Source organism: Ambystoma mexicanum, chromosome 10 (assembly GCF_040938575.1).
Source record: "Ambystoma mexicanum isolate Mex_15411 chromosome 10, UKY_AmexF1_1, whole genome shotgun sequence".
Lineage (NCBI taxonomy): Eukaryota > Metazoa > Chordata > Amphibia > Caudata > Ambystomatidae > Ambystoma > Ambystoma mexicanum.
In genome coordinates this window covers 1,313,481,691-1,314,635,123 of record NC_090932.1, presented here as the reverse complement: position 1 = coordinate 1,314,635,123, position 1,153,433 = coordinate 1,313,481,691, and the positions used below count along the sequence as shown (strand labels likewise).

At 47.4% G+C, this 1,153,433-nt stretch overlaps 1 protein-coding gene, 1 long non-coding RNA gene and 1 other non-coding gene across 3 annotated transcripts; 1 reads left to right on the top strand and 2 right to left on the bottom strand.

Annotated features, from left to right (window-relative positions):
• Positions 1-360,943: 360,943 nt before the first annotated feature.
• Positions 360,944-1,025,793, top strand: LOC138492304 (rab5 GDP/GTP exchange factor-like). The gene is made up of 9 exons (XM_069619350.1): positions 360,944-361,182; positions 463,898-464,079; positions 464,373-464,503; positions 465,851-465,999; positions 590,443-590,512; positions 725,700-725,835; positions 803,201-803,292; positions 932,358-932,614; positions 1,023,975-1,025,793. Exons 2-9 carry the CDS (start codon positions 463,904-463,906, stop codon positions 1,024,323-1,024,325), a joined length of 1,362 nt encoding a protein of 453 aa, XP_069475451.1. The 5' UTR covers positions 360,944-361,182; positions 463,898-463,903; the 3' UTR covers positions 1,024,326-1,025,793.
• LOC138492305 (uncharacterized) lies at positions 476,827-480,636 on the bottom strand. The gene is made up of 3 exons (XR_011276183.1): positions 480,525-480,636; positions 480,347-480,448; positions 476,827-480,258 (listed from the first exon to the last, which is right to left on the bottom strand). It is a non-coding gene; the product is annotated as an uncharacterized lncRNA (long non-coding RNA).
• TRNAE-UUC (transfer RNA glutamic acid (anticodon UUC)) lies at positions 648,870-648,945 on the bottom strand. The gene has a single exon. It is a non-coding gene; the product is annotated as a tRNA-Glu (tRNA).
• Positions 1,025,794-1,153,433: the final 127,640 nt, after the last annotated feature.

Here is a 1,153,433-nt window from a genome sequence, read left to right as displayed (position 1 = left end):
GTCATACACCGATAGCAAGGCCGTCTCGGTCCCATGCTTAGGCCGAAATCCTGATTGGAACCCATCTAGCAGTGCCTCATTCTCAACAAATGTTTGAAGTTGTGAAGTAACCACTTTCTCTAATATTTTTCCAAGCCACAATAGGCCTGCAACCGGCTGATAGTTCTTTAAGCAGGCCGGGTCCAGGTTCTATTTCTTTAGTAATGGAGTAATGATGGAATTTTTTAGCTCCCTAGGAACAGTGCCCTGGGCTAGTGATTTATTAACAAATGCAGTCATAAAGGCAGTGATATTTTGTGCTAGGCTTCTAGCCGTAGAAGCGTGTAACGTAAACAAGGAGTTGTAAGTGGGATTGAGATTCAAAACAAGGGATTGTAAAAACTCCTCTGTAACTGGTTGAAAATAAAACCTCACACAGTTTTCATTCCTTCTGGCTGCTAATACTTCTGGCTGGATGCACAGGCCTAGGTCATCTATCGAGTCGAGACCCACCTGGCCATCCTGGGCCTTTGCCACAGTGCTTTCCTGTATAGCTTAAATGTTGTCTTTAAAAAATACATTGAACGTGTTGGCCTGTGCCAACGATGGTTCAAGGGATGACGCAATACAACTTGGCTTGCAGAACCTAGTGACCACTGTGAAGACTTCTCTTGGCTGGTTGCTAGCATTGCCAATTTCTTTCTGGAGAAAATCCCTTTTGGCCCTAAAAATGGCTTGTTTATAATTCTTCAGCGCTGTCTTGGCCCGCTCAGTACTCTCCGTTGATCTAGACTCGCTCCATTTCTTGTCTGCTTGGCGAACCTTCTTCCAAAGGGGGACAAGACTGTGAGTAAATCAGGGTTCAGGGATCCTATTACTCTTAGGTTTCAACAGGGCATATTTGGAGTATATAGTATCCAAAATGGTAGTGCTTTGGTGAAGAATACCTCGTTTCGCAATGTACTATCAACACTAGCCAGTCTTTGGAATACTTAATCACCTGGGATACTAGCCAAATATCTGGCTTTTCAAGTAAGCACCAGGGGCCCATCATTCCCCATCTCTTTCTGTCTCCCTGGAATGACCAAGTCAAAAAATTGAACAGAATGATCGGACCAAAGAATGGGAACTGTCCCACTCATCACTGTACAATCACCCCTGGCTAACAATATGTCCAGACAGTGACCTCTAACATGTCAGGGGGCCGTTGTCAGAAGTGGCAGCCCATGCTTCCCCCTCAATTCACCTAATTCTTTAGAGACTGGGTGTTGGAAATTGTCAGTCCAAATAGTCCAATCTCCCACACATAAGAGTTTCTTATATATGCTCCCTGACAGGGTCACAAAGATATGGATTTTTCTAGAAATCTGGCAGCGGGACCTGGGGGTCTATAACCCAGGATAACCTTCACTGATACCGTGGGTGATGACTGGACTGAGACCTGGCCCACCTGGGATCCATTGGACCACTCAAGCTCCTTGAGGTGGGAGACAAGCAGAGAGGATCTATAAATCATTGCTATGCCCCCCACCCCCTTGCTGATCCGGTTAATGAACTGAATACAATAGTCCTCAGGAACTAAATAGTGAAATGCCATCTGTGACCCATCCGTGAACCATGTTTCAGTTATTAGGAGCATATCTAGATTGTGTGGGTTGATGAGATCTGCCACTTCCTTTGCACGTGCAATGGTAGAGCAGGCATTAATAAGTGCTGCTGCAATCCCTGACTTGTCCTCTGTTTCACCACCCCTCTGAGTCTCTAGAATGGACTGGGTAGTCCCAAATTCAAAATCTTGATCAGAGTTCGAAGTGTAAGGTGGCCCTTCCCATTGTCGAGCCGTCTCAGGGCAGGGTCAACATACTTTACATCCCCCATTCTTTCCACCAACATCTAACAGTGCTCCACCCTCGCAATGTCACCAACCTGTTACTGGTGTTCGTGTTTGCACCCCTGTTCTAACCAGCAACATATCCTGCTGACTTGCGCACCAGGCCAGAAACAGGCCTAAACAGGATTTGTGTCAGGGCGAAGCACTGACGCAAGTCTGATAAGGCCTGCAGCGCCTGTCAGTGATACGTCGGGTGATGCGCCGGATGCAGGTAAGTCTGGGAAACATCGCAGTAACCAGCAAAGTCGCCACACAAGTTGTCTGTGTCTCCCCCTCTTAAGCCCCCTAATATGAGATCCCCCGCAATGTAACCAAGGGGATAGGTCACCACCCAAATGCACACAGTAATAATGAAATTAGCCTAATAATTATTAATTTTTAAAATCACGCTAAAACAAATACACATTTCTTTTTGTAGCAGCACAGAGATACAAGAATGGCTCCTCAACCACAAATATACTAATAGAGCACGTACTGAAGCCAAAGGTTCCAAAACAGCATTGCAGGTCAGAGGGCAGCCAAAAACAGATCAGGGGATAAGTAGGAATAAAAAAGCCTTTGGGAATAGTAGAGATCAAGTAACCGAGAGTTCAGTATCAAGAGTTCTGGGTAGACAGCAATGAAGGGGCAGGCAGAAGCAGTCCAGGAAAACATTGGGAAGAGGTCAAGTAACCGGGCGTTCAGTATCAAGAGGTTCTGGGCAAACAGTAGTGAAGGGGCAGGTAGAGGCAATCCGGGAAATGTTGCAAAGAGGTCAAGAACAAAGAACGGCAGCAGGGTAAACACAGAAAGCACTTGCTCACTGTATGTGTTTAGGAACACAGGGTCCACGGCTTATTATGCTGAAACATAGTGGTGACCAACGCAGCATGTCGCACCTCTGCGCAGCGTGTCCCAGTCACGTGTGGCAGCCTTTCTCGCCAGGGGAATCCTAGGGATTGTAGTATGCCGCTGAATGCCGTGGTTTTTATGGCATCCGAAGCCTCCAGGGATGTCACCAGTTCAGCTACACACCGCAACAGTGGGCAGGCAAACTTGAGGTCATGACAGCACCCTCCCGCAAAGATCCCCGCCCACCGGAGGGTCCAGACAAATTGGGTGCGTGGATATTAGAGAGCGGTTCCAATGTGCATTCTTCGGGACCGCAACCCTTCCAGTCCATGAGATAATAAGGAATTCCCTTCCAGACATGCATGTCAAGGATGGATTGTACTTCATAGTCATCAACCCCCTTTACAGAGACAGGAGGGAGTCCATGAGAAAGTCTTGCACCTTGTACATATGGTTTCAACAGACTGACATGAAAAACTGGATGCACATGCCATGTCCTTGGGATGCGCAACTGAACGGTGACTGGATTGATACAGGAAAGGACCTTATACGGACCAATGTACTTGGGCAGGAGTTTTCTATTGCCCAGTATATCTAAATGTGCCATCGATAGCCATGGTTGGCCCCAGGCCCATAAACAGGCACTGGCAATCTTTTGCAGTCAGCAAACGCCTTGGTGCTTGCTTGCGCCCGAGAGAGATGAGCAAATATGTCCTGCTGGAGTTGTGACATAGAGTGCAACCAATCGTTTGTGGCAGGCACCGAGTCAGGGAATGATGGAAGAAATGGCAGGACACATGGATGATGGCCATACAAGGCATAAAACAGAGAGCAACCAAGAAATGTGTGATCGGAATTGTTATGGGCAAACTCAGCTGCACCCAATACAGACAACCACATGGTTTGGTACTGCAAGCATGGACAACAGAGATACTGTTCCAGTGTGATGTTGGCTCTCTCCGTCTGTCCATCCGTTTGTGGATGGTAGGATGATGAAAAACGTGTATCTACACTGACTTAGGACATGAGAGCCTGTCAGAACTCGGAGGTGAACTGATTACCACGATCAGAGAGCAGAGTTGATGGCAACCCAAAGAAGCGAGCAATGCCATCGAAGAACAGGGTAGCCCATTCACATCCGCTGGGAATGCCCTGACATGGTATAAACCGGGCTATCTTGGTGAATGTATCAACAACTAGAATAAAAGTGAGATTATTGACAGGGTGCATTTCTACAATGAAATCCATAGAAACGGACACCCATGGTTTGTGTGGAATGGGCATCAATTGGAGCAACCCCCTCTTAGGACCGGACTGTGCTTTACCTTGGGTACATATGGTACAGGCTGCAATATAATCAATCATATCTCTTTTCATATAGGGCCACCAACACCAGCGTTGTAATAACTCCAGTGTTTTTTGTTAACCTGGATGGGCTTACAGTTTGGAATCATGGGAATACGACAAGAGACAAGGAGCAGTGGGCGTTAGGACATGCCCATTAAGTTGTGACAAAGCATAAGCCTTAACATGTTGAAATCCTGGCCAGTAGTTGATGGTGAAATCGAGCATTGCAAAAAACAAGTGCCAATGTGTCTATTGAGCATTGGTACACTTAGAATGTGCCAGGCCCTGTAAATTACAGCGGTCCGTATATACGGTCACCGGATGTTAGGCATTTAAAAGATGATGACGCCATTCCTTGAAAGCACCATGGAGGGCTAGTAGTTCTCTTTCTTTAATGGTGTAATTCATCGCTGATAGCCCTGAGATATGGAGGAGGCCCATGCATTTTATTTCCCTTTCGCCGATGCGGATCACTTCATATGTTTCACTGCTGGGCTCAGTGTGGGCGGGCAGCCCCTACAGTGTGAGCTCTGACCCCGGAGCTCTTCACCTTACACCAGAGGGTGGCCCAGGAATGCTTCAGGGACTCTGGCAGCACCGCTTTTCACATGGCCTGACACTGCCACTTGCTGGAGTGTCAGGGCAGGCACTCCCCTCAATCATAGTACCTTGTTGTGGAGTTCTGATCGCAGAGCTGACTACATTCGCCCTCTGGCGGGAGGACGAATGAGAAGACGTGGCGGCGGGGGTGCCACAGGGACTACAGGCATACCTCCATCCCGGCCGCACGAGCACCCTCTTCACTGAGGGCCGTGGCCAGGGTGTAGGTGCCGACAACGTGATTGGCGTCCACTCCACTTTCTGCAGCGATGAATGCCGCTTCACCTCTCATCTTCCTGGCGGCGATCGCCCTCGCATGAGGGGGTCCGTTCAGGTGTTGCGGCAGTGGCCGCCTCGCCATTGCTCAGGCTGGAATATTTCACTTTGTGTATTGCATCAGTGTCGCCCGCTTCGGTCATACTCCACATTGCGGCTGAAGCAGCTCACAGCCTTCTTCTTTCTTGGGGCACATTATGTAGGCGCAGCAGCTTGGGGCACGGAGGCCTGACAACTCCTCCGGTGGGCAAGCGACAGCCTGCAGGGTTCTTTTCCTTCATCGCCATTGTTTTGGGGGCCAGCGAGACCACTCAAAGCAGCTCCATTAGTGCTGGGGACAGCAGCACTTGGGGTGTTGGAGGCACAACACATCGGGTGGTTGTAGGGGATCACCAGTCTACTTGGATGCGGGACAGTCCCTGCTGGGCCATGCAGACACAGGCCTGGGGCCCTCATGGATGCCTGGTTAATCAGGTTGCTGGATTGGACTGTCCAGACCCTGACCACGCTGCAGGCAAGAGGGCCCCATAGCAACATGGCCTGCAAACTCCATGGTCACACGGTATGGGCCTGCAGTTCTGGAATGAGACAGGATTCAGATGTTCCATTCTTGGAGTCTGCAGCCGTTCTAGAGCACGTGCGTGCAGGGGGCTCCTTTTATTACGCAAGTCACATGGTCACAGACATGTGACATTGGCACGAGCCCTGGGAGGGACTCACATTAATAAAAAAAAAAAGGGGTGGCAGACCACAATCAGCAAACTATTTGAGTGAATTAACTTCCTTTCGCCCATTAGCCGTGCGCTATCACCCGCAGCGCAGATCAGCGTTCAACGCACGTGTGTGGAGACATCGCGAGAGTAAGAACCATACTTACTCGGCGTGGGCAATAAACGCCTCACGTACATCATGCCTTTAAGTAGCCTAGGTTTTCATAGAGACACGCTTGCCAATACAATGAATGGGAGTGGGGGGTAGGCCAGAATCAGCCAACACAAAACAACCAAGACCACCCCGAGAAAGACTCCCGCGTCAGATCCTGATATTAAAAGCGCGGGTGTAGAGGATGCAGCGCAAGCCCAAACGCAAGACTCCATCTGTTAGAGAGCAGATGATTTTGTCGGCAAGGACAAGTTCACGTCTTCGTTCGAGTTCCAAACACCGATTAGATTAAACGTCCTTCACGCTGGAGAGCCAAACTGTCTTGCCACCTCCCCCTTTGCACCCCAAATGCCAACCCCAGGTCTTCGGGAAGCCTCCAAGGCCTCGGCCGCTCTTTGCGATCCCTGTGTGTATGTGTGTGTGCGTGCTCCCCTGCAGTATATCCCATAAGCCCGGCCCCCCTGCAGCGCCACAGCCGCGCTGATCATCAAAGCGCCTCCCGGAGGGAGGGACGGCATATTCATTCTCACCTCCAGGCAGGGAGATGAGGCTGCCCAGGATAAATATTTGTGCCTCCCCCGTGGTGCGCAGCCTCTGTGGATTCCAGCCCCGTGCACCACTTTGAAGGCTCATTGCAAAGTTGGAGATCCCGTTGAAGCGCCTTCCACCCAGTCACCGCTCCTTTCAAATCCTCTAAGAGCACTTTGCCTAAACAAACTGGGCCGAGTGTTCTCATTTCCAATGTTGATTCGCCCACTGGATGCGCCGTGTGATGCTGCCCAAATCGCTTTATCTCCCAGCCTCTCTCATCTTTTAATTGGACATTTGGAGTATTTAGGCAGTTGTCAAACATAAAAGCCCTGTCTGTATTTGGAAATGCAATAACCTGAAAGTGCAGCCAGCCCCCCTGCCCACTTTCCCCCACTACTCATTTCCATTCTCCCAGTATCCCGCCTTATATATGACCATGTCCTCGAGGACCAGCGCGGTCATCTGCACGCCTAGACATTCGCTTACCCAACACACAGCATTCTGCCAATAGCACTCCAGGCAGCTCAGGCGTCCCAGCATAGGCCCACTTAACAAAAGGGGTGCCAAATAAATACCGAAATTGACCAATAACGTGTGTGTGGTGAGCACAGGCAGTTATAGATTTCAACAAGACTTGGCACGGCCCTTCAGAAAAACTGAGCTGGCAGAGCCAAAACAGAGCTGGGCCCTGCAGTATGTCGAGCCCGTGGTGTTTGGTAATTGCCAGACTGTATGTGCCTGGTGGTAATTTAAGGCAGTCAACTCGTGTATGTAGCTCCATGCATGCTTTCAGCGAGTGCCTCTTTCTCCGCACAGGGCCAAGGTCGCGACTCCCCAAAAGTCATGCAAATAAAAACATCTGCAATAAACATGCAATAAGGACTATCTGCTTTATTTACTCGCGTGACTCTGAGGCCGGTCCCCCGAGCATTGGGTGCCAGTTGATGCACTACCATTAGTTTAGGGGGCTCTCTCCTGATACTGATGTATTATTGGCACCCAGCAACCAAAGGCGTGTTGGGTGGGCATTTCACAGTGACAGGCCCATAACTGGCCTGTCTTAGTTTGTGAAATGGCAAAAAAGATCAAATCCTTTCTGTCTCTGAGAGTTAGTAATTCAAGAGGGCCCTCTCTACACTGCACCTTCCCCTGCACCTGTTTCAAACAGGCTGAAGAGAATACGCCTGTTTACTCCATATCTTAAAGTACTTTCCATTTCAGAATTCAAAATGTGCAAGTTAGAAAATGGGCATCGGAATGTGGTCACGTTCTGTGCGCACATTCTATGCCCTTTTTGAATGGCAAATATGTCTGGCTCACTTAAAGAGGATGCGCCAGGTAGCGCTAGCGTGGACGTCATTTAGTGGTAGCCAGGGGTCGCAATTGCGACTCGTGAGATCTCCTTTGCTACCCCAGTCGTCTCCCTTGCTACCCCTAAAAAATAATGAAAAAATAACGTTTTTTTTTACATTGAAGCTCATGGGCTGTGACCAGGAGCATGTGGCTCTTTGTTTCTGGATTGGCTGGTTTTCTGATAGCTATAGCCGGTTAGATAGCTCAGTGGGTTGAGCGCTGGCTGCTGCAATATGTGTATGATCTGCAGGTTGCAGGTTCGACTCCGAGCAAGGTCAATTCAGCCTTTCACCCTGCTGAGGTTGATAAATGAGTACCAACACAGGTTGGGTGATATTGTATGTGTAGTTGTTCTATATGAAGCGCCGAAGCGCTTAAGCGTATGTGCTATATAACAACACATCATTATCGCTTGTCCTTGGACGTCTGCTTGCATTCACAGTGATTTGGTAATATGGGCCTATACGCACTGATATTAACGATACATACGGTGACCCATTCTTCTATGAAATGTGTATCACTTTACAGTGATATGGTAACATATGTTTCATAGTGTACTCCGAAACAATATTGTGTGATGCCACTTCCTGTTTTGTCGAGAGGCGAAACGTTGTTTTCCATCGCTTCCCATGATGTCATTTTGGAGTGGGGTCAAATGACATCACTTCCTGTGATGTCATCAGAGGTCAAGGGTCGTGTGATATCACTTCCACTACCCCAGTCATTTTGATGAAATGACGTCCCTATGATCCTGTAAGGCCAAACTAAATACTTTTGAGAATTGGGCCCTAAATCGCCCAACCCCACATCGGATCACACAGATTGGGTCTGATCACAAACAATATCAACGATCCTTTGAAATACAATTAACACAATGGGCGCTTTGAAACACAAATAACCTGCTGTATAAGCGCCTACAAATGCGCAATAAATAAATAAATAAATCCTCCATTGTAGTCAGTACAGAGCACCTCAAAGGGCAACACGTGGACGTACAGGATCATATAAACAGCACCCACCGCCATACAGCAGGTAAATGCGAAACCTACCCTCGGTCTCCCCTTCCACAGCCATGAGACCTTACTCTGTCCTAACAAAAAACATTCCAGCATTATGATTGAGGAGTGTTATGTTTGTCTGTCAGGTGAAGATTTGGTTTGTGTGTTTTATAGCATGGCGCAGGGCAGAACATTATGCATGTGCCCATCGTTGCTGCTACATTTCAGCAGCTACGCAACAGAGAAAACATCCCATTGGGGGGCATCACAAAGGCTAAGTTCCAGCACAGAAGGCCAGAGGCCGGAGCATATGATTGATTCCTTCGCCTTTTCTGCTCATGCTTCAGTCGCATACTCTGGGCCTCATTACACGGTAGGCGGAGGACCAAGGTGCTATTAGCACCTTGGTCCATGCCGGTAAAATACCGGCACCGCCTCGGTGGAAAGGGGAATTACCGCCCTATTCCAAGGTTGGCGGGGCGGTAATTCCCCCTTCGCCCATTGCCCTTCCGCATTACCATTTGCGCCCCATAGGGCTCTATGGGAATGGGGAAGGCGCTAATTACGGTGCCGCAAATTGCGGTACCGTAATTAGCTCCCTGGGTCCCTTTGCGGGTTGGTTTTTAGCGCCTGCTAAACAGCAGGCATTAAAGTACCTACCCGCAAAGGGACCTCGTAGTAAGGCGGTAAGGGTTAACGGTCACCGGTACCATTACAGGTAACCGTTAACCCTTACCGCCTTCCGTGTAATGAGGCCCTCTGTCTTTTACTAGCTTCACCCACCCTCTCTCTAACCCTATTCACTTAGCGTTGTATTTCTTTCACTAGTGATCATCCCTCCTGCTATTGATGTCGGGTTATGGTCTTGTTGTGATGTGAACTCCAACGTCGCTCTCGAGGCTGCTGGGTTCGAGAACAAGGCCAGAGTCAGTTGATTTGAGTTGTGTGCGGAGCGCATCCACCAAGGGGGCTCTCGCAAATAAAAATACTTAAATAATCAATCTCGCCTCTCCTCTGACATGAATTTGGCCCCATTTTTCAGATACTATTTCTTGGACATCTCTTTCCTTGCTGAACACCTCTTCTAAAAATCTTACGATCTTCCCTGTCGTAATGGTGCTCTCCATCACTCCCCATTCAACCCACTTTAAGGTATAATCCAACAACACAACTATATATACTTTCTGTTCATCCAATGTCTCAAAAGGACAAGTAATATCTATGGCCAGTTTCTTCCACACCATGTTTGGAATCTCCACAGGTTGTAATGGAGTAACATGTCTTGTCTTTAGTTTATCACTTTAGTACACACCTGGCAATTCCTTACAAACTCTTCAATTCCGTTCCACATCCCTGGCCACCAATAACATTCTCTGATTCTTCTTTTCATAAGATTCCTTCCGAGATGGTCTTCATGTGCCAAATCCATGATTCTTTTCCTTAATGTGACAGGTGGAATTATTCGATCGCCTCTAAAAATACACACCGCCTCTTCTGCAATCTCGCTCCCGATTCGTGCATATTCTTTCACAGCATGGTCAAACTTTTCCCATCCTTGCCATACAGCCTGGCTCAGTAATCTTTGCTCCGGATCCCCAGAGGATGCTCAGGCCCACTCTTCTTTTGATATTCATGGTTTCTATATGTGCAATAATGCATTGCATATCCTTCGCTTCAGCATGATCCTCGTTCGGTTCTCTGTTATCCCAAGGCAGTCTAGAGAAGCAACCTGCGATGACATTCATTTTACCAAGCATGTACACTATCTTTACATTTAGTTGTATTATGTCAAGGATCCCCCTACGAATTCTAGGCGACACCAAATGTGTATTCTTAGAAGTTAACATGTGTATAAAAGGCTTGTGATCAGTCTTAAGGGTTATTGGACCCCCCCATATCAATCCTCTAAAATGCTCCAGAATCCATTTCAACCAAGGGATTCCTTTTCTATGGTTGAGTAGTTTAGTTCAGCAGCCTTCAGTACACGCAAGGCAAAAGCAATTGGTACAACACCATTCTTGGACTTGCTCCAACACTCCAGCCAGGCCAACATTACTAGCATCAACTGTGATTACATCAGCGGCTGTGCTACTGAACATACTTAGTGTTGGTGCACTGTTTGTGCTCTTCTTAATGTTTTCTAGTTCTTCTTGGCACTCCTTAAACCACACAAACCGTGTTGACTTTTTCATAAGGTCCCTCATGTGCTCTGTTCTGTCTGTAAAATGTGGTACAATATTCTGCTAGCCCCATGAAACTGCGCATTTGGTCTTTATTCGAGGGAGCAGGCATGTTTGATATTGTTTCCTCCAGATTCTTCTTTGGACTGAGCCCTTCAGAATTTATGATGTGACCCAAATACGTCACTTCTCTCACTTTAATCTTGTACTTATCAATCTTTAGTGTGAGTCCTTTTTCTTGTATGACCTGTAGAACTCCTAACAGCTTGGCATTGTGTTCTTCTTCCGTCATGGTTAAATCAGAATGTCGTCCTGGAAGTAATATACACCATCAAGGCCCCCAAACAGTTGTTGCATCAGCCTAATGAGTTTAGATGCTTTGAGCCTTCGTCCAGAACAACTTGATGGTATGCTGACGACAAGTCAAACGTAGTAAAGTACTTGGCAGGCTTCATGGTTAGCAACTCACTTATATTCGGTAGAGGGTGCCTATCAATCCTAATGTTGGCATTAAGATCTTGAAGGTCGACACACATCCTTATGGAATTATCTGGTTTGTGTACAATTACGATCAGGTATAACCACTCAGAGAACTCAATAGGCTCTATAATCTTCTGTTCACACAGTCTCGTTAATTCTTTCTGAAGTGCATATCTTGTTCCCAATGAAATATTACTCCCTCTGTGTACGATGGGCTTGGCACCTCTCTTCAGAACAATTCTATGTTTAAAACCTTTAAGCATCCCAATGTTTTCATTGAATACTAGAGGAAACATATTCACTAGCCCTTCATTGGTATTATAATCTTCATTAGACACACATAATATCAGACTCTCCTCTCCTGGGTGAATCTTTCTTCAGCGAGCTGCCTGCTCCTCCCATCCTACCAATGACTATCAATTTTCCGCTATATACAACTTACAGTATGTCTCCCTACCTTCAAAATGGAGATGGACCCACTTGTAGCCTATGATGTTGATGGGACACTTGCCATAGCCTGTTGCGTCTGATTAATTCTTTAGTGAATGTTAGAATGTCTACCATTGTATATGGCGAACCTGTGTCCACCATCACTTACATGGGTACTTTATTGATAGTCATGCACACTCATGGAACCTCTCTTTACTACTGCGGTGATTGTCAAAGTGTGTACTTCCTGTTCTTCTCTGAAATTTGAAACAGATAATAGGCTGCTCAAGCCACCCATTTCTTCCAAAGCTCTAAAATTGGCATTTGTGGGGCGGTTGCCTTCCTCGTATGTTCTACCACTTGAACCCAATCTTCCCCTTCCTCTGCCATTTCTGCAAACCTTTCCAAAATGTCCAATATGTCCACAATTGAAACACTGTGCTGCGTATGCTGGGAATTCTCTGTCACCATTCGGCTGTCTGCCCTGACCACATTTGAAGCATCTCCATTGTGATCTCTTAAAAGTATCTCTTTCCTTTCTAGGTTTCTCAGTAGGTCTCATTTTGGAAGCCAGTGTGGACATCCTCTTTGTCAATGCTGCTATGGCATCGTTTCTGTCCTCATCTTTCTGTTTGCACACTCTTAATTTCTATTATATCTTGTTTGCCTTGTACAGTCTTCATGCATCTGTCTCATAATTCCATTGTCCTGGCGATCTCCACTGCCTAGTCCGGAGTAGGGTCCTTAGCCTGCCACAACCTTTGTTGAATGTGGGAATCAGCAGTGCAGAGCACTAATTGATCTCTTAAGTATTCTTCTGCAAGGCCTGAGAACTTGCACATTGCCAGTAACCCTCTTAGAGCTGCAATATAGGTATCAACTGATTCTCCTTTATTCTGTTTCCAGGATAAGAAATGATATCTCTCTAGAACCACGTTTTTTCTTATTCCCAAAATGTTTGTAGAGCTTGTATAGGGCAGCTTCATAGCATCTCTGTTGCTGCTAGCACTAGTGGAATCTCCTGTCCCCTCATCGCTATTGCTTTGGTTGGGTACTGTGCGGAAAATCCTGAGTGCTTCAACTCCTATGCAATTTAACATGGTGGCCTCTTTAAGATCATCATTGAATTGCTCCACCAATGTCTCATAAGTACACTTTGAATGTGTCTAGCCACTGTTCACACAGTGGTGTGGTGGGGCTTCCCGGATTTGCAAGCAAGGGGCAAGGAGCAGGAGTGTTCTGCATTGTTCCGGCTCTGTTCGCTGATTTGTCCCCTTCTAAAAAAATGTATTTAGTATACCCACCGTGCAAGCATTCGTGGGACATTATTGAGTTCTTTGTGAGGCTTTGTTAAGTATCGGGTAATATTATCCCCATATATAATGCCACCATACATATATACACCATACATATAGTCACATACATATATAGAAAGGGAATAGGCAGCATTATTTATGGGGATAATTTATCCGGTAAATGATATGATATGATATGATATGATATGATATGGCATTTATAACGCGCCTGTTGACGAGGAGAGGAAATTACTGACAGGCCCATTGGTCAGTACTCACCCTCGAAAATGAGTAATGCAAGATAGCTGCACCGTGTGAGGACAGAGTGCAGGATTCACATACTCCAGCAAGATTCAATAATCAGGACTCAGTAAATTGGCAGAGGGATGTCCCTTTAATGATACATACATCAGCAGATGGAAATCAGTAGCATCTTGAACACCTGCCTCACCCCGACTTCGCCGAACTTTAGTCAAACAGCCTCTTTTATGGGCAAAATCCGTCATCATTGACGTCTAATTCTACAAAAAATCATCATGCAAAATAATTGGTTGGGAAAGGTAACTTAAGTATAGGTGCTATATCTTTATATGGAAATAACGCAAGTGGATTGGATAACTCTTATCGGGTGGGCGTCTACGCCCATCCCGCTACAACACACGTGATTGACGTCACTACAAGTACGACGTCTCATTGGTTACAGTGTCTATAGGACCCTAGATTACATGGCCCCTTGTGATTGGGCAAGTTACACCCCTAAACATAAATCTCCATTTTAATTAGCAGCATGCAGAATAGACACCCAAGTGCCTAGTGTCCCAAGATTCACCCTTCCTCCCTTCCATCAATGAGTGTTTTAGGGCTATGTGTCAATTAGTTGACTGGGTATCGCCTCCGATCTGTAGTCTCTTATGAGGAAAAGTTATGGCACCCTCGGGTTCTGGATGACATCAGGCGGTGCTACATCTTCGCGCCTGTCTGGTCACGTGCTGTTCCACCGTGAATCTGCTTCAGTTTCCAACCTTTTGTGCCTTTAATTCTGTGTGCGCTTGGCCACCTGCATGGGCCTCTCTTATCTTGGCCTTCACGGGTGGGCTGGTATGCTCTGAAGTTGTAGCCTCGTGAGCTAATGCTCACCTCCCCTTCTCTGGTTGACCTCGATTTCCCCGGCATGAGCCTCTCTTTGTTAAGTTTCGATCCCGCTCCTTTCTTCAGCTTGGGCCTGGAAACTTGGCCAGTCAGGCCTTGGTCGCCTGAGTGTACTTCTGCTTTTACAAAATGGAGTCGCACTTGTACATTGTGCTGTGTTGATGTAGACATATGGTTGGCGCTTGCCGCTCTATTCTTTGACTGAGCATTGCAGGCATTATCGATTTCTTAGCATCTTGCATTTCAAGCTTATTTACACACGTTCAACAGGGTGGTTGCTTCCATCTCGTCTCGTGGCACCATTCCCTTGTATTTTAACAGTGTCTCTCCCCTGTGTCTATTACAATTATCCTCGCAGTTACCAGTACTGGCATGCTTGCTTTCAGTAACTCCTTCAGTTCGTTCTTGAAGCTGCTCTGGTCCTTGTCTCATCTCCGCTGGCCTTCCATTATGGCTTTTGGGGTCTCTTCATGGACCGTATGTAGGCATTCCTCATTTCGTATCAGTGGCTGGTACGGCTGTCTGAGAGGGTACCGTGCTGCCCAGGGTTGTCGTGTTATGGCTGCTTCAACCGGTACTGATCTCCTTACGTACAAGGGGCAGAGTCCCAGTGCGGCTCTCTGTTGGTTCATTTGCTCCCCATACGTCATGTACCTCGGCGAGTACATTACTGGCGGCTCGCAATGGGGGGCAGGGGTGCAGGTCATAGCTGGGACCTCCTCTGCACTCCCCCCTCTGGTCGGTTCATCGACCACTTCTGCTTCCTCCTTTATATTCAGTTTCTTTGATTCCTCAGATTCTTGCTCATCGTCTCCTGGGTTTACACAAGAAGGCGTGAAAGTATGCAATTTTGGTGTCCATATCTTTATCACCCCTTTCAAGCTTCCTGCTGTTCTCACATGCTCATCTTTGTTCCAGGTCATTAACCGGCATTGTCCATTTGGACTGCAGTAAATCCATTCATACCTTCTCCATTTCTTAGGATAAGTGAATTTTGTTCCCTCTGGTGCAAATTCACTGGCCTTCACAAAGTCCTTTATCTCCTCATCTGTCAGGTCTCTGGGCTTCCAGCCTGGCTCGACATCAACCATAATTTTCATCCCAATCGCCTTCTTTGCAGTTTTCTGGCACTGTGTGATGATTATCTTGATAACACAGACTCCTAGCAGCACCATTGCTAGCAACGCTCCCAGAAACTTGAATATATCTGCCATCCATTGCGGGACCCATGAGAATAGGTTCCCAAACCAGCTGTCGTCGTCCACTTCATCTGTCTCATCGGTCATCGGGTTTTTCAGGGTTGTTAACATGCTTATTGCCTCTGTGAGGGTTCCATTTTCTTTGTCGTGTGATGGTATAAATGTGCAACATGATTCTCCAATTTTTGCGCAAACACCTCCATCCATTGCGGTGATCATGTCAAGCACATATCTGTTCTGGAGGGTCATCAGTCAGACTGCTCTCAGTTCTTCCTTGATTGCGTTGAACCCTTTTATGGTGGTATTGATGGTCTGCAGTAACTCCCATCTCGTTATATGCAACCACTTGGTATTCGCACCAACCTGGATATGCGGCAAGCGTATTGTTGTAAATATGGATGAAGTTAGGCTAAACAGCCTGTGTTCGTAGGGAATGGCATAAAATGCATCCTCTGATTTGGCGGAGAAGTAGTTCTCTCTCTTCATCCTTGACATTAGTTCCACAGACCTCCTTTTCCTCAGGTGAGCATCTGCTTTCGGGAAACTGTCCAAATTCAGTTCATTTTTTGGGATCACTAGTGCAGGAACGTGGACGTTCACCGGTGTGCATATGCCTCCCCAGTTCCCCGGTAGTCTTATGTAGGCCTTGGATCCACATGCCCAATAGTGGTCCATCAGGACTGCAGTCCCTTGCGACATCCCTGGGGCTTTGTTTATTCATCCGCAGTTTTGATTCTCCCCCATTTTCCTCGTGCCATTACTTCTAAAGCACAGTTTCAGGTTTTCCAGCGGTACTTTTTGCAGGGGGCCTCCTCTGTCCTCGACCCACGTTAACAGCTTTACCAATTTGTGCCATAGTGGTTTACAAAGTCTTTGTGAATTTTCTATGGCTTCTTGGCAGGCTCCAAGGACCATCCAAGCTCAGCAGATTACAACTCCTTCTTCCCAACCATCAGGGGAAATTACTGATCCCCAGATCTGCATTTGGCCTCGGTCCTTCCATATTTGAGCTTCTTCTGCCGTTTTCCCTTGGACGTTCAGTCTTGAGTTTATTTCCGACCTTATTCCTGATTCTTTGACGTCAGGGTTTTCATATCTAATTACATGGTTCTTGGTGTGCGCCCTGTTTCTTGTTTTGATGTCCTGGACAAATCCGTCTTCATCAAGGTAGTCCTTTTCGTTGGCACATATCAACGAGGCGTCTCTCCCCATGAATTGTCCTCTGGTGTTGCACATGGCCACATGTGACATGCAGTGTGCTGTGGGGACATCTATTTCTATAGCCACAAAGATTTTGGACTTGCCCATGCTGTACGGCAGGAGTGCACAGACGAAACATTCTCCTTCTGATTGCCTTTGTCCAACTTCCTTCATGTGCTGGTAACATATGTTTTTTCAAGATGGGCTGTGCTGTCCAAGTAATCGTTTAACTCATTATCGGTTTCATACGGACTTCTCTTGATCCTTAGCGTTTTTCTGTAGTTGGCTATCACTATGTCTCTGAATGCGTCTGTACTGCTCTTCCGTTCAACAGACTCTCGGGTGCTACCCTTGGAGGAGCAGGTTTCATTTCCTGCCCTGCAGTAATAGGGGAGGTTTTGCGCTTCTTTTCCTTCCCTCCTGCATTCTTTTGTAGACCTCCTCCCACCACATTTGACTTACCATCCTTCCAACACGTGGCTGTGTCGTAGGCTCGGTAGTTACTTCTGGCATTGGAGCTGGCGTGCTCGTTATCACAGTTGTGGTGGTTGTCCTGCTCAGCTCCTCATGCAGCTTCTTTGCTCTAAGTATGAGTGGAAACACATACTCAACTACCGCATGTGTTTTCTCAGTGCGTTCTTTCGTGGATTCCTCCGTTCTATTGAGGGATTTTGCTATGCTCCCTCAGTTCGGTTTCTCGCTTGGTTCCCTGTTTTTTGGAGCTGTTTGTCCCACAGGTGATTTCTCTCTTTCAGTTGGTTTGGCCTACGGTTTCTTAGCCATTGACACTTGCCCTTGTTCGTGTGCACTCAGTGTATGGGTGCGTGCCGTGGACAGTGCTGCATTGTCATTCATTCCGTGCTGACCCTGTCTCCAGCGTTTCTCACCATTCATTACTTCACGAGTATATGTATTCCACTAATTACATTCAACTGTAAATCATTTACTTTACCATCTGTTTTTCTTGGAACAGGGATGACGATATAAGGTCTGGGTGCTTTTGTGGGGCCCAGACGTTCATTATCTGGTGGGTGCACAGACATTGGGACGCTCCGCGCACCAATAAAAAATGCAGTTCTGATAGTTAGAGACAAAAACACTACAATAATCACTATGCATATACATACAATGGCTTTGAAAGACAGCTTACAGCATCTCCTTCCAGGGAACCGTGGGCGCCCTTCCACTGGTGGCACGACTAAGTTACTGTTTTGGGCCCCCATTTCAAATACGTCCATAGTCAATAGTTTATTTTTCTTCTTACTCTGTTTTCATTGCTCAAGGTTCAGTAAACACTAAAGTGACAAGTGCAGCTCAGTGTCCCCCCTCTTGCAGTGATTATGATGATAAGTCTCTGAGTATGGAGTACAGTTCCTTTGCTAGACTATGGAAAAAGGTTAGACTATCGTTTTCAGCACATCATATTTATTCTGTGTCATTGTGGGAAGCGTGTTCCCAGGGCACTCTTCCGACTCGCCTTGGCCCTGAGGATATGCAGGAAAATGTTCACAGTGACACCATGAAAGGATGGATTCGTTACACATCACGCAAAAATAAAATATTGAAAAAATAAAAATAAGAATAAAAGTGAACATATGAGAAGGTAGGAAAAAATAAGAAACAGGTTGAAAAAGGTAAACATGGCAGTGAAGTTCATGTCTCTGTTCCTTTCACTTGGTCTTTCGAGGTCGAGTTGATGAACAGTCTCTCTCTCCCCCATTTACTCCACTGCGGAACAATGATGGAAAAATAGAAAAAATAAGAAAAATAGGAAAAGGAAGTACAATATGTCGTTATCCTCGTTTCTGCTCTTTTCGATCCGTTCTACGTCAGAAGCATGAAGAACTGTGTCTTTGTTTCCTTTCTCTATCCCGGCGGGAGGATGATAAAAATTATCTTGGATCTCCCCCTTCTAAGGCTCTTTTTAACAGTGGATGTCCGCAGTTGCTTCTTAGTTGTGATGCAATAGCCCCCATCAGCCTATTCAATTGAGCATTCTTTGCTGGATCATAAAGGAAAGCAGGCACATCAATGTTGCGGCGTCTGCCCAGTAGTTCTGGAAAGTTTTCAATGAGATGAAAGAAAACATGAAACGCATACCGACTGTCTTCGGGGGTTACTGACATTTGCTCTAATTCTCTTGCTCTTAAGTCACAGGCCTTTATTACAGTGTGATCCGTTTTTTCTCCTCGATCTGTCCCTCGCCGAATAGTCTCACAGGAATCTCCTTAGGAATTCTTGCTGGAAGTTGGACAGTTCCACTTGGACCATAATGCCATGGAGAAGGGTCCTCATGTGTGGGAAATTGACTGGATCTCTAAGGAAGGTTGCAACATCGACATCAGCAGGCCTTCCCACCATTTGTGGTTAGTCTGTGACTAAACTAATCAGGACGTTGTGGGCTAGCTGCGTGTCTGCAGGGGACAGGGACATTTGCTTTGTTTTGCTGGGTCCTGATCACAAGTCTTTTTGTTGTCGTGAGCAGTTCTTGCACTTTCCTGCTGCGTGGATTGCTACCACATGGTTCAATTTACTCCATATTTGATTCAGGAAGTTATTATTTTGGGGATCTCTGATGAAAGTCAGTGTATCTGTGGTTCTCCCGACAAGTTCTGTGCACTCCTCAATGATTCGAAAGAATAAAGTGTAGGTAATTTCATCAATTACTGTTTGAGGCGGGAGCATTAGTCTTCTGTTCACTGTGCTCGGGAAACTCGGCGAAGACCTCTGACAGTCAGTAGTTGCCTAATTACCTCCTTATTTTCTGGATCTTGAATGTATTCTGTGACACTTGTTTCTCTCCCTATGAGTGACGGATAGGACAGTACTACTAGCTGAAAATAGGTGAGCATATCCCACTTGAGACTTCTGCTGGGGTGAATCATAGCTCCGTGAACAAAGTCTTGATACTGGATACTTCAGGATACTAAGTTTAGTTTACAAGAGTGTCCTGTTTTTACAGTTTATCAGAGTCTGAGAGTTCGTGTTCAATGCTTCATGGCTCAACGTGATCAAGCTTTCAGTGTCACTGCAGGTTCAGAGTATGCAACTTTTTCCTTTACCCTGCGAGTTCAGCTGCACTTTGCGTTCGTTTGAAGGTCTTGTACCTCATTCAGTGCCTAGAGGAGAAGTTCAGTATACAGCTACAATTTTCAAAGCGAGTTCCTTAGTTTGTGTTTTCTGCTTGTGCGTCCTTCTTCCTCCCCACAGACCTTGTCTGCACGTGCTGCGGTCCTTCCCCGTTGTCTGTGGATTCCTCCGCAGTAGATGCAGTATGAGTGCTCTCTCCTATAAAGGGTTTTATGTCGTTCAGGAAGATCCAGGCTCTTCTGCCTTTGAGCTTGACAGCTGACAGGGTGCAGTCCTCTACGATGAAAGGGCCGTTAAACCTCGGCTCGTCCCATCTTTTCCTTGTGAAGTTCCTCACGAGGACGCTATCTCCAGGGAAGACAAGAGGCAAACAAAGACTGTGAGCTGCGCCTGCATCAGCACTGTCGGTTGTGGTTTGTGCTGTGCTGTCGCCTTTCTGCCATCGCTGCAGCTGGTCTGACATGACAGTGGCACTGGATGTGAGACAGTCCAGGTAAGCTTTCATCTCTTCTCCCAGAACCTCCCTAGTTGACTGGGCATCATATCTAGCTATGTCTCGGGGGTAAAGGGAGTCCTCATCCTTCTCCCAGTAACTATTTCGTGCAGCGTGAGATGATGGTCGGAGCCTGGTTGGTTCCGAAGCGCATACAATTCCAGTGGTAGGCAGTGCATCCATCCCTTTCTTAATGTGAGCTTCAACTTGACTATCCTCTCTTTAAGCAAGCTGTTGATTCGCTCACATATCCCATTTCCCTCTGGATGATACGCCGACGAGAACTTGTGCTTTATACCAAGCAACAAGCTAATCTGTTCAAACACTGCGTTCACGAAATGAGCCCCATTATCTGATCTCATTACCTCGCACACCCCCCATCTAGGGGAAACCTCCCTCACCAGGAACTTAGCAGCACAGGCGGCATCGGGGTGTGTACAGGGACCTGCTTCTACCCATCTGGAAAAGGGACACACCACCACAATTAAATACCTGTACCCATTACACACCTGAATCATATCGACATAATCGATATGCAGGTGCTGGAAAGGTCCACTTGGTCTGGGGATGACTCCTCTCACTACTTTTAATGTGTGCCCAGAGGTGAATTGTTGGCAGACAATGCAATTTACCATAAAGAATGCAACATGCTCTGCTAAATTCGGTGTAAACCAGTTTTCGGCAAGCGTTGCGGCAAGACTTTCTCTTGTCATGTGAATGGGGTAATGAAGCTGTTCTAGCGCTACTTTTAGAAGGGCGACAGGCATTACTGGTTTTCCAGTGCTGTCTTGACTCCACAATCCGTCTGATGGGTTTAAAGAACACCCTCGACGCTTCCACAGATTTTTCTCCTCCTGAGGTGCCTCCCCCTGGAGCTCCATTAACTGAGACTGCCCCATATTACTATAGGCTTCTGGTGTGGCTCGTGCTACCATCATACGTTCATGGGTATGTGCCGCATCCACGTCCATGATTGTTTCAGTCTTGGATGCCATACGTTTGGCTTCCGTGTCTGCTTCATGATTCCCACGTGACACAAAATCTGTCCCTTTGGTATGAGCGGCACATTTTACGACCGCTATACCCACTGGGAGTTGTAGTGCTTTTATCAGCCTGTACAATAAGGCTGCGTGCTGCACTGGTGCGCTGTCTGCTCGGAGGTAGCCCCTCCTTTTCCAGCGTGCTAGGCCTGCATGCACTGTAGACGTCACATAGGTGGAGTCACTGTAAACCGTGACTTCCTGGTCTGCGTGATTCTCATTGGCGAGTATCAGTGCCACTAGTTCTGCAGCCTGTGCCGAATAATGAGATGGTATTCCTGCACTGACAAGTACTTGGAACTCTCCATTCGCCAGATGTTTGATCACGGCCACGCCTGTATACCTTTGCCCATCCTCTTGGTCAATCCGCGAAGACCCGTCAATAAAGACGATCTCTCCACTTGGCAGGGCATTTTCCTTGACCCTGGGGATCTCATCATAGTAGTCTTCATAGTTCGCACAGTCATGCACAGGTTCTCCCTGTGTGACTGGATCAGCAATAAACATAGCAGGGTTCACCGTTTTGCATCGCACTATTTTGATCGATGGATTGGAGATAATCACCTCGTAGGCTGATGCGCTCTGAGAAGTCAGCGTGCCCTTTGGCTTCTCTAGTATGGCGAATAGAGAGTGTTCAACATATAGTGTCATGGAGCACCCCATCACAATGGATGCCGCCTTTGCAATGGCGAACGCGGCAGCAGCTAGATTTTGTTCGCATGGGAAGTGGCCCTTCATAACTGGTTCCAAACTCCCGCTGTAATATGCTAAGGGTTTATATCCCAGCGAGGTTCGCTGCGGGAGCACTGACGTCCTAAAATTGCCATCAGTATGAGAAAACAGATAGAATTCCTCAGCATAATTAGGAATCCCTAGGACCGGGGCCTTACAAATTGCCCCCTTGAGTTCTGTGAACCCTTTCTCCATTTCTTCATTCCATTCAATTTCTTCTCTCTTCGCCTGCAACAAGGGTTTGGTTTACGAGCTGTAGTCCCATGCTCTGACATAATTGCACAGGCCTAGGAAGCCTTGCATTTGCTTTACCATGCGCGGCTTGGCCGTGTTCATAATAGCCTCAGCCCTTTCAGGAGTTACCTTTTTTCCTTCATGAGAGATCAGTTGCCCTATGTACAGCACCTCCTGTTGGCAGTACTGCAATTTGTCCTTGTCCACTTTGTATCCCTTTTCAGCTAATATAGTCAATAGCTGGACAGAGTCATGTCGGCATTGCTCTTCAGTGATGCTGCATATTAGAATGTCATCTACATACTGCAAAACAACAATGTCCACCGCAATATTGCATAGGTCCATTTGCAGGACTCGGTTGAAAATAGATGGAGACTCGCAATACCCCTGTGGCAACCTCGTACTTTTCAGGCGCATCTGTCTGAAAGTAAATGAGGTCAGGTCTTGTGAGTCACGGTGTAATGGAATCGAGAAAAATGCATTTTTCAGATCGATCACTGTGAAGTATCTCGCTTCAGTGGGTATATTGCATAAAATTGTGGATGGATTAGGGACTAGAGGGAATTCGGCTTCGACTATGTTGTTCAATGCTCGTATATCCTGGATTAAACGCCAGGACCCTCCCTTAGATTTCTTGACAGGGTAAATCACTGTGTTGCATGGTGATTCTGACGTCACCAGGATGCCCTGTTTCATCATGGCAGAGATTGTCTTTGCAATCCCTTCAACCGCTTCCCTGGACATGGGATACTGTCGTGCCCGTGGCAGAATTGCTCCTGGTTTCAATTTAATTTTTACTTCGCCGGCCCCCATCAGGAGACCTGCATCATAGGGCCCTGTAGTCCATACCTTGGCAGGCACTAGGGCCATATCGTCATTGAAATATTCCGGGCGTACCAGCGCTAACATCATCCTCTGCGGCACCTCCCGCTTGATCATTTTGACCCAAAATATGAGACTCACTTCCACCCGTGTCTCTTCTAGGTCAGGGTGTTCTTCGAACAGATCATCATCGGTGACGTCAGTCACTCGATACCCTTCTTCGATGGCGACAATTGCACACCATGGTCTACCCTCGTCATCATATCCTTCAACTAACACTATCCTTCCTCGCACTGCGGCAGATTGTATTATTAAGGGAAATACTTGTCCCTCCTCTTTGTGCATGGGTATTCTTGGCCTAAATAGAAACTCATCAGTGGTTCTCATCGGTTTATCTCCAAGGCCTGGCAATCCCGACATAAACACTCGTACACCATATGCGAAAACTTCTGGCTCCAGTGGTATAGCTCTCATAGCTGCAGGTCCAGAGTATGCTCTGATCATTTCGCATATGTTTGCATAATGCATTCCTGGGGTGGAGCACACTATGCCATCCTCAGTGAACGAGATGGTCATATTCAAATTTTTCATCAAGTCCCGACCCATGATATTCACTGGGGACTGACGAGAATACAATAAAGGTACATTCATGTCACACTCTCCCACTGAGACTGGGAGTGCATCAGTAAAGGGAACTCTGCTATGAGCTCCAGTAAAACTCTGGGTATCTATGGCCTCGCCGGACAAGGAGAACTTGCCTTCTCGTATGCACGAGTGCGTTGCACCCGTGTCAACTAAGAAGGAATACTCTCTCCCCCCTATGGTGACATTTATCCTAGGTTCCCTGTTAGGGTCTGGTGTCACTGACAGGATAGAGCACATCAGAGTTCCATGTGAGCCGTCCTATTTCATGTATAAGTTTGGTCCACTGTATACATGTGGGTTTCCCCCACCGGAATTGGTGCCCTGAGCCACTTGCAGCAGTGTCTTTTGGGATTGTCCCTGTGGTACATTCCCCATGTTCTGTGGCTGGACCATTTGCTGTGCACTTTGCTGAAAGCCAACCACCTGCTGCAGCATGGTATAGTTTTGTGCACTGCCCTGTTGTGGGGTAGCAGGTTGATTCACCATGCCTGCCCCCAACCGTTGGTTGTTCTGCCACATGCTTTGGCTTCTGCACATGCGCACCACGTGTCCTGTCACTCCACACAGCCAACACACTGGCGGTGGTCAGGCCATGTGTCCATCTGGCATAGTCGGACTGGCCATCGGTGCGTTCTGGATACCATTTCTGAACATTCTGTAAACCTCCTTGGTTACCTCTAAATCCTCCCTGATTGCTCTGCCATCCTCTTCTTCCAAATCCCCTTCCTCTCGGGTAATATCCAGTGTTACTCTGATTGTTTTGTGGCGGGCTAGAAGCATGTTGTGCACTCGATTCAGCTGGACTTATTAGCATGGCTCCCTCGAGAGCATACTTTGAGAGCTTCCTTTGCACTAGCTTTGCCTCTTTTCCCTTACGTGTTGCCTCTTTCTTCCGATTCTTTTCTTACAACAGCCTACAGTAATGTACAATTGTCAACTGGATCTCGGCCCACGGTTTAGCTTCTATTCCTACCAATTTTTTTAGCTGTTTTTGCACCGGTTCCGGTAACCCTTGGCACATTATATGATAGAATACAGGGATCGATTTCGTCCAAGACTCATGCGTTTCGAGCACCCACGCGTCTTGAAAATTCTGGATATAAAGCAACGGATCCTCTGACTCTTTCATTTTTCGAGTCATTATAGCTCCCATATCAGATGTGTCTGGATATAGCGTATGCAGCGCTTTCCACACTGCTGCTCTACAGTTGTTAAATGGTGCTCCGTCATGAGAGGTGTTAGTTATGGTTACCCTAGGGTAGCCTGCCCTTTTCCATACATCATCTGCTCTTTCTCCGAGTAGAGCAATTAGGAGACCCTTGATGTCCGCTATGGCTAGGGTGACACCCCCCGTCATTTTCTCTAACTCATGTATCCACTTTCCGGATCCCGATGTCAGCATTGGAAGCTTATTTTTGAGATTCTCTCGGTCCATGTGTGGCCATGGAATATATTGCGGTCTTGCTCCCCCCTTTTCTAACAGTGGGAATTGGAAAGCACACTCCTCCTTTTCCTTCTCCATACCGCCTTGGTTTCTCGCCAGGGTGGCGTTCCCGCCTTGCCGTCTACCTGGCAATGCTTCTTCATGTCAGCTGGACTGTCCAACGGACCTCGGTGTCCTACTTGTGGACCCGCTAGCATCTGACCATCGTACCTCTCGGTTCCCTGGGAGCCGCGTTTTGCACCGTCTCCCTTCAACATGTGCCACTTCCTCCGCTTCCCCATCGGAGTCTGACTCTGAGTACTCCCAGCTTACACAACTTCTTGCATCATCTTTTTTCTGCCCAACTTCTAATCTATCTAGGGAATGTCCCCTACTCCCACTACTTTGGGTGACATCATCAGTGTCATATAGCTGAGTGCTCTCTACGCGCTCATCTTCCCTTCCCTCTTGGGAGATTCGTTCCAGTCCCATCTCATCATATATTTTATCAATCGCTTCCCCGATGCTTCTGGTGTCGAAGTCATCATCAATAACTATCCCGCTTGTACCTGGTACCGCATCGCGTGCAGGGAAGAACTCTTCTATGTCTTCCCAGTCTACAACAGGATTGGGTTTTTTCACTTCCCGTTGCAAATATTCTAAATCTCGTGCCCTTTGCCTGCGTTTACGCTCCGCTTCCTCATCCATTTCTCTTTGCTTCTTCGCTTCCTCTCTAGCCTTATCTACTTCCCTCATCTGTTCATTCCTACATTCCCTTGCCCTTCTACTTTCCTCCTCTTCTTTCTTCTTCACTATCCTTTTGTGCACCCTCCTTTCTTCCTCCAACTTTACCATGTTCTGCCTGTACTTTTCGTAGGCTGCATATTGCATGCGACTGAATGGTATACCTTGCTCTTCGCGATATAGTTGTTCTTGCCTCAACCTATCCTTCTTTCTTGCCCTCTTGTTTGTTATGTCCACTTCTTTCTCCCTTTCCTTTCTTTGCGCCTCATCAGACCGTTCACTTGGCCTTGCACCATCACTTCCTTTTCCATCTAACTTCAACAGTATCTACCCTCCCATCCATTCGTCCTTTGTAAATGTTAACTCATCGGTTCCTTTCCGCTTCTTTCCCTCTCTCTCTCTCTATCGAGAGGTGCACTCGTTTGTGCCTGGTTCTTTCTTTCCTCACCTCGCCTCTCTTTGTTCCACGGGACTGTAGAGGCAGAGTCAATTTCCTGTTCCTTCTCCTTCGTCTCGTCACTGCTACACTCTGGTGAGTCATATGCAGGGTTGCTATAACCTGTGCCTGCTTTAAGTTCTCTTAGCGGGAAAAGACCCTCTGACTTACTTCCCTCAACAACTGGTTCTGGCGGGGCAGGTGGCGCAGTAGGCGTCTCACCCCCCTGCGTACATACGTTTAATATCCAGTCTGCGGGGGGTTCTTCTTCCTTCACTTGTTCAAACATTTTCCAAAGCTCAAGAACAGCAAGGCGTTTCTCGAGCTTCTTTCCGCTATATGTGGCATGTAAGAAAGTGGTCATGTGCTGTAAGACAGCCTTAGACAATGACCCATTCTGGGGCCACGGCATAAACATTTTATTTGTGGTGCCCTTAACCCACTCCTGGCTGTATTTCTTCAGCTTTGCTGCATGTTTTGGTCACTGTTTGCACAAATGTGCAAGTGGGGTAACCTCCTCCATTCTTACTTTTGTCACCAACAATATTCACACAGATTTTCAACTTTTCGCTATTATGAGCGAGCACCACATAAGCAAGCTCCAATCCAACTTTTCTGCAAAATTTTATACCAACAGTTTTACTCAAAACACATCAATTCAGTGGCGATTCCCTCTCATTTACAGAATCGCGTAAAGCAAAAATACATTGCCATCAATTGATAACAGAATAATTCCACATTCAGCATACACAGGACAAATAGGACAGACGCTTGACAGACTAGACGGACACCAGCTGGTCATACATATACCTGCCTTCTAATCACTACCCCATCATGGGATTTGAACGAACCCCATTCTCACGTCTTTAAACCTAAGTGTAGCCTAATGTCCCCCCTCTGTGGGCTCTGGGTTCACGTTCCTTCTGACCACCCTTTAAAGCGCAGGAACAAGGTGAATTTTACAGTTTTCTCTCGGGTGCCCCTCGGTATTCCTTACAAGTTTTTTTCTCAGGTGCCCCCTGGTATCCCTTACAGTTTTTTCTATGGTGCCCCCCCTGTATTCCTTACAGTTTTCTCTTGGGTGCCCCCACCCCCAGTATTTTTCCCAATTACTTCAGGTGCCCGGGTTTTTACCCTCTATATATCTATAGTCTTTCCTACTTTTAACTGTATTATTCTTCTCCACCACCCTCCGTTACCTTTCCTCTTCTTACTCTATGGCCTATAAGACCTTTGCCAGGATAACGAGTTCACTCACCGATCGCCTCTTTTCTTCTCTGGAACTTCAGGATCACCGCCCCTTCCTCTTCCTGCTTTTATGGTTTTCGTCCGATCCGCTGCCCGTGGGAATGAGAGGGGTTATGCTTGGAAAGGCGGGTTCCTTCAGACCCACTGCAGATTTTTTGGGAATAATTACACTATCATTGTCCACGGGGAGCTTCTCAGCCTACTCAGCTGGAAAACCGTGATGTAACCGAAGGCCCAGAGTTACTTCGTGCCGTCGGTCTAAAGGTGTCTTATACTATATAAATCGATAATCTATTTTCGATGGCCGAAACCATCCTCACGCTACCAAGTGTTGACGAGGAGAGGAAATGACTGATGGGCCCATTGGTCAGTACTCACCCTGGAAAAAGAGTAATGCAAGATAGCTGCACCGTGTGAGGACAGAGTGCAGGATTCACATACTCCAGCAAGATTCAATAATCAGGACTCAGTAAATTGGCAAAGGGAAGTCTGTTTAATGATACATACATCAGCAGATGGAAATCAGTAGCATCTCAAACACCTGCCTCACCCCGATTTCGCCAAACTTTAGTTAAACAGCCTCTTTTATGGGCAAAATCCGTCATCATTGACGTCTAATTCTACAAAAAATCATCATGCAAAATAATTGGTTGGGAAAGGTAACTTAAGTATAGGTGCTATATCTGTATATGGAAATAATGCAAGTGGATTGGATAACTCTTATCGGGTGGGCGTCTACGCCCATCCCGCTACAACACACGTGATTGACGTCACTACAAGTACGACGTCTCATTGGTTACAGTGTCTATAGGACCCTAGATTACATGGTCCCTTGTGATTGGGCAAGTTACACCCCTAAACATAAATCTCCATTTTAATTAGCAGCATGCAGAATAGACACCCAGGTGCCTAGTGTCCCAAGATTCACCCTTCCTCCCTTCCATTAAACAGTGTTTTAGGGCTATGTGTCAATTAGTTGACTGGGTATCGCCTCTGATCTGTAGTCTCTTATGAGGAAAAGTTATGGCACCCTCGGGTTCTGGATGACATCAGGCGGTGGTACATCTTCGCGCCTGTCTAGTCACGTGCTGTTCCACCGTGAATCTGCTTCAGTTTCCAACCTTTTGTGCCTTTAATTCTGTGTGCGCTTGGCCACCTGCATGGGCCTCTCTTATCTTGACCTTCACGGGCGGGCTGGTATGCTCTGAAGTTGGAGCCTCGTGAGCTCATGCTCACCTCCCCTTCTCTGGTTGACCTCGATTTCCCCGGCATGAGCCTCTCTTTGTTAATTTCAAACCCGCTCCTTTCTTCAGCTTGGGCCTGGAAACTTGGCCAGTCAGGCCTTGGCCGCCTGAGTGTACTTCTGCTTTTACAAAATGGAGTCGCACTTGTACATTGTGCTGTGTTGAGGTAAACATATGGTTGGCGCTTGCCGCTCTATTCTTCGACTGAGCATTGCAGGCATTATCGATTTCTTAGCATCTTGCATTTCAAGCTTATTTACACACGTTCAACAGGGTGGTTGCTTCCATCTCGTCTCGTGGCACCATTCCCTTGTATTTTAACAGTGTCTCTCCCCTGTGTCTATTACAATTATCCACGCAGTTACCAGTACTGGCATGCTTGCTTTCAGTAACTCCTTCAGTTCGTTCTTGAAGCTGCTCTGGTCCTTGTCTCATCTCCACTGGCCTTCCATTATGGCTTTTGGGGTCTCTTCATGGACCGTATGTAGGCATTCCTCATTTCGTATCAGTGGCTGGTACGGCTGTCTGATAGGGTACTGTGCTGCCGAGGGTTGTCGTGTTATGGCTGCTTCAACCGGTACTGATCTCCTTACGTACAAGGGGCAGAGTCCCAGTGTGGCTCTCTGTTGGTTCATTTGCTCCTCATACATCACGTACCTCAGCGAGTACATTACTGGAGACTCGCAATGGGGGGCAGGGGTGCAGTTCATAGCTGGGACCTCATCTACACGCCTATACACAAGTGTTTAAAGGATGTCCCTCGCTCCCTTTAAAAAAATATGGGAGTTGCAGGGGTGTCCTCCATAGGTTCCATGGGGTAATATCGTCGCAAAAAAGGCGCCATTCGTGTATGGGGCAGGGGGCAGTTTAGATACTAGCACAAAGCACTGACAGGCCCAGTGTTCATACAGTCTACTGAGCTAATGTTTTTTGTGGACATGCATCAGAAGGGCGTCCAGTTCATTCCCCCATTTGAATTCTGGGATGTGCAATTCCCCATCTTTCAAATTGGTGGGAAAACTGCAAATCGGCTGATCTTTAACCCGACTCTACTGAACACAGAGAAAGAGCGGTCACAGCATCCAAGCTGCATTTAGTAATGTGGCCTCACTTTCCCTATGCTTTGGCTTGCCAAACGCTACATCCCACAGTGCAAGATCCAGAATGCACAGCACTTGCTTACTGCCTTTACAAATCAGATTGAAAAGCTCATTTACTAGCTGTAGGCCATAAAATGGTATACCGATATAAACAACGTGACAGTTATTATAGTTCAATTAAGCTGTTCACGGTATCTATAACAGTATACTGTTATACCGTTACACCCCTAGTCTGGATGCCCACAGGCTCTGTATTAGCCCACATAGGAAGGAAAGACCTGGCCTTATTCAATTTCTGAGTCCAGCCACTAAGGCGTCTCTCACACAGCTAGCAGCTCCATTACGGGCACCAATCTCATGAGTATTAATGTTCAGAACAGTCATAAGCTAGCTGAACCCACTCCTTCATGAGTATCTGGGCTAATAGTTTTGAGTAGGGTGGAGAGCATGGATAACAATGTTAGTGGTGGGGAACGTGTCAGCACACAGGTTTCACAGGGCATTCAAATGTTTCAGAAGGAAGAGCATTTGGAACTAGAGGAGGAAAACGTAACTGTAGGAGTGGCTCAGAGGGCTGAGTCCAATCCGGCTGCCCCCATTAGCCACACTGCAGGTTTAGTAAAACATCCTATACTAGCACTAAATATTGTGCTTCTGAATACCAGATCACTAATTAAGCATGCCTTGGAAGTTGCTACTTACATTACAGAGTGCAATATTGAGGTCTGTACGCTCACCGAAATCTGGTGCTATGCCGCAGCAGGTCCCTCGTTGGGGCTAGCTATCCCGGAAGGCTATAGCATGCTGCAGCAAGACAGACTGGAAAGAAGAGTGGGTGGGGGGATTGCCTTAATCTTTAAATGAAATCTGGAAATTTGGAAGGTAGACAGTCAAGTCATTGTTGGTACGGAATTGAAGCACGTTAAAATTGGTATTAATGCAGAAACCACCATTAATATGCTATTGATATATAGATCACCTGTTCTCGGTCAGATTTCCCCATTCAACGGAGTGATCTTGTATTGCCCTTCCTTAAACCCAACACTACATTTGTAGTTCTGGGTGATTTTAATTACTGGTTGGGGTGTTATACAGATACATTAGCTACTGTGTTGGAAGACTCACTGAGCAACCTTGGTTTCAAGCAAATTGTCAGAATGCCTACGCATTGCAAGAGGCATACCTTGGACTGGGTTGCTACTCACAATATTCAAACGAGTGATCTTCAAGTTTTATCTTGTCCTTGGTCTGATCATTCATTTGTACACTTCACAGTAGTTGGTGAATGGCCTATAAGAAGTAACAGGAAAGGAAAATATCCTGTCTTATCTAGAAATCTAAAGAAACTCACTTGGCAGGCTCTTAAACCATGGCTTTCCAACTTGGTTCCAGAACTTATACATTCTGAAACAGTAGAAGATATGAATATTCTATTCGTACATTCGTTTCAGGATATTACTGAAACTCTTGTACCTTTAAAAAAGAAACAGGTGGAGCATACAAGGAAAAACTATTTGTGTTTCAGTCCTGAACTGCAAAAACTCAAAACAGCAAAAATGAGATACTTCTATCAGTGCAGTAACTTTGCTGAAAAAGTTGGGGGGGATATGACATCTGAAGAAAAGGTGCCCCAGCCAAATGAATGGGGACAAAATGGTGTGCCATGGAAGTTGGGGGTGACAAACACCCCTGCCCCCCCTAAAATTACGCCCAGAATTCTATGCTTGGAGGTCAGCTCAGGATACCATTAGCATGGAAATTAGTGGAATATAAAATAATAATTTTAGACACCAAGAAAGATATGTTAAACAAAAGGATAGCAAACTCTCAATCTAAAGTAAAGGAATTCTTCAAAATGTTTAGAGACCAGGAAACGCCACATGAACAGAATAGTGACATCCCATTGAAAGATGCTGCCTGGTGTGCATCAATCCAGGATGCAATGATGGGCAAACTGGATAGGATCAAGAAAGATACTGAAAATAAAAAGACAAATCTAAATATGCCAATCAGTGTATGTGAATTGGAGACACCTGTAAAGAGAGTCTCCCTGCAACATGATTAACTTCTCTCCCGTATCAAAAAATGAATTGGCTAACATCATCTTAAAACCACAAGATGTAAGGGTGATCCTTGCTCAGCAATTATAAAGAAAATCATGGTCTCCCATCTTAATGTGCAAATTTGTAAATGCCTACTTTATAGAAAACCATGTCCCGTTAGGGATCAAAAAGACTTAGATAACGCTTCTACTGAAGAAACCAGGATTATGTCCCAAAATGGCTACGAACTACCGGCCTATTACAAATACATCTTTCCTTCTAAAAATCTTGGATTGCATGGCCTATGTTCAAATTTCGGCCCACTTGAATAGAAATCTGATCCTAAATAGATATGACTGGTTTCAGACCGGAACACGGGACAGAAACAGTGCTTCTAGAAATGAAATCTATAAGTTACTTGACTCTATGGACAGAGGCCAGGCCTCGCTTCTCAAGTTATTAGATTTATCCGCAGATTTTGACCTGGTTGATCATTTCATTTTAATCACCAGGTTGAAGGAAGTGGTGAGTTTTTCAGATAGCGCTGCAAAGTGGGTCACCTCCTTTCTGAATGATACACAATGCAGAGTGTATACTGGAGAGGCAGAGGCAATGCCAACTATCCTGGTTTATGGTGTCCCCCAGGGTGCTTGTGTGTACCCCTCCCTCGATAATATTTTTACGGTGCCCTTCTTTGATCTCTTGGAACAGAAAGGTGTTGCTTTCGTAAACCGCGGATGATACTCAATGTGTCATTCCTCTCACAGGATTACATGGAGAGGTTGAACATACCATAAATAAGGTATATGACCTTATACAAACTTGGATGCTGCAGAATGGTCGAGCATTAAATAAAGAAAAGACGGAATTTATGGTAGTTGGTACTCAGAATAAGATTAAAAAGTTAGGACCAATGTATAAATGTTTTTCTATCGCAGGTTGCAACATTGCTACTAATAAGAAAGTGAAAACTCTAGGCATAGTACTTGACCAGAATCTAAATATGAAGGCGCAGGTTAGTAGTCTGGTCTCCTCCTCAGCCTACTATATACCCTTTATTTGTCAGAAGAATGCTGAGATAATTGTAAGGGTCATTGTAGGGTCGAAGATTGATTATTGTAGCAGTCTTCTGATTGGCATTTCGAAATTTGAATGTAACCGTCTTCAGGTGATTCAGAACAGCGCTGTCAGAGTGGTTAAGTGCCTTAAATGGAGAGATCACATTTCAGAGGCAAGACAGAGTTTGCATTGGTTGCCGGTGGAATCCAGGGTACAGTATCGGTTGCTTTTGGGCACTCACGAATGTTGTGTTGGACCTATGCCGGCTTACTTGAAGGAGTTACTGTCTGAGAAATCCAATGCCAGGTCTCTTAGATCTAATAACACGCATCAAGTGAAGATGCCTACCTGTAACTCCAGTTAGGCAATGAAAGGGGTATTTGTTAAAGCTACACCAAGGCCCTAGAATGCCCTTCGACTTGACCTAAGAGAAACAAAATCAACAGCAGTCTTCAGGAAATTAAAAACGCTGCTATTCTTTTAAGTTCTCTTTTTCAATTTTTCTAAACATTCAGGTCCTTTGTTGGTATAGGTTCTTGTTATAACTTTTGTCTTATATGTACTTGTTTGTCTCCTGATTGTGCGCCCTTAATCTCCGGGTCCCTTGGTTGTGCGTTACAAATGCCATAAAGTAAAGTGAAGTACAGCTCTTCTTGTCTTTGTTTCCAGTTTGGCCATGATGCACAGTGGTGTTCATCAGCGCTATTCAGGGCAGCTGCCCCCAGTTATCCATCAGTACTACTAATATATGTTGTAGTTCAATGTGTCTGGATGCTGACATGTTTGGGATGTCAGAGCAGTTTGAGTCACAGTGGAATGTAATGTTTTCCTGAATGAAATTCCAGAGTGACAGTTACATCTCAGGCTGTCATATGGGCTTTGCAACGGGGTGTGTTTGTGGGGGCACTGTGGGGGGTGAGGGGGGGATAACGGGGAAGAAAACAACCACTTTACTATGGATTTAAAAAACTGTCCAGATTTATTTACACTGCAACCAACACTCCATTTCCCATGAATGTGACCCATGAAAAGCATAAAACTGCATACATAAGAAACATCATCAGGCATTCATGATTAACAGCAAATTAAGAGACCTTTAAATTCTTGACAGGTGGTCCAGGTGAACCACACTCTCCTCCCCCTGGGCGTTGTATGGCAGTGAGGCCCTTTGCCCTGCCTGGACTCCCCGCCATGCCCTTTTTGGGGATGATACTAGGAGATTACACCCTTCACACTGCCACTGACTGCCTCTTGATCCTGCCGCCCCTCAGCCCCTCCCCCTGGGATCCCCACTGGCCTGAGACCCTCTTAGTGAGAGGCAGACCAGCCCTCGCCACTGTACCATACCGGCCCTGGGGTCCCTGTAAGGAGTAGCTTAGTATCCATATGGTCCTCCCCCAGCTGCCACCTAATTTACACCCCGGCCCTTCCATGAAACATGAAGGAAGGATGGGTGGGATAGAAAAGTTCCTTCCACTAAGGGTGGATGCAGGCAAGCATGACAGGGACTGGCTGCAACGACATCCAACAGAGTAGGGAGGAAGCCAATGCCTACCACTCTCCGTAAGCCCCTTTCATGGCCCACTTTTCACACTGCCGCACTCCAGCCCCGTGACCCACGAAACAAAGGACAGCTCTGAGTGACATAAACCACACGAGTCCAGCGGCCGCCGCCCGCTCATTCCACCATTGCCACCCCTCATCCCGACCAACCCGGCAGCCTCTCCATTTCGGGAGGGGACTTGCCTTTGTTATGTGTGATCTGAATGAGTGTTCCAGAGAGTGACAGTCACATCTGGGGCTGGCTAGGGTGTGGATGGACAGCGGTCTGTCTGTCAGTGTCATCTTGTTAACTTACCTAGAAACGTGGTTTTACCCTAATGTGTGTACTTTGTGTGTGGTTTACCAGAGACATTAAAGCTACTTACCCTAAAGCACATGTCCAACGTCTACTGTGATCCCGGATACCCACTTTACAGCATTGGCGACAAGGATGTGATTCAGTGAAGCGGTGCTCTGCTGGGAGGAGCAGCCAAAAAGTACCCTCTGGAACAGCCTCTTTGCCTTTCTCAAACTTGAGCAGAACCACCTCTGGTTCCGGGAGCAGCTCAGGAACTTGCTTTTTGCTTCCGCTTTCTCTCTTCCTCTCCCCTACTGATGCACCTGACTACTCCATGCACTGGTCACCTGGTCACCCTCTGAAGTCGGGGCCAGGCTCCTGCATGTCCAGTTGCCCTTGCACTGCCTCCGGGCTCCCCAGCACTTAAGGGTCTGTATCTGCAACCCTACAGTCCCTTCTCTCTGCACTTATGAGCCACCTGCTGGCTGCGCTTGTGAGTTACCTGCACTTCCCCCTTCCGTTCCCCCTGGCTCTTCTCCCCTTCTTCTTTCCCAGTACTTGCGCAATCTGATTGACACAAGGCCTAGCTAGATCGTTATTTTGTTTTGTCCTCCCTTTGTCCCCCCCCCTTGTCTTGTTGCACCTAGAAACACTTGAGTACAGGAGCGTCATAAATGCCACATCATATCATATCATATCTGGTTGCATGCCTATTCGTTGGATCCATGCTAGCAGCTTTTCCTTGGTTCTAATTGCGACTGTTCGGTGGGCCCTGAGCTTCGTTGCCTGGACATTTTGGTGGATTTCCTGCTCTTTGCATTTTGTTAGAGACCCTTCCATCGGCAGTCTCCTTAGAAGTTACCACATTTCCCAGCCCCTGCTCCCACATTACACCTTACTCTGCAATGAAGGGTTGGCCTTGTGTTTGTTTTGAGCTGGTTGGTCAACACTTCTCTGTGTGACCATTCTACAAAGCTGTGAGTTTAGTTTGTTTTCCTGCAGGTATACAGGTGCAAGATATTGGCTTTCAACTATGGGTTGCGTGTGATTCTATCTGGCACATAGGGCCGAGACCTTGTCCTCTTTGATTTCGTACCCGGCTTTTACTTCTTTCTCCAATGGTGCATTGTGCACTGCTTGCAGGAGTATGAGGGTAGAAGAGACTCTTTTTTTGCAATGGTTCCCAGCTCTTAATGTCATTTTGGTCTCCTCACAAAAGGATCCATGTCCACTCCCACTGTGGCTCAATAGTGCTGCAAGCGGTGGGCATGTATTTCTCAGGTTTTGGGTGCCCACACCTCACTAGTGCTATGGGCTCTGAGGGTCCTCTGCCTTATTCCTTTTCCCCCTCATGATAGGATTCACAACTTTGCTACCTACAGCCTCCAGAACCTACCCTGCCCCTCTTCCATCTGTCCCCACCGCATGAAAGCCGGCTGACTTTCAATGCACAGCCTGGCAATCTACAAGTTCAAACTACTTAGCTTCAAATCCATTCATTGACTCTCACCCCCATCTCTGGCTATCTCTATCTCCTGCTGACCACCGTCTCACTATATTCACTGTAGCACCTGCTAAGTCTGTCTGTCCCATACCGGCCTTCTGCACTTTCTCACTTCTGCTCCTTCTTCCTCCTTGCCCCCAACGACCTGGAAGCCAGCACCTCCTGGAATGAAAAGCAACAGAAACATTAACTAATTACAATCCATTCTAAAGCTTCATCTCCTCTGCCTGAAGGTGGCCCACCCTCTCTCATACCATTACCCCACCTTAGAACTGCTGTTCCTTTCACCACTGTACATATGCTGTCATATCCCTGTATAAAGCCCCTGTATCTGTCAAGCCTTGTCAGGCTATTTTAACCTCCCATCATATACTAGTTGTATGCTAATTTCTCATTACTCTTAAGTAAGGTGCCTCGTTGATAGACAGCCTTGTCTACTGGATTGTACCCTGTAAGTGCTTTCAAAACACTGCATCTTCAATAAATAAATACAAATACATATTTTTTATTTTTTTATTTTAATTGGTTTTTATAATGCACCTAATACCATACCAGAGTTAAATTTCTAAGCGCGGATCAGGGATTTGAACCTCTGTTGCTCTACGTGATCTTGCTTCCAAGACTAGTCCGTTGCCCCTGTGCTATCCTCTGTTCACAAAGCAAGTGTTTTTCAAGCGGTTAGCCTGATGGATAATGGAGTGGATTGATGTGTCCTCTGATTCAGCGTTCAAGCGATTCTAATTTGGGGCTGTAGAAAGAGTAGCGTCTCTGGTGGCGGCAAGGCTTTGAGCCTTGTGAGAAACCTGATGTTGTTCTCCCACCTATTCCCCCGGGATCCTCTATTCAGGTGCCCAGGGATGGGCCATCGCATTTGGACTCTGACCCTGGGTGGTAGGATCGCCTGAGTGGAGGGTCACAAGGGATTGGGAGGAGAGCATCCGAAGGCAAGACATGGTATTCCCCCGTTCCTTGCCCCAATCCATCCTACCCACCCTCTTTGTTCACGGGATTTTGTCACCCAAGACCCATCCTGCCCCTTAAGCATCCCTCACCAAAAGGGAAGATAACATCTTGTGGATATCTAGAGAGACCAAGCCCTATTTCAACACATACCACTAACCTTGTCTCCCCTTCCTCAAACCCCAGAAGATATGCTGGGACCCCACCTTTTTCCTCCCAGATATCCCCCTCCAGTAAACAAGGAGATTTAACATAAATCCTTTGCCTTGATGGGCCCCAACAACTCCCCACACCTGGTACTGAAAAAAGGGTGAGACAGGTTCTGGCTCCTTCAGTCTGTATGGGGTATTTCCACTCTCACCCCATCTCCCCCTCACCATTTCCAATAAGTACGGGGACGAAGAAGAGGCGACCGGGAGCAATGCGGATTACCCATAGAAACAGCATAGGGATACAAAGTGAGGCTTACCATCCAACACCTTGGAATTGTCCCACTAATAGAGTCAAGAAAAGTCAGGCACTTTTTCCCAACTGTGTACACCTGACTCCAATTGACTCTTACTTGCAGTATAAAAACGGTGGTTCTGCCAGAATCATTGAGCGAGCTGTGGTTGCTGGGTGGAAACAGAAGACCCAAGAAGATAAGGCTGCAAGGAGAGGAGCCCAGAAGGACCGGCAGATTGCGGGACGCCGAGACGCAGGCCCAGCGTGTTTGAGGGGCTGCAGCGTGGCGAGGGAGCCATGTCTATAGGAAGCCGCAGCGGGATGGAAGGCAGTCTATTGGTCCTGGTTAGGCCACTGCTCATTCTTCTGGCACATGTGCAGATCCTAGTGGTGTCTGAGAAACAGGTGGTGAGACCCTGACCTCGACCTGAACCCACTTGAGCTGCTCGCCAGCAGTGCGCTACTATTAGTGAGTTTCGTGAGCCAGAAAGAAACTCAGTAGCGTGCGGGTGGCTGGAGCGGGAGGAGGAGCGCTTAGAAAAGTAAACAGCCCAGTGATCGAGAGCAGAAAATGCAAAGCAAAACAACAAAAAGGTAAAGGCAAGCGTAGCAAGTGAAAGCTGGAGAAAGGGTGAAAGAAAGAAAAGCTGAATGACAGAAAAGGTGTGCTAGAGGCACAGAAGTAAAGAAATACAGAGCAAGTGCACTGGTGGCACGGAAACAGCCAAGAGGGGCTGCGAGAGACCAGAAAGTAAGAAAGAGGATGCAAGCGACCCAGAAGAAAATTCAGAGTGTGCAAGAGGTATGTTAAAGAGAAAACTAAGGTGCAAGAGAGCACAGTGAGAAACTGAAGGTGCAAGAGAGCACAGTGAAAAGCCAGGAGAAGTGTACAAGAGGCACAGCACGGTGGAAAGAAGGTGCAAGTGTGCATGACAGGAAAAGAAGGTGCAAGTGTGCACGACAGGAAAAGAAGGTGTGCAGGAAGCACAGTAAAGTGAAAAAGAACAGAGTGAAAGAGTCACAGAAGAGGAAAAGGTGCCAGATAATAAGGAGAGGGGTTAGAGGTCAGAGTGGTCGTGCCTGGGGGAGCAAAGAGCCCAGCGTTCTCGAAAGTCTCTGATACTATCCCTGTGAAAGAACTGTACAGTGAAAGGTACATCCTGACTTTTTTTGTTCTTTTGTTGAACTTCGTAAAGAGGGGTCTAGGCATGGGGAAGGGAATCCTAAGAGGCCCACCAAAGACATTGATGAACTTTGTGAAAAAGAGGCCTAGACTTGGGGAAGGGAACCCTGAGAGGCTTAACCGGAACAGATTCTTTTTGTTTGCAACTGGAAAGATCTAAGCTTGGGGAAGGGAGCCCCAAGAGACCCAGAGGCATTGTGAACTCTATTAACTTACTGCAAGAACACTACATGTAAGGTTCCATGGGCAACCCTTTTGAGTTGGACTATTTTGAACTGGCAGAACTACACCTATTGGTAAGACTACCTGAAACCAGCTGTGGTTTACATTTCCTTTTTGAATCATCATTTTTCCTTTAAGAAGACCACCTATTACATTTGGCTTAAGAGTGAGGGTAAGCATAGGTTTGGACACAGTCAAACTTTGTGTTTGGACTTACGGACATCGACGGCCCTTAGAGATATCAGTTGAGGCAACAATCCCCTTAGAGTTAGGGCCAGGTAGGCATTACACCAACCCCATAAAGTTTGATAATAAAGGTTTTCAAACTGTTACTTTTGCGTCTGTGTCTCTCTTGATACAATGCCTGTCTCAAAGCCTACAAAATGCTAGTCTCTGTGTCACGCAGTCAAAAGTCAATGCTCTACCTATGGAATCAGGGGTTTCTAAATAAGATGGCATTTTACAGAAAACCCTCTATTTTTTGGTACATTAGTCACATAGTTTGCTTTTTAATTTGTAATATATTTTAGCTCCTGGGAGGGGTGCAATGGTGCCTGCCAGCCGATCAGGGAGCTTGGAATGCGTTCCTAGCCTCATGGGAAGTGGGAAGCCACTGTCTTTCCTCTGGCAGTGAAAGCCCTCACTCACGCCACACACCTTCCCCATGCACCTTCACAACTTACAGCTCCCCCATCTATTCCCTGCACCATTCTAACCCAGGCCCAACGTATTTGCATCTCTGCTGGCTCTTGAAACACCTGTTGTCCGTCCCTTCTCCTTTGCAGCAATGGCCACCATGGAAAGGGAAAAGGGATGTGTTGTTCCTTTCTCTGTACATCTATGAGTTGAGAAACAGCAACTGTGCCATTTCTCAACTTTAAAAAAACCTTTTTATCACCCCAGAAAGCATGCCACGGTGCTAATAGCTATGAACTCCTCAGTGGGTGGGCATTACTCGTCACATAATGATGCCGAAGCCCATGTTAAGGCCCTTGCTTTGTTCGTGCCTGTAACCCGGGACTCGGGCCATTACCTGACTGGTTTGCCCACCCACTTGAGGGTTTATTTCTTAAATAATATAAAGGTTATAAGCCATATAATATACTGAGAAAAAAATACCTAAAATAGAAACATAAAAAAAGCAAAACATCTTGGAACAAACAAATAGCTATAGAATAACCTGCAAAATGGTAAAAGTGGTAACTAGTTAAGTGCATATGTTCATAATTGTATATTTTAAATCCAATTTAAACACAGCATAGGGAAGACAAACAATACAAGAGAGTACAAGAGGAAAGGGAAGTCAGAAGAATATGCTGCAGCAATTTAACAAGGTTTTGAAAACTGCAATCACATTAATTAAAGGTATATCTGATAAACCGAGACACAGAAAAGGATTCAATCACGGCTGATTCAGCCAGGAATCACAAAGGAGGGAATGCAGCATCAGTCAATATTACTGAATTTTTAATATTGTCTCTTACTATGATATTTTCAAAAATCGGGGACGTTGACACTGTAAGGCAAGCCTTGAATCAAGCAATAAAATCAATCCAAAAGAACCACAAAAAATGCATGAGATATCAGAAAAACAAAAATGTATCATAACAGCCTGGGTAGGGAATCATCCAAAAAGACATTTAACAACAAATTTTAAGATGGCCACTTATATAGCAAATTACAGAAAAGAAAAGGTAAAGCATGTTACAGTGTGATCACATTTTCTATGTCTAGCATTGGGCATCTTCATTTGTACTATAGGAGCTTCCATACATTTCCTAACTCTACTGGCCTATTCTAACCCCATGATGAAATATGAATCAGTTTGCTCATATGCATTGAGAGCATCTCCTTTCACGCGTTTTCTGATTGGATAGCACTCTTTTAAACATTTATTAGTCAAACTTGATTTGCAATTGGTTGCTTCAGGAGGAGTATGTGTGGAGTGAAAGGTTAAGTCATTTTTGATCAATCCCTGTGTAATGTGTGATAGTGTGACATTGACATTATAACTTGTCATCCTTTCCCATTGACTCAAGTGATTGGCACTGTTTTACCATTCTCACCATTGTAAAGTGTTAATCGTCTGTCCACTTTGCAACTCGTCATTGGAAATGTTACTTTCATGTCTTTCCTTTCTCATGATTTCATTTGTCCGGTCTCTGACCCTATGTGTTTGGGCTTAGCTGCTTGCAAACTTCATTCTCTTACAATGGCATGGATATATATATATGTATATATATATATATATATATATATATATATATATATATATATATATATATATATATATATATATATATTCACTGCCAAAAAACGTTGTTAAAGGGACGTTGTGGTTAAGTTGCACTAGTACAAATGTATGCAATTCAATGGACAAACGTTGTTACAGGGACATTATGGTTACAGGTAAAAGCGAAAAACCCCAGAAATCTGCAAGTTATGGTCAGCTAAGCAACCATAACTCGCACCACCCGTGTGCACTGCAAGGACTAACATCCATGACATCAAAGATGCCATCACAAATCTCATTGATGACATCACTTTTCTTCACTAACAGTCAGGAAGTAACAATTCAAAAGGTTCTGGGCCCGATTCATGGAACGTTTTCCTAGGGATTGAGCCTTTATAAAACACTTCATGAATCAGGCCCTCTATCTTTGTGTACGGCACGCTTCTCATATGTTCTTGCACTACTTTCCTCAGAGTTCACTCACATCATATCACACATATACATATACATATAGGGGAAGAAGAAAGCGTAAAACACAGCAATCATTTCTGTGCATGAAGATAATCAGTTATGTTATGAACAGTTTCTGGAAATACTGCTCCTTTTTTGCTTACTGTAATTTCCTTGTATATGCTCATATTTGTATAAATTGTGGTGTCTTTATGTTTTCTGTGCAATAGTGCAATTATGTAGTTATTAAGGTAACGGTAGCTACCTCTTACATGTTTCACAGTAACCGAAACTCTAAAACAAAAACATTCATGATTTCACTATGTAACATGGGAAGATTTTCAAAATTACACTTCTATGGGGCATGGTGCAGACAATGCATACGTGGCCACATGAGTTGGTTCATGTACTGCGAGGAAGTCTGTAATACAATGGTGTGTATAACAATGCACTGCGTAATGAACTACTTATCTCATGATAGTTCTTCCAATGATCTTTGATAGTTTTCTGCCACCATTACAATAACAATCCCTTGTGGAGGCTTTCCATGAAAACTAAATGCACTTGTGATGTCATCAGTGATGTCATAAATGAGATTTGTGATGGCATCTTTGATGTCATGGGTGTTAGTCCTTGCAGTGCACACGGGTGGTGCGAGTTATGGTTGCTTAGCTGACCATAATGTGCGAATTTCTGTTTTTTTTTGGTTTTACCTGTAACCATAACGTCCTTGGAACAGCGTTTGTCCATTGAATTGCATAGGTTTTTACTAGTGCAACTTAACCATAACGTCCCTTTAACAACATTTTTTGTCAGTGAATTTCATTGGTTTTTAGCAGGATACCCTTAGTTTGTAAACAAGAACTGTGCAACATAGTGCAACTGCTGACACCATGTTAATGCGGACAGCAGTTGCGGACTATGCGTCTGTTTGCAGAGATCGTGTGGCATCCAACCTGCTTGGGAAGGCAGGTTCTCTCTTACATAGTGGTACCAATTACCAAATGCATGGAACATAGACAAACAGCACCATGTGCAAAAATGGCGAGGGAAAATAGAGTAGGTTTGCAAATTGTGTACTTATGAAGCAAACAGGACAAAGGCATAGTACATGTACACCACATTCTTTTTTTGGTAAGAGAACATATTGGAAAGGAAATCAAGGCAGTACAAGCAGCAAGCCTTCCACAGCAGCATACGGGTATAGGAAAGGAAAGAAACTCTGTGCAAAGGTAAATGGGCTGCGTGGAAGTCAAAGTGGAGAAATTGGTGAACAATTGTGCCGCTTTAAAGTTTGCGTACAAGGATATATTTTGGACAAAATGAAACAGCACTGGCACACCTGCACGTGTACTCCTTCCCCATATCGGAGCCCACCATTCCCTCAAAAACCGTTCCATGGGAGATGTTATGGTAATACATCAATCTCTTCCTCCCCTCACAACCAAGTTGTGCAAATCCCCATTTCCCCACAATAAGTATCCACTTCTGCTACCCCTTCCCTTTCCAAAAGGGTGTAAGCATGTGTACCAGTAAACAGTAATAATGAGAATGTTGCTGAGTGCTTGTGTGGTATTCTTTTTTACCTGAAATGGGGTTCTGACTCAGCGGCACACAGTCCTTGGTGAAATGACTGCAAGTAAGAAAAAGATAAGTGTTCTGCGGACCCTGCAGCTGTCCAGCCTAACCACAATGACAATGGAGTCATCCGTATGCCACCAGCAGGCTCCACATGTCCGCATGTTGTCCACCACCTATCAATGCACGTGGGAGCATTGTTTGTGCGTAGTGCAAGTACACGTATATGTATCTGTTCCTCTGTGTCCTGGTAACATCGCCACTGTGCAGCATATACGAAGGAAAGTTCATTAGGCCAGGGCATCCAGCCACACCCTACAGGTAGCTATACACATAAACATCCCACCTGTTATACCCTATAAATAGCCAGCATCACATTTAGTCAGTGAAGAAGATGCAACGGTGTGCATAGGACACCCATGCACGTGCACACAATGCATTTCGCCCAAAACGCATCCAGCGGACAGCTGCCCAAAAGGAGAACATTGGCGACGTCACCATGCGACCGCACCCACGGTGCGCGTGGGCATTTATTTCAGGGACAGGAGCCGGACCCGCGAACACCAGAGAAGTGCAGGGTTGAGCAATGTACAGAGTGTTTTTCAGAAAGTACACGCTTATAAACACGCAAAACAGAAAAAATAAGGTGATTCCACCTTATAAAGGCTGGTGCTCTCAGATAGCCCGTGTCAGGGCTGCACAAGTAAAACGTATGCTTTCGATGTGATTTCAAAATAATGTACTTGAAAATCAATCAAAAAGTTGCTCATGAGAAATGTTTATTCACATTTCTAGTTTCTGTATTTCGTATTTAACTTCTTTGTAATGAGGCAAATCATAAGAACGTAGTTCAGCTTATTTTAAAAGTACATGTGCCACTGCATTTCAGTCTATGACCATCTTCAGGGCTGTACTTAAATCATATATTCACTTATATTACCAAACAATTGCAGAATTAAAAGGACAATGCAATGTGTTTCAATAGGAATGTTAATCACATACCCCAAGTAAGAGTGTTCAAATGTGTCCAAATTTAATTATATAAGAAAAAGAAAAAGAAATCCAGAAGGAAATATGTTAGCACAGTTAAGCATTGGACAAACCAAATGTATGTAACGTGTAAATATAAGCGGTCTGTACCTTTTGCAATGCTGAAATCCTCTCGGCAACGTGAGTAAACACGGTTAGGCTGAAGCTCCTGTTAGGCAAAAGCAGAGCCTTTCAGTATCTATCCGTGTCTAGTGTTAATCTGCCAAGCGTAATGAATGCAGATCACTTACCCGTAGCTTGTATTCTGGAGTACTGGCGAAAGCCGCGTTCGCGGTAGGGCGAGTGCGCGCGAGCACAGAAGCATTTTTAGATTCCCATGGAGATGGGGGCGGGGCGACGGGCGGCAGCGGGAACGCTGCTGCACGTACGCCTCGGGCCCCACCCTCCCGCGGTGATGCAGATGGGTGGGGTTGTCACCATGGGAACCTGTAATGTTTGGGTAAAGGTTTCTACGTATCTAGGCAGTGAATCCGAGCCTATCAGTAACCATCTCTGTCTATCTGCTAAGCGTAATGTGGGCAGATCACCTATCCGTAGCTAGTGTTCTGGAGTTCTGAAGGAGGTCGCAGTCATGGTGGGGCGAGTGCGCGCAAGCACATAAACATTATTGCATTCCCATGGAGACGGGGTAACAAGCAGCAGCAGAAGCGCCGTTGTACGTTGCCATAGGACCTTCTCAGACTGGTAGCTCCAGGACAAAGCCACACATATATTATGTAACTGAATTATTGCAAATAGATAAGTGCAAAACATCGTGGTGCCCACCTACATTCTGTATCACGCTTATAAACACACCACAATGTGCCATTGCACATGTATGTATGTTTTGGAACAATGTCGGCCTGCTTGCCGGGTGGAAGTTGTCCACTGCAACCCTACAAAAGGGCACACCGCAGCTTTTCAGAACAGAGTAACAGGCCACATAGGTTTGCCCTGTAAGTAATGGTGCACCAAATCTGTTGTGCTACAGTGTGTCTGCAACTAATAGCAACCATGTCAATCCGGCTGAGTACGCACAGTAATGGAGAAAATTATAAACGGGCCTTGCTATGACCCACACCCGCAGCTGTGATAGTCCCCATTGTCCCAATCTCATGGGTAGCTAGCTGCAAAGGGGAGTATGTGCACCTGTGTTTCCCCAAGGATGATGAGGGCTGTGTCCCAATGAAGCAGAAAAATTCCTTCTTCCCTTTCCAGTGTCTTTTTTGCAGCACACCGTCATTGTGTACTGTTAAAAAGTTCCACACGCTTCCACCAATGACATCGAAGAGCTCTCCATGTAACAGTATCAGTTCTGTACAACAGTCCTCTATGTACACACCACACCCAGAAACGTTGTTGCGCAATCCCTCTGGATCCACAGTCCCATTTCCATGGGCGCCACCCTGAAAATCCCCAGATGTGGCTTTCGTGCTGTGTGCAAGCGTGGGGGAATACATTGCAACCAGGGTAGAGGGAGTTTGTTGTAAGGGGTGGCTCTCAAAAGAGCTTTTATTTTTTAGATGCTTCTACAGAAGCACCTTTTTTACTTTTTATTTGCTTTTTTGTGTTTTCTTGTGCAAACATTGTTACTGTAAACTCTTCACCGCATCTTGTAAACAGGCAAACAAAACAGCATTACCAATGGGCGACAAAGAAATGCCATTTGCTTGGAAAAATTCTGCATTTCCACAACTAATGAGGTAATTGTTGCAGAAGAACATCCCAGCAGCGGACAAAAAAGTATACATGCTTCTTTTGATCAGACACCTTCCTGCCTCTGGCTCGGAACAACTTCCAGGAGCAATGTCCCATACTCTTTGTGGTGTTATGGATGAGAAAAGCACTGTGGCCGTGAGAAAAAGCCTCTTCACTAGTTTTAGCAACCTCTTCAGTCCATGGAACATGCCTAAACAAGACATGTAACTCATATGTATGCCGCCGTAGTGGATAACGATAACATCAGCTCTAGCAAAAGTGGCCAGGTCTTTGCAAAGTGCATCCATGTCGGCGAAACTGCTCTCGTAGACACTGTACCACAATGCGACCACTCCTTCCAATCCAAAATTATCAGCAAAGTTTCTTTCCAGGGCATACTTGTGCAGATCTAGTAGAAAGGCATCACCTATAGGCAACACAATGCGTTTCGCCATGTCAGCCAGCCTCACTACGTAGGGTGTAATATACAGCAGTTTGACTGCCCCTTCCTGTGAACCACACCCACAGTACTTGATTGGATAATCCCGAAAGTCCCATGTCCATTGGCCAGCAAGGTAAGAGGCGCAGATTGTGGCATGTGCAGTGACCAAAGTACCACGAGGGCTGCACCTGTCAAGATCTGAGGTACACGTGGATTAGTATACCTCCGTCCCTAAGCACCAGTCAGGGAGGAGCACAAAAAAACTTACTGACCGGTTATTGGGGCCACAGGTGGGAGAAACAGGAAACACTGGGTCCCAGGTGGCTGCAAAGCAAACACCAGGTTAGCTTAATGGCTAGAAGGTATCCAGAACAAGCATCAACAGATAGATAGTTAAGGCACCTACCCTTGGGATGACCGATGAATGCTTTGCACCTAACTGTTCCCCCCTGAAGGTCTGGTGGGCTGGTGCAGATGAAAGGAAGGGAACCTCAACGTAGATGAGTCCAAGTGGTCTGGATGTAACGGCTTTAATCCAGATGGAAGGTAATACTTGTTTCAAAGGGATAAGAAGAAGCAATCATTGAGAACAGTTCCAAAGGTCTGAGCAATTCAGGTAGGAAGTTCACCATAAACCAAGTCCAAGGGGCAAATCCAAAAGCAATCCAAAGAAGCAGTCCAGAAATCCAGGCAGTATGAAAAAGCAGTCCTAATTTGATCCAAGCGCCAAAACCAAGAACAATCCAAAAGAGTAAAGAGGTCCAAAAATCTGAAAGGGTCAAAAAACAATGAAGCACAGAGCACAGGAATCGCTACTCGCCATCTACACAGCTGAGAAGCACACAATGAAAGGGCTAACCCCTTTGTATTGTGTTCTTCCGGGTCTGGTGACCAATTGCAGGTGACTTCCTGGTCACGTGACTGCTTCTTCCTGGTCACGGAACCGCTCTGGGTGATCCATTGCCTGCAACTTCCTGGTCACGTGACCATTTATGGGTCACGTGACCTTCCTCCATGGGACGCCGCGGCCAGCAGGAGACCACAACGCGGAACGGAACCTCCTCCGTGCCTGCAAGTGCCAGGGCAAGCCCCAACATAAGCGTGGGAACCGGTGCCAAGGAAGCCTTGGAATGCGGCGTCCTCCCGGAGGCTGAGCGAACGCAGCAGCGGAAGGAACCCGCAACCCGCTCCGCCGCCTGCACGCCGTGGAACCAGGTAGGTCTATGAGGGTTGTTCTTATGGAACCGTGAATCCAGCAACGGGGCATGAACCTGATCTGCGGGCTCCCAGGACCTTTCCTCCGGGCCATAACTCAACCAGTCCACCAGGTAGTAGAGGTGACCCTTAGTGATTCGAGACCCAAGAATGTCATTAACCTCGTATTCTTCGGAGGCCCCTTTCATCACAGGTGAAGGAGGTAGAATGATGCACATGGAATCTGGACATGGTTTGAGGAGGGATGTATCCGCCAGGTGGCAGGCAAGGATACTCGATAGGCTACGGGGTTGATGACTTTAGTGATCCGGTATGGCCCGACAAAATGTGGTAAGAGTTTACGGCAGCCTGGTATTGGGAGATGTCTAGTGGAAAGCCATACCCTATCCCCAACTACATAAGCTGGAGCCTTTGTACGTTTCTTATTGGCAGCCCGACACATTGAGACCTGTGATTCTCAGAGATGTAGTGTGGTTTGACTGTGGATGTCCCTTAGGTTCTATACACATGAGGAGACAGATGGAGACAGTGTGGGTGTTAATACCGGGATGGGGAGTATGCAAGGGTGTTGACCATACAATGAATAGAATGGTGAGTGGCCTGTGGATGCGTGGGGTGCGTTATTGTAAGCATATTCAGCTAAGTGCAGGACCTTATACCAGGATTGCTGATGTTGTAAAGAAAGACAGCTGAGGTACTGTTCCATAGTTTGGTTGACACGTTCGTTCGGTCTGCCCGTCTGTCTCTGGGTGGTAGGAGGAGGAGAAGTGCGTGTCTATACCTAATAGCTTTGTAAGGGACTGCCAAAACCATGAGGTAAACTGGGAACCTCAATTAGAAACCACGATGGTATGTAATCCAAAGAGACAAAATATGTGACGAAAAAACAGATCAGCTAGGGCAGGAGCTGTGGGTATGCCGGTGCAAGGAACAAAACGGGCCATTTTTGTGAAGGAATCGACTACCACCCAAATAGTATCAAACCCTTTTACTTTGGGTAAGTCAGTGACGAAATCCATAGTGACAGTATGCCACGGCTTTAACGGGAGAGGTAATGGTTCTAATAGCCCCAGAGGACGGCCCTTTCTGTTCTTACACTGGGCAGACACAGAACAAGAGACCACGTACGACACTGTATCCCTGTACATGGAGGGCCACTAGCACCAACGTTGGAGCAAGGTCAGTGTGTGTTTCTGGCTGGGATGACCATTTATGACTGCATCATGGGACCACTCTAATGCTATTGAACGTGTGTCTGGTGTGGGCAAGTATAGTCTCCCCTGTATATATGGTAGGCCTTCATACATTTCTATCTCCCACTCACTCTCGCATTTGTTCTGGGTGTAAGACAGCCCATTGTCGTATTAGGGTCAATAAATCCGCTGAAGGCATGCACAGACATATGACGTGTTTCCTCTCTGACAAGGTCTCCGGAAAAACCGGAAGGGAAGTTCCCCCAGGGAAACAGGAATGGGCGTTGGCTTTGCCATGTGCTACGCCCGGTCGGTGTTTGATAACAAAGTCATAAGCTGAGAAAAACAAATGCCAGCGGATTTGCTGGCTGTTGGTACACTTAAATGTGGCCAAGTCCTGGAGGTTGCGGTGATCAGTGCAGACCGTGACCTGATGTTTGGCCCCAAGTAGATGATGACGCCACACCTGGAGGGCATCTTTGACTGAGAGGAGTTCTGTCTCCGTTACCGTGTAATGGGTTTTAGCTGGTGTAACATTTCGGGAATGGAAGGCGACTGGATGTAAGAGGCCTGTGGATGGACATGATGGAGACAAAACAGCTCCTAAAGCATACGAGGAGGCATCTGCTTCAAGGATATAAGGAAGGTCTGGGTTGGGGTGCTGTAAGATAGGGGCAGTGGTAAATTTTGTCTTAAGGGCTGAGAACGCGTACTGCTGCAAGGGGGTCCAAACAAACGGGGTACGAGGACTTGTGAGTTGGGTTAACGGGGCAGCAAGGGCCAAAAACTCCGCAATGAAACGCCTGTAAAAATTGGCGAAACCAAGGAAGGACTGTACTTCTTTAACGGTTTGTGGAACAGGCCAGTTAGTGACTGCATGGACCTTGGTCGAGTTCATAGCTAGACCTCCGGGGGTAATGTGGAAACCCAGGCAGTCTACTTCCTTGGCATGAAACAAGCATTTTTCAGGTTTGACGTAAAGAGAGTGGGTGCGCAGACGGCTCAACACCTCCCGTACCTGTGTGACGTGTTCTTGTCGTTATTGGGAAAACACCAAGATGTCGTCCAAGTATACCACCACATAAATATCGATAATATCATGAAAGATTTCGTTCATAAACCTTTGAAAGGTTGCGGGCACATTACAGAGCTCAAAGGGCATAACGGAATACTCGAAGAGACCGTATTTTGTACAAAAAGTCGTCTTCCATTCGTCCCCTTTTCGGACATGTATAAGGTTGTACGCGCCTCGTAGGTCGAGCTTGGTGAAGACTGAAGCATGTGTGAGACGGTCCAGTAATGGAGTGATAAGTGGAATAGGGTACCGATTCTTGATCGTGATGTTGTTGAGGTGACAGTAATCAATACAAGAGCGAAGATCACCTTCCCTTTTGGGTACGAAGAAGATAGGACTGGCTGCGGGGGACTGGGAAGGTCTGATGTGACCTAATTGTAATGAATGGTGTAGGTACTCCTTTAGGATCAGATCTTCAGACGGGGCGAGGGAGTAGAGGCGTCCGCAAGGTACGGGAGCCCCTCGTTCCAGATCTATGGGGCAGTCATATGGACCGTGCAGAGGCAAGTGTTCAGAGGATTTTTTGTCAAACACTTCCAAAAAGTCATGGTATTCTAAGGGTATTTGGGCTGAAACAAGGCCGACCACATGCCCGGGTGTGTCAACCTCCATTTACTGAGGTTCATGTATGGACAACCGAGCTAGTGCTCCAAGGGCGTGTGCCGGTGTAGTTACCTGTTCTGGGGATGCCAGACAATGTTCTTGACAGAACAGGGATTCAAAGGCCATTGAACCCAAAGACCAGTTGATGACAGGATTATGTGTGCGTAGCCAGGGGATGTCAAGGATAATACCGTATTGTGGGGTAGTAATCAGATCAAAGGTAAGGATTTCCTGGTGTGTGTCCTGTAATACAAGAGTCACTGGGGCTGTCTGTTGTCTAATAGGACCCGAAATCAGTGGGGAACCATCTACAGCTTGTACAGGTTCTGGGTGTTTCTTATTCTGCAATGGTAGGTTTAAGTAGGCAGCCAATGAACTATCAACATAGTTGCCCGTCGCTCCGGAATCTATGACCGAGTGTACCTGGTGTTTGATGTTGTCAGCAGAAAACAAAAGAGCCGGAAGGAACAAGGGCCGGGTTGGATCGGACAATGAAGGGGGCACGTATGGGTGTACTGGCAGGCTCGTCCGTGCCCCCTGATCTAGGGACGAGCCTTCGCAAAACCTGTTGTTCTTTGTTTGGGTCTGCTGGAGCATTCCTTGACGAAATGACTACTGATTCTGCAGTAAAAACAAGCGTTGGCCTGTCTGCGTCATTCCCTCTCAGTAGGCGAAATGGGACTGTGAATACCCCCAATTTGCATGGGTTCGCTAGCTTGTTCTGTGGTTGATGACCCCAGAGAGAACACAGGGCTTGCTCTTTTGGATTCAGTTTTTCACTAGTTATGCCTGGCATCGACTTGGAGTGCCAGGTCCAATAATTCAGGATATTGGGTAGGTAAAGTGGGTACCACGGAAAGGGCATCCTTCATACGTTCGCTGAGCCCCTTATAAAACACAACTGCTTTTTTATCTTCGGGCACGTCAGTTTCGACAGACAATTGGTTAAACCGTGTTATGTATTCTATCAACGTGGTCTTCCCTTGGGACAGGTCATGGAATTCTAGGTCCCGAGTTTGTGCTTTATGGCGTGTGTCAAATACCCTGGTCATCTCTGCCACTAACCTGTCAAAGTCATACAAAACGGGGCTATCATTTTCCAACAACGGATTAGCCCATGTAGCGGCAATGCAGCTTAAATGGGATAAGGTGAAGGCAGCCTTAGTGGTAGAATCAGGGAATGCCTGTGGCCGACATAAGAAGTGTATTTTACACTGGTTCAGGAAAGTGCAGAATTTACGTGGATCGCCCTGGAACTTTTCGGGGGCAGCCAATGGGAAAGCAGTGGGACATAGACTGGGGCTGGTGCCACCGCCCCAGCAGGGGGTTCTGGTTGTGAGGGTGCATCCCCAAACTCCTCATCTAGAGGCAAAGCGTGTCTTTTGCTTTGTATGGCATCTAATCGCTGATGAATGGCCGTAGTGGCAGCCGTCATATCAGCCCTTAAGACCGTGATTGCTTATACAAGGGCAGCCACCGGGTCCCCGGCGGAGGTATCCATAACCCAGTGGTGGGTGGCTTCTCAGTCTGTCCAGATCTGAAGTCCACATGAATTAGTATACCTCCATCCCCAAGCACCAGTCAGGGAGGAGCACAAAATACTTGCTGACCGGTTATTGGGGCCACAGGTGGGAGAAACAGGAAAAACCGGGTCCCAGGTGGCTGCAAAGAAAACACCAGGTTAGCTTAATGGCTACAAGGTATCCACAACAAGCATCAACAGATAGATAGTTAAGGCACCTACCCTTGGGATGACCGATGAATGATTTGCACCTAACTGTTCCCCCCTGAAGGTCTGGTGGGCTGGTGCAGATGAAAGGAAGGGAACCTCAACGTAGATGGGTCCAAGGGGTCTGGATGTAAAGGCTTGAATCCAGATGGAAGGTAATACTGGTTTCAAAGGGATAAGAAGAAGCAATCCTTAAGAACAGTTCCAAAGGTCTGAGCAATTCAGGTAGGAAGTTCACCATGAACCAAGTCCAAGGGGCAAATCCAAAAGCAATCCAAAGAAGCAGTCCAGAAATCCAGGCAGTATGAACAAGCAGTCCTAATTTGATCCAAGCGCCAAAACCAAGAACAATCCAAAAGAGTAACGTGGTCCAAAAATCTGAAAGGGTCAAAAAACAATGAAGCACAGAGAACAGGAATCGCTACTCGCCGTCTACACAGCTGAGAAGCAATGAATGAAAGGGCTAACCCCTTTTTATTGTGTTCTTCCGGGTCTGGTGACCAATTGCAGGCGACTTCCTGGTCACGTGACCGCTTCTTCCTGGTCACGTGACCGCTCTGGGTGATCCATTGCCTGCAACTTCCTGGTCACGTGACCGTTTACGGGTCACGTGACCTTCCTCCGCGGGACGCCGTGGACAGCAGGGGACCACAACGCGGAACAGAACCCCCTCTGCGCCTGCAAGCGCCAGGGCAAGCCCCAACACAAGCTCGGGAACCGGCGCCAGGGAAGCCTTGGAATGCGGCGTCCTCCCAGAGGCCGAGCGAACGCAGCAGCGGAAGGAACCCGCAACCCGCTCTGCCACCTGCACGCCGTGGAACCAGGTAAGTCTGGAGAGGGAATGACAGCACCCCAGTAAAATAAAAGCAGTCATTCTTCCCTTTCCACTACCTTTTGTCCAGCACAACCTCATTGGGTACAGGTAAATGGGCACACACGATTCCACCAATGCCATCCAAGACGTTACCCTCAAACACTGTCAGTTCTGCACAACACTTCATAGGTACTGTTAAATATTCAGCCTGCTAGTGTGCTGTCACTGGACAGCACGTCCAGTAGAAAGTTCAGTAAACATTGCAAGGTTTGTGCATCCACATTCATCCACTTGAACTCCCATCACCACAAAAAGGAGGTACAGAAACGTTTTCTGCACTATGTGTGTGACTGGGTTATAAGTGCCACTGCGCACAGTATCTGCCACTGAGCGGCCATAACGTTCTTTAAAAGCATACTTTTTTCCCCCATCCCCTACCATGAAGTGGCACTTCAGTGATATGTGCTTGCAAAGTTCTTATTTAGCCATATCATACAGGGTAATATCAAAGCAGGAACTCTCTGCTTTCCTTCCGACAATGCTATGAAATGTTTTCCCCACTAAACCACCTCCTACGTAAATCATAAAAAATGCCACGAATAGCAGCATTGAATGTATGGTAACAAGCGAAAGCAACTTTCCAAAAGATCATTGTCTACACAGCTGTACTTCTGGCTATGGTGCACTATTGCAACATGCGCTTTTAAAATCTGCCCCCTTCTACTCTCCACCCTCTGGAACGCATCCAGAAGAAGAATGCGTGACTTGGGATGGTATCTCTCCGGCACTGAAATGTCACCAATAGCTCCCAGTGGCTGCGAAGAATAAAGTGAGAAGACTCTGCATTATGGCCCCTGGGACCTCGATACCTTCAACTGTAACTCCCTAATTATATTTGCGTGCATGAGCTCTTCCCTCATCCGCCTCCAACTCCCTCAGGGTCAGGCACTTCTGCGAAAAAAAAGTTGGTGATAGTTGTGCTTTTTCGCCTGCGACCTCCCTCTGCACCAGGCTCCCTGGCTCCCCGACACTTGAGGGGAACCATCGCCAGTTCTGGGAAGCACCTCAAAGCCTTTCTCTTAGCGTCTGCTGTTTCTGCTCCTCTCCCCCGCTAACTGCCTGACATAAACTGATTCTGAACTACTTACCTGGTGACTTTTTGATGTCGGGCCCATGTCACTCCCCCCCGCCAGGCAAACCCCTGCACTGGCTTTCGAGTAAACCCCGCACTTGAGGACTGTTTTCGGTATGCCTAACAGTGCATCCACCACCTGTTGTGTGCACTTATCCGTACACTAGGCACAATAGGCCCTTATTTTTACTTATTGTCATATGTTCTTCTTCCCATGTACTGTACCTTCCCCTCCTTCCACCCATGCACTTAGGCGATGTAAGTCACACCTGGTCTAATAGGGTTGTTGTTTCTGTCTCCCCTCCGTTTCCTTTCCCTTGCCTCATTGCGCTTTGGTCGACGTGTGTGTTGGCGCAGTACGAATGCCATAGCATACAATTGCACATCATATGATATCATACGCACAATGCTGGCACCACAGGAGGATGCCTGCAACTTAGCGTGTACACTACAAAGTTGTTTTTTGTTTTCCGCAGCACCCCACTAACTGCACACCTTTCCAAAAATATTGCGCACACGCAGCACAGCTTGCATATTACTAACTGCAAATAAATACATACAGTTCATGCATACACCCAGGATGCCTGACCCTTACCTTGCACACTTCCACCATACCCTTCTGCACTTATTTGTGCAAAGAGACCTTCTGGCACAGTAGTGGCGTACACACCAAACCCACCAACCTTATAGAGCAGTGTCTTTCGCTCCACAATTTCCTTTCCATGGCTCCCATTTAGAAAATGGCTGGATGTGGCACGTGGAAGCCTGAAAGTACAGCGTAATCTGTTGAATTTTCGTGCTTGGGAGGGAGGGGGTACTGGGGTTTTTTGGGGAGGTAAATATAAAACAGGGTAGGGGTTTGGGTCTGTAGTACTGTCTCAGAAAACAAAAGGTTTTTTATTTTATTTTTTGTCCTGTTTTGTTATGTACATGCTTGCATACATTTTTTTTTAATCTCTTTCGATTACTTTCTGTTTGCTTCTCCTCCTCACATTTGTATGGGCTGAACACCAACGCTTCTTTCACAGTTCTACAGGATTGTCTGCAACACTGCGTGCAGAGTGGCAAACAAAACAGCATTGCCAATGGAGGTAAAAGAAATGCCATTTCCTTGGAACCACTTCAAATCTTGCTAGTTAATGTTGTCATAGTCGGGGCAGAACATCCCAGCACTGCACATGAAGTCACACATGCTTCTGTGTATGAAACACCTCCCGACCTCTGGCTGTTGGCAAATTACACTGTCATGGTTCCATGCACCTCTTGGTGGTATGGAGGGTAAAATCACCTTGGCAGTGGGAAAAATATGCATCACTGCTGTCATCAACTTCTTGAGGTGACGGAGACAACGTGAGCATGACATGTACCCCAAATGTAGTGCTCCATAATGCACGACCACAACATCCACACTGCCTACAGAGGCCACACATGTACAAAGGAGAACCATGGCACCGAAACCCCACTCATACACTGTGCCCCAAAAAGCATCCATTCCTTCCAATTGAAAGTTAGTATCAAAGCCTCTTTCCAGAGCATACTTGTGCACACTCTGCGTCTGTCCATCTCTGTCAACCTCACTGCATCGAGGTTTGGGGAAATATATCACTGCCCCTTCCTGTGACCAACACCCTCGACAACTGATTGGGTAATCCCCACAGTTCCAATTGCAAAGGCACCATGCTCAAAAGGGCAGATTGTAGCACGTGCACCTTCCCAGCTACAGCAAGGGCCATACCCCAGTAAAGCACAGGCACTCCTTATTCCGTTTCCACTATTGTATATGCAACACTCCCAAATTAGGTAGTATGCAATAGTCACACACGCATGTAGCATTCACATCCAAGACCTCCACATCGAACACTATCATTTCTGCGCTGCACTGCAGATATACCTTACCACACTCACAGTGCAGGTCTTGTGTCATGTGAAAGCACCTCCAGGTAACAGCTCTCCAAACCGATGCACGCTTTCAGCATCCACATTCACCCAGAGTGGCACCCAGCACCACGAACTGCAGTTAGCCATAGTTCCTTTCCTCCCAGCCCTCCACCAACTCCAATGATAAAATACTTCAAAGTGCAGTACAGTAGTTAGAAATCTACTCAATGCACACTACTCAAGCACATACACTATGCAGTTGAACCCTATGCGCTAGTAAACACACACTTTCTCACCACATCACTCAGTGGACACACTGCAGAACTGGTCACTCCATAAACTCCTGCTATGCACTGGCAAATTTACCATGTGTGAACAATGAGCACACCCATGCAATCAACAATGCATGCACAACTCACAAACCACACACAAAACACAACAATCTGAGGAGTAGTTGCAAGCAACCCACATAGCCGTTTATGTCAGGCTTCCAGCCATGCATCCAAGACGCTAGGCCCTCACCACACACAGCACTCCCTAGTGCACCCCATGTTGTACTCCTCATGTCATGTGCAATGCATTCCCCATCTGCAACTGTGTCTGCCACCTTTCACCCTGGCCACATCTTTGCATGCATGGCTCCATGACATTCGGTTGCCTGTGCTGAACGGTATGTGCATGCCTCTGTACACTGTCCATATTGCAACTTTCTGATGCTGATGACTTCCTTTCATGGGGCAATGTGGAGTCGCTCAGACGACCAGTGACCAAAAGTGAGATGGAGCCACTGAGCCAATCCCAACCCCACGATCTAAACTCCCATTTCTGGATCCTGGGGTTCCCCTGGAGACACTGAACCATGGGGCAGAGGAGGTGTAACCCTACTGCTGGACCAACGGGCACCCATACTGGTGCCGGATGATTGGGCAGAGGAGTTACAGCCATTCTGCTAGACCACGGGGCAGGGACACCCATAGAGCTGCTAGACTACAAGGCAGAGGAGTTGCACAGTGCTGCAGAGCTACATACTGATGCAACTAACCTCAGCTGATCATCAGAAATCCACCTTTACAAATGCAATGCCTGGAACACAGGCCATCCATATAGGTGCTGGGCCATGGGTCAGAGGAGCTGTAGAACTGCCAATCTACATATTGGAGCAACCACCCTCACCTGATCGTCAGGAAGCAGCCTTTAAAGATGCAATGCCTAGTTGTCAAGATACCAGCATTACCCACTTTCCAGAAAGTGGCTACGTTACTATACTATGGTGTTAAGCTGCAGTAGTGTGACGTTGAGGCAGAAAGCTGTTTTCTTTTACTGAGCTCTGGTGTGCTTTTCTAGCTCCAACTTAGCGCCACAAAGATCTGTGTTCTCCAGCAGCTCTTTGAGCCCCATTTTACAAAACTTTGGGTCAAAGACTACTGATAGCTCTCACAGCACAACTTCATGCACAGTAGCCCAAACGCACTGTGGCAACAAAGCACCAATGCGACTGTAAAGAGCTGCGGCACTACTGTCCCATTCACTTATTCTGGCCCTGACACTGTTACATCATTTGGTGTCCCAAACCCAGCTGCTGCTATTGCATCTACTATAATTGCATTTACTACTGACCCCATTTTAAGGCCTTTCTCTCTCTGTCCAGGTGCCCAAACCTAGGTGCTGCCATTTCATTTACTGCTATTGCATTTACTATCCAGGTGTCCCAAACCTAGGTGCTGCTATCGCATTACTGTTTCTACACTTACTGCTGTCCCCCATATCAGACCCTCTCTCCCCCTATCCAGGTGTCCCAAATCTAGTGGTTACTATTTGCATTTACTGTTATCCCCTGTGCTAGGTCTTTCTCTACCCAGGTGTCTCTCTACCCATTTGTCCCAAACCTAGGTGCTGCATTTGTATTATAGCTCAGTACACTTCCTGCCATCTTAGTTTTAGGTGCCTCAACCCAGAAACCTTCCATCCTAGCCCTCTGGGCATGCAGCTACTCTCTGACCCCCACATCGCAGCTACTCTCTGACCCCCACATCGCTCAGCTGCTGGACTGCTCCATCCCACAACCATGACTGACTTCCTCTCCCTGATTGAGATACCTCGACAACATAGACCGCCTCTCCGCCTCCTCAACCCTGCCCCTTCTGCACCACATCCCCCATAATGCACTCCTCCTGGTGCATGCCCACCTTACTAGCACCTACTTTCAGGAACCCCCTACATCCCACATTGACTCGCCACCTTCGAGCCCTGCACTCGAACACCCATACACTATGACCCCCACTTGCACTCCCCACAATCACCATCCCAATCACCATTCAGCCTCTAACTCTGAGATCAGAGGAGCGCTCTGGCACGCCAAACACCACGTGCCTCATACCCTCATCCCACACATTTCAGGCCACCCGGCTCTCGCCCCCATCTCCCCAAGGCATCTTTTGAGAATGACTCCCTACCCCCTGCCCATACACCCCATGCAATTTTCCAACTCATACGCCAGTGGCATTGGTGCACTCACCCAGGAACTCCCCCCACACCGCCCCCATCCAGCCCTCCTGGCCCCTGCCAAACCCCCTTTCACACCTGCACTAGCATCCATCCACTCATCTAGAGCTCCATGTTATACCGACATCGTCAACCCTCCACCAACATGCTCTCCATCCACGCCCCCCACATCAATCCCACACTTCCCCACCACCAACACCTCTCCATTGAAAATGCAGCGTCCCCTTGACATCGCTGTCTCACGAAGACAACCGCACCCCACAAACTCTGCACAACTCGGAGCCCCCGTCTTCACCTACGAAACCCTTTTTCCCTACCCCACACCAACATCTCCCCCACCATCAGCTCCTACTCAACCCCCTCCCACAGACCTCCCCTTTCAAACCCTTTCCCTTCTCTCAAATAATCATGTCTTGCCCTTTCAATAACCGTCGCTGCACTCTCTTTCCCTCTGACCCTCCTACCCTCTCTCATACCCCTCTGGCAGCCAGACCCAGAAAACGCAGAAAAGGTGACAGGCCCTCTCCCTCGACTCTCCATACCTCTTCACTTCTTCTTCTGATTGCAGGGGTGTTGCATCCCTTCCTTCCCACCCCTGCAATCAGGCCCTCCCCTCCCTTCTCCCCTCGTTGTCACCCCTTGAACTCGACCTCTCACACAGTACACCTAAACCCCTAGTGCCCTCCAGACCCGACCCAAAAACAATTTGCCGACCCTACACACCACACGTGCATCACTCACCCACTCCCCTTCCGTTGATCCTCCCCTCCACATCTCTCACATACATACCACTGCCCGGCTACTCTTCCCGTGCCCCATCGACACAACCCACTCACCCCCTCAAGAGTACCTTCATCCCAACTCCCCACTACCACCCCTCAGTCAGTCTCAACTAGCCAGACCAATCCAACCACACCATACATAGCAAAGGGCACCTATGTGCACCGAACACTCCCAGCCACGAGCCCCAAGAAAATCACATCACCTCATGAAGTCACATGCCTCCTCTTCAATGCCCGCTCCGTGGCGAGAAACAGACACAGCATCTTTGACCTCCTATCCTCTGACAACCCTGACCTCCCCTTTATCACTGAAACTTGGTTCTCTGATGATTTTGCACCAGTCGCCCACAAGGCCTTTACCCCTGGCTACTCACTTATCTCCCACAACAGACCTTCCGTAGGTCACGTAGTGGCAATCCTCTACAAACCTAATTTCTCCATCTCACTCCCTGAAAACCAGACATGCAATGCTAACTGTGAATCTCTTCTAGTAAAACTCTTGCTATCATCAACACTCACTCACAGCTTCCTACTTGTATACAAACCCCCTGGATATGACAGACATTTTGCCAACAATCTCTGTGACTCAATAGCTACCGTTAAGGTAAATCACCCATTTCTTACGCTGCTGGGAGATTTCAATATATGGTTCGATGTGCCCAACAACCCATGACCCAACCCCTGGTTGTAAGTCTAGAGGCACTCAACCTCTCCTGACATATCACAGGCCAACTCACTCTGGTGGTCACACCCTTGATGCGATCTTCAGCTCCTATGAGCATGTGTCTATATCTAGTCCCAAACCGCTTATCTGGACAGACCACTCTGGCATCCCTTTCTCTGTCCAGACACCAGCCCCTCCATCCGTAGCTCTCCTTACCCTCACACATGATCACAAATGCTGGAGCAAAGTCAAGATACTCTGTGACCTTGCCGAAGCCCTGCTACTCAGTCTCCCAGCACTGCGGACCTCTGATAGACCCGTAACTTTCGAATCCTTTCACTCCTGGCTTAATAAATCACTACTTCCTCTTAGCCCCTCACAACCCGCAGCCTCTCAGAAAGGACCATTCCCAAATGGTTCACAACTTACCTGAATGCTTTCAAAAGTCACAATAACTATCTTGAGCGCAAATGGTGAGTATCTAAAACCACGCTCAGCAGATCTATGTTTGCCCACCACCACTGTAATTACAAATCCGAAATCCGAAAGGCCAAAAAGGACTATTACAATAAACGTATCCTGAATTGTCAAAGCAGCAGTAAAGAACTCCACAAGATCATCTCTGAATGTGTGAAACCCACCTGCACCTCTGCTCAAATCACACCCATACCAATCGTTCTGCAACTCCCTTTCGCTACATTTCTACAACACGCCCTTGACAGGATGGCAACCCTTAATACCAAACTCCCCACCCTCACCCCCTGCCCCACACCTGCCCCTCCTGATTCCCTTGCCCCAACTTCCGCAATGCCAACCTTTGACTCTTTCCACCCCATCTCGAGAGACGAGTTCCTAGTTCTACTATCCGGCAGCAGACCATTCAGGATCCTCCTTGATCCCCGTCCCCCATCTTCTGAAAGAAATATTCTCATCTACTTGTGCAGGAAAAAAAGCAAGGTCCATACTAAACGACTCCCTCACCTCTTGCATCTTTCCGGAGGCTTTTAAAATAGCGCATGTTAAACCGCTTCTAAAAAAGGCATATCTCAACCCCCTTGACGCTAAGAATTATAGACCAATCTCCAACACCTGTTTCCTCGTGAAACTCATTGACGGTGCTGTGTACTCTCAGCTCAACCACTTCGTAGAAACCAACAAACCACCCGAGCCCACTCAATCAGGCTTCAGGCTGCGCCATGGAACAGAAACCACTCTGATCTCGATCTGGGATGATCGCAAGGTCGCGGCATACCCATAGGGTTGTGCAGCACTGATTCTCCTTGATCTGTCAGCAGCTTTTGACACTGTTAACCATTCTGTAGTCCTTGACCGTCTCCACTCCCTAAGAATCCGAGGCTCAGCACTCAATTGGATTACCTCCCAATGAGTCACCAAGACAGAATTATGAAATGGACACCACTAAATGCAACCTTGGCATCCTGAAGGCGCTAAGATATGTAATTGCTGACTCTCTCCTTCCTGAGTCAACTACACAGGCCTAGCAGCTTCTCGCACCTTCTACCCAGGAATAGCCGTTTGCTCCATACCTTGTCCCAACTACATACCTGAGAGATGATTCCCCCCCCCGACCCATAGGCGCTAGAACACCCTGACTCTACACTGCCTCTTTCCAGCCTATCCCTTAATGTCACTGCCTCGATGTTACTACGCTAGTGCGAAATAACTCCTGTGCTACTACCAAATACCCTCCCTAGACCTACCCTGCAAACCACCATTAATGACAACCAGAGACCAGGAATATGAGCCCAATGTGACTACATTAGTGCGAGAGAGCTCCTGCCCTATAGCCAAATATCCTGCCTAATCCTATCCTGCAACCCAGCATAAACCACAACCAGTGACCCGGAACTCAGGCCCCTGAGATGCACAGGGCTGAGCCTAAGAATAATAACCCCTGTCCGAGCAAACATATCTTACTCTTCTCCTAGCTTGAATTCTACCTCAGAATGCAGTGACCCGGAAACACGAAGACGACGGCTACCGCTCATCCAGACCCAGAACGAAATCCTGAAACAGTGTGCCTTTAAGAATAGAACACCCACTCCAGATACTCACCTCTCCTACCACCATGCTCACGCTCTACTTTACACCAACACACAATAGAGCGCAGCTACATCCCTCGATCAATTTTGGCCTAACTGCTCACATACAAACAATACTCCATGAACACCTCAACATCCTGCTAGAACGCAGCTATACCCCATGAAAGAATCGGCCTAGCTGCACACATAATCGTCCTACACAGGCCTAACGCCACCAGAATACAGTCTCGGACACCAACCACCAGACCGCACACATTCGACTGATCCCTCACTATCACTGCACCTAATGTTAGGATGCAGCTACCACCAGGCAATCACATCAACTGCTGACATATTGAGTGCACCCAAGCACCCTATGCTACCCTACTCACTCGACTGACCTGGACTACGGTCCCCAAGGGCGTTCAACCCACAAGCGCTTTGAGATCATACCAATGATATAAAGAGCGCTATATAAATGCCAAATAACATAACATAACATTAGTATGGGCCCACAGAATTCTCCTAGCATGTGAAGAACATTTTCTCACTGTCAAGCCACTGTCAGTATTATGTTTTGGACATCCGGCACTTCTTTGCTTATGCATTGGGCGTTGCAGGTAATAGAACAGCGCTCACGCTGCACCTCCGTTAACCCGCTTTGCCTTGTCGGCATCTCTGGAACTGGAGCCAAGCATTTGCATGTGCATGGGCACACAGACGATTGGTGTGCTATTCGCAAAGGTGCGGACTGGGGCCTTAATGCTCATTCAGGTGCAGGTCTGGCAAACAGAGGCATCGCTGGGGGCAGGGGGCCTGGTGGTTGTAGCCCCGGATAGAAGCTCAGGGGCTACAACCAAAAGGCTAGCTAGCCCTGAGTCATGACAGTCCCGACATTAGCGTGGCCCCGGATCTTTGCCAGACCTAGCAACACTCCTGCTGGCAAAGTCTCAAATCACCATGGAAGAGTGACTGCAAGCCAGCCATTCCATGAACAACTCTAGCCTGGAGGTCAAAGAAAAGTCCCTGATGTTGTTCCTTGGAGTACTGACGTCAACGCGTCAATGTCACTTGTCTGGATGCGAGCTAGTCTTGAGAATTATGGGAAATGGACCATAATCCCCGGTGTCACTCATCCGGTGTAGCAGCAGTTAACTGTGACAGGGCAAGACATGCTGAACCACGGGGCACAGATGATTGTGCAACATTGTGTGTCAAATGTAAAGAGGAGACCACAATGTCCTCCTGTGAGCCATCCTTTATGTTCTCTTTACCTCTATGAACCCTAAGCTGGGCTCAAGTCGAGGGTACACGTGGGGGGATGGAGTCCACCCACTTTATTCAGAGGGTGGACTCAGTCCCCCAGCTAAAATGAGAAACCTTAAATGACCTCTTTGAATTTATGAATTAGCAGTCAGCAGATTTGTGGGCAGGACACTTCACCACTGCACTATGTAACCTGATGGAAAATAACAAACAACTAAAGGTGAAATGTCCCATTTCGGTACTGCAAATACCATTTGTATTGTTTGTTGGGGTTTAAAACATGCACACCTTTTTAAAGGTTTCAAAAACACTATTAGAGGAAAATATTATCTCTTGGTTTTGTGTTCGTGTTGATTTTATGAAAGGCCAATTCCATTCGTCCTGTGCAATTTGGGTGGTTATGCAAAGCCAATTTAATGAAATGTGCATATTTCACCTTGATATGCTAATTTCTGTCGACGTTGCAGCATCCCATTGCGTTTGGTGATGAGTCCCCCCACTTTAATTTTTAGGACTTGACCCCTGACCCTAAGGCACCACTAGGGTGTATTTGGCACAAATGGTGCACTCAAAATTATTACAATGACAAGCACATGTTGTGAAGAAATAACTAATGCTCTGCAGGAGTAAAGGGATTAGGAGTGGCTAAATCCCATATTCGATTCCACACTACTACGAAACCAGCACTGATCCCAATCATAAAGGTAAAACACACTCAGCCCGAATGTTATAACTCCTTCACTTTATGTGGTAGTGCAGGCAGAGGCCAGAGGGGTGTGAGCTGATGACAGTAGCAACCCAAAAAACCTAGGTAGAATGTCCAACCAAGGTTGTATTAAAATATAGATTTTTAATCAAACATGACATGCAATCAACTCACTAATACACTAGCAAAAGTGCACCCCTGTCAAGAAAACACAGAAAATGCAGGCTGTTGTAGAATATCTCTTTGGATAGATGAGCAGGGATGTCCAGGCACTTAATTAGCACAATGTCATTGTTCAAGAATGTCTTAGAATTAAAGGGGGGGCATAGAAAGGGAGGAGGGGTTTAAAATGTACTACAGTCCCAAATGTGGGCCAGGGGACAGGGCCTCTTGACAGTACCTTATTCTTGTCTTTGGGCCTTGTCAGAATTGAGCCAGGCTTCTAGGAGCTTCTGAGGTGGTGATTTGGCATCTGGTTGGTGAGTTGATCAACTGGGTCAATCACACTGTGCGGTCCAAGCAGCAATGGAACATGGCCCAAAGAAGCTTAGGACACCGGGTGTCCTGATCAGTGTTACTCACAAGCTGTTCAATTTGGGAATCAGGGCACATAGCTGTTCCTTGACTTCTGGGTTTCTGAGAGATTGGCTGGTACCTAAAGGGGTCCATCGCCGCCAGTGACCAGGGCAGGAGCCTGGTTCCAGTGCAGCCATCAGAGAGGCCTTGATGCAGCAGCAGTTACATCACTGCTCTTTGGGGAAGCTTACGGGACAGAGCTCTCCTCTGACTTGGATGCCTTCTTCCTTCAACTCCATGGCAAAGTACTTGGGAATGGACTGCACGCCCAACAAAGGTCCAAACGTGTATTCTTCTTCTCCTCTATGTCCAAATATGAACCAAAGAATGAGGGGGGTGCCCCTCTCCTTTTAAAGAGAAAACGACACACAGGATTGGTCCAAAGCAAGCCTGCTATACGAGATAATGCACATCGCCATATGACTTCACACCCAGACTACCTTGCCCTGCAGGAAATGGTGGGGACAGGAAAAGGAAGAGAACTGTAATCGAAAGCAAATTGGTGGGATCCTTCTACAGGCTTACCTTCAATATCTGGATACTCCAACCCCTCCCCGACCCTTCCCATGACTGCTAGCTTCAAAGTGACTCTGGTAGTCAGTACCCTGGTATGAGATTGGCTTTGTTATATAAATGCTGCCTCTGAAGCACCATTCCCAAGAGTCCTCATGAAGGGAAGGTGCTACCCTTCCTGCTGGAGAATCAAAGGGGCAGCAACATTTTTACATGCAGCTGTGGAGAATGTTATCCTAGATACCACTGTAAATCAGACCTGTCATAAATAGGGCCTGCTCACAAAGCTGACACTGGTGTGATACCAAATTGCTGTGGCTGTATAATTGTGTGTCCTTAGCAGTCACCATGTCACAACCAGACATGGCTTATATTTAAAGATGTATGTACCACTAGAATGACTAAGGCTTGTAATTATTATAATTTAGATCAGAGATGCAGAAAATTAAAAAGCCACCTCTGCCTGCAGGGATATAGTGTGCCAGCAGCTTCCATGGATGCGCATGTGATCTTCAAACCCACTCTGTGCCATTACAGAGCTGGGGCTATATATGCCAGAAGACTGATTGCAGGTATGACACGTGTGTATTATACTTTTGGCACGGAGCATTTTTGGAATGGGGACCTAATTAGCAGGCTTTCTTTTTAGAAATAGAATTACCCACATCCTTTTATAAAATGAAAACCAAAAAAGGCAGGGGTTTCACCCTCCCGCAGATGGAAATCCGTTACACCTGTGCTTATAATTCTGCATTGCATTTACGGTGTCACGTCATAAATTAGCCTACAGATGATTCACTCATAATGCTGGCGATGACTTATAGTGTGCTTGTCATTCTATATTGCATGCTCTATGTCATTTTGAAATGAGCGCATGGTCGTACACGGAAGGCAAGCCCTTATTCCATTTGCTGGCACAATGTGAAGGTTAGCAAATTGTTCACTCTTGCATGTGCCATCATTTCCCACTTATCCACATACTCATACTAGTTTGAACTCTTCTGTATCTGTTATTCCTTAATATCTCATGCATCACAAATGTTCTACATCAGGAAACTCTTTGATTACAAACAGGGCGTGAGTGTTGTCCTTTAGTGCATGTTGGGTCATGTGTGGTGATCTCTTCGTGATCCTCTACCTTGTCAATTCCCATGCACTGTGCCTCTTCACCAAAACCCTCTCCCCGGGTGACGTCCCAGTACATCGCCACTCTGCTTGTCTTGTTTCCTCATCCAAAATTGCATTGTTCACTCTTGGGTTTGCAGTTCACTTCTTGCCTTAGTGTAGAAAGGAGGGAGATACACTGCATACTGCTTAGATATGACAGCCTGTAGGTGTGATATCACCAAATGGATGCGTGGAATTCTGGGTCTATGGCCTGCCAGAGATTTCCATAGTCTGTCAGTTGGGGATGAGAGAGAAACTAGAGAGAATGGCCTGTGGACAGCTCTTCCTAATACTTGTAACCAGAGCCTGATGCAACTAAAAAAGAATGAACCACCAACGTACCCTTTGTACCCTGGCACCAGCATGCTTATGCCACTTGACTTGAGAACAGAATAGTTTTCCACCCATTGATCAACAGGTTCTGTGGGTAATAGTGCCAATCCTGGTGGAGTTTCTTGTCCTTCTGAGTATTGTCTTCAAGTTGCCTTACAAAACGGCACCATGCTATTGGATCACAGACCGTATATGTCCTATAAGTGTACTATACAGAGAGAGTATAGTGTAACAAATTGTGGATTTAGAGACTGGTCAGCTTTTGTGCAAACACAATGAGCTTCTGAGTGCTTACCCTGAATCCCTTTTAATATAGCTGTAATCACCCTCTTATTTCTTGCAAAGCATGTATACTAGTGTATATTGCATTTGCGCTCTTGGGTGCCTGGCATTGATGGTGTGATCTTGGGGACTGTGGCTAACCAACAAAAGAAATTCACATACACTGCTATTATTTAACTTTAGAATGCTCGTATTTATGGAAGGTGCTACGGGCCATGCAAGTTTCTTATTATCTTTTTAGGACAATTAATTTCATTGCCCTGGCGCAAGTTCTAACCATTGGAATCTGTTTTTTTTCTCTCATAGTTACTTATAAACACTTACGTACTTCATGTCCAAAAGTTCAGTGCCTGAGCTTTCCTTCTCTCATCGCCTTTTTATTGGATGCTTTTGCCGTTGACTAAAATTCCCAGAATTCAGTATGAGTTTTCCTTTTCACACAATCTTTATTACACGCCATGGTACTTTAACTTCAGTTCCTAAAATGCCCTTTCACAGCTCTCTTTCAAACAAAGTACTTTAGGCACTTTGGTACTTTGACAATAGATCCAAGATGTCGGTGTCTTCCTTTCACTCAACGGACCTCATTACGAGGTGGCCAGTAAGGGATTACCGGTACCGGTAAGGGCACCGGTACCGGTAATCCCTTACCGCCCTATTACGAGTTCCCTTTGCAAGTCCTCCCTTAACACCTGGTTTTACCAGGCGTTAAGGACGGGACCCGCAAAGGGGCTTTGGTGCTAATAACGGTACCGCAATTTGCGGTAACGTTATTAGCGCCTTCCCCATTCCCATTGAGCCCTATAGGGGCTCAATGGGAATGGGGAAGGGCCCTGGTGAATGGGGAATTACCGCCCCGCCAACCTTGGAATGGGGTGGTAATAGCTCCATTCACCGAGGCTGAGTCGGTAAGGATTTGGAGGCAGCCATGGCGCTAATAGCGCCATGATTAACTCCAAACTCCTAATGAGGCCCAACATCTTTTTTGGACACATTTGTTCCTTTGACTACGTTTTCCACAAAGCAGCATAAGAGCTCTCCTTCCCTCACAATCTTTCTCATGCTCTTTGCCACGTGACTAAAATTCCTGGAATTTAGTGCCTGCGCTTTCTTTTTCTCATATTTTTTCTATAAGGCACTTTGGTAGTATGACTGTAATTCCTAAAATTCTGTATCTGGGCTTTTTTCTTTTACAGTCTCCAACACATGGGTGCTTTTAATACAGTTCACAACATGCAATCTCAGGCCAACAGGTCAGCTGGTACCTCATGGATCTCTATTACTCTGCCTGGTCCTCACACCTGTCAGTGGCTGTTCTGGCTCCTCACAGTGCACTGTCCCACTGGCTGTATACAATTCGCGTCTCTCAACCTGTTGCATGATCTCTCACGGATCTTGTGTCTTCCTCGGTTGATGATGTCTGCATTCTTTTCTGACTTCCTGTGACTGCCTCCAGGTCTAAGAACCCTGCCAACAACCTGGTATTTCTGGTCTTCAACGTTGGCCAAGCACAAGCAAAACCAAAGTGCTTCCTGCTTGCAGTATCTTTCATAAAAGGGAGGTCATAAAAGCGCAGACTGCCATCTTGGATTTCATTACCATTTCTCTCTGGAGCTCTTGTATCAGAAGTCAGTGTTCTGGCTGTCAATGTTTCTACTTTCAAACAAACTTCTATGGAGCAGATAAGCTCCTTTGTTAGTGTATTTTTGATGACGAATGGGTTCACAACACCAGAGCACAATGACCATACCAATATTGTCTGCCTTGTGTATTCTCTTGAGACTCCCACTGGTAATAAAGGCATCTTGCCCCAAATACCTTAAAATTGGTTACAGTCACATCGTTCCACTAGCAATCGTTTCCCACACAACCCTCAAAATACTTGTACCCAACATCTCAAACACTTCCCAAAGTCCCACATCACCCCCAAAATCCACATGTGGCAGTTTAAGTACACGCAAGAGCTAACAGGCACCATATGGCAATCGGACACATACACAACAGGCCATATGGAGGTGGGAGGGGCGAAACCCCATGTGTCATGACATCTTCGTGCGAGATCATTAGTTCGATTAGAACACTCCCACACACCAGCCACGTGCACAAACCAAGCAGAAACACCATCCTGCAATCCTCATCTTGGCTTGGGGAAGGACACTAAGGCCCTGATTCATGGAATTATCTGTGCAGTAAAGCAGGACATTCCGCCCCAAACCGCGCACGCAACTCAATTTGTCGATTCATGGTATCGTATGCATGCAACTATTTCGTACTGTGCAGGGATTTAGCACAGGCCCTGCACATCTCTGCGAGCGTTGGAGTGCCTTGCGCGAGTCACCTCTCAGAGCATGGGTGTGGCCTGTGCCTAGGCCAAAGTTGGGGGCGGAACATGCAAAATGGGAAAGAGCAAGGGAAAATCTGGGCATTACGAGGGACAGCCCTCAGGCAGTCAATCGCATGGCCAAAAATGCGTATAACCGAGCATATTCATGCATCGGTCCGCACAACCTCTCGTCAAGGAAATGGTTACGCAATGCACTCAAACTATCCACCACCCGAAGGCAGGCATACAGACACTTGCGCATAGGAAGCTCTGCATAGAGGTAAGATCGGGCATCAGATTTAGGGGTGCATGCATGCAGTCGAGGTTTCGATCGCACTTGGGGGTGCTCCTAAGCAGTGTAGCCGGGCTCAGGAACCGTTGCTGGGGGTTCGCACGCATGTGTACCGTAAAATGACAATTTTTACGATACGTGGTACGCATGTTGAGGGGGTGCTGGGAATAGTTACAGGTGACTCCACGCACCCCACCAGGATGCTGGCCTGGTTGGTGGGGTATGCATGCTGTTTTTCCAAGGTACATTGCTATGTGCGCGAGGAGTATTTTGTATTTGTATTTTATTTATTTATATAGCGCGCCGGGCCCGAGGGCATCTGGGAGCATATCATAGGAGGCAAAGCTATGATTAGATACATGGGAATAGGAGCCTTTACCAGCTTACAATAGACATGCCGGTAAGGCTCCGGACGGACACAGTATATACAGTATAGAATAGTACGCGGTAAGTACAGGCAGGAAAGTTATGCAAACAGTTCCTCTCGACAATAGTGCATTGGAGTACAGAAGGTTCCACAAGAAGATATGCATAAGAAGATCAATTATCTACATACACGGAAAGGGATGCAAACGCATTATCTGTATACAGCAGCGTTCTAAGGTGAAAGACAGAGTGGCCAAGGCCGTAATGCGGCATCCAATGTCTCAGATGTTTTGTGCAGAGAGCCATCCTTTAGTTTTGTTCTTGAGAACTTGGAAGGAAGGCTCAGCTCGAATGGCACTGGGCAGGGTATTCCATAGCTTCGAGGCAAGGACCGGGAAGCTAGCGCCACCGGCTTTTTGTAGTTTAAACCTGGGGAGGTGTAAACTGTGGGCTTGGGCAGCTCTCAAGGGCCGGATAGAAGTGTGTGGTGTGAGACGGTTGGCTAAGTAGATGGGTGCCTGGTTGGCAAGGCATTTGTGAGTAAGGGCAAGTGTTTTCAGGGATATTTTATCCTTAACAGGGAGCCAGTGTAGATCGCGCCTGTGGTTAGAGATGTGGTGGTTTCTGGGTATGTTTAATGCTGCTCTAATGGCATTGTTCTGAGTGACTTGCAGTTTGTTGAGATTGGATTGACAGGTCCCTAGGTAGAGGGCGCTGCAATGGTCAATCTTGGACATGACAAGTGTTGTAGCCAACGTAATGCAATTTGGAGGAGTCAAAAATGGTCTACATGCCGCAATAAATTTACATGTATATGCAGATGCTGAACTGCCAGCGTTGGTTTGTCTGCAAAGTGAAAGTGGGGAATCGAGGTAGATTCCTAAAGTTTTGGTGTCCTTGGAGACCTTGATAACGTTGCCATCAATGATGAAGGACTTGAAGGAAGGATCAAGTTTATTAAGACCTTGGTGTGAATCCAGAATAAGTAATTCCGTCTTGTCATCATTGAGGCAAAGCTCATGTTGCACCATCCAAGCCTGAATAACCAGGTAGATGTCATTCAAGGCTTAAGTGTCCACTGCGTGATCACCCGAGATGGGGATGAGTATCTGGGTGTCGTCGGCATAATTAGTGTACGAGACACCCAGATAGTCAAGAGCACAAATAAAGGTTTAGTAAACACATTCTAAAGTGTTGGTGACACACAGGACCCTTGTGGAACACCACAGTTAATGGGGGCAGGTTCAGCGGACGCTGATGTAGAGAAACCCAGCATAGATCTGTTGCTTAAGAAGGATCTGATCCAGGTGGTGGCAGTGTCTGAAAAGTGAGCCACTGATGTGAGGTGCTGGCAAAGGATGTGGTGATTAACCAAATCAAAGGCTGCTGAGAGATCAAGTAATAATAGCAAGGCTAGTTTCCCGTTATCTTTCAGTACCTCAATCTGTGTTTTTAAGTCGTTAAGGGCGGTTTCCGTCCCATGCCTGGGCCGGAAGCCAGATTGCCTTAGACCGAGAAGATTGTTAACTTCCAGATAGTCCTGGATCTGAAGGTAAGCGGCCCGGTCCAATATTTTGAGCATAAATGGGACGGTGGTAATAAGCCTATAGTTGGAGGGTAAGCTGGGATCAAGGGAGGGTTTTTTGAGCAAAGGGATAACCCAAGCATCCTTAAGGTTGGCAGGTACTATACCTGTTTTAAATGATGAATTTATAAAGGCAGTTATGAATGGGGCTAGCTCATGTGAGGCCTTCTTGATAATGGGGGCTGGGCACGAGTCGCCTTGACAATTGGACGGTTTGATTTTATTAATGATACATTCAACTTCAGTGATAGAGAGTGCGGAGAAGCTGAAAGGTTTAATGTTGGAAGTGGCCTGTGGGGTTGAAGACGTCAGGGTGTTGAGTTGTTTTTCAGTCTGTAGGCAATTTTGCTTTGCTTTGATTTTAGTTTGGAGGTTGGCAATTTTGTCCAGAAGTGCTTTCTGTATGTTAGAGCACCATTTGCTGTCTTTAGTGCAGGAATCAGGGGGGGTAACAGGAAATCCAAGTTCCTTCAGAATCTTAAATAATTCTTTGGTGTTCGAATCTGCTTGTGTTATACATTTGTTGAAGATGTCTTTTTGTGCCTATTTTGCAAGATGGCCTCTTTGTAGTTAATAGAAGCTATGATAAGACCGTCCTTATGGGCATCCGACGGATGACTTTTCCAGCGGGATTCGGCATTATGTTTTTCTTTTCTTAGCACTCTCAGTAGAGGTGTGAACCAGGCGTTCAGATGTGCACAGGGTTTAGATTTCCTAAGTTTGATTGGGGCTATTGAATTCAATGCTGTGAGCATGACATGATTATATGTTTCTGCTAAAATCGAAGGGTTAGATCATGTGGCGGGCGCTTTGCACAGGGAGGGAAGAATGAGTGGGAGAAGTTTGTCACTTGTTATATCCCTTTTGTTTCTCGTGGGCATAGCCGGCGCAATAGGTTGATTAGGGTATTGAATAGCTTCTATATTGAAGATAACAGTATGGTGGTCTGACCAGGCACATGGTGCATTGGTCTGAAGGCTGATGTTGCAGTTGGAGTCTACTAGCCAGTCGAGCATCCGCCCTTTGATGTGAGTAGGTTCAAAAATATGGTGAGAGAACCCCAGGACAGTTAAGGTGTTCTCCAAATCGGCCGCAATAAGGTCGTTCGGATCTTGGAAACCCAAGTTAACGTCCCCCAGTAAAATAATTTGAGATTTGGTTTTTGAATTCTCTAATAGAAGGGATGTGATGTCTTCCCCAAAGGAGGTTGTGGGGCCAGGCGGTCTGTAAATAAGATGTAAGGTGGCAGTTTGATTAGGGTAGATGGGGAGCTTGACTGAAAGTATCTCCGCTGAAGGCAGCTTTTGGCTAGGCATTGCTCTAAGTCCAAGAGAGTTTTTATGGATGAAGGCAACTCTACCCCCCTTTAGAATGAGAGGTATTACGATCACATCTAGTAATGGAGTAATCCGTTGGTATGGCATGCAAAAGGAGTGGACCAGAGGCTGCTTGAAGCCAAGTCGCAAAGGTATGTTTCCATGGCTGAATGGCTCTAAGTGCGGGCATGTCGTAGGTGTTCCGACCGCGACTTTCCCATGGGGTACTTTGCAAGGACAATTCCATGAATATGCATAGCGCGCGGATCTTCTTAGGTGCGACGGGCTGCGCAGGTTCGTTCTTTTCCATGAATCGGGCCCTAAGCCTCTACCATTCAGGAATCCATCTTAAGGCCTGCCACATTATCTGAATGCACGGCCGCACGGCCTCCAGTCCATCTCATCCCTTCACACGATTCCTTCGCCCTGGTAAGGCCCTTGCCCTTATCCACCTTGGCCTACGCAAAGCACCTTTGCTGCACTCTCCACAGAGCGGGGGAGCGCATAAATTGCCCGCCTGACCATCTTTGCCTGACCCTGCGATGCCGGGCGCGACGCGGCACCATAACGAGGCTGGCGCCTCGTTGCTAAGCTACTGCTGTATTTAGCAGTGGCCATATCCGCCGGCAGGCGGAAACGCCGGCGGCCGCCTACGAAGGCCCGTACTAAGGCCCCTGTTTGCCCCCTGTTCGCATAATGGAGCATCAAGGAGCAGAAGAAGCCCCCTGCGCCTACTATTGCCACCTCTACCCTCCTACCCATGAGCTCGGCAATGCAACATATCCCTAGTAAGACTCTGCATAAGGTTGTGCCTTATGGTCGCCTACAGACCACATTGACTAGTGTGTTGTGCCTTATGGTCGCCTACAGACCACATTGACTAGTGTGTTGTGCCTTATGGTCGCCTACAGACCACATTGACTAGTGTGTTGTGCCTTATGGTCGCCTACAGACCACATTGACTAGTGTGTTGTGCCTTATGGTCGCCTACAGACCACATTGACTAGTGTGTTGTGCCTTATGGTCGCCTACAGACCACATTGACTAGTGTGTTGTGCCTTATGGTCGCCTACAGACCACATTGACTAGTGTGTTGTGCCTTATGGTCGCCTACAGACCACATTGACTAGTGTGTTGTGCCTTATGGTCGCCTACAGACCACATTGACTAGTGTGTTGTGCCTTATGGTCGCCTACAGACCACATTGACTAGTGTGTTGTGCCTTATGGTCGCCTACAGACCACATTGACTAGTGTGTTGTGCCTTATGGTCGCCTACAGACCACATTGACTAGTGTGTTGTGCCTTATGGTCGCCTACCCCTCCAGCACTCTATAGCACATTGATTAGTGTGTTGTGCCTCTGATCACTAACTAACCACACCTGCTACCCTGTGTACTAGCAATACCCACATCATGTATTGGTGCTTATCAACCCTCCTCCACTTACTGTATACATACAGCAGATATTGGACTAGCCAACCCAACCCTCATCCAAACCAAGACTCCTACACTAGCTCATTTATGGGAACTACCACCCCTTCCTTGTGGCTCAGCACCATGACACCTGCGAATCCGTACCTGGATGATCCAGCACTTTGGATACGCCACTTCACTACTAGACCAACACCTAACCAACCTTGTACAACTGCTATGAGAAACACCAGATTGAACTCAAGAACCAGCCCACCCTCCTCTCCTGTCTCTCGCCAGCCCTTCAGGCATACCTGCCATGATATCATCAACACCTACCCCTGCACAATTCTCAGTAGAAACTTGAGGCTTGGTTCTCGCTTGCGCCTCGTATCACAGTACCCACTCGCTGCAACAATTAATACAGCCACTGGCACTAGCTACCACGATTCGCGCCCCACCACACCTCTAGCCTACAATCCCTCTAACGACAGCATACAGGCTCACCACGCTACCTCAGTTGCTACTACCCAACCTAGCCTACCTTGTGCCTTATCAATCAGGAACCACAAATTAGCATCTAGATGCACACATTGGTCTTACCACACTACCAGCCCTGCATCAGGCAACACTTGCAGTTCCAGCCCTCACAAACCACAACACCTTTTTACTCCTACCTCGAATACTCAACAAGACAACGTTACCATGGTCCCTAAGCTCAAAGGTGCTCTTATAAACGCACGTTCTATCCAAGCTCACGCCCTTGATATTGCTGATCTCATTGTCTCAGACAACCTGGACCTACTTGCAGTCACGGAAACTTGGCTGCACGCAGCCTCTGGACCCTCTCTGACACTCGCTATCCCTGACAACTACACCATAATCAGGTGCGACAGAGATACCAACCAAACTAAGGGCGGCGGCTTAGCCGTCATATTCAAGAATACGCTTAACATCAGAATTGCGGACAGCCTTCAGTTACACTCAGCTGAATCGCTTTCTCTCAAACTATCTATCTCGCCCAATCACACAGCCACTGTTCACCTAATTTACAGGCCTCCTGGACCCACATCTACCTTCGTTGAAGACATCTCCTCTATTCTAGCATCCAGTGCGAAGCCTAGTTCCCAAATCATCATCCTGGGTGACTTCAACCTGGGTTACTTGGACAAGAATGACACCAAAGCCTCAGATCTTGCAAATGTCCTGACTGATTTCGGCTTCACACAACATGTCACAGAGCCCACCCACATCAAAGGTCGTACTCTTGACTGGATTGCCGACATGAACTGTGCCCTTAATGATATTACTGTTTCCCCCTGCGCTTGGTCTGACCACCATCTTATTTCGTTCTCTATTAACACTAGCCCTCCTGAGGACACACAAAACCTCGCACCGCCCTCGCGCACACGGAATAAAAAAGACATCACTGTTGAGAAACTCTTACCACTCATCCTCCCATTATTGCACGCAGCTTCAGAATCCTGCACTGACCCCTCAGCATTAGTAGACACTTATAATCGTGTTATGCTAAAAGCCCTTAATACTATCGCCCCTATCAAACTGCGTAAACAAAAACCACGGACCCACTTGAACTCTTGGTTCACTTCGCAACTACGTGACCTACGCAAAGAAAAAAGAAAAGCAGAGGCCTCATGGAAAAGTATCCCCTCCCTGGCCAACAAAAATAATCTTACGCTAGCCACCCTGGCCTATAAAGAAGCCATCCTTGCTGCCAAAAAGGAAGCTTATAATAAAAGAATCACCCAAGCCCGCTCTAACACTAAGGAACTGTTTAAGATACTTAAGGAACTGGAGTCCCCTATTGCTCCTCTCAATAAGTGTACCCCTGACACTGATTGGTGTACAAACATCCAAAATGCTTTACTAGACAAAATCACCACTCTCCAAACTAAAATCAAAGCAAAAAAAAACTACCTCTCAAGTTCAACGAGCACCACCCTGAATTATAAAATACAAGCACTCAATCACAACTTCAAACCATTCAGCTTCTCTCCCCTCTCCATCAAGGAAGTAGAAATCATCATATCTAAACTAAAACCTTCCAATTGCCAAGGTGATGCATGCCCCGCTGTCATCATTAAGGAAGCCGCACCCAAGCTCGCCCCATTTATTACCTCCTTCATAAATGCCTCCTTTGAATCAAGCACCGTACCTGACAACCTTAAGGATGCCTGGGTCATACCATTAATTAAAAAAGCCAATCTTGACCCCAGCAACCCTTCAAACTACAGGCCCATCACCACTGTGCCTTTCCTGCTTAAAATCCTTGACCGCGCAGCCTATCTCCAAATCCAGGAGTATCTCGAACGCAACAATCTACTAGGGCTGAGACAATCTGGTTTCCGTCCCAGGCATGGCACTGAGACAGCTTTACTGGACCTGAAAACCCAAATCGAGGACCTGAAAGACAAGGGCAAATTGGCACTCCTGCTCCTCCTTGATCTCTCAGCTGCCTTCGACCTGGTTGACCACCAAATTCTCTGTCATCATCTCAAAATCGCCGCCCACTTCTCGGAAGCAGCCACTTCTTGGATCAGTTCATTCCTTGCCAACAGAACCATGAGGGTCTTCTCTCCACTAGCAGCGGCTGACCCCTCCCACGTCCCCTGTGGAGTCCCACAAGGATCCTGTGTATCTCCCACCCTTTACAATGTGTTCACTAAACCACTCTTTGATATCCTTGATTATCTGGGTGTCTCCTACACTAATTATGCGGATGACACCCAGATACTCATCCCTATCACTGGTGATTTTGTAACCGATTCAAAATCTCTTAATACGGTCTACTCCGTCATCCAGGCCTGGATGGCCAATCATGGGCTCTGCCTTAACGACGAAAAAACAGAGTTAATCATCCTGGGCTCCCAAACTAAACTCGCGAAACTTGACGCCAACTACAATTCCTTCACTATTGACGGGATTGACATCAAAGTGGCCAATGTCACCAAAACTCTAGGAATCTACCTTGATTCTACCCTGTCCCTCACACGACAAACCAATGCAGTTGTCTCTGCATCATCCTACACCTGCAAATTGATTACAGCCTGCAGGCCATTCCTGACTCCAGACAATTGTCTGACCCTCGCGAGAACCCTCATCTTATCCAAAATAGACTATTGCAATGCCCTATACCTTGGGACGAGCCAAAGAAATCTGGACAAACTACAGGTCACACAAAACAACGCCATTAGGGCAGCATTCAACATACCTAGACGGAATCATATAGCCACTATCAGACGCAACATCCAGTGGTCACCTATCTTGCACCGCATATCACTCAAATCACTTGTGCTCACACACAAGGCACAGAACAATGCAGCTCCAGCCTACTTAATATCACGTTTCTCGCATCACACAGCCACCAGACCCTTGAGAGCTGCCCAGGCGCACACTTTGGACATCCCCAGCTTCAAATTACGCTCGGCAGGAGGGTCAAGTTTTCCGGTCCTTGCTGCCAAGCTCCGGAACTCACTCCCCAATGCACTAAGGAACATTCCGCTTTGCCACGTATTCAAAACCAAAGCTAAACTTTGGTTACGGGAACAAGACATCCTGTAAATTTGTAACTGATCACAGCGCGTACCCTTCTACTGTAACCTTGGGTACTGCTACTTTGTTGTTATTATCTATGTCATTTTCACCCGTTATGTTATACTGTATCATTGTCATTTTCACCGTTCATGTTATACTGTATCACTACCTATGTAACTGTTAACCTCTTCTCCTGGAACCTGTAACTTCTCCTCTGCAACTTGTAACTGCCTACTAAACATGCGCCCGCAAGCCTCCGGGCAAGGTGCGCAATACAAATAAATAAATACAAATACAAATACAAATACAAATATGGTTTCAACGCTCCGAGCCAGGTCATCCCAACAAGAGATTGCCACATCCATTGCCCCTCAATTTTTAACCACACTACCCATCCCAAAGCCTCTCCCTTCTGACCATCCACAAGGCAACAACAAGCTTTGGGGTTCTTTATAACAAACACCACCCATTTTTCCGACTACACCCACCTCTCACACCAACACAAGCACACACACGCACGCACACACACACACTCTCGCCCACCATAATCCATAACTTCCAATTATGAACGCAGCGTCCAGTTGATAAACTACCCAATGCATTATCGTGTCTCCTGGCACAAACATTAGTAAGATAGAACAAAGGGTTTCTCTCCCTACGCTCCATCTTGCTGAGAAAGGTCACAAGACCGGATCATTGTAGGGAAACCATAAAACATGACTCACACACTTTGAGGTAGGTCTCAAGACCCGAGGTCCATATGGGATTCAACCCATAAGGAACCCTACAACAATCAGAGGACTCAGGGTGCATTTGTATTTGTATTTCTTGAACAATAATGTCCTTTCGAACCAAAATAATGTTACATAGGATATCTTTACACAGTAGATGGAGACAATCCCTGGGTGTGGTCCCTACGCTATATCCGGTGGTTATGAACTAAGAGTAAAGCAGGGGCTGCGGAGGGTAATAAAAGAGGCATAGACTGGGGACAGTGGCGGGGGACAGACAGCAATCTAATTAACAGCCTGGGATTAGTGCCATACGGTACATATTTACAATCATGGATGATCTTATGCAGGAACTGTATACATATTTACATATTTGAAGTCACGCATGATCTCACTACGTTCACATGCACGAGTGCTAGAAAAGGTTGAATGACTCAAATGGCCTATAGAACTTTTGCCCAAAGGGAAACCCACAGTCAGGAGACAAAAACCTATACCGTTCGAGGGGCAACGACGAGGCCCATAAACGGCAGACGCTGTGCGTTATCTGTGCTGCCCAGGTAACACAGCATTACAGAAGGGGTTCACTCTTTCACAAGCCAATCCAAACCTATCCCAAAAGGCACGATCTGACCCTAAAACCTAGGCCTTCGTCTCCTCTGAAAGCCACAGCAAGCAACTCATCACGTCTCTGAAAGAAAGGGACCTACATACAGAAAAGGAGTGGGATTTCGCCATTACTCTCAACTCACACGCTTAAGGCAGTGTCCCCTGCCTTGAAATTCATTCATTCACCCGCCAAACCTCCAACCCGTCCATTCATTTCAATGGGCTCGCACCCACTCCCAAAGAATTCTTCTTTTTCGGGTTTACAGTAAAGCATGTAGAGAGGATACAGATGGGACATGAGGAAGCTGGATAAGTGCACAGATGGGGACTTGCCACTGTTGCCAGATATAGAGGCGTGAAGGACAATGGCCCAGAAGAGACAAAGGGGACCTGAGCTGGAGAGTGTAGGATTATCAAGAGTTTCCTACCTAGATCTGACTCCATATTCACTTTGCATGCTGTCTCTGCTTTCCTGTAATGACCCCAGCAGCGACATCCAGATGGATTCACAGATGAGACTGTCTTTGGGTGTATACAAAGGAAACGCAGGCTTATGAAGGCTTCCTGTCTGCCTGTATGAGAAGACAATGGCTCCCTGAACTGAGAACTGTCACCCCCACCCACCCCCACTCCGGCCCCAGTGTCTGCTTTGCCTTCTTCTGCCAGTTTGTTCATGTGCTGTGCACAGTGAGAAATCAGAGCTCAGCTGCAGGCCGCGGCAGACCCATTCGGGTGAATAACCCCATTAAGAGGCAGCCCGTGCAGAATAAACTGTTTCTATGTAATGAAGCGCTCGCTGTTCCCGGAAGTATACCGAGCGCCGGCGGGAAGAAGGACGCGTGTGTGTGGGGGAGCCCACTGTCTGTACACGTGCAACAGAGAATACAAACCAGGGTCTCATGGCGCCCCCAGTGAAGGCAGCGACTCCCCATTGCACGATATGCAAATGTGCACCCGAACCTTCTTTCTAATGAGATTTTGTTTTTTTGTTTGTTTGTTTTTCAAGATAAGCAGTAGCTGTTTTTCCAACAAAGCTCTCCCATTTCCTGGCACGGACTCCCTGCTCATCGCAGCTGTCTTAAAGAAAACATGAATTCCCCTAAAATGAGAGGGGGTTAGTGGGGGTGCTGGCTGAGAGGCGCCTTCCCGCATATCATTATCAAGAAATGGAGGCCGCGCTAATGAAAGCGACGATCGCTCACACGCTCGGCACCTCTATAACCGAGCGAAGATTTATAAAAATGCCATCCACGTGTCAAACCCAGCACCTCTGCTGCAGAGAAAGGACCCACCCAGTGACATCCCCCATGTCACAAACCAGCCCTGCTGGACTGGAAACAGCATCTCTACAGTAATGTTACCAGTGTAAAAAACACACGAATACTTTTTTTTATTTGTGACATTGTTCGTTAAAACCTTTCACAAAGCAACAATAAAAATGAACACACATACAGACATTCACAATATAATAGTACAATTAAAAAAACAAGTATTGCGAGCGTTAAAAACACATCAATTCATCACCCAGGTAAACTCATGTCTTAGTAGTTCGTACCAATACTATACTAAATTTACTAGAGCCAATTCCTTTTCAAAAGCTAGCCACACACGAAAGAGCAATAGCCATTGACATACTACAACCAGAGATACCATTCTGCCAAAATAGGTATGATATGATATGTTATTTATAACATGCTTAATACTAAGAGGTTTCTAAGCCGGACCCAGGGATCGAACACTCTGTGTCGTTTTGCTTCCAAGGCAAGCACGTTGCCCCTGAGCTATCCTCCTGAGACAGGCCACTCTGAATGACAAGAAAACCTTCTGAACAATGTTTATAATATCTCATATAGTACTTATACTTGACTGCAGGTAGTTAACACATGTCTAAGTGTCTCCGCAACACCATGGTTTTTACAAAGACGGCAGATCCGCTCATCTTTAGGCATACCCACCCAAGCACCTGTGATGTCCAATCCCAAATGTTTGTTTAACCGGATCTTCATGAATATCCTTGGGAGCTTAGAGCAAGGAAACTGCGAAACGTATTTCTGTCGACATCAATACTTATAATAAAGGCCAACATAGTCACTCAAATATGGTAAACGAACCACATGGTCATCAACACTTCGCCCAACACTTCGCCCGCCCTTAATTACCGCCACATACCACATTGGTGTGGAACTATCAAGATATTGGCAATCGCCCACTACTTGAGAGGTTGTCATTGGCAGGGGCACTGGCCACAGAAGTATGAATGGAGGATAAGGGGAGCTATTTTATTTTATTTATTTATTTATATTTATATAGCGCGCAAGAAGCCCAGGGGCATTGAGGCGCTGTTACTTGCAATAACTTAGTTACATGGTACATGCATGAAAGCGATTGTTAACACATTATGAATACTACAAGATATCGTACTGTTGTTACAGATATTGCATTGGGACGTATATTACAACATATATGATAAGTATTCGTGCTGGTGTGTCGGGTCTTATGTGAAGAGGGTAGTTTTCAGAGTTTTGCGGAAGGTGGTGAGGGAGGCCTCCCCTCGGATAGTGGGAGGTAGGGCATTCCAGTGAGTGGGCGCGAGATAGGGGAAGCTGGATCCGCCCGCTTTTACTCTTTTTACTAGTGGCACCGAGAGCATGTTGGTGTACGGTGATCTGGTTGGCCTGGTAGTGGAGACGGGGTGGATCCTTTGAGAGAGGTGTGCTGGAGCAGAGAGGTGAATGCACTTGTGGGTCAGTGTCAGGGCTTTGAATACGATCCTTTCCTTTATTGGGAGCCAGTGGGCTAGTTTTCTGGCTTCAGAGATGTGTTCTCTTTTAGCAATGCCTTGGGCTGCCCGGAGAGCATTGTTCTGTATTACTTGTAGTCTAAGTTTTTGTTGGAGGTTCCTAGAAAGAGTACGTTGCAGTAGTCTAGCCTAGAGCCGGTGATGGCTCTGGCTATGTTGGTGCAGTTCTCTTTGGAGAGAAAGGGTCTGACTGCGTTGATAAGTTTGGCATGATATGCAGCTGCTGAGGCTATTGCGCTGACTTGTCTATCCATGGATAGGCTGGAGTCCAGGTAGACTCCCAGAGTTTTGACAGAGTCGGAGACCGGAATTTTAATGGAGTCAATGATGAAGTGGCTGAATTGGGCATCTAGATTTTTTAGTGTGTCGGGGGAACCTACCAGGAGGAGTTCCGTCTTGTCAGAGTTGAGGCATAGACCGTTGTCTGCCATCCAAGCTTGGATGGTGTTGTAGAGGTTGTTGACGGTCAGGGAGTCAGTGTCATAGTTCCCTGTGAGAGTGAGGAGGATCTGCGTGTCGTCGGCGTAGTTGGTGTAGGATATGCCCATAGCGTTGAGGATGAGGAAGAGGGGTCGTGTGAAGATGTTGTATAGGGTGGGGGAGAGACAGGAGCCTTGGGGTACACCACAAAGTATAATGGTTGGTGATGCGGCGGCTAGGTCAGAGAATACTTGCATGGTTCTGTCTTGTAAGAAAGAGGTGATCCAGGCTGTGGCCTCTGGGGAGAATTTGGCAGTGGAGGAAAGGTGGTGGCATAAGACACTATGATCCACGAGGTCGAAGGCTGCGGATAGGTCAAGGAGTAGGAGAAGTGCTGGTTTACCCAAGTCTCTAGCATCGTCCATCTGGTTTTTCAGGTCAAGTAGGGCGGTTTCGGTCCCGTGTCTGGGGCGGAAGCCAGATTGGCGGAGTCCAAGGAGTTTTTTCTCTTCAATGAAGTGCTGGACCTGCAGGTAGGCTGCTTTGTCCAATATTTTGAGGAGGAATGGGACAGTGGTGATGGGTCTGTAGTTGTTGGGGGAGGTCGGATCGAGAGTTGGTTTTTTCAAAAGAGGGCGTACCAAGCTTCCTTGAGGGAGGCGGGGACTTTCCCTGTGGTAAAGGAGGCATTCACAAAGGCTGTTAGGAAGGGAGCAAGCGCTTCCGTGCCGTCTTTGAAAATGGAGGCTGGGCATGCATCACCTTTGCAGTTAGAGGGTTTGATGTTCCTCATTATGTTGATGATGTCTTTTTCCTGAATGGGTTTGAAGGAGAAGGGTAGAGGGGGATCCGGGGCAGGCGGTGGGATGGGGATATGCTTATTGGGTAAGGCTTGTTTAGTGGCTAGTATTTTGTTTTTGAGGAGGCTTAATTTGGTTATCATGGCCGTTTGTATTTCATCACACCAGTCTTTGTCTTTGGTGAAATTCTGGGGGGCGGGAGTGGGTGTCTCGAGCTCCCTGAAAATGGCGAAGATTTCTTTTGTGCTAGATTGGGCTTCCGAGATACTGTATTCAAAGGATTTGGCCTTTACTTGGGTGATTGCCTTTTTGTATTTGGTGGATAGGGCTTTAAAGATCATCTTGTCTTTTTCAGAGTGGGACGTTTGCCACTGTGTGAGTGCAGCTTTTTTCTCATTTCGGAGTGTGAGGAGGTCAGGGGTGAACCAAGAGTTGGAGTGGGTAGTGGGTTTGGATTTGCAAGGTTTGAGAGGGGCAATGGCGTTGATAGCTGCTTTAATGGCAACATCATAGGTTGTTGCGAGTGTTTCTGGGTCTGATGAAAAAGGTGGTCTGAAGGCTGGGCCTTGGAGGAAGGGCAGTAGCCTTTCCTTCGTGAGCTGGCGGGAGCTTCTGGCGAGGCAGGGTGGGAGCGGTTGAGGTGAGGGGGCAGCAGGGGAGCTAGTGGTGAGGATGCTAAAGGTGATGATGTGGTGGTCAGACCATGGGGTGGGATTGTTTCCTGTGATGATGAGTGGGGTGTTGTGCTGTGCTATCCAGTCGAGTGTTCTGCCCTGGGTGTGAGTTGGGCTCAGGATGGTGTTCTTGTAGCCTAGAGCATTGAGGGCAGAGTCAAGGGATTTGGCTGCTACGTCCTTGCTATCCCGGAGCCCTAGGTTGACATCCCCAAGGAGAATGGCTTTAGACTGTTTTTTGAGGTTGTCAGAGAGGAGGTGGATGAGAGAGGCTTGAAAGTCTCCTGTTGGGCCTGGAGGGCGGTAGACAGTGTGTACAGTAATGGTGCAGTGGGGAGAGAGGGTTATTTTGACTTGGAGGTAGTCGCTGTTGTTGTTGGTCAGGGATTTCTCTACCTTTCTGATAGAGAGGCAGTCTTTGGCAATAATTGCTACACCTCCACCTTTGGAGAGGCGATCTTGTCTAGTAATGGAATAGCCAGGGGGTAGGGCGAGGGAGAGCGCGGGGCCGGAGGCCTCATGTAGCCATGTTTCTGAGATCATGAGTAGATCTAAGTCCTGGGAGGTTAGGAGGTCGTGGATGTCTAGAGCGTGGGCATTGATGGACCTAGCGTTAATCATGGCGCATTTCAGGTGGGGTTCAGTAGTGGCTGGGGGGGGGTTCATGATGAAAGAGGGTGAGGTGGAGAGGGGGTTGCGCTCTGGGTGTTAGGGGAGATACACAACACAGATTTGACACTGGGGGGCTCATTTTCAGAGGTAGTGGACACATGTGGCATAGCATTTGGCACAATAGCATTCAAAATGGTGGTAGAAGAATTGCATACCGCAGATTTTACACTGAGGGGCTCATTTTCAGAGGTAGTGGACACATGTGGCATAGCATTTGGCACAATAGCATTCAAAATGGTGGTAGAAGAATTGCATACCGCAGATTTTACACTGGGGGGCTCATTTTCAGAGGTAGTGGACACATGTGGCATAGCATTTGGCACAATAGCATTCAAAATGGTGGTAGAAGAATTGCATACCGCAGATTTTACACTGGGGGGCTCATTTTCAGAGGTAGTGGACACATGTGCTATAGCATTTGGCACAATAGCATTCAAAATGGTGGTAGAAGAATTGCATACCGCAGATTTTACACTGGGGGGCTCATTTTCAGAGGTAGTGAACACATGTGGCATAGCATTTGGCACAATAGCATTCAAAATGGTGGTAGAAGAATTGCATACTGCAGATTTTACACTGGGGGCTCATTTTCAGAGGTAGTGGACACATGTGGCATAGCATTTGGCACAATAGCATTCAAAATGGTGGTAGAAGAATTGCATACCGCAGATTTTACACTGGGGGGCTCATTTTCAGAGATGGTGAACACACTTGTAGTCACATTCGACATGGGGGCAGTACAGTAATACGAAGAGTTAAGTACTTTGTTGGTCGCTGTGTTGGTAGTACATGTAGTGGATGCAGGCTTTGAGGTTTTGCGGCGGAGCCTGGCCTTATCAGCGAGTATAAAGGGTTGTACAGTGCGTGAGCATAGCCGTGTATTACGGGTGCTCATGGGGATGGGCTGTGAGTTGATGTCGGTTTGCAATGTACGTGCGCGCAACCTGATGCGCCTTCAGGTACAGCATTGGTTAGAGAGAAGCTTGCAGGGGTGGTGCTTCTTACCTCCTAGGCACGGCATCGGAGATGGGCACACGGCAGACGAGCAGCGAAGAGCTACAAAGAGCACAGGAGGCCTTTTCTCCTGGCCTTCTCTCGTCGGCTTCGCCTCTCGGCCCTCTCCCCCTCCATTTAAAGCAGGAGGGGAGGGGCGGGCGGGCCGAAGTAACAAATCAGGACGTTGGGCTGCGGCGGTGAACTTCGTGGCTTCAGCTGATCCTGTTGTTGTAGCTGGAGTCATGGAGATGCAGGCATCCATCTTAGATGGGACTGAGACGGCTGAACACGCGGCTGTGGGCGGGCTGGAGCTATGAGAGAGCATGTTAGAGGCGGGGGCCAGAGGAGTAAGGAACCTGTATGCCAGTCAGACCCAGTACAGGACAGAGCCGCAACAGGGAGACCATGCAAGCCGAGCGCTCCAAATTCAGAACAGAGACGCAAACTAACCAACCCTACTAACAATTTCCCTTTCTGCATACACCTCTCAAACTGCAAACCAGACACAACCAAAACCTACAGCACAACAAACCACACAAACTTCAGCACATTGCAACAACAAAACAAAAAACACACATAGCCTTACACAAAAGTACACGACGACTACCGGCCGCAAACACCCCAGGCCCAGCCAACGGACCCACCGGGCTGAGGCCCGCCAACAGTACATCACTGCTCTCATGCACTTTTCCTGCTTCCTCCCACTAACGCAACCTCCCCTCCTCTTTCAGAGCCGCCAGAGCGCCAAGGGACCACTCCGGTGGTAATAGTGCACAGTACAAATGTCCTTTAACATTAACATTAACATTAACATCATTATTGGCCCATTCCCATAACTGCGATTGTTTCTTAAATTGGTTCAAGAGATCGCCGTAATTCTCTCCCCAATCTGGAGTCTATGCCATCAACTCAAAGAATCTCGCATTCATCTTTACAAACTCCGATAATATGGAGCACCCACCATCCGACATTTCATCCCGAAGGGTTGTAAGAATAAAATTCCCCTCTGCACATCTAATTTTTAAATAGAGACTACCTCTGTCGATACTAATTATGGCACCCAAGAAGATATGCTGAGTTTGATATGAATCATTTGTATGGGAGTAGCTTTGGATAACCCCAAGATATTTTGCCAGATATACCCCTCTAAACGGCGGCGCAACCAGCAGAGACGGTATAAGAACATTCCAGGGCATATCCAATGCTCGATACCAGCTTTTGCCGATATATCGTTACTACGCCAACTAAATTATAGCCCGCTTTAGTAGTTACACATTTTTTTTAATGAAAGCATTATGGAGACTGCTTTGGAATGTCGATTTTTAAACAAGCCCTGTTCCTTTTTTTAATTGGATACTTCATAGCCCAGCTATCGATAACAGGGGCCAGAATACATATTACCCACGGCTGTAGGAAAATCTTTGATTCTTCCCGAGTGCTCCAAATCTCACAACTTAGATTTTTCAAAGTTAATATGGAGATCATTTGCTTTTGCATAAGCAACTAGTGCAGGGGTACTCCTGTTAATACCGATGAAAGTACAGTCAAAAATTGTCCAGTCATCGGCATAAGCCAAATAGGGATTCTTTCCCTGCCTAATTGTAGAGCAAAGTTAAAAGCATCTCCAAGACAGTTGCCGAAGTCAGCCAGCAAAACGTTGACAGAACAGGGGTGAGGACACAGCCCTGCTTTACACCCCTTCCGATGCTGATAGTGGCAGACAAGGCCAAAGAACTGTCCAACCTCACCTGTGCCATTGTATTTTCGTATATTAGTTGACATGGATACAACAGATGGGTGGGCATATCCATACTCCTCAACTTTGTCCATAGTTTTATGCGATCAATGGTATCGAATGCTACTGCAAAATCGATAAAGAGTATGTAGAGAGGAGAAGATTTATACTCAGCTTGCCGAATGAGAGAATTCACTATGAAGATAGTGTGAGTTCAAGAGAGACCCCTCCGAAACCATTCTGATATTGGCTCAAGATTTTCCCAGCTGAGATCCAGTTCTCAATATTTCTGAGAATACAGATGGCATAGATTTTACTACAATGGTCGATAATTTCTTGCATATTCTCTGTTGCCATTTTTAAAGACTGGAATAATATCTGATTTAGTCCATGAAGAGGGGATACAGCCTGTATGTGCAATATTTTCAAAGAGCGACATTAAAATATCTGCCCACAACTCAGGGTTGGCACGCATAAACAAGTTGCAAACCCGTCGGGGCTAGGCGCTCTAGATTGTTTTAAATTCTTAATTATCAGTATTATATCCTCTCTACATACCTCAATCTTCACTGTTGCCTTGGAAATAGTCCCATAGGGGGAACATGCTTTCAATCTTTCAGCAAAAAACGCTTCCTATTTTGCTGCTGGGATTGTACTAATTAAGGCTCTTTCACAGAATGTTCCCCTATTATAGAATTCTTGCCATAAATATTTGCTGTTATTCTTATTTAATACCTCATATAGGGACTGCCATTGTGAATTAATATTAGACATGAGATGATGCTTCCTCCATTTACGATATTTATTCTTTAAGGCTCTGGTCAGTGAGTGTATTGTGAGTTGGTCGGGTGCCAATTGTGAGATCTTTCTGATCTCCTGTCTAAGTCGTCTTTTTTCACCCACAATAATATGGTCATATTGGTGAACATGTTTCATGTTACTTTTAATACGAGGGGGAGAGTTCCTAAAAAGGAAGGAACTAGTAATTTTACTTATCTAATAAACTATTTCATTCAGACATTTAAATTGGACATAAATATTTTCTAGGGTGGACATATATTTAGATATAGCCTGGATGTTACGATCCGACCAACCTACGCGGTACAGACCTCTATGCACCGTAATCTCACCCATCATGTCAATTTCGATGTTCACTATTTTCCTCGTATTCAAGGTTAAAGACAATACAGCGTCTTCACTAAATTCTGTAAAACAGATCGACATGCAAGAGGCAATCCTCCCAACATTCTCGCTCCCATAAAGCTAATCTGTTGTTGAAGATTTGTTAAGTATCCTCCATGTGTGCACGGGAGGAATGTCCCCCAAGATATTTCCATTCAGCATGGTAACCTGGATATCGTTAAAAATCTCCACCCATTTTACTGCTGTTTGACCTGTTTTGGTCCGCTTGAATACATTGGGGCCACTGGGGAACACACCTTTCTCCGTTAACATGTAGTCAATACATCTGAAATTTAAGTCATCTCCAACAACAACATGTATGGCCTAGCTCCCAGCACAATAGGCTGAAACCATCTCATAAATTCCAATGTCAGTACTGATCGTATTATGGCCCCCAGGCAGGTCATATATGTTAATCAGAAGAATATAAAGAGCTTGACACACTTCTACTATGACCAACAGGGCATGTGGGTTGGGGACTAATAGCTGAAGTGCACTTGCTTTATATTTATTAGAACAGTGTAACAAGCCCCCCCCACTCGGACGTCCTTTAAGTCCCCTGCTCGCAGGCTTACTAAAACACACATAACCATCAAACATGGTTTACCCCACCAGCCATTGTAAGAGGATTCAATTCAACACTACAGCTAAGTCAATGTCTAGTCTGGGATACTGAATGGAAACCCTTATTGATATATCTTTACGTCCAGTTCATGCGTTCTGGATGACTACCCCTATATAACACCCCTCTCTTGGAATCCCCCTGACCCCACTGAGCCACGAAGTAGTTCTGTTTTGCAAGTTTAAACGGTTTATTTGATAATTTAAACAATATATATATATATATCACACTTTCTAATAAATTAATAATTGAATATCACACTTAATCTGAGCAGTAATCAATAATGGATAGTCCGGCACTAGCACACTTCTTTATAATCTATGATGAGTGGTTATAGGATGGATACGATAGCAACAATACTTTTATGGTTTCAAATGGATGCAATGTGGAATGAAATGCAGTACAGAAATTAACTTGATAGGATTTCAGCAAAAGACAATGTAATCACTTTCTTGGACAATTCACCCCCCCCCCCCCTTTTATGCACTGTAAGGAGATGAAGATGACACAGTTCTTAGGAATGCAATCAAATAGAATTCAGTTCAATTCCCCCCAGCAGGTTATACAACAGATAGGAGTTTTGAAACACAGGCAAAATGCTTTGAATATGGTGACAACGCAGTGAGAAATATGCTGAAAATGGTTTTAATTCCCTTTAGGAGGTTCAGGGTGAGTGAACTATACTTGGGATGAGTTCAGGCTCACTTTAGCAAGGATCTAGGAGTAACTAGCAGGTTAAACGAATTTTTGGCAAAGGAAAGCAATGAAGCTGCTGTTTTCACACGTGGCTGGATTTTTAACCAAATCGCAAATCGCGGTAAAATTCGCGAGTGCGGGAATCGTGATTACGGAGAAAGTATAAGGAGTAGGAAGTCGGTTCCAGGCACGTTGAAAAGCTGAGATTCTAAGCTTTCAGAGGAAAGTTAAACCAAGGTCCTAGCCCAAACGGTTCCAGAGATACGGACGATTAAATAAAGGTAGTTTTTCGGATTTGAAATTCTAAAAGTTCAAAGCGACAGGTTACAGCTTGCAGCTAGAAAATGACAAGTGTCAGCTTTGCAAATGACAGGTGACAGTTAGGAGGCAGTTCTGGTTAGATTAAAATAGATTGAATTATATTATTTTAACTAAGAGATTTGTTCTGCACAGTTCTGCTAGGTACTCACAATATATTTAGAAATAGGCCTCGCCCCGGATCTGGTCAACAGGTTTTCTTCACTCGCCACGGACGGTTTCTGCGCACAGCGTCTGGGTCAGCTCTACTCTGCTGGTCTGGTCTGGGTCTCTGGTTCTGATCAGGTCTGTGGGTCCGGATACAGCGGTCTCCGGTTCAGCTAGTCTCTCTCTGGATTCAACACTGCTCTCTGGCAAATGGCAAGAGTTCTTGCAAAGAATTCAAACAGCTCGCCTGGCTGTGAATAGTGGCAATGATTTGAGGCCTGCTAAAGAGGGATTTAGCTTGTAGTTGACCTCTCTGCTACAAATTCTGAAGTAAAGTCTTGGTCTCTGAAGGTGGATAGATTGAAGTCTCTATGTTGGCTCTCTGGAGGTTGATGGAGGTAAAGTATGGATTTTCCCGGCAGAGCGTCCCACAGCAGATGGAATAGAATGTCCTCTCTAGCTTCCAGTGGCTCTTTTTATGTCTTTTGAAAGTGGGTGTGTGTGCAGCATCACTAGCCAGCCCCTCTCTCAACTGCCCATTGGTCAAGCTTTCCTTTCTCTCTTGATTGGGGAAAAGAAGTGGAGTGTCAGAGCGATGTCATTTAATGGCTTGCAGAAAGGACACTCCCCTGTCAAATTACACACAATCTATATTTGACCTAAAGACATACTTCCCCGATAGACAGTTGTTTGGCATTGCATACACACATCATGCATTTACTGATGGTAGCCCCTGTTCCAATTCTTTTGTTTCTAGGAGCTTGGGTTCAAAAATGGCAACATATTTCACTTTTTGGTCGGGTTACCAATATTGGATTTGTCCCCGCATTTACACAAATGTTCGCAAAGCATGTGGGCATTAGGTGGTGGAGTGTCAGATTTTTAACATACATACATTTAGAGTAATATCCTCTTTTCTGCTAAAAAACCCCCTGAACATACCACCGGGTCCTAACACGTCTTCAAATGTGCACAGAAAAATCACAAGAATAATGATATCACTTATAAAATTTTCACAAGTCCGCTCTATGAATGATCCATCTTTTTAGATTTATGTTCTGGCCCCAAAGGGGTGTGGTTTCCCCCCAGCACAAGGTTGAATTTCTGGTTTTTCCAGTTCTGCCAAGCCAGCTTGCTCTCACAGGCAGTGCTCCTCCCCTTTCCTTCCAGGAGGAAGCCACTTTTACGACCCCCCCCAATAAAACATTTGCCTGAGTCAGGACAGGGCTTTGTTCAATTTCCTGCAGAGCCCAGGTAATTCAATCAGAGAAGTGTCATATCCCTTTTGGTGGGAACAGCAAAAGGCAGCTAGGCCTGGGAACACAGCTGTTGTGCAAGTCTCAACTCCTGTCGGGGGTAGCTGGTGGGCAAAATTCCCTCTCTTTTTAAGCCAGGCCTCAGCTAAATGTCTCTTTGGCTGCCAGTTTTCCTGTCCAAATCAAACTTCCAATTTGTACGCATGCAGCTAGAATGCTGATTCTAAGTTTAAAACTATGACATTTAAACAATTGCAACCTATGTGACACTTCAAAGTAGGTCACTCATTTCTTTTAAACATTTAGATTTTTAGTGTCTTTCAGTCCAAATTTAATTAAACTGCTGAAATCCACAGCTCAGCCAGTTTTGCTATGAACATTATTTTAGGCTCATCCTCTTTCCAGATTTTGTATGCCCACAAGACTTTATTCTGTCAAAGGTCTGCTGGTGTTCAGTGAGATTGTTGGATATTCTGCAATGTTTGAAATGGGCATTCTGAGCTTGCCTTCAGAGAAACAAAGGGTGATTTTTAAAGTGCTTTCTAGCGAACTGGCACTGCTGTTTTTCTCTTTGGCACCCCATTTCACTCATGGCTCTTCTGACCCAGCACACCCGCACCGGGGGGTGGCAAGTCAGGCGACCATTTTGGTGTGCGCACAAACTGCGCGGTTTTCATAGATTCTGGCGCACATGTGGGCTTTTTCGGCCATCTTGGATTTCCTAAGCCCACAGCACCAAATGTTGTAGCATAATAGTCCAAACGTGGGTCAGAACACCCAACACCATGCTCCCTGTGATAAAACAATATCAGAGTTTTTGAGAAGATCAAAGGAGCCCTCGTCTGCAAATAGATGAAGATGGCCACGGGTATTCCACAAATATATAATAGTACTGTTTTCAGTAGCTTTGCTTGGGAATGGGTAAGAATGAAATTAACCATGCCCAGTGTGACTTTGCTAAGTCCATATCCACCACTTGCTTTATGGGGAGAGAGTCAGAAGTCACTTCCTGTTTACTTGTATTATCAGGGCCGTTTTTAGATTCCACCTTTGCTTCAACAAGAGCTATATCAAAGCCCCACTTCAATAGTAATTACACACAGCTCCTCACCAATGCAATAACCTCAGCGTCCGACAATGAACCTTCTGTTTCTCCACATTTCAGTTGTTCCACATATTCTAGATCTCTACTTTGTAGAACTCGCAAAGAAGGCAAATGATTGAATGATGTCATTAGGGCACTTCTATGATTTGGGTGCTTGCCGTCTTCAAATAATCGTGAGATGGTGAAAGAAGTAGCAGGTAGCCAACTTTCCTGTCTCTGTGACCGCTACCCCTCTGGCTAAATCCAATGATTGCTGTGTTGGAGCGGACAGATTTTCAACCCGAGCCACGGACGGCAGGATGCTCAGTGCCAAAGGCAATTGCAATCCTACTTCTACCTCATTGGGATCGATCGTATGTGTGGCTGTAGCTGTAGTCATTTGATCCATTTTCTTATTGCCATGCCGATTAAGCAGCCAAGAAGTCAAATTACCCGTTAGAGTATCAGATCTTCTATTCCTTCTTGCCACCACCCAGTGCCATTTTTTTGATAATGGCAGTGTTTTCGGGTTGTTAGATGACACCGACTTTCTAGTTTCTTCCTCCAAACCTGAGCCCTGGATAGTGGTTGGGGCTTTCCTTCCCCTATTCTGCTTCACCCACTGTCGCCTTGTCCATCTAGAAGGGAGCTAGTCATCTGATCTTTCATTCGCTGACATTTCAGTTACCCCCACGAGAGTAGATTCCAATGGGACAACCTCTGCCTCAGCTTCCGCAATAGATGGAATTAGTGTATTCTTTATTTGGTCGATTGATTCAGCCCCAATATCTTGCGCTAGAACCTTGTCTGGCTGTAGAGGGTGAATGTTTTTAACATTAACCATTGATAACAATTGCACTAATTATGCTGTGTGTTTCGCTGACTCATTCGAAAGAAAAATACAAAATTTCAGAAGTATTTTGAGGACAAAATGTGTAGCTTTGTTGTCCAAGGCACGGGATACATGCGTTTTCGACTCGCTATCCTCATGGAGCGTCTCCCCAGTAAACTGATCTTCTTGATTAGATGCATCTAATCAACCAAGGGGAGGCTCATAGACGTTGGTTCGTTGAACATATGACAACGCTCCCTTCAGTTATACCTGGTGCCGCAGGGACTCGGACTCGGACACATGCAGTGGGTTGTTGATGAATGTCAGTTTGCAGCAATCAGCATAGATCCAAAAGTGAGTTGTTGTTATCAAGCTCGGTATATTTCCGTATCATAGGGCCTCATTACGACCCAGGCGGTAAGTTACCGCCTGGGTCGTACCTTTACCACCATGGCGTAAACTATGTTTACGCCATGGTGGTTGGCGGACTTACCGCCCCATTCCGAGGTTGGCGGGGCGGTAAGTCCCCAATCCCCATTTACCCTTCCCCATTCCCATTTTTGCCCCATAGGGCATAATGGGAGTGGGGAAGGCGTTAATTACGCCACCGTAAATTACGGTGGCGTAATTAACAACAAGGTCCCTTAGCGCCATGGATTTTAACACCTGCTAAAAGCAGGTGTTAAATCCTCCATGGCGCTAAGGGACCTCGGAATCAGGCGGTAAGGGTCGGCGCTGTTTACGCCGCCGTAAACCCCTTACCGCCTGGGTCGTAATGAGGCCCTATGAACCTTGACCAGATCAAGCTCTGTGTTCCTTTGGTTCCCCACACAATAAAATAGTTGGGGATTCTGAGGCCGGCTGTATTGTTGTTAGCCCCAGCTCCACGCTGTTGGGAGAACCATCTTGTCCTTCTACCCAAAGTCTTACCTCGTTGTGTCAGCGCTGGGGGTAGAGCAGTATGTTCGTTTTTACGGAGATTATAATTCTGTTTCGGCGGCATCGTAAGAGCGTGCTCCAACTCCTTCGAGACTTTCCGAGGCTACCATGACTGCATCTTCACTTCCCTCTCCACTCACACACTAATACTTGAGACAGACTTAACAGAGTAATGATATCCACGCGACAAACTCTACATGTCTGTACTGGAAACAGGATTCTTCGAGTAGTGTTACCCAAATAACGCATCCAGCACAACAGTACTGTACATGGAATGCCTACAATACCGTTACCCCTCTCTAATGGAAACATGGACCAAATAGTAATGATAGGTGTGTGAAGAATAAGGCACAATTAGTACTGGAGCCATACTCCACTGGGTAGAGTTAGCTATGTGACACACCAAGTAAAGCGGTACTGACGTAGGACTCATGCTGCACTGCTAACCCTCTGTACTGGAAACAGGGTCCAAAGAGTAATGTTGGCTTTGTGGAACATAAGTACTGGAGTAAGAATCCACAGAGAAGTGTTATCCATGTGGCAAACTAACCACATTAGTACTGAAGAGAACATGCATAGAGTAAAGTTATGCATGTGACTAATCCGGCAGCTCCCTTCTCGAGGCAGCATCCGCGGACCAATGTTATAAACGTAACAGGCCCAGAACCCTTCTCTGGAGACAGGTTCTGTGGAGTAATGTTAGGCATGTGACAAACATTGCACCTCTGCATTGGAAACAGGATCCATAGAGTTATGTAATCAGCGACAGACACATCTTCTAGGCTCTGGGGACAGATTCCGTAGAGTGATGCTACCCAAGTGACAGTACTAAACACAGGATCCAATGGGTACTGCTACCCATGTGACTATCTGAGCAGGTTGCAGTAGTAGGGTGTGCGGCACCTCGGTACTGCCCACAGAATGTAAGAATACCGTTAACCACGCACACACTCCAACATTTCAGATCACACAAAAGGAGGTTTTTGAATGGAATGTGGGTAAATTCAGTATGCCCATTGACTTGCATTGGGGTGAGGGAACGTTTAGAAGGGAGAAAGTAAACACCTATTGTTATGGAGTTCTCCATGGTTCCATGGAGTGTTTACAGGTAATGGGCATGAGCTGACCCCATGGCAACGTGGAGTGTTTATTTATGGAGGGGTTCCATTGAAGCCAGTACAAGCTGCGCTGAAGGAGCTGGAGTGTGCAGGGAGCCGGGGGTCGCTTAGAAGGATCTTCTTAAAGATAACGATATTCATTACCTACCCTGGCATCAGAATCATCCTTATTTCACCTATGAAAAACAGTTCAAATGTTGCCTAAAACATCAGGAGTCCCAGTCCTGAATAGGGAGCTTTGGCGTGTGTGCCCAAGTGGCTTGGCACATTCGTACTAGATGCAGTATGCATAGATTAATCGTATCTGTGTGCAAGAATATCAATTTGCAGATTTTGCTAATTACATTTTTCTTGATTAGCAAACCAACCTATTCGAATAGCAATGTTATTCTCATTATGTTCAATGTCCCAGGAAGTTATGTGAGAGACTTGAAGGATCATAGGACAACTGAGATTAAAAGGTTATCGTTGACACGAAAACACACCTTGGGAAACCCACACAAAGAAATGGAAAACATAAAATGCTGCGTACACAGTTTCAAGGCTCAATCCGGTGCAAGGATGTCCTTTTAGGTGCCCTGGAATGGTTGATGCCTGTTTGGCCAAGTTAATGATGTTAAAGTTAAGTCGAGCTGTATCGTGCTGCAGGGGGAGGGACATTGTCTGTTAAGATTTGGGGAAGAAGGCTCCTTGCCTGTCATCAGTAACTTTTTCAGGGGCTCCCTTGTGTTCCCATTTCATATGCGAAAAGTGTCTTTTGCCATGTGTATTGCTTTGTATTCTGGTACTTTTAGATTTGTATTTCTATTGGAAATGGCAGAGCTGCAAGTACAAGAATGAAAATAACTTATTTATTTATTGTTTTTTTATACTGATGTTTCTAAGCTGGATCCGAGATTCGAACTTGTGTTGCTATGCATGGTCTGTTCACTAAAAGAAGGACTGACTTAGCTAATCACAGAAGGGACAGCTGGTGAATTCATAGTGTCCTGACATTTAAATAATGTAGTCGTAATGTAAAAGCCAAAACTGAATAGGAAAATAAGTGAGGAGGGTACTGCAGCATGCAGGGATCAAGGGAAAGAAAGAGAGAAAGGATATTTGTAGAGGTTTAACACTGTTCAAAGTAGATGGCTTAAATAACTGCACTTTCCCCCTTCCCCCTTCCCATGCACCTGCCCAATTTGAATGACACCCGGCCTAGTAGGATCGTTGTCTGTCTTCCCTCTGCCCTCCCCCACCTCGTCGCGCCTTGAAACACTTGTGTAATGGCGCGTTATGCCATATCATATCATAACAAAGGCAAAAACAAGGGGGGTTCTGGGAGGTTCTCTACTACAGCCTATATCCGGGGTTAGAGTCTGAACCAGAGTCTTCAGCTCATCATCCTTTCACAGAAGAGACATTTTCACTACAAATCAGTCTTTGTCCTGCCCAAGGGCAGTCCAGCCTCGAAATGACTGGCAATTCTCTTCTGAACAAGAGTACCAACAGCAAACCCAGACACGTGCTTCGCCATGGTTGGGCCTCAGAAGAGAATTGTATACTGTAAGACTGGACGAAGAACAAACTTTTTAAATGTAATACCATAAAGATGGAGGTTGCTCTGTGGACCTGAAACTCCTCTCTGGAACCCTACTGTCCACCCTTCTAATGTATTTGCACTTTTCTCTCCCATCATAATAGTCACAAATGGGATATTTAACGTGCTAGTTATATCTCAATGATGCTTCAAATTTTAAAAGAGTGACCCAATAGGCCTTCTGCCATTGTACATTTTTCAAAAGGATCTTGGCCTTTAGATTTTCCAAAATGTTTATAGTGATGAATGCCTCATAGCTTATTGGCAGGACTGTGGGAACTACATCTATCATTGACTTTGGCAGCCAGATGATTCCGAAAATGGCCACATAACATTGGGGCGTGGTCTGGCGCCAAGGAAGATGGCCTCCTAGCCCCTCAGCTCCGTCTCACGGACTATAAATAAGGCAATATTACCTTTTTATTTTTACATCCTTACTTTTACTTTTTCTGCCGGAGCATTGCGAAAGTGTTCTGTCACCTGCTGTGAAGCTCTGATGTGATTTTCATCCTCCGGTAGTTACGGAGAGGGACCGTGCCACTCGAACGCCAGCTGCCGTGTCGGCGATCCGCCTCGACCATAGTGGAAAAAAAAATGTCAACAAGAATCGTCATAATACAAAGCTTTCTTTTGTTCTGTCAATATTGGTGATGGTTACTGCACTAAAATTACTGATACTTGAGCTTACATTATACTGTCTATCTATGGTAGCAAAGAAGAATTGTGCAGCAGGAAATTATTTTACAATTGCAACATGTAGAGTGGCTCTTCAACGCTGGGCATCTTGAATGCCTCCTTTCATTAATATTGGATCTTCAGGTGTTGATTCATTATCACATGGTCCATTGACTATTTACTGTGCTTGTCTTTCAACCTCCAGCTTGCTGTATATTTGTGCCTCATTGCTTCTAAACTGATTAATTCACCGGATTCGAACCGCACTGATGGCTGCCAATAAAAATAACCAATAAATTGCACCTGCAAGTAAAGATTCTGCTCTCTCCTCAACTACTCTAAAAAGACCTAAAAGCGACTCGCCACCACCGCTCAGCATATCTGACACTGCCATTGAAGCTATTGTATCCGAAATTAGAGCATTACAACCCTTCATTGAAACCACAAACCAGAAGCTTCAGCAGCTTGACGACAGATGGAAGGGTTTTGAGGGCCGAATGGAGGAAGTTGAGATGCGGGTCTGTCATGGAAGACATTTCTCCAAGAGTGGCGATGTTAGAAAAATCTGTCCAGAAGCACAATGAGGATTTAGAAAATACAAGTAGATGCAACAATCTTCATGTATCAGGTTTTCCTGAGGGCTGTGAAGGATCGGATCCAATTGCCTTCTTGCAAAAACCTCTACTAGCAATTCTTCACTTACCCCTGGATAATCCGCTTAATGTACAGCAAGCTCATCGTGTTGGCCAACTAAAAGTTTCTGCCTCCTCTCATCCTTCTTCAAGGACCCTAATATTGTATTTATTGCAATATTCTCAGCTCCAACTCATTATGGCTTCAGTCAAGGAAAAGAAATCTCTAGCATGACATGGCAGCAAACTATATATTACACAAGACGTGGCTAAAAGTACTGATCTACGCCGGAAGGAATTCCTATCACTACGCCCTGCTCTGAAGCAGCTCAACATTCCATATGGCCTTTATCATTCATGCTCTTTCAAGGTTACGCATAATGGTCGCTCTGCCATGTTCGATGATCCAAGTGACCTAAAAGCCTTCATACTTTCAATTAAGACTGAAAGTATGTACACATCCTTTGCAGTGAATTCGTCTTCCTCCACTGGGACGTGAATATTCTTTTTATTGTTTTTCATTTCCTTATTACACTTGTTCATTAACTCTCTTCAAATGCTTTTGTTATCTTTTTTTCCCTAAACGTGGGTGAGATGATGGTTGGTGTAGTGCCCCTCTTCCGCTGTGTGCTGTCTTTTTCCTTTCGACAGCATGGCAGGTGTCACCTGTTCCCGCTATAGTTTTTCTTCCTTTTTTTTGTTTCCTTTCTGGCCTGATTCACTTTTCTTTTTTTCCTCTTTCTCCTAGACTGGTGTTCATGTTGTATCTGATTCTTATGTTTTTTTTGTTTTTTTGCATACCTCAACATGAAATGTTTAATTTCAGGCCCTCTTCCCCTCTCCTAAACTCCTTATGTGTTCTCCTCTTGTGTTTTACCCCTGATTCCTGGGAATTTAATTGCATCTTGACTTGTGTAAAATCAGTTGCTTTCATGAAATATTTCTTCTTTTGGTACATTAATATTTGTCCCCTATTAAGGTTTAATAATATGGTCTTATCATCTCATATTTCCTTCAATGTCTTTTAAATGTGACATTGGAACATAAACGGCTGCAATAACCCCATTAAGAGATATAAGTTCTGTCTCATCTAAATAAGCTCAAACCTTCTGTAGCGTGTTTACAAGAAACACATGTATCCACTGAGTATGTCTTTCTGAAACTGGCCTAACTGATTCTTCGAGGCTGTCGCATCCCACACAACTTGATTATGCTTTCCAATCTCTTCCTCATAACACACTATCCCGTCTTGACTATATCTTTATCTTTAAAACCCTCGCTGGTACCATTGTCGACTTTACTATTTCCAATATCATTATTTCGGATCTTCCCCCTGTTAGCACCTCCTTTGTTTTTGATGATATTAGTAGGCCCTCTTCACAGTGGAAATTTAATAATTGCTTATTGCAAGATCAACAATTGACTTTATCTGTCCAGTCTTTCCTACAACAGTTCTATGATAATAACCATGATGAAGACACCGCTGTGGTAAATAATTGGGATGCGTTTAAAGCGGCTCTTCGATGTCATATCATGGCATATTCGGGTAGAATGAAAAAAATACGTAAAAAGCACCTTGATGAGCTGTATTCCCAACTAACAACTACTGAGAAACTTTATTATCAAAATCCTAACACTATTAATCTTCACCAGGTTATGGCATTACGCTGCCAAATCAATAATGAACTAACAACCTAGCTGCTGGTACTATACTTAAATATAAAACTAAGATTTACCAAATGTGTAACAAGGCTGGGAAGTCACTTGCATCATACTTGAAGACCAGAAGAGAAAGATTCTTTGTATCTCATATCAAAGATGCCTCTGGTGCTATACTTAATCAATCAAAAGATATTATAAACTGTTTAAAAAGGTTTTATGAGCATCTATATACTCCTGACACCCCTATCTCCACTGATAACATTCAGTCCTTTCTTAACACAATTAACAGATCCTCCTATCCTCAGGTAGATCTCTTTCATCTAGACAGTGATATTACTTTTTTAGACATCATACACGCTATTAAGGGTTTAGGAAGTAGTAAAGCCCCGGGCCCTGATGGGTTATCAGCTGAGTTATATAATTCTCTTGCTCACTCTCTCGCTCCTAAACTTAAATCACTATTCCCTTATTTTATTTCCAATAAATCTTCTTCTGGTTATTTTTCTGTAGCCCTGCTCATAGTATGCCCCAAACCTGATAAAGACCATACATGCCCCAGTAACTACCGCCCTATATCCCTTATCAATGTGGAAAGTAACATTTTTGCCAAAATCCTCGCCAACAAAATTGAATCTTCCCTCCCTGTCTTGATTAAACCTGATCAAGTTGGATATGTTAAAGGACGCAACATCTCCTCCAATGCCAGACTATTCTTAGATGCCCTATATATTGTTTCCAAAGATAAAAAAAGACAAACAGCGGTACCTGGCTATTGCTCTAGATGTACAAAAAGCTTTTGACCGGGACAGTTGGGACTTTATGTTTCAATCACTTAATTGGCACGGGTTTGGAGAAAAAATCATATCCTTGGTCAAACTCCTATATTAATGTCCTAAATCCTCTATCTGCATTAATGGCCAGTCCTCCTCCTACTTCCCTCTATTAAGAGGTATGCGACAAGGCTGTCCTCTTTATCCCATTCTGTATATTCTTTATTCTTTCGTTGGAACCTTTACTAGAATTTATTAGATCCAATAGAAATATACCCGGAATTCCTGGAGGCACACCACGAAGCTTATGCTGATGATGTCCTCTTCTTCATAAAAAATCCCAAACTCCACCTACCCCACTTGCTAGACATGCTCCATCAATTTAGTTTTGTTTCTGCTTATAAACTTAATAAAGAAAAATCCAAAATTCTACCCCTTAGCTCCTTTTATATTAAACATGAGATAGAGTCCTTTGGTTTAAAATGGTGTAATGAGTCCATTAAATATCTTGGTATTAGTTTTGCCCCCACAATACACAATACTGTTAAACTGAATATGCAAATTTTGTTAGATAAACTAAAAGACCTTACTACCAAATGGTCCCCCCTTTATCTTACATGGTGGGGCCGAATTGGTACAATTAAAATTATGCTCTCCCTAATATTTTATATCACCTTCAGCTCCTTTCTGTTCCACTGCCTCTTTCTTTTTTCAAACCTATTTACTCCATCCTACTTGATTTCCTCTGGTGCTCAGGCAAATGCAAAAGAATCGTGGTGCTAATAACTCAAAGCTGCATATGATATGGGGAGTGTCAGATTCCCGGACTTCAAACTTTATCATTCGGCCTTCCTTCTAAAACAATCCCGAAGTTGGTTTAACTCTTCTCATATGTCAGACATTCCCTCTTGGTTTAGGTTAGAGAAAAATTTGGTTTATCCCTATGACCCAGCCAAACTCATTTATATATTTAACCACACTTCCATGGCCTTATCTGATCCCATTAAGCCCCTGTTGCCATCCTAAAGAGCTTTCCATTTCCAAATAATAAACCCCCCAATACAAATGTATCCCACCTGTTATGGTTCAACAAAAACATTGCCATTAATGATAGAACTTTGAACCAGAAAGCTTTGGTTAAAAATGGCATTAGATGTATTCAACAAATCATTAATGGCCCCATAATCCTTCCATTCCAGCAATTGAAAAACTTATTTTCTATACCAAACACCGAATTTAACTTTTACAACAAATTGGTCAACTCCTGTCTTGAGGCTCTTCATCACTTTTCTAATGACATTCTCTCACCTGATGTTCTTAGACTAATGCAGCTCACCACATCCTCTGACCTCAATGCATCTATAATCTATATAAGCCCTTACCTCAAATCCGGTTGCTCAACCATATTCTGGATGATCATACCTGGTCCTTAATTTTCTCCAAAGTCAAAAGCATTTCAGTATCAGCTAACATCATGCAACATTTTCTTTTTTCCATTCATAGGGCTTTTATCACTCCGGTCAAACCATCTAAATCTAAGAATGATTTGAGTGATAAACGTTGGACCTGTGGTAACACTGAGGTGAATCCCATAGGAGTCCATTCATCGTTCGCCTGTATACTGATCTGAAGCAGGTATACAAAGAAGTGTACGCATGAGAAGGAGGTGAGCAGGCTGATCTTATCTCTGCTCCATGCCTCTCCTCTGTCTTGTCTGTGCTACAGAATTAAGTGGCTTGTTAAATGGGGGAATACAAGCATAACCCATGTCGTTTAAGCCCTCATTTAATGGGCCTTCTCATTCACAATGAGGCTCTAAAGACTAAATAAATATATTCAATAGATAAATCTTGCTACAGTTCTCTTGTCATTTCTTGTAATCTTTCGCTCTGCATTTAATTCCTGGGTACACCAACCATTTATTTTGGATTTAGGTTTATTGTATCAGATATTGGCTGGTGTTGTTTCGTTTATCCAATACTCTAGGGTACATATGATGCTCTGCAGATTATTATCTTCTTAATCTTTTGATAAGATGAGAGACAATTCTTGATAATCACTTTCCAATCTCTATTGACATTCATAAATTAATTCTGACGATTAAAAGGTAAGACTGGATCTTCAATTGCGGTGAAATAAATACCAAAATGATCAGTCCAAATGAAAGGAATGGAGTCATGGGGTACTGTAATAAGCGATGCCAGTGGTGACGAGGGACTCTGATAACTATAAGGGATGCCAGGATAAGGGTAATGAGAGACAGTGGGTAAGGGATGCTAAGGTTTGGTTAATGAGGGAAATACAAGGAGTGGGGATGTCGAGTAGGAGCGAGGCTGGTGGTAATAAGGGAATGTGATGAGGAGGAGGGATGCCTGGGTAGGGGAATTGAGTCACTGCAATAAGGATTTATGATACCAGGATAAGGGAAATGGTGTAAGAATGGTGAGGGACTATGATAAGGAGCGGAATGCAGGTGTAAGGACGGATGCCGGTTCTAATGAGGGATGCCAGAGTAAGTGTAATGACAGACTGTGACAAAGGTGGGGGATGCCGGGGTAAGAGTAATGAGGAAATGTGATGAGGATGAGGGATGGTGGTGCAAGACTAACGAGGGACTTTAATGTGGATATGCAAGGCTGCGGTAAGGCTAATACGGGACTGTGATGAGGATGTGAGAAGCTGGAGTAAGGGTAATGAAGGCCTGTGAGGAGAAGTAGACGGGATGCTGAGGTACGGGTAATGAGGCACTATAACGAGGAGAGGAGATACAGGGGTAATGAGGGAATGTAATGAGGAGAGAGGATGAAGAGGTAATATAATGAGTATGGGGATGCAGTGGGAATGAGGAACAGTGATGAGACTAAGGGAGGCAGTTTTAATTAGGAGGGACTAACAAGGATGAGGGATAAAGTGGTAAAAAGGGTCTGTGGCATGGACGTGGGATGCTGTGGTAATGAGAGACTGTGGTGAAGATGGTAAGGAGGTACCGTCCCAAGGATGAAGGACTGATGTGGATGAGTGATCTGGTGGTAATGGCAGAATGTGGCAAGGGTGGGATGAAGCCTGTGAGTGTGATGGGGCTGTGACATGGATGTGGGAGGAAGGAGTAATTAAGGATTGTGATGAGGAAGAGGGCTGTGGGGGTAGTGAGGCCCTGTGACAAGGAGGTGGGTTGCCGGGGTAAGGGTAATGAAGGACTGTGACAATGAGGAGGGGTTCCAGGGCGTGCATAATGATGGACCGTGAAGAGGAGGAGGGATACTGGGGGTCAGGTTAATAAAGAAATGTGACAAGCAGGAGGGATGCAAGTGTATGTATAACGTGGGACTGTGATGACTAGGATCGATGGCAGAGTAAGGGTAATGCATGACTGAGATGAGGAGGAGGGATGCAAGAATAAGAGTAACAAAGGACTGTGTGAAGGAGGCGTGGTGCCAGGGTAATGTAATGAGGGCCTCCAATGAGGAAGTGGGATGCTGGGTTAAGGGTAACAATGGACTGTAACAAAGATGAGGGATGGGTGTAAGGGTAAAAAGGGACATTCACAAGAGGGAGAGATGAAGGCATAAGGGTAATGAAGGACTGTGAAGCAGGTGGAATGCCAGGGTGTGGGTAATGAAGTACTGCATGAGGAGGAGGGTCATGTTAACAAGGAAATGTGACAAGGATGATGGATAAAAGGGTATGTCTAACACATGACTGTGATGAGGAGGAGGGATGCTAGGATAAGGGTAATGAGGGACTGTGATGAGGAGGAGGGATACTAGGTAATGGTAATGTGCCTGTGACAAGGAGGAATGTCAGGGTAAAGGTTTTCTGGGGCTGTGACTAGGAGAGGGTGTTGGGATAAGGGTAATGAGGATTTGTGAAGGAGGGTGGATGCCAGGGTGTGGTTAAAGAAGGACTGTGACGAGGAGGAATGCTGGAGTCGTGGTAAATCTGACTGGTAAATCTGACTAAGATGTATAATGCATGTGTAACACATGACTGTGATGAGGAAGAGGTGCCTGGGTAAGGGCAATGAGGGCCTGGGTAAGGGCAATGAGGAGGAAGGATGCTAGGGTAAGGGTAATGAGGTTCTGTGATGAGGAGGAGGGATGCCAGGGTGGATATAGATGCAGTTGTTTCAAGAAGGCGAAGTGAGAGAGGCAGAGTGTCCCATAAACCCTGCTCCCTAAACAGAAAATTAGCACATGCCCCATTTCTGGTACTTAAACTTAGGGGATGTCAATAGACAAGCAGAAGCTGATCTCAGGTGGCGATTTGCGATGTAGTTTGTCAAGCGCCTCCACGCAAATGAAGGCCATTTATGGTAATAAACTTTATGAGCCAAACAAAGGGCTTTGCATTCCACTTGTTTTGCCACTGGTAGCCAATGAAGATCGCTGAGAGCCAAGGAGATGTGATCACATCGATTCAAATGCAATAACATTCTTGTTGTCAAGTTCTGGATATATTGGAGTATGGCCAGTTTGGGTACGGGTAATGCTGGCCTTTGACGAGTATGGATGCTGGGGTAAGGGTAATTAGGGACTATGATAGGGGGTAAGGGAAATGAGGGACTGCAACGAGGAGGAGGATGCCAGTATAGGGGCAAGGAGAGGCTCTGCTGAGGAGGAGAGATGCTGAGTTAAGGGTAATGAGGAACTGTGATGAGGAGGGATATCGGAGTAAGGCTAAGGAGGGATTGAGGCACTGTGACTAAGAGGAGGGATGCTGGGGTAAGAGTAATGATGGACTTTGATGATGAGGGGTGATGCCAGGGAAAGTGCACTGAGGGACTGTGACAAGGATGGTATATGCTGAGGTAAGCGTAACAAAGAACTGGGTACGTGTCATGAGTAATTGTCCAAAGTAGGAATGCCAGAGTAAGGGTCACAAGCAATGAAAAGGGATGCTTGATGAAGGGTGAGGAAGGACTGTGTGGAGGGTCAAAAGGGGTTGTGATGTGGAGGAGGGATGCCAGGATAATTGTTACAAGGGACTGTGGCGAGGCAGAGGGATTCCAGGTTAAGGGCAATGAGTATCTATGATGAGGAGGAGTATGCTGGGGTAAGGAGGACCTGTCATGGGGAATAGATGCCAGGGTAAATGTATCCAGGGGCTGTTTTGTGGAGGGATGGCAGGGTAAGGTTAATAAGGAACTGTGACAATGGGGGCACATACTAGGGGTAAGTGTAACCAGGGACTGTGATGAGAAGGAGGGATGCCAGAATATGAATAAGGCAGGACTGTTACGAGGAGGAGGGATGCCAGAGTAAAGGTAACGGGAAACTGTGATGAGGAGCTGGGAGGCTAGCATAAGGGAAATGTGGGACTGTGTTGAGGAGGGATGATGAGGAAAGTTAATGAGGTACTGTGACTAGGAGACTTGGTAAGAATAATATGGGACTGTGACAAGGAGAAGGGATGCCCCAGTAAGGGTAATGAGGGATGGTGATGAACAGGAGGGATAACAGTGTGAAAGTAAAGGGGGAAAGTGATGAGGTGGAGGGATGCAGGGGTAAGGGTAATGAGATACTGCAATGAGGAGAAAAGGTGCTGGAATAAGGGTAGCAAAGGTATGTGATGAGGTGGAGGGATGCCGGGTTAAAGGTAACGAGGGGCCCCTGTGACAAGTGTGATGTCCGGGTAAGTGTGTTGAGGGAACTGTGATGGGGAGGGGAGATGCTGGGGTTAGTTTAATGATGAACTATAACTAGGAGGGAATGTCAGGATATGGGTAATACGTGACTGTGATGAGGGGGGGTGGAGTGTTAAGGGTAATGAGGGACTTGACTGTGCTGAGAAGAGGTGATGCCAATTTAATGGTATTGAGGCACTAAGATACATGGGGTGATACCAGGGTAAGTCATAAGTGTGACTGTTACGAGGAGGTGGGATGACATTTTAGGGATACTGAGGCACTGCGATGAGGAGGAGAGATACTGGCATAAGGGTAATGAGGGAATATGATGAGGAGGAGGGATGCAGGGGTAAGGGTAATCAGGGACTGAGTCAAGGAGAGGGGATACCTGGGTAAAGATAATGAGGGGCTTTGAGGAGGATGGATGCTGGGGTAAGGGCAATGAAGCACTGTTGTGAGGAGGGGGGATGCCACAGTAAGGGGGATTCTGGATTAAAGTTAATGAGGAACTGAGTCAAGGAGGGATGCTGAGGTAAGGGTAATGAGGGATGGTGACAAGGAGGGGAATGCCGGCTTAAGGGTAATGAGGTACTGAGATGAGTAGGGATGCCAGGAGGGATTGTGACAGGGAGTGTGAATGCCAGACTAAGGGTAATAAAGGGTCTCTGACAATGATGGGGTTGACCTCCTTAAAGAGGTTGTGTCAGACAGAGGCAGCAGCTTTCTGTCTAAGTACATGCAAGCCATGTGGAAAGAGTGTGGGGTCTCCTATAAGTTTTAATCTGCTTACCATCCACATGCACATTGTTTGGGTGAGAGATTCAATAGCAGACTCAAAAGCATGATTGGAGCCCTTGAAGAGCCCCAGTGGAGAAAGCGGGATCTCCTTTTACCATGCTTACTCTTTGTTTACAGAGAGGTCCCTCGAGAAGGGGTTGTCACAGTCCCTTTGAGCGTCTCTTTGGTCACCCTGTCAGGGGACCCTTGGCTATAGTCAAGAAAGGATGGGAGCTTCCAACACCTCCTGTCACTACTAACATGGGGGACTATGTGCTAGATTTGAGAAGGAGAATGGCCTCACTGTTGCCTCACACTAGTGACAAGTTGAAGGCTGATCAGGCTTTGGGCATACATTGGTATGACCAGCAGGCTTCACTTGCTTATTTTACCCCAGGCCAGGAAGCCCTGATTATGAATACCATAGGGCCTTGAGCTTTACATGATAAGTGGTCAGGCCCTTACAAAGTTATAGAGCAACTTGTTGGGGTGAACTATTTAGTGGATGTTGGGTGGCCTGGTGAAGCCCCCAAAGTATTCCACATACATAGACTAAAGGCATTCATCCCTATGATTGATATGGCTGCTCTGCACTTAGCTTCAGAAAGGGAGGAAGAGGAATCTGAGCCCCTTCTTGATCTGTTGCCAGGCATTCCTACAGATGGCTCCATTGAGGGTGTCAAAATGGCTCCTCAGCTGACTCCTAAGCAACAATGTGAGGTGAGAACTTTGATGAAGCAATTCTCCCCCTTGTTTTCCCTTACTCCGGGTTTGACACTTTGGTGCACACATGAAATTGACACTGGAGATAGTGTGCCTACCATAAGTAGGAGTTACAAGATGTAACATCAAGTTTCAGGTCAACAAGATGTTGGATCTAAGGGTATTTGAGCACTCCAGTAGTCCATGGTCCAGCCCAGTGGTTCTTGTCATGGTGCAAGCACCCAAAACCCTGAAACTGGTGGGGCCCTCCCGGACTTTGGCCCCTTTGGGGGCTTATCAGGCCCCAGCCAGGCTCACCTGGACTCAGTCCTGGCGCCGCTGGCGCCAGGCTCATGGAGGGGTTAGCTACATGGTCCATTAACTTGGCTCTGAGAGGCTGAGCCATTCAGTTCAGGGTGTGGCCTGGAACTACTTTACCTGAGAGAAGGGATACGGAGAAGAGGGCTATTTTCTTCGAACTACTTGCAAGGCTATTTAAACCGCACCCAACAATCTGAACACGCTTTGCATTATTCTGCACTCCTGCAGCGTAACGCTCACCGTGTCAGATCAGTTCTTGCTTCCTTCTGCCACGCCCGTCCAGAGTCTTCCATCCATCGGCACCTGCGAACAGAGAATAACAGGAGTTATTTAAGCATCGAAGGCTTTACCTGCAGTACATCCAGATCTCATCTCCTGCTTTCCCACGGACCGCCGCATCTGCAGAACAGAACGAAAAGTACCCTCTTGGGTAGCTACTCACCTGACCGGCCCGCTCCAGGAACTTCCTCGGACAGTTCTTCACTCAGCAGCGCGCCACAGCTCGACACCGCCACACGGATCTTCTATTCTTCTTCCTGGAATCGCGCCGTACCTGCTGAACAGAAAAAGGCAAGCAGGTTAGTCGCACGTAGCAAAGGAAAGCTACAGAGGTGAACATTCGCGCGTCGAGCACATCTCTATACTTACCGGCAGGAATCCTGAGCATCATTGTCAGGAGGATCATCCATCATCCGAAGGTCGCTTAACGCCACACCTGTAAGTAAATAACGGACATTATTTATCTTGAACAGAAAGACTTAAAGGCAGTCATTGCAAGGAGTTATTGGAATAGAGACTTACATGCTTACTCTCAGGCCTTCTACTTCAGCAACCTCCTTCGGATCAGTGACGTAACTCAATTCAGGAAAGACTGTGACCGCGCCCCTGCCAGAGTGTGCAGGACGGAGAGCTTACCCATTAAAAAACCGAGGTGAGCCAAAAGAAGTGAAGGAAAGATCGGAAGGAGGTGAAACCACTGACCAGCTCCCTTCGTAGCGAATATCTTGTTTCGACTTGCAGGCTAACATCTCCTGAAGCAAGGACTAAAGGGAGACGCAAGCTAGCATCTCCAGCCAAGCAGAGCAGCATCAGGACAGACAACACTCTACGCACAAGAGCACGCCCCCGTGGAGACCAGGTGAGCGTGACAGTTCTGGTACCAAAAGCAGGTACCTCTGAGTTGAGGTTCTGTGTGGATTACAGATCTCAGAATGCTGTCACCAAGACAGATGCTCGCCACCTGCCAAGAACGGACAATTTGGTATACCTGCTGGGTGTTTCCAAGTACCTCAGCACCTTTGATCTCACTGCATGGTATTGGCAAATTGCCCTGTCAGTAAATGAAAAGGAGGAGACTGCATTCTCGATCCCAGAAGGGCTTTACCAGTTCAGGCTAATGCCATTTGGACTAAAGAATGCACCTGGCACTTTTCATAGGCTAGTCAACCATGTTCTGAATGGGGTGGATGAATTCTGCATTGCATACCTGGATGATATAGCAGTCTTCAGCCCCACTTGGGAGGAACATGTACGACACCTGGAGATAGTCTTGCAGGCCCTTCAGAAGGCCCACCTGACCATAAAGGCCAGCAAGTGTCAAATTGGACAGGGCTCAGTGGTCTACCTTGGGCATGAGGTTGGTGGGGGTAAGATTCAATCTCTTACCAGTAAGATACAATCAGTACAAGACTGGCCTAACCCCACAACACAAACACAAGTGAGAGCTTTCCTGGGCCTCACTGGGTATTACGGGAACTTTATGGCAGACTATGGCAGACTATGAGAAGAAAACTATAAAGTGTCTTCAGTTGATGGACACTCCCATCCCCTGCACACCCTTCATACTGGTAAAGTACCCAGTCAAGATTTATAGATTTTATATATTGAGTTCAATCATCCAACTGAGGAATGTTTACAGTGAAAAGGTTCATACAATAGATTCTACTAATTTTAATTAAACCTTAGTTACATACAATGTGTTGCACACAGGCAGAACATTTTCACGATATCCATATAAGGAGCTCAACGCGTTTCGGGAGTACTTTTCCCTTCATAGGGAGCAAAACAATAAGAGTTTGATCAAAATGTTCAGTCTTCAGTCTCAAATTAAATCTACAAAGCAAATTAAACACTCATGTCAAACTATATTACTTCATTGTATATGTTGCATTGTTAATAGTGCATATCAAGTATGTTACCAAGGTATGTATCTAAACCTCCTATATGAATAGATAAAGTAAATACACAAATCACAAAATGTATATCACATTGCACGGCAAAACATTTGTAACTAATATTCTAAGAATTAAGTCCCTAGGACCAAAATACGATGTCAACCCATTTCCAGGAATTAAAGGATCTAACACAAAGTAAATATTTGTGCGTAGCACAGTACTCCAATATGCCCATGGTTCCAAGAGGGGAAGGAGTGAATCCCACAAACAGGTTCCTACTTTTGCAATACTAAGCCTACATAGATTGGTGCATTGTTAGAAGTAAAGTGATGTCAATGTAGTGAGCAGTGCTTGACAGTGCCTCATTACCAATTATATGTCGAAAGAGAATATATGTAAAGAAACCACCCAATGCAGTTTGTGTACATGCCATTAAAATGAAAGAAACCGAAATGCAATTGCCAACTATAAAAGCCGTTGTACCCCTGTTACAATGGAAGTCCAGAAGTGTCTTGCTCAGGCAACGTCTGGGGAGCAAAGAAAAAAAAGCATGAAGGGCAATGTGCCACGTCGGCATTCACTATAAATAATGATGAAGAGAACCAGAAAAGATCTGTTCTTACCCATTAATCGAGCGTACGTCAAGCGTACGTGAAAACGGTAATAATGTGCCTATGGTCTCGAGATATATATGCTGCAAGTTAAAGGAGTGAACATGAGTAGGTTCACGACTTTTGGTTCTAGAGACGCCTTTTCTCCCCTGCACCTTGGAACGCATTAATAATGATATTGAAGTGCTTATTATTTCTCTAGAATTAAGGTGTGTGTTACCCAAATCAGTTATTGTTCATTGTACCAGTGTGAGAAGGACTTCCAAGTCTTAAAATACTCCCTTTGCCAGGCCTCTGTCCTCAGGGCACCTATCAGAAACCTTTTATTGTGCAAACAGATGCTTCTGACACTGGGAAAGGTGCAGTTCTATCGCAGCTAGATGAGAAAGGCAGGGGACACCTATCAGTTTTATCAGCTGCCAGCTTAAGGACAGAGAGCTCAGGTGGTCTACTGTAGAAAATGAATGTTTTTCCATAAGGTGGACACTTATGAAGCTGAGGCCCTACATCTATGGGACCCACTTCACTGTGCAGACTGACCATAGGCCCTTAAAGTAGCTGATGAATATGAAGGGTGAGAATCCTAAATTGCTCAGGTGGTCCATTAGCCTGCAAGGCTTTGACTTCACTATTGAGCACAGGATAGGTACCCAACATTGCAGTGCTGATGGGTTGCCCAGAATGTTTAACCGACCTGAACATGAGACCCATTCAGGGGTGAGTTAGTTACCCCTGTCCTTGGTCTCGGGGGTAGGTGGGGATGGAGGCGAGTGTTAGAAAGGATTTCTCTAGAAGCAACTTTTCCTCCATAGTCCATGGACCCCCAAACATTTTGCATTTTTTTCTGTATCCTAACCTGACTTTTACAGTGGAGCGCAGCCTTCAGCTGCGCTCCACTGGGCTTTTGCTCATTGTTATGCAGAAACTCAAACGTCCTTCAGGCTGTCAGCGCTGAGAAACTTTGTTTCTCTTAGTCTTTTAACACACAATGGGGTCTTTGTGTAATTTACCCCAAGACATCCTCTAAGGAATGTCTGGTGATTGTACAATGTACCTTGGAACAGACTTGTGGCAGCAATAGCTTTTTCCTGTATTTGTGTATCATTTTACCAAGCCATACCATGTTTACCACATTTGGCCCACAACTTTGGCTAGTGTCTAGTATGGCCATGCCGCAAAGCCCTTTGTCTGTTCCTTTGGCCATGTTATCCCTTGGCCTTCCTCCTGCTCTTCCAGGCCCCCAATTATCTTATTTGTGCATGCAGTTACCCATGAAAGCTGCTTCTTTGGCCGGGCCCTACAGGTCATGTATCCAGGTACCCAGGGAGTGGGCTGGGACTGTCTGGTTACCAACCACACTAGTGGTGCCAGATTGTCTGGTTAGCATCAGAGCATAGGAGCACCAGTCGTTCCTGATTGGATCACTGCTGGTGTGCATGCATGGAGCAGATCTGCCCAATGGTGGACTGGGTGCGAGCACTCGCCTGACTGTGGATATGAGGAGGGGCCCTGCATTCATTCCAGCAGATCTTCAACAGGCCAGAAAGAACCTGCAGATGGAACCAACTATCCTGAAGAGCCCGGCAGAACAAAAAATTACCCTGAGACCCATTGGAGTGCGCCAACACACAAATCTAATTGTCCCGGTGGAGCCCTGCTTTTCACTTGATCTCCGAAGACCTGTGAAGGTGCTTCGAACCTTTGGAGTGGTGGGAACAATCACTCTCAATGTCTCCTGTTAACCCTGCAAGTGAGCCTGTCGGGAAGATTGTCCAGCTTAATCCTGGGTTGCCGTGCAGGAGCATCGCCATTTTGAGTTTCAACCCGACACTTTGGGAAATTCCAGCTTATCCAACACATTTCATTGTCCCAGCACAATTGGGTCATAAGATAGAAGGCTGCGTCATACAATGAGAGTTGGTTGCCCCTGCGTCATTGTGCGACAGTGACGGTCACTGAAGGTGGTTTCCCGCATTCCTTCCTGTGCACTGAGTTCTGCTGCATCAGTGTTTTTTATGTTCTTCATCCGAATCAAGAGTAATAGCTCCTGTCCCAAACCGGTCCTGTATCCACATTGCAGCACCTGTGCATCTGGAAGTTGGATCGAGGATGGGAAATCGAACCTCTGATGACCCCCTCTAGACCTGCCAAGTCTGGACCAGAACCGAGCTAAGGGGGCGGTGAGTAGTGAAGTCACTTACCAGTGGCCCTTCGTTTATCCAAATGCATTTATGCATTGGAGGTTATTTTGTCCTTCTCTCTCACTTGGGTATTCGCTTCCTAAAGCTCTCCAAAAGTTGGAACTGCTTTGTTCATCATAACAGATACTCCCTTGATTCTTGGAACCTGTTTCAGCCCTTCAGAATTCTTCCCCTAACTTTTTCCTGCTCCCTAAGAAGTACTTTGTGAACTTATTGCACACCTGCACGCTTTTGTGCACGCATCGAACATTGAGCAGAAGGCTCCATTCATTTTAGGGCTGGACTTATAAAATTAGGGTTGCCATCTCTGAAAACTGTTGGTCCTATCAAGGTTATTGACCCTTTTCTTTTCCTTTGCAGGTATTGGTGAAGTTACTAACTTTCTCACACTGACTCAAGTGAGTATATATATATTACATAGTGTGTTGCAGGTGTAGTGTTTTACTATTGCATTTCAGTATTCATTTGTTTTGTAATTGGGCATATAATAAATAGTATATTTTCGTAAACTACTGTCTAATTTGAATTCTCTGTGTTTCACTCTGTGTGCTCATTGGAGACCCATGATCCACTTCACTCCTCCTGAGATTTTGCCTTGACTGCTCTCCCGGCTACGATGAATTGGTCGGGCTATCTTCCCAGAAGTGTCCCCTGTTCATCTAACAACGGTTCCCCCATAAACATCTGTCCACCAGGCCAGAGTTTAGTAATCCATTCTAACAATAGGAGCAATAATATAAGATGTTTTGGCATCCCAGAAAATTCCAGAGGGTATCATCATATAGGTGTCATGGAAAAATGTGTTCCTAAACTTCTCAATCTCTCCTTCACTTCACAATTTACAATTCAACATGCTCATAGAATTACTGTGTGCAAACAAAAAATAATTACTCTTCCAGGCTCATGATTACATGTGTTCTGGGACACTAGCATGTACGTGCCATTTTGCAATCAGCGAACATTTTTACTATTAGATATTTGTTGGAAATTGAACATATGTTTCCCCACATTTCTGATGAGATACATAGACTACAAAGAAAAAGTTCCTGGATTTGAGACCTGCTCTTTTAAAAGATGAACTTTCAGTATGGTCTGGTCTATCCAGCTAATAAGCTTGTTACAAGTGATCTGGGTTTTACCAAGGAATTCTGTGCTCCACAATCACTTTATTCAATGCTTATCGTCTGGACAAATGGAAACCGCAGCCTCTACGTCTTCTCATTCTACCTATTCTCACTTTTTCCATCAGAATACATCTTCAAAGCAATCTTTTGAATTTGGATGTAAAGATTTTTGCTCACCTAAGATCTCTTCTGGAAGAAGCAGAAGTGAGGGCAATGCCCTGCATAATGCTAGATCTCCTCTTGATACATTTCAGGCTATATCCAGATTTCCTAACAAGACTCCCAATGCCTCATTATCGTATTTAGCCACTTAAGCACAACATTATTCTCATGATTCTGTGACTAGACAGATGGCTTATTTGTGGGAATTTTTCAGTTGCTTGAAAAAGGGGTTCATGATCTATTTGCACTTGATTTTAGTCTTGTGATTTTTGTTGGAGTGTGACACCAACCTTTTTAAAATAGGTTTATGTTTTTTAAAATATTTTTCTATGAAGTGCCTTTTTTACAATTTGGTGGGTTGTAAACGGAATAGAAGTTACTATGTTTTTTATTCTTTGTATATCACTTTTCATTATACAGCTCTAGCAGATATATTGTCTTGCTTTGTAGTTTTCCTGATTTTATTAGATTAGTATGCTTCTCTTTAAATCCATATTTGTCTTGTCTTTTTGTCTCCATTTTCCCTCCTGTTCCTATTTGTAATTGCTTGATATTGTTTGTTCGTTTGTTGTTTTATAACTTGTCCGTGATGTTTTTGTTCCAAATAATTACACTCACCTTTGCTTCAGTGATAATTATCACAAAACTGGCTTATGTATGGTACTTTTTGTCCATTCGTTTACTTCAACAGTCTTATTATACTAGTTGTTTCTATTTAAGTTGTTAAACGTTATTATTTTGATTAGTGAAGGTATTTCTGGACCAGTTAAATATATAAAAACTCTATTGCGCCTTACCAAACTCCAACCTTATGTTGTATGTTTACAAAAGACTAATTTAAATGATACAGAAAATACAAAATTAACTAAACCCTAGGAAAAGAAGTTGTTTTCTCCCAAGCCTCCAGTAACAAAAATGGTGTTGCTAACTTTTTAGATAAAAAAATCAAAGCTTAGATTATGCATTAAGAAAGAGACATTGCTGATCAATGGATTACAGTTTCCCTACAAGTGTGTGTCAACATCATCAATATAACAATAATTCACCAAACCCAAATTTTGGAAAGAGCTATACATACTTTTACTTCGCTTCAATCTAGAAAATGTGATTATCTGTGGGGACTCTAATCAACTTGTTGGTGTTATTCTGTGCCATACATTTCATGCTGAATTTATCATTTTGAAATAGCAAAATACATTTCCAAAAAGCATCAATTAACTGGGCCTCACTGATACAGGAAGATGTGTTACTCTTGACACTGATGAGTTTCCCTTACACTCACTCCATAATTCATTTTCAGAATCAATTATATTTTTTTAAGCAAATCACTTTCGGGCAGTATGTTTTCTCGTAAATTGAAGCTACTATTTTGGAGTGGAATGTTATGGTTTTTGAAAACCTCATTGGAGATTTCATAGTTCCTTTGTCAAGGAAAATTATTTGTATTTAGTCCGTTGTTGATATTCATTCTTTTTTCTGGTGAGTGGTAATTAGCTTTAGTTAATATTATAGCTCCTATATTGTTTGATGTATTCACAAATTTCATTAATAACCAACTGCCTATGGGTACCTTATCCAATGCTTCATTAATATTATTCCCAAATCCATATAAGGTCCCCAACATATTACTATTTTTTTGTCCAATTTCCTTAATCAACTATGAACGTAAATTTTCTGCCAAAATACTTTCTAATTTATTGGATAAAGTTACCTTGCAGCTTGTCTGTTATGATCAACCAATATTTATTAAAGGTCAGTTAGCTGCTTCCAGTAATCGTCTTATTTGGAATGTTTTGACTTTGCAAAATGTTCTAAAGATCCACTAGCATTGATTTTGTTAAATACCAAGAAGACTTTTGATGAACAGTCGCAGGAGTTTGTTTCAGTCCCTTAATGGACACAGGTTTGATGCCAAATTCCTGTTTTATGTTAAAATTCTTTAACACTCTCGTTAATTTTAAGTTTTTCTTAACCATACCTGATACTATTTATCTCTGGAGGGGTACTAGATAGGGATGTCTATTGTCCCCTCTTACCTTTGTTCTAGCTTCAGAAACCTATTTGCAGCATATTCAATGAAATCCGAGAACTAATGGTAAAGATATATTCGGTGTGCCGGTTAAAGGTTCTGTTTAGGCAGATGATATTCTTTTGCATCTGTCTAAACCTAAATACTCCACTGAAACATTATTGGACACTATGAAAGATTACTCTTTGGTTTATGTTTATTAACGTAATATTTCCAAATCTGAAATTCTATCACTCACCAATGCTTATCCTCAGTTTAATATTGATCATTGGGGGTGCCAAGTACCTGAAGATTTAAGCTGTGAGAGTTTTCAAGCAGAGTCATCGTAGCAATATGTCTTGGTTTCTAGATGACAATGGTAACCTCTCCATACTGTGTACCAATCTGCTGAATTCAACCGGTCGGTTGTGTTAGACAGGCATGGTTTCAAGAGATGACACAGACAAGAGATTATGAATTCAACAACATACTTTATTAAGTATCAGGATGGGTGTAATGCCTAACCTGCCCTATCTTTCCCTTCCTAAATAAACTAAGGAAAGTCTATTTCCCTAAGCCCAAATCAAGAGTCTGTCTGTGTTAAATCATATGCTAGCCCCCATGTCTAATACAGAAATGTAGTGTAGGGTTATTCTAACTCAAATAGTGTTTAAAATAAAGTCTGAAGCCAGCTCTAGCTCCCTTTCCCAAGTTCAGGATACAGTTCCAACAATTATAGGCTTCGAATGTTCCTTCAGGACTTGGGTTTCTCTTTCCCAAGTTTCAAGCACACTTGGTCTCAGTCAAAGTTCAGAAGGAGCTTAGGGTTCCCTTTCCCAAGCTTCAAGTACTGATTCACAAAACAATGTTCCAAAGGAGCTCTGGTTTCCCTTCCCCAGGCGTCAAGCACTGGTTCACAAAACAATGTTCCAAAGGAGCTAAGGGTTTCCTCCCCCAAGCGGCAAGCACTGGTTCACAAAACAACCTCAACATGTTCTGCTTTATCTTGTGTCAAGGTTGCTTTCACAATTCTCCTGGATTTGTTGGGACTACATGGTCTAGGCGCAGTTAACAGGTTGCAATGTTGCATGGTCCACCCATTACTGCTCACGCAACCAGTTGTCCTTGCCCCAGCTTTCTGCAATCTTGACTGAGATGGGTTTGACAGTTCATGAAAATTCACAAGTTCATAGATTCATGATTATCTTTCTTGGCACTTCTCTGGCTCTCTTTTCCGGTATCCAGCGATTTAATGATTTTATAACAAACATTTAAAAAACATATATATAAAGGGTGGGGTAAGGGGTTAAACAGGTGGGGGAGGGGTTGGGACAAAAATCATAGGGAAATTAGGGGTTTGGGTGTACCCCAAATAAATAGAACATTTAAAAAATCGATATTGTTTCATCATAAATGTTTAATTCAAAAATTATTCTCTGAAAAAGATTTCAAAACAATCACATAGAACTCCCTTTTCCATATTCCATTTGGATGGCTTTTATTTACAGCCTTCACTCTTACTTATTCAGCTCAGTTTTATTAGTTCTGCATTTTAATCACACTACACTGGCTCCCCTTGGCTGCTAATCCACAGCTTTCATGCTCTTTTCCATAGCATTACTGTTTCGTATTACTTTCTCAGTGTCCTTGATGAATCAGGTACTTTTGAACATGTACCGCTTCTTCAAACGTGACCACTCTGATATAGTCTGCTAGAAAATCAATTTCTAACATTGTATTTGTTTCAGTTCGTTCTTTGGCTTTGATCGAAGGCTTCCGATAACGTGTCGGTTGCACGCGACCACACCGATACAATGTAACAGAGTAACTTTCATACGCGCACTGGGTTTCTCACACTCTTTGTAACTCACTGGTTGCTGCGTTCTTTTCTTTCGTATCCTCATTGAGACCGTCTCTTGGTTTTGAGGTCAGGGTCTCACTGCCTGCCCCTCAGATACCCCTGTACTGGTACTTCTATTCAGGGGAAGGAGGACTGCTTGGCCACAGCAAAGGGACCGACATGTTCAATGGCTCCTTTCTCCTGCCTTCCCCGGCTCCCTGGTGACACAACTCCTTCGCCACGCAATTACACTCTGCCTCACCATGCGGTCCTTCAGCGTCTCAGCGCCCCATTCTTCTTGGGCTTCTCGTGGGTTGGGCTGGCTTTCCTGCTGCTCTCTTCTCAAGTTTACTGGTGCTCCACCTTTTATACACCCGGATCCCATCAAAGGGTTTAAGGTGTGATTCACTTGCCTGGTTTGCTTGATTCCAATTAGACCAATTATTAGGACATGCCTGACCTTCAGCTCTGTAGTCTTCAGGATCCCTATTCTTTGTCCCAGTACTATAGTGGTGTTTCCTGTAGGTATTCTGCAGTACTCTTTGAGGCATCTTCCTCTTCTCATCACTTTGTGTAATTTTCGGGGGGAAATTAGGATAGGGACAGCAATATCCTACAAAGTCAATGTCAGGAAAGGGAGGATACTGTGTATCATCCTCTGGCACCCTCTCCCCAATCCCTGAGGACCTTCAGCACAGGTGATCCTCCCTTGCTAGACCACCCAGGCTCGGGACCCAAAAGTGATGGCCCTTCCCTGGCCATCTGAACAGGAGATCCCTGGGGAGTAGTTGTGAGAGTGCCTTCAGGTTTCTCACAGTTGGCTCTGGGGTGTCAGCCCAGGGAAGAAAATCCCTTTTGGGGAAACTCCTCATGGTCTTCTGGCTTTGTGAAAAGGGCAGTAACAAAATGTAGCTGAATCTCAGAGGACTAGCACAGAATTCAAGGGGAACTATAGGAAGGAAGGTGGAAACAGCTGGAGGACTCAGAAGATGAAACCAGGAGGTAAGGCAAGAGGAACAGGCGAATTGGACAAGGGAACAGAAAGATGAGATCCCGTGACTCATGTGGGTAGCGTCTTCTTTTTTTTTTTTAACTTTATTTTATTAACATTTTCATAATATAACAAACAGGCTGGAAGCATTACCGTAGATTCAACATGTCATCAGCCCCCAAAATAAGAGAAAAGAAGAGGAGCCCCCCTCCCCGCCCACCCAGATGAGAAAAAGGAAGAAAAGAAGAGAAAAAAGGAAAAAACAAACCCTCCCCCCCATTAACTTGGATCCAGTAGAACCCCCTTTGCAGGGAGATGCGTTGCAACCTTTGTGTGACCGGAGTTCGGGAAAAAAGCAAGAAAATTCCAACTGCGTGATAGGCTGTATGTCGTCCATTCTCCCCCGGGACGTGGGTCCTCATTTCCATCCACCTTCCCTCCTCGAGCCTCAGTGGACCTCCCATCCCCAGATCTGCTGTACTCCGTACCAGTTAGTCTGAAAGGAGGTCATATCATTGTTCATCATCGCTGTTAATTTGTCCATCAAGAACATGTTTTTAACCTTGTGTGTCCAATCCTCCTTCGTGGGCATCTCCCTGCTCTTCCATTTCTGGGCCAATGCCACCCTCCCGGCCCTCAGCATTGTTTCCCACATCCTCGGGTATCTGTGTATCTCCGTATCCTCTGGGGGGAGGCCCAGCAGTACTGTTAGGGGATTGTGGGGAAGCGATTCCTCCGTGACTTCGGCGATCCAGCCCCTTACCCTCTCCCAGTATGTTTGCGCTTTCGGACAGTGCCACCACATGTGGCCTCTCGTGCCTGCTTGGCCACATCCCCTCGGGCAGGCGGGGGAAGTTCCCGTGAACATTTTTGACAGTTTGACGGGATCTCTGTGCCACCCCTGTAGAATTTTAAAGTTGTGCTCCATGTCTGCAGTGAACAGGTTCCCGTGGAATGCTATTTTGAATATCCTCGACCAGGAGTCCTCAGATATTTCTTCCCCGGCCAGCTCGTTCCAGAAAGTGCGGAACCCCCTCCTTTTCTCCAGGTCAACCGTGTTGAGGATTCTGTACATTGCAGATACCGCCCCCTTCCTGGAGGTTGCAGTATCGAGTAGTTTCTCGAAGGGGGTCATCTGCCTCTTGAGCCGCAGGCCCCATGCTTGATCGCACAGGATACCCTTCAATCGGAGGTACTCGAATATGGAGATTGTCTCCGGGCCGAGGGCGCCCTGCAAGTCCTCGTATGGTAGGAAATCTCCCTCTTTGAACAATTGTCCAGCCCATTCCAACCCTGAGTCCGACCAGGACTGTGCATTACGGAACCCCTTGTTTCCCAGTCTGAGTGGGTGACCCCAAAGGGAGGACATCGGGGACGGCCATGATGTCAGATGTGCCGTTTGGGGGCCCTCCCTCCATATTGCCCAGAGAACACCCAGTGTTGGGTGGGATTTGAGTCTGTTCGGGATGAATTTTGGTGGGGCCCATAAGAGGTCGCGTACCTTGAGTGGGTGCGCATCCATATCCTCCAGATACGACCAGTATGTGCCCATCCCTTCCCTCATGTGTTCCAAGAGGACGCGCAATTGAGCGGCGCGGAAATAGAGGTGAAAATCAGGGAGCCCGAACCCCCCCTCCTCTCTAGGTAAGGTAAGAACGGCCTTCGCGGTTCTCGGGGTCCTGCCCTGCCATACAAACTCGCGCACCGCGTTCTGGAGGACCCTGAATGTTTGGTCGGGGACGATGGTGGGGAGGGCGGTGAAAAGGTATAGTAGGCGCGGGAGTATATTCATCTTCACTGCCGTCATGCGGCCATACCAGGACAGGATCGTGGAGCCCCATCTCCGTAAATCAGCGGTGATCTGTGACATAACAGGGTCGTAGTTGGCAGGGGCGAGTTTGTGCAGGTCCCTGGTCAGGAGGATCCCCAGATATCGGATTGAGGTCTTCCCCACCGCTATTCCCCCCAGACTGTCCCGGGAGTCTAGCCCTGGGTCCTGAGTTCTCATGGGGAGGAGGACTGATTTAGATGTGTTGATCTTTAGGCCTGAGAATCTCCCAAATGCGGACAACAGGGACAGGAGAGGTGGGAGTGAGGATCTTGGGTCCACCAGATAGGCCAGAATGTCATCTGCAAACAGGGAGAGCTTGAATTCTACGTCGCCTCTCCTGATCCCCTTGATGTCTGGGTGTGATCTGATTGCTATTGCCAGGGGTTCCATAGTTAGGACATAAATCAACGGGGATAGAGGGCATCCCTGTCTTGTTCCTCGCGATAGAGGGAGTGGGGCCGACAGTCTACCATTCACTTGGACTCTGGCCTTAGGGGCCCTGTACAGTGCGGCCACCCAGTCCCTAATGTGGGTCCCGAAGCCCATCTTCCGGAGAGTGAGCTCCATGAACCTCCATTCGACCCTGTCGAATGCCTTTTCTGAGTCTAGGGAGAGGACGCTCGCGTCTAGGTCCGACACCTGGGCATAATGAAACAAGTCTATGGACTTGCGAATATTGTCCGAGCCCTGTCTCCCCCTAACGAATCCCACCTGGTCCCCATGGACCAGCTTCGGTAGGACCCCCTCCACCCGGCTCCCGATGACCTTGGCCAGGATCTTAACATCAATATTCAGCAAGGAGATCGGGCGGTAGGAGGAGCACTCCGAGGGGTCTCTACCGTCCTTGGGGAGAACTACGATAATTGCCTCCATCATGGAGTCCGGGAGAGGACCACCCTCCAGGACCGCATTGAACACCCTGACCAGGTGGGGGGCGAGGGCCGACCGAAACCTTTTATAAAAGTACACTGAGTATCCATCTTCGCCCGGGGAAGTGCCCACCTTCATGCCGCTGATCGCGTGTTCCACCTCCTCCTCAGTCACCGGACCCTCCAACCCCTCTGCCATCTCCCTGGTCAGAGACGGGACCTGTATGGAGTTTAGGAATTCCTCAATCTCCCCCCGTCCCCTCTGTACTCAGACGAGTATAGCCTTTCGTAGTATCGGCGGAAGGCCTCTCCAATGTGAGAAGTATCGTGTCCCAGCTCCCCCACCTCATTCTTTACCGCCTTCACCATTCTACTCTTCTGTACTTCCCTCAGCCTCCAAGCTAGAATCCTGTCCGCCCTGTCCCCCTTTTCATAGTACTTTTGTTTGACCAGGTGGAGGCTTCTCTCTGTTTTGTGGAGGAGAAGGTCTTTTAGTTGGAGCCTATAGTCGTCCAGGGCAGCCACCCGGTCCCGGTCTAAGGGCTCCGTGGGGGAGCCTCCCGGCTGAAGTTGGGCAATTTTTCCCCTCAGATGCCTCTCCTGGGCTTCCCTTTCTCTTTTCCTCCGGGTTCCCAGTCGGATCAGGACTCCCCGCAGGGTTGCTTTGAACGCGTCCCACAAGGTGTGTGTACACACCTCACCGTTGTCATTGAATTCAAAAAATTCTGTAATGGCGTCAAGGACTTCCTGGGCTAGGACCTCGTCCTTCAGGAGGGCATCGTTACACTTCCATCTTCCCCTGTGTTCATTAAAGCCCCCTCTCGCTATGGTGACTCGCACCAGGTCGTGGTCGGACCAGGGGACTGGATCCACCCTATGGCCAGAGATAAATGGGTGCAAGGTTTCATCCACCAAGACATAGTCTATCCGGGAAAATGATGTGTGCACGGACGAGTAGTAAGTGAATATGGGGGTGTCCGTTCTAGGGGACGGGACCGTGTCCACCAGTCCCAGCTCCGAGTTGACCCTCTGGAAGCCCCGTGCCATGGTCTCATCGAGTGCCCTGGGGGCCTGGGGACCGACCCGTTTCCTGTCCCGTATTGGGTCCAGGACCATGTTGAAATCCCCCCCCACCACCACCGTCCCGTGGACAAAGCCTTTAAGTTTATCCCTCACCTCTTCCCAAAACTGGATTTGGCCCTCATTTGGGCCGTAGACGACGGCTAGGGTGAGTGGGGCACCCTGTAGGGTTCCCCGCACCATCAGGTAGCGCCCCTCAGGGTCCTTCAGCACTGCCTCTTTCTCTAGCCCCACGTTCCTCGCTACCAGGATGGCCACCCCTCTCTTTTTGTTCTTATGGGATGCACTGAAGACCTCCCCGATACCTCCTCCCCGGATTTTGGGTTCCTTCCCCCGTGGCCAGTGGGTTTCCTGCAGGAAGAGGATGTCGAGGTTGGCCCTTCTGAACTCTCTACAGACCAGGGATCTCTTTGTGGGTGTGTTCAAGCCTCGTACATTGAGGGATCCCACTCCCAGGGCAGGTAGACTGTCAGCCATAGTCCCAGATTCCCTCCCTCTCGGTCATTACCCACGCATCTCTCTCCTTCGCATGCTCCCTTGGTTCTACTTTACGGATCTCTTCCCCTCCCCCCCCGGTGGGCCTGAAACTCCCCAACTGCCCACCGTGTCCCAACAGTGTCTGAACAACCCCTGCTCCCGAATATTCCCCCACCCCCCTCCCCGGCGTCCAGCCAATTAGTTCTGCCATTGCTGGCTTTTGGCCGAACCACCAGCCTGCCCACCTCGGCCAGGCATTTCACCCATAAAGCTCATCCCCTCGAGCCCCTAACGTTCCCCCCCGGTCGTAACCCGACCGTGTGACCCCTGTACTTGCTGTTCGTGAAGACGGTGGTAGTGGTAGACTCCAAATCTGCGCATCTCCGTCTCGGATTCAGTGGGGCACCCCCGTTCTCAGTCCTCGGAGTCGTGCCGTTCTCCCTCTTTTGCTGGAGATGGAGTGTTCATTTTCCGAAATTTCCTTGCGCCGGTGCGCCTTCTCCTCTCCCCGGATGGACCGGGGCTGTTCGTTCTGAGGTTTTCTGGTCCCACTGGACCCCTCCGGGGGTGCGGTTCCGCTGTATATTCTTGAATTGCGTTCCGGATGTCTTCTTCCGTGATCAGGGTTGAGCGTCGGCCCATATATTCAAAGCTCAGGGAGAAGGGGTAGCCCCATCTATAGCGCACGCCCTGCTCCTTGAATAGTAGTGTGAGGGGTCGGCATGATCTGCGCTTGGCCAGCGTGTAGGAGGAAAGATCCTGATATATGGAGACCTGGGCGTTGTTGTAGGTAATTTCTCTGGTCTTTCGGGCCTCCTCCAGCACCTTTGTCTTCTCGGAGTAATAGTGGAAACGGACCAAGATCGACCGGGGGGCCCCCGCTCTGCCCCCTGCCCTATGCACTCTGTCAAATGTTGGCTCTGTTGTCATTGCCTCTGCGAATAGGAGGGTGATAATGTCTTTCACTATTCGAGTGACGTCCCTCTCCGTCTCCCCCTCCGCTTCAGGCACGCCGAAAATTCTGAGGTTGTTCCGCCTCTCTCTGTTTTCAAAGTCATCCATCTGTCGAGCCCTTTCCTCGTCCCTCTTCTCCAGGGCTTCCAACCTCATGCATAGTTGTATGTCCTGGGCTGCTGTCGATGATTGGTTGGCCTCCACTTGTAATAGTCTATCTTCGACCTTGTCCACCCTCTGGTCCATTTTTTCGAATTTCTGGGCTATGTCTGAACGCATGTCCCTGATTTCCTGCAATATCGAGGCAAAGCCTCTTTCCATTGCTGCCGACGAGGGGGCCGCGTCTTCCTGTCGGGCCATGGTTTCCCTGGGGTCCGCGCTCATGTTGCCTCTGGGGGTCTCCTGGAAACGGTATCCCTGTAGGGCTTCCCGCCAATTCATCCGATAATCCCCTGCGACTTGTGGTGTCGAAGCCCCCCCGCTCCGGGTCAGTGTCCGACCTCCCTCAGCGGTTCAGCTGGGGGTTTGGCTCTTTCCTGGGGGTTAGCCTTTGCCTGGGGGGGCGGGCACACGCCCCACCCGTTCCTGGGTGGGGGCCTCACACCCCTCTCGATGTCGTTCCCCGTGCTCCGGGGCTTCTTCCGGCCCGTGCGGCCTGGTCCAGTGGGCGCGGAGGGCACCTCTGCCTCGGCGCCGCGCCCGAGGGCTTCTGTGGCTAGTGTAGGGAGGTGGGGGAGGGCACACGCCCCGGTTTCTCCTTTCCACGAGGGGGCAGGGCGGAATCGGTGCGTCCCGGGGGTCTTCCCCGTGGTGTTCTTGGGGGGGCGGTCCGCTTCTTCTGGCCCGTGCGGCCTGGGCCCGTGGTCTTGTGGTGTGTGGGGGGGGTGGGGGCGGGCACACGCCCCGCCAACGGCGGGCGGGGGCCTCTCACCCCGTCCGCCCCGAGGTCTTCCTTCCGCAGGGGGGGAGGGGGAGGGCGGAATCAATGCTCCCCGGGGGTCCTCCCCGCGGTGTTCTTGGTGCGCGGGTGTTTCCACTCGCGCCGGCGGGGGGGGGGCAGGCCCGGACCCCTCCGCGTCGCTGCCGATCACTCCTCTTGTCCCCCTCCTCCGGGACCCCTCGGACCGCGGCAGCCCGATGGGGGCGGGGGGAGGCCGAGCGCCGGTCCTCTCCGTTCGAGCGGGACCGGCCACGGGGGCCCCCGGCCGGTCGCTGTGCCTCCGTACCTCTGTTCCGTGTGGTGGGGCGGGGGGGGAGCCCGTCTCCCAGGCCGCCGCCGGGCTTCCGGACCTCCGGTTCCTCGTCGCGGCGAAGGGGCCTCAGCTGCGGCGCCCGCTCGGACGCGATCACGTGTCCGGGCCGCGTCCTCCTCCGCAGTGGCCTTTCTCGGGAACCCCGGGGTCTGCGGACTCCGTTCTTTTTCCTGCGGGGTGCCCCGGGGGTTCACCCGCTTCGTCCGCCGTGTCGGGCCCGCCGGGGGGGTTTCGGGGGGGCTCGAATCCCGCTGGACGCCTGGCTTCGGGAAGAGCAGCACGTTCAGGCAGCCATTGCCTGCGCGCCCCCTGGTGGCCTCTCCGGGTAGCGTCTTCTCATGCAAACTCCTGAGCATTGCTACGCACTGCACTAGGGTGCATTTAAACTCCTACAATGGGCGTCATTGACATGCATGTGTACGCTAAGTGCAGACTCCATCTTGGAGGTGGCATGAAGCATTGATAGCCACCATCTTGAATGAGGTGAGACAGTGAACACTGTGCCACGGACCAGACAAATGGTACGGATGTCTGCAAACAATCGTGGGCATACAATCCCTGATGCCAGAGCATGACATTGGAATGACCAGGAATAATTAACATTAGATATCTTGATATTCCTCTGTCTAAAGATATTCATTCCACCATTAAAGTTAATATTAAAATTATCCTTGATAAGATTGATGAACTGACTAATAATTGGTTTCCTTTATTTTTCTACTGGTGGAGCTAATTGGACACTATTGAAATGATGCTGCTTCCTATTGCTCATTAATGACTCTTAATGACTCTTAATGCTTATGGATTTTCTGGACACCTCATTTACTACTTTGTAAGTTCCTTTGGAATGATCAAACACCTTGGATTAACCTAAACAAACTCAAAATGTCCAAAATTAGGGGTGGTGTTGGTGTTATGGGAATGTTGGAGAATACAGCAATATTGGAGAGTACGTCCAATGCCCTAAATGTGCACATAAATACAAGCTGCAAAAGTCACTATGAAAAGGCACACTGCATAGAAACAAGCAGCCCCATATAAGAAGGCTTTCCTACATAGGCTCAACAATGCACTAGTAGCCATGCTTCATTAAGTCATAATGCATAAACACTATAGATGAACATAACAGTGTGTCCTTAAACAGATAAAGCATCATTTAACATTAGTTAGAGAAACATAGAAGAAGTAGTCATAATGATAATGAATGACCACAACCTTTTACATTAGCCGAATACACAGTAAATGTAGGCCTCGAGATCTAGTTAGCTATCCCTGAAACATGAAAGCCCCTGACCCCCTTCACAGAAAACATTAGCCAGACTCTTGCAGAGAAGTACAAACATTCCAAGTTGCAACTTTCCAAAGCCAATGACTGAATGCCACGCAGTGATTGGTCAAGACAAGGGGGGAGTGGCAAGCTTTTTCCTAGGCTTGAATTGCGGTAGTGTGGGCATGAAAGAGCAACAAAGAGAGATATCAGACCCCAAATCTAATGGACAAGACACTGCACACCGATGATTGGTCAAAACACATCAGCTTAGCTGGGTTCCCAAGCCTATATTCAAAACAGATATAACAATTTGTGTTCCTAAGCAGTACATCAAAATGTATTATAATGAAGGTCAAAAGCCAGAACAGAACAATAAACTGTGTAAAACGTGTGTGTTGAGACAGAGTGCATAAGGCACAACACTGCACTCTGTACGATAAATCACACTATCGGTGAAAAAACGTTGTTAAAGGGACATTATGAATAAGTTGCACTAATAAAAACCTATGAAATTCTATGAAAAAACATTGTTAAAGGGACATTATAGTTACAAGTAAAACCAAAACCCCTCAGAAATTCGCCAGTTATGGTAAGCTAAGCAACCATAACTCGTGCCACCACTGTGCACTGCTAAGACTAACACACAGGACATCAAAGATTACGTAGCAAATGTCATTGATGACATCACTGATGACATCACATATCTAGGCCAGGGTTTTGTTCATTGACATATCTAGGCAAGGTGTTTTTGTTCACTGACAGTCAGAATATTAAAATTCAAAAGGTGCTATATACCTAGACGTTAACCTTGTTGCATGTCCTTAAAGTATTTTCCTTAGGGTTTAGTCTCAGCTCATGATGCTCTAATGCGTGTGTGAAAATTAGGTAAAACATGGTGCTGGTTCGTGGCGATTTTGGACATTCACTTCCAAACTGCAATGAAAGTCTACATTTCTGTGAGCTCAGTTAAAAGGCAGACATGAGTTCTGCAACGGTTGCAATATATTTATGTGAAGCAGATGAGCTCACTATGGAGGGTAGTTTTTGCATTGTTTGATCAAGGACGAGCCAAGAAGGGAGTTAGAGATGTTCAGGTGCATTGATAAGGGGTGCTGGGAGCGCGAGAGACGAGCTAGGTTTTTCTACTACTGTCTGGATTTTTCCGCTCTTGCCTCCCATGCTTGCTGTCTGTCCCTCGGCCGGGGGCAGTCTGCAACCTATGAGGGGTGAGAAATTGTCCCCCTTAAGAAGAGAGGTATCCCAATGAGGAGACAGAGAATTGGAACCCCAGGTGATGTAGTCTCACTGAGAGGGAGCACGCTCCGCTCCAGACCGCGTTAGTTGATGCGTGATCTCTCTGCCTACCTGCCTCGTAACTGGGTACTGTTGTCATGGCCGAAATTAAGGTCTCTCCTACAACTACAATAGCAATGATGTATATCTATCATGCTTGTCCTTATCCATGTATCCATGTATAACCAGTTGCATTTATCCTACAGTTATTTGTATGCTTATTTTAGTATGAATAAAGGGTGTATAAAGAGCCAAATACTGTCTAACAAATGGTTTAAGTGTGCATTATTGCCTTCCTGTGTCCAAGAAATTTTAGTCTGTGTAATAGGGTGAGTCTGAGTTCAGTACCCGTGTCTGCAAAGCAGAAGATATGCACATACACGGGGCAATAAGCAGGCCTCAAGCACACAATTCATTTGTATACTTGAAGATGAACTGTAATGTTATTGACATTTTCTGGTGATGTTGTTTCTTTCTTCCTTACTTTAGTTTTCCCTGTGTGTGCCTCTGATTTGTATTCATTTTGGGTCTTCATATGTATTGTTTGTACTAACACAAGTGTGTAGTAAGTCTTTAATTGTTAGCTATTTATTCCATGTTTGACATTACTGAAAACTCTGATAAGGTAGCATTAATTCTTTTTCTATCCAAATAGTGTACTTCTATGGTGCATGCTGCAGCCATTGCCAATGTTTATGTATGATTAGGTTCCTGTATTAACAACAGCACTCCAGTATAATGTTTTGCATAGATGAATACATTATTTAATACATTATGTAGTTCATGAGAGACCTTCCGATCACCCCTGACATCTTGTTACCAACATTATAAACACAACCCCTTGTAGGGACTTTTCATGAAAATGTATTTTGTATGTGATTTCATCAGTGATGTCATCAATGACATTTGTGATGCCAACTTCAATGACTTGGGTGTTAGTCTTAGCAGTGCACGGTAGTGGTGCGAGTTAAGGTTGCTTAGCTTACCATACTGTCAAATTTCTGGGGGGTTTTGGTTTTACTTGTAACTATAAAGTCTGTTTAACAATGTTTTTTCCCTGAATTTCATAGGTTTTTATTAGTGCAACTTAACCATTACGTCCCTTTAACACAGTTTGTTCACTGAATTTCATAGGTTTTTATTAGTGCAATTTAACCATAAAGTCCCTTTAACAACATTTTTTCACTGAATTGCATAGGTTTTTATGAGTGAAAATGTTTCATTCAACGCATAGTGATTTGTGTCGTTATCAGCAGCGCATGCTGGGGATGCAAGTCAAGGTCAAATTGCCTAGGGCATGAGGCTCGACCATCACCCCAGCCCCAACAAACCACCCTGGTTATCCATTGCTCTTACCCTGCATCCTAGTTCAGTGTCCACTATAACCTCATTATGCAACCTATAGACAGTGCACATGGCTTGCAGCCATGGCCAGTCTCCACAATCCATGAGGCATGGGCTTTGGCCATGTCACATTACCCAATAGGAAAATAAGAGTAGACATTTAGACATTTGTCCTTGCCGAAGGCCAGGCCCACTTCCCAGGCAGCAAAGTGATACCACAATTGTTTGTAATTACTTTTTGACACTTTGAAAAAAATAAAACAGGACAGATTTGCAAGAGCATGCTTTCAGGTCCTTGCTGATGCTCCTCGTGCAGGTTTGCTGCAATCCTGTTCAGCACTTCGGGCTGCAGCCTCAAGCAGAATTTTCTTTCCCATTTAAACCTATCCAGTGGCGGCTGCCATCATAGGGCGTCCGGGCGCTGCCCCCCCAGAAAAAAAGAGAGAAGCTAAAAGAGATTCAATCAGAGAACTTCTCTGATTGAATCTCTTTTAGCTTAGAAGATGCTGCATTTCCTTTGCCAACAGCGCGGGGCGGTGTGGCAAGGAAACAATAGCGTATAGGCCGGCCCGGCTTTCACAGCGGGGCGCGTCCCAATTTAGTATATTTATTTCTATAGTAGAGTGTGTGGAGCTCGTAGCTTCACGCACTCTACGTAGCCCCTTTAATTAGAAGCCTGGCGGGGCGCTTCAGGGGTGGCCCCGCCAGTATAAAATGCAAACAGCCAATGACATTACTGTATCTATGACTGGCGGCGCAGGGTGTGTGCGTGCGCCTGCGCCGCCTTCACACGTCTGTTGAGTGTTTCTCTTTCTTTTCTTTCAGCCCGACGACGAGTCAACAACAACACACGAGTGTGCTGTTGCACAGTGACCAGCCCAGCGGCGCCGCGGTAAGTACCCCATTGTTTCTTCTCTGTTTGGGCCCGGGGACTCGGGAGTGTTCCACTTACACTCCCCTCCCCGAGCCCAAACTATGTGGTCCACCACGGCCCAGTCAACACTGAACGACGTGTAGGCCATGGCCTACACGTCGTTCAGTGTTGCTGCCGAGCTGACTGCCGTCAACTTGGGGCGAGCCTTGGTAGTAGCGGGCCACCCGCTACCACCGGGGCCTGGGCCTAGCCTACTTTGTTTACCCCCGGTCCGTGCGTGGCCCAAGGGCCTTGCCTTGGGCCACGCCGGACCGGTATGCAAGCAAGGCCCAGGGCAGGCAGGCATGCGCTGCTGCTGCCCATACTACAGCCGCGGCCTGCGACCACTCCCGCATCTGCTAATTGTGCCGTTTTATATTTTCGGCATTTTTCAACAAAAAATATAAAACGGCACAATTAGCAGATGCGGGAGTGGTCGCGGCCCGCAGCTGCTCAGGGCCAAAAGGATCGGTTGAGGCAGCCCTTGGAAATGGGGTCAGTGTTGGAGCAATGACTGCATCAGTTTACCTTGCTGAAAGGGCTGCATATTGGATTGGCCAACGTCTTGGCTTCGGATCCCTGTCTGAGGATATGATTGGTTATTTATAACACACGTAATACCCAGAGGTTTCTAAGCGCGGACCTGGGGATCGAACCTCTGTTGCTCCACTCGTCTTGCTTTTAAGGCGAGCATGGTGCCCCTGAGCTATCCTCCCGAGACAACTTCTCTTGGACTTAAAGAACTTGCTCCACACTGATTGGGTCCGGTTGATCAGACTACAATAGAGATGTTGGTCGACAGGCGATTGATTCTCTGGGAAGTCTGTACCAGAGCGCAGGAGAGCAGCATAAGTGGAGCGCATGCAAGCTGCTAGGCGCACATGCACAGAGTATCTCACAAGAGCTCAGTGAGGTGGGTGAAAAATATAGGAAGTGTGAGAAATTCACCGCAGAGGTTACGGGCTTTGATGCGGTGCCCAGAGATCTTTGATTAATTGCTCAAATGCGGGGGGCACGGTTTGTCACGGATGTCCTTTTCTTGTTGGTTTAATCTGTTACAGGTGGGGTGGCATGTTTCCCTACTCGGCACTTCTGAAGTCAGAACCACGTGGCTGGCATCCCCTCAGTAATTAAGCACCAGAACAATTTGCAAGTTCATGGTCCTTACAATGAACATTTGCAGTGAGTAATGTGTGATTAACATGTGGCCCAGGAATGCTTAAAACCGGTCAGTAGGTATTATTTACTGGGCTGTTTCTGTCACGATGCACTGCTGACAGATACACCTCAGACACCCCAACAATGAATGCAACCAAACATTGCCATCCTCGTGGTAGATGCATCTGCTCCTGTGCGTGTGTGCATAAGCAGAGCTCAGATGTCTCCCATGGCCATGCAGTGAGAAGGACATTGAGTCCTGTTTTTGCTTGGAATTCTGGGACTTGTAGTTTTCGTACATTTCAAATGGGTAAGAAAGACAATTTCCAGACTCCAAAGGGACAACGCAAGACTGCTTGCGTGCACGTCCACGGGGAAGCTTGAGAGCGAAGTAGAAGAGATGCTCATCCAGTCGTTTTTTTCTGTGCGTTTTTGTCTTGTGGTATGTTTTTTCCACCAACCATAAATCTGTAACTACAAGTCCCAGAATGCAGAGCAAAAGCAAGGACTAGATGAGCAACTCCAAAACAACATGGCAGATGTTAACGTGTATGTTGTAAGTGCTTGTTTGGTTGCTTGCAAGCATCCCTCTGTTACTCGAGGGCAATGTAATGCGAGGTGGGAATTTCCACACCACCACAGTGGGAGAGCATCACCCCTCAACAGTCACAGGCGACAGACTGGATCAGTTGCTTGGGGCAAACATTTTACAGCATGCATGCAGGTTTGGTTTCTTCCATAGATATTTGCGTACAATTCGTATCGGAGGTGTAGTGAGGGGAACACAAGATCCAGAAGGGGCAATTTCTCTGCCAGTGCAGGTGGCACACATTTCACTTGGGGACTCTCGCAGACTCTTTAGAGAGGATGCGTTTTCTCTGCCGCGTGAAATGCTAGCAGGGAGCGGGGTAGTCCCTACGAAGCACGCGTCCTCCAATGAAAGAATGCCCTGCACTTCAGGAGCAGTGGCTGCCTGCCTGGGGCACGGAGGAATGTCATGTTTTCGTGGTACCATTAAGGGTTCAGGCAGGTACTTCCTCCAGAATTCTGCTGTAAGGGATGCCCCAGGCGGGTTGGGGTGGGGTTGTCCCTTTGGAGGCGCAGCTCATCCACCATTGATGTCACATATTTTGCTGCCGAATTGTCAATTACTAGCATAACCTGAGATCAGTGGGCTAAGTCTGTGAAAAGACATACAATCTTATTGAATAAAAGTACCTCTAGGGACATTAAAAGTGACTGTGTCAGCCGCTTCTGTTTACTTAAGCCCTTGTCCTCTAGGCAATAAGAAGCAGGCCCTATAAGGATGAGACAACAGTATCATGGCAGACATGAGTGAGTGCAGGAAGCTTAGACAATCAGCCTGCCCTCCCTAACTGACAGCTGATATCATTTTTAAGGACGCTTGCTGAGAGCGGTGACTCTGAAACGCTTGAGTGGTAGCCTGCTGCACGTGCTCTATGGTAGCTTGTGAATGCATGGATTTTTAATGTTCTGGGAGTGTTTGAGGCACATACAGAGGAGAGCCTTAACGTGGCTGATTAGGTGGGCACAGCGTAGACTCTGCTACTGCTATTGTAATCAACAGCCACAAACTTTCCGTCGATGGACCCCAAATGCCAGGATGACGCAATGGCTGTGTAGAGTATGGATGCTACTGTCCAGGCTGGCCATTCAGTCCTACAAGAAAATCATGTTACTGTCGCCATACTCAGCGCATCAACCACCCATCCTGCATGTGCAAAGACCTTTAGGGCCTAATTCACAGAAGCGTTTCATAATGGCAAAACCCCATTGGAAAACATTCTGTGAATCAGGGCCTTAGAGTAAGTGGCTGTGTGTGTGAATGCTTCAGATGAGTCTAGTCAGCATGTAAATCCGTTATCTCTCTCTTTGGAACGCAATGTTTAAATGGCTGCACCCCAGAAGCAGCCTGTGATCAGGAATTTCTCTGCAATAAATAGCCTGTTTGAAAGTTGATGAACTGACCACAAAAGTGATGGGTGGAAGGTTTCGAATGAATCTAAACCACTGGCAATTGCTCTGGGCAACCTTCCACACCACCGTTTTTTAGCCCGTCTGCGCCATTGCAAAAGGGGACCAGCCATGTGCAAATCAGTCAGCAGCTGCCGCCACCGAAGGTAACAGCCCAGCCCGAACTGCTAGGCCAGGTCCCCTCTGCACAGAAAACCAAGCAACCCCAGACATGTTTCGGCCTTGTTGGACCTCCTCAGTGAGGTGCAGCCTGGTTCCCTGTGGCGCAGCGAGCAAGGGACCCACGTCTGGGCATACCCTCTCTCACAAGGAGAAACAAACTGACCACAAAAGTGATGGGTGGAAGGTTTCGAATGAATCTAAACCACTGGCAATTGCTCTGGGCAACCTTCCACACCACCGTTTTTTAGCCCGTCTGCGCCATTGCAAAAGGGGACCAGCCATGTGCAAATCAGTCAGCAGCTGCCGCCACCGAAGGTAACAGCCCAGCCCGAACCGCTAGGCCAGGTCCCCTCTGCACAGAAAACCAAGCAACCCCAGACATGTTTCGGCCTTGTTGGACCTCCTCAGTGAGGTGCAGCCTGGTTCCCTGTGGCGCAGCGAGCAAGGGACCCATGTCTGGGCATACCCTCTCTCACAAGGAGAAACAAACTGACCACAAAAGTGATGGGTGGAAGGTTTCGAATGAATCTAAACCACTGGCAATTGCTCTGGGCAACCTTCCACACCACCGTTTTTTAGCCCGTCTGCGCCATTGCAAAAGGGGACCAGCCATGTGCAAATCAGTCAGCAGCTGCCGCCACCAAAGGTAACAGCCCAGCCCGAACTGCTAGGCCAGGTCCCCTCTGCACAGAAAACCAAGCAACCCCAGACATGTTTCGGCCTTGTTGGACCTCCTCAGTGAGGTGCAGCCTGGTTCCCTGTGGCGCAGCGAGCAAGGGACCCACGTCTGGGCATACCCTCTCTCACAAGGAGAAACAAACTGACCACAAAAGTGATGGGTGGAAGGTTTCGAATGAATCTAAACCACTGGCAATTGCTCTGGGCAACCTTCCACACCACCGTTTTTTAGCCCGTCTGCGCCATTGCAAAAGGGGACCAGCCATGTGCAAATCAGTCAGCAGCTGCCGCCACCGAAGGTAACAGCCCAGCCCGAACTGCTAGGCCAGGTCCCCTCTGCACAGAAAACCAAGCAACCCCAGATATGTTTCGGCCTTGTTGGACCTCCTCAGTGAGGTGCAGCCTGGTTCCCTGTGGCGCAGCGAGCAAGGGACCCACGTCTGGGCATACCCTCTCTCACAAGGAGAAACAAACTGACCACAAAAGTGATGGGTGGAAGGTTTCAAATGAATCTAAACCACTGGCAATTGCTCTGGGCAACCTTCCACACCACCGTTTTTTAGCCCGTCTGCGCCATTGCAAAAGGGGACCAGCCATGTGCAAATCAGTCAGCAGCTGCCGCCACCGAAGGTAACAGCCCAGCCCGAACTGCTAGGCCAGGTCCCCTCTGCACAGAAAACCAAGCAACCCCAGACATGTTTCGGCCTTGTTGGACCTCCTCAGTGAGGTGCAGCCTGGTTCCCTGTGGCGCAGCGAGCAAGGGACCCACGTCTGGGCATACCCTCTCTCACAAGGAGAAACAAACTGACCACAAAAGTAATGGGTGGAAGGTTTCGAATGAATCTAAACCACTGGCAATTGCTCTGGGCAACCTTCCACACCACCGTTTTTTAGCCCGTCTGCGCCATTGCAAAAGGGGACCAGCCATGTTCAAATCAGTCAGCAGCTGCCGCCACCGAAGGTAACAGCCCAGCCCGAACTGCTAGGCCAGGTCCCCTCTGCACAGAAAACCAAGCAACCCCAGACATGTTTCGGCCTTGTTGGACCTCCTCAGTGAGGTGCAGCCTGGTTCCCTGTGGCGCAGCGAGCAAGGGACCCACGTCTGGGCATACCCTCTCTCACAAGGAGAAACAAACTGACCACAAAAGTGATGGGTGGAAGGTTTCGAATGAATCTAAACCACTGGCAATTGCTCTGGGCAACCTTCCACACCACCGTTTTTTAGCCCGTCTGCGCCATTGCAAAAGGGGACCAGCCATGTGCAAATCAGTCAGCAGCTGCCGCCACCGAAGGTAACAGCCCAGCCCGAACTGCTAGGCCAGGTCCCCTCTGCACAGAAAACCAAGCAACCCCAGACATGTTTCGGCCTTGTTGGACCTCCTCAGTGAGGTGCAGCCTGGTTCCCTGTGGCGCATCGAGCAAGGGACCCACGTCTGGGCATACCCTCTCTCACAAGGAGAAACAAACTGACCACAAAAGTGATGGGTGGAAGGTTTCGAATGAATCTAAACCACTGGCAATTGCTCTGGGCAACCTTCCACACCACCGTTTTTTAGCCTGTCTGCGCCATTGCAAAAGGGGACCAGCCATGTGCAAATCAGTCAGCAGCTGCCGCCACCGAAGGTAACAGCCCAGCCCGAACTGCTAGGCCAGGTCCCCTCTGCACAGAAAACCAAGCAACCCCGGACATGTTTCGGCCTTGTTGGACCTCCTCAGTGAGGTGCAGCCTGGTTCTCTGTGGCGCAGCGAGCAAGGGACCCACGTCTGGGCATACCCTCTCTCACAAGGAGAAACAAACTGACCACAAAAGTGATGGGTGGAAGGTTTCGAATGAATCTAAACCACTGGCAATTGCTCTGGGCAACCTTCCACACCACCGTTTTTTAGCCCGTCTGTGCCATTGCAAAAGGGGACCAGCCATGTGCAAATCAGTCAGCAGCTGCCGCCACCGAAGGTAACAGCCCAGCCCGAACTGCTAGGCCAGGTCCCCTCTGCACAGAAAACCAAGCAACCCCAGACATGTTTCGGCCTTGTTGGACCTCCTCAGTGAGGTGCAGCCTGGTTCCCTGTGGCGCAGCGAGCAAGGGACCCACGTCTGGGCATACCCTCTCTCAGTGGTTAAGATTCATTCTAAACCTTCCAGCCATCACCTCTTTGTTTTTGCTTTGTCACCCCGAGGGGGACGGGTATGCCCAGACGTGGGTCCCGTGCCTGCTGGGCCTAGAGAGCCAAGCTACTCCTCACTGATGAGCCCCAACAAGGGCGAAACATGTTTGGGGATGCTTGTGGTCTCGTGCAGAAGGGATGTGGCCTAGCAGTTCGGGCTGGACTGCCCTTTTGGGGTGGGGCCAAGCCTATTTTCCATATGGTCTTTCCCCTTCTGTAATGGCTTGGCAGGCGAAGAACAGTGGTCTGGAGGGTTGCCCAGAGCATTGCCAGTGGTTAAGATTCATTCTAAACCTTCCAGCCATCACCTCTTTGTTTTTGCTTTGTCACCCCGAGTGGGACGGGTAGCCCAGACGTGGGTCCCGTGCCTGCTGGGCCTAGAGACCCAAGCTACTCCTCACTGATGAGCCCCAACAAGGGCGAAACATGTTTGGGGATGCTTGTGGTCTCGTGCAGAAGGGATGTGGCCTAGCAGTTCGGGCTGGACTGCCCTTTTGGGGTGGGGCCAAGCCTATTTTCCATATGGTCTTTCCCCTTCTGTAATGGCTTGGCAGGCGAAGAACGGTGGTCTGGAGGGTTGCCCAGAGCATTGCCAGTGGTTAAGATTCGTTCTAAACCTTCCAGCCATCACCTCTTTGTTTTTGCTTTGTCACCCCGAGTGGGACGGGTATGCCCAGACGTGGGTCCCGTGCCTGCTGGGCCTAGAGACCCAAGCTACTCCTCACTGATGAGCCCCAACAAGGGCGAAACATGTTTGGGGATGCTTGTGGTCTCGTGCAGAAGGGATGTGGCCTAGCAGTTCGGGCTGGACTGCCCTTTTGGGGTGGGGCCAAGCCTATTTTCCATATGGTCTTTCCCCTTCTGTAATGGCTTGGCAGGCGAAGAACGGTGGTCTGGAGGGTTGCCCAAAGCATTGCCAGTGGTTAAGATTCATTCTAAACCTTCCAGCCATCACCTCTTTGTTTTTGCTTTGTCACCCCGAGTGGGACGGGTATGCCCAGACGTGGGTCCCGTGCCTGCTGGGCCTAGAGACCCAAGCTACTCCTCACTGATGAGCCCCAACAAGGGCGAAACATGTTTGGGGATGCTTGTGGCCTAGCAGTTCGGGCTGGACTGCCCTTTTGGGGTGGGGCCAAGCCTATTTTCCATATGGTCTTTCCCCTTCTGTAATGGCTTGGCAGGCGAAGAACAGTGGTCTGGAGGGTTGCCCAGAGCATTGCCAGTGGTTAAGATTCATTCTAAACCTTCCAGCCATCACCTCTTTGTTTTTGCTTTGTCTCCCCGAGTGGGACGGGTATGCCCAGACGTGGGTCCCGTGCCTGCTGGGCCTAGAGACCCAAGCTACTCCTCACTGATGAGCCCCAACAAGGGCGAAACATGTTTGGGGATGCTTGTGGTCTCGTGCAGAAGGGATGTGGCCTAGCAGTTCGGGCTGGACTGCCCTTTTGGGGTGGGGCCAAGCCTATTTTCCATATGGTCTTTCCCCTTCTGTAATGGCTTGGCAGGCGATGAACGGTGGTCTGGAGGGTTGCCCAGAGCATTGCCAGTGGTTAAGATTCATCCTAAACCTTCCAGCCATCACCTCTTTGTTTTTGCTTTGTCACCCCGAGTGGGACGGGTATGCCCAGACGTGGGTCCTGTGCCTGCTGGGCCTAGAGACCCAAGCTACTCCTCACTGATGAGCCCCAACAAGGGCGAAACATGTTTGGGGATGCTTGTGGTCTCGTGCAGAAGGGATGTGGCCTAGCAGTTCGGGCTGGACTGCCCTTTTGGGGTGGGGCCAAGCCTATTTTCCATATGGTCTTTCCCCTTCTGTAATGGCTTGGCAGGCGAAGAACGGTGGTCTGGAGGGTTGCCCAGAGCATTGCCAGTGGTTAAGATTCATTCTAAACCTTCCAGCCATCACCTCTTTGTTTTTGAAAGTTGATGAAACACACTTTCCATTTGCAGGCTGCCAGCCACTCCCAGTAAAAGGGCAGGGAATGTGCATACCACGTGTTGCAACTTTGAGCAACTGAAGCAATGGCAACTCAGCGAGTCGGCAGCCATTAGAGGTAGGACAAATGTCGCATTAATTAAGTGGTTAAAAACTAAAGTAATATTTTAGCTTAGTTTCCCCCTTTCAGAAAATGCCTAACATCCCACCTTAGTAAGAGGATGAACGCATGTGAATGCCAGTAACAGCATGACAAACATATGTTTCCATCATTACTAACTATATAATGAATTTCTTTATGCATACACCATAGTACCAGCTATTCTCAATACAAGCTGCTGTAAAATACACCATCACACTTGCACACGTAAGAATAGTGTACCACCATTAATATGTAAAACCGAATGCTTTTTTCATATTTCGGTGGGTTTTTTGGACTGTAAATTGCACATTTTGTAGGCCATTTTTCAAAAGATTTCTTGTGGGAGAACCCCCCCCCCGCACCCTCTTTGGGGGGGGGGCTCGCGTGCGGCGCGCGCTGGCTACTAAATTCACCCTGGGAAATTTAAGCCCCACCAGCTTTCAAACTCACCAGCCGCCACTGGGCTTCACCCATGCTGCATGCCCCAATAAGTGAATCTGAGTAGGTATTTGTCTTTGCCGAGGGCCAGGCCCACTGTGGTGGCGGTCCTTCTTTTAAGAAAACAGTCTTTGGACCCTTCTACTCCAACTCGTTTTTTACCTATCTCTCTTCTTTGTTTTCCAACAAAGCTTCTTGAGTCTCTCATCGCTCCTTTGCTCAGCCAGTTTGTAGAGGAGTCAGGTTTCCTCAGCTCTTTCCAGTCTGGGTTTTCGCCCTAGTCGTGGGGGAGAGAGTGTTCTTGTTTCAGCTATGGACGATCTGGTGAGGCTCTCCGATCAGGGCGGAGTGGGTGCGCCGGTGTTATTAGATCTCTCAGCAGCATTTGATACAGTTGACCACTCCATCCTGTTGGATCGGCTCGCCCTAGTTGGCCTCTCTGGCCCGGTACTGACATGGTCCTCCCCTTTCCTGTCAGAAAGTACCCAAATGCTATCTCTCACTCCTTTTCGTTCGGCATCTGTTTCCCTTTCTTATGATGTTCCGCAGGGCTGCACCCTGTCCCCTGTCCCCTGTTCTTTTTACCACTATACCATACATGTACTGAGAGCTGAATATCTACAGGATAGGTTTCAGCTTTATGTCCCTACCCGGACCCTCCTTTCTTCGGACAGTTATCTTTTGGTGGTTCCACGCTACAAACTGGCCAGAACTGGTGGAGGTGCATTCTCGGTGGCCGCAGCCATGCTGTGGTACACGTTGCCACGTGATGTTCAAACTATCGGTAATCATCTTATGTTTAGGCGTGCTCTGAAAACCTACTTATTTTGACCTGCAGTGACATGACCTAATTGGATTCTACTTTTAGCATCAAGATGCCTTTGGCGAATGTGCGCTTTACATATTATATAACATAACATAACATAACACTGTCCATGTACCAAAGTTATATCACTATTTTTTTAACTTACTTTTTGACACTTTGGAAAAAAAACACAAGACAGATTTGCAAAAGCATGCTTTCAGGTCCTTGCTGATGCTCCTCGCACAGGTTTGTTGTAATCCAGTCCAGCACTTCAGGCTGTAGCCACAAGCAGAATATTTGTTTGAATTCAAGCCTAGGGCTTCAGCCATGCCGCACGCCCCAATAAGAAAATCAGAGTACATATTTGTCCTTGCTCAGGGCCAGGCCCATTGCCAAGGCACCAAAGTTATATCACAATTTTTTGCACTTACATTTTTACACTTTAGAAAAAATAAAACACAGGACAGATTTTCAAAACCATGCTTTGAGGTCCTTGCTGATGCTCCTCACGAATGTTTGCTGCAATCCTGCCAGCACTTTGGGCTGAAGCCACGTGCAGATTCTTTTTCCCATTAAAACCTAAATAGATTTTAAAAAACTGTGGCCATGCCCACTTTAACCCCATTGCCGATTCCTTGTGGCCATGGCCAGTAGCCAGATTGTTTCCAATATATAGGGGGTGTGAGACCTCTTTTTTGATAAGGGGGGCCTATGTCATGAGGGAATATTACAGTTTAGATGTTCCATTTTTGGGGTACACCAGTGACACCACTCAGTCCACTTCAACAGTCCTGAAGACGGCACTAGAACAACAACTACCTACTACCAACTACCTACTACGTGCCAGAAACACCATTAGTGTCAAAATGACTAGACAAATGTTTGGTTATTACAACCACATTCTAAGTCACCATATGTACTAACCCACACTGTGCAAAAACTAAATGCAAATTGTCATTGTATGAGTTTTTTTAATATGCCTTAAGTAGTGTATATTCCCGGCAACTATGGGCAAAAAAAAAAAAAAAGGTTATGACAATGGCCCTGTTAGGCCATTTATAAATAAATCACATGAAAAATAACATTTGTTAATGTGTTACATGCAAATTGGGTGCTCTCTTGTGTACAGATCATAAGCTGTGATCTGTCAATGTGTGTTGTATCTACTACCGGCAAGTGGTAGACAGGTGGGGTAGCCTGTGTCCCTGTGTTTCTAAACAGTAGCCAGATTGTCCAGATGATATGACCACTGCCCATGGTCGCAGGCTATACCTCAGTCACCAAAGGTATATCACTATTTTTTGTACCTACATTATGACACTTTTCAAAGGGTAGGGTGTGACACAGCAGACTTGAACACTAAACCCACAATTGTTTCCACAGGCATACCTTTGTGGCACTGAAGAACACTAGAACAGGGAACCAGAACCCAGTCCAGAGGTCCTCCCCATCGCTCCTGCAGAATTCAGGTGAGTGTGACATAAAAAACTCTGGTTCTGGTCAGTTGTCTTTCATGGTGTGCGAAAGTGTTTGTGTCGGAAAAGGGGAGCAGTTTTGGAATAGCCTATGTGGTAGGATGGGGAAAAGGTGTCAAACGAAGGGGGATACCACATCTCACCCATCAGTGTCCCACTTCCACTCCCCGAGTATCCCCCATCCAGGTGATCCTTCCTCACTAGTCCACCCGCAGGAACTGGATACAATAGCGATGGCCGTGACCTGGCCACCTGGATGACAGACCTGCAGGGACCAGTCGGGGAGACACCTTCAGGTTTCTCACAGGACAAAGACAAGTTATAGTACTACCCGAAGGAAGTGGTGGACTTGGGTCAGATCATATCCACAGCACGAAGAAAGATAAGCCCACACAGAGCCACAGCCGTGAGAAATCAGAGAAAAGCAGAAATTCCTAGGTTTGTGCAATTTATTTCTGCAACTGGGTATTCAATTACTCACCATATGTCTGACCCCTAGGCACTTGTGGAAGCACAGAAAATCAAAGGCAGACTTGTATAGACTGAACAGATGGCTAAATGTTTTGAGGACCTAAAAATTGCTATCAGCAGTGCACCTGTACTAGCAACCCCTGATTACAACAAACAATTTTTCCTATATTCACACTGAAATGGCCAGGCCATGACAGTAGTACACAGAGATCATCGCAGTAACACAAGCCATTGGCGTACTACAGTAGTCTTTTAGATCTAGTAATGCAAGGAAACTTTCAATGTGAGCAAGCACAAGCTGCAGCGCATTTGCCGTACAGAAATCCACCACCATAGTTATGGGATGTCCACTGACTTTGTAGGTTGAGCATGCAGTATTTTCCAGTTAGAGGGAAGCAAATCAACACTCACCACACAGAGAGCAAGTGTGTATGAGGTTATCTTGACAAATCCAGCCATCAGCATAATGAGGTGTGTCACAGTTAACCCAGCAACATACATCGTTACACCAGTTGAGCCTCAAGACAACGTCCATGACCGCACAGTATATGAAGGAGAGCCAGATGAATTCAGCAGGGTGAGTGAAGACCCCCTTGACACAGGAGAAGTGCTTTATGTAGCTGAGTCCTCAAACATAGATAAAGAGAGCGGTCAAAGACACACAGGTGCAGCAGTAATATAATATGTGAATGGCCATGAGGAAAAATGTCAAATAGTGATGCAACAGAGAATACCCTCACATTATTCAGCATAAGCAGCAGAGCTTGTAGCATTCATTGAGGCCCTAGAAATATCTGCATATGAGGATGTCATCATCTATACTGATTCTGTCTATATGACATCTACAGTACACTCAGGTTTATCAAGGTGGAAGAGGAGAGGATAGAGACTGGCAGCTGGATCACCTGTCCAACATGCAATTTTGATAGCTAGGCTAATCAAAGCATTGAAAGGCTGCATACATGTAGCCATAGTGAAGTGCCCAGCGCACTCCAAAGGAACTGACTTAGTTTCATGTGGAAATGCAGCTGCAGAGGCAGCAGCAAAGCAGGCAGCTTATATGCCTTTTCCAGAGGAAAGCCAAACGCCTGTTACAACAGTACAGCAAGGAAGGCTGCCAGAAGCGTACAGTGCATTATCAAAGAAAAACATCATTGAGTTTCAGGAGAGAGCTCCAGCAGAGGAAAAAGAATTATTGGCAAAAAGAAGATGTAGTCTATCACCCACTGATATTGTATGAAGACAAAACTGTACAGGCAAGGTTGTACTGCCCATAGAGCTATTAAACATTGACCAAGAACAGCTAAATTTTTCTATGCATGCACCTAAGCAGCCCATTGCTGCTGACATTTGTGAGGACTGGTTTGTGCCTAATTTGGCTGAACAAGCCGATAGGTTTGTGGAAAAATGCACCACATCCCACAAATGTCATCCTGGACATACACACAAGCCTTTGAAGGCAACATTGCAGCACATACAGGTATGTAATAGTGGTAGCATGCCCATAATCCTGTTGGGTAGAGGCGGGACCATGTGTCAATGCAGATGCCTAATCTGTGGCCAGGTTTTTCGTTAGGGAGGTGCTTCCCACAGGGGTTATTTGTGACATTCTGAGCTCCGATAATGGACCCCACTTTGTGAACAAGTTTCTTTGCGAGGTCACCCGTTTATTAGGAATAAGACACAAACTTTGTACTGCCTATCACCCAGAGGCAATTGGGGTGGTGGAGAGGCTGAACTGCCTACTAAAAATGAAGTTGGCCAAGCTGTGTAATACTCTTAGAAAGAGCTGGTTATTCTGCCTGCCCTTAGCCTTGTTCAGTCTGTGCAATCAGCCAAGCAAGGACCATGAACTGACACCCCATGAAGTGGTGACAGGGAGGAGGATGCATACCCTGGCTGTGCCCACATGAACAGCATCTGATTCACACAAACGTGCAGACTTGTTGGGGAAGAGTTTAGTGTATATCTTTAGAATATGACAACCTGTGCAAAGTTAATTTCTTCACAGATAAACATCAAAGTGCACAACAGGGCCCCGATGGATCAGCACAACATGACAGAACCTCTTCAACTGTAACCTGGTAATACATTCTATGCAAGGCAGCACAAGCGATGGTGGAATGATTCTAAATTCACTGGACCCAATGAGGTGGAGAGATCAACCCCAACAGCAGCCAAGTTCAAAAATCACTGCGCATGGGTACACCTCACAGATCTGTGTAAAGACACAAACACAGCACCACAACACTGATGAGCAGCAGCCATTGGCAATGAAACCATGAATCAGCAACACATGTTGAGCATTATTAAGAAGCTTTAGAAAAATGCAATAGGAGAAGGAAGCCTTTTGGACAGAGCAGAGCAAGTGCAGCAGTCAATATCAAAGAGGCCAAGGCAAATAATTGTAGAAATGTTCAAAAGAAATTCATAGGGATATGTTGTCTATTTTGCTCTTTCCTTCATTCCTTTTCATTAATGGAACTATTAAAGTTAAGTATGAGAGGTACTAAGCATAATGACACAAAGATAGAGAAACTACTCACTCTTAGAAAAACCTAATAACGAGACAGAAAAGACAAGTGAGTGAAGAAGTGAACAGCATGTTAGATGAACATCATTCAGATGGTACCAACGTGTGGTCTGATATCATGAAGACCATTAGCAGGGCCCAGGTAAATGAGTCATGTTATATATGAAGGCTTATCCCGCTTGTGGTTGGCACCCCTAGACTGTTCTTATCTCAGGAAGTGCCAACTTTAGAGGCACAGTGCTTAGCACATTTAATTATTTGCTGAATGCAGGGGCAATTCCAGGTACACACAGTTCGAAAAAAGATGGAAAAGAGATCCAAAGATGAGTGTGAAGGCATGGGAAGATATGAAGAAGCACAAGCTCAGGTGGTTATAGAAGGTGCAACATTTTGGAACAATAAATGGATGAAGGGGCAGGCAGTGTTTAATGGTGAGGCGCTAATGGGATTTACAGAAGAAGAAATGATACAAACGGATGAAAGATGTAGACATGTATGGGCATTTCATGTGAATAAGTTGACAAGTCTGCATCAACATGGATAACCTGTAAAAGTAAAGACACTCACTCGATCTTCATTTAATTTCACAGGTAGAGGAAGTGTGCCCATTGGCAGTAACAGCAACTGCAATCAGATGTACCTAATGCAAGCATTAAATGAAGGAGCAGCCACGATCATGGACATTCTGTGGCAATGTGGAAGTGAGGCCTATCATTATTTGCAAAGGATTACATGAGTTTACATTTTCATGACAATACAATGGTGGTATAGGTTCTCGGATCTGCGGTAAGCCTTGTTTCAAGAATCTTTCACAATGTAGTTCAGCTAAAACATACGATCATCGTTTACTCTTTATTGTTTCAGTGTTTATACAAGGATGAGGCTTGTGTGCGCAGACAACACTCGAATAGCAGTCACATGAAGCACAAGGTTTCTTTGCTTTGCTTAAACAGTCGGCTCGCAGACAACCTAAACATTAACAGAACTCAAAGGTCGTTCGGCTCGACTTGCAAGACGAAAACACAGACCATCATTTTAGATTATGGAACACAAATGAAAATCAAAATGGCGGACGAATCTTAAAATGGCGGCGAAGTAAAACTAAAAAAGTTATTGGGCTTAGGCCAATATTAAATATAAGGAGGCACTATATAATTACGGTTTAACAAACCCTCCTTTTGGCCTAAGCCAATAGCTTACTAAATATATTTGCTTTACTCGTAACTCCATGTTTCAATGTCCATACATCCCGAATCACATTCATCAGATATATCGATCGCCATTAGATCCTTGACAGTAATATCCTCCATTACAAAAACTTTAGTCATCTTTTTGGGTGCAAGTATTTTTGGCCCTAATGTACCTAGAGTTTGCACACAACATCCCCCTAACATTGAACATATGGCAGGAAGACATTGTATGCAACAACAACAAAGCAATAGAATAACAAGGACTCACTAAAACCGAGAAGAGTTTCCATCCCCAAGACTGCAAAAAGTCCCAAAACCAAGCACTAAGATCCCAATTTCCCTCAGGAACATGTACTTCTGTACTTAGGACATGCAGATTTTGTATTGCCTTAAATATGTTAGGGGAGGAATCAAGTACGAAAACACAACAAGCAGATCCCACTAATTTACATAATCCACCACGCTCAGCCAGGATGACGTCTAACACCATCCGGTTCTGTAGAGCTACTAATCTAATCGCTTTCTGTTCTAATGTCATATTGTAGAGTATGTCAGTGGTCCGGTTGATGGTTTTCTCCAATACTCTTGCCAGTCTTCTAATATCCTCGGAATTCATGATCTGTCCCCAAAATGGTACAAAGGATTTTGCTACATCACCCATGACCTGTGAAGGAGTATCACCATTCTCGTTCTGCCTTGGACGAGCTCCAGAGACCTCAGAGGTGCTAGCTACAAATACCACTGGTAGCAAGATACCTAAATAACAAGTACCCTGCCAATCTCTAGGTAACCAAGGTTAAGCTTCATTACCGCATATGAAATAAACGGGATCACCTACATACAAAGGTCTGTCCTCACTCGTCAAATTCGCGATATTGGTACAACCCTCAAAAGAACCTATTGACTGAGAACCTATGCATGCAGAAGGAAACTGAGTGGGGGCTGTGTTGCCTACAGGAGCCATCTTGAAAGAGATTAACGATTGGAACGGTCTAGAAAGTCTATCAGAAGGCCTAATAGAAGCACTGTTAAGTTTGCTCCTATTTGCAAAAAGAGAACATCCAAGAGGCGTCAGGACTCGCCTTTCAAACGTATTCAAATTAGTCCCATCAAAATTCCCTGAGATGCTATCATTCCAGCGACCAAAGACTAGTGCCCTTAGAGAGGCGTAGCATGCAGTAGTTAAAGGCAAAGGATGAATATATCAGCTCAACCCTTTTTCCCCATGTTGTGACAAATGCGAATATATCCAGCAATTAGTCTTATTCAAAATTACATGGGTCGCATTCATAATTAACAAAAGTGTATTGTTGTGATAACTCTGTCTGTTTTGCGAATCCCTCAGAGATAGAGTGTGCAGATGCACGAAAGGAGAAGACGTAGTAGGAACGCTCTCAGTGGGTATCAAAGTTTCAAGTGGACGCAACCCCTCAGTATACCAAAACCCTAAAGCGATGATTACTGTTAGACCAATTAACAAAATCAAGAGAAAACAATAAGTCCTCAAGGACCATGAATTTTTATGTCCAATGTCTTTGTTAGCCACACAATCAATCGGTTGCTCCGTACGAGTAGGAGTAGTGACAGGCATTGTTCCTCAAAAGTTCATTTCGGAAGTTGTCTGTGATGGACTCCTTAAGTTTGTTTGTTGGTGATCTCCTGACCACGTGATGTATCTTGATTGAAGATAGCTTTGCCGGTCCCAGCCACTTACTTATGATTAAACGAGAGAGTGGCAATGGACTAGCTCAACAGTCATTTTCCCGTGGGCACAGCCATGCTGTGCTGTAAATCTAGTGTTGTGGACGCAGATCGTACCCTAAGACTCCAGGCACTGCGTGATCTGCGAACAGAGTGTCGTTACTTCCTGATGGAAGTGGTGAAACAGAGGAAAGATTGCTCAAGGGTGCAGAAAGATCCGAAGAAGAATTCAAAGACAAAGCAGTCGTCTCCCCAGGCCCCACAGGCTAAGTAGTATCTCCAAAACACCCTTGATGTTGTTCAAGACAGCTTGATCACCAGAAACAGAACAAGTGATTTCCTTCTTTTCTCCTTTGTCGAGTGGCAAGGGAAAAGGTATTTTCTTGGTGTGTGTCGCGTGGATCCAGTGTCTCCTCGTACAGCAGTCTGTGTGGCCAACAGGACCTGGAACGGTCCTCTCCAGCGTGGTGCGAGAATGGATGCTCTCTCAAACGACTTTGTTAGCACCCAATCCCCAGGTCGAATTCTACGACCTGGGCCCTCATATTTAACTGGGAGGGCTTGTCGCACCTGTTGGTAAATCAAATACAAATTTTGAGTTAACTGGTCACAGTATTCAGCAAGAAGCAAATGCTCCACATCTTTCAATGCTCTGGGTTTCAGCAGATTCCAAATGTTAGCTGGTCTCCCCATTACTATTTCATATGGGTAGAGTCCAGTTCTAGTCTGTGGGGTCATCTGCATGGACAGTAGAGCTATAGGTAAGGCGTCTGGCCATTTCAAATTACTGCTGGCACAGACTTTCGCAAGCTTGTTCTTCAAGATACCATTATGGTGTTCTACAAGTCCAACACTCTGAGCGTATCTAGCCGAATGGAACCGTTTATCGATCTGTAATCCCGCGCATACTTGCAAGATTACAGCAGCAATAAAATGTGGACTATTATCCGACCAGATGACCCTCGGCAACCCAAACATAGGAAAACATTCCTTAAGCATGGTTTGCGCCGTTGCCATTGCTGTCGCATCTTTCACAGGGAAGGCTTCAACGCACTTGCTAAAGGCACAAATCACTACTAAGACATATGTGTAGTTATAGCAGCACTCCATCTCAATGAAGTCAAAATGAATCACCTCAAAAGGCACAGAAGGGGGACCAAAACTACCTCTCTGTGTCGTTGTACCCTTCCCCACATTATGCTGTAAGTATACCATAAAACTTTGAACAAAACGCTCGGCAGTCTTTGAAATGTTTACATTTACCCAGACAGGTTCTAACAATTTACACATTTTCCTAACACATATGTGAGTAGGACCATGAGCCATTGTGATCATAGCAGTGACATATGCATTGGGTAGCATCCAGCTTTTCCTTTTGTTGTCCACCCAACAACCTTCCTCATCCAAACTTGCTAAACCCTCAGGCCAGTGTTTAAGTTCTTTTGGAGTGGCATCAGCTTGAATATTCTTTATCGAGTCAATTCCTTCATCTACTGTACAGATATTTGTAGTTTCTTTCTTGACATACATTTCTGAGTATAAATCACTAGCGGTCCTTTTAGCTTTCCTGTCAGCTAAAGCGTTTCCTCTCCCTACATCATCTACTACCTTTTGATGTGCAGCGCACTTCATGATTGCTAGTTGAGTAGGAAGCTAAAGTGCTGAGAGTAGCTGAACTATTAAGGTGCCATGTTGGATTTTTGTTCCGTGTGAGGTCAAGAAACCTCGTTCTGCCTATAGTCTACCAAAGTTGTGAACCTCCACAAAGGCATACTGGCTATCTGTAAATATGTTTACTCTAAGCCCTTCAGAAAGTTCACAAGATTGAGTCAGTGCGATAATCTCTGCGGCCTGCACAGAGTTATGCAAAATTCTCTTGGTTTCCACAATCGTGCTTAGTGTAGTGATGGCATAAGCAGAAGTGGATGTACCATCCGGAAGTTTGAAGCAGGAGCCATCACAAAACAGCTCCCCTTGTGGATCATTCAGAGGTGTATCATTTAAATCAATCCTGCCTTTGGTTTCTTGCTCTGTGGTATAGAGGCAGTCATGTGACATTTCATCACTGTAAGCAATATCTTGCGGAAGAGGTAACAATTCAGCTGGATTCAATACACAATACCTCTTCATTTGGATATGCGGTGCAAATAGGATTAGTTTGTATCTTGTTAGTCGTGCGGAAGTAAGGTGTTGCGTTTGCATTCTGTTTAGTAGAACATCTACGGAGTGGGGTACCATTACGGTTAAAGTGTGACCTAAAACCATACCCTCACTTTGTTTCACAGACGCAGCAGCAGCAGTGACAGCTCTCAGACATCTCGGCAAAGTGCATGCAACAGGATGAAGTGTGGAGGAAAAATAACCTTACGGTCTATTCTTCCCCCCATGTTCCTGCGTTAACGCAGCCAAGGCACATCCAACACATTCCTGCACATACAATACAAAGGCCTTATCATAATTTGGTGTGCCCAAAACTGGTGCCGAACACAGTGCAGTCTTGAGCAGATCAAAAGCTTTCTGGTGTTCCAAGTTCCACGGTAGTGGCAAAGAAATGCCCTTCTTTGTCAATGCCAACATTGGTTTTATCACTAGTGAAAAGTTTTGGATCCACTGTCTACTTTAAGAAGCCATTCCTATCAAGGCTCTAACTTCTTTCTGTATATTTGGGACAGACATGCTAGAAATGCTTTTTATCCGATCAGGTGTCAATCTTCTTCCCTCCTTTGACAGGAGATAGCCTAAATAGGCGACCTCCTGTCGACAATACCGAAACTTCTTTAATTAAGCCTTATGCCCATGCTCTGCTAGATGAATAAGCAATAACACAGTACCCTTTTTGCAAGCACTTTCTGAGTCTGCAGCTAAGAGAAGGTTGTCAACATAATGCAACAATGTACAAGTGGAAGGCAACTCAAGTGTGTCGAGCTGCTCTTTCAAAGCCCTACTATAAATGCTCGGACTCTCTGTGTACCCTTGTGGTGCACGGGTAAATATAAACGAGTGTCCCCCTAGGGTGAACGCGAACAAATATCTACTATCCACATGTATGGGAATCCTAAAGAAGGCATTCTTAAGATCCACCACACTGAAATGAGTAGCAGAATCTGGGATAATTGTTAATATCATAGTTACATCAGGCACAATTGGAAATTGCGGAGCAACGACCTTATTGATAGTGCATAAATCGATAATGAACAAAAAGGAATCGCATTATCCCCTTTCTTGTACACTGGTAAAATCGGGCTATTGAACAAACTTCCTGCAATTTCTTCAATCACTCCACGGTGTACAAAATCGGAAACTATACCCTTCAAAGCTTGCTCACCATCAACTGAAATCTTATATTGTGGGATATGTGGCAACTTAATAATAATAATTTGGCATTTATATAGCGCTACGAACGCTGAGGTATCTGAGCGCTGCTTATTATTACCCACGGTGTGTGGTGCTCATTTATCGACCTCGGAAGGATGAAAGGCTGAGTTTGGCCCTGCCGGGAATCGTACCTGCGTTAGCAGACTCTGCACCGATGTCAAAGCGAGCGCTCTACTCGCTGTGCCACTTGACCAGCTTTTTTAAAAATCCTTTTTAAAATTCCTGGTTTCAAAACAATTTTAACAGGCTCAATTTGCAAAACACCAATATCATTGTCATCAACTGCCCATAAACACGTTGGTACTTTACTAAATTCAGGCAGCAAAGGTCTAGTCAAAAACTGTGAGGCAGAAGATTGCTGGCGTGAAATCGTCAAATGTACTCCATCCAAAAAACAATTACCGCATTTTATTCTTTCAATAGATTCAACCCCAACAAATGCTCTCCACAGTTCGTTGTCAGAAGAAACAGACAGTAATCTGTAAATGGCCCCAGTGAACTCGGTACCGGCAGAGAAACCGGGCTAACCACTGGCGTACCAGAAAACCCTACAGAAACGTCATTCTGCCCTGACCGTGGAATGTCTGGAACCCGTGAATGATCAATGGAACACTTCTGTGTTCCTGTATCTATCAAAAATAGATGCTTCCTATTCCCCACCATCATTTCAACATAAGGACCTCTCTGATTAACCGGAATAGGCGTCGGTTCCAGACCCTGCTTCGGGCTGTCCTAACGACACAATATATCATCGAGGACACGATCTTCAGAAAGATAGGCAGTTGAAGGATTATCGAAAATATTTCTGCTATATATACTAGGTTGTTGATTATCTTGTGGGAATGATTGTGGATTTTTAGTCAACAGGCTTCTACCGGGACTCCCTACCCCATGGCGTCCTCTGGATCATCTACCCATGACACCATATGTGTTATTCGACCTCTGCTGAAGGATCGGGCATTGGGCTCTCCAATGACCTTCTTGTCTGCAATAAGCACATTGGTTCGCGTGTACAGGACCCATGTTCTGGGACAACGTGTTTGTTTGTCTGGGACAACGTGTCTACTGGACACATGTACTTGTCCCATTCTATGGAAATGTTTAGACCATCCTTCACTGCATTAACCTTTTAAGTGCCAAGGACGAGTATACTCGTCCTTTTTACATAGACTTCAATAATAGCCTGGCACTTTTAAGGTCAAAAATCATTTTTTGTTCTATTTTTCTCCGTTTCAGGTCCCTATCTCCCCCTTTTGCGTGGGGTCCAATTATTTGGATAATGAACCAATGTATATCTTCATGAGTGTGTTTAGCTGATTTGAAGTGGGCCACTAATGGTTTGTCGGGCACATTGTTCTTGACACAGGACCTGTGCTCACAGATCCTTTGTTGTATGGGTCTTTTTGTCTTGCCGATGTATAATAAACCGCACAGGCACTTGATAACATATATAGCCCATATAGTATTGCAGTTTGAAAAATTCTTCAATGTCAATTTTCGGCCTTTTAGATCTACTTCTTTTATGTTTGATGTAAGGCTACATACTGAACATCTGCCAGAAGAACTGGCAATCCTTGATAAAAAGATTTGAGATGAATCTATGATACCAGACATCCAGATCCTATTAAACAAGATAAAGGAAGACATGGAGAAATTTAAACCTTTACGATTGACAAAAAGTTGTGGAAATTGAAAAAGGACATTCAAAATTATAAAGAGGAAGTTACCTATCCTTATCTAGTTCCAGGTTTCTTTACGCAAAGTAATATAAATCAAGGTAACAATGTGGGCACGAACAATAGACAACCCTTTAGAAAGTTTGTCACCTTTTCCAATTCATCGAATAGCAGTGACGCAGGTTTGAATACTGGTCCACAGAATAATTAAAGCAGGATTTTACAAAGGGGCCATTCTTTTCAAACCTGAGGCAGATGGGGGTTTAAACATTTCCGTAGAATGGGGTTTGTTTATTCAATAAGAGAGTAATTTCTCTAGATGAAGATCTATATGTGATAATACCATATGCTGTGACATCAGAGAGAGACCAACATTGGTAGACTTAATGTGGTCTCTAGTTGATTTTTGAAAACATAACGTGTAGACCACACCATATTGAGGGGGTGTTTTTTAAGGACAGCGTCTGCCATTTTGGAACAGTAAGATTCAAGGGAAATAATGCGAAAAGCAGGGACACATGGCCCACTCATATATAGCATAATTAGAAACTACATTGCAACGTTTTCACATTTGTGGCATTTTTGGTTACATTTTGATGACTTTTAGACATTTATATCATGCTTGCAGAAAATAAGGAATTCTGCTATGAATCAATCTGCCCAAGATGGCGCTCTGCTGTCATGTGCCTCCTGAGTACAGTATCATTGAAACTACGAGTTTTGTGTGGCCAGTAGATCCGCGTGCAGATAACCAATAAGAAGACGATTGTACAATCACGTCATCGCGTACACATGATTTAAACCGATCACATGACCATTCTTACACATAGCAGTACCGCTCAGGTATACTGACGCTTTTGCGGAAGGAGAACGAAACGGTGTTGGATCACAGAACCACTAAGGTCAAATCTTGTATACAAGGGCGGTCGACTTTTTTAGGTAGACAGGAGTGTTATTTACTCGTGACACCCTGTCTCCACAGGTCCGTCTGTATGCTTTCACACGGTTTATCGAGACAAACTAGCAAACTCGATTCAAGCGGATGAAATACCGGAAGAGGAAGATGGAAATACCTCTGTCCTCCGGTACGCAGAATTAGACCATTATTAAGATACATGGCTGCTTACGGTGAATAAGTGATTAAGAATATCATGCCGTTTTCTTGTTTGTGACACTAGGAATGGTGTTGCCTCGACAAGCCTAATGAACATTGGCCACAATCGATATTGAGTATCCACAGTCTCTTATATGACACAGACGATTGTGTTAAAAGAAAGCAAACTACAAGTAACTTACAACAGCATTACCGGTAGAATTGAGATGGTCTATGATAAAACTATCTGATGTCAGATAGCAATAAAATATGGAGTTAACTGTAAGAAACAGTATGGCACTCAAAGATAAGGTTAAATCGAATACCTTTGTAGAGAAAGGAAAGGCCATCTTCTTAAAAGATAGGGAAGTGGCCTCAAGGTACATTGATGTGTGTTCTAGTGACTTGACCTTAAGTAGATTGTTGATTGTTAATTGTAAGTAGCCCTTAAGCTTTGAAGAAATGGTAGGATATGTTCTCTGTATATCCACATTGTCTGACAAAACACACAGAATCAAACATGGTATTAATAAGGTTTTATGTTTGTTTTAATTTGTAGATTGTTTGGAACGTACCATGTTCCTAGTATGCAACACGTTAAATGTCACTACGTGATGAAAATAAAGAGTGTCCTGCAGACAGAACCAATGGGAAATGCAAAGAGACATTAATTTGACTGTATTTCAAAAATGTATATGGGTTCTAGAAACACATGTTAAGTATTGACACATTTATTCTCCCAAAAAAAGGGAGTTTCATGAAAGATACATGACTAAATGTTGGCATTTTTCATTCATTTGTTGACAAAATGGCAACTTGTGCCCTGATGCACAAATATCAGAATATAATGATTTTTGAGACAAGTGATTGAGTTTTGTGAATTATCAAGGACTTTTTTAAGTTTTGTTTTGTCTATTGTATTCTATAGATGTATAAACATTACAATATGTATATTTTTCTAAAAAGAAACCATGTGTTCTCACCTAAATTTATGTTAAATAGGCTGTTTGTGTCTGTGTCAGGTGGATACTAAGAACAACCTTAAAGCTTAAATGGAGGAAGCTGATTTGTGGGATTTACCTTTGGTACATTTAATTTTGTAGTCCTCACCCAAACGGCCCCTAAAAAGTGGACAATACAGTTCTGTATAGCTGAGGCCAAGTACAAAGACAATTTCATGGTAGAAGGCATGGGTGATGAGAGATGCTGGGCTAATTGGGTGGTAAGGTAGGTTCATGTCCTATCTCCTTGCACTTGGATCTGGGCTTACATGCTGCTAATGTTCCAGACATGGCACAAGCGTGCCAACCAATTATATTAGTATGTATAACGAAGGACCTTATAGTTTGAAAACCAATGAGAAACTGTGTATGTAATGTTTCTGAAATGACATGTTTTTAGAGGTAGGGAAAAGTTGTCCACCTGATAACGGCCAGCCAATAACAAACCTTTCTCCCATAGAAATGTATATTTAGAGGTTTCCCTTAACCAATCCCGACCCTTGATAGTTTTTTCACTATTGCCACGTAGTATGACATCATTCTGATGCATTTTGTGTATAAGAACCCTATTTGTGTGGAGATCATTGAGAGACTGTGCGTACGTCCGTTGATGTTTCTTCTAACCTCCATTTTAGATCATTGTTAATAAAACAGTACTTTGCCATCTTCCTGAGCTGGTTCGGTTATTTGGACTCAGAATTACTCTGGTGTAATCCCATCAATTAACATATGCACGTTCCAAAGGGCCATGTGCTCACGTGGTAGCAGTGTGGATGGTTTCAGATGCAAACGAGTTTTGCTCCAGAGTTTCAGACAATCAGGCATCCTCTGACATTAGCTGGAAGATTGCAGAGTTTCCTGTGGAAAGCGGTCAATAGAAATAAACTTGTAAGAAGAACCGAGACTGTGGGCAGGTCCCTGTTTGAAGAAATCCCTGCTTGGTTTCCACGGGCGCTCTGCAGACCGAAGGCGAAGTAGTTGGATTGAAGGAGGAGTCCATACCGAAGGCGTCAAGTTGATTAACGAATGTAAGTAGACTAAGGGACATGGCACTATATGGGGCGGGATTGTGATATTTTGAGTAATGGGACATTTTGTGTAAATAAAGGAACACCTAAGTAATCCTATTTCAAGGGACATAGAAGAAGTCGTCTCAAACTCCAACAGGAGTGGTAATAAAGGGCATATGCACAGTCAGGACTGTGAAAAGTGACATCTTAAACTCTGTATAGGGAAAAATACATAGAGGCGTGGTAAGTATACCCCTTATTATAAATGGTTATAAATGAAGGGATGGTGATCACGGGGTTATTAATGTGTAGTGTGTTTGTATTTAAGTATTATTTGTTGTGTGAAGTTTTAAGAGAAAACAAGCTGTGAAGATTAGAAGTGACGTTGTTTGAAGTAAGGTGTATTAAAAGATTGGCGCCAATAAAGAGAGAGATAGGTTACTGAAACAAAAGAGGATGGAGCTGGGATTGATGGCGCCGACTTATTTTTGTCGTTTTTAAAGATTAAAAGTGGTGGCTGGTAGCCTTGAGATTAGAGATTTTAGTAACGATCTGGTAAATATCGACAGTCAATTGCGACTTGTCATTATGGAGGACACTCCTCTTATGCATCTTTGTAAAGCACTACCAAAACATGCACCCAAGCTCAAACAGTATAGCGCAGAATGGGTAAAGGGCACAGATGATAAAATGTTCATGCCATGGCCATAAGGGGGATCATTGTCAAAAGCGTAATTGCAATGCAGGACCACATACGTGCTGGCTGCGTACACGGAAAATAAATTAGAGAAAAGGGTGGCAATTTTAGAACTCTGGAAAATGTACCAAGGGGAGAAAGAGGACCCGCCACTGGAGGAGTGGATGCTTCATCAGCATAAGGGGGAGGGCGTTGAGCCATCAGCTCCTCTTACTGTGTCAGGGAAAAAAGAGTGTAACTACAGAAGAGATAGGAGTTCATCCTTTAAAGGAACTGAAAGCAGCAGTGAGGTATAGTAACCCAATATACGAACCTCCCATTTACAGGTAGTGATGACAGTACAGAAGAGAGCAAAAGAAAGGAAGATGCCTGTAAATCTATACGAGATGAGGAAGAAAGAGGCGAGAGATCAAATGTATCGACAGATATAGACAGAGAAATTAAGCGATGGAAAGGAGAAAAGGATAGAGCTGATGAGGTAATGCTCGTACAGAACAAATGGATGGGAGGGCAGATGCTACTCAAGTTAGATAGGAAAAGCATAAGGACGAGCAAGAAAAGAAGGAATGGCAAGGAAGAAAAAGCAGGTATCGAAAGAAACAGATAGGGAGGAACAAGAGGAAGGCGAAAGGCGGGCAGAGGAACAAAGGAAGTATGACAATAGACAAAGAGAGATAGAAGAAAGGGATAGGAAGAAGCACAAAGAATGAAGGACAGAAAGAGTATGCAGACTTTCCATCGAATTCTTTTTCCATCAAGGGTTCTTCCATCGAATTATTTCCAACAAGAAAATGTGCATCGAATGTGTATTTTTGTGGGGTAAAGTATTAATTAAGTTTGGGGTGTGTTTTTAAGGGTTAAAAACAGGGTTTAGGGGGTGGACCCCCCAGCATTTGATGCACATTTTTCCGGTGGAAAGAATGTGATGGTACTTACCTTCAATGGAAAGAATTTGATGAAAAGACATGTAACCAACAGAAGGTTACACAGAAGGAGAGAAGACGAATGAAGACAGGAAGTGAGAAGGGAGGAATGAAGTCAAGAGGAAGAGAGGGTAAGACGGGATGCGAGAATGCAAAGGGAAGTGGACGAAGAAATAAAACAGAATAGGAGGCATCCTTAAGGAATGAATGAGGCTGAGCAAAGAAATATGATGGGATAGAGTAAGAGAGATTCTCCCAATAATGGAAATAACTCCAGAAATACCTAGAGTAGCACTAGAAGAAGAAAGATATGATGCAGAAAATATTGGAGAAAGGATCGACAAGGTATAACAACTATTTAGGCAGAGCAGCGGGTATGGAACTCAGGGGAGCGGTAACCGATCCCCGGTACCTCCACTACGAAATGAGGAGGAAAACATGTTCAATGATGAACGCCGAGCACTGTCTTTGAGCAGATTAAATTTAGATAGAAACAAAGGGGATGATAGTCACACTAGTTGGGGTCTTGCAATGTCACACGAGGAAAGAGAGTTAGTACGTGAGACAGGAGGACAGGGTGCGTGCGCCCCCCGGGAAGCCAACAGATGGATAAAAAAGTAAGATGGTCAGATCTGGAACACCCTAAAGAAAGAACACCAGATCCCATATCATATCCGGAACTTCCCCGAAGATAATCGTGTAGTGAGAAAGGAGAATCTCTGCCGTATGTGAGTAGGTTAAGGTCCTTACCAGCAAGAAGATGAATATGGGTGATTACCCCTGACATAGATAGACGACTAGTGGGATCCGACTATGAGATGGGCTTCTCAGAGTTCTCCTTGTTAGAAAAGGGAGGAGCAAGACCGCAATACATTCCATGGCCACAGAAGGATAAGGATAACTTGAAATGTAAGCTCCTTAGTTTAACTTTGGGGGCTGGGGAATGGATATATACGAATGAGAGAAAATGACAGGAGCAGACACGCTGGCCACGGGAGACATAAAAGGTCTACTGGCAACTATTCTTGAGGAAAGAGCTCACGACATATGGAGACGAGCAAAGTATGCATGTGTGACAGCACAAAACACAGCACATGATGGATCACCATTTAATAATTGAAGGGTAGATGTTTGGAGGGCTCTTAGGGTACAGTATCCTGGCACATCAGATATGAGTGCAATTATGACACGTAAAATGAAGGAAGATGAAGGCCCTATTGCTTATATTCAGGATATTCAAGAGAAATGGCAGTTTGAAACTCATGAGCCTTGGGAAAAAAAACAGTGGCATTATTCTATCATATTTTGTGTCAGAGATTGCCAGAACCGGTACAGAGATAGATGAAAAAACAAGTGGGGATGGAAGCGAAGCCATGGGCTGAGATACAGTTGACTATTGTACATCATTATCGGTTACCACAAGGGAAGAACAAAAAGAAAGATGAGAACAGAAAACGATGGAGAAAGCTAAGTTAGTTCAGAAAAAGTTGTCAAAGTTTGCCATAGAAGGGGCAGTATTGACAAGTGGAGAAGGAATGCAAGAAGCAATAGGTACGTTGCAGGTGAAAAATTCACGTCTGATGGATCAAAGTGGGTATGGGTTTGTGATAGAGGTAGATAGAGGTGTAGGTTTCAGAGGAAGAGGAGGCGGATTCCAGAACACCCAGGGTGGATTTCAGAGCACTCAGAATGAGAGTCAGAATACTCAGGGAGGATATAACAAAGGATGGTTTGCCAGAGAGCCACCCCCAGTATGTTGGAATTGTGGAATAACAGGGCATATTGTACACATATGTAGGAGCTGAGGGAATGTGCAACAAAACGGACAGTTTTCAAGAAGGGGACAGCTTATCCACCGTCACACAGCACACAAACAAGAGAGGGTTTTGCCCAGGATCACACATCCTATCAGGCACAGGCGCCGCAAGCACAGCAGCTACAACAGCAGGGGCAAGTACAAATGCACACACCGCAAGGGAAGTTGCAACAAGCACCTATGCAAACACAACAAAACGTGAATACAGGGCAGATACTGACACCTAGGATAGGGAGTGTCACTGTGGTAGGAGGACATCCTTTCACTGGGACGGGGATGAGTTTATACCCTCAATAGGACTGCTCACAGGGTGGCTTGATGTGTTCAGTACTATCTGTGACACCAGACCCCCCCAGAGGAACCAAGAGTCGATGTGAAGGTAGGGGGCAAATCCTTTTGTTTTCTTGTAGACACTCAGGTGACCTGCTCTTGTATATGGGAGGGAAATATCCAATGTCAGGCATTGCCATGAATGCTCAATGGTTCCCTGGAGCTACAAATGTAGTTTATTTTACTGATAAGTTACCTGTTTCTATAGGGGAATGTTACATGTATGTTCCTTTGCTATATTCACGACAGATGCCAGTTAATATCTTAAGAAGAGATTTGATGACGAAACTCAAAATTAACATTTCATTTATTGATCAGGGAATAGTGTGCTCCAATCCAGGAATACACTATTTAAATGTAGGAGAGTTTATACTGGCATTTACAGGGCAAGTGGCTCTACAAGTAGTCCCGGTAGATCCGGAAGCCTTCCTGTATGGCGCGAGCATTTTATTGACATGGCTACCTGGGCTAGTAGGGAAGAGTGTGAGGATACCTGATGAGTTCTTATTTAGACCACAAATCCCTATAGATGAGGAAGGCAGACATGCTGTTCCTATAGAACTGGAAGCAGCTATAATATGAGGAGAGATAGCAATGCTTGAAGGGGTGGATGACGAAGGTAGATCATTGAGAACGGTGATAGCTCTTGAAGAGGGGTACAGATTGACTGACATAACAGATGAAGATATTTTTAGAGAAGAACGTATTGATGACAAAATGGTGTTCTTTATGAGCATTACATACTAGATAAAGAACCAGGAGCAATTTTACCATGAGCAAAACAGTACCCCATGTCTCGAGAAGCTGACAAAGGCATATTCCAAACTATTTCAGCACTAATGAATCAGGGAATACATGCACCATCGGAATCATTGTGCAATATTCTGGTGTATCCAATAAAGAAATCTAAAGGGGAGTGTGGAGATTTATCCGCCCTCTTAATCAGATTGTAGAAGCAGAGTTTCCTTTAATTCCTAATCCTGCGACAATATTATATAGTATCCCAGTTGAAGCTAAGTATTTCACGGTGATCAGTTTGAAAAAGCTATTTCTCAATCCCGTTGCATAAGGACTCACAAGACCTGACTTCCTTTATGTTTAGACAAAAGAGACTAAAACATACTTGTTTACCTCAAGGGTATTGTGAGTCCCAGTCCAATTTGAACAGGGTCCTACAGATGGATCTTGGTAACATTCAACTCAAAAGTGCGGCAACTCAATACGTAGATAACATATTGATTTGCAGTAAAACATAGGATGAATGCAAACAAGACTCTGTTCAGTTAATGACTATATAATCAAACAAGGGATACAAGGTGGACAAGGAGAAATTACAGTATTGTTAGGAAGAAGTATTGTGCATAGGTCAGTTAATTTCACTTGAAGGAAAGAAGATGACACCTGAAAGCGCTGAGGCTATTATGAAAACACCAAAACCAAACACAGTGAGGCAAATGCAGCAGTTTCTGGGCTTGTGCAATTATTGCAGAGCCTGGGTTTTTGATTACAGCACGTTTACCAAGACACTTTTGCAAGCGTTAAAGAAAGCACACGTTGGTAAGGAAAAGATAGAATGGACCGAAGAAATGGAGAAAGGATTTGAGGAGTTGAAAATAGCAATTTGTACAGCTCCAGTTTTAGGGATTCCCAACTATAGCGAGGAATTGTATTTGTTTTCGCACACAAATGGGTCAGTAACAGCAGTGCTCACACAAAGGACAACGTTGGAGTATAAGCCTTTGGCATACTCCAGTGGGATTTTGGACCCAGTTATGAAGGACATTTGCCATGCAAACAATCTTTGGCTGATGCCACATTTGCAATTGAGAAGTCCACAAGTATTGTCATGGGCTGTTCCATGACTCTGTACATTGTGCATGCCATAGTCACCATTTTAGAGAAATCCAAAAGGCACATTAAAGTCACAAAGAGCTTCAGATTACGAGGTAAGGATTTCCAATCCAGCCATTAAAATCATGAGGTGAAAATAGTGAACCCAGCCACGTTTGTAGCTGAAACTGTAGAAGAAGGTGATCATGTGCATGACTGTGCAATCTATGCTGAATTCTATGATGATATACCCCGTGTGAAGGAGAATGCTTTGGCAGGAGGGGACATTGTTTTTAGTGATGGTTCTTTGAAAATTGACCAGACTAGTGGGGAGTGGCATTCAGGCTCTGAAGTTGTAAGACACAGATTAAATGGTGAATTTGAGTTAGTGGCGAGTGCAAGGCTACCGACCCATTTTTCAGTGCAAGCAGCAAAATTGGTAGTGCTTATTATTGCGCGTGAGAAGGGCAGGAAGTGACAGTGTACAGTGACTCCGCCTATGTGTCGTCAACCATACATGCAGGGCTGTCATATTGGAAAAGGAGGGGCTATCTCCATGCAGACGGCACTCAAGTGCAACATGCGTCCTTATTGGACATTCTCATTAAGGCACTAGAACTCCCAGTGGCCATAGCGGTCATAAAATGCGCAGCACATACTAAACAAACAGACTTTATTTCTCACCAAAACGAAGCCGCAGACGTAGAAGTGAAAAGGGTTGCATATTCTCCAGACATTTTCAATTTTGACACTGCAAATACTAAAGAAGTATTAACTAGAAGCATGTTAGTACGAGAAGGGTTTAATATGCTCTCAATTATGCAAATAATAGAGATTCAGGGTAGAGCCCCACAAGAGGAGCAAGAGCTATGGAAACGTAGGGGATGTTCCTCATCCCCCACGGAAGCATTATGGAGACAGGAAAGCACCGGAAAGCCAGTGCTATCGAAAGTCGCACTTGAGAAACTGCATTACCCCACGCATATAACCAGAGAAAGTCTTGTTCCCACAATTGCAGAAGACTGGTTTGTTCCCAATCTGCTGGAACACTTACTTTGCACAGTTCATGGTGAATTGCATTGTCTGTCAAAGGTTTACTGCTGGGCATACACTGAGAACAATCAGAGGAATAATACCTCAACCGAATGGTCTGTTTCAGCATTTACATATCGATTATGTCGATATGTTGCAGACATGTCATGTATACAGGTATCTATTAGTGGTGGTGTGTCCCTTCTCTAGGTGGATTGAAGCTGGACCGTGTACACACCCTGATTCCACTTGTGTGGTGAATGTTTTAGTGCACAAAGTCTTCCCATGGTGGGGTGTAATGGGCCACATTTTGTCAATGAGTTATTCAAACAAATAGGGCTTCTATTGAGAATAAAACATGCGTTTTCTTCTGCTTATCACCCACAAACAAACGGTGTATGTGAGAGACTCAACGGCCTCCTCAAGGAGAGGATTTCCAAGATCAAATTGACTTTAAAGAAGGGATGGTTATATTACCTACCCCTAGCCTTATATGCCCTTCATCCTTCATAAACAGACAGGTACTGACCACCACGTCACCCCTCACGAGTTAGTGACAGAGTGTTGCATGATAACACCTCTTATGCCTCCATCTAGTGTAAGGAGTGATGCCCAGGGTGTAGCGAAGACTCTAGGTGATGGGATGCACGATTATTTGACATGTATGACTACCAGTGTTTCTTTCATTTCAGATCAAGTCAAGCATCAGGTGAGGGCTCAAGGAACATGGAAGAGGACAATCCGGCAGCCAATCCAATTGAACTATTGCCACTGCCAAAGTTATATGGTGGTGATTTAATTCTCATTAAAAATGTTACTAGAAGGTGGCATGAACCTAAGTTCAAGGGTCCCTTTAGTTTTGAGGAAGTCTGCCCTTCTGCAGTTAAGGTATCAGGAAGACGAGCTTCACTGCATTTAGGTGATGTAAAAATCTATAAAGACTAGACCCTCCCTCCAGCAGTTGCTGACCAAGAAGCAAGACAAGAAAAAGAATGTCTGCGTGTGCAGACTTGATCGATGACTAAGAAGAAGGATAATGAAATAAAGAGTAATTAGCACATATTTCTTGTGGACTGGAAATCAGTGGAAACTCCTTATATATTTTAACAAAAAGTACATAAACTTGCAGAGAAATTCCAGAGGCTGAAACAAACCTTTAGAAATTAATTGAGGGAATAAATATTGCATCAGTATTATGCTTAAATGTCAGTTCCTGATTAAAAAATTGGAAGAAACATCAGCATCCAGATTCATTTCATGGAGAATATCTGTTTTAATTGATAAAAACATGATACGTGTAGGAAGTGATACACATCGGCTTGTGGTTGCTATCTTTGTGTTTATACTCCAGTCTTACCCTAATCTTGTCAAAAGAGACGTCAATATTCATAAATTATTAGAGGATCCCAAACATGGTTCAGTGATAACAAGATTCTTGATAGCTATCATTGAACAGATTGTGCTGTTACAAATGTAAAAGAATCCAATATTTGTATTAAAAATGATTCATGAGGAGGCTGATGTGATTAAAGAGAGAGCACAAGTTCAACAAGTGTTGGGATGGCACACCAAATGTTTCTCCAGACTTCTATACTTGATGTACATATGCATGTGTATTCTTTTTATCTTTTTGGATCTTACATTTCCAGGTCTCTATTATCCTAATGGTCCCATTGAAGAACAAGCTCCTATGATTTTTCCTACTATGAGCACAAACTATGACAATTTCTTTGATATCTATGGACATGTCAGATGACATAGAAGGGATGCAGAGGAAGATAACAAGGGGATAAATAACTATCTAGATAATTCAGCTGACCTGGGCAATAGTATGTGTATAAACAAATGGAAAAGGTGGGGGAGAGAGCATCTGATGAGAATTGCCATGTCTGCTCTCTCATCCCCTATGCCATGAATACAGTAAAGACTTTCATTTCAAAGGAGGTGTCAGCATCCGATGCAAAGTGCCTCAGTCATCTTGCAGCATGTACTACTCAGGGACTATTCCAAGGGAGTTGGGCAACCTTGCGATGGAGAACAAGACAGTCATTCACATACCAGGATGACTATATTAAGACTACTCAGATGGAGAAGGAGCCTGGATGAACAGACAAGATGCTTGTATATCCTGCTGCAGGACAAGATAAGGTGATCATTGAGAAAATTAAGAGGATAAACTTTCCTGATATGACGGAAAAGGCTTGGATGCCTGGATACTGGGAATGATCACAGCTGCTAATCTATGGTGAGTGAGCATGAGTAAAGGATGGGAAGATGGAATCATGTCCTGTGCAGCTCATCTGCTGATGAAGGAAGCAAGCAATATGAGGAATACAGAAAGTGAATGATGAGTGTCTGACGTCTTGGGCCAGTACTCCAAAAACTGACATGGGTGGAAGACGAATCAGGCCCAGTGGCCGTAGTCCCATTAGTTAATGTGACTATGTGTTTCTGGGGTCATGGAAAGAATTACGTTGGACAGAATACAAGGTGCAAAACCACAATTGACGTTCCAGGAATGAGAAAAGGGACAGCTGTCCTAATGGATCGTTATTAGGCCTGCACATGAAATTGCCCAGGAATTGGGGTAGAGTGTGTTCCTTGGTGTTCGTCCATGTTCCAGCATTGGTGATTCCTCAAAGTGATCTAAACATTGATGAATTCCCAAAGGTGAAGGACCATTTGAGAAAAAGAAGATCACTTGAACTGTGAATAGTGAAAAGAGAGGATTATTTCTCATGCAAATCAATAAAGGCTTATGAAGCCATTCCTGATGAACACAACTTGTTCAGCAAGACTGCTATGATAATGACAGCTATATGTATGCCTGGACTTCAAACAGCGGTGAATGCCAAGTGGTTACAAATCACCAGGCAAATCACCAGGTGGGAGCTTCTGCAGACAATTAATGCTACTATAAAAGGATTCAATGCCATAAAAGAAGAGTTGAAGGCCATGCGACTGATGACCCTCCAGAACAGATATGTCCTTGACATGATCACAGCAATGGAAGGCGGTGTTTGTGCCAAGATCGAGCCATCATGTTGCCCATTCATACCTTATCACAACGGTGTGAAAGGGACCTTGACCGAGGCCATATCAATGTTGACAGACTTGCACACAAAGATGGAGGAAGAGACAGATGGCATTGAAGATAACAGTTGGTTCACATTCTTGTTCTCATGGATTCCTCATTGGATGGCAAACTTATTCAAGTTTGTTGGAGCAATATTGGTGCAGATCATGCTTGAATTCTGTATAATCAGGATAATAATTGCACAATGTAAGAAAACGGCAAAGAAAGCAGTAGGAATAAAGATCATGATTGATGCCAAGGATGAGCCAGAAGCCAAAGAGCTAAATGACGATGCTGTCAGAGATTACATAAAGGCAAGAATTTTAGCACCTGACGCAACGAAATTCTGGTTACCAAAGTATAATAAAAGGTATGTGGGATGTTGGGTCTACTGTACCCCAAATGGACAATGTAGTTACTTGACCTGGAGTGTGGATGAACACATTAAAACAGCGAGCACCCTGAGGTGGGTGATGAAGATATGGACACCCAAGAAAAACCTCTTCAAGGACATAGAAAATATTGAGGATGTGGTTGAGGACTCGCAGGAGATCCGCAGGAGATCCTGCCCCTACAAACCCTGTATTGGAGACATGAGACCGTGCCGTGTATGACACCAGCCGTGGTGCCAATACCGCAGTGAGTGTTTGGAAGAAGATACCCATTAAGCGAACCTTATCGAATGGAGCCCCGAAGTAACGACAACCAGCAGGAGGAACTCCCTGAAGGAATATGAGATAGAGCGAAGAAGAGAAGCTAGTGACATCAAAAGGCAGTGTGCACAACGTCCCGAGATACTGGCTGAAGATGATGTATGGATCCTGAACACCAATGATGATGCAAGGATCGAGTGAACTCAAATGTAAAAGAAGAAAATTACACGTGCACTTAGAGCTTCAGAAACAACCATTCAATAAATGTACAGAGGCTAGCTATGATTAGTGAATAGAATTCTGGCGAATTCGCCATTGTACAGAAACTGGACATTGGTATTATGAAGCCAGAGCCCATGAAGTGGGAATAGAAAACAGTGTCGCAGCAAGAATAATAGGCTCATGGAGCTGCATGGCGAGGCTGCCTGGCCTAAAATCAAGATTCTAGAAATCAAGGTCAGCTATCTACTCTGAAGAAGAACGAGTGTGTGGAGGATGAACCTTCTCATGTTAAGGTGGAAGAAAGAACACAAAGGATGCCAAGCTTTAATATATTTAGAGCATTTAAATGCTGTAAAATGAACCAAAACGTAGTCTCCTGTCACGTGATCCAAGGATGGAAATAGAGTTTGAATTTGGAGTTCTAGACACAATAGTGAGTACCCTCAGTCATTGTGCATTCTTAAAGACAAGGATACTCTGCAAGGCCAAGTACAAAGACAATTTCATGACAGAAGGCATGGTTGATGAGAGATGCTGGGCTAATTGGTTACACCGGGGTCTGGGCTTAAAATGAACCGAATGTTCCAGACATGGCACAAGCGTGCCAACCAATTATATTAATCTGTATAACGAAGGACCTTATAGTTTGAAAACCAATAAGAAACTGTGTATCTAATTTTTATGAAATTACATGTTTTTAGACGTAGGCATAAATTGTCCACCTGATAACAGGCAGCCAATAACAAACCTAGCTCCTATAAAAATGTAGACTTAGATGTTTCCCTTAACCAATCCCGATCCTTGAAGGGTTGTTCACTATTGCCACATAGTATTACGTCATTCTGAAACATTTTGTGTACAAGAACCATATTTTGTGTGGAGATCATTAAGAGACTGAGTGTACGTCCGTTGATGTTCGTTGTAATGTTAATAAAACAGTACTTTGCCATCTTCCTGAGTTGGTTTGGTTATTTGCACTCAGAATTGCTCTGGTATAATCCCATTCATTACCATATGCACGTTCCAAAGGGCCATATACTCATATGGGTTTATAATCTACAGTGTTATTCCATAAATAATCATGTTATTAACCATGCATATAATGTTTAGTGGTGGTGAGGCAGAATGGCAGGTTTTGGTCCTGTGTTGTGGGGAGATAGGATGGCAAGCCAGGGCCTTATGCTGTAGCAGGTGGGTAGGCCATGCCAGCTATGGGTTTTGTGTTGTGGGAAGACAAGAGACCAGGTATACATCTTTTGCTGTGGCGGCTCGTGTTTGGCTCTTATATTGAAGTTAGACATCTAGGTTCCGCTCTACCGATGAATTTTCCAGTTTCCCTGCCTCTTTGCACTGGCTTAAAACTAAAGATGGGTTGGGATTTGCTGTCAAATTGGAAACTGTTGCACTAGGAAACCTTGGTTCAAATCCCAGATTTCCGATTTCACAAAATGTTAGTATCCTAGCAAAATCATTTGACCACAGTTGGTATACGGGTGAAGTTCCCTGGGACCCAGACTCCAATAAACCATAAAAGTAACTGAAAGATATATTGCATCCTTTCCTTAAGTTATAAAAGGAAAGTAACGTCAATAATGTTTACCTTAAATCCAGTCTTCACCTGATTTCGTCCCAGCTGTTCAAAAATCGTACTCTCTTCCTACCCCTTAGCTGAAACATGAGAAACACGGGAAGGGCAGCTTCGAAAGCCATTCTCTCTGGGCAGGAGTTTTCTGGATGGTTACACCTCTATCCCTGCCACTGAAGTGTTGTCTCACTGAATTGCTACCGTGTCAGGATTTGAATCTGTAAATCAGGGTGTGGTCCAGAGGATCCCCGTGCTTAAAATGTTAAAGTATTTTCTCTGCTCTGGTCTTACTGAACTCATTGTTTCCGGTCTGACCATCGTTCTTCGCATTTCTTCATCTCTGTAGGATCCATAACCAGTTAGTCCTAGGTAGGGTAAATCTAGAGCTCTTTGCTGGCCTCAGGGTTTAGGCCCAGAAGCTGCAGATGATGCCTAGTGCTTGTGATAAGCACCATGCAAAGACGCTCTTGCTGCCGAATTGGCTTCATCTGCAGCAACCCAACATGATATGGTTTCAAATTTCCCCATTGTCGCTCAGCAAAGTCCCTGCTTTCTTGCACTACTCATCAGGTTCACATTCAATCAATTTGGACATTTTGTCCAAGTGAAATCTATCAAAATGGCCTCAATGAAAGCTACTGAGAAATAGCCTGGAAGCGTGCACCTTCTTTCAAACGTGATCACTCTTTTTGCTCTATCCATCTATTATTAGGGGTATTATTTTTATTATGGTATTTATAGAGTGCTGACCTAGCTTTGAGAAGCAACAGAGTGCTTTGCAGAGGTATGCAACATTACAGATGCATAAGGGAACGCTTTTTAGAGGTAACAACAGAACAGATATACAGTGGGGATAGGATAGGGAGGGGCACAGAGAAGGGGTACTGCTGTACCGTGTGGAGGGGAGGAGAGGGGCCGGCAGTGTCTAGTGAGTCAGGTGGCGTGAAAGGCGATGTGATGGGCTAGGTGTTGAGGAGGAGGGAGAGACTCCTTCAAGAGGTGGGTTTTGAGTTATTTTCTCAATTGTAGGATCATGTGGCTGTGTCTGATGCTGATGGGTAGGAGGTTCTATAGTCTTGGGAAGTAGGCAGAGGCGGCTTGTTTTCTAGTCCTTTCCTTTTTGCAGCAGCTAATTACAAGTCTGCACGTAACCTGGCTTCTGGTGGTGCGTTATCCGCCGGAGATGCTGAGGTACTTCGGTGACTTGACAACAACTCTTTTGTAAATGATGCTGCATGACTTGAAGGTGATTTCTGCGTGCAGTGGGAGCCAGTGAAGGTCGGTGAGGGCTGGGGTGATGTGGTGATATCTGCATAGACCCTTGATGGGGCGTGTGGCCACATGTCTATAATTGGCTATGAGCTTGATAGTCCTGATGACAAATGGTGCATAACTTCCCCCACCATCAATGACTAGAAGAGAAGATGAAATGACAAATTGGGGGTTTAATCAGGCCACCATTGGGAGGTTTTTTGTCGAGCAGAGAAGGATTGGTACAAGCATGCTTTGCAACAGGGAGATAGCAGGATTAAATAATACAGAAACTAGGTGTTCCACTCTTTTGGAGGTCAAAGAAGGCAAACATTAGGGTATACACTTTTGGGCGAAGTCCTCCCCAATGTGTTTAGCAGGGGGGGGGACACAGTCTCCATGAGGTTAGCTGAAGGAAGAGTGGACAGTGTCCCAATTAAATGTGAGCCTATGGAACAGAGCAACACAAAAGAGGCTCATGCTGGCCTGTAATTACTTCCTCTCTCTGCTCGCTTTGAGTTGCATTTGTGTACACTTGCATCTCAAAACCCCCACACTGCCCAGAATTGAATGCTCATTAGTTACATGCACTCAGAAAACGTACAACTAAATAAAATGAATACGCTGTTCAAAGCTGCTTCTTCCATTTACATGATGACTGCTATTTCTACCCATAAGAAAGTAGTAGTTCTATTGAGCTGCAGCTGTAATCGCATCATGCATAACGGCAAGCTCTGTACCGTTGTCAAAGAATGACTAAAATCAGGGGCTATGAAACAGGCATCTGTGGGGTGTCTTTTCAAGACTTTAAAGAAGTAGCAGTAGGACAGTTTACAGAGATCTCAAGTTGTCCTTTGTCAGTTGGTAATTTATTCAGATAGTCTTGGCTATAAAGCTCACACAGCTTTGCTTTGTGGTACTTGCAGTCCTACATTTATAAAGGGAAGATAACACTATGCATATATTACAGACATTCAGAATGACATGAGTTAAAAGCCAGGCCTTGCAGAACAACATCTGTGGGTCCTACATAAGTGTGAATGATCAAGGAGGGATGTTAGTTGATAGGCGGTTTGTCAACATTACTAGATGCCCTGGAATTCAGGATGTTCTACTTAGCAGCTACTTTCTAAGCATGGTATTTTTGGGAAGCAGAAGAGGAAAGTTTGCACTGCCAATCAAGTTAATTTAAACAAAAAGCCAGGTATAACCCAATTATCTAAAAGGGTCTTTCTCTGCCTCGCTGTCACTTGAATTCCTATGACATCACTTCCTGGGGTGTTGTGCAACCCGAATGCTAATTTGCCCCCACCACTTCTTTTATTAGGACTTGTGCCCGGATGTTAAACAAGCTTGTAGTGTGTCCAGAGGAAAGATGCTAACACCTGCTGTGTATTGCAGAGCACTTTTATCTTCCACTGACACTCTCTGCATAGTATTAAAAAAAGAGGCCAAGTCATTGGGTGGTAATGCCCTCAAAATTCACTGTACTATTCAACATCCCCATCCAGATCCAAGGAGCGGGCTCTGAGAAAATGTCATCTCCACCCTCCTCATCATCATTATCATCATCCGTGCCTTCCACTGGCCCGGCAGGAGGGGGCAAATCTGTGCTGAGCTGTAGCTTCAGATTGAAATGTTGAGGGGTGCCTGAGTGAAACTTTTCAGCCTGGCAGTATCGCCGTTGAGTCTCCCTGCACCATGGCTAGCAGTGACAAGCCCCCTCACAAGGTCAAGACTTGATCGGAGGTTCTGCTCCACCATGGCCTCATGACCCCTTTTGAGCCGTAGTGCATAATGATGTCTCTTCGGCAATAGAGTTTATCTAAGGAATAGGGATCCATGATACCCATGACTGGATCAAAGAGAGTTGCCCGCTGTATCTCAGTGTATAAGGCATGCATTTCACTATACGGTCTATAGATTCATGAACATTGAATGGTGTCTCTAGGGACACTCCAACCCCTTTTAGCGCTCTCAACCGATATTCTTTCCTGTTAACAGGATAGGAACCACATCCACAAGGTGTTGGTCAAGACGCCTTCTGGCCACTGTCTAATGATTACTGCAGTGTAAGGGCTTGCAGTGTCACCAAGGATCTGGGAGTAGTTTGGGTACAATGAAGCAAAAAGGCCGATTCCACCAAGGATCTGGGAGTAGTTTGGGTACAATGAAGCAAAAAGGCCGATTCCACAAGGTACAAAAAAAAGAGATAATGCGAACAGTGGAAAAAAAATCAAGGTAGAAATACATAAAATGGCAGTCTTTTTAAAGCACTTTTGTATTCGTTGACCGGAGTTGTGATTCGCCTGCCCTCTTGTTCTCCTGTCCCTGGACCAGTCAACACTGCCCTATCGACACCCTGATCGCACCAGACAGCTTAAACAACAAATAAAAAGGGATGTTTTATTTCTTCATCAAGTCACTTGCACCACGTGCGCAGGATATCCTCCTTTGTCTAGACAGTTGTTTGGGAATTGTACAATTTATTTTTTCTTCTGTAATTGCAGGAAATGACCATCTCGCTTGCACTAATTGCTCCATGAAATTGACTATTTGGAGGCGCTGGCCCGTACATTTGTTTTGAGGTCTGTACAGAGCGAACAATCAACTTTCCTTGGACTAGCTACCATATGTTATTACGCCACAGCAGATGTACAAAACCAGTGCAATGTAAATCAAAGTCCCTTGAAGTGGCTCACGTGTGAGTGGCCAAGAGTATGCATGCACTGGAACATCACACTTTGTACAAAGCCATTCTCATTCAACAGATGCCACTAGTGGAAGTTAGAGGACCTGAGTGATTTCCTCAAGGAATTATTTATATGCATGCATCCTCTGGAGCCCGAAAATGTTAACTATCACAATTTTTCAGTCTGCACCAGTGGCCGATGAACACTGCAAAGGCTTTGCACCAATATGGCAATTGCTTTTTCAAACAATACAGTCATCAGAAAGCTTCAACGCATAGGGTTAGGGCCCACCTCCCTTTTCAATCGAATTCCCAAAACACGAATTACAAAATTACAAAGCGCACTTGTTCGCATTTTGTAATTTGAGTTTTGGGGATTTTGTTTTTCTTTCCTCTGCTGGCCATGTAATGTATGCAGGGGACACCCCGGCAAACCCCAGTCCACTTGTTAGGTATTGGGGGCTTTGATTTTTTATACCATGTCGAATGCACAGTAAACGTGAATTCAACCTTTTTTTCGAAATTTTGGGGTAAATCCTTTCAAAGGTAATGTGAATTAGAATTTGGAGAACATTGGCAGCATTAAAGACCCAATCCACGCCACCTAATACCATATCACGGTTTACAGGTACATGAAAGCAAGCAATACATATTGGCGACAAGCAAACCATAACCAGAAAACCACTGATATCAAGCAGCCATATGATAAATATCAGTAGGTGTATACCAGAGGTCTTCAAACCTTGGCTCTCCAGTGCTGGCCAGCAAAGTCAATGCTGCAGGATCATTGGTGTTGTAGTCCAAAAAGACAGGACGCAGAACCCTGAAAAAACAGTCCAACTTTCATATTTCACCATGATGTATTTTCTCTTTAGCATACGATATGATATATGATATGAAATTCTATTTGTATCGCGCTCGTACACAAGGGTGTCAGAGCGCGACTAGGCAAGGGAGGGGAACACAGCACAACATAAAAACGATCTTCCTAGGCCCAGTGACATTGAGAACGCGCAAGTGCATGGGAAAGGGAAAAGGGAAAAAGTGCATGGAAGGGGGAGAGTGGAAAGTGCAGAAGCCGAGGAGCGCGGATAAATAATATAAATAGAAAATTGAGGCAAACTGTGGTAGTGCAGCCAGCAAGTGGCAAGTGCTGTGTTTAAGGCAGCAGACTGGGTAAGTCTGAATAAGTGCAGAAAAAGAAGAAACATGGGGGTAGGGCTGTATGGGTACAGATACAGTCTCCAGTGCAAGGGGTGGCCAGGAGGCAGTGCAGGAAGGTGGCCGGGTGAGCAGGTGCCGGGGCCCAGGGGACAGAGGTAGATACATCCTTCTCCCTCACAGACAGTATCACAAGGTTCTGAATTCAGTTTTCACGTGAGGGTTTAGCAGCTGACTTCCTGAATGTTGGTGCTTCCTAAGAAGAAGAATATAATCACTCAAATGTAGGGTCTACCTCATATCATGGGGCACACCTCTCCAGCCCCCCACCCACCCCCACCCCCTTGTAGGAACTGTTATGTGTGCAAGCACGCAAGAAGAAAGTACAAGAGGTGGACATTGGCTTAATCTACTTGGGCAGACTAAATCATTTCACAACCTGCAATACCTCTATGGTAGTCTATACAATCTGGTGTCATTGTGGCCTTCTATACATTGGAAAGACAAAGAAAAGTAAAAACACGCATTTGTGAGCATAGCAACTGCATCCATAACCAGATCATTACAGCACCCGGCATGTATAACATTTAATGCTCAGACAACATACACCAGAAGATTTACAATGGTCTGTTCTGAAAAAGATCACACACGAAAATAAGGATGCAGCAGCAAAGATCCAGAACACAACAAAAGCTGTATTTTGTTTACCAAGAGTCATATTACAGGCCTAAATGAATGCGTTGAATGGAAATTGGCCTGAACATGACTGCCCAGGTAGCCTTTCTATATAGAATGTATTCCTTTTGCCATGCTCGGCGCTGCTGGAAAAACATTCCTCCGGCCCAAATAGCCAAAACCTTAGAGGCCAATATGATCTCCTTGAGCAATGAAGGGGCGGCAGCAGGTGAGTGCATTGGCCCCTCCTTGGCCACCTAATTCGATTCCAGACGTTTTTCGGCTGCCAGAGCCCCTTTGCGAGGCCTTATTTTCTCCCCGCCTCCCTCCCGCTTGCACTTCGTGGTTCCCTCCTCCTCCCGCCAGCTGATTGGCCTTCCCCACGTGTTGCTGCAGGGCCTAGCGACCCGCAGAGGCTCCCGCTCGCCCATTCCTCAAGGGGCTGCAGCAGGTGAGTGCCTTGGCTCCTCCTGGGCCACCTAATTCGAATCCAGCCGTTTTCGGCTGCCAGAGCCCCTTTGCGAGGCCTTCTTTTCTCCCTGTCTCCCTCCCGCTTGCACTTCCTGGTTCCCTCCTCTTCCCGCCAGCTGATTGGCCTTCCCCACGTGTTGCTGCAGGGCCTAGCGACCCGCACTGGCTCCCGCTCGCCATTCCTGAAGGGGCGGCAGCAGGTGAGTGCCTTGGCCCCTCCTTGGTCACCTAATTCGATTCCAGACGTTTTTCGGCTGCCAGAGCCCCTTTGCGAGGCCTTATTTTCTCCCCGCCTCCCTCCCGCTTGCACTTCGTGGTTCCCTCCTCCTCCCGCCAGCTGATTGGCCTTCCCCACGTGTTGCTGCAGGGCCTAGCGACCCGCAGAGGCTCCCGCTCGCCCATTCCTCAAGGGGCTGCAGCAGGTGAGTGCCTTGGCTCCTCCTGGGCCACCTAATTCGAATCCAGCCGTTTTCGGCTGCCAGAGCCCCTTTGCGAGGCCTTCTTTTCTCCCTGTCTCCCTCCCGCTTGCACTTCCTGGTTCCCTCCTCTTCCTGCCAGCTGATTGGCCTTCCCCACGTGTTGCTGCAGGGCCTAGCGACCCGCACTGGCTCCCGCTCGCCATTCCTGAAGGGGCGGCAGCAGGTGAGTGCCTTGGCCCCTCCTTGGCCACCTAATTCGATTCCAGACGTTTTTCGGCTGCCAGAGCCCCTTTGCGAGGCCTTATTTTCTCCCCGCCTCCCTCCCGCTTGCACTTCGTGGTTCCCTCCTCCTCCCGCCAGCTGATTGGCCTTCCCCACGTGTTGCTGCAGGGCCTAGCGACCCGCAGAGGCTCCCGCTCGCCCATTCCTCAAGGGGCTGCAGCAGGTGAGTGCCTTGGCTCCTCCTGGGCCACCTAATTCGAATCCAGCCGTTTTCGGCTGCCAGAGCCCCTTTGCGAGGCCTTCTTTTCTCCCTGTCTCCCTCCCGCTTGCACTTCCTGGTTCCCTCCTCTTCCCGCCAGCTGATTGGCCTTCCCCACATGTTGCTGCAGGGCCTAGCGACCCGCACTGGCTCCCGCTCGCCATTCCTGAAGGGGCGGCAGCAGGTGAGTGCCTTGGCCCCTCCTTGGCCACCTAATTCGATTCCAGACGTTTTTCGGCTGCCAGAGCCCCTTTGCGAGGCCTTATTTTCTCCCCGCCTCCCTCCCGCTTGCACTTCGTGGTTCCCTCCTCCTCCCGCCAGCTGATTGGCCTTCCCCACGTGTTGCTGCAGGGCCTAGCGACCCGCAGAGGCTCCCGCTCGCCCATTCCTCAAGGGGCTGCAGCAGGTGAGTGCCTTGGCTCCTCCTGGGCCACCTAATTCGAATCCAGCCGTTTTCGGCTGCCAGAGCCCCTTTGCGAGGCCTTCTTTTCTCCCTGTCTCCCTCCCGCTTGCACTTCCTGGTTCCCTCCTCTTCCCGCCAGCTGATTGGCCTTCCCCACGTGTTGCTGCAGGGCCTAGCGACCCGCACTGGCTCCCGCTCGCCATTCCTAAAGGTGCGGCAGAAGGTGAGTGCCTTGGCCCCTCCTTGGCCACCTTTTTCTCCAAAAATGCCCCCAGGCCCCTGCTTGCCCCGAGCTCCCCAGCCCGCTTCCTGTTTCTTCCCCTCTCGCTCCCGCCTCCCATCCCGCCCCTGATTGGTTGTTTTGGCCGAGGCAGCGTCGGTGTACCGACCCGCTTCCTGCACCTGCTCCTATTTCCCATCCTAGGAGCAGGTGAGTCGGTCCCCACTTCCCCTCCTCTAAAACCTCCTCATGGTCCCACCCCCCCTCTGATAGGCCCCTCGACCTTTATCACTGGCCCGCCCAAGGCAGCCCTCTGCCCGGCAGCCCCCAGCGGCTAAGGGCCCCGAGGCCAAGGGCGGCTCCAACAGAGGCGGCTCCAAAATGTGTCTGCAGGTGTCCGCAGGGGAAGCCAATGAAGCCAGCAACTAACAGACACCACCAAAACCGTGTGTGTGGTATGGGTGGAGAGTAGAGCAATCACTCCACTGCAGAAAGCCCATGCCACTCTATCTTACCTCCAAATAACACAGACTGCCATAATGTTAGCATGTCCACTCTTAGATGGAATTGTGTAAGTTAGCATGTCCACTCTTAGATGGAATTGTGAAAGTTAGCATGTCCACTCTTAGATGGAATTGTGTAAGTTAGCATGTCCACTCTTAGATGGAATTGTGAAAGTTAGCATGTCCACTCTTAGATGGAATTGTGTAAGTTAGCATGTCCACTCCTAGATGGAATTGTGTAAGTTAGCATGTCCACTCTTAGATGGAATTGTGTAAGTTAGCATGTCCACTCTTAGATAGAATTGTGTAAGTTAGCATGTCCACTCTTAGATGGAATTGTGTAAGTTAGCATGTCCACTCTTAGATAGAATTGTGTAAGTTAGCATGTCCACTCTTAGATGGAATTGTGTAAGTTAGCATGTCCACTCTTAGATGGAATTGTGTAAGTTAGCATGTCCACTCCTAGATGGAATTGTGTAAGTTAGCATGTCCACTCTTAGATGGAATTGTGTAAGTTAGCATGTCCACTCTTAGATAGAATTGTGTAAGTTAGCATGTCCACTCTTAGATGGAATTGTGAAAGTTAGCATGTCCACTCTTAGATGGAATTATGAATATTGACCTGCGTCGCATCTAGATGGAACTGTGAATGTTAGCATGTGAAAGTTGCATTCACAAAGTGCCCCCTACAGCCTCTCCGTCAAGTCTAGAAATGTGCCCAATAGCCTCTCGGGTAAATGGAATTTAGAAGTGTGCCCAAGATCCCCGGTGAAAGTTGCATTTAGAAGTGCTACCACCTGTGAAAGTTGATTTTAGAAGTGTGCCCAATAGACACTCTGGAAAGTTGCATATAGAAGTGTGCCCAATAGCCTCTCTGGAAAATTGAATTTAGAAATATGCCCAGTAGACGCTCTGTGAAAATTGCATTTAGAAATGTACCCAATAGACACTCTGGAAAGTTGCACTTCGAAATGTACCCAATAACCTCGCTGTGAATTTAGTAGTGCTCCCAATAAACCACTCTGTGAAAGTTGCATTTAGAAGTGTGCCCAATAGCATCTCTGGTAAATTGAATTTAGAAGTGTTCCCAATAGCCTCGCTAGAAAAATGAATTTAGAAGTATTCCCAATAGCCTCGCTGGAAAATTGATTTTATAGTGCGCTCAGTAGCCTCTCTGTAGAAAATTGAATTTAGATACGAGTCCAATATCCTCTGTGAAAGCTGCATTTAGAAGTGCTACCAATAGCATCTGTGAAAGTTGATTTTAGAAGTGTATCCAATAGACACTCTGGAAAGTTGCATACAGAAGTTTGCCCAATAGCCTCTCTGGAAAACTGAAGTTAGAGTGCCCAGTAGACGCTCTATGAAAATTGCGTTTAGAAGTGTACCCAATAGCCTCTGCGAGAGTTACACTTGAAGTGTGCCAATACCCTCTCTGATGAAATGAATTTAAAAGTGTTCCCAATAGACTCTGTATGGAAAATTGTACTTAGAAGTTCGCCCAGTTCCCTCTCTGGGAAAGTTGCATTTAGAAGTTTGCACACTGAAAGAGCATATAACCCATCACACCACACCCCACGCTTACTCTCTCCTTTACATCACCACTCAACTAGAACACAGAGATACTATGACACCATTCGGTATAACTGTTCTCATACGAACATCCACCGCTTACTCCACATCATTCTATGTAAACACTGCTGGTCCCACACCCCCAGCCAGGCGTTTTCCTCAGGCCTAACGCAGCCACATCCGTTCCGGATAAATCCTGCCAGAACGAACACATTCTCCTGATCTCTCAACCACCACACCTACCGATAAGAAGCAGCTATTACACGTGTACCGCACAAGCTGCACACATATCCGGTGCTCACACGCACCTTTTGACTCTCCCTACTCTCTCTACTGATCTGAACTTCGGTTCCCAAGGGCGTTCAACCTACCAGCGCCTTCAGACCATACCAATGGTATATAAGGCGCTATATAAGTGCAAAATAACAATAACAACAATAACAATACTGACAATTTAGATCCCTGTACAGCTCTATTAAAAGCTATGACTTTGACTGCTGACTATTGGGCACCCGTTAGATTTGGATGTTGTTGATCAAAGCCCTCTGCACCCTGGTTCTCTCCAAATCTTAGGTTTCTTAAATGTGTCTGTTGTAAGGCCGAGCACAAAAGGCGCATTGACTACTCTCCGGTGGCTAAACAGAAATATAAAGCTCACCTAATGGTCTATCATCAAGCTATTAAAGAGGCAAAATCCAATTTTTACACTAGCCATATTGTTGAAGCAACTTGCTCCTCTCGTAAGCTTTTTATGGTCACTAGGGAGCTCCCAACACTTCCCTCTCCCCAAGTGGACCCTTTGCTCTCGCAAGCTACCTGCGATGCCATCAGTGCTTTTTTCGTAGACAAAATCTGTAAAATACGACTTCAAATTTCCTCTGCCGGAATAACTGCTACAATTCAATCCTTGGCCTCAAGTCATGTAATTACATTTCATAACAATGAACGTTTTCAATTCGATCCTATCTCAGATGATATTGCGGCCTCAGCTCTAAAGAAACTCAAATCTTCCCCTCCCTTGGATCCAATCCTCCTATATCTTATTTGTTCCTTTCTGTAGAACATTATCTCTTTGCTTACTGAGGCTATGCGCCACACTTTCTCAAGTGGTCTTATCCCAGAACCTCTAAAGCATTCATTGGTCACACCTTTGCTAAACAAAAAACATCTTGAACCTCTCCGATCCTTCCAGTTATCAGCCTATCTCCCTTCTACCTATGGTGACTAAGCTTATGGAATTGATGGTCACTTGACAGCTCTAACATTACTTTATTCTAATTCCCATCTCCACGCATTCCAGGCAGGTTTTAGACTTCTCAGAGGAACAGAATCCATCATGATTTCCATCCTTGATGACATGGCCATGCTTCGGGACTGCAGTGAGGTTGCAGTTCTTATTCTACTTGACCTCTCCACAGCTTTCGATACGACTGACCATGCTATCCATCTTGGATGTTTGGAAGCAACTAGCATCACTGGATCTCCTTTTTCTTGGTGCTCTTCTTTTCTATTGGATCGCTCCCAGCCAATGGTTTTGTTTTCACTTAAGTCAGCACCCAAGCCTGTTACCTGTGCTGTCCCCCAGGGGTCCTCTCTCTCTCTCTCCTCTTCTTTTCAATGTTTATCTTCGCCCTCTCGAAGACTCAATCTTGTCCAATGGTGTATGCTTTTATACCTACGCCGATGACAGCTGATTTTCTGACTTAACGCCCTTGAATCCGATCCCCCAAGTAAATTAAGATCATGCCTGGCCTCTATTGGGGACTGGATGTCAGGAAATTGGCTGAAGCTAAACAGAGAAAAGACAGAGATTCTGATGATTGGCCACCATGCGATAAATGACCTAAGGAACTCTGACTTCTGGCACGATTCTTTGGGCCCATGCCTGTGACCTGTTATTCAGTAAAAAGCTTGGGCATTAAATTACAATCGTCTGGTTCCAGCGAGGCACAGATTGCTTTGGTGTGTAACGCTGGGTTCCTCAAACTTAAACTCTTAAAAATGTTCTCCCCTTCATTCCCTCTCATTTTAGCTCCAGGGTGGTCACATACCTCAATCATGGGGTCGCTTGACTATTGCAACGATATTTACCCCGGGCAACCAGAGTTCTTATGACATCATCTCCAGATATTTCAGAATTCTGCAACATGCCTGGCACTGAAGGCTCCGAGGCTCACTCACACGCTACCTTTGCTTCGCCAGCTTCTCTGGCTAGCGATTAAGCAGCACACTGAGTTCAAGATTCTCTGCATCGTGCACCGAGCGACCCAGCACTCTGGCCTTCCCTTTCTGGAACACAAACTCCTTCGCTACTCACTCCTTCCAGAGTTCTGCACTTAGGTTCCCAGTCTGTGTTTGCCGTCCTCAGATTTTGTAGCGGTTGTACTGGTGGGCGCCCTTTCTCAGTTCTGGCTCCGGAGTTGTGGAACGCTCTTCGGTTTCAGCTTCGGGAGCTGTCAGACCACCTTTCTTCTCTCAGGGCTCTAAAAATATTTCTTTTTGTTTAATCAGGGGTAGAGGTCCTTTTGGCAGTCCTGTGTTCAGCAGTGCCCAGATGCCTGAGGGCTATGGTTCCCGTGCCTTATAAATCAAAATACAATCCGGTTCATGAAAATGACTATTTAAAGTCAGAATTCATTGCATACATTCTGTAGCCTCCCTCCAATTTGAGAACAAAAATGGAAACCTCGCCTATGTATGGAAAAGGTTGCACGTGTCCTTCTCAATCTCTCATCTATATTCCAGTTCAAGACTGTTTTTACCATGCATAGTAATTAGGAAGGAGATGTATTCCCCTTAATAAAGCACACAAAGCACCTGACAGTTACAATAATCCCCAGGGTTAAAAAGGAAAATGGGCGATATGTTGGACACCGTGCAAAATAAGGGTGACCTCACAAGCCACGTTTATTATTTGAGCGATGACATCAGCATAAAAACGACGCCGTTCAAAAGGGCAGACATATGCACATTTCAGCAAACAAGTGACTGTTAATATCCAGAAGGAAAGCTTGTCTGCGAGGACATTGAATCACAAAGGAGTATGTTAAAGAGGATACAGAGTATTTATTAATTTATTTATTTTGGCATTTATTTCAGCGCACAAAACCCTAAGGCATCTAGGCGCTAGTTACAGAAGTACTTGTTCGATCTCAGACGGTTCAGGAACATCTAATGGGTTACAGTGTAATGGTATTGGTATACTGACAAATCTCTCTTCTTGTTCTGGGAGACTGCATCAGGCATACAGACCCCATAGTCAAGGTAGGTACAGTATACAGACTGGCACAGTCACACCTCATGTTACAGGGGCTGCAGTAGTGCAGACATAATAGGGCAAAGTAGGTAAACGTATGCAGACAGGCAGAAACACACCTCATGTTACAGGGGCTCCAGGGGACACGCAGACATTATAGGTAGTGAGTAATAGTATGCAGACAGGCAGAAACACACCTCATGTTACAGGGGCTCCAGGGGTCATGCAGACATTATAGGTAGTGGGTAAAAGTATGCAGCTAGGCAGAAATACTCCACATGTTACAGGGGCTGCGGCGGTCATGCAGACATTATAGGTAGTGGGTAAAAGTATGCAGACAGGCAGAAACACACCTCATGTTACAGGGGCTCCAGGGGTCATGCAGACATTATAGGTAGTGGGTAAAAGTATGCAGACAGGCAGAAACACACCTCATGTTACAGGGGCTCCAGGGGTCATGCAGACATTATAGGTAAGGTAGGTAAAAGTATGCAGACAGGCAGAACACACACCTCATGTTACAGGGGCTCCAGGGGTCATGCAGACATTATAGGTAGTGGGTAAAAGTATGCAGATAGGCAGAAATACTCCACATGTTACAGGGGCTGTGGCGGTCATGCAGACATTATAGGTAGTGGGTAAAAGTATGCAGACAGGCAGAAACACACCTAATGTTACAGGGGCTGTGGCGGTCATGCAGACATTATAGGTAGTGGGTAAAAGTATGCAGACAGGCAGAAACACACCTCATGTTACAGGGGCTGCGGCGGTCATGCAGACATTATAGGTAGTGGGTAAAAGTATGCAGACAGGCAGAACCACACCTCATGTTACAGGGGCTCCAGGGGTCATGCAGACATTATAGGTAGTGGGTAAAAGTATGCAGACAGGCAGAAACACACCTCATGTTACAGGGGCTCCAGGGGTCATGCAGACATTATAGGTAAGGTAGGTAAAAGTATGCAGACAGGCAGAACACACACCTCATGTTACAGGGGCTCCAGGGGTCATGCAGACATTATAGGTAGTGGGTAAAAGTATGCAGATAGGCAGAAATACTCCACATGTTACAGGGGCTGTGGCGGTCATGCAGACATTATAGGTAGTGGGTAAAAGTATGCAGACAGGCAGAAACACACCTAATGTTACAGGGGCTGTGGCGGTCATGCAGACATTATAGGTAGTGGGTAAAAGTATGCAGACAGGCAGAAACACACCTCATGTTACAGGGGCTCCAGGGGTCATGCAGACATTATAGGTAGTGGGTAAAAGTATGCAGATAGGCAGAAACACATCTCATGGTACAGGGTCTCCAGGGGTCATGCAGACATTATAGGTAGTGGGTAAAAGTATGCAGATAGGCAGAAACACACCTCATGTTACAGGGGCTCCAGGGGTCATGCAGACATTATAGGTAAGGTAGGTACAAGTATGCAGACAGGCAGAAACACACCTCATGTTACAGGGGCTCCAAGGGTCATGCAGACATTATAGGTAGTGGGTAAAAGTATGCAGATAGGCAGAAAAACACCTCATGTTACAGGGGCTGCGGCGGTCATGCAGACATTATAGGTAGTGGGTAAAAGTATGCAGACAGGCAGAAACACACCTCATGTTACAGGGCCTGCAGCGGTCATGCAGACATTATAGGTAGTGGGTAAAAATATGCAGACAGGCAGAAACACACCTCATGTTACAGAGGCTGCGGCGGTCATGCAGACATTATAGGTAGTGGGTAAAAGTATGCAGACAGGCAGAAACACACCTCATGTTACAGGGCCTGCAGCGGTCATGCAGACATTATAGGTAGTGGGTAAAAATATGCAGACAGGCAGAAACACACCTCATGTTACAGGGGCTGCGGCGGTCATGCAGACATTATAGGTAGTGGGTAAAAGTATGCAGACAGGCAGAAACACACCTCATGTTACAGGGCCTGCAGCGGTCATGCAGACATTATAGGTAGTGGGTAAAAATATGCAGACAGGCAGAAACACACCTCATGTTACAGAGGCTGCGGCGGTCATGCAGACATTATAGGTAGTGGGTAAAAGTATGCAGACAGGCAGAAACACACCTCATGTTACAGGGCCTGCAGCGGTCATGCAGACATTATAGGTAGTGGGTAAAAATATGCAGACAGGCAGAAACACACCTCATGTTACAGGGGCTGCGGCGGTCATGCAGACATTATAGGTAGTGGGTAAAAGTATGCAGACAGGCAGAAACACACCTCATGTTACAGGGGCTCCAGGGGTCACGCAGACATTATAGGTAGTGAGTAATAGTATGCAGACAGGCAGAAACACACCTCATGTTACAGGTGCTCCAGGGGTCATGCAGACATTATAGGTAGTGGGTAAAAGTATGCAGCTAGGCAGTAATACTCCACATGTTACAGGGGCTGCAGCGGTCATGCAGACATTATAGGTAGTGGGTAAAAGTATGCAGACAGGCAGAAACACACCTCATGTTACAGGGGCTCCAGGGGTCAAGCAGACATTATAGGTAAGGTAGGTACAAGTATGCAGACAGGCAGAACACACACCTCATGTTACAGGGGCTCCAGGGGTTATGCAGACATTATAGGTAGTGGGTAAAAGTATGCAGATAGGCAGAAATACTCCACATGTTACAGGGGCTGTGGCGGTCATGCAGACATTATAGGTAGTGGGTAAAAGTATGCAGACAGGCAGAAACACACCTAATGTTACAGGGGCTGCGGCGGTCATGCAGACATTATAGGTAGTGGGTAAAAGTATGCAGACAGGCAGAAACGCACCTCATGTTACAGGGGCTTCAGGGGTCATGCAGACATTATAGGTAGTGGGTAAAAGTATGCAGACAGGCAGAAACACACCTCATGTTACAGGGGCTCCAAGGGTCATGCAGACATTATAGGTAGTGGGTAAAAGTATGCAAATAGGCAGAAACACATCTCATGTTACAGGGTCTCCAGGGGTCATGCAGACATTATAGGTAGTGGGTAAAAGTATGCAGATAGGCAGAAACACACCTCATGTTACAGGGGCTCCAGGGGTCATGCAGACATTATAGGTAAGGTAGGTACAAGTATGCAGACAGGCAGAAACACACCTCATGTTACAGGGGCTCCAAGGGTCATGCAGACATTATAGGTAGTGGGTAAAAGTATGCAGATAGGCAGAAATACTCCACATGTTACAGGGGCTGTGGTGGTCATGCAGACATTATAGGTAGTGGGTAAAAGATTGCAGACAGGCAGAAAAACACCTCATGTTACAGGGGCTGCGGCGGTCATGCAGACATTATAGGTAGTGGGTAAAAGTATGCAGACAGGCAGAAACACACCTCATGTTACAGGGCCTGCAGCGGTCATGCAGACATTATAGGTAGTGGGTAAAAATATGCAGACAGGCAGAAACACACCTCATGTTACAGAGGCTGCGGCGGTCATGCAGACATTATAGGTAGTGGGTAAAAGTATGCAGACAGGCAGAAACACACCTCATGTTACAGGGCCTGCAGCGGTCATGCAGACATTATAGGTAGTGGGTAAAAATATGCAGACAGGCAGAAACACACCTCATGTTACAGGGGCTGCGGCGGTCATGCAGACATTATAGGTAGTGGGTAAAAGTATGCAGACAGGCAGAAACACACCTCATGTTACAGGGGCTCCAGGGGTCACGCAGACATTATAGGTAGTGAGTAATAGTATGCAGACAGGCAGAAACACACCTCATGTTACAGGTGCTCCAGGGGTCATGCAGACATTATAGGTAGTGGGTAAAAGTATGCAGCTAGGCAGTAATACTCCACATGTTACAGGGGCTGCAGCGGTCATGCAGACATTATAGGTAGTGGGTAAAAGTATGCAGACAGGCAGAAACACACCTCATGTTACAGGGGCTCCAGGGGTCATGCAGACATTATAGGTAAGGTAGGTACAAGTATGCAGACAGGCAGAACACACACCTCATGTTACAGGGGCTCCAGGGGTTATGCAGACATTATAGGTAGTGGGTAAAAGTATGCAGATAGGCAGAAATACTCCACATGTTACAGGGGCTGTGGCGGTCATGCAGACATTATAGGTAGTGGGTAAAAGTATGCAGACAGGCAGAAACACACCTAATGTTACAGGGGCTGCGGCGGTCATGCAGACATTATAGGTAGTGGGTAAAAGTATGCAGACAGGCAGAAACGCACCTCATGTTACAGGGGCTCCAGGGGTCATGCAGACATTATAGGTAGTGGGTAAAAGTATGCAGACAGGCAGAAACACACCTCATGTTACAGGGGCTCCAAGGGTCATGCAGACATTATAGGTAGTGGGTAAAAGTATGCAAATAGGCAGAAACACATCTCATGTTACAGGGTCTCCAGGGGTCATGCAGACATTATAGGTAGTGGGTAAAAGTGTGCAGATAGGCAGAAACACACCTCATGTTACAGGGGCTCCAGGGGTCATGCAGATATTATAGGTAAGGTAGGTACAAGTATGCAGACAGGCAGAAACACACCTCATGTTACAGGGGCTCCAGGGGTCATGCAGACATTATAGGTAGTGGGTAAAAGTATGCAGATAGGCAGAAATACTCCACATGTTACAGGGGCTGTGGCGGTCATGCAGACATTATAGGTAGTGGGTAAAAGTATGCAGACAGGCAGAAACACACCTCATGTTACAGGGGCTGCGGCGATCATGCAGACATTATAGGTAGTGGGTAAAAGTATGCAGACAGGCAGAAACACACCTCATGTTACAGGGCCTGCAGTGGTCATGCAGACATTATAGGTAGTGGGTAAAAATATGCAGACAGGCAGAAACACATCTCATGTTACAGGGGCTGCGGCGGTCATGCCGACATTATAGGTAGTGGGTAAAAGTATGCAGACAGGCAGAAACACACCTCATGTTACAGGGCCTGCAGCGGTCATGCAGACATTATAGGTAGTGGGTAAAAATATGCAGACAGGCAGAAACACACCTCATGTTACAGAGGCTGCGGCGGTCATGCAGACATTATAGGTAGTGGGTAAAAGTATGCAGACAGGCAGAAACACACCTCATGTTACAGGGCCTGCAGCGGTCATGCAGACATTATAGGTAGTGGGTAAAAGTATGCAGACAGGCAGAAACACACCTCATGTTACAGGGCCTGCAGCGGTCATGCAGACATTATAGGTAGTGGGTAAAAGTATGCAGATAGGCAGAAACACATCTCATGTTACAGGGTCTCCAGGGGTCATGCAGACATTATAGGTAGTGGGTAAAAGTGTCAGACAGGCAGAAACACACCTCATGTTACAGGGGCTCCAGGGGTCATGCAGACATTATAGGTAGTGGGTAAAAGTATGCAGATAGGCAGAAACACATCTCATGTTACAGGGTCTCCAGGGGTCATGCAGACATTATAGGTAGTGGGTAAAAGTGTGCAGATAGGCAGAAACACACCTCATGTTACAGGGGCTCCAGCGGTCATGCAGACATTATAGGTAAGGTAGGTACAAGTATGCAGACAGGCAGAAACACACCTCATGTTACAGGGGCTCCAGGGGTCATGCGGACATTATAGGTAGTGGGTAAAAGTATGCAGATAGGCAGAAATACTCCACATGTTACAGGGGCTGTGGCGGTCATGCAGACATTATAGGTAGTGGGTAAAAGAATGCAGACAGGCAAAAACACACCTCATGTTACAGGGGCTGCGGCGATCATGCAGACATTATAGGTAGTGGGTAAAAGTATGCGGACAGGCAGAAACACACCTCATGTTACAGGGCCTGTAGCGGTCATGCAGACATTATAGGTAGTGGGTAAAAATATGCAGACAGGCAGAAACACACCTCATGTTACAGGGGCTGCGGCGGTCATGCAGACATTATAGGTAGTGGGTAAAAGTATGCAGACAGGCAGAAACACACCTCATGTTACAGGGCCTGCAGCGGTCATGCAGACATTATAAGTAGTGGGTAAAAATATGCAGACAGGCAGAAACACACCTCATGTTACAGGGCCTGCGGCGGTCATGCAGACATTATAGGTAGTGGGTAAAAGTATGCAGACAGGCAGAAACACACCTCATGTTACAGGGCCTGCAGCGGTCATGCAGACATTATAGGTAGTGGGTAAAAATATGCAGATAGGCAGAAACACACCTCATGTTACAGGGGCTGCGGCGGTCATGCAGACATTATAGGTAGTGGGTAAAAGTATGCAGACAGGCAGAAACACACCTCATGTTACAGGGCCTGCAGCGGTCATGCAGACATTATAGGTAGTGGGTAAAAGTATGCAGACAGGCAGAAACACACCTCATGTTACAGGGCCTGCAGCGGTCATGCAGACATTATAGGTAGTGGGTAAAAATATGCAGACAGGCAGAAACACACCTCATGTTACAGGGGCTGCGGCGGTCATGCAGACATTATAGGTAGTGGGTAAAAGTATGCATACAGGCAGAAACACACCTCATGTTACAGGGCCTGCAGCGGTCATGCAGACATTATAGGTAGTGGGTAAAAGTATGCAGACAGGCAGAAACACACCTCATGTTACAGGGCCTGCGGCGGTCATGCAGACATTATAGGTAGTGGGTAAAAATATGCAGACAGGCAGAAACACACCTCATGTTACAGGGGCTGCGGCGGTCATGCAGACATTATAGGTAGTGGGTAAAAGTATGCAGACAGGCAGAAACACACCTCATGTTACATGGGCTGCAGCGGTCATGCAGACATTATAGGTAGTGGGTAAAAGTATGCAGACAGGCAGAAACACACCTCATGTTACATGGGCTGCAGCGGTCATGCAGACATTATAGGTAGTGGGTAAAAATATGCAGATAGGCAGAAACACACCTCATGTTACAGGGGCTGCGGCGGTCATGCAGACATTATAGGTAGTGGGTAAAAGTATGCAGACAGGCAGAAACACACCTCATGTTACAGGGCCTGCAGCGGTCATGCAGACATTATAGGTAGTGGGTAAAAGTATGCAGACAGGCAGAAACACACCTCATGTTACATGGGCTGCAGCGGTCATGCAGACATTATAGGTAGTGGGTAAAAATATGCAGATAGGCAGAAACACACCTCATGTTACAGGGGCTGCGGCGGTCATGCAGACATTATAGGTAGTGGGTAAAAGTATGCAGACAGGCAGAAACACACCTCATGTTACAGGGCCTGCAGCGGTCATGCAGACATTATAGGTAGTGGGTAAAAGTATGCAGACAGGCAGAAACACACCTCATGTTACAGGGGCTGCGGCGGTCATGCAGACATTATAGGTAGTGGGTAAAAGTATGCAGACAGGCAGAAACACACCTCATGTTACAGGGGCTGCAGCGGTCATGCAGACATAAGGCGGAAAATAAGGCAATGCAACGATATTCGGTAAGCAAGATAAACATCACTTATAACTTCCACCTTTAAACAAAGAGAAATGTGCGCTAAAGGAAATTTGATTAAACAGACTGAAACATTCTCTGAGAGCAGGATACCGGTGGTGAGAGAAGTAACACACAGTAAAGGAGTGCGCAAGTTATGAGGTACATGTAAGTCAAGGTCATTAACACTTAGAATACTTGCGGGCGAGGGTAATTAGGTATATGAGGGTATGCGGTGGGAACAGAGAACAAGGCATGTGGGGGTCGGCACTAAAGCCGGACGCTACCGTGTTATATAGAACCGACCTTTAGAGTGGGCAAGCAATGTCTGAAGTGACGGAGGCGTCGAGGTGACCGTGGCGATCGCAGACATCTTCACGCACGGAGGCAAATAAAGCAGTAAGGAGCAAATGTGGGAGACGCTGAACAGGAGCGCACGGAAAGTTTAGATTGCGAGGCGAAGCGTGGCGCGTGGCGCGCTGGCAAGGCAATGTCGGCAAGTTTATTTTGGATAGCGGTCCATGGATATGTACACCTCTTACCTGAAGGGCGAATGGGTGCGTTCTGATGTAGGGGTGGAAGTCTCGAGGCCATGGCGGCAAGGTTGCATACGTTCATAGTAAGTGGGAAAGCAGTGGGGGGACGCCGCGCGCAGACAGTAATACCTTGCTCCTCTGGGTAGAAAGGCAATGATGATAAACCTATCTACTTTCCCTCTATGGGATGCATCACAGAACATATCATTCCCTCGACTGTGCTGGGGGAATCCTGCACACACAGGCAGCAGCAACACTGCTGCACAGAGGCAAAAAGACCAGTGACTACTTAGGTGATCCTAAGAATATTCCAACGCGGTAGTAATTCAGTAACCTTTATATAAATAGGTCTCCCAGTACTTGATGCCGATCACAGGCTATCTTATGTCTCTCCACTCCCCACTGCTAGATGGGTTAAAAGCGAGCACACACACATGGAAATCCAACAAGATAAAGCATCTGGAAAGTCCAAGAAAGAGGGCTTCCACTCAGAACAACAATATTAACTCAGGTAGCACTATGATGAGTTCTACCTTTACTCCAATAGCTCAGTTGTCTTTGAATAACCAATTATTCACCATGCTAGGAATCCGAGAGCGCGACTCGAGATGGACACCGCGCTCTCGGTTCCGTCTTTTAGGTTCGCAGCATGGTGAATTGACCCAGAACGAACTACAGTGACGTACAACCACTATTGGCCAATCTCCCATTGGTTATATCCGCATGAGTGGCAATTGAATACCACTTACTGGAAGTATTGACAAGTGAACATGCTTCATTGATGAAGTAGAGGTACTGGTTCGGTTGCTCACTTTAGGAGAACTGACTCGATCCGTGCACAGTATGCGATAAAATCGACATGGACACACCTGTCCTGATGAAAACCTTTGCCTCATACAGAAGGGATATTGAAACTAGGAGGAGGGTTAATAAGTAGACCCTCCGGAAGACTACTATTAAAATTTGGAAGACAGTTGTTAAATCTGTCTCAACTAGTAGACGATGGTTGTTTCCATTTGATGATGTTTATTTCAAATCACTCAGGATACCTGTGTATAGAGTTTGGTCTCCAGGGTGTGCAAACATGGTTGACCCAGGCCTTTTAGTGGTGGATAGAAATTCCTCCATCATCAGTCTGCAGTGGGCGGATTGTGGTGGTGGATATCAGCCCTTTTTGCACATTACACATTACACTGTAGGATATTTTACATGTATGTATATTGTGATGTTTTTTAAATGATGAGATTGTATTTGTATTTGTTTATTTGTAATATATGCTACCAACAAACTATTAGCCAGCTAAGGCGGCTTTATAAATAAAGTCATGTAATGATTAAATAACCAATTGTGTAATAAATTGTATCCTCATTCTATTTTTGGTTTTTTTTTCAATAGATTTTTTGTCACGAACTCCTATTGCCTTAGAAGATGCATGAATGAAGGAACTTGCATCCCATCATCAATTATGCCCATTGCCTCTGAAGAAGTGCCGTAACTGCAGACAAGGAACGAAACATGTCAGTCAGAATTTTAGACTACTTTGGGAAAATAGACAGTTGAACTAAAGCGGCGTACCCAATAAGGCCTCCTAACTAGCACATTATGCATTTATTATCCAAGGGAGGGTTTTGGTAAGAACGGACAATTGATTACGTTTTGGCCATGTATTGCCTTGGGCTTCTGGTTTTGTAATGCACGCAAACATGCATGTTTGAGGACGCTGCAAGTGAGTGATTATTGTAATGTTAATAAACATGTCTGCTTCATGATTTTGCAATTGATGAATATGTAGATACGCATTTCAAACCCTAATTCGGCATTGAAATGATCTACCAAATGTGCATGGAGCTAAATGCACTAAAGAGATATGTTCATGCTATGATATTTGTTTCAGTGTAACAGATTTGTCTAGAACATGCACAGAGGGGCAGTAGATTGCCTGACATTTGTTGGGCAGGAGCCCCATGTATAGTGCACAGGCTTCCTTCACTGCCATGACGATTCACCAATACCTTTGGGTCTGTGGCAGGGCTATTTTGCCTCTGAAAGCATCACATCTGCATGTCTCGTTTACTGAGAGCAGAGCTTGTAAAAGAGGTTACTTATGTCTGGGCAGATGCTGAAAAAATGACATACAGAAGGTCTACAGAAAATAATGACACAACGTTTTTTTAATAAGTGTTTTTTACTAAAAACTATTCAGTTAAAAAAACGTGCAGGCACATTGCACGGATACAGGTCAGGTATTTACACGGCCACATAGCACAGTGGGAATTCGGGGAACAAATAGATGAATTAAGGCGCCTGGAGATGGTCAGGAAAAGGTCCTGCAGCTTTTAGGGCAGTACAGGCCGTGGATTTCTTTTTAGCAATTACTGAAAAAAGGGCAGGTGAAGCCTTGTGTTAATCTTTGTGCCTCTGCTACACTTAAAAAGTCCTTGCAATTTGCTTTTCTTTATTTTTTCTTCTTTAAAACTGAAATAGAAGGTGGTTGTGCTTCATTGGGTGTCAGCCAGATAGCACCAGTTAATGCCAGGTGAGTGGACAGGGCAGGAGAAGGTCCACACATAGTCCACTCTCCACCTAACCTGAGACGGGCTGATCTGTATCCCCCTGTTTCTTTCCCTGGTTGCTTCTGTATCCCTGGAGGCCAAATTGCCCACCCTCCCCAAACCCCATTGTTAGCTCCCTGCTCCCTTGTATCTCTGTTTCTTTCACTGTGTCCTTCCCTCTATTACTCGTAAAGTGTTCCCTTGCTTCCTTAAACTAAGTCCGTGCTCAGTGAATACCCTAATAATTTCGAGCCCAGGAGGATAGCTCAGCAGCACCGTGCTTACCTTGGAAGCAAGATGACACAGAGCAACACAGGTTCGATCCCCGGGTCCGCGCTTAGAAACCTCTGGGTATTAAGCGCATTATAAATAACCTATCATATCCTATCAGAGGGGTGAAGGGAGTTTCATAGAGAGGGACAGGATTTTGGCTTGGACTTGTTTTTTGTGTATGTTACATGCCAATGATGTGTTCACAGTGATCATAGAAATTAAGTTTAACCCAGTGATCAAAGTTAAAAACAAAACATGAAAAACATACAAATGAGTGAATAGACTATAAGGAAAATAAAAATAGAGTCTTGGAATGTCACCATGATAACGAATACCAAGAAAAAGATGCCCTTATTGGAGGGGATGGGTGTTATGAAATGTGACACAGTGCTGTTCCAGGAGACCTGTGCAACAGCGAAAGAGGCCAGAGAGTGGCTAAGAAGCAACACAATTCAATAGTCAACATGGCAACTAAGTTCCATTCAAGGTTTTGTTGCAAGGGGGCTAGCACTGGCATCTATGAAATCTGCGATTGAAGCCCTTTAAAGGCAGAGCCACAGAGCAGGTGAATCGTGGCAGAATATCGATTGGACTTCCAGAAACTACTTCTAGAAGTGTCCTATTCTGGCCCAAATAGGGGCGAGCGAAGGAGTCTGGGGGAAGGGGTGCATGGAGTCAGTATATATGGGCGTGACAGAGGTAGAGGGCCTGATTACATACAGCCTTGGAGGTACTGCTAAAACACCAGCGTTCCCATCAAACTGACCCCTCCCTGCATTACCAGAATGCACAGTCGTGGCATAACCCACTGCAGTACACCATTGTGGCATTGATGTCGAGATATTCTTTAAATGAGTGCCCGAATAAAGCAGAGATCATGAAAATATGTTTTAAAAAAGATTGCCATTCTTTCCTCTAACCTGCTATACAGCACGGCTACTACTTAAATGCAACTTTCAAGGCACTTCGGTGGAAGCTCACACTTTAGTAACTTGTCCAAGTCCCAGATGCACCATCTCAGCTGTTCATCTTTCTTTAGCTGATACATTGTGGATCGATAAAATGGCTGACATTAACACCAGTGCTGTGAAGCAGGCCAGCAAGTATTATGTATACAAAAATGATCTTAGACCAATTCACACTGGAGTGTTTGATGGGGAACATTGCCAAGAGTTTTGAATCTGTCCGGGTTGGTGGTGGGACCCCTTTCGGCCCCTATTTGTAGGACTCCTTCATGGCATGTGGTATAGGCAAAGGCGCACCCCAAGTCCAGCAGCCTGCAGGGGAGGATCCCTGTCTCCCACGCAGGCGGTCCAGCACTGCCTTGGAGGCGCCAGCTGCACACTTAAAGGCCCACTACACTCTAAAGTGTGTCTTTTAGCTGGTAAGATAGCTGAACAAGTTAAGCACTCTCGTATAAAATCTGTCTGCAGTCACAGGTTTGAATCCAAGCAGGGCACGCACATTTTGTCTAACTTTTGACATTGCTAAATTGAGTACATTTAAGTTAGATAGCTTAACAAATATTACGCTGCTTAGAAGTAGATGGACTCGATCATACAGCGCTATATCAATATGTAATATTAGTATGATGTATTGTCAATAATTTGCTGGCATATTTAACCCAGGATTTGTGGCATCTGTAAAAGATCCCCGACAACCATTGAACAATCTCACCTGCACTTTCACAGAGAACTGTCTCGTAGAAAGTGTTCTTCTGGGCCAGAGGTATTCAAGCCTTTTTTGGGTCTGCGCTGCCTCCAGGGGTGGACTGGTCTATATGGAACTCTGGAGATATCCCGCTGGGCCTCTGCACCCTGGGCCTCTTTTGTGTGGTGACCTATTTTATTTCTAAATGTTCTCATAGCAAAATGGTTGGGCTTGCTGAAAATGTGTAATATGGAGCCACTTTGAAAAATGTTTCCAGGGCCTCTTCTGGTTCCCAGTCCACCCCTGACTGCCCCTGGGCGGGCCACCGCTTGCACTGGGGTCTGTATCTGTCCCCATACAGTCCCCACACCCTTTCTTTTCTTTCTGCACTTATCAGACATACCCTGTCTGCCGCCATAAACCCAGCACTTGCCACTTGCTGGCTACACTACCACTGTTGATTGCCTTTATTATTTATTTATATTTATCTGTTTTCTCCTCTGCTCTGCACTTTCCACTTCTCCCCCCTTCCATACACTTTTCCCCCTTTCCCTTTCTCATGCACGTGCGCGTTCTCAATTACACCGGGCCTAGTAAAATCGCTGTTTTTGTTCTCCCCTGTTCCCCCCCTTGCCTTGTGGCGCTCTGAAATACTTGCGTATGAGCGCAATATGAATAAAATATATATCATATATCATATCAGGCAATTAAAATATGCAAATGTATTCCCCAGTGGTTTGCTTAAGTCCTGTTCTTCCGCTACGGACACTGCCACGGCTTAATGTTGACAGCCTTATGTTTGCACAATGACACTTGATCTTTCAACATTTCCCACCATCATGTGTAGAGGGTCACGGGAATGCAGACTTTATATTAAATATTAATTACATAGATAGTCTACAGATTATTATTAGGTTTAGCCTATAATTGAACATGAAGCTTGGAAGAGCAAGCAATTATTTGGTGTGAGGCGCCATCTTGTGGTGTAACAACGGATACCATTACAGAGATGTATAATTAAGGTCTGGTGTACTCGTAACACTCACGCATTCGATCTCTGTCCCTCCCACGTTAACCTCCTTATGATGTTCAGTTACTGACCCCGGAATAATGAAGAATTTACTAAAATCGATTAAAATTCGAACCTTTGACTGCGTATTGCTCACACATCTCTGAACGAAGCGTTCCCCCAATGACTGGTAAACCCCTCCGTTGCTTCCCTCAATAAATATCCTAAATGGATAAGCTCTTAACGCATCTATTTGATCTGTATGTACATGTTCTTACTATAAAATCTTAAATATGGTTTCCCCTTATGCACGCTAACCTCGTAAAGCCCTCTATCTGGAAGTACTTGCCAATTTTATTTTTCATTATCTAATATATGTATGTGTGTATGTTTGTCCGGCTATACAAATCCACACCATTAAACCCACTGCTATCACATTTTGCATGGATTCTTCTTTTTTGTCTGGGGCAAGATCGTAGTCTATGCTTGGATGGAAAAATCTAATATGCCAAAAAAATGTGGATGTGTGTGTATGTTTGTCTGGCTGTACAAATCCACACCATTGAACACACTGCTGCCAAATTTGTCATGGATTCCTCATTTGTCTGGGACCAGATTGTAGTCTATGTGTGGATGCGAAAAATGCACTCCGTAGACACCCTCATTTACTTATGCTCACCCCAATTCACTAAGGTAGGCACTAGAAGGAGGCAACATTTGGAAAAGTGCCTGAAGCAAAATGTTCGATGTGTTGGTTATTCCTTTGAAATTTATTGCTACAGTATACAGTTCGAAAGTGTTTATTAAAGCATTTTTAAAGGGGATTTTTTTTATCACACCACTTCAAATATGGGAAATGGCAAGTTTACAGTTTACTTAAGTTCATTCATGAGAAGAGAGCACAATCAATCAATCTTTCTTGGACATTTTCCAAAAGGTGCTGAAGCCATTGAGTGACTGAAACATGCCGCACAAAAAACAAACATCACTTGGAAAAGCTCCATCTGATGCAAAGCAAAAATCAATAAGGCTACAGCAGACCCCAACGTGCATGTCAGCTAAAGACACCGGCAATGCTGTGTGGTACCACTAGTCTTTTTATATACTTAGGTGCTTTGTAGACCACTGTATGTCGCCTTGATTCCACTTCAAAGTGCTTGTCCACCTTGCTGATGGGTCAAGGTGGAGGTTCAGCCCCATGTTGATGGACAGTTGTGATGGTCTAATCAGCCAATGGGTTATTTCTTCTGCAATTTGAATGGCAGCAACCAGCGGGGTGTTATCTTATTGATAATTACCCCTCCCTAAGAAAGCGTGGGAGGGTTCAGGTCTGGAATGCTATGTAGCGAAATCTCGGATTTAGTCCACATGCCTGCAACATCTAGTGACAGTGAGCGACAGACCATCTGCGATTCCAAGCAAAAAGAGGCAATGTAGGGCCTATACTGACCTTCACATGCTGTGTCAGGCCCCCTTTGCCAATGTACGTAGGAGAAAAAGAGACAACCAATGTTTTTTGTTACCTCCCTTAATGATCAGCGTAGCTTCAGATCATACAGACGGCAGTCTATATATAGGCCCTGGCTTGAAACTCTCTCATAAAACGAGGAAGAGAAAAGAGGTGACAGTAAGTTGGAGCTCATAACATGACAGAAATAATGTTACAATTCTGGTATTTAATATGGCACCTCTATCACCAGGAATGAGGGCTTCATAAATTGAGGAACTCCCCAAACATGGACCAACAGTAACAGACACATCTTTCAGTAAAGATGTGTCCCTGTTGCGAGAATGGCATGTATTTTGGTGCAGACAAATCCCAGACAAACTCGTGTGGATCACATGACGAATAACATTTTTATTCATCAGGTTCCTACAGCCACTTAGAGCCCTTTTGGGCGATGTGTATAGCTTGTTTGAGTTTTTTCAGCAAATCCCCTAAAGGAAGTCTGTACTACTTTAGCTAATTTCCTGTTCCTTTGTGGGGTTTGCCTTTCCTGCTTTGTGTCCTATTATAAAATGTAAAACATTAAAAACAAGCTTCCCCAAACAAAAAAACATGCACAAATTGTTTACACTTTGCCAGTTCCCACACGTATGTTTGTGATGTACTGTTAGTTATTGTAGCAGTAGTATTGTATTAGTATGGCAATGTATTAGAGAGGTTTTTTCGTTTTTGGAGTCGTTTTTTTTAGTGGTAGAATTGTTTGTTCATTTGTGGTTGTGGTCTGGTTCTCTCTGAGCTACTTTTAATGCACAGTTGTGGGTTCTCTGCATTGCCATATGTGTCGCTTGTCATGGTGTGCCTCGTAGACTGGGATGGGGGAAGGAGGAACTGGAGGCAGAGTCTCATGTGGACACCACCACTGGGAAAATGGAGGCCTTGAAGGATCAGGAGGGCATGTTCCTCATCTGGGAGGAGGGGGTAACTGCAGCAAATGCCTTAGAGGTGGAGTTTGGGGTGACCCCGGTCTGAGTGGGGGTTAACGAGGATGAAGCAGTCTCCACTCAGCAGAGCAAAGGGGTATGCAGTGATGTTATCAAATAGAAAACAAAGAATGCATTTTTAAACAAACCCAACATATCTAAAAATAAAATAACGAATTTTAGAAAACTATATATATGTGGTTGGGAACGGGAATAGTAGTTTTAGGGGTGGGGGTAAAGTACTGAAAAAAGGAGGACTTGGGGAGAACCCCCCAATAAACATCGGATAGAAATTCGTTATTTTCTTTGTATTTTGTTTTCATTCAAAATTCATTCATTGTTTTATCATTCGATAAATCACATGTAACCAGCAAAGGTGCTGCTGAGGACAAGGCTGCACCAGCAGGAGGCTCAGGGGGAAGAGCAGCCTACATAGATGCCACAGCAGGTGTTGGGGGGCGGTCCTGAGCCCCCACAGCGTGCCCGCAAGCCCCCACCTGACACAGTCTTTCGGTTCGGGCTTCCCCGTCGCTCTGCTCGCGGCCGGGAACGCCCCTTTATTTATATTCAGGGCGGCGGCGTGCAACGTCACGCCACCGCGTAGGCCCGTCATTACGGGCAGCGCCACACTCCTCCTTTTTCGGGAGGAACCACAACAGCTGCAACTTTAACTTTAACAACTTCTAACACACACCCACACTACAAATACCACTGCACACCCAACACCCCTTTATTGTCAACCACCCGGATCCCCTCATCACAGTTTACTAGCTAATTGTCCAAGAACATACTCGCTGAGGTAAGCAGGTTTCCCTCGCCCAGCCCTCTGGGGGTACCTCCTGCCTACCTCCGGCCTGTGACGTCCTTCAGCCGCGGCTCCCCGGATTGGGGAGTCCAGGACATCCTCACAGAGATCTCCGTCATCGGGGTCCTCTGGTGGGTCAGGTTCAGGTGGAGTTTCAGTCCGTGGATCACCCAGCTTCTTGAAGAAGCTCACATTCCGGGTGACGGCAGATCGCCCATCCGAGGCCGTCACCATGGATCCCTTGACCGCCACAACATCCAATGGCTCGGGTTCATAGGGGAGTGAGAGTTTCCCATGGGGGTGTCGGTTGCGGTTGAGAACTTCGTCTCCCGGCTCAAGCCGTTGAGGCCGGAGACCCCTTCGCAGGTTCTCTTGGTCAATTCTCACTCGCCTTTCCGCTTCAACCCGCTGGTTATCAATCACTCCAGGCTCCTTCTCCCCGACCTCGGGTAGTAGACCCCGGGGGCATCTCTTGAATAGCGCTTCTGCGGGAGCCACTCCAGTGGAGGCATGTGGGGTGGTGCGATACACCCGCAGGAATTGATACAGGGCCCGTTGGAGGGGCTGACCCTGTCCCTGAGCGATTCGGAATGTCTTGTTAAGAGTCCGCATTAGTCTCTCCGCATCGCCATTGGCTCGGGGCCACGGCGGTGACACCTTCCGGTGCTGCACCCCGCAGCTCTCCATGAGCTCGGAGAACCACTCACTTTGGAAAGGAGCCCCATTGTCTGAGCAAAGAGTGTGGGGAAACCCGTGGGCTGCAAAGATCTTCTCCACTGCCACCACCACATGCTCAAACGCCACGGATTCGACGAACTCCACCTCTGGATATCTTGATTGCTCATCGACAATTACCAGGAAGTGGGTGCCCACCAACGTCGAGCCAAAGTCTGCGTGGACAACCTCCCAAGGCCGTGTGCCTCGGGGCATTGCTTCTATCGCCGGCTCCCGTTGCAGAGGAGAGGCTGCCTGACACCACACGCATGCCGCTACAAAGTCATCAACCCTCTTCTCTAGTTCAGGAAACCAGACCTTCAACCGGAGCCGCGCCTTGGTCTTGGCTGCGCCTTGATGTCCGTGGTGGGCCAGAGTGATGACCTCCCTCACTTTTGAAAGTGGGACGACAATCCGGTCACCCCGGAGCAGCAGGCCCGACTCCGAAAACGACAACTCGTCCTTCACTTTCCACAGCTGTTCAAGTGTTGTTCTGGCCTCTTGTGTTCGCCCGGCCACAGCCTCGAGGATGGACTTCCAGGAGCTGTGTTGCATCGAGTGCCTCAATATTTGAAAACACTCGTCTTGGGCCGCGCGGCCTCCAGCTCCGCCAGTGGCATCGCATTTGGTGTGGCCGCCTCCACCACCATCCGCACATGGCTGACAGCCTCTTCTTCACAGGTATCATGCCCCTCTCCCCCGCACACCTCCGGGTGACGGGAGAGGTAGTCCGCTGCATTGTTGGCCCCGGGCCTGTACACTAACGTAACGGAGTACTCAAGGAGGGCGAGCATCCACCTCTCGATCCTGGCCGGGGGTTTTGACGATGACCCGACCAGGATTGGAAGCAACGGTTTGTGATCGGTTACCACCGTCACCGGACGACCCAAGACATAGAGTCGAAAATGTCTGCAGCCCCACAGCACTGCGAGTGCCTCCCGCTCAATCTGGGAGTACCTCTGTTCAGTCTCTGAGAGTGCCTTGCTGGCGTATGCCACGGGGCGAACACTCCCGTTGCGATCCACTTGAGTTAGCACGGCCCCCAGGCCAAACAGGCTTGCATCAACAACGATCTCTGATTCCAGGACGGGATCGAAGAATGCCATGGTGTCTTCCGTTGTGAGGGCAGCCTTAATGTCCTCGAAAGTGGCCTGCTCAAGTGGGCCCCAGTGCCACGTCGACTCCTTTTTCGTCAACGCCTGGAGTGGTTCCGATCTTGAGGCAAGGTTTTGGATGAACCGCCCACAGTAGGTCACCATCCCCAGGAAGCTCCTCACATCAGACACCGATTCGAGAGGTTGCTCCAATTTAATGTCCTGGACCTTTCTTGGGTCGGGCGACACCCCTCCTTCCTTGAACACAAAACCGAAGAATTCAATGGAGGTGCGCATGAATTTGCATTTTTCCTTATGAAGGGTAAGGCCCAGTGACTGGAGCCGTTCTAGAGTCTTTCCTAGCCTCCTCATATGGGCCACCTCCGTTTTTGCGAACACCAGAATGTCATCGCTGATTTTGAGGACGCCCTCCAGATCTGCTAGGGCACCCCTAATGATGTACTGGAACACCTCGGCGGCAGATGACACTCCAAAGCTCAACCTCTTATATCGGTACAATCCCCAGTGGGTGGTAAATGTTGTTATGTACCTGGATTCCGGGTGGAGAACGACCTGTTGATAACCTGCTCGGAGGTCCAGTTTCGAAAAGAACCGAGCCCCTTGTACTTCAGCAATTATGTCGTCGATCGTGGGTGTGAGATGCCGCTCCCTCTTTATTGCCTTGTTAGGGAGCCTCATGTCCATACAGATGCGGACCGAATCCGGTTGCTTAGGTTTTCTGGCCACCACGATCGGAGACACCCAGGGGGTCGGGCCTTCCACCTTTTTGATGATATCCAGGTTTACTAAACTGTCCAGCTCTTTGTCCACCTGCTTCCTTAGATGAAACGGTACCCTGCGGTGTTTCAGGGCAACAGGTTGTACTGACTCATCAATGTGAAGCCGAACCGGTTCACCGGTCATCTTTCCGATCCCACTGAAGAGTGTTGCATGCTTGTCTAAGAGATCATTAATGTCTTCCATGTAGACTGAAAAGGCAAAACTGACAATTCCCAGGCCCTCGGCAGCTGCACAGCTGAGCAGGGTGTTGTTGCTCACAGGAGTTACATAGAAGCGAGCCTTGATCTGTGAGCCGTCATGTTCAACACTGGCTATAAAGGCACCATCTCGTGGTATCGGTTCCAGACCTCCGAACGCAAATATGCGAGCCTTCGGTGTGACCAGACTTGGGAGGGGTTCAAGCGCGTCATAATGTCCTCTGGCCATTACATTGACTGAGGCCCCCGTATCCACGAGCACCGGGACTGGGGAGTGGTTGACCTCTACCACGCATCTCGGCTGCCTCCGACTCTTTCTTTTCAGGATTTCCACGCTCGAGACAAAAAAGATGTTCTCCTCCTCCTCCTCCTTGGCACCCTCTGCCTGGGGATCCACTTCGCCCTGATCTACCTGGGCCACATTCGGCGGCGGGTTCTGGCGCGGATTCCATGTCCGTGCCTGGCCTCTCGGCACCATCACTGACAGGGCTGCCCGGCATACTCTTGAAAAGTGATCGGCCAGTCCACACCTGCCACAGGTCTTTCCCACCGCCGGACACTCTGTCATGTGAGGAAGGTCGTACCCGCATTTCTGGCACGATTCCCCGGCTCTGCCAGCCCTGTCACAGGGTCCTCCACCAGGACGTCTCATGCCTCTGCCACCTCGCCACACGACGCACACCTCTTCCGACCTCACTGACCGGGATCCTACCTCCATCTTATTGGCCTGAGCCTCCGCCACCTCATGGCAACGGCCGAGCTCCAGTATGCGGGGCAGAGTGATGCCTGGCTCTCTCAGGACCTGCCTCCTGAGTTTGCCGGAGGAGCATGCCTGGATGAACATTGTGCGCATCATGTCTTCCGCGTCCGTCCACGCACATCCTAGGGAGAGGCGGCGCAAGCGACCATAGAAGGTGTCCAGCGTCTCATCATCCTTCTGTTTGGCCTACAGCATAACAAACCTCTCATAGTCCACATTGGCAAGGGGGAGGAAATGTGCAAGGAGTGCCGCCTTGGCCGCGTCATAAGAGGCATTGGCAGATGTGAGGGATTCAAATATTTCCTGGACTGCAGGCCCTGCGGAGTACAGCATGGTGGCCACTCTGCTGTCATCGTCCGTCACTTGTGAGGCCCTGAAATACATATCAAGGCGACTCATCCATCTCCTCCACCGGGGGCCCATGCTCGAAGGTGGCCCTGATGCGTCAAATTCCGGAATGGGCTGCAAAGCGGCGTGGGCCGCAGGTGCTCTTGCCTGAGCCATGATGGGGGGTCCAGGTTGGGCAGCTGGCAGCGCTGCTGGAGGTCCTTGCAGGGGCAACTGTGGAGCCGGTATTGGCTGTTGCATTGGAATTACTGGAGGCTGCCCAGCCTGCTGTGGAAGTGGTGCAGCCACGGCCCCGTCATCCGAATCTTCAGAGTCAACCATAGGTCTGAGTGCACAGGCACCCCCACCAGTTGTCCTGGGGGCGGCAACTCAGCCACCCCTCACCATCCACAGTGTGAGTGTCTATAACAGTCAAATCCGATACCAGACGCAAGCTACGAGCCTTACAGCTCACCTGAGACGGCCACCAGCTCCAAGGACCAGGAATAAGGCATGCTGGTATGAATGTCTCTCAATCACAGCCTTCTCCGATGATGAAGAGGACGAAGAAGAGACCACAGCCACTTGATGATGAAGGGGACGAAGAAAAATGCTGTCTCCATCCAATGTCACCCACCGGTGTATAGGTGTTCCAAAAATTAAGCCATAAGCATGGAGTAGGCTAAGCAGGCCCAGCCATGTTAGCCCTTCTCCTGGCTTTCACTCGACGTAGTAGCACCAAAACTACATGAAAATCCACAATCCAACCATTGGTGTGCAGATCATACTGCCTGCAAGCAGAATTTCCAAAAATTTGGCCCGGATTCAATTCCCCCTCCAAACCGGAGCTCGGAGAACATCCGCGGCCTACAAGACAAAATGGCCGCCGGCCGCGTGTACGAGCCGCAGCCACGGCGTAAGACGGAACATCAAAGTGTTCCGTTCATGTAGAAAAATTTCCGAAGCCTTCACCGCAGGGCCCGGGCATCCGCACTCGCTCGTCGCCACTGTTGGGGGGCGGTCCTGAGCCCCCACAGCGTGCCCGCAAGCCCCCACTCGAAAGGACACACACTGACACAGCCTTTCGGTTCAGGCTTCCCGGTCGCTCTGTTTGCGGCGGGAACGCCCCTTTATTTATATTCAGGTTGGCGGCGTTCAACGTCACGCCGCCGCGTAGGCCCGTCATTACGGGCAGCGCCACAGCAGGTAGTGGACCAACCTCATGGTTAGGAGAAGGAGCCTACTTCTGCTCCTGCAAAGGTGGGGTGGGGGGGAGCCATGCACAGGAGGAGACCTAGGAAGCAGCAACCTCAACCCATACACAGTCCACATGGTCTGGATTGTGAGAGTATTTTTTCCTGCTTTCAGTGGCACAATAAGGTGTACCAGGCACACAAGTCTTTCATCTCTACTCAGGCTGCTAGCGACCGTGCAGCCAACACGCCAACCTGCTTTAGTGCTAGGAGGGAGAGGGTCATAGCACATCCCAGGACTGTTGTGCAGCATGGTGGCATTGGGCACGCGTTTCCCAAAGTTCTACACTTGTCCAGACTTTCCCAATTGGTGGCAATGGCATGGGCAACTGCCAGTCGGAGACGGGCCAGTTGGTGCCAGTGGGGCATTGGCTGCTAGGACCGTTGGTGGCGAGGTGAGGAGACCTGCGGGCGAGTGTGTGGCATCCGCCGCAGGAAAACTCAGAGGCGGTGTCGGCCGCATGTTCAGAGGAGGCGTGGCCTCCATTCGAGAAGGCAGCGGGAAGGAAGAAGAACCGCTGGTGGCCTGTTTCGCAGATGCAGTCCCCCCTCGAGGAGCTGAGCAGTGTGGGGGAAAGCGAGCGACATCGGCCTCTAATCCAAGGGGCCCGGGGGCAGTGCCAGCAGCATCCGCCGCAGATGTGAGGGGGTGTGGCTACAGGAATGCGGACACCTGCCACCCGCCTCACTGCTGCTGCAGTGTCCCCCAGGAGAGGCGAGGCAGCGACTGACAGGCGAGCGGTGTCGGCCGCATACTGGGAAAAAAGAAACAAAAGGGAACGCAGCTCTTTCCCCGGCCGTGGCGGTGGACATAAAACTAAACAAAAAAAGAAACACAGCTCTTTCCCGCCCACACAGCCCCTCCAGGTGGAAAAGTAAGCTCAGTGACAAGGCAGCATTCCATCAGGGACTCCTCCTTTCCAGCCCACCAGAACGTGGGCAACCAGTTTCCCCGCCCACCAGAACGTGGGCAACCAGCTTTCCAGCCCACCAGAACGCGGGCAACCAGTTTTCCAGCCCATCAGAACCGGAAAGGAGGTGACTGGGGCATCCCCTTTCCCCATTAACTAAAATAATAAAAAAAGGGAACACAAAGACTGTTGACAAGGACACCACAGGCAACACAGAGGGACAGACATAAAAGGTAGCGGCTCCGCCTAGGAGTGCCCGTGCGCCTGTTTGGATGGTGTGGTGACCCATAACATAATCACAGTTGTGAGCACAACATACAGTCCGGCATCAGGGACCCATCATGAGCGAGGAGGAAAACGATAGCCCTGGGTCATGCAGACCCAATGGACAGCTTGCTCCATTACACATCTTTGACGTGGCAAGTGCACCTGCCAGCTTAGGCCCTCGTTGGGCAGCGTGGGTAGAGAACCTTGAACTATACTTTGATGCTGTTGAAACAAAGGTGTGGAAACAAAGGAAAGGGCAAAACGGCAACCCTCTTGTACTCGGCTGGTCCAGCCGTTCAGAGGCTATTTGAGACCTTGAGGCCAAGGAACCAAACATATGCCGCAGCGGTTGAGGCACTCAATGCATATTTCATGCTCATGGTCAATCAAGACTATGAACGTTTTAGAATGAGGTGCACAAACCAAGAGGAAGGAGAAAGTTTGGACTCATTCCATGCCAAACTCTGCAACATCGCACTGTCCTGTGTTCTTGGGAATTTTGAGGAGGATGAAATAAGAGCCCAAATAATATATGGCTGCAACTCCACCAAGCTACCTAAGCAGGTCCTCAGAGAGCCAGGGCTAACTCTGGACAGAACCTTGGAGCTGGGTAGTGTGCAGGAACTCGCACATATGCGTGTGTCTGTCATGGACAGCTCGAGACAATGCATCAAGTTAGAAGAGCCCATGCAAAGGGTAAAGTTGGAGGATGTGTGCGCCATGGGAAAATGGCAGGGAAGCAAGCCAGCCAAAAGAGGTGAATGGCCAAGAAAAGAGAAGAGCATCATGTGCCCTCAGTGTGGATGGGATCTACCACACACAAATGAGTGCCCAGCAAAAGGGCACACATGCAGGAGATGTGGGAAAGAGGATCACTTTGCGAGGGTGTGTTTGGTCCCAGCACCTGCCAGCACAGGGAGGCCGGTACCCAAAGAAGAAGGGAAACAAACGGTGGGAAGAAAACCACCGTGTCATGATGCCTACCCCTCGAGGACCCAGGCCAAGTCCAGCAACCCCAGAAGCAGGCATCAAGTTATCCCAAGCAAGCCCAACAACCCCCACTAGGGGCTATTTGGGTGCAGTCCTGGCGTCTATGGCACCAGGCTCATATGGAGAGTCAGTCCTGGCGCCATAGGCACCAGGCTCATAGATTAAAACTTACCTGATGCAGACCATGCTGCAAACTTACCTGATGCAGACCATGCTGCAAGAGCTCCAAGCCAAAAGAGGCTTGGAAGGGACTACTTTACCTAGGGACTATTTTTTTTACTCGGGTGGGGCTGGGGAGGAATACTTACCTGGGACTACTTTGTAGGCTATTTAAACCACACCCGAAGAGCAGCACACGCTTCGTGTTATTCTGCATCCAGAAGCGTAACGCTCACCGTGCCTGCAAGTCTGCATCCAGTCTTCTGCCACGCCCGCCTCGAGTCTGGAGCTCCTAGAAAAAGGGAGAAAGAAGGAGAAAAGGTTAGAACAAGAGCAATACCTTTGATCCTCACCTGAATTCCCGATCCATCGCACCTTCGAGCTGGAAGAAAGAAGTTATTTTATGCGCGTCACCTCGCCTGCTGCAGCGCCGTGCTGAACTCACCGGCCTTCGCAGCATCTTCACATTCCATCGCATCCTTCTGCATGTTCCCGCCGCACTCCGGCACCTAAGAGGAAGACAAGAACAGCAAGGTGAGCCAAGGGAATACACAGAGGCAATATTAGTTACCCCCATAGACTTACCTGATTTTACCACCGGGGGTACTATTCCTCTTCACGGGTCGGCGCAGCTTCCACTGCATCTTCGCCGAACCCCAGCCCCTAAGGGGAAACAAAAGGACAGCAAGGTGAAACAAAGGGACAAACAAGGGGAAACCTCCTCACCACAATAGACTTACCTGATTTTACCGCCGGAGGCATTATTCCCCGAGACTTCATACTTTCTCTCAGCGCCTGAAGAAGGGAGAAAGCAACAGGTTACATATTGACATTATTTTATCGAACTGTGTTGGATAATACAAATCCTTACCTGAATATTATCGGTTGCCACGAGGAACTCTTCGCTAGGGTCAAGCTGCAACCTGCAAGGAATCGGACAAGAGTGAAAGTCAGACATTTGAACTCTTACGAACTACATACTTACAGCGTCTTGCCGGGAATCTCAGAGTCAATATTGTTCTGGAACTCACCAATTCCTTTGAGCCAGTGAAGCAACTGGTTATCTACGCGCCCCTGCGCTCAATGCAGGATGGAGAGCTCATCTTTCCAAACCATCAGGTGAGACTATAAGAGGGGACATCAAAGGTGATCAGTGGGGAGAACAGCAGGATTGGGGGGGTTAACGGTCAACTCCACGGGTGGTTAATTCCCTTTCTCCATTTGCAGAAGAATATTCCTACGGGCCAGGCAAACGAAGCTAGGTGGGCCAGTCCAGTCCGTCATCTCGGCACTACACGTCACATTGGTGGAGACTGCAGCTGTCCAGTTCAGATCGACGCCCCTGTGGGAGCCAGGTGAGCGTAACAGAACCCAAAGCCTACCCACAAATTGCCACCCGGGCATTATGGATACCTCAGAAACTGACCAATCGGCCCAATTACTAGGGGAACTGAGGTCTGAAGTGCATTCGGCCCGTCAAGAAACCAATGCTCTTCGGAGAGAACTGATTTTGTCAAAGGAGCGAACTGATGACCTTGCTATGCAACTACTGCAAAGCCAGGCTGGACAAGCACCCCTACCAGGTCCTGGGGGAAATCCAGCTCCTGTGTCATCGAGTAACCCTGTGCAAATAAGCCTATCAGGAAATATTCCATTAGCTCCGCCCGAACGCTTTGCTGGAGATCCCAAAAGGTTTGCCGTGTTTATGAACCAATGCCGCTTGCACTTTTTATGCAGACCTGGAGCCTTCCCAAACGATCAAGCCAAGGTAGCTTTTGTATTGTCATATCTCAGCGGCAGTGCAGATTGGTCAATTCCATTAGTTACTCAGGATGACCCAATTCTTCGGGATTTTCAGGGCTTTCAAATGAGCATGGAAAGACTATTTGCCCGGCACTCCCAAGGACAGGCCCTGGATAACGAACTTTTGTCCCTACGACAGGGTAACCAGGACCTTCTATCCTACATCACGACCTTCAATAGGTTGATAGTGGAAACTGGATGGCCTGAGGTAAAACGAATCACGTTGTTTCATCGAGGGCTTTGAGGAGAACTCAAGGATGTCTTGGCTCAAGTCGTGAACCCACCTCAAGACTGCGCTAAATATATACACTTGGTGGTCCAGTTAGATCACAGACTTCAGAACAGAAAGGCTGATCGAGCCAAGTTTGAGAATCGGGTGTTGGTCAAAACCCACGCTAACCCCAAACGAGCAGGTGCTTCAGAACCCATGCAAATCGGAGGGGTTAAAGGACCCTTAACCCAGAAGGAAAGAGAAAGGAGACGGCAAATGCAATTGTGTCTATATTGTGGAACTTCTGGGCATTTTCTACGAGATTGCCCTGTAAAACCACCCAAGAAGGTGGTAGGAGCTGCTGATAAAAGCCATATGGAGTCAGACTCGGGAAACGACCACGCCAGACAAGCGCAGAGGTCCGCTTGCCGAGCTTGAAGAAGGATACTCAGACCTCGCATTTCATCATACCAATGGTCCTCATATATCCAAGGAAGCCATCGCGTATGCACTCAGTAAGGGCATACATTGATAGCGGGGCCATAGGAAACTATGTGGACTACGAATTGGCTTCCAGGATGAATCTACCTCTCTGCCGAAAAACCACCTGAGATGTCATCACCACAGTCGATGGAACTGAAATTGCCTCTGGGCCTGTAACTCATTCCACCGCAGAGATGACACTATTGGGTCAGGATGGGCATCAAGAGACTATTGTGTTTGATCTAATCAAAGCCCCACAGTTCCAAATAATACTAGGGATACCTTGGTTAGAAACACATAATCCTTGTATTGATTGGCGAGAGAAGAGAATAACCTTCCCGGATTGTGCACAAACCTGTTACCCAAAGAAAAATCTGAACGCAGGCCTGGCCACAGTAACCACAGCAGTCATGCAACTACCTCCAGAATACCAAGAATTCCAGGATGTCTTCCAAAAATAACAGGCAAACTCCTTACCACCTCACAGATCGTACGATTGTCAAATGGATCTCATACCCGTTGCACAACCCCCTGGTAGCAGGATCTACACCCTTACGGAACCTGAGAACCTTCACCTACGACAATACTTAGAGCAGTACCTTGCTAATGGCTTCATTTGCCCATCCAAGTCCCCTGCATCTTCAGCTTTGTTCTTCATGCCCAAAAAGGAAGGTGACCTCAGAACGTGCATAGACTACCGCGCATTGAACCAGATAACTGTTAAGAACCGATACCCATTGCCTCTGATCCCTGAACTACTAGACCAAGTGAAGGACTTGCATATACACTAAGTTAGATCTCCGGGGGACATACCATCTGGTACGTGTAAAAGAGGGCGACGAATGGAAGACTGCTTTTCGCACTAAGTATGGGTTATTCGAATACCAGGTGATGCCTTTCGGGTTGTGCAATGCACCAGCAGCCTTCCAATACTTCATGAACGATGTCCTTCGTGAACTCATTGACATTTGTGTTGTCGTATGAATCGATGATATTCTAGTATACTCCTCTTCAGAATCTGACCATGTGAAGCACGTCCGAGCAGTCCTTGAGAAATTGCGCCAGCACAAACTATATGCAAAACTGGAAAAATGCGTTTTTCATGCCACAGAAGTTGAATTCCTTGGATTTATCCTGACCCCAAGAGGAGTCTGAATGGACTCACGAAAGGTGGACGCAATCCTTAAGTGGCCATCACCAAGTTCAGTTAAAGGAGTACAAAGCATGCTCGGCTTTGCCAATTTCTACCGCAGATTCATCCTGGATTTTTCACATATTGTGCATCCCATCACAGCACTCTTGCGAAAAAATAAACGCTTTATGTGGACTGAAGAAGCTGAAAATGCCTTCCAAGAGATGAAAGCAAAATTCACATCTGCACCTGTATTAAAGCACCCGCGCCCTGAACTTCCATACATAGTGGAAACTGATGCATCCAGTCTAGCCATGGGAGCTGTCCTGTCCCAAAAGGACCCTGAAACTGGCCAGCTTCCCCCAGTGCATTTTGGTCCAGAAAGTTCTCGGCACCCGAGTTAAACTATGCGGTTACCGACAAGGAGTTATTAGCCATTAAATCCGCCTTCAAGGCTTGGCGGCACTATCTTCTCGGTGCCAGGCATACCATTACTGTGATCACCGATCACCAGAACTTACAGTATTTAAAGACAGCCAAGGCCCAATCGTCACACCAACTCCGATGGGCACTGTTCTTTGCTGAGTTCGATTCCGTGATAACCTATCGACCAGGTTGTAAGAATGGTAAAGCAGACGCCTTATCCCGAATAGGGATGGGAGAGGCAGAAGTGAACCCAGAATCAGTACCTATAATTTCCGAAGAAAGGATTCTTGGCATGGCTACTCTACAGACACTAGAGGACACTCAGGTAAAGATCCAGCAACTCTTTGATCCTACAGTCCTGCAGGACTGCGTAAAGAAGGGCCCGGATAACTCTGTCACCAATGACCTGCCTTATTACCAAGGGCGGCTATTTCTGCCACACAAGGAACTACAAGAGCTAGTCATTTCCCGTTATCATGATACCCTAATGGGCGGGCACCCAGGTATTGCAAAAACTGAAGTTAAAATTAAGAGACAATTCTGGTGGCCCACCTGGCGAAAGGATATTAAATCATTTGTGATGTCTTGTGGCATTTGCGCCCAAAACAAAAGTCAAAAGAAAAAACCAGCTGGACTCTTACAACCTTTAGACATTCCGCCTACACATTGGCACACCTTATCGTTAGACTTTATTACCGATCTACTCCCATGCAATGGATTTAACACCATTCTAGTTATTGTGGATCTTTTTTCCAAGATGGCCCACTTTATTCCTTTAAAGGGATTAACTTCAGCTTCAATCCTGGCCAAGGAGTTCCTCGAAAACATTGTTTGCATACACAGATTTCCGTCCGTATTGGTCTCTGACCAGGGCAGTCAATTCATTTCACATTTTTGGAAAAAATGTTGTCAATTGGCACAAATCGATGTGAGGTTATCGACCAGTCACCACCCCCAAACCGATGGTCAAACGGAGAGGACCAACCAGACTCTTGAACAATACCTGCGTTGTATGTTACATCAGACTGAGAGTAATTGGAAAGACATTCTTTGGATCGTCGAATATGCATACAATAGTTCAGTACATTCTGGAACTGGACAAAGCCCCTTTTATACTTTATATGGGCACCATCCTCGAACCTCAGACCTTGACCTTGACCATCTGCATGCTACGATTGCACAAGCCTTTAAGGAAGCAACTGCACATTTAAAACAGGTGAAAGAAAAATACAAGAAAGATGCTTATCGGCATAAAAGCGATACTCCGCAATACCAGATAGGGGACCAAGTATGGTTAGCCACAAAACTCTAAAGGGAACACGGACCTTTAACCCCAGATATTTGGGACCTTACTCTATTAAGGCCATTATCAACCCGGTGGCTGTGGGCTTACCTGCTAATATGCAAATTCACCCCGTCTTTCATGTGTCACTTTTGAAGCCAGTGCAACCAGGGACAAGACTAACCAAGCCACCAGACCCCATTCTTGTAGACGGGGAACCCGAATTTGAAGTTAAGAACATCCTGGACTCCAAGCTGATGAAGTCAAAACTTTTTTATTTAATCGCCTGGAAAGGTTACGGACCACAGGAAAGGTCATGGGAACCTAGTGACCACGTTCATGCACCCCGATTGGTGAAAAAATTCCACTGAAATTTCCCAGACAAACCGAAACCACAGAGAAGAACGACTTTAGGAGGGGCCTTGGGGGGAGAGGGGTGCTGTCATGATGCCTACCCCCGGGGACCCATACCAAGTCCAGCAACCCCGGAAGCAGGCATCAAATTATACCAAGCAAGCCCAACAACCCCTGCTAGGGGCTATTTGGGTGCAGTCCTGGCGTCTATGGCGCCAGGCTCATATGGAGAGTCAGTCCTGGCACCATAGGTGCCAGGCTCATAGATTAAAACTTACCTGATGCAGACCATGCTGCAAACTTACCTGATGCAGACCATGCTGCAAGAGCTCCAAGCCAAAAGAGGCTTGGAAGGGACTACTTTACCTAGGGACTATTTTTTTTATTTGGGTGGGGCTGGGGAGGATTACTTACCTGGGACTATGCCCGAAGAGCAGCACACGCTTCGCGTTATTCTGCATCCTGCATCCAGCAGCGTAAGGCTCACGTGCCTGCAAGTCTGCATCCAGTCTTCTGCCACGCCCGCCTCGAGTCTGGAGCTCCTAGAAAAAGGGAGAAAGAAGGAGAAAAGTTTAGAACAAGAGCAATACCTTTGATCCTTACCTGAATTCCCGATCCATCGCGCCTTCGAGCTGGAAGAAAGAAGTTAGTTTATGCGCGTCGCCTCGCCTGCTGCAGCGCCGCGCTGAGCTCACCGGCCTTCGCAGCATCTTCACATTCCCCCGCATCCTTCTGCATGTTCCCGCCGCACTCCGGCACCTAAGGGGAAGACAAGAACAGCAAGGTGAGCCAAGGGAATACACAGAGGCAATATTAGTTACCCCCCATAGACTTACCTGATTTTACCACCGGGGTACTATTCCTCTTCATGGGTCGGCACAGCTTCCACTGCATCTTCGCCGAACCCCGGCCCCTAAGGGTAAACAAAAGGACAGCAAGGTGAAACAAAGGGACAAACAAGGGTAAACCTCCTCACCACAATAGACTTACCTGATTTTACCGCCGGAGGCATTATTCCCCGAGACTTCATACTTTCTCTCAGCGCCTGAAGAAGGGAGAAAGCAACAGGTTACATATTGACATTATTTTATCGAACTGTGTTGGATAATACAAATCCTTACCTGAATATTACCGGTTGCCACGAGGAACTCTTCGCTAAGGTCAAGCTGCAACCTGCAAGGAATCGAACAAGAGTGAAAGTCCGACATTTGAACTCTTACGAACTACATACTTACGGCGTCTTGCTGGGAATCTCAGAGTCAATATTGTTCTGGAACTCACCAATTCCTTCGAGCCAGTGAAGCAACTGGTTATCTACGCACCGCTGCGCTCAATGCAGGATGGAGAGCTCATCTTTCCAAACCATCAGGTGAGACTATAAGAGGGGACATCAAAGGTGATCAGTGGGGAGAACAGCGGGAGTGGGGGGGTTAACTCTCAACTCCACGGGTGGTTAATTCCCTTTCTCCATTTGCAGAAGAATATTCCTACGGGACAAGCAAACGAAGCTAGGTGGGCCAGTCCAGTCCTTCATCTCGGCACTACGCGTCACATTGGTGGAGACCGCAGCTGTCCAGTTCAGATCGACGCCCCTGTGGGAGCCAGGTGAGCGTAACACACCGAGGGCTGCAGCAGCTGAGAACCAGGGGCATAAATACGTGCTTGAGGAAGAGGAGAATGAAGAGGATGTGTTCCTCCTATCATGTGGCAGCACAAGCGGCCAAGGACAGCCTCAACAAAGGAGGTCCACCTGGAACGGACCCCTCTTGCTTGGACAATTCGATCCAGGGATAAAGTGAGCAGCCACCAGAAAGGAAACACTCACATGAGTGGGTGCCAAAATGTTTGTTGTGAGTTCTTGGTGGTTAGAAACGGTGTGGACTTGAATGCACCAAAGTTGGCGTTGTCCTTAAGGCCTTTGTTAAAAGTTGTTCTGCTTGTTTCGTTATAATAAAGGAGGGATGAAATGTAGTGCCCCTTTAAATGGGGGCGTGTTGGTTCCTGACGAGATGCGGGTCATCACTGCGTCATGTAAGTTAATAAAAGGGGCCCCTGCAGGCACATGCGGCACTGAAGTGGAGACCCAGTCAGTGACAACTCCTGCCTCCTGTGGTCCTTGTGTCTGTGTCTTACTGCCGTGTGATCACTGCTCTGTTGGCTGCCTGGGCCTGTATGACCACAGTGCCCAGGCATTGTGTGGTGGGTTCCCCCAGTGCACCATTCTCAGCAGGTGATCCCACTGCCAGAGGGTGATCCCTCTTGCATCCTGTACAGCGTGGCCGCTGTACACCCCGGTGATTATGGGATCCTGTGTCCTGCTCTGGTGCCCCAGAGCACACCATAACATCTTCCTGATCTTGCTATCTCACCTCCCGATGTTCTCTTACAACATCCTTAACCCCCCCGCCACCCTTGTAATGTCTGCAGCCATCCTCTTGAACCAACCTCTTTCAGATGTCTTAAAACAACGTCATCCTGTTCTCTTAAACCAAACTCCCCCAGATCGCTCAATCCAACCTCCTCATTATGTATCTCTTCCTTCTGCCTCCAACCTACTCTACTCTCCCTCCAAACGAGCATTGCAAGGAAGCCTTTGCACTCTGTGCCACAGATGCACATATATGCACTTGCACTTGTTGGGCGAGCGCCCTGGAACACTCTGGGGTGCCTCTGATGTCCATGCAGGCTCCCAATGGGAACACTTGAAGAATATCTGGTGTGCTTCTAATCACTAAACAGACTCACAACGCGAGTGTCCATTGAAAATATGATGTGGTTATGATGTCTGGGTGGGATCGCTGCGCTTGCCCCCCACGAAAAATGTGGTGTGCCTCTGATGTCTGAGCGGGTGTTCGCTATCCGCGTCAAAGGGATTGACTTCTTTCACTACATGATTTCTTTCACTGTACATGAAATATCTTTCTCTGAGAGTGGGGAGAATGATGCATCACTAATGGGACACGGTTGCAGTTTCCCAGATGTAGCATATGCCTCCTTAAAGAGACAGTGGGCCTCATTGCAAGTTGGGTGATGCGGCTAAAATCGGCAGTAGTGCAGAGGTAATGGAGTTACTGCTGCATTACTGCCGCATAACTACACTGCCCGAGTGTGGTTTTGATGTTGGGGTAGAGGACAAACCTCCATCAATATGCTGGAGGTAATTCTGACACCTTACCGCCAAAAATCAGCTGAATTATCATCAGTAGAAGTATCGCTGGCGGTAATTCTGCCAAAATCCCCATGGAGTCCTTTGGACTGCATAAATGGAGGCTAACACTGCCATACCACCACTTGTAATCCAGCAGTAGTTCCGCCAAACCCAGTAAATCCGTTTGGTGGTATTTTGGCAGATTCACTGTTGAAATACCACCAAACCTGTAACAAGGCCCAGTGTCCTTAGTTGGCTTCACGTGGCCTACCCTAAAATGGGAACTAAGGGGGTAATTTAGAGTTAGGCCATGACAGTGAAATCAGTAGTATTCGGCCAATACCACCGATTGTACCATCCACCCAATTCAGAGTTTGGGTAAAGAGAATACTTTCCACTGAAAATCCACCTATTTTTACCTCTACCTCAGATGTGAAGGTAAAACTTCAAATAGACCCACATTTTTTAAAAACATTGCTTTCACTGGCCCATTTTAAAGGGGTGAAAAGGTGAGCATCTCTGATGCCACCCTCTCACAATCTTTCCCATGTACTTTTGTATATGATCAATTATCCCCTTTTTATGTTACACTGCTGGAGAAGATATTTCTGAAACACCTCCTCCACCAGTGGGTGGATTTTCTGAAATACCCCCAACAGAGGTGGTAACTTCCTCGGGAGGTATTTCATCAAATAAATCCACCCAACTCGGAATGACCCCCTATGGGGGTCACCAGTGGATCCTCGTCAGATCACACCGGGCCGATCATCCTCTTGCTCAGGGAGGCACCTAGAGTCCTTGATCACCCGACTAGATGTCAGGGGACTAGGGAGGGAAATCTGTCATATATCCCGCCCCTTCTTTATGCGATGGCGTATATAGCTCCCCACCCCCACCTCTCCTGTACCCACTTTGACAAGTGACACCCCATTCAAAACAGAAAGGCTGGAAGGATATAAGTCACCCCAAGTGGAACGGGTATGCCCAGACATGGGTCCCAAGCTTGCCATGTCCAGAGACCCACGTTACACTTCACTGATAACCCTGAAACATGACAGGGTTTGCTAGTGGTCTTGGGCAGAAGGGATGTAATCAACCAATCCGGCTGGACTGCACCTTTTGGGTTTTATAATGGTCTTCCCCTTCTGTAGTGGCATGTTAGGCTGAAAAGCGATGGTCTGGAGGATTGCCCAGAGCACTGCCATAGGTTAAAATTCATTCAAAACCTTCTGGCCATTGCCTTTCTGTTTTGCGCAAACCACCCCGTGTGGCGCAGGTATACCCAGATGTGGGTCCCGAGTTTGCTGTGCCTAAAGACCCAAGCTTCACCTCACTGACGATGGCAATACGACTGAAATATGTCTGGGCTTACTTGTGGTCTTGTGCAAGTGGGGTGTGGCCTAGCAATTCGGTCTGGACTTCCCCTTTTGGGGTGGGAGTAAGCCTGATTTGCGTATGGTATTTGCTCTTTTGTACTGGCATAGCAGACTGAAAAAAACTATGTTCAGGAGGGTTGTTCACAGCAATGCCAGAGGTCACGATTCATTCATAACCTTCCGATCATCACCTTTTGCTTTTGGCTTTGTACCCTCCTGGAAAGGTGACCCCCCCTCCCCTGCCTGCCTCTTGCACCCCCCCCCCCTTGACTGGTAACACAACTGCCTGCTCCTTGTGCCGTCACTGGAAAGGTGACACCCCCTACCTGTACCTTGCACTCCCGAACCCCCAAGCAAGTGGCTACCCCCCTGTGCGCTCCTCTGTTCCCCCATTCGGCCAATTCCATGCTCCTGGAGTCACTGCCACTTCCTGCCTAACCACCGTGCCTCCTTCCCTGCTAGAAAACACTGAGCACCCATCAGCGCCATACCACGGCCATGCTGTACCAAGATTTCTAACAACGAGTTGAAGGTCCTGGTAGAAGGCCTCAGAAAGGAGGCGTAATGCTATGCAGGTGCTGACTGACTGAAGATCCTGCAGCACCAGCACAACCAACTCTGAAAAACCATGCTGCAGAATGTCAATGGAGTCACAACACCACCTCACAGAGTGGCCCAGACCCAGGAGTGTTGGCTGGTCATGAAGGGGTGTGACTGTAAACTAATCGCGTGTCACTGCAGGAAGTGTTGGGTGCAGGAGATGGCGCAACTTCTGACCTGCGGCAAGGGGAGAAGCAGGCTCTGTCCCTGAAGGGAGCGTCTCAGACACTCATGGCAACCTTGTGAAAAGGCAACACCCACCATCTGAGAATAGCAAAAGACATGTGATATCTACAACATATACTTCCTCAAGACATGTTCCTGCTGTTACCTTGCACTTGCTTGTGGCCAGATACTGCTACTTGGCCTGTGCACATGGGCAGATGATGACCACATGAAGACAAACAGGTGAACGGGTACTTCATGGATCACAATATGGTGTTATTTCACATGATCATTGGCACACACCCTGGGACAGTCTCCCTTGGGACAGGGAGTCACCACTGAACTGTACCTCATGTGGATGTATGATTGTGTGGAACACCTTCACCTTTAAAATGTAATGCCAGTGTTTCCCATGTGTCTGGAGAATAGACAGCCATATGCAAGAACTCATGGGGTGACAATGTGCACATTAGATGGAGTACCCTGCCATGCATGGCACTTACATGCTTGGTGTTCCCATCAGTGCTATTTTAAAACTTACCATTTCAAAATGCAAACAATGCATGTAAATCCAGGCATGCATTGGTTTAGGTGCATCAGGTTCATAGTGGCAACAAATTGCATCCCTTGTTGTACAAAAGGTGGCAGTCAGTTACCATGGACTCCCACAAAATCCATCACCTTTTTACTGCTGGTAAAAACAGGAGGCATACATAGGCAGCCAGTGAATTAACGCTATCATGGTAGTCACCTGTATTTATGCAATCAATGAATGTGGTCAGGTGAAGCAAAGGGTGGTGTCAACAATGTCAATGTTGTCAATGTCCCAAATCCATTGACCAAAACCTAAATGTGCCCTAGAGATGAAAAGAACGTGCAAAAACCTGCATGTCGATGAAGCCCGGGTGTTTTAAACTCTGCCAAGGCAGGTGGCCTTGGGCACCGCACCCAAGGAACACTACAACTAACCCTCCCCAGTCCAGCAGAAGAGGAGATCATCTATTAGGCAACCTGCATCAAAAAGAGCAGGAGTGGGCTTCACAATGGAGTTCCTATTAGGGGAGGACAACTGTGACCAGGTTAACGCGCCATAAGTAACAAAGACACAGAGTTAAGGAATGCGTTCCTTAACTTTAACTCCTATACTCCAGTATTGATATCTTTCATAGATTTCCATGATGTTGAATATACCCCTTTGACAGGCTGGGAATCCCCTGTCACATTAAGCAGCAATACAAGAAACTGCATTCTCTTGGTGTGGTTTTCGGTCATTTACCCTTTAGCCAATAGGCAGTGCTTTCTTTAGCGCCACCTTTGGGGGCCATCTTCAGATTCTTTAACACACATTTCTTTTAAAACATTTTAACAATGATTATACCTCAAAGAGCTTTAACATAATACATTTACAAAGAAGAAAAAAAAGTAAACATTATTCACATAATACAAAATGCTTCTTCATTATTAAATTATTAAAAGGTTGAATTCTTTGCATTCTTCAAATATAGAACAGAGACAAAAATGTACATGCTCAAAATATTTAAAATTGGACTTCATTTGATTTCATGAATTCATTATATAAAATACCATTAATAAGATAGCAATCATACAATTCATAGATTAATAAAATACTTTCGTAATGATCCCATAAAATTAATGAAGTTAGTACTAACATTCAGGCTCTTACTAAGCGGATATATCATAGAGCTGTGACTACATCGTAATTTAATATCATTTGGCATGGGTCCCTACCTTACCTTGTTTTAAGAGTGCCTTCCAGATGATAAAAAGTGCATAGTGCATTGATTTATGGCCTGAATTCAGGCAGTAGCGCCAAAATTACTCTGATTTAATACTGTTGGGATCAGAGACGAAGGCCCCAGGCCTGCTAACATAGAGTGGGTCATGCTCCCTGCACTCCATTAATACGTGCGGGTCAGTCTCCAAATAGTTCCCATGCCCACAGGAACAGCAGGGCTTTGCCTGCTTTGGAATACCCTGCTCCGGGCTAGGGGAACGAAAGTACCGGCAACTTGCCAATTCTCAGAAGGAGCAGAAATCTGCGTAGTTCTGGGGGTGTGCACAACAACAGATATTGATTTTGATTTTGATTCATTTCTTACGCGCACCAAGCAAGCAATTGCATTTGGGCGCAGATGTTAACTGTATGTTATATGTTTAGCTGTGGAGGCTTAGGGTCACCATGGTTACTTAAGTTCATTTGAATAGGAATGTTTTTAATTCCTTTCTGAACGTTGCCAGTGTAGGGCATGAATGAATGCCAAAAGGCAGCTAATTCCACAGCTTGGGGCCGAACACAGAGAACCTCCTGTCTTCTTTAGAGGTGTATTTTGTCCGAGGAACACATAGCAGGAGTTTGTCTCCTGAACGGAGGTCTCTGGTAGGGTAATACTGGTGGATTCTCGTGTTCAGGTATCTGGGTGCGAGTTTATGGTAACATTTATAAACCAGACACGCCACCTTGAATTTAATACGGTCCCCCACCACTATCCCTCGGGTGCTTTGTAGCTATGTACCAGTTGTTCCATTTGGCCATCGTTTTTGCACCAAATCCATTGCTCTACCTTGCGGGCTGCTTTCCTGGTCAAAACATGCAGATTTACTTCCATCGCAGGCTTCAAGCCCGCATCAGTAAGATCACCAAGTGCCAGAGAGGCTAGTGTTACAGATTTTGTCGAGGGAGGTAATCTGCCTAATAGATTCAACAGAGGACAGTCAGGGAAATTACAGGACTTCAGAAACAATAGACAGCACTTATTGATTACCATAGATGAGAGTGAGGTGAGACCCAACTCAAGGCGTATGATTTCCATTGGGACATGAGGCCCAATCCCAAGCATTTTCCACCAAAATCTTCCCTCCCAGTCTTTCAGCCGTGTGAGATCCTTCATACTAAGAGCCTCCAGGCCATAGAGCAGTGAGGCACTAAAGCACAGTTTATAAAGTGTCAAGGCGCCTTTAAGGCTAAAGCCGGATGCAGATTGTACACATCTGGATATCATATTTAGTTTGGAAATAGCCTTACGCTTTCTTACCTCCCTCAGTTATACCTAGTCTGACTTCGTAGTGAATCCCACTTCCAGGTATTTGTAGCTATGCACTCGTTCTGTGACTCTTCCACCGATAGCCAAAGTGGGAATCGTCACTGGTTTATATGAGAAGTGCATTAACTTGGTCTTATCAAAGTTCAACCGGAGGTCATGCTCTAGTGCATATTTTAGCAATACACTCATCGCTCTTTTGGGCCCAGAGATGGTATAGTCAAAGATGCTAAGCTCATCAGCGTATGATAGACAGCAGACGCTGACCCCCGTAATCTCTGCGGGCAGGTGTTTGCAGCATGTAATGCCTTAGGATGTTCTGAGAGGTATATATTGAAAAGAACCGGGGCAAAAGAACAGCCCTGTTTTACTCCACGATTGATACTTATTAGGCCGAGGGCAGACTATCTAATCTGGTTTGGACCAAGGTGGTCTCATGGAGGCCCATACATTTGGAGTTGGGAGTCCTCTTAAAAGTTCTCACTTGTATTCAATGTTATCTCTATGAATATTCATCACTCAGCTTAATATCCAGCTCACCTCGTCTTAGAGCTCCCTAGAGGCTCGACCTCTCGACAACTTTTGTAACTTCCCCTTAGACTCCTCCCTCCCATATAAACAACTCTTTCACATTCCGTCTTAGTCCGTCATCAGTTCATTGAACCCTTTTATGATCATGTGTCTATTAATACCTGGTTCAACTCACTGTGGCTTATGACGTCTGGTTCTGTCCTCCTCAAACGAGGGGTGTTGGTCCACCGCCTACCAATGTATTTCCACCTATACTGAAAGCTTTATTGTCTCCTCTGGTTATAACCAGTACAATCCAAAGATGGCAATGGAGTGTCCTTCACCCCTTGCCCCTAAACGCCTTCAATGTGCTGATCCCTGAGCATGTCCTTTCTCAATCTGGGAACAGACATCATACTGGTGACATAAAACAGAAAGTAGTGTCCTGAAGCGCATAGAAACCTTTCCCATTTCATTCATTCTGCCTTTCCTCGCGTTTATTTGGACGTGAGGCAATGATGTCATATTCATCACTTATCGTGACCAGGGTCTGCCATCTTCTTCAGGGTCCCCGTCCATTAGAAGGATCATCTTTTTTAATTGATAACAAACCACATAAAATTTACAACGCAGCAGTTTAGACAGAAACCTGGTGGTGCCCTTCAAAAAAGAACCCTCTTAATCGAGCAGTTCGCTTTGTGGTAGGTCTCAATCAGGAGATGGATAAGCAGGCATGATTTTCAAAAGGTTCATTTTCTCTTCTGATTCAAAAAGACCTAATCCTTCCCTAACTCTATGATACTAAACAATGAAGGCTCAAAAGGGGGTGCTTGTCATAGTGTCAAGATGGTTAAACATAAATGAAGTCCTCTGTCCAGAAATCCTATTCTAACCTACTTATTCTATCTACTGCTACTTCTCTGTCCCTTAAGGGGGAGTCACATCTTCAGGGATCCCACTTACCCTGTCCCGTAGGGGGTGTTAAGCTAAGCAGGATCACCTCCCTAGTCCCAAAGGGGGTGGCTCCCCTTAGGGGGAGAGGTGACAAATTGCCTGGATTTGTCACACCTTGTTGGCCCTCTAAACTCTTGCCTCAACACATGCATGGGCTCTGAGAGGGCGCCCAAGGTTGGGTGGAATTAAACAGGGCACGTACGAAATCACCCTTGCCTACTTTCAAAATATCAACTAGAAACCTCAAACATTGTTCATTACAAGCTTTCAATTTTACCTGACAAGCCTCCTCTGCCTGGTGCAGACCATTAGCTCCCCTTCCCACCCTCTTAAGTGCGCCCATTGGCTGGACACAAGGGATAGCAGAATCTATACTGTACATGTAGCATATACATTAGCAGAACAGGGCTTCCCAGCAGTTGTAGAAACAGCTACTTGGTAGCAAACATAACCAAGCAGCGGTTACTCCCAGCAGCTGCTGTCTGCCAGGGATTATTTTACCAAATTCCTTTTAAATGGGGCAAAGACCCTTGCTCACAATCCTTACTTGATTATCATACTTGATTACCATTGGCCCCGCTGTCGCTCACAATTTTGTTCTATCACGGGTGGCCATAGTGAAACAGCTGCTCTACTCTTCCTGGGCCTGGATGCTGGTTGATGGCTCGAGTGGGGATGCACCCGCAATGGGCTCTTTTTAAACACTAGTTGCTACCTGTCCGCTCTCCCTGCCTTAGGCATAATCACTGTGGCAAACATCTTCATGCCCCCGCCCAGGTCACTGCCTATCTTGAGCAGGTTCACCTCACAGAGGTCCACATTAGTTCATTCACACTATACCCTGTTCCCAGCGCCACTGCAGGGTGCCCTTAGGGACAGACATGCCTCCTCTGCATATGCTTGCCAGTGCCAGCAGACTTGCCGCTCATCTTCACTCCTCCGTACCGGGCACATAGCAGGCCACAGGTCTTCCCAGCCACTCTCTTTCGTCTCTGCCTAAGTTGCACAGGCTGACGTGGGCCCAACGCCTCTGTTTCAACTTGCTCTCCAGGCCTGGGTCAGCAGTGATACATGCTCACTCCTCTTCCTCACCTCTCCCATGCCACCACCACCAAAAAGGCCCTGGTCTCCAGTGTCTTGTGGCTACCAGTCCACGTTTGCCCAGTGGCCCTGCTCACACGGGCTGGGCACGACCAGTCCAGCCTCCACCCTCACAGAGGGGAGCATGATTAAGGATACTGTTGGCATGGGACCTGGCACAGCAGGATCCAGGGCCAAGTTACACAGGTGCTGGGGACCACAGAATGCGACAGCTGCCCTGGTAACTGTACCTCTTTCCTTTGTTTTTTTCTCCCAACTGCCATTTCTTCTTTTTCAGTTGCTGGGCACAGTCCATTCAGGGAAGACACCACGAGAGCTGACTACTTCAATTGTCCTTCAGTGGTCCGAATTTCATGAACCCCTCTACTGGGGAGCTATAGTTCTGGCCAGCCTCCAGCAGTCTTGTCAACACAACAGCACACAAAGCAAACTAAATAATACAAAAACATATGTTGTAATATCCTACTTGAATAAAGGGGATACTCAATAATAACGTGTGTGTGTGAGGAGGGGGGGGGGGGTATTTTCATTGCAGATGGCACCTTGTGAGCCCCAGAGTATAGGGTTCTATTGAGCCAGGCGTTAGAGACACATAACCCATGTGTGTATGTATACTTCAGTGCTCCAGACAAATCTCCAAAAGAGGCCCATTGTGACTTCCCAGGGATTGACATGCAATGTGTCCTTGTGTCACACCACTCTAGATCCCAGATGTGTTTGCATGCACCATAGGATGTGAAATAGCAGGATGTTCATACACAGACATCAGATCACTTGCCTGCCCAATACAGACCCTCCTTCCATGCTGTAGGCCTGTGGTGTCTGGTACAGGCCTCAGCTCTCCTGTGTTGCTGCATCAACATGAGTGTGTGTACCGGGGACCCCCTCTCAACATTATGACCTCAAGCAACTGGACAGTCTGGTTGATGGCACAGAACCAGGAGATGGGTAAGGAAAAGGTGTCCCATTGATCATGCATAGAAGCATGGATGGGAAGAAAACAAAAAGGTTGATGCCATTTACAATCACTGCAGCCTTTCCGCAAAATGTCACTGAGATATATGGGGATGGCTTAGGAACATGTCATGCAGAGGCCAGCAACTGGCATGTCCCATGCACAATGTCTCCCCATTCACCATCAAGGCCAACAGTGACCAGGACACTACCACGATGGTTGCCACTATGGGATTGTCATCGTGGCCTAAAGTGGTGGCATCCTGCAGCTGCAGGCTATGGACAATCTGATGGTGTTGGTGGAGGACCCCACCACTAACCCAGGGGAGTTGTCTCTCCCTGGGCCAGATAGGGAGCCTTCTCCACCTCCTCCAGTGACCCTTCGGGTTCTCTCTCCATAGAGGAGTGGGTATCCACTGTCCGCAACACACCTTCTGTACCAATTGCAACTGCCTCTGTGGCTGGTGGTGCCGTGGCTGGCCTCATTTAGAGACAGTCATCCGTGGAGGAAGCCTCAGCAAGGGTAGAGGAGGGTTAGAGGGAACGGATGGAGACCTGCTTCTCTCTTGGCCCAATGTTGGGAGAAGTCCAAAGGTCTGTGGATGATGTGCTTTTCTCAGGAACATGCAGATCATCTTGCATCTATCAGATTCCTATGTTCATGAAAGTGGAAGACATTCATGCATACAGATATGTGGCTATGCTGAAGTCTGTGTGTGTGCGTGTGTGTGTTTTTCCATTGCAGATAGAGCCTTGTAAGCACCAGAGTATAAGACTCTATTGTGCCATGGGTTACACACACATAACACGTGTGTGTACGAATGCCTCCGTCCTCCAGGGAAGTAGAATACAAGCCCATTGTGATTTTCCCAGTTACATGTCGGGTAATGAAAAGATGTACCAGTGATCCTGGTCAAATCATCTAATATATCTTACATTACTGTGCTGTCTTCTGTGAGGTTTGCCTTCTTGCACGCTGCTGGTATCGTTTAGCCCATTACTTGATCTTTCTTCTTATGTTGGTATTTGGGTGGAAGGGTTGGTAGACAGAAGAGAGCGGACCATATATTTCAGGCCTCAGGCAAGCATATTCTAACGGGTGCTTGTTTGGCACAAAAAACGCTTTGCTTTTTGGTAAAAGTCAAAGGTTATTATGCACGTTTATAAATGAAAATGTCACAAGACGTTTTTTTGGAAGTATTTAAAGCTTTAAAATACAAACCCAGATTAAATTTGTTAAATCACATCGATTGGAATGCTGGTTCTTATATACTTCCCTAGATGGTGGAGAGAATGAAGATAGAATCATTCCCATTTTGCATAACACCCTTCTATAATATTTTGTTTAAAAATGATCATGTTTGGTAATGTGATGTGTCTACTTTCCAAGTCTGTTTTTTAATAAAATGATATTGTTTTAGTTCATGGTAAGAACTGGAAAATAAAGTGTTCAAATGCAGAAAGTGCAGAGTTGGCACAAATCCCAGCTTCACCCCTTCACCCCTCAACCAATGTGTGACCCTGGGCATCTCATTTAATCCTGTATTGCCGAACCTCTTAATATTGCAGTCCCTAAACCTTTCAAAATTGTCAGCCCTTCTGAGTGATTTCCTTCTCATGGTATGATCTTCATAAAAGCCTTATTCATGGTTTCACTGTGTTAATAGAGAGCATAGTTATATCACACACCACAGGCATTTGTTCCTTTGATATCTAATGGCAATTTGAAAACCATATCCCACTTCTAATCTCAGTCTGTCTGGATAAAGACACCTTCCTGGTAGCTTCTAATCTGCCTCCACTATCCATGCTACGCTATATGTAGCGTTCTCCTTCCTTACAATTGGTGGTCTCTATCCATGCATGAGCACTTTTGCATTCTGTGAGGCAGCTAATGTGAGTTATCTGTCTATTATGGGTTACATGTACCTTTTACATACAGTCCTGCATTAATACTAAATCTACCTTCATGGATTATATTGTTAAAAAGTATCCTATATGTATTAGAACATTAACCCCTTTGTAGCCTGCTAATGTAGGTCTTCAAATGCTACTTGTTTGTCATTCTTATTAGAGCAAGAATGAAGAGGCCAAGGGGATTTAAAGGGAGTAAACGTGCTTATTATGCTGCAACAGCATATCAACCTATAGGCTGTGAGCGTGACAGGTGAGGGGCGTGACCAGTATTCTTGATCCCTTAATTCCTTTGGTTTGGTGGAGGGGGGCCCCAAAGATGTCCGTGCCCCTGGCCCCAAAAGTGCTTAAGATGGCCCATTCAACCAGACTTCTAGGTGCTTTCCAGTGCGTCAAATCGGTTTTCTAGTTGATGAGCAGGCTTGACATGATTCAACAAAGCAATGCTTACGGCAAGATCTTGTGGCTTGAAGAAGCGTAGAACAGGCATACGATGTTTAGGTTGGCATAGCCTGAAGACCCTCAAAGTGGTTCAAAGTTAAGGGAGTACTAAAGGCATCTTGGGTCTTTGGCTTGAAGGAGTTTGGAGCGCTTGAAGCGGATGCAAGTGGCTGAAAGTTGCAGACAGAGCGAAATGCGATTTCCTGTACTGCTGTGGGGCCCATCACTGCTTCCCTGTGGAAAGGTGAATCTGTCTTCTTCCCTTCCCAGCCAGGTAGTTTCCATGGACACTTGCAGAGCTTAGTGGGCAGAGTAACGGGTTCCAGCTTCCAGCAGAAGTTAGGCTTTTACTCCAGCAGGTCATTGTTCCCCTGAAGTGTTTAGGGGAAGAGTCGGTACTCACCTTGGAAGTCATTGTCTTCACCCAATAGATGGGAACTTTGGGAAGACTTTTCCCCAGCAAGGTACCAGTGAAATCCTCTTCAAGTTGGTCCCAAGATGATTCTTCAGATGATGCAAGAAAATTTTTCCCCAAAGGGATTCAAAGTATTATTAATTTAAGGACGTCTTGACCTCTGGCATTGCCCTGGGAAACCCTCCAGAGCATCGTTCTTCGCCTGCCAAGCCATTACAAAAGGGATGATGTCATACGCCTTGGCCACAGAATGCTAAAAAGTGCTGTGCCACATAAATGCAGCAAAGTGAGAAGATTCAACAAGGCGGAGGGCTGCGGTAACTGTGTCACTGCGAGGCTCAATATAGCACTCAATTTCCTCCAGAAAGCTGAAGATTCTTTGCATATCCAGGTGGCAACCAGTAAGGACCTGCTGGTCAGTGAGGATGATGTGGAACAACCTGGCCCTGTAAATCCTCAGTATGTAGGGCCTTCACGCCCTCCTTCTTTCCGAGAGCTGCTGCTGCAGCAGTGGTTGGGGTGCAGGCTGGTGGGCTGCCTGTGGTGAGGGCTGGGTTTCAGGCTGATGGGTTGCCTGGGATGAAGGCTGGGGTGCAGGCTGATGGGCTGCCTGTCTGGTGTGAGGGCTGGGGTGCAGGTGGGGCGGCTGCCTGGGGTGAGGGCCGGGGTGCAGGCTGATTAGCTGTCTGGTGTGGGGGCTGTGTTGCAGGCTTATGGGCTGCCTGGGGTGAGGGCTGGGGTGCAGGCAGATGGGCTCTCTGGTGTGGGGGCTGGGTTGCAAGCTGATGGGCTGCCTGGGTTGAAGGCTTGGGTGCAGGCTGATGGGCTGCCTGGGTTGAGGGCTGGGGTGCAGGCTGATGGGCTGTCTGGTGTGGGGGCTGAGTTGCAGGCTGATGGGCTGCCTTGGGTGAGGGCTGGGTTTCAGGCTGATGGGCGGCCTTAGGCGAGGCTTGGGGGCAGACTGGTGGACTTTCTGTTTCAGGGACTGGGGGGCAGGCTGCAGGGCTGATTGGGGTAGGGTATGCGGTACAGGCTGATGGGCTCCCTGGTGTGGGGGCTGGGGTACATGCTGATGGGCTGACTGGGTGCTGCTGCTGCTGGCCCAACTGCGCCTGAACTAGGATTCTCCTAGGCTGACTCAAATGGAATGACAATGGTGCAATGGAAATAGTGAGGCTGCTTGATTCTGTGGTTTATGAGCTGACACCACCCCCTAATTACTATATTGTTGTATGTGTGGGTTGTTATACATGCTTGCATGGGTAGCCAGTGATATAATCGTTCCACAAAACGTTGTTCACAGAAACAGAGTAAAAAAAATAATGCAAGAAGTGGCACATAATGTCGTTCTATATTCTGTTTAAAAAAGAATATCATGGCAAAGATGTGGTGGGGGAGGACTAGGAGAGGAGGGTGGAGTTTGGGGGGTGCACCCCTGAAAGGGTTAGTAGACAAACTCCTTCCTTCCTTTCTGTGAGTGTATGTATTCCATTCTGTTTCTTCTGTCATGAAATCTGTACACAATGTTAAAGAATTACTTCACAGTTTAAAGCGCGTTGCTGCACGCTTTATTTCACTAGCCTGAAACTCTACAGCCCACACTGACCCCTCTTGAGATAAACCTGGCTGCTCAGTCACTCTACCAACTTGTGTAGTACAGGCCTATACCAAACTTTGGGTTCCCTATTGCCAAGAGGACAAGGATGGTGTAATCTCCCACAGGGTTACTACATACAATCTTGCCTAACACCCTCTATGGTGTTTCCCCCCTTTATTCCATGGATTTCCCTGGGGTCTGCTATGCTTTTGGAGCACCATGGTGGCCCTCAGTCTCGGTCAGTTATCCTACTACTAACACTATACTTCACGACGTATAGCCAAGACAAACACACTTGACAAGGTTTGTTCTCTTTTTTCAACTAGCTTTTTTAATGAGACAGGTTGGTTGGGGAAGAGTTTTGGGATATTATACCAAATTAATAAAAAATGATAGAAACCAGGATCCCTTCTTGAAACGAGGTCGACCCAGTTGTGTTTCCAGCCCCTTCCCAAGGTAAGGTGTTCTCTACACATCTGGCATTCAATGCTTCTATTGTCAGTGCTTTGGTAATTGGTAATGGTTAGCAAAACCGGAATCCGTCTCATGGTAGTTAGCTCTTTTCATTCCCCAGTGTTAGATTCCTTTGTATCAAAACGTATACCAAGAAAATTGAGCAGGAATGCTGCCAAACAAGTAAAATAGGGGATATCTTGAGTAAAGAAGCAGGAAAAATGGACTTTAAGCCTTCATTACAGGTTTTCCGGTATCCTGGTGGTAAATCTGCCAGGATACGGCAAAATGTATTACAGATACCAGCACTCGGTCCACCCAAATTACCACCGGATTAGGAGTGCTGGTAAGGGTGGTGAATCCCCATTCCATGGGGGATTTGCCAGTAGGGTGGCAGAATTACCTCCAGCTTTAATTCTGCCACCCCATTGGCAAATTGTACTTTGCCGGTGCAGAAAAGTGCCGGTATACGGTAATAAAGGCACGTTAATTCCACACCGGTTAAAGTTGGAATGAGGCCTAGCCTTTGGGTTCAGACTCTTGAAAAGCTCTGAGAGCTTTCCAGGCCACTCACAGGCTTAATAGCAGTAGCCTCTGGCAGAATTCTAGTGTTCCTGGCTAATCTTCTTGTTGGTTGAGTATAAAGTGCGATACTGTATCCCTTCCTTCCATGGTGTACAAAAGGATAGGCCTCAGCAGTGCCTTGTAAGTATCTACAAGTAAGGTCCAGAGTGTCCAGCGGACATTGGCCAGTTAAGATATTTTATAGGAGGTTGGCTTAAGAGACTGTCCACCTCCCTGGCTTAGAGTCCTGGCATTGTTCCCCACAACACACTCACTCTCTCCTCCCAAGGCTCGTGGCATGCACATTCCTAATGAGCTCTGCTCTTGTCCCTCAACTCTCAACTCTTATTTCCAACTTGATGTCTGCATCTCATTATTTACTTGGACCCTCTCTTAACCCAGTCTCCAACCTTCTCCCTTTTCTGGCTAACCTCTCAGAGTGTTGCCCTCCTCCTCCTTCCCCCATCGATTGGTTCAGCTCTCCTTTGTTACAGTCTTTCTCAGCGCCTCCTCCCCCTTAGCTCAGTTGCCCATCCTTTCTCTCCTCCCACCTCTTCCTTCCTTTCTCTCATGTTGTTTCTCTAAACCACTTGTACACCTTTCTACCCCACTTCCTCCTTCTGGCTTTTCCCCCTCTCCTTCTTTAAACTTCTTTCAACCACATCCTCCTCCACTCCTCAGATGTTCATCTACTCCTCCTTCAAACCGCTTTCTAGTACCTCCTCCTTTAGTCATCTGATGTCACTTCAGTCTGCATCCGCACCTTTTTCAACCACCTCATTCTTCACCCCTTTGATGTTCCACCAATCCACCTGAACTCCTTTCTCCATGACTATCTCCTTCAGACTTATGTTCCATTATTCCACCTCCACTCCTTTCTCTCTACAATTGTCTCTCCACCTCACCTCTGCTGCTCTCGGCCATGATCTACAGAAACCCACTGCAGTGGTATTTCTGGGTGAGCTTTGATAATCCTGTCCTCCATCCCCCATGTCCAGCAATTCTCAAGGCCATGCACATGTGGTTTGTTCACTTTGTTCATATGTCATTGGTTAATTTAGAATATGTGTTTTATTTCAGGTGGTTCTTGCATTTAGGATGAGTGGCACTCCACTGTTCCGGTGACCAAGGCTACATAGAACCTGTACACCATCTTGGATTCTATTTGAGTCCCACGTAAAGGGTAAGGTCACTGGGGTGCATAAGGTGATCCCCTGCCTGTTGTATGTGTTGTGGTGAGGGTCATCAGGCGGTCCATCCCATCATCAGGCCCTGCATCACACAACGAGTGGAAGCATGTAGCCCACTCCTCTACTTCACCACCCCTCTTAAGGGTCATGATGGGGACTTTGTCTGCTTCCAATAGTTCATGTCACTCAGGCCTTCCATGATCTATAGGGCCCATGCAATTTCGCCAGGTGTTTGTTTTCAAATGTAGGGAGAAGCAACAAGACAAGATCTCCTACTTGAAATCTTCAGTAGTGGACCTGAAGATCATAAATGCACTTCTGTTTTTCTTGGCTTTCCTTACATACTGGTGGATCAGATCTCTTACACAACTATCTATGCTCTCCGAGGTCCTGGATGAATTGTACAGTGTTTTGTCTGGTTTCCACTTTGTTCTCCCACCCTTCTTTAAGCACTTCAAAGGCACCTCGGAGCTCCCATCCATAAAGTAGATCAAAGGTGTTATCCTATTAAAGCTTGCAGTGTCGCCTTCAAAGCAAAAGGGACCCATGGAAGTAAGCTGCCTTAGTTATTTCCATCCTCATCAAATAACATTTGCCAGAGGGTCTTCACGCTCATATTAAATCTCTTGACTAAGCTGTTTGCAGTCTTGTCAGAAAGATGGGTAGGATCAACACAAAGGTTACATAATTAAATAAGTGTTTATTAGGGACAGTTACCATTTTGCACAAAAACAAGTAAGCAGCAACATAACACTTCCAAAACAACAGAATGGATTCTCTTCCAGTTTAATGGTTGTAAAACAACAGGATAGGTTCTCCTCTAGTTCAATGACTGCTAAACAAAATGGTGCCTTCTCCGCTAACTGAACAGTTAAATCGTAAGGGTGACAAAACCCCACCAAGGGTCCCTGATCAGAGACGTTTATCACTTTGCAACCACTTACACTCATTGGGTTTTTAGGTTCTGGTTATCTGCTTCTTGTCCTCAGTGCAGAAAGAGGCCCATTTTGTGGGTTTACAAGGCTTTTGTGTGCCTTTCTGCTAGGCCCACTTGCCAGTGGAAGCTGGAGTTAGGCAATGGCTGCCAACAGTCCGAGAGTTCAAGGCAGGTGACTGGTAAACTTACATTGTCTATAACCTTATTGTCAGGATTCTCGCCACCTCTCTGTTTTAAGGTCCTAGTTCTGTTGTCACAAACCCTGTCCTTACTCTTCTCCACGACCAGTCCAACGCTCTTGTACCTCAGAAGAACTGCCCTGCTTCCCTGGTCCTTTGGTCTCTCCTCCGTTACCTCCTTGATGATTCACCATGTGTTCGTACCTTCCTAGCCTGCCCCAGGAGATGCTTTGTGCAAACCTGCGCCATCCCCTCTGAGTCAGTTTCCGCCTGAGTGCCCTCATATTCTCTGGGCATGTTTCACTTTCATCTCTCTACAGGGCATAATTACAATCTCCTTCTGGGTGTTCTCTCAACCTTCATCTGGATATGCCTTCTCGCCTTCACTGTTTTTCCCTACTTTTTCTCTGAGCCCCCTCCTCTTAGATGTTTCTCCCAACCATCTGTTTCACTTCCTATCTTCCTTCCTGTCTAAATCTCCTTCCTCTTGGTTGTTTCTGTAAACTTCCTGTGTGATGTTCCCCCTCTTCTTGTTCTCCCTCTAGCCACATCTTTACACCTCCTTTCTCAGACTCTTCCCAATTTCATCCAAGATCCTCCTCCAAACTCTCATTGTAAGAAGCTTCCTCCTTACGTTCTCCCTCTTCCTCCAGCCACCTTGCATCTTAGACCTTCCATTTGTGGTTCCTTACTCCTTCTACCTTCTTTGCCTTATTCCTTTCACCTTCTCTCACCACACTCCTTCCAGCATTTCTCGCCCTACTCACTCCTCTACCTTCATTGTCCACCTCCAACGTGCCTGTGAATCATTAACCACCTCTTTATGCTCACCCCATGTCTAACTGCCTGCCCTACTTGCAGGGGTCTGGCCGCCTCCCCTCAGGTCGTCCTAACGTTAAGCAGGCATAGATGTGTGTGATTATTTTGCCCATAACAGGTTTGTGATATGCTCTACCCTTTTAACAGCTTCTAGTACCACCTCTTTGTATTTGAATTGGCTATATGTGTTTGACAGCATAGCATCTGTTAGACAGGCATGGCATCAAGAGATGGCACTGACAACAGATCTAACAGTTTTGAAAACCTTTATTAAAATTTCAGGATCGGTGTAACGCCTAACTTGCCCTATAGCTATGGTGGGGATTATCCTACCTAATGAAACTAAGGAACGTCTATGTCCAGAAGTCCAAAACAAAGGTCTGTATGTGTCATGACCTATGCTGGCCCTCACGCCTAATACCTAAATGCAGTGCAGGGATGTTCTAACTCAAAATAGTGTCCAAATTAAAGTCTGAAGCAATCTCTAGCTCCCTTCCCCAAGTTCAGGATACAGTTAAAAAAGACAATGTTCTCCAAATGGAGCTCAGGGCTCTTTCCCCAAGCTGGCTTATCAAGACAAAGTTCCAAAAGAACTCTGGGTTCCCTTCCCCAAGCTTTAAGCATGGATCCACAACACAATGTTCAAAAGGTAGTTCTCAAGAAGCTCAGGATTCCCTTCCCCAAGCTTCAAGCACTGTTCACAACACAATGTTCCAAAAAGGGCTCAGGGTTCCTCCCCCAAGCTTATAGGTCTGCTTGAAAACCAACATTCCGCTCTTTCTAGTTTCTCAGTTAATTGCACAGTCCCTCTTTATTGGTTGGGGCTCCCTGATCTAGGCGCAGTTAACAGAGTGTACGGTCAACCCTCTACAGGTTGCGCAACTAGTTGCTCATACCCAAGCACTGTGTCCCATAATTTAGGATTGGTGGGTTATTCACCCTTGGAAGATTCAACTGCAGCTTAAACCTTCAATTTGGTATTTTGCTCACACTTCACTGCTCCCCTTGGCTGCTCACTTGCAGAAAACTCTTTCTTATCATTTCATTAGTTTGCATTACTTTAGAATTGTCCTTCAACTTTTCAGAGTCTTTTGAACATGTATTCTTCCTTAAACGTGACCACTCTGAAAACATTGCTATTCATTAGCCCACTGTTGGCTTTACATAAGTCTATTTCACCGTTCAGTTCTCATCCAAGGCTTTCGAGAACGTGCTGCCTACACGTGACCACTACGATACAATGTAGCTTGACTACTGTTCAAACGGGCACCAGGTTTCTTTCATTCATTGACAGTCAGCAGTCGCGTAACGCTTCTTTCCCAGCTTCTTGTTTCGCATGATCAGGATCTCTTTGCCTGCACTGCAGACACCCTTAGTCTGTTGCCACCAGTCAGGGAATGAGCACCTTTCGGCCAAAGCATAGGGACCGCTTACTTCCACTTCTCCCCTTCTCTTGCTCTCTCGGCTCCTTGGAGACACTGCTCCATCGCCACGCAATGACACTATACTTTAATTTGCCTTTCTCCAGCGTTTCAGCATTCCGTTCTGTGGTTTCTCGTGGGCTGTCCTGGCCTTCCCGCTGCTCCCCCACTACACAGGCTTCCCGCTCTCTGCTTGCACCAACTTCTCCTGTCTCTTGCTATGTTTGGACTTCACCTTTTATACGCCTGTGTGTCTTTAACAGGTTGCAGGTGTGAAGTCCTAGGTTCAATTTCCTGACCACAATCAGCCCAATTACCAGGGTATAGCATTCAGGCTCCCTCTTCTTCGACTCAGTACTGTAATGGTGTTTCCTATAGGTAATTTTCATTACTCTTGCGGTCAGTTTCTTCTTCTCAGTACTTGGCTGAGGGAGGGTAAGATGAATCACTGTCAGGAAATGAAGGATACTGTATCTTGCCCTCTGGCTTCCTCTCCCCAATCTCCAAGGACACTCGGCCCATGTGATCCGCTCTCGCAAGTCCACCCCCAGGGTCGGGATCCAAAAGCGATGGCCCTTCCCTGGCCACCTGAGGAGAAGACCCCTGGGGAGTAGGTGTGAGAGTGCCTTCAGGTTTCTCACACATCTCGATATCGTCAAGACCCAGGATCATGTTTGTTGTTGTTTGTTTGTGCCTGGGATTCACCAGCATGTCACAAAACTTTGTTACAAATGTTCCATTGGTCAAAGGCATTCCAGGTACATTTAAAACATGCTCCATGGAGCCACCAGGGGGCGCTGAGATGAGCTGAAGTCTCTCAGCCGATCTCCTCCCCAAGGCGTTTTATTCTTGATCCTGAGACCCCCAGCCCGGTTGGAGCTGAACCCTGACCCCCCCTGGGACCGTCTGACACCGTTGAGAGCCTGAGGAGCGAAGACCCGGTGCTCGGGAGTGCCGGGAACCCAAAGTTTGCAGCCCTCCAGGTTGGAGGCGGACCGAGTCTGGTGTGCGACCCTGCTGAAAGAACCGCGCATCTCTGGGCTGCCTGGCGGTGGGGGAGGGGCAGAGGCTTTTCGGACGGCCGCACGGCCTGTGCTGATGCCCCCCGCTCAGCGGCGTTGTGCACTTGAAGATTCCCGCCTGTGATTTGTATGCCGCTAGACCAGTAGCAATGAAGATCGATTTGTGAGGACCTCCTGGCGGCTTGGAGTGTGAGGACTCGCGGCGAGCGGTGGCCCGCCGAGTCGTCGGTGTGCGATCCAGCGTTCTGGAGGAGGAGGAGGAGCAGCTCTCTACCGAACGGCCTCGCAGTCCGGGAAGTGTGGCGCTTGCGGAAGGAGGTGAGGATCCGATACATCTCCTGTCCGTGTTCCGGGGCCTGTTGCTTGTGGAGGAGGAGCCCGGAGACGATGGGGCGAGTGGTAGATGGAGGACGCTCCCCCACTGTTCCGGAGGGTCATTGCTCCGGGGAGATGCTGTTGGTTATTTTTGAGGTCCCCTGGGATTTTAGTGGGCTGGGCCCCCCGACGGGGAGCGGGAGCGCGGGTGGGGACTGTTCTGGTTTTGTGTCTGCGGTTGGCCCCCCCTCCTCCCGCGCCCTTGGTTGTAGGTGTTGGAGGGGCCTCCTACGGTGTTCCCAACCCGAGGAACTGTGTGCTGCCTGTGGTCCCTGTTGTGTGGAGTCGGCCCTGGACGGTCTCCCTCGGGATTATAACCCCTGATGTCTCTGTTGGGCTTTGGGACCCCCTCTTCCTGTGGACCTATTTTTGCATCCTTGCCCGGTCTTCCGCTCCTTTCCCTTGCTGGAGTGCCTCTATCTGGGGGGCTGTGAAGAGATCTTGTTGGTTGGACATTTCCTTTGCCTGACTCCTGGTTTTTCATCTTGGTGCTCATTGGAACTTTGGCGCCCTACTTGGGCAGCGCCCCGGACTCTGTTAACGGGAAGAGGGGGCCCGTATTGTCCTATTGTCCCCCAACCACCCTCCTTCACATGGTTTAACTGTGTTTGCGTACCTCCTGTGGCAAGCTGGTAGGGGGCCGCTTTCCAGGCAGTGGACCGCTGTGTGGCTTACCTGGGGTGTGAATTTTTACCTTGGAGCTGAAGGAGAGAGAGGAGAGGCAGGCTCCTCCTCACCCCCTCTTGGGGTTTTTGGCCCTCTGTTTTGTGGTTGAGCCTGGTCTTGGATGAACGGAGTGCAGGCATTGCAGAGGTTTTGGCGGTCACCTCGGCAGTTTGAGGGAGATCTCACCATGCAGGACACCAATCAAACTGAGGCAGCAGAAACCCAGGCTATGAGTCGCAGCATGGCAGCCTTGCTTGAGGAGATTCAAGGTTTTAGGGCGGATATAGGTAAAAGGCTGGACTCCCTTGATAAGGAGGTATATGATATGGAGGACCCCGTCCAGGCCCTTGAGGCTAATCAATCCTCAGCCGACCTCTTTGAAACTCAATTTGATATGCGGCTGGCAGAGTTGAAGAGAAGAGAGGAAAGGATCACGCTCAAGCTGGACGATTTGGAAAATCGGGAGCGACGCTCCAATCTGAGATTTCTTGGTATTCCGGAGCAAGAAGGGGTGACGCAGGCGGATATTGTGAGAAAGGTTAAGGAAATCATAAGTACCTTGTTTGGTGGAGAAAATACCAACGTCCCTACCAGCGACAGGGCTCATAGAGCGGGAGGCCGCGTGAGTGGTCCTCGCTCTGTCCTGGTGAAGTTTCACTATTTTGTGGAGAAAACCAAGATCCTGAAGTTGGCTCGTAAGAGGGGTCCGATTGACTGGAACGGCGCTAAGACTTCCATTTACCAGGACCTTTCAGCGCTTACACTCGCGCGCCGGAGGCTCTTTGGGTCCTTGACAAAATGGCTGCAGGCCAAGGGAGTGCGCTACAGGTTGGTCATCCGTTCTCGCTCTCTTTTGAACTCAATGGAGATAAGTACTCACTCACGTCAGAAGCTGACATTCACAAAGTGATGAGTGAGCTGCTGGGCGTCCCTCCCGTGGGGCATGTTAAAGTGGGTGAAGGGTCTGACAAAGGTCGCCAAAAAGAATCCTCAGAGTTTTTGGGGCAGCGACGCATCCGATGACATAGGAAGTACAGAAAGATAACGCCGCCCTCTCCGGGGCAGCCAATGGTTTAAATGGGAAGCAGAGTTCTTATTGTCATATCTGCTGAAATGTCCTTGGAACAAGTTAACGGCTGTTGGGCCAGGCTGGAATTTTGGATTCTATTTTTTGATTGAATGTTTGATTGAATTCTTGCTTTTTGTTTTCAACGGGGGGCTCAGAATGTTGTGTTGTTCAGAGGGGTTTCTCGCCCAGGTGGAGGCGATCCATGGTGGTCTGGGGGCTCGACAGTCAGATGTCGCAGTCCTTTCAGGCGCTCAAATGTTGGGAGAGGCGGGTAGGGAGTTGGGTCTGAGGGGGAGGGCGGGGGGCTTGGAGCTACCATGATTGAATGATTCAACATGTTTATTTACAGTTTTCTTGTGTGCACTGAGGACTTGGGGCAGAGTTCGCACGAAGGCCTCCAACAGGAGGCGAATGAGTTATTTGGCTTTACCAATGGGTGACTCTGTCCAGCCATTGTCGGTGGGGTCCCTGAATGGGCGAGGCTTGAATTCTCTGACTAAGAGGTCTTTGGTGTTGAGGGAGTTCGTGAGGCTAAAGCTTCATTTTCTCTTTGTGCAGGAGTCCCATTGGGTTAAGGGGAAGGAACCTACTTTCAAATCTAAAGCTATCCAGCAAATGTTCTGGTCCTCATATGGGGCAAAGAGGCGAGGGGTTGTGCTCTTGGTTTCTTCGAATGCGCACTTCTCTCCCAGAGCCCATAGAGCTGATCCGGAAAGGCGCTATATTATGGTTAAGGGAGAGTTGAAGGGTTGTCTTTTCACTTTTGTGGGAGTGGATGCCCCGAATGAAGGGCAGGATGTTTTTTGGCAGGGGATGGGGGGAAAATCAGAGAATTCGCAGAAGGGGCGATAATAGTCGGGGGAGATTTTAACATGGTTCTGTGCCCAGATAAAGACATGAAATCATCCAAGCCATGCCCCGATCTTAGGTCCCAGATGAAGTTGGCGGACTCCTTCCGTCGTGTAAATGAGGAACTGGGCTTAGTTGATGCGCATCCTGCTGGTGGCAGCCGAGATCCTCTCTATACTTATTATTCAACAGTGCACCAATCTTTTTCTAGGATCGACTATGTGTTTGTAGACTCCTCGATCCGTGAATGCATTTTTGATTTCGGTGTAGAGACTATCCCATGGTCTGAACACAACCTAGTTCGAGTTAACTTGGGTGCCCCCCCCCTGTGGCCCAGAGCAAATCACGGTGGATATGTAACGACATCCTGCTAATGGATAGGGAACTGAGGCAGTCCCTTTTAGCCTCTATCACTGAATTTTTTCTTTTAAATGACACTGGGGAAGTGGAAATTAGAAGTGTGTGGGACGCGTTTAAGGCCACAGTCAGAGGGGTCGTAATGGTGATGGGAGCTATGGAGATGGGAGAAAGAAGGACAGGTCTAGAGAGGAGCTCAAGTTGAGGGAGCAGATTTTTGCAATCCACCTTGGGGTATGTTGAAATAGCAGATGGACCCAGAAAAGCGCGAGAAACTCCAAAATCTTAGGGCGAAGTTGTCCGCCCTCCTTGTTGGTCAGACGGAGAAAAAGCTTGCGTTTCTGAAGCAGCGTTATATGGAGAAAGGGGAGAAAGCGGACAGGATTCTGGCCTGGAGGCTGAGGGAACGTCGTAAAAGTAGGCGAGTTAATTTTATTTCTGGTCAGGCGGGTGAAAAACTGGTAGTTGACAACCAAAGAGCGGAACAGTTTAAACAATATTACGAAAAATGTTATACCTCTGAATACACTGGGGATGGATCTGAAGTGGACCGGTTCTTTGATTCTCTCCCAATCCCTTGTCTCGCTCGAGATAGTTCTGCCTCCTTGGAGCTTCCCATCTCACCCCAGGAAGTGACTGATGCTATTTCTTCTTTGAAGAGTGGTACAGCTCCAGGGGATGATGGGTTCACTGTCCGGTTCTTCAAAACATTCCGATCCACGTTGACTCCTTTTTTAGCTAAGGTGTATAATAGCGCATTGGACACTGGTTGCCTCCCCCCTTCCATGATGTCAGCTCTCATTGTGGTTATCCCGAAGGAAGGGAAGGACCCTTCGCTTTGTCAGTCCTACAGGCCCATTTCCCTTCTTAATATTGATGTTAAAATATTAGCTAAACTCCAAGCGAATAGGCTGTCTAAATTCCTCCCTTCTTTGGAACACGGGGACCAATTAGACTTTGTCCCCGGACGTCAGGGCTCGGACAATATTAGGAAAACGTTGGGCCTTATGTATGAGGTGTCCAAGCGGGAGTCAGAGGCTTACCTCCTCTCGCTGGACTCTGGTCCGTAAGATGGGTTTTGGTGACAGATTTTGTGGGTGGGTTTCAGCCCTGTATAATGGTCCCTCCGCACGGGTACTAGTAACGGTTGTACTTCTGCGGGCTTTTCGCTTTCTAGAGGAACTCGCCAGGGATGCCCTCTTTCCCCCCTTTTGTATGCTCTAGCAATGGAGCCTTTTCCCATCGCGATTAGAAACGACGTACGGGTTACGGGGGAACGGTGTGGGTATTGCGAATTTAAATTGTCTCTCTTCGCGGACGATATTTTGGTGTATCTGTCTGGGATTTGCGACTCCCTCCCACGGTTGTTAGATTTAATTAGTTGTTTTGGGGCGTTCTCCGGGCTTAAAATTAATGTATCCAAATCCTGCATTATGCCTATGGGTAGGCTGGACCAAGAGATTAGTGGCAGAACAGAGGTGCTAGGGATGAGGGTAGAGAGTGTTAGTACTAGGTATCTGGGTACCAATATACCTAGGGATCTGGGTAAGATTTTCGAGTTAAATTTTCTTCCCCTGCAAGCCAAGATATTTGACGATTTGGTTAAATGGGCTCCTCTCACACTTTCCTGGTTCGGGCGTATGAAAAAATGAATATACTCCCCCGGCTTCTTTATCTCTTTTCGTCTCTTCCCTGTATCATTCCGGACTCTTTCTTCGAATCTCTTCGATTTGGCCTTCTCGTTTCGTGTGGGGTATTAAGAGGGCCAGAGTGAAATTCGATACCTTGTCCCTTCCAAAGGCGCTCAAAGGGTTTGGCCTACCGGACTTTAAACTGTATTACAAAGCAGCTCAGCTGCGGGTGATGCTGGAGCATCTAAGGGATGACCTTAGGACGTACTGGACATACGTTGAGGATGTACAGGTCCATCCATATAAGGTCAGGGACTTACTATGGGCCCCACCACGCTCCTTACCAGCGGTTGCTAAATCCCATCCAATTCTTTCGGTTCTTTGGGCATTATGGAAGCCAAATAGGGACAACAAGCTACTCTCTTCATGGCCCTCCCCCCTGTCATCCTTGTGGGGCCCCCCCGCTCAATTTGGGGACCAAAGGATTTTGTGAGACGCAGTCGTGGTCGGACCAGGGGATGGAGAGGGCTGCACAGCTGTTCAACCAGGGTGGTTTTATTGACTTCGCCCAGTTATCGGAAGTGTTGCCGGAGAAGCCGATTTCTATCTTTGACTATCTGCGGCTCAGGGGCATTCTTACCCAGGTGGATTGGGTGGCTCCCCTCTCCCGTCCTCTGACTCCCATTGAAAAAGTTTTTGTGGAGACCAAGTCCAGGAAGGGGTCTCTCTCCAAAATGTACAGCTTGCTGGTTTCAGCTAATCTAGAGGGCAGGCAAGCATTTAAACATGCATGGGAGGAGAGGATGGGTGTGGCTCTTGATGGTCACGCATAGGAGTCTGTTTTTAAGGCAACTTTCGTGGGGAAGCTGTATACCGGTGCCATGGAGCATAATTTTAAGATTCTCCATTCTTGGCACCAACCCCCCGTCACTTTGTCCAAAATGTTTCCTAATGTGTCCCCCATATGTCCCAGGGCTTGTGCTAGCAGAGGAACATGGTTTCACATGTGGTGGGAATGTCTGGTTATTCAGGTCTATTGGGCGGAGTTGTTTAGCTGGATTAAGGGTATCCTGGGAACGTGCCCTTCCCTTCACCCCATTGAGATCCTTCTGGGTACTCCCAAGCCTGAGGGTGAGGAGTTGCCTTTCTCTAGGGTGACGGGAGCTATGTTGAGAGCTGGGAGAATGGCCCTTGCCCAGAAATGGAAAAGTCCTCAGGCCCCAACGAAAGCAGAATGGCTTAATAAACTCCTGGCCATTTTTACTTATGAGAAACTTGCGGCTATAGCCAATGATAGCATGTCTTCTTTCTTACAGGAATGGATGATTGTGCTGTTAAATGCGGACTGTGAAGCCTTGAAGCTCTAAGATTCTTGGGCTCCGAATGGGGCTCGAGGATGGGAGGGGGTGGCTAGTATCTAAATGTGTCTCCTGAATTTCTGTGTTTTCCTGGGACCTTGCCGCTAGAGATGGGTCGTAGAAAAGTCTTACCCGGTTCAATGCCTTTGCTCTAACTTTCGTGCACGTTTTCTTTTTATTTACTTGTTGAATCCTGTGTGGCTCTTTGTTTGGGGGGGAGGGGTTACTGGGGTGGCTGGGCAGGGGTATGGGGAAAAGGGGCATACAATGTTTTATCTGTTGGGAATGTTCTTCGATTTCCGTCAGATGTTTACTGATGTGAATGTTGATATTTGAAAAGATTAATAAATACAAAGTGGAAAAAACATAGGCAACCCCTACTATCTAGGATAGCCTCTGTACCGTGAATGGGCCTTACCAATGTCCCTTTTTATTTATTTGTTTACCCTTCTCTAGTCCTTACCAATCAATGTACTTTCCAGATGGATAAATCCTGTTTTTCCTCAGACACTGTCCTTTTCACTCTCTCCCAGTCACTCCCATTCCCACCTCTCCCCGATCTTCCTCCCCACCTTCTCCTCTCACTACCTCCAGCCTTCCCCTCCTGTTGTCCCTCCTTCCTCCACTCAGCTCCTACTTCTCTTAATCTTCTGCTCTCTCTTTCTCTCATCCCACCTATTGGCTCCTCTATCCCTCCAGTCTTCTCACACCCCTTTGCCAACTACGTCTAGTAACTGCTCCCACCTAAAACCCCCTCTTACGCTAAACCCTTACCTTCTCCACTCAATACCTTTCACTTCTCCACTCGCTCCCCTACTATCTCTCTCTTCCCTACTACTCTTACACTCTGTTCCTTCCATCACTCCTCTACTACACTCAGGCACCCCCCTCCTTCCACTACCATTCACTCCCACTTGCACTCTCACAATCACAGTAATACTCTTTCCACTACTTACCACTCTCTCTCACACACGCTACCTCACCTGCACTCCTATCCAGCTGCTACCCAGAGTTCTCAAAGCTCCTCTCTACCTTATGCCCTTCTTCTGATCTCTCAGCCACCTGCATACCACATGACCTCACCCAAATGCTCCACACATTCTGCAGCTTTCACAGGGTTTTTATACCTGGGTATTCCTGTTTCTCCCCCCCCCCACCACCACCCTTATTGGATATGCGCTCCACCTGACTCTGCGGCCCAATCTGTGACTGTCTTTTCCCCTGGGGATGGGTCGTTCCATTGCAAAGTTTTAAAAAAAACATTTTCCCCCACGGCAAATTCAACAGTCTCTGTGATGGTGCCCGCTTGATTTTTGGTTAGCACTTCCAAGCTACAGTGAGTGCTGCTTCTTTCCTTTGCCGGGAGCCAAATTGTTGGAGTCCACTGGGAAGGTGTTGGTTTTCTTTTGTGGCCACCTGTACTTGTTTGGTTTGGCAGTGCATTCTAGTCCTATTAGTTCTGAAAAGAAACAAACAGAACTCATGACAGAATAGAGCAGCATAGCATTGGGTGATCGAAAGAGCTACTGGTTAACACATGCAGGACACGTTCACGTGGAATTTTAGGGACTGGATCCACCCCCAACTCCCTCACCCCACCACTGGGGTAGGACAGGCTCTGGCATCGACCTTGGTAGGCTTCTAACCACAGTCTGGGCGGTGTCCCTGCTCCCTCATGACAGGAGGCTATCATTGGCTATCAGATACATGGAATTCTTAAAGGAACGGTCACTGCTGCATATTTTCTCCATGATGTACAACGCTCCGAAAATCATAGCATTGTATTAGAAGTGTTTTTTCAATGGAGCTTCACTTCGATTCGAGTAACTTAGAAATGTGATGCACACATGTTCGCTATAGCTAGCTTGTGATAACATGAAGTACGATGTGGTCACGTTAAGTTGGAATGCCCTGGTGGCACAAACAGGAGTAAATGCCCCTGTTCATGGTTTCTGTGGCCACGTGGCCACGGGAACAAAGCTTAGTCTAAACGCATTTACGCAACCATGTGCCAGCATAGAAATGTGAACAATGCTTTCGCCTATAATAAATATGAACAAAGCCTTTCTCTGTTTTCACTTTATTAACCACGTGTGTATCTTGTTGTTGGTTCATTGCTTTAATCTAATGTTTAGCTTTACCAAATCAATTTCTACATCTTGCTGAAACTACAACATACTCTAATATCTGCTTCATCAGTCAGAGTAAGTGTTATACATTATTTATGCTATAGAGGCAGGATGTGATTTTTTTGATGGCATGTATGTATGCATCCATAGATATCTGTTTGAAGAATTTCCAACAATGAAAGTATGTTCTGTTGTACATTTCTCTTAATATCCCTCCGCTAATAGTTTTATTCATTTTAGTGAAATCTTTGTGTCATCTGCTTTTTCGCCTAACATCCCTCTCGACTTGTTAGTTTAACAACCCTTGAGATTGCCATTGTTACATCATTTATAATACGTTTTGCAAATACATGTTTTAACTACAAATATTTTATGCTAGTATATATTTTATCTATACTTTTTCCACCAGGTCCCGCCTTTGGACTATCATTACCATTACATATTCGGTTCACCAAGCCTCTTAAATTTGCAAAGGTCAGTCTTCATAGATACATGTTCGAACCAGAGTAAACAGATGAAGAAAGGAAAGTAAGATAAAGTCAACAATTAAAGGAGGAGGCATTGAAAAAGAGGAAGCTTTTCCTGATCTGGTACTAAATCAAATGAAAGATTTCTCCACTTGGTGTCAATGACATTGATGTGAACTGATGCTGTGGTAAGTCAGGAGAAGGAGTCGGACAAAGGGGTGGCATTTCAACTAAAGACTTGTATTCAATAATACGAAAAAATAATGTTCTTTCCCTACAACTAAAGGGCTTGCCCGACCTAACTGAATGCTAACTTGGGTGATTGTCGTCAGGGTGATTGTCAAACTGAAGAGTCTGTCCTCTCTCAAAAACGATCCTACTCTGACCTCACCACTAAACAAATGTATTCAGCAAACAGAAATGAAGCCAGGAGAATGACTCCCTTCTCCTGGTTCAACTGGGTCAGCCTTAAGGGCTGGTTACTGATACTCTTTGGTGACAGTTTTTATAAGCCCATGTAATTCCTCCCAAGGGCTTCTCTGGGCTTCGTGAAATATCCAACAGTTATTCTTCCTCAGCAATATATATATTCCAGGACTTTCCGTCTCGTCCTCTTGGTTCTTGCAACAAAGGAGATTACTCCAGCAGTGTCCTTGGCTTTTTCACACATGTTTTGATGAGGGAGACTACTGCCATAGTAATCTCCATCCCTAATATCTTTATTGCAGTTATTGTAATGAGGGAGGTTACTCCTAAGACTCTCTTCACTCTTGGTATCTTTTCTGTAATGACTGTGATTATGGAGATTACTCCTGAGGCACTCTTCCCTCTTGGTAGCTTTCTTGTAACTACTGTGACGAGGAAGATAACCCAGAGATGCTCTTTACTCTTGTTATCTTTCTTGCCACTACTGTGATGAGGGAGATTACTTCCGAGATACTCTTCACTCTTGATATCTTTCTTGAAACTACTGTGACGATCCCAAGATATTCTTCACTCTTGAAACCTTTCTTTCAACTACTATGATGAGGGAGATTACTCCAGAGATACTCTTCACTCTTGGTATCTTTTCTGTAACTACTGTGACAAGTTAGATTACTCCCGAGATACTCTTCACTCTTGATATCTTTCTTGCAACTACTGTGACGAGGGAGATTATTCTCGAAGCACTGTTCACTCTTGGCAGTTTTCTTGTACCTACTGAGACAAGGGAGAATGTTTCCGAGATACTCTTTACTCTTCCCCAAACCCTTACTGGATCTCCCATGGCTCTCGTTATCTTCTTTCTGGTGGAGGTACATCACTGGTTCTTCCCGGGATATTGGTCTTGCTCTTTCTTGTTGAACCTTCTTTGCGTCTCTCTCGCTCTCTCTCTCTCTCTCTCTCTCTGCTTCCCGCTACAGCGCGCTGGCTCTGTGGGCTCCTTAGCTTTTAGGTATCAGCATAGGTAAAGGATCACCCGGTCCACCTTTGTGAAGTCACGCCACCGTCGGCTTCTCTCCAGCTTCTGCATAGGTCGGGTCTCCGTCTGACTACAGAGTGCTCTGCCAACCACTCCAGGGTGTCCTCTCAACCGAGGACAAGTTCTTCTGCTCACTTCCGCATTTCCAGGTTTGAATTTCCCGGGGCGGAGAGTCTTGACATTGGGTCGCTCTTTCCTCGAGTTCCCTTCTTGGTGTTTATGGCCTGTAGCTGGGTTCTCCCCAGCGGAGTGCCATAGCCCTTTGTTTTTGTCAATGGAGCATTCTTCATGCTTCCTTTGGGCCCCCATTTCCCAGTACTGTTTTGACTTATACAAGGAGTATTTTGCATCACTGTTCAATCTTCATCTTCTCAGTATTTTTGGAAGATGACTTATTAGTAATCTGTTTGTTCCTCCTCGTCTTGGTAGTAGTAAGACTTAAATGAGAAAAGGAGGAACTATTGCAATAACAAACAATAGTCCTTTGAGGTTGGTATTTGGAGGATCTCAATGATTTCTTGGTCTCAAGGGTGAGGGGGTTAGGGAGTACCATCACTGAACTGGAGTCCCTGTCCCTATGAGGGAAGTCTCTCCCTGGGAGGTTCGCATTCTGCCACCCTTGGGGGGATTGTTGCATAGAGGGCTCACCTCCCTAGCCTCACAAGGAAGGTATCCCCTCTGGGGGATGTGATGAGATCCCATAAATCATCACAATGTCTATACCAGATATAAGGGAAATTCCACATGTAAAGTCTACCTTTCTGAAGACTATCCCCCACCACTGAGTATTATGCAGTAAAGTGACTTTAAGGCAGCATGTCTTGACCGTTCAGTTCTTCAAATGCTAATGGCCCTGATGCCTGCACTTCTGGTCTGCTTGTCCATGTGTTCTGTCTAGTAAGTGAGTATAGGGTTACATTATTGCAAATACTTGCCAAACACCACTGTTCCAAACATGACTGTACTTACAACAGCCTGACAGGATGTATTCTTTTCTATTATATGGCACTAGCAGTTGGCATTTCTTCATCTAGCCATGCATCCATCCTCACCTATAATATGAATATATCACTATTTAGAATATCTGTTTCGAAATGTGTATTTGTTATTATTTTGTGGGAATCCATGAGGCTTTCATTATGGCAATGTTAAAGGAGGCCATGGCCCAGTCATAATTCAATAAAAGCCACTTCAGAGACGGAATTGTGCAAACAGCAAAGATTTTATTCACAGCCGACTGGGAGCTGTTAACACAAGCCATTGTTGTTCAGTTGGAAAGGACTCAAAGCCTGCCCATTTTAAACACACTTTTATAGAAAATGCAGTATTGAACAATATGTTTATCCTAATCTGAACCTTAGATTTTAAAATGTTCTAATTGTCCATTTTACTTAAAGGTCAAAACATCACTTGCGTCCCATTGGACATAAACAATTCCTGAAACACATTACTTTTATGCTAGCTCATGATGACTAGGGGCTTTCCATTTTTATGAAATCAAAAGGCCTGTGTTGCAACCTTTAAAATGGAACAAAACAAGTTTCCAGAAATTACGCATTTTCTCCAGACTTCTTAGCACACTCTATGAAAGACATAGGGGGTCATTACAAGTCAGGCGGTAGGAGATACCGGGCACCGGTAAGGAGACCGGTGCCGGTAATCCCCTACCGCCCGATTCCGAGGTCCCCTAAAGGGAACCGCAGGGGACGTGTGGTCAGACCACACGTCCCTTATGGGTCAGGCCGCTAATTACGGGCCTGCCATTAGCAGGCCCATAAATAGCACCTTCCCCATTCCCATTGAGCCCTATAGGGCTCAAATGGGAATGGTTGGTGCCATGGGAACTTACCTACCCGCCAGGGTCGGACTAGACCAGCAAGTCCCCATTCCACCACACCAGACTCGGTCCCGTTATTGAAGGCAGTCATGGCGCAAATAGCGCCATGACTACCTCCAATCTCGGAATGACCCCCATAGATAAGCCATTTGGTTTTCCATTGGTTACCTCGACTTAGCTTATCTTATCTGACTGTAAGCCAGTTTCATTTTATGAGTTACACCACTGAAAATCCCATATTCTACTATTAAATGCTACCAACTGATCTGCACCTGTTTTCAGCTGGTCTCAGTCAACCTTGGCTGGGCCTGAACACCCTCCATTTCTGCACACTGCACTACATTTCTGTATCTGCTCTTTTAGACAATTATGGGATTCTGAGGTCTAGAGCCATCTATAATACAATGGCTTTTACTAACCTATATTTTACATCAGAAATCTATATTATGTGGTAATGTTGTGCATAATGTAAGCATAGTTGTATGTCCTATCTTGTCCCTAAATAAGTGTTTCCAGTGTTACCTATTTCCAATGTACTTGCCTTAGATAAGGGCAGCCTAGCTGCCTCAAGAGACAATATTCCTGATTTTATTACAATGTTGGACAGGAGAGTGGGGTATTGGCTCTAATTACCATATTTACCAGTATGCAATCAAAGAGCGCGGGAACGGTTGCTCCTCTACAACAATGCACTGTGCTCACGAGTCATCGAAATAGTGTCACACGCTATCCAATGTCAAATCTTTTTGTAGCTACCATTTCGGAATGTCGAATCTTTGGGTACAATTGTTCATGTAATTTGAATTTAAATTAAAAATGCTATATCAAAAATGTCCAAAACTGGTCGCTAACCATTCCAACTCATTATAATGGTACCATCTGAACAAAAATAAAAAAATAAAAAATCAGCAATGTAACCATGATGACCCTGCACTTTCATCATTGTCATGCTGTCTCAGATGACTGTCATGAGCTGAAGACAACTTATGGTTTCATTTCAGGCTATGTGGGGACCTAGGCATGCATGTCTGGCATGCATAATCAAAACTTCTCAGCAAATGGTTTTTAAAAACTAGCTTCAAGCAGCTTCCACTGTACTTCCGCTTATTGAACATTTTATATTGCAATATAGAGTATAACCAGCATAAGATTGATGAAGGTACAGGTGGGCCCCGGTGCCCATTGGGAACATACTCCCTTTTTCTTTGTTAAAATAGACCTGGCAAGATCAGCATATAGTGCTCCCCGGTGCTCTAGGATCTGACTTAATCGTCATTCAAACCTGTTCCTCTCCGTGTCTGGTGTTTATATGTTTGGAGGAGGGAGCGGACACTCCCTCTGGTCATGGTCTTTAGACATCATCAGGGATGACTACTGGTTGGGATTTTTAGAGTGGTAACCTTGAATGTTCAAGGACTTCATTCCCTGATTAAGAGGAAACAGATACTACAAAGACTCATTTACTAGTGGCGGATTACAAGAGATTTCTCATCAAGACATGTACCACACAATACTTTGATTCTAGTGGCTTGAAGAAAAGGGCTGTGCCCATTTTAATTCGAAAAGGACTTCCTTTTCATAAACCCAATATTTCTTGACATGGTGTTCCCATTGCCCTTGTACCTGGTTCACTCAGATCCTCATTGTCACCCTGAGCTCCTCCCTCGTCACTAGAGCAATATTAAGTATTTAGAAAACGGACCTGTAGGTTGATTTTCTGTATTTGCGGAGCTCCAAGAGTATATTCTTTAGTTGAGTAAAGAAATGCGTTCTCATGAGTAAAGGAGAGTAGGTATTTTTTCATCCTTTTCATTCGCTCAGTAATGGTTTCCAATTTAAATTCTTGCCTTTCTTTCAAGTGGGACTCAAGTTTAGTTTTGAACTCTTCAATATCAAAGTTTTTTAAAATTTCTTCTTCCAACAAGTTCAAATCTATTTTGTTTTTTGCTTGTTTCTTGAGATGTTTTTATTATTAGAATCAGCCAATCACGGCCACATTTGTTGGCTATATAATTCAATTTAAATTTAAATTCAGCATTATCAAGAAATTGACGAGGTTCATTCCGAACTATTAGTCCTTGTGGTAATGATTGCTTCTTTAGATATTGTAGCATAATTACAGCATGTAATTCTGAGCGGGATAATCTTTTCCGTATTTGGGACAATTCGTCCCACTGATCATTTCTACCTACATCACCCAGATTGCCATCTAAACCTAAATCTGGTATAGAGTTTAATAGTTGTTGGACATAATCTTCATTATAGGCAAGACACTTCCAGCAATGCCATATTGACATTGTCAAGGAAAATAATTGGGAATGTTTTTCTATCGCAGGGGACCCAGGTAAAACACGTGGTCACTCAATACCAAACCCTCGAGACAAAAGTTGCCTCTCAGAAAACTCCAATCTCATCAGGGCATAGCCCACTTCGGGATGTGACACCTTCCTGCACAATGGGAAGACAATATTGTAACAACAAAAGGATGGTCTCTAGACCATATAAGGCTTGTGTATCAACTCTCTAAAGGTAATACATACCGCAGTAAACAGGATATTATTTCCCCAACCACCTAATTATAAATATCAAACAATGTTATTATGCAATATAACATTTACAATCACTTTTTTAATTCATACACACATTAATTAAAAACGTTTGCATCAGTATTCCATATCTGATGATACTAAACATAAATAATCAAATCCATTTAAGAACAAGTCTCTGTCCCTTGATTACCCATAGTGTAGGCCCTCAGACCCCAAATTTGAAAACTATGATAATCTGTCTTGCCCTACTTATAAGTTTCTGCCCCCAATGGCTATAAAATGCCAGACATTGTTCAGGTGCTGTGTATGTTCTATAAAAGTGACTGATACCAAACGTCCACTGATGTTTGCAGGCACGCAATGGATTCTTCTATTCTTTAACATGTAGTTTGCCTTCAGGTACCTATAGTAATGGATACTCAATTGATAAACATATATTTGTATATGTATCTAACACCTCAATATATAGAGAAAGACCCTACATCCCAAGGGTCACAGGTAGCCTAATAAGCATCCAACTGTGTGGTTTCACTGTTTTCCAGTTTCCAACAAACGGCAACTTTAAATTACTGTTCGGATAGAGCACTGGCCATTCCTAAAATCAGGCACTTTACCAGTATATGGTATCTTTAGAACCTCAGATACAAACGCATAGAGAATATTGCACACAAGCACTATGCACGTTATAATAAGAATTGGAATGGTGTCCGGATAAATCACGGGTCACTTTATAAAACCAGGCACCTTACTGCAAGGATAATGCACTATGCACTTTAAAAGCACATAGGACGTTCTAAAATAAGTGTGACAATATACCAATTAGGAACATATATATTGATGTGTGTGGCTGCGCAAAAAGGATCGATATTCCATTTATGAAAAGGACCCCAGATCTCATATGTAAAATGTCATTACTTACCAATATGAACGCTACAGCCATTTAATTGAGCATTAAGCACTTTAAAACCGGATAACATATCGTTAGTAATATGTATTATGCACCTCAATGCACCTCATAAGCACATAGCACCTTTTGCCAGTACATCATGTAATCATAATTTTGGGTTGCTATCCGCACAGAAGCGGATGCAGTAAACAGAAACATACCTTACATGCGGAAAAGCAGTTACCACTAAATTGTATTATCGCACATGTTGGGATGTGTTATCACATCTGGGTCGCGCATGAAAACTCGTTTTATAAAGCAGGATTGGTACTGAATGCTGCACACACAAATGACCATGTTAACTTGGCCGAACCCTATTCAAGCAGCAGTGATGCGTTCTAGAATGTATTAAACACAAAGGAGGGACCCATTAAAAAGACGTGTGTAATCATGTTTTTATGTTAAAAGCCTTTTCCGCATCTACGAATACATGGCCTCATTACGAGTCAGCCGGTCCGGAAAGAACGGTGGTGGTAAATCCGCAACTACTGTTCTTTCCGGACCGGCTGATTAAGAGTCCTGCAGGCGGGAGGTGTCACTCCCGCCAGGTCTGACCTTGCGGGTTTAACACCACCCGCCTGCAGGCGGACATGGAAACACCAGAACCATTACAGCATGGTGCCAGTGTTTCCACTTCCCCATTCTCATGGAGATTAACAGAATTCCGCCTCCGGAATTACCGGGTCACCGGGGTTGTAATGCCCCGGTGATTCCGGCAATCACGGAGGCGGAATGATAATACGAGTCCGGCGGTAACCTGCCAGAATTTCCGGCACGGTTAACGCCGGACTCGTAATGTGTTGACAAGCGTTCGCAAAATCATGTGACCAAGCTACGAGAAGTAGCGAAACGCGTCATCCGTTCTCTGTGCCTCCCGTGATATTCTGCTGGGTGCGAAATGAAAGCAATCATTTTAAATGAATTTTGAAGAATAAAAGGTGATTTTAAATCAGTCAAGATATTTTGGACATTGGTGTTCTTTGCAGAGTTTGCAACTGCTTTACCCATCTATAACTGCTGCCTGTGAGTGCGGCTTTTTCACATCAATGGTCCGCATTCGTGAACTAAAGAAATATATTTATATATGATCTAACACCTCTATATATAGAGTAAGACCCTACATCCCAGGGGTCACAAGTAGCCTAATTTGCATCTAACTCTGTGGTTTCACTGTTTTGCAGTTTCCACCAAATGGCAACTTTAAATTCTGGCTTCTCCCCTACAAAGAAATACAACTCATTGGGCCTCATTACACGGTAGGTGGTAGGGGTTTACCGGTACCGGTAAGGGCACCGGTACAGGTAAACCCCTACCGCCTTACTACGAGTTCCCTTTGCGAGACCCGACTTTAACGGCTGGTTGTACCAGCCGTTAAAGTAGGGTGCCGCAAAGGGACCTCGGAGCTAATTACGGTACCGCAATTTGCGGTACCGTAATTAGCACCTTCCCCATTCCCATTATGCCCTATGGGGGCAAAAATGGGAATGGGGAAGAGCCTTGGTGAATGGGGAATTACCGCCCCCGCTCACCTTGGAGTAGGGCGGTAATTCCGCCATCCACCAAGGCGGACACGGTAAAATACCGGCGGCAACAATGGCGCTATTAGCGCCATGGTTACCGCCACCGTGTAATGAGGCCCATTGTAATAACTTGTTGCTAACATCATAACACTGGTTCGATATGACTAGCCAACATCTCATTAATTCTTACCTACTTAGTGACTGGAGACTAGGAAGGACGAATCCTCGTAATCCTCCATTTCATGGGTCGCACCCTAGTTCTGATGCACTGACACTAAAACAAACATACAAATCAGAAAGTAGGATTAGCGCCTCATTCAGTGCGATTGCAGAAGTGAATACAGACAACAATACAAATAACTTACTAGCGTTCTGCGTTAGTTTTTAGCTCACCCTGTATTTTTATTTTTCTTCTGATGAACGCAAAGGTCAATCTTTGATATACTGTAACCAAAGTACTGGGTATTTAGTTCCAATATTTAAATTGAGGAATAGTCAGTACTTGCACCAAAACACAGGGGATTACCTATCAAAGGCTTCTATGCTCCAACGTGGATTTCAAAGCTGGACCACATATCAGTATTGGTTTGCCTACGTCCCCACATCACATCTCCTAGTACGCTATGGTTTGAGGAATCCTTCCACGTTTTGTGCTCCATTTCAGTCCCATTCGGTTAAGGCAAGAGTTTTTGAGCCTAAGGTCATACGAGACATTGAGAAGTTGGAAAGTGAGGGTATTCTGAGCCATTCCAATCTGAGTTAAAAGGAAATCGAAATATTAAGGAACCTTGGCCAAAATAAAACATTAGTCATATGCCAACATGATAGATGTGGTGCTATTGTTATCCTTAACAGACAAAACTATATTGATGAGTGTCTAAGGTTACTTTCTGATGACGCTATTTATCGCAAGATCCCCAAGGATCCTAGCATTGGATTAGGCACTATAATAAAGAACAAAGTTGAAAAAGCTGTTGAAATGATATTAATCAGTAAACAGGAAGGGGAGTATTTGGTGAGAGAGAAAGCTAGAACACTGGTCTTTTATATAATACCTAAAATTAATAAAAAATCTTTAGAGGCCACCAGGAAGACCCATTGTATCGGGTGTCATTTCTCAGCTAGAGTCTCTATCCAAATTTGTTGACTTTTATTTAAGACCTTTTGTCTCAAAAATTAGATGTTTTGAGCAAGACACTCGTGATGACATTTCTAAAATCGAAGGTTGTAATTTTGATCCATCGAACAATGTATTAGTGTGCCTAGACATAGAAGAAACTCTTCTCAAAAGAGATGATGATCATCCAGTTAGTAATTCTTTCATTTTGTGGTTTGCTGAAACAGATTTAACAAATAACTTATTTCAATTTTTGGGCCAATACTATGTACAAGTCGAAGGAACTTCCATGGGAGCTGCTGTGCACCCAATTTGGCCAATTTGTATGTCGACATGTTCGAACAAACAGTGGTGTATTCTGAAGTGAATCCCTACAAGACTAAATTGATAAAATGGCTAAGATACATTGACGATGTATTCATGATATGGCAAGGGAATATGGATGAAGCCAATGTCTTTTTGACATGGCTCAATACCCAAAATAGGTATTTGAAATTTACAGCAACAATGAGCAGCGTTGAAGTTAACTATTTGGATTTGAGGATATTTCATGAACAGGGCTCCATATTGGTAAAAATGCCTTACTCCACTATAACAGCCACCATACACTACATGTTAAGGATAACCTCCCCTTTGGACAATTTTTACGTTTAAAGAGGAATAGATTTACAAGGGAGACATATGAAGAAGGAGCCAATACGCTTATTGAGAAATTCAAATCTCGAGGCTACCCATCAAGAATAGTCAAACAGACAGTGAAAAGAGCATTCAATAATAATAGAGAGTCTCTATTAGAAAAAAAGATCCATGTGGACAATAAGAAAGCGAACCCCTTGTCTTTGTCAATAACTGAAGTAACTTCTCTTACAAAGTCAAGAATATTATCAAGAAAAATTGGAGGAAAGTGATGAGTAGACCACACCCCATAATGGCTTTTAAGAAGAGTACAAATATACGGAATATTGTCATTAAGAACGATTTACAAACTGAGAAGGGCAATATCACACAATGTAGCCTATGGGGTTTGCCGTGTGTGACGGGGCATCATCCATGTGGACAATGTGTAATGTGTCGCCAAACTAAAAGAGTCTGTGAATTTGGGCATAATTAGAGATTGGCAACTCAAAGGACATACTAATTGCAACACTGCAAATGTGGTATACATGATTATGTGCCCTTGCAAATATATATACATTGGCAAGACAAATCGCAAAAGCAAGAAAAGGATGATCAAGCATAGGAGCTGCTTAAAAAAGAAAATTGAACAAGCTTCCTTAGTTTAACATGTTAGAGAAAAAAAAACATGAATCACTGAATTTGAATGGGTGATTTTGAAACAAGTACGAGGCAAATCACAGGAAGATATTAACAAAAAACATATCACCCTGGAACAAAAATAGATTTTTTGACCAAAAGTCACATTGTAGGTCTTAATGAAGGGATTGAGTGGCATAACATTAAGTAAACATCCTGCTGGGTCATCCTTGTGATGCATTTGGGTTGAAAGAATTGGCATTTACTGTGTAGGATGGAATGACTACTCGTAGGATTACACTTTTGCAATTATTTGAAAATCATGTATTGTTAATCATGTATGGTAATTGATGTTTACACCGTAATACAGTGTATCCGTGGATCTCAATGAAGGGATTGTGTGTTATAACATCAAGTGAAACATCCTGCTGGGTGATCTGTATTTTGTTGGAAGAGTTGGTATTTATCGTGTAGTATGGAATAGCTACTAGGAGGATAACCCTTTTGCAATTGATTGTAAATTATGTATTGCAATGTATGTTCACACATGAATATACTACATTCCTTGACATGATTGAACAGTGTGAGAATGGACTAGACTAGTCCACTCAGGAGTAAATAAGGAACTTCTGTAACCACAATTCCGAGCGGAGTAGCAAGTCATAACTGTTCTCCTTTAATGATAAATTAGACACGCCTTCATTGAAAAAACATAAACCCATTGGATATGGCGTACTAGGAGATGTGAGGGGGCGACGTAGGCGAACAAATAGTTATATGTGGTCCGGCTCTGAGATGTGGAAATTCACGTTGGAGCATAGAAACCTCTGTTGATAAAACATAAGCCCATGGGATATAGCGTACTAGTAGACTGTCAAGACTTGATAGTCGCGAGGAACAAGAATACCTCCGTCCCTAAGCAACCAACAGCAAGAAAATAGTCACTTGCTGTTAGAGGATTAGGGCCACAGATGTAGAAACAGGATATCCACGTGGTCCAGATGACTGCTGTAGAGGAAAAAGGGTAGGTACGGTCAAGATCACACAGGGCAATACAATGCAGAATCTCAAGAAGTAGAAATGTCACCTACCAGGAACCACTAGATGGAAAAGCTGGAATGGTGGGGTAATACCTGTTCCCTCAATGGGCTGAGATCAGGGAAGCCAGGGGAGGAGAGAGGGATTGCCACACTGGAAACACCTGAGTAGGATGCTCCTGGAGATTAGAAATAGAAGCACAAGGATGTCAAGAGCAGGTCCGGGTATGACTTTGCCAAAGGAGGTAACTGAAGCTTATCCAAGAGGCAGTCCGTGGTCAGCATTCCAAGAAACCAGAAAGTCCAAGAAAAGTACCAAAAGGAATAGCAAAAGGAGCCCTTAATACGTAATCCGAGGTCAAAACAGTAGATCAAGGCAACAAGAACGAAGAGTGAGCTCCCAAACGGCGTAAGAGAACAGCTGAGAAGCGCCGTGTAGCAACCTGGAGCTCATTATATACTGGGAGACATATCACGTGGTTTCTGGGGACGCGTTGTGCGTCACGTGATCATTACGTTGGTTGATAGAGACTTGACTGTTGCTGGATCCAATGTCCAATGGAGATGATGTTGTCAAAAGGGGCATGACCGTTGCCACGGCGACCCGCGATGCTGTGCTGTGATGAACAGGTGAGCCCGTCTGTTGCTTTGGAGTACGGGCGGCGGGAGCCATATCTCGTGGCCCTTTGACGTTCCGGGTATCGTGTAGGTTTGGCGCCCATAGAAGTTGTCTGCCACAGGCGGCCCGACTATGCAGTGTGTACATACGCCAGGGGAGCCGCCATTTGTGATATAAGCAATGGCCCCTCACCTGACATATTCTCCGATGGCTTCCCCAACTCCTCCCACCAGCGGGAGATCTAATCTTGTAAGTGGGATTGGGGGGTGGGTGTACGCAAGGACTAGTACCCGGTCTGGGACATGGTCAGGAAGGGACACATGGAGGGGCCAACAAATTTGTGGGCATGACAGAGACGTGATATCGCGACATAGGCAAACTAATACTGGTATGTAGTCTGGCTTTGAAATCCACGTTGGAGCAGAGAAACCTGTGATAGGGAATACCCTGTGTTTTGGCTCAAGTACTGCATATTCCTCCATTTAAATATTGGAACTCAATACCCGGTCCTTTGGTTACAGTATATCAAAGATTGACCTTTGCATTCATGAGAATAAAAAGAAAAATACAGCATGAGCTAAAAACTAATGCAGAACGCAAGTAAGTTATTTGCGTTTTTGTCTATATTTACTTCTGCAATCGTACTGAATGAGGGGCTAATCATACTCTCCGGTTTTTGTGTTTGTTGTAGTGTCAGCGCATCAGAACTAGGGTGCGACCCATGAAATGGAGGATTATGAGGATTCGTCCATCCTCGTCTACATTCACTAAGTAGGTAAGAATTAATGAGATATTGGTTAGTTATAGTGAACAAGTGTTATGATGTTGGCAACAGGTTCTTACAATTATTTGTATTTCTTTGTAGGGGAGAAACAAGAAGATTGTCTGTAATTAAGAACGGCCAAAGCAAAATTTAAAGTTGCCGTTTCGTGGAAACTGGAAAACAGTGAAACCACACAGGCAGATGTGAATTAGGCTACTTGTGACCCTTGGGATGTAGGGTCTTTCGCTATACATAGAGGTGTTAGAAACATATGTAAATATGTTTATCAATTGCCTATATCTTTGTAGGGGAGAAACAAGAAGATTGTCTGTAATTAAGAACGGCCAAAGCAAAATTTAAAGTTGCCGTTTGGTGGAAACTGGAAAACAGTGAAACCACACAGGTAGATGTGAATTAGGCTACTTGTGACCCTTGGGATGTAGGGTCTTTCGCTATACATAGAGGTGTTAGAAACATACGTAAATATGTTTATCAATTGTGTATCTATTACTGTAGGTACCTGCAGGCAAACTACATGTTAAAGAATAGAGGAATTCATTGCATGCCTGCAAACATCAGTGGACGTTTGATATCAGTCACTTTTATAGAACATACATAGCCCCTGAAGAATGTCCTGCATATTATAGCCATCGAGGACAGAAATGTATAAGTAGGGCAAGAGATTATCATAGTTTGCAAATTTGAGGTCAGAGGACCTACACTATGGGTAATCAAGGGACAGAGGCTTATCCTCAAATGGATTTGATGATTTAATGATTTATGTTTTGTATCATCAGATATGGAATACTGATGTAAAAGTATTTAATGAATGTGTTTATGAATGAAAAAAGAAAGTGATTGTAAATGTTATATTGCATAATGAAATGGTTTGATATTTGTAATTAGGTAGTTGGGGAAATAATACCCTGTTAACTGCTTTATGTATTACCTTTGGAGTGTTGATACACAGGCATTATATGGTCTAGAGACCTTCCTTTTGTTGTTACAATATTGTCTTTCCACTGTGTAGGAAGGTGTCATATCCCGAAATGGGCTGTGCCCTGATGAGATTGGAGTTTGCTTAGACTACTCCCACATCTAGGTAAATTGTATTCTTAGCCATTTCTCACATCTAGGTGATCTGTGCTGCTTTGCATACTCTCACATCTAGGTGAACGATGTTGCTTAGACTACTCCCACATCTTGGCGATTTGTATTGCTTAGCCTTTTCTCACATATAGGTAAATTCTATTGCTTAGCCATTTCTCACATCTAGGTGAACTGTGTTGCTTAGACTGTTCTTACATTAAGGTGAACTGTGCTGCCTAGTCTACTCTCGCATCGAGGTGAACAGTGATGCTTAGACCACTATCACACCTAGGTGAATTGTATTGCTTAGCCATTCCTCACATATAGGTGAACTGTGTTGCCTAGACCACTCTCACATCTAAGTGAATTGTATTGCTTATCCACTTCTCACATCTAGGTGAATGGCCTTGTTTTGACTATTCTCACATCTAGGTGAACTGTGTTGCTTGGACTGCTCTCACATCTAGTTAAATTGCTTGGTTAGCCATTTCTCAAATCATGGTGAACTGTGTTGCTTAAACCGCTCTCACGTCTAGGTGAACGGTGGTGCTTAGCCATTCCCCACACCTAGAGAACTGTCCCGTTCAACCTATGCTCACAGCTAGGCATACTCGGCCATTTCTCACCCCAACCCCCATCCGAATCTACCTGAAAAAACAAGAAGAAAGATCACACATATAGTATAGGGGACAACAACTTCAATGAAATAATCAGGCCTCCCTTCCCCATCCAGTCTAGCCCACCCCATCACCCTTCAAGCGAACCATCGGGCCCAGCTCACCTAGACCCCAACAAACACTGAGACTACCGCCAACCAACGACCGGACAAAGACATGCCTGATACCTCACAACCCGACCACTAAAGAAAACATGCAAGGAAACAACCACTTAAAGGTAACTAAATCCATGCCATAGAGGATATCAATCACAGAGCAGAAAGAAACACAAAACAACAACCCAGGAGGGCAATTGTTCCTGCAACCCCCGCAAACACCAACCACGGGAAGCGATTTGCAACTATGAGGCAAACAACCACTAACCACAGGAAGCCATCTGCAACTGTGAGGCAAACAACCACTAAATCATGGGAAGCCACTCGCAACCGTGCGACAATCTTATAGATACCTGAAGAACAGACAATGCCACGCCAAAGAACCAGCAGGCTCAACAGAAAGCAAGATGAAGAGACAACCGCAAGGGAACCACGACAAACCTCCACACCGCCGAAATACAGAACACCAACAGAATGCACACCCATAAACAGCACCAGAATAAAAGCAGCCCACCAAAAAAGACTAAAATCACTCTACATCACACCCTACCTCACAACAGATAGTCCACCAGAACAAACGTCCATACACGCAAGCAGGATATCGGAACCTGAAAGAAAAAATGATGAAACGACTAGAAGATCGGGTAACCACACACTCACCCCGTACATCACCAAACACCAAGGGAACCTCCGCCAACACTAGGCTGAATCTGATAAGGAACCAGAGCTGGCCATAAACCCAATAAGAGACCTAACCAATATGTTCAACGACAAAACTAGAACCATTGAGCTTGCTCAACAACCCACACACGACAGGGAGGACCACCAAAAAACCACCCAAAGACACAAGTCATAACAAAACAAACGACCTTAAAGAGGAAATACACTGCGACCTAATCAACGCCAGATCGATATCCAAACATGGAACCAAGATCTACGACCTACAATGCGACGGGGGAATTGATATACTATTCGTCGCAGAAACCTGCCTACTAGAAAATTACAAAGTGATCCTTCACAGCTGCTGGCTCCCCAACAACTTCAAATGCAAACAAGCGAACAGGAAAGGGAAAAGAGGAGGAGGACTTGTTGTAGCCTACAAAGAACACCTAATATTTAAAACAGCCGACCCTTTAAAAATCTCTAACTGCAAGACCCTCATCCTTCAATTTACCACAGACCTGCAATCAAACCTCACATTCATTCTAATCTATAGGCCACCAACCTACGATGTGACCTTTGCAGACACCTTCATAGAAGCAGTCACAAAGCTAGCCATACAGCATGAACATCTGATCATTCTCAGGGACTTCAACATATGGTTCAAAGATGAGAACACCAACTTGCAGAAAATGTTAATCAAGCAACTCGAGACCATGAACCTCTGACAGATGGTTAAAGGAGAGACACACACAGCAGGGCACAACCTGAACGCAATCTTTGCCAAGAAGAACCTGGTCGCAACGTCACCACCCATGCAAATAGTATGGAGCAACCACCTCATTATCCCTTTCGTGATCCAAATAACATCAAAGCCACCTTAAAAAACTGAAAAATACCCACCTATTTGGAAAAGAATCTGGAGAACCATCAAGAACAGCAATTTAGAGGATCGACTACAAATCTCGAAGCCAGCAACCACATCATTGGATGCAACAGACATAGACGAAAAAGCAAACCTAATACAGAAATGGATTGCAGAAACAGTAAATGGCATCTGCCCAGAAAAACGCATTGTCCCATCAAGAAAGAAAGCGTGGGAAAATGGTACAGACCCCAACTAAAAGTGATTAAAAGAATTAACAGGAAACTAGAACAAGAATGGAGGAACAAACGCGACCAAGAAAAAAGAATAAAATACCTACTACAAATCCGAAATTCTAAAAGCAAAAAAGAAATACTATAATGAGCGGATCGAAAAAACCACCAACCCCCAAAAAGAATGATTCAACATCATAAATGAGATGAGAAACCCAACGGGATGCAGCAACGCACCATCACCCTCCCAAAAACGACATGATGATCTTGCAAAGCATTTTAAGAACAAAATCACCAGAATACACCAAATCATACAAAGCAGACCAATCAACCAGACAACCCACCAGCTACCACCAACCCCAGGATCAGCTAACAAAATGTACTCCTTCCCACAGATGTCGAGAGAAAAAACACTATGTTTGATGAAAAAGAGCAACAAGGCAGATTCTCTGATGGACTCCTACCCTTTAGACATCTATACATCTATTCTTGCACAGGACACACCAGCAGCATACTACCTAAACTTCTTCAATCAATCCCTTTCAACAGGGAAAGTACCAAGAGCTTTCTTTCAAAACAACCTATATCAAACCTCTACTCAAGGACACAATGGACAATGTGGAAGACCTCTCAAACTACAGACCAATCTCTAACATCCCTTACCCAGCAAAAATACTAGAGACCTATGTCTATGAACAACTACTGGAGCACGTTGAAAGTAACCAACTACTAGATCAGGCGCAAGTAAGATTCAGACCCCTGAGAGGAACTGAAACAGCACTAGTCTCAACGTGGGATGACTTAAATATGAAAGTAGATTCCAATACCAAATCAGCACTGATATCACTCGATCTCTCAGCTGCCTTCGACACAGTCAACCACAACATCCCAATGAAAAGAATGGAAGAAATAGGGCTCACTGACACAGCACCGCTCTGGATCAAATCATTCCTCATGGAAAGGACAGAAACGATCTGGTTAAAGCCTTTCAAATCCAGGCCATGGGATTCCTCCTGTAGAGTACCACATGGCTCCTCACTATTCCTGCTTCTTTTCAACATCTACATGACACTGCTAATCAACCTCATCAAAAGGCACGGGCTAACATGCTACAACTACGCAGACGATATACAAATCATCTTCAAATTTGGGGACATACAAGAAGAGAACGCACCCCTAGGAGAGTGTCTCAAGGAGCTCTACCAATGGATGGACATTAACTAACTCAAAATAAACCTGGACAAAACTGAAATCGTGATTACACCGGATGACAGAGGGAATGAGCAGCACATAACATGGCCTATAGAGCTGGGAAACCAACTGACGCCATACAAAGCTGTAAAAAACCTTGGAATCGTTATGGACAACGAGTTAACACTTGAACCCTAAGTGAATACAATAATCCGGAAATGCTTCTTCCTCCTACAAACGAAAAAAAAGATCCTACCATTCCTCTCCATCACGCACAAAACATTGGCCATCATAGCCCTCATTATGTCCAGGATTAATTATGCTAAGAGCATATACCTCGGAATGTCAGAATACCTAATGAGGAATCTACAACGAATACAAATTGCGGCAGATAGACTACTCCTCAAACTCAGCAGAAGAGATCGCATCACACCAGCACTCAGGATGCTACTTTGGCTCCCGGTCAAAATAGAGAATCTCCTTCAAAGCCCTGTGCATAACTGTCAAGGATGGCACTCTATTAAGAGCGGCACAGGACACCCAGAAAGGGTTTGGGTGGTTGTGCCAAATAAAGTGGACAGATAGGAACACACACAGCGGAAAGGAAAGGGAGCGAAGAGTAGGCAAGAGTAGCAAGGGAAAGGATACAGAATGAATACCCTCTTGGGGTGTATGCAGATATAGGTAAAGAGTATTCCACGAACCTTGGAAATACTCTAGCCTTCTGCACAGTTTGCTATAACAGAGGCCCACGCTATTTGCTCATGACTTGGAACAGCAGCTATGGGTGTCTGTGATGTAGAAACGAGACAAGGGAAGGGGCAGAGGTTGACTGATGGGAACCAACAGACAAGCTCTGTACAAAAGGGTCTACAAACAATACAAGAGAAGATACTACAGACAAATCCAGTAAATGAGGTGATAGCAAACTAGCAGAAGGAAATGAAAGGAAAGTCGTGTAACAGGATAGGATAGCAGAGGACAGTAAGGAACAAGGTTGAGAGTTCAGAGGAGCAGGAAAGCAATGAGTAAGCCCACAGGGGTAGGACTGTAAGGTAGAACGCCCAGAGGAAAAGGGCTGTAGGTAGCCAGAGAGAGGTAGGCTGCAGAGCAGGGAGCCCCAGAGGACAAGGGCTGAAGGCAGCCGGAGTGAGGCAGGCTGCAGGGCAGGGAGCCCAGAGGACAAGGGTTGAGGCAGGAAAGCAGCAGAGCGTGATCAGCTGCAATGTAGAGGGTACGCAGGGCAAGGGCGGAGGCTGGAAGGCAGCAGAGCGTGATCGGCTGCAATGTGGAGGGCCCGGCAGGGCAAGGGCGGAGGCTGGAAGGCAGCAGAGCGTGATCCGCTGCAATGTGAAGAGCCCGGCAGGGCAAGGGCGAAGGCTGGAAGGCAGCAGAGCGTGATCCGCTGCAATGTGGAGAGCCCGGCAGGGCAAGGGCGAAGGCTGGAAGGCAGCAGAGCGTGATCGGCTGCAATGTGGAGAGCCCGGCAGGGCAAGGGCGAAGGCTGGAAGGCAGCAGAGCGTGATCCGCTGCAATGTGGAGAGCCCGGCAGGGCAAGGGCGAAGGCTGGAAGGCAGCAGAGCGTGATCCGCTGTAAAGTGGAGAGCCCGGCAGGGCAAGGGCGGAGACTGGAAGACAGCAGAGCGTGATCCGCTGTAATGTGGAGAGCCCGGCAGGGCAAGGGCGAAGGCTGGAAGGCAGCAGAGCGTGATCCGCTGCAATGTGGAGAGCCCGGCAGGGCAAGGGCGGAGACTGGAAGGCAGCAGAGCGTGATCAGCTGCAGTGTGGAGAGCCCAGAGGAGCAGGGCTGTGAGGCAGGGAGCCTGGAAGGCTATGGCTGGAGGCAGCAGGGTGGAGCAAGCAACAAGGCAGGGTCCAAGTAGGAGTGAAGGTAAGCAGCATACAAGATCCGTAGGAAGATGCAAAAGGTGGAGGAAGGACTCTCAGATGCAAGAGGCTGAGCCACTGCAGGCAGCAGCCTTTATACTGCCTAGCCCAGCACAGAGGCAGGCTAATTGGTTGCACCTGGCTAGGCACTCCTGCAGGCAATCGGCCACCTCCCTTTCTGTTCCTAGGCTGGTGGAAGCAGGGCAAGTCCCTAGGGCTTCTGGGGGGTGTAGTTCCTTTGATGAAAAATAGGAACAGCCAGGAATCGATGTTTGTAGCCAGGTGCATTGTGGTATACGTAGTTTGTTGGAGTCTGTTGTAACTAAATGATAAGCAAATAGTCCATATTGAGCGTAAATGGATGCGCCCATGGCGCGAGCATGACAGTATGCCCCTCTCCAGGCCCCTCTCCAGGCTCCCTGAAGACAGACCTAGAGGAAGAACGTCTGTCACATCGTACCAGAGTCTTAATCCGAAAAGGCACATCATGAAGCACCAGAAACGGGTTACACGGTGAGAGTCTTGAATGACGGAGACAGTACCAATGTTCTGAACTTTAGATGTAGAAATCAGAAAAGACGAAGTCTTTGGATCACAAACGCCAACTGTGTGTGCATGAAGAGAGGAACTGCGAAAAACTGCTGCAGGCTCCATGATAGATTTTGCTTTGACGGGCAACAGTATGATGCTGGAAAGTGGAGCCATAGGTACAGCAGAGTTGGTAGCTTTAGGAAGGGTTTCCAAGACATCCGGAGCAGCAATGACAACGTTAGGGTTAGCCGCAGAGAGTTCAGGAGTCACAGCGGCGGTTTCCCCAGGATTAGTAGACAGTTCAGAGGTTACAGCAGCGGTGAAATCTTGAATGGCTGTAGAGAGTATCGATGCTGTAGCGACTGGGTGTGTGGGTGCCATGAGAGAGCCAGCGGGCAGGAACGCACCTGAGCCTGGTAGAGTAGAGTCTGGCAGTCTCAGTGCTATTGATACCCCAGCAGGAACAACTGAAGCAGTAGTCTTAACAGAAAAAACCTTCGCTGACTTTGCAGCAGTTAGCATGGCGGATGTAGGATCAGGAAGAGAAAGTGCTGAGGGATCAGGTTGTGTAGCACAGGATTCTGCAGCAGCGAGCCCAGCTGCAAAGGAAGTAGAAAACTGGGCATCGGGAGCATCAGAATTAGCAGTAGCTTCAGGAATCACAGTAGCTATCGCAACCTCAAGATTTGCAGCAGGGACTTGAGAAGTCTCAAATGTGGCAGGGAGTTTAGGAACCACAGCAGCAGGAAGATCATGAATTGCAGTTGGAAGTTCGGGTGCTGTAGCAGCTACAGATAGTTCAGGTGTTGCAACTACTGGTAGATCGGGTACCACAACCACTGGCGATTCAAGGGGTATCGAAGAAACGAGAGATGTTAATTGCTCGAGAGTGTTGTCTGATAGCACAGCCACACTTGGGCAAGCCCCGCTTGCCACTTCAGCATTCTCGGTGTGAACTGCGCCAGTCTCTTCAGCTGCCATTTTCATTTCAGAAGAAGTTGTAAGTGTGAGTACTGGACAATAGGCAAGGGTGAGGGCGGAACCATCCTTTGACTCAGAGGGATTTCCAATCAGAAGACCACCCTTGTTTTGTGGTGTAATGGCTGTGTGCGTGATTTGACCCACCGGTGGAGTTAATTCTTTTCTGTCAGTACAACAACCTGAGTTTCTGCGGCTGGAAGGTGAAAGAGCTGTGTCAATCTCTAGAAGGGATACATATGCTATATTTAGGTCTTCCATCTGCTTGGTAAAAGTCTGTATACTTTTCTGTATGGCAATTCCAGGCCTTATCATGTCGATCTCAAAAGATAAGATGTCAGGTGTTGGACATAGTGTCAGATGGTCTGGTGACTTGTGTCCCTTCATAAGATTCTTATAATACAAATAAACAAAGTCATCATAGAGGTCTTCGGTCCTTCTTTTAAGGCGTAGGAGTTGTTCGTGTAGCAGGTAAGTATCATTAGTTTGGTCTAAAGCTTCAGAAGCTGGTGTGGCAGAAAATTTGGTTGTAGCAATGGGAAGACTGACCTTAGGGTTATTGTGATTAGTAGATACTGTGGAAGCATTAAGACAACCAATGGTTAGTATAGGTCTTTTGTACCCAGAACCAGATGCACAGACCTCAGGATAATGACTGCCTTGTCCTGTCAAATAAGGGTTTCCAGCATTCTGGGGAGCTTGCCAAGCTGATCTTGCGCATATCACACTGGCAACAGCGTATTCTGGTTTAGATTCCCTCACAATGAGTGATATGTCCTTAGCTGTTGCGGTGTTAGAAGGCTTGTCAGAAGACGCAGGAGAGTTTTCCACTGTTTGGTCTAACAAGATCTGTAAGAATTCATTATCTTGCTGTAGCTCTGCAACAGATAAGGACTGCGGATCATAGTCGCAAATGTCATAATAATTGTACATGGAAGAAGGGTCAGCTAGCCAGTGAGTATAGTACCGTGCTTGTAAATCTTTGTTTACTAAGGCGAGACTGTCCTTTAGACTAAGTTTCTTGTTTGCTGTCTTTAGGGAAACCATAGGTTTATGCAAAGGTTTCTTAACTCGAAAGGAAAGCATCTTTGGTCTGTGTGTGCCTTTCCGGCCAATGGAATAAGAAATTTTTTGCTCTTGCATTCTGTCAAGGATGGCACTCTATTAAGAGCGGCACAGGACACCCAGAAAGGGTTTGGGTGGTTGTGCCAAATAAAGTGGACAGATAGGAACACACACAGCGGAAAGGAAAGGGAGCGAAGAGTAGGCAAGAGTAGCAAGGGAAAGGATACAGAATGAATACCCTCTTGGGGTGTATGCAGATATAGGTAAAGAGTATTCCACGAACCTTGGAAATACTCTAGCCTTCTGCACAGTTTGCTATAACAGAGGCCCATGCTATTTGCTCATGACTTGGAACAGCAGCTATGGGTGTCTGTGATGTAGAAACGAGACAAGGGAAGGGGCAGAGGTTGACTGATGGGAACCAACAGAAAAGCTCTGTACAAAAGGGTCTACAAACAGTACAAGAGAAGATACTACAGACAAATCCAGTAAATGAGGTGATAGCAAACTAGCAGAAGGAAATGAAAGGAAAGTCGTGTAACAGGATAGGATAGCAGAGGACAGTAAGGAACAAGGTTGAGAGTTCAGAGGAGCAGGAAAGCAATGAGTAAGCCCACAGGGGTAGGACTGTAAGGTAGAACGCCCAGAGGAAAAGGGCTGTAGGTAGCCAGAGAGAGGTAGGCTGCAGAGCAGGGAGCCCCAGAGGACAAGGGCTGAAGGCAGCCGGAGTGAGGCAGGCTGCAGGGCAGGGAGCCCAGAGGACAAGGGTTGAGGCAGGAAAGCAGCAGAGCGTGATCAGCTGCAATGTAGAGGGTACGCAGGGCAAGGGCGGAGGCTGGAAGGCAGCAGAGCGTGATCGGCTGCAATGTGGAGGGCCCGGCAGGGCAAGGGCGGAGGCTGGAAGGCAGCAGAGCGTGATCGGCTGCAATGTGGAGAGCCCGGCAGGGCAAGGGCGAAGGCTGGAAGGCAGCAGAGCATGATCCGCTGCAATGTGGAGAGCCCGGCAGGGCAAGGGCGAAGGCTGGAAGGCAGCAGAGCGTGATCGGCTGCAATGTGGAGAGCCCGGCAGGGCAAGGGCGAAGGCTGGAAGGCAGCAGAGCGTGATCGGCTGCAATGTGGAGAGCCCGGCAGGGCAAGGGCGAAGGCTGGAAGGCAGCAGAGCGTGATCCGCTGTAAAGTGGAGAGCCCGGCAGGGCAAGGGCGGAGACTGGAAGACAGCAGAGCGTGATCCGCTGTAATGTGGAGAGCCCGGCAGGGCAAGGGCGAAGGCTGGAAGGCAGCAGAGCGTGATCCGCTGCAATGTGGAGAGCCTGGCAGGGCAAGGGCGGAGACTGGAAGGCAGCAGAGCGTGATCAGCTGCAGTGTGGAGAGCCCAGAGGAGCAGGGCTGTGAGGCAGGGAGCCTGGAAGGCTATGGCTGGAGGCAGCAGGGTGGAGCAAGCAACAAGGCAGGGTCCAAGTAGGAGTGAAGGTAAGCAGCATACAAGATCCGTAGGAAGATGCAAAAGGTGGAGGAAGGACTCTCAGATGCAAGAGGCTGAGCCACTGCAGGCAGCAGCCTTTATACTGCCTAGCCCAGCACAGAGGCAGGCTAATTGGTTGCACCTGGCTAGGCACTCCTGCAGGCAATCGGCCACCTCCCTTTCTGTTCCTAGGCTGGTGGAAGCAGGGCAAGTCCCTAGGGCTTCTGGGGGGTGTAGTTCCTTTGATGAAAAATAGGAACAGCCAGGAATCGATGTTTGTAGTCAGGTGCATTGTGGTATACGTCGTTTGTTGGAGTCTGTTGTAACTAAATGATAAGCAAATAGTCCATATTGAGCGTAAATGGATGCGCCCATGGCGCGAGCATGACAATAACAGATCAATACACGGCCAGGGAGCAGACTTTATCAAAAAGAAATTCTCCATCTACAAACCAGCCAGAACCTTGAGATCCTGCAGTGACATCCATCTTGAACCCAAATGGTACCGGAAGAAAAGACTGGGTGGGTCAGCATTATCCTGCTTAGCCGTGAATCTATGGAACTCCATTCCGGGGGGAAATTCGAACTGTGGACGACCATACAAAATTCAGGAAACTGCTGTAAACCTGACTCTTCAACTCCGATCACAACGAAGCTGACTGAACGTCTGCACACCTGCCGATCAACCGAGCATGGGAAAAATAAAAGAGAAGTAACCAGGAAAAACAAGATTGAGGGATAGGACCGGATAGAGAAGCACCCCACACCACCAACCTCCTCCCCAGCCAACATAAGCCCCGGAAAAGTGAGGGTGATAAGCCAGAAACGCTAGAGACAGGGAAGTAGGCTAAGGAAAACCCAGGGATGAAAATGGAAAAGGGAGGATCACCCACAGGCATGCCACGCGTAAGGGCAACAAGAGGGAACTGGACCAAACACTAACTATGCCCCTACTACAACTTAACCCCCCAAGCGAATCAAGTTAAAGAACTCCCCGCCCCGCTGATCACTCTCTGGGCCATGTGAGTAACCTGAGGGTGTCAAACTGTCTGAATCCTGGGGATCTCTTTCTCAGGTGGCCAGGGCATGGCCATTGCCCTTGGATCCAGACTCTGGGGGGTGGACAAGTGTGGGAGGATCATCTGGGTGAGGGGTCCTCTGGGAATGGGGGTGAGAGATCCGATAGTTAGACACGGTATCCCCCCCTTTCTGACACTTCCTCCACCTTCATAGGTTATTCTGAATCATGTCCCATTGGCCCCTCCCCAATTCCAACAAGTACCAACTAAAAAAGGAGGCGTGAGAGAACAGGAAGAAATAAATTACACATATCACCCTGTGTACTACAGCAGCAGGATTATCCCCTTGTTTCAGTTATGCCCCTACCCGACATTCCTTCATTTGAAATAGAATATTGTCAAACCAGTTCCATTATGCCCCAGTACCTTTCTGTGAAACCACACAAATGCAATTATTTACCATCACAAACTCACCCTGTTTATTTGGACAAACCCTCACACAGTTATTCCCTAATTAATCAGAAAAATGGCAATTCCCACAATTCCTCCACACTGTTTTTTTTCTGCAAACACTGAGACGAGGAAGAGGGGAGCTGAGACAATGAACATCTCTCAAAACACCACTGAGAGACAGAAGAAAGACTGTCCCATGGTGGTCAGTCATTTTTTCGAAAAAAAAAAGTCAAAAGACAATTTTTTTGAAAAAATAATGTAAAAAAAAAAAGTTGAATTCCTTTTTTTTTAAATTATATATTTATTTTGGGGTCCGGGAATTAAAAAAAAAAGGGGTAAAACAAAAAAAAATTTAAAAAGGGGGGTTTCGAATAAAAAACGTATTATAAAAAAAGAAATTTGACTTTTTTTTTTCGACATTATTTTTTCAAAAAAATGACTTTCAACATTTTTTAATTCTAAAAAATGACTATGAACCCTGTGCCATATTAAGACCGGACTGTCAGGCCTCCCTTTCTAACTACTCACACCTGACTCCACTTAACACTCCCAGGAAGTATAAAAGGCGGAGCAGAAGGGCACACTTTGAGTGAGTTGGGGATGCAGGAGGGTGCCAGAAAGCCAGAGAGAGACCCGCAGAGCTGAGAGGAACCTGAAAGGCCTGTAGGGTGCAGTTTCGAGTGGAAGATGTGCCTCCAGGAAGCCTAAACGAGGGGAAGCTTGGGTTGCCTGGTGACACCCACAATAAGACTCCTTCCCTGGGCAAACATGGAGAGCCCAGGCATCTGGGGGGGGGGCAGCTGGCAAGACATTGACCCCAGGTAAAAACACTGAGTACTTATGATGCCCCTGAAGCCAGAGAATGTTGTTTAGTGGGAGCTAACAAGTAGGAGCAAAATATCCAGAAGTGAATTATGGCACTGGAAGTCCAAAGACATTTTCTTCGTTTTTATGGCATAAATCGGAGAGGGGTTCAAGCCCGGCAGAGGGAGACCCTTTGTGAACTTTGAAGAATGGTCTGAGCCCGACAGAGGGAGATCCATTGGTGAAGAAGACGAAAAACGAATCTTCAACACAGCCGGTGAGTTGGAAGCAACATGCATGAAGCCAGTCTGTGAATGAAACCAGAGTGAAAGTAAAGTAACAGAGGAGTGACTGACCTTTTGGAAGCCAAGAACGATACCGTAGACAGTGTGGTCCGGCACCACGTGGGTGCTCATTTGAAGGTCTCTGTTAGGTATCCAACTGATTGGCAATTGTGAGAAGGGACTTTTGAGATCAAAGTCATCCTGCAATGGGTCAAGCTAAACCCTGTGCACATTCGAAAGTCTTCTATCATTATTACAAACTGAAATTGCTCCAAGCCCGGCTGAGCGAGACTAATTGTGTAAGAGGAAGGATCTGAGCCCGACTGAGGGGGATCTGTGATCTAAGCACGGCTGAGGGGGATCTGTGATCTGAGCCCGACTGTGGGGAATTACCTGTGTGTTAAAAGGAGGATCTGAGCCCGGATGAGGGGGATCCGTGGTTTTCTTCGTTTTTATGGCATAAATCGGAGAGGGGTTCGAGCCCGGCAGAGGGAGACCCTTTGTGAACTTTGAAGAATGGTCTGAGCCCGACAAAGGGAGATCCATTGGTGAAGAAGACGAAAAACGAATCTTCAACACAGCCGGTGAGTTGGAAGCAACATGCATGAAGCCAGTCTGTGAATGAAACCAGAGTGAAAGTAAAGTAACAGAGGAGTGACTGACTTTTGGAAGCCAAGAACGATACCGTAGACAGTGTGGTCCGGCACCACGTAGGTGCTCATTTGAAGATCTCTGTTAGGTATCCAACTGATTGGCAATTGTGAGAAGGGAATTTTGAGATCAAAGTCATCCTGCAATGGGTCAAGCTAAACCCTGTGCACATTCGAAAGTCTTCTATCATTATTACAAACTGAAATTGCTCCAAGCCCGGCTGAGGGAGACTAATTGTGTAAGAGGAAGGATCTGAGCCCGACTGAGGAGGATCTGTGATCTAAGCACGGCTGAGGGGGATCTGTGATCTGAGCCCGACTGTGGGGAATTACCTGTGTGTTAAAAGGAGGATCTGAGCCCGGATGAGGGGGATCCGTGGTGAACCGTGAGTCACCCGAGAAAGAACATTCCCTGAACATTGTAAAGGGGAATCTGAGCCTGGAAGAGGAGGATCCAAAGTAATGAGCATTGTAAAAAGGGATCTGAGCCCGGCTGAGTGGGATCCAGTGTGAAGAGTGTGAAGAGTGAATCACCCAAATTGAATACTCGTGAGAGGAAAATAACTTTTTGTGTTTTTTGTTACATCAGGCCCTCTGAATCAAGAGACTTTGATAAGTAAAGAGACTTGGGCACAGAAAGCCCTGATGCTGGTAATGGAACTGTATCCTCGTGCCAAAGAAACCAGAGTGTGTGCTTTGCTCGAGTGAACCGCCTTGTCCCATGCTGAAAACGTGGGGAAGGGAGACCAACAGCCCTTTTATTTTTACGAGACTGCACTAGGACTGCATTAGTATTATTTGCTGGTCGTAGCTTGCTCCCATCTGTAGATTTAGGATTAGATAGGCGTTTATCAAACCCTTGTTGAAGTTCAATAAACACCCTTGAACTGTGGTCACTTGTGTCTGTCTTACTGTTGATACCATGCTTTCCTTATAGCTAGGAACTGGCATCTAGTCATAAATAGGGACTGCACTCAGAATTCGGACAACAGACAGAGTAGGAAAGTAGCGCAAGAACCCTTCACCCAGAGGCAACTTTACCGATACAACTAGAAAGGGCACACAGAATAAGGGAAGATACAACTAATAAACCAGAAAAGCTGAAGATTAGCCACTAACAACCCAAACTGTTACTAACAATCAACCCTCTGCATACACCTCTCACATATTGCACTAAAACAACCAGAAGTCTTCAGCAAAGAAAATCGCACACACTTCACCACACTGCAACAAGATTTAGCACACACAACCTTGCACAACACCACATGACGTCTGCCTCCTGAATCTCACGCCCAAGCTCAGTGAACAGTACATCCGAACTGAAGCTGCCAACCGCCCATCACAGCTCCCTTGCTCTTTCTACCACTGCTCCCACTAACCTACCACCCCTTCTTTTATTTCACAGAACCACCAGAGCGCTGAGAGACCAGGCAAGTGGCACCTGTGCACGGTACAAAAATCTTTACCATTAACATCACTTCATGGCTGTTTTTTTAACTTAAAAGAAAATTGCCTATCTTCCCTATTAACTAAACTAAGAGTACTAAGTGTGGTGCAAGTGTTCTCAGTGTGCAGTTGTTTTCTCACGGAGGAAAGGCCTGCTTTTTCATTCTGTGCTCCACGATTGTAATAGTGCTCCTGTGTCTTTAAGGAAGGGTACTATTTCAACTGAAGACCGAGCGAAGAGATGCGAAGTGTGGTGCAAGTGTTCTCGTGTGCATTTCAACTTGTTTTTTCACAGAGGAAACACCTGCTTTTTCGTTCTGTGCTGCGCGATTGTAAAAGTGCTGCTGTGTCTTTAAGAAAAGGTATTATTTTAACTGAAGACCGAGCGAAGCGAGGCAAAGTGTGGTGGAAGTGTTCTCGGTGTTCACTGGTGAACAAAGGAGGATGTTTATCTACTGCAGGGGAGCAGTGTAACATCTTTTACACACCAACTGTCTGACATTAGACAACCTTAAGTGCGATGAGTGCTCTGCCCACCTGTCCCTCTATGAGCGGTGAACGTGCACGCTAAGCAGGCTATTTGTTTGTTAAGTCTTCGATGCAAACCCAAACTAACAGTTTGAGTGCCCGCGGGCAGACCTAACCCTTGAGCCTCAACGTAATTTGCCAATTCATATTTTACATGCACAGTGTTAGCCGCGATGAGCACCTCGGGCCGCCTCGCATGCCACACACACACGCGCATAATGAAGGAGACTCAGATACGCACCTGCAGGATGCGAGGTCCCAGCGGCAACTGCCGTTCGGGACGCGTTTATTCATAAAGCGCATGCGTGAGCCCAAACGAGGTTTGCGAATGCGTACACGCTAGTTACTGCCAATGGTCGGCAGCAGTGCTTCCTCATTGAGTCCAGGGTCCTCTGTTCTCTCCACCTCTGGTGCGCATTCTCTTGCTCCTGGCTCAGATGCCTCTTCTGGGGACCCCTCCGCCAAACTCGAGTCCACTTTCTTGAAGAACGACTTGTTCCTGGTTACAGTACCTCTCCCGTTGGCAGCGGTTACCATCGAACCTCTCACCTGTGTCACTCTCCAGGGTTGCGGCTCGTATGTGGGGGACAGTTTCCCCTCCAGATGGCGGTTCTTGACCAGCACGGTATCGCCCACTGTCACCTCCTTCTCCTGTAGATGTCTTCTCTCGCTCTCCTTCTCGTTCCTGACCATTCTTTCCTGTCTGACCCGGGCATCATCTATCACTGCTGGCGCTCTCCCTTCAAGCTCGGGGAGGAGCCATCTTGGGCATCATCTGAACAGGGCCTCCGCTGGGGAAAGCCCAGTGGATTGATGGGGGGTTGTTCAGTACTCCCGCAAGAACTCAAGCAAATTTCTCCTTAGTTCCCCCCTCCATTTGCAGAGATCCGAAATGTCTTGTTTAAAGTCCTCATGAATCTCTCCGCTTCTCTGTTCGCCCTGGGCCAGAGGGGTGTCACCTTCCTGTGTTGTATTCCTGTGTTGGTTGGGGAGTGTACTGTTAATTGTAAACAGCTTTAAATGAAACCAGCTTGAGTCAGAACACAGTGTATTATTAAAGACTGACTCAGCAGTGAAAAATCTATGGTTCATATTAATAATGGACCTAAATTGTAATGTTGTATTTTAGTATGATCATTTTTATAGTGATGAAATATCTGTTATAATCGAATGATTTGTTGAATGATATGATATGATATGATATGATATGGCATTTGTAACGCGCCTATACACAATGGCTTGTGTATGGATGCGGTATGGTTGATGTGTGGTTTATTGTGGTTTTAGATGGGAATGTTATATCGTACCAGTCCATAGCTGAATTTGGTGGAGTGGTTGACGAATTTATTGACAATGACATTGATGATTATGTATATTCTTTATCATGATTTTTTTCAAACGTGTTAATAAATAATATTGAATCGTGTTTGAGTGTCGACTGGGTTGAATTTAATTTGCTCCATCCCAGCACATGGTTTTTGTGCTGCCTAGACAGTGGTATTATGTAGACAGATAGATTGCACCGGCACTCACCACATAAACACAACAGTACTCTGACCTTCTATGTGAAGTATTACCCTCTCCTCCATATACTTTGCAAACAGACTCCCCATGAACGGTGGCCCATTATCCGAGCATAGGACAGTCGGAAAACCATGGGTCGCAAACATTTTCTCTAGTGCAAGGATTGTGTGGTCACACGCGTTGGATTCTGCCAGTTCTACTTCGGAGTACCTTGACCACTGATCTATGACGGCTAAGAAGTACATTCCTCTGCCTGTCGAGCCAAAATCTGCATGTACTGTTCCCCACAGTTGTTCGCTCCTCTCCATGGATTTTATGGGGGGTGCCCTCTCGGCTGGACTTGCGGCCTGACACGGCAGGCATCTCCGCACATGTTTTCATCCACTCTCTCTTCCAGGTCGGGAAACCACACTTTCGGCCTCAGCCTCGCTTTCGTTTTGGCGGCAGTTCGAGCACCTTTGGCACGAGTGCACATGGGATCACTATCTTTTGCCCCCGCAGGAGCAGGCCTTCCTCTGAAATCGATAGTTCGTGCCTCACCTTCCACAGCGCTTGCAAATCCCGTTGCGCTCTCACTTCTCGCCTTGCGTTGTTGCCCAGTATCTCCTTCCACTCTCCACTTCTGATGGCGGACCAAATGACCTTGAATATTTCGTCTTCATCGGACGCTCTGACAACATCTTCTCTCGACAGTGCCACTGGCTACTTCCACGACGTTGTGTCCTATTTCTTGACAAGCCATGATCTCCCCTTGGCCTTGCTCCCTTCTGCTGTTAGGATGGCGGGACAGGTAGTCAGCGGGGTTGTTTGTCCCGGGCCTGTACTGAAGTTTCACCCCGTATTCTATGAGTGACAGCATTCAGCATTCAATGCGTGGAGGAGGTTTTGAGGAGGCTCCAGCCATAATGGGGATCAGGGGCTTGTGATCGGTCACCACTACCACTGGCTTCCCAAGGATGTAAAGGCGGAAGTGCCGGCAACCCCATAAAATTGCAAGCGCTTCTCTCTCTATTTGAGAGTATCTTTTCTCTGTCTCTGACAGCGCCTTGCTTGCGTATGCGATAGGTCACATACTTCCTTGTGTGCCTTCCTGCAGCAGTACAGCCCCTAGGCCCACGGGGCTGGCATCCACCACAATCTCCGACTCAATTGCCGGATCGAAGTAGGGCATTGTGTCTTGATCTGACAGTGCCAATTTGATGTCCTGGAATGCTTTTTGTTCCTTCTTGTCCCATGTCCAGGGCACGTCATTCTTCGTCAAGGCTCGGAGAGGTTCCGAGGGCGATACAAGTCCTTTGATGAATCGGCCGCAGTAATTCACCATGCCAAGGAAACTGCGGACTTCTGCTGGCGACTCTGGCACAGCGGCCTCACGAATGTCACAAACCTTTTCCGGGTCAGCCGAGATCCCTCGTGCGTGAAAGACAAACCCAAAAAACTCTATGCGGTCTTTGAAGAATTCGCATTTACTTCGGTGCAGCGTCAAACCTAATTTGCTCAATCTCTGCAGGGTCAGTTCCAGCCTCTTCATGCGTTCCATTTCCGACGACGCAAATACTAGAATATCGTCGCTCATGTTGAGGACCCCATGTAAACCAGCCAGTGCTCTCCTGATCGTGTTTTGAAACACTTCTGCGGCGGATGATACGCCAAAGCTCAGTCTCTTAAATTGAAATAACCCCTCGTGGGTCGTGAAAGTAGTAATGTACCGTGATTCCGGGTGAAGTTCAAGCTGGTGATACCCGGAACGTAGGTCCAATTTTGAAAACACTTTGGCACCTTGTAGCTCACTGACAACATCGTCCAGCGTTGGGGTAATGTGGCGTTCCCTTTTTATAGCTGCATTGGGCAACCGCATGTCCACGCAGATGCGGACAGCACCTGGTTGTTTGGGTTTAGGTGCTACTACGATTGGCGATACCCACAGTGTGGGCCCTTCTACTTTCTCAATAATGTCCATCTCAATCAGTGTTTGTAGCTCTTTCTCCACTTGCGTTCTTAAATGGAAAGGTATCCTCCTATGCTTGAGCGCGTGGGCCTTACAGTCTTGTCAATGTGCAGGCAAATTGGTTCTGCTTTTAGCCTGCCCACCCCTTGAAAAATGCTTTCAAACCTGCTCAGGAGCTGTTCAATGTCTGACTGGTACACTGCTAACATGAAATGAACAAGGTTCAGGGCCTCAGATGCAGCGCAGCTCAGGAGAGAATGTGGGCTGACATCTGTCACATAAAATCGGGCTTTGATCGCATTGGGTCCATGGGTAACTGGTGCCACAAAGACCCCTTTGATCGGCAACAGTGTGTCGCCTGCGAACGTGTAAATTCTGGCTTTCAAAATTCTCCAGCTCCAGTGGGGCAGGGAGGAACTTGTAATGTTCTGTGGCCACAATGCACACTGATGCACCCGTGTCTATGAGGACCGGTGTGGGGGTGCCCTTAATGTCTACTACGCAGGTGGGTTGCCTTTTTTTCCTGGCTCCCGTAGCTATATTGGATATGAAGAATATTTCTTCGTCCTCTTCTTCCTCTTCAGCCAGGTTGAGTCTCTGTGTGTCTTGTTCTAGCGTGGCCACGCTCCGTGGCCTCCTGAAATTTCCACTGCTCATCCTCACAGGGCCCATGTGGGTCGTCACTGGTGCTGCAGCTCTGCACATTCTGGTGTAGTGGACTGGTGTGTTGCACCTGCCACATACTCTTGACTTCGCTGGGCAGTCCTCTGCGTGCGGTAGATCGTACCCACAGTATTGACACACTGCGGGGGTGCCCTGGGCCAGTGTCCAGGATGTGAGCCAACGTCATTCCAGGCACCCGCAGGATATGCCTCTGCAACTTACTTGAATTGCACCCTTGTATTAGCTGGTTTCTTACCATCCCTTCTTCGTTGTCCCGTCTGCACGTGCTTGAAAGTTGGCGCAGTCGCGCACAGAATTGGTCTAGGGACTCGTCGTCATGTTGCTTTTCACTACACATCACGAACCGATCAAAGTCCACATTCAAAAGCGGTATGAAATGATCCTGAAGAGCAGTCTTGACGGCGGCATATGTTACCACCTGAATTTTCAATGACTCATAGATGCGGAGTACCTCGGTCCCTGCTGAGTACAGCAGCATCGCAACTTTTGCATCATCCTCGTCTTCCCCAGTCGCTCTGAAGAACATGTCCAGCTTCTTGATCCATATGAGCCACTTGGGCCCTAACTTGGAGCGAGGACCTGATGTGTCGAATTCCGGCATCGGTGCCAGAGTGCCATGCTGTCAACGTGACACTTGTGCTTGTGCCGCTGCTTCACCTTCTTGGTCACTCATTCTCACAGGTTGCACAGGCACCTCATCCACTTGTGTGAGGCCGCAAACCTTTCTCCCCCAGACAGCACTTCACTGCTGGAATAACTTGTGGGCAGAAGTGAGCTTCCTGTCCAGCAACTGGTGACCACTGACCTTCTCTGCAGCATGCAGTCGCTTTGTCCCACTTTGTCCCAGCAATACCTCCTAGACTGGACCTTCAGGCTGGGTGAATAGTTTTTTTTTTCTGGGCCCCTCAGGGCCACAATAGTGGCTCCCCTTGCAGGAGAACCATAAGGGTTCCAAAAATGGTAGAATATTGAATCACGTGGGCAGCGCACGAGCACCCTTGCGGGCCCCTACTACCACACGAGCAAATTCAAAATGGCCGACCGTAGCAGCATTGGATTCAAGCTGCGTAGTAAGATGGACTGCTACGACTTGCAGGTCATAAATTCGTCGCATACACACTCTCACTATGTGCCGATATCCTCGTCGCCAATGTTAGCCGTGAAGAGCGCCTCGGGCCGGCTCGCATGCCATACACACACGCACACAATGAGGGAGACTCAGATACGCGTCTGCAGATTGCGAGGTACCGGCAGTAACTGCCGTTCGGGATACGTTTATTCATAAAGCGCATGCGTGAGCCCAAACGAGACTCACACATGCGTACATTCTAGTTACTCCGTAACACACAGCACCTTTTGACCTTTGAATTTTACTTTTTATTTTTAGTGATTGTAATCTCTTGGAGTCGGCGCAAACGACTGGTTGGAGTGCCTGTGAGCTGAAACTGCCGTTAAGCTCCAACCAGTAACACTTAACAAATACTGTTTATGTATATCTGGTTTACACTGAGCTCTTGGAGTCAGCACAAAGGAATGGTTGGAGTTCCTGCGGGCTGATACTGCCTTTGATCTCTAACTGGCTGCGCCTAACGAACTTTGCTTATTTACATTTGGTTCACACTCAGCATTCAGAGCCAGCACAAAACGAATGATTGGAGTGACTGCGGCAGATAATGCCTTTGACCTCCACCGTATCTTGTACATTTTAATCTGGTTCACAAGTATAGCACTTTATATTTATATTAATTGAAAACTTTATGGGAGCCAACACAAAATGAAGATTGGAGTGACTGCGGGCAGATATTACCTTTGAGCTTCAGTGTATCTTGTACATTTTAATCTGGTTCACAAGTATAGCACTTTATTTTTATATTAATTGCAGACCTTGTTGTCATTTTGTTGAATTGGACTACTGAAGCTGTGTCTGGCCTCTCAGGTGTCTTCATGACACACATTTATACTTAAAAAATGGCAATGCCAGGGAGAGAGGACCTGCATTGTGGGAAAGATCTGAAGGGCAAATTGCAATTTCCAAAAGATGCAAGTAAGGGACCGCTGCCTGTCTTGGTGGGAAAGAAAATACAGAGGCAGCAAGCTAAATCTTTGGGCTAAACCTAGGGGCCCTATTGTGGTGGGTAACACTCCAGTAAAGCCTCCTGACAAAAGTGGGAACTTACTAATGGATTGTATGGACATAAAAGATATGTGTATCGTGGTGGTATTAACCCAAATGGATGAGAAAGTTCTCTCTGAGCTAACAGGGTATTTGACCACCCAGGAGACCCTGATTGTTGTGGAGACCCCTGTTGGGGACACTGCCGCAGGAATTGGGGTTCCCCAATTAACCAAAGTCCAGATTCACTGTGGAGGAGATGAGGGGCAGGGTTTGATTACTCCCCCTCAGGTGCGGGAATTGATACACAAAGTAACCGTAGAATTACAAAATGAATGACCTACAGATGGGGAACAAAGTGTGGAGTTGAACAGACCTTTGGGAATGAACTTGGTGAAATTGGATAGGCCTCCCGCCCCAGTGGAAATCAATTCTGATAGGGAGATGGGTGCAGTTGATGGTGAGGAGGAACCGGAGATTCTGGCCCTTTGTTCACCTTCCCGATTAAATCTTTTGCAATCCCCAATCCTGTACCCAGACTCATCGGGTTCCTCCCCATCTGAATTGTCTGAATCATCTGCTAACCCTACACCTAGAAGATCATTGGGTCAACTGCAAAGTAACACACTGGCAACTGATTTAACGCTAGCAACTATGAATACAGCTCTGCTGGCTCTGACTACATTGTATGAAGGTCTGGATAAAAATATGCAACAACAATTGGGGATTACAAATGAGACGTTGGCAAAAGTATTAGTTTTGGAAAATTACACCCAAAACCTGGAGTATCTACTAAAGAAAGCAATTGAGGTAAAAAAGGATGAGGCCTTGTGTAGTCATGACGGCAGAAGGGAGAAAAGGGACTACCACCAGCGCCACCTTTTACAGATGAAAGATACAAATGTTTATATCATCTCCTCAGGAGATGACATGAGAGAAAATGGGAGTAGAGGGCATGGCCCTTGGGAAGAGGCTCCATCTGTGTTGTTGACATCTGTTCAGGTGCGACCCTTGCCTAATCCTCCCTCTCTGAAGAGTGGTAGGGTACAAGTGGCCAACCAGCTCTCCCAGCCCCGGACTATCATATTACCTCCGGTTAGTAATCCATCTCATCTTCCCTGACCTCCACCCTTATCCCCTCCCTTTCCTCTTCCCTTCCCCCCACCTTCACTTTGTCATCCCCCCCTTCCTTTCCCTACTCCTCCCCATCCTCTTCCAACTTCTTCATTTAATTCTCAAGTATCCATAACCCATGCCACGTAGGAAACCACTTTCCAAATATTTAATATAAAGAAAGGTGGGGTGAAACCTTTACAACCTGTTAAAAAAAAACAAAGACCACTTAAGAAATACGTGGCATTTGGTTCGAGGGCTTTTCTATGAAACTTGCCCTCCAAACCTAGAATTTGAAGAGAGTGGAAATAAATACTCAGAGAGAAGACTGTGACTCAAACTAAAGATGGCTCAAAAGACAGGCTAGTTAGAAAGAGGAAGGCAGACGTTGATAGCTCTAGGGACAGAAGGGAGAATGACCGGGAATCATTTTATCATGGTGATAGGGGTAGAAATCGAACCTTATTTATTTTAGGCTGTAGAAGAGGGCCCTTTCCCAATATGTGATGAATAGGTCATGTGTGTTGAACCTATTTGCTGAAATACAGGTTCTAGAGGAAATCCGGTCAGTGGATACTACACTGGTAGAATTTTTGAGTGAGAAGAATTCGGCCAGGGCGAGGTTGATCATACCGTCCAAACTTGTAGCAAACACTGTGTTGAGGGCTAAGAAAAACCTCTTTAAATAAGGTTTTGATTTAGAACAAGACTACGATCAAGATAGATCAGAGAGTACGAAGTATAACATTTTAAGGATTTATGAAAAACACCCCCGACCGCACAAAAGAAATGTGCATCAGACCTTGAGGGGTGGACAGGAAGAATGTGGAAGAGGGGCTCGGTGGTTGACGCCTGGCAAAAAAGACTGGAACAAGTTTGGGAGAAGTAGGACGGGTAATCTTGTGCAAGTCTGGATTATTGAGACCAACAGAGGGGACCCCAGGAAAGTCTTTTCTTGAAAATAGGATCCTGGAACACTAGAGGGTTTAAGCACCTCCTCACTGCTGATAACAACCCGTTGGTAGGTCTTGATATAGTGGTCTTACAGGAGACGTGGCTGCTAGACCAAGCGGTGTGGGATGGCTATGTATTAACGGTAGTACCAGCAATTAAGGCAAGTAAAGGCCACCCATCGGCAGGCCTTTTTACAGCCTGTAAGAAGAACCGAGGTTGGACCTTAACATCTTGGGCGTCACCAAATCCCTTTACAAAGCTGTCTAAATTAACAGTTGATGATGGACACATGGCTATCCTCAACTTCTATTGGAATCATAAGGCCATACAAGATAGTCAATTTATTGAGGGGGTGGAGTGTGCCCAATGACAGAGCGATGACATCAACACTCATTATGGGGAATTTAAACATCCAGTTAGACAAGTCTCTAGATTGCAGAAGGTGTACTGCCAGGAGCCACTTGGCCCATTTAATTGAAGAGCGTAGTTTTATTATGCTCAATGGCTCCATAAAGCAAGACATGCCGATGAATCCTACATGGGCCCGTAAAGAGCAGTCATCGACAATAGATTATATTTATGTCGACAGTAGGAGTTTTCTGAAGGCCGAGAAACTACAGGTGCTATCGCAGGCTCAAAGTGAACATAGCCTACTTCTACTGTTCTGGGGGGGGGCCCTATTAAAGTGGGCAAAGGAAACTGTTCCTATAAATATGATCTGCCGCTTACCAGGGGCACTGCTTCAGCTGTGAATGAACTTAACGCAAGTATTAATAGGTTGGACTGATTGGTAGATCCGGGGACGAAGGAAGAGGAAACCTCATATGAGGAAGCTTTAGCGCTATTTAAGGAAATAGGCAGAGGAGGAAACAAACAAAGCTTTACACATAGACATAGCTTTCTACCTTGTCCTACAAAAGGCAGAGACAGCTGAGAAACAGTATAAGAGCCTTAAGGTATGGTATCTAAGTCCGCCGGAAAGAATAGCTTCAACAGGAAAATATAAATTGCAATATAAAAACTGGTTGATGGGCTGAAAAGCTAGAATGTACCAGATAGACGCAGAAAGAATGTTGCAGACAATTGAAACTAAGAACAGTGCGCAGATATGGTCCACCCTGAATCAGGGAGTTAATGTTAATCAATTGGCACTGCAGACTAACCCAATCCAAGATAGCGGCCCTCATTCAGAGCTTGGAGGTAAGTATCGTCCCTTACCGGCATGGCGCAAATAGCGTGTCCGTGCTGGCACCAGTCCACTAATAGAGGACTATTACGACTTTGCGGGCATGAGCTTTGCGCCATGCCGGTAAGGTACCTAGCGCCATGCCGCAAAAGGCCCCAAAAAGCCCTTACCGGCATCAAGCGCATCGTAGATAACACTACTGACATAGTCCAAAGCGGCATTAGCGGTGACCGTAATTAGCGGACACCGCTATTTACAGTCACCGTTAATAAGCGAAAGCGGCAATAGCGTCATCGCACAGGAACGGGAAGGAGCAGGGCGGCCATCTTTAAAAACACAATCTATTGCCATCCTCAGCACACAGGACCCCTGGGACACTGGTGATAGTCTAAAAACTACATCCTACTACCCAAGAATGCCTAAAGCTCTGAAGAAGGGATCTGCCCGCCTCCGAAAGGAAAGATTTAGCCAGGACGAGCTCCAGATGCTTGTGGACACTCTACATGAGCATGCAGGCACAATATTCAGCAGCAACATGAGGCGAGAGCCAGTGCTGCGCAAAAAAGGTTAGTGCAGTGGGCAACACACCCCACACGGTGAAAGACTGCCGAAAGCGGTAGGATGATCTGCGTCTAAGGGTGCGCAACATACTATCGGTAAATCGCACCCAGGTCATGGAAACTGGAGGAGGACCTAGTTCACTCATAAAGCTCACCCGAGGACACATGTGCAAGCATGATTGGGCCTGAATCGATTGAAGGCGTGGGTGAGATGGAGTGTGGCGCCACAACATCTGAGAATGGAGATGAGTGTCCAAAGTAAACACTGCTATGCCAAATTTGATGAAAGTCAATGCCAATGTCAGTCCAAAGAGTCACGCCATGGTCGGCCACACACACACACTCCCTGTAAAATAGGCCGAAGCATCATAGAAACATGCTGATGCCCGGTGCAAGGCAATATCGTACATGACGCATACCACACACAAAGCAGGATATTCCACGACGCACACAGCGTGCATGACCGAAATAGTATGCATGTCAGACAGCACTGTTCCTGGCCAACATGAGTGACACCGACATATGCCTGCATTTACCACCCATGTATAAAATGAGGTGCCCTTCCAAACACAAATGCCTATTACCCGCAAATGTGTGGATGAGCAATTGTCTCAATGTATGTATGATGCATATCAAAACATCACTCATGCCGTCCCTCTCTCCCATCCCCACAGGCAGTGAGAATGACAGTGAAGAGCAGGACACAACCTCTGCACAGGCCACACCCAGTAAGAGGTCCCATGAGGACAGCAGCCGTCCGTCAACCTCCAGGGGACAAGCCAGGGGGTGCTGTATCCCAGCACCAAAGCCACCACAGGTACAAATAGCACCAGTACCACCAAGGCCCATGGAGGCCACAGCACCACCATCCCCCCACCCACTGTTCTGCCTAGGGAGACCTGTGAGACACCACATTCTGAGGAGTCCATTGTGGCTGGGAAGGTGGCAGCCACGGCACCCCTCACAGTGGAAGACAGCCAGGAGGACATCTGGGGCACAATGGAGGATGATACAATGGATGTGGTCCATACCCCAACCCAAATTGCATCCCCCCGGGTATCTACGAGCAAAACCGTGAACACCAATACCCCTGTGCAGGGGGGGGCGTGGCTACAAGGCCATGTGAGCGGACGTGCTTGTTGTGGGGCTCCTGGTGATCCTACAATCATCCTTTGATAAAGTGCAGTTGCACTGGACTGGCGAGCATGGAAACATAAGCATCAGTTTATGAACACAAAGTGAACACTCAGTGTTAGCCTGGAGCCCGCACGACATTTAAAACAGCTGATGGAGGCGCGCGAAGTCCGGAGGAGATGAGGGTCGGAAAAGAAAAATGGCGACCCTCCGAAGCACAGAAGAAGAAATTGGCAGTTTGATGGAGGCGATTACTGGGAGATGGTCTTTGGGGCAGGTAGAGCCGTGAGGAAGTACACCTTGGGGCGTGCCACCGGCTGCCAGGAATTCGGGAGAAAAACCCCAAGGACAGCGCGAGACGGAAGGACTGCCGGCGCTAGGACCCGCCGGAGTCGTGTAAAACAAAGCAGACCCCGCGGCCCGAACAGGAAGATTGCCCCGAAGCATTTGGTGGGCGGGGGGGAGAGGCGGGCCCCAGTCCTGAGCAGACCGCCGGGAGCCGAGACTGCGGCGCCGGGACTAGGATGCCCGCTCGAGACTGGATTGGGAAACGGAAGTAGGAACCCCGATGGAAGATGGGTTGTGGGAACGGGTGCAAGGGTATCATAAGAAGGTTTCCAGAAACGCTAGATTGAAACAGATACAATTGTATATCACGCACAGGGCATATATGACACTCCAAAGGATATCGAGGTTTGAGAATGTAAGACGGCAGGCATGCCCCAAGTGTGATGAGGAGAATGCGGGCATGGTACATGTGTTCTGGTCATGCCTGGTCATTGAGCGCTTCTGGAGCGATGTGGAACGGAAACTGGCAGAGAAGGAGATTAAGATCGTAGTGGACACGGTGTGGGCTTGTTTGTTAGGGGGGTTTCCCAAGATCAAAGAAGCTAAAGCATGTGAGCAAACTGAAAGATTTGGCATATGTGCTGGCAAAGAGAAGAATCGCCATGGGATGGAAGACATGTCATAGACCGAGGGTGGAGGTGTGGTGGGAAGACTTGCAGAAATGGGCGGAGGCAGAAACTATAGTATGGCAAGAAGCGAGCAACGCCGGGGGGTTGGAGGAGACAGAGCCCTTGATGGCCTGGAAATCGTTAATAGCAGGGTTGTTTGTGTCAATTCGAGACCCAGATGAACCCACGGAAGGGGAGAATCTGTCACATGATGCAGACATGGAATGTGAAGATGGACAGGCTCGAAATGGGGGGAGGGAAAGGGGAAGCAGTGACTCAAAGTAAAAAATGGATAATGGATCTGTTGATATATGCACTGCCTGTTTGGTTTGTATTGTTTGGTTGGAATTTGAAAAAAATGTGTTAAAAAAATAAATAAAAAAAACAACACCCTTGTGCAGTTTGGCCATGACCACACCCAGGGACCAATCAGTCCAGTATTCAGTGGTGGGGAGGATGAGCAGGATGAGCAGGATGGGCATGCCAGCCAGATTCCCAGCACAGCCGCAGGACCATAGCGAGCTGATCTGCTCACAGCACTCATCAGAGAATTCGTACAGGACAACTGTCAGGCCAGGGAGGAGTGGCGCACAGAGTTGTCAGCACTGGGCCGGTCCTTTACGGACAACACCAACCGCCTCCCGCCCCACAACCCCAGCAGGAGGCCACACCATCCTCCAGCAATTCTACCCAAACCAGCCCACTCCGCCGGTCGGTCCGTGCACTGCACCGACGGGACATGCCACCCCCTGGCTCTGGGAGTGCCGAGTGACAATGTTATGGCAGCCTCATGTAGGCTTTGTGGACTCAATGGAACTTGTGTGGGGGAGTTGTGAGGGGAGGGGGAGTGGGGTGAGGGTGTGTGGGGGAATTGTGGGGGGAGGTGGAGGGAGGGTGAGGGTGTGTGGGGGAGTTGTGGGGGAGGGAGAGGAGGGTGAGGGTGTGTGGGTGAGTTGTGAGGGGTGGGGGAGGAGGGGAGGGTAGTGAAGGGTTTTGACATTTATTGTTACATTCAATACACCGGTTGTGTGAAAAAGAAGACCTGAGTGGACATTCATCATTGCGCATGTGCCATTTAATCATTCACAGTGCAAAGTGTACATGTACCCCCACACCCAGTGTCCTATGTCCAACCATTATGTCACCCTCTGCTGACATGTGTGTCAGAAATATTGTGCAATCACTGACTAGCACACAGCCGGTCCCTCCTGTGCATCGGCACCATGATGATGTCCTGCCACATCTTCCTCATCATCATCAGGTGGTGAAGTTCCGTGTCAGGGGGCAGAGGCACGTTCCGGCGGATGCACATATTGTGCAGCATTACACATGCCATGGTGATCTTGGCCACCTTCTCATGCCTGTAGAGGAGTGCCCCACCCGACCGGCTGAAGCAGCGAAATCGTGCCTTCAACAGGCCAAAGGTCTGCTCGATGACCACACTTATACGGGTATGGGAACAATTGTAATCCTCCTCGTGCCTGTTCTGTGGGTTTCGGACAGGGGCGAGGAGCCACGGCTTCAAGGGATAGCCACCATCACCTGCATGGGAGCAAAATGAGGTATATGTGAGTCAATTCCTACCATGACACCTGTACTTCTCACTCTCTTGCCTGCAGATATTTAGGGGAATGAAGGTAGAAGTTCGCCAAATCATGATGGACAGCTGTACTAGTCACACATGCCAGCATGTAATTGTTGTCCACATGCACATGTCCCTGGATGCATTTACCCCATTTTGAGTCCCTCATGTGTCCTGTGCCATGGACTAATGGTGTGGGTTGCATCTTCAAGATGATACATGGTGTGCACTGACATCTTGTTGCACGTGCATCGTGTATGCATACAGCAGTGTTGGAGTCAAATTGTACACCCCGAAGGTTTGGTAAATTCTCCTGTAAACCCCCTAGTAGGTTTTTATAAGCAAAAGGTAATGCCATCGATAATTTACGGGGCAGAGACAAAAATTGACAGACTGTGTGCCGAACTGGAAGAAATTAGAGGGACTATTTTGGAGGAAAGTGTTGATTCTCCCCAACTGTCTCGCAGTCCAGTTAATAAGGTTCGAGCTGGAACTGCTGTCACTTGACATTATGTACAAATGGCGGCTCATTAGCTTATAAAGAAAATGCATTTTGTGTGATACAAATCATAGATTATGCTCCCAAAGATAGCTCCCTTGCTGGAAACCATGGAGGATTGCTTACTCAAGTGTTGGAAGAAAATATGCATTGAGGTAATGAGCGCAGCTGATATTGACCTCAATGTATTTCTTGAAAACCCGGATACAGTGAAACTCAAACTATGGCAGTATGATTGGAGGTTAACTTGGAATGAGTGCAATAAGTATGACATCTTTAAAAGGGGACAGTTTACATAAAATCAACAAATAGGCCCCAAAGATATCTGATGAAATTTCTGTCCCCAAGGTTAAGGATGTTGTTTTTAAGGTTACGGTTTTATTTGTGGCCAACCCGAGAAGTGCAAGGTATTAAACTGAAATTGACCCAGCAAGAGAAATGTTGTAGGTTTTGCAAGAATGTTAATGAAATAGAAACTCTGGAGCATTTGATGGTAGAGTGCCAGCAGTTTACTCCCACAACGATAACTGTTCTTGCAAAATGTTTTTAAGGAATAGAGACTTTACTCTACTAGTTTTTATGAGAAATTATTTTTATTAGTCAAAGACAAACAGTGATATTAGCAGCAGTTAGGTATTTGCTGTTTTTAGATATTTTAGAAGACAGAAAAGCATAATTAAATTTGAAATCCTTTCCAGTAGAGGCCTAGGATAAACTGTTATTCAGGATGTCTTTATTTCCAATCAAAATGTAAAACGGATATTCTCTTAATATATTGTAATGTACTTTTCTCTTACTGTATAATGATGTATTTTCTTTTATAACGTTTGTTTTTTAATGTGCTTGTAACATCATTTATTGAAATGTTGAATTATTGAATATTCAACCACACAATAAAACAAATAACGAATGGTTCTCATCTTTAGTAAAAAAAATAAAAAGAGTCCCCAGTCCAATACCTATCCTACCACTTTAAAGAAAAAACCTAAACATAAATCAAAGTACTATGCTCTGCTCAGGCTTCTTTACACCAGCCTTAATCTGATGTCTCAGGATGTTTTCCTGTCTGTGTCACAATCCCAATATTCGTGTTCACAATTCATCAAAGAATGTTAATTTGGCTAATGTCCAATATTGGGTCACTCGCTTTCTTGTTCTGCTTGTATACAAAAAGTCTCCCAGCTCCCCTAGGTTCTCCTCTTGGGTGGGCTGACTGAACCCTCCAGGTTTCCTTTCACTTATATCTGGCAACGTTCCACTTATATCGATGGGCTCGTTAGGCCCCTCTGGTCCTCTCACTTTCTTAGTTCTTAGGACTGTCTCTTGAGCCTATGCCAATGTCCAATACTCAGGTTTCTAGGGTTCCCGCAACCCTCTAGGATATTCAGTTGCTGTGGGTCAGACTGACCTGTATGTGGTTTTATTCCACTTATCTCGATAGGGCTCTCTCAGCCTCTGTGGCCCTCTGACTTTCTTAGCTTTTGGGGCTGTCTCTTGAGCTTATGCCAATATCCGATTCTGAGGTTTGTAGGCCTCCCGTAACCCTCTAGAATAATCAGTCTCTGTGGGTTGTACTGACCCATACATTATTTTACTCCATGGCTCTTATTTCCTTTTTCGGGTCTTGTTCGGCTTGCCTCCCTCCACCTGGGCAACCCTGGTACCTTCACTGTCTTCAGGTGTGCTCCAGCAGGGTGGCATCTCTGAGGAAGAGTTGCTGTTCCTTGCTCTCCTCAGCATCTCTGTCAGGTAAGCGTTCGGCTTCCTTAATCTGCCCGCTTTAGTGCTTTCTTTGATTCTTGCACCGGGAATGGAGCATTAGTTCCTCCATCGTTCTCTGGTCTTGGTGCTTGTTCGCTGACCCCAGTCCAACCATGGCTGCAGGGTGGCCATGCCACCAAGTAATATGGGGTTTCTTCCATCTTCCCCTCTGTGATATTGCAATTCGCAATGCCGGCCTCCCGGCATCTCTCTTCCATGTCTTGGTCTCTCCAGGCCACCACTAGCTGCGGGGTGCAGCATGGGTCCGCCCCTCAGGACATTTTTCCCTCAGAGGATTGCCTCTGCATAGGATTTCTCTCTCTCCATTCACGAGTGGTCGTTCTTTTATTCTCACTGCTGTATTTCCAGGGGGCATGTTGTTTCTCATCAGCTGTTGTGTTTCGGGTACATTCAGCATTACCTTGAGCCAAAGATACGGAAGCAATGTCGGTATGTTTTGAGTTTCTATTGACGGATATAACATCAGTCTCTTCTACTCCCATATAGGCGAACAAGGTATTTCTTATAGGAAGTTCCTGAAATAAATGGGAGTCCTTGTCCCATCAAGGGGAGTCTCTCGCAGTGAGGTCCCGCTTTCCCAAACCCCTAGCGAGGGTTTTGCGTAGCAGGCTCCCCTCCCTAGCCTCAAAGGTGGTGGCTCCCCTCTGGGAAGAAGGGACAAATACCCTAGATTTGTCAGCCACCCCTCCTGTTAAATGAGAGTCCCCCTCTTCCGAGGTTGCTGTTTCTCTAAGGTAACTATTTCCCAGACCCATACAGGTGGGTCTTCCTTTTCTACAAAGGTTTCCCAGGATTTAACAGAGGAGAATGGGTTAAGAGATCCAGAAAGGTAGGGAAGTCCATACCTTTTACTTCCTCCGGTAGGCCTGGTAAAACTGCAAATCTCACCCTGGTGGGCAACATCTAACTTCTAGTGTAAGGGGAATTTTGCAATAGATCTCTACACCCCAATGCGTGCATGTGATTTCTATGGCTCCTTCCCTTTTTAGATCCTCAGGGCAGACTAGATCTGAGCGTATGGCAGTTTGTTTGCTCCCTGAGTCAAGTAGCTGTCATTAACTCAGATGGTTTCTTGAGTTTGGAAGAGCTCAGGGGTGCAGTAGATCTTGCAGATCTTATTTTTCTTCTCCCTCTTCTGGCCATTCCTCTGTCCCTACCCATCTTATCTCCAAGGGTTCCCCGATTTAGTTTTTGGGACAGTCTCAGGCGAACTTACTCCTTTCTCCATGGTCCAACTTCTTCCCCTGGTGTTATCTTTGGTTTTAACCCTGGGAGCGACAATGGTCTCCAGATAACCTCTTCCTTCACGTTAGGTCTAATAGGAACGTTTTTTTAGGATCTTTTACAGGCTTCAATAGAAGAGACTCTACTGGGTGATTTATGGTATTGTGATGGATCCAATGGAGTCATCACTGTTCTCCCGGTGGTGACCTCCTCCCATGTGGCCATCCGAGGAGATAGCATGGCTTCATTGGATGAGACATGGTATCCCCCTTTTCCTCTGAGGAAGCATCTCCCATCCCTAATGCCCTGATGCTGCTTATCTCCCCTCACTTACCTATGACACGTATTAAGAACTTTGGGCCAAGACCCACTGGCCAACCTTTAAAATCCAATCGGCCTTGTGACCCTGATAAAAAATATTTTATTTATTTATTGCATTTATAAAGCGCACTGGCAGCCCGGGTCCATCGAGGCGCTGTTACATTAAGGTGTCATAGTTACAGTTACAGGTACATACTTTGTTCACAGGTTGCAATCAGTGTGGCACAGTTGAGATGAATGGGTAGATCGTACAGTGGTTACAGGTAATTTAGTTACAGAATACAGTTTCAGTCATTGCATTGGAGCACAGTGGATGGTGCTCTGAGGGGTAGGAGTGTCAGATTTAGACGAATAGCGTTGTTTTTTTATTGCCTTGCGGAAGGCTAGGTGGGATGCTATACCTCTGAGGTGGGGTGGCAGGGAGTTCCATTGGGTAGCAGAAATGAAGGGGAAGCTGGAGCCTCCTGCCCGTGCTCTCAGAATCGTAGTCACAGTGATTCAGTTGGTGTATGGGGTTCTGGTAGGTCTGGTTGTATGTGGTCTAGTGATTATTTGTGTTAGTTATTGGGGGGCTGTGTTGTGGATGCATTTATGTTTGAGGACCAGGGTTTTGAAGATGACCAGTTCTTTAATCGTCAGCCAGTGGGCTTGTTTCCTGGCAGCAGATATGTGGTCTCTTCTGGGCATGCCAATGGCAACCCGGAGCACATTATTTTGAACAATTTGGAGCTTATCTATATTTTTTGTGGAGGTGCCAGCCAGGTGGGCGTTGCAATAATCAAGACAGGAGTAAATTATGGCTCTAGCTATGGTTAGGCAGTTCTGCTCAGTGAGGTATGGTCTGGCTGCGTTGAGAAGTTTGGAGGGGTAGGCAGCAGCGGATGCTATGGCATTCACCTGCCTGGTCATAGAGAGGTTGGAGTCGAGGTAGACACCCAAGGTTTTGACTGAATGGGATACTGGGATTTGTGAGTTGTCAATAATGAAGGCACTTCTTTGGTTGTTGAGTTCCCTAAGGGTTTCTGAAGATCCAATTTGGAGTAGCTTAGTTTTATCTCCATTTAAGCACAGCCAGTTCTCTGCCATCCAAGTTTGGATGGTAGAGATGTTGTTAAGGGTTTTAGTGTCAGGCTCGTAGTCAACAGATAGTGGGAGGAGGACCTGAGTGTCATCAGCGTAGTTTGTGTATGTGATGCCTAGTGAGTCAAGGATGTTGAAGAGTGGCCTAGTGAATATGTTGTAAAGGGTAGGGGATATGCATGAGCCCTGAGGTACTGCGCACTGTATGATGTTTGGGCATGTGCATGCTTATGCTTGGTCTGAGAAGATTCTCATAGCTCTCTCTTGGAGGAATGAGGCGATCAAGGCTGTGGCGTTGGGTGAAAAGTTTGTGGAGGATGAGAGGTAGTGGCAGACGGTTTTGAGGTCAACGAGATCAAAAGCCGCCGACAGGTCTAGAAGGAGGAGTAGGGCTGGTTTGCAGAGTCTCTGATGTCGTCCATTTGGTTCTTAAGGTCTAACAAAGCAGTCTCGGTTCCGTGGCCTGGGCGGAAGCCTGACTAGTGGAGGCCGAGGAGGTTATTGGCTTCAAGGAACTGTTGGACTTGCTGGTAAGCTGCTTTGTGTAGGATCTTTAAGAGAAAGGGAACGGTAGTGATGTGTCTATAGTTGCCTGGATTGGTTGGGTCAAGCGTGGGTTTCTTTAAGAGTGGTCGTGCCCAGGCCTCTTTCAGGAATGTTGGGACATGCCCAGTGGCAAAGGAGGCATTGATGAATGCGGTGAGGAAGGGGGCAAGGGTAGAGCCGCACTCTTTGATGAGGGGTGCGGGGCAGATGTCCCATTTACAGTTGTATGGTTTGATGGTGTTCAGGAGGGCGAAGACTTCCTGTTCATTGACTTCCTTGAAGCAGAAGAGGGGTATTCAGCTAGGGTTGAGGTTAGGGAGGCTTTGCTTCAGGGGGTTCTCGTCTGTTGCTGATAGTGACTGCTGGTGGGCTTGGATTTTGCTATGTAAGCTATCGAGTTTGCGGCGCATAGCCGATTGGATGCTGTGGCACCAGGTTTCATCTTTAGTAATTGCTTATTGGGGGGGTGGGTGATTCCAATTTCCTAAAGATGGAAATAAATCTCCTTTGTGTCAGATTTAACATTGGCAATTCTGGTGTTGAACGAGGTGGCTTTGGTTTTGATGATGGCTCGTTTGTATTCTTTGGCAATTTTGTTGAACGGAGTCACAGTGTTTTTCTTTCCAGGTAGAGAGTGCGGCTCTTTTCCTGGAGTGAAGCTCAAGAAGCTTGCTGGTAAACCAGGCAATGGTATGCTTGGCTTTCCCTGAGATTAGTGGGGCCATAGAATCTACTGCTTGGGTAATGATGGAGTTGAATGCTTCTGGTAGTGTGGCCCGGTCTTTCGCGAATGGAGGCCTGAGGACGGCACAGAGAGGTAGGGAAAGAGGCTTTCTTTGGTGAGCTGGCGCGTGTTCCTGGTGAGAGCAGGAGGAAGGGGAGTCTTTTGCTGTGGTGTGGTGTTAGAAGTGTTGATATCGAAGAGGATGACGCGGTGGTCATGGCAGGGGTGAGTTGGATCTGATTGTGGGAGGGCAGTTGTGGTGTGCAATCCAGTCAAGGGTGCGACCCTTGATGTGTGTAGGGTCTGTGTTGGCTTGTTGAAACCCCAGGGTAACTAGCGCTTTGTTAAGTGAGTTTGCTGAGGAGTCATTTGGATCGTTTAGGCCAAGGTTGAGGTCTCCCAAGAGGATGGATTTTGTGGATTTTTTTAAGTTGTCAGAGAGGAGGTGCGCGAGGGCTACCTGGAAGTCAGTTACGAGTCCCAGGGGCGGTAAACAATATGGTGTGTGATAGTACAATTAGGGGAGGTGTTCAGTTTGATGAGTAGGTAGTCACTGTTGTTTCCAAATTCACAGTCCACCCTTCTGATTGGGATGCTCTCTCTTGCTATGAGTGCGACCCCAACACCTTTGAGTTGGGACGATCCTGCCCGAGTATGGTGTAGGCAGGAGGGATTGCTAGGGCTTCGTGGAGCCAGGTTTCGCTAATCATGAGGAGGTCGAGATTGAGGCTGGTGATTAGGTCATGTATGTCCAGCGCATAGGCCGGGAGGGGCGGGAATGGATGAGGGCGCAGATGAGTGGTAGGGGTAGCGATTTGCTTGGATTAGTGAGTGGTGGCATAGGCCTAGTGTTGACAAAGGCGTTGATGGGGGCATTTGTGGTATTAATGACTATGGGCTTGTGGTGGTCAGATGGTTCTGCAGCTTGTTTCCTAGTGGGTGTAAGAGAGTCTGGGAGCATTATGGTAACGTGGGCATATGGGGAGGCAGGTGATGCCGCTGACAATTCAACCTGCTTAGAGGTGGGTGCAAATGAGACTGGGGGCATTTTGATGTCCTGGGCACTGGCGGGCATGTCCTAGGCACTAGCGGGCAGGGGAGATACAGAAGACAGTTCACGATATTTTACAGTGGGGGCAAGTGAGCTAGCAGGCATATTGGTAGCATGGATAGTTTCAGGCATATATGGTACAGTAGACAATTTGACATGCTTTACAGTGGGAGCAAGTGGGCTAGCAGGCATATTGGTATCCAAAACAATTGGAGGGATAAATGGTACAGTAGACAATTCAACAAGCTTTACAGTGGGAGCAAGTGGGCTAGCGGGCATATTGGTAGGCAAGACAATTTGAGGCATAAATGGTACAGTAGACAGTTCAATATGCTTTACAGTCGGAGCAAGTGGGCTAGCGGGCATATTGGTAGCCAAGACAATTGGAGGCATAAATGAAACAGTAGACAATTCAACACGCTTTATAGTGGGGGCAAGTGGGCTGGCGAGTATATTTGTAGCAAGTACAGTTGCAGGCATAAATGATGCCGGCGTTATCTCGGCAAGACTCAAGGTGGGTGTGAATGGTTCAACTGGCATTTTCGTAGCATGGTTGGTTAAGGGCATAAGTGATTGAGCAGGCGAGTTAACAGCATGATTTATCATAGGAGAATAATCACATATTGGTGCATGCAAAGTAGTGAGCGGCTTGGCAGCCTGGTTCACGGTGGGTGTGTGATGATTGACAGACATATAAGTAGGATAGTCCGTTGTAGGTTTGTTAATGTGTGTATCAGACGGTAGGGTCTTTGTAAGTCGTGATCTAAGTCTAGAGTTCCTAGTACTGAGAGGACAGGGTATATTAGGTGTGGGGCGAGTGGCAAATTTTAGGATCCATTGGATGGGAGTCAGTTGAGTGTTGCTGTCATAAACTGAGTCTGGTGTAGCCTTCATGGCATTATTGAAGTGCTGGAGTGCAGGAAGGAATTTGGTAGGCTGTATAAAATATGCTAGGTGGGGCAAACTGGACATGGTTGGGTTGTCAATTTGGTAAAGGTCTTGGGCTGGGCTAGTCGGCTCTAGGGAGTCACGGCTCATAGTTTCCTAAATTTAAGAGGCATAGTCTAACACAGGGAAGGTACAGGTGCATAGCTAGGTTATTTCATAAAGGTTACGTGGAGGTGGTATAAATTATCATGAAGATGCAATGGATACAGATTAGAGGCTAATCAATTGAGGCCACTGTCGAAATGCTTCAGCAGCAGGCAATATTGGTTATATGCAGATGCGACTAGTACCCATAGGGTAGTGATTAGGCATGCAGTTGGGTTTACTCTGGGAAGCCGGTGAGGTTAGCGATGTAGGCAAATAAGGTGCTGTACACAGGAGGTAATTATGGCACAGTGGGCCTCATTACGAGTATGCAGGTAGTCATGGTGCTATTAGTGCCATGGCTACCCCCATACTGCATACCGGGTCCGGGTTCCCTGAATGGGGACTTACCGGGTCATTCCAACCTTGGAGGACCCGGTATTTCCCCATTCAGGGAACCCATCCCCACAGCTGTCCAGATGAAGCGAGGTCAACAGGGGGAGTCCGCTGCACCCCTGGTTGGCGTTGATGGTACTGTAGCTGCTTCAACAGCAGAGCCAAGGTATTGGGCACCAACCCATGCACTGGAGGGATGTATCTTCCCAAACTCCTCACATCAATCCTCAAGGGCTGCCTTGCCATTAAAAGCCAATAAGAACATTCATCCAGAGTCGTTATACACTTCGACAAAAGTAGACCAGAATTCCAATAACCACCAAAATACTGGCACAAGGAAGAGTAATCAAATAATGCAGATCAAAGGAAGCCACAAGCACAGGCAGCGCTCAAGTTGCTTGGAGCGCACACCTGTGCCAGGAACATTTAAACCACGGAGGCAAGGAACTGGAGAGCACTGCCGGTGGGAGAGAGCTGGTCCACTCAATGCAAACCCGGAGTAGAGCAATCTCGAGGAATTACGGGGAGCCAGTCAGGTCGAGAGTGGTAGAACTGAAGCCTGCTACAAGGGGACAACATGCTGTGGGAATGCCAGAAGTCAATGCAGGACTCCTGGGTGTTCACAGATGTCGGAGAGCAGTGTTTCACTTACTGGAGACCCAGAAGAAGCAGACAAGTCCAGCTGAGACCGCAGGAAGCAGGAACACTGGAAAAAAGCGGTTGCAGGTGAGAAAGCACTGAGAGACCGTCACTGGCTGGTCCACGAGAGAAACCAAGAATGCCTTCAAGAGCCGGTGAGTCCACCTTAGGAGAGAGGGAACACCGGGGAGTATAGGCAGCCACGCCCAACAGACATAATTGGGAATAACGGAACCAAGAGAGAAAGAGAGAAAAAACAATTGCAAAGACCAAGAGAGAAAGAGAAATGTGCAAAGAACGAAAGAGAAATAGAGAAAGAGCAATTTGCAAAACAGGAAAGTAATTCACGACTTTCAAGTTTGCCAATGTATGTAATATATGTATGTGGGAAATCCTAACAAGGCAATACATGCCAAGCAGAATATATTAGCCACTAAGACAAATACGCAGGATTATCAAGTGTGGAAGTGTGAGCAGACCACAGGTAAAAAGCCCTGGCAGGAGAGCATACCAGGCAGATACATGTATGTGTAGATAAGAAAAGCCCTGGCAGGAGAGTACACCAGGCAGTTGCAAGTGTGTGATTACAGAAAGCCCTGGCAGGAGAGTATACTAGGCAGTTGCAAGTTTGTAAAGGAGTCCTGGGAGGAAACGTACACCAGGCAAGGATATCTAGGAATTGTCAAAAGGCTGTGTTATTCCAGAATCTAAGGAATGCAAACCCCTGGCATGAGAGTACACCAGGTATCCAGATGAGAGAAAGATAAAGGACTAATTAATTCTGTGCATACCTTTTGTTGTTGATCAAGAGAAGCACCAGGAACCATTGCTGGTGAAGGTATAAGAAGATAGAGAGAAATCCAGGGAAAAGAAACCACCCTCTGAGACAAAAACCTTCACCCTTAGGAAACCTTTGTGCGTTATGATATGATATGATTTGGTATTCATAATGTGCCTTTACACAAGTGTTTCTAGGCACCACAAGACAAGGAGGGGAAACAGAGGGATGACAAGACAAATGATTGTACTAGGCCTTGTGACATTCAGATCGTGCAAGTGCAACGAGAAGTGCAGGGGAGAGGGTGAGGGGAGAAGTGCAGGGAAGGGGCACGAGAGAAAGCACAGTCAGGGCAGCAGGGCTCTGAGTAAGTGCGAGGACGGCAGAGGACTATACGGGTGCAGTCCCAGAAGACAGTACAGGGTTACTGGTCAAGGAGGGGTGGCCTGTGTGACTCTGAGGGCAACCACACCACCAGTCAGGACAGACAGACAGATAGATTAGCAGGGGAGAGGGAGAGACAAGGAAGAAGAGAAGAGGAAGGTCTTGAGCAGTTTCCGGAACTTCAGGTGATGCGACTCAAGTTTGAGAGGGGCAGGGAGGCTGTTCCAGAGGGAGGCACCTGCAGAGGAGAGAGATCTGCCCCCCACTCTCTGTTTTTTTTGTTCAATTTTTTTATTAATTTCAAACCAGCATAGCGATTTACGGACCGTGGGCCAGTGAGATGTTGTACAGTTAGTCCCCACTCCAATTACAGCTTTGAATCTCAGAGTAAAAACCCCTCCCACCTTGCAGAGGGGGCAGCATTGCCCACATCTATAGCTGTAAGAACTAATCCCACCCCCAGCCCCAAATCCCACTTCCCTCCCACTCTCCCTATGAATCTCTGGATTCCCCGTCTCATAGATCGGATCACATTGTTCATTCACAATCATATAGCTGTTGATCCAAAGGTCTTGAGCCATTTCCCAGAGGCAGTCAGTTAATTTCAGGTATAGTCAATTTCCCCTGCTGCCTCCAAATCCACTGCACCTCCCCACTGAGCCTGTGTTGGCCGGTACAGGATTCAGCGGGAGATGGCATGCAAGTGAATGGCACAGTGTGGTATGGGTCTTCCAGGGTCTTATTTCGCCATCAGAGTTAGCAATGATAATGGGATTGGGGGACGAAGTGATCTGTAACATGGGTAGTTTCCCCTAAGAATGCTCTCTTATTCTGTTGGTACATTGTCCCCACCCACCCCCCTCTGTGCATCTCATGAGTGATGTGTGTCTCCTCCTGGAGTGAGGCCCCAGCGGGGGATTTGGCATTCAGATGTACGGGTTGGCTATCTCCCCAAAGCATGCCGGCTGTGCAGGCTTACATGGCCGCCTGAGGGTGCTGCGCTGTAGGGAGCAGAGTTTAGTAAGCAATCCTTGCCACATGGGTTTAGTTGGTGGGTTCGCGTCTTTCCAATTGAGCATCAGGGTTTTGCGAGAAGCGAAAAGCATCGTATGTATGAGTTTGCTTTGTAACCAGTCTGTGTGCCAATCTTCCCTTTGTGCCCCAAATAACATTGGACCAGGTGCTAGCTCGATTTCCACCCCTTATATGCATGATATCTGATCTGTGTATCATTTGCCAGTATGTCGCAAACTGCGGGCAGGCCCAGAGGATGTGCCCCCTACTGCCCAATCCCCCACATTGTCGCCAACACGTTAGAGATTGTGTGAGACTCATCCAGAATAGCTTGCTCGGTGTGTAATACATCAGTTGGATAATTTTGAAAAGTATCTTGCGATTGTAAATGTTAAACGAGACCGCTGGAATGGCTTAAAAAAGGTTGTACAGATCGCCTGGGTCAAATGCTGTTCTGAGATCACCAGACCATTGGACCGCTAAAGTGTGGATTGCGCTCAATATTATTGGGGACGCAGATTGTATAGAAATTATGTAAGTGTGGATATGCCGTTGTGTTTTTTGCCATTTCGATTTTGCTTGTTATCAGCACTGCCATCTGAGTCTGCTCTGTGGTATGTTTGCGGATTACGGATAGTATGGTCAAATATCTGAGCCAATCTCTCCCAGAACCAGCAGTCGCCTAGCCTCCGTGAAGCTGAGTGGGTGTCATGGCCACTGGTCAGGAACTCCAGTTCACATCCCCTAACGTGTCAAGTTGGACCCAGTCCTGGCGCCTTTGGCGCCAGGCTCATAAGAAAGTGTGCTCTACACACTTTTCCCCTTGGGCTTGCGTCATTCCATCTGACATCAGTCAACCACGTGCATTTGGGCCGGGCGTGGCCATAAGAATCAATGAAGCTGCACATGCATCATCATTTGGGAGTGGCAGGGTGGAACCATCTAGCAGAGCAAGGGGGCGTGGCCGGGGCCAGGCTATTTAAGCATGCCCTGCCCGCAGGCCTAGGCTTCGCGTTATTCTGCCTAAGCAGCGTAACACTCGCCGCCGCCTGAGAAGCATCTTACCTGTTTTCCAGTGCAACCATCTCGGAGAAGCCTCTTACCTGTTTTCCAGCAAACCATCTCGGAGGAACATCTTACCTGTCGCCCAGCGAAACCATCGTGGAGAAGCATTTTACCTGCATAGCCAGCCAAACCATTGTGGAGGCGTACTTACCCGTTTTCTCCATCAGAACCAGCTGAATCTTTGCTGAAGCGTCTCTTACATGCTCGCAGTGACTCCATCCGTGATCGTCCAGGGTGTACTTACCTGGCTCATGGAATACAACCACCGACTGCACGCCTTACCTGACCTTCAGCTTGGACACCAACTCAGAAGTTCTACACGGCCAGCTTCATCGCGGTTACAGGCATCCTTCACCTGCCGCCAGGTCCGCGCACCGCAACTCTTCTACTAGCGCCGCCAGACTACACCTGCAGAACGAAAGAACAAATAAGGTTAGAAACCTAATAGAGACATTTGCTAAGGTTACGCGCCATTGCATCTAGCGCTTACCTTTGGATCCCAACTGGTTATCTTCTTGGGGACACTTTGAAGTCCTCCACCGGCACAACGGCTCCGCTGGCCTGCCATCATCTATAAGGGAGAAAGAGACATTATTAAGAGTATGAACTTAAATCATGTGACAAGACATTAATACTCATATGAACAATATTCATCATACAGACTCCTACCTTCAAAGTGGTTCGGTCACAGCCGGCCTGGGCCACCACATCTACGGACCAGTGACGCAACTGGGTCTTCTTGAAGTGCCCCTGCTGATGAGAAGCAGGACGGAGAGCTCGCTCTAACTACATGTCAGGTGAGCCTATGTGGGTAAACGCTTACTTACCTCATTTTGGCACGAAAGGTCTGAAGGGAGTCCTCCACACCTTTCTCATTGCCTCTCGTGTTCCCGCAGGGGCAGTACCAGCATCCAGAACAGTATACTTGGCAGCAACTGGGTGTGAGAACCAATTCCAGGGAGCCGAATCCAGGGAGGGCTCCAACCGTGCCCCAACGTCCCTGTAGAGACCAGGTGAGCGTAACAGAACGCGAAGCCTCTCTGAATCTTTGCCTGGGCATTATGGAAACCTCTGAAACTGACCAGCTGGCCCAACTTCTAGGGGAATTGCGGGCTGAAGTCCATGCTTCCAGACAAGAGACCAGTGCCTTGTGAACGGACTTAATTGTAACTCGGGAACAAACTGATGATTTGGCAAGGCAAATGCTTCAGACACACTCGGGAAAGGTTCCGCTACCTGGGATGTCACAACCTCCTACATCGCAGCCATCACCACCAGTCCAGGTGGTGCTTCCGGGGGCAGTGCCACTAGCCCCACCTGAACGTTTCACCGGTGATCCAAACAAATATGCAATATTTATTAATCAATGTCGTCTTCATTTTCTGTGCCGACCTGGGGCCTTTCCAAATGATAGTGCACGAGTGGCTTTCGTCCTTTCCTATTTAGGAGGAAGAGCAGCAGACTGGTCGATACCATTAGTGAACCAGGATGATCCCCTGCTCCGAAACTTTGGGGATTTCCAACTAGAAATGGAAAAGTTGTTTGCTAGACATACCCAAGGCCAAGCCCTGGACATTGAACTGTTGTCCCTCAGACAGGGGAGCCAAGACCTGCTTACCTATATCGCCACCTTCAATCACCTTGTGGCGCAGACAAATTGGCCAGAAGAAAAGAGAACCACGCTCTTTTATCAGGGTGTGCATGGGGAATTAAAAGATGTGCTAGCACAAGTGGTTAATCCTCCTGAAAGGTGTGCAGAGTATGTAAATTTGACGGTACAAATAGATCACCGGCTGCAGAATCAAAGAATGGACCGCTCAAGGAATGAAGGGAGGTCCGTCTCCGCCAAAACCCATAAACCAATCGAACCAATGCAGATTGGAGGAATACGTGCTCCTATCTCCAAGGCAGAGCGAGAGAAGAGGAGGCAGCAACAACTATGTTTATACTGCGGAAAAGCAGGACATTTCCTTCGAGAGTGTCCCATCAAACCCCCCAAAAGGAGTGTAGGAGCAACTGACAATGGGAAGGAAGAAAAGGAACAAGATCAGGAAAACTCCAGCGCCCGGCAAGTGTAGGGGTCCACTTGTCGAGCGAAAAGAAGGAATCTGTACAGACCTCACACCTGCTCATCCGGGTACTTTTGGTCAACCATCAGCAACCCACAAAGGTGCATGCCTTGGAGGCATATATTGACAGTGGCACTGTAGGAAATTATATTGATCAAAATCTGGCCAAACAAATAGGCCTTCCTCTTCAGCAAAAGCTCAAGTCAGAAAACGTCTCAGCAGTGGGCAGGTCTCAACTGTCATCTGGCCCTGTGACGCAACATACCGACAAAGTCATGCTGATATGTCAGGGCGGCCATCGAGAAGACATTACCTTCGACCTTAATGGAGATCCACAGTTCCAGATGATCTTAGGAATGCCGTGGCTGGAAACACATAACCCAAGGATCGACTGGTGAACAAGAGTGCTGACTTTTCCTCCAGAATTCAATAACGTTTGCTTCCACCAAGAAGAGAAGATCACAGAACTCAAAACCAAATATATCTTGGGACTTTCTGGCTCTTTACCCCTGGAATATCGGGATTATCAGGACGTGTTCCAAAAAGAACAAGCAAATACTCTTCCTCCTCACAGGCCTTACGACTGCCAAATTGATCTGGTGCTGGGGGCACAAATTCCATGCAGTCAAATGTATGCTCTAACCGAGCAAGAAAACCAGCATCTGAAATCTTACTTGGACCAGTACCTAGCTAACGGTTTTATCCGCCCGCCTAAGTCCCCTGCCTCTCCAGCTCTATTCTTCGTACCTAAGAAGGAAGGTGATTTGAGAACTTGTATAGACTATAGAGCACTGAACCAAATCACGGTAAAGAACAGGTATCCCTTACCACTTATCCCAGAATTGCTCGATCAAGTCAAGCATGCCCAAATCTACACTAAATTGGACTTACGAGGGGCCTACCATCTTGTGCGGTTAATAAAGGGGGACGAATGGAAAACGGCATTCCGAACCAAGTACAGGTTTTTCGAGTATCAGGTCATGACCTTCGGATTATGCAATGCACCTGCTGCATTTCAGTTCTTCATGAATGATGTTCTGCACAAATTGTTAGACGTTTGTGCACTTGTGTACATTGATGACATTCTCATTTACCCATCATCCAAGGAAGAACACGTCACCCATGTAAGAGCAGTTTTAGAAAAGCTACGTCAACATCGCCTATTTGCCAAATTGGAAAAGTGCTCTTTCCACGTCACAGAAGTCGACTTTTTGGGCTTCATGCTTACCCCACAAGGTGTTCATATGGATACCCGCAAGGTGGGCGCAATTCTACAATGGCCATCACCAACATCCATCAAAGGGGTGCAAAGCGTACTCGGATTTGCTAACTTTTACTGACGATTCATTCCCGGATTTTCGCAAATAGTCCATCCAATCACTTCCTTACTGAAGAAGAAGAAAAGATTCCTTTGGTCTCCGGGGGCAGAAAAGGCCTTCCAGGAACTGAAAAAGGCCTTCACTTCAGCACCAGTTCTGCAGCATCCCCGTCCTGACCTGCCATGCATAGTCGAAACAGACGCTTCTAGCATTGCCATGGTAGCCATCTTATCACAGAGGGATCCGGATACTGGACAACTGCATCCCATAGCCTTCTGTTCTCTGCACCTGAGTTGAACTATGTAATTACCGACAAGGAACTATTGGCAATCAAAGGGGCCTTCAAAACATGGAAACACTATCTTTTGAGAGCCAGGCACACGGTCATGGTTATTACAGATCACCGAAACTTACAATATCTAAAAACAGCCAAAGCCCAATCTTCGCGCCAGCTCAGCCGGGCCCTTTTCTTTGCAGAATATGACTTTGTAATTACATGCAGACCAGGGGTGCGCAATGGGAAAGCCGACGCCCTATCCCGCATGGGAGAAGACAAGTAAGCCTTTGCGACCTCCGAGCTTGTGCCCATTATACCCGAAGTACGGATTCAGAATCAAACCGCTGCAACCTCCTGTTTGGAAGAAGTGAAAACTGATGTTCGATCTCGAATGACTCCAACTGCACAACAGGAATGGCTAGCTCGAGGAAACCAATACTCCATTAAGGACGATTTGCCTTATTTCCGACAAAGGTTCTATATTCAAGACAAAACCTTGCAAAGGCAGATAATAGCAAATTACCATGAATCACTAGTAGAAGGGCATCCTGGAAACACCAAGACTCGCGCCAAGATCCAAAAGGGCTACTGGTGGCCAGCCTGGAGAAAAGACATTGCTCAATACATCGCCACCTGTGGGGTGTGCACACAAAATAAATCTCAGAAACAAAGCCCCGTGGGCCATTACGTCCTTTAGCGGTACCACCAGCACCATGGCATACACTGTCGATGGACTTTATTACCGACCTACCTTCTTGCAACGGGTTGAATACAATTCTGGTTATTGTAAACTTGTTCTCCAACATGGCCCATTTTATTCCTTTAAAGGGGCTTCCAACTGCTTCCGCAACTCGCCACAGTGTTTTTAGAACAAGTTGTAAAACTACATGGTTTCCCGTCGGTGCTAATTTCAGATCGCGCAAAGCAATTTGTTTCTGCTCTCTGGAGGAGATGCTGCAAAATAGCCAAGATTGACCTCTGGCTATCCACGAGTCACCATCCCCAAACCGATGGCCAGACCAAAAGAACCAACCAGACCTTAGAGCAATACCTCCGGTGCATGTTGCAACAAACCGAGGAACCTTGGAAAAACTTTCTCTGGTTAACGGAATTTGCCTACAACAATTCAGTCCACACTAACACCGGACAGACACCGTTTTATACAGTCCAAGGTCGCCACCCTTGAACATCCGTTTCTTACTCTCCTGTCGATTTGGAAATGCCAGCTGTCAAAACCTTACACGAAACTATCTCACAAAGGCTAAAAAGGGCTACAGAGACACTAACCAGGGCTAAAGAACAACAGAAAACGTTTGCAGATAGACACTGAAAGGAAGCTACACATTACCAAGTTGGGGATAAAGTTTGGTTGGCATCCAAGAACATCCCATTGAAAGGACCCCATGCCTTCCGACCCAGGTACTTAGGACCCTATCCCATCAAGGCTATTATTAATCCTGCAGCCATGAAGTTAGATTTACCAACTAACATGCAGATCCATCCGGTATTCCATGTCTGCCTCTTGAAACCAATGAAGCCAGATACTCGGATTGAAACACCACCCGAACCAGCTGTCATAGAAGGGGAAACGGAATACGAAGTCAAAGACATTTTGGATTCTAAGGTAGTGCGATCCAAACTGTACTACTTAATTGATTGAAAAGGCTACCGACCGCAAGATCGAACTTGGGAGCCCAGTGAATTCGTCCATGCCCCACGGCTAGTTAGACGATTTCATTGTAATAATCCCACCAAACCAAGACCAGGAGGGGAAACAATCGTGAGAGGGGCCTTGAGGGGGAGTGCTGTCATGGCCTCTGGTCTGGAACCCCAGTTCACATCCCCTAAAGGGTCCAGTTGGACCCAGTCCTAGTGCCTTTGGCACCAGGCTCATAAGAAAGTGTGCTCTACACACTTTTTCCCTTGGGCTTGTGTAATTCCATCTCACATCAGTCAACCACGTGCATTTGGGCCAGGCGTGGCCATAGGAATCAATGAAGCTGCAAGTGCATCATCATTTGGGAGTGGCAGGGTGGAACCATCTAGCAGAGCAAGGGGGCGTGGCCGGGGCCACGCTACTTAAGCCTGCCCCGCCCGCAGGCCTAGGCTTTGCGTTATTCTACCTAAGCAGCGTAACGCTCACCGCCACCTGAGAAGCATCTTGCCCGTTTTCCAGTGCAACCATCTCGGAGAAGCCTCTTACCTGTTTTCCAGCAAACCATCTCGGAGGAACATCTTACCTGTCGTACAGCGAAACCATTACGGGGAAGCATCTTACCTGTCGTCCAGCGAAACCATCGTGGAGAAGCATCTTACCTGCATATCCAGCCAAACCATCGCGGAGGCGCTACTTACCCGTTTTCTCCATCAGAACCAGCTGAATCTTTGCTGAAGCGTCTCTTACCTGCTCGCAGTGACTCCATCCATCCGCGATCATCCAGAGCGTACTTACCTGGCTTGTGGAATACAACCACCGACTGCACGCCTTACTTGACCTTCAGCTCGGACACCAACTCCGAAGTTCTACACGGCCAGCTTCATCACGGTCGCAGGCATCCTTCACCCGCCGCCAGGTCCGCACACCGCAACTCTTCTCCAAGTGCCGCCAAACTACACCTGCAGGAGGAAAGAACAAATAAGGTTACAAACCTAATAGAGACATTCGCTAAGGTCGCGCACCATTGCATCTAGCGCTTACCTTTGGATCCCAACTGGTTATCTTCTTGGGGACACTTTGAAGTCCTCCACCGGTGCAACGGCTCCGCTGGCCTGCCATCTCCCATAAGGGAGAAAAAGACATTGTTAAAAGAACGAACTTAAATCATGTGACAAGATATTAATACTCATATGAACAATAATCATCAAAAAGACTCCTACCTTCAAAGTGGTTTGGTCACAGCTGGCCTGGGCCACCACATCAACGGACCAGTGACGCAACTGGGTCTTTTTGAAGCGCCCCTGCTGATGAGAAGCAGGACGGATAGCTCGCCCTAACTATATATCAGGTGAGCCTATATGGGTAAACGCTTACTTACCTCATTTTGGCACGAAAGGTCAGAGGGGAGTCACAATACCTCCACACCCTTCTCATTGTGTCTCGTGTTCCTGCAGGAGCAGTACCAGCATCCAGAACAGTATACTTGGCAGCAGCTGGGAGTGAGAACTGATCCCAGGGAGCCGGATCCAGGGAGGGCTCCAACTGTGCCCCAACGTCCCCACAAAGACCAGGTAAGCGTAACAGTGGGGTGGTCTCTTCATATAAATCCATCACTTAGTTCAGGTGTAGTTTATAGTCTAGCCCATATGACAAGAGCAATCTCATGCTAATCCAGGCTGAAGTCTCCTGCATGGGTGATCCGAGCACCGCATGCAATCTATGCCACTGCAAGAGCATCAGCCCTACTATTGGATATTTCTTGATCTCAGCTGGAAGCCTGCTTGGAGGAATTGTCAAAGTTTCAGACGGGATAAGCGGTGCCAGTAGAGACAGTTCCATGCTTTTCCAGCTGGTCATGTTCTCTGTGTTAAGCCACCGTTTGGCCCAGCACACTTGCGCGGCAAGATAATATGTTTTCCATGCCGGTACCGCTAGTCCCCCGTCTGCTTTGGAAGCCTGGAGGATTTCGAGCCGGAGCCGCGCTTTCATACCCCACCAGAGAAATTTAGAGTGGCTGTAGGTTGCCCACGCTGTGCATTGCCATCGGGCTGGGGTGGGAGTAGATGGTCTTGTCGTCCCTATAGTGGAGTGGTTCTCCTTCGTTTTGTCTGTGGGCCCAACCCGCCTCCAAGCCTACGACAATGTTACCGCAGCATGGATCGGGGGCCTTTGCTCCTCTCTGGCCCGGAGTCATGGGCCGTACTGCTCACCAAGTTGTGGGATGTAATGGTTGGTTAGGAGACCCCTGCCTGTTGCCGTCACATCCCAGGATCTTCCCGGGCATTGGCATTGTTGCTGAGTCGGGCCGTTAGTTTTCTAGCAGGCAGTCAACTCTCTGCATATTCCGCCCCCAAATTCCACCTTTACATCTCGATTCACCTATCTTGGATGGGACATTTTGCGAAAGTGAAGCTGCAACAGATCTCCGTCACCCTGCCGCCATCTTGCTCAGACTCTCGAGTGCCCCCTGCTCCCACTGTCTGGTTGAAAAAACATCTGACCCACAGAGAGTTTGAGGTAGCTCAGCGGAGGGCTCTAGAAGGAAGTAATTTAGGAAGAGGGTGTTGGATATAGAGAGAACAATGGCCTCAGAAAGCCTTGTGGATGATGCAGAGGGTCTTGAACTTGATCCATGCGGTCACAGGGAGCCAGTGGAGATATTTCACAGCTGGAGAGATGTGGTCCCTGTGCTTGAGGCCAAGGATATGTCTTGCAGTCCTGTTCTGGATTAGTTGAAGAGAGCGAAGAGTAGAGTTAGGAAGATTGAGAAAGAGGCTGTTGCAGTAGTCCAGCCTGGAGAGAACCAGAGCTCTGGAGACAGTGAGCTTCTGGGGGGGGAAGGTGAAAAAAGGTAGAATACCTATGAGGAGGTGCATCTGGAAGTGGGCCTTCTTGGCAAGTTCCACGATGTATGGAGAGAAGGAGAGAGTGGAGTCGAAGATTACGCCAAGGTTTTTTGCCACACAGGCGGCTGCGGGGAGAGGGCCCAAGAGGGCGGCCAGAGGGAGAGAGGAAAAGTGGGCACATGGGTCCCAATGAGAAGAATCTCTGATTACTGGCATTAAGGCAGAGGTCGTTAGATGTGCACCATCCCTGAATAGCGGATAGACAGACAGGAATGAGCAAGGAGGGAGAGGAGGCGGTGGGTAGCCTGAAAGAGAGCTGAGTGTCATCCTTATAACAATGAAAGTTAGAGGAGAAAGTAGAGATCAGATAGGCCACGGGGGCCAGATAGACATTAAAGAGCCAGGGTGATAGGATAGAGACCTGGGGAACACCACATATGGAAAGAGAGGAGGAGGAGAGGAAGGACCCAAGTAGAACTGGGAGGGTCGGTCCAAGAGGAAAGAGGTCAGCCACTCCAGAGCTTGACCAATGAGGCCATGGTTCAGACTGAGACGGTTGATCAGGGTGGTGTGATTGACTGTGCCAAAGGCAGAGGAGGGGTCAAGGAGGATGAGGACAGAGTGAGAGCTTCAGTCAAGGTTGGAGAGCAGATCTTCACAGGAGTTCAGGAGAGCAGTTTCTGTGCCTCTGGCCAAACTGAAGCCAGACTGATGGTCATGGGGATAACCAGCAGATTCAGTGTAGAGCTTCAGCTAAGAGATGGCCAGTTTCTCAAGGAGTTTTCCCAGGAAAGGAGTGATAGAGATTGGGCGATAGTTGGCTGGGAAGGAAGGATCAGCAGAGGGCTTTTTCAGGAGGGAATGCTTGAGAACAGAGGGAAAAGATCCAGTGGCAAAGAAATGATTGCAGTAATCGGCCAAGGCTGGAGACAGGAAAACAATGTTGTCCTTGATGGTTCTGGAGGAGCAAGAGAGCACCTATTTGGATGAAACCTTTGTAGAGGAGCAGGTGGATGCATTTTCCCTAACTCCTGACCCCCTCACCGCCATCATATTGGTATAGAAGAAGAAGGGCCCTGTGTGAAACTCCACGTGTTATCCTCATCCAGTGTATGAGAGACGATATGCACTCAGACAACCGTATCGAACGTACCCACACACTGAAAGTGTGGAAGAAGGCTGTATTGAAGGATGTCAGCACGCACCATTGGACATCATGGCACGCTGCATGAAATCTGATGAGGGCAGAGTGATGTCATGAAGAAGATATACAAAGCCATGCTAAAACAAAATTAAAATACTTCAGAATGATGATGTAACTGAAGTGATAAGTGACACGGGTACGAAATAACCATGAATGCAAAAGAAGACAAAGTAACTTGCTGACCAATAAGTGTAAATACGCAGTAACGCAAGGTATACAAGATACATAGAAGCTTGCTATAGAAGAATATATAACGTGGCAAGGACAGCCATAGTTGGGAAATGGACGCCGGCTTGTGTAAATATTCAGTTCAAGTACTTTAGAAGCCAATCAGGGTTGCAGAGTCAGGAGACACTGGAAGAACGCCTGTGCTTGCAAAACAAAGAAGATTCAATGTTGGCTTGGGATCAAGTATGCTATTTTTAAGGAATAGCTGTGAAGCACGAAGGGAGGCATACGGATAAGCCATTAGTGAGACATATTTCTTTTTGATTAAAAGAGAAGAAAACATTTGCAAGAGACAATTATTGGACAATTAAAAGGGTATAAAGTTTGTTTATACAAGGTAGAGTGAGAAAGTCTCTAGAGGCCAAGAGGAGCAATGACACCCAGTCAATTAAATCAAATAGCAGTAAATAAGAGGCTGAAATGGACAAATGTGTGATCTCTTCACATGTGACTCAGAAGTCCAAAACAAGGGCTATTCATTAGCCTCAGAAGAAGATAGTGATGTGCGTTCACGCCCTTGAATCATGAGAGATGATGGACTAATTGGGAATGCAGTGAGTAATCTGATGTGATCCAAGCACCTAGATTTTGGTTTCTTTATGTGCTGGTAGCCAAGTCGAAAGTTCAAGGTGGGTGAGACGCCAACCAATCATTGGGTCTATGGGGCAACCTGCTACATATTGTTGCATAGGCCAATCTGCTGTCATTTTGTTCGCTATAACCAGTATTATATGTATTTAGAGGTAGTTTGAGGGTTGTCTTACAGATAAAGACACAGTCAATGAAGTACTTACCTGCATACATTCTATAAGTAGACATGTTCCCCTAACCAATCCCTCCTGCCAATAGGTTTTATGGTTTGCCATGTAGGATGATGTCATAGATGAGACATGTTGGGGTATAAGACCCCTGTGTAACCAAGTTTGCGTGTGAGTCTGCAAGCATCCGTCTGATGTTTGCCAGTTGACCCTGCTTTATTAAATTGAGAATAAAGTAGTACTTATGCAAGATCCTGTTGCTAATATTCAAGATATTCAAGAGGAATGGCGCCTTGAGATGCCTGAACCATGGGAGAAAATGGTAGCATTACTTTACCACATTGTATGTCAGGGACTGCCCGAGCTAGTACAATGGCAACTGAAGAAACAGGTGGGAATGGAAGCGAAGGCATGGCCAGAAATACAATTGACGATTGTGCATCACTGCCGATTAATGCAGGATCAGAGTAAGACGAAAGCCGAGAATAGAAAGCAGGAGGAAGCAAAGTCAGTCCAGAAGAAGTTGTCAAAAATAGACAAAGAGGAAGCGGTATTGATGAGAAATAAAGGTGGGGTGTGTGAGAAACCAGAAGGTGTCTCACCCACTAGTCCCGGGGGATCTGTTATCCAAGTGGCCAGGACACAGTCATCATTTTTGGATCCAGTTCCTGTGGGTGGACCACTGCTGGAGGATCACCTGGGTTAGAGGTCTTTGGGGAGTGGGATGCCAGATGGTGAGATGCGGTATCCCCTTTCCTGTAACACCTTTACCCCATCCTGCTAGGTAGGATATTTAGGAACTCTACCCCAACTTTACAACACAAACACTTTCACACGGACAGCCCGCTATGGTAGAAAACAGACTAACACCCAAGCTGTATACCTTACATGTCCCAATGCATTGGTCAGGCAAGGTCAGGCAATTACTGATAATTACTGATAATTACTCACATCTGACTTCCATTAAACTTCCCCACACAGATAAAAGGCGGGGCATGAGAGCACACGCTAAGAGAGGCTAAGCACACGAGGAACCAGCAGTTTCATGGCGGCAGCTGAATGAGAGAAGAAAGACGGCAAAACAGAAGGGGATCGCAAGGAGGGAAATTCCCATGACTTTTTCAAAAAGGAACCATTACTTTCCAGAACCCTCAGGAATTGCAAGCGTAAGACTAGGAAACCAGGCTGAAGAATCCTGCATTGTGTTTCAGAGGTATACAGTGGCCCTGCGACGGGTCAAGCAAAATCCTGCGCACAGTCGAAAGTCTTCGATTTTGATGAAAAAGGAGAGTTTGGAAAAGAAGATAAATTTGGTCCGAGCCCTGGCAGAGGGAGACCAATTGAAGGTTGTGTTAAAGTGGGTCTGAGACCGGCGGAAGGGTACCCGGGGTGAACAGTAAATCACCCGAGAAGTTGTATATGTGAGATCCTAAAGAAGAAAGGAACTTTATGTTTGTCATATTGCATCAGGCACTCTGAAATAAGAGACTTTGAATGGCAAAGAGACTTTGGCACATAAGGCCCTGGTGTAGAGGTTTTGAACTGCATCATCGTGCTAGGGAACCCAGAGACTGTGCTAGATTCGAGTGTGCTGCATTGTCCCGTGCTGAAAACGTGGTTAAGGGAAGCCAACGGCTTGAATATCCTGACATATCATTTCTTGAACACTTTTCCTTTGCTTAACATATTTTCACACACTATTTGTATTTAGAAGTAAGGATTGGCAATAGGTTTATTAGTACAGGGCCTTTTTATTTTGATAGACTCGACTAGGACTGCATTATTATTATTTGATGGTCGTAGCTTGCTCCCATCTTTAGATTTAGGATTAGATAGGTGTTTTTCAAATCCAATTGATGCTCAATAAACACCCTTGAACTGTGATCACTTGTGTCTGTCTTACTGTTTGATACCATGCCTTCCTTACAGGTGACACAGGAGATGCAATTAGCGCAGCAACATATCATAGGGTATCCCACAGATCAGAGTGGGTTCAATCTTTGGTCAAGAGGAAGAGGAAATGGATTTCAAAACCCTCAGGGAAGAGGAGGATTTACTGGCGGACAACCGAAACAGTGTTGGAATTGCGTTCGAATAGGACACATAGTTAGCACATGTAGAAGCAGAGGAGGCATACAGCAAAATTGACAAATTCCGAGAGGGGAGGTGGGCAATGCTCTGTACTATAATACAGAACTACAGGAATATTATGCCCAAGATCACACGCAGGTTCGGATATATGTGTTGCAAGTTGCAACCACAGCAAATGCAGCAAGTGACATTACAAATGCAATCACCACAAGGGCAATCACAGCAAGTACCCATGCAAGCACAACAGGTACAAACGCAGCAAGCACAGACACAGCAGGATATGGTACCACAATGGAATATGACTACAGGAGTTCAGCAAGCACCTGCACCCGCACCCAAATTAGGGAGTGTGGCTGTGGTAGGAGGAAAACCTTTCACAGGTACAGGGATGAATGTATATCCACAATAGGACAGCCCACAGAGCGACCTGATGTGTTCATTTCTATCAGTGACACCGGACACCCAAGAGGAACCAAGGGTCAAGGTGAGGATAGGAGGAAAGTCATTTTCATTTCTTGTGGACACTGGAGCAACTCGTTCCTGTGTCCGTGAAGGAAAATACCCAATGTCAGGTATTGCAATGAATGCACAGGGATTCTCTGGGTTAATGAGTTTAGCTCCTTTTACAGACGAATTATCAATCTCTATAGGAGAACACATGTCTATGCCATTATTATATTCTAGACAAACGCCAACATATTAGGGCATGACTTAAAGATGAAACTTAACATGACGATCGGGCCTCATTACAAGTACTCCGGTCCGGAATTAACACTGCCGGTAAAACCATACCGGCACCGTTTCCATGTCCGCTCAATCATGACCCGCGGCCCCGGTAATAGCACCACCCTCAACCGCCACCGCGGAAATAGGGGTCCCGTTAAGTCCGTCTGCATGGAAACCCCTCCATTACCGTCAACACGAAACACTGTGAGCATCACAACTAGCGCGGACACGGAAATACCGGCAAAAAAATGGCGTAAATACCGTGATCACGGTGGCGGAACCGCCGCCACTGCGAACATGGCGTTATACACTGCCTGCTGAACTGAATCAGGGCACAGGTGCACCAAATCAGCCCAGCTGGACCTAGCAGGCCACTGGGAGCCTACAAAAGGGCCACACCCAGCCCAACACAACACAGAACCATGCAGGCATCAGGTCTAGTAGCGCTGGGACTGGGCCTACTCAACCAACAGGCAGCACTGCACATGGTGGCAGTAATGGCGCAGAGGAGGAGGTGTAGGCTGAGGAGGCGCAGGCGGCAACCAGCCAACCCTGCAGCTATGGCAAACCCCATTGCCCAGCCAGCCCGACCCCGCCGCCAGCCAGCAATACCACGCATCAGGGCCTCACCCTGGAACCTCACCCCAGGACAGATCCACACACTATACCGGCTGGACCGTGCAACAATCCTGCACATCATCGCCATGATTGAGGACAACATCAGCAGCCAAATTGACACCCCCACCACCAACCCCCCCCTCTTGAAGGTTGTCTCAGTACTGCATTTCCTTGGCACTGGCCCCTACCAACACACGGTTGGTGAGCTGCACGGCATATCACAACCCTGTTTCTCAAAAATCCTGGTACAGGTACTGGATGCCCTGTTGCGCCATGTGTCGGAACACATAGCCCTACCCCGCACCCTCCCCGAGGTCATTGCCACCAAGTTGGCCTTCCATGCCATAGCAGGCATGCCAAATTGCATAGGCGCAGTTGACTGCACCCACGTTGAGCTGACAGTACCACGTGCAATTGAGGCGGTGTTCCGCAATAGGAAACAGTATCACTCTTTGAATGTCCAGATGGTTTGTGATGCCATGCAACTGATTACACACTGCTGCGCACGTTTCCCAGGCTCTTCACATGACTCAATGGTACTGCGGAATTCCACGTTGCCACGGTACATGGAACGCTATGCCGGACAAAGTACATGGCTATTGGGTGAGTACAGCTGACGATGCTACAACCCTGTCGAAGTGGTGTGTGTGTGTCCAGGCCAATGAGCATCGTGAGTGTGCCGCTGTGACCGCACATGCATCACCCCCCTTCCATCTACCAAATACACAGCGGATGCCAAACATCATGAAGGAAGACATGACAGGGCACCACAATATGCCCGTGCACACGCTGGCACAGCCAATCCCGTCACTGTCCCATGAACCTTGTGCCACTGCAGACACCCACCCTCAATTGAAACACTGCCTCAAAAGGCACGAGAGGCGTGTAAATGAGACGACGTGTATTTACTACTTCCGTACAGTGGAGTCACTCTGCCATGTGTGGACAGCACTGTACCGTGACATGCACACAATCAAATGTCACCCGCAGGGCACAGTAAACATGCAAGTTAATGTGTAGGCCCATATCCAGTTTGCGACATACATCATGATGTCCAAAACATACCTCCATACACTGCATGGTACATATGCATGAATGAATGATGATACAAGAATGCACAGCAGCAGATGAGGACATGATGCCACAAACACTGACATGTTCCCCCATCTACATCCCATGTAGGTGATGCGGGATATGCACTCACGCCATGGATGATGACACTTGTACGGAGACCAAGGAACAGGCATGAAGAGGCATACAATAGGGCACATATCCGCACACGTGGAATGATTGAGAGGACATTTGGACTGCTGAAGGCCCGTTTCCGCTGTCTGAGCAGATCTGGCGGATCACTGCTGTACAGCCCAGTGAAGACGGGTAAAATCACACTCGTATGTGCCATGCTGCACAATATATGCCTGCGCAGGAACATCCCAATGCCACCAGACGCAGATGAGGAAAATGGGGATGGGGATGGGATGGGGATGGGAATGGAGATGGGGATGGGGATGGGGATGGGGATGGGGATGGGGATGGCACCGCCTCCCCCTGGGAGTCCACATGATGGCCAGAGAGCACGGGATGCCCTGATTCACATTTACTTTTGAGTCACAGCACATTCACAGAAATGCACGAACATGGTGACGTCAATGAATTAATAGTTGCACTGCAAAATAAATGATCAATGTCCACACATGTATGTCTTGATTCGAAATGGTGATGTATTGATGTAATAACAACAGGGAAGGAGGTGCATTGGTTAGGGAAGCTGTACACCCGGGGCCACCCACCACCCAAACGTGCCCACCCCCACCCAGGCCCCATTGTTCAAACCCCCAAAACTACCTACCCCACCACCCAAACATGCCCACCCCCACCAAGGCCCCATTGTTCAAACCCCCAAAACTACCTACCCCACCACCCAAACGTGCCCACCCCCACCCACACCCTTGTAGTCCACATGTGTCCTGCACTGCCCCACACACATGCCATCACTTCCGTGTGCGCTTCTGTGCCTGTGCAACCTTGCCCGAGGGACCCGTTAGCCTCCTCGAGCGCCTCCTTGGACTGGCAGTAGTGGAGCTGGATGGGGTGGTTGTGTTTGATTGCGCAGAATCTGGGATTGAGGGCATCCGTGCCAGATTTGCCTGTTGGCCAACCAACATGGCCTCTACAAGCCTGGAGGTGTGGTCGTTGCCCTCCCGCACATGGCGTGCAAGGGTCACTATAGTGCTCGCAAAGCGTCCGATGGACCTCGACAGGCGACGCACTGAGGCGCTGTAGCTCTCCCTCTGCAGCCTGGATTCCTCTAGCTGCCTCTCCACCAGCTGGGTGAGGGTAGCCTACTGGTCCTCCATCCGCTGCATGCGGGCATTCAGTTCGGCCATGGATGGGGTGGGCGACCTCATGGGACTCCCCAGTGATGTGGGGCTGAACTCCAGCTCATGGATGGAGCCCAGGTCTTCCAATGTGGGCATCTCCCCCTGTGGCCCCGTTTCCGAGTGCTCTTGCGGGGCACTGTTATCACTGCAGGCCGCCCCCTCTGCAGTGCTGCTGCCTTCGGTGTTGTGTTGGGTGGCCATGATAGGTTCCCGTGGCACCTGTCTAGACTCAGGTAGTGTGGAGACGGTGGGGATGCTGGTGGTGGCGGTGGGCCGCACATCTTTAGTGGCTGGTAATGTGGCCAGAGGTGCAGAACTGCCGGCAGCATCCTCTTGTGTGGTGGCGGTGGCTTGTGTACTTGCCGGTGCAGATTGGCTGGCCTGTTGTGCAGTATCACTGTCACGTGTTGTTGTGGTGGCAGATGGGTGCATCACATGCGTCATTAAGATTGTACATTGAATAGTGTTAGTCACATGCATCTGATTGCTGGTGTATGCATTCTGTGATATTGGTTGCCATACGGATCATGATGGGTCCTTCGGCCCACACATGCACTGCCTTGGGGGGGGGGGGTTGTTAATGGGTCCTTTGGCCCACACATGCACTGCCTGGGGGGGGGGTTGTTAATGAGTCCCTTGGCCCACACATGCACTGCCTGGGGGTGGGGTTGTTAATGGGTCCTTTAGCCCACACATGCACTCCCTGGGGGGGGGGGGGTTGTTAATGGGTCCTTTGGCCCAGTACTCACAACTGCATATTTTCATGTGGCATTCATGTTTGGGCACTTACCGGCATCTGCAGGTGGGCTCACTCCTGCCTCAGCCTCCCCGATCCCATGGATTCCCTCTAGGTGGAGGACGCTGCTGCAACGCTCATCCCATGCTTGCAGCCTCAGTGGGGAAGGGGGTCCTCCGCCTGTCCCACTGCTGCGTTGGCGGTGCGTGGAAATTAGGTTGCGTACCCTCAGCCTCAGGTCATCCCACCGCTTGTGGCAGTCCTTCACGCTCCTCGCTGTCACGCCCACAGCGGTGCACTTGCGTGCAGCTTCGGCCCACACCTCCTTCCTCCGCTGCTGTGTGGCACGCCGTTGGTCGGCGCTGAACAGCATCTCCGCATTGTCCACAATGTGCTCCACCAAGACGGTTAGCTCCGCCTCGCTGAAGCGCTGTTTGCGCTGCCTCTGAGCAGGAATCCTGGCAGACATGCTGGTGGTCCCTTTTGGCTTCTCAGAGTTAGGATTGTGCTTGTGCTGGCTCTGGATGGCAATGGATTGTGCCTTTATATGATGGCCGCCTCTCTGTTTCCTGTTTTGGCGATCATGGTATTTCCGGTTCCGTGTCCGTGGCGGCGGAGGCGGACACGGGTTTTGCGCCACTTGTGGCTGCGTTGTTTCCATTTCCGTGGGGTTTTCTGTGACGGCGGTAACAACGTTTCCGAGTCCGTGAGGTGCGCGCGACCGACAGCGTGTAATCGGACGGTTTTTCCGCAACCTTGCGGACACGGAAACGTTTTTACCGCCGTCACAGATTTTGCACGGTCCCGGACTGGCAGGTTGTAATGAGGCCCGATATCTTCTACTGAGAAAGGAATAGTGTGTTCCACTCCAGGGATACATTATATGAATTTGAGAGAGTTTAAATTAGCTTTTAAAGGACAGAAAGCATTACAAGCGGTCCCTTTGGGCCAGAAGTATTTTTGTATGGAGTGACTGTTTTATTATCGTGGTTGCCCAGATTGATAGGTAAACTATTAAGAATACCTGATGGATGATGAAGAAGGGCAAAGTATCCCCTTAGAGTTAGAAGCAGAAGTGGTAAAGGAGGAAAGGGTGGTTCTTTATGGGAAAGATGATGAGGGAATAAGATAGAGAACAGTGATAGCCCTCAGTGAAGGATACAAGCCAACAGATTTGACAGACAAGGAGTTGTTTAAGGATGAGTACTCAGATGATGAATTAGTATTCGATGAAAGTAGAGAATAGAGAAATACTGCAGAGAATGGCATTGGTATAAAAGACATTTTCCATGAAGATTTAGAGAAAGTGGCAAAGATTTTATGGACCTCAAGTCCCTATGATGTGGGTCTATTAAAAGGAGAAGGAGCAACGATTCCAAGATGGCCGCCGGCACTGTGTGACCTGCCGACGACAGCTAAGGAACCTACGGCCTGGTTCGGGCGGCCCCAGTCCCCCCGCACCGAGGCACAGAGCCCAGGAAGCACCGGAGAACACAGCGGTGCAGCCCCAGCGGCACTCCAGAACCCCTGAGGCGCCGTTAGCGAGACACGGTTCGGAGGAGCAGGGATCCCTCCCCCCTGCTCCCAGGAGGCGGGTCGTTTGCCGCGGGCGGGATGAAGAGCCCGTGAAGAGGAGTCGGGGCCCCAGCATCACACCAGAGCTGCGAGGGAGGGAGGAGCGGGTAATCCCTGCCCTCCCCCCGGGCGGAGAGCGAGCCGGAGGGACGAGACATTTGGGGAAGCCCAGCGGCCACGGGCAGAGTTGGTGGCGGCGTGCCGGAGCACCGGTGCACCTCAGGAGGAACGTGGACAGGAGGGGTGGGGGGTCCCTCCCCCGCGGAAAAGCACTCACAAAAGTGGCCGCAGCAGCTCGTGGGGGCCCCGTTGAGGGGCAGGAAAACAAGTGGAGGCCCCAGAGGAGGGGCGGACACGGACTAACAGCAGACGGGAGCTCAGTGATCAAAGGACAGACATTGGGGCGCCTCCACCCGCGTCAAGCCCACGCCAGAGGCGAGGTGAGGAGTGTGGCAGTGGGGAAGAAGGGGAGAGAAGAGGACTGAGCACCCACCAAGTGAAGAGAGCAGGCCCCTACAAAGGGAAGGAGTGTGGGGTGCGGGGGGTGTCCAGAGGAGCAGCTGGGAACGAGCGAGCACCAGCCGCCACTGAGGAGGAGAGAGGTGGTGGCGGCAAGAGTGTGGTCCTTGCGGGGCAGAAGACCCCCAAGCAGCGGGAGTGACTAGGGGTCTGGAGGACCGCGAGGCCCCCCAAATGAGAGAGGCGGCGCCAGCAAAACATACAATATCGAAAGGCTGGTGTAAGCCCCGAGTTGGGGGTGCAACAGTGGTATTGACCCACCCTGGTCCCCACGGTGGCAGGCGGAAGTACATGTTCCCAGGCCTGATCTGACGGGGGTACCGGTAGCTGTCAGGGAGCTGTGGGCCGCAAACAGGTTCTAGGGGGCACCCCGACTCGGGTACAGCGAGGGCCAGGTGGAAAGGGAGGAGCGGGCCACGGGCAAGAACGACAATAAGGCAGTGGTGAGTGGAAGCCCACACGGAAGAGACTGGGCAACGTCACATAGTGGTCGGAATGACCATCAACAGTGAGGAGGACCCGGTTCACGCAGGGAGAAAGGCCCTCCAAGCTATCGAGGAGACAGCAGGGATCTCGACCGCCGGTGAACGACGCAGCGGAGCAGCGCAGTGGACCTACCAGCTGTTCATCTCGTGAGGGAGCCCCAGGGAACTTTGACTGCGCTCTGGCCTGCAATGGAGGGCAGAGACCCGGGCAAAGGAGGGGGTGAACAGCCGAGGGAGGCACGGGATAAGGAAGGACCTGAGGCACTGATGCAAATGACGAGGCAAGACCTCAGAGGGGAAATACAGAACCTGAGGGACTCCGTGGCCAAAACTTTCCAAGAGCAATTTCAACTGATGAGGAACGATCTAAACGCAGTATTGGGAGAACTGCGGCAGGAGACGGCTCAGCTGGGGGAGAGGACAGATCTATTGGAAAGGGGCCTCCAAGAGTGCGAAAGAGACACAATGGCAAGATCGATTGGACATTGCAACAAGGAATTTGGAGGCAATGATGGAGGACTTGGAGAACAGATCCCGAAGGGTTAACATCAGGATTAAATTGTTGCCGGAGACTGTCACCGATAAACAATTGAAGGAGGAGGTCCAGGGGGTCTTTGCGGGGCTCCTGGGGGGGGGGGGGATCTCCGGGCGCGATTGAACTAGATAGGGTCCATAGGGTGGCCCGGACCCCGGGAGGACCAAATACCAGACCACGAGATGTTCTGGCGGCTTTTACTCGGTATAGTCAAAAGGAGGCGGTATTGAGAGCGGCGAGGCAGAGTGAACCAGTGCTTTATAAAGGACAAGAAATCTCTTTGTTTCAGGACCTTGCCGCCAGCATGCTGGTGAAGAGAAGACATATGGGCCCGGTTGTGAGGGAGCTGGCCAAGAAGGGGATAAAGTATAAATGGTCCTTCCCATTCGGGTTGGTGTTTGAGTGGGAGGGGAGCCAGAGGCGAGCAACTACCCTTCAGGAGGCAGCCGGTATAATCCGACTGGATCTGGAAAATGGGGGGGGGGGGCCAGGAAGGGGGCCCCCAGCCCGGGGCAAACAAAGGGAGAGAGGCAGACCATGGGAATGGTCTACAGTGGGGGAGGGGAATCGAGGTAGGAGGAAGGTGGCACTGCGAGGGCCAGCTGCGGGGGAGTCATGCGGTATCAAAGAGGGGAAGGGTAGGGTAGCGCGGGGGAGCCTGGGTCCATAGACTCTCAGTAGAAGGCCTTTTTTATTTTCTTTGGGGGTGGTGGGAACAGGGGCTTTCTATGGGGCCTGGGAGGATGGAGTTGAAAACATCCTGGAACGAGAAAGGGCATGAGTGTCAGAGGGGGCGGAGTGGACGTGTAAGGGGGCTGGGGGAGGGGGCGGTCTCACCTTAAATTGGGGATTCAGGGTGGGAAAGGGAAGGGGCGAGGGTGGGTGGTTTGGGGGAGCCATAGCAGCCAATGGAGCAGGGTGGACTTGGGGTAATGGGAGGATGGAGATGGGGGGTGGAGAAGGAGGGAGAGGAGATCAGTGCCCCCACAGAAGGGGGGGTATGCCCAGGGTAAACCTGGGGAAGTGATGGCGGGATGGCCAAGGAGGGCGCGCCGGGCTTCAATCCAGCCTTTAGGTGGTTAACACATAATGTGAGGGGGCTAAACTCCCCCCTCAAATGAACAAAACTGGAGCAATTTACCAGGTCCCACAGGCCGGATGTGCTGGCGCTGCAAGAGACCCATTTACTAAGGCAGGACCAGGGCTGCTTGCGACTGAAGGGCTTCCCACTGATATTGTTTGCATCGGGTCCCACGAAGAAAGGGGGGGCAGCCCTGGCTTTCGGCAGAGGGATAAACTTTAGAACCCAGGATATTCTTAGAGACACTAACGGGAGATACATTATGGTGAGGGGGGAGATTATGGGCTCGTCCTATACTATCGCATCGATGTATGGCCCTAATGCGGGTCAGGACCAGTTCATGCGCGAAACCCTGGGCAACTTAGAGAACTTTGCAAGGGGACAAGTGATACTGATGGGCGATTTTAATCTTGCTTGGGACAGGAGGCGGGCTCGGTCCCAGCATGAGGGAGGTGGAGGCGGTACGGTGGCTTCTCCCTAGCCGAAGGAGAGATGGGAGGAGGCCAGACTACGCGATGTATGGAAGGCACTACGGGGAGAAGAGGAGAGGTTTACGTTTCTCTCTGATGTCCACAGAACCCAGTCCAGAATTGATTACATCTGGGTATCAGCTAGCCTGGTCAGGGATGTGGAGTCTATCGAGGTGGGCCCTGTGGGGATAGCCGACCACAAGGTGGTGCAGATGAAAATGCGGCTGGGGAGGCGAAGGCCGGGGGTGTGGAGCTGGAAATTCCATGGGGACATTTTGAGGGACCAGGTGTTGCGGGAGGAGATTGGAAGCAAGATCCGGGACTTCTTCGAGAGGAACAATAGTTCGGACACGAGCCAGAGCACAAGGTGGGACGCCTTCAAGGCGACTTTGAGGGGGGAACTCATTGCTATGAAGGCGTAGAGAAACAGGCTAATGAGAGGTCTAGAAACTCAGTTGGAAAAGGAGGTGGAGGCCGCTAGGCCGTGGGTACGGGAGACCCCTACAAGGAAGGTTTATAGGGAATATAGGTTAGAGGAGGGCCAACTGGGGATTTTAAGGACCAAAAAGGCGGAAGAAGCAATGCTTAGGGTGAGGCAAACATTCTATGCAAAGGCCAATAAGGCAGAATCTCTCCTGGCTCGCCTCCTGAGGGGACAAAGGGAGCAGAATGTTATAACAGCCATCAGGGACGAGAGGGTAGAGAGACTCGCCCGGACCAAAGAGATAAAGGGGAGACTAGCTGAATTCTATGAAGCGCTATATACGTCACAGGGCCCACAGCTTCGGCCACAGAGAGAGTTCCTTGGGGCCCTGCCCCTCCTGCGACTATCTCGGGAGGAAGGCGAAGATCTGGGCCGACTTATCACAGAGGACGAGGTGAGGGCTACCATTATTTCACTCCCCTGTAAGAAAGCTCCGGGACCAGATGGTTACCCAGCCTCCTTTTATAAAACCTACTCCCACTTATTGGTTCCGCACTTAACACAATTGTTTAATACGTTTGGGGCTAGGGGCGGAATTACCCCTTCGATGGAGGAGGCCACAATTACACTTATCTATAAAATGGGAAAAGACCCGGAAGAATGCACTTCCTATTGTCCTATCGCCCTTATAAACACAGAGGCAAAACATTTTACTAAAATATTGGCGAAGCGCCTGGAAAAGCATCTACCCTCACTGATCCACCAAGACCAGGCAGGGTTCATGCTAGGAAGGCAAACCGCTGACAATATCAGGCGGGTGGCTCACTTAGTGGAGCAGTCACGAAAGAGGACCACTCCAGCGATCCTTCTAGTGCTTGACGCCGAAAAGGCATTAGATCGGGTGAAGTGGTCGTTTTTATTTCAGGTGGTAGAAAAAATGGGCCTGGGGACGGGTTTCATAAATATGGTCACTGCTAACTGTAAGAATCCCACGTCGCGTATTTTAGTAAATGGAGAAATGTCTCACCCATTCAGTCTGAAACGGGGACGAACAGGGGTGCCCCCTTTCCCCGTTGCTCTATGCAATATACTTGGAACCCCTTCTTCTGGCAATACAAGAGGCAGACAATATTCAGGGTATACCTTTTGGGGGAGGCCAGCATAAAGTGGCGGCTTTTGCCGATGACATGTTGCTCACATTGACGAACCCAAAGAAGTCCATCAAGGCAAGCATAGAATTACTGACCAAATTTGGGGAGCTTTCGGGTTTGCGGATTAACTTTCAGAAATCAGAGTTAATGAACCTGTCCTTAGGGGAGCATGAAGCGGAGGGGACAAGGGCAATTTCCCCATTCAAATGGAGTCCAGCTGGGCTGCGATATTTAGGGGTCAGGATAACCCCCTCGCTGGCCGGCTGGTACGGAGCGAACTATGAGCCCATGCTATCGACAATCAAAAAAGATCTAAGGAAATGGGGCGCCCTGAGGATATCCTGGTTGGGAAGAGGGGCAGTTCTTAAAATGGTGGTTTCCCCCCCCCCCCGAGTACTTTATTTATTTCAGGCTATTCCCCTGCCGGTCCCGGCAAGCTTGTCCGGGCGACTACTTACAGCGTCCATGGGGAAGGGGGGCCTGGCTTTCCCCGACTTTCGCCGTTACCATGAAGCTGCACAGCTTAGGGTAATTAGGGAATGGTTCTCGGAGGACTACCTTAAGCATTGGGTGAAAATTGTCACAGCAGTAGCTCGGCACCATCTGGGGAAGTACTGTGGCTTCCGTGAAGGCTGAGACCACCTCACCTCTACCTGAGTGCCATTACGAAGGGAGTTGTGGACAGCTGGGACAGGGCGGTGGAGAAGCGGGGGATTACGACTTTCCCATCGCCATTCACTCCCATCTTCAATAATGGGGACTTCACACCAGGGATGGAAAAAGGGGCATTCCTGAAGTGGGAGAGGGGAGGATATAGAACTTTGAGGGACATGTTTCGCGGCAAAAAAGTGAAAACGTTTGAGGAATGCAAGCAGGAGTTCTGGGTGAGCGAGCGAGAGAGGCACCGATATTTCCAGATTAGGCACTGGGTTATGTCAGGGGAGGTAAGGAAGGCTGCTACACACGACCTAACGCAATTTGAACGGTTTCTTCTAACGCACGAAGGGTCACGAGGGTTCATTTTGGACCTCTACAGGCAGTTAGAGAGTGCCGGCCCGACAATCACCTGGGCGTACATGAGGGGATGGGAACAGCAACCGGGGGTTAGAATGGAAAGAGAGGATTGGGAGAGGTTATGGAAGTTGGTACCGAAGGTGGCAAAAGCAACCCAGTTGCAGGAGGCCTAGTATAAGTATATGTACTGCTGGCACTACACCCCGGCCCGCCTACATGCAATGTACCCGGCAACCTTGTGTTGGAGGGACTGTGGGGGAGAAGGTACAGCAACTCATATATGGTGACACTGCCACACTATCTGGCCGTTTTGGTGCGATATCGCACGGGCCCTGTCTCAGGCACTGGGGGAGCCAGCCAGCCAGGACCCCCGGGAGATTCTGTTGGGGAAGAAAGCGCTAGGGGGCAAAGTGGAGAGGCGAGGGAGTACTAAGGCGAAAGTGATTTTCACTCTGGCTGCGATGGCCCTTATTGCATAGAGGTGGAAGAGTCCAACGATCCCGACAAAGCAAGACTGGTTAAGGAAAATGTGGGATATAGTCTCGATGGAATGGGCAACTTATGCGGCCAACAATAAGTTGGAGAACTTCTCAGCGGACTGAGGGGAGACACTGGCCTATTTGAAAGGGGAATTTAGGAAACAGTGGTGCCCTCAAAGACTCAAGCTTTTGGACATCCACAGTTAAGTGGCTGGAAGGGGAAAGACTGGAAGGGAAGGACCATTGGTGCTATGGCAGTAGTTGGGGGGTGTTCTCAGTTTGATGTTGTTTTGATCTGTGTTTCTATGATGAAAATAATAAAAAGAAATTCTTTTAAAAAAAGGAGAAGGAGCAGTTAAAATCAAGCTTAAACCAGGAGCATTTCTGCCACGTGCAAAGCAATACCCCATGTCCAGAGAGGCTGAAGAAGGTATATTCGAGACCATTTTTGCTTTGTTGAAGCAATGAATATTGGTACCATCCGATTCTCCATGTAACACGGCTGTGTACCCAGTGAGAAAATCAACAGGGGGTTGGTGGAGATTTATTCAGGACATTCACCCTCTAAACAATATAGCCGAAGATGAGTTTCCTTTAGTTCCAAATCTTGCAACAATATTGTGTAGCATCCCATCTAAGGCCAAATATTTTACAGTTATAGATTTAAAAAATGTGTTCTTATCAATTTCCCTTCACAAAGACTCACCGGATTTGACTTCCTTTCCGTATCGAACAATCCGCCTGAAACATACTCGATTGCCCCAGGGGTATTGTGAGTCCACTTCAATTTTTAATAGAGTCCTCCAGGTGGACCTAGGCAATGTTCAGCTCGAAGGCGCAACAGTTCAATATGTGACATTTTGGTGTGCAGTGAGGCAGAACAAAGATGTAGAGAAGGTTCCATTAAGCGTATGACTATCCTCTCAGAGAAAGGATATAAAGTGGACAAAGAGAAGTTACAATACTGTCAGGAGGCGGTCTTGTATATAGGACCGTTGATTTCTCATGAAGGGAGGAAAATGATGCCTGAAAGAGCAGAAGCAATTATGAAGACCTCAGAGACTAAAACAGTTAGGGAAATGCAACAATTTATAGCCTTAAGGAACTATTGCAGGGCCTGGGTTTTCGATTACAGTACTTATATTCGACTACTTTTAAAAGGGCTTAAAAAAGTAAAGGTGGGTAAGAGTAAAATGATATGGACAGATGAAATGACTGTAGGATTTGAAGAATTAAAAAAGAGGATCAGTAAAGCCCCCGTGTTGGGAATTCCAGATTATCATGAAGATTTTTATTTATTCTCTCATTCAAATGGGGAAGCCATGGCAGCAGTCCTTACACAAAAGACGACATTAGGACATCGACACAAACCATTAGCCTATTATAGTGGGATTTTAGATCCAGTTATGAAAAGGCATTATCTTTGTGAGCAGTCTATGGCTGCTCCTGCATATGCGATTGAAAACCTTAAAGTATAACAATGGGGTGTTCATTAACATTATTTGTAGAGCATGCATTTTTAGCAATTTTAGAGAAACCCAAAAGTACTTTGACCACACAGTATGCATCAGGCTATGAGGTACTAATATCAAATCCTGCAGTTACAATTGTCAGATGTAAGACAGTGAACTCAGCAACGTTCATAGCTGAACCCGTAGGAAATGATGATTTTGTACATGATTGCACAACGTATACTGAGAACTATAATGAAATTCACCAAGCTAGAGAAAATGCCCTCTGGAGGGGTGAAGTAGTTTTTATTGATGGTTCATCCACAATTGACCAAACAACTGGCGAAAGACATATTGGATCAGCGGTAGTAAAACTGAACTGAAAGGGCGAATTTGAAGTAGTGACAAGCGTGAGATTGCCTTTGCATTGCTCAGCACAGGCTGTAGAATTAGTGGTGCTTATTGTCACATTTCAGAAATTCGAAGATGAGTAACTGATGGTGTACTCTGACTCCGCTTATGTGATGTCAACCATGCATGAAAGTCTGTCATGCTGGAAAAGGAGGGGCTTCCTCTGTGCAGATGACACTCCAGTGCAACATACAGCCCTATTGGATAAACGTATTGAAGTACTAGCCCTCCCATCAACTCTAGCAGTGTTAAAATGCGCAGCGCATTCTAAAAGGACAGATTACATTTCTCACGGAAACCAAGCCTGAGATTTAGAAGCCAAAAAGCAGCCTATTTCCCAACCATTTCTAATCTTGAAATAGAAAGTGTTAAAGAAATGACAGGACGATGCATGTTGGGAAAGGAGGGATTTAACATGCTGTCTATTGTCCAGTTAACTGAGCTACAAGGGCGGGCACCACAAGAAGAGAAGGAATTAGGCAAGAAACAGGGGTTTAATTTATACTTCACTAAGTCAATTTGGAGACAGGATAGTACTGGAAAGCCAGTTATGCCTCTAGCATTATTGAGGGTAGCATTGGAGCAACTCCACTACCCCGCGCATTTGACTCGAGAGAGCCTCCTAGCTGCTACAATAGCAGAAGTGTTGTTTTCACCAAACCTATTGGAGCATGTGGCACAGTTTATTGTAAATTGCATTGTGTGCCAGAAATGTACTGCAGGGCACACTTTGCAAACAGTGAAAGGAGCAATTCCTAGGCCCAATGGCCCATTTCAGCACCTACATACATAGTATGTAGATATGCTACAGACATGCAATTGCTACAGATAGATGCTGGTAGTGGTAGATCCTTTTTCTAGATGGATCGAGGCAGGTCCATGCACACGCCCTGATGGCACGTGCGCTGCCAAGCTCCTTGTGCGTGAAGTGTTCCCAAGATGGGGGTGTGTGTGAGGTTTTGCGGTCTGACAATGGACTGCATTTTGTAAATGAGTTGTTTGAGCAAATAGTTCTTCTATTAGGCATTAAGCTTACGTTTTCTTCTGCTTATCACCCACAAGCAAATGGTGTCTGTGAACGATTAAAAGGATTGCGAAGATAAATATAACTCTAAAGAAGGGATGGCTACATTGCCTACCCCTTGCCTTATATGCTCTAAGGAAGCAGCTTGGCTCAGATCACCATCTAACTTCTCATGAGATCGTGACTGGATGCCTCATGAGAACCCCTGTGATCCTCTTAACCAGGTTAAAAACGGATGCCCATAGTGTATCGAAGAGGTTCGGTGAAAAGATGCAGGATTACCTAACAACAATGTCTGCAAGTGTTTTCATGTCTCAACAAGTCAAGAATCGAAGGGAGGGGACAAAGAGAAGCAAGAAAGATGATCAACTCATTGAAACAGAGGATTTGTTAAAACAACCCAGTCTATACCCAGGAGACCTGGTGCTGGTACGAAAGTTTGTACGCACTTGGGGCACTCCCCGCTTTGAAAGTCCATACCAGCAGCCAAGTTAAAAGGACGAAGAGGAGAAACCTCGACCCCTCCTGCAACTACGCACAGTGATGCAAGAGAAGTTCTGTGTATTCAGACTCATTCTATGGCTGGATTAAAGATCAGGAAAGTGAAGAACACAGCAGCACCCTAGACTAAAGGCCAATATTGTTTAACATTTGAAAAGGAGTAAACAGACTTGCAGTTATCCTGGAACTTCAGGCTCAAGAGACTATGCATTGAAGGACCATAGCTGAAAGAAGAAAAGCACACTTCATCTTTATGTTATCTATTGCAATAACATTACACACATTTTTGTATGCTGTTTTTACCTACATATTACAGTCATATACAGCTGCATGACATTAATCTTCTTATTAAAGTTTTCAGGAAATCCGAAGAATAATTATATTATTTTTAGGATAAATGTTGCAATCATCTTGCAGTTTTTCATATACGTACAGAGTTACATATTAAAAGTGTGAGCAAAAATGAGGAGGTTACAGGATATAAGAAGCTTGTTGCCAGCAGAAAATCGATTGAGTTTCCATGGAATAATAATTATGGTGTCATTCTGCAATATGATTTGTGTTTTCCTCCTGATTATAATGACATTTAGACAAGTTATAAGAAACAATACAGAGATGGTGGATGACACATGAAACAGTTAGTGTTGGCCCTGATGAAATCCCGAACAGCATCTTTTATAATCTTAGTAGGCATTTATTTCAATTTAAAAGGGATGTTGGGGAAAATTATGAAGGTATAAATAAGTATAATTTAAATAATAATCTATGGTAACAGCACCTGAAAAAGGTGGGAAGGAGACCGTCAGATGAAAGCTGCTAAATGTGTTCCCTTATACCTTATGCATTGAGAACATCTAAATTATTCATAACAGCAGAAGTATCAGTGAAAAGGGCTCATTGCCTGACACATCTTGCACTTTGCCTAACCAGAGGACAGTTCCAAGGCAGAACAGCATCCATAGTGTCGGTGAATAAAGCAACATCTCAGAGATAAGACAACTATGTACAAGATATAAAGTCAAGAGAGAATCCAGAAACATTGCATCAAATAAGAAAATACGAACAGCCTGGAATAAATGGAGCAGGAATCAAAATTGAAAAAATCAAGATGCTACAATGCAAGGATAAAAAAGGGAAGGAAATACAAGAATTCTGGGAAAGAGGTCAATTGTAAATCAAAGGAACAGTGCTTACTCCTGAAGGATGGGCTGAAGGATTGGTTGTGTGCAGAGCAACGGTATTAACCGTATAATGGGAAGTAGTTGTGACAAATGCAGAAAAGGAATGCAAAAACCAATGGCCTAAGATTACAAGATTGTTGACATGGGTCGATGATGCGGGAGGATCATTACAGATACTACCCTGAAGAATGCGTCTTTATGCTTCAGAAAAAATGATACAGTGAAAATTGGAGAGAACAGCAAGTGTGGCCGAGTTTTCAATGTACCAGGCATGAAGGAAGGAACAGCAGTCTTGATGGACCATTATTGGGCCTGTGGATCAAGAGAATATATGAAGTTGCCACCTAAATGGGGAGGATATTGTTCATTGGTGCTGATAAGCATACCAGCCTTAGTGGTATCACAAAGTGACCTGCAGATTGTAGACTTCCCAAAGATGGATACGCACCCAAGAAAGAAAAACAGAGGAGAAGAAATTACTTTTTAGCAAAATCAATAGAAGCCTATTATGATATTCCAGGTGAGCTTGAGTTGTTCAGCCAAACAGCAGTGATATTTACAGCTATATTCCTGCCAGGAATCCAGACTGCAGTGAATCGCAAGTAACTGCAAATCACCAGATGAGAGCTGCTGCAAACGATCAATGCGACAATAAAAGGATTTAATGAGATCAACGAAGAGTTGAGCGCAATCAAGCTGATGGAACTCCAGAACAGGTATGTCTTGGACTTAATTACAGCAATGGAAGGAGGTGTGTGCAACAAGATTGGGCCTTCTTGCTGTACATGTACACCTGCCCATGTTGAAGACAATGGGACTTTGACAGAAGCGATAATGATGTTGTCAACCCTGAACACGAAGATGGAGGATGAAGAAGACAAGATTGAGGACGACGGCTGTTTTTTGTGTCTGTTCTCATGGATTCCAACTTGGTTGGCAAATGCCTTCAAATTACTTGGAGCAGTACTAGTGTTGGTATTGCTAGGATTTTGTTTCATAAGGATCATCTTGTGATAATGCAAGAAGACAGCCAAGAAAGAGATTGGGATGAAGATCATGGTTGATATAATAGACACTGGAACTATGAGCAGATGCTAAATGAAGAAAGTGCACATGAGTATATAAGGAAAAGCACCCTTGTATCTCCAGGAACAAAGTTCTGCTATCTCAAGGAGCATAAAAGATATGTAGTAAAGTGGCTATTCTGTCCAAGTTCAGGAGATTGCTGCCATATGACCTGAAGTGTGGATGAACAAATAAAGAATGCAGGTCACCTGAGGTGGGTGACAAAGATATAGGTCCCAAAGAAATTAATGTATGAAGAGATGATAAAGGAGAATGAAGAAAGGAATGTGGTCAAGGACTCGACCAGAGGGGGGAATGTAGAAGAGCAGGTCAAAGCATTTTCCCTAACTCCTGCCCTCTCACCACTGTCATACTGGAATAGCAGGAGAAGGGCCCTGTGTGAGATTCCATGTTTTATGCCTATACCTCATTGAGTGTATGAGAGACGATATGCACTCAGACAACTGTATCGAATGTACCCTTGCACTGAAAGTGTTTAAGGATGCCATATGGAAGGATGTCAGCACGCACCATTGGACATAATGGAGTGCTAAATGAAATCTGACAAGGGCGGAGTGATGTCATGGAGAAGATATATGAGGCCATGCTGAAACGATAGGAAAATACTTAAGAGTGACGATGTAAATGAAGCGATAAGAGAAACATGTATGAAACGATGAAGTAACCATTATGCAAAAGAAGATAAAGTAACTTGCTGACCAATAAGTTTAAATACACAGTAACGCAAGGTAGCTTGCTATAGAGGAATATATAACGTGGAAAGGACAGCCATAGTTGGAAAATGGATGCCGGCTCGTGTAAATATTCAACTACCTCAGAAGCCAATCAGGGTTGCAGGGACAGGGGACGCTGGAAGAACAGCTTTGTGTGCAAAACAAAGAGGAGTCAATGTTGGCTTGGGATTAAGGATTCTATTTTTAAGGAATAGCTGTAAAGCACAAATGGAGGCAGACGGATAAGCCATGGACGAGAGATATTTCTCTTAGATTAAAAGAGAAGAAAACATTTGCAAGAGCCAATTATTTGACAATTAAAAGGGTATAAAGATTATACACGGTAGAGTGAGTAAGTCTCTAGAGGCCAAGAGGAGCAATGACACCCAGTATAATTAAATCAAATAGCAGTAAATAAGAGGCTGAAATGGACACATTTGTGGTCTCTTCACATGTGACTCAGAAGTCCAAAACAAGGGCTATTCATTAGCCTCAGATGAAGATAGTGAAGTGCGTTCACGCCCTTGAATGTCCTAGAACAGAGAACAGGCTACAAGGTCAACTACAGATGGGAGACTTTGGCTCATGGCACGACTGATGAGAGATGATGGACTAATTGGGAAAGTAGGGAGTAATCTGATGTGATCCAAGCACCTGGGTTTCGGTTTCCTTACGTACTGCTAGCCGAGTCGAAAGTTCAAAAGGGGGTGAGACGCCAACCAATCAGTGGGTCTATAGGGCAACCTGCTATACAATGTTGAACAGACCAATCCACGGTCATTTTGTTTGCTATAATCAGCATTATATGTATTTAGAGGTAGTATGAGGGTTGTCTTACAGATAAGAGACAGCTAATGAAGTACTAACCCATATACCTTCGATAGGTAGATATGTTTCCTTAACCAATCCCTCCCGCTAATACATTTTATGGTTTGTCACGTAGGACAACATCATAGAAGACGCATGTTGGCGTATACGACCCCTGTTTAATCAAGTTTGAATGTGAGTGAGCAAGCATTGTCTGATGTTTGTCAGTTGACCCTGCTTTATTAAACTGAGAAGTACTTTGCCATATACCTCGAGTCTGTCTGGTTATTTGGTCTGAGATCTGTATTGGTAATTCCGTCTGGCAAAAGAGAAGCTTCAGGGTGCTAGAGCACACTTTCATAGGCTGGACTTGTCTAGAAATATCCTCAGGTGTTATAGGAGAGAGAGGAGAGATGGAGAGGATGGGGGATTGTGGCCAGAGGGCCCCTGAGAGAGGGAGAGAGATGAGGAGAGGAGGATAGTGTGGACAGGATGTCCTGAGTTTTAGTGGTGAAATGAGAGGCCAGGGCCATACAGAGGGCGTGGGAAGGAACAGGAGAGGTAGAGACTGCAGTCGGATTGGCCAGCTACATGCAGATTTTAAAAACTTTGGCCATGCTGTTAGGAGCCACAGTGGGCTTGAATGTGGACCATCTGTGGACCAAGACAGAGAGTCTGAATTGCCTTTGGAGCACGCGGCAGGCCAGTTTGTCAGAGGATGTGCCCGAAGTCCTCGACTTCCGCTTGACCCCTCTGCACTTGCGTTTCAGAGTGGCCAAGTTGGAGTCAGATGAAGAATTGCACTTGGAGGCAGGCTTCAGATGAATTCTCAGGACAGGGGCAAGGATATCGAGAGCATTTGAGAAAGAGAGATGAAGGTTGGCGAGGGCTGTGTCAGTGTTGGAGTCAGCTGCAGGGGTAGGAGGAGGAGAGAAAGTATAGGCAGAAACGGCAACTGACACCCGCTTCATAGGTCGAATGACCATGAAGGAAGGTGGCGGTGCTGGGGTAGGTTATGACAGGGGTACAGACAGTTTCAGGTGAGAGGAAAGCCGAAAGTGAGTGGAGTTGCGAGAGGGTTAGAGAGGGGGATGTCTGAGGAGATGAGAACATTGAAGGTGTGTTCGGACAGATGGAAGAATAGAGTGGGAGAGAGAGTCACAAAGGATGTGGAAAGGCACAGAGTCGTCAGAGGAGTCCAAGTGGATGTTGAAATCCCCAAGGAAGAGAAGCTTGGAGATAGAGGTGAGGAGCGAGAAGAAGAGATCAGCCCATTCAGAGAGGAAGAGGGCGACCTGACCAGGTGGCCTGTAGATGGTGGCCAGAGTCAGACAGAGGCCAGGAGAGATAGAGAGCATGCAGACCAGGCATTCAAAGGAGGAGTAAGCCTGGGTGGTAAAGATAGAGCGTGGACCCACTCAGGAAAGATCAGGGCCATACCACCTCCTGGCCGATTAGTCCTAGGTTCAGAGAGGATCTTGTAGCCCTCGGGGAGGAGAGTGTCAAAACTCGTGACAGAGCTGGGTATGAACCAAGTCTCAGTGAGAGCGAGAACATCCAGATCAAGGTCTTCGAGGAGGTGGAGGAAGTCAGAGGAGTGTTTGACAGCAGAGTGAGTGTTGGGAGTAGCTTCGTGGACTAGCTTGCCACTTTTGAAAGTCTATCGAGGTGGGGTACAGGACAGAGGTGCACCCAGTGGAAGAGGCAGAGGGGCCCAAGAGAAGGCAGAGGTAGAAGGAGGGGGCAGATGGCCCAAAGAGGAGGACGCCAGAGAGGAGGCAGTGGAGGAGGTGATGAATGGCAGAGGAGCTGGAGCGGTAGAAGAGGAAGGTGGCAGAAGAGCCAGAGAGGTGGTAGAGTTATAGCTAGGTGGCAAAGGGCCAAGAGAGGAGGCACAGGGGAGAGCCAGAGAGGAGGCAGCGGGGTGGAAGGAAGTGGCAGAGGAGCCAGAGAGGTAGAGGAGGAATGGACCACAAGGAAGGATGGGCGTAGGGGAGGCATGGTATCACAAGTATGAGACAGACACAATAGGTACAATTTGTAAAACCTTTATTGAAGTTTCTGGGGTTGGGAATACTCCTACTGTTCCCTAAAACTAGGATGGGAGTAGTCTCGACCATCAAAAGATAAACAAAACAGCCCTAGTAGAGTCTGTTCAATTCAAAATGGTCTATGCTAACAAAACCTAATGCCTGCCCTATCTCTTGTACAAAAAGTGTACAAAGGGTAAATGTATGCAAAGGAAAAATCAAGTTTAAAATTAATAGAGGTAGTTAAATCAGCTCTCCTCCCCACGTGAGACCACACAGAGTAATGCGGTCATTGTAGGCAGGATGACACACTCTGGCTCGGATTTTCAGTATAGTAAACAGTTCCAAAACGTGGATCGATACCCGCTTGGCCTTCCACGTTAAAATCTCTCGTTCAAAGCTCCAAAAAATGTTTCAGCACAACATTTACATAGGTCTCCCTCTGTCAGGCTCAGACCTGTTCAGCACAAAGTTCACCAAAATTTGCAAAGGGGCTCCCTTCCCCAGGTCTATTACACTTCGGGTCTCCCTCAGACTACTTTCAGGTGCAGAACATTTTTGAATGTGCGTGGCTCTCTTTACAGACCTCAGCAGGACCACTTTGACTAAAAGTTCAAGATTTCAACTTCCACTCTCCCCTTCTCAAGGAGGTAATTCTGCTTACTTGGCTTTTTCACTTCATGCACTTTATCCGAACAAATAATGCACCTTTCACTGAGACTTTAGAGTAGGCTACTTCCTATCTGCAGACAACTCTGTTACTCAGTATCGCTGATTCCACAGCTGTCTTTTACTTCAAAGTTCATTCACAGGTTTGCCTTGCCTTGCGTCTCATCCACACATGTGCAGCCTTCACTTGCGATATAATGTTGCCACTTCAAACTTTCTTTAACACACACCAGTCTCTCAGGCTGCTTGCCAACTCACGGACTGTGTGTGTTTCTTTCTTAGTTTTACGATTTCCAATTCACAAGTTGAGGTTAGTACCACAGGCTTGGCATCACCTCCCCAACTCTGCCGTTCACCCAGGAGGGTCGCTGGCATCCTTAAAACATAATGCAGGATCCGGCCTTCTCCGCTGGCCTTTTGCGGCCTTTCGGAGGCAACGACCTCCAGTAGGGAACTCTCAGGGTTTTCGATCCACTGCTCTCATCCCTTGGTCTGTCACTCTACTCCAGAAGGTTTACCTTCGCCCTGGAAGTCCTGCTCGTACTGGTGTGCCACCTTGCTCAGAATGTGTCTTTAGGTGTTGTCTTTTATCCGTGTGAGGAGAGCTAATTGGTATCAGGTGTATGCACTTGAAGTGAAGTGCCTGACCTTGCCTGACCCGATTAACGGGACATGTCCAGTACGATGTATGAGAGTTTGTTTTGCTACTCTCAGTCACCCTCTTCCTCGGCCCAGTGTTTGTGTAAAAAGGACGGGGAGAGTGGGACCTCAGAGAATCCCATAAAATAGGATGGGGTAGATGAATGAAAAAGGGGGGAATACCGCGTCTCACCATCAGTTGTCTCAGCCCTACTCCCCAAAGACCCCTCACCCAGGTTATCCTCCCGCACCGGTCCACCCCCAGGGTATGGATCCAAAGGCGATGGCCGTGCCCTGGCCATCTGAGAAATGCCCGGGGACTAGCGGGAGAGACAACATATAGCCTTCCCTATGCCATGCAGCCGCATATGTTTCACAGGGAAACCGGGAAAAGAAAATAACGTTCCCCTGCTCTTTACCTTTTCGGTGTTCTACAGTGAAACAGTAGGGTTGCAGGTCTAAGATCCATCGCATGACTCAAGGGTTAGAGTACTTTCGTTGACTTATCCATACTAAAGGTGAGTGGTTGGTGACAAGTGTGAACTTTCACCCTAGAAAGGTAGTACCTTTGATGGACAATTGCCCATTTGATGACAAGGGCCTCTAATTCCAATTCAGAGAAGTTCTTCTGACATGGGAAGAATTTACGACTAGTGAATAAGATGGTGTGTTCTAATCCATTGCATACTTGCGATAAAACTGCTCCTAACCCTGTGAGAGAGGCATTAGTTTGTAACACAAATTCTTTGGAAAAGTCTACTTCTTTTAGGATTGGGTTCTGGCACAAGGTTTGTTTTAGGTTGTTCTAACATGCATCGTCCTCATTATTAAAATGAATCTTCTGGGGTTGAGTATTTCTAAGCTTGTCTGTTAATCAGGCTGTTCTATCTGAAAAATGCAGGATAAACCTACGGCAGTAACCAATCAATCTTAGGAATGGCAAGGTCTCTCTTGGTCTTGGGTGTGGAGGCATCTAGGACAGCTTTCACTTTTTCTTGCTGGGGATGGACACTACAATTCCCTACAAAGAAGTCTAGGTATTTCATGGCCGATTGAGCCAGCTTACATTTGGATGGATTATCAGTTTAGCCGGCCTCTCGAAGGGTTCTCATAATAGTAGACAGATGAAAAAGAAGATATTCCCAAGTTTTACTACAAATTACTATGTCGTCAATATAGGCCACACAGAAATTGGAATAGGGCTGTAGTATCCTGTCCATTAAGTTGTTGGACAGGGGCTGGGACCCCATGCAGTCCAAAAGGGAGGACTTTGTATTGGAATAGTCCCATTGGTGTTGGGCAAGCGGTCATTTCCTTATGAGGTCCATGTTCAGGGACCTGCCAATATACCTTGGTTAACTTTAGGGTCAACAGGAAGGTGGCATTTCCAAGTTTATCTATTAACTCATCGATGCGTGGCAAACGATAGGCATTGAAGGCGGAGATGGCGTTAACCTGCCTGACGTCTATGCAAAACCTCCAAGAATTATCAGGTTTTTTTACCAGCACAATAGGGGAGGACCATGGACTCGAGGGGGGCTCGATAATGTTGGCCTTCAGCATTTTGTTAACTTCCCCTTCAGCATTTTTTTAACTTCCTCAACCACTATTTGCTTTCGTGCTTCTGGGAGTCTTTATGGTTTCAAATGGACCACTTTTCCCTTTGGAGTTCTGATATAATTATAAGTAACATGCACTCTCCCTGGCTTCTCACAGAATACATTGGGGAATGTTATAATAAGGTCGTTCAAATCTTTTTGTTTCTATTTAGATAGTTCTTGGGGAATACGTTCAGAGTTGTCTATCTCCTCGGGTACCAAACAAGACAATATAGAGGCGGTGGCGGCGGAAGGATTTTCTTTCCACTCCTTTGGGAGATTTACATGGTAGAGGTGGGTCTTTTGCTTTCTATCAGGTTGGACTATTTTATAGGTACAGGTTCCTGTTTGCTCTAGCACCTCCTAGTGCCAATGCCACTTTGAGGCAAGTTTATTTTCAGAGGTAGGTAAAAGGACTAATACCTTCTGTCCTACTGAAAAAGATCTTAAATTCACTTTCTATTCATAGGCAGACTACTGTTGGGTTTGAGCTTTCTTCATGTCAGTGTGGACTAGACTCCGGGTGAGTTTCATGTGCTCTCGCAATCAGGTAGCTGTCTGTGAGAGGGGAATGGTTGGCTCTTCTCTCTCTTCCCAGGTCTCCCAGAGCATGTCTGAGACATCTCTTGGTTCTCTATCGTAGAATAACTCAAAAGGGGAGAATCCGGTGGATGCCTGAGGTGTCTTTTTTACTGCAAATAGAGCCCATGGGATCATGCGATCCAAGTCCTTCCCATCCTCATCTACTAATTTTCTCAAAATCATTTTAAGTGTTTTGTTAAATCTCTATACCAATCCATCAGTTTGGGAGTGGTAAACTGAGGTTCTTAAGGTGGCAATGTGTAGTTATTCCTTGACTTCTCCCATAAGCTTACTTATAAAATTGGATCCCTGATCCTTCCGAATTTTCTTGGGGAAACCAACCCTAGAAAAGAATGGTAGCAGGTGTTTTAAAATGTGCTGGGTTGTGTTGTTGGGAATGGGAAAGTCTTCTGGGTACCAGGTAGCGTAATCAACAATTACGATAAAAAAATGTATTACCCAGTCTAGAAGTTTCCAACGTTCCAATGATATCCATCTTAATTCGGGAGAAATTGACTTCTATTATCAGTAATGGGTTTAGAGGGGCGGTAAGGAAATATGTGAGCTGGTTTTCTGGCATATTTCACCTTTCTGAATGAAGTTTTTTATGTCAGCATGGATACCTGGCCAGTTGAATTTCCAAATGTTGTGAGCTTGGGGTTTAGACTGTCCTAAACGTCCCCCTGTCAAATGAGAGTGTGCAATCTCTAGCACGATATTGCAATGGGTTTTGGGTATTACTAACTGAGTTTTACTTAAGCCTTTTCAGGAGGTTTCCCTTCTATAAAGCAATCCCTGTTTCAGAAAGAAGAAGGGACTCCCTTTTTCTTGTCCTTCTCCCTCAGGACTTACTTGTAAGAAAGCCGCTGTCATGACCCACAGAACACGCCCCTTTTGGACCTCATGGTCCTTGTCACAACGGGGCTTGTACTCCTTGATACTCCCAACATGGCCGTCTAACGTGCAACATCTTTCTTGTCCTTATGTCAAACGCGTGTTTACAAATAGGCCGCGCCCCCGCGGGACCGCGCGTCTCAATGCTACTGCAAGCAGCGACTAGACGTGTGCTCCATAGTTCGCTACACTGTTGTCCTTGTTCCTGGACCTCCTAATTCCATTCCCATTACCCTCTTCCTTCCTCCTTGTTTCCCGGACTCGTTTGCTGTGTGCTTACCTTCTTCGTTCCTGGATCCCGGAGTGTCTGATTCCTGGAGCTTTGAACGCACGCTGGAGCCAGAAGAGGCTTGCGCAGGCTTATACAAGACCAGGTCCGTGCGTAAGAAGACACCGCCCAAGAAATCCTGCAAGGATCGCTCCCAGGTGAGAAAGGGGGAATTCTGTGAGAGTTTGAGACGCCAAATGACCGAAGTCGAAGCCGACATGGAAGCGGCTGTTCAGGATCTCATGTGTGGCATGCAAGAACTAACGACCGAGGTACAAAATTTAAAGGCGGAAAACGCTGCTCTCAAACAATTAGTTCTATCCCGTGATTCTGCCACAAAGGAAAGCGTATTGCTGGGCGGCATTGTTGACAAATACGATGGGTCGGCAAAAACCCTTTGTGGATTCCTTGATTCTTGTTTGGTCCACTTTACCTTTAAGCCCTACTACATTTCAACCCCTAGGGCTAAGGTTCGCTTCATAATTTCACACCTTTCCGGAAATGCTCTAACCTGGGCTTCGCCCTTAGTCAATTCCGGTGATGCCCTCCTGGATGACTATGATGGTTTCATACAAGCCCTTAAAAACATGTTTGACCGCCCTGAGCAGGTCTATAGTGCCCAGGAGCGCCTGCTAGACTTTCAACAAGGATCCCAGGATATGCTTACGTATGTAACCCGATTGAAGCAATTGACCAAGGAAGCTGACTGGTCTCCTGAAGCAAGTTTTACACTTTTCAGAAGGGGACTGAATGAGGAGATCAAAGATGAGTTGGCCAGAGTGACTCGCCCAAGCTCATTCCAGGCTCTTTTGGACCTTGCCATGCAAATAGATTTTCGTATCCAGGAAAGAATGGCAGAAAAAAGGAAATCCAAAGTAATCCCCCCGAAGGCATCCTTTGAGACCACCTTCAAGACTGACACAAATCCAGGGTCAACTGCTGATCCAGAACCTATGCAGATAGGAGCCTTCCGTGGACCCATATCCCCGCAAGAAAGGATGAGAAGGATTCATACGGGTTATGCATGTACTGTGCCTCGGATAAACACCTGGTTAGAGAATACCCTCTAGCCCCTCCTCGGCGTTAAGGGAAATGCCAGCTCCCGATCCTAGATGGAGCAAGGCTTCGGGAGAGAGATGTTTGCTCCACGTCTATTCCATCCTTGAACTATCCTGGACAAAGCAGCCTAGTGATTGTACAGGCCCTTCTATCGCCATCCAAGAATAAGACCTACTCCATTTTGGCCTTGGTTGACTGCAGAGCTATGGGAGCATTCATTGTTCAAGATTGGGTTACGTGTCACCACATTCCATACGAGACACGAAGTACCATGCAACCGGTGGAAGCGATCGATGGAAGACCCCTCACTTCAGGGCCTATAAGCCTGCAGACTAAAGAGATCCAACTTTCAATTAAACCATCACCAAGAGCTGATCAGATTTGACAATATTAAGTCTGCTCATTATCCCATGGTCCTGGGTATGCCCTGGTTACAGAAGCATAATCCTTATATCAACTGGGCAGCAGGATCCTTATTTCTTGGATCTGAGTTTTGGATGTCTCACTGTCTATTCCTGGAATCATCCGTGACACCTTCCAAAGAACCATCAATAGATCAGCAAGTTCCACTCATGGTTTCCAATATAGTATCGGTTCCAAAGGCCTATCAGAATTATGCTGATGTGTTCTCAACTGCCATAGTCCAGGCTCTACCCCCTCACAGACCTGAAGACGCGCCATAGACACAGAACCTTCAGCAGTGATTCCCTTTGGGAGGATGTTCATCCTATCCGAACCTGAAAAGAGAGCCCTTCGAGAATACTTGGATACCAACCTTGAAAATGGCACCATTAGACCATCGAAATCCCAAACTGGAGCCTCACTGTTTTTTGTTCCCAAGAAGGACACCAAGGAACTTAGACCTTGCCTCGATTATCGTGGATTAAATCAATGCACCCTCAAGGACCGCTACACTTTACCCTTGATCTCGGATATCCTGGAAGCGGTGAGAGGAGCTGTAATCTTCACGAAACTGGATCTCAGGGGTGCCTATCATCTGATCCGTATCAGGGAAGGAGACGAATGGAAAACAGCCTTTCGAACACCCTTTGGACACTTCGAATATCTGGTAAGGCCCTTTGGACTTGCTAATGCCCCTGCCGTCTTTCAACGTTTCATGGATAGGGTGTTCTCCGATATGCTGTTCATCTTCGTCATCGTCTACCTGGACGATATCCTGATCTATTCCAAGGACCTTCTAAGGCATGAAGAACATGTTAAGGCTGTCTTACAACGACTACGTGAACAGAGACTTTTAACCAAACCCAAGAAATGCCTGTTTAATGTGACCTCAGTTCATGACCTAGGATTTGTCCTTAGTCCAGAAGGAATTGGTATGGATCGGTCAAAGGTAAAAGCCATATTATCCTGGCCGGCTCCCACTTCTGTGAAACAAGTTCAATCCTTCCTGGGGCTAGCCAATTTCTACCGGAAGTTCTTTCTTCAGCTGAGCGTGGAGAGCGGTCGCCGGTGGCCCTAGGGGAACAGCAGGCCTGGGAAGCCCTGCCTGGGCCTCCGTGAGTGTTTTCTAAAGCATATTTAATTTTTGCTTTTCGCGCTCTGTGCGCGGTGTTTGGCCTGCTCCTGCTCCCCCTCCCACTTCCTGGTCCTCCTCTCCCTCCCCGCCTCCCTACCCGCCCACACCCCCCCCTTCCTCTCCCACTGCCTATAACCTCACCCCTCCTGGGCAGCCCTCTGCCCGGCAGCCCCCGCGGCTAAGGGCCCCAGGCCAAGGGCGACTCCTACAGTGCGGCTCCTTGTGTGTCTGCAGGTGTCCGCAGGGGACGCCAGGCGCCAGTTCCACCTGTTCTCCGTTCCCCGGCCCACCCCTCCTACTCCTGGTTACATCCGCATGGGGCCTTGCCTCACTGTATTCACAGTTGAGGTAAACTAGGGTGTTATCCTCCCCTCGCAGGATTCTCAAACTTAGGTGGCCCGGTACCTAATACGCTTTACTGTTTGCACTGAACTGTGGTAAACTAGGGTGTTTTTCTCCCCTCGCAGGATTCTCAAACTTAGGTGGCCCGGTACCTAATACGCTTTACTGTTTGCACTGAACTGTGGTAAACTAGGGTGTTTTTCTCCCCTCGCAGGATTCTCAAACTTAGGTGGCCCGGTACCTAATACGCTTTACTGTTTGTTTGCTCTAATTGTGGTAACTTGTGCTTGCCGCTCACTTCCTGTCTGCGTGCTCTCGTCTCGTCTGTCTCCCCCCCCTCCTACTCCATGGTGCTCTCTGTCTCGCCTATCTTCTCTAACTGCTTCTCCATTGACTATCCTGCTCTCCTCACTAAATCTGGTAGGAAAAAGTTTAAAAAGGACATCCTGGTCTCCAACCCAGGCCTCCCTATCGCTGACACCTACACTAGTGCCTGCTCTAAGGAAACTCTCACTGACATCCTCTTTTTCGTGCCTTCACCTGACCTATGGACCCTTCATATGTTCTCTGTGCTCTCTCCTTTCTCCTCCTCTCCCATTAATGGTGGCACCCGTTGGGATGTCCTCTTGGCCCCCTTCCGCTCCTCTAAGGCCATCATTAATGTCTACGCTAATGGGACCATCTTGGTCCAAGGCCCTCAGGCCAACCTTCTCCTCTTTGATAGATGCTTCCCACACCTCATCAACTTCCTCTCCTCTCCTGCTGTCCCCCCTCCTCTATCCTTGGCTACCTTGCCTCTACCCTCCCTCCCTGCCCCCTCTCGTGCTCCTTCTTCACCTCCTTCTTCAACACCTCCGCAGGGCGTACCTCTGATCTGTACCCCTCCCCGGAAGTTCTTCAAGGAGGGCAACCTTCTCCACATTGCCACTCTAAATTCTCGCTCTGCCATCAAGCACTCCTCTGATATCTGTCACCTTCTTGAGGAACTGGACCTCGACGTCCTCTGTCTCACTGAGACATGGTTCACAGCCAGCTCTGCCACCAGCTTTGACACACTCCTACCTGACGGTTATAAGATCCTCTCCATGCCCAGGCCTAACCGTGCAGGGGGTGGTGTTGCCCTTATCTTCCCTGAGTGGATTCCTGCCACTGTCACTCCTACGCAGACCTACTCCTCTTTTGAATGTCTTGTCTGCCGACTCTCTCTCTCTCCTAGCCATTCCCTTACCGTGGCTACTATCTATCGGCCACCTGGTCAAATTTCCTCCTTCCTCTCTGAGTGGGCTGACCTCTCCTCCTCACTCCTGTCCTCAACTACTCAACTCCTCTTTCTGGGCGACTTCAACATCCACCTTGATGCCTCCAGTCCCCCCACTGCTCTCTTTCGTGACCTCTGCGACTCTCTCTCACTCTCTATTCTCCCGTCTGGGCCTACTCACTCTGCTGGGCACACTCTTGATGCTCTGATCTCTTCTGACCTTCCCCTCTCCGTCCCTCTCTCCACTCCTCTCTCCTGGAGTGATCACTTTCTCCTATCCTCCCACCTCACCCTCCCTACCCCACAGGCAAAGCCACCCTCTTCACTGCCACCCACCTTCTCGGTCATCCGACCCATGAAGCGTGTGTCAGTTGAGGCTTTCGCTGCTACCTTCTCGCCCCCCCTGCCCCTTCGGCTGACTCCCACCCTGACACAGCCCTCTCCATGCTCCACTCTGCTATATCTGTTACTCTTGATATCCTTGCCCCCGTCATGAGAATCCGCCTGAAGCCCAAAGCCAAATGTAACTTCTGGTATGACTCGGATCTCGCCACCCTAAAACGCAAGTGCAGGGTTGCAGAGAGGAAATGGCGTGCTTCATGTTCATCCTCTGACAAACTGGCCTGCCGCCTGCTCCAAAGGCAGTACCGGCTCTCCGTTCTCACCAAGAAGAGAGCCCTTATCCAAGCCCGCATCTCTGCGGCATCTAACAACTCCGCCGAACTCTTTAAAATCTGCAAGGAGCTGGCCAACCCTGTTGCAGTCTCTACCTCTCCTGTCCCCTCCCAGGCCCTCTGCACTGCATTGGCCTCTCACTTCATCTCTAAAACTCAGGACATCCTGTCCTCGCTCTCCTCCTCTCACCTCCCTCCCTCCCTTCCCGGCTCTTCCTCTGGCATTTCTGCAGTCACCCCTCCTCCCTCTTTCTCTGCCTTTCCACTTTTCTCTGCTGACGAGGTTTCCAGACAAGTCCGATCTATGAAAGTCTCATCTAAACAAGTTCAACCCTGTTCCTCCAAAACTATCAAGGACCACATCGACTCCCTGGCTCCTGCCCTGGCTGACTTTTGCAACCACTCCTTCGCCTCTGGAGTCTTCCCTTCCCCCCTCAAGCACTCCCTTGTGCACCCTCTTCTCAAGAAACCCTCTTCCGACCCCTCCTGCCCGGCTAACTATCGCCCTATCTCCATCACTCCCTTCCTGGGCAAGCTCCTGGAGAAACTGGCCATCTCCCAGCTTAACCTCCATGCTGAATCTGTTGGTAGTCTTCATGACCATCAATCTGGTTTCAGAGCTGCCAGAAGCACAGAAACTGCTCTCCTGAACATCCGTGAAGACCTACTCTTGAACCTCGATTCCAACACTCCGTGTGTTCTCATTCTGCTCGATCTCTCCTCTGCCTTTGACACTGTCAACCATGCCATCCTGCTCAACCGTCTCCGTGAAAACCTTGGTATCACTGGTCAAGCTCTGGCGTGGCTGACCTCTTTCCTTTCAAATCGACCCTCCCAGGTCCAACTGGGGTCCTTCCTCTCCGACATCTTTTTCTCCACCTGTGGTGTCCCCCAGGGATCTAATCTCTCTCCCTGGCTGTTCAACCAGTATCTGGCACTCCTTGCCCACCGCATCGCCGCTCTCTGCCCTAATTTCCAGTGCTATGCGGACGATACCCAGCTCATTTTCAGGCTACCCTCAGCCTCCCCCTCTCCTTCCCTCATCTCTGACTGTCTGTCTGCTATCCAGGAATGGTGTGCCGCCAATGACCTCTGCCTTAATGCCAGTAAGACTGAGATTCTACTCATCGGTACACCCACTCCCTCCTTCCCTGCAGCTCTCTGGCCTGCCTCCCTTGGCCCCCTCCCTGCTCCTACCTGCAATGCAAAAAACCTTGGGGTCATCTTCGACTCCACACTCTCCTTCTCTCCTCATATTTCTGACGTTGCTAAGAAGTCACACTACCAGCTGCACCTCCTCAGAGGTATTCTTCCCTTCCTCTCCTTCCCCCAGAAGCTCACTGTCTCCCGAGCCCTGGTTCTCTCGAAGCTGGATTACTGTAACAGCCTCTATCTTAATCTGCCTGCCTCCACTCTCCGCCCTCTGCAACTCATCCAGAACAGAACTGCGAGACTTGTCCTTGGCCTCAAGCCCAGGGACCGTATCTCTCCAGGACTGAAATCTCTACACTGGCTCCCAGTGGCTGCGAGGATAAAGTTCAAAACCCTCTGCATTGTCCACAAGGCCTTCTGGGGCCTGGGTCCTAAATACCTTCAACTCTCTCTTCCCAAATATCTTCCTTCCCGAGCCCTTCGCTCATCCGCCTCCAACTCCCTCAGGGTCAGCCGCTTCTCGAAGCAACGAGCAGGGGGTAGATCTCTCTCCGCGGCAGGGGCCTCCCTCTGGAACAGCCTTCCTGCCTCCCTGAAACTTGAGGAGAACCATCTCCGGTTCCGGAAACACCTCAAAACCTTCCTCTTTGCTTCTGCTTTCTCTCTCCCTCTCCCCTGCTGAACAGCAAATATTCTTCACTGAAACTGCACTGATTCTGCAACTGGACCACTCTTAACAGCCTCGGTCCTGGGCCCAGTCACTCTCCACTTGCACTGATGCCCTGGAACCCCTCTGCACTGCGGGACTGTCTCTGTATCCCTACAGCCCCCCCCCTTTTCCAGCACTTGTTCTGCACTTACCTTGCACTTGCCACCAGCTGGCCCTATTTATTTATTACTTTACGCCACCTACCTTGTACTGCACTTCCCCCCCTCCCCTTGCACTTTTCCCCCTCCCCCACCCCTGCACTTGCGCGATCTGAATGACACCTGGCCTAGTAGGATCGTTGTCTGTCTCCCCTTGTTCCTCCCCTCCCTGCCTCGTCGCGCCTTGAAACACCTGTGTATAGGCGCGTTACAAATGCCATATCATATCATATCATATCACACCCACCTTTTCGGAGATTGTTCAGCCGATCATTGCACTCTTGAAGAAAGACACTCCCTTTCTCTGGTCTACACCTCAAGACAAGGCATTCCAACGTTTAAAGACAGAGTTTACTCAAGCCCCCATCCTAGCCCAACCCTACATAAATCGACCATTCATAGTGGAGACGGATGCCTCTAACTACTCCATAGGAGCAGTGCTGAAGCAAGAGTTTGAGGACAAGATGGAACACCCCATTGCTTATCTTTCAAGAACTCTGACTCCCAGTGAGACACATTACTCTGTCCTGGAAAAAGAACTGTTAGCCATCCGTCAAGCCTTCACCGAATGGCAACACCTACTCCTGGGAGCGAGACATCCAGTCCAGGTCCGCACGGACCATCGGAATCTTCAAGTTCTACAATCCTTGGAGTGTAGGAGCAGTCGTCAGGCCCGTTGGGCCTTCTTCTTTGCCCAGTACCAGTTCCACATCCATCATGTCCCCGGATCACAGAACATAATTGCTGATGCCTTATCCCGACGTACTGACTACGAAACAATTGAAGACCGGACCTATCCCAAGATGTTTCCCCACACGATTTTTGTAGCTCAAGCAGTCAGTCTCCTCGAAGAAATTCGGATACAAACCCAATGCTCGGAGCTCTGGAAGGATGAATCAATGGAATCTAAGAATCAAGGATGGATACTTGTTCAAGGATAATGCTCTAGTCATCCCCACACAGAAATTACAACAAAGGATAATCAACCTCTTCCACGATACCCTTCATTCTGGACATCGTGGCGTCACCAACACCCTTCGTCTTATACAAAGACAATTTTGGTGGCCTAGAATGAAGACAGACGTACAACTGTACATCCAAGCCTGTTCTATTTGTAGTCAGAAGAAACACGATAACAAGAGACCAGCAGGTCTCCTACTACAACCTACTCTACCAACAAGACCATGGGAATTCATCGCTACAGTCTTCATTGTGGAATTGCCGCCTTCCAGGGGATACACGACTATCATGGTTACCATTGACTTGTTCACTCACATGGCTCACTTTACACCCCTGCATAAACTACCGTCCTCATGAGAGCTAGCTGGAATCTTCCTGGAACACATTTTCCACCTACATGGACTATCTTCCAAGATCATATCAGACCGAGGACCTCAATACGTCTCACAATTCTGGAAACATCTCTGTCGCATTCTGGGAATCCAACGCGCTCTCTCATCAGGTTATCATCTACAAACCAATGGAGCTACGGAACATGTAAACCAGACCCTGGAACAATACCTTTGCTGTTTCGCCACTAAGGTTCAGGACGACTGGTCGCTCCTAATACCTCTGGCTGAATTTGCGTACAACAATTCCGATCATTCGGCAATCAACACCAGCCCCTTTTATTGCAGTCAAGGATTCCATCCATCAGTGTTACCCTCTGTTCTTTGACATCCCACACCTGTTCCTACCGTTGACTCCTGGATGGAAACACTCATCAATGTACACAAGGAACACTTAGAGAAGGCCAGAATACGAACTAAACAAAATGCTGATTCTAAAAGAAGACCAGGGCCTTCATATGCAGTTGTTGATCAAGTCTGGTTGTTCTCGAAGCTACTACCCCGACACTTACGGCCAAACAAACTGGCCCCCCGGTACTATGGTCCATTTCGCGTCAAAGAAATCATAAATCCTGTCTCATACCGACTCAAGCTACCCGACTCCTGGAAGAAGATTCACCCAGTTTTTCACACTTCTTTATTAAAACCCTACATCCGATCTTCCCGGAAATCTTGCAGACCCCCTCCGGTGGTGGTGGACGACCAAGTGGAATATGAAGTGTCCCGAATATGCGATTCCAGGTATAAACAGGGTCAGCTTCAATACCTGGTTGAATGGAAAGGATATCCTCCAAGTGAAAGAACCTGGGAACCAGCTTCTAACCTGAATACCCCTCGATTGCTCAGAAGACATCATCTCATACACCCGGGCAAACCCGGTGGAACGAGTCTTCGGAGGGGGCATTCTGTCATGACCCACAGAACACGCCCCTTTTGGACCTCATCCTCATGGTCCTAGTCACAATGGGGCTTGTACTCCTTGATACTCCCAACATGGCCGTCTAACGTGCAACATCTTCCTTGTCCTTACGTCAGACGCAGCGTATTTACAAATAGGCCGTGCCCCCGCGGGACCGCGCGTCTCAATGCTACTGCAAGCAGCGACTAGACGTGTGCTCTGTAGTTCGCTAAACTGTTGCCCTTGTTCCTGGACCTCTTAATTCCATTCCCATTACCCTCTTCCTTCCTCCTTGTTTCCCGGACTCGTTTGCTGTGTGCTTACCTTCTTCGTTCCTGGATCCCGGAGTGTCTGATTCCTGGAGCTTTGAACGCACGCTGGAGCCAGAAGAGGCTTGCGCGGGCTTATACAAGACCAGGTCCATGCGTAAGAAGACACCGCCCAAGAAATCCTGCAATGATCGCTCCCAGGTGAGAAAGGGGGAATTCCATGACAGCCTCTGCGAGTGCTGGATCATTTTGCTGGGCGAAGGCTAAATCAGGAAGGATGGTAGGCTCTTGTTCCCTTTTTGCCTCAGGGACACGTGCCTCATCAGCCTTTCCAAAGCCTAAGCTACCTCTCTCAGTTTCCTCTAGTCACTTTCTTCCTTAAAACGGGGAAAAGGAGCTGTCTTAAGAATTCCCTGTGCAATTTTGTCCCCACTATGTATTTCAAATGGGGTTTCGCCATGGTTCTGTAAGAGAACCTTTATGTCTCCCCGAAAGACTGGATCTATATAACACCTGCTAGGACATCCAGGCCAAACTTCCAGTCCAAATCTTGGGACCAATCTTATATAACAACCCACAGGGGGTATTAAGACTAAGTCCATGGGAATCATTCCTCTTTCCCCGGGAGGGATAGTGGCTTCTCGGCTGCTACTAATATCAAAGCCTATGGATTTTTTTGTAGTGGTAGAGGGGTCTGAGATTCTGTGACCAGGTTTCTGGAATTTTAGGTTCCCACAATTTGACTCTATTGAGTTGCATCCCACACCTGACACCATATGTACAGGAGGCATGGTATCACAAGTATGACTCGGACACAATAGTTACAATTTGTAAAGCATTTATTGAAGTTTCTGGGGATGAAAAAACTCCTACTTTGTCCTATAACTAGGCTGGGAGTAGTCTCGACCATCAAACGATAAACAAAACGGTCCATCAAATCAAAATGGCCTATGCTAACAAAACCTAATTCCTGCCCTATCTCGTGTACCAAAATGTGTATAAAGGGGAAATGTATGCAAATGAAAAATCAGTGTTCAAATTAACAAAGGTAGCTAAATCAGCTATCCTCCCCACGCGAGACCACATGGAATAAGACGGTCCTTGTAGGCAGGATGACACACTCTGGCTCGGATTTTCAGTATACTAAACAGTTCCAAAACGTGGATTGAGACCTGCTTGGCCTTCCATGTTAAATTATCTTGTTTAAACCTCCAAATAATGTTTCAACACAATATTTACATAGATCTCCCTCTGTCAGGCTCAGACCTCTTCAAAACACAGTTCACATGGGCCCCCCTCTGTCGGGCTCAGACCTCTTCAAACACAAAGTTCACGTAGGCCCCCCTCTGTCGGGCTCAGACCTCTTCAGCACAAAGTTCACCAAGACTTGCAAAGGGGATCCCTTCTCCAAGTTTATTACACTTATTGTCTCCCACAGCTGGGCTCAGAATACTTTCAAGTGTCGGAGACTTTCATATGTGCCTGGCTCTCTTTACAGACCTCCGGAGGACTACTTTGACTAAACGTTCAAGATTTCAACTTCCACTCTCCTCTTCTCCAGTAGGTAATTCTGCTTACTTGGCTTTTTTACCTCTTTCTCTTTATCCTTACAAACAATGCACCATTCACAGAGACTTTCAAGTGGGCTACTTCCTTTCGCTGGACCACTCTGTTACTCGGTATTGCTGATTCAACAGCTGTCTTTTACTTCAAAGTTCATTCACAGGTCTGTCTTTTCTTGGATCTCATCCACACACGTGCATCCTTCACTTGCGATATAATGTTGCCACATCAAACTTTCTTTAACACACACCTGTCTCTCAGGTTGCTTGCCAACTCACCGGCTGTGTGTGTTTCTTTCTAAGTTTTACAATTTCCAATTCACGAGTCAAAGTCAGTACCACAGGCTTGGCCTTGCTTCCCCAACTCTGCCGTTCACCCTGGAGGGTCGCTGGCATCCTTGAAACACAATGCAGTCTTTACTTGCCGGATCTGACCTTCTCCACGTGTCTTTCGTGGCCTGTCAGAGGCAACGACCTCCAGTTGGGAACTCTTAGGGTTTTAAACCCGCTGCTCTCGTCATTTGGTCTGTCGCTCTGCACCAGTAGGTTTACCTTCTCCCTGGAAGTCCTGCTCGTACTCGTTTTCCCCCTTGCTCAGGGTGTGTCTTTAGGTGTTGCCTTTTATCTGTGTGAGGAGAGCTAATTGGTATCAGATTAACGGGACATGTCCAGTACAATGTATGAGAATTTGTTTTGTTACTTTCAGTCACCCTCTTCCTCGGCCCAGTGTTTGTGTAAAAAGGGGGTAGAGGGGTTGGGACCTCAAAATAATCCCACAAAAAAGAATGGGGTAGATGAACAAAAAAGGGAGGAATACCACGTCTCACAATCGGCTGACTCACCCCCACTCCCCAAAGACCCCTCACTCAGGTTATCCTTAAGCACTGGTCCACCCCCAGGGTATGGATCCAAAGGCGATGGCGGTGTTCTGGCCACCCGATAGAGGTCCTCAGGTACTAGCGGGCGAGACACCCTCTGGTTTCTCACAGGGGCCAGAGAGGTGGTAGATAGGGTGGCAGGAGAAGGGAGAAAGTTGATAAGACATGGGAGAGGCCTATCCAGGAGGAATAGGTTGGGCTGAGTGCCCTGGACCAACATTCATGATGTTTTGGAGGACAGGAAGGAGGCCAAGAGGACCTCCCATCATGTACCACCATTAATGGCCGATGAAGAGAATGGAGAGAGAACAGCGACCATGTGTAAGGTCCATAAGTCAGGAGAGGTAACAACAAAGAGGTTGTCAGTGAGAGTCTGTCTGGAGGAGGCACTGATGTGGGTGTCAGCAATGGGAAGGCCTGGATTGGAGACCAGGATGTTGTTTTTGAACTTCTTTCATCCAGACTTCATGAGAGGGATAGGATAGGTAATAGAAAGCAGTTAGAGAAGATGGGTGATACCGAGAGTACCATAGAGGGGTGTATGTAGAAAGGAAAGGGAAAAGTGAGAGGGAGAGGAGCAAAGCACACACAGGGTGCACCAGGTGAGGACATAGTGGGGAGGCAAAGTAAGGAATACAGCAGAGAAGAACAAGCACGTAGACTCAAAAGTGGGAAGGCCTAAAAGGGGGGGCCTAATGGGCACCAACAATAACCAACAGTAAACACAGAGGTGGACCCTAGGGAGAGAAGGGCCAGGGGGCACAAACAAAAGCAGAGTGTAAGGTACAACCAGCAGTAAGCCAGAGGCACAACCAACAATAACCAACAGTAAACATGCAGGGGGGGAACCTAGAGAGGGAAAAGGCATAGAGGGTACAACAGAAGCAGAGTGAAAGTAACAGCAGGGTACACACCTAGAGGGAGAAAAATGCAAAAGAAACAGCAGGCAACACAACTAAGGCAACCGTGAGAGAGGAAGCCTAATGTGTATGCGGCGAAAGTGTGCGTTGAGACAAACATTTAAGTGGAAGTACACGCGAGGGCAGAGCAGTTTAGTAGAGAGCAGTTAGGTCTGCTCCCCCGGCCCGCACCTTTCTTACCGTATGGTCGCTGATGGTTGGCGGCTACTCAGCGTACTCGCACTCTGTGCTGCAACCCCTTTGTCGCCAAACACCTGCGTTGCACAACATTGCACCCTTAGCCTGTGCGGTCTGTGCCGCAGAGGGTTCGATCCTCGGTTCTTAAAGGACCTGATGCATGTAACGTAGTGCAACGTGCTACGTACCAAATGGCCAATGTCTCCTGCGGGGCTGCGTCGCACAACACTGTGCATTTAGCCTGCATAGGCTTTGTAGCAGAGGATCCGATCCTCTGTTCTTAAAGGATCCGATGCGTGGAACGTAGCGCAACTTGCAACGCATCAAACAGCCAGCGTCTCCTGTGGTGCTGTCTTGCACAGCACTGTGTCCTTATCCTGCACTGAAGTTAATATCCAGGAAAGAAGAACGTGTGTGTGTTGAAGTTAATATCCAGGAAAGGAAAGGAGAAATGTTGTATTGAAGTTAATACCCCAGAAGGTGTAAACCTTTGTGTTGAAGTTGAAAGTGGTTTATGTTGCTGGACAAAAAATACACAAGAAGGTGTTACTTGCTTGTACATATTCAAGAAGGTGAATAGGCATCCAGCATCCAGTGGATGGGAAGCACTCTTAGGAGCAAGGATCCCTATCCATGAAAGACTTCCTGTTGAAGTTATACCTTTTTCCTTTTTTGAACATTTCTAAAGCATTTAAGGCCAAAGACATTATCCTTTTCACCTTTGAATTTATTTCATTAGAGTGTGAGGGTCAGGACAGAACTTTGGACACAGGACGGTTTTGCTTTGGGACATTTTGACACTGACAGATCCTTAGTTTTGGTTTTAGGGAGGGAAACACCTTTAGAGCAGGGACCGGGAGGCATTTTCCTAACCCTTTTTCTTTCAAATCATAGTCTTTAGCCAAAAACCGTGAATATGTCTGTTTCATTCCTGACTCCTCGTAGTCTCTTCTGCGTTCCCCAGGCTTTCCTGTATTTTTAAAATACTTAAATCCCTCACAGTGAGCAAGGGTTATTTGAATAGTCGTAACTAGGGAAGGTTGGGGTTGCTGAAGTACTGCTTTCTCTTGAGTGCTGGAGGTAGAGCATTAATAAACTGCTCCGCTGCCACTGCTTCAAATACCTCCGGTATGGTTTTCTTTCCAAACCATTGGCTATGTGTATTTGTATTCGTCCCGCTAATTCTATCAGTTTTGGCCTAGGGGATTGATGTTCAGATACAATAGTTGTAGTTTTACCCTCAGTAGAGGGGCCAAAGAGAAAACTTTAAGGGTCTCATTGAATAGGATTTGGGCAGCTAACATTTCAAAATTGGTTTTAAAAAAAGGTGCTTCCTTCTTCTCCCTCATGGTAGGTTTGTAAGACTCTGTGTGGGAGGACATGATGTCTTTAGCCTACCCTTATTCGATCGAGGATCTCCTGGGTACTTTGGCCGGCCCTGGCTTGATTTTCAATAACCCACTGCAGGAGAGTTTCGAGCAACGTCATGGTGATTCTGGGGTCCGGATATTCTTCACAAAAGAATTCAGAAGGAGGGACCTTATATTCTTCCTTATGCTCCAAATCAGTTGGCAGTTTGGAGGTGAGGGGCATAGGCCCTTGCATCTGCAATGTAGGCCATTTGGGTTTTGCCAACATGGATGGTTTTATGCCCCAGTGTCCTATCGGTGGAAGATGGTTAAGGGGGTTGCCCACACGACATAGGCGAGGGTCCGATTCTGTAGCAGTTCACTCAGATACCAAATGTGGTGAACCAGAAGGAGTCAGAGTCAAAGAAATCATTTCAATGGTGTTGATTTAACTTAAAAGAAAAACGCCTATCTGTCCTTCGTGCTAAGAGAGATTTCCCTTCCTATCGACTAAACTAAGGGTGCTCGTCTTTAGTCAAAAATAAAAAGAATCCTCAGTCCAAAACCTATCAACTACCTGGCCCTAACACTTTAAGGAAAAAACATAAATATAATCAGAGTACTATGGCCTCTGCTCAAGCTTCTTCATACGAGTCTTAATCTGATGTCTCAGGATTTCTTCCTGAATTTGTGTCACAATTCAGATGTTTACGTTCACAATTCATCAAAGAAACGTTCCTCAATCATTCCTTGGGCTCCTCAGAGATAATGTTAAGCCTTCAAATAACCCAAATGTCTCAAGTTCTTTAAATGGGGGGTAGATTCCCTTAATCCGTCTCCACCATTGTGCCGCTCACTGTCTTGTTCTAAAAGCATACAAAGGGAGTCTCCAAGTTTCCCTTATTTTATTTATTTATTGAACATTTGTATGGCGCATACACAGCAAAAAGTGCTTCCTCTTGGTGTGGCTGACTGAGCCCTCCACATTCCCTTTCACTTATAGCTGGTGAAGGCGAGCGTCCCCAGATTCCACGATCCTCCCCACAATGAGACAATAATGGACTCTCCCAAGATGGGAATAAGGCTAAGACAAAGTGCGGGTGAGCTTAATGGGAGTTTTTATAAGTCAAAATAGGGCATGCAAAGGACTCTGCAAACTCCGAGAGCGCTCTGTCTGACATTAGCAAAGACAGGCGTATATATTTACAAAATATGTCATAAGAACCTACACACTATATGGGGCACATGTTCGTGGGGATTGGGTGGCGATGACTAACTATAGGTGCAGCTGTGATGTGGTGCGCCGTGGTTGGTGGACGTCACTGGTTGCCAACGTGGGCCGGGCAGGTCAGCTGGGCTCATCCGGGCGGTGCTGTTGTGCCAGGCGTGGCCAGTGTCATTGATGAACGTCTTCCTTGGCTTTCTGCCCTAGGGCCACGCACACCGCATTCATTCAATACCGCAATATTATCTTCCCCGGTAAATCTTCCAATAGGTTATTCTACAGGTTAATGCAACACAGGAGGAATGCACCTAGAGTGGGGTCATTTGGTAATACATCAATACATGGTTACCATCATCCTGTTGACCTGGTATCATAGGTCACGAGGTTGTGTCTCAGGGCAAGGGGCGAGCTGTCCAAGTTATCATGTCTCGTTAGAAGTCATTATGAATGTGTTCCTACAGTGTTGCTATAATATTGGGTGTCCTAATTTTACAGGGGCCATTAACCTGGGGTGAGCTGGTGGGTCGTGGAGCCTAAGAAAGGGCACCTTTTGGCCTGCGTTTATGGCCGGGTTTACTGCTGGGTTGTAAATAATTCAGGTGGCTGGCCGCGGCCCTGGGAGCTGCGGGGGAACGTGAATGTTTGAAGCGGCTCCAGCCGTATTGGGGGAGGTGAGGCAGAGCAGCACAGGCCTCTGCTTTCCGTCTGGCAGGCTTCAATGGGGAGGAAGGGAGGAAGGGGGAATGGCCTTGGATATGCCCACAATGGTATTTTCCTCGTGTGTTGCAGATTATGTGAAAGAGGCATAAACATTCATATAATGTACAATACTCATTGAGTCTTTTCAAAGCTTATGTTTCTACATTGTTAGTGCCTTTACATGGCCATTTCAAATGCGTTACCTATACCCATTTTGCAATTGACAACTATATGTTAAGTATTTAACAACTACGACATTTTGTTACATTTTATGCATGCACGGTAAGCGAGGTAGTATTAAGGTTGGTGGAGCACGCAGGAACAACTGGCCAATGAGACTGATGGCAGCAATACATGGTGAGCTTGGACATTCGAATACATTCTATGCATTTTCGTACACAATTTACATGAGCTCCCAATGTGGTTGCACTTGTCTTCCTTTGCACTCTAGCAGCATTAGTTTAGTTATGGCATAGGGCCTTGGAGTACATTCTTCTCGGAGAAACATATAACATAAAAACCCCAGGACACTTTTACCATTTGCGCATAGCAACGGGGATGTGGGTACTTCAACCAGAATGCCACATGAACACACATTCTGCCATCTTCATGGAGGTTACATGTTTTATCAAAAGGTCATGGAGAGAAGAGTTTCATCACAGGCAGTTTGCTCATTAGTATTTGGGGGCTCTACTTTTGTCGGGGGACCATTTTACAGTTCTTTTCCACCACGGCCCTGCTGGCCGGGTCATACTGAGGACAGTGATACACTGCGGAAGGTGAATGTTACAGTGTTAACGTCTAGCACTAGCTCATGTCCGTCTGTTCGTGGGAACGGGCTCTCAGCGGATCTGCCAGGGAGCTGCAGCCGCAGGGACAAGTGAGGACTCTCCAAGGGTGGGGGCCGCACTGCGGTGCACAGGGGCTCATGTCATTCTGGTTTCACAAAATGGATTCCAGGGCCTAGCGTAATACTGCACGTTTGGTCAATGTTTCAGCCAGTGGCCCACCCGCCACCTGGGCCCTGGTGGCAGGAGGAACCCCTGACAAGCCATGGACTTCACAAGGGGGGGGAGCTGCAAGGGAGGGGGGTCCCTTGGACCTATCCTCCCATACATTTCCCCCCTTTTGTTACTTAAGTAACGAATACTGTAACTGTCTCAACCTCTGGCGTTCCTCTTCTTCAGCTACTGCCTCATCCCATGCAAGGGTGCCTTTTATCTGCATCCATGCCCTACATACCCCTCGCAGGCTTTCTCCCCTTCTAGCATACTCGTCTGGTGTGCAGGTCATATATATACAACCTCCGTCCCCTTCCAAATCCACCCACACCTCCTCATACCACTCGAGTTCATGAGGCTCTTTAATTGTAGTGTGCCATAGCCTGTCTACTACATCCCTGCTGTTGTATATGGGCACCATCTGGAATATTGGTGTGTTTTCTGCTCCTGTTTGTACCTCTACCGCCTGCATATTTTGTATTGTACCACAAGCGTTGCCCATTGTCCCCATCATCATTGCACCATTTGGTACTGCGTTTGCACAACATCGAAGACCCACCTGGCACATGCAAAAAATAAAAAGGAGGAACACCACTGCTGGCATCAGTAATTTAACAGTCATTCCCAGCCATGACGGGAACAGGAGAAGATGTTGTCGAACCAAGTGCTTGCTTCTGCTCCACCTTCCATTTTCATTCTTTCTCCTAGGTTATGTACGGCTTCGATCACGTGGGATAAGGAACCATTATCTGCATCTTCGGAAGGTATTAAAGTGCAGCAGGCATTTCCAATTTTTCGGCAAACACCTCCGTCCATCGCTGTTAACAGGTCTAAGACATACCTATTTTGCATGGTCATTAGCCGCAGGGCTTGCAGTTCCACTTCTATTATGTTAAATCCTTCTTCAGTGTCATTTGCCAGCTGGATCAGCTCCCAGCGTGTTATTTGGAGCCATTTTGCATTTGCCCTGGTCTGGATGCTGAGGATGAGTGAAGCAAAGAAAGTCTCTGCAGAACTGAACAATCGATATCTGTCTGGGATCTGTGCCAGTAGTTCTGAGGATGCTTTTGATATGTAGTTCGACGATTGTCTGTTCCGAGACAGCATCTCCCCCTTATTACCGGAAGGCAGGACATATAATTGTGATTCTGCAGTTGGTTGGGCCTCATTCTGCTGAGGGGTCTCTCGCATTTTCTTGCTCCCATCAATGTGGCTCTCCGGTATCACCATTAGTGCAGAATGTAGGGTGGCCAATGAGCAGCTGCCACTCCAGGATTGTGGGAGGTGCAGGTATGCCTGGTTGCCACATACCCAATAAGTGTCCAGGAGGGCCGCTGTCCCTTTTCTCATATCCGGGATGGTGAGGGTCTTGTTGCAATTTTTGTTTCCCCCCATGATAGTTTTCCTGTCTCCCTTGAAACACAGTTCATAGTTTATTTCTTTCTGTAGCTTGAAGGGCTTTTCAATGGCAGTCACCCAGGTCAATTTTGAGATGTGATCTTTCCATACTGGTGTGCATGTCTTCTCTATCCACTGCAGTTTCTCTGGTGCCACACCTTGCAGCGCTTCAGCTTTGCACATTATCTCTTCATCTTTCCACTTATTTTCTAAAAATAATGTCCCCTGTATTATAAAAAATGGTTCTTCCAAACATATCACTCCTTCCGCTTTCGGGTAGCAGCAGGTCTTCTCATTCTGCAGCATTTTAAAAGTTACCTCGTGTGCCTGGAAGGTGTTCTTAAATCTGCACAACGTGAGATGAAGGAGGCATTGGACATCCACAATAGGCAACTCTTTTGGCAGCAATACTTTGGGTGTGCCTGAAGCATGGGGAATAAGGGAGCAGACATAGCAATTCTCATTTGTTGTTTGTTTTGCAGTTGCACTCATGTCTGCATACCATTTATTTGTCTGGTGGGGGTGTCGTGGGTCTTCCATCTTGTCCAGCCCCAACCCATAATATTTGTCGTATTTTCTCCTCCCCACCTCCCTTTTCCTCCTATTATTTCTAAGATATCTCCCAGCTTCATGGGCGAGGAACAGTCTAGGCCCCCCCCTTACTCCCCTCCGCCCCCCTTTTCCCATTCATCATATAATGCTGTGTATCTCACTGCCATCTCTTCATTCTCTTTCTTTATTCTATCGGGTAGTGTGTTGTGGGGGTGGTTACATGTGTGGGCACGCTGGTGGGGGTGTTGTACAGCCATGATATAACAGAGGGGTTGCAATCATTTAAACTGCGGGCATCGTAATCAGAGACATTTGGCAGGGAAGTTGTGCTATTTTGCATTTTATCCTGCATTCTTTCATCTCGATAGGGCTCTCTAGACCCCTCTGACTTTATTAGCTCTTGGGGTGGTTTGTTGAGGCTCTGCCAATGTCCAATATTGGGTCGCTCTCTTTCTAGTTCTGCTCGTATACAAAGTGAGTCTCCCAGTTCCCCTGCATTTCTCCTCTGGGGTTGGCTGTCTGAAACATTCAGGTTTCTTTTCACTTATAGCTTGCAATGCTCCACTTATCTCCATGTGGCTCTGTAGACTCCTCTGGTCCTCAGACTTTCTTAGCTCTTTGGGGCTGTCTCTTGAGCCTCTGCCAATGTCCAATAATCAGGTTTCTAGGGCTCCCGCGACCCTCTAAGATATTCTGTTTCTGTGAGTTGGACTGACCCGTATGTGGTTGTTAAGATATGCCCAAATATATCAATAAGAAGAAAAAACTCAATAACGGAGTAACTCCAAGTGCACGAGAAAACCCAGTTTTATTCCAATACAGACTGCTGCTGGGAGAGAGTACTAAAGACAAATTCAAAATGGCATTAGGAACAAGATTTTAAACAAAGAAATTGTTATAATTGACATCATAGTATAATCATAAACAATATTCTCGTGCTTGATTTGTTGGTAGAAAATATAGAACATATAGTTATCTATAAGTGAACCTTTTTATTATTGATTCTTCTACAACTAATAACTCCTCCTAGGTTCAACCTTCTACAAGTGATACATTTCAATCTAAGATGTTATTGGTTTGCATTCTAATACACTACTCGATAAGAGGAAAACGGGGTCAATTGACCAGTTATGTGCTCATTGGCCTCAGGTGTGCCAAAATATGTGGTGAGGAAGGAGAGATGGCGAACCGTTGTGATCCATTTTAAAGAAGCTGCTCAACTCACATTCCTAAGCCTGAGGTCTTATATGCCAGTCCGTTCGTGGCATTGGCGTGTCGTCTATATCTCTGGACATATCAAGAAGTTAGCAGGTGCACTATCTAATTGGCCCTGGAATAAATTACCATTGTCCGGGTCACGCGGTAGAAGACCACTGTTCAGAGGTCAATTTAATCTATTTGTTGGACTTTCTGCCATACTGTCTGTATTTACTCCAGCAGCCATTTGGGGCACTTTGTGTTAATTTGTTATAGAACCAATTGGCACAGTAGCTACCTGCACCTGGCATTCAAGGAAATGTGTGCTTCTCATTGTTACCGACTGAGACTAATTAACCTTAAGAATTGCATGCAGTATGCTCTGGGAAATGTTATCTAGAGTAGTTTCAGCTTCTAAGCAGAACTCCCTTCGGCACATTGACCTTCGTGCTTGGTGCTCCTGTCTGAGCTTCGTGAGGCCTGGAAACTGTGTACTAAACAATTTTATGTCAGGATGCAAAGGTTTCAAAGATGCCAGTTTAGCCACTGGACTGAATGTAGATTTGTTTTGGTTCAAGGCACTAAGTAGTACCAAAATACCAACACACAATTGAAATTTGTTATCTCGAGAGTGCAAATTTCATGAAAGGATAGGTGGGGAGGCAGTGGGGAGGGCGGAGCCGCTTTCAGGAGGCTGCAGTTCTCCAGCAAAATCATGTCTCTGCCTTGACATCTTTTTTACAGGAGCAGAGCTGTCAGTGACCCATGCCAAAGGTGAAACCTTCAGACAGTCATGGCACACTACATGCTGTAACTTGTAGTTTCAGTTTTTCCATAAAAAATATGAGCATACAAGTTAGAGTATGCTATGTTGAAAACCAAGACTGGTTGAAAGAATCACATATGATTTGGGGTCACTTGACAGCTATGTGGGAGCAACACTGATACAGTCGCCCTCAGAGGGTTTTACGCACCTTGCAATAATGTCCATTCTCCCAACAATCTGCATACCTTACGTCAGAACTCTCAACTCACCCTCATTTGGAGACTCATACATATATGCAACCCTCCTGATTTAGGCAGGAGACTCACATTTCTTCTATGAAAAACGTTGCTATTTTTTACTTTCTCCCTCCTAAAATAATTCTAACCCCAGTGCAATCCAATGGGAAAATTCAGTTCTCCCACTTTCGGTGACAAAATCTCCTTCCCAGGAGCTCCATAATGTTGGCATGTATGCTCATAACCTTCAATAGACTCACCCACCCATCAAAACCTTACCTGATAAGAAATGCATACCTCTCAAGTCTCACGCTTTAGATGGGTATCATCCACCTCCTGCCAAGCAGCCTGCCCATCCATAAGGTTGGCCAATCGTCTCGTATTATGTGGGACTTACCCGTATAGATAGATTTTGTCCCCCCCTGCGCACCCACCCTCTGAGGGACGCTGAAAGTCTCGAATGTACTTCCCTGGCCTGATCAAAGCCTTTTCAGCTCTGAGCTCACACTTCCGTGTGATAGCTGGAGCTCTGGGCAGCAGAACGGCTCTCCCTGGGTCTGTGCAGCACATCAACACATTCCTCTGTGTAAACAGCATTACAATGGGAGCAATTAGGCACTAGTGGGGGGAGGGGACTATTAGCATTGACTTTGGCCCTTAAGAAATGTAAATAGGGGTGATGAGAAATGGGAAGAGTGCATAATGCTGCATCCTGTGTAAAAGAAGTCTGGTTTTAAAACCCAAATGAGATGGTTTTGTCTACCATCACTTTGCATGGTCACATGCAGGATGGGGAAAATAAAGCTAAAGTCAAACTCCTTTTGCTCAAGCAGTTTCTATGGCAATTTATAAAGTGCACGTTTTGTTTATTATGACATGCTAGTTTATTATGTTGTGTGCATTATTTTCAGGGAAGTTCTTTAAACAAAGCCTTAATAAATATGTATATGTACTAAACCTGGAAAGATATGTGTTCGACTGCTTAAATTGCCCACATCCTGTTTTTATCACCTAATCAAAGTGTGTGATTCTGGGCAAATCAATTAATCTCAATGTGTCCTATCTGGAGTCCCTGCAAGTGATTCAGTTCATAGTTCATGTTATTATATTATTACAAGCTACTATTAAAAACAATCCCTTAGGGTTTAATGACTACAGAGTTGCTTCATATATGTGTCATTCATTTATTACACACCACAAAGTTATTTGCCACTCAACGGACTCATGACAACTTATTCTAAAGCCACATTATGTGGTGTCTCCAAGTATCAAAGACCGATGATGCTTGTTGAAGTGCCCTCTCTGTGAAGTCACTTATGAAGGTGTCAAAGCGAATGAAAATTGAGATTTTGCATATATTTTGGCCCAGAGGGCATGGACAGAGCTCTAACAGATGAGTGTTCTGCATCTATACTGCTCCTGTTTTTTCTGGTGCTGTGTATATGCTAAAAAATGCCACCTGCCACTAATTTACCAAATGACACTGTATGGAACCGCACGCACTGCAGTCTGCTTCTGATGCGCTACCACATCTAAAGTGTCCTGCAAAATCATTTTGTAAAGTTGGCCACCCTACCGTCTATTTATTGAATGGGCTCTCACCCACCCAAAACAAAATTCTTCTTTTTCACCTGCCCTGGGGAATTAAAAAGTTGAGAAGTATGGAAATGTATGTAGGATAAAACATCTTGTGTACCAAAGTGAGTGGAATGATACGATGGAATCTCTGCGTAAGCTGAAGGTTCATTCGTCTTTTTCTCCATTGGATAAACCGTTGAGGGCAGCCAAGATACTTGATTACATTTCCTAGTTCACATTATAGGAACCGATAAACTTCGCTTTCAAATGAAAGCACCTCTTTTTAACAAATCAGCTAAGAAACATATGTGATCACTCAAAAACTATCAGAGCTTTGCTTGTTATGTGATGATGGATCGAGTGTTCAGACTCTTAAACATTTATTAATTGATTGCAGGGCCCTTACAAATCAGCAGATACGCTTTTTGGTAAAAAGATTCTGAATACATCTTATTCTTAGTTCTCAAATCAACATTTTTGGAACTTGATGAGTATAGTAAAATGAATCCGTGTAGTGACTTTTAAAACGTAAATTCTATTATTAGAAGCTAAAGCTCTTAAATCTTAATAACCCATACTGTTGGATGACATTTTATTGGAGGATGTTACCTGCCTTGGAGTACTTGTGTGTAGGCGCGTTATAAATGCCATATCATATCATATTAAGACATAAACTGTGTTGGGTGGCCTGCCCATGGGCTTCCTGGACAGGCAACACTGAGCGCCTGGGTCACCAGGCCAACACCAGTTCTGCAATAATGCAGATGGCGGACCGCAGGGGGCACCCTGCATAACCCGAATCGGCAGATTATAAAACAGTTGCTGGGGAGTGGGGACACGCAGCAGATGGGCCGCAGGGGGCACCCTGCAGCACCGGAGCCATACTTCATAACTGGGGGCACCCAGCCAACAGCAGCCTCGGCCTTGGGGGCACCCAGGCTGAGGCTGGTGGACAGGCCATGATCACATGGCAGCACAATTCCAGGGGGACGGTGTTGCCCAGCAGGGGCACCATCCGGATACCGGGCCACATGGACAGGCCATCGGCATGCTGCATGGCACCAGCACAGTGTCTCCCCAAACCACGACATAGAAGTCAGCGCCTCATCTTTCGTTAAACTGACTTATTAAGTGGGTCACATGGTTATCCCCATGTGACCCAGGCACAAGTCCTGGGAGCCACCATGCTGCCAGGGGTGGGTAACATCATGCAACAAACTACCGTAATAGTAGCGGCGTTAGTAGCACTTTAAAATGACCTGGTGCTGTTTTGTAGTGTACTGTGCAGAGCTCATTACAGTACATCTTTGGCAGTTACATACAAAAAGCATTTTTCTTCTAAAATGTTAACAGCGAGCGACGACCTGCCACACTTGTCCAGCTCAATATTCTTTCCAATGTTTTCAATTTTTGCCCAGCAGGGGGACATATCCTAAAATAAAACGAACAATTTCAATTTCTAATAAGAAAATATGCAGAACTGATATTACCGCAGATAGTTATATAAAAATCACACTAAAACACGCAGACCAGAAAGCACTTAAAATGTGCAATTATTCCTGTTACCAGAGCGGATGACAATTTTTGGCACAGGAAATTGAAGATTCCATGACGGTATCATACACCAGCATGGCACTAGCACGAACACAGTTTATGATGGAATGCTGGCCTCTAGTCCTTTAACCCTCTAGTTCTTTAACAGAATTAAGTGGTTGAACGAAGTTTCCCATTTCAAAATGGCCACACGCGGTTGTGTCCTTCTTTTATGTCTGAAAGCCGCTCGCGTTCGTTTTGTTCTCTATGACTGGGCTTTTCAACCAGCGTATCCGGGGACTATTTGTTTTTTACGGTTGAAGTCAAAGCGTCGCAGTTAACGGCGATTTCACAGTCTGTTGGACGTCGCGAATATCCCAGAAGTATTTTTCGCCTCAAAAAGTGGCTTGACTGAAGGAAAACAGAGCGGCACTTCCGGGAAGTGGGCATCACTTCCGGGGACGAGGTACAGACAAGGGGAGGGGGTGTATTTGAATATAACACATCATCAGGCTGTGTCATCAAAACCTTTTTTCAGTGTAACAGGGGTCCATTCCGCTTTAGGGAGCTGTAACAATGCAATGTATTTGAAGATTGGGTAAGATAATGCAAAACACGAATTTTAAAACATGAACAACATATGTTCCTTGTGTATTTAACATTAAACTCTGTTAAGGGCTCTGGGAAGGCAAGGCCCTGCTCAGTCATACGCAAAAGAAGAATACACAAAGAGCCAGCAGTGGTGATAAAGCAACTGGTGAGCGGGAAGCCGCTCGCCCTTTTTATTAGCCCAACACGTGATCACACCGCCGTCCTAACAAGCAACGGGCTGTGATCACTGGAACAACATCAGGTGACTGCACAGTAGTGTGCCTTAGTCACAACTCCCATGCCAAGCGTAAGAACATTATTAACAACAGTATAAATCAGGTCCAGAGTTCATCTGTGCATCTGGCCATTCGCACTCATGCGCTGGTAGGCACAGCCATTCTGGGCCCTCTTCTGTCTTTTCAGCTCTGCCGCCCATGAGTTCCTTGCTGATGGTCTCGGCTCCTGCTCTGACAGGAAGAACACATCTTCGGTGTCATAGTCCCACTCAAGCGATGCTACTGTCCTTGTTTCCACGCTCTCTCTCGTCCTCCAGCCTGTTGGCGTCCTCCACGATGAGTGCCATGTTGGCGGCTATATCAGCCCGCCTGTTTCTCCATGGATCATGCTTGGTGGCCCTGGTAATTTGATGCCCAGCAGGCCCTGCAGAAGATGGAGTTGTGACCTGCCTTGTGGCACTGTCCACACCACCACCCCACCGCTGGACACGGCCCTGCATGTTGCAAACCCCCTCAACAGGACTCACACAGTCTCTGGGGCGCCTCATCCTTGCTTTTCCTTGGTGTGGGTCTGCCTCAGGCCCCTGTCACAGGAGCAGTCTTCTTGCCCTGTGCCCTGACGGCGTGCACCTCCTCCACTTGCACCCCTTTCATTGCTGCCTCCATATGGGTCGACCGTGCCTCAGGCAGCTCTTGGGCTCTAGCTAGTTTGAGGATCTACGTCAGAGGGATTTCTGGCTCTGTCAGTATCTGGATGCGCAGCTTGTTGACCAGCATTTTTGGACAAACTGGCTGCACAACTCTCCTTTTTTGTTGATGAATGTGCACTTTGCTACCAACTGACACAGTCGGGTGTGGAGGGCATCAATGGACTCTGTGGGCCCCTGAGCAGCCCGCCAGAGCTAGAACCGTTCATAGTCGTCATTGACCAACAGGGAAAAATACTTGGACAGTGCCCTCCCCGCCGCTCAGTACGACCCATCACCTGGCGGCAGCACCCTATTTAGCTTGTGGACATCGCTCCCTGCGTAGAACAGCAGGAGTGTCTTCCATTTGGCATAATCATTTATTTCGTCCACCTAATAAAACATATCTAGATGCTCCAGCCAGTGTGTCAAGCTTGTTCCTAGGGTCGCAGGATTCACCTTCATGTCGAACTCTGGCACTGGGTGGCTGTGGAATAACGTGGCTGCGGGCAGTGCAGTGCCTTTTGGGCTTTGGCTTGGTGTTAGGAAGTTGGGGCGTCCTTGTGTTGTGAGCCCTGCCCCCTTGTGCCTCTGCACCACTGCTGCCAAACATGGAGCCCTGCATCATGATGGGGGACCTGCCAGTGTCACTATTGTGCAGGTGTGCTCCTTCGGACCCCCTTTCACATGCCACACAAGCACCCTCATGTGGGCCGCAGCAAACCAAGGTCCCTGTGCTCGGGTGTCGCCCCACCCATATGTACAACGTGCTGGGCCCCCTTTTTGCTGACTCAGATAGCTGTTGGGCACTGGTGCTGGGCCCTCCTGGTGCCAGGCACTTCTCACCTTTCTGCTGCAGGCTCGTCAGCTGGTGGGCACTGGTGTTGTGCCCCTCTGCTGGTGTAAAGCCCCCCCCCCTTTTCATGCCCTGGGCTCCACTGCCGAGGTGATTGCAGAGTCGGGAGCGCAGGGGGCCTGCTGCAGGCTGTTGTATTCCTCACTTGCCCCGCCCCTGCGGCACAAGCACTCAGGAACAGGAGCCGCTACGAGGACTGGTAGTTGGCGTGAGCCAGGCGGCAGGCTTCGCTGTGCTGCAGTTGCAGCTGTGGCCCCGAAGGGTTCCTTTTTTTTCCCTTTGTTACCATGCGCTCCACCGCCGGGGTTATTTCAGAGGTGGGAGCGCAGGGAACTGCCTTTCGCCAGCTGCCCCCGGCAATCGTCCTTCACCTGGCCCTATGCCTGCGCTTCACCACTGAGGGGATCCTCCAGGTGGGGGCGCGGACAAACACGACACAGGCGTAGGTTGGCAGCAGTCAGGCTGCCTGGCCAGATTGTCGTCTCCTCGCCCGCTGCGTGCCTTCGTCCTCTTCCTTCTTTTTCTTTTCTTTTTGGCTGCTGACCAGCCCCTCACATGGGGATGGAGGAAACCTCCACGCGGAGGCACCGCTGACGCGCCGGGAAGACCGGCCTCGCCGCAGGATGCACCTGTCGCCAAAAGCTCCACAGCAGGGAGCCAGGCAAAAGTGTGCAGACCAGGGAGAGCAGCACATGCAAAGGTCACACTGAAACCTTATTGCCAGCTAAGGGTTCTGGGGAGGCCAGGCCCTGCTCAGTCATACGCAAAAGAATACACACGTGATCACAGCCGTCCTAACAAGCGAAGTATTGTGATCACTGAAACCACATTAGGACATTGGGCCTTATTACACGTTAGGCGGCCGCGGAATGAACAGTGCCGGTAAGGGACCGGCACCCTTCATTCCGGGCCGCCCTATTACGAGGTCTGCAGCGGGTCCCGATCTGGAACGCCTGGTCAGACCAGGCGTCTTTAGCGGGACCCGCTAGCAGACCAGGATGCTAACAACGGGCCTGTCATTTACAGGCCCGTTGTTAGCATTCTCCCCATTCCCATTGAGCCCTCTGGGGGCTCAAATTGGAATGGGGATGTACCGGGTCCCGAGAATGGGAATTACCGGGCCCGCCAAAGTCAGCATGGCCCGGTAATTCCCTATTCCTGGAACCCGGACCCGGTATGGGGGTAGCCATGCCGCTAAAAGCGGTGTGGCTACCTTCATACTCGTAATGAGGCCCATTGTCTTCTTTTTTTAAGGCAAAAAACATGCAATTTAGTTTTTTTCTTCCTACCTAAACATTGCTTGATCCAATGCATGCCAGTTGGCAGAAAAAAGATCTGGTTCTTTTTCCAATATTTCTTACAAAATCACAAGCACTCATTGTTTCCTGTCCTAATCCTTAGTTCCTCACATTTGCATTTGTCCCTATGTGCACATCAAATGTTTTTTTATTTTTTATTGTGTCATCGGGTTTCAAATTAAACCTTCCACAATTTCATAAAAAACAATATCCTCTTAAATATATAAATATAATAAATGTCTTGAATACATTAATATTATTAATTTACTATACACATATTGAATCCTTATTCAAGGTTTCGTATATATTTATAAGAATGTTTTAGAAAAATGTTGTCTGCGCAATAATCAAGGATATGTGAGTACTAGCTAGAAGGCGAATCCAAAATGTATGTTTTTAAAATTTTCTTCACAGCTACAAACTTTCCAAGTATGCATCTCTTATCTTGTTAAATGCATTACATGTTTCAAAGTTTCTATAAAAGTTCCTGTGCTACAAAAACATCAATTTGTGTCTCTTCTTTTTATCTGTAAACGAGTCCCAATTATTAAATTGGTCAATCAATGAAATCTAAAATATATATATTCTCCTGCAGCGAAATAGGTGCAAAGGTTCTTTATATAAGGCTGCAATATCGTAATACCATAAGGATGCTGTCCCAAAATTACTAGCCCAGTCCTCATATTAATCTTCTTTTCTTTACAGAAAATGACAATTGAAGCCTTCTAAAGTGCATCTAATTTTGTCTAAACTTGATAAACAAGGATTATCCACACATTTCCAATATTTGGGACGTCAATAAACTCAGCTTTACAATAAAATGTAGTGTGCGTAACATACATTTTGTATATAAAGCTACACTTTTTAGAGGTTTATGAGTGCCCTTCATGAACAGATTGGAATATTTTAATTAAAAATGTAGTTGGTAAAATCACCAAAAATATATCTGAGAAATACATTTTTCTTTAAAATTGTTGATCAGATATCCCAAATATGTAATATTTGTTTTTAGACGTCGTTTCTCACTGATAGTCCGTTTGAAATGTCTCGGTTTTGTTCCCAGGAATTCTCATAATAAATTACTTGTATTAATTTCGTGGTTATTGCTTGCTGCAAATTTACCATTGGCATCTAGTAGATTTTAAAGAACTTTGCAAGTGCATACGCAAACCATTTATACAAAAATTGCTCTATTTTGCCTGGATATATCCTTATCTTTTCCATATATAAATCTGGATCTGCCATGTGCAGATTAAAAAGGGCTGGCGGTAATACACACCCCTGCCAAAGTATCTAATGAATCTAATCTTATTGGGATTCTTTGGGCCTCTCACATGTTGGGCGGAGCGAAAAAAGCATTGTTTTTTTTATTTTATTTTTTTAAAATTTTTATTTTGAAAAGTAAACAATACAAACCAAACTTGCAGCATTATTTACAATAAACTCGTGAATATCAATTAACACTCATTACTGCTCCCCAAATTCCCCCCCTCTCAAGAGCTTATTTGCATTTCCGGTTCTGTATCTGCTGCGTGTGGCTGGGTATCGCTTCCTTCCGAAGCTGCAGGATCCACTACTGTGCCAAACAGGCCTGTTATTAACATTCTCCAAGCCATCAGGTTACCTACATCTTCCTCCCCGCAATTGCTACATGCCTCCTGCCACATCACCATTTCAGCCTCTGCCCATTTTTGCAAGTCCCGCCACCATACCACTACTCGTGGCTTGTCGCATTGCTTCCAGCCCATGGCTATCCTTCTTTTAGCAAGCACATATGCGAGGTCCCTCAGTTTCCCAAGGTGTTTAGTGTTCCGTGGTCTGGGAAACCCTCCCAACAGGCAGGCCCAGGCCGTATCTATGTTGAGCGGGACCCCTTTATCCACTAGTTTCCGTGCCACTTCCCCCCAAAAAGCTTCAATCACTGGGCAAGACCAGAACAAGTGTGTCATATCAGCGTCTTCCTCATCACATTTTGGGCATGCTTGTCTTCCTGCATTTGCAAACTTAGATATTCTCTTCGGGCTCATATAGGCTCTATGCATTATGTATAACTGTATCTGCTGCAATCTAGCATTTCTGGACACTTTCTTGTGGTATCCTATGGCACGTTCCCACATTCCATCGGTCATCTGTGCCCCCACCTCTGCTTCCCAGTCCAGCCTCAGATCAGTCAAATCCTTCCCCACCCGGGTCATCACCATCTTATATAGTCTAGAGATCTCGTGCCCTCCCTCCGATATGTCATATATTGTTCCCATTAGAGCGTCTGGTTCTTCCGCCAGTACAGTCTCCGGCCAGGTTTTGCGAATAGTCTGCACTAGCCTAAGATACGTGACATATTGGCCTCCATGCAAGCCTGTCTCTTCTCCCAGGTCTTCGAAATCTTTAATAGCCGCTTCTTGCCATATGTCTCCCAATGTGGCCAGCCCAACCGATTCCCAATAGGTCCTGATTATCATCCCGAGCTGGTTGTCTCCCCTAGCCAAGGCAACTAGCGGCACCTGTGGGGAACACGGGCACGGGTTCTCCATCAGTTGGCATACTCTGTGCCACATCTTCCACCCAAGCATCAACATACCCGGACGTTCATTCATTTCAAGTCTAGGAACCCAGATGATCTCTTTTAGGTAAAACGGGGTGCAGTCCTGCCCAAGCAGCCTAGATTCAGGAGTTTCTTCATCAGAGAGCCATTTGGCTACATATTGCAACTGACTGGCTACATAATAGGCTTCAAAGTTCAGCAGCTTAATGCCCCCTCTATCATGGAAGTTCTGTAGCTTCCATAGCGCCACTCTATTGCGGGTACCGTGCCACAGGAAGTCCCTACACATGCTGTTCAGTTTGACAAAAAACTTCCTGGGTATCAGGTATGGTATATTACTGAAGAAATGTAACAGCCTAGGCAGGACCACCTTTTTGAGCATCGCCCCCCGCCCCATCATCGCCAGCGGCAGCTTCTCCCAAAATTTCATATTTGTGCAGATTTTCCTCACCGCCACCTCAGTGTTATGCAAGTGTTCCTCCTCTACAGTATGATACACATCTATTCCGAGGTAGCGGAAAGAATCAGCCGCCCAAGGTACGGACAACACTGGCAATCGTTCCAGAGGGGCTCCTATGTAGCTCCCCAATGGGAACATGCTCGATTTTTGGGGGTTCACCGCTATGCCGTACAGTTCTGCATACCTTTCCATGACCTCTAGAATATACTGAATATTTTCCTCCGGGTATTTCAAATACAGTAACAAATCGTCAGCATATAGGGATATCAGGTGTTTCTCTCCCCCTGCTTCAATACCGACCATGTCATATTGTTGTCTGAGGTACACTGCCAGGGGCTCTAGAGCCAGAATATATAACATCGGGGACTAAGGGCACCCTTGTCTGGTGCCTCTACTGAGCTGCCACCTCTCAGATATCACCGATCCTGTGCACACTCTGGCCAGTGGTTCACTGTACAACAATTTCGCCCACCTGACATGACATAACCCGGCCCCATCCCGTATTCCTCCAGGGCCGCCAGCAACCATGGCCACCTCACTGAATCAAAAGCCTTGACTGCATCTAGGGACACCACCGCCATTTCCCCATCGCTTCTGTTCCCCTCTTCAATCACCCGGTGGAGTCGCCTGTGGTTATGGGTTATGTTTCTATTGGGGACATAGCCTGTCTGATCTGGGTGTATCAGTTTACTTATGACACTCCGTAGCCTATAAGCCAGGACCGCCGTCAAGATCTTACTGTCCTGGTTCAGCATTGACAACGGCCTATAGGAGCCGCAGCAATGCCCTGGCCTGTTGGGCTTGGGGAGCGGCACGATTAGTGCTTCTCTTAGCATATCCGGTAGCCGAACCTTCTCAAAAGACTCATTAAACATCTCTAGCATAGGGGGGAGTACTTCTGCTTTATATGTTTTGTAAAACTCGCCCGGGAATCCGTCGGTACCCGGGGTCTTGCAGGTGGGCAGCTGTTTTACCACCTCCTCTAATTCCTCCAGGGTAATCGGTGCGTCTAGTTCCTCCCTTTCTTCATCACTAATTCTAGGTAATTCCATGTCTTTTAGTGTTTCTCTAATCTCCTCCTGATTGTCCCCTCCTCTGTCCTCGTATAATGTTCTATAATAGTCCAAGAATGCCTCGTTGACTCCTTCCTGGGTGTCAACCACCTCCCCGTCCCCCCTAGTTATTGTTCTAATCGGGGCCCTGGGGGTTTCGCTCTTATATAGCCACGCCAACAAGCGGCCAGTTTTATCCCCACCTGCATGTTGCCTTTCGACATACTTTTTGTAGTTAAGGTTGCAGACCCTTTCCCAAAGCTCCGCGCACCTCTGCTGCAACTCGAGTACAAGTTCTGCGTCCCCTCCTGCCCTGTCGCTTTCACGCTCCAGTTTCTTTTCCGCTTCCTCTAGTTCTGTTAGGACCCCACCCTGCAGGCCTTTTGACTTAGCAATAGCAGCACCCCGCAACACAACCTTAAAGGCCTCCCAGAGTGTACACGCTGAATCTACGCTGCCTGTGTTCACCTCAAAGTACTGTGAGATCGCATCCCTGATGTCCTCCCTGAGGACAGGGTCTCTGAGCGCCTCTGCCCGGAGGCGCCACGTCGGTATCCGCGCCCTAGGGCGACAGTGCTGCCAGGTCAGCACCATGGGCGAGTGGTCCGACAGGACCCTCGCTCTATATTCTATTTGGGTGGTCTCTATCATCACATCTGGCGTGGCAAAAAAATAATCCAGCCTCGTGTGCAGGTGCTGCAGAGCTGAGTAGTGAGAGTATTGTGTTTCATTAGGGTGTTTCAGTCTCCAAACATCCGCCAGCCCAAAGTCCTCTAGTAATGTCTGTAATACCCTGGTCGCCGGGGTGGGCCGATCAATCTTCCCATCAGATCTGTCTGCTTTTGGGTCGAGCACACAGTTAAAGTCCCCCCCCCAAATAACCGCTCCCCCCACACACGTGCCCAGATGAGTGCATAGGGTTCTAAAATACGTAGCAGTGTTTTGGTTGGGGGCATATGTGTTTATAATGCACACCTCTCTATTCTCTATCAAGGCCTTCAATATGACCAACCTGCCCTCCGTGTCCACCACCTCTTGTGTGAGTTGGAGCGGAACATGCGGTGCCACCCAGACCAGCACTCCCCTAGCGTAGGCAGAGTACGGAGAGCCCACTACAGTTCCTCTCAACTTCTTCCCCACCAGTTCCAGTTTTTGCTGGGTCAGATGTGTTTCCTGCAACAGCGCAATATCAATCCTCTGCCTTTTTAGGTACATCATGACTTTGTTCCTTTTTAAGTAGCTGTTAAGTCCCCTGACATTCCATGTTACAATCTTAAGGTCTCCAATGGCTCACGAGTGTCTTCCTGCCTCCCATGTAGCGACTGCCCTTTGCCCACGTGATACAGATACAGCCCTCATTGTTTACTTGTAGCTTCTCGTACCAGCTCAAACTCCCCATAACTATGTACACAACAAAACCCAAACTTCCCTCCCCTCCCCCCATCTGTCCCCTCCCCAACATCACACACCCCAACTGCTGCCCAGCTCCATCCTCGGAGCTCAGGCACCCCCACATCTAGCCCTGCAGGCACCGAACGATGCACAGAGCTCAGTAGGGTGAAGTCGCCCTAATGGCCACTTAACTAAAACTGTTGTGGGGTAGATAGAATCGCTCCATAAGGCTCCCGTTAAGTCAACATTAACCACAGTGCTTATAACAAATGGTGCAATAGTCTGACCTTCTCTACCGAAGGCTGCGCAAGCGACTATATTCAAGTGCCACGCCATCTTGCGGCACCTTCTTCATGCATCACTTATCTCTTCCGAGCTCTTTCTCCGTACGAACTTCTGACTCCTGGGGACATCCTTGCGCATCGAGCCATCCCATGGCATCCTGCAGGGTTTCAAAAAACAAAGTTTTATGTTTATGAATAACTTTCAATTTTGCTGGATAAAGTAACATATATTTGTGGCCCGCCTCTCTCAATCTCCGTTTTACTGTCCCAAAGTTCATGCGGCTACGCTGCACAGACAGGGTGTAATCCGGGTAAGCTGTGATGTTTGCCGCTCCTCGTGTGATCGTTCCTCCCTTACGAAAGTGTTCCAGTATTCTCTCCCGGTCACGGTAATTAAGAGTTTTGGCGATCACAGGCCTAGGCAGGTTCCCCGGTGGCGGCTTCCTTGTTAGGGCTCTGTGTGCCCTTTCCACTGCAAATCCTTGGGATAGGGCTCCTCCGGGTATCTCTTGCAATAACATGGATTCAATGAATTCTGTGGGATCGTGGCCCTCCAATCCCTCCGGCAGGCCCACGATGCGGATGTTGTTTCGTCGGGCTCGTCCTTCTGCCTCCTCTGCTCTCCAGGTTGCCCACTCTTTGTATCAGGGCGTGCAGTTCGGCTTTATGGGAGGCGCAATCCGCAGTATTCGGGCCGACTTCCTTCTCAAGGGACTCCATGCGCTCCGCCAAGGCCCTGACATCCTGTCGGAGTAGGTTAACGTCCTCCTGCACCTCTCCGACCTTGAGGTCCAATGCCGTTTTTAGTTCAGTGACGGCTAGTTCGAGCTTGGATTCCCAGGCCGCCCTTAGGTCCGCAATCGCAGCCAGAATTTCTTGGTTAGCGCCCGAAGTCGCCATGCCGCTCGCAGCCAGCTTGTCCCTGCTCTTAGTAATGTCTTGACCCGGGGACGTCTTAGCGAAGTCGTCTAGGGTGGGCTGTTTCGCCTTCGGCCTCACCGTTCTGCTCGACATGACCCAGGGGACCTATAGTTTGCTCAAGTGACAAATGTGCACTCAGTGCGCCGCTCTCGCTGGGTCACTGTGCGGCCTGCTTCCTCCTTTGTTCCGGACCCTGGTTGGCCATTTTGTGTCATCTTTCGTCTCCGGTGTTCCTTATCTCTTCCGCACCGATCTCTGTCGCCGTTGCTCCTGCGCCATCCAGAAGTTCACCACACGTAGCCCAATCATTCACACACCGGCATGTGTATTTTCAGCGGTCGACGGCCTGTCTTCACGCACTTTTTCGCCCGGATCATTGCAGGATCTCGGGAGCTCCTCCAGAACACGTCCTCCTACATGGCCCTCGTAGCCACGCCCCCCGAAAAAATGCATCGTTAATGCATTTACTGACACATTTTCCGCTCCGCCCACTCATGAGTTCGGCGGAAAGTGGGTCTTTTACCTCCAGGTTTTTGCCGGAGGTAAAAATGTCCCATTGCCGCCTGTTTCTGGCGCTATTAGCGCTAATTGCTGCGCGCTAATAGCGCCACCCCAAACCCATTGGGTTCTATGGACCCTATGGGAATGGCAACTCACCGCCCCCCTTGTAACTCAGGCTGGATCTGGCGTAAATTGCTATAGGTCACGTGACTCTCTCCACCAATCTTGATCCTCTATGCTGCATACCGTGCAGTGAACATCTCTACTCCTCTTACTTTGCTGCTCAGGCAGCAGATGAGTACCTTTTAAGGATTTCTTAATGAGGCAGCAGTCAGACGGAATAACCTACCCTGACTAGTACATAGGGAGAACGCTATGCTTAGCATGAGAATAGGGTGAGTATTGCACGCAGAGTTCGAACTGTGAGAATATATAACGACAGGATGCGGTCGGCCACTGCATGCCGGTCCGCTCCTCTAGGCAGCACTGGCGCTACCCTGGGAGGTGGCAGCGCCTCATGGAAGTGAGAATTGGAGCTCAAGGGGGTTCCGGAGCCCGACCCTTCACTTCCCTTGTGTACATCCCACAGAATCCAGGGAAAACTGCTAGAGCTCCAAGCCGCACGCAGTGTGAAAAATTCTATTCCTTTCCTCCTGCGTCGACAGAGGCAGTCAAGACCCCTTGATGGATCATGGGCGTGGACGCAAGAAAACCTGGCATAATAAATCAAAGTGAGTAAATGCAGCTGAAGTGGCACATCTCTCGCTCAAAGAGAACCTACAGACTACAGGTCCCACGGTAACCTTTGGGCTTAGCTCTGCAAATTCTTAGCCAGCAGTTGATACCCTAGCATCATCTCTCAGCAGAAGAGCGCAAGGGGTTACTGCAGCAAGCCACGACCTTGGTTACTCCTCACAGCCTAAGCAGAAAATTAGGAGAGAGTAGCAGGGAAATCAATCCAGTGAGGAATCAGGCAGACCTCTGGAAGCCAGCAATAGCCTGAATCCAGAAATGGGCCATATAGTGCAGCAAGCAGGTCATAGACTGCTCAGAAGGTAGCTTAAGCTATGAAGATTACCAATAAGTAACCAAGGGATTAAACACAAGTAGTGATGCAACACCATTGTTCTGACTGGGCTTCAGTCCACCCCACTCCACCCCTCCTCGTTAACATTTTGGGTTATGTTGACTCGACCTGGCTGGCCTACATAGCTGTTACCGGACAGAACAGGACACATATGTTAAACAGCACCTGGGTTTCGCTGTTAACAAAGGCTCAGCAATTACTAACGTAAATCATTTCACTGTTAGTACCTGTATTCAAATGCATAATTCTTTAGGCAATTAAAATCTTGATGTGGGTTTAGTACTTGCATGCCAGGGAAGTGATTGGAAGGGTAGAGTGGGGACAGGAGACCGCTTATTCTCACAGCAGTCCATAAGTGGGTGCTTTCAAACTTAAAGGAGAGAGGTAACTGCTGTAACACTGAAGCTGCACTAGAATAGTCTCATTAGAATGCATTAAGAAGTTAGATGCCCCACACAAATAAGTTTGCCCCCCCACCACCCGTGAAGTTAGCACCTCAGCACCTCTCCCAACATTTAAAGGCATAGCACCCCCCGAAATGTAGGTTTCGTTGCACCCCTGAACACAAGCGTACACACACCATTCAACATGCACACACACTCAGCCACCCATACATATAAGTGTGCACCCTTTCACCATCCAGGTACACCCAGGCAGCCACCCATACATTTAAGTGTGGCCCCTTTCACAATACACTCACACAGGCAGCCACCTATACATTTAAGTGGGCACCCTTTCACAGTGCACTCACACACGCACACGTTTTGGGGTTGAGGGGAGCCCTATTTCTTCAAAAAGAAATGGTTTCCTTTTTAAGTCACTCCGAATTCATAAAGAAATTATTTCCGTAAAGGACCGAACCATGATGGAAATAATTTCTTTATGAAGGCAGAGTGACTTAAAAAATAAACTATTTTTTTACAAGCCATAGAGCTTCTCCACCCGATGACATGGAGGCCTCCAGCCTAGAGGCTTCCATGTCATGGCATGAGGGAGCCCTCGGATTTAAAAAAGAAATAGTTTATTTTTGAAGTCACGCTGCCATCATAAAGAAATTATTTACATTACGCTGTAATAGAAATAATTTTTTTATGAAGGCATAGTGACTGAAAAATAACAATTCTGTTTTTTAGTCCAACAGGACCCCCTCCCAGGACATGTGCTGGCGGGGGCCCCCGTTACGCCAGTGCTCCCAGGATCAGGATCAGGTAGTGACTGCCTTCTTCTGGCCACATGGGAGGAGATCTTAGGCTGGGGTTCAGGGATAACTGCAGGATTCATCATAGCTTCCTACCTGCTTGGTAAGATATATTCAGGAATTTTCAGATTCGCAAGTTGTCTTGCAATCAAATATGATAGCAGAACAAGACTGGAAAAATCACTTTCATTCTTTACATAATAATGCTAAATTGTATGAAGATAAGAATCAGGCAAAAAAAGAAAGCTGGAATACATTTTGATGGTATTCATAACATAAGTGAAAACCTTGACAAGAATGGCTGTAATGAAACAACAATTCCCTAAGGATCATATATCCACAGCAAAAACAAGGTTAAAAGCCTCAGGAATAGCAGGGCCGACTGGTCTAAGGGACAATATTTTGAAGGTTGATTTAAGATTATGGTATTCTATATTACAAAAAATATATATAGACATTTTATATTATCTACGCTTTCCGTCCAATTGGACTATATCCTACATCGTCCCAATTTATAAGAACGACTCTTCCAAATCTCATGAAAATTAGATACCCATAGCGTTATCCGATATAACAAGCAAAATATCTTGTTCTATTTTACTGCAGGAGCACTCATGGGTAGAAAGGAAAACTATAGTGCCCCAAACAAAACATTCTTTGAACACATGAGTCATTTATTTTTACTTAATATTGATAGCAATACAAAAAAGGAGGGTGCCATATATATGGCTTTCAAAGATTTCCATTAAGCATTCGACAAAGTAGATTGTGAAAGATTATGGCGAAAACTATAAAATATTCCTGCATGACTTTTAAAATTAATCATCCATTCACATAACAATATTACAATACAGATATTTCATATTATCGTAAAGGAACGGCATGATTCTAGTAAAAGACACATAGACAAAGGATTATGCTTTACTCTACTCTTTACTTCTTGAGCAGCAAATATTAGCCAAAAACATTAACATGAAAAAAACAAAGAACTACAATTTACGAGAAAGTAGTCTCCTCTGTAGTTTCAAACTCAAATTCTGCCTGCTATCGGTCGCATAACTCTCACAATTAATCTCGATCTTCGTTGCTCTGCTCTCAGAACCAGATGAATGTAATAATTTGTAACTGAACAACTCAAAACGTCATCTATGATGTTCTCCCTATAAAACAGCTGCCTTTGCTTCAGGGCCTAAAGCAGGAGACATAAGAGCAGTCCAAAGTCATATCAGATCCTGGTCAGGCAATCTCACTACAACCCTCACATGCCTAACCTGCTGCTGATTGCTTTGCCCAGTTTATGCACTCACGTCCTCTTCCTAGGCGAACTGCAATTGCACGGGTGTAATAATCCTTCACGTCTATGTCTTTAATAGAATCATGACTCTCCTATATGATAGTATAGAAAATCTGTATTCTATGTCAAGACCGGCGATCTGGATTAGGCGTGTTTAAGGTTTACTCATCACTAACGAGGATGCTTGCTTTGATCAGCTTGAAATAGAAGATCTTGAACACAGATTTATTTGACCAGTTTGTGGCTTTCAAAATGTCCTCTAGGTGTGCACAGAGGCTAAAAGCTTTAGAAGCCATTGCCCCTCGAGCGGAATGAGCCCCACTGATGTCTGTGTTTATGCCTGCCTGTTGCATACTCCATCTTACCCAACTTGCTATGGTAGCTGATGAAACCACTTTAAAAGGTCTCCACAGGGTGATAAATACTTTGTCTCTCCAATTGGCCCAGCTGCTCTGTAATCACCTCATAAGCCACGAGGCATCTGACCAGACAAAGCTTTGGTTGCCCTAGAAATGCTGGGTATGTCACTATTTTAATAGCTGTTTTGGTTCCCCCGGTGATGAAAAAAGTTACCCCTTCTGGAGAGTAGGTCATGTTACTCATGTCCACTGCTCTAACATCGAATAATCCCTTGCATGACAGTAAAACATAAAGGTGTTGTTAGTCTGGCCGAAAGGGCCTTCCTGCACAACTCTGGGATATCGTGCTATCTTTGGAATAGTTGTAGGACTCAATGTACTTCGGCACGGGGGCCTTCATGAACTTGACTCCTATGAGCAATCTGCATACTAAAGGGTGTTTTCCCACGGGAGACCCCCTATGTACTCTTGGCCAGATGACACAGCTGATCTGAACATATTCACCTTTCGATGTGCTTTAGCCTGCACTACTAGCACTGCAAAAAAGTCTACGATGGGAATGGCATCCCCTCTAGAGGAATGAATGTCCCTTGACCTGCACCAGCTAAGCCATTTAGCCCAAGCTGATCTGTAAGATTTGGTTGCCCAGGGGCCCTGGATGGCTGAATGATGCACTCAGCCTCTCCCAAAAGCCCTGGCTCACATCAGGCTCCCCTGAAATCGACCAAGCTATTTGTTTCAGGGATCCCTGCAAGACTAATGGGTGAGGCAGATCTGCCGGGTCCCAGAGGGGGTCCCTGTACCTGCACAAGGAGAATTGGGGTTTCGCATAACATTTCCAGAAGATCCAGAAACCATGCCTGCCCTCTCCGGGCTGGCTGATTACCCCAGTCTCACTCGCTGCCTGAGCAAGCGCTCTCATGATCATCGCAAATAGGGGACATGCATAATCTGTCTGGGGGTCTACAGACTTGCAGTAAGCCATCTTTAGCTACTGCTTCCGGATTGGCATCCAGCTGTAAAAATGTGTGAGCCATTTGTTCAGCGTTGCAGCACAGAAACCTGTCTGACACGGATCTCTCTTTTGTATGAGCTTGCAAAACGCAGTCTCGTCCAGCTGCCAATAGCTGGAGTCCCTGAGATACCATGAATTCCAGTCTGCTACCTGGTTGGTGAGACCCGGAAGGTATTCTGCAGTTACATTGATCCCTCTCTGAAGGCAGAAGTTCCAAAATTCCTTGGCCAGTTCTGCCATCACTCTGGACTATGTCTCCCCTGCCGGTGTATGTATCTCACTGCAGTGGCATTGTCCATCGTTGGGAGGATACAGCATTTCACTTTCCTCTGGTTGAAGCACCTCCCTGCGAAGGAGCACACCAGAAAACATAAGCAGTTGATAAGAAGTCGGAGTTCCTCCTTCAACCATCTCCCTCCAGTTCAAACCTTCCTACATCGGGTACCCCAGCTTATTCGTCTGGCGTCCTATTCTATCACCAAATACGGAGAGGATCCGAAAATGGCTCTCCCATTCCATGCTTCCACATGGTGGTACTACCAGGGTAACTCTTCCTTACCTCCTGTGATACTGGAATCTTTTGCTCAGACGAGAGCCCCTGAGGTGTTGGATCGTCAACCGCTGAACTGCTCGGTAGCATAGGGAACTGGGGAACATTACTTGGATCGAAGACGCTAAAAGTCCCACTAGCCTCGCTAGCTCCCTCAGAGACCATAAGTCTTTGGCTAGCATCGACTTGATTTCCTTCTTGATGGAGTTTACCTTCTGCAGCAGGAGCCTGAGCATCCTGAGTGTATCACAAAGCCCTGTAACTCCAGAGTCTGGGAGGGGAAGATCTACAATTTTTGCCAGTTCACTTGGAAGCCCAGCTCTTCCAGCAATTATGTTGTTTGCTTCACTTGCGCACGGAGCAGTAAACTGTCCAGGAACACAATACAGATATCGTCCAAGTAGGCTACCAGCCTGATCCCCTGTTCGCACAGCATGCTCACCACTGGCTTTAACAGTTTGCCAAAGCAAAGGGAGGCAAGAAAACGCCCATCACTGTCCCTGCCAGATAAACCCGAAGAAACAACAATGGGATTCGTAAATGGGGACTGCCAGCTAGGCGTCTCTCAAATAGATTTGGGCTAGCCAGCCCCCCTTCTGCAAGATAACCCATAGAAAGTGAATACCCTTCATCTTGAAGTGTTGGTAGACCAGCAATGCATTGAGAGCTCCCAGGTTGATGACTGGTCTTACGTTGAGCTTCCTCTTCACCAAGAAGATGTTGCTCACATAACCACCTGATTCGTGGTTGACTATAGCAATCGCAAGATTTTTTTGCAGCTCATTGATTTCTTTTGCCATCATGTACCAGTCCTCGTGTGAAAATATCCACCTGATTAGTGGTCGGCTATAGCGATCGCAAGATTCTTTTGCAGCTCATTGATTTCTTTTGCCATCAGGGATCAGTCCTCTTGTAAAAAAACAATAAGGGGCAGAGGACGCACTTGCGCAGGGCACTGACAGAACTCCAACTGACAACACTGGACTATCTGTATAATCTAGGTGTGCCCAGTAAATTCTTGCTACTTTGCTTTGTGCGACACTAGACTTCTCTGAAGGTGGGAATCACTGTGCTCACTAGTGCTGAGGCCACTGATGTCATCGCTCCCACCTGAGGTGGTGGTTTGCTGTCTCCCGCTTTTCCTCCACCATCTGCCCCTACCTTGTAAAGAGAAGAATAGGTTGGTCTTCCTATCTTCCTGACCTCGCCAGGAAACTCTGTTGTTAGCAGACCTCTGACAGAATGTTTGGCTGGCTGAGCAGCCCCTTCCTCTGTCAGCCTTTCCAAAACATTTTGTCAAGAAGACTTTTTTCATTGACGCCTACACTTCATCCAAAGCGGCGTAGATACTGGCGAATTTAGTCATGTCTTTTATGAGTCGCCAAATAGCATGTCTTTCCTGCCCGCTGCCTCGAAGGAGGCCAACTCCCCTAGATTGGGGTCTATATTGACGAGAATTGATCTGCTGCATTCTGTAGCTATAGCAACGTTAGAATTTGGAGCCTCATACGTAAGCACTAGGAAAAGGGACGTGGTGGTCATCCTGGGCCGAGAAGCTGATTTTGGGTGTTGGGTCAGTGGGTGCGAGGGAGAGGGGATGTGTGTGGGATTGTGCGATAAAGCGTAAGGGTCATTCATGTCCAGGCTAAGCAGGCTTACTATGTGGTATTAGTGACTGGAGCAGCATTTTGGTGCAGCCAGTCTAGTAATTTCTTAATGTGGCTTGACTTTTTTTTAACTGAGCATCTCTGATAAAGCAGTCCTGCTAAGTGTAGTTACCTGGTTAGACTGGCATTTGTGTGCTGCCAGTCTAGCCATTTCTTACTGCAGCATTGTATATTTTTCTGGGCATATGTGATAAAATAACCATATGATGTGTTATTGCTTCGACTGGCATTTTGGTGCAACCACTCTAGGTATGTCTAAATATGGCCCGGCATGCTTTACGGCCAGGCCTTAATATGCTATTACATGTCTAGACTGATGTAAATTGTGCAGCCAGATGGACATGTATTCATTGTGACATGGCATTTTTAATAGTAAAGCATTATATATATTAAAGCATTAATGTTCCTGTGCACTGTTGGTGACTTGCATGTGTTTGATTTTTAGATTGGTGTTACCCTACAAAACTATTGCAAACGCTCTGGCCTTTTAGTTAATTTTTCTCAATAAGTGTGCTGAATAATGCATTAAAACACATATTTATATCTTTCTCCTAGTGCAGTGTGCAGCATTCCCCTGCAGTAGCACGTTTGTGCGTATTGCACAAGCGTGGTAATCTTGGCTGGCCCAGAATGTAGCGCGACCTGTGATTTGTCGCCGAGGTTGTGTTACGCCACTGCCTGGGAGTGGTACTATGAGGGAGGATCACATGGGAGGAGACTCCTTTAGGAGCGATGCAGTATTTATCTTATAAGGATGAGAATCCCGTAATTCCCTGGCATCTAATGGCATGCTGTCATTGTAAAAGTCCCTCTCATGAAGAAACCCAAGGCACTTTCTGTGAAGAGTCATCTAGACAGAATCAGTTATATACTTTGGGAATTGCTGAATTAGATGCAACATCCTTTACTAGCCATGATTCCTTTTTAGGTAGAAATCTTAGCCCTAATGATAAGTCACACATCCCTCATGTAACCTCTCCTAACTTTAATAACATTCAGTTCAACAAACACACAGAAATTAATAGACTTAAAAGACTCAATTTCTTTATGAACTCCACGATCCGCAATGTCTGTGGTACTAAAACGAGGAAGAGGGACCAGGAGTGCCACTGAAGAAAGTGTGCAGTCTAATTGTTGGGAGGCAAAGCATCAGAGGGGACATTTAAATCCGTAAGTGTATCACAGCTGTGTAGTGTAGGTGAAAAAAGAAGGAGCAGGAGAGATTTCACTCTCCCAAGCTGCGGCTTGGGTCGTGTGCAGACAGCAAGTGGGCAGAGAGGTGAGGAAGCCGATACAGCGGTGTGTGCGAGGAGACCGAGAGGTCGGGAGAGCCGTGGTCGCTGAAGGTGGAGCAGCAAAGGGCCCTGGAGAGAGAGACCCAGACGGCGAGAGAACCGAAGAGGCTGCTGAGATGCCGAAATCGCAGAATGAAGAACCGCTGGGCTGTGCAGCACCTGTAGAGGATGCTGAAGCTGCCAACAGTAACCAGTGAGCGTCAGGAGAGAAGCAGGGTGCTTCATAGTATTTACAGCTCCCGCAATTGAGTTACGGGGAGTCTGAGAGCATAGTGACATAAGGAGGGGGTAGCAAAGAGCGTTGGATGAATGTGTTATCAAATCCCGTAGTTGTAAGATGTGAAAGTCCAAGAAGGGAACAATTCTCCATTCCTGAGAAGTCAACTTGGCAAAACCTGTAATTCACATTGCCAACAGACAAGAGGGTATGTAAGAGAAGTAAAGTGCAAGAAGAGCGCCATTTCATTCTCCATTTGTTGAGAAGTCAACTTGGGAAAACCTGTAACCCATGTTGCCAACAGCCAAGAAATCCTAAACAAGTAAGAAGGCCAAAAGGGCGCAAATCTCCGTTTATGAGATGTCAACTTGGAGAAAACTGTAACCCACCCTGCCAACAGTACAAACACTGTAGCCAAGAGGCAAAAGGGCAACACGGGCGCAATGCTCCTTTCTTGAGACACCATTTTGGGGAAATATGTAACCCATATTGCCACTAAAGAAAAAGAGATCAACTGTAGTAGTAGGAGTTTTCTTCCTTGCAGGAGAGTGAACCAGGAAAGGGGCCGTTTCTAGTTAGTCATAGCATGCGAATAGACCTGGAAAGAAACTGTTGGATGAAAGAATTGCGATTGTGGTAAAAAAAGTGTGTTGGATAAACATTGATAACTATAAACTATATTTATACAAAGTGCTGCATCCTCAAAAGTAATGGTTGTGCTATCCTGACAAACACATTCCATTGAAAGAACACTTGTGATGAGTTAAGAGTTACTTTGAAACTTGAGAAAGACGTTTTACGTGTGAAGGAAAACAACTGCTTTCGTTTTGAACAAGTGTTTATGGAACAGACATTTGTTTTGCCAAGTGGAAAGACGCAGAGGATGGAAAAGACATATGTGTATTGAATTGAACAGATCCTTGTTAAATCAAAACTTGTCGAAAGGTATTCCTGAATTGATGTAGGGGAAGGGAGCCTAACCCTGGTCACAAGGAGTACTTTCTAAAAATGGCAAATTTGAACGTTTGCATTGGTTTGTTGAACTAAAGATAGCCAGGTATTCCTTATACATTTGTGTTGCATGTGTAAGTGTGAGGGTCATATGCTTTTTGGACACTAGGTCAACTTTCTTTAGTTTTGGTTTGCTAGATAGGGACATTCTCATTAGGATAGGGAAGGATAGGCGTTTATCTCAACCTTTTTATTTTAATAAAATGACAAACATTGAGAAAACTATACCTTGGTGACAGTCTCACAATTCTGACCCCTCAGCACATTGAGCGCTTGCTGCAATCAATGTGTGTGACCTGCAGGTCGCAGGTTCGAAATCACGGCAAGGACAACTCAGCCTTTCATCTTTCCGAGGTCGATAAATGACTGGTTGGGATGATCAATATATGTAAATATGTTCCATGTACAGCGCTTAGTCATAAGCGCTGTATAAATAACAAATCATTATCACTAAAATTCAATTAATAGGTTCCAGAAACTTCTATTATACTTTTGTCCCAATATTCTTAACATGTTTCTCTATTGCATTGTTTTCTCCGGTTTCTTATAATATTTTAACCAATTCTTATATTTCTGTAAAATGTTCTTTTTATGAGCACAATACTTAGAGCTTTAAAATACATACTTTTTGTTGATGTGCAATTTCTGGACCTTAATTCATTAATCTGTTGATGACTGGAACGTATTTTCAAAAATAATGGTTGAATATAATCATGAAATATCAAGAGACAACCTGTTCCAGCTAGGATTATTCCAGGTATCAAAATACCTACAGATTTTGTTTTCCTCGTCCATCACCTTTTTCATGTATAGTACAGATTTCCAATACTAACATTCTAGAAAGCCATGATTCTATGGCAAGACCCGGTGGCTCGGATTATGCTAAACTCTACTCTTTACTTCTCGAGAAGCATATGAAAACGCCACAATTCAAGTACAAACATTAAAAAACGACATTTCCCTCAAACATTTAGTTTTTTTAGCAGTTTGTTCTTGATACGATCTTCATTTCCATGTGACTCTTCTGACCAATCACCGTCCATGAACACCTACATCCTCCCCTGTATTCCTGTCTTTCTCTTCTTTCTTTTTACTGCTTCTAACCATCTATAACTTGCACCCCAACCGGTAAACACACAACTTCAACTGTTATCTGCTTCTGTCTTTCACAGTTCTGGTGTTTTCGTACTCCGTACCTGCCAAAACATATATAAACCATGTTGAACTCGACCATTGACTGGGTGGGCAATCTCATATATAATCATCAACTTTATTATTGCTTCAACTTATATGAATCACTCTCTCTCCATGCCTTCATTCATCTCTGCGATTGCAAGGGTGGGATAATCCTTTGCTTCTGTGTTTTTAATATAATCATGACTTTCCATAACGTTAGTACTGAAAATCTGTATTCTATTTCATGACCCTTGGATTATGCTTGTTTAAAGCTTACTCGACGCTAACTTGGACACCTGGTAGATCGGCCGGAAATAAAAACAATTAAAAACAGACTCGTTCAACCAGTTAGCCACTTTCAAAATGTCCCTCATATGTGCTTAACATTGAATACCTTAGACGCATAGCGCCTCAAATGTGACCTGTACAGATCAATGTCCATGCCGCTTTTTGCGTGCACCATTTCACCCTTTTGTCCAGTGTAGCTGAGGACACTGCCGCAAAGGGTCTCTGCAAGGCAATTAGTAACTGAGACTCGCCCTCAGGTTTGAGCTGTCCTGACATGGTTTCATAGGCCTTCTAACATCTAGCTGGACATAGTTTAGGCTGTTTGGGGAAAGCTGAATATTCAACTGTTTTAATCCCAGTGTTTGTCCTTTTCTCGAGACATAGAAAGTGACACCTGTAGGCGAAAACGGTTTTTCTTTCGATTTCTAGAGCTTCGACATCAGATACTCTTTTGTCAAGAAATGAGACAGAGCAGAGTAGTCAGTTTTGCCTGTAATGCTTTCATGCACAATTCCCCGTTATCCGGCCAGACCTTGAATAACTTCAGCACCCCATTAACGTCTCACAAATGAGAGTATTTTGGTGCTGGGGCCTTATGAGTTTTATTCCTTTGATCAGTCTGCATACCATTGGATGTTCTCCTATTGGGTTACCTTCTACCCTTGCATGTCCAGCCGATATTGCTGAACAGTATGACAATATGTATTGATTGCCCGATATGCTTTACCCTGTAAATCAGCTGTTTCTACAACCATCAGTCTGGCTTTAGAGCATCCAGAGGCATGGAAACTGCTCTTCTGAACACCTGTGAAGACCTGCTCTCATATCTTGACACTAACACTCCCTCTGTCCTCATTCTCCTTGACCTCTCCTCCACCTTTGACATGGTTGACCACAACCTCCTGATCTGACGGCTTCATAACACCATGGGAATCACAGGTCAGGCTCTCTCTCGGACCGGCCATCCCAGGTCAAACTTGGTGCTTTTCTCTCGACTATCACCCTCTCAACCTGCTGCGTTCCCCAAGTTTCTAACCTATCCCCCTGGTTCTTCAACGTCTACACTGGCACATGTGATTACCACTTTCACCTCTAATTTCCAGTGTTATGCGGATAACACGCAACTATCCTTCAGGCTACCCTCAGCCGCCTTCTCCCCCTCACTCATACTTTACTGTCTGTCTGCTATTCAGTCATGGTGTACTGCAAACGACCTTTGTCTCAATGGCAGTAAAACAGAGATTGTCCGCATTGGGACACCTGCACCTGCTCCCACTTTCCCTCTCACACTCTGGCCGGCCTCTCTTGGCCCTGCGCCTATCCCCACCTGTGAGGCCGAAAACCTCAGGGTCATCTTCGACTCCACTCTCTCCTTCTGCTCTCACATTTCTGACATTTCAAAAAAGTCAAACTATCAACTACACCTCCTTAGAGACACTCTATCTTTTCGCACTTTCCCTCAGCGGCTCATTGGCTCCAGAACCCTAGTTCTCTCCAGGCTGGACTACTGCAACAGCCTCTTCCCCAACCTCACTGTTTCCACCCTGCGCCCTCTGCAACTCATCGAGAACAGAGCCACAAGACATATCCTTGGCCTCCCTCAAGCCCAGGGACCTCATCTCTCTGGCACTGAAATCCCTTCGCTGGCTTCCCGTGGCTGCAAGGATCAAATTCAAGACCCCCTGCATTGTCCACAGGGCTTTCTGGGGCCTTGGACCTACTTGCCTTCAACGATGCCTTCCCAAATAGCCTTCCTAAATACTGTCCCTTTTGAGCCCTCTGCTCATCTACCTTCTGTGAGTTAGCCGATTCTCCAAGTAAAGATTTGGAGGGAGATCCCTTTCCACAGCAGATGTCTCCGTCTGGAACAGCCTCCCTGCCACCCTACGTCTTGAGCCTGAAATTCTTTCCGGAAACTCCTCACAACCTTCCTCTTCTCCTCTTCTTTCTCTCTCACCCAACACTGCTAACCTAGCTCTCTGCTCTTCCTCTCGCCCTCCTTCCACACAGCTTATTAACTGGCCGCCTGGTGTACCTCAGAGTCTCACAGGTCCCAGGCCCCCCTGCCAGTCCTTCTGCACTTGCCGCAAGGCCCTACACCCTACTGCACTTGCAATAAAAAAAACTTATAGAGCTTTTCTCTCCACACTTCACCAGTCTCTACTGAATGGGCGCACTTGATCCCCTGACCCTCCATTACCCTCCCGCACTTGCACGATCTGTATACAGACCTGCTTGGAGATCGTTCTGTCTGTTCTCCCTTGTCTTCACCCCTTAATGTGCACTTGAAAAAACCACAGAATCGCCATCAGGGCAATTTGCTATCTCTAAACTGTTAAATGTATCATATTCGCTTAATCTGCCTGTGCTGACGGTTTATTGTCTCCGAATTTCAAGGGCTCTGAGCGACTGCTGTTTTTCCCCGTGTTCCTTCCCTCCTTGAGCGCTTTGAAACACTTGTGTCATGGTCATGAAGTCAGGGGCACAGGCATGCAGGGGTCACATGCACAGGAGACCTGGGTGGACACTGTCCTGGCACCTTTGGCGCCAGGCTCATGAACAAAAGTAAACAAGAACATCCATTTAACACCAAAAGGCTTTTATTATGGACATAGCACTTCAGATGCATTAACCTTGAACATTCCATCCATTAAGCAGCCCCAAGTGTATTCTTGGGTGTGGCTGCTAATGGATTGCCTTTGCACGTGCTCACTCTCTAGGAGTGGCAGGGTGTGGCTGGTAAGCCGGCCCTAATGGGCGTGCCCACGATCTCAGCGACATAAGCTCCCCGATCCTCAAGACAGACACTTCGCGTTATTCTGCACTTGCAAGCAGCGTAACGCTCACCGTCGCCTGAGGTCAGACCTACCTTTGAAGATTCTGCTTCCTGGACATCCTGCTTCCTGCCAGCATACTTACCAACTGGGGGAAGCTGTTCTTACCTGTACATCTCTTCCGCGAACCAAGTATTCATCGTTACACTTTCCGGAATGCCGAAATCTTCATCTTGGCACCGCAGCACGACACACTCCATCGTCGACAGCAGCACCTGCAAGGAAAAACAGAAGACAAGGTTAGACATCGAAAAAAGTCAGTTTAAGGTTGCGCTTCGCCATACTTCGCGCTTTTCCTTAAACCATCCCCTGCTGTCGAACATCCCGGTAGCATCCATTTTCCATCCGGCCGCGTCTCGCGTCTCACAGCTGCATTGAGGCCGCATTTCCATCTAAGGGAAGAAAACAGAAGAGAGACATTATTGTGGGCATAAATAGGAGCAACATATAAAGACATTAAAGAGAACGAACAGCATCACAAGAGCTCAAGAAAGACTTACCAATCATAAGGAGCAGCATAGTTGCAGCTGGACTGGACTAATCCTTATCAGGGATCAGTGAAGTAGCAGGACAGAGAGCTTATCTTCCATAATTCACAGGTGAGCTTTATGGGCCGGCGTATGCTCACAGAAACCTTACTTTGGGGTGAAGGGTGCGAGAGGCACAACAATCACAGATTGGTGTACTCACACACTCTTATCGCCATGCAGGAACAGTATCGCCATGTACCACCGCTCACAGTTTTTCTACTGAGGGAGAGGCCTGAAGGGGGTGATTCAAGTTCAGGGAGGGCTGCAACCGTTGCCAACGCCTTCGCAGAGACCAGGTGAGCGTAACAGAACGAGAAGCCTCTAATACTCTCTGCCTGGCCGTTATGGAAACTTCAGAAAACGGATCAGTTAGCCCTCTTACTAGGGGCATTACGGGCTGAAGTACATGCTTCAAGACAGGAAACCAGTGCATTATGGAGGGATCCTATTGTAACTCGAGAAAGAACTGACGAATTGGCAAAACAAATGCTACAAGCACAAGCAGGACAGGTTCCACTGCCTGGAGTGACCCATTCTTCTCATTCTTCCTCACCACAACAATCAACACCGGTTCAGGTGGTTATTCCAGGAGCAGTGCCTCTAGACCCTGCCGAACGCTTCATCGGCGACCCAAACAAGTTTGCTGTATTTATGAACCAATGTCGCCTTCACAAACCTGTAGCCTTTCCTAATGACCAAGCCAAAGTGGCATTTGTACTCTTGTATTTAGGAGGTAGTGCGGCGGACTAGTCTATACCTTTGGTAAATCAAGATGACCCTTTACTCCGGAACTTTGAGAATTTCCAACATGAGATGGAGAAATTGTTTGCCCGTCAAAGTCAAGGACAAGCTCTAGACAACGAGTTGTTGTCACTCAGACAAGGGAGTCAAGATCTACTAACCTATATTGCAACCTTCAATCATCTCATAGCCCAGACCAACTGGCCAGAAGAGAAGAGGACTACACTCTTTTACCGAGGGTTACGTGGAGAACGTAAGGATGTGTTGGCGCAAGTGGTGAATCCCCCTGAGAGGTGTGCAGACTACATAGACCTGACGGTACAACTCGATCATAGGGTGCAGAATCGGAAAATGGATCGAGCTAGATCAGAGAGACGGTCAGTTTACGTACGACCTCGTGAGAATCAGACTAAACCACATGAACAATCTGAGCCAATGCAAATTGATGGATTATGAAGTCCTCTTACCAAAGCAGAAAGGGAAAAAAGTAGACAACAGCTTCCTCCGTGACTGCCCGGTAAAACCACCCAAGAAAACGGTTGGGGCAACAGACAAAACTGATGATGAAGAAGAACAGAACTCGGGAAACGCCAATGCCCGGCAAGTGTAGGGGTCTGCTTGTCGAGCATGAAAAAGGAATCCATACAGACCTTGCATCTAGTCCTTTCAGTGCTTTTGGTGAATCACAAGCAACCATCAAAAATACATGCCTTGGAGGCATACATTGATTGTGGAGCTGTGGGTAACTACATTGACCAAGATTTGGCTCTCCGAATAGGCCTTCCTCTCCAACAGAAGCAGAAATCGGAAAACGTCACTGCTGTGGATGGTTCTCAGCTATCATCCGGCCCGGTGACACAATACACTGAGAAAGTCAAGCTTATGTGTCAAGACGGGCATCAAGAGGACATTACTTTCGATCTCATTGGTGCTCCTCAGTTCCAGATGATATTGGGAATGCCCTGGCTGGAGATCCACAATCCTAGGATTGACCGGCGAAAACGAGTTCTAACATTTCCTCATGATTGTGCCGACACATGTTACAAAAAAGATGACACCAATCTGAAACCGAAGAAAGGAATCGTGTTGGGCCTCATCAGCTCCTTACCGCTTGAATACCAAGATTACCAGGATGTCTTCAAAAAAGAGCAAGCCAACGTTCTGCCCCCGCACAGACCTTACGATTGTCAGATAGATCTTGTACCCGGAGCCCAGATCCCTTGCAGCCGAATTTACGCTCTGACAGAACAGGAAAATCAGCATCTTAGAACTTACCTGGATCAGTACCTGGCGAACGGTTTCATTCGCCCGTCCAAGTCACCTGCCTCCTCGCCCTTATTCTTCGTGCCTAAAAAGGAGGGGGACTTAAGAACTTGCATCGACTATAGAGCCATCAATCAGATCACAGTAAAAAATTGATATCCTTTACCACTTATACCCAAGCTCCTGGACCAAGTGAAACATGCTCAAATCTACACAGAACTGGATTTAAGAGGTGCATACCATCTTGTAAGAGTAAAAGAGGGAGACGAGTGGAAAACGGCCTTTCGCACGAAGTACGGCCTCTTTTTGAATAACAGGTAATGCCCTTCGGCCTATGCAATGCCCCCGCAGCGTTCCAATTCTTTATGAATGATGTACTCCGTGAACTACTGGACGTTTGCGCTCTTGTTTACATTGACGACATTCTTATCTAATCAAATTCCATGGAAGAACATGTAGGCCATGTCCGGCCAGTCTTAGGGAAGCTTCGAAAACACCAATTGTATGGCAAGTTTGAATTTTTTTTTCTCCATGTAACAGAGGTCGAGTTTCTCGGTTGCATGCTCACACCACAAGGCGTACATATGGATACACGAAAGGTGGATGCAATCCTCCAATGGCCCTCACCAACATCCACGAAAGGAGTGCAAAGCGTGCTCGTATTCGCCAACTTTTACTGTCGGTTTATGCCTGGGTTTTCACAAATTGTAAATCCAATTACCTCCTTGTTAAAGAAAAATCAAAAGTTCCATTCGTCGACAGAAGCTGAAGAAGTCATTTCACCACTCTAGTACTGAGACGAGAAAGATGCCTGCAGAGTACAGTAAAGGTCATGCATGTCCCAAGTTCTACTCTAATTGCAGTGAGGCAACGGCAATTGGGAACTCACACCTGCAACCTGTCAAGTGGTTGCAGGTATATAAGAAGAGAGGAAACCAGCAACACTCAGACTAGCACGGAGTCCTGTTTGAGAGGAGGCGGCCGTGGTTGGTCCTGCAAGGAAGCCAATATGCCGGCAAGGAACTCTGTAGCCCAGGAGCAGGCAGGCTGGAAGAAAACCACACTTTGGGGCCTCCGTGGTCAGAGATATGCAGCCAGAGCTGCGGACGAAGAAAAGGAGAGAAAGCAGCCGTCTGCATAGGCGAAGCAGAGCTGCCGGCGAGGACAGAAGCACATCAGAAGCACGAGCGGGGCTTGCTGTTAATGGAAAGCCAGCAGCCGCAATCGCCAAGGACCGATGAGTGAAGGAAGAAGAAAGTCACTCGAACCAAGATGCTCTTGGGGCTGTGAGGAAAACCAGGCGAATGCCCAGTGAACAAACTAGCATGTTATTATGGATATGAACCCGAAGAGGAGATTTAAGCAGCAAAGCAAATAAGTACAGATATTAAATACCGAACTGAATGAAAGTTTAATGGGCAAAGTTACTACCAAGGTAACAAATGAATATGAAGTGCAAGTAATGCCTGTTGGAAAGCAAAGTAAGAGGCAAAAAGATTTTGCCTGTATGAAAGCAAAGTAACAAACAAACAGAGCAAGAGTGGAAGATTGCGAGAGAGTATGGCCGCAAGGTGGTGAAGGAGTAAAAATCACTGCAAAGTGACCTTTAGGTATGCACACAGTGTGGCATGGCTAAGGACTGGGCCATGATGTGTGACACATTGTGGCAAAGCCAAGAGCTGACAAGTAGAAGCCAAGTGAGTGTGAAGATTCACCCAGGAGTAGATACAGAAGGGCCTGTGTGGGCCAAAGAGCTTAGGGTTCCTGGTTGCGCAAACCTATAATGGGCGGATCGTGTGGTCTGGCAACTGAGCCTAGACCAGGGAACACTCAAGTGTGAAAGCCAAAGACTTGGTTGAAGCAGACCATGAAGAAGTAAGCTAATTGAATTGTCAAGACCCTCCAGAAGGAGTGTTAATTTGGTTTGGAGTTGTTTTGAACACTCAAAAACTGAAACCAAGTATACGTTGACAAGTTGAAGTCTTGTGGAAGGGAACCCTGAGACTTGATGAACTTTAATGCTGTCTTTAGGCCGAGCACTCAAGACCCTTTTCTTTGGAACTGTGTTGCTTTGAGCTTGGGGAAGGGAACGCTGGGGATTTGTGGAACAGTGTTTCTTTGAACTTGGGGAAAGGAACCCCAAGGATTTGTGGAACTGTGTTGAACTTGAGAATGGTAATCCTGAGAATTTTGTGAACATTTCTTAAACTTGGGGAAAGGAAGCTGGAAAGGAAGCGAAGAGCTGCAAGAAGCTCAGAACTTTGTTTGATCACCATTTCCTTTATGTTTGACATCCCTATGCATTGTTTGGCTTTAGTTGTGAGGGCAAGGATAGGCTTTGGACACAGACTTTTAAGTTGATTTGTCTGACTCAGACATTCCTTAGTTTCGTTCAGGTAGGGAAATCCCACCTTAGCATAGGGCAAGTTCGGCCTTCAACCATACTCACATTTGAGTTAGCAAACCATTTTATTTTTAACTTTGAATCTGTTGTCTGTGTCTTACTTCATGATGCCTTTGCAATTCCCAACAGTGCAATTCTTGTACATGACTTAAAAGTCAACTGTATTTCATCTCCAGCCACACTGACCCTGCACATTCATTCATTGACGGTGCACCAGTGGCAGTTTCTCTGTAATGGGCATGGAGGCACGGACCCACGGGTACCCTCACCCTTAATGGAGGAGCCATTCTAGTCTATCAGGGGTCCTCTGATAACACCATATGAAAATTGTGATAAAAAAGGAGCACACACCGGGCAAGAAAGAATGCGGAATAGCGCAAATCTAACAGAACAGTATACTGGAACCGATTGATGAGAGCTGACATCGGGACATGCAGCGAACATTAGTTTTATACTTCGAATCCCATGGTCAAGGCATTAGAAACAGTTGCACCTCGAATGTTCATATTCCTTAGTGCTAAGCGTATATTAGTGGAACGTGTTTGGAGCAAACAGGTCAACAGTATCGCAAAACATCACGCCCTATGTGGTGCCACATCGATTCTCACACCTCCCAGGGGCAATTTGCAATTGGTAAAATAACATTTGTGCTGACGGCTGGGACTTTATTATTCTGCCATTGGTCAGCACCATTGCAGAAGAGACACGAGACACCCTGCTTCTGGTGGGAAGGGAGAAATTCGCACAGCACCTGCCGGATAACATCCTTTGCAGACCTTGTACCAGATACTCTGAAGGGCTGGCCACCTCCCAATCCCAGGGACATGGAAACGTACTGTCTGATTGGTTCTTCCAGGCACGCCACTCTGTGCAGTTTCCCCATTCCGATATCCACCTGCCGAACGACATTTGCAGCTATGTGAACGATTCTCTGGCTCAGGTTCACATCACCCAATGCTGTCTCAGCTGCTCCGGTCTGCTCGTGACGCGCAGGCTGAGCTTAGTCTCCCTAACCCGTGGTGTGTTGATCATGTGCTCAGAGTAGGCTTCCCGGGTGAGGCCCAATCTGGGGCCATCCCCTCTAAGTGTGCTTAACTGGCATTTTTCGCTATCTCATAATAACATGCAAAGGTTCCCCCGGGCCGATGGCATACACAGTGTATTCCTATCCCCCGCATTTCCCCACAAGGCCTTTTCCCATGGCGCTACTACAGCCCCTTGTGTGCCTATCCCCCCCTCCAGGAGGTTGCCCATCCCCTTGTTTATTCCTGTAGGTGGTAGTTACGACCCCCCACTATCTGATACTGAATTAGCACCTTTAGCACACTAGTGTAAACACTGAGCACTCCCTCAGCAGCTGTGTGCTCCTCGGGTGGCTTGAACTGTGAAAGGGAAACGTGGTTTCCGTTTGACAGTTCTGTTCCTCAGCCTCGCATATCAATGAACAATGCAAAGCCGGGGGGCATTTTGTTTCCTCAACCTTTCATGGCAAATTGAGAATACTGGCTGAGGAATGTTTGCATGTGCGAGGAGGCGCTTCTTGCACATACAAACATCTGTGATAGATGTCTATGATAGATGTCTATGATAGATGCCTAGTACAAAATACCACGACTGCCCTTTTGGCACGTTAGGGAGAATTCTAATTTCTGTGCAAATCCCTTCAACCATAGAGACCCCCAGCACTTTTTCTGGACTTTAGGACATTAAAGCTTTATCCTGGAGTGAGAGAGACCTTTTTTCTCACTCTCTCGTGTATTTTTGACCTGATTTGGATTCTGTATTCTCTTTATTTTTGGAGTCTGACAAACTCTATAGGCATCTACTTTTGTAGGGTGACACACAGCGCCCTCAGTGCAGTGTCACAGAGAAGTCCTCTGGATTTCTCTTAAGGTTTAAATACCTTCTCTTGGGTGAACTATGGTTCCCAAGAGTAGTAAAGTAAAATTGACTTTACTTTCCTTTTTCCTATGTAGGTCAGCACACCCCATTTTATGTGGAGTGCTTGGGGGTTACTTAGTAGACCCTTTTCCTACTTACTCATGTATGTTACCCTCACGACTTTTAATAGCTGGTGGCAATGGTTTAGTTTTCCTACCATTGTGCTTTTCTACCGCAGGCTGAACCCTCAGCTGCAGTATAGCACCCATGGGTGACCATTGTGTCAAAATGGCCCCAGTCTTTTTTTTTTTTTACCATTTCTTGCTTGTGAGGTCTTTCTTGGGTTTTACTCTATGCGCCTAGCCAGGGTTAACTCTTTTGTTCATTTTGCCCTTGGTGGGCTTCAGTACAGAAACCCGCCTCTGGCTCCAGTGTATCTGGCATGGCAGGAAGCGAGGGAGGTGCCCGAAACTCCCTGTCCTTAGTCTCCTTGATAACCTGAATGCACCCAATGCTGATTGGCTGGCTGTCCTTGCCGCACAGCCACCCTGCGGTGTGACTGACAGCTAGGCTGTGCATGAGTGGGAGAAAGTTGCATAAAAGGCGAGGCTTCTTGAACAGAAGACAAAGCCGACCACTGGACAAAACATCTGACGAAGGAATCATAAAGAAAAACTTGCTGCATCCTCCTAGAACCTTAAAGTGCCCGGAGAAGCCCTGCTGCAGTGCTGAAACTGCTTTTCCGAATGAACTAGAGAAGCTCCGGAGAGGACGACTTCTTCCCTTGGGTTAGTGGGACCAACGAACCCCAAGACTTACTTTGCTGGAAGACCTTGCCCAACTGGCTGTACTTCTTGGCTGATGGTGGAACCGAGTACCAGGGGTCGAGAAATCCATAGTCTAGTCCATCGTCTTTAACCCAGACCAGAGCTCCAGGAAGATCCTGAGGACCCTCTCGAAGCAGGACGCCTCACCAGAGTGCTGGACTCAAGGAACCAAGAAAGTCCATTAAGTGTCCAAGATCCGCAGTGGTGCTATTGACCGATAGCTGGAACCGCGAAGTGCAGCGGAACTGAAAAGAGCCCGTAGCTGCAACCGACCTCCGAACTGATGTGCAGGAGTCCTGAAGACATCCTCCCTCTTGTCCCCACGACTGAGGCCCAGGAACAACACAGGATCTGCAAGTCTGCAACCAGGAAAGAAGCCAGCTGGATCCTCCTCTTCTAACCTAAGGTACTGGTCTGACTAAGGGGTTCTGTAACGCTCAACTTGTATCCACAGGGAAGCCACTCGACTGGTCTGGGATGCTTCTGGGACCACTGCACCTTCTCCGGGGCTCGCGCTGCCGAGGGCCAGTTCTGGAAAACAGGAGTTCGGTTTAGCTACTACCCTCTATCTCTCTCGGATCCCACCTTCCCCGTGCTCCCCTGGTGATGCCTCCCTGGGAGCCCTTTTCACCCTGGTTTTCGTTAAGGTGCGCTCTCCGTCCTGCCATGTTGAGCAGGGGCACGTCGTCGCTGGGCACCGTTCCGCCGAGTTACTTCACTGGCGTGGCCCTGTAGTCCAGACAGGCTGCGACTCCACTCTTTAGGTAGTCTCTCGTATGATGATTAAGAATGAATGTCCGTAATTGTGGTTGCCCCAAATAACCTTCGTCTTCTTTCTTGCAGATGCAGAAGGGATGATGGAAACGTCGAGCTGATGTGGAGGGCGAAGCTTGAGGCGGTAAAGTAAGCACAAGGCGCATCGCTATGAGCGTCCTTTGAAGTGGGCTAACCTGTGCTGTTGTTCCTTGCAGGTCGCCGAAGACTCCTGGAAGATTGTGGCCAAATGGAACAAGACGCCGGATGGACAGTATCCGTACTGCGGTAGACTTCCAGGAGAGTTTGGTAAGTAAGTGAAGCCTGGAGGTGATGGAGCAGATGAATAGTCACTTACTAATTGTCTTCTTCTCGTCTCTTTCCTTAGGATGTTGCTGGATGAAGATAACGAATTCCAGGGAAGATTCTGGATTATTAGAGGAGCTGGATGCTGATCAGGTAAGGATAAATAACGTGGTCCTTCTTCTTCTTCTCTCGCCCATGCAGGCCAAAGATGCTGAGCAGGTCCTGGTGAACGTCACGCTGCAAGAGCAGAATAACGCGAAGCGCGTGCCTCCAGTCGGGCGTGGTTTAAATAGCCAGCAGGTATCCGAGGTGCCTTCGGGGCGGGCCACGCCCTGGATGCTAGACTGCACACTGCAGTTCCACGTTGATCCTTGTGGGGGCAGCCATGTTGGTCCACTGCCCAAAGGAAACTACACCTGCCATATGAGCCTGGCGCCAGCGGCGCCAGCACTGGCTCCAGGTCACCCGAGAGGGGCATGATTGGGCCCTTGGGGCTTTGTTGAAATACCGGGGCGAGGGCCAGGGGCCCCGAGTGTCCTGGCCAGGGGTTAAGGTCGTGACAGGTACTTGCCTCTTTGTCTGTAACTCCCTTATCTCGGTTGAAATTTGCAGTAGCTGCCTTTCTAGAGTTATTCTAGCTCTAACGTTTCACAAGTGTAACCGCTTGTGGCCCAAGAGTGATTTTCTACAAACTCTCTAACTTTGTGCAAGACCTTTGTGCTATCCAAGAAGTGCCTCAGCTCCATAGACATTGTTCACATTGACTTTGGCTGTCCTGGCTCCCTGCAGACTCTTCTGTCCCATTAACTCTAATTCTAACTCTCCCTCATGGGTGATAACTTGTTTGAAACTGTTATTACTGGGCAACGTTTTTATCTGGACTAAATTGGGGGTTTTTAAAAGTGCTCACATGCTCTGACAACTTATTAACCTTTTTTCTTTACATTAACCTTCCCTTTTCACAGCCTCAGCCTTTTACCAAGTGCAAAAGTGATATATAAATGCTGATACTGTGCTGATAATTGAAGTTGCCTCAGGGTGTTGGAAGTGTGTATGAAGCATCTCTAACGAATATCTACTTGCTTATTTTGATTTGGAGAACGTGTTATGAAGTATATTATTGTTGCACATTGCCCTTTTTAAAGAATGCTTATTTAAACCTGACCGTTCAATAATTATTTTACTAGAAAACCTTGAGTGTAAGTGTTATTTGGATACTTGTATGTGTGGATTTCAAGGCTACAGCTATACAGCTCACATTTACCCCTCTTGAGATAAGTCTGGCTGCTCGGTCACTCTACCAATTTGTGAAGTACAGACCTATACCACAAGAGGACAAGACTGGTGTAGTCTCCCACAGGGTTATTGCATACAATCTTCCCTAACACTGGTGGCAGGCGGTGAGGATTTTTGTAGAGTGGTTACATTGACTATTTGCTGTACTTGTGCCCAACTAAACCAACCACAAGGCTAAGCTCCATCAAAAGAGAGGCAATTGTAACATGCCAAATATGGATAACTTCAATGAGGCAGCCCTGATTGTTCTGACAGTAGATCAACTGAAAGATATGTGCAAAGTCAGGGATCTGCCTGTAAAAGGAAAGAAATGTGAATTAATTGCAAGGTTGTTGAATCACCAAAGTTTGGGTAGTAGGCCTGCAACACCTACTATGCCAAGTAATGTGGAAAGTATTGATGAGGAAGACAGTTTAGAGTCTAACTCCAATCTGCAAGGGGAGTCGGAGGAGGTAGAGGAGTCTCAGGAAGAGAGCCCCTATTTGTCACAACCTGCCCTTTCGCCTCAGTCTATTTCCATTGGGACTCCACAAGGCCCAGTTTTAAGCCCAGAATATGTTTCTTTTGAAACCATGAAAACCCTCCTTCATGTTACAAAATTCCCCAGCGGTTTAGGGTGCTCCTCAGCACCCCTAAAGTGCAGCCTGCCATTTTCAATGTTTTTCTTTGTTTACCCAACTCCCCTTGGCGCAGATGGGCACAATAGTGTGCCATTCTGCCCCCAGGGCACCCAAACCTTACTGCCCCACCCACTGGGGGTTCTGTCCCATGCTTTTTGGTGGCCCTCTCCCCCCAGCCCCAAAAGGAATGGGGGGCAGCAACTCATGCAGCCGTTTGTAGGAGCCCCAGGGAGGCCTGGATGAGGTGCCCCCTCCCATCCATTTGGGATGCGGGGGGAGGGCCACCAGAAAACATAGGACAAGTCATGTTTTAGGCTTTCCCCTTGGCGCCCTGGTAGGTGCACCCACACATGTGAGGTACCGTTTTCATCGGGACACGTGTGGGAACGTGGGGAGGTAGGCCATGTGTTGTTGGCAGCGTGTTTCGGTGGGTGAGCCGAGTGAAATGTGTGGAAATTGGGGTTTTTTGCCACATTTCGGACTTTGCCAGGGTTTCTGGGTAATACATTCTGGCCCGATTTGCGCAAGTCAGACCTCTGCCGATTCCCACGGGTGTCCTCGTTTCAGAAATGCATGGGGTTCCCTGTTTTCCTTGGTGACTTGGACACCCTATGCCCATATCTGTATGGTGTGCCCTTCTGACAAAATCGTGAAATTCAGCTGTCGGAAAAGGCTTGGTGTTAGCCGTGTTTTAGGCTTTCCCCTTGGTGGCCAGATATTTTGTATTTATTTATTTGTAGTGCGCACCTTGCCCGAGGGCATCTGGGCGCATGTTTCAGAAGCAGTTACAAGTTTAAGAAGCAGTTACAAGTTACAACACAAAGATTAAATATTCAAATTTACAATTTACACATATTTACATAAAGTTTAGAACATTGAGAAGCGAGGGAAGGAACAAATCTGAGAATACAGTAGAAAGCAGTCTATGTACAAAGAGCAATCGGTGTGGGATAAACAGATGTATCTATTTATAGAGAGGAGGCAAGGGCATCCTGTTCATGTAACCACAATTTAGCTTTGGCTTTGAAGGAATGGATGTCGAGAATGTTTCTGAGAGCATTAGGGAGGGTGTTCCAGAGCTTAGCCGCGAGGACTGGGAAGCTCGAACCTCCGGCTGTCTGTAGCTTGAAGCGAGGAATAGTCAAGGTGTGAGCCTGTGAAGATCTTGGTGGTCTAGATGCTGTATGTTGTGTGAATCACGTGGAAAGGTAAGCCGGGGCTGCGTTGTTCTGGGCCTTGTGTGTTAGAGCGAGTGGTTTGAGGGATATGCAGTGAGTGATGGGTAGCCAGTGCAGGTTGTGTCTTGTGGTGGATATGTGGGAACGCCTGGGGATGTTGAGAGCTGCCCTTATGGCGTTGTTCTGCGTGACCTGGAGTTTATCAATGTTTCTTTGACTGGTCCCTAGGTAGAGGGCGTTGCAGTAATCGATTTTGGACATGATTAGCATTCTGGCGAGAATCAGATAGTTCTTAGTCTATATATATAGTCAGAAAGAGGCGACATGCTGTGATCAATTTGCAAGTATGGGATGATACTGAGACAACTGAGTTAGTTTGTCGATTGAGGGATAGAGTAGAGTCTAGATATATTCCTAGGGTTTTTGTGACGTGAGAGACTTTGATATCATTCCCATCAATAATGAAAGAATTGAATTTAGGGTCAAGTTTGGTGAGTTTGTATTGAGAGCCAAGAATGATTGAGGCAAAGCCCATGATGAGCCATCCAAACCTGGATGACAGTGTAAACTGCATTGAGTGCTTTAGCATCTGTTACATAATCGCCAGTGATAGGGATGAGTATCTAGGTGTCATCCGCATAATTCGTGTAGGAGACACCCAGATAGTCAAGTATATCAAAGAGAGGTTTAGTAAATACATTGTAAAGTGTGGGAGATGCACAAGATCCTTGTGGAACTCCGCAAGGGACGTGGGCTGGATCAGCTGCGGCCAGGGGAGAGAAGACCCTCATGGTTCTGTTAGCCAAAAAAGAGCTGATCCAGGATGTGGCAGCGTCAGAAAATGGGCCGCAATTTTGAGGTGGTGTTGATCAACCAAATCGAAGGCTGCTGAAAGATCAAGGAGGAGCAGGAGCGCCAGTTTACCCTTGTCTTTCAGCTCCTCGATTTGGGTTTTCAAATCAGTTAAGGCTGACTCAGTACCGTGTCTGGGACGGAAGCCAGATTGTCTGAGCCCTAATAGATTGTTGGTTTCAAGATAGTCCTGGATTTGAAGATATGCCGCTCGATCCAAGATTTTGAGAAGGTATGGCACCGTGGTGATGGCCTGTAGTTAGAGGGATTAGTAGGATCGAGGTTAGGTTTCTTGATTAATGGGATGACCCAATCATCCTTAAGGTTGTCAGGTACAGTGTCCGATTTGAAGGAGGCGTTAATGAATGAGGTAATGAACGGGGCAAGATCATGTGCAGCTTCCTTTATTACCGGTGCAGGGCAGGCGTCACCTTGGCAATTGGAAGGCTTAAGCTTAGTTATGATATTTTCGACTTCCTTGATGGTGAGTGGTGAGAAACTGAAATGTTTGAAGGAATGTTTATGAGAAGGGTTTTATAAGACGGGGGGGTTACCCGATGAGTCAGAGAGGTAGCTTTTTTTAGTATTAATTTTGGCTTGGAGCATGGCAATTTTTGTCAAGCAATGCTTTTTGAATGTTAGCACCATTCAGTGTCAGGGGTACACGTATCAAGCGGGGCGACAGGAGACTCAAGTTCCCTGAGGATCTTAAAGAGTTCCTTGGTATTTGATTGGGCTTGAATGATCCTATTGTTATATACTTCCTTTTTTGCAGCTAGGATGGCTTCTTTGTAGGTAAGGGAGGCTGCTGTAAGGTTATTTTTGTTGACTGGAGAAGGTGAGCTTTTCCAATGAGCCTCGACTTTTCTTTTTTCTTTGCACAGATCACGTAAGTGCGGGGTGAACCAAGAATTAAGGTGGAGCTGCAGTTTTTGTTTGCGCAGTTTGAGGGGGGCAATGGTGTTGAGGGCTTTTAGCATGGCACGGTTGTAGGTATCTACTAGCACTGTGGGGTCCAAGCCGTTCACTGTGGATGCCGAATTCAAGAGAGGAAGGATAAGTGGGAGTCATTTCTCAACCGTAATATCCTTTTTGTTGCGTGTGGAAGTGGGAGGGGCAAGGTTGGGTTCATCTGTGGGTGGACTGGATTTGATGGAGAATTATTTTTTGTGGTGATCAGACCATGCGCATGGAGACACAGAGGTGACGTTATGCGCACAGTTCATGTTAGAAACTCCTTCAAGGGTGCACCCCTTGATGTGGGTGGGCTCATTGATATGTTGGATGAGACCGAAGTCGGCTAAGACTCTTTCTACGTCAGAGGCCTTGGCATCATTCGTATCATGGTAGCCTAGATTGAAGTCTCCCAATATAATGATTTGAGAGTTGGGCTTAGTGCGGGTGGCTAGGATAGATTAAATGTCCTCGACGAATGAGGAGGTGGGGCCAGTGGGCCTGTAGATGAGATGTACGGTGGCCGTATGATTAGGTGAGATTGGCAATTTAATAGACAATAATTCCGCTGATGGCAGCTGCAGACTATTGGCAGCTCTGAGGTTAAGCCAGCTCTTAAATATGAAAGCTAATCCACCCCCCTTAGTTCGATTGGTGTCCCTGTCACACCTGAGAATGGAATAGTTGTCAGGGATGGCCAGGGTCAGAGAAGGGCCGGCTGCTACATGGAGGTAGCTGCACCCACACATATAAGGTACCGTTTTCGTCGGGACACCTGTGGGAATGTGGGAAGGTATGACATTTATTTTTTGCGTGGTTTTCATAACGTTTTGGCCCATTTGCTGGTGCCCTTTGTCACACAACCCTTTCATTTCCCAAATGTGCCCTACATTTAGTCGCTGCTTTAGGCACCATACACTTTTGTAACCTGCACAAGTCACCTACCCTTGAAAAGGTCTGCCTGTGCTTTGCTCTTTCAAAAAATGTATGCTTGCCGTTCCTCACCACATTGGTTTTACTGATTTACATATACTAAGTATGTCTGTTCAGGCCGTAAGCATAAAACTCCTGTGTACCATGGCTCAGTTTTTGGCTTGTGGTATTGCTTGTTTTGTGAAACACTACATAAAATGTGTGATTTCCTAACTGCAAGAGTCGGGGGAATGTAGCGGAGCATTGTTTTTCTCAAAATTCATAGACGCCATTGCTGTACCAATCCAACCATGTCCACCACATACCTTTTTTTCGGTCATTTTCCTGCTTTTTCCCCAAACTTTGGAATTTTCCCCAACCTAGTTGTTGTCTGACTTGCACAAATCACCCCTTCCTAAACTTTGAATATTGTTTACTTTTCAGAAATGTATGCCTTTCTGCCCTCCAATTCGGGTTTCCTACCCTTTTCTTCCATTCCGTCCACGCATGTCCAATTGGCAAAAATGGCCAAAATCGCCTACCTCTCACAAAACGGTTGATAACCACATCAGAATAATTTTCTTTCGTTTCCGCTCAACCTGTTCTTGAAAGCCAGGAAATTGGGGAATTCAGCACAGCAAACCATTTGTTCCTAGCTCTTACGAGGACAAAAACACAGGCTTCTTTGTACATCATTTAATTGGATTTTTTTGAAAAAACACAAAATTGTCCCCCTTTTTGGTTATTTTCTCACCCCCGACAGCAACCTAGGATTCCTGGGTGGCGTTACGACCGCCTATATGTGGGAAAAGAGGGGCCAAATTTGGCAGAGATATCTCATGTAACAAAAAAGTTACATGGCATTGAATGGCGCCATACCGAAATCGCCAAAAAAGGCCTTAGCACTGGGGAGAGGGGGGGGGGGGAACCCATGGCACTTAGGGTTAACTTAGAATTCAATGATAAGCAGGATCGTAAAGCAGAAGATTTCCATGCTGCACTCCAAGACATGAATTTCACACAATTAGTGAAGGTACCCACCCACAGCAAAGGAAGAATACTCAATTAGGTACTCGCGCTTAACTCCCATGTTACTATTGAGTCAATCTTACCCCTTTATTGGACCGATCACCGTTGCATCAATTTTAACATCCTCCATAATGATCGCCTTGCCCCCAAAACCATAACAACGGACATGTTTAAAATGGGAAACATCTGCAAATGAACAGCTGAAAACCTCTCTCCTAAACTCAGCCATGCCCCCTCTACTTATCCTGCCTTAAGTGACAATCCCTGTCACCTTGCAGACGTGTACCACAAATGTCTTACTACTACCATTGATTCAGTGGCACCCATTACAATTAAAAGCTGACGCGCTGACAAACGCACAAGCTTTTGGTTTAATGAAGAACTAGTTGTGCTCAGGCGGACTAAAAGATCCTTGACACACCCACAAAAACTCCCCCACAACAGATTCAGCGAAGGCATTTACAGCTGCCAATAAAAATCTATAAAGCAACAATTATAACTCATTAAGCAAATGCTTATAACACTCGCATCAATAACGACGCTTCTAGCTCTAAAGAGCTGTTTACCACCCCAACCAACTCTAGCAAAGAATGGTGCACCACCATCCAAAATGCATTAACCTCAAAAATTGAATTACTACAAAAGAAAATCGTCACCAAAAGGAAAATTCTAGCTGACAAAAATATGCCTGAATCCACGCTTAACTCAACAGCAAGAAAACGAGCACACTGTTCCGTTTCTCTCTGGTTACCCAAAAATTAGTATTAGACACCATCTCTAAACTAAAAGTCTCAACTGCAAAGGGCGAAACTTCCCAGCACATTTAGTGAAATTATGTGCCCCTACTCTCACTCCCATTATCACTAATTTCTAAAATGCCTTGTTCAATACGAACATAGTGCCAGCGAGTATAAAAGAAGCATGGGTAACCCCCTTCTGAAAAAACCTTCACTGGGTGCATCTATACCAACAAATTACTGACCAATAACTACGGTCCTGTTTCTGCTCAAGATTATTGACAAAATAGCGTACACCCAAATTCAAGCCCATCTAGAACAAAACCAGCTTTTGGGAGCAAGACAATTGGGCATTAGGCCTAACTACAGCACCGGAACAGCACTCCCTGACCTAAAATCCAGATGGATACCATCAGGGACACCGGTAAACTCTGCATACTGCTGCTTCTAGATCTGCCAGCAGCATTCGACCTAGTGGACCATGATAAACTATGTGCTACACTGGCGAATGATTTTAGCTTCTCTGAAGCGGCCACCCTCCGGGTGAAATCCTTTCTAGCCAAACTCGCATCTAGAGTATCCATTGGCAAAGAGTCTGCAGATCCTATACCAGTCCCCATCGGGGTTCCCCACGGATCATGTATCTCGCCTACCTTATACAATGAATATTCCAAGCTTCTGTTCTCTGCCTTGGATGCCATGGGTGTCATCTACACCAACTTTGCAGATGACACCCAGATTCTCATTCCAATCACAGGTAACTATGACCACAACACCATGATTATCAATAAAATGTACGCAATCATTCAAAACTGGATGGCCTTGAATAGCCTATGCCTCAACGATGAGAAAACTGAGATTCTCATTGTGGGCTCCCAATTCAAAATCCACACCCTCCACTCGGACTATACCTCTATCAACATAGACGGAACTTTGATTCCAGTCTCAAAACAAGTAAAAACTTTAGGAGTCCATCTAGATGCAAATTTACCGATGGTAAAACATGTAAAGGCTCTATCCTCATCCACGTCCTATACATCGAAGTTAATTGCCCTAAGTCGCCAGTTTCTCTCACCCACAAGCTGCATCACCTTAGCCATGGCATTAATATAATCCAAACTGGACTATTGCAACGTACTCTTACTAGGAACATCCAACACCAACCTATGCAAACTACAACTCATGCAAAATAATGCGTTAACGAGCAGCCCTAGGATAAAAAAAACACAGACCATATCTCCGCCATCAGGAGGGAGAACCACTGGTTACCCATTAAGGCCAGAATCATGTTTAAATCTTTGTGTGTGAATCACCAATTTCTTGCTAAGAAAGCACCCATCTACATCAATAATTCTAAAAGCAAAAAAGAATCCAAAAGAACGCTCAGATCGAATAATAACGCACTCCTTGCATTCCCGCGTTTCAAAAGTTCCAGAGCCAATGAAAGCAGCTTCCAAGTCATGGCCCCTAAATACTGGAATGCCCTACCTGTAAGCATAAAAAAAGAATCATCATTTCAGCGCTTCAAAAAACGTCTAAAAACGTGGTTGTTCAAAATATTTTAGGCAAGGAACTCCTTACTGAAGTCAATAACAACTTGAATACTTTGATATACATATCAATTTATGCCTGTAAATAAATCACACAATGTAATTTGTTTCCTGAAAATGTTGTTATAGAATTGTGTTTTAAACTGTTGATTCATAATTAAGATGTCTCTAACTATGCCGTGATACCCCTGGGTTTGGGTGTATAACAAAAAAATAAATAAATCTATGGTCTTCAAGGAATCAGTGGGAATGAATTAATCCCATGGCTCATGTCTAGGCTCCCCCTGAATGGCTGTGATGATGTAACGGAGTTGGGGGCCATTGAGGGAAAGGATTATGAATCTTTGAAGCTGGCATTAATAGCCAGATGTGGGAAAACTCCTTCCCAGTACTTTAAGAGGTTTAGAACCCTCAAAAAGACTGATGGTACCTCTTGTGCTATCTGTGTATGTGAGTGTTTAAAGAACTTAGACGATTGGGTTTAGGGTTACAGAGTGAACACCTTTGAAGGAATGAGAATATGTTTTTGTTAGAATCTATTTTTTATGTCTGCTCTCCTGAGCTGAGACATCACTTGGCTGACTCAGAAGAGCTTGATCCTAAAAAGTTAGCACCGGCTGCTGACTTGTGGGTAGCTAAAGGGCCACTCACAAGGACCCTGAGTCAACTCACAAAAAGGAAGAGGGGAAGCTGTCATGGCCACTGGGCAAAAACCACAGACTCCACAACATAAAGGGTCCAGTTGCACCCAGTCATGGCGCCTTTGGTGCCAGGCTCATGAGAAAGTGTGCCCGCACACTTTTAATTTGATGCAAGTGCTGGTTTCCCCCTGCAGGGCCTCCACGTGCATCTAGGTCGGGCGTGTCCTTAGGAGAGTATCCAGGTCGGGTGTGGCCTTAGGAGGGAGTTGGGCTGCACGTGCAGCATCCTCTAGGAGTGGCAGGGTGGGGTCACAAGTCAGAACTAATGGGCGTGGCTGGAGCCAGGCTATTTAAGCCTGCCCCGCCCGCATGCAAGCGCTTCGCGTTTATCTGCTTATGGCCACAGCCGGTCTGGGCTGCCACGCTCATGGACCAGTGAAGGAACTCGGTCCATCTAAAGTGCCCCTGCAGTGAGAAGCAGGACGGAGAGCTCACCATCATCATTAAACAGGTGAGACTATATGGGTCGGTGCATGCTCACTACATTCTGGGAAGAAGGGTTTGAGGGACACAGCAGTCATATCACAGCATTCTCACAACCTCTCATATCCTCGCAGGGGCAGTGCCGACAACCATCGCAGTCCACAACGCACGAGCAGGGGAAGAAGCCTGACAAAGGGAAGCCATTTCCAGGGACGGCTGCAGCCGTGCCCCAAAATCCCCGCAGAGACCAGGTGAGCGTAATAGGATCAGCACAAGAAAGACGGGAAAAGAGAATTCTAATTCCAACCATCAAAGGGCCACAAACATAGTAAGGGTAAGTTCCATGGGATACCTGGTAGGTCTAGTGAAACCTCTGGTGCCAAACCAGAGGGAGGCCAGCAGAAACCCCCATTCCAAAGAGCATTTGGGAAATGTTTTGTATGTGGGTCTACTGATCATGTGAAAGGGGATCCCAGGTGCAAGGGTAAACCTTCACAGGTCCACACTGCCTTCTTAGCTTTCATCCCTGAGGGAGAAGTTCATATGGCAAGTGATAACTTTCAATTACTGGCTGAAGAGCCCATTGGACAGCAAGCCAGTGTTTCTTTAGTGTCCCTGCGTCTGTGGGAACAACAGAATGTGGATGTGTACAACTTCATACCAAATAACACAAAGGAATACTATAAGGACAGTCTACTTGTAAATGATCAGAAGACCCCTGCCATTAGAGACACTGGGGCAAGCATTACAGTGGTAGATTAAAGTTTATTCCAACCTGATGGTGTGGCTAAGGCACCCAAAGATCCCACTAAACTTGCAGGAGGCCCAATCCAAATGGTTCCTATTCTGCCAGCTCTCTTCCAGTGCAATAATATGACTGTTAGAATACCTGTTAGTGTACAGAATGAGGGGCCTGGGAGAGTCCTGTTGTGGAATGATTTGAAAACTCTTGGAGTTGTATCTAGTACCCCCAGGCCTCCCAGTAAAAGGAAGCGGGAGCAAACAAGATTGGCCAGAGAGGCAACATAAGGAGGTGACTCTCAGTGGGAGGTTGAGGAGATTCCTCTTACCCCCAATCCACATGAAGGCCACCCTTCTATTTCCAAGCCAAAGAAAGAGACAAAGGGGAAACCCAAGATCTCTGGGAGAAAGAAAGTTATTACACCTAAACCTGTTCACAGGACAAGGACATCCCCGAGAGAACAGTCCCAGGTCACCCCAGTGACCCCTTCCCAAGCTGAGGCTGAGTGGGAGGATCAACCAAACTTAGTCAGCTACTGGTAAAACAGTGCTGGAAGAAAACCTTCATTATGTTGGAGATCTGGATCCTAAAGACCATTCTGAGCTGCAAACGTTAATTGCAGAAGCTGGACCCACTAGGGCAGACTACAGCAGAGGTCAAAGAGAGTGTCCCTCTCTAGATGGCCTTTGCCAACAGACAGCTTCCCAGCTGGAAGGGCAAGTACTAGGGAAGCATAGGCTTTACTGGGAGGATGGCCTACTCTACAGTGAACCTATTGAGCCTACCCCAGGAGACTACAGGAGACTTGTAGGGCCCCAGGAGGTGAGACAACAGTTCTTGAGTTAGCCCACGAGGTTCCTCTGGCTGGCCACTTGAGTTTTAAGAGGACCAGAGAGAGGCTATCTCTGTATTCTACTGGCCCAAGATGGGGGCGGATGTAGAAAAGTTCTGTAAGAGCTGTCACACTTGTCAGACTTCTGGCAAGAGTGGAGCCAAGTATGTTGCACCTTTTAGTGCCCCTTCCACTGGTGGGAGTCCCTTTTGATCGGTGGGGATTGACACCCAAAGTTATTGCCCTCATCAAATCCATCCAGCCGTGTAACTGTAAAGGTGACGCTTGCCCGGCCCAGATCATCAAAGTCTGTGCCCCAGCCCTTGCCCTATTTATCACTGCCTTCAATTACTCATCCTTCCAGTCTGGCCATGTCCCAACTGCACTCAAGAAGGCTTGGGTCCAACAGTATCCACGGGGACGTCACTCAGCCTGTTCTGACCTCTTACGACCTCAAACCCTTCCCTCGACTAGAGACTAGGCCTGAAACACAGGACTAGTAGAGTTTAACTCCCTATTGACTCTGTGTGCTTGAACCCCTTCTTCCCCGGGGTCCAACCCTTCCCTTTGATCCACAGCTCACCTTGTTTTCTTGGAAAGTGTGCTCTCCGTCCTGCTTTCAGCGCAGGGGCGCGTTGATTGATGCAGGCTCGTTGCTGCCTAGTTACTGGCAAGAGTCCGACAGGTAAGTATAATGAGTCTTTTGAACAGGTCTCTAACTTCGTTCCTTTCCTTCCTTAGATGATGGCCGGCGTCCGGGGATGGCGACGTGCTGCTGAGATGAGTAGTGCTGAAGGTGAGTGAGAGCGCGATGCGACCCTTTTGTATTGGTATTGAACTGAGTTCTTTTTCTGTGTCTTTTAGGTGCCGCAACGTTTTCAGCGTGGATGCCGGTTATGAAGAAGAAATGCGGTGAGTAAGCGTGGTATGCAGCGCCTCTAGATGTTTCCACGCTTACCTGGAGTGTCTTTTCCCTCTTGCAGATGGATGAGAAGTTCCGGAGACAGAGTTCCCCCACAGCGGCTGGGATTCAGGTAAGCGTTTGAAGCTCGTGCATTCTTTAAAAATAAGCCAAGATTTGCTGAATGCTTACTAATGCCTTTTTTCTGTTCTTTTCCCTTTTCCTTAGGAAGCGGCGTGCCGGGATGGGAATGACACCGCCGAAGATGCCCGCAGAACAGAAGAAGCGATGAATGATGGGCAGAAGCACCGCAAGGTAAGGCTGTTGCTAACAGTGTTCTTGTTCTTGCAGGAGCTGAGCGCAGAAGAAAGATGCAGGCCTACTGGAGACCGATCCGGCACGGTGAGTGTCACGCTGCAGAAAACACAAAGCATGTTTCTCAGCCTGGGTGTGGCTTAAATAGTCTATGGATAGCCCAGGTGTCTCTGGGCTGAACCACACCCAAAAGACTAGACTGCACATGCAGTTCTGTGAACCGAAATATGTGGGGGCATCCATCTTGTGCCCATCAAAGCACTACAAGTCCAATCCTTAATGTTATCCTATGGGAGTGAGTGAGTCTGGTGCCACAAGCCCCAAGTCTGACTCCAAGTGGGTCTTTGGAGGGATGGAGAGGCCCTTGAGTGCCATGTAGGTGATCGTGGCCTGGCTCCAGCCTGACATCTTGGAGGGCTGGGGACATGAGGGGCAGGAATCATGACACACTGTTCCGTTTCTGCTAAAGATTTTGGACATGGCAGCATACCTGCAAGTCCAAAAATTCCTCAAAGACAATCAGCTCCTTGGACTTCGCCAGTCTGGCTTCCGGCCAAGACATGGCACCGAAAGGGCACTACTTGACCTAAAAAATTAAATGGATGACCTCAGAGACGCAGGCAAACCGGCACTCCTCCTTCTCTTAGACCTCTCTGCGGCCTTTGATTTGGTGGATCACAATACTCTCTGCCATCATCTCTCTTCCACAGCCAACTTCTCACCCAAGGCTTGTGCATGGATCCCCTCATTCCTACAAGAAAGGGTGATGGTCTACGCTGAATCTTGGGGTCCCGCAGGGCTCCTGCATAGCTCCCACGCTCTACAACCTCTTCCCGAGGCCTCTGTTCAGAATCTTGGACACCCTGGGCATCTCCTACAACAAATATGAAGATGACACCCAGGTGCTCATCCCACTATCGGGTGACTATCTAACAGACTTGAACACTCTTAATTCCATTTACTCAACAATCCAATCCTGGATGGCAGAAAACTGGTTGTGTCTCAACAGTGAGAAAACTGAACTACTGCTAATTAGTTCCCCCTCTACCCTGGGTAAATTGTACAAGCAATACTGCTCATTCGCCATTGACAATATCCCCATCCCTGTCTCACAAGCCATCAAGACACTGTGTGTACCTCAATCCTAACCTTACCATGGACAGACAGGATAGTGCTATTGCATCCTCCGCAGCTTATCACTCAAAACTGCTTAACACAGCCAGACCCTTCCTCTCCCAACAGAACTGTATCACCATTGCGAGGGCCCTCATTGGCTCAAGGTTGGACTATTGCATCGCTCTCTTTGTTGGGACCTCCCATAGGAATTTGGCCAAACTTCCATTAGCCCAGAACAATGCCTTAAGGGCCGCAACAGGCATCTCACGCAGGGATCATATCTCAGGGATCAGGAGGCAGGTGCACTGGCTCCCAGTCAAGGAAAGGATTGTATTCAAAACCCTCGCCTTAACTCATAAATGTCTCCACGGCCTGGCCCCCATATACCTAACACAAAGGATCACCAAACACACGTCAGCCAGACCCTCCAGATTGGCCTATTCCAATCGTATCACTGTTCCTGCTTCACACAGAGTGCGTTCAGGTGGCTCTAGCTTCCCAATGAAGGCCGCAACCTTTTGGAACTCACTCCCAGCCCAGATCAGGAAGATCGAATCTCATGCGGCCTTCTGAAAGTCCATCAAGACTAGGCTCTTTGTCTGATTGGCCTCACCATGTGCCTGTTGTAACTCTGTGTCTGCTCCCTTGTAACTTTCACCTCTGTACCATGCTATGAAATGATTGAGTATGTAACGTAACACTTTGTACTAAGTATTAATGCTGGGCAGCATCCCTGTAACCCTGAATCAAGCCTTCTTACGTCTCCTTATAGCGCCTCAATGCTCTACAAATCCAAAGAAAATAAATAAAATTGTTGGTCCCCTAAACCCTCCAACTTCTTGAAGCAACCAATTTATATTGGTTGTGGTAGTCCATGCTACCAGGTATGCTGAAGCAATACCTATGAAAACTGTTACTGCCCAGGCAGTGGCTAAGGCCCTCCTTGGTATCTGGTAGGTTTTCCTAAGGAGGTCATCTCTGACAGGGGGGTCACATTCTACGTTCCCACTACATGTAGACCATGTGGAAATACTATGGAGTGACCTACACGTTCTCAACAGCCTACCATTCCCAAACCAATGGGTTGGTGGAGAGGTTTAATAGAACTGTGAATTGAATGATCAGTGCTTTAGAGGAACCCCTTAGAAGAAAGTGGGACCTTCTACTGCCATGCCTTCTCTTTGCTTATAGTGAAGTCCCTCAAGAAGGGGTTGGGGTCAATGTTACGCTCACCTGGTTCCCACGGGGGCGTCGACCGGAACTGGGCCGCTGTTATTTCCACCAGCGTGACGTGTAGCGCCGAGATGACTGACTGGACTGGCCCGCTCAGCCTAGTTTGTCTGGCTCGCAAGAATATTCTTCTGCAAAGGAGAAGAGGAATTAACCACCCGCGGAATTGAGTGTCAACCCACCTTCCCCACTCCCGTTGTCTTCCCACAGATCACTCTTGATGTCCCCTCCTTAGTCTCACCTGATGGTTTGGAAGGTGAGCTCTCCATCCTGCGTCGACCACAGGGGTGCGTTGATGACCAGTTACTTCACTGGCGTAGAGGAATTGGTGAGTTCCAGTATAGACTCTAAAGTCCAATTGTTCATAAGAGTTCAAATGTCTGCTCTTCACTCTGTCCGATTCCTTGCAGGTTGCTGATTAATCCACTCGAAGATTTCCAAATGGCACTCGGTAAGATTCAGGTAAGTCTATTGTGGTTTTCCCCTTAGGGGCCGGGGTACGGCGATGAAGCAGAGTTGACTGTGGCGACCCGAGATGAGGTGAGACCCCCGTGGTAAATCAAGTAAGTTTTGTGGGGGGGTAACTGGTATTGTCTTTGCTTTCTCCCCTTAGGGGCCGGGGTACGGCGATGAAGCAGAGTTGACTGCGCCGACCCGAGATGAGGTGAGTACCTCCCGTGGTAAATCAGGTAAGTCCTTGGGGGGTAGTGTGTATAGCCTTAGAGAGTCCCCTTGCTCACCTTGCTGTCTTACTTAGGTGTCGGAGGGCGGCCGCGAGATGGAGAGAGCGTGATGGAATGCTGAAGTACTGCCAAGCAGGTGTGTTCAGCGCGGCGCCGTAGGAATGCGAAGCGATGCTTCAAAGACTTCTGTCTTTCAGTTCCGTGGCGAAATGGATCAGGATTCAGGTAAGGATTAAAGTTAAAACTCCTGTTCTAACCTTTATCCTTCTTGTCTTCTTGTTTCAGGAGTCCCAGGACTGAAGCGGGCGTGGCTGAAGACTGGAGCTGCTGAAAACACGGTGAGCGTTACGCTGCAGCAAGCAGAATAACGCGAAGCACATGTGGCTGTCCGGGCATGGTTTAAACAGCCTTGGAAGAAGATCCAGGTAAGTATTCTTCCACAGCCCCACCCAAGTAACAAAATAGTCCCTTCAGTAAAATAGTCCCTCCTAAGCCTCATTTGGCTTGAGTCTTCATGCAGCATGGTCTGCTTCAGGTGAGTATGCAGCATGGTCTGCTTCAGGTAAGTTATCAATAATGAGCCTGGCGCCCATGGCGCCAGGACTGACTTTATCTTTATGAGCCTGGCGCCATAGGCGCCAGGACTGTACCCACACAGCCCCTAACTGGGGCTTTTGGGCATGCTCCAAGTGGCATGATGCCTGCTTCCGGGGCTGCTGGGCCTGGTCTGGTCTTCCGGGGCAGGCATCATGACAGTCAACCCCTTTGAACTGCTTTATGATCATCCGGTTAGAGGCCCTTTGGCCCTGATCATGGAAGGGTTGGGGAGTGCTCCCTCCCTTAAGCCATTGAGAGTGACTGACTATGTGCTATGTCTCCGGAGAATGGCCCTCACGTTGACAGAAGCTTCTGATAACTTAAAAGTAGGCCAGCCGCTGGTCAAACATTGGCATGACCAGAAGGCCAACATGGTGGCGTTTACTCCAGACCAGCTTGTACTAGTTATGGTACCTACAAGGCAGAGGGCCTTACAGGACATATCTATTGGACCCTTCAAGGTGGTGGGTAAACTTGGAGAGGTCATTTATTTAGTGGACTATCACATTAACCGTCTGAAGACTTATGTTTCCAGACCAGAACTAGGAGCTTTGCTTCTAGCCTCTGATCAAGAGGAGGAGGAGAGTGAGCCTCTCCCTGATCTCCTCAGGAGACAACTGTCAGATGAGAATATTGAAGGAGTAAACTGCACTTCATATCTGACTCAGCAACAACAGGAGGAGTGCAAGGCTCTGTTAGATCAGTTTACCTCCCTGTTCTCACTAACACCAGACTTGACCCCAGCATGATATTCACACTGGTGATAGTCTCCCTGTCAAAAGCAGGGGTTACAGAATGTCAGACCATGTAAGATCACACATAAAGGAAGAGGTCCAGAAGATGCTTGATCTTGGTGTTATAGAGCCCTCTTCAAGTACATGGGCTAGTCCAGTTGTACTACTGCCAAAACCAGGAACCAAGGCATTGAGATTCTATGGGGACTATAAAGCTCTTAATGCAGTCACCACAACTGATGCCCATCTTTTACCCAGGACAGATGAGCTGGTGGACAAACTTGGTTCAGCCAGTTTCCTCAGTACATTTGACCTGACCCCAGGCTATTGGCAAATAGCTCTGACAAACCATGCCAAGAAGAAAACTGCATTTTCTATCCCAGGAGGCCGCTACCAGTTTAAGGTTATGCCTTTTGGACTGCTACATTCCAGAGGATGGTGAATCATGTTCTGAATGGGATGGAGGACTTCTTCATGGCATACTTGGATGACATTGCAGTGTACAGCCCCCCCTTGGGTAGAGCATCTTCACCACCTAGGATATGTTTTGCAGGCTCTTGAACAGGCCCATCTGACCATAAAGGCTAGTAAATGTCAAATTGGTCAGGGTAAAGTGGTCTACCTTGGACATGAGGTAGGAGGAGGTAAAATAAGGCCATTGTCTAGCAAAGTGCAAGCTGTACAAGACTGGGCCACCCCTACGCAGACCCAAGTGAGAGCCTTTCTAGGTCTCACTGGGTACTACAGGAACTTCATAGAGAACTATGGGACCATAGCTTCTCCCTTGAATGTGATCTCCTCACCCAAATTCCCCAAGAAGATCAGGAAGAATGAGGAGTGCACTAAGGCTTTTGAAGGACTGAAGAAATCCATTTGTCAAGCTCCAGTCTTGAGAGCTCCTGACTAAACCAATCCTTCATTGTATTGACAGATGCTTCTAATACAGGGATAGGTGCAGTTTTGAGTCAGCTGGATGAGAAAAGCAGGGAACACCCTATCTGCTTCATCAGTAGGAAACTGAATGACCGTGAGACAAGGTGGGCAACTATTAAACGTGAGTGTTTTGCCATTCTGTGGTTTCTGAAGTTTAGACCATACTTGTATGGTTCTACTTTTGTTATTCAGACAGACCGCAAACCCTTGAGATGGTTAATGCAGATGAAGGGGGAGAATCCTAAATTGTTAAGGTGGTCAATCAGCCTCCAAGGGTTTGATTTCACCATAGAACACAGGTCGGGGTGTAATCACCAAAATGCTGATGGTCTCTCTAGAAAGTATGACCAACTAGATTAGGATATTCATCCAGGAGTGAATTAAATCCTCCTGTCCCTTAGTCTGGGGGGACGAGTCTTAGGGAGAATTCTCATTTCTGTGCAAATTCCCTTCAAGCTCTTATGCTGGACTTTAGGACTTTTAATTTTTATCCTGGAGTGAGTGAGACCTTTTTTCTCACTCTTTCATGTGTTTTTGATCATATTTGGATTCTGTATTCTCTTTATTTTTGGAGTCTGACAAACTTCATAGGCATGTACTTTTGTAGGGTGACGCACAGCACCCTCAGTGCAGTGTCACAGAGAAGTCCTTTGGATTTCTCTTAAGGTTTAAATATCTTCTCTTGGGTGAACTACTGTTCCCAAGAGTAGTAAAGTCAAATTGACTTTACTTACCTTTTTCCTATGTAGGCGCAGCACACCCCCTTCTTATGTGGAGTTCTGGCACACTTCACACTGCTGCCAAACCAGAACAGCAATCTTACTTCGCCAATGTTTCCATATTGGAGGTTGAAAAAATAATACTATCACTTAAACCATCCAACTGTCGTGGAGATATTTGTCCTGCCCAAATTATAAAAGACGCTGCAAGAGACTTATCACCCTTCATATCTAAGCTCATTAATGCGTCATTCACCTCAGGGACCGTTCCAAGCAACCTTAAGGAATCATGGGTCCTTCCTCTCCTTAAGAAACAAACGTTAGACCTGGCCATATCTACAAATTATAGGCCAATCACGACGGTGCCATTCCTTTTAAAGATACTGGACAGAGTGGCTTACCTACAGATCCAGAAATTCCTAGAAACTAATCAACTCCTTGGTACCCGACAATCAGGTCTTAGACCACAGCACGGTACTGAAATAGCACTCATAGAGCTTAAAGCGCAGGTCGATGAGCTGAGAGACCAGGGAAAGTGTGCCTTACTACTTCTCCTGGATCTTTCAGCAGCATTTGACCTGGTGGACCATAAGATACTCTGTAAGCACCTAGAATCAGCAGCGCACTTCACGCAGCCAGCTATAGAATGTATCATTCTTAAGTAAGCGAACCTGTTAAGCCATATTCGCATAAATACTGCCTGATCATGAACATTGGTCTAAGACATTTGCAATTGTATTAAAACCTATGATTAACTCAATTTAGACAGATTTGACTTCGCCGCCATCTTGAAAACATCCGCCATTTTGATCCCAACTCCTGCTGCCTGTTCAGAAATGATTAACCATGTGTTCAGCTGCCACTGAGCAGAATGACCTTTGAGCCTATGTCAACACTAGGATTGCCAAAAGCAGAAATGTGTGTCCTGTGCAAAAAGACCTTGTAGTCAAAATTAACTCACATTCAAAGTGTTATCTGTGCCTACAGACTCATCATCTTTCAAACAGCGACACACAAAGCAAAGCAACTGCAGCTATGTGTTTTGGAAGAAATCCTTAATGCATCTCTTGGAACAGAACTTATCCTAAAGCTCAAGCAACAAGGAAAGATCTACACAGCTGAATACAACAAAGTTTGCCAGTATTGTATTTTAAGGAACCTTGGAGCCACAGTGAACCTCAATTCAAGTGTTGTCTGCATCAATAGCTTCAGCCATATACAAACATCAGAACTGAATGTCAGATAAACTAAAACCATGTGCCTTTGCAATAAACTATTGAATTTGTTTCTTGAGCTTTACTTGAGCTGGAGAACCAACATCGCCATTGAATCTCCAAGGATAGGACAACATGTCAAAAGTGTAAATGAACATTGTTATATTTGTCATGTGTACTGGGCACAAACCCAAATTTGTAACTTATTAGTTTGGAGAAGGGCTGGCCAGTGACCAGGACTGTGTATAAATACTGCATGCTTTGTGATGACCAGTACTCTCACCCCTCACTGTGTCTGCTGGTACAAACTGCGAGGCGTTTAGGAGCCAGATAGCCATCTTTTTTGATATTTTATTTCTGTATAGAATAAAGTTATGAATATAACTGACTTTGTGACTGGCGGATTCAATTTTTGGTGGTACTAAGTCTCGATATTCCTTGGCTATCTATCAAACCATGAGGGTCTTCTCTACGGCAGCAGCTGCAGACCCGATTCCTATCACTTGTGGTGTTGCCAGGGCTCCTGTGTCTCCCCGACCATGTATAACATTTTTACCAAGCCCCTGGTTGATGATCTGGACTCTCTAGGTGTCACCTACACTAACTATGCAGATGACACCCAGATTCCCATCCCACTTTCAGTGGATTACAATGAGGATTTGGCCTTGGTGTATAAGATATACCTCATCATCCAGGCATGGATGGCATTACATGGTCTATGTCTGAATAATGACAAGGCAGAAAACATCATCCTGGGAACAACATCAAACATTAACAAACTTAGCCCTGACTACTCATCGCTCAACATAGATGGCAACACGATTAAGGTTGCTAAAGAAGTAAAAACTTTAGGTTTTTACCTCGACTCCAGCCTTAGGCTGGCAAAACAAGTGAAAGCAATGGCATCATCCACTGCGTACACATGTAAGTTGATTAGATCAGCAAAACCCTTCCTCTCCACTAGTAGTTGCAGCACCTTGGCAAGAGCACTTGTGCTGTCAAAGTTGAACTACTGCAACACCCTCTACCTGGGATCATATAAACATATCACTAATAAAATTCAAATGCTCCAAAATAATGCCTTGAGAGCAGCCCTACGAATGACCTAAAGAGAACATATCTCTACAATTAGAAGACAATCCAACTGGCTTTCAACTATTGACAACATCAAATTAAAAACTGCATCTCTAACCTATAAGTGCCTTAATAATGCAGCACCTTGCTACCTAACACAGGAGATTCAAAACAAGACTTATGTCCAGACCCACCAGAGCGGCCTACACTAACTGCTTATCAGTCCCATCCTTCAAAATGTCAACAATAGGTGGGAATAGCTTCCCTGTTAAAGCTGCCCAACTTTGGAACTCACTCCCACCCACCCTAAGGACTGACCAATCCTACTCACTCTTCAGATCAAACATTACCAATTGGTTTAAAGAAAATGACATTTAGCCTCAGTACTACCTTTACGCCTGTTGTTTTTTACTAGAACCCACACTGATTTTTTTTCTCTACGCTTATGTACCGACGCCATCCTTTAATTTGGCTCCACATTCTGTAATGTGTTTTGTACTTCTAACCCTGTTTATGATCTTGTAACTGTGTAACCTTGAAACCATGTGATCTTGTAACTGTAAAATTCTGTAACCATGCAAGCTTAAAGTATCCTTATCCTTCGCGCCCTGATACCTTCGGGACTGGCGCACGTTAAAAACAAACAAACTTAGTAGCCCATTTTCCTACTTACTCCTGTAACATTTTTCTGATACCCTCACGACTTTAAATGGCTGGTGGCAGTGATTTAATTTTCTTATCATTGTGCTTTTCTACCGCAGGCTCAACCCTCAGCTGCAGTATAGCACACATGGGTGACCATTGTGTCAAAATGGCCGTGTCTTCTTTTTTCGCCATTTGTTGCATGTGAGGTCTTTCTTGGGTTTTACGCTGCTCGCCAAACCAGGTTGAACCCTTTTGTTCGTTTTGCCTTTGGCAGGCTTCAGTACTGAAACCCGCCTCTGGCTCCAGTGTGTTTGCCAGGGCAGGAAGCAAGGGAGGTGCCCGAAACTCCCTGTCCTTAGTCTCCTTGGTAACCTGAATGCACCCAATAGGACAGCCACCCTGCTGTGTGAGTGACAGCTCGGCTATGCATGAGTGGGAGAAACCGGCATAAAAGGCAAGGCTTCTTGAACAGAAGACCGAGTCGACCACTGGACGAAACATTCGACAAAGGAATCGTGAAGAGAAGCTTGCTGCATCCTCGTGCACCCTTGAAGTGCCCGGTGAAGTCCAGCTGCAGTGCTGTAACTGCTTTTCCGAATCCACTAGATAAGCTCAGAAGAGGTCGACTTCTTCCCTTGGGTTAGTGGGACCAACTAACCCCAAGACGTACTTTGCTGGAATACCTTCCCCAACTGGCTTTACTTCTTTGCTGCTGCTGGAACCGAGTGCCAGGTGTTGAGAAATCCATAGGCGAGTCCATCGTCTTTAAGCCGGATCAGAGCTCCAGGAAGATCCTGAGGACCCTCCCGAAGCAGGACGACCAAGCTCGAGTCATCTCACCAGAGTGCTGGATTCAAGGAGCGAAGAAAGTCCATCAAGTGTCCAAGATCCATGGTGGTGCTATTGACTGGTAGCTGAAACTGCGAAGTGCTGCGTAACGGAAAAGAGCCCGTAGCTGCAACCGACCTCCGATCTGCTGTGCAGAAGTCCTCCAGACATCCTCACTTTTGTCCCCACGACTGAGGCCCAGGAACACAGGACCTGCAAATAGGAAAGAAGCCAACTGGATCCTCTTCTTCTAACTTAAGGTACTGTTCTGACTGAGGGGTACTTGCCTCTTTGTCTGTAGTTCTCTTGTCTCAGTTGAGATTTGCAGTAGCTGCCTTTCTAGAGTTATTCTAGTTCTAACGTTTCACAAGTGTAACCGCTTGTGGCCCAACAGTGATTTTCTACAAACTCTCTAACTTTGTGCAATACTTTTGTGCTATCTAAGAAGTGCCTCAGCTCCATAGACATTGTTAAAATTGACTTTGGCTGTCCTGGCTCCCTGCAGACTCTTCTGTCCCATTGACTTTAATTCTAACTGTCCCTCATAGGTGGTAACTTATTGCTGGGCAAAGTTTTTATCTAGACTTCATTGGGGGATTTTAAAAGTGCTCACATGCTCTGAGAACCTGTTAGCCTTTTTTCCTTCCATTAACCTTCCCTTTTCCCAACCTCAGAATTTTACCAAGTCCAAAAGTGATATATAAATGCCAATACTGTCCTGATAATTGAAGTCATTTCAGGGTGTAGGAAGTGTGTATGAAGCATCTCTAAAGAGTATCTAATTGCTAATCTTGATTCTGAGAACGTGTTATGAAGTCTATTTTTATTGTTGCACGTTGCCCTTTTTAAAGAATGCTCATTTAAAACTGACTAGTAAATAAATAAATAAATCGTTATTTTACTAGAAAACCTCAAGTGTGTTGTTTGGATACTACTATATGTGGATTCCGATGCTACAGCTCTACAACTCACATTAAACCCTCTTGAGATAAGTCTGGCTGCTCAGTCACTCTACCAACTTGTGTAGTACAGACCCATACCAATAGGTGGGTTACATAATACCAAGAGGACAAGACTGGTGTAGTCTCACACATGGTTACTGCATACAATCTTACCTAACAGGCCCCACCAATGCTGTGCATGCACACAGTCACATTGTGTGTACGAGGTGATGGGCCCGGAGGGCAGGCACGGCATTTTTACTGGGCATCTCTGATAAAGCAAGCATGATAAGTGTTATTATGTAGCTAGACTGGCATTTTACTGCAGCCAGTTCATTTATTTATTGGATATTTGTAAGGCGCCTCTAAAACAAATGGTGCTTCAAGGCGCCACAAGACAAGAAGGGCGGGAGGGACAAGGGAGAAAGATAACAATAACAGTCCTACTAGGCTTTGTGACATTCGGATTGTGCAAGTGCAGTAACGACGTGTGAGGGGAGAGTGCCGGTCTGTACAAAATGCTAGGGTGGGAAGGCAAGTGCAGGGTAAAGAGGATAGTGCAAGTGAAAAGTGGGTGTCAGAGGGGGGGCCCAAAGCGGGCCACAGGGGCTAGGCGAGTGCTATGGGGAGGTCAGGAGGGCAAGTTGCAGGGATTGCATTGGGTGCAGGGGGTGAGGTTACACATGCTAAGTGCGACGACGGGTGGTGGACTGGACGGGGGAGCACGGTGCCCTGTAGAACTCAGAGGGAACCAGGCAGCCAGTCACTGCGACAGACAGGGGTGTTAGCAGGGGAGAGGGAAGGAAGAAGAGAAAAGGAGGGTCTTGAGGAGCTACCAGAACCTAAGGAGATCCGGCTCAAGCCTGAGATTGGCAGGGAGACCATTCCAGAGGGAGACACTCTGCTTAGCGAAGCAGCTGATCTGCAGAGAGTTGGAGCTAGAAGACCGAAGGGCTCTAGCAAGGACGTATTTAGGGAGAGAGTTGGATATAGCGGAGTCCCAGGCCCCAGAAAGCCTTGTGGGTGATGCAGAAGGTCTTGAACGTGATCCTAGCAGCAACCGGGAACCAGTGTAGATATTTTAGGGCTGGAGAGATGCGGTCCCTGGGCTTGAGGACAAAGATACATCTTGCTGTCCCATTATGGATTAGGTAAAGGGGGCAAAGGGAGGATAAAGGAAGATTGAGGAAGAGGCTGTTGCAGGAGTCCAGCCTAGAAAGGACCAGAACTCTGGAGACATTTTGTTTCTGGGGGAGGGTGAGGAAAGGGAGAATGCCTCTGAGGAGGTGCAGCTGATAGTGGGCCTTCTTGGAACGGTCAGTGATGTGAGGAGAGAAGGCGAAAGAGGATTCAAAGATGACGCCAAGGTTTTTTGCCTCACAAGAGGGTGAGGCGAGGGGACCCATAGAGGGCAGCCACAGGGTAGAAGGGAGCTAGGGTACCAATGCGAAGGATATCAGTCTTACTGGCATTAAGGCGTAGATCAATGGCAGCACACCATCCCTGAATAGCAGTCAGACAGTCGGGGATGAGAGAGGAAGAAGAGGAGGAAGTAGAGGGAAGCTTGAAGGATAGCTGTGTGTTGTTTGCATAATCCTGGAAGTGGGGAGAGAAGGAGGTGGTCAGGTGGGCCAGAGGGGCAAGGTAGATGTTGAAGAACCACGGCGAGAGGATAGAGCCTCGAGGGACGCTGCAGGTGGAGAGAGTGATAGGGCAGAGAAAAGGGCCTAGTTGAACCTCGGAATGTCGGTCGGAGGGGAATTAGGTCAACCAGTCAAGAGCCAGGCCTGTGATGCCATTGTTGTCACAGAGCCGATTTGTCAGGGTTGCATGATTGACCGTGTTGATCCAGAAGTATAAGAACACATGGAGAGTTGGAATTGAGATTTGAGAGCAAGTCTTCATGGGTGTTCAGTAGCCTCTGGCTGCTCTGAAGCCAGACTGGTGGTCGTGGAGACAACCAAAAGATTCAATGTGTGAGATGACTGGCTTCTCCAGGAGTTTGCCCAGGAAAGGGGGTCAGCAGAGGGCTCTTTGCGGAAAGGAAGCACAAGGGAGTGCTTGAGGGGTAGCAGGAAGGAGTCCGTGGCAAAGGAGTGATTACAGAAATCGTCCAAGGCTGGCTCAAGGGAGGCAATGTTATCCTTGATAGTTCTGGAGGAGCAGAGGAGCACCTGTTTGGAGGAGCATTTCATAGAGAGGACTTGTCTAGAGACCTCCTCCGGTGCTAAGAGCGAGAAAGAGAAGAGTTGCGGGGCAGGGCAGAGGGGGGCCAAGGGAGGACTGAGAGCTGTGGAGGGGGCAGGGGAGTAGAGGAGAGTGAGGACAGGATGTCCTGAATTTTGGTTAAGAAGTAGGAGGCCAGTGAAGTACAGAGGGTTAGGGATGGCAGGGGAGAAGTGGAGGCTGCAGTAGGATTGGAAAATTCCTTGCAGATTTTAAACAGCTTGCCTGTGTTGTTAGTGGCCCCAGAGATGCAGGCTTGGATATGGGCCCTCTTCTTCGAGCGGATGGAGAGTTTGTATTGCCTTTGGAGCCGGCGGGCAGGCAAGTCTGTCAGAAGATGTGCCTGATGCTCGCCACTTCCACTCAGCAACTCTGCATTTGCGTTTCAGAGAGGCTAGGTCAGAGTCATACCAGGTGTTGCGCTTGGAGGCATGCTTCAAGCGGATCCTCATGACAGAGGCAAGGATGTCCATCATGTTGGTGATAGAGAGGTGAAGATTAGCAAGGACAGAGTCAGTGTGGGAGTCTGTGGCAGGAGGGGAGGGGGAATGAAAGTGGCGGCAAAAGCAGCAACTGACACTCGCTTCATCGCTTGAATGACGGAGGAGGAGACTGGCAGTGCAGGCAGAGGCGTAGCCGGGGGACCTAAGAGATCCAGGTCAGAGGACAGCAGAGAATGGTCAGACCAGGAGAGAGGAGTAGTGAGAGGACTGGAGATGGGGATGTCTGCTGAGATGAGAGCATCCAAGGCATGTCCGGCTGAGTGCGTTGGACTGGAGGGATGAATGGAGAGGGAAAGAAAATCACATAGGCTGCAGAAGAGTCAAGTGGCCGAATCAGGAGAATCAAGGAGAATGTTGAAGTCTCTGAGTAGGAGAAGCTTGGAGGTGGAGGCAAGAAGAGAATAGATGAGGTCAGACCACTCACAGAGGAAGAGGGAGACCAGACCATGGGTCCTGTAGATGGTGGCAAGAGTCAACGATAGGGTTGAAGAGACACCAAGCCTGCAGATGAGGCATTCGAAGGAAGAGTAGGTCTGAGTGGAAATTATAGTAGCAGGGACCCATTCAGGGAAGATCAGGCCACTCCGCCTCCAGACCGTTTAGGTCTGGGCTTGGCGAGGATCTTGTAGCCCTCGGGGAGGAGTGTGTCAAAAGCAGTGACGGAGCTAGCAGTGAACCACATCGCAATGAGAGAGCGAACATCAAGGTCAAAGTCTATAAGGAGGAGACTGATATCAGACGAGTGTTTAACAGCAGAGCGAGAGTTTGAGGGTAGCTAGGTTGCCACCTTTGAAGGTCTTCCGAGGACGGGTACATGGATGTGGTATGCACAAGCGTGGTGGAGAAGGGGCAAGAGGGGTGGCAGACAGAGGAGTGGCAGGAGAAGGGAGGAAGTTGATGAGAGAAGGAAGATGTCTATCAAGAAGGAGGAGGTTGGGCTGAGAGCCTTGGGCCATGACAGTGCCATTCTGATAGACCTTAATGATGCACCTAGAGGATGAGAAGCGTGCCAAGAATACTTCCCATCTGGTGCCACCATAAATCGCGACGAAGAGAATGGGGAGAGCACAGAGACCATGTGGGGAGTCCATAGGTCTGGAGAGGGAACGACAAAGGGGATGTGTGTGACAGCCTGCCTGGAAGAAGCGTTGACGTAGGTGTCAGTGATGGGCAGGCTTGGGTTGGAGACCAGGAGATCTTTCTTGAACTTTTCCTTCCAGAATTCAATGAAGAGGTAGGATAGGTGATAGAGTAGCAGTTATATTAGTAAATAGGGGAAATGGAGAGCACCATGGAGGGAGAGGGCAGAGAGATGGATGGGAGAGAGCGAGATAGACACAGAAACTGCACGATAAACTCACCAGGTGACCTAGCAGCAAAAAAGGCGCAGACGAATCGGGTGCACAATGCCTCACAGGTCGCTGAAAGGGGTGTTGCCATGCTCTGCTTCTGGTGCGCCTTCAATTCAAGTGTCCATAGTGCAACCTATTTCTAGGCCCCCCGTACCATCTGCAGATACAGTCGCCCGGCAGTTCTGGGGCCGTCTTTAGGCCATGAAGGGCGGGTGTTCATTCTTTCGCCAACTTCCATTTACTTGAACGTTTCAGTCATTAAGTGGATGAGCAACACGCGGTACAGGTAGCTGCTCTCACCATTCCGTAAACGGGGACTTTATTAATCTGTGATTGTCACACAGACAGTCTTACTGATCCAGCACCTAACATTTTGTATTGGGCATCTTTGATAAAGCAATCATAAGTGTTTTTGTGGCCAGACTGGCATTTTGATGCAGCCAGTTTGGACATGTTTTCATACTGTGGCATGGAATTTTTAATGGTAAAGCCAACTGGAGTATGTACCTACGTGGGGATACTGCCGTATATACGTAAAAGGTGTCATTTATTCAACCCTCGCCCCACCCCCCTCCCACTCCTCACCCCCTCCTCCCTCACATTAACAAGAAAACTGGTTGCACATGTCCACCTGAACTCCGTTCTACTTCTTGATGGGGTCAATAATCTCTTGGACCGGTATGGTAACTTCAATGTTGCAAGGGTCGAGGGGTTGTGACCCCGCTCCCCCACTGAAAAATGGGACAGTTGCTCTTTCTACTTATCGGACATATTTTTCACAAAAATCAGACCATTCTGTTTCAACCGACCCAGGGTCACCATGTATTGCCGCCGTTATGCATTCCATCAGGTATAAATTCTGAGCCGTGTTGATCCATTCTTTTTTTCCAGGAGGGAGCACCCTTTTCCAGTGGGCGGCCAGGCAAGCCCGCCCGCCAAAAGCAAGCTATGTACCATTTTCGGCAACCTTATGTATTCACCCTCTTGCTCTTGTAAACCAACCAATATCAACATAGGTGCCTTCACCCACTGGATCCCATTCAGGTCCCTTATCGAGCTAAGGACATCGTCCCAAGGACATCGTGCCATTAAGACTGAACCACCACACATCCCCACCACATATGACAGTAGTCGGCCCTCGAACCACACTCACGCCTGTACATGGGGCTCATACTTTGGAACATTCTGGAGAGCCTAACGGGATCATACTGCCACTGGTGCAACAATTTGATGGCATGTAATTTGTACTGGCAGGAAATGGATGTTTGGAAGTTCCGTATATATATTTTTTATGTGTAGCCCTTCAGAAATACCCTGGTTGATATGCTTCAGCTTCCTTTCCAGTTGAGGTCCTCAAGCTCTCGCTGGTTATTGCATATGTCCCCATTCGTTGGTGGGCACTGATGCTATCCCTAATGTCTTGAATATCTTGAATAAATCTTCCTTTCAGTTTATGGTCCTCCACCTATCCTTGATTTTTGGGATATGTTTTCATTCAGCATTAGAGGCGGTCATCACCCCTGGCCTTAGATATATGCCTTTTCATAGCATATCATATAAGGTATTTATAGAGCGCAACATACGCCATGAGGCATCTTGGTGCTAAAAAACTAAACTCAGGCAGATAAGGCAGAGAAATGGACAAAAGAGAGGGACACAAACTAAAACAGTTTAAAGAGAGCACCTAAATAGAAAGTTGTTCTCTATGGCACACAGCGCACGAGGAAGAGGATTCCACAGTTGAGCAGTGGCCACAGAGAACGTGCAACCGCCAATACAAGTAGGAATGTAAGGGTGGAATTTAGCATTAAAATATTATGCACCAGATCCATAAAAAGTCCAATGCACAAGACAGAGTCTTTTAAATTGAATGCACTTCATCACATATAGCCAATGCAAACAATGACATACAGGAGAGCTATGCAGACACCTGGGCGTAAGCATAACCGCACCTGCCACAGACCTCTGTAGGACATGAAGCAGCTGGATCAAATAGATGGGCGGTACAAAAGAAAGGGAATTTCAATACTCCAAAGAGGAAACAACCAGCGGGGAAACCACAGGTCCCCATAGCTGAGAGGGTAGAAATAGAAGAACTTTATGGACAATATCTAACTAAAAGTAGCCCCTCTGACACACTGCACTGACCTGGGCTTCAGCTATTAGAGAAGCTGATATTTATACCCTTAGGTCCTTCACGGCCATTTCATGAGAAGAAAAAGGGCCAACAGAAGACAGCTAGGAAAGAGGACTCCAAAGAGCAAAAGCAGAGGGAGGGCCGACTACTAAAACCTCTATTTTATCACCATTCAGCTTGATCCAGTTACTGCACATACATTCCCCCATGGCCTCGAGAGAGAGATTTTCAGCCTAGCAGCAGTCTCAGGATGAGAGAGTTCTAGGCGCACAATTCTTTGTGTGTCGTTTGCATAATAATAACGAAGGAAGCCGTGGGAGAGGATGAGCTTGGTCAGAGGCTAAATATAGATGTTAAATATAGATGGCCTCTCCTGGTGTTTTCCTTGGTGGTTGAGCACATCTTCCTCCCAGTGTTGGGTCTTCCTGGCCTCCTCATCTTTGGCTTACGTTTTCCAATGGGCTCATAGTTTTCCCATGGTCTTTTGGCTACATCCCCCTATCGGGTTTAGGTAATTGCAATTTCCCTGGTCTTGGAACAATTTTGTTATATTGCTTTCAGTCTGCAATAGAATTGTTGGTCTTTTTAATATTTCTTCATTTTGTGCTCAGTTTCTGTTGGCTTTGGGGTGTATCTTGTCTTCTGTTTTAGGTCCTACCATTCGCTGCAGACTTTGGGATGGGGTTTCTTAACATCATTCGAAAAACAGCCTTTTCTTCTAATTCTTTTGGATCTATCTGCAGCTTCTGAAAGTAAATCACTCTATTCTCTGCTCGTCTTTAACTTCCCTTTGTATATCAAGTTCTGCCCTGTCCTGGTTTTCTTCTTACCTTTCTGAGTGGATCAGTTCTGTTTTTATTTATTTATTATAATTATGTCATAGCTCAAAGAGCTTTATCATAATATACATAAACAATACGAATAACAATACAAATATAATTTGGCAAACAATTAACAAAGACAAATAGCAAAAGTTACAATACATTCATAAAAAAATAATCAAGTTTAAAATAAATTGCAATGTAGTTCCAAAAGCGGATAAAATGATGGAGATAGAATAGTCTGTCATTTTATATAAAATAATCGGATATGTTCATAATAATGCTAAAAAGGTTAAGGGCTGACAATATCTATACGTACAGGAGGATAGCTCCATAGTAGAACGTATGAAAGATCACTATATCATATAAAAATGTCGAGTGAGTTTTGAGATGGAAGACATGGTAAGACCCAGACACACATTTCGCAAGTATAATGGAGCTTGAATCAAATAATTAAAATATACTGATTACCTCACTAACATTTCAAGTTAAATGATGGAAATTTAAAAATTGAATAATAGCTTTTTATTGTTGAACAAAGTAAAAAAAAATATTTCAAGAAAATGAAATTAGTAACGATAGTTTTATGATGTTGTAACAGTTTCTTTTGATGTTGTAAAAGTTTGTTGTACAAACTAATAAACAACTTTTAAATATGAAAAAAAACCTCACTAACATTTCAAGTTAAAGATTGTCTTCCAAATATTGTAAAGTGCAATGTGCATTGACTTGTTTCCAGAGTTTAGGCCGGCGATTCCATTTTCTATTCCTTTGCACTTTGGTGTACCACAAGGTTATGTTCTTCTCCCTGTGCACTAATTTATTTATTTTCAGTCATGTTTGTTCTGACGTTTCAGCGGTCATGCTATCACCCTTGTTTTTCTTTGATCAAATACATAAGTCTCTCCCTAATTGTGTGTGTCAAGGATGGCTCAAAGAATGCTCCAACGCTCTGACAGTTCAAGGGTTGTTATTAAGATTTTAATAGGACCTAACTCGTCCCTTTCTCTCGTCTAGAAAAGCACCTCCTCCCTGACCCCACGTGAATATACGCTGATTATTTACCTCTACTGCCTTGGGACAATTCTATAGGGTGTTGGTGGGGTGTGATCATGGGGGATTAGGCAATCATATGATAGTCACCACGACCATGTTATAATGTGTCTTTCCTTGGATGAACCATGCTCTTTATTTTTTTATTTTTTTGGGAGGGGTGGAGGATTATGGCAGGTTGTTTGTTTTTGTTGTAGTTGTTTATTACAAACCAAAAAAGAATGTTTTTTAAAACAATATACCTCTACTGTCTAGGCTTTGACTTGTACTGTAAGTGAAGACCTAAAAGCATAATGTCTGTAAACTCCCTCAGGAACTTCCTAACCTGTCCCTACTCTATCCAGTGGTTTGTAATCTAAATGGGCATTTGATTGCGCCTTATAGACACACTACTTAACTTGATGTCCTTTCTATCACGCCCACATATTCCTTTTCCTCTCACTGCCTGGTGTTCTACTCTCCTACTCCACCTGCCTCGATTTACTCTATTCCCCCAGTCCTCCTCCTCTTTCCCTCACTCCTTCCAAGCCTCACCTCCACCCTTTGATGTTCTTACTCTCTCTATGACACTACAACTACCTCTTCCACACTACCTTCCCCCTCTTCCACACTACTACCCCCTCCTCCACACTACTACTTCCTCCTCTACTGTTGTAACTCCACCCCACTTCTTAATCCCATCCTCCTTTCACTCAAACAACCACTTGACATACGCTCTCTACACTATTTCTTCTTCCCACATTTGTTATCTTCACACACACTCACAACGCAGTACCACGTGCACTCGCTAACCAATACCTTACCTGCTCCAGAAATCGCCTGCACGCTCTGGTTCTCCTTCCTTCTTCATGCTAATCTCTTGGTCTGCTACCTCCTCATCTGACCTTATCTGACTGGTCAACCCACACTCTCCTGCTTCCTATTGCCTTCTTTATGCTACCCCCTTCTGCTGCCATTGGACCACTTGTCTTGACCAATCAGGCCCTGTCTTCCTGACCTATGAGGTTAACAAACAGCAAAGATGTTAAATATCAGGCCTTTCCCCATCCGTTTTCTCCACACAGGCCTGCAGGGGAATAGTGATGGCAATGTCCAAGTTTGTGTTAGGGAACCTTGATCTCAGTCCCTCTAACGTAATTGCAGTTTGTGCGGGGGTCTTTGCCCCTTTTAGTTCCTGGTTGTCTAGGGAGCTTGCTGCTGCCCAGAGTTGTTTGCTGCCGAGGTTGGGGAGCATAGCACGGTTTGTCTTGCAGCCATGTAGACATAGTAGTTCCTTCCCTGTGACTTATGTCTCCTTTTGCTGGCTTTCCGCCTCGGGCATCGTATTACAGTCAGCCTGGGACAGTGGATGATTGCTCTCACTCGGCCAGTTCCAGGTCTTCAGTGTTTTAACGTAGACAGCGTGTGGCGCTGGAGCACTGTTCTCCTTTCTCAGTTCTTGCTGTTGCACAGGACTGGTATGTTGGCTGTAGAGGAAACATAGAATCTGGCAGGCGTATTTCTGAGGAAGCATGGTGTGAGACAGAGGAGTACTGTACATAAACAAGCTGGTACATGGGGTGAGGGAGTGCAGCAAATGGATCCCTCCCAACTGCCACCATAATCCTCTGGGGAAAGACTGGCTTTGGATTTCTCCCTGGTAGGCCTCTCGTCCCAGATTGAGAGGTTTCCATCCTCTCTTAGCAAGCCCATGCTAATAGGCTTGTCAAACACCTCCACCCTTTCCTCTGAGTCCTCCTAAGCCGTTCTCTCCCTGTCCACTAGATGACTGTCAGTATCGAGAGGGGACATCTAAATGTGCTTGTTTGGCCCAGGCCCGATGTTCTAGTTTGAATGACACAGCTGTAAGGCCAAGAACCATATTGGCATGTGAGAAATTGTATCTCTATTCTAATGGAGAGTGGTCTGTCACTAGTTTGAACTGTCGGCCTGTTAAATAACATCGTAAGTTGTAAACTGGCCACTTCAGTACCAGGCACCCCAGTTCAATTATCGGGTAGTTCTTCTCTAGGAAACCGCTTGCGATTGATATACATGATTGATTTCTCCTCCCCATCATGTACGTGCAATAGCAGTGGAAAGACAAATGGTGGGAGTGTTGGTCCGAAAAGACAAACTCCTTTTTAGAAGTATGGCATAGTTATTATTGTGTTCTTGCGTAACACTCCCTTAAGCTGATCGAATGAGGTTTGGGCAATGTTGTCCCTCTGAACTGTACTATGGGAAGACCTTTACGGAGTCTATCAGTTAGTGGACCTACCTTCTTCCAGATGCTTGGTATGCAGTGATGGTATGTGACTAGGCCCAGGAAAGGGTTCTAGGTGATTATTTTTTTTCTTCAATTTATGTAGGTTGCTTAACAAAAAGACTGATTTCTTTGGGCCGATTTTAGGCGGCCTACAAAAAGCAAAAAACACAAATTTCTTAGCCCCCTCCGACCCTGGCACCTACCCCCCCTCTCTCTGGCAGGATTAGCTCCCTCCCTCAGCCCCTACCACCCCCACCCAAGACTCCCTCAACACAAACACACACACACACACACGTACCTGTTGTCCCTCGACACCGCTTCCGGGTCCTGGCGTGTCTGTCAGCCCCTGCATGCACTCGTGTGCAGCAGGGGCGTCACAGTTCGTTTTAGAAAGACTGCTCCGTGCGGTCACGTGCCGGTCTTTCTACATCGATTTTATTTTCTTGTTTTATTTTAAAACAACATATTCACTCGGGACCCCAGGAAAGCTCCAAAGTATTTCTTTGTGATTGGTCTATGGACATTTGGGACGGCTTCTATTTTTGCTTTTTGGGGTAGCAATTGTCTGCTATCCTCTTGCAAGTCCCAGTATTTGATGCTGAATTGAACACGTTGATATTTGGCCGGATTGGTGGTCAAGGGCGCTCTTGTTACCTGATTACAGATGTCTGTGAGATGTTGCCGTTGTTCTTTCCAAGTAGGGCTATAGATGACTATCTGCAAAGGTATTTCAGGGAGCCAGGCCTTGATCCATTGGCCTCTGGAAGGTTGCAAGAGCTCCTTGACGACCAAGGGGTAAGACAGTGAACTGAAACAGTCCTTCTGGCTGTTTTAGCCTTGACCTCCTAGTACAAAGGTACCTGCCAGTAATCGTTTTGTCAAATCAAGGTTGGAAATGTAACCTCGCCGGACCTCGTCTTTCAACCAGCTCATCGACTTTGGCATTGAGTAGGAGTCGAATATGCATATCTGATTTGAGGCATCCGAAGTCAAAACTGAATTTGCAGATATGATCAGGCTTTGGTACGAGGACCATTCACTATATGACCTTGGATGACCCGTAGGCCCAGCGTCTTTTTCAGTTCTTCACAGATTATTTCCCGGCTTCTGGTAATCTGTAAGGTTTAAGGCGTATTACCCTTCCTGGCGGGTTGTATACTTTGTTGACCATTCCCTGCACATGTTCAGGCTTTGGGGAGAATACGTCAGCCTAACCTTGAATCCTTAGTGCTAATTCTTGATGTTCTGTTGTAGATAGCCCCACCAGCAGGGTGACTCCCCGCTGAATGGGCCAAGGTATATCCCCTAGTCTTTTTGGCATATAACTGGAACAGCTGTGGGTTGATGTTTTCTTTCAAGGTCTTGAGCTTGTTTATATTATATAGCTGAGATGGTTTCCATCGGTCGGCTTGCTGTACTTTTTAGGTTTTGCGTAAAACCACATCTGTGATGACACAGGGTTCATGCTATCTTGCTAGTAGTTTTCCCTGTATGGGGGCAGCAAGACCATTACCTGGTCTCCCACATGAAAGGTACGTAACCTGGCTTCTTTGGTGTATACTTTTTCTCATCGGCTTGTAGAATGTCGTGTTAGGGTAAGGTAAGTACAGTTTGTGTGGGGTCTGTGCCCCTTTGTTTGGCCCTTAGTGGTCTAGGGAGTTTGTCTCTGCCCAGGATTATTTGCTGCCGTGGTTTGGGGGCATTGTGTAGTCGGTGTTGCAGCCACGTAGGCATAATAATGCTTTCCCCCACCACCTCCCTCTCCTCTCCTTTCGCTGGTTCTCGGTATTGGAACATGGTCATCCTGGGACACGGGAGGGTTGCTCTCACTTGGCCAGTTCTGGGTCTATGGTGTCGTAACACAGTGTGTGGTGATGAAGTGCTATTCTCTCTCTGCTGGTTCTTGCTGTTGCACATGTCTGGTACGTTGACTCAAGGGAAAACAGAATCTGTTAAGCATCTCGTGTAGGAGGCATTGTGTGCAGCATCTTGTTTAGGAGGCATTGTGTGCAGCAAAGGGTACTGCAAATAAACAAGTTGGCACAACGGAGTGGAAGGGGACAGTAAATGGGACCCTCTCAACTTTGATCGTCCTCTAGGGCAGCACTGGCTATGGGTTTCATCCTGGTAGGCCTCTCACCACAAACTGAGACAGGTCCCATCCCCTATTTTTCTTTTTTCTTTGTTTCTATTAGTATCCATAGATTGAACTTACAGTACAACATAATTCTCCCTTATCATGGGTGGCGGCAGCGTAACGAATACTTGGATCAAAACAGTTTTTACATTTTGTATTTAAACATAAAAGGAAAGAGTAAGAAACAGATGGTGAAGGAAGGAAGTAAGATAAAGATGATACCCACCCCCTTTTCCCTCTTCCCTCCCCTTTCCCCCTCTTCTCGAGGTACCTGTTGTCCAATTGGGAGCTGGGACTTATTGTAAATCTGGCGACAGGCTTTCAGTGGATATGCCACTTTGCTACCAGACCAACTCCCAATCAACCTTGCGCTGTTACTAATAGAAACCTCAGACTCAATTCTAGAACCACCCCACTAAAACAACGTCCATACTTGAAGCTTTATAATAGCTCATCCCTATCCTGTAACAACATCACTAACAACTACGCCCCAACCTTACCATGCTCTTACCACCCAAGCATCTCAATTAGAAACTTCAGACTAGGAGCACGATTGCAATTCAAAAACCCCCAACCACACGCCCACAAGAGCAACAAACCTCGGCGCAATAACAATACTCTAGTTAATCTGGCCACTGATTTAGACAGCAAGCTAGCCCCCATCACCATACATGGCCCATCTCTACCATTGCAAAAAACTCCTGCAAAAGACACATTCATCAAAGCAGCCTTGGTGAATGCTAGGTCCCTATCTGCCCACGCACTGGACATCGCTGACTTCATAACTCATGAAAAGCTTGATCTCCTCGCAGTTAGGGAAACCTGGCTTAATGCAGCCTCTGGACCATCTCTGGACCATCTCTGGCCCTTGCTATACCAAATGACTATGCTATCATAAGATGCGATAGAAACACCAACTAAGTGAAGGGAGGCGGACTTGCCCTCATCTTCAGAAACACCTACGACATTAGAGTCATTCAGGATGCTCAAATTCCCTCTGTCCATCAAACTGCCACCATCACCTAACCACACAGCAACAGTGCACCTTATCTACTGACCACCAGGACCCATTTCCACATTCATAGAGGATATTGTATCCCTTGTATCCACCGACACTAAACCTAATTCACAAACTATCCTAGTAGGGGACTTCAACCTTGGTTTTAATGACCCCACGAATAATAATGCCCGTGATCTAGCGAACGCCCTATCAGACTTGGGTCATACCCATATTATTCATGAGCCCACACATATCAAAGGAAGAACATTGGACTGGCTCACCAACCTTAACTGCTCGATCGATCTTCTATCCAATGATACATGTATTTGGTCGGATCATCATAAAATAACCTTTTCCATCAAAGCCAACACACAACACCCTGCTCCTATCATTGGTCCAGCCACCCGCACTAGAAATAAGAAAGACATTACACCAGATAAACTCCTGCCGCTATTACTTCCCCTTCTTGACAACGTGGCCACCTCCCACCCCACAGTCTTAGTAGACATTTACAATCAGGCAATACTGAAAGCCTTGAATACCATCGCCCCCCCTAAAATTGCGGAAACCTAAACCACAACGTCACCTGAATACATGGTTCACGCCGCATCTTAGAGAACTACGTCAAACTGCAGAAGCACATTGGAAAAAGTGCCCTTCACTAAATAATAAAAATGAACTAATTCTGGCAACTTCTAGCTATAAACAAGCTATTATACTTGCCAAAAAAGACACCTATAACAAAAGGATCGAACAAGCGGAATCTAACACAAAAGAACTTTTTAAGATTCTAAAAGAATTAGAATCCCCGATTGCCCCTATTGATAAATGTGTCACAGATGCACTATGGTGCGGCAACATTCAGAAGGCACTTCTAGAATAAAATAGCCCGTTTACAATCTAAAATCAATGCGAAAAAAGACCTGTTACTCGCTGACCCTAATCACAAACAACTTCCTAACAAGTCACCTACCTTTGAGCCAACATGTAAACCATTTAGTTTCTCACCCCTCTCAATTTGGGAAGTAGAAAACATCATTAGGAAACTTAAACCATTGAATTGCCAAGGCGACGCTTGTCCTGCTCCGATTATCAAAGCAGCAGCTCATGAACTAGCACCATTCATTACTAACCTTATCAACGCCTCCTTCAAAACAGGAGTAGTGCCTGATAACCTAAAAGACGCCTGGGTCATCCCACTAATCGAAAAACCCACTCTTCACCCAGCCAGTCTAACTATAGGCCGATAACAACTGTACCCTTCTTACTAAAGATACTAGATAGAGCAGCCTACCTGCAAATACAGGCTTATCTAGAAACAAACAATCTTCTGGGACTAAGGCAATCCGGCTTCCGACCTAGACATGGCACGGAAACTGCCCTAATAGATCTCACTACTCAGATTCAAATTTTAAAAGACAATGGCAAACTAGCACTGCTCTTATTGCTTGATCTGTCAGCAGCTTTTGACTTGGTCAACCACCAAACGCTTTGCTACCACCTGAAATCTGCAGCTCACTTTTCCGACGCAGCCACTGCCTGGAACAGCTCCTTCTTGGCTAACCGAACCATGAGGGTCTTTTCTCCTACTGACTCGGCTGAACCCTCACCAGTCCCGTGTGGTGTCCCGCAAGGCTCTTGCGTGTCCCCAACGCTCTATAATGTATTTACGAAGCCCCTTTTCGATATCCTTGACTATCTGGGTGTCACGTATACTAATTATGCGAATGACACCCAGATACTCATTCCTATCTCTGGCAACTATGAAACTGATAGCAAAACCCTCAATGAAATATACGCAGTAATACAAGCGTGGATGGCACACCATGGACTTTGTCTCAATGACAAAAAAACTGAGTTGATTATCCTTGGTACTCACGCTAAACTAAAAAAACTAAATACTGCTTTCAAATCGTTCACTATTGATGGTAACCCCATCCCTGTCTCTAATAATACTAAAACCCTTGGTATCTACCTCGATGCCACATTATCCTTCATCAAACAAACCAATGCAGCCGCCTACACATGTAAACTTATTACCGCATGTCGGCCGTTTATCTCCACTCCCAACTGCATTACTCTTGCTAGAACGTTAGTCTTGTCCAAAGTAGATTATTGTAATGCCCTATACTTAGGCACTAGCCGCAAAAATATTCACAAACTACAAGTAACTCAAAATAACACCATTAGGGCAGCCCTCAACATCCCTAAGAAGTTGCATATCTCTGAGACTAGACGTAATCTGCATTGGCTCCCTATAGAGCACAGAATATCCCTCAAAGCTCTTGCCCTTACCCAAAAAGCCAGGGCTAATCTCGCACCATCCTACTTCTCTAACCAACTTACCCCACACACATCTACAAGACCACTTAGAACAGTTCAAGTTAATACTATGTCTATACCAAGATTCAAACTCCATAACTCGGGAGGAGTTAGTTTCCCTGTACAAGCCTCAAAGCTATGGAATACTCTACCTGGTCCAATCAGGTCTGTAACCTCCTTCAACCTATTGAAACGAAACACCAAACGTTGGCTTCATGGCCTGGACACATTGACAGTTTAAGATCTTAGAGCTTAGATTTACTGCCTACCCATTGTACATATTGTAAATAATATTACTATCTGTCTCACCTTCGGGCCACCGCCTTAATTGCAACATGTATCCTTGTACCTGTAATACCAATGTATGTATTTATTTGTATTTATTTGTAATCGCAACTATTGTAACTGTTGCCTACTGCTTGCTAATGTAACTGTACTCTTATGTAACATGATCAAAAAACGTACGTGCCTGTTTCCCCTTGGGCCTGGTTGCGCTTTATAAATAAACCAAATACAAATACTGACTTGCATTTTCTCCCACACTTTAAAGTGTGTTATTTGCCACAAGATTGTGCACATTGGTCGTGTACGTTAGCTTGGTTAGGGTCTCTTAATGGCGTAGCTCGGTGTGGGGTCATTCGTCGCCGCAGGCGGGTGTGAACGTTCACTGCTACGTAGGTGTGCTTTTGGGGGTGTTTGTTGCGAATGCGCAGTTTGCTTCCCAGTACTCTAAGGGGAGCCATTGCATGTCGATATGTGTGTGTGTTTCCTTAAGTGTGGCTGTAAGGCTTTCCATTTCATACATGTCCTTAGCTTTGCGCAGCCAGTCTTTCTTAGTGGGCAGAACACTTAATGTTGATACAGACACGAGCTGCTAAAAGCAGGTTTCTGGGCTTGTGGGGGAGGGCCCGGCTGTGCTCTTCTACTTTTTCTACGCCGAACAGCACTAGGAGCGGGGTGAGATCTCTATTGATTCCCTCTATTTCGAGGATCCAGCCTAGGCTCTCCTTCCAATAGGTCTGTGCTTTGGGGCAGTCCCACCACTGGTGCCAGTATGTGCTAATTTATGTGCACCCTCTCCAGCAATAGGGGTTGGTGCCAGCGTACATTTTGGCTAGGAGGTGAGGTGTGAGGTGCCATTGAGTAAGGATCCTGCAGTTGTGCATTTTGTATTGGACAGGTGTTGACGATTTCCAGACTGCTCGTTATAATGCCTCCCACCCTTCCTGATTGTTCTCCCATCCCAGTGTTTCCTCCCACTGATTTTGGGTGCCGGGAGTGGGCAGGTGGCCCCTTTCTAGTAGTGTTCTGTACATTTTTTGCAATCAGGACTTTGGACTCTGTGTGTTCAGTATGGTTTCGAAGGAAGTGAGGGGGCGTTGCAGCTGTGTTTTCCATCTTGAGTCTGTGAGGACCTCTTTCAATTGCAGGTAAGGAAGCAGTTTCATTTTGAGGCCTTGCTGTGCTTCCTCTAACTCCTCTCTAGTCAGGAAGATTCCTTCCCTCCACATCTGGCCTGCCCTGACCAGCCCCTGCTCATTCTGTGGCTGGAAGCGAATTGGGTCTATGAGAATGTCTCTAATAGGAGGGGCCCAGATGCAACTAAGGGGTGATGGCCAGGAAGTTACTCCTGACAAACTCTGGATTCCCTTCTTCCAGATCGACCATAATACTCCCAGAACTGGGTGTTCACGTGCTTTGCGCAGGATGGCTATTTGGGGTGCCCAGAGCCATTCTCCCACGGTGACCGGGGCAAAAAGCCAGTTTTCGAAGTGGACACACTGCTTATGCTTTGCTTCTCGATTGTGATAATTCGGAGCTGTGCTGCTCTAAAATATTCCTGAAAGTCAGGGTATGCTAAGCCGCCCTTCTCTCTGGGGAGAATTTGTGTGCTGTATGCTATGCACGGTTTCTTTCTTTCCCATAAAAATGCAAGTAACATTCTTTTAACTTCTGTTATGAAAGCGTTTGGCAGGATTTTTGGGAGGGATTGGAACAAGAAAAGAAGACGCAGCAAGACGTTCATTTTTATTGCCGTAAACCTATCTGCCCAGGATAGGCCTAGTTTCGCCCAATTCTCTATGTTGCATCAAATGTGTGTCCACAGCGTTTTGTCATTCGCTAGGTACAGATCTTCTAACTTTTTTGTAATGGTTATTCCCAGGTATTTAAAGTCATTTTGCAGTACCTTTTAGGCCCCAGTTCTCTGGGTTAGAATCCGGATGTGCATCACCATTTTTTAACGGTAGGGCTACTGTCTTGCTTCGGTTGATAGAGAAACCCGAGAGTGCGCCATATTCATCCAGTCTGGCCAAGAATGCCAGGATGGAGTGGGAGGGGTGGGTTAAATAAAGCAGGACATCATCTGCATAAAGGGCCAGCTTATATTCTGTGCCAAATTTGTGTAGGCCAGTTATAGAGTTGTCATTCTGTATTGTCTGGGCCAGGGGTTCCATAACCAGGAGGAAGACTAGCGGCGAAAGGGGGCCGCCCTGCCTGATTCCTCTGGTTAGTTTAAATGGGGGGTATGCTATGCCATGTACTACTATTGCGTTTGTATTTTTGTAAAGCGCTTGTGCCCCTTGGATCCAGCCCGGTCCAAGGTCTGCTTTTTCAAGAATTTGATTAATAAAACTCCACTCCACTCAGTCGAATCCTTTTTCCGCATCGACCGAGAGGAAGGTGGGGTCAGCATTGCATGGGTCTACAGTCGCCATCAAGTTAAGCGTCTTGCGGACATTGTCTGAGCCTTGTCTGCCTTGCACATACCCCACTTGGTCACTATGAATTAGGAGTGGGAGGACTCTGCTTAATCTCTTGGCCAGGATACTGGCGTATATCTTGGCATCAACGTTTAATAGCAAAATGGGCCTGTATGAGCCGCACTCCAGTTTATTCTTACCCTCCTTTGGAATTACTATTATTCTCGCCTCAGTAAACAAGGGTGGGACTTGGCCTGTCGACATAATGTCATTGAATAAGAGGGTCAGAAATGGGGTGAGGGCGTCTTTTAGTGTCTTGTAGAAGCTGGGGTAAAGCCATCCTGGCCTGGGGCTGAGCCTGCTTTCAAGCTTGAAATGGCATGGTCCATTTCCTCCCTCGTTATAGGGGCATTGAGCTTTTCGCAGTCTGTGGGTTGTATTTGGGGAAAAGAGATTTTGGCCATGAAATTTCCCCAGCTCTTAGGGGTGGGATTGCAATCAGAAGTGTATAGCTGTTCATAGAATTGGGCAAAGCGGGCTGTTATGTCTTTCGGGTTAGTTAGGGTGGCTCCAGATGGGGAGTTGATTTTGTTCACTGCTCTGTCCACTCTTTGCTTTCTGAGCCTAGAGGCTAGCAGCGTGTCGGCTTTATCGCCTTTCTCGTAATACATTTGTTTGATGAATCTAAGGTGGGCTAGTGCTTTCCCCTGCCAGAGTTCCTTCAGTTCCTGTCGCAGTTCCCTTGTTTCCGTTAACGTTTCCTTTGTCCCCACTGTGTCTGTTCCTAGTGTGGCCTCTTTTTCACTAATTTATTTCTTTAATTGGCTTTCTCTGAGCTGTCGTATCCTCTTAACTGAGGCACCCTGGCCAATTATGAGGCCTCTTATCGTAGCCTTAGCTTCCCATACGGTATTGCGAGGAGGGTCCCCAGTGTCATTTCTTTTGAAGAACTCTCTTATCTCCAATTCCAGGGATTCTCTAAAAAGCCCATCTCTAAAGAGTGTGTCATTACATAGCCAGCGTCTGTCTATTTGCTTGTTGGGACCCAGGTCTAGGCCTACTATTATATCATGGTCTGACCACCCGACTGGTTCTATGTTGGCGCTCCTCAGGTAGTGCTCTAGGTCACCCTCCAGGAGAAAATGGTCTATGCGGGTAAAGGTGTTGTGCAGGCGCGAATAGAATGTCACTAAGGTCCGGAATGCTCCCGTATCTCTCGGGGGACTGCTCCTTTCCTATAGGACTTCCAATCTAGTGCCGGGTCCATGATCAGGTTAGAATCACCTCTACAGATCAGGGAGCCTGCCCTTTCCTTATCTAACAGTGCAAGGAGGTCTTTGCATAAAATCAGTTGTTAGGTGTTAGGGGCGTATACTGAGCACAATGTGACTTGTTTCGTCCTAATGGTTCCATGTAAAACTATAAATCTTCTGCACAGATCCCTGTATGTTTGTGACACACATAGCTTTAAAGAACTGCAAGATATGGGGGGTGCTGTTGCGCATGATAGTAATGGCTGCCTGATCCGAGCGCTCCGGCCTGTGAAAAATCTGTATGGAAATTAATCCTGCTTTTGGAGCTTGCTGCGGGATGCCGAACTGAAAAGACAGGCGGTGGAGGTCGGTGCACTTGCACAGAAAATCCTGAGACCGAGGGTGCATCGGCTGCAGAGATACGCCGAGTGGAAGTTTCAGCGGGACGGGGCCAAGGCGCTAACCGATCTATACATCCAGAAGGCTGAGGCCCTGGGCCACCGACGCTCTAGACAGGGAGAGCATCGAGAGGACAGGCCTGCAACATAGTGACGCTCCGCGCTGGAAGGACAGAAGCGAAACCCAGCGTAGGCAACTTCTCCCTCTGCTATTTCAACATTGGGGCTGGGTGCAGAAAGCCCCAAGGACCACCGGAGCTGTGCAGAGGAGCCGGCTGACCAGTGCTGCTTCGACCAGGACCTGCGTGCCTAGACGTTGGTGATCGCAGAGTCGCCGCGTATACAGAGCTCGAGGCCCCGGGTAAGGCGAACGCTTGCCGTGCACTGTGGGACTCCCAGACAGTGTCCCCCTCCCGGTGTGGGGGCTGAAGTGTAGGCTGTGAGGCGCCTGCCCTGCGAGGGCCCCCGAGGGCTCGCTTTAACGGGGACACGGAAAGCCTGTTCCAACTTCAGCGCTGGACAAAGCACATCATACGGCCATCCCCTTACATGAGGGACGACTGAGGCTAAATTAATCCGGATCACAGAAATATATTCAGTGTGTGGGACGCTGCTGGGTCGCATGGTCCTTTGGTAGTGAACATCCTAGATAAATAACGTGACACAGAGCATTTCTTCCCGCCACGCGCGGGTACCCTGCTGAATGGGCCCATGAACGTGGCGGATTGCGTGTGTATACGAGCGATACTGCGCCTGGGTAAATTCAAATGCAGCAATATGGTCCACGAGATGAATGACTCCTGCAAGACCTGCCGCTGCACTGGTCTTACGTCCCAAAATAAATGAATAATAAACCTGACAGTGATAATACGGATCGCCAATCTGAATATCCGCCAACACCGAAACCGTATCCTACATATGAATAATTGATGGAGTGACAGTAGGCGGGTGCCCTCGGGAGCGGCTAAATAAGCTGTACACCATTGAGAAGGCTTAACATCCAACACATAGAAACATGGGAGAGCACAATCCATTGGCAACACTGGGTGAAAGGCCCTGTCCTTGTGTTGAATGGCAAGGAGAGCTGGGGACAAAGGCGAGTGAGACTAGGGCCGGATAGCCGGGGTTAGTATGAACCTCCGTATGTAGGGCCTGATAGAGTGCCTCTAAGTGCAGCCCAGCAACCAGGAGATGACTGAGTGTGCGGTGTAGACCTTCCCCCAACTTGATTACACTACTGACCCGCAGATGTCTCTTTCTTGTGGAACAGGTTGAAGTGGAACACTGACTGGCAAGATCACTATGAGAAACATGAGGAAACAAGACAAAATGGCGGAGGGAGCAGGTGCCAAAAAGAAATGGCCGATGGATTCATATACCAGCAGTCAGTCGGGGAGTGGTGAACACGAGCTACCCACACCATCCGGTCCTGAACCTGGTGCGGAGAGTGGCGACAGGGTTGAACACCTGACCAACATAGTCCAAAATGGCTTCCTATCTCTAAATGTGAAATTAGATGATATTGTAACAACCATTGGAATACTGAAAACAAGAGTGGAAAAGCACAGCCTGAGATTAACTGAGCCAGAAAACAGGATTGGAACAACTGAGGACACTGTTGCACGACACGACCAAGACATAGCCCAGCTCAAAGAGAACATGAACAAACTGCAGAATAAGTGCGAAGATCTTGAATCGCATTCGCGAAGGAACAACGTCCGAATTGTGGGAGTGCCTGAGACATTTGGTAAAGACAAAATGGAACTACAGGTCAAATCACTTCTTAAGACCCTCTTTGGAACAAAATCCTTTTCAGGGCACTTCCTGGTCGAGCGTGCACACCGCACTCTGGCCCGTACCAAAACCTGGGGCCCCACCGCGCACGATTATTGCAAGGCTGCTTAACTACAGAGATAGTGACGCAATCCTCAGGATGGCGAGAAAGCTTGGGACACTGCAATACGAAGAAAGCCGCTGTAACGCTCACCTGATTCCCGTAGAGGCGCCGGTCTTGACTGGGTGTATACCGTATCTTCAAAGGTGATGTGTAACACACGGCTGGCTCTTTGGGCTGGACCTCTGTGCACTGTATGTCTGACTCGAAGGGTAAGATGTCTGCAGATAGAAAATATGGGATTAAGGAACTGGGTTATTGAATGTCTCTCTCTTCTTCCCTTTCTCTTCTCCTGTAGAACCCCAAAGGTTAACGCTCTCACCTTAGGTAAGTGAACGCCGTGCTCTCCATCTGCCTCGGGGCAGGGTGCTGTAACCAGTTTCTTCACTGGATAAGGGGAGCAGGCCTCTTGACTTCAGAGGACTGCTGTCTGTCGTTTACTGCACGAACGGTAAGTTTCGAGTAATTCTAATGTCTTTAAAGTCTTTAGTAATGATGTTTCTTGTTTTGCAGGGTTCCGGCGATGGCGGATGACGGGCTGAAGTGAGTTGAAGATGGAGCCCGTGTGATGAATAGAAGCGCCTGGAAGCACGTAAGTAAGCGCTTGTTGCCTGCTTCACGATGCGCTCTAACTGTCTTTTTATTTTGCAGGTACAAGTTCGGAGCGGCTGCAGGGTGCCAGAATACCCACTGGGTTAGATGTGGAAAGGAGTAATGGCACGTGAGTATTAAAGGTCCCCAATGTCTTTAAACGCACCTTGTTTTGTCTTTCAGATGCGGGATGCAGCGCCGAAGGCCTCCGGAGCGTGCGAAGAGTTGGTAAGCTTTTGTCTTTCAGATGCCGGAATGCAGTGTGAAGACCTCCGGAGCGCACGAAGAGTAGGTAAGCCTTTGTCTTTCAGATGCTGGAATGCAGCGCGAGGCGTTGGTGACAGCCGATGGACCAGGTAAGTGAAGAGCTGTCACTGAAGACCGTAATGCTAACCTGTTCTTTCTTGTCTTTATAGGTGTTGCTGAAGACTGGATTCAGGATGGTAAGCCTTTTTCCTTAGGCCCAGGATCAGATGCAGAAGACACGATGAGCGTTCTGCTGCAGAGGATGCAGAATAACGCAAAGCAAGATTCATCCATCGGGTGTGGTTTAAATAGCCTCCTGTAGTGCTTAGGTGTCTCCTTCCACAGCCACGCCTAGGTAAGAAAAGAGTTCCTGCTTTCCAGAAGAGTTCCAGTGTTCTGAATCTAGGGAGTGGCTCCTGCCCCACCCAACAGGAAAAGTAGTTCCAAACAGAAGAGGATCAGAGGCTCAACTGGCAGGCAAGTAAGCAGCATGGTCTGCTGCAGGTAAGTCCACCCAAGCATTATGAGCCCGGCGCTTCCAGCGCTGGGACTGGGCATATTTATGAGCCTGGTGCCACTGGCGCCAGGACTGGGTCCAAAAGGTCCCAATTGGGACTGGTTGGCACTCGGAACCTGGGTTATGGATCTGCTTCCAAGGGAGTTGGGAAAACCCTGACCTTTTGGAAGCAGAGATCATGACAGCCGCATACACATCTACCCAGACTTTGCTGCTCGAGTGCAGGCAAGCCGAAGATCATATGAACCGGTTACAAAACTTCTAAGATCACGACGGGTCCCATATGCACTGATATTCCTGGCCAAGATGCGAATCCAATATGGAGGAAGGGCACAGCTTTGGCATTTGTAGAGCAGCTTTGGCATATGTAGAGGCCACTATTCCGCCAACCCCTAGGGGCCGCGGGCCAGACCAGAATGGAAGACACTTGCCTGTAGCAAAAGACTGAAACCCTGCTAAGTGACTCAAGTCATGTGTGTATCCTTCTGTGTTGAAAAAATGTTTGGCTCCTGTGGGGGGCTTCAAGTAACGTTAAAGCGGGCTGTGAGCCCGATCCGGTAGCCTCGTGTAGGCAACGAGGTACCCTCAGGAATGTTCCTAATGGTTATTAGGGTTCATCGTCAAGTTGGGGTAGATGATGTGGGTGGAGGGGGGGGTCGGGAAGTTGGGAGTGTTTCGGTCTGTTGGCCCCACCAAGACGAGTTTGAGTTTTGGGAAGTGGAATGTATGAACGGAAGTTTTAGTTTAATTGAAATGTGGTCTCACGGACACTGGTGCTACTCAAACGATGTTAAACTACTATTGAATTACCATTGTGGTATGTCACAATAGGTATACATGAAAGAAGGGTGACAGGTTAAAGATAAGATTACTATCCTGGAATGTCCGAGGCCTAAATAACCTGATGAAAGCCAGAAAAGTGGGGAACTATGTCAACAGACACGGGCCACAGATTGTAATGCTGCAGGAAACGCATGCACAGAGCTCAGTTAATGAGAACATACTGGTTAAATGGGTCAAATTATGCTATTATACAGATTATTCCTCGCAGTCCAGAGGGGTTTTCACACTCATACATCATTTGCTGGGTTTCCTGACCAAGGGGCATAAGGTGGACCCGATGGGGAGATATGCACTGGTCTAGGGGGAAATAGCTCAGAAGCAAATAACCCTGGTGAATACCTATGGCTCCAACTTGGACGACCCGGAGTTCTACTTGAATATGTTCGATATCCTTAGCAAACATGATACAACTAGCATAATATGGGGTGAAGACTTCAATGTGGCACTTGACAGATCTGTCAATGTGGCTAGGGCTCCCACTAAGACGGCATTAACCCTGGGTCAAATTCTCCCGCAACTGTCCCTATTGGACGCTTGGCGAGTGCTCCATCCTGTTAGTAGACGATACACATTCTACTCCTCGGTGCATGATAGTGAATCAAGCATATACTACTGGTTTATATCCTCAAATATCTCACACACACTACAACACTGTGAAATCCTGCCCCGCACGCTATCTGACCATTCCCCGGTGTTGATGGAGATTAAACTGAAAGATACCCCTAGGCCAACGTTGAGATGGAGAATGCCCAGGGATATACTAAAGGACTCAAATATTGTTGAAGCCTTACATGTTGAAATTGCCAATTTTTTTACAGACAATGTGGGGACAGTAAATCGGGTGTCAACAGTCTGGGAAGCCTTGAAAGTCTGGGTTAGAGGAGTTCTGATATCCAAAACCACGGGCCTCCTGAAAGGTGTACGCCGAGAGCTGGAAGGGGTGGAGGAGGAATTGAACAAGCTAGAAGAAGTCTATAGCCGTGCGAACAATTCGGACACCCTAGCCAAGATGCACAAACTCCTCAGAGACTTTGACTGCCTGGCCATGAGGGAAATACAGTATATTGTGGCCCCTACTCGGGCACGCAGGTACGGAGAGGGAAATAAAGCAGTGAAAATGTTGGCTAACTTAGTGCAACACGAGAAACAACCAACCCTGATCATCACTATCCAAACGGCACAAAACGAGATAATTACAAGCGAACAAAGCATAAATGATGAATTCGTTAAAATCTACAAAACCCTATATGCGAATAAAGATAAGAAATCCCCCACTGAGATTAAAAGCTACCTCGCCACATTGGATCTCCCGACGCTCCCAGATGAAAACAAACTGGCATTAGAGCAACCCATTACAATAGAGGAACTCACTGAAGCAATTAGGGGCCTCTCATCCGGTAAAGCACCGGGTTCAGACGGATTAAGTGTGGAATTCTATAACCGGTGCGGTTGTTTTATCAGCAAAATGTTGTGCCGGTATTGATCTACGGAGCGGAAAATGCTCTGGGATGCTCTCATGAGGTGTGGTCTTCCCTGGAGATCCAATTTTGGACAAAGGTGCTGGGTCTCCCTAGAGGGACGACGACCTCGTGCATTAGATACGAGTTATCTCTCATTTCATTACAAGCAAGGATTACGTGGAACTTGTTATCTTTATACCGAAAGACTTGAGTGCAAGAAAACATCCTGCAATTTGAACTCCTTCAAAGTGCAACGGTGCAAGGTCAGAATTTGGTGGCCTTGTGGATGCACAGATGTGAAAGCTTACGGGAAGAATTTGACATTAAGAGCAATTTACTCCATGAAAATCCAATTGCTGCTAAAATGAAAATCTGCCGTTGGGACTGGGAGAGAACCTGTTCTGAAAGATCTATGGCAAAACTGATGTTGGGTGCCCCACTGGAAGTACGTTCTTTTAACACGCCCCAATGTTACATCAATTTGTTTCCAGAACCCAATGCATAAAGACGTTTTATGATATTCCGTCTAAATTTGTTCAAAACTGAAGAGCGCTTACAAACATGGAAATGTAACAAAAACATAAACCTCAGGTGCAGATTCTGTAGAAAGGAACCAGAGTCGCTGAAACATTTAGTGTTATTTTGTAACAATTTTCGGAACGAAAGAACTTTGCTTTTGGGACCGTGGGGGGCTATCCACCCTTTGTTGTGTGCGGAAGAATGGTGGGGTCATATGTTTAATGGTATTGACCTAAAATTGTTAATTCCGCTGACACAATTTCTAGCAACAATTGAATATCAGTTAAACATGGTTTCTGATGCTTTGGAAATGAACAAAGGGCCATTGGGTATCTAGAAGGCCGATGAAACGAAGGAAAGGGAGGTGGTGATCCTGAATGTAGTGTGGTGGGGATTGTTGATGTATGTAAAAAATGTTTTAAAGGTTTATAAAAAAACGTATAAAATAAAAAAAAAAGAATTAAAAAAAAAAAGAATTCCGGGAAGAACTGGTCCCTATACTGCTGAAAACATGGGAAGAGGCCCTGGGAAAGCAAATACTACCCTCAACAATGCGGTCTCCCATAATCACGGTACTGCCTAAACCTCGTCGTCCGCTTCAAGACATGTCGTCTTAAAGGCCCCTATCCCTTATAAATGTGGACGCGAAGATCTTCGCGAAAGTATTGGCACCCTGCATGCTACCCATAACACCCACGCTGTTGCATGCAGACCATAGTGGATTTATCCCGCAAAGGTCCACTGCCCTGAACCTACGCAGGCTATTCGGCATAATGTCACAAATAAACCCAAATAAACAGGCGGTTGCGGTGTCCCTCGACGCCGAGAAGGCGTTTGACACTGTCTCGTGGGAATACCTCTTTTCAGTACTGGAGGTGTTTGGAGTGGGCCCCAACTTTATCAAATATGTCAGGTTATTGTACACTGCCCCTGGTGCAAAAGTGTGCACAAACAGAACCACTTCTGGGCTGTTTGAGCTGTTAGAGGCACTCGACAGGGGTGCCCTTTCTCCCCCATTCTATTCACCCAAACGATAGAGCCCATGGCAGCGGCTGTTCGATTGCGGCATAAAAGCAAGGGTATCACGCTGAAGGGAGCCACCCAATTAATATCACTATATGAAGACGATACACTGCTATATGTTCGTGAGCCCGATAAGAACATTGCCCCCATAATGGCAGACATTCACGAGTTCACTGAATACTCTGGATACACAGTAAACAATGCAAAGTCAGAAATGTTCCCACTCACCTCCTCTACAAAGTGCCCTGCGCTAACGTGCGGCCTTAAGTGGTCGGAGCGGCATATCAGATATCTAGGGGTATTGGTCTCTGGGAGTAGACAAACCCTATCTGCTGATAACCATGACCAGACACTGCAAGCACTCAACACTAAACTACAGGTCTGGAGACACCACCCCATTTCACTGCATGGCAGGATTGCAATTCTCAAAATGATTGTGCTTCCAAAACTGCTATATTTATTTGGAAATATCCCCATATGGCCAGACAAGGACTTTTTTTCCAAACTTCGATCTTTGGCAGTGGCATTTCTTTGGAATGGAAAGGTGGCCAGGATGGGTTGGGAGAAGATGACAGAACCATATGACCGCGGCGGAATTACAGCCCCAGACTTCGAGTTATATTACTTGGTGGCACAGGTCACAAAATTTTGGTATGATGCATCAGATAACTCACCCCACACATGGTTAGAGACATGCACCACCTCTCCTACGGATGTTAGATCAGTTATTCTTGATACACGACAAAGAGATTCATGCGAATATGACCCTTTGAGTTGCGCTGTGAGAGCCTGGGGGGCAATATACAAGAGACTGAAACTAGAGATACCCTATAACCCAGAGATTCCCCTATTGAATTACCCATATATTCCCCCCACATTCGACACAAGCATACAGGAAACCTGGGACCCCACTAAAGAAATGAAGGTAGGAGATATGTATGTAGACGGGAAGTTCGCGACCCTGGTAGAATTCACGAGAGCTATGTGAGGAGGCCCGCTCCGAACACTACAGTGCTACCGAATGAGATCTGCGTATCAGGCACGATGGCCATCCTTCCCTGACGACGCCCCCTCCCACCCATGCATACAACTGGTTACAGCACAAGGAGGGTTGGGGATTTCCAAATTGTATATGTCGGTACAGACACACACCCCCACGACAAAGCGGGTTAAAGAAAAATGGAAATCAGATATGCAAATGCCGATACCCGATGACAAATGGGGAAGATAATGTGCACTCACGAGAAGGGTATCACTTAATGCGGGACAGCGACAAATACATTTCAAAATACTGAATAGGTTGCACTATACACCTGCCAAAATTGCCAAATTCACGCCGGATGACTCAGGCACCTGCCCCAATTGTGGAACTCGACAAGCGGGATCTTATCATATGTATTGGGATTGCCCCGCTTTGGTACGGTTCTGGGGAATGGTGGCCGAAATGCTTATAGAGATTACGCAGATTCCCCTAAGTCTGGCTCCTCAAAAATATTTGTTCGGAGATATTGGAAAATCTTCTGAAAAAATTAGAAGGCTATTTAATGTGTCATGTGCTGTCGCCAAGAAGTGTATTTTGCAGGCATGGAAAAGCCCGGCTCCCCCGAGCATGAACACTTTCCTATGTGAATTGGCATACATTAATGAATGCGAGGAACAATACGTTCTAACCCAACCAAGCACGAGCCGACCAAAGGACATTTGGGGCCCCTTCAGGACATATCTATGTGAACTGTTCTCGGACGGTGAAACATTCACGTAACCTGTATATTGTTTGAATGTTCATAGTGATATTAATGTAAGATATACAGAATGTAATGCTGAGTAAATGCCAATGTATCTGTTGAGACCACCAATAAAAAGATGTTTAAAAAACAAAAAAAAGAACTACGATATATGATGCCCACTCCCCCGTTTTTGTCCGGTCCTGAGACCCAAAGCACTCCTCCCACTTGTCTTCGCCGTAGGGAAAATTCCTCTCTATGTTTATACTTAGTTCTTGAACGAACAATAAGTCTAACTTATATTGTTGAAACAACCTTGTCAGCATAGATCTTTTCTACGGCGAGTTTAGACCCTTACCATTTAGAGCCCCTATATGTATATGTATTGTGTTAGCCGCCATTGCTGTAACACGTGCCGGGTGCGGCTTATTGGTGTTGGTGCGTAGTCTTGCGCTGAGCGTTCGTGTGTCTGTGTACCTCCAGTGCACAGCTGTCGCTGTATGGTGTGTGTTCAGGCATTTAGACATTGAAATCAAAGCTTGCTTGCAAATCACAGTACTTAGATGAGGAGTATCGTCCTCAGGCCTCATTTCCACTGTGATAATCGTGCCCCCCCGAGTGAAAAAGAAAAATAATAAGAAAGTGTTTTTGACTGTGGAGACACCCTCCTGCTTAGCATAGGGCCACACTACAGGTATGAACCCAAACTTTTTAACTTTCAAACTTCTCAACCATAAAGAGCGTCGGTATGTCTCTTGGCAACTCTAGTAGCTGCCCAGCCGGGCAGGTTGTGTTTGTCGGAGTCCAAGGTGGGGAGGGACACTGAGTTGAGATCTTTCTTAATCCTTTGTTCGCATGGCATAACCAGCTCCACGAATTTCCATTTCCCCTTGTCCCTTCTTCCGCTTCTTTGGGACTCTGTCCGTTCAGTATGTTCCTTGAATTAGCTAGTTCATCCTTAAGAGGGATTCAGCCTTTTGTATTTTGTTGACCCCTTTGATCGCCCTCTTCTCGGATCTGGTCCTAGCAGCTTTTGTGTCAGCTCTGATGAGGACAGCATTTCCTCCCCTTCTACTGTACTGTTTCTTTCTCTTAGTCCTTTCGGCACTTGCATTGCTTCCTCTCCAGAAACTACTCTGTATTCTTCATCTGCCTGCCCTACTCCTTTAACATAATGATGCCTATTGATGTAATTTTATATCTGCATCTTTGTGTATATATATCCTATATCCTATGTATATTACACTCGTGTAAAGAGTAACTATATAACTGTATATACCCACATGTAAATTGCTTTGCCTCCGCACATATTGCTTTGCCTCTTTATGTATGCTCCGCTTAGAACTCTTATTCTTGCTATGTATGTAACCACTTTCATTATGCGCCCAGATGCCCATGTGCCCGGATGCGCGTTACAAATAAACCAAATACAAATCTGCATAGTCAAAAGAGAGTGAGAAGATGTGGCCCCACCTGTATCTTGTGTCGTGTTCACGCAGTCAGGGGGCGGCATGCCCGTCTTTGTGCGAGAGTAGCGGCGGACAGATCTTGATATATTTTTACTCTGGAGTCCTCGAACTCTATGGTCTCTCGTTCTCTCGCTAGCCGCGCAATTTCAGCTTTTTGCCTGTAGTGGTGGTATTTTGCTAGTACTGATCTCGGTCCCCCTGTCAGGCCGCCTGCCCGGTGGACTCTGTCAAATTCCAGTTCAGGATTTTGGGGCGAGTTGAAGAGAGAGTTTACCAAAGCTTTCCCTTCTAAACTCACCAGGGTCTAGTCTGGGGTCTCTTTCAGTCCCTGAATACGAATGTTTGACCTTCTTTCTCTATTTTAAAGGTCATCGTCCTTTGCTGCTAGGTCAAAGTTCCTTTGCTCTAGGTCCTGTAGCCGACCTTCGATTTTCACCTCCATGATGTCTGTAGATTGCTGGTAGTTCTCCAGCGCTTCTACTTTGTCTTCCACCTTATGTACTCTTTCTTGAAGAGCGTTGACTGTGGCGGTCATGTTGTTGCTTAGGGTCCGGATTTCTCCAAGCAGTAGGCGCACATCCGCTTTAGTGGAAGCTTTTTGGTCTCCTCCTGGGATGAGTGAGACCTTTTGAGGTTGGGAGGCTGTCATGTCACTGCCTTCTCTTCGGAACTTTTGTATCTTCTGGGCTGTGTTTGGGTTGAGTGTCCCCTGCATGCGTACCTGGCGGGCTACTGATTTGGTTGAGGTCTTGGATCCATAAACTGCCAGCTCCTTGTGCTGTGTATTATTACAAGTGGAGATGGGAGGCTGGGGCTCTTGTGATTTGCGGCAGCAATTTTGTCCTTGCAAGGGGATAGGGATGAGAAGCAAATTTTAATGGAGCAGTTCAGAGCATACTTTCCAAGTCCGGCCTAGGCTGAGGTTTGGGAGGGTAGCATTTCTCACTCAGGCTTTGCTCTCTTTCTGATATGGTCGGACTACACTGTTTGGCCTAGCAGCCGTCTTTAGTCGGAGTTTGCTTGTCTTGTAGCAGCCCCTCTGTATGTTGGAAGCTTTCTTCTTCTGGGGCTTCCTTGGTTTCTGATCCCTCTGAAAGGTTAGGTGATCCCTTTTTGTTCTGGTATGTCTATTCTGTTGGTATTACTCTCCAAATTTGTGTAGACTCGAGGGTCAGCTTGAGGGCGCGTGTGTGCGCACTTGGGACTATGCATGAGGGTTTTCAACGTGTGCTTTCTTACTTGTTTATATCCTAGCAGTGTAGCCCAGGCTGCTTGTTCCTGGTGACTGCTTTCCCCTTTATACAAGGGGGGTGAAAGTATCTCAGGGCTCAGCGGATGCTTTGTGGCCCCTTTTGCAGGGTCATTCCCTGCTGGGCTGCTCTGTATGCGGGGGACTGAGCTCTGTGGCTGCTAGGTTGCTGGTGGCCTTTGTTTGTGCCTCACCATGCAGCCTTGCCGCCGTCTGTAGCTTTCTGGGCCTCACCATGCGGCTCTGCTACCTTTGGTCACGCTAAGTAGCGTTTTCGAGATCTCCTCTCTCTGGCCCCACGGAAGTGCTGTGTCGGCCGCTCCCACGATATGTGTAGAGGAGGTGCTGGATGCCGTCTTCTGCCAGGTCGAGGGGTGTTCTTGTGGGTCAGCAGGCAATGGGAGCCTCTCTCCCCCTCCGTGCAGGGTGCTGGGCCGCGTTATAAAATTCAGTCCCTTGGGGCATCCTTGTCAGTGAGTTCTATGCTGATTGCCTCCGTAGCGAAAGTACCTCCATGTCAGGGGTGCGGGTTGGGGGGAATTGGGAGTGGTCCAAACGCTGTCTCTGTGTATTACGCCCCCCTCCCAGTTCCACTCCTTACCGGGTTGATCTGTGCAAGGGTCCCGTGGTGTGGCGTGGCTGGTGCTGCTCCTCTGTATCCCGTTGCGCGGAGCTCTGTCGTCTCAGATGCCACCGGCGGGTTCTCCCGTTCTCGTCGCACTGTGGCTTCGCTTGGAATCGCTGGTCGGTGGCTTTCCCGGGTTGTGGAAAGGAGTGTTGAATGGCACTCCCAGACCGGGCCGTGGATGTTGTTGAGGGCCTGTGAGCGCTCTTCTCCCTTCTTTCTTCCTCGCTGGGCCTCTTTGTGCAGCTTTACCGCACCATGGCAGCCAGGCCTGCGGAGTGCTGCTCCTCAGGGCTGAATCTTGGGCAATTCTGCACCGATTCTCGTCGGGCTTGGGCTGGATGATAGTTGGTCCTTTATTTTAGCTAAATTACGTCTTGAAACTGCTTGCGGGCTGGCCAGAGCGCTGTCAAACCGCCATTGCTCATGGGTTCTCGAGGAGGCTGGCGTTCAGGCCTCCATCTTGCCTGCGCCCCCTGGTGGTCTCCCCCCTATCCCCTCTTGACAAGGCTAGAGTACTGGTCTTGTCATATGGGCTTTTAAGCAATGAATGCTTGTTCGTTCTTTGAAACTTTTTTAAAAACCTTTTTTATTGAAAAGCATTAGTTTAATTACATATAAACTTTAAGCATATTTACAGACAAAAATGTAAAAGAAAATATAATCAGACAATCAATTTGAAATGACAATTCATAAAGTCACCTACAATACAAATAAACAAATAATCTACCTATATATAATAAATATCTTCAATTCAATTAAAACAATATAAAATGTATCCGCATCCCTTATATATAACAAAGGCGCCCTCTTTTTACCTAAGTGCAAGTGGCCCTATTCCAAATTTCATGTGCAGCAGAAGTTATTACTGCAGATTGGGCAGCTGTCAATGTGGACCAAAATTGGTCTTCTCTAATGCTTTCTATTGCACTTACCAAGTGACCATATCCTCTACTATAAATTTTGTTCATAGCTGTACATGATGTTAATATATGTCTGGCAGTCTCACACTCAAGATTGCAGCATCTACATAGGTCATTCCGTGGAGGAGAATTTTTCTAGTCGCTTATGTATTAATTTGTGGAGAGAATATTAAATCGCAAATACTAAATAAAGCGCTTTAAATTGATGCTACAGCATTTTGTTAAATAACTGCAAGGCATATTTCCGAGGAAACTGTGGTGTGAGTATTCTTTGTATCGAGCATGTTGGTGCAATTGCTCGATATTGGAAATCAAATCCCATTGACGAGATTTCTGCTTGATAATTATTTCAGAATCAGACGAGTTAATCAATCTGTTACTATCAAGGCCCAATGTTCGCAAATGAGCCATACTGAAACTTTGTAATTCACCAATGAGTGGGTTTAGAGCAGCTGGCGAGGAACTGTCTCCAATCAGCTGTAGAAGAGAATTTGAACTAAGGTCTTGTTTGCCTAATTTTGCATATAATAATATTCTGTGAGTACTACACAGTGCGTACAAGGCACGCTGTATTCTAGTTGCAAATCTTCTACAGGCACAGCAAATGGTAAATTTATAATGGAGCGTAATATTTCTGCTTCAAGTTTCCTCAACCACTGTACCTTTTGTAGCAGAAATAATCTCAAGGGCATATAGTATAGCAGATATTCTACTCATCCTTTCCCCTGAACAATTTCTTTGTAGAAGGATGCAGGTGCATCAACTTTTACCGGAAAGCCCAAATACTGGAATTCCTGCACATCATTCAATGCAGTATTGTCAATGTGCCATTTGGCTTTGGCCTTTGATGTATATTTTCCCACAAGGCACATTGTTCGAGTCTTATGTTTATTAATGACCATATATTGGTCACTGCGTACGTAGAAAGAGCTGCTAGTGACCGCGCCAGGCCAATTGGAGTCTGGTCAAGAATTATTATGTAGTCAGTGTAAGAAATGCTGACCACTTTAATGCTATTAATCTTTGGAGGAAAATGACATGCGTTGTTCAGAACCGGGGCTAAATCGGCTGTGTACAGATTTAATATGGGTCCCAATACACATCCCTGTTTTACCCCACTATTAGTTGTAATATAGTCAGAATCGTGGCCTTCCAAACTGAGACGGACGGATATAGAAGTATTAGTGTATAGGGATTGAATAAAGTACAATAGCTTTGGATCAATGCCCCATTTCTCCCAAAGTTTGACACGAGAGACCAGATCAAAGGCCTTAGTGAAGTCAACAAAGCAGCAATACAATGCTTTACCTTTGATCTTTGAACATGAGGAAATGAAGTACTGCAGCGTTAATATGTTAGTCATAGTATTATAACACTTCCAAAAACCGGTTTGGAATTTCCCAGTTTTTCTTTCTTCTATCCATCGAGATAATTGTTCTAGCAATATCTTTGAAAAGAGCTTTTGGCAGGAATCCATCATGGCCAATAAACGAGAATTGGATGGTACCAGTCGGCTGCCCCTCTTAAAGATAGGGACCAGGATCGATCTTTTCAAACCAATCGGAATCTTACCGGTATGAATGATGTGTGTGAACATTACGTTGAGGACCTTCGCCCAAACCAGTGGGCTGGCTTTAAGTTCGACATTCGGAATACCGTCAGGGACAGGGGCCCTAGACGATTTTGATTGCACAATCAATTTTACCAAATTTCCTTCACAAATGTCAAACTGTAAGGAACCCCAATGATAGAATACACACTGTCATCCAACAATATTGGATTCTAGTGAGTACTCAGAGGGAGTGTAAAACAGGTCCCGAATGTATTTTACCCATAGATCTTGTGATAAGGGGTTGAGCTCTTGAAGGGAAAAAGATTTTCTAAAATCATTATAGAACTGCCAACATTTTCGGGTGTCGTGTGTTCTAAGCCAAAATAACAATTTCTGCCAGTTTGCACTTCTAAGGGATAATTTGTGCTGTTTTAGCCAGTTTTTGTACTTTGTACCCACATTTATCAGAGTACTATGTCTCTCTTCAGGGGTGAGTACGTAGTTATTTCTGCCAGCAGCACCCTCCTTGCGAAGTGATTTCTTTCACTCAGCTAGGACATGATCAAAATGGGCTAATTTTCTGAGCATGTTATTCTGTCTTGGTCTACGTCTAATTGATAGAGATGACATTATGATTGATTGATTGATTGATATTTTATTTCTATCGCGCTCGTACACAAGTGTTTCAGAGCGCAATGGTGGTAACAACAAACAACAAAACCAAGGTCCCAGTCAGACCTTTCAAGTGTCACGATCAAGTCGGATAATTCCAGGGAAAGCACTCTGTTAGTAAACATAATGTTTTCCTCGGACCAACGAAGACGATTGCCCTGGAAATTCGAAGTGGAGGTGGCAGTACATATACTCTTTAACAATTGGCTTTTGATGTTCATATACCAACACAGTACTCTGTGGTCACTTAATCTATTATGAATAATAGAAAAATTATTAAAATGCAAGTGCAAAGTTGGGCTACATTGCACATAATCAATGTATGATTTAAAAATACCATTTGACCAGGTATGTAGGGGCGGATTACTACTCGTATAAGGAGTTAAAAATTTAAAATCAAAAGAATCGATTATTTCAAACAAAGAAAGGCAACCATTGTGAACATTGTCAAATCCCAAGTCCAAGTCTCTTGGCCCCCTTGGCCCCTATAGCCAACCCACCACTAGGACGCTCTTTCTTAGAGGGAGTGGCATTTATAGATAGAGTATGAAAATCATCTATGCACAGATACTTCGTACACCAGGTTTCTTAAATTAAGAATGCATCTACAGATTCAAGCAGCTTAAGACCCTCTGGGTGGTCTAAAAAGGAGAGATAACCCCACGTGTTCCAAGATATACATTTCAAGCTAGTTTGGGCAGGCTCTGGTCAATTAGCCCCACTGTATGAAGATACTTGCATCCACAAGTCCCTTTGCTGCATTCTGACAGTTAGCTTAAGTCTTTCTATTTGTAGAGCGCGAAGAGCATCACACTCTGAGTTCTTAAATGCTGATTGACTAGTGCTGTGGATCCTGGGCTGTTGTAAACGGGGCTTTTGTCCTTTCTGCAGACCGTAAGTGAAAGCCCAATTTTAAAAAAGTGAATCTGTGTGGGTCTTCAGCATAGCCACGGTTAGTGGGGAAGCAAACTCCACCAATGCCCAGTTGGTAGTACTATTCCAGTACGGCAGCTCTATTTTCAAGATGTCTCTGGACTGAATAATCTCCAAGTAGTGAATTTGCTTAAAAATGGAGAGAAGAGTAGATCTATTTAGGAAAGGGCTGGAGGCCGTGGGAGAAATGTCCTCAAGAATGATCCAGATATTTCTTTCCTTTAATGCTTCAGGAAGTATAACTGAAGTTAAAGGATTTGATACGGTTTCTGTTGGATCATATATGATTGTTGATTTTGCTTTAATGGTCTCAGCTCCAATATCAACTCCTATTTCTGGTATCAGGTAATATTATCCCCATATATATGGTCGGCGTAAATAATATCGCCGGGAAAAGGTTGTGGCGATATTATATGGGTGACCATATATATGGGGACAGAGGCAAAAAATAAATAAATAAAAAATAAATAAAAATAAAAATAAAATGGGGGTTGCGGGGGTGTCCCCCGCATGTTCCATGCAATAATGTCCCCACAACAAACGCCCATTTTTCGGCGATATTTTTGCATGGTGAGATTTTTGTGGCGACATTATTACATGGAACCCTATTTCTTTCAGATTTGAGTCTTCCCCTACTATTTGCCACTCTTTATTCAATGCTGAAGGTTCAGATATCTTCTTTTGCTGCAGTTGACCCGTTCCAGTCATTATGGGGCCGCGCAGGTGGGCCTGTCTCATAATGCCATCAGAATCATGTTTTTTTGCCCGAAGGTTCTTAGAAGTATCAGCTCCTTGGATGTTGGAAATAGTAGGTCGTGTCAGCTCATTTATATTTGCTTTACCTGTAGTAAGGTCAATAGGGGCTGGGGTTCCACTACAGAGCGTTTTATTTTTGAACGCGTTTCTCAGTTCCATAGGGGGAGAAACTTGAACTTCTTCGAAGTCCCAGCCTAATGTTTTTACTTTCCTATTACACCTAAGTGGCAGTGACTTGGTAATATCATCACTTGCAGTGTTTTTGATTACTTTGCTTGAACATTCACCTAAAACTCTTGATTCTTCAGAGGCCGTACCAAGACTGTTCTTAACTGCTTTTTGACCCTAAATAGTTTCTGAGACTTTCTTTGCAAATACAGAAAAAGGTCAATCATTTGCAGCATTACTGCTTTGCTAGTCCATTGTTCCTCAAGGAGAGTCGGAAGCGTGTTTGCTTGGGCAACCATCATCGCATTCAAATTGTTAAGATTGAGCTGATTATCGATTGGTTGTGCCCCCTTAAGATCTTCCAAAAGTGTACGGTCTACAGTGCTAATTGAGTCTTCTGCTGAATGTGAGTCAGAATGTGAGACAAAAGCAGCCATATTAGGAGAGGCAGATAGATTAGCCGTAGTTTAGTCATCAAAGGAACGTCCACCTTTTAATCGTTGTTCGCCACCCAATGAGCCTCTTTTCAGATTAACTACTAATTTTAGTAGTGAGTTGTTATCGTCGTTGTCCTCAGATAGTGAGTGAACTGATTCATCATTAATAGAAACAAAAAAGTGACGTGGAGGTGGAGGAAAAAAAAGTAGTAATAGACGCCTGAATTGGTGGTATATGTGCAGTAGCATGAGCCAGGCCATGTTTAGCAGCTCCTTTCTTCGCATTGCGTTTGTTGTTTGCATTTGCACTGCGCAATGTGGATTTGCGTGGCATTTGGAACAGCGTTGCTGGTGAAGGGGAAGACCTATATTAGCCTTCTTATGCGGGAGTGAAAAACAACGCACTGTAGTGCACATCTCGCTACTCTTCAATCCACTAAGCCGAAAAGAATGCTTATGCCGCTTAGCCCAGCAGCGTTCTGCTTTGTAAAAAGCTCACAAAATGTAGATGATCGTTGGTTTACAGATTTAGTTGTTTTATTAAGTAGCAACAAGGACTCAGAAAAATAGTGAACAGTAACCATATGTGCTGTCTGGCTCCGGACTCTAGGGAATCAAGGATCATTAATCCCACCGCGTATAGTTTATCTGAGCATCCGCAAAACCTCCAATACAATAGCTCAGCGGTCGCCACGTATACTATCAGACGCATCGTCAGCGGGGCACAATCAGCAAAGATTTTGCAAATAAGGAAGGGAAGGCGGTTCAAAGGAAATATACCAGCAGTCACCGTCACTCCCTAAAAACTAGACCAAAAAATCTGCAACAAAAGCTGCTATCACTTTAGCTGATAAGGCAGCTCCTCAATAGAATGCCCTTATCAATACGGCTACCAGATATAGTCCGTGAGTAAATAACTGCAGTTCAAGTATGTTATAAGACTTTTTATAATCCAAAACGTTACCAGGAAGCGTAAGCCATGATCTCAAAAGGCAAATCGCCACCAGTTAGACAGTTATAAAAACAGCAGAGTCTGCAGCTGAGTCTACGCATTGTCATTGTGGCTTGCCCGGTCCAGACATTTCAAATGTTAATTTAGTGGCTTACACCAAATTGGAATGATTTGTAACCTTGAATGCTGGCACGTTTCTGTGTTGCTGTAATTAATCCTGAAAGCCACAGGAGCCACAGGAACACGGAAACACTCAGCAGTACACTCCGCTATGGAGTCAGTTTTGAGTTTTTGAAGAGGGGTACGTCCTAGCTTCAATGAAAATGGAGGAAAGACTTCCTCTGGACCGTCAAGAAACAGCAACAGGTAACGTGTTCCAAACACATGGGAAACGGCAGTACGCTCCGCTATGGAGTGAGTTTTTGAAGAGGGGCATGTCCTAGCTTCAATGAAGATGGAGGAAAAACTTCCTCTGGACCAGCAAGGAACAGAAACGGGTAACGTATTCCAAACATACATAAACACTCAGCAGCACATTCCACAGTAAGCTCCTCTATGGAGTGAGTTTTTTGAAGAGGGGCACGTCCTAGCTTCAATGAGGATGGAGGAAAGACTTCCTCCGGACCAGCAAGGAACACTAACAGGTAACGTGTTCAAAACACAAAGAAATACTCGGCAGTACACTTTGTGAAGCAGAAACTTTCTTTCCTGCTTCACTCGTGTCTGATTCCCGTTCCCCCATCTAATATCTTTCCGGCTCGCTTTCTGTCTTCATCTGCTCGAAATCTAGTTGTCCTCTTTGACCCATCTCTTTTTCAAAACATATTTCTGATGCTTGTTAATCTGCTTAGAATCACATGCTGTGGTCTGCATATGGTCTGACATCAAGTGGTAACCGCAGAGTATTGCATCTTGTCTTTCAGGGACCGAAAGGGGACGTCGGCATAGGCGTGTCTGTAACACTATCCTTATAGTGACGTGTAGTGTACCCAAAATCCCTCATCGCCCAGGTCCCTCAGATTGTTTTTTTCCGCCCAGATAACTGGTCGCCCTATAGCGGAGCTCTTACTTAAGAGACATTGTTTAATATCTTAACCGACTTGTCGGTTATTTCCCCCTTAAGTCATTTCGACGCTATGGAATGGACTCCTTTTAGGTTCTGTCCTAAGTGTAGGACTAGATACCCTTGGAAGGACGAACACAGGACCTGCAACGCCTGTCTCCCCTTAGATCATGACGAAAAGCGGTGTCGGCTTGCAAAATCCTTCAGCCTAAGAACCTTTTGGATTGCCGTGTAAAGCAGTGGGCCGTGTACGGAATGTCACGGGTGGAATCCCCTTCCCCCACCGCCACACCCGCCGAAAGTGACGGGGGCACCTCCGATGAGCAAACATCCATTGCGGATGTGATAGCTCTTGAGGCGGACACTTCTAGGTCTGCCACGACCGTCCCCGACCCTTTAAGACCTGACTCTGGTCTCGCTTCAGGGACAACACCTGGCGACAGGGGCGTACAAGCGCATTACATTAAGCACACAACCCCTACACCTAATTCGACGGATACATCGAAACAGGTAAAAGCACGAGCAGGGCCATCGAAAATTTTGGTAGATTCCTCGGATCGTTCAGATCCAAAGCCTTCCCCGCATCCGCAACAGCATCTTGCGACTGGGCATTCCAAGACAAACAAGGGCGCTATCCCCAAATCGGGTTTACACGTCAAAGCGTGGAAATCCGACGCTACGACGATTCCGAAGACCCAAAAATCACAACTAGGCCTTAAGGCGAAAAACCAACTGCTAGGCCCTCTAATACCGGGGAAGGCGATAAGTCTGCCGATAAACCTTCGGGCCCACTAACTCACGCCGATTCGACGGTAATCGAACAGATCATCAGGAGAATTACTTCGGCGGTTGGACTTATTCCCGTTCTGCCGAAAAACATGGGCAGGCCGCGGACAATACTTTAGATACGTCAGGGTGCCCCGATTCTCACGATACCTATGAGAACAGTCAAGAGCCTCTTTCCAACACCCTGTGAGACAATTTAAGACGCCAAAGGGCGGAAGACAACACTTTTCCACCCGTAGGCCCCTCTGGGTCCCCTAAATGGACTAAAGAGAAATTTGAGGGGTGTATGGACCGTCTTGAAAGAATTATACATTTTTCTGACCATCCTTTCCCGAAAAGATCTCTGGGTGAGCCTACCCTTCAATCTGCTTCACATTTCCATGAAGATCAGCCTTCTGTCCCCGTCCATCATGAAGACATCGTCCAGATGGATACCTATAGGGACATCTACAGTGAGGATGAAGAGCCTTCCTTCCTATAAAATTATGATGAGGACCAGGCGGAGGCCACGGACAATTGGGAAGAAACCCAACAAGTGGTGAGGGACCCATGGACGCTTCCACATCAAGATCAGGACACTGATGTATTGTGCCTGGATTCCTCCCCGTCCACCCCGGCTCGCCAGGCCTCGCCTGTAGACGACAAAATGGCCTTCAATAACATGTTAAAGAAGGCAGCTGAACATTTTCAAATCTCTACGCAAGAGGCAGTGCCGGAGCAGGACTTTGTAGAGGATATCCTTAAGGGGAAACCTCCCTCTAGCCAGGCCATTCCCCTCCTTAATTCTATAAGAGAAGATTGACTCCTTCCCTAGTGTCACCAGCTCAAACCCGGGCAGTGAATCCAAGAGTTGAAAAGAGTTTTCGGCCAGCTCCTTCGGACCCTCAATACATTAAAGGGCACGCCACACCCGAGATCTGCTGGTAGTGACTACCACCCGGAAACGGGCACGAGTACCCCTTGCTACAGGGTAGGCACCTCCAGATAGAGAATCAAAAAGGCTTCATGCCCTAGGTAAGCGGGTTACCTCGGCTGCCGCATATACTACGCACATAGCGAATAATACTACGCTATTGGCGGGTTATGCTGACGCTCAATGGAACCTAGTACAAGAAGGTCTCCAAGAGGTCCCAGAGCCCACCAGGTCCAAGCTTCTCAATATTGTGGCCGAAGGCAGGCAAGTGAACCAGAATGTGATAAAGAATACTCTGGACACGGCTGAAACAGCAGGCAGGTCCCTGGCCCAAGGAACCTTACTCAAAAAGCACGCTTGGCTGCGTACCTCAGGGTTTAAACCTGAAACGCAAGCCTCGCTCATCAGTAAACCGATTGAAGAAGCTAACCTCTTCGGAAAGGCGGTCGATGAGGCCCTAGAAACAGCCAAGAAGGAGCTTGAGACTCTGAAGTCTCTACAGCAAATCACTCAAAGACCTTCCCCCGCCCAGAGGAAATAATTCTCGGCGGTCCTTTTCGTGGGCAGTCTCGTGCAAGTCAGAACAACTATGGCACAGGAAACTTCAATGCCGGACAAACATCAGCAAGCCCTGCATACTACCCTACAAGAGATCAGCGACGTGGCAAAGCCAGAGGTAGAGGCCCCAATCCTAGAGGAGCCGCAGCCTTTGGTCAGAAATGACCATCAGATCCAGGTCCCCTCCCATGTCACCCCGGTCGGGGGGCGCTTAACATCTTTCCTAACGGCATGGGAGGGGATAACTTCAGACCAGTGGGTCATAAAGATGGTCGCCCACGGGTACTGCATGGAATTTGCCCGACTCCCACAATTCAGACCACCACACTCACGGCGCCTTTCACCTGACCATCTGGAGATCCTGAATCAAGAGGTGGAAGCCCTGCTGGGAAAGGACGCCATAGAAGCCGTCCCTATTCTTCAGGTAAACAAGAGTATTTATTCAGTGTACTTCCTTGTACCCAAAAAGGACCTCACCATGCGCCCTGTTCTAGACCTGCGCCCAGCGAACAAGTTCATAAAACCTCAAAGGTGTCACATGGTAACGCTACAGGAGGTGATCCCTCTGTTGAAACAGGGGGACTACATGGCACCATTGGACGTGATGGTGCGCAAAGCCATGCGTTTGCTAGGAATTATGGCGTTGTGCATATACTTGGTTCCCCACGTGCGGTGGCGCATGCGTCCCATGCAAGAGTGGCTCAACAGCAAGTGCTGTTAGGCCAGTGGACAATGGGAAGATCTGGTAGTTGTCTCGCCAGCCCTCGTTCTCTCTCTGCAATGGTGGTCAAGAGAAAACCTCTTGAAGGGGAAAACCTTCACCACCCCTGCAGTGGAAGCCACTCTTACAACAGACTCATCTCTCACAGGGTGGGGGCTCTCCTGCTTCAGCAGACAGCACATAGAGTGTGATCCCCTCAGGTAGCGTCCAACCATATAAATTTACTGGAGCTATTAGCGGTGTTCAAGGCATTCAAGGCTTTAAAGGCCTTTCAGATGCAAGGGAAGACAGTGCTGATTCTAACAGACAGCACTACAGCCATGTATTATTACCTGAACAAACAGGGGGGCACTCACTCTCCAGAGCTATCCAAGCTGTCCCAGGATATTTGGATATGGGCTCTCAAACACAAGATGTATCTGTTGTCCCAACATGTTCCAGGGGAACTCAATCTTCTGGCAGACATGCTCAGCAGAGATTTTCCTCTGCCCGAAGAATACGAATGGCGTTTGCATGAAGACATTGTGTCCAACGTCTTCGCAGAATGGAGTTTCCCAGAGATCGGCCTGTTCGCAACTCAGGAGAACTCCCCAATGCCAAGACTACGCCTACAGGGACCCCCAGAACCCCTCCAAGGGGAACGGTCTCTGGATAACATGGTCAGGGAAATTTGTCTACGCTTTTCCCCCAACTCCCCTTCTCAACAAGATAGTGCACAAGATGCCCCAGGAACTAGTTACCATGATACTGGTGGCCCCCATGTGGGCCCGCCAACCCTGGTTCGCTCATCTGATGGAAATGTCCCTCTCCCCACCAGTAAAACTACCCTGCCCATACAACATGTTGCCTCAGGACAGGGGGGGGAGACCCTACACCCATGCTGCAAACTCTGAACTTAGCAGCCTGGCTCCTGAGGTCATAGAATTTGGACACCTACAGCTCCCTCAGACCATACTCGGGGAAGCTAGAAAACCTAATACACGTTATTGCTTTGCCAGCAAATGGAAACGTTTTGTCATCTGGTGTAATTCCAAGGGCATCAATCCCATTGATTTCTCACCCACACACATTGTGCTGTACCTAACCTATCTGTTAGACACAGGGTTGGTCTTCAATTCCCTAAAGGTTCATCTGGCTGCTCTCTGAGCCTACACCACATCACAACAAAAGGTGTTGTGGTGGAAGATACCAGTTATTAAGGCCTTTATGGAAGGGGTTAAGAGGATTTATCCTCCCATTTCTCACCCAGCTCATGGGTGGGACTAAAATGTGGTTTTGACCAAGCTCATGGGAGCTCCCTTTGAGCCAATGCATAAAGCAAGTCTAAAAGACCTGACTTATAAAACGGCCTTCCTAGTGGCTATCACTTCTATTAGAACTACAGGTACTTTCTGTTCTAGACCCCTTTGTTACAGTCCACAGGGATAAGGTAGTTCTGCACACTCACCCCAGATTTGCGCCTACATTCATCTCGAAGTTCCATGTGAACCAATCGATTGAACTACCTACCTTTTTCCAGAATCCTACTATGCATGGCCGAAAGAAGCCTACACATACTAGATGTGCGCAGGGCAGTCATGTTCCACCTGGTAAGAACTAAACCACTGAGGAAAACAAACCAATTTTTTGTTTCAGTGGCAGCTGGGAGAGAAGGGGATCCTGTCTCTAAATCGGCTATCTCAAGGTGGATTGTCAAATGCATCACACTATGTTACACTCTTGCTAAGAGAGGACTGCCCTTTAAGCCTAGAGCACATTCTACTCGGGGCACTGGGGCATCCATAGCATTCATTGCAAATGTTCCCCTTGAGTCCATTTGCAAAGCGGCAACCTGGAGTTCTGTACACACCTTTACAGAACACTATGGCCTAGACACTCATTCTAGGTCTGATTCTCAGGTGGGACAAGCAGTATTAAGACATCTTTTCGCTACTGTTCCTTCTCACAATCCACCTCCAACTCCGGGTACTGCTCGCTAGTCTATGCACAGCATGTGAATCTAAGCAGATTAACAAGCATCAGAAGACATGCATTTCTGATGATTGTATCTGCTTAGATTCACATGCGCCCTCCCTACCTCCCTGCTCGGAGTAGAAGGGACATAGACATCTTACTACTTCTCTCTTCTTCACATACTCACTCACTATAGCCTTGGGCTCCCCCATGGCAGAAAAAATACAATCAGAGGGACCTCGGCGTGTGAGGGATTTTGGGTACACTACACGTCACGATAGGGATAGTGTTACAGTTAAATTGTTGCTCTACTCTCCTTCTAGGTCTTTAGGCTTATGCACTAACCCCCCTCCAGTCGATCTACAACTTCACAATTGGTCTTCCCTGACTTTCTCCTTGTTCACATACTACTCTTTCTGTAGCTCTTCACTGACTTCCTTTTCTTGCCTGCCTCCGGTATAGCATTTTATGTATTGTTTTTTCCTGTTCCTTCACTGACTTGCCTCTTCTCTCCCATCTCCATCTATTCTGCCTGACATATATTTTGCTCCACAACCTATTTCCTTTCAGCTGTTGTTCCCCGACCCCTCCATATGGGACTGTATCCCTCCTCCTCCTCTATTCATTTTCCCACATTTTGGAATGTCCTCTCCTTGTCAGTACGTTATGCACCTACACTTGCCGATTTTTTATTTTTCCTTAATATCAATTCCTGGCTTCATGTTAATTGCTCTTTATTTATCATATTTCACAGTTTAGTTTTCTGGTATAACGCTTTGGCCTAAGTGCTTTATTAATCCGAATGAAGAGAAAGGTTGGTGTTCGTGTTTGTCTTTGTGGTCAGTTTTTCGAGGAGCTTGGCGTCCCTCTGCTTCCCCGACTTTGAGTGCTTTATCTTTCCCGTACAGCCTCTGGGCTTGTTTGCTGCCGTCTCTTTTATGCATAAACGCATTCAGACAAACCCAGTTAATGGTTTTTTAACTTTACGTTTTGAGCTCACTTTCTGTAAAGGAAATTCAGGTAAAGTGTTAAATAAGCGCTCTTAAAGTACACTTCAAAACAAAAATAGAATGTTGCATGTTAAATACTTTCTCATCAGATGGTTTGTTTTGCACATAAACACGTATCCTCTGTACCTGGAGTTCTTTTCATGAGAAGGCTATGATGTTCCTAGAAAAGAAAAACATTTCTATCTTCCGTTGCTCTTTCAGCCCACGATGAGTGTGGTATCGGATACCTGGCGAATTCACTTTGACCAATCTGAGCTGCTGTGCAAGGACGGCTGTGGATATTACGGCAACCCTGCATGGCATGGCTACTGTTCCAAGTGCTGGCGAGAGCGAAGTCGGAAGCAACAACCGAATTCTCTGCAAGATCGCCATCAAAACGCAGGGTAATGGACAAATGTTGTAGCACTGTTAAGTGTCCTCGTCTCCATGGGATATGTGACTGCCCTTGATAGCTGTATACAGTGAAAATGAGCGGACTCCTAGCCTATATAGCAAATACTCGCACACAAATCGAGATACACAGCAGTGTTTAATATGCATACAGAAACACAAACATAGACATAGACCAACATACAAAAAGCATAGTTCTGAACATGTTTAAACATTGAGGAAGATACTGACAACAATCTGAGAAGGTCTCTGTCCTATATATATATATATGTTTGTGTTCTTTAAGGGCCAGTCCTGTGGCAGCCACCACCGGGTACGTCTTTGCCAAGTTTGAAGAGAAGAAAAGCAGTGAAAAATGGCGGAGAGCAAATACTGTGAAAAAGTTTTTCAGCACCACCAAAAGCTTCGTAAAAACAGGTATATTATCTGGATTACAACTTTTAAATCCATTTCTCGTCGTTGACAGGCATGGTGAGAGAGAAGCAGTATATTACCGTAAATTACTAGTTCTGCTTTTAACAAACGAAGCAATTGTAGAACGTTCACAAAGATGATGGTAAACGACGGCAGTGTCATCGCAGTTTCTTCATTGAAATCGGTTCTATATAGTAAAACTATTGTGAAATAAGTACAACCCCCAACGAAACAGGTGCAACAGAACCAGTGTATACAGGTTATTACAAAAACTACCACCGGCTTGATTCTAGTGTAAACATGAAAGACATTCTCCCGCGGCTACCACACCCTCTGCCATTTCGTTATTCTTTTTTGTAATGTGGTAAATAAAAGTTGTGATTCTCTAAGGTTAATTGAAGTGATACAGTTTTAGGCATAGTGGATGTGCTTCTTCTCACATGTACATGTGTGAAATATGGTGTGTACATCTTTTCATCTGTTCTGAAGCTATGGACTTCTAGAGATATATTTAATAGTGGTTGGTGGCATCTTGGGTTCGAATTGGAAAAGGGTTAGAATGGCATTTCTCTGCGTGCCTCTGGTCACATTGTACGCAACACACAAGTCAGTTGTGTTTTGACTTCTTCCCTGTCCTTGTGCTGTGAGTATGTGAGTTGCTGGAATGCCTGTGGAATGCTGATGTGTGATTGCGCCTGAGTGTTCCCTGAATGTCAGTTGAGAGGTGTGTGCCTGTGAGAGATGGTGTCGGTGGAAGTCTTCCTATGCCTTTACCTTAAGAACTTACATGTAACCTTGTCTAATGAACATGAGTAAAGAGGTTACTGGCCCCAGCATGGTCTCTCTTCATCTTTACTGAAGAGCACATCTTTTCATCAGTCTACTTTGCCATGCTTTATTCAGATCACAGAAATGAGAGCAAAAACGAACTTTGTGTTCTATTTAAATATGGAGCAATTTAAAATCTCATGTTCATTGCAACTTTGGTAAAGCATAGCTCACCTTGAACCAGCTTCTTTGGCTCAGTCTGGGCTGCAATCCTCTATCTAATGCAATCCTAGTGTACAGTACCCTCAGTTTGGTTACAGAGTCTTGCCTTCTTAGAGTTGCCGGCATGCCTTTCCAACAGTCGCACAGGAGGCTAAGGTTCATGGGGTAAGCTGGCAGCCTCCCCGTGTGCCCCAGAAAGCTTTAGTCGCTTTAGTTCTTTCTGTAAGAGAGTCTGATGTGCGATTGTTGAAAGCTCAGACTGGGTACAAAATATATATATGGTACATTTGATAGGTTATTGAAAAGGTTGTGTGTCTCTTCTTTGGTATTAATGGTTGGTTGTGTCTGGATATTTTGCAGATGTGCTCCCAAGTTCATTGGACCCCAAGGCATCCCTTCCATGTGGAACTGGAGACTTCACAGATTTTCTGAAATCTTTGCGGAAACCTGCAACTCAGTTCATCCAGAAGCATTGTGTTGGTTTTATCGAGAGCATGCACACCAGAGAGGTTGGTTTAGAAATACCTGACTATTAAGGAAGGGTGGCCATACTTATTTTTTAAATGTCAGAGTGGGTTGGGATCTGGCAGGTAACATTAGTGTTAGATGCAATGAGAGATGATCTGTGGCAGTGGGGTTCCTCTTATTTCATAGAGTGTGGAGGTTTCTGAGAGCTGACGCCTTTATTCCATGTATTTGTGTGCTACAGGGTCTCTAGAAGTAGGATCTGTCTGTTGTATTCCATGATGTTCTGAGAGTCACCGTGTGAGTGTAACAGCCGTCTTCTGAAATCTGTACAATGTCTGGCTACAGGACCAGTCTGATTATATCCATTGCTGCAGTTTAAATAATTGTCAGTGCATTTCTTACACTCACATTAGAATTAAAAGCTCTTGTGTGCTAGTCAACCCCAAGGGTCAAATTCTGATATTATGTATAAGATCAATATTATCGGAATATTAGATGGTCTTCAAAGGAGGGACTAGTCCAGTATATTTTTTAGGGCATTCCCACCTGACTATAAATTATGTTTATTTCAATGTTTGCCACAGTCTTACTGTTATGTCGGGCATTTGTTTTTCTCCTATCAAAGACTGTCTGTTTTATTCTGCTGAAATAGCAGCTGGCCAAAGGGAAAGAGCTGCTGACGCAGAACCGGGCTGATAGGCATAAAACATAAGATACACGTTCAGTGTTCGTTTTCATAGACATCTGTTGTTCTGTAACTGAGGATATTTTAAATTTTACATCGGACATTGTCAAAGGAGACATAAGAAGTTATTCCTCTGAGAGAATTGCATACATAACTTCTAAAATAACTGGCAGAGATCATTCAATTCAGCGGTGCAGCATCCTCGTGTGAGGGAAAAGCACTCTGTCTCCAATACCTGAGGTCATGGCCGCAAATGTGGCTTTAAAATGTTATTATTTCCTCCCTGTTTTTGAAGATGGGAGTAAAATGCCTTTTCAGGAGTAAAAATGTAATTCCCGTTTGCAAAAGTGGTATTGTGTAGGGGTGTAAAATATAATGTAACTTTAAAACAGTTAGCTCTTTGGCTCTATATTTCTTTGCTTTTAGTAATGTACGGCAATTCAAATATGCATTTTTACCTTAAAGTTCCTCCTCAGATTAGGAAGTAATGCTATTTGAACTCCTTCCCCTTGTAGTACCATTGATCCAAAAATATAAGTGAAGTGTGTGGATGAAAGCAAGGTGGACACGCCTGTGTGTCTGTTTCGTATTTCTTGTTGCAAGTATTTTTACTCCCTATTTTCTGGGACCATTTGCCTGTTTTTAGGGATAAAAGTGTTTGTTATACCATGTATATACAGGGATGAATTAATAATCCTACAAGATGCTGGGGAGATGAGTTGCAAGAAGGAAAGGATTCAAAAGATGCTATCAGTCTGTACTTGGCAAAGAAAGAAAACTACATTGAGATGTCTGGCTAAATGTGGTTTGCAAGGCACCTCTTCTTTACTAGAATGGCATACTTGGCTTTGTTTCAACAGAGCCAGCTAGCTAGCTAACTGGCGAAGACCAAGAAAGAGGCGCGAGTGGGAATAGTGGCTGTAGAAGGACAACCAAGTTGGAATATGAGTGAGCAGCACGCTATGCATTCAGACAAGGTTAGCACAAATGAAGTGCAAGAGTTTGTATAGCTAGAGCAGAAGCCATGCTGAGCACTACCTCATACACAGTTTGACACCATGCCTATGTTGGAGGAGACTATAAGATGCAACCTGATTGCCCAGCAAAGTCCATAGAGAGTCTCATCCGTCAGTAATCGATTTAGGTTTAATGATTTAGCACAGATCCCCTCAGTGCTTGGGAATACAAACACATTTTTGGTTGCACTGAGAATTTAAGTTGCATTTCCGTAACATCTCCGTTTTCATTGACCACGATTTCAAAAATCATGAATTATTGGTATGAAAGGTAAGCAGAACAAAGTGGAAGGAAAATGCTATGTCTGTTTCATTGCTAATTTCTTAACATCTATAGAAAAATACTGGTTTCTCAAGCAGCTCGTTTACTTGATTTTCTTTGTTAGCAACATTGTTGTACAATAGGGTACACACTTTCCATACATCATGTAGCAAATCGTCAAAAAGAAAGTCTAAACCGGGGAAATAACTTTTTTTTTCCTTTTTTAAAAATGTGTTATCTGGGCAACAGTTGCATCACCAGAAACACTGCTTCAGAGGTTTCTCCACCTCTGCTTGCTAGAATCGAACAGCAACCTCTTGACTGTGCCACACAACTATTTCCTTCTTGTCTTTTAACTTTTTCTGCTGAATTGTCTTTGAGAGACGCACTTGAACCTCTTAGATCTTTCAGCTAACCAATCCTTGGCTGCATGCAACAACATCTTTGTCCAATCAGTCAAATGCTCTTCCAGCAACCACTTGGTCATGTGTTAACAAGAACAAAATGCGTGCAAGTCACAATCACGCTTGCTGTTCTTTAGGTATTGTTTCAGTCTATACAGTGCAAGCTTAATGAGTAGAAAACTTCACTGTAAATAAGGCATGGTATCAAGTATTCGACCCGGACAAAATGGATCCAAGTTTCGAAAACATTTAATTAATATTTTAGTTGGGTTGGTAGAATTCCTAACTGGCCCTAACTCTAGAAGGGAGTAGTCTCGAACATTAAACAAATAACAAACACGTCCAAGTCCGTCTAGTCATAATAAAAAGGCCTATACTAAGAGAACATAACCTTGCCCTCCTCAAAATGACAAATGTGTTAAGGGAATACAAAAGGAAAATAGTGTCTTAAAAGAAATGTCAGAATGGCATCAGTAACAACGCCCTTCCCCACGTTCAGCCCCATGGGGTCTAGAGAGTTTCTTTAAAAGGATAAGGATAGGCAGATGGCACAGTTATATCATTCTTGCACGCTTTGGCTTACTGGTACGATTTGAACAGTTTACTCTTGGGCTTTAAACGTCTGATAGTTCAATCAATTCCTTAGGCTTCGTCCACCCTGTCATCAATACTCTGTTCACACTCACTTTCTCAATGTCTCACCGTTCTGCACAGACTCCCCTCTGCCGGGCTCGAGTCTGTCTATCTTTCATGGGGTTTCCCTTCCCCCATGTTTTATCTTGGGTATCTTTTCACTGTTGAAGACTTTCGAAAGTGCAAGGACTTTACATAGACCTCTGCATGACTGCTTCAACCTCTCTTTCAACAATTCTTCAATTCACAATCTGTCATGACCCTTGCCCCTGGCCCTCACTGGCAAGTCAGCCTTCCAGTTAGAGCAAGGTCAAAGGCCTTAAAACCTCATCCAAGACTCTCTTGGAGTCAGTCCTTTGGCGCCAGACTCGTAGCCATCATGAAGACCAACATTAGAATGGGACTATTTACTTGGGACTATTTAATTTAGGGGGAGGGAGCTCAGCCAACATGGCGGCACACACATAGCTCAGTTACAAGGAACTGAGCTATGCGGTCTAGTCTTTTGGGTGTGGCAGGCCTGGGACTATTTTACCTGAACTACTTTACCTGAGACTATTTAAACCACACCCAAACAGCAGAACATGCTTTGCGTTATTCTGCTGTGGGCAGCGTAACGCTCACCGTGTCCAGTTCTTTGATGCCAGCTTACCTGAAACCAAGGACCTGCAGAGAGAGAAAGAACACTACGAAACTTACCTGGAACAGTATCCTGTCTTCAGTCCATCACTGACTTCAGTTCCACTCACCTGAAGGTACAAACTCCATCATCCGGCACTGCATGCATCCTGGAGTAGCATAACCTGGAAAGAGGAGAAAGAAAGACAGCATTAGTAAGCGTTTACTCACGTTTCCTTCCGAATGAAGAAAGCCACACAATTCTTACCTGGGTAGTCATCTCCTGGTCAGTATCATTGCTGGAACATTACGGCGCTCGGCGAGGAACATCGCAACCTGCAAGGAGAGAAAAGACACAGGTTAGCAATATAAAAGGCAAAACAGCGCCACGCATTGCGCATTACTCACCGGACAGCATCGCGCACACCGCGCTTTCACCTACCGGCCCATGCTCATCTTCAAACTGCATGACACCACCAAAATACCTTTCCATACCTAAAAGGAAAGAAGCAAGGCATTATTATTCAAACTAAAAGGAACATAAGAACAGCATATAAAGACTGTAAAGCAGCAAACCTACGGAGTCGCAGCAGGCCTGGATTCCCACAGTGGGGGCTTGCACCAGTGAAGTAACTTGGTTGCTGCTTGCCCCCAACATCTACGCGCCCCTGCCACGAGGAGCAGGACGGAGAATCCACCTTTTACAATATTAAGGTGAGGAGAAGGCCCAAGGGGGAGGAAGGAGTTGAGGCCAAGGGAGGTGGGAAAACAAAGACAATCTGGTATTGAATCCAGCTCTCCTATATTGCAGACCCATCTTTAACCAGAGGCCTTACCAAGGGACCGGCAGAGGGTTCGAGAGTGCAAACCATCCAACCAGGGCTGGGTGGTGTCCCCGTGGATACCAGGTGAGCATAACACAATCTTCCTCATTTTGTAACACCAATGCCTCTTGGTACTTTCCTCTTGCGACACCAGTGATTCTTGGTACCTTCCTCTTGCAACACCAATGCTTCTTGGTATTTGTACTTCTTATTCTTTTTAGTTTGCCCTCTTGGCCTTTTTCAAATTTCATATGCAACATCAATACCTCTTGTTATTTATTTTCCACCAATACCTCTTGGTACTTCTAGTTCTTATTCTGCCCTCTTGGCCTTTCCCAAAGTTGATATACTTTGTCCTCTTGGCATATTCAGAGTTCACATACTTCACTTTCCTTTGCGACTTCCTGCTGTAATATCTTTCAACTCTCATAACATTTCACAGAGACTTTGATTGTGTGACTTCGCTTTTCAGGACCACTCTGTTACTTTGTATCCTTTTCCTTCTCCAACTCAACAATTGTCTTTTCCATTCGCGTTTTATCGGCAGACGCGCAACCTTCAAATTTCCGATTACAGTTACTTTTGCTTTTAACGCACACCAGACTTTTGTTGGCTTCGATAACTCACCGGTTGTGTTAGTTGGTTTTCTTTCATCTATTTGTGCAGCAGTTCAGGTCATTACCAACGCCTGCTCTGCTCCGCAAGGTTCGCGGGCTGCTTTCTGGCAATTGGAAGGTTTCTTTCCTCTGCTCACTCGGTTTCCGTCTCAGAATGCTTACAGCTTCCTGAAAGTGTGGATTTCTCGCCTTGCTTTCACTTGATCCTTGCAATTGCTGATCAGCCCGTTAGACTTCCAACTTCCACAGCCTGGTTGGCATCAGCCCCGAAAGAACTGTTCCTTCTCGTGTCCAGCCTCGCTCACTGTGTGTCTGTGCGTGCCACCTTTTTATTTTCACAGGGAGTGTTAACAAGTGGCAGGTGTGCATTGTTAGGACTAGGTGCCTGAGCCTGTCTGGCCTCATTACTTGGATAGGGCCAATGCAAGTCAGTGGAGATAATCTTTCTGACCTCACTCCTAATCTTACTCGGCTCAGTACTGTTGTCAACATAAGTGGGGAGGACTTATGGGAGCTGCAGTTTCCCATAAAATAAGCACAGATAGGGGTTAGATGGGTTGTAGAAAAAATGTAATACCATGTCTTACCATTGGGTGATTCTCCCCCACTCCTTGAGGACCCCCTACCCAGGTGATCCTCCCTCGCTTGTCCACCCCCAGGATCGGGTTCCAAAAGCGATGGCCTTTCCCTGGCTACCTGAGTACGGGATCCCCGAGGACTAGGTTGTGAAACACCCTCTGATTTTTCACATACCTTTCCCCTATGCAATGTGGATGAATCTGTTTTGCAGGAGATCCGTGAAGGAAAACTTATGCTGCTATGATTTCTACGGTTTCAGTGTTCTACTCTGAAATGGCATGGATGTAAGTCTAGAAACCATTGCATATCGCTTGGATTGGATTTCCTTCGCTGACTTACCCAGATAAGGGGAGAATTATCAGTTTCAATGGGATACTCCACCAAATATCACATACAAGCCTCAGATAGGTCTTCTTTACCCTTCTTATGTGCTATCTCGCCTGAGTTTTTTTGGTTTTAGTCCCTAAAGACGCACCCTTATTCCCCGAGGTCCAGAGTTGGAAGACCCCCCAGGGTTTCTATATATTTTTCCCCTTAGACTTTGGCTACCCGTTGAAGGAATATTTGGCTTATTACTGTCATTGGGTGGATGTCTTGACCAATCCCATTTTGGTGTAGGAGGTAAATAAAAGTCTGATTGCCATTTTTTACCAGGGGGAAATTGAGGGACCTGTGGTGAAACCTTTTGTATAAACGTAGAGAATTTGGGAAAGTCCCTAACAAGGATTACCTCTTCTGGAATGCCTGGTATAATGGCTGAGGGTCTGATGATTTGCTTTCCTCTAGTGTTGATATGTACGGGTATCTTGGGATATATTTCATTATCCCTATGTACGCAGGTGACTCAGACCACTTTTGATTTTCACGATCTCTCTGCAAAATCAGGCCTGCTCTGACTGCTGTTTTCTTACTTCTCGTATCTGAATGATGGAAACATACGTTAACAGACTTGATATCCTCTTCTGGTTCCTCCCATTCGTCTCCCATCAAACATATTATTTCCGTGTGTTCTTATTTCTGATTCTTGGGGCAGCTTCTATCTAGGTGACCAACCTCTTTATATGAATAACAGGTGGGCAATGGAACTTTAGATAATTAGGACTCTTTCCCTCTTTTTTTGATTTTGAATTCTGGTTTTCTAAACTCCTACTTCTCTCTATCCTTTCCTATGCATTCTCTAGTCTTGGGAGGATTTCCCCCTTGTTCTGATACGAACGGTGTTGGACGTGAGGAACCTTTATGATCTTTTCTCTCTTCAAATTTATCAAGAGAATTAAAATATTTATTGGCATCTGAGTAATTTTGTGCTGTCTCAATGGCCAAAGTAAGGGTAGGTTTGTTCAATTGTAAGGCTGCTTTCTGTATGGAGGAAGGTAGAGTGTTAATGAATTGTTCTATGGTCAACATCGCTATTAATTCAGGTAGTTTTTTTAGCAGTCCATAGTGAAACAGTGTTTTTGACTCGCTCCCCAACGCTTTGGGAGTTTCTCCAGGGTTAAGTCTGACGTTTCTTAGTTTGTGTCTGTAGAAATTGCTAGTTTGCCCTGCTCTTTGCAGGAGACGTTCTTTAATATATGCAAAAGTAGTATCCCCTTGGAGATTAAGTAATTCATACAATGTTTGTAAGTCACCTTTGAGCAATGGTCCTAGGTAGCCGATTTTTAAATTATCATCCCACCTAAACTGTGCTGCCAACCGTTCCAAGTTGAGAAAACAATTCCCCAAGTCATCACCATCTAGGCATGGTTGTACAATGCCTTGAGGCAACGGGGGGTTGGCATGGATGGCAATCAACTGTTCCAAACCTGACTGAAGACGGGTTTCCACTTGTATCTGGCCATATTTATATGGGGTATTAAGTTTCTATCTGATTTTTCTCCTGACTCTGAGGGGGAAAAGTTGGACCCAATTCCCTCTGGAATGATCATGAAAAATTTGAATTCTTCAGTGAGCTACCTACGATGGAGGATTTTCCTTTAAGGACAGATTCCAGGGCACTAGGTCTAATAAAAGTGTGGGGTGATCTTATTTTCAGGATTATACAGTCCCATTGTTGTAGATGATAATGGGAAATAGGCAAATTGTCAAGTAACAGTTGGGACTGAAAAAACAGATCTTGGTCTCGAACAGGGTTGTGAGCTTGTAAGAAAAGGGCCTTCTTTATGGTATGTATTCGGTCTGAAGCTTCAACATTGACAATTAGTTTCTCCCCGACTGGTGGTAGAACAATAATCAACATGTGGTCTTCAACTTTTATCAATTGAATCGCATCACACTCTGACACCATATGTAAGGAAGGCATGGCATCGAGTAGTAGAAACAGACATAATGGATACAAGGGTCTAAAACCTTTATTTAATATTTTAGTTGGGTTGGTAGAATTCCTTACTGGTCCTAAATCTAGAATGGGAGTAGTCTCGACCATTAAACAATTAACAAACGCATCCAAGTCAATCTAGTCAAAATAAAAAGGCCTATACTAAGAAAACCTAACCTTGCCCACCTTCTCAAAATGACAAATGTGTTAAGGGAATGCAAAAGGAAAATAGTCTCTCAAAAGAATGTCAGAATGGCTTCAGTAACAACTCCCTTCCCCACGTCCAGCCCCACGGGGTCTAGAGAGTTTCTTAAGAAGGATAGGCGGATGGCACAGTTCTATCAGTCTTGCACAATTTGGCTTACTGGTATGATTTCAAAAGTTCACTCTTGGGCTTTAAACTTCTGATAGCTCAATCACCTCCTTAGGCTTCGTCTGCCTTGTTATCAATACTATGTTCACATTCACTTTCTCAATTTCTCACCGTTCTGCACAGGCTTCCCTCTGCCGGGCTCGTGCCTGTATCTTTTCACTTTATCGCACAGTTCTACACAGGCTTCCCTCTGCCGGGCTCAAGCCTGTCTCTCTTTCGTGAGGGTTCCCTTCCCCACGTTTTTTCTTGGGTATCTTTTCACTGTCAAAGATTTCGAAACTGCAAGGATATTACATAGACCTCTGCATGACCACTTCGACCTCTCTTTCAACAATTCTTCAATTCACAATCTTCCTCATTTTGCAACACCAATACTTCTTGGTATTTCATTTCCACCAATACCTCTTGGTACTTGTAGTTCTTCTTCCCCCTTGGCCTTTTAACCAAAGTTCATATACGTTTCCCTCTTGGCATATTTATACTTTCCTTTCCTCTTATTCAACTTTCTTTCCTTATCGCGGTTAGTTCTTTCCTTTGATTCCCGCTGTAAAAGCTTTCAACTCTCATAACATTTCACAGACACTTTTGATTGTGTGACTTCGCTTCGCAGGACCACTCTTTTACTTTGTATCCTTTTCCTTCTACAACTCAACAATTGTCATTTCCATTCATGTTTTATCGGCACACGTGCAACCTTCAACCTTCAGATACGTTACTTTTGCTTTTAACACAAACCAGACTTTTGTTTTCCTCGATAACTCACTGGTCGTATTAATTGGTTTTCTATCATCTTGTTCGTGCAGCAGTCAAGCTTGTTACCAAGGCCTCCTCTTCTCCTCCCCTACTCTGTCGTTCACCCGGGAGTGTCGCAGGCCACCTTCTGGCAATTTGAAGGTTTCTTTCCACCGCTCACTCGGCTGCGGTCTCGGAGCACTTACAGCTTCCTGAAAGTGTGGAATTCTCGCCTGACTTTCACTCGATACTTGCAACTGCTGATAAGCCTGTTGGCCTTCCAACTTCCACAGCCTGATTCGCATCAGCCCGGAAGAGCTGTTCCTTCTCGAACCCAGCCTCTCTCACGGTGTGTTGTGTGCGCCACCTTTTATTTTCACAGGGAGTGTTAACAAGTGGCTGGTGTGCATTGTTAGGACTAGGTGCCTGATTCTGCCTGACCTCATTACAGGTACAGGGCCAATGCAAGTCAGTGGAGGTAATCTTTATGGCCTCATTCCTCATCCTCGGCTCAGTGTTGTTGTCAACATAAAGTGGGTAGGAATTATGGGAGCTATAGTTTTCCATAAAATAAGCAGGGATAGGGGTGAAATGGGTTGTTGAAAAAGGGGGATACCATGTCTCACCATTGGGTGCTTCTCCCCCCACTCCTCGAGGACCCCCTACCCAGGTGATCCTCCCTCGCTTGTCCCCCTTGCTCCCCCCAATGTCGGGATCCAAAAGCGATGGCCTTTCCCTTGCCACCTGAGTATGGGATCCCCAGGGACTAGGTCGGAGGTCTTAAAACTGTGGGGCATGCCCCCCCAGGGGAGCGCGGCCGCATTCCAGGGGGGGCGCGAGAGCCAAGCATGAAAAGTATAAAAAGTGTATGTATATATATATATATATATATATATTTAATTTATTTAGATTGAGGCTATGGGCAGGGTCGACATTGTCGGACTGGGCCATAAAACGGTCTCAGGCACCAATGAAAAAGTGGCCCACAGTTGCAAATTGATATTCATTCCTTTAGGCAAAGACTGTTTGAATAGTATCCAAGGGGGTGCTTTTTGTTAAAATATAAGCAAATTGTGATATTTAAAGACTGTTTATTCAGCAACAATGGTCAAAACTACTAGCTGCATAGTGAAGTAACTCATCAAACTGGCCGACATTGGCTAAAAAAAGTGGCCCATTTTAACTGGCTTACACTAGCATTTTGCATTTTTGGTACCGGCATTTCCCTATAGGCCAGTCTGAGCTTGGCATCTCATCCATAATGGGCGAGGGGGGCGTCCACCCAGTAGCCCCCTCAACCATTATGGAGGAGCTGAGGAGCCAGCCCAGTGAAACACTGAGTACTCCCTCAGCTGCTTTTTTCCAGTTGAGGGAGCGCTCCTGGGCTGGCTGAACTAGGTACATTTATGTTCATTTATTTTTTATTTAAATATGTGTATGGATGCGTGTATGCTTGTGTTATGAGTTTGTGTATGTGGATGGGTGCTTGTTTGAATGATAGAGGGGGTGTGTGTGTGTGTGTGTTTTGAGCGTTTGTTGAGCTGATTTTGGCGAGTGGGGAGTAGAGGGGGGAAGGAGGGTTGTACAACAAAGGCATTTTAAAAATGCATTTGTTGCCCAATCCCCCTACCCACCTGCCAAAATCAGCTCTCCTTCTGAGGCGCTGTGGAGTCCAGGGGACAGGGATGGTATTTTTATTATCTATCATAGATGTCCAGTCAAAAAAACCATGCTATCCCCCTTGGCCCCCCGGCGCCAATTGCAAACTGTTTGGCTTTTTACCCATTTTTTTTAAGTATGCTCTAAAATGCAATGTTTTAACCCATTATTTTAAAAAAAATTCAAGGGGGGATTCCCCAAACCCCCCTTGATTGGTTTGGGCTCCCTCGCTGCGAGCGGTCGCTAGGGCATTTTTGTGGGAAATATTTATGCCCCTCCACTTAAAAAAATCACCATCTCTCACTGGCCCTTGGACTGTGTTGGGAACTGGGTGGGGGGAGCCCAGGGCCTGTGATGGGAGCAGGATGGGCGGGAGCGCTGGATAGTGGTGGGAGAAGGACGGGTAGAGCCCAGGGTCTGTGATGGGGTTGGGAGAGCCCAGGGACTGGGTAGGAGTGGGATGAGGGAGCCCAGCGACTGTACTGGTGGGGGAGCCCAGGAACTATATTGGGAGTAGGGTGTGGTGATGGCGCACAATCGTTCATAGCCATTTGTACATACTGTCCATTTGGTATTTTTGGGGGGGCCCGGCCTGCCCATATTTTGCTCAGGGGGGGCTCAGGCCAAAAAAGTTTGAAGACCACTGGACTAGGTTGTCAAACACTTGCTGGTATTTCACATCACTAAGTTTTTTCTGGTTAGAAATGCAAATCATCCAGGACAATCTGCTGTTTTAAAAAGAAATTATTAAATGTATTTATTTATTCTTTAAACATTTATAGTAATGTGAACCATTTTAGTTATAACATGGCCAACCCATGTTTTACACTGTGGTGAGGACTCGGCGCGTGGACTGTGGGCTCGTCACCTGCACAATCAGAAATAGATACGGACAAAAGGAAGAACTTTAGCTGTTTACTTTTAATCGTACTCAAGAAAGCATGATGTCAGGATGTTTGCCAGACCACATACTAATGGTCAGGATATTGGTGGCCAAAAGTAAAGTAATGGGCAATCTTCACAAAGTGTCAGTCTCTAAAGTGAATAGTGGGACAATAGGGGTTTCTAATAAGTAACTTAAGACTAGAGACCTCATTTCTTGTTCCAAAGGGTACCTTGTACAAAAGGCCAGTGTGGTAAAATGCAATAGCAACATAAAACCCCAAAATTTTGTCAAACAATCTTCCAGTGGAATACGTTTCACTTGTGTGAATGGTTTTGTGCTGTTCCCTGATTTGGCCATGTGCTCCTAGTCCGGTGGTCCCCAGAGGGGCAAGGCTAAAGCCATACAAGGACTAACCCCCATTTTAGAATTCATACTGGCTTCTATGAACAGTGTGTTTTCACCCCCTCCCATGAGCTCCTTTGTCTTATCCTGTTCATATTTATAGAGCGCATCACACGCCCGAAGGCATCATGGCGCTGGAACACAGCCTGGGTAGTAGGTGCCAAGAAACCAGATTAAAACAATATAGTCTTCAAAAGACAGCAAAAGGATTTCCTTAGTGGCATGCAGCAGCTGTGGAAGTGCATTCCACAGCTTTGCTGCTACCACAGAGAAAGCACAAACCCCCTACACGAGTAAGATGGATCCGAGGTACTTGGATATTGTGAGATTCTTCAGAACGCAGAGGGCGACTAGGCACATAGGGGTGGAATTTAAGCTGTAGATATTGTGGCCCGTGCCATAGAAGGCCGGATGAACTATGCATATGGCCTTAAACTGGACTCTCTGAACAACTGGAAGCCAGTGCAATAGTTGCAGGGCAGGCGAAGTATGTATAGAAAAGAGAGTATGGGTCACCAGCCTAGCTGCAGCATTTTGCAGAACCTAGAGGCAGCGCATTAAATAAAGCAGCTGAGCTAGGTAAAGAGAATTGCAGTAGTCGATAATGCCAAGCACGAGCAAAACTACTGCAGCAGCATGCAGCCTTGATTGAAGAAAAGGCAGCACCTTGTGTAAAATCCCTGAACTTGTATTGCCCCGATTTGCATACAGCTGCAATTTGTGCCTCAAGGAAGATGAAAGCCTGACACCTAAATCTCTCACAGATGCCACTGGAGAGGGGAGCGCGCCCAACGAGTGAGGTAAAAAAAAGTCCAGAGAGGGAAGACAGAAGGGGGACCCACCACCAACACCTCAGTCTTGTCCCCATTCAACTTCAGGCAGTTGTTACTCATCCAACAACCCACGCCCTCCAGGCATCCCTGCAGGTGAGATGCTGGGCCAAAATCAGACAGGACCAGCCTAAAAATAATTTGAGTGTCATCAGCATACGAGTAGCACCGGAAGACGTGTGAATGGATGTGCTCAACCAGCGGCTGAATATATATGTTGAATAAAGTGGGGGACCAGGCAGACCCTTGAGCAACACCACATGATAAAGAAAGAGAAGACAAGTGAAAAGGGGGAAGTGAAAGAGATTGAGCCCAGTCCAACAGAAAGGACTTACACCAACCCAATGTCTGTCCAGAAATCCCAGCCCTGGCCAGGCGATCAAGCAAAATGGAGTGATCAATGGTATCAAAGGCTGCTCCCAGATCTAATCATATAAGCGCCACCACTCCACGCTGATCGGAGAGACGTGCAAGGTAATCTACAACAGATACGAGCACGCTCTCTGTGCCATGGCCGGGACGGAATACAGACTGAAAAGGATCAAAAAAGTGAGAAGATTCCAGAAATAGGCTGAGACGTGGAGCAATTTGGGACTCTAGCAGTATCGGGAAGAAAGGCAGTAAGGAAATAGGCCAGAAATTAGACAAAATGGAGGGGTCAAGTGAAGATTAAAAAAAAAAAAGAAGAATCACCAAAGCTTGCTTAAGATCAGAGGCATAGTACCAGTTTGGCAAGAATGATTCACTGCCTGAGCAACACATAATGCAATAGTTGGCATAGCATCTTTGCAGATGGTCAGTGGGATGGAATCAAGTGGGGCTGCAGATTTAAGTCTCTCAGTAGCCGATATGACTTCCTCTGGGGAAAGAAAAGGGAACGATGACCAGCGACTAGCTGGATCAAGTATCGGGTGGACAGGGACATGTTGGCCAGTCTTCAAGTCATGAAATATATAAGGGGGAAAGGGACCCTCTTTTTTTTTTTTTAATAGGGGGGCCTGACTCTGGAGGGTAAAGGGGGACTATCAATATACAGTATAGAGTCAACGGCTACCCCTTTCATAGACGCACGGGAGGTGCACCAAAACTACAGCAACGCTAGATTGTCATATGCTAGCACAGAGATCACAGGAAGGGGATATAGCATAAAACGAAGTTTGTTAACTAGAAAAACACATTTTAAAAAATAGGCAAAGGCATATGTAATAAACAGGGTATAGGATACAAAATGAACCAAATAAGTTTTTTGGGGATATATGACAAAGTAGTGCAATTTCATGTACTGCTGTACAAATAGCAGTACGTAATCATTGTTGACACATATAATAGGTGTTTCTGGTTCGGCTGGAGGTGGAACATAACATATATTGCGATCGAAATGCAGGTTTTCTGAAGGTGCCCAACTGTCGTCAGGACACTGTTAATGGTATGGGGTAGACAACTGTTGCGAGGGCTTGGTTCACCTGAGAGGGGTTTAAAAATAGTGTTTTTAAAATGTGATCATACCTTTTTGTTAAGGAGAGAGAAAAAACACTGTAGTGCGTGACCTACCTAGGCGTTTAGGTTGCATCTTGAAGAGAAGGAGTGAAGGCTACTAGTAGCTGTCCGTTATGTCAGGCAAAAATGTCTGGTAGATGCTGCAGAGGCTGGTATCTGGTAGAAAAATGAGGCTGAGTATTAGCCGTTAGGAGGACCAAAAGAGTGAAATGGGAAGACTTTAAAAGCCTACCTGGCAGGGATAAATGGCATCTTGGACGGAAGACCGTCTAGGTAGGAGGCAGCATGCTGACCGGGTATCCAATAAATCTGAACAGGTGCGGCCAATAGTGATGCGCAAAGGTAGACCTGCAAATGAATTAAGGCAGGATTTAGGTGGAGGGGTGCCTAGGCATTAGTAAGAGTGCTGAAGGAATGCTGTGGTGATAGCAAGCAGATTAGCCTACTCAATGCAGGTAAGGGCAAGTGCCTAGAAGCGGACCAAGAGGTGTGCTGCGTCACCTTACAAGAACGGGCATTGTAAAAAGTGCCGAACTGCTAGAGAACTGAGCGGGGCTGAGCCAGAAGGGTGTCCATAGTATGAGGCAGAGCGCAATTAGTGACGAAGTTGATCTGCACAGTGAGTCGTAGTGCAGGGGGTAGCTGCTAAGTGGTAGTGTGGGGTCAGACATTTCTTTAAAAAACCGGGAAGGGTGAAGGCGGAGTAGTTGTGTGAGCGGGCAAATACAGAATTGAAGTTTAGAGGACTAACAAAGTAGACCGGCCGCACCGCGGCGGGCGCGGATAGAGCTGAAATGTGAAGGAAAGTGAGGGAACGAACAGAGTCTTACCTCTTTGGAGTGCTGTCTTCTGAAGGGAGCAGTGTCTCGTCTCTGCGTGTGCGCAGAAGAGCTGGTGTTAAAGTTGGAACAAAACTCTGTGAGCAAGCTTTATTGAGACGTCTGTACCAAGCACGTAAATAGAGCTGTATCAGAGGTTATAGTGAATGGACATGGGGGTGCCGGGTACTATCATTAGCATGGTAATGGAATATAGGTAGGGAAAGGCATGTAATTATCGAATGGCACTACAGTTCGCATTAGAGATGTGGTGGAGCACATAGTGAGATGGAACGTCATGTGGTAGCTATTACAGCAGTATGTTGGACAGTCATGTCAGTATACAATCTATTGTAATTATGACAGAAAATGCACTTGGCGCCAACTTGGTCAGAGGCATTGTGCAGTCGGGGACTGGGAGAGTAGCAATAATGGTGCCCGAGAGCAAGTATATGTTACAAAGTTGAAAAATGGTGGCACGTGGTATCTAATTGGAGAGAGGTAAGATACATAAGGTATCTATGCAACATGGATGAAAGTATCAATTAGGAGATCAATACAGTAATTACTACTAGTCATAAATTGAAAAGGGTTGCTTAGTGTTTTGAACAGAGTTGCCCGGGTTCATGAGAAAAACACTATGTGCCAATTTTAGAAGCATCATGAAATGGAGGTACTTTGTAATGCAGCTTAGACGAAAGCCTCAATTCGAAAGCCGATACAGTAATTACTTCGAGGCATATATTCACATGAGTTGCTTAGTGTTTGTAACATTTCTGACATTTTTTTTTAACAAATTTAAACAACGATATTAGGCACAAAAGGAAAGCACTAAGTGCCAGTTGTACAGGCATTGTGTAGTGGCGAAACCAAACAGCATACAATATACAATAGAAGATGGCGGTTCAAAAGAGCAGTTGTATTTAGGCATAAGGCTTGATAAATATGAAACAATTCATGTTTAACAAAGAAGTTAAAAGTACTTAAAGGCTGGCTGCGGGTGGCAAGTATATTGTCTGTTAAGCTATGGAGCATGATGTAAGTAACTGATACATGGCGGGTAAAGTGGCCTAAATACTATGATCAGAGCTGGAGACTGCTAATAGAAGAAAAGGTTCAATTCAATGGATGCATTAAGGCCTTTTTTCACAGAGTTGAGCCGATAAATCTATTGTTGTTCCAGTTTGCGCAGCATCAGGTCGCGGTTGCCACAGCGAAAATGGTTTTTAGCTGTTTGTAAAATAAACCAAAACATGTTGTTGTGGCTATGTTTTTTTGCCTTAAAGTGTGCCACCATGGGTTTGTCTTCTACTTGGTTCTTAATGCAAGCTCTATGTCGCATATTCGTTGTTTGATTTCACGTTTACACTTGCCTACATACAGTAGGACACGGGCACTTGATGGCGTATACAGACCATTTGGTTTTACAATTGGTAAAACTGTTGAAGGTCCAAACCTTGCTGTTGAGGTCAATTTCTTGTATGTTTTTGGTGAGGCAACATACTGTGCAGGTACCGCATCTGTAATGGCCTTTTACTGGAGGCAGGTGCCATAGTGTTTGTTGGGTGTTAGGAGGTTGGTTAGGTTCCTCATATGTGTGGACTAAGCAGTCTTTTAAGTTTTTGCTTCTTTGAAGGCAAAACGAGGCTTGGTAGGTTTGAATGAATCTGTATATAAGGTATCCCAATGTCGAAGGACAATCTTTCTCAGCAAGTAACTCTGAGGCGTAAAGGTGGTTACGCATGTGATTTTGTCTTGGGGTTTTTCTCTTGTTGTTGGAGTTAGACAAGACTCTCTAGTAGTGTGTTTAACGCTTTTTCTAGCTCTGCGGACAATGTGATCTGGGTATCTACGATCTTTAAGGCGGATGGACAGTTTGGTGCTCTTGGTCTCGTAATCGTCAATGGTCATACAATTTCGTCTCAGCCTTAAAAATTGTCCATAGGGTAGATTTTCTTTCAGTCCTGCGGGGTGAAAGCTGTTATACTCCAGGAGGGGGTTCTTTGATGTAGGTTTCCTGTATAGAATGGTGCCCAGGTTATTGTTACCGGTTTTGTAGGTTTCTAAATCTAAGAAAGGTATGCGCATGTTGTCGTGCTGTATCGTAAATTTGATGCACCTATTACGTGTGTTTAGCCATTGTAAGAAATCTAGTAGCAGTGTCTCAGTGCCCTTCCATTTCATGAAGACATTGTCTATATAACGATATCAACACCATAGGTCCTCAAGGTATTTGTGTCATGGTAGATGGAATTTTTTTTCGAAAGAGTCCATGAACAGGTTGGCTACATTGGGAGTAAAGGTAACGCCCATGCTTGTGCCGTGACATTGTTGGTAAAAGATTTTCTCGTATATGAAGTAGTTCTCCATCAAGGCAAGTGTGGTGCATTCTAATAGGAATGATGTTGGTGGTTCAAGGTTGGATCTTTGATCTAAGTAGGTGGCTAATACCTGGATGCACTGAAGTTGGGGGATGCTTGTATACAGTGACTCCACAACGAGTGTTACTAAGAGGTCGTATTGATTGATTGTCAGGGAACTCAGTTTATTTATCATAGAGGTGGTATCCTGTATGTATGAGGGCATCTTACTGATGAATGGGCGCAGGAAGTGGTCAATGTAGACTGATAGTCGTTCTAATATAGAACCTATACCTGCGACTGTGGGTCTTCCTGGGGGGCACAGAATATTTGTGTGTACCTTCGGTAGCAAATAGAAAGCTGGCAGGATGGGATGGATGGTGGTTGACTAAGAAGGCTTTTTCGTCCTTGTCGATCCAGCCTTCTTGCCAGGCATGACACATGTGGCTTTCTATTTCTGTCTGGAGTCTTGTGGTTGGATTGACGTTGATTTGTCTGTAGAATTTAGTGTCCGACAGTTGTTTGTTGACTTCGTTATTATAGAGAAGTATGCTCCATAGTACAATGGCGCCTCCTTTGTCTGCGGGCTTGATAAAAAAATCATGGTCGCCTTCGAGAGATTGTAGAGCAAGTCTTTACTGTTTTGTCAAGTTATCTGGATAACGAATCTGTTTAGAGAACATGTGGTCCATTTCCAACAGGATTGGATTTTCGTAAGCCAAAATTTCCAGACAGACCATAGATGGCAGGGGGATGAACGTTGATGGTGGTTTAAGGCCAGTAGATTTGGATGGATCTCTTTCTGGGCTGTCTCTGAAGAAGTATCTGAGCCACATTATCCTGAAGAATTTCTGTAGCTCAATTTCAGTGTTAAATCTATCAGCATGAGTGCTGGGAATGAAGCTCAAGCCTTTACTTAAGATGCTGATTTCATCACCGGAGAGAGTGTGGTTACTCAAGTTGAATATGGCTATTACCATGTCTGTTGTGGTGGCGGGATCCATTGTCTTGTCTGCATTGGATGTGGTCCTTGGTATCTGGGTCTGCCGTGTTGTCCGTCCTTGAAAAAACGGTTGATTTTGGGCTTGTTTCGAAGTTGATGGTCCGGAGGTAGTGGAGTCAGAGTTACTACTGTTGGAGCTATTAGAGAAGGTCACAAATTTCTTTTGAACTCGTCGTGGATTCTGCCTGTTGGTTGGTGTGTTCTGGTTCTGCTGATTATAAAAGCCTGGAACCAGGTAAGGGTAGGTCTTTTCTTCCTTGTAGTTTTTTATGTCGTTTTGCAATTTCCTATCGTGAATTTGTGGATTTTAGTCATCTCTTCTTTGATTTTTTCCAGATGGGTCTTAATATCTGGTATTATCAAATCTTTCTTGATTCTTTTCTTCCAAGGTGTTTAGTTCTTCCTTCTGGGTTTTGGTTTCTTCTTCGGTGGTTTCTATAATGAGGATTATCCAGTCACATGAGCACTTGTTCCTGACTCCGCTGAACTTAGTCATAAATCTTGGGTTATCTAAAAAGACCCGTGGAATATTTTTAACTTGTAATCCTTCTGGAATTATGCCGGCTTTTAAATACTCAAACATGAGTTGTCCATGAGATTCTGTATGGATGAGTTTCTTTTTCTTTTGGAGTAGTACATCCAGGTCATTAGAGGCTGGATCTTTATCTAAGGCCACTAGTACTGTGCTGGAGCCTTGTGTGACGGTGTTTCTAGAAGTTTTTAATAGAGATTGTCGTAAAAGCTGACAATATTTACACTTTCCATTGAGTTTGAGAAATAATCTTGCCCATCAAACAAGGGGTTGTCCATGGAAATGAAATATATAAGAGGGCAAGGGACCTTCTTTTTTGTATAGGGCGTGCCTGACTCCGGAGGGCAAAGGGGGACTTTCAATATACAGTATAGAGTCAACGGCTACCCCTTTCATAGACGCACAGGAGGTGCACCAAAACTACAGTAACGCTAGATTGTCATATGCTAGCACAGAGATCACAGGAAGGGGATATAGCATAAAACAAAGTTTAATTTTTAACTAAAAAAATACATTTTTAAAAAATAGGCAAAGGCATATGTAACAAACCGGGTATAGGATACAAATTGAACGAAAGAAAACATTTCTGGATAAATGAAAAAGGAGTGCAATTTCATGTAATGCTGTCCCAATAGCAGTACGTAATCATTGTCGACACATATAAAAGGGGTTTCTGGTTCGGATGGAGGTGGAACACAACAGATATTGCGATGTAAATGCAGGTTTTCTGAAGGTGCCGAACTGTCGTCGGGACACTGTTAATGGTATGGGGTAGACAACTGTTGTGAGGGCTTGGTTCACCTGAGAGGGGTTTAAAAATGGAGTGTTTTAAAATGTGATCGTACCTTTTTGTTAAGGAGAGTAAAACACTGTAGTGTGTGACCTACCTAGGCGTTTAGGTTGCGTCTTGAAGAGAATGAGTGAAGGCTACTAGTAGCTGTCCATTATGTCAGGTAAAAACATCTGATAGATTCAACATTGGCTGGTATCTGGTAGAAAAAATGACAGACATAGTAATTTGATCACAAACAGCTGAGATCTGCGTGCTAAAAAAAAGTCACACAGCTCTTGGGAAGGAATAATCCCAAGACGCTCAGATGTAGGGGCAGATAGACCACAAATTACCTCAAATAATGCTTTGGGCTGCTTAATAGCTAGTTCAATTTTATTGGAGTAAAAATACTTTTTTGCTGTGTTAATAGCATTATGATATATCAAAGCGGCAGTACAAAATAGCGAGCGATCATCGGGAGGATAAAACGTCTCGAGTTCCGCTCAGACTGACGCTGCTCGGGCCTCAGTGTTTTTAGATTTTGGTTAAAACAAGCTTCACGCAGGTACGCAGCTTGCACAATCTAAGAGGCGCAAAGACAATGCGCTACCGAAGAAACCAGCCTAGCAAGCGAGGATAAATCCACATATTCCAATGCTGAGAAGCCAGCAGCAATCTCACTAGCCACCTGAGCAGTGGAAGATGACCGCCGGTTCTGTTTAACAATCTTAGGTGTAAACTCAGATATGGTCTCAAGATGAACCTCAATTGTGAATGGAATCAGGAGGTGATCTGACCAATCCAATTCCTTCACTGGATAGACAGTCACCAACTGAGATGATGACAGAATCAAATCCATAATATTCCCTTTACAATAAGTTGACCCAGCAGCAAGTTGCTGAAGGTCCAAATCCAGTAAGCCAGATATAAAAAGTAGTGGCAAGTTCATCATTTTTATGAATCCTTAGATTGAAGTCCCCAACTACCAGCAACTTTGAATACTTAAATTGGAGTTGAGTGACGAGTTTCAAAAAGGCATCACCAAAAATAGAATTATAAGGATTTTCCTCAGCAGAGCTTCTGGGGAATGAAAAGTAGCAAGCTCATTGTCTGGGCTGCTGCATTGTTTCCCCTTCATCCGTTTAAATAGGACCTGCTGCCCTTCAATGAGCACAGATTGTAGCTGAACAGTGGAGAGTTGTATTCTTCTTCCTTCTATGGGCCTCGACCTAAGGGGTGTTTTATGGCCCCATAGGCTCTGCATTGGGGCTTTGCAGTAGCACACTTTGATAAGGCATGCAAAGCTTCCAGAAGCATAGTCTAGTGCTGCTGCTTCTTTGTACAGGCAGTTTGTGGTCTGTGTCCAACCTCGGTGCTGTTTTCTGGAGTTGCTTCCTGATGGCAGACAATCTCGACCTGCTCCTAACTTTCCTATTTAATTTGGCAGTCTGCATCCTTATCCTGTTGAAGTTGTAACAAGGAAGTTAGTGAAGACTCTCTGCCAAATTGTCCTATAACATAGAAAAAGCTGAAACAAAGATGATTGTGAGGAACCTGGCTACTGCGTCTTATCAAGCCCGTCAGATGGTGAAGCTCTGCCTGTGCCTGATGACAGCAAACCCTTCGAGCGACCCGAGGAACAAAGCACCAGTGCTCCATTTGCCTGATCTGGCGTGCAAAGTTGGGTTGTGGTTGTGGTTCTCGAGCATCCCCAGCGTCTAGGCATCTCCTTGCTGCTCATCCCTATGCAGGCACATCACAAAGACATGGAAACACTGGATGCCCTGAGCAGCAGTAAGTGTCGGCACCCGAGGCCTGTGGTAGCAGAAGATCAGTAGTGTGTGTTCTATGTGAGCCTTTGCACCTGGCTGTTGGCAACAGTGCCGGTGCTTCTGTGACCCCACTCCCCTAGAGTCCTATTGGTCTCTACGGGAATGTGGACTATTTTACCAGCGCCTAACTTCCCAGGCCGCCAGACCTGGATTCTGCAGAGTCGCGTAAGTGACTACATGGGAAGTACGAGGAACTGTGGTGTTTGTGTGTTCTGTAACGGGTGCACCATCTGGTCCAAAACCTGCGCCCAGACTGCCAACAGTAATAGGCCACAAAGTAAATCAGGACAAAGAAGAGCAGAGGAAGAAAGAGAACCACGACCCCTGGCGAACCCTGTGAAGAGTTCCCAGAGATAAAGTAACAGGAAGAGTAATAAGTCTGGAAGGGGCCCAGGAAAACTTGAGAAGGTGAAACAAGAAGACAAGAAAGAAGTAGATCATTTTGTGAGACAAATCTCTGTTCAGTTTCATAAGACTGTGTTATTGAAGATTCAAAAAGGACTCGGGAAGCCTCTCCTTCATCCCGGTGGGGGCAAATTGAAGGATAGTGTTCAAGTGGAGATAATACAAAATCCATGCAGAGCAATTGAAGTAACTCAAGAAAAGCCTGTTAAAAGCTGTATGTAACTTGGAGGAGGGAGCCATTCTACTAGTCCCGGGATTTGCAGAAATCTGTAAAACCCGAACTTTGAGACACTACCCAGGAGAACAGAGTCATTCTCCTGGGTTGGGATCCGTTAGCTTAGTGATTTGTGTTTAAGTGACAGGGATAGAATACGAGTTGTGACTAGAACAGTACTTTGCTTTTGACACAACAGACCTCTTGACCGGCCCAAGTTTTAGTTTTGGTGAGGTAGGGAAACAACCTCTAGTTTTAGGGACAAATAGGATTGCATTTATTTTGTTAAATTAAAGTTTGTAGCAAAAAACATGCCTTCTCTCGGTCAGACTCCTCATTCCAGGTCACCACAGACTATGAGATGTCCACGTTTTGACAAAATTGCGAACTCTGAACACTGACTGATCCTCCTCAGTATGAAACCCTACCAGCAGCAAACTGCACAGTTGACTGATTTCAGCAGTTCATAATTTCTCCAGATGAGCATCTACTCCAGTGGGTCTTCAGCAATCATTTTTGCCTGCAGAACCTACTCATTGCCACCAGAACTGTCACTGCTCAATTGGGTTACTAGACCTGCCATGCTTGACCTTTTCACTTTTCAAAGCTATAAGGTTTTTGCAGCCAGTTGCCAGGGCCAGCTGTGTTTCTCTGACTATGGATACCCACCTATGGGATTTAGCCCCATTTATAGCATTGTGCCTATACTAAATATTGGAGGGGTACTCTAGCCTCTAGGTTAGTATCCCGTTCAGCCAATCGGAAGTTGTTCTGTATCTCTCATTCATTCGTATGAGCTGCTGCACAACCGGAGGTCTCACTGGGACTCTGATGACAGCAACAGATTGAACACAAAGTATTTGGTTAATATTTGTGGCAAAATGTCATGCCCAAAATCCTAATAAACTTATACACGTCTTTTGTGGTAAGTATTTTTACTAAACAATACTTTTTTTCGGAGGAGAACATGCTGTAGGGACTGGTATTAGTTCCCGAATGATGATGCCGAGACACTTTTCATGTGCAGTTATCAGAATTTTCTATTTTAGTGGAATGTGAGTATCTAACCTAAGAGCAACTAATTGCATTTGAGGGATGTGCAATAATCTACATTTACAAATGGTAAACCATTACATGAACATGAAAAGAAGTTATTTTCTCTAACTTTTTTAGAATAAACATTCAAAATGTTAGGTTTATGATGCTTACTAGCATATAAACTATACTGGGAGCATAGGTGGTCTGTCGTTTTGCCCCTGGTCTATGGAAAAAGGCTTGAGATTGAAAGAGGAGGGCAAGCTTAAAAGAAATCCCTTGCTGGGCTCATTTTTTATTATTATTTTGTTTCTTTTAGCCATCCTTGCTGACTTGCCGGGCCATCCTTGCTTGACTCTCCTCCCCCAGCCCCCTCTTTGCCTGCAACATCTGATGTTCCTGGGAATCCTTCTGGCCAGGGTGCCTAAAGCTGGGAGTTGTGCTGCCCTGGAGCTCAAATGGCTGCCTGCTGCCCCTCCTTTCCTTTCATGGGCTCTCGTGGGTCACCTCCAGCTACCTAGTATCCTGGCACTATCCCTGGTACTCAGCGGAGTCTTGTGTGATACTTGATGGGTCCTACAAAGTATTCCTTCTGCTGCTTTCACTGCTGCAGCATTCTCGGCCTTGTGGGTCTTCTTCCTGTATCTCTTCTTTGCTAGGATTGCCTCGTCTGGGTACTAAATGTAGCTGGGGTTCAGGTCACACCAACCTCAGACTGCAACCCCATCTAGCCAGACCCAATCCTTGCATCCAAACTCATCAGTGCAGCTTACATTTATGGATCAAATCCTCTGTAGCTAGCACTGCAAGTACTCTCCCCTCGATCCTTGCAACCCAAATTCATAGTTGTGCCCCCCCTCCCCCAGTGTCTCCAAGTGCAAAGGTGTTTGTTTGGCCTTACCCCCAACCTCCCTAAGTACCTGCAAGCCTGGTCTCCCTCTGTAGCATGGTCACTTTGGCCTGCTTGGACTGGATCTCTCTAGTGGGGGTCCCTCAGACTTCCAGGATTACCCCCTCTGCTGTACCCGTGGGTAGATAAACATACCTATTTTTTACCGTTTGGGTTTGTCCCTTTTATCCCTATCAGAGAACTTTTGGGAACTTATGGAATCTCTTGAAAGGGACATTTGGGGATTGTATCCTCCAATGTATTCCACATCTATGACAGGTAATCACCACAGCTGTGCTGCGTCGGAAAGTTTTTTTGGCGTCTGCGTCCTGCGTCGATGACGTTGATACGCTGTCCTCGAGGGCCTCTGTCGAGCCGACGTCACCGGAGCCCGTAGCCTCAGTTCCGTTTTTTCCGCAAACGTGTTTGCTTCGGGATCTCGGCGTGCCTCTCTTCTTCTCCTGATTGAATCGGTTCTTCGTTCTTGGTTTTTGTGAAAATCATGTCTTCATCTTCTTCTACTCCGCGGTCGCGCTTCAAGATGTGTCGGGACTCTGGTTCCAAGATGTCTCTTACGGACCGGCACGACATCTGCCTCTGGTGCCTCGGCGAGGACCACGCCACCGATGACTGTGACGATTGCCAGTCTTTGACGTCAAAGGCCTTGCGGGAACGAAAGAAGAAGCTATCTGTAGGTAGGGTTTCCAAAACCCAAAAGTCGAAATCCGCTGGGCTTTCGACCAACGATTCGAGGTGTGACTCTCTGCGTCGGCGTAAGTCCAGGGAGTCTCGGTTCCGGAGTAGTTCCCGCCATTCCTCTGCTTCTTCTAGGCACTCGCGGAAGCGCCGTCACCGGTTGCCTTCCCTGTCCTCGTCCGAGGACTCCCCCAGACGACGGGTAGCTTGTCCCAACAAGCATTCCTCTTCTGCGGAATGGGACTCATTTCGTAAGGAGATGAATGGCGATTTTCAAATCGCAGGGCTCCGTTCTGTCCGCGACTTCGAGGGAAGCCGGCAGGGAACGCGCTAGGGCCACCACTCGCACGCCCTTGGGCTTGGGCGGTCGGCGCGATCATCGGGAGCCGTCAAGGTCCCGGTCGGACAAGGTAGATCGCTCTAGCCATGCCCGCTCCAGGTCCCGGTCCTCGACGCCCTCGAGACCGTCGGAGCCTGTGAGGTCTTCTAAGAAGACGTTGATGCCATCGGCGCCATGTCCGTCGAGGGACTCTCTCGAGGTTCTGCCTCCAAGGAAGTCATCGACGCCGTCGGTGCCGAGGCCATCAAAGGACACGCTCGGGGCTCCGGCCTCGAGGCCGTTGTTGAAGCCGTCAACGTCTCGTTCGGCGTCAACGCCGATTCCATCAATGCCCTCGACGCCTTTTGAGGAGGCTTTATCGGAGGTACGCTGGAGACTGGTGGATACACCGAGGAAGGCCCTGAGTAAGTTGGTGAGGCCTGTGTTGGAGCCTTTTTCTGTGCCCTCATCCAGGGATTTGTTCCAGCCTCTGGATTACATCTGAGGTGGATGAAGGGTCGGATGTGGAAGTTTTGGTTCCTCAGGAGGTTCCTGATGAACTGTTGTCTGGTCATAGCCAGTTGGAAGACCTGCGTCAATCCTTGCATGACGCCAGTGGCCTAGACACCTCCTTGGAGGTTGAATTTGGCAGGCCTGAGCCTGGTACTCACGCCAAATCTTCATACAGGCATCTCATGTCGAGGGTGACGGAGTATTTGGGGTGGTCTGCTCCACCCGTGGATTTTCTGCAGGATGAACTGACAGATATCTTGGACCAAGGTCCACCCACTGACCCGGTGCTGCCATTTTATATGGCTTTACAAAGAAGGCTGGCGGCGGCTTGGACTGCTCCGGAGAGTCTTCCGGCAGTGAATAAGTCGTTGCCAAAATAAATACCATCCAGCCAGTGGCGACCCCGGCTACTTGTCTTTGCACCCCACTCCGGAGTGTTTGGTGGTGCAGGCGGCTACGGCCCCAGCGAAGCAGGCGTCGTACCCTACCATCCCTCCTGATAGGGACGACAAGCGCTTCAACGGTTGGGCAAAGAAAGTGTTTTCATCTGGGGGTATGGTTTTAAAGGCAGCCAACTCCGTTTGTGCCTTGGCAAGATTCACTCACACTCTGTGGAATTGTGTATTTTTGGCGGCTGAACATATTCCCGAAGGGGAGGAACAGGATGGTTTTCTTGCCCTCGTTCAGGATGGCAAGAATACCTTTGATGGTGACCATCTTTTTGGCAGCAAGGCTGACGAGAGCCTTGAGAGGTTGCAGACCTCCAAAGCTGCAGCAAAGTCGTGAGTGCTGCAGTTTGTCAACCTCCGCCTTTTCGTCCTAGGGGACAGCAATGGAGGGGAGGTTCCTTTCGATATTACTCAACCTTTGGTAGATCGAGGGGAGCTGCCAGTCAAAGGGGCCAACGTAGAAGTACCAGAGGTGGAAAACAAGGTACTCAAGGTGCCAAAGCCGCTCGGGCAGTTGCCTCTTTGCCCTCAGGCACTGCCGCTGCCGCTTCAGCTCAGTCATGAGGCCATGTCCCATGGTTCGCCGGTTGGGGGAAGGCTGGCGTAGCATCTTGTAGAATGGCGTGCCATTACTTACAGATGTGTGGGTTCTGGAGATCATAGCCCACGGCTACTGTCTTCCTTTCCGGCAGAGGCCTCACGACAATACACCAGGGAAGCTCTCTTTGAAGAGTCCGGATCCGCTCCTTGCGCAGGAGATCAAATCCCTGCAGGAGAAATGCGCCATAGAACTGGTGCCTATAGCGGAGAGAAACAAGGGATGGTATTCCCCGTATTTTTTTATCCGAAAAAAGACGGGGGATTGAGACCCATCATGGACTTGCATGGTTTGAACAAGCTCCTCAGGAAGGACAAGTTCAAGATGGTTACTCTCTGTCAAGTCCTCTAGGCCCTTCAACTTCAGGACTGGTTGGTGTCTTTTGACCTCAAGGGTGCTTACTTTCATGTGCCGATTCATCCCAACCACAAGAAGTACCTGAGGTTCGTGGTTGGCGACTCGCATTTGCAGTTTTGGGTCCTGCCGTTCAGATTGACCTCCGCCCGAGGGTCTTCACCAAGCTCATGGTGGTGGTGGCAGCGTCTCTCAGTAAAGGGGGGATTCACGTCTACCCTTACCTGGACGATTGGTTGATCAGGGCGCACTCTCCTGAGCAAGTCCTGGATCATCTGTCAGTCACCTGCCACTCCCTTCACAAGCTGGGCTTCTCCCTCAACTTAAAGAAGTCCCACTTGACACCTACCCAGCGGCTCCAGTACGTTGGAGCAGTGCTCGACACATCTCTGGGGCAGTGTTCGCCTCCCCAGGTGAGGGCTCATCACATTCTGCAGATGGTGGACAAGTTTCAATGTGCCCAGAGTCTCTAGGCGTTCAAGTTCTTGAGGTTGCTCGGCCTCATGGCATCCTGCATTCTTCTGGTGCCAGAGGCCAGGCTACAAATGAGATCTCTGCAGTGGGCTCTCAAGATGCAGTGGTCGCAAGCCTCCAGCAGGATGTCGGATCCCATTCAGGTTCCGCTCTCAGTCGCCCAGGATCTTCTGTGGTGGGCTGTCGAAGGCAATCTGATGAAGGGGGCTCCATTTTGGCTACCCTGGCCAGAGGTGACGATCGTAACGGACACATCCCTCAGGGGATGGGGAGCTCATGCCAATGAGTTGACAGTCAGCGGTCGTTGGTCTCTGTCGAAGTCCAGACTCCATATCAATCTGTTGGAGCTGAGGGCCGTCAGGCTAGCCCTGAAGGCTTTTCTGCCGTCTGTGCGGGGGAAGAATGTCCTGATTCTGACGGACAATACAGTGGCCATGCACTACCTCAACAACATTGCTGTAAAAGCAATGTTAGAATCACATTAACAGAAATGCTGGATATCTAATGAATTCAAATGCAAAATGTATTGCTTACGACTTATAGAGTAATTAAATTGATGGTCATCATTTTGACATAATCAGTGTCTTAAGCCGTTTTTGATAAACATTTCTCAAAAGTCCATTATTACTATTGACAAAATTGATTGTTTTTACAATTTATCGGGTGTGCAGGGGACGGGAGGGCTCCACAAAAGTGTGGACATCTGTTGGTTCTACATAGGTTAACACAACCCAGTGTCAAGGTTATTATTCTCCCCGGCACCCCATTAATCTCTTACCTACTCCCGAAATAACTGAACACATAGGTGTGCGCTAGACCATACGTATACTGGACTCTAGTTCTACCGACTGCTAACCCCTACTATCTATGATTCCCTCTTCTCCCTTTGATAGTTTCCCAGTAGGTAGGCTACCTAAACTTCCTCAGGGACTTCATTAACTTTCCCTACTCACACAAAAGTTAGTGTTCCGATGAGTTTGGATAGTGCCTTGCACATGCTGTGTGGTATTCTGGCTAGATCATTCATGCCCACTCGCCTGTTGTCCTCTACTCTCACACCAGTTATGTAACATACTCCTTCCACCAGTTCTTCGTGCCTCTGATGTTTCACTCCTCCCTCTTCTCGCCTTCACCACTCCTCCCACTCCACCACTACTCCTCCTCCCAGTACTAAACTCCTGCTCCCAGTAGTACACTCCTCTTCACACTAATACACTCAGAAACAGCTTTCTTTCACCCAGTATTAGTAATTTCACATTAATTGCTTATACTCCCTACTTCTACTTACAAGCCACACATATGTGCACACTCAAACTGCAGAACCACTTTCACTCCTAAACCAATATCTCACCTGTTCTAACTATCTGTTACACAAGTTGCTGCCCCTTCCTTCCTCCTGCTGGTCTCTTCACCGTCCTCCACTTCTTACCTCACCCCGTAAACCCACACACTCTATTTTTTTGTTCCTCCTTTAAATAACCCCTCCCTCATTTGGGATTGGTCTTTCCCTAGCCAGTCTGGCTGCTCTTCCTGTGCCAAGGTGAGTATGTGCATGGAAAAGCTTTAAAAAGGGGTGTTTTCTGCCCCTGTGTCTCCTCGGAAGCTCGCTGCAAAATATCCATGGAAGCATACCAGGGTTACCTCAGTTGTTTGGATCCCACAAATGTAGTATGTCCATGGGGAATATTAGTTTAATTCTCTAAGATTCTCTGGTGGTCTAGGGGGGCATGTTGTATGTGCAGGCACCCGCCGTTGCTTGCTGCGGGGACCACACGCCTCTGTAACGCGGGCTCCCAACTGTGCTTCCGGCCAGGATCTCTCTGTAACGGCTGCAATGTTGCTTTCTGCAGATGCTCTCTCTCTTTTTTCCACTCACCAGGCACATTTTCATTAGCTATTTCTGGGATGCAGATCAGTGTCAGTCCTTTTGTTACTCTGTTCTCTTGGGTTGAATGTGCTGAAAAGGGAAGGTCATAATATTCCGTCCCGAAAGGCACCCCAACCGCAATATGGCCGCCGATTATATGAGCTCACATCAATTCCCACTGCTCCTACGATGGACATCTATCACGAAAGGTACCCCTTCAGCAGGCCCTACAACCTTGCAGCAGGCCCTACAACCTTGCAGCAGTACGAAGAGTGGACGAAGATACACAAGACGGAACTGGAGACAGCTGCATGGACAGACTCGACTAAAGCACCCAGAAGCCATGCCTCGAAACTTTAGAGGCATCATGATAACATAGGTACGTTAGACATGAAGCACACGTGCCATCTGCACACGCGGGACAATCATACACCCAACTACACAAAGAACATACGGTTACAGCTCTATGAGTTAGAAGATAGTGACAAATACATACTGGCTGCACGTTTATTATTTTGCCATTAGGCTTGCTACAGCAAAGCAGGAACGCAAGAAGCAAGAAGGGCTTGTGCAAATGCTTGCAGATGCTTACATGCAAATAACCCCATGGTATGGCAGGAGCACTCAAGGGACCTGACAGCCATGTCACACTAACCTAGGGACACTATGGAAGATGCATATAGCAGAAACCAGACCATGGCTTAGGAAATCTAGTAGGCCACGATCTGCTTAGAGAGACCCCCAAGCCTCACAGAACGCTGTGCAAGCAGAACCACCGGGGTGGGAACGAAGCCGCTGCCAAGGTCGCAACGTTGCAAATTACATTCCTCACCCAGAGTAACACCGGCTGCAGGAGAAGCGTGCTCTCTGGCAAATACAAAATAATTCAGAATCCCTGTGCTCACAAACGTGGTCTCAAAGCACGTGATCCGGCCGAGCTGAGATGCCAAGATCCGATGGCTGGGAAAGAGCAACCTGTCTCACGGACCAGACAGTGGTTGCAACAAAGTCATTACTCTCAAGCTACAGTTCTGAGTTGGAAAACGGAGCGCTCTCATGGTAGTAATGGTCTACACACAGTTATGACGCTGACACATAGTTGCACCTTGCAGACACATAATTGCACATGCACTGTTCACAGGTGATTTGCGGGCTGGGAACAGAGTTTGTCCCAGGCTTGGGGGCCTGCGGCTCAGCCAACCAAAATCCAGGACCTTAGGGGTGGATAGTGGGGGTCACTGACCAATCACAGGGCCTGCTCACTGTAACATTTTCAGAGGAACCTTTTTCGGGGATGGTCCAAGCCTAACGCCTGACGCAACCTTGTCCAATAACAGCATTCCTCTATAGACCCCTATATGGAAACTACCACTCAGCAACCTATCCAGAGCGGAGATAGGTTTTGGAGAAGGGCCTAGAGAGTGATGCCAATTGTGACGTCACACATCATCAAAACTGGCCTGCGAGCCAGAGTTCGCTGAGACATGCATGGACCTCCCTACAAGCATACACTCCTTGTGGTTTGTTTGCTGTAATAAACCTCAGTAACACCTTCTACTTGTGTCGACCTGGCATTCTTTGGGCAAAGGAAGGATCTATGCCTTCCGCGGGTTTGGCGTCCGCTGACTCCTAGCACGGCTCTGCCTGCCTGGGGGTTCATGCTAACAAGTGCGGATGCTCTTGAACCACTTTGGATCTTCAAAAACAAGGCAACGCTGTCACGCATTTTGGTGTAGAGGCATGGTTGGAGATAAAGGTCTGCATGCAAGCATACTGCCACAAAAGGGGAACAGGAATTGGGCTGTTCTCTGCTGCCACCGTCCTCTTCAGGTGTAGGACTTTGAAAAATGCTCCGGATCCCTCACTGAACCCCTGCCTGAAGTCTCCTTCCCTGGTGGCCATGGAAAGGCAGACGCTTCCCGATCCTGACCTTGGGGGTGACGACGCCCAGGGTGGCGAGGAGATTCTGTGGGATGGACGCAGTATTTGTCCTTTGAAAGGGAAAACCTCTCAAGATTGTCAAAACAGGCAATTATGAAACATCTAAATCACACACCAAATCTGTTGCTCTGGGCACAAATATCATGAAACCTGAACCATCCTTAATAACAGAAAGATTTTTCAAGGTATCTCAGGAGAAAAACCCTCCTTACTCCCAAAGGTATAATATAAAGGAATCCAGAAATATTGCCTTAAGTCAATTGTCTTCATCTGTAACACATTCTAATGATTCATCTTTAAATAGGTCTAAGGGAAATACATCTATTCTTAAAATCAAGAAGTTATTTAAGAGAACTAACTTTGTTATTGGGGACTCCAAGTCTCATCGTCCCGTAAGTACTGGGACGAGGACTGAAGAGTTATCCTGTAGCAACAGTCCACACCTGAAGGAACCTGGGGGGCAAAAAATGCCCCCTCAGGGGCAAGCAATAAGGAGGAGCTGGAACTTTGACTGGAGTGCGTGCAGTAGTAGCCGAGGCAGAAAGAAGAAGGCATGGTGTTGGCAAACCCAGAAGAAAGTGGAAGAACCAAAGGGACGCCGGAACGTGGATGCAGCTAATTTCCTCTGCTTGTTCTGAGAGTGTCCCATTTCCCAAACTCTCAAGTGCAGGGGCTGCGCAGCGGAGTTACCGTAGATTTAATCGAATACCATTTAACGTAATGAGATTTCACCGCATTTATTTTAACAAGAATTGTAGGTGAAATGGTATATGTGTAATGCAAAGTAGGTTGGGTGTGGGGTAAGGGTATAAGTTGGGGTAGGGAGTGATGATTGGGGGGGCGCAGGGGGTCTTCCCCCCGCATTATAAAAAATAAAAGTAGAAAAAAAGTTAAAAGTTCATTTTGTTATTCTGTGAAATGGATTCGGTGAAATCTCCATTGTGAAATATTTTCAAAGAAATCACATACATCCGCTCAGCGGGAGGCGTACAGTGCAAGAAACATGTTGGCGACAGAGGCAAGGAACTGTTGTGAAGCTGTGGGTCTCAGGAGTGAGAGGGGCTCCTTAATTGAGTTGCTTGACCGTAGACACAGTCATCGAATAAGGCTGTGGGTCCCAAAGGAAGCCAGAAGCAGTAGTAATTGTGCCAGATGTGGAAAGAGGATCGGAGAAGCCAGTGAGTCGAAACCGGCGTTCTGATCCCTTGCTCGAGCACTGCCAGTAGTACGATCCAGATTCAATGTTCACAAGTGTATAAGCAGAAGCAAGCTAAAGTTGTTAAGTTATTGACAATGGGACAATGTAAAAGTAGCACTTGCGTGTGATCGGGTGATTTCTCTTACACTCCTGTGAAAAGCAAACACTGCAAAAGACTATTGTTAACCTTTGAAACCTTTGTGAAACTTATGAAGAAGTAGTTACGTATCTCTCATTAAGCAAAACAATCGTTGCGAAAGGCATTGATGAACAATTAACCTTTGTAAAACCTATGCAAAAGTAGTTGCGTGTGCCTAAATTCGATTTGCAAAAAAAGTGTGAACTTTACCTATTTATTCACGCAAACAATCATTACTTGTAAAATAAAGGATCTGTAGTTGAAGAGAGAGCAAGCATTGTCCAAGCCAAGGGTATTCCCCTATTAAGACCGAAAGCAGCCTTTCTCATAGCCAGAAAGCAATCTAACCAAAGCTGTGAACCCAATAGAAGTTTAACCTTGGCTAAGATGCAAGTGTGCAAGCATTACCTGGAGCAAAGAGAGTGGCACCATGGCGTCTGGGTAATTATTTTGGCTAACAATTGGAAGAGAGAAGAAGGCAAAGTTGGGGAAGGGAACCTTTCTGCTTATGATTATGGTTTACCATGATTTGTCCGATTCTGAAATGACAGATGGAGAAAAAAAGGAAAGTTATTTTTCCCCAAAGACGTTCGGTTTTGTCTCACCTGGACATTTCGGACAACCTGCTCTCACCCACCCCCTTACTTAGCTTCTGGCTGCACACAGCGAAGTGTGCCACCGCCTCCGCCATCCCTCTGGGGCGCCGGTCCCTTTACGTACTTGGATGTAAACCAACGCTGCAGGGTCCTTTCCTTTTTTTAAAATAAACTTTGCTTGTCCCTTGCTTTCCTTTTTATGGAAGCAGAGGACACCACTGCAACCCACAAATTCCCGGAATGTCTTATCACCAGGAGCGGGGGATACCCCCGCAACCCCTCCTCCTCTAGATCGACGTTTTTGTGATTTGTTTTTTTTTCTATTCCATATTCAGCATTTTCTTCCTTTCGTTTTATACGGATATCTATAAATATTATTTGAAGTTGACACAACCTATATTGCCAGAGACTATGAGAGGAAGATGGAAGTGGGTCCAAGAGGCAAACACTGTGGCAGACCGACAAGAGAGGCAAAGAGGTTGGGCCTTTTTGAAGAGTGATATTCAGAGGCAGAGTGCCTTGCCTATTTGAAGGTGTTGAAGTACCCTAATGGGATTCTTGTCAGAATCTGCCTTGAGTCGCAGAGTACTGAAGTTGTGGTGGAGTTACAAAGTACTAAAGCTGTGGTGGTATATTTGGTTGTCAGTAGATGCAAGACTTCAATGGAACAAGTAAAGTGGAATGCTATGAGGCAAAGGAGAATGTCCTCATGGTAAACACTAGTAGAAGTTGTTGAAGTAGAAGCAGCAGCACTGTGAAGTCATCCTGACAAATATACCTATTGTGAATCCTAATCTTGTGAATAGCGACATAATAATTGTAAACCAAGACTTGTGTCACGAACAAAAGGATAGGTGTGCCCGTAAACCCTAATTCCATGGGAATAATTATGTGTAAAACAGCAAAGAAAAAATAGAAATGAAGGTAAAGTAACCCTTGCACCCTACACTTTATGCAACTATTGTGTGTTGGGAAATTATGTATGTTGTCCACTTGTTTGTTATTCTCGTGCCAAAACCGGCTGATATATAAAAATAACCCAGATTGAAATAAAAAGAAATTTGGGCCTAACTTTACCTTCATTCCTATTTTCTCTTTGCTGTTTAACCAAGACTTGTGTTACACTAATATTTATGGAAGTTGTATTTCTTTTGAACTACACAAAGGGCCTCATTTCAAGTGTGGCGGTCCGGAAACAAGGGTGCCGGTAAGATTACCTGCACCTTTGTTTCCAGACTGCCAGACTACGAGTCTGCCTGTAGGGCCTGTTGCGCCCGGCAGACTTTTCACAGAAGCACCAGCACCGTTAGAAACGGTGCTTGTGCTTGTGTCTCCCCACTCCCATGGAGTCCTATTGGACTCCACGGGAATGGGGAGTTACATAATCTGCCGTCTGACTTCCCACGCAGCCAGGACTTGTAATGTCACTGTGGCACCGGCGGGTTACCGCCGACCTCGGAATGAGGCCCAAAGTCTTCTTAGATAACTGCAAGTGGTGGTAAAGAATTGTGGGCCTCATTACGACCCAGGCGGTAAGTTACCGCCTGGGTCATACCTTTACCACCATGGCGTAAACTACGTTTACGCCATGGTGGTTGGCGGATTTACCGCCCCATTCCAAGGTGAGTGGGGCGGTAAATCCCCATTTCCCATTTACCCTTCCCCATTCCCATTTTTGCCCCATAGGGCATAATGGGAGTGGGAAGGAGATAATTACGCCACCGTGAATTACGGTGCCGTAATTATCTCCAAGGACCCTTAGCGCCATGGATTTTAACGCCTGCAAAAAGCAGGCGTTAAACTCACCATGGCGCTAAGGGACCTTGTAATCAGGCGTTAAGGGTCGGCGCCGTTTACGGCGCCGTAACCCCTTAACGCCTGGGTTGAAATGAGGCCCTGTGTCTGGGATTAACACTGATGCTATTCTGTGAAAGTGGGAAGACTTTATTTCACCAGTAAGAAGAGCTTTGTTATTGTTGGACCTTTGGTTAACAATACTTTACCTTGACATTGAACTTTCAAGCACCGACTTTTTTAAAAAAATCATATTTCATTGGCATTTTGGGTTATAACATCATGTATTGACTTAGATCTCCTTAGTACAATTATAACAATGGCCCTCACCCCCCCACCCACTACCATTGATCGAGCACATGTATCTAGTTCACTTGGCGAGCTCGTGGAGAACGTTTCAAGGTGCATTCAGACAATTCCTTGCACACTGGGGTTTTGGGACCAACTTTGAACATTTTTCATGTCCAGTGCCATTCCCAGTGTCCTTTCACCTTTGGCGAAGTCCCCAGGCATGTTGCTGTCACTTTTAGGCCAAGCGTCCATACTTTTTGAAGAAGGGGAGCCACAATTCCTCAATGTTCGATTTGGACTCGTCTATAAGGTGTGTAAGGAACTCCATGTCGTAAATGGCCCGTATTTTAGTGACCCGTTCTTTTTCTCCTGGCATATGTGGACTTTTCCATTTCTGGGCCAGGCAACACCTAGCCGCTACCAACATGACCTGCAGCATGTGCCCTTGGGTTTTCTCCAAGGTCGTTCTTGGAGAAAAGGACAACCTCGTGGTCGTCCGCCACGTCAATCCCGAAGAGGAGGAGCTAAGGGGACAAGGTTCTCTCCACTCCATCAACCCCTTTAATCCAGGACAGGACCTCTCCCCAATATGTCTGGACCACCGGGCACCTCCACCACATATGTATATAGTCACCTTTTACGGTCTTACATTTCCAACAGTGCGGGTCATATCCCACTCTCATCCTAGCAATCCTCTGTGGGGGATAGTGCCACCTGTGCAGTACCTTCAGAGCCTGATGTCGGAATTGGAGCGAGGCCGTTGAGTGGTTGGCTCGCCTGCACATTTTGGACCACCTTTCATCGTCAATCACCCCCCCTAGGTCCTTTTCTCATTGTATCCGCGCTGGCGGGGGGTCCCTTGGAGCAGAGAGGAGGAGGAGCCTGTAGAGTCGGGATATCACCCCCTTAGAGCCCTGGGTGGAGATGAGCAGTCTCTCAAAATCTGTCAGGTCCCTCCTAAGAGTGTCACCCCACTCGGTAATAACTACCTTGAGCTGGAGATAACGGAACAGTGACAGGGTGCCCAACCCCAGAGCCTCCTCCAGATCCTTCAGAGGTATAAAAGAGCCTCCCACCCAAAGCTGACCCGCTCTGCTAAGACCGGCTTCGTACCATTGTTGAAATGCAGCTGGATTGGCTACTTTATCTATGAACGGAGGGGCCCAAATGAAACTCAACGGGGAAGGCCAATTTGTAAGCCATCTAGAGTAGCCCCCTTCCCTCCATACTGACCATAAGACCCTCAACACTGGGTGGTGCAGGATCCTTCTAGGTATGCGTGCTCTGGGAACCCACAGCCACTCATCTAAGGTGACTGGGGCGAGGACCTTATTGTCCATCTCTACCCACTGCTTTTCCGTCCCCGGGGTGAAATGATCTATCAACACCCTAAACTGGGAGGCCCTGTAGTATGTCTCCAAGTCCGGATATCCCACCCCACCGTCTTACTTGGGTCTACCTTGTCCCGCCCAGAGAAATTTCATGAGGAATCGTTTTATTTCCGTTAGGAATGTCTTGGGTACCTCCACTGGGAGCATTTGAAACAAGAATAGAAACTTGGGGAGGATCACCATTTTCAACAGGTTGAGACGTGCCATCCAGGAGAGCCATGATCTCGTCCATCTTTCTATGTCCCTCTTGATTTCAGACCAAAGTGGGGATAAGTTTCCGGGGAAAAGGTCATCAGGATTGCGTGTCACTCGAACACCAAGATATCGGAACCCGTCCCTCTGGAGTCGGAAGAGGAGCCCTCCCACATAGTCTTCTTCTGCGTCTGATAGCTTCCCCCCTATGAACGCCACCGACTTCCCAAAATTTACCTTACACCCGGAGAGTCCTCCGTAGCGCGTTAGGCCCTGCAGGACCCCGGAACCGTCTGGGATGGTCTTGTGATATAAAGCAGTGCATCATCGGCAAAAAGGCTGATCTTGCTATGTGAGTGTCCTATCCACACCCCATTGATTGCCTCGTCTTTACGGGTGGAGATCGGCCAAGGTTCCATAACCAGCGCATATATTAGGGGGGACAGAGGGCATCCCTGCCTTGTGCCCCTCTCTAAAGGAAAAGTCTTTGATTCGGTCCCATTTGCAACCACCCTAGCCGAGGGATTGGAATATAAAGCCGACATCCAGCCCAGCCACCTCGGTCCCATCCCCAGAGAAGGGAGGACCTCCCCCATGAAAGCCCAACTGACCCTGTCGAAGGCCTTTTCGACGTCGAATGCCAGCAGGAGGGCCCCCTCATCGCGGACCACCCTCGAGTTGAGCACATGGAGGGTCTTTCGCATGTTGTCAGAGCCTCGTCTGTTCAGGACAAATCCCACTTGATCTGGGTGGATTAGGCGGGTGAGGCATCTCTCTAGTCGGGTCGCCAGGATTCTGGCAAAGATCTTAGCATCTATGTTCAGAAGAGAGTTGGGCCTATATAAGGCGCAGTCTGCCTGGTCTTTACCCGGTTTGCGTATTGCAGTGATTAGGGCCCGTAAGCACATCGGTGGGATTGAGTCCTGGTTTCTAATTTGGTTGAACAGTTTAGCCAGTGGCTTCACCAAAGTGGATTGGCACTGTTTGTAGAAGTCCGCCGTATATCCATCTCCCACTGGGGCTTTCCCCACTTTTAGTCTCTTAATGGCACCCTCCCCCTCCTCTTCTGATATTTCCCCATCCAGGGCCTCAAGCTCCGGCTCAGTCAGTCGGGGCAGAGGGTGATCAGCCAATTAAGCCTGAATCTCTTCCAACGACTCACCCCCTTGCTTAGTGTAGAGTTAACTATAGCAGTCGGCAAAGCATTCCACTATCTCCTCCCTTGTTTTATAAACCTTGCCTTCTTTGCCTCTGAGGAGGCCCACCCTCCTTTCCATTCTACATCCCCTTGCCCTATGTGCCAGGAGGGTCCCCACTCTGCCCCCCCGTACGTAGTATCTTTGTCTCGTGTATCTCATTTTCTTTATCACTTCCCCTATGAGGACTGTATGGAGTGCCTGCCTTTTTTCTTTCATTTCCCCCAGGAGGGCTTCCCAGTCTTCCCCGTCAAGGCTAAGTCTGGCTCTCAGGGCCCCCAACTCTGCACGGATCTTGTTTTCTAGGAGACCCCTTTCCCGCTTGCACCTGGAACCCTCGGCTATCAGGAGATCCCGGAATGTGGCTTTAGCGGCTTCCCATATCATCACCATGTCCGTTTCCCCGTTGTCGTTTGTTTCAAAATAGTTTGTTTCATCTCCTTCCTTAGAGAGTCCCTAAAGACTGGGTCTCTTAAGAGCGGATCGTTACACCGCCATCGAGAGGATCTCGGGGAGACAGGCAGTGACCAGTTTGCCACCAATAACTCGTGGTCTGACCATGTTATGGCTTCCACCCTTGGGAGCTCGGCTGCCCCTCCCCTTCCTCAGAGATCAGTAACAAGTCAATTCTTGTGTATGTGTGGTGTGGGGGCGAGAAGAAGGTGTATCCCCCTGGACCTGGGCAAGCTCTTCGCCATACATCCACCCAATAATGTTCCCTTAGGAGAGTCTGCAGGCCTAGATTTTCCTTGGTACTTCTCTTTGTCCCCATGCCCTTCGCTGACCACCAGTTCAGTTGGGGCTCCATTATGAGGTTAAAATCATCACTGAGTATCATAGCCCCCTCTGCCCATTCATCCATTACCGTGAGTATCTGGGTCAGGAATGGTATTTGGCCCGAGTTGGGTCCGTATAGGGTGGCCAGTGTGATCCGTTCCTCCTCGCAAGTGCCTTTAACTCCCAATAATCGCCTCCCAAAACCCCTCTTGGTTTCCATATCAGTGAGGTGGAGCGCTTTGCTCAGGAGAATGCCTACCCCTTCTTTCTTAATACTCCTATGAGAGGCCCAGAAATTACCTCTGATTTCCTTCCCCTTGATCATCGATTCCTTCTCCTGTTTGTAATGGGTTTCCTGCAGGAACAGGGCCATTAACCATTGTTTACGGAACATGTTGCTAGTCAAAGATCTCTTGTTCTTGGAGTTTAAGCCTTTAACGTTCAGTGTGCCTATCTTTCCTTCAACCATTTTCATCCTTGATCTCATTCTCTTTGTGCGCCTCTGCGTTTCCGATGCAGAGCCCGTTGTGAAGCAGAAGGCCATGGCTCGATCTGGGTGCTCCCATTCCCCTCAACCTCAACAAATGTATCCCCTTCCCCCCACCCTCTTGCCCTTACCCGCTCCCTCCCCATCCCTTGGTCCCTCCCTCCCTTTCACCTTTTTAAAGGCGTTTGTTTACGTCCCCCAACACTTGTTGGGGTTAGTCAACGAACCACCAAGGATTCTACCCCAGCCGCGGGTAGTTCAGTAAACAGGGTTCCTATCTCTATTTTTCTGTCGGGAATGTTCCCGTTCTACCATTGACTTGGGAGCCCAGATCAAGATCTCTCACTTGTGCCCCCCTCCCTCCACCCATATTATTAAACTTGCACCCTGGTTGTGGGCCCATCAACAACTTGGTAACCGCTGAGACTCAGCAACTGGCCCCTCAACCTTAGGTGCAAAACATGGCACCAACATGGTGTTCGGCCAAAGTGCCTAGGGGCCTCGGCCCTCGATAGCTTCAGTGCCTCCATTTGGGGCCACCAATGAAGGGGAAAACATCGCCCAGTTCTTTGGAAATAGTTTCAGAGTCACTTCAGATGTCCCTCGGAGGCCGATGAGGGGTGTCTAGATTTTTTTAACTTGCGGGCCCCTTTCACCTTTGCTTTGCTTGTGAACTTGTCCGGGCCACTGGGGCCACAGGGAGGGTCTCAGATATCTCCTACACAGCCGCCTGAAGAGCCGGCCCGATCAATCACCAGGTCCTCCGTGACCCTCTGGATGTCCTCCTCAGACACCAAGTGGTGCTTCTCCCCCTTCCATTCAAATGCCAGCGATACCTGACCCCTTTCTCCTGGAGCCATCTAGTAAGGTTGCCACACTTTTTTCCTCATCAGCAGGGTGATGACCGAAAGGTCCTGAAAGACAGCCACCTTGGAATCCCCATATTGTATTCTCCCAAGACTCTTGGCTTTTTCCAGGATCCTGGCCTTGTCCTTACAGTAATGTAGTCGTGCCAACACCGAGCGAGGGCCCCTGCCTCCCCCTCCAGCACGGTGAACTCTCCAATTTAATCTCTTCACCAGCGTCTGCCCCCAAAATGATCCGTTTGATGTAGTGCACCTTGCCCTGTAGGCCAAGCAGGCTTTCACCGTCAGATTCCACCAGGCCAAAGATGCGTAAGTTATTTCTCCTATCCCTGTTTCATGTCATCCACCTTGAACCGTTGTTCCTCCTCGCGACGTTGCACCTCAAGGAACCTTGTCTCCATTTGGGTTTCCAGGAGCGCCGTGGAGAGTTGGTTGTTTTCGACTCCCTCCATGCGGTCCTCTAGGGTAGTTACTTTCGTTGTGAGGTCTGCAAGCTTAGCTCCCATATCCGGTCTTATCCTGTGGATTTCCTCTAGGATCATCTTGATATTGTTTTGGATGGCCCCCAAATCGGGGGCTGGGGCGGGAAGCCCCCCGGAGGCCATCTCTCCTTCGCTGGTGCGGAATTGGTACTTGGAGATGGCTTCCTTCCAACTCATAGGGGTCGTGCCAAGGTTGAATGTGGTAGCTACCCTGCGTCCAGCATGCAATGGCGAGAACGCATCCTGAAAGCTTGTGGTTGTCAATGGAGCTCTGGCTGTGCCAGCGGGAGGGACGCTGTGTCTGTGGGTGTTAGCTCCGGGGTAAGTTGGTTCCGTTAGGGACAGGTGAAGACCCCCGGGGTGGCAGTCTCGGGGTCCCTGCACAAGGTTCCCGGTTCCTTTCCAGGACTGATGTGGCAGCAGGTAGGAGAGTTGGACAGCTCAGGGATGAGGAGGTTCTTGGGCAGTGGTATATGAGCTTGGTTCAGGGAGGGAGAGGACGCCCGCCACAGTGCGCCCCAGGGCAGGGCTGTCCCCTCTCTAAATGGCGTTCCCCTTAGGGCCCAACCGAAAGGAGTTAGTTTGTTAGACATTTGCCCGCTGGGTGGTCCTTCCGTCGACCCTCTCACCTGCAATGTGGCTCCATATGTGCCCCCCAGCCAGCTGTGGTGAGGGCGCGCTCCCGCGACGGCCCGGGCTGGGGGAACCTCGCTGGAGATGTGAGCCCAGTTGCCGGAGAACAAGACTCGGGCCACCTTCTAGTTGTGCTGGGTGTACGGGCCTCTCTCCCCCAGGTATCTGCACGTTGCTGGTGGTCCAATCGGCCCCCACTTGTGAACAGTGGGGGCTGCAGGTATGTGGGGTCTTCCTGGGGAGGGGGGCGGTGCCTCCTCACCTCACGCTTGTCCCTCCAGGTGTGCGTTCACTTTGTGTGCGATGGTGGGGGGCGTGCTCCCACGTCGGCCTGGCGCCGAGTATTTGCGCCAGTGAGGGGGTGTGCGCCCTACGGCTGGCACCTAGGTGCTCCCCTCAGTGTAGGGGGAGCGGCGGGGGATGTCTCCGCCGGCACAGCTCTTCCTCAGCGGCCCCGGCCCCCAATGCCTCCTCACACGTGGCCGTGACCCGGGAGGTTTCACTTCTTCCGTGGCCCACGCCCAAGGTGGAGGAAGGGCACCCACAGGGTCCTGGCTGCCCGATAGGGCCCATGGAGTTTCCTCCACCTCTGCTTTCAGACTCTTCTTTGAGCGGCCCCGGCCCCCAATGCATCCTCATACGAGGCCACAAGCCGGGAGGTATCACTTCTCCCACAGCTCCCGCGGACCGCACCCGAGGTGGAGGAAGGGCGCCCACAGGGTCCGGGCTGCCCCACAGGATTCAGGGAGTTTCCTCCACCTCTTCTTTCAGGCTCTTCTTTGAGCGCCCAGGCTGGGGGTGCTCCGTTGCCCGGCACAGCTTCACAGAGCTCCCTCTCTCCAGGCCGGGTGGTGAGCAGCTTTGCTGTTTCCTTCCGGCGCCTAACCCGCAGTCTTCAGTGGGCCATATGTTCCGAATGTCTTATCTTGTGTCCATTTACGGGATGGTAGCCTTTCTCCGTTTGTGCTCCGCAGGTTTCCCGGGGCTGGGTATGGAGCTCTCGGCTCAGGCAGCCATCTTGCCTGCACCCCCTGGTGGCCTCTCCTCCTTGCTTCTTTTGATGAACATTGAAGTTGAATTTGCCTTGAATCTTGGGGAAGGGAGTTCACCCAGGTTGCTAAAATGTTATCGAGAAACTGTGAATATCATTGTTGATGATAATTGAATTTCCATATATTTTCTTTTGTATTTGATGTTTAATGTGAGGGCCAGACATCCTGTACTAGAGTGTTTCCTTTTAGGTTTGTCAGGCAGGGGAATCCTCATCAGAGTAGGGATAGTGAGGCCTTTATATAATTTTTACTTTAATTAAATGGCATGTTTTGAACAATCATCAACAAGTTGTCTGCATCACATTGCAGACTCCTCGCAGACTGGCTCTGGATGGCTCCCTGTTAGGCCTCCCACCTGCGGCTGAGAGCGGTTCCCATCCCCTTGTGACAAGGCCTAGTTACTGGCCTTGTCACAAGCCCCACAATTGGAGAACCAGCGGCAAGATGCACATTGCCAAATGCTGAGGTCTCCCAGAGTGGAAGGTCATGAACCAGTCTGATGCCATGCCATTCAATTTGCCCACAGACTGCTTCTTTTTTTGTGATGCATGGAAACTGCCTGTCAGCTATTGCTTCCTCTGTACTCTTCCTGTGGGATTTGTGAAGTCAGGAATGAAACTTGGACACAAGTTAGACATGGTTTTGGCAGAAGACTTTTATTGATGAATCTTAAAGGGGTTTGCGAAAATGCCTTGCTGCCCCTGCACTCAAGGTGTGTCCCTCCCTGACTCAAAACTAAGTATCTTTCAGTGTCAGAATGTCCAAAACAAAACCATCCTGTGTCCAAAGTACTATTCTGACCCTCACATTCTAATAAACAAACACCAAGGTGAAAAGGATACATTTCTTTGGCCTTCATTGTTCTAGAAATGTTCAAGCGGGTAAAGACATGGGTAACTCCAACAAAAAAGTCTCTCAAGGATAGGGCTCCTCACTCCAGAGGGTTACCTCCCTTACCCTGGATTATTATTCACGTTTTCGTACAAATAACAGTTCTTGTTTTTCCTCTTGATAGACAACAAAATCATACACAAAAATTGTTTGGCCCTTTAGTCTTGTCAGGATTCCTGGTGTACTTTCCTGTCAGTTTTCTGCTCCTTAGTCTGGAACCAGCACTACCTCTTTGGTTGTTCGTGCTCCTCAATGTGGCCTTGCCTGGTACCTTTCCCGAAAAGGACTTTCGTTGTACACTTGTAATTGGCCGGTATACTCTCCTGCCAGAGGTTGTCTTGAAGGCACAAACGTATAACTGTCTGGCATACTTTCCTGCCAGTGCTTTCCACTGGAGTGCTTGTGCTCACAGTTCCACTCTTGATAGTTCACCACATTAGCCTTATTGGCAGAGGCATAGACAGGGTAGTAATCTGTAAATGCCCACTTAGAAGCGCTGACTGGGCATTTACAGATGTTAATGTCACTGCGGTGGGCCCAACTACATTAGTTTAAGGCCCCACTTGTTACACAATCCTAGCTACGCCTCTGGCTGATACTCTGTCCGTTGTATATTGCCTTGTTAGCGTTTCCTATATGCATATGTAACATGTACCCGCAAACCTGAAAGTCTCTCCATTTTGGATTACTTTACCTTTTTGCAGCTTTGTCGCAATAATGCTCTTTCACTCTTGGCTTTTTGCAAAAATCTTTTTCTCTCTTGCATCAATGGGGTTTTTACACCCTCTTACATTCATTTGCTTTCTCTCTGGTTTCTCTTTCTATTATCTTCAGGTATGGGTTTAATAACCCGTTCGTTAGTGTGCTTTGCTTGTTCATGATATGGCTAGTATAGCTGTTATCGTCTTCACTTAATTTGCTTAACTCTTTTAGTTTTTCATTATGCAGCAGCACACATTGTCATGCCACACGGTAACTCTATGTGCTTCCCTGGTTTTACCGGGTGCCCGGTGTGCTTCTCGCTCCTCTTGGCTTCCGTTCGTGTTTGCTTGGAGGCTCGGCAGGTGCTTCTCTCCACAGCACCTCCGTTGTGCCGGCTTTGCCTCTCCTCTGCCTTCCTGCCCGTACCGCACCTCCTCTGCACGGTGGTTCCTCCTTCTGCTGGTCAAAGTGCCTTCAGCAGCATTTCCAGTGGCGTTCTATATGTCAGCGTTCCAGCCAATGTAGACAAGCACGTAGCTCTGTGGTTTCAACTTCTTTTCATCAACATCAGCTGTCCAGGTTTTAATCTTCCTGGTCTTCCTAAGGGATTTCAAAAGACTAGATGGTGCTATAGACTTTTCGACTCTGGTGATCTTAACTATTCTTTGACTCTTCCTCGTTGCATCCTAATGCATCACCTTGGTTGTCATGTGGGGAAATGTTATCATTATATTCAGTACATGGATGAGGATGATTAACACACAAAGTCATTAAGGCTTGAGGAACATAGGACCCATTTCTAAAAGGAAATGGGGAATATGTATCTTCCCTGACAGATGACACACCTTTTTTCCGACTAGGGTCACCACTCCCCAGATGGTTATGGGAATGGAAGTCCATTGTCAAAGTGTATAGAAACCCTGGAAGAATGTTCTAAATGGGTTTTAATGGCAAGTCAACCCTAGAGGATTAGTGTGTGTAGTTTACCAAGCTGAGTTTTGCAGTCACTGCAGAGAGTGCCCGAGTCTACTTTTGCTTACTGCTGTTTGGAGGAGGAGCTACTTATAAAAACCTTACCGCCACGTGCCACAGAGTTGGGCAGCTGAGTTTTGCAGTCACTGCAGTTTATCCAGGCTTGATGGGCTGAGAGAACGTGAGAGGGACTACGGAGATCGGGAGCAAAGCTATACATGAGGTAAGCCTTGCACCTCTGGGAGCAAAGCTATAAACAAGGTAAGCCTTGCTTTGAACCTCAGGGGTTCCGTCCCTCTATAGCACCCGAGTAGCCACATTTGTCTGACATACATTACGTTGTTTGAGGCGGCAAATTGGGGATCTGGTGATGTTGCATGGCTGTGCCACTCGTCGCCAAGTAAAAAGACGGGAAGAGGCTGCATCAAACAGCACTTTGACTAATGTGAATCCTTTACCTATCGCATCCCAGCCCCTGCGTGATTCCGAATTAACATGGCTAGGAAATAGCTGAGAAACTGACATTAACAAGCTAATCATGCCTATTGAAGGGGAGCACTCCTGTAAAGAGCGGATGGAAGGTGGGAGGGCGGAGGAGAGGTCTCCTTCATCTTCCAGATATCCTAAAATGGGGTGCAGAAAGAATTGGATAGTCTGGGTGGGCTCATGCATAATGTGGAGCGGACTGTGGACCTACGCATGAGTCTGGAAAAAAGACCTGACATTCGTCCCCCTGACAACAGCAAACAAGGTGCATTGATAATGCCTACCTTGATGAAGTGGACCACAGAGACTCCCGAAAAATCACCTAAAAATCAAAATGGAGTGTTAGAATTAACCACCTAGATCCTGATGGGGGGACAATATTATTCAGAATATTTGGATGCAGGGTATTGAAAGGGGTGTTGCCCGTGAAAATGATTATGTGGCCCTAGAGGAGGATCTTGCTTTCTAAAGCTGCCGGAATCCAAGCAAGATAGGCTGTTCTTTCCAGTGCAGCCCTCCACTTTTAGCAACTTGGAGCATTAACATCCCGCTCTGGTGGCACGGCTCTCACGCGACATTGCAGATATTAAAACCACCATAAACTGGCAAAGAAGGCTGAGTGGCTCGACCCAGAAAATATCTTCAACCCCCTCAGTGGCCAATTTAACTGCTTTCAATGTAAATGTACTTATGAAGTCGATTGCCCGGCAGTTAATAGTAGAAGAACGACCAAGGCTACCATCTGATGAAATATTGCCTAATAGAACTCTGCATGGGATGGAATTTGAACGTGACGATCAGCAAGTAAGGGGAAGGATCTTACAGGTTTCTCAATCATCCTCATCTGAGTCGTCTTCATCTTTACGAAGGAGGATTTCTTCTTCAGCGAGTAGGAAACAAAATTAATTCCAAACCCCACCCCCAACATTTGGCCAAATACAGAATGATATTATGGCAGCATTGGCAGTAATATTGAACCCGTATATCAAACTATATAAATCTATGAATGAGTCAATAAAGGTTCAAGTAACTCTCCTGGCAATGGGTTTCACAAAACAAGTATATCTGGAGTCCTTTTCTGAGGCCACGCAGAAGAGACTTCACATAGAGTCGGAATTGACACTGCAGTGGCAAGAACGTCTGTATGATCAGGCTAGAGGTGAAGATGCCGATAAAACCACGTTGATGACTTCGATACTTAAAGCCCTGAAATGGTCAAGGGGTTTTCAACAAAGGGAATCCCTGACGAAAGGCAGAGTTAATGAAAGGAAGATCCTTTAACTCAAATAATACAGAAAGGGGGAAGGAAATAGTGGATACTGTGGTTCTTAATTCTGGATCATTAACAGGTGCTTCTATACCACCCATAGTACTGGTTCGAGAGGGTGACGCCTACCAAATTCCTCAGACGCATATGTAGACCATTGGAGAATCTGCAACTGGAAGGCAAGAGGTGGTACCAGATCTACAGGGGGCCCATCGGCCCAACAAAGAGGATGCTTTTCTCCAATGCATGGGTTCGAAGGAAATAGAAACTGGCCACGCTAATACGACGCCCGACCCTGACATTTTATCCCTAAAGATCAAAGGGAAGGCCTTCTCGATAGGTAGCGGGGGGAAACAGAAGAAAAAAACTATGCAATTGATGGTCAAAGCAAATTATAATGGATCAAAATGTGACGACCCCTCTGCCGCGTAAAGTCTCACACGACCTTACAGAAATTGAATGGGGATAATCTGATTATAAATCAGAAACGGAACATTCGATCATTAATGGAACAAGAGGCCTTGCAGCAAATAGAAAAGGAAAACAGTGAGACACTCCTTTTACTGGATCTGTCTACCTATTCGGTGGATATGGCCCTGAATTCCCAAAATCAAACATATACTTGGGTGGATGATAATGATGATTTCTATCCCTGTCAACCCAACCTCTTGAGAAATCCGATGGTTGAGGGTCGAGATATTGTGATACATGACAAAAAAGAAAATACTATGCCTTCTTTTCAAACGATGGAAGAGAAGAGACGCGCCCTTGTCACAAAATCATCTGCTGTAATTAAAAAGGTTGGCGTCAAGAAGAAGCAAGACGATGTACCAGCATTCGTTCAAAAGGGGGACGAGAAGACCTGACTATCCATAGAAAAATCAACAAGTGTTACAATTAGCTCTGGAACTAGAAGGGGGAATGCAGAGGATGGCCCATATAATCAAGCAAACTCTAGCACCTCACTAAGGTCATCTCATGAAGCCTCAGTAACAATCGAAAGAATAATTCCATCCAGGGACGGGTTAATTCTAAATCGGAAGAACATTCTGAAACTGTTAAACTAAGCACCTAAATTGCGCAATATCAACTAGGAGGATATGAAGATAGTTTAATATGTGAACGAAATTCCCTTAGATTGGCTGACTTTGCACTTAGCTTCTATATTGGTAAAAAAACACACTCCTGGATGCATCCATAGATCTTTTCCCTCTGGGGTTTGAAATTACAGAAAAGCCTGACATGCCTTAAAATAACGTAAACAGAGATCAAGAATCTCGCCAAGAAAAATGGCCTCATAACCACCATATGGGCCCTGAAGATCAAGCCTTTATGGTGGGTGGCAAAGTTCCTTCTCCGAAACTCGATGACACTATCAATTGCTGCTATTAAAATAATATTAATAGCTCTGTTTAATTTATTTTGGTTGTTTGTTTGATTATTTATTTATAAAATGCACCAAAACCTGGGGTATCTAGGCGCATTGCAAAGTTACATAAGAGAAGCATAGGCAGAGAGAAAGATACAATAAATACAGTAGATTATTCACATTACAATATAGATATTTGCAAGGATTACATTACATATATCTACAAGGAAGGCAGGCTAAAACATTGATTATAATGAGAGAAGAACCACATTTTGGTATTTTTTCTGAAACTGTAATAGTACGGTTGTGATGTTAGGTCGACAGGCAGGGAATTCCAAAGTGTGGCTGCAAGCACAGGAAAATGCTTCCGCCTGCTTTCTGTAGCTTTTATCTCAGAACTTTGAGGCGTGTACGTGTAAAGTTCTAGTAGGTCGGAGAGATGTGTTTTTAGAGAATCTGCATGCTAAGTATTTAGGAGCTGAGTTAGACAGGCATTTGTGTGTAAGGGTTAATGTTTTGAAGTTAATTCCGTCCATACCTGAAAGCCATTTAGTGTTACGTCTAACAGCTGAAATGTGCTGTGTTCTAGGGATGTTTAGCACAGTTCTTATTGCGTTATTTTGCAATATTTGTAATTTTTACAGTATGTTTAATCGTCCCTAAGCATAAAGTGCTACAATAGTCTAATTTAGATAAGATTAGTGCTCTAGCCAATGTGGTACAACTTGCTGTCAAAAGAAATGGGTTGCAAGCACTGATAGTTTGCAAGTGTATGTCGTGGTAGATGCTGTGGCATTGACTTGTCTATTCAGGCGTAAGGCTGTGTCAAGATAAAAGCAGAGTTTTTTTACCTCCTTGGGTAAAAACCGCCTCCAACTCCCTCAGGGTCAGCCGCTTCTCCAAGCAACGAGTTGGGGGTAGATCTCTCTCTGCAGCAGGGGCCTCCCTCTGGAACAGCCTTCCTGCCTCCCCGAAACGCGAGGAGAACCATCTCCGGTTCCAGAAGCACCTCAAAACCTTCCTCTTTGCCTCCGCTTTCTCTCCCCCTCTCCCCTGCTAAAATCACTGAACCTGCACTGAATCTGCAACTGGGCCACTCACCGATCTCGGTCCTTAGCCCAGCCACTCTTACCTGCACTGCCTCCCTGGCAACCCCTGCACTGCAGGACTGTCTCTGTATCCCGACAGCCCCTCCTCCCTGCACTCACCCTGCACTTGCCACCAGCTGGCCCTTATTATTTATCTTGTATTCTACTAACCCTCCACTTTCCCCTCTCCCTTTCCCCTTGCACGTTTCCCTTCCCCTCTACCCTTGCACTTGCGTGATCTGAATGACACCTGGCCTAGTAGGATCATTGTCTGTCTCCCCTTGTTCCCCCCCACCCCCTGCCTCGTTGCACCTTGAAACACTTGTGTATAGGCGCGTTACAAATGCCATATCATATATCAATGTTAATGCCGTCTATATTGAAAGATTTAAACTGGTTACTTAAGTTGTTCAGTCTTGCAATAGAGCCAATGAGAAGCAACGCTGCCTTTTTTCCCCACTTTGTGTTTATTAAGTTTATTCAGCATCAATAACAAAACTCATATTATCAGAATAAGAACCCAACCCAGACAGCATATAATGCATTTTTTCCTTTACATTCCCCATCTACCCCAGCCAACACACCTTCCCCCCCTGAATAGTGAGTTACACAGGGTTCAACAGAACAGAAGCAAAAGGTACACCAGGACCGGGACAAAGACCCAGTACCAATAAAGGCTGTTTAGCAACATATCTCTATCTGCAAGGTCCCAGACAAACACAAAACATCAGGTGTCACATTCCATTCGAAGACCAAATCCCACTTCACCCTCCCATCATCGAGCTCCGAACAGGGCCCAAGATCTTAAGCCTCAAAGCTTCACAGTCCGCACTCAAAATGACAATAGTCCAATCCTGCAAAAAAGAGGACATGTTATCATTGACGATGGCTGCGAGTTTCTCATAAGTAAACATTGCCAAAAGTTTATTAAACCATTCTGATTTCGTTGGGGCTTGAGAACTTTTCCACTTCTGGGCCAGAGCCATTCTCCCCACCCTCAACATCGCACTCACCACCCTAGAAAAAGGGAATTCCTCGCACTCGGGCCTAGGGGTACCCAATAAGATCTCCATGGGATGAAGGGAAGGACAGGTTCCCAGGATATCCTTGATCCAACTCAGCAACTCCGCCCAGTAGACCTGACTAACTGGACACTCCCACCACATGTGGAACCAGGTTCCTCTACCAGCACAAGCCCTAGGACACCTAGGAGATACACCGGGAAACATTTTGGACAAGGAAGCGGGCGGCCGGTGCCAAAAGTGGAGAATCTTGAAGTTGTGCCCTATGTCTGTAGTATAGAGCTTCCCCCCCAAAAATTGACCTGTAAACAGAGTCCCAAGCACAATCATCAAGGGGTGTGCCCAGTCTCTCCTCCCATGCACCCCTAAACGTCTGCCTACCCTCCAAATCAGCCGTAATTAAAACATTGTAGATTTTTAGAGAGAGACCCCTTCCTAGACTTGGCCTCCACAAAGACTTTTTCAAAAGAGGTCAAGGGACGAGAGAGGAAAGCCACCCAGTCTGCTTGAGTAAGAATACCCTTAAACCGCAAGTAATCAAAGATAGAAGGAGGCTTCTCCGGAAGCATTACTGACAATCGGGCAAATTCAATAAAACCTCGCTGGTCAAACAGTTGTGCGGCCCTCTCAACCCCCTGGTCTGACAAACGACTGCGTCCCTCGAAAACCCCTGGTCCCCAAATCGAGCAGAGGACCCCACAAGGAAGACAGGGGGGAGGGCCATGATGAGAGTAACTTGTTATCCCTGCTTGGTCTCCACAGCACCCAAGGAACCGATAGGATCGGATGGGACCTAGCTGCAGTAGGTAGAGAACGAGGAGGGGCCCAGAGCAAATCCCTAACCTTATGAGGGTGAACCTGCACATCTTCAACGTACGTCCCGAGGTCATCCCGCATATGCTCTAGCATCACCCGCAGCTGAGCCGCCTTGTAATACTGCTTGAAGTCCGGCAGGCCAAATCCTCCGAACGCCTTTGGGAGGGACAAGGTATCAAATTTTATTCTAGCCCTCTTGCCACCCCACACAAAGCGAAGAAGACGCATTCGAAGAGACGTTAAGAAAGAGTCCGGAATGACACAGGGAAGAGAAGAGAAGAGATAAAGAAATCTGGGAACCAATGTTCATCTTCACAGAAAACATACACCCAAACCAAGAAAGCGTGAGGGGAGACCACCTATCCAGATCACCACCAACCTTAGCCAATGGGGGGGGGGGGAAATTCAACTAGAAAATCCTGCTCAGATCCCTAGGAATATTGGCGCCCAGATACTTAGTGCTGACACTCTCTATTTGCATCCCAAATACCTCCGTCTTACCCTTAATATCATTGTCTAACTTACCCATGGGCATAATACAGGATTTGGAAACATTGATCTTGAGCCCGGAGAACCTTCCAAAACCGCGTATCAGCTCTAACAACCGAGGCAGGGAGTCATTAATCCCAGACAGATACACTAGGATGTCATCTGCAAAGAGAGATCATTTAAAGTCCCCACACCACACTCCGGAAATCGTATCATCGCGTCTGACCGCGATGGCAAAGGGCTCCTTAGCCAGAGCATACAAAAGGGGAGATAGAGGGCACCCCTGACGAGTTCCTCTAGAAAGCGAGAAGCTCGAAGAGGTAGAATCATTAACTAGAACCCACGCGAAGGGAGCATTATACAAGGCCGAAACCCATCCACAGAATTGATCACCGATACCCATTTTACGGAGCACCTTTCCCATATAGGACCATTCTACGCGGTCAAAAGCTTTTTCAGAGTCCAGCGAGAGGAGATAGGCCTCGGACTCCCGTTTGGACACCTCATACATCAGGTCCACCATTTTTCTAATATTGTCAGACCCCAGGCATCCGTGGACAAAGCTCACCTGGTCTCTGTGAACCAAAGAGAGAATGAATCTAGACAACCTGGTCGCCAGGAGTCTGGCCAGTATTTTCACGTCAACTTTTAGCAATGAGATGGGCCTATAGAATTGACATAACGAAGGGTCCTTCCCCTCCTTCGGGTTGACCACAATGAGAGCCGCCATCATGGAAGGGGGAAGACAGCCAGTATCCAAGGCAGAGTTATACACCCTAGCCAAGAACAGTGCCAGGGCGGAGCGAAATGTTTTGAAGAAACGGACGGTGAATCTGTCATCCCCTGGAGCAGTACCATTCTTCAGAGATGCAATAGCATCAATAACCTCCTGGGGAGAGATGGGGAGCTCCAAGGAGGCCGAACTCTCTCGCGCTAGACAGGGGATTGGAAGCGACTCAAAAAACCGATCCACTTCGGATCCATCTCCGGTGTACTCAGAAGCGTAAAGGTTTTTGTAGTACAATTTAAATTGTTCCGTAATTTGATCATCCCCAAGCAGTTTTTCACCCCCCGGGCCAGAAATAGAGTTAACTCGCCTACTGTTACAAAGTTCCCTGAGCCTCCAAGCCAGAATCTTGTCTGCCTTTTCCCCTCTATCCATATAACGCTGTTTCAGGAATGCAAGTTTCTTCTCCGTCTGTGCAATAAGGATGGTGGACAATTTCGCTCTAAGCTGTTGGAGTTTTTCGCGCTTACCTTGATCCATCTGCGATCTCAACTTACCCCCGGTTGGATAGCTAGAATCTGCTCCCTCAATTTTCGCTCCTCCCTAGATCTGTCTTTCTTCCTCCTAGCTCCCATTTCCATTAGAACAACTCTGATCGTGGCTTTGAACGCATCCCACACCCCTCTAACCTCCACCTCCCCATTGTCATTTAAACAAAAGAATTCAGTGATAGAATCTAGAAGAGATTGCCGCAGTTCCCTATCCATTAGGAGAGAGTTGTTACATATCCACCGTGACTTACTCTGGGCCACCGGGGGAATCCCCAGGCTGATACAAACCAGATCGTGGGCAGACCATGGGATGGACTCTAAATTGAAATAAGAAATGTATTCATGGATCGAGGAGTCAACCAGCACATAATCGATCCTAGAGAACAACTGATGTACTGAGGAAAAATAGGTGTAGAGAGGGTCCCGATTGCCAATAGCGGGGTGAGCATCAACAAGGCCCAAGCCCTCATTAACCTTTGGGAAGGAATCCGCCAATTTCATTTCAGATCTAAGGTCGGGGCACGGGTTAGGAGATTTCCTATCTCTATCTGGGCTCAAAACCATATTAAAATCTCCCTGTACTATTATCGCTCCCTCTGCAAAATCTCTGATTTTCCCTCCCATCCCCTGCCAAAACACATCTTGATCTTCATTCGGGGCATACACTCCCACAAAGGTGAACAACCTACCCTTCACCTCCCCATTAACCATGACATAACGCCCCTCTGGATCTGCTCTATGAGCCCTAGGAGAAAAATCTGCGTCCGGGGAGACCATGAGCACAACCCCCCGCCTCTTTGCCACATATGATGACCAAAATATTTGCTGAATAGCCCTGGATTTGAAAGCGGGCTCCCTCCCCTTAATCCGGTGGAACTCCTGCACAAAGAGAAATTGTAGTTTTAACCTGAGAAACTCTCTGAGCACCAGAGACCTCTTTATCGGAGAGTTCAAGCCTTGCCCATTTAGGGACCCCACAGACAGATGATGAACAAACTCATTCATTAGGACAGCCGGGTGACTCATTCGCCTCTGGCCAAAGGCCTTCATATAAGCCCTGTCCCAAGTCTGTGGTATTAATAGAAAAACCAGGAAAAAACAAGTTGAACCCAACAACCATGGTAGCTCCAAACCCCAGAACTCCGACCCCCCCCAACCCAACTCTTGAGCGCCTGAGAGGACTGCGGCATCCAACTGCCGAGCCTTCAGACCACCATGGATCGCCTCCACCAGGGTGAAAAACTTCTCCAAATCACACCAAATCGTTCTCCTAATGTCGGCCTCTGAAATAAGAACATACTTATCTCTGTTGAGTTCAAAGGAGAGCGAGAACGGATGCCCCCACCTATAGCGCACTCCTTTAGCCTGTAGCCATTTCGTTAATGGCCCAAAGAGTCTTCGGTGTGCAAGCGTGAACGCGGAAAGGTCCTGGTAGATGGAGATCTTGGCGCCATTCCAGTCATTCGAACTCCTTTTACGAGCCAGCTCCAATATCTTGGTCTTCTCTACAAAATAATGACCAGGACGGAGCGAGGGCCACCAACGTGGCACCCCGCTCTGTGGGCTCTGTCAATAGTAGGGACATTGGTGTTCTCTCCCCCAAACAAAAGAGTTATAATTTCTTTGACCTTCCTCACAATGTCCGCCTGCGTCTCCCCCTCCTGCTCCGGTATGCCAAGGAATCTCAGGTTAAAGCGTCTCTCCCGGTTCTCCAAATCGTCCAATTTGAGCGCAATCTTTTCCTCTCTCCTCTCCAGCTCTACCAGCCGCAAGTCGAACTGAGTCTCAAAGAGATCAGCAGAGGATTGGTTAGCCTCAAGGGCTTGGACGCGGTCCTCCACATCATCCACCTTCTTATCCAGGGAATCTAGTCTCTTCCCTATGTCCACTCGAAAGTCTCGGATCTCCTCGAGCAAAGCTGCCATACTGCGGCTCATATCTTGGGTGTCTGCTGCCTTGGGCTGGCTAGAGTCATGCATGGTGATGTCCTCCCCCGAATGCTGAGGCGACCTCCGGAATCTTTGCAGCGCCCACACTCCGTGCATCCACAATCAGGCTCTATGACAAAGACTGGGGGCCAATGATCCAGGTAGGTCTCACCTAAGAATGCAACTTAAAAGTTGGCCCTCCACCAGTTTGTCACAGGACATACGAAAGCCTAGCTGATCTTCCAAAGGGAAGTTTTGATATGATATGATATGATATGGCATTTGTAACGCGCCTATACACAAGTGTTTCAAGGCGCAACGAGGCAGGGAGGGGGGAACAAGGGGAAGACAAACAACGATCCTACTAGGCCAGGTATCATTCAGACCGCTGAAGTGCAGAGGTAGGGGGAAGTGAAAAGTGCAAGGGGAAGGGGAGGAGGGAAGTGCAGTACAAGTAAGTAGAATAAAGTAAATAAATAGGGCCAGCTGGTGGCAAGTGCAAGGTAAGTGCAGACAAGTGCTGGGAAAGGGGGGGCTGTAGGGATACAGAGACAGTCCCTCAGTGCAGGGGTTGCCAGGGAGGCAGTGCAAGAGGAGAGTGGCTGGGCCCAGGACCGAGGTCGGTGAGAGTGGCCCAGTTGCAGATTCGGTGCAGATTCAGTCGAGAATTTAGCAGGGGAGAGGGAGAGAGAAAGCAGAAGCAAAGAGGAAGGTTTTGAGGTGCTTCCGGAACCGGAGATGGTTCTCCTCAAGTTTCAGGGAGGCAGGAAGGCTGTTCCAGAGGGAGGCCCCTGCCACGGCGAGAGATCTACCCCAAGCTCGTTGCTTCGAGAAGCGGCTGACCCTGAGGGAGTTGGAGATGGATGAGCGAAGGGCTCGGGAAGGAAGATATTTAGGAAGAGAGAGTTGAAGGTATTTAGGCCCCAGGCCCCAGAAGGCCTTGTGGACAATGCAGAGGGTTTTGAACTTAATCCTCGCAGCCACTGGGAGCTAGTGTAGAGATTTCAGTCCTGGAGAGATACGGTCCCTGGGCTTGAGGCCAAGGACAAGTCTCACAGTTCTGTTCTGGATGAGTTGCAGGGGGCGGAGAGTGGAGGCAGGCAGATTAAGATAGAGGCTGTTACAGTAGTCCAGCTTCGAGAGAATCAGGCCTCGGGAGACAGTGAGATTCTGGGGGAAGGAGAGGAAGGGAAGAATACCTCTGAGGAGGTGCAGCTGGTAGTGTGACTTCTTAGAGACGTCAGATATATGAGGAGAGAAGGAGAGTGTGGAGTCGAAGATGACCCCGAGGTTTTTTGCCTTGCAGGTAGGAGCAGGAGGAGGGCCAAGCGAGGCTGGCCAGAGAGCTACAGGGAAGGAGGGAGTGGGTGTGCCGATGAGTAGAATCTCAGTCTTACTAGCATTAAGGCAGAGGTCATTGGCGGCACACCATTCCTGGATGGCAGACAGGCAGTCAGAGATGAGGGAAGGAGAGGAGGAGGCCGAGGGTAGCCTGAAAATGAGCTGGGTGTCGTCCGCATAGCACTGAAAGTAGGGGCAGAGAGCGGCGATGCGGTGGGCAAGGAGTGCCAGATACTGGTTGAACAGCCAGAGAGAGAGATTAGCTCCCTGGGGAACACCACAGGTGGAGAAAAAGATGTCAGAGAGGAAGGACCCAAGTTGGACCTGGGAGGTTCGATTGGAAAGGAAAGAGGTCAGCCACGCCATAGCCTGACCAGTGATACCCAGGTTATCACGGAGACGGTTGAGCAGGATGGCATGGTTGACAGTGTCAAAGGCAGAAGAGCGATCGAGCAGAATGAGAACACACGGAGTGTTGGAGTCGAAGTTCAAGAGCAGGTCCTCACGGATGTTCAGGAGAGCAGTTTCCGTGCTTCTGGCCGCTCTGAAGCCAGATTGATGGTCATGGAGACTACCAACAGTTTCAGCATGGAGGTTAAGCTGGGAGATGGCAAGTTTCTCCAGGAGCTTGCCCAGGAAGGGAGTGATGGAGATTGGGCGATAGATAGCCGGGCAGGAGGGGTCGGAAGAGGGTTTCTTAAGAAGAGGGTGCACAAGGGAGTGCTTGAGGGGGGATGGGAAGACTCCAGAGGCGAAGGAGTGGTTGCAAAAGTCAGCCAGGGCAGGAGCCAGGGAGTCGATGCGGTCCTTGATAGTTTTGGAGGAACAGGGGTGAACCTGTTTAGACAAGACTTTCATAGATCGGACTTGTCTGGAAACCTCGTCAGCAGAAAAAAGTGGAAAGGCAGAGAAGGAGGGAGGATGGGTGGCTGCAGAAGGGCCAGAGGAAGAGCCGGGAAGAGAGGGAGGGAGGTGATAGGAGGAGAGTGAGGACAGGATGTCCTGAGTTTTTGAGATGAAGTGAGAGGCCAGTGCAGTGCAGAGGGCCTGGGAGGGGACAGGAGAGGTAGAGACTGCAGCAGGGTTGGCAAGCTCCTTGTAGATTTTAAAGAGTTCAGCCGAGTTGTTGGATGCCGCAGAGATGCGGGCTTGGATAAGGGCTCTCTTTTTGTGAGAACGGAGAGACGGTATTGCCTTTGGAGCAGGCGGCAGGCCAGTTTATCAGAGGATGAACATGAAGCACGCCATTTCCTCTCAGCCACCCTGCACTTGCGTTTTAGGGTGACGAGATCCGAGTCTTACCAGGAGTTACATTTGGCTTTGGGCTTCAGGCGGATTCTCATGACAGGGGCAAGGATATCAAGAGTATCAGATATAGCAGAGTGGAGCATGGAGAGGGCTAAGGAACAAGAGAGCAAGGACAGACCCTCTGCTCTCAATGCCAATGTGTCCTTGAAAGTTAAGATGGCACAAAAAGGAGCCCGGAAGAGCAAGTATATCCGCTCAGCCAAATTCGTTAAGGACCCGCAGGATAGGGGCACTCCGGCAAAGGGAAGCCGCAGGATAGCAGGCCAAGACGAAGGGACACAAGAAGCACCCCAAACATTAAAAGTAACTGTCACCAGGGGTCCACTCCAACATCCAGGCGCTACATCAACTCCCCCCCACCCACAACCAGAGCACCGCAGGAGATCTCTTCAGTGGCTATCACCAGAGTTATATGAGGGGGCGACAAACACCAATGAAAGTGCACACGGGAGCTCCAGAAAGATCCTCAGCGCAGACTTCACAGCGTCCTCGAACCGTACCATCTCAGGCGCCGGGATGGGGAGCATAGCCTCAGAGAGCGCCCCTCTCGCACTCTCCACCTCCCGGACGCACGGCCACACATCAACACTGCATCGGGCCGACGTCCGCCGTGGGTCCTCCTTCTTCGGGACCTCCGATCCGCAGCAGTCAGGCTGCTCCGTCCACTTTAAGTCCGCTGCATATAGGAGCCTAATGCGGCCGCCCGCGGGAGCACTGTTCCGCAGAATTGGGGGGGGGGCACAGACCCGGCCGATGGCCCGCCAACTACTCCTCAGCCCCTCCCCCACCGGCAATCGGCTCCAAGCTGCGCAACTCCCTCGCCGGGGATCGGACCTGGCACAGACCGCCTCCTCCTGGGTCTGCCCTGAGCCACACGCTCCCGACACCTCGGGACACCGGGTCCTCACTCGTTAACCTCTCCACAATGTCGGACAGCACCCGGGGGGGCCGAGGCACAGTTCGAACAGGGCAGGGGCGGGCACAGAGCCGGCCGATGGTCCGCCAAATACTCCTCAGCCCCTCCCCCACCGCCAAGCAGCTCCAACCAGCGCGGTTCCCTCGCCGGGGATCAGACCTGGCACAGGACGCCTCCTCCTGGGGCTGCCTCGAACCACGCACTCCTGGCACTTCAGGACACTGGGTCTTCGCTCATTCCACTCTCCACAATGTCGGACAGCACCAGGGGAGGCCGGGGCACCGTTTGAGCAGGGCAGGGGGGGCCCAGAAACGAAAATAAGACGCCCTGGGGAGGAGATCGGCTGAGAGACTTCAGCACATTTCAGCGCCCCCTCAGCCCTGTCTTTTCATCGTTTAGACAGACCGTGATTGGCCGTGATTGGCCATCCATGCTTGGATTGCTGAGGTAGATTTTGTTAAGCAAGGTTGAGTCTGTGTCATGATCGCCGGTGATGGGAATGAGAATCTGAGTGTCATCTGCATAGTTAGTGTAGTTGACACCCAGATTGTCAAGGTCATCTAAGAGTGGCTTGGTCAAAATATTGTACATCGTAGGAAAGCCACACGACCCCTGTGGTACTCCGCAGGTGATCGGTGCAGGCCCAGCTGATGCAGTTGGTGCAAAACCCTGATGGTTCGATTATCCAAGAAGGATTGTATCCAGGCAGTGGCTTTGGCGGAAAAGTGGGCAGCTGTCGTCAAGTGATTGCGTAGAACCTTGATTGACTAAATCCGATGTGGAAGAGAGGTCCAGGAGAAGGAGGGCAAGCTTCCCTTTGTCCTTTAGATCGTCCATTTGGTTTTTTAAGTCTGTTAAAGCAGATTCTGTCCCGTGTTGTAAATCCTGACTGTCGCAGACCAAGGAGATTGTTGGATTCGAGGTGAGCCTGTATCTGTAAGTATGCCGCCCTCTCTAGAATTTTCAGAAGGAATGGAACAGTAGTTATTGGTCTATAGTTGGTCGGGATGTTAGGCTCCAGGTTTGCTTTTTTTAATAAAGGGAGCACCCAAGCATCTTTTAGGTTGGTTGGGACAGTACATGTATCAAAAGATGGGTTTATTAGGGTAGCGATGAATGGTGCTAGTTCCCATGCTGCCTCTTGATAATAGATGCAGGGCAGGTGTCCCCTTGGCATCTAGTTTAAGACTGGATATTATGTCCACTACTTTGCGGATGGATACCGGGTTGAATTTAAAACGGTTGCATGGATTAGTAGGAATTGTCTGAGACTTCGGCAAGGGCAGGTCCCCTGAAAGACTTAGTTTTTTTATTTCTATTTTCTCTTGTTAAAGCAAGATTTTGTTGAGGAGCGCAGTTTGAATATTCATGCACCAGGTCATGCCCTTAGTACAGGTTTCTACTGGTAGTGTAGTGGACTCTAGCTCTCTCAAGATGATGAAGGGTTCTCTGGTACCTGAATTAGCTTTATTGATTCCATCGTTGTACGTGTCCCTTTAGTTTGAAGGATCTCGGATTTGTACCTTGTAGAAATGTTAGAGTTTTTCCTTGTTCAATGCTGTAGGGTTATTCTTCAATACGGATTCAGCACTTTTTTTGGTTGCGTAAGACTTTCAGATTAAGGGTGAACCAAGAGTTTTATTTTTTTTAATATCACATTTTATTGATTTTGTAACAATCATACAACATACAAACAAGTTCCCCACTGCCCCTCCACAACCTCCAGTAAGTCCATCGAGCCATCCCTGCCGTGCCACTTCATAGTCATCCTGTAGCTGTATTGTCCAATACTTATTCCCTAATACACTCCCAATCTCCCACCCCACTTGTGTTACGGGTTCTCATTCCGAACCCTCTTCCCATTTTCCTCAGATTTTGACCGCCTTCGTCCGGCACCCTCGTGCAGTATATATTCTGTGTTCCTTTGCGGCACAGATGTCCATTTCGGCGGGCCATTGAGCCCAGGTCGGACATTACTGGGCTCCCAATTTCTGTGCGATATCCCTCTTTATCAGACCCAGCACTGTAGATAGGAAAATACCCCCCCACTTATTCGAAGTGTTTTCATCTGGGACCCCTAGTAATAGTTTTGCAGGTTCTAATGCCACTGTGTGACCCAGGATCCTTGTTAATGTCCGACAGCATTGCGTCCAGAAGCTTTTAATCTGGGGGCATTCCCAGAGGAGGTGGATAAAGGTGCCCTCCTCCCCCCGGCATCTCAAGCAATTGGGATCAGAGGCCCGCCCCCAGCCAAACAGGGCCACACGGGGAAAGTAAACCCGGTGTAGTATTTTGAATTGTATCCGTCGGGTTTTGGAATCTATAGCGATTTCGCGTGGATGCATAAGGGCTTGGATCCAGCCCTCCAGTGCTATGGCACCAACATCTCTCTCCCACCTAGTTCTGACGCAGGCCAGTTCCGGGGTGGCGAATGCATTTATAGCTTTTTATAAAATGGAAGTGACTTTGGTGGGAATAAGTTGTGTGAGTAGGTTGCGTTCCAGGGGCGTATAGTCTGGTGCGTCCATGAGTGCATGTCTGTGACCACTAAGTGCGTGTACCATTTGTATGTAGCGATAGCGCTCGGTCGTGGGAATTCCATATTTCTGTTGTAGCGTCTCGAATGGGAGAGTGGAGCCATCGGATATGACATCGCCTACTGTGGTTATCCCGGCTTCCACCCACCGGGCTCATACAGCAAGCTTCTGTACTTCAGTAAGCAAATAATTCTGCCACAGTGGCTGTGCCAGAGTTACCCTATTCCCCCAACCTATGTGGTTATGTGCCTATGTGGTATGTGACTGCAATATGTGCTAACGTCGTTTGTGGAGGGTGTCTAGGGAGGGTCTGATACAGTGTATCAAGTGGCGGGGTATCCTGGGTAATGGGTGTCTCCGCACTAATGTGTGGAAGATCCCGGTCCCCATGAAGCAGATCATTGACCACTGTTAATTGGCTGGCCAAGTAATAGGATTGGAGATGCGTGACTCCAATACCCCCTCCGAGATAGACCTTTGTAGCGTGATCAACGCAATATGAGGTTGCCCGCCGAGCCATAACAGTTTCCTGAGGAAGCGCTCCACCTGGACGAATTCAGAGTTAGGTATAGCAAGTGAGGCATTCTGCAGCATGTACACGAAACGTGGTAGTGTCAACATTTGAAAGAGCGCTGCCCTGCCCATAAGTGTAAGGGGGAGGAGCATCCAGTGTTTCATGTCCTACGCAAAGCGATCGGTTAGTGTATGCAAGTTACAGGAAACAAAGTCAGAGAGGTTCCCAGAGACCCATATACCCAAGTAGCGAAAGCCCTCCCTCTCCACCCGATATGGGACGTCACGGGGGATTGCCAAAGCACCACCCTTTACTGGGAAAAGAGTCGATTTTCCCCAGTTTACTTTCAGACCACTAAAGTCACTGAAGGTCGTCAGCATCCGGGATATAATCAGGCATGCACGGTTTGGGTCACTCAAATAAAGTAGAAGGTCATGCACGTATAGGGACACCTTATCCTCTCGTCCTTCTGGCCATTGGAACCCGCGCCATGTGATGGCCTGTCAGAGCGACTGGGCCAGGGGTTCAATTGCAAAGAGAAGGTGGGGCAGCGGGCAGCCCTGCCGCGTGCCCCTGCCCAGTGGGAAGGACCTGGAGGACCAGCCATTTGCCCTGACGTCTGCTTGTGGAGCTTCGTATACAAGTTGGACCCAGCTGAGAAACGTTTCCCCAATGCCCATGTGCCTCATTATTGCCCAGAGGCTTTGTCATATCACCGAGTCAAATGCCTTCTCGAAATCGATCGCAAGAGGGGCCAGCAGCGGATCGAGAATTGGGGCTCGTTCCAGTAATTGTTATGCTCACCTGGTCTCTGCAGGGGCATTGGGGCACGTTTGCAGCCCTCCCAGGGATGTGGGTGGTCTTGGATTCTCCCTCTCTACCTCTAGCGATGCTGAGAAGGTGCTTATTAAAGGGACGCACCTGCGTGAATATGGAACGTGAGTATGCTAATTTAGGGTCCTTGCTCCCACCTCCCGTTCTTCCCGTGGTGTGGATTCCGCTGCCCTGCTGCAAGGAGCTCACCTGGTGTATTGAATGCGTGGGCTCTCTGTCCTGCTACTTCGAGCAGGGGCGCTTAGTGGAGGGCGAACCGAGTGCCTGCACTGGTCCTGTGTGATAGGAGCCATTGTCTGCGAAGGGCTGAGTTTCTTCACTGGTCCTTGGGTAAGTAGCAAAGTTTTGGTCTTCTGTATTGTCCTGCTACTGATTAGCTTTCTTGTAGCAATGTTCGTTCTGTTTTATGTTGCCCGCTCTTATCTTACCCCGTTTTTGCTCTTTTTCTTGCAGGGGGGGTGATGCGGATCCGTGGAGCGGCGTGGAGCGGCTAAGGTTGAGGAGACTGCCGGAGCAGTGAAGAAGAACGGGACTAGTAGCTGCTGGCGGATGGTAAGTTGTCTCGCTGGGCAGCGCCCTTGCTGAAAATGCAGCGCAGTCTTCTCAGAAATGTACTAACCTTGCCTTGTTCTTCTCTTGCAGCGGTCGTAGATGCCAGGAAAAGGATCACTACGGAGCGATGACAGAAATGAGTGATGCGGCTTCCGAAGGTGAGTAGGGGCTAGAGGACCACAGCAGAAATCAGTCAGGCACAAACAGGATCGCCGGACCAAAGCGGAGTATCAGAAGGTTCACGTGGCGGTGAGCGTCTTGTTGCACAGAGTGCAAAGTAACGAGAAGCACGAGCCTCGTGAACAGAATAACTTATATAGCTGGGCTCCTGGGCCCCGCACATCAGCCTGGCCTACTTGCCACACCCAGCCACGCCTAGTAGCCTGCAGTGGGGCTGGCCCATGGATAACCGGCCCTAAATGGGGAAATAAAATTGTTCCTCTTCTGCATATGAGCCTGGCGGCAGAGGCGCCAGGACTGAATCCAGCTGGGCTGCCTGTGTATATTTGCCCCTAAAGGGCTTACTTGACCCAATTTAGGGTAGTAACTCACGGCACCCACTACCTTTGGGTGCAGTACCTGTGTTCTTGGTCCAGTGGTTGTGACAGCCCTCCCTCTCAAGGCCCCTCTCAAGGATGGTTCCCTTGCTGGGCCTGGCTTGGTTGGGTTATTGTGATGGAAGAGCTTAACTAACCGCGGGGCGTGGACATTTTCACTAGGTTTCCAGGTTCGGTCTTGGGGTCCATAGCCCTTCCAGTCTACGAGGTAGTATAGTTTGGATCAGACTTTCTTTGAGTCTAAGATGGCACTGACTGAAATTCTGGCTCCCCGTCTACGATAAGTGGACCTGGTGGAGTACCTATCTGTGTATCTGGTTGCATGGGTTTGAGAAGAGAAACATGGAACACCGGATGGATCCGCATATGGGAGGGTAATTTCAGCTTCATAGCAGCTGGGTTCACCACTGGCGTGATGGTGAAAGGTCCTTGGTATCTGGGACGAAATGCCTGTAGTCCCTTCAGGAGATGTTTAGATGCCAACCAAACGTTGTCCCCAACTTGGTAGTCCGGGGCCTTCTTTCGGTGTAGATCCACGAAATGTTTTGGTCTTTCCCTAGTCCTTGTTAACTGTTTTGTTGCTTCTTTAAGGACCTGATTGATAGTCTTATGCAGAGTCGTTATTGCCAGCATTTCCAATAATGCAGGTGGGTCAAAATCAGAGCTCTGTGGTTGTCGAACGTACAAAATATAGCATGGGCTCTGACCTGTACTGGTGTGAGTAGAGTTATTATATGCGTATTCCGCAATCCAGAGTATGTCTTTCCAGGTGTTTTCGGTTTATTATTTTACTAATTTATTTATTCACATTTGTTGAGCGCACAACAGCCCGAAGGCGTCGTGGTGCTTGTTACAGTGGGTGATCATAGCTTAGTTACATACAAATACAGACAAGCATCCTAAATACAGTTATTATACACAGTTAGTGAAGCATGAGGATAGTGAGGTGGGAAGGTGTAGGCAGTTAGTTGAAGAGGGCAGTTTTAAGGTTTTTTCCGGAAGGCATGGAGAGATGTTCAGCTCTGAGTGCAGTAGGGAGCACGTTCCATAGTTTAGGGGCAAGGTATGGGAAACCTATCCCTCCTGCCTTTGCCCCGTTGATGCGCGGTACAGTGAGTTGGTTGAAGTAGCATCATCTAGTGGGCCTGGTTGAGTGTGATCTGGATAGTGTGTCTGAGAGGTAGGAAGGTGCTGTGTAGTTGATGTATTTGTGTGTGGTTGTGAGTATTTTGAACATAACGCGGTCTTTGACTGGAAGCTGGTGTACAGTCTTTCTTGCTTATGTGATGTGGTCTCTTTTAGGTATACTTAGGGCTGCTCTGAGTGAGTTATTTTGGGTAATTTGGAGTCTGGTTAGTTTCTTTTTGGAGGTGCCGGCTAGGAGTGCATTGCAGTAATCCAGCTTGACCCCTATAGTAGCTCAGGCAATGGAGAGACAATTGTCCTTGGTTAGGAACGGCTTTATAGCATTAATGACTTTAGTGCTCAGGGCGGAGGCAGAGACAATAGCGCTGACTTGTTTATCCATGGACAGTGTGGCATCAATGTGGACCCCTAAGGTTTTAACAGAGGGTAAGACCGGGATGACATAGTTGTCGATGTGGAAGTTGGAGTAGAGCGAGTCAAGATTAGCTAGGGTGGACCTTTGGCCAAGAATAAGAATTTGTGTCTTGTCCCCATTGAGGCAGAGGCCATTTGTGGCCATCCAGGCTTGGATGGTGGAGTAAATATGCTGCAGGGTTGTAGCGCCTTGGTGATAAAATCCTATAAGAGGAAGCAGCACCTGGGTATCATCAGCATAGTTTGTGTATGTGATCCCATCCAGTTTATCAAAAAGGGGCTTTGTGAAAAGATGCTATAGTGTAGGGGCAGTACAAGGTCCCTGGGGAACACCACAGTGAATGATGGTGGGCTGTGCATTTGCTATATTAGACAAAACTGTCATAGCTCTGCCTTCTAGGAAAGAAGTGATCCAGGTCGCTGCGTGGTTGGAGAAATGTACAGCATGCGTGAGATGTTTGGCGAGGGTTATGTGATCAACCAGATCAAACGCTGCTGAGAGGTCTAGGAGGAGGAGGAGGAGGGTGGGCTTACCCTTGTCAACGATATGGGTGATTTGGTTTTTTAAGTCTAGTAAGGCTGTTTCAGGTCTGTGCCCTTTGTGAAAACCAGACCTTCTTTTTCCTAGGATAGAGTTGTTTTCAAGGTAGAGTTGGATTTGTCTGTGGGTGGCCTTATCTAATATTTTAAGAAGAAACGGGACGGTCGTTTATGGGCCGGTAGTTATTAGGTTGAGAGGGGTCTAGCGTTGTTTTTTTTTAAGAGGGGACGCACCCAGGCCTCTTTAGGGCTTTCAAGGACTATGCCTGTTTTGAATGAGGAGTTGATGAAGGCAGTAATGAGAGGAGCAAGTGGTTTAGCATATTCCTTGATGATCTTAGGTGGGCACACATCACCCTTGCATTGCAATGGTTTAAAATGTTTGAGGATGTCTAAGACTTCTGTTTCTGAGATTTCCATAAATGAGAATTTGGGAAAGTTGCTAGTTCTGGTATTGGGCAGGGTTTGAGTCGTTTGGTTCTGCTTGAGCAATGCATTATAGTGGTCTAGTATTTTGTTTTGAAGGAGGTCTATTTTTTTTTTTAGCATAGCAGATTGTATGCTGGTGCACTAGGCTTCATATTTAACAATCTGGTCGGTGCAGAGGATCTGTGAGTTCCTTAAAGATGGTAAAGAGTTCTTTGGTTTGAGAGTTCGGATCGGAAATTCGGCGATTGTATGCTTCAGATTTGGTATTGAAAATGGAGTCTTTGTACATTTTGGCAGTTGTTTGGAAATTTTCTTTAGTGATGTCACAGGGGTTTGCCTGCCATATTTTAAGCACCTGGTGTTTGCTTTTACGCAGGGTTTGGAGCTCCTCTGTGAACCAGGAATTAGAATGGAATGATTTTTTCTCCTTTTTATTTTCTAGTCGGGCGATGGTGTTAACTGCGCGGGTAAGGGTGTCCTTGAATATTTCTGCTAAGATGTTTGGGTCTTGTGAGAAAGGCGGTGCTAGGCATGGAAGGTCAAGAAAGGCTTGGATGTTGTCCGCACTGAGTTTTTTTGCGCTTCTAGCTAAGGTAGCAGGTGCGGGAGTAGTAGATTTAGTACATTGCGTTATGGGGACTGTGAATTGTAGGCAGTTATGGTCTGTCCATGGGAGGACAGTGTTGGAAGTGATGGATGAGTCACAGTTATGGTCGATCACCCAATCTAGGATGTAGACTTTAGAGTGGGTGGGAGAAGTAATTTTCTGTGACAAGCCCGGATCGAGGAGGTCCTTGGTGAGAGAAGTAGCAATTTTATCATTCGGGTCATTGAATCCTAAATTGAGGTCGCCTAGGAGTAGGGTTTTGGTAGACCTTTTAATATTGTCACAGAGTAGGTGGGTGACTTGTCCTTGGAAGTCTGTGGGGAGTCCCAGTGGCCGATAAATGACATGAATATTTATGGTGTTTTTCGGAGAGAGTGATAGTTTGGCCGATAGAATGTCTACATTCCCTTCCCCTTGGTGGGGTAGGAGCTTAGTAGATATGGCCTCTTTGAAGATTAGAGCTACCCCACCTCCTATTTTAGAAGGCCTGTCCTGTCTGAGGATAGAATAACCTTCTGGTAAGGCTAAGGTGATGGTAGGGCCGGATGCCTCCTCAAGCCATGTTTCCGTGATGGCTAATATATCTAAGTCCTGACTTATGATTAGATCATTTACTTCTAGAGCATGGGCATTAAGACAGCGTACATTGAGTAGAGCACATTTGTAGTGCAGTGCCTGGTTTTTGATTGAGGTGGAGAGCCTATTTTAGGTGTGGTGTTATGTTGTTTAGTAGTGTTGAGGCTAGGCATTGTGTGGGTCAGCTTCGTATTGCTGGGATTGCGGGCATTCAAGCAGTGGTGACTAGTGTTTGCTCTGAAAGTGGTGCGTGATCCTAGCTGGGTGTTTCTGAGTGCTACCTGTGTCAGAAAGGTAGAGATGTTCATAGGGTGAGTGCGTGTTCTGAGTCTGTAGTGTCTAGACTGGCAATTCGGTGTGTGCGTGAATCCATGCGTGTTGTAGTGAGTGGGGTGGTCGGGCCTAGGCAAGATGTACATCGTGTGAGTATTAGGGCTGACAGAGTTAATATTGTTAGAGGGCTCAAACCTGTGATGATTAGGTATGATGTTAATGGTAAGGTGCCTAGCATGCATAGGTTATGTGGCAAGGTGTACATACTGTAGGATAGGTTAGGGTGCATTTAACAGATGGGCTATTTCGGAGCAAGCTAGGCTAATGACAGCTGGCTATTTCCAGTAAGCATAGCTGTTGGCTAAATCGAGTAGTCTATGACAGGATATGTATAGCACTGGTACAAGAGACTATTTAAGACACTTTTATATGTGAATAATACTTCATGCAGTGTTAACTACACAAGTTAAGCTATTTCAGAACATGCATGGACAAGATGAAGTAAGCTATTTCAAAACACTTATAGATAGCTGCAATTGATAGCGCGGCTTCATGCAACAATGGTAATGACAAATGTACTTATTACAGAGCGCGAGGGGCTTCAAACAGAGTAGTCTCTTACAGTGCAGGCACAGCTTTGAGAGACAGGCTGAAGCATTTACAATATTTTTTGTTGCAACATACACTGCACGTTTTGCTCCAAAGTTTGATTGGTTCATTCCGTCTGGCCGTCTATTTGGGGATGATGGCTCGTGGACAGACGAAGATCAATTTTGGCGATCTTACAGCATTTCCTCCAAAAGGCAGAAACAAACTGAGTTCATCGATCCGAAATCAGCACGGATGGTAACCCATGTAGCCGAACAACCTGTTCCAGAAATACGGTCGCCAGAGTAGATGCAGTGGGAAGACCTTTCAGTGGAATAAAATGGGCCATCTTCGAAAATAGGTCTACGATAACTAAGATGGTGTTGTAGCCGTTGCAGGAAGGAAGATCTGTAATAAAGGCCATTGATAGAGTGTGCCATGGTACTGGCGGTACTGCCAGAGGATGTAGGAGGCCTGCAGGTTTTTGTTTTTGAGCTTTGTTTTGTGCACAAACAGCACAGGTTGCAATGAAACGGGCTACGTCCTTCTGCCAGGTTGGCCACCAGTAGTTTCTTCTTATTTTGGCCATGGTCTTGGCTATTCCCGAATGGCCTTCCACTAATGCGTCTTTATAGCTGGACATGATTCTGTCGTTCTTTATCCGGGACGTAGAGTCGTCCTTGATAGTACGGCATGTTGTCCTTGACAGTGTGCTTTTCTCCCTTTTCTAGCAATGTTTGCTGTGTTGTTGTATCCATAAGGTGTTGCAGGTCTGATTTCAAATTGTCCAGCATTGTGGTTGCAACAATTGTACTCAAGATTCGTTCTTCTGGTATGATGGCCACTGGGTCGGGTGTGGCGAACGCATTTTCATGCTCACTTAATCGAGAAAGAGCATCTTTTCCATTGCGAACCCCAGGTCTGTAGGTAATAACGAAATCATATTCGGTAAAAAAAGGGCCCAGGGGAGTTGACGTGAGGAGTGAGCCTTGGCAGTTTTCAGGTATTGCAGGTTACGATGGTCCGTGATTACGGTGACAGTGTTTTTTGCTCCTAGAAGGTAACGTCACCATGCTTTGAATGCCGCCTTGATTGCCAATAGTTCTTTATCTGTGACTGCATAGTTTAATTCAGGGGGGGGAACTTACATGACCAGAAGGCTACGGGATGTAGTTGCCCAGCATCAGGATCTCGTCGTGACAGAACCGCACCCATTGCTATGTTGGAGGCATCGGTTTCAACCACATACGGTAGTTCTGGTCGGGGGTGTTGCAGAACTGGTGCCGTAGTGAATGCTGTTTTCAGATTCTCGAAAGCTTCTTCAGCCTTGGTAGACCAGTTAAACTGTTTATTCTTCCTCAGCAGTGAAGTGATGGGGTGGACGATTTGAGCGAACCCTGGGATGAAACGGCGATAAAAATTGGCAAACCCGAGCACACTCTGGACCCCTTTCGTGGAAGTTGGCGAAGGCCATTTGAGGATGGCATCCACCTTGTGAGTGTCCATACGTACACCGAGAGGGGTAAGTACGAAATCGAGGAACTCTACTTCTGTTACATGGAAAAAACATTTTTCCAACTTGGCGAATAGCCGATATTGCCAAAGTTTGTCCAGTACTGCCCGGACGTGCTTCATGTGGTCTTCTTTTGTTGCAGAGTAATCAGGATGTCATCAATGTAGACAAATGCACATACGTCCAATAACTCGCGGAGCACGTAGTTCATAAAGAAGAAAGGCTGCAGGGGCATTACAGAGCCCAAAGGGCATTACCTGGTATTCATACAGGCCATATTTTGTGTGGAAAGCTGCCTCCCATTCGTCCCCCTTTTTAACTCGTACTAAATGATAGGCCCCTTTTAGGTCCAGTTTTGTGTAGATTTGGACATCTTTAACTTGATCCAGAAGTTCCGGAATGAGTGGCAACGGATACCGGTTCTTCACCGTGATCTGGTTAAGGGAGCGATAATCAATACAAGTTCGCAAGTCTCCCTCTTTCTTAGGTACAAGGAAGAGGGGAGAGGATGCAGGAGGCTTGGATGGGTGTATAAAGCCATTTGCTAAGTATTGGTCAAGGTAGGCTCGTAGATGTTGGTTCTCTTGTTCCGTTAAGGCATATATTCGGCGACAGGGAATTTGTGCTGTGGGTACTAGGTCTATCTGGCAGTCGTATGGCCTCTGTGGGGGGAGTGTTTGCCTGCTCCTTCTGGAAGACATCCATGTAGTCCATGTACTCATGTGGTAGGGAGCTGTTTAAGCCCAGTAGGATTCTTTCCTTCGATCCTGGTTTCATTAAGGACCTTGTGCACGCCAGTCAATTTTAGGATTGTGGGTCTCTAACCAGGGCATTCCCAATATCATTTGGTGAGGGGCACTGATGAGGTCGAAGGTTAGCTTTTCCCGGTGGCCGTCGTGACACAGAAGCGTGACTCTCTCGGTGTAGTGCGTCCCTAGACCTGAAGATAGCTGGGACCCATCCACTGCCGTGACATTTTCCGACTTCCGCTTCTGACGAAGAGGAAGACCAATCCGGTTGGCTAGATCATGGTCAATAAAGTTACCCACAGCTCCATTGTCTATGTACGACTCCAAGGCATTTATCTTTGACGGTTGCTTGTGACTAACCAAAAGCACAGGTATAACTAAGTGCGAGGTGTGTAAAGGTTCTTTTGTACCACTCGACAAGTGGACTCCTACGCTTGTGGGGTGCAGGAGTTTTCCGAGAGTTGCATGTCTTTAGCTTTGTTGATCGCCCCAACGGTTTTTCTGGGTGGTTTTACCGGGCAATCCCAGAGAAAATGTCCAGCCTTGCCACAGTATAGACAAAGTTGTTGCTGCCTCCTTTTCTCTGTTTCGGCCTTAGTGAGAGGACTCTGCCGTCCTCCAATCTGCATGGGTTCTGGCTGATCATGTGGTTTGGTTTGTGTTTCACGGTGCCGGATGTAGACCGACCGCCCCTCCGACCTTGCTCGTTCGGTTTTCCGATCTTGTAATCTCTGGTCTAAATGCACCGTTAGGTCGATGTATTCTGCACATCCCTCGGGGGGATTTACAACTTGGGCTAACACGTCTTTTAGTTCTGCTCGCAAGCCCCAGTAGAATAGCATTGTCCTCTTCTCCTCCGGCCAATTGGCTTCAGCTACAAGGCGGTTGAAAGAGGCAATGTATGTCAATAGATCTTGATTGCCCTGCCGGAGTGATAGCAATTCGTTGTCAAGGGCCTGCCCTCGAGTGTGTCGAGCAAACAATTTCTCCATTTCGTGCTGAAAGCCCCCAAAGTCTCGAAGCAAAGGATCACCCTGGTTCACCAAAGGTATTGACCAATCCACTGCACTACCTCCCAGATACTAGAGTACAAATGCCACTCTTGATTGTTCACTGGGAAAAGCTCCGGGTCGACACAAGAATTGCAGGCGGCATTGGTTCATAAAGATGGCGTACTTGTTGGGGTCATCCCAGCAGCTGAGAGTCAGAGGGGAGCCAGCCGGGCCCCCAGCACAGCGACAGCCTCAGCCTCCTCTGCGCCGATAAATTTGAAATTTGAGCCTTTTGAGCTGAAATTACATCAACATCGGTGGTACATAAGGCAGTAGTTGTTCGAGCACTGTAATAATTCCGGCTCCTTGCTCAAGATTTAGAATTCTCTTGAATTCTTTTCGAGTTATACTTGCGGGTCTGACCATCAAGAACATATAATACTGGAAGTCAGTTATAATATTGTATTAATTGTTTCTCCTGATGAAGACGTTGTCCTAATTGTTTTCAAACGTCGAAACCGGTAGAGAAGAACATCCGGGGATGGGAATTGTCATTTTCTGTTGAATGCACCCACTCCGTGGAATAGAACACATCTTGGACAATTATTGTGTTGATACACATTCAATGTGGATGAAATGAAATGATAAAGACTATGTGGGGCTAACTAATGAAGTGCTACTACATATATATTGCACCAATAGTTTGGTTCAATTTTTATTGTGATTGAATGAGGCTGATTGACATGAGTTGCAAATGATGGTTTGATTGTTGAGGAATGATGGTTGTGTTAGATTGTTTTATAATCTGGTGTATTATGCTCTCCTGCAATATTTATGTAATTTAATGTGTGCATTAATTGATGATTAATTCATTGTGGAAAATAATGTATCTTGGCAAATAAATTTTGATACCTTTTATAAATTAAAAAACAACCTCTGGACAATTTTTCAGTATACTTTGTTACCTAATACCCTGGTCCAGGGTGTGGGGTGTTCCTGCACCTTTCAGTACGCGTACTTGTTGGGGTCACCTGTGAAGCGCTCTGGTGGGGCCAACGGAACCGCCCAGGAAGAACCACTTGTACTGGTGCAGGTTGTGACACCGCAACTGTCATTGCCGGCGGGCCAGCAGCGTTTGCCCAGCCTGTGACTGGAGTATCTGTCTTGCAAGGTCATCTGTGTGCTCCCGATTCAGAATCAATTCCCGCCTTTGGAATGCCTTTGGAGCATTGGTCTCTTGTCTTGCGGCATGCACTTCCGCCCATAAGTCACCCAATGAAGTGGCCAACTGATCGGTGTCTGAGGTTTTCATCACACCCAGGCAGAGATTTGTAGAAGGCTTCGCATTCTGTTACGCTCACCTGGTCTCTGCGGGGGCGTTGGAGCACGGTTGCAGCCCTCCAAGGGATGTGGGTGGTCTTGGATTCTCCCTCTGTGCCTCTAGCGATGCTGAGAAGGTGCTTATTGAGGGGCCGCACCTGCGTGGAATATGGAACGTGAGAATGCTAGTTTAGGGACCTTGCTCCCACCTCCCGTTCTCCCCGTGGTGTGGATTCCGCTGCGATGCTGCGAGGAGCTCATCTGGTGTATTGGATGCGTGGGCTCTCCGTCCTGCTACTTCGAGCTGGGGCGCTTGGTGGAGGAGGACCGAGTTCCTGCGATGGTCCTGCGTGATAGGAGACGTCTGCGAAGGGCCGAGTTTCTTCACTGGTCCTTGGGTAAGTAGCAAAGTTTTGGGCTTCTGTATTGTCCTGCTACTGATTAGCTTTCTTGTAGCAATGTTCGTTCTGTTTTATGTTGTCCGCTCTTACCTTACCCCGTTTTTGCTCTTTTTCTTGCAGGGGGACGATGCAGATCCGTGGAGCGGCTAAGGATGAGGAGAGTGGCGGAGCGTTGAAGAAGAACGGGACTCTTAGCTGCTGGCAGATGGTAAATTGTCTCGCTGGGCAGCGCGCGTGCTGAAAATGCAGCCCAGTCTTCTCAGAAATGTTCTAACCTTGCCTTGTTCTTCTCTTGCAGCGGTCGGAGATGCCAGGAAAAGGATTACTACGGAGCGATGCCAGAAATGAGTGATGCGGCTTCCGAAGGTGAGTAGCAGCTAGAGGACCACAGCAGAAATAAGTCAGGCACGAGCAGGATCGCCGGACCAAAGGTATCAGAAGGTTCACGCGGTGGTGAGCGTCTCGTTGCACAGAGTGCAAAGTAACGCAAAGCACGAGCCTCGTGAACAGAACAGCTTATACAGCTGGGCTGCTGGGCCCAGCCCATCAGCCTGGCCTACTCACCACACCCAGCCACACCTAGTAGCCTGCATGTGGGGCTGGCCCATGGATAACCAGCCCTAAATGGGAAATAAAATAGTTCCTCTTACTTCTGCATATGAGCCTGGTGCCAGAGGCGCCAGGACTGAGTCCAGCTGGCTCGCCTGTGTATATTTGCCCCTAAAGGGCTTACTTAACCCAATTTAGGGTAGTAACTCATGGCACCCACTACCTGTGGGTGCGGTACCTGTGTTCTTGGTCCAGTGGTTGTGACAGTAATAAGTGAAGTCGGCGTAGGTTCATTCTTGTCGACCTGTGTGGCATGAAGCCGCACTGATCAGGGTGGACCAGGGAGGATATGACTGATTGGAGCCTAGTGGCTAGTGTTTTGGCTAGAATTTTGCCCTCGCCATTGATGAGCGATATCGGCCTATATGATGTACACAAATCGGGGGGGGGTTTGCCCTGTTTAGGAATAACCACAATGGTGGCGCTGCGCAGGTCCCGCGAAAGAGCACCTTGCTCCCTGGCCTCAAGGAACATTTTGTGGAGGGGGGTTGCTATCTTATCGCTGCCCAGCCTCTTCCATGTCTCGACCAGGAATCCATTGGGACCCAGCGTCTTCCCGGATTGTAGCTGGGCCATGGCCTCTGCGATTTCGGTTTCCTCCAGTTATCTATCGAAGAGCATTCTCTGCTGCGCCGACAACTGTGGGAGCACAATCTCGCCCAAGAAGGACTGGTCTATTGGAGACGTTGGGGCGCTGTAAAGATTAGCATAAAATTTGGCGAAAGCCTCTGTTATATCCGGGTCCGTTTGGGCCGGCCCGTTCTGGCTGTTGACAGTATGTCTGACATGTCTGTGCCCCTCCTTGCGTTTCTCCAACCAGGCCAGTAATTTGCCCGCCTTATCACCAAACTCATAGATTCTAGTCCTTTGCTCCCTGTGTGCCAGTTTTGCGGTATCTAGTGCCGTGTTGTGGAGGGATGCTCTAGCTTTCAGAAGAGAGCGAAGTGTCTCTGCGGTGGCATCCGATATGTATCCATTCTACTTCTCCCGCCGCCTCCACCAATTTCCTATGGTGCTCTTTTCTTTTATTGCACGTCCAGGCAATCATTTCCCCTCTAAGCACTGCTTTATGTGCTTCCCACAGTGTAACAGGGTCCTCTACATTGCCCGCGTTTATCTCAAAATATTCTTTGGATTTCTCAGTAATATCTTCTACGAAATCGGGAAAACCCAGGTAATGGTTGTTCAGCCTCCATGTCTTGGGAGGTAATGGCCAGGCCGTGCGGAGCACCATCTCCAAAGGGGAATGATCTGAGATAACACGGGGGAGCAGTTCTATATTAGTTACCCTATACGCCTCGGGAGTTGGAAGAAAAAAGTAGTCTAACCTGGATAAGGATGCGTGAGCTCCTGAATGAACGGAGAAGGCTTGATCTGTGGTTCCCTCCATACATCACATAAGCCTAATGCGGATGCAAAGGTCGCTGATTTTGTGGGTGTATTGTGGTTCCGGATGTGGGTCTGGTCCTGAGTGTTACACATCACGTCATTAAAATCCCCCCCCCCGAGGATCCACAAATCTGGTTGTTGTTGTGCCAGTAAAGTGGTCGCTTCTCTCAAAAGATCCTCTCCCAGCCCAGGCGGGGAATATATCGCTAATATGGCTAATGTCTCTTCCCATAGCGTGCCCTGCAGCAACATAAACCGACCACAGGGGTTCTGTTCCCCGGGAGACGCTTATGCAGAAGGATCAAGACTCCCCAGGATCCCATGGTGTACCCTGCATGAAATTCCAGGCGGTAGTTGATTCTACGGAAGAGCTGGCAGTTCGAGCCTGCTAAGTGGGTCTCAGTGAGAATGGCCACATCAGGGGAACGCCTGTTGAGGAACTGAGAAACGAGGCAGCGTTTGATGCTCGAGCCCATGCCGTTCACATTCCAGGTGAGAAGATTAAGGGATTTGCAGCGGTCAGTAGGTGTCATTGGGATCTGTACGTCTTCCATGGGGGGTTTGTATCGGTTCTGTGTTGGCGATTATGCTGGAGAGGGTGAAGTGTTGTGCATAACAGGCATCTGGTGCGAGTGCAAGTGGAGTGATAGCGGTCGCACGAGATGGGGGCATAAGTAGCAAATGCAGAGTGAGTGGTGGCATTGTGATTAGCAACAAACTAGTGTAACATTCCCAAAAAGAAACGGTGTGGAACAACTCGCCTCCCTCCCCATACTTCTCCCCAACACAAAGTATCTGTCGCCCAAACTCATCTGGTGACTGAAAAACTATGTCGCCAGATCAACTTAAATAATTTAAACTCTATCTAGTTTCCCAGTAACTTACTGTACCCACTGCGGGTAAAGTGTCTTGGGACGGAGGGCCTTTGTGACCACCAATGGCATGGCCTGTTAGCGAAGAGGGCTTGAGACCACGCTAATCATCGGTCCAGGGCCAGAAGCGACGCATCATTGTTCGTGTAAAGGCAGGTGCATTGTTTTGAAGTAATTAGCTGGCCGGGACGCCTGCCTCTGAGTGTGTCAATAAACCACCTCTGTTCTTGCATCCATCAAGCGCTGTTATGAAACTGCTAGGGATTGGCCTTTCCCTCCGGTTCGTCCTGGGCCTCTGGTATAGGCTGTCGGGCAGGTCTGTCCCGCCTCGGGCAGGGTCCCCGTCTTCCCCCAGGGTTTAGGTCGGTCTTGGTCCAGTCCCCATCGATGTGAGTCTCTGCCCATTTCCGGGCTTCTTGCGGATCCGTGAAGTGAACTGTTTTCCCGTTGTGCTGGATCCCCAGTTGGGCCGGGAAGAGTAACCCATATTTAACGTTCATAGAGTGGAGTTTCCTCTTCAAATGTTCAAAGGACTGCCTGGCCTTCTGAACCTTGCGGGTATAATTCCGGAAAGAAGGCGATTCTGGCTCCGTTGTATGTAACCGTTCCTTTTGTTCACGCCATTTGCAGAATAGCGCATCTGTCACAGGAATTAAGAAGCATGGTGATAACCGTTCTGGGTGCTGCACCCAGGATCGGGCGACCCGCTGGTATTCGATGTGCTCGTTCCACCGAGAAGAAGTTTGAGAAGGATTTTGGCGCGAAGAGATCGGCCAGCCACTGCTCTAGAAAGAGTTCCATACTAGGCCCCTCCAGCCGTTCCGGTAGGCCAAGGATATGGACGTTATTACGACAGGACCTGCCCTCTCCATCGTCGACTCGCGTCCAGGATCTTCAGGCGGGCCAGCGCTTGTGACAATTGTTGGTGCAGCTCTCAGAGCTCGTCCTCCACCCCAGACACTCGCTGTTCCACCTCCCCCATCCGGGACGAGAGTTTTTGGAGATCGTGGCAGAGGAAGGACACATCTGCGGAGATGCCGTCCGTTTTTTTCTCCATTGAGGAGCGAGAGTTGGCAATGGAGGCCATCACGTCTTTCAATGTCAAAGACTCATCTGATGGGGAGGGGGTCGCCTCTGGGTCAACACCAACCGGCCCAGTGGGTATATTTGTGGCATACTGGTCCATGGTACTTTGTGTGGATGTTTTCTTGCTTTTTTCTTTGCCCATGATGCCGCTCCGCGCAGGTCAGCGATGCAGCGAGGTTTCGGGAGGCGTATCCTGCTCAGTTTCAAAATATGGACACCCGCAGTGTTTGCGTATCGTGATGCCCCTTGTAGCGTCTTGGATATGGGAGGGTGCGGCGCTGCCTCCCCAGAGCACTCTCGTATTGATCAGCCTGTTCTCTGCAGGCGCGCGAACAGTCTCAGCGTGATCGCTGTGGTCATCCCCAGCTGGCGCTCGACACCACTGCTCATAAGATTTAGTGTTCAATGGGCGCACCAGGGTCCTGCGGTTTGTATCGGTCACCTGGGTAGACACGGCGGGCAGAGGTGGGTTAGCCCCTACACTCCCTTTGTATGTCTCTGCTGTTTTATTCCTCAGTTCAGTTCAGTGAGGAAGAAGCTCAGTGGGCCTCACTGTGACAAGCGCCCAGAGGCAGTGGGTGACAGGAGGTGTCTCAGGCCCAGTATATACACTGGAACACTAAGTAGTACACCATGCCGGGCATGTCTCCCTGTTTCTCCCAGTCGGTAAAGGTGGCTACAGCTGTGCTTTCTGGCAGCATTTATGCTTCATTTATTCAAGTTGGGAGCCACCAGGGTCATGCCGGGGATGGCCACGGGCCTGGGAACAGGAGGGACCTGTGTCCTGTGTTGTCCACTGCTGCATGTGATCTACGTTCTTGACTCGCCTCTTTCTCAGTCCCAAGTGCAGTACCAGGGCGCTGCACTTACTGCTGTTGATTTAGTGAGGAGGAGAGGTATGTTGCAACAGGGATCTCTCCGGCCCGTGCCGATTGAGTTCATTCACGTATGCCACCTGGAGCCCGGGTCGCTCCCCGCGTTGTGATGGTCCAGAGTGCCGCTTTCCCCTACCGGCTGATGCCGTCGTCCCTCCTGTAGGTATGATCCCGTCCTGAGTGCAGGTAGGCGGATTGTCCGTTAGCAGAGACAGTGCAGGGAGGAAGAGACTGCACACACTTATCTTTATTTATTTTCCCCCCTTGGTATGCTGGTAAGGCCGTGTGCCGTACGGAGTAAGCTGCCGCGATGCTGGCGAGGCGGCTGGCTCTGCGCCAGCAGTCAGGCACCCACCAAGAGCCCCAGTCCATGTCGCGTGCCTGCTTGGACCGCCTGTGGTCTCCGCTCGCCCTGGGTGTATCGCGGCTGGGCGCGTCAATAGTGTCTCTCTTGAGGGGGTATAGGGCAGGCCCGACAATCTCCTCATCTGCAACGTATCGGTCTGCACGACAACAGGTGTCCCCCTTACCGGCGCCCCCGCTGGAGGCCCGGGGCGGTTCGAATATATTGGACCTCTCTCCCTCTCACCTCAATGTGGGTATCTCCAACAGCGGACGGGGCGTCAAGGGGTCCCAGAATCGTCCCTTCGACGTTATCCAGAGGGAGGGCTAGGGCTCCTGGTCCGCACAAATCCAACGGGTGAGCCTGCCCCCTCCACCAGTGCACCCTGTGCGTGAGCAGGTCCCACAGAGGGAAGCACCACAACCCGCGGCAGTCCCGGCTGGCGTATCTGAGTAGTCAATGGTGCCCCTCGCGCCATTTCACTGCGCCACAGCTCTCGATCCCGCCGTGGTCCCCAGCGCCGAGAGTCCACTACTGGGGATTTGCGGACGGTTACAAGCCGCTGTGCCCCCTCTCCCCTCACAGCACCAATAGATGATGTTGAGGCGGGCAGGGTGTAGAGTGTGTCTGCTCCTCCGTCTACCTACGGCGATTCACTGCGGCCTTTTGGTTGTGGTCTTCCCCTCCGGGCAGGCACACCACTCAGACCTAGATAACTCCGCCGGGGATGACTTCCGAGTCCTCAAACTTTCGCTTTACAATCAGCAGGCGGTCACCCCTTCACAGATATATATTTGTAGGCTCTCAAGCTGCCAAAACAGGCTATTTTCAGGATATTTATTGGTGGCCAACAGAGCGTCCCAAGAATCACGTCCTGTCCGCTCACATGTTAGCCATGCCCCTCGAACAAGAGTTAAGGTGTGCTTGAGGCTTAGCTTTATGCATTTTTAGTGGCGCTATTTTATTGATAGCTTGTTGAATCGTGTAGTTGTATAATTCTACTAAGGCTGAAGGGTCTGGGGTAGTGGAGGTGAAATTGGTAATAGGTTGGAGTAAAGGTAATAGATTCTCCACTGTTATGTTACGCTTGTTTCTGGTGAGAGCCGGGGGAGCCGGTGAGTTCATCACATTGGATTGTATACTGTCTTGTAAGGTAAAGGAGATGAGGTGATGGTCAGTCCAGGCACAAGGTTCATTAGAAAAGATTTTAGTATCAATTGAGGTCAGCTAACTAGTCTAAGGTTCTACCTTTGATATGCGTAGGCATGTTGATACGGTGGTTGAAGCCTAATTCGGTGATAGTATTGGCGAGTGCTGAGGCATTGCCATCATTCATGTCGTGGAGGCCTAGATTGAGGTCTCCTAGTAGTATGATTTGTGATCCCGGTTTAGTGTTTACGGTGAGTAGTGAAGTGATACCTTCCTCAAAGGTTGAAATTGGGCCGGAGGTCTATATATAAGGTGCATGGTTATAGTGCGTGAGGCTGTGAGTGGCAATTTGACTGTCAAATGTTCTCCTGAGGGGTAAGGGAGATGGGGTGTAGGACCTGTAGTCAGAGTTTGGTTTTAGCAATGAATGCAATGCCGCCTCCTCTGGAAGTTTCTCTATCCAACCTGAGCATGGTATAGTTTTCAGGTATGGCTAGCAACTGAGTAGATCCTGCTGCTGCATGAAGCCAAGTCTCAATAATGGCTAGGAAGGCTAGTTGGCTTCAGACTGTGATGTCAGCAATATTAAAGGTGTGAGCTACCATGGATCCGGCATTTATCAACGCGGCCTTGACAGGGGATGTCGTTGTCAGACATATCAGACAAAGGGAACGCAATAGTCGAGTTTGGTTATTCGTGGATATGCCATTGTCTGGCTTACACTTGACTTTCTTTTTTAGTAGGGTTAAGATACTTGGATTGTCACTGTTATTAATTGTCATTATATTGGAACCCTGCTGGGCTAGGGGACGAAAAATGTGTTAATACTGTCATTTCGTTAATAGATGAGGTATATATGGAAAGAAGTGATCCCAAAATTGTAATCTGTGGCGACCTTAATATAAACTGTTTGGATAAAGTGGGAGTGAAGTTGCCGTAGGATACCTTGACAAAAAGCGAGATTATGGGTAACAGAGCTAAATGAACGTGATATTAACATGATGAATGGTCAAGTACATGGAGATATCCCAGCTAGAGCAACATGGGTCAGGGAAGACCACAAAGCAGGGCTGGACAATTTTTTTGTGTCAGGAAATATGACCGAACTATGTATCTCATTGATTTTAAGACCGATGCAAATAGCGACCACCACCTTTTAAATTTAAGTTAGTCAGGGGTTTCTCCTTGAAACAGAATATGATGAAAGAGCATTTGGAGGTAGTGGCATTCGTCTTTGAATCCCCCCAAGAGCAGTCCCCAAAATAGTGGAAGAATATAAATGTGGCCTGTCAAGTGAAGAGCCCGGCCTGGAATAGCTTGGTCTGTTAATGAAATTTCAGATTCACGCGAAGGGGGGCCTTAGACAAGGGGTGAGAAAATTGCACTGCTATAACATTAAATTAAGAGAAATGAGGAGTGTTTATTGAGGTGATCTAAGAAAAATGACAGCATACAATTGGGCGACAAAATCGCCCATAAAAAAATGAAACAACAATATAAAAATTGGCACCAAAAATTGGCTCCTTTCAACAAAGGCCCTGAGGTATCAATTAGACGCTGAAGAAATTTTGAAAATAATTTCCAAAAGGAATACGGGGGTTCTTTGGGCACTACTCAATAATAATACCACATATCAATCGGCGGTTATGGCCTCTACAGTGACAGAGGTTAAATGGGTCTCCCATTTTTCTACACCGTTTACGAGTCCAGAGAAAGTAGTTAAGGCAAAGGCCCCTCATGTGGGTGGAAAATGGTCCATTGATTTCGATAGGGAGGACATTATACTCTTAATTAAAAATTTGAAGGCATCATGGGCAGCTGGCCCAGATGAGCTCAACAGTAAAATCCAGAAGCATGGCCAGATTTATGTTTCACACTCTTTAAAGAGAGGCCCTGGCTTCAAGAAAATCTGCATTAATCATCCCAATATTAAAGAAGGGCGATCGAGGTGACCCTAATAACTATAGCCCTATCGCCCTTCTGGATTTGTTGGGTAAGATCTTTGCATCAATTTTGCTACGACATTTAAATCATTGGGCTAAGTTATCTGGTCATATGGATGCTATACAATCGGGATTTGTCAAGGGAGTAGGCACTAGCCTGAATCTCTTTTTGTTAAAAATAGTTAAACTGAGAGCCATTAAGTGCAAAACGAAAATGTATCTTGCATTCATAGACCTTGAACAGGCATTTGATAGCATTTCAAGGGAGCAGCTTTGGGACAAATTAAGATTTTGGGATTGTCACAATACAGATCAGATTATGTCCGCTCAGAAAAAAAACCCATTGCTAGGGGACTTAAACAAGATTGCCCCCTTACCCCAAGATTATTTAATCTTTATTTGTTAGATGTGGCGACATGTCAGGTTGGGGCTAACGCATTTTTTCCAAATATATGGTCAGCAGCGTCCATGGATCATGTATACAGATTATCTGGTCATGATTGACCAGACGCCAATTGGACTACGACGTCAATTAAACCAACTAGTGACTTTTCTTAAAAGAAATGTCCTTAGGATAAATGTTAAAACGCCCAAAATACTGATCCTATCGAATCTCATCAGAAAAAGGAGGAATAGTTATATGTGGTGTTTAGGAAACGAGAGGTTGGAATGTGTAGAGTTAATGACATATTTGGGAGTGTCCATTAACTCTAGTGTAATTGAAAAACAATGGATGGAGGTGGTAAGACTTAAGTGCAAAAGGCTGACCACGTAAAAAGGTACGTTTCCAAAAAAGGTATGGGAAGTTCTCAGTAGCCTGAAAACCCAAGAATAGGTCTAGATCGTAAAACCAAACCCTAAAAACCAGGGTTTTATTGTTTTACTTATTTAACTGTGGGGTGGACTCAAATCTATTCAAAGAGGAATAGAACAAGGTTGTGACTGAAGACAGGAGGATAGAGCGAAAAGAGGGTACTATCCCTACCTGACGTGCGCTCTTAGCTAGGTTGCGGTGTTACAACGCCTATCTATTAGTGACAGAATAAGAGTGAAATTGCCACTTCTACAGTAAGTAATACGTTCAACCTTGAGAGTCTCAGCCCACTCTCTTCTCGATTGGCTTAAATCGGAAGAGACTATCAATAAAACCAGGGAAAGGAAAAGAGAGGCAACCCAGGAAAGTGAAGAGAGTCAATTTTTCTCTTCAAACTAAACCGTGTGGCATCTAATGGGATTGACAATTTTTAATAGCCCATTGATTGTCACACCGCTCCTGGGGTACTCGATTATAAAAATGACACAACTTCGGGAAATGGGATAAGTTCCCAATCCCATAAACACACACAAAGACAATACAATCACCACTTCCCATGTGGTATCAACTTTTTGCTCATGGAAAGTGGGACAATGTAAAAAAGTTTGCTCAAGACTAAAATGGGGGCAAATTGGAGCCCTTTTAGATGATACAAACACCGTCGACCTGTTTCAGTGGCTTAGGTTTAGTAACGCCACATTCTTCAGGACAGTCTAAGCTCCTCGTGAGTTGGTGCATTTTGTTATGCAACAACTGGCTTAATGAGGACAATGGTTAAAAACAATAGATGGCATGGTACATTAACACCCTGTAGTAGGTGTCATGGAATTGGAACAGTCTGGGAAGGAACCTGTGGGATCAACAAAATGAACCACAGATACTAGGAAGCTGCTAAATTCCACTTATTGGATTTAGGATGGCACAACACTAGTTTGCCAACCACAACAAACGCAGCACCATGGCTATCGCATAACACCACCTCAATTCCCAATCTCAATATCAAGGTCTCATCTCTTGGTGTCAAAGAGTGCCACCTTCATTTGTTAGCCACAATGTTATTTTTAGAAAAAATACTCACAACATAGATGATGGTTCTAATGGTGGTATAGAATGCTCCTAAACAACTCCTGTAATCTTAGTAACAACAGAGGAATCTCAACTCAACTCACCCTTGGTATTCACTCCCTTTTATTCTGAAAACTGGTATGCCACGGATTAGTGTCCAAATTTTTACTGTCCAGTCCATGTGTAATACATCTGTGAATAATTACAAAGTTTATAATGGTATTTCAACAGACTGGATGTCAGAAGCTCTCAATATGGGGAGGCCACAATTTGTGTCTCATAGGCAATTATTGTAGGGCAAAGATGTAAGGGGGAACAAACAATCATTCATTTGGTCCCGGCCAACAACGGCAAGTTTACTTGTTTATTTATTTGTAAGATCTGCAGTCAAGGGTAAAGATACAACTACAGAATTGTCCCAAGGGCAAGATAAAAATATCCCTGCCGGCAAGAGTTTGCACATGTACTTACATGAAGATCGCATCACACGGGCGCCTTTTCAGGCAAAAGCGCACCGCTCTGCATCGGCGCATCTATCCCCTATGACTCAAATCTCCGTGTGTTAAATAGGAGACAAGGGGGCGACGGCCTTTCCTTCATGTATCACGTGACCCGCATTCGCGTGTCATGTGTTCATGCCTCTGACTCCGTATAGGTCCATTCATGTCAAATAATTGTGTCACGTGACATCCACGTGTCACGCGTACACACGCCCGCCTCCTTAGTGGCCGGCCCATTAGCATAGAAACACCAATGACGCGCATCAATGCATCATTGGTTATGATGGATATATCATGTTACATTTATGTGTCGCGTGAGCTCGCACGCGACTCCGTAGCGGCCAGTCCGTTCTTGTGGAGGCGCCAAAGAGGTGCACACGGCAACCTCCAAAGGTTTATTTACAAAATGAGATTCCATTCTTAGCCCCACTCAGGGCTAGCAAATCCCCCCTACAATGCGCACGCAAATCTTCGCTCGCCGAGGTCAGGCAGGGGCCGGGAAAATGCCCCCTTCAATGCACTCGCCACTCCGCATATGCTACAAAGAGGAGGGCGATGTATGTGTGTCCCGACCCAGTCAGGCACCACATATTGGACACTAGCCCAGGGGCACTCGCGTGCTCACGCTGCACCCAATCGCAATCAACCCCAAAGAGAACCTTCTCCCTGCAATACCACCTTTAGGGCAGGGCAGAGTGTAATTGTGAAAGCAACACACAGTGTTACAATCTATGAGTTTAAACCCACAGTCTGAGCATCTACGGGTTAACTTTCGATATCAATCGTTGATCACAGATGTTCCCATAAATGGCTTAAGGCATCATGGCCAAGGAATGCCAGGGTATATTTTCATTTTAAAAATAAGGCCCCTATGGTACTTAACCAGATCCGGGTAACTAAATCCACCCTCCTATACTTTACGCAATATAATATATTTAGGAATTATGGCTTTCCCCTTCTCACCCCATAGAAATCTCTGAAATCAATTATCAATCCTTTTTGATAATTTCCTAGTAAAAGACAAGGGAAGTGATTGGATTAAATATAACCCTTTTGGCAATTAAGTCATTAAATGGCATTAACCTTAGCCCAAATTCCCGGATTCAAACTCTCCCATTTTCTGATATATCTAATTAGGTCACTAATCAAAATTTCAACATTTAACCCAACAATTCCTTTCAAGTCCCTGGCGAGGTATACCCCTAAATAACTTTCAAATCGGACCATTTACAGTTCAAATCTTCAAAATCACCCCTCATGCATCTCTCTGAAAGTGGAAAAACATCCGACTTTTCCCAGTTTACTTTGTGACCAGAAAGTGTACCCACTCTTTCAAAAGCTCTCTTCATGGCACTACTCCCCTCCCTCAAATTTGATAATATAAATACCATGTCATCCGCATATGACAAGACCTTGATTTCTGTGTCCCCAAACGTTCGTCCCTTGATACCATTATCGCTACGTATATATGCAAGAAAGGATTCTAAAGCAAAGTTAAACAAGAACGGTGACAGCAAGCATACCTGCCTTGTACCCCTTTCCAATTTAAACAAAGTGGAAGCCTCATTGTTCACCCAAATTCTAGCTGTTGCATCACCATGAAGACATCTGATAGCTTGCAAGAAATGTAAGCCAAATCCTAACTTTTGCATCGTGAACTCTTAAAATGCCCAATTCACTCTGTCGAAGGCTTTCTCTGCATCAATAAATACAAGTACTGTTTCCTGAAGCACATGGCTTGGTAATCCCAATATATCAATAATGGTCCTGATATGGTCATAACCGGACCTATTCCTCATAAATCCTACTTGCGATTTGTGTTATAGGCCCCCAATATTTTTTCCCAACCTATTAGCTAATACTTTAGAGAACATTTTTATATCCACATTAAGTAAAGAGATGGGTCTATAATTAACACACTTCTTATGTTCCTTTCCTGGTTTCGGAATCCGTGTTATAAGGGCTTCCTGCATTGATCAGCCAATGGTCCCTTTGCAGATGAAATCATTGAACACATCACACATAATGGGAGCTAGCGTATCACCAAATGATCTATAAAACTCTGAAGGCAAACCATCCAATCCTGGTGACTTGCCAACATTAAGTTGTTCGATAGCTTTTAAGATCTCTCCTACTTCAAATTTTGCATCCAATGCCTCTGCATCTTCAATTTTTAATTTGGGAAGGTCCAATACGCTAAAAAAGGTCTCTAGTTCTGACTCTAATGGAAAGGTATCTTCTGTGTAAATAGCGTTGTAATAAGAACAGAAACATTGGCAAATGTCTGCATTCTTAATAACAATTTCACCCTGTGCATTCTCAATATTTTGTATAAATGATGATTGCATCATCCCTTTCCGTCTATTAGCCAGTAATCTACTGCTCTTATCCTCACTCTCCCAGTACTTTTGCTTCATAAAAAAGACACCCTTTTCAGCCGTCATATTTGTTTTGTGTTTTAGTTCTTCCTGTGTACGAGACATTTTTAGGCGATCTTCCGTATTGTCTGTTCGTGCATATTTCCTTTGAAGAGCAGCTAACTCCCCCTCTAATTTACGTATCCCCTGTAACCCTGTTTTCCTGGGGTATGAGGTCCTGTTAATTAATTTATCCCAATGGCAGCCTTAAAATTATCCCACACAGTTTGAATATCCGTAGAACCTATGTTTTCCTTGAAAAACATCTCAATATATGCTTTGAGGTGATTTACTTCATTGTCATTTCTCAATATACCTGCTTTCATGCACCATTTTAAGAAGTTTGATTTTTCTCCACCTTCTGCCAACCTTAAATCCACCAAAGCATGATCAGAAATTTCACGTTCCCATATGTTTGCACTCAGCAATTTATCAACCATTCTCTCCGATATCAGTATATAGTCAATCCGGTAAAAGGAATCGTGCACTGGCGAATAGGAGTATTCTCTACTAGAGGAACGTATAATCCTCCATGCATCTGCCAGATTGAATCTTTTAAGGAACAAACCAAAATCTCCACTGATCCCATAATTCGTGAATCTGCACACTGCCGATCGATCAACAGCATGATCAAGAACACAATTATAGTCTTCACCAATTATAATTGTGTCACCCTGCATATCACGTAGCAACCGCGTAATAATCTCAAAGAATAATTTATTTGGAGGACATGGACCATATACACATCCAATTGTAATAACCATACCACTATAAAAAATGTCAACTAAAGGTATCCTACCTTCTCCATCCATCACCACTTTCTCAATCTTAAGAATAAGTCCCTTCTTAAAGAGGACACTAACTCCCCTTGATTTTGAAACGTAACAATTCAATATCTCACGAGGCTACTTATTGTTGGTCAGATATTTCCTAAATTCATCCAATAAGTGAGTTTCTTGTAAAAACACTACATCCGCCTTTGTACTCCATAATCTAGCCATCACTTTTTTTCCTTTTCTTGGGGCAATTTAGACCCTTAACATTCCAAGACACAAACGTTCAGTTACCCATTATATCACAAACACCTTACATATTTGCAACCCAACATGAGCTAAGTAAATCTCTCTTCACACATCTCAGTCAGTGAATGATCTCTTGTTAATATCCAAAATCCTCATGTGCATCCTATTTACACTGCCCTCCATTTTCCATGCTTTCTACCTTACAACAAACAACCAACACATAAAACAAACAGAGACAGTACATTGCAACAAAAAAAAGAAAAAAAAGAAATCTGCAAAGGATTTGACCTATCTCCTGAATTGTCAAACTGTGTTCTAAACCTTAGACTCCTGATTAACGGTGTCCATTATAAGAAAGAAATTCATCCACATTTCTTCTCCTACTGCATCCCTATATTTCATAAACTATATTACAAAAGTCATTCACAATCCCACATCATTATAACCTCCCACCATCCAATCCGAATACCATATCTTACAGTGAATGTTTACACTCTGTCTCCTCATCCATTCAGCTGTATCTATTAACCTTTCCCCACCCACCATCAAATCATCTCTAATATTATGCAAATTCGCAAAATATCATAGACTCCCTCTCTAAATTTCAATAATAAACCCTTTAATGTGTATTTATCGTCCAATAAAATGCCCAACCAAAACATACTAATGCCTGTAGTTATTGTAAGGTGAAAGATGTAAATGAATCATCAAAGCATTTGTTGGTAGAATGTACAGCCTTAATGTCACTGTCAATTAAATATTTGTCAGATTTTGGTACTCGGTTTAAAACATTGACAACGGATGAATGGTGGGACATATTTTTAATTGGGGAAAACCCATCGATGATGTTTGCGGCTCGTACATTTATGGAAGATGCCTTAATGTTGTAAATAGTAGGAAGAGATTCTTTTCTTTATTTTTTTGTTATTTTTTTTAGTGATTAAGGATTTTTGACCAAGGTATCAGATGAGGACAAAGGACTTTTGACCAAGTTTATCAGCGGAGTACAAATGATGGGAAAAATGTAATGAAATGGATGGATGTAATTTGAATTTTATGAAAGGTTTGTAATAAACCAACCGTAAATAATAGAAAAAAGATTTTTTATTTTTCCATTTATTTACAGGAGGAACAATGGCAATGATCACAAAAGAACGTACAATAGATACAAAATCAGATTTGACGGGTGTGAGCTTCTTACAATGGGGTGAATTTGACAGTCATTCTGATCAGGTTGTGCAGGGGAGTAAATGGAGCAGTTACTGTGACAATACATTAGTGGACATACATAGATTAAGGACAACCAACATTGTACATTTTTAAGTGCAGGTAGGCGGTACGGCAAGCTGTGCTTGGGACGTGACCATGATGGGTGAAGTGCTAGAATGGAGACAGAGGAAATGACCGACAGAGGCAGGTTAGAGGCGAGGAAAACATGTTAGCTAGCAGACAGACGAGAGGTAGATTAAGAGGACAACTCAGAGGCAAGGAGGTAGGCATCTAGTTTGGTTTTGAACAAATCTGGGTGGACTGTTTGTCGCATGTCCGGGGGAAGAGAAACACATGCAAGAGGAGCAAGAAGAGAGAAAGAGCAGCAGTGAGAAGAAGCACAGGGAGGGCAAGGAGCCACAGAATGGAGATTACAAGAAGGCTTGTAGAGTTGGATAGAGGAGGATAGCTACAGTGGTGCCTTACCATGGATATATTTGTGAACCAGGAGAAGACATTTAAATCTGGCCTTGTTTTGCATCATCAGCCATCCTGCCTGGTGACTGTACGAGGAAGTAGGTGTGAAGTGATGGGAGTTCAAAGAGAGCACTGGTAGCGATGTTACTGATCTTGTCGAGATGACAGAAAGCATATTTGGGGATACCAAATGGGATGCTGGAACAGTAGTCAAGTTTAGAGAAGACAAGAGTGGTTAAGAGATGCTTGGCGGGGTGCAGTTGCACAGCATGCCGAGAAGGACGTGAGCTCCTCTGCAGCCGCCCGAATCTTGACAAAATATCCTGCTCCCCCGGCATTCAAACTATACTCTCCTCATGCTCTCTAGTATCAGAAGACTGGGGCCATAAGCCGACCCAACCTGGGCTGAAATCGGGAAAGCTGAAGCCCTAAAAAAACTGTTCGATCAGGGACGTGATCCGGTGTCGCCATCATCTTGGGTAACTTCAAAACATAGGAGCCACTGACCTGTGTAACGGGCCACATCCCGAGGTACACCCCGTGGGGAACGAACCAGTGTCACACCCCCACGCAGGCTGAAGCCTGCCAACACACCCCCCGCATACCTGCGCCTGCTCTACAGACGGGGACGCCACCCGCAATAGAACGGAGCAGAGGAGCCGGAGTGAACCTGCTTCTCCTCCCGTGAGGAATATCGGTGACCCAGCGCAGCACACAGCCTGCCCCTACCCTGGAGCCGCTGGAATAAGGACAACGGAGCGGAGAGCACACCTGGAGTATGGCCTCCCTCGAGATTCAAGGTGAACAAACCCCTGCTCCCGTGTGACACTGCAGAACACTCATTCCGGTGTGGGACAGATCATTTGAAGTCTCCCGGGCTGCGTGACGAACTGCCTATAACCCCACTCTGTTCCAGCCTGATAACAGACATAGCCCATTAAACAGATGGGGGCAGGGGTGCTTGGGGGAGCAACTGGTGACATTGGCAGAAGGGGACACCACCACAGCTTTAGCCTTCACCCCTGTGCCCAGATCCGGACAAGCACACACCTCAGGAACAGAGGAGCAGACAACAAGGTGGAGGGACCACTACCAAAGAGAAGTGTGGCGCCCAAAATGGTCAAAGATAAGGCCAAGAAGCCAGGAGTACAGAGCAGGATAGAACAAATTTACAATGGGACGAATCCAGCTTGCCACGACCCGCAACCAGGAAACGGCTAGTAGGGGAGACAACCCACAGGATGCCCAGATCTCTCTCAGCGACATTATGACCGCCATTGGGGAATCCAGTTTGTTGATGTAAGAAAAGATAGGTGACCTCTCAACAGAGGTAATAATAATAATAATTTGGCAGTTATATTGCGCTACGAACCCTCAGGTATCTGAGCGCTGCTTATTATTACCCACGGTGTGTGGTGCTCATTTATCAACCTCGAAAGGATGAGAGGCTGAGTTTGGCCTTGCCGGGATTCGAACCTACGTTAGCAAGCTCTGCACGGGTGTCAAAGCTAGCGCTCTACTCTACTAAAAGGTGTCCTTTTTTTGCGACAAGACCTCAAGAACCTTGCCTCAAGAGTGGGTGAAACGGAGCAGCAGGTCTCAGGCTTGGAAGATGCAATCAAACAATTGGAGAAGCAATTATCGGTAGTTGCCCAAAAACTCACAAATCTTGAAAATACGACAGCAACGGGAGGGTGGCCGAAACAACGTACGCATCCTTGGAGGGCCCGAGAAAGGAGAAGGGACCTGCATGGAGCTCTTCCTTGAAAAATGGCTTACCAAACCTTTTGCGCCAAAGAAGCTGTCAAAATTCTTCTCAGTTGTACGTGCACACAGGATCCCAGTGGATCGCCAGAACCCGGATTGTAGCACCACGGACAATCATTGCAAGATTCATAAACTACAGAGACCGCGATGCAGTGCTACAGATTGCCCGGGCCACAGGCCCCATTACTTATAGTGGCTACAAGATCGGCTTCTTCCCCGACTACATCAGGGAGGTCCAGAAGGCACGCCAGTCGTTCACTCAACATGAAGTACGCACTTTTCTTCCCAGCACAGCTCAAGGTGCACCACAAAGGAGTCATGCACCTTTTTCATAATCCTCGAGAAGCATGGACATGGCTGTAAACTCAAATCCTATCTGGTCCAGGGCCTCACCCGCCCGAGGGGTGCCCTAGACAGAATCCAGAGCACAGTCTGTCTCCGGCCCGGTCTGAACCACAGCGTCTGGAACGGCTCACACCTGCAGAGAGGGTAAACGATCAAACGGACAATAGGTGATGGAGAATAGACATTTATGACTTCTGACTAAAACAGACCACTTAAGGGGGATTGATCATATGCGGCCAGGATTCTTGAATGCAGTCTCACCACAGCGGCAGCAGTGGTCACCTCGCAGAAGTTCCACTATGTTGGTTAAGCACTAGTTGAGTGCATGGTACAGGCGACAGGTGCTTCAAGTTGGAGGGAAGTACAGGGTGGGAATGGGAGTTTTTCTTTGTCCTATTATGTTTCAGGTTGGGCAATCTGGCTCGACTGTCACAGGAAACCTCGTCGGGTACACACGTTTAGACAACAGATGCCCCCGGTTGGGGCAGGGTATGGGGCCGGAGGGAACTTGGGATTATTTTCCTCCTCTTTGTGTTAACTTCCATCCAGCCATCACATACATAACTATTTACACTGCTGTACATGTAGTCCTATCACTGATCAGATATTTCATCACTGACAAGCCCAACCGCCACGCTACACCTTGATATGCAAGGAAACTCAAACAAAAACCCTTAAGTTCCTTACCTGGAATGTCAATGACCTAGGCACCGGAATCAAGCGACGACTTGTCATGCAATTCCTCAAAAGACACTCCACCGATAGGCTAATTAGCCTAGGTCCTCCTTCATTGCACTCCCCTGATATTGCCCATCTTACCGAAACACACCTTGCGGGCACTTCATGCACACTTTTCCGCAGGACAAACTACCGAACAGCAATACGCACAGGCTTCAACATGGGATCTAAGGGGGTCCTAATATTAGTACATAACGCCTTTACTTTGAATTAGTGCTGGTAAACCAGCATCCGAGAGGTAGATTTGTGATGCCGACGGGCAAGATATGGGACAAGACCATCTGTGTACTGGCGGTATATGCTCCACCCCCCCCCCCCCAGCGGACTTACTCAACGATATCCTGGCCATTGTAGCAAACCACCGACCCGACTTGTGGATCCTTGGTGGCGATTTTAACAATGTCATGAACGTAACACTGGACTGTACACACTTACAAGGCAGGTAACCAGAGGCCACAACGAAACTAGCAGCCTTCGCCTCAGCGCTCGGCTTGAGCGATGTCTGGCGAGAACTCCACCCAACCAACATTGAGAGAAGAGACAAATCCCTCTACCTAACTCCATACCTCACTGACAATTGGCAACCACAGCAATCCAACCCAAGGTTAGAAGCAGCAACATCAAACAACCTAACACATGCAAGCAGAAGAAGGATGAACAACACAAAGAACAACAAGCACACAACCTATGCGATAACACCCTACATCACCAAATCAAAAGGAACTTCCAATCAACAACCACAACTTCTGGAAGATGAACACAATGAAAACAAAAACAACCCAAGACAGAACCTAGAAGAACTCTTCGAAGGCGCTGACACCCCGAAACCCAGAGCTCAACAAGAGATCGACCAGGAAGGAAACCTCAACACCGATCAGAAGAGGACCTCAACAAGAAAGTCCAAACCAAACAACACCTCCAAACTTCACTATAATCTAATAAATGCAAGATCCATGTCCAAACACTCAACAGAGATCTTCGACCTACTCGACGACAACGGCATTGACATCCTGTTCATCACAGAAACATGGCTGGATGACAACTACAAAATCACACTACAAAGCTGCCTTTCAAGCAACTTCAAATGCAAATAAGTAGGTAAAACAAAAAAGGAGGAGGCATCGCAATAGCATTCAACGAACACCTGAAAATTAAAACTGACGAACCACTCAACATACTCAACAGCGAAACCATGGTAATACACCTAACGGCGAACCCAAAAACCAACATCACATTCATCCTGGTGTACAGGCCCCCGACGTATGATGCAACATTCTTCGACAACTTCATAGAAGCCATCACCAACTTAGCCATCAACCACGAACACCTAATCATCCTAGGGGACTTAAACATCTGGTTTGAAGACAATCACGCCAACTCCCAAAACTCACTGATTAAACAACTCACCACCATGAAACTACGACTAGTCAAAGGGGCAACACACTCAGCAGGGCACACCGTTGACGCAATTTTCGCCAACGAAAAACTCATCACCACGGCACCACCAATACAAATACTGTGGAGCGACCATCTCATCATCCCATTCGTGATCATTCTGCCTACTCAAGTCTACATCCAACCCCCGAAACTCACAACCACCACAAAGAGAAACTGGAAACACGTCAAAGAAAGCAACCTATTCGAGCAACTGGAATTAACAAAACCCTCGACTACAGAACTAGAGCTAGCTGACCTAGACGGGAAAGCAGAGATAGTACACAAATGGATTGCAGATACAATAGACAAGATCGCCCCAGAAAAACCGTTCACTCCATCAAAAAAAAGAGCAATGGCAAAATGGTTCACCCCACTACTAAGCGCCATGAAAAAGGAAAACAAAAAGATGGAACTGGAATGGAGGAAAGAATACAACCAAAAAAAAAAAAACACTGTAACACTGGCCAGAAACAAATCTGCGCATACAAGAAGGAAATTCCAAAGGCGAAGAGAAGACATTACGATGACAGAATCACCAATTCCGCCAACACACAAAAAGAAATGTTTAGCATCATTAAAGAAATGAGAAACCCGCCAGGCTGCGATAACACCCAACCCCCTCAGGAAAACTATGCATCGACCTGGCAGACCACTTAAAAAAAAAATCAATGACATCCGACAAACAATACAAAAGAGACCAACCAACCACAACAGACAACCCAACGAACCTAACACGGAACCACAGCACAAACTCCAAAGCTTTCCTGAAATATCAGCAGAGGCATTCGCAATGCTGGTAAAATGAAGCAAGAAAGCTGGATCACCCATGACCCATGTCCCCCAGACATCTACAAATCAATCCTCGCGCAAGGAACACCAGCAGAACACTACAGAAACCTTCTAAATCTATCACTAGCAAGAGGGACGGTACAGAGGATCTTCAAATCACCATATATCAAGCCACTCTTGAAAAACACACGTGGCGACGTAGAAGACCTCCCCAACTACAGGCCGATCTCTAACATCCCCTACCCGGCAAAACTTCTAGAAATCTACGTATATAAACTAACCCAGGAACACGTAGAAAAACACCACCTGCTAGACCAAGCTCAAGTCGGTTTCAGACCAGCAAGAGGAACGGAAACAACACTACTATCCATCTGGGACGACCTAAAAACTAACGCAGACTCAAACACTACCTCAGCCCTTATTCTGCTCGACCTCTCCGCAGCCTTTGACGCAGTGAGCCACGACACCCTGACCAAAAGACTAGAAGACAAAGGCATAACAGAAACGGCCCTACTCTGGACCAAATCATTCATAGCAGAAAGAACAGAAACCGTATGGATTAAACCATTCAAATCCACTGCACGAGTTAACGACTGTGGAGTGCCACAAGGATCCTCACTATCTCCACTATATTTCAACATCTATCAGACTCCGGTCATCAGAATCTTCAAAAAATACAACATTACATGCTACAACTACGCAGATGATACTCAAATCATCTACAAAATCAAAGACACCGATGCCGGTCATTCAACCCTAATCGACTGCCTAAAAGAAGTCTTAATTTGGATGAATGCCAACAACCTGAAAATCAACCCAGGAAAGACTGAAATCATGATCGTATCCAAAGACCTAGAGAACAAAACCACCATCCCGTGGCCTACGGAAATGGGAAACGCACCAACACCATTGAAGGTAGTAAAAAATCTGGGAGTCCTAATGGACAACACCCTAACCTTAGAACCACAAATAAATGCAACAGTGAAGAAATGTTCTTTCCTCCTCCACACGGCAAGAAGAATTCTACCTTTCCTCTCCTTCACGCACAAAACACTCACTATCGTCGCCCTAATCATGTCAATAATCGACTATGCAAACAGCCTCTACCTCGGAATACCAGAACACCTCTTGAAGAAACTGCAACGGATCCAAAATGCAGCAGCAAGACTAGGCCTCAAACTATCCAGAAGAGACCTCATCACCCCAGCCCTCAAAACACTACAATGGCTCCCAGTTAATCATTGCATCACCTTCAAAACAATGCGCTAACGCACAGGGCAATCAGTGGACAAGGAGCAGAATTCCTACAAAAGAAAATAACAATCTACAAACCAACAAGACCCCTCCAATAAAGCAACAAAGTCCACCTGGAAATCAAACCATACCTTAAGAAAAACTACCACTTAGCTGCAAAAACTTGGAACAACGTCCCAAAAGAAAAAAAGAAACAGCGAAGATCACCTAAAATTCAGGAAATCACTAAAAACCTGGCTCTTCAACACCACTGATTCAAACTGAAAACCGAAACAGAGGAAAGGATGACTAAACTGGAAAGGACATGGACAGCCCCAGAAATGACAGGGAAGCTCCCACGGCACCTGGACGGGTGAAACTGGATAGACTGGAACTCAGACGACACGCACGGAGGCCGAGTCAACTACTCCCCCCGCCCCTTAGTTACCACCAGATACCACAGTGTTGTGGAATTGCCGAGATACTGGCAATTAGCACACAACCTGACTTGTTGACATTGGCAGGTGCACTGGCCACAGGAGTATGAAGGTAGGTCAGGTGGGCTATGAGAAAACCTGATACAGGCGGGGACCAGAGGAGTAAGGAACCTTGAATGTCAGAGGGACCCAGATCAGGACAGGCGCTTCAGGGGAGACTACACAAGCCCAGCGCCTCAATTCAGGATAGAGATGCTAACTAACCAACTCCACTAACAATTTCCTCTCTGCATATATCTCTCACATTCCAAACCAACACAACCAAAACCTACAGCACAACAAACCGCACAAACTTCACTGCATTGCAACAACAAAACAAGAAAAGACACATAGACTCGCACAACAGTACACAATGACTACCGGCCGCAAACACCCCAGGCGCAGCGCAGCCAATGGACCCGCTGGGCTGAGGCCACCAACAGCACATCACTGCTCTCCTGCACTTTTCCTGCTTCCTCCCACTAACTCAACATCCCCTCCTCTTTCAGAGCCAGCAGAACGCCACGGGACCACTCCGGTGGTGATAGTGCGCGGTACAAATGTCCTTTAACATTAACATTAACTTTGAGATGGCGTTCGACTCTGTCATTTGGGAGGCCCTCTGGGAAATTATGAAAAAAATGGGTTTCGGAATGAACTTTCCGAATGGGTCCAACTATTGTACAAAGCCCCACTTGCGGAAGTTGGGGTCAACGGCTGGTCATCCAGAACCTTTACACTGGGCAGAGGGACAGGACAGGACTGTCCCCTATCCCCATTACTATTCGCAATCGCCATGGAGCCTCTTGCCGCGTGGCTTGGCTAAGAGACGGCGTGGACAGGATTCCGCTGGCCAGAGTGTGGGGAAGACAAAATCTCCCTGTATGCAGGCAACCTATTAATATACCTAGGTAACCCATCCCACTCCTGCCCAATAATTACGCGAATGTTGAAAGACTACGGAACCGTCAGTGGCTTACGAGTGAACTGGGATAAATCCATATTCTTTCCGATCCAGGGGATGACACAAGCAATCACTCTGGATTGCCCATACCGAATCGAACGTGAGTCGAAGTGGACCTTTCTAGATATCTCACTCACAACCTGCACCCAATTACAGAACGTTTTGCTTCAGATGTCCGGCATTGAAAAGCACTCCCCCTCTCCCTGCTGGGCACGGCTGCCCTCTTTAAAATACTTGCACTACCACGCTTCCTCTACATTATACAAAACGCCCTCTTATGTATCCTGGACCCAGAATTCTATAGGATCGACAATATCCTTAGGGACCTTGCTTGGGGAAGCAGACACCCAAGAATTGCTCTGGCCACATTGCAACTATCAATCTGGGAGGGTGGAATAGGAACGCTGCACATTAAATCATACTGCCGGGCGTCCCAGATGGCGGTTATTAATGATGTACTACATGGGGACCGGAACTTCATACAGGCAGAAATTATGGGGCTTCAAGGCAGGACCCCTATTGCAAATCTGTATCAAACGGTAGGACCCCCCCACCCCCCTTTACACTGGCACTCCATACGACACATATCGGGAAAGTCGCTCATAGACATATTGGCTGGGACAGCAAATTGACTTTGGCACAGCCCTTATTGAGGAATGGGAACCTGCCAGAACTGAACAAACTGCTGATGTGGTCAGAATGGGTGGAGCAGGCATCGGGAAAATAGGGGACAGGCTCTCGGAGGGGGTCCCTTACCTCTATTCTGTAACTAAGATGTAAATTTGGCCTACCAAACACGGAACACTACCACTTTCTGCAGATCATTCATGCCCTAACCAAACATCTTCTATGCCCGTTGGACACGCCACATTGCTCGCCACTAGAACGTAATGTCCTCCTAGAACCCATTACTACCAACGTCACATCTACACGATACCAAGCATTCGCTTCAGTTTCATCTTCAGAATGATCTAGCTTCAAGACGAAATGGGAAAGGGATGTGGGACCCATTGATCCAGAGGAATGGATACTGGCCATGATGCACCCACATGAAATTGCAATCTCCTCCATACTTCACTTGATACAATTTAAGATTTTTCACAGAATATATTACCCCAGAGTTGCGCTGTTTTGCTGGAATAGAGCAACCAGCCCTAACTGCCTATGCCGGGCAGGACAAAGGTATATTCATTCCTATCCTATCGGAATGCCCCGAGGTCCATACCTTCTGGCAGTCAAGCTGCAATAAGTTATCAAGAGTACGAGGAGTGGAAGTACCACTGGACCCTAAAGTACTCCTGTTGGGTATCTGGGGGTGACGAGAGCTTTGGGCGATGTGAGAAACTCTTTCTGTCCACTACGATAGGTCTGATCAAACGTAACATTGCAAAGAAGTGGGGGTTTGTAGACTGCCCCAGCTTAACACCATGGGTCTCCGATGTAGACAGGTGTGCGTTCACGGAACACAGCTCAAGGATGTCCGGAGAAGCCTGCTAAGATCTGGCACAAATGGGAAGAGGGGGATGGGTGAACTACAACAGGTTTAATTAAATAAGTAAACTGAGAGGCATAAACGACTGGGCATAAAACCTTCACTACTGCTCTCTAATATCTGTGGGACTGTGTTATCACAATAAATGTAATTAATCAAGTTAATGATGGCATTAGGAGAGAGTGTCAGGTGGGAACTGGATAGGCAGAGGAAGAGAAGAGAGAGAACTGGTAGAGTTTAACATCGGGGAGTGCAAATCCATCCAATATTTAATGGCAGAGAGACAGTTAGAAATGTTGACAGGACGATCAGAGTAGAGTTCAGGAAAAGAGAAGATGATTTAGGTGTCGTACGCAAAGAGTTGGTATGAGAATAAAGGAGTAGATTAGTGCCCCAAGAGTAGAAGTGTAGAGTGTAAAGAGGAGCGGACGCATGACATAGCCTTGTGGAACACCAACAGTTGGAGGAGTTAGCTGAGAGGTGTTGTTGCTCCAGGAGACAGAGAATTGGCGAGGTGCAAGGTAGGATTCAATCCCAAGAACAAAGAGAGTATTAAGGAAATAAGAGTGATTGACAGTGTCAAAGGCAGTAGACAGGTTAAGGAGGATTAGGATAGAGGATAGGTTTGATTGCTTATCAGAGGCAAAGAAGTTGGACACATTCATGAGAGCAGTTTCCGTGGAGTGACAGGAGCAGAAACCTGCTGTCTCAAAGGTTGTGAATGTCTAAGAAATTGGTAAAACGGTTGAACACAACCCTTTCGAGCACTTTAGAGTAGCGCAGAAGGAGAGACACAGGGCGAAAGTTAGCCGGTAGGTTCGGGTCAGCCCCTTGCTTTTTCAGGAGAGGGATCACCTTGGCTGTTTTGAAAACAGGGAAAGCCAGCAGAGTCGAAGGGCAGGTTGAAGAGTTCAGCGAGGTGAGAGGCCATATGTGGGCAATAGGCTTGACTAGCTGAGGAGCAAGAGGGTCTGATGAGGCACAAGAGGAGTTAGTCTTCATCAATAGAGATAGCACTTTGTCAGTATTAGAGTGGCTAAAGTTGGAGATGGTGGCAGAGGATGATGGTAGAGTAGGCAGAGTGTAAAATGTAGGATGAGGGAGTGCGGGATAGGTCAGGAGAGAGTCTCCAATTTTGGTAATTCTTGCAGCCAAGTATTCAGCTAAATCAGTTGCTGTGAGAGCGGAGATGATAGTCATTATTTGCCAATTGTCAGTGTCCTAAGGCAGGTTACATTTTAAAGGTTGGCCTATGGGTCTTGGCACAAGTTTCTTAATATTTTTCAAAGACAGATGAAGGGAAATATGGCACCATAATGTAGTTCCCATAACTTCCTTAGCAGTCCATATGTTCACGTATTGCCCTGTTGGGTTGCAATATCTTTCAATTCTGTAATGTCAGTCTGCATTTTCACAAATTGTTACACAATGTGATACTCCTAATTCACAAATTCTTCTTTGTAGATAAAAATCTAATATTTCATTGAAGAAGCAGAAGTCATTCATGATCACAGGTCTTGTTTAGCCAATGCATTTCGGACTGATAGTCCGTCCTCGGGGCTAGACCCTTTGAGTTACATACAACAACATTATCAACATCTAATAGAAATATAAGACACATGCAGACAGAAAAATAAAAAAATAAAACATGATTAATCTCACAATTTGTGTTACTTATTTCCAATGACATGTTGATAAGTATATTTAATGTTAATACTACTTTGTGAGCTTTTTCCTGAGCTGACTGGTACTATCGGCCAGCATGACAAAACATTGCAGCCAATGTTTCAGAAGATCCCTGCTGATTCTGGATCTCAGCACGTGGGGAAAAATAGGCAAGAGTTTGCAGGGATGCCGGCCTCTGTACTTGCATCAAAATACTGATGTGGGCTGAGACTTGTTCGGCGTACCTTCACAAAGCTGATTTCTCACCATGGTGCCCACTCTATGCAGGAAATCTGATTTAAAAATGGCATGTCTGTGGCAAAAAAAATGCATCAGTGCAACTCTTCCACTCTTATGTACTTGCTGTTACCAGGCCCGTTTGACTCGGCCACAGCCTTGTGTACTTGGCTTTTCCTGTTTCCTAGGCCCTACATCATGGCTTTTTCGGAAAAGGATGCTTGACTGATGCGTCCATACACCCCACCGTCAACAGAATTTGATGGCGTATTAAGATTGAAACGTTTTCAAATAGATCAATGGAGATTCATTTTTTCTATATCTGCTTTATTGCCATGGCGGTTGGATTGAGCAGTTATTCTTCAAACTCCCATTGGATGTAACAAGTGGATTGAAAAATGATCTGAGATGAAGACCACCTCATCATTTATCAGAAATGAGCAGGCTTGGATGATTACCAATTCTTGCATATGTTCTTGTACATTAATTGTTACAAATTCTGCTTATTGTTTGTGTCCTGATGAAGACAAATATCAGTTCATTCCTTTCGCGTTGAACTGGTAGGAGCTAGTTATAAACATTGGTCGAAACTACAGAACGACCGGATACCTTGAAATATGTACAAAATAAAACTAGACAAGGAACTAGTAGTCGACATTTAGCCCTCTTTTGTCGTGTGCCGTTTGGCACGGACATAGCACTTTATGACAATTTGTACCAAAAACATTTTTTTGCTATTAATTATGCCTATTTAAACAGTACAAAGTCTATAAGTTGAGAGAAATATAGCCACTAACCCTGACTGCAGCAGGGTCATATGTAATTAGGTTCAGTCAGCAATTCATGCCATTTAATATTGATATTCTCTCATCATACAGACCAATTATACTAACTTCAGGCAGTATTACATTTAAATGCCTTTTAGAATGTATTATCATTGGTTTTATGATCAATAATGTGTTCATTATTTTTATACTATTGTGTGTACTTGATGAATAAAATATGAATATGTAATTTCCCACTGACCGAGCTTGTCCCCTTTGTTCACATATCGAAGTCGAATCTATTTTGCAAAGATTTTCTATATAACTATTTTCCTGTGTGACTACTTTTCTTGGTTCTTTGATGACATATGCTTCCCATGTCCACATGAAAGGGGCCACTAGGGGTCCCTCGCGATATGGAAACAAGGCAATAACCATACACGAAATGATGCGCCAGACACGTGGTTCAAATTCCCAATGCTAGGGTTTATTGCAAGCAAAAAGAGAGTCAATTGGCCAACTGTGGTCTCACGCCCCGCGACGTGAGTTTCCTAGACCTCGAGGGACGCAAGAGAGCGAATTACGTACATCAGTTACATATATACAAAATGCATATCATACAATCAGCTATGTCATGTTTAACACCCTCCTTTATTAAGTTTCTTTGAACTCGGGATGACGATGGACATTTCCGACGGGTATGACAATTATGACACTTTCGATGTCTATTCTAGTAACAATGTGCAATTAGAAAGTGCGGAGGCATCTTCTAGTTGTTGAACAGAACACGGTGGTTCTGTTCTTGGAAGCAAGCTGCAAACGTGGGGAAGAGCCACATTCCAAGCTTTGCTATCTATGAGGTACTATTCGTGTCCTGGGAGCCGACACGCTCTAAAGGGTTTTGCGAAGGGGGGGCGTAAGAAGAGCATAATTCAAGCCTTTAGCTGCTTTATTCTAACATATTCTACCACGAGACTGGCTGGCAGCTGTGAAATGATTAAATGCCCTGCAGCTCTCCCTCAAGGCTACAGAGAGGGAGCGTGAGCATTCCTTTCTGGGCTACTCATGAGGAGTTTCAATGAACTCCTCAGTCCTGCGAACTTGCCCTTTCATATTCAGAAAACAATGTTAACAGTTGAGCAGAGTAAGCAGAATTCGCAAGAATTGCAAGCTTCAAAGCAGTTTAGACAGAAAGCAATGAGCAATGGTTAACAAGCAAAATGGCGATTCTTGCTATGTTTAAAATGGCCGCTCGTTGGTCAAGCATAGCAGTCTGTATTTCTATAATTCGGTGCATAAAACGGTGGCCTACGGCCATCAAGTTACATCTGTCATTCAAATGAAGGGTATTCACTTTTCCAGATTGACAAACCCTCCTTTTGGCCATATGCCAAACGTCTTATTCATTCATTGTATCCTCCTCCGATGAGGATAAGTCTGGGGTATCTATGTCTGAACCTTTCATGCTATCATGAGCATCATCTTCATCATTAATGTCTATAGCCATGTATTGTTTTACTGTTTTTGTTTCATCAGTGTCTCTGTTATTTCGGCCATACGTTTGTTTTCCTCTCGACACCATGTGCATACATCCCTTAGTACATCCCTCAGTTGTCTCAGTGTAAACTATTGGTAGGCATTGTATGCAACAGCAACATGTTATGAATATACCAAGTACCACCATTAGTATCGAAATTAACTTTCATCCCCAGGACCGCAATAGTCCCCACAACCGGGATCCTATCCCCCAAACCCTTTATTCAGTAGAGAGTGTGGAACTTAGGACATGTAATTTCCGGATTGCTTTAAATATTGTAGGGGAGTAATCATCTATATACACACAGCATGCAGTTTTTACGAGTTTGCAAACTCCCCCACGATCAACTAATATTATATCGAGAGCCATCCTGTTTTGTAGTGCCATTAGTCTTATTCCTTTCTCTTCTAACGTCATATTCAATAAAATATCCGTTGTTGAATCTTATGTATTTTTTAATATTCTAGACAGTTTTCTTATATTGTAGGAATTTTCTATTTGGGCCAAGAATGGTATAAATGATTTGGCTATATCTATTGCTATCATTCCATCCTCGCTACTCCTTTGAGTTCTACCTTTTGTTCGTCTGGCTACTTCTGCTGTTTCCAAGAGGAACACTCCAGGAAACAGTAGACCTAGGTAGCATGTACCTCCCCAGTTCCTAGGTAACCATGGATATGCTTTTCCCCCACATATAAAGTAAACAGGGTCCCCTACGTACACGGGTTCTATTTCGTGCTTTAAAACCACTGTGTTCAGGCAGCTGCTAAACGTTCCTACTTTATAGGAACCTTTTTTCTGTAAACATGGGGGAGCAGTTTCGGGGCTGTGATCTACAGTATAGGTAGGGGGCACAGCATCTTTATTCCATTCATCCCTCATTCAAATGTCATTACTGATATTTCTTCTGCTGGCGGGGTCGGTCTATTCTGCCTATGTAATCTATCTAGTCTTGTTGTTTTTCGTGTATTTTTGCTCATGGGATCTGGTGAAAACACGCGAGCTTTGTGGAATATGGAACAACCCACAGGTCTCATGATCACTTCCTCAAATACATTCATATTGGTCTCATCTAGCTGACCCGTATTACTCTTGTTCCATTTCCCAAAGAACATTGCACTCAACGATACTTCACATGAATAAACCAATGGTAACGGTTGTACATACCAGCCTATCCCTTTCCTACCGTGCTGTGGTAAATGGGCACAAACCCAGCAATCTTTTTTTCTTTAAAACCGCATGGCTCATGTTCATGATGAGCAACAATGTATTGTTGCCATATCCTTCTCTGTCTTTCTTCCATTGGGGACAAAATACCGGTGATTACATGAACCGGGCTTTCAGTAGCTGCTTTTGGCAAAAGTGTTTCTAATGGGTGCGCGGACTCCAGGAACCATAGTGTAATAGCTGCTATTGTTGGTACTACCCTACTTAAGAAACACAGGACCAACGTCCAAATTAGTACCTTATTCCTTTTACCATGCTTTTCCCCTAAATGTACAGTCTCTAAAACTATCATCTTTTCAGCAGGGGTACAGGAGGAGGCTGAAACCGGTCTTGATTTGTTCTTCATCGTCCTTCTTCTTGCTGGCAAAGTTCGTCGCAAATGTCTCTTGTTCTTGATGCCAGAAAAGTTCAGCGAAAATGTCACAGTTCAATTCTGCCAGCCCTTTCACAGCCTAGATCATTTATCCACTCCGAGCAAGATTAGTTCTTTCTCCCACTGCTCAGACTATTTCTGAACAGTTCTTTATTGATAGAGTAATATGTGCATCCAGCTTGTCCCGCTCTGGCGTAGGACACATGTACTTTTTTTTTATAAGCGCACCGAGGAGCCGTGAGTCTTGAATTGTCCGACTTGCACAACTCTCACACTTTTTTTTTAAAAAATATATTTTTATTTTATCTCAACCAAACAACATTACAACGAAACATAAATAAAACACTTCAAACAACAAAACCAAACGAACAAAAAGTAAGGCACTGCAATCCCCGTCCCTCCCCCCTATGAGCCTGTGGAGTGTTCGCCATCAATGTCCGTTCCGTGCGGTGGGGCCTCATCGCTCTCAAGTCCAACCGAGGCCGATCCCGCACCAAACAGCTCAGCCAACAACAACTTCCATGCCGAGAGAGAGCCTGTTTCTTCCCCATCCCCTGCCATACTACCATCTTGCCACGCTGTCGTTTCGGCGTCCGCCCATTTTTGGAGATCCCGCCACCAGACCTCCACTCGCGGCTTGTGACACTTCCTCCACTCCATGGCTATCCTACGTTTGCCAAGCACATAGGCCAAATCTTTAAGTTTCTCAACATGTCGAAGCTTATGCGCCCTGGGATACCCTCCCAGCAGACAAGCCCAAGCCGAATCCACCTTAAGTGTGATACCCCTCCCTGCCAGCCTCCGCGCCACTTCACCCCAGTAAATTGCAATCACTGGGCACGCCCAAAACATATGTATCATGTCCGCATTCTCTTCGTTACACTTGGGGCACGCCTGGCACCCCCTACCTGGGAATTTGGAAATTCTAAGGGGGGTCATGTATGCCCTGTGCGTAATATAGAGCTGTATCTGCTTGAACCTGGCGTTCCTCGATACCTTTTTGTGGTACCCCAGGGCGCGCTCCCACATCCCATCCGACATCGGGGCCCCCATCTCCGTTTCCCACTCCAGTCTCAGGTGCCCCAAATCCTTCCCAACCTTTGTCATCAACATCTCGTACAACCTAGAGACCTCGTGTCCGCCCTCTGATGCATCATACATCGTCTCCAGCGTGGCATCCGGTTCATTGGCCAGAGTAGTTTCGGGCCACGTGCTCCGGACCTCCCGGACCACCCTATGATATGTTACATATTGACCCCTGTGTAGTCCCGACCCTGCCTCCAGTTCATCGAACTCCATCAGGGTCCCCTCCTGCCAGATGTCGCCCATTGTAATCAATTCCACTGACTCCCAATACGTCCGGATAATAGTTCTCAGCTGCCCGTCCTCCTTTGCCAGGGCAATCAGAGGGAACTGCGTCGTACACGGCGAGGGGTCACCCATCATCCGACAGGCACGCCGCCATATATTCCTGCCAAGGGCTAGCATCCTAGGACGCTCTCTCATCCATGAGCCAGTCACCCAAATCACCTCCCGCAGATAGAAGGGGGAACAGTCTTTCCCTAGCAGCCTATGTTCGGGGGTCTCTTCATCTGAAAGCCACCTGGCCACATATTGCAGTTGCGCCGCGATATAATAGGCCTCAAAGTTCGGCAGCTTCACGCCACCTTTCTCGTAAGAGTTCTGCAATTTCCATAAAGCGACCCTGTTGCGCGTGCCGTGCCACAGGAAATTCCTGCACACGCTATGTAACCTAGCGAAAAACTTCCTAGGTATCATATACGGGATGTTATTAAAGTAGTGCAGGAGCCTGGGCAGCACCACCATTTTAAGCATAGCTCCACGACCCATCATAGCTAAAGGCAATCTTTCCCAGAACCTCATGCACCTCTCAATCTTTCCCACAGCTAGTTCCGTATTATACTTGTGTTCTTCCTCGGTCGTGTGATACACGTCAATGCCCAAATACCGGAAGGAGCTCGTTGCCCATGGAATCCGCAGCACCGGCAACCTCTCCGCCGGTATCCCCACATAGCTGCCCAGCGGGAATAATACGGATTTCTGGGGGTTAACCGCTATGCCGGACAACCAGGCGTACCTCTCCAAAACCTCCAAGATATACTGCAAATTCTCTTCCGGATGTTTCAGGTATAACAGCATATCGTCTGCATACAGGGATATAAGATGGCACTCTCCTCCCACCTCCATGCCCACCGGATCATACTGCTGCCGGAGATAAATTGCTAAGGGTTCGAGGGCCAGTATGTACAACATTGGGGACCAAGGACATCCCTGCCTGGTACCTCTGCCTAACTGCCATCTTTCTGACACTACTGCACCCGTACGGACCCTAGCCAGAGGCGCACTATATAATAGCTCGGCCCACCTCATGTAGCGTGGTCCCAGACCAAACTGCCCCAAAGCCGCCAGCAGCCATGGCCATCGGACGGAGTCGAACGCTTTAACCGCGTCCAGCGCCACTATTGCCATTTCGCTGTCCTCACTGCACCCCCATTCCACCACCCTGTGAAGGCGCCTGTGATTATGAGTAATATTCCTGTTCGGGACATAGCCCGTCTGGTCAGGATGGATCAGCTTGCCTATTACCCTCCGCATTCTGGCCGCCAGGACCGCTGTCAGGATCTTGCTGTCCTGGTTCAACATCGACAGGGGCCGGTAGGAGCCACAATCATGCCCTGGTTTATTGGGTTTGGGGAGCGGTACTATAATCGCCTCCCTGAGTGATTCCGGCAGCCGCCCCACCTCAAACGCCCCGTTAAACATCTCCAGCATGGGCGGGAGCACCTCCTCCCCATACCCTTTATAAACTTCACTGGGGAACCCATCTGCACCTGGGGCCTTGCAAGTGGGCAGCTGCCGCACAATCTCCTGCAGCTCCTCCAGAGTGATCGGAGCATCCATCTCCTCTCGCTCTTCGTCACTTATCTTGGGCAGGCCTATGTCTTCAAGTACTACCTCTATCTCTTCCCGGCTTCCCCCCTCTCGATCCTCATATAGTGCTTGATAATATTCTGCGAATGCTCCATTCACCCCTTCCTGGGTGTCCTGCTCCACTCCCTTTTCAGTAATAACTGATCGGATCGGGGGTCTTGGGGTCTCGCTCTTATACAGCCAAGCAAGAAGCCTGCCCGTCTTGTCTCCCCCGGCATGCAACCTCTCAATGTACTTCCTGTAATTCAGATTACAAAGCCTGTCCCAATGTTCTGCGCACCTCTGTTGCAGATTAATGACCTCCTCCATGTCCGTCCCCCTCCTCCCCCAGCTCTCTCTCCAACTCACTCTCGGCTCTACGCAGATCTGCCAGGACTCCTCCCATTAATCCTTTGGATTTAGCAATGGCAACCCCCTCATTACAACCTTAAAGGCCTCCCACAAAGTACCAGCCGACTTGACGCTGCCCGTGTTCGCTTCAAAATAAGCCACAATCTCCTCCCTCACTTCCTCTCTGAAGACTGGATCCCTGAGCGCTTCCGCCCTAAGGCGCCATGTTGGAATTCGCGCACGTGGGGGACAAAGCTGCCAACGCATGACCAGGGGCGAGTGATCCGAAAGGACTCTCGCCCTGTAGTCTATCTGGTCACACTCCGCGACAACGTCCGGAGTGGCGAAAAAATAATCCAGCTTTGTGTGTAACTGGTGCGGGGCCGAGTAATGCGAATATTGCCTCACGCCAGGGTGTCTCGTCCTCCACACATCTACCAGGCCAAGGTCTACCAGCAGCGCCTGCAGTACCCTAGACGCCGGGCTGGGCCTGTCCACCCTGTCATCTGACCTGTCCTTCTTGGGGTCTAGTACACAATTAAAGTCCCCTCCCCAAATCACAGGACCCCCCATCCCCTCACCCAGTCTAGTGGTCAGTGTCCTGAAGTATGTCGCCGTGTCACGGTTGGGGGCATAGGTATTTATAACGCACACTACTTTATTTTCCACAAGCCCCCTTACCATGACCAGCCTACCATCAGACTCCACAACCTCCCCAAGTAGCTTGAACGGGACATGTGGTGCGACCCAAATCAGCACACCTCTAGCATAGGCAGAATATGTAGATCCAACTATGGTCCCTCTCCACTTCCTCCCCACCAGTTCCAGTTTATCCCGTGTCAGATGTGTCTCCTGTAACAAGGCGATATCTATCTTTTGTCTTTTTAGGTACATCATAACCTTGTTACGCTTAAGGTAGCTGTTAAGCCCTCTAACGTTCCACGTTAGTATCCTAAGGTCCCCCATGATGCATCAGTAGCTCCCATCCCTCTCCCAGGTCCACTCGCCTCCCCCCTACCGCAAGGGCCCCCATCCCCAGTTTCTCTCCCAGGCTCATATAAAAACTACCCCACCCCACCCCCCTAACCCAACCAACTGCCCAGCTCCATCCCTGGATCTCAGGCATCCCTGTGTTCGATTCTCTCTGGAACCCAAATAGAGAACCCGACAGGGTGTCACCCCACCCACCGTGACTAACCTAAACTCAAACTGGGGTACAAAGAACAGTCCCCGGAGGCTCCCCTCTCACACTTCCGTATCCGCACACATGGACCATGTTTCGAAGTCCTAACGCATACACTACCATAACAAAGTCCCACCGACTATATTCCAGTCCCAATGTTCATCGCCCAACCGGGCCCGCAGCGTCACTTATCTCTTCCCGTTCCATCCGCCGTCCGCTCATCTGGCTCTTGAGGACAATTTTGTGCATCGAGCCATTCCATGGCCTCCTCCGGAGTGTCAAAAAACAGTGTCTTAGTCTTAAAGAATATCTTCAATCTGGCTGGGTAAAGCAACATATACTTGTACCCCGCTGCCCGCAATCGCCTCTTGACCGCCCCAAAGTTCATGCGACTGCGCTGCACTTGCAGGGTGTAGTCGGGGTAAGCAGTAATGGTCGCTTCTCCTCGCTGTATGGTGCCCCCCTTACGAAAGTGCTCAAGGATCCTTTCCCGATCCCGATAGTTAAGGATCTTGGCGATCACAGGCCTAGGTGGGTTCCCCGGCGGTGGTCTTCTGTTCAAGGCCCTATGCGCCCTCTCCACCGCAAACCCCTGCGACAGGGCTCCCCCAGTGATCTCCTGCAGCAGCAAGTTCTCAATAAACTCCGTGGGGTTCTGGCCTTCAGCCCCCTCCGGCAGGCCCACGATGCGGACGTTATTTCTCCGAGCACGTCCTTCCGCCTCCTCGGCCCTACTTTCCAAGTTACCCACCCGCTGCACCAGGGCATGGATATCGCTCTTATATGCAGTGCAGTCCGCCACAGTAGGGCCCATCTCCTTTTCTAGAGTTTCCGTGCGCTCAGCAAGGGCTCGTACATCCTGCCTCAGGAGGTTGACGTCCTCCTGCACCGCCCCGACCTGTAGTTCCAACGCAGTTTTCAATTCGACCACAGCAAGTTGGAGCCTGGTCTCCCACGTCGCCTTCAGGTCCGCGATCGCAGCGAGGACCTCTTGGTTCGCACCACCGGCGGCCATCTCCTTGGTCTGAGCTTTATCCTTGCTCCTGGCACCTTCCAGGCCGGGCGACGTCTTGGCGTATTCGTCGAGCGTAGGCTGCTTATTCTTCGCCCTCAGAGGTTTGTTCGACATATCTCCGGTCAGGAGCGTCCTTCTGGCCGCGCTCCGGTCCGGGCCAGGGAGGCACCGTGCCCATACGCCACGACTCAGTTAAGAGTCCCAGCTCGCACCACAGCCTCAGGCACCGCTGTTGTACGGCGCACCCCCCTGATGGGCCAGGTCGCGCTGCCCCCTTCGTTCCGCTGAGAGGGCGCACGTATGCTGTGGTCCCAGTCTACCGCTCCTTTGTCCCCTCGTCAAGCGGCGGCGGCGGCCATTTTGTCATCCATCGTGATCTCGCCACCAGTGCTTCATTCGGCTCTTAAGTATCCGTGCGCACCACGAACCCGTGTAAAAATGTGTCCTCGCGTGCAGCCGGACTTCATATTCACAGTCTTCCCTCTTTCTGCCAAATCACGGCGGTCCATGCGCGGTATCAGTCGGATTATGTACGGATCAGCGGGAGCTCCCGTACAGGCACGTCCTTTCACATGGCTTCCAAGCCACGCCCCCCAACTCTCACACTTTTCTCCTCTACGCCCCTGGCTCCTACTCCGTCCGTGAGTGGAACCAAAGGCAAAAGAAAAGCAACAAAGATCTGTGGATCACTTTGCCTGTCGAGGCCGCAAATTATACCATTTCACTCCTGGTATTGTATGATCCGTGAATAGTGCCGTTGCACTTCCAATATCAGGCTCAGTGTCAGCCTGCGGCACAATGATGGGTAGTGATGAGCGCCGTGGCAATGATGTAGTTTCTTTCTTTGGCTTTGGTGCGTTTGCAGAGACTGGCGGGCGCCAAAGGGGTACACGCGTTGTTTCTGCTGGTGTTTGCAATGCAGAGTTTGTGTCGCTCGGCAGTGATGTTGTTTCTGCTGAGCAAAAGTTAGGGCATTTTTCACCCTTTCCCCTTACTGGCAGCCTCCTCAGGCTCTGTTTCGAGTTTCACTTCTCGCTTGGGCTTTGTTTCAACTTTCACTTCTCGCTCAGGCTTTGTTTCAACTTTCACTTCTCGCTCAGGCTGATGCTGTGGCAGTGGACTGGCAACAGTTTCTTTAGTTTCCGAGACCATTTCCTTTCTCTGGTCGTCGGAAGTTGTCAGCAGTCCTGGGAATCTTTTGGCATGTGTCGCATGGATCCATGCCTTCCGACCGTCCACTCGAATAGCTGTTTGCGTCGCCAAAAGTACTTGGTAGGGGCCGCACCACCTGGGTGGGTGCTAATGCTGTCTTCCGCTCAAAGTTCTTAATCAGGACCCAGCTTCCAGGCTCCAGCGAGTGCCCCGGTCCGGTGTATCGCACTGGTAACGCCTCCTGCACCTGCTGATGAATCAAACACAACTTCTGCATTAAAAGGCCACAGTACGTGCTTAACACAGGATGCTCGACCTCACTCGTGCGCACCATACATTTGCCGGTCTCCCCATTATAATTTCATAGGGGGAGAGCCCAGTTTTAGCCTGCACAGACGTGCGCATGCACAATAGCGCTAGGGGTAATGCATCCACCCAACTTGCTCCCAGCACAGATTTTAGTTATCTTTGACTTTAAGATACCGTTATATCTCTCAACAAGCCCGGCAGAACTGGGATGCCTGGAACTGTGGAATTGTTTCTCTATCTGTAGACCTGCACAGATCTGTAGTACTACTGCGCCCACAAAGAGTGGGCCGTTGTCTGACCACAGGACACGGGGCAACCCGAACCGGGAGAAATACTCTTTCAACATTACTTTTGCCGTTGACATGGCAGTGCAGTCTTTTAAAGGATATGCCTCCACCCACTTGCTAAATTCACAAATCACCACTAAGACATATTTGTAGTTCTGGCACCTTTCCATTTCTATGAAATCACATTGGATCACCTCAAATGGCATAGAGGGTGGGCCAAAACTACCTACTGAAGTCACGGTTCCCTTCCCTACATTGTGTTGCAGGCACGTAATACAATTCTGCACTAGCCTTTCTGCATTCTTTTTTATGTGCTCATTTTTCCATACTGTGGATAAATGCTGTACCATCTTCTTCGCGCAAATGTGGGTAGGGCTATGCGCCATTGTAACCATTGCGGTTACTTAACAATTTGGCAACATCCAGTTCTTGGTCTCTTTGTCCACCCAACATCCTTCCAAATCTAACTCAGCAGAGCCCTCAGCCCACCCCTGAATCTCTTCGGTCGTGGCCTCAGCCTGCATCTCTTTGACTGTGGCAACTCCATTCTCTATCCTACAAGGTACTTCCTCAGTCTGTACTGTCATCATTTTATTTCCCAAATCTGTGGCTGTTTGTTTCGCAATCCTGTCTGCAAATGTGTTTCCCTCTCCCACTTTACATGTCACTTTTTTATGCGCCTCGCTTTTCACTATAGCTAAGCGCTTTGGAAACGTGAGTGCAGACAACAATCGCACAATCAAAGGCCCATGCTGAATCCTGGCCCCATGTGATGTCAAGAAACCCCTCTCAGCCCAGAGTCGGACAAAGTTATGAACCACGCCAAAGGCGTACTGGCTGTCAGTATAAATATTCACGTTCAAATTCTCAGAGAGTTCACAGGCTCGGGTCAGTGCTATTATTTCTGCGGCTTGTGCCGAATTGTAGGGGATTCTTCTGCTTTCTACAACACTCTCTAGGGTAGTAATTGCATATGCGGCCGTTGATGTGCCATCAGGCAATTTAAAACAAGAGCCGTCACAAAACAACTCCCCATCTGGCTCTTTCTGTGGGATGTCGCTCAAGTCAACTCTTCCCTTTGTTTCTTCTTCAGTGTCCATTAAACAATCATGGGGTGGTGATTCGTTGTCACCAATTTCTACTATGGGCAGTGGCATTAATTCTGCAGGATTCAATGCGCTACACCTCATAATTTGGATGTGGGGTGCAAACAAGATGAGCTCATATCTTGTTAGTCTAGCAGAGGTGAGGTGTTGCATCTGTGTTCCGTTTAATAGAACGTCTATGGCATGTGGCACCATCAGAATTAAAGTGTGCCCCAATACCATTCCTTCCGTTTGTTTCATTGACGCAGCAACCGCTGGGACGGATCGCAAACATCGTGGTAGTGCGCGCGCTACAGGGTCCAGCGCGGAAGAATAATAGCCGCACGGCCTATTTCTTCCACCTTGTTCCTGTGTCAAAACCGCCAATGCACATCCTTCACTCTCGCTCACAAATAGTCTAAAGATCTTTTTATAGTTAGGAGTGCTTAAAACTGGCGCAGCACACAATGCAGCTTTCAATTGCTCAAACGCTTTCTGACATTCCTCATCCCACTGTAAAGGCATCACTGCATCCTTTTTAGTTAATTTTATCATCGGCTTCACAATAAACGCAAAATTACTGATCCACTGCCGACAATAAGAGGCCATGCCTATTACAGCTCTCACTCCTTTTTGAGTTTTTGGAATAGGCATACTAGAAATACTTTCTATGCGTTATGGTGTTAATCTTCTCCCTTCTTTCGAAAGTTGGTAACCCAAATAAGACACCTCCTTTTGATTATACTGGAATTTCTTCAAACTTGCCTTGTGACCATGGGTCGCTAGGTGTGTCAATAGTAATATAGTAGTTTCTTTGCAGATCTCTTTTGTGTCAGCAGCTAGTAATAAGTCATCCTATGTACTGCAAGAGTATGCAACCTTCGGGTAATTCTAACATGTCTAGCTGCTCTTTTAGCGCTCTGCTGTAAATACTCTGGCTTTCTGTGTACCCTTGTGGAATGCTTGTGAATGTGAATGATCGACCTCCTAGAGTGAACGCGAACAGATATCTACTGCTTTTATCCACTGGAATGCTAAAGAACGCGTTCTTCAAATCAACTACACTAAAGTATTCTGCAGTGGCCGGTATCATTGTCAGTATTGTTGTGACATCTGGGACCAAAGGGAATTGTGGGTCTACCACTTTGTTCAATGCGGGCAGATCAATTATGAAACGATATGGTACTTCATTGCCTCCTTTCTTGTAAACTGGAAGAATCGGGCTGTTGCACGTGCTACCTGCAATTTCTTCAACCACCCCCAATCTCACCAGGTCAGTAACAATACTCTTTAATCCCTTCTCACCTTCAACAGAAACTTTATACTGGGGAATTCGTGGTAATGTAACACCTTCTTTCAAAGTTATTTTTGCTGGCTCTATTTCAAGCATCCTACATCGTTATCATGCATTGCCCACAGACAGGTTGGTACTCTACTTAGCTCTTCTGGTAACGCTTTTGACATAAATTCCGTCACCGGTGCATCGTGAGGCCAAATCGTGAGGGACATCGCATCTGCCGTACAATGTATAACTGCCCCTAATTTTCTCAGCAAATTTAATCCTACCAAGTTCTCCCCACAATTTTCTGTCAGAAGAAATGGACATTGTTCCGTAAATGGTCCTATTGTAATTGGGACAGCTTCGGACATGGTTTTAATTACTGGTGTACCTGCGAACGCTACAGAAACATTCTTTTGCCCTGACAGTGGGATCTCCGGAACCAAGTGGTGGTCTATCGAACACTTCTGTGCCCCTGTATCTACAAGGAAACGGTGCTCCTTATTCCCGACTCTCATTTCTATGTAGGGTCCTCTCTGATTCACGGGAATAGACACTGGTTCCGACCCCTGCCGTGGGCTGTCCTATTGCGAAAATAACACATCGTCCGACGTGAAGTCACCGCTGCTGCTATAATACGTGTTTGGCTGTGTATCAAAAATATTCCCATTTCCCCCTCGGTGTCCTCCACTCTGATCATTTCTCTGTTGGCCCTGCCCGCCCTGATTTTGGTTCGGAGCACTTTGGTTCAATGCCTGGTTCTGTTGCGCTTGGTTTTGACCATAAGATTGGTTTTGAGTACCTCCATTGGTATATCCCTGCTGCTGCTGCATGCTATTTCTGCTTGGGCCATTTGACCCCTGATGTCCTCTATGAGGCCTTCTCTGGCCAAACCCACCTCTATTCTGTAGGTGCGGGCATTGCGCTCGCCAGTGTCCTTCCTCCTTACAGTACGCACATTGATTTAATCCCAATGACACCCCGTGCATATTATTCAAATTTCCCCTGCCTTGTGCATTTCTTCTACCTCGATTGTATCCAATGACCTGCTGCAGTAACACTCCTACTATCGTTCGCATCGCTTCTTTTCTCATCTCCAATGGGTACCCATTACATATCTCACTTACTTCCTTCACTGACGTTCTTTTGTTCGACATCCATCGCATTGTTTCCCCCACCCATGCCTGCAATCTTTGTTTATCACCTATTTGTCCCGGTACCGGCAAATGCTTTGCACCACCTGTAAAACCTGTCGGCCACGATTTTTGCATATACAACCTCGACGCCTCCTTCCTACCTTTCTTAATACACTCCTGACTATATTCAGGTGTAGCAAACATTTTAGCATATCTATCTTCCATTTCATTTTTCAGTCCAATGAGTTTGTACACATGTTTTCTTACATCCTCATCTCTTTGCTCACTGCGTGCTAACTTATTCAAATCTAACAATCGTTGTGGCGGTAAATTCCCAAGTATCTTTTTCCATTCTCCCACCAAAATTTCCCCCATGCATTCCAACACTACCTGTCTCTCGTTGCTTCTTCGGTACCCATACAATGAGGCCAATGCTGCCGTCCCATCATTTCCTTCTATGTACCTTTTTGCCTCTCGCTGTAATTCAATCTTTCTTTCTTTGCTGATCGCGCTTCGAGTTACCCATACGAATCCTGTTCCTTCAGCCCCGCCGGTCTCAATTTCGACTTCGGGAGGGGCGGATGGTGCTGAATCTGTCTCTGGAGCAGGAGGTGCGGATGGGACAAGTGACACAGGTGGCATCTGTGAAGGGCCTTGCTGGGTGCTGGGAAATTGCGCGTCTGCGGTCTGCGCTTGTGGGAGGGCTCGAGCTGTGGGTGGGGCTTGGGTTAATGCTTGCGTGAGGGGAAGTGCTTGGGCTACGCGAGAGGGTATCGGAGCTACTGGTTGGGCCTGCGCAGTCACTACTGGCGTGTTTGGTTTCGATCCTGGTTTTGGGCCTCGACCCGTATTAGTTAACAAATGTTCCATTAATTCGTCTGCTATGTGTAGTTCCCGCTGCGGGTATATTCCTTCTATGTTCATTTGCTCACGTCTCCCTTCTCGTCTTAGACTTGCCGTCCACTCCTCTTCCTCCTTTTCTTCTGCTACCTCAAGCTTCGATTTGTGCCTACGCGCATGCTTCTCTCTACTCCTAAGTCGGATCATTGCTTCCCTCCTCCAATCTTTGACAGTCTCAAAAGCTTTGGGTCGCGCTTTTTTCCTTATTAACACCCTTTCTAGGTTATCTATCCTCGCAATCTCAAAGCTACCATTAATCGGCCACTGATGGTCCTGTTGCTTTCTAGTTTGCCTATGCCAAATTTCACAAAATATTATCGCACCCACACCATATTTTGCATACATGTCATAAGCCGGCGTTCCCCCAGGCGGTGCACTTTGGCCATTTTCCAAGGCCTGTCTACCGCAGCGGAAAAGCCCTGCTAAAGTGGACAGTACTCCAGGCATGTTTTTAACCTTCCCCTTTGGTTAACTAACCTTTACCTGGACGTTTGAATTTGCAAAATCAACACTCTACCAAAAATCAGGTTTTCGTTTGAATCGGTGAATGACTCACCTGATAAAACAAGTCGCCTGTCCTGACGCAACCTCTCCCAACATCGTGTCTGCGCTTCTCTGGCTTCTGCCTCGCTTCGGGACCCTCGCCTCCTTTGCCCTCTGGCCCGGTATGTCGACCAGGGATCAGATGTGTGCAGATATGCGGAAGGAATCTCTCCTCACTTCTACAGGGCGCCCCGTACACCTCTTGATCCTGGCTCGATCGTCCCGTCCTCGCCGTTCTTCCGCCTTTACTCCGTTACAACGTATACGATGGGGCAAGTGGGGGAGGGTCCCTATTCGGGCGCCATCTTGAAAGGGTCCCCCTAGGGGTCCCTCGCGATATGGAAACAAGGCAATAACCATACACGAAAGGATACGCCAGACACGAGGTTCAAATTCCCAATGCTAGGGTTTATTGCAAGCAAAAATAGTCCCAATTGGCCAACTGTGGTCTCACGCCCCGCGACGTGAATTTTCTAGACCTCGAGGGACGCAAGAGAGCGAATTACGTACATCAGTTACATATATACAAAATGCATATCATACAATCAGCTATGTCATGTTTAACACCCCCCTTTATTAAGTTTCTTTGAACTCGGATGACGATGGACATTTCCAACAGATATGAAAATTATGACACTTTGGATGTCTATTCTAGTAACAATGTGCAATTAGAAAGTGCGGAGGCATCTTCTAGTTGTTGAACAGAACAGTGGTTCTGTTCTTGGAAGCAAGCTGCACACGGGGGAAGAGCCACATTCCAAGCTTTGCTATCTATGAGGTACTATTCGTGTCCTGGGAGCCGACACGCTCTAAAGGGTGTTGCGAAGGGGGGCCGTAAGAAGAGCATAATTAAAGCCTTTAGCTGCTTTATTCTAACATATTCTACCACAGTACGAGACTGACTGGCAGCTGTGAAATGATTAAATGCCCTGCAGCTCTCCCTGCGAAGTGTGGTCTTTAACAATTACAATTAATATGGACAGTCAGAATCCTGGAGTGGCACCCATAACATGGAGAGAAAACATTGTGTTTCTGTGGAGGAAAATTCCTGACTGTGAAATCCTCTAGGTTTTGCATCATGTGGCAGATGCCAAAAAGTGGGGTACAGGATCCATAAGCCAGCAGGACATTTGGAGAAAAGGAGGGAAGCTCCCGCAACCCCAAGGGGTAGAAAAAGAACTGAACACTTGGTTTGGGAGAAGAAGCTGTACAGAGTTGGAGCATTGTGTTACCTGCTGAAGACCAATTGAACCTCTTGAATCCTGTCAAGCCCACTGACCCTGTGGAGAGCTAGTATCCTGGGGACCGCACTGACTCCAAAAATTAGGGAACTCGTAGGTACTATGCATGCTGTAATTTGTGGTGAACCCCAAAAGTGCTGAGACTTGAGTGATGTGAACCCTTTTGGAGATCAAGAAGCCCCTTGTAGTGCTGGACTATAGAAACTGAAAAGATGTAAACCTGAAGAACAGGATTAGTGAACAATTTTATGTTAATGGGGCTTATACCGCGCACCGCTGCCACGTGTGTGGTCTCTTTGCGCCTTGGTGGATCTGAAAAGGAAGCAGGGCTGGGAGGACTTTGTTAGTGAGATTGAGAGGGAAAAGCGCAAGAGAGCTTTGAGGTACTGTTGATAGCTTCAATTCGGAAAAACCAGTTACTGTGTGCTGGTTTTGTTTTTAGTTTGCAGTCGTTATGTTGGTGTATGTGTGGAGATTTGCATGTAGCTGGCTTAGTTTCTTGTTCAGTGGTGTGTGCAATTTGTTGTAGTTTGTGGGGCTTTGATGTTTTACTTCGGTAGAGGTATGCGTATTTTGTTCTGTGTTTTAGGGTGAGTAAGCAGAACAATTGAGAATTGTTAGTGGGTTTCGTGGACTGTTACATCACGCTCAGCTAAGTTTAATGCCTTGGGTATCCTCAAAATTCTAATCAATACATTGGCTGCCCTTAATTTTCATCTAGCTTCAATACATTGGCTACCCTCAAAATTCATCTAACTTCAATGCAATGGAAGTGTGCAACCTTTTGAGAAAGCCATGACTGAACTTCTTTTTTGGAAACCCACAAGCATGGAAGCCTTGTATACAGACCTGCCTGCTGTGAACATGAGATGAATGAGATGTTGTGAGAGTCTCTTGAATCATGAATGAAAAATTAAAGCTGTGTTGAATTGCCTTATAACCATGAATGCAAAATGTAATTCTCGCCAATAAATCATGATGGGGAAAATGTAACCCGTACTGTACCTCCATAAAATCATAACTGGGATATTGAAGTTGCACTGGTTGGTTCTCCATGTAATCCTGAATGGAATATTGAATTACTACTAGAATCTTGAAAGAAAGAGACCAGCTGTAATGCAGCTAAATTGAATCTTAAATGGAAGATTGCATTTATAGTCTTATACATGTACTTGTTTTCATCGCCTCACATTTGTCTAACCTCTGATTTCTTTATTATTTTATTTTTATTTATTTTTACAGTTTATTTGCCACAATGGGGGGGGGGGTGATGCCTGAACCTCTGCCTCCCATTCATCCCCATCCAATATTTCCATACCCAAACAACCCAGTGCATTTTGTAGCAAATAAATAAGTTTTAAAAATGACTACGGCGAAAAATTACTGCTGCAAAAAATACATGGTAAAAGGTCTGGGTATCAATTGGACTTGTACTGAGTGTTCCTAGAATTATTAAAGGAAAAATGAAGCTGTACTACGTATCCATTGAATCATGAATGCTCAATCGACATATACACCGGAAGACATTTTATGACTTTCAATAAATAGAGATATCCATTTCAAGAACTTGACTCGCTCAATACAAGTCTATACAATAAGAAAGAGCATTTTAACCATGTAGTTGGCAGTCTTAAACATTGAAGTGAAGTCAGTATGTGTAGACCTTCCATTGTATAAAACAATATTTCTCAAAACAATCATTAGCAATAACTCCTGATTTTAACCAGATTTAACTTTGATACAGACAAATATTCCAAACTGTGTATAAGCCTCCAGTCATACTCTTAATTGCTCTTATCTCTTCCAACGGGGAATTCCACGTGCAGCCTGCACTCCCACTACATACTGTAACAGTGGCTGAGGGCTCCATAAAGAGAGAATGCCTAAGAGAGACTTTTTATCTTGTGGAAAGAGAGGCCCAGATATCTTTTGGAGTATCCTGTGGAAAGGCTGTAAAAGCCTGCGAAAGCTCTAGCGGAATGGCTGAGAAATCTAATGGATAATTCCACTGAGAGTCTGAGGAAGCCTTTTGAGACTTCTAAGGAAGCGTAGGAACGCTATTTGAAAATTCTCAGGAAAACTCCTTAGTCTCCTTGATACAGGTCAACAACAAAAGGTAATTTGGATCCTTGAACTGTCAGTGGCAAAGAAAGTTGGAGAACGATTGAAGAATCGGACTGGACTGTGGGAAACAAAGGAATGGTCTCTTAGATGCTGAGACTAAGGCGGAAACTGTTAAAGGACTAAGACCTTTTGCTGAATCCTGACAGACTTGGAAAACATAATGTTTTTATCTTGACAAAACATACTTTATTTAGTGTAATAAAAGTTGAAAAAGGTTCTTGACTATCTTGAGCCAACCATTTGTGACACGTACATTGGGCATTACCGGTGACCCTACATATTGAACAGCATTAGTTGATTTGTGAAAAAACAGTGTTTGAAGCAGCATTTTAAGAGGAAAAGGGAATAACTGATATCACTTTCTTGATATTTTATACCCGAGAGTGCAGCTTTAGGTAGTTTTGGAAAAGAAGCCATTGGTCAAATGAAATACTGAGGCTTTGAACGTTTGGGATGAAGAAATGTGAGAGGGAGAAAAGAGATTAGGATATGAGTTGTTTATTGGAGAAAAAGCAGAAAAAAAGACAACCTCACCCCCAGGAGGATTAATACAGAGAAAACTAAAACAGGCCCAGGAGTCGACTGTGGTTAAAAACAAGGATAGTTTATTATGCAGTTTAGAGGTGAAGGAGGAAAATTGAGTGAGTGTTAATGCTCCTTTAGAAAACTTTCCCTCCATATTCTATGGACCCCAAACCGTTTGCTTACGTCTTTGACCATGTGTTGACTTTTTACAAAGAAATGAAGCCTTCAGCTTCACTTCCCGGGCCTCTATTCTCATTTGGCATGGGGAAACTGACTAGTCCTTCAGACTGTCGGTACTGGGAAATTGTTTCCCCTTTGCTTTGTAAACGTTTTCATATTGCACACAGCATCTTTCAATGCAGTGCACTGGGAATACTTTTGTACCACCCTAGACTTTTAAGAAAGGAATTTCTGGTTACAGTTTAATGTACCCAAAGACAATCTGGTGGTAGCAGATACCTTTTTACCATTTTTACTGAAGGTGGCTAGTGGCCTAAAATGGCTGTGCCACGCAATTATTCGCTTGTTCTTTGGCCATTTTGTTGTTTGGCCTTTTTAGGTGAGGAAATCCCTAATATGGTCATGCACTGACTCAGGAGGATAGCTGAGGGGCAACGTGCTCGCAAGACGACACAGGGCAACACGGGTTCGATCCCCGGGTCAGCGCTTAGAAACCTCTCGGTAATTAAGCGTGTTATAACCAATCATATCATATCATTTGCCATGGAAAGCTAGATTTTCACAGGCTAGTGCATACCATTTGTGTGTGGACCCAGGAAGTGGGTTGGGCCTGTCTGATACCAATCCACAAACTGGTGTCAGTGAGTCTGGTGCGCATGCATGAGTCAGACACACATTGGTCCCTGGGTGGATCACAGCGGACGGAGTGAGTGATACAGATCCTTTCCATTGGAGGGCTGAGTTTGATCACTCACCTGAATTTGGGATAAGAAGGGGAGTCCTGCAGCCATTCCAGCAGATCAGAAACAGAGCTACGTATCCTGTGTAGCTGTGCAGCCAACTGAAGACGAGAGGATGACTTCTGAAGAGGCCTGGCAACCTTTCTTGCAAATGACCCAGTGAAGCCCTGCTGAACTACCTGATCTCAGAAGGCCCTCGTCGGTGCTTCGCCCCATGGACTGGGGAGACCAACTAGTCTCAACGTCTTCTTGCGTTCCTGCAGCTTTGAGCCTTTGGAAGTCTCCCTGGACCACCTGACCAGCTCTGAATTGTGCTACTGTGCCAGAAGTGTCACCGTTCTGTCTTTTCCTCTGGAACTTCAGTGTTTGCCAGCTAGTCCTACTGGAACTTCGGTGTTTGCCAGCTAGTCCTACAAGTCACCTTCCTGTCACGTTTCAGCTTTCTAGCATCAAGGGATCCTGTCCTGGAAGTCTATCATTTTTCACGACTGGAGAGACGCCTGCTGTCGCCCTTGTCTGGTGACTCGTGCTGAAACTGGCCATCCCCCATTTGGTAGAATGTTCGGAAGAGCCCTACATCAGTGCCTGATGCACTTAAGGTCCTGGACCGGACAGGAATCGTCCTTACACCTGCAGCTCCTGGGCATCTTCTACTGGATTGAACGGCAGGAAAATCTACCTCCAGCGACTTCCATCCAACCTGCCAAGTCCTTTGGGGAAAATCAGAGTAAGGGCAGTGAGTAGTCGCAATATTTACTGGTGCCCCCTATTTTCACCTTTCTAAAAGTTTTTCAACAACTTTGATTTATTCCATTCTTTTGTTTTTTAAACGTTTACCTAAACAACTGATAGATAAAGTACTTTACTTAACTATAAACTTGTGAAGTCTCTTGGAAACCCTTCTCACCACCACAAGGTGCATATATTGGGGCGACTGTGCTTCGGAGTCACAGATCATGTGGAGTCCCCCAGAGGGCATATATTTTTCCCTTGCTAGTCAATATTTACTTTCTCACCCTATGCAATGAATTAGAACTACCTGGGATATTTTTCTGCAATTACGCCGATGACTTCCAATTGATCGTAGACATTACTGGAAATCACAAAAAGGACCAACTAACGTTGGCCGCAGCTTATTACATCATAAAATGCTGGATGTCCACAAATTGGCTCTGTTTAAACGCAGCCAAGACCGAATTGATGCTATTCAGTCCCCGGCAGGCTCAATCCAAACTAGACTAGAGGTATGCCTGTTTTACTATTGAAGGCAGCCAAATTAAAGTGGTGCAGAAAGTAAAGACACTGGGTACTTACATGGAGGAAAGTCTGGACTGTGAAGCACATTTAACTGCGATCACCACAAGAACCCACTACCACCTTAATGGAACTCAGGCAAGTGGCACCCCTAGTCTCAATAGAGAATTGCATTAAGCTTGCGAGAGCGGTGATCCTCCGACGTGTAGATTATTGCAACGCACTTCTGGGAGGTGCTAATAAGGCCAATATTCAACAACTACAGAAAATTCAGAATGCCGCAGTACGGATCATCTTCCAGATGAAACATTCAGAGCCAACAAGTGCAGCCAGGAAAAGACTACAATGGCCCCAGTGGCAGCGCGCATTCAGTTTAAATTGCTAACCACCTGCCATAAGTGCATCTTTGGTAATGCTCCAGCATATCTGAAGGATAAGGTTAACATCTACCATCCTAAGAAATACCTAAGAACAGCAGAGGGTTTCCTGTTGGAACTACACTGGGTAAAGCGAGCCCGTGGTGTAGGCCGGGCCTTCCATGTTCAGGGTGCTAGAGCATGGAATGCCTTACCTTCACAGTTCCGAAAAACTGAGAACCATCTTGGTTTTTGGAAGCAGTTGAAGACGATCCCTTTTAACTAGAATAGATTTGTGCTAAGCAATCCACTTATCCATTCATGTCTCTCGGCGCCTAGATGCCTACGGGCTTTGGCGCGACATAAGCGTAATAACATAACATAACAAGCACTCTTTCTGCCTTTGTCCTCTCTCTTAAAGGAACTTTGCACTTTTTGGACACAAGGCCCCATTCAAACTGGGGATTGGATTCATGAAGTTAGGGCTACTATTCGTATGGACTGGTTCTCTTATTGCATAACTACTTACCTTCCTTTTCAGGTGTTATGGGGAATTGTGTACATTTCTATAACGAAAGGTGACTGTCTATATGTTTTAGAGTGTTGTGTGATATTACCTGCTTGATTTAGTTTTTCTAGTGTGTTTTTGGCCCTATAATAAATATAGTATTTTGCACTTACCTTTCCAAGTAGAATCATTGTGTGGTTCACTTTGTGGACTCATTGTGGACCTCTGACCCCACTCGCCTCTCCCGAGACTAAGCCTTGACCACAATCCACGCTTACCTTGATTGGGTTTGGCTAACCTCACTACAACTAGGGTGGCCTCATGAAATCTGTCCCTCAGGCCAGATTTGAGAAATCCATTTTAACAATTAGGAATAATCTAAATTGAAATGTTAATGAAAACCAAAAAACAATCCATAGAGTAAATGTGTCATGGTATAACAAAAGTAAGGTCGCAACACTGAGCACTGTGAATCACCATAAAATAGAATAGCAGGTGATACATAGCTGGTTGTGAGGTTACAGACAGATACGATTTAATTCTTAGAAGGACAGATCCACCAATAAAAAGATTGTGTAAAAAAAGAGAACACTGGCGTTTAAGGGAGCTAGAATAGAAGACAATTTGGCATTATGCAATTGATAAAGACAGTCAGAGTACATAAGAGTACAGTATCAGAGCGAGCAGGTAAACATTATACTGAAGTGGTGACAAGAGGTTGTCATTAATAAGAAAGCAGCGGATTGGAGATAAAGCATTTGTTCCAGTAATTTAGACAAATATGACAGCATGGAGAAGAATGTTGTATCGTATATATTATCCAGTTTTTGAGGGTTATTGAAGAAGGTAATTAATCTTTTATAGCGTGGTATATTACCTATCTTTAAGTGCTGCACCGGGATTCAAACCTGTGTTGCTCTGTGTGTCTTGTTTACAAGACAAATGCATTGCCCCTGATCTATCCTCCCGGCAAGTGGTATTGCAGTGCTTACAGTGTCATGAGGAAGGAGTGCCTGTTGCTCTTTGGGTTCCCATGGCGAGGCAGCAATCTCCTGTATGTGTCTCTGTGTATTGTGTGAAAGCAGTAACCTGTGGATTAGTGAGTCCTCATATTCTCATAGGCAGTAGTCCGCTTTAATCCAGGCAGCGCTGACTGTCTCTAACAGAGGCAACAGTGACCTAAAATAAATGCAGTGCAAGGAGTCTTGACAGAAAACTGTATGGTCTACAAACAGGCTGGCATACCTGGGAAGAACTCACAGAAGGATAATGCTGTTGTTTTTCCATGCAGCGTTGAGGCTCTTTGTAGCATGGAACATTCAGGATCATCAAATTAGTGTGATATATCATTAACTTCAAAGCTTATGTTTTCTGGAGGAGGCCACAGAAGTCAAAGGATGTCTCAAATATTTTGTGCACTGTTCACAATATCATTATAACTCTGAGCACTTTCATAAATTCATGGAATTCTGAGGACAATGGGTAGGGGAATACAAAATGCCTATATTCCCTTCAGTTATGAGGTTTGTCTCGTATTCTCAGTGCACCGCTAAGAGTCTACGCATGCATGAATGTCACATGCATGTTATGTGGTCTTGGAAAAGAGCGGTTTACCCCTTGATTAAGCTGTCCTGTCTTGTCTTTTATTCCTATTAAGGAAATGCAGGTGCAGGAGCAATCCGATATGGTGCAAGATTTCTATCAAAGCATGACTGCTCATTTCCAAGGTAAGGATTCACTCATTTTCATTCCCATTGCACACACGTATCGGACAAACTGTGGAGGGCCACTAATAACCTTTGTTTACCTGAACAGTATCCAGGGCCTGAATGGTAAATTAACACATGGGTTCCTGGTGCCATTCAATCAAGATCTTTGGAATGTGGGCTTCAGCTCATGATGAAAGCTTATGTTCATGCTGCCTGGGCAGTCTTCCCCTGCATCCTTTTCTCAGCCCGATTTAGGATTCCTTGCTTGGCCTCACCTGCCTCCCCCACATCTAAAGGCACCTCCTTGATTGATTCTCATCAATGTTGCTGCAGGCACCCTTTGGTTTACCTTCTTGCCCTTCACTGGTACCACCCGATACATAGAAATCGAAGGGAGGCTTTGCCCTGAGCTCTATTTTAAGGGTGTGAGGTCTTGGTGACTCCAAAGCTCCAAGAGTCCAAAGCTATTATTCTTTATCAAATAGAAGGTCCAATAGTAAGACATCTATCGACTTGACATAGTGATTAATCAATTCCTTGGTTGTTGCCGACACGTGTTTTGACCCGTAACAGTCTTTTTCAATGCTTTAACATAGTATTGTAAAACACATTGTAGGAACAAGTGATCGATAACACAAATTGGGTACAGACCTGATATCATACCCGAAATAAGTGTACATGGTGATTTGATAACTGTGTTAAGTATGTCTATGTATGTGTTAGTTCAGTTTTCAAAATACCTCACCTGATATACTTCGATCTTAATGAGGGAGACTTATTAGTCTTATGTATCTATATGCATTCTTATTTCTGAGGTGAATGATCTGTGAATGATATTGGTGATGCTGTTGTTAAGCTATGGTTCAATTTAAACCGTGTACCTGGAAGTCAATGGATGTGTGGGTGCACTTACTTCAAAATTCTCCACATGCAATAAATGCCTCAACGTGTGTATTGCCGCCTTTCCTTTATTAATTCAGACCCATTGGTAAGTCCTGGTCGGTCTATCCGTGAAGATTATATAGAACCTAATGTCACGAATGGTCATGTAAAAACGTTCTGATGTTGTAGGTATCATTTCCCCAAGGCTCCTGTGTCTCCCAGATACTCTATAATATATTTACCAAGCTGCTATTCGACCTCCTGGATGATCTGGGCATCTCCTGCACTAACTATGCCGATGATACCCAGATCCACCTTTCCATCTTATGTAATTACAATACCGACTCCAATGCACTGAGCAAAATCTATCAAAGCATCCAGGCTTGGATGGCGCAACACGCCCTATGCCTAAACGATGTGAAAACAGAGTTGCTTCTCATTGGAACGCAATCTTGCCTATGAAAACGTAACAGAGACTATTAACCCTTTGTCATTGACAGTCACATTATTCTAGTCTCAAAAGAAGTAAAAACGCTGGGGTATTATCTGGACTCTTCGCTCTCCCTAACAAGACAGGTAGACACCATCACCTCTGCGGCAGCATACACTTGTAAACTTTTCAAAACCTGCAGGCCTTTCCTGACCCCCGAAAGTTGCATCATGATTGCCAGAGCTCTTATTCTTTCCAGAATAGACAACTACATGCTCTTTTCGCAGGCTCTACTACACGGAACATAAAAAACTACAGATCATCCAAAATAACGCATTGAATATTGCAAAGAAAAGAGCATATCTATCCTGCAAGACGGAATGCCCTCTGGCTGCCAGTTCGTGAACTCATCTTATTCAAAACACTTTTGTTATCGCAGAAATGCATGTCAAACACTGCCCTAAAAACTTATCCAGAAAATTCACCAAACCTCAATCCAATAGACCTACCCGGGCCGTCCAAACTTGCACCTCCTCTACATTCCAAGGTTCAAGTTGCAAAAAGGAGGGGGCAGTAGCTTTCCAGTGGTGGCTGCGAAAAACTGGAATGCTCTCCTGCTTGCTCTGAGATCAGAACCTTCATTCTGGTCCTTAACGCAAAAGCCTTAACATGGCTATTCACACTAGATCCTTAACATGTCATACCATTATGCTTCTCTAGGATTGTAAAATCTTATTATGATTTGTAACAACACTGTCTGTTTTTTTTGTTCTTTTGTCTCTCTCTGTAACAAGCACCCATATACCTAGGGGTTTGGTGCGCTCTACAAATGCCAAAATAAATGCATTTGCTTCCAGTATTTAGAATATATCCATGTCCCCAGCCATGCAGTAAAACCAGCATATGTGTGTATATGCCATGGGGCCATGCACTGGATAATGGCATAACTATTATATAATTATGAAATGGTTGCCCCCGTACGAGCGTAGCGCTTCTGATGTCTCTCAGTGCTCGTGAACTACTCAAGGCAGTGCATTGTTTCGGGAGGATAGCTCAGCGGCAACGTGCTCACTTTGGAAACAAGACGACACAGAGCAATACAGGTTCGAGCCCCGGGTCAATGCTTAGAAACCTCTGGGTATTAAGCGCGTTATAAATAACCTATCATATCACATCATTACCTCACGTTTAACGTAATGGTTTCCGGCTTAGCTCACATGGCAGGGTTTGGGAGTGAGGATATTAGAACTAAATAATAGAGCTGGCATAATGCAATTAGGGAGACGGATATTTTCTCTGTTACTAGTTCCTCTTAGCAGGGCCGGCCCTAGGATTCTTCAAAGCCCTGGTCAGCACAAGATGTGCAGGCCCCCTTATTTGCATAAATGGTGACACGTGATATTACAGAAAAGTATTCACAGAATTAGTCTTTAATATGCAAAATATCATGCGCAGTTACATTAAAAACACATTGCCATTAGTAAGGCAGGAGACAAATACAATCTGACGTCCAGTATATGATTTGTCACTGTCAACATTTACCTATGTGGCAATATCAGGAGAGAGGCTTTATTTTGTAGTAGCAGACAAAATGAGACGGGGGGGCCTCATCAATATACCCCGTGAGCCTTCATTGGTTGGTGTGAGCAGGTCACAACTATTTGGCGGATGGAGGAAAGGAAAGGGGAAGCAGGGAATCCCATAACAGAATGTAGGAATGGCAATTTAGCAGGTTAGGTGGCTTTTGCTGAGATGTTATGTTTATATCTGCATGTAAATCGTATGGCTTTTTTCCCATTGCTGCTACAAAATGTTCTGTGAAATGTGGTGTTTTGACTATGGGATATCTACGGCTCCCTCGCATCACTAGGTGTGGGAACGTCTGATACTATAGCAAAAATCAAAAGCTGGCACCTATTATTTGTATTATTTTATTTATTGTGTCTCTTAGTACAAATGTACTTTTAACATAAGAAAACAATCACACATAACAAATACCATGTTTTAAAAGGCCAATACAAACAGAAGAATCAGCACAAATTTTAACAATGCTTAAATGTAACTTCTAAAAATCCACTGCACATTCCTTTAACAACTCTAAAATGTGTATGGACAAACTCAGTTCATTACAATTTAAAGTCCTTCGCCATAATTCTTCCTCTGTAGTAGCGTACTTCAAAGTTAAAATTCTAATGTGCAGGGAACATAAAGTCGGACACTGGACACACAAATGCTTCAGGGTCTCAATGTGTATATGACAGTGGCGGTACAGTCTCTCCTCCTGAGGGATCTTCAGTCGCCGCCCTAGTATTTCATGTGTTTGCACCAAGTTTAACCTTATTCGTAGCATTTGGCACCTGAAGTCCCTCGAAGGGTGCTTTTTCAGGTATGCAGCAGGCGAATTGAAAGCTTTACATGTCCAGTCTAAATGATCACCAAAACATTTGTGTTGAAGTAGGGATTCTCTAACACCAGCCCACACATGTCTAGACAATTTTAATTTAGCCACTGTTGGAGTAATTACTAGCTGGCACCGATATCTTAAAGTGAAATAGACAAGTTTGATTCAATTGACCTTTCCCCTTAGAATGAAAGTGCACCAGCCAACAATATTGGCATTTAAAAAACATTGATCAACACCAGAAAATCAGAGTGGAGATTTTCCAACAACTACGCTGGCAAAGTGTAAAAGGTGCCCACCTTTTAATCCCAACAATCTATAGTTAAATATTCCCAGGAAAACAAAATCCCAGTAAGAGACAAGTGTTTTGATGACACTTTTATGTGGTTTTGTGGGTAAGTGTCTGCAATTTGACAACCTGGGTGAAATCCTTGTAGCTGAACACTTTAGCAAGTTTGCCAGAATCAAAAATACCAAAGCGGGGTAGCGGCCACCCTCTGAAATAAGTGTGCCTACCCACATGATCCTCTACTTATGCCCTAAAAAACAACATATGGCCACAATGAGGGAAAATAACATCTCCAGGATTGCAATCTCTGGGCATATATGAATGACTTGCTTGCCTGCTCACCGTTTGCCCTTACCCCTATGTTAGACAGAAACCTGTGCAGTTCCCTCTGGGACCACTGCAAAAGATTTAAGACTACAGGTGTTTGGCAGTAAACCCAATTGGTAGCAGTCTGCACTACCCAGATATACATACCTGGTAGCTGTGGCTGAGCAGTCAGACTTCTCTCAAGAAGAGTTAGGCAGTATACAGAGCATACACAATAGGTCAAGAGAGCACAGTAGAACAAGCAAACACTGACCAGAGCTTGGTGTAAAAGAGATATAATTATTTATTTAAAAACACATCTAGTAAACACACTGGCACTAATATCGAGCAGTTAAAAAACATGGTCACTAAAAGATATACACTCCCTTAAACGGTTATTAGACAAGTCTTAAGTAAAGCAACACTTATTTTCAGACAGCAGTGAGCGCTTAACGAAGATGGCACTCTAATAACTTGGTTAACAAGGGAGAGAAAGGCAAAGCATAGATAGAACAGGTCGCAACACTTTAAAACGAACACAGTAAGAGAAGAAGGCAGGTTAAAACTGTGACGTTAATGTTCAGAAAGCCGGACCCACTTTAAGAGGATCTGCAAGAAATGTGTCCAAGGTCACATGGTTGAAAGTGCACCGAAGTCTCGACAAAGGTTCAGAAAAGTGTTGGACAACAGAAAGGGACCAGTTAGATGGTCAGGCGGCCAGCCCAGTCCAGAAGGTTAAGGAGTTACTGTCACCTTGTATCAATCTGTAGAAAGGGAGGTCTGGTGGACACGGTACCTTAAAAATGTTGCGAACGCTCCAGCGGGGGCAGTTGTTCCTGGCAGCGGGTGCAAGTCGGTGCTTCGTCCGGTGGAAGAGAGGATCTCGTCGTGGAGGAAAGCAGAAGGTCGTTGCACTGCCAGGGAAGAAGCCAGCCGCGGAGTTCTCAATTAAAAGGAGCGATCCTTTTATTCGCGGTGCAAGGTTAAGTGGCTATCCGGTTGCCGGGGTGCTTGGCAAGGGCAATTCGATCACTTGGACGTCTTGGAAGCGAAAAAGAAGGTAAACTGGTTGTTCCCACCAGTCAAGCGAAGAAGACTCTCGAGCAGGGAGATCTCCTCTGTCGTTGGGAAGTGGTGAGTCGGTTCAGCAGGGCTCCACCGGTGGTGTCGTCGTAGCAGGTCGGCTCAGCTTCTCCCTCTTCGGATTTTCAGGCCCTTGGCGACTTCTGAAGTTCCAGTCCCAAAAGCCCTGCTTTTATGCAAGAAACCCCCATTCATTCAGCCTAGCTGTCAATCAAACATGGTAAGTGGTGAGCGGGGCGGCTCACCACTTGGGCCAATCACGCAAGAGTGCGACTTGGGTTGGCAAGGCAACTTAATCCAAGGTGCCTAAACCCCCTCCCACACCCCCTGTGGTACCCAGACAGAGTGGCACCACTTTGGAGGGCTTCTGTGTAGAAGCCTGCCAAAAGTGGAACAAAGGGCTCGACCTTTGGTTTGGAGTTAGAGAGGCGAACACAAATGCCATTTTAAAACCGAGTTCTGGCACAAAGATCTTACCAGTGAATTAATATTAAATAAATAAACCGGCGGTATCTTTAACATTGCACCAAAAAGTGGTGCGAGTAAAATACATGGGAAAATCCTATAGAGAATATTCTTAAGGAATATAACAAGTAGTATCCACTGCCACCAGCCAAAACTCGACGAGGGGGAACGGGACAGTGCCCCCTCGAACAGACCCCGGGGCAATCGAATTGCCGCTACCAGTACGTCCACAATATGATGGTTTGTACCAGTTCTGTTAGTAATTTGGGACTAGTAAAGCCGATGGTGTCTTTACATGCCCTGGGAGACAGTAGTCAGCCCCAGGGTATGGAGTCTATGGTGGGGGTCACCTAGGACACCCCTGTGTTACTGCACCGAGGGTGCTGTGTAACACACATAGAAAAAACACGAGACCCTATGGAGTAAAAGACCCCATAGCCCATAAAACACATAGATCAACAAAGGAATACCCCAAATCATGTCCAAGAGTGCGAGGAAAAGAGTCTCACTCTTGGCAGGAGAAAAAAACAAACTCCAGAAATCCAGCAAAGCTGCTGGGGGACTCACTAGGTTAGGAAATTCAGCCTAAACAGAGAATTCTCCCTAACACTCACCCCCCAGACTAAGGGACAGGAGGATTTAATCCACTCCTGGATGAATCTCATACCTCTAGTCGATGACATACATCCTAGAGAGACCATCAGCATTTTGGTGGTGACACCCTGACCTGTGCTCAATGGTGAAATCAAACCCTTGCAGGCAGATTGACCATCTCAATAGTTTTGGGTTTTGCCCCTTCATTTGCATTAACCATCTCAAGGGTTGGTGGTCAGTCTGAATAACAAAAGTAGAACCATACTAAACTTCTTCAGAGCCCACACAATAGCAAAACACTTGCGTTCAATGGTTGCCCACCTTGTTTCAGGATCCTTCAGTTTTCTACTGATGAAGCAAATGGGGTGCTCCCTACCTTTCCCATCCAGTTGACTGAGGACTGCACCTATTCCTACATTTGAAGCATCTGTCTGCACAATGAAAGTTTGGTGGTAGTCAGGAGCTCTGAGTACTGGGGCTCGGCAAAGAGCCTTTTTCAGGTTTTCAAAGGCCTGATTGCACTCCTCATTCCATCTAACCTTTTTAGGGAATTTCGGAGAGGAGATGACATTCAGTGGAAAAGCTATGGTCCCATAGTTCTCTTTGAAATTCCTGTAGTTCCCAGTGAGACCTAAGAAGGCTCTCACCTGGGTCTGAGTAGTAGGTGTTGTCCAATTTTGCACAGCTTCAATCTTACTGAGCAAAGGCCTTATTTCTCCACCTCCTACCTCATGTCCAAGGTAGACCACTTTACTCTGTCCAATCTGGCATTTACTTGCCTTTATGGTCAGATTGGCCTCTCCAAGAGCCTGCAAAACAAATCTCAAATGGTCCACATGTTGTTCCCAGGAATTGCTGAACACTGCTATGTCATCCAAGTATGCCATGCAGAAGTCCCCCATCCCATTCAGAACCTGGTTTACCATCCTTTGAAATGTAGCAGGTGCATTTTTCAATCCAAAAGGCATAACCTTAAACTGGTATAAGCCAACTGGGGTAGAAAATGCAGTTTTCTCCTTGGCATGGTCTGTCAGGGCTATTTGCCAATAGCCTGACGTCAAGACACGTGCTGAGGAACTTGGCTGAACCAAGTCTATCCACCAACTCATCTGTTCTTGGCAAAGGGTGGGCATCAGTCTTGGTGACTGCCTTAAGAGCTCTATAATCCACACATAATCTAAGTTCTTTAGATCCTGCCTTTGGCACTAACACAACTGGGCTAGATCATGGACTAGTAGAGGGCTCTATTACCCCGAGATCAAGCATCTTGCTGACCTCACCTTTGATGTGGGTTCTTACATTTTCTGACATCCTGTATTCTCTGCTTTTGACTGTCAGACAGTCACCAGTGAGTGTGTCATGCTGTCCCCAAGGGGTCAAGCCTGGTGAAAGTGAGAACACAGAGGCAAACTGATTTAACATGGATTTGCACTCTTCTTGTTGCTCAGGTGTCAGATTTGAAGAGAGATTTACTCCTTCAATCTTTTTGTCTAAAGGTAAGCCTCTGAGGAGATCAGGAAGAGCTTCACTCTCTTTTTCTTCCTCCAATGATGCTAGAAGCAAAGCCCCTACATCAAGGTCTGGAGACGTACGCTTTTAGTCTGTTGGTGTGGAAGACTGTTGGAGCCTCCTTGGGATTGCCCAAGTCCACCAGATAGTTGACCTCTCCAAGTTTACCCACAACTTTGAAGGGTCCGATCCATTTGTCTTGCAAGGCCCTCTGCCTTGTTGGAATCATAACGAGAACTAGCTGGTCTTGAGTAAACTCAACCATGTTAGCCTTTTGATCATGCCAGTGTTTGACCAAAGCTTGTCCAGCTTTCAAGTTATCACTTGCTTCTGCCATCATGTGTGACATTCTCCTCCGGAGACCTATCACATAGTCAGTCACTCTGACTGGCTTGGGGGAAGGAGCACTCTCCAACCCCTCCTTGATCAGGGCTAAGGGGCCTCTGACCAGATGACCATAAAGAAGCTTGAAGGGAGAATAACCTACTCCCTCCTGAGGGACTTCTCTATAAGCAAAGAGAAGGCATGGCAGTAGAAGGTCCCACTTTAGTTTAAGGGGGTCCTCTAAAGCACCTATCATGCTCTTCATGGTTCTGTTGAACCTTTCAACCAATCCATTTGTCTGAGGGTGGTATGCTGTTGAGAACTTGTAAGTAACTCCACAGGTTTTCCACATGGTTTTCATGTAGTGGGACATAAAGTTTGACCCCCTGTCAGAGATTACTTCCTTAGGAAACCCAACCCTGGTAAAAATACCAAGAGGGCCTTAGCCACAGCCGGAGCTGTAACAGTCCTCATAGGAATTGCCTCAGGGTACCTAGAAGCATGGTATACTACAACAAGTATAAACCTGTTGCCTGAGGAGGTTTGAGGATCAAGGGGACCAACAATGTCAATCCCTACTCTCTCAAATGGGAATACCACAACTGGGAGAGGCACTAAAGGTGCCACATTCTTGGAGCCAACCTTACCAGAAGTCTGGCAGGTGTGCTAGCTCCTGCAGTACTTATCTACCTCAGCCCCCATCTTTGGCCAATAAAAGTAGAGTGAGAGCCTTTCCTTAGTCTTCTTGAAACTCAAGTGACCAGCCAAAGGAATCTCGTGGGCTAACTGCAAGAACTGTGGTCTTTTCTCTTGGGGTACTACAAGTAGTTTGTTGTCCCCAGGTGCAGACTCTGTTGGTTCACTGTAGAAGAGGCCATCTTCCCAGTGCAACCTATATTTCCCAAGCTCTTGCCCTTCAGCTTGAGCATCTGTCTGGTGGCGAAGACCTTCCCGAGTTGGACATTCTCTCTGTCCCTTACTGAAGTCTGCCCTGTTGGGTCCACCTTCTGCCAGTAAAGACTGCAGCTCAGGATGGTCAACAGGATCCAGATCTCCAATGTGTTCCTGGCCTTCCACTAGCTCTTCCTCAGAGTCTAGTTCAACCACACAGGGTTGTACCACCCTCTCAACCTCAGCTGGAGGGGGAGTTACTGGTGTAACTTTGGACAACCTAGGGGAAGTCCGTGTTGGCTGCACTGGAGTGCTGGCTGTTGGGTTCTTTTTAGAAGGTTTAGGTTTCCCTTTTTCTTCTGGTTTCTTAGATGCAGCAGCTGACATCTCCAGTGGAGCAGGAGTGATCTCTTTCTTCATCATCTCCTTGGGAGTACCTCTCATGGTTCTCTCCCTTGCAGGTCTGGTGAGCTCCTGTAACCTTTTACTAGGGGGCCTGGGGGTATGTGACACTACTCCAAGAGTTTTCAAGTCATTACCCAACAGAACTCTTCCTGGCACCTCACTTTGTATGCTGACAGGTATTTTCACAGTCATGTCATTACACTGGATGAGAACTGGTAATTGGGGAAGCATCTGCACAGGCCCTCCAGCTAACTTGGTGAGGCGTTTGGGTGCCTTAGCAACATCCTCAGCCTGAAAAAACGATTTGTCCACCACAGTTATGCTGGCCCCAGTGTCCCTAATGGCAGGAGTCTCCTGACCATTCACCTGGACACTGTCCTTATAATACTGTTTAGTATTTTCTGGGATAGAATTATAGACATCTAAATTCTGTTGTTCCCACAAACCCAGAGACACTAAAGAAACACTGGCTGAGACTCCAATGGGTTCATCAGCCAGTAGTAGAAAGTTTCCACTTGCCATTTGGGCTTCCTCCTCTGGAGCGAAGGCTAAGGAGACAAGCTGGACCCCTGAAGGTTTACCCTTACATCTGGGATCTCCTTTCACATGGTCAGTAGAGCCACAAAGCATTTACCAAATACTTTCTGGAATGGTGGCTTGTTCTGGCCTCCTTCTGGTTTGGCACCAGAAGGTACACTAGCCTGATTCGGTTTTCCTTGAGGCTTACCCTTATGGTTCTGTTTGGGGCCCTCTTTGGGATTGGAATTATTAGAATTCTCTTTGGAGTCCTTTTTAGGCTGTTTTCCCTCCTCCTTTTTCTGAGTAGCCCCAGAATCCTTGTGAGTGGCCCTGTTGGCAACCCACAAGTCAGCAGCCTTAGTTAACTTCCTGGAATCTAATTCCTTTGAATCAGTCAAGTGTTGTCTGAGCTCAGGAGAGCAGGCATCATAAATTGACTCCAACATTACAAGATTCTTCATTCCTTGATAAGTGTTAACCATGTAACCCTTAATCCATCCCTCTAAGTGTTTCAAACTTTCACTCACCCAGGTAGCCCAAGGGGTACCATCATGCTTTTTGAGGGTCCTAAACCTCTTAAGGTACTGGGAAGGGGTATTCCCAAATCTAGCTATTAAAGCTAGTTTTACACATTCATAATCCTTCTTATCCACCTCCCCCAAGTCCATTACCACATCCGTTGCAACAGGGGGAAGCCTAGAGAACAACCAAGGAAGTAACTCATTCCCTGTGATGTCCTGGAGCCCATGATTATATTCAAACATTTTCAACCAATCCAACACATCCAATTTCGGTTCATACATACCCACTAATTCCTTAGGCATCCAGGGTCTTTTGGGACTGGAACTCCTAGAGGAACCAGAGGAGAGAGAAGCATTTTCATTTCTAGTTCATGATTAAGCTGTATTTCTCTGAGCTTTAACTCAGCTTGCTTCTGCTCAGCTTGGGCATTGATTCTTCTGAACTCTAACTCTTGATTTCGTTCAGATTGAGCAATAAAACGTTTGTACTCTAATTCAAGCTTCATTTTTTCAAGTTCAAAATATGCTGGATTACATGTGGGACCTGGTATAGGCCCAGTAGGTACAGTTGGCAAAGCAGACAGAGGCTCAGAGTGGCTAACTTCATTAGGTTCACTTTCCTCTTCTGATTCGTTATCAATACTTTGATTCAGATCAATAACATTACTGTTTTCTACATTTGCTGTGGGGGGTAGATTCCTCTGTACCACCCAGACTTTGGTTTTCTAACAATCTTTCTACAAGTTCTATTTTCTTGCCCTTCTCAGAGAGATTCTTATGTCTACACAACACTTTTAAGCAATCAGCAGTTTTGGCAGACAATGATTCTAGGGTATAACTCTCCATAGCAGACATATTTAGAAAATCGGCTTTTTAGTGGTAAACCTTGTGGTTAGTTGTCCTAAAGTATTCCAAGGTACACTAAAGTGTATACTCAATACAAATCCCACCGCTGTACACCAGTGTTAGACAGAAACCTGTGCAGTTCCCTCTGGGACCACTGCAAAAGATTTAAGACTACAGGTGTTTGGCAGTAAACCCAATTGGTAGCAGTCTGCACCACCCAGATTTACCTGGTAGCTGTGGCTGAGCAGTCAGACTTCTCTCAAGACGAGTTAGGCAGTATACAGAGCATACAGAATAGGCCAAGAGAGCACAGTAGAACAAGCAAACGCTGACCAGAGCTTGGTGTAAAAGAGATATCATTATTTATTTAAAAACACATCTAGTAAACACACTGGCACTAATAACAAGCAGTTCAAAAACATGGTCACTAAAAGGTATATACTCCCTTAAACGGTTATTAGACAAGTCTTAAGTAAAGCAACACTTATTTTCAGACAGCGGTGAGCGCTTAACGAAGATGGCACTCTAATAACTTGGTTAACAAGGGAGAGAAAGGCAAAGCATAGATAGAACAGGTCCCAACACTTTAAAACGAACACAGTAAGAGAAGAAGGCAGGTTAAAACCGTGAAGTTGAAGTTCAGAAAGCCGGACCCACTTTAAGAGGATCCGCGAGAAATGTGTCCAAGGTCACACGGTTGAAAGTGCACCGAAGTCTCGACAAAGGTTCAGAAAAGTGTTGGACAACAGAAAGGGACCAGTTAGATGGTCAGGCGGCCAGCCCAGTCCAGAAGGTTAAGGAGTTACTGTCACCTTGTAGCAATCTATAGAAAGGGAGGCCTGGCAGACACGGTACCTTAAAAATCTTGAGAACGCTCCAGCGGGGGCAGTTGTTCCTGGCCGCGGGTGCAAGTTGGTGCTTCGTTGCACTGCCAGGGAAGAAACCAGCCGCAGAGTTCTCAATTAAAAGGAGCGGTCCTTTTATTCGCGGTGCACGGGTAAGTGGCTATCCGGTTGCCGGGGTGCTTGGCACGGGCAATTCGACCACTTGGACGTCTTGGAAGCGAAAAAGAAGGTAAACTGGTTGTTCCCACCAGTCAAGGGAAGAAGACTCTCCAGCTGGGAGATCTCCTCTGTCGTTGGGAAGTGGTGAGTCGGTTCAGCAGGGCTCCACCGGTGGTGTCGTCGTAGCAGGTCGGCTCGGCTTCTCCCTCTTTGGATTTTCAGGTCCTGTGGCGACTTCTGAAGTTCCAGTCCCAAAAGCCCTGCTTTTATGCAAGAAACCCCCATTCATTCAGCCTAGCTGTCAATCAAACATGCTAAGTGGTGAGCGGGGCGGCTCACCACTTGGGCCAATCCCGCAAGAGTGCGACTTGGGTTGGCAAGGCAACTTAGTCCAAGGTGCCTAAACCCCCTCCCACACCCCCTGTGGTACCCAGACAGAGTGGCACCACTTCTGTGTAGAAGCCCGCCAAAAGTGGAACAAAGGGCTCGACCTTTGATTTGGAGTTACAGAGGCGAACACAAACGCCACTTTAAAACCGAGTTCTGGCACAAAGATCCTACCAGTGAATTAATATTAAATAAATAAACCGGCGGTATCTTTAACATTGTACCAAAAAGTGGTGCGAGTAAAATACATGGGAAAATCCCATAGAGAATATTCTTAAGGAATATAACCAGTAGTATCCGCTGCCACTCGACAAGGGGGGACGGGACAGTGCCCCCTCAACAACAGACCCAGCGGCAATCGAATTGCCCCTACCAGTACGTCCACAATATGATGGTTTGTACCGGTTCTGTTAGTAATTTGGGACTAGTAAAGCCGATGGTGACTTTACATGCCCTGGGAGACAGTAGTCAGCCCCAGGATATGGAGTCTATGGTGGGGGTCACCTAGGACACACCTGTGTTACTGCACCGAGGGTGCTGTGTAACACACATAGAAAAAACACATGAGACCCTATGGAGTAAAAGACCCCATAGCCCATAAAACACATAGATCAACAAAGGAATACCCCAAATCATATCCAAGAGTTCGAGGAAAAGAGTCTCACTCTTGGCAGGAGAAAAAAACAAACTCCAGAAATCCAGCAAAGCTGCTGGTGGACTCACTAGGTTAGGAAATTCAGTCTAAACAGAGAATTCTCCCTAACAGCCTATGTTTGGCTTTGAACAGTACTGTTTTTATAAATATGGCTTAAAAAGTACACAAACTATAATGAGGTATTCACACAAATATATAAATCCTTATAGAAACATGTTAGGAAAACACTGATCAATTGTTGCATTATGCTGCTCTTCTTGAATGGGACTATTGTGAGAAAATGTTCCTTATCTGTTTGTTTTTCAATGTTTGACAAATACAGGCTTTCAATATTGTGTGATGAAAATATTTCATACTACTTTAAAAGCTAGGCTAGAGCAAAGAAAAGTGACAAGCAGTAATTATGGGGCCTGCAGCATCTGATGGGCTGCTGGGAATGGGGTATTTGTCTTAAGAGCATCACAGTGGCTTGGGAGGTGACAACGTGGCCTCACTCGTAAAAAGCACAAATCATCCAAGGAAGCAGCACATAATGTGACCTGCTATAGCCTGCACCCCCCCTGCGAGCGGGCCCCTGTGACACTGCACACACTGCACATGCCTTGGGCCATCACTGCCTCTCAGTAGTTCAAACAGCGATGATTGGCGTGTTCTTTGTTCTGTTCTGGTGTCAAGCGCCATATTGTTACCATGTTGATATAATGAAGAATGACATCATACGCCTGCGTGCACCATCACTAATGCTGTCGTCTGTGTGTTGTTAATGATGCCCTAAGACGTAAAATGAGTTGCGGAATTAGATAATGGACCGGATATGGTCTTGAAATGATAAACATAAGCTGAATGTGGTCATTGTGATATCATATCATCATGATATGATGTCATTTGATGTTAGTTATCTCTGCTGCACCCACTGTTGTTTACTCTCAATATTTGGATGTGTAGTAAAGTGAGAAATGTTATTTTGGATCTAATTTGTGCTAAAGAGCCTGATTATGTGTATGTGTATCCTAATGCCCATAATTGCAAGGCTTGTTGAAGGTCATGTATATGAGGACATAGTATAGTGTAGCTCATTGAGGCAGTGCTGTGCACATATTTTGTGTGATACAGAGGTCCTGGTTCATTCTTAAATTAATAAAAGGAAATCGGCCAACCCAGCTGAGCTGCAGGAGAAGCCAGAGAAGCAAGAAAAGGCGACCGACCTGCCTAAAAAGGCCCAAGCAGCGCAAGAAAAATCATCGTCGACGATCGAGATGGTGGCGGCCGCACTCACGAATGCCAAAGGGGCTGACCCGATGGAGGTAGCCCCGACTGCACCCAGGTTATTCCTACCACCAAGGTGGGAGGCCTCGGCCGGGGCAGTAGAGGGGACACCGGAAAAGAGGATGCCATTGCTAAGCCCAAATCCGACCCATCAGGGTGCAAAAAGGGGGGGGCGTGGAGGCCACAGGACAGGCCGTAATACTCCAAGGCACAGTTATTTCTTGTACAGGTTAGGAAGAGCAGGAGTGCATACACCCGATCCTTGAGGGACGATGACGACGTAAACGCAGACGGGACGACGGCGGAAATGCCAACGACGGCACAGGGCCTAGTAGGTCTAGCGCCAGATTCCGCTGAGACATGTATTGTTGGACATCCTTTTGACCCTGCACATGTTGGTGTCGGAAATTCAGAAAAGAATGGCCCTGGTGGCCCCGGACCAGCCTCTGGCGAAAAGGAGGAAGCGCCATCCAAGGCAACTGCATCAGCACCCTCACCCGCGCCACATGCCTTCGCCCGCGAGGGACCAGGACACTGGGAAGGACACAGCGGCGACAACATCATCATGGTGGGCGGATCGCGCCAACCAAAGTCGTCCCACCGGGTGAGGTGGGGTTGTTTCATGCCATGGTCGCCAGAGTGTCCGAGCTCTTCCAGCTAACGACCGAGGAGACCAAAAAGGAAGGCTTCCTATACCCGAGGCGCAAGGCCAAAAGGAAGACCGTCATGGAGGCTGGAGAAAAATGATCGGGTGCCGGAATGTTGGGAAGGAGCTAGTGCCTTCCTTCACGCCCAAACGCTTTAGAATTAGCCAAGACTTCTTTTGACTGCTTCTAGGCACTACACAAGACCAGGGAAGAGGAGGGGCACTGAGAAAGCTTTTTCATGCAAATATAATTACACACACACACACATTGGCAGGCACTAAAACAAGGCAGTTATTATTTAGAAATAAGGTATAAATAACTATTAACTGAATACATTTGTAAATGTTAAATCCTATTAATTCTAAAATCTCAAAGAACAAAAGTAGCAGGCTCTCTGCCAAAAGGAATGTGGCCTGCACTAAAAATGGATGACAGGGCTCATGCAGTGTTGCGTCACTGAGGCTAGCTCTGGCAGAGCAGCACAAAGTAACTCAGCTGCTGTCTGCTGTCTGTCGAAAGCCCACGCATGCTAACAGGAGATTTTAACATACTCATGCACAACCTACAGAATTATGAAAACTAGGTTTAAAAGAATTTACAGGACCAGATAAAAATATGAGTAGAATGAGTGAGGTATGGAGAGAATGACTGGAAAATGTTTTTGTACATTAAATATTCATAGGTAGCAAAATGAAGCTACAAGTGTATATTGGCATAGGCTAGCAATATGTAAAGTAGCGTGTCCTAAACAGAAATCGCCAACCATGAAGAAAGGAAGACTGAAGCATCCCTTGTATGGAAGCAGGACAAGTTGACATAAAGCCATGCCCATCCACAGCGATGCCACTATAGCAAGTTATGAGTATACAAGCTCCTACCTTGCTCCCGTTTGCAGGAGAATAGAACGGTTGAGGGGCAGAAGAGGCCGTTCAGGGAGCAGAGTTCTTTGCCCCCATACTCATTTCTGTAAATAATACATTTGTTATCTTTGCAAGATAGACTCTTAGCCTTACTTCCCCAGAGGGGTGCATTTATTCTGGTGTGAGCGTGATTAGGGGTACTCTTATAATTAGGGAATACCCCTGTAAATTTGGCTACCATTACAGGAGTCTGCACCCAAGTGTCTACAGTTGCAGCTGTCGCCAGACTCTGTGGTATCGGTGGCTGCGAGGAAGAGATCATCTAACTCCTCGTCCTCCGTCCCCTCGGACAGCGAAGGGAAGAAGTTGGACGCCATGGGGAGAAGAGTCATCTACTGCGCGGCATCGACTGTCAAGGCGTGAACGCACTGGCGATCCTGGCCAGATACTACATGGAGCTGTGGTTCAAACTGGCCCATATTCTGGAGTTCCTGCCCAACGACAAGTGGGTGGAGACGATCTGCCTCCTCCAGGAAGGGAAGTGGCTTCGGACCATGCTATCACAGTGGCTGTGAACATCTCCAAAACAGGTTTCCGACAGATGGGGAACAGTGTCTGCCTCAGTCGTCGAGGCTGGCTGCAGGCCACCAATTTCCGCCAGGAGATCGAAGCGAGGGTATTGGACATGCCCTTCGACTGGGACAACTTCTTCGGGAAGACCGTCGACGAGTCCTTACAGGGCATCAAGACTGATACAGAGATAGCTCATACCCTGGGCACTCTCCAGCAGCACTGCTCTTCCTTTTGCACCTCTTGCAGAAAGTCTGGCAGATCGACAAAGGGTTTCGGTGGCGGTTTCTCGTCGTACCGTCAACCCTCACGATCCACAACCCAGGAGGCCTGCAGAGGCCGTTCCAAGCCTTTCCATGCAGGTGGCCAGTGCTGTCTTTGCCCCCAAGGCGGATTGCAGGCGCTGAAGCAGGACTGAACCGGCCGTGACGTCAGGCCCCAACTCATGCACCCCCGTGAGAGGCCGGCTGGCAGGATTCATCAGTGAGGGGAAGAAGATCTCCACCGACAGATGGATGCTGGACGCTCTCGTCCACGGACATACACTGGAGTTTCAGGGAAAGTGTCAGCGGATCCTGCGGGTGATCCGGCAGTAGAAGGACATCCCTCAGCTCCTGCAGGTGGTACGGGCCATGCTAAAATAGAGCTGGTTCCAAGACGACTCCGGGGCTCCGAGTCTACTCCAGATGCTTCTTAGTCAGAAAGAAGACCGGGGGGCTGGAGGTCCATTCTAGACCTACGACGTCTCAACAACTACCTCAAGTCCCAAAAATTCAGGATGGTCACGTTGCAGCACGTGCTCGGCCAACTCGAGGTAGGAGACTTCTTGACGTCGCTGGATCTGGAGGACGCATACTTCCATGTCCCCATTCACATGAAGCATCGGAAGTTCTCGAAGTGCAGGAAAGACACTACCAATTCAAGGCCCTCCCTTCCAGCCGGAAGTTGGCACCCAGGGTGTTTACAAAGTGCTTGGCACCATTGGTGGCTCATCTACGTCTACAGGGGATTCACATGTACCCGTACCTCGACGACTGTCTCATCTGGGCCAGGTCAAGGTAAGTAGCCATCGAACACACAAAGAGGACCATTCGGCTGCTGACGGATCTGGGGTTCGCTGTCAATTATCCAAAGTCCTGCTTGACAACATCGCAGAAAGCACTGTTCCTTAGAGCCAGACACAACACGGTCGCCTGCCTGGCGTAGCCCTTGGGAGAGGGTAGTGGCCATACTGGGGAAGGTGCCACGGCTCTTGTCACTGAAGGGCGCCAAAGTGAGGACCATGAAGTCGTTGCTCGGCATTATGTCGTTGTGCATCTACCTTGTGCATCTGCAGGTTACGCATGCGGCCACTTCAGGAGTTCCTGAACATTCACTGGGTACAAGTGTCCAGAAGCTTTGCAGACAAGATCCCTCTCGATGAGGAGTTCAGTTGGGCGATCCAGTGGTGGACTCCAGCGTCGCCCGGGGCACGGGGTTTCAAAATCCCCCATATCAGGAGACATTCACCACAGACGCTTTCCTGGAGGGCTGGGGAGCCCACACCGGACGTCTGCACACCAGAGGCTTGTGGCTGCCGGAGTAGAAGAAGCTCCTCATCAATATTCTGGAGCTGTAGGCAGTGTTCCGGGCCCTTAAGTCATTCCTTCTGTCCCTGAAGGGCTAAGTGGCGAGGCTCTTCACAGACAACACCACCACGATGTTCTAAATCAGGATGCAGGGGGGGCACCCGATCCCCAGCGATCTCCATAGAGGCGCAGGACTTGTGGCACTGGGCCGTTCACCAAGAGATTTTCCTCATCCCCTTTCACCTGGCAGGAGTCAAGAAAACCATCACTGACTCCCTCAGCAGGGAGCTACGCTCCTGCCACGAGTGGGAACTTCGACAGGATCAGGTGGACCGCATCTTCCTCAAGTAGGGCAGACCCCAACATCGATCTGTTTGCGACGGCGGTGAACTCCAAATGCCAGAAATTCCCAGCAGGTTCCACCAGCCGAGGAGCATGGGGGACGCGTTTTCCTTCCTGTGGGAAGGCCTGTTCATATACGCGTTCCCTCCTTTGCGTCTCCTGCTGCAAATCATCAGTCAACTCAAACAGTGCAGATGCAGGATGATACTTGTCGCCCCGGCGTGGGCGAGGCAGATTTGGTACCCAGACCTTCTCAGCCTGTCAACGTCACCTCTGATCAAGCTGCCAGTGGTCGCGGATCTGCTCACCAGAGAAGGAGGCGCAATCCTGCATCACGACCCAGAATCACTGAAACTGAGGGCTTGGCTCCTGCAGCCCTAGAGTTCGGCTGATACGGGTTTGCCGGTGGACTGCAGGGAAGTCCTTGCCAAGGCCAGAGCGTCATCGACTCAAGTCCTATGCACAAGTGGAAGCGTTTTGTGACGTGGTGCCAGTCACAGAAGATCAACCCTCTGAGGGTCATGGCCCCACAGATTCTTCCATACTTGTTGTCCTTGGCCAAGGGCGGGGCTGGCGCAGGCCTCTATCAAGGTGCATCTGGCGGTTATCTCCCGCTATACCAGGTCTCCAGGACGATCTTCTCTTAGGTCCCACTGTCTCATCAAGGAGTTTCTTAAAGGACTGTTTCGATCTTTCCCGCCGGAGAAGGCTCCTGCCCCGGCATGGGAACTCAACGTGGTGCTGACAAGGCTCATGGGGGTCCCCTTCGAGCCTATGCATCAGGCATCTCTCAAGTTCCTCTCATGGAAGACGGCTTTGCTCGTGGCCATCACTTCTGCCAGGAGGGTAGGTGGGATACAGGACCTATCCTGCACGAGTCACGGGTGGTACTACGGATGCACCCCTCCTTCATGCCAAAGGTCCCGTCGGAATTCCACCTCAATGAACCTTTGGTGTTGCCTGTGTTTTTTGTAAAACCTTTGTCGCCGGCTGAGAGGACTTTGCACTCGCTGGACGTTGCTCATGCTCTGAAGCTCTACGCGGCATGCAGCAAGTGTTTTCAGAAGACGTCTCAACTGTTCATGAACTTTGGTACTATGAACCATGGGACGGCCTTCTCCAAGGCTTTCATCTCACAATTGCTCTCCGGCTGCATCACACTCTGTCATCGGTTGGCAAACCGACCTCTGCACGGCCGTCCGAGAGCCCATTCCACCAGAGCGATCGATGCGACAACGGCGTTCCTGTCTGGTGTGCCCCTGCTGGACATCTGCAGAGCCGCTACATGAGATCCACGCACACCTTCACGAGATTCTACTGTATCGACAGGGATTCCAGAGAGGGGTCCAGGGTCGGCCAAGCAGTGCTACGCGACCTGTTCGCTTGAAGGTTAGCCTCTTCCGGAGGTAAGAATGATTGCTTCTTGTGTATTGTTGTATTGCTATGCATTCTTTATTTATGGGCATGTGAATCCATGCCAGACCCATACTGGAGAACAATAGTTACAGGTAAGTAACTTGTTCCTTATCTTTTGCATACAACATCAGCGACGCTAATTGTTATACTTCTCGGACACTTTGCCTGCTAGCACGGTTATACCTAAACGTGCATGCACGATCTAAGAAGTGGCAAGCAAAGGTTGGGAAGGGAAGAAAAAAGAAGACTGACTCCTAGCCATTCCAGTTGTGCCAAACAAAGAGAGCTTGATCAGAAATGGCAGCTGCCGTAGCTGCAGATGAATCACCCGATGTGTTGAGAAACTCACCAGCTCCTTGTTTAGCAGTGAATCCCATGGATCTGGGAAAGCTGGAAGTGATTTGCCAGAAGCCGGTTAGCCAGGCAGTTGAGCCTGCCTTATCGGCATATTGCCATTGGCAAGGACTGATATGTCAGAGGTTGTGACACTGATGCTTCCTCCACGTCAAACAAAGGAGAAAACTACATATACTCCCTGTCATGAAAAGTGTATCATAAAGACACTAACCAGACAAGTCTCTACAAGCTCCAACATTGTCTCTGTCTGGAACAAAAAAGTCAGCATGCCGAAGGTTTGTCGACAACTGCGGGAAAAGAACAATTGAAACACACAGAACCGCCTGCTCTTCACAAAATATATACTCAAGCTTTAGTCCATCATAACGACATGCAGGAAGTCCTGGTTCAACCAGCAAAATTGTCAGGTGTAGAAACCAACTTTAAGCATTTCTTTTTAAATCTGGCTCACGCAGAAAAGATCTCTTGGTGAAACTCTATGGAGCTAGGCCTGAGTGTTTATGATAGAAGCTTTTGGAAGGGTTCCCAAGGATAGAAGGCTACACTCCACCTTTGACTGGCCTGAGAACTATTCATATAAGTGAATCTGACTCTTGGGCAGGTCCTGAAAAGGAGTGTATGATCGAACACGCCTCAATTCTAAAAGAACATCTGGTGGTTTGCTTGATAAATGTTCCACAGGTCTCGTCGCGGCAAGTATTGCATGAAACCCTTAAAGACATGGATGACGGAGTTAAATTAACTTCTCCATCAATCTCGGCTTTAAACGTAGTCCTAAATTCTTTTATGAACCTCTATGAACATCTGAAGGACACTTTGTCTGCAAATGTTTTGCAGTCTAGTGAGATAGAAATAGTACTGGGCATGCTACAGGACCTATTTGAAAAACAAAGATCCACTACTAATATTTTCCAAAGAGGATATATTCCAAAGAGGAAGCAGACTACCACGGTTGTGGTTCCCTGCAGAAAGATCTGCAGGCGCAGCCTCTAGGTGTTGGCCAATGTAACCAACAATGGATTACGATTCAGAAGATGCACCCAGACCTGCCAAACCCACTCCCTAGAAAAGGCTGCGGAAGTACAATGAAGTCCAGAGGATCAGGAGGCAGAGGCAAGTTCCAATGTCGGTTTTTATTTGGTTCTGGGCAGCAGGAAACCTGTGATGGAAGGATGGACCAAGGGTGCCAACGCAGCCATGAGGCAACTAGTTGGTGGCCGAAGACTAGCAAGACAACTCAAGACTGACCCTAAAGATCTAGTCAGAGGATGCTGTGGTCTGGGCACTAAGATGCAGGATGTTGCATTGAACGTTTCAAAGACAACAGCAAAGTCTAGGACTGAAGACTCCATGGATGAGCAAGCACTTTCCAATGGTAAAAATAACGCTGTTGAGTATGGCTATGAAACTGTTGCCGCTTCTATGCCAGGGATTCAAACAGCCAAGATCTTTAGGGGAGTGCACAACTGCGGCAGAGAGTACCCGGCTATGCCTACCAGATCAAGGCGATGGATGGAAATATTTCCTCTGCATCATCTGTCATTTTGGAATATCTAAACCAAAAAGTTCTTTCAATAATATTAACTTTGGAAACCCACCACAAGCTAATAATGGAGCGAGTCAAACCACTCAGTGACTTTCAATCCCAAGTGGCTCTAGGGGTGGAATCTGTGATTACAGTCCAAAATACCAGGTCTTCAATTGTGGTACAGACGCAATCTTCGTCTGAGAAAAGACCCTTGCCAATAGAACTGGACCTGGAACATGTAGTCCCAGAAATAAACTTGACTGAAGATGTTGACAGTAGCAAATTGAAAGGAGCAGTGATTGTACTGAAGCGGGGATCACTGTCACAGGCAAATGGGGAAAAAAAGCAAACCTAGAGGCAAAAGAAGCAGGCAAGAAATTGTAAAAGCTCTGGAAAATACTTGAGATTCTTACAAATCTCAGACTCTACTGAAGACCTGGTTGAGGGGCGACAAAACTAAAGCTGCAAAGAAAAGAATGGAAAAGGGGGCACAAAATTGAATAGGCCCCTCAAAGACTGACATTGGCATCTCAACATCTATGGGGAACATGCTGCAAGTGAAGGAACCTTTGAGAAGTTCTCAATCAATGGCAACACAGATGACCCCCAACTCCAGCTGCCCTGGTTGAAATCATTGTCACACAACTCACATCGCAGAGCTTGCCAAGAAGGCCCACTATCAGCTGCACCTCCTAAGGGGCATTCACCCTTTCCTCACCTTCCGTCAGAAACTCAATGTCTCCAGAGCTCTGGTCCTCTCTAGGCTGGACTACTGCAATAGCCTCTTCCTCAATCTTCTTTTATCCTCCCTACGCTCCCGGTTGCTGCCAGGATTAAGTTTAAGATCCTCTGCATCATCCTCAAGGCTTTCTGTGGCCTGAGACCCCGCTACATCCAACTACCTCTCCCTAAATACCTCTCTGCTTTTTGTCTTCTAGCTCCAACTCTCTGCAGATCAGACGCTTCTCTAAACAGAGAGTGGGGGTAGATTTCTCACCTCCGCAGGAGCCTCGCTGTGGAATGGTCTCCCTGCCCCTCTCAGGCTTGAGACGGATCTCCTTAAGTTCTGGAAGAACCTCCTTTTCTCTCCTTCCTTCGCACTCTCCCTCTCCTGTTTTCACCGCCGACTACTGCAGTGACTGGCCGCCTGGTTCCCTCTGAGTTCTACAGGGCACCAGGCCCCCCCTGCCCAGTCCACCCCCTTCCTGCACTTAGCATGTGGACCCTGCACCCATGCAATCCCTAGCACTTGCCCTCCTGGCCTTTCCTTAGCACCCGCCTAGCCTCTATGCCCGTCTCCCACCCCCACACACCACCCTTTCACTCTCTTCACCTTACCCTGCAATTCCCTTCCCACCCTAGCACTTTGCATTTCATGCATACCGACACTCCATACAACCCCTACACTTCTTTTTACTGCACTTGCACGATCTGAATGTCACAAGGCCTAGTTAAACCGTTATTGTTATCTTTCTCCCTTGTTCCCCCCTTTTTTTTTGTTTTATGGCACCTTGAAACACCATTTGTTGTATAGGCGCCTTACAAATATCCAATAAAATAAATACAAATAAATAAGTACTAGTTCCAGTAAATGAGGGCTTTCATTAATCATCAATAGACCATTCTGCTATCAAACCTCAAAACACATAATACAAGTCATGTTTGCTTTACTGTGTAAGTGCCTAGGTTTGTTGGTATCTTACAAATTAAAATATATACAGAAGAGAAAAAATATGCATTCATTTGTAGAGGAAACAGTAAAGCATATTGAGTGATTTATCCTCCTGTAATATTAATACCCCCTTCTGCAATATAGTTTAGTTTAGGAAGTGGACCAGCTGTAGAGTGGTTGGAAACATGGTACGCAAATCATTTGTTGTTCCAATGTTGAATTTCTTCCAATGATGGTTTACTAAAGTCCTACTGTAAGCACAAAAGTGATGGATGGAAGGTTGTGCATGAATCTGAACCACTGGCATTGCTCTGGGCAACCTTCCACACCACCGTTTTTTAGCACGTCTGCGTCATTGCAAAAGGGGGTCAGCCATATGCAAATCAGTCAGGTACTGCCACCAATGGTACAGCCCAGCCCGAACTTCTAGGCCAGGTCCCCTCTACATGGAAACACAAGCAACCCCAGACATGTTTCGGCCTTGTTGGGCCTCCTCAGTGAGGTGCAGCTTGGTTCCCTATGGCGCAGCGAGCAAGGGACCCACGTCTGGGCATACTCTCTCTCACATACTGAGACAAACTGTCTGGGGATGCTTGTGGTCTCGTGCAGAAGGGATGTGACCTAGCAGTTCGAGCTGGACTACCCCTTTGGGGGTGGGACCAAGCCTGATTTGCATATGGTCTTTCCCCTTTTGTAATGGCTCGTGAAGAACGATGGTCTGGAGGGTGGCCCAGAGCGATGCCAGAGGTTAAGATTCATTCTAAACCTTCCAGCCATCACCTCTTTTGTTTTGCTATTACTAAAGTCCTACTACATGGAGTTTTACTGATTCCGGACGCATAGTTAGCCACGCATTTGAACTAGTTGCTATCAATGCTATATTAGTTCGATCTGTGAGGAGCTTTACTGCTGAGGCAATTAACTGTTCCTGTTCAATGCGGGTTGTGCTCCCACTGCAGTTATACTATTTATTGTCCATGTGAGGGGAGCTTGGATCACTTACCCCATGCTGGGCAAGTTCTTTATGAGGGGAGTTTGGACTACTAAGGCCTATGCTGTTCCCGTTCGATGCAAGTGTAACTTACATTTCTCATGCCCTTCATTTAACTTTTTAATGTGGGGTGCTTGCACTGCTCCATGCCATGCAGTTTCTTCGCTGTCCTCATGGAAGCTCTACTATTGTGACCGACATCGCTGTGTAATGTGCTATGGTTGAAACCTATGAAGTTCCCATTACATGTGAGGAAATAATGCATGCCTTTTTTACAGTACGAGGGGAGTGTTCCCTCTTGAAGCCTATTTTGAACCAGTTCTCTATAGACCCATTCCTTATCTGTTCTTTGTGTAGGTATCTTCTACCTTTTTAAAAAACATTTTCTATTTATAACTTTTATTATACAACAAACGCCATAACCCGTATACTGACATTTTACACAACAGTAAGTCACTGAAGCTTTAGAACTAGTATATTGAAAACAGAATAAAAAAGAGAAATGTATAGCAAACCATCCATCAGTAGATACATTTACCAAGCTAATTATCAATACTTTCTTATTAAAGCATAAACCATTGAAACATTTCCAAGTTATAGCCGAGTCCCATCTCTCACATCCAACTTTATATGACAGACACTAGAAAAGACAAAATAAAAAGAAAATCCTGCATTCTGCTACACTGCACTAAAGAGCATGAAATATCATGACCATAGTACAATTGTGGCTAACCGAACAATTCATTGAATGTTGACCAAATATCCTCACATAGGTGAGAATTAACTTTGGAATGGATTTTGTCCTCCCACATTTTCCACATCTATGATATCTTCATTTCCAGCTTTAGCAGCTTCGGAAACATTTTCCCTCGACAGAGGGTGCTGTGCGTCGAGACTGTTGACTCAGTGCCACTCGAGGGCTTCTATCTCGGCTGACGTCATTGTCCAGTACATATACCACGCGCTGCACCCGTTGGCTTCAGTTCTGTTTTTCCGCGAATGCGATTGCCTCGAGAACGGCGCACTTCAGTTTTCTTTGAAAACGTGTTGAAAAGGCTTCAAAAAGTGTTTCAAATGCAGCGCCATGATATCGATCACGGACCCGCATAAGATATACCTTAGGCGCCTGGCTGTCAAGCATGTAATCGATGACTGTGGATCCTGTCAGTTGATGACAGGTAAGGACTTAAAAAAACAGAAATCTAAATTTGCAGTGGGTAGGATTGTCCCCAAATCCCTGTCCACTCTGTCTAAATTTGGGACATCCCACGAGTAGAGAGATTCCTCTCCTCACAAAAAAAGATTGAAGAAATGATCACACGTCCTCGTCTTCAAAAAAATCGAAGCAAAGGAACAGATCACCTTCTTCTTCCTCATCTTTTTCCTCGGAAAGGAGCGTAGTCTGCCAAACTATATCTTCCTTTTACTTTACTTTAAAAGATTTATATTGCGCAGAAATTGACCCTTGGGCTCAAGGGCGCAACAAGAACAAAAAACAACAAGTAACAAATAAGAACAGAAGGTCATGCCGGGCGCAATGCCCTAGAATTGTGGATGTCTCGAATTAGACAAACAAATTAGTCTTTAAATAAAGGGGAGGTCATTCCAGGCCTTCTGGGCAATGGCAAAGAAGGCAGCTTTAGCGACCTTCACTGTCCTACATCTTGGGATGGTAAGAACATTCTGATGACTAGATCTTAATGATCTAGTGTAGGTTTTATTAATCAGAAGTACTCGTAGGTAAGAAGGCATTTTTCCCTGTAGACATTTCTGAGTGATGGTCAAGATACAAAAGAGAATTCTTGTTTCAACTGGTAGCCAATGCAGTGCACATCTTACAGTCGTGAAATGGTGTCTACGGCCAAGCCTCTTCACCACCCTTACTGCTCCATTTTGGGATACTTATAGTTTGTTGCACACCGCTTTATCGAAGCCTATTAAAAGGCTAGAGCAGTAATCAATGTTTGCCCCTATGATCGCTCTGGCAATTGTTTCTGCGTTCTTTTGCAAGATAAACGGTGTAAGATGGGCAAGCAATTTTATATAATAGGTGCAGGAGGATACAAGACTGCTTACATGTGGCTTCATGGAAAGATGCTAGTCAAACACTACCCCCAAAGTCTTAACTTTTTCAGTGGGCAAATGTTTACTGCTCCTAATGAGAAACTCTCATAGGTGGGACCTAATTTCTGTAATATGAGGAGAGCTGATCACCAGTAATTTGTTTTTATTCTCTATTAAGCGCTAACTTATTAGTGATCATCCATGACTCAACCAGAGAATAGACTTTGTTAATCACTACAGTATGCAGTTCATAGTTGCCGGACAGAGGAATGACGCATTGCGTATCGTCGGCGTAGTTCGTGAATGTCACACCCTTGTGAGCTAATTTGGCAAATAGGGGGGCAGTAAATATGTTATATAGACAGAGCGATGTACACCCATATCAACATTAATGGGGGCCGACTCTGCTTCCCTGAAGAAAACCCTACTTTCTTGATTGCAGAGAAATGAGGAGATCCATTGGGCCCCTAGAGGGGAGAAGTTAGCCACCTCCTTCAACCTCGTCGACATGAGGAGTGTGAACTCTTTAGGAGGAACATTTTCAAAATCTTTAAGGATCGGGCCCCCGACCTCCTCGAAGAATAAGAAAAGTGGCCATGCTACGGTCGAAGACAAGCATGACTCAAGGTGAAAACCTGTGTGCCCTCGAGCCCGGGTCATAAGCCTAAGACTTCTCGACAGTCTTAGAGTGCTCGATGAAATGAGAAATTGTCTAAGAAAAAGTCGAGTCGAGGGCAAAGTCCCTCAAAGCACAAGACAAAAGTCAGGCCGTTGACTGCATCAACCCCTTCGATAAAAAAATGGATGCCAATTGTACATTCTTCGATGCCTTTACATCAAAAAAGCCAGGAAAAGGTTTTTAAACCTTTACCTAAAAAGGATTTTTTCAGGTCTCTGACTTCAATATATGATGGCTATGAAACCTCTGATGATACCCCTCCACGTGGTTTCCAATTGGATACCCCTAGTATTCAGAAGAATACTAATATTCCTGAATGCTTTATTTCTGAAGAGACCTGGGTTAGGGAACTACATGACACCCAACAGATAGCTAGTGGGGTAGACGTTTCCCCAGAACTAGATTTTGAGAAACCAGACCCAGGCTGATCATGCAGATGCATCCTACAGGAGCCTAATGACCAGAGTGGTGGAATTCCTGGGATGGAGTAGACCAGCTCCTGCATTTGAACAGGACGACTCGACTGATAGATTGGTCCAGGGTCCTCAAAATTACCCTATTTTACCATTACATGTGGCACTGCAAAAAAGGGTTGCAGCAAACTGGCAGGCTCCAGAGTCCAGCCTTGCAGTATACAAAGATTTGGCCATAAAATACAGGCCATCCAGTAGTGATCCTGGCTACCTGTCAGTTCATCTTAATCCGGAAAGCCTAGTAGTGCAGGCAGCTACCTCTGCCTCCAAGCAAGCGACGTACCCAACCATACCCCTTGATAGGGATGACAAACACTTTGACTCTTGGGCAAACAAAGTCTTTTCTGCTAGCAGCATGACTTTAAAATCTGCTAATTCCATGTGTGCCCTGGCAAAGTGTACATTCACCCTGTGGGACTGCATAGCGATGGAGGCTGATCACATCCCTGAGGGTGAGGAAAAAGACTGCTTTATGAACCCGATAAGGGATGGCAAAGAGGCCATGTGTGAGTCTATGCAATCAGATCTGGACACTGCTGACAGCGTCAACAGGGCCATGGCGGCAAGCACTGTCATACGCAGATTTGCATGGTTAAGGAAGTTAGATTTTCCAAACATGCCTTTTTACGGCTCCCATTTATTTGGAAATAATACTGACAAAAGCCTTGAAAAGCTGCTGACCTGTCATGATCCATGCCACTGACCCCCTCAGGTATAACAGCCCCCTGGCAGCAGTGGGGATAAAGCCCTTCACACTGGCCCCAAGGGCCTTAAAACTCCATCAGAAACATACATGGAGTCAGTCCTGGCGCCTTTGGCGCTAGGCTCATTATCAGGAATAAAGCAATACCAGTTTTGGACCTTAATCCAACATGGAGGCCTATTACACAGCTCAGTTCTTTAGAACCAAGCCATGCAGTCTAGTGTTTTGGGTGTGGCTGGGCCTGGAACTACTGGCCTGGAACTACTTTACCTGGGCTATTTAAACCACACCCAAACAGCTGAACACGCTTCGCCTTATTCTGCACTCCTGCAGCGTAACGCACATCGTGTTCAGCTCCTGCTCATCTGCTTCTCCGGTGGCCCGATCCTGAAGCCCTAGATCCGGATTCCATTAATAACCTGGAAGAACAAGAACAGCATTAGCGAGCAAGAACACTTACCTGTGAAGTAACGGCCTTGAATCCATCCTGCGCTTCGCTTACCTCGCCCATCTCCGGAGTTCGCCGCAACCTGCAAAGGTAAAGAAACAAAGACAGCATTACTAACAATTCTTACCTGGGCAAGCAGCGAGTCCTGGCAGCACCCTGAGCTTCTCTTACCTCGCCCATCTCTGGGTTTCACCGCAACCTGCAAGGGAGAAGGAACAAGGTCAGCATTAACAAAGCACTTACCTGGGCAAGCATCGCTTCGATCGCTCATCACTGCGGAACATCACCGCAACCTGTTCAAAGAAGAGAAGAGAACACAGGTTAGCAGTTAACACCAATAAACAGCACAGCGCTCTGCGCTTCAATAACCGTGGTCTTCGCCATCGGCACGGCAACTCCAAGATCGCAACTATCCCTGTGAAAACAAAAAGAGACATTGTTAGGAACAGCGTAGTGGGGTAAGATGCCAAGAAGATAGAGAAAACGGAGGGAAAGAAAGAGACAGAATAAAGACGGAAAAGACATTATAACTCACCTGGAAGACAGCAAGCAGAGTCAGAGTGACAGCCGGTCTGGACCCGACATAAGGGCACACGGACCAGTGAAGCAACTAGGTCCACGGAATGCCCGCACCAACCACGCGCCCCTGCAAAGAGACGCACAACGGAGAGTTCAACGCACAAAAACTTAAGGCGCTACCCAACTTCTGGCACATAACCAAGCCGAGAGGGGTCCGGCATAGCGCTTACACCTCCATCCAGTATGGTGTGGCGCCCACTTGGATACCAGGTGAGCGTAACAAGACTTCAAATGCACCAGCCAAGTCCCAAGCACTGCAGTCAGGTAGCCACAGCCTTTTCACCCCAACGGATCGTCTTGAATTACGACACCAGGTGGGAGGCAGACTGTCACAGCATCGGCAATAATGGCATGGTATTACTTCGGATGCATGGGCACTGGAAACAGTAGCCCAGGGTTACTGCCTCCCCTTTATACAGAGACTTCGGGATCATCCACCGGGAAGCCATTTGCTAAATGTTCCAGATCCATTCCTGTTGCATGAAATGTTGACCCTCCTAGAGAAAGGTGCTATAGAACCAGTATATGTGATGAAGAGGAACAGAGGATGGTATGCTTCCTATTTCCTAATCCCCAAGAAGGACAGAGGACTGAGACCTTTCTTGGACTTGAGATACTTGAACAAGTTCCTCAGGAAGGACAGGTTCAAGATGGTCACACTTTCTCAGATCCTTAGGGCCCTCCAGCTCCAGGATTGGATGGTACTGTTGGACCTTCAGGATGCTTACTTTCATGTGCCAATCCATCAAAAGCACAGGAAGTACCTGAGGGTCGCCATTGGCGGTTCTCATGATCAGTTTAGAGTTCTGCCATTCGGGCTGACCTACGCCCTAAGGGTTTTCACTAAGTTAATGGCAGTGATGGCAGCAAGTCTCCTGAGAGGAGGGATTCACGTCTACCCTTACCTGGACGATAGGCTGATCAGGGCATATTCACCCGAACAGGCCCAAGACCATGTCACTATCACCTCCCACTCCCTCCACAGACTGGGCTTCTCCCTCAATTACAAGAAGTCTCACATAATACCATCTCAGAGACTCCAGTTTATTGGAGCAGTCCTGGATGCATCCTTGGGAAAAGCCTTGCCACGCGAGATGATGGCTCAAGACATTTTGCACATGGTCACCAAGTTTCAGAGTGCCCAGCGTCTCCCAGTCTTTGACTTTTTGAGGTTGCTCGGCCTCATGGAATCCTGTATTTTTCTGGTGCCAGAGGCTCGTCTGAGAAGGAGATCCCCAATGGGTTCTCAGAACTGTGGGAAACCTGAGGGTATTCTCTCCAACAAACCTTGAGAATTCCTTATTCAGGTGGCCAGGGCACCGCCATCGCTGGTGGTGGACCAGTGGGGGAGGATCACCTTGGTAGGGAAACCCGGGATTATGCTCAACGGAATATGCCAGTTGAGACGCAGTACCATCACGAAGAGGATAGTGAGGGGATGAAGTCTCTGAAGCTTTTATAAGCTATTCCCGCTCATCATCTTTTCCACTCGTTGAATCTCCCTTACCCAAAGGTAAAAGCAGCAACCCATTTGCATCTGGTAAACTTGTTACAAACCACAACTCCCAGAATCCTGCTTTTCCTGGTTCCTATTTGAATATTCCCGTTCACTCTTCTCTTCGTCCCTCTGGTTATTATTTCCTGAATACCAAATCCACCTTGACAAAACCCTACCAATCCTTTCCCTCTGATTATCATTTCCTGCAATCCCAACCTACTCAGACAAAACACTAGAGTTCCCACAAATCTCTGTGTTTGTCTTTCGACAATAATCCTCGTCATTCCAGTTTGTTTCACACTCCCCACAAATCTCACCCTTCCGAATGTACCAAAGCTCCCGCGCCCGTGGTACCAGCCTTGACTCCAAAGAAGAGGAAAGCCAAGCGGTTCATCACAGCCGGTGAGTCGAGGGGAGAGCCGATAGGAACCGGACTGTGTTAATTGAGAATCACAAAGTGGCAAATTGTAACCAAGTTCAATGAACTATGAAAGAACTGTAAAAGTGTTAAGGGGAGACCAGCTGCTGAGGGAAACAAGCACCAGGTGGGTGCTAACTCAAGCGACTCTGATCGATCCCCATCTGAGAGAAAATGCAGATACCAGAGGGTTATAGGAGAGCCGCCGAACTAGGTCAAAGTGGTCAAAGTGAGGGTCAAGCAAAATCCCAATACAATCGAAAGACTTTGATCTACAAACTGTGTGAAAGAGAGGGAAATTAATCCCGCAGTGAGAGGAAACAAGGGAAGCAAATCCCACCAAAATTGAACGTTGTAAAAGAAATGGCAAGAGTGAACCCGACCGAGGGATACCAAGTGAGTAAAAGAGAGGGCAAGAGTGAACCCGACCAAGGGATGCGAGTGTGAAGGGGAAAAGTCTAAAGTCCCAGGAAACAGTGTGTTGACAGACGTGAACCCTGGCCGAGGGATGTCCACTATGAACTGTTTGAAAAGGCATTGAGAAAGGAACTGCTATGTAAATCTAGGAATACGATAAGTGAGGGGTCAGCGCCCAGAAGAGGGGAACCCAGGGGTGAACCATTATCACCCTAAAGAACATTAATTTGATTAAAGGAACTTTTGTTTTGTTAGCTGAGCACGTCCGGCCCTCGCAGGCAAGAGACTTTCAAGTGAAACGAGACTTGACCATCGACAGCACTGATAGCTGAAAGGTGAAGTGTCATCTCGTGCTGGGAAATCTCAGGACTATGCTGTGCTCCACGATCCCACCTTACCCCGTCCTCAAAACATGGAGAACTGACACCCAGGCTACCGCATCCTGATGTATTATTTGAGAATACTTCTTTCTTTTTTGAGAACTATCCCACACCCCTTTTTGTATTAGTTGTAAGGTTTGGCAATAGGTTTCTTAGTATAGGCCCTTTTATTTGACACAATGGACTGTCTTATTTTTCATTTGATGGTTGACGCTTGCTCCCATCTTAGATTTAGGTTTAGATTAGGCGTTTTTCCAACCTGCATAAAGCAGTCATTGTTCAAAAACCACCTTTGAACTGTGATCACTTGTGTCTTTCTTACCTGTTCCCACCATGAGTTCCTTACAGAACACAGTGGTCCCAATTCTCAGGAAGGATGTCAGACCTCCTTCAGATTCCGAGCAGAGTCTCACAGGACCTTCTGTGGTGGGCGTGCGAGCACAACATTCTGAAAGGAAAAACTTTTTGGCAACCATGGCCAGAGATAACAGTAGTGACGGACGCCTCATGGGGTGGAGAGCCCACGCCAACAATCTGACAATCAACGGTCGTTGGTCTCCATCAGCGTCCAAACTATACATCAAACCTTTGTAGCTGAGGGCAATCAGACTAGCACTGAAGGCCTTTCTGCCCTCTGTACTGGGGAAAGAATGTCCTGATAATGACGAACACCACAGTGGGCATGTATTACCCTCAACAGGAGAGGAGGCGTAGGGTCACTACCACTGTACAGAGAAGCAATGCAGCTCTGGTTCTGGGCAATTCAAGAAGGAGTCTCTCTATCGGCACTTCACCTAGCAGGAGAGGAGAACACGGCGGCGGATGCTCTGAGCAAGCAGAGCACAGTCTCCCACGAGTGGGAACTAGCTCAGGAAGTCCTTCAAGAGATCTTCACCCTTTGGGGAACCCCTCAAGTGGATCTGTTCGCGACCAGTGTCAACCAGAAGTGCAAACTGTACTGCTTAAGGGAATTTCCACCAAGAGGAGTGGACTGGGAGTTTCCACTCCTGGACGCGTTTCCTCCAGTCCCCTTCATTCCTCACGCCATCAGGAGGTTGAGAAAGGTCGGGAAATCTATTATCCTAATTGCCCTGGATTGGGCCAGGAGTACGTGGTACCCGGACCTTCTGGACATGTCCGTCTGCCCTCCTAACGTTGTTGTATTTATGAATGCTGGCACTTTTGTTTCAAGTATCCCGTGCTCCCACTGCTCAGCGGAGCTCGGGAGACTTGAAGCGAAAGTGCTGGTAATCATAAATACAACCGTGTTGTATTTATGATTGCCGTGGATTTGTTTTTAAGTCTTCCAGGCTCCCCCGAGCCTGGGGGAGCCCGGGCGATTTAAAAAGTCACTCTAGGCAATTATGAATACTTCGTCGGCCGCCGGCAGAGTATTCATAATTGCTGGGATTTTAGTTTTCAATGGGAAACTAGAAAAGAAAGTTGCAGCAATTATGAAAATTCGGCCGGCGAAGTATTTATAATTGCTGTGCCTTTCATTTTATGTTTTCTGTGCTTCCCTGGGCTTTTCCCTAGCACAGAAAACGTAATATGAAAGTCAAGGCAATTGTAAACCCTGTGGCAGCCTATCCATGTTAAGCTCTGCACTGTAGCAGCAGTAATCAAAAGCTCCCAGTAGAGGACATTTGATTGATTATTTCCACCAGTGCAGAGCTTAACATGAACAGAGGAAGCTGCTTCATTTCACAAAATGGATGCCCCCATATCAAAACCTTGAGCCACATTTGCTCAAGATTTTACATAGGAACTTTCTTTAAAAATATTTTTTATATATATTTTTTATTATGGCACATCTTTTGAAACAGTAACATTTTTGAGTGAACTTCCCGTTTTAATAATTTAATTTCTTAATGGATTTACATATTTCTTTTTTTAAAAGAAAATGTGTTTATTTATCAATCCACACACAGGAGAGATTATACAAAACATTACATGTAGTATCTCAGGTCATGTAACCCAGAGTCCCCATCTCCCACCCCGTACGTTCCCTGGCAAGCATAGTTCTCGGCCTTAGTCGGACTGACTTGGCGGCACTGGCGGGTCCTCCATAGCGTGAAGGGCCCTTGCGATCAGGTGCGGTTTGTGGGTCAGGGCCGGATAATTCCGGTCATAGTCTAGCACTGGCTCCCAGATATCCCGAAATCGATGAAGCAGTCCCGCCCTGGCTGCCGTGACTTTCTCGGCTATTAAAATATCCCAAAGTTTGACCCAGCAAAGGGCCATCAAGGGTCTGTCCGCGGACTTCCAGGTGTGGGCCACCGTGATCTTAGCCGCTAATAGGAACTGGGATATCAGGGCCGCTCTTCTCCCCGACCGCGGGTATGAGCCTGACAGTGGAATCCCTAAAAGGACCTGTTCGGGCGTGAGCGGAATGGTCATCTGGGTGACGTCTTTAATGGTAGCTAAACAGAGAGACCAAAACTCTTGCACCCGGGGGCAGGTCCACCACATGTGAAAGTAGGATCCTGGGAGGCCGAAAAGTCGCCAACAGAGAGGGTTTAGTGCTGGTTGGAAGTGATGAAGGCGTAGAGGGGGGTAATACCAGCGCAGGAGTAGTTTATGGGCACACTCCCTGTTGGTTATACAGCGGGAAGACGTCCGCGTTCTTGTCCAAATGTCCACCCATGTATGGTCCTCAATGACGTGTCCGAGGTCCGTTTCCCATTGGGACATGTAGGAAGGCCTGGACTGGAGGGGGTCCTCCTGTAGCAGCCTATACAGGGTCGATATTTTCCCCCGGGCCGGTAGGTCGCTCACTGTCAGTACCAGTGAGGTAAGGGGTCTTGTGGCCGCCGCTCGGGTCTGTGGGTGAGAGCACCAATGTCTGAGCTGAGCGTAGGAGTACCTATCCGTTTCCGCTAACTGAAAAGTCATCTTGCAGCGTTCAAAGGTTAGGGGGGAGTCCCTTTCAAAAAGTTGCCCTAAAGTGGCGAGGCCCCCTGCGACCCAGTTTCTAAAGTTTTGGGGACGGGCCCCGGGGGAGAAAGCTGGGTTGAGGAAGATTGGGGAGAGTGCACCCAAGTCTCCTGGGTTGCCCCGGTGTCTGCGAGCCCACTCCCAGGCCCTAATTGTTTGTTTTGTAGCTGTTAGAGTGCCCGGGCCAGCTGCGGCGTAAAGCTGTGGGTAAGAACGGGAGGAAGCGAAGGGGAAGAGAAAGGCAGGATTGTTCGATCTCCACCCATTTCGGTCGACCCGTAGCAAGCCCCCATGCCTGAAGGTGGGCCAGCTGTGCCGTCATATGGTATTTGCGGAGGTCGGGGACCCCCAGGCCTCCCAATCTCGCGCTGGCCATCATTGTTCTCCGCGGGATGCACGGTTTCTTCCCCTTCCAGATAAAGTCCACCATCTTCCTTTGGAGCCGCTGCAAAGGGGGAAGCGGAATGGTGATCGGGAGGGCGGCAACGCCGTGATCCGGCCTAGCAGGGAGATCTCTTGGGGTTGCCAGCGGGTCAGATCCTTTTCTAGTTCCTCGAAGAGTGGCGGGAAGTTAGCTCGGTAAACTTCCGTTGGGCGTGCAGGGATCTGAACCCCCAAGTAGGGGATCGATTTGATGCTCCATTGAAACGGACCTCTCTTCACCAGGGCCTCCCGTTCAGCTGGCGTCATGCCCACTCCCAGCGCCGCCGACTTTTGATAGTTAATCGCGAATCCCGAAACCATCCCAAAGTTGTGGATTTCAGTTAAGGCCTCACTCATGGATCTCTCAATGTTTGTGATGGTAAACAAAACATCATCCGCGTAGAGGGCCACTTTATGTTGCGCAGAGCCGGTGCTCAGGCCACTGATTCGGGGGTTCTTCCGGACTCGTTGAGCCAGCGGCTCCATGGCCAAATCGAAGAGCAGAGGGGATAGAGGACATCCCTGCCTCGTTCCGCACGTGAGGGAGATTGGGTCCGACAAGCGGCCATTGACTCTCAGCCTCGTCCTGGGGGACTGGTAGTTCGCCAGGATCATCTTCTGAAAGGTCGGACCGAAGCCAAAGGCCCCCAGAGTGAGGCGCAGATAAGGCCAGTCCACCTTGTCGAACGCTTTAGTTGCGTCCAATGCCAATAAAGCTAGCTGTTGGGAATCCCGAGTGGCGATTTCAATGAGATCCAGGGCCCTGCGGATGTTGTCTTTCGTCGACATAATATTAGGGAGGAGAGGTGCCAGACGGTTGGCCAAGGCTTTAGAGTATATGTTGGCGTCCAAATTCAGCAACACAACGGGTCTATATGAGCCAATATCGTGAGGGTCTTTCCCGGGCTTGGGGATAAGGACTGTAATAGATTCTTGCATCGTTGGGGTGACCGTGCCAGTGGCCACGAAGAGGCGGGCCAGGGGGACCGCTAGTTGGGGCCGGAAGATTTTGTAGAAGCGAGTGTCTCGGGCCGCTGTCATTATTTCCAGGTGGTGGGCTGTTGCCAAGTGTATTTTCTCATGGTCAGCGTAGTGGATCACCCCCTGCGGATCACCGAGGCCTAAGATAGTATTCCTGCACTTCGCCTTTGCCAGTTTGCTAACCAGGAGCTTGTTGGCCTTATTGTTGTAAGCGTAGTACCATTGCTTAGACTTGGCTAGCAGATTCGCCGTAGCCTCAGCGTAGTGGGCTTCCAGTCGTTTCCCAGCCATTTGCAGGATCCTGTAGGATTTAGGGGCCCAGCCCTTCCTTTTATGTGTAGCCTCAGCCTCTCGGACAGCAGCTTGCAAAGCGGTGCGCGACTCCTTCTTCCTTTTGTGGTATGCGGCTCCCTGGGCAATCAGCTCGCCTATGAGGACCGCCTTCATGGCGTCCCAGGTGTTAGCCAGGGAAGTGTCCTCGTCCTGGTTTTCAACGAAGATGTTCTTAATGGAGTTGGCGATTGAGTCCCTCACTGCCATGTCTCCCAGGATAGGGTCATAGAGGCACCAACGGTGGCGCGGAGGGGGGGTCTGGGTCATGAGACCGCAGGGTCAGAGTAACTGGGGCATGGTCCGAAAGGATCCGGGGGCCAATTATCCCATCATCAGTGAAGGACAGGATCTGTGGGGAGGTCAGGATCAGGGCAATTCTGGAGAAGGTACGATGCACATATGAATAGAAGGTAAAGTCCTGTTCGTCTAGGGACAGAACCCTCCAAGAGTCCACAATGTTAAGTGTGCGAAACAGGTGGAGCAAGCCGGCGGCCAACTTCAAGTCTCTAGAAGACGGGGGGTGAGATTTGTCCTTGAGAGGGTCCGGAGCCCCGTTAAAGTCTCCTCCCATGACGACATGCCGCTCGATGAATGGGAGGAGAGAGACCTCCAGGTCCTGTTAGAAGGTCTCCTGATACTCATTCGGGGCGTACACCGAGATGAGGGAGCAGAGCTGGCCATGGATGGAGCATTTGACTGCAATAAAGCGACCCTCCTGGCACCGTAGTGAGTCAAGGATCTGAGGCTGCAGGTCTTTTGCGAATAAAATAGCGGTGCCCCCCTTCTTAGTGCCGTTAGAGGCGAGGAATTGTAGTGGAAAGAGTTTGCTTCGCAGGCGTGGAAAGTCCGCCGGGATCAGGTGCGTCTCTTGCAAAAAAGCGATCGACGACCCGTTGTCTTGTAGCCTCTGTAGGATCGATTTCCTCTTCGGGGGGGGGGGGGGGAGTTCAGGCCCCTAACGTTCAAGGAGGTGAACTTGAGTTTCAGGTGAGTGGGTTGGTCCGGGCGATCCTCTTGCTGAGGGGAAGGGGCTTGTGGGGGGGGTTAGGTCAGCCATGGACGTGAGAGCATGATTGAGTTGGAGTCTCCTGTGGTCGAGGGTTTTTTAAACTGGTCTAACTGGTCTCCAACGGGAGAAAACACATTCGAAAGCGACCTCCAACGGGAGGACCAAAGTGCGGCCAGGGGGGTCGATTTAGAACTATCGACATGGCCCCTAGGCACCGGGGCTGTCATTCGACAGCACCAACATGTTTGAAAGTCTCTCCAAGGGTAAGGTGGTGTCATCTGCCTTGGAGGGGGTTATGGACCGCGTCGGATCCGCGGCAAGATGTGAGGCTTAAGGTTGTTCCAGAGTCATGGCTCCAGTGCAGGCGTTAAGGCGTGTCATTTAGGTTTGCAATTTCTCTGCACTCTGGACCATGGGGTCCGTTTCGGCTTTGGGGAGATTGCGTCTGAGGCCGGGCTTGATCGGCCCGGAGCGGAGAGGTCTAAGGTCTCTGGGGAGTCCGGGCGGAGGATTGACGTCGCATCGTCAAGGTGGCTGAGTGCCCTTGTACAAAAACTGTAGGGCCGTAGGAAAGAGCCATCGATAACGGATCTGCTGATCCCGAAGAAAGAGCGACAAAGGCCGAAGCATTCTGCGCTTTTGAAGAGTCAGCGGGGAGAGGTCCTGGAAGATCTGTATCGGGATTTGCTGAAATCAGAGCTCGTCCTTAGAGCTTCCAATCGCTGCTATGGCCTCCTTGGTGGTGTAGAAGTGGACCCTAGTGATCATGTCCGGGGGGGGTCCGTATCGACCCCTCGGCGAGGGCGCAGTCTGTGGGTCCGATCCAGCAGCAGTTGAGTCTCGTCCAGGTCTGGTAAGCTCCCGGTCAGAGATTGAGGCGGGCACCCCGCAAAGACGTAAGTTGTTGCGGCGGGAGCGGTTCTCCAAGTCCTCCTGTTTATGTTCGAGGATTTCGGTTCTTGCCACCAGCGATTGGACAGTGCGTTGAATTTCCGTCAGTGAAGCGAAGCGGAGTGGTCCGTGGTCAGGTCCTCGACAACCCTCAGTTCGATGCCGGCGACTCTTTGCTCGGTCTGCTCCAGTTTAGTGAGTTCCAACATGCAGGCTCTGAATTCCGATTTGATATCGCTCCTGAAAGCCTGAAGATCCTCCTTGGTTGCGAGCGTTCCGCCGCCATCAGACGTTTTCTGGGGGGTGAGCTTGAGGGGGTCCGCTTTCCCACCCTTCCCCGAGGCCTGCAGCATAGCAGAGATGTCAGCTGATTTAGGAGGCTTCAGTGCTTTGGCCATCGCTCCGCGGAGAGGGGACGTCACCCAAGGGTGACTCCCGAGTTCACGTTTTGCAAGAGGCTGAGGGGGGCGGCCAAATAGATGTGCGGGGTGGGCAAAGCCAGGGGATCCCAGGCGGTGGAGCGGGCAGGTTCATCCAGCTTCTCGCGAAGTAGAACAGTTCCTCAAAGTTGGGCAGTCCAGCAAGCTGGGCGTCCGCCTAGGAAGATGGTGGTCGGCACCTCTGGCCGGTGGCGAGCAGACGTGGGCAGGGGCGCCCCAGGAAGTCGCAGGGAGGGACACACTCCGTGTGGGATCAGAGTAGGTGGAGCTCGAGGGCCCTCCCGGCGGGGATATTAGGCGCCCGGGGGGGTGTCGTGGTAGGCCTCAGGGCGCAGGTAGCAGAGGGTCCAGGAGACACGAAATCGTCCCAGGGCGGTGTGTGTGGCTCAAATCGGGGCCACGCTGTAGCTGGAGGTGGAGGGCCTCCGGAGTGAAGGCTGGCCGGGGAGGGGTTGCTGGGGCAGGGCTGAGGGGCAGCCCACCTCACCTGTGCGTGGCTGACCCCCGAGCCGGGGCCACGCAGCAACAAGTAGGCCTTCGATGGTAGCCGGGGGAGGCAGGGCCCCACCCCCGAGAGCAGCAGGCCGAAGATGGGCAGGGGCGCCTCAGGAATCGAAGAGGGTGCTGAGGTGGAGCTGAGGGGCCGCCAATCTCAGCCGGGCGACGTGTGTGGCTCTCACTCGAGCCGGGATCACGGGGGGGCCTCCGGTGGTAGCCGGGAGAGGCAGCAGGCAGAAAGTAGGCAGGGGCGCCCCAGGAAGACGAGGGTGGAGGGTCCGCAGAGAGAGCAATCCCAGCAAGGCGGCGGTGTCGTAAACAGCCAAGTCGGGTGATCACAGGGGCACCGGCAGCAGGCCTCGCACCGTCGAGGACCAGGCACAGGGGGGGGAGACGCTCCGGTGCAGGGTGTCGGGCGGGATGAGCCTCATACGCATCTCATGGGGAGATGATGGCAGCCAGCCGCCAGCCTGGAGCGGGTCGCGAGGATGCGGCGGCCATTTTAGGTCGTGGTACCGGAGCAGGCCTTCACGCTCCCCGTCGCGTTTTCGCCGTTAGCAAAGGCGTTATGCCCCCAAAACGCTGCTATCCACAGCCCAGGACCACAGCAGGTGAAAGCTCCCCATCACGACCAACGAACTCAGCTGGAAACGGGTAAAATTAACGCTGAACCGTGGATCAGAGCGGAGGCCATCAGAGGAGCTGCCTCATCGCTGGCGCTCCAGGCTACGCCCCCTATATTTCTTTTTTTATTGTAAAACGTCAGTTCAATATACAATATCAAACTTTTGTTACATTAAATTAAATTAAATCCAGTCAACCTCTCAGCTCCAAACAAACAGTCCAAATTTGATAGGCTCAAAAAAGAAGAGAAAGAAAGGCAACAAGACTAAAAAAAAAAAATTGTCAATTTCCTTTGGAAAAAGTTTGTAGCTCAAATTGAGGCATGTTGTAAAATTGGATTGAGAAAATTAATCAGGCTGCAGGAGAGCTTGATGTTTTGACCTGCTACAACATGATCCCACCATTCATCAAGGTCATACATTTGAGGTTTGAATTCATTCAGATGCAATTCGCGTTGGTCAATCAACATTGGACACGCAGTTACAAGATGTTTTGAGGACTCGACTTCCGATGATTTACAGAACTGACAAGTGTTAATTGCGGTTTCTTTGTTTTTGCGTAACCATAGCATTTCATTTGTGTTTAAGGCGTTCAGACGAAATCTCAAGAACTGCTTCCTGTGATGGCGTGATGGACAGTTTGTAAGGTATTTTGGTTGGTGATGCAATTTTACCATACTTCTGGATGGAGGCAGAGTGGATTTGAGGGCTAGCCTGTTATTGTATGTTGAGATCCAATCCTACGCGGCTAGCTTCTTTTTGGCATGTTGAGGACGCATAAGGAGCTCTTCTTCACATATGTTTGCATCGGCCATAATTGCGTTGAGTTTGGTCTTCCATGTTATTAGAAGAGATGAAACTACATCATCGTTTTCATTCCTTTTTTAACTTTGTTTATTTTAAATCAAGGCAGGATGACAATTACAAACATTATAAGCAGTGATTATTTAGGCATGTTGATCCCCAGTCCTTTATCCCCCCCTAAGTTTCCTCCCTCCCACCTCCCTTTGGTCCCTCTGTCCCTTAGTCATTGTAGGTGGAATCTTCCCTCCTGGGCTGTCCAGTTTGGGGCTCAGCGGCTATGTATCTTCCTCAGGGATCTCTTGATTTTTCAGGATCCAGCGGGCCCGGATAGGTTTATAGGTCAGGGCGGGGAAGCGCTGGTCGTATTCCAGCACTGGGGCCCAAACATTCTGAAAACGATGGAGAGTTCCCGCTTGTGCTGCCGTCACCTTCTCCGCTACCAGAATGTCCCAAAGCTTAGTCCACATTTGGGCTATGTGAGGGCCTTCCGGGGTTTTCCAAGCTCAGGCCACCACCGTTTTCCCTGCTAGTAGGCAGTGAGATAGTAGTTTTGATCTGATCCCAGAGCGCTGGTAGATCTCGGGGATTGGCGCTCCCAGCAAGACTGGTTCTGGTTCCAGGGGAATCGTTGTTCCGGTAATTCGTGTGATGGACCCCAGGCATGATTTCCAGAATTGTTGAATCTTTGGGCAAGCCCACCACATGTGAAAGAAGGAGCCTGAGTGGCCGCATCCTCTCCAACAAGAATGATCCACCTGAGGGTTCATATGGTGAAGTCGGAGGGGCGGATAGTACCACCGCAGCGTGATCTTGTACGCACAATCCCCATTGGTAATGCAGGTGGATGAGGTGTGTGTTCTGGTCCATATGTCCACCCAGGTTTGATCCTCTATTGGATGACCCAGGTCCGCCTCCCATATAGCCATGCAGCGGGTCTTTGTGGTCAGGAAGTCACTTAGGAAGCGCCTGTATAGGGTGGATACTCTGCCGCGGGTTGGAAGGTCTCCCAGAGTGAGTTCTAGGGCATTAGGAGGGCGTGTCGCTGCTTGCAGAGTTTGGGGGTGTGAGCACCAGTGGCGTAATTGAATATAGGTGAATCTGTCCCTTTCCTGGAGTTGAAATTTCTCCTTGCATTGGGCGAATGTGAGAGGTCTCCCCCCCCATATACAGCTGGTCTATGGTCTCCAGCCCGCCCTTAATCCAGTTACGAAAATTGTGAGGATTCGTTTCAGGTGCAAACTTTGGATTATGGAAGACCGGGGAGCGTGGGCTCAGTCCTCTTGGCACTCCCTTTAGTTTTAGCGCCCAGTCCCAGGAGTTAAGGGTGTGTTTGGTTGATAGCAGGAGAGATCTCCCCATTGTGTCCTGAGGGGGGGCGGGATGTGTGGTAGAAATCGTAAGGGTAGGGGCACTTGTGATTGTTCCAACTCTACCCATCTAGGGCGGTTTGTTATATTTTGCCATGCCTGGACCTGTGCCAATTGAGCTGCCACTCCTCCCAATTTGGAACTCCCCAGCATAGTTCTGAGAGGGATTCTTGCTTTCTTACCTTTCCAAATAAAGTTCAGCATTTTCCTCTGGATCCCTCGAAGAGTTAGTGTGGGGATCGCTACTGGCAGGGAGGCACAGGCGTATAGGAACCTCGGAAGGAGGTTCATCTTGCATGCAGTGATGCACATGAGCAGTGAGATCTCTTGGGTCTCCCAGCGTTTCAAGTCGCCTTCCAATTCTTTAAAGAGACAAGGGAAATTGGCTTTGTATGTGTCTCTTGGGTCAGCCGGGATGTGGACCCCTAGGTAGGGGATGGCTCTTTTTTCCCATGTTATCGGGCACATCTTAGTCAGTGGTTCCCGTTCTGCTGGGGTGAGGCCGATGCCCAGGGCGGATGATTTGTCGAAGTTTATGGTGAGGCCTGAGACCTCCCCGTAGCTGGCGATTTCTCGTATCGCGTGTTTTAGAGATGAGTGGGCCTCCGAGATCGTGAGCAGAATGTCGTCCGCGTATAGGGCGATTTTGTGATGCGTGGGGCCGCTTTGTATGCCCTTGATTTGGTCGTTTCGCCTGATCTTTTGTGCAAAGGGCTCCATGGCGAGTGCGAAAAGCAAGGGTGACAGTGGACAGCATTGCCGGGTTCCGCATGATAGGGGGATTGGAGCCGAGCTGTGTCCGTTGATTCTCAGGCTAGTTTTAGGGCTATTATAGTTGGCTAGAACCATTGTTTGGAAAGTTGACCCGAAGCCGAAGGCCCCTAGGGTGTGTTTCATGAATGTCCAATCCACCTTGTCAAATGCCTTAGCTGCGTCGAGAGCCACTAAGACTAGTTTTTGGGAGTTCCGGGAGGCCAGGTCCACCAGGTTCAAGGTTCTCCGAATGTTGTCACCTGCTGTCCGGTGTAGGATGAAACCTGCCTGGTCGGGGTGAATGATCTTTGGCAAGATGCGATTTAAGCGGGTTGCTAGAATTTTTGAGTATATGTTTGCATCGATGTTTAAAAGTGCAATCGGTCTGTAGGACGTTAAGCTTCCTGGATCTTTTCCAGGTTTGGGCAGGAGGATGGTGGTTGATTCCTGCATTGATGGGGTCACTGCTCCCGTTTCTCTGAAGGAATTGAATAGGGTAACCAGGTGGGGGGGGTCAGTTGTGCTCTGAATAGTTTGTAAAACCTGGTTGAAAAGCCATCTGGGCTGGGGGCCCGTGTTTTAAGTGATTTGATGGCTTCCTCAACTTCCTCCCCTGTAATGAGCTCCTCCAGTTCGTCTCTCGCTGTGTCGGAGAGACGGGGCATTTCTGCCTGCTGCAGGTATTCCTTCTGTTGTAATAAGTTTCGTGGGGTTGCCTTCATGATTTGGGTCAAATAATCTATTGCGAGTCGTTGTTTTTCGGGCTCTGAGTATAGTGTGACCCCGTTGGGATCACGCAGACCAGTGATCGTGTTGACGCGTCTCCGCTTGGCTAGCTTGGCCACCAGGAACTTGTTTGCCTTGTTACCCTTAGCGTAGTATGACTGTTTGGCCTTCGCCATTAGTTGGGCGGTTTGTTCCGCATAGTGGGCTTCCAGTTTTTTCCTTGCTGTACGAATGATCTGTTGCGTTTTGGGGGACCAGCCTTTCTCCTTGTGGAGTGCCTCGGCCTTTCTTAGTTCGTCCTCTAGAGCCGTCCGGGTCTGACGCCTGTCTCGGTGGTAGGCCGCTCCTTGGGCAATTAGGGAGCCCCTGATTACTGCCTTCATGGCGTCCCAGTTGTTCGCTAACGAGGTGTCCGAGGCTGGATTTTCGTTAAAGAAATTTCTTATCCCTGTTGCGATCTTGTCTCTGGTAGCCATATCGTTAAGGATCGGGTCGTACAACGTCCATTTACGTGGGTTATTGAGGTTGAGATTCTGAACCCGGAGTTCCAAGAGCACTGGGGCGTGGTCGGATATCGCTCTTGTGCCGATGGAGACTTCTGTGACAGAAGGGAAAGTTTGCGGGGAGATCAGGAACAGGTCGATCCTTGAAAAGGTGCGATGGACGAATGAGTAAAAAGAGAAGTCTTTTTCGTCGGGGTGGAACACCCGCCATGAGTATATTATCTCCAGGGACCTGAAGAGCCGGAGGAGGCCAAGTGCTTGGGTGAAGTCGCTTGTAGTCGGGGGGTGTGACCTGTCTTTGGTGGGGTCGGGAACCCCATTGAAGTCCCCACCGACTATCGTTTGGCCCTCCAAAAAGCCAGCGAGAGATGTGCCCAAGGAGTCATAGAAGTGTGATTGTCCAGTGTTAGGGGCGTACACCGAGACGAGGGTATATAGATCTACCATTAGGAGGCATTTGACCGCTGTAAATCGGCCTTCTGGGCAGATTTTCGTTTCCAGAATCTGTGGGTTCAAGTCTTTCCTGAAGAGGATCGCCGTACCTCCTTTTTTTGTTTGTGCCAGAGGCAAAGAATTGGAGCGGGAATAACCGGGAGCGAAGCCGGGTCACGTCTACCGGCAGCAAGTGAGTCTCTTGAAGCATGGCTATCGCTGCGTCTTCGTCCCGGAGTTTCAGTAGGATTGCCTTTCGCTTGTTAGGGGAGTTCAGACCATTAACATTCAGGGAGAGGAGCCGAAGCGTTTGGCGGTCCGCTGGAGTCTCTCTCCTTTCCTTGGGTTAGGGGGGGGTCGTGGGCCGGTGATTCAGCTGCCATGTCTGTTGGGAAATCCCTTAATATCATCCTGCACTTGAGGTTTTAACGCGGAACCCCAACGGGGGGCCGCAACTTTAACTGGAGGGTAGACCGACATTGTAAGTACGGGCGTACCCTCGGCCAACAGGGCCAACTGTCCCATCACGTATTGTGTACTGTGGGTTTCCAAGGAACAAAGGTTGGAAAGTATCCTTGGAGTGGGTATGAACCATGGGTATGGCCCGCCGCCACCGCCTTCAAGGTTCCTCAGTTCGAGACAAAGGTGGCGGGTCTTAATTTAGGTAAGGGCACTTGCGTCCAGGCTAAGTTGCTGACGGAACCTGGGACCGTGGAGGCGTCCTCTTTCATCTCTTTCTGTTGCTCCGCTGGGTTGACGACCATGATGTGCGTTTGGGCTTTGGGGAGGGAGGCGGTCCAGAGTCCTCGGTCCTCTCTGGGTTTGGCGTGGAAGGATCTCGGGGCGAGGCTGGATGTAAGATTCTCTCTGCGTCTTCCAGGTGGCTGATCCGGTGTAGGGTGCCTTTATATGTAAACTGCAGAGCCGTTGGAAACAGCCACCTGTAACGGACCTGTTGCTCCTGAAGGAACAATGCCAGAGGTCGGAGTGCTCTTCTTTTCTGAAGAGTAAGTGGTGAGAGGTCCTGGTATATTTGAAGTGGAGTGCTCTGAAAAGTGATCTCTTCTCCTTGAGTTTGAGTTTGAGTTTGAGTTTGAGTTTATTATTTATAGCGCGCGCCAGACCCGAGGGTAACCGGGCGCGTTGTTCAAGGATACTTTAAACTTTACAGGTTACATATGATTACAAATAGTGATTATACATAGTAGAAATTACATAATGCAGGCCAAGGTATATACATGTAACATAATATAAGCAGGAAATATGCAGTAGGGAGAAAGAGGATATATAATTATGTACATAGTCCATTACCATTGTTCTACAAACGTACTATCGGTCATTTTCTTTGATCCAATTGATACAGTTGGATCTGAAGAGAGCGTAGGATTGGGGGGATCTCAGGCCGGGTGGGAGGGAGTTCCAAAGCTGGGCAGCTTTGACCGGGAAGCTGTTTCCTCCGGCCGTACTTAGTTTGAATGGGGGTATCATTAACTGGTTAGAGTATGCTTCTCTGGTGGGTCTAGTGGAGATTTTTCTGTTGAATCTAGCGGCTAGGTATTTAGGTGCTAGATAGTTGATGCTTTTGAAGGTTAGAGAAGCTGTCTTAAGTTTGATTTTGTCCGCTGTGGAGAGCCAATTAGATTGTCTTCTAGCTTCTGAAATATGCTCCCTTTTTGGAATTCCTAAGGCAGCCCTAAGGGCATTGTTTTGTAGTGTTTGAATCTTTTGCACCGTGTGTTTGTTGGCTCCTATATATAGAGCGTTACAATAGTCCAATTTCGACAGCACTAATGCTCGGGCAAGGGTTAGGCAGTTGGCAGTGGATAGGTATGGTTTTGCGGCTCTGATCAGCTTGCAGGTATATGCGGTGCTGGATGCCATTGCGCTCACCTGTTTGGTTAGGGAGAGGTGGGAATCAAGGTAGAACCCTAGTGTTTTTACCACTTTTGCCACCTTGATAGTGTTGCCGTCTATGACGAAGGATGAGTATTCTTCTTTTAGTCTTTTGATGTTTTGTGTGTTCCCCAGTATGATGAGTTCAGTTTTGTCATCATTCAGGCATAGCCCGTGGGTGGCCATCCATGCCTGAATGATGAGATAGATCTTGTTCACCAAGGCCAAATCTTGTTCATAATCCCCTGAGAGTGGTATGAGAATCTGAGTGTCATCCGCATAGTTAGTGTAGGTGACACCCAGATTATCTAGATCATCGAACAAGGGCTTCGTGAAGATATTGTACATAGTGGGGGAGACACAAGAACCTTGTGGGACTCCACATGTGATGGATACTGGGTCTGCAGCAGCAGAAGTAGAGAAGACTCTCATAGTTCTACCGGTTAGGAAAGATTTGATCCATGCGATGGCATGCGTGGAGAAGTGGGCAGCTGTTTCTAGGTGGGTGCATAGCACATCATGATCCACTAGGTCGAAGGCTGCGGAGAGGTCCAGCAAGAGGAGTAAGGCCATCTTTCCGGAGTCTCTCAGCTCATCGACCTGAGTTTTAAGATCGATAAGTGCGGTTTCAGTTCCATGCTGAGGTCTAAAACCTGATTGTCTTGTGCCTAGAAGGTGGTGCAGCTCCAGGTGTTTTTGGATCTGCAGGTAGGCTACCCTGTCTAGGATTTTTAACAGGAACGGTACCGTTGTGATAGGCCTGTAGTTAGTCGGGATGGATGGGTCCAATGTTTGTTTTTTTAGAAGGGGGAGGACCCAAGATTGCTTGAGGTTGTCTGGAATAGTGCCTGAAGTAAAGGAGGCATTAATAAGCTTAGAAATGAATGGTGAGAGGTCTCTGGCCATGTCTTTTATTAGTTGGGCTGGGCATAGGTCACCTCGGCAATTGGATGGCTTGAGTGAAAGTATTATCTTTTCGGTTTCAAGTATGGTTACTTTCGAGAAGTTAAATATATGGTTTAGTTTAGTGCTAGTTGGTGGTTTGCCTCTTAAGTTATTGGCGACTGATCGCTGATATCGCCTCTTTGGTTGTGAAGAAGTGGACCCTGGTAATAACATCTGGGGGGGGTCCGAATCTGTCCCTCGGCGCGGGCAGAGTCTGTGGGTCCGGTCTAACAGGAGCTGAGATTTATCCAGATCCGGGAGTAGGGCCTCGAAGAAGCATCCCACGTAGTCCGCTAACTTGCTGTCGAGGACAGAGATTGGGACGCCCCGAATGCAGAGGTTGTTGCGACGTGCCCTATTTTCAAGGTCTTCATGTTTGAACTCCAGGATCTCGCATTTGTGATGCAGGGAATCAATGGATCTTTGCATTTCCCCCAGCATGGTAGTGCGGTCCTGAGAATGGTCCTCGATTTCTCTGAGCCTCTGTTCGATCTCTGTAACCCTTTGGTCCGTCTGTTCAACTTTAGTGGTGAGTTCCGAGAGGCAGACGCGGAACTCCGATTTAATGTCCGCCATGAAGGCTATCAGGTCTCCTTTGGTGGCGAGGGCGCCCCTGTCCTCTTGTGGCTTCTGTGGGGTCAGTTTAGGAGGGTCTTGTTTCTTGGGTTTCTCAGGTGCAGTAAACAATGCGGAGATATCTGTGCCCTTGCTCACCTTTGTTTGCCTAGACATGCTGTACGTATTGGGCGGTCTTGATTGAAAGAGTAGCAGCGGGGCCCAGGGCAGTGGGAGGCTGTACTCGGGGTGTGTATCGCTCTCAACCCCCTCTCTGGTCCAGGTCTGGGTGAGTGGGCCGGGGCGCCCCAGGAAGCGTTGGCGTGGGGGGGGGGGGGGAGTCCCAGTGAGTTGGGAACGGTGCAGGATGGCCGACTGTTGCGTGAGGGGGGGTATGTTGCTGCGATGAGGCCCACGGCTCAGGGCCTCTCTGGATGAAAGCGGTTATCTCGCTGCTTCCCAGCCCCTACTCAAGTCCCTATCGGTGGTCCTTCGCTGATAGAGGTCTCAGATCCCACTGTGAACCTCCCGTGTGCGGTTCCGTAATAGTGTCGGCTGTCGCTGAGAGGAAGTCCCGACTCGCTCTACATAGCGGGGGAGGGGGAAAGCCCGCTCTCCCGGTCCCTTGGAGTGTGCGTCGGGCTCTCAGGCCCCAGCAGCCGAGGATGCCCTTGTGTGTATTCCAGGCAGTCTTGGAATGAATCGGATGGCTCTGTGCTGGAGTCCGCTCCCCTCCTCCAACTCCCCGGCGCTCTAAAGCCCCATTACCACCAGATGCGGAGTGTGTTGCTGGGTTCCGGCTTGGCGGCCATCTTGTTTTCTTCGGCTGGAGACGGGGGAGAGGTTCGGCCGCTGAATTCTGGTAGAACGCCTCCTCGGTCGAAGGTTATGTTTGGACAGATTGTGCCATGTCAGTTCCGGTCGCCTTAGATGGCATTGGCGACACGGTAACCCGCTTAGAACCGCCGGGAATTGACGGCGGCGGCGGGTATCCCACGGGCGGCCTCAGAGGAGCGACCACATCGATGGCGCTCCAAGCCACGCCCCCCCATCGTTTTCATTCCTAAAGATTTTATATGCAGGAATTTTGTCACCAAGCAGCATTTTGTGTAGTTTAGTTAACGATTTCCAAACGACTGTCATGTAAATTGAATTTAGGGCTAATTCATATCTCAGAGCTGAAATTGAGATGTAGTTTGGTAGGCCTAAAACGCGCCTCCAATACTTCACTTCCATTCTATGCCATAGATTGTGGTTTACATTACACGCTGATTCGCCACCAAACGTAATGGTTGGAATTATCTTCTGGAGGTAAAACATGATTACAGGAGTGATAGAGAATTTCCCGTAGTCCTTGTTGATTTTGGCTCCTTGTAGAATTAGGTTTTTAGTTCTATCCATTAGATCGCTAATACAGGCAGCTTCGCAGATGGAATCATTTATCATTACGCCCAGATAGCGAATAGATTTGATGACATTTAGGCATTTTTTTTCAATAAACCCTCTGAAACGTTTATCTTTCCTTGCAGTGCTTAGTCCTATACACATGATCTTGGTTTTTTCGGTGTTTAGGAGCAGATCATTTGCACTTAGATACTCGTTCAGGCGGAGTATGAGATGTTGTAGCCCAATTTGTGTTTGATCTATTAGCACAATGTCGTCAGCGTAGACCAGGCAATTCAATTGAGTTCCATTAAGCTTTGGTGGAAAACAGTGGGCTGAGGCCAACCAATCAGGTAGATCTGCAAGAAATAGTTTGAAGAGATCAGCAGCGAGGGGGCAGCCCTGCTTTACCCCTTTGTATGTTCTTATTGGTAGAGTAAGATCGCCTTGAGAATTTACTCTTATTTGAATAGAGGTGTTAGTATGTAAGGCGATGATGGGGTCTAACAGCTGCTCAGGGCATTTCCAAGATCGCAATTTAGCCCATAATTTGCTGCAATTGATTGCATCAAAAGCTTGCCGCAGATCAACAAAGGCAAAAAAGATTTTTTTCTTTGCCTCCAGCGCTGACAATTTTAGGATGGTCAAAATTGTAAGATTTACATCGACTCCGACGTGACTCCTGAAGCCAATTTGACGACAATCGTGCTTGCCAAACAAGAGAGCCCATTGCACCAATCTTTGGCGCAGGTAGAAGACGTACATTTTGCCAATTGTATCAAGAAGGGCAATAGGGCAATAGTTTGCCGGGTCGGCTCTACTGCCCTTCTTGTATATTGGCACCACGATTGCTTTTGACCATGAAGAAGGTAATTGCATGCTGTTTGCAATCTGCAAGAATAACCCGTTTGAGTTTCGCCCAATGGGCTTTATGATTTTTAAGCATAAGATTGGAAATTTGGTCAGGGCCAGCAGCTCTCGAATTCTTTAGCTTGGAGATCGAAAGTTCAAGCTCTGTGCATGATGGTATTATCTCCCAAGCAGTGATTGTTGATTTGGTCAGTGTAGATTCATCAATTGCTGGCTTTTCATAGATTAATGTAAAGTACTCGCACCACTTGGCGCTTGTAATTTCGTTAAAAGTTGAGGTTGTGGATTTAGAACAACCATGGTTCAGAATTGACCAGATTTCACAAGTGTTCTTAGTCACGAGATGCTTTAGCATAGTTTCTGCTCGACTTTGGTCAATTGTTATTGAATGAGATCTCAACCAATTCCGATAAATCTGGCGTCGTTCTTTCGTTCTTTGACTTTCCTTATTTTGTCGCACGGATTGCAAGACTCTTTCTTAATCAACCGAAGATCTTTCCTTAGAATTGTTTTTGCTAAAGCTATTTTTGTAGAGTATAAATGTTTCGGATTAAATCCAAAGGTTCTTGAATTTGAGATTTTCGTTGTGAAGTCTGCGAGTAAGGGCTTGTATTCAACAATTTGCAGCGCTTTTAGACTGTGGCTTAAGGATGTAATTAAGCGACCATTTTTTACGAGCCTGTTGCCAGCGGCATTCGTTGACAGTTGAAAGGGATGTTTGTCTGGCGCATTGCAACTGTCTTCTTTCCATACTAGCCTTAGCAGATCGTGGTCACTGTGTATCATCGTCTGCACGTTGAGAGATATTATTTTATCAAAAAAATTCTACGAGAACCAGATGTAATCAAGAGTGTTATTCCTTGCCAAACCATGCCAGGTTGGTTTTGAAGGTTGATCTCCGTTGATGGATCCATTCAGCATTTGACAATGGCGTAAGGAAATGGCGTGCAACCAGGTTTGACCTCTTGGAACGACTTCGTTATCTGGAAGCCGAGTGTTTATCTTCGTGTGTGGATCATATTTGAACCAGCTACAATTGAGGTCACTGCATACAATCACAGAGACGTTGTTGTAAGAAAGGTAAGTATCATCAATTAAAGTTGACTTAACTACACTACGCAAAATGCTGCTTGGTGACAAAATTCCTGCATATAAAATCTTTAGGAATGAAAACGATGATGCAGTTTCATCTCTTCTAATAACATGGAAGACCAAACTCAACGCAATTATGGCCGATGCAAACATATGTGAAGAAGAGCTCCTTATGCGTCCTCAACATGCCAAAAAGAAGCTAGCCGTGTGGGATTGGATCTCAACAAACAATAACAGGCTAGCCCTCAAATCCACTCTGCCTCCATCCAGAAGTTTGGTAAAATTGCATCACCAACCAAAATACCTTACGAACTGTCCATCACGCCATCACAGAAAGCAGTTCTTGAGATTTCGTCTGAACCCCTTAAACACAAATGAAATGCTATGGTTACGCAAAAACAAAGAAACTGCAATTAACACTTGTCGGTTCTGTAAATCATCGGAAGTCGAGTCCTCAAAACATCTTGTAACTGCGTGTCCAATGTTGACTGACCAACGCGAATTGCATCTGAATGAATTCAAACCTCAAATGTATGACCCTGATGAATGGTGGGATCATGTTGTAGCAGGTCAAAACATCAAGCTCTCCTGCAGCCTGATTAATTTTCTCAATCCAATTTTGCAACATGCCTCAATTTGAGCTACAAACTTTTTCCAAAGGAAATTGACGATTTTATTTTTTAGTTTTGTTGCCTTTCTTTCTCTTCTTTTTTTGAGCCTATCGAATTTGGACTGTTTGTTTGGAGCTGAGAGGTTGACTGGATTTAATTTAATTTAACTTAATGTAACAAAAGTTTGATATTGTATATTGAACTGACGTTTTACAATAAAAAAAGAAATATAGGGGGCTTGGCCTGGAGCGCCAGCGATGAGGCAGCTCCTCTGATGGCCTCCGCTCGGATCCACGGTTCAGTGTTAGTTTTACCCGTTACCAGCTGAGTTCGTTGGTCGTGATGGGGTGCTTTCACCTGCTGTGGTCCTTGGCTGTGGATAGCAGCGTTTTGGGGGCATAACGCCTTTGCTAACGGCGAAAACGCGACGGGGAGCGTGAAGGCCTGCTCCCGTAACACGACCTAAAATGGCCGCCGCATCCTCGCGACCCGCTCCAGGCTGGCGGCTGGCTGCCATCATCTGCCCATGAGACGCGTATGAGGCTCATCCCGCCCGACACCCTGCACCGGAGCGTCTCCCCCCCCCCCCCTGTGCCTGGTCCTCGAGGGTGCAAGGCCTGCTGCCGGTGCCCCTGTGATCACCCGACTTGGCGGTTTCCGACACCGCCGCCTCGCTGGGATTGCTCTCTCTGCGGACCCTCCACCCTCGTCTTCCTGGGGCGCCCCTGCCCATCTTCGGCCTGCTGCTCTCGGGGGTGGGGCCCTGCCTCCCCCGGCTATCATCGAAGGCCTACTTGTTGCAGCGTGGCCCCGGCTCGGGGGTCGGCCACGCACAGGTGAGGTGGGCTGCCCCTCAGCCCTGCCCCAGCAACCCCTCCCCGGCCAGCCTTCACTCCGGAGGCCCTCCACCTCCAGCTACAGCGTGGCCCCGATTTCAGCCACACACACCGCCCTGGGACGATTTCATGTCTCCTGGCCCCTCTGCTACCTGCGCCCTGAGGCCTACCACGACACCCCCCCCCCCCCGGGCGCCTAATATCCCCGCCGGGAGGGCCCTCGAGCTCCACGTACTCTGACCCCCACACGGAGTGTGTCCCCCCTGCGACTTCCTGGGGCGCCCCTGCCCACGTCTGCTCGCCACCGGCCAGAGGTGCCGACCGCCATCTTGCTAGGCGGACGCCCAGCTTGCTGGACTGCCCAACTTTGAGGAACTGTTCTACTTCGCGAGAAGCTGGATGACCTGCCCGCTCCACCGCCTGGGATCCCCGGGCTTTGCCCACCCCGCACATCTATTTGGTTGCCCCCCTCAGCCCCTTGCAAAACGTGAACTCGGGAGTCACCCTTGGGTGACGTCCCCTCTCCGCGGAGCGATGGCCAAAGCACTGAAGCCTCCTAAATCAGCCGACATCTCTGCTATGCTGCAGGCCTCGGGGAAGGGTGGAAAAGCGGACCCCCTCAAGCTCACCCCCCAGAAAACGTCTGATGGTGACGGAAAGCTCGCAACCAAGGAGGCATCTTCAGGCTTTCATGAGCGATATCAAATCGGAATTCAGAGCCTGCATGTCGGAACTCACTAAACTGGAGCAGACCGAGCAAAGAGTCGCCGGCATCGAACTGAGGGTTGGCGAGGTCGAGGACCTGACCACGGACCACTCCGCTTCACTGACGGAAATTCAACGCACCGTCCAATCGCTGGTGGCAAGAACCGAAATCCTCGAACATAAACAGGAGGACTTGGAGAACCGCTCCCGCCGCAACAACTTACGTCTTCACGGGCGGCCCGCCTCAATCTCTGGCCGGGAGCTCCCGGAATACGTTACCACCTTCTTCCAGTCCCTCCTGCCAGACCTGGACGAGACTCAACTGCTGCTGGATCGGACCCACAGACTGCGCCCTCGCCGAGGGGTCGATATGGACCCCCCCCTGGACGTGATCACTAGGGTCCACTTCTACACCACCAAGGAGGCCATAGCAGCGATTGGCCGCTCTAAGGACGAGCTCTGATTTCAGCGAATCCCGATACAGATCCTCCAGGACCTCTCCCCGCTAACTCTTCAAAAGTGCAGAATGCTCCGGCCTTTGTCGCTCTTTCTTCGGGATCAGCAGATCCGTTATCGATGGCTCTTTCCTACGGCCCTACAGTTTTCGTACAAGGGCACTCAGCGCACCATCAGCCACCTCGACGATGCGACGTCAATCCTCCGCCCGGACTCCCCAGAGACCTTAGACCTCTCCGCTCCGGGCCGATCAAGCCCGGCCTCAGACGCAATCTCCCCAAAGCCGAAACGGACCCCATGGTCCAGAGTGCAGAGAAATCGCAAACCTAAATGACACGCCTTAACGCCTGAACTGGAGCCATGACTCTGGAACAACCTTAAGCCTCACATCTTGCCGCGGATCCGACGTGGTCCATAACCCCCTCCAAGGCGGATGACACCACCTTACCCTTGGAGAGACTTTCAAACATGTTGGTGCTGTCGAATGACAGCCCCGGTGCCTAGGGGCCATGTCGATAGTTCTAAATCGACCCCCCTGGCCGCACTTTGGTCCTCCTGTTGGAGGTCGCTTTTGAATGTGTTTTCTCCCGTTGGAGACCAGTTAGACCAGTTTAAAAAACCCTCGACCACAGGAGACTCCAACTCAATCATGCTCTCACATCCATGGCTGACCTAACCCCTCCACGACCCCCTTCCCCTCGGCAAGAGGATCGCCCGGACCAACCCACTCACCTGAAACTCAAGTTCACCTCCTTGAACGTTAGGGGCCTGAACTCCCCCCCGCCCCCTGAAGAGGAAATCGATCCTACAGAGGCTACAAGACAACGGGTCGTCGATCGCTTTTTTGCAAGAGACGCACCTGATCCCGGCGGACTTTCCACGCCTGCAAAGCAAACTCTTTCCACTACAATTCCTCGCCTCTAACGGCACTAAGAAGGGGGGCACCGCTATTTTATTCGCAAAAGACCTGCAGCCTCAGATCCTTGTCTCACTACGGTGCCAGGAGGGTCGCTTTATTGCAGTCAAATGCTCCATCCATGGCCAGCTCTACACCCTCATCTCGGTGTACACCCCGAATGAGTATCAGGAGAGCTTCTAACAGGACCTGGAGGTCTCTCTCCTCCCATTCATCGAGGGGCATGTCATCATGGGAGGAGACTTTAACGGGGCTCCGGACCCTCTCAAGGACAGATCTCACCCCCAGTCTTCTAAGAGACTTGAAGTTGGCCGCCGGCTTGCTCCACCTGTTTCGCACACTTAACATTGTGGACTCTTGGAGGGTTCTATCCCCAGACGAACGGGACTTTACCTTCTATTCATATGTGCATCGTACCTTCTCCAGAATTGCCCTGATCCTGACCTCCCCACAGATCCTGTCCTTCACTGATTATGTGATAATTGGCCCCCGGATCCTTTCGGACCATGCCCCAGTTACTCTGACCCTGCGTGCTCATGACCCAGACCCCCCTCCGCGCCGCCGGTGGTGCCTCTATGACCCTATCCTGGGAGACATGGCAGTGAGGGACTCAGTCGCCAACTCCATTAAGAACTTCTTCTGTGAAAACCGGAACGAGGACACTTCCCCGGTTAACACCTGGGACGCCATGAAGGCGGTCCTCAGAGGCGAGCTGATTGCCCAGGGAGCCGCATACCACAAAAGGAAGAGGAAGTTGCGCGCCGCTTTGGAAGCTGCAGTCTGAGAGGCTGAGGCTACTTATAAAAGGAATGGCTGGGCCCCTAAATCCTACAGAATCCTGCAAATGGGCAGGAAACGACTGGAAGCCCACTACGCTGAGGCTACGGCAAATCTGCTAGCCAAGTCTAAGCAATGGTACTACGCTCACAACAATAAGGCCAACAAGCTCCTGGTTAGCAAACTAAAAAGGGTGGAATCCCTTTTTCAGTCAAGGTCTCTGAATTCACCAAGGAAGCAGTTGCCAAAGCAGGCCGCGGGAATGAGGAGGCAATTGCGGCTGATTCGAGAGGATTTACTTGAAGGTTGCGTGCCGGGGACTTTAGGGCCGCCGGAGTACTGGAAGAGAGACATGGATGGTTCACAAGGGTAGCCGTAAGAGCGCCTGTGGAAATAAGTAGACATGTTTCACAGTCATCAAGGGGGGTGGCCAAGGGAAAGGCAGACTCGCTGCCTGCGTCAACTCCTCCACAAACAGGAACGTTAGCCATCATAACGGGCTCACAAAGAATTTGTTCGTTGTTGGCAAATGGAGATGAAGCCTGAATGGCGATCGCTCGGTCCGCAGGGCATGCAGCAAGCGGTAAACTGGGGGAGTCCGAGACAGAGCGCGGGCAGTCAGGCAGTGACGAAGTTGCAAAAGTCAGTGAAGGGGCCGCCGGAGCCTGAGCGTGTGAAGGCAATATGGCAAGAAGTGCGCGACCAGCAGCTTTGCTTACCTTGACTCCAGTGGCTGCTTTCATCGTTGACCATGGATATAGGCGTCAATGTTGCGAGGTTTTCTTGCGTGTCTGTGGGGCTTCAGTTAGAAGAGTCATGCCAATTAACAAGGGGGGGGTCCTGGAAGTCCCTCTGCCAGACATTAGTCCTGGTTGCGAGAGACTTACCCAGAGTCTTTAGCTCACTATCTTTCACAGAGAAGAAATATCCTGAACATATCAGTCTTTGTCCTGCCGTGGGGCAGTCCAGCACCGAAATGCTAGGCAATTCTCCTCTAACAAGAGTACTAACAGCATTCCCAGACACGTGTTTCTGTCTGGTTGGACCTCATCAGTAGGAAGGAGCTGTGCCTCTCTAAGAATAGTGAGCAAGGGGTCCACGTCTGGATTCCCCTAGTAATTTAGGGTGAGACCCAAAGTTACTTAAATATGCAAATTAACAAGGGGGGGTCCTGGGAGTCCATCTGCCAGACATTAGTCCTTGTTGCGAGAGACTCCCAGGACCCCCCTTGTCAATTTGCATATTCAAGTAACTTTGGGAATTGAAAAAACTCATCTTCTAGGTGGATAGTAGCTGGAAAAATAGCCCTTCTGGATCCATGGCCGGTCTGTTGAAGTGTGGCTAGTTTCAAAGTTATTCGCTTGACGTCCTTGCTTAAATCACATAGGTCTAGAATCGGGCAGCACTGCCTATTCCTTTTCTTTACTACAAAAGAATGTGAGTAGAAAACCTTTCCCCGTAGAATGGGAGGAACGGTGTGTATAGCGGCTTCCTATAGCAATCTGTCCATCACTAGCTCAGCAGGGCCATTGATGCACGATGTGAGCAGGAGGCGGTAAGGCTGTTGGCTGCGTACGGGGTCGATGGTTCGTCCTTTGTTTATTATTTGGGCACCCACTTGTCTGACGAGATCTTTTACCATGTATGATGTAATGGTGGCTGATCTTCCCTTCCACTGGGGTCTGATGTGGGGGGAGATGGTGACTGGGCCCTTGTTTGGCCCGTCCTGTGCCTGCCCTTGTGCGATGTGAATTCAAGGAGGACTGCTGGTACCTTGTGGATGACTGATTTTCAGAGGTGGGCCTCTGCGTGAAATAGGGTCTGTTGTAGGATCGAACTTTCGATGATAGGGCAAAAGGTACGCTTTTCCTTTTCTTTATCTCTTAGCGAACTGATGGCCCTAGCTGTGTCAGTGTTCGTCTTGATCCCCTTTAGGTGATCAACCCCTTACTAACCAAGGAGCTGTTGGCCGTTGAAGGGAATGTGGAAGATGTGCACCTGTGCTTCATGCCTGAAGCTGAAGTCTTCATGCATGTTTGGCATCGGAGTACCGCTCTGTGAGCCTATACGCAGCCACCTCCACTGGAGAGTGAATCATGTGATTGGGAACCGTTTCTTCGTTTTGAATGATGGCATAAGCCTAGTTTTGAAATTCGGCTGGCAGTTGCCCCATGAGCTTGGGCATCTTGTCCCACCTTTGGCTGTCATAGCTCGCTGTTAGAAGAGAAGTGACACCCGAACAGGGACTTGAACCCTGGACACTCAGATCGAAAGTCTGATGCTCTACTGACTGAGCTATCCGGTCTCTGGGAAAGCGAGGGCACTGGCTGTTGTAAAACTGGCTGAAGCCGAAACCTTGATGCGTACAGCCTCAAGTTTCCTGCTTTCTTTGCAGGTGGAGCCATTATTGATGAAGCAGAATTTGTGAGTTTCTTCCTGGCGGCCACAGTGTTAACTGAATCAAGTTTCGGGTGTCCATGCAACATAGTGGTGTGTTTTCTGGGGCTTTGTATTGTATTCGTGGCCTGGCCGCTGTGGGGATACGGTTATAGTCGTAAACCGTCCCCCATTCTTTTGACTATGCTGATACAGCCCTGACTTATTCTCTGCACACGATACTTGGAGAATGAAGCATTGATGCCATCTTGCAATTTGAATGGAATGAAGCTATGTCATCCAGCGATGAAGAGCTGTCGGGGCACTCACGCCTCTTTTGCTTCTCAATGACATACTCCTCCCATTGGTAGGTGTCCTGTTGAGTGGAGTTTCGAGGACTCTCCACCTCTTCAGACTTGTCTGTTTGTGTTTTGGGCTCTGAAAAGGGATCATGAAATCGGGTCCTGCCAGTCAGTCAGACACCAAAAAGAAGGTGCCCTTAAGAACCGTGTTTGTATTTGTATTTCTTTATTTGTAATGCGCACCTTGCCTGAGGCATCTGGGTGCATGATTTGAAGACAGAGGTTACAAAAAAAGGTTACATTCAAAACTTTACATCAGGAGAAAATACATCTTAATGACACAGAAAGCAGAACTAAGAGGACGGGAACAGGTACTACAGCATACAATATATATATAACATTATACTATAGCAAATGCCCAAGCGATATGAGAATCAGGATACAGTAGGGAGGGCAAGATGAGGAGGTGCCCGAGCAGGTAACACCTTACCAAAGGATGCCCACGTGGATTAGTGCAAAGCGGCCGAAGGATCAATTTCATGAAGCCACAGTTTAGTTTTGTTTTTAAAGGAGTGGATGGAAGGAACTGTTCTCAGCGAATTTGGTAGGGAGTTCCATAGCTTAGACGCAAGGACTGGAAAACACGATCCTCCGGCTGTCTGAAGCTTGTTGCTGGGTATAAAAAGTTGTGTACATGGGCAGACCTCAGAGGACTGGTTGCGGTGTGTTATGAGAAACGAGTAGACAGGTAAACAGGTGCCGCGTTGTTCTGGGCCTTGTGAGTTAGAACGAGGGCTTTGAGAGATATGTGATGTGCAATGGGTAGCCAGTCTTGTGTCAGAGATGTGAGATCTCCTATGTACGTTAAGTGCAGCCCTGATGGCGTTGTTCCTGAGTGACCTGTAACTTGTCCAGGTTTCTTTGGCTAGTCCCTAAGTAGAGGGCATTACAGTAATCAATTTTGGACATGATGAGGGTTCTGGCGAGAATCAAGCAATTGCCGGTAGTCAGGAAGGGTCTGCATGCGGTGATGAGTTTGCAGGTGTAGGATGAAGCTGAAACTACCGCTTTGGTTTGTCTGTTGAGGGATAGTGTAGAGTCTAAGTAGATGCCAAGTGTTTTAGTGACATTGGATACTTTGATGTTGTTCCCATCAATAGTAAAGGATTTGTATTCTGGGTTAAGTTTGGTAAGGGAGCCTAGAATGAGTAACTCTGTTTTTTCATCATTGAGGCAGAGCCCATGATGTGCCATCCAGGCCTGGATGACTGTGTAGACTGCATTGAGTGCTTTTGAGTCGGTTACATAATCGCCAGTGATAGGGATGAGTATCTGGGTGTCGTCTGGATAATTGGTGTAAGAGACACCCAGATAGTCAAGTACATCAAAGAGCGGGTTAGTAAACAACATTGTGCAATGTGGGAGATACGTAGGATCCTTGTGGGACTCCACACGGGACGTGTGCTGGATCAGCTGCGGCCGATGGTGAAAAGACCCTCAAGTTTCTATTTGCCATGAAGGAGCTAATCCAGGATGGGATGTGGCTGCATCAGAGAAGTGGGCAGCTATCTTAAGGTGGTGGCAAAGGATTTGATGATTGACTAAATCAAAGGCTGCTGAAAGATCAAGAAGAAGCAGGAGTGCCTGTTTGCCCTTGTCTTTCAGATCCTCAATTCAAGTAGGTCAATCAAGGCTGTCTCCATCCCATGTCTGGGACGGAAACCTGATTATCTGAGACCTAATAGATTATTTGTTTCGAGGTAATCCTGGATTTGAAGATAAGCCGCCCGATCCAAAGTTTTAAGTAGGTAAGGCACCGTGGTGATGGGCCTGTAATTGGATGGGTTTCTCGGATTGAGAATAGGTTTTTTTAATAGGTTTTTTGATTAATGGGATGACCCACGCATCCTTGAGGTTATTTGGTACAATACCCGATTTGAAAGAGGCATTTATGAAGGTGGTAATGAAGGGCGCAAGATCATGTGCTGCCTCCTTTATGACGGGGGCAGGGCAAGAGTCTCCTTGGCAATTGGAAGGCTTGAGCTTCTTAATAATAATTTCGACTTCCTTGATGGAGGGAGTGATTGAATGATTGATTGATTGATTGTTTATTTATATAGCGCCTATTTATATAGCGCCTATACACAATGTGTTTCAAAGCGCTTCAAGGAGGGAGGGAACATAGGAAAAATACAGTTACATTCAATAAAAGTCCTTGAAACAATACAGAATGTGAAAAATAACTGTCGTAATAGGCCTGACGACATTTCAGATAGTGCAAGTGCATAGAACAAATAAGGCAAAGAGGGAAAGGAAAAGGAGAACAAAACAAGCAGTAACATTACTATGCCTGACGACAATTGATGTAGGGCAAGAGGTAAACAAGAGGAGGGGTGGGAGGGGGGACGGGCAGGGATAAGAGAGGGGAGAAAGGGAATAACAAGACACGTTACTGTGCAAATTTGTCAGCGACAAATTAATAGAGCAGGGGAGGGGGGAGGAAGGAGAAGACAAGGAGGGGAGGAGGGGAGACAGACAAGCTGCTATCAAAAGTCATGGGAACAAACGATAAGAGTAAGTGCTAAGTGGGGGGGAGTAAGAGAGGCGCAAGAAAGATAGAGGGGCGAGGTGTAGGAAGGTGGTGAAAGAAAGAGATTAGTGGAGGGGGTAAGGGGCAGAAAGGCAGTTTAGGGGGGCAAGAGGGGCACACAGACACTCACGGGGGTAAGGGGGCACACAGACACTCACGGGGGGTAAGGGGTCACACAGACACTCACGGGGGTAAGAGGGCATACAGACACTCACGGGGGAAGGGGCACAGACACTCACAGGGGGGTAAGGGGCACACAGACACTCATGGTGGGTAAGGGGGCACACAGACACTCACGGGGGGTAAGGGGGCACACAGACACTCAGGGGGGGCACACAGACACTCACGGGGGGTAAGGGAGCACACAGACACTCACCGGGAGCGGCGATCCGGCGTACCGCGGTGGACAGCGGTAGACAGGGCCCCGTTGTGGGCCTTAGGTGGTGTGGCCGGTTCCCGCCTCCCGCCTGCAGCCATTGGCTAAAGGGGCCATGGCAGCCAACGGGAGGGGGGCAGGGGCCGGACCACATCAGGACAACAAATGCATCGAGAAGATGAAAGCACAACGGCCATCTTAGAAGGCCTCCAAGCATGGAGGCAGCATACAGCAAGAATAGAATGTTGATGAACCCAAGTGGGTTCTACACAAAGCATGTCATGCTGGCCACGCGGGACCGAACGAAAGTCAAGCACCATCAGAAAGCGCAATTTTAAAAGCATTTTTAAAATCACTCGTCTTGATTCAAGTAAAGTCAGCAGAAGACCATCCTTACCCCCAGCAATGCGCGGTTTGATGGGGGATCCAGCGCGTTGATGTCCGGTGCTGGGGGGAAGAGGAAAGGGGCTCCATCAGGGTTCAGAGAGGCAGAGGGAAGAAGAAGAGGTGCAAAGCTGAATGATTTGAATTAATATTTAGGCAAGGAGTTATTGTACGACGGGGGTTGCCTGCCGAGTCAGATAGGTGGCTTCTTTTGGCGTTGATTTTGGCTTGGAGCAAGGCAATTTTGTCTAATAGTGCCTTTTGGATGCTGGTACACCACGCAGTGTCAGGGGTGCACGTATCAAGAGGGGCAACTGGAGACTCTAATTCCTTGAGGATCTTAAAGAGTTCCTTAGTGTTTGATTGGGCTTGTAAGATCCGTTTGTTGTACACGTCTTTTTTAGCGGCTAGTATGGCTTCTTTGTAGGTAGAGGAGGCCGTGGTTAGGTTGTTTTTTATTAACTAGGGATGGTGAGCTTTTCCAATGTGCCTCAGCTTTTCCTTTTTCTTTACGCAGGTCACGTAGATGTGGGGTGAACCAGGTATTAAGGTGGAGGCAAGGTTTTTGTTTGCGCAGCTTGAGTGGCGCAATGGTGTTAAGGGCTTTTAACATGGCATGATTATAGGTATCTACTAGGACTGTGTGGTCAGAGCAGGTGTTTGAAGCCGTGTTCAGCAGTGGGAGGATAAATGGGAGAAGTTTCTCTACCGTGATATCCTTCTTATTGCGTGTGTGGATAGGTGGGGCGAGGTTAGGTTTGTCTGTAAGTGGGCTGGAGTTGATAGAGAAGATTATTTTATGATGATCAGACCATGCGCAGGGGGTCACTGAGATCAAGTTGAGCACGTAGTTCATGTCAGAGACCCAGTCAAGAGTGCGACCCTTAATGTGGGTGGGCTCTCTGATGTGTTGGGAGAGGCCGAAGTCGGCTAGAGTGCTTGCTAAGTCAATGGCTTTGGAGTCATTCACGTCCTGGTAACCTAGATTGAAGTCGCCGAGTAGTAGGATTTGAGAGTTAGGCTTGGTGCTGGTGGCTAGGATAGATGAGATGTCCTCAGCGAACGAGGAGATGGGGCCTGGGGTCCTGTAGATAAGATGCACTGTGGCGGTATGATTGGGTGAGATAGGTAATTTAATAGAGAGTAGTTCAGCAGAAGGGATCCGAGGGCTGGTGACAGCTCTGAGTTCATATGAACTCTTGAATATGAAGGCTAATCCTCCACCCTTAGTTTGATTGGTATCCCTGTCACACCTGATAATGGAATAGTTGTCTGGGATAGCCAAGGTCAAGGCAGGGCCTGAAGCCGCATGCAGCCATGTCTCTGTGATGGCAAGAAAGTCTAAATCTTCAGTTATGATGAAATCAGCAACATCTAAGGCATGAGCGGATATGGAACGAGGGTTGATGAGCGCGCCTTTGATCTTAGTGTCTTTGGCAATTCTGGGAGCCAGAGGGGCTGAAGCAATTTTGTTAAGAGTTAGGGCAGTGACTGTGTTATTATTAGGATCTAATACTTTTGTTAATGTGGTAGTGGTTCTGGTGATAGGACAAATGGTGACATCTAGAAGCTAATCTCTGGTTTCTGGCTAGGGTAGCACAAGGTCGATTTGGTGTAGGTTAGTGAGGTCTGTTTGAAGAGGTGAGGCGGTAAGGGACTGTTAGCAACTGTGCGTGCCTGAGATAAGGTGAAGTGGGGGCTTGCATCACGTCTCACCTTGCACGTGTCCGACATGGTGTGGTGTCTGGTTGGTGAAACTATACTGTTGAGTATCGTAGTCTGGAAGAGTGGTACGTGGCACAAGCGAGAGCCTAGCCTAAAGTTTCTACTGTGAGTGGGGCAAGGTTGATTAGGGGTGGGTTTGGTTGCAAAGTGTTGTAACCAAAGGGCCGGAGCATTTAGGTAAGGATTAGATTGTCATGTGGACGGGAGGCAATAGGTCGTGCAGCGTTGTTGTACAGGTAGTGGGTGAGAAAGAGTAGTGGTACTGGGAGGTAGTGGTGGTGGGGGTGTAGGTGACGTAAGGTGACCAGGACAGGACACAGTGGGTGAGCAATAGGTACATAGTGAGGTGTAGTGTAGGTGGGTGTGTGTGTGTGCGCTTCAGTAGTGAACTGACAATTAAGGGTATACGGTGTGGGTGAATACCAGGGGTACAATGCATTTTAGTAGACTAGTTAATAGTTAATTTGGAAAAAGACAGTCAAGTGCTGCCAGCCCTGCATCGGGTCGGTAGAATTACCATGCAAGGTGCTGCGTTGAGCAGAGTGGCAAGAATTGAGCGCTGGGAACGTTGTGAGTAGATCACTGAATTCAAATGCATACTAAGTTAGCTGTCATGGCAAAGACAAGTAAAGACAATGAGTGGCATCAACACATACGCAACGTAGAATGGGCTTAACAAATGCATAATATGCTGGCTAGCGGTGCAGGTAACAAATGCAGTCAATGAGTGGCATCCAATAGGTAAGCAACGTAGAATGGGCTTAACAAATGCATAATATGCTGGCTAGCGAAACAGAGAACAAATGCAGTGAGTGAATGGCAACAACAAGTGAGCAACGTGAAATGGGCTCACCTAGAAGACACGAGGAAGATATAACGTCATAGGGACCGGGCAGTGGCGTCAGTGGTACCAGTATAGATGGACAAGGGCATATGGATGGACAATGCTGCTAACAATAGGTCTCAGAGGCGGTTACCATTGTGAGGCGTAACGCAAGTGGTATGTGCCCTAATGGTTAAGTATGAGGAAGTGGTAGCGTGCATATAGACAATGACATGCAGCTAGTTGTACAGTCCAGCAGCTGGGAACAATAGACATAAAGGAACATTTAGTGTTTGCGCGTACCGAATGGGCGCTGAGGTCAAGAGAAGCACGCAACTGATGAAGTGGAAAGTACTTTGTGCACCCCGCTATGATGGTATAGGGCGCCCCGCAGCAGATGGGCAGGGGTCCGGGCTGACGGCTGGGAAGGCCTGGACAGGCTAGGACAGGAGAATCGCCTTAGCACAGGCCTTCGTGCTGGAGGCCGGCTTGTGCCTGCCGGCTGGTGATTGACCCAAATCAATGCACATGTGGCCAATGGCAGGGCACCAGCAGCCTGGGTGGACCCAAGCAGGGGAGGCAAGGTGCCTAATAACGAAGGGCGGCCATCTTGGAACGGCGGGCAGGAAATTCACAAGTATAGGATCACGATAGATATTTAAAAAAAACAGTGAAGAGCGTAGGCAGATTCCAGGCAAGGTGATTCTTCAGTAAAGAGGGGACAGAGCGCATACGTCTGCGCTATTTCAGAGCGGTTTGTAGAATGAATGTAGATAAAGCCAGAAGGGCCTACCTTGGTGTGGAAGGAAGCTCCGGCTTCACTCCCAGGGCGATGCACTGCTCCTGCAATGATGGAGGGACTCCTATTCCTCCGATGCCGTGTGCGAGTGTGGGATCCCCCACCACATTTTTCCATTTCCACCACTGACCCCACTTAAAGCACTGAACTCACCTCACCTGACCCCTGCCCAGTCCTTCCCCCCACGTGCTCTGGGAGGGGTTTCTCGTCAATATTCTCAGAAATGTCTGGACAGCCCCCAGCAGGAGAGAAGGGAACAGCTCTCCCCTCCGAGTGATGTGCCTGCACTGTGCGGTACATAGGGCCCTAATCACTAGAGCACGAGATGGAGCATGTGCACACTGGCCATCACGCGCACTGCTGGTGCACAAAGTGTTGGGGAGACACTTCTTGTGTTCACGGTGGCCCAGGCAGAGCTCCTTGAATGATGGTGTGCTTGTTATCACCACTGTTGGCATCCAAGTGCGTCCTTTGCCTTTGGAGTTTATTCACAATGCTTTCTGAGGGTTGTGCTCCTTGGGCACAGAGTGTGGCCTGCCCTTTTTCTGAGTCAGAACTTTTGTCTTGCAGAATTATGTTAGGAAGTTTACTAATTTCCATGATAGGAGACATGTTAGCATTCGAAAGTAGGAACTGTGGCATTGACAGCTTGTGTTTATGACTCTATTCCATGAAGTCGTGGACGAACGGCCCTTAAAAGGTGATTTCTCCCCGTCAACTATGCCTTTCCCGTTGATGGTTTACCAACCGTCGGCCAAGTAGTCGTGGACGAGGGCTCCTGTCGACGAAGACTTCGGGTTAGCCATGGACAGGGATTTGCCTGACGACGGGGAGGGATTAGCCATAGACAGGGATCCTCCCGTAGACGATTACTGCCATGGACGGGGGATCCTCCTGTCAACGAGGGGTCATCCCTCCCGCCGACAAGGACTTTGGTTAGCCGTGGGCGGGGAACCTCCCGTCGACGGATTAGCTGTGGACGGGGATCTTCCCATTGACGATGACTGCAGCGGACGGGGATCCTCCCATTGACGAGGACTCCTGTCGATGAGGACTTAGGGTTAGCCGTAGACGCGGAGGACCTTCGTAGATGAAGACCAGCCGTGTTTCCTTGATAGGTCCCTCGTGGACGAGGCACTAGTCGACGTCACATGTTATATCAGCAAACATTTGAGTTCTTTGTTGTGGACACTTCAGAGGCGTCATTAACTCCTTTTGTGGATGCTTCTTCTTAAGCAGATAGTGCTGTCCACCTTTCCACTGAATAAGCTCTTTTCTTGGAAGCATACTTTTCAGGGGTCCTGTGGGAGTGACAGGAGCTGTGCATCCGACGAATGGCACTTACTCTCCAGAGGAGTCGTCTCCTGTGCCTGTCCCGTAGGGTCTTCTGAGGAAGTTATGACAAAAAAGACATCCTTGAATGTCATAAGTGTAAAGACAGATATGTACGTCTGAAGGGGGTCTCTCATGAAGATAAACCTTATGGAGCACCTGAGGCAGTCCCTGGAAAGAGAAGTTTTCCATTAGGAAGGGCTTTTATAGCCTGAAACCCGTGTGGCCATGAGGGGCCAGTTGTAGGATCTTCCCTCAACGATTTAAAGGTGAAGACAGACGTGTCCAGTACTGCAAAACACAGTATGTGTAGAGCAGAAGAAACTCTCTGTTAGTGAAATAATTACTTGAAAAAAAGACTACAAAAAACTGTATAATAAGGCAAAGCTCAGGAGAGCTGTGGAGGATTCCCTAGTCACTAGACTATGGTGAACAATCTGAAGATGGCTGCCTGGGGTGGAGCTTAAGCCCTGCCACCTCATTGGTTGCGGCCATAAATGACCAAAGTGAGGTGGAGGGACCACATAAGTGAATGTCTTATTAGACATAATGGGCAATCCTTATTGCCTTTGCCTATGGGAAAAATGTATATATATTTTAATTTTAAATTACCAAGGATTCCCAGTCTGATGACAGTGAATAGTCAAGCATGTGAATCTATGAAAGATACTAATACTGGAGAAATACAGTTACAGGTAAGTAACTAAGACTTATTTTTATATATTACTTTCTCATAGTGAGAAAGGATAAGTAAATCATTCGGCCAGGTATCTAACTGAGTTTTTTGTCTAGTTTTCTATAACCTAAGAATTTTCTTATGAGCCAAAACAAGAGCCCTGAAGACCCAAGGTTTAGTGCCAAAGTTGATTCCCAAGCACGCCATTCCAAGAATACTATTAAACTTCCAGGGTGTCTTGGAATAGCTATATTGCCCACTAAATCTATTCTATCCAGAAGTCCTCAACCCTTGAGCAATCCCATAGCATATGCGCCAGTGTCCCCCCTCCCTTTCCCACATCCCCAACAACAATCATTATCTAGCAGACCCAAGGAGAGTATCTTTGCAGGTGTACAATATAGCCTAATCAGTGTTTTTTGTCATACTAAGTGTAAATTAAGATCCAATTTTGTCAGAGTTTCTTGTTTAGTCGTTTCCTCGCATTCTTCCTGAGATAATTCCTATCCCAATCCAACTGACCATTTCTGTCGAAATCGATCCCAGCCTTCTGCTTTTTTAGATCCAACAGGCATATGTTTCAGGAGCGTGGACACCCTTCAAGGCGGTAAATCAAAAATCACACACAGTCCGTCAGTCTACCAGAGGGGCCGCCATAAAAGCAATCCTTTCAGACGATAACTCAAGTCTGAGAAATACTTTCTATCCCCTGCGTTCAAATTAAACTTATCATGCAAGACATTAAAGCAGTCCAGTCAACCACCTTCTAACAGATCATTCACCACTAGAATTCCCTTAAACATCCATCCTTTCCAACATAACATCTTATTCTGTAATTGGAGAGCTGGATTATTCCACAAGTAGGCACTCTTATGTAACCACACGCATTGATCATTCTCCTTCAACCAATCAAACAGTACTTTACATGTAAGCAATATAGTCTGGAGTAATCTAATAGTGCGTGGCAGCCTAGACATAGAGTAGAGACTTACAAGTTTGAAAGGTAGAACTGCTTGAGTTTCCATCTGCAGCCAGAGTGGCATGGTTCCCTTAGTATTACCAAATATTAACGCTGCTTTCTTGAGAAGAAAACTCTTAGGATACTTGCTCAAGTCTGGGTAGTGTGAGAGGTCAGAATTGCAAGGCAGACAACTCGGCATAGGTTTTTATAACAAGCCATTTTATTAACTTAAAATGGTGTGATAAACGCCTTGCTTTCCCTAACCTAACATGGGTTTCCCTACCTATGAAACTAAGGCTAAAGGAAAACAACTCTAATATAAAAAGGTATCTATCCCTCACACTTATACATACATTATTTCAATAAAATAAAAATCAGAACCAAAACATTCTTGTAACCAGGGTCGGATCCCCTTCCCGAGGATCAAGGTAGAATATCCAAATAAAAAGTTCCAATTAATAAACTTCGCTCCAATAATGTAATACTCAAAGGTTTTCTTCCGATAACCAAGTTCTATTACGAACACAAAGTTCCTTCACTTCTGGAGGATTTCACTTGGCATTGTGATTCGCTGGTAACCCAACAAAGTTCATCACAAAGTTCACATAGGCTTGTGTTTGTCAAACCAAAAGACTTTGTCTCCACTCTGCCAGTAAATATTTCAATATGATTAGCTCTTCTTTTGAGAAAAAATAACTACTGCACACTTCTTTTTTATACACAACAATGTTTTCGTCATGATGGTTTCACCACAGTTCATTAAACATTTCAATGGCCTTGCCACTTTCTTTTTACCGCAAGCTTTTACCACACTGCTGTACTTCAGTGTCTTCCTGGTTCACTAGCCTGCCAGGACTACCACTAACAATCCCCTTCCTGGTGTACTCACCTGCCAGGAAGAATCTCTAACACTACTACAAGTACTCCGTGGTGTGGTTTACTTCCAAACATCAGCAACGTTTTTCACTTTCAATAACAATAAGATGTATAACTTCTTCCATAATGATGCAACACCAATTGATGCTGTTTGTTTCACTGTTTAATTGGCCACATGTACCGCAGGTTATATTCCTCTCCCCCTTGCCACTCTTCACAAGGAGGGCCACCTCGAGTGGATTGTGTCCTCCAACATATTCCTCATCTTAGATGTATTCCATCCAGCTTTGCTGCTCTCCGGAAATTTTTTCGGCAGAGGGCGCCGTGCGTCGATTTCGTCGAGTCGATGGTCCCTCGAAGGCCTCCGTCAAGGGTGACGCCATCGGGTGTATAAGTAGCACGCGCGGCGCCTGTTGGCCTCAGTTCCGTTTTTCCGCAGTACGTTGCTTCGGACATTCGGCGCGCTTCGAGTTCTGTCAAGAAATATAATATAACGAGAAGTAATTATGTCCTTGTCATCGATGCCGACCACGACCCCGAGATCGGGTTTTTAGAAATGCAAGTCGTGCAGCTCAAAAATGTCGATCACGGACCCGCACCGCGAGTGTTTGTGGTGTCTTGGGGAAGGCCACGACATGGAGGCCTGTTCGAAGTGTCAGGTGATGACGGGGAAGGCCTTGCGAGAAAGGAGAGGAAAGCTACAGGTAGGTCGGAAGGATCGAAAAGCCTCTAGCGTCGAGTCGAGACCCCATGGGGAAAAATCTCCTCAACGCGAAAGGCATCGATCTAGATCCCGAAGCGATTCTCATTGCTCGTCGTTTTCATCGAAAAAGTCAAAGAAACGACGCCTTAGGTCTACCTCCACCTCGTCGTCCGACGAGTCTCTGAAAATCAAATGCCCCACAAAACATTTGTCTACCGAAGAGTGGGAAGCATTCAGGGTCAAAATGATGGAGGTGTTTGAGAAGGCGAAGCCTCGGTCCGCGCCTTCTTCGGAAGCCGGCCGGGAGCGTCATCGCTCCGACACTCGCGCGCCCTTGAGCCCGGGTGATCGTAAAAGGAAGGATAGGGAACCTTCCAGGACGCCGAGCGATAAACGCTCGAGTCGAGTCGACCGCTCGAGGTCAACGACGCTGTTCGAGACCTATCACACCTCGAAGGGGAAACCTTCGAAGGCCGCCTCAACGCCCTCGAAGCAGACCCTGTTGACGACCACTATGTCATTGACGCCGTCAACGCCTTTATCGACGTTGACGCCGAAACCCTCGGCGCCAAAGTCTCCAACCAAGCCAGGGCAGCCAGAAAAAGAGAAGGAAAAAGTTAAAAAAAACATGTAATTCCCTCAGAGCATGGTACTACACCTCTTCCTCCTCCTCTCCCAGAAAATGTTTTCAAACCTCTCCCTAGGAAGGAGTTTTTCAAATCCCTGACCTCAATTTTTGAGGAACAGGAGGGATCTGATGAGGAAAATGTACCTTTTGGATTGGAGTATGGCACCCCAAATGTCCCAGAATGCTTGATCTCAGAGGAAAGCAAAATGAGGGATTTGGTGGAGTCTTTACACAATGCAAGTGGCATTGACACCTCTACGGAGAATGACTTCGGTAGACCAGATCCAGGAGAGCATGCCAGTCCATTTTACCGTCAGTTAATGACCAAGGTGGTAGATTACTTGGGATGGGCTAGACCACCAGCCCAATTCGTCCAGGACGATTTAACAGACATATTGGACCATGGTCCCACTGAAGACCCAGTACTACCTTTTCATGTAGCCTTACAAAACAGGGTGGGCAAAAATTGATAAACTCCGGATTCTATTCCTCCGGTAAATAAATCCCTTGCATGAAAATACCGCCCAGCCAGTAGCGACCCTGGCTATCTGTCAAAACATCCAACTCCTGAGAGTTTGGTCATACAAGCAGCCACAGCTTCCAACAAACTTGCGTACCCGTCCATCCCTCCAGACAGGGACGATAAGCGTGTGGATGGTTGGGCACAGAAGGTATTTTCAGCCGGGAGCATGGCATTAAAATCTGGCAACTCCACATGTGCCTTGGCAACATTTTCGTACACTCTATGGTAGTGCATCGCAATGGCGGCGGAGCACATACCAGAAGGGGAAGAAAGGGAAGGTTTCCTAGCCATCGTTAGAGATGGAAAGGAGGCCATGCAGGAATCCCTTCAATCTGGATTGGACACTGCGGATAGTGTAAGCAGGTCCATGGGCACCAGCACGGTAATGCACAGGTTTGCGTGGTTACGGAAGTCGGGTTTTGCACCGGACATACAGAACCGCCTCCTGAACATGCCTTTTGACGGGTCTCACCTTTTTGGCAACAAAGCTGACGAGAGCCTTGAGAGGTTGCAGACCTCAAAAGCAGCGCAAAATCCTTAGGAGCTGCTATTAGGCAACCTCAGCCTTTTCGTGCACAAGGGCAATCATGGAGGGGGCGATTCTATCGTTATTACACCTCATACGGGAAGACGAGTGGAATGGCCAGTCAAAGGGGCCAAAGAAAGGCCACTCGTGGTGGACGAGGAAAACGTGCTAAGCCAGCTCCAGCTGCAACCTCTTTGCCATCAGCAGCTGCAACATCCGCCACAAAACCACTTTGAGGACTTGCACCACAAAACACCTGCAAGAATGGCGAGCCATTACTTCAGATGTTTGGGCTCTAGAAATAATAGCCCAAGGCTATTGCCTTCCTTTTCTAAAGCAACCTCAAAGCAATCCACCAGGGAGACACCCGTTGAAACTTTCAAACCCGCTCCTACAGCAGGAAGTTCTAACCCTGCTGGAGAAAGGTGCTATAGAACCAGTACCTGCAGCGGAGAGGAACAAGGGTTGGTACTCCCCGTATTTTTTGATCCCCAAAAAGGACAGAGGACTGAGACCCATCTTGGACTTAAGAAACTTGAACAAATTCCTCAGGAAGGACAAGTTCAAGATGGTCACCCTTTCTCAGATCCTTCAGGCCCTTCAACTCCAGGACTGGTTGGTGTCATTGGACCTCCAGGATGCTTATTTTCATGTACCGATTCATCTCAAACACAGAAAATACCTGAGGTTCGTAGTTTGCGACTCACACTATCAGTTTCGAGTCCTGCCATTCGGGTTGACCTCCGCCCCGAGGGTCTTCACCAAGTTAACGGTAGTAGTGGCAGCGCACCTCAGGAGAAGGGGGATTCATGTCTACCCCTACCTGGACGATTGGTTAATCAGAGCGCGCTCTGCCGAGCAAGCACTGGATCATCTGAAAGTCACCTGCCACTTCCTCCACAAACTGGGCTTCTCCCTCAATTTCAAGAAGTCACAGATGACACCTTCCCAACAGCTTCAGTACATAGGAGCTGTATTAGACACATCCTTGGGAAAGAGCTTGCCTCCCAAGTCGAGGGCTCAAGGCATTCTTCAGATGGTTTCCAAATTCCAAAATGCCCAAAATCTCCAGGCTTACGACTTTTTAAGGTTGCTCGGCCTCATGGCATCCTGCATCTTTCTGGTGCCAGAGGCACGCTTGAGGATGAGATCCATTCAATGGGACCTAAAGACTCAGTGGTCCCAGTTCTCGGGTCAAATTACGGATCTTCTTCAGATTCCAAACAAGGTCAGACAAGACCTTCTATGGTGGACCTGTACAGAGAACATCCTAAAAGGAGAACCTTTTTGGCAACCATGGCCGGAGATCACAGTAGTGACGGATGCTTCACTCCTGTGGTGGGGAGCTCATGCCAACGATTTGGCAATCAGCGGTCGGTGGTCTCCATCGGAGTCCAAACTACATATCAACCTTTTAGAGCTGAGGGCAATCAGACTAGCGCTGAAGGCCTTCCTGCCATCTGTCAGGGAAAAGAATGTCCTGATAATCACGGGCAACACAGTGGCCATGCACTACCTAAACAAAAGAGGATGCTTGGGGTCACTACCCCTGTGCAGAGAAGCAATGCAGCTCTGGTATTGGGCGATTCAGGAGGGAATCTCTTTAACGGCAATTCATCTAGCCAGGGAAGAGAATATGACAGCAGATGCTCTGAGCAGGCAGAGCACGGTATCCCACTAATGGGAACTCGCTCAGGAAGTCATTCAAGAGATCTTCGCCCTTTGGGGAACCCCTCAAGTAGACCTGTTTGCAACCGGAATCAACCGAAAATGCGAAAAGTATTGCTCAAGGGAATTTCTCCCGAGAGGAGCCCTGGGGGACGCGTTCGTGGTGGAGTGGAATTTCCCACTATTGTACGCCTTACCTCCGATTCCCGTCATTCCTCAGGTCATCAGGAGCCTGAGAAGGTTTCGGAGCCGCATGATCCTAATTGCCCCGGATTGGGCCAGGAGAACGTGGTACCCGAACCTTCTAAGCATGTCCATCTGCCCTCCAGTAAGTCTTCCTCAAAGAGAGAACCTTCTCTCTGAAATGGAAGGTCAGGTTCTCCACCCAGAGGTCAAAACGCTCAACCTTCATGCTTGGTATCTGAAAGGCTGAGATACAGGGATTGGAACCTTCCAGATGACGTTATGGAGGTGTTGCTTTTGGCAAGAAGGCCAGCAACAAAGTCTCTATACCGTTGCCGTTGGAAAAAGTTTTGCAACTGGTGCAGAGAAAAGAATGTCAATCCTTTTCTATGTTCTATTCCGAAAGTATTATCTTTCCTTCTGACCCTAGCACATAGAGGTCTGAATATTGGAACAATAAAAGATTACCTTGCGGCGCTTTCCATTTTCAAGCGCTCGTCGGAAGAATGCTCCTACTTCAAAATTCCTTTGATAATACAATTCTTAAAAGGACTCACTAATGTGTTTCCTCCTCACCCATTTCAAGTACCGATCTGGGATCTAAATTTAGGGCCTCATTACACGGATGGCGGTAGGGATTTAACGTTACCGGTAATGTATTACCAGTAATGTTAAATCCCCATGTGGATCACGACCTGGCACACCGCTATTAGCGGCACCGCTAATTACGGTGCCACTAATAGCGGGTAGGCCGCGTGCGCGCGACCCTCCATCCCGTTAATTACGCCATGCCGCTATTAGCACAGCATCACAAGGCCAGTGCACATGCTAATAGCGGCATGGTAAATCCCCCCAAACCCCTTACTGCCATGGTGCAAATACCAGCATCGCGGACCACCCGTTAAGGGAAATGAGCAGTGTTCCCACCTGCCACAGGTGGACCAAATCAGCACAGGTGAAGGCAATGGAGACTGTGGCAGCTCAAAAGAGGCACACCACACCCCTTCCCACACCACTCCCCACACCAAGATGGTTCCAATACTGGCAGCATTACATGGCCTGGAGGACCTCATTGCAGCGCAGCTGCTACAACAACAGGCAGCACAAAGGAGATGCAGGAGGAGGAGGAGGGCAAGACAGGCACAGCAGGCACCACAACGGCACCTAATCATACCAAAGAGGCACCCACCAATACCCAGGATCAGAGCCAGTCCATTCAACCTGACCCCTGAGCAGATACACACCCTGTACCGTCTGGACAGGGCTCCCATCACCTGCATCGTGGACATGATCCACAATGACATTGTGAGCCTCATAGACATCAGAACTGCCATCCCCCCGCTACTGAAGGTGGTGAGTGTGCTCCACTTCCTGGCCACAGGCACCTATCAGCATACAGTGGGACAGATGCATGGCATCTCACAACCAGTATCCTCACGCACGCTGAACCAGGTACTCGATGCACTCCTGAAGCATGCACCTAAACACATATCCATGCCACAGACTGCCCAGGAGATTGCAAACACAAAAGTTGGCTCCTATTCACTGGCAGGCATTCCAAGTTGCATCGGGGCCATCGACTGTACCCATGCGGAATTGGTGGTCCCACATCACAATGAAGTAGTGTACCGAAACAGGAAGCAATTCCACTCTATCAATGTCCAAATGGTATGTGACGCCAACAAGATAATCACACATTGCTGTGCCAGATTCCCAGGATCAACACATGATTCCATGGTTCTGCGGAACTCAAGTATCCCACGCTACATGGAGCGACACACCGGACAACGTTCGTGGCTACTTGGTGAGTAGCAGGGCAAGCGCATGGCAGCATGATTTGGGGGGGGAGAGATACATACTCCAACTGGGTGTTGACTGGCGTCCATAGGGAAAATGGACATACAGATGTATGCCAATGTCCTTCAGGGAAGGCCACGATGTACCTGAGAAGAACCCACATGCAATTTGAAGGTGCACGACTATGAGAACAATGCAGGCTGCAAAATATTACACATCCATCCCCATTGCACATCATGCCACGCCACATATTACACAAATGAGCAACATGGCGTCAAGATGGTAATACAGAATCAGCGCATCACAGCATCAATCCAGCAATGTACCCTTGAATGCATGCAAAGGGAACACCCCTAGACATAGCACTGAACCACACACCTATAGCACCACGGAAGTGATGCTTCACAGGATGGCAACATTGGTGTCAGAATGTCAGTACACAAGCAGTGTGCTACAACATTTGCCTGGGCCAGGGACACCTAAGACCTGGCCACACCCAGGACATGTCAAAATGACTGTTGTAGGCATTATTGTGCCATTTCTACTTGCAGGGTCAGCCACACACTTGCACGTTGCTGTCACACAGACCATCTGCATGTATGCTCTCATTTTAGCACTTGCATCACAATGCTATGTCAATTTGTGTGATGTGAACAGGCCGCCCTTGAGGTGAACAGTAACAGGACCCCATTCATCCCCCCCATACAGGTGATGCGGCCTATCCCCTGAAAACCTGGCTCCTCACACCTGTACAGAGACCACAGAACAGGCACGAGGAGGTAATCAATCGTGCACATACCCGTACCCGCATTGTGACCGAGCAGGCCTTTGGACTTTTGAAGTCACGTTGAATGTGCATTAGCAGGTCTGGTGCTGCTCTCCTGTATGGACATGAGAAGGTGGCCAAGATCACCATGGCATGTGTCATGCTGCACAATATGTGTGACAGACGGAATGGCCCACTGCCCCCTGACGTTGGAATAGAAGCACATGATGATGAGGAGGATGATGATGATGTTGATGAGGACGGAGGTGAAGGGGATGCAGGTGTTGCAAGAGGGGATGGCCAGGAGGCACGTGCTGTGAGACAGCATCTGATCAGCCAATCAATCTGCGGAACATGTTTTCGTACTGTCACATGGATATGGGGAGGAATGCACTGGTGTATGTCTCAGAGCACGCAATGGACCCTGTCGCCAATGAAGTACACACACACACAATGAAGATGTCCAAGGCTGTGTTTTCATCAGAAACCAGTGTATTGACTAACATAAAGGTGAAGAAGTGCAAGCCCCACAACATCCCACCACCCTTCAAACCCTGCCGCCCCAAACAGACCCATAACACCCTTCCCACCACCCCCCACAACAGACCCATAACACCCTTCCCACCACCCCCCACAACAGAACCATAACACCCTTCCCACCACCCCCCACAACAGACCCATAACACCCTTCCCACCACCCCCCACAACAGTCCCTCATGTCTCTGCCTTTTTTGCCATGGCCAATGCACACCGAGGTATCCCCATTAACCCCCTAATTTCAATTGTCCTTGGAAGGATCTTGAGGGTTGCCAGACGTGCGCCTGGTGGTTCGCATCGAGCGCCTGAGGGGGCTTGTTTGTGTTGACCCGGAAGACGAGGATGGGGCAGACTGGCTTTGTTGGTGAAAGTGGCGGTCCATTGTGTCTGCCATGCGGACAAGCACCTCCCTAAGCCTTGCAATTTCATTGCATATCCTGTCCGTGTTGGCGTCCATGCGCTCAGTGGAGTGCCTCACCGTCTGGACAATGTTCTCACTGAGATTGGCAGCCTCAGCGACATGCTGGCCAACCAGCACGGTCAGCTCCTGTTGGCGCTGCAGGATGGTGGAAATTTGGAGGTCAGTGCCGGGTGACCGTGCACTGGATGCCGTGCCCTCAGATGGCTCCAATGCAACAGGTGATGGTAGCATGGGTGACATGATTGCAGGGTTGGTGTCCTCGAAAGTCCCATCAGAACAAGGGGTATGGGATGCCACTGCTTCTGGGCTTCCTGGGGGCTCTCCATGTGCTGGAGTAGGGTGTCCTCTGGATCGGACAGGGGGCCAGTGGCGGCTGCCTCACCAGCGGAGCTTGGCGCAGCTGATGGTGGGCCCTGGGTGTCTGGCATTGTTGCCAGTGGGTTTGCCTCCGGTGGTGGGGCCACAGTTGGTGGTGCAGTTACTGCTGCCCTGGCAGTGGCACTATGACGTAGGCTGCCACTCTTCAGGTGTGGCCTTCCCCCCTTGCCCCTGGATGTTGCAGGGGTATCCTCCGGCTCCTGTGCCCTTGGCCTCTTGGATGTAGGTGGTGCCTTTGATGCATCAGCGGCATCCTCCCCATCTGTATGTGAGCCTGTCAGGGACGAGAAGGGGGATGGCATTTGTTGCGTTTCAATATACTCAATGTAAATTACAGGAATGATGCAGTTGTGGCCATTGGGACTTAGCAGTTGTGGATGCAGGTGATGTGCCAGTTCAGTGCCTCATCCATGCATGGTTGAGTTTGGGACTTGTCTCTGGTGATGTGTGCATGTGTGTGTGTGTTTGGGTCTGACACTGACATTGTGATGGATGGATGCATGTGTGGATGTGTGTCCATGCATGAGTGGGGTCTGTGCTCACATATGGGGGTGACTGTACATTCACACCGCATCCTGTCATGTGTCATGTGTACACTCACCTCCATCGGAAGTGGTAGCCACGCCGACCTCCATGCTGCCCACTCCCTCGATGCTTTCGGTGGCAATCATGTTGGTGCATGATTCCTCCCATTCCTTCAGGTGTATTGGGGAGCCATCTCCACCGGCACTGGCAATGCCCCTCACCCGCAGCCTGAGGTCGTCCCACCTCTTCCTGCATTTGCGCACAGTGCGCGTGCTGCTGCCCACGGCACTGACTTTGACAGCCACCTCCTCCCAGATGGCTTTCTTCTTCAGCAAGGTAGCGCGGCACATGTCATTGGCAAAGACTACCTCTGCATGCTCTGCAAGGGTCTGTGTCAACATGACCAGTTCCCCATTAGTATATTTTTCCTTCCGCTGCCTGTCACAGGTTTTCTTCAAGGCCTTGGGCATGATGCAGGTGTCACAGATGATTTAACACAGCTCCCAACTCCAAAATGGTCCAGGGGGCAGTGGATGGCAATGGATTGTGTTTTTAAAGATGGCCACCGTGCTCTTTCCCGTTCCGGTGCAATGACGCTATTTCCGGTTCCGCAATTTAACGGTCGATGCTAATAGCGGTGACCGCTAATAGCATGTAGAGTGAGGGCGGAGGTGCTATCAGCACTTTGGTCGGCCCCGGTAAGGTGCTTTTGCGGCATGGCGGTAGGGTCATTTACCGGCATGGCCCTATGCGCGTGTCCGCTTACTCGTAATGGTACGCTATTGGCGGTCTCCTGTGAGGGCGGACACGCTAATAGCGCCATGCCGGTAAGTCCCGTTTTTTACCGCCTACCGTGTAATGAGGCCCTTAGTCCTAAAATTCTTGATGTGTGCTCCTTTTGAACCTATGCACACGTGTCCATTAAGATTACTAACGTGGCAAACAGCCTTCTTGGTTGCTCTAACATCAGCAAGAAGAGTGAGCGAATTGCAGGCAGTGTCTTCTGGGCCACCCTATACTGTGTTCCATAAGGACTTAGTTGTGTTGAGGGTAAAACCATCATTTTTACCGAAAGTAATATCTGATTTTCACTTAAGTCAGAAAATTGTCTTACCTGCATTCTATCCTCCACCCCATCCTTCGTAGGAGGAGGAAAGATTACACAGGTTGGATCCGAAAAGAGCTTTAAGCTTTTACATCTCTAGACTTTACAGACTTAGAGTGGACAACCAGCTGTTTATAGGTTACACAGGAAGGAAACTGGGTCAATCGGTGACAAAACAGACAATTTCACACTGGATTATGCTTTGCATTTCAGAATGCTACAGACTAGCTCAAAAAGCCCCTCTGGAAGGGTTAAGGGCTCATTCCACCAGAGGCATCGCCTCCTCCGCGGCCCTTCAAAGAGGTGTTCCAATAAGATCCATTTGCGAAGCAGCAACTTGGTCTTCGCTACACACCTTCTCAAAATTCTATAACATGGATGCTTCCCAGTCTAGGGAGCTAACTTTTGGAAAAGCATTACTATACTCAGCCATCTAAGAGTATCCAAAAATCTTCCCCCTCCTCCAGAGGAATTGTCCGTACTGCTTTGGGAGTCTATCTAAGATGAGGAATACGTTGGAGGACACAATCCACTCGAAGAATAAGTTACTTATCAACTGTTAACGTTCTTTCGATTGGATGTTCCTCCAACGTATTCCTCATCGCCCTCCCAGCCTACCCCTCTGTAGATTTTTCCGGGTTATTTCCATCTCAAATCTCGCAAGGCTCATACCTGTCTGCCGGCACAATCTACACAGTACAAGATCAAAGATAAAAAGGAGGAAAAACGGAACTGAGGCCAACGGGCACCACGCGTGCTACTTATACACCCGATGACGTCACCCTCGACGGAGGCCTTTGAGGGACCATCGACTCGACGACATCGACGCACGGCGCCCTCTGCCGAAAACATTTCCGAAGAGCAGCAACGCTGGATGGAATACATCTAAGATGAGGAATACGTTGGAGGAACATCTAATCGAAAGAACGTTACCAGTTGGTAAGTAACTTGTTCTTCACTGCCACCTTTAGATTTTCACTGTCACACCTGGAAACTGTCGATAATGTCTTTTATTTAAGTTTATCTCTCCAAGAAAGCTGTTTTCCCTCTTTCTTCCAATTAACCTTCTTTGCTTACGCAATGCTTGTTGTTTTCTGTCCCACATATTGCCCCCTCTTTACTGTGGCAAGGCTGGATATAGTTCTGGGTTAATATTTCCCCTGCTTTACTTTGCCATTGATGATTATACTGTGGGTTCAATACTGCCCCCTCTTTCCTTGGGCAATGGTAATCACAGCTTTTCTTAAATATCGTTCTTCTTTTATTTGTGTAGTGATAGATAAACACTTTCTCCTTTTCCTTTACTATAGGTTTTGGACCAAAAACACTTCCTTTCATTAGTTTGGTATACAAAAGAATTGCAAATGCTAAACGCATTTACAACGGACCGCCCCGGGGTCACCTGTCAAAGACCAACTCACTGGACTTTCCCTTACGCGTTCGCGTATCCCGCTGCTGCTGCCACTTCTGCTCTTCTCTTCGGTTTAGGAGCTGCTGACAGCTCAGGTTGCGGTCCCGTGATACGTGTCTTCGCAAGCAGGTGCCTTTGCTGCCTCTCTCGTGTCCCGGTGACAAACCCAGAGTGCAGAGAGCTCCTCTCTCCCACGGGGTAAAATGCAACAGCAGCGCTTCTCACTGTGTAACCTCTGGAACCTGGGCTTCTCCTTCTCACGACTCTCTCAGCACCATCACCTGCCACAAACACAGAAGTGCTACCCTGCGTCCTCGGTTCTCTGCCCCTTCTGCTGGTAACCTCTCCCACTACTTCTGAAACCACTTCTTTCCTTCTACACCTGAGGGGGGGGTTTAAATAATCAAAATTCAAGCTCAGGTTTAGCTGGTTAAGAACACTAGACTGAGTAATGCATTTCTGGGCCTCTGAGCTCCTCTTCCTTGTCACAGTACATATGGGATTATGGGTCTTGAAGTCCCCAACTTTCTTCTTCCTCTTTTTATCATATAGTTCGATTTTGCCTTTATCTAACTCCTTCTGTTTATAGAATGCACTAAGGGGTTTATAGACATTAATGGTTGCTTCTTAATTTTACAATTCAACCCAAAGGAAACATCACATTTCTTAAAAGTAATGGTATGGATATTCTGACCCTTACATGTTCTATTCTTATGCTGACCATAAGGATTTTCATTACTGACATTTTGGGTGTCTTTGGAAAGGGGAGCCTTACTCTGACACCAATCCATTAGGTATTCGGGCATCACAGATGTATCACCTTCCAAAGAAGAGGAGTACTGCATCTCTCCTAGCTGAACCCTCCTATTCCCTTCAGGGTCTTCGACTCCCAGGTGATCCACCTGGCTACTACAACCCCCACAGTTAGGATCAGGTAGCGGCTGCCTTCCCCTGGCAACCTGGCAGGAGACTTTGGCCAGGGATTCTTTGAGGATTCCAGAGGATTCATCACATTAGCCAACTCCACCCCTTGTTACATCACATTCTAAAATGTAAAGATTTCTCATCACCCCACAAAAGGTTCTTAAAAACCCTATACATCTTATCCAGCAGTTTCTTTGGAAAAGGCAAGCGACTGATAGATTGCACTAATTGTGCCCCATATATTCAAATTAGTATGACTCCATTTGCTTAAATTTGTATTTAGCTGTGCCCTGTGGCTGTACTGTGCTACACCTTTTTGCTAAAACCTGAATCTAGCTGTGCTCTGTGGCTGTACTGTGTTTCACCTTTTTGCTTAAATTTGAATTTAGCTGTGCCCAGTGACTGCATTGTGCTACTCTGTCCTGCTGTTCCTGTCTTGTTCCTTCTCTTCTGCTTCCCTCCCCCACCTGTCTTGTTCCTTCTCTTCTGCTTCCCTCCCCCACCTGCTCTTCTCCCATTCTTCCCTCTCCTCCACATCACCTATAGCGCTCTGTTTCCCCTATCTTCTTGAACTGTTTCTCCATTGGCTATCCTACCCTTCTCACCTGGTCTGGTAGGAAGAAGTTCAAAAATGATATCTTGTCTCTAACCCTGGTCTCCCTATCGCAGACACCTACATAATCACATCCTCCAGACAGACCCTCACTGACGTCCTCTTTGTCATTCCTTTGCCAGACCATTGGACTCCTCATATTGTCTCTGTGCTCTCTCCTTCATCCATTCATGGTGGCACCTGGTGGGAGGCCCTCCTGGACCCCTTCCACTCCTCTAAGGTAATCGTAATGATGGACGAGGACAGGTGAATGGCACTGTCCTGGTCCAAGGAGCTCAGGCTACCTTTCTCCTCTTCGATAGACGCTACCCTTGCCTCATCAACTTCCTACCTTCTCCTGCTGTGCCCCCTCTCCTCCCTGGCTACCTTGCCTCCTACCTCTACCTCCTCCTTGGCTTCATTGCCCTCGCCTCCTTCCTCCTCTGCCCTGCCTTGGGCTCCTTCTACACCTCCGCAGAGGGAACCTCCGATTTGTACCCTCGCTGGAAGTCTTTCAAGGTTGGCAACCTCCTCCATATTGCCACTCTCAACTCTCGCTCGGCTGTCAAACACTCCTCTGACATCTGCCGCCTCCTGGAAGTACTTGACCTTGATGTCCTCGGTCTCACCTAGACATGGTTCACGGCCAGCTCGGTCAAGAGCTTTGACACTCCCCTGATGGCTACAAGATCCTCTCCGCGCCCAGATCTAACCGTCCTGGTCGGGGTGTAGCCTTGATCTTCCCAGAGTGGATTCCTGCCTCTGTGATTCCTATGCAGTCCTACCCCTCCTTCGAATGCCTGGTCTGCAGGCTTTCTCTCTCTCCTGGCCACTCTCTCACCATTGCTACTATCTATCACCCACCTGGTCAGACTACCTCTTTCCTCTCAGAGTGTGCTGACCTCTCCTCCTCCCTCCTGGCCTCGACCACTCAACTCCTCCTCCTCTGAGACCTCAACATCCTCCTGGATGCTGCCTGGACTCTTTTGCAACTTCTGCGACTCTCTCTTTCTATTCTTCCCTCTGGCTCGACTTCATCTGCAGGGCATACCTCCCCCTATCTAACCCTCTCACCACTCCTCTCTCCTGGAGTGATCACTTTCTCCTTTCCTCCCATCTCTCCCTCTCTACCCCGGAGGCTAAGCCAGCTCCAGCACTGCCACCTACCTTCTCGGTCATCTGGCCCATGGAGCATGTGTCAGTTGAGGCTTTCGCCTCCAGTTTCTCTCCCCCTCCTCCACCTCTGGCCGACTCTTATCCTAACACTGCCCTTTCCAAGCTCCACTCTATTTCTGATTCCCTCGATGTTCTTGCCTCTGTCATGAAGATCCGCTTGAAGCCCAAAGCCAAGTGCCGTCAACCTTAAACGCAAGTGTAGGGTGGCTGAGGGGAAATGGCGGACATCTTGTGCATTCCCTGACAAACTGCCCTGCCGCCTGCTCCAAAGGCAATACCGGCTCTCTATTCGCACTAAGAAGAGAGCCCACATCCAAGCCTGCAGCATCTAACAACTCGGACGGACTCTTTAAAATCTGCAAGGTTCTGGCCAATCCTGCTGCAGTCTCTACTTCTCCTGTCCCCTCCCAGCCCCTCTGTACGGCCCTGGCATCTCATTTCATCTCTAAAACCCAGGACATCCTCGCCACCCTTCCATCCTCTTCCCGTTTCTCTCTCTGCTACCTCCGGCCCCCCTGCAGCCGCCTCTCCTCCCTCTTTTTCTTCCTTTTCTCTGTTCTCCCTTGACGAGATTTCTAGACCAGTCCGATCTATGAAATTCTCCTCAAAACAGGTTCTTCCCTGTTCATCCAAAACCATCAAGGACCATATTGACACCCTCACTCCTGCCCTGGCCGACTTCTGCAACCACTCCTTTGCTGCTGGAGCCTTCCCCTCTGAAGCACTCTCTTGTGATCCTCTTCTCAAGAAACCCACAGCCGACCAACTATCGCCGATCTCCATCACTCCTTTCCTGGGCAAACTCCTGGAAAAGCTGGCCATCTCCCAGCTTAACCTTCACACTGATTCTGTTGGTTGTCTCCATGACCACCAGTCTGGCTTCAGAGCAGCCAGAAGCACAGAAACTTCTCTCCTGAACATCCGTGAATCCCTGCTCTCCAACCTTGATTCTAACCTCCCCTCTGTCCTCACCCTACTCGATCTCTCTTCTGCCTTTGACACGGTCTACCATGCCATCCTGCTCAACCGCCTCCGTGATAACCTGGGTATCAGGGATCAAGCCCTGGCCTGGCTAACCTCCTTCCTCTCCAACCAACCATCCCAGGTTCAACTTGGGTCCTTTCTTTCCTCTATCTCACTCTCCACCTCTGATGTTACCCAGAGGTCTAACCTCTCTCCCTGACTTTTCAACCAATACCTGGCACCCCTCGCCCACCGCATTACTGCTCTCTTTGCCAACTTTCAGTGCTATGCGGATGACACTCAGCTTGTTTTCATGCTCCCCTCTGCCACCTCTTCTCCCTCTCTCATCTCTGTCTGCAATCCAGGAGTGGTGCGCCGCCAACGACCTCTGCCTTAATGCCAGTAAGACAGAGATCCTACTCATCGGCACTCCTGCACCTTCCTTTCCTGTCACTCTCTTGCCGGCCTCCCTTGGCCCTCTCCCTGTTCCCACCTGTGAGGCTAAGAACCTCAGGGTCATATTCAACTCCACGCTTTCCTTTTCTCCACACATCCCTGACATCTCTAAAAAGTCAAACTACCAACTGCACCTCCTCAGAGGTATTCTTCCTTTCCTCTCCTTCCCCCAGAAGCTCACTCTCTCTAGAGCTCTGGTTCTCTCTAGGCTGGACTACTGCAACAGCCTCTTTCTAAATCTGCCTGCTACTACTCTCCGCCCTCTGCAGCTCATCCCGAACAGGACAGCGAGACTTGTCCTTGGCCTCAAGCCCTGGGCATCTGGTTACCCGATGATTTCGGGGCCAGATCCCTGTCCACCGAGCTGCTACGCGCACTGTCTTCTGGCAACCCCTGCACTTGGGTCTGTATCTGCATCCCTACAGCCCTCTACATGCACTTATTTGACACCCTTTGTCTGTGCTTTACTCCTGCACTTGCCACCTGCTGGCCGCACTACCTATTGTTGTTTTGCTCACGTGTTCAGCACTTTCCACTCCTCCCCTGCCCCTTGCACTTTCCCCCTTCCCTCCGATTGTTGTTTTGTCCTCTCCTGTACCCCTCTCTTGCCCCGTTGCACCCTGAAACACTTGTGTATGGACGCGATATGTATAAAATATCATATCATATAGTAATACTCTGTTCCATATCTGCCAACATTTGAATGACGTTAATCTCAACAATTTTCTTTAAATAATGAACTAAAATGACTCCAAAGCCATATTAAACAATAAAGGGCCAATAGGCAACCTTGCCTTGTACCTCTTTTCAGCTCAGATTTGGTAGACATTAAACATTGACCTAAATATGACATGTATTCCCCATGTCTGCCCATATTAGTCATGCTTAAAACGGCATATGCTCTGAGCCGTCACAGTGCGATGAAAACACTTTCATATTTAAAACATAGATAACGACAAACATTGCAAAATACAAAATGCAGTCCATTCTGTAGCTTTATTCTGTCGTTTTAAACAGGATTCTGTAAGGTCGCTTGACACATTTGTTCGAACAAATCTTAGTGCTAAATGACGACATGTCCTTGGCCAATATTTACACAAGAAAGCTGCTGTCCTCTAAAACATATTTGTTGATGTTAGCAAATTCAATACTGCCAAATTCTGGAAGGCTATCAATCAGCTGGATGGGACGAAGGTCAGGAGCGACAAAGCCCTAGATAATGTAAGGGGATGTGGGACGATTATCGGATGGGTTCATTTTTTACATCAGGAAGTATGCCTTGTAACTTTGAAAAAAATAAACTACCAAGATGGGACTTTGGTTTGGATGCAAAGCTGTGGGCACAGACTGCATACCAAACCTGCCGTTCAAGATGGAAAGCCCCTTTTGGGCATCTGTTTTGAGTCAGGCGTTTACTTCAATTGTGCCATTTTATAAAACTCCTTCCACTTGGAGGAAAGCCTACGTATTACTGCTATTAAAAAAAGGGATGTGAGAAATCCGGTAATTATAGATCCATAACAATTCTGGACTCCTCCTCAGAGCTATTTGCCGGTCTGCTATTAAAAGACCGTGTAGAATTCGGGCAGATAGCTTAGGAAACCCCAGTAAATATCAGACAGGTTTTCGTCGAAATTGCGGTACCATGTTAAATAGCTTTTTGCTTTAGGTGCTCAAGTCGAAGACATTAGAAAAGGACTCCACCCCAGTATATGTCGCTAGCATTGATCTGGCTAGCACATTTGACGCTCTAAATAGGTCAAGGCTATGGAATAAACTCCATGGCTGGTGTGTGCCAGGAGGTCTACTGAGACTACTGGTGGATTTTCATACCGACAGTAACATTCAGGTATGTTGGGATAACTATGGCAAATTAGGCCTTCCAGTTGTTACAAATATCGGCCTCAGACAGGAATGCGTTCTCGCTCGTTGTCTTTTTAATTTATATCTATCTGACATCTTCGTTATTTTTGAGTTCTGTGTAACCTATCCACTGAGACAGTCATTTTAAAATGCCCATAATACTCTTTGCAGACGTCCTATTATTTGACGGTACACCATTAGGTCTGCAGAGAGCTATAAATGTATTGGCACTTTTTTTGCAGGTAAACAACTTGACCACTAACACCAATAAAACAGCGAAAATTACGTTTTCCAACCTTAGATTAAGAAAGATTGGTTCTTGGTTTATTGGAAACGAAAATAAAATTGAAGTTGTCACTGAAATGAAGTATATGGTGTTTTTATTTGCCAATAGGCCCAAGTCCAGCACTTTTCAAGCTAAACTCAGCCAGAAATACTGCAAATATTCCCTTACCCTGCTAATTAGTTACTATAAGGGTATGGTTTTACCATCTCTTCTATAGCGGCTTGAGTTTATGGATTTAGATTGGCATTCGGTGGAGCGCTTAGAAAGCACTTTCTGGAAAAATTGCTACATCTACTGATGGCCGTACCGTTTGTCCGGATCCACCATGAATTAGGTTTGTTATCTTGGCAGCGGGCAGTAGAAATAGCAAGGTTGAGGATATATGTTAAGATCTTGTCCTCTCCCCCAGGCTCTTTATTTGCTGATCTAAAGATGGTCCTTGAAGCAGGTGCGTTTGATCCATTACAGAATTTCTGTTGGATTTGTGATTCAATTTTGAAGAAGGACAATAAGAGAAGTCTTTTGGTAAATTCCGGAAAGGCCTATTAGAATATAAAGTTGGACCAATGGAGTGGGGACCAGGATCAGTTATGCAAGTACACATTGCGCCTTGAACTGGCAAACCACTACAGGTCCTACCAATCATTGGCAGAGTATGTCAAGAAATTCCCTGATTCTAAATATCATTTAGTGTTCATGCATTTTCTCTTTAATCTGCTAGGGACACTGGATAGATGGGGCAGAATTAGAGGCTTATCGCATGAGAAATGGTTTTGCAGATGTGGTGAAAAGACCTTGGAGTGCCTAAAACATTGGGTGTCATTCTGTCCTGCTTTCTCCGGTGACAGGGCTTATTATTTCGTACTATTTGTGACTATGTTTCTAAATTGAGCTCTGATTGGTTTTGGAATCAACTGTTTGGGCAGGTAAGACTTCATTAACTCTTGCTCTAATATGATTTTTTTTAAAACATTCATTGTGCATTAGGGGAAAATGTTTATAGTTTTATATCATTGCATTTTGGAAAAGCACTGGAAGAATTTGGATATGTATGATTTTGTGATGGAGTGTTTATTGTATTGTTGAATAGTGTGTTTTCTAATGTGTTAAAGTTTTATAAACGGATACAATAAAAGATCAAATAAAAAAAATATTTGTTGGCACACTTCCTAATAGCAGATGACGTGTGTGTCCTCGATATTTTGTTTAGAAAAATGTTCAGTGCTGGGGGAAGTGTGGGGAATGTAGGCGTAGCATAAGGATGGCCGAAATGTGTAAATAGAGTAAGCGATGGCCCTGCACACAGCTGTTCAGGGTGGCGCAGCAGGAAGACCAGGAGGCAGATGGCTGGAAGGAGGGCAAGAGAAGTAAGTCTTTCCAGATGAGAGGGGCCAACTCCCTCCTGATTCTTTTACTGGATTTATAAAGCCTCAAACTGGATTATCGCCATTTCCATTTTTTGAACTGCTTGGGGAAAGATCTTTGCTTTTTTCCCCCCAAGGCACTTGAGCTCACAGCCTAAGAGCAGACACCTTATTCTGGATTGGCTGTATGTTGGCACTAGTGAGTCCAATGGACATTTAACCTTTTTTTAAACATGTGATCCTATTTTTGATACTTTTTGATGCAAAGATCATGGTGCATTAATCAGTGTCTTTTTAATATTTTGGGAATTTTTCAATTTTTCCTTGAATTGTGGATAATCCCAGGGACAGAGCCTGCTCCTGTCCTCTTCAACTCTCCCTGCCTTCTACAGTTAGTGACTGTGAAGAGGCCTTTTACCCTTCATTTGATATCACATTGAGAAAGGTATTTAGGTATTGATCGAAGCAGATGCTTCTGTGAGATTGCCTATCATGATTTGGTGAGGCAGGTGCCTAGATTGCCTAGCGTGATGTGTGAGGTTGCCTATCACGACCTGGTGAAGCAAATAGATGGTTTTTGAGGTGACTCTGATTTCTTGGGGAAGGTTGATCAGTCAAAAGCAGCTTGATGCAATTTGGAAAATATGTGACTATTTGGAAAGCTTGCAGGACAGAGAAGAGGCAGTTCCATGACACTAAATCGAATGTCTTCTCGGCATCCAAGGTTGCTGCCACCGCATCAGCCTCAGCCCTGATTTGCGATAGTATACAGAAAAACCCCTCAAGTTTAGGGCTGTCGAGCTAGTCAGGGAAAAGTCTGGCCTGGTCCAAGTGTACCGAATGTGGCATCACAGACAGCAGCCTACTGGCCAGCACTTTTAATGTGCACATTAATTCGGGATAAAGGTCGATGCAAACCCAGATTCTCTGGTGGTATATTAGGTTTACGGAGGACCGTTATAATTGCCTCTTATTGTGGGAGGGCGCATTTCATGTTTCCTCAATTCCTCCCAAACCATGAGAAGATGTGACGCTATTACTTCCTTGTGCTCTTTATGAAGCTCGGCAACCATGCCGTCTGAGCTTGCGGCTTTAGCAGAGGGCAAAGCTACAATTGCCTTGTGGATTTCTTCCCTTGTGATAGGAGCGTCTAGTGATATCGCTGTTTCTGACGAAAGGGTTTTGAGATAAATACCTGCTAGATAATCTACCATTTCGTCTACCGAGCGTGTGTCGCAATTGGTATAAGTTCCTTATAATACTGTGTAAAGGCTTCACATATGGAGGTAGTTGTGGCGCTGCCTGTTGCTTAAGCCATAACGGCACGAGCAAGTACCCTACCGGGCCTACCTGTGTTTCTGAGTTAGAACAGGAGCATACATGTGGCGGGTTTCCCTGTCAGCAAGACAGCAAAATGTTTGAAGCCAGTATCTAATCTCACTCAGGAGTACTCTGGATTTAGATTTCCCGTAGGATTTCTGAAGACCCCGGATTTGGTTTTCAAGTAAATTCTGTTCCTTCCTTATTGACTTCAGGTAGAAAGAGCGACACCCCTGATACATTCCTTAAGCGTCTCTCAAAGGACTACATGTTGGTTTAAAAAAAGAGGGAAACATTGACAACCAATGTGTGTGCAAACGTCTGTTCCAGCAGGGTACCGCGGGCCATCCTTCACAATGGGCGAGGTGGAAGCTCGGTGTTCAGTGTGAGTGTTATGAGTTGGGCTGGTCAGAAGAAGGAGTCGGGCACATTAAGGACATTACCTTTCTTTAATGAAATTATAAGTAAAGGCCTATCAATCCTTGTTTCTAAATGAATCACCCTGCCTATCTAAATTAACTAAAACTGCTTGTCTGGTGTCAGGAAGTCCAAACGTAAACTGTTCTTAGTCCCAAACCTAACTCTACCTGACCCTACCACTCACATGAATACCTCAAAATGGGCAAAAAGAATGTCTCTCTTCTTGCCTTCTTTCCAGCGGCTTTCTCTTTGAGTCTGTATCGTATATCCTGTGGTTATTGATACTTAAATGTCTATTTAGAATATATGCTTCTTTCAGTTATCTTCCCTGATAGTCTCTTGAGACTTCCTTCATGAGCTCCTGTAGCTATTCCCATATACTTGTGGGATTTTTTACACTCTTTAGTACCAGCTGCGAGAAACCTGAGGGTATTCTCCCACCTACTCCCCTGGGATCCTCAGCTTTTATGGGATATTTACAATCCCTTTCCATCTCCCCCCTGTTACGTTCACCTGGTATACACAGGGACGCCACCCAGCCCTGGTTGGATGATTTGCACTCTCGAACCCTCTCCCAGTCCCTTAGTAAGGCCTCTGGTTAAAGATGGGTCTGCAATATAGGAGAGCTGGATTCAATACCAGATTGTCTTTGTTTTCCCACCTCCCTTGTCCTCAACTCCTTCCTCCCCCTTGGGCCTTCTCCTTACCTTAATATTGTAAAAGGTGGATCCTCCATCCTGCTCCTCGTGGCACGGGCACATAGATGTGGGGGGCGAGCAGCGACAAGTTACTTCACTGGTGCAAGCCCCCCTGTGGGAATCCAGGCCTGCTGCGACTCCGTAGGTTTGCTGCTTTACAGTATTTATATGCAGTTCTTATGTTCCTCTTAGTTCGAATAATAATGTCTTGCTTCTTTCCACTTAGGTATGGAAAGGTATTTTGGTGTTGTCATGCAGTTTGAAGATGAGCATGGGCCGGTAGGCGAAAGCGCGGTGTGCGTGATGCTGTCCGGTGAGTAATGCGCGGCGCTGTTTCGCCTTTTATATTGCTAATCTGTGTCTTTTCTCTCCTTGCAGGTTGCGATGTTCCTCGCCGAGCGCCGTAATGTTCTAGCAATTATACTGACCAGGAGCTGACTACCCAGGTAAGAATTGTGTGGCTTTCTTCATTCAGCAGGAAATTGGAGTAAACGCTTACTAATGCTGTCTTTCTTTCTCCTCTTTTCAGGTTATGGTATTCCAGGATGCATGCGGTGCCGGATGATGGAGTTCGTACCTTCAGGTGAGTGGAACTGAAGTCAGAGATGGATTGAAGACAGGATACTGTTCCAGGTAAGTTTCGTAGTGTTCTTTCTCTCTCTGCAGGTCCTTGGTTTCAGGTAAGCTGGCATCAAAGAACTGGAAACGGTGAGCGTTACGCTGTCCACAGCAGAATAACGCAAAGCATGTTCTGCTGTTTGGGTGCGGTTTAAATAGTCTCAGGTAAAGTAGTCCAGGTAAAGTAGTCCCAGGCCTGCCACACCCAAAAGACTAGACCGCATAGCTCAGTTCCTTGTAACTGAGCTATGTTTGTGCCTCCATGTTGGCTGAACCCCTCCACCCCCAGTTAAATAGTCCCAAGTAAATAGTCCCATTCTAATGTTGGTCTTCATGATAGTTATGAGCCTGGCGCCAAAGGCGCTAGGACTGACTCCAAGAGAGTCTTGGATGAGGTTTTAAGGCCTTTGAACTGGCCCTAACTGGAAGGCTGACTTGCCAGTGAGGGCCAGGGGCAAGGGTCATGACACCCCCTCCCCATTTCCAATATGTACTGGGACAAAGGCGATCAAGAGCATTGAGGATTGCCCATCGACATAACAGTGAAAAGCAGAGGGAAGCCTACGACATTACAACAATAGGCTGTCCCACTAATAGTCAGGCAAGGTCGGGCATGTTAATGGCAAAGTTGTTGAGGTCAATGTCCCCTTCAGGACGATGTTTTTTTTCAACCTCCTGGTTTAAGGCAGCCTGATGCTCCAGGTTGATATGAAGCAGGCAATGCAGCACCCACCGGGGTGGCACAAAAGTAGGCATGGGAGTAGGCTCAAGGAAAGTGTTCAGAGATTCAATGGGGCCCTCCCAGTATGCATATCCCCAACACTGGAGCGCACTGGTCACTGAGGTATATGCAGCACCCCCAGCTCAGATCAATAACCCCAGCCAAATGCGATGTCTGGTGAGTGTGCCTGGGGTGATAGCAAGGATGAAAGACCATCCGTCCCAGTGGGGCTCCAGTGTCCCCAGCATGGGACAACAGCACAGCAGGAGGGATCTCAAAGCGGGGGAATTCCGCCACCAAGTGCCACGGTTGGGCACCAAAGTAGAAGATCAACAGCTGCTTCTCTAACGAATGTCTCACGAGGACCAGACAAGGACAGCAAGCTCCAGACAGAGCCGTGAGACCAGGGAGATGTTAATAGGATGGGCAGGTGGAGGAGTGAAATGGTGCTAGGTATGGCCCCCCAGAGGTCCCAGGGGTGTCCGCAGGCCAGCGCAAGGAGTTGGCATCACAGGCACTGAAGTGCAGGGGGAGCAGCCCAATGTGCAGCCCCGGCAGCCAGGAGGCTGGCCAATTTCAGCAGCGCCGGCCCTCCCTCCAGAGTGCGGGCCAGGACCAGGGAGCACAGCTCTGCAGGTCTCATAGCAGGTGCTCCGAGTCAGTCCAGCCTTGCACCAGAAACGTGCCTCTCCAGGAGCCCCAGCAGGTGAGGAGCTCAGTCTCCGAAGATCAACCCCCAAGGAGCATGCACATTCAGGGACTCTGTGAGGATCCTGGAAGGTGAGTACATGGTCCTGTGTATTAGGATTTCATCAGAATTATAGTTGAGTGCTGAAGAGCCAATAATATTTAGTCATTGGTTCCCGCTCAGAGGCGCCCCACCAGGGGAATCTTTAACCACTGGTTGAAGAGGGGCAGGTCTGTTCCCAAGATCACCTCCTTTGATAGCCCTGAAAGCCCTGCAATCCGTGCTTCATATTGCTCAAGTCCATAGTAGAAACTCAGTTGGACTTTCAGGTAGACATCAGTCACTGTGGACATGGGGGACTGGCACCAGGTGAGGTGCACTGATCTTTTCAGTGAGTAACCAGTCTGAGCAGATGGCAATCAGCCTACTCCCCGTATCTAGCATTACACGGACTGGTTGGGCATCTACCTGGATGGAAAGGTAACATGTATGCCCTTGCCATCCCTGAGCTAAGATCTCCACCTCTCTCACCGTTTGCTTTGTCTGATATTCTAGCTCCAGTCACCAGATCTCATTAGCCTCTGTGTCTTTGTAGACTCAGTAACTTGTGTATATCGTCACCTTTGTTGGTAAGGTTAGAAAGCATCATGCAAAGTGCACCATTTTCTCTACACAGGAAACATCGGATATCTGAGTGTCTGGTTACCACTGGACTCAGCTTCTTGGGGTCATTACCATTCTGAGATCTGGCTAAGGGTTTAAACAGTATAATTCTGTTATTGGGTCTCTGGTAGAGAGGTGGATTTCCCTGGGACCAGAGCTGACTTTAGCACTGGTGGGTCCCGCCCAGTGAGTCTCCACTGCTGTGCATATTGTATCCCATGTCTGAATGGCAAGGTCCAAGGTTGGTTTTTGGAGCTGCCTCACAGCATTGTGTGACTGAGATGGCAGAGAGGTGATGAACTGCTCCAGTACCTACTCTTCTTTCATTCCCTCAACAGTCATTTTTGGCTAAGAAGAGGATCTGGTTGGCCATTGGTCTCTTGGCCTTGAAGCTTGACCACCCATAGGCATTGCTGGTGACATTCTGCATCCGTTCCAAGTGTTTCTAGAATGCCTTAGAGCGTCTTACTCTGCCTGACCACCTACGTTCAAAGCATTGGCGTAAGCAATGGCACAATGTTAATGGGGCCAGCTGTTCTTCTCCAATCAGAGGGTCTCTGCAATGCATTTAAAGGTTCAGGTTCTTCTCCTTTTACAGACTACTGTTGCAGGAGCACATGTCGGACAAAGGTTTGATTCTGTAGCTGCCCTAGGAGGGCCAGCTACCCTGTCACCTATTTGTTAAAGAGTCTGGATAACATCGACACTTCTCCATCTGTCAACACTCACCTTTGTGCTAACATTCCACCACCAGTTTGCATCATGGCAGGGCTCGGATTGCACTCCTCAAAGGGATTTGTGACTTCAGTGGATACAATCTCCACTTTTCCTTCCAGGTTCCCCTCCAAAATGGAAGAGCTCAGAGTAGGAGTACAGTGAGGCAAGACTGGGTGCACACTCAAGCTCCACTGCTCCTGCCTATTTCCAGGGGTGAACTATGGTCAAACCCAGATTTTCGTAGGCTCAAAACACTCCCAATTGCTGTCCAGGGGCCCTGGATCTGAGTCCTTGTCATTTCCAGGTGGCTGATATGGGGGTCATGCAACTCGGACAGGAAGGAGGCCCCAGAATACTCTGCCACAGTGGGGCGAGAAAAAGTAGTGCTCTTACTGCCTTGGTGTTGGAGTGCTCCATTTGCTTGTCAATTTGGGTCCTTCCTTATAACTCTCTGTTCGTGTGGGTGGGTAGGGATGATGTCATCACTGGTCGGCTAGGTGTGTGTGCCCCAGACAGATGGATTCACCAATGGGTCTGGTCAATTTGGAAGGGTAGAGGTATTGCCCAGGCTGTCTTGACATTGGCATATTGGGCTGGCTTACTGCTCTAAGCCTTCTTGATCCCACTTTAGACACCATGTGTCACAATGCACTTGGAACCAAGAAACACACAGGACAAACTCTTACTTTGAACAGGTTTATTACATTAATATATGTGCAGGATGGGTCCACATAAAATTAAGCTGCATTCTTCTCAAAACTAAAGGTCAGGATGGTCAACCATTGCAGTCCAGAGTGGGCTGCAGGGGGACTTTCATAGTCCACAGGGAGCAGTCCTTCCCAGTAGTCAAAAAGTATTAGCAGGGATTACGTTGTCCACTGGTCCTTTACAGGTGTTGCAGGCTTTAAGCATTCTGAAACCTTCATTGGTTTCCTCACTTGTTGTCGGTATCTGGGGCATCTCAACTAACTAGCTTGGTTGCAAAGTACTTCCAGTTGTTGGTGAAGGAGGTCAGGAGAGATGGAGAGCAGTAGCTTTTGGCCTGTACTGCCCTGCACCTCTTTGGCTTCTCCCCCTGTCACTTCTCTACTCATGTGGTAACCTCTCTGAGCTTTTCTCATTCATTCTTTCTCCTTCCGACCCTGCCTATGGCCAACCTGGCCTTCCAGAACCTGCCTTGTCTGACTAGCTGATCTTGTCTTTCTAGCTAAGATGCCATCTCGCCTTCCTTCCCAACTATTCAGAGACTGATGCTCAAACCCCCAAACAAGGGGGGCTTCCCCATAAAGAAAACGTGTGGACCAAATGGAACGGTCAAGGGGCAAGGGGCCTGGCTTGGTGAGAAAAATGCATTACAGTGGTGTCAGAATCCAACCACCGTTCTTGTTTGGGTGGCAGCCCTGGTTATATTTTTGTAAGAGTTACGTTGTTTTCTCTATACAAAGTGGTTGGGAAAGAAGTCTGGCGGCCCAGAATAGGTTTCTGGTCGATGGCTCTGTCTTGCTTCAGGCTCTCTCAATTGTGAAGATGGCCCACACAAGGGTGTTCTGTGATTGTCACCTGCGACAGAACAAGGATCAGGGACCAGGGGGTCGCCACATGCTGCCCAGGGGCTCATCGTATACCGTCTCGGGGAGGCACCCGGTCCCCTGAGTCACACCATTGGTTTTCCCTAGAGCCAAACAATGGACTTTGCTACAGTTCTTATCACAATTCCTAATCTCCCCCTCCCCCCCTTCATTCTGCACACAGAGTTTCGGAATCCTATCCTGCTTATCCAGTCAGAATCATGCACAACTAGACTGTTTTATTGTCATCAAGATCTGTAAGACGTTTGAGCAGGGTTTGATCCAGTGCAACCATCTCCCCTTCCGCAGCACTCCTTGCAGAACAGAGACAATACCGTGCCCTGGTGAGCATGAAAACTACTGTGATCCAGTGGTTGACCCAGAACAGTTAGGAGCTACTAAACATTTATACTTTACAGTCTTTTGCATTTATAAAAAGTTTTATTTGGCTTCAACAAGATTTAAGTATATAAACTATAGCCCCTCTGTTAACATTCCTCTATTCAAAGTATTAATGTGTGAACCACTGGCCTTCTTGGACTCTGCAACTATGTTCTTGGGAAAACACCTGACTTATATTTCAGTTGTAATCGTTCTTCTTAAATTGTACACTCCTTGTTTGTTCTTGATGCATACTGTATCCCATTAGTACTTTATATACAGGACCCAAGCATTTATGTTGACATGAGTACAGCTTGGTTTTCATTTCAAAATCAATATATTAACTTTTTTAAAACAATTTATCTATAGATGGATATTTAAATTTATCATGAAAATCCCATAGAGGTACACTGGAAGAGGTTCACAACGCTCTTCGATGGGATTGATTTGTTTTCATGCGAACAATGGTGAAGTCACCCTATTTCTGTGTGCACTCCACTCAAAGCACAATCTGGCTAAAAACAAGTACTTTACAAGCAATAATCATCAGGGGAATGGAAATGTACCTAAAGGCAAAACACAAAGACAGATTGTTAGGAATACAGGAAAGGCATAACATACTGTACTCCCACTTCCTGTCCCCCTTCCTTCATACTTGTGGGAGTACGCGCTAGCGGGGAGGAGACTGGATCATTTTGGTGCGTAGTGTAAGGAAGGCATGGTATCAAAGTAAGACAGACACAAGTGATCACAGTTCAAGGGTGTTTACTGAACTTTATCAGGTGTGTGAAAAACGCCTATGTAAACCTAAATCTAAGATGGGAGCAAGCTACGACCATCAAACAATAATAGTCCTAGTAGAGTCTAGTCAAATAAAAAGGGCCTTTACTAAGAAAAACTATTGGCAATCCTTTCTGCTATGCTACAAATAGTGTGGAATAATGTTCACATAAAGAAAGAAGTGTTCCCAAAATGATAAGTCAGGAGGTTTAGGCCGTTGGCCTTCCTTCCCTGCGTTTTTAGCACGGGACAAGGTGGATCACTGGAGCACAGCACACTCTTGGGCTTTTTGGCATCAGGTCACAGTTCCTTTTATCAACATCAGGGCCTTCAGTGCCCAAGTCTTTTTTATTCAAAGCCTCTTGCCTCAGGGGGCCTGATGTACCAGAAACAACAAAGAAAAGTTCCTTTCCAAATATTCAAGTTGGGCGATTCACTCTTCACCCTGGATCCCCCTGAGCTGGGCTCAGATCCTATTTTCACAATTAGCTTCCCTCAGTCGGGTTCAGACCAGCTTTAATTCGTAGGCATCCCTCAGTCCGGTTCACAGTTGCCACAACAATATCTTCTCGGGTGCGTTACTGTTCACCCAGGATCCCCATCTTCCGGGCTCAGACCCCTTTTCTACAATTAGTCCCCCTCAGCCGGGCTGAGACCGTTTTCAGTTTACAAACAATCGAAGACTTTCGAATGTGCACAGGATTCAATTTAACCCACTGCAGGACCACTTCGATTTCACAGTTCAATACTTTTTGGACGCTCAAGGGGGGGTACCAAACAGAGACCTTCGAGTGAGCACCCACGTGGCGCCAGACTGGTACGTATGTTGCTTTCATAATGTTCAAACAATACCTTTCTTCATACAATAATGCCGCTTGCAACCTTGAGCATAACACAGTACGGTCTGCTATCAGTTTCTCCAACTCACCGGCTGTGCTGAACTTGCTGGCATTGCTTTGCTGTCGGAGTCAAGGACAGTACCACGGTGGCAATCGCTTCTCCCCGCCTTGGCTATCAATGCGGGAGGGCCCCGTGTACCTCTGACACACACTAAACCGTTCGGCAGGTGCAATTCTCGGTCTTATGTTTCTTTTCCTTGAGGCTTCTTGAAAGTCACGGTCCTTTGTTGAAAAGGGCAAGGGTAATTCCCTCCTAGTCATCTTCTCTAGTCTTGCTGCCCTTCTCCTCGGTTTAAACAGCCATGTTGGAAATTGCTGCTTCCTCATGCGTTTTGCCTTGCTTAGAGTGTGCTTTCGTGCTCCGCCTTTTATCCGTGTGGGGAAGTGTGATAGAAATCAGGTGTGTGTAATTATCAGTAATTGCCTGACTCTGCCTGACCCTTGCGTTGGGATATGTTGGGTATGTGGCTCAGGTGTTAGTCCATTGTCGCTCACAATGAACTGTCTGTGAGAAAGTGTTTGTGTCAGAAAGAAGGGGAGAGGGGGGGGTTGAGTTTCTAGGTATCCTACATGGTAGGATGGGGAAAAGGTGTTATAACGAAGGTGATATTGTGTCTCACCCTTTGGTGTCCCACTTCCACTCCCTAAAGACCCCCCATCCAGGTGATCCTCCCGCACTGGTCCACCCCCAGGAACTGAATCCAATAGTGATGGCCGTGTCTCGGTCACCTGGATGACAGTTCCCCGGGGACTAGCGGGTGAGACACTTTCAGGTTTCTCACAATAGTTAAAAATGCACTCAAATGCTCCTAGCCTCGCCTCACCTGTCCTTTTCACTACACCAAATGGAACAAAGCTTGGGTGCTGTGCTCTTCGCACTCCTTTTATATTTTTGTTTGTAGTTTGCTATGCCTTTCACCGTCCCTTGGTGGTGCTTGGGTTCCCTTGCCCCTGTTGCAGGCAACTTAGTTTGCGCCTTGGGAGTGCATCCAGAAGTAGCTCCCTGCCGCAGGTACTCATTCAATCCGCCTACTATAGTCCATAGACATAGGTGGGACGGCTACTTGTGCTGCAATGTCTTGATGGTACGCATGCTCACTTGCCACCTTCATCGCTAGGAGATTTTCCCTACAATGTTATGTTATGTTATGTATATTTATGTAAGCGCATGTACACCCGAAGGCATCATGGCGCTGCCACCACATCTTCTAGAGTTCCTGGAGGTGAAAAGAAAACAAGAGGGAAGTGATTTTCCTTCTTTTGGGGCACCTGTGCCTGGAGACTCCCAGTGATCCTTCACCTACCAAAGGATTCTCCAAGGTGACCCTCTCTTGAGGATAAGTACAGGCAGACGCCTGAGATTACCCTCAAGGGGGCTAAAGCTACAACCAAGTCACTGGACTCCTCCAAAGGGGTTGCTGCGGATGTCCATGCTGAAGGAGCTGAGTCACCTGTCCCCTCCAAGGTGGGTGCGTCCGAAGAACTTTCTGGTAAAGCTGAGGTTCCCCACAAAGGGCATAAGAGGGGTAAGTCTCCCAGCTCCTCCAAGAGGATCGCAAAGTAAAAGATTTCTGGCAAGGCAGAGGTTCCCCACAAGGGGCTTAAGCACACCAAACAGTCACAAAAGATGGCAAAATGCGGGAAAAATCACAAAATGGTAGCAACTAAGGGTGAAGCACCTGCCACACTGGAGATTCCTGTGACTTTGGGCCTTTTGACAGTGTCCCCCTTGTTTTCTGGCTCCATCCCATTTGGGAGCAGCGGTCAGCTTCAACAAGCGGGGTACCTTTTATTATTAGTGTATTTATTGAGTTGGGTCCTAGCTTCTGAACGCAATGGAGTGCTTTACAAATCATGGGGTAAAGGACACAGTGAGGGAAGCAGACATACAAGGTAACTAACAACAGGTGGTTGGGGGCCGACATGAGGAGGCAAGCCTACTTCAGAACAACTAAATTTGTTTCAGACATCCTTGACAAAACCTTGAACCTTCCCTTTGAGGGCTCAGATCTTTTTCATTCTTCAATGGATGAGGCAGCGCAAACCAGCATGCAGAATGCTAAAACAGCTGCCCTTTCCTCTTCAGAGAGATCCACAAAGGACCAGTCCTGCTCTTTTGGGGTGGGTTCAAGAGCTTTTTGAAGAGGCCGGCCAAATAAGGTGATCACTCCCGACCCCAGCCCAGGAAGAAGCAACAATGCTCTATCCCCAGGGGGTTCTTCCAAGGACCTTCAATCTCTCGTTCCTGAGATCCCAAACCAAAACAATGACTGGCCCGTTCAACCTCGGTTCACTCCGGTAGGGGAGGAAGGGAAAGATCTCTTTCCATCTAGAGGAATGAAGGGCAATCTTATCTGATCCTTTGGTCCTCTATGTCACCAGATGGGGGAGTACCCCTTCCCTTTCCCCCGACTCCTCCCTCCTAACCCCCTCTTCTCCAGCTCAGGATGCTTTCCTTAGCTTTCAAAGTTCTGAAACTCTTAGACATCAGAGCAGTGGAGGATGTTTCCCCTTACCAGAGGAAGACAGGGTTTTTCTCCAGGTGGTTCATGGTGTCGAAGAAGAACAAGGCAGATATGCAATCCATCCTGGACCTGCTTCCTTTTACACCTTCCTCCCCTTGGAAGGGCCCAAGAGGATCAAACCAGCCCAGGTCCGGTCTGCCCTATGCTAAGGAGATTGAACCTGTGCAGTGGATCTGAAGGACGCCTATCTACATATTCCGATTTGGGAACTGCGGCCATGCTTTCTACACTTTTACCTCAGGAAGCCAAAGTACAAGGTAATGCCCTTTGAGCTCAACGTGGAACTACAAGTCTTCAACAAATTTATGTCTGCAGTGGCAGATTCATCAGGCAGTGGTCTATCTACATCTACCCTTTAATCGACTGGCTAGTTCAGTCCTCCAATCCATCAGAGGTCGAGGCTTCTCTTGGTAGATCTCCTCTGCTAGAGCTTACGTTTCACTGTGGTCTGTCGGCGACCATGGACATATTCTACTCGGATGGTTTTCTAGGGTTTAAAGAGGGCAATGTGATCATTCTGGGTTTTCTATCTTCAATCTGGGTGTAAGATCAAATATTGCTTTATGCCAGGCTCATGATGAGCCGAACCCAGCTTCATTTGGCTTTGGTCGGTCTGGTCTCAAGCAGAGCACCTGCAGTACCTCTGAGTCAGATCCTGCTGTTCTTGCATATAAATTTGACATGGTCAAATGATCGCTCAAACCTCAAGATGCAGTTAGAGTTTTCATATCTCCTTCTCACATGGACCATAATCACTTACTCATCTCTGGTGGAGGGGGACACATCCTGAAAGACCTTACGATGCAGGGTTTGCAGGATTCAAAACAACAGACATTTCACATCAACATTCTGTCTGTATTTCCAGGCCATATTTAAAGCCTTGAAAGCATTTCTTAACATCACCAGGAACTCTTGCATGCAGTACTTGACAGACAACACCATTGATAGGTTTTATCTGAACAAGCAGGGCAGGACCAAGCCATTTCAAGTTGTTGCTCTGGCAGTGACATTGTGCGGAGTGGTCCTTTCTGCAAAAAATCCATGTGCTGGCCCTCCACTTTCCAGGAGAGGAGAACTCTGAGGTGGACACTGCTGACAGGTTGGAGGCATCTGCCCACGAGTGGGAACCCCACTCGGAAGTGTTGCAGGACCACTTTGTCAGGTGGGGAGTCCCTCCTTTTGTGACTCCACCCTTCCCTCTCCTGGAACTTAAGTGTCCCCTTTTTGCTGCCTGGGGGGGCAGGCACTAGAATTCCCTGGGCGGAGGGTCTGGCGATTTCTTGAAAGGGAAGGGCAATTTACATGTTTCTGCCTTTCCCCCCTCATTCAAACTGCTTAAGCATTTCATGGCATCCAGCGCCTGCCCCATCATTCTGGTGGCACCTTCATGCCAGCCAGGTATTCATTCTCAGACCTGAAGATCATGGCTTGGCTACCTCTGGTTAGGCTTCCCAAGAGACCGGATCTTCTGTCCCGCATTCCAGCATATTCTTTTATTAGGCTAGTTCCTGGGACATATGGGCTTGACCAGAGAGGCATGGGTGTGGAGTCATGACAGCGTATCGTCCATCCACAAGGCCAATTACAAGGGCGAATGGATGAGATTTTGCCACTGATTCCTTGGGAGGTAGGTGAATACCCTGGCATGGCATTGTCTCGGGAGGATAGCTCAGTGGCAGCGTGCTTGCCTTGGAAGCAAGACGACACAGAGCAACACAGGTTCGATTCTCGGGTCCGCCCTTAGAAACCTCTGGGTATTAAGCGCATTATAAATAACCTATCATATCATATATCGTGTGGTTTGACTGTTCTTTTTCTGAACCGGCTTGATCTTATGTTTTAGTAAAGTCATGTCATGCCTACCTCTCGGCTACAGCAGCATACAAGAATGTTGCAGGGGAATCCTTCTCTGTGTCTCCCATAAGTGAAGCAACATTTTGAAGGGCTCTGGCACCTGTCGCCGCCTGTGGGGAGTCTTCATCCTGTGCGACAGTGGACCTTAAGTTGGTGGCCGTTCCTTCGGTTCGTCGAGTTGGTGAGCTACAGGCCCTTTCGGCGGTCAACCCATGTACTACACTCCACAAGGACAAGGGGGTGCACCAAACGTTATCTTCATTTTTGCCAAAGATTGCATCAAATTTTCAAATCAACCAAGAAATTGCATTCCTAACCCTTCAGCGGAGGAGTAAAGGGTGTTCCTCAATCTCAACGTTTGAGCCCTGAAAATCTACCTGGACAGTACCATAGAGACCAGATCTTCTGACACTGTCTGTTTGTTACATGGGCATATGTCAGTGATCAGCTGCTTCCAAAAGCCTCAATTGCCTGATGGATAGTTTCTTGCATGATCAAGGCTTACAGTTGCTAGGGTTTGCAACCTTCCAAGGGAGTCACACTCATGCTGTTGGAGCCAAATTGGCCCACGTCGCTTTTCAGAGACACGTTTATTGGGAGGTCATTGCTAGACCCGCTCACAGGTGAGAAACGTTACCTACTAAGACAACAGTACTGCCCATATCCCAGGCAGGTACAGCAGGCAATGGACATGATCTAAGCTGAAGATGGCAAAGGTAACCAAACTAACGTGACAATACATGTGCATGCATTAGACGCAAAGCAAATGTGCACTCATCAAGAAGCATGGGGTATCTAGGTAATATGCATTTATACATGAAGAATATTAACATAGCATCCATAGGACATGAAGAATACTAACCTAAGCAATGTATAAGCTGAATGAAACATGAACGACACGCAAATATAGCTCGCTAACATTGAAACGCAATAGTAATGGGCCACCATCTTTTCCAAAACTGAATCAACGGCATGCTTCTAATTAAATCAACGGCCTCAGGGCTTCAGGTGAACTCAAAATGCTGAAACCATAAAAATACCGATCTGTGCCCAGCTCAGGAAGCAGCTGGCAACCACAGCCAAGGTTACCAAGAATTAAGGGTCAAAACGTTGCAGTGAAAGCACGAGATAGCATTTCCCAGGACGGAAGGAGGATACTCCCAGATCAATTACAGTTTTATACAAATTGAAACTCTGATAAAAAATCCGGATAAGGCAAAACTGACGCTATGGAGATTAGACTGGCATCAAACTTCTACAGAGCAAGAAAGCTCACGCCTGATGAAGGATGCCCCTCCAGAAGCCCGCGAGTACGACAAACTACAGTCTTATCTAACTCAATCACCCGATCAAAATTCAAGACTGTTATTTCTGCAATTTCGACTGAATCTGTTTTTGACCAAAGACTGCATCAGATCCTGGAAGCGGAATGAAAGTGCAAACATATGTCGATTTTGCAATCATTCATTGGAGACTCTAAAACATCTGACCCTATTCTGCAAAAAGTTCAGATCATTACGAACTAAATTATTTGGACCACTCTTCGAAGAACGCCAAATTTACAGTGCAACTGACTGGTGGAAAACCATGTTCGACGGTTCAAACCGAAAAGTTATGTTCAGACTGGTAATGCTCTTGAAGGATTTAAAAACCTGCTTAACTGAAGCAAATCCCACATCCGTATCGTAATCAACAGAGCCTTACTAGATCTATGAGAACGGCTGAAAACAACCAAAAAAAACCTCATTGCGAGGGGGTGTGGTTTTGTATGATGAGATGTGATGCAAATGTGAAAGAAACATTTTAAAAGGTTTTTCGAAACCAAATTAAATAAAAAATAAAAAAAATGACAGTTTTACAAGAGAACAACCAGCCTTTATAAGCCAGGTGCAGGAAAACTATAAGCCAAAAGACTCCATGAAGAATAATTTGAGTGTCCCCAGTGGCAAAAGAGAATGCCAGTGTCGACGGACAGCACTATGAAACGCTCCAGTAGGGTGCAGGGAGCACAGCTAACAGCTGGCAGGAGTAGCCCAAGAAGCTGCAAAAATGAGGGGGAACACCATTGAATGGCCGAAGTGGAGCCTAGCTGATAAGTCACGTAAATGACTCTGCACCGACCAAGCTACGAGAACGGAGGGGAAAAGGCCAGGAAGGCAGATACGGATCCCAGCTGAAAAGTCTCATAAGCAATTCTGCAGCGAGACAAGAACCGACCAGACGCAACTGCCCTCCCGATGAGCACTGCTTGAGGCATTCAGGTACGCAGTGGTTTAACTGGAGAGGGAGGCAAGCAAAAGAGAGAGCAAAAGGATGAGCATACCCCAGAGCATACCCCAGAGCAGGGGCTTAAGAAAGGAAAGGTACCGGGATACACAGAGAAAAAGCAAGCCACAGAGTGGGGTGAGCGTGAGACACCCATAGTGGGGCATGAGAAAAAGCTTAGTGCCAGATTGGGGAGAGTTTGAGAACACCCCAGAATGAGGAGTGAGAAGAACCACTCAGTAGGGGGAGCCTAAGACCAACCCAGAGTTGGGTGTGAGAAGAAAAGCCCCAGAGTGGGGAGTGAGAAGAAGGGCCCCAGAGTGTAGAGTAGAGACTGAGAGAACCCAAATGGGGAGGAGGAAAGATTGAAATAATCCCAGAGGGGAGAAAGACTGAAAGAATTGCAGAATGGGATGAGACTGAAAGAGGACCTGGGGGATTGTCATGGACAACTGGACAACCGACCAGCCCACTAAGAACTGTCTTGCTTGAACCTAAACTACGGGCAAAAGCCTTTAATACAAAGGGACAGGGGTGGGGTCAGGAATCAGCAGTCATCCCTTCCAGAGGTCCACTAAGTATTTCTTTATTTTGTTTGGTGTTTCTTTTGGAAGATACGGAAAGTGGTTAGGGTGGAGTATGATTCCGGGTGGAGGACATTTTGTCAAATTGCTTTTGTTTTTTTTTAAACTTTTAAACATCCAGACGAGCACACTTTTGACTTCCTTTTGTTGTAAAAAAAGGGCTTGCACTTGTAGATTTAGGGAAAGATTATTTTGAGTTGGCAAAAATAAAACCCTTGAAACAATGTCTGGTCACGCGAGTCCTGATTCTGACCTACAACAATAGCCATAATGACATCTTTTTTTTTTTTTATTGTTGCATCTATAGTTTACACAAAACCTTACACAACATTTACACCATACATTATTACAAAACATTAAAATCAACAAATAAAAATACAATTATTTTAGGAAACACATAAAATCCATCTATTAACAGTTCTTCTCCATCTCTAAAAAGAATAATTTAAGATACACATGTCAAGTACACTTTCCAAGTTCATTTCATGCCTGTATGTTAATATTTTATATTTCTTTCATAAAAGACTCCATCATTCTGTGTAAAACCAGGGTTAAAGAGATACTGAATCCCCACATAAGCCGACTCCAAAATAAATCAACCGACATCTCGAGGTCCCTGTCAAATCTCACTTCAAAGCAAATTGCACGAATAGGCTCAAAATGAGTACAAAAAAGCACCAAGTGTTTAAGGGTCTCGGCGACAGAAGAAATTTTACAAAAGCGGCACCTCGTTTCCGACGGTCCTCCCTCTGTTTCAAGGTTAGAGGACCAGTATCTGGTTCTCTCCAGAGTAGGTATCTGATTCAGTCTAAAACGCATATATACTGACCTTACCTTCTCACAGGGAAAACTTTGAATGTATAATGGCAGGCATTCTCTTGCATAACCATAACCTGCATATTCCTTGTAGGTAGAAAGGACCCCAATCTTGTTTGTAACGTCAGCCCAATCCGCCCTCAATAAAACCTCTTTACCAGCCCTGGACGTTGGATAAGATCTTCCATTTTTAGACCCAATGAGTGTAAAATGGAATTCATTTTAAGGCTGAATTTTTTAATAGAGGGGACCGTTTCTGTCCTTACCAGCTCAAACAAAGTTTCGTACAGTGAGTTATAAGGCGGAACCATGATTTTTCTATACAACGACATCTGCTTCCACTTAAGTCTGGTTTCTAAAGAAATCAAGCAAGCTCGCTTCGAATAATAGCATTAGGGATAGATCTTGATAAACCGAGTAGGTCCTTCCATAGTTTTCCTTGTAGCGTATTCAAGAAAGGGCCCATTTCATGTGTGCAGATGTCCAGGCCGTACAATAATATAGGCTCACATTTAGCCATATGAAAACGCCTCAGAGGAAAGAGTGAAAACTTACATGTTCTTACTTTCAAAAATTTCATTTGAGAGCTAAGATTTTTCACTTTATCCTCGAGGCTTTGTCTCCAAAAATTGAAATTTACTTTGTTAGTTAGATTATAACCTAAGTAAGTAATGGCCTGGACCTGCTCCACCCGTTGTCTCCCATAAACCAGGTATAGTCAATTTTCTTAGTTTTATTTAGTAAATACCAATATTTGTGATTTCGAAGCGTTAGGTGCTAGATTATTGAGTAAAGCATATTGGTAAAAAAGACCCATCTTCCGTCTAAGGCCCCTGGGGGTACGGTCTAACAAAATAAACAAATCGGCAAAAGCCATCCATTCAATGGTCACCGTACCCATTCTTGCAGGAGCAGTAAGAGGTCCTACCCAGATCTCCTCTACATCGCTGACATACAAATTAAATATCAACGGTGCCAGTGAGCAACCTTGTTTCACTCCTATATAAATTGGTATGTTCTCTGATAGGGTGCCCTCCTTAGATAGACAGACTCTAATAGAGGTGTTGGTGTGAAGAAGAGCTAACAGCTGTACAAGTTTAAGTGGGATGTTCATCTTCAGCATCTTACCCCAAAGTCTTGCTCTGATAACCCCATCAAAAGCATTGGAGAGGTCTAGAGATGCTAAAAAACCCTCTCCAATGTCCGATTGGTGGGCATAATCTCTTAAGTGAGCCAATATTGTACCATTCAGATTAGTGCCTAATTCGGCTCTGAAGCCAACCCGAAATCTGTTTAGGCAGGAATTTACCCTCACCGCTTGATTAATGTCTCTTAGGAGTAAGATACCAAAGACCTTACTTGCCGCATCTAAAAGGGCTATAGGTCTATAATTATGGGGATTAAGGATATCACCCTTTTTGAACACTGGAACTATAATACTTTGGGCCCAGGATTTAGGTATAATATGGGTCTGAAAGATGGACTCAAAAATAGGCTTTAAAACCTTAGCCCACAGTTCCGGTTCCACCTTCATAACGAAGGGGGGGGGATGCCATCTGGGTCTGGTGCCCTAGACGGCTTAAGTTTATTGATCACCCAAGTGATGTCCTCCCAGTCCCAAGGGCAGTCACCCTTAGCCTGGGTTTCCAAAAAGGATTCTGAATCCCCAACAAAAGCCGACGGGAGGGAAATTTGTTTTTGATAATAAGCATACGAAACCTCCTCAGAAATAGGACAATCTAATTTATCTTTGGCCGAAGTTAACATCAAATTGATTGACGCCCAGAAATGAACCTCCTTTGCCTTACAGAGATTATCAATCATGAGTTGATGAGCTTTTAGATTACAATCCATTTTTAAGGATTTAATAAAATTCTTATATCTCATGATAATTCTCTTTTTATGTATCTGAAAGGATTCTTTAGAAAGTGTAAGGCGGGAAAGTTGTGCCAATTCCCTTAGTTTCCTGCATTTAGAATAGTGTATTGGAGAATCCCAGCTCACACTTTCTATTAAGTGGAATGGGTCTCGAAAGCTTGGTAATTTTATAGGCACAAGCCAAAAGTATATTATTATAAAAAATAGCTTCCCTTTGGCAGGATACTGCCTTTATGTATCAGGTATAAACTTAAATGATTCAGAATAAGGGTGTTGAATTTTTTAACAGTATGGTGGTTCCAAGTAATTGTTCTACCTTTATTAGATAGTCCCAAGGCCATGTATTCAGGTCTTACTTGTCTCACTTGGGTCTGCAACGAAACAGGGAAGCAAATGGAGATATGATCTCCCAAGTCTAAGTCAAGGTGAAGCAGGGAGGCCCGGGATTGCTTCCAATCATTGGAGACATAAAAAAAATCTATCCTCGAGGTCTGGGTTCCCCTCTTCCAAGTGTATTTGGACCAGGGATAATTGTCAGTATGGTCCACCATTCCCAAGTTTTGAGGAGATGATCCCAACGAATCCCTTTCCTAACAGTGGGACAGATCTCATTAGGGATGTCTCCCCTCTCGTTCCACCAACTACCTTCTGCACAGGCAGCATTGAAGTCTCCCCCTATCTGTCATGATGCCTGCCCCCGGGAAACCAGACCAGGCCCAGCAACCCCAGAAGCAGGCATCATGCCATTTGGAGCCAGCCCAAAAACCCCAGCTAGGGGCTGTTTGGGTGCAGTCCTGGCGCCATGGGCGCCAGGATCATAGTAGAAAACCTACCTGATGCAGACCATGCTGCAAACCTACCTGATGCAGACCATGCTGCAAGAAGCCACAAGCCAAATGAGGCTTAGGAGGGACTATTTTACCTAAGGGACTACTTTTTACTCGGGTGGGGCTGTGGAAGAATACTTACTTGGGACTACTTCCAAGGCTATTTAAACCACGCCCGGACAGCAGCACATGCTTCGCGTTATTCTGCATCCAGCAGCGTAACGCTCACCGTGCCTGCAGCAGCTTCCAGTCTTCAGCCACGCCCTCCTCGAGTCCGGAGCTCCTGGAAACAAGAAGAAAGAAGGAGGAAAGGTCAGAACAGGAGTTTTACCTTTAATCCTTACCTGAATCCTGATCCATCACACCACAGAGCTGGTGAACACCTTACTTCGCATCCTGCAGCGCCGCGCTATTCTCACCTGCCTTGCAGCACTTCAGCATTCCATCACGCTCTTCTCCATCTCGCGGCCGCTCTCCGACACCTAAGGAGACAAAAACAGCAGGGTGAGCCAAGGGAATACTCTAAGACTGTACAAGCTACCCCCCAAGACTTACCTGATTTACCACAGGGGGTACTTACCTCATTTCCGGTCGGCGCAGCCTCCGCTGCATCTCCGCCGTGCCCCGGCCCCTATGGGGAAACAGAACAGCAAGGCGCAATAAGGGCAAACTGATTTTTTCCCAATAGACTTACCTGGTTTTACCGCTGGAGGCATCAATCCCCAAGACCTCATACCACATCAGCGCCTGAATGGGGGAAAAGCCACATGTTATACATTGACACCATTTTAACGAACTGAGCCGGATAATATAAACCCTTACCTGCATCTTACCGGTTGCCACGTGGAACTCTTCATAAGGGCAATACAGCAACCTAAAAGGAATTGGACAGAGTGAAGGTCAGACGTGTTTTGAACTCTTACGAACTACAGACTTACCGCGTCTCGCCGGCATTCTTTGAGTCAATACCCTTCTGGAACTCCCCAACTCCTTCACGCCAGTGAAGAAACTGGTCATCTACGCGCCCCTGCGCTCGAAGCAGGATGGAGAGCTCATCTTTCCAAACCATCAGGTGAGAGCATAGAGGGAATCCAAAAGTGGCCTGTGGGAAGAACTACGGGAGAGGGGAAGGTGGGGTTAGCGCTCGAACTCCACAGGTGGTTAATTCCCTTTCTCCATTACAGAAGGATATTCCTACGAGTCAAACAAACGAAGCTGGGTGGGCCAGTCCAGTCCATCATCTCGGCACTACGCGTCTCACTGGTGGAAACAACAGCTGGCCAGTTCAGATCGACGCCCCGTGGGAGCCAGGTGAGCGTAACACTATCACAATGTTATTGCCCAACCCCTTCTCATACCAATTCCCTAAAATCTCTCCTAGTTTGTCTTCAACAATTTAAAAAGAAGTTTTGCGCTCATTCCAGTAAAGGTTGAGAAGGAGGATCGGATCAAGTTCTCTACCACGTGACAAAACAATACCCAGTAACCATTCACTCGAATATAACATATTACAACAAAATCCAAGATTACAGTCCACTGCTATGATCAGTCCTCCACTAGGCCTCCCTGTTATTCCCCTAGTAGCCAAGTGCGAGAAGGTTTGAAAGCCCTCTACCTGACATTTTTTCTTGGAAAAAATAAATTCGTGGAATAGTATGCTACATTTCTTTTTCCAAAAATATGTCCAAGTTAATAGAACCACAAGAATTCCATGAAACCATCTCAAAATGGATACTGTTAGGGTCGCCCCGAAGGCTGAGTATCCTTTTCCTGAGGCACAGAAACCAGCTTTATCCATGACCAATCCTGCCCATGATTTAAAAGGTTCGATATCAGGGACATTATGATTTCAGAATTCATATGAGGTTTTAATTCCGGATGATTAAGATTGTGCCCAACGGTATTAACAACCTTGGACAATTCCTTATACGCTAAGAATATAGACGCCTCATTAGAATTAGAAATGTTTCGGAGTTGAAACCCCAGAGACTCCAAGTATTTTTCCTGGGCCCAAACCATATCTGCTGCCATATCTGAGTGGAAGCTACTTACCATTCTATGGTTGCTATATTCAGGAAGAGCTATCGCATCAATGTCGTCAGTAGATATAGAGCGTAATCGGGGTATCTTTTTAAAAAGATTTAAAAGATTAGTTCTATTTAATTGTGCAACCGAATACCCCTTGTTGTTGTTAATCCACCCTATAACTTTTCCAGATGTATTCAATGTAACCTGCTCTTTGGTCTCTTGAAGATCTTTTTCCAACGTTACAGGAATAGTTCCATCAATGTTTCCCGGTTTATAGTCAAAAATGTCGAAAAAAAAATGTCGAATGTAAAAAAGTCGAAAAACCATACATATAATAGGAAAAGTCATAATTTCGAAAAAAAAATGTCGAAAAAAAAATCGAAAACCCAAAACACTTTTTTTTTTTTTTTACCCAGATAGTAACATTTATTATGGGGGGGGTCCCCCCACAACCCCCCCCTCCCAAACCCCTACCCCAACCCCCCCCTCCTCCCCATCCCCCCACCCCCATAGATATACCTTTAATTATTTTTAAAAAATCTTTAATATAATATTAAATAATTAATTAATTATTTAAAAACCCTCCCAAACCCCTATCCCCAACCCCCCCATCCTCCCCATCACCCCCACCCCCCATGGAAATACCTTTAATTATTTTTTTTAAAAAAGTTTAATAAAATATTTACTATTAACACATAAAATCGAAAAAAGTCAAAAAAAAGTCGACATTTTTGTTTTTCGACATTTTTGTTTTTCGACTAAATATTTTCGACATTTTTACTTTCGAATATATTGTATTCGAAATTATGACTGGATACCATGTTTCCCATAACCTTCGGAATGTTGAGGGCCAATAGAGTATTCAGGAGGTTGGGGATATTTTCAGATAGTATAGGAATAGGTAAATTAGTAGAGTTAGAAGAAGGCAATATATTTTCCGGGTGGGACCCAATCTCAGAAATATCCCTAGGTTGGGACAGTCTAATGGGGATAACACTAGGGGGCTTCACCTGGGAATCCCCATTTATATTATTACTGGTATTCCCATTTTGTGCCCCCAAGGAAGTTCTAGCGTGCTTAGTACTAACAATATTTCCAAAAGCAGTGATTTCCATCTGCTTCATTTGGATATGATCTAGCCCTTCCTTAAAGGGGTTACTTGCCCTCATTTCTTCTCCATTAGCTCCTAACTCCTGATTAGGGGCCAAATCGGTAGCCACCTTTCCAGTGGCAAGGGAATCTGGGCCTTTGTTCTTATTAGCCCTCGCCTTATCTCCCAAGTATGTGTCATTATGAGGGAGATCTCTAATAGCTTTTAAGTTAGCGTTTCTACCAATAATTTTTATATTTGGCATGTTTTTAGATTTTTTTTGTCCTCTTAGCCACTTGTTTCATCCTTTTACGTCGTTTACCCAAGGGATTTGGATTTTCATTAGTGTTATAATTTGATGTATCGTGTAGACTTTCCCCCTCCTTTTGAATTTGGAATTCATCCGATATATCAACCTCTCTATGAGGCGTTGGGTTTTGTTGATGTTTAAGTTTTTGTTTACATTTCCCTCCCTGTTTTTGTGGGGTCGGTTGAATAACAATCGAATCGTCATTACAACTATTTATTTCAATTTCTACCTGATTAAATTCCCCCGTCCTCATTTCCTCCCTTTGCTCTTCCAAGTTCGTCATGACTTCTAGTAATAAGGTGGGGCTATCTTGGACAGTTTCTCTATATTGGTGATCTTGATTTACCAACAGCTTTGCATTTTGGTCTAGAGATTTCTTGTCCCTTACTATAGTAAGCCCGTTCCCCGGAAAGTAGATATTCCAATATGGTTGTCATTTTTGCATCCATGTTAGACATCCTCAAATTGTATTCTTCATTGAATTTCCCCCAACCAGACTTCCCATTATTAGGGGAGTCCTGATTTTTCTTCCCCTCAGACAGACCTTCTAGAAATCCTAGGCGCGTTGTTAATGCGTTAGAAGCAGATTGTTGCCCCACCATGCCTCCACCCACCATGCGCCCCTAGCACTTGGAGTGTCTTTGGTATTGACATATACAGATCCCTCACATGCAGTAGTATGTCATCCGCATACATCGTCAGCTTATATTCCCTTTCTCCTATCATCACCCCTACAATATAATTTTCCATTCTGATCCGTATAACTAGGGGTTCAATTTACAATGCAATAGGGGCAACAGGGGACAGCCCTGCCTGGTTCCTCTTGTCAAGCGGTTCGATCTTGATGACCTCCCGTTCACTACCACTTGGGCATATGGGTCTCTGTATATGGCTTGTATACCCTGCAAGATCCTGGCACCGAACCCCTTCTTATGGAGGACCGCAAACAAAACCCCACACTCCACGCATTCAAATGCCCTTTCGACGTCCAGACTCAGTAGCACATAGTTGCCCTCAGCCTCCCTAGCATGTTCCATTACATTTGGTGTTTTACGCATCACATCGGCTCCCTGCCTTCAGGGTGGACCAGGTATGGCATCATCTTTTCCAGCCTTGCGGCTATCGTTCTAGTATACAGTTTCTCATCTAAATTTAGGAGTGATATTGGGCGATAAGATTGGCAGCGCTCTGGATCCCTACCCTCTTTTTGGATCACTGAGATCAAAGCTCTACTGAAGGATGGGGGTTGGGGAGCTATCCCTGTCTCCTTTACATAGTTGTACAGCTTAACAAGAAACTGGAGTAGATTCTGCAAATTTCTTATTGAACCCTATGGTGTAGCCCTCTTCCCCTGGAGCCTTCCCGTTTGGCAGTCTGTCGATAGCCCCCTGCACTTCTTCTGGCGTAAATGGGCTGTCTAGCAGGTCCATGTCGCTATCCTTCAGTCACACCATGTCTATGTCCCCCAAGTACCTCTCCAGGTCTTCCTCCCGCCCCAGAGTGTCTCTCGTGAAAAGCTGCTCATAATATTGCGCAAAACATTCAGACACTCCCTTGGGTGTATTCTCCAGCGTGCCCTTCTTATCCCAGACCCCTGTTACCCATCCTGCCGCTCTCTGAGCCCGGAGCCGGGCCGCCAGCATCGCATCTGCTTTGTCCGCCTTCTCGTAGTACTTTTGTTTCAGGAATTTTAGTTTTCTTGCTACTTCCCCTATATTCAGCGCTTTCAACTCCATGTGCTTCCCCTGCAAGTTTAGGATGTCTTCTTCCCGATAGGATACCTCACCATGCATGATCTCTTCCAAACGTTCAATGTCCCTCCGTAGCGAGTCCTCCACTAACGTCACTCTCGCTTCTTTCTCGCCCCCTCTTGTATTAGAAGCCCTCTCCAAGTTGCTTTTGCCGCTTCCCACACCGTCCCTACACACTCTTCCCCAGTATCATTGATGTAGAAGTTCTATGTTTTTACTTAGACTTGCAGCGAACAGTGGGTCCCGCAATAACGAGTCGTTGCAACGTCATTTTGAGTCTATACTACTCAGCCCTGCCACGTCTATCGCCATGTAAACCATATCATGATCTGACCAGCCCACCGTGTTGATGTCACACTGTTGAATCCTAGTGCTTTGCTCTCTATATACCAGCAAGTAATCTATTCTCGTATAAGTTGCGTGTGGTGTAGAGTAGATGGTGCAGCCCTTTTGGAGTGAATGCATCTTTCTCCATACATCTATTAGGCGCCGGCCCTCTATACTTTTCCCAAATTCATCCACTTGCTTCTGGTATGCCCTCTCCCCCAGCCCTCAGGTGGACGTCCTAGCCACGTTCATGTCTGCCCAGGAATTAGTCTCCTCCCAGGACTGTCATCTCTCCGTGCAGCGCCATCACTTCATCCAATGCGCGGGCATTGAACTCCCTCTGGCCTTGGTTAGGAGAATACACTGACGCTAGTACCGCGCTAATCTCTTCCAACATCCCTGGGAGGATCAATAGTCTCCCTTTCATCTGTTTGGATGCCAAGATGTGTGTACATTGCAAGTGGTTGCATATCACAATGCCGACTCCTCCCTTTTTAGCTACTCTGGAGGCCCAGTATACCTGTTCTATGACCCCTCCCTTCAGCTGGCACTCTTCCCCCTTCTTCTGCCTTGCTTCTTGTAAAAACAATATATCCAGGGCCGTGTTGTGGAATTCCCTTATTACCAGAGACCTCTTAGTGGGTGAATTGAGGCCCTTGACATTCACCCCTCTTTTCTTTAGTCATCTCCACCAGCCACTATCCATGTTCCCACATCTTGTGTTTCCATCCATCTGTCTATGACCCGATGCCACAGTCTCCACCTGGTCACACAACTTGATTCTTTCCCCTTGCTGCCCCCATTATCCCCCCCTAACAAAACCACTTTAACTTCCCCATAAGCCCCAGAGAAAGGAGTACACACCAGTCTCGGGGACCTCACGCCTCCACCCACAACTCTCCCCCCGCCCCTTTACAGTGAGCCTTCCAAGACGCCCCAACAACCAGTCAGGGCCACCAGGGATGCACCGTACCTTGACACCCCCAGCCCCCATGCTTTGACCCATTACAAAGTCTAAACCTGAGCAGCAAGCTCGAACAGTGAACCAGACCAGTATAACCAACCATTTCAAATTGTCATCACACGTGCTCAGTTCCTCTATCTCATGTCGGCGGCGAAGGAAGTATTGAGCCATCTCAATTTCCAAATTCCTGGTCTCTTTGCCCTCCTCCCTTCCGCCTCTGGGCCTCTCGGTCTGCACTCCTTTGGCGTCTCGGCAGTCGCTCCCGACGAGTGTCCATCTACCCCCTATGTATGGGCCAAGACCCCCTCCGCCGCCTCCTTCATTGTTATTCAGAACTCTTCTCCTCTTTCGAAAAGGGGGAGCCGCAGCGAAAACTCGTGCCGTGTTCCTGCAGCCATTGGGTCAATGCTCTACAGTCCCTGCGCCTGGCCAACGTGAATGCGGACAGATCGTGATATAGCGCCACTTTTGCTCCTTCATAGATCAGATCGGGACATTGCATGGCCTTGCCCAGGATTCGCACTCTGTTCTTGTAGTTGTGGCACTTGGCCAATATTGAGTGTGCTCCTCCTGGAGGCCCACCAGCTCTGTGAACCCTGTCGAAGCGGACCACCTTCTTCTCTTTGCCAGCTCCGTCAAACAGCATTCCAAGGATCGCCTTGACTTTCGACTCTAGGCGCAAGACCTCCTCTCCTTCGCCTTCCTGCACTGCCAGTATGTGAATGTTGCAGCTATGTTCTCTATTCTCTAGATCATCGATCTTTAGGGAGGTTTCAGACTCCTTTTAATCCAGTTATTTCATGCACACCTCCATCCGCATTTCCAGAATGTCTGTGGCTAGCTGATAGTGCTTCCACTTTATCCTCCAGCGTGTCCACTCTTCCACCTAGGGTCTGGAGAGAGGCTTGGATGTCTCCTCTGATCGATTTGATCTCCCTCAGCAGCGCATTGAAGTCCGCCTTGGTGACCATTTCCCATGGCACTGTCGCTGGGGCCTTATCAATCTGTCAGGCCTGCTCTGTCCTCTGATGTCCTCCTGAACTCTCCCAGCTTCTTGGCGGCCTCCACTGATAGCATGGGCCCCTCTGGCCCTCCCTGTCTGGGCCTCTCTCTCTGTGCAGGGCTTCCATCACTCTCCCTGTCTAGCCGGGCCAGAGGTCAGGGTGGTGTCTGGGGAACGTTCTTGTCTGGGTTTACCCAGTCACTTATGTGCCACAGTCCCGTCACCCAGCCCTAGTGTGTAAGCACACCTCACCGGGTCTCTGCTGCATGGTGCACCCTGCTCTGGTGCCCTCTGATCTGCCCCTAAATACTTTTAAGACTTCCACGTCGGGTTTACCACCAGCACTGGTTGCTACCAGCAATCCGCTGCTCCTCATGGCCTTCATAAGGTCATCCCTCCTCACTCTCGACGCCTGCTATCCCAGGCAATTCTCTGCCCCTCACGGCCTTTGCAGGGGATCCCTGCGGTCTTCCTCACTAACTTTGTGGTTGTTGCGGGCCTGCGGCCGCACCTCCCGATCTCCTCAGGGGGTCACAACCTGTCTCTGATCATACCCTCAAGGCAAACGGCTTTAGGGCTCCCAGGCAGCGGATCCCGCCGAGACGTGGCAGGTAGCTGCCTCAGGCCTCTGTCTGCTTTCGGTCGTGCCCCTCCTCCTCCCGCTGCTGCAGCCGGACTGGGGGTGGGCCCTTTTTCTTCGTTGCCACCGTTTACTGCGCCGGATTTAATCTCACTGACTGCACCTCTCTGCTCTGCGGGTCGCACACAGCTGGCTGCACCGGTAGTTTTATGGCACTTTCCACTCATCCAGTGCTATGCACAGGCTTGCTGCTCGGTCCTCACACTAGGCGGGGGTCTTGGCTTGGAGCTGTGCGATCAGACAGCCATCTTTCCTGTGCCCCCTGGTGGTCTCCCGCAGCCAGCATTTCAGTTGTGCTGGTGCTGGTCCTGGATGCCCACCTGTGCCATGTGCCCCAGCACATCACCCTACCAACCACACAGGCACAGGTAAACATCACCAAGGTCCACTTCCATGCACTCGCAGGCATGCCCAATGTATTGGGAGCAGTGGTCTGCACACAAATTGAACTAGTGGCTGCCCACGCCACACAGGAGGTGTATAGAAACAGAAAGCTGTATCACTCAATGAATGTGCGGGTAATCTGTGATGAGGACCTGACTATCACCCACTGCTGCACCAGCTTCACCGGATCAACCCATGACTCCATGGTCCTGCGGAATAGCACCCTGCCTGCGTACATGGCACGTTATGGAGGGCAGCGGACCTGGCTTTTGGGTGAGTAAAAGCATCACCACTCACACCTCATTGCATGTGCATCAGGGCACGAGCAGGATGTTCACTGGAACCAGTGCATGGCCCACATCCTCCATGCCAATGCAGGGACACAATCGCACGCAAGAGTGGGTGGCCACGACTGGCCTCATCCACATGCGTCAACGGATGGACACCCCATCACATTCTGGGCACAGGCGGACAGGCACATGCAATGCTCTACAGGTACCAGAATGCATCACTGCCATGTCACAATACCCAGCATATCCTGACTCAGCCCCACCCACCACCACTACCCCCCCCCCCATCCTTGAGAGTCAGACCCTACAAATGGCCTGAGCAGCATTGCCTGTCACAGGGTGCATCAATGCGATAGAGAGCCCACAAGTGCACAGACCCAGATACATGTGTCACTCACTCAAATCCCAATAAGTATGCACTGCCCATTCACCTAAATCTAATGGCTCTCCATGTGTCCCATTCCATACATGTGATTCTGGTTATCCCCTACTACCGTGGCTGATGTGAGAGATGCCCAGACTCAACCAGGAAATGGCATACAATTGCGCTCACATCAGAACACGGACGACAATTGAGCAGACCTTTGGACTGTGAAAAGCACGTTTTCAGTGCCTTCACCACTCTGGTGGGGCACTAATGTACAGGCCAGTGAAGGTGGGGAAGATAGTCCTGGCCTGTGCCATGCTGCACAATATGTGCATCAGACATAACATACCCCTGCCCCCGGACATGGACATGCCTCCTGCACACGTTGATGACGCTGATGACAATGGTGACGGGGATACACCTGTTGACATGCCACAACACCATCACAGGGATGTCAGGGATGGGCGTGCAGCCCGCCAGGAACTCATCCTGAACTATTTAAGCAACCAGCAACTGCACACAACGTATGGAACACAGTGCATGTGATGCAGTGCAATAATAAAGCACACCACTTCGCGAATTGAATGTCTATGCAGAACCATGTGTATTTAGGAATTAACAAATATCAACGAACGTGTAGCTCACCACCCCACCCCAACTAACCCTACCACCTCGATCAACAACTAACCCTCCCCATTGCCCCCTCCCCAACTAAGCCTCCCAAACACACCCTCCCCAACTAACCCTCCCAGACGCACCCTCCCCAAAACACCAGCAGCTGTGTCACTGGAAGTCTTGTACTGGACATGTCCTTCTTTGGTGACCCTGACAGGTGCTGGGATCAGCGCCTTGGGCTGCTCTGTTGTGAGCTGGCAGGTGTGGTGATGATAGATGGGGATTGAGGGGGTCGGAACCTGCCGTGTCCCTGCGCTGTAGGGCTGCCTGCAGGGAAAGGGTGAGGGACTCAGTAAGTGCTGAGATTGCCTTGTTCCCCTCCCAGCCCCTCTGTGCAAGCAGGACAGTTGCGCATGAGGAGCGGGCCAGGGCAAGTTCACAGCGTCGGCAGGTGGCCTGCACACTCTCCCACATCATCCTGATCTCCTCCAGCTGCAGGCGCACAAGCCCAGCAATCTCGTCATGCCGTGCTTCGATGCGCCGTATGCGTGCATCCATGTCACAGATGCTGGGAATCGGTGGTGGAGGTGGACTGTGGAGGTAAGAGGGGCTGAATGAGGGATGGTGCTAGGGGGTGTGTTCTGGCAACCCCTCTGTGGTGTCCCCGCCCTCCTGCCCAGTATCGCCATCCGTCGAGGTGGCGATGTAGATGGGAGGCTGGTGGGGTCTGGGGGGTGGCTGTCTTGGTGGCAGTGGCAGCCGGTTGTGCCTGCGTGGGCATAGCTGGTGTTGCTGCAGGGGCAGCTTGCTGTGCCTCCGTGGGCGTAGCTGGTGTTGCTGCAGGGGCAGGTGGCATGCTCACTGGGCCCATGGTTTGTGTGGCCGCTGCTGGTGTGGCCTTGTGACTGGTGTTGCGGGCGTGGCTCTCCTCCTCTCTGTGGGTTGCCATGAGGTGCTTGTTCCACCTTGATCGCTGTCAGACGGGGTGCCTGTGGGGGTGAGATATGCATGCCGTTAATCACCTCTGTGACATCCTATGGCCTTGCAACATGCAGTCCATACATCGTGTGACATGATGCCTGTGCCTGGAATTTTTCAGTTCATACATTGGACATTTGTATGGCGCATATACACAAGTGTTTCCAAGCGCCACAAGACGAATGGGGGTGGACATAGGGAAGAAATTAGAATCAACGGTCGTATTGGTCTTTGTGACATTCTTACCATGCAATTGCAGGGAACAAAAAAGTGCAGTGGAGGGAGGAGTCAAAGAAGACCCCAAGGTTTATAGCCTGACAAGAGGGTGAGGGGAGGGGACCCATGAAAGGTGGCCAGAGAGTGGGTTTGAAACAGGGCACAGGCGTCACAATTAGAGGTTTCTCTGTCTTGCTGGCATTAAGGCAGCGATCATTAGCAGAGCACAGTGCATGAATAGCAGTCAGGCAGTCATGTATGAGAAAGGAAGGAGAGGAGGTAGAGGATGGGTGAATCCTGGCTCCACCAAGCCCCTGGACCCCTGCTCACCATCTCCATCCCACCCACCTCCACTATCCTTAGAACAGACAGACTCAATTCTATCGGTGGAGGTGTAGCCACCAAAGCCAAGTCAAACTTACAGCTACAATAAAACCCTGAAGGATATGAAACCCACTAGCCAAATTCACTGTCAACCACAAAACCACTGTCAATCTAGTAGTGATCTATAGGTCACCCAGCTCCAACACCCAGCCAGAAACAGACATACCATTTCTACTAGCACCCTTCATCAAACCTAAGACCAAATGTGTTATCCTTGGAGACCTAAACCTAGGCTTCAGCAACCCCTCAGACCATAAAATCAAAGCCCTCCATGCGGCCCTCAAAGACATGTATTTTAACCAATTGGTCAACTCTCCCACCCACATAAAAGGGAGAACATTGGATTGGATACTATCACTCAATACCACTATAACTATTGACTCCGTTATACCAGTAGTCTGGTCAGACCATCATAGCGTAAACTTCACCTTCAACTGCAATGAGATCCATATTCCTACGAACATAATCCTAGACACATACAAAACCAGGACCGACCGCAAGCTCACCTCTGATAACCTGAACCCTCTCCTAAGCAAATACCTCACAACCACAGTGATCACCTGTGATAACCCAGACAAACTAGCAACTACTTACCACAAATGTCTCACAGAGGCAATAGATTCACTAGCACCAATCACAACCAAAATACGCCACCCAACTAAAAAAATCATCCTTTTGGTTCAAGGATGAATTATTAACACTCAGAAGAACCAAGTGTACCCTCGAACAGGTATACAAAAAATCCCCTTCCACAGACACTGCTAATGCTTTCAACATAGCCAATACAGCGTATAAAACAGCTACCATATTGCATAAAGCAGATGCCTTTAATCTCCGTATCTACAATGCAGCTTCAGATTCTAAGGAATTGTTCTCTATCTTAAGAGAACTGGAGAACCCCATTCCAACACCCAGCCCAACTAACATCACCAAAGAATGGTGCACTACCATTCAAGATGCCCTATCCTCCAAAATCCAACTGCTACAAAAGAAAATCATCACCAGGAAAGCAATACCCACCAGCAAAAACCATGAACCTACTACACCTCAAGCACTCTGTGACCCAACCATACCCATGTTCGACTTCACTCCAGTAACACAAGAACAAGTGAGCTCCACCATTGCCAAGCTGAAAGCCTCAAACTGTAAGGGTGACAACTTCCCTGCACACATAGTCAAAGATTGCGCTACTTCTCTCACCCCCATCGTCACCAACTTCGTCAATGCTTCCTTCAGCACCAAACTAGTCCCAGCCAGTATCAAAGAAGCCTGGGTCACTCCTCTGCTCAAAAAAACCTACCCTTGACCCCACTGTATCCACTAATTACCGCCCAATAACCACCATCCCAGTTCTACTTAAGATCATTGATAAAATAGCCTACACACAAATTCAAACACACATCGAACAATACCAACTCTTAGGAGCTCTCCAATTGGGCTTCAGACCCAACCACAGTACAGAAATGGCACTCCTAGATTTGAAATCTCAAATGGACACCATTAGGGACTCAGGGAAACTCTGAATGCTACTGCTACTTGACTTATCAGCTGCGTTTGATCCCGTAGACCATGACAAACTTTGCACCTCACTAACCAAAGAGTTTAACTTCTCAAACAATGCCACCCTCTTGGTTAAATCGTTCCTCTCCGAACGCACATCTAGAGTCTCCATAGGTAAAGTAGCAGCAGATCCTATAGTAGTCCCCATAGGTGTACCGCAAGGCACCTGCCTCTCACCAACGCAATATAACGCCTATACCAAACTCCTCTTCGCAGTGCTAGACGACATGGGTGTCATCTACACAAACTTCGCAGATGACACCCAGATCCTTGTCCCCATTACTGGGATCTGAGACCAAGACACCTTAAAAATTAAGAGTCTATTCCGTTATTCAAAACTGGATGGCCCTCAACAGTCTGTGTCTCAACGATGAGAAGACTGAAATTCTCATTGTGGACTCTCCTTCAAAAATAGCCTCCCTCCAGGCAGACTATTCAGCAATCAACATAGATGGCTCCATGATCCCAGTCCTCATACATGTTAAAACATTAGGAGTCTATCTCAATGCCATCCTCTCTATGACCAAACATATCTCAGCACTTTTCCGCATCCACTTCGTACACATCTAAATTCATTGCATTAAGTCGCCAATTTGTTACACCAACTAATTGCATCACCCTAGCTAGAGCACTAATACTCTCGAAGCTGGATTACTGCAACGCACTACTGATAGGAACTTCAAATAACAATCTCGTCCAACTCCAACTCATGCTGAATAAAGCACTACGTGCTGCCTTAGGTATAAAGAAAGCTGATCACATCTCTAACATCAGGAGAGAAGCACATTGGTTGCCCATCATGGCAAGAATACTATTTAAAATACTATGTGTTACTCAAAAATGCCTTTCTAACAAAGCCCCCATCTACCTTAACAGTGCCATTAAGAAAAAGAAGCCCAACAGGGTGCTAAGATCCAATAATGACGAACTCCTAGAGATCCCCCGCTTCAAATATGCTAGAGCAGGAGGGAGTAGCTTTCAAGTCCTCGCCCCTAAACATTGGAACTCACTCCCTACCTACATCAAAAAGGAAGACTCATTCCTCAAATTCAAAAAAAGATTAAAAACGTGGCTCTTTAACAAATCCTAGCCATCCTGTAGACCTATCTACATCCCCAGCTCTCATTAGCCTCCCAATTTTTCAGATACTACTCATTCTTGGGAGCGAGATCGTTCTATATGTACATACTTCTCTCTCTACTGTTTATCACATCTAATCTGTAACTCTCTCTGTGTAACTATATCCAACTTCCATCTTGCAATAATGTTCTGAATACCTATGCAAATGTAACTATGTATATTCCTTTGCCAATGTAACCACGCTGTGATACCCCAGGGTCTGGTCGTGTAATAAAATAAAATAAAATAAAAATAAAATAAAGGAACTGTGCATTAGATCTTGATGGGGACATTGTGCACCCTGTAGTGTTTTCTGGTTGCTTCATATGTATATTTTGTATTGTTCCTCTGACAAGTTTGCCTCCCTTCTGCCTTCCTCTCTACTCCATTCTAGGCCATTTCTATATTTATTAAGCAAGGAATCTCCCCTTTGAGAACATACAAGGTGTTCTGTTTTCTTCATTCATTCACATTTTGTCATTTGTTATAGTGCCTTTCACCATAATTATGGTCCCAACACACTTTTGCTTGAACGCCCTTGGAGGGACCGCAGTCCAAAAATTTGGAGAAATTTGGGAGTTGCTATTATGTGTGTGTGCATTTCAGCCATTAACGTTATGCAAGAGTAGCCAAGCCCTGCTCGTCACCCATGTCTAAATGGAGTGTGTATGGGTGCAGCGGAGCTATACTATATAGACTAAAGGGGGATTGTGTTTAAGGAGATACAGAGTTATGTGGGAAGCAACAGTTTGAATATTTTTCCCATAAAAGTATCTTTATTCAGAGGGGGATGTGCAATAGTGTTTGTGTTATATGTGAGTGCAGGGTGTGTTGAGTGATCCACCCGCCTTTTGCTAAATTGTGAAGGTGCAGTGTGTGACAGGAGAAATGGGTTAGCTGTAGCAACAACAATGTCTACTTCATGGGTTCCATCTATGGAGAATGAGCAGTGCTATGTTTCACAGGAAATCTAAGTGCTAGATGAATGCAGAATACCCTTTGAGAGGAACCTAGTGAGAGATTACTATCCCTAGTTCCTTCTAGTGTAAAAACAAGGTCCCCGTTTCATGATTACATGCAGCGGCATGGCTCACCCTCCTATGCTTTAAAGTTACTTGCCGTGCCAACTACAAGCAAGGGGTCCGAGGTGCCTGATTGTCCTCCTACGGAATGATCAGCATGATTTTTCCAAGGTGCAATTCAAGTGTGATGCATTTCCCACCCTCCAAGCCCATTTGAGTGCAATGCCTGGCCCACTGTCAGGATTTGTTCCAGGTGCAAGTTGCTGGAGTAACTACATGAGTCCTCCATGGGTGCGTGGCATCCCACAGGGAAGGTTGGTTGGCAGAGCAAAAGCAGTTGAAAGGAGAGAAGAAGCTAGTAGCTAACAGAAGGGCAGGTGGGGTGGGGGGTATGTGGGTCAGGGACTGCGGATAAGACGTGTGTGTTTGAGAGGTGGGGAGTGGGCACAGAGAGACAGAGGATTAGAAAGTCAGGGGGAAACGGCCAGATTTTGAGGGCTTTCCCGAAAACCAGGTGATCCTCTATGAGGCAGAGTGTGAATGGGAGGGAGTTCCAGAAAGTCAGGACAGAGAAAGTCACCTCCTAATCTGGACAACTTGAGGGGGTACTAGGAGGTGTGCAGACCCAGGTCTGATGATGCTGGTGGGACAGTAGCGAGTGAGTTTGTTTTGGAGGAATTCCTGGTATTTCTTGTGAATTGTGCGGTGGCTAATGCACTTGGCTTTGAAGGAGGCCTGTTTTTTTATGGGAAGAGTATCTTGACTACAGGGGGAGATGTGTTCTCTAGGGCAGAGTGCAAGGAGGAGCTTTGCTGCAGAGTTTTAAATCTGTTGGAGCTTTCTAAGTTGGTATGTGGGAGTGTCTAGGTAGAGGGAGTAAGAGTAGTCTAGGCGTAAGAGGTTGATGGCCATGATTGCAAAAACTCTATGAGGGTAGGAAAGATAAGGAAAGATCTGCTTGAGGATGCTGTGGGGGAAAGTGCACGATCTGGAGACTGCATTAATATGACTGGACAGGCTCATGTCTGAGCTAAAGGTACATCGAAGGTTTTTACGTAGGGGGATGCAGTGGGCATGGGTCCTAATGAATGCGGCCAAGAGATAGTTTGGGAAGGAGAGATATTTTGCCGCAGATTAGGATTTCGTTTTTCTGGGGTTAAGGAGCAGGTGATTGTTCGTCATCCAGGCGTCAATATCTGAGAGGCAGGATGCCAAGTCTGGGGGGGGTGAGGAAGGGGAGTTGGGAATCTTGAGGATGATCTAAGGGTCGTCAGCATAGTAATAACAGGTGAGATTGTGGGAACGTATGAGCTTGGGGAGAGGCGAAAGGTAAAGGTTGAAAAGGAGGGGGAGAGAGATGCTCCCTGGGGGACTGGATGGGGGGCAATGGAGAAAGGATGGAGAGAGACTATTTGGGAGCAGTCGGAGAGGAAAGAGGAGATCCATCTGAGCGCAGAGTCCCTTATGCCTAGGTCAAAGAGTCAGTTTGTGAGGATGTAGTGGTTAATCACTTTGAAGGCTTTTGAGAGGTCAAGGAGGATGAGAGCAGTGCAACCCTCAGAGTTTGCTATTTTTTTCAGGTCGTCCCAGATAGAGACCAGGGAGGAGTTCCATGGAGAGGGTCTAAAGCCAGACTGGGCAGGGTCAAGAAGGACGTGAGCCTCAGTGAAATGTGTGAGCTGGACGTATGCTATGCAATGTAGTCATTTGGTTATGAAGCGGTTGCTGGAGATTTGGTGGTATTTGGAGGGGAGGACGGGGGTCAAGAGAGGGCTTTTTTAGTAGTGATTTGACGTGAGAGGTTTTGTATGCTGGTGGAAAGATCCCTGCAGTTAGTGACTGGTTGATTATAGATCTGCCGATGGTGCATGCCCAGGTGGAGAGGATGTTTTTGAAGAGGGCTGGGGGGCAGGGGTCTCCTGGGGAACCTGAACGGCAGCTTTTGGAGAGAAGCCTTGAGAACTCGGGATGGGAGATTGCAGAGAAGGAGCTGAAGAGGGTGCGAGTTGGGGGCAGCAGAAGGGGGACTGCTGGTATAGGGGCGGAAGGGGTTGGTAGTTTAGCATGGATGGCAAGGTTCCTTTCAGTGGCTATGTTGAAGTAATGGTTGGAAAGAGTGTTGCGTAGTGCCTGGGAGACAGAGGGAGGTCTTGAACTCAGAGATGGTCTTGTGGAGTTCTTTGCATGAGTTGTTTGCATTGGTTATGCGGTAGGTGTAGAAGGCATGTTTGGCTTTTGTAATTTAAAATCTGTAGTTTCTCGTCTGTCCAGCCAGAGTGGCTTTGTTTTGGGCGAAAGGGTTGGTCCACCAGTGTCGTTCCAGCTGGTGGTTGAGGGTTTTGAGGAATTTGAGGCAAGGGCTGAATCACCTGGGGGAAGGACCTTTGTGGTGGGACGGGGTATTGTGAAGGTTAAGGGGGACTGAGCATCTGAGAGCCATTGGTCGAAAAGGTCTGGGGAGGGGTTCCTCCCTGGAGGAGGAGATGGGAAGGGTGGAGAATAGGGCAGAGGAAAGGTCAGGGCAGATGGTAACCTTGTTCCAGAGTGGGATCCTGGGGGAGGGGGCAGGGAGAAGGGGGCAGAAATCGGGGAGGGGAGACGGGGCGTGGGAGTCAGGACTGAGAAGAGGATGGTAGAGATTAGGTTGGATGAGCTGAACACTGTCTGAGGTGTGACCTGGAATGTGTGTGGGGCCTGATATGAGCTGGGTCAGATTGAGGCCTTCCATGTTATCAATGAGATGACGGGTCATGCGACTGGGGGGGGTATCAAACCAGATGTTTAGATCAGCAAGAACAGTGAGAGTCGGGTGAGAGGGCAGTATGGCTAATACAGAGTCACTCCGGGAGTCTGGACGTTCTGTTATAGCCCAGGGTTCTGTAAAGGAGGAGGAAGCTGAGGGAGAAAGAAGGGGAGCATTCGTATTTAACTGTCAGGGATTCACAGTCATTGCAGGGTTGTTTTTCCACCTGTTTCGGTATGGGGTGAGGTTTGTGGAGGATGGCTATAACAACGGCTCTGCTGGCTCTGTTGTGGGTGATCAGGGAGTAGCCTGGGGGGGGAGGCCTTGTGTGCAGAGGGGAGGAAGTCGTCAGAGAACCAGTTTTAAGTGATGAAAAGATTGTCAGGGTTTTCATCGGAGATGAGGTAAAAAATCATCTGTTCATTTCTGGCGACTGATCTGGCGTTGATGAGGATGCAAGAGGGGTTTGCCCGCAAGCCTTTGTAGATCAGGCCATCGAAGTATGCATCTGAAAGGTAAGAGTGCCCCCGGCTCCAAAATGGCGGGCGCAACGTGGCCCCATAACGAGGCGGCGTCGGGTTGCTAAGCAACTGCATCGTACTTCAACCAATTAGCATCGCTGGCAGGCGGAAGCCAGCGCAGGACAAAGGCCAGGAAAAAGGCTGTTAGCCCCTGTTTGCTCCGGTTTATGACGGCGCTGAGTCTGACTTATCATGCCTAAGGTAAGCCCACTACCTGACTTGGCCGGGCCATACACCCCCTCCCCCACCAGCATGTAGCTGTGTCTTCCCCCACCGACCACTCTGCAATCCTACTACACAGCGGTTGGCTTCGGAGGAATTCCCACTGCACCTGCTGCGTCACACATGATACTTCCATCCGCTTGCTGCACCGATCTACTTAGGTTGCATGTACCCTACGCTATAACTCCAAGTTGAATATCTAATGCCACACCTAGGCTACTACGACTCTTTCCATAGCACTGCACCTAGCCCAATTCCCAGTATTACTGCTAGCCTTTGACTGTGAGTAGACTCTTTGCTGCAATTAGCCTAATCCTACTATGAGTCTTGACACTGTATCGAGCCCACCACGGCCTGCGATCTATGGTGATGAATGCTACAATTGAACGTCATCATTGTTCTGAATCTAGTCCTCATATCTAGTATACTAATGCATTTAGCCCAATTGTTGAATTTAGCCTAGGACTGCATTTAGCCCAATTGCCGCTTTTAGCCCAATTGTCGCATCTGGCTTGTTATTGCATTTGGCCCAATTGTTGATTTTAGTCCAGGACTACATTTGGCCCAACTGTTGCACCTAGCCTACTACTGCATTTTGCCTAATTGCTGAATTTAGCCTATGACTGCATATAGTACAATTTGTTGCATTTAGTCTACGACTGCTTTTAGCCCTATTGTCGCAACTGGCCTACTACTGCATTTGGCCTAATTGTTGAATTTAGCCTAGGGCTGCTTTTAGGCCAACTGCTGCATTTAGCCTTACTTGCCACATCTGGCCTGTTACCGCATCCAACCTAATTGTTGAATCTAGTCCAATTACTGCATTCGGCCTAACTCTTCTAGGAGTAGGTTTGTTACTGCTTGTAACCCACTATAGCCTACCACTACAAATAGCCTAGAGCGCCATTTAGCCACCATCTACCGGTGCCAAACCTACTGTAGCTGCGACATGTCTGTTACGCTCACCTGGCTCCCACAGGGGCGTCGGTCGGACCCGGACAGCTGCGGTCTCCACCCACGTGATGCGTAGTGCAGCGATGACTGACTGGATCTGCTCTCCTAATCTTGTCTGCTTAACCCGTAGAAATATTCTCCTGCAAGTGGAGAGATGGATTTAGCCACTTGTGGATTCAAGTGATGGCACCCCCACAGTTCTCCCCAACTAATCACTTCCGAAATGCCCTCACAGCAATCTCACCTTATATTCTTGAAAGATGAGCTCTCCATCCTGCGTGGATTTGCAGGGGCGCGTCGATTCCAGTTACTTCACCGGTTTGAAGGCTCAGGAGAGTTCCGGAGAGTATTGTCTCTGAGGTTCCTGGTGAGGACCAGTAAGTATTAAGTTCATAGAGTTCAATATGTCCGATATTCGCTCTTGTTCCCCCCCTTCCTTTCTTGTCTTGCAGCTGGCTCGTGAAAAGATGCTCTTGTGGCAGCTGGTGGCGCTCAGGTAAGAGTCTGTATTACCCGGCGCTGTCCGCTAAATGTTGCACGAGGAAAACGTGTTGTTTTGTCTCTCTTTACAGATGCGGCACGTGAAAATATGGAGAGTCACAAAAGGATACCTCCGGTGGTAAATCAGGTAAGTCTATGGTGGTAAGAATTATATTTGTTGGTTCCCTCGGCTCACCTTGTGGTTTTCTTTTGTCTCCTAGGTGCCGAAGTTCGGCGAAGAAATGATGGAGGCAGCGCCGACCCGAAGGATGCTGTGAAGACTGGTGAGTATGGCGCGGTGCTGCAGCTGGAGGTGCGGCGCATGCAGAAATTATTGTCTTTACTGGTCCGGAGACAAGATGGATCCCGAATCAGGTGTGGAAGAGAAATCGTTTGTTTTCTAACCTTGTCCCTTTCTTTCCTCTTTGTTTTTAGGAGCTCCGGATTCTAGGCGGGCGTGGCTGAAGACTGGATACAGGCTGCAGGCACGGCGAGTGTTACGCTGCTGGGTGCAGAATAACGCTAAGCGTGTGTTGCTGGTCGGGCGTGGTTTAAATAGCCTCAAAAGAAGTCCCTAGAACCACACCCGAGTAAAAAAATAGTCCCTTTAGAAAAATAGTCCCTTTCAGGCTTCATGTTGGATTGGAGTCATTTGCAGCATGGTCTGCCTGAGATAAGTAATGACTATGAGCCTGGCGCCTTAGGCGCCTGGAGTGAACCCAGATAGCCCCTGGCCGGGGCTGCTGAGGTTTTACTAAATGTCTAGATGCCTGCTCCCGGGGCTGATGGGCTTGGTCCGGATGCCTGGGGGTAGGCATCATGACAATGCCAAACTGTAGTCTAAAACTAGCATTGTCGGCGCTCATTAGCGCCTACCTAGTCATGGCCCTAGCACTGTCTACGTCCAAGACCATTCACCTACCTTATACGACGAGCTGCACTTCTTGCCTACCTAATAACTCAGCCACTGTTATCCGATCTAGCATCCAAAGGAACAGACTTAGAGCTAGGACAAAAAAACTGCTTGCTAAACCAAAACTATAAACCAGCACCCTACCTAGCCAAAAATGCAAACACAACGAACACCTCTGACACCAAATTAGCTCACGGAACCAACAATACTTATGAGACCCAAACTAATAGAATTAATTTGCAAAGACTTAGGCCCATACATGACCTAAATACAACAAAGGCTAAACCATCCAATGACAAGGCTAGTTTGCCTGCCTTAAAAAATCAAAGGTGCCCTAATTAATGCCAGATCTATCCCGGCATATGCCTTCGATATTTCCGATCTCATCACAACAAATGACCTGGACTTTATTGCTATTTCAGAAACCAGGGACAGCATTAGCCTATGCCATCATTCGAAAAGACAGGACTACTATAAAGGGAGGAGGCATCGCCTTCATCTCCAAATCTAACCTGAACATTAGAGAAATTCCAAACATCCCCTTCTCCTCAGGAGAACTCTTGTCCACCACAATCTCCATATCAGCCACTTCTTCACTAAATGTACACCTCAATTATAGGCCACCAGGTCCCATCTCTTCATTCGATGGAGACATCGCGTTCCCACTAACCACAGATACAAAACACACTTCTAAAGTCATCATCATCCTTGGAGACTTTAATTTAGGTCTTCACGACAGCATAGACTCTCAAGCATCCACACTTGCTAATACCATCGAAACTCATGGGCTGACCTTATGATCCGCTGGTCCTACCCACGCCAAAGGTCGAACGCTTGATTGGCTCGCGGACCGTAACTGCTCTACGCATATCTCTAACAATAATCCCTGCCCCTGGTCAGATCACAATATTATACTATTCCAAATCAATACCAATGCATCTACCAATTCGCACAAACCGATAGCACCTGCCACTCGAGCTCAAAATATGCATAATATTACACCAGAAAACATCCTCCCTCTTATGTCGCAGCTCACTACGCATGAGATAGCGCCCTGAGACCCGGCCTTTCTCTCAAGTGATGGAAACAGCATTAGATGCAGTGGCCCCACTAGGAAACTGCAAAGCTAAGCCTAAAACACATCTAAACCAGTGGTTCACCCCTGAACTTAAAGACCTTTGTAGCAAAAAAAGGCATCCAGAAAATAACTGGAGGAAAAACCCATCAGTCACTAACAAACTTCAATTCACTTCCCTAGCCTCTGATTACAAAAAGGTCACTCATCAAGCGAAAAGTAATGCATACAACCTATACATTTAAAATGCTAACTCTAGTTCCAAACAGCTTTTCTCAGTCCTAAGAGAACTCGAAGCCCCTTCTCAGACCCCTAACCTCTGCATCAAAGAGCAAGCCTGGTGCGAAAACATTAAAAAGGCTCTCCTGGATAAAATCTCAACACTATAAATGAATAACAAAAAGCTAAAACTTAACTCTACTCAACAGACTACCAGCGAACCGTCACCGCCTAAATTATTCCTTAAGTTTGAATTCTCTACCATCACGACAGAGGAGACCATCAAAATCATAAAAGGCCTCAAACCCTCACGCTGTCAAGGCGACAAATGTCCTGCAACATTAATTAAAGACAATGCACATAACCTGGCACCTTTCATCACCTCCCTTATAAATATAAATAACTCATTTACTTCTAACAAAGTGCCAGACAACTTGAAGGAGGCCTGGGTGGTGCCCTTCTTAAAAAAAAAACTATGCTAGACCCTAATGTACCCACAAACTACCGACCTATCATGACAGTATAGTTTGTGCTAAAAAGTCTGGACAGGGTAGCCTATGTACAGATCCAAAAATACTTGCGATCACACCATCTGCTGGGTCTTCGGCAATCAGGTTTCCGTCCAGGCCATGGCACGGAAACGGCCCTAGTACACCTTAAAGCACAAATGGACCAGGTCAGGGATGTAGCCATCCTCCTCCTCCTGGACCTCTGGGCAGCATTCGATCTTGTAAATCACAACAACCTAGGCCACCACCTATCCAGTGATGCTCATTTCTCCAATGACTCTGTAGCCTGGATCAAATCTTTCCTGTCAAACCGCACAATGAGAGTCTTCTCTGCGGGTGCAACAGCCATTCCCACCGCAGTCACCTGCGGAGTGCCCCAGGGCTCATGCGTGTCACCAACCATGTATAATGCATTTACAAAACCTCTCTTCGTCAAACTGGATAATTTGGGTGTCACATATACAAACTATGCTGACGACACCCAAAATGCTAATCCTGATAACAGGCGACTACACAACTGATACGAATGCCTTAAATGCTATATATCTCACAATCCAAGCTTGGATGGCCCAGAATGAGCTCTGTCTCAATGATAAGACTGAGATCCTCATCATGGCCAGCCAAGCCAAACTCAAAAATCTGTCCCCACTATACCAATCCTTCAACATTGATGGAAACATCATAAAAACAGCTAAAGATGTAAAGACCCTAGGAAACTCGACTCTTCACTCATCCTATCTCGCCAAGTAAACGGTATCACAGTGGCCTCCTCTTACACAGCGAAACTCATCACAGCGTGCAGACCATATCTTACAAAAGAGAACTGCATCATTGTCATGGTCATGAAGTCAGGGGCACAGGCATGCAGGGGTCGCATGCACAGGAGACCTGGGTGGACACTGTCCTGGTGCCTTTGGCGCCACGCTCATGAACAAAAGTAAACAAGAACATCCATTTAACACCAAAATGTTTTTACTATGGACATAGCACACAGCATTAACCTTGACCATTCCATCCATTAAGCAGCCCCAAGTGCATTCTTGGGTGTGGCTGCTAATGGATTGCCTTCGCACGTGCTCACTCTCTAGGAGTGGCAGGGTGTGGCTGCTAAGCTAGCCCTAATGGGCGTGCCCACGATCTCAGCTATATAAGCTGCCCCGATCCTCAAGACAGACGCTTAACGTTATTCTGCACTTGCAAGCAGCGTAACTCTCACCGTCGCCTGAGGTCAAACTTACCTTTGGAGATCCTGCTTCCTGCCAGCATACTTACCAACTGGGGGAAGCTGTTCTTACCTGTACATCTCTTCGGCAAACCAAGTATTCATCTTTACACTTTCCGGAACGCCGAAATCTTCATCTTGGCACCACAGCACGACACACTCCATCGTCGACAGCAGCGCCTGCAAGGAAAAACAGAAGACAAGGTTAGAAATTGAAAAAACTGTCTGTTTAAGGTTGCGCTTCCCCATACTTCGCGCTTTTCCTTAAACCATCACTTATCTGCTGTCGAATATTACTGTAGCATCCGCGTCTCGTGTCTCACAGCTGCATTGAGGCCGCATTTCCATCTAAGGGAAGAAAACGAGAGACATTATTGTGGGCATACATAGGAGCAACATATAAAAACATTAAAGAGAATGAACAGCATCACAAGAGCTCAAGAAAGACTTAACAATCATAAGGAGAAGCATAGTCGCAGCTGGACTGGAATAATTCTTATCAGGGATCAGTGAAGGAACTAGATCCCATTCGACGCGCCCCTGCCAGAAGTAGCAGGACAGAGAGCTTATCTTCCATAATTCACAGGTGAGCTTTATGGGCCGGCGTATGCTCACAGAAACGTACCACTGCTCACAGCTTTTCTACTGAGGAAGTGGCCTGAAGGGGTGATTCAAGTTCATGGATGGCTGCAACCGTGCCCCAACGCTTCCACAGAGACCAGGTGAGCGTAACAATCACCCTGGCCAGAGCTCTAATTCTCTCCAGGATCGATTACTGCAATGCCATCTTTGCCGGCTCTTCAACAAAAGAATTATGAAACTCCAAATCATGCAGAACAATGCCATAAGAGCTGCCCCAAATATTCCCAAATCAGACCATATTTCCACCGTCAGAAGAAACACTAATTTGCCACCAGTGAAAGACGGGATCACATTCAAAGTACAAACACTAGCCCATAAATGTCTCTCCAACTCAGCACCACACCATCTCTCTTGTCTAATAACAAAAAAACAGACTGCCAGACCCAAACGCATGGCTTATCTCGGCCAATTAACCAAGCCGAGATTCAAAAAGCAAAGAGCAGGGGTTGCAAGCGTCCCGGTTATGGCAGCTAACTATTGGGATGTCCTGCCCCTAGCTATAAGGATGGACCCAGCCCTTCTATCCTTCCGCAAAAAACTAAAACCTTGGTACTCCACACAGGAGACCTAGCCACACTCTCCCCACCCGCTAGTTACCAAGTAGCACCCACACCAGCCCACTCTGACAACCTCCATCCAAGTAACCATACTCTTAAGCTGTCCCTGTTTGAAACTAATGTCAACAGCTGCACCACTTGGATCATAAGAACCACATAGCCACTGTAACTAAAAACTGAAGCATGCATTGTATGCGAACTGCATTACCTGTAACCAAATTCTTAAGCCGGTCGAATATGTAACTAAGATCTTAGACGGCAAATCTTTGTAACCGTCTCATTAAGCCTGCCTTTAACCACAATCTTAAGCAGGCTCTTTTTATGATCTGCATTAAGTGTAACCACTCTGCTTTACCTTGCACTACTTGTAACTATATTCTTAAGCTGATGCGCCCAGTTGCCTTGGGTTAGGTGCGCAATACAAATGTATTAATAAATAAATAAAGAGGAGGGTGAGGGGAAAATAAGGCAGGATATGGTGCGGGTGGGGTTGGGGAGCATGGGTGGGACAAGAAGGGGAGGGGGGAAGGGGAGAGGACGAGAGGATGGACAGGGTTGGTCATGGGGGTTGGGGTGTAGCAGAGTGGGGAGGAGAGGGGTCGCAGAGGGAGGGCTGCAGCTGGTGGCGACTGAACGATGGGGGCTGCCAAAGGTGTGCGGGTGGGGTGTATGGAGAGTCGGGAGTTTTGGCTATGGCACAGGTTTGAATCCCAGTCCATTGCTTAGACACTGGTCTCCGGTAATAAGCACACTCCTAAAGATTAATTGATATATTGATATCTGGGAAATAAAATGGAAACACCTTATGGTCAAGGCAGCTCTTCCCACATGCTTCTCATGTGTTGCTCAGTGTTTGGCTAAAACACGAGTGCAAAAGTATGACTCATTTAAGGTAACAATCTGCTAGTGTTTTCTTTTATGCACTGAACAATAACGAGAATACTCAAGCATTTCTTGGGAAATTGTTCAAGCTGTGAAAATCACTGGTTAGACCAAAGAACATAGGTTTTAGCTCACTGTAGAAAAAATAGCCGAAGTGACTGCACCAGGTGAATGACATTTGTTTTATGTAGCTCAAGTAGCTTTGATCTCCAAGATGCCACGTATCCGTTGACCTTGGTGGTAACCGGCTCGGACTGGCCTATAGGGCAATTCCCAAACCAAAAACACAAAATGCTAGTATGGACCAATTTTTTTGGTCAAAGGGGGTCACTTTTTTGGCACATATGGGGCCCGTTTGATAAGATACTTCACCTTGCAGATAGTTCTTTTGAGCAGTGTTACTGAATAAATATTCTTTAAAATGCAAAATTTGCATTACATTTGATCAAAAACCTCCCCCTTGGGTACTACTCAAACAGTCTGTCACAAAAGGAATAAATTGCCATTTGCAATTGTGGGCCACTTTTTCATTGGTGCCCAAGACAATTGTATGCCTCAGTCCTACATTGGTGGTAAAGTACCTCAATTTCCACAAATGTAAACAGTTGGTGAAAAGATTTGGAATATTTGAACATTGGAACCTTGGTTGGTGGGTGCCAAATTTTGATTTATCCAGTGAAATATATAATGAAACATAGCATTAAAGCACTTGTAACTGATGAACCTCGAGATTATTTGGAGTATTGTGCTGTCCTACCTTTAGCTAGAGTTTGGTGCGTTTTTAGTACAATGTGAGAAAGACTCTGCTTTTTTTGACAGTCTTTGTCTTTTCTAGGTTTTCCTACCGATGAGTGTGATCGAATGCTGGATAATATTGAGAAAATGATTATGACCCCACTATATAAATCTGTCTTTTGCCCGGACAATTCACAAGACGAACAGAAGGATCTTCTCGTTCAGAGACGAATACGGTAAGGGATAAGCAAGATGCCATACTGTACTTTGGGGTCAGTTTCTATGACATGAAATTAGAGATCATTCGGAGGAGCAGGCCAGAAAATGCACAAGTAGCTAGCACAGCACCAAGACAGAAGCAGCCTTCTTTAGCTGAACAATAAAGATGACTTTTTATGTGGTCTTTTCTGCATCTGGATTTCACTCAGTTATACGGCACACAAACTTATATAATAATAATAATAATGTAGTTCTTATATAGCGCTACACACCCATAGCTATCAGAGCGCTGAAATAACATAAGACATTATTATCCCACATAGTGGTAGTCAAATTATCGACCTCAGAAGGATGAAAAGGGGAGTTGACCATGCCAGGATTCGAACCTGCCAAGGCATGCTGCACACAGATATCAGGGGGCCAGTGCTTAGCTCACTGTGTTATCTGACCAGCTATAATGAGCCGGCACTGTTCCCTCACACCACCCAAACACTTGCCAGGCAGTGGCGTCTCTGGGCTTTGGCCAGAGGAGGGCGGCCCCCCCTTTCATAATGCCTGGCTACCCTTCAGGCACCAATGGAGTGTGCAGTTGGAGGCCAGATGATGAGTATCGCATCATGATGAGTTCCTTTTTGGTCCACTGAAGTAAGATGAAATCTGCGCACATTGTACTTAATGTGGGCTGCACTATGTCTATTTAGCTATATATTTTCTATATAGCGCCAATCACCTGGAGGCCTCAAAGTGCTGACAAGACAGACTGAACATTGAACATGCAAGAGTGGAAGCTGTTAAGCTGTGAATTCCTGAGGATTTACCTTGAACAAAGAGAAAGTTTTTCAGACACTTTTTGAAATTGGACATAGATGGTATTGTCCTCAGCAAGATAGGAAGCGCATTCCACTTCACAGGGGCCAAACATCAAAGCTGGTACCTCCAAGCCTTTTTAGAGTCAAACGCGTGCATGCCAGGATTCCATTTTTATTAGATTGCAAGGCTCGTTTTATGGGAGCTTCTTGAACGTGTCAGCATTGGCACACGGGCATTTGTGCACAAGGGAGCCTGCCTTATGCTGTATTATTTGCTCTACCGGGAGCCCGTGTAGGTTCTGGCCTGCCTTTAATACATGCGCTCTCTTCTCGAGATCACATACCGCACGCACCGCTCCATTCTGCATGGTTTGTATTTTCTATGTTTGCCTGTGAGGTGCTGACCATAAGGCTGTTGCAGTAGTCGAGCTTTAGCATTAACAGTGGCATAGGCCACTAATGCCCTATTCTGCTCGCACAGTTATGGTCTTATCTGCCACAGCAGTTTGTTCATGTATGAGTCTTGGTAGACTCCCATCATTTTGACGTGCTGGGTCACAGGAATGTTGTTACCTACAATTGGATAGTGACTGTATTGTGGATCCTTGTGTTTTAACCTTGCACCATTTCCAATAATTAGCAGCTTGGTTTTCTCGTTATTAAGGGCTAACGAGTTTTGCGCCATCCATGACTGAATTGCTGAGAAGATCTGGTTCATTCTTTCCACATCTGTGGGGTAAACCCCCGAGAGTTCAATATGAATCAGCGTGTCATCTGCATAGTTGGTGAATTGCACACCCTGACTGCCCAGTAGGTCACACAGGGACCTGGTGTAGGTATTGAACAGCAAGACAGAGAGACATGATCCCTGTGGCACGCCGCAGGTCAGAAGTATCGGAGAGGATTGATTGTAATTTTTTGTTACTCTTGCTTGTCTTGCTCCAAGAAAGAATTGGAACCATTTAACAACGGTGTTGGTTAACCAGCATCTCCTCATCCACCAGGTCAAATGCGGCTGACCGGTCTAGCAGGAGCAGCAGCACAGTGTGGCCTTTGTCCACAGTTTTAACAATATTAGATTTTAGATCCAGTAGTTCTGTTTCCGTCCCATGCTTGGAAGGAAATCCTGACTGTCCTGGACCCAGTAGTTTGTGTTGCTCAGCATAATCACAGTACTGAAGAGGGGCAGCTTTGTCAATAATTTTCAACAGAAATGCTACAATGGGTGTTGGTCGGAAATTGACCCTACGGCTGGATCCAGGTTATCTTTTTATGGAAGAGGAGAAATACAATATTTCAGCAGGTCTGTGGGAACCTGGGCTTCAGAGAAGGACCTGTTCATATTTTTTGTCACCCAAGGAAGCAGTGGGAGGAGATAGTCTTTGAACAATGATCACCTTTACACAAGACTGGTTTTAAAGCTTGCACGATGTTTTGAACCTCAGACTCTGATATTTCTTTGAAAGAAAAGGGTGTTGCAGGGTCAGAGGGTTTTTCCGTGGCAGTCAGTGATTGGGGTTCAGTAGCTTTCTCCCCTAGCAATGAGACACGTTAAGTAATAGCAATCCGGTGGCATTCATCATTCACCTTCAAACAATAGTTCGTAGTTTTTCCCTTTAATTCATGTTGAATGGAGAAGAGCTCACGTGAGCTAGGTTTGGCGGTGGTAATTCGGTCATTGAAGGTCATATGCTTGGCTGTTAGAATAGCATTTTTATATTTTTTGACAGCTGTTTTGTATGCTGCAAGTGTGGAGTTAGAGGGGTTCTTTTTCCAGCTCCGTTCGGCTGTGCGTTTATTTCCCGAGAGCAATTATCTCAGTATTGGACCAGTAGTTGTGTTTTGATACTTTTTTCAAGAGTGCTGTTAGAACAGTTTTTCGGACGTCCAACTAAGGGCTTAGTAAAACCATTCAACTGAGACGTACAAGAATCCACTCTTAGTATAAGGCTTTATCACCTGAGTTCATGGTAGTGTAGACAGAGCAGCCAGGCTTCTCTTAAGAGGGAGAGAGGGCTGTAGAATCAGTACAATGAAATTGTAATACACATATGATCCAAGGAAACACAAACATTTTCTATTGTACAAATAAATGGTTTATTTAAATACAAGTAGGCCCAGATACATCTTGGGGGAAATAAGTACTATCACATTATATATAACCACAATTATAAAAACACAACACTATGCTTGAAGGTGCACAGACCAAAGCATATAACCTTGTTTCGAACACCTAACAGTAGTTCTGGGGAAATCAAATCCAATAGTTACTTTTAGATTACTTTCAGTTATACCAAGGTTGCAGACTCTCGGCAAGAAATCACATAGTAATATCAACTGGACAATATACTTTGCAGAATAGTGACACACTTATTCTAGGAACAGTAAAAACCTATAACTTCTTTTGGGATAACAGTGTTTTGCTTTTTCTTGGTCACGTGGGGAGACCTCGAACTTACGTTCCCCTGACCCTTGCAAAATCAGTTATTGGACTCAGGTAGGCAAAGAATTACACATAAAACACTGGTTATAATGATGATATAAATGGCTCATTATAGGCCCTTTATTTACTCATAACATACACGAAGAAAGAAAAACACATTGTTATAAATAAACATAGAAAAATAGCATCACAGTTAGGATAGTTGCAGAAGACGCCTTCATCTCGGCCACCACAACACTGCTTAGTCCCAGAGCTGGTAGGCAAAGAGATCACACAGCCCATGAAAACATAGGCTTTCATTGCTCTTTCATTGCTGTAATGTAAAATGAATGTCCAAGATGGCCGCGCATCAGTGCCATATTTTCTTTGCTCATTCTTGCATACGCACTCCACTCCACCCCTTGGGCATTCAACTACCATAACCAAATGGTCGAAAGGAAGGTTCCCAGAACCCGCAAAACAAATGCCATAAATTTGGAATACATGATATACAACAACAACAACAAACTAAAACAGCAAAAATAGCAAAAACCCAAACCAAAGCAGAACGTAATGCTTCGGGAATCCAGGAAAACATTTGGCCCCACCAGTGCCCATCTTTTTCCTGTCTCACTCTGACAACCAGAACTTTCAACTCATTAATATTACCCTCAATAGAACGGGAACGATCTTCCAAAACAAAACAACACATCCCTTCTGTGGCGTTACACTCCAAATTATGCTTCAAAAACAGATAAACAGTAGCTGCCCTATTTTGCAAAATAGCCTTCCTAAAATTATTTTCATCTAACAATAGCTCAGTTAAAGCCTGCAAAGTCTCGTTAAGCACTTTGACTACCAAGCAAGCTAGTTTGATCATGGTTTTATAACCCCCAGCTGCTACGCCCCAAATCCCAACTAATGTAACAGCTAACGCCAAAACTTCAGTTTCAGACAACAAATGGACATCAGAATTACAATCAGGCTCTAGGGCGGTGTAGGAGCGGATCGCATAGACCGCCGAGTACCAGGACGTAAGGGGAGCAGCATCAAGCCAAGGCGTGTTAAAGTGCAAGGACCACCCGAAATATTAACAGGGATATATGAATAGGTAAAATTCCCGCAGGAGAATAACCAACCCGCAGGACGTTTCACATTGTTCAGGTGGCTGGCAGTAAGAATAGTAAATTTACACCACATATTGTTAGAAACATCAATACAAACGGAGGTCGGTCGCGCACACAAGCACCGCTTAAAATCCGTTTTCTTCTCATTTTGGTTTAAGGTCAGTTGTTGACATTTACCGACAAAGTTTAGATCACAAGTCATTTGATGGCAGACATCAGCAGGAGCAATATTGTAAGTAATGATGCTTGTCATATTTCTCCATTTGCAATCCGTGTCCGCACAGAACTTACAATATTCATACACTGAAAAGGAACTTTGTATATCGGAATTCTCAACCAAGGGATCCTTATGCAAGACCCTGTGCCTTAGCACCGGGACAGGTGTCGGTATCGCCACAAGGCAGGTGGAAACTAAAGTCGCTGAGTCATGCACATCCAATATACAGAAATGTGAAATGTTCAAGACCAGTCGAGCCAGGTAAACCCATATATCCTCAGTCTGCCCGACGAGGGCGGGATAGTTATTTTGCACCACGGACATAGAAATTACAGAAAGGGGCAAGGCATTATGCTTTTGTCCTCGCCGTTTCCTGAAGGCACTGCGATATGCCAATTCCCTGACTCCATTAGCAGAATGGAGACGCTTGCCAGTTTTTCCAGCATGTTTACGGACCCTCCCCTCATCAGCACACTCAGGATCTATAAATCAAGAATCATAAACAAGATATCAGCTTAGTACATCATTCACGCAAATAGCATTTGACAGCGGGAATATGTGTCCATTTCCTTTTCCCAAGTTCCATTACGAGAACCACTTGATCTTCTCCTCCTGCAATCACATCTGCCGGGACAGGCGGACCATTAGGTTTTTCGACCCATACCTTGGCACTTGGAACCATTGCATCTGATGAGACAAAACCCTTGTGCCCATGAATAGTTAATACCGTGGGTGGCGCTCCTTTCCTTGCCATCGATCATTTTATAGGTACCAATATCAATTGGGCCACTCGATCTCCCTTATGTATAGGCAACATATTATCTCCACTGTTGATGAGAATAACCTTAATTTCTCCCTGGTAATCTGCATCCACAATCCCTACCAACACCTGAATGCCTTTCAGGGCTAGTCCAGATCTAGGGGCAATTACTCCCATATTTTCAGATGGAATTTGCACCCCGATTCCTGTAGCAATCACAATAATGCCTCTGGGTTCAAGTCGGATTTCTTCCCTTGCATGCAAATCCGCCCCAGCTGACTCAGGATTGGCACGATAAGGAGCTAACGCTCCAGGAGACATTTCCCAATACAACAGAGTTCCCACAGCTTTATTGGTTCTGAAATGTAAGGCTGGCGTTAACATGCGCATTAATGGAGTCTCACTGTTCGCAGTGGGATGGTTATTAAGTATTTGCACAGCGTCTTAGCACACATTCTCGCCACCCTTTCAAGGTACCCTCACCAGTTTTGCACAACTCAATTAACCCTGAAGCTTCAGAGTGATGGGGCAATGAAAGATCCATTTGATTCCTTTTTCCTGACAATAGTCTAAAACGAACTTTCCCTTAAAGTGGGACCCATTGTCACTTTGAATCTGTAAGGGAATACCACAATACACAGCCACTTGATCTAATAATTTAATTGTGTTCAATTGGGTGGCTCTTTTACATGGCAATACCATTAAGTAACCAGAATATGTGTCCACAATGGTACACAGATGTACACACATATTGACATCCTCGGCTAATGGGCATGGGGCCGATCTAATCGATCTGCCAAATCTGTCCGGGCAATTTACCCTGCCTCAACATGCCGTGGATTATGTGCAGAATTGATCTTTGCTTCTGATGTTGACACATGGGACATTGAAAAATCACAGTTTTTACCATGTCTAATGGAAGGCTGATTCCCCTGTCTTGCGCCCACCTGATAGTAGCTTACTCTCCGAGATGTCCACTCTTCTGGTGGGCCCATTTAACAATCCCCTCCAAATCCTCCTCCTCAGCCTTTGTGTCCATGACCGAAATGTTGGCATGTTCGCCTGCAACGGAATTGAACCATTATTCTAATGAATCTGATGCACACTGTGCGTCTACATGATACACAGTTACTGTAGTATGCATTAGCATCTCAGCAATGTCTTGCCACAATTCTTTTCCTCATACTTCTTTAGCATGAATCTTCCATCCATTCTTCTGCTAAGGAGGTAGCCACACAACTAACCCATTTGCAATGGACCACAAGTCCTCCGTATAAATGTGACAACTCCCGGGCGTCTCCTGTTTCAAATCCTGGTACACAGCATACAATTCTGCAAATTGGCTACTCTTCCCTTTGCCAGAGGTGGTTAACACCTTTTTCAACCTGGGATTATATGCTACAGCTTTCCATTGTCGCTCAAAATTCTCACATATTTGGTTGAACGATCAGCAAGCCAGGCATGTTCAGCTTGCTCGCTCGATAATTCTCTGTATGGGATTCCACATTTGACTGGAGATTCACCTATCGTTATCTCTCCTGCAGGCTCCAGATCCATTAGCGGAACGAACCCCCGCAACTTGCTCGTGTAATTTTGCCACTCCCCCCTTTCATGTCTTGGCACTATCTTGAATGTACCATTTCCATCTGATGATACTGGTCTCCTGTGCATGCCCAAATCAATGTCGTTTAGGGGAGCTCAGTACCCACTTCATGTGGTATTTCCAGTCGGATCAATACATCATGACTCGCCACCATTTTCCCGTATCCATAGTGCCCAATAACAGGCTAACAATTGCTTCTCAAACTGAGTATATCTGTCATCAGCTTCAGGTAACTTCCGACTCCAAAATCCTAAAGGCAACCACTTCCTGTCCTGTATTTGCCACAAACTCCAGTTGGCATAGACATCCTGCACTGATGCATTGAGTTCCACCTCCCCATCTCTCAACAGCCATAAATCAAGCACTTTCTGAATAGAGTTTTTGGCTAATTGGAACGCTTTATCTTGCTCCACACCCCATTCAAAATCGACTTTCTTGCGTGTTACTTTGTAAAGGGGTGCCAAAATCTGCCCTAAATGTGGTATATGTTGTCTCCAGAATCCGAATTGCCCAATAAACCGCTGAGCTTGTTTCTTAGTCCTCGGAGGCGAAAACCTGAGGATCTTTTGTTTGGCTTTTGATACCATTTCACGATGTCCATTATGCCACTGAATTCCCAGACAAATCTCTGTCTCTGCTGGACCTAGGGTATTAGTCTCATTAATATCCCACCCTTCCTTCCGTAAACTGTCCATGATAAGATATAGGTGCGTTTGCACACTATGCTCCTCTTTCCCTTGCATCAATACATCGTCAATGTAATGTACGATCTGCACATCCGGCTTGCACAGGATTTTTTCCAAATGTTCTGCCACCAGCCGGTGACAGATTGTCAGATTATGCATGTAACCCATTGGTAAATGCTGGAACGTGTACTGCCTGCGATTCCAGGAAAATGCAAACTGCTCTTGACATTAATCAGCAATCGGTACGGTGAAGAAGGCATTAGCCAAGTCTAACACCGCATACCAAGTTCCCTCAAATTTCTGTACATTTTCAATCAAAGTCACTGCGTCAGGGATTGCCGGTATTAGCAGAGGAGTATGTTTATTCAACTCACGATAATCAACAGTCATCCTGTAGCTCCCGTCCGGCTTCTTAACAGGCCAGATCCGATTGTTCCAGGCCGTGGTCACGGGACTCAACACGCCGGTTTCTACATACCCTTTAATGGTTTCTGAAATCCCCTTCTGTGCTCTGGGTATCCAATATTGTTTCATGGACACTCTTTTGGTGGCTATTGGAACCTGCACCGGGGGCATCTTCAATTGTCCTACCACCACAGCGGTGCATGTGAACGCACCTACACCAAACTGATAAAGTTTACATCCCAATCCAAGCGTCAACCCTTCTAGAATATCAAATCCAATAATGTATTTGGGGATCGGAACTACTACTACCTGATAAGCGTCCCTTGAGATTTTCATATCAATTTTTGTTTGGACGGCAGGGGTCTCTTTGCCCCCTAACCCTGTTACTGTAAAATGTCGTCCTTAAACCTTGAAGGATTTCCATGTATCAAAGAGGCCTCTGCCCGGTATCAATTAAGGCGTTCATCTCCTGTATGTTTCCTGACTGTCAAAATAATTTTACTTTTACGTGAGGCCTTCTGTCTACCTTCATTTGGGCAGTTTGACCATCATCCTATTTGTATTTTGAGTATGTGTGTTTGGATTCCATTTCCACCATTACACTCACCATTTTCCTCAGGTCTGCATAAATCAGCTGGGTTTGCTTGGACATAGCTGGTGACTCATCATCTCCCTTCTCTAGAGGCGGTGCAAAACAATCCTCCTCCCTCTTGGGCTTATGTATGTCTTGTTGCTTCACTTGTTTATAACGCTCCTTCCCATCTAGACCCCGCTTTTTATACAATTGATACATTTCCTGTGTCTCAATCCCATCAATATCTTCCCGCGGCACTCCATCCTTCAGGAAAACTAAAAACATATCCTTTCTGGAAACGCAAAAATCTCTGCTATCAAACCTCTTCCCAGGAGTGCGTTTTTCTCTTCGCCCTTCCCTCTCTCACTCCCGTGGTTGTTTCTCCGCCTTTTCCCATTCTCCTAGATCCGCCAATTGCCTAATACCATCCACTACCTCATCCGTTATTTTACCAGTCATTCCTACTAATAGGGTCATTATGACATTCTTATATGCCAGGGAGGCAGTTCGAGTAATGGTATTTCGAAGGGATTGTGTCCTCCGACGTATTCCTCATCTTAGGATATATCCTTCCAGCTCTGCTGGCCTCGGAAAATTTCTTCTCTAGAGGGCGCTGCGCGTCGACGTCCCTCGAGTCGATGTCCCTCGACAGCCGCCGTATCGACGCTCGACGTCATCCTGCCTATAAAGGCCGCGCGCAGCGTCCGTTGCTCAGTTCCGTTTTTCCGCGCTTACTCAGTGCCTCGGAATACCGTTGCTCAGTTCTTAGTCAGATTAATCCTATTTACCTCGAGTTATTCGATCCATACTCGATGGCTTCCTCGTCGGAACCGACAACTCCTCGATCCGGCTTCAAAAAATGTCGAGATTGTGGGAAAAAGATGTCGTTGACCGATCCTCACAGAAATTGTCTGTGGTGCTTGGGAGCTGAACACCATTGTTCGGAATGCGAGGACTGTATGTCCATGACAGCTAAGGCCCTGAAGGAGCGTAGGGGGAAGCTGGAGAAAGGTAAGACTTTCAAAGCTTCTTCTTCGTCGACGAAGTCGAGACATTCGTCTCCTCGTCACCATTCGCGCTCCAGGTCTCGGAGTGGGTCTCATCACTCCTCGAGATCGAAGCACTCGAAGAGGAGGCGTCGAAGATCCCCTTCTCCGTCTTCCTCTTCCTCTGTTTCGCCAAAAAGAATCCCTTGCCCCACGAAACATAGTTCCCGGGCTGAATGGGAGGAATTCCGAAAGAATATGATGAGCGTCTTCGAGAAAGCGGCCTCGACCCCCTCGAAGACTGCCGAGAGCGATGCTCTGGTCGAAAGACCCGAAGGTCAAAAACGCCGCAAGTCGCAGTACCCGGCGAAAGAAACCTCTCGAGCGCGTTTCGAACCCTCGAGCAGGACTATGACCTCCAAACCTTCCTCGAAGGTTCCGTCGACGCCATCGATGAAGGTCCCGTCGAGGTCGATGTCTTCGACGCCGTTGTCGAGGGGACCTTCGACACACGGGTCGACGCCAAGGAAAGTCACGGTGACCACACATCCAGTGACTATCCCCAGGCCCTCGACGTCGATGGCGTCGATATTGTCGAGTAGAATTCCAATTCTGTCGAGGTCCTCGAGGCCTCCACCTCTGTTTTCGACGCCACGCTCGAAGCCTTCGACGTCGACGACATCGACGTTTTCGAGGCCAATAATGACAAGTTCGGCACCCTCTGCCTTGGAAATGGGATTTACTCCCTTTATGAGTTCAGAACAATTGAGAACTATATCCTCAATTTTAGAAGAGGGTGATTTGTCTGAACAAGACACATTTGAGTTACAGGGACCTGTAACCCCAGTTAGAGAGGAATTTTCCTCTGAAGAGCGCAGATTAAAGGATCTTCATGATTCTTTACATGAGGCAAGTGGGTTAGACACTTCCCCTGAGGTGGATTTTGCTAAACCAGACCCGGGGGAGCACGCTGAAACCCCCTACAGAGCCTTAATGGCCAGGATTACAGAGTTCATGGGGTGGTCTGCACCTTCACAATCTTTCCAGCAAGATGACCTCACGGATATTCTTGACAAAGGCCCACAAGAGGATCCTGTGGTGCCCTTTCATAAAGCTCTTCAGAGAAAGATCATGACAAACTGGGAAACCCCAGATGTAATACCAGCAGTAAATAAAAAACTGTCTGCAAAGTACAGGGTATCTTCCACAGATCCAGAGTTTTTGTCTAAACACCCATCCCCAGAAAGTCTGGTGGTACAAGCAGCATCCTCTACCGATGTCAAGACGGCTTATCCTACAGTCCCACAGGACAGGGACGATAAAAAATATGATGCTATGGCAAAGAAAGTCTTTTCAGCATGTAGCATGGCGTTAAAGTCTGTTAATGCTACTTGCACCCTTGCTAGGTTCAGCCATACACTTTGGGAGTGTGCTTCTACAGCGGCTGACTGCATCCCGGAGGGAGAAGAAAGGGATGCGTTCCTGAATATTATACAGGACGGTAAAGACGCTATGTGCGAATCCCTCCAGACGGGCATTGATTCGGCTGACAGTATCAGCAGAGCAATGGCGGCAAGTACATCAACCAGGAGATTCGCTTGGTTGAGAAAGTCGGGTTTTGCCCCAGATGTGCAAGCCAGGCTCTTGAACATGCCATTCGATGGCTCTTCTTTGTTCGGGAAAAAGGCGGATGACAGTTTAGAGAAACTGCAAACTTCAAAAGCTGCAGCAAAATCCCTAGGAGCTGCAATCCGTCAGACTCCTTTTCGTCCCACAGGAACCTCTGCGAGGGGCAAGTCCTTTCGCTTCTACTCCGCATTCGGAAGAGGTAGATGACGACCGGCTCAAAGGGGTCAAAGAAGAACTACCCGAGGTGGACGGGGTAGATATTCTAAAGCCGCAGCAACAGCAGGTGCCTCTTTACCATCGGCATCTGCATCAGCCGCCCCAAAACCACTCTGAGGACTCCCCTCACAGGACACCTGTAGGAGGCAGGTTGACTCAACATCTGACGGTATGGCAGGCTATCACGTCAGATGCTTGGGCATTGGAAACAGTCGCCCAAGGTTACTGCCTGCCTTTCCTACGTATACCTCAGAGTCATCCACCGGGGATCAGCTCTCAGAAAGCTCCAGATCCGCTCCTCTTGCAGGAAATTTTGGACCTGCTAGAGAAAGGTGCCATAGAACCGGTACCTGTAGCGGAGAAGGACAAGGGCTGGTACTCCCCTTACTTTCTCATTCCGAAGAAAGACGGAGGACTGAGACCCATCTTGGACTTGCGAGAATTGAACAAATTCCTCAGAAAAGACAAATTCAAGATGGTCACTCTTTCTCAGATCCTCCAGGCCCTTCAGTTTCAGGACTGGTTGGTATCTCTGGACCTTCAGGACGCTTATTTCCATGTGCCTATCCATCTCAAACACAGGAAATACCTGAGGTTCGCAATTGGCAACTCTCACTATCAATTTCGAGTACTGCCATTTGGGCTGACCTCCGCCCCGAGGGTCTTCACCAAGTTAATGTTGGTAGTGGCTGCAAGTCTAAGGAGGGAAGGGATTCACGTCTACCCCTACCTGGACGATTGGCTGATCAGGGCTGTTTCTCCGGAGCAAGCTCAGATCCAGCTAAATCACGTGTGCCATTTCCTTCACAGACTGGGCTTCTCCCTCAATTTAAAGAAGTCACAAATGATACCATCGCAGAGACTCCAGTTCATAGGAGCGATCCTGGATACTTCCCTGGGAAAAGCCTCGCCACCAGAGGTGAGGGCTCAAGATATTCTACAGATGGTTACCAAGTTCCAGCATGCCCAACGTCTCCCAGCCTTCGACTTTTTGAGTTTGCTAGGCCTCATGGCATCCTGCATTTTCCTTGTGCCAGAGGCTCGCCTGAGAATGAGATCCCTCCAGTGGGCACTGAGGACTCAGTGGTCACAATTCTCAGGGAGAATGACAGATCTTCTTCAGGTTCCCGGCAGGGTGGCTCGAGACCTTCAGTGGTGGGCCTGTCAGGAGAACATTCTGAAAGAAGAACAGTTTTGGCAACCCTGGCCGGAGATAACAGTAGTCACGGATGCCTCACTCACGGGGTGGGGAGCCCACGCCAACGACTTGACCATCAGCGGTCGTTGGTCTCCATCGGAGTCCAGACTACACATCAACCTGTTAGAGCTGAGAGCCATCAGACGCGCGTTGAAGGCTTTCCTGCCAGCTGTACAAGGGAAGAACGTCCTGATAATGACGGACAACACGGTGGCCATGCATTACCTCAACAAAAGAGGAGGCGTAGGATCACTACCCCTGTGCAGAGAGGCGATGCAGCTCTGGTTTTGGGCAATCCAAGAAGGAATCTCTCTATCGGCAGTTCACCTAGCCGGAAAGAAGAACTTGACAGCGGACGCTCTGAGCAGGCAGAACACAGTCTCCCACGAGTGGGAGCTAGCTCAGGAAGTCCTTCAAGAGATCTTCGCCCTTTGGGGAACCCCTCAGGTAGATCTGTTCGCCACCAGCCTAAACAGGAAATGCGACCTGTTCTGCTCAAGGGAATTTCCCCCGAGAGGAGCTCTGGGAGACGCGTTCATAGTGGACTGGGAGTTTCCGCTTCTGTACGCGTTCCCACCGGTCCCTGTCATTCCTCAAATGATCAGGAGGTTGAGAAGATTCCGGCGAACCATGATCCTAATTGCCCCGGATTGGGCCAGGAGAACGTGGTACCCGGACCTTCTAGACTTGTCCATCTGCCCTCCAATTCGACTTCCTCTCAGAGAGAACCTACTCTCACAGAAGGGAGGTCAGGTTCTCCATCCAGACATCAAAACCCTCAACCTTCACGCTTGGCTTCTGAACGGCTGAGGTACAAGGATTGGGACCTCCCTGATGATGTTATGGAGGTGTTGCTTTCGGCAAGGAGACCAGCAACAAAGTCTTTATACCGCTGCCGTTGGAACAGATTTTGCAGCTGGTGTAGAGAACAGAATATCGACCCATTTTCATGTGGTACACCAATGGTTTTGTCCTTCCTACTATATTTGGCAAATTCAGGCCTTCAAGTTGGCACCATTAAGGGCTATTTTGCAGCGCTATCCATCTTTAAGCGTACTGCGGAAGAACCATCCTATTTCAAATTACCCTTGGTAATACAGTTTCTAAAGGGGTTAACCAATGTTTATCCCCCAAGACCATTCCAAGTTCCCCTATGGGATTTAAACTTAGTACTAACTTTCCTGATGGGTACACCTTTCGAACCTCTCCATTCTTGTTCGTTAAGATTCCTTACCCTTAAAACTGTTTTATTAATAGCACTTAAATCTGCTAGAAGGGTGAGCGAATTACAAGCTCTTTCTTGTAAACCCCCTCATACAATCTTTCACAAAGACAAAGTTGTCCTGCAAGTGAAGCCTAATTTCCTCCCAAAGGTGGTTTCTGAATTCCATATCACTCAGAAGATTACCCTACCATCTTTCTATCCTCCTCCTCACCCGGGGAAAGAGGAAGAGAGGTTACACAGACTAGACCCTAGGAGGGCTTTAAGTTTTTACATTAGTAGACTAGCCAGGATAAGACAGGCAGACCAGCTGTTTGTAGGTTACGCAGGTCACAAGCTGGGGTTACCAATAACTAAACAGACCATTTCCAGATGGATCATTCTAGCCATTCTGGAATGTTATAAACTGGCAGGGAAAGAGCCCCCTCAAAACCTTAGGGCTCATTCGACCAGAGGTATTGCAGCTTCATCGGCCCTCAAAAGAGGCGTGCCGGTTAAAGAAATATGTGCGGTCGCTACATGGTCGTCTGTCCATACCTTTACACGTTTTTACAATCTGGATTCCTCCTCCAGTCAAGAGACTAGGTTTGGAAGGGCTGTACTGCATTCTATTCATCAATAGAAGACAGCGTGAAGTCAGTACTCCCTCCTCCGAATATAGAATACTGCTATGGGAGCCTATCTAAGATGAGGAATACGTCGGAGGACACAATCCCTTCGAAGAACAAGTTACTTCTTACCTTGTAACGTTCTTTCGACGGGATGTTCCTCCGACGTATTTCTCATCGACCCTCCCATCCATCCCCGCAGTTCTACTTCCCTTGTTGTTGCAGCTTACGCTCCTTCAGGGTGATTAGTCTAGTCCAGACAGTAATACTGTGGGCTACAAAACGGAACTGAGCAACGGACGCTGCGCGCGGCCTTTATAGGCAGGATGACGTCGAGCGTCGATACGGCGGCTGTCGAGGGACATCGACTCGAGGGACGACGCGCAGCGCCCTCTAGAGAAAAAATTTTCCGAGGCCAGCAGAGCTGGAAGGATATATCCTAAAATGAGGAATACGTCGGAGGAACATCCCGTCGAAAGAACGTTACAAGGTAAGAAGTAACTTGTTCTTCTGGCTGAAACAGACAATGCCACCAACCCCATATGCTCTGGAGTATCTAGATGAATTGCCTCTTTCATGGCATGTTCCCTCACTCTTTGTATAGCCTCTTTTAATGTATACCATTTCTTCTCCTCGGTAGGCTAATCTGAGGCGATAGGATTCTTACGTTTACACTTTTGGGCCGCCACTCGTAACAAAGACATTTGAAACTCTCCCTCATTGTCCTTGCGAGGAGGGCCTACATGTATGATCTCCTGTACCTGGATTTCCAGCGTCAAGGGTAGAAACCTGGTGGAGTCCGTTGCATCTACGCGGAGACCCGCCGCCCCTCCATCAAATAACCTGACCATCCAGGTCAACAACTTCATTCAGCTAATGATTTCCCCAATCTCTTGCTGTGAATAATCTTTGAGTGTGGTCATATCCACCACCCATCCTCCGGGATTATTTGGATTACGACCCATCCTTCTACGTATCACAGGTTTAACAATTACCTTCTTCATCTCAGCCACCTGAACACTGCTTAGTCCCAGAGCAGGTAGGCTAAGAGATCACTCATGCTAACGGGGTCTGGAGCGGCGTCCTCCCTCTCAGCGAGACAGCATCACCCGGGGTCCAATTTCCAGCTGCTTTTCCAAGAGGAATACCTCTTCCCTTTATGGGACTAATCCCCGCCCCTCATAGGTTACCAGACTGCCCTTGGCCGAAGAGCAGACAATAAGCATGAGGAGAAAAGAGTGGAAAATTCCAGCTCGAAGTGGAAAAAACCCAGCTTCTCTCCTTGCCTTTTATTCCCAGTACCCCATAACACTGCACCTGCAGAATGCCCTGACTCCCTTTCTGGCTTGTCCTTCGGCGGACAATACAACAACTATTCTCCACAGTTAGCTCATCTGACATCAATATGTGACCTTGCCTCTGCTGCAGAAATACATGTTTACTTGCTGAGCCCACGAAAACGTAGGCTTTCATTTCTCTTCCTTTACTGTCGTGGAGGTGAATGTCCAAGATGGCCTCGCATCGGCGCCATGTTTTCTTTGCTCAAGTAAACCCTTCTGATGTAATATTCAATTACAGGTGCTTTTTAGTTCACAGACTAAGAGAAGCAATAACTCTAACTTATTTAGGATAACACAGTTATACCAAAGGTTAGTAAAACCTATGCACCTTTTAAAGGAGCTATCAGCAACTTAAAGGCAGGTATACACCTCAGACTGTATTTGTGTCTGTCTAAAAAAGACCATGGAAAGCAAAACCCAGTGTTACACTTTATGAATGACTCAAGGTTATTCTAGGTAGTTTAAACCTAATGCAGTCTCAGGACTCTGGAGGCTAGCTCAGGGGCAACACGCTCTCCTTGGAAACAAGACGACGCAGAGAAACACAGGTTCGATACCCGGGTCCACGCTTAGAAACCTCTGGATATTAAGCGCGCTATAAATAACCAATTGCAGTCTTATTCTGGACAGGCTAACGCCAAGTCAGGGGAAGCAAGACCCAGTTGTGAAACTTATACACCTATTATCTGAAAGAAATAGTTAGGGAAGCCAACAGTATTACTTTTGGGAAAGAGGCACAGCCAATTTACAGACGAGTAAAATAACCGTACATCTACTTTCTATTAGAATGGCGAAACAGTTTCTAAGGAAAAAAAGATGTAACATATACTTTTCAGAATGGCAGAGCATTACTAAGTTACGTAAAATAACCTTACATATACTTTTCTGAATGGCAGAACATTTCTATGGTAAGTAATAACTATTGTTTCTCCAGCATGGGGTCTGGCATGGATTCACATACTCATGAATATTCCCCATCGTCAGGCTGGGAATCCTCAGTAAAGAAAAAATGTGTTTGTTTCATTTCTGAACTGTCTTTCTCTTAACAACCAATCACTGAGCTCTGGGTCATACTGCCCCCAGCCTATGACTGCCCACTACCTAAGCCCGTCCTCTGGCAGCCATCTTCAGATTTTTACCGCACGTTCAAGTGTTGGGAGTCCGCGTGCTTAGCTTTCGAGCTTTGACTGCGTTTTTATTCTCCATCGAGCACCCTTCCGATTAACGGGGACCCGTTTTTTGGATTCTTCAGTGCCCCTCAAGAGTGGATTTCATCGAGTTTCTTTGTGGAGGCTTCCAGAAGATTCTTCAGGCCTACGCCGCGTGCACCACATTGGAGGAGAAGAAAGATTCCACCACCCTGTTCAAACTTTCTTCCGACTGCAGTTTACGGAATGTTTTCTCGGATGACATACATTCCCACTGCCTCTACTGCCTGTACCCGACGCACAAGGAGAAAGATTGTGCATTTTGCCGTGAATTCTCGACACGCACGTTGAAGGACCGGTGTAAGCGGCTGAATGAGTGGCTGCAGACCAAGGCCTCTGTGCTATGGCAGGGGTCCCAGGAGCATGCCTCTCCCGGATCCGGGAAAGCAGCTGAGGGTGCTTCTAAGACCTTTGAGGGCGCCCCTCCCCCCAAAGGGCCAACCACTGCGAGTCCACTGCCACCGGGAGAGCTATTGCAGTAGGCTCCTCGGCGTCCAGGGCGCGCCTGACATCTCCAGCAACTTCGGTCACCAGTCAACACTCAGGATCTTCGTCCAAGAGGAAATCGGACCATCTGGGCAAATTCGGGCAAACTCAAGGTGACTCTGGAAACGGCCAAGGAGAAGTCCAAAACCATTCTGGCCTTGACCCAGAAGGCAAAGGGGGGCCGGGGCTCCAACCCTCCCCCTAAAGAGAAGGCCAAGCAGGACAAGGCATCCGCGACGGCCACGAAGACCAAGCAGGACAAACGACCGGTCCTGACTGTGAAGGCCCAGATACACCCGACAATGGCCCCGCCTTCCATCGAGGTATTGGTGGCGTCCCTTTCGAAGGCCGTGGAGGCGGACCCAAAGGGCGCACCCGCGAAGGCAAGTGTGTCCCTCCCTGCCAGGATGGAGTCTTCATTCCAGCCCATTGAGAAGACCACAGAGAAGAAGATGCAGGTAATCTCCCCAAGACCGTCCCCTCTAGAGGCAAAGAAGGGGAGGGGGCGCGGAGGAGCTTGTCTACCTTCAGACCATCCAGGAGGACGAGATCAGACCCTACAGCGAGGGCGCTGATGAAGGCGACGATGAAGGCGACAAAGATACCGTCGAGGAAGGCGACGGAGTGCCGCAGGTCGATGAGGGCCTGGGCTCTCTGCCTGCACCCCAGCTTCCTATTCCACCTCTGCCTCAGCTGCCGCCTATAGACCTTTCTGTGGACATTCTCTCTATGCTACATACTCTGGTCTCTGAGGTGCACATTAGGATGTCTATTGTGCCGGCGGCCCCTCCCGCGGCGCTAGTGACGGCCGGCCCCTCTGGCGACGGGGGAACTGCTGGCCAAGAAGATGCACCCACTGCCTCCTTGCCACCCCTTGCTGCTCTCTCTCCCTCCGCCCCCGAGGGATGAGACAGATCCAGACACAGTGACGATGGCCATGGACGACGACAGTGGGATAGAGGACCTCCCGTCGCCGCCTCCTAGATCCTCCCCGCCGAACGAGATAGGCTTCCTAGATCCTCCCCGCCGAACGAGATAGGCTTGTTTCACGTGATGATCTCCAGAGCTTCGGAACTCTTCCAGCTCGCTCCAGAGGAGAAGGAGGGCTTGTTATACCTGGGCTGCGAGGTGAAGGGAAAGACCATCCTTTCAGTTTCACTCTTGGATGACATTTGGAACGGAGGCCTGTCTCTCATGAAGAACCCACGGCCCCGGCAAACAGGGATCGCCTTGAGAAGAAATACAGGGTGCCGGACTCTGCGCCCAAGTGCTTGCGGGCCCAACCGTTACCGGACTCTGTGGTCTCGGCAGTGGCCAAGAAGAAGTCATCAGGCACTTCATTCTCGGCAGCGTCCACCCCTCCAGACAGCGAGTCTGAAGTAGGTTAGCTATTTCAATATAATCAAGAAGTTAGATGCTATGGGACGCTGTGTTGTCTACTCTGTGGGGACGACCATCAAGGCCGCCAACGCCCAGTTGCTATACGACTGGGAGCTGTGGTTCAAGATCGCTCCCATCCTGGACTTCCTCCCTGATGACAAGAGGTCGGAGACGTTGGAAATTCTGCAACAAGGCGAGGTGGCGTCGGACCACACCATCATGGTGGCCACAGACATTGCCGACGTGGGGTTCCGCCAGATGGGCAACAGCATTTGCCTTCATTGTCCAGACGAGGGTTTTGGACATGCCCTTTGACAGAGACAATCTTTTCGGAAGGCTGTAGATGATGAGTCTCTACAGGCCATCAAGGCAGAGACGGCACATGCACTGGGCACACTACAGCAGCGACGGACGTCCTTTCGATCCTCAGGAGGCAAGTCTCCCCGTTCTTCCAAGTGTTACGGCGGGAGTTCCTCTTCGTACCGCCAGCCCTCCCGCTCCTCGGCTCAAGAGACCAATAGCGGCCGTTTCAAGGCTTTCAAAGGAGGACGTTGTTGCCAAGGACCCCAAGGAGGCCTGTCGACGTCCAAGCAGGAATGAACTGGCCGTGATGTTGGGCCCCCACCCGTGTACCCCGGTAGGAGGCTGGCTGGTGAGCTTCGTCAGCGTGTGGAAGACCATCTCCACCGACCGTTGGGTGCTGGACGCTCTCGCCCATGGACACACCCTGGAGCTTCAACGGAAGTGTCTCCAAATACAACTGGTGACCCGTCAGGAAAACCACATCCCTCAGCTGCTGCTGGAGGTTCCGGCCATGCTAAAGAAAGGGGCGATAGAGCTTGTTCCAAAGCGGTTCTGGGGCTCCGGGGTGTACTCAAGGTACTTACTCGTGAGAAAGAAGACCGGGGGCTAGAGGCCCATTCTCGACCTCTGACAACTAAACAAATACATCAAGTCCCAGAAGTTCTGAATGGTCACTCTTCAACACGTGCTAGGACAACTAGAAGAGGGAGACTTTCTGTCGTCATTGGACCTGGAGGATGCGTACTTCCACATCCCAAGTCACAAGGGACACCGCAAGTTTCTACGCTTCATCATTCAGGGGAAGCATTACCAATTCAAGGCCCTTCCGTTCAGATTGAAGTTGGCGCCAAGGGTCTTCACCAAGTGCCTGGTGCCGGTGGCGGCACATCTGCGACTGCAAGGGATCCACGTCTACCCTTACTTGGAAGACTGGCTCATCCGGGCCAGCTCAAGGAGCATCGCCGTCGACCACATGGCGAGGACCGTCCGCCTACTGACAGATCTGGGGTGCTCTGTGAATTATGCAAAGTCCTGCTTGACTCCATCACAGGACTCGCTGTTCCTGAGATCCCGGCTCAACACGGTGTCATGCCTGGCATCACCATCGGAGGAGAGAGTGGAGGCCATCCTGGGCAAGGTGCAACGGATGCTCGCTCTGAAGATCGCCACGGTGAGGGCCATCAAGTCTCTGCTCGGCATGATGTAGTCATGCATTTATATCATCCGGCTCTGCAGGCTATGGATGCGGCCACTGCAGGAGTTCCTCGATGCCCGTTGGATTCAAGGGTCCAGAAAAATCAAGGACAAGATCGCTGTCGACGAGGGGTTCTGTTGGGTGATAAGATGGTGGGGCGTGTGCTCTCATCTGACCGGAAGCGCGGATTTCCAGGCCCCACCACATCAAGAGACGGTAACGACGGACGCCTACCTGGAGAGATGGGGAGCCCACACCGGAAGTCTTCACGCCAGAGGCCTGTGGCTGCCGAAGGAAAAGACGTTGCACATCAACATTCTGAAGCTACGAGCAGTGTTTTGGGCCATGAGATCGTTCCTACCGTCCCTCAAGGGCAAGGTGGTGCGGATCTTCACAGACAATACCACCACAATGTTTTACATCAGGAAACGGTGGCACCAGGTCCCCAGTGCTCTCCAAAGAGGCACAGGACTTATGGCACTGGACCGTCGCCCAGGGGGATGTTCCATCTCCCGTTTCATCTGGCAGGAGTAAAGAACACAGTCGCCGACTCAGTGAGCAAGGAGCTTCGCTCTTGCCACAAGTGGGAACTTCGGCAGGACCTAATGGAGAACCTGTTTCTCAAATGGGGCAATCCCCAGATCGACTTGTTTGCGACAGCGACGAACACCAAGTGCAGGAGGTTTATCAGCAGCTTCCCCCAGCAGGAGAGCATGGGGGACGCATTCTCATTCCCTTGGGAAGGCCTCTTTCTGTATGCGGAGTAATCAGTCTACTCAAACAGTGCTGGTGCTGCATGATCCTCATCGCATCAGCGTGGTCGAGACAGATATCTGGTACCCGGACCTTCTCAGCATGTCAGTGTCTCCACCAGTCAAACTGCCAGTGATCGCGGATCTTCTCGCCAGGGAAGGGGCTGCCATTCTTCACCAGGATCCAGGGTCTCTGAACCTGAAGGCCTGGTTCCTGCAGTGCTAGAATTCTGTGGCTACGATCTCCCGGCCGACTGCAAGGAAGTTCTTGCCAAGGCTAAAGAACCTTCTACTTTGAAATGCTACAGACTCAAGTGGTGTCTTTCCTGGAAGATCGACCCACTGAGGGTCAAAGCTCCTCAGGTACTTCCATATTTGCTGTCGTTGGCCAAGTCAGGGCTGGCTGTCAAGACTCATGGCTTGCGTGGAGTATGTACACCTCTGTCCCTAAGCAACCAGCAGCAAGATATAAAACACTTGCTGTTCGAGGATTAGGGCCACAGGTGGCAGGAACAGGAACACCAGGTCTTCCAAGTGGCTGCTGTAAAGGAAGTAGTAGGTTAGGTGATTATGGAACAGACTTATGAGCAGTGGAACGGTAATAGAATATTAGGAAAAGACACCTACCAGGGTGTGCAATGCAGGATGTCTTACTGGGAGGAGACCTGAAGGGTGGTAGAATGTTCAGGAGTAAAGCCTGTTCCCTCAGTGAGTCCGAGCAGCAGCTGGCAGGACGAGCACCTGAACGTATGGCCAGTTACTGAAATGAACACACTGGAAGCACCTGAGGAATTTTGAATGGTGTTCAAAGCAAGAACCAAGTGAAGTTCGTGCAATAAGTTTGTGAAATCCAGGGGTTGAGCGAGACTGGAAGTCAGATTCGTCTGAGGTCAAAAAGGAAGATCCAAAAACAATCTGTGGTAGCAATCCGACGTCGAACCAAGAGAAAGACTGCAGATCGGAGGCGAGGAGCCGACAAGGGTGAGGCAAATAAAATCCAAAGAACAGAGTCCGTGGTCGAAGAATACTAGATACCAGGAGCAAAAGACACGAAACGCCAAACGTTGTTTGGAACAGGTGAGAAGCACAGATTGGCAGAAACACAGCTGTTTTAAACACGTTGCTACGGAACCGTGCCACGTGATCTGGACGTGAGCGTCACGTGTTGAGTTCTGTGGTTCTGGGTGAAGGAAGTGGGTACGGCTGCTTTGCATGGCGATGGGGTTGTTGAGGATCGGGACGCCATGTCACGTGCTTGTTGCAATAGTAAGCGTCTCCTAATCCGGCATTGTGTTGTTATAGAAACGCGGGGTCTTGTATGTTTGTATACACGCCATTGTAATTGCCATTTGTGATACAAGAAATAACGTCCTTGCTGCTGCGAGGTAACAAAGCGTTTACTCCCGAGTGAGATGTGTGACCTGGGGGCAGCACAGAGTGTGATGAAGAATGTGGGGCGTGCATGACACTGGCCCATGCCTCCATCAAGGTTCATCTGGCGGCTATCTCCCAGTAAACCAGATCCCCAGGACGACCATCCTTGTGGTTGCACCGGTTGGTCAAGGAATTGGTCAAGGGACTATTCCGCTCGTTCCCACCGGTGAAAGCTCTGGTCCCGGCGTGGGCTCTCAATGTGGTGCTTACTAGCCTCATGGGACCTCCGTTCGAGCCTACGCATTCTGCACCACTCAAGCTTTTGTCTTGGAAAACTGCTTTTCTCGTGGCCATCACCTCCGCACGACGAGTGGGGGAGATCCAGGCCCTCTCCTGTAAACCACCTTACTTGACTTTCCACGAGACGAGGGTGGTGCTGTGGATGCACCCCTCCTTCATGCCCAAGATGCCGTCAGACTTTCATCTAAACAAGCCCTTGGTGTTACCTGTGTTTTTTCCGACGCCTTCGTCGCCGGCTGAAAGGACTTTGCACTCTCTGGATGTGGCTAGAGCGCTGAAGTTTTATGTGGCCTGCACGAAGAGTTTCCGGAAAACCTCTCCGCTCTTTGTGAACTTTGGGCCTGTGAACCATTGGAAGGGCCTGGTCAAGGCTTCCTTTTCCAGGTGGCTCTCTGGCTGTATCACCCACTGTCACTGTTTGGCAAACCGACCGCTGCCTGGCAGTCCAAGAGCCCTCTCTACCAGAGCGATCACTGCTACAACCGCGTTCCTGTCTGGTGTGCCCCTGCGACGTGGAGGTCGACGCACACCTTCACGAAAAATCTACTGCGTCGACAGGGATTCCAGGGAGGAGTCCAGAGTCGGCCAAGCAGTGCTGCACAACCTGTGCGCTTGAAGGTGAGCCTGGTGAAGAGGTAAGAGATGCTTATGTTGAGCCTTGCCACCTCCCATGGTTGCGCATGTGTGTACTGCTATGTATTCTTTATTCTTAAGCATGTGAAGCCATGCCAGATCCCATGCTGGATAAGGAACAAGTTACTTACCTGTAACTGTTGTTCTCCAGCATGGGTCTGGCATGGATTCACATGCAAACCCTCCCACCTGCCCATCTGCGGATCTTCTCTTGGTACTACTCCCATTTTACGTGCTACCAAATCTGAAGATGGCTGCCAGAGGAGGGGTTTAGGTAGAGGACAGTAATTGGCTGGGGACAGTATGACCCAGAGCTCAGTGATTAGTTGTTAGGAGAAAGACAGTTCAGAATGAGTGTTCTCAATGGCAGAAGAAGGGTTGGGTCTAGTGTCCAACAGGCAGGTCAGGCTAGGTTCTTAAGTAGCAAAAATCAGAGTTCCTAAGGAAGACTGTTAGAACAAGTAAGTACTTTACATTTAGAGTTCGCTGAGGGTCCAGGGGCTTCACAGAAGACACCCTAGGAGGATTCCAGCAGTGGGCCTAGGTGAACTGGACGAGAAACCTCCCAATCACAGAAAACGCCCCCAAACTACACAGGAATCACAAGAGACTTGTAAGTAAATACTCAAGTCAGCACAGTACCTCATCACAGAAGAAGATTTTGCAGCAGGAGGACTTCATGTTCTGCAGCCAAAAACCTGGTTGTTGAATTCCTTCATCAAGAAGACAGAAGACAGGACATTGGAAGGACTTTTGCAGCAAGTTTCACATGGAAGGCTCTAAGCAAGGTTTTCCTCGCAGCTGGAAGAGGCTCTGTGGATTTGGCGCTTTTTTCAGGACTACAGAAGACGGAATATCACCTATAGGATTCCCATTGTTTGCAAGGTCCAGCACTCTGGCATGGGGCCCTTTTCGGACTGTAATCGTGCCTCTGGAGATCCAGCAGGATCCCCCCGAAGTTTCAACGAGATTCGGAATTCGGAAGACTGTGCACCGCACAATGGATCGAGGTCCCAGGGTATTGGGGGATTGCAGCCCTGCAAGGTTGCAGCATGATGTGGGATGCCACAAAATGCAGGTGAAGCTCATGCCCTGAAACACTTCTGTATGGGCGCGGTATAAATGCCATATCATATCATATCAGGTCTTCTTGAGTCTAGTGGGTCTCGCCAGGTTCTGGGTCGGTTATGTCGTTTCGGAGTCCCCAGGTCGATTGGAAGGACGAACTACAGCATGCTCTGGTTACACAGCAGGCTCTGGTTTCAGATGTGACTTCTTCATCTTCCTCTTTGGTTTTGGTTCCAGTGGCCGACTACCTCTTCAGCTTCCAGGATCTGACTTTTATGCAGGAACCCAGCCAATCAAACAGCCTTGCAACATTAATACCTAGAGGGTTGGCAATCCTTCCAAGACAGCCAGCCTCCCAGTTTGAACTGGATTCTCACACTTAGGTTGAAAGACAAAGGGCTGCAGAACTTTGGACTCCTCCTCCCGCCGAAGATAAAAATCACACAAAGGAATTTCCCACCCTGAATGTCAGGGAAGGGAACAAGAAAGGACAAGGAACACTAAAATGGCGAAAAAACAAGACTGGTCATTTTGGGAAAATGAGAACCCATTGGTGCCTTTACCAGGGCTGTGGAAGCAGCCTGCGGTAGAGGTGCACTGAATTAATAGAAAGATTTACTGCCATAAGCCATTAAAGGTAAGTTTGTCCTGGTAACATAAATGTTACATTTAAAATGAGAAAGGGGATACGCGGTATCTCCCCAGCACTCCACAAAAGGTTGGGGGAGGTGGTATGTGGGTGCTGGTCTCACCTAATAAAATGTAAAAGGGATCCACAGATCCTTTCTACCCTTGGGAACTGTAGTTCTCACAAGGTTAGCCAGAGAAAGTTAAAAGGAGGAGCCCCTAGGGCAACCCAGCAACAATAGGCACTTATTTCAAAAAAGTTGTCAACAAGGATAACTTTTAAAAGACACTATGGAGAGTCTTAAAAATGACACCCATAAAAGAGTGAAAGACTCTGTGAGTGTGGAAAAAGATTCCCACTCACTGAGGTATAGGGAAACATAATCTACCAGTCCAACAAAAAGTTCTGGGGTTGACACAGGTCAAAGAAGTAGAGGAGCACTGCTCCCGCCTACTTCGGCAACTGCCCACAGAGCATACCTGACCCTGAATAAAATAGCTATGGATATGCCCAAAGTGTGGAGAGGTGAAACGCGGAGCTGGTGCATATGTTCTGGGCTTGCGCAGAGGTAGGCACATTCTGGGAAGAGGTGGCCCAAATCGTGGCTAGAGGGGGAATCAACCTGGACGTGGGATCCCCTTGGGCATGTCTATTGGGTGGCTTCCCAAGGCCTAGAAGAGCTAAGCATGTGAGCAAACTAAAGGACCTTGCATACATACTGGCTAAATGTAGAATTGGGATGAGTTGGAAAGCACAAACTAGAACGTCTGCACAAGGATGGTGGCGAGATCTAGTGAAATGGGCTAATGCTGAAACTACAGTGTGGAAAGAAGTAAGAGGGAGGAATGAGGAGCCAGAGGGTGGAGGACTTGAGGCTTGGAGGCAATTGATAGCCACCTTGTCTGTCTTGGAACAAGTGGGTTGAGACGTAAGTTAGTCCAGGAGGCGAAGTGACATATTGAATAGTTGCGGTGGAGAGAGTGGGTGTGGAGGTGCAGTGCGATGTGAGCCGGGTTGGGAAGGGGATGTTGAGGGGAGGGGAGAAAAAGCATATAACTGAATGTGCAAGTGTGTGGTGGCCAATGGATTGTAACTGTGAACGGTTATATGTAAAAAAAAAAAAGCAATAAAGTTTGTTCAAATAAAATGTTGAATTGACCTCCGTCTCCTTCCAATATGTACAGGTCTTTAGTCTGTTCCCTTCTACATATATCGTTATATCGTTAAATCAAGGTTCACTCTATCACTATGGTGCATAAAGAAAATACTAAATTTGTTATTGTTAAGTCTGTTTATGAACGCCTGTAGCTTTACCTGGCTGCCCTTCCATACCATCAGTATCTCATCAATATACCTATGCCACATTACGACATAATCCTTGTATTCCATGTCTCGATATACGTGTTCATCCTCAAACTCGCCCATGAAAAGATTTGCGAGGGCAGGTGCATATTTCGCGCCAATGGCCACTCCTTTTGTTTGTTGGAAATACTGATCATTAAATAGAAACTTATTGTGTTCAAGAGTAATCTTCAGCATTTCTTTAAGCATAGTTACATGCTCAAGATAAGATGCTGAGCTTTTTCTAAACATATACTCAATGGCTCCGATTGCCAGGTCATGTAAGGTCACCAGCAGATGGTCTGTTTTCCAATTCAAGTTTTTCAATGATATTATAGTGTGAGTGGTGTCTCTCAAGTGAGAAAGTAATTCTGGTACCAATGGGCGAATTTTATTATCCAGGTATTCCTAGATCTTTTCCGTGGCCCAGCATATCCCACTCATGATTGGTCTTGCCTGCGTGGTCTTCTCATATCCTTTGTGTACTTTTGGTAAAAAATACATAGGTGGTGTAGTGGGTTCCTTCACTAGTAGATATGCTCTCTCCTGGTCCCTAATGAGGCCTTGCCTTTGCCACTTCACTTTTTTGCGTTGGTCACTTCTTGGTTCGGATCACTTCTAAGTCTGCAATAACATCCAGGTGTTTGTAGATGTAGGTTAGCTATTTCAATATAATCATCACGGTTCATGACGACAATGTTGCCCTACTTATCGCTTCTTTGAGTACAATGTTGTCATATGTTAATGTTTTAATGTTAAAGATATTTATACCGTGCACCGTCACCATTGCTGTGGTCCCCAGGTGCTCTGGTGGATCTGAAAAGGAGGGTGACAAGATGGGGGTGGGGGGGAGTAGTAGGGTGTAGCGGCATTAGGTAAGTGAGAGTTGTGATGTCCTGTTGGACACTTCAGTTCGGTTTGCACCGTTTGCTGAGCTTAAGTGTGCTTTTCAATCAGGGCCAGATATTCCATGTGCTGTTGTGGCTGGTTATGTGTTGTTAGTTTGTTGTTGCAATGTGGTGAAATGCATGCGGATTGCTGTGCAGAGAGGTGGTTGTTAGTTTCTGTATTTTGAGTATGCAGAACGTTGACATTTTTAAGGTATGGCTATAATGGTTTTCAAGTATTTGTCGATTTCTTACCACTTTGTCTAAGCGTTTCTGCTCCCAACCTACACGGCCATCCTCTGTGCTTGGTACTCCTACTTGACCGTCTATTTGGCAGGCATGCCGCGTAGTCGGAGCTTTCTTTGTGTGGCACTAGTGGCTTGTGTATCTAGCTCATTTCTGCTACTTTACCGGCAGGTTTAGTTTTGGTCTCAGGAGTTGTCCCTTATCCATCTTGTTGGTAGTCCCCACCTATCCAAGTACCCTTTAGGAGTGGTGGCGTGTGGGCCTGGGTGGGTGGTACGCATCTGCCCCCGATTTTGTAATGGAGGGAAGCTAAAGGATTAGGGATTCCTACCAGGGTATTAATGGTTTCATATTGGACCTTTCATCCAACTTGATTCATCCTGAATCTGGAGCAAAGAGACAGGTTTTGAGTAGTTTTCTGAACTACAAATGACCCCTTTTGTTGCGTATGTTTTTTGGTAGGTTATTCCAGGTTGAGGTTGCCAGGTTAGTTAAGGATGATCCTCTGAGTTTTCTTTTGTTGTAAGCTTTTGGAACTAGGCGAATGAAGACTCCCAGGTTTTTTACTATCGTTGATTGCACCTCTTACTCTACCGTCTATGTGAATATGTCTGCTTGGACTTTGGTGTGGTACGGGCTGGGATGCTGTGGATGAGTCGTCTAGGTGATTTCGCCTTGGTCTGTCTGAGTTCAGTCTATAGTGTTCTCCTCTAGTGGTTATCTCTCGAGATGTCTTATGGTATGTCGTGGGGTGCGTTCCTTGGATTCTGTTTGTGTTCAGTCGTTTTATTCATTGTTGTCTTGCAGTGTGGGCGTTCTCGTCAGTGGTGTTCTAGTTATGCAGTGAAGAGCCAGAATTTGAGCAGTTTCCTGAATACTAGGTGGTTTCTTGTGTTCCGTATATTCTTTGGTAGGTCATTCCACATTTTCGGTGCCTGGTGAGAGAACGAGGATCCTCTGAGTTTTCTTTTGTTGTAGGGTATTGGTTCTAGGCAGATGTCGTTGCTTGATCTGAGCGTTCTTGTCGACTGGTGTAGGCGTAGTTTATCTCTCAGGAATTCTGCACCTTGGTTGTGTATAGCTCTGTGCGTGATGCACATGGATTTAAATTTTATTCTCTGTTGTATTGGTAGCCAAATAGTACTTTTAGCGCATTTGTGATGTGTTCTCTTCGGGGTAGTTTGAGAAGGAGTCTGGCTGTCGCATTTTGTATGCATTGTAGTTATTTTAGGAGTCGTTCAGGCATGCCCAGGTATAGACAGTTGGCATAATCTACTCTGGACATGACCGGAGCGATGATGGTAAGAGTTTTGTTGGCAAATGACGGGAACGGTAGTATCCTTTTTGCTGCTCGCAGGAGAAAGAAGCATTTCTCGAGTAGAGCATTTACTTGTGGCTCTAAGGTGAGGTTGTTGTCCATCAGGACCCCTATGTTTTTTACAATCGGCGATGGCGTTGGGATCGTGCCGAGTTATCTTGAACAAGGGATGTAGTTGATGTCTCCTCCGTTTTTTTGTCACAATCATTATCTCTGTTTTACCTGGGTTAATTTTGAGGTGGTTCATGTTCATCTGGTTGAATATATCACGGAGGAAAGTCTCTAGTGTTGTGTTTTCTTCTCGGGTGTCTTGTAATTTGAAGATTATTTGTGTGTCGTCGGCCTAGTTGTAGCAGGTGAGGCTGTGTCTTTTGATGATTTTGATTAATAGATATAGGTAGATGTTGAATAGGAGCAGGGAGAAAGATGATCCTTGTGGTACTCCTCAGGTGGAGTCTCTTGGGTTGGATTTAAAAGGTTTCATCCATACGGTTTCCGTTCTGTTTGTTAGGAAGGATTTGATCCATACTAGGGCGGTGTCTGTTATTCCCAATCCTTCTAGTCTAGTTATGAGGATGTTGTGGTTGACAGTGTCGAATGCTGCGTATAGGTCAAGAAGGTTCAGGGCAGTACTGTTGTATGAGTCTGCTTTTGTTTTTAGGTCATCCCATATTGAGAGGAGAGATGATTCTGTTCCTCTCATTGGTCTGAATCCAACTTGTGCCTGGTCTAGTAGGCAGTGCTCGTGTATGAATTCTTGGGTTGTTTTGTAAACGTAAGTTTCTAGCAGTTTGGCTATGTACGGGATGTTGGAGATAGGTCTGTAGTTGGATAATCCCTCTGCGTTTCCTGCTGTGTCTTTGAGTAGTAGCCTGATGTGCGCCGATTTGAAGGCCTGTGGTACTTTGCCTGTTTAGATTGAAAGGTTGAGGACATTCCTATGGTATTCCATGGGGGTTCCTTGTTTGAGAATTGATTTGTATATGTCCGAGGGGCAAGAGTCTTCCGGTGAGCCTGATTTGCTGCTTTGATTTACCAGTTTGACGAAAGTCTCCATTGATATTTCTGAAAAGCTTAGTAGTTTGTTCGGGTGTTCCTCGCGAGGATATGGTGTGATTGCATGGTCTGCTTTGTATGGTTTGTTGGATGGTCGTGATTTTATTTTCGAATTGGTCTCCTAGGTCATCGCATAGTTTCGTCGATGGGATTGGCGTGTTGTTGCATCCTGGTTTTTTAAAATTTCATTTATGATTTTGAAGAGTTCTTTTTGGGTGTTTGGTGCTTTGAAGAGTCGGTTGTCGTAGTGTTTCCTCTTTGCTTTTTGTATTTCCTTTTTGTATGAGCGGAACTGTTGCAGAAATTTGAATTTGTTTGCCGTGTTGTTGTTGGTTCTCCATTCTGATTCTAGTTTCGTTTTTTTCTTTTCATGGTACTGAGTAGCAGAGTGAACCATTTTGCAATGTTTTTTTTCGTGAGGGAGTGAAAGGTTTTTCTTTGGCGATGTCGTCTAGAGTTGTTAAGATCCAGGTGTGACGTAAGGCTACTTTTTTGTCCAGGTCTGCTTCTTCCATAATTGTTGCTTGTGGTTTGCTGAGTTCCAGGAGTTCAGTTAGGTTGGAGTTTTTTATGGTTCTCCAGTTTCTTTTCACGGTGACCAGTGGTTTGTCTTGTTGCTTGTTTATTAGAATGGCCATTGTGATTATGAACAGGTTGATGAGGTGGTCGCTCCAGAGTATTTGAATTGGAGGAGCCGTGGTAATGAGGTTATTGTTGTCAAAGATTGCATCAAGTGTGTGGACTGCTGAATGTGTTGCGCCTTTGACTAGTTGTCGTAGATTCATTGCTGCTAGTTGGGCGGTTAAGGATTTTTGTGTGATTGTGGTTTCTTCATCGAACCATATGTTGAAGTCTCCGAGGATGATTAGATGGTTCTGCTTGATGGCTAGGATGGTGATTGCTTCCGTGAAGGCGTCTACGAAAGTTGCATCATAGGTTGGTGGTCTATATATTGGGATGAATTTCAGATTTGGTTTGGGGTTTACTGATAGACGCAATATTAGGGATTCACATTTATCGATGTTTAATGGATCTTCCAGTTCGATAGCAAATTGTTCCTTGCGGATGATTGCCAGACCCCCTTTAGTTTTTCTGCTCCCTTGGATGCATTTGAAGTTTTCAGGCAGGCAGTTGTTGAGGGTGATCTTGTAGTTGTCATCAAGCCATGTTTCAGTTACAAGTAGGATGTCGATACCTCCAACTGATAGGTTGTATATTTTGGTTGAATGTTTGGACATTGACCTTGTGTTTTATTAAATTACAGTGGATTCTCTTGATGTGATTTTGTTTGATGGTTGTTCTATGGTCCGGTTTGTAGATGTCCGGTCGTGGTGTTTCTGTATTGATGTTGATTGGATGAAGAACAGCGACGGCTGCTTCTTCGTTGAAGCGGTCCATTAGGTTGATGGTATGGCTGTTCAATTGTGTTGCTTCTCCAGTGAAGGCGGTTGGTTGAAGGTCAGCAATGGCTTCATCTTCATTGAATCAGTCTGTAAGGTTAATGGTGGGGTTGTTGGTTACCAAGGCTTCGTCGTCCTGTCTTTTGTTTGTTTTATTCGTATTTATATAGCGCACAACAGTCCGAGGACATCGTGGCACTTGTTACAGTACAAATCTTAGTTACATAGTCATTGGCTATATATATATATATATATATATATATATATATATATATATATATATATATATATATATATATACAGGGTACAAAATAGTTATATAGTCGTTGGTAATATAAGTACAAGTTACAATCTAGATTTACATTTGTGTTATATTACAATCAAGGGTACCCGGGCAAGGCTAGTTGAGGAAAGTGGCCTTGAGGTTGTTGCGGAAGACAGTGATGGAAGTTTCAGCTCTAAGGGTGGCCGGGAGAGAGTTCCAAAGTTTTGGTGCAATGTAGGAGAAGCCTAGACCTCCAGCTGTAGCTCTCTTTATGTGTGGTAAGTGTAGCTGGTTGGTGTACTGGGCTCTGGTGGGGCGAGTGGATGTGGTCCTGGATACTGCTTCAGATAGGTATGTTGGGGCGGTTTTATAGATACATCTGTGTGTGATGGTGAGGATTTTCAGAGTGATACAGTCTTTGACCTGGAGCCAACGTGCTTCACGTCTAGCGTGAGATATGTGGTCTCTTGTAGGGATGCTTAGCGCGGCTCTGAGTGCATTGTTTTGTGTGGTTTGTAGTCTGTTCTTGGCGGAGGTGCCAGCTAAGAGGGCGTTACAGTAGTCGAGTTTGCCGCCTATAGTATCTCTGGCTATGGCCAGGCGGTTGGGGGTGGATAGGTATGGTTTAATGGCATTGATGAGTTTGGTGCTGAATGCAGATGCAGAGGCTATGGCACTGACTTGTTTGTTCATCGATAGATTTGTGTCAATGTGAACACCTAGAGTCTTGACGGTAGATGATACCGGGATGGTAGTGTTATCTATATTGAAGTTGGCGTATTGGGGGCTTAGCTTTGTTATAGTGTTTGTTAGGCCAAGGATAAGGATTTCAGTCTTCTCCCCGTTAAGACACAGGCCATTGATTGCCATCCAGGCTTCGATAGTGTCATAGATGTTGTGAAGTGTCTTGGTGATAGAGTCCAGATAGGGGAATAAGTACTTGGGTATTGTCTGCATAATTGGTATATGCTATACCCATAGAGTCCAGTAGGTCGAAGAGGGGTTTTGTGAAGAGGTTATAGAGGGTGGGGGCTGTACAGGATCCTTGGGGGGACACCGCAGTTGATGGTAGTGGGGTCTGCGTTTGCTGTGTCCGAGTAGACCTTCATGGCTCTGCCTTCCAGGAAGGATGTAATCCAAGATGCTGCTTTTTTAGAGAAATGAGCTGCATGGGTGAGGTGAGTGGTAAGAGTTTGGTGATCTACCAAGTCAAATGCAGCTGATAGATCAAGTAGGAGGAGCAGTGCAGGTTTGCCTTTATCCATGATCTGAGAGATTTGATTTTTTAGGTCCAACACGGAATCCGGATTGTCTTTTGCCTAGTATGGAGTTAGCTTCTATGTATGATTGTATTTGGTTGTGAGCTGCTTTGTCTAGGATTTTTAAGAGGAACGGGACTGTCGTTATAGGTCTGTAGTTGGGATTTGTTGGGTCAAGCGTGGCCTTTTTTAGGAGTGGCTGTACCCAGGCTTCCTTGAGATTGTCTGGGACGGTACCTGTTTGGAAGGATGCGTTGATGAAAGCAGACATCAGGGGTGCTAGGTCATTAGCGCATTCCTTGATGAGTTTGGGCGGGCAGATGTCAGCTTTGCAGAGGGATGGTTTGAGGTTTTTGATGAGATTGAGGACCTCCAGTTCAGTGACATCTCTGAAAGTGAATTGAGCGTGGTTGGGATTACCACACTTGTCTTGAGAAGAGCCGTTGTTTTTTGATTCGGGCGGGTTTTGCAGTGGTTTTGGATTTTGTTCTGTATGTTGAGCATGGCGGACTGAATGCTGGCGCACAAGGCTTTGTCTTTGGTTATCTCTTCGGTGCTAGCTGGGGGAGTGACTAGTTTGTTAAAGATTGTAAATAATACTTTAGCTTGGGAGTTGGCCTTTGAGATCCTGTCATTGAAGGAGCTTGATTTGGCTGCTAAAATGGCCTTTTTATATTGGAGGGCTATTTGTTTGAATAGGCTCTTACTTATGTCACTGGGATCCTTTTGCCAGTTTTTTTGCGCCTGACGCTTTTGAGTTCCGAGGGTTTGGAGTTCATCCGAGAACCATGAGTTGCACTGGAATTATTGTTTTTCTTCTTTTCAAGAGGGGCTATAGAGTTGATGGCATTGTTGAGAGTCTCATTAAAGATTGCTGCTAGTATGTTTGGGTCCTGAGAGAACGGTGGTGCTAGGCAGGGATTTTTGAGGTGTGGAGGCAGGTTGTCTGCTTTGAGTTTTTTTGAGCTTCTTGTTGTGGCAGGTGGTTCATGGGCGTCTGCTATATTGTGGGTATCGATGGTGCCCCTCTGTTCTTGTAATGTATGGGGTGAGGGGGTTGGTATCATCCCACACTCTTTTTGGGTGGTACCGTCTTTTTTTTCCAGCTGTTTCAGGGATTCTTTGTGTCTGTTAAGATTCCGTTGTTAGGGTATCGAGGTTCCGTGGTTGTTACAAGGTAGGGTGTAAGATATAAGGATTTTTCTCTTACATAGTTTGTTCTGGTGATAACCGTGTTCGGCGGGGTGTTTCCGGCATTTGAGGCTGCTTCTCAGTGCGTCTGTGGCCATTGTTGCTCGATCTTGCTCTCTTTCTCTGCGTCCCTTTCTGTGTCGGGGCATTTTGGTTCATAATGCGGAGGTAGCAGGGTAATGGTCCTCGGTGATGTATTATGCAGGCAGAGTATTGATGTTTCTTTTAGTTTTGATATGCTTGGAAGCTGTCAGGCTCAGTCTATCCTTTCTGTCGAAGGGTCGGGATTGTTTCCTATTACTGTACTGTTGGTGGTATTAGGTGTTGGGTGTTCAGTTGACAGGTGGTTTATGACTCGGGTGATGACTGAACACAGCTGGATATGGGTTCTGTGTAGTGGGAGGGAGGTCTACAGATAACAGAACAATTAAGTATAATACCAAACTCGGCTAGAGTAGAGAGACAGGTGGGCAATTGAATACAGTACTAGACAGTTAGATTTGAGGGTCAATTGAGGCAGTTGTGTAATGTACTGAACACAGCTAGATTTGAGGTTCACCCAGCAGCACAGTTAAGTATAATACCAAACTCGGCTAGAGTTGAGAGACAGGCAAGTAATCGAATACCGTACCAGATACAGTTTAGGGTCAATTGAGGCAGTTGTGCACAATACTAAACACAGCTAGACTTGGGATTCCTGTATAGTGGGAGAGAGGCCTGCACCCAACAGGTCAATTCAGTGTAGTACTAAACGCAGCTAGATTTGGGGGTCAATATGAAGCAGTTGTGCGCAGTACTAAACACAGCTAAATTTGAGATTCCTGTATAGTGGGAGAGAGTCCTACGCCTAACAGATCAATTGAGTACAATACTAGACACGCCCAACAGACCAATCAAGCACAGAATCAAACACGGTTAGACCTGAGCGTCAATTTGAGGCAGTTGTTGTACAATACTAAACACAGCTAGATTTCAGATTCCTGTATAATGGGAGAGAGGCCTACGCCTAACAGATCAATTGAGTACAGTATCAAACACGGTTAGACCTGAGGGTCAATTTGAGGCAGTTGTTGTACAATACTAAACACAGCTAGATTTGAGATTCCTGTATAGTGGGAGAGAGGCATACGCCTAACAGATCAATTGAGTACAGTATCAAACACAGCTAGATTTGAGATTCCTGTATAGTGGGAAAGAGGCCTACACCTAACAAATCAATTGAGTACAATACTAAACACAGCTAGATTTGAGATTCCTGTATAGTGGGAGAGAGGCCTACGCCTAACAGATCAATTGAGTATAGTTTCAAACACAGTTAGATTTGAGAGTGTGGGAGCGAGGGGGGCAGTGGAAAAAATCACAATGTTTTCGCTAGGTTTGTTAAGTGGATAGGGTTGCAGCGTAGAGTAGTTGCTCTACTCCCAACCCAGGTCCCTCCTTCCGTACTGGTTCTTGTAGTTGCTGGTTGACGGCTGGTCACTGGCTTCCCCTGCTGACACCTGCTGACACTTTCTGGAGCTGCCTCTGTTGGAGCCAGCCTTTCCTTGGGGCCCTTAGCCGCAGGGGCTGCCAGGCAGGGGGCTGCCCTGGGAGGGTGGGTTAAAGTCCTTGTGTGGCCAATCAGAGAAGGCAGGAGGGTTGGAGGGAGGAGAATCCAAGCCCGGAAGCGAGAGAGAGAGGGAGAACGCCTCGCTGCACGCCGGTGCACGGGCCCACAAAAACAGTGAACTATGGACCCAATATGAGGGCCAGAGCCCCTCAGGCACAATACCTCACCTGGAACAAATCAGCAAAGAGACCACTGCGCTCTAGCAGTGCCGGTAGTTCTGTTTGGTCTTGTAGTTGCTGGTTGACGGCTGGTCACTGGCTTCGCCTGCTGACACCTGCTGACACTTTCTGGAGCTGCCTCTGTTGGAGCCACCCTTTCTTGGGGCCCTTAGCCGCAGGGGCTGCCGAGCAGGGGGCTGCCCTGGGAGGGTGGGTTAAAGTCCTTGTGTGGCCAATCAGAGAAGGCAGGAGGGTTGGAGGGAGGAGAATCCAAGTCCAGAAGCGAGGGAGAGAGGGAGAACGCCTCGCTGTTTTTGGGAGGGGGAGAGAATGTGGGGAATCGGAAACGCTTATTTCCTTCCGTGCCCTCCCTCATATTGGCAAAAAGTCCCAGGTTTTTCAAACGGGTATACAATTTTGCAGAAAGCTTTAATTCATGCTTTTTAGAGCTGCTGTACCAGTTTGGTGAATTACAAAATGACCCAGGCTTGGGCAATAGGGCAATGACCGAACCAAAAAAAAAACATGTAAGTGGGGGCCAGTTTTCATGGTCAAAGTGAGCCACATTTTGACCATTGTTGCTGAATAAATATTCTTTAAATTGCACAATTTGCATTACATTTTATCAAAAAACTCCCCCTTGGGTACTATTCAGTCTACCACAAAAGGAAGGAATTACCATTTACAACTGTTGGCCACTTTTCTATTTGTGCACGAGACAATGTTATGCCCCAATCCGACTCTGACCCACACTGTATTAATGGCTGATGTGTAAGCTTGCTCCTCATTGGGGGTGAGTGTTTTCAACTGGATCAGCAAAGGTAAGCACATTCAATTACTTTCCGGGCTTTAATCAATCTACAGGCTATACCAGTTCGTATAGCCCGCAGATTGACCAATCATGTCACTGAAAACACCACTAGGGTGTTCTAATACAAAATATATTATTAATATTATCATATTTATTAGGTGTGTCATGACACAATCCTCATCTTTGTAAGATTGTTAAACAGTCGCTGTCGTATTAATGAGAGCCATATCCCTAGAGACAAAGCATCAACATGAGCTGTGGGTATGCACCTTAAGGGAGAATTGCCTAAACTTTAGTATCAATAATGCCAAACAAAGGCCCTGAATAATGTAAAAGACTTAAATTAATGTTGTTTTAAGTGTGACGATTGTGACCTTTATGCAACTTCAGAGATGCCCTTATTCAGATCGTATCCTAAGCTTTACTTTAATTCCATGAGATATGTACAAATCTTATATTGTATACCTTTTTTCCACTCTCTCATGTATTGGACTCTGTGTTTCTTTTGACTTTGGAGTCTGACAAACTCCATAGGCATCATCTTTACATTGTGACACAGAGCACCTTCATTGCAGTGACACATTGAAGTCTCTTAGATTTCCCAAAGGTTTAAATACCTTCCCTTTGTGAAACTACTGTTTCCAAGGGCAGTGAAGTGAAATTGTCTTTACTTACATTTTGTAATTTTCTAGACCCAGCACACACTATTTTACAATAGGGTGCTGGAGGGGTTACTTAGTATCCCCTTTATGTAGTTTCTCATGTAACATTTTTATGTTACCCTTTCTACAATTAATGGCTGGTGGCAGTGGTTTACCTCTCCCTACCATTGTTTTTTTTTTACTGCAGGCTGCAATTGCAGCTGCAGTAAGACACCCATGGGTGCCCATTTAGTCAAAATGCTCCCAGTCTTCTTTTTTCACCATTTCTTGTTGGAAAGGTCCTTCTTGAGATTTACTCTGGGCGCCAAACCAAGTTTGTTCCCTTTGTTAGTTTTGTCTTTGGCGGGATTCACTGGTGAAGCCCGCCTCTGGCTCCAGCATTCTGGCTGGGGCAGGGAGTGAGGGAGGTGCCCGAAACTCCCTGTGCTTAATCCCCTTGGTTACAGGAATGCACCCAAAGGCGATTGGCCGGCTGTGTGAGTGACAGCTAAGCTGCAAATGAATGGGAGAAACCTGCATAAAAGATCAGGCTTTTTGCTTGGAAGGCAGAGCCGACCACTGGACGAAGAAATCCGAAGAAGAACTTGGAAGAGACGGTTTCAGCAACTCCTGGACCGTTGGTTTGCCTGGTGAAGCCCTGCTGCATTGCTGAAGCTAAGAATGCACCTCGACTAGAGAAGCCCTGCAACGGACGACTTCTCCCCTTGGGTTGGTGGGACCAATCAACCCCAAAGTAAACTCATCTGGACATCCTCTCAGAGCTGGCTGTACTTCCATTGCTGCTGCAGGAACGGAAGTGCCAGGGAGAGGAACACCAGACCGAGTGCATCACTTTTAAGTCGGACCCTAGCTCCAGGAAGATCCTCCGGACTCCCTTGAAGAAGGACGGACCAAGCCTGGGCCACCTCAACAGAGTGCTGGACCCAAGATGAGAGGAAAGTCCATAGTTGTATCCGAAAATCGCGGTGGTGCTGTTTGCGAGAGACACGAGGAGCTGAAAGCGTGAAGTGCCGCTGATCGGAAGTTTGCCCATTGCTGCCGGCAACCTTCCCTTCGTAGTGCAGGAGTCCCCAGACGAATCCCAGGAACACAGGATCTGCAGACCTACACAGGAACAGAAGTCAGCTGGAAGCAGTTTTTCTTCTAACCAAAAAGTACTGTAAAACCAAGAGGATTTACCACTTGTCATGTAGCCTCTCTAGCTCTCAGTTGAGACTTGTCTTGTTTGCCCTTGCATAGTTGCTTGCAGCTTCGCCACTCGCAAGCCGCCCAGCTTGTGGCCCTCCAGTGATTTCATTTCTACAAGCTTTTCCAAAAACATTGTGCAAGACGTTTACTTACCTGCAAGAAGATCTCCAGCTCGTCTAGACTTTGCTCAGCTAGCATTGGCTGTGCTGGCTCCCTGAGACACTCTTCTTACCTCTGACTTTGTGCTTTTGGCTTTCCCCCAGGAAAGGGTTAATTTACTTTGCATTAGAGGGTTCAAAAAGTACTTACCAGTTTATGAATTATTTGTTAATCTTTGTTTTATTCCCATATCTATGCTTTGCACCAAACTCAGCATTGCTCTAAATGTACCAGTGATAAATCAATGTCCACAGTGTCCTAGCTATTTAAGTCACCTGAGGGTGTAGAAAGTGTCTGTGTGCCATCCCCAATGGTTATCACCTGATTAGAGAAACGAAGAGTGTGTTTTGAAGTATTTTTTAAAGTGTTACATGTTTTGCTCCCTTCTAAAGAAGTCTTATTCAACTTTCTGTTAAATAAATTAATAATTGTTTTATCAAGAAACCTTGTGTATAAGTGTTTATTTGAATATCTGTCATTGTGAAACTCTGTTACAACCTTACAGCTCACATTGACACTTCTTGAGATAAACCTGGCTGCTCAGCCACTCTACCAGCTTGTGTAGTACATGCTTATACCAAAGGTTGCTTTAACTATTGCCAAAAGGACAAGGCTGGTGCAGTCTCCCACAGGGTACTGCATACAATCTTGCCTAACAACTGTCAGAAGCTGAATCCGACTAGGCTATGGAACACTTGTACAAAATCTATGCTGGTGGACAAAGGAGAACCTGTTAAATGGAAAACCCTTCCATCACCTTGAAGTTCAAGAGGTTGTTGCAACAGACGCATCATTCTCCGGTTGGGGGGGCACACTACCTTCACCACACAGCACACGGTCTGTGGACTCAAGTCACTGCACAAAACCACATCAACCTGCTGGAATTCCTGGCAGTATTTAAAGCGCTTCAAGCATTCCAAGCACAGCTGACGAACCAGTTGGTTCAAATCCTAACAGACAGTACCACTGCAATGTTCTATGTCAACAAGCAGGGGGGGGACACACTCTCCAAATCTGTCCAAGCTGGCACAGAAAATATGGAGTAGGCACTCAGACGGGGGATGTTCATATCCTCCCAACACATTCCAGGGGTACTCAACACTCTAGCCGACTCTCTAAGCAGAGATCCCCTACCAGAGGAACACGAGTGGATTCTAAACCCAAATGTCGTAGACCACATCTTCTCACAGTGGGGTTACCCCACGATAGACTTGTTCGCTGCAAGAGAAAACAATCAATGCCCAGACTTCGCGTCCAGGTTCCCCCAACCAGACTCCAAGGGGAACGCCCTATGGATGAGCTGGTCTGGGAAATGTGCTTACGCTTTTCCCCCGACTGCTTTAATGAGCAGATTAGTGAACAAGATTCACAGAGAACAGATGACGCTCATCCTAGTTGCTCCCATGTGGGCAAGGCAGCCATGGTATCCACATCTGCGCAAACTGGCGATGTGCGATGCCATCAAACTTGTGTGCCAAACCAATCTATTGACCCAACACGGGGGAATAACAGTATACTCTCAACCACACTCCATGAACCTGCCAGCATGGCTCCTGAGGTCATAGAGTTCGGACATCTTAATCTGCCAAAGCAGTGTATGGATATCCTCAAGGAGGCCCGAAAACCAAACACCAGACAGTGTTATTTCGATAAGTGGAGGAGATGTGTAATTTGGTGCCAGTCTAAATAAATAAACCCCATAGAATGTACTCCTTCCCACATTCTAAATTATATGTTCCACTTGCTAGAATCGGGGTTAGAATTCAACTCTATAAAGGTCCATATGGCAGCCTTATCGGCTTACACCACCTCCCAGAATAAGGTATTGTGGTGGAAAGTGCCGGTCATCAAGGCATTCATGAAGGGATTAAAGAGACTCCACCCTCCAATTTCAAACCCACCGCCAGGCTGGGATCTCAATGTAGTACTCTCAAAGGTCATGGGGCCCCCATTCAAGCCTATGCATAAATCGAGTCCTAAATGCCTGACTTCCAAAACTGCCTTCTTAGTGGCTATTACTTCCATAAGAAGGGTTAGTGAATTTCAAGCATTGTCAGTGCAGAACCCTTTCTTTGTCATACACAAAGACAAACCGGTTTTACGTACACATCCTAGGTTCTCTCCTAAATTAATTTCCAAATTCCACGTGAACCAATCCATTGAGCTACCGGCTTTCTTCCAGAACCCAACTAGCTCAGCTGAGGTAAAACTCCACACACTAGATGTAAGGAGGACGGTCCTTTACTACGTAAACAAGAGCAAGTCACTTAGAAAAACAGACCAACTGTCTCCATAGCAACAGGCAGAGAAGGAGACTGCATTAACAAAAATGCCATATCCAGATGGATAGTCAAATGCATACAACTGTGTTATTCATTATCAAACAAGACACTGTCTTTAACGCAAAGAGCTCACTCCACAAGGAGCACAGGAGCTACTCTGGCTTTTATCACAAATGTCCCCTTAGACAGCATTTACAAAGTAGCTACATGGAGCTCAGTACACACTTTCACTCAGCACTATTGCATTGACACTCATTCCAAAGCAGATACACAGGTGGGACAAGCACTTCTAAAACATCTATTTGCTGCTGAACCTTCTCCCAACCCACCACTTCTCCTAACACTGCTCGCTAATCCATGCATAGCATGTGATCTAAGCAGATTCCCCAAGCCTCAGAAGGGATACATTACTCACCGTAATCCTATTTCTGATGCTTGTATCTGCTTAGATTCACATGCGCGCACCCTTCCTCCCCTGAGAGAAAGTACATAGATGTTATATGAGCTTCTCTGATATTTATCTGCTTGGATACACCTGTACTCGCGCTACACTTCATGCACCTCATGTCAGAAACAAAATAGGACATTGGGTACAGTGGACGTCACACTAGGGATAGTATTACTGGCACGCCCTGTCGACATCCCTTTTCGTGTTTCGAAAACAACAACTGTAATACTCTGCATCTTCCACTAGATGTCGGCCTATGCATAGCATGTGAATCTAAGCAGATTCAAGCATCAGAAATATGATTACGATGGGTAAGGTAGCAGCCGTGTAGTTATGGTTAAGTTGCTAAACTCGTAGGAAGAGCACTTTTTCGGCAGCTTATAACTTCATTCCCCCTGGAGGAATCCTCACCAAACTTTGCAAAATATATATATATATGGCCGGCTCTGAATTTCTATGCCAAGTTGGGTGAGGTTTTGTGCAGGGGGGGCAAAGTTATAGGGGGGTGCCAACATTTCTTTTTTCTCCATAGACTGAATGGGGAAAAACTTTGTGCATGGCTACAGCCTGAACGGCTGGACGGATGTTCACCAAATTTGTGGCAGGAGCGTGGGCTTGGGTCAGAAAGCGTGCTTTTGTTTGTTTGGTGGAAATCCGACCAATAATTTTTTTGCAAAATACTGAAATGTACGTCCCAAAATATCAGTGATCTCTGGGTCCGCTACGCTGACCCATTTCCCTGTTCGCTCCGCGGACCGAAGTCTCATTGGCCTGTGGTACGCCGTGCTGTTGGCGAAAAGTGGACGTGGCTGGTGGTTGGCTAGAAGGATCCGTGCTGTGCATCAAAGGTTTTGGGAAATGCCACCATGGTGTATTAGAGGATAGTAGTGCAGTGTGCATGGCAAGGCTGTAAGCTATTGTGTGCATGGCTGGGCCTATTGTACGTAACAGTGTGCGTACTAAAATTAGTCAAATCTGGCTGCGCTCCAGCGTCCCATTTTCCTGTTTGCAGCGCGGTCAAAACTTTGATTGAACTGCAGTGTGCGGTGATGGGATGTGTGAAAAGTGTTCCATGACGGCGGTATGTTGTATCAGAGGATAATGCAGCAGCAAAAGGATCTGAAAAACATAATGTACGCATCTGGTGGCCAGAAGAAGGGATGGAAAGGGTGCAAGAGCGAGAAGAGCTTCACGCAATATATATCATTACAAAAGAAGACGGTGGTCTACCAGTGCTATCCATGCATGCTCCGCCAATGCGCGGATACCTCAACAGGCAACTATCTTGTGTGGTCATTGTAGGCAGCCTTCGTTATGGCATGCAAGCTACAGCGGCTATGTCTTTCTGTCATGAGTGATGGCAGGCACATTTGCAGAAGGGGAGTGCATTGCACGACACATGAGGATTTAAAGATAGCGTGTACTTTTGTGTGCTGTGTGAGGTAAGTCCGTAGCCCCTTGGATGCATGGCTGCAGCCCTAGCACAGAAAATGATGTGAACTGGTTGAAAAGGTATGTCCACTGGTTGAAAGTAGGTGCCACATTGTTGCTTATTGTGTGCGATTTGGCTGCAGTGCACACAATGTTGGTTGCATGTGGGTGGTGATTGGTAGAACAATCTACAGTTGTCAGTATATGGGTGGTAATGGTGCAGTGACCAGTCGTGCAGTGTGTCCACTGGGTGTATTACTGGAAAAGTGTACCGGTGCAAATGTTTCTTCTGTGTCCTTGCGTAGTGTCCATTGCGCAGATTCGTAAGTGTTGCAGTGCAGTACGCACCATTGGTTCTATGCACGTAGTAGAGTGGTCGGAGCAGGCTCAATGTTGTGAAGATTGTCTTGTTTGGTTGGCATGCTTATAATGCTTTGTGATTGGAAGTGGGTAGCGGTGCCAATCACAGCGATATGTTTCTGCATTACACGTGTCCTTGCGTCCCTACTTTATGGTTTGGCGGAAGTGCTGGTGCGTATGTTGCCTTTGTGATTCATGGCACATGCGTACCTGCTCGCCTGCATGCTCTATTATGTTGTGGTGAGTGTGGCCTAAGCCTAGACTGTTGGGTGCATGGCCAAAGGCCGTAGGCCATGCACCCAACAGCCTAGGCCTTCATCATAGCCTCCGCAATATGGTGCAACAGCAGAAGTGAGCTCCTATGCGTTCATTACCATATGGTGCACATCATTGCCCCTGTTGCACAATAGGGAGCCACATGTCACCATGTGCGTTTGCTATGGTTTGGCCCTTATAAGACCCTTGCTTGAGGAAGTGTTTTACCACATTGCGCCATGAAAGAAAGTGATCAGCATCAGAAAGTTGCAATATGGACAGTGTTCACAGCCATTCACATACCGTTCAGCACAGGCAACGCAATGTAATTGAATCATATATGTAAAGATGTGGCCAGGGTGAAAGTTGGTAAGCGCATTTGCAGGTCGGGCGTGGCCGGGGTGAAAGTTGGTAAGCACATTTGCAGGTCGGGCCTGCATCACACATGACATGACAAGTAAAACATTGGTTGTACTAGGGTGTGCAGTGTGTGGTGAGGCCCAGCGGACAGTCATGGTAGAGCAATGGCAGAAGGGGAGAACAATGGAGAACACACGAGACTTGCAACGTACACTGCAGTACAGTGTGTTGTGTGTGCTAAGCCTGTAGCCCCTTCGATGAATGGGTGGCCACCTTGCACTGCCAAATATGTGTCATGGGGTAAAGTAGGTTTTGTAATGTTGACTTTGGTGTGCGGTTTGTGATCATTGCATAAAATGTTTTCTTTATGGTTGTGGGGATTGGCTGCAATTCTTACACTGTGTAGTATATCCTTGGACCTGATGGAGTGACGACTCCTCCAGTGTGTCTTGTGGGAGAAGTGGTGAAGTAGAGGATGCTTAGAAGTGGCTATGGGTGGGGGCGTGGCTTGAGGTGCCGACGATGCGGACGCCTCACTAAGAGCCGGGATGCCCGGAATTCTCTGCCACTAAATGCCTGTTCTATAATGTCATTCCCGGCATGGAGATAGCCTAATGTACAGCAGAGTCTGTGGTCCGACCCTGAGCCGGAATTGGAATGCGGAAGCCCCCCGTTTACCTGATCAAGGGGGCCCAACCCGGGGCCTGTACTGATTCCCCAAGATGGCGGCCTCTGCATATCTCTGCTGAATGCCCCTGCCCAGCCGACCAGACCAGGGCGGACCTCGGCAGTCGAGGCCCCCTGACGTCCACACTAACATCAACGAGGCGGTCACAGCACTCGCTTCAGCCCTGCGACCGGCGACAAAGGGGGAAATCATCGCCTGAGGGAGCGAGGAGACAGGGCTCTGCGCCAACCCCCCGGACCTGGGGCCCAGCCGGTGAGACAGCGGACACCTTCCCCGCCTGTGGACTCTGGGCTGTGAGGCGCTATGAGGGGTCCCCAGGCATGTCTGCCTGCCACCGCAGACCCATCATCGCCTGGACCCAACCAGCCAGGCGTACCACAGCGGCGGTGGCCCCCTAATGACCACAGCATCAGCGGGGGGGGGGCAGCCGTAGCATCAACCCCGACCCATCATCCCGCGGCTGACGGCTTCAGAGAGGAGCCGCACCTGAAAGGGCGGGGGGCCGGGCCGTGGCGCCTCCCCTCCGGGGGCCCATCCTGAGCGGCACCATATGCCTCCTTCATTTCTGAGCCCCAGAGCAGTGGGGAGCTACGAGGGGTCCCCAGGCCTGTCTGCCTGCCACCGCAGACCCATCATCGCCTGGACCCCCCCAACCCAACCAGCGTAGGCGGACCACGGTGGCCCCCTAACGACCACAGCATCAGCCGGGGGGGAGGCCCCATCATGGGCGTAATTTTAGGGGGGGACAGGGGTGTTTGTCCCCCCCAACTTTCATGGCACACCATTTAGTCCCCATTCATTTGATGGGGTACCTTTTCTTCAGATGTCATGCCCCCCCAACATTTTCAGCAAAGTTACTCCACTGGGCCCTAGCATCAACCCCGACCCATCATCCTGCGGCTGGTGGCTTCGTAGAGGAGCCGCACCTGAAAGGGCAAGGGGCCGGGCCGTGGTGCCTCCCCTCCGGTCCGGGGCCCAGCCTGAGCAGCACCATATGCCTCCTTCACTCCTGAGCTCCGGAACAGTGGGGAGCTGCGGGGGTGGGGGGGTCCCCTGGCCCACACGCCTTCCACAGCAGGCCCAATAATACCCGGACCTGGCCCACACCCCACTCTTCCTCTAACATTGGGCCCAGGGTCAGCCCAGCCAGAGAACCCACCCCACCTGCAGCGATGGCTCCTCTGCTACGGTCCCCGTGGACCCACTGCAGCATCCCTGGGACCCTGAGGTGCAACTGGAGGTCCTCAGCCCGCACAGGCCCAGCATCAGCTGGGGCCGACCCTCCACCAGACCTGCACTACGCTCCTCAGCCTGCAACAGGCACGCGGGCCCCGACATCGGCCTGGGGAGGTCCGGAGCAGCCCCCCTTGGTCCCCTCCAGCTCACTGTAACGGCCCCTCTGAGCCTTCTCCACCTCGATCCCCAGGGACCCGGCGAGATGCCTTGGGGGCCTCCCCTCCCTCTACACACCATCTGAGGGCTACAGTGGCACGGCGCCAGCCCTTCCTCACCGCACTCAGCTACCTGGTGGAGGGATCCCGACCACACACCGGATGCATGTGGACCTTGGACACTACAGATAACATTGAAGGCCCCACCTTAACAACCGCACTACACTAAAAGCATTGAAATATAGTGAACATCAGGCAACCAGCAGTCCAAACAAAATTGTCAAGGCAGTAGGAAGCATCCCAATCACGGAGGTAAACTTCAGCAAACGGCTTACAGAGGTTCCTAAGAGGATTGTTGAACCGAGGGAAACGGTCGGTGAACTAACTCTTGGGGCCAATAAGCTCTCTTTAGCCCCCTCGGGTGCCCCTCTCCCCCGGCGGACGCCAGCAGAAGCTTGCAGTGGCGTGACCCCAACTCTATCCCGCTGCTCCAGCCAGCCTGGCCCCGAAGAAGATCCGGACCCCACCGGCCACCTGGCAACCTGGTAGAGGGGAACCTGACCCACACAGCAGTTAGCCCCAAGAAACACAGCGCTCTCCACCAGCGGTGACCTGCAAATCGGCATTGACAAGGTGAGGCCTCCCACCAGGACACCCTATGGAGATCCACGCACCCAGCTGAGGTGAAGAGGGTGTCACACCTGACATTGCCCCCCCCAACAACCCTCCCAACAACAGGCCGCGGACAACACGCCCCCGAGCAGACAGCGACCCAGACACCAAGATGTCTAAACAGAAGGGCCCGAAATCAGCAGACATAGCCAACCTACTACACTTGAGGGAGAAACCCAAACAGCCGGACCCCCCCTTGACCCGACCTTCCTCGCCCACAGGGGCCCAGGGACAGTGGGCTACAAAAGACGATATCCAGGGCCTCTGAGCCGACATCAAAACGGAATTCCGCAACTGCATGGCACATGTTACGACCAAGATAGACGGCCTGGACAACCGCGTTGAGGAGGTGGAGCATAGGGTCGGAGACACAGAAGACTAGGTCCTGGAACACACGGTGCAGATTGCAGAGCTGCAACAGAAAATCCAAACTCTGGAGGACAACTCCCAAAATATGCATCACAAACAGGAGGACCTAGAAAACAGAGCCTGCAGAAACATCTGTATCAAAGGAGTCCCTGCCTCGATCCCGGACCAAGCTCTCCCTGCCTACATCGGGGATCTTTTCCAAACTCTCCTCCCGGGCTGCGATAAGTCACTCCTTCTGCTGCATCGCACTCACAGACTGCAAGGCCGCAGGAACACCCCGCCGGCAGCTAGCCCCGAAGTGATCACCAGAGTACACTTTTTCTCGACGAAACAGGAAATTATGACAGCGAGCCGCTCACAAGGCGACCTCGCATATCAGGGAGCCGCCATACAGCTTTTCCAAGACTTAGCCACCTCCACAGTCCAGCGGCAGAGAGCCCTGCAGCTTCTAACAACCTTCCTGCAGGATCGGAAAATCAAATATCGCTGGCTTTACCCATCCTCGCTCCAGTTCTCACTAGAGAGCTAAACAAGGGCAATTCACGCCCTGGAGGAAGCACGCAGTATCATGGGGGTGAGCCCTCGACACCCGAGGAAGATAGAATTACCTCCCCGCCAGAGAAACCACCACGCAACTCAACTCCAAAGCCCCAGCTCAGCCGCTGGACGAAAATCCAAAAAGTGGGTAAACCTCCCACTACACACGATTAGTAACAGACCACCAGTGCTCCATGCCGGAACCTGCACTCTTGGCACCCGGGAGTCCCACGCTATGCCCCTGCTGATTGGATGGACAGTCACTCCGGCCCGAGGCCCCTCGGGGCCAGCTTGGTTAACTTTTGTTTTTTCCTTTCTTCTTGTTGGGCTGGGACTTTCCTCAGCCCCCCTGGTTACCGGGCCCCGGTTGGCCCCGATTTGGACAAAGTTAAAACTCGGTTACAGCTGAGTAATGCTGACACTGGTCCCCCGGAGGACTCCGCTGAGCACAGGATTTACCCTCCCCCACCACCCACTTGATTACTAACGGCATCTCGCTGACCTCCACGCCAGCGCACACTAAGCTACGCTACGTCTCATTGAATGTCGGGGGCCTGAGCTCTCCCACAAAGCGTAAATCCATCCTTCGACGCCTACAGGACCTTCAGGCCTCTGTGGGGTTCCTCCAGGAGACCCACCTCTTAGCCGAGGACTTCACTAGACTGCGGTGCCGGGCATTCCCAACACAATTACTGGCCTCTGGCCTCTGGCCCCAGCAAGAAAGGGGGCACGGCGATCCTGCTAGCGAAAGGCACCCCCTTTAAGGAGAAGGAGACTCTGCGTAGCCCAGACGGCAGATTAGTAGCGATTAAGGGGGATCTCTTTGGGCAGCTCCACACGCTGGTCTCGGTCTACGCACCAAATGGCAGTCAAGACGCCTTCTACACAACCCTGGAATCCACTCTCCTCCCCTTCCTAGAGGGACAGGTGGTCCTGGATGGGGACTTCAATGGGGTACCCAACCCCTCACTGGACAGGACAGGCGCCCCCACCACCAGGGACTTCAGGTTAGCTTTGGGCCTCTGCCACCTGTTCAAAACACTGGGCGTGGTAGACACCTAGAGGGTCCTGCACCCGGACACGGCGGACTACTCATTCTTCTCCCACGTCCACCGCTCATCATCCCGAATAGACCTGATCCTAGCAAGCCCGCAGCTCCTGCAATTCACGGATGATGTTGAAATTGGTGCAAGGGTGCTGTCGGACCATGCCCCAATTCTCCTCACCCCAAGTATCTTCGACCCTGATCCCCCAGAAAGATGCAGATGTTCTCTATATGAACCAATGCTGCACGATATGGCGATGCGCAATGCCATAGCCACAGCGATCAGGAATTACTTCAAAGAAAACCCCCCCGACCTCACCTCTACAGCAACGAGATGGGAAGCTATGAAGGCCGTAATCAGGGGGTAACTGATAGCTCAGGCTGCCGCATATACGAATAAACAGAAACCAGCTAGAGAAGGAAATGGCGGAGGCAGATGCAACCCTAAAAAAGTGGTCACTCAAAGCGGCCAAAATGGTGAGGCTAGCTCGCACGAAACTGGAAGCTCACTATGCTGAGGACACAGACCAGACCCTGATCCTGACCAAGCAGTGCTATTACGTGCATGGCAATAAAGCCAATAAATATCTGGTGAGCAAACTAGCCAAAACTCGCCAACGGAACCGCATTACTGCACTAAAAGATCAGAAAGGTAAAACCTTGTACGGTGAAGGGGCGAAACTAGAAGTAGCGGCATCCCATCTGGCCGACACCCTGACCTCGGCCCCCCGCCCGCAGGCCCTCCAGGAACAATTTATAGCAGACGCCTGGCTACCAAATCTCTCAGAAACAGACAGATCCGCCCTGGAAGCCCCAATTTCGACCGAGGAGGTGGAATAAATACTCAAAACTCTGAAACCGAGGGCCCCTGGCCCAGATGGCTTTTCTCCAAAATGTTACAAACTCTTTTGCCCCCTGCTGCTGCGCCCAATGACAGAACTCTTTAATTATTTTCGGGACACAGGCACTATGGCACCCTCTATGCAAGAGTCTACCACAATCATGCAAGTGAAACCCCGCAAGGACCCAAAGGAGTGTTTGTCATATAGGCCAATATCCCTGCTCAATGTAGACGCTAATGCATACTCAAAGGTCCTGGCGAACAGGTTGGCGCAAATCCTTCCATCCATCATAAATCAGGACCAGGAAGGGTTTATCAGAGGGAAAAGTACTGTGGACAACATCCGTCGAGCGCATAATCACATCGAAGTCGCAACACAAGAACGATGGGGCCTGGCGGTCTTAACCCTGGACGCCACCAAAGCCATTGACAGGGTGGACTGGAACTTTATGCGCCTCACACTGGAGGCATTCAGGTTTGACCCGATTTTCCAGAAAATGGTGTTAGCAAACTACAAAGCCCCAAAAACATCGCTGCGGCTGAATCAGAAGACCTCATCCCCGTTCCACCTCTCGTGCGGGACGAGACAAGGCTGTCCGCTCTCCCCGCTGATCTTTGCTTTGGTCATGGAACCATTCGCCCAAAGGACACGAGCCAATGAGCACATGACCGGCTAGAAATAAACGGGGAACAATTTAAGATCTCTCTGTACGCCGACCACATGATGTTCCCCATCACCACTGTCAATCTTCCTTGCCCGCCATCCTAACTGAGCTGGAGGCATTCGAAAGAGTGGCTGGGTTCCGGGTGAACTACCCCAAATCAGATGCATTGGGCATCAACCTGGGCGCTCCCCTTATAGCCACCCTCCGGACACTCTGCCTGCTAACATGGAGCACCCCCATAACGCCCTACCCGGGATACGCCTCACAGCGGACCCGAAACAGCTATACGCTGCGAATTACCCCCAATTATTCAAGGAACTGGAGAAGGACCTTCAACGATGGGACAGTCAAGAAATCTCCCTGCTGGGACGGATCACAGCATGTAAAATGAACCTCCTCACCAGACTGCTGTACCTGTGCTCCCTCTCCCGGTGCCCCCCAAAACAGGCCTTTGAACAATTACAGAGGAAGCTGGCAAAATTTGTGTGGAGGGGACGCAGAACCAGAATACCCATAAGGGTCATGACGGGGGCCACGAAATGGGGTGGCTTTGGGCTGCCCAACCTGATGAACTACTTCCTGGCTGCCCAACTAGCGAGTGCTGCGGCCTGGGCAAGCCTGGAGACTCCCCCAAAATGGTCAAGCATCGAGCAGACTAGATGCCGGCCACAACTATACTCCCTACTCCATATCCCAGGGCCCCACCGGAGCCACACACCACAGATGTTGTTATCCACCAAGGTGTGACCCTCGAGGCATGGGTGTGGGCCCGGCGGTCGAGGAAGATGCCCAGGGGCCCGAGTCCGCTTTCCTCGGTCATTTGGAACCCTGACTTCAGGCCAGGAATGGAGGCAGCCCACTTCAGCCGATGGACCGCAGGGGGCCTCCGATCCCTGTCCGAACTCTACGAGAGCAACCGCCTGCTCAGCTTCGAAGAATGCAAAGATCGCTTTCAGCTGACGGAAAGAGAGAGGTTTGCATATGTCCAGCTTCGCCACTGGATCTCGTAGCCCACAGTCCATCTGGGAGCTACCCGGGACCTCCACCCACTTGAACAGGCGATGGGGGAAGGCACAGGCTGGGGTCGGATCACTAAAACATATCGCCTCCTCCAGGAAGACATGCTAAAAGTTAGACCTCCATACATGCCCGGATGGGAGGTGGACCTGGGACACCCTATAGAAGACCAGACATGGGTGGAGATATGGTCTAGGATCAACTCGACATCCACATGCGTTACAAACAAGGAATGCGCTCTAAAGCTCCTTCACCACTGGTACTACTCCCCAGTCCGCCTGAACCATTGCAACGCTGATATAGACCTGAGCTGCTGGAGACGATGCGGCGAGCGGGGATCCTTTTTCCACATGTGGTGGGGATGCCTGACAGTGTAGTCCTTCTGGAGGGAGGTCCTGTGGATTGTTGAGGACATCACCCAGCGCAAACTACCGATGGACCCGGAGGTGATCCTTCTCGGGATGGTGAGCCCAGACTGCTGTCCCAAAACAGGGCAACCTGCCAAACTGCTGACACACCTACTGCTAGCAGCCAAGATCAAAGTGGCGTGGAAATGGAAAGCGCAGGAGAGTCCTCTTTTGGCCCTCTGGTGGATAAAGGTTTGGGAGATCTTGGTAGCGGAGAAGGTCACAGCGGCCAGGGAGGGGTATCTCCACTGCTTCACCGACTGCTGGGCCCCAGTACTGGACTATCATTCCCGATACCCGGCGTTAACATTTCAGCCTCGCCTGGTATTGAACTTTCTGGGCCCTCAAAGCCCTGACAGGTCTCCAACCCATCAGAGCATCACAGACTAAAGGGGCGGTGAGGGTGGGATTGCTGGGAGGGGGTACTGATCAAACTGTATGCATATTAACTGTAAAGGGAGTCACAATAACAAATGTAATGCACAGTAAACGCTGTAACCGTAATCAATAAAGTTGTTAAAAAAATAAAAGTGGCTATGGGTGACCTGCATGTACCTGGCCACTTGTTCACCTGCATAACTCTGTTATGTTGAGCTGGGTGCGGCCAAGGGCTACACTGTTGGGTGTATGGCAAAAGCCTGTAGCCCATAGGGCAGTCACCGAAGAAGCTAGGCCTGCTCCAGTTCTAAGTATGCATGGCTCCAATGGTGGTGACGTTGAAAAAATGGTTGTGCAGGACCTTGTACACATGGTTGAACAGTACAAGTGACGTGATATGCGTCCGGTACCATATGGTACCCATTAAGCCACCACTTGGACATTAGGCATCAACATGGTTCTATTTGCGGTTGCCATGAGTTGCCCTTTGCACCACCCTTGATATGTTACATTTGTGGATTGTGGTATGTGGGAAATGTTCCCGTTCATGAGGCCATTATGTTGTGCTGGGTGTAGGTAAGGCCTACAGTATTGGGTACATGGCCAAGGGCCGTAGGCCGTTGGTTATGCACCCAAGAGCCTATCCCTTGACAACAGCCAGCACACCATACTGCAGCCATGTAGAGCTGCCTCTGTTTCTCTCCGAGGATGGTGACCTTTGAATAATGGGTGCGGAGAGCATTTTTCACTTGGTGGAACAACCAAAGTGAGTTCGCAAGCACATGCTGTAGGTAATTGCATGTGTTGGGAGGTGTTTTTTAAACAGAAGCATGTGCGTCTTTATGTACAGTGCTGGGATGTTCAGCACTGACTATGACAGCATTAAGGAGCAAGATTTGCAGTGGGTCCAAGGAAATTGAATTTTTTTGACCTCCATTGGTAATGCTGTTTTGTTTGCCACTCTGCATGCAGCATTGCATACAGTCCTGTAGAACTGTAAGAGAAGCGTTGACGTTCAGTACGTACAAGAAGGGACCAGAAACGCATCAAAAGGCATAAAAAACAAAAGAATGTGTAAGCAAGCATGTACATAACAAAAACAGGACAAACCCCCCCCCCACCCCCCAAAACCTTTATTTTCTGAGACAGTACAACAGACCCAACTCCTTATCCTGTTCCACATTTAGCCCCCCATCGCCCTCCCTACCATGAAAACTCAGCAGTTTACTCTGTACTTTCATGCTTCCACGTGCCACATCCAGCTATTTTCTAGATGCCATGGAAAGGGAACTGTGCAGCGAAAGACACTGTTTATAAGGTTGGTGTGTCAGGTGTGTACTCAAACAGTGTGCCTGAAGGTATGCATCAACTGTATGTATTTCTTTGCAGTTAGTAACATGCAAGGTGTGCTGGCTGTGCCAAATATTTTTTGAAAAGTGCCCAGTAAGTGGGGTAGTGCAGAAAACAAAAAACAACTTTGCAATGTACACTGTAAGTGGCAGGCATCCTACTGTTGTGCATGCATTGTGTATGATATCATATGATGTGTGTTGGTATGCTACGGCATTCGTAATGTGCCTACACACAAGTCTAGCAAAGCACAACGTGACAAAGGATGGCAAACCGAGGGGAGACAGAGACAAAGAACCAACTGGGCCAGGTGTGACTTATATTTCACAACTGCATGGGTGGAGGGAGGGGTAGGTACACTAGAAGAACAAATGGCAATAAGTAAAAATACAGGCCAATTGTGCCAAGTGGACGGATAAGTGCACACCTGAGGTGGTGAATGTGCTGTTAGGCATACAGGAAACAGTCGTCAAGTGCGGGGTTTGCTAGAAAGCCAGGGTAGGGGTTCGCCTGGCAGGGGGAGGTGACATGGGTTCGCCATCAGAGTCGTCGGGTGAGTAGTGCAGATTAAGTTTACGTCATACAGTTAGTCGGGGAGATGAGCAGAAACAGCAGACGCGAAGAGAATGACTTTGAGGTGCTTCCGGAACCGGCGATGGTTCCCCATAAATGTCAGGGAGGCAAAGAGCCTGTTGCAGAGGGAAACCCCAGGTGAAAAAGCACATCTACCAACAACTGTTTTTTTCAGAAGCGCGTGACCCTGAGGGAGTTGGAGACTGATGAGGGAAGATCTCCCGCACGCAGATATGATATGATATATGATAGTTTATTTATTTAGCCCCTATACACAATATGTTTCAAAGCGCTTCAAGGCAAGGGAGGGAACAAGGGAAAATACAATGACATTCTTACAGGCCATGAACAGTAAGGATATGAAAGTAACTATAATACTCAGCCTGACGACATTTCAGATAGTGCAAGAGCTAAGACACTGATAAGGAAGGGAGGGGGAGAGTGGGAAGGAAATGGAAACAGACAGCCGACTACCGTACTATGCCTGATGACATTTCTGGTAGCGCCGGAGAAAAACAAAAGTGAGGGGGAGGATTGCAGAAAGGGAGGGGAGCAACAAAACAAGCGACTATCGTACTAGGCCTGGCGACATTTCAGATAGTGCTGGAGGGATGTGGGGGGGGGGACAAGTAAGGGGAGGGGGAGGAGACAGACGAGGCTATCATACTAGGTCCAGGGACAACTCTGATAGAGTAAGTGCATAGAAGAAAGTAATGGGAGGAGGGAGGAGATAGGAAAAGTGAGAAAGGGAGAGGAGGAGAGAACAGAGAGTAAGCAGTCACAAAGAGGGGAGAGAAAATACAATTGCAGAAGTCAGTAGTAACACATAATGTTGCAAGCCAGGATACAAGATGAAGATGGGAACAGCATGATTCCGGGCCACCATGGGTACAAGATGGAAAGTTGTCCTGGGAGGGTAGCTCAGCGGCAACGTGCTCACCTTGGAAGCAAGATGACATTAAGCAACACAGGTTCGATCCCCGGGTCCGCGCTTAGAAACCTCTGGGTATTTAAGCGTGTTGTAAATATGCAACTAGAACAAACAACTACGCAACTAAAACTAACAATTCCTGTAACAGCGCCTCGATGCCCGTGGACTGTGTGAGTGCTTTAAAAATGCAAATAAATAAAATAAATAAAGGAATTCCAGCATGAGAGTTGAGAAAAGGGTGACGCACTGTGAATCAATGAAGTCCATAAAAGTCAAATTGGCCACAAGACGGTGATGGTGAAACCAGAATGCATCAGGACATATTACTTCAGAAGTAGGCTGGAGGGGAGGCAGGGGGAGCAGGGTAGAAGAATCAAGCAAAACAGGCAACGTCTGTGTGTATGCAAGGGGGGGGCAAAAGGGAACATCACGGGGGGATAAGAGGGGGTGTGGATGGCCTCTGGGGACAGAGGGAGTAAACCCATGTTGTGCATGCTTACCTGCTGTCTGGGCAGGGGTTAGGATCCTGGGTCCTCCTGGTCCGAACAGGTCCAAACAGGAATTGCCTTTTTCTTCGTCTGCCCTTCACTTTGGACGCCCGGGCGAGAGATGCCCTTGATCTAAGAGTTAAGAGCAGGAAGGAAGAGGCAGGGAGTTAGATTTGAAGGTATTGTGGTCCCAGGGGTCAGAAGGCCTTCTGCATAATGTAGCGTCTTCTCGCTTTATTCCTCGCAGCCACTCGGAGCTATTTGCGACATTTCAGTGCAGGAGAGATACCATCCCAAGTTGCGCACTCCTCTTCTGGATGCGTTCCAGAGGGCGGAGAGTGGAAGGGGGCAGATTTAAAAAGAGCCTGCTGTAATAGTGCAGCCTACACAGACGTACAGCTGTGCAGACAATGATATTTTGGAAAATTGCTTTCCCTTGGTACGATACATTCAATGCTGCTATTGATGCAATTTTTTCACGATTTATGTAGGAGATGGGTTAGTGGGGAAAACATTTTGTGGCATTGTCAGAAGCAAAGCAGGGAGTTCCTTTGTCGATAATACACTATATGATATGGGTCAATGAGAACGTTGCAAGCACATATCACTAACGTGCCACTTCATGGTAGGGGATGGGTAAAAGCCCAGTATGCTTTTAAAGAACGTAATGGCTGCTCAGTGGCAGATACCGTGCGCCGAGGCACTTATACGCATAGTGCAGAAAAAGTTTCCATACCTTAAATTTGTGGTAGTGCACAAGTGGATGAATGTGGACGCACAGATTTTGCAATCTATTACAGAAATTTGTACTGGACATGCTGGCAAGTGACAGTACACTAGCAGGCTGATTTTCTAACGGTACCTATGAAGGGTTGGTCAGCACAGACTGTGTTAGATGGTAACATCTTGGATGGCATTGGTGGAATCATGTGTGCCCATTTCCTCGTACCCAATGAGGTGGTGCTGGACAAAAGGTAGTGGAAAGGAAAGAAGGACTGCTCCTGCTTTACTGGGGTGCGGCCCTCATGGTACTTTGGGCACCGCACGTGCCACAGTCTGCGCTTTTTACGTTGCTGTCCAATGCACATGGGACTTTCAGGATTATTCAATCAGGCATTGTGGGTGTGGTTCACAGGAAGGGGCGTTCAAACTGCTGTACATTATACTCTGCGTAGTGAGGCTGGCTGACATGGCGAAACCCATTGTGTTGCCTATAGGTGATGCCTTTTTACTAGATCTACACAAGTATGCCCTGGAAAGAAACTTTGATGGCAATTTCGGGTTGGAGGGATTTTAGTCGCATTGTGGAACAGTGCCTATGAGTGCAGTTTCGCTGACATGGATGCACTTTAAAGCCCTGGCCACTTTCAGTAGAGGCAATGTTATCGTTATCCACTACGGTGGCATGCACATGGGTTACATGTCTTGTTTAGGCTTGTTCCGTCAACGAAAGAGGTTGCTAAAGCTAGTGAATAGGCTTTTTCCCACTGCCAAGGTGCTGTTCTCATCGATAACACCACGAAGAGTGTGGGCCACTGCTCATGGATGTTGTTTCGAGCCAGATGCAGGAAGGTGTCTGATCAACAGAAGCATGCATACTTTTTTGTCCACTGCTGGGATGTTCTTCTGCAACAATGACCTCATTAGTTGTGGAAATGCCGAATTTTTCCAACCAGATGCCATTTCTTTGTCCCCCATTGGTAATGCTGTTTTGTTTGCCCATCTACAAGATGCAGTGAAGAGTTTACTGTAACTATGTCCGCACAAGAAAACACAAAATCAAATAAAAAATGAAAAAAGGTGTTCCTCTAGAAGCATCTAAAAAAAAAAACAACAGGCCCCTTATAGCAAACTTCTCCTACCCCGGTTGCACGTTCTGCCACCACGCTCGTATGTAGCACGAAAGCCACATCCGGGGTTTTTCAGGATGGCAGCGATGGAAATGGGACTGTGGAGCCAAAGGGACTGTACAATAACACGTTTCTGGACGGGCTGTGTACACAGAGGACTGTTGTACAGAACTGATACTGTTACATGAAGAGCTCTTCAATGTCATTGGTGGAAGCGTGTGGAACTTTTTAATAGTACGCAGTGACGGCGGGCTGCAAGGAAGAAACTGTAAAAGGGATGTTTCTGCTTCATTGGGACACGGCCCTCGCCGTTCTTTGGATAAACGCATGTGCGCTTACTCCCCTCTGCCGCTAGCTACCCATATGTTTGGGACAATGGGGAATATCGCAGCTGCGGTTGTGTGTGTCAAAGCAACGTCCGTTCATAATTTTGTCCATTAGTGTGCATACCCAGCCGGACTAACATGGCTGCTATTAGTTGCAGATACACTGTAGCACATCATATTTGGTGCACCATTACTTACAGGGCAAATCTATGTGGCCTGCTACTTTGTTCAGCAAAGCTGCAAACTGATTGCACAGCACCTCTGGGGTGTGCCCTTTTGTAGAGTTGCTGTGGACAACTTTCACCTGGAAAGCAGGCGTACATTGTTCCAAACCATACATACATGTGCAATGGCACATTGTGCTGTCTGTAAGCGTGTACTTTTTGAAAAACACTCTGTAGTTTTCTCAACCCTGCACTTTCGCGCTGTTCGAATGGTCTGGCTCCTGTCCCCCAAAAAAGGGCTCACGGCCAGAGTGGGTGCGCTTGCATGGTGACGTTGCCACTGTTCTCCTTTGGGATGGCTGTCCGCTGCATGCGTTTTGGGCGGAATACAGTGTGCGCACGTGCATGGGTGTCCTATGCAGACCATTGCATTTTCTCTACTGACTAAAAGTGCGCCACACGAGCGCCAACAATTTAGGGAGACGCTGGGTATTTATAAGGTACAGGAGGTGGGATGTTTATCTGCATAGCTACCTGCAGGACGTTGGTGGACGCCCTGACCTAATTAATGTTCCTTTGCATATGCTGCACAGTGGCGATGTCCGCAGGACAAAGAGGAACAGATACACATGCGTGTACTTGCACTATGCATAAACATCTAGGCGTACACGCATTGATTGGTGGTGGACAACATGTGGACGTGCGGAGCATGCTGGCGGCGTACGGATACCTCCATTGTCATTGCGGATAGGCGGGACAGCTGCAGTGTACGTAGGACACCTGCCTTTTTCTTACTTGCAGTCATTGCAATGAGGACTGTGTGCCGCTGAGTTAGAACCCCATTTCAGGTATAAAAAAAAATGACCATTCAAACCGTCAGCAACATTCTCATTATTATCGTTTCCTTGTACACAAGCATACACACCATTTGGAAAGGAAGATTTAGCAGAAGTACTTATTGTGGGGAAATGGGGATTTGCAGAGTTTGGTTGCGAGGTGTTAGGGAGAATTCTCTGTTTAGGCTGAATTTCCTAACCTAGTGAGTCCCCCAGCAGCTTTGCTGGATTTTTGGGGTTTATTTTTTTCTCCTGCCAAGAGTGAGACTCTTTTACCCTCACTCTTGGACATGATTTGAGTGTGTTTCTTTGAATCTAGATGTGTTTAATGGGCTATGGGGTCTTTTACTCCATAGGGTTTCATGTGTTTTTGTGATGTGTGTTACACAGCACCCTCCGTGCAGTAACACAGGGGTGTCATAGTGACCCCCCAGTATAAACTCCATACCCTGGGACTGACTACTGTCTCCCAGGGCATGTAAAGTCACCATTGACTTTACTAGTCTTAAATTCTGAACAGAACCAGTACAAACCATCATATTGTGGACGTACTGGCTGGGGCAATTCGATTGTCACGTCTCCGTCCCCCCTGATCGAGTTTTAGCTGGTGGCAGTGGATACTACTCTTTATATTCAACCGCAAATATTTTCCTATGGGATTTCCCATTGTTTTAGGCTACTATCTTTATTTAATTATTTAAGGTAGCCTCGAACATACCGCCGGTTTATTTAATTAATATTAATTCTCCGATTGGTATTTTTTGCCAAAACTTGATTCTAAAATGGCGTTTGTGTTCTCTTCTGTGACTCCAACCCAAGTCGAGCCCTTTGTTCCACTTTTTGGCGGGCTTCTCCACAGAAGCCCTCCAAAGTGGTGCCACTATGTCTGGGGTACTTAGGAGGGGTGGAGGAGAATTTTGGCACCCTGGACTGAGTTGCCTAGGCAACTCAAGTCGCACTCCGTCCTGATTGGCCCGAGTGGTGAGCCGGCCGGCTCACCACTTAGCATGTTTGAGTGACAGCTAGGCTGAGTGAATGGGGTTTTGCTGCATAAAAGCAGGGCTTTGGGGACTGGAACTTCAGAAGTCGCCACAGGACCTAAGAATCCGACGAGGGAGAAGCTGAGCCGACCTGCCACGACACCACGACCGGTGGAGCCCTGCTGGACCGTCTCACCACTTTTCCCAACGACAGAGGAGATCTCCCGCCGGAGAGTCTTCTTCCTTTGACTGGTGGGGATAACCAGTTTCACCGTCTTTTCGCTTTCCCGACGTATCTCGTGGCCGCCTTGCCCATGCTAAGCACCCCGGCAATCGGGATACCACATTTTACCACGACCGCGAGATAAAGGTACCACCTTTTACCGGAAAACTCCGCGGCTGGTTTCTGCCCTGGTAGTGCAACGACCTGCATCTTTCCTCCACGTCGAGATCTTCTCTTCCCCTGGACGACGCTGCAACTTGCAACCACTACCAGGAACAACTGCCACCGCTGGAGGATCCTTCCCACTTAAGGTACCGTGTCACGCCTGGCTTCCCTTGCAACCGACTGTACGGGGTAGATTTAGCCCCTGGCTTTCGAACCTGGGTTAGCCTGGGACACCCTGGCTAAACTTTTCTAAAGCCTCTCTAAACTCTTCTCTGAACCCTTTGCAAGACTTTCTAAGCCTAGTGTAACTGTGTGATCTTGGGCGCATTTGTGCTCTGCTCTCTCTAAGAGTGGGCCCAGCCTTGGACTTTGGCTCACCAGTGACGTTTTGCTCTCTGCCTTGCTAATAGTGTTCCTGATTCGTAGAGTGGTGTAATCCTGCATATTCTGTCTTTTTCCCTCCCTTTTTCACAACCTTAGTATAGTGCAATCTAGTTAAGCGCTCACCTCTGTATGAAAATAAGTGGTGTCTTACTGTGATTTTCTAATAAGGGAAAAAGGGCTGTATATATCATAATAGTAACTGTGTTTAGAATATTTTACAATAAGAGTGCTGGAGTGTTTCAACTGTGTGTTTTTAAATAAATAATTATATAATTTGATACCAAAGCTCTGGTCAGTTTTCTTGTATTATTGTATCTGAGTGCCTATTGAGTATACTTTGCATACTGCCTAACTCTTCTTGAGGGAAGTCTGACTGTCCAGCCACAGCTACCAGGTAAATCTGCGTGGTACAGACTGCTACCAAGTGGGTTTACTGCCAACACCTGTAGTCTTAAATCTTTTGCAGTGGTCCCTAAGGGAACTGCACAGGTTTCTGCCTAATACGAGGGGAGGAAGAGATTGATGTATTACTGTAACGTCTCCCATGAAACGGTTTTTGAATATGTTGCATTACCGAAAAGAACATGTGTTTGATGTACGTGCAGCAATATATATTGCATATTTTACATTTCACAGCACTGTGCGTACCAATGGGTTTACTATACAAAGTACTTGCGTCATGAGTGAAATTTTCTTCCTGCCACTGTAAGGTGCTTGCCATTGCTGTATTACACGAAGACAGTAAAAGCTTAGCAGAACAATCCAAAATGTGGTCCCCATACACGTGACCTACAGTTGGAGGATAATGTCTATTCATTTGAGTCAGGGACAGACAGGCTGAGGCCTTCGTTCCCATCCATTTCTCGGGACAAAATATACAAGGTAATGCGAGTTTGAAAGCTAAATGCCCTGGCGTGTGGCATAGAGAATCCGAAATGCTAACCTTATTGGAGAAACGTAGCACCTTGATGCCATTCTCACTGAACCCCTATTGTTGCCCATGTGCTGGTAACCTTCCAAAGTGTCAAGGCTGAGTAAGACACCACTAACCAATCCCTACCCACCTGTAACGCTCATCTACAAATGTTGAAACGGCCAATCATATTGTCACCTGTTTCAGTTTAGTAGGTAGTCTCAGGCAGAAGCGCCAGATGGAGAGCAACCAATGAACATACTAACCCCTATGTATGTCCTGTGTTTTACCCTTTGCATTCTGGGAATTGCAGTTTTTTCTTTACCATTTGGAATTTTAAAAAACTACACGTCTCAGAATTCCAAGTAGAATCAGTACTGGGTGGCCTTCTCATGCATGGCCACGGGAAACTTTAGAGCTCTTGCCAAAGCAGCACACATGCAGATAAACATGCCTATTCTGTGATAACATTCTTCAACAGCTCCCTCCTCTCTGGCAGTGTTTCCAACCTTTCATATTTTAATTCATCACTGCCTATTAAGAAACTGTCTCCAGATCTAAACAGCCCAATGATCCTCTGCTACCATCGGAGATCTTCCCGAGTAACCAAGATTGTAGAAAAAGAATTCACATTACCGATTCAAAGCCATTCATAAAGCTGCACCGTTCTGGACCTTGACCCATCTGACTAGTGTCCTTGCCAAAGCGTATACTCACTCCTAGTTAGAGTATGAAATGATCTACTAGAGTTTACAAACGCCTGCGGTCTATCCACGCTGATCCTTTTTGACCTGCTACCCCCATTTGACACCTGGGACCAAACCATTGTGCAGCAACAGCTGCAGTCAATCGAAGGTGCTACTGTCCAGGCCCTTATATGGTTAACTTAATTGTTCCCGATGGAACCAAGTGTGAGAATGGGGAGCCTCCTCTTCCCACCAGCTGCAATCAAATACAGGATTCAATCCGCCCTTGTACGCTTCATCAATATGTGAAGCCAATGTTGAACCTACTCAGAGAACACTGCCACCTTTATTCTGATGACATACATGTCTCCCAATGGCTGTCAGGCAAAAATTACCCTTTCTCTATTGTGACAACGTAACAAGTCCAAGACAGAGTCCAGTACCTCTTCCCAGCCTCATCCCTATTCATATTGAGAGTTCCCCAGCCTCATCCTTATTCATATTAAGAGTGCCCCAGTCTCATCCTTATTCATATTGAGAGTACTTAGTCAAAATAAACTTTTATAGACATACAGCTATTCTTGCTATATCTGCTTCCTTTTTTGGTACTGTTGGGAGGTATATGATCTTCAATCCTTCTGCAGTTCATAAAGGTGCTTATGTTTGCAGTGTGTAGTTTACAAATCCTGTAAAATTACATATTAACATTGGTCTTACCCCAGAGTTTTTGCAACGCACCCTGACCAGAACCTTTGGTCCTTCAAATGAGCACAAGACAACAAAATTTAACTGGAAAAATCCAGACAGGAAGAACCATGTAAGTTGTCATATTTGTATGATGGGTGTGGTAGTAGTAAATCAAAAAGTGCCTTTTCACATGTGTATGGCCTCAACACGCTTGTGGTGGGAACTGCCCGCGAACAGAAAAAATGTGTGTGTGTGTGTGTGTGTGTGTGTGTGTGTGTGTGTGTGTGTGTGTGTGTGTGTGTGTGTGTGTGTGTGTGAGAGAGAGAGAGAGAGAGAGAGAGAGAGAGAGAGAGAGAGAGAGAGAGAGAGAGAGAGGAGAGAGAGAGAGAGAGAGAGAGAGAGAGAGAGAGAGAGAGAGAGAGAGGAGGAGAGAGAGAGAGAGAGAGAGAGAGAGAGAGAGAGAGAGAGAGAGAGAGAGAGAGAGAGAGAGAGAGAGAGAGAGAGAGAGAGAGAGAGAGAGAGAGAGAGAGAGTGAGAGAGAGAGAGAGAGAGAGAGAGAGAGAGGAGAGAGAGAGAGAGAGAGAGAGAGAAGAGAGATGGAGATGGAGAGAGAGAGAGATGGAGATGGAGAGGTTATCATCATATATCTTTGAGTGCAATAGACAGGCTAACCTACCCAATTTGATTCTATGAGCAATACATGTGCTAGCCTTCACAGTTCTTCACATGCAATACATCTGCTATTCTCCGGTATGTGGTCTGGCATGGATTCACATGCTCATGAATATTCCCCGTCGTCAGGCTGGGAATGCTCGGTAAAGAAAGAAATCAGTATCATTTTCGTTTTTGATCTGTCTTTCTTAGTACTGCCCCCAGCCAATGACTGCCCTCTCCCTAAGCCCCGCCCCTGTTAGCCATCCTCAGATTTTTACCGCACATTCAAGTGTTGGGAGGCCTCATGCTATAGCTCTCGAGCTTTTACTGCGTTTTGCGCCTTTTCAAAGAGATTTATCTCATTTTTCGGTTAAATCGAGCCTCAAGCTCCACCGTTTCTACTTCCGATCAACGGGGACCCGTTTTGCAATTTTCTACGGCCCTCAAGGGTGAGGTTTTCGTCGAGTTACGCTTCTTGGAGGATTCCAGAAGTTTCTGAGGCCTAATTCGCAGACATGGCCCAGGAGAAGGGAAGCTCGACACCCAGATACAAGCTGTTCAGGAACTGCCCTGGATGCAAGTTGCAGAATGTGTTCAAGGAGGACGGCATTCGAGATGCCTCTACTGCCTCCACGAAGAAAAAACGCACGTGGAGAAGGACTGTGCGTTTTGCATGAACATGTCGGACCGGACTTTGAGGGATCGTCGGACCCGTCTCGCCATCTGGCTGGAAGGCAAGAGCCCGTCAGGTGAGAAGAAGAAGTCCGAGCGGTCTTCTAAGTCCTGTGAGGGCGCCCCCGGCACCGGGCAACCAACAGAAGGCAAAGCACTGCGAGTCCGCGGGCACCGGGAGCACCGAACGGTGGAGCTCCTCGGATGCCAGGCAGGGCGCATCCTCTCCGGCGCCATCAACCAACGCTCTGGCTCGGGGAAGATGAAATCCGAGAACCCGGCTAAGCTTCTCAAGAGGCCCCAGTCGATGTCGAAGAAACCAGCCGAGGGTGAGCGAGGCAGTGACCCTCCCCCCAAGGTGAAGGCCGCAAGCACGCACAAGGTGGTGAAGGCCTTGATTCACCCGGCTAAGACCTCTATCGAAGAAGTCGCTACGGCCCTGGCACAGCCTGTGGAGGCTACACCAGTGGAGGCAACCTCGGGCCCATTGTTTCCCTGCCACCACGGAGGGAATCCTCTTTTCAGCCCATCGAGAAGACCCCCGTGAAGACCCCAGGGGAAAAAGAGGGGGGGCCGGTGGCCATTACGGACACAGACACAGCCTCCAAGGAGGAGCTGGTTGAAGTCTTGAAGGGCCTCGACAGGAACGTTGAGGAGGCCCGGTCCCACGGGAAGGATCCTGACGAGGAGGACGACGAGAGCGAGGGTGGCGCTGACGAAGTTCCAGTGGAGGAACCATCGCGCCCGTCGCAGCCTGAGCCACAGGACAATTTGGCGGCCATTTTGATGGCAATCCAAACCTTATGCACGGAGATAAGGACGAGATTGCCTCTACCCCCGACGGATGACCCAGAGCCGGGCCTGTCGGGAAGCCCTCCACACAAGAAGAGGAGGATTCATCCGGCCCCGCCTTTTCAGCCCTCACGGCCCTCTCAGCCTTTGTCCCTGTCACCTGTCCCTGGGGATGACACGGGAACAGATATGGCCACGATGGGGACGGATGACGACGGTGGTGACGACGGGACGGATCTCCCATTGCCGATTCCTCGGGCCTCCCCGCACAACGAAATTGGCTCCTTCCACGCCATGATTGCCAGGGCATCTGAGCTTTTCCAGCTCTGCCCCGAAGAGCAGAAGAAGGAAGGCTTCCTCTACCAACTGCGCGAGGCCAAGTGGAAGACGGTCCTCGCGGTGCCGCTGCTAGATGACATCTGGGACGAGGGACTTGCGCTTCTGAAGAACCCATCCATGACGCCTGCCAAGAGGGACCAGTGCGAGAAGAAGTACCGGGTCCCCGACGCGGCCCCCTTGGGCCTGAGGGCACAGCCGACAACGGATTTGGTCGTCTCGGCAGCGGCCAAGAAGAAAGCGGGGGGGAGGCATCGGCTTCATCTTTAACTCCCCCACCAGAGGGTGAGGGAAAGAAACTGGACGCCATGGGACAGCGAGTCATCTCGTTGGCGGCGACGACGATTAAGGCGGCCAACGCCCTAGCGATTGTGGCCCGCTACGACAGGGAATTGTGGTACAAGATCGCCCCCCTGTTGGATTTCCTACCGGACGACAAGAGGGCAGAGAAGGTGAAGTGGCGTCGGACCACGCCATAACGGTAGCCACGGACATTGGCGACACCGGTTTCCGCCAGTTGGGCAACAGCATTTGCCTTAGACGGCGGGGATGGCTCAAGGCGACAGATTTCTGCCAAGACGTATGAAAGGACTGTTCTGATCGTTCCCGCCGGTGAAGGCTCCAGCCCCGGCATGGGAGCTCAACGTGGTGCTGACCAGGCTCATGGGCCCGCCATTCGAGCCTTTGCATTCGGCTCGGTTGAAGTTCCTGTCATGGAAGACAGCGTTCCTTGTGGCCATCACCTCCGCACAACGTGTGGGAGAGATTCAGACCCTATCCTGCAAGCCTCCATACTTGACTTTTCACGAGACGAGGGTGGTGCTGAGGACGCACCCCTCCTTCATGCCCAAGGTGCCGTCGGACTTCCATCTCAATGAGCCCTTGGTGTTACGAGTTTTCTTCCCGTCGCCTTCGTCGCCGGCCGAGAGGACTTTGCACTTGCTGGATGTAGCTAGAGCGCTGAAGTTCTACGTGGACCGAACAAAGAGTTTTCGGAAGACATCACAGCTGTTTGTGAACTTTGGACCTGTGAACCAAGGGAAGGCTCTCTCTAAGGCTTCCATTTCCAGATGGCTCTCCGGCTGCATCATGCACTGTCACCGGTTGGCAAAACGACTGTTGCCCGGCCGTCCGAGAGCCCATTCGACCAGAGCGATCGCTGCTACCACGGCATTCTTGTCTTGTATACCCCTGCTGGACATCTGCAGGGCTGCTACGTGGAGGTCGACGCACACCTTCACGAGATTCTACTACGTCGACCGGGATTCCAGGGAGGAGTCCAGAGTCGGCCAGGCAGTGCTGCGCAACCTGTTCGCCTGAAGGTGGGCCTGGTGAGGAGGTAAGAGTTGCTTAATGTTGAGTCGATGTAATGCTTAATGTTGAGCCTTTGCCACCTCCCGTGGTTGTGCATGTGTGTACTGCTATGTATTCTTATATTCATGAGCATGTGAACCCATGCCAAACCCCATGCTGGAGAGGGAACAAGTTACTTACCTGTAACTGTTGTTCTCCAGCATGGTTCTGGCATGGATTCACATGCGAACCCTCCCTCCTACCCCTCTGCGGCTCTTCACTTGGTCATACTGCCACTTTACGTGCTACCAAATCTGAGGCTGGCTGCCAGGGGCGGGGCTTAGGGAGAGGGCAGTCATTGGCTGGGGGCAGTATGACCCAGAGACCAGTGATTGGTTACTACTAAGAAAGACAGATCAGAAACGAAACTGATACTGATTTTTTTCTTTACCGAGGATTCCCAGCCTGACGACAGGGAATATTCATGAGCATGTGAATCCATGCCAGACCCATGCTGGAGAACAACAGTTACAGGTAAGTAACTTGTTCCATCTGCACAATTTCTTGTTAACCTACCCAATATCTTCTACTCCCGAATCCACCTTTTCTGCCCCCAGATTAAATCTAAGTTCAACAACCTTCCTGCCCCTAAATACATCTGTGCGACACAATTCCTGCCCCCGAATTACAGGTAGGTGTAATACATTTCCTACTCCCAATATCAAGGTGCAACACCTTTCCTACTCCTAAAACTCCATCCGAGTGCGTCGACTTTCCATTTCCCAGAATCCATCCAAGTGCAACACCATTCCTATTCCCAGAATCCATCTAAATGCGGCATGTTTCCTGTCCCTGAAATTTAGCTAGGTGCAATACATTTCCTACTCCCAAAATAAGCTAAAATATAATACATTAACTACTGCCCAATCCATCCAAGTGCAATACACAGATAACTCCCAATACATCTATCAGTCTATCTCGGCTGTGCAGCATGTAATCTACAATGTCAAAAACATAAAATAGTAAATAAGGAAGCTGGTGTGGGCTTTATACAGAAAGCCTCCTCTTGCCTTTGGAACTGCAGGCAATCTGTGTTTCTTAGTTGGCCTCATGAATGTGAATTTCGAATGGATTGTGTCCTCCCACGTATTTTATTTATTTTATTTGTATTTATTCTATTTATTGAGCGTTTTTAAGCACTTATACAACTGAATAGTGTTTCAAAGCGCCACAAAGCTAATTGGGAAGCGAACAGGGGAAACATAGCAATGGCAAAAACAGTAAAATACAGTCATGGTCCTACTAGGCCTTGTGACATTCGGCCGTGCAAGTGCAGTCATGTGATTTGCAGGAGATAGGATGGGGGGGGGGCAGAGGAGTGGCAGGTGCTGGTGAAGGGCCACCGAGGGAAGTGCTAAGGGGAGAACCCCAGGCTAAGTGCTAGTTCGGCGACTACAAAGAGTGGGATGCAGAGCCGCCAAGCAGGGGCCTGCAAGGACAGTGCAGTGGGAGGGGAGGTAGTGGGGTGCCTGTATCGACTGGGAAGAAAGGCCTGAAATCCTGTGAGATTCATGAGGATCAGGCCACCAGTCACAGCGGCAGTGGGGAGATTAGCAGGGAAGGGTAAGAGGAAAGGAGGTAGAGGACAGCACAGTTTTGAGCAGTTTCCAAAACTTGAGGAGATCCGGCTCAAGTCTGATAGGGACAGGGAGCTTGTTCCAAAGGGAGGGGCTAGCTGAGGAGAGAGACCTGCCCCCCACTCTCTGCTTGGAGAAGCGTTTGACAGTTAAAGTTAGTGAAAGAGTTAGAGGAGCATAGGGCTCTAAAAGGGGAGTATTTAGGGAGGAAAGGTTGGAGATAGCGTGGTCCCAGGCTCCAGAAGGCCTTGTAGATGATGCAGAGGGTCTTGAATTTAATCCTTGCAGCCACCGGGAGCCAGTGGAGGGATGTTACGGCTGGAGAGATGTGGTCCGTGGGCTTGAGGCCAAGGATAAGTCTTGCAGCCCTATTCAAGATAAGCTGAAGGGGGCACAGGGAGGAAAGATGGAGATTGAGAAAACGGCTGTTGCAATAGTCCAACCTGGAGAGGCCCAGTGCTCTGGAGACATTGAGCTTCTGAGGGAAGGTGAGGAAAGGAAGAATGTCTCTGAGGAGGTGGAGCTGGAAGTGGGACTTCTTAGAAATATCCAGGTAGGAGGAAGAGAGGGTGCAGGTGTCCCAGTCATTAGGCTCCCCGTTTTATTGGCATTTAGGCAGAGATTGTTGGCTGCACACCATGCCTGAATAGTGGACAAACCATCCGGAATCATAGAGGAGGAAGAGGATGTAGTAGAGGGAAGTTGGAAGGAAAGCTGTGTGTCATCAGCATAGCACTGGAAATGAGGAGAGAAGGAAGAAATCAGGTGAGCAAGAGGGGCTAGATAGATATTGAAGAGCCATGGCGATAGGATAAAGGCCTTGGGGAACCCACAGGTAGAGAGGGAGGTGATGGAAGAGAAAGGGCCCAATTACAGCTGGGAAGGGTAGTTAGTATGAAAAGAGGTCTGCCAATCCAGTGCCTGGTCAGTGATGCCGAGTGTGTCACAGTCGTTTTATGAGGATGGAAGGGTTGACCGTATCAAAGGCAGAGGAGAGATCAAGGAGAATGAGAACGGCGGGAGAGTTCCTCATCTTTAGAGATCTTCGCTTCCAGCTTTAGCTGCTTCAGAATAATTTTTTTGCCAGAGGTCGATGTGCGTCGATGCAGTCGACGCAATGTCCCTTGAGGTTGACGTGATCACTGGTATATATGATATACACAGCACCTGTTAGCTTCAATTCTGTTTTTCCGCGATCGCTAACGCTTCGAGAATTATATTGCACTTCGGTTTCCTCAGAAACTGCAACATTTTCGAAAAATGGCCTTGTCTCCGGCTTCATCAACCCTGAAGACCGGGTTCAGGAAGTGCCATGACTGCGGCGCCATGATGTCTATCACTAATTCCCCTAGGCTGTGTCTGTGGTGTCTTGGCGTTGAGCACAGGACATCAGACTGTGAGTCTTGTCAGTTATTGTTATTTGGCATTTATATAGCGCTCTGTATATCATTGGTATGATCTCAAAGCACTTGTAGGTTGAACGCCCTCGGGGACCGCAGTCCATGTCAGTCGAGAGAAGGGTAGAATAAAGTGCTTGGGTGCACCCAGTATGTGTGCTGCCAGTGTGATTAGCGTGGTGGAGGCAGCATCCTAACGTTAGGTGTGGTGGTAGTGAGAGATCAGTCGAATGTGTGCAGTCAGGTGGTTGGTCACTGAGACTGCATTCTGGCAGCATTAGGCCTGTGTAGGGAATTTATGTGTGCACTTAGGCTGATTTTCATGGGTTATAGCTGCATTCTAGCAGGCTGTTGAGGTGTTATGTAGAATTGTTCGTAAGTGTGCAACTAGGCCGAAATTGATCGAGGGGTATAGTTGCGTTCTATTGTGTGTTGGTGTAAAGTGGAAAGTGAGCATGGTGATAGGAGAGGTGAGTGTCTGGATTGGGCGGTGTACTTTTGGAGCTCACTGGTCCTGGTTACTTCTGGATCAGGATGAGCTGGCAGAGATTGTTCTCATGATTTGTGGTAGAGGTACTTAGGGGTGGTTTCACATGGTGGACCGTAGTTTCTGATTTGTATGGTCAGAAGGCCATTATTCTCATGGTCAGCATGTGTCCGAGAGCCTATTTTCATTGAGCTCTGCATTCTATAATGGCGGTGAGTTTCTGCAGGCATTAGTCGTGTTTATGGAAAAAGTCAGGTTTTTAGAGCTTTTTGGAAGGCCAGGTAGTCTTGGGTGTATCAAATTTGAAGAGGGAGTGAGTTCCACAGAGTTGGAGCCAGGCATGAGTATGCTGATCCCTCAATCCTGCTTGAGTTGGAAGCTGGGATCACCAGTAAGAGGGAAGTGCTTGACATTAGGGTGCGTGATGGGTTGTAGGGTATAATCTTCTCTTGTAGGTAAGCTGGGCCAGTTCTGTGCACTGCTCGGTGGGTAATGCATAGAATTTTTAAAGTGGCCCTTCGTCCAACAGGCAACCAGGGAAGGGTGCGGAGAGCAGGGGAGATGTGATCCCTGTGTCCCAGTGCAAGAAGGAGTCTGGCAGCAGCGTTTTGGGCCCTTTGGAGTTTAAGTTGGTATGCCAGGGTACCGAGATATAAGGACTTTGCATAGTCCAGTCTTGACATTACAGTGGACATAAAGGCGGCAAGGTTGTTGGGGTAGGTGAGGTATGGAAAAATGTGCCTTACGAGCTTGAGGTGGTAGTGGCAGGATTTTGATACGTTGATGATCTGATGGGAGAGTGTTAGGCCCGAGTCCATAGTGCAGCCAAGGTTTTTGACTAATTTGAAGGTGGGTTTGGGGGGCCCAGGGAGGAGGGCCAAGGGAGTGGTTGTGGGAGGAGGGCAGAGTTGCCGCTCACCATGATCTCAGTTTGATCAGGTTTCAGAAGGAGGTGGTTTCTTGTCATCCATTGATCAATGTCTCTGAGGCAGGATTCAAGGTCGGGGCATGTGTTGAGGTGAGTTTTGGGAATTCTTAGGATAGTTTGGGTATCCTCAGCATAGTTGTAGCGGGTGAGGTTGTGTGCGCAAATGATCCCTGGTAGCGTGGTCAGGTAGAGGTTGAAGAGGAGAGTAGAGAGGCAGGCGCCTTGTGGCACTCCAGTGTTCACGGTGCATGCTGCTGAGCGAAAAGGGGAGAGAAAGGTGATTTGTTTTCTGTTGTTGTGGAATGAGGTAATCCATTTGAATGCCGATCCTTGGATTCCAAGGAAGTGTAGTTGTTCAAGGAGGATAGAGTGGTTAACAGTGTCAAAGACGGCTGACAAGTCAAGGAGGACCAGCGCTGCACAGCCATCTGAGTCCGCCGTGACCTTGAGATCATCTGAGATCGAGATCAGAGAAGTTTCTGTTTCATGGCGCGGCCTGAAGCCAGATTGAGCGGGGTCGAGTAGGTTGTTGGATTCTACACAGTTGTTGAGCTAAGAGTATGCAGTGCGATCAATGAGTTTCACCAAGAATCGGGTGTTGATCCGCCTATAGTTCTTAGGCTCGATGGGGTCAAGGGATGCCTTTTTCAGAAGTGGTTTAACATGTGCTATTTTAAAGGCCTCTGGAAAGATACCAGAGGTGAGGAAGTTATTTAGAATGGACTTGGCTTGTTCTACCGCACATGTGGAGGAGAATATTTCTTTCACAAGAGACGCGGGACAGGCGTCAAGCAGAGGTCCCGAAGGTCTGCTGCATGATTGAAGATTCAGGAGCTTGTTACTCGAGATGGGGTAGAAGGAGTCGAAAAATGGTGTTATGGAAGTTGAAGCAGTGGGGTTGGGAGGAACAGGAATTGGGCAGGGGTGAGGGTTGAAACTTTAGAATTAAGGGTTGTTATCCTATCTAGGGCTGTGCTGTAGAAATGAAAGGAGAGGGTGTCAGAGCGCTTGGGTGGGCGTGGTCAGGGTAGACTGGGAGGAGGATTTCAGGAAATTGGAGATGATCCTGTGGATCTCTTTGCTGCTGTTGTGACAACTCATGATTCGTTTATTGTAGTGGCCTTTTTAGCCTTTCGGATCTCGGATTTGTAATTGCGGTGGTGGTGAGCAAATATCGATCTACTGAGGGGGTTTTCATGTGATCGCTAGTTGCGTTCAAGGGAGTTGTTTTTGCTTTTGAAAGTCTTCAGGTGGGGCATGAATCACTTGGGGGATGGTCCTGTGTGAGTGGTTGCGGGGCTTGAGGGGGTTAGAGGAAGTAGAAATTAATTGAGCCTGGTAGATTAGCCTGAGACCCCTCGAGAACCTTTGAGGCCTCGACTCGAAGATAGAACCAGTCCTCGTCTGTCGAAGACTCCATGGAGTTGGGGGTCGAGCCCCTCAAGGGCTCCATTGACACCATTTGCGGCAAAGCCTGCGTTGAAGTCATTTATGCCATCATCGACACCATCAGTGTCGAAGTCAACAATGCCATTTCCTTCGAAACCTTCGATTACATCGAGGGAGGTGGAGAACATTCTAACCACTCCCTAGGAAGGATTTTTTCAAGTCCTTATCCTCTATATATGACGATCATAAAGATCTGATCAGGATACAGTCCTCCATTTGGTTTAGAGTTTGGAACACCTAATGTTCCTGAAGCCCTCATTTCAGGGGAATCCAGAATTAAAGACTTTTGAAAACATACAGCCGGTAGTGGCATATTTACATCGCCAGAATTGGAGTTTGGCAAACCAGACCCCGGCAGAGCTTGCAGATGCTTCTTATAGACAATTTATGTCAAGGGTAATTAACTTTTTGGGATGGGGTCGGCCTGCTCCTCGGTTTGAACAGGACGACCTTACCGATATTCTTGCTAAGGGACCTCAGAAGAACCCTGTATTACCATTTCATATTGCCTTACAAAAAAGGGTTAAAGCAAGCTGGAGGCACCGTAGAAAAGTCTGTCAGTCAACACAAACCTCACTAAGAAATACAGGCCCTCAAGTAGTGACCCAGACTACTTATCTAAACACCCAATGCCTGAGAGCCTAGTGGTTCAGGCAGCTACTTCTATGTCCAAATAAGCTTCATATCCTACCATATGGCCAGATAGGATAAGCATTTCGACACAGTAGCGAAGAAGATGTTTTCTGCCCGAAGAATGGCACTAAAATCAGCAAATGCCACTTGTGCTTTAGCGAAATTCTCATTCACCATGTGGGACTGCATTTCCATGGCAGCTGAACACATTCCCGAAGGGGAAGAGAGAGTCGGCTTTCTGAACATCGTGAGAGACAGCTTCCTGAAAATCATGGGAGATGGAAAGGAGGCAATGTGTGAGTCTCTTCAGTCAGGATTGGACACTGCAGAAAGCATCAGCAGAGCCATGGCAGTGAGCACAGTGATATGCAGGTTTACGTGGTTCAGGAAATCTGGATTCGCTCCTAACGTGCAGTCCAGACTCCTCAACATGCCCTTTGACGGCACTCTGCTGTTTGACAGCAAAGTCGTCGAGAGCCTGGAGAAGCTGCAGATCCCGAACGTGGTGGCCAAATCCCTTGGTGCAACTATCAGTCAGCCACAACCGTCTCACCCCAGCGGACCAGATTAAAGGGGTACGTCCTTTCATTACCACTCCTATTTTGGTTGAGCGAGAGGATTGGGCGGTCAAAGGGGCCAAAGTAAATCCCCTCGTGGTGGATGGGGGAGAGGTGCCAAGTCTGCCCAAGCAACGGCTACTTTACCGTGCGCCGCTGCTTCATGCGCCTCAAAACATCTCTGAGGCCTTTGCCCACGAAACCCTGGTGGGAAGCATACACTCACAGCACCTGGAAGAATGGTGGGGCATTACTTCAGGTGCGTGGGCATTGGAAACAGTAGCCCAGGGTACCTGCCTCCCCTTTTTAAGAAGGCATCGGAATCATCCACTGCAGAGCCACTCATTCAAAGTTCCGGATCCGTTTCTTTTGTGGAAGAATTTGAGCCTGCTAGAGCAAGGTGCTGTAGAACCAGTACCTGTGACAGAGAGGAACAGAAGGTGGCCCCCTCCTTATTTCCTAATCCCCAAGAAGGACGGAGGATTGAGACCCATCTTGGACTTGAGATGCTTGAACAAGTTCCTCAGGAAGGACAAGCTCAAGATGATCACCTTTCTCAGATCCTTCAGGCCCTCTAACTTCAGGATTGGATGGTGTGATTGGACCTCAGGATGCTTACTTTCATGTGTCTATCCATAACAAGCACAGAAATTACCTGATGTTCGCCCTTGGCAGTTCTCATTATCAGTTTCAAATTCTTCCATTCGGGCTGACCTCCGCCCCAAGGGCTTTCACCAAGTTGATGGCGGTTGTGGCAGAGAGTCTCAAGAGAGGGGGATTCACTTCTACCCCTACCTTGACGATTGGCTGATCAGGGCCCGCTCTCCAGAACAAGCCCTAGAACATCTCTGCGTAGCCTGCCACTCTCTCCACAGACTGGGCTTCGCCCTCAATTTCAAGACGTCCCACATGATACCATCTCAAAGACTCCAGTTCATTGGAGCAATCCTAGATGTATCTTTGGGAAAAGCCTTGCCACCCAAGGTGAGGGCTCAACACATTCTGCAGATGGTCACCAAATTCCAGAGTGTCCAGCGTCATCAGTCCTTCAATTTTTTTTATGAGATTGCTCGGCCTCATGGTATCCTTCATTTTCCTGGTGCCAGAGGTCGCCTGAGAATGTAATCCTTCCAATGGACTCTCAGGAAACAGTGGTCTCAATTCTCAGGCAAGATCAGACCTACTTCAGCTTCCGAGCAGGGTCGCACAAGATCTCCTTTGGTGGGCCTGCGAGGACAATGTACTGAAGGGAGAACTTTTTGGGCATCCATGGCCGTAGATAACAGTAGTTACAGACGCCTCATTCGCGGGGTGGTGAGCCAACGCCACCGCTCTAACAGTCAGCGGTTGTTGGTCTCCTTCGGAGTCCAAACTACACATCAATCTTTTTGCAGCTGAGGGCAATCAGACTCGCGCTAAAGGCCTTTCTGCCCACTGTATTGGAAAAGAATGTCCTGATAATGACAGACAACACAGTGGCCATATACTACCTCAACAAGAGAGGAGGTGTATGGTCGCTACCACTGTGCAGAGAAGCAATGCAGCTCTGATTCTGGGTAATTCAAGAAGGAATCTCCCTAGCAGTAGTTCGCCTGGCCGGAGAGGAGAACACACAGTGGATGCTCTGAGCGGGCATAGTACAGTCTCCCACAAGTGGCAACTAGCTCAGTCCTTCAAGAGAAATTTGCCCAACTGGATCTGTTCACGACCGGTGTCAAAAGTGCAAGCTGTTCAGAGGAGCTCTAGGGGACACGTTTGTAGTGGATGGGAGTTTCCACTCCTGTATGCCTTTCCTCCAGTCCCCGTCACTCCTCATGTGATCAGGAGGTTGAGAAAGTTTGGTAAATCCATGATCCTAATTGCTCTGGATTGGTCCAGGACGACGTGGTATCGGGACCTTCTGGATATGTCCATCTGCTCTCCAATGTGTCTTCCTCAAAGAGAGGACCTTCTCTTGCGAGAGGAGGGTCAGGTTCTCCATCCAGGGGTTAAGACAATCAACTTTCATGCATGGTTTCTGAGAGGTTGATATATAAAGGTTGGGACCCCCCGGATGACGTAATGGAGATTTTGCTTTCGGTCAGAAGGCCAGCAACAAAGTCTTTTACTGCTGGTGCAGGGAAAATAATGCAGAACCTTTTCAGTGCAATATACCTACAGTGTTGTCTTTCTTATCATCCCTAGCAACTCTGGGGCTCCAGATTGGAACCATCAAAGGGTACTTGGTGGAGCTTTCGATCTTCATGCGCACGTCGGAAGATGTCATCTTTCAAAATGACATTTGTAATACAATTTTGAAAGGGACTCACAAATGAGTTCCCTCTTACACCATTTCAAGTGCCAATGTGGGATTTAAGTTTTGTACTAAAATGTCTTTTGTGCGCTCCATTTGAACCGTTCCATTCATGTCCATTGAGACTGCTGACTTTTAAGATCATCTTAGTAGTCGCTCTAACATCAGCCCGCAGGGTGAGCGAGTTACAGGCCGTATCCAGTAAACCGCTGTACACAACCTTCTATAAGGACAAAGTTGTTCTGAGGGTTAAGCTTACATTTCTTCCCAAGTGTCTGATTTTCATGTCTCTGCGAAGATTGTTTTGCCAACATTGTATCCACCTCCACGTCCTGGCAAAGAGGAGGAAATACTACATAGGCTGGATCCCCGACACAAATTGGGACTAAGAGTCACAAAGCAAACATTATCCAGATAGATAATCCTAGGCATTACGGAATGCTACAGGCATGCAGGAAAAGAACTCCCTGAAGCCCTAAGGGCTCACTCCACAAGAGGCAAGGCTACGTCTTCTGCTTTGCAAAGAGGGTTGCCGATAAAGGACATTTGTGTGGCAGCCACCTGTTCTACCATTCACAATTTTACAAAACATTACTGCCTGAATACATCATCAGGCCAGGAAGGAGGATTTGGAAAGGCAGTTTTACATTCTGTCCATGACAAATCTTAAAAAATAAGTGCAGAAATTCTTCTCCCTCCTCTAAATCTGAAAATGCTTTGGGAGTCGATCTAAAGATGAGGAATATGTGGGAGGACACAATCCATTTGAATAACAAGTTACTTACCCCTGGTAACGTTGCATCGACTGGATGTTACTCCCACTTATTCCTCATCGCCCCACCCAGCCTACCACACAGTAGAATTTCTGTGCTTTACACCTTGCGCTCCTTCGTTGTCTGATACTGTCTTGGACACACTAATGCTGGTAATCCTGTTAGGAGAAGATGTAAACACAGAACTGAAACTAACCAGCGCTGCGTGTGTCATACATACGAGTGATGACATCGCCCTCGAAGCGCAGGCCTTCGAGGGACATCGAGTCGATCACATCAACGCACAGCGCCCTCTGTCGAATTCTTTGCCAAAATTATTTTCCGAAGCAGCTACAGCTGGAAGGGAAGATATCTTAAGATGAGGAATACATGGGAGGAACATCCAGTCGAAAGAACGTTACCTTGGGTAAGTAACTTGTTCAATTGTTTCAATGCAGAATGCAGTGGAAGAAACTTAAATTAATGATTGGGAGTGAACTTGTTAAGTCTGTATTCAAACAGGCTTTGCTCTATAACGCTGTATAGGATCTACGATAGTTTTTGCAGATTGTTGGTTTATCTTCTAGGAAAAAACAGTTGTCCTGTCTCTTCACCCTATGCATTTGCACCTCTACTACAGTTAATACGGTTAATTCTATGATGGTTGCCAAGTTAAATGCTGTTCGTTTTAACTTTTCAATGATGAGTATGAAGTTAAGGAACTTACTTTTGCATTGGTTCACTATAATAGAGTCTCTATTTAGAGTGGTTAGTTTTCATTCCATCTTGGCTCTTGGAGCCATTTCCTAAATGTTCTCTAGCTTCGACATCTGGCTTGTTTCTGGTTGAACATCAAGGAAACTTGACAACTCCTGGACTTGTGAAGGAACAAGTTTAGTGAGTATTTCAGACTCGGGGAATTTTGAGATGATTATAATACTAACTCATTTCATAGGTTATGAAGGGAATGTCAGATTGTAGGATCTCATTATTGATCCTCTGTGTTTATCCCATAATTTCAGAAGCTTCTGGGGTTATTGAGTAACCTCTTATGTTGATCATATGTTACAGATTGAATGTAGTCTAGGTTTCAGCTGCTGGTAACCCTCTTTCTGTTCCAGGTCTCTGCACTGGGTAACTCCTGAAATGCTCCGTGTTCCACTTGATGAAGAGAAGCCAGAGGTCAATGAGAAAATCTTTTATGCCATAACAGGTTTGTGAATGTGAATGCTATTTTATACAGCTTACTGATCGCAAGGTGTTTTCACACTTCACAGTTTACCTTTGAACTTGAAAAACGTGTGTACTAGCGTGATACAAATAAAATATCAATTCAATTACCTGGCAAGTGGGCAAAAATGTGTACTGATTCGACATTTTGTGTAAACATGCATTACCGTGGAAGGGCTTGTGCTTCTGACTTAATTATAGTGATGGTGTGAGCACATTTAGTCATCTCTTTAGGTTGTGAGATCTAGTTATGAGACCGAGGCCAACCTTGGCATCCAGCAGTGCATTTGCAACTGCATTGTAAATTCAATACCCTCCCCTAGATATTGCCCATTAGCTCATGCTTTTGAGCATCTTTATCCAGCTGCAGTATGATGTACTACATAAACAAGCAAGTATGGACACATCCCCAAGCTTATCTCCGATAGATCAGCAAATTTGGCATTGGTGCATAAGAAGTGGGGTCACGCAAATGCAGAGGTCTTCAACCTGAGCATCGCAAAATGTTTGGACTACTACTCACATGATCCCTTACCATTAACTATTGGCTATGGCTGATGGGAGTTATAGTCCAAAACATCTCTATAGAGATAGGTTGCCGACAACTACACTAATGTCACGGCACGAACCAGAAGCACAAAATTACTAATCATATGTTCTCAGAAGAGAAAGGCATCAGTTAGAGTTGGAGATCAGTGCCAAGAAATTAGGGCACCGTCAACAAGCTTGGCACACCATGTGAGATCATGCAAAATGCCACCACCTTGCATCATGATTCCCAGAGCAAGGATCGCAGGGCAATGTACTGTGGCTTATTTGGTCAATGACATAATACACAGTGTGATACAAATGAATCAAAGGGGAATATTGGAGGAAAGCAAGAGAACGAGGAAAGAGGCATTCAAGCTAGAGAAGAGAGAATGGGAAAAAGGTCTACAGATGATAAACTGTATTAGCCAAGAGGGCCAAAAGCTGGACCGGATGCTGAGAGATGAAAGGAAAGATTAGCGGGACAATAGTTTTGGCTGAGCACAGAGCATCCGGGTCTGGCAGACTTAAAAGCCTTGTGACCCGGGACTGAGGACTAGTAAGACCAAGCCGAAAGACACTGACAAAGCCAGAAAGTGGAAAGCAGTGAGAGCGAGAGGCTAGCTATCAGGCGTAATCTGAATTCTGGCGGGCCTGGCAAGTCCATCAAGGACGATGAATACATCTTGCTGGAAGACGTCAAGAACAAAGAAGAAAGCTAGCTATAGGATAGCCAAGAACCATATTTTGAAGTTAGATGGGGAAATTAGACCCTACCAAAGAAACAAGTGACAAGATAATTTCAGTGTGAATCTCAAATCCAGTGAGCTTGCAGGGAACCAGAGCTCAGAGGACTCTATAGATTCAACCCAGTAGAGAAGAGCCTGTGGTGGCAAAGAAAATCTGAACCAACACTGATCTGTAAAGGGCGTGAGACCATTTGTCCCCGAAATTGATAACCCTCTTGGATTGAGCTACACAGAGACTGCATCCTGACAATCAAACCAGAACAGACCGGGAAGAAAGCAACTGTGCAACTGTCATCTAAAAAGCCAATCATCCACTGCTCAGGGTGGCCAATTTGTTCTAGCAACAGCGACATGGGGATTGGGGATCCACAACCCACAAAGAACTATTAGTGACTTTGTATCAGATCGTTCAAAGTGGCATGCATCCGAAGGGTCCACAAAGACACTGAACACAATTTCTGCAGAAAAACGTTCTCCTCCTGGGTAACGCCAAAATAAAAAAACTGAAGGTAGTTAGGGTCTTCTCAGATAGTATGAAAAGGAACAGGATGATTTTAAAGAAACATTTACAGCATTCAGGGTCTTCCTGTCACTCAGTCTCAGTCTTCTGATTTATTCCCTGGATGTCTTTCTGCTTGGCATGAGTCATCCGCGAGATATGCCCGTCATTTCAGCATCATGTAGACGTCGCAGAGTCTTTGCCAATACTTGTAGGTAGTTAGTGAGCATCTCTACCAGGATGAGACATGGCCTTCCAAAGTTTCCACAGGCAGACTTAAGAGAGTCTTGCCACCTCCCCCCTACTCGGGTCCTGCCTCCTTCTTCACCACCTCCTTTCTCTTCTTCTGGTTCTGCTCCTCTTAAGAGAGCCATGCCATGTGATCATTCCTCCTCTCACTGTGGGTCTGGCTCCTTGATATCAGGTCCTCGCCTACCCCTGCCTTGGATCAAGTGTGCCCTCTTTTCCTTTCCTGAGCTTATTCACTTAGGCCTCTACCTATGTTCTTTTACCCACCGTCAAATCTTTATCCATCACTTCCTCATGTTCCTTTTCCATCTCTTTCAACTTTCTCACCTCATTCTAATATTCCTTTTTAACATCGCCTCAAACTTTCTCTCTACAACTTCTTCTGACTGATGTTCCTCTACGACCTCCATCAAGTCTCTCACCACTCCTCCTTTACCTCCCCCTCTACTCTCAACCCTACACCTTTACTCTTCTTCCTCGCTGCCCAATCTCCTCCAAACTGTTTCCCTACTCTCCAACCTTCTTTAAACTCCTGTTGTCGGCCCCTACACTCAACACCCAAACTGTCTGACTATAGGCTTGGGCTTATATAGCCCTGTGACCCCTCCCCTGGGGTTAGACTACTTCTGATGCTATTTCGATGTGAATGTGTAATGGGCTGTAAAGTGGCAGTATTAAACAATTCACTTGTTATTCTGTATGGACTGGGCCAAGACTTTAAAGGGCTGACCGGCCATCTTAGATTTTACTTTTTATATTGCACTGTTTTGGAGCTGTATTCATGCTCCACGGGAGAGGACCCTACAGAGGAGTGGACTACACATATTTTTTTTTAATATTTCTTTTTATTTGCTTTAATTAAACATTTGTTTAGCAAAAACGGAGCCAGTGCTCTGTATTACATCGAGATTGTCAATGTAAGATTGTTCCTGATTGTCCAAAAGAAAAAGAGAATAGCAAAAGAGAAGGGCACATATCTGCATTCTTTCACATGATGAGCAAAGGCTCCACGAATTTTGTCAAGGCGATCACGTGACAAGGTTTGTTCTCTGCTATCAACAGTAACCACCAAGTGACATTCTCTTCACTCCAAAATTCTGATATTAAATGTCTGAAATGTTTGGTCCGACTCTCCACTAAAGCTGGACAAGAGATCACCAAGTGCTTTATTGATTCCACGGCCAGAATATCTTTACAGAACCGACATTTACTGGTAACAGTCCACAAATTGCTTGGATCTCATTCGTAGGAGAAAGGTTGAAACGAATACAGAGAAATTGCTCCCTCAGTTTTTGATCCAGTGATTGATTTAGGTAGCCACACGCTACATCAAGCTTCCTTGGTTCTGGTGGAATGTGGCCAGTCGGTTTGTATTTCACTGCTGAATCGAGGGTGTTGATCTAGTCCAACTATCGCAATTTAAGTTTGAACATCATGGGATTAGGGACAAGAACCTTAATTGAGCATGCAATCTCTTCTAACAGGGCACACGTTTTCCTTCTCCAGTTCTGTAACATAAGGGTGTCAGAAGCTATAATCTCCTTGTGTAACATTTCTAGGATTTCCGGGCCCTCAGGTAGAAAACACGTCCTCAGCAAGGCTTTTTCAGTCAACAATTGATTTTAATGAAGACATACCTAACTCACGCCACAGTATTTGAATTGGCGTTGCTGGAGTAAGGCCCAGAACCTTTTTCCAAAAAAGGCCTTCTAGTTGTGGCCAAACCGTTAATGGAATATTAGGCATTGCTTCAGATCCGTAGGTGATGGTTGGAACAGCCTTAGATTTGTAAAAGGACAGCACTGGAAGAATGGAAAATCACCTATACTTTTGATTTATGGCACGTGCTTGGCTGGACAAAGCTTTAGTTGTGGCTCTTAAATGAGACACCATTGGTGCTTCCGCTGTTGTGTCGCTAAGCCAAATTCCCAAGTACTTAAAGGTGCTTACTTGTTCGATGGCCCAGCCACGAGTACTTGTGCCTTCCTTTATTAGAATTTCCCAAACTTAAAATCTTTGTTTTAGATTTGTTGATCTTCAAGCCATTAGTTCAAATAAAGCTTGCTAGACCATTCAGTTGCCGTTGAAGTCCTATAGGCGTCTGGTCTATTAGGACTATATCATCGGCATAGAGTATGCGTGATAGCTGGACTCCGCCGACTGTCGGTGAAAAAGCTCTTTGTTCAGGATCTGATTTCTTAATGTCGGCCAGAAAAAAGTTAAGTAATGCGGCGGCCATTGGGCACCCCTGTTTGACTCTTTTGGCAGTTGGAAATTCTATAGAGAGAAGGCCTGCTTTATTCAGTCGTACTCTTAAAGTTGTGGTATGGTGCAGTGCTTTTATGAGTTCCAATAATGACTCCGGACAATTCTCTTCCTCCAATTTGCTCCACAACTTTTGACAGTCGATCTGGTCAAATGCTTTAACCAGATTGACAAAATCCATGAAGATTTTTGGTTTCCCTTGTTTCACTCTACCTATTAGCATATTGAGGATAAAGATGTTTGCAGTGGTCCCAATTCCTTTACCCAACCCAGTTTGTAATGGGTCGTTAACTCCTGAACCCTTAGACCAGGTGCTAAAATGGTCTAATATGATTGTGCCATACAACTTTCTGATCACATTGAGGAGGGCGATGGGACGATAGTTCTTTGGATTATTACGCTCCCCATTTTTAAAAATGGGGTCTACAATCGCCCTTCTCTAAGAACTTGGAATTCTGCGAGAGTTTGAAATCTGTAGCAGCAGCGTGTCTTTAGAGGAGGTGCCCATATGGCCTGATGTTCCTTGAGCATAAGATTTGTCAATCCTTCAGGTCCAGGAGCTCGCAAATTGTTTAACTTTGCAATTCGACTTTGAATATCATCAATAGACCATGACGAAATCAAGGGAATGTGTCAGCAGAACTGTGATCAGTTCTAATGGTGTCAGAGGCGGGAGCATATATATTTTTGAAATGTTCAATCCAAACAGATTAAATGATAGGATTCGTCTGGTCGTCATTCAACGGTGGTCACACAAATGTTATTAGAGACCAGAAATCTCTTGCTTTTTTCCCCAACCAAGATCTTGAGCATGGTTTCGGAATCTTGTTGATATAACGACCGTCTGAATGATTGGAGCCAATTCCTATAGCTCCTTTTTCCCACTCGAATTTTTTCATGGGCAGATGCTTCTCCTGATCTCTTAGCTGCTTTAATGAGCCTTCTCTCCTCTTTTCTGCATTTGACAAGCTCCAAGTTGAAAATATGAGTATGATTAAGGCGTGCTTGACGTCTTTTGTTAGAACTGGAGCTGTGAGGTTGTATGAGCGGTATATACTCCACCGGTGAACCCTCAGACCTAAAGGATGCTGCAAGATTGACCATGCTGGAATTTGTCCATTTTAGGCGTGAGCTACCACCAGTGACTAATACTGCAGACAGCATCTTTTGCCGGAAATTCAGGGCAGAGCCAGTCCATTCCATGTGTAACATATGGTGATCACTACTCTTTGTTCGTATTTGGGGTAAAAAAGTGGCCTGTGACAAAGATATAGTCAATCGCGGACGAACGGCCTATGTTTTCCCAGGTCACATGAGGCGGTGGGTCTTCTTTGGTGTTAGCATTAAGCATGTGCATGTCTTTCCTAGTCATTAGTGTAGTCCACATACTAGCTCTCGAGTTGTGATAGGAATGGTGTGAGTTGGTTTGTTCAGTGCCATTGCCGGAAAGGCATGAGGTGTTTAAGTCGCCACAGAGTATTACATTCCGTGTTTGTTGGATTATGTAAGCGTCGTCTATCAAATCGGATACATGATCGATAAATCCTTCATTAGATATAACAGCCGGATTCCAATAGACCTTAATTACAACTAACTTGGCTGTTGACGTTAAGTCCAAACCATTGATCACCGTTTCCCAGGTTAGTAGCAATTCTTGGGACAATGGGTTTGTATGAACAGATTTAGTTGAAATCAACAGGCTTCCAGACTTGAAGGCTGTTAACAGGCCCGATGTCGGACGTCCCTTTTTGCCCTTTTTGGCGGCACCTGAAGATGACATAAAGCTGTCCAAAATTGTATTTACACGCAACCAGGTCTCTTGAAAACATAAGTGGTCATAGTGAAATGTCAGGGCTCTTGACAGCCAAGACCAATCCTGGTTTTTGATGTTTCTTACTTTTTTCGTAACGTCTTTTGTGTTTCAAACGTTACTTTTAGCTTTGATCCCAGGCCTATCGGAACACGGCCGGTGTGAAGGGGATCCAGGTAGTTTGGCTCTGGTTTGTCAAGATTGATCAACTGTTTTGGCCACACAACCTTTGAGCTCGCTGTTTGTGCATAACGGCCCAGACCGAACGGGGAGCTTACTCTCTATGAATCCTTTAATGTTGTTAAATCCTAGCATCAACATGCTTTCTGCTTTCCATGTTAGAGTTCTATGCTAGAGTTCTCTGGACTCACTCTGCAGGGAAATCAGTGTGGCAATCTTGCTATGTAATCTCTGAAGGGATAAGTGTTGTGTGCAGCACAACCAGAATATGTTGCAGCTTCAGTGGGACATAAGTAGAAATCCTTCCATCATTAAAAAGAAAGTTGGCCAACTTTAGAAGCCAGTAAAAAGCTTTAGGGCCTCACTAAGATCGAAAAAAGTATCTTAAAAAAAAATCTATTCTGCTCTAACACTTTCAATGCTCATATATTTCATACGCTAAAGGGCTGTTCACTTGTCTTCACTTGGGGTTTAAAAGAATCGTAACCTTTGTTCATAAGACTGTGATATGCTGATTTAAGCCCAGATCATGGCTGGCACTCTCCCCCCGTCACCCTATTGCACTGCATTTCAAGTTCTTGTAACTGATGGCAGCCAGCAGGAAGAAATAAAGGCACTTTTACTGTCACTCAATCACTCATGATTGACCAGAATTGTGACTTGACATTGACAGATAGACTTTCTCCACTATGCAGTGGAAAAAGCTACTGTATGAAAGTGAGAAATATAAGGACAGCATGGTATCAAGAATAGACAGATAGAAGTGATCACAGTTGAAGGGTGTTTATTAAACTGTATAGGTAGGGTAGAAAACGCCTAATCTAAGATGGGAGCAAGGTACGACCATCAAATCAAAATAAGGCAGTCCTAGTGGTGTCTTCTCAAAGAAAAGGGCCTGCACTAAGAAAAACATATTGCCAATCATCCTTATGTTGAATACAAAAAGAGTGTGGGAAGGGGCTGTGGCTAGCCGAGGTAGCCGGCGGATGCAGCCTCGGTAGGCTCCCATGCTCAGCCCGTCTTACTGCCCAAACCTTCCCCAAAATGCAATAAAATTAGCCAGTATCCTAGCAAACAGTGGTGGAACGGCTAGAGAGCCTCCAGTGAGCAGCTCAGGACGATCTGCAGCGACTTGCAGTAAACAAACAGAGCAAAGTCTGCCCGGTGTTGAAACAAGATGACAGACGCAATGCAAGGGTGAGGAGCAACGGCAAGGTGGCGAGCCCGCAGTGGGTGAGAGGAACTCACATATGCCTGTGGGAGGTGAAAGAAAGCAGACGCTCTGCTGATAGACGGCCTCCTGAAGTGAGGGACAAAGACGCAGAAGCTCCGATGACTCAAGGGTCCGGGAGACTCCCCCGGGTAAGAAGGGAGGACGAGGAGCGACCAGGTCCTCCGACGAAGTGGAGAGACTGAGACCTGGTGTCCTTGGGGGACGGAGCAGTGGGGGAAGAGTGGCCCGGAGCAGGAAGCGTGGGGAGAAAGTAGCAGGAGGCAAGGCAATCCCCCACAGGAGGCGGGACATGCACACCATGTCAATCTGGAAAAGTGAATACCCTTCATTTGAATGACAGACGTAACGTAGGCCAACCGTCTTAGCACCAAATTATAGAAATATAGACTGCTACGCTCGACCAACAAGCAGCCATTTTAAATGTAGCAAGAATCGCCATTTTGCTTGTTAACCATTGCTCATTGCTTTCTGTCTAAACTGCTTTGCAGCTTGCAATTCTTGCGAATTTTGTTTACTCTGCTCAACTGTTAACATTGTTGTCTGAATATCAAAGGACAAGGTCGCGGGACTGAGGAGTTTGTTGAAACTCCTCATGAGTAGCCCAGAAAGGAATGCCCACGCTCCCTCTCTGTAGCCTTGAGAGAGAGCTGCAGGGCATTTAATCATTTCACAGCTGCCAGCCAGTCTCGTACTATGGTAGAATAAAACAGCGAAAGGCTTGAATTATGCTCTTCTTATGGCCCCCCTTCGCAAAACCCTTTAGAGCGTGTCGGCTCCCAGGACACGAATAGTACCTCATAAAATAGCAAAGCTTGGAATGTGGCTCTTCCCCCGTGTGCAGCTTGCTTCCAAGAACAGAACCACTGTGTTCTGTTCAACAACTAGAAGATGCCTCCGCACTTTCTAAATTGCACATTGTTATTAGAATAGACATCGAAAGTGTCATAATTGTCATACCCGTCGGAAATGTCCATCGTCATCCCGAGTTCAAAGAAGCTAACCAAAGGGGGGTGTTAAACATGACATTGCTGATTGTATGATATGCATTTTGTATATATGTAACTGATGTACGTAATTCGCTCTCTTGCGTCCCTCGAGGTCTAGGAAACTCACATTGCGGGCCGTGAGACCAGAATTGGCCAATTGGGACTATTTTTGCTTGCAATAAACCCTAGCATTGGGAATTTGAACCTCATGTCTGGCGCATCTTTTCGTGTATGGTTATTGTCTTGTTTCCATATCGCGAGGGACCCCTAGGGGCCCCTTTCAACCAAGCTGGAAGCCTGAGGAGAGCAGGGCACGCTTCATAAGGATTCCCACTCCCCGGCCAACATAGAAGACGGACTGGGAGGCTGCCCCTCACGTCGGAGGGGAGGGCTTCGGGTGAAAAGGGGGACACCTCAGTGAGATAACTCAAGAGGGGCCCCTGGGGAGCGCCATATGCCGGACAAAAGCAAGGGAACGCTTGGGTGGCCACACAGGGCAGTGAAGCAGGAGGCCCACTCACCCCCAGGGGCTGGGGGGGGACTTATTGAAACAGCGCAGCTTGTTGGTGGACTCTGGAGGCGGTACGGCATTGCTGCAATTTGGCCCTCGGTACTAGAGTGGGCCTAATAAAAGCTGGAGATCGTGGAGCTCACGACAGGTCCCAAATAGCTCCTCGCCCTTCGGGCCACACAAGAGGTGGGAACTCGGAGCGGCTCGCAAGGTGGAAGTCCTGGAGGGGACCCCAAACACGTAAACTGAACAGGAGGGAGCCCTGGTGCTCGCGTGGGGCACAGAAGCGGAGTGGACTATTCACCCCTTGGGGCGTGCCAATCAAAATGTCAGCGCCTGCAGGCAGCAACAGTCTGGACTGGCATGGAGATACAGAGTCCAAGGCGCTTGAGACATTTAACTTGTTTGTGGGCCAGTGGTCTGACCACGGGAGATTTAATTGAGGAGCTGGGACCTTGGGGTATACCCAGGGGGGTCTACAAAAGGAAGATGGGCAAACAAGCGACAAAGCAGAAGGGGCCAACCTCGGGGGACATTGAAAACCTTATGCAAGGTGCAGAACAGCAAAAACGTAGCCAACAACAAACGGCCACGGAGATACACTCAAACCTCATTGGAGCCTTCAAGAGGAAGAGGACTCACCCATAGGCAGGTCAGACCTGATGTCAATGCTGATGGAGTTGAAAAAAGACATTAAAGAAAGCGCCTCTGACCTAGCCAAATCAATTACGGTCCTCAATAAAAATGTCCTGGCCATTGAAAGAAGAGTGGATGAGGTGGAAACCACAGTGGCTGAACAGGGGCACGAACAAGATGAGCTTGCCAGGAGGGTGCAAGCACTGGAGCAGCAGATGGACCGGGTTCAGTGTAAACTGGAGAATGCTGAAAACAGGTCAAGGCGTAATAATATATGCATTAGGGGGATTCCTAAATCCGTGCCAGACGCAGACCTACAACAATATGTGGTGGACTTGTTTCGCCATATCCTGGAGCCAGCAGGGGGGAAGGAAATCCTCCTGGACCGCACCCACACATTGTACTTCTCGTTCCAGCTAAACAAAAATCTAAACCCTGACATGCTGACCAGGGTCCATCTATTCCAACTGAAAGAGGAATTCATGCGGGCAGCTCGGAAACTGGAACCAATCTGCTTTCAGGCTGCATTAATCTCACTCTATCAAGACCTAGCCCAAGCAACCCTATTAAAAAGAAAGTGGCTAAGGGTGGCAGCAGACTGGTTGAGATCCAAGGAGGTGAGATACCGGTGGATTTTTCAGAGTGGGCTCCGATTCCGATTCGAATGGAAGGGCCAGCGATACACGATGGAAGAAGAAATGGTGGAGATAATATGGGATGATGAAAATATTGGAACTAGCGATCAGGAAGAGAACCCGAGAGATGGCTCGCTGGTGGTGGTACAACCACGGAAGGTGAAATGGAGGCCGGGTCGTCCTCGCCCAAAAGCAACAGAGAGGCTAAGAACTCTGACCCTACATGAACAAACTACTCATTGGTATGGGGCCAGGCAAGGTCGGAATCAACTTAGTACAATCCTGGTCCTGATGGCAGAGAAGAGAACAAAGTAGGATGGGGAGGGTTGACAAGAATCTGGACCATTCTAAATAAGGGGGTTAATAAAGGGAAATCTAGTTGATACACATTAATGGGAAACAAGGGGTGGGGATGTAGGGGGAGGGGAATTTGGACCCTACATATCCCGGGTGGGAGTTCAAGCCCGGTGAAATACTATTATACAGCAATAGTGTACATTTCATTTGTTGGTTTAATGGGGGAGTTTAAAGTTTGGAAGGGGGCGGGGAGATGAGGGGATAGGATAACAAAAGGTTGAGGAGGCGCGCAAAGCACTTTTACAGCGTAGGGGAATGGAAGAGGCTAGGGAGTCAATAGGTCAAAGGGTTAAAAATCCAGAGTATAGCTGACCTGACATTTATAACTTTGAAAGCACATGGGCTAAACTTTGATTAAAGGAAATTCGTTTGAGGAGACTGTCTGAGCTACAGCCTCGGTGGTATGGGTGCAGGAGACACACTTGCTGCCTGGGGACGAACATAGGCTAAAGCACAGGGCCTTCCCCAAGCAATACCTGGCTTCAAGCGGCATTAAGAGAAGGGGAGTGGGAATACTGTTTGCAAAGGGGGGGTGCTTTGAGAAACCGTTTGTGCATCGGGACCCGGAGGGTCGTTATTTGGAGCTGGGAGGGAGACTGATGGGCCAACTAGTAACCTTGATTACAGTTTACGCTCCTAAGGAAAAACAGGACTATTTCTTGACTAAGCTGTTAGCAAGGATCAGAGAGTGGTGTGTAGGACAGGTCCTAGTTGGGGGGCGGGGGGACTTCAACTGTGTGATGGATGCCTCAGTGGACAAGACTCTTCCTGCCTCCCCCAACGATAACAAATGTAGGCAGGCTTTAGCCTGGTTTCTCAGGGAACTGCATCTCATAGAGACTTGGTGTTTTTTTTCACCCACAGGATAAATCATACACACACTACTCAGCTGCACACAGGGGCTTCGAATGGATTGGGTCCTCCCACGTATTCCTCATCTTATGATAAGTCGTTCTCTCCAGCTACGCTGCTTTGGAAAAAAAAATTCTCGGCAGAGGGCGCTGTGCTCGAGGTCGTGGCATCCATTGTCCCTCGACGGACTCCGTGCTCTGTCGACGTCACCGATGGTATAAATAGCTCAAGCCGCGCCCGTTGCTTCAGTTCCGTTTTTCCGATCGCTTCGCTATCGAGAACGGCGTGCTTGAGATTTTCTGTGAAGAAAATGTCATCTTCTTCGACTCCTTCGACACCCAAGACTGGGTTCAAGAAGTGGGTAGATTGTGGATCGAAAATGTCGATCACGGATCCCCACTGAGTTTGTCTCTGGTGTCTCGGTTCAAATCACCAAACCGACGACTGTGGTTCCTGCCAATCCATGACCGAGAAGGCCCTTCGTGAGAGGAGAGGTAAACTGTCGGTGGGGAGTAAAGCCTCTAAGAAGGCTACGTTCAAAAAACATAAAAAAGCGACCGATTCGAAGGAATCGGATCACCATAGGCATTCCAAGAGATCTCGATCTAGGAGTAGATCGAGACACTCTTCTTCCTCCAAAAAAATGAAGAGGAGACATAGATCTCCCTCATCATCATCTTCTGAGTTGACTGAAGAAATTCGATGTCCGACAAAATCGGATTCCCCCAGAAAATGGGAGGAATTTCGTAAAAAGATGATGGAGGTATTCGAGAATGCGGCCCGACCCCTTCGAATGAACCTCGAAAGATCCATACCCCTAAAGTCGCTCCATTGGACGACAAAGGGAAGTCTAAAACTACTATGGTAAAAGCCAGTAGTATCGAGGATACTCAAAAAACTCTTCGAGAGTCGAGCACCTCTCCGGTGCCACATAAAAAACATAAGTCATCGAAGGCTTCGACGACTTCATCGGTGTCGATCGTTTCGGCATCGAAGCCAAAAGGATCCTCGACGCCTGTATCGAAGTCATCTTCGAAGTCATCGAAGATTCCTTCGACAACGTCGAAGGATTTTTCCATTCCTTCGACGCATATTGTAGAAGAAGAAAGGAGATTTACTCCATTGCCCAGGTCAGACTTTAAGTCCATGTCCTCAATTTATGAGGAATCTGGCTCGGAAGAAGATGAAGTCACTCCTTTCGGAGTTTCATATGGCATGGATCTGCTGATACTATCAGCAGTTTCCAGTCCAAACTGGAGACATTCCCCCATTGCCTCCATTGCCTCCTTCCATTGACTCTTGAGGAAATCATTGATCAAGAGTCTAAAATGAGAGACCTGAGTGATACTCTACATTCTGCCAGTGGAATCGACACCTCCCCAGAATTAGAGTTTGCCAGACCTGATCCTGCAGACTCAGGGTACAGGAGTCTTATGACCAGAGTGATTGAGTATATGGGTTGGGGTAACACTTCACCCGTTTTCGAACAGAACGACATGACAGATATAATTGTCAGAGGTCCTCAAAAAGATCCAGTTCTCCCTTTCCACAGGGCTCTTCAGAGGACGGTGGAGAAAAACTGGGAAAATCCTGAGAGCATTGCTTCTGCAAATAGTAATTTACCCAAGAAATACAGACCAGCTGGTACGGATCCTGAATATTTAAACAAGCATCCGACTCCAGAGAGTCTAGTTATTCAGGCAGCATCCACATCAAAACAAACTGCATATCCCTCGATCCCACCGGATACAGAGGATAAAAAAGTTGATGCTTGGGCCCGTAAAGTTTTCACTTCAGGCAGCATGGCCCTTAAATCGACAAATGTCACCTGTACCCTGGCCAGGTTTACCCATACCCTGTGGCACTGTATTTCGGCGGCGGCTGATCATATTCCGGAAGGCGAGGAAAGGGAAGGCTTCCTGAATATAGTCAAAGACGGGAAGGAGGCAATGGAGGCAATGGGGGAATGTCTCCAGTTTGGACTGGAAACTGCTGATAGTATCAGCAGATCCATGGCTGCAAGCATTGTGCTACGCAGATTTGCGTGGTTGAGGAAGTCTGGGTTTGCACCAGACGTGCAAGCCAGACTCCTCAACATGCCCTTTGATAGCTCGAGGCTGTTTGGCAGTAAGGCTGATGAAAGCCTAGAAAAACTTCAGACCTCGAAAGCGGCAGCTAAATCGCTTAGTGCCTCTATGTGCCAGCCTCAAAAACCCTATTCCGGCTCATCTTCCTGGAGGGGTCATTCTTTTCGTTACTACTCCTCATTTGGTAGAGGAAGAGGACAGGCTTCTCAAAGAGGCAAAAGAAATTTCCCTCGTGGTGCACGAGGAAGAGGTGCAAAATCAGCCTCAGGAGCGGCATCTTTACCCTCAGCCACTCCTGCAGCCACATCCAAATCCCTCTGAGACCTTGTTGCACAAAACACCAGTGGGAGGCATGATCTCTCAACATCTGAAGGAATGGCGGGGCATTACCTCAGATGCTTGGGCACTGGAAACAGTAGCTCAAGGTTACTGTCTCCCCTTCCAAAAAAGGCCTCAGAATCATCCACCGGGAGCCAACTCCGTAAAAATTCCAGACCTGCTCCTGTTGCAGGAATTTCTAACCCTGCTAGGGAAAGGTGCCATAGAACAGGTACCTGTCGCGGAGAGAGGAACAGGGGTTGGTACTCCCCATATTTTCTCATCCCAAAAAAGGACGGAGGATTGAGACCCATCTTGGACATAAGAAACTTGAACAAGTTCCTCAGGAAGGACAAGTTCAAGATGGTGACCCTTTCTCAGATCCTTCAGGCTCTCCAACTCCAAGACTGGTTGGTATCATTAGACCTTCAGGATGCTTACTTTCATGTGCCAATCCATCCAAAGCACAGAAAGTACCTGAGGTTCGCGATTGGCAACTCTCATTATCCGTTTCAAGTTCTGCCATTCGGGTTGACCTCCGCCCGAGGGTTTTCACCAAACTGTTGGCGGTTGTGGCAGCGAGTCTCAGGAGAGGGGGTATTCACATCTACCCCTACCTGGATGATTGGTTGATCAGAGCAAGTTCTCAGAAACAAGCTCAGGAACATCTTTCGATCACCTGCCACTTCCTCCACAAATTGGGCTTCTCCCTCAATTTCAAGAAGTCCCATATGATACCATCCCAAAAGCTCCAGTTTATCAGAGCAGTCTTGGATACTTCCTCGGGAAAAGCCTCGCCCCCCGAAGTGAGAGCTCTCCACATTCTGCAGATGTTAACAAAGTTCCAGAATGCCCAACGTCTACCGGCCTTCGATTTTCTCAGGTTGCTCGGCCTCATGGTATCCTGCATTTTCCTAGTACCAGAGGTCAGGTTGAGAATGAGATCCCTTCAATGGGCACTCAGAACTCAGTGGCCCCAGTTCTCAGGGAATATGTTGGATCTTCTGCAAGTCCCGAGTGCAGTTGCTCAGGATCTTATATGGTGGGCTTGCAATGACAACATTCTCAAGGGAGAATCTTTTTGGCAACCTTGGCAGGAGATAACAGTAGTGACGGACGCCTCACTCACAGGGTGGGGAGCACATACCAATGATCTGACAATCAGCGGTCGTTGGTCTCCATCGGAGTCCAAACTACACATCAACCTTTTGGAGCTGAGGGCAATCAGATTAGCGCTGAAGGCCTTCCTGCCCTCTGTACAGGGAAAGAATGTCCTGATAATGACGGACAACACAGTGGCCATGTACTACCTCAACAAAGAGGAGGTGTAGGGTCACTACCACTGTGCAGAGAGGCAATGCAGCTCTGGTTCTGGGCAATACTAGAAGGAATCTCTCTATCAGCAGTTCACCTAGCCGGAGAGCAGAACACAACGGCAGATGCTCTGAGCAGGCAGAGCACAGGCTCTCACGAATGGGTGCTAGCTCAGGAAGTCCTTCAAGAGATCTTCGTCCTTTGGGGAACCATTCAAGTGGATCTGTTTGCCACCGTAATCAATCGGAAGTGCGAGCAGTACTGCTCAAGGGAATTTCCTCAAAGTGGAGCTCTGGGAGACGCATTTGTAGTGGAGTGGAATTTTCCACTACTGTACGCGTTTCCCCCAGTCCCCGTGATTCCTCAAGTAATCAGGAGGTTGAAAAAGTTCAGGAAAACCATGATTCTAATTGCCCCGGATTGGGCCAGGAGGACGTGGTACCCGGACCTTCTAGACATGTCCATCTGCCCTCCAATACGTCTTCCACAAAGAGAGGATCTTCTCTCGCAGGAGGAAGGTCGGGTTCTCCATCCAGAGGTCAAGACACTCAACTTTCACGCATGGTTTCTGAGAGGTTGAGATACAAGAATTGGGATCTTCTGGATGACGTAATGGAAGTCTTGCTTTCGGCCAGAAGGCCAGCAACAAAATCTTTATACCGATGTCCCTGGAACAGGTTTAGTAACTGGTGCAGAGATAAGGATGTGGACCCTTTTCAATGTGGCACTCCAGTAGTGCTCTCTTCGAAGGGATTGTGTCCTCCGACGTATTCCTCATCTTGGATATCTCCTTCCAGCGCTGCTGGCCTTGGAGAAATTTTTCTCTAGAGGGCGCTGCGCGTCGACGTCCTCCGAGTCGATGTCCCTCGACAGCCGCCGTAGCGACGTCGACGTCATCCTGCCTATAAAGGCCGCGCGCAGCGTCCGTTGCTCAGTTCCGTTTTTCCGCGCTTACTCAGTGCCTCGGAATACCGTTGCTCAGTTCTTGTCAGATTAATCCTATTTACCTCGAGTTATTCGATCCGTACTCGATGGCTTCCTCGTCGGAACCGACAACTCCTCGATCCGGCTTCAAAAAATGCTGAGATTGTGGAAAAAAGATGTCACTGGCTGACCCTCACAGAGTTTGTCTGTGGTGTTTGGGAGCTGAACACCATCCTGAAGGAGCGTAGGGGGAAGCTGGAGAAAGGTAACACTTTTAAAGCTTCTTCTTCGTCGACGAAGTCGAGACACTCGTCTCCTCGTCACCATTCGCGCTCCAGGTCTCGGAGTGGGTCCCATCACTCCTCGAGATCGAAGCACTCGAAGAGGAGACGTCGAAGATCCCCTTCTCCGTCTTCGTCTTCCTCTGTTTCGCCAAAAAGAATCCCTTGCCCCACGAAACATAGTTCCCGGGCTGAATGGGAGGAATTCCGCAAAAATATGAGTGTCTTCGAGAAAGCGGCCTCGACCCCCTCGAAGACTGCCGAGAGCGATGCTCTGGTCGAAAGACCCGAAGGTCAAAAACGCCGCGAGTCGCAGTACCCGGCGAAGAAAACCTCTCGAGCGCGTCTCGAACCCTCGAGTAGGACTATGACCTCCAAACCTTCCTCGAAGGTTCCGTCGACGCCGTCGACGAGGGTTCCGTCGACGCCAAGGTCGGTGTCTTCGACGCCGTTGTCGAAGGGACCTTCGACACACGGGTCGGTCGACTCGACACCAGCTTCGACACCGGCGTCGACGCCAAGAATAGTCACGGTCACGACACACCCAGTGACTATCCCCAGGTCCTCGATGACGATGGCTTCGAGATTGTCGAGTAGAATCCCAATTCTCCAGCATGGGGTCTGGCATGGATTCACATGCTCATGAATATTCCCCGTCGTCAGGCTGGGAATCCTCGGTAAAGAAAAAAACCAGTATCAGTTTCGTTTCTGATCTGTCCCTCGTAGTAATAACCAATCACTGGTCTCTGCGTCATACTGACCACAGCCAATGACTGCCCTCTACCTAAGCACCGCCTCTGGCAGCCATCTTCAGATTTTTACCGCACGTTCATGTGTTGGGATCCTCGTGCTATTGCTCTCGAGCGTTAGTGCTATTTTTTTTCGCTTTTTCACAAAAAAACTTCGATTCTTTCGGTCAAAAGAGCCTCAAGCTCCACCGATCCTACATCCGATCAACGGGGACCCGTGTCGGATTCGTCTGTGCCCCTCAAGGGTGAAGATTCGTCGAGCTACACTTCGGAGGACTTCCAGAAGCTTCTCAGGCCCGGTCTCGGAGATGGCCCAGGAGAAGGTAAGCTCGACGCCCGGAAAGCTGTTCAGGGTTTGCCCTGGATGCCAGCTGCAGAACGTCTTTAAGGAGGACGAACACTCTTTCTGCCTCTACTGCCTTCATGAGGACAAAACGCACGTGGAGAAGGACTGTGCGTTTTGCGGCAACATGTCGGAACGGACCATGAAGGACCGTCATCAACGTCTCGCCAACTGGCTGGGGGGTAAGAGCCCGTCTGGCGAGAAGAAGAAGAAATCCGAGCGGTCTTCTAAGACCTTTGAGGGCGCCCCGGCGACGGGGGCCCAACATAAGGCCAAGCACCGCGAGTCCGCTGGCACCGGGAGCGCCGAACGGTCGGGCTCTACGGGCGCCAGGCAGGGCGCACCCTCCCCGGCACCATCATCCACGAGCCAACGCTCTGGGTCGGGTAAGAGGAAGGCCGAGCACCCGGCGAAGCTCCTGGAGAGGCCCCGGTCGAGCTCTAAGGCAGAGGAGGAGCGTGGCAGTGCCCCCTCCCTCAAGGATAAGGCGGTGAGCGCACCTAAGGTGGTGAAGGCCTTGATCCATCCGACCAAGCCCTCTATCGAAACGGTCGCGGCGGCCCTGGCCCAGCCTGTGGAGGCTGCACCAGTGGTGGCGACCTCAGGGCCCAGAATCTCCCTGCCTCCTCGGAGGGAGTCTTCTTTTGTGCCCATCGATAGGACCCCCGTGAAACCCTCCGTGGGGAAGAAGAAGGGGGGGCAGGGCGTCGTCGTAGATTCGGCCTCAACCTCAGAAGAGGAGCTGATCGAGGTCTTAAGCCACGGCCTAGGCGTGGAACAAGACCAGCCCGTCGGACTGGGCCCCGACGCAGGTGACGACGACGACATCGTCGAGGATACCGACGGGGCCCCTGCTCGCCCGTCGGATTCCCCTCTGCCAGCGCCGCGAGACAACTCGGCGGCCATTTTGTTGGCCATACAGTCCTTATGCACTGAGATAAGGACGAGGCTACCGTTACCGACGGAGGAACCTCTCCCGTCGGGGGATCCAGAACCGGGACCTTCTGGTGTTCCCCCTACCAAGAAAAGAAGGATCCATCCTCCACCTCCTTTTCAACCGTCGCGCCCCGTCCAGCCCTCCTCCCCGTCCACCCGAGGGGATGATACGGGGACTGACACGGCGGCGACGGGGACGGACGACGAGGCATACGACGAGGATTTTCCGTCGTCGCCTCCCACCAGGGCTTCTCCGCCCGACAAGATCGGATCTTTCCACTCCATGATCTCCAGGGCTTCCGAGCTTTTCCAACTCTGCCCTGAGGAGAAGAAAAAGGAAGGCTTCCTTTATCAGCGGCGCGAGGCCAAGAGGAAGACGGTCCTCGCAGTGCCTCTGTTGGACGACATTTGGGATGAGGGCCTTTCCCTCCTCAAGAACCCTTCCACGACGCCAGCTAGAAGAGACCGGTACGAGAAGAAGTACCGGGTCCCGGACACGGCCCCCCTGTGCCTCCGGGCGCAGCCCACCCCGGACTCCGTCGTCTCCGCGGCAGCCAGGAAGAAAGCGGGGGGGGGGGTGCGGCCTCCACATCGACTTCCCCGCCGGACGGCGAGGGAAAGAAATTGGATACTATGGGACGTAGAGTCATCTCGTCGGCAGCGACGACGATCAAAGCGGCCAACGCCTTGGCTATCGTGGCCCGCTACGACAGGGAGCTCTGGTACAAGATGGCTCCCCTGCTGGATTTTCTCCCGGACGACAAGAGGGCGGAGGCCCTTGAGATCCTCCAGGAGGGTGAAGTGGCTTCGGACCACGCCATCACCGTGGCGACGGACATCGCCGACGCGGGGGTTCCGCCAGCTGGGCAACGGCGTTTGCCTTCGACGTCGTGGATGGCTCAAAGCTACGGACTTTCGGCAGGACGTCCAGACCAGAGTCCTGGACATGCCCTTCGACGGGAACAACCTGTTTGGGAAGACGGTGGACGATTCCCTCCAGGCCATCAAGGCGGATACTGAGACGGCCCGGGCCCTTGGAGTCCTGCAGCAACGACGGACGCCCTTTCGGAGCGGCGGAGGCAAGGGCGCCTCCAAAGGTTCCGGCGGCGGTTTCTCTTCCTACCGTCAAGCGTCCCGCTCGTCGTCGCAAGAGGCCTACAGAGGACGAGGCAAGTCTAGCGGACCCCGCCGTCGTCGCCAAGGAGGTCAAGGCGGCAAGGCCGCGTCCAAGCAGGATTGAACCGGCCGTGGGGTCGGGCCCCCACCGAAGCACCCCGGTGGGAGGCCGGCTGGCGGGCTTCGTCAGCGTGTGGGAGTCCATCTCCACCGACCGTTGGGTGCTGGACGCCCTGGCCCGGGGCCACGCGCTCGAGTTTCAAAGAAGGTGCCCGCGCGTCCCCCCCGTGGCCAGGAAAGAACTTCACGTCCCTCAACTTCTCCTGGAGGTAAAGGCGATGCTCAGAAAGGGCGCCATCGAACTCGTCCCAAAGAGGCTTCGGGGCTCCGGAGTCTACTCGCGATACTTCCTCGTCAAGAAGAAGACGGGAGGATGGCGCCCCATCCTAGACCTGCGACGGCTGAACAAGTTCATCAAGGCGCAGAAGTTCCGGATGGTCACCCTACAGCACGTCTTGGGTCAACTGGAGGAAGGAGACTTCCTATCGTCGTTGGATTTGGAGGATGCCTACTTCCACATTCCAATCCTAAAGGGGCACCGAAAATTCCTCAGGTTCGTGGTACAAGGGCGTCATTACCAGTTCAAAGCCCTTCCCTTCGGACTACGGTCGGCACCCAGGGTATTCACCAAGTGCCTCGCACCGGTGGCGGCGCAGTTGCGCCGCGAAGGGATCCACGTCTACCCCTACCTGGACGACTGGCTCATCCGCGCCAAGACGAAGGAGCTCGCCGTGGTCCACACAGCAAGGACCGTCCAACTCCTCACGGACCTGGGATTCTCCGTGAACTACGCCAAATCCCACCTGGTGCCCGCGCAAGTCGCACTGTTTCTGGGAGCGAGGCTCGACACAGTGTCCCTTCTGGCCTCCCCGTCGGAGGAGAGGACCAGGACCATCTTGGGCAAGGTGCAACGGATGTTGGTGGCCGACGCGGCCAAAGTGAGATCCATCAAGTCCCTCCTCGGGATGATGTCTTCCTGCATCTACCTCATTCCCATGTGCAGGCTCCGGATGCGCCCGTTGCAAGAATTCCTGGATGCGCGCTGGATCCAGACGACGGGCAGCTTCGAAGAAAGGATCAAGCTCGACGAGAGTTTCCGACGAGCGATACGGTGGTGGGGCACCCGCGCGCATCTGACGGCGGGCATGGACTTCCAGACCCCAGCCCACCAGGAGACTGTGACCACGGATGCCTCCCTGGAAGGGTGGGGAGCGCACACCGAAAATCTGCACGCGAGGGGACTCTGGCTCCCGACGGAGAAGTCCCTGCATATCAACGTCCTGGAGCTCCGTGCAGTGTTTTGGGCCCTCAGGTCCTTCCTTCCGTCCCTGAAGGGCAAGGTGGTGAGAATCTTCACCGACAACACCACCACCATGTTTTACATCAGGAAACAGGGCGGAACCAGGTCCCCAGCGCTGTCCAAGGAGGCGCAGGACCTGTGGCATTGGGCCGTCGCCCAAGGGATTTTTCTGGTGCCGTTTCATCTGGCAGGGATAAAAAACACCATCGCCGACTCACTCAGCAGGGAGCTGCGCTCGTGCCACGAGTGGGAACTACGGCAGGATCTGGTGGATCGCCTCTTCCGACGGTGGGGCACACCCCAGGTCGACCTGTTCGCGACGGCGACGAACACCAAGTGCCGGAGGTTCGCCAGCAGGTTTCCCCAGACGAGGAGCATGGGCGATGCTTTCTCGTTCCCCTGGGAGGGCCTGTTCCTCTACGCGTTCCCTCCCTTGCCTCTGCTAATCCGGCTCGTCAACCAGCTCAAGAGGTCACGGTGCAGGATGATCCTCGTCGCACCTGCGTGGCCGAGGCAGATATGGTTCCCGGACCTTCTGGACTTGTCAGCGTCCCCGCCGATCAAGCTGCCGGCGGACGCGGATCTACTCTCCAGGGAAGGAGGCGCCATCCTCCACCACGACCCGAAGTCGCTGAACTTGCAGGCCTGGCTCCTGCAGCGCTAGAGTTTGGAGGATACGACATACCGGCCGATTGCAGAGAGGTTCTTGCAAAGGCCAGGGCGTCCTCGACTCTTAAATGCTACGGACACAAATGGAAGAGGTTCTCTGTCTGGTGCCACGCACAGAAGATTAACCCTCTACGGATTACGGCTCCCCAAGTACTGCCGTACCTGCTGACGCTGGCCAAAGCTGGTTTGGCACACGCGTCCATCAAGATTCATCTTGCTGCGATCTCCCGATACACCAGAACCACGGGGCGGACGTCCTTGTGGTCTCATCGTCTGGTGAAAGAGTTCATGAAGGGACTGTTCAGATCGTTCCCGCCGGTGAAGGCTCCGGCCCCGGCGTGGGAGCTCAACGTGGTGCTGACCAAGCTCATGGGACCTCCGTTCGAGCCTCTGCACTCGGCCCCGTTGAAGTTTCTATCGTGGAAAACAGCTTTTCTTGTGGCCATCACCTCTGCACGACGAGTGGGAGAGATCCAGGCCCTTTCCTGCAAGGCCCCGTACTTGACTTTCCACGACACGAGGGTAATGCTCAGGACGCACCCCTCCTTCATGCCCAAGGTACCGTCGGACTTCCATCTCAACGAACCCTTGGTGTTACCTGTGTTCTTCCCGTCGCCTTCGTCGCCGGCTGAGAGGACTTTGCACTCGCTGGATGTAGCTAGAGCGCTGAAGTTCTACGTGGACCGCACGAAGGGTTTTCGGAAGACGTCACAACTCTTTGTGAACTTTGGACCTGTCAATCAGGGGAAGGCTCTCTCGAAGGCTTCCATCTCCAGATGGCTCTCCGGCTGTATCATGTACTGTCACCGGTTGGCAAACCGACCGCTGCCTGGCCGTCCGAGAGCCCATTCCACCAGAGCGATCGCAGCTACCACGGCGTTCCTATCTGGTGTGCCCCTGCTGGACATATGCAGGGCTGCTACGTGGAGGTCGACGCACACCTTCACGAAATTCTACTGCGTCGACCGGGATTCCAGGGAGGAGTCCAGGGTCGGCCAAGCAGTGCTGCGCAACCTGTTCGCCTGAGGTGAGCCTGGTGAGGAGGTAAGATGCTTAATGTTGAGTTGATGTGATGCTTAATGTTGAGCCTTTGCCACCTCCCGTGGTTGTGCATGTGTGTACTGCTATGTATTCTTTATTCATGAGCATGTGAATCCATGCCAGACCCCATGCTGGAGAAGGAACAAGTTACTTACCTGTAACTGTTGTTCTCCAGCATGGGTCTGGCATGGATTCACATGCGAACCCTCCCGCCTACCCCTCTGCGGCTCTTCACTTGGTCATACTGCCACTTCACGTGCTTCCAAATCTGAAGATGGCTGCCAGAGGCGGTGCTTAGGTAGAGGGCAGTCATTGGCTGTGGTCAGTATGACGCAGAGACCAGTGATTGGTTATTACTACGAGGGACAGATCAGAAACGAAACTGATACTGGTTTTTTTCTTTACCGAGGATTCCCAGCCTGACGACGGGGAATATTCATGAGCATGTGAATCCATGCCAGACCCATGCTGGAGAACAACAGTTACAGGTAAGTAACTTGTTCCTTCTGTCGAGGTCATCGAGGCCTCCGACTTTGTTTTCGACGCCACGCTCGAAGCCTTCGACGTCGGCATCAACGACATCGACGTTTTCGAGGCCGATAATGACAAGTTCGGCACCCTCTGCCTTGGAAATGGGATTTACTCCCTTTATGAGTTCAGAACAATTGAGAACTATGTTCTCAATGTTGGAAGAGGGTGAATTGTCTGAACAGGAAGACACATTTGAGTTGCAGGAACCTGTAACCCCAATTAGAGAGGAATTTTCCTCTGAAGAACGCAGGTTAAAGGATCTTCATGATTCCTTACATGAGGCAAGTGGGTTAGACACTTCCCCTGAGGTGGAGTTTGCTAGGCCAGACCCGGGGGAGCATGCTGAAACCCCCTATAGAGCCTTAATGGCCAGGATCACAGAGTTTATGGGGTGGTCTGCACCTTCACAATCTTTCCAACAAGATGACCTCACGGATGTTCTTGATAAAGGCCCACAGGAGGATCCTGTGGTGCCTTTCCATAAAGCTCTTCAGAGGAAGATTATGACGAACTGGGAAACCCCAGATGTCGTCCCGGCAGTAAATAAAAGACTTTCTACAAAATACAGGGTATCCTCTACAGACCCGGAGTTTTTGTCAAAACTCCCATCCCCAGAAAGTCTGGTGGTACAGGCAGCATCTTCTACCGATGTCAAGACGGCTTATCCTACCGTCCCACAGGACAGGGACGATAAAAAATATGATGCTATGGCAAAGAAAGTTTTTTCGGCATGTAGCATGGCGTTGAAATCTGTGAATGCTACTTGCACCCTTGCTAGATTCAGCCATACACTTTGGGAGTGTGCTTCTACAGCGGCTGACTGTATCCCGGAGGGAGAAGAAAGGGAGGCGTTCCTGAATATCATACAGGACGGTAAAGACGCTATGTGAGAATCCCTCCAGACGGGCATTGATTCGGCTGACAGTATCAGCAGAGCAATGGCGGCAAGTACAACAACCAGGAGATTTGCTTGGTTGAGAAAGTCTGGTTTTGCCCCAGATGTGCAAGCCGGGCTCTTGAACATGCCATTCGATGGCTCTTCTTTGTTTGGGAAAAAGGCGGATGACAGTTTAGAAAAACTGCAAACTTCAAAAGCAGCAGCAAAATCCCTAGGCGCTGCAATCCGTCATACACCTTTTCGTCCCACAGGAACCTCTGCGAGAGGCAAGTCTTTTCGCTTCTACTCCGCATTCGGAAGAGGTAGAGGACGACCGGCTCAAAGGGGACAAAGAAGAACTACCCGAGGTGGACGGGGTAGATATTCATAAGCCGCAGCAACAGCAGGTGCCTCTTTACCATCGGCATCTGCATCAGCCGCCCCAAAACCACTCTGATGACTTCCCTCACAGGACACCTGTAGGAGGCAGGTTGACTCAACATCTGGCGGTATGGCAGGCTATCACGTCAGATGCTTGGGCATTGGAAACAGTTGCCCAAGGTTACTGCCTGCCTTTCCTACGTATACCTCAGAGTCATCCACCGGGGATCAGCTCTCAGAAAGCTCCAGATCCGCTCCACTTGCAGGAAATTTTGGACCTGCTAGAGAAAGGTACCATAGAACCGGTACCTGTAGCGGAGAGGAACAAGGGCTGGTACTCCCCTTACTTTCTCATTCCAAAGAAAGACAGAGGACTGAGACCCATCTTGGACTTGCGAGAATTGAACAAATTCCTCAGAAAAGACAAATTCAAGATGGTCACTCTTTCTCAGATCCTCCAGGCCCTTCAGTTCCAGGACTGGTTGGTATCTCTGGACCTTCAGGACGCTTATTTCCATGTGCCTATCCATCTCAAACACAGGAAATACCTGAGGTTCGCAATTGGCAACTCTCACTATCAATTTCGAGTGCTGCCATTTGGGCTGACCTCCGCCCCGAGGGTCTTTACCAAGTTAATGTCGGTAGTGGCTGCAAGTCTAAGGAGGGAAGGGATTCACGTCTACCCCTACCTGGACGATTGGTTGATCAGGGCTGTTTCTTCGGAACAAGCTCAGATCCAGCTAAATCACGTGTGCCACTTCCTTCACAGACTGGGCTTCTCCCTCAATTTAAAGAAGTCACAAATGATACCATCGCAGAGACTCCAGTTCATAGGAGCGATCCTGGACACTTCCCTGGGAAAAGCCTCGCCACCAGAGGTGAGGGCTCAAGATATTCTACAGATGGTTACCAAGTTCCAACATGCCCAACGTCTCCCAGCCTTCGACTTTTTGAGGTTGCTAGGCCTCATGGCATCCTGCATTTTCCTAGTGCCAGAGGCTCGCCTGAGAATGAGATCCCTCCAGTGGGCACTGAGGACTCAGTGGTCACAATTCTCAGGGAGAATGACAGATCTTCTTCAGGTTCCCGGCAGGGTGGCTCGAGACCTTCAGTGGTGGGCCTGTCAGGAGAACATTCTGAAAGGAGAACAGTTTTGGCAACCCTGGCCGGAGATAACAGTAGTCACGGATGCCTCACTCACGGGGTGGGGAGCCCACGCCAACGACTTGACCATCAGCGGTCGTTGGTCTCCATCGGAGTCCAGACTACATATCAACCTGTTAGAGCTGAGAGCCATCAGACTTGCGCTGAAGGCGTTCCTGCCAGCTGTACAAGGGAAGAACGTCCTGATAATGACGGACAACACGGTGGCCATGCATTACCTCAACAAAAGAGGAGGCGTAGGATCACTACCCCTGTGCAGAGAGGCGATGCAGCTCTGGTTTTGGGCAATCCAAGAAGGAATCTCTCTATCGGCAGTTCACCTAGCCGGAGAGAAGAACTTGACAGCGGACGCTCTGAGCAGGCGGAACACAGTCTCCCACGAGTGGGAGCTAGCTCAGGAAGTCCTTCAAGAGATCTTCGCCCTTTGGGGAACCCCTCAGGTAGATCTGTTCGCCACCAGCCTAAACAGGAAATGCGACCTGTTCTGCTCAAGGGAATTTCCCCTGAGAGGAGCTCTGGGAGACGCGTTCATAGTGGACTGGGAGTTACCGCTTCTGTACGCGTTCCCACCGGTCCCTGTCATTCCTCAAATGATCAGGAGGTTGAGAAGATTCCGGCGAACCATGATCCTAATTGCCCCGGATTGGGCCAGGAGAACGTGGTACCCGGACCTTCTAGACTTGTCCATCTGCCCTCCAATTCGACTTCCACTCAGAGAGAACCTACTCTCACAGAAGGGAGGTCAGGTTCTCCATCCAGACATCAAAACCCTCAACCTTCACGCTTGGCTTCTGAAAGGCTGAGGTACAAGGATTGGGACCTCCCTGATGATGTTATGGAGGTGTTGCTTTCGGCAAGGAGGCCAGCAACAAAGTCTTTATGCCGCTGCCGTTGGAACAGATTTTGCAGCTGGTGTAGAGAACAGAATATCGACCCTTTTTCATGTGGTACACCAATGGTTTTGTCCTTCCTACTATATTTGGCAAATTCAGGCCTTCAAGTTGGCACCATTAAGGGCTATCTCGCAGCGCTATCCATCTTTAAGCGTACTGCGGAAGAACCATCCTATTTCAAATTACCCTTGGTAATACAGTTTCTAAAGGGGTTAACCAATGTTTATCCCCCAAGACCATTCCAAGTTCCCCTATGGGATTTAAACTTAGTACTAACTTTCCTGATGGGCACACCTTTCGAACCTCTCCATTCTTGTTCGTTAAGATTCCTTACCCTTAAAACTGTTTTATTAATAGCACTTACATCTGCTAGAAGGGTGAGCGAATTACAAGCTCTTTCTTGTAAACCCTCTCACACAATATTTCACAAAGACAAAGTTGTCCTGCAAGTGAAGCCTAATTTCCTCCCAAAGGTGGTTTCTGAATTCCATATCACTCAGAAGATTACCCTACCATCTTTCTATCCTCCTCCTCACCCGGGGAAAGAGGAAGGGAGGTTACACAGGCTAGACCCTAGAAGGGCTTTAAGTTTTTACATCAGTAGACTAGCCAGGATAAGACAGGCAGACCAGCTGTTTGTAGGTTACGCAGGTCACAAGCTGGGGTTACCAATAACTAAGCAGACCATTTCCAGATGGATCATTCTAGCCATTCTGGAATGTTATAAACTGGCAGGGAAAGAGCCCCCTCAAAACCTTAGGGCTCATTCGACCAGAGGTATTCCAGCTTCATCGGCCCTCAAAAGAGGCGTGCCGGTTAAAGACATCTGTGCGGCCGCTACATGGTAGTCTGTCCATACCTTTACACAATTTTACAATTTGGATTCCTCCTCCAGTCAAGAGACTAGGTTTGGAAGGGCTGTACTGCATTCTATTCATCAATAGAAGACAGCGTGAAGTCAGTACTCCCTCCTCCGATAATAGAATACTGCTATGGGAGCCTATCTAAGATGAGGAATACGTCGGAGGACACAATCCCTTCGAAGAACAAGTTACTTCTTACCTTGTAACGTTCTTTCGACGGGATGTTCCTCCGACGTATTCCTCATCGACCCTCCCATCCATCCCCGCAGTTCTACTTCCCTTGTTGTTGCAGCTTACGCTCCTTCAGGGTGATTAGTTTAGTCCAGAAAGTATTATTGTGGGCTACAAAACGGAACTGAGCAACGGACGCTGCGTGCGGCCTTTATAGGCAGGATGACGTCGACGTCGATACGGCGGCTGTCGAGGGACATTGACTCGGAGGACGTCGACGCGCAGCGCCCTCTAGAGAGAAAAAAATTTCCGAGGCCAGCAGAGCTGGAAGGAGATATCTAAGATGAGGAATACGTCGGAGGAACATCCCGTCGAAAGAACGTTACAAGATAAGAAGTAACTTGTTCTTCTTGTTCGTTAAGATTCCTTACCCTTAAAACTGTTTTATTAATAGCACTTACATCTGCTAGAAGGGTGAGCGAATTACAAGCTCTTTCTTTTAAACCCCCTCACACAATATTTCACAAAGACAAAGTTGTCCTGCAAGTGAAGCCTAATTTCCTCCCAAAGGTGGTTTCTGAATTCCATATCACTCAGAAGATTACCCTACCATCTTTCTATCCTCCTCCTCACCCGGGGAAAGAGTAAGGGAGGTTACACAGGCTAGACCCTAGAAGGGCTTTAAGTTTTTACATCAGTAGACTAGCCAGGATAAGACAGGCAGACCAGCTGTTTGTAGGTTACGCAGGTCACAAGCTGGGGTTACCAATAACTAAGCAGACCATTTCCAGATGGATCATTCTAGCCATTCTGGAATGTTATAAACTGGCAGGGAAAGAGCCCCCTCAAAACCTTAGGGCTCATTCGACCAGAGGTATTCCAGCTTCATCGGCCCTCAAAAGAGGCGTGCCGGTTAAAAACATCTGTGCGGCCGCTACATGGTCGTCTGTCCATACCTTTACACGTTTTTACAATTTGGATTCCTCCTCCAGTCAAGAGACTAGGTTTGGAAGGGCTGTACTGCATTCTATTCATCAATAGAAGACAGCGTGAAGTCAGTACTCCCTCCTCCGATAATAGAATACTGCTATGGGAGCCTATCTAAAATGAGGAATACGTCGGAGGACACAATCCCTTCGAAGAACAAGTTACTTCTTACCTTGTAACGTTCTTTCGACGGGATGTTCCTCCGACGTATTCCTCATCGACCCTCCCATCCATCCCCGCAGTTCTACTTCCCTTGTTGTTGCAGCTTACGCTCCTTCAGGGTGATTAGTTTAGTCCAGAAAGTATTATTGTGGGCTACAAAACGGAACTGAGCAACGGACGCTGCGCGCGGCCTTTATAGGCAGGATGACGTCGACGTCGATACGGCGGCTGTCGAGGGACATCGACTCGGAGGACGTCGACGCGCAGCACCCTCTAGAGAGAAAAAAATTTCCGAGGCCAGCAGAGCTGGAAGGAGATATCTAAGATGAGGAATACGTCGGAGGAACATCCCGTCGAAAGAACGTTACAAGGTAAGAAGTAACTTGTTCTTTTCTATTACATCTAGCCAATCTGGGGCTTCAGATAGGAACAATAAAAGGATACCTTGCTGCGCTGTCCATTTTCAAGCGCACCTCGGAAGAGGTTTCATATTTCAAAATACCATTAATCATTCAATTCTTAAAAGGGCTTACTAACGTATACACTCCAGTACCTTTTCATGTCCCAACTTGGGATTTAAATTTAGTACTCAAATGTTTGACTTGCATACCTTTTGAGCCTCTGCAGTCCTGTCCATTGAGGCTTCTAACATTAAAAACTGTCCTTCTTGTGGCCCTATCATCAGCCCGCAGGGTTAGTGAACTTCAGGCTCTCTCATGCAAACCACCATATACTATTTTTCATAAGGATAAGGTAGTCCTTAAAGTTAAACCTTCCTTTTTACCAAAGGTAGTTTCAGACTTCCATTTGTCACAAAAAATAATATTACCAACATTTTATCCTCCTCCACATTTGGGCAAGGAAGAGGAGAGACTGCATAGACTAGACCCCAAGAGGGGTCTTAGTTTTTACATCTCAAGGATGTCTAAATTACGACAAGATGACCAACTGTTTGTGGGTTATACTGGTCATAAACTGGGTTTATCAGTAACAAAACAGACCATATCCCGGTGGATCATTTTGGCCATAATTGAATGCTACAGATTGGCGGGAAAAGACCCACCAGATGGGCTTCGATCTCATTCTACAAGGGGAATGGCTACTTCTGCGGCTCTAAAGAGGGGAGTCCCGGCAGCAGATATTTGTTCAGCTGCAACTTGGAAAACAATGCATACTTTCATCAAGCATTACTGCTTGGATACTGCCTCCTCCAATGAGGGGTTATTTGCCAGGGCAGATCTACATTCTGTCCATGAAAACTGTAATTAGTACTCCCACCTCCAAAATCGCCACTGCTATGGGAGTCTATCGTAAGATGAGGAATACGTGGGAGGACACAATCCATTCGAAGAACAAGTTACTTAACAACTGTAACGTTCTTTCGACTGGATGTTCCTCCCACGTATTCCTCATCGACCCTCCCATCCTACCCCACAGTACAATTCACATTTTCTTACACTTTCCTCTCACAAAGAAGGTAACAGTCATGGGGCACGCCTGGGTGTTCCTCCTATATGTTCATCGAAAAAACAGAACTGAAGCAACAGGCGCGGCTCGAGCTATTTATACCATAGGTGACGTCGACAGAGTACGGAGCCCATCGAGAGAGAATCGACGCGCACAGCGCCCTCTGCCAAGAATTTTCTTTGCCGAAGCAGCAAAGCTGGAGATAACGACTTATCATAAGATGAGGAATATGTGGGAGGAACATCCAGTCGAAAGAACATCACAGTTGGTAAGTAACGTGTTCTTCTCGCAGATAGATATGGTCTTGATCTCAGACACGCTGTTCCCACAGGTCACAGGGATGGAAATAGGGGTGAGAATACCGGTCAGATCACGCGCCGGTTCCCTTCAGGTTGGATCCGATAGTGCCGCTCTGATGTGTTTGCAAGCCATGGTGACTGAATGAGCTGATCCTAATGGACCAATGCCTTAGGTCACACATAAAAATAACTCTGAAAAATCACTTTAAAGAGAATGATACGCCAGGGGTACAATGGGCACAATATGGGATGCCAGTAAGGCTGCAATAAGGGGAGAATTTATTGCACAATCCTCAAACTTCCTATGGGAGAAAAAGTGTAAAGCAAAAGGTGGAGGTGGAAGTGGGGATCACGGAGGCACAACATACGACAAAGAGATCACAAAAGGCCTGGCGGGAACTTAAGAAGGCAAGGGCTAAACTAGAGGCACATCTCGCAGATAAATCCGTGCAACTCCTTCTGCAAACAAAACAAACGTATTATATAAAAGGGGATAAAGCTAATCGGTTCCTAGTGGCCAAACTACAAAAACTAAAATCCAAAAATTATATCAGCCAACTTAAAAATCACGAGCATGAATTTAAGAGAGGGGAAGCGGAAATAGCAGAAATTATGCATTCATTCTTTACACGTAACATAGCGGGAGAGAATTCAGAGTCAGGGGCACAACGAACATTTCTGGAGAGGGTGGACTTGCCACAAATACCAGAGGTGGATAGGCAGGTGCTTCAGCCCCCGATAACAGAGGAGGAGGTTGGGCGCGCCATAAGCTCCCTGAAAGGGAACAAAACCCTGGGCCCAGATGGGTTCAGTAATGCCTACTACAAGACGTTCAGAACCATATTGGTGCATCCTCTGACGAAGCTCTTTAACCATATAAGGGATACGGGGGGAATCACAGGGGACATGGGCCCCTCCACCACAATCTTACTGTTATAATCGGGTAAAGACCCTACAGAATGTGCAAGCTATCGTCCCATCTCATTAGTTAATGGGGATGCCAAGCTGTACACGAAGATTTTGGCACAGAGCTTAGCCGGGGTTCTACCAGGATTTTATTATTCACCTGGACCAGGCAGGGTTTGTAGTGGGATGCCACACATACGATGATATTGAAAGAGCTATAAATGTCATTGAATGGGGCTGGAAGACAGGTCTACGCATGTCTGTATTGGCCGTGGATGCCACTAGGGCTTTTGACAGCCTAGATTGGAATTTCTTACATCTAACACTAGGAAGATTTGGGTGTGGGTACGTCTTCTCTCACATGGTCTTAACCATCTATGGTAACCCGAATACTAGATTATTGGTTAACCGGCAGCTCACAAATAGCATCCCTATATACAAAGGGACTCGTCAAGGGTGCCCTTTATCTCTGCTAATATTTGCCAAGGCCATAGAGCCGTTGGCACAGGCGAACAGAGCAGATCAAAGTGTGCAAGGGAAATCTACGGGAGACGTGGCACACATAAAGTCGCTTTATATGCGGACAATGTTCTTTTGTTCTCGAAGGACACGGCACACTGACTACCAAGGGTCACCACATTGTTGAATTGCTTTGCAAGGGTCTCAGGGTCTCATATTAACTATGCTAAATCTAAAACACTTAACATCACAGAAGATCCAGAGCAGTTAAAGGAGTGGGGGGAAAGATATCCATTAAAATCGGACTTAAAATAATGGAATATTTCGGGGTGAACCTGACACCCACATATGAGAAGTTATATGATGCTAACATTCCGGGGTTACTAAAAACTTTGATTGAGGACCTCAAAAGATGGGACATGCAGGAGTTGGCCTGGTTTGCAAGGATAATGGCTATAAAGATGTCCCTACTACCTAGGTTCCTGTATGTGGTGGGTGCTCTCCCAATTCGGATCCCAAATATAGGGATCAAAAACCTGCAGAAAGAAACTATGTCCTTCATTTGGAAGGGGAAGAGACATAGGGTTCCTAGAAATGTCCTGTTCCAACCCCCGGCGCTCGGGGTCCCAGACCTCCGCCGATATTTATTGGCCGCACAGGTGGCCCTGATGCTCCAATGGGCCCCACTGGAGAATTCGAATGGGTGGTCAAATGTAGAAGAGATGCAACGAAAATACCGTTGGAGAACTTAGGCTTTCTGACACCAAAACGTGGGGGAACGCTGTTAGAAACAACAAAGACCACCCTCTTGTACTCGGACACGGCCCTACGGGGAAAGAAGATAAAGTTGGGAGGAGGCCTGCTCACATCAATGGCTTATAACCTGGACTTCACATCTGGATTACAACCCATTTCTGGATGCACTGGGGTGGCGGGACAAACATTAACACTGGGGGACTTTTATGTGGAAGGGAACCCTTTGACGTTCGAAGAATGTAAAAAACTAATTCCAGATACCTGAACGCGAACGCTTTCGATACGCTCAATAAGACACTGGATTTCAAACACAAAAGTAAAAGAGGAGGCTAATAGAAACCCAATTGGGCTCAAACTCACAGTAAAAGGGGTCATCAAAAAGGGGTGGCGAGACTTTATCGACTGATAATAAATGGGTGAAACCCGGAAGAAGTCCTACTGTATATGTTAAAATGGGAACTAGACTTGATGGACCCTATTATGGAGGAGATGTGGGGCCAGATCTGGCAGAGGGCAATGAAAAGCTCGAAGTGTATGCCGGTAAGGAAACCGCATATAAATGGTGTTTGAGGTGGTATATGACCCCACAGCGCTTGCACTCTTTTAACCCAGACTACACCTCTACATGTTGGTGAGGTTGTAGACAGACTGGGGATTTGATACATATGTGCTGGACGTGCCCCTTAGCGGAAGTATATTGGACTGAAATCTTAGACCACATCAAGGAAGTGACGAAGGTACAGTTGCCCCTTAAACCAGCAGTGGTGTTATTGGCGGCCACGGCGGATGGAGTCTATGCCGCGTCCAGAGGGGGGCGCCTCCTTCATCACTCACGTGCTAAATGCAGCCAGGATAGATCTGGCAAAGACGTGGAAGAATTAGCAAGGACCGGTGATAGCCATGTGGCGGGTAAGATTATGGGGTGTGATGGCCATAGAGAAGGTGACGGCTCTGGCATATGGAGCTTACCAAAAATGTCTAAACACCTGGCTTCCCTTTCATGAGTTCATGGCGGACAGGGAACAACTGTACTTTAAACCAACTGTACTCCGTAATATGTCTATTCTCTGATAAACCTGGCCCAAGATTAGGGGGCCCTGCCTGGTAGGAATGATGAAAGTGCACTAGCAGATGAAAGTGGTTTAGCTCAACCTTGAATTCAAGTGTTAAATGGAAGGGGAGGGGGATGACTGTTGGGGCAGCGAGTTATGTAAAATGTTGTTATATAAAATGTTATGAGCACATGAGCACCAAAGCTGGTTAGTGTAAAAGAACGCTGATGGCAGAAATAAGAACATGCATGTATGGCAATGTATGTTCTGGACTTGTGCCTGTGGCTCATTTTGAATTATTAAAGTTTATTTAAAAAAGAGTGTGGGATAAGGTTTCACAAGAAAGAAAGAAGTGTTCATAAATTATACGTCAGGATGTGGTAGCCGGGGGTCTCCGTTCCCCACGTTTTGAGGACGGGACAAGGCGGGACTCCTAAGCACAGCACACTCTTTTTTTTTAATAAATCTTTTTTATTGGTTTATTAAACAGAGAACAAAAGAAAAAAGAGAAGGTAGCACATTCAACGTGAGTACACAGAAGACATTAGGAGACCCAACAACAAGGTCGCAGTAGATAGCAGTGCATAACATAACTCTTGACTTCTGTGTGGTACGGCGGGGAGGGTGGGGTGGGGGTCGAGAATCCGCTCCGCCCGCCCGGTGGCTGCGCAGGGCGTCGCCGCTGCCCCTTGTTATGGCCTTAACATTTTATAGTTCCCATTTTCCCCATATTTTCTGAAACTTACGGGGGGCACCCCTTGCATTATAAATTCGCCTCTCCAGGGAGGCGCATCTGTCCATTTCATTGGACCATCTGTCAATGGTTATCCTGTCCCCCGAGCCCCATGTGGCTGCCGTGAGTCTCTTTCCCCGCACCAAGTGCTACTCCTAGAAATATTCTTTCGTGTTTATTAAGGACAGTTTCGCCTCCAATACCCAGCAGGATAAGTTTAGGGTCTCACGGGATTGTGGTACCAAGTATTATGGAGAGGCGGAGTAAACACGCGGTCCAAAACTCCTGCAGCACCCAGCATTCCCACAACATGTGGTAGAAGGTACCCTCTGCCCTTTTGCATCGGGTACATTCTGCGTTGTCACCCCGCCCCCCCCAAGTGGCCATTTGCGTTCTGGACTAGTAAGACCTGTGTAGGATTCGGAGCTGAATCAGCCGGAGTTTGGCATCGATCCCAATTTCCCGCAGGGACATCAGGGCTTCCACCCACTCTTCTGTCTCCAGTCGCCCTAGGTCCTGTTCCCATTTATCCCTGAGGTTGACGAGCTCCCCGAATCCAAAGGAGTTAATTGCCTGATAGAGGGTGGAGGTTACCTTGTGTGGGATACTTTGTGGGAGTATGTTTGTTTTCAAGGGAGAGCAGGCGGGTATATCAGCCAGGTTCGGGAATTGGGTATTAATGGCGTGCGTGAGTTGGAGGTATCTAAAGCGGTCCATGGCTGACAGCCCGTGCCTCGTCTGTAGGGTTTCGAAGTCTATCAGTCGCCCCTCCTGGACAATGTCCGCCAGTGTGGAAATCCCTTTCCTCTCCCAGGTTTCAAAGTGGCCAATTTTTTGTATTTCGGGGAGATGTGCATTAAGCCAGAGGGGTTGGATCAGGGTTGGTCTGTCTTCCCAGCCTAAGTATCTATGTATCTCCCTCCAAACTCGCTTTATGTGACGGGACCCGGTCAGTGCCGCTTTTAGGTTCCTTGGACTATCATATAGAATATGCAGAGGGGAGGGAGGGCCAGTGTCCCCTGTCTCCACTTGGATGTGTGGTAGCAGCGGGTCTCTGTGTAGCCATTCATTCGCCACCCCCGCTTGTGCCGCCCAGTAGTATGTGCGAATGTTGGGCAGTCCTATACCCCCTTCCCACACAGAGCGGTAGAGCGTTTTTAGGGCAATGCGTGGCTGTTTCCCTCCCCAGAGAAGTGCGCGGAGGGTCCGGTTGATATCTACGAATGTTGTGGCCGGGATGGGGAGCGGGGCATTTTGGAGGATGTACAGAAATCTCGGGAGTGCCAGCATCTTAAAAAGTGCTGCCCTCCCGAGTAATGAGTGTGGGAGGGAGTGCCAGTGGGCGACATCATTCTCCAGTTTTTCCATTATCGGGTGCAGGTTCAGTTTGGGGAAGTCCTCCTGTGTCCTATTATTTCTTATGCCTAGGCAGGTGAAGCCCAGAATTGAAACGGAGTACGGACAGGGATCTGGGATTGCTTCCTCTCCTCCCTGTACCGGGAAGTAGATTGTTTTCTGTGTGTTGACCCGGAGCCCCATGAAGTGTTGGTATTCCTCCAGGGTTCTGGTCACTATCGGGCAGGAGATTATTGGGTTGCTCAAATATATCAAAAGGTCCTCCGCATACAGTGAGACCCATTCCTCCCCGCCCCGTGGCCAGGCGAACCCTGTCCATTGTGTATCAGTTCTCAACCGGATTGCCAAAGGCTCGATGGCGAGGATAAACAGCAGGGGAGAGAAGGGGCATCCCTGCCTGGTCCCCCTACTCAGCGGGAATGTGGCGGATGATTTCCCATTGACTCTTACAGAGGCCTCGGGGAGGGAGTAAAGGAGCTTAACCCAGGACATAAAGTATTGTCCAAAGCCCATGCGTTCCATTATGGCCCACAGGGCATCCCATCCCACCGTGTCGAAAGCCTTCTCAAAGTACACCGCCAGGAGGGCCAGCGGGGACGGGATCTCGTCCGCCCGATCAAGAGCAATCTGGACCCTGCGGAGATTCATTTGTGTGGATTTACCGGGCATAAATCCACACTGGTCCGGGTGGATTAGAGATCCCATCACCCCCAGCAGTCTGCCGGCGAGGACTCTGGCTAGTATTTTGGCCTCCCCATTCATTAAAGAGATAGGCCTGTAGGAGGCGCAGTGCTCCGGGGGTTTCCCTGCTTTGGGGATCACCACTATTGTCGTTTTTCGGAGGTCTGGGGGGAGGGTGCCCTGTTCTCTGCTACGGAGGAACATGGTGTGCATATGTTTCGTTGTGGTTACACTCAGTTTTTTCCACAGTTCTACCGGGAACCTGTTGGGGCCGGGGGTCTTCCCGGTTTGTAGTTGAGAGAGGGCTTCCCCTACCTCGTCTTCGGTGATGGCTGTCTCTAACTGTTCTATCTGGGATTCAGAGAGGCGGGGGATCGTGATCGCGTCCAGAAAGTTTGGGATGTTTGTTGGGGGTTCTCGTATTTGCGGGGAGTATAGTTCTCTGTAGTAGTTTGCAAATTCCCCGGCAATCTCCGCGTCCCCCATTAGTAAATCCCCGTCCGGGGTTTGGATGGCCCGTACTTGTCCTTTACTCTGCTCTCTACGCTCCAGCCAGGCTAATGTTTTGGTGGCTTTGTCTCCCCTCTCGTATATCTGGCTCCGGACCAGCCAGTGGGCAGTTCGGGCGTTGTCTAAGGCCCTGTCTTTCAGGATTGTTTGGGCTGTTACCAACGCCTCATGTGCTTCCTGGGTTCCCTTTTCGAGGAGTTGCTCCTCTCGCCTAGTTACCTGGGCCTCTGCTTCGGAGATTGCCTCGGTGTGCTGTTTGCGGTGAGCTGCCACCAAGGAAATTGCTTCCCCCCTTATGACGGTCTTGTATGCTTCCCACCTTATTATTGGGCAGTCCACAGCCTCCTCATTTAGGTCGAAGTATTCCGATGTTTTATTTGCAAGCCCCTCCAGTATTTCGGGTATCCCTAAGTAGTAGGTGTTCAGGTGCCAGGTGGGTTCCTGTTTTGCTGTCAAACCCTTGAGTTTCACCAACAGGGGGGAGTGGTCAGAGATCCCTCTCGCCCGGAGTTCTGCAGATAATAGTCGGTGGGCCATGTTCATAGGGGTGAGGATATAATCGAGTCTGGATAGGGACCGGTGTGCATTGGAATAGAACGAGTAGCCCCGATCCGTGGGGTGGGCTGCCCTCCATGTGTTAGATAGCCCCATAGCTTCTGCAAAGGTGCGGAGTTTGGTCGGGGTGTCTGCTGCTCTGCTGCCCACGTGTGTTCTGTCCCAGGCTATCTCCATGACCTCATTGAAATCTCCCCCTATTGCCCATGAGTCCGCCCGCTCTTCTAGTATCATATCTTGGAGCTCAACAAGGAGTTCTGCTGTAAGCGTGGGAGGTGCATACACTGCCACGAGGCCCCAGGTCTCCCCCCGCAGTTCCCCCAATACCATCACAAACCTGCCCCGAGGGTCTGCTTTGACTTTCCTTGTGATAAACGGGAATCTTTTATGTAGGAGGATCATGACTCCCCTAGAACCTCTGGAGAACCCGGCGAGGTATGTGTGTGGGTAGTTTGTTTTTCTAAAGAGCCCACTGTTGGTACCGATCAGGTGGGTTTCTGTTATGAATGCAATGTCTGGGGAATGGCGGTTAGGGTATTGAAGTACCAGTTTACGCTTTATGCCCGACCCCAAGCCGTTTACGTTCCAGGTCAACAGATATTTGTCTCTTTTGTGTTATATCGGCATGAGTCTTGGTTCGGGGTTATATGGAAGGATGCGGTGTGTTTCCTGTGCTTCTATTTTGTCGGCCGTTTTGAGGCGTATGTGACATCTGAGCCCTTCTGCCGTTCTTATTTGATGATCAATTTTGTGTACTACATGTGCAAACTCTAGAACCCTAACCTGTGAACCGTAGGCCATGTCCGTGTAGATGGGTATATGCTGGTCAGTGGGGGGGACGTTTCGGTCCCTCTCATATCTCATGCAAGGATTTCTCTGAGTTTCTGTTTTGCTGACCATTACTGCTGGTATTTGTGACATGAGGCCTTTCCCTTCCTTCCCCAAGAAAACCCCCAAACTCCCCCCACCCTGCACTTCCCCCCAACCAGAAGTACCTGTTCCCCTAACCATTTAAACTACTAAAGGGGCAAAGGCCCCAACTCCGTGGCGGGGGAGGGGTCAGAAGGACCCCACCCCGCAACTCGTGTGGTTCAAGGTAACCACTGAACGTAAAGTAGAACTAACAGTGAAGAGTCCCCCTCAGGGGGCGTAGAGGTGTTAGTTGTCCACTTCCCCCACAGCCCCTCCAGGGCCGCCGGCTGTGAGGATCTCCTACCGTTTCCTTAGTCCTGTCGATCAGTAGTTGCACAATTTCAGGTGTGTCCCATGTTGATCGGAGATCCGGGTTTTCCGGCTTCTTCACGTGGTGGGGTGACCTGTCCAGCGGGGTGGTCGTTGTCTCCGTCGTGTCTGCGGGGTGTGCTCCCACCCGGTCTATTCGGGCATGGAGTGGAGAGGACCTGTGTTTCTAACCACCCCCAGGCCTCGCGGGGGTTGTAGAACACATGAACCTTGCCGTTGTGGTATACTTTGAATGTTGCCGGAAAGAAGAGTGCGTATTTAATGCCCAGGGGTGACAGTTTCTTTTTAATGGAGTCGTAGGATTGTCGCGACTTCTGGACCTCTCTCGTATAGTCGGGGAAGAACCCGATTCGGTTACCATTGTATGTGATGGGGCCAGTCGCCCTTGCCATGTGCAGCAGTGTGTCTCGGTCCCTGTAGTTCATGAGCTTTGCGATTACCGTTCGTGGGGGGGGCCCCCGGGACTGGTCTGCCCGTCGGAACTCTGTGTGCTCTTTCTATTGAGAAAAATTTGGAGAGTTGCTTGGGAGCCATCAAGTCTGCTAGCCAGTCTTCCAGAAAGAGCTCCATGGAGGGCCCCTCCTCTTTCTCGGGAAGGCCGAGTATGCAGAGATTATTCCGGCGGGACCTACCCTCACTGTCTTCAGCTCTATTTCGAGCGTGGTGATTTTCCGTTCCATTTGTTCAAGGCGGCCTCCCAGGTTTTTAACTGTGTCTTCGGTGTTGGATATTCGTTGTTCTAATTCCCCAACCCTGGTAGTTAGGTTCCTTAAGTCTTGCCTCACAAAGGACACCTCGGAGGCCAAGTCGTCTATTTTGGTCTCTACCGAGGTTCTGGAGTCGTTGATTGCTGCCATGATGTCGGTGAGAGACAGCGTTTGGGCCGCATCCCCCTTCGTTGACTTTTTGTCCGCCCTACTAGTTGGGTCCGGGAGAGCTGCCGGGGTGCTCATCGTGTATTTATCTATTTTGTTTTGGGTCGTTCCCCTGCGGGGCTGATCCGTTCCCATTCTGACCCTATGGGGGTGGCACTGGGTGCGGGTGTGTTCCGTTGGATCGGAGGTTCCCTCCTGGGGGGTCCTTAGGCCTTCGATCCGTTTCTGTGGCCTCCGGTGGATTGCCGACTGGTGGCCTTATCCCTGGTTCCCAGCGTGTTGCTTTGCCCCCTGTCGAGCCTTGGCCTGCGCAGTCTGGCCTTATGTCCAGTGTGACCCAGCCCTGGGCATGTTTTATCGTGTAGCTCAGGGGGGGGGGATGATTATGCAGGCGGTGAGGGTGGCGCCAGTCGGATGTGCCGGCGTGCTTACTCCGGCCGAGATGGCAAGTTTGGGTCCAGGCGTCCGGGGGCGAGTCCTTGGCCTCTCTCCCAGTGCGTGGCGGGTGCTTTTTCCTGGTGTTTGGTGTGAGCACCTTCACTATTCCAGTTGGGCTGCACTTCTTTTTAGGAGGCAACCTCAAGGTGCAACGCCTGGGGTCAGGAGCGATCCCCCAACAGGTCCGCTCCGACCCGCTGGTGTTCAGTCTTCATTGCCGGCCGCCCCGAGATGTCCCCTCCCCCTCTTCCAGCCGCCGCGAGTGCCTCCCCCGCACTCGATATTTCTTTCCCACGGGCAGCCCTCAACCCAGGCGGCCCGCCCGTGGCGGGGGCCGGGGAGGGAGAGCCCGCGCGGGTGTTGTGCAGGGGGGGGGGAGGAGGAGGCGGCCCCAGGTCCAATTGGGCGCCCCTCCGGGTTCAGGACCAGTCAGTGGCTGTGGCGGCAGCGGCTGGAGCGGAGGCCCAGGGGGGGAGGGGTAGGGCAAGTCCTCGCCTCTCAGTTCGCCGGGCGACGACACCGGTCCCGCGGCAGCTGTCCCAGGAGCCTCGGGGATCGATTGGTGTCCGAGGCGTAGTTCCGGCGGGGCTGTGATGGGCACTGCCGATGGCGGCGCTTCCTTCCCGCCGACTCTGTCACCGGCAGGGCTTTCACACGGGGCAGGAGGCTCAGGCAGGCCCGATTTTCGCCGGGATTTTTCGGGGGGGATGCTGGTGTATTCCCCTGCAGTGATATGTATTGCAGGTCGGCAAGAGGACCGAAGAAACGGCAGGATTTTGAAGGATTTAGGCAGCCCTGGCGGAGCGACGCAGAGCTAGGTCTTCATCCGGCGCCCCCTGGTGGCCGACCAGCACAGCACACTCTTGAGCTTTCCCAGCACGAGACGACAGTTCCATTCTCAGCTATCAGGACCTTCGGTGGTTAAGCTTCTGTTTTACAAAAAAGTCTCTTGCTTCTGATGACCTGATGTGTTCAAAAGAACAACTAAAAGTTCCTGTCCGTATATACGTTGGGGGATGGCTTTTCACCACTGAATCCCCTCTCTTCAAGCTCAGATCCCCCTTGATCATCAGCCTCCCTCCGTCGGGTTCACTATGGCTTTCCTTGTCTTTTTAAACAGTTCACTGTGGACATCCCTCTATCGGGTTCACCTTTGTCAATACACTGTTCCTCTGGACTTTAGGCTTCACCCCTTTCCATCGTTATCCCTCCGTCGGGTTCACTCTTGTCAATCACACAATTTCTTCTACTTTCTTACAATGCGGGATTCACTTCCCTTAACTTGACAATCGTCTCCCGGTCAAAGTCTTTGGATTGTACGGCAGATTTTACTAGACCCCCGTATAACCACTTTGACCCTCTTCTCGCACTGTTCCCAAGGCCTTCTGGTAATGGTAGTTGCAACTATAAGGTACTCACCCAGAGTTCCTCAAGTGAACACCCACATGGTGTCTGACTCCTCTGTAGCTGGTTTTCCCCTCTCGTATCAAAACAACAGTTCTTTGTACTTTTCTTCAATTAGCAGGTTGCTACTTTTGTCCAACACAGTTCAGTTTCTTATCGTCTCTCCCTTCGACTCACCGACTGTGATGAACCGCTTTGCTTCTCTTGTTTTGGGAGTCAGGGCAGGTACCAGAATGGCAATCGTCTCCCCTTGGCTTGGTTATTAGCAGAGGAGGGCCCCATGTGCCTTTGACATTTGCTGCAACACACGCTGGCTATTGTTTGCGGTCTTCTATGGAGGTTTCATGGGCCTTGTAAGGAAAGGGCAAGGTCGCTTCTCTCCTTGTCACCCTCTCCCTTTGCAGCATTTCTCCTCCTTTTGAACTGCTGTGCTGAGTTAGCTCTCTCGTCGTGCGGTCTGCCTTGCTCGTCCTGTGCTCTCGTGCACCACCTTTTATCCCTGTGGGGAAGGGGAATGGCCATCTGGTGTGTGTGATTTTGGTCAATTGCCTAACTTTGCCTGACCTTTGTATTGGGACATGACCGGTAACCAGCTCTGGTGTTAGTCCGTTGTCTTTCGTGGTGTGCAAAAGTGTTTGTGTGGAAAGGGGGGGGCAGTGTTTCTGAATGTCCTACGTGGAAGGAGGGGGAAAAGGTGTCAGAAGAAGGGATATACCGCGTCTCACCCGTTGGTGTCCCACTTCCACTCCCGAGGAACCCCCATCCAGGTGATCCTCCCTCACTGGTCCACCCCCAGGAACTGGATTCATTAGCAATGGCCGTGTCCTGGCCACCTCGATGACAGATCCCCGGGAACTAGTAAGGGAGATACCTTGAGGTTTTTCACAGAGGTGACTGTGTTATGGTGATTCCAAAATTGTGAACGCAGCTTATCAGGTGACTTGGGGCTGCTTTGCATGCATTGCCGAGAGTGGTGAATGCCTTTATAGGGGTAATCGGCACATATGGAAGTCACCATACAGCGCTGGTGCTAGGTATTAGAGGCATGCCTGTGGTTGATGTTGCAGAGCTCTAAAAGAGGGGGGTGCGGAAGGAGGAGCTGAGAATGTTGATCTTTATGGTGGAGTACTGCGACTATAAACAATACAGGGAGATCTAATAGAAAAATACCTCAGTTCTGGGATAGTTTATCCTTTCTGTTACCTTTCTATACAGTATCTCAAAAAACAGAAACAGGCTAAAGCTTCTCTCGAGCTAATTACTCGATGTACTCTTAATGTGTAGCCCTAACACTCTCCTTAAACGGAAGAACACTCTTTCCCTTTTGTGGTGCTCTCTGGCCCTAGATAGCACTGTGGTGCCACCTATCGAAAAAGGGATAGGTGAAGAAAGACTCGCCCTGTTCCTACAATGAATTAGGTCGATTTCAGGCAAATTGCTGATGAGTTATTATCTTTCTTAAAAAACACCAAGTGAGAAATTTGCAGCTGGTATTCATTCTCCCAAAAGCTCTGTGCTTGGTTTAGTCAAACAGTTCACGTGGGACTGTGCGTCACACAAGTGACAGTTTAATCGCCCTCCGGGAAGTGTGTCAGATGAACTCAATGTGAATTATAATAAAGCAATTAAGATTACAAATACCACTGTCTTCTTGTTGTCAGATTACTAATCGTTCCAATGTGAACACAAAAATTAGTATTATGAGAGGTTTATAGTTTTACATAAAAATGCAGTTCAAATATCAACGTCATTAGTCAATGTTCTCAATAGCTTGAGTCAACTGTGTCTCGCCCTTAATCGGGACACATCATAAAGTGTGGTCGACCGGTTTCAATGATTTATCCTCTTGTGCATCATCATCTTCTTCAGGACCAATTTCTTGTTTTTTTTTTTACCAAATCTGTGCGCCCATCAAATATTATGCAGCAAATTCTGTGGGGCAGAGAAAGAGAAGGTCAAGGTGACTTCTCCCGTTTTACAGGCTAAGTTTCGGCAATTGATACTTTAAGTGTTTGTACCACATAGCTTTTGGTAGCTATTCACTTAATGAAAGTCATATTTATGACATTTGTAACAGTCTGCTCGCCCTCCCCACCTGCATATGGAATAAGACACTTTTCAATCATATTTAGGTACAGATGGTCATACCCGTTTTCTCTGTTGTGTATACACTGAAGATACACATCTGATTGTGAGATTAAACAGGTTGATTGCCAAGTTGGCGTTCCTGCGTGGATTCTTCAGCTAAAAAACACAACATGCACGGATGTATTTTACTCCTTGTCTGCATGGGCTGTTTTTTAGAAAAATGCATACTAAGTGCATGCATCTTCCTATTTGTTTGCTCATGTGGCAGAAACTGCCCATGGTTTTGCACTTTTATTCATTTAAATTACCTGGATGGTTTGTGGTTGCCACGCTTGTAGTCTGTCAAGTAGATTCAATGATCGTTCAGATCCTGTTTCTCGCTCTTGTTAGATCTGGGGTGGTTCTGTGGGGAGAAAGTACCCCAATTGGTGAAGCCCAGTGTATGTGATGTTAAGGTGCGATCCTATAAACGTCTCGCTTATCTGGACGCATCCGATGTTAGTTGTGCATGACCCCTATTAAAGGCTACCTCACCAGAGAAGAAGTCCATACTTTGTAACATAAGGCGGACACCCTGTGTTCTAAACACAGCAAAATACCTCTAATGGTACCCAAATAGGACCGAGATGTTATATCGCGTAGGCTTTCCAGTTACTTATTACACCTCCAGTGTGCTCTGAACATCCCGCGCGGCTCCTGTTTCCTCCTCGCGGTGTTCCACTATCCCTACTCCAGTGTTGCCAACTCCTCAGTGAAGAAAGTAGCTATTGGCTCCCCTAGAAGTCGCCAGAAGTAGATAGATGACGTCACTGCCTAATTTGCATAATTACCTCCTCTTTCCCCCTGCGATTTATGGCTTTTACTGTGGCCCCCTCCCCTTTTAACACCTCCCTTTTAAGTTATCAGTGTGTTTTTGCATTACTCCCGTTAGGACATCGGAGAACAGAGTGCCTTTTCAGTCAATTGATTTTCACCAGTATACTCGCAGCCTTTGTCTCATCCGACTTGTTAATGTCATATGTTATTAAAGCATGAGCATGTACTGCGACTAACCAGGCATCTGTATTGAAATGCAGGGGGAGGGTTTATAGTGATAATGTCTAAAAACATAATGTCGAAAGTCAAAATGTCGAAAGCATAATGTAAAAAAAAAAATTTCCAATGTCTTTTTTTCTTTGTTTTTTTGTTCGAAATGGGGGGGGTTCCCCCTCGACCCCCCCTTTTTAATTTTTTTATTCTGTTTTAACCTTTTTTTTACTTGCGGAACCCCAAAAAAAAATGTAAATAAAAAATAAAGCATTAAAAAAAAAAATTCAACATTCTTTTTTCGACATTTTTGTAATTCGACATTATGTTTTCGACATTATAACTGCACACCCAGGGGGAGACCTGAACTTGAGGACAAGAGGGCTATGACAGATTCACAGGCAACCTGATGTTCTGCCGTCTCAAATTCCCTTTTATCATCCTGTCCTTTTTTTCTTTGTATTCTGGAGTTTTGTAGGTTTCATTTTTCTATTATAAATGCAGGACTCCAAATTACAGTATTCAAAGGATAGTCCAGAACTAGAGGACTACTTGCACCTGACATGTTGTATCTTCAGAAGTATAGAGCCTTGAAGATGAACCAGTGGGAAGTTCCTACATCATTAACTCCAATTAAGGCTCATGAACTTACTCGTTGGCACTTGGGTGTGATTGTACCCCTGATCAGCGGTGTGTAGCATGTTTGGATTATGCTTCATTACAAGAAGTAGAATATGATTTCCTTCCCACCTTCGTCTGGCCCCCGCCATATGCACCCAATTACCAGACACTGCAACATCACTATTCATATGCACAGATACATGATTTACCAGAATGTTAAAAAGGGCATCTCACTTTGAGCGTTAAGCATCTTGCTGAAGGTTGCATGTTTATTTTAGTGAGGTGCAGCAGGTCTATATGAAAGAAAGGAATCTCTATATCTCACTGAGGGATGCTTGCACATTTAGTACAGATGGGCCTTGTGCATCTTTCTGAAGAGAGTGTCTGCATCTCACAGAAGGCAACTTGTACATCATAAGGGGATCTTGGGCATCTCAGAGTAAATCTTGTTCATTCCACAGAGGAGAGCCTGCACGTGTCACAGAAGAAATCTAGTACATCTCACTGAGGATTACTTGTGCTTCCCATTGTGAGAGGTTTGTGGATTGTACTAAGAGCCTGCTCATCTAACTAAGAGGGGGTTTGTACATCGCAGAGGTTCCTACATCCCACTGAGGGAATGGGCATCTTTCTGCACAGGGGGCGGGCGGGATTCTGTATCTCAAGAAGAGCTTGTGTATCTCACTGAGAGGATGGTGTTTTTTGCAAACGTAGTGGTTTGCTAATCCTACTACATAATATCTTCATTGCTCCCCCTTGTCCATCACTCCCATCACATGGTCTCTCCCATGTCTGCTTCCTTGTCCACCTCTTTCTGTCACTCTGCATCTTTCCCTCTCAATTTCTATCTCTTTTGCTATATAACTCTCGTCCTCTTTCTCCATCTATCATGTGTTATGCCATGTTTCTTTCGGCTATTCTAGTTTTATGCTCGCCAGATAATTTATGAAGCACCCTGACATCAGTATAAAATACCATAAGATGCCTAAAACTCCACAGAGAGGGAGCATTGTTTCAGAAAATAGTGTCGATCAGTGCCAAGAGATGATGACGAGATTAGTAAATAAAATAGGATAGCCAGGTTAATTTGTGTATACAGGGTTGTGTGTAAAATCCACAGGCCTCCAGTACATGTGTCAATAATTATAATTCATCAAACCAATCTGCAATCAAACACGAATGACTATTCAGCAGACTGGTACCATGCAGACATTGTCACTTTGATTTTGATCAAACTATAGGCTATCAAATCATTCTAAATTTCTAGGTAAATAATTTTGTGTAATTAAGATATGTATTTACCTTTTATCATACACTTACGTCCCGTCCCCTTTCCTCCATACTGCATGGGCGTCCCTTCCAAGGGACGGGAGACGGAACCTTTTTCACCAGAAAAACCTTCTTCCCCTTTAAATTTAGAGGCGCGCTGGGGTGCGGCCTTGGGAGCATGCGCTGCCCTGACCCCGCCCTCCGGCGCCACACCCCAGTCCCCTTTTCCCCGTCGACGGGAATGGGCAGAATTCACCAGCGCTCCTGGGTTTGGCTTCGGCCATGTAATTCCACGTGTGGATACTTCTTCTTTTGTCTTTTTTATCATACAGGTACTCGATCCTCAGGTATCACACTCCTACCCGGCGCATGTCGACTTCCACAGGGTTCACCAGTTTTCCATCCTGCGACGGGCTCTTCCCAACTTCAGACCCCCACGCCCTCTGCTTACGTTGCCTTGGCCCAGACCACGGTTGGCAAGCTTGTACTGCGTGCAACACCCTGTCATCTAGGTCTCTGAAGAACAGGCTAGCCAGGTGGACGGAGCTTTTCCGGAAATCGCCTCCAGAGGACCTGAATGACTTTGTCAAACATCGATCCAGGTCCAAGGTAAGGTCTTTGCTCTCCATCGCACCCCGCAAGGGAGACTCCTTCCCAAGGACTCGCCCGCGCAGAAGGGACCGCTCCGGGTTCTACTACCAGCACGTGCACCGAGTCCTCCCCAGCTACCGGCCTGCGGGTCGAGAGATCCTCGGATCCTCCCGGTGACAGTGTGAGACCGGAAGGTTCTTGTACCGTGTCTTCACCCGAGGGGCTAAGCCCTTGTACCAGCAATATGTCTGAGGGGCCACACCCTAGTACCGGCAATACATCCGAGGGGGCACCTAAACGCAGCTCTACCGGCCCCCGGGGCGAGTGCGTTAAGCCTACCAGGCCTCGGCCTGACGAGCAGGGCAGGCCTCATGATCCACACTCAAGAGTCCTGGAGGAGGATGGGCCCAGCGAGCCGAGCAACACGACGCAGGCACGTGGAGGGCAGCTTGACAAGATGGCCGCCGTGCCAGACTTCACCCGTCCGACGCCGCGCCAGGTCGGGAATTCAGCAAAGAACGAGTGTCAAGGTGGGACTGGTGTCAACCAGGTACGTGGCCTGCAACCTATTCTTAATTTGCACAGGGCTGGTTCCTGCTACGTCCATATGGGCAGGGTATGCAGCGTCTCCAGCAGCTGCCCGCTACTCCGTCTATATCTCCTACTACCCCTTCAGCCTGTGATGACAGGGTCTTTGAGAGGTTCCTTGGACTAATGAAGTCCCCCCGGATGGGGGTGATCCTCAGGGATGCCATCAGGGAGGTGCTCCCTCCAATGCTTCCAGCACCTCAGGCTCCTCCGCTGGCGCCTCCAGCCCTGGTGCAGCCTTTGCCACCTGCTCTGGCCACCCAACCGTTTCAAGCAGTTCCGTACCAGCCTCCGGCTCCGGTCCCAGTACCCCAGCTTCTGGCTCCCACTACTCCGGCACCGGTGCAGGCTCGTCCAGACCCCCAGGTGGACACAGACGAGGAGGAGGACCCTGACACGCCATCATCAGCCAAAGCCTTCCATGAACGTCTTGCAGGGCTGGCTGAGTACCTGGGCCTGCCTCAACCCAAGGTCGAGCAACCAGCAGAGGGGGTGCTTGCAGAAGTCCTCACGTGACGCCCCTTTGCTGAAATGGGAATTCCACTGCAGACCGATGTAGTCGCCCTGGCCAAGAAAGGTTGGCTCAAGCCCCACTCTGTCCAGCCGGTCAGTCGACGCCTGGACGCCAAGTACAGGCAGATGGAGGGACATACACTCTTGCTATCGGCCCACCCTCAGCCACACTCCACGGTGAACGCTGCGGCATCACTGTACTCCAAGCCTCAGTCGTCCTCAACCTCCTTCTCTGCTGCGCTGCTAGGCAAGAAGAAGAAGATCTTCGAGGCATACAGGAAGAAGCTATATTCCAACGCATGCTTGCATCTTTGTCAGGCCAATGCCGATGCCATGCAGGTGGCCGCTAACCACAGGTTGTGGCGGGAAATTGCTGATTTCCTCCCAGAACTTCCTACGCAGAGCCAATCACGTTTCAAGGTGGGACTGGCTGAGGCCAAGCTCGTGGCGCAGGACATCATGGAGTCCACCATGGCCCACATTGCCACCTCTGGCCGAGCCATCTGCATCGCCACGAACATTAGAAGAACAGCCTGGCCTTGTTACAACTAAATTAACCCGTACGTCCAGGAACGCATATTAGACGTGCCGTTCGAGGGGGGGGACCACTCCGCCACGGATGAGGAGCTGGACAAAGAAAAACAGCTCACAAACAGTCAAGTCTTTTATCCATCCTGACAAAGACGAAGCCCAAATCGTACACCCAGTCACAACAGCGCTCTGACAAGGGGTGTACATACAGAGGGTTCCGCGACTTCCAAGGACGGAGATCCAGCCAGCCGGAACACTCGCCGACTCCACATCGGCGTAAGCAACAAAAGGGGGGGGGGAGTAAGGGCTTTTTCCAGTCCCCCTCCTCCGTAACAGCCTCTGAGGGAAAGAAAGAATGACGCGACCCTCCGGGTCCACGCGTCTCCAGTGGGGTGCAGGCTTGCTCTCCATGCACATTTCTGGTGCCAGAATTTCACAGACCCCTGGATCCTCTCCGTAGTATCCACAGGGTACCGCCTACCCATCCCAGCCTCTCCTTCCCCCTCCCCTCCACTCCCTCAAGTTGGGACAGCAACTCTTCTGGTGGAGTTCTGATCGCTCGTAGAGAGCCAGGCCGTGGACGAAGTCCCAGCCTCCCAGCGGGGCTTGGGCTTTTACTCCAGGATTTTCACCATTCAGAAAAAGAACCTAGCGGGCCTGAGAGTTGTGCTGGACCTTTCCACCCTCAACCTCTCCTTACCTCTACAAAAATTCAAGATTGTTACGCCAGCTTTTATAGCGGAGACATTGTGCAGGGGAGACTGGATGTGCTCCCTGGATCTGAAGGACGCTTACCTAAACGTCCCGATATGGCAGTCCCATCGTTCTTTCCTATGGTTCAGGATCATGGGCTACCCTTTCCAATACAAGTTCCTTCCTTTTAGCCTCAACTCGGCCCCCAGGGTCTTTACCAGGCTCATGAATACGATGACTTGACGACTGGCTCATCAGAGCTACATCGCCAGAAGCATTTCACCACGCTTCCCAGGCTCTTATGGACACACTGCACGATCTGGGCTTTTGTCATGATGCCCGCTCCCGGGGAGCCGGTTCAAGCCCTGCGTCCCCGAAAGCAGACATCCAGTCCCCAAGGAAGGACCCAGCAACCCCATATAAGGGGGCCTTTGGACAGTGTCCTGGCGCCTATGGCGCCAGGCTCATAAAAGACATCAGTCCTGGTGCCATAGGCGCCAGGCTCATTATGGAAGTGCTTGGGTGCACTTACCTGATGCAGACCATGCTGCAGGATCCCGGCCTCCTTGAGGCCTGAAAGGAACTACTTTACCTGTGGGACTAATTTACCATCTGGGCGTGGTCGGGGAAGGATACATACCTGATTGGAGGAAGGATACATACCTGGAACTTCTTTCAAGGCTATTTAAACCCCACCCGAACAGCCACACGTGCTTCGCGTTGTTCTGCATCTAGCAGCTGGACGCTCACCGTGTCTGCTCCTGCATCCTGACTTCTGCCACGCCTGCCAGCATCCTGGATCACCTGCAAAGGAAGAGAAAAGAGAACAGAAGAAGGAAAAGTCCTTACCTGCTAAATCCACATCCCGGAGACATCTCACCGACAATCCTGAAAAGGAAGACTTTTATTTAAAAGCTCATGTCGTTCAGTGTCGTTTGCACTTCCTATGCAGACCTGGGGCCTTCCCTAATGATCAGACCAAGGTAGCCTTTGTATTGTCATATCTCAGCGGCTGCGCTGCCGATTGGTCAGTTCCACTGGTTACTCAAGATGACCCGATTCTCCGTGATTTTCAAAGGTTTCAAGCAAGCATGGAAAGGTTATTTGCTCGACACTCTCAGGGGCAGGCTCTGGATGACGAACTTCTATCCCTGCGACAGGGCAATCAGGACCTCCTATCCTATATTGCAACCTTTAATAGACTAATTGTGGAAACGGGATGGCCAGAGGATAAAAGAGTCACGTTGTTTTATCGAGGCCTACGCAGAGAACTTAAAGATGTCTTGGCCCAAGTTGTAAATCCGCCCCAAGAATGCACAGAGTATATAGACTTAGTGGTCCAATTGGATCACAGACTTCAAAACAGAAAAGCAGATCGGTCCAGGTTTGAGACCCGGGTGTTGGTCAAGACCCATGCTAATCCCAAGGGAGTTCATGTCTCTAAGCCTATGCAAATCGGAGGGGTTAAAGGACCCTTAACTCAAAAGGAACGTGAAAGGAGGCGGCAGTTAAAATTATGTCTTTATTGTGGGAATTATGGACACTTTCTACGAGATTGCCCGGCAAAACCGCCCCGAAAGGCGGTAGGAGCCGCTGATAAAAACCATGAAGACTCTGTTTCGGGAAACGACTCCGCCCGACAAGTGTAGGGGTCCGCTTGCCGAGCTTGAAAACTAACTCTCAGACCTCGCATTTCATTGTGCCAATGGTTCTCGTAGATCCAGAACAGCCTAAGCGGTTGCATGCAATAAAGGCATACATCGATAGTGGGGCTATTGGAAACTATGTGGATCGTGAATTGGTCTCTAGGATTAACCTCCCTCTCCGTCCTAAAACCAGCAAAGATGTCATCACGACAGTCGATGGAACTGAAATTGCCTCTGGACCGGTAACACATTCCACTACTGAGGTGACTCTTATTGGTCCCGACGGCCATCGGGAGGGTGTTGTGTTTGATGTAATCAAGGCTCCACAGTTTCAGGTTATTCTTGGAATCCCTTGGTTAGAGACACATAATCCTCGAATTGATTGGCGAGCTAAGAGAATAACCTTCCCGGATTGTACACAAACCTGCTACCCAGAAAACCTGAAGATTAATCTAGCATCTGTAACCTCTGCCTCCATGCAACTACCTCCGGAATACCAAGACTTTCAGGACGTCTTCCAAAAGGAACAGGCCAACACGTTACCTCCTCACAGATCGTACGATTGCCAAATCGATCTGGTGCCCGGTGCACAACCCCCTTGTAGCAGGATTTATGCCCTTACCAAACCTGAGAATCTGCATTTGAGACAATATTTGGATCAATACCTAGCTAATGGTTTTATTCGCCCGTCAAAGTCCCCGGCATCCTCGGCTTTGTTCTTCGTGCCCAAAAAAGAAGGCGACCTTAGAACTTGTATCGATTACCGCGCATTGAACCAGATAACGGTTAAAAACCGTTATCCTCTGCCTCTGATCCCTGAACTCCTTGACCAGGTGAAGGACGCTTGCATATACACCAAGTTAGATCTCCGGGGGCTTATCATCTGGTACGAGTTAAAGAAGGCGACGAATGGAAAAACTGCCTTCCGTACTAAATACGGATTATTCGAGTACCTGGTGATGCCTTTAGGACTAATTTACCATCCGGGCGTGGTCGGGGAAGGATACATACCTGATTGGAGGAAGGATACATACCTGGAACTTCTTCCAAGGCTATTTAAACCCCACCCAAACAGCCACACGTGCTTCGCGTTGTTCTGCATCTAGCAGCTGGATGCTCACCGTGTCTGCTCCTGCATCCTGACTTCTGCCATGCCTGCCAGCATCCTGGATCACCTGCAAAGGAAGAGAAGAAGAGAACAGAAGAAGGAAAAGTCCTTACCTGCTAAATTCCGCATCCCGGAGACATCTCGCCGACAATCCTGAAAAGGAAGACTTTTATTTAAAAGCTCATCGCGTCGATCGCTGCTGCGCCGCATTCCACTCACCTTTACAGGGCACCTCCATGTTCAGCAGCGATCATCCAGATTCGCAGTCACGCCCCAGCGCCTAGGGAGAAAAAGACCAGAACAAAAGGTGAGAGAGAGAAGGGAATAAGGAAAGCTAATTCTCCATGTTAAGACGTAGCTGTTGATTCATTCCCTCTTAATTTCGGGTCCGCGGCGCATCCTGGCATTTCCGGACCCCGGCCCCTAAGGGCAAAAAGAGACATCAGCGTTAATGAGCGAATGAAAAGACATTACCAAAAAAACACTCATTAAAGACTTACCTGATTTCTACAAGGATTTCACCTCTCATCTCGGGTCGGTGCCTGTTCCCCGGCATTCCGTACCCCGGCCCCTATGGGGAAAAAGACACTAGCATTAGTACATTAATGCATGGACACAAGGGGAACCTCTTATCAAAAAACTTACCTGGAAGCCAAGCAAGTTTGGTTCTCACCAATCCGAAAATCCAGTGAAGTAACTGGATACCAACGCGCCCCTGCATCAGAAGCAGGATGGAGAGCTCGTCCTTCCAGACCCTAAGAAGGATACTTCTGCGAGCCAGACAAGCCAGATTTGGGGGCCCGGTCCAGTCCGTCTTCCGAACCCTGCGCATCACCTTTGAAGAGGTCACAGCAGCGCGAACCAGGCCAGCGCCTCTGTGGGAGTCAGGTGAGCGTTACAGCTTTTCGCTCAATCTCAAGAAGTCGCAGCTGCAACCCACGCAGACTCTGAAATTCTTGGGACTCATCTGGGATACGTTCTCCGAGAAGGTGTTTCCTTCGGAGGACAAGATCACAGCCATCATGGGGGCCACTACCCACTTCCTCAGCAGAGAAGTGACCTCGGCCTGGTGGTCTATTAGCCGTCCCCCACAACAGACTCAGGATCAGGAGGATACAGCTGCACTTCGCGGCATCATGAAACCAGGTGCGGGGCTCCCAATCCGATAGGATCAATGTTCCTCCGTCTCTCCACCCAGACCTCACATGGTGGTCCAGGGACTGCATCCTACGGACGGGCAAGCCCTTCCAGCCTCCCACTCCGCAGATCATCACCACAGACTCCTCTCTCGAGGGATGGGGTGCCACCCTGGGCGATCTCTCGGTCCACGGCACCTGGACCGGATAGGAGCAGGAGTACCACATCAGTTGGTTGGAGCTGAACGCCATCTGGCTAGTGCGCAGGGCATTCCTCCCACTTATCAGGGGCAAAGTTGTTCTCGTCCAGACTGACAACTCTCCCAGCATGTACTATGTCAACAAGCAGGGAGGCACCAGATCCCCTCCTCTGTGCAGACTGGCAATCAGCATGTGGGAGTGGGCCCTGGAAAACGACATCTACCTCATGCCAGTCCACCTTCTGGGCGAATCCAACCTGGAGGCGGACAGGCTCAGCAAGTTGGGAGCGGACAGCTACGAGTGGCAGCTAAACGACCTCGTTACTCAGGAGATCTTCAGCAGATGGGGTCTCCCCCAGGTGGATCTCTTTGCCACCTGGCTCAAGAAGTGCCCTCTGTTCGCCTCCTGGCAGGGACGGGGCCCCGGCTCCCTGGGCGACGCATTTTGGATTTAGTGGAACGGTATCATGGCTTACGCCTTCCTGCCCACTCCGCTGATTCACAGAGTGATTTGCAAGATCAAGGAGTCTCGCCAGCTCAACATCATTCTAATAGCTCCATGGTAGCCAGCCAGGCCCTGGCTCTCGGAGCTGCTCAGCCTCTGAGAGATACCTCTGATTCACCTTCCGGTGGGCACAGCACATCTTCTTGCGCAGCAGGGGGTAGGGTCATCCACCCTGCTCCACAGAAGCTGGCTCTCACAGCGTGGTTCCTGAGCAGATAACACTAAGGCACCTCAGCCTATCCCAGGCTAATCTGGAGATCATACAGGGCGCAAGGAGCAAGGCTACCAGGGCCAGTATAAAAGTAAATGGACCAGGTTCTGCCACTGGGCAGACTCCAAGGACATTGACCCTCTGGCATGTACTTTGGACGACGTGCTCTCCTTCTCAGCGCAGCTAGCCCACTCAGGCGTACAGGTGGGCACCTGCTGCACTTACCTCGCAGCCATCGGGGCTTACAGGAATTCGCAGGAGGGGGTTTTCTCCTCCTCCAATCCGATTGTCAAGAAACATTTGTCGGGACTCGCAAGGCTCTACACGCCCATCAAGAGGCCACACCCTGTGTGGGACCTGAACATAGTCTTGGGCGCCCTGGCGCACAAACCATTTGAACCAATGGCGTCCACTGACATCTGAGCCACTCCCTCGGCTTTCTGCAAGCATTACTGTTTGGATGCCGGCTTCAGATCTGATGCGGCTTTCGGCCAGGCGGTTCTCAGGAACCTATTTGCTTAGGGAGGTTCTACTCCACCCTGGGGCTACATTCAATTGTAATCGCCCATGCAGTATGGAGGAAAGGGGACAGGTAATTATAAGTTACTCACCGTAGTGACTAATGTACTCTCAGTCCTTAGTCCCTTTTCCTCCATACGTCCCACCATCCTCCCCCTAATAAAGCTGGTGTCATTAGGCAATGTTAATCTATTGTCGACGCGTCTATGGGGACTGAGATGTGGGGTCGGAGGGGCAGAGTCAGGGCAGTGCATGCTCCCAGGGCCGCACCCCTACGCGCCTCTATATTTAAAGGGGAATTTATAGGGGAAGAAGGTTTTTCTGGTGAAAAAGGTTCCGTCTCCTGTCCCTAAGGACTAATGATATGATATATTTTATATGTATTGCGCTCGTACACAAGTGTTTCAGAGCCCGACAAGGAAAGGGAGGGGCACAGGGGAGAACAAAACACGATTTTACTAGGCCCAGTGACATTAAGAAAGTGCAAGTGCATGGGAAAGGGAAAGGGGAAAAGTGCATGGAAGGGGGAGAGTGGAAAGTACGGAGCAGTAGAAAACAGATAAATAATAAATAAATAGAAATAAATAGATAATGGAGGCAGTAAACACTGGTAGTGCAGCCAGCAAGTGGCAAGTGCTGTGTTACCGGCAGCAGAACTGGGTAAGTCAGATAGGTGCAGAAAAAGAGGAAAATGGGCGAGGGGGCTGTATGGGTACAGATACAGTCCCCAAGTGCAAGGGGTGGCCAGGAGGCAGTGCAGGAGGGTGGCAGGGTAAGCAGGTACCTGGGCCCAGGGGAACAGAGGGTGACCAGGTGCACAGTGCCAAGATAGAGTAGATCAGCAGGGGAGAGGGGGAGCAAAGGCAGAAGCAAAGAGGAAGGTCTTGAGGTGCTTCTGGAACCGGAGGTGGTTCTCCTCCATTTTTAGAGTGGCAGGGAGGCTGTTCCAGAGCGAGGCCCAAGCCAAAGACAGAGCTCTACCACCAGCTCGTTTCTTCAAAAACAACTGACCTTGAGGGAGTTAGAGGAAGAGGAGCGAAGAGCTTGAGAGTGGAGGTATTTGCTGACAGATAGCTGAAGGTATTTTGGACCCTGGCCCCAGAAAGCCTTGTGGACAATGCAGAGGGTTTTGAATTTAATCCCTGCATCCACTGGGAGCCAATGGAGAGATTTCAGAGCTGGAGAGATACGATCCCAGTGCCTGAGGCCAAGGACAAGTCTCGCAGTCCTGTTCTGGATTAGTTGCAGAGGGCGCAAAGTAGAGGCAGGCAGATTAAGAAAGAGGCTGTTACAATAGTCCAACCTAGAGAGAACCAGAGCTTGGGAGACAGTGAGCATCTGGGGAATGGAGAGGAAAGGCAGAGTACCTCTAATGAGGTGCAGTAGGAAGTTTGACTTTTTAGTGACCTCAGGGATGTGAGCGGAGAAGGAAAGTGTGGAGTCAAAGGTGACCCTGAGGTTCTTAGCCTCGTAGGTGGGGGTAGGAGGAGGGCCAAGAGAGGCCGGCCAGAGAGTGAGGGGAAAGGGTGGTGAAGGTGTGCCAATGAGGAGGATCTCAGTCTTACTGGCATTTAGACAAAGATAATTGGCGGCACACCATTCTTGAATGGCAGTTATGCAATCTGAGATGAGAGAGGGAGAGGAGGGGGCTGAGGGCAGCCTGAAAATGAGTTGTGTCGTCAGCATAGCACTGGAAATCTGAGTGGAAAATGGCAATGCAGTGGGCGAGAGTTGCCAGGTATTGGTTGAAAAGCCAGGGCGAGAGGTTAGACCCCTGGGGAACACCACAGGTAGAGAGGAAGATAGATGATAGGAAGTACCCCAGTTGGACCTTGGAGGGTCGATCAGAGAGGAAAGAGGTCAGCCAGGCCAGAGCCTGATCAGTGATACCCAGGTTATCACGGAGACTGTTAAGCAGGATGGTATTGTTGACCGTGTCGAAGGCAGAAGAGAGATCGAGTAGGATGAGGAAAGAGGGAATGTTAGTGTCTAGGTTTGAGAGAAGATCTTCACGGATGTTCAGGAGAGCAGTTTCTGTGCTTCTCACCGCTCTCTGAAACCAGACTGGTTGTCATGGAGATAGCCAACAGAGTCAGAAAGAGCTGAGAGATGGGCAGCTTTTCCAGGAGTTTGCCCAGAAAGGGAGTAATGGAGATTGGGCGATAGTTAGCCGGACAGGAAGGATCAGCTGTGGGTTTCTTGAGAAGAGGGTGCACAAGGGAGTGCTTCAGAGGGGAGGGGGAAGGATCCTGAGGCAAAGGAATTGTTGCAAAAATCGTCAAGGGCCGGAGCAAGGGTGTCAATTTGGTCCTTGATGGTTTTAGAGGAACAGGGATGGACCTGTATTGACAAGGTTTTCATAGATCGGACTTTTCTAGCGACCTCATCAGGGTAGAAAAGAGGAAAGGACAAAAAGGAGGGTGGGGGAGTGGTTAAAGGGGGGTCAGAGAGTATGTTAGTCACTACAGTGAGTATTTGTGCATGCTAGCTTTGATTTATAGGTGTTGTCCTTTCAGGTATAAGTCTTACATGATTTAATTTGTATTGGTTTTAGGACATTAACAATGCCATTTCATTTTCTTTGCGTTTTGTCTGTTGTGGGTCTGTTGGCAAGTGATTGACTTGTGGGTTTGGACTGTTTGTGGGGAGAACATTGTTGTGGTGTTGTCTCCCCTTCACAAAGACCTCTGAGCCTCTGTTGTGGGTCATCATTAAACTATTCAAAACTGCTGATGCTTTGCGTTACGTAAGCCAGAATTAGCGATCAATCACTCATGCTTTAATTTATGTTTGGTGTGAGAAAGTCTGTCATCTCATCAAGGAGGGGTTATAAAGTTTTTCTGCTATGCCATCTTTCCTCTTCAATGAATGCCACCAGTGTGTGGTCTGCCCTTAGTTATATTCTGGTGCTTAATAAAAGTAATCATATTGCTGTCATACATTGCCTTGGGCTGTGGATATAGAGATGGGCATGTTCTGAACTTGGAATGTTTGCTATGGTCACGGTTTACCTCTCAATGAAAGCTGTATTGTAGGTCGCCCAAACATTTAAATTAATTAAAAGCAAGGCTTAGATTAGATTCAAGATTACTCCAAACCGGTAATTGTGCATCTGTTAAATACTGTAATATCTGGAGAATAATAGCAGATTCACAAGCAGTGATTGAAGGATAACCGAGAAGAGTACCATTTTGATTTGGGCTCTAAAAGGCATAAGTTGGGAAGTCAGGCATTCCTCCTCTGACAAGACTTCCGGATGTTGGGAGACAGGATCTTGAAATGGCAGGTATGACAATGAGATGTTTATGGTATGAGAAAAGGGTTATAGTAGGAGACCACAGCCAGTATTTGTTTGTAGCATAGTATGCCTTGTGGTTCAGCATTAGGGCCTGGCATGTGTTTCTCTTTTTATAAGGAGCCAGTGTTGTTATATTAATATTTGCATAAACACATGTTCTTCTCTGGTTGTTGGTAACGTTTGTGGAGGCAGACATTTTAGATAAGTGGGGGCACTAGAGCGCCCAACCAAGATGGGCACAGGCCCGTGAACTCCAGCACACCTAGGTCAAATCTGGTGCATTATCCGGTGATTCCTTTGTCGGACCCTTTTTTTTCGGGGGAGCATCCAGAGCAGAGTAACGACTGCACCAGCTGGGAGCGATACCAGACAAAATCAGAGCTGGGGAACCCCGAACTCGTGGTGGTGCAAAGGCCTGCAGTCACGCACCACCGGAGGCCTCCCTCACACCACCGGGGGAAGCTGCTACAGTGTAGAGAGCCGAGGTGTGGCCAAGACTCTGGAGAAACGTGGTGGTGCGAAAACATCCTGATTGGAATGGGAGGTGAGCGGTGCCCCGGCCGTATAAAGACCAGTCCGCAAATGATGACCGCGTAATATTACGTCTCCCCTTCCATTGGGAATCGTGGACAGCCTGCAGTCACTCCTAGCTCCGGAACTGCAATTGAGAACAGCCCGGGAGGACGGACCGAGATGCGCCAACGCCTGACAACTGGGGAAGCGGACCAGCATTGGTATAGCGGAGAGCAGAGGCAATGCGGGAATTGTCACTCCGAGATATCAGACAGTGGCGGTTGGCCAGGAACGTCGCCGCCTGGAGGTCACAGTGGGCCGCGGTGAGCACCTCAGCTCTAATACCCGCTGGGGAAACAGCATCACCACTATAAGCTGGTCGGCGGGACCGCCGTGGCGGGACTAATGTGCCCCTAGTGGAGTGCGACACGAGCAGACACTCGGCCACACCGGTGGAGTGGCGACATCAGGAGGGATTTCCTGAAAAACCCACGGAAGGAGGAGGTAAGATAAAGGAGGCACAATTAACCCTCGGAGTCTGGTGTAGGCAAAGGCCCGGATTGAAAGTTGAAGAACACTGTGGAGAAGCGGGAGACCGCCTGTAGCACGGTCCATATAAGGAGGCCGTAACAGACAAGCGGGGGCACACCATACAATACTGGGCCTGGAAGCTGCGGGCAGGGGAGACCTTCTCTCCCGGTGACAGTGCACAGCGGGTTTACAGCACAGTGAGGAACCGTGGTGGGATAACATGCGCATGCTGAAAGGTAAAGGCAGGCAGTGATAAGCGCGGGTGGGGGCAGGTGAACCACCAGGCGCTTCCAGCGACATAAAGTGCCCACATCCATTCCGTTGGAGACCGACTGCTCCTACCACCGGTGACTGGAGCTGCCTGACGATCTTACTACAGCGGGGCTAACACTTTGCAGCAGTCTACTCAGAACCCAATCAAATAGCCCACACAAGGATCAAAGCCGCGGAACAATCATCCGTGGATAGAGAAATCTGAAACTGGGCTAATCCATATTACTGACTTCTCTATTCTGGGCAGCACAGCCAAAATAGGAACAGCTTGGAACAGCGAGTAAGGTACTGCCACTCATCCCCCGCCCCCCTCTGTGCACAGTGGGGGATTGCATGGAGAGGTCGCTCTGCAACAATTATCAGCAGACACAGTAGGCTTCAGCCGCCTGGAACCCGACTCAACAGCTATGTCCAAATCAAGGAAAGTGGGCAAACACCAAGCAAAGCTACACTTTGATACACCCGTGCGAGCCAAAGCCAGCAAAACGATGGGGGACTCTCCGGAAACACACCCCCAGGCAAAACTTCAGGCATTTCAAGATATTAAGGAGATTTTTACCCAGCTGCAATCTAGTATCCAATCCCTGGATGGGAAGCTCGACACACTCACCTGCAAGGTCGGCCACATGCAGGTCCACCTAGAAAAGCATGGCGAAAACTGGACGAAGCAGAAAGGAGGGTTTCAGGGGTGGAGGATGTGTCTACCTCTGTTGCGAGAGAGATGACTGGAGTAAAGAGGGCACTGAAAGAGCTTACTGATAAGCAAGACGATTTGGAGTCTATGTACAGGGGGAATAACCTCAGGATTGTCAAAATTCCGAAATCGATCGATCCGAGGAACGTGGAATCCCTGGTGGAAGAGATACTACAGGGGGCCTTGGGCTCTGAAGGGTTGTCAGTGGTGTGTATAGTTGAAAGGGCACATCGGATCCCGAGCGGGAGGAGGCCAGTCCCAGGAGTGCCACCCCGCACAAACTTTCGGGACAGGGACGTGGCTCTCCGTAAGGTTTGGGAAAAAGGGACAGTCCTCTACAAGGGTGACGCAATCAAACTATTCCCAGACTTCTCGGATTAAAGTACAAGCATTGAGGCGCACATTCATAGAAGTCAAGAAACTGTTACGAGATCGGGGGATTAAATACGCAATGATGTTCCCGGCTAAACTACGAATTGAACATGATGGGCGGGCGCTGTTCTTCAACAACCTGGAAGAAGCCACTGCTTTTCTGGATGTGCAACCAAGGAGCCCTCGATTGAGAGGGAACAATGATTGACAGTACACCTAGGCAGCATATCCTTTACTGTGATGGAGCATTAATGTCATCTTGGATAGCAACTTGGTATGACTGGGGGATCCATGAATCACTACAGGTGTGACAAAGGGGTCGGTCACACAGCAACCCCTCAGCGAAAGCTTAAGTGTGCATATGGTTGGGGTAATGGGGAAGTTAAATAGTTGGGGTGTTCAGTGGGCCGGGAGGGAAGCGGTTCTAATTCTGATTACGGGGGGGTGTTTGGATGGGGATAGGAAGGTGGGAGGGGTTACATATCACTGACAAATTGGGGTTGTCGGTGGGGGAAAGGGGAAAGGGCAGTGCACCCGACACAACATCTCATTCCACTTAATGCTTGAACAGCTCAAGCAGAAAATAAATGCTACAAGTTGCGTCTTACGTACGCAATGGGTGGACCCAAAGATGTGGGGAAAGGTGGCTGTGATAGTTGTATTCGACTGGGGGATTGGGACACAAAGAAGGGGGTTTTCTGTTGATTGAAAAGGATGGCTACACTTTACCTTTGCACCTGGAATGTCAGGGCACTAAAGTGTCCCACCAAATGCCAGAAAATCCTGCTGCACATGCAGCGACACCACATTGGAATAGCTTTTCTGCAAGAGACTCATTTCACACTAGATTGCGAGTCCAAATTCGAGAAGACCCGGGCTTGCCACAGATACTTTTCATCATACTCTTCATACGCAAGGTGGGGTAAGTACCCTGATACACAACTCGGTTGGCTTCCATCAGACTAAGGTGGTGAGGGACGGGGGAAGGAAGGGGCCTAATAGTTGAAGGTATCATCCAGGGAGTATTATACACATTAATTAACTATTACGGTCCCAATCAAGACATGGCAGTAATTCAGCCCGAACAAGATCGGATGGGGGGAGGACCTGGGTCTGGGAATAGGGGGACTAACCGGTTACAGGGCATGGCACTTTCATGTGAGGTTGCGGATGTGTGAAGAGTGAGTAACCAGACAGTGTATACTTGCCACTGAGCGCCCCGTAAATCAGCGTCCAGGTTACATTTGTTCTTGGTGTCGCACTCGTTTTTAGGACAGGTATAGGAAGTAGGGATTTTAGCCCGAAGCCTGTCAGATCATGCTCCTGTGACGCTTGGGCTGGGACTGCTGGGTTGGGAAAGATATATATATTTCTGAGGCTTGTGGAATCTGCTTAGATCACATGCTGTGCATAGGCCGACATCTAGTGGAAGCTGCAGAGTATTACAGTTTGTTTTTCGAAACTCGAAAATGGGCGTCGACACAGGGCGTGCCAGTAATACTATCCCTAGTGTGACGTCCACTGTACCCAAGATCCCTCACGCGTCTAGGATCCTCAGATTGTATTTTTTCTGACATGAGGTAGCATGAGCAGTAGCGTGAGTACAGATAATCCAAGCAGATAGACAGAAGGTAAGACTACAAGCAATCATGCGCCTTCTCTCGGAGGGGAGGAAGGGTGGGTCGCATGTGAATCTAAGCAGATACAAGCATCAGAAATACGATTACGGTGAGTAATGTATCCCTTCTGAGGCTTGTGGAATCTGCTTAGATCACATGCTGTGCATAGATTAGCGAGCAGTACCAGAAGAAGGAGGTGGGATGTGAGAAGGGTCATGAGCAAATAAGTGTTATAGAACCGGTTGTCCCACTTGTGTATCTGCCTTGGAATGGGTGTCAATGCAGTAATGCTGAGTAAAAGTGTGAATAGAGCTCCAAGTAGCTGCTTTGCAAATGGTGTCAAGGGGTACATTTGCAATGAAAGCCAGAGTGGCCCCAATGCCTTTAGTAGAGTGGGCCCTTGGCGTAAAAGGCAGAGTCTTTTCAGAGAGTGAGTAACACAGCTGGATACAGTTAATAATCCACTTTGAGATGGCCCCTTTAGAGACGCGATCCCCCTCTCTCTGCCTGTAGCTACGGAGACAAACAGTTGATCTGTTTTCCTTAGCAGTCTGGTTTTATTTACATAGTAGAGGACCGCCCTACGCACATCTAGGGTGTGTAGTTTCACCTCAGCCGAGCTTTGCGGGTTCTGGAAGAAAGCCGAAAGCTCGATGGACTGGTTTACATGGAATTTTGATATAAATTTAGGCGAGAACCTAGGGTGTGCGCGTAAAACCAGTTTGTCTTTATGGATAGTAAAGAAGGGATCCTGCACTGACAAAGCCTGAATTTCACTGACCCTACTTATAGAAGTAATAGCTACTAAGAAGGCCGTTTTATAAGTCAGGTGTTTGAGACTGCTTTTATGCATGGGTTCGAAAGGGGGGCCCATGAGCTTGGCTAGCACCACATTAAGGTCATAATATCAGCATTTTGGTATATTGTTAATGGTATAAGTTTAAATCTTGCTCTAGTGCACAGGAATTTATATCTCAACCATTACCAGGTCAAGTTTCCAATGGGAGCAATCCTTTAGAAGGTATATCTAATCATAATGATCGGAACCAATCTTTTGCTCAACTGTTGGAACTTGCTGGTAAAAATAAAGATATGATATGGGTCGAACCAATGTTAAGAATGATCTTGAACTCCAAAACGGCATTGCCAGCACCCTAGCCATCCGTAGAAAGAGAGCTTAGCATCATTTCATTGAATTCTTGTGTATTCCATAACCTTCAAACATGGTTCGCTACTCTAACTCTGTATCAATATCCTTGTGTTATGTTGATACAGGAATCTATGAAAATTGACTCACTGATGCTGTCAGGGTATAGAACCTACTGTTCATATGCGAGTAGGGAGAACTGTGGCCACCCTTCTGGCTGACCTGCGATTGCTGTAAATAATATCATATGTCACTCACAACTCGTCAGAGAATCAGGTAGCATCCTGGTCGTATTATTGAACTTGCAGGATAATAAATGTAAACCTATTCTGTTAATAAATTTATTTTGGAACCCAGCAGGTATTTCAATCGAGCTTATGCTCAATGAAATGGACAAATGTTTGGAAACTTTATTCCTGCAAAGGGGCGATTGTGAAACCATAATTGGCTGAGATTTTAATTCCATCTGCAATCAGTCTACCATAGATTCCCAAGCAAGTAGTGTAGCAAATATAGCTAAGAGGAGAAGTAGGACCTGGATTTCATATTTCAATGATTGGGACATAGACTTTGTTGAGTGTGATGTGAAAGGACAGCAATATACTTGGAGCCGGGCCTAAGTACTTCAATGATAGATTATTTATGTCTATTTCATAACATCAGCCACCTAGCGGGCCCACTGACCATCCACCCCATTACATACGGCGATCACACCCTTCTATCAATATCTATACAAATAGATTATTCAAGGCTGGATGTTGTTCACCCTCTAACAATCCCAGAGGTTCATCCTGATACTATATCGTTACGATGGAACCTTGGGTTATGTAAACAATTTGCGCAATATGTATCTGTCAACATTGAAAAAAATCATATAAATTATTATGTCGCCTCTCCTAAAGGAAGCGATTTTGACAAAAACGATCACTAATGCATTGCAATACTTTCGAGCTAAACGTGCTGCAAACGGTATAAATCATCGCCATCATTTTGACCCTGTATGTAAAATACTGAAAAGGGAAAAAAATAGGGAGTTGAAGAACCTTAAACATAATAAACTGCACACTCCTAATTATCATATGCTGCGGAAACGGTAAAAACAAAATGAGGGGTTGTCATATATCAAATTATAATAATGTAAATTGTGCATTGATTAAAGCTACATGCAAACAGGATACAAGGTTAATTTGACAAACCCTTAAAAGTTCTAATCAAAAGAGTACAGCGCCATCTTCCAATCTCATTTCGGCAACGGCCTGGTGTAAATATATTGCCGCTAAGTTTGAACTCCCGGTTAGATTTAAAACGCTTATATATCATCCAGTCTGTTATGGAGAGTTGGGACATTTACAATGGTCAAAACAGAAAAGTTGGCTTTGGAAAGTGCTGGTCTGGCGGCGACTCCTCTTTAGGCCTATTGAGATGGATTGATTATTAATTAGACACTGTTATCTAATTGTACTCCCTGGCTAGTCGCGTCTTGTCTGAAAAGCGGATATAGCCAGGAACCCCTAAGGATTGCTAGGTTGGGGTTTCTCAAGACTGTACCAATTAGGAGCTCACTCAATAGAACAGTTTGTTAAAGTGGTTTCATTTTAATTAACGCCCTTGTGCTGACACGTTTTTCGGCTGTTTTCAGCCTTTTTCAAAACAGGGATCAATCTAATGTAAATCATAGTGGCCCTCATTACGACCCTGGCGGAAAGTAACTGACATGACCGCCATAGCGTAAATAGCGTTTCCACCATTGCACAATGGAGGAAAGTGCGGCTAATTCTGACCCATCGGGCACGAGCATTACGCCATGGCGGAAGTGCAAAGTCCGTGATGGCGGAAATGACCCCAAAACGCCCCTTACCGCCGTCGTACGTCGCCCTAGGTGCAATTCCGCCACCCATCTTAGCGGTCACCGTAATGAGCGGGCAGCGCAAAATACGGTCACCGTAAATATACGGAAACGGAAGTAAAAACATGGGGCCGGAACGGGAAACAGCACGCCGTACACCTATAAAATCAGAATCCCAACACAACCATTAAAAATCCGACCCTGAGACACATCCCAACCCGTTAGCCACCCCATTAAAAAAAATAAATATGGGAAAAGTTGCCAAAAAAGCGTGCGACCGCAAGCGGCAGGTCCACTTCTCCCACGAGGAACTCACCGTGCTCACAGATACCCTCCAGGAGAATGCTGCCGTCGTCTTCTCTACGCAAATGACCAGGACGGCACTTGCGAACAAGAAGGCCATATGGGCGCTGGTGGCACAGCGGGTAAGTGCGGTGGGGACCGCACCCCGCAACCCACAGCAATGCAGAAAGCGATGGGACGACCTACGGATACGCGTCCGGAGCATACTCTCTGCCAACCGGAACATTGCCACAGCTACCGGGGGAGGATCGGAATCACCCATCAAGTTGACCCCCTGGGAAGAAATCTGTGCCTCCACCATTGGAATGGAGAGCATAGAGGGAGTCGGAGGGATGGAGAAAGGAGTGCAGACATCAGAAGAATCAGGTAGGTGTCCCAAATAAAACGATGCCAAACCCACAATTACCAACCATGTGAAGTACCATGTGTCCCCATAGTGCACTAGAAACACATGTCCAGGAGAACGACCACATACATTGCCATGACAGCGCCCCTTAAAAGTCAGATTAAATAAATAAATATTTAAAAATCCCAAAAACACACTCTACATGTGCAGCATGCACACCCTAACTGCAGACTGCAAAATAACTGCATCCCCAATGCACACAAAAATGAGACCACCTCCAAGGCCCTGACCCAAATCACCCCCAGGTACCACCCCAATGCATGTGATACAATTGCCATTACAATTACCCCAGACCCATGAATAACGCTCGCCCTCCTTTACTCCACCACAGGGTCCGATTCCAACGACGAGCTTCAGGACACCCCTACCAGCACACCTGCAAAGAGGGCCAAGACCAACGGCCAAAGACCCTCCACCTCAGCTGCACGGATCAAGACACGGCAGCAGCACAAATCAAGTGGCAGCACACTGGAGGGGACTCCAACAGGCACCCCAGCAGCCAGCATGTCCACAACAGCAGCACCACAGGTCCCCCAATGGATGCCACAGAAGGCACTAATTCTGGTGGCAGCAGCACGCTAGGTGACACTGCATTCATGCCAGCATGCTCCGACACAGAAAACGGTGCTGCCGAAGTAGGACACATCCATGACCTGTCTCAATCCCCCTGTTTGTATCATCCCGTACACCATGAGGAAACCACGCAGGGGCACCCACAAGACGACGACTGGCCAACCCCCACAAGGCCTGTTGCAAGGCAACATGAGGCGTCCAGCCCCTCTGTGACACCACCGCAAATGGGCATGGCCCAGCAGAGGCAACAGTCCCTCGAGCAGATGATAGTGCAACAGCAGCAACTGGCCACGCTCCTCAAGGAGCATGCTGCTGAATGTGGGGGTTCTAAGGCAGCCATTGAAACATCTACTGAGACACTTAGGGCAGAAATGGAGAGAAGTACCGAGAGCCTGAGGGGACAAATGGAGAGAAGTACCGAGAGCCTGAGGGGACAAATGGAGAGAAGTACCGAGAGCCTGAGGGGACAAATGGAGAGAAGCACCGAGAGCCTGAGGGGGGAACTGCATGCGACGTCCAAAGACGTATGTGGTGAACTTGCCGCTGTGCGCCGTGTGCTCACTGAGCTCTCACAAACCCTTAGGGACATGCATGGACGTGAGCAGGCAGAGACATCATCCGTTGCAAGTTCCGTCCAGGGCAGCCCCCAACGTATATCTGGGAGGAACCGGCGCTCCACAGGCAGGGGTGCCCCTGATACCCGGAGAGGGGGCTTGCAATAGCGTCTGCCCACTGACAATGAGCGTCATTGGGCACTGGTGTTCGTGGGGGGGTAGGAGGGTGGAGGGGGTGTGTTGTGCTTCATTGGGTGGCGGGTCGATTGGGTGTGTAATGTCATTTCACATCTGCAATACAATTCTTCATATTCATCCAATGAGATGTGTGGACATTGATCTCTGTGTACGAGGCCTATCTTGGCGTACAGTCCACATTGTGCATGTTCCAGACACACACAGTGCCACAAGTCCCGTGTCCATGTAACAGCCACCAGCGTGAGTGCTAAAAGCATGCATCTATGAGATTCTGACGTAATTCACGGGCCTCCTGTGCCTCGCGGACCCCTTGAGGTGCTGCCACATCCCCACCCTCATCATGACCATCTTCAGGTGCTAGCAGTTCTGCGTCGGGGGGCATGGCCACATTCCTACATACGCACATGTTGTGTAGCATGACACATGCCATGACCATCTTTGCCACCTTCTCATGGCGGTACAGGAGTGCCCCGCCAGACCTGCTGAGGCAGCGGAAACGAGCCTTCAGTAGGCCGAATGCCTGTTCTATGACCACACGGGTACGTGAGTGGGCATGGTTGTAGTCCTCCTCATGCTGGTCCTGTGGGTTCCGGATTGGTGTAAGGAGCCATCTCTTCAGTGGATACCCGCAATCACCTGTATGTGGACAAGAAAGGATGTTTGTGGAATGTCATTGCTACGTACGCACCCCCCCCTTCCTGCCAGCTCATCCACGCATCACCTACCCCACATACTCATGCATTAAATGAGACTCACCGAGTAGCCAGGATCGGCGCCCTGCGTGTCGCTCCATGTAGCGTGGTATTCTAGAGTTCCGCAAGACCATAGAATCATGGGTTGATCCTGGAAATCGGGCACAACAATGTGTAAAGATCCTGTTGGAGTCACACACCATTTGTACATTGATAGAATGATATTGTTTCCGGTTGCGGTACTGGGCCTCCATGGCATGTGGGACAACCAATTCCACATGGGTGCAGTCGATGGCACCAATGCAACCCGGTATGCCGCCAAGTGCATGGAATCCCACTTTTGTGTTTGTAAGCTCCTGCTCCGAGCGTGGTAAAGTGATGTAGTCGTCTGAGTGCTTCAGGAGGGCATCAAGCACTTGGAATAGTGTCCGTGAGAATAGTGGCTGTGAAATGCCATGCAACTGTCCGACTGTGTGCTGGTAGGTGCCTGTGGCCAGGAAGTGGAGTACAGACACCACCTTCAGTAGGGGTGGGATGGCGGTTGGGCTATCTATCATGCTGACAAGGTCAGCGTGTGTCATGTCGACAATGGCGGTTATGGTGTCCCGGTCCAAACGGTAGAGGGTGTGGATCTGCTCAGCTGTGAGGTTGAACGGATTAGCTCGGAGCCGTGGGATTGCGGGCTGCCTGCGTGGTGGTAGTGGCTGTGCTGGTGGGGCTTGCTGGCCATGCCTTGCCCTCCTCCTCCTCCTCCTGCGTCTCCTCTGTGCGGCCAGTTGTTGTAGTAGTTGGCGTTCGTCTTCTTCTTGAAGTTGGAGTACTTGCAGTGCAATCAGGTCCCCCAGGCCCAACATCGCTAGTCCTGCCGGTAGCATTCTGGAGTGGGTGTGGTTGTGGGAGGGGGTTGGGTGTGCAATTTATGTGTTTTCAGGCTGTATAGCCTTCACCTGTGGTGATTCATTCCACCTGTGTCAGCTGCAATGCCTTTCGTGCGAGCACGTCCCGCACACGACGCTGCAATTCGACGCATGGCATCTTGCATTTACATTCATGTTTTTAATCCCGATGGCAGTGAAATATTGGTTTATATGTTAATTCTGCTATGGTCCCATTTTTTCACATACTATATTTGCATTCGCGAGCAGACTTGTGAAGGGTCAGTGGAATGTAGTACTCGATCAACGGTGGACCCTCATGCAGCACTGTACCGACGTTCACCGGCGGCGGGGAGTCCCATCAGTGATTGAGGCCAGTTACCATTTTCACACACAGCCGCACTGCATAGATGTATTCGTGAATACAAGCGTTCACAGATGCCTTTTCGACGTGATGTTGCAAATTAGGAATTCGAAGGACAGCGCTTTCGGTTTTCAACTAGCGGCGTGGAGACGCCCACAGGTCTGACTGGAAATGTAACGTTCTATTGTTGAATGTCCTTGGGACAGGGCCCATGACGGGAATGCAATGATTGATATGATTTGAATGGGATGCGCTATAGCGTAGTGGACGATAAGGCAGGACGTTCCCAAATACATGTGACTTCACTACACAAGGAATCCGGGCAGGAGCACAGTGGATTTTGAAGGCTGCATTACGCACAGACTCTATGGAAATTTCGAATGTTATGTGAGTGAATATTCAGGCGTTTTCATAACGGGATGAGGGAATGATTAATGGATGCATGGAAAGATGAATTAATTGGGAGTCTGCCATGTACATGGCTATTTGGAATCTATACCCTTCCCCTGCGCTATGTGATGCAAGGCTGCCATAGTGGGACCATCGTCTGTCTGCCCTTGTTGAACCCTCCCTGTCTCGACGCGCCTTCAATCACTTGTGTCTATGCACGTTGATGATCCCATCTGATGGATCCTGTTCTGACAGGCGCATGCACACAGACACTCGTTTGAAATAGTGTATTCACCTCGATTTGTGTCGTAATAATTCGCAAGTGATTTTTGGGTGCAATTGATCCTTATGAGTGGGCTAGCATGCATATGGTTGTAGGTTTGGTGTGTTGAATGTAGTGAGTAATACATATGAAGTTCGGATGCCCATACTATAATTTTTTTCATTTGGGTGACAGGTATCTCCTCCCCTTCTGCCGCTGCCATCTGTACGCCACTCCTGCAGATGGCTTCTACAGTCGACACCTGCAGCTTCGAGTTAATCAGTGGAGCACCATTATGATCTTATGGGACAATCGCCAATGGCCCACATGCCCTTACGCAGTACTAGTGGCTAGGTGCAGCATACCTAGCTTCCAGCTGGACTAGTGCCTACTTCATGGGACGGCCCTGCGGTCCTAGGCGCTTCCATGTTGCCTTTTTGGACGTTGATGTAGCCCCTGTGTGCCATGAAGGTACAGGGCGTCACACATGGGGAAGCTGGTCATTTATTGCGGATGCAGCCCACAGTAATGCTGATCATTTGTGAGTTTATGTTCAAATGGCTGTATGGGCTTGGTGATTTTGATGTGCATTAAATTTATATTCAGATATTAACCGTGTGGCGTTATTCTTTGCTAGTAATGTGGCATATTCCGATTTGTGGCGCGATGTATTGTGAGGTGTTCTGCATTGGGTTCCGGCTTCTGGGTACAGTTGTGTGGTACGTGCTTATGCTGATGGTTGGTTTGACTACTGGCATGTGTACAGGGCTGGTGCTGTCTCCCTCAGGTTACTGCTTTGAATGTTGATTTACACTGGTGGCAAGCGATGGGGGACTGTTGTTGTTTTGTGTCATGGAATTTTCAGTTCATTTTGGTGTACTTGCACCTTCAGATGCCTGTGCTGCATCAGTACGGCAATGGTGTGTTGCCAATTGTGGATGGCCACTCACAGGGCACTTAGGGCCCCTGCATGCATTTGTTCGTTGGCATGCATGGGTGACTTGTACATTTCACTGGTTGCATGGTGTGACTGCATTGCGCCTACGAGGAGTTGTGCAATGTGGCCAGGGAGTGGAGTACAGGCACTCAGTAGGGCCATTACGGTTGGTTCGCGATGCCGTAGTTCTCGCCATGGCGGAATGGTACTTTCCGCCATGCTTGATGGCGTTAAGTGAATGTCCGCTGGGGTCAGCATTCGCGTACCGTTGCGCCATGGCGGATATTGCGGTTTTGCACGGCGCGCGTGCGCGTACTTGGTGCAGTTAGCGTTGGCGTTCACTACGGTGTCGCTAATCGCATCGTACTTTACGGTGACGGGTCATGATCGCAACGGGCGGTATTCGATGGCGGTAGTACATTTCCGCCATTGTTTTTCGTATTCCGCCGGGGTCGTAATGAGGGCCAGTATAATTAATTGAATATGCATGAATAAACATTGTATATGTCAAAATAAGATAATAATGGTAAAGCAAAAATAGTAATACAGTGGTTACAAAAGTTGGGTTCATAAAGGTGTCAAAAACAGATTTGTTGTTTACTATATAAATAGATCAGCCAAATAAAATAATAAACAAAGAGAGATGCACAGAGAAAGGGGGATTGGTATAGGGGAGGATTGATTAGGGAGAGAGGGAGAAGAGATAACGTGTGTTAATTCGATAGATTTGCTTCAAAGAAAGAAAGTAAAATCTTTGAGAAAAATTGAAATATATGATTTTTCGAACAGGAAGGTATCTAAGCCTTTTCCTTTCCTTGTCACTTTAAGCAATTATTCAGTGGACCACTGGTAGTTACAGTGAGTTGGAATGATAGATTTGTTTGATATACTTGGGATTCCTTCGTCACAGGGGTTTGCATCATTGTAACTCACGTGACCTTTTGAGAAGTGGGAGAATGGGCTCTTTTTTATTTAGAAAAAGTGTCAGTTTCACTAACGCAACTTTGAATTTGTGTTTCTTTTTTGAAGGGCGCTGATATGACTCACAATAGAAAACATTTCCCTCCCATCCATGCCAGAGGAAAAATGTCTTTCCCCGCTTGCTGGTGACTTCGAAATGTTGCAAATTTGTTTCACTACAGGGAAAGGCTTTCTTCCATGTGATCAGTTTTTGGGTCTATCCAGGGGACTGGAATGGATCCCTAAATGGTCATTTGGATGTTTTTTGTTTCCCTCTTTCTCCCCAAGTGGCCATGGGTGTCTGTCAGTGTTTTGGAGGTGTGAATGTCCTGTGACTACACCCTGCCTTAGTGCCGGGACCCCGCTGTATACCTTGCCCCGGGAGCAGCATTCACACCTAACATGCATGATCGCAGCGTCCCAATGTGCTAAAACAAAAGTAACAATGCATTCATTGTTGTGACCTTATGGTGCACTCTAAATTTGAAGGGGAAAGCACATTTTTGCAGGACAAAATGTTTCTGGTACTCTTACTGTGCAGGGACAGCCAGGCAGTATGCAAGAAATGGGATTAGGAGTACTTTAGTCACTAACTTTTTATTAATTCCTTAGTGAACGGCTGAACGCATTGAACTGGGGTTTTGAGGGTTAACCTGATTCCTTCAAAGTGGTGAAGGCAATCAATGGTATGGTGGGATTTTTTTTTATCTAAGTCACATATGTCCCAGCACCCCCCAGTAGCCATCACTTGAAGTTCACCTCCAGTTCTGGGTTTAAAGAAGCATATATTCTATGATGATTACTGTTTTTCATAAAAAATGTATCCGTGAACATTTGAACTGGTTTAGGCTAAGGTGCACTTCCCCTTTTTCGACTGACAATGGTCTGAGACAGGCAGGAGGGAGGAGGGTTTACTCCTTTTTGGGAACTTTGTGTTCATAGACACTAAAAGTTATGAATGCTGTGGCTTAGAGACATTGATATGTACATCTATTGTGCACAGTTACTAGGCAATGATTTTTATTTAAGTGTGCTATCAAAGCATTCTTCATAAAGGTTTGGATCCAAACTGTCCTAGCACTCATTTACACTTGATAAGTGTCTGACTCTGAGGATCACCAGCGAGGTGACTTTGGGGGCAGAGGCTGTGTACCTCCCTGAACCAGTATACGAATGGCTCATGGCGATATAGTGCAGATCCCCTCGTCGCCCTTCCTTTTTCCCTGTTGATTGGCAGGGGGCTTTCACTCCAAACCCACCAGTCTCCCTGGGGGTGCGGGTGGGGGAGGGTCACATGATGGGCAGAGCATAGATCAGACACAGAGGTGCATGCTCCCTCCAGTGCAAAACAATATTGTAATGATAAATCCAAGCAAGGTGTAACTCTGGATAAATAACAGATGACATTTCTCTTATTCCCGCTGAAGTGAATGATGCCAAGCAGCTCCCTTGATAGAAGGTAAAACGTCTGATGAATACAGCCGTTCGTAAAGCCTGTTGACAGTAAACAAGATGGTGCTGATAACTGCCCCGAGGCTCTCACCATGCAGCACCGAGAGCTGAAAGGACAGTAAACAGTAAACAACAGTAAACCAGTACGTAGCTATGACAGTCAGCGGATAATCCCACACCAAACTCTCTCATGGCTGTAACGTGGTTCTGCTATAGCGGGAACAGAGAACGTGTATGTGCACCTAGTGAAGGAAACACTCAAATGATGGTTAGCTCGGCTTAGTTAGTGTGAATGACCGAAGAGCAATTAGTGATGAGGAAGACGAACCCATGCAGTGTAAGGTAGATTTTTAATTTATATGCCAAATCTCCTTTACCTGTGAGACCCCCAGCACTTTTTGCTGGACTCCTTTTTGATCTGTCTTCTGAGTGAGTTGGAAAATTTGAGTGGGAACCTTTTTCCCACTCTCATTCTTTTACTCTGTATATGGGAACCCGTGTTCATTACTTTTGTACTTTGTTTTATGGCGTCATGTTTTCCTCCATATTTTGTAAGGCATCTGTAGTTTACTTTTGTAGCACTCAGCACCTTTTGTGCAGTGCTACTGGGAGCCCTTTGTGCTTCTCTTTGTGTTTTCTGTTATTATTCCTGTGGGAACACATGCTCCCAAGAGTAGAGGGATACTTTTTATCCTTTCCACATTTTATGGGGGAGGAGGGATAGCTCAGGGGAAATGTGTTCGTCTTGGAAGCAAGGCAACGTGGTGCAACACAGGTTTGATTCCTGATCCTGCACTTAGAAACCACTTGCTGGTATTAAGCGTGTTATAAATGAACAATAAAATAAAATAAATAAAAATTGTGAGATCAGCACACCCAACCTTATGTGGAGTGCTGAGGGGTTACATAGTATCCCCTTTCACACTGCCCCTGTAATATTTCTGTTATAGTGACAAGCCTACCTGAATGGCTGGTGACAGTGGACGTGTTCTACTGACTTTTGTGTTATTTTTACCCAAGGGCTGTGTTCACAGCCCCGGTAATGCACAGAAGGGTTACCATTGGCCCAAACTGGTGGCTTCTTTCTTTTTATGCCATTTCTTGTGTGCTTGTCTTTTCTTGGTCTTTCTTCTGCCGTGTTGGGTTGGGGAGGTCCTGGTTTGACTTTTGTCTTCGGCGGGAATCCCGCAAAGGCTCCAGGGTGTCTGTGAAGACAGGAAACGAGGGAGGAGTCCGAAACTCTGCCTCCCTTTGTCTTCTGGCATGCCTGCCTGGAACCAGATCCAACTGGGAGCTGTCTGTCCTGGAAGGACAGTCCCCCCACCCCCCGCACCAAAGCTTTAATGTAGCATGAGTGCTGATTGGCTGGGTTCCTATATAAATGGGCTGGATCCTGAAGCGGAAGACAAGTCGGCCACCGGAACAGAGAACCGAAGATGAAGATGACCAGAGATTCCTGCTGCCTCTTCTAGTAACTGGTGAAGACTGCTGACATTACTGCTGCTGTCCAGGCCCTGTTTTCATATAAACAGGGAAGCTCCAAGGAGGACAACCTCCTCCTATGGACTGGTGGGCATAATCAGTCCCAAAACTACTTACGTTTTGTGCCATCCCATGACGTGCTGCGACCTTCCTGGGCTGAAAACCGCCAATACCCTGGGACCTGCGACCATCCTGCGGTGCATCAGCTTCCGAAGAACAAATCTTCCTGAAACTTTGGTGCACTCCTGCTGGACCTCCAGAAGCAAGATTCCACTCCTCAATGTCCCCTCACTAGAGTGCAAGACTGAGCAAATGAGGGGAATCGGCAGGCTGAAAACTGTTCTTCACTGGTGTCTCTTAAAAGGCCCCAAAACCACATATCTGCGTTCGAGCACAAAGAATCCTTTGCTGGCAGTCCCCTCTCTTTCCTGCTGCTGTGAAATCCCATCCAAAGTCCCTCCTTTAATCACCACGACCAACGAATAGGAGATTGGGTCTGAGCTGCTACCTTGTGAATGCATCCAGCTTGATCTCCATCGCTCCTAAGGTACCATGGGACTTCAGGTAATGCGTACCTAAAGTCACTCTGTCGCTCCTGTGTGGCTAGGGGTGAAATTTGTGTTTTTGGGAGTTTGCCCATACAAGTTCTCACAGGCCTAATGCTGGAGTGCATGTGTTAGGGAGAATTCTCAGAAATGTGCTAATTCCCTCCACCTTAAAGACCCCCAGCAACTTTGCTGGATTTTGAGGGCTTGATATTTTTCAACATGGAGAGAGTTAGACCCTTTTTCCCACTCTCTCATGTATTTTAATGTGATTTTGGACTCTGTGTTTCTTTTGGTTATGGAGTCTGACAAACTCCATAGGCATCATCTTTTACATTGTGTCACACAGCACCTTCAGTGCAGTGGCACAGGGAAGTCTTTCAGATTTCCCAAAGGTTTTTCTTTTTTTAAATTGATTTTTATTGACATTTTACAAACAGTAATGATCAAACACCAGGAAAAATTCAAACAAATTCAAACAAGTAAGAACAGATAGAGAAAAGAAGAAACCCCTGCCCTCCTGCCGACACCAACCCCCCTAGAATTTCAGAAGCGGTAATGACAAAGTTTTATCCTTTGCGTGGTAGAAGAGTTACAACTAGACGAAGTAGTACCAGGAGATCTTGTCCAAATTCAATTAGGTTACACTTTAGTCTCTAGTCCGCTCCTAGATCAGAGTCCTCTTGAGGGAGTATGATGCCAAGTAGCTCCATGCCTTTGGGACACCAAGCTCTACGAGATCCCTCCTTCAAAAAAAGCAACAAGGGAGTCCAGTCAGATATAAATTTCATATGTGGACCCTGCATGGAGTATGAGAGCCATTCCACGGCCACAATTGACCATATTCTTGCCACCCGCTCATGCTCTCAGGGAGTTCCTTCAACCTCCACCTGCGCCCAATGTCATTACTGCAGACATCATCATAGTGACATATACTATGCGGCCCGACTTCACAGGGATGCCCATCAGGGCTCGATTCAGGCCTAACATATTAAGACCTCTGTTACCACTCAGCATGATTCCCAGCACTTGTTCAATGGGCCGATGTATAACCCCCCAAAAAGTGACCAACTCTGGGCATTCCCACCAGATGTGGGCCCATGAGCCCCGCTCCCCGCAATTCTTCCAACATAGCGTGGATGAGTTCGCAAACATTTTATTCAGTCTAACTGGCGTTAAATGCCACTGATGGATTATCTTCATCCACATCTCCCGAATCTGGATAGATCTAGTGAGTTTCGGGATCTGTTTCCACAGTTCCTGCCACTCTCCCTCATCTATTACAGTGCCCGTGGCAACCTCTGATTTCTCCATGTAAGGTCTGCGTGGGAGACCCTCCCCCAGTTTAATAAACTTCTAGATGGACGCTATGAGGACCCTGTCCTCCTCGTGTGTATCCAGATACTTCTCAAACGGTCAAAGGCCGTGTGCCTGCCTGTTTCTGAGCTGGGTGGGAGAGCCAGTGCCTCAGTTGTATATATCCATATCTGTGGGTCTCCTTCAGCCCGAAGTCTGATTTACACTGCTCGAATTCCTTCACCTTAACTCCCACAAACATGTCACGGATCATCCGACATCCCCCTAGGTGCCAGTGGTCAAATGCCGAAGTTTTATAACCCGGCGAGAATTGCGGGTTATCAAAAAGGGTGTATGAGGGGAGGGGAAGGTAGTGATGTGTGCTCTCTTGACTGCTGCGCCCCAGGCCTCCCCTACAGCCGAAGTGATGCGGCTTCTATACATCTGGGGGGATCTATCCGCTTTCGGGAGCCAAAGCACGCCTTCCAGACTTCCAGCTACCACCGCCCTATCCCTTGGCCTCCAAGGTTTGTCTCGGTCGTCTCTTTGCCAGTCTCAAAGGACCCTCATCTGAGCTGCTAGATAATAGGCTCTAAAATCAGGTTCCCCCATGCCGCCCCGGCCGGTGAGAGTCCTCACGAGGACTGCGGCCACCCTGGGCCGTTTACGGTTCCAAATAAAAGGGTTAGTAACGTTATGAAGGGTTCTAAAGAAGGAACTGGGAACTGCTACTGGAAGGACAGCAAAGCAATAGAGCAGCCTCGGCAGCACTGCCATTTTAAGGACATTAATACGTCCCAACCATGAGATGTACAATGGGCCCCAGTCTACCAGCTTGGACTTAATTCTCTCCAGCAGGGGGAGGTAATTCGCCCGATACAATTCCTCCACAGTTTTAGTAAGAAAGACCCATAGGTATCTAATCCCCCCACTTGCCCACCTGAAAGCATAGTCTCGCTTGATAACTTGCTCCAAGGGTGTTTGCAGGTTCAGGCCTAGGATCTCCGACTTATTGGTATTCACCTTCAGGCCAGCAACCCGCACAAACCGGTCAACCTCCTTGTTAAGTGCTGATAGCGATGTCTCAGGGTCAGTTAGTGTAAGTAACAAGTCATCCGCAAATGCGGCTATTTTATGGGTCTGCCCACTAAACATCATACCCTTTATCCCCCCGTCCACTCTTATCGCCTCTAAAAAAGGTTCTAAATGAAGCACATAAAGTAGTGGAGATAGTGGGCATCCTTGCTTTGTTCCCCTCTCTATACGCACTGGTTCTGAGATCTTACCATTGATTACTAAGCGAAGGGATGGGCTTCGATAGGAAGCCATTACTCGAGCCATGAATTTGGGGCCGAAACCCATTTTGGCCATCATGGCGAATAGGAAGCCCCACTCCGCGCAGTCAAAAGCCTTTTCAGCGTCAACTGCTAAAAGAATGGCTGGGATCCCCTTAATCTGGGACTTCTTGATCAAATGGACCACTCTCCGCACATTATCTGTGGTCTGGCGCCCCTTTATAAAGCCAGCCTGATCGCGTCATACCAGCTTGGGCATGAGGGAATCTAGTTGGGACGCCAAGAGCTTCGCATAAATCTTTGCGTCATCGTTTATGAGAGCAATCGGTCGGTAAGATCCACATTCCTCTGGATCTTTGCCCTGCTTATATATGAGGGTTACTTTGGCCTCCTTCATGGATCCAGGAAGAACGCCACACAAGCCAACGTAGTTAAAGAGCCTAGTTAGGTGAGGGATGAGACACTTTTTATGATTCTTAAAGAACTCGACCATAAAGCCATCGGGGCCTGGGGCTTTATTCGGGGAGAGTGCAGAGATTGCTTTCCTGACTTCATCAGCGGTTAGTTCCCCTTCAAGCTGATCCCGCTCGTCACTTGAGAGGGCCCTAAGATCAAGCCTATCCAGGTAAGCCTTTTGCAATATCGGATCAGGGTTGCTTGAGGTGTATAAAGTGGTATAGAACTGTCGGAATTCCCTCTCTATAGCCTTATTATTCGTAAATCTCTGATCCCCCTCCCCCTTGATAGCCAGGATCGTCCTACGCTTTTCATCCTTGCGTAGCATTCAGGCTTGCAGTTTATCAGATTTATTTGCCTTAATGTAGTGCATTTGACGCAGACGTAATAAATTGCGCTCGGCCGCTCTAGTTTGGATAAGATTTAATTGCCCTCTTAGGATACGGACTTCTTTAGCCGTGCCCGGTGTGTGTTTGGTGGCCAATATTGCCATTGCCTCCTTAAGCTTCCCGCCCAAGCTCTCTTCCTCAAGCCTTAACTCCCTCTCCCTTCTAGCTTTAATTGCCAGGATTTTCCCCCTTATCGTAGCCTTGAGTGCATCCCACCATATTTGCGGAGACTTATCCTCCCAAGTATTCTTCTCCACGTACTCCTCCAGTTCCCGGTCCACTTCCTGGACCAGAAACGGATCTTTAAACAGCGCAGTGGGTTAGCACCATTTCCACAACCCTGGGGTTCCCCGCGGTCTACGCAGTAGTAATGTCATAGGGGCATGGTCTGATATCGCTATGGGCCCAAGTGAGATCTCAGTGATATGTCCCAGAAGAAGGGCGGAGACCCAGATATAATCTATATGGGAATGGGTTCTGTGGACATATGAGTAAAATGTTTACCCCCTGTCCGCCCCCTGCGTTTCCCTCCACGCATCAACTAAAGCCAAGTCCTGAATTTTCTTTCTAAGGTCCCCAGAGGGCCCGCCTGACGTATCCCATAGAACCCTGCTTCTATCCCTGGAGGGGTCACAAGCCATGTTAAAATTCCCCAGTTAAGACTATACGTCCCTTGTCAAAGTCCCTCAAGCGGGCAAGAGACCTCTGAAGGAAGGCATCCTGGCCAGTATTGGGCGCATACAACGTGGCGACGGTGTACACCTCTCCTCTACCCTCCAGCAGCAACGCCAGATATCTCCCCTGATTGTCTTTCTGTAATGCCTTGATCGACAGGTCTAATCCATCTCTCAGGGAAAGGGCCACTCCTCCCTTCTTACATGCCTGTGTGGCCTGAAAAAGCCGATCGTAGCCCCAGATCCTAACCCTCTGCACATCTCATGTCTGAATGTGGGTTTCCTGCATGGCAACTATGTGTGGTTTCTCCTTACGTATGAAGAGTTCTACCCTTTTCCTTTTAATTGGAGAGTTGAGCCCGTTCACATTCAAAGATAAATCTTCAGTTGATCCATACTAAGGAAAGATACAACTTTTAAAAACTAAGCCCAACGCACTGTGCCCCCATTTCCTCATGATACCTGACTTTGTATTCAGGAAATACGGGCTAGTTTGATCGCTCTTCCCCTCTGCTTCTGAAAAACCTCTCCCACTCCCGAAAAACCCAAACCACCCTCTGGGTGGACTCGGCTGGCAACAGGCCCCCCTCATCACCAAAGGACGAGAGCCGAGCCCCAAAAGTAGCCCAGTATTTCCCAACGCGGGATCTCCCAATCCCATCCCCAAGATGTAGCCCCCCTCCCTCCCTGCCTTGAACCATTATAACTGCATTTGCTATCTTGTACCCGAAACCAGAGTTATGCCGCTGGTGCCCTCCCCGGACTTACTCAGCAGGACCTTTACGAATTCAAAACTTCAGTTGCACCCGGGGTATCAGGAGAGGTGGCTCGGGCGTGCAAGCGGCTCCCCCCCCAAAGAGTATTGATCCGCCATCCGGGCTGGCCGTTTCTTTGACCTCTTGCGTTTGACCGTAGCCCACTCCCAAGGCTTGTTCGAGCCATTGTGGCCGGAAGGACCCTCTTGATCCGCCGAAGATTGCTCCTCGATACCCAACAATTCCAGGCCTTGGTCACAGGACGTAATCCTGCGTTGCTGTCCCTCCTACATAAAGAATAGAGCAAAAGGATGGAGCCATCTGTACCTGATCTGTTTCTCAGGTAAAAATTTCAAAGTTGGGAGCATCCGCCTCCTTTTGTTAAGAGTTATTAGGGAAAGATCCTGATACAAAAAGATCTCAGCACCCTTACAATATATATGACCAGCTTTCCTCGCTTTCCCAAGGATTCTTTCTTTCATCACAAAACTGTGGAAAGCGACTAGAACATCCCTTGGCCTAGCACCAGGCTCCAAACGGGAAGGACCCACCCGCAGAATCCTGTCGAGCTGAAGATCTGCGGCCATGTCCGCATCAAGAAGGTCCTTAAAAAAGGCTATAAGAGTCTGCGCCAAATCCTGGGCCTGCACGGACTCTGGCAGTGCCTTGACACGTATGTTAATTCTCCTAGAGCGATTCTCTAAATCCTCCACCTGTAGCTCCAAATTCTGGGTAGCCTGAGCTAGCGTTTCCAGGAGATTTCCCGCCTTTCTCGCATCCTCAGTCAGCTCTTGTATGGCCCTCTCATTTGTATCCGCTCGCTCCTCAACATTGCGGATATCATGCTTTATATCTTTTAGCCCCTCGGCCAAGTCCTCTCTCAAAGTGTCCATCTGTTTTTGGCTTGCCGATGTAACTTTGTCCACCATTTCTCTGAGGAGTTGCCTAAGTGCTGTGTATGTAACAAGCCCGTCTTGGCGATCAGGATAAGAATCCTCACTTTGCCCACCTTCTCCATCCTCCACTGGACAATCCCTCTGATGATCAGTTTCTGGGTTATGATCTTTGGCCCAAAGTTTGGCCAGGGAGGTCTGTCGACTCCTGCCAGTGCCCTTGGAGGCCGAGGGGGTGCCCCTGGCTCTGTTTCTGGCCATGGCGGGGCCTGGAGCTCACAGGGCTTCTTCAGTGCGCACAAATGCCACTCCGGGCCGTGGATCCCTCGTTGTCAGTCACCGACCCCCCGCCGGGTATAGCGCACCAGCCAGCAGGCAGAATCAATAGCTCCCCCAGACCAGTGGGCCCTCCAGCCGTCGCCCTCCAATCCTGCAAAAGCTGATGACCAGTCACCTCGGCCCAAGGTGCACTTGCCTTGTGGTGTCACAGCGTCGCATGGGCCCCCTTCGTCACCCCCAGAGCGGATGCCCAGCAAGACAGCGGTGCGGGCCAGCCGAAATCTCAAAGGCCACACTATGAGGATGGTTCCGGTGAAGGCCCGCCAACAGCGTCCCAAGGGAAGATTGCTATCTAAGGCAGTCAGAAGCCATAAAGCTTCAAAGCTAATCTTCAACCGCTGAGTACCTTATTAAAGAGCTGGCCCGAACTCCTCCCGAGGCCACAGCAAGCGTCTGTCCCCGCAAGTCCTCCGACCAAGCAGCTTTTGAGTGCACGGGGGCCCGAGGGCCGGATCTGTCTCCTCGCGCTGATACCGCTCCCCGCCTGCGGAACTCAGCAGGTCCCGGGGCCGAGAGTCTCTGCAGCCGCTGCGCCAATGTGTCCCAAGGATCCGGATCTCTGGGGAAAAGCCGCCGTCAGTGCAGGCTCTGGGCACTGCAGAAAGCACCCCGAACGGCGGACCAGGCACCCCCACCCGAACCTCCTGCCACCGACAGTCCGGTTCTAGTGGCAGGGAGCGGGCGCGTTGGGCAACTCCGGCAGGAAGCTCCGCTGCACTCTGTGTCCGCAGCAACAAGGGTTCGCGCCCACACCCCCCGCAGGGCCGGCTCCCCGACGGCACAGGCTCTCTTCAGGCTGCTGGAGCGCAGGCAGCGGTGAACGCCTGGGGGCTCCCCCACAGATAATGGCCGCGAGCCGAGCCGCTGCAGGCAGAGCGCGGTCACCGTCCCTCACTGCTCCGCCACCGTTCTCGACGCCGCCACGCACTATCCCCGCGCTCCAGTTCTTGCCTGCGTCAGGCTGTATGATCTGCGAGAGCCGGGGAGGGCTGGACACGCTCTATCAGCCGTTTCGGGCAATTCACAGGTCGGGAGCCTCGGGGCTACGGTGTTCAGTAAAGGGCGGCCATCTTGGAATCTCAGATTTCCCAAAGGTTTAAATACCTTCTCTTGGATAAATTGCTGTTTCCAAGAGTGGTAAAGTGAAATTGACTTTACTTACAATTGTAACTTTCTAGACCCAGCACACACTATCTTACAATAGGGTGCTGGAGGGGTTACCTGGTATTCCCTTTGTCTAGATTCTCATGTAACATTTTTTATGTTACCCTTTTCTCACTGAATGGCTGGTAGCAGTGGTTTCGTTTTAAACTACCGTGGTGTGCCTTTACCACGGGCTGCGTTTGCAGCTGCAGTAAAGCACCCAAGGGTGCCATTTTTGTCAAAATGGCCCGGTCTTCCTTTTTCACCATTCCTTTGTGGAAAGGTCCTTCTTGAGATTTACTCTGCGCACCAAACCAGGTTTGGCCCCATTGTTCGCTTTGCCTTTGGTGGGATTCACGAGTGAAGCCTGCCTCTGGCTTTAGGGTGTCTAGGGTAGGCAGGAAGTGAGGGAGGTGCCCGAAACTCCCTGTGCTTAGTCTCCTAGGAGACCCAAATGCACTCTGTGATGATTGGCCGGCTGACTGTCCGGCAAGGACAGCCACCCTGCTGGGTGACTAACAGCTAGACTGGAATGAATGGGAGAGAACTGAATAAAAGGTGAGGCTTTTGGCTTGGAAGGAAGAGTTGACCACTGGACGAAGGAACCGAAGAAGAACTTGAAGAGGACGCCTGCTGCAACTCCTGGACCGTTGGTTTGCCCGGTGAAACCCTGCTGCTGTGCTGAAACTCCAAATTCGTATCGACAAAGAAGCCCCAGCAAAGACAACATCTCCCCTTGAGTTGGTGGGACCAATCAACTCCAAAGTAAGCCACCTGGACATCCATCTTGGAGCTGGTTGATTTTCCACAGAGTTGCTGCTCGAAACCGTGTAACCAGGGAGAGGAACACCAGATTGTGTGTGTTGCTTTTATGCTTGCTTAGAGCTCCAGGAAGAACCTCCGGACTCCCAGGAAGCAGGACTGACAGAGCCTGATCCCCCTCAACAGAGTGCGGGACCCCAGAAGCAAGGAAAGTCCATCTCAACAGCCAGGAACCGCGGTGTTGCTATTTGCTGTAGACGCAAGGAGCTGCAACACTGAACAACCACTGATTTGAAGATTGCCGGTTGCGAGCGGTGACCATCCCATTACAGTGCAGGAGTCCTCCCTCTTGTCCCCACGACTGAGGCCCAGGAACAGGGAGATCTGCAGAGCTGAACAGGAGTCATCTGCTGAACTTTTTCTTCAATACAAAGGTACTGTAAACATCTGAGATAACTTACCTCTTACTGTAGAGTTGCTTGCATCTTCTACTACTCACATGTCTGATCAGCTTGTGGCCCTACATTTGATTCTTTATTTCTTCAAAGACTTGTAAAACACTGTGCAAAGACTTTCTACTTACCTACAAAGAAGTGCTTCTGCTCACAAAGACTTTTGCCTATTGACCTTGGCTTAGCCTATTTCACTGAATGACTCTTATTATGGGATCTGAAAGTATTTGCCTGCTTAAGAATATTTGTGGTCTCTTGTATGTTCTAAATAACCCTTTCCTTCGACTTATTACTATATGATTCTAAATTCAACAGTCATATATTAATGTCCCCAGCACCCTAACAATTGAAGTCACCTGAGGGTGTTGGTAGTGTCTGTGGGCCATCCCATAAGGGTATCTACTGATTTAGAGATATTAGGTGTGTATTTCATGAGGTGTATTTTAGTGTTACTGTTATATTGCTCCCTTCTGAAGAAGGCGTATTCTAACTGACTGATAAATACATTAATAATTGTTTATTCAAGAAACCCTGTGTGTAAGAGTTTATTTGAATACTTGTAACTGTAAATCTCTGTGTAACTCCACTACAGCTCACATTGACCCCTCTTGAGATAAGCCTGGCTGCTCAACACACTGCCAAATCCGTGTAGTACAAGCTTATACCAAAGGTTGGGTTTCCTATACCTGTAGTCCGAGTTCTTTGTAGTGTTCCCAGAGGGTATTGCATACAAAACTTGCCTGACACTGGCGGCAAGCGGTGAGGATATATTGTAGAGTTGTTACAATAAGAATGTGCTCTGCTTTTGTTCAACTAAAAACCTTCACAAGGCTAAGCTCCTCTAGAAAAGCAATTGTAACATGCCATGTGTAGATAACTTCAGGCAGGAAGCCCTGATCTTTTTAACAGTAGAGCAACTTAAAAAAATGTGTAAAATCAGGGTCTGGGTAGTAGGCCTGTCACACCTATTAACCCAGGAAATGTGAAAAATGATAATGAGGATGATAATTCAGATCTAATATTGTTGAAGAGTCAGAGGAGTCTCAGGAAGAGAGCCCCTCTTTACCTCAACAGGCCCTTTTGCTTCAACCTTTAGCCACAGGGACCCACAAGGTACATCACTGAGTACAGAATGTGTGTTGCTTGAAAAAATGAGACTTGAGTTAGAGTTCAAAAGATTACAGATCCAAGCCGAAACCAAACATCAGGATATCAAACTAAGGGAAATGGAAATGCAACGTGCTCTTGAAATGAAGAAATAATTTCTCTTGAAAATGTTTCTATCCCAGAGTCTTCTAGGTCTTCCAGTCCAAAGAGACCTTGTATGCTTAAAGAAGCAATGAGTATGTATGAGGTGAAACTTGATATATTGGATTGGTTGGGTGCTTTTGAATATAACTATGGGATTCAGGGTTTCACAGGGAATCAGTTGATTCCTTGGCTTTCGTCTAAGCTCCTCTGGGTTGCAACTGATGCTGTAATGGAGGTGGGGGAACTTGAAAGGTTGGAGTATGAAAGTGTGAAGCTAGCTTTGATAACTAGATTTGGGAAAACTCCTTCCCAGTACCTTAAGAGGTTTAGGACCCTCGAAAAGGCTGATGGTACCCCTTAGGTTACCTTGATTTGTGAATGTTTGAAAAACTTAGATGGTTGGGTTAAGGGTGGGTGAACTCTTTTAAAGGAATGAGAAATCTGTTTTTGTTGGAATCTATTTTTGATGCCTGCTCTACTGAGCTGAGACAGCATGTGGCTGACTCAAAAAGAGATTCTGGGGCCACTCATAAACAGGATGAGGGGAAGAAGCACAAAAAGATGACAAAGAAAATTCTAAAACCTCCCATCCAAAAGAGGGCCACAAACATAAGAAGGGTAAGTCATTTGGGAAACCAGGACAGTCTAGTGAAACCTCTGGTGCCAAACCTGAGGGAGGTCAGCAGAAGCCCTCATTTGTCAAAACCTTTGGAAAATGTTATGCTTGTGGGCCAACTGACCATGTAAAAGGGGATCCCAGATGCAAGGGTAAACCTTCAGGGATCCACAATGCCTCCTTAGCCTTCATCCCTGAGGGAGAAGTACAGATGGCAAGTGGAAACCTTCAACTATTGGCTGAAGACCCCATTGGAGTTTCTGCCAGCGTTTCTTTAGTGTCCCTGGGTCTGTGGGAACAGCAGAATGTAGATGTGTATACCAGATAACACAAAAGAATACTACAAGGACAGTGTACTTGTGAATGGTCAGAAGACTCCTGCCATTAGAGACACTGGGGCCAGCATCACACTGGTGGATGAAACCTTTTTCAAACCTGGGGATGTTGCTAAGGCACCCAAAAGCCCCACTAAGCTTGCTGGAGGCCCTATCCAGATAGTTCCAATACTACCAGCTCTCATCCAGTACAACAATATGACTGTAAGAATACCTGTCAGTGTACAAAGCGAGGTGCCTGGGAGAGTCCTGCTGGGGAATGACTTAAAATCTCTTGGAGTTGTATCAAGCACCCTCAGGCCTCCCAGTAAAATGAAGCAGGAGCATACTAGAAAGGCCAGAGAGCTCACTTTAAATGAAACTTAATGGGTTGTTACAGAAGAACCTATAACACCCAGTCCACAGGAAAAGCCAACTTCTATTTCCAGGAAGAAAGAGACAAAGGGGAAACCCAAGGTGTCAGGAAGCAAGAAAGATAGCACTCCTGTGCATCAAACAAGGACATCTCCAAGAGGACAGTCCAAAGTCACACCTGTGACTACTCCACCAGCTGAGCCTGAGTGTGAGGTCCAACCAAAAGAGGTTGAGTCAGCTACTGATGACACAGAGCTGGAAAAAGACCTTTCCCCTGTTGGAGATCTGGATCCTAAAGACCGTCCTGAGCTGCAGGCTTTACTGGCAGAAGGTGGCCCCTGTAGGGCAGACTTCAGCAGAGGTCAAAGAGAGTGTCCTACTCTGGAAGGCCTTCGCCAACAGGCAGTTTCCCAGCTGAAAGGGCAAGAGCCAGGGAAGCACAGGTTATACTGGGAGGATGGCCTCCTCTACAGTGAACCTATTGAGTCTACCCCAGGAGACTACAGAAGACTTGTAGCGCCCCAGGAGGTGAGACCTTAGTTTCTGCAGTTAGCCCATGAGATTCCTTTGGCTGGCCACGTAAGCTTTAAGAAGACCAATTAAAGGATCTCTCTTTACTTCTACTGGCCTAAGATGACGTCTGATGTGGATGAATTATGTAGAAGCTGTCACTTGGCAGACATCTGGCAAGAGAGGAGCCAAGAATGTGGCATCTTTGGTGCCTCTCCAAGTGGTGGGAGTTCCTTTTGAGAGGGTAGGCATCGACATTGTTTGCCCCTTAGACCCTCCAACATCTTGAGGCAACCGATTTATATTGGTTGTGGTAGACCATGCTACCAGGTATCCTGAAGCAATACCTATGAGGACTGTTACTGCTCAGGCAGTGGCTAAGGCCCTACTTGGTATTTTTTCCAGAGTAGGTTTTCCTAAGGAGGTTATCTCTGACAGGGGATCCAACTTTATGTCCCACTACATGCAAGCCAGGTCGGATAACTGTGGAGTAACCTACAAGTTCTCAACAGCCTACCGTCTCCAAACAAATGGGTTGGTGGAGAGGTTTAACAGAACTATGAAGAGCATGATAGGTGCTTTAGAAGAACCCCTTAGACCAAAGTGGGACCTTCTACTGCCATGCCTTCTCTTTGCTTATAGAGAAGTCCCTCAGGAAGGGGTTGGATTCAGTCCCTTTGAACTTCTCTATGGTCATCCAGTTAGAGGTCCATTGGCCCTAATCAAGGAGGGGTTGGAGAGTGCTCCTTCCCACAAGCCAGTGGGAGTCGCTGTCATGATGCCTACCCCCGGGGACCCAGACCAAGCCCAGCAACCCCGGAAGCAGGCATCAAGTCATCCCAATCAAGCCCAACAACCCCTGCTAGGGGCTATTTGGGTGCAGTCCTGGCGCCTATGGCGCCAGGCTCATATGAAGAGTCAGTCCTGGCGCCAGGCTCATAGATTAAAACTTACCTGATGCAGACCATGCTGCAAACTTACCTGATGCAGACCATGCTGCAAACTTACCTGATGCAGACCATGCTGCAAGAGCTCCAAGCCAAAAGAGGCTTGGAAGGGACTACTTTACTTAGGGACTATGTTTTTACTCGGGCGGGGCTGGGGAGGAATACTTACCTGGGACTACTTTGGTGGCTATTTAAACCACGCCCGAAGAGCAGCACACGCTTCGCGTTATTCTGCATCCAGCAGCGTAACGCTCACCGTGCCTGCGAGTCTGCATCCAGTCTTCTGCCAAGCCCGCCTCGAGTTTGGAGCGCCTAGAAAAAGGGAGAAAGAAGGAGAAAAGGTTAAAACAAGAGCAATACCTTTGATCCTTACCTGAATTCCCGATCCATCGCGTCTTAGAGCTGGAAGAAAGAAGTTATTTTATGCGCGTCGCCTCGCCTGCTGCAGCGCCGCGCTGAACTCACCGGCCTTCGCAGCATCTTCACATTCCACCGCATCCTCCTGCATGTTTCACCGCACTCCGGCACCTAAGGAGAAGACAAAAACAGCAAGGTGAGCCAAGTGAACACACTATTCCTCTTCACAGGTCGGCGCAGCTTCCACTGCATCTTCGCCGAACCCCGGCCCCTAAGGGGAAACAAAAGGACAGCAGGGTGAAAAAAAGGGACTAAGAAGGGGAACCCTCTTCACCACAATTGACTTACCTGCTTTTACCGCCGGAGGCATTATTCCCCGAGACTTCATACTTTTTCTTAGCGCCTGAATTAGGGAGAAAGCAACAGGTTACATATTGACATTATTTTATCGAACTGTGTTGGATAATACAAATCCTTACCAGAATATTACCGGTTGCCATGAGGAACTCTTCACTAGGGTCAAGCTGCAACCTGCAAGGAATCGGACAAGAGGGAGATTCAGGCATTTGAACTCTAACGAACTACATACTTACGGCGTCTTGCCGGGAATCTTGGAGTCAATATTGTTCTGGAACTCACCAATTCCTTCGAGCCAGTGAAGCAACTGGTTAATCTACGCGCCCCTGCGCTCAATGCAGGATGGAGAGCTCATCTTTTCAAACCATCAGGTGAGACTATAAGAGGGGACATCAAAGGTGATCAGTGGGGAAAACAACAGGGGGGGGATTGATGCTCAACTCCACGGGTGGTTCATTCCCTTTCTCCATTTGCAGAAGAATATTCCTACGGCCCAAGCAAACGAAGTTAGGTGGGCCAGTCCAGTCCACCATCTCGGCCCTACGCGTCACGTTGGTGGAGACCGCAGCTGTCCAGTTCAGATCGACGCCTCTGTGGGAGCCAGGTGAGCGTAACAGTCACTGACTATTTGTTAGGTCTCCGAAAGAAAATGACACACATGATGACAGAAGCTACAGATAACTTGAAAGCAGGTCAGGCTCTGGTGAAGCATTGGCATGAAAAGAAGGCCAACATGGTTGAGTTTACTCAAGACCAGCTAGTTCTAGTTATGGTACCTTCAGGGTAGAGGGCCTTAAAGGACAAATGGATTGGACCCTTCAAGGTTGTGGGACAACTTGGAGTGGTCAATTATTTGGTTGACTTAGGCAACCCTAAGGAGGCCCACAGGGTCTTTCTCACCAACCGACTAAAGGCCTATGTTTCTAGACCAGAACTTGCAGCTTTGCTTCTAACATCTGCTCAAGAGGAGGAGGAGAGTGAGCCTCTGCCTGACCTCCTCAGGGGACAACCTTTAGATGGGAAGATAGGAGTTAATCTCTCTTCTGATCTGACACTGGAACAACAGGAGGAGCGCAAGGCTCTGTTAAATCAGTTTGCCCCTCTGTTTTCACTATCACCAGGCTTGACCCCTTGGGGCCAGCATGAGATTCTCACGTGTTACTGTTTACCTGTTAAAAGCAAAGGTTATATAATGTCAGACCATGTAAGAACCCACATTAAGTAAGAGGTCAACAAGATGCTTTATCTCGGGGTAATAGAGCCATCTACCAGTCCATGGTCTAGTCCAGTTGTGCTGGTACCAAAGATAGGATCCAAGGAGTTGTGATTCTGTCTGGACTATAGAGCCCGTAATGCAGTCACCACAACTGATGCCCATCCTTTACCTAGGACAGATGAGCTGGTGTACAAACGTGCTTCAGCCAAGTACCTCAGTACATTTGACCTAACTTCAGGCTATTGGCAAATGGCTCTGCCAGACCATGCCAAGGAGAAAACTGCATTTTCAACCCCAGGAGGCCTCTACCAGTTTAAGGTTATGCCTTTTGGACTAAAGAATGCACCTGCTACTTTCCAAAGGATGGTGAATCATGTTCTGAATGGGATGGAGGACTTCTGCATGGCATACATGGATGACATTGCAGTGTTCAGCCCTACTTGTAAAGAACATATTGTCCACCTGGGATATGTATTGCAGGCTCTTGAGCAGGCCAATCTGACCATAAATGCAAGTAAATGTCAAATTGGTCAGAGTAAAGTGGTCTATCTTGGACATGAGGTAGGAGGAGGTGAAATAAGGCCATTGTATAGCAAGTACAGGCTGTACAAGACTGGGCCACCCCTACTGCTCAACCCCGGGTGAGAGCCTTTCTAGGTCTCACAGGTTACTATAGAAACTTCATTGAGAACTATGGGAGCATAGCTTCTCCCTTGAATGTGATCTCCTCACCCAAATTCCCCAAGAAAGTCAAGTGGAATGAGGAGTGCACTAAGGAAGGACTTAAGAAAGCCCTTTGTCAAGCTCCAGTCTTAACAGCTCCTGACACCAACCAATCCTTTATTGTACAGACAAATGCTTCCAATAAAGGTGTAGGTGCAGTTCTGAGTCAGCTGGATGAGAAAGGCAGGGAACACCCAATCTGCTTCATCAGTAGGAAACTGAAGGAAACTGAGACAAGGTGGGCAACCATAGAATGTGAATGCTTTGCCATTGTGTGGTCTTTGAAGAAGTTAAGACCATACTTGTATGGATCTACCTTTGTGATGCAAACAGACCACCAGCCCTTGAGATGCTTAATGCAGATGAAGGGGGAACATCCTAAATTGTTAAGATGGTCAATCAGCCTACAGGGGTTTGATTTTACCATTGATCACAGGTCAGGGTGTAATAACCAAAATGCTGATGGTCTCTCCAGAAAGAATGACCAACTGGAGTAAGGAGATTCATCCAGGGGTGGATCAAATCCTCCTGTCCCTTAGTCTGGGGGGGACAAGTGTTATGGAGAATGTTTCAGAAATGTGCTAATTCCTCTTTAAATACCTTCTCTTGGATAAACTACTGTTTCCAAGAGCAGTAAAGTGAAATTGACTTTACTTACAATTGTAACTTTCTAGACCCAGCACACACTATTTTACAATAGGATGCTAGAGGGGTTACCTAGTATCCCCTTTGTCTAGCTTCTCATGTAACATTTTTGTATGTTACCCTTTTCTCACTGAATGGCTGGTGGCACTGGTTTCGTTTTAAACTACCGTGGTGTGCCTTTACTGTGGGCTGCGTTCGCAGCTGCAGTAAAGCACCCAAGGGTGCCATTTTTGTCAAAATGGCCCAGTCTTCTTTTTTCGCCATTTCTTTGTGGAAAGGTCCTTCTTGAGATTTACTCTGCGCACCAAACCATATTTGTTCCCATTGTTCGCTTTGCCTTTGGTGGGATTTATGAGTGAAGCCCGCCTCTGGCTCCAGGGTGTCTGGGGTAGGCAGGAAGTGAGGGAAGGTGCCCGAAGCTCCCTGTGCTTTAGTCTCCTAGGAGACCCGAATGCACTCTGAGATGATTGGCCGGCTTACTGTCCGGCAAGGACAGCCACCCTGCTAGGTGACTGACAGCTAGGCTGGAATGATTGGATGAGAACTGAATAAAAGGCGAGGCTTTTGGCTTGGAAGGCAGAGTCGACCACTGGAAGAAGGAACCGCAGAAGAGCTTGAAGAGGACGCCTGCTGCAACTCCTGGACCGTTGGTTTGCCCGGTGAAGTCCTGCTGCTATGCTGAAACTCCAAATTCGTATCGACAGAGAAGCCCCTGTAAGGACGACTTCTCCCCTTGAGTTTGTGGGACCAATCAACTCCCAAGTAAGGCACCTGGGCATCCATCTCGGAGCCGGTTGAATTTCCATGAGTTGCTGCTGGAAACCGTATAGCCAGGGAGAGGAACACTAGATTGTGTGCAATGCTTTGAGCTGGCCTAGAGCTCCAGGAAGATCCTTCAGACTCCCATGAAGCAGGACTGACCAAGCCTGATCCCCCTCGACAGAGTGCGGGACCCCAGAAGCAAGGGAAGTCCACCTCGACAGCCTGGAACCACTCTGTTGCTATTTGAGGTAAACTCAAGGAGCTGAAACACTGAACAGCAACTGATTTGAAGATTGCCGGTTGCGAGCGCTGACCGTCCCATTGCAGTGCAGGAGTCCTCCCTCTTGTCTCCACGACTGAGGCCCAGGAACAGTGAGATCTGCAGAGATGCACAGGAAGCCACGTGCTGCACCTTTTCTTCAATACAAAGGTACTGTAAAAAGTCTGAGATAACTTACCTCTTACTGTAGAGTTGCTTGCATCTTCTACTATTCACAAGTCTAATCAGCTTGTGGCCCTACATTTGATTCTTGTTTTCTTCAGACTTCTAAAACACTGTGCAAAGATGTTCCACTTACCTGCAAAGAAGTGCTTCAGCTCACATAGACTTTTGCCTATTGACTTTGATTTAGCCTCTTTCACTGAATGACTCTTATTGGGGGATCTGAAAATATTTGCCTGCTTAAGAATGTTTGTGGTCTCTTGTATGTTCTAAATAACCTTTTCCTTTGACTTATTACTATATGATTCTAAGTGCAACAGTGATATATTAATATCCCCAGCACCCTAACAATTGAAGTCACCTGAGGGTGTAGGTAGTGTCTATGGGCCATACTAAAAGGGTATCTACTGATTTAGAGCTATTAAGAGTGTATTTTATGAAGTGTATTTGAGTGTTACTGTTATATTGCTTCCTTCTGAAGAAGGCTTATTCTACTGATGAATACATTAATAATTGTTTATTCAAGAAACCTTGTGTGCAAGAGTTTATTTGAATACTTGTAACTGTAAATCTCTGTGTAACTCCACTACAGCTCACATTGACCCCTCTTGAGATAAGCCTGGCTGCTCAACACGCTACCAAAACTGTGTAGTACAAGCTGATACCAAAGGTTGGGTTTTCTAAACCTGTAGTCAGAGTTGTTTGTAGTGTTCCCGGAGGGTACTGCATACAAACCTTGCCTAACAGCACGCAGGGAATCTTCTACAAAGTCCCTGAACCCTTTTACCCACAAGAACTATTACCTAACTGCTCCACAAGATTTCCACTGGAACTCTTGACGTTTCTACAGCTTGTGTCTGACTTATTGACTCCCATTGTGACCCTGAAAGAGACTCAGAAGTAAATAGGGAAGGACTCTTAAAGCCTAGGCTCTGTGAAATGATTGCTAAGTAACGTGCCTTGTGTTGGTGTTGGTTTTAACATAAGGATCTGCGGCAAAGTGTAACAAAAATCTTACTTACCTTAGAATTTTGTCACTATTGTAAAAAGTAACTAATAAGTATTCTACTCACGTGCTACTGTAGGTAATGTAACTACATTATTCCTGAAACAGAATAAGTTACAAGTGTTGCCACTTACTTACTTGCTAATATTAGTAGTATAACTGTATTTTCCTGAAACAGAATAGGATACATTGCTTACTTTTGAATTGCATAAGGTAATTCTAAAAATATTACACAGTTATTACTTCTGAATTGTTTCCAGTATTCAAAAATGTAATTGCAGGCATTGTAAAAGGCTTCCCTGCTTGTGTTGGTCTTGTACCTCCATGTTATTCCTGAAACTGAATAACCCCCAAAGTTTACTATAACAGTGGTTTTACTTTTCTAGAATTGCATACTGCCATTCCATAAGTCTTTTACACTGTGGTATACTTCTAATAAGTATTGTATTGGTTTTATATTGTGTTTGCTTTCTCTTTACCTGTGTGTGTTATATATTTACATAATTCTAAGGGTGTAAGTGTTTCTTTGGGCCTATGTAGGCTCCAAGTTCTTTGTACTGTAGGGAAGAAATGCAATCACAAGTATGACACTGGCCCTCATTACAACCCAGGCGTTAAGGCGTTAACGGCGCCGTAAAAGGTGGCGGTGCCGTTAAACCCTTAACGCCTGATTACGAGCTCCCTTTTCGGGTGGCACTTAACGCCTGCTTTTAACAGGCGTTAAAAAACCAACCCGCAAAGGGACCTTGGTGCTAAGTACGGTGCCGCAATTTGCAGCACCGTACTTGGCGCCTCCCCCATTCCCATTGAGCCCTATGGGGCAAAAATGGGGAAGGGCCATGGCGGCATGGGGAATTACCGCCCCGCCAACCTCGGAATGGGGCGGTAAGTTACTGGCATGGACCATGGTGCTATTAGCACCATGGTCCAATGCCTGGGTCGTAATGAGGGCCACTGACACAATGGATACAATTTGTAAAACCTTTTATTGAAAATGTTGGGGTCGGAGAGAGAAACCTAATGCCTGCCCTATCTCTTATACAAAAAGTGTAAAAGGAGATATGAATGCAAAAGGAAAAATCAGTGTTCAAAAGAATAAAGATAGTTGAACCAGCTTTCCTCCTCAATGTTAAATCTCACAGAGTGAGGCTGTCCCTGTAGGCAGGATGACACACTCTGGCTTGGTTTCTAACACTCTAAGCTGTTCCAAAACGTGGATTAAGACGTGTCTGACCTTCCACGTTAAAGTCTTTTTCTTGAGTTTCCAAAATTGTATTTTCAACGTAAAGTTCACAAAGGTCCCCCTCTGCCGGGCTCAGACCTTACAGCACACAGTTCATGAAGGTCCCACTCTGCCGGGCTCAGACCTCTCACGTCACAGATCAACACAAACTTGCAAGGAGGTTCCCTTCGCCAAATTTACTGTACTTCGGGTCTCCCTCAATCAGGCTCGGACCCCTTTTGAATGTGCGTGGCACTTTTACCAGACCACCGCACGACCACTTCGACTCAAAAGTTCACAGTTACTTTGCTTTCGCTGTCTGTTTGCTTTATAACTTCAAACAATGTACCGTTCACTGTGACTTTCAAATGGGCTACTCCCTTTTGCCAGACCAATCCGTTACTTAGTATCGCTGATCTCAACGCTACTTTTTACTTCAAAGTTAATTCACAGGTCTGCCTTTCTTAGTGTCTCATCCACACGCATGCAGCCTTCACTTGTGAACAATATTGCTACTTCATTCGTCTTCACACACACCAGTCTCTCAGGTCACTGGCCAACTCACCGGCTGTGTGCTCTTCTTTCTTGTTTTGCTATTTTCAATTCACAAGGTTAGTACCACAGGCTTGGCCTCGCCTCCCCAACTCTGCTGTTCACCATGGAGGGTCGCTGGCGTCCTTGGAACACAATGCAGTTTTCACTTGCGAGATCTGGCCTTTTCCATGTGTCTCTCGCTGCCTGTCGTAGGCAACGACCTCCAGTAGGGAACTCTGGATTTTCCCGACCCACTGGTCTCGTTTCTTGGTCCGTCGCTGTGCTCCAATAGGTTTGCCTTTGTCCCGGAAGCCCTGCTCATTCTCGTGTTCTGCTTTGCTCTGAGTGTTTCTTTAGGAGTTGCCTTTTATTCGTGTGAGGAGAGCTAACTGGTATCAAGTGTATGCACTTAGAGTAAATTGCCTGACTTTGCCTGACCCGATTAACGGGACATGTCCAGCACGATGTGAGAGAGTTAGTCTGGTTACCCTGTCACCCTCTTCCTAGGCCCAGTGTTTGTGTAAAAAGGGCTGGGCGTGTCTTGGGACTTGGGGTAAATGAACAAAAAAGGGGGGGAATACTGCATCTCACCCCCGGCTGCCACAGCCCCACTCCCCAAAGACCCCTCACCCAGGTGACACACCCGCACTGGTCCACCCCCAGGGTCTGGATTCAAAGGCGATGACCGTGCCCTGGCCACCTGAGAGAGAGATCCCTGGGGACTAGCGGGTGGGAAACACTCTGGTTTCTCACAGTACCTCCCTACAGCCTTCTCTCTCTCCTATGATAAGCCTGGCTGCTCTGCTACTCTACCATTACCCTGAGTGGTGCATACTTATACTAAGAGTTGGAGTTTCTGTATTGCCCAAGGATCGTCTTATTGAGGTCCTTTGGGTGGACTAGAAAAACTGTCCTAACACGCTGGGTGACTAGAGCCAGCACAAGAAGTCAAAACTATTGATAATCAAACTCCAGAGGTAGCTAAAAAAAAACAGGGATAATTAGTAGTCATGAGCAGAGCACCAATTTAGAATTGGACAAGATGGCATCACATGTTAAACTGGGAACCACAGAACAGGATTAACCCTATCTACCAGGTGAATCAAGGAAGAGTAGGAACGATTGGAAGACCTGGTAGAGAGCAGTGATATAGTGAACAGAGACGCACACCAAGCGCCTCAGGAACAGACGAGCAGGTGCACTGAGGACACGAGAAACTAAGGCAAGGGGTGCAAAAAGTGGCACCCTGCAGCAGACACAGAATGGGCCTCATCACGGGTCCATCAGTAACTGTGCCAGTGAAACCGGCAGGTTGCCGCCAGACCCGTAAATATTTTCCAGCGCCTGACTTCCCGGTAAAACCAGGGGATTACAACCCTGGTGGCCGCGAAGTCCGGTGCCGGTAAAATGTTGTTCCCTATTTCCATAGAGTCCCATATAACTCTATTGGAGTGGGGACCACGGAAGCACCGGCACCGTTAATAACGGGGCTGGTGCTTCCGTGAAACTCTGCAGGCAGGTGCCGTGACGCCCGGCAGTTCAGACCTGCCGGGCAGGCGGGCACCCGCCTGGCAGAGTCGTAGTGTGCCGGTCCGTAAACGGTGGTGCCGGTAAGCTTATCGGCACCATTGTTTCCGGACCGGCATGCTTGTAATGAGGCCCAATTTCTATACATGCCATAGGCAGTGAAATAAATTGATACAGGCTATTAGGCAGGATTAGGTATTCGATTACTTTAAGAAACATAGTGACTGAGTAAGGAAATGCCCGTTTGGCTGGCAGTGGAGACACTAGAACAAGGTGCGTGATGCACTCCCCCGCCCCCTCCCTTTCCCCTTGCACTTCTTGGTCTCGCACTTGCGCAATCTGAATGACACAAAGCATAGTAAGATAGTTTGTCTTGTCCTCCCTCTGTCTTCCCTCCCTTGTCTTGTCGCTCCTAGAAACACTTGTGTAGAGGCGCGTTATAAATTACTTAACATATCATAATATGCCCACTGGATACAATACTGAAAAAGGCACCCCCGGCATCTGAACTTCAACAGGTCCAAGAAGCACAACCTAAAGGAAACTGGGACCCACAAATTAAAAGCGACAAGCATAAACAGATGGATGCCGCAACAGCAGCATACGTCCCTCTACTAACAAATCAATGCAGGTTTACACGTCCGATATTGAGAAGAATGCAAACACGACTAGAGATAAACAAAATAAACCTGTGTGTAGCACATGTGACAAACGGCCCTACATGCACAGGACATGACCAAACCATAGAAGGTGACAGTCAAACACAGTCCTTGTCAACAACTACAGAGCGTTAGATTCCAAGGTAAGAAATCTTTTAATCCTGGAACAGATATGCAGCACAGTAGCCCTAGTTCTGATGACCGTACCCTAGAATCAGTACTCAAAAAGAACCATGCAGGACGATTCTCGCAAATTGGCAATGTTATGTCTATGGTTGATAATATACGTGCCAAAATGATGGAGTTAACAAGCAAAACGAAAGGTGCTGAGAAGCGAATAGAAGAGACAAACTACTTGGAAAGATCAACAAGAGGACATCACACAGACACATAAATGATGGCCCTCCAATTAAAGGTTGAAGAGCTACAGGGAAGATTGAGGAGAAACAATATAAGTTTGGTAGGACTGAAGAAAGGATCCTAAACAGGCAACATGGAGAAATATATGGAAAACGTAGTCACTAAATGACTCAGGCACACCTGAGACCACTAATAATAGTACAACTTCTGAATTATCATGCTGAAATCTTGAGTGGCCAGAGGAATGTCAGAGGTGCAACATGGGAACACCATGATCAAGTTCTTCCCAGACCTCAGTCCATAGTGTAAAAGGTTTGTAAACACTTTTGTTCAGTTAAAAAAACACTAAGATAAAGAAACATTGAGTCCTCTAGGTTGCATCCCTCCAAACGTGATCAGAGGAGATGAGGTGTGGAGAAGGAAAGAAAGAGCAGCAGAGAACCAGAGATCATCAAGATGCTGCTAAAAGAAGCAGAGGATTGGAAGCCGGGGGGAAGGGAGAGATGGGAGTATTAAGTGGAAGTGATAACCTTAAAAAGGAGGTGACAGCAACAGATGATGTGGAAGTTGTAAAAACCAGAGTAAGATGTATAGAGCAGAATGGGGTCCCCAGCTACACAGATGCTTGGTTAGAGGAGAGGCCCCAATTGGGGTAGGAGAGACTGGGGAAAGTGGCTGAAAACCCTGACACAGAAACAGGAGAAAGAGCAGGACATATACTGAATTGAAGAGTGTAGGCGTTGGGAGGAGGAAGTTGAAGCAGCCAGGAGGAATAAGGAAGAGTTAAGAAGAATGAGTACCCTGCTGGGGCATGGCTTTGTCCTCACAGCCAATGGGGAGGCTCGGAATGGGGGCATTACCATGCGGTAATCCCGCTACTCTGAGCCTCCTCATGGCTGGAGGCTGCCATCTCCCCTGCCGGGGAATAAGGTAAGTGCTCCATCCCGCACCCGCCCACCCCTATGCCTCAGATTTCCCTCCCTCCCCTTCTCGCCCCACTTACCTTCTCATTATGGTCCAGATCGGGAGCGGACACGCCAGGTACATGTCTGTCAACAGCGTGTCCACTCCCAGTCTGCGATACACCACCAAGGAGCGGGAGAAGGGACTATTTGTAGTCCCTACTCATGTTCCATGGCGACCATATCCATTTACTTTTTTAAAACTTTTTTAAATAGCTACTTTGAAAAGGGACAACAGACTTGCTTTAGCAATCTGGAACCGACTTTAAAAAATAGAAATGTTGTTTTGCGAAATGCCAGAGCGTCTCAAAAGCGAAAAAAACAACTATTAGTGCCCTGGTCTAACGGCCCGGGGTACTAATGGCAATAAGCCCCTCGACAGGGGCAGTGGGGCATTATAGCATCAGGTAATGCCCCAGGGCCTCTGTAACTATGAGCCCTGGGTCATTTCCTGACACTGCAATGCCTCTGCCATCTCGGGGCTTATTGCTTAAGCGAATGGGCCGAAACTTTTGAAAGAAAAATGCTGAAAGTGTGTTTTATGCGCAATCAGCATTATTAAAAGTAATGAATTCCTAAAATGTCAAACAATAAGTGGAGCAGGGGTGTTCCCCGCTTCCATAAAAAGGAAAGCATGGGAAAATGATTTTTTTCAAAAGGGTCCCTACGGTGGATGTTCCGTCCCACAATGGGGAGGAGGAACTCAAGTCGTAGGGAAAGCGCTGTGGGCGTGGACATAAGGTAAGTGTACCCACACAGGTATGATTTAGGGGTAAGGGCATGGAGGGTAGGGGGATAGGGGCTAGAGGAGATGTACGTGATTATTGCCTGCAGTACATTTAAAATTCATCATTTTTGGATTCAACATTTTCAACGCTGCAATAATCACGTATATACTTTTTAGTATATAATTGACTAGTTATCTAACATTGGCAGGTTCCAGATGAACCGGTCTGGCCCTAGGTTAGACCAGAAAGTGGGAGGAGGCCCAAGAGTGGTATCGGGAGATTATCACAGGAGTAGATAAATGGTAGATGAAAACTTGGAAGGTATAAAAAACCCACCAGAATGAAAACTTCTTTCTCTATCTCTCCCTCTGCCACTCTGTGGAGAGACCAGTCTGTTGGCTGACGTACATATGGTAAACTAGACTATTGGACAAAGGGTTCTGGAACCCCTGGTAAACCTGCAATACCTAGACATCCCATTGAGACTGGCCTACTGAGAAGGACATTGTGAGGCACCCAACCTGCAGTGAAGTTAACTTGCGAGGAGAAGGATCTAGTCTGACCACTTGTTATTTTGTGTTTTCTCATCCCTTTATTATATAGACCCATTCTTGTAACCAAGTCCCTATTAAAAGCTTTTTAGTTATACATTGGTCGCAGGGTGCTTCTTGATACCAGTCATCTGGTTGTAATGTACCTAGGATGTTAATAATGTTTTTTATTTTGAGGTTTTATATTATGCCAACTCACAATGTGTATTGTTTAAAAGCACATATATATATTTTTAATTTAGTGTTTCAGCAAAATTTGATTTTCATGCATTTATATAATACAAATTACAGTCTAAATTATAACAATAAAACAGAGCAATAATCCATATAGTCCAAATGATTTTCTAATGTATCAAAATATACACCAGTTATACACGCAACCTGGTGGTAGTTTTTTTTATGTTTTAATATTTGGTTTATTACAAACCTTTCATGCTAAAACATCTTAAAACACAATTCATCCAATCATAAAAACACAATTTTAACATCCTCCTCAATACTAAAGCCTCAACATTCTTAAGACATGTAAAAATCTTACAACAGAGTTTAACAGCATCTTTAAAACGCAATATCTAAAAGCCCACAAGCCATACCCTTAACTTTATTATTGATCTTTAAAAACTTAATCTAGAAATTTTACTCCAGCAAAAATACCCATTGGGTTTTTGCCCATTAGAAACATATTTCACCATTCTTCCCTAGTTAGCGTTTTAACATTCTCCACAAATCACCACAGAGACAATGTTCTCAAGGATGTCTCCCCAGAGACAATGTTTTCAAGGATGTTAATGCCGGACAGGTGGGTATAACATGTTTCAAAGACTCATGAATGTCCTCATGTAGGCAAAATATACAACCAGTATCTTTCCACAACCCTTGTCTGTGACTAAACAGCACCTCTTTGGTAGGATTCATATTGAGGCGCATGCGTAGAAATTGAGTTTGTTGTTGAGGTCTAGGGAACTTGACTAAATATTTAGATACTGCATTAAGGGCTCGACTCTCTTAACCAAGATCCAGAGACAGTTATAATTGTGTCTTTGTTTATGTAGCAATACAATATTGGTAAAAGAGTTTGCCCTTCACTGCATCAGGGTTTGCTATTATCACCTCCATTGAAGTTTCAAGTGCCCTTAGCCAGTTCAGACATTTCAATCTCCAGGTTTCAAACCACCAAACCCTCTCTTTGGTGTCTAAATCTCTGAGAACTTGAAATGGAGGGAGGCAATCATTCATGGCACACTTCCGGGCAAAAGACAAAGACTTCCACAAAGTCATCCAATATAAGGATTGAAGGCTCAATTCATATTGAATTTATGCAATTGAAAGCCACATGGGCAGGCAAAGAACCCTCCTCCAAAAGGAGCCTTCCAAGACATCCCAAATTTGCCATGACAGATTTAGACTAGCCTCCGCTCCAATTGTGAAAACTGGAACCACTGTCTGTTTGTAGAAGGTCAAATCTCCTATGCATAACAAATCCTTGGACAGCCAGGCTCTTCACTTATGCGGATCCCTACATAAAGCATTGTCTGGACTTGTTCTAGGTGTTCAAAGCCCACATACCATTTAACGCTGTATCTTGCTTTCCGCTCAGCGAGGCAGTCAATATTTTTGACTTTTTGGCATCTATCCTTAAATCATTGGCTGACATACACTCATGGAGTAATGTCAAGCTGCGTTAAAGCCCTACGGGAGTTTGGTCTATAAGTACCAAGTCATCCGCATGGAGCATTCAAGGCACTATTCTTCCATTGATTTTAGGGGGAACAGCCTTAGCTTTCTCTAGTATGAAGTTTGTGTTTGATATATATAAAGTAGGAGCCAAAGGACAGCCTTGCTTGAGCCCCCCGATAGATCATCAGTTTTTCAGATAGTATTCCCTTCGGGTTTAAACAGACTTGCATCGAGGTGTCTGAATATAGGGCTTTGATTGCATTCAGCAAATCTTTCGGACAGTTCCATACAGCCAATTTCCTCCAAAGCTTCTCTCTACTTACGCTATCAAAGGCTTGTTCCAGGTCTATAAAGGCCAAAAATAGTTTTGTATCGCCCTTGATAGCTTCATGCTTGAATACATTTAGTAAATATAAATTCCGGTTAGTACCGACCCCTTTAACAGAACTCACCTGCCAGTGATCAAAGCGGCCAGCCTCCCTTGCTCATTTACTCAAATTTGTTAATAACACTGAGTTTGCACAGGACATCCAAGAGTGCTATTGGGCGATCAGTTTTGGATTCGCCTTGTCTCCTTCCTTGAAAATCGGAATTACTATTGCTGACTTCCAGCAGGTTGAGATTTCCTATGCCCTCACCACCTGCTGGAACAGTAGCACAACAAAATTAGCCCACATCTCAGGTGCATGCTTCAGCATATTATTAGGAAGCCCATCGGGGTTGAGCTCCCGAGAAGGGTTTAACCAATGATTAATCTTTCTTTCAATAGCGTCTGGTTCAAACAAAAAATACCATTCATCCCTGAATCCCTCTCCCTTCTTATAAGAACAATTAGAAGCAAAAGGAGTTCTAAAGTGGGTAACCCAACCCTTTCCAGATACTCCATTTAATAGAAGGAAGGGTTGCGGGGATACATTATTATTAAGTGACTCCAAGACAGAACGTGCATTGTTTTTTACAAATTGTGCTAAGCATCCACTCAGCCTCTTGTTGGCATCTTATAATTTTGAATGAAATTAACCTCTTTTTGTATTTCTTTTTTCCTTTGTCTAAATTGCGAGGTTATTAGGCACCCCGATTGTCGCCTTCAATTTCTAATGTCGCTGCTGTAATGCTCGGTAGACTGTGGTGAATCTGGGAGAAATGGAGGTTCTGCCATTGAACTGCACATTCCGTTTCTGCCTAACGTGCAGCAGCAGTCTAGCAGTTTTTCATCATGGCCCCCGCCGCGTCCAATAAAGTGGATTTGTTCCTCTGTATCTGCGCATTGCAACCCACCTAGATTCCTTACGGGTTACATGCTAGTTTAGGTGCCCCGCGCTCCTGAATTTTCCTTCCTGCGCTTTCTCCCCATGCTTTCTGCCACGCTTATCCCGGGGCTCTCAGGCTCTCTCCTTCCCGCATTTTGCTCGCCCCTTCTGGGTTTTCCTGTGCTTTCTGTTTCCTCAGCCGGTGCTCTGGGCTTTTCCTGGTCTCTCTGCTGCTCTCCCTTCCCAGGGTCTCCCCTTGGCTTCTCTGGGGCTCTGCGCACTCTGCACCTGTCGTCTTCTGGTGTCCACTGTCTCCTTGTGCCCCTGTGCTCTATTCTGGCCTCTCATCCTGAATCAATACAGATCTCTCCCCTCTCAAAATCCCTAGGACGAGCTATGCCTCACCCTGGAACCACTCATATCTTACCTGGACTCACAGATCCCTCACTCCGCACCACGCACATCTTACCTGGACTTTCAGTTTGGATTCTTACCACGCCAAAGACTACCAGGGATTTTTCTGCCACACAGGCTTTTCCCCTTATTGGCTGTCTCAGAGAAGGGGCCACTAGTCCACCGGTACTCCTCGGCAGACATAGTGGCTTTTGAGACAGTCTGTATCTCTTCAAGAAAAAGAACCCTTCAAAAAAGAAGAAGATATGATGAAGAAAGGAATCCTCATCAAGTCAGGACGAGGTGAGGAACGTGAATTCCTGTCTGATTGGGGTGAAGAACCTGATAGCTGTGCAGCAGTTTCCTCTGTTTAACAAGCTCTGGTTTCTTCTGTGTCTTATTAACCTCTGTCGCACCGTTCAACATGTGGACTTCTCTATTTCTTAATTCTCTCCTCCATAAAGTTGGCCTTTCTTAGGCAGGAAAGAGGGTACATTCATGAAGAGAAAGGGGATTACCCAAATCGTCCAAAAATCTTATGTTTAAATCCCCACAAATAATAAAAAAGTGATTACAGAATCGGATATAGGATTCATCCATCAGATTTCCTATACATTCAACAAAGATATGATATGATATTTTATTTGTAGCACTATCTTACACAAGTGTTTCAGAGCGTGAAAAGATGTTTGAAATAGTCGATACCGGGGTCCAATATAAGTTAAATGGCACCATAACCTTGGGGTCCTGAGATTCGCCCTGGGCAAAATTCAGTACCAACATTTGTACAAATGGTTTTTTTTTGTCTCAATCGGAGACCAGCCCAGCCCGGACCCGAAGAGGGTCTTCTCCTTGCACCCATCATTGTCGGGTTTAGATATACTGAAAAAGCATCACACCCTGGACTCTGCCGCAGCTAGGTTTCCTGTATGCATAAGATGTTATAACAAGCCATGGCCAGTTGGTTATCATTAAACAGGTGACAAAACCCCTGGGTATTCCAAGACACCACTACCACGTCACCACCACCATCCTCGATCTCAGTCTATTTATTGTTGTTGGCTACTAAGGCCCCCGCTACCCAGGCCCGATTATCTTGCTTATTTGCTGAATATAATCGATCAGTCTCTTCAATAACTTTCCTGTCTTGGCCAATACCACTTGAAAATGTCACTCTTAACGGACCATGACTGGCCTAAGAATTAAGATTTATTTTTTATTTTAATGTGTTTAGTCTACAGAAGTAGGCTTTTCACAAGTAACAATACAGTAAAATCAAATAAAACGATAGTCATACAAATTATATAACATTTCATTTTCACTTAAGCACAATAAAAACATTAAAGAAAAGCCCACTGTGTGCTAAAAGCTTGGTTTCTTCACCCAGATAACCACAATGACTCATTCAATTGATTTCAAGAACACAGATAAAAAAAACATACAGTGCCAGAATCCGTTTTGTCGAATTTCCCCACATTAGCCTGATCCGATGGACCTCACTCTGTGCCACCTCACCCATGTAGCACAGCCGCGGGTCAGCAAAGCCAAGGCAATCCGTGGTAATGTGTTTCAAGGTTTTACACCGTGGAAGATAGACAAAATCTACAGATGTTAGTAGTTAGTGTTTTATCTTGGGTATCACTGGACAGGCTCTGGCTTGGCTGACTTCTTTCCTCTCCGAGCGACACTCCCAGGTCCAACTTGGGTCTTTCCTCTCCGATATCTTTTTCCCTACCTGTGGCATCCCCCAGGGCTCTAACCTCTCTCCTTGGCTGCTCTGGCACTCCTTTCCCACCGCATCGCCGCCCTCTGCCCCAATTTTCAGTGCTATGCGGATGATACCAAGCTCATTTTCAGGCTACCCTCGGCCTCCTCCTCTCCTTCCCTCATCTCTGACTGTCTGTCTGCTATCCAGAAGTGGTGTGCCGCCAACGACCTCTGCCTTAATGCTAGTAAGACCGAGATTCTACTCATCGGCACACCCTCTCCCTCCTTCCCTTCAGCTCTCTGGACGGCCTCTCTTGGCCCTCTTCCTGCTCCCACCTGCAAGGCCAAAAACCTCAGGGTCATCTTCGACTCCACACTCTCCTCCTCTCCTCACATCTCCGACGTCTCTAAGAAGTCACACTACCAGCTGCACCTCCTCAGAGGTATTCTTCCTCTCCTCTCCTTCCCCCAGAAGCTCACCATCACCAGAGCCCTTGTTCTCTCCAAAATGGACTATTGAAACAGCCTCTATCTAAATCTGCCTGCCTCTACTCTCTGCCCTCTGCAACTTATCCAAAACAGGACTGCAAGACTTGTCCTTGGCCTCAAGCCCAGGGATCGTATCTCTCCAGGACTGAAATCTCTGCACTGGCTCCCAGTGGCTGCAAGGATTAAGTTCAAAACCCTCTGCATTATCCACAAGGCCTTCTGGGGCCTGGGACCTCATTACATTCAACTCTCTCTTCCTAAATACCTTCCTTCTCGGGCTCTTCGCTCATCTGCCTCCAACTCCCTCAGGGTTAGCTGCTTCTCCAAGCAACGAGTTGGTGGTTGATCTCTCTCCTCGGCTGGGGCCTCCCTCTGGAACAGCCTTCCTGTCTCCCTGAAACTTGAGGAGAACCATCTCCGGTTCCGGAAACACCTCAAAACCTTCCTCTTTGCTTATGCTTTCTCTGCCTCTCTCCCCTGCTGAAATTCCCTGCCGATTCTGCACCGGTTACCTGGCCACCCTTTCTGATCTTGGGGCCAGGTCCCGCCCTTTGCTCACCTGCCCCGCCTCCCTGGCAACCCCCTGCACTTGGGGACTGGTTCTGAAATCCCTTCAGTCCCCTTACCAACACTTATGTCTGCTCTTACCTTGCACTTGCCACCATCAGGCTGTTTTATTTATCGTATTTATTCTTCTTCCCATGTACTGCACTGCACTTTCCCCTTTCTCTTCCCCTTGCACTCTTCCCTTTCTCCCTACCCTCGCATTTGCACAATCTGAATGACACCTGGCCTAGTAGGATTGTTGTCTGTCTTCCACTGTTTTCCCCTCCCTTGCCTCGTCGCGCCTTGAAACATTTGTGTATAGGCGCGTTATAAATGCCATAGATCATATCATATCCCACTTGAATCTCCTTTGCAGGGTAGCAAATTGGTACAGGTGGAATCAAAGATAAACGGGCTGGATTTTTGGGCAGGGGAAAAGTGATAGGTACATCAGATTCTTCCCTTGTCTCCTTCTAAACCCTGCATACTCCCTATAAAGTGAGAGGTTGCCCAATAAATCTGACGTTTCTGCCCAATCAGCAGTTTATAGTTTGTGTTTTACAACCCCAGGAATGACTTCAACTCATGCTGGGATGACCCAATTCGATTGAGCATGGTACACTTAGTAAGCTTAAATTTAATAACAGTAAAGGCCGTATTAGATTGTGATAACTGGCACAAATCTTAATAAAGAGAGTTATTTGGGGGGGGGTTCAGCATCTTAGCGTATTCAGGCTAACTTTTAGCATATGGCTCTGGCTGCCAGGGACACTAAACCCAGCTCATGTCTAACCACAGCATTTGGGACAGATTGGTTCAAGCCCAAGGTTTGTTTCCAGAGGAGCCCCTGTAGGATTTTTAGTGGGGCTGCCAGGTCAAACGAAATTATGCCCAGACCGTATAAAATGGGTGGTACAATGATTTGCAGGTAAAACCTCATCAAGGGGATCAGAGAGTAACAACAAAGTTGGGAATAGATCCTCTTCATTTTTTCCAGTAGGGATGGACCCTTCCCTAAATAGGGTAATCCATTCCCCCCTAGAATGACTGGTTACAAGCTTAAAACCCAGATACTGCATTGAGTCCACCCTTTTCAGAAGCTGTTCACCTACCATCGAAATACAAGTCTTAGGACGTTTTTTAGTTGTAAAGATAACAACCTTAGATTTTTTTCCTGTTAATCTGCAAGTTGTTTTGGACGGCATAGTGAAAGAAGAGGGTCTGTTTTCGGAAGAGGCCAATTGGGGTTTTGTCGAATTAGATAATGTCGGCGAAAGCAAGCCAGTCCAATACTGGACTGCCCAACTTTACTGGGTTGGTGGTTCCCGCCTTCCATAAGGCTGCAATATCCGAAACGTTCAGATTGAAAAGGGTTGGGGCTACCACGTGGAAGTGGCCCCGTCCCTCGCCAACCTGATCCTCAGTGAAGTATCTCTATGTAGCGGTGCCAAGATCTGAACAATGTTTAACAGGACCTTGCTTTTTATAAGCTTGCTCGAAATAATTTTTCTGCTGACTGTAACGAAGGTGCAGGACATGTCGATAGACACCATATAGACAGTACCTATCACCCCCGTTTGTACGGCCGCAGAGAGGTGGGAGATAATTGAACCATTAAGGATGGTTCCCATTCCCGTACTAAAGCCCACCTGATGCATGGACAGAAGGTTTAGTTTCTCAATATAACGGGAAAGGTGTCTCAAGAGAAAGGAGCCGAAGATTTTACTGGATGCATCAAGCAGGGAAATGGTTCCATAGTTCTTAGGATCGGACGCATCGCCCTGCTTGAAAATTGGAATGATTGTGGACTATTTCCAAGTGGTGGGAATCTTGCCCTCCCTGTAGATGGTCCTAAGAAGATTCCGTGGGGGGCCAACCCACAGTTCGGGCTCCTGCAGAGCAGTGGCGGGATGCTATCAGGGCCTGGGGCCGCAGATGACCTTGCCCTGCCGATGGCTCATTTTACAGCATCCTCGTCCCAGGGACAAACCCCCCAGTCCTTGGTACTCAGATTGAGGACAGTGCAATCCGACTTGCCAGTGGGTCGAGCAAATTTAGACTGTAGGTAACCCACCCAGAAATGCTCTGCTATGTCGCAACCCCTGCCAACCTCTGGCCCCTTAGTAAATTGCCTAATTTTAGTCCAGAAATCTGCATGGCTATTACCAAAGATTTGATTACTGCCTGGTTTGCTACAAGGTAAGCCTGCCTTTTACCGTATAATAACACAGAATTGTAGCTTGCTACGATTTGCTTCTTCGCAGCCTGATATGTTTGTTGGCGACGTCTGAGTTATCGTAAGAGCACGCAATGCTTTCCTTTTGCGTTTGTTTGCTGGGGCAATAGTGATGTCATATTTGTGAAGATGTCTTTTCCCAAAACCGGGCTTGCCCTTCGCTGCCATAAGGACCAGACAGAATTGTACTGCTGTATTAAAGGTTTCTACCCCTCCTAGACCAGTTGTGCAGACTTTATCATTTGTCATCTGAGTATAAAGTTTGATAAATGTCCTGCATGTGTCAACATTCCACTTAACTGTCAGACCTCTAGCTGGGAGAATGAGGGCAGTAGATAGCTCAGCTGGTAAATGTTCCAGTCTAAGGTGGACCACTAAAGATATAGGACGGAGGTCACTACCCACAAGCAGCCCCCCCCCGTGAGCGGTTCACAAGAAGTTAACAAGGGGGAAGAGATGAAAAAGTGATCAATTCAAGATTTGGAAGTGCCCCGGGACCAGGTATAAAAGGAGCTGACTTTGTCAAGAGAGGGAAGGCATAAGGCCATATCCCAGTTACGAAGGTGGTTGGACCAAGTCTGGGCCAGATCAGCAGGGTCCAATGAGGGATTTAAGGACCCTCTGTTCTGATCCGAGTCCTGTACAGCACCCTTCCAACAACGGGCGTTAAGGTCACCTCCCAAGATTATCGTAGAACCTTTTGCTGTTACCAGCCATTTCTCTAGAAGGCCGTCAAGCCCCTCCAAAAACTGTCTAAGGGTATATTTAGCAGGGTTACAGTAAACGTTTACTAGGAGCAGATCTTCCGAATCATTAAGTGTAAAATTCACTGCTAGAATTCCCTCCAAAGTGGAGGGTATCTGGTGGTGAATACACTTCATGCCCAAGTCTATGGCTATAGCAAGCCCCCCCGAAGGGCTGCCCTTTAGGCACCTAGTTGCATTTTTTGCAATACATATAAAACCCCTGGAGGATGAAGGGACAGGTGGCCATTGTTTCCTGCAAGGAAAAGTATGTTAGATTCCCCAACCCTAGTGTGAATCTCCTTAGACAAATTGTGGAAGCCACAAACATTCCAGGATACAAATTTACAGTCCCCGTCCTACAGCAGGTTTTTAGCATGTTTGATCTTTGTAAATATCTAAACTGCGGCCTCCAACCAAGACCAGTCGTCCAGAGCAGTTGCTGGTCCATACAGGGATTTGGAGTCATGTGAGTTTGAATATATGGGCGTGAGGCAAAGTTTGGATGACAAGTAGTATGCTTAAACAGTTGGATCATGAAGATCAAAAATGTCATAACCCACCACCTTCAACCGTTCACGCTCGTCCCAGACGATTTGCGCGATTAAACTGGATTTGAAATGACAAATCAATCTGTTAGAGCCTGATTTCGGAAAGATTACACGTGTGATGTCATCAGAGCGCAGGGCTCTTCGTGATAGTATTTCCTGGAAGGCTCTGAGCATTTCAGTTCTGTTCATGGCATGGTTCTCATTTGGGTGTAAGATGAAGTCCCACCCCATAGTGATCCCCTTGAATGTTTGGACCTTGTGACAATCTGTTTCACCGATGGAATCAGAGTAGGCCTCTCCTGAGTTCCTCTCCCGGGTTGCTGAGACGGTAGGCTCTGTGCCAACATGCTGATTAGTCAATTCGCTTGTTAACGCATTCGTTGGTTGGGGTGGGATGAGGAGGGGAGTATTGGATTTCCCAATAATGTAGTCATCTTAGTTTGTTTGGTGCTGTTTGGTCTTTTCGGACTCTGTTGTACTCCAGTATCCCCTTGACCAAGTCATGGTCCATGACTGGCAGTGAAGCTTCTTCCACAGCCAAGTATTTTTTATTTTTTTAAAGTTTATTGTATTTCGTTTGAACATAGATGCAAACTTTTACAATGTGTTATAAAAACAAACAGGATATAAAAAAGTTTTTTTTTTAAAGAACATTTCAAATTTAGTTATAATAGCATGTAAAGAATCAATCTTGAATATCAGAATATAATTCAAAAAATGAAAACAGTCATTAATTCAATATGAGACCCCTAGGATATTGACAGATCATAAAAGTTGTAACGATCATTATTGGAAATACATAGCATAAAACAAATCCTTTTCTACAAAAGTAAAAGAATTATATGGGTGACTATAGGTTAACGCACCTATACACACTGCAAAAAAAAAAGTCCTTCACAGAAGGGCTAAACCCACAGCCCAGAGCATTACGTGTAAAACCAAACCAAACTATACAATAACAAACAAAGGTTTCGACAAGGCCACTATTAAACGGGTACTATTCCCCCATAGACATCTTTCCCAGAATTAAATGCGTGCAGAATAAGTTGCTTCAGGGCAATACATACTCAGAGGAATGTGTCTATAGATTTCAATCAACGGGCAATAGACCACTAAATGCTTGAGTGTTTCACATTGGGCACCATTTGGACAAAAATGGCAATACCTTTCACTAATACCACAAAAAGAATTATATCAGTTCAAGCGTATGCAGCTGATTGAGCTTCAATCTCAAATAGATAGAACAAATCTTAGAACAAATCTTGTCGCATGGACATTCAATTATGTAAATAGCTCGCAGTTCGCTCCTCCTTGAATACAGTGCATACTCAGTTTATCATTTGTATGTCAAGTTTAATTCGCGGGTAGTAATCCAGTCCAACTCGTAATGTTGATTCAAATTGATTAAGGGATCACCTAAGGACACATTTAGTGGATGGGTAGTATGGGAATTCAACTCCAACTCAGTCAAAACTGCTGTTTTTTTCTTATTTTTGTTCTTATGGTTATCAAGTACAGCCATATTTTTTTTATTTTTTGATGTATTGTTATTTTGTTTTAAAGCTTTTGCCTGAGCACATCTCATTTTACGTGAAAATAAGAACTGGTTAGAGTCCGGGACAGCTTGCTCAGCAGTCGTGTCCTTGGGTTCACCAGCCTGAATAGCTATGCTGGCCGTGTCTACACATGTCAAGGGTTAGTGATTTCCAGAGCAAACCCTGTTTGCTCTATAATAGCTGTTAGCGGAGAAGGACTATTTGGAGAGTCATCCTGGGTACCCAAAGGCTACGAAGTGGCATCCATATGTGATGTAAGTGTGGCGCTATTTAACGCCCAGGATGAGGAGTAACTACGTAGCAAAAAACATTATCCAATTTAAGAGAGTTTAATTGGATAGCTTTCATTAGTGAAGATTCAGCATCACAGCCTACTGAAGTTGTATTCACTACCCCAACCACCACCGCCTTCGCGTAAGAGCGAGAGGCGGAATCCCCATCTAGCCCCTCCTCCGATGTTTGTGAGGATTTATTTATACCATCAGACACAGGTGGAGGTAAGATTTTCATAATGGCAGTGTCGAATAGGCCCAATTTCTCAGACTGACATATAACATGAGCCGTCATGAGTCCCTCTAGTTTGCTAACTTACATGCCGAGCTCCGCAATCATAGATTTAACATTAATAAGGTGTACATGAGTCAGGTCGTTCCAGAATACTTGCAATTACAGGGAACCCTGTGGATACAACTTCAGGAGTTGGATGGTGGATAGAGTTTTCATCAAGAAGGACCAACCCATTTACTACCTTTCCATTAACATACGGATCAGACACATCTCCATCCGGTGAACCAAACGTCTGCTCATTTGGCAATGGAACTGTCCTCGCAAAACTCTCTAAATGCGTCATAGTGGACGAACTGGTGGAAGGCCGACACACTTTTGGAGTAAATTTAGCTGAGTGTTCCTTGGCTTAATCAGGTGTAACTTCATTACGTATGTTGTGGAGGCAAATACTCTCTACATCTGACAGGAGGAAAACTGCAGGTGACGTTGGATCTAATGATATATGACATTGTTTCCCCAATTCATTAAGAATCGTAGGAGCCAAGATTGAAACATCTGATATGTGATTAGAAAAGGCTTCACCAATGTCAGGATTATCCTTATTATATGAGCCACCCAAAGAGAAATTCTCATGAGTGCTAAGCTGGTTATTACAAGATCCAGTAAACGAATGCAAAGAAAGCTTTTGTGCAGGAGTTATCATTGTGTCTGTACATACACAATCATTTCGTTCCACCGCCAAAGATTTTTGGCTATATGGAACCGTGTGTGTGTCCATTGCACGATTGCTCTGAATAATTTCATAGATAGGCGGAACTGTGAGCTCCTCCGAGGAGTCATGTAATTGAATGGGGGCAGTATTTTCAAGGTCAACGTGGACCTTAGATTTTGAGAGAACTTTCCCGCTTTGTAAGCTGGCAACCATCCTAGTGCCGTACACAACTGAATTTATGCAGCGTGATTCACACAGCTAATATTGGTTAGTGCCAATGACGAATATCAAAGCTTTTAAGTCACTGCGTGATATAAACGCGGCTTAAACTAACAGCATCAACATAATACAAAAACCGAAAACGAAGCTATCTTGTATGTAATGCAAATTAAGACAGATAGGTGATTATATTTGTTAAAGGTTCCACAAACCCGCCACCATCGCCCTCCAGCCAAACAGCCCAACAGCCGAGACACTGGAAGACACTTCCGGATGCGTGCGTGAGATGCGCGTACACCGGAATATTTATGGGTTGTGTGGACGCCTGGTGGGCGGGTCTGTAGGCAGTGCAGCAGGAGGAGCTGCAAATTTGAAAAGAGAAAAACATAATCAGTGTGGCATTGAAAGACACTGCACAGGCACGAGCACAAGTCCAATCAGTATGCGCACGCACACAGTCCAGTATCTACTTGAAATTGATGTAGCTGTGTAAGCAAAGTTGCGGCCACAGCAGCCTACCTCTCGCCGACTAGCAAGTACGAGAAACAGGCGCTGAGTCGAAGAAAGTCCAGGGACCAACGTGGCAGCCCAACAGCCGAGACACTTAGGAAGACACTTCAGGATGCGCGCACGAGATGTGCGTACACCAGAATATTTATGGGTTGTGTGGAGGCGGAGGGCGGGTCTGTAGGCAGTGCAGCAGGAGGAGTTGAAAGTGACGTAGCTGTGTAAGCAAAGTTGTGGCCGCAGCAGCCTTCCTCTTGCTGACTAGCAAGTACGAGAAACAGGCGCTGATGCAAAGAAAGACGAGGGTCCAACGTGGCAGCCCAACAGCCGAGTATCATGGCCACAGGCCCCAGAACACAAAAACCACACCATCTAGTGATGGGGGCAATGGGTCACGTGACTCACTTATGTCCCTTTGGGACCCATAAACACAGGGGCTCTGGCTGGACTCAGTCCTGGCGCCTTTGGTGCCAGGCTTATATAGAGATGTGAGCAGGAAAACTTTATTTCAGTCCAGGAGTGCTTTTATTTTATTTCAGTGCAGGAGTGCTTTTATTTTACAAGAACTTTCCAGTAGCTGAAAACCTTTATTCCAGAGAACATCCTCATGTGCGGACTCATCGGGTGTGGCTCCCTAGGCCTGGGGTCTTCATGTGCTGACTCATCGGGTGTGGCAGGCAGGCTGAACCTGGTGGGCGTGGCTTCAGAAGCTCAGCTATATAAGCTGCTCCATCCTTAAAGCCATTGCTTCGTGTTACTGTGCATTTGCGTGCAACGTGGCGCTCACCACCAGTTGGACTAGTTTACTTAACTTTGAAACCAGGCGTTCGAGGCGATTGGGTCCTCCGACGTATTCCATATCTATGACAGTAATCGCCACAGCTGCGCTGTTTCGGAAAATCTTTCGGCGTCCTGCGTCGATGACGTCGATACGCTGTCCTCGAGGGCCTCCGTCGAGCCGACGTCACCGGATGTTATAAGTAGGGCGCACAACGCCCGTAGCCTCAGTTCCGTTTTTCCCGCTAACATGTTCGCTTCGGAGATCTCGGCGCGCTTCGGTTCTACTGAATCCTGTTCTTTCGGTTCTTCTAACCTGTTAGTTTGTGTATTGAAATGATGTCTTCGGCTTCTTCCACCCTGCTGTGGGGTTTTAAGAAGTGTCGGGCGTGCGGGTCCAAGATGTGGTTGACGGACACGCACAATGCTTGCCTCTGGTGCCTCGGGGAGGACCACGATACGGATGACTGTGTCGACTGCCAGTCGCTTACATCGAAGGCCTTGCGGGAGCGTAAGAAGAAGCTGTCGGTGGGTAAGGTGGCCAAGCCCCGGAAGTCACGATCCACTGGACTTTCGACGGACGATTAGAGGGGCGACTCTGCATCGTCATCATGAGTCCGGGGGTCTCGGTCCAGGAGTCGGTCTCGCCATTCCTCTGCCTCTTTGAGGCCCTCAAGGAAGTGCCATCACAGGTCGCCTTCCCCGTCCTCATCCGAGGACTCCACCCGTCGGCGGGTTGCTTGTCCCAACAAGCATTCCACTCCTGAGGAATGGGATTCCTTCCGAAACAAGATGATGCCGATTTTTCAATCGCAGGGCTCCGGTCCGTCCGCGCCGTCGAAGGACGCCGGCTGTGACCATGCTAGAGACACCGCTCGTATGCCTTCGGGCTAGAGCGGTCGTCGCGACTACCGGGCGCCTTCGAGGACCTGTCGGTCAAGGATGGTCGCTCTAGACATGCCCGTTCCAGTTCCCAGTCCTCGACGCCCTCGAGACCGTGAGAGCCTGTAAAGTCTTCGAGGAAGACATCAACGCCTCCTGCGGCAAGGTCGTCGAGGGACACTCTTGAGGCTCCGCCTCCGAGGAAGTCGTCGGCGCCTAGGCTGTCGAAGGACACGCTCGGGGCTCCGCCCGCAAGGCCTGTGTCGACGCCGTCAAAGTTGTCGGCACCTCACTCGACGCCGATTCCGTCAACTCCCTCAACGCCTTTCGAGGATGCTTTGTCAGAGGTACCCCGTGGCACTGTGGAACCCCCCAGAAAGGCTCTGGCCAAGGCTAAGAATGTCTTTGTCCCTTTTTCTGTGCCCCCTTTGCGATCTCTGGATTTTATTTCAGAGGGGGATGAGGGATCTGAGGAAGGTTTGGTGCCCAAGGAGGTGCCTGATGAGATTTTATCTGGTCACAGCCAGATTGAAGACCTGGTCAGTCACTGCACGACGCCAGTGGTCTGGACACCTCTCCGGAGGTGGAGTTCGGTCAGCCTGAGCCTGGCACCCATGCCGAGTCCTCATACCGGCGCCTTATGTCGAGGGTCACGGAATACTTGGGGTGGTCTGTTCCACCTGTGGATTTTCTGCAGGATGACCTGACGGACATCCTCGACCAAGGTCCTCCAACTAACCCGGTACTGCCATTCCATATGGCTTTGCAAAGAAGGGTTTTGGCAGTTAATTATATGGCAAGACAGCCATGTGACCTAAGTTGATTGAATGATTTCACTCTGTCTAAACCAGGGTAATTTTTTACACACCCAGGTTATATTCAGCCTACAGGTACAATTGCTCTCCTGTTGGGCTCCCGTTCTTTCATTAATTGTTTTTCTGCATAATATCCTATTTAATTTCTCCGATGAAATTACAATGTACACATGATGCATGTTATGCTTTATGTTTCTGTTTCAGGTTTTGCTATGTCTTTTAAACCTGTGTAAAAAGCATTCTGAAATTCTTTAAAAAATCTGTTTGTATAAATAAATTTATTTTCATGTACTCCTAGGATTTTTCTTTGGTTGTGTTGTTTCTGTGACTTTCCTCGAAAGCACACACCTGATAATAATATGGAGATTTAACCGAAATTATTGACTGAATTTAGGACTGTCATAGGCGTGGGTACCCTTTTTTAGGTTCCTTGTTTTGAATGTTTATACTGCCCCTGCCCACGCATGCACACTGGGGAACACCTATTGTTTGTATTTATTTGCAAAGAAGGGTGGCTGCAGCTTGGACTGCTCCGGAGAGTCTCCCGGCAGTGAGCAAGTCTTTGCCGTGAAAATACCATCCAGCCAGTAGTGACCCCTGCTACTTGACCACGCTCCCCACTCCGGAGAGTTCGGTGATGCAGGCGGCCACGGCCTGAGCAAAGCTGGCGTCGTACCCTACCATCCCTCCTGATAGGGACGACAAGCGTTTTGATGGCTGGGCGAAGAAAGTGTTTTCTTCAGGGGGTATGGCTTTACAGGCAGCCAACTCTGTGTGTGCCTTGTCACGTTTCACGCACACTCTGTGGAACTGTATTTCCTTGGCGGCTGAACATATTCCCGAAGGGGAGGAACAGGATGGTTTTCTTGCTATTGTACAGGTCGGGTTTGGACATGGCAGATTGTGTCAGCCGGTCCATGGCGGCGAGCACCGTAATACGCAGGTTTGCGTCGTTGCAGAAGTCGGGGTTTGCTCCTGATGTGCAGGCCCGGCTCCTCAACATGCCCTTTGATGGTGAACACCTTTTTGGCAGCAAGGCTGACGAGAGCCTTGAGAGGTTGCAGACCTCCAAAGCTGCAACAAAGTCGTTGAGCGCTGCGGTTCGCCATCCTCTGCCTTTTCGTCCTAGGGGACAGCAATGGAGGGGAGGTTCCTTTCGATATTACTCATCCTTTAGTAAATCGAGAGGAGCTGCAAGTCAAAGGGGCCACCGTAGGAGTGCCAGAGGTGGAAAACAGGGTACTCGAGGTGCCAAGGCTGCTCGGGCAGTTGCCTCTTTGCCCTCGGGCACTGCCGCAGCCGCTTCAGCTCAGTCGTGAGGCCATGTCCCATGGTTCGCCGGTTGGGGGAAGGCTGGCGCAGCATCTTGTAGAGTGGCGTGCCATTACTTCAGAAGTGTGCGTTCTGGAGATCATAGCCCACGGCTACTGTCTTCCTTTCCGGCAGAGGCCTCACGACAATCCACCAGGGAATCTCTCTTTGAAGAGTGCGGATCCGCTCCTTGCGCAGAAAATTCAATCCCTGCTGTAGAAAGGCGCCATAGAACTGGTGCCTGTAGCGGAGAGGAACAAGGGATGGTATTCCCCTTATTTTTTGATTCCGAAGAAAGACAGGGGATTGAGACCCATCATGGACTTGCGCTGTTTGAACAAGCTCCTCAGGAAGGACACGTTCAAGATGGTTACTCTTTCTCAAGTCTTCCGGGCCCTTCACCTTCAGGACTGGTTGGTGTCTCTCGACCTCAAGGACGCTTATTTTCATGTGCCGATCCATCCACAGCACAAGAAGTACCTGAGGTTCGCAGTTGGCGACTCGCACTTTCAGTTTTGGGTCCTGCCGTTCAGTGTGACCTCCGCCCGAGGGTATTCACCAAGCTCATGGTGGTGGTGGGAGCGTATCTCAGGAAAGGGGGGATTCACATCTACCCCTACCCGGACGATTGGTTGATCAGCGCGCGCTCTCCCGAGCAAGTCCTGGATCATCGGTCCGTCACCTGCCACTCCCTTCACAGGCTGGGCTTCTCCTTCAACTTAAAGAAGTCCCATTTGACGCCAACTCAGCAGCTCCAGTACATCAGAGCAGTGCTCGACACTTCCCTGGGACAGTGTTTTCCTCCCCATGTGAGGGCTCATCACATTCAGCAGATGGTGCACAAGTTTCAACACGGCCAGAGTCTCCCGGCATTCGAGTTCTTGAGGTTGCTGGCCTCATGGCATCCTGCATTCTTCTGGTGCCGAAGGCCAGGTTGCGGATGAGATCTCTGCAGTGGGCCCTCAACATGCAGTGGTCGCAGTCCTCCGGACCCCGTTCAGGTGCCGCCCTCGGTTGCCCAGGACCTTCTGTGGTGGGCCGTCGAAGGCAATCTGATGAAGGGGGCTCCCTTTTGGCTACCCTGGCCGGAGGTGACGATCGTGACGGACACATCCCTCACGCGATGGGGAGCTCATGCCAACCAGTTTAAAGTCAGCGGTCGTTGGTCTCCGTCGGAGTCCAGACTCCATATCAATCTGTTGGAGCTGAGGGCCGTCCGGCTTGCCCTGAAGGCTTTTGTGCCGACTGTGCGAGGAAGGAATGTCCTGATTCTGACGGACAACACAGTGGCCATGCACTACCTCAACAAAAAGGGGGGGCAGGGTCACTTCCTCTGTGCAGGGAGGCAATGCAGCTCTGGTTCTGGGCCATCCAGCATAAAGTTTCGATCTCGGCAGTTCATCTGGCCGGAGACGAAAACGAGACGGCGGACGCTCTGAGCAGACAGAGCGCGATCTCTCACGAGTGGGAGCTGGCTCAGGAGATTCTCCTGGAGATCTTTGCCTTTTGGAGGACCCCTCAGGTGGATCTCTTCACCTCCAGTGTCAACCGGAAGTGTGAAAGGTTCTGCTTGCGGGAATTTCTTCCAAAAGGAGCCTTAGGAGACACGTTCGTGGTGGAGTGGTCTTTCCCACTGCTGTACGCGTTTCCTCCAGTCCCCGTCATCCTGCAAGTGCTGCAGAGGTTACAGAGGTTCGGTTCCTGGATGATCCTCATTGCTCCGGCTTGGGCTCGGAGGACGTGGTATCCGGACCTTCTCGACTTGTCCATCTGCCCTCCACGTCGTCTTCCCTACCGAGACAACCTGCTCTCATGGGAGGGGGGTCAGGTTCTCCATCGAGAGGTCAGATCCCTCAACCTTCATGCGTGGCTTCTGAAAGGTTGAGGTATAAGGATTGGGACCTCCCTGAAGACATGATGGAGGTGTTGCTTTCGGCCAGATGGCCGGCAACAAAGTCCCTGTCCCGTTGCCGTTGGAGAAAGTTCTGCGACTGGTGCAGGGTTAAGAATGTGGATCCTTTTTCATGTGACATTCCTGTAGTTCTGTCTATTTTGCTTTTGTTGGCCCACAGGGGCCTGCAAGTGGGAACTGTTAAAGGTTACCTGGCGGCGCTGTCTATATTTAAGCACTCGTCTGAGGAGTGTTCTTATTTTAAAATTCCTTTAATTTCTCAGTTTTTCAAAGGACTCACTAATGTGTTTCCGCCGGTGCCTTTCCAGGTGCCTGGCTGGGATTTGAACCTTGTTCTGAAATTCCTTATGGGTGCTCCGTTTGAGCCTTTACATTCTTGTCCTTTGAGGCTGTTAACCATTAAAACTGTGTTTTTAGTTGCGGTCACTTCCGCTCGCAGAGTGAGTGAGTTGCAGGCACTTTCAGTTAAGCCACCCTTCACTGTGTTTTATAAGGACAGGGTTGTCCTTAGAGGGAGTCCTTCCTTTCTTCCGAAGGTGGTGTCGGAATTTCATTTGAGCCAGAAGGTTATTCTTCCGGCATTTTATCCTCCTCCACATCCTGGTAAGGAAGAGGAGAGGCTCCATAGGTTGGATCCTAGGAGAGCTTTAAGTTTCTACATTTCTCGCATGTCCCGGGTCAGAGTGGACGATCAGCTCTTTATTGGTTACGCTGGAAGCCGTTTGGGACAAGCTGTGACTAAGCAGACTTTGTCTAGATGGATTATCTTGGCAATTTCTGAATGTTACCGCTTAGCGGGTAAGGACCCTCTGGTAGGCTTACCGGCCCATTCTACTAGGGGTATGGCTGCCTCTACTGCCCTGCAGAGGGGTGTTCCTATTCGTAACATCTCTGATGCAGCCGCTTGGGCTTCGGTCCATACTTTTTGGCAAGGCGGTCCTTTACTGTGCAATTTGATTGGGCATTCTAAATTTCTATATTCTAAATTATTTCCCTCCTCCATACGTTGGTACTGCTTTGGGAGTCTGTCATAGATATGGAATACGTCAGAGGTCCCAATCCCCACGAAGAACAAGTTACTCTCTTACCTGGTAACGTTCTTTCGATGGGATGGTCCGATGACGTATTCCATATCGCTCCCTCCCTCCTACCTGCCCCGCTACAGAATTTCTTATGCGATTGCAGCTTACGTTTCCGCAAGGCTTTCTGTGGTCATAGTGGCAGTGGTTTGGTGCCACACGTTCTGGGGAAAAAACTACAACTGAGGCTACGGGCGTTGTGCGTCCTACTTATAACATCCGGTGACGTCGGCTTGACAGAGGCCCTCGAGGACAGCGTATCGACGTCATCGACGCAGACGCCGAAAGATTTTCCGAAAGCAGCACAGCTGTGGTGATTACTGTCATAGATATGGAATACGTCGTCGGACCATCCCATCGAAAGATCGTTACCAGGTAAGAGAGTAACTTGTTCTTCTCCTGCATACTCACCTCCAGGAAACCGGTGCTTCATCTGCAGACTCATCTCCTGACACAGTCATTTTGATACCAACGTTGCAGTACTGCACTCCGCATCCACAAACTCTGACCCTGTGAAGAAGACAGACAAGGTTAGAACATCTGTGCAAGGGACCAGTGAAGGAACTCGGTCCAGATCATACTAGCGCCCCTGCCAGAAGCAGCAGGACGGAGTGCTCGCCAAAACTAATCAACAGGTACACTTTCCAGGGACAGCGCATCCCACAGGTACCACGGTTTGGGAGAAGGGGTCTGGAAGGGGATCAGGCGCTCAAGCTGGCATACTCACAGCCCCTATTCTCCACGCAGGAGCAGTCCTGAGCAGCATCACCTAATACCACCAGTCACCACATAAGCGCAGAGGGCGAAGTCGGACCCGAGCGACCTCAACCCCGGGAGGGCTGCAACCACGACCCAACGCCTCTGCAGAGACCAGGTGAGCGTAACACATAGACACTTAGGAAGACACTTCCGAACACAAATCCTTGCCTGTGTCTTCCCCCGAGAGGGTATTCAGAAATTTAGAGGTATTTTTAATAAGAAATGTATTCAGGTTTGCGGCTGGAAGATGTTTTGTTTTCTTTTTCTGCTGTTCCTTTTTCTTTTTAGATTTTTTTATACGTTGATTTCTTAGCCGTAGTTGTTGTGGGCTCTTGTAGGCATTGGAAGATTCTTCCATGTTCTGTTGCTCTGGCTCAATAGATGCCCCATGTTGGCTGCCAGTCAGCCTGAATTGGGGCAGCAACCCTCAGGTGTATATCAACCAACACCGATGGAGTATCTGGAGTAGGACTGCATTCCATGTTAGGTAAAGGTTGCAAAGGCAATGGAGATGTTAGTGGAACTTCTCATACGTCTTCATCCCCAAAGTTGCATTTGAGAGCAGTTCAAACCAGCGTTTGAAGGTGCTGGTTTTTCAACTATTTGGACAACTTTGAATCCAGTATGCCTAGCTTGTTTGAGTTGTCATGCGTAGTGTCTTTGATATTATCGTATAGCCTGAGCATGGATTCAAGCACCAAATGGGGTGCCGAGATCGATGCGGGCCCCAATGAATAAGTCTGAGGGAATATCATAGAGTCCCTTCTCGTATCGATGTTCCTGGGCTAGGGAAATCGCCCGCTAGGGGCTGTTTTGAAATAGACTTTGGGTTTGTATTTGCTGTGGTTGGTGAAGCAGACAGGCTGTTGGGGGGGATGAAAATCAGACTGTGAAATGTAGCCCAATTTACAGGGGCACCCCTTAAATATATTGGGGTACCCCTAATAACACTCACACCGGTTTAAAGTTAATCCCTCTAGGGAATTAAGGCCAAGAGTCATCTTGCTAGGATAACAAACTTTAATCTGTACAAAGATGAGGATGTGGGCAGGGGGGTAGAGGACTCTGACCCTCCTCCCATCCCCCCGACCAGCATTCGGTCTTCTGTGGCTGGCTCCTGCAGATTAATGCCAAGAAGGCGCCTTATATACTGTTTGACATGGTCACTGGATACCAGCATAGCTCATCCAAAACTGTTCTTCCTTAAAAGGGATGCTGCAGTCTCCCTTCTTGCATGGCCGGGGTTCCGTTTGGGACCGGCTACTTAACATAATGCTAGCCTATGCAAAAATACATTGTCGCTTCATTTTTCATCATTTTGCTATATCATGAACATTTATTTATAAACACACCTTCCCAAAATAATCTCCACTCAATATAATTATATTTTATATGGTCCAGTACTTCTCCTTAAAACTCTGTTTTAACATAATTCAGCATTGTATGTATGAGCCCCCGCCTGCCTGGGTTTTTTGATGGGCAGGACACAGCTGCTGAGTTACCTCGTGCTCCCTGCCAGCCTTAGCCTCAGTGACGCAACACTGCATGAGCTCTGCGATCCATGTTTAGCGCAGGCCACATTCCTTTTTGGCAGAGAGCCTGCTTTGAGATTTTAAAACTACACTGAATAACGTTTTCAAGTGTTTTCAGCTAATGGTTATTTGCACCTTACATTTAAATACTATTTTCATTTCGTGGCCACCTATGTCTGTATGTGATTATATTTGCATGAAAAAAGCTTTCTCAGTGCTCTAGTGCTTAGAGAAGTCTTGCCTAATTGTAAAGCGCTTGGGGGGAGCAGGAAGGCGCTAGCCCCTCCCCAACAACTGGGCTAGAGGGAGAGCCCCCCAAGGAATGGGACCTGTAAGTTCTATTTGCAATTCCCTGCAGGTTAGCACAAAGTTTTTCAAAAGATTTGTCCAATGTCATTGAGTGATTTAGCATTGTCATTGGAAGGGGATGCAAATCCAGTTGTAAAGTAGGCCTCGGAGTCTCCCTCCCATCCTTTTCAGTACTCTTAGAAGCAGTAACAGAAGAATGAGGATCCACCTCTAACATGGTGCAGTGATTTGGACACAGGGGCGGAGGCTGGTCCGTTGTGGGGATAGTTCAGATCTCTATAGTCTGCCTGTGGGGCAGCCCCGATAGCCCAGTGCCATGGGCTGCGCCATTTAGAATTTGCGAGAAGAGGGGGTTTGGGGATAGAGGATGTATTATGGGCAAGACATGGCAACGCCTGCCACTCATTTTGCACCTGTGGGGGAAGATTGTTTAACGTCCCTGTTGTCCAGGAGGTACCCTCACGGTCAAGAAAAGCCCCACTCCCCTCACTCTGTTTAAGGGCTGCTAGACCCTTCTCAGTAATTAGGAGCCTCCCGCTCCTAAGTTTAGGTACCGGCATGGTGCTTAATCACAGTTGGAAGGGTAATAATGCGCACAGTTAGGTGCTTACCATGTCGTAGTTGAAATGCTGGAGTCTGCAACACTCGCCCACAAGACCAAAAGACCACTTGCCACCACTGAGCTTCATGTGAAAGTGGGGCTTTTGAGTAGTCAGTAGGGTCCAGCGGCAGTGAGGCTCCTCCCACTGTAAACGAGCTAATAAGCTGACTCCCCGTAGAAAGCGAAAGCGAATCAGCGCAGTAGTGTTGTAACGCTATTAAGAGGTTGCTGCAGTAGAAAAGGCTCTGTGAATGTAACTTGATCAGTATTTCACTAAAGATTGAAAGATACACTACAGAGCACAAGATCAAAAGACCACTTGCCATCAATTGGTCTTCGCCAGAGAGAATCTTTATTACCCCATTCCAGACGATGGAATTTTTCTTTTCTACTAAGAGGATACACCAGGTTTCTTTGCAGATCTACACCCAACTTTTCTAACGCTTGCTGTTTAATGACGCTTCCTTTACTCAGATTAAACGAAGCCTGTTGTACTATTAAATATTTCCTCAATTCAAAACCCATTGGCAATAAGGCTGCAGAAGCATCGTTTTCACAGCATCTGTTGTCAAGTGTAGTTTAACCCAATCCATACGTGACTCACTCACAAATTCAACCACCTGAATGTGAATAGTGGAATAGTCTTAAAACATTCCTGCGCTTTTTGATTAGATCATCGTCGGCAGGGCAGTCTTTCCAATGAAACGATAATTCCATTGGTTAACTCTGGATTTTTTCGCTGAGGCACATCGTCATTTTTTTGTCTCAATTCAACACCATGATCTTTGGCTTTGTATTTTATGGTCGCTGCCTCTCGCTTTTGTGCCAAGGTTTGGAATGAATCACAGTATCCCTTTGCTGGAGTACAAGTTCACCTTGGGAAGATGTTAGGCTCCCTCTTCTTTGTTGGTTATGTATTTTTTCAGTGGGCGACTGGGCGGATTCACTCTATGTATTTCCGTGTTCATCTTGAATCACCACCACATCATCCTCCTCATCATATGAATAAGTTGACATATTCAATAACACCTCTTGATCCCCATCCGATTCGTAGCGATCTATATCCTCCCCATCTGGCACAGAGGCGTTATGTGTCACTTGTGTCTCTAGCTGTCATTTTCCTTGGTCCTGACATGGGCGGGTACTCTCCCCTCATAAGAATGTTGATTTATCACTTCTTTCCAACAGTGGGGAGTTCTCTGGTTCCGCAAAAAACATGTCTCGCATTTTCAACTGTTTGTCTGGGTCCAAGGTTCTCTGTAATGCCTCATCGAAGGTGCGGGAGATCTAAGGGAAGCGCCATAAGTGGGGCTTTGGGATCGTATGGGCAATTGGTAGCTAGAGTATATACTCGCTAGAGTGAGTGGGGGCGGACAGCTGAAATTTTACAGTATCATCGCATGAGGGCTGCATTTAATGGGAGATGGCCGACATTCCCGGAAGAACCAGACACCCATGAGTGTATACAGGGAGTAATGTCCTATGAGGACACGAAGGTAGGTATATCCAAAATATGTGGCCTAATACTCAATCTCAAAACACCATTAAAGCGACATGGGAGACAAATGTGGGGAACACAATAGGTGAGGAACAATGGCGTAAATGCTGTCAATTGACAAAAATGGTGTCTTTAAATGCTGGGGTACGCCTAATCCAGTTTAAAATCCTAAACCAGGTGCACTATACCCCTGTTAAAATGGCTACATTTGTTTAAAATTGTACTGGTGTATGTTTAAAGTGCGGAAACCTGCAAGCAGATGCATTTCATATGTATTGGTCTTGTCCATTAATTGCTGTTTTTTGGGGAGGTGTCGCTTATATAATTGAAGACATTACGCAAATCCCATCCTCTCTTGCTCCCCTTAAATACCTATTTGGAGACATTGGTATATCTGCAGAAACCACGCGAAGACTGTTCAATGTGGCATGTGCTGTCGGCAAGAGATGTATACTGAAATGTTGGAAAGCCAAACATGCACCCAAAATTGATGACTTCCCCCTAAAGACATCTGGGCCCCCTTCAGAAGCTATTTATGTGAGCTGAGATCCGACAAGGACACCTCCCCAACCCTTACACCCTAATGCCAAAATTGCTGATTGATTGATTATTGCTGTTGTTGCTGTACACTGAAATGTTCGCTGCTATGTAATGTGCATAAAGACATGACCATATAATAAACAAAGTTAAAAAAAAAAAAGATCTTGATGTTTGTGCTAGTAAAGGCGAGCAAGCAGCTGTCCCCACTGACTTTCGTGCCATTCTTATTTTAATCTCCGCCTCAGCAATGTCGCGAGAGAGCCTCGCTGCCAGTAGAGAAGACAGAGTGTCCTTTTCCAGGTCACAATTGGCAAAGTTTCGCAAACTCTCCCTTGCAATCACATCGGTGAGATCAGTAGCCAGTATACAGGGAGTCTCCAAATTAAGTTCCCATAGCTTGCTCAGGGACCCTAGCACAGAAACATTCCCCTCTGCCCTCAAGCTGGCTGTCTCAAGTGTTGGACATAGAGTTCATCTCCTTCATACTTTCCACCACTGGATCAACAAACGCAGAATCAGCTTCCAATAGTTCAGCATCTGTTAAGTCCGAGTCTGTTGCTAGCATTAATTGACAGGGCGGGGGACATGTTACTTGCGGGGGTTGTGATAAATGGTCATCTTTACATATCAAAGTGGAAGGCAAACTCACCATTGGTTCCAATGGCTGTAGCGATGATGATGATGATGACTGTTTTCGAGTGCGCAGCCCTCCTGTTCCCATATGTACCATACTTCAATTTATTAACAACCCTCCACGGGAGACCAAATCAAGTTCTTGGGCCAAAGAAAGAGGAACAGCGTTAACGTAGCAGCCTCTCCTCAGCCTGACTGAAACACGGCTCCAGTTTTAATGTAGATTTCAAATCCTTAAAGGTGTATGCACCGGGTGGTTGCACAAAGGAGATCCCAAGGCACATCAGTCTTCCACACAGAGTAAGCACGGCTAAACTCTGTCGCCAAACTCACAGTGGCATTCATTCGTATTGCCTCAGCTATTTCCCACAATTTCATAAGAGCAATGATCAAAGACTTAGAAATGCCAAGCATACATCGGCTCCAAAATGGGTCAGATTCCACAATTTGGAAGTTATGAACAAAGGGAGCAATGATTACATTGTGTTTCTCCTCTAGTCGAGATCATTGTGTAAAATTATGTATAAGGATTTTGAGCTTGCTGTTCTCCAAGCACAAGTGACATGCTCTTTTACTCCTCGGTTTGTTCATCCAAGCACCCATTACTGACAGACAAAGGAGACAATTAAACCTGGCTAACATGAAAGATCCTCCTGACCCGCAGTCCAGGACACTTGAGTAAATAGGGTTGAGGGTTACTCAACATATGTTTGAGGAACATTCTCTGGTATAGAGCAATAGCCTTGCAGTAGTTCTATATTAGTACAGAAGTCCCAGCTAAAAGCCTTTTTGCGTGATTGGGTGATGAAAATAAACACGCACATATATCTGTAAAGAGTTTGCAGTTCGTGAAACCGCATGTTAGATTCCAGTCTGATACAATCCCAATGTAACACATACTCTTGCTAGTTTAAAGTCAGGGCAATTTTTCAGTAAACATTCACATACTGGGATAGCTTTTTCTTTAGAAAAGGCTTATGTCATTTGGGTAGCTACAAGCGCAATTGTCCTGAAAAGTTAAGAATTGTTCCGAAAATTGCAAATAGGAGAAAGGATATATCATCCAACTTGGTATATTGTTGAATAAACATCCAGGGGAGAGAATATTTAGACGTGCTTTGCACTTGACCATTGTCAACATACATCAAGGTTTCTTGGTTTAAAGAGATAATCTAGACTTAATGGGGGCTAACTGAGCCAAATAGCGAAATACAGGTCAATACTGGTCCCTATATCCTTATCAACTGTTGCTGCTGGCAGTGCCAGTCATCTAAAGTTGGAATAGCCGATATGTTTGAAAGGTCACCTATGTTCAACATTTTTTAAGACTAAATATTTGAAGTAGTAGTTCGGGAGCCAAAATTGAGCCACATTTTTTATATATACTGTTGTGTGGGTAACAGGGCAGAGAGAGAAGCAGCTTAGTGATAGCTATACATTGGATAAACCAAAGGCACTGGATGTGAAAGAAGGTTTCACTGAAATGGTATGATTTTTATTTTTAATATATGTGCATTCAGAGTGAAACCAGACACCTCAATTCCATCTTTATTTTATTATTGTAGAGTGTTCGGATAGATTTCATGTATGCTATAATGATGGAAGGGTATTTTATAAAATTTGCTTTTTACTAAAAAGAAGTGGAATATGCATAAGCTTTCGAAATCTCCGAAGCTTCTATCAGATAGTGTTCACACTAGATATGAGCAATGAAGAAAATCTCATACTAAGCTGGATATATATTTTTCATATTAATAAAGGAGATTCTCCCACTTTAAAAGCCATTGAATGCGGGACGAAGTATGCTGTGAATTCAGTTATATAAGTCTCGTTTATCTATAAGGCCATACAAATGGAAAGAAACAGACACATACTCAAACATTGGGAAGAAGTTGTCATTGCTGGTGCAGGGTATCCTATTTTCAGTTAGTCCAATAAAAGGGTTCTATGTGATTCCGTTGAGCACAGTTAGTTTGCTGTCTTCTAGTTCGACTTGAATGTCAATTTTATTTTTAAAAGGGGTGTTCCCTAGATACCCCTTCCCTGCAACCTTCCCCATCCCGCGTCTCATACTACCTCTATACACACACACAGACACACAAATACCAAAATAAAAAACAAAAAAAGTCAGGATTCAGGAGTCAGTTTAGTTTAGAAGACGACAAACTAACTGTGGTTATTGGAATCACTGCAAACGTAATAAAAGTGCAAAAATGATGTCCCCTTTACATCAATGTATGTATTTGACCAATGGGTGACACTTCACTGTTATATTGTCTACTGTTGTAGGCTGTGCAAAATGGTCACACTATGTTTGCAACCTGCCATAGTCCACAGCCAATGTCCCCAGTAAATGAAAGCACATTACGAGTTTCCCACTGGAGTTCTCGCCAAACTCGTTTACACCATTTGGTCTGGCAGAAGTAATGCTGATTTATGAGTACACTAACAGTGTGGTTAGTCCCCATTTTGGGGTCCATAGGACTCCACTGGGATTTTAGATGATTTACTGGGAGCGATAATCCTTAGATTATTAGAGGTGAGTTGGAGGCGTTACCATGACCATTTTCCCGAAGGTAATTCTCGTTCAAACCACCTCCAATGTTAGCATTTGGTGGCTCGTTCGAATCACCTCCAATGTTAGAATTTGGTGGCGTGGTAAAATTGGTGTTCATTCTGTTACTGTCAAAGAAGTGGCAGTAACAGAACTACTGCCACAAATGTACCATATCGCCGGAACCATAATGAGGCCTAAAATAGGATTGATGCAAAGATGCTGTCAGATTAGCATCCAGCAGAGGCGTTGCTAGGGGGTGCCTGAGGGGGCTATAGCCCCAGGTCTTTTGGTTGTAGCCCAGATAGAAGCTCAGGGGTTACAACAAAAAAGGCTAGCTAGCCCCCAGTCACAACAGTCCCAAAATTAGCATAGCCCCGGATCTTTTCCAGACCTAGCAACACCCCTGGCATCCAGCATGTATAATCTCCATGTGAATCTCCCTCCGCTTAAGGCCAAAGGTGGTTTGAAAGAGCATCTTGATCTCTTCACATCTGATAAGGACTGCAGACATGTTTGCCTGCCAAATTAAAAGCATCACAGTTGCGTATAGTGGCTAATTTCATTTCACGTTTCTACCGACATGTAGCCAAGACTTCACCACTTCTAAACATGGGATTTCTGTTTCTATGACTTAGAAGTGTCTGCTGGTAACCACGTTTTTAGGATGCAGTAAGAAACACAGTGAGTGTAATTGCCAAAATCTGCCTTCCATTGATCACCTCACTGTGTCAGTTGGACTTTAATAAGTGTATGTTAAATGGGGGCCAGGAAATGTTTGGAACTAACCCATCTAGTCAGAAAGGGTGTAGCTATTTCCCATCATCCATGAATAAATGAATATTTCCTTTAAGGAATAGGAAGACACAATGAGCCGCCCCATGCTTCCCCTGAGCGCTGACAGTTTTAAGTGCTACATTGGAATGATGGTAAATGTTGCCTGTTCATTGCTTAAGGCTAGGCTACTAGACTATGTTATAATTCACTTAAAAACGGATATGGAATTGCTATGTTAGTCTGTGTTCAATAGTTCATATAGGATGAATGCATTTTGTGAAATCTACTTTATTATGAATGATCGCATTCTGCACACTTCATTATAGGTTAAAAATCTTACGGTCTCGTGTTTATTTCTTGAAATGTGCCATTTTATGCAACTAATACATACATTATTTTTTAATTCAAAGCATTCTAAAGCTTGATTTGCAAGATTGGATTAAAAACTGAAACTTGTGTAGGAATTAATTTGTAATGGTTTAACAGATCATGGATTTGTAGGCAGCCTCTTCACAGATAATTGTTTTCCTTTGCAGCAATTATTGAAATTGATTCAAAGAGAGCTCCTCAGGACAAATTGTCCTGTATCTCCAGGGCCAGCAACTCAATCTTCCGAGCAATCCAGTCCTCCAACAATGAGCCAGCAACTGCAGACGACTTCCTCTCCTGCCTCATCTATTCTGTTCTGAAAGCCAACCCGCCACGGCTCCATTCCAATCTTCAGTACATTACAAGGTTCTGCTATCCAAGGCGACTTATGACGGGGGAAGCTGGCTACTGTTTCACCAGCCTGGTAACATTCATCAGTGCTTTAATTTTGGTGTTACAAACACAGCCCAGGGATGGCGCATTCATTAGGGCAAGGTCATTCCTGTTTGGGCTCATGTTACCTTTTTGTAGCTCCTAATATCCTTAAAAAAGAACGCTTTTAAACCAGAATTTGAGCACTTGTATCGTAATTAATCTAGCTTTCCAGACACTATTTACTATATTAGCTAGTTCTTACACTGAAAACTTAAAGTTCTTGATGTATGTTTGATTGTTTACTATTACTGGTAATTTTGAACTAATTAATGAAATAACAGTTTGATTGATTGATTTATTGTTTATTATGCACTTATACACAAGTGTTTCAAAGTGCAACCATGCATGGGAGGGGAAGACATAGGGAAGACAAGGCAGACGATCTTACTAGGCATGGTAGATTCAGATCATGCAGGTGAACAGAGCAGCAAATGCATGGGGTTGGTGTGGGGGTCAAAAAGGATCAAGTGCACCCAGTATCGTCAGAACATGGGTTAAGTGCAGAGGGATACTACTCTCATGGGTCGTAACCCAAGCGCAGTAGTGCTGCGGCAAGTGCAAGGCTTGGTGGCAAGTGTAGGAGACTGGCAAGGAAGGCTTGGGACCTGTGAGGCTCTGAAGATACCCCAAGCAGCCAGTCAGCGAGACTGAGCAGAAGTAGAGGAGAGAGAGCAAGAGAGCAGAAAGAGGCATTTATCAGGGGAGAGGAAGAGAGAAGGAGGAGGCAGAGAGGAAAGTCTTGAGGAGTTTCCAGAACTTAAGGAGATCCGGCTCAATACGGAGAGAGGCAGGGAAGCTGTTCCAGAGGGAGGCACCTGCAGTGGATAAATATTTCCCCCAAGTCTCTGCTTGCAGAAGCGGCTTACCCGCAGAGAGTTGGAGGAAGACGAGCGGAGGGCTCGGGAAGGAGAGTATTTAGGAAGAGAGCGTTGCAGATAGAATGGGCCCAGGCCCCAGAAAGCCTTGTGGACAATGCAAAGGGTCTTGAACTTAATTATTGCAGCCACGGGGAGCCAGTGAAGGGATTTCAGCGCCAGAGAGATGCGGTCCCTGGGCTTGAGGCCAAGGATAAGTCTTGCCGTTTTGTTCTGGATGAGTTGGAGAGGACGGAGGGTACAAGAGGGCAGGTTGAGAAAGAGGCTGTTGCAGTAGTCCAGCCTAGAGAGGACCAGGGCTCTGAAGATGGTGAGCCTACGGCTCTGAAGATGGTGAGCCTCTGGGGGAAAGTGAGAAAAGGTAGAATACCTCTGAGAAGGTGCAGTTGGTAGTGAGACTTTTTAGAAATGTCTGCGATGTGGAACGAGAAAGAAAGAGTGGAGTCGAAGATAACCCCCAGATTATTTACCTCGATGGTAGGTGGAGGCCCAGGGCCAAGGGAGGCCGGCCAGAGGGAAAGAGGGAAGGTGGGAGCAGGGGTCCCGATGAGGACAATCTCTGTCTTACTCGCAGAGGTTGTTTGCAGAACACAACGACTGAATTGCGGACAGACAGTCCGGTATGAGTGAGGAGGAGGAAGAGGCCGAGGGTAGCCTGAAGGAGAGCTACGTTACATCCGCGTAACACTGGCAGTTGGAGGTAAAGGTGGCTATCATATGGGCGAGGGGGGCATGTAGCCATTGAAAAACCAGGGGGATAGGTTAGAACCTTGAGGGAAACCGCACATAGAGAGAGTGATAGGGGAGAGAAAAGACCTCAATTCCACCTGGGATGGGCGGTCAGAGAGTAAGGAGGTTAGACCGCCAGGGCCTGATCAGTGATGCCAGGGTATCATGGACACATGCAATCAGGATGTTTTGGATCACTGTATAGGAGGCGGAGGAGAGTTTGAGTAGAATGTGGACAGTTGGCGAGTTAGAATCAAGATTTGAGAGCAGATCTTCACAAGTGTTCATAAGAGCAGTTTCTTTTTTTTATGGTTCATTACAAACCTTTAAAATATGAAACATATTTTTTTACATTCAAAAACCTTCCAAAGCGATGGAGTCCCATCGACCTTTTAGTTTCTAACTAAATTCATCTTTTAGGTCGTTGAGTTTACCAAATTATTATTAAGAGCAGTTTCCGTGCCTCTGGATGCTCTGAAACCAGACTGGTGGTCATGGAATCAGCCAATAGATGCAGTGTCGAGGGTAAGCTGAGAAATAACCAACTTCTCCTGGAGTTTATAGCCAACTTCTCCAGGAAAGGAATGATAGAGATCAGGAGATAGTTTGCCGGAATGGAAGGGTCAGCAGAAGGTTTTCTGAGGAGAGTGTGCACAAGGGAGTGCTTAAGAGTAGTTGGGGAAAACTCCAGTGGCGAAGGAGAGGTTGCAGAGGTCGGCCAAGGCTGAGGCGAGAGAATCAATGTTATCCTTGATGGTTTTGGAAGGACAGGGGTCCACCTGTTTGAAGGAGGCTTTCATAGACCGGACTTGTCTAGTGACCTCCTCAGGTGTGACAGGGGAGAGAGAAGAGAGAATAAGGGGGAGGCGTGGTGGTGGCCAAGGACGGTACAAGTGATGTTGGTGAATGAGGTGGAGAGGAAGAGAGAGAGGATAGGATGTCCTGTATTTTTGAGGTGAAGTGTGCAGCCAGGGCCGAGCAAGCCGGGTGGGTGCAGTCTATCTTGCACTTTAGTTGCTAAGCGTTAACAGCAAGGTTTGAATTTAGGGAGTTCTGATTTTATCTTCCTGTATGCCTTCTATGATTGGACTAAGGTCATGCTGCTATCTAAAGTTAACGTGCAATTGCCAAGAGCACTTATAATATGAACGACTGCTTTGCAGCTCCTTTTTCTTTAGGTCATTATAAAAACTGTTTTCTTTCATGGCTCTACATTTTTGGGATTTCTTCTCTTCTGAGTCATTAGGATACTATAGCTCAGGGGCAAAAAGAAACCGTCATCCTCAGGTGGGTATACCTTTAACCATCAGTGGTTCGGAACAGTATGTTTCTTAATAGCACCAACGATGACATAACACACATATGCTGGTTGACATTGGGGCAGAACCTTTCCCTCAGCCACAGGGTCACAATGCTACATCAACCGCTTCCATTTCGGTGGGTTGGTCTCGTCTTGTGTGTGCAGTCGCATAGGCTGAAGATACAAAGAGACACACTAGTTCTAGGAAAAAGTGTACAAGGATCTCTCTCTTGTTGACCTCTGACAGCACCAAGTTTATTTATTTATTGGTGATTTCCAAAATGCCAACTGTTCTCAAGGTTGCTTCGTGGTACTTGAAAATGTTCTCTCTCCCTGTTGGGAAATTAAACCTGGTCTCCCATATGACAGCCGGGATAATAACCAATATGTTAACAACCCAAGAATGCTGGGTGCCACCAAGATGGTGAGTAGCTTAGTGTAGCCTTGAGCAACTAACGGCTTATGATCAGTTCTTAAAGCAAATTTCATAACAGCCCACACCACCGCCAGTGCCTCCTGTTCAATTACCGCATAGCGTGCCTCTACATCTTTGTGCATCATGGATTCAAATGCTACAGTATTCTCTTTGCCACCTTCCTGGGAATTTCCAGGTTGAAATCTGTGATAAGAAGAGCTATTTGGTGGCCAGAAATTGATTAATTCATTGAATGTCAGGTTTAGGAATGTGGAGAGTGTAAAGAAAGCGATAAAATGTTGGACACTCGAGTTTCACAAGCAGGGGCTTTCATGATATCCTCTTCCACACCCTTTAATTTGTTATCACACTCCACTGACCACACAATTATGACTCCTTTTTTGGTGAGCTTCCTCAAATTGTTGGTCTTACGCAACAACCTCCTAACAAACTTGACATAGTATTTTATAAGTCCAGGAAAAGATTACTAATCCATCTTGTTCTTGGGAACACTCATTTCAGTGATGGCCCTCTACCGCACTACTTGTTGGTGTGACTCCTCCCACAGACAAACTACACCCTAAATAATCTACTTCATATTTACGAAACTGACACTTCTCCAATTTCAAAGTGTTCAGACACTCCCCTAGTTTCTCTAATACTGAGTGGAGGCTAAGATCATGTTCTGCCACCCAACCCCCCGCCCCCAAATCAGTATATCATCTTGATAATACTTAACACCTCTAATCTTTCAGAAAATACTGTGCATGGCCTTCTGAAACGAGCTTGCAGCTGATATCAAGCCAAATGGCATCCTCTCACAATTGAACATCTTCATTTGTGTAATGAATGGTGTCACATCTTGTAAGGTCCCAGCTCTCAGCTCCTGCAGGGCAGACGATTAGGCCTCCAGACCCCCCAACAACAGCCCTTCCAACAATCGTTAGTTTACAATTGCTGAGGTGAGCAGACCGAGGGCGAAAGGCCAAGTTGATAAAACAACAAAAGAATTGGTTACTGCAGATTGCCCTCAGTCTTCTGGATTTTGCCCCTCAGGAAACCTGCAATTAAGTACATCTCATGGTTACACTACACTATAGAATCCGCTGCTCCCTCTGAGATATTCTAATACTACCTTCCCTGTGTTACCTTAATAGCTGTGCCAAAAGCTTACAGGTTCAATTCTTCAAGTACTGTATGGAGTGTTCTAAGTCACTGCTTACTTCTGATTATTAAAATCAGCGGTCCTTTTAAACCTTTGACGTCTTAATCATAGATTTCTTCTTATGACTGTTGAAGAATGTTGCATGTTTCTTCTCTTCACAAGAAGTGTCTCTTGCCTCACTTGTTATACATTTCTAAACAGTTTCTTTCTTTCTTTGTGCTAAGGTCAGTTTTCAGATTTGTTTTCCATTTGACAAAGTTTTACGCAGTCCTTTCACTTCTTCAGACCTTAAAAACTCTTAACGCTGCCTTACACACTACTGCAGACTTATTCCTTCTGATCTCTCACCTGCGCAAAAATCTTCACTGAAAACAAACGCAGAAATCCCTCAAGCTCTGCTGATGTGACGTGCTCATCCCAAACTGTTCCTTAAGAGAGCCGCACTGTCAAGACACAACGAAACAACGGACCGAATCTCGGCAACACGCTTCCGACACACATGCACATATGCAAGTCCTTTCCTCTAACTCGCTCGCTACTACCTCAGCGGTCCGCGCACACTTCACTCGGCACAATTTCATTTTCGATTACGCACACCTTAGTTCTATACGCACGCTACTCTGAACTTCCCAACAATAATAAATAACTTTACAGATGGTAAACTGCCTTCCGTAGTGCAGTCGAAATATATATTACTTTGTCTCATTAAAGGTTTCATTTTTATAAATAACTATCTACACACACAAACTTGTCTTATGCTTGACTTTTAAATAGAGAATGTATTTTTCCAAAGGAAAACCAGCACTTATCTGAGTCCTGTTAGGTAAGAATTGATGCAGTCCAACTGGTGTGGGGCTACACAAGACGTATCTCTTGGTATTAGGTAACCCACCTTTTAATATAGGCCTGTACTACACAAGTTGGTAGTGTGACTGAGCAGCCAGGCTTATCTTAAGACGGGTAATGTTAGCTGTAGAACTGTTCAATGAAATCAGTAAATACAAGTATCCAAGTAAACACATACACACTTAGTTATAGTATAAATATGTATTTATATATACATACACAAATATATTTAAAGCATTCTTTAAAAAGCAGCAACTAATAGTAACATTAATCCCAAGTTAGGATTCAATTATAAAGGTGAACAATAAAGCAGGTGAGTAATTCTTTCATATGTTATACATTTTCCAGCAGCATGGGTGACATTATTCGAGGCGAGTAATAACACATAATTTGTATAACCTTTGCAGTATTGAGTTCTAAGGAAGGGAAAGATTATAGTTAGATCGGAGCATACTAGTATTCTACAAAAACAGTTCTATTTGCCCAGAGGGATGCAGGCAGGCTTTTATCCCAGCAATAATAGTGTTCAACAATTAAAACCGCTAAGGGAACAAGCACTGCCAAACCAATAGATTCAGAAGGGGGCCTTTAAGGAGACAGGACAGCCAAAGTCAATGGACCAGTTCATAGTTCTGAGGCTCTCTTCTTAGAATTTTTCTTTTAAATAGTCAGTAGTTCAAATAGAAAATCGCAGCAATTCAAGAGGAGTCACTTTGAAGAGGCACAAGCTGGAAGGCCAGTGCCAGGGACTACCCAAGGGAGGAAGAACCACAAATGGCAAAACGTTGATGTACCCCAAGCTCCATAGTACCTTTCAACTGAAGAATTTGTTCCAGCTGGAGGCCTTCTGTCTGCACTGCTGCAGACCCTTGTACCTGGTCCTTGGTTGTGGTGACACAAGGGAGGAAGTCTGGCAGGTTCCTGTAGCAGCATTCGAGAGAGGGACTTAGCAGCAATGGATTCTCCTTGATTCAGCGTCTTTGTGGTTTTGGCACCTTTTTCTCTGCACCAAAGAAGAATAAACAGCTCCGGTTAGAAGTTACTTGATCCCTCGGTCCTAGACTCTTGTGAGGGGACTCTGGATGAAGATGTCCTGCTTCTGTAGGGCCTCTGTATGCCCACAACGTTTTGGCTGGATTCACACTTCGGAAGAGAATGCACTCTGATGGTCAGGGGTCCCTCGGTATTGGAATTTTGCAGCCTTGAAGAGTCACAGCAAGTCCGGGGTTGCGCCAAAATGGAGTTTGTCTTGAGGCTAGTTGGTCCCACCAGCCTAAGGGAGGAAGGAAGTCCGGTGAGGGTCTTCCCAGTCAAAACGAATACGAGGTCAGCACAGCTGCACGGCTTCACCGGGTACTTCGCGGTATAGGAGGGTGCTGCTGGCCTCTCTTCATGTCTTCTTCGTCGGATGTTGTCCTCCAGTGGTCGACTCTGCCTCTAGTGCCAAAATCCTCGCCTTTTAAGCAAGTTAGCATTCATTCACAGCCCTACGCTGTCAATCACCCAGCAGAGCGGCTGTCCTCCAGGACAGCCAGCCTGCCAATCAGAACTGGTTTCACTCAGGCACACCTAGAGACAAAAGACAGGGACATTTCGGGACCCTCCCTCACTTGCTGCCTTTCCAGACACACTGGAGCCTGGGCGGGCTTCAGGGCTGAAGCCTGCTAAAGGCAAAATACACAAAGGACTCAAACCCAATTCAAACAACAGAGTAAAAGCCCAGAAGAAACTAACTCACAAGAAATGGTGAAACAATAAGACTGGGGCCATTTTGAGAAAATGGTCACCCTTGGCTGCTGTACTGCAGATGAGGATTCAGCCTGCAGATACATGGCACAAAGTAGTAAAAAGAAAAGGAAACCACTGCCACCAGCCATTCAAGTGAAGTACTTTAACAGAATGGGACATGAGGGGTGGGATAAAGGAGTTACTATGTAACGCCCCAGCACCTCACATGGGTTGGTTTGTGCTGGACCCACAAAGGAAAAGGTAAGTAAGACATGGGCATCCTACTATTCTTGGGAACAGTGGTTCACCCAAGAAAATGTATTTAAACATTAAGAGAAGTCCTAGGGACTTCTCAGTGGCACTGCACAAAAGGTGCTGTGTGTCACAATGCAAAAAGCAGATGCCTATGGAGTTTACCAGACTCCATTAAACAGCAAGAAAAACATGAGTGAGTGAGAAAAAAGTCGCACTTACTCAGGAGTTAAAATTAAAAAGCTCTCGGTCCACCAAAAGAGCTGGGGGGTGGGGGTTCTCTAAGGTCAAAGGGAATTGGCACAGAAATTAAAATTCTCCCTAACAACTCCCACTGGTTTTCTCTGATGAGTAGCTGAATTCCCTCTTTTTCTTCAGTACTTTGAGATGTCTTTTTCACTAATCCTTACTACTTTTCTCTAGATCTCTGGTTACTGCGACCTTTTAGTTTATGGCAGGAATGAAAGGTAGTTTAGAATCTTGTTCAAGATTCCAAACTACCTCACAGTGATTCTTTAACCAATCAATGCTGACTGACATCCCCTCCATCTTGAATTGGTACTACACCAGCATCTTACAAAGGCAATGTTAAGGTAAAAGAAAGTATGTAACCAACACCCGCACCCTCAACAACAGGCTGCTAGCCCTGCTTTCTTCTGCGTTTCAAGGGTCCCTTGTATCCCCTGACCCTCCTCTCAGGGGAAAACTTCTTGATGGGAACCTGACACATCTGTCAGCTCCAGATTAAGCCTTATTTGGTGATACGCTGACCTAAGATCAAGAAGAGAAAATACCTTTGCCCCAAACAAATCAGTAACAAGCTCATATTATTATCAATCCCAGGAAGAGGCAACCTCTCGGCAATCCCATTCTTGTTGACCTCTCTCAGATCTTTACGTATTCACACAGTATATGCTCACTGCCCTGTTGGTCTTCCTCACCACAACAGTGGTGCTTCCATTCAAATGCATCTGTCTGCTCAATCACTCCTTCAACTCTAACTCCCATGAGTGCTAACGGAACTGTCCTCACTTTGGCCACCACAGGCATTTCCCCTCGTCTCAATTTGATTTTACGAATAAATACTTTAAGGCACCCAAACTTATCCTCAAAAGCACCTTGCAACCGTGTATTACATCCTCTGGATTCACCACCTTTCCCTCGCATCATTTCCATAGACCTTTGTACCTGCAAACTTCCACTGCTGCTATTTCACTGCAACAGCCTGTATACACTTGCTCTTTGGCATTGGGATACAATTGTATCCCTAAAGCAGCTTGGCAACCCCAAGATAATAGACTCCTACCAACATTTGTCACAAATACTCTGCTCAAGGTACTCTTCCCTTGAACGTTTAATTTGTCTTGCATTTCACCTACTATTTCAATTGGAATCTCTCCATATACATTGGCCTTAACGTTAACTTCCTTAAGCACACAGCACCCCACCTTGGATTCCCACATGTTTCTCCCAATGAGCGTTTATTCCAGTGGTCTTCAAACTTTTTAAGCCTGGGCCCCCCGTCCCCTGAACAAGATGTAGGCAGGCCAGGCCCCCGCAAAAATGCCAAATGGACTTTTAAGTCCAAATGGCTATGAACTATCACATGCCGTCACCGCACCCTACTCCCAGTATAGTCTCTAGGCTCGCCCACATGCTCCCATCACAGTCTCTGGGCTCATTCATCCCACTCCTACCCAGTCCCTGGGCTCACCCGCCCACAGACCCTGGGCTCTTCACATCCTGCTCCCACCATTATCCCATGGCACCCACCCATTCTGCTCCCACCACAGTCCCTGAACTCCCCCACCGTGCTCCCAGCACAATCCCAGAGCCAGTGGCGGCTGGTAAATTTTTTTAAGTGGAGGGGCATAAATATTTCCCCCAGGAATTGCCTTAGTGACTGAGCGTAGCGAGGGAGCCCGAACCAATCAAGAGGGGCTCGAGGGGTTTTCCCACCTGGAATTTCTTTTTAAATAATGGGTTAAAATGTTGCATTTTAGAGCATACTTAAAAAAATTGGGTAAAAAGCCAGTTTGCAATTGGCGCTGGAGGCCCAGGGGCAGGCATGATCTTTTTTTACTGGACATCTAGATGTCCAGTAAAAATAAACCATCCCTGTCTCCTGAGCTCCACGGCACCTCAGGAGAGTTGATTTTGGCAGGTGGGTAGGGAGATTGTGCAACAAAGGCATTTTTAAAATGCCTTTGTTGTACAATCCTCCTTCCTCCCCCCAACCCCCGCTTGCCAAAATTAGCTCAACGGACCAAAACATAAACACACATTCACACGAGCACCCATCACCATACACTCATAACACAAGCGTACACGCATCCATACACATTTAAATAAAAAATAAATGAACATAAACTTACCTTCTGCCCCGGTCCTGAAGTTTCCTCCCCAGCGCTCCAGCTCTTGCATCATGAACAGGAATCGGAAAGCAAGAGCTTCCTAGTTCCTGCACATGCGTGCAGGGGCCTGCGCGTTTGTGCTGAAACGGCCCGCTCCAGGCTGCTCTGTCTGAACTTTCTCCCTCCTCTGCTAATCCCACATTTGCAGAGATTGTTGGCCAGGGCCCTAATGTGTTCTTCTGGGCCCTGGCATCCCACACCCAATCACCTTCAGCCTCCGCTGCTCCCAGCACTTTCCTTGGCACCCACTGGCCTATGCCACTGTAGGCCTGTACTTACCTATTTATTGGCAACTGACTTCTCCCTAGCACCTCCTCCATTGGGCACTTACATCTGCTGCTCAGTCACTCCTAGCACTTCCTCTTTTCCCCTCTCTCTGCACTTTCACATTCTGAATGCTCACAAGACCTAGCAGGTCCGTCTTTATCCTTCAGTGTTTTCATTGTTTTTCAATCCCATGGTCCCTCCCTGGGTGCTTTGAAACACAATTTACTTGTTGTATAAGCGCCTTACAAATGCACAATAAGATAAATAATGTAAAATGTATGAGGAGGTGGAGGCGCTCCCCCTCACACATACAGACATGCGACATGCAGTTCCCCAGCCAGCATTTCCAATGAGCTGTGCAAGGCTGGCGGAGCAAAACTCCCCCAGCCTTGCATGGCTCAGTGAGCATGTGCGGCTGGGGAACTGAACTGTCAAAGGGAAAGATTGTTTCCCTTTGACATTTCAGCCAGACCAGGAGCACTACCTCAGTTGGAAAAGCAGCTGAGGGAGTGCTCAATGTTTCACTGGGCTGGATCTTCGGCTCATCCATAATGGGTGAGGAGGACACTGGGTTGACGCCACCTTGCCCATTATAGTTGAGCCCCCCCTGCCCATTTCCTCCATTTTAAAAAATAAAATAAAATGTGGTCATACATTTCAGGCTGGGGTCTTGCGGCCCCCACCAGGGAATGCGGCTGCACCCCACAGTTTGAAGACCTCTGGTTTAGTCTGACCCACTGTCAATCGGCATTAATTCCAACTCCATTAACTTTAACCAGCATTCTCAGTTTCTTTATCTTAGCACCCATGACCGCATTAACCACTTGTACAATCCTCATAACCTCAAGCATGTCGGGATTCGATTCACTGTCTTCCTCACCACAGTCATTCTCATTTATATTCCCAACTTGACTTGAAGCCAACCTGTAGCACTTAGCCAAGTGGCCTCTCCACCCACACAATCTGCATTCCACATACAGTGCAGTGCGTTCTTTGTCGTTGGCAAAATGTTGCAAACTCCCACATCAAAAACATTGCTTGGGTTGGCGATCAAGCTGTTTCTGCCCATGTTGATCCAAGCCATACTTGCAGGAGGTGCTCTTCCCTTTCCCTCTATCCTTAAGCCGCCAATCACAATCTTTCTTTGATCCTTCACCATGATTCGCCATATTTCTCTCCCTACACACAAGGCTGAGGCTGTCTCTCCTCCTCCTTTCCCGTGTGCACCACAGACATTTTTTCTAGAAAAGTCCGATCTCTGAAAGTCTCGTTAAAGCAGGTTCTCCCCTGCTCATCCAGAACCATGAAGGACCACATCAACACCCTTGCTCCAGCCATGGCCGATTTCTGCAATCACTCATTTGCCAATGAACTTTCCCCTGCCCCCTTAAGCACTCCCTTGTGAACTTCCTTCTAAAGAAGCCCTCGGCCGATCCTTCCTCACCGGCCAACTATCATTCGATCTCCATCACTCCTTTCCTGGGCAAACTCTTGGAAAAGCTAGCCATCTCCCAGCTTAATCTACATACTGAATCTGTTGGTTTCCTCCATGACCACCAGTCTTGTTTCAGAGCTGCCAGAAGCACGAAATCTGCTCTCCTGAAGACCCGTGAAGACTTGCTCTCCAATCTTGACTCTAATCTCCCTTCTTTCCTCATTCTCCTCGATCTATCCTCTGCTTTTGATACAATCAACCATGCCATCCTGCTCAATTGCCTCCGTGACAACCTTGGTATTACTGATCAGGCCCTGGCCTGGTTGACCTCCTTTCTCACCAAGACCGACCCTTTCAGGTCCAACTGGGGTCTTTCCTCTCTTCTATCCTCTCTCGCTGACTCTTCAACCACTACCTGGCACCTCTTGCCCACTGCATCGCTACTTTCTGCTCCAATTTACAATGTTATGCGGATGTCACTTGGCTCCCTTTCAGGCTCCCCTCAGCCACCTCTGCTTCTTCTCTCATACCAGAGTGTCTGGCTGCAATTCAGGAATGGTGTCCCGCCAATGAACTCTGCCTTAATGCCAGTAAGACTGAGATCATCCTCATTGGGACACCCGCTCCCTCCTTTAGTCTCTCTCTCTCTGGTTGCCCACTCCAGGCCCTCTCCTCACATCTCTGACGTCTCTAAGAAGTCAAACTATCAATGTCTCGAGATCTCTGGTCATCTTTAGGCTGGGTTATTGCGAACAGCCTCTTTCTAAATCTTTGTGCCTCTACTCTTTGACCTTCACAACTTATCCAGAACAGGTCTGCGAGACTTGTCCTTGGCCCCAAGCCCAGCGAGGGCATCTCTCCAGATCTGAAATTTCTTCACTGGCTCCCCATGGCTGCATGGATCAAGTTCAAGATCCTCTGCATTGTCCACAAGGCTTTCTCGGGCCTGGGACCGCTGTACCTCCAACTTTCTGTTCCAAAACATCTTCCCTCTCGAGCTCTTCGCTCATCCACCTCCAAGTCTCTGAAGGTCAGACGCATCTCCAAGCAGAGAGTTGGGGGCAGATCTATCCCCTCGGCTGGAACCTCCCTCTGGAACATGCACCTCCAGTTCTGGAATCAACTCAAGACCTTCCCTCTTCCCTGCTGATGCACCTGACTGCTCTGAGCACTGGTCGCCCTCTGAGCTCAGGCCCAGGCTCCTGCATGTCCGGTTGCCCTTGCACTGCCTCCAGGCTGCCCAGCACTTAAGGTTCTGTATCTACAACCCTACAATCCCCTCTGTGTGCACTTATGAGCCACCCGCTGGCTGCAATTGTGAGTTAACTGCACTTCCCCTCCCCCCTGGCACTTCTCCCCTTCCGTCTTCTCCACACTTGCGCAATCGGAATGACACAGGGCCTAGTAAGATCTTTATTTTGTCCTCCCTTTGTTTCCCCGTCCTTGTCTTGTCACGCCTAGAAACACTTATGTACAGGCGAGTTATAAATGCAACATCATATCATATCATGACATTGTTCTCCCCTGAACTCTTTGTTGAGTTATTTTATGCATAATGCTGTGTGCTCAACTTGCTTGGTAATTCCTATAGCTTGGTCCAAATTTGTGTCCCTCTCTTTCCACAACTCCTCTCGCACAGTCATTGGCACGTTGAATCATGTGCTGGTCACTAAGATGTTCTTCTCCAGCATGGGGTCTGGCATAGATTCACATCCTCATGAATAGTCCCTGTCATCATGCCGGGAATCCTCGGTAAAAAAAAAAGTTTCACTTTCACTCACAAACTGTATTTCTCCTCTAAATCAATCACTGAACTCTGGGTCATACTGTCCCCAGCCAATGACTACCCTCTCTCTAAGCCCCTCCTCTGGCAGCCATCTTCAGATTTGTACTGCATGTTCAATTGTCGGGAGTCCTTGTGTTTTGCTCTGTGAGCTGATCTAAGTTTTTTCGTGCTTTTTCGGTAAAACCTTTGATTTTCTCTCAAATTCTCTTTTCTACATAGGCCGACAAGCGGGGATCCATTTGTTGGTGAATTTCAACACCCCTCAAGGGCAGAATCGTCGAAGTTTCATCAAAGATTCCAGAAGGCCATCGGGCCTACTCCGCACTCTGGACCATGTCAGAGGAGAAGAAGGAGGGTAGCTCCCTTTTCAAGCTCTGCTCCCGCTGCGTACTGCGGAATGGGTTTGTGGAGGACAAATACCTTCAATGGCTCTACTGTCTCCATCCGGACCACAGGGAAGCAGATTGCGAAATCTGCCTCGGTTTCTCCAAACAAACCATGAAGGACCGTCACAGATGGCCTCTACCCTGTGCGGGAAGCACGGGCATGCCTTACCCAGGACCGGCCGGTCCCTAGAGCGGGCTTCTAAGTCCTTTGAGGGCGCTTCATCCGTGGGGGCCCAAGACAAGGCCAAGTACTGCAAGTCAGCTTCTGTCGGGGGTACCGCGCAGGCGGTTCCCACGACGGGCGGGGCGCGCTCATCTTCACTGTCTGCCTCCATCTCCACCCATTGCTCCAGCTCCTCCTCCAAGAGGAAATCGGCGAAACCGACGAAGCTGCAGGAAAAGCCAGAGAAGACAAAGGCGCAGGAAGAGATGACCGACCTGCCCCAGAAGGCCCAGGCGGCCCAGGTGAAGTCGTCTACGATCGAGTTGGTGGCGGCCGCCCTCTCGAAGGCCAAGGGGGCTGACCCAGATAAGGTAGCCCCGGCAGTGGCCAGAGTATCCCTGCCCCAAAGACGGGAGGTATCGGCCAAGCCGGTAGAGAGGACACCGGAGAAGAGGGATGCCATACCTGAGCCAGAACCAGACTCCCCAGGACACAAAAAAGGAGTCGGGGGGGGGGGGGAGCTGGGGGGGTGTGCCTAATCTGTATTCCAGGGCACAGATATTTCTTCCTCGGACGAGGAGGATCAGGCGTCCATCCACATGATCCAAGAGGACAGTGAGATCCCCGATGGGGACGACGGCGGACCTGCAGACGACGACTGAGCAGGGCCCAATTGGCCTACCGCCCGACCCATCCAAGGGATTCTTCGCTGGTCATCCTTTTGACCCTTTACACCCTGGTGTCAGAGATTTGGGAAACGGACGCCGACGACACCTCTGTCCCCGGCGCTGGTGGCCCCAGACCAACCCCAGGCAAAGAAGAGGAAGTGGCACCCTATGCCGCTGCATCAAGCCCCTCATGTGCCTTTTCACCCACCCCCCAGAGACATGGGGACAGACATGACGATGGACACAGACGACGACTTGGGCATGAGAGAGGTGTTACGCTCACCTGGTATCCACGGGGGCGCCACACGATACTGGATGGAGGTCTAAGCGCTATCCCAGACCCCTCTCTGCTTGGTTATGTGCCAGACGTTGGGTAGTGCCTATAACAGGAGAATAGAGGGTTAAGATACTGGTTCTGTGATGGGTGGACTCCCACCTCCCTCTGGTCCAAATCCCCTCCCCTGGGATTGCTCACCTTAAGTGTTTGTGCGTTGAACTCTCCGTCCTGCGTCTCTCTGCAGGGGTGTGTGGTTGGTGCGGGCGTTCCGTGGACCTAGTTGCTTCACTGGTCCGTGTGCCCTTATGTCGGGTCCAGACCGGCTGTGACTCCGACCCAGCTTGCTATCTTCCAGGTGAGTTATAATGTCTTTTCCGTCTTCATTCTGTCTCTTTCTTTCCCTCCGTTTTCTCTGTCTTCTCAGCGTCTTGCTCCACTACGCTGTTCCCTAACAATGTCTCTTTTTGTTTTCACAGGTATGGTTGCGATCTCGGAGTTGCCGCGCCGATGGCGAAGACCATGTGAGTTATTGATGCGCGGAGCGCTGCGTTGTTTATTGGTGTTAATTGCTAACCTGTGTTCTCTTCTCTTTGTACAAGTTGCGGTGATGTTCCGGAGTGATGAGCGATCGAAACGCTGCTTGCCCAGGTAAGTGCTTTGTTAATGCAGACCTTGTTCCTTCTCCCTTGCTGGTTGCGGTGAAACCCGGAGATGGGCGAGGTAAGAGAAGCGCAGGGTGCTGCCAGGACTCGCTGCTTGCCCAGGTAAGAATTGTTATTAATGCTGTCCTTGTTTCTTTACCTTTGCAGGTTGCAGCGAACTCCGGAGATGGTCGAGGTAAGTAAAGCGCAGGATGGAGTCAAGACCGGTTACTTCACAGGTAAGTGTTCTTGCTGGCTAATGCTGTTCTTGTTCTTCTAGGTTATTAATGGAATCCAGATCTAGGGCTTCAGGATCGGGCCACCGGAGAAGCAGAGGAGCAGGAGCTGGACACGGTGAGCGTTACGCAAAGCAAAGCGTGTTCTGCTGTTTGGGTGTGGTTTAAATAGCCCAGGTAAAATAGTTCCAGGCCAAGTAGTTCCAGGCCCAGCCACACCCAAAACACTAGACCACATGGCTTGGTTCTAAAGAACTGAGTTGTGTAATAGGCCTCCATGTTGGATTAAGGTCCAAAACTGGTATTGCTTTATTCTTGATAATGAGCCTGGTGCCAAAATACTGACTCCATATATGTTTCTGATGGAGTTTTAAGGCCGTTGGGGGCCAGTGTGAAGGTCTTTAGCCCCACTGCTGCCAGGGGGCTGTTATAGCTGAGGGCATGGATCGTGACAAGAGGTTCGCTGCAGCTGAGGGTCTCTCCCACCAACGAGATGGGGTCGTTCCATGCCATGGTCGCCAGGGTGTCAGAAGTTTTCCAACTGACACCAGAGGAGACCAGGAAGGAAGGGTTCTTATATCAATAACGCAAGGCCAAGAGGAAGACCATATTGGCGGTGCCTCTCCTGGACAACGTTTGGGAGGAAGGCCTGGCTTTGATGAGGAATCCCTGGAGGGATCAGCTGGAGAAGAAATACTGGGTGCCTGAGTCCACACCCAAGTGCCTACTCTCGCAGCCTTTCCCGGACTCAGTGGTCACGGTGGCAGCAAGGAAGAAGTCGTCTAACCCCTCGTCTTCATCCTCTGTCCCTCCAGAGAGCAAGGGGAAGAAGTTGGATGCCATGGGAAAGAAAGTAATTTACTTAGTGGCATCCAAGGTCAAGGCGGCCAACGCCCTTGCTATCCTGGCCAGATACGACAGGGAGCTGTAGTATAAGATGGCCCCACTACTGGAGTTTCTACCCGATGACAAGCAGGTCGAAACACTTTCAGTCCTCCAGGAGGGGGAGGTGGCATCGGACCATGCCATCATGGTAGCCCTGGACATTGCGGACACGGGGTTCCGACAGATGGGGAACAGTCTCTAGTTCCGTCGGCGTGGCAGGCTGAAAGCCACCAACTTTCATCAGGAGGTCCAGACGAGGGTTCTGGACATGCCCTTCGACTGGGACATCTTTTTGGGAAGGCCCTCGACGAGTCGTTGCAGGCCATTAAGACCGACAATGAGACGGCCCGTGCCTTGGGCACTCTTCAACACCGCCTGCCCCTTTCGTTCCTCCGGTGGAAAATCTGGCAGTTCATCAGAGGGTTTCGGCGGAGGGTCCTCTTCATACCGCCAACCCTCCCGGTCCACAACCCAGGAGGCCTACAGAGGCCATTCCAAAGCTTTTGGTGGAGTTGGTCATTGTCGTCGCTCCCAAGGCAGCACGCAGGCCCTGAAGCAAGATTGAACCGTCCAGTACGTCAGGCCCCCACCCATGCACCCCGGTTGGCGGCCGGCTGGCGGGCTTTCTCAGCGAGTGGAAGAAGATCTCCACCGACGGATGGGTGCTTGGCGGTCTTGCCCACGGACACACTCAAGAGTTTCAGCCGAAGTGTCCGCTGATACCACCAAAGCGACTCTGGGGCTCCGGAGTCTACTCCAGATACTTCTTGGTAAAGAAGACGGGGGCTGAGGGCCCATTCTAGACCTGCGGCGTCTCAACAAATACCTCAAGTCCCAAAAATTTGGGATGGTCATGTTGCAGCAAGTGCTCAGCCAACTGGGGGAAGGAGACTTCTTGACATCGCTGGATCTGGAGGACGCATACTTCCACATCCCCATTCACAAGAAGCATTGGAAGTTCCTGCACTTTGTAGTACAGGGAAGGCACTACCAATTCAAGGCCCTCCCCTTGGGGCTGAAGTTGGTGCCCAGGGTGTTTACGAAGTGCCTGGCACCAGTGTCAGCCCATTTGCTTCTACAGGGGATACACGTGTACCCGTACCTCGATGACTGGCTCATCCGGGCCAAGTCAAGGTAGGTGGCCGTCGAACATACGGAGAGGACCGTCTGGCTGCTGACGGATCTGGGGTTCTCAGTCAACTATCCGAAGTCATGCCTGATACCGTCGCAGAACGTGCTGTTTCTATGGTCCAGGCTCAACACGGTCTCCTACCTGCCGGCCCCCTTGGAAACAAGAGTAGCAGCCATGCTGGGCAAGGTGCAATGGCTGTTGGCGCTGCAGTCCGCCACGGTGCGGATCATCAAGTCGCTGCTCAGCATGATGTTGTTGTGCATCTACCTGATATGGCTTTGCAGGTTGCGGGTGCGACCCCTTCAAGAATTCCTGGACGCTCTTTGGATCCAGGTGTCCGGAAACTTCACAGACAAGAGTGCTCTCGACGAGGAGTTGCATCCAGCGATAAGGTGGTGAGGCGTGCGCTCCAACATCGCCGGGGGCACAGGTTTCCAGAGCCCGGGTACCAGGAGACGGTCACCACGGACGCTTTCCTGGAGGGGTGGGGAGCCCACACCGGACATCTCCACGCCAGAGGCCTGTGGCTGTCGGAAGAGAGGGCTCTCCACTTCAATGCCCTGCAGCTGCAGGCAGTGTTCTGGGCCCTCAAGTCGTGCCTTTCGTCCCTTAAGGGCAAAGTGGTGAGGGTTTTAATGGACAATACCACCACAATGTTCTACATCGGTAAGCAGTGGGGGCGGGGGAACCAGATCCCCAGCGCTCTCCAGACAGGTGCAGGACTTGTGGCACTGGGCCGTCGCCCAAGAGATGTTCCTCATCCATTTTCACCTGGTGGGAGTCAAGAACACCATTACTGACTCCTTCAGCAGGGAGCTGCACTCTTGCCATAAGTGGGAACTTCGACAGGATCAAGTGGACCGCCCTTCCTGAAATGGTGCAGACCCCAGATTGATCTTTTTGCGACGACGAATTCCAAAAGCCAGAAATTTGCCAGCAGGTTCCACCAGACCAGGAGCATGGGGGGCGCGTTTTCCTTCCCGTTCCTTTTCCTGTAGGCATTCCCTCCATTGCCTCTCCTGCTTCGAGTCATCAATCACCTCAAACGGTGCCGATGCAGGATGATCCTCGTTACCCCGGTGTGGCCTAGGCAGATTTGTTAACCGGACCTTCTCAGCCTGTCAATGTCACACCCGGTCAAGCTGCCAGGGATCGCGGATCTGCTTGCCAGAGAAGGAGGCCCAATTCTGCATCACGACCCACGGTCGCTGAACCTGAAGGCTTGACTCCTGCAGCCTTAGAGTTCGGAGGGCATGAGTTGCCGGCGGACTGCAGGGAGGTCCTTGCCAGGGCCAGAGTGTTGTGGACTCTTAAATGCTACGGGCACAAATAGAAGCATTTGTGGCATGGTGCCGGACACAGAAGATCAATCCTCAGAGTCACAGCCCTGCAGATTCTGCTGAACATGTTGTCCTTGGACAAGGTGGGGCTGGCGCATGCCTCTATCAAGGTGCCTCTGGCGGCTATCTCCCACTTCACCAGGTCTCCGGGACGGTCTTCTCTTTGTTCCCACCATCTCGTCAAGGAGTTCCTTAAAGGACTGTTTCGATCGTTCCCGCCAGTGAAGTCTCCTGCCTCGGCGTGTGAACTCAACATAGTACTGACGAGGCTCATGGAGGCCCCCTTCGAGCCTGTGCATCGGGCCCCTCTCAGGTTCCTCTCATGGAAGACGGCTTTCCTCGTGACCATCACCTCTGCCAGGAGGGTAGGTGAGATCCAGGCCCTATCGTGCAAACAGCCTTATCTGACTTTTCACGACACAAGTGTGGTGCTGCAGACACACACCTCCTTCATGCCAAAGGTTCCATTGGAATTCCACCTCAACAACATTTGGTGTTGCCTATGTTCTTTCCGAAACCTTTGTCGCAGGCTGAAAGGACTTTGCATTCGCTGGATGTGGGTCATGGAAGATGTCTCAACTATTTGTGAACATTGGTCCTGTGAACCATGGGAAGTCCTTGTCCAAGTCATCCATCTCCGGGTGGCTCTCTGGCTGTATCACGCTGTCACCGGTTGGCAGACCGACCGCTGACCGGCTGTCGGAGAGCCCATTCCACCAGAGCGATCGCTGCAACAACGGCATTCCTGTCTGGAGGGCTCCTACTCGACTTTTGCAGGGCTGCTATGGGGAGGTCTATAATGTCAGGATTTTCCAGTCCATTGCCATTTTTAGAGACTGTAGCCCCAGTTCATATCTCAGGCTCGACATCGGTAAACCTTTCAGCCGATGTATTACTTCCTTCCAGATCTTACCTTCAATTTGAACCCAATTTAAGGACTGGGAGTGGGATATCGTGTCCAGACCATCAAGCAGCTAAGGGATTACCTTTGCCTTGTAATATTCTATCACTGGACATATTGAGAATTTACACCAAGTATTGGATATCTTCTTCATTTGTGCCACCAATGGGATCAACTTCAAATCTAAATCAGACTCCAGAAGGGCATGCGTTTGAATGGGACGCTGCTTTATCCCTAAATACGTGAGCCTTTTTACCACCGGAATTGTTTAGTCCAAAAACTGTTGTTAGGCAAGATTGTATGCAGTAATCCTGTGGTAGACCACACCAGTCGTGTCCTCTTGGTATTCGGTAACTCACTGGTATAGGTCTGTAATAAACAAGTTGGTAGAGTGACTGAGCAGCCAGACTTATCTCAAGAGGGCTAAATGTGAGCTGTAGAGCTGTAGCATCGAAATCCACACATACAAATATCCAACTAACACTTACACTCAAGGTTTTCTAGTACAATTATTATTTAACGGCCAGTTTTAAATAAGCATTCATTAAATAGGGCAATGTGCAACACTACAAATATACTTCATAACATGTTCTCAGAATCAAGGTTAGCAAGTAGATATTTGTTAGAGGTGACTTCAATTATATATCAGTTTTGCACTTGGTAAAATTCTGAGGTTGTGGATAAGGGAGGGTTAATGGAAGGAAAAAGGTTAACAGGTTCTCAGAGCATGTAAGCACTTTTAAAACCCCCCATCGAAGTCTAGATGAAAACCTTGCCCAATAAGACAGCTTCAAACAAGTTACCACCTATGAGGGACAGTTAGAATCAAAGTCAATGGGACGGAACAGTCTGCAGGGAGCCAGGACAGCCAAAGTCAATTTGAACAATGTCTATGGAGATGAGGCACTTCTTAGATAACACAAAAGTCTTGCACAGTGTTAGAGAGTTTTTTGTAGAAAATCATTGTTGGGTCACAAGCTGTTAACCTGTGAAACGCTAGAGCTAGAATAACTCTAGGCAGCTACTGCAAATCTCAACTGAAACAAGCAAGCTACAAAGAGGTAAGTACCCCTTAGTCAGAAGAGTACCTTAAGTTAGAAGAAGAGGATCCAGCTGACTTCTTTCCTGGTTGCAGACTTGCAGATCCTGTGTTCCTGGGCCTCAGTCGTGGGGACATGAGGGAGGACGGCTGGAAGACTCCTGCACAGCAGTTCAGAGGTCGGTTGCAGCTAAGGGCTCTTTTCAGTTCAGCGGCACTTCGCGGTTTCAGCTACCAGCAAATAGCAGCACCGCGGATCTTGGACACTTGATAAACTTTCTTTGCTCCTTGAATCCAGCACTGTGGTGAGGTGACTCGAGCTTTGGTTGTCCTGCTTCAAGAGGGTCCTCAGGATCTTCCTCGAGCTCTGGTCCGGCTTAAAGACAATGCACTTGACTGCGTATTTCTCGACCCCTGGCACTTGGTTCCAGCAGCAGCAAAGAAGTACAACCAGTTGGGGAAGGTCTTCCAGCAAAGTTAATCTTGGGGTTAGTTGGTCCCACTAACCCAAGGGAAGAAGTCGTCCTCTCCCGAGCTTCTCTAGTCAATTCGGAAAAGCAGTTTCAGCACTGCAGCAGGGTCCAGGAGGATGCAGCAAGCTTCTCTTCACAATTCCTTCGTCGGATGTTTCGTCCAGTGGTTGACTCTGCCCTCAGTCCAAGAAACCTTGACTTTTGTGCAGGTTTCTCCCACTCATGCCCAGCCTAGCTGTCACTCACACAGTAGGATGACTGTCATACAAGGACAGCCAGCCAGCAAATAGCACTGGATGCATTCAGGTTACAAAGGAGACTAAGGACAGGGAGTTTTGGGCACCTCCCTCGCTTCCTGCCCTGCCAGACACTCTGCAGCCAGAGGCGAGTTTCAACACTGAAACCCGCCAAAGGCAAAATGAACAAAAGGGTTGAACCTGGTTTGGTGCGCAGAGTAAAACCCAGGAAAGACTTCACTAACAAGAAATGGTGAAAAAAGACGACCGGGACAATTTGACACGATGGTCACCCATGGGCACTATACTGCAGCTGAGGGTTCAGCCTGCGGTAGAAAAGCACAATGGTTGGAAAATTAAACCACTGCCACCAGCCATTAAAAGTAGTGAAAGCAACATCAAAAATGTGACATAAGTAGAAAAAGAGGCTACTAAATAATCCCCCAGCACTCCACATAAAATGAGATGTGCTGGATCTACAGACAGAAAAGGTCAGTAAAGTCAATTTCACTTAACTACTCTTGGGAACAGTAGTTCACCCAAGAGAAGGTATTTAAAGCTTAAGAGAAATCTAAAGGATTTTTCTGTGACACTGCAGTGAAGGTGATGTGTGTCACCATACAAAAAGTAGATGCCTATGGAGTTTGTCGGACTCCAAAAGCAAAGAAAACAAAGAATCCAAATTAGATCAGAAATACATGAGAGAGTGAGAAAAGGTCTCACTCCCACCAGGATAAAAATTAAAAGTCCTAAAGTCCAGCAAAAGTGCTGGGGGTCTCTAAGGTTGAAGGGAATTAGCACAGAATTGAGAATTCTCTGTAACAGCTGTCACTTATTACGCAGTGAGATCTTACGTTTACACTTGAATTCCAAAATTTATGATTTGCCTGGATTGACCTGTAAATCATTGGCCTCCGCATATATACCGAAGGCGGTAAGTAAGCGCTGAAAACATCTAGGTGAATAATCCAACAGGACAATGACGTCCGCGTAGGCCAGCGGTATTCAAACTGTCGTGCGTGGACCCGTGGGGGGCGCAGCCACATCCCTGGGGGGCCACGAGAGCCCAGCATGAAATGTAAAAAAAATATATATGTATATATACATATTAATATATATTTTTAGATTTGAAAAAATGGGCTGGGGCGGCTCACATGGTCGGGTTGAAGCATGACACTGTCTGAGGCACCAATGAAAAAGTGGCCCGCAGTTGTAAATGGTTATTCATTAACAGACTGTTTGAATAGTACCCAAGAGGGTGCTTTGTGTTAAAATGTAAGTACATTGTGATATTTCTAGAATATTTATTCAGCAACAATAGTCAAAATTACTAACTGCATAGTGAAGTAACTCATCAAACTGGCCCACATTGGCCAAAAAGGTGGCCCATTTTGACTGGCCCACACTAGCATTTTGTATTTTTGATACAGGCATTGCATTATAGGCCAGTACGGGCCTGGCGGCTCATCCATAAGGGCGAGGGGCAGTAGCCCCCTCACCCATTATGGAGGAGCTAAGGAGCCAGCCCAGTGAAACAATGAGCACTCCCTCAGCTGCTTTTTCAGCTGAGGGAGTGCTCCTGGGCTGGCTGAACTGTCAATGGGAAACCCTATTTCCCTTTGACAGTTCAGTTAATTCCCCAGCCACACATGCTCACTGAGCCATGCAAGGCTGGGGCATTTTGATTCGCCAGTATTTTATAGCTTATTGGAAATGCTGGCTGCGGCACTGCATGTCTGTATGTGCGAGAGGGAGCTCCTGCGCCTCCTTGCACATACGGACAGAGCAGCATGGAACAGGACGTTTCAGCACCCACATGCAGGCCAATGCAGAAGGTATGTTTATGTTCCTTTTTTTATTGAAACCTGTGTATGGATGCGTGAATGCTTGTGTTATGTGTGAGTGTATGGTGATGGATGGTCGTGTGAGTGATAGTGATTGCTGTATGAATGTGCGTGTGTGTGTTAGTTTGTTTTGGTCCGTTGATCTGATTTTGGCAAGTGGTGGATAGAGGGGGGAAGGAGGGTTGTACAACAAAGGCATTTTAAAAATGCCTAAATATCTTTGTTGCACAACCCCCCTACCCACAAGCTAAAATCAGCTCTTCTTATGAGGTGCTGTGGAGTCCAGGGGACATTGATGATATTTTTTTTACTGGATTTCTATCACAGATGTCCAGTCAAAAATACCATGCTTTCTTCCTTGGCACCCCAGCGCCTTGCATACACACATAACAATGTTGATTGTGTTAGGCCTAGTGGGGCTTAGGGGATAGGGATGGTATATTTTTGCTGGACATCTATCATAGATGTCCAGTAAAACATGTCACGCCTGCGCCCCAGGCCCCCCTAGCAGTAATTGCAAACTGTTTGGATATTTACCCATTTGTTTTAAAGAATGCTCTGCAGTGCAACATTTTAACCCATTATTTTATAAAAAAATTCACGGGGGGAAACCCTCCGAACCCCCCTTGATTGGTTCGGACTCTCTCACTGCGCTCGGTCGCTATGGCATTTTTGGGTAAATAGTTATCCCCTCCACTTAAAATTCACGAGCCGCCACTGGCTCTTGGTCTGTGTTCGGAACGGGATGGGGGAGCCCAGGGACTGTGGTGGGAGCAGGATGGGCGGGAACCATGGGATAGTGGTGGGGAGAGCCAAGGGTGTGTGATGGTGTGGGGAGAGCCCAGGGACTGGATAGGAGTGGGATGAGGGAGCCCAGCCACTGTGATGGGAGTAGGTGGGGGAGCTCAGGGACTATACTGGGAGTAGGGTGCAGTGACAGTGCGCAATACATACTGTCCGTTTGGCATTTTTTGGGGGGCCAGCCCTGCCCAGATTTTGCTCAGAGGGGGCCCAGGACAAACATTTTTGAAGACCACTGGCCTAGTGGATTTACAATGTGAGGCAACTTCTTTGATTGGCATGCTTGTCCTCCTATCTTAGGGGGAGGGCAATGATTGATGGTTGAGAGCTTCAGAAAGGTTGAAAAGGCAGGGGGCCAATATGCACCCCTGCCTAACACCGGTTGCTATCTCAATAGATAGACCACCCTGCGCATTTAATCTTACTTGCATAGTAGTACCCTTGTGGAGACCCTTCAATATTCCCATAAGATTTTTTAGGGATACCCCAGGAAACCTGTTGGGAGTCTGGACAAGATCTTTTCCTTCCTCATCCAATCCTCCAAATCTCTCAACGCAACTTCTACAAAGATCTTCCCATCAGCATTGAAAAGAGCGATCAGGCTGTAGTTTACTGGATCCGCCTGGTTGCCCTTCTTATAGATGGGTACAACAATTGAAGACCTCCAAGAGGTTGGGATTCTGGATTATTTAAGAATGTCAGAGAAAAGAGTAATCAAAATAGTAGCCCATAGTTCTACATTTGATCTTAATATTTCATTGCTTAAACCTCCGGCCAGATGCTCTAGACCTAGAAGACTTTTTATGAGATCAACCAAGATTTCATTGGTTATGTTCAAATCCCATATTACCTCTGAATTACGATTCCTTTTATCGAGCCAAACACGCTTATAAACAGAGCCAAAGTAGTTACACCAAATGGAATCTGCTATAACATTACTTTGCATTTCAGACTGAGAGAAATTCAGATTGTTAACCAGACTCCAACAATGATGCCCATATTTGGTAATCACAGCTTTCAACATCACTTCCCCCATCCTTTGGTGGCGCAAACATTTGTGTACTATTGACCAATTCCTGTAGTTATTCCACAATGCTGTTTGTTCTACAACAAATTCACACTGAGAGAGTGTCTTATATTTGAGGTTTGAAAGTGCTTTTCTTAGTTCTCTTTTTTTCACCAGGTTTCTTCATCAAAATGATGTAAATGGCACTTCGAATTTGAGCCAGTTACAGGAGTTGGTTGATTCAAGTCCCATATAAAATTCCCCAAAACCAGTGGATCGCATAATCTGGGCAAATCCTCTTCTGATAATGCATTCATTGCTCTCTCTTAATTATTAATTAATATATTACCATTGTGTTTAAACTTCACCACTCTATTCTTATGATTTACCACAATCAAGGGTGAATTATTTTTGAGAATCTACTAATATGTTGTAGAACAAAGGTTACAGACAATCTATTGTGATCACTCAGACCCTTGTCTAAAGACTTGAATCGTGAGCATTCCGTGAACCAATTATCAGCGAGGAGAAAATGGTCTACAGTTGAACTTGATACCCCTCATGACCATGTCCCGTAGGACTATATGGGAATGGGGGCCACAGAAAAACCAGCACCGGTAATAACGGTGCCGGTGCCTCCATGAAACTCTGTGTGCGGGCGCCAGTCTGCCCGGCAGGTCAGACCCGTCCGGCAGACTTGTACTTTGCCGGTCCGGAAACAAAGGTGCTGGTAACCTTACTGGCACCGTTGTTTCCAGACCGGCAAGGTTAGAATGAGGCCCAGTATCTTGATTATATCCAGATGTGTAAAAGTGCCTGTCTGATTTCTCAGATGATCTCCCATTTAGTTGGCATAAATACAGCGGCTAGGTGCATGAACATGGTTATGGATGTTCAAAGGCAGGCTTGATTGTCCTACCTCTTGATACGGATCATCTTTGCCATCATTCAGCAATCTGTCTAGATCCCTGCAGATGATTTGCAACTTAACCATCAGCAGAAGCAGAAAAGGCAGGTTGTCTAATGAACAGCAAAGAAAGCAGTACACATTTTCCAATGTGGTTCTGTGCAGGTACGGCCTCTACAAACCATAATGACAACTTTTGAGACACTTAGCCTTTGTAATGATGGTTCACGTTTTGAAAAGGATCTCAAATCCAACTGGAGGCACATCACCTATGGCAGTGGTTCCTGAGTTTAGTCAGCCAGGCTTTTAAACTAGCTCTTCTTCTCTGTCCTTTCTCTCTTGCTTTCAACCATCCAACCTCGCCAGATTTGCTATTTGAGATTTGAAAACTTTTGGTGTTGGGAGAAGTCAGGCAAATGGATTCTATGTTTTTATTTGTGCTCCTTTGCTGAAAAGGTCAATTGGTTCTAGGGGTCACTATGGAACTTCACGTGTTCAGTCTTTATTTACCCCACTAATACTTCAGAAATGTTGCACTCGGTCAGATCCTTCTATGAGGCAATTCTGTACGCTATTGCGACAGGGTCAATAATATGATCCTGTCAAGAGGGCATGCGGTCCCCTCTCAACCAGGGGCTAGAGGCTTACCAGGGTGTTTACCAGAGCCAGTCTTGCCATATAGGCAAGGTGCGGGAGTTCGGAGGGCTGCAGTCTCTGTCCCATCTACCTGCACTGGCCTAAAACAACTGAGTACCACCTTTTACTGCCCCATACTTATTGTGCACGATGCTTGCCAGTTTCTATTTTCTCATAGGATTAAATCACCTAGGAGGCTTGGAGGTGGTGTGGAAAATGAGCAACCCAACCTTAGAGAGAGCTAGCGAGGAACTGCAAGATTCCAGAGCAAGCCACACATCAAACTGGAAAACCAGATGCTCCACACAAAGTGAACTGTGACAGGGATTCTATTTTCACAAGACCGTGGGGCTGTCCACATCTCAAGCTGGCACACCAGATGCTCTACGCAATACAAATTGAAAAATTGTTCCTGCCTGTAGCCAGACTGCAGAGCGATCCCCATCTCAAACCAGCAAGTCAAACTCTTTGTTCAGTTTTGACATGAATGGGGACATTAACTGTATACTGAGCAGGCCATCATTACCAAATGCCAGCTGACACGCACATTAAAAATGAACAGTGCTTACAGCCCAGTATGTGTTTTCTTACCTGTAATTTGCCATCTGGGGAGAAGGAAGCCAGGGGTTAGGCCGGGAAACGAATGGAGAGGGAACAGGAAGGATGAAATTGTGCATAGGAACAGCAGGGTGTGGTTTGTGCAGGCGAAGTCAAGGGAGGAGGAGGAGGATCAAAAAACCAAGCTGGTGAAGGACAATACAGAGGAGCATGGATTGGTGAAAGCGTGAGCAAGGTGAGTTATTGGATGGTGAGAGAAGGTGGTACTTGGGTATGAGAGTGCGTGCACGTTGTGCAATGCCAATAGAGGGAGAGCGGGGGGTGAATGAGTGTGAGTTGGAAGTCGAGTGAGAGGGTGACTGAGGGAGAAGGTGTGGGTGAGTGAAGTGGAGAGTAGAGTAGTGTGAAAAGTAGTAGTAACGAGATGGTAAGAATAGTTTTGGGCAGGGTAGTAGTATGGAGAGTGGGAGAGTAGTAGTTTGGAGAGTGGAGAGTAGAAGTTGAGAAGAGAACATCAGAGGCTGAAAGGGGAGCAGCAAGAGAAGCAGAGAAGAAGGATAGTGGGAGGAAGGAAAGGGAGGAGGAGAGTAGAAGGAAGGGAGAGAAAACATAGATCATCAGGACAAGGAATACAAGAGCGTGCAAGGATAAGACCAAGTGAACTTGGGTGAGTGGAGGGCACCTCTTCTTGTTAACATTCTTGCTGTGGGTATCCAGGATTCACCTGGATTGTTCCCAGAGAAAGAGTGCCTTTAGGCCTTCACGACCGGCCAGTCAGATATTAATTAGTAGGGGTTACCACTCTCTGGTAACCATCTTGGGGTTCAGGGACATTTGGGCTAGTGAGTGAACCACCCAGGGTAGACGAGTGGGAGAGCAATGACCCTTAGGGAACCCCATACCAAGTATTTCAATAAAAAACACCTGAGCTGTGTGGAGGATTTGGTGTTTTCTTGAGGTCATCTGTGACAGCTACATGCAAATCAACCCTCACAAAATATTAATGGTTCGGATGGAGATGGGTGTTTGGGATTTAGGTCCACTAACAATAGAAGGCTTTTATTGTACCCCTTTTTTTCCCCTCTTTTAAAACATAACAGATTGGAAGATACCTATAGTTGTGAGAGATTCATGCCACTTATCTGCAGCAGGAGAGAGGCACACATGTTCCCTTCGCTCTTCGGTACTCCGAGCTAAACCCAGGGCCAGACCACAGTTTTAGGAAGAATTGGCATATACATTATAGTGCCTCCACTTGCCAGTGTTTTACGAGGCAGCATGTTCCTCAATGAGCCCCAGATATGGCACACGCAAAAACAGCTCCTACATCTTTCATAACAGGATTAATACTTTTACTTAATTTCCCGTTCTGACATTGCACGCTAGAGACACAATACATATTTGAATTCAACAACTGTGTGCCAAATGATATACGTAGAAGTTAATTCATAGTATTAGTATTACATGTAGTAATATCCTTTCATTTGGGATTGTTGCTATAAGATAAAGTTAACACTTGGTGGTGGCAACACATCCAGCAGAGCTGCTTATTAAAGCCCCATTCCGGGCTCTTAGTGCTAAAGGTTTTGCTCCCCACACAGACTGTCTCTCTGGTCACATTTAGGGAATGTCTTCATTTCTTAGATGGTTCCTCATCCAAATACAAAAAGGTGACAGGCTGGTGAAAAAACATGTGGTACATTTCTAGACTCGTTGGAAATCTAGAACGTAGAATTTAGCAGAAAAACATCTCACTCCCCTATAGGAAGCCCATGTCTGAGACTCACAGAAGCCCTCAGACACATTCCTCTGCTAAGTCACAATAGTTAGTAAACACCTGTCTTCATTGGTGTGCTTAACACTGTTTCTGTAACTTGTGCTAGAGAGACCCTCAGTGGAACTCTTCATGGACCCTTAGTTCATCTCCTGTGGGAGAGACTACCCCGTCCTTCAACTGAACACCAGCTGTGACATTCACTTACGCTAAGCCAGCACCACAATATTCTGATCCCATGGCATATGCAAAAACCTTGCCTGACAAAATAAGTACACTGTGAGGCTGGACCAGGAGAGTTGATTAACCCCCAACCCCTATGATGCCTCAAGTGAGCATCTCTTTATGGAGAAAGGTTTGCTAGAAACACCTGTCACTATTTTACTCATTTCTATATCTCTTATACCTTCACCCCCTCCTAAAATGACATTGAAAACTCTGTCACTAAGTCCGTCACTGGGAGTTGATCTCACTCTCTGATCCCTACAGCCAAAGCTTGCCCGGGGCTAGGCTGTGCCTAATGCAGCAATCCTCTATATCTTGAAGGGCCACTAAAACAATCAAACATCAATTCACGTGGGGGGCGTGGCTGGGAGCCGACTGGGTAGCATGGCTCCATGAATGCTCCTGCCAGCCCCACCGTCGGAACGTATTTCTGCAGTCTGGAGCCACCGAGTTGATCTGCAAATCTCCCCAGAGAGACATGATTGCCCACCGTGCCTGAATCGCTGGGGCTCCGCTCCTGAAGTTTGGCACCCGCTCTTAAATCAGCAGTGAAAGTGGAGTTCCGGGACGAGGAGGAAAAACTAAGATGGTGGCCGTCTGCAACATGCTGCGGAGAGGGAGGGGTCCCACTCCCCTAGATGGCCCAAGGTCCTGCCAGGCTGGCGGCGTCCTCGTCCGATCCGAGATGGGAGAGAGCAACTGGACCCGATGCTGCTGATTGCTCCATGTGAGCCCCTGCAGCTGGCCTAGGGTGTCCCTGGCCACCTGAGATCTCTAATTTTTCACACATGCCCATCCGGCTGTTAGACTCCTAGACGGGCACCAGCCGTGCAGGTGGGAGAGCACTGCACCAACGTGGGATTCCCTGCGAGCTTCGGAAGATAAGCTCGCCGCCTGGGGCTGTTGCGGTCCCTGTGTGGTGCGTCTTGTCCCTGCGCATGCTCTCCTGAGCTGCGGGCCCCGTGGTGCTCCTCTGGACCTCCCGCTCCACCGCTCGGAGTAGGAGCACCTCCTCCACGCCCCCGACTGGGTGGGTGCCCGGGGGGTGCAGCGCAGTGCCAACTGCCTAGAAGCACTGATCACCCCTCCACTCCCGCGGCAGCACCATCAGCTTGGAGCGATCGGGAGCCGGCCCTGTGAGGTCTGGGTACCGGAGCTCCTCCAGGCCTCGGGCTCCTAACGACCCAGCAGCAGCACGTCCCGAGGTGGAGGGGCCCACCAGCCACTGAGCGTCGTCTGCGCCCTGCGTGGATCCGCCTCCTGCAGCGCCGCCAGCACTCTCAGCATACCCAGGCCCCCAGGGGGCAGCGTGCTCCTCATCAGCAGATTCAGCGGTGACCCGCGCCGCACTGCAGACAGCATCCACACCACCACTTAAAATCAGATTGACCCAGAGCAAACAGGGGCCCCACCCTGGGACAGATGGACCACCACCTGGGGGCTGGGGCGGGAGGCCCTATTGTGTGAACTCTAATTCTCATCACCTGTGGATTCGCCCCCTTTCATTGACCCCAAGTCCACTTCGAGCCCCGGGTTCCCTGGAGAAGAGGCCCGCGCTGGGCGGAGAGCGTGGCTGCAGGGCCCGCGGGGTAATATCAGCACCTTCCACATCTCTGCCATGACCACAGGAACACGTAGAAACACCTACAGGGACACATAGAAACACTGCAACTGGGCTCCAGAGTCCGCGCAATAATCCACATTAGGACTAATTCCGCCGCAGAGGGTGCACAAGAAGATCCTGATAGGCGTCTGAGCCTCAGCACCAACCCCCCTCACTGCAAACAGTGCCAGCTGTGTCGCCTTGGGACCTCCTTCTCCTTACAATCAGCTCACTTTCCCCCTGGGGTCGCCTGTTACACTCACCTGCTCTCTGCGGAGGCGTCAGGGCACGGTTGCAGCCCTCCCAGGAATTAGATCACCCCCGTCAGGCCTCTCCCTCTGCAGATAAGCTGTGAACGGCAGCAATTGGTGACACTGCTCCTGCGTGGATATGAGAGAATGTGAGTGCGCTGATCTGTGACTATTGTACTTCTCAAACGCTTCTCCGAGCATGTGCCGGCCTATAAGGCTCACCTGTTAATTATTGATAAGCTCTCCGTCCTGCTACTTCCGGCAGGGGCGCTTGTCGATGGGACCTAGTTCCTTCACTGATCCCCGGTAAGTAATAGTCCAGTCCAGCTGTGACTATGCTTCTCCTAGTTGGTAATAAGTGTCTCTCAATGTCTCTTATCTCTTTCCCTTTCTGTTTTCTCTTTGTCTCTTCTCGTTTTAATGTCTTTGTATTATTGCTCCCAATATAATTCCTAAATAGTATTTCTCTTCTGTTTTCTTCCCAGTAGTTGGAAATGCGGCCCAAAAGCAGCTGAGGGGCACGGGAAGCTGCCGGGTGGAAGATGGCTGAATCCGCAATGTTCGACAGCAGGTAAGTGATGGTTTAAGGAAAAGTGCGAGGTTCTGTGGTAGCGCGACCTTAAACTGAATGTCTTAAGTGTCTAACCTTGTCTTTCATTTTTCATTGCTGGTTCTGCTGTCGCGGACGGAGCGCGTCGTGCTCCAGTGCCAAAATGAAGATTTCAGCGTTCTGGAAGATTTAAAGATGAGCTGTGGTGCCAAGATGAAGTAAGTATGATGACAGAAAGCAGGATTTCCAAAGCTGATTTCTAAAGCTGATCCCAGGCGGCGGTGAGCGTTACGCTGCATGGAAGTGCAGAATAACGCGAAGCGTCTGCCTCAGGGATCGGAGCAGCTTATTTCTCCAGCATGGGGTCTGGGATGGATTCACATGCTCATGAATATTCCCTGTCGTCAGGCTGGGAATCCTCGGTAAAGAAAAAATCAGTTTCAGTTTCGTTTCTGAACTGTCTTTCTACTAGTAAACAATCACTGGTCTCTGAGTCATACTGCCCCTAGCCAATTACTGCCGTCTACCTAAGCTCCTCCTCTGGCAGCCATCTTCAGATTTTTACCACACGTTCAAGTGTTGGGAGTCCTCGTGCTATAGCTCTCGAGGGTTTACTGCGTTTTGTGATTTTTCAAAGAGTTTAATCTAATTTTTTTGGTCAGTCGAGCCTACTTTCGATCAACGGGGACCCGTTTCGGAATTTCTACGCCCCTCAAGGGCAAAGTTTTCGTCGAGTTTCGCTTCTTGGAGGATTCTGGAAGATCTTTGAGGCCTACCCCGCGTGGACATGGCCCAGGATAAAGGAAACAGGATGCCCGGATCCAAACTTTTCAGGAGCTGCCCTGGATGCGGATTACAAAATTTCTTCCAGGAGGATGAGCATTCTCGATGCCTCTACTGCCTTCACGAAGAAAAAACGCACGTGGAGAAGGACTGTGCATTTTGCAAGAACATGTCCGAACGGACTATGAAGGATTGTCGTACCCGCCTCACCAACTGGCTGGAAGTTGCAGCAGGTGAGAAGAAGAGGAAGTCCGAGCGGTCTTCTAACACCTTTGAGGGCACCCCGGCGACGTGGGCCCAACAAAAGGCAAAGCACAGCGGGCACCGGGAGCGCCAATCAGTCAGGCTCCTCGGCTGCCAGGCAGGGCGCATTATCACCAGCGCCATCAACCACGAGCCAACGCTCTGGCTCAGGGAAGAGGAAGTCGGAGAACCCGGGTAAGCTTCGGGAGAAGCCCCGGTCGATCCCGACAGAGAAAACCGAGGGGTAGCGAGGCGGTGACCCGCCCCCCAAGATGAAGGCCTCAGGCACGCCCAAGGTCATGAAGGCCCTGATTCACCCGGTTAAGGCCTCTATCGAGGGAGTCGTGGTGGCCCTGCCGGAGGCTACCCCAGTGGAGGTGACCTCGGGGCCTAGAGTTTCCCTGCCACCGCAGAGGGAATCCTCTTTTCAGCCCATCGATAAGAACCCCATAAAACCCCGGGCGGAAAGAGAGGGGGGGCGGTGGCCATTACGGACACAGATTCTACCTCTGAAGAGGAGCTGGCTGGCGTCGCAAAGACCCTGAACAAGAAGTTCGAGGATCTGTTCCTACGGGAGGGATCCCGTCGAGGCGGACGAAGAGAGCGACGGCGGTGCCGACGGGGAACCAGCCGGTGCCGACGCCGCAAGACAACTCAGGAGCAATCTTGATGGCGATTCAGGCCTTGTGTACGGAGATAAGGACAAGGTTGTCCTTACCCCCAACTGATGACCCAGCGGAGCCTGCACCGTCGGAAAGTCCACCAAGCAAGCGGAGGAGAACTCATCCCCTCCTTCTCTTCTAGCCTGCACAGCCTTCATCTCCTTCCCCTGTTCCGAGGGATGAGATGGGAACGGAGACGACGGGGACGGATGACGACGGTGGTGACGACGGGATGGACCTTCCTTCACCACCCCCTCGGGCCTCCCCGCCCGACAAAATTGGCTCCATCCACGCCATGATTGCCAGGGCATCCAAGCTTTTCCAGCTCTGCCCCGAAGAGCAGAAGAAGGAAGGGTTCCTCTACCAACGGTGTGAGGCCAACAGGAAGACGGTCCCGTCTGTTCCATTACTAGATGACATCTGGGATGAGGGGCTGATGCTCCTGAAGAACCCGTCCACGGGTCCTGCTAAGAGAGACCGGTACGCAAAGAAATACCGGATCCTGGATTCCACCCCCATGTGCCTTAGGGCTCAGCCGTCCCCAGATTCAGTCGTCTCTGCGGCAGCCAAGAAGAAAGCGGCTGGGGCGCCGGCTTCAACTTCGACTTCCCCGCCGGACAGTGAGGGGAAGAAACTGGATGCCATGGGAAGGCGGGTCATCTCGTCTGCGGCGACGACGATTAAAGCGGCCAACACCCTTGCGATTGTGGCTCGCTACGACAGGGAGCTGTGGTTTAAGATCGCTCCCCTGCTGGACTTCCTTCCAGACGACAAGAGGGCTGAGGCCCTGGAGATTCAACAGGAAGGCGAAGTGGCCTCGGACCACGCATTACGGTGGCCACGGACATTGCTGACACAGGTTTTCACCAGATGGGCAACGGCATTTGCCTCAGTCAGCGCGGCTGGCTCACGGCGACCGATTTCCGCCAGGACGTTCAGACCAGGGTTCTGGACATGCCCTTCGACGGGAACAACCTGTTCGGCAAGACAGTGGACGATTCACTGTAGGCCATCAAGGCAGAAACAGAGACTGCTCGGGCCTTAGGTGTCGTTCAACAGCGACGGCCGTCCTTTCGGAACACCGGAGGCAAGCAAGGTGCCTCCAAATGATTCGGCGGAGGCTCCTCGTCGTACCGCCAGGCGGCCCGCTCCTCGTCACAGGAGGCCTACAGAGGATGCGGCAAGACAGAAGGATCTCGTCGTCAAGGAGTCCAAGGCGGCAAGGCCGCGGCCAAGCAGGACTGAACCGGCCGTAGCGTCGGGCCCCCACCTGAGCACCCCGGTGGGTGGCCAGCTGGCGAGTTTCGTCAGCGTGTGGGAGTCCATCTCCACTGACCGTTGGGTGCTGGATGCCCTGGCCCACAGGCACACACTGGAATTTCTAAGGAAGTGCCCCCGTATCCCACCTGTGGCCAGGAAGGAAAACCACATCCCTCAACTGCTGCTGGAGGTACGAGCGATGCTTAAAAAGGGGGCCATCGAACTCGTCCCAAAGAGGCTCTGAGGCTCCGCAGTATACTCTCGCTACTTCCTCGTAAGGAAAATGACCGGCGGATGGCGACCCATCCCGGACCTTCATCGTCTAAACAAGTACATCAAGTCCCAGAAGTTCCGGATGGTCACCCCACAGCATGTGCTGGGATAGCTGGAGGAAAGTGACTTCCTATCGTCGCTGGACTTGGAGGATGTCTACTTTCACATCCCCATTTTAAAAGGACATCGAAAGTTCCTGCGATTCGTGGTCCAGGGGCGACACTATCAGTTCAAGGCCCTTCCCTTCGGACTGAAGTCGGCGCCCAGGGTGTTCACCAAGTGCCTTGCACCAGTGGCGGCGCAGCTGCGCCTTCAGGGGATCCACGTCTACCCCTACCTGGACGACTGGCTCATCCGAGCGAAGACAAGAGAACTTGTTGTCGTGCACACAGCAAAGATCGTCCAACTGCTCACAGATCTGGGATTCTCGATCAACTTCGCAAAATCCCACTTGGTACCGTTGCAAGCCGCCCTGTTCCTGAGAGCCAGGCTCGACACAGTGGCGCGATTGGCTTCTTCGTCGGAGGAAAGGACGAAGGCCATCCTGGGCAAGGTGCAACGGTGGTCAACCATGGACCCGGCCAGGGTGAGGTCCATCAAGTCCCTGCTCGGCATGATGTCCTTGTGCACCTGTGCAGGCTGCGGATGCGCCCACTGCAAGAGTTCCTCGACGCCCGTTGGATGGAAGCGGCGGGCAACTTCGAAGACCGGATCTCGCTCAACAAGACCTTCCGCCAAGCGATCCGGTGGTGGGGCACCCGCGCGCAACTGGCGGCGGGCATGGACTTCCAGACCCCAGCGCATCAGGAGACGGTGACGGACGCCTCCCTGGAGGGATGGGGAGCATACACCGGAGATCTCTACGCAAGAGGCCTTTGGCTCCCGGAGGAGAGGTCACTGCACATCAATGTCCTGGAGCTCCGAGCCGTGTTCTGGGCCCTCAGGTCGTTCCATCCGTCCCTCAAGGGCAAGATGGTAAGGATCTTCACCGACAACACCACCATGATGTTCTACATTCGGAAACAGGGAGGCACCAGATCCCCAGCCCTATCCAAGCAGGCCCAGGATATGTGGCACTGGGGATGTATGAAGGGTACCAGAAACATCCCATAGGATGTTTCTGGTACCCTTCCATCTGGCAGGAATAAAGAACACCATCGCCGACTCACTCAGCAGGAAGATGCGCTCATGCCACAAGTGGGAACTGCGACAGGATCAAGTGGATCTCCTATTCCAACGAAGGGGAAATCCCCAGATCGACCTATTCTCGACGGCGACGAACACCAAAAGCCGGAGTTTCGCCAGCAGGTTTCCCCAGCCGGGGAGTATGGGCAATGCCTTCTCATTCTCCAGGGATGGCCTGTTCCTGTATGTGTTCCCACCATTGCCGTTGCTGCTGCGACTCCTCTATCAACTCGGACGGTCCCGGTGCAGGATTATCCTTGTCGCACCGACGTGGCCGAGGCAGATCTGGTTCCCGGACCTTCTGAACATGTCAGCGTCCCCCCCCCGATCAAACTGCCGACGGACGCGGATCTTCTCGCCAGAGAAGGGGGCGCCATCCTCCACCATGACCCGGGGTCGCTGAACTTGCAGGCCTGGCTCCTGCAGAGCTAGAGTTTGGAGGGTACGATATCCCGGCGCACTGCAAGGAGGTGCTTGCAAAGGCCAAGGCATCCTCGACTCTCAAGTGCTATGGACACAAATGGAAGAGGTTCTCTGTCTGGTGCCGTGCACAGAAGATTAACCCTCTGCGGATTACGGCCCCTCAAGTGCTGCCGTACCTACTGTCGCTGGCCAAGGCGGGGCTAGCTCATGCCTCCATCAAGATCCATCTAGCTGCGATTTCCCGCTACACCAGAACTCTGGGGCGGTCATCGCTATGGTCCCACCGCCTGGTTAAGGAGTTCATGAAAGGACTGTTCCGGTCATTCCCGTCGGTGAAGACTCCGGCGTGGGAGCTCAACGTGGTGCTGAGCAGGCTCATGGAGCCGCCATTTGAGCCGCTATACTCGGCACCGTTGAAGTTCCTATCGTGGAAGACAGCGTTTCTTGTGGCCATCACCTCCACACGACGAGTGGGAGAGATCCAGGCCCTCTCCTGTAAACCACCATACCTGACATTCCACAAGACGAGGGTAGTGCTGAGGACGCACCCTGCCTTCATGGCCAAGGTGCCTTCGGACTTCCATCTCAACGAGCCCTTGGTGTTACCTGTTTTCTTCCCATCGTCTTTGTCGCCGGCTGAGAGGACTTTGCACTTGTTGGATGTGGCTAGAGCGCTGAAGTTCTACGTGGACCGCACAAAGACCCTTTGGAAGACATCACAGCTGTTTCTGAACTTTGGACCTGTGAACCAAGGGAAGGCCCTCTCGAAGGCTTCCATTTCCAGATGGCTCTCCCTCTGCATCATGCACTGTCATCGGTTGGCAAACCGACCGTTGCCCGGCCCTCCGAGAGCCCATTCAACCAGAGCGATCGCTGCTACCACGGCGTTCCTATCTGGTTTGCCCTTGCTGGACATCTGCAGGGCTGCTACGTGGAGGTCGACGCACACCTTCACGAGATTCTACTGCGTCGACCAGGATTCCAGGGAGGAGTCCAGAGTCGGCCAGGCAGTGCTGCGCAACCTGTTCGCCTGAAGGTAGGCCTGGTGAGGAGGTAAGAGATGCTTAATGTTTAGTTAATGTAATGCTTAATGTTGAGCCTTGCCACCTACCATAGTTGTGCATGTGTATACTGCTATGTATTCTTGTATTCATGAGCATGTGAATCAATGCCAGACCACATGCTGGAGAAGGAACAAGTTACTTACCTGTAACTGTTGTTCTCCAGCATGGGTCTGGCATGGGTACACATGCGAACCCTCCCTCCTACCCCTCCGTGGCTCTTCTTTTGGTCCTACTGCCACTTTACTTGCTACCAAATCTGAAGATGGCTGCCAGAGGAGGGGCTTAGGTAGAGGGCAGTCATTGGCTGGGGGCAGTCAGAGACCAATGATTGATTACTAGTAGAAAGACAGTTCAGAAACGAAACTGAAACTGATTTTTTCTTTACCGAGGATTCCCAGCCTGACAACGGGGAATATTCATGAGCATGTGACTCCATGCCAGACCCATGCTGGAGAACAACAGTTAGTTAAGTAACCTGTTCCATAGCCGCGATTGTGGGTGTTAGGCAGAAACCTGTGCAGTTCCCTCTGGGACCACTGCAAAAGATTTAAGACTACAGGTGTTTGGCAGTAAACCCACTTGGTAGCAGTCTGTACCACACAGATTCACTTGGTAGCTGTGGCTGAGCAGTCAGAATCCCCTCAAGAAGAGTTAGGCAGTATACAGAGTATTCACAATAGGTCAAAAGAACACAGTAGAACCAGCAAACACTGACCAGAGCTTTGTGTAAAAGATATAATTATTTATTTAAAACCACATCTAATAAAACACACAGGCACTAATATTAAGCAGTTCAAAAACACGGTCACTAAAAGATATACACTCCCTTAAAAGAATACTAGACAAGTCTTAAGTAAAGCCCCACTTATTTTCAGACAGCGGTGAGCGCTTAACGCAGATGGCACTCTAATAATTTGTTTTAAAAGGGAGAGAAAGGCAGAGTATAAATTGAAACAGATCCCAACACTTTCACAAGAACACAGCAAGAGAGGAAGGCAGAGTCAAACCGTGAAGTTAGAGTTCAGAAAGCCGGATCCACTTTAAGAGGATCAGAACGAAATGTGTCCAAGGTCACACGGTTGAAAAGTGCACAAAAGTCTCGACAAGGTTCAGAAAGAGTTGGACCAAAAGAAAGGGACCAGTTAGATGGTCATGGCTCTGTAATGGCTTGGCAGACTGAAAAACGATGGTCTGGAGGGTTGCCCAGAGCTTTTCCCGTGGTTATGATTTATTCAAAACCTTCCAGCCATCACCTTTCGTTTAGCTAAAGTCACCCCGAGTGGGACGGGTATGCCCCGACGTGGGTCCCGAGTCTGCCGGGCCTAGAGACCCAAGCTACTCCTCACTGATGACGCCCAACAAGGCTGAAACATGTCTGGGGATGCTTGTGGTCTCGTGCAGAAGGGATGTGACCTAGCAGTTCGGGCTGGACTGCCCCTTTTGGGGTAGGACCATGCCTGATTTGCATATGGTTTTTCCCCTTCTGTAATGGCTTGGCAGACTGAAAAACGATGGTCTGGAGGGTTGCCCAGAGCTTTGCCCGTGGTTATGATTTATTCAAAACCTTCCAGCCATCACCTTTCGTTTAGCAGATGGTCAAGGCAGCCAACAGCCCAGTCCAGGAGGTTAAGGGATTATTATTACCTTGTATCAAGCTTTAGGAAGGGAGGCCTGGCGGACACGGTACCTTAAAGTGGTGAGGATACTCCAGCGGGGGCAGTTGTTCCTGGCAGCGGATGCAAGTCAGTGTTTCGACCGGGGAAAGAAAGGATCTCATCGGGGAGGAAGACAGGAGTCCGTTGCACTGCCAGGGAACAAACCAGCCGCGGAGTTCTCAGTTAAAAGGAGCGGTCCTTTTATTCGCGGTCCAGTGGTAAGTGGCTATCTGGTTGCCGGGGTGCTTGGCACGGGCAATTCGACCACAAGACGTCCTGGGATGCGAGGAAAAGAAGGTAAACTGGTTGTCCCCACCAGTCAGGGGAAGAAGACTCTCCAGCAGGGAGATCTTCTCTGTCGTCGGGAAGTGGTGAGTCGGTTCCGCAGGGCTCCACCGGTGGTGTCGTCGTAGCAGGTCACACCCCCATTCACTCAGCCTAGCTGTCAATCAAACATGCTAAGTGGTGAGCCGGCCGGCTCACCACTTGGGCCAATCACACAAGAGTGCGACTTGAGTTAACAAGGTAACTCAGTCCAGGGTGCCTAAACCCCCTCCCACACCTCCTGTGGTACCCAGACAGAGTGGCACCACTTTTGGAGGCTTCTGTGGAGAAGCCCGCCAAAAAGTGGAACAAAGGGCTCGACTTGGGTTGGAGTCACAGAAGAGAGCACAAACGCCATTTTCGAATCGAGTTCTGGCAAAAAAAACAACCAGCGAAGTAATATTAATTAAATAAACATGCGGTATGTTCGAGGCAATGAGAATTAAATAATTAAAGTTGGTAGCCTCGAACAACGGGAAAATCCCATAGGGATATATTCGCGGTCGAATATAAAAAGTAGTATCCACTGCCACCAGCCAAAACTCGATCAGGGGGGGCGGAGACGTGCCCCCTCGACTAACAGACCCCGGGGTAATCGAATTAACCCCTTCCAGTACTTCCACAATATGATGGTTTGTACTGGTTCTGTTCACAATTTTGGACTAGTAAAGTCAATGGTGACTTTACATGCCCTGGGAGACAGTAGTCAGTCCCAAGGTATGGAGTCTGTTTGGGGGTCACTATGACACCCCTGTGTTACTGCACTGAGGGTGCTGTGTAACACATACACAAAAACAGATGATACCCTATGGAGTAAATAAACCCATAGCCCATAAGCACACAAAAAGTCACACATACCTCAAATCATGCCTAAGAGTGGGAGGGAAAGAGTCTCATTTTTAGCAGGAGAAAAAAACAAACCCCAAAAATCCAGCAAAGCTGCTGTAACGCTCACCTGGTTCCCACGGAGGCGCGGCGTCGAAGGCGCAGAACTCTGAAGATGGACAGGAAGGGCCCCTCTATTCTGGCTTCCCTGGCTCGTTGGATACCCTCCTGTGCATGAAAAGGGAGTATTACCAACTGTGGAACAATGCTCAAGCCTCCCACTCCCTTCCAACCCTCCACGATACCTCCTCCACGATTCCCCGTGAAGCCTCACCTTAGGGTTTGGAAGGATGAGCTCTCCATCCTGCTTCTGATGCAGGGGCGCGTTGAAACCCAGTTACTTCACTGGATTGAGGATTGATGGGAGTTCAGGTAAGCTTGACTGTTCAGGTAAGGCGCTGTAAAAGTTCTGTTCAAAAGTTCAAGCTTAATAATAATGTTCGTTCGTTCTAATTGCAGCAAGCGCTAATGCTTATGTCTTTTTCCCCTTAGGGGCCGGGGTTCGGAGTGCCGGAGATATGGCGCCGACCCGAAGTGAAACAGTTCTGGATGAGCGCTTAGGTAATGTCTTTGCATTCGCTCATTCAATGTCTTTGTCTTTTTTCGCCATAGGGGCCGGGGTCCGGAGATGCCAGGAAGCGGCAGGACCCGAAATGCAGTGGGAATAATCCAACAGGTAAGACTTAAAAGGAAACTGAGCTTTCCTTATTCCTTTTCTCCCTCTCACCTTTGTTCTTGTCTTTTTTCCTCTAGGCGCCGGGGCGTAGCTGAATCCGGAAGATCGCTGCTGAAGATGGAAGCGCCTTGCAAAGGTGAGTAAAATGCAGCGCTGCAGCGATCGAAACGAAATGCCTTTAAAATGATGACTTCCTTTTCAGGGCCGTTGGAGAAATGACTCCGGGATGCAGATTTAGCAGGTAAGGGCTTTTCTTCTCCTATTCTCTTCCTTTCTCCCCTTGCAGGTGTTCCAGGGTGCTGGCAGGCGTGGCTGAAGTCAGGATGCAGGAGCTGACACGGTGAGCGTCCAGCTGCTAGGTGCAGAACAACGCGAAGCATGTGTGGCTGTTCGGGTGGGGTTTAAATAGCCTTGGAAGAAGTTCCTGGTATGTATCCTTCCACTAATCAGGTATGTATCCTTCCCCCGACCACACCCGGGTGGTGAAGTAGTCCTACAGGTTAAGTAGTCCCATTCAGGCCTCAAGAGGGCCTGGATGAAGCAGCAAGGTCTGCATCAGGTAAGTGTGCACCCAAGCACTTAAACACATATCCTCTTCTATGAGCCTGGCGCCCGCTATGAGCCTGGCGCCTAAGGCACCAGGACTGAGTCCAAAGGGCCCCGACTTGGGCCCGCTGAGACTTCCCTGGGGAAAATGATGTCTGCCTCTGGGGTTGCTGGGCCCGGCCTGGCTCCTTAGAGGTAGGCATCATGACAGTACCCCCCCTCAAGGCCCCTCCCAAGGTCTTTTCCTCCGGGGGTTTTGGTTTGTGCGGGAATCTTCGATGGAATCTTTGAATTAATCGTGGTGCGTGAACATAGTTACTGGGTTCCCAAGATCTTTCCTGAGGTCCATATCCTTTCCAATCAACAAGATAGAAGAGCTTTGACTTAACTATCTTGGAATCTAAAATGTCTTTCACTTCGAATTCTAATTCTCCATCAATTTGGACAGGGCCTGGGGGCTCAGACAGTCTGGTTCCAGGTTGTACTGGTTTTAGAAGAGATGCGTGAAAAACGGGATGAATCCGCATGTTGGATGGTAAATCGAGTTTAAAGGCCACTGGGTTGATAATAGCTTTGATGGGGTAACGCCCAATGAATCTGGGATTAAAAGTTCGCTGACCCTTGAGGGGTAGATGTTTAGTTGCTAGCCATACCTGATCTCCTACTAGGTAAGGAGGAGTTTTACTTCGGTGCAAATCAGCGTTTTCTTTATTCTTTTTCTTGGCTTGCTGTAAGTGGGTTGTAGCTTCTTTGAAGGCTTGGGTTATTGTGGAATGTAGGTGATTTACTGCAGGCATCTCCAGGGTCAGAGGTGGATCTAGGTCAGAGGTCCGAGGATGGTGACCATACAGGGTATAAAAAGGAGTCTGTCCGGTTCCAGAATGCACTGAATTGTTGTATGCATATTCTGCAATCCAAAGGATGTCCTTCCAATTCAACTCGGATTGGTGTAACATGCACCGCAGATATTGCTCGAGAGTCTGATTGGTTCTCTCGGTTTGTCCGTCGGTCTGGGGGTGGTGGCTGGTGGATAACCGCACGTCTATTTGTGCTAGTTGGCAACATTTCTTCCAAAAGTGGGAGATAAATTGACTTCCATGGTCTGGACTAATATGGAAGGGAAACCATGTAACCGCACTATATTTTCCATAAATTCCTTGGCCAAGGTGGAAGCTGACGGCAATCCTTTTAAAGGGATAAAATGGGCCATTTTGGAGAATAGATCCACTATTATGAGAATCGTGTTGTAACCACCACAAGGAGGCAGGTCAGTTATAAAGTCCATTGACAAGGTGTGCCAAGGTGCTGGTGGAATGTCCAAAGGTTGAAGTAGGCCCGCTGGCCTTTTCTTTTGACTCTTATTTTGGGCACAGATTCCGCAAGACAACACAAATGACTTTCTTTTCTCCAAGAAGGCCACCAGAAGTGGCGTTTGATCTTTTCTTCTGTTTTCGCGATACCGGGGTGTCCTTCCATTAATGATTCATGATGACGGGTAATGACAAGTTCCTGCAATTCTTTACTTGGCAGAAATAACCGCTCTTGGAAGTAGGGTAAATCATCCTTAACGGTGTAGTGAGGGCCCTTTTGACTCCATTCCAGTAAGGCAGAAGAGTCAAAAAGCTGTTTTACTTGAGCTTGGATGTCCTCAATGGTTTGCAATGAAGTCAAGCCCAGAATTCTTTGTTCCGGTATGATTGGCACAGGTTCTAAACTCGAATTGGGTTCTTCCATGCCTATCCGGGATAAGGCATCTGCCTTACCATTCTTGCAGCCAGGGCGATAGGTAATTACAAAATCAAATTCCGCAAAGAATAAAGCCCATCGGAGTTGTCGCGAAGATTGAGCTTTGGCCGTCTTTAAATACTGCAAATTTCTGTGGTCCGTAATTACGGTGATGGTGTGTCTTGCACCGAGAAGATAGTGATGCCAAGCCTTGAAAGCTGATTTAATAGCCAGTAGTTCTTTGTCGGTAATTGCGTAATTGAGTTCAGGTGGAGAGAATTTTCTGGACCAAAAGGCTACAGGGTGTAGTTGGTTAGTTTCTGGGTCTCTTTGCGACAGGACAGCTCCCATGGCCGAACTGGATGCATCGGTTTCCACGATGTAAGGGAGATCTGGGCGCGGGTGCTTCAATACAGGTGCAGAGGTGAATTTGGTTTTCAGGTCCTGAAAGGCTTGTTCAGCCTCAAGAGTCCATTCAAAGCGTTTGTTTTTCTTTAGGAGAGCTGTGATGGGTTGAACAGTTCGAGAAAATTCCGGGATGAACCTTCGATTGAAATTGGCAAAGCCAAGCATGCTTTGCACTCCCTTCACAGAGCTAGGAGATGGCCATTTGAGAATGGCGTCCACTTTCCGCGAGTCCATTCGGATTCCTTGACGTGTCAGGATGAATCCGAGAAACTCCACTTCTGTGGTATGAAAAATGCATTTTTCGAGCTTGGCAAATAATTTGTGCTGGCGCAATTTCTCAAGAACTGCCCTAACATGGTTTCTGTGATCAGATTCTGAGGAGGAATACACCAGGATGTCGTCAATATAAACGATGACACAAACATCGATAAGTTCCCGAAGAACATCATTCATGAAGTACTGAAAGGCGGCAGGTGCGTTGCACAAACCGAAGGGCATTACTTGATATTCGAAGAGCCCAAATTTGGTGCGGAATGCAGTCTTCCACTCGTCGCCCTCTTTTATACGTACCAGGTGGTAAGCTCCTCGGAGATCTAGCTTGGTGTACACACGAGCATCTTTTACTTGGTCGATAAGCTCAGGTATCAGGGGCAAAGGGTAACGATTCTTAATCGTTATCTGATTTAGGGCGCGGTAGTCAATACAGGCCCTAAGGTCTCCTTCCTTTTTAGGTACGAAGAACAAAGCGGAAGAGACTGGTGACTTTGATGGGCGAATGAAACCATTGGCCAGGTATTGATCCAAATACTGGCGCAAATGCAGGTTCTCAGGTTCAGTAAGAGCATAAATCCTACTACAAGGTAGTTGTGCATTGGGTACCAAGTCGATTTGGCAATCGTAAGATCGATGGGGAGGTAAGGTGTTAGCCTGCTCTTTCTGAAAAACGTCTTGGAATTCTTGGTATTCAGATGGTAGCTGTACAGGGGTGGAAGTTACAGAGGCTAGACCCATAGCTGGATTCCTTGGGTAACAGGTTGGTTCACAATCAGGAAAAGTTATCTTCTTTGCTCGCCAGTCTATTCTCGGATTATGTGTTTCTAACCAAGGGATTCCAAGAAGTACTTGAAATTGTGGGGCCTTGATCACATCAAACACGATTGCTTCCCGATGTCCGTCCTGACCCACCAGAGTGATTTCAACTGTGGAATGCGTTGCAGGCCCTGAGGCTATTTCGGTTCCATCAACTGTAGTAATTACATCTTGGGTTACTTTCGGGCGGAGAGGAAGCTTAATCCTGGAAGCCAATTCACGGTCTATGTAATTTCCAATAGCTCCACTGTCTATGTATGCTTTTATAGCATGCAACTGCTGAGGCTGTTTTGGGTTCACAAGCACCATTGGCATGACAAAATGTGAGGTCAAAGAGTTTGTTTTCAAGCTCGGCAAGCGGACCCCTACGCTTGTCGGGCTAGGTCGTTTCCCGAACCAGGTGTCAATAACTCGTTATCAGTGGCTCCAACCACCTTCTTGGGTGGTTTAACTGGACAACTTTGAAGAAAGTGACCAGAAGTTCCGCAATACAGTCAAAGTTGCATTTGTCGCCTTCTCTCTTGTTCGTTCTGCGTTAATGGTCCTTTAACACTGCCAATTTGCATAGGTTCGGAAACGTCAGTACTCTTGGAGTTAACGTGGGTCTTGATAGGTACTCTGGTTTCATACTTGAGCCGATCTGCTTTTCTATTTTGAAGTCTGTGATCACGTTGAACCACTAAGTCTATGTAGTCTGCGCAGGCCTGGGGTGGATCTACTATCTGAGCTATAACATCTTTAAGCTCTCCGCGCAGGCCTCGATGAAACAATGTGATCCTTTTGTTTTCAGGCCATCCGGTTTCCACAACTAGTCTATTAAAGGTGGCGATATAGGACAAAAGATCCTGATTACCTTGTCGTAAGGATAGCAGTTCGTTGTCAAGGGCCTGTCCCTGCGAGTGTCGAGCGAACAATCTTTCCATGCTGGCCTGGAAGCCCTGGAAATCCCGGAGAATGGGATCATCCTGATTTACCAATGGAATAGACCAATCGGCAGCACAGCCACTGAGGTAAGATAGTACAAAGGCTACTTTGGTCTGGTCGTTGGGGAAGGCCCCGGGCCTGCATAAAAAGTGTAAACGGCATTGGTTCATAAAAACGGCATATTTCTTGGGATCCCCCGCAAAACGTTCCGGCGGGGCCAAAGGCATGTGTCCAGGTAGATTGATTTGTACCGGGTTATTCGAACCCATTGTTGTAGAAATATCTCCGGAAACGGGTAAAGGAGTGTGCTCTGCCTGGCCCTGCAATAACCTTTTGGCCAGATCATCAGTTCTTTCCTTGGATAGGATTAGTTCCCTTCTGAGAGCATTAGTCTCCTGGCGGGCTGAGTGCACTTCTGCCCGTAATTCCCCTAAAAGATGGGCCAGCTGATCTGTCTCGGAAGTCTCCATAGCGCCCAGGTGGGAAATTGTGGTAAGGCTTCGCGTTCTGTAACGCTCACCTGGTTCCCACGGTGGCACGGCGTCGAAGGCGCAGAACTCTGAAGATGGACAGGAAGGGCCCCTCTATTCTGGCTTCCCTGGCTCGTTGGATACCCTCCTTAGGGTTTGGAAAGATGAGCTCGCCATCCTGCTTCTGATGCAGGGGCGCGTTGAAACCCAGTTACTTTAGTGGATTGAGGATTGATGGGAGTTCAGGTAAGCTTGACTGTTCAGGTAAGGCGCTGTAAAAGTTCTGTTCAAAAGTTCAAGCTTAATAATAATGTTCGTTGTCTAATTGCAGCAAGCGCTAATGCTTATGTCTTTTTCCCCTTAGGGGCCGGGGTTCGGAGTGCCGGAGATATGGCGCCGACCCGAAGTGAAACAGTTCTGGATGAGCGCTTAGGTAATGTCTTTGCATTCGCTCATTCAATGTCTTTGTCTTTTTTCCCCATAGGGGCCGGGGTCCGGAGATGCCAGGAAGCGGCAGGACCCGAAATGCAGTGGGAATAATCCAACAGGTAAGACTTAAAAGGAAACTGAGCTTTCCTTATTCCTTTTCTCCCTCTCACCTTTGTTCTTGTCTTTTTTCCTCTAGGCGCCGGGGCGTAGCTGAATCCGGAAGATCGCTGCTGAAGATGGAAGCGCCTTGCAAAGGTGAGTAAAATGCAGCGCTGCAGCGATCGAAACGAAATGCCTTTAAAATGATGACTTCCTTTTCGGGGCCGTTGAGGAAATGACTCCGGGATGCAGATTTAGCAGGTAAGGGCTTTTCTTCTCCTATTCTCTTCCTTTCTCCCCTTGCAGGTGTTCCAGGGTGCTGGCAGGCGTGGCTGAAGTCAGGATGCAGGAGCTGACACAGTGAGCGTCCAGCTGCTAGGTGCAGAACAACGCGAAGCATGTGTGGCTGTTCGGGTGGGGTTTAAATAGCCTTGGAAGAAGTTCCTGGTATGTATCCTTCCACCAATCAGGTATGTATCCTTCCCCCGACCACACCCGGGTGGTGAAGTAGTCCTACAGGTTAAGTAGTCCCATTCAGGCCTCAAGAGGGCCTGGATGAAGCAGCAAGGTCTGCATCAGGTAAGTGTGCACCCAAGCACTTAAACACATATCCTCTTCTATGAGCCTGGCGCCCGCTATGAGCCTGGCGCCTAAGGCGCCAGGACTGAGTCCAAAGGGCCCCGACTTGGGCCCGCTGAGACTTCCCTGGGGAAAATGATGTCTGCCTCAGGGGTTGCTGGGCCCGGCCTGGCTCCTTAGAGGTAGGCATCATGACAGCCGCTGGGGGACTCACTAGGTTTGGGAAATTAGCCTTATAAGAGAATTCTCCCTAACACTCCCTCCCTCCCCCCCCAGACTAAGGGACAGGAGGATTGAATCCACTCCTGGATGAATCTCATACCTCTAGTCGGTTACAAACATCCTAGAGAGACCATCAGCATTTTGGTGGTGACACCTTGACCTGTGTTCAATGGAAAAATCAAAGGTTTTCCTTTGTAAGCTATATGAGCTAGAAACCCTTTAAGGAATATCTTCCTTGTTAAATCTATAGGGGATCTGGTTGCCCAGTCCCTCAGCAGTTGGTACAACTTCTGAACCTGTGATAGGCTTTTGCAAGGGGTCCTTATAAAGGAGTCCCTTAGATCTAGAGGGGCCTCCAAGGTTCCTCACCACCTCTCTGTTGGGAGCAGGTTGGATCTCAGGCCTCTTGGTTGGAGGGGTTGGGGTTAGGCAATCTACCTGCTTCCCATTCCTCTTAGATCTATCCTTACCTACTTTAGGAGTTTCACTCCCAATACTAGGATTTGGGTTGGAGTCTTCAGTAGAAGGTCCAACAGTCTGAAGGCTTTTGGCCTTAGACTTCTCTTTTCTGGTTTTCCACCAGCACTGAGAATTACCAGTTCTCTTAGGCCTAGAGAGGGGTCCAGTTGGTCTATCCACCTCTTCCTCAGAAGCATGGGGAGCCAGAGACTCTAAAACTGGGGGAACAATGATGGAGCTTGGTTCGGGCTCCCATTTCCCTAACATACTAGCCTGAAATTTGCCTGGGTTAGAGGTCAACTTACTAACACCAGGGCTTGTAGTGGGGTTCTCTGTAGAGGTTGCCACAGGCTTAGAGTGGTCCCTTATGGTGGCCTCTCTAGCCAATTTGGTTAGGTTCTGCATCTCCATACTGGGAGGCCTGGGGGTACTGGATACTACTCCTAGAGTTTTTAGATCATTCCCCAACAGGACTCTCCCAGGCACCTCAGTCTGAACACTGACAGGAATCCTCACTGTCATGTTATGACACTGAATGAGGGCTGGTAGAATAGGAACCATCTGGACAGGGCCTCCAGAATTTCTAGTGGGACCTTTGGGTGCCTTAGCAACATCCTCAGGTTTGAAAAAGCTTTCATCCACTACTGTTCTGCTGGCCCCAGAGTCTCTCCTGGCAGGAGTATCCTGGCCATTGACAAGAACACTGTCCATGTAATATACTTTAGAGTTTGCTGGTAGGGAGTCATACACACCCATATTCTGTTTTCTAACCAGACCCATGGACTCTAAGGATACTGTTGCTTGAAGACTCAAGGGTTCTTCAGCAAAGACTTCAAAGTGAGCACTAGCCACTTGTACTTCCTCCTCAGGAGTGAAGGCTAAGGAGACTGTGCTGATCCCTGCAGGTTTACCCTTACATCTGGGATCTCCTTTGATATGGTTAGTTGCCCCACAGAGATAGCATGTCCCAAATGCTCTCTGGAAGGGGGGCTTCTGCTGACCTCTTTCTGGTTGAACACCAGAGGACTCACTAGCCCTATTTGTTTTCCCTTGGGGCGGACCCTGGTTATTTTGTGGTTTGGGGCCTTCTTTGGTATGGGAGGTATTATAAGTCTCTTGGTTCCCTTTTGGTGGCTGCTTTCCCTCATCCTTTTTCTGAGTTACCCCTGAATCCTTGGGAGTAGCCCTGTTGGCAACCCACAAGTCAGGAACCTTAGCTGGCTTCTTGGAAACTATTTCCTTTGAATCAGCCAAGTCCTGTCTGAGCTCAGGAGAGCAGGCATCATAAATTGTCTCCAACATAACAAGATTTCTCATTCCCTCATAAGTGTTCACTCTGTAACCCTTAATCCATCCCTCTAAATTCTTCAAACTTTCACTCACCCAGGTAGCCCAAGGGGTACCATCTTGCTTTTTGAGGGTCCTAAACCTCGTAAGGTACTGGGAAGGGGTCTTCCCAAATCTAGCTATTAAAGCTAGCTCCACGCATTCATAGTCCATCCTATCCACCTCCCCCAACTCCATTACCACATCAGATGCAACAGGGGGGAGCCTAGAGAACAACCAAGGAAGCAACTGATTCCCTGTGATGTCCTGGAGCCCATGATTATACTCAAACATAGCCAACCAATCCAACACATCCAACTTAGGTTCATACATACCCACAATCTCTTTAGGCATCCGGGGTCTTTTGGGAATGGAACTCCTAGAGGATCCGGGGAGAGAAGCATTTTCCACAGACAATTTCTTCCTCTCTAGCTCATGTTTGAGCTCCATTTCTCTGAGCCTTAGTTCTTGGTGCTTTTGTTCAGATCGGGCACTAATTCTTTTGAACTCTAATTCAAGCCTCATTTTTTCTAGTTCAATGAATGCATGACTTAATGCGGGACCTGACAAAGGTCCAGTAGACACAGTTTGAGGCGGCCGAGCAGGCAGAGGGCCAGTGGGGGCAGTTACATTGGCCTCACTGTCCTCATCTGACTCTACAACAATACTATCAAGACTTTGATTCATATTAACCCCAATACTGTTGGTTACATTTGCTGGGGAGGTAGGCTCAACTGAACCACTACCCAGACTTTGGTTTTCTAACAATCTTTCTATCAATTCTATTTTCTTGCCTTTTACAGGAAGATCCTTATGTCTACAAAGGACTCTTAAACAATCAGCAGTTTTTGCAGAAAGGGACTCCTGGCTGTAACTTTCCATAGTTGACCTATTAGAAAATACACTTTTCTAGTGCTAAGCATTGTGGTTAGTTGCACTAAAGTATTAGAAGCACTCTACAATGTATCCTCAATACAAATCCCACCGCTGTACACCAGTGTTAGGCAGAATCCTTTGCAGTTCCCTTGGGGACCACTGCAAGAAGATTAAGACTACAGGAGTAAGCAGTAAACCCAATTGGTAGCAGTCTGTATCACCCAGATTTACCTGGTAGCTGTGGCTGAGCAGTCAGACTTCTCTCAAGAAGAGTAGGGCAGTATACAGAGGATACACAATAGGGCTAAAAACACAGTAGAGCAAGCAAACACTGACCAGAGCTTTGTATCAAAAGTATATAATTATTTATTTAACACACACTTAAAGAAATACACTAGTACTATAAATCAAAGCAAGTTCAAACACAGTCAGAAAAGTATACACACCTCCCTTAAGAATTATTAGACAAGTCTAAGTCAAAACACCACTATTTGTCAAAACGGATGTGAGCGCGTAATTTAGATGGCACTCCAATAATTAAGTAAAAGGGAGAGAAAACGGTAGGTCATGAAAATGAAACAGTTCTCAACACTTTTGTAAGACCAAAACAAGTTCGTGAAGGTAGAGTCTACCGTAGAGCCAAAGTTCATAGGCCAGGCCCACTTTAAATGGAGCAAGGTGAAATGTGCCCAAGATCACACATTTTAGAAATGCATTCCAGTATTTGTAAAAATGTTCAAAAGAGGTTGGGTTGATTCAGAAGGTAACGTTAGAAGGTCTGGGGGCCAACCCAGTTGGAAAGCCAAGGATTTAAGGGTCACCTTTAGCAAACCGTAGAAAGGGAGGCCAGGTGGAACACAGTACCTTTAAAGTTGAGGAAGCTCCAGCAGTGGCAGTTGTTCCTGGCAGCGGGTGCAGTTCGATGTTTCGACCAGGGGAAGAGAGGATCTCATCGAGGAGAAAACTTGGAGTCGTTGCATTGCCCAGGGAAGAGACCAGCCGCGGAGTTCGTCAGTTAAAAGGTGCGTTCCTTTTATTCACGGTCACATTGGTGAAGCTTGGCTATCCGGCCGCCGGGGTGCTTGGCACGGGCGATTCGACTAAGAGACGTCCTGGAAGGCGAAATGGCAAACTGGTTGATCCCACCAGCTCAGAGGAAGAAGACTCTTTCAGCAGAAGATCTTCTCTTGTCGTCGGGAAAGTGGTGAGGTCGTTGCAGCAGGGCTCCACCGGTGGTGTCGTCATTGCAGATGGCTCAGCTTCTCCCCTCTTCGTATTTCTTAGGTCCTGTGGTGACTTCTGAAGTTCCAGTCCCAAAAGCCCTGCTTTTATGCAGAAAAACCCCCATTCAACAGCCTAGCTGTCACTCATACATGCTAAGTGGTGAGCCGGGCGGCTCACCACTGGGCCAATCAGAACAGAGTGCGACTTGAGTTGCTAAGGCAACGCAGTCCAGGATGCCAATTCCCCCACCCACACATCCTGTGGAACCCAGACAGAGTGGCACCAGTTGGAGGGCTTCTGTGGAGAAGCCCGCCAAAAAGTGGAACAAAGGGCCCGACCTTGGTTGGGGTTACAGAGATGGACACGAAAGCCATTTTAGAAAAGAGTTCTGGCGAAAAGACCCAACCGGTGATTTTATATTAAATAAATAAACCGGCGGTATCTTTAACACTGCACCAAAAAGTGGTGCGTTTAAAATCAATGGGAAAATCCCATAGGAAATATTCCGGTGGAATATTTTGCGTGGTAACCACTGCCACCAGCCAGAAACTCGACAAGGGGGGACTGGACAGTGCACCCTTGGAAACAGACCCAGGGGCAATCAAATTAACCCCTTCCAGTAAACCACCATACCTGACATTCCACAAGACGAGGGTAGTGCTGAGGACGCACCCTGCCTTCATGGCCAAGGTGCCTTCGGACTTCCATCTCAACGAGCCCTTGGTGTTACCTGTTTTCTTCCCATCGTCTTTGTCGCCGGCTGAGAGGACTTTGCACTTGTTGGATGTGGCTAGAGCGCTGAAGTTCTACGTGGACCGCACAAAGACCCTTTGGAAGACATCACAGCTGTTTCTGAACTTTGGACCTGTGAACCAAGGGAAGGCCCTCTCGAAGGCTTCCATTTCCAGATGGCTCTCCCTCTGCATCATGCACTGTCATCGGTTGGCAAACCGACCGTTGCCCGGCCCTCCGAGAGCCCATTCAACCAGAGCGATCGCTGCTACCACGGCGTTCCTATCTGGTTTGCCCTTGCTGGACATCTGCAGGGCTGCTACGTGGAGGTCGACGCACACCTTCACGAGATTCTACTGCGTCGACCAGGATTCCAGGGAGGAGTCCAGAGTCGGCCAGGCAGTGCTGCGCAACCTGTTCGCCTGAAGGTAGGCCTGGTGAGGAGGTAAGAGATGCTTAATGTTTAGTTAATGTAATGCTTAATGTTGAGCCTTGCCACCTACCATAGTTGTGCATGTGTATACTGCTATGTATTCTTGTATTCATGAGCATGTGAATCAATGCCAGACCACATGCTGGAGAAGGAACAAGTTACTTACCTGTAACTGTTGTTCTCCAGCATGGGTCTGGCATGGGTACACATGCGAACCCTCCCTCCTACCCCTCCGTGGCTCTTCTTTTGGTCCTACTGCCACTTTACTTGCTACCAAATCTGAAGATGGCTGCCAGAGGAGGGGCTTAGGTAGAGGGCAGTCATTGGCTGGGGGCAGTCAGAGACCAATGATTGATTACTAGTAGAAAGACAGTTCAGAAACGAAACTGAAACTGATTTTTTCTTTACCGAGGATTCCCAGCCTGACAACGGGGAATATTCATGAGCATGTGACTCCATGCCAGACCCATGCTGGAGAACAACAGTTAGTTAAGTAACCTGTTCCATAGCCGCGATTGTGGGTGTTAGGCAGAAACCTGTGCAGTTCCCTCTGGGACCACTGCAAAAGATTTAAGACTACAGGTGTTTGGCAGTAAACCCACTTGGTAGCAGTCTGTACCACACAGATTCACTTGGTAGCTGTGGCTGAGCAGTCAGAATCCCCTCAAGAAGAGTTAGGCAGTATACAGAGTATTCACAATAGGTCAAAAGAACACAGTAGAACCAGCAAACACTGACCAGAGCTTTGTGTAAAAGATATAATTATTTATTTAAAACCACATCTAATAAAACACACAGGCACTAATATTAAGCAGTTCAAAAACACGGTCACTAAAAGATATACACTCCCTTAAAAGAATACTAGACAAGTCTTAAGTAAAGCCCCACTTATTTTCAGACAGCGGTGAGCGCTTAACGCAGATGGCACTCTAATAATTTGTTTTAAAAGGGAGAGAAAGGCAGAGTATAAATTGAAACAGATCCCAACACTTTCACAAGAACACAGCAAGAGAGGAAGGCAGAGTCAAACCGTGAAGTTAGAGTTCAGAAAGCCGGATCCACTTTAAGAGGATCAGAACGAAATGTGTCCAAGGTCACACGGTTGAAAAGTGCACAAAAGTCTCGACAAGGTTCAGAAAGAGTTGGACCAAAAGAAAGGGACCAGTTAGATGGTCATGGCTCTGTAATGGCTTGGCAGACTGAAAAACGATGGTCTGGAGGGTTGCCCAGAGCTTTTCCCGTGGTTATGATTTATTCAAAACCTTCCAGCCATCACCTTTCGTTTAGCTAAAGTCACCCCGAGTGGGACGGGTATGCCCCGACGTGGGTCCCGAGTCTGCCGGGCCTAGAGACCCAAGCTACTCCTCACTGATGACGCCCAACAAGGCTGAAACATGTCTGGGGATGCTTGTGGTCTCGTGCAGAAGGGATGTGACCTAGCAGTTCGGGCTGGACTGCCCCTTTTGGGGTAGGACCATGCCTGATTTGCATATGGTTTTTCCCCTTCTGTAATGGCTTGGCAGACTGAAAAACGATGGTCTGGAGGGTTGCCCAGAGCTTTGCCCGTGGTTATGATTTATTCAAAACCTTCCAGCCATCACCTTTCGTTTAGCAGATGGTCAAGGCAGCCAACAGCCCAGTCCAGGAGGTTAAGGGATTATTATTACCTTGTATCAAGCTTTAGAAAGGGAGGCCTGGCGGACACGGTACCTTAAAGTGGTGAGGATACTCCAGCGGGGGCAGTTGTTCCTGGCAGCGGATGCAAGTCAGTGTTTCGACCGGGGAAAGAAAGGATCTCATCGGGGAGGAAGACAGGAGTCCGTTGCACTGCCAGGGAACAAACCAGCCGCGGAGTTCTCAGTTAAAAGGAGCGGTCCTTTTATTCGCGGTCCAGTGGTAAGTGGCTATCTGGTTGCCGGGGTGCTTGGCACGGGCAATTCGACCACAAGACGTCCTGGGATGCGAGGAAAAGAAGGTAAACTGGTTGTCCCCACCAGTCAGGGGAAGAAGACTCTCCAGCAGGGAGATCTTCTCTGTCGTCGGGAAGTGGTGAGTCGGTTCCGCAGGGCTCCACCGGTGGTGTCGTCGTAGCAGGTCACACCCCCATTCACTCAGCCTAGCTGTCAATCAAACATGCTAAGTGGTGAGCCGGCCGGCTCACCACTTGGGCCAATCACACAAGAGTGCGACTTGAGTTAACAAGGTAACTCAGTCCAGGGTGCCTAAACCCCCTCCCACACCTCCTGTGGTACCCAGACAGAGTGGCACCACTTTTGGAGGCTTCTGTGGAGAAGCCCGCCAAAAAGTGGAACAAAGGGCTCGACTTGGGTTGGAGTCACAGAAGAGAGCACAAACGCCATTTTCGAATCGAGTTCTGGCAAAAAAAACAACCAGCGAAGTAATATTAATTAAATAAACATGCGGTATGTTCGAGGCAATGAGAATTAAATAATTAAAGTTGGTAGCCTCGAACAACGGGAAAATCCCATAGGGATATATTCGCGGTCGAATATAAAAAGTAGTATCCACTGCCACCAGCCAAAACTCGATCAGGGGGGGCGGAGACGTGCCCCCTCGACTAACAGACCCCGGGGTAATCGAATTAACCCCTTCCAGTACTTCCACAATATGATGGTTTGTACTGGTTCTGTTCACAATTTTGGACTAGTAAAGTCAATGGTGACTTTACATGCCCTGGGAGACAGTAGTCAGTCCCAGGGTATGGAGTCTATGTTTGGGGGTCACTATGACACCCCTGTGTTACTGCACTGAGGGTGCTCTGTAACACATACTCAAAAACAGATGATACCCTATGGAGTAAAAAAAAAACATAGCCCATAAGCACACAAAAAGTCAAAGACATACCTCAAATCATGCCTAAGAGTGGGAGGAAAAGAGTCTCACTCTTAGCAGGAGAAAAAAAAAAAAAATACAGCAAAGCTGCTGGGGGCCTCACTAGGTTTGGGAAATTAGCCTTATAAGAGAATTCTCCCTAACACCATTGATAAGGGGAGTGCTCATCGGCTCTGCCGCCGAACAATTTCGGATCTCCAAGCTCCATACATTGGCCTTGGAAACCAGGGTTACCACCCTAGAGAAGGAACTAAAGGCCCATTATTCCAGAAAGGCAGATAGGGAGCTAAAAAAGGGCAGGAGAGCCCTAGAGATGCACTGGGCCGATCGCACCGCTAAGGCGCTCGCCTACACGAAGCAGTTTTATTACCACAAAAGTAATAAGGCAAACCGTATGTTAGCATATAAATTGCAGAAGACGGAATAATATCGTTCGCCTCAAGGGGTTGGACGTTAAAGTTAGAAATAGTACCCCAGACATAACAGAGATCCTAGTGGACCACCACAGATCTATTATGGCAAGTCCGCCCTCAACTCCGGAAGAGTTAGCCCAGCAGTGCCACTATCTCCAGCCCTGCCGCTCCCTTTCCGTCACCAGCCCCCTTGAATCCCTGGAGACCCCGATCTCCTCATAGGAGGTCTTAGAGGCTATACAATCCTTGAAGAGCTCTGCCCCAGGCCCTGATGGGTTGACGACTAAACTCTACAAAACATTCACACACATCCTAGCCCCCAGCTAACACTCCTATTTAACTCTTTCCTGAACACAGAGAGAGTGACAAAATCCATGGCTGAATCAATTACCATCTTAGTGCAAAAGCCAGGGAAGGACCCCGAGCAACCGATCTCATACAGACCTGTAACACCTATGAACACGGACGGGAAAATGTACTCCAAGGTGTTCGCATCTAGACTGGGAGGGGTTCTCCCCGAACTAATATCCAAAGACCAGACAGGTTTCATACCAGGCAGAGACACACACAACAACATCAGGAGAACATTAAATCTCATCGAATCTGCCAAGAGAATGGGGGTAGAATTACTGATTATCTCCCTAGACGCACATAAAGTGTTTGATCTGGTAAACTGGGACTACATCCGAAACACCCTCGCACGCATGGGGCTAGGCCACAATTTTATAAAATGGATCATGGCAAATTACGCGACCCCATACACACAGCTCCGAATCAATGGCATAAGATCGGCGGCCATTCCCATATCTAGAGGCACACGCCAGGGCTGCCCTCTTTCTCCCCTGGTGTTTGCTCTGTCCATGGAGCCATTTGCCAAAAGGATCTGTCAAAACCCAAATATCAGAGGGCTCACCGTGGGAGGGACACAATATAAAGCCGCACTGTATGCGGACGACGTGCTCTTAACCATCACCAGCCCGGACGCCTCCCTGCAACCCTGCTGGAGGAGCTCGAAGCCTTTGGGGCGGTATCTGGCTTCAGGGTGAACTATGATAAGTCCTCAGCCCTACCGATCAACCTAATGAAGCGTCAAAGGGACGCCCTCAGCCCTGAACTCCCCATTCCATGGGCCGGGTCCACGATTGAATATTTAGGAGTCCATATTCCCAAATCCAGTGCCCAGATCTACAAACACAACTTTCAGCAACTCTTCAAGGACCTCCGGATGGACTTGAATCGCTGGAACAACCAAGAGATCTCCTGGCTGGGCCGAGTTGCGGCGGTAAAGATGAACCTGCTCCCCATGCTAATCTATCAGTGCCTAGCGCTCCCAACTCATATTCCAGAGGGGGACCTCAACTCCCTGCAGCGGGAGATCATTAAATGTATATGGAGGGGAAAAGGCCCCGCATCGCAAAGAAAATCATGACCCGCAGCAGGTGCTTGGGTGGCCTGGGAGCTCCGGACATATCCCGATAGAGGCGAGCGGCCCAACTATCGCACACCTTCACTTGGTTCCGAACCAAAGATCGCCCATGATGTAAGCCACCCCTATCCGACCTACCGCACATACAAACCTGGAAAGCCACCCATACCGTAAATCCACTACCGGAAACATGCAATACAATGGAAAGCAGCCGCCAGGAAATGGGGAATCACAAGCTCGCTGGGCCTACTGACACGAGTATGGGACAATCCAGGATTCTCCCCAGGTCTCTGCAATCGTAGCTTCGCTGTCTGGAAGACCAGAGGCGTTCAGAAGATTTCCGACTTCCTCGAGGGAGGCCAACCCTTCACATTTGAGGACTGTAAAGCAAAGTTCAAGATCCCTGAGGTGGAAAGGTTCCATTATTCACAGATCCGCCAGCGAGTAATCAAAGTACAGGTTTCCAGAAATCTAATGCCCCTAGAGCTCACACAAACAACAGACCCTCCTAAGGGAAAGGTCTCCACTTGGTAAAGACTCCTGGACATGTCAAACCCGGAAGAGAAGGAGAGATATATGACCAAACTGGGAAAAGGACCTGGGGCGCCCCCTGGACCCATCTGCGTGGAACAAAATATGGACAAGGCTTCACAAAAGCACCCAATGCATCACCAACAGGGAGGGAGGGTACAGGGCATGCTACAGGTATTACATTACACTGGTGCAGCTGCATAAATCTGTTTCCGCCCCCTCCCCAAACTGCTGGAGAGGATGCCCCCTGGAGGGATCACTCTTCCACCTCCTCTGGGAATGCCCGAAAGCAGCAAGCTAATGGAGGGGTGTGTTGAACCATATCCAATCGATCACCGGACTCTCCATTCCCTGGGACCCTGGGATTGTTCTGTTGGGGGACACAGTGGACGGGGATTTGCCACTGTCTGGCAACATGGCCCGCCGATGTACTCAACTGCTAACAGCGGCCAAGATAGCCCTTGTGAGACTTTGGAAGCATCCCGAAGGGACTCTCCATACCACTATGGTGGTGTAAGTGCTGGGACATTGTTACAGCGGAAAAGGTTACAGCACTCCGTCTGGGTAACATAAACCTCTTCCGGAATACATGGGCCCCCTTCATGGACCACGCAGAGCGCTTTCCCGGACTCCAACATCGCCCCCCGCTTACCCGTTGGTTGGACTGACCTGCGCGATTAGGAACTGCTGCCACGCAGGGATCACATCACCCCTGGGAGGTAGAGACCCCCTTCCCCAGCTTCCGAACAATCCGTGCTCCCATGCAGATAATGAGTTGTGCCGTACTATGACTTGCAAATGCTGATGTCTGTTGTTTACCATGTTTAAAAACCCAATAAAATATCTATGTTGAAAAAAAAAATACACATATAGTTTTAAAAAGCACAGTTGAATGTATTGGGACTGCCCCTTCTGTGGGTAAATGAAGGAGAGGCCACTTGAGTTTAGCAATGAAAAACAAATCATCGTCCAGGTGCTCTATTGTAGTATTCCTTACCATGAACACCTCTTACTCGGCTTTCTGGTTTCCTCTCCTCACAAAATTTGCTCCTGTCGGAACCAACTGTGTAATGCCACATTACAATGGGTCTGTTTACATGTCAATCAACACTCTCCCAGGTTTCCTGTTGTCATAAGACGTAACTCTTTCGTCTGCTGGGAGGAATGCACACCACATTTACCTCCACTTTCTAATTAAAATGTACAACTGGAATGAGTCTTTGTTTTAGAGGACAAAGGAAGAGATGAACCCTCTATATGCCAGGCTGCACTCTCAAAGCAAACATATTAATGACAGATAAATATCACTATTATTACTGTCCCAATTTAGACAGAAGGCTAGACTTAGGCATGGCCTGTGTCTCGTGCCACCAATCCCAGTTCCACATTTTCACCAATGTGTTGCCCTTTGCTTTGTGGTGATCTATAATGTTTGAGGGTGTACATTTATATCTACCATTAGAATTGGCTGAAAACTAGTAACATGCTAAATAGGCTTCTGCCTCTTCAATCTGGGTCTGTATGTCCATGTGTAGCAGTGGTCTTTACATCCATCACATCACCTCTCCTCATCAGGGTAATGTTTTGCATTGGGCCTCATTACAACCTGTCAGGTTTGGACCGCGGTGATTCCGTGACGGCGGTAACAAAGTTTCCGTTTACGCAAGGTTGCGGAAAGACCGTCCGATTACGTGCTGTCGGACGCGCGCACTACACGGATGCAGAAACGTTGTTACCGCCATCACGTAAAAAGCCACGGAAATGGACATAGCGCTGCCACAAGTAGCGCAAAAACCGTGTCCGCCTCCGTCGCCACGGACACGGAACCGGAAATACCATGATCGCCAAAACAGGAAACAGAGAGGCGGCCATCATATAAAGCACAATCCATTGCCATCCAGAGTCAGCACAAGCAGAATCCACACTGTGAGAAGGCAAAAGGGGCCACCAGCATGTCTGCCAGGATACCAGCTCAGAGGCAGCATAAACAGTGCTTTAGTGAGGCGGAGCTAACTGTTCTGGTGGAGCATATAGTGGAGCATGCAGAGATGCTGTTCAGTGCCGATCAACGGCGTGCCACACAGCAGTGGAGGAAGGAAGTGTGGGCGGAAGCAGCACGCAAGTGCACTGCTGTGGGCGTGACTGTGAGGAGCGTAAAGGACTGCCACAAGCGGTGGACGACCTCAGGCTGAGGGTTCGGAACCTGATCTCCACACACCGCCAACGCAGCAGTGGGACAGGTGGAGGACCCCCTTCCCCACTGAGGCTGCAAGCATGGGAGGAGCGTTGCAGCAGTGTCCTCCACCTTGAGGGCATCCATGGGATCGGGGAGGCTGAGGCAGGAGTGAGCCCACCTGCAGATGCTGGTAAGTGGTGAAACATGAATGCCACATGAGAATATGTTGATGGCATGACTGGGCCAAAGGACCCATTAACAACCCCCCCCCCCCCCCCAAGCAGTGCATGACTGGGCCAAAGGACCCATTAACAACCCCCCCCCCCCAAGCAGTGCATGACTGGGCCAAAGGACCCATTAACAACCCCCCCACCCCCCCAAGCAGTGCATGACTGGGCCAAAGGACCCATTAATACCCCCCCCCCCCAAGCAGTGTATGACTGGGCCAAAGGACCCATTAACAATCCCCCCCCCCCAAGCAGTGCATGACTGGGCCAAAGGACCCATTAACAACCCCCCCCCAAGCAGTGCATGACTGGGCCAAAGGACCCATCCTCATCCGTATGGCAACCAATATCACAACAATGCATACCCCCAACAATCAGATGCATGTAACTAACACTATTGAATGATCAACCTGTATGATGCATGTGATGCACCCATCAGCCACCACCAATTGCATGTCCTCTGTGTCCCCACAGCCGTGTCAAGTGACAGTGATACTGCACAACAGGCCAGGCAATCTGCACCGGCACATGTCCAAGCCACCGCCCCTGCACAAGAGGATGCTGCCAGCAGTTCGGCATCTCTGCCCCCAGTACCAACTGCAACAAATGTGCCGGCCACCACCACCAACATCCCCAGCGTCTCCACGCTGCCTGAGTTAACACAGATGCCACGGGAACCTATCATGCCCACCCAAACCAACACAGAAGGCAGCTGCACTGCAGAGCAGGCAGCCTGTAGTGACAACAGAGCCCTGGCAGAACACTCTGATACTGGGCCACAGGGGGAGATGCCCACATTTGATGACCTGGGATCCTTCCATCAGCTGGAGTTTAGTCCCACATCACTCAGAAGTCCCATGAGGTCACCCACCCCATCTATGGCAGAGCTTAATTCCCGCATGCAGCTGATGGAGGAGCAGCAGGCTACCCTCACCCAGCTGGTGGAGAGGCAGCTCGAGGAATCTAGGCTGCAGAGGGAGTGCTACAGCACATCAGTGCGTCGCCTATCAAGGTCCATTGGACGCTTTGCCAGCACTATTGTCACCCTGGCACGCGATGTGCGGGAGGGTAATGACAACACCTCCAGGCTCATAGAGTCCATGTTGATTGGGCAACAGGCAAATATTGCATGTATGCCATGTATACCTGATTCTGTGCCATCCAATACCACCACCTCATCCAGCTCCACTACTGCCAGTCCAAGGAGGCGCTCGAGTCGGCTAACGGGGCTCTCGGGCAAGGATGCACAGGCACAGAAGCGCACATGGAAGTGATGGCATGTGTGTGGGGCACTGCAGGACACACGTGGACTTGAAGGGTGTGAGGAGTGGGTATGTGTGGGTGGTGGGGGAGGTTGTTTTGGGTGTTTGAACATTGGGGCCTGGGTGTGGGTGGGTACGTTTGGGTGGTGGGTGGGCACGGGTGTACAGCTTCCCTAACCATTGCACCTCCTTCCCTGTTGTTAATTCATGAATATATCATCATTTGAAATCAAAACATACATGTGTGGACATCTATCATTTCATTTGCAGTACAACAAATCATTTATTGTCATCACCATGTCCATGCATTGCTGTGAATGTGCTGTCTCAAAAGTAAATGTGAATCAGTTCATCCCGCGCTCTTTGGCCATCAAGTGCACCCCCAGGGGGAGGTGGTGCCATCCCATCCCCATCCCCATCATCTGCGTCTGGGGGCATTGGGATGTTCCTGCGCAGGCAGAGATTGTGCATCATGGCACATACGAGCGTGATTTTACCCGTCTTCACTGGGCTGTACAGCAGTGATCCGTCAGATCTGCTCAAACAGCGGAACCGGGCCTTCAGGAGTCCGAATGTCTTCTCAATCAGTCCACGTGTGCGGACATGTGCCCCATTGTACGCCTCTTCATGCCTGTTCCTTGGTCTCCGTACAGGTGTCATCACCCATGGCGTGAGTGCATATCCAGCATCACCTACATGGGATGTAGATGGGGGGACATGTCAGTGTTTGTTGTATCATGTCTTCATCTGATGCTGTGCTATTTTGTATCATTGTTCATTCATGCATGTGTGCCATGCAGTGGTTGGAAGTGTTTATCGTCCATCACAGTGGATGTAGCCAAATGGATATTGACCTACACATTTACGTGCATGTGTACTCTGCTCTGCGGGTGATATTTGATTGTGAGCATGGCATAGTGCAGTGATGTGCACACATGGCAGAGTCACTCCACTGTAATGAAGTAGTTACTGCAGGACGTCTCATTTACAGGCATCATGTGCATTGAGAGGGCAGTGTTCCATTTGTGGGTGGGTGTTTGCAGTGGCACAAGGTGTATGGGACAGTGACAGTATTGGCTGTGTGTGTCATGTGGCAGGGTGTGTACGGGCACGCTGTGTTGACCTGTCATGTCTTCCTTAGTGATGTTTGGGATCCGCTGTCTATTTGGTTGATGGCAGGGGGGGTGATGCATGTGGGTTCACAGTGGCACACTCACATTGCTCATTGGCCTGGAGACACACACACCACTTCAACAGGGTCGGAGCATTGTCAGCTGTACTCACCTAATAGCCATGTGTTTTGTCCAGCATAGCGTTCCATGTACCGTGGCAACGTGGAATTCCGCAGTACCATTGAGTCATGGGTTGAGCCTGGGAAACGTGCGCAGCAGTCTGTAATCAGTAGCGTGGCATCACATACCATCTGTAAATTCAACGAGTGATACTGTTTCCTATTGTGGAACACCATCTCAATTGCACGTGGTACTGCCAGCTCAATGTGGGTGCAGTCACCTGCACCTATGCAATTTGGCATGCCTGCTATGGCATGGAAGGCCAACTTGGTGGCAATGACCTCGGGGAGGGTACGGGGTAGGGCTATGTGTTCCGACACATGGCGCAACAGGGCATCCAGTACCTGTACCAGCATTTTTGAAAAACAGGGTTGTGATATGCCGTGCAGCTCACCGACCGTGTGTTGATAGGTGCCAGTGCCAAGGAAATGCAGCACAGACACAACCTTCAGGAGGGGGGGGTGGCGGTGGGGGTGTCTATGTGGCTGCTGATGTTGTCCTCAATCATAGCAGTGATGTACAGGATTGTTGGACGGTCCAGCCGGTATAGTGTGTGGATCTGTCCTGGGGTAAGGTTCCAGGGTGAGGCCCTGATGCGTGGTATTGCAGGCTGCCTGCGGGGTTGTGCCGGCTGGACAATGGGGTTTGCCATAGGTGCAGGGTTGGCTGGTTGGCGCATGCGCCTCCTTCACCTCGGCCTCCCCCTCTGCACCATTACTGCCATCATCTGCAGTGCTGCCTGTTGGTTGAGTAGGCCTATTCCAAGTGCTACTAGAGCTGCTGCCTGCATGGTTTTGTGTTCTGTTGGCCTGGGTGTGGTCCTTTTGTAGGCTCCCAGTGTGCTGCTGGGTCCAGCTGGGCTGATTTGGTGCACCTGTGCCCTGATTCAGTTCAGCAGGCACTGTTTAACGTCATGTTCGTGTTGGCGGCGGTACCGCCACCGTGATCACGGTTTTAACGCCATTTTTCTGGCGGTGTTTCCGTGTCCACGCTAGTTGTGATGCTCGCGGTGTTTCATATTGCCGATAACGGAGGGGTTTCCGTGGAGGTGGACTTTACGGGACCCTTAACTCCGCAGTGGCGGTTGGAGGAGGTGCTATTTCCGGGGCCGCAGGTCATGATTGGGCGGACGCGGAAACGGTGCCGGTATGGTTATACCGGCAGCGTTAATTCCGGACCGGAGCACTTGTAATGAGGCCCATAGTCTTGGGCAGACCTTTCCATTGTGTGTCAAAGTCCCAGTAATGAGGTTAGGAGGTGGGAGGAGCAAGGGTCCCTGGAGGACCGGGAAGAACACCCTCTACATTATGTCGACCCCTGAAGTGGTATTTCAGGGGACCCTCCAAGGCCTCTACCCTATTGCCAGCCTCTGTGCATGAGCTAACATTGAGCCCCCTGAAAAGTAAAAAGTAAAGGTGTTCATGGTATTGTGATGAAGCTGATGATGCCATTGCCTCTTTCCCAGTGTTAACCTCTCCCCATATGGCCAAGGGACGGCAGCTGCTACCTGACCCTGTGGTGGCTATATGAGGGAGGATCACATGTTGGGAGGTGACCCTCATAGGGGTGATTCATTGGATGAGACTTGGATCACCCTTTTCCTTTTAGGGATACCCATTCCATCCCCCATGCATGAATGGCATATTGTCATGACTCCCTTCATCCCCCATGGAAGCTGCTGAGGGTACGTTCCAAAGTTCTGTGCATAGGTTACCACCAACTGACTACCATTTCCATGCATGTGAAAGTACTGTGACGAGAAATCTGAAAAGAACCATGAAGATCCATAAATATGAAAAGAACAAGACACAGTCAAGTTGTTATGAGCAATTGTTAGGTCATTTAAAAGCCACATCCAGCATGGTTGGGAGAGACGCTGCCTGGATGAGTCCCGTGAAGCTAAGAACTCAGAGAGGTAAGGATGGCGAGAGCCTGAGGGAAATCCGAGGAATAGGACCTCCTGGACACACTGCCCAAATCAACTTACCGGTGAAGCTCCAGTCTGTCTGTGGCAGTGGAACGATATCCCAGAGCGAGACGCAAGCAGCAGATATTGCCACGACGACCATTCAGTCACAGGGGGGAGCCAAACAAGAAACAAGTGGAAAAAATAGCTGCATCTGAGCGCCCGTACAAGGTTGGTGAGGCAAACGAGAAACAAGCAGCGGAGACAGCTTCTCCCGAGAACCCAGACGCAGGTGGAGAAGCGAACGAGAAGCAAGCCGCAGAGAAGCCACTGACCATACAAGGCACCCAAACGCCACTGACCAGGCAGGAGGAGCACCTCTGCCCAAACGCTGCTTACCAGAGAAACAGGTACGTGGGTGAAGAAACGGATGCTGAATGTCTGGGAGGTCACTGGAAACCCTGAGAGACCCCAGGGGAGAAAATGAACCAAATAAAACACAACCAAGATTGACAAAAAGAAGAGCCAAGTTGTTGTAATTTAAATAGGCGGATATTCGATTATGAACGTGCCACCAAGTACTTTAGTGAATCAAGTAGTCAAATGTGTAAAGCAAGTCACATACAAAGCCCTGGCAGGAGAGTATACCAGGCCAAGTTAAGTTTACAAGTTTGTTAATTGAAATACACGAGAAAGCCCTGACTGGAGAGTTTACCAGCCAAAGGCAAATTGGCAAGTGTCACGAGTGAATAACACAAGGAGGTCCTGGTGGAAAAAAAACAACAAGCAAAACCAAGATTGTGAGAAAATATTACATTAAAGAGGAAAAGAAACCTGACACAGGAATAAACCAGGTATCCTGTGAATCTGAGACTAACAGACAAATTATTTAATATTCAGGTTGTTTATGTTGATCAAGAAGAATCCAAGGAAGACTCACACCATAGGAGTTTAATGAGAAAACCTGGGGAAGGTAGCAATCTCTGGAGCTGTGAACTTTAACCATTCGGAACTTCTGTGTTGGAGTTACGCCTTTTCCTTTTGAATTTGAACATTATGTGGACTTCCAAGGCCAAAGCCGTTACCATTTTCACCTTAGAATTACTTTTAGAATGTGAGGGCCAGAAGGAGAAATAGCTTTTCGTAATGTACTTTCTATGGATTCCTCTCCTGCAGATTCCACATCTGATAGATATCCTCATCCAGCTCTGCTTCTCTGAATCTTTTTCGACAGGGGGCGTTAGTGAACCTCGACTCGGCTGTCGATCCTTCTTCCTCAGTGCTCTTTCGTCGGCTCCGGACATGACGTTAGGCATTTATTTATTTATTTATTTATTTATTACATTTGTTACACGCCCAGAACCATAGGTATCACGGCGAGGTTGCAGACAGATTATTCACATATTGTACAATGGCACTAACGGATTGGTTATAGACAGACATTCAAGAAGCATAATGACATTCTATTACACAAAAATGAACGGTAAAAATCGGTTATAGCATATTTACAGCCTTGCAAGACAGTTATCATTAATTTTGGTTAAAAAGCCAGGTTTTGAGCAGTTTTTTTAACCCCGAAAAGGAGCCCTCTTCTTTGATGCTGTCGGGAAAAGAGTTCCAATGTTTGGGGGCTAAGTATTGGAAGCTGCTACCCCCTGCTTTAGTATTCTTGTAGCGGGGTATCTCTAGTAATAAGTGGTTATTAGATCTTAGTGTTCTTGTGATTGCTTTTTTTTAAGTGCTTTGTTTAAATACTTAGGAGCTGTATCCTGTTGGAATTTGAAAGTTATACACAAGGTTTTAAAGATGATTCTCTCTGTGACTGGTAGCCAGTGGTGATCTCTTCTGATCTTAGATGTATGATCTGATTTCCTGATGCCAAGGGCAGCTCTCAAAGCTTTATTTTTAGTTGTAATTTTTTAAAATTAGATTTAAAGGTGCCTAATAGTAATACATTGCAATAGTCGAGTCGTGAGAGAATTAAAGCTCTGGCCAGAGTAACGCAATTAGCAGGGGTGAGGATTTGTCTACTTAGAGCAATTAGTTTCGCTGTGTATGCGGTGGTAGATGAAAGGCTACTGATGTGCTTGGTCATGGAGAGATTAGCACCCAGGTAAACTCCTAAGGTTTTTACCTGTTTCAGGACTGGTATCATGGTACCGTCGATGTTGATGGAGGCATAGTCAGGATGGAGGGCACCAATTTTAGACTGGGATCCCACGATGAGAATTTCTGTCTTCTCATCGTTGAGACAAAGACTATTTAAGGCCATCCAGTTTTGGATAAAGGCATACATTTTGTTAATGAGTAGTGTGTCTTGGGTGTAGTTTCCTCAGAGTGGGATGAGGATCTGGGTGTCATCCGCAAAGTTGGTATAGATGACACCCATATCATCTAAGGCTGAGAAAAGGAGCTTCGTCTATGCGTTATAGAGCGTGGGTGAGAGGCAGGAGCCTTGGGGCACTCCAATGGGGACTGGGATGGGGTCAGATGCTTCCTTGCCTATAGTGACTCTAGAGGTTCAATCAGCTAAAAAGGATTTAATCCACATAGTTGCATCCATGGCGAAGTTAAAGTCTTTGGCTAAAGTGGAGCAGAGTTTATCATGATCCACTAGGTCGAACGCAGCAGAAAGGTCTAATAGTAAGAGGATACATAGTTTGCGTGAGTCTCTAATGGTATCCATCTGGATTTTGAGGTCCAGTAAGGCCGTTTCCGTGCTGTGGTTTGGCACGAACCCAGATTGTCTTGTACCAAGAAGTTGGTTGTTTTCTAAATGGGTTTGGACTTGATTGTAAGCTATTTTATCAATGATTTTAAGTAGAAAGGGAACTGTCGTTATTGGACGGTAATTAGTGGGTACAGTCGGGTCTAGAGAGGGTTATTTAGCAGTGAGGTAACCCACGCTTCTTTAATACCAGCTGGGACTAATTTAGCTTTGAAGGAGGCATTACCAAAATTGGTAATGATGGGTGCGAGTTTGTGGGCGCACGATTTGACTATTTGTGCTGGGACGGAGTCTCCTTTACAATTTGATGGAAATAGTGTTGCAGACTAATTCTTGGGAGACTGGGGTGAAGGCAAATAGTGGGCTGGTATTAGCAATGGGCATCTTATATATATATATATATATATATACATACACCATGTTACTATGCCCATACCTCAGTTCGTCCCTTTTTCCCAGTGCTTGAACGCTGCAGAGGAAAACAATGAGAGGCAGTCCCTTTTTGCATTATGAACAACAGAACTCCATGTAGCAGCAATAGCTACATACCATTCAACAATGGACTAGCTAAACTCGGCTGCCCTAGACACCATCCTATCCCCTGTCCCACACCCTTCCTCCCCTCCCTCCCACCATTCCCACACATTGCTCACCAACACATCACTACTAAAGTTAATACCACACCAGTTAATACCCTACCCAACACCACCAACCTAACCAAAGCTGACTAGACGGCCACCAACCCCTACCGTCCCAATTCATTAGGACACCACCCCACAACCAACCCTACCCTCCATGACCGCAATAACAGACTCGGCGCTAGACTCCCCACCACTTCCAGCAAGCTGCCTGCCACACCTATGACCAAGACTACAACTAAGGACAGCGCTAATGCCACTAACACGAAATCTCTAAAAGGTGTACTACTCAATGTTAGATCCCTAGTAGCCCACCCCACCGAAATTGCCGACATTATCCTATCAGAAGACCTCGACTTCCTTGCTACTACAGAAACATGGTTACATGAAGCAGCAGGACCTTACCTCACTCTTGCTATTCCCAACAACTATTCCATTCTCAGAGCGGACAGACCTAATGCTCGCGGGGGAGGTGTAGCAATTATATTTAAATCCTCTCTCGACCTCAGACCGATCACTTCCCCATCGTTAAATTCTTGTGAGCACCTAACCATCAAAGTACAAACGACCCCTAAGAGTACAATTACTCTACAACTAATATACAGGCCCCACAGGCTCCTTCGAGGAAGACATTACCACTCTCATAGCAGAGAATTCCAAGCCCCACTCCCAAAATATTATTCTAGGAGACTTTAATCTAGGGTATAATGACCCTAGCGACACTCCAGCCGCCTCTTTGGCTAACGCCCTATCCGAGCACAACTTCACTCAAATCATTACACTGGCTACCCACGAGAAAGGTAGAACCATTGACTGGGTCGCAGCCCATAACTGCAATATCACCTGCAAAGCCCCACAACCTATTGTATGGACTGACCACTCCCTCATAATATTCGACATCAACCTAAACAATGCTAACCCCAAGCAGCACCCCCTCGCACCAGCCTGCCTGACTAGAAACAAACGCAACATCACTGCGGAGACCCTCACTCCTCTGATCCTCCCCCTACTCAACACACTCCCAGCCACAGCTGTCCTCAACCTTCTTGTCAACACTTACAATGATGCCCTAACTAGCGCCATTGATGCCGTTGCCCCACTAAAGCTACGCAAAGGTAAACCTAGAGCCCATTTGAACCCTTGGTACACACCGGAACTCAAAACTCTTAGAAAAAAGAAAGCAAAGATGGAAACCCTATAGAAAGCTAACCCCTCAGCAGAAAACAAATCCAACCTCATGACCATTTCCTCCCACTACAAGAAAGAGATAATCCTCACCCAAAAGGAAGCCTACAATGTTAGAATACATAATGCCCAATCCTCTGCTAAGGAGCTATTCACCATCCTGAAGGAATTAGAAAATCCCAACCCTCCGACCGATACTTGTGTGAAGGACAAGCCATGGTGCACCAGCATCCAAAATGCCCTGGCTAACAAAATCACTGGTCTTCAAAACAAAATTGAGTCCAAAAGACTACAACAGTAACGCCTTCATACCTAGCAAACCCACCCCGACCAGCAAGACTTCACTTTCAAAATGGTCACTATACCCGAAATCCAAAAAATCATAGCATCCCTCAAACCATTTAATTGCAAAGGGGACAGTTGCCCCGCCCAGATCATCAAAGATGCTGCGCGAGACCTAGCCCCCTTTATCTCCAAACTAGTAAACCTATCCTTCTCGACCAACTCTGTACCTAACAACTTGAAACAATCATGGGTTCTCCCCCTTCTAAAAAAACAATCTCTCGACCCTGCCATTCCCACCAACTACAGGCCCATCACCACGGTCCCCTTCCTGCTAAAAATCCTCGACAGAGTTGCCTACCTGAAAATTCAAGATTATTTAGAGTCCAAACAACTGCTAGGCCTGCGTCAATCTGGCTTTCGTCCTCAACACGGAACAGAAACTGCCCTTGTTGACCTCAAAAGTCAGATTGATGACATCAAGGACAAAAACAAAGCAGCTATCCCACTCCTCCTAGACCTCTCAGCAGCCTTCGACTTGGTTGACCACAAAATACTCTGCAACCACCTCTCATCTGCTGCCCACTTCTCCCCCTCTGCTGTCATGTGGATACAATCCTTCTTAGCCAACAGAACCATGAGAGTCTTCTCATCTGTGGCTGCAGCAGACCCCATCCCCATCACCTGCGGTGTCCCACAAGGGTCCTGCGTCTCCCCCACCCTCTATAACATCTTTACAAAACCTCTCTTTGATAAGCTGGACCATATGGGTGTCACCTAAACCAACTACGCAGATGACACCCAGATACTCCTCACCATCACTGGCAACTACAATGCAGACGCCACCAGGATTAATGAAATCTTCGCCATCATTCAGGCATGGATGGCCACACACGGCCTCTGCCTGAATGATGAGAAGACAAGCTCTTCCTAGTCGGATTCCCTAATAACGTACAGAAACTTAGTCCCGATTACTCCAACTTTATCATACATGGCAACATCATCCCAGTCGTGAAAAATGGGAAAACCCTAGGCTTCTACCTCGACGCCAATACCAACCTCTCCAAACAAGTTAATATGACCGCCTCAGCCACTGCCTACACTGGAAAAATAATTAGGGCCTGCAGACCTTTTCTATCTACGAACAGTTGCCTCATTCTGGCTAGGGCCCTCATACAATCGAAGCTTGACTATTGCAATAGCCTCTACCTTGGTGCCAGCCAAGCTATAATCAAGAAACTTCAGATCCTCCAAAATAATGCGCTGAGAGCAGCATTAAATATTCCCAGGAGAGAGCACATCTCCCACATAAGAATATCCTGCAAATGACTATCCATTCAACAAAAAATCGACTTCAAAACCCTCTGCCTTACCTATAAAGCCCTAAACCACCTAGCCCCCCCGTACCTCACCAACAAACTCACCTTAAAACCAAACACAAGAATCACTAGATCCTCTAATACTGTCTGCCTCACCGTGCCCAGATTCACCACCAAAAGAGCTGGGGGCTCGAGTTTCACTGTCCTTGCCCCTCAACTTTGGAACACCTTGCCGCTGAATATTAAATTGGCCAAAACCTTCCAATTGTTCAGAAAATTAGTCATTAGTTGGCTTCTGGAGAAGGCAACCCTCAGATAGGCTAAGCCTATTACTAACTGTATATATTGTACATACCCTGAAATGTTTAACCGTGAAATCCAACTACCTGCTTGTACATACTGCATATGGCATATTACCGCCACAATTGTATAATTGCAATCATTTTCAATATATACTGTAATACTGTAACCATGTAACCTGTCCTTAAGCGCCCATTTACCCCTGGGTCTGGAGCGCTATACTAAATAAAATAAACAAACAAACAAGCAAGGCTAACAAGCCTGTAAAAAACTTAACAATAGGAAAACATCCCAACAGGGAGACCCTGCAGAATTAGAAAATGGAAAGATTTTCTTTCTTTTTTAAAAACAAGTGACTAGCCAGATAGAAGTTGTCACCTCACAGCCATTACCAGGCATCCCTTCACTTAGACAGATGCGCCAAGCCGTAAGAACTTTCTGAGCAGGGATGGATGGGAGGGGCGATGAGGAATCGGCAGGAGAAGAATCCATAGAAAGAACATTACAGTAAGTAACTTCTCCTTCAATGGATTGCTTTTCTCGTGCAGATTCCGCATTGATTGACCCCCCAAGCAGTTAGGAGGACAGAGGGGGGGCAGAAAGTGCTACAGTAGCAGATTTTACAGAACTGCCCTATCAAAACATACATCAGCCCTCACGGGCAACATCCAGACAATAGTGCCTGCTAAACGTGTGCAAGGATGCCCATGTGGACGCACGACAGATGTCCCTAATGGAAACACCTCTCTGCAAGGCTGTAGAAGCGGAGACCCCTTTCATCAAGTGCACCCTGATGCCAGGAGGAAGCTACATGCCTGCAGACTGGTAACATTTTGCGATGCAAAGAATAATCCGAGACAGAGTCTGCTTAGTTACAGCCAGACCCGTGAATGAGCCACAAGCAGCTGGTCCGATTTTCGGAACTCGGACGTCCTAGCAAAGTAACAGCTCAAGGCTCTTTTGGGATCTAAACAGTGTAACAGCTTTTACTCCTTAGAGGGGTTTGGAGGAGGGTAGAAGAACGGTACATCTATGGACTGAGAAAGGTGGAACACCTCCTACTTGACCCAAGCGAGGGGAGTGCTCACATTAATCCATAAATCAGTTAAATTCACATTGAAAAAAAGTTACATAGACCCTGAGGACAGATATATCATCTTGCACTGTATTATAGCGAACATGGAATATCTGCTTGTGAACACGTACGGACCCAATGTTGACACCCCATAGTTCTTTGATACAGTGGCCACTATCCTCATATGCGGGGGTGATATGAATCTGATACTAGACACCGACCTGGACATTCCACCGGAACAGCGCACACCACCTTATGTAGTTTTTCAAAGTATTGCCGCCCAGGCAAGACCGGCACGGTCGCAAAAACAGAGGACTTTAGGGACCAGGATAATTTTCACCAATGACAGTTTTCCAGCCAGCGTAAGCGGAAGGGAGCGCCATCTTGTTAATTTAGATTGAGTATGTCGTTCAGCCGAAGCATAGTTGTCAGCTAGCAAGGTCGGTTTGGATTGGGACACCTGGACCCCTACATACGGAATTCCCTCAGGTGACCACCGGAGGGGGTATTCACACGTGGGCTGTTGAGTTGTTTTGGTGAGTGGGAATATCTCGGATTTGGAATAATTGATCATGAATCCGGAAAAGGTGCCTATCCAGATAATATCTCTTAGAATAGGGTCCAGGTTTAAGGATGGGTTCCTGGCATACAGTAATACATCATCAGCATATAGTGAACTGATCTCAGGGGCATCCTTTAAGCGTATTCCCTTTTGGGCATGCAGCACCCTGATATAGTCCGCCATTGGTTTGATGGCCAATGCAGAAAGGATGGGGGAGAACGGGCATTCCTGTCGGGTGCCTCTGTTAAGTGCGAAGGGTGCAGAGGTTTGAGAATTGACCAGTAGTCTTGCTGTAGGGCATGTATATAGGAGTTTAATATATTTAAACATATTCGGTCCAACTCCCATTTTCCCCAGGACTTCCCACATGTATTGCCATGAGACCATGTCAAAAGCCTTTTGGCATCGAGCGTGACCGCCACGGCCTTTGAATTTTGTTCAATTCTGGCCATTACTTTAAACAGTCTTCGAATATTGAGGGCTGTAGATCGGGGACAAATCCTCCCTGGTCTTCATGAACCAAATGAGGCATGATTGGCAAGAATCTATTTGCTATTGTTTTGGCGAAGATTTTTGTATCTATGTTCATGAGCGACAGAGGCCTGTAAGACCCACACTCAGCACTGGATTTGTCGGGTTTTAGAAGGATGGTTATGGTTGCTTCGCGAAGGGAGGGAAGGAGAATAGACTTGCAAAGGGATTCATTCCAGACCTCCTGCAGTTTTGGTGCAAGAAGCGCAGTGTGTTTCTGATAGAACTCTGAAGTGAGTCCGTCTGGCCCAGGGGCCTTACCCTTCGGCAGCTCGGCTATGGCCTTGACTATTTCGTCAAGTGTGATGGGGGCATCTAGTTGGTCCCTGGTTGCGTTGGCAATGAGAGTTACAGGAATGTGGTCTAGTAGCTCACGTATGTCATGTACGTTTTGTACTTGTGATGCATATAACTCAGTGTAGAACTTAGCAAAGACCTCGAGTATCAGCTGATCTGCCCCTTGCAAGGTGCCCTGCGTGTCCGCAATACACTCAATATGGGACGACCTCCCTCTGCCCGGACCAACCTGGCTAGTGTTCTACCTGGCCTTTCGCCTTCCCCAGATTTCCTTGCTACTCGTGGGCAAGAGAAATAGCGTATTTCTCGCAGGGCATGCGACTCGAAGACCTCTAGTGCCGCCCTTATCGCTGCCAATTTGGCAGGGGTGGCATCAGTTGCGCACTCCTGTTCTAGTCCTTTAAGTTTAGCTTTAGACCTATTGAGATAATTTGTGATCACCTTAAGTATCCCCGCCTCCCTTGAGATAGACATGCCCCATATATATAACTTGAAGGCCTCCCAACGCACACCGGCCGTCATATCATGTTGTCGATTACATTCAAAGAAATGTATCTGAAACGAGCTCGGCCTTGAATACTATATTCATTAGAGCATTAGAGCTTCTGACTTAAAGCACTAGGCTGTGCAGGCAGGTGGAGATGATCCCAATACTATGGATAATGTCACTGGGGCATGGTCAGACAATGTGCGAGTGAGTATCTCACCTGAAATTAAGAAGAGGTCGATCCGGGACAAGCTATCGTGCACCGATGAATAGTATGTGTATCCCCACTCTTGAACATTGAAGGTTCTCCATGGTTCTTGTAGGCCCAGCAATGTCATGTGTAGCTGTAGCCTCTGTGATGCCTGTGACAAGGTCCTGTGTGCAACTCCTGTCCTGTCCAGGTCGGTGACATGCAGGAAACTGTGAGTTTTGGGGTGAGATCTTGCAGTCGCTCTCTGACATTGTAGGTACCACAGTGGGCCCAGACCCGGTTGGTTTGCTGTTTGGGAGCTGGAAGGACGTCAGTACCCAGAAAATGTCAGCATTTTTTAATGTAAGTTGCATGGTGGCCAAAAAATGTATTCTCCAATGTTGGAAACGTTCTTCTCTGCCACCCTTTAAAATGTGGTTAAGTGCACTCACCTGAACTCAGACTTGTGAAGAGGAATATATAAACTCCCTCTGGACACAATCTTGTCCAAGAAATGTATGGTCTGAATTTTGTAGTTATCTTATCAGCCAATCTGTGAGCGACCCAGTCTCGCCAGTACTGAACACAACTTGCGAGTCGACCCATAATGTAAACTGAACAAAGAGCATAGCACTATGTTGTACCACTTTTATGTACTACCTGTGAATGTATCAAGGTGGTATGCCTGCACATAGGCAAGATGCATACTCCTACTGTAAATGTCGGCCGGAAAAAAAAAAGATACAAAAAAAAGAAACAAATGAAACGGCCCCTTCTATGGGGGGCCAGTTACCCTCAGTCTGTGTCCATGTATTATTGTGCGTATGAAAGTATGTAACAGAGCGAGGACATAACTTGCCTGCTAAAACTGAGGATATGGCCATTTATGTTGTGCAATGTTCAGGCAGCAGCCTCATACCAGCAATATATAAACAGTTGCATGCCCATTGTTTTTAGTGGAGAGCTAGCATGCCTGTTTTCTGATCACTTATTACATTCATGTTAATGAGAATTTATTGATAATTAGTGTATTTGACACCACAGCGTTTTCGACCTGCGATATTGTGTTGGATCACACCACTCAACATCAAGGTCATTTCCACAGCCTTGTTGAGCTGGTTTTCTCGGCAGTGCAATGGCACAACAAACAATTACCTTCTTTGTTATGAAGTATGGCCTACTGTAAAATGGGTTAAAAGCCTCTACCTGTTTTCATAACCTTTATTTGTAAAGTATGCACTTGGTGCTGTTTTGGTAGTCATGAATTCAACCCGTTTTTTTAAATGCGCCCTCCCCCCCCTTACAGCCCAGCCGCCTTCACCCTTCCACTTGTCACTCCCCACCCCTCTATCTCCACATATGATATATGATATGATATTTTATTTATATCGCGCCCATACACAAGTGTTTCAGGGCGCGACAAGGCAAGGGAGTAGTACAAGGGAGGACAAAACAACGATCTTACTAGACCCAGTGACATTGAGAGGGGAAAAGTGCAAGGGGCGGGGGAGGAGTTGAAATGGCTGAACACATGATCAAAACAAAAATACAAACAGGTAGTGCGCCCAGCAGGTGGCAAGTGCAAGAATTAGGCGCAGACAACAGGTGTCTAATTAGTGCAGGTAAGGGGACTGTAGGGTTGCAGATACAGACCCAAGTCCAAGGGTTGCCAGGAGGCAGTGCTGGTATGCAGCCGGCTGGGCTCGGATCTGGACCTGACAATGCATATGTTCTTGGTCACACGTACATGCATGTGTACTTGTTCGAATACGACCAAAACTGCACCAACAAAACACGTATTACAGGTTTAGATTACATCTTTCTGTATTTCTGCCATGTTTATTGATCTGTTGCAGTGTTGGTGGATTTAGCGATATGAACGAGTGGTCTGTTTTCATTACACTTTTTACATTTGTTCACATGCTTTGTCTTTTTTAGTTTATTTACTGGGGAGTCATTTTCTTTCTGAGGCTAATTGTGCAAAGTGGCAGTAATGCCACCACTTTTTCAGATTAGCCTTAATTTTGGTGCATTTGTCAGGTGATGTTGGGTGGCAGGCGGACTTGGCAGGTCTGCCTCCATTACATGCTCCTGAGGGCAAATAAGGCAGCCTTACTGCCAGTGTGGATTTTCCTGGTTGAGGTACTTCAGTGGATCCTATGAAATCCGCCTGAAATTACCACATGGCAAAAACAGATTCCTTGGCAATCCCCTGTAAATGGCTACCGCAATCATCAATTGCATGAAGCATTTACACTTTTGCACCAAATTATTTTAAATTCAAGAGTTAGCGCGATTTCGCCTTTGTTTTGCACAGAAGGAACCCTTTTTCACTTACGTCATGCGGATATATATTGTAATGGTCTGCTTGGTGACCGTTAGTGACATCACACTGTTGTGAAGCATCAGTACATGCTGTATTATCGGACTATGCCAAGCAGGTTTCCGCCCAGGTCACGGGACTGACACAGCTCTACTTGACCTCAAAAACCAAATGGACGACGCAAGAGACCTGCTCTCCACCTCCTTGACCTATCGGCTGTGTCCGACCTCGTCCAACACCAAGTCCTAGGCCACCACCTATCTACCACAGCTAACCTCTCCTCCAACGCTACCGCCTGGATCTCCTCCTTCCTGCAAGGGAGGACCATGCAAGTCTTCTCGGACCTTGCCTCAGCCTCGCCCACCACTATCCTATGTGGTGTCCCACAAGGCTCATGTATTTTACCCACCCTCTACAACATTTTCACTTGGCCCCTATTCCTCATCCTTGACTCCCTGGGTATCTCGTACGCCAACTACGCTGACGATACCCTGATCCTCCTCACCCTAACTGGAGACTACGACACTGACTCAAAGACACTTAACCACATATACAACACGATTCAAGCATGGATGGCAGCCAATGGGCTTTGCCTCAACTCAGACAAAACCGAGCTACTCCTGGTTGGCTCCAAGGAAACACTTAAAAACCTTGACTCATAGTCATTTGACGATCGACAGCATTAAAATCCCAGTGGTTAACTCAGTAAAAACACTAGGTGTCTATCTTGACTCAAATCTAAGGATGACAAGGCAAGTCAATGCCACTGCATCAACAGCAGCCTACCATGCCGAACTCCTGACAGCAGCCAGACCCTTCCTGGACTACTGTAATGCACTGTTCCTGAGAGCAGCCACGGGAATACCCAAAAAAGAGCATATCACAGCAGCTAGGAAACGGGCACACTGGCTCCCAGTTAGAGAAAGAGTCCTCTTTAAAGCCCTTGTCCTTACTCCTAAATTCATCCACCTCACTTCCCCACCATACCTCTCTGAGAGGATTCACCCCTCTAGGTCCACTAGAAAAACCAGAAAACCATATGCTAACATGCTCACGATCCCCAGAGTCAAAAGAGCCAGAGCCGGATGGGATAGCTTCCCATGCCTAGCAGTGATGCACTGGAATGTCCTACCACCACCCCTGCGAGCAGAAGTCTCCCACCTGGCATTTTGTAAAGTGGTGAAAAGTATGCTCTTCAACTAAAACTCATTCGAAGAGATTGTGTCCTCCAACGTATTCCTTATCTTTGATAGATCATCTCCCAGCTTGCTGGACTCGGAAAAAATTTCAGTAGAGGGCGCTGCGCGTCGACGTCCCTCGAGCCAATGTCCCTCGACAGCCTCTGTATCGGTGCCGACATCATCACGCATATAAATAGACTCGCGCAGCATCCGTTGCTCAGTTCCATTTTTCCGCGCTTCGTGGGGCCTCGGAATATCGTAGCTCAGTTCTTCAGTCAAATATACTTTATTATTCCTCGTGAATACCGACTCGTACTCAATGGCTTCCTCACCCGAACCGACGACTCCACGGTCCGGCTTCAAAAAATGTCAAGACTGTGGAAAGAAAATGTCGTTGACAGAGCCTCACAGGATCTGTTTATGGTGCCTGGGAATCGAACACCATTGTTCGGAGTGCGAGGACTGCATGTCCATGACGGCGAAAGCCTTGAAGGAGCGTAACGGGAAGCTCGAGAGAGGTAAGGCAGTTAAAACTTCTTCGAAAGTTTCCTCTGCGGAGTCGAGACATTCGTCTCCTCGCCATCACAAAAGACATTCTCATTCTAGGTCTCGAAGCAGTTCCCATCTCTCTTCGAGATCTAAGCATTCAAAAAAGAGACGTCGAAGATCCCCTTCCTCGTCTTCCGTTTCCCCAAAAAGGGTCTCCTGCCCCACAAAGCACAGCTCTCAGGCTGAGTGGGAGGAATTCAGGAAAAAGATGATGAGCATCTTCGAGAAAGCGGCCTCGACCCCTTCGAAGACTGCTGAGGGTGATACCCTGGGTGAAAGACCCGAAAAATCAAAACGCGCGAGTCGCAGCACCCGGTGAAAGAAGCCACTCGAGAGTGTCACGAACCCTCGAGTAAAGGCAAAGTCGCGTCTTGGACGCCATCGTCGAAGATCCCTTCGACGCATAGATCGGCGTCTTCAACGCTGTTATCGAAGGGTTCTTCGACGCACAGGTCAGTCGAGTCGACGCCGTCTTCGACGTCGATGCCGAGAAAGGACAAACCCACGGCCACCTCACAGCCAGTGGCCATACCCAGAGCCTCGATCACGAGAATGTCATCGACAACCTCGAGTAGAATCCCGATACTCTTGAGTTCATCGAGGCCTCTACCACCTTTATCAACACCTTTTTTGTCTGATGGCTTTGAAGCCTTTAACGTCCGCGTCAACGACGTCGACGTTTGCTCAGCCAATAATGACGAATTTGGCCCCTTCTGCTCTGGAAATGGGATTTATACCATTTTCAAGACCTGATCACTCCAGAGTCTTATCATCTATTTATGAAGAAGGGGAGGATTCGGATCAGGAAAGACCTTTTGAGTTGCAGGGATCTGCAACTCCTGTACCAGAGGAATTTACCTCTAAGGAAGCTAGGTTGAAAGACCTCCAAGATTCCTTACAGGAAGCAAGTGGGTTGGACACTTCCCCAGAAGTGGAATTTGCCAGACCAGACCCAGGGGAACATGCTGAAACCCCTTATAGAACCTTGATGACAAGGATAATAGAGTTTATGGGGTGGTCCACACCCTCACCTGCTTTTCAGCAAGACGACCTCACAGACATCTTGGTCAAAGGTCCACAGGAAGATCCTGTGGTGCCATTTCATGCGGCATTACAAAGGAGAATATTGGCAAACTGGGAAACACCTGAGGTAATCCCGGCGGTTAACAAAAAAATTATCAGCTAAATATAGGGTGTCTTCTGCTGACCCTGAATATTTATCCAAACACCCAACCCCGGAGAGTCTGGTTGTTCAGGCAGCTACTTCATCAGGTAGTAAATCGGCTTACCCTACTGTTCCACAGGACAGGGATGATAAGAGATATGACTCTATGACCAAAAAAGTATTTTCTGCACGTAGCATGGCGTTGAAATCCATCAATGCTACTTGTACGCTCGTAAGGTTCAGCCACACACTTTGGGAGTGTGCTTGATCAGCGGCTGACTGCCTCCCGGAGGGAGAAGAAAGAGATGCGTTCCTAAACATCAAGGATGGTAAAGACGCTATGTGTGAATCCCTTCAAACTGGCATTAATTCTGCTGACAGCATCAGCAGGGCCATGGCGGCAAGTACAACAACCCAGATATTTGCTTAGTTGCGAAAGTCTGGTTTTGCTCCAGATGTGCAAAGCAGACTTTTGAATATGCCCTTTGACGGCTCTTCTTTGTTTGGTAAGAAGGCGGATGACAGTTTAGAAAAACTACAAACATCAAAGGCAGCAGCAAAATCCCTAGGAGCTGCAAACCGTCAGACACCATATCGCCCTTCAGGAACCTATTGGAGAGGTAAGTCCTTTCGCTTCTATTCCGCATTCGGAAGAGGCAGAGGACAGCCGGTTCAAAGGGGTCAGAAAAAATTCACCCGAGGTGGACGGGGTAAAAATAAAAAAGCCGCAGCAGCAGCAGGTGCCTCTTTACCCTTGGCATCTGCATCAGCCGCCTCCAAACCGCTCTGAGGACTCTCCTCACAAGACAAAAGTAGGGGGCAGGTTAACTCAACATCTGACGGAATGGCAGGCTATTACGTCAGATGCTTGGGCATTGGAGACAGTTGCCCAAGGTTACTGCCTGCCTTTTCTACGCATCCCTCAGAGTCATCCACCGGGGTACAGCTCTCTCAAAGTTCCAGATCCGCTCCTCTTGCAGGAAATTGTAGACCTGCTAGAGAAAAGTGCCATAGAACTGGTACCTGTAGCGGAGAAGAACAAGGGCTGGTAATCCCCCTACTTTCTCATACCGAAGAAATACGGAGGACTGAGACCTATCTTGGACTTAGGAGAATTGAACAAGTTCCTCAGGAAGGACAAGTTCAAGATGGTAACTCTCTCTCAGATCCTTCAGGCCCTCCAGCTCCAGGACTGGCTGGTATCTCTGGACCTCCAGGATGCTTATTTCCATGTGCCAAGCCATCTCAAACACAGGAAATACCTGAGGTTCGCAATTGGCGGCTCTCATTATCAATTTCGAGTTCTGCCATTTGGGCTGACCTCCGCCCCGAGGGTCTTCACCAAGCTAATGTCGGTAGTGGCTGCAAGTCTAAGGAGGGAAGGGATTCACGTCTACCCCTCCCTTGACGATTGGCTGATCAGAGCTGTATCTCCGGAACAAGCTCAGATCCAGCTAGATTATGTATGCCACTTCCTTCACAAACTGGGCTTCTCCCTCATTTTAAAGAAGTCACAGATGATACCATCACAGAGACTCCAGTTCATTGGAGCGGTCCTGGAGACTTCCCGGGGAAAAGCCTCACCACCAGAGGTGAGGGCTCAAGATATTCTGCAGATGGTCACTAAGTTTCAAAATGCCCAACGTCTCCCAGCCTTCGACATTTTGAGATTGCTAGGCCTCATGGCATCCTGCATCTTCCTTGTGCCAGAGGCTCGCCTGAGAATGAGATCTCTTCAGTGGGCACTGAGAACTCAGTGGTTGCAATTCTCAGGGAGAATGACAGACCTCCTTCAGGTTCCGGACAAGGTGGCTCGAGACCTTCAGTGGTGGGCCTGCCAGAAAAACATCTTGAAGGGAGAACTGTTTTGGCAACCATGGCCGGAGATAACAGTAGTCACAGATGCCTCACTCACAGGGTGGGGAGCCCATACCAAGGACTTGACCATCAGCGGTCGTTGGTCTCCATTGGAGTCCAGATTACATATCAACCTGTTAGAGCTGAGAGCAATCAGACTAGCGCTGAACGCTTTTCTGCCATTTGTACAGGGGAAAAATGTCCTGATAATGACGGACAACACAGTGGCCATGCACTACCTCAACAAAAGAGGAGGCGTAGGATCACTGCCACTGTGCAGAGAGGCAATGCAGCTCTGGTTTTGGGCAATTCAAGAGGGAATCTCTCTATCGGCAGTTCACCTAGCCGGAGAGAAGAACTTGACGGCAGACGCTCTGAGCAGGCAGGGCACAGTCTCCCACGAGTGGGAAATAGCTCAGGAAGTCCTTCAGGAGATCTTTGCCCTTTGGGGAACCCCTCAAGTGGATCTGTTCGCCACCAGTACCAACAGGAAGTGCAATCTGTTTTGTTCAAGGGAATTTCCCCCGAGAGGAGCTCTAGGGGACGCGTTCGTAGTGGACGGGGAGTTTCCACTCCTATACGCGTTTCCACCAGTCCCTGTCATTCCTCAAATGGTCAGGAGGTTGAGAAGATTCCGGAGGACCATGATCCTAATTGCCCCATACTGGGCCAGGAGAACGTGGTACCCGGACCGTCTGGACATGTCCATCTGCCCTCCAATTCGTCTTCCACTCAAGGAGAATCTTCTCTCACAGAAGGGAGGTCAGGTTCTCCATCCAGACATCAGAACCCTCAACCTTCACGCCTGGCTTCTGATAGTGTAACGCTCACCTGATTCTCGCAGAGGCGCCGGTCTTGACTGGGCGACTACCGTATCTTCAAAGGTGATGTGTAGCACCCGGTTGGCTCTTTGGGCTGGACCTCTGTGCACTGTATGCCTGACGTGAAGAGTAAGATGTCTGCAGATTGAAAATATGGGGTTAATGAACTGGGGTTATTGGGGTGTCCCTATCTCTTTCCTCTTCTCCTCTCCTGAAGACCCCCAAAGGTTAACGCTCTCACCTTAGGTAAGTGAATGCCGAGCTCTCCATCTGCCTCGGGGCAGGGTGCTGTAACCAGTTTCTTCACTGGATAGGTAGCGCAGGCCTCTTGACTTTAGAGGACTGCTGTCCGTCGTTTACTGCACGAACGGTAAGTTTCGAGTAATTCAAATGTCTTTTTAATGATGTCTCTTGTTTTGCAGGGTTCCGGCAATGGCGGATGACGGGCTGAAGTGAGTTGAAGATGGAGCCCGTGTGATGAATAGAAGCGCCTGGAAGCACGTAAGTAAGCGCTTGTTGCCTGCTTCACGATGCGCTCTAACTGTCTTTTTATTTTGCAGGTACAAGTTCGGAGCGGCTGCAGGGTGCCGGAATACCCACTGGGTTAGATGTGGAAAGGAGTAATGGCACGTGAGTATTAAAGTTCCCCAATGTCTTTAAACGCACCTTGTTTTGTCTTTCAGATGCGGGATGCAGCGCCGACGGCCTCCGGAGCGTGCGAAGAGTTGGTAAGCTTTTGTCTTTCAGATGCTGGAATGCTAACCTGTTCTTTCTTGTCTTTATAGGTGTTGCTGAAGACTGGATTCAGGATGGTAAGCCTTTTTCCTTAGGCCCAGGACCGGATGCAGAAGACACGATGAGCGTTCTGCTGCAGAGGGTGCAGAGTAACGCAAAGCAAGATTCATCCACCGGGTGTGGTTTAAATAGCCTCCTGTAGTGCTTAGGTGTCTCCTTCCACAGCCACGCCTAGGTAAGAAAAGAGTTCCTGCTTTCCAGAAGAGTTCCAATGTTCTGAATCTAGGGAGTGGCTCCAGCCCCACCCAACAGGAAAAGTAGTTCCAAACAGAAGGGAATCAGAGGCTCAACTGGCAGGCAAGTAAGCAGCATGGTCTGCTGCAGGTAAGTCCACCCAAGCATTATGAGCCCGGCGCTTCCAGCGCTGGGACTGGGCATATTTATGAGCCTGGTGCCACTGGCGCCAGGACTGGGTCCAAAAGGTCCCAATTGGGACTGGTTGGCACTCGGAACCTGGGTTATGGATCTGCTTCCAAGGGAGTTGGGAAAACCCTGACCTTTTGGAAGCAGAGATCATGACAGTACCCCCCCTCAAGGCCCCTCCCAAACCGGGCTTCTCCGGGGGTTTTGGCTTGTCAGGAAATGTTCGGTGAAATCTTTTGATTAGGCGCGGAGCGTGGACATATTCAGCAGGTTCCCAGGATCTCTCTTGGGGGCCGTAGCCTTTCCAGTCAATTAGGTAGAATAGTTTAGATTTGGAGATCTTGGAGTCCAGAATACTTTTGACTTCAAACTCGAGTTCTCCATCAACTAGGATAGGTTTTGGAGATTTGGTTAGTCGGGTTTGAGGTTGCACGGGTTTTAATAGAGAGACGTGGAAGACCGGATGTATCTTCATGTGCGGGGGCAAATCCAACTTGACCGCTACTGGGTTTACTATGGTAGTGATGGAATAGGGACCAAGGTATCTTGGGTTGAATGTGCGTGGCCCTTTTAGAGATAGATATTTGGTGGATAACCAGACTTGATCCCCTACTTGATAGTGAGGGGCTTCCTTCCGATGTTGATCTGCTCCTTTCTTGTATTGTTCTTTAGCCCTTTGAAGGTGAGAAACAGCTTCCTTAAAGGCTTGGGTGATTGTAGAATGCAGGTAGTCTACTGCTGGTGTTCCAAGATCTTGGAGGGGATCCAACTCCGAGGTTCGAGGGTGACTGCCGTACAAAAGAAAAAACGGGGTTTTCCCAGTTCCCGAATGGACAGAGTTATTGTAGGCATATTCGGCTATCCAAAGGATATCTTTCCAAGTTTTTTCAGTTTGTTGCAGCATGCAGCGTAAATACTGTTCCAGAGTTTGATTGGTCCTCTCGGTTTGTCCGTCGGTCTGAGGGTGGTGACTGGTCGATAGTCTCACATCAATTTGAGCCGACCGACAGCAACTTCGCCAAAAATGAGAAATAAATTGACTACCTCGATCCGAAATTAGAACCGAAGGAAAACCGTGCAGTCGGACGATGTTTTCGAGAAATTCTCGGGCCAGAGTTGCTGCCGTTGGCAAGCCTTTGAGCGGAATGAAATGCGCCATCTTGGAGAATAAGTCCACGATTACTAGAATCGTATTGTATCCGGAGCATGGAGGTAGATCGGTGATGAAGTCCATAGAAAGCGTATGCCAAGGGCGAGGTGGGATGTCAATAGGGCGTAAGAGGCCTGCTGGTCTTTCCTTTTGACTCTTGTTTTGGGCGCATACTCCACAGGACATTATAAAGTCTCTGATATCTTTTTTCCAAGACGGCCACCAGAAGTAGCGCTTGATCTTTTCTGAGGTCTTGGCCATACCGGGATGACAAGAGATTACTTTTTTCTGTAAATCTGTGCTGGGTAGGTATAATCGTTCTTGGAAATACAATAAGTTGTCCTTTACTGCAAAGTCCTTTCCCTGCAGATGCCAATTCTGTATGTCTGCTGGAGTTACAAGTTGCCTGGCTTTATCCTTAACTTCCTCTATGGATTCTGTGGCGATTACACCCAGAATTCTTTGTTCGGGAATGATTGGTACAGGTTTAGGGTTGATCAAGTGTTCTTCCACTCCCATCCGAGAAAGGGCATCAGCTTTACCGTTCTTGGTACCAGGTCGATAGGTAATTATGAAGTCAAACTCGGCAAAGAATAATGCCCAACGGAGTTGTCTAGAGGATTGGGCTTTTGCGGTTTTCAAATATTGCAGGTTTCGGTGATCCGTAATCACAGTAACGGTGTGTCGGGCCCCCAGCAGATAATGCCGCCAAGCCTTAAAGGCAGACTTGATAGCCAGAAGTTCCTTGTCAGTAATCGTGTAATTGATTTCAGGAGGCGAGAATTTGCGGGACCAAAATGCCACGGGATGCAACTGATTGGTTACCGAGTCCTTTTGTGATAGAACTGCCCCCATGGCAAGGCTTGAAGCACCAGTTTCCACGATGTAGGGGAGTTCGGGGCGAGGGTGTTTTAAGATTGGTGCAGAGATAAATTTAGTCTTCAAATCCTGGAAAGCTTGTTCCGCCTCGGTAGACCATTCAAAACGTTTGTTTTTCTTTAACAAGGCAGTGATGGGCTGGACTATCCGAGAGAATTCGGGGATAAACCTGCGGTAAAAGTTAGCGAAGCCTAACATGCTTTGCACACCTTTTACGGAGGATGGTGATGGCCATTTGAGAACTGCATCGACCTTCTTTGAATCCATACGCACTCCGCCAGGTGATAATATGAATCCCAAGAATTCAACTTCAGTCACGTTGAAAACACATTTTTCCAACTTAGCGAAAAGTTTGTGTTGACGCAATCTTTCGAGGACCATTTTCACGTGTTTCCGATGTTCAGATTCCGATGAAGAATAAACGAGAATGTCGTCAATGTAAACAACAACACACACATCTATGAGCTCTCTGAGGACATCGTTCATAAAATATTGAAAGGCGGCCGGGGCATTGCAAAGTCCGAAGGGCATGACCTGATATTCAAATAGCCCATACTTGGTGCGGAAGGCCGTCTTCCATTCATCGCCCTCTTTTACTCGTACCAAGTGGTAAGCTCCTCTAAGATCCAGCTTTGTATATATGCATGCTTTTCTGACTTGGTCCAGGAGTTCAGGGATCAAAGGTAACGGATATCTATTCTTAACAGTGATCTGGTTCAGGGAGCGATAATCGATACAAGTTCTAAGGTCTCCTTCCTTTTTTGGAATGAAGAACAAAGCTGAAGAAGCAGGGGACTTGGAAGGACGAATAAACCCATTTGCCAGGTATTGATCCAGGTATTGTCGAAGGTGAAGGTTCTCAGGCTCGGTGAGGGCATAAATTCTACTACAAGGAGGAGTAGATCCAGGTATCAGGTCTATCTGGCAGTCATAAGACCTATGAGGAGGTAGAGAGTTAGCCTGCTCCTTCCGGAAAACATCTTGGTATTCTAGGTATTCGGGAGGTAACTGGGGAGTCTCTGAAGAAATTGCTGCCAGTGCAACACCAGGTGGAGGGTGACAAGTAGAGACACATTCTGGAAACTGGACCGTTCTTGCTCGCCAATCGATCAGAGGATTGTGTTTCTCTAACCAAGGTATTCCTAGAATAATCTGAAACTGAGGGGCCTTGATCACATCGAACACGATCTTCTCATGGTGTCCATCTTGACTTACTAGCGTCACCTCTTGAGTGGTATGCGTTACTGGCCCGGAGGCTATCTCCGTACCATCCACCGTAGTAATGACGTCCTTTACAGCCTTGGGACAAAGAGTTAGATTCATCCTCAAAACCATTTCATGATCCACATAATTGCCGATGGCACCGCTGTCGACGTAAGCTTCAATTGCATGTAATCGACCCGGATTATCAGGGCTAATGAGGACCATAGGTATCACGAAATGCGAGGTCACAGAACTGGTTTTCACGCTCGGCAAGAGGACCTCTATTCTTGTCGGGCGAGGTCGTTTCCCTGCTCAGAGTTTGTAACTTTGGTAACTGCAGCTCCTACTGCCTTCTTGGCAGGTTTCACCGAACAGTCTCGAAGAAAGTGCCCTGAGTTTCCGCAATATAGGCATAATTGCAACTGGTTTCTCCTTTCCCGCTCCCTTTGTGTTAGAGGACCTTTCAGACCCCCTATTTGCATGGGTTCCCCGGAGTCTACTCCTTTGGAAGGAGTTGGCGGTTTGGAAAGTACTCGAGCATCAAACTTGGAACGATCGGCCTTCCTGTTCTGCAGTCTGTGATCTATTTGAACGACCAAGTCTATATAATCCGAACAGTCTTGTGGGGGATTCACTACTTGGGCTAAAACGTCTTTGAGCTCTCCACGTAGACCTCTATAAAACAGCGTAATCCTTTTGTCCTCAGGCCATTGAGTTTCCACTATTAGTCTATTGAAAGATGCAATATAAGCCAAAAGGTCTTGATTACCCTGTCGCAACGAAAGAAGCTCATTGTCCAAGGCCTGCCCCTGTGCATGTCTTGCGAACAGTTTTTCCATACTAAGCTGAAAGGCTTGAAAATCATGGAGAACCGGATCATCTTGATTAACTAGAGGGATCGACCAGTCTGCCGCATTGCCACTAAGGTACGAAAGTACAAAAGCTACTTTAGCTTGATCAGTTGGAAAGGCTGCTGGCCGGCATAAGAAGTGCAACCGGCACTGATTGATAAATACTGCAAACCTCTTTGGGTCACCAGAAAATCGTTCGGGCGGAGCCAGAGGTACATTCCCAGGTAGGTTGATCTGCACTGGATTCATAGAGGATGTTGAAGGAAGATTTGCCCCTGATGCGGGTAACGGGGTCTGTCCGGCTTGTGACTGTAGCAATTGTCTAGCAAGATCATCTGTTCTCTCCTTGGAAATAATTAGTTCCCTTCTTAGAGCATTCGTTTCCTGACGAGCTGCATGCACTTCTGCCCTTAGTTCCCCAAGTAACCGGGCTAGGTGGTCAGTATCCGAGGTTTCCATAGCGCCTGGGCGAGAGTTTTGCGGTAGGCTTTGCGTTCTGTAACGCTCACCTGATTCTCGCAGAGGCGCCGGTCTTGACTGGGCGACTACCGTATCTTCAAAGGTGATGTGTAGCACCCGGTTGGCTCTTTGGGCTGGACCTCTGTGCACTGTATGCCTGACGTGAAGAGTAAGATGTCTGCAGATTGAAAATATGGGGTTAATGAACTGGGGTTATTGGGGTGTCCCTATCTCTTTCCTCTTCTCCTCTCCTGAAGACCCCCAAAGGTTAACGCTCTCACCTTAGGTAAGTGAATGCCGAGCTCTCCATCTGCCTCGGGGCAGGCTGCTGTAACCAGTTTCTTCACTGGATAGGTAGCGCAGGCCTCTTGACTTCAGAGGACTGCTGTCCGTCGTTTACTGCACGAACGGTAAGTTTCGAGTAATTCAAATGTCTTTTTAATGATGTCTCTTGTTTTGCAGGGTTCCGGCAATGGCGGATGACGGGCTGAAGTGAGTTGAAGATGGAGCCCGTGTGATGAATAGAAGCGCCTGGAAGCACGTAAGTAAGCGCTTGTTGCCTGCTTCACGATGCGCTCTAACTGTCTTTTTATTTTGCAGGTACAAGTTCGGAGCGGCTGCAGGGTGCCGGAATACCCACTGGGTTAGATGTGGAAAGGAGTAATGGCACGTGAGTATTAAAGTTCCCCAATGTCTTTAAACACACCTTGTTTTGTCTTTCAGATGCGGGATGCAGCGCCGACGGCCTCCGGAGCGTGCGAAGAGTTGGTAAGCTTTTGTCTTTCAGATGCCGGAATGCTAACCTGTTCTTTCTTGTCTTTATAGGTGTTCCTGAAGACTGGATTCAGGATGGTAAGCCTTTTCCTTTCAGATGCCGGAATGCTAACCTGTTCTTTCTTGTCTTTATAGGTGTTGCTGAAGACTGGATTCAGGATGGTAAGCCTTTTTCCTTAGGCCCAGGACCGGATGCAGAAGACACGATGAGCGTTCTGCTGCAGAGGGTGCAGAGTAACGCAAAGCAAGATTCATCCACCGGGTGTGGTTTAAATAGCCTCCTGTAGTGCTTAGGTGTCTCCTTCCACAGCCACGCCGAGGTAAGAAAAGAGTTCCTGCTTTCCAGAAGAGTTCCAATGTTCTGAATCTAGGGAGTGGCTCCAGCCCCACCCAACAGGAAAAGTAGTTCCAAACAGAAGGGAATCAGAGGCTCAACTGGCAGGCAAGTAAGCAGCATGGTCTGCTGCAGGTAAGTCCACCCAAGCATTATGAGCCCGGCGCTTCCAGCGCTGGGACTGGGCATATTTATGAGCCTGGTGCCACTGGCGCCAGGACTGGGTCCAAAAGGTCCCAATTGGGACTGGTTGGCACTCGGAACCTGGGTTATGGATCTGCTTCCAAGGGAGTTGGGAAAACCCTGACCTTTTGGAAGCAGATATCATGACAGATAGGTTGAGATACAGGGATTGGGACCTCCCTGATGACGTCATGGAGGTGTTGCTTTCGGCCAGAAGGCCAGCAACAAAGTCTTTATACCGCTGCCGTTGGAACAAATTTTGCAGCTGGTGTAGAGAAGAGAATATCGACCCCTTTTCATGTGGTACACCAACGGTGTTATCCTTTCTACTATACTTGTCAAATTCAGGCCTTCAAGTTGGCACTATCAAGGGCTATCTCGCAGCGCTATCGATCTTCAAGCGCACTGCAGAGGAGCCTTCGTATTTCAAATTACCCTTAGTAATACAATTTCTAAAGGGATTAACTAATGTCTACCCTCCAAGACCTTTCCAGGTTCCTTTATGGGAATTAAATTTAGTCTTAAATTTCCTGATGGGTACTCCTTTCGAACCACTCCACTCTTGTTTGCTAAGATTTCTCACCCTTAATACTGTCTTTTATTAGTGGCTTTAACATCTGCTAGAAGGGTGAGCGAATTACAAGCTCTGTCTTGTAAACCCCCTCATACAATTTTTCATAAAGACAAGGTTGTCCTACAGGTGAAGCCTAATTTCCTCCCAAAGGTGGTTTCTGAATTCCACATCACTCAGAAAATTACCTTACCTTCATTCTATCCACCACCCCATCCGGGGAAAGAGGAAGAAAGGCTACATAGGCTGGTCCCAAGGCGGGCTTTAAGCTTTCACATCAGCAGACTTGCTAGGATTAGGCAAGCAGACTAACTGTTCGTAGGTTACTCAGGGCACAAGTTGGGACTACCGATAACAAGAACCATTTCCTGATGGATTATTTTGGCCATCCTGGAATGTTACAAACTATCAGGGAAAGAGCCTCCTCAAAATCTTAGGGCTCATTCAACCAGGGGTATCGCAGCCTCCTCGGCCCTCCAAAGAGGGGTTCCGGTTCCAGACATATGTGCAGCTGCCACATGGTCGTCCGCACATACCTTCACAAGATTTTACAACCTGGATTCCTCCTCTAGTCAAGAGACTAGGTTTGGCAAAGCCGTATAACATTCTGTTCATGCCTAAAAGGAAACATGACATTTTACTCCCACCTCCATTTACACCCCACTGCTATGGGAGTCTATCAAAGATAAGGAATACGTCGGAGGACACAATCCCTTTGAAGAACAAGTTACTTCTTACCTTGTAACGTTCTTTCGATGGGATGTTCCTCCGACGTATTTCTTATCGCCCCTCCCAACCATCCCCGCAGTAATACTTCCCTTGTGGTTGCAGCTTACGCTCCTTCAAGGTCAATAACCAATTCATGTAAAACAACTGTTAACGTCAAAACGGAACTGAGCAACGGACGCTGCGCAAGTCTATTTATACGCGTGATGACGTCGGCGCCGATGCAGAGGCCGTCGAGGGACATCGGCTCGAGGGACGTTGACGCGCAGCGCCCTCTACTGAACAATTTTTCCGAGGCCAGCAAGCTGGGAGATGATCTATCAAAGATAAGGAATACGTCGGAGGAACATCCCATCGAAAGAACGTTACAAGGTAAGAAGTAACTTGTTCTTCTAGATGTGAACACCACCCTTGTCACACACTGGGGAGATGACTAAGGCAACTGCAGAACACGCTTAAGCGCCCCTAGCTGAAACCTATTTTTGAATTGATAGCATAATGGTGACATAACGTACTCAAACACTGAAACTGTACCTCTGAAACGGCACTTCTATTTTTCTGAATTGCTATACTCCTATGCCCTTATATTCAAATGTATGCAACCTCGTATGTATGTAACTTCTATGTAACTAAGACTGACACAAGTAACAGTGCCGCGATGCCTCTGGGCTGTATGTGCGCTATACAAATGCAAAAATAAATACATAAATTGTTCAGTATTCTCTGCCATATACCTGACATTGTAACACATTTGTTTCGTTTTTTAGTGTTGTGCTGTAGCATTCATCGAAAAGCTTGATGGTCCTTCACTAAACCTAACACGAGAAGAATTTGACCAGTACATGAAAGGCCAACGGTCAGAGGTGCGGAAGATTCCAGTTTGTCTCTTGCAATCAGATTGGCCAGGACTAAAGCAAATTCAAGAGAACCAGAAAGTATTAGCAGACCTCTGGAGCCGACAAGAGATGGTCATCCGTGGGGTGCAAAGTTTGGAGCAAGAGCTTAGAGATTGGTGTCAGCACATCGGAAATGAGGTGCAGGCAATAATTAGCAGGTACCCTCTGGAGGCGACTTCCTCCTCCCTAAAGCCTCTGGATCGTGAAAATGGTACTGTCTAGGGAAGCCTCATACTCACTGTTTGGTACAGATTCCTTCCAGGACCTTAAATACATTCCTTTTAGTACTGCCATGCCAAGTAAGGACATCTGCAGCCTTTGAACTGAAGCCATACAAATACAACACACTGTACCAGCGTCATATATCCCCACAGAATCAAACCTGCTGCTCCCTACAAATGAAGCCTGCACGTCTATAACCTTTGAGTGGGGGAGTTTGGACAGAGTGCAATGACCTTACTTGAACCACTGTGACCAGAAATGTAGGAAGCATCTTGGTTAAGGCACTTACTGTGAAGTCAGATATTTCTAGGTTAAAGCTCTTCTTACCTGCTAGTCAGAACTGTGTATTGGCACCTGTGGCAGGCGCATCAGCCAATCAGGTTGCTCCAAACCTAGAATGGATGCATCCACCAACAATTTTCCCTCCCCGCTGCATCCCTTGTATCTCCCCAACCTTCCTGACCCTACTCAGATCCTAGGCGACTCTCCTCTCATTACCACCTGCCCATGGCATCGTTGAAACCCCATTTGCCTGGCGCCCATGTTAGGAGCAAATGTATTTTTGAGAAACAACAAGTCACACACGTTGGGCACAACCTGTTGTTTCACTCAGATTCATTGTTTTTAGCACAGTGGCCTCTCGGTGCTAATAGCAATAAATGGCTATTCTGGTGGCTGGACACGGTGGTAACGTTGCTGGGGCCACACGTTATAACTTGGGTTACCACCCTTCAGCCCCCAGAACGGGCATTTTATTGCTGTTTAAAAAAATCCCAATACCTCTTTGGATCCTGTGTCTGAGCCATTATCTTAATGCAGGCTTCCTTGTCCTAAGAGTATCTTTTTGATTGCAATTCTTTCCTAGTTTCCAACCATAGCCTAATAAGATGAGTACAAAGCCATGGCCAGTCTATTCCTTTAAGTGGACCATTTGTTTACTTTGCCTGGTGTTTATGCACATCTTTCCCATTCACTTTGTTTGTCATTCTTGCAACGTAATTTAAATATATATATATGTAGATTTCCCTTGGTTTAAATGGGTTGTCTACACAAGAAGTTTGTGTGTGGGGATTTTATGTATCAATAATAAAATATTATAGATGACATTGACTATAATAAACCGATGTTTAAGCTGCTTAACTTTCCCCCAAATGTTTTACTATAGATGCTCTTTTTCAATGTTAGAACACAGGCTATGTTTCTAGCGGGTATGAAAAGGCAATGGGCTTGACTTGTCAATCTCCTGGGTCAGGTATTCGGAAACCACTGCGCCAGAGTCATGTAATCTTACCTAAAGTCACAGCCTGCTGTCTTGATTATGTCTAAGCTACCCTTCCTTGGTCTAACGTTCCGTGCCTTGTAGCTGTATCAACTGCTCGACAGGAAATAAGAGGGGATTTCTAAAAGTGCAAACACTGGACATGCTTGGAAGATAGTTTTATTAAAGCGTAACTATTTTTTTTCTTCACGCTTTCTTCTCCTTTACAGATTTGCATTTCTTAAAATGGTTCGGTTTGATAAGGTGGCATGCTTGAGAAGGAAGCTCCTGAAACTAAAAGTATTTTGCAATTAGGTTTCAGCATATAGGTTGTTCGTTGATATGGGTGTGTCCTCCTTGCTGCTCCGTAACCTTTCTGTCACCTTTCATGTTTGTGAATCCTCCCCCTCTCTCTTTTGGAATGACGTCCCCTATGACGTAAAAGCTAGTTTATCAGTAGTTATTTAATACCAGACTTAAACACCACATGTTATCCAGCAAAGAGGAACCTCACACTCCCTCACCACTGGCCTGTAAATGACCCCAGTCTACCGATCTGGATAATGTCACACTTGTTTTCATAATAATGTATATGTGTAGACTGCTTGGATGCTCGGGCTCTAGGCCCTTAATTTACAACGTATTTGTGTCTGTTCTTTGATTACTGCCCTAGTTCATTTCTCTCTACACCACCCTTTCACCACCCGATCTTGTGCTCAAGCCATAGCCTAAACTGCTAGGTCACATCCCTTCTGCAAGAGACCACAAGGAACCCCAGCAATGTTTCAGCCTCGTTGGATATTGTCAGTGAGGTGCAGCTTAGATCTAGCGGCACATTTAGGACCCATTTCTGTGCATACCTTTCCCATTCAGGGTGAAATTAGGGAAACTGAAAATTGATGGCTCTAATGTTTTGAATGAATGAATGAAAATGTTCATTTACGAACAGTACTTTCTCTTTATACCAGAATGATAAATAATAGTTCGATTTATAAATACCCAATAAATACATTAAAAAATCGAATGGAAGTTCTACATCATTTCAGAAAACAAGACAAGGATGCATTTTTCAAATTCTTTCTTGGCAGATGATGTGTAACACGTAGATACATTAGATTTTACATACAGTTGATATTACTGTCCTTTGGATTGTTGACAAAATATTCTTTTTGAAATGGTCAATTGGGAAAATTATAGAACTCTTTTGACTTATAATTGGCCGTAAGTGACCTGATTTTAGAGCAGATTCATACAGGGATTAGGATTTTTCCCTAAGAAATGTTGCAGAAAACATTCAGAACTATGCATTCCCAAAGCACCATTTTCACAGCCATTTTATTTAAAAAAAATCTCAACAATATCCAATGAAATCACCCACCACACACTGACATACAACAGTATTATATTGCCAGACAAGATAACATCACTTTGTTCTTCCATTTCCAGAACTCTTATTGCAGCTGCTACTCTTGCGCCCGTGATGCTCTCATTTTGTTTCCACTTTGTTTTAAAACCTACTCTTCTGATTGGCCACGCTGGAAAACCTCTCCAAAAATGCGCCTATTTGGAATGTATAATCCCCATCATGTAAGCCTGAGTCACGCTCTAGGGAGCATGAATCAGTGCTTAATTTGTGCTGGTGATTGCCGGGACTGAGCCCTGGGCCTTATTTGTGAGCAACAACACTTATCTTAGACTCAGTTCAATTTTGCTGTGTGTTTTAACAACTTTATTATTTACATTTGTACTTTGACTCAATCACATAGCATGCAGAGGGACAAAGGGAGAACAACACTGAGGGGTCAAAGGAATAGTCAGCAGCCAGCAACACCACCAAAGAAGGCAATGCCAGGTAAGACACCACTGCAGAACTGTGCCTCTGCTGAGTGCCAAGCTATAGAAATCTAGCAGAGGCATTTGACAGGCAGTTATCAGTGAAGAAACTTTGTTTACATGAATGAGTATCAAAGTACAAACATCAATAACAGCAAGCACATAGATTTTAAAAGCAAAAACAATATAACAAAGTCTTATGAAAATGTCACATATAAAGTAAAGGCTTTGCAAACACATCAGAGTCCTAAGATATAATTCATTAATGACTCTCTCTGTTTCAATGCATGATGCAAATAGGTGCGCAATGATGAGTGGTGATTAGCCAATAATGTAAAAAGCATAGCAGGTGTACATTACCTAAAGTGCATTTGGTGGAGTAACATTGTTATAGATTTCTTCCTAATTTCACTATAAATTGGGGAAAAAATTAAAAGAATGCATAGTTACACCGTTACATAATACCCAGCTTAATTCATTCACTGGGCCTGAGTGGTTAGAGACCATTTGCCAATGACTGCCCTAAATTGTAATAAGTTAAACCTATCCCTCGTTATCAGGGCACATTCGTGCTTATACTTAGTTCTCAAGAGAAAGTCTAAAATATTATTAGAGGTGAAAAGGATGTGTGCACGATTAGAAACCTTACCCAAGTTATTCTGTTCGTGGTCCAAGGTCAGCACTGAATCAATGGTTCTGCAAGACCATTTTATAATTATCCAAAGAAATATCAGATGGGGTAGCGAAGCAATTACTACGTTAGCAAGAGCTAAATGCTTATTAACAAAAGAGATCCAAGGGATTAACAAGTAATGTGCCTCAGAGGCACGGACCTTATTTAAAAGTAATAACGAAATATTTGCTCTTTCATTTGGCAAGACTCTGAGCCAAAGCTTAACTGGTTCTAATCATAGTTCGTCTTCAAGATGCAGCATGCCACGTTCCCATTGAAACGAAAATGTGGGGCAGAATTAGTACAGTAAACATTTTTCAAAGATGGTTCTCCTCTGGTTGAAGGTAGGTCACTCCCGAAACTTACCACAATCCTGCCCTGTATTTCACTATGATTTTAGCCTTCTTAGACTAATACATTCTCAGTATTATCTCTAGCGGTTGAGATTTTAATGACTTTACAAAACGTGACACACTTTCAAATGCCTTTGACACTTTAATTTTTTTTCCGATTTTCTGTGTTTCACTTCATTAAGCTGTGGCATGAAAGTGAAGCGCAGATAAGGATAGCTTGACAGACTTTAATGGGTTTATCCCCAGCTCTACGAGTTAGTAGCTTTAATAATTTTTAGCCTGATGACACCCCAAGATGAGGCATTAATAGTGAGATCCAATTTACCCATAAAACCAACGTAAGCCATGATTAGATCAAATGAATGCAGAGTTCTGGGAGTCACAACGGTGTCATCCGCTAATGTTAAAAACAGTAAAGGTATACCACCTTAAGTTAGCACATCAACGTTTCACTCTATAAGATGGTTATACAAGTTTGTATTATAAAGTCAGCATAACAAAGGTGAAAGTACGCATCCTTGTTGAAACCCAGAACATTTTGGGATCTATGAAAAGCAATGGCCATTTGCACTTCAGCATATTGTATTGTATTATAGTAGTCATCTATATAGTGCCTTTTCCCATTTGTATGGCCTCTACACGCTTTGTGGTCAGAACTCTCTTGGGGACCGAAGTCCGTGTGTGGGAAAGTTCTAAGCGGAGGCTTAACATGCGATTGTTGTGAGAAACCTGACAGTGTTATCCCACCTATTCCCCCGGGATCCTCTAGTAGCCAGGGAAGGGCAATCGCTTTTGGATCCTGACCCTGGGGAGGACGAGCGAAGTAGGATCACCAGAGTGGAGGGTCAAGAGGGATTGGGAGGAGAATACCCAAGGGCGAGACATGGTATTCTCCTTTTTCCATTTGTATACCAACCCACTCTACCTCAGCCTTAATGGGGTATTTTCAAGAACACCCCATCTCCTCCTCTCCCCATGTTTCCTCTGAAACCCCTTCCTCAGCTTTCATAGGATATTTGCAATTCCATTTAATCTTCCCCACCCCGTTTCCAACAAATACTGAAACGAGGAAGAGGCCACGAAGATCAATAAAGATTAACCATAGGAATAACATGGGGAAAATAACTGAAACCTACCCTGGAAAGAACTCAAGTTGTCCCACTAATAGAGTCAGGCATTTAATAGTAACCATTTACACCTGACTCCACTTGATTGGTCTTTTCACTATAAAAGGTGTTGTCTTACACAAATGGATGAGCGAGTAGGAGAGCAAGCAGGTGTGCGAGTTGAGAAGAGAGCCGAGACACCAGAGCTGCCTAGGATGAGAGGCCAGAAACCGGGATGCCGAGGCGCTGAGTAGCTTCAGTTCTAAAACAGCAAAAGCGTGGTGATGGAGCCGTGTCTCCAGGGAGCCAAGAGGCGTGCTGGTCCTCTGCCGAACCTGTGAATGTGAATGTTCGTTCCCCTGGGCCGGTGAGACAGCCCAGGAGTGTCCGAGGGGCAGAGAGTGAGACCCTGACCCTGAGTGAAGAGCCGCTGTGAGGCTGAAGCGCAGAAGTCAGCCCAGTGAGTCTGAAAGTATTGCAGGAACGGGTTGTGAAAAGCACGATACAAAGTAACAACAAATGCATTAGAAAGAGGACCGCCTGCATATTTGTGTTCCATTAAGTCCAAAGGGAAGACTTCAAAGGTGAAAAAGGTACAAGTAACCGTGAAAGCGCGAAACTAGGGAGAGACGCGTGTGTAAATCAATAAATGGAATGAAGTTAGACATTGAATCTATACGAACAAAAAGAGGGCCAGAAGCCTGTGGAAAATGTGTGTTAGGGAGAATTCTCATTCAATGGCTAATTTCCCTTACCTAGTGAGTCCCCCGGCAGCTTTGCTGGATCGCTGGAGTTTATTTTTTCCACTTGGTAAGAGTGTACCCCTTTTCCCCACTCTTACCTGTATTTTGCCATGTGTATTTCAGCTATTTTGTGATTGTGGACTCTGGAGTACACCACTTCAGTAGCTCCCTTCTTTTGTGTGTTACACAGCACCTTCAGTGCAGTGACACAGGGTTGTCTTTAAGACTTCCCACCGACTCCATTTCTGAGGCTGACTACTGTCCCCCAGAAAAGGGTAAAGTTGCCATTAACTTTACTTAGTCATTTAACCACAGATCCAGTACACCCCATTTTACATGGAGTACTGGAAAGGGTTAATCCTTAGCCCTTTTTATCTGTACCTCCTAGAGCATTGTTTCGCTCTTTTAACATTTAGACTTGGCTGGTGGCAGTGGTATCTACCTTAACTTTTCTACCGCGATTATACTATATAAATGTGGTATTGTTTTAGGCTATTATATTAGCCTCAAACTTAAACCTGCTTGACCAAATACTTTTTCTTTTGGCTCCGGTCGGGTTTATTTGCCATTTCTGTGATCCTCGACAACAGGAACCCGGTTCCACTTGGCACTGGCTCCGGCCTATGGACTTTTGAATTTCTGTCTAAGAGTGTTCTCTGATCCTGTCTGCCTTGATAAAAGTATCGCCTATGATTTTTGCCCCTAACTCTCTCTGGGTATCTCAGGTGCTAAATGTGTTTTTACCCCGGTAACATTTCTTTAGTAAGACCGAGCTGTCATTACTGTCAAAAAGTGATCGCAAGTGTATTCCCGGTAACGTCTTTTGTTTCATAACATCGGTCTGCTTAAAACACAGGGTACTTACCTTGAAGTATACCATACAAAGTGAATTGGTTAGTTGTAGTATATTTTACGTGTGGTTTTTAAATTAATAGAAGTGTCGTGTTTATAACAAATGGTTTAAAAATAAATATACATATATATTTTTTACCTGAATCCTTGAGTCGGTGTTTGCTTGAGTCACAGTAATTGTGGTCCCTTTGTGTAATCTCTGCTACTGCTCATATACTCTTGAGATAAGCCAGGCTGCTCCTCTACTGCTACCACTTTAACATAGTAGTACAGGCTTGTACCAAAAATAAAACTTGTATTGCCACCTGTAGTCTTAATTGTGTGTAGTGGTCCCTAAGGGCTCTGCACAGGATTCTGCCTAACACTGGTGTACAGCGGTGAGGATTTGGAAGTAGAGTAATTACACTTAGAGTGCTGCTATTGCTTGGGTTCAACTAACCACAAGTCCAACACCACTAATTCTATTTAACTAAGAAATCATGTCAAATATGGAAAACTACACTGAAGAGGGTCTCTTGAACTACACTGCTGAGGTTTTGAGAACCATGTGTAGGGAGAGGAGTCTCCCTGGTAAAGGAAAGAAATCTGAATTGATTGCAAAGTTAATGGGAAAACAAAGTCTGGAGAGTTGGTCGGAAGGGCCTACCCCTCCAGCAAATGTAGATACTGATGTTTCTGATTCTGAGAGTGGTACTTTTGAAGAAGTAGATGAGTCCTTGTTAGGAAACCCTACAACTCCTTTGCCCGCTCAGAAAGCACAACCTCTGGTCCTACACTTACTCTTGAATTTATTGCACTTGAGAAATTGAGACTTGAATTGGAAGTAATAAGTATTAATGCACAAACTGCCATGAAACATCAATAGTTAAGGCTCAGAGAAATGGAGCTGAATCATGAACTAGAGATGAAGAAATTGTCTGTAGAAAATGCTTCTCTCCCAGAGTCTTTTAGGTCTTCCAGCCCTAAGAGATCCAGTATGCCAAAGGAAATGATTGGTATGTATGAGACTAAACTTGATGTTTTGCATTGGTTAGCAATGTTTGAGTACAATCATGGGATTCAAGGTATCTCAGGGAATCAGCTGATTCCCTGGCTTTTCTCTAGGCTTCCCTCTGTTGCAAGTGATGCTGTAATGGAGTTGGGGGGAGGAGGATAAGCAGGATTATGAGTGTGTGAAGCTAGCATTAATAGCTAGATTTGGGAAGACCCCTTCCCAGTAGCTTAAGAGGTTTAGAACCCTCAAACAGCATGATGGTACCCCTTGGGCTACCTGGGTGTGTGAATGTTTGAAAAACTTAGATGGTTGGGTTAAGGGTTACAAAGTGAACACTTATGAAGGTTTGAGGAATCTTGTAATGTTGGAGTCTATTTTTGATATCTGCTCCCCTGAGATTAGACAGCACATGGCTGATTCAAAGGAGATAGATCCCAAGAAACTAGCTAAGGCTGCTGACTTGTGGGTTGCCAACAGGGCTACTCACAAAGATTCTGGGGTAACTCAGAAAAAGGATGAGGGAAAGCAGCCAAAGAAAGACAACAAAGAGAATTCCACTAATTCCAATCCAAAAGAGGGTCCCAAACATAACCAGGGTAAGCCATAAGGGAAACCGAATCAGGCTAGTGTACCATCTGGTCCCAAACCAGATGGAGGTCAAAACAAACCCCCATTCCAGAGAGCATTTGGAAAATGCTTTGTTTGTGGGTTGCCTGACCATGTGAAAGGAGATCCCAGATGTAAGGGTAAACCTTCAGGGGTCAACACTGTCTCCTTAGCCTTCTCCCAGGTGGATGAAGTATCTATGACCAGTGGAAACTTTCAGTTACTAGCTGATGAGCCCATGAGAGTCTCAGCTAGTGTTTCTTTAGTATCCTTGGGTCTTTGGGAACAACAGAGCTTAGATGTCTATAACTCAATCCCAGATAATACTAAAGAGTATTACAAAGGCAGTGTTCTTGTGAATGGTCAGGGGACCCCTGCCATCAGAGACACTGGAGCCTGCATAACTGTGGTTGATGAATGTTTTTTATTTTTATTTTTATTGAAAGTTGAGTTAATCAAGTAAAACTTGATTTTTCAACATAAAATCTACATACCATATTTACATAACATTTTTAAGGATAAGAAAATAAGAACACAATTCATAAACATATACAAAATATTACATTATCAGCTGTGAATTTAAAAAAAACGCAAAACAATATCTAAAAAATACATGTTACAAATATATAACTTAAAACTTATCTAGTGAGCTCCTTAGATGTGACTTAATGTACTCAATTTGCCTTTAAGCCCCAAGCTATACAGAAAACTCAGTATGACATATCTCACAATTTTTAGATGACTATGAAATTGCAAATTCCAACGTGTTTGAGACACAGTCATATACCCAGAAAACAGATGTTCAAAATACACTATTCTTTTCCCTCGCAATTTAGGGCATTCAACGATTAAATGCTGCATTGTTTCTGTGGCAAGTTGACAAAACCGACACCGTACATCATTTTTTGATATAATTCTGCAGGCACACAGAATTTCCTTTGTGGGCCAGATATTGAGCCGGAACCTTAGGTAATCATCCCGTTGACGGGAATGTGGGAACATGATTAAATAACTTTCTGTTTCCCCATAGCGTTTTAAAGCAAACAGGTTATTCCTAAATTTTTGATATAGGAGACATGCAGACCTTGTTTTTATCCAGTTGTCCTTCCATATCAGTTTTTTTTCCTTATCGGGATTTCCTAGCAATAATGCCAAAGAAAAACCGATGTTGGTGATAATGTTTTCGGCTTTACTTCTCCAGGATACCGCAAAAGCATCATAAGATCTTAAAAGGTAAACTGCTATCAGTCCTAACAACCCAGGTTGATTGACACTCAGTATACACTTACGATACAACAAGCATAGCTTCCATTTATAGATGGAATACAGAGACAGAAGTCCTAGCTCATGTCTCAAGATGCAAATGGGTTCCGACAATGGGAGGTTTAAAGCACGCTTCCAGTAACAACCCTCTAATATTGCCCAATATTGATATGATTTACCCAAGACGGCCTCCGAGCCATACAGAATTACTGGAATAAATGTCTGTCTATAATAGACCAATAATGGTGTTATTGAAAATGTACAGTATTTGCTCGTAATGAGTCTACTTTGCGAGATGGCGATCATTAATCGCTGCCTTAAGTGCTGATGATTAGCGTGCTTATCTGGTGAATTGCTTATATAGATTCCCAAGTAAATATAGGAGGAAACTGAAGTTAGGTTAACATTTTGTAACGGCCATCTATATATAGCATTCCGTTGCTTACTTTTTCCAAATTGCATTACCTTTGTTTTGCTTAGATTAAAGGTAATACAGTTCCTCTTGGTATATATGTCCAACGCACACAAAGGTGCACGTAACCCCCTGGGAGTCTTTGAGAAAAGCACCATATCGTCAGCGTAGAGCAGGTATTTTGCATTGACCCCATTAATTTTCAGTGAATCTGCCACAATTTTCTTGAAATCTATACCAATATCTGAAATGAAAAAGGTGAATAAAGCTGAGGCTAGCAGACTACCTTGTTTCAGACCACACGCGGTCGTACTAGAGTCGGACAAAAGACCATCGCTGGATAATTTCATCTGAATAGAGGTGTTTTGTGTGTAAATTGATAAGCCACTTAACAATTGACCACAGGCATTTTTTGTCCATCAGTTTTTTAAAAAGGAGTTCACGAGGTACAGCATCAAACGCCATTTTAAAATCTATAAAGGCTGTATAGAGTGGCTGCTGTTGTTGACTAGCCTTCTGGATAATACTCGTGAGAGTAATAGTATTTACAGTCATCCCATTACCTGGCAAAAACCCAGTCTGAAACAAGTCTCGAAACATGTTTACATCCAGCCAAGTGTTAAATCTATTCAAAACCAACCATGCAAAAAAAATTCCCGGGCAGTCCAAGAGCGCTATAGGGCGGTAGGCAGCTGGATCATCCTGATTTCCTTTTTTAAATATGGGTAGGATGATAGACTTCCTCCACGAATCAGGAATAACACCTGTCATGAGTATTTGATTGAATATCTGATGGAGGATCCTTGCCCATTCCTTTGGATGATCTTTGAGCGTACCATTATGAAGACCGTCCGGGCCTACCGCCGTAGAGCGGCTCAAGTTTTTGATACATAACTGAATATCATCAATAGAGATGGTAAAGTAATGGGACCGGCCTGAAGAACATGTATTTGGAATCAGGTTTGGAAAAGGCGACGAATAGAGCTTGCCACAATAGGCCTTCCAGATTGCATTCGGAATGGCATTTAACTGAACAGCATCCTGAGTTTTGTGTGTGGCTTCGTTCAGGCAAGCCCATATGCCACTAGTGGACTTCTTAAGGATATGACACAACATAGTCTCCCCATTGCATTGATAAAGCAAAGCTCGCTGACCCTTTAGCCATGTTCTGTAAGAGGCCTTGAGCTGTTTTTTGGCTAACGCACGTTTAGCAATTGCCAAAAATCTTAGGTTGCGTAAGTCTCTACGTAATTCGGCTTTCCTACACTGCACTGTAGGATCAAAGGGATGACAATGTTTGTGTCGAACGCTCAAGTTTTTAGCTGCTTAAACAATTGCATCACCGTAACATAGCAGTTGGTTAACCCTGATGACTCAAGGAGCGCCTGATGAAACTGGTCTAATTTGTTCACGTTGCATCCCACACGTGTGCCACTGTTGTTTACGAGATTTGGATGTACATAAATCTCAACCATGGATGACATTACATCTGGGGGTCTCAGATAGCGCATAGCGAGCTTGTTATGATCACTACGATTAGTTGAAACCACTTGCATAGATTGTACATAGTTTAGAAAATTCTTATGGACAAAAACATAATCAAGGATTGCTTGCTGTGACCCCCTACTCCATGTATACTGAGCAGGAACATCCCCCACAATTGCACCATTCAACATTACAAACCCTCTCTCTTGCATGATATGTAACCAATTTAGTTCATCAGCAGTCTGTTCTTGTGCCCTCTGTGATATCAGGTGGAGGTTTAAATGCCCCGCTATAATGGTCTGGCAAATATTTCTTTCAAGTGTCAAGCAATCGAGAATCGAATTCAGGGACTGAAAAAAGGATTCTGAAGTAACATTGCCTTTACTCCAATAAATGTTGACAATCACTAGGATCTCGTTATATCTGTGCAATCTGACGATCTGGAAATACATAGAGGGGGAGAGTAATTTTTCACTTACAAATCCTGAAGCTTTACTGATTGCTAATGAAAGACCACCACTGGGTCGGCCCCTACTCTTTTAAATAGCTGGTGTTATTATAATGTTGTGGGACGCCCAGATGGAGCAATAAGTAAGCCAGGTTTCCTGGAGGGCAATAAGTTCATATGGTGCCAGATCTTTGCTTGCAAGGTCGAATAAATGCTTATGCCCTCTAGTGTTCCACGAGAGTAAGTTGCCTATACTATCAGTAGCATTATGTTACGATCTTGGATTGAATTCATGTGATGTCATCATTTTTGGAGAAAAGTTTACAAACTGATTCGATTCTCTATTCTTGATAGGTTGATATGTCCTGATTTGTGTTTGTTCCATCACATTACTTGTGATAAGTGGGTCTTGAAATAGTTAGAAGCCCAGTTCATATAGGGCTGCTTTAGATTGCCACAAAATGTTCATCACAATTGCAGATTGGAGATGAATTCTGGCCTCAGATGGATCATTTATATTAGTAAATTCGACCAAAGTGACATCTGTTGAGGATAAGGCTGACAAGGACGGGATTTCGCTGCATATGTTCAGAATTCTAGCCCGATTTAGTACATATTTAGGGTAGGGCTCTTCTCGACATCGGATCACTAGACAGTGAGACCTAGTTTGCTGTTTGTTGCCATCCATAAAATTCGAATTGTGGCCTTGGGCAGTAGTCGAGAATTTCGGTCTTGATGGAACACCGTTTTCTAGTACTACTCGATTAGCCAACTGTGCCGGCCCCTTCAATAACTGGCTCACATCAGGATATCGCTGCATTTGACTGCTACCAGTACCTTGAGGACACTGGCTCGTCTCGTCAATGTATGCAGCAATCGAAGATTTTATTATTTCTCAAAGATCTTGAGTCTGGACAGTAGTTTCAGGCCGGAGCAACTGATCATGTACTTGTGTGGTGAAATATTGTTGAGACAAAGGGACACCCGAGGTATTTACTGGTTGTAAAGGCATGGCTGGGGGCAGAAATAGGTCAGAGGACTCGGCTTACAATATAGGCACAGTGCATGGTTTGGGATTTGGTTTGGAATTTTGATCAACTTGTATATGGGTTTCACCAGAAATTACTGTTTTTACATTTCCCCATACATTGGTCTCAGTTCCCGCACCCTGTATCATCAATGAAGCTTCACCACTCATTGGACCAGGTTGTACCCCAGGAATGAGAGACATGTATGATTTAATGGAGGTTCTAATTTCCTCTCTAAGTTCCGCTATAGCCATTTGGTTCAAACACCCATCACTCACCACAGCGAACAACCCGGTCTGTATGACTTCATGACCGTCATTGCAGGGTCTTGTGCCATTATTCACAATATCTCCAGAATCAAGACTATTTGATGTCTTTTGGAGATTATGACTCAGTACCAGTTCTGGAATACCCACACCACCTGAAAGAGTGACCAGTTCATCCAGAGGCCTGTACGGCATAAAGGTTTGAATGACCGGCTTGGGGCATGATTTCACCAACTCAACTTTTGCAGCATTAGCAATTTGTTCACGTCTGGATAGAGCTTTGATAAACTTAGGCCCAGAGGCCCGTTGTCTTGTACCCCGCCCCTTTGTAAATAATTTCCTAGGTATGGGTGGCTCAGGGTCAGTAACTACTACCGTGATTTTTGCAGCATTTGTCTTGACAGGATTAGAGGAAAAGTGTGTAGCTGGACGGTGCTGCAGTAGTTACTGCAACCCTCTCCTGAGCGTGAACATCAGGATTAGGGTTAGATTTCTTATCGGTACTTTTAAAGATATGTTGTTCAGTACCTTTGACATTAAGTTCAGATGATGCAGAATCATTAGTCGTCAACAATGGTTGTTGATTACAGCCATTGTGATCTACCACACACCTTATTTCCTTACATCCTGTAGCAGTCTCAGCACACACTTGTATACATTCATCATGCTTAAAATTTTGAGAAACAGGTCAATGAGGGCCTTGTTCAATGATCGGACCCATTACTCTCGGATCATGTAAATCAGGGGATGACGATACAACAGCTTGAACAGCCTCTACATTGGGCTGAGTGCTCGCCTGCCCAATGATGGAGAATGTGTTAAAGCCACCAGGCAACTACAACATTGTTCTAATAAGGAGGTTTGATGGTTAATTTTACTGTCAGAAACTTCATAAACTCTCGATTGGGTTCCTCAAACCTTGTCCGTCTGGGGGTCAGAGCAATAAATGTTGGTGATTCCTCAATACAATTAGAACTAGGCATTTGATCAGTGTCTGGAGGGGTTTGGTGACAAATTCTAATAGAAGTCCCCCCCCTTCCCCGGATCCGGCTATCTGATTATCAGTCCCTGATAGATTATCTCACTGTAGCTGAATCAGATCCCCAGTGTTTGCACATATGTACATGACATCGGCAGAGGGGGAGATGGACCCCTCTGAAGCATTCATAAAATCCATGGCCTCCTCATCAATCTCCCCTACCATGGTAAGCGCCTCATGTGCAGCACACAATCGATGTTGCGCAGCCACTGAACAGCAGATAGGCTCCAACATGGGCTGCAACCCCATATCAGCCTGGGCCATGAACTCTCCACCAGGCTGGAGACCGTCGAGAGTACATGCTGTCACCAGAGTCATGTCTGTGACTTCATCTGAAGATTGCACATCAACGACAGTCATAGTATCACCACTACCACTCTCTCTCATGTTGTTCACTTCAACTGAAAAGGTCGGTTCTACAAGCGCGCCAGACCCAGGCAAAAGGTGAACACTACCACCCACAATCACCTCTGTCACCACATTATTTACCAGCTCCGGCCCAACCTCAGAGCACAGTAGCTGGTTGGGGGCAGTTAGTGTCAGAAGCTCAGTTAGCATACCACAGTGAGAACCACTCTCTTTACTTGCCAACATATCTTGGGTATAGTACAAGTGAATGTCAGACGAGAGAGACATTGAACGCTGGGGATTTTGTTTCTTTCGGCTAGGTCTGCTGCCAAGTTTAATCGCTGCCATCTCAACATTAAATAGTTGGCCGGGATTAATTGCAGGCATACCTGAAGTCAGTTTAAATTTTTTACTAACCGTTGTCATTTTCGGTCAAAAGGTAACAGATTTGGCAATTCTAATGGGCAGTCGCAGTATTCTCGCACGCGAGACAGCAAGACAGCCCACTCAGCAACCACTCTTGCAAAATGCGCACGCGAAAACGTGCAGAAATGGTGGTTCTCCAGCATGGGGTCTGGCATGGATTCACATGCTCATGAATATTCCCCGTCGTCAGGCTGGGAATCCTCGGTAAAGAAAAAACCAGTATCAGTTTCGTTTCTGATCTGTCTTTCGTAGTAGTAACCAATCACTGGTCTCTGCATCATACTGACCACAGCCAATGACTGCCCTCTACCTAAGCACCGCCTCTGGCAGCCATCTTCAGATGTTTACCGCATGTTCATGTGTTGGGATCCTCGTGCTATTGCTCTCGAGCGTTAGTGCTAATTTTTCACGTTTTTTTCTCAAAACTTCGTTTTTTCCGGTCAAAAGAGCCTCAAGCTCCACCGACTCTCCATCCGATCAACGGGGACCCGTGTCGGATTCGTCTGCGCCCCTCAAGGGTGAAGATTTCGTCGAGTTACGTTTTGGAGGACTCCAGAAGCTTCTCAGGCCCGGACATGGCCCAGTAGAAGGGAAGCTCGACGCCCGGAAAGCTGTTCAGGGTCTGCCCTGGATGCCAGCTGCAGAACGTCTTTAAGGAGGACGAACACTCCTTTTGTCTCTACTGCTTACATGAGGACAAGACGCACGTGGAGAAGGACTGTGCGTTTTGCGGCAATATGTCGGAGCGGACCATGAAGGACCGCCACCAACGCCTCGCCAACTGGCTGGAAGGTAAGAGCCCGTCAGGCGAAAAGAAGAGGAAGAAATCCGAGCGGTCTTCTAAGACCTTTGAGGACGCCCCGGCGACGGGGGTCCAACACAAGGCCAAGCACCGCGAGTCCGCTGGCACCGGGAGCGCCGAACGGTCGGGCTCTACGGGCGCCAGGCAGGGCGCACCCTCCCCGGCACCTTCAGCCACGAGCCAACGCTCTGGGTCGGGTAAGAGGAAAGGCGAGCACCCGGCGAAGCTCCTGGAGAGGCCCCGGTCGAGCTCGAAGGCCCCATCGGAGGGGGAGCGAGGCAGTGTCCCCCCCTCAAGGATAAGGCGGTGAGCGCACCTAAGGTGGTGAAGGCCTTAATCCATCCGGCCAAGCCCTCTATCGATACTGTCGCGGCGGCCCTGGCTCAGCCTGTGGAGGCTACACCAGTGGTGGCGACCTCGGGGCTCAGTGTTGTCTCCCTGCCACCTCGGAGGGAGTCCTCTTTTGTGCCCATCGATAGGACCCCCGTGAAATCCCCGGCGGGGAAGAAAAAGGGGGGGCAGGGCGTCGTCATAGATTCGGCTTCAGAGGAAGAGCTGATCGAGGTCTTAAGCCACGGCCTTGGCGTGGATGAAGACCGGCCCGTCGGGATGGATCCCGACGCAGGTGACGACAGCGTCGAGGGTGCCGACGGGGCCCCTGATCGCCCGTCGGATTCCCCTCTGCCAGCGCCGGAAGACAACTCGGCGGCCATTTTGTTGGCTATACAGTCCTTATGCTCAGAGATAAGGACGAGACTACCGTTGCCGACGGAGGAACCTCTCCCGTCGGGGGATCCTGAACCGGGACCTTCTGGTGTTCCCCCCACCCAAGAAAAGAAGGATTCACCCTCCACCTCCTTTTCAGCCGTCGCGACCCGTCCAGCCCTCCTCCCCGTCCACCCGAGGGGATGATACGGGGACTGACACGGCAGCGACGGGTACGGACGACGAGGTATACGACGAGGATCTCCCGTCGTCACCTCCCACCAGGGCTTCTCCGCCCGACGAGATTGGATCGTTCCACTCCATGATCGCCAGGGCATCCGAGCTTTTCCAACTCTGCCCTGAGGAGAAGAAAAAGGAAGGATTCCTTTATCAACGGCGCGAGGCCAAGAGGAAGACGGTCCTCGCGGTGCCTCTACTGAACGACATCTGGGATGAGGGCCTCGCCCTCCTCAAGAACCCTTCCACGACGCCAGCTAGAAGAGACCGGTACGAGAAGAAGTACCGGGTCCTGGACGCGGCCCCCCTGTGCCTCCGGGCGCAGCCTACCCCGGACTCCGTCGTCTCCGCGGCGGCCAGGAAGAAAGCGGGGGGGGTGCGGCCTCCACATCGACTTCCCCACCGGACGGCGAGGGAAAGAAATTGGACGCTATGGGACGCAGGGTCATCTCGTCTGCAGCGACGACGATTAAAGCGGCCAACGCCTTGGCTATCGTGGCCCGCTACGACGGGGAGCTATGGTACAAACTGGCTCCCCTGCTGGACTTCCTACCGGACGACAAGAGGGCGGATGCCCTGGAGATCTTACAGGAAGGTGAGGTGGCGTCGGACCACGCCATCACTATTGCGACGGACATCGCCGACACTGGGTTTCGCCAGTTGGGCAACGGCGTGTGCCTTAGGCGGCGTGGATGGCTCAAGGCTACGGACTTCCGTCAAGACGTACAGACCAGAGTCCTGGACATGCCATTAAAGCGGACACTGAGACGGCCCGGGCCCTTGGGGTTCTACAGCAACGACGGACGCTCTTTCGGAGCAGCGGAGGCAAGGGCGCCTCCAAAGGTTCCGGCGGCGGTTTCTCTACCTACCGTCAAGCGGCCCGCTCGTCGTCTCAGGAGGCCTACAGAGGACGAGGCAAGTCTGGCGGACCCCGCCGTCGTCGCCAAGGAGGTCAAGGCGGCAAAGCCTCGTCAAAACAGGATTTAACCAGACGTGGGGTCGGGCCCCCACCGAAGCACCCCAGTGGGAGGCCGGCTGGCGAGCTTCGTCAGCGTGTGGGAGTCCATCTCCACCGACCGTTGGGTGCTGGACGCCTTAGCCCGGGGCCACGCGCTCGAGTTTCAAAGAAGGTGCCCGCGCGTCCCCCCCGTGGCCAGGAAAGAGCTTCACGTCCCTCAGCTTCTCCTGGAGGTAAAGGCGTTGCTCAGGAAGGGCGCCATCAAACTCGTCCCAAAGAGGCTTCGGGGCTCCGGAGTTTACTCGAGATACTTCCTCGTGAAGAAGAAGACAGGAGGATGGCGCCCCATCCTAGACCTGCGACGTCTGAACAAGTTCATCAAGGCGCAGAAGTTCCGGATGGTCACCCTCCAGCACGTCCTGGGTCAGCTGGAGGAAGGAGACTTCCTGTCGTCGTTGGATTTGGAGGATGCCTACTTCCATATTCCCATCCTAAAGGGGCACCGAAAATTCCTCAGGTTTGTGGTCCAAGGGCGTCACTACCAGTTCAAGGCCCTCCCCTTCGGACTACGGTCGGCACCCAGGGTATTTACCAAGTGCCTTGCACCGGTGGCGGCGCAGCTGCGCCGCGAGGGGATCCACGTCTACCCCTACCTGGACGACTGGCTCATCCGAGCCAAGACGAGGGAGCTCGCCGTGGAGCACACGGCAAGGACCGTCCAACTTCTCAGGGACCTGGGATTCTCCGTGAACTACGCCAAGTCCCACCTGGTACCCGCGCAAAACGCACTGTTTCTGGGAGCGAAGCTCGACACAGTGTCCCTTCTGGCCTCCCCGTCGGAGGAAAGGACCAGGTCCATCCTGGGCAAGGTACAGCGGATGTTGGTTTCCGACGCGGCCAAGGTGAGGTCCATCAAGTCCCTTCTCGGAATGATGTCTTCTTGCATCTACCTCATTCCCATGTGCAGGCTCCGGATGCGCCCGTTGCAGGAGTTCCTGGACGCGCGCTGGATCCAAACGACGGGCGGCTTCGAGGAGAGGATCACACTCGACGAGAGTTTCCGCCGAGCGGTCCGGTGGTGGGGCACCCGCGCGCATCTGACGGCAGGCATGGACTTCCGGACCCCAGACCACCAGGAGACAGTGACCACGGATGCCTCCCTGGAAGGGTGGGGAGCGCACACCGAAAATCTGCACGCGAGAGGCCTCTGGCTCCCGACGGAGAAGTCCCTCCATTTCAACGTCCTGGTTCTCCGTGCAGTGTTCTGGGCCCTCAGGTCCTTCCTTCCGTCCCTCAAGGGCAAGGTGGTGAGGATCTTCACCCACAACACCACCACCATGTTTTACATCAGGAAACAGGGCGGAACCAGGTCCCCAGCACTGTCCAAGTAAGCGCAGGACCTGTGGCATTGGGCCGTCGCCCAAAGGATGTTTCTGGTGCCGTTTCATCTGGCAGGGATAAAAAACACCATCGCCGACTCACTCAGCAGGGAGCTGCGCTCGTGCCACGAGTGGGAACTACGGCAGGATCTAGTGGATCGCCTCTTCCGACGGTGGGGCACACCCCAGATCGACCTGTTCGCGACTGCGACGAACTCAAAGTGCCGGAGGTTCGCCAGCAGGTTTCCCCAGGCGAGGAGCATGGGCGATGCTTTCTCGTTCCCCTGGGAGGGCCTGTTCCTCTACGCGTTCCCTCCTTTGCCACTGCTAATCAGGCTTGTCAACCAGCTCAAGAGGTCACGGTGCAGGATGATCCTCGTCGCACCTGCGTGGCCGAGGCAGATATGGTTCCCGGACCTTCTGGACTTGTCAACGTCCCCGCCAATCAAGCTGCCGGTGGACGCGGATCTACTCTCCAGGGAAGGAGGCGCCATCCTCCACCACGATCCGAGATCGCAGAACTTGCAGGCCTGGCTCCTGCAGTGCTAGAGTTTGGAGGATACGACATACCGGCCGACTAAAGAGAGGTTCTTGCAAAGGCCAGGGCGTCCTCGACTCTTAAATGCTACGGACACAAATGGAAGAGGTTCTATGTCTGGTGCCACGCACAGAAGATTAACCCTCTAGGGATTACGGCTCCCCAGGTACTGCCGTACCTGCTGACGCTGGCCAAAGCTGGACTGGCACACGCGTCCATCAAGATTCATCTTGCTGCGATCTCCCGATACACCAGAACCACGGGGCGGACGTCCTTGTGGTCTCATCGTCTGGTGAAAGAGTTTATGAAGGGACTGTTCAGATCGTTCCCGCCGGTGAAGGCTCCGGCCCCGGCGTGGGAGCTCAACGTGGTGCTGACCAAGCTCATGGGACCTCCGTTCGAGCCTCTGCACTCGGCCCCGTTGAAGTTTCTGTCGTGGAAAACAGCGTTTCTTGTGGCCATCACCTCCGCACGACGGGTGGGAGAGATCCAGGCCCTTTCCTGCAAGGCCCCGTACTTGACTTTTCACGACACAAGGGTAGTGCTCAGGACGCACCCCTCCTTCATGCCCAAGGTACCGTCGGACTTCCATCTCAACGAACCCTTGGTGTTGCCTGTGTTCTTCCCGTCGCCTTCGTCGCCGGCTGAGAGGACTTTGCACTCGCTGGATGTGGCTAGAGCGCTGAAGTTCTACGTGGACCGCACGAAGTGTTTTCGGAAGACGTCACAACTCTTTGTGAACTTTGGACCTGTCAATCAGGGGAAGGCTCTTTCGAAGGCTTCCATTTCCAGATGGCTCTCCGGCTGTATCATGTACTGTCATCGGTTGGCAAACCGACCGCTGCCTGGCCGTCCGAGAGCCCATTCCACCAGAGCGATCGCAGCTACCACGGCGTTCCTTTCTGGTGTGCCCCTGCTGGACATATGCAGGGCTGCTACGTGGAGGTCGACGCACACCTTCACGAAATTCTGCTGCGTCGATCGGGATTCCAGGGAGGAGTCCAGGGTCGGCCAAGCAGTGCTGCGCAACCTGTTCGCCTGAGGTGAGCCTGGTGAGGAGGTAAGATGCTTTATGTTGAGTTTGATGTAATGCTTAATGTTGAGCCTTTGCCACCTCCCGTGGTTGTGCATGTGTGTACTGCTATGTATTCTTTATTCATGAGCATGTGAATCCATGCCAGACCCCATGCTGGAGAAGGAACAAGTTACTTATCTGTAACTGTTGTTCTCCAGCATGGGTCTGGCATGGATTCACATGCGAACCCTCCCGCCTACCCCTCTGCGGCTCTTCACTTGGTCATACTGCCACTTCACGTGCTTCCAAATCTGAAGATGGCTGCGAGAGGCGGTGCTTAGGTAGAGGGCAGTCATTGGCTGTGGTCAGTATGACGCAGAGACCAGTGATTGGTTACTACTACGAAAGACAGATCAGAAACGAAACTGATACTGGTTTTTTCTTTACCGAGGATTCCCAGCCTGGCGACGAGGGAATATTCATGAGCATGTGAATCCATGCCAGACCCATGCTGGAGAACAACAGTTACAGGTAAGTAACTTGTTCCTTATGAAGAGGTTGCTGGCAAAAGGGGCCGGCAGGAAGCTGACAAATGGCCCAAAAGTCGTCAATGATAGGGGCTGGTTACACAAGTAACTATAAGAAAATAAAGAAAGTAAGCCACTATTCACTGAGATAAAGGCAAACAGTTCCTTAGTGGACTTTTAAATATGGTCTGTACCAAAGTTCAGCAAAGTCCAATCCAAAGTAGATCCACTTGACAATGGAACAGCGTGGGAGACAGCAAGACAGCCCACTCAGCAACCACTCTTGCAAAACGCGCGCAAATGTTTTTTTTAAGGTGGAGGATGTTGCTAAGGCACCCAAACACCTAACCAAGTTAGCTGGAGGCCCTGTGCAAATGGTTCCCCAGTTACCAGCTCTCATCCAGTGTAATAACATGACTGTCAGAATACCTGTAAGTGTGCAACATAACGTACTTGGGAGGGTCCTGCTGGGTAATGACCTTAAAACTCTTGGAGTTGTGTCTAGTACCCCCAGAGCCCCCAGCAGAAGGAGGCAGGAGCTCACTAGGTCTGCAAGGGAGAGAACCTTGAGAGGCTCTCCTGGAGACATGATAGAGGAAACTATCACCCCAAGTCCACAGGACTTACTTACTGTTATTGCAGGTCAGAAAGAGACCAAGGGGAAACCCAAGTCTGCCAGCAAGAAATCAGCAAGCACTCCTGTGCCCCGAAGGACATCTCCAAGACTGTCCAAAGTCACATCTGTGACTCCTCCACCAGCTGAGCTGAGTGTGAGGTTCAACCCTGTATGGTTCAACTAGATACTGAGGAATCAGATCTAGAAGAATATCTTACTCTGGTAGGAGATCTTGACCCTGTTGACCATCCTGAGCTGCAGTCTTTACTGGCAGAACGTGGACCCAACAGGGAAGATTTCAGCAAGGGACAAAGAGAGTGTCCTACCTTGGAAGGTCTTCATCTACAGGCAACTTCTCAGCTCAATGGGACTGAGCCTGGGAAGTATAGGTTGCACTGGGAAGATGGCCTCTTCTACAGTGAACCGACTGAGTCAACCCCTGGAGACTGCAAAAGACTTGTAGTACCTCTAGCAAACCGACTCCAGTTTCTGCATTTAGCCCACGAGATACCTTTGGCTGGTCACATAAGTTTTAAGAAGACCAAGGAAAGGCTCTCTCTTTACGTCTACTGGCCTAAGATGGGCTCAGAAGTAGACAAATTCTGCAGAAGCTGCCACACTTGCCAAACCTCTGGCAAGAGTGGAGCCATGAATGTGGCACTTTTGGTGCCTCTCCCAGTGGTGGGAATTCCCTTTGAGAGGGTTGGGATTGACATTGTTGGTCCTCTTGACCCTCCCACATCTTCAGGCAACAGGTTTATCCTGGTTGTAGTGGATCATGCCACTAGATTTCCTGAAGCCATACCTATGAGGACTGTTACGGCTCCGGCTGTGGCTAAGGCCCTTCTTGGTATTTTTATCAGAGTAGGTCTTCCTAAGTAGGTGATATCTGACAGGGGATCACATTTTATGTCCCACTACATGCAAGCCATGTGGAAAACCTGTGAAGTCACCTACAAGTTCTCAACTGCCAACCATCCCCAAACCAATGATTTGGCGGAGAGGTTTAACAGAACTATGAAGAGCATGATAGGTGCTTTAGAAGAACCCCTTAAGAGAAAGTGGAACTTTCTACTGCCATGCCTTCTCTTTGCATATAGAGAAGTCCCTCAGGAGGGAGTAGGATTCAGTCCCTTCGAACTTCTTTATGGCCATCCAGTCAGAGGTACATTGGCCCTGATTAAGGAGAGGTTGGAGAGTGCTCCTTCCCCCAAGTCAGAGTGACTGACTATGTGATAGGTTTCCGGAGGAGAATGTCACACATGATGGCAGAGGCAAGTGATAACTTGAAGGCTGGTCAAGCTCTGGTCAAATATTGGCATGACCAGAAGGCTAACATGGTTGAGTTTACTCAAGACCAGCTTGTTCTTGTTATGGACCCTACAAGGCAGGGGGCCTTGCAGGACAAATGGATAGGACCCTTCAAGGTTGTGGGTAAACTTGGAGAGGTGAACTATCTGGTGGACTTAGGCAATCCTAAGGAAGCTCCCAGTGTCTTTCACACCAACCGTTTGAAGGCTTATGTCTCTACACCTGACATAGGAGCTTTGCTTCAGCTCAGGAGGAGGAGGAGAGTGAACCTCTACCTGACCTCCTCAGAGGCTTATCTTTAGATGAGCAAGTGGAAGGAGTGAATCCCTCTTCCAGTCTCACATCTGACCAGCAGGATGAGTGCAAGTTACTGTTAAATCAGTTTGCCTCCCTGTTCTCACTATCGCCAGGCTTGACCCCTTGGGGCCAACATGATATCATCACTGGTGACTGTTTGCCTGTCAAAAGCAGGAGGTACAGAATGTCAGACAATGTAAGGACCCATATAAGGAATGAGGTCAACAAGATGCTTGATCTCGGGATTATAGAGCCCTCTACTAGCCCATGGTCTAGCCCAGTTGTTCTTGTACCAAAAGCAGGATCCAAGGAGTTGAGATTCTGCGTGGACTATAAAGCTCCAAATGCAGTCACTAAGACTGATGCCCATCCTTTACCTAGGACAGATGAGCTGGTGGACAAACTTGGTGCAGCCAAGTACCTCAGCACATTTGACCTAACGTCAGGCTATTGGCAAATAGCCCTGACAGACCATGCCAAGGAGAAAACTGCATTCTCCACCCCACCTGGCCTCTACCAATTCAAGGTAATGCCTTTTGGACTAAAGAATGCACCTTCTACATTTCAGAGGATGGTCAATCAAGTTCTGAATGGGATGGAGGACCTCTGCATGGCATACTTGGATGAAATTGCAGTGTTCAGCCCTACATGGAAAGAACATATTGAACACCTAGCCTATGTATTGCAGGCTCTGGAGCAGGCCCATCTGACCATAAAGGCAAGCAAATGTCAAATTGGTCAGAGTACAGTGGTCTACCTTGGGCATGAGGTAGGAGGGGGTGAAATAAGGCCTCTGCCTAGCAAAGTTCAAGCTGTACAAAACTGGGCCACCCCTACTACTCAAACCCAAGTGAGAGCCTTCTTATGTCTCATTGGGTATTACAGGAACTTCATAGAGAACTATGGGACCATAGCTTCTCCCTTGAATGTCATCTCCTCTCCCAAATTCCCTAAAAAGGGCAGGTGGAATGAGGAGTGCAATCAAGCTTTTGAAGGTCTAAAGAAAGCCCTTTGTCAAGCTCCAGTCCTAAGAGCTCCTGACTATCACCAACCCTTCATTGTACAAACTGATGCTTCTAATGTAGGTATAGGTGCAGTCCTTAGTCAACTGGATGAGAAAGGTAGGAAACATCCCATTTGTTTCATCAGCAGGCAGTTAAAGGATCCTGAGACAAGGTGGGCAACAATAGAACATCAATGTTTTGCTATTGTGTGGTCACTGAAGAGGTTTAGACCATGGATCTACCTTCATCATTCACACTGACCACCAACCCTTGAGATGGCTGATGCAAATGAAAGGGGAAAACCCAAAGTTACTGAGATGGTCAATCTGCCTGCAATGATTTGATTTTTCCATTGAGCACAGAGCAGGAAGTCACCACCAAAATGCTGATGGTCTCTCTAGGATGTTTGTAACTGACTAGAGCTATGAGAACCATCCATGAGTGGATTAAATCCTCCTGTCCCTTAGTCTGGGGGGAGAGTGTTAGGGAGAATTCTCATTCAATGGCTAATTTCCCTTACATAGTGAGTCCCCCAGCAGCTTTGCTGGATCTCTGGAGTGTATTTTTTCCACTTGGTAAGAGTGTACCCCTTTTTTCCACTCTTACCTGTATTTTGCCATGTGTATTTCAGCTGTTTTGTGATTGTGGACTCTGGAGTACACCACTTCAGTACCCCCCTTATTGTGTGTGTTACACAGCACCTTCATTGCAGTGACACAGGGTTGTCTTTAAGACTTCCCACTGACTCCTTTTCTGAGGCTGACTACTGTCCCCCAGAAAAGGGTAAAGTTGCCATTAACTTTACTTAGTCATTTAACCACAGATCCAGTACACCCCATCTTACATGGAGTACTGGAAAGGGTTAAGCCTTAGCCCTTTTTATCTGTACCTCCTAGAGCATTGTTTCACTCTTTTAACATTTAGACTGGGCTGGTGGCAGTGGTATCTACCCTAGCTTTTCTACCGCGATTATACTATATAAATGTGGTATTGTTTTAGGCTATTATATTAGCCTCAAACGTAAACCCGCTTGACCAAATAATTTTTCTTTTGGCTCCAGTCGGGTTTATTCGCCATTTCTTTTTGTTAAAGTCCTTCTTGTGTTTTACTTTGCGCGGCAAACCAGGTTTGCCTTCTTTGTTCACTGTCTTTTGGCGGGCTTCTGCCAAGAAGCCCTCCACTAGGCGCCTGGGTGTCTAGGTGGGCTGAATGTGAGGGAGGGATGTAGTCACCCTCTGCACAGGGTATCCTAGGAAACCCAAGTAGCACTTTGCCATGATTGGCTGAGGTGGTTGTCCGGGCCGGACAACCCCCCTGCTGCGTGATTGACAGCCAGGCTGTGTGAATGGGGGATTTTCGCATAAAAGGCAGGACTCTTGGGTTGGAAGTCAGAGTCGCCACTGGAACTACAAGAAACCGAAGAGAAGCGGAGAAGAAGTTGACTGCTGCAACTATCCCGTCCCGGTGAAGCCCTGCTGCAGTCCTGAGCTATCTACCCTTCGATGACCAGAGAAGATCCAGTCCGGAGTCTTCTTCCCTTGAGCTTGATGGGGATAACCAGCTCATCTTCTACAGCCAGAGGATCCTCTTCGTGGTCGAAATCGCTGCACACTGCTGTAGTGGTCCGGATAACCATCTGAAGAGCCTCTCCTGTTTTTAAGGAGTGCACCTTTTATTCACCGTCGCTGCTGCCGGCTGCATCCCTGTGTGGTGCAGACCCCTCCAGACGTCTTCCTTCGGATTGAAGCTCCAGGAACTGAGGGTCTGCAGGAAACTACCAGGAACAACTGCCGTGGCACCAGCTTCTTCCTTGAATAAGGTAATGTGTTCTGCTCGAGGAACTTGGGTGAATCCCTTTTCTTCACCTCCAAGGCTTGCCTTTGTCTTCCCTCCTTCTTATAACTTTTGCTTCCTCTGTTGACAATATCTGAGTACTCTTGGCTATGCTGAATCGTGAACTATCTGACTGTGTGATCCTCGACAACAGGAACTCGGTTCCACTTGACACTGGCTCCGGCCTATTGCCTTTTGAATTTCTGTCTAAGAGTGTTCTCTGATCCTGTCTGCCTTGACAAAAGTATTGCCTATGATTTTTGCCCCCAACTCTCTCTGGGTATCTCGGGTGCTAAGTATGTTTTTACCCCGGTAACATTTCTTCCTGCGGATACGTGTTTCTTTAGGAAGACCGAACTGTCATTACTGTCAAAAAGTGATCGCTTTTGTATTCCCGGTAACGTCTTTTGTTTCATAACACCGGTCCGCTAAAACACAGGGTACTTACCTTGAAGTATACCGTACAAAGTGAATTGGTTAGTTGTAGTATATTTTACGTGTGGTTTTTGAATTAATAGAAGTGTCGTTTATAACAAATGGTTTAAAAATAAATGTACTTATATTTTTTACCTGAAACCTTGAGTCAGTGTTTGCATGAGTCACAGTAATTGTGGTCCCTTTGTGTAATCTCTGCTACTGCTCATATACTCTTGAGATAAGTCTGGCTGCTCCGCTACTGCTACCACTTTTTTTTTGTTAATACTTTATTTTTGCATTTTGGTGTTACATGCATCCATAACAAGCCCGAACTGCGGGCTACATAACTAGCGCCATTGTCCCCATCACGCCCGCCCCCCAGTCCCCCGCACCGTCATGTGCATTTCGATTAGTTGGTCCCACTACGCAGCGAGCTTGTGTAGAGTTTTAGTCCTCCGGGGTGCAATTTTGTGATGACTTAGCTGGTGAATCAGGTGAAGCAGCATTGGAGAGGAGAAATGAAATGTATGGGCCCCAAATGTCCAGGGGCCTTGCATGTAGGGGCAGTGTTCTTATGAATTCTGTTTCTGTTTCTTGGCAATAGAGAATATCTTTCCTCCAGTTCGACAATGTAGGGGTTGGACCCCGTCCCCATGCCATGGCTATTCTTCTATGTGCTAGTACCAATAGTAAGTTTGCTAGGTTTCTAGCTGGAGGTGGTAAGGATTTTATCATCCCTAGGAGTGCCACTAATGGAGCATGTTCCATCTCCTCGCCAATTATTGCTTCGGTCACACCAAATACGTCAGACCAGAATTTGGCCACCGCTGGGCAACTTCATGCGAGATGTAGGAAGTCAACTCAGTGTGGTGCCTGTTCCTCTTTTTGGGGGTATAGTGTGTTTGGTGTAAAAAATTGAAATGAATTTGTTTGAAGCATGAGTCAAGTGCTACTTTTTGTGTCTGTTGTAGTTTGTAGTCCCAATCTTCATCCGGGATGGACATTTGTAGCGATTTTTCCCATCTTTCTTTTGTTTAAGGATTTGTTGGTAGCATATCCGTTAGAAGGGTTCTATAAATAGATGAGACCAATTTGCCCTCCGCTTGTGCCTGAATTACTCCGTGCAGTAGCTGCCACGTTGATGGTTGTTGTGGAAACGAGGGGATGAGGTCTTGCAGGGTGTATCGAACTCTGAAATAGATGAATACATCTAGGGAAGTGGTGCTACCTATCTCCTTTGCTTGTTGGGGTGTTATAAAGGTGTTGTGTGTGAAAAGGTCGCCTAGTGTGCTTATTTTGCATTTGTGTGCCCATTTTAGGAACACCTTTTCGGCAGTGAGTGGGACCCCGGGGATGAATTTGACGGGGAGAAGAACTGTATCTTATACTTTTGGGCCATTTGCCACCATATTGTGTATGTGGATTGCACAATGTTCAATGTCATGTGTGGTACTGCTTGTTTACTGATGATCACTACTTTCAAAAGGTTAGGCGAGGCCAATGCCCATTCGACCTGCACGTGTGGTCTTATGAACTGGGTCGCGTACCAGTGACTGAGAAACTGAGCTTGGGCTGCCCAGTAGTATCGTTCCAGATCAGGTAGTGCTAGGCCACCTTTGGTTACCGGTAGTATGAGGGAAGTGTATGCCACCCTTGCAGGTTTACCAGCCCAGATTAGGTCTAGAACCAGGTTTCTCAGATTCCCCAGAAAGCGACGTGACAGCAAGATAGGGATGTTGGAGAATAGATACAGGAGTTTGGGGAGAATTACCATCTTCACCAAAGATGCCCTTCCCAAGAGGGAGTGCTTTCCACCTGTTCACCTTTTCTCTTAGTGTTCTGAGTGCGTTTCTGTAATTATCTTTAAATATGTCATGGTGGTTTAGAGACATAAGGATCCCCAGGTAACGGACATGGGCTTTTTCCCAGTGAAAGTTGAAGCCGTCTGTGAATGTTCTGGTGTTGGAGTTTAAGGGGAATACGATTGATTTGGCGTGATTAATTTTTAACCCTGATACTGACCCAAATTTTATTATTTCACACATAATCAGGTTGAGGTTTTCGCTAGGGTTTTTTTATGTACAGAACTATGTCGTCGGCGTAGAGGGATATTATTAACCTGTGAGGGCCTGTTTTGAGCCCTCTCTGAATTTGGTGTTCTCGGAGGCCAGCCGCTAGGGGCTCCATCACTAGCGCGAATATCATGGCGGATAGTGGGCATCCCTGTCTGGTGCCGCGTTGGAGTTTTATATATTCAGAACAAGTCGACCCTAGGGTGATTGCTGATTGGGGTTGATTATAGAGAAGCAAGACCAGTTTGATGTACTGTTTCCCAAGCCCGAGCTGCTCAGCACTGCGAACAGGAAGGGCAACTCGACCGAGTCAAATGCCTTTTCAGCATCCAACAGCACCGCTACAGCCTGTTGATCGGGGTCTAGTCCTGCCAGTACCCCGAACATTCTACGAATCCCAAATGTTGTGTTGCGTCCGGGCACGAAACCTGCCTGATCTGCGAGTACCAATGCGGGCATTAGTGGGAGTGGTCTGTTCGCCAGAATTTTTGCCAAGATTTTGTTATCAAGGTTGATTAGTGATATTGGACAGCAGGATTTACATTCTTCGGGGGGTTTGTCTTTTTTGTGCAAGAGAATTACGTTGGCTTCCCTTAGTGTTTGTGGGAGGATGTCGGATTCAATCGCTTCTTCGAAGACATTTAGGAGAAGAGGGGCTATGATTGGGGCAAAGAATTTGTAGAACTCGCCGGTTAACCCATCGGGTCCGAGGGCTTTGGATTTAGGCAGATTTTTTTATTGCTTCTTTGATCTCTTCTAGTGTGATGGGGTCGTTAAGTGGCTCTCGGAGTTCCCTTTCCACCCAGTACAGTTCTGTGTCATCGAGATACTTGCGGATCGCCTCGGTGTCTGGTGGGTGATTGGCGCTGTATAGCTCTTGGTAAAATGCTCTGAACACCTCGACTATGTCTTCTTCTTTATGTACTATGTTTCCTTGTGGTGACCGGATACTGTCGACCCTTGTTGGTTTCCTGTCTGCTGCAATGAGACTTGCAAGGAGAGCTCCAGGTTTCTGACCTTCGCCGTATTGTCTTATTCTGTGATTGCGGCCTAGAAATTTTATTTCTCGTTCTGCTAGGTTTCTGAAGTTGAGAAGTTCTTCTTTCAGCGCCACCTGAATATGATTTGCATTTGTGGTGACTTGCTGATTTTCCAGGCTTTTCAGGTGAGTTTCGCTGGCACTTAGTTCTCGTCGGATTATTTCAGGATTCAGTTTTCCTTAGCCAGACAGACGCCACTTATATAGCATTTGAGTTACTCCCATAGCACTCCTGCGGAGTTGACAGTGCCCTGGTTGATTTTGAGGAAGGTGCTGAGTTCTTCGTGTATTTCTGTAGCGAATACTTGATCTGCAAGTGAACCGGGTTTAGAGTGCCAGTGAGGTGGCCTTGGTCTGACATCTGGTAGGTTGCATTTGAGTGTTACAGCGGCGTGATCCGAGAATGTTTTGGGAAGTATTTGGCAACTACCCCATTGCCATTTACTGTGTCAGGAGACCAACAGGTAGTCAATGCATGAACTTGTATTGTGAGAGCTTGAGTGGTATGTGTAGTCTCTGATTTCCCAGTTTTGGTGTCTCCATATGTCTAATAGGTCGAATGCTTTGCAAATCTCTTGCACTTGTAGGCTGGCCTTGGATGGGTTCACGGTTGTTGGCTGTGACTTGTCTTTCTTTGGGTCGAGATGTGTATTCAGGTCGCCTCCCCAGATTATGGTTGCATTACGCACTTGTGCTAGATGGGACAGCACCCAGTCGAAATTGTTTGCGCAATCTGTGTTAGGGGCGTTAGAATTAACAAATACCACTTCTTCTCCCTCCACAATCCCCTGTACCAGGAGTGCCCTCCTCTTGCTGTCTCTTTCCATTTTGATCAGACGGAAACATAGTGATGAGTGAATGAGGATTGCAACTCCCCTGGCGTAAGATGAATAAGAAGAGAAGTAACGGTGGCATGCCCAGTTACGGGCCCAGAGGTGTTCGTTGTGAGGCAGGAGGTGGGTGTCTTGGATCATTGCCACCCCGATCATATGCCGTCTGAGAAGTTGCAGAATCTTTCGCGTCTTGGCTGGGATATTGCCCCCTCTAATATTCCAGGATGCTACCTTGAATTGACTCGGTAGTGTTTTATGTGGGACCCACTTAAGAGTGTAGTAAGCAGTATTCCAGTGAGCAGACTGACGGGAACGTATGGGGTCTTCTTCGGTTATGTAGAAGTGCAGGGAGCGACCAGGGGCCCCGAGACGAGGACGGTGGCCGGGCGGCGGTGCATGGCGCGCACTATGAACAACAACAACAGTAAAACAAATTTCCTTGCAAGGGCAACCCCCAACTTGTCCGTTTGGAACCCCCCCAACTAGAACAGAAAGTGTGCTGTGCTCGGGGCGCAGGTGAACCTCCACCTCCCGGTTACAGTAATTTACCTGATGGCGTGTTTCAGTATAGCTTTGGACAAGTGCTTCGGGTGCTCATCAAGGCGGAATTCTCCCCGCCCTATCTCTTCTTGATGATTCGGCTCTTTGGTTTGCATCCTTGTCTATCTAGAAACAGTGTGGCTTCCTCGGGGGAGTTGAAGAAATGTGTATTTCCTTCGTATTGAATGCGCATTTTCGCTGGGAAGTGCATCGAGTAGGTGATTAGGTTGTCGCGCAGTCTGTGTTTGACGTGGGTGAAAGATCTCCTTTGAGCTTGGACTGATGGAGAAAAGTCCGGATAAAACTGAATGTCGTCTCCGTCATAGTGGAGTTTGCCCTTCTCTCTTTCCATTCTCAGAATCGTGTCCCTGTCCTTATAGCTTAAGAGCTTGGCTATGATCGGACAGGGAGGTGTCCCCGGTATGGGTCTGGTAGCAGGGATCCTGTGGGCTCTTTCCACCATGAATAGCTGCGACAGTGCAGTGGGGCCGAAAAGCTCAGTGCATAGTTTCTCAATGTACTCCTCCATTTTGTTTTGTAGCTGTTGTTCCCTAACGCCGACAATCCTTATATTATTCCGTCTGGAACAACCTTCTAAATCCTCATTCTTAGCCAGAACTGTTTTCATTTGGCCCTCTAACGTGGCGACCCGCGTGGTGAGTGCTGATGCGCCGTCGTCAAGTTCAGAGACCCTTTGTTCTACAGAGTCCAGCCTGTCGCTATGTTTATAGAGGCGGTGTTGCAGAAGGTCTACTTTGGATGACGAGTCGATCTTGCTGTCTAAGCTACCTATCCCTGCTTTAAGGTCCATTAGGATTTCCCGGATTTCTGGTTGCTGAGGGTGTTCTTCCTCTGGAGGATTAGCAGGGGATTCTGGGCGGCTCTCTGACCTGGGCGCCTTGGGCGCAGGGCTCGCATCGAAGTTGAGTTTTCTCTGGGACTTGTCAGTTTTCTCCATATTGGTCTAGATGGAAATGTAGGCTCTGTTTAGATGTTTGTCCTGTGCTGCCGGGAGCCAGGTTGGTGTTCCCACTTGTGGATGTGCCTGATTTCTGATTGCCCTGTGGGGCACCGACAGACTGTCGCGGGCTTGTGCGCGACTGAGGGAACACAGCGAAGTTAGGCCGGGTGGGTTTCAAGTGGGGGACTGATGGCGTTTGATAGCTGTTTATTTTCAAGAAAAGTTCTTACCCCGGTGGGGGTCCGCTGTATCTTGGTGTTATTCAGGCAAGACTTCACCCCTGCGCGATGCGCCAGAAGGGGCCTGGGCTGGGGTGCACAATGCGTCTTTACTGCACAGCGTTTGCACCGCTTGGGCGGGAATGCCCCTGGGTGCGGTGCCCCCCGCTGGGCGCCCTCACTTTTCCTCCCCTGCTTTGTTTTTGACTTAATGTCCCGTTGGATTTGTTTTCCCCTTTATGTTTTGGCGCGCCACCCGCCTCTCACCTGCCGGCGACCGCTCCGACACGTCTTTGTGCTGGCAGTGGGTGAGGTCCACGCAGCTGTTCCGCTGGGTCGAGGCAACGCCTCCGCCACTCTGCGCGTCTCCTCAACACGATCAGGATGTCGGGCTGGGCACGGGCGCGAGGCACGGTTCTGCTCAATGACGCGGCGGATCGCGGGGCTTGGGGGACCGCACACAGAGGGCCGGAGCAAGCAGTGTTGCCCACCGGCGTCCGCTCACTACAGCTACTGGTCCCGGCGGGCCTCGATGTTCCATCTGCGGCTCTTCCCACTTGTTCCCGGGGGGTACTTTGCTGGGTGGCACGTCGCACCAGGGGCCCGCGCAGCACAGGATCGTGCGGCCCACACCACGTTGTGGATATCTCGCGGATGGCGAGTCTGATTTGCTCCGGTTTTTCGGCAGGGATGATGAGCCGAGCTGGATCAATATGATTCCTGCGTATTTGGGGATTTCACTTCAGGATTGCAGCGATTAAACAGGATTCCTGTGGGAGGTCGCCGGGAGCTCACAGAGGAGCCGCCATCTTGGTTGGCCCTCTGGTGCCCTCTTGCTGCTACCACTTTAACATAGTAGTACAGGCTTGTACCAAAGGTAAAACTTATATTGCCACCTGTAGTCTTAATTGTGTGTAGTGGTCCCTAAGGGCACTGCACAGGATTCTGCCTAACAATGTGCAAGAGGCACGAAAGGAAAGGACAGTGAAAACAGAGTGCGAGCGACCCAAAAAGACAAAAAAGTGCAGAGGTGCACAGAAGTGTGAGAGAAGCGTGCAAGAGGCACAAGAACGAGAAAGAATAGAAGACTGCAAGTATGCACGATAGAGGGAAAGGAATACACAAAAGTGGTCAGAAAGCACCAGAAGATACAAAGGGCAAAGGAAGGGTAAGAAATCAAGAAGAGGTGCTAAGGGTTGGAGTGGTCACGCTGAGGAAAAGCAAAGAGCCTAGCGTTTTCGAAAAGCCTCTGACTCTACGCCATGAAAGGATGGTATGTAAGGAAAAGGCACATCCTGACCAGCTGACTTTGTGTTTTGTTTTGAAAGCTTGAAGAGGCCTGAGCTTGGGGAAGGGAACCCAGAGAGGCCTATTGATGTAAGAAAGACTATATGCAAGGAAAAGGCACATCCTGACCAGCTGACTGTGTTTTGCTTTGAAAGGTGGAAGAGGCGTGAGCTTGGGGAAGAAACCCCTGAGGGGCCTATTGAGGAAACTGACTATGTGTTTTGTGTTGAAATCTGGAAGAGGCCTGTGCTTGGGGAAGGCAACCCCGAGAGGTCACTTGAGGAAAGTAAAGTGAACAAGCTGAAGCTTGGGGAAGGTATTTGAACTCACCGTAGGGGCCCTGTGGAGATGGTGTTACAAACAGCCCTGGTGAGTGAACCCATCTTTGTGACATTGACCAAATTGCACCCGGTGACAAGACCACCCGAAACCAACTTTGATTTGGCCATTTTTGTTAAACCAGCATTTTTCCTTTTCAAAAGACTTCCTATCACCTTTTGTAGAACGTGAGGGCAAGCATAGGTTTAGACACAGACAGACATTTGTTTTGGACTATTAGACAATGACGGACATTAGAAACATCAGTTAAGGGAACCATCCCTTTAGTGTTAGGGCCAGTCAGGCATTCCACCAACCCAGGAACCTTAGTCAATAAAGGTTTTAAAACAAATACTTTTGAGTCTGTCTCTCTCTTGATACCATACATGTCTCACAGTGTGGATTTGGCCAATGTTGGGACTCAGGAGGGCTTGGTAGGCTCCAGTAAGCAACCCAAGAGGGGTGCTGAGGGAGGTCACGACTGAGCGCTAGTGCTGGAGACTTGCTATTTACCTAGCTGGACTGAATTTGTCATAGGTTGTTGCTGTATTCTAATGGCAGCGGTGTTGAGGCAAGTCTGGTGTTTCAGTGCAAATCAGTTATGGGACCAGCTTGTCTGAATTTGTCAGTCATAGCTGCATTTTAGAGTGCCTGGATAGATAGCCATGCCTGTGGCAGATGTCCACCGAAGTTGTGCGTTTATACAGACCTCCCTCAGATGGTGCTTATCATTGATGTCGATGTGCCATCCGATCTTCTGTGAAGAAGAAAAGGCCAGCTACCTTTGTAGACCTTTCTAGGCACTATGGACTGGCTACCCTTCAGTTTACCAATTGCAATAGACTGGTTGCCCTAGAACATCTTCTAGGTGGGACAGATAGGTTACCATAGAAACTAGGCTAATGGGAGTCGCTGAGCTCAATAGACTGGTTACCTACAGCATATTTTCCACGTTCTACAAACGCTAACCAAAGCAGCGATAAGCGCGATTTCAAGGAAAGCTGCATGTAACCACTGTGTGTTCCAATCCCTAACCCAAGCAATCATAAGGGCAATGGAGGGTTACCAAAATAAATCTTCGAGCATCATGAGCGGCCTTATCATTGTAAGCAAAATTGTTCTGAGGGTACCAGATGTGTTAACCTGCCTGTGCTTTCTTGTAGTTGCAATGCTAGACTACCCGCATATCTAAGTACCACCCCATGGCTGTCCTTACTGGTATTGTAAGCGGGCTAACATCAAACTGTCAGGCCCAGTAACAATGTCCGAGAACAGTGGCAAGCTATCCTGACGGATCTTTAATCAGAGCTTCTTGGCAGACCATAGCTTTTAAAATATACCACAATTTGGTCCTGTTTACTTCATCAAAAGCGGAGCGAAAATCCATGAATCTACATAAGTGTCTCCTTTTAAAGAATAATTGCATTGGAAATGATGAGGTATAAGTTGGGCCCAATTGCGTAGCTGCCTAGATAGAAAGTAATTACTTTGTCTGCATTTGTCTAGCACATTACTAAAATTTGAAAGCATGTTTTCTCTCTTTTCTCTATTTTCTCGATTTTCTGTAGATAGGCAGTCAACATGTCACTTATTGTGAAATGCACAGTAGAAGAAAAAAGCATTTCCATCCCTGTTTCAGGGATTGAAGTGTAAGTGACTTAGAAACTGCTGTTCGACTTTTTAAAAAAAAAAAAAAAAAAGGGGTGGGAATGATTCTGTCATTCAATGCGCATCCCCTTGCACCTGTTCCAAACAGGTGCAGGAGAATGTCTTTGCTTTCTCAGCCATTGTGAATTCTTGTTCATGAAAATGCTTAAAAATGCACAGAAATGCCCCTTGATTTGCACAAACGCACAAAGGGAGTGAGAAATCGCAATGTGAATGTGTGCATTATGCAAACTTTTCGGAGGCAGACCCTTCACCAAAGCTCAATTTGTCTCGGTTATTGGCATCTTTTGTTGGTGCACGTGGTGATATGTGCTGGAACAACCCTTTTATATCCTGTGTCTCTCATAATGTGCTATTTACTTGCACTGTTTATGGCTCTGAGAGAAAAATCTGTCTAATTGATTGTGTCCTCCCCCGTATTCCTCATCTTCGATATATTTGTATTTTGCTTTGCAGCTTTGGAAAATGTTTATCGCCATTAGAGGGTGCTGTGAGTCAACTCGTGGCCCTCAATGGCTTCCATCCCACTTTCAGCTGTGACGTCGACACCAGTATAAGTAGCGCACGCGGCGCCTGTTGCCTCAGTTATATTTTTCCGCACATCAGCTTCAAAATGGTTTGTTCGCCTCAGCATTTTTCCTATTGAGTTCGAGTATAATCAATAATCAATAATATCTACCCTGAAAACCGGGTTAAAGAGGTGCTCGGATTGTGGATTGAAGATGACCATCACAAATCCACACCATGCCTCTGGTGCTTGAGTGTGAGCCACAAGGTTGCCGACTGTGGCTCGTGCCAGTCTATGACGGTAAAGGCGCTGAAGAAGAGGTAGGGAAAATCCGCCCTGGGTAGGCCTTCACCCAAATCTCCTTCCATTACCCCGTCAAAGGTGAGGTTATCGGACAACAGGCGCTCGAGAGAAATTTCACCTTGTGTGGAAAAAAAGTGCATCAAACTTCCCAAGCGCACGAGATCAAGTTCCTGACACTCATCATCCTTGCACAAGAAATCAAAAAAGCAACACCATCGATCCCGTACGCGTCTTCCGACTTCAAACCCAAAAGGAAACGGGTAAGTTTCCCAAGGAAATCGGCAACTAAGGCCGAGTTAGAAGAGTTTCGCCTCAAAATGTTGGAGGTGTTCACAAAGGCAGCATCGTCTACCCATATTGGTGAACCGAAAAAGGCTTCCGACCCCATTGTGCCCCGTGAGGGCGACAGGGCGCCGACAAATACTGCTGGTCACGTGCCTAAGAGCCTGGGTAGTAAGGTCTCGAAGCTTCCTCAGAAGCCTCAATAGACTACACCTAGAATCAAGTCAAAGTCATCATCTTCCTCCGTGGCTCCAAGGAAGGAATTGGCATCAACCACTTCGAAGTCGTCAACATCAAAGCTATCGACATGCTGAACAGATAAATCAACGTTTTATAAGCTCTTGTCAAAAAAGGACTTTTTTTACATCGTTCAGCTCTATTTATGAGGAGGAAGAAGAAGCAGAGGAGGAGAGAAATCCTCTGTTTGGACTCGAGCATGGAACTCTGAATGCTCCAGAGTAGCTGGCTTCTGAGGAGTTGTGACTTAGAGACCTAACTGACACCGTGAGGGATGCCAGTGGTCTGGACACATCTCCAGAGATAGTTGCCACACTGGATGTGACTGGACATGCTGATGCCTCATGCAGGTCAGTCATAGCCAAAGTAACATTATATTTAGGATGGAGTAGACCTACTGTTGAGTATGAAAAGGATGACTTGACATCCTTGACAAGGGTCCTCCAAAAGATCTAATTCTACCCTTTCACACAGCACTGAGGAACAGAATAGTAGGAAATTAGAGAAAGAAAAACCTGATATAACTCAATCAGTGAAAAGGGACTTAATGTGAAAGTACAGACATTCTGCAATTGATCCAGATTTCTTGTCAAGGCATAGAACTCCAGAGAGTCTGGCAGTTCAGGCAGCCACTTCATCTTCAAAGGCTGCTGCCTATCCCACACTCCCCCCAGATAGGGACAGCTAAATGTTTGATGCTCTAGGAAAAAGAGTATTTCCGGCAGGCAGCGTGGCACTGAAGAGTACTAATGCTACTTGTGCACTGGCAACATTTTTTCATACCTTATGGGAGGTTGTGGCAATGGCGGCAGAAAATATTCCCGAGGATGAGTAAAGAGAAGGGTTGCTCGGAATGGTAAAGATGCCATCTGTCAGTCAGTCTTTACAGTCCTGCTTAGACACTGCAGTTTGTGTTAATCATGCCATGGCAGCAAGTGCTGTTATGATAAGGTTTGCATGGTTGCACAAATCTGGGTTTGCCCCCGACATGCAAGCACGACTGTCAGATAGGCCATTTCATGGCTCACAGCTTTTTGGGTCAAAAGGCGATGAGAGCTTGGAGAAACTTCAGACTTCTAAAGCAGCAGCAAAATCGTTGGGAGCAGCGATTCGCCAGCCGCAGCAGGCTCATTCCGCATCTCAGAGTTGCAGAGGCAGGTCTTTTAGTTACTACTCTTCAGTTGGAAGGGCGCGAGGCCAATTCTCTCAGAGTGGACAGGGGAAACTACTTCATGGTTCACGAGGATGTGGGGGTAGAGCTTCCTAAATAACCTCTGCCTCTTTGCTGTCCGCAGCAGCTGCAGCACCATCAAAACCTCTCTGAGGCCTTGATTTGATATGATATGCCATTTATAACACATCTGTTGACAAGTGTTTCTAGGCGCGACAAGACACGGGAGGGAAGACAGAGGGAGGACAAGACAAACAATCTTACTAGGCCTTGTGTCATTTAGCTCGTGCATGTGTGAACACAAAATGCAGGGGGAAGGAAGAGAGGCGAAGTGCCAGGGAGAGGGAAGGGGGAAATGCTCTGAGTAAGTGCAGCCAGGCCGGCGCGGCTCTGGGTAGTGCAGGAGGCAGGGAACAATAGGGTAATAGTACAGCCCCTAAGTGTGCGGTATGCTGGAGGCTGTGCAGGAGAAACTGATCATGGTGGAGCCTGGTACACAGCGAGCCTCGAGGGTAGCCAAGCGCCCAGTCAGTGCAGCATACAGGTAGGTCAGCAATGGAGAGAGAGAAAGAAAGCAGAGGAGAAGAGGATGGTCTTGAGCTGCTTCCGGAACTTTAGGTGGTCTGGTTCAGGTTTGAGAGGGGCAGGGAAGCCATTCCAGAGTTCTCTGCCTGGCAAAGCGCCTGACCCTCAGAGTTTGAGATAGCTGAGCGAAGGGCTCAAGAAGGAAGGTATTTTGGAATGGAGAGTTGGATGTAGTGTGGGCCCCGGCCCCAGAAAGCCTTGAGGACGATGCAGAGGGTCTTGAACTTGATCCTTGCAGCCACCGGAAGCCATTGGAGATATTACAGGGCTGGAGAGATACGGTCCTTGGGTTTGAGGCCAAGGACAAATCATGCAGTCCTGTTCTGGATTAGTTGCAGAGGGATGAGAGTCAAGAAAGGCAAATTGAGAAAGAGGCTGTTGCAGTAGTCCAGCCTAGAGAGAAACAGGGCTCTAGAGACAGTGAGCTTCTGGGGGAAGTGAGAAAAGGAAGAATACCTCTGAGGAGGTGCAGCTGGAAGTGGGCTTTCTTGGCAAGGTCTGTGATGTGAGGAGAGAGTGGAGTCGAAGATGACACCAAGGTGTTTTGCCTCAAAGGAAGGCGAAGGAAGCGGGCCCAAGAGGGCGGCCAGAGAGAGAGGGAAAGCTGGAGCAGGGGTCCCAATGGGAAGGATCCCAGTCTTACTGGCATAAAGGCAGAGATCATTAGAGGCGCATCATGCCTGAATCATGGAAAGACAGTCAGGAAAAACCGAGGAGGAGGAAAGAGAGCGGAGTGTCATCCGCATAAAACTGAAAGTTAGAAGAGAAGGTAGAGATCAGGTGGGCCAAAGGGGCCAAGTAGACATTGAAGAGCCAGGGTGAGAGGATATAGTCATGAGATACACCACATGTGGAGAGAGAGAGGTGGTGGAGAGAAAGGACCCAAGTTGGATCTGGGAGGGTCAGTCCAGGAGGAAGGGGGTCAACCACTCCAGGGCCTGATCCGTGATGCCCATGTTCTCACAGAGTCTATTGATCAGAATGGTGTGGTTGACCGTGTCAAAAGCAGAGGAAAGGTCAAGGAGGGTGAGGACAGAAGGAAGGCTAGAATTAAGATTAGTGACCAGATCTTCACGGGTGTTCAGGAGAGCAGTTTCCATGCCTCTGGCTTCTCAGAAGCCGGAATGATGGTCATGAAGACAACCAACCGATTCAGTGTGGAGAGTAAGCTGGGAGATGGCCAGCTTTTCCAGGAGTTTGCCCAGGAAAGGACTGATAGAGATCGTGCGATAGTTTGCCAGACTGGTGGGATTGGCAGAATGCTTATATAGGAGGGGGTGTACAAGGGAGTGTTTGAGGAGAGAGGGGAAAGATCCAATGGCTAAAGAGTGATTGCAGAAATCGGCCAAGGTTGGAGCGAGGATGTGAATGTGGTTCTTTTTTTTTTTAACTTTGTTTTTTTTATTGACATCATACAGATAAGGTAGGGTGCGTGAGCAATCCCTGACCGCAATACAACACATGAACATAGATGTCAGTAATTTTACCTTTTACTCCCATCCCTCCTCCCCCCTCCCTCCCCACCCCCTAACTTTTCAACATACCAGGGCTTGAGGTTTTGCAGGTTATAGAAGCTTGCAGAGAGAACATTCAAACTTCGTTGTATACAATTTGTCATAGTGGGGTCCAATTGGCTCATAACAGTCTGGGGGCCAACCCTGATCCACAGGGTTTATAGTAAGATGTACAAGATGGACATGTATTGGGTCATACTTTACAGATGCATGGAGATGCAGTCATCATTAAGAACTGCGGTCCATTCCTGTACGAATTCAGACTGTCAATGTGGTTCTTGATGGTTCTGGAGGAGCAGGGGAGCACCTGTTTGGACGACACTTCCATAGATCGGACTTGTCTAGAAAAATAGTTGGGGGTTTTCTGAGAGAAAGGAGGAGAGAGAGCGGGGGCCTAGAGAGGGAGAGGAAGAGTAGAGCGAGGACAGGATGTCCTGAGTTTTAGTGGTGAAGTGAGAAACCAGAGCCCTACAGAGGGCATTAGAGGGAACAGGAGAGGTAGAGACTGCAGAAGGATTGGCCGGCTCCTTGCAGATTTCAAAGAGTTTGCCCTGTTGTTAGAGGCCGTAGAGACGCAGGGTTGGATGTGAACTCTCTTCTTGGACAGGACAGAGAGTGTGTATTGCCTTTGGAGCAGGTCGACAGGCCAGTTGTCAGAGGATGATCCCGAAGCCCTCCAATTCCTCTCGGCCACCCTGCACTTACGTTTCAGGGCAGCGCGGTCAGAGTCATACCAAGAGTTGCACTTGGAGGTAGACTTCAGATGGATTCTCATGGCAGGGTCAATGAAGTCCAGCGTGTTGGAGATAGAAAGATGCAGGTTCGAGAGGGCTGTGCCAGGGTTTGAGTCCGCTGCAGGCGTAGGAGGAGCAGAAAAAGGAATGGCAAAGGCATCCACTGACAAACACTTCATGTACCGAATGACCAAGAAGGTAGGTGGCAGTGCTGGGGTGGGCTTAGCTTGAGGTACAGAGAGTTTCAGGTGAGAGGAGAGCAGAAAGTAGTCAGTCCAAGAGAGAGGAGTGGTTAGAAGGTTAGAGAGGGGGATGTCTGAGGAGGTGAGAACATCCAAGGTGTGTCTGGCAGAGTGTCGGACCAGAGGGTAGAATGGAAAGAGAGTGTTGCAGAGGTTGCAGAAGAGCCCAGATGAGGGATTAGAAGCATCCAGGTTGGATGTTGAGGTCTCGGGGAGCAGAAATTGAGAGGCAAGGAGGGAAGAGGAGAGGTCAGCCCATTCTGAAAGGAAGAGGGCAACCTGGCCAGGTGGCCTGTAGATGGAGGCCACAGTCAGACAGAGGCCAGGAGAGATAGAGAGCTTGCAGACCAGGCTTTCAATGGAGGAGTAGGCCTGCACAGGAATAACAGAAGCAGGGACCCACTCTGGAAAGATCTGTGCTACTCCACCGCCGGTTCGGTTGGTTCTGGGCTCAGAGAGGATCTTGTAGCCATCAGGAAGGAGAGTGTCAAAACTTGTGACAGAGCTGGCTGTGAACCATGTCTCAGTGAGAGCAAGAACATCCAGGTCAAATTCTTTGAGGAGGCGGCAGATGTCAGAGGCGTGTTTGACAGCAGAGCGGGAGTTGAGAGTAGCGACGTGGTGTCATGAGCTACAGAACACGTCCCTTTTGGACTTCCTGGTCCTTGTCACAACGGGGCGTGCACTCCATAATACTCCCAACATGGTTGTCCAGCGTGAAACCCCTTTCTCGCTCCACGCGCTGGACGTAACGTATTCTATTAATAGACCACGCCTTCCGCGGCTCCGCGCATCTCAATGCTATTGCAAAGTAGCGATCCGGCGTGTGTCCCGTAGCTCGCGGTATTGTTTCCTTGTACCTGTCTATCTACCTGTTCCTTGCCCCTTCCTTTCCTCCTATTTCCTGGACTCGTGTGCTAGTTGCACCTTTCCTAGTTCCCTGGATTCCTGGATCGCGTCCCGGAAACTGAACGCACTCTGGAGTCGGAAGAGACTCGGGCAGCCTTGTTCAAAACCAGGTCCGTCTGCAAGAAAGCAGCGACCAAGGACTCCAGCAAAGAACGGACCCAGGTGAGAAGGGGGGAACTCCTTGACAGTTTGAGACACCACCCGACCGAACTCGATAGCGACATGGAAGCCGCCGTTCAGGACCTGATGCGTCGCATGCAAGAACTATCAACCGAGGTCCAAAATCTAAAGGCGGAAAATGCCGCACTCAAAGAATTGGTCCTATCCCGGGATTCGGCCACAAAAGAAAGCGTCTTGTTGGGCGGCATTGTTGACAAATACGATGGGTCGGCAAAAACCCTTCGTGGATTCCTGGATTCATGTTTGGTCCACTTTACATTTAAGCCTTCTTACTTTTCGACTCCCAGAGCTAAGGTGGGTTTCATAATTTCCCACCTTTCCGGGAATGCCTTAACCTGGGCTACACCCCTCGTTAACTCCGGCGATGCCCTCCTAGATGACTATGATGGGTTCATACAGGCCCTTAAAAACATGTTTGATCGCCCTGAGCAGGTCTATAGTGCCCAGGAACGACTGTTAGACTTTCAGCAGGGTTCCCAGGATATGCTCACTTATGTGACCCGATGCAAACAATTGGCCAAGGAAGCTGATTGGTCCTCTGAGGCGAGTTTCACCCTGTTCAGGAGAGGACTGAATGATGAGATTAAGGATGAGTTGGCCAGAGTGGCTCGACCAAACTCATTCCAGGCACTAATGGACCTTGCCATGCAAATAGACTTCTGTATCCAGGAAAGAAAGGCTGAAAAGAAGAAATCCAGGAGAAATCCTTCCAAGGTGTCCATTGAGAGCACCGTCAGAACGGACACAAACCCAGGCTCAGTCACAGAACCAGAACCCATGCAGCTAGGAGGCTTCCACGGACCCATATCCCCGCAAGAAAGGATGAGAAGGATTCATACGGGGCTGTGTATGTATTGTGCTTCGGACAAACATTTGGTTAGGGAATGTCCTCTAGCCCCCCCTTGGCGTTCGGGAAACGCCAGCTCCCGATCCTAGATGGAGCAGAGCTTCGGGAGAGAGATGTTTGCTCCACATCAATTCCATCCTTGAACTCTCCTGGACAAAACAAATTGGTCATACTACAGCCATTTCTATCACCCTCCAAGAGCAAGACCAATCCCATTTTGGCCTTGGTAGACTGCTGAGCTATGGGGCTCTTTATTGATCATGATTGGGTTGCTAGTCACGAGATTCCGTACGAGACACAAAGTACCTTGCAGCCTGTGGAAGCCATCGACGGAAGACCCCTCACTTCAGGGCCCATAAGCCTGCAGACCAAGGAGATCCAGCTCTCAATAAATCACCATCAAGAGCTGATTAGGTTTGACATCATTAAGTCAGCCCACTACCCCATGGTATTGGGTATGCCCTGGTTACAAAAACACAATCCGTATATAAACTGGACAGCAGGATCACTATTCCTAGGCTCAGAGTTTTGTATGTCTCACTGTCTATTCCTGGAACCTTCATTAACACCCCCTAAATAACCGCATAAAGACCAAGAAACACCACTCATGGTTTCCAATATCATACAAGTCCGTGAGGCCTATCAAGGTTACGCTGATGTGTTTTCGACTGCCATAGTCCAGGCCTTACCCCCACACAGGCCTGAAGACTGCACAATAGAAACGGAACCCTCAGCAGTGATTCCCTTCGGCAGGATGTTCATACTTTTTGAACCCGAGAAAAAGGCCCTCAAAGAATACCTGAATACCAACCTTGAAAATGGCACCATAAGACCTTCAAAATCTCCAGCAGGTGCTTCATTATTCTTTGTTCCCAAAAAGGATACCCAGGAACTCAGACCCAGCCTCGATTATCGTGATAATGACATATTGATCTTTTCCACGGACCCTCAAAAGCATGAAGAACACGTAAAGGCAGTACTACAAAGACTCTGTGAACACCAACTCTTAGCCAAACCCGAAAAATGCTTGTTTCATGTTACCTCTGTTCACTACCTAGGATTTATCCTTAGCCCAGAAGGAATTGGTATGGACCCTTCAAAGGTAAAGGCTATTCTGGCATGGCCTGCTCCCACGTCTGTGAAACAAGTTCAATCCTTCCTGGGGCTTGCCAATTTCTACCGAAAGTTCATATCCACCTTTTCCGAGATTGTTCAACCGATCGTTGCTCTCTTAAAGAAGGACACCCCTTTTATCTGGTTCACACAGCAAGACACAGCGTTCCAGCGTTTGAAGACCGAGTTTACACAAGCTCCTATCTTAGCCCAACCCGACAAAAGCCGACCATTTCTAGTGGAAACGGATGCCTCTAATTACGCCATAGGAGCAGTGTTGAAACATAAATTAGAAGAGAAGCTGGAACACCCCATTGCTTATCTTTCACGAACCCTGACTTCGAGTGAAACACACTACTCCGTCCCGGAAAAGGATTTGTTAGCCATCCGCCAAGCCTTCACTGAATGGCGGCATCTACTTCTGGGAGCTAGACATCCAGTCCAAGTCCGTACAGACCATCGGAATCTTCAGATTCTACAGTCATTGGAATGTAGAAATAGTCGTCAGGCGCGTTGGGCCTACTTTTTTGCCCATTACCAGTTCCACATCACTCATGTTCCCGGATCACATAACCTGATTGCTGACGCCTTGTCTCGACGTCCTGACTACGTAACCACTGAAGATAAGGCATATCTGTTAGGAAGAGACTTGTGCAGTTCCTTTAGGGACCACTGCAAAATATTTAGGACTACAGGTGGTGGGCAGTAAACCCAATTGGTAGCAGTCTGAACCACCCAGATTTACCTGGTAGCTGTGGCTGAGCAGTCAGACTTCTCTCAAGATGAGTTAGGCAGTATATAGAGTATACACAATAGGTACAGAGACACAGTAGCACAAGCAAACACTGACCAGAGCTTTGGTGTAAAAGTTTATCATTATTTATTTAAAGACACACTTGTAAATTACACTAGCACAAAAAGAGGTAAGTAAATTCAACACACAGTCACTATTATATATATATATATATATATATATATATATATATATATATATACAACCCTGATTACTTATTAGACAAGTCTTAGTGAGAAACACCAGTTATTTTCAGACAGAGGTGAGCGCTTAACCTAAGATGGCACTCTAATAAATTATATAAAAAGGGAGGGAAAAGGCAGAGTTATGAAAGCACACAATTTCAATACTTTTAAAAGAACCACAGTGAGGCAGGTTAGGCAAAGTCTACTGGAGAGCAAGGAAGTTCAAATGCCAGGCCCACTCTTAGAGAGAGCAAGTGAAAGGTGTCCAGGATCACACAGTGGGGTTATGCCCAAAGAGTCTTTGTAGATAGTTCACAAAAGATTGAGATCAAGTCAGGAAAAGTTACTTAACAGGCCCCAGGCTAACCCAGGTTAGAAAGTCGAGGATTTACTGTCACCCCGAACGATCTGTCGCAAGGGAAGCCAGGCGGGACACAGTACCTGAAAATGGGAAGAATGCTCCAGCTGGGGCAGTTGTTCCTGGCAAGTCGGTGTTTCGTCCAGAGGAAGAGGAGGTCTCGACGTGGAGGAAAGCTGAAGGTGGTTGCACTGCCAGGGAAGAAACCAGCCGCAGAGTTTCCCGGTTAGAAGGTACCACCCTTTTCTTCACGGTAGTGGTAAACCGTGGTATTCCGGTTGCTGGGGTGCTTGGCACGGGCAAGGCGGCCACAAGATGGTCCAGGAAGGCGAAAAGACAGGCAAACTGAACTGGTTATCCCCACCAGTCAAAGGAAGAAGACTCTCCTGACTGGAGATCTCCTCTGTCGTCGGGAAAAGTGGTGAGACGGCTCGTCGTTGCAGGTCGGCACGGCTTCTCCCTCCTCGGATTCTTTAGGTGCTGTGGTGACTTCTGAAGTTCCAGTCCCCAAAGCCCTGCTTTTATGCAGAAAACCCCCATTCATTCAGCCGGGCGGCTCACCACTTGGGCCAATCACACAAGAGTGCGACTTGAGTTGCCGAGGCAACTCAGTCCAGGGTGTCTAAACCCCCTCCCATGCCCCCTGTGGTACCCAGACAGAGTGGCACCACTTTTGGAGGCTTCTGTGGACAAGCCCGCCAAAAAGTGGAACAAAGGGCTCGACTTGGGTTGGAGTCACAGAAGCAAACACAAACGCCATTTTGGAACCAAGTTTCGGCAAACAATACCAACCGGTGAATTTATATTAATTTAATAAACCAGCGGTATGTTCGAGGCTATTTTAAAAAGTGGTAGCCTCGAACAATGGGAAAATCCCATTGGAATATATTCGCGGTCGAATATAAAAAGTAGTATCCACTGCCACCAGCCAAAACTCGGTCGGGGGGAACTGGACAGTGCCCCCTTGAACAACAGACCCTGGGGCAATCGAATTGCCCCGACCAGTACGTCCACAATATGATGGTTTGTACTGGTTCTGTTCACAATTTGAGACTAGTAAAGCCAATGGTGACTTTACATGCCCTGGGAGACAGTAGTCAGTCCCAGGGTATGGAGTCTATGTTTGGGGGTCGCTACGACACCCCTGGGTTACTGCACGGAGGGTGCTGTGTAACCCACATATCAAAAACGCATGAAACCCTATGGGGTAAAGGACCCCATAGCCCATCGAACACATACAAAGTCAAAGGAACACCTCAAATCATGTCTAAGAGTGTACGAGCATGTTACAAGTTATGGATGATAAAACATAAACTGAGGCTACGGGTGCCGTGCGTCCTGTTTATATCCTCCGGTGATGTCACCCTCGACGGAGTTGTTTAAGGGACATCGACCCGACGCCATCGACGCAGGATGCCCTCTGCCAAAAACATTTCCGAAGCAGCACAGCTGTGGACATTGCATGTCAAAGATGTGGAATACGTTGGAGGAACATCCAGTCGAAAGAACGTTACCAGTTGGTAAGTAACTTGTTCTTCTACCGAAGGTGATGTCAGAGTTTCATCTGGCACAATAGATTGTTAGCCAAAAGAGCACTGAGATTTTACATTAGCAGGCTTGCTAAGGTTAGGCGAGATAAGCTTTTTGTGGGTCATACAGGTCACAGATTAGGACAGGCTATTACTAAATGAACCTTGTCTCGGTGGATTGTATGGTACATGACCGAGTGTTACACCCTGGCTGGCAAGGAAGTCCCTGACCGTCTGAGAACTCATTCCACTTGAGGAGTAGCTACTTCTTCGGCTTTACGAAGATGAGGGCTGGTGCAGGACAGTTACAGCACTGCAACCTGGTCTTCGCTCCACACCTTTACTAAACATTTCTACTTTGATTCTCTATCAGGAGACTACATTTGACAAAGCTGTTCTTCAATGCGTAAATCAGAAGTAAATTTGCCTTTACCCACCTCCAGCTGCATACTGCTATGGTAGTCTATCAAAGATGAGGAATACGTGGGAGGACACAATCCATCGAAGATGACGAAACTATACGTTGAAAGAGAGGAAGACATGACATAAAGCAGAAATTCACCCAAGGATAGAGGGGCAGGTTGGGAAGGGAGTAACATCCAGTTGAAAGACCATTACCAGGGGTAAGTAATTTGTTCTTCTCCTACCTTTGCTTAGGTTATATAACATGTTTCAAGCAATATATTTTTGCTTCCTCATGTTTACAGAGGCTACAATTTCTCATTACCTAAAAGCCAGTTGGAGACTAAGAAGGGTCAACAAGATGAACTTTGAAAAAGAATGAATCCTGAGACTAATAGGATCCCTTCGTTTAATTTGACAAAGCGCTTCAACGTCTAGTAAGATGAAACTGTGTACTCTTCTAGTGTGAATGTTTTTTGTTGGCTTTTTTGTTGTCTGTGTCATCTCTTTTAAGTCATCTTTTTATTCAACATTTTCATATGATGTTACATACTCTTACGTCCCGTCCCCTTTCCTCCATTCTGCATGGGTGTCCCTTCCGGCACCACACCTCAGTCCCCTTTTCCACGTCGACGGGAACGAGCCGAATTCACCAGCACTCCTGGGTTTGGCTTCGGCCATGTAATTCCACACACGAATACTTCTTTTTGTCTTTTTATCATTCAGGTACTTGGTCCTCAGGCGTTGCGCTCCTCCCTGGCGCAAGTCGACTTCTACAGGGTTCAACAGGTGTCCATCCTGCGACAGGCTCTTTCCAACTTCAGACTCCCACACCCTCTGCCTATGTTGCCTTGGCTCAAACCACAGTTGGCAAGCTTGTACCGCGTGCAATGCTCTTTCCTCAAGGTCTCTGAAGAATGGATTAGCCAGGTGGAGGGAGCTCTTCCAGAGATCACCTCTAGAGGACCTGAAGGACTTTGTCAATCATCGATCCAGGCCCGAGGTAGGGCCGCTCTGTTCCAGCGCACCCCGCAAGGGAGACTCCCTTCCAAGGTTATTCAAAGCTTATTCAGATACCGGCCAGCAGGTCGAGGGGTCAGTAGATCCTACCGGTGACAGTGCTGAGGGACTGTAATGTTCTGTTACCGGGTCTTTACCCAAGGGGCCACGCCCTCGTACCGGAACCATGTCTGAGGGGGCGCCTATACGCAGCTCTACCGGCAGATCCGCTGAGGGCAAAATGCTTACCAGGTCTCGACTTGAGAAGCTGGGTAGGCCTCATGATCCACACTCAAGAGTGCTGGACAAGGCTGGGCCCAGTGAGCCAAGCAACACGACACAGGCACGTCGAAGGCAGCTTGACAAGATGGCCGCCGTGCCAGACACCCGCCCGATACTGCACCAAGGAAGGGAGCAGGTGGAGCAACGAGTGTCAAGGTGGAACTGGTTCCAACTAGGTATGTGGCCTACAGCCTATCCTTCATTTGCGCAGGGTAGGTTTCTGCTGCATCCGTATGGGCAGCGCACGCAACGGCTCCAGCAGCCGCCCGCTACCCCAACAATATCACCTCCCACCCCTCCGGCCTGTGAGGACAGGTTCTTTGAAAGGTTCCTCAGGCTCATGAAATCTCCTCGGATGGGGGCCATCCTTAGGGACGCTATCAGGGACATGCTCCCTCCAATGGCTCTGGTGCCACAGGCCCCAGTACCTGCGCCGCAGGCCCCTGTGCAACTGCCGCTACCCGCTCCAGACCCCAACCCATAGTCCAGGCGGTTCTGTACGGTTCTCCATACCTCAGCCTTTGGCTCCCAGCACTCCTTCACCGGTGCCGGACCAACCGGAACCCCAGGTGGACACAGACGAGGAGGAGGACCCCGACACATCGTCGTCAGCCAAAGCCTTCCACAAACATCTTGCAGGGCTGGCAGAGTACCTGGGCCTTCCTCAACCTGAGGTCGAGCAACCAGCAGAGGGGGTCCTCGCCGAAGTCCTCACGCTTCGTCCCGCAGCTAGAAAGGTGATCCCGATGCAGAAGGACATCACCTTTGTCAAAAAGGGCTGGCTCAAGCCCCACTCGGTCCAGCCAGTCAATCGACACCTGGACGCCAAGTACAGGCAGATGGAGGGGGATACACTCTTGCCATCGACCCATCCTCAGCCGCACTCCTCTGTGATTTCTGCAGCATCACTGTACTCCAAACCTCAGTCGTCCTCGGCCTCCTTGTTTGAAGCACTTCTAGGCAAGGAGGAGAAGATTCTGGAGGGGTACGGGAAGAAGTTGTATTCCAACGCGTCTCTACATCTTCGTCAATCCAACGCGGCTGCCATGCTCGCATCCGCTAACCAGAGGCTTTGGCGGAAAATTGCGGATTTCCTTCCAGAGCTTCCAGCGATGAGCCAATCACAATTGAAGGGGGGGCTGGCAGAGTCCAAGTTGGTGGCACAAGACATCATGGAGTCCACCATGGCCCACATTGAAACCGGGCTATTGAAACCGGGCTATCTGCACCGCCACGGACATGAGAAGAACGGCCTGGCTCCTTGCTACTAAATTCAACCTGGATGTCCAGGAACGCATCTTAGACCTGCCGTTCGAGGGGGGTGACCTCTTTCACTCCACCACGGACGAGGAGCTGGATATAAAGAAAAACAGCTCACAGACGGGGAAGTCTTTATCCATCCTTACAAAGACCACGCCCAAAAGGTACACCCAGTCACAGCAGCGCTCGGACAAGAGGCGTACATACGGAGGGTTCTGCGGCTTCCAAGAGCGGAGGTCCAGGCAGCCGGACCGTTCGCTGACTCAACATCAGCGCAAGCAACAAAAAGGGGGGGAGTAAGGGCTTTTTCAAGTCCCCCTCCTCCGCAACAGCCTCAGAGGGAAAGAAGGCATGGCACGCCCCTCCGGGTCCACGTGTCTCCAGTGGGGTGCAAGCTTGCTCTCCATGCACACTTTTGGCACCAGAATTTCGCAGACCCTGGATCCTTTCCGTAGTATCCATAGGTGACTGCCTACCCATCCCAGCCTCTCCTCCCTCTTCCCCTCCACTCCCACAGATTGGGACAGCAACTCTTTTGGCAGAGATCCGATCGCTCTTGGAGAGTCAGGCAGTGGAGGAAGTCCCAGCCTCCCAGTGAGGCATGGGTTTTTACTCCAGAATTTTCAACATTCAGAAAAAGAACCAGGCGGGCCTGAGAGTTGTGTTGGACCTTTACACCCTCAACCTCTCCCTACCTCTAAAAGAAATTCAAGATGGTTACACCAGCTTTAATAGCAGAGACATTGTGCAAAGGAGACTGGATGTACTCCCTGGATCTGGAGGACCCGTACTTACACGTCCCGATCTGGCAACCTCATCATTCTTTTCTACGTTTCAGGATCATGGGCTGCCATTTCCAATACAAGGTGCTTCCCTTTGTCCTCAACTCGGCCCCCAGGTCCTTAACAGGCTGGTGAATACAGTGGTGGCCCTCCTCTGGTCTCCAGGCCACCACATCTACCCGTACCTCGACGACTGGCTCGTCAGGGTTTCATCTCCGGAAGCGGTACACCGCACCTCCAACTCTCTCATGAACACACTGCACGATCTGGGCTTTTCGCTCAATCTCAAGAAGTCGCAAAGTCTGACACTCTTGGGACTCATCTGGGACACGTGCTCCAAGAGAGTTTTTCCTTCAGAGGACAAAATCACGGCCATCAAGAGGGCTACAGCGCACGTTCTCAGCAGAGAAGTGACATTGGCCTGGTGGTACCAACACCTACTGGGTCTCATGGCAGCAATCCTTTTGGCCGTCCCCCAAACGAGACTCAGGATGAGAAGGATACAGCTGCACTTTGCAGCATCATGGAACCAGGAGCAGGGCTCTCGGGCGGAGAGGATCAACGTTCCTCCTTCTCTTCACCCAATCCTCACATGTTGGTCCAGAGACTGCAACCTGCGGAGGTGCAAGCCTTTCCGGCAACCTACCCCACAGGTCACCATCACTACGGACTCCTCGAGGGATGGGGGCCACCCTGGACAACCACTGCGTCCATGGCACTTGGACCCGGCAGGAGCAGAAGTACCACATCAATTGGCTGGAACTGAAGGCCATCTGGATGGCGCTCAAAGCCTTCCTCCTGGTTATCGAGGGCAAGGTTGTCCTCATTCAGACAGACAGACAACTCGACCAGCATGTTCTATGTCAACAAGCAGGGAGGTACCAGATCCCCTCCACTGTGCAGACTGGCGGTCAGCATGTGGAAATGGGCACTGGAGAACAACATCTACCTCACGGCCGTCCACCTTCCAGGGGAATCCAACCTGAGGGCGTACAGGCTCAGGAGACTGGGAGCGGACAATTACGAGTGGAAACCGAACGACCTCATACTGCAGGAGATTTTCAGCAGATGGGGACACCCCCAGGTGGACCTCTTTGCCTCCTGGGACCACAGGAGGTGCCATCCATTCGCCTCTTGGCAGGGACAGGGCCCCAGCTCCCTGGGTGACGCATTTCAGATTCAGTGTAACGGCATGACAGCATACGCCTTCCCGCCCAAGCCGCAGATACACAGGGTGATATGCAAGATCAAGGAGTCTCGCCACCTCAGCGTCATTCTAATAGCTCCATGGTGGCAAGCCAGGCCATGGTTCTCGGAGCTGCTCAGCCTCTCAGAGAGACCACCCATTCGCTTTCCGATGGGCCCAGCACATCCTCTGACACAGTAGGGGGGCAGGGTCATCCACCCCGCGCCACAGAAACTAGCCCTCACAGTTTGGTTCCTGAACAGTTCACGCTAGGGCACCTCAGCCTGTCCCAGGCTAATCTAGAGCTCATACAGAGCGCTAGGAGCAAAGCTACCAGGACCCAGTATAAGAGCAAGTGGACCAGGTTCTGCCATTGGACAGACTCCAAGGATATCAACCCCCTTGCATGTTTATTGGACGACGTGCTCTTCTTTTCGGCGCACTTCGCCCACTCAGGTGTGCAGGTAGACACTTGCTGCACTTATTTGGCAACCATTGGGGCCTACAGAAACTCAGAGGAAGAGGTTTTCTTCTCTTCTAAACCGATTGCAAAGAAGCATTTGACAGGACTCGCCAGGCTCTACCCGCCTATCAAGCAGCCACACCTGTAGTGGGACCTCAACATAGTTTTGGGTGCCCTGGCGCACAAGCCATTTGAGACAATGGCGTTTGTGGACATTAGGCTGGTCACCATCAAGACGGCCTTGCTAGTCGGCCTCACGTCGGCTTGCAGGGCCAGTGAAATCCAGGCACCCGTCGTCTCAGAGCCCTACACTACGTTTCAGAAGGATAAAGTAGTCCTACAAACACCCGGGATTCCTACCTAAGGTGCCTTCCGCATTCCATCTGAACGAAGAAATAGTGCTGCCCACGTTTTTTGCTGAGCCTAAAGACGAGGCATAGAGATTTCTTCACTGCCTCGATGTCAGGCGTTCCCTGAAATTCTACTTGGACAGGACCAAGGGCTTCCGGAAGTCAGACGCTCTTTTTGTCACCTTCGGCGGATCAAGACCGGGGTATCAGGCCACCAAGGCCTTCATAGCCCATTGGATGTCTCGGCCATCGAAGAAGTTTACGAGGGACAGCATAGGCCACTGCCGGCCAACATGCACGTCCACACGGTCAGAGCCAAGGCAATGGCCATCGCATTTCAGCAGCATGTTCCTTGGCAAGTCATAAGCAGGGCGGCCACATGGGCCATCCCTACGGCTTTCTTCAAGCACTACTGTTTGGACGCCAGCTCTAGATCAGATGCGGCTTTCGGACAGGTGGTTCTTAGAAACCTGTTTGCTTAAGGAGGGTCTCCTCTCTACCCTCGGGCTACACTCAGTTGTAAACGCCCATGAAGTATGGAGGAAAGGGGACGGGACATAAGAGTAATTATAAGTTACTCACCGTAGTGACTAACATACTCTTAATCATGTTGGCCCCAACTCCCCGTGCTCAGGGGGACTTCAAATCCGCCATAGAGAGAAGTTCATTTAGCAGTTGGCTCCAGTCCACCACCACCCCATCTACCAACATTGGGTCCCTGGCCCGTTGCAGGATATCCAACTCTGCCATACCCCACCTATGGATATCTTCCAACCACTGCTTCAAAGATGGGCATTGGGCTTCTTCCATGCTATGGTCACCCTTCTCTTGGCTAATACCAGCATGAATTGGGCTAATCGCCTTCGCACTTTATGCCGTTTCCCACTTGGTAACAACCCCCCTATACACACTCTTGGGGCGGATTCAAAATTGGAGCCCAGCAGCTCACTGATCTTAGCCACCACAGACTGCCAGAAGCATGCAATCACCGAGCATCCCCACACCATGTGCCAGAACCCTTCTGGCCCTGCTCCACATCTCGGACAGTTCATACTTAGAGTTATTCATTGCATGTAGCCGCACAGGAGTCACATATACCCTATGCATGACATTAAATTGTATCAATTGAAATCTGGCATTTCTTTACACCTTTCGGATCTGCTCCCACATTGCCCCAGTCTGCCTCTGAGATGTGTTCCCCCATATCTTTCTCCCACTTCTCCTTGACCGCCAACTCCTCCAGTAGAAACAGCCCCCGCAATGCCTGATAGATTTGAGATATCCTGGCCCCCCCACCCTCTTGTGTCATCAGTACCTGTATTAGTGCATTCATAGTGGGTTCCTCCGGGATGTCAGCCCCTATTTTTGATAAGCGATTTATCATTACCCCATAGATTAGGAATGGTCTTCCAGAGAACCCATATCACTGTCTCCACTCCTCAAATGGCATCAACTTCCCTCCTTCAACCAAAGCCCCCACTGAGTCATATCCCTTCTCCATCAATCCCCAGACTCCAACTCTGTGTACAGCTGACCAAAGTCCCAGATCCGTGCTCCACTGCAGACTTGCGCAGTAGAGCCCCACCGCTTGTCTGCTCTTAAGTGTTTCCTCCAGACTTCCCGCACAACGCCAAATCGCACTGTGGTCCCTTTCCCTCCGACAGTCCCCCAGAGCAGTTCCACTCCACCTTGATGGGCCGGCATGGATCCCAATAAACCTGTTAAGAATTCCCCCTGGAGTCTGCCCAAATCAACACAGCCTGCAGTTGCGCTGCCATAAAATACCTCTCATAATTCAGTAGATTGCGGCCCCGTTCCCTTCGTGGGGCATCTTCCCTGAATTCCACAGTAGCTCTCCCACCCGCTGATCTAGCATCTTGAAGAAAATCTTCTTGATGGGATAGGGGATGTTGGTGAAATAGTAGAGGAGTCTCGGGAGGATAAGAATTTTGCACAGTGCTACTCTACACCACAGTGACAGCAGCAGTTTCTTCCAGAATTGGACCGAGTCTCCTATCCCTGAAAGTGCCCTGCCCGTATTGTATGTAAAAGTTTCCTCCATACTATGAAAGATCTGGATCCCATTCGAGCCCCCAATTAGGATGAGTCACAAGGTCTCGGTTGCAGTGGCCACCTAATGGGAACAGCAACGATTTGTCTCTGTTTATACAAAAGGCAGATAATTTCCGGAAGTTACCCAATACTCACATACAACAGTAAGTCGTCAGCGTATAGAGAGAGCACATGTCGTATCCCTCATTTCCACCCTGAGGTACCATTGCAAACAATATTGGGGAGACCGCGCAACCGTGCCGTGTGCCTCTGCTTAGTGTCCATTGTTGTGATACCCAATCATTTGTCTTTACTCTCGCCATTTGTCTATTATATAGGAGTCGCAGCCATCGGCACATATTGTGCCCAAACCCATAGGCTCCCAACACTCGAAACAACCATTCCCACTCTACGGGGTCAAAAACCTTCATAGCGTCGAACGAGGCCAGTGCCAACTCTTCCCGAGAATCTTGAACCTGGTCCATTACATGATGCATGTGAAGCAAGAGACCTAGTAAAATACCTAGACACACAGCCGCTCTCTACGTTACCTAACCTGGGTTGTGGTTTTTCAAAATTACTAACAGTTCAGCTTTAAAGTCAAAAATATACTTCAAATTTCAAAAAGATAAACGAGAAGTTCTGTTGTTTTTCAAAATAGTTTATATCAAAAAAAATCTCAAAAAATGAGTGGTCATTAATATTTTCTTAGTGAGGAAGAGTTTGCCACAATTAATTAATCAATCAGACTGAATTTGCCAATGCATTTCGGAAATAAATTTCCTTCATCAGGGCCAGTCTAAAAATGATACATACATATTCATGAACAAAGAAACAGTTCAAAACAGTGCATAATTGGTGTCATACATCATCGTTTTAAAGTTAAAAACATACCATTCAGTTGAGGTTGCAGTAGTAGATGAGTAAGAAAGAGCAGAAAAAAAGAAAAAATGGAAAAGGCCAATGAGTCACTATTGTATATAGGTAATTATGAGTTAAATGAAAAAGAAAAAGAACCAGTTACCTGTGACAGGTAGGTAGAATGTTGAGTGTGGCAAACTAAAGTGTAGCGGCCATGTGGTGACCGAATCGAACTGCCTGACAGGAATCAGCGCAGTAAAGTAGCCTGCAATGCGATTGCTGACAATAAACTCTGCTGCTATTGGTGCGTCCTAGGGCGGCACCTTGGGTCCTAGACACAGGGTCCAGGATGTGCAGCAATGGAGTAAGGAGGTAAATAGAATAAGAAATAGTATCTATATTGCACAACAGTGTGCATACCTTCAGTAATTGGTATCATCGAGTGACGGCACCTTTGGTCCCAGACTAAGAGTCCAGGAATTATAGCAGAGTTTATACAAAGTTCACAATATATGGGCACTGATAACACTGTATAAAGTGTTATCTAGGAACATACCATTCATGACAGTAGAAATAATACAAGATCATAGAAAACAGTGATAATTGATTTCCTCATTGAGTTCATTAGGCGCTAAGCTGCCCAGTTTGTCTATCCAGACAGTCTCTCTGAAGTTAAGCCGCTGCCCAAATCTTCATGTGGATTGTTTTTCGTTAGTACTTCCAAAATGACAAATCTAATCTGTGTCACATTATGTCCATTTTCAGCCCAATGGCGTGCTACAGCCGAGTTGGCGTTTGCATTCCGAATGCAGGACTGATGTTCATTCCATCGTGTCTTGTGGATTGCCCTACATAAAATTTTCCACATCGGCATTTGATGCCATAGATAATGTTGGTGCTGTCGCAGGTTCCAAATGTTTTAAGGGTAATCTTCCCTGTTCTTGGATGATTAATGATATTGCCCTTAATGATTGAATTACAATTGATGCAATGGAGACAAGGAAATGTTCCAGTTCGTTGAGTCATTGGTTCTTTAAGGGGTGGTCTTGTTTGAACCAATTCATCTCTGAGATTCCTACTCCGTTGATAGGCAAACATCGGTAATTCACTGAATAGATTTTGTACCCTGATATCGTTTTTAAAGATCCCCCATTGTTTATTGATGGTTTTCTTGATCTTATTGCTTTGAATGGAGAATTTGGATACATATACTAGTGACTTCAATTCTCTTTTCCTATTAGGGTTTTGAGTAGACAGTAGGGTCTCACGTGACAAGGTGCTAACTCTTGCAGATGCTGTGTCGAATTCATCTTGCTTGTAACCGCGTGCTACAAATGTTTCTTTCATCTCCAATTGTTGTGCTATGCAGTCCTCTGGGTCACTTACAATCTTTTTGACTCATAGCAATTGGCTATATGGGAGGTTTCTGAGTAGACTGGGTTGGTGGAAGCTCAGGCGGTGTAGAAGTTTATTGCGGTCAGTTGATTTGCGAAATAGAGAAGTGCTGTAGCCAGTTATTCGTTTTTTGACAAGGACATCCAGGAAAGTAATAGTGTCATACAAGGTCTCTCTCGTGAATTGGATGCGCTGATCAATGTTATTGAGGTATTCAAAAAAGACATTAAAGGATGCTCTGGTGCCTTTCCACACTCCAAAAATATCATCAATCTAGCAGGTCCATAGACGAATATCCTTGTTCCATTCTTGTTTATTCAATACATTGTCTGTCTCAAACTTGTACATGAAACAGTTGGCATATGTGGGTGCCATGGTGGCCCCCATCGATGTCCCTGATATTTGTAAATAGAACTGGTTGCGGTATTGAAAGTAAGAATTCTCTGCAATGAACTGTAAAAGAGCTAGTATGAATTCCTTCTGTGCACGGATTTCAGATGTTTGTAATAATAGCCATTCAACTGATTCAATCCACAAGTCATGAGGTATAGAAGTGTGCAAGCTTCTTACATCGATGGTAAACATCAAATCATCCTGTTGAGACGTTATGGAGTTAAGTTTTTGCAGAAAATGAGTAGTATCACGGATATATGTAGGAGTTTTTTAATTAAAGGCTGCAGGAAAAAATCAATGTAAATACCTAGCGGTTGGTTGATGCTTTCCATCCCTGCAACTATCGGTCTTCCTGGTGGTTTTGTGCTATCTTTGTGGATCTTTGGTAATGTCTAAAAGTTCATGATTTTGGGATGGCTGTTGAACAGGAATTTGTGTATGTTCATTGATCCATTCTAGTTCAAGTGCTTTGTCCAATAAGCTTTCTAAGTTTTGTTTGATAGCGAGAGTTGGATCGTGGTCCAGAGTGGCATATATCGTACGATCTCGGAGTTGTCTAGTGCATTCTGAGTCATAATCCACAGTTTTGGATGACTAACGCTCCCCCTTTGTCAGCAGGGCAGATAGTTATGTTCTTGTCGCTATATAGATGCCTAATTAGTCTCATCTCGTGGGGTTTGAGATTTTTGTGTGGTGGAGTTTTGTAGCTAATGCGTTCTAGGTCACGAGATACTAGCTTTTGAAAGATATCAATAGACGGTACTGTGATGGGTGGGACAAACCCGCTCTTAACTCTGAATTCCTGGAAATCCGGAATCTTGATCAAATTGTCTTGAGCTTCCAATTCTTCAAAGAAGACCTTAAGCTTAAGTTTTCTAACAAGCTTGTACAGTTCAAGCTTTGTATCGAACAGAGTGGTTCCATAGGTGGGTACGAAACTAAGACCTTTCTGAAGCGTGTCCTCTGACTTACTCAATGTCCTCTTAGATATATTTATGACTAAGTTTTCCTTAGCTGTAGTCTCGTTTGAGGTTTGTTCCTTTGGTTTCCTCCTCCCCCTGCGGGTTCTTTTGGGCGAGCGCCTGAAAAAGCCAAAGCGGAAGGCACTTGTGTTGAGGGACCAGTTGTTTGGTTTGGATTGTCTGTGGTTTGTTCTATTGGTGTTTCAGAGTCTCTCTGGGCCTCTGAGTCAGAGCTGGAGGTGTTTTCTGATGTAAATTTGAAAAGCTTTTTGGGTGCTATTGGGCCATACCTCTCCATCCATGTGTAAACTTCATCATTAATGTAATCATAGGTATCACATTTGAATTTTTTAACATTCTTCTGTTCAAGCTCTGATTTATAGTCTTCAAGTTTTGTGTTAATGTCTGTCAAGATGGCGTCATACTCCTACTTTCCTAGTGAACCAATCAGCTCTTTCTCTATGTCCTGAATTTCTGCATTAAGGGTTAACAAGTTCTTAGAGAGTTCTTGGATAGTTAATAAGATAAGATCTAAGGAGCATTTGTTCAAGATAGCCTACCCCTTACGGACAAACTCCTTGCTCTCCTTGCAAAGAGTTGGTCAGAGTTGTATACGTAGACCTCTTGGGATTCGTTGGTTTTTAAAATAGCGGCCCAGGGTAATCGCATTTACCATAGGCTCCCAACACTCGAAACAACCATTCCCACTCTATGGGGTCAAAAGCCTTCATAGCGTCGAACGAGGCCAGTGCCAACTCTTCCCGAGAATCTCGAACCTGGTCCATTACATGATGCAAACAGTGAAGATTCATCGTCGTGCTTCGCCCCCCTACGAACCCACATTGGTCTGGATGTACCAACCTTCGGCCCACCCCAGATTACCTGGTGGCCAATATCTTGCCCAGAATTTTCACATCAACATTTAACAATGAAATTGGGCTATAAGATTCGCATTTGAGGGGATCTTTCGGCTCCTTCAATAGGACCGTTATTATTGCTTCCTGCATGGAGTCTGAGAGAATCCCTATCTCAAAGGCCTCATCGTAGACCTTCTTAAGTCGGGGGATCAGCAACTCCTCGAACCAGCAATAGAATTCCACCAGGAGTCCATCGCCTACCGTAGCTTTTCCCTTACCCATCGCCCATATGGCCTCCCATCCTTCAGATTCCCAAATTGGCTCATCTAGCTTCTCCCGTGTACCACTCGTCAGGACCGGTATGTCTAGGAGTTCTTGCACGTCCTCCCCCGAATAGATTTGCCCACTCATATATAAGGACTGATAGAATTGTTGCAAGGTTTTATTGATCTCAGCCTGGGTAGTGGTCAACTCCCCGGACTCTTGCCTAATTTGGGTTATAGTAAGTCGTGGTTGTTGCCACCTGATCAGCCAGGCCAATAATCGTCCCGCCTTGTCCCCCTCACTGTGAATTTGTATGTCTCTCCGACCCCCCTCGAATTTGGAGAGTTTACGTCCTGTGCTTCCCGATGTGATGCCAAGGCGTCCGTTGGGTTCGACCCTTCACCCCGCCCCGCTACCATTTCCTGTTCTAGGGAGGCTATCTCTGCTTCCAATTTCCACAATTTCTCCTGCAGGGTTTTCCTGACCCCTACTATATTAGCTATGCAGATTCCCCTAATCATGACCTTGAATGCCTTCCAGAGGGTGCCCTATTTTTCCACTGAGCCTTCATTTATTTAAAAAAAGGCATTATTTCTCCTCACAGCGTCTATGTAAACGCTCCTTCCTCCAAAGCCGTGACTGAGAGCCTCCAGGAGTTCAATGGTGGCCTCCGTCATATCCCTCCCATGCCAACCACGTCCCTCCCCACCACCTCCTGAGTAGATCTAAGTCTTTGCGTACTATATGAGATTCTTGAATTAGAGCTACCTGTACCCCATGCCGCTTCAAAAACCCTCCCACCCATTGACATTTAGTTTTCTTACCCATACCTCTGACATTCCAAGTATCGATCTTCAACCAATCACCTCCCATACCTACTACTGCTGCTCATGTATTTCCTCCTATCCCCTCCAATTTTGCCACCTCTCCGCTCTGTGTATACTGTCTCGGTCTGTCCTTCTAACCTGGTTTCGAACTATAGCCAACTAGTCAAACGTGCCCAACTTATTTGCACCACTAACCCCCCACCCATCTACCCCCCAACTCCCTCCCAATCTCTGTTGTCCCCTCTCCCGTCTTTCCCTTTCCCAACCCCCGTGTCTCATAACTCTGAACCCTCCCCCCCAAACTTCAACTTCCCCCAACCAAGGCTCCTTTTCCCCCTCCCCATAGCTTTGGACCGCCAAGCCGATTTCTCCCGCCTTGCCCCACATCCCCACAGGCAAATGCCCATTGGTCTAGAAAAAGGAAAAGAAAAAAAGGAACAAAAAAGGGGGGTTTCCCTGTCACCCCCACCACCCATTGCACCATCGTCTCTCACCTCCATTTTACTGACATCTTAGCTAGTGCCACTAAGGTGGTCTGCCCCACCATTCCGTTTCCACCCCTCCTGGGCTCCCCTGAATGTATTCGCAATCCCCAGAATGTGACACTGCAGCCTCTTTCTGTGGGGACGTGAAAATCCATGATTCCCCCCCCCTCGTTATGACCTTCAACTTGGCTGGAAAAAACACCATGTATTTCATATTAAGATCTCTGAGGTGCAGTCTCACTGCATCATGCATTCTCCTCTGGCGTTGCACCTCCAGCGTAAACTCTGGGAAGATGCGCAATTTCGTGTTCCCCACTCCATAATATCCCACTTTGCGAGAATTCTGCAAAATGGCATCTCTGTCTCTGAAGTTCATGATTTTGGCCACTATGACTCTCGGTTGCCTCCCAGGGGGGTGGGGGAGCTCTGCCTGGCACTCTGTGGGCTCGTTCAACCATGAAGAATTTCGACAGTCCCTTCACTCCAAGTAACTCCAGGAGGAGATGTTCCATGAAAAGTTCCACACTAGGTCCTTCTTCCCTCTCATCCGGGATCCCAACCAGGCAGATGTTACATCATCTAGATCGTCCCTCTGCATCCTCTACCCTTGACTCCAAGGTCCTGGTAGCCCCCACTAGGCCAGCCACTTGGTTGTTAAGCCGCTGGAGGTCATCTTCCATAGTGCTCACTCTGTGTTCTACCTCTGTGACCCGCTCACACACCTTCCGAAGGTCTGCTCTCACCAGGGACACATCTACGCTCCCAAATCCTTCATGCTCCCCTCCAGGGAGGTCTTTGTGGCCTGGATCACCTCCATCATCGTGTCCACGGTCACTCCTCCAGTGCTCCCCTCAGTTGTGCCTTCCGTACTTCGGTCCGTATCTTCGTGTTTTGGGCGTCTGCCCATTGCGTCCGTATATATTTCTCCATTGCCCCTTCACCATTGTCGTTGTGAGCAGGGGTGAATCTACCCCAATATATGGCCCTGCGTAGTTAGGGGACCTTCCTGCTTTTGTTCGTAGTTCTCCTTATCTTGCCTCACCAATGCTGTATAGGTCCCTGCCAGTCTGTGGCACCTTTTGTCCTGATGGAATCTCCCAATAATTAGGGGGTGTATGCCTCCACCCTTCTGCAGTGAGCCCAGCGTTGAGTGCTACCTGCACGGTCCAATGGGAGCTGTACCAGTACTGTTGCCCACTTGTTTCAAACTGTATGGGGCCCACACTGCACTTCTCTCGGAGCTCCCCACCCCCAGTCGTAGCTGGCTGGGCAACCCTCAGCCACTCCTTCACTCCTCCTGGCTGCCGTATCTGCTTGACTGTCCCTGAGGTCGGGGCGGACTATGAAAACTAATGAGGTCAGTCCATGTGTGTTGCTACACCTCCTCCCGGTCCCCTCACCTTCCACTGTAGTGTGGCAGCGTTCCACGGTCAGTCTCTCCATGCACATCGCTCATCAGCTGGTCCCTCCTGGCATGCCGCACCTCTCTCCTTCAGGTCGACTGCGTCTTGCTTGCACCCCTGAGTCTCCGGCTCACTCCACTGCTTCTCTCCTTGCCCGCTGTTCAGGATGTCGCCGCTCCTAAGCTTCTCACTAAATGGACCGGAGTGGCATCAAAGCGCCACCCGGACAGAGTCTTCCCCTCCCCTCCATTCAAGGGTCCACTCTCGGTCACAACAGGCACTCAGAATCAGCCCCGGGGTCTTCAGTTGGTCTCGGTGGCCATCTTGCAAGCTCGGCACATAGTGTCGCCGAAAACATTTGCTCAGTCCCAGGGATCTGAGACCACGTCCCGCGCCTCGGTTTTCTCATTGAAGGTGGCTCCAGCCTCTACCTGCACCCTCTGTTCATGGCTCACAGCTTTGCGTTAAAAGCAGCATATTTTACAGGATTTTGACGGGTGGTTCGGGAGCCACGTGCTACGTGCTCATGCTTCGGCTGCTGGCCCACCCCATCTCTTCTAGTGTGAATGTTGATTTTATATTTTATACCATGGAATGATTTTACTACTACAGAATCTAGAATTTGTAACTGATTATTTAATGTTGTTTTTAAGCGTCTGTGATTTTAAACACATTGAATGGCTGTAACAAGTCCTCGAACTTCTGGATCAGGATGGGTATTTCATCTCTAAATTTTTGTGTGCGGGGGAAACTATACTGAGCTTTGAGTTCTTGAAATGAAGTGAAAACTTGCAACGACATATAATACTAGACGGTGTGCAAAACAGTTGGGGTCTCCAATCTGAACTCTTGAACCTGATCAAACAAGGGTACAACCTTTATATTCACTATATATATAGGAAATTGGCCAAGGGAACTTTAAATTCAGATTCTGGGAAATAATGGATGCATGGTTGGATGGGTTAGGTAAACCAGTTGAAAAACCAGACTGCGATAAATTAGTCAGATTAAATTTCAGTTAGAAAATAGGCCACTCCTTGCTGTTCATTCAATAAAATATACTAATTGGCAATTATTGGACACCTGTTTGTTTGGATTACTGAATGGCTGAAGATACTGGTCATGCACTGACCCTGGAGGGATAATACACCATCTGCTGTACGAAGGAATTGGAGCACAACAATTCTAGGATGGTGCATTTACTTGAATCAATTTGATTCTAAATGTCCAACCGAGACACAGCAGGAGCTTAAACGACTGACCAAAATGTCTGGGGATAAAAGAGTTTGTCATGTGCTAATATAAAGGGAAGAGTCACTGAGAATATGAAAAACTAAATGAAACCAAAGATTGAGTAGTGACTGTCCAATGCTACCCTTGCATCATTTGAAAAGTTTCAATTAAAAAAAGAGGAAAAGCCCACACAAGTATGAACACATTTGTTAAACCCATCTGAATTGGTTTATTTTGTGTAGAGCAAAAGGGGAGCCATTTTTTCAACTTTTTTCCTCCCTCTATACCTTCCTCCCATCTCCTTTACCCTTGTCCATGTTGTTAACCTCTTGGTATTTTTTTCCTTCCACATGTCAACCCTTTCACTTTCTTCTCAAATTGCTTTGGAGTTATAATTGGGTATGGTAGTTATGAAGTTTGAGAAGGGGGTGAAGGTGGGCACCACTAGTTATATACAATTATGACAACACTTTAATAGCAATAACAGATACATTTCTGGAGCAAAACAGGAGAAAAATCCATAGCATAGTTATGAAGTTTGAAACATCATCTACTGCATAGAATTTGATTAGAGTCCATTATTAATTAAAGGAACAATATATCAGAATTTGAGAAAGCTATACAGTTAAACATTTAAGATGCTTCCAGGGACCCTTCAGTGATGATGGAGATAGCTGTGACTGTGGACGTGAGCTCACTCTGGTGTTAGATGGCTCTGTGTTGATCCGGGCAGACACATAGTCCAATCATAGTGTTGCCTTATGAAAACATATGCTGCATGCATTTAACAAACGGAGTATGACTATCTAGCCAGAGTAGGTGTGTCAGGATGTCATGTATGGGTGCAATTAAAACAAATATAGAGGGGGCAGATCAGAGGTTAAACAATACATTGGGTTAAAAGGAAGCTGCAGATGGAGAAACTGGAGGAATGGCGAGCAAGGATCCACTTTCTGCAAAAAGAAAGGTGGGCTGGTAGAGGAAGGCGGGCCAATTTTAGCCAACCATACAATGCTGTGATTGACCAATGGAGGCTGGTTCAATTTAAACACCCGAGCAGTGTTTGGGGTTGCTGGATAAATCCAACAGTGACTGGATATCATCAGTGAGAGGATTGTGCCCTGGAAAATTCCCTTCCTGACTTCAAACCTTTGGTTCAACAAAACCTATAAGTAAATGTAAGATGGTATTAATTTCAGGGTACTCCTGAATAGTGGTTCAGGCAATCTTTAAGTAGCTGTGATTTAGTATACCTCTGCAGACTGGAGGAAGGTGCCATATTTTCATTTCACAATTTTAAGGTGCGCTTGGTCATAGGGTTTGGGCAAACTAAATAAAGTAATTGAATCTGACATCTAGGCCTATAAATTAACTGAGGTGCTCCCAGATCAAAGGTGGTACCAAGAGCTAATAAGTGGTTCCCTATTGCTTCAATATTTATACCTTCTAAGACATAGAAAAGCACAGTACAGTGTCATTCCAGAGGCACACGTGTAGAAAGAGTTGTACTCTACTTCTTTGCCATTTAGGGAACTGGAGTTCCCAAATTGCTAATATACAAGGTTTTGTAGAGGAACAGCTGTATACCTGTGCAGGAGACCCCATCCCCCCTTCCTCCTATAGGTTGGGGACATGAGACCGTGCCCTGTTTGACACCAGCCGGTGTGCGAATACTCCAGCGTGTGTCCGAAAGAAGATACCCGTTGAGAAAACCTTACCAAATCTATCCCCGAAGTGATGACAACCTAAAGGAAGGAACTCCCTGAGGGAATATGAGAAAGAACAAAGAAAAGAAGTTAGTGACATCATCAAAAGTATGTATGACGTCCCGAGATACTGATCAAAGAGAATGTATAGATCCTAAAGAAACTAATGACGAAGAATCAGGTGAGCTATTAAATACAAAGAAGATTATTTGTGCATGAAGTGCTGCAGAAAATCTACCATTCAATAAATGTACAGATGCTGAAACGCAAGGTAGACTAAGTCATCATAGAAGCTAGCTATATGTAGTGAATAGAACGCAGGTGAAGCCACCATTATATAGAAGCTGGACATTGTACCATGAATTTAGTAAGCCAGGAGCCATGAAGCGGGAAGGGAAAACTGTGTCATAGCAAGAATAAGCAGAATCGTGAATCTGCATGGCGAGGTTGTCTTTCCTGGAATCAAGACTGAAGCAGCCAAGGTCAGCTATCTATTCTGGAAATTAGTGAACATGCGGAGGATGATTCATCCCTTGTTAAGGTGCAAAGAAAGAACACCAAGAGTGCCAAGTTTAATTCATTTAGAACATTTAAAACCTGCAAAATGGACCAAATCGTGGTTACCTGTCAAGTGAGCCAAGGATGAAAATGGAGTTTGAACGAAGTCCCAAGAGACGATAGTGAGGGGCCTCACTCCCATGCATTCTCAAAGACAAGGATACTTTGCAAGGCCAAGTACAAAGATAATCTTCATGGCAGAAGGTATGGGCGATGAGACCTATTGTTTGTGTAAAGATCGCTAAGAGAGAAACTGAGCATTAATGTTCATTGTAAACTCACTGTTTTAGATAATTGTTAATAAAAAACTTTGCCATTTTCCTGAGTTGGTTTGTTTATTTGGACTCTAGAGTTATTCTGTATGATCCCATTCATTACATGCATGTTCCTCAAGGATCCTAAGCTCATGTGGCAGTGGTGCGGATGGTTTAAAGATCCAAACAAGTTCTGCTCCAGAGTTTCTGACCATCGGCATCCTCCGCCATTAGCTGGAACATCGCAGAGTTTCCTGTGGAGAGCGGCCGAATAGAAATAAACTTGTAAGAAGAACCGAGACAGTGCGCAGGTCCCCCTTTGAAGAAGTCCCTGCTCGGTTTCCATTTATGAAGGGTGAGTAGATTAAGGAGAATGGCAAATAAAGGGACGGGATTGTGATCATTTTGAGTAATGGGAAATATTGTAGAGATAAGAGAGACCGCCTAGGAGTCCTAATTCAAGGTAATAAGAAGGAGACATTTCAAACTCCAATGAGAGTAGAAAAAGAGAAAAACGCACTGGTCAGGGCCGTGTAAGGTGATGTCTCAAACCCTGTACGGGGTAAAGTAAAGGTGAGAGAACAGGTGATCAGTGTTTTATAATGTGTAATGTGTGACTAGTGTAAATGTTGTTTGTTGAGTAAAATATCGAGGGGCGAAAGAATTGTGAAGAGTGAAAATTAACAGTGATTAACGATAGTATAGCAAAACGATTGCCGCCAATCAAAAGAATAGATAGGTCATTGAAATAAGAGGATTGAGCAGGGATCGATTGTGCTTGCTCATATTTGTTGTTTTAAAAATCTATAAAAGTGGTGATTTAAGTTAAAGCAAAAGGTTTATTTAACGATCTGGAAAGTATTGACAGTCAATTGAGACTTGTCATTATGGGGGATACTCCTCTCATGCACCTATGCAGCGCAGATAAAATGTTCATGCCATGGCCACAAGGGGGATCATTGTCAAAAACGGTATTGCAACACATGACCACATGTTTGCATGCTGCGTACACGGGGAAGAAATTGGAGAAATGATTAGCAATTTTAGAACTTTGGAAGATGTACCAAGAGGAAAAGGACAATCCGCCACCTGGGGAGTGGATGCTTAAATCAGCGTAAGGGGGAAGGTGTCGAGCCCTCAGCTCCCCATACCTTGCCTGAAGCAAAGAGTGTTGCTATGGAAGAGATAGGAGTGTATCCTTTAAAGGAATTAAGAGCAGCGACGGGGTATAGTAATATAACTCCTCCTCCCCCGCTTATAGCAGTGATGATAGTCTGGAAGAGAATAAAAGAAAGGAAGATATTTATAAAGTCATAAAAGACAAGGAAGTAAAAAGCGAACAGTGAATTTGTCAACAGACCTAGACAGACAAATCAAGAGATGGAAAGGATAAAAAGATAAGGATGGTGAGGTAGCACTCGTACAAAACAAATGGATGGGAGGACAAATATTACTCAAGATAAATGGGAAAAGTATCAAGGAAGTAAGGCAAAGTGAAGATAAGGATGAACAAGAAAGGAAGGATAAGGAACGAGAGAAGAGATTAAAGTAGGATGAGTAGAGAAGCAAAAGTAGGGATTGACGAGAACAGATATATCAGGAAAAACAAGAGAACATTGAAAAGCAGGCAGAGGAACAAAGGAAGTATGACAATAGACAAAGGACGATAGAAGAAAGGGACAGAAAGGAAAGAATGAGAGAGGAGGAAGAAGCACAATGATTAAGGGACAAAAGATAACGGAGACGAAAGGGAAGAAGAGGAAAGGAGGGAAGGGGTAAGGAGAGAAGAACAAAGGCAAGAGGAAGAAAGAATTAGAAGAGATGCGAGAGGAGATTCCGGAATGCAGTCAGCAGAGGCAGCAGCATAATCCTGTAGCTCCTGGCCCCCTCCTGCTATTGATAATATTGGATTATGAACAACAAGAAAAAGATTGAAGTTGCCGAAAAACCCTTTACCAAAGAAATCTAAGCCAACATCAGAGATGAGTGAAGTACCTAGCACTCAAGACATTTATTCTTTGTTGCTCAAAATGGCTCAGGACTTGGGAAAAGTGGTCCAAGATGTGGGGGATGTCAAAACTTCAATGGATGACTTGTCTAAGAGGCTCTCTCAATTGGATAGCAGGATTACTGTCTTGGAAAATGGATCTACATCTATGTCCTCAGAAATTACTGGGAGCTTCAGAGCCTACAATACCTTAAGAGAGGAAGTTCAAAAAGGTATAGAAAAAGGACTGGAATTGGACTTGAGGATCAGAAATATAAATATAAGGCTTGTTGGAGTGGAAGAAAATCCTAATGAAGATTTGATACAGCTGGTGCTAGATATACTGAAGTTTTGTTACGGCTGTGACCAAATAATCCCAGGAGATGTGGACAATCTATACAGAGTGGGGAAAAATGCTGGTCCAAAGGCAAGACAAATTCTAATTACCCTGATGAACACCAGGACAAAAGAAGCTATTCTAGGAGCAGCAAGGAGGAAAGGGAGCACATACTACAAAGGCCATCAAATATTTGTGTTTCCTGACTACCCAAGGGAGACTCTATTGATTAGAAAATCCTTTAAAGAGGCTAAAGATTTGGCAAGACTGGTCAGTGTTAAGGCTGTACTTAACAGAGCGAATCCGTTGACATTGGTTTTGCCTGAAGGTGAGAAGTCCACTTCAGATCCCAATGAGGCTTTGAAATGGCTGGAGCCATTGAGGGTGAAATGTGCTTAATGCTTCCAACTGCATGATTTTATATTTTCAAAACGCTACTGAAACATTTTTTAAAAAAGTAATTTTTTATTTTTTTATTTTTTTTATTGACTTGCATTACTTAAAATGGCGCTGTCGCCTCAATACAGTTGACGATTTAGAACTTTGCACATATTTGAGTGAACACTCACTTCAATGATCTTCAATTCACTGCTCCGTAATATGGCCTGTGGTTCTGAGTAAAGCACCTTATGCTGTGCCTCTTGAGTGCCTTCCATGATTCAGGAAGTTATCTGGCCACATCTGTGTCGTTGCCGAGATGCACTGAACCTTCTTGTTTCCAGATTCAGTGCAGGATGCACCGGCATTGTCACGGCTGAAAGGAGGAGGGCCGTGTTATGCCGGCAAGTCAACACGCGTTCTGGAGGAGTGCAAGACTGATCCGTTATGCTCCGTTGCGCTGATGCGATTTTTAATGCGGGGGGGGGACTATCGTATTGCCTCGACCACCCGACGTGCCAGAGATACCACTATACCCCCACAGCTTCAAGGTTAATGGAAAATGATTGTCAAAACTGTCACACATCAGACAAACTCATATTGATCAGAACTGCAATGGTATAGATTAAAATGACCGTTCTGTTCATTATTCACGGATCGTTTTGGACCCCTAGCGCATGCAGAAATTGAACTCCCAGCCACGGTATAAGTCCTCCTTCCGTGGAGATATCGATCACTCTGCCGGCGAAACCTACAATGGTGTGTTTTTTGAATGACTGTGCTTTCTGGCGGATTGGGGTCTTGGCCTTTCCTCGTCACTCTGCGATTGGGCCTTCATGTACATTCAAGGGGCAATTTAGCCGGCATATGGCCTCGTCTCCCAGTGGCTGTATTCATCCCATTGCCTTACTGTGTGTCGATGTGAGGGCTCCGAATTAACTGATTTAACACTACTGGTGGGCATGTGGATTATGTTTTTGGTTCAATGGATAAATGTCCAGGAAGTCATAGATGATATCATTGCTCTTATGACTTTTTTGGACCCTCTTACATCGTGGAGTCGGAGTTTGTGTACCTGTTGTGGCTTGTCTTCCCCTTGGTTGGGCCAAGCTAGCCTATGCTTTATTCAAGACTACCGGTGCCCATGAGTATATACTTTGCCATCCTTGTACAGTGCTCTATACGTTTGACGGCCATGGATGATCATTACTATCACTTATGCTTACAGCTGTTTCTGTTAGGCATTACGGCTGGATTCTAATTGGAGCTGTCTGCTTTACTGTTGGCTGCGTGATGTTCCTCATATAGGTTGTGTATTTGGGACTTGTAGCCTACAACGCCTTTGATGAAGATGTTGCTGATATTTTTTGATGTATGATATATGTTGGGAAATAATTCCATATATATATTTATATATTGCCGGCTACAACCTATTGGATGTGGCAATTTTCTGTGTGTTGTGGGTGCATGGCTATGGAGGCTGAGGCTGTACCTTATGTTAAAATTTGTGGACCCCGGATTACTAGCTGGATGGAATGTATTGACTGTGTATTGATGGTGGGCATGGATGCATTACGTTTTGGGATATTTTTGGTGTCTAAATAGAGTGGACGCTCCATCATCCCCATGATCTGATCTATTTGTTGACCTGCTTGTGATTTACCCTCCGATTAATGGTCTTCTTTTGCGGGACTGTGTATTCAGCAGTATTATTATTTATTATGTGGTTTGAGTTAGGGTAGTGGTTGTTCAATTATTAGATGGGTAGCCTGGCCTCTTATTTCCATTTGTTAGATATTATTTTGAAGGTTAACGAAAATGTTAATGATTTGAGTGGGCACGGGACATTGTTCTACACTGTTATCATAAATCTTGGGATTATTTGGGCTATGATTGTCATGGGTTTTGTGGGCGGGGAAGTGAGCAGTTGTTACATGACCTGTTGTGAGTATTCAGATTATATATTAACATGTTTTCTTTCTAGGTACTGACAGCTCCGTTCTGATGTACATGTTGATTTCATTTTGATGTTCGTGTGAACTCTGGGGGGGGGATCTATGGGTTGCTGGGGACAGGGTACCCTGTACCAATTATAAAAGTATGTGCACCTTTAGATTTCATAGTTTTTCCAAAGTTGATTATTCTTTTCCTTGTATGTCCTCCATTTCCATGCCTATTTACATCAACCACTTCAACTCTGGGATTAGGCCTTGTCCTAATGTGTTTTTGAAGTTATATTGTATAAGCAATATATGTTGAGGCAATCTCGGATGAATGAATTGCCGTGCACTTTCAGTGATGGGTTTCCTTTTAGATGAATTATGATGTGGTGAACTTTCTGTTGCATCATATGTTGGGGGGAGAGAGTTTGAATGCTTTTAAGTGTGATATTGGGGTGCTTATGAGAACATTAGGTTGTTATTATTCCTGCGTTCTAGTGTAAGACATGTATCAGGTCTGGTCTATATTGCAATCCAACCCTAATAGATATAGTAGATTATTTAAAGAGTGGGACATACCCAGATCACTAGTTGTTTGTGTGGGACTGTGTTCATTATATATTGCATTTCTGTGCATGTTTAATTGATATGGGTAGTTGAGGTTATGTTTGCATGTGAGTGATTAGAGTTGTTTATCGTCATGGTGCCTGGACATGCCTTGTTAGTATTTTAGGAGATCTATAAGGGGATGTCTGATAAACAATCCTTGTTGGTGGAGGTGTGATCAATGGTGTGAGATGGACGTTTATTTAGTGAGTGGAATGCTCATGAAGGTATAGAGACTGTACTGTTCTGCATACTGTCCACGACTATTGGGGTGAGTGTCATGATTGAATTGATTCTACGTAAGGTAGCGTTTGACTCGTTGGAAAATTTTGGGGGGTTTGTTTTTAGTGGTAGTGTTCATAGGCTTATAGGAGGGGTGCCAGGGCACTGGACTATTTAGAATGTTATGGTTTATGGTCATAATCTCAACAAAAAAAAAATCTCAAAAAAAAAATCTCAAAAAAAAGGCAGAAAAAAAAGTCGCATTTCCCCCCCAAACCCCCCTTTTTTTTATTTCTTTTTTTTTACCATTTTTTTTTAAATCCCGGACACCAAAATAAATATATAATTTAAAAAAGAGAAATTCGACTTTTTATTTTTCTGCCTTTTTTTTTCGACCTTATTGTTGTTCAAGATTTTTTTTCGATATTTTGACTGCCCACCAAATGTTATATTTAGTGTACAGTATTTATCCGTTGTTGCTGACCTGCTTCTATTTCAGAGGGTGGGGGGGTTTGTTCACATCTTGTGGTTGCCTTTTAAGATTTTCTGGTTTGGTAGAGGATCCTATATTTGATAAATTTGGCATTGATATTGGGTCAAAGAAAATGGCTAGTGATTTACATATACTTACGTGGAATGTAAATGGACTAAATAATTCAAAGAAAAGGCTAAAAATCATGAGTCACATGAGGGGGCTGAATTGCGACATTTGTTTTATTCAGGAGACTCATCTGCTTAAAGATGAGGTTAGTAGCCTTAGAAAAGGTTGGGTTGGAAGGGTATATGGCTCATGTTTTTCCACTCGATCGAGAGGAGTGGCAATTTTGGTTAGGAGGAATTCTCCATTGAAGATTGTACATGAAATATCAGATGGTAAAGGCAGGATGGTGGCTTTGCTGGTTAATATTCAAGGTTGTTTGATGACATTGTGTAATATTCATGCCCCTTCAGTAGATGATGGTTCGTTCTTTAGGAGGGTGGCTCAGACGCTTCAAGATTTGGGTTTGGATAACATCATTCTTGGTGGTGACTTTAATACTGTTTTGAATAAGGATTTGGATAGGAGTGTGACGGGAAATTTTAGGCACAGTGATTGCCATTATGTTTCTCTTACGAAATTGCTGGAGGAACACGTTTTGCGGGATTGTTGGAGGTTGCAACATCCTCATGCTAGAGAATATAGTTTTTACTCAGGTGTACACTCGGTTTACTCTAGGCTGGACATGTTATTGACAGCTGGACTAATGACAAAGAATTTTAAATCAAGCGAAATAGGCACAATCCTATTGACGGATCATGCACCTGTGATGATGTGTATTGACATGGTAGGTCCTGTTCAGAGACAATATACGTGGAGAATGGATAATACGTATTTGAAAATGGAAAGGGAGGTGGATAAGTTGAGGGCTGAAATTGATTTCTTTGTTTCAGTAAATCACAATGGCGATATGAGGCCGGAGGTAGTGTGGGAGGCTCTAAAATGCACTATGAGAGGTTACTTGATTAATTTGACATGTGGATTGAAAAAGAAAAATGCTAATATGCAGAAGGAACTTGAAATAAGGACTGATGATTTATCCAAGGTGGTCATGGCTGACCCGTTTAACAGAGATGGGCCCTCATTACAACTCAGGCGGTAAGGGGTTTACGGCGCCGTAAACAGCGCCGACCCTTACCGCCTGAGTACGACGTCCCTTAGCGCCATGGCGGACTTAACACCTGCTTTTAGCAGGTGTTAAAATCCATGGCGCTAAGGGACCATGGAGTTAATTACGCCACCGTAATTTACGGTGGCGTAATTAACGCCTTCCCCACTCCCATTATGCCCTATGGGGCAAAAATGGGAATGGGGAAGGGTAAATGGGGATTGGGGACTTACCGCCCCGCCAAGGTCGGAATGGGGCGGTAAGTCCGCCAACCACCATGGCGTAAACGTAGTTTACGCCATGGTGGTAAAGTCACGGCCCAGGCGGTAACTTACCGCCTGGGTCGTAATGAGGGCCATGGTGTAACTGAATTGAGGAAATTAAAGAAAGAACTTAATAATATAATTGAAGAAAAGACAGAAAAAAAATACTATAACCTGAAATGTGAGCATTTTGAAAAAGGTGAGAAGTGTGATAAGTGGTTGGCATATAGGTTGAAAATGAGGGAATCTGAACGGTCAATTGCATCTATTCAGGATACGGATGGCCGGATCACATTTATGCGGAATGAAATTAACAGTGTTTTTCGGGATTATTACATGCATTTATAAGAGTGAAATTGATGTGCCATTCGGGAGTGTTGACTTTCTTGAGAGAGCGAACCTTGCTAGAGTTTCGAATTGTGATTTGCAGATACTGGAGGAGGATCTGACTGTGGATGAGATTAAGATGTCTATCAGCAAATAAAATGTTGAGAAATCACCTGGGCCAGACGGCTTTCCAGTAGAATTCTACAAGATATTACCGGATTCAGCCCTGAATCTACTTAAGGACATGTATGTGTCCTCTTTGGCTAGTGGACTGCTGCCGGCTTCGACTAGACATGCCATGATATCTGTCTTTCGAGGGGATTGGGTCCTCCGACGTATACCATATCTATGACAGTAATCACCACAGCTGTGCTGCTTCGGAAAATCTTTCTGCGTCCTGCGTCGATGACGTCGATACGCTGTCCTCGAGGACCTCCTCCGACGGCCGACGTCACCAGATGTTATAAGTAGGATGCACGACGCCCTGCTGCTCAGTTCCGTTTTTTCCGCGAACGTGTTCGCTTCGGAGATCTCGGCACGCCTCGACTCTTTGGAGTTTCTGTTCTTTCGGTTCTTCGAACCTGTTAGTTTTGTGAAGTATTATCGGAATGTCTTCCTCTTCTTCCACCCCGCGTCCGGGCTTCAAGAAGTGTGGGGACTGCGGGTCCAAGATGTTGGTGACGGACTCGCACGACGCCTGCCTCTGGTGCCTCGGGAAGGCCCACGACACGCATGATTGTGTCGACTGCCAGTCGCTTACGTCCAAGGCGTTGCGGGAACGTAAGAAGAAGCTGTTGGTCGGTAAGGTGTCCAAGCCCCGAAAGGCGAGGTCCACTGGGCTTTCGATGGACGATTCGAGGGGCGACTCTCCGCATCGTAGTCCTAAGTCTAGGGGGTCTCGGTCCCAGAGTGGGTCCTGCCACTCCTCTGCCTCTTCGAGGCACTCCCGGAAGCGCCGTCATCGGTCGCCTTCCCCGTCCTCATCCGTGGACTCCGCCCATCGGCGGGTTTCTTATCCCACCAAGCGTTCCTCTCCGGAGGAATGGGCTTCCTTCGGGAAGAAAATGTTGGCGATTCTTGAATCGCAGGGCACCGGTCCATCCGCGCCTCCGAGTGGGGTCGGCCGTGACCGTACTAGAGACACAGCTCGTATGCCTTCGGACTCGGGTGGTCGGCACGATTCGCGGGAAAGGTCCCGCTCGGACAAGGGGAATCGTTCTAGTCATAGCCGTTCCAGGTCCCGGTCCTCGACGCGCTCGAGCCCGTGTGCACCTGTGAAGTCTTCGAAGAAGACGTCGACGCCGGTGGCACCGAGGTCGTCGATGGACTCTCTCGAGGCTCCGCCTCTGAGGAAGTCGTCGACGCCATCGGCACCCAGGCTGTCGAAGGACACACTCGGGGCTCTGCCCTCGAGGGCTGTGTCGAAGCCATAGATGCTGTCGGCACCGCGCTCGACGCCGATTCACTCGACGCCTTTCGAGACTGTGGTGTCAGAGGTACCCCGTGGCACGGGGGAACACCCTAGAAAAGCTCTGGCCAAGGCAAAACATGTCTTTCTCCCTTATTCAATGCCCACTTTCCAGCCTATGGAGTATATTTCCGAGGTGGAAGAGGGTTCTGAAGATGGGTTGGTTCCTGACACGGTACCAGATGAGATTCTTTCTGGTCATAGCCAGATTGAGGACCTGCGTCAGTCACTGCATGACACCAGTGGTCTGGACACCTCTCCGGAGGTGGAGTTCTGTAGGCCTGAGCCTGGCACCCATGCCGAGCCATTGTACCGGCACCTTATGTCAAGGGTCACGGACTACTTGGGGTGGTCGGTGCCCCCAGTTGATTTTGTGCAGGATGACCTGACGGATATCCTCGACCAAGGTCCACCCACTGACCTGGTACTGCCATTCCATATGGCTCTGCAAAGAAGGGTGGCAGCGGCTTGGACTGCTCTGGAGAGTCTCCCGGCAGTGGGCAAGTCTTTGCCGGGAAAACACCGCCCAGCCAGTAGTGACCCCTGCTACTTGACCACGCACCCCACTCTGTAGAGTTTGGTGGTGCAGGCGGTTACGGCCCAGCAAAGCAGGCGTCGTATCCTACCATCCCTCCTGATGGTGACGACAAGCGTTTTGGTGGCTGGGCGAAGAAAGTGTTTTCCTCAGGGGGTATGGCTCTTAAGGCGGCCAACTCAGTATGTGCCTTGTCACGTTTCACGCACACTCGGTGGAACTGTATTTCCTTAGCGGCTGAACATTTTCCCGAAGGGGACGAGTGGGATGGTTTTCTTGCTATTATTCAGGATGGCAAGGATGCCATGTGTGAGTCCGTTCAGTCTGGTTTGGACATGGCAGACTGTGTCAGCCGGTCCATGGCGGCAAGCACCGTAATACGGAGGTTTGCGTGGTTGAGGAAGTCGGGGTTTGCTCCTGATGTGCAAGCCAGGCTCCTCAACATGCCCTTTGATGGTGAACATCTTTTTGGCAGCAAGGCTGACGAGAGCCTTGAGAGGTTGCAGACCTCCAAAGCTGCAGCAAAGTCGTTGGGCGCTGCAGTCCGCCAACCTCCGCCTTTTCGTCCTAGAGGACAGCAATGGAGGGGAGGTTCCTTTCGTTATTACTCATCCTTTAATAAAGCGAGAGGAGCTGCAAGTCAAAGGGGCAACCGTAAGAGTGCCAGAGGTGGAAAACAAGGTACTCGAGGAGCCAAGGCTGCGTGAGCACTTGCCTCTGCCCTCAGGCAACGCCGCAGCCGTTTCCGCTCAGTCATGAGGCCCATGCTTTGCCGGTTGGGGGAAGGCTGGCGCAGCATCTTGTCAAATGGCCTGCCATTACTTCAGATGTGTGGGTTCTGGAGATCATAGCCCACGGCTACTGTCTTCCTTTCCGGCAGAGGCCTCACGACAATCCACCAGGGAACCTCTCTTTGAAGAGTCCAGATCCGCTCCTTGCGCAGGAAATTCAATCCCTGCTGGAGAAAGGTGCCATAGAACTGGTGCCTGTAGCGGAGAGGAACAAGGGATAGTATTCCCCTTATTTTTTGATTTCAAAGAAAGACGGGGGATTGAGACCCATCATGGACTTGAGCGGTTTGAACAAACTCCTCAGGAAGGACAAGTTCAAGATGGTTACTCTTTCTCAAGTCCTCCAGACCCTTCAACTTCAGGACTGGTTGGTGTCTCTCGACCTCAAGGACGCTTATTTTCATGTGACGATCCATCCAAAGCACAAGAAGTACCTGAGGTTCCCGGTTGGCGACTCGCACTTTCAGTTTCAGGTACTGCCGTTCGGATTGGCCTCCGCCCCAAGAGTCTTCACCAAGCTCATGGTAGTGGTGGCAGCGCATCTCAAGAAAGGGGGGGATTCACGTCTACCCATACCTGAACGATTGGTTGATCAGGGTGCGCTCTCCCAAGCAAGTCCTGGATCATCTGTCCGTCACCTGCCACTCCCTCCACAAGCTGGGCTTCTCCCTCAACTTAAAGAAGTCCCACTTGACGCCAAATCAGAGGCTCCAGTACATCGGACCAGTGCTCGACACGTCCTTGGGGCAGTGTTTTCCTCCCCAGGTGAGAGCTCATCACATTCAGCAGATGGTGCACAAGTTCCAATATGCCCAGAGTCTCCCTGCGTTCGAGTTCTTGAGATTGCTCGGCCTCATGGCATCCTGCATTCTTCTGGTGTCAGAGGCCAGGTTCCGGATGACATCTTTGCAATGGACGCTCAAGCTCCAGTGGTCTCAGTCCTCCGGAAGGATGTCGGACCCCGTTCAGGTGCCGCCCTCGGTCGCCCAGGACCTTCTGTGGTGGGCCGTCGAAGGCAATCTGATGAAGGGGGCTCCATTTTGGCTACCCTGGCCGGAGGTGACGATCGTGACGGACGCATCCCTCACGGGATGAGGAGCTCATGCCAACGAGTTGACAGTCAGCGGTCGTTGGTCTCCGTCGGAGTCCAGACTCCATATCAATCTGTTGGAGCTGAGGGCCGTCAGGCTTGCCCTGAAGGCTTTTCTGCCGACTGTGCGAGGAAAGAATGTCCTGATTCTGACGGACAACATAGTGGCCATGCACTACCTCAACAATAAGGGGGGGGCAGGGTCACTTCCTCTGTGTAGGGAGGCAATGCAGCTCTGGTTCTGGGCAATCCAGCAGGAAATTTCGGTCTCGGCAGTTCATCTGGCCGGAGAAGAAAACGAGACGGCGGACGCTCTGAGCAGGCAGAGCGCGATCTCTCACGAGTGGGAGTTGGCTCAGGAGATTTTCCTGCAGATCGTTGCCCTTTGGGGGACCCCTCAAGTGGATCTCTTCGCTTCCAGTGTCAACCGGAAGTGCGAAAGGTTCTGCTTGCGGGAATTTCCTCCAAGAGGTGCCTTAGGAGACGCGTTCGTAGTGGAGTGGTCCTTCCCACTGCTGTACGCGTTTCCTCAAGTCCCAGTCATTCCACAAGTGCTGCGAAGGTTCCGGAGGTTCGGTTCCCGGATGATCCTCATTGCTCCAGCATTGGCCAGGAGGACGTGGTACCCAGACCTTCTCGACTTGTCCATCTGCCCTCCACGTCGTCTTCCCTACCGAGACGATCTGCTCTCACGGGAGGGGGGTCAGGTTCTCCATACAGAGGTCAGATCCCTCAACCTTCATGCTTGGCTTCTGAAAGGTTGAGGCATAAGGATTAGGACCTCCCTGAAGACATGATGGAGGTGTTGCTTTCGGCCAGACGGCCGGCAACAAAGTCCCTGTACCGTTGCCGTTGGAGAAAGTTCTGCGACTGGTGCAGGGTTCAGAATGTTGATCCTTTTTCATGTGACATTCCTGTCGTTCTGTCTTTTTTGCTTTCTTTGGCCCACAAGGGCCTGCAGGTGGGTACCGTTAAAGGTTACCTGGCGGCGCTGTCTATATTTTAGCGCTCGTCTGAGGAGTGTTCTTATTTTAAAATCCCTTTAATTTCTCATTTTCTGAAAGGGCTCACTAATGTGTTCCCTTCGTCACCTTTCCAGGTGCCCGGTTGGGATCTGAACCTTGTTCTCAAGTTTCTAATGGGTTCTCTCTTTGAGCCTTTGCATTCTTGTCCTTTGAGACTGTTAACCCTTAAAACTGTGTTTTTAGTTGCGGTCACTTCCGCTCGCAGAGTGAGTGAGTTACAGGCTCTTTCAGTTAAGCCACCCTTCACTGTGTTTCATAAGGACAGGGTTGTCCTTCGAGTTCGTCCTTCCTTTCTTCCGAAAGTGGTGTCAGTATTCCGTTTAAGCCAGAAGGTTATTCTTCCAGCATTTTATCCTCCTCCACATCCTGGTAAGGAAGAGGAGAGGCTCCATAGGCTGGATCCTAGGAGAGCTTTAAGCTTCTACATTTCACGCATGTCCCGGGTCAGAGTGGACGATCAACTCTTTATTGGTTACGCTGGAAGGTGTTTGAGACAAGCTGTTACTAAGCAGACTTTGTCTCGATGGATCATCTTGGCAATTGCTGAATGTTACCGCTTGACGGGTAAGGACCCTCCAGTAGGCTAACAGGCCCTTACTACCAGGGGTATGGCTGCCTCTACTGCCCTGCAGAGGGGTGTTGCTATTCGTAACATCTGTGATGCAGCCACCTGGGCTTCAGTCCATACTTTTGTACCTCACTACTCCCTCTATTCTATCCGGGGGCAGGATCTGGCCTTTGGCAAGGCAGTCCTTTGCTCTGCAATTTGATTGGGCATTCTAAATTTGTATATTCTATATTCTTTTCCCACCTCCTTACGTTGGTGCTGCTTTGGGAGTCTGTCATAGATATTGAATACGTCGGAGGACCCAATCCCCTCGAAGAACAAGTTACTCTCTTACCTGTTAACGTTCTTTCGATGGGATGGTCCGACGATGTATTCCATATCGCTCCCTCCCTGCCTACCCCGCTACAGAATTTCTTATGCGATTGCAGCTTACGTTTCCACAAGTCTTTCTGTGGTCATACTGGCAGAAGATTGGTGCCGCACGTTCTGGGAAAAAACTACAACTGAGGCTACGGGTGTCGTGCGTCCTACTTATAACATCTGGTGACGTCGGCCGTCGGAGGAGTTCCTCGAGGACGGCGTATCGACGTCATCGACGCAGGATGCAGACGGCGAAAGATTTTCCAAAGCAGCACAGCTGTGGTGATTACTGTCATAGATATGGAATACGTTGTCGGACCATCCCATCGAAAGAACGTTACCAGGTAAGAGAGTAACTTGTTCTTCCGAAGAAGGAAAAGGATGTGACGATCCCTGGGAGTTATCCACCGATTAGTCTCATTAACACGGACAACAAAATTTTGGCTAAGATCTTGGCTGTTCGGTTGGAGGGTCTCCTGCCAAAGTTGATCAATGAAAATCACTCGGGCTTTGTGAAAGGGAGGAAGACGTCCAGCAACATCAGGCGTTTATTCCATACTATTAATAAGGCAGTGGCCGAATCGGAAGATGCAGCCGTTTTTTCACTGGACGCGGAGAAGGCTTTTGATCGGGTGGAATGGGATTTCTTGTTCTTAGTCCTCGAGAAATTGGGATTTGGAGTGAATTTTAGATCATGGATTAAGCTCTTATATTCGGAACCGACAGCAGATGTTAACACCAATGGGATTCGCTCTATTCCTTTTAGACTAGAGAGGGGAACGCGACAAGGTTGCCCTCTTTCGCCTTTGTTATTTGTTCTGGCGATTGAACCTTTGGCGGCTGTCATACGAAATGAACTGGATATAGATGGTGTCTCGTGTTGGGGTTTACAACAGAAAATGTGGTTGTTTGCAGATGATATACTTTTGATCCTGCGGGACTTGCATCTGTCTTTACCAACATTAATGGATGTCTTAACTTCATTCCAGGGGATATCTGGTTATAGAGTAAGTTGGAGCAAATCGGAAGTGATGCCGCTAGCTCCTGAGTGTTACAAAAAATATGTTACTGATCTGGCGTTTCGATGGTGTCCGGATAATATGTTGTATTTGGATTTGGATCACTCTGAGGGTTTGTGACTTGGTAAGAATGAACATGAATGTGATTACTGTGGCTTTTAACCCTTTAAGTGCCATGGGTATTTCTCCCAGTGCCAGGTCCTTTTTTGGTGATTTCGGTATGTGGCCATTCAATGGCTTGTAGCTTTTTTGTTACATGAGATATCTCGGCGAAATATGGCTCCTTTTTGGGGACACGGGAGTGTCGGCCATGTGTTGCCCACATGAACAAAATGGGCAGTGGTGAAAGGCTTGGGGTTACCAGCGGGTTACCCTTTTCCTTTTGCGCCCCCGGTAGGTGCACCCACACATGTGAGGTACCTTTTTCGTCGGGACACCTGTGGGAACGCAAGAAGGTATGACATCTGTTGTTGGCGATGTGTTTTGGTGAGTGGACACAGGGAAATGTCTCTGAAATTGGCCGGAAATGGAGACAATTCTCAGACATTTTGCTCTGGCCACCCACCGAAACACACCGCCAACAACACATGGCCTACCTTCCCGCGTCCCCACACGTGTCCCGATGAAAACAGTACCTCACATGTGTGGGTGCACCTACCGGGGGCGCAAAAGGAAAAGGGTAACCCCCTGGTAACCTCAAGCCTTTCGCCACTGTCCATTTTGTTCATGTGGGCAACCTACAGATTTGGGCCTAGGGTGTCGAAGCCAGCAAGGGAAACGGGGAACCCCATGCATTTCCCAAAAGAGGACACCCATGGGAATACACAGAGGTCTGCCTTGCACAAATTGCCCCAGTTTTTATTAGCCACAATCCCTGACAAATTTCACTTTGTCTGGGGTTCTGGGTAATAAATCCTGGGCCGCTTCGCGCAAGTCAGACCTCTGCGCATTCCCACGGGTGTCCTCTTTTGGGAAATGCATGGGGCTCCTGTTTTCCTTGCTGGCTTCGACACCCTAGGCCCAAATCTGGGGGCAGATTGGCATGCACACTAATGTGGCCATCTGCGCATAGCGAAGTTGGGTAAACAAAAAAAATAATACAGAATCGTAGGCTGCTTTTTAGGGGAGCCTGAGGGGCACCCTAAATTGGCAGCAAATGTTGTACTGTAACGGGGGGTGGCACTCTCCCCCCCATCCCAAATGGAGGACCCCACCTCATGCATCCCTCCCTGGCGTCAGATAGGGGAGGCCCCACCTCATGCATCCCTCCCTGGGGTCAGATGCCCCTTCCTAGGAGCAGATATCTGCCACCAGGGAGGGTTGCATGAATTGGGGCCCTCCATTTGGGTTGGGGGGTGAGTGCCACCCCCCGTTGCAGTACAACATCCGCTGCCAATTTAGGGTGGCCCTCAGCCCCCCCTAAAATGCAGCCTACGATTTTGTATTATTTCTTTTGTTTACCCAAGTTCACTTGGGGCAGTTGGCCACATTAGTGTGCCAATCTGCCCCCAGGGTGCCCAAACCCTACTGCCCCATCTATTGGGGGGCCTGTCCCACCATTTGTGGTGGCCCTCTCCTTACCCACACCGAACGGAGGGGGGGGCACATCATGCAGCCCTTCCTAGGAGGCTCAGGGAGGGCTGCATGAGGTGTCCCCGCCCAGCCATTTGGGGTGGGGGGGGAGAGGGCCACCACAAAAGGTGGGGCAGGACCCCCAATAGATGGGGCAGTAGGGTTTGGGCACCCTGGGGGCAGATTGGCACACTAATGTGGCCATCTGCGCCAAGTGAAGTTGGGTAAACAAAAAAAATAATACTAAATCGTAGGCTGCTTTTTAGGGCGGGCTGAGGGGCACCCTACATTGCCGGCAAATGTTCTACTGGAACGGGGGTGGCCCTCTCCCCCCACCCAAAATGGAGGGCCCCACCTCATGCATCCCTTCCTGGCATCAGATAGGGGGGCCCCACCTCATGCATCCCTCCCTGGGGTCAGATGCCCCTTCCTAGGAGCAGATATCTGCCTCCAGGGAGGGTTACAAGGGGTGCCCCCCTTTCTACTTCGGTTGGGGGGCCAGACCCCTTTCATTTAGTAAAAAATCCATGGTGGCTAGTGGCCCCCCACCCCCTCCCCCTTTTCCCATCATTTAATATTTTTTTTTACATTCCCTGGGGGCAGATAGTCAGCCATCTGCCCCAGGGTTCACATGCATGTGCCCCCATGCTTTGGGAGCCGGGAGGGGGGAGAGGGCTGCTTACTTGAAGCAGCCCCCTTCCCCCCCCAACTCACAAACGGATCCATGGTGGTCCAGTGGGTTGCCGATCCGTGATCAGCAATGCCTCATGTAGATGGTGTCCTTGGAAAGGGGAGAATCTCCCCTTTCCAAGGACACCACTTTTTGCCATATCCCTGGTGGTCTAGTGGGCCCCAGGGCCCCAAACCCCCTCCCACCTCCCCTCGATTTGTTTTTGTCCTTTTCACCCGTGGGGGCAGTGATCATCTGCCCCCAGGGGTCTCTGGTGCTGTGGCCCCATGCTTTGGGGCCACGTGAGGAAGGGGGCCGCTTACCTAGTAAGCAGCCCCCACTCCCCCTGCGTCACAAACAGATCTGTATTGATCCGGTGACATTGCTGACCGCGGATCGCGCGCCCTGCGCCCGATCCGCGGGCAGCAATGCCACATAATGGGTATCGTTGGAAAGGGGAGAATCTCCCCTTTCCAACGATACCCGCCTCGATCTCCGGCTTGAAATACAGCCGGAGATCGACACAGAGCAAGAAGGGCTCTTACCTTCTCTCTTCACTGCAGCAGCCGAAAATGGCTGCTGCGGTGAATTTACTTTCAGTTTCACGCCGACGTGCTTTACGCACACCGACATGAAACTGAAGGTAATCCAGCCACCTGCAGTGAGGGGGGACCTCCCCCTCACATAGCCCGGGAGTTGCATTACAGTTTTGCTCGATCCCTGCATTGCAGGGATCGAGCAAAGCAGAGTGCCAAAACCGACGAGCCGGCACTTATATATTATATATTTTAAGTATGGTCCCATTGAATATTGAGGCTTCTTATTGGAAAGAATTGGACAGGTTTATACAAGGATTCTTGTGGGACGGAAAACCGGCAAGATTGAGTTTGTGGAAGCTACAATTACCTTTGGAGAAAGGTGTACCAAATTTCAGGGCCCATCATCCAGCCTTCAATTGTGCTTTCATGGTAGATTTCATGGAAACATTTCCCAGTGTACTGGCTGTGGCAGAGGCTAGTGCTAATGGTCCTCTGTCACCTAGGGCGTTGTTAACCACAGAATCGAAAGGTGTGAAAGATGTGTGTGAAAGAAGTATTGACTACATCATTGAGGGATTCCTGGAAGAATTTGAATGTCTTGTTGGGTGTCGTTGCATGCAGGGATACAAATGCGTCGATATGGATGAATCCATCTATTAAACTGAATGGCAAATCGTTTTTCTGGCCTGAATGGTTTTTGGGTGGTATCAGCTGGATTGGTGACCTCTTCAGTGAGGGTGAATGGAAAAGTGCTAGAGATTCACAAAGGGATTTTTGCATTGAAGGTTTCAAATTCTCGGTTTACAGGAAACTGAAGTTGGCTGTTGGTGAGATTGATTTTCAGAATAGTCTAAATCTGGAATTTCTTACGAGGAAATCATTGGTGAATGAGGGCGGCTTGGCGAGACGGATGTATAGGCACATTCTTCTTGAATATAAAGGCAATGATTTGCTAAGAATTGAATGGGGTCGGAGAATTGGCACAGACATTACTGTCGAAAGTTGGACAAGGATGTGTGAGAATGTCAAACTATGTTCCTTGGGTTTGACTGAACGGACAAGACAAATTAAGATCCTAAATAGTGTCTATGGGACCCCAGAAAAATTGTGGAGGAGAGGTTTGAAGGACGGTCCAGAATGTTGGGTGTGTGTTCAGGAGGATGGTACGATGGAACATGTGATGTGGGATTGTGTGAAGGTTCGAGGGTTTTGGAGCGATGTCGGTGAAATATGTGATGAAATCCTGAATGTGACAATTGATTTTAATTTTGAGACAATAATTCTCGGGAATGATTCCCTCTTGGATGATCTCTCTCAATGCTAAAAAAAGTGGTTATTTGGAGGGGCTGCAATGGGTAAGAAAATTATCCTTCGAAATTGGAAATCTGTTGCTACAATAAATAAAGAAATGTGGCTGGGTGAAATGCGAGATTTGGCAGCTATGGAGGAACGATTGTATAGGAAACAGGGCAAGGCGGGTTTGTTTGCAAAGATATGGGGGAAATTTGTGGAGATGTATTGATTTTGAGTTTGTAGGTAATGAGATGTGAACAAGGGATTGGGTGGGTTTTGTTTCGATGCTGTGACTTTGTATATACATTTTTGTAAATATGTTCTTGTATTATATGTTGACATTTTCTATTACTGCATTGAAAATACATTTTCCCCAAAAAAAAGAAGAGATGCGGGAAAGCAAAGGGAAGTAGATGAAGAAACGAACAAAACAGAAAGCAGCGAGGTTCGAATACCAGTCTTATTCGAAAATAGCAAATGAGGGCGATCCCAGAAATACGATGGGAGAAAGAGAGAGCGAGATATTATACCAATAAAGGAGAAGATGCTAGAAGTACCTAGAGCAACGCTAGGCGAGGTAAGGTATGATATGGAAAGCATTGGAGAAAGGATAGATAAGGCCTATCAGCAATTAAGACGAGATATTGAGCATGGAACTCGAGGGAACGATGATTGATCCCCGGTACCTCAATCACGAAGTGAGGAGGGAAACCTGTTTAGTGATGAACGCAGAACATTGTCCTTAAGTACATATGCTTTAGACCGAGAAGGAGAGGATAGTCACACTAGCTGGGGTTTAGCAAAATCAGACGAAGAAAGAGAGTTTGGTCTTAGAGGCCGAAGGAGGGAGCATGTGCGCCCCTGTAGGAAGCCCGCAAATGGATAAGGAGGTAAAAAGGTCAGATCTGGAACATCTTAAGGAAAGAACGCCAGATCCCGTATTGTACCCTGAGTTCCCCCAAAGACGATTGTGTAGTGAGAAGGGAGAGTCTCCACCATATGTAAGCAGGTTAAGGTCATTGCCAGCAAGGAGACAGACAGGTGCGATTGTCACTCCCATGGATAGACTAATAGTGGGATCCGACTATGGGTTGGGGTTCACGCAGTTCCCCTTGTTAGAGAAGGGGGAGCAAGACCGCAATATATTCCATGCCCACAGATAGACAAGGATCATTTTGCTAAAATGGAAGAGTAAAAATCCCCCCACAAACGGGGACTGGGACAAAGACATGGCAAGGACAAATGATACAGAAGAAACATACATAGACTTACTGCAAACAACCTCCAGACCTAGAAATATATGGGCCAGATATAAACAACATCTGGCTGATATAGCTGCTGATGAAGACATGTACTGATATGGTCTGTTGCCTGAAAACAAAGTATAAGCTGTGTAAATGATGTATACTATAAGTGCTGTGAACCTGTGTGCAACAATAAATAAAATAAAAAAATAAAACATGTAAGCTCCCTAGTTTGACTTCGGGGGCTGGGAAATGGATATACGAATGAGAGATAATGACAGGAGGAAATACGCTAGCCATAGGGGACATAAAAGGTCTCCTGGCAGCCATTCTTGGAGAGGGGGCTGATGACATATGGAGGAGAGCGGGATATTCGTGTGACTGCACAAACACAGAACATGATGGAGTGCCATCCAATAATTGTAGGGCAGATGTTTGGAGGGCTCTCAGGGTACAGTATCCTGACAAATCGGATATGGGTGCAATTATGACACGTAAAATTAAAGAAGATGAAGACCCTATTGCTTACATTCAGGATATTCAGGAGAAATGGCAGCTTGAAACTTGCGAGCCGTGGTAAAAGACAGTGGCATTATTTTACCATATTTTATGTCAGGGTTGCCTGAACCAGTACAGAGGCAGATGAAAAAACAAGTGGGGGATATAAGCAAAGCCATGGGGTTAGATACAGTTAACAATAGTACACCATTGTCGGTTATTACAAGAGAAGAACAAAAAGAAAGATCAAAACTGAAAGATTGAGGAAGCTAAATTAGTTCAGAAGAAATTGTCACAATTTGCCATGGAAGGGGCAGTATTGACAAGTGGAGAAGGATTGGGAATGCAGGAAGCAGTAGGTGCATCGCAGGTGAATAATTTGCACCCGATGGACCAAGGTGGGTATGGGGTTATGCCACGAGGCAGAGGTATGGGTTAGAGGGGAAGAGGAGGCGATTCCAGAATAACCAAGGTGGGTTTCAAAATGCAGAGAATGAGAACCGGAGGGTTCAGGGAGAATATAACCAAGGAGGGTTTACCAGAAGGGCTCCCCCAGAATGCTGGAATGACAGGACATATTGCACGTGTATGTGAAAGTTGAGGGAATATACAAAACGGCCAATTCTCCAGAGGGGGGCGGCTTATACACCACCATACAGCACGCAGACCAGACAGGGCTGTGCCCAGGATCACACATCTTATCAGACACAAGCACTGGAAGTACAGCAGGTGCCACAGCAGGGACAAGCACAAATAAATCTTCTCCAAGGACAGTCGCAACAGGCCCCTATGCAGACACAGCAGTATGCGAATACAGGACAAGTACTAACACCTAGAATAGGAGGTGTCACTGTGCTAGGAGGAAATCCTTTAACAGGGACAGAGATGAGCTTGTACACGCAGTAGGACAGCTCAAAGGTGACTTTATGTGTTCAGTACTATCTGTGACACCAGACCCCCAAGAGGAACCAAGGGTCGATGTGACGATAGGAGGCAAATCTTTTTCTTTTCTTGTAGACACTGGGGTAACTCGTTTGTGTATACGAGAGGGAATATATCCAATGTCCGGTATTGCCATGAATGCTCAAGGGTTCTCTGGAGCTACGAGTCTTGTAGACACTCGGGCAACTCGTTTGTGTATACGAGTGGGAAAATATCCAATGTCCGGTATTGCCATGAATGCTCAAGGGTTCTCTGGAGCTACGAGTCTAGTCCCTTTTACTGATAAATGACCAGTCTCCATAGGAGAATGTGACATGTCTGTAACATTTTAGGAAGAGATCTAATGATGAAACTTAATATGACGATTTCATTTACTGATCAAGGAATAGTGTGCTCCACTCCAGGAATACACTATTTAAACGTGGGAGAGTTCATACTGGCGTTCACAAGGCAAGTCCTCTGCAAGGCGTTCCAGTAGTTGCAGAGATTTTTCTATATGGAGTAAGCATTTTGCTGACATGGCTTCCTGGTCTGGTAGGAAAGATTGTGAGGATACATGAGTTTTTATTTAGACCGCAAATACCTATGGATGAGGAAGGTGGACAGACTATTCGTATAGAGTTGGAAGCAGCTATAGTACGAAGAGAGATGGCAATGCTTGAAGGAACAGACAATGAGGGTAGACTGTGGAGAACAGTGATGGCTCTTGAGGAGGGGTACAGATCGACTGACCTAACTGATGATACCCTCAGGGAAACCAAAGCGATGATGAAGTGATGTTCTTCATGAGCATTACATATTGGATAAGGATAGAAAAAAGGGAAGTCCCACAGAGAATGGCGATAATGCAGCAACCACCAACATGTTTTCAGGAGGATCTTGAAAAGGTGCAGAGTGCCCTATGGACTACAGGCCCCTATGACATAGGTTTATTGAAGAGAATAGGGGAGGTTAAAATAAAGCTTAAGCCAGGAGCAATTCTATCCCGAGCAAAACAGCACCCCATGACTCGAGAAGCTGATGAAGGTATATTTTAAACTATTTCAGCACTGATGAATCGGGATTCTGGTGCCATCAGAATCACCATGCAATACTGCGGTTTATCCAGGATTTGAGACCTCTTAACCAGATTGTAGATGTTGAGTTTCCTTTAGTTCCTAATCCGGCGACAATATTGTGCAGTGTTCCAGTAGAAGCTCAATACTTCATGGTGATCGATTTGAAAAATGTGTTTTTTTTTATCCTGTTGCACAAGGACTCACAAAAGTTGACTTCATTTATGTTTCGCCAAAAGAGACTAAAACACACTTGTTTGCCTTAGAGGTACTGTGAGTCCCCATTGATCTTTAATAGGGTCCTACAGTTGGATCTAGGCAATATAGATCTTAAGAATTTAGTGATACAATATGCAGATGACCTATTGATTTGCAGTAAAACGGAAGATGAGTGTAGGCAGGATTCTGTCCAACTGATGACTATTTTAGCAGAGAGAGGTTATAAGGTGGACAAGGGGAAATTACAGTATTGTCAGGAAGAGTTGTTATATATAGGTCAGTTAATTTCACATGAAGGAAAGAAAGTGACACCTGAAAGGGCTGAGGCAATTATGAAAAGACCAAAACCGAATACAGTGAGACAAATGCAGCAGTTTCTGGGTTTGTGCAATTATATCAGAGCCTGGGTGTTTGATTACAGCACGTACACAAAGCCACTTCTGCAAGCATTAAAGAAAGCACAAGTCAGTAAAATAAAAATAGAATGGACCGAAGAAATGGAGGAAGGATTTGAGGAGTTGAAAAAAGCTATTTGTACAGCCCCCGTTTTAGGGATTCCCAATTATAGTGAGGAATTGTATTTGTTTTCACACACAAATAGGACAGTAATGACAGCAGCACTTAAGCAAACCACCACATTAGCTTATAAACCTTTGGCATATTGCAGTGGAATTTTAGACCCAGTTATGAGAGAACACTTCCCTTGCGAACAATCTTTGGCAGCTGCCGCATTTGCATTTGAGAAGTCCACAACTATTGTCATGGGCTTCTCTTTGACCCTTTACGTGGAGCATGCCTTATTTGCCATTTTAGAGAAACCCTAGGGCACATTAACATCCCAAAGAGCTTATGAGGTAGTGATTTCTAATCCAACAATTCAAATTGTAAGATGTAAAACAGTGAACTCAGCCATGTACATAGCTGAACCAGTAGGAGAAGGTGATCATGTGCACGACTGTGCCAATTATGTTGAATTTTATCATGATATACCCCATGTGAAAGAGAACGCTTTGACGGGAGAGGAGATTCTTTTTATTGATGGTTCTTCAAAAATACATAGTGCATACTAAACTAACAGACTTTGGGCCTCATCACAAGTTTGGCGGTAACCCTTAAATATGGCAGTAGCACTATTACTGCCGCATTTAGGTGTCCGCCAGATCATGACCTTGGCGGATTTCCCCCAGCTCTGAGCTGGGGGAAATCTGCTGCAAATTTGCTGATTTTCGGCACGTTTACCGCCAGCGGTAATAGCGCAAATTTTCCCCATTGGGCCCAATGGGGAATGAGGAATTCCCGAATGGGCCCAATGGGAAATGGGCAATAACCGTTCCGCCCGTGATCCGGCGTTAATAGCGCCGGGGGGTTTGGCGGTAGGGCTATTAGCGCCGGCGCTAATAGCGCCAGCTTTACCGCCCAACTCGTGATAAGGCCCTTTATCTCTTGCGGGAATGAAGCCACAGACATAAAAGCCAAAAGGGTTGCATAGTCTCCAGAAATTTTGAATTTTGATAATGATGACATTAAAGAAAATTCGACTACAGCCATGTTAGTACAAGAAGGGTTTAATATGCCGTCAATATCCCAATTAATAGAAATTCAGGGAAGTACACTACAAGAAGAGCAAGAACTGTGGCAGTGTAAGGGGTGTTCTTTATCCCCCACGGAAGCTTTATGGTGACGTTAAAGCACTGGAAAGCCAGTGATGACAGTAACGTTATTGAAAGTCGCTCTTGATCAGCTGTATTACCCCACACATGTAACTAGAGAAAGTCTTGTTGGCAATATTGCAGAAGACTGGTTTATTCCTAATTTTCTGGAACACGTTGCACTGTTCATGGTGAATTGCATTGTGTGTCAAACGTTTACTGCTGGGCATACACTGAGAATGATTAGAGGAGTAATACCTCGACTGAATGATCAGTTTCAACATTTACATATAAACTATGTCGATATGCTGCAGACATGTAATGGATATGGTTATGTATTAGTGGTGGTGTGCCCCTTCACTAGGTGGATTGAAGCGGGTCTGTGTGCACACCCTCATGCCACTTGCGCAGCTAAGTTTTTAGTGCGCAAAGTTTTTCCGAGGTGGGGTGTGTTCAAAGTACTAAGATTCGATATTGGGCCACATTTTGTCAATTTACTATTTCAACAAATAGGGCTTTTATTAAGTATAAAGCACAAGTTCTCTTGTGCGTATCACCCGCAAGCAAACGGGATATGTGAGAGACTCAAAGGCCTCCTCAAAGAGAGGATTGCCAAGATTAAATTGACTTTGAAAAAGGGATGGCTGTGTTGCCTACCCCTGGCTTTATATGCCCTTCGGAATCAGCCAGGGTTGGACCACCACGTCACCCTGCACGAGCTAGTAACAGGGCGTTGAATGAGAACACCCCATAAACCTCTGTCTAGGATCAGGAGTGATGCCCAGAGTGTAGCCAAACCTTTAGGTGATGAGATGCATGATTATTTGACATGTGTGGCTACCAGTATTTCTTTAATTTCAGATCAAGTCAAGCATCTGGGGGGAAGGTCTAGGAACACAGAAGAAGATAATTTGGCAGCCAATCTAAGTGAACTATTACCACCACCTAAGTTATATGTTGGGGACCTGATCAAAAACGTCACCAGGAAGTGGCATGATCCTCACTTGGCCCATTCCTTGTTGGGGAAGTTTCCCGTTCAGCTGTTAAGATTTCAGGAAGACAAGCTTGGTTGTATCTGAACGACGTGAAGATTTATAAAGGCGAGATCCTCCCTCCCAAGGTTGCTGATCCAGAAGCAAGACGAGAAGAGTTTCCCCATGTGCAGACTCAATCGATGACTAAGAAGAAGGAAGATAAAGCAACGAGTGATTACACACGTACTTTATTTGGACTGGAATTCAATAGACACTCCTTATATATTCAGCAGAGAGTGCAAGCACTTGGAGAGAAATTCCACAGTTTTGAAATTAACTTTTAGAAATATATTGAAGCAGTGAATAATGCATCAGAGTTATGCCTAAACATCTGTTCTTGATCAGAAATTGGAAAAGAGATCAATATCCAGATTCATTTTGTGGAGAATATCTGTTTTAAGTGATAAAAATACATGATACCTGCCAATAGTGACGTCCATCGGCTTGTGGTTGCTGTCTTTGTATTCCTACTTCAATCTTACCGTGCTCTTGTTAAGAGAGACATTAATATTCACACTTTTTTTTTACAGGATCCTAAAAAGTGTCCAGTGATAAGAAGACTCCTCATTGCTATAATTGAACAAATTGTACAGTTACAAATGTAAAAGAAACTCAATGATTGTATTAAAGATGATTAATTAAGAAGATGGCATGATTATAGAAAGTGCAAGAGTTGAGCAAGCAGTAGGATGGCAGGAGAAATGGTTGCCCAGATTTCTATGCATAATATATATTTGCATGATTGCTCCAGCTGTCTTTTTGTTCCTTATTTTTCAGTCTCTATCATCTTAATGGTTCTACTGAAGAAAGAGTTCCTATGATTCTCCCCACTACAATGATGACAATTTCCTTGATCTCTAGGGGTATGTTAGGAGACATATAAGAGTTGCAGAGGAGGATAATGAAGGGATAAATACCTATCTAGACAATTCAGCTCACATGGGGAATAACATGTGGTATCAACACATGAAAAAGGTGGTGGAAAGAGCATCTGATTGCTATGTCTGCTCACGCACCCCTATGTCATGAATACAGTAAGGACTTTCATTTCGAAGGAGGTATCAGCATACGATGCAAAATGCCTCAGCCATCTTGCAGCATGTACTACTCGAGGACAGTTCAAAGGAAGTTGGGTGACCTTGCAATGGAGATCAAGATGGTAATTTCCATACCAGGATGACTATATCAAGACCATACGAATGGAGAAGGAGCCTGGATGGACAGACAAAATGCTTGTGTATCCTGCTGCAGGACAGGATAAGGTGATTGTTGAAGAAATTAAGAGAATGAACGGTCCTGGTGTGACGGAAATAGGATCGCCTGGATGTTGGAAACTAACACAACTATTGATCTATGGACGAGTACATACCAAAAGGGGATTGGGGGAAGGAAGGATGTCCTGTGCAGCTCATCTGCTGAAACGGAATACGTACAAGAAGTACAGAGAGTGAATGATGAATGCTTAAAGTCATGGGCCAAGCAGTCCAAGTTACTGACATGGGTAGAAGACGAATCAGCCCTGTAATTGTAATCCCATTGGTTAATGCAATACTAAGTGTCTGAAGCCATGGAAAGAACCATGTGGGATATAACAAAGGATGCAAAACCACAATTGACTTTCCCGGAATGAGAGAAGGGACAGCTGTCCTTATGGATCAATGGTGGACGTGTGGATCTAGAGCCTACATAAAGTTGCCCAAGGATTGGGGAAGAGTGTGTTCCCTAGTGCTCATCCATTTTCCAGCATTAGTGATTCCTCAGAGCGATCTAAGCATTGGTGAATTTCCAAAAGTGGATGACCATTTGAGAAAAAGATCACTTGAACTCCTGTGGACGAAAAGAGAACGTTATTTCTCAGCCAAATCAATAACAGTGTGTGAATCTTTTCCTGAAGAGCACAGGTTGTTCAGCAAGACTGCTATGATAATGACAGCTATATTCATGCCTGGAATTCAGACAGTGGCAAACGCCAAATGGTTGCAAATCACGAGATGGGAGCTTCTGCAGACAATTAACACTACCATAAAGGGATTCAATGCCATTAAAGGAGAGCTGAGGGCCATACAACTGATGACCCTCCAAAATAGATATGTCCTTGACATGATCACATGATATGATATGATAGGTTATTTATAACACGCTTAATACCCAGAGGTTTCTAAGCTCGGATCCGGGGATTGAACCTGTGTGGCTCTGTGCCGTCTTGCTTCCAAGGCAGGCACGTTGCCGGTGAGACAGTGATGGAAGGAGGAGTTTACGCCAAAATCAGACCATCATGTTGCACATTCATACCTTCTCACGATGACCAGAATGGGACCTTGACAGAGGCCATATCGATGTTGACAGACCTGCATACCAAGATGGAAGAAGAGACGGATTACATTGAAGATGACAGTTGGCACTAAGCATTGGTGAATTTCCAAAAGCGGATGACCATTTGAGAAAAAGATCACTTGAACTCCTGTGGACGAAAAGAGAACGTTATTTCTCAGCCAAATCAATAACAGCGTGTGAAACTTTTCCTGAAGAGCACAGGTTGTTCAGCAAGACTGCTATGATAATGACAGTTATATTCATGCCTGGAATTCAGACAATGGCAAACGCCAAATGGTTGCAAATCCACAGATGGGAGCTTCTGCAGACAATTAACACTACCATAAAGGGATTCAATGCCATTAAAGAAGAGCTGAGGGCCATACAATTGATGACCCTCCAGAATAGATATGTCCTTGACATGATCACATGATATGATATGATAGGTTATTTATAACACGCTTAATACCCAGAGGTTTCTAAGCTCGGACCCGGGGATTGAACCTGTGTGGCTCTGTGCCGTCTTGCTTCCAAGGCAGGCACGTTGCCGCTGAGCTAACCTCCCGAGACAGTGATGGAAGGAGGAGTTTATGCCAAAATCAGACCATCTTGTTGCACATTCATACCTTCTCAAGATGGCCAGAATGGGACCTTGACAGAGGCCATATCGATGTTGACAGACCTGCATACCAAGATGGAAGAAGAGACAGATTACATTGAAGATGACAGTTGGTTTACCTCCTTATTTGCATGGATTCCTCAGTGGTTGGCAAATCTATTCTATTCTTGGAGTAATATTGGTGCTAGTAATGTTTGGATTCTGTATTGTCAGGATGGTGATTGCCAATTCAAGAAAATGGCAAAGAAGGTACTAGGAATGAAGTTTATGATCGATGCCAAAGATGGACCAAACGGCAAGGAGCTGACTGATGACTCTGTCAGAGAATATATAAAGGCTAGCATCGTTGCACCTGAGGGAACACAGTTTCTGTATCCAAAGAATCATAAGAAGTATGTGGGATGATGGGTCTATTGTATCAATGTAACTACATGGCCTGGAGTGTAGATGAACATATCAAAACTGCAGGCACTCTGAGGGGGGTGATGAAAATATGGACGCCTAAGAAACTCTTCTTAAAGAGAAAATACCAAGATGTAGAAAAATTTGAGGTGGTCGAGGACTGGACCAGAGGGGGTAATGTAGAGGAGCAGCTGTATGCCTCTGAAGGAGAACTCACCCACCTTCCTTCTATATGTTGGAGACATGAGACCATTGTGCCAATACCGCAGTGTGTGTTCGAAAGGAGATCCCCGTTGAGACAACCTTCTCGAATATATACCCGGAGGAACTCCCTGAAGAAATATGAGAACGAGCAAAGAAAAGAAGTTAGTGATGTCATCAAAAGTATTTACGACGTCCCAAGATACTGATCGAAGAGAATGTATAGATCCTAAAGAAACTAATGATGAAGTAAAGAATCAAGTGAGCTTTTAAATACAAAGAAGATTATTCGTGCATGAAGTCCTGCAGAAAATCAACTGTTCAATAAATGTACAGATGCTGAAACGCAAGGTAGACTAAGTCATCATAGAAGCTAGCTATACGTAGTGAATAGAACGCAGGCAAAGCCACCATTATATATAGAAGCTGGACATTGGTATCATACATTTTTAGTAAGCCATGTCACATGAAGTGGAAAGGGAAAACTGTGTCGCAGCAAGAATAAGCAAAATCGTGAATCTGCATGGCAAGGTTGTCTGGCCTGGAGTCAAGACTGAAGCAGCCAAAGTCAGCTATCTATCTGGAAATTGGCAAACGTGCGTATGATGAATCATCCCTTCTTAAGGTGCAAAGAAAGAACACCAAGAGTGCCAAGTTTAATTCATTTAGAGCATTTAAAACCTGCAAAATGGACCACATCGTGGTGGTCTGTCTTGTGAGCAAAGGATGAAAATAGAGTTCCAACTTGGAGTCCTAAGAGAGTGCCCTCACTCCCGTGCATTCTCAAAGACAAGGATACTTTGCAAAGACAATCTTCATGGCAGAAGGCATGGGCGATGAACGATGCTGGGCTAATTGGGTGGGGAGGCAGTGTCATGCCCCCTCTCCTTACAGCTGGGTCTGGATTTACGTGCTGCTAAGTCAACCGAATGTACCAGACATGGCACAAGTGTGCCAAACAATCGTAGTAGTCCATATAATGAAGGACCTTATAGTTTGAAGACCAATGAGAAACTGTATCTAATGTTTCTGAAGATGACATGTTTTAGAGGTAGGCATATGTTGTCCACTTGATAGTGGGCAGCCAATCACAATCCTAGTTCCTATAGAAAGTATACTCAGATGTTCCCTTAGCCAATCCCAACCCTTGATAGATTTTTCATTATTTCCACGTACTATGATGTCATGTCTGACATATTTTTGGTATAAAAACTATTGTAAAGATCGCTGAGAGAGCAACTGAGCGTACGTCCATTCATGTTCCTTGTAAACTCCCTGTTTTAGATCATTGTTAATAAAACAGTACTTTGCCATCTTCCTGAGTTGGTTTGGTTATTTGATTTCAAAGTTATTCTGTATAACCCCATCCATTGCATGCACATTCCTAAAGGGCCCTAAGCTCAGTTTTTTTTACTTTTTCTGTTATATTGTGAAGGTTGATACCCTTGACTAATCAATTGATAAGGTGAAAGGACCAAATAAATGACATGTCTAAAAGAGGACACTTCATCAAGGAAATCCTGTTTGGGTTGTGTTCAGTGACTTGCCTCCTGGTGGACTAAGGCCAAGTTCCCCATTTCAGGGAGTGGCTCATAAACTCCCAATGGCACATTCAGTTCATCATTTGTATGCATTATTCTCAATATGGTGGCCAGTCTCAAATGTATAACCATTATCAGAAAAAAAATGCATTCAAAGCAAGCCATGGTTTGCTGCCTTGACACTTTCATCAGAGGTGTTACGTCTGCAGTGCTTGGTGTAGAGTACACAGTGGAAACACTCAGTCTGGGGGCCACGGTGAGCGTAAAGATTGCTTGCATTTAAGCCCTTCTAATGGAATGCTGGACGTAGCGTTGAGCTTGCTACTGGCAATAATCACAGCCTAAATACCATTCCAAGGTGAGTATAGTGTCAGATACCTGTCCTTACAGCGCAGTGCATAAAAGGGGTGTGATTGCTCACGGCAACAAGTACCAGACTGTTCTGATAGAATGTAGCCACTAGGACTACCAGAAAGACTCCAGGTCATCCAGGCAGGAGGTCTGAGAGGAAATGGTATATTCATTTGCATTTTTTACTCATCTGACTATGTTCAGATTTCAAGCACGTGGGCCGATTGCAACTCCTATTCATGTCTGGTAAGTAATGGACTATTAACAATGATTTGCTTTTGAACTTGGACTTCTTGGGCTTCCTCTTGATTTTCTTGGTCTGGTTCAGTTCTCGTCACAGCATGAGGTGACAATTTGTGGCAGAATTTTCGGTGGCTTTCGACTGTCAAAGTCGGGGATCAACAGGAAACTCAGGATTCACGATACAAGGTTCAAACAGGTGTGTTCTGCAAATAGGCCCACGGGTTGGGACGGACTGGGTAAGTGAACTAAGATTTTAAAAAAGAAATAAAAATGGTGCAATCCCAGCTTGATTGAGGGGCCGTAGTTCATCACTACGTCCTCACTTCTCTGAGGATCCATTTCTTTGCAGTCAAACAAAAGTCACTCGTGGTCAATGGGGTTTTAATTGCTTGGCAAGTAATTGCCACTGTCGTAGTCAACCTATGTTGCCTCTACTTTCTGCTTCATACCTGCTGGCCTCATGGCTTTAAGCTTGATGCAGGTCTTGCCACTCCTGGGACACGTTTCACCAGATCTCACTAGGTCCAAGGAACCTTTGGTATGAGCTAGACCTTGGGGAACTTTCTCTGAAGTTATCTGAAGGCTCCAGCAACTCTCCAAGTGAGATTTGGGTAGGTTTGCAAGTTCCCAAGAATTTTTCTTCCAGCTGAAACTGCCTGAATCTTCTTTAAGAGCCATAACGTTCAGGGAAGTTCGGCAGACCTTTGGGCATTTTAGATTGATTCTTGGGGGAAATTAACGTACACACAAATTCAAAGGCTGCAGGAAGGAACAGAACATTTGTGGAAAAGGAGGAATGAGCCTGGATGGGGAGTTAGGAGGAAATGGAATCTTGTATGCCCCTGAATGTAACAGATGAGACTGCACACTAAACTTTGCATAAGATATTGCAGTAGTTTAATGCACCTGCTGCAGAGATCTATGTTTAATCTGCAGGTCCCAGGTGTGAATCTGAGTAGGAACAATTCAAAGCACATGGCATCTAGGACATTTATTTGCGCTAGCCAAAGGGATGTTCTGGTCACCTGCCCCAATGAATAAGAAAGAATGGGAACAAATGAATACATATTGGAATATGCGTAGGAAGGTCCTTTCCTCTAATTATATCACCAAGCATTAGACTGCCATAATGACAAAGCTTCCATACAGAACTCGGAAGCACAGAAAGAAACGAGACGCTGTCTTCATCGCCCGAACTATGTTTGCTCGCTACTCTCTTTCATCCTTAACTTTAGGTATTCAGTTCCTTTTCAATCTTGGGAGGTGTATTTTTACTAAACCTCCATTTCAGCAATGTATTCCTGCTCATGACACTATGCCTCCTCTAATTTGGGTAAGACCTTGATCTCCTGACTTCAGGGGCGTTACTCTTTCAATCATAGGCACTCTCCTGAAGAGTTAACGGTTTAACCTTCCTGATCCTTGTGCCCTCTCTTCCCTACAGCTCATGACCTCCAAGATTAAACAACTTGAGCGGGTGTGACCCGTATCGCTTCCTCTTTGGGGGAATTGTCAGATTGTGTTGTTCAGTTGGGCAGTGGAACATTTCCCATAAAGTTTAGAAGGTATTGTTTCTTGGTTCCTGAAAGGCTCACAGTCGTCCCTGGTCCGCCTGAACTGAAAGTGTTTCATCTGTAGAGCAGGTGGAAGCATTCTCCTTAGTGACTGCCCCCTTACCTCCATCATTTTTGAATGACAGATGAAGAGCTACAATTGGAAACTCATGCAAAGGTTTATGCGAAATGTCTATACCCTGTCGATTATATGAAAAACGATATGCATTTAGGCAGCTATTCAGAAGATACCCTCACATTGAAACAGTGGAAGGAAACTACCAAGAAGGATGTCCCTTGACGAGCGGTAGAAATGCAGCCATGGATAAAATGGTGTGCTTTACGGCTGTACGGTAAACAAAGTCTAATGACAGCAAAATAATGTCACAAAGAAGATGTATAAACCTATGCTGAAAAAATATGAAAATACTTAAGAATGGCGTTGCAATAGAAGCGCTAAGAGAACATGTACTCCATGATGCAGTACTTAGAACTACAAAGAAAAATTCAGTGACTCACTGGTCAGTAACTGTAAATATGCTGAAACACAAGGTAGGAAGAATACATAGAAGCTTGCTTATAAGAGTGTTGGGGAGGAGTGAGTGGCTTTGGCTAGCCCTCCCTGCACCCCCCAAGCGCTTTACAATTAGTCAAGACTTCTAAGCACTATAGAACTGGGAAAGTTTCTTTCATGCAAAAATAATCACACAGAGGCGTTGCCAGTCACTAAATAAAGATAGTTATTTGCATCTTATATTTCAATCCCAAGTATTAGTTGAATGAATTTATAAAACTGTTGTACATTGTAAAATATGTTTGTTCAAAACACACTGTAAAAAGCAGGCTCTCTGCCAAAGAGGAATGTGCTTGCGCTAAGAATAGATCGCACAGCTCATGTGTGGTGTTGCATCACTGAGTCTAGGGGCCTCATTACGACCCTGGCGGTACGGAGTGAACGGCGCCGTAAAAGGTGCCGGCGCCGTTCACTCCGTACCGCCGCATTACGAGTTCCCCTTGCGGGACACGGTAAGCACGCCTGGGAAAACCAGGAGGAGAGGCCCGTTGTTTGCTCCCTCTCCCATTCCCATTCAGCCCTCGGAATGGCCCGGTAAATCCTCATTCCGACCTGGACCCCGACACGATTTCGGCGGCAGCAATGCCGCCAATAGCGGCATGGTTACCGCCAAACTCGTTTTGAGGGCCTAAGGCTTGAACAGAGAACGTGGTTGACCAACTGGTCATGTCAATCACAGGCCAATGGGGACTAAAAAAGATTCAAGGCACGACAGAATACTATGGGAAAACAAGTTTTTTGTAGGAATTGCTGGACCAAATCAAATATAAGTTTATTGAGTTAAGTGCTGAGAGAATGGTGTGAAGATGTGTTTATGTTTGAATGTTTATAACATAGTAAATTATGCTAAACAAGGGCGACAAAGTATTCCTGCTAATACAGCATTCATGTTAAGTAGGGAACCTGACCATGCAACACTGGCGCCTCTACAACATCCCTTGTATGGCAAGAAGAGCAAGTTTGGAGGAGCACTGCTGGTATCCAGTGACCAAGTGAAGGGTTTTTAAGCCCCTGGCACAGCAGAGTATCCAGAGGACCTTGGAGGGAGCCAGCAACGACGACAGAATGCTGGCCTCAAATGGCAGAGTCCTCTGCCATTTCCCCATTCCTCATGATCTGTAAAGATTAAAGTCTTGTAATCACTTGCAAGACAGTCTCATGACTTTTGATTCATTTGGAATGCATTTACTCTCCTGTAGGGTGATTATGGGGGTGATTATGGGTCCCCTGTATTTAAGAGGCGCCCTGTAAATTGGGGCTCGCTTTCAGTTGTGACCGACGTGATACTTAGTTTCTTCCCCTGTGCTTTGTGAAGCCCCAAGCAGGTGAGCCACGCCCAACTGTAGTGATCAGACTCCTAACTTAAAAAAGTTTCCTGAGCGATTTTAGTAGAAGCCATTTTAAAAGAAATCCTTTCTGCTCACTGGAGCAGGGAGTGGCTCCAGAATGACCGGCATGGGGACTTCGTGACAGAGGGAAACTCAAGTGAACAACGCCCACGTGAGTATACTCTTGCAGGTGATGACAACATGGGAACTTGTATGTGATAGGGTGATGGGGTGATGTGGTGATAGGGGTGATTTGGTGATGTGATTGATATTATGGTGATGTGATTGTTGTACAAGGTCAGTGGAATAGGACCTTTGGTGATGTAGTATTCGTGAGGAAGTATAAAATAGGACTTTTGGTGATAAGTGGGTTATGTATTAAAATTGTCACGTATTTCTGTTTTTCTACTTTTTATAATGGACAGGAAAGGGATCCCCAGCTTATGAGGACTGGGAGATAAGGGATCATCAGCCACCATACAGGTTGAGAAGGTAGTACCACACAGTGTTATTCTTATGACGATAAAAGCAATAAGTGGTGTTACGTAGTGGCTCGGTATAAGGAATGGGCCTGGATATTAGTCTTTTACATTTTCTCATGCTGTCTTTTGTGGTAAAAAAGGAAAGAAGGTGGATGAGACGCAGTGTGTGTGGGTATGTGTGAAATCAAAGTGGAGAAAGTGTAAAAGGGGGTGGGGGAAAAGTGTGTTGATCTGCATTCTTAAAGCATGTGCAACATATCAGTAGGGTTTAAGTGAAGCATTAGGGACGGGCAACATTGTGGAGGAAGGATCTCCAATAAAACACATGCATAGGGTTCTGCCACTGTGTTGTGACAGAATAAGTAAACAATTGATAGTAGAAACAAAGGAAGGGGGGATGTCCTGCTCCTGGCCAGAGCAGGGCTCCCATAAAAGAAACATGCTAGAAAAAATGTCCATCTTTGTAGCAGCAAAATATGAAGGGAACAAGTCCCAAAAAAGAGAAGAGATTCTAGATCTCTGTAAATTAGTTGAGGATATGGGAGATCAGGAAGGTGAAAAAGAGATCCAATGTAAGGGTATATACCTGGTAACGCCTAAACCTGCAGTAGGGTACAAAAACCCAGTTTATAAACCTCCAGAGGTAGAGAGAGTGTCAACAGGATTATCAAGATTAGCAACTAGGAGGGGGGACTCGAGAGCTTTTGCACCTCCACATAACCCATCCACAAGCTCTAATATGCCTGTAGCATTAGTGTACCCAGAGGGTCTACAAGTAGACTGTGACAATGAGCTAAGAGCATTGCAGGAAAGGTTGGTCAGGTTACAAGTGCCTGAAGAAGTATCACCAGAAATAAGGGTACTGATGCAGAAAACAGGGGATTGGAATTCAGGAGATTTTTTGTTCAGGTTAAACCCTGGGGCAATAAGAAATGTTTGTGTTGAAAAAGATGATGGGCAGAGTGTATGGACAGTCCTGGGACAAGAAGTAGAACAAGCAAGGGATAATGGAGGGGAAGAGCAAGGTGGTAGACATAATGAAGAGGCAGGGCAAGGAGGAGATCAAAGAGAGGCGGTGGCGAGAAACCCATCCCTCCCACAAGAGGCAGTGGGGAGGGACAGACCAAGAAATAGACCAGATTTAATCATGGTACTACAAGATCAGAAGAATACTAAAGGGGTAGAAAACGAAACAGATATGCAGATACCTCTAATACATAAAGAAGTAGGGATAACGCAGTATGTGCCATGGCCTCAAAAGGACAGAAATAATTTGATTAAAGCTCTCTCCCAGCTTATAGACGGAGCTAGTAAATGGATCTAGGAATTTGAAAAACAAACAGCAAACAGCAGGGGTAGCCTTAGCAGTAGGAGACTTTAAGAGTTTACTGGTCACCATAGTCAGGGGCCAGGCTGGGGACATATAGGCAAGGGCTGGGGTAAGTCGTGCAGATAATGAACATGATGGAGAAGCCTTTGATGAGGTAAGGGCAAGGGTATGGGCTGCCCTACGAAGGATGTACCCAGATACCCCTGACTTAAATTCTTTAATGCAGTGCACAATGGGTGATGAGGACCCAGTAAGGTTTATTCCTAAGTTACAGGAAATGTGGAGGGTTGAGACAGTACCATTTTTCTATTTTATTGTAAAGAGGGGACAACCAAAACAGGTCCAGAAGGCACTACATAAAATTGTGGGAATTGAAGACAAAGGGTGGGCAGAGATACAAAGTATAATAGTGCACAATTGTAAGAGAATCAAGAAGCAGGACAGGGAAACAGTCCAGAAGCGGCAAATGGACGAGGCAAAATTAGTGGAAAAGAAATTAATAAAGTTGTCATTCAAGCACCAGTGAAGGCACCGGCTCAGGCGAAAAGGACAGGAGATACTCAACAAATTGGGAATGCCACAACTGCGGCAATATGGGGTGTAGGAGGACAGGGACAAAGGGGGGAGGGGGCAGTACCCCAACCCACAGTGGCAGCATGAAAGAGCATCAAGGTGAAAAGGAGGATTTCGGAGGATTGGGACCATCACCAGTGCTGGTGTTGCGGGAAATGGGGGCATTTTGCAAGGGAATGCAGGAAAAGGTCTGGGATGAGATTTAATTATGGGCCTTCACCTTCAGGGCAGGGATTCCAAGGGCCTTAAGGAAGAAGACAACAGCAATTTGGGCGAGGGGTCAAAATCAGTCCCCTTATGGGGCTGACAGGCAAGGGCAACATGGGCAACAACTGCAGCATGGTGAGGGAACACAGTTTAACAGGATGGCAGGGGGAACAGGCACCCCGTTCCAAGGAGTTACAATGAGAGGGCGGCTCTTTTTCATTCTCAAGGACAAATACATATTCTGATTAGGAAAGCCCACAGAAAGCATATACATGTCCAATCCTATTGATAACCGCAGACCCTGAAGAGGAGCCCTTGGTAGAAGAGGAAATCGGAAACAGGCAATTTATATTTATGTTAGATTCAGGTGCAACCAAATCATGCACCTATTATCAGGTAAAAACTCTTTACATGCAGGGATTCTCTGAGGCTAGTTCTACAGTTCCATAGACTAAGGAGCTGGATATAAAAGTAGGAAGGGAGGTAGTATGAGCCCTTGCTATATTCATAGAGTTCCCCTCTGAACTTGTTGGGTAGGGATCTGCTCACAAATGTATCAGTCACAGATCAAGGGGTCGTGTGTTCCACTCCAGGGATGTGTGTAACTCAAGCAATGGTAATAATCAATGCAATAGCAAGGGAGTCAGTAGTACATGGGGTTCCTGTAGTCCCAGATATATATTTTGTTATGGTATTAAGGGTATTAGTAAATACAGTGCCTCAGATTGTGACAACGTGATGACAAGTACCTACAGGTTTTATTTTCTGACTCATGGTGCCACCCGAGATGGTGACAGGGACAATATTGTCATTAGATTTGCTAGGACTAGTAGTGTCAGAAAAAGAGTAGTCCTGATTGGAACAGACCAGGACGGGTGCGAGTGGCGCACAATATTATGTATAGACCAGACAGTGTATTTAAAGTAAATGACGGATAAGGAGTTATTTGAGGACAGTGAACAAAATGGTGAGATTATTTCTGGAATCTGCATCCCCTGTGATATCATGGTGCAGTATAGGGAGGTGCAGTGCCCCCTGATGGCAGTAGTAACTCAGATGTTTTTATTTTTGAGGAGGACATGAGATATGTGCCAGCATAATTATGGACTGTTAATCCATATGATGTTGGGTTACTGAGAGCTGTGACCCCTATACAGATTACATTGAAGTAAGGTGCTTAGCACAAATCATCCAGTATGTGGATGATCGGTTGGTATGTAGTGAAAAGGATCATCAGTGCAGGAGGGGTTCTGTTGCATTATTGTAATTGCTGGCTCACAAAAGGTACAAGGTGGATAAAAAGAAGCTACAATACTGCCAACAGGAGGGACTATACTTGGGACAACTCATTTTTGTAATGGGGAACAAAAAAAAATTATCAGATAGGGCGGCAGCAGTACGTGACTAGGCCCAGTACTGTGAAGGAAATATAGCAGTTTTTTGGACTAATGTATTTTTTTTAGGGCATGGATCCTAGACCATGCAGTCCACACGTGGCCACTGTTACAAAATCTCAGGGAAGGACAGCGGACTTAAAAGTACATTTTAATGGACTGACAAAATGACTAGTTAATTTGAGGACTTAAGCTATTTGCACGGCCCCTGTTTTAGCAACTCCGGTTTATTTACAGGAGTTTTATTTATTTTCTCACTCTGATGAACAGCTCATGCATTGACGGAAGGAGACATATTATATGGTGATGGGCCATAAATAATTGACCAGGGGACGGGATGGAAGCACACAGGGGCGGTAGTGGGATACGGTAAAGGGGGGGAGAAACAGTGACCACCCCTGTAGAGAGCGAGATCATGGTTCCATACACAGCATTGCCCATACTGGACCATTATTATCTGGGGAACTGATCAGCCCCAGATTTAAAGGTCCATATGAGGTGGTGTTCTGTACTCGTTTCGTGGTCCCTAAGAAGGAGTTAGATATTGGGTGCATCTCTCGGGTGTTCTAAGAGCACCTGAGAAAAGGTAATGTTTAGTGAGGGCATAGCCAAAAGAGAGACATTTTTGAGGATCCATGCCAGGGTGGTGTGCAGTGGCACATGCCTGTTTTTTTCTCTTTTTAAATTTTTTAAGTTTTTCTTGTTTTTTCTTTTGTGCATTTTTTATTTTATTTTTCAGATTTGTTTTTTTTTGTTTTCTGTTTTTTTGGAAGGTCCAGGATCCGGTCTGCACTGATGGGAAAAGGGTCTCTTTTTTTTCTCTCTCTCTCTCTGTCTCTCTCTCTCTGTCTCTGTGTCTCTGTCTCTCTCTCTCTCTGTCTCTCTGTATCCCTCTCTCTCTCTCCCTCTCCCTACCTCCCTCTTCCTTCCTTCCTCTCTCTCCCTCCCTCTCTCTCTTTTTTACTTTCTCTTTCTCTCTCTCTTTATTTTTCTCTTCCTCTCTCTTTCTTGATAACCTTTTTTCTCCTCTCCAGGAATAAGCAAAGATAGCTGACCGACCTCTCTGTTATGTAGGGATAATATTAAATAAAGATGTTATTTAGTCTAGAAATATAGTAGTAACATGCTGTTTTTTATGACACTGGTTGTGGTGTTGGAATGGATGAAGTGATGTTTGTTATATGGGGTGGCCATATAAAGTGGGGGATGGACAGTTGGAAAAAATGCTAATGTCTATAAAAAAGGAAATACAAAATGCCTCACTTTTTGCTGGCCACCCCTACAAGGTTTCTTCGACGAATGAAACGAGAAGTATGAATGACATATGATTTACATAAGGTGTTGGGTTTTGACACTATTTCTGATGTGCAGAATGTAGAAACATTGAATAGCTAGTACTCTGATATGTGCATTGCAGAAAGGAAATCAATGAAAGATGTTACGTGTGTGCATTTATCCCGCACACATCAGGGTCTCCTACGGTTTTTAGGTCCACATCCAGTCCCAATTACAGAGGCACAATGCTTGGTACATCTTGCACTATAAGGGATAAAGGGCACATTCCAGGCACATTGTGTGCAGTTGAGAAGCATTGATCTAGATCCAGTGTTATGCAATGGCAACACGAAATACTGCCAGTGTCCACAAGGATCATATTTCGTCTTGGGAGGTTACTCACATGACAATGACAAATGGCAGGGCACCACAGTGGAGTGCCTGGCAGATGGGCTGATCAAGTACAGAGGAGAAGCAATATCCCAAATAGAGACTATGTGTGTGCAGTATGGTCCCAATACATCGCAAGGCTGACACGGATTGCAACAAGGAAGAAACCAGTGCGAATAAATAGGGCCAAACATTTTGAACTTTGTTTTAGCAATGAAGGAACAGATCCTGGTGGCGCAAACACAGTGCAACCACACTCTTGTGATCCCTGGTATGACAAAAGGTACAGCAGCAATGATGGATTACTACTGGGTTTGTGGCCGACAAGCCTACTTGCAACTCCTATCATCTTGGAGGGGCAAGTGTTAACTGGCCACTCTGCACTCAGTGCTACTAGTAATCCTGGATGAACACCTGCAGGGAGAAGAAATGCCTCTCGGGGTGCCAACAGCCACTCTAGCACCTAAAAGAAACAGAAAGAAGCTTGCAGATCACACAAGAATTTGGTATGCTGCCAGAAAAAGGACGATTTCATTGGCGGGGAAGAAAGAAAAACTCAAACTGTCAAAAGACTGTTCCGCACTGCTCAGAGGAATACCTGACAAGTATTGACTTTTTAGCTCAGCAGAGACTTTCTTTTTAATCTTTTTTGGCTCCTGGGGTTCAAGCAGCTGCTTCACTTTTCTACACCCAGAGGATGCTCAGAATGGGTCACTATCCCATGTCATCAAGGCGGACCTAAAACACCTTTCCATGCAATAAAGAGTGAAAATTAAACTAATATTTCTGGGGTAGTAGATATGTCGGGTAGGGGTGAGTTTGTTACTGTAGAAGTAACGAAAGGGGAGAATGTTGGGGAGTGGCGAGCTGCTTTGGCTAGCCCTCCGTGCACCCCCCAAGTGCTTTACAATTAGTCAAGACTTCTAAGCACTATAGCACTGGGAAAGCTTCTTTCGTGCAAAAATAATCACACAGAGGCGTGGCCAGTCACTAAATAAAGATAGTTATTTGCATTTTATATTTCAATCCAAAGTATTAGTTGAATTAATTTGTAAAACTGTTGTACATTGTAAAATAGCTTTGTTCAAAACACACGGTAAAAAGCAGGCTCTCTGCCAAAGAGGAATGTGCTTGTGCTAAGAATAGATCGCAGAGCTTGTGTGCGGTGTTGCAGCACTGAGTCTAAGGCTTGAACAGAGAACGTGGTTGACCAACTGGTCTGTCAATCACAGGCCAATGGGGACTAAAAAAGATTCAAGGCACAACAGAATACTATGGGAAAACAGATTTTTTGTAGGAATTGCTGGACCAGATGAAATATAAGTTTATTGAGTGAAGTGCTGAGAGAATGGCGTGAAGATGTGTTTATGTTTGAATATTTATAACATAGTAAATTATGCTAAACAAGAACGACAAAGTATTCCTGCTAATACAGCATTAATGTTAAGTAGGGAACCTGACCATGCAACACTGGAGCCTCTGCAACATCCCTTGTTTGGCAAGAAGAGCAAGTTTGGAGGAGCTCTGCTGGTAACCAGTGACCAAGTGAAGGGTATTTAAGCCCCAGGCACAGCAGAGTATCCAGAGGACCTTGGAGGGAGCCAGCGACGATGACAGAATGCTGGCCTCAAATGGCAGTGTCCTCTGCCATTTCCCCATTCCTCATGATCTGTAAAGATTAAAGTCTTGTCATCATCTGCAAGACAGCCCCATGACTTTTGATTCCCTAGAGGGGTGCATTTACTCTGGTTTATGGTGATTATGGGTCCCCTGTATTTAAGAGGCGCCCCTGTAAATTGGGGCTCGCTTTCAAGAGGTGTATATTCAACGTTTAGGATGACCATTAAAACAAGATAGACGGCAGCTCATGTCAATCAACTCAACTACCTCAAAATACAAGCCGAGGATCTTAACGTGGAAAAATGATGAAGAGCTGTTTTTCTTTCAAAATAGAGGAGTACATTGTCTGTGAACCAAGGATGCTATTTTGAGAGATGAAGGAAAAGCACAAAGGGAGTCTTAGGAGCAGATGATGTGCGAGGACATATTTCTCAAAGATTAGGAGGAACAAGAGCATTTACTGATGCCAAATGTTGGACAATTAAAAGGGCATAAAGTCAACATGGGATAGAGTGAGCAAGTCTCTAAAGGTTAAAAGGAGAACTGCACCCAGCATAATTGAATGAAATGGTGTTAAATGCACTGTAGATATGGACAATTTCATGGTCTTGTAACACGTGACGTAGAGCTCACAAACAAAGGCTATTCATTAAGACTGATCTAAGATAATGATGTGCCTACAATCCCTCGAATGTCCCGAGACAGTGCCGACTGGCAAGGTCATTCTTCAAGCAAAAGACATTGGCGGAGGCCTACCGATGAGAGAGGGTGGCTTAATTGGGAAACAAGGGGAGAGCTAACGTATCTCCAACCACCTGGGTTTTGTTTGTATGTACATGCTGGTAGCAAGCCAAAGGTTTGGATTTGGGTTGCCAAACAATTAAAATCGCCTGCCATGCACATTTACATACAGTGTTGGAAAATATTATTCCGCTGCCACATTTTCTACTATGACGAGGGCCTTACACCACGTGTCTAGAAGTAGCTCAGGGTGTGTCTCACAGATAAGAGACCACCAATGAGGGACTAACACGCACATTTTCAATAAGTAGACATGATCCCCTAATCCAATCCCACCCCTCGATAGCTTTTACAGTTTGCTCTGTAGAATGACTTTATAGATTACATATGTTAGGCAGAATTGCATGCAGTACCCTCTGGGACCACCACATACAATTAGGACTATAGGTGTAAGCAAAATCAACCTTTGGTAAAAGTCTGTACTACACTGTTTTTTTGGTAGCGAGCTGAGCAGCTAGGCTTATCTCAAGAGGGAATGTGAGCAGTACAAGGATGTTACACAGAGGTCTTACAATCACAGTGGTTCAAGTATACACTTACACTCAAGGTTTCTTGATAAAACACTTATTTATTTATTACACAGTCATTTAAAAACACTCACTAGAAGGAGGCAACTTAATATCATACACAAATTCACTTCAATACCAAACCAATACGTTTCTGAGTAAATTAGGCTTCCCTGAAATAGGAGCAAAATGACATTTCAGTTACTTTAAATGGGAGTAAAAAGACACACGTTAATAAAATAGACCACAAATACTTTATTAGGCAGTGTAAATAGTTTCAGTTCACTAGAGGACTTGATTCAGTTCAATATGCCTAGGCCAAAGTCAATGGGCTAGTGTCTTGGATAGGAAAGAGCAGTTCTTGTAGTAAACGGTAAAGACTTTGCCAAAGTTCTCAGAAGTAGTTTGTACGAAAAAAAATTCATATGTTGGGTCACAAGCTGATTAGGCCTGCAAGTTGGGAAAGTTTCACAAACTTTCACCGGAAGAGGTAAGTTCTCTAAATTGGGTTGGCACAGTACCTTAATATGATGAAAAGATGCAGCTGAAGACATTAGTTCCTGGCAGTTCCTGCAGATCTCACTGTTCCTGAGCCTCAGTCGTGTGGACAAGAGGGAGGACATCGTGGGATTCCTGCACTGCACGGGGACTGGTAAAACAAGCTGGCAAAATGGAAGATCTTCGGTTCAAGTGGCTGTTGATAAGCACACAAGCTGGTGTCCTTCCTCCTGGTTAATCCTAAACAGCTCAGAGAATGGTATCCAGGTGGCTTATGAGTTGATTGGTCCCACCAACTCAAAGGAAGAAGTCGTACTTGAAGGAGCTTCTCGGTCGAGATGAACTTGGCAATTTGGATCTGCAGCAGGGCTTCACCGGACAAACCAATGGTCCAGGAGTTGCAGCAGCTGTCCACTTCCAGCTCGTCTTCGGTTCTTTCGTTCCAGTGGTCGACGCTACTTTCCAGTCCAAGAGACTCACCTTTTAAACAGTTTTCTCCCTTTCATTCCAGCCTAGCTGTCACTCACCCAGCAGGGTCGCTGTCCTTGCCGGACAGTCAGCCAGCCAATCACGCCAGAGTACATTTGGGTCTCAACACTAGAAGGACCTGGCCAAAAAGGAATGGCAAAAAAAGAAGATCGGGACCTTTTTAAATAAAGGGGCTTAAGGCGCCATCTTGAAAAACATGTCTTCTGCGATTTTTAGCTACCAGTGTTCGCGGTCGGGAAAAATCATGGTCGTTCATTGTAAAACCACTGCCACCAGCCGCTTCGATAGGAAAGGGTAGCATTTGACTGCTACGTGAGTTTCTAGACACAGGGGATACTAGGTAACCCCTCCAGCACTCTATAGGAAGTTAGTGTGTGCTGGGTCTAGGAATTTAAAAAGACTAGTAAAGTCAATTTAACCTTGCATTCTCTGGGAAACAGTAGTTTATCCCAGAAAGGGTATTTAAACCTTTTCCCTGTGTCACTGCACTTTGGGTGCTGTGTAACACACATGAAAAGATGATGCATATGGAATTATCTAAAACTCCATATTCAAAGAACACAAGAGTAAAACACACATCCAAATACATGAAAGAGTGGGAAAAAAAGGCTCACACTCTTTCCAGGTAAAAAGAAAATCAAGTCCTCAAAATGCAGCAAAGTTGCTGGGGGTCTCTAAGATGAAGGGAATTAGCACATTTTATAACAACACATCTAGCATTATATAAGCTAAAAACAAATGAAAATATGTTGTGATCTTGCATGAATCGACTTGATGAGTGTTTATTCATCCTGCTTTACTTCTTTGAGATTAAAGCAGTATTTTACCATCTTCTTTGAGTCTGTCCGGTTATTTGGTCTGAAAATGTCATTGGTAATTTCATCTTGCATAACAGATGCTTCAAGGTGCTAGAGCACACTTGATAATAGTGCAGATGGTTCTGGTCTAATCAACCTAGAACTCAGACCTAGAACCCATACCTAGATTCCTGGATGCTCAACGGCTACTGTCATAAGCCAGATGAGCGTGGAGTACCCTGCGCTGAGCGGTGCGCTAAATAAAATCACGTGATCAACATATATTCGACAGGTCCCCCTTTGATGAAATTACTCTTCAGTCACTGCAGGTGTCGCACGGACGAAGGGTGAACTGGTTAATTGTGGGAGAGCCAATGCCGGGAATTCAAGCTGAGTATCAGACATAAGTAGACCATAGTAGTTGGTAAAAGTGTATGGGGGGATGGATTGTAATTGTTATGATGTAAATAAGAGACATACATTAGCTGGATTTTGGGGGATTATATAAAGAAGACAGATAAGGATACCTCTAATACACAAGCTCAAGAGAAACGGGAAGGGCACACACTATTGTTCCATATCGGAACATTAAGGATTCCTACTGGCAGAGCCAGGCAGAAGAGTGCATATCAAACTCCCAGAGGGGGTAAATAAAAAGAGAGGAGAATACACCCACTAAGGTAGTGGGGAAAGATGTACATAAAGGGGAATATATATACATATATATTGAAAGTGCATATATATAAAGGATATAAAATGATTGTATAGAAGATAAACAAAAAAAGAAAGAATAGCGCAAATAAATAAAAAAAAAACATTCCTTACACTTTTTTGACAAAGGATCGACGTCAGATGAAAAGCCTAGTGTTAGATGAAACTAAAATAGAAGTACAAAAGACAGATTAAAGATACTAAAAAACAAAGAACGATATAAAAATAATTAACGGAAAGTGTAAACAAAGGAGCAAGAAAAATAGTGTCAAATACATTTTGTTTTAAAAAATCATAACAAAGGTAGGGAAAATATCCTGATCTCTTTGAATACGAGTGGCAATTGATGGTGCCTAGTCAAATATATTGAAACAATATATTTAATTAATTTGGAAGTAAGAGAAAAATTTGAGTAAGTATTGAGAGTATGAATTGGCTTGTTATGATGGAAGAAACACCTCTCACACATCTATGCAGGACACTGCCAAGATATACAGACAAGATTATGCAGTACCATTCTGAATGGCTTAAAGTTACGACCAATAAGACATGTATACCCTGGCCTCCAGGAGGCCAGTGGTCGAAGTGGGCAGGAGCGGTCGGGAGCGCTGCTCCTATACTTATTTCAATTAAGTTTTACTGTTCCTATACTTTTTTTTTTTTTTTTTTAAAGAAACCGTTCCGGAACGGTTTCATTTTAAAATAAAAGTGTAGGAAGAAGTTGAAACTTGCACTTTCAGTGCACTGCACAGGACGTTTCCTTAAAGAGCAGGCACATGTTTTTGGGGGGTTTATTGTGCATGGGAGGTGGCGCAGCTATGGGGTCTGTGGGGAGCGGTGCAGGCCAGTAGGGAACAGAGTTCCACTACTTCTTTTCGTACACTTCGACCACTGCAGGATGCTCTTTGTCAAATATAATATTATGAAACCTGACGACATATTTACATGCCACGCATAAGGTAAAGAAGCTAGAGAAAAGATTGTCAGTACTTCAGCTTTGGAAAATGTACCAGAATGAGAAAGAAGACCCAGTCTATAGGGAGTGGATGCTTAGTCAGCATAAAGGGGAAGACGTAATGCTTCAGCTCCTCTTTACCCTCCTGAGAAACAAGATGTAGAGAATAAAGCGAGGGGATTTTAGGCTCTAAAAGGATTCAAAGCAGCAGCAGGATATGGTAATCCACCATACAAATCCCCTGCCTACTAGTGAAGAGACAGAGGAAGAGAGCAAAAGTAGATAACGTAAATATATACAGACACATGATGAAAGCAAACTGCATGATGAGAAAAGAAATAGACAGAGATAGAAGAAGAGTCAGAGAAACAAGGAAGAATAACAGATATAGCTAAGGGTACGACAATAGTACAGAATGAATGGATGGGAGGACAAATATTGCTCAAACTAGATGACAAAGGTATTGGTGGAGTTTAAGAAAGAGAAGAAAGGGAGGAACAAGACAAGAAAGCGAAAGAGAAGGAAGAAGAGAGGCTATGTAAACAGAAAAGAGACAAGGCATGTAAGTGAAGGGAAGAACAAAGAAAACATGAGGCAAAAAGGGAAAAGGAGAGGTTAGAAGAGGAACTAGAAGTAGAAGGCCAAAGATTGAAAGTGTGTAGGTTACAAAGAAGGCGAGAGGAAGAAAGAATTAAGGGAAATAGGGAGAAGGGAGGAAGAAATGAACAGAAGTAGGGGATATAAAGATTAGATTGAATATTTATGCCATAGAAGCATGATACCCATAGAATCACAAGAACGAATCAAAGAAGAGAGAGGGTCACAACCGTCCCGTGGAGGATGCCGAGGACCATTAGATATGCCAGCATGGAGAGAAGAAGATACAGAGAGCATAGGAACAAGAATGGGGAAACTATATAGACAAATGAGGGATAAAGAAGGGTACAGAACTCAAGAGGACGAACAAGGAGCATCCTTTAGAGGATAGGAGGAAGCTTGGATGACGGCAGAGTAGACAATCATAGAACTATATCCTAAAGTTGTTTAGATCTTGAGGACGCGGAAGAGGACAATAGTCCTATGCGTTAGGGCATACTGATGTCAGGCGAGGAAAAGAGACAAAATAAGAATATGCAAGAAGAGGGCGCATATGGACTTTCCAGAGAATCAAGCGTAGATAAAGGGGTAACATGGTTAGATCTAGAGGACCCTATAAAGAAAACACTGGAACCAACACCATATACTGAACAACCACAAGTATGATTGCATAGTACAGGGGATGCGTCCCCCCCTTATGTGAGCAGACTAAGGGCATTGCCAGGGAGAAAGCAAGCAGACGATGATAATGCTGCCTGGAAGAGAATGAGTGTGGCAAAGTATGACAAAGGGTCAGGGTTTTCACAGTTCCCACTATCAGAGACTGGAGGGGGTCAGCCACAGTATATACCATGGCCCCAGATAGATAAGGATAATTTAAAATGCACATTGCTGAGTTTGACTTCCGGTGCAGGAAAATGGATTACGGAATTAGAGAAAAGGACGTCAGGAATGATGTTAGCTATAGGTGATATAAAAGGCCTATTATCAGCCATCATACGGGAAAGAGCAAAACGTAACCACACAAAACACAATTCACGATGGGGAGCCATTTAATAACTGTAGAGCAGACCTATGACGAGCGCTAAGAGTACAATATCCAGATACATCGGATATTGAGGCGATAATGACTTGGAATATAAGAGAAGATGGGGACCCTATTGCTTTTATTCAGGATATTCAGGACAGATGGAGTGCAGAAATGCATGAACCGTGCGAAAAAACTGTAGCGCTATTTTACCACATATTATGTCAGGGACTGCCAGAGCCAGTACAGAGGCAGTTAAATAAACAGGTGGTAATGGAAGCAAAACCATGGCCAGAGATACAATTGGTAATCGTGCATTATTGCAAAATGCTAAAAGAGAAAGATAAGAAAGTGGAGGTCAGAAAGCAAGAAGAGGCAAAGTTGGTGGAGAAAAAATTATCAAAGTTCGCCATAGAGGGAGCAGTGCTGATAAGTAAAGAGGGAAAGGATGGCGCAAATAGTACAGTTCCAACATCAAAATAACATAGCCAATGCCCAAGATCAGAATGGGTATAATTATATGACAAGGGGCAGAGGAAATGGGCCTCAAGGAGGAGGGCGGAGAGGATTTCAAAACCCTCAAGGAAGGGGAGTATTTAATGGCAGACAGCCCTTGATATTTTTATTTTTTACATTTATAAAGCGCACAAGGCAGCCCTTGGGCATCGTGGCGCTGTTACAATTTGGTGCTTACTTAGTTACAGAGGAGACAACAATGGGCAGATAGAAACTGCCAGACAGCAATAGTAACCGTGAAACATACATAGTGTGATAGTTTAGTTACCATGGAAACAGCAATGGGTAGATAGGAACATAGAAGCAGCCAAAAGCAGTAGTAACAGTGAACATACATAAGGTGATAACATAGAATATGGCTTTCTGGTACCAGGATTACAAGGGGAACGCAGCCAACCATACAATGGAGGTTACAGTATGTTAGCAGGGGACCCATGTCATTTAGTTAAAGAGTTTAGTCTTAAGTGATTTCCGAAATGCCAGGTATGAGGTTTCATTTCGGAGCGAGGTGGGCAAGGCATTCCAGTTTTTAGGTGCAAGGTATTGGAAGCTGGCACCGCCAGCTTTGGCTCTTTTGAAGATGGGGACATGTATTTGGTTAGCATGGTGCGTTCCTATTGGTCTGGAAGAGGTGGCTCGCATTATTTTTTCAGAAAGGTAAGGGGGGTTGTAAGCGAGAGGCACTTATGTGTGATGGCCATGGTTTTGAAGAGAATACACTCTTTAACTGGTAGCACTGCGCTTCCCTTCTTGCCTGTGTGATATGCTTCCTTTTAGGTATTCTTAGTGCAGCTCTCAAGGCGTTGTTTTGTGTGACTTGGGGTCGGTTGAGGTTTTTCGCCGATATACCCATGAACAGAACATTGCAATAGTTCAGTTTAGCCGCAATCGTGGCCCTAGCTATTGTGAGACAATTTTTAGTTGAAAGGTATAGTTTTACTGCATTGATAATTTTGGTGGTGCGAGCTGCAGATGAGGATATGGCCCTAACTTGACGGGTCATGGATAGCGAGGCATCAACATGAACCCCTAAAGTTTTTACTGATGGTGCTACTGTGATGGTAGTGTTATCAATGTTGAATGTCCTGTATTGTGGGTTGAGTTTGTTGAGGGTATCTTTGGTACCCACCAGTAGAATCTCTGTTTTGTCTCCATTGAGACATAGTCCATTTGCTGCCATCCAGGCCTGAATAGCTGCGTAGATGTTGGTCAGTGTGGTGGTGTCTTGCTCGTATGATCCAGTGAGGGGGAGTAGGACTTGAGTGTTGTCGGCATAGTATGTGTAGGCTATGCCGCGATCGTCCAGGTCATTGAAGAGAGGTAGTGTTAACACGTTGTAGAGTGTGGGGGCAGTACAGGAACCCTGAGGTACACCACACTGGACAGAGGTCGGGGAGGCGCATGCCTGGTCCGCGAACACTCTCATAAGTTACCTTTCAGGAAGCAGGAGATCCATGCTGTGGCTTCGTGGGAGAAGCAGGCTGCATCCTTGAGTTGTCTACAAAGGGTGTTGTGGTGAACAAGATCAAACGCCGCTGACAAGTCTAGTATGAGTAGAAGAGCTGCCTTGCCTATGTCCGTGATGTAATTTAGTTGAATTTTTAAGTCAAGTAGAGCAGACTCTGCACTATGACCTGGGCGAAAGCCTGATTGTCTCTTCTAGAATTTTATTCGCCTCTAGAAACTGCTGTATTTGGGTATAGGCAACTTTATCCAGAATGTTTAAAAGAAAAGGAACGGTGGTGATGGGTCTATAGTTATTTGGGGTTTCTGGGTCTAGGGATTGTTTTTTCTAGTAATCGACGGACCCAGGCCTCTTTTAGTGAAGAGGGAACAGTGTTGGTGTTGAATGACGCATTGATGAATGCCATCAGGAAGGGGGCTAGGTTTTCCACGCCGTCTTTAATAATATTGGCTGGACATACATCTCCCCTGCAGTTAGATGGTTTGATTTGACGAATGGTGGCTAGTACTTCCTTCTCTGTAACTTCTTTGAAGGAGAAGAGTGTTTTATCATTAGTGTCTATGTTGGCAGTGGGTAAGACGGGAATGTTGGTTTTAGGCAGGGCCTCGAACTGGGCATTGAACATTTGCTGCAGAAGCTTGATTTTATTGATCGTGGCTGCTTGGACCTTGTTGCATCTGGACTCATCTTTAACGATGTCCTTGTTGTTGGTAACTGGATTGGCCAGTTCTTTGAAGATAGCAAACAGTTATTTAGATTCCGATTGCGCATTGGAGATCCTCACGTTATAAACTGATGGTTTAGCTAACATGATGGCTTTTTTGTATTGCGCAGCAATAGTTGTATAGGCAGTTAAGGTGGATTCCTGTGGGGCCGCTTGCTATTTTCTGAGTGCTCTATGTTTGAGGGTGCGTAGTTCTTTGAGCTCAGCAGAGAACCAATAGTTTGAGTGTTTCTTCCCTTTGGCTTCCTTGCTCTGTAGCGGGGCAATAATGTCTACCGCTGTTCTGATTGTGGTGTTATAAAGCTCAACTAGCACTAACGGGTCTTTGGAGAATGGAGGTTTTAGGGCTGGGACTCCAAGAAGTGGACAGATCCTATCTTTTGTTAAGTTGTGTGAGCATCTCACCAGTACTGGTGGTGCCTGCGTGGCGGGTATAGGTAGGGAACAAGTAGAGGAGATGGTGAAATGAATAAGGTTATGGTCAGTCCCTGGGGCAAGGAAATTGGAGCTGATGTCAACTTCACAGTTGTCATCTGCTACCCAGTCTACTATCCGACCTTTGGAATGGGCGGGGTTAAGGATTTTCTGATGGAAGCCCAGATCAAGGAGTTCTTTAGCTAATGCCTTAGGTTGTTTGTCTTTGTGGTCATTGAAGCCCATGTTAAAGTCACCCACGAGGATGGATTTGCTGGAGTTTTTTAAGTTTTCTCCCAGCAGATGAAGTAGATTGTCATTGAAGTCTAAAAGTGGGCCTGGCGGGCGGTAGACAATATGGATGGTGATGGTGATGCTGGGAGACAGTGCAAGTTTAACTGATATTGAGTCTGCATTCCCACCTGTCATTGAGTTGGTTTGTGTTATTGCCAGTGTTTCCTTGATTATGTGGGCTACTCCTCCAACTTTAGCAGTTGGACTGTCTTGATGGAGAATGGTATATCCTGTTGGGAGGGCAAGGGAGATGGCTGGCCCTGCAGCTTCATGAAGCCAAGTTTCAGTAATGGCCAGGGCATCCAGATCAAGGTCAGAGAGTAGGTCATGAATTTCTGTAGCATGGACAGGGAGAGATCACGCATTGATAAGCGCAGAGTATGGTGGGCTGTTCGCTGGTCTGGTCCTGTTCTTGAGTGGGGCTGATGGCTGAGATCAGGAGTTCCTTTTGGAGTCAGAAGGCTCTCGGGCGCTTAAAGTGACGGGCGGTAGGTCAGTATAGTAGGCCCAGGTTTTGCTCCTGTCCTGACATGTGGGGAGTGAATGCTTAGCAGTTTATTTCTGATGGGAGTAGGTCTGTGACAGTAGTTATACTGAGGGGGTTTAGTGCGACTCCTAAGTCTGGCTAATCTGCTAGTTAGTATCTCTTGGTGGGGGGAGGCGGTGTGGGGAATGGTTATGGGAGCGTCAAAAGGTGGGTCGAGGAGGGAGGGAAGGAAGCGGATGGGGGCAATGTCTTCAGATTTTAGAGGTTTTTTGTCAGTGGGGTGCTGTAGGCTAGGAGGTATGAACAGCTCTGAAGATAAGGCCACTGTCTGTGACATCTTCCTTGTGCAGCGAAGCTTTGCGAGAGGCAATGTGTCTGAGTGGCCGCTGTGGAGGGGTGCCACACAGTAAACAGTATGCTATAGCAACTGTGCTGAAAAGGGTATCAGGTAATAAAATAGTGGCAAAAATGTTGCTGGTAAAAAAAATCACAGCAAAAATGCTGTGGTTTGACCCGGTAAAGGTGTACCCCATTATACCATTTAAGTGGAGCGAGGGTTGCAGGGTTGTCCCCCACTTCCCTTATATGGTATAATGGGTCCGGGGGTTGTAGGGGTGTCCCCCGCATCCTTTACATGATTGTGGCACAAAAAACCACTGCATTTTTGCCGCAATATTTTTTATTCACAGCCATTTTTGCCACGATTTTAAGACATGGAACCCTGAAAAGGATTATAACAGTAAGTGGAACGGGTGATATAACGTGTCACGGATGCACATAGTACAAAAACATGCAGTGTTAAAGTTGTGGAAAAATAGGACATGTGGCTAGAGTATGCAGAAGCAGAGCAGGCATGCAACAACAGAATTGGCAATCTCCACGACGGGGGATGGGATATGCCCCACAATATAACACAGATTAACAAGGATGTTATGCCCAAAATCACACTCAGAATCAGGCATATGTGTCACAACCAGAGCAGTTTCAGCAAGTGCCAATACAGACACAATTGCCACAACCACAGCAATTTCAAAAAGTACCAATGCAGACACAGTCATTACAGAGGTAGCAACATCAAGTACCTATGCAGACACAACAGGCACCCACTCAACAGATACAATATATTCCAATGCAACAGACAGGTGCATCACAATGGCAGGTGGACATGGGAGCTACACAGATAGTCAAATCCAAACTAGGGAGCGTGACTGTGGTAGGAGTGAATCCTTTCACAGGCACGGATGAATTTATACCCACAATAGGACAGCCCACAGGATGACCTGATGTGTTCAGTACTATCTCTAACACCAGACCCCCAAGAGGAACCAAGGGTCAAGGTGACGATAGGAGGCAAGACATTTTCATTTCGTGTAGACATTGGAGCGACCCTTTCCTCTCTCCGTGAGGGAAAATATCCAATGTCAGGCATTGCCAGGAATGCTCAGGGATTTACTGGGGCGACAAGTTTAGTTCCATTTACATACAAATTACCAATTTCTATAGGGAAACACAACATGTCCATGCCATTGCTTTACTCTAAACAGACACCCATGAATATACTAGGATATGATTTAATGACAAAACTTCACATGACTATCTTTTACTGACAAAGGCATAGTGTGTTTGACTCCAGGGATGCATTACATAAATGTGAGGGAATTTATATTAGCCTTTGCAGGAAAGAAAGACTTACGGGGAGTGCCTCTATTGGTGGAAGTATTCTTGTATGTGGTGAACGTTTAATTATTATCATGGTTACCCAAATTGGCAGCTAACATAATAAGGATGCCTAATACATTTTTGTTCAGGCCTGAAATTTCCATGGATGATGAAGGGCATGTTATTCCTCTGGAATTCGAAGCAGTAGAGGTAAGAGAAGAAAGGATGATGCTTCATGGGACAGATGATGAGGGAAGGGGATGTAGATCAGTAATAGCCCTCAATGAAGGATATAGCCTGACAGACTTGACAGATGAGGAACTATTTAGGGATGACTATTCAGATGACAAACTAGTATTCTTTATAAGTCTCACTTATTGGATCAAAGTTGAGAGCACAGAGGTACCACAGATAATGGCGGTGGTGAAAACAAAGCCATCATTTTGTCAGGAATGCATGGAAAAAATGCTAAGTCTCTTATGGACCAAAAGTCCATAGGATGTGGGTTTATTGAAAGGAGTAGGAGCAGTGAAAATTAAGCTTAAACCATGAGCTATTTTGCCACATGCAAAACAATAACCCATGTCCAGAGAAACAAATGAGGGGACATTCAAAACAATATCTGCCCTAATGAAACAAGGCATTCTGGTACCATCAGATTTGCCATGTAACATGGCCATGTACCCTGTCAAAGAATCGAAGGAGGGGTCATGAAGATTCATCCAGGACCTTTGCTCTTTAAACCATATAGTCGAAGCAGTTTCCTTTCGTTCCAAACCATGCAACAATATTATGCAATATCCTGTCAACAGCCAGGCATTTTACTGTTGTCGATTTGAAAAATGCATTTTTTTCAATTACTTTACACGAAGACGGTCCCATGTGTTAAAATTGCGGCAGAAATGGGCGTTTACACCAAAAATTGCAGCAACAAGGCAGTGGTTTTGCCACTGCAATCCATGAATGGATGCAGGGGAGACCCCCTGCAACCTCTGCACCCATTATACCATTTAAGGAGAGCGGGGGACACCACTGCAACCTCCGCTCCTCTTAAATGGTATAATGGGTACACCTTTACCAGGGCAAACCACAGTGATTTTTTTTTGCAGAAGACTTTTTGCCGCGATTTTATTACTGCACACCACGAAGATTCACAGGATTTGACTTCCTTTTCATATAGAACAATGGGCCTGAAACATACTAGTTTGCCTTAGGGGTACTGTGAGTCCCCTTCTATCTTTAATAGCCTCCTTCAGGTGGATTTAGGAAGTGTTGAGCTCGAGAGCATCATAATTCAATACGTGAATTACATTTTAGAGTGCAGTGAGACAGAAGAAAAATGTAGAGAAGTCTCTGTCAAACATATGACGATACTTGCAGGAATAGGGTAGAAAGTAGGCAAAGGAAAATTACAGTATTGTCAAGAAGAAGTATTATATATAGGACAGTTAATCTCACATGAAGGAAAAAGAAAGACACCTGAAAGAGCAGAAGCCATTATGAGGACCATGCAGCCAAACGCGGTGAGACAAATGCAACAATTTTTAGGTCTACGCAATTACTGCAGGGCTTGGGTCTTTGACTACAGTACATATATTCAACCACATTTAAAAGTGCTAAAAAAAGCACAGGTTGCTCAAATTAAATTAGTGCCCACAGAAGACATGACTGAAGGATTTAATTAATTAAAAAACACAATTAGTACAACTCCTGTATTAGGGATTCCAAATTACAGTGGAGAATTTTACTTATTTTCCCATTCAACTGGAGAAGTCATGACAGCCGTCCTTATACGGAAAACAATGTTAGGACATGGCTGTAAACCATTGGCTTATTACAGTGGGATTCTAGACAAAGTTATGAAAGGACACTATCCTTTCGAACAATCTTTGGCAGCTGCTGCATTTGACATAGAAAAGGCTTCAAGTATAGCCATGCGGTGTTCCGTAAATCTATTTGTAGAGCATGCATTACTTGCAATTTTAGAGCAACCCAAAAGTTTGTTGACCACTCAAAGAGCATCAGAATAATTATTTCAAAACCTGCAATTAAAATTGTAAGGTGTAGTATAGTAAATCAGCAATGTTCATAGCTGAACAGTGAGGGGAGATGATGATGTGCATGATTGTGTTACATACACTGAATGTTATGATATTCCCCTTGTTAGATGGAATGCTCTAACGAGGGGAAGTGGCTTTCATTGATGGTTCATCTAAAATCTTCTGCCGACATGGGTGATATATTTAGGATCGGCACCTTTGAAGTACTAACGAGCAGACAATTACCGTCAACCTATTCAGCACAGGCTGCAGAATTAGCCACGCTTATCGATGCACTATGAAGCTTTGAGGTGACGGTGTACTCTGACTCCACCTATTTGACGTCAACATTACACGCAGGCCAAGCACGTTGCAAGAGGAGGGGCATCTTCCACGCAGATGGCACTCCAGTGCAGCATACGTGCAATTAGACAAACTTAGTGAAGCCTTTCCAGCAACCATAGCCATTGTGAAATGCACACCGCACTCAAACAGAACAGACTTAATCGCTTGCGGGGACAAAGCCGCAGACTTGGAGGCCAAACATGCCACATATTATTCAACCATTTATGAAGATGAATTAAAGGATTTGAAGAAAGTGACAGGGCGATGCATGTTGGTTAAAGAAGGATTTAATATGATGTCCATTGTACAGTTAATTGAGATACAAGGTCGAACATCGTAAAAGGAAAATGAGCTATGGAAAAAGTGGGGGTGTTCTTTATCCCCCACCGAGGCAATATGGAGACAGGACAGTACAGGAAAGCCAGTTATGCCTCTAGCATTGTTGAGAGTAGCATTGAAGCAGCACAACTATCCCGCGCATGTGACTCGAGAGAGTCTAGCTGCTACTATGGCAGAAGACTGGTTTGTACCAAATCTCAGAGACCATGTGGCACAGTTCACTGTAAACTGTATTGTGTGTGGGAAAGGTACGGCAGGACACACTCTGCAAATGGTGAGAGGACTAATCCCCAGACCTAATGGCCCCTTCCAACATCTGCACATAGATTATGTGGATATGGTGCAAACATGTAACGGCTATCGATACATGATAGTTGTAGATTGTCCCTTTTCCAGATGGATTGAATCAGGTCTGTGCACGCATCCTGATGCTGCATGCGCTGCAAAGTCTATAGTCTGCAAGGTATTTCCAAGATGGGTGGTGTGTGAAGTTTTGCAATCTGATAATGGGCCACATTTTGTGAATAAACTCTTTGAAAATATAGTCTCACTTTTAGGCATTACGCATAAGTTTGCTTTGGCCTATCACCTGCAAGCCAACTGAATTTGTGAGAAATTAAATGGACTTCTGAAGGAAAGGATAGGGAAGCTTAAATTGACACTAAAGAAAGGATGGTTACATTGCCTACCCCCTTGCATTGTATGCAGGAGCTGGTGACTGGACGCTGAATGAGAACTCCTCTCACCCCCCCAACAAGGGCAAATACAGACGGCTACAGTGTAGTGAGGGCACCTGGCGATGAAATGCATGATTATTTAAAAACGATGCCTCAAAGTGTCTCTTTTATTTCTCCACAGATCAAGCATCAACAGGAGGGGTCAAATGTAAACAAAGAAGACAATTTACCTATCGATTTGAAAAACGCATTAAAGGCACCGCAGGTTTGTATGTACCTGGAGTACCCCTCGATTTGAAGGCCCACATGAGGTGGAGGACATAAGCCCTACTGCTGTGAAGCTGGAAGGAAGCAGGGCGTGGATCCACCTACATGACATCAAACCCTATAAAGGTGAAGCAACATTGACCTCTCCTGCACCCACCCACAGTGAAGCAAGTATTCTGAGAGTAGCAAGTCCCCACAGTGAAGCAAGAGAAGCACAGCAAAGAATGACCTTGTGATTGATGGCCAAGAACTTGGATAAAGAAAGCAGAATATTTCTCCAGCATGGGGTCTGGCATGGATTCACATGCTCATGAATATTCCCCGTCGTCAGGCTGGGAATCCTCGGTAAAGAAAAAACCAGTATCAGTTTCGTTTCTGATCTGTCTTTCGTAGTAATAACCAATCACTGGTCTCTGCGTCATACTGACCACAGCCAATGACTGCCCTCTACCTAAGCACCTCCTCCGGCAGCCATCTTCAGATTTTTACCGCACGTTCATGTGTTGGGATCCTCGTGCTATTGCTCTCGAGCGTTAGTGCTATTTTTCGCGCTTTTTCACAAAAAAACTTCGATTCTTTCGGTCAAAAGAGCCTCAAGCTCCACCGATCCTACATCCGATCTGCGGGGACCCGTGTCGGATTCATCTGTGCCCCTCAAGGGTGAAGATTTCGTCGAGCTACACTTCGGAGGACTCCAGAAGCTTCTCAGGCCCGATCTCGGAGATGGCCCAGGAGAAGGGAAGCTCGACGCCCGGAAAGCTGTTCAGGGTCTGCCCTGGATGCCAGCTGCAGAACGTCTTCAAGGAGGACGAACACTCTTTCTGCCTTTACTGCCTTCATGAGGACAAGACGCACGTGGAGAAGGACTGTGCGTTTTGCGGCAACATGTCGGAACGGACCATGAAGGACCGCCATCAACGTCTCGCCAACTGGCTGGAGGGTAAGAGCCCGTCTGGCGAGAAGAAGAAGAAATCCGAGCGGTCTTCTAAGACCTTTGAGGGCGCCCCGGCGACGGGGGCCCAACATAAGGCCAAGCACCGCGAGTCCGCTGGCACCGGGAGCGCCGAACGGTCGGGCTCTACGGGCGCCAGGCAGGGCGCACCCTCCCCGGCACCATCAACCACGAGCCAACGCTCTGGGTCGGGTAAGAGGAAGGCCGAGCACCCGGCGAAGCTCCTGGAGAGGCCCCGGTCGAGCTCTAAGGCAGAGGAGGAGCGTGGCAGTGCCCCCTCCCTCAAGGATAAGGCGGTGAGCGCACCTAAGGTGGTGAAGGCCTTGATCCATCCGACCAAGCCCTCTATCGAAACGGTCGCGGCGGCCCTGGCTCAGCCTGTGGTGGCTGCACCAGTGGTGGCGACCTCAGGGCCCAGAATCTCCCTGCCTCCTCGGAGGGAGTCTTCCTTTGTGCCCATCGATAGGACCCCCGTGAAACCCTCCGTGGGGAAGAAGAAGGGGGGGCAGGGCGTCGTCGTAGATTCGGCCTCAACCTCAGAAGAGGAACTGATCGAGGTCTTGAGCCACGGCCTAGGCGTGGAAGAAGGCCAGCCCGTCGGAATGGACCCCGACGCAGGTGACGACGACGACATCGTCGAGGATACTGACGGGGCCCCTGCTCGCCCGTCGGATTCCCCTCTGCCAGCGCCGCAAGACAACTCGGCGGCCATTTTGTTGGCTATACAGTCCTTATGCTCCGAGATAAGGACGAGGCTACCGTTACCGACGAAGGAACCTCTCCCGTCGGGGGATCCAGAACCGGGACCTTCTGGTGTTCCCCCTACCAAGAAAAGAAGGATCCATCCACCACCTCCTTTTCAACCGTCGCGCCCCGTCCAGCCCTCCTCCCCGTCCACCCGAGGGGATGATACGGGGACTGACACGGCAGCGACGGGTACGGACGACGAGGCATACGACGAGGATTTTCCGTCGTCGCCTCCCACCAGGGCTTCTCCGCCCGACGAGATTGGATCGTTCCACTCAATGATCGCCAGGGCATCCGAGCTTTTCCAACTCTGCCCTGAGGAGAAGAAAAAGGAAGGCTTCCTTTACCAGCGGCGCGAGGCCAAGAGGAAGACGGTCCTCGCAGTGCCTCTGTTGGACGACATTTGGGATGAGGGCCTTTCCCTCCTCAAGAACCCTTCCACGACGCCAGCGAGAAGAGACCGGTACGAGAAAAAGTACCGGGTCCCGGACACGGCCCCCCTATGCCTCCGGGCGCAGCCTACCCCGGACTCCGTCGTCTCCGCGGCAGCCAGGAAGAAAGCGGGGGGGGTGCGGCCTCCACGTCGACTTCCCCGCCGGACGGCGAGGGAAAGAAATTGGATGCTATGGGACGTAGAGTCATCTCGTCGGCAGCGACGACGATTAAAGCGGCCAACGCCTTGGCTATCGTGGCCCGCTACGACAGGGAGCTCTGGTACAAGATAGCTCCCCTGCTGGATTTTCTGCCGGACGACAAGAGGGCGGAGGCCCTTGAGATCCTGCAGGAAGGTGAGGTGGCTTCGGACCACGCCATCACCGTGGCGACGGACCTCGCCGACACTGGGTTCCGCCAGCTGGGCAACGGCGTTTGCCTTCGACGTCGTGGATGGCTCAAAGCTACGGACTTTCGGCAGGACGTCCAGACCAGAGTCCTGGACATGCCCTTCGACGGGAACAACCTGTTTGGGAAGACAGTGGACGATTCCCTTCAGGCCATCAAGGCGGATACTGAGACGGCCCGGGCCCTTGGAGTACTGCAGCAACGACGGACGCCCTTTCGGAGCGGCGGAGGCAAGGGCGCCTCCAAAGGTTCCGGCGGCGGTTTCGCTTCCTACCGTCAAGCGGCCCGCTCGTCGTCGCAAGAGGCCTACAGAGGACGAGGCAAGTCTAGCGGACCCCGCCGTCGTCGCCAAGGAGGTCAAGGCGGCAAGGCCGCGTCCAAGCAGGATTGAACCGGCCGTGGGGTCGGGCCCCCACCGAAGCACCCCGGTGGGAGGCCGGCTGGCGGGCTTCGTCAGCGTGTGGGAGTCCATCTCCACCGACCGTTGGGTGCTGGACGCCCTGGCCCGGGGCCACGCGCTCGAATTTCAAAAAAGGTGCCCGCGCGTCCCCCCCGTGGCCAGGAAAGAACTTCACGTCCCTCAACTTCTCCTGGAGGTAAAGGCGATGCTCAGAAAGGGCGCCATCGAACTCGTCCCAAAGAGGCTTCGGGGCTCCGGAGTCTACTCGCGATACTTCCTCGTGAAGAAGAAGACGGGAGGATGGCGCCCCATCCTGGACCTGCGACGTCTGAACAAGTTCATCAAGGCGCAGAAGTTCCGGATGGTCACCCTCCAGCACGTCCTGGGTCAGCTGGAGGAAGGAGACTTCCTATCGTCGTTGGATTTGGAGGATGCCTACTTCCACATTCCCATCCTAAAGGGGCACCGAAAATTCCTCAGATTCGTGGTCCAAGGGCGTCATTACCAGTTCAAAGCCCTTCCCTTCGGACTACGGTCGGCACCCAGGGTTTTCACCAAGTGCCTCGCACCGGTGGCGGCGCAGCTGCGCCGCGAGGGGATTCACGTCTACCCCTACCTGGACGACTGGCTCATCCGCGCCAAGACGAGGGAGCTCGCCGTGGTCCACACGGCAAGGACCGTCCAACTCCTCACGGACTTGGGATTCTCCGTGAACTACGCCAAATCCCACCTGGTGCCCGCGCAAGTCGCACTGTTTCTGGGAGCGAGGCTCGACACAGTGTCCCTTCTGGCCTCCCCGTCGGAGGAGAGGACCAGGACCATCTTGGGCAAGGTGCAACGGATGTTGGTGGCCGACGCGGCCAAAGTGAGGTCCATCAAGTCCCTCCTCGGGATGATGTCTTCCTGCATCTACCTCATTCCCATGTGCAGGCTCCGGATGCGCCCGTTGCAAGAATTCCTGGATGCGCGCTGGATCCAGACGACGGGCAGCTTCGAGGAAAGGATCAAGCTCGACGAGAGTTTCCGACGAGCGATACGGTGGTGGGGCACCCGCGCGCATCTGACGGCGGGCATGGACTTCCAGACCCCAGCCCACCAGGTGACTGTGACCACGGATGCCTCCCTAGAAGGGTGGGGAGCGCACACCGAAAATCTGCACGCAAGGGGACTCTGGCTCCCGACGGAGAAGTCCCTGCATATCAACGTCCTGGAGCTCCGTGCAGTGTTTTGGGCCCTCAGGTCCTTCCTTCCGTCCCTCAAGGGCAAGGTGGTGAGGATCTTCACCGACAACACCACCACCATGTTTTACATCAGGAAACAGGGCGGGACCAGGTCCCCAGCGCTGTCCAAGGAGGCGCAGGACCTGTGGCATTGGGCCGTCGCCCAAGGGATTCTTCTGGTGCCGTTTCATCTGGCAGGGATAAAAAACACCATCGCCGACTCACTCAGCAGGGAGCTGCGCTCGTGCCACGAGTGGGAACTACGGCAGGATCTGGTGGATCGCCTCTTCCGACGGTGGGGCACACCCCAGATCGACCTGTTCGCGACGGCGACGAACACCAAGTGCCGGAGGTTCGCCAGCAGGTTTCCCCAGACGAGGAGCATGGGCGATGCTTTCTCGTTCCCCTGGGAGGGCCTGTTCCTCTACGCGTTCCCTCCCTTGCCTCTGCTAATCCGGCTCGTCAACCAGCTCAAGAGGTCACGGTGCAGGATGATCCTCGTCGCACCTGCGTGGCCGAGGCAGATATGGTTCCCGGACCTTCTGGACTTGTCAGCGTCCCCGCCAATCAAGCTGCCGGCGGACGCGGATCTACTCTCCAGGGAAGGAGGCGCCATCCTCCACCACGACCCGAAGTCGCTGAACTTGCAGGCCTGGCTCCTGCAGCGCTAGAGTTTGGAGGATACGACATACCGGCCGATTGCAGAGAGGTTCTTGCAAAGGCCAGGGCGTCCTCGACTCTTAAATGCTACGGACACAAATGGAAGAGGTTCTCTGTCTGGTGCCACGCACAGAAGATTAACCCTCTACGGATTACGGCTCCCCAAGTACTGCCGTACCTGCTGGTCTGGCACACGCGTCCATCAAGATTCATCTTGCTGCGATCTCCCGATACACCAGAACCACGGGCCGGACGTCCTTGTGGTCTCATCGTCTGGTGAAAGAGTTCATGAAGGGACTGTTCAGATCGTTCCCGCCGGTGAAGGCTCCGGCCCCGGCGTGGGAGCTCAACGTGGTGCTGACCAAGCTCATGGGACCTCCGTTCGAGCCTCTGCACTCGGCCCCGTTGAAGTTTCTATCGTGGAAAACAGCTTTTCTCGTGGCCATCACCTCCGCACGACGAGTGGGAGAGATCCAGGCCCTTTCCTGCAAGGCCCCGTACTTGACTTTCCACGACACGAGGGTAGTGCTCAGGACGCACCCCTCCTTCATGCCCAAGGTACCGTCGGACTTCCATCTCAACGAACCCTTGGTGTTACCTGTGTTCTTCCCGTCGCCTTCGTCGCCGGCTGAGAGGACTTTGCACTCGCTGGATGTAGCTAGAGCGCTGAAGTTCTACGTGGACCGCACGAAAGGTTTTCGGAAGACGTCACAACTCTTTGTGAACTTTGGACCTGTCAATCAGGGGAAGGCTCTCTCGAAGGCTTCCATCTCCAGATGGCTCTCCGGCTGTATCATGTACTGTCACCGGTTGGCAAACCGACCGCTGCCTGGCCGT

Coding starts and splice junctions, on each gene's coding strand:
- LOC138492304 (XM_069619350.1), top strand. CDS start 463,904: ATGAGTGTGGTATCGGATACCTGGCGAATTCACTTTGACCAATCTGAG. Junction 466,000..590,442: donor AGAGCATGCACACCAGAGAG/GTTGGTTTAGAA, acceptor ATTCCTATTAAG/GAAATGCAGGTGCAGGAGCA. Junction 725,836..803,200: donor CTCGTTCAGAGACGAATACG/GTAAGGGATAAG, acceptor TTTCTGTTCCAG/GTCTCTGCACTGGGTAACTC.